The 1,067,918-nt window shown below is 39.1% G+C and overlaps 4 protein-coding genes, 1 non-coding gene and 1 pseudogene across 8 annotated transcripts; 3 read left to right on the top strand and 3 right to left on the bottom strand.

The window, feature by feature from the left end:
- The first annotated feature begins 9,517 nt into the window (after positions 1–9,517).
- Positions 9,518–51,263, top strand: Dnajc3 (DnaJ heat shock protein family (Hsp40) member C3). Its single transcript, XM_090341961.1, has 12 exons — positions 9,518–9,715; positions 20,146–20,256; positions 26,260–26,384; positions 30,374–30,448; positions 32,795–32,947; positions 33,465–33,646; positions 35,304–35,423; positions 39,327–39,432; positions 39,519–39,639; positions 43,082–43,214; positions 44,982–45,130; positions 47,338–51,263. Exons 1-12 carry the CDS (start codon positions 9,634–9,636, stop codon positions 47,493–47,495), a joined length of 1,515 nt encoding a protein of 504 aa, XP_090198087.1. The 5' UTR covers positions 9,518–9,633; the 3' UTR covers positions 47,496–51,263.
- On the top strand, positions 25,020–25,124 carry LOC150056751 (U6 spliceosomal RNA). The gene has a single exon (XR_016537192.1). It is a non-coding gene; the product is annotated as a U6 spliceosomal RNA (small nuclear RNA).
- A 2,468-nt stretch (positions 51,264–53,731) lies between the features above and the next one.
- Uggt2 (UDP-glucose glycoprotein glucosyltransferase 2) lies at positions 53,732–136,012 on the bottom strand. 2 transcript variants are annotated; one of them, XM_090341959.1, is made up of 39 exons: positions 135,799–136,012; positions 132,556–132,638; positions 131,068–131,198; positions 130,272–130,384; positions 125,590–125,764; positions 121,320–121,416; positions 118,531–118,603; positions 116,468–116,568; positions 113,885–113,984; positions 111,355–111,415; positions 109,294–109,385; positions 104,668–104,818; positions 101,194–101,313; positions 100,007–100,092; positions 99,481–99,616; positions 97,391–97,516; positions 96,167–96,331; positions 95,738–95,861; positions 95,566–95,664; positions 93,492–93,589; positions 88,841–89,047; positions 86,952–87,083; positions 85,264–85,388; positions 84,510–84,605; positions 82,338–82,440; positions 82,178–82,257; positions 79,647–79,836; positions 76,143–76,298; positions 75,719–75,804; positions 74,690–74,774; positions 72,941–73,023; positions 70,671–70,769; positions 69,048–69,132; positions 66,693–66,875; positions 63,878–64,038; positions 63,205–63,319; positions 58,848–58,964; positions 56,646–56,772; positions 53,732–54,299 (listed from the first exon to the last, which is right to left on the bottom strand). In XM_090341959.1, exons 1-39 carry the CDS (start codon positions 135,954–135,956, stop codon positions 54,277–54,279), a joined length of 4,542 nt encoding a protein of 1,513 aa, XP_090198085.1. In that variant the 5' UTR covers positions 135,957–136,012; the 3' UTR covers positions 53,732–54,276. The 2 variants fall into 2 exon arrangements, with proteins under 2 accessions (XP_090198085.1, XP_090198086.1); XM_090341960.1 differs by lacking the exons at positions 53,732–54,299; positions 56,646–56,772; positions 63,205–63,319 and having other exon boundaries at positions 58,854–58,964.
- A 37,004-nt stretch (positions 136,013–173,016) lies between these two features.
- On the top strand, positions 173,017–811,355 carry Hs6st3 (heparan sulfate 6-O-sulfotransferase 3). Its single transcript, XM_090341958.1, has 2 exons — positions 173,017–173,774; positions 810,575–811,355. Exons 1-2 carry the CDS (start codon positions 173,017–173,019, stop codon positions 811,266–811,268), a joined length of 1,452 nt encoding a protein of 483 aa, XP_090198084.1. The 3' UTR covers positions 811,269–811,355.
- Positions 796,165–796,579, bottom strand: LOC150056748 (large ribosomal subunit protein eL42-like; annotated as a pseudogene).
- Positions 811,356–925,852: 114,497 nt separating the features above from the next.
- Positions 925,853–963,790, bottom strand: Oxgr1 (oxoglutarate receptor 1). 3 transcript variants are annotated; one of them, XM_090341697.1, is made up of 3 exons: positions 963,519–963,790; positions 963,367–963,437; positions 925,853–927,766 (listed from the first exon to the last, which is right to left on the bottom strand). In XM_090341697.1, exon 3 carries the CDS (start codon positions 927,698–927,700, stop codon positions 926,687–926,689), a length of 1,014 nt encoding a protein of 337 aa, XP_090197823.1. In that variant the 5' UTR covers positions 927,701–927,766; positions 963,367–963,437; positions 963,519–963,790; the 3' UTR covers positions 925,853–926,686. The 3 variants fall into 3 exon arrangements, with proteins under 3 accessions (XP_090197823.1, XP_090197822.1, XP_090197821.1); XM_090341696.1 differs by having other exon boundaries at positions 963,367–963,790; XM_090341695.1 differs by lacking the exons at positions 963,367–963,437; positions 963,519–963,790 and adding an exon at positions 932,753–932,761.
- Positions 963,791–1,067,918: the final 104,128 nt, after the last annotated feature.

The following is a 1,067,918-nucleotide window of genomic DNA, read 5'->3' as shown; positions in this document are numbered from 1 at the left end:
TCTTTAGAATGAGTGGTACAGGTCTCCAGTTGCGGAAGAGGCAACTGCACCCAGGAATGCAGAAACCCCACACTGTAGGGGATGAGTCCTTCCAGAAGCCCAGAGACATTGAGCTTCTTCGGAAGATGCAGTGTTAGGGCCGGGAGTTTGGCCTACTGGTAGAGTGCTTGCCTAGCATGCCCCAAGACCTGGGTTCCATTCGTGGTACCACATACATACAGAAAGCCAGAAATGGGGCTGTGGCTCAAGTGGTAGAGCTCTAGCCTTGAGAAAGCCCAAGGGCAGTGCTCAGGCCCTGAAAGATTCACTGTTAATAGAAGGAAAAAACAAGGACAGCTTTCTCCATCTGACCTTGCCTACTGGCCCAAAAATAATTAGTGTGTTCTGAAAAGAGAATAGGACATCATAAAGAAAGACAGGTATCCTGGAAAAGCAAATGCTTAGAGGAAACAACTCCCTGGAGCACAAAGAACTTATCTCAAGGATTTAAAAAAAAAACAAACAAACATTCCTTTCTTTAAAGGAATGTTCTAACATCAACAAGTTTAATGAGACCTCCCCAGCCCAAATGATGAGTGTTTCAGGGGTCAGATGTGAGAACAAAGAAAAACATTTATCCTGACATAACTTTCAGTCAAACTCTGCCTTTTCTCATATACATCTCTGATGTCAGAAGCCTCCATCTGGGTATATCTCTTTGAGCACCCACATGCTGTTAGAATGTGCTTCTTTCTGCTTGCTTACTCAGTAAAGCTCTGTCAAGTTCTCTTATCCTTTTGACTTGTCCTGAAATTCTGTGATGGAAGCCAAGGGCCTGAGACCAAAACCCTAAGTGGAGGGCCCTCCCACTAGAGGGAAACTTTACAGACTCTCATTTGTAGCTGGTGACAGGAAGGCAAGGTTCTGGGTCCAAAGTCATGTGATTATTTCTCTAGCCTAAAATTGGTACACATGATCTGAAAATGGAGCAACATTCTGTATTTTGAGAGAATAGTCCAGAAAGCATGCATATACCACTTTTGTAACCATGAGGTTGACCCTGATGGAGAAGTTTAAATTTACCTTTTGCAAAGTCTTAGTGCCTACTGTAGCAGTCAGTTCTTTGTTTAGAAAGGAGTAACTGCAGAATTTTTACTGGACAATGTCTTTCCTTATGCGTCTTTCTCCCTGATGGAATCGATCCTGAACCAGGCAAAGCACATGTTTTCAAACCCAGTAAAGTTACCAGTGAGTGGTTGCAGAGGTGAAGATCCCAAATTCTTGGCATCAGCAGCAAAGAACCAAATGAAGCTGGGCACAGTGGCTCATGCCTGCCAGCCTAGCTAGTAAGGAGGCTGAGATCTGAAGATCATTGTTCACAGCCAGCGCTAGCCAGCCAGAATGTCTGTGAGATTCTTATCTCCAAATAACTACCCAAAAAAGCTGGAAATGGAGCTGTGGCTCAAGCGGTAGATTGTGAGTGCATAAGCTCAGGGACAGCCACAGGCCCCTAATTCAAGCCCTAGAACCACAAGCAAAGAAGAGAGAGAGAGAGAGAGAGAGAGAGAGAGAGAGAGAGAGAGAGAGAGAGAGAGAGAGAGAGAGAGAGAGAGAGAGAGAGAAACAGAGACAGAGAGACAGACAGAGAGACAGACAGAGAGAGACAGAGAGAGGAGCAGAAAATACACCACTAAGAGAAGTAAAAATCTAAGATAGGTGGCTCAAGAGCAAACATATACATGAGAAATTTTCAGCTTTCTAGGATCAAGAGTGTATGAGAGAATTTTCACATAATGATAGTGAGGAATGATATCTTGGCAGATTTCTGGAAGGGATCTGTACATGTACAAAGCTGCCATCCTATAGTTTTAAGTACATATGAGACACAACCCATATTCATGAAGCTTTATGTAGATGTTTGTTGGACAAAGGTCAGACTAAGGATGAATATCAATAAATATAAATATTTATATAAAATAACCATATGCATATATAAATATGTAAATATGTGCAGGTGCATCAGTTTGGTGAGCGCTAGCAGTGAGATTTTTGGCCCCTAGGGAGACATCCTAACAGCAGACTAACCAGTGTTATCAATACGCTTTCCAAGAACCACTGCAGACAATAACGAACTGTCTCCACTGGGCAAAATGAGCTTCTGCAGAAGGGTGTGCCATTAGACAAAAATCTGGAAGGCAAGCACACAGGCTGCTTCTCTTTTTATCCACACACAGCACCCCCCCCACCCTCTGCTCAGATTGGCTGCACGTAGGTCACAATCTGCTGACAGTTGGCTAGTTGGAATAAGGTCAAATGTATTTACACAAGGTGACCATTAAAATACTGAAATGAGATTAACAGTCTATACATAATCTTTTTTAAAATGTCTTGTTATTATAAAGATGATGTACAGAGGGGTTACAGTTAGTAAGTCAGGTAATGAGTCTATTTCCTTTTGGACAGTGTTACCTCTCCTCTCCCCCTACACCCCCTCCCTGTCTCTCTCTTTGTTTTTCCCTCCCACACCCATGCACAAATTGTATAGTTCATTTTCAACATAGTGTCTAGTGAATTCCAGTACTTCATTTGCTCACCCTTTGTCCTTCCATTTATGCCTCCGTATCCTGCCAAAGATAGATGAGCAAAAGAGGCAGAAAAGAAAACAACAGCAGAACAAAGTAAAACAACAACAACAACAACAAAAACCCTTGTTTCCATTATAGAAATTATTGAAAAACATAACCACATCCTTTGCTATGTCTTCCTTATTTGCCGGAGGGAGGCTTGAACTCAGAGCCTGGGCACCTGTCCCTAAGCTCTTGCTCAAGGCTAGCTGTCTAACACTTCAAACCACAGTCCCACTTCTGGTTTTCTGGTGGAGATGAGTCTTACCAACTTTCCTGCCATGACTGGCTTTGAACTACTCAGCTTCCTGAGTAGCAAAGATTATAGGCAGGAGTCACCAGTTCAGTGCTCTCTGCTATTTCTTGAACCATGTGAGATGTGCCTTAATTACATCTAGAAAAGAAACCAGTTTAGACCAAACCTTATATTTAAAAAATCCTTTCTTATCACAAAGCAGTTCCTATAGCAGGAGTTTTTTTTTGCCAGTCCTGGGGCTTGAACTCAGGGCCTGAGTGCTATCCTTGGACTTTCTCAAGGCTAGAGCTCTACCACTTGAGCCACAGCACCATTTCCAGCTTTTTCTATGTATGTGGTACTGAGGAATCGAACCTGGGTCTTCCTGCATGCTAGGCAAGCACTCTACCACTAGGGCAAAGCCAAACTCCCAGACCCAACAGGAACTTTTAATCAATACACTTGGATAGAAAAGATAGTTTTTCTTCCACCAGCAATTACTCCCAAGGGGAAAGAGTACAGGAGGTATTAGGGAGAGAGAATGTTAGTCCAGACTGGATCTGAGAGATACAGAGCAACAACAATTGAAGAGGTCAAATCTCAACTCTTTACCAGAAAGCTGAGACTGCCAGAAAACTAGCCTCCCAAAGAACCTGCAGCCCTAAATGCAGTTATCATAAAGCTTATAAAGGCAAAACCCATATCCAGGCAGATGTCACATGGTATGGGGGACTAGCAAAGTGCGTTCTACTGAAGCAAGCTATCCACGGGAAACAGTCAAGGACAGCCAAAGGCAAGTATTCTCTAGGGCAAAACTTTCTTAGAGCTAAACAATTGGTGACACACCTGCAATTCAAAGGCAATCATCTACAGTGCTTAACACCATCCCATAGCTGCAGATCCAAGAAAGTCCTGTAACACCTCTAGAGTTCTTGGAACTGGATGAAAATTCCTTATCATCTATTAAAATGCCAAGATGGTGATGAAGCCAGAGATGGTGTTACTTAGATCCAGTATCCATATTTCAGTTTCAGCATTCTTTCCAAATAGCTAATCTGCTTCAGTAATAGCTGTGTTCCTTGTTGATTTCCTTGCTTAAGTAGAAATCATAAGGCCAAGGAAGGCCACTGTGGATTTTGAATATCTAATTAAAAGTGCTTGTATTCAAAAGAACATATATGATTCACATGAAAATCCTAAGCACTGGGAGTAAAAACTTTCTAAGGCAAAATGAGGTAGGCAAGTCTGAGGAAACATGAGGTAGACAAAGTGTTTGCTTTGTAAAATGATGGTATGTGGTTAGCATACTCCATCGAATACCGTAGAACAAGGGTTTTCAGACTCACCTGGAATTACAACAGAACGCATTCTGATCCATCAAATCTAACTTTAATCATTTTTAAGGAACAGAAATTATACAAAGTATGCTCTTAGAACACAAGCTAGAATTAAACTAGAAACCAGCATTAGAAGGGTAGGTTGAAAAGCCACAAATACCTGAAGATTAAAGCACTTCTTTTTCCTCTGGTGGTTTTTCTTCTACGGTGGTTCTAGGGTTTCAACTCCGAACCAGCCTCATACCACAGCTTCCCATATAGCTTGGACTACAGGTATGTAGCAACACACGTGGCTTATTGAGATCCGGGGTTTGCTAACATTTTTCCCAGGCTGTACTCAAACTCCAATCCTCCCTGTCTCTGCCTCCCATGTAACTGGGTTAACAGTCATGAGTCAATATACTCAGCCTAATCTACACACTATGTGATACACGTAAAAAGAAAACAATCCTCAGAAAAAATTATATTTTGAGCTAAATGACAACAAAATTTATTAAAATTTGTGGTATACAGCAAAATCAGGACTTAGAGAGAAATCTATTGGTTTGAGGCAAATAACAAAGCTTGACCCACAGCCAAATAGAAGGAAATTAGCTTGGCCTTTTCAAGAGAAGAGAAGCATCAAAGATTATTAGGTTGTGTTTTTATTTCATTTATTATTTTATTTATTTATTTTAGCCAGTCCTGGGGCTTGAACTCAAGGCCTGGGTGCTGCCTCTGAGCTTATTTTGCTCAAGGCCAGCCCTCTACCACTTGAGCCACAGCACCACTTCTGCCTTTTTCTGAATAGTTTTTTTTTTTTTTTTTGCCAGTTCTGGGCTTGAGCACTGTCCTTGGACTTTCTCAAGGCTAGAGCTCTACCACTTGAGCCTCAGCACTACTTCCAGCTTTTTTCTATGTATGTGGTACCAAGGAATCGAACCCAGGTCTTCGTGCATGCTAGGCAAGCACTTTAACCATTAGGCCAAACTCCCAGCCCCTTTCTGAATAGTTTTATTGGTGGTAAGAATCTCATGGCCTTTCCTGCCTCGGCTGACTCCAAACTGACCCTTAAATGTCAGCCTTCTGAGTAGTTAGGATTTCAGATGTAAACCACCAGCACCTGACTGTAAGTTATGGTTTTTGTTTTTTGTTTCGCCAGTTCTGGGCTTAAGCACTGTCCTTTGGCTTTCTCAAGGCTATTGCCTTGAGAAATGGAGCCTCAGCATCATTTCTGGCTTTTTTCCTAAGGATGTGGTACCAAGGAAACGAACCTGGGTCTTCCTGCATGCTAGGCAAACACTCTACCACTAGGCTAAACTCCCAGCCCTAAGCTGTGTTTTAAGTCCATCAAACTAGCTGGACTAGTCAGCTTTTCACCACTATATCTGAGATGAAAATTTTGAAAGAGGAAAAAAAATGTTATGATTACTCATGGTTTCAGAAGTTCCACCCATAGTGGGATGGCTCCATTGCTCTTAGGTTTATGGCAAGACAAAAGAATCATGCTGAAGAAAGCTAGACACCTGTGTGGCAGTCAGGGCAGAGAGAGAGGGAGAGAGAGAGAGAGAGAGAGAAAGGGATCCAGTGGATCTGGGGTCATGTCCTCAGTGACCATCTCCCTTCAACTAGTGATAAACTCTCCCACTGAACTAATCTACAAAGCAGGCATCCTTATAATACAGTTCCTTTCAATGGAACCACCCATCGGAGGACCAAGCTTTCAACACATAAGCTTTTTGAGGGAAACCTCATACCCAAACCACAACTTTCCTTCCCATCCCCAAATGTTTATGTCTACTTTCTAATGTAAGATGCGGTCAATTCATGCCGGAGTTGTAACAGTCAAGCATAACCTGATTAAAAGTTCAAGTTGGAGCTGGGTGCTAGTGGCTCATGCCTGTAATCCTAGCTACTCAGGAGGCCGAGATCTGAGGATTGTGGTTTGATGCTAGCTTGGGCAGAAAAGTCCACGAGACTCTTATCTCCAAGAAACTCAGAAAAGGCAGAAGTGGAGTTGTGGCTTAACTAGTAGAATGCTAGCGTAAGCACAGAGAGGCTCAGAGACAGCATCCAGGCTGAGCTCAAGCCCTAGGATTTGGGCGGGGGAAAAAAAGGTTCAAGTCAGAAATCTCTTCTTAGACTCAAGACAAACTCTTAGCTGTAAACGCCTATAAAAATTAAACACCAGATGATAATGAAAGTGTATATAACTCCAAAATACCATGGCATAGAACAAACACCCCCATTTCAAGAGGGGGTCATGGGGTTGCAGAGGGGAGAAGTGAGACCAAAGCATAATAAAAACACAGCAGAACAAACACTGCACCTTGTAGCTCCAAATGGCTTCGACAAGCAATTCTTATGTCCTTTCCACTTGCAGCCCATCAAGACTCTCTGCAAGGCTCTTCTCACTGCTTGCAGCTTTCTTCAGCAAATGTTTCCTGTCCTTGACATTTGACTTCCTGTGGTCTCTACTGAAGCTTCAAGTTCACTCTCACAAGTTCATGTGTCACCAGTCCAGCTAGACTTGCCTGGCCTCTGAGGCCTTCTTTTGATATGTGGAAACAAGTCTCTGTAATCCTCCTATAAACATATTTAACTTATCTGCAAAACTAGCACCATGCAGATGATGCCAAAATCTGCCACCAGCCTGAGCATGCAGCCAGACTCCCATGGACCATGGCTGAACGTGGGAAAATGCTTCCCAAGACAACCTTGTGTGAGTAGAGTTCTGCTGCATAGTGTAGTCTTTCAAATAGGATTATATCTTAACACCCAGCCTGTTATGGGTGGGGTCTGGACAATTTATTATTTGCTCTAAAGGTGTTTTTCCTATTGTCTCATGGAAAGTACTTGACTTTTTAATATTACGCATCGTTTTTCATCCTTGGTCCAAACTTTTCTGGCCAAACCACAAAAATGCAAACCCTCTTAAACATGTTATTTGAAATATGATGTAAAAATCAATGTTAATAAATTATTTAATTAAAAAATGCAAACCCTATTGCTTTTTTTTTTGCCAGTCCTGGGCTTGAATTCAGGGCCTGAGCACTGTCCTTGGGCTTTCTCAAGGCTAGTTCTCTACTACTTGAGCCACAGCACCACTTCCCGCTTTCCTATGCATGTAGGAATTGGTCTTCGTGCATGCTAAGAAAGCATTCCACTACTAGGCCAAAACTTCTGGCCCCTTGCTTCATTTTTCTAAAGCTACTCAATAATCTGAACTCTATGCTGTCTCTAAAGTTTTCCAAGCTTGGCTCTTTCAAATTTAGCTTTTCTTTTCTTTCTTTTTTTCTTTTTGCTAGTCCTGGGCTTGAACTTGGGGCCTGGCCACTGTTTGGGGGGCTTTCTCAAGGCTAGTGCACTATCAGTTGAGCACAGCACCACTTCCCACTTTTTCTGTGTATGTGATGCTGAGGAATCAAACCCAAGGCTTTATGCATACTAGACAAGCACTTTGCCACTAGGCTATGCTCCTGGCCCATCAATTTTAGCTTTGTGAAAAGTTTCAAGAAACAGACAAAATGCAGACAATTTCTTTGCCATAATGTAATGCAAATTGCCTGTACTATAATTCCCAGTCCCATCCTCATTCCCACCTAAAAATCCCAATGAGCACTCTCCTATTTATATTTCTATCAGCACCGTGGGCTTCTTATTAAATTTGCCCAGTGAGCCCTGCTTATAGCATCTAAGGTTTTTCTAGTCCGATTTCCATCCTGCTATTAATATTTAAATCAGTCACTTCTGCCTTGCATTATAGTTCACACTTATTTAAAGTGCATAATTCAATGATTTTTTTTTTGCCAGTCCTGGGCTTGAGCTCAGGCCATGAGCACTGTCCTTGGACTTTCTCAAGGTTAGAACTCTACCTCTTGAGCCTCAACACCATTTCTGGCTTTTTTCTATGTATGTGGTACCGAGGAATCGAACCTGGGTCTTCGTGCATTAATTCAATGATTTTTAAAAATTTATTTTTTATTTTTTAATTGTTGGGGTAATGTATAGAGGGGTTAGAGTTACATTCAGTAAGCACATTACTTCTCACACATTGATACTCCTCATGTTTTTGTCCCCATTTCATCCAATGATTTTTTTTAAAGTATATTTATAGACATTTGGGCACTATCTGATTGTAGACATTTTCATCACCTTCTCCAAAATCTTTCTTTTTGTAGAAGTCACTGTGTTTTCTGACTCAGTAATTTTTCATTCAGCATCTGTCTTTCTCAAGGGTACATATTGTACCATTAATCAGGTTTTGAGTTCTTTGTCAGATTAAATAATCCTTCAGTGTGTGGATTTACTAGTTTTCTGAATTTCGTGTTGGTGGACACCTGTTCGTTTGTTTTGTTTTTTTTTCCCCCAGTCTTGGGACTTGAGCTCAGGGCCTGAGCACTGTCCTTGGGTTTTCTCAAGGTTAGTCCTCAACCACTTGAGCCACATCACCACTGCCGGTTTTTCTATGTCTATGTAGTAGCAGGGAATAGAACCCAGGGCCTCATGCATTGCTGGACAAGCACTCTTACCACTAGGCCACGCTCCCTTTCCTCTTTTCATCCTTCTGGGTGTGTTCTCAGGAAATCACAAATGACACATGGCACTTACTTAACACACGTTTTGTGAAGCCTGGCTGGAGTGATGGTGATGGAAAACTGTGTCTAGTCCAGTGGCTTGTCTCCTGAGTTTGCTGTGGTGACAGTTCAGATCCCTTCTAATGTCCCCCACCCCGCATCCGTTTCTTTCTTACAGTTCATTATGGCTGAACTCTCAAAAGACTTTGCACTCCGCAGATAGTCCGGCTCCATTCCAGCCTCCACCCCTGCCTCGTGTGTGTGTGTGTGGTGGGGGAGCTGGGGCTTGAACTCAGGACCTGGGCAGTGTCCCCGAGCTCTTTTGGCGGGACTCTGCACCAACCCCGCAAACCCAGGGCGGCTCAGGTCCCCGGGCTCGCCCACCTGGAGCGCTGCGCCCCGCCCACCCGGGACGGCCAAGGCCCGGCGCATGCGCGTGCGGACTCGGAGGCCCAGGTCCGGACAGTCCCGCCACCTCCCCCGCCCCGGCCTCGGGCGCTCCCGCCGCCACCGCCGCCGGGCGCCGTCGCCGGCCCTGGCAGTTTGGAGCCTGCTGACAGCTCTACCACCGACAGACGCAGCCTCGTCTCGTGCTTCCACGTTATCCTATCAGAGAAGGGGCGGGGCGATATGCAGCAAAGCCAATCAGCGCCAACCACGACCCAGGCGAGTCCGGGCGGCCCGCGGCTAGGAGGAAAGTGATTGGACGGCGTGGCACTCGGGGCGTTGCGTGGCCCCGCCCCGCCCACCGCTGCATTTTCCCCCCCACCCCGCTGGGCGCCAGCCGCGGCCGAGGCCTGACTGGAGAGAGCGGAGGGCGGGCGGTCGTAGCTGCAGCCCGAGCGCCGCGCGGGCTGGTGGGCCCCGCACCTTCCTCCTCCACGACCCCGGCGCCCTCGGACATGGTGGCCCCCGGCGCCGTGACCAGCCGGCTGGGCGCGGTGTTCCCTTTCCTGCTGGTCCTGGTGGACCTGCAGTACGAAGGTGAGAGCGCCTGCCCCTGCCCCGCCGCCGGGCGGAGCGGACTTCCGACCCGGGACCCCGCGCTCCCTCCCCGCCGCGCCGGGGCGCGAGGCGGCCCTGGGTCTCCGTCCTGGTGTCCATCCGTCCCGCTGGGGTGGCGGCCGACGCTCGGTTCCGGGTTTAGTCCGGGGAGGGGACGCGGGGACTGGCGGGCCGCGAGGCCGGGACCGCGGGTTCGGAGGGAGGAGTCGGGCCGCGGGGGCGGGGGGATCCCAAGGCGGAGGCCCGGGACGCGGAGACCGACCGGGACGCGGCCGGGAGGAGGCGGTGACGGTGGCCGGCACGGGCAGCCCTGCTCCTCTCTTTTCGGGGGAAGGCGGGCGGTGGTCCCGGCGTCCCCCCGGCCTCGCTCGCGCGCGCGCGGGGCTCACCTGGAGCTGGGCGGGCGCCCGGAGCCCCGCTGGTTGGCTCGGAAAGTTTCCACGGCTCCCAGCACGGGGCCTGGCCTCCAGCTAATGGCTGGCTCTACTTTTCCCAAGTTGTCTGGGTGGTGGTGGAGGCGGGGGGGGGGGGGGGGGGGAAGGAAAGATCCTCTTCGATTCCACTTTGTGTCCAACAGTCTGGAATGTTTGGCCACGGAACCGAGAAAAGGTGGGGTGTCACCGGGAGGAGACACCACGCACGCCCCAAGTGTCACTCGAACGCCGTGCTCCCGGGCTGGCTTGCCGGGCGAACTATCGATGGCAGTGACCGGGCTCTGTCCCCCCCTGCCACTGATGTTATTGTCACAACCACGGGATGGTTGGCAAAGGGAGATAGTTTGAGTATTCCCATTCAGAGGGAAACTTCTTGAGGGGTTTTGAAATTGGGGTGGCTGGCTTCCCGGTGACCCTATTTTCTCAGAGCACTCCGAATCAGAACGTGTCATGTGGCTCTAGTGACATTGAGACTGCCCCGGAGGAAAAAAGAATCGACAGAAATGGAATTTGAAGGGATTTCTCATCTCGAATTCACCCTTCTGCATTATGTCCAATTATCATTAATGCTTTATTTTGGACAGGGAAGAGAAAGTTGCCCATGCTCTGTTTAATGCCAACTCTTATTATTATTTTTTTTCTTGTCATGTAGGTGCACACGTTTTCCATTAGCTTGTGGACCACCACTTTAGAACTTCTGTTCTTTATATGATTCTGTAAAAACAGCACCTTATTTCTGTACTGTGGCATTTCTGAGAAAACCTCCATAGAGGACTTTCTGTCTGGATGTGTTGGTTATGAGTCTTAAAGTAATCTTCAGGAGTATTGCCTGTTTGGTACAGGTGGTTGGCAGAAGAAAGGAATAGGTCCTTTTGTAAGCCACCTCTTAACTCATGTAGCTGTGTGGTGTCATTGCTTCTGTACACATGAGGCACTGAGAGCTTAATTAAAGTTCATCTTGGGTGGAGACAGATGTTGAACTGTTGACAGCCTCATAAGGGTGCAAGCATTTCCCAGTGGTGGCAGCTGAGAAAAAGCACCGTTGTTAGCCACCAGAAGTAATCAACAGAGAGCTGATTGGCTGACAGGTTTAATACAAACTTCAGTGTACATCAGAATCAAACATAAAGGCTTTATGGCTGGGTTCAAGTGGCTTACGCCCATCATCTTGGTTACTCAGGAGGCTGAGATCTGATGATTCTGTTAGTTAGCTCCGGTATCTTGGGATTATGTTGCGTTGGATCAAGAAAAATCCATGAAGACACTTAACTCCAATGAATCACCAAAAAGCTGGAAGTGAAACGGTGGCTGAAGTGGTGGTAGTACTGACAGCCTTGAGGAAAAAAGCTAAGGGACTGGTGTCCAGGCCTTGATTTCAAGTCTACAGTACTGACACATGCACACACATAGCCAAAACAAGAAACAAACGTAAAGGCTTTAATGAGAGTTTTGTGTACCACTTCCAGAGTTTCTGATTTTAGTTAAGTGTGAATAGTAACTAACGTTTATGTATTTCTAAAACCATACTCTGAGGACGGTGGGGTAGTAAGTTGATAGAGCAATTAAATATCAGTCTGTTATGGATTAGACCCTTGAAAAACAACTTCAGACTTTAGTTAGCAAACCATTAGCTTCTCAGTTTTGGGAGACCTCTAAGTCAGATGTGTACCCAGTTCTAGGCCTTAGGTTTGGAATGAAAATAAAGGAGAATGAGAATAATGAAGGTGAAACAGGCTTACACTGGAGAATGTTATGATCAGCTAGCTTGGATGACTTAGTTTTTTTTTTTTTCCAATTTAAAAATAATCCTTTTTGTTTCTTAGACTTGCCTGTTGTACTGCAAAGAAGGGAACATGCATCATGAAAGATTGAGTCTTAGCATCCCCTTTCTCAAAGGCCTTTGAAGAGTCAAAACTATTAGATTAGAATGAGTAGAAAGAAAACAGTAGTATCTCATCTACTTTACTATTCTAATGTGTCTAATCTACTTTCCTATTCTCACGTTACTGAGAAGAAAGTAATTTCAATTCTTTGCTAATGATTTGTTCTATTTAGTGACTTGATAGGAATACTGAAAACCAAACCCTGTTTTCTTTTTATCTTTTTTTAAATATCTTTTTCATTCTTACTGTGTTATTTTTGGACCTATTTTTCCTTATTTCACTGACTTAAACTTATTAAACTATATTTTGGTCATTGAGAAGAGAGTGGCTGAAAATCTATATGGATTAAAGATTGTGATATATTTTATTTGAATTTAAACTACTAAACATATATTTTGTCTGATATGATTTCCTTGTCCTTAAATATGAAGAGTAAAGTAATGAAAAATGAATGATTTTGAAAAACATATAAATTAAGTATAACAGATGGCCAAATACCTTCTAGAAGTATTTAAACTTCTTTAATATGAAAGGCTACAATGCTGTAGTATCAGAATTCCAGTTTGCTTGATTAATGTTTGCTGAATGAGACTTTAGAATTGCAGTGGTTTTCATTCTGTGGGAGAGAGCTTTGCAATATTAGGTTTTACTTTCCCATGTAAAATTACTTGTGGTTAAGTTGTTTATTGTCATGGTGTTCTTTCAATTAATCAGTGATTGATCTTTGTTCACATAGAAATATGGGAACCCAGCCACCTGTCCTGTGGAACTCAAACATTACAATCATAACTTTAGTTTTCATTCCATGGCTTGTGTGCTTTCTTTTTCTTTTTCTCCTTTCCTTTCCCCTTCCTCTTTTCCTTTCCATCATTTGAAGTTCTGGCATATGAAAAGATTAGTCAACAAAGGCTTATGGTAAAGTAAATTGATGGTTTATCCTTAAGTGTTTACAGACTAAGGAAAATAAGGCAAGCATTTGTCCATTTTACCTCCCTTTTTCTGTAATTGTTTTTATCCATGCTCATTTTACTTCCTTCCTTTACTTTTCCATTTACTAGGTCATCAGTGTTAGTGTTGGTTGTTGCAGATGCCCTTTGATGTCTCTGCCTACTTTGGTTTGAATGGAACCCATTAAGTACCTCAGAAGAAAAAAAAGTAACTTTGTAGTTAGTCACTCTCTTTCCCCTCTTTTTTTCTTTTGCCAGTCCCAGGGCTTGAACTCAGGGCTTGAGCACTGTCCTTGGAGTTTCTTAAGGATAGAGCTCTACTACTTGAGCCACAGCTTTCTGGCCCTTTCTGTGTATGTGGTACCCAGGAATCGAACCGGGGTCTTCGTGCCTGCTAGGCAAGCACTCTACCACTAAACACAGTCTCAATCTCAAATCTGAATTGTATATTAAAAACAGCTGGCATTCTTGGGGCTTGAACTCTCAGGGCCTGAGCACCGTCCTTGGGCTTTCTCAAGTATGGCTGATATTCTTACAGTTCTCTAGGATGAAACGTTTCTCTGTAAATCTTAATTTAGGCCTCTCTTCTCTTACCTCACCTCATTCTTTTTAGACTTTGTCCTCAGATCTCAGCCTCCTGGATAGCCAGGATTTTTTTTTTTTTTTTTGGTAAGTTAGGGTTTACTTTGTAGCTAAGGTTGCCCTTGGACTTGTCTGTGTAGCCTAGATTGGCTTTGAGAACTTATGCTCTTCTTGCCTTAGCCTTTCTATCATATTTCCAAATAAACAGATTCGTTTCACAGAGTTTTCTTGACATGGTATGTAAAATGGGGTATCTCTGGTTAATACTGTCCTTTTATCTACGTCTTCTAATTCATTTTCTGCACTGAAGTCAAAGTAGTCCTTTAAAAATATACGTGTTTTTCAGTTTCCTTTTAAACTCCATGCTAGTGGCTTTTCTTCAAACTTGGAATAAAAATATGAAGTTCTCAGTGTGTGGCCTGTGTAGGGTTCAGTATAATCTTATCTTGTGTTAAGTCCTTTATCCTTCCTCCTTATTTATTGTGCTAGAACAATTCTTTAGTTTCTTCAAGTTGATCTTATTTCTACTTGGCCTTTTGCACTGGTTTTGTACCTCTTGCATGGTTGTGGTTTTGCATGCTGGGAATTTCCTGTCATGTGTAGCCTTGTTATCAGTATTTTAATTTCTGTATCTTCTCAATCAGTCTTTGACTATCTTTTCCTCTGCTATTCTGTCGCCTTAGTATTATAGTACTTAAGAAATTATCTTGTTTATATCTGTGTCTCTACTATACTGATGGATACATAGATACCTCTGCTTTTTGGGGGGGGGGTGCAGTGGTTATGAGACTTGAACTCCGGGCCTGGGCTTAAGTTCTCTCCTTGAGCTCTTTTGTTCAAGGCTAGTGCTCTAACACTTTGAGCCACAATGCCACTTCCAGTTTCTGGTGATTAATCCTAGGTAAGATTTCTGCTCCTGCTGGCTTTGAACTGCCATCCTCACCTCTCAGCCTCCTGAGTAGTTAGAATTATAGGTGTAAACCACCAGTGCCTGGCTCCAGTGCGAGTGTGTGTGCGTGTGCGTGCGTGCGTGTGCGTGCGTGCGCGTGCGTGCGAGTGCGTGCGAGCGTGTGCACCAGTCCTGGAGCTTGAGCTCAGGGCCTGAGCACTGTCCTTGGACTTTCTCAAAGCTAGAGCTCTACTGCTTGAGCCACAGCACCACACCTGGCTTTTTTCTATGTATGTGGTACCGAGGAATCGAACCTGGGTCTTTGTGCATCCTAGATAAGCACTCTACCACTAGGCCAAACTGCTTGCCCTTGCTTTCTTAAGAATATCATTTTTTTTTTTACTAATTTTTAGGTTTTTTTCTGTTTCATTATTAATTTTGTCCTCTTAATTCTGTTTGGTTTAGGCTCTTTACTAGCTGGTTTATACACTTCGCATATCAGAAGTATGTATTGCTCGTCGTCTGCTGACTGGACGGAATGTGATCGAGGTCTAGCCAGCTGTCTTCTTGTTCTAGTCTCTAAAGTCCACAGCAGTTAGCAGTTTAGTTTTTATGTGAGAGCTAATTTGTGTTATTGAAGGTATTAAATTAAAAAGAGGGCATATTTTTTAAAGATTAAAATACTTTTAAATTATAAAGATATGCCAAAAATAGGGTAGAGAATAAGATAGTCATGAAAACCACTATTTGTTATTGTAGAGCTTCAAAGATTATGAGGACCTAGGAGGTGTTTATGCCATTCCTTCAAGATAATTGGAAAGTCAAGTCTATTTTGTCATACTACTGCTCACTATTCAACAAATGTATCAATATAGGGCAGGCACTATAATGTAATATGGTGTTATAAGAGAGTAGACTGTCTCTTAGAAGAATCAGTGAGGAGAATCCTTAGGGGTCTGTGTTCTCCCCACTCTTTTTTTTTTTTTTTTAGTCAGTTGTGGGGCTTGTACTCTGATCCTTAGCACTGTTCCTGAGTTATACAGCTCAAGCCCTACCCCTTGAGCCACAGCACCTCTTCCAGTTCTCCTTCTCCAGTGGTTAATTGGAGATAAGAGTCTTAGGGGCTTTTGTTCATGGGTTTGCTTTGAACCGTGATCCTCAGATCTCAACCTCCTAAGTAGGTAGGATTACAGACATGAGCCACCAGCCAGGCTTACCACTCCCTTTTAAAAAGAGGTTGATTTTGTTACCATGTTTTTTTTTTTTTGGTGGGTTATGGGGCTTGAACTTGGCCTGGGTACTGTCCCTGAGCTCTTCAGCTCAAGACTACCACCCTCCCCTTGAGCCAAGCCCCACTTCCCATTTTCTAGAGGTTAATTGGAGATAAGAGTCTCAGGTCCTTTTGTGCCTGGGATGCCTTGAACCTTGATCCTCAGATCTCAGCCTCCTGAGTAGCTAAGATTACAGGCATGAGCCACCAGAGCCACCTGGTATATTATATGTACGTTTCTTTATTTATTTGAAATAAGGAAGGAAAGGGGTGAAACAAGATGAATGAGAGGGGGTGGTAGGAGCAAAACAGACAAAAACATGAGAAGGGGTATCAGCTGTGAGAAGTAATGCACCCACTATCTGACAAATGTAGCTGTAACCACTCTCTCTATACATTACCTTGACAATAAAATAAGAAAAAAAGAAAAAAAGTGGCTGCTTTCTTCAGTTAAAGTGTCAAAGGGTGTGTGTGTGTATGTATGTATGTATGTATGTATGTATCTATGTATGTATGTATGTATTTAGAAGTACTAGGGTTTCTGTTGAGGGCCTCACTCTTACTAGGTAGGGTAGTCTTCCACGGAACCACGTCTCCAGCCCTGGGTTTTTTGTTGTTGTTGTTTTAAATATATACTCAACATTTGTTAATTAAAACAGTTTCTGTAATCCTCATTATATAGAGCAGGCTGTGTTTTTTGGTTATAGTAAGGAAGTACAAGGAACTACCCTTGAGCCTCCCTACCCGAATATAGCCAATTTCTGAATCTGTTTGAATTGAGAATTTCCACACAATATCAGCATATATTCTCATAATTATGTACTATATTTTACTTTTATCTATAAAGGTAGTGAGGGTTTATTCAAAGGGAACAACAACGGTAAATGTAAGGACCACTGTAGTTTGATTGCTACAGCAGGAGAGACTCCTCTCGTTATTTTAAATGGGACAAGTAATGATGAATGACCAGCTTACTGACATAGAGAACCCTCAACTAATTCCTCCTAATGCTAGCAACCCTTGTTTGGTGTTACTGGGTTTTGAACTTCAGGCCTGCGATTGCTCGACAAGTACTCTTTCACTAGATGCATGCTTCCACCTTCTAACAAACTCTTAACTGATCCAGATGTCTTCAAATTATACTTCAAACAGAAGGGCCCTAAGAATATGCTAAGTTTTTGAGATTGCCAAAGTTAAAGTTTCTTCTTTCTAGTCTTGAGGAGTCTTTTTATGTTATTTTGGTTTGTCACCAATTAAACTAACGTAAGACAGAGCATCAAGACAAAAAAATTTCATGTCCATATGTACATGGGAGTTTTGTGTGTAAGACCTAGAAAAGAGCCACATGACTGAAAACTGAATTGGTAGATTCTCCCATAATCAATTGAAAAAGCAGTTCAATAGAAATGAATGAAAAACAAGTCAATAATCGGAGCAGGGGCCAGGAGTTTAGCCTAGTGGTCGAGTGCTTGCCTAGCATGCACAAAGACCCCTGTTCAATTCCTGGGTACCACATTCATAGAAAAAAAAAAGCTGAAAGTGGTGCTGAGGCTCAAGTGGTAGAGCTCTAGCACTGTCCAAGGACAGTGCTCAGGTCCTGAGCTCAAGCCCAGGACTGGCAAAAAAAAAAAAAAGTAATCAGAGTAGACTGTAAACCAGTTTCTGGTGTTAGCAAACAGCCAATCACAAAGAGTTCTTTCTAGGTTTTGGACTAGAAACACCTCCCCCCCTCTCATAATTATGTACTATATTTTTATCTATGAAGAGTGAGGATTTATTCAGATAAATTATTTATTCATAATTATGAGAATATATGCTGATGTTGTGTGGAAATTCTCCATGCAAACAGATTCAGACTATTGGTAGACTATTGGTTATCTTTGAGTAAGGAGGTTTGCCTGTCTAGTGTTGTTTAAACAGCTTGCAAACAGCAGGCACAAGGCTATCTATACATGAGCTGTGTGGCGATCCTTCTGACATTTACGTTGGATCATCTAGCTTCAGCTTGCAGAATATCATTTGGGAAGACAAGTTTTTGTTATCAGTGATTTTAAGACAGAAAGGTATAAGTAATTTGGTGACTAGTTTTGCTTGTCATTAACCAGATTTTACAGAAAAACTTGAAGAATTCAAAGTCTAGTCTATGTTATAGGTAGAATAGCAAAACCTCAACAACATTGGAATTTATGAATAAATGGATCTTTCATAGTTTGCTTCTGAAATTATTTATTGGAGTCCAACTAGTATTTACTGTAGTAAGACACTATAGATTATGAATACAGAAATCTAGTAAAACTACTTAGTTGAGTAGGATAAACAGCAAGGTAAATTTTATTCAGCTTTTTCCTGTATTAGATAAAATTATGAATTTAGTTGCTTTTGGTGCCTAAAATGGCAGCAGGTAGTCAGCTAATTGCTCTGGCAATCTTCCTGGACACTTCATCTTTCACCATCTAGTGACCATCTAGTCTTTTGATCCAAGTTATATGTAGTCTTGTCTTGTTTTTATTTCCACATCGCTTACCCTTTTGCTTTCTCTCCTCCTCTAAAGCTGTTTATTAGAATCACTTATATCATCTACTCCATAATGATTAAATCCTAATGGCAAAGAGAACAAGATAAAATACTGGACTTCTATTTCTCTGAAAGCCTTACCAACCTGATCAAGTACATATAAGCACTTAAATGCAGTGGAGAAAGCACTGAGTTAAACCAGCAAACATCATTGTTTTCAATGCTTCTTTGCCATCTTCCAAAACCAGGGTTCTCTGTTCTTTGTTTCAACAAATGATGCCCTTTTCATTTAATTTTTTTATTATTGTAAATTAATTATACAAAGGGCGCCATTGTGGTGATGACAGCATGTGTATAATGGAGTTTGATCAAATTTACTCCATCTAGGTTATTCTTTCTTAATCCATTTTAGCATATTTCTGGTGGGTTCTATGCAGACATGTGTATAATGTTCTGTAATCTTTATAACTTTCATCACTCTCTTCTTTTTTCCTTACCCAGCATGCTGGTTTATACCATTCCCAAAGTATTCCCTTTCCAATGTCATACCAAATGATGGTATTTTATGCCTAAAGTTTAAATGTTTTCTTTGCGACCTAGAGATTTGCCCCATTCTCTTGAGACATTTGAGCTATATATATGTTAACAATAATTTTTTCCCCTCTTGTTATTCTGTTTTATATTACGGAGAGGCCAAGTTAAGAGCTATGAAGGGTAAGAAAGAAAATTACTTCTTTTCCCCTAGCCACTATTGAACACTGGATCTGTGGTGACCATGACTAAGTTTTAAATTTTGTTCAGCTGTGTTATCGCCTTTACTTGTCTTGAATTGACAAATGGATATAATGTACTTAGTATCTTGTTTTATATTTTCCATCATAGCATTCCAGCATGTATTTCTCCAACATGCTACTGAATGTATCCCAAAGTTGAAGGGATTTTTTGAGCTCATTCTAATACCTATAGTCTGGATTCTACTATTAATGTTCTATAATTAAAAAAAAAACAAAACATATCCAGCTGGGTGCTGGTGGTTCTTGCCTATAATCCTAGCTACGCAGGTGGCTGAGATCTGAGGACTGTGGTTTAAAGCCAGTCCAGGCACTTAAGTCCATGAGACATGTATCTCCAATTAACTACCAGAAAACCAGAAGTAGTGCTGTGGTTCAAGTGATAGAGCACTAACTTTGAGCTGAAGAGTTTAGGGACAGCATCCAGGCCCAGAGTTCAAGCCCTACGACTGACAAAAAAAAAAAAAAAATCCGTTGGGACATTTCTCTGTTAATTCTTTCTTTCTTTTTTAAAATTAGCTTGTATTACTTACCTGGGAAATTTCATTACTACATCTTTACATAGTAGGCCTTCTTTTGGAAAAAAAAAAAAGTATTTCAAAACAACATCAGTATACATGTCCCCACATACTTCACCATCTCGCCAAGATTTTTCTGTGTTAAATTAACATGCAATGAAGCATTTATATTTTAAGTGTATACTTACTGAACTTTATAACTGTGCATATACCTGTCTAACCCTCTATCAAGGTTAGACACTGTGGCCTGCTTATTAAGTATGTGCCTATTATTACAGGCTTTCTTAATAAGGCAGTTTCAGTTCTATTGTGCAGAATGTTTCCACCACTACTGTTTTCCTTTTGTTTTGTAGATTGGTAGTATTTCTACTAGATAGTTTGAATGTGGGTCTATTTGGGGGTTGCTTATACTCAATAAAATGAAATATAGTTTGTGCTTTATTGTCACTTTCTCTAGTTTTTTTTTCTAGCTTCTGTGACTTTTCTCATCTTAGTAGATAAGCCAGATAGCTTTATTTTTTTTTTTACAAATAAATCTTGATTTATCAAAAGTTAACAGATTTTTAAAAATTTGTTTTTAGGTGCTGAATGTGGAGTAAATGCAGATGTTGAGAAACATCTTGAATTGGGCAAGAAGTTACTTGCAGCTGGACAGTTAGCTGATGCTTTATCTCAGTTTCATGCTGCAGTAGGTTTGTATCATAAACCAACACATTCTGTGGCTGTCTTAATGAATACTAATGAATAGTCTTTTTATGGAGAACATTTTAAGTAAGTACTTGTTCATGTTAAATGAAACATTAAAGTACTTTCAGGATTCTGGTGTAATAATTTAATCAAATAAATGTGAGACTTGAGTGTATATGTATCTAACATAAGAGGCAATCAAAGCTTACTATGGTTAAGTATCAAGGAACACTTGATTCTATAGAAAGCTTTTCTCAATGTTTTATATAGTATTCTGCTTTTGTAAGCAGATTTTCTTGAGCACAGTTTAATTTTCTTAATGCCTTGGATCAACAGTACAGTCATTACTCTATTTGGTAGATTCTACTATGCATGTTTGTCAAATTCCACCTTTGATATGGGTTGGCTTGAACCTGAGCACTGTCCTTGGACACTTTTTGCTTATGGCTAGTGCTCTACCAAACCAGCCTTTTCTATGTATGTGGTACTGAGGAATCGAACCCAAGTCTTCATGTGTGGGAGGTGAGCACTCTATCACTAGGCCAAATTCCCAGCCCTGGGAATTTGCTTCTTTTTACTTCTTGTGTCTTGTAGCATCAATTTTTATTACAGCTTCTAATCTGTCATGACACTGACAAGTAAGATGGCTGAATAGAGGACCTGAAGAGTTTTCTTTGAGTCACAACATAATCTTTTATTCCAAGACCTTTTGACATTGTCTTCCCTCAGAGCCCCTTTTTATTTATCTGTTTGTGATTTGAGATAGTTAAGTGATGAATCAGCTGGGTGCTGGTGACTTATGCTTGTAATCCTAGCTACTCAGGACCTGTAGATCTAGAGGATCATGGTTTGAAGCCAGCCCCACCAGGAGAGTCCATGAGACTTTCATCTCCAATAAATTACTCAGAAAAGGCCAGCGGTGGAGCTGTGACTCAAGTGGTAGAGTACTAGCTTTGAACAAAAGAGGCTTAGGGACAGCTCCCAGGCTTTTGAATTCAAGCCCCCAACAGCAACTTAAAAAAAACAAAAAAAGAAATCAAAAGAGTGACTATTTATAAACCTGATGGGCAAGAAAATATTGTATTTTTAATAAGATATAATGATGTGCCTAAAATAGTTATCCTATTATTATAATAATTTGTTTTTATAAAACAAAAAAGGAGATTTGAGTTTGTTCTCTCTAATGGTGGTATTGGGATTTGAATTTAGGGTTGTTTCTCATATTTGCAAGGCTAGCACTCTACCACTTGAACCACATCCCAGGCCTTTTTTGGTTAGTTATTTTTCATATTAGATTCTGTTTCATGTGACATGGCTAGACTAGACCACAGTTCTTCCACTTATCCCTTTGTTGGTTGAGAATGGGCTATTGCGGACTTTTGCTGGGGCTGTCCTTGAACCACTTACTCTACTGATTTCTGTCTTCTGAATTAGGTGGTGCTATTGGGCTTAGCCTTTTTTTTTCTTTTCTTTTTTTTTTAATATATTTTTTATTGTAATTAATAAAAGGGTTACATGATATTTGCCAGATAGAAGGCGCACTACTTTTTTTTCTTTTAAATTTAGAGTTGAATTTAAAAAAAATGTTAATAGCTCTCTGATATAGTAGTAACTTTTTAATCTTGGCTTTGTCGCATGACAAACCTGTGGTTTCGGCATAGTTATGTAAGAAAATGTAGGCTTAAGTAAGTCATGTGTGGATTTATTTATTTATTTATATTTTTTTGTGGGTCATGGGGCTTGAACTCTGGGCCAGGCACTGTCCTTGAGCTCTTCAGCTCAAGGCTACCTCCCTATCCCCTGAGCCACAGCCTGACTTCTTGTTTTCTAGTGATTAATTGGAGATAAGAGTCTCAAGTTCTCTAGTTCCTTGGGGCTGGCTTTGAACCATGATCCTCAGATCAGCAGCCTCCTGAGTAGCTAGGATTATAGGTGTGGGCCACCATGCCCAGCAATGTGTGGACTCTTAGTTTTTGTTTTATTTTTTTTTGTTTTTTGCCAGTCCTGGAGTGAGCTCAGGGTCTGAGCACTGCCTTTGTGCTTTCCTCAAGGCTGGAGCTACAGCACCACTTCTGGCTTTTCTATATATGTGGTACCAAGGAATTGAACCCAGGTCTTTGTGCATGCTAGGTAAGCATTCTACCCCTAGGCCAAACTCCTAGCCCTCTTAGTAGTTTTCACTCTTCATTTTGAGGGATTTTTTTAGTAAAGATTAAGAAGGAATATAATGTTCATAAAGATTAAAGAATTTTTTTTTTGGTGCTGGTGTTTAAATTCAGAACATCACCTAGGCAGGTGTCACTGTGGTAGCCAAAGTTTAAAAATGAAGACTTTTCTCAAAATCAGTGTATGTTTATAAAGTTTTCTTAACTTTGTTGAATATTAGGAAGCTGGCATGTCAGTGATTAACTCACTATGAAAAGTGATACTTAATGGTCTGTAAAGGCCAGTTAGCATATGACTCCTTCATTATTAAGTCTGAAGTTTGGTGATTCAGTTTGTCTTCAGTATTGCAAAATAGATGTTTCAACTTTTTGCATTATTTTTGGAAAAGCATGTTTTTTTATTAAAGAATTTATTAACATTGATTTTTACATCATATTTCACATGACGTATTTAACAAACAAGTATTCAAGAAGGGAATCTCTATATACAATCACTGGCACTTAGATTTTAGAACATAATTATAATTAGGCTGAGGGTTTGTATGTCATAGATACATTTTTTTTTTTTTTTTTTTTGCCAGTCCTGGGCTTGAGCTCAGGGCCTGAGCACTGTCCTTGGATTTTCTCAAGGCTAGAGCTCTACCACTTGAGCCTCAGCACCACTTCCGGCTTTTTTCTATGTATGTGGTACCGAGGAATCGAACCCGGCTCTTCATGCATGCTAGGCAAGCGCCTTAACCACTAGGCCAAACTCCTGGCCCCATAGATACATATTAATCTATGTAATAAACATTGTCTTTAGAGTCATAGATTTTTATGTCTATGTAGTTGAAAAGGGTGTTTTGAAAGTCTTGTTTCATTAAGAATATTTGTAGAAATTTATATCTCCTATCGATTATATAGCTTTATTATTTGCCTTTTTAGTCTCAACATATTTAGCAGGCACATTGTTAAAGAAGTTCAAAATGACAACTTTGGTCACTGCTACCAATGCAAGATGTCTTTCAGATGCTTTCCCCCCAAATCCTCAGTGAATTACTCACTGAAAGGTGTCAACAGTAAAGCTGCACCATAGCAATATATTGGTGCCATTCAAAAAGGAAAACCTGAGGTACTGTTAGTGCAGAATCGGAGTGCAGTGTCTTGGTTCCTCAGGGTCTAGGGGTAGGCAGTGATTCTCCTGGGGGTACATATTCCTTCCATTTCTGAGGAAGATGGATGGAATTTGAGAACAGTTATTTGAGTTCATGTAAACTTGTATGTCATGAGGGAATATTCAGTAGATGGTGCTGTGGTCTTGTGGCCTTTGGAGCTCTTTTGAGACGTGTGCTAATCAGGAAAGAACTGTGAGCTCTCTAATTCTGTTGGCTAATTGAACAAAGACTACATCTTCAACATGGCCATGTTAAGTGCTGCAGGCCATCTGATAAGTTATGTGTACCTCTAAGTAAGTACTTATAGGTGATTAGTACATATCTCCTGCCTTGTAGACTAATAAGATATACAGTTACTATTAAGTACTATGTATCAGAGGTTTTGTTTTTATTTACTTATTTTTGTTGACCATGGGGCTTGAACTCTGGGCCTGGGTGCTGTCCTTGAGCTCTTCAGCTCAAGGCTACCGCCCTACCCCTTTAGCCACAGTGCTACTTCTGGTTTTCTGGTGGTTAATTGGAAATAAGTCTCAAGGACTTTAGTGTCCGGGCTGGCTTTGAACCGCGATCCTCAGATCTGAGCTTCCTGAAGCTGGGATCTATTTTTATTTTCTGAGAGGTCTTGCTACGTATCCCACATTAGCCTCCAACTTAGGTGGTCCTCCTACCTCAGTCTCCCAGCCTTCCCTTCCTGACTTTGTAGGTGTTGAGCAGGGAAGAATCAGCTGGATATTGAGCCCATCCTACTTTCCTCCTTTCAAACATTATCTTTTGTTTGTAGCTCCTTCTGATTTCCTTCCATTCTCTTTCTTGGTCTTATATCTGTTTTTTCATTATCATCTAGTGTTTGTTGGGAAGCAGAGGTTGTGTACTTACTGTATCAATTCATTTGGAAGGCTATAATTTATAAAATCTTGCAAATAAGTGCAATTTCCTCCTCCTCCTCCTCTTCCTTCTTCCACTTCCTCCTCCTCCTCCTCTTCCTCCTCCTCCTCCTCTTCTCCTCTGTCTCCTCTCTCCTCTCTTCTGTCCCCTCTCCTCCTTTCCTTTCTCCTCCTTTCCTCTTCCTCCTCTCTCCTCCTCCTCTTCCCTTCTTCCTTCCTCCTTCTTCTTTCCATTCCTGGGGCTTAAACTTAGGGTCTGGGCACTGTCCCAAAGCCTCTTTGTGCTCAAGGATAGCTCTCTAACACTTGAGCCACAGTGCCACTTCTGGCTTTTTCTGAGTAGTTTATTGGAGAAAAGTTTCTCATGAACCTTGCTGCCTACACAAGCTTTGAACCTTGATCCTCAGATCTCAGCCTTCTGAGGAGCTAGGATTACAAATGTGAGCCACCTGTGTCTGGCTCAGGGTCCCTTGATTGTATACTTAAAAAGTTACAAATTGAATATAGTTAATATTCTAGACTGATTATTTGCGACTTTTTTTTTTTTTTGCCTTAAAGCAGTAGTGTTTACTTTGGCAGAACATATACTAAAATTGCAATAATACAGAGAAGATTAGCATGGCCCCTGATCAAGTATGACATGCAAACTCATGAAGCGTTCCATATTTTTATTAATTGCAATAAAAGATAAAAAAAAAAAGCAGTAAACCTTTTAGGCTTTGTCCTATTATTCTTTTCTAGTTCTTTAAACATGTAAAAGGCCTTTTTTTTTTTTTTCCAGATGTGAGGTTTGAACTCTGGGCCTGGGCACTGGACCTGAGCTCTTCAACGCAAAGCTATCACTCTACCATTTAGGCCACAGTGCCACTTCTGGTTTTCTGTGGTTAATTGGAGATAAAAGTCTCACAGACTTTAGTGTTTGGTCTTGCTTTGAACCATGATCCTCAGATCTCAGCCTCCTAGGTAGCTGGGATTATAAGTGCTCAAAACATGTAGAAGACATTCTTAACTGAAGTCTGTGGTCTGGATTTGGTTCAGGGACTATCAATTTTGGACCCATATTCAATGATACCATTTGATTCCATTTGTTTGCCATGATGTTTCTGAGTAACCTCAACTTGGAATGTGGATTAGTGCTGGAGTGCTTACCTAGCATATATGAAGTGCTGGGTTCTATTCCTAAGAACTGCATAAAAAGACAAGGCTGAAAGTGGCTTGGTGGCTCAAAAAGTAGAGTGCTAGAGTTGAGCAAAAGAAGCTCAGGGACAGTGCTCAGGCCCTGAGTTCAAGCCCCAGGATTGGCCAAAAAAAAAAAGTATGAAGAGATTCCCTTTTTGAATACTTGCTTGTTAAACATGACATTTGAAATATGATGTAAAAAATCCATGCTAATAAATTCTTTAATTAAAAAAAGAATAAAAAATAGGTTTACAAGCCACAAAAAAGTATGCATATGTATACACATATAGTATATGTGTGTATTTTAGTGGGTACAGGGAGTGAATATTGGGCTTTGTGTATGTGAAGCATTGTGCTGTATGTACCTCTGACTATACCCCAGATTCTTCATGACTTATTTTTGATAAAAGCATTCTTTTCTTAGTGCCTTTCTTTTCTCTTTTTCTTTCTTTTCTTAAATGCGGTAATGGGAATTGAACCTAGGACTTTGCACGTGATAGGTAAGCTAAATCACTGACCTATATCCTAAACCCTTGTTGCCTTGATAGGATTGACAACTAAAATTGTTCGGGTGATAGATTTTAAGTAAATTATTGAAAACTAATGTTTATTATTTTAATTTTCAGATGGTGACCCTGATAACTATATTGCATACTATCGGAGAGCTACTGTATTTTTAGCTATGGGTAAATCAAAAGCAGCACTTCCTGATTTAACTAAAGTGATTGAATTGAAGATGGATTTCACTGCAGTAAGTTTATCTAACCTTAGGGCAGTTTCAGGGAACTTGAAAGAGGCCATTGATTTCTTATAGAGTGCTTTGGCATATGAGGCATAACTGAAGGGTAGCTGAGCTACTCTGATGAGTTGAGGGGTAAAGAAGAGAAATTCAAGGTCCTTACAGTTTCTGGTCTCAGAATTCACCTGTACTCCCACCTGGAAGGCTGTTAGGAGAATCTCCGGAACCCAGGCATTCAAGGCTAGCATGGGCACTATCACAGCAAACATAAAGTTCTGCATGGAAATGAATAGGGGGTACAATAAGTAAATATTTCAGAAGTCTGTCAGTGATTGTTTTTTGCAGTTTAGATAGATGAATGTCTGTGTCAGTGAGGCCAGATGTAAGTTGTCATAAGACGCTCAGTTAAAAGGCTGTGAATGTAGCAGGAAGAATGAAGAGCAAACATCTTGATTAAGAAGTAGTTTTGGGGCCCGGGAGTTTGGCCTAGCGGTTAAAGTGCTTGACTAGCATGCACAAAGACCCGGGTTCGATTCCTCGGTATCCCACATACACAACCAAGCCGGAAGTGGCAGAGACGAGACACAACCAAAAAACCGGAAAAAGTGGCAGAGACAAGACTGCGACGGCGACAGAGAGCGAAAGAAGCGAGCTGAGCTGAAGTGAACAGAGCCCAACCGAGTGGTGGCCGGAGCGAGCGGGGCCGGAGCGAGCGGGGCCGGAGCGTGCGGGAGCGAGCCGAGCCAGAGCCTGCGAGGCCGGAGCGAACGGGGCCAGAGCGAGAAGGGGCCAGAGCGAGCAGAGCCAGGAGCAAGCGAGAGCTGGCCGGGCCGGAGCGAGCGGGGCCGGAGCGAGCGGGGCCAGAGCAAGCCAGGGCCAGAGCGACCCGGGCCGGAGCGAGCGGGGCCAAGAGCAAGCTGGAGCGAGCCGGGCGGAAGCAAGCGGGGCCAGAGCGAGCGGGGCCGGAGCGAGCAGGGCCGGAGCCAGCGGGGCCGGAGCGAGCAGGGCCGGAGCTAGAAAGAGGGCCTAGCCGGGCCGGAGCGAGCTGGGCTGGAGCGAGCGGGGCCTGAGCTAGAAAGGGGGCCTAGCCGGGCCGGAGCGAGCAGGGCCGGAGCGAGCGGGGCCAGAAAGAGAAAGGGGCCAAAAAAAAAAAAAAAAGAAGTAGTTTTGATGAGGATACCATACTGAATTAGCAAGGTTCTTCTGGAACCTTCAGAGAAGGTAATATACTCTAATGCTGCTATATCTTAAAGATTGGCAGTTCTCTTTGAGGATTGTGACAGGTGTGTACGAGAATTCATTTTGTGAGTGCGTTCATTATTTTTATGATCACTCTGACCAAATATTTGAGCAAGGGAAAAGAATTGTCTTATCATGGTTTCAGAGTTTCAGAGATTTCAGTCCATGGTGCCTGACTGTGATTCTGGGCCCAGACGAGGTGGTACATTGTGGGGGAGCACGAGGAAGAGGAGGCTGATCACTTCATGGCAGACAGGAACTAGAGGAAAAACCACACGAAGGGTCTCAGTGACATGCTTCCAGAGACCTGCTTCTTTCTCTAGGCTCTGCCTAGTTCCCACCACCTTCAGAAATAGTGCCACTGGCTGGGATTCAAGCCTTCAACATGTGGACCTGTTGCAGACATTTCAGATTCAAACCTTACTAGTGGTAGGACAGAGATGAGGTTTTCAGAGGCAGGCAATGAGTAGGATGGCTTCAGGAGTAATTTGGTTGACTTTTATTGTTTATGTCTTGCCATATTAAAAATTGAATTTGAGATATTGATTAGATGTAGACTGAATGTTTGATTTGAAATGTATTTATTTATTTATTACCAGCCCTGGGGCTTGAACTCAGGGCCTGAGCACTGTCTTTGGGCTTTCCTCAAGGGTAGCACTCTACCACTTGAGCCACAGCATCACTTCCAGCTTTTTCTATGTATGTGATACCAAGGAATCGAACCTGGGTCTTTGTGCATGCTAGGCAAGCACTCTACCACTAGGCCAAACTCCCGGCCCCATGTATTATTTTTATATGGAATTTCCAATGCCAAGATTTTATTCAGTCAGTTACATTATAAGACACACCTTTCACAAAAGTCAGGTAATTTTTGTAGAATATGATTAGCTGTTAGCAAGTTGAAATGGATACACGTTTGCTTTTTATGTATGCATTGAACAGCAGCTTAGGGAAATTCTGTATTGTGTAAAAGTAATATATAAACTTAAATTTTGAATATCAACATGGTTTCTATTTTCTGGAAGATGTTCACTACAGTGTTGGTATTCTTAGGACATTGGAAAAGGAGTATCTGAAGAGGTATTCTAACAACAGTAAATGTTTATGTTAAGGGTTAATAAAAAATTATAACCTATTCTGGAGCATTGAGAGGTAAAGTTTCAGGTAATAGGCTTATTTAGTGGAAATAATTATTATGATGGCATATAGTGTTGAGACATAGGCCGGGAGGTTGGTATAGTGGTAGAGTGCTTGCCTAACATGCATGAATAGCTAGGTTTGATTCCTCAGTACCACATACATAGAAAAAGCTGGAAGTGGTGCTGTGTGCTCAAGTGGTAGAGCTCTAGCTTGAGAAAACTCAAACATAGTGCTTAGGCCCTGAATTCAAGCCCCAGTACTGGCAAAAAAAAAACCACATTGAGATATAGTCAGGCGCTAGTGGCTCACACCTGTAATCCTAGCTACACAAGAGGCTGAGATCTGAGGATTAGGGTTCATAGCTAGCCCAGACATGAAAGTCTGTGAGACTCTTATCACCAATTAACCTCTAGAAAACTGGAAGTGATACTATGGCTCAAGTGGTAGAGTTCTAGCCTTGAGCTGAAGAGCTCAAGGATAGCACCTACGCCCAGAATTCAAGCCCCCTGACTGACCATCCCCCCAAGAAAAAAAATTGAGATATAACTCACATATCATCAGATCCAAAATTTCCAAGCATTCAGTGGTTTTTTTGTATATGTACTGTGTTGTATGATCATCACCACTGTCTTGTTCCAGGTACTTTTTTTTTTTTTTTTTTTGAGTGGGTCATGGGGCTTGAACTTGGCCTGAGTGCTGTTCCTGAGCTCTTCAACTCAAGGCTACCACTCTATTCCCTGGTCCTGGGCTCTGTCCCTGAGCTCTTCAGCTCAAGGCTACTACCCTATCCTTGAGTGGAGCCCCACTTCCCATTTCCTAGCAGTTAATTGGAGATAAGTGGAGATAAGAGTCTCAGGTGCTTTTGTGCCCGGGCTGGCTTTGAACCTTGATCCTCAGATCTCAGCCTCCCGAGTAGCTAGGATTACAGGCATGAGCCCCTGTGCCCAGTGTTTCGGGACATTTTTATCACTCTTCAAAGAAACCTTGGAGCTAAGCACAGTGGCTCAAGCCTGTAATCCTAGCTGCTTGGGAGATGAGGATCTGGGATTATTGTGTAAAGCTAGCCTAGGCATAATGTTTTTCAGCTGGGAGCAGCAGCATCCCAACAACGAAGGGAAGTGTAAGTAGGAACATAGTTCAGGCTGGCTTGGGGACAGAGGTAGCCCAAGTCTTGAATATAATCACTAGAAAAGGGGACAGGTAGACTGGCTCAAGAGGTGAGTACCTGGTTAGTACATATGAGGCCCTGAGCTCAAACCACACTACTCTCCCCTCCAAAGAAACAAAACCAAAAGACTGTGCTATCACTCCCTTCCGATTTTTATCCTAGTGTCTAGCAACCATTTATAATAGCAATCATTTATAAAATGCATGTGCCTACTGGATACGTAATATTCTTTTGTGGTTATACATTTTTCAATGTTCTTGGGCTAAGCAAAATATCTTGTCTATGGAATCATATTTCAACAGAAAATTATACAATCCTTGATTCTAGAAGTTATTCATACCATACCAAGTCAAATTGAGCATTGGAAAAATTATGAGTTAGATTTATTTTTTGTGTTTACAGAAAATGTAGAAATGCAGTCTCGGCTCAGCCTTCCCCTTCCTTTTTTTCCTAGGCAAGATTACAGAGAGGTCATTTATTACTCAAACAAGGAAAACTTGATGAAGCAGAAGATGACTTTAAAAAAGTGGTAAGTTTAATTTTTATGTGGTTCTATGAAAGCAGTATATTTTGGGAGAACATATTAGATCCACTGTTATCTTTGTATCAAAACCTGTAATTGTATTTGTAGCTAAAATGGAAAATATAAAGATATAAGAATCACAGTTCCTGAGTTAATGTTTGGTGACGGTGGCAAAGACTCTCATGAACAGTTGGCAGGTGGAGTATGCATGGTCATTGTGTGATCCTGACTCATGCTGACCCAGCTGAGCTATTCTGCTTTGTCTTGCCTGATAATAGACTTGTCAACTGAGCTATTTTTCATGTTCTCTAATGACGTGAGAGACTCTAAATTTGATTTGAGTTTTGCAGTCTCATCTATTAAGGCTACCTTACAGAGAGTGTAAAGTACTTTTGGATTTTGGGGGAGAATGTTATGATTATGTGTTCCTGAAAAGTCCTTTTTTGAGGAACCTCCATATTGGTTTTTATATTGGTTGTACTAATGTATATTCCCACTTAACAGTGGGAAAAAAAACCCTTCATTTTCATTGTAGTTAATTTAAGGTCAAGTGTGATATGTCTTTACTAACATATTCAGCCAGCTTCCATGATAGTTAGTCAGTGGTTGTGTGTCAGTTGGAAGCATCCAAAATAACTTCAACTATGTTCCCCTCACTTTGAGGGACATTCCCAACCCAGACTAGATCTGATACCCAGGTTGTCTCTATACCTTGCCTATACTGTAAATGATAGTGCTGTAATAAATATGAGAGTGCACATAATTTTAGGAAGAGACGATTTCATTTTCTTAGTATGTGTACCTAGGAGAGGGATTACTGTCCATATAGTAGTTCAGTTTTTAATTTTTAAAGAAAATGGTGGACCGGGAGTTTGACCTAGTGGTAGAGTGTTTGTCTAGAATGCACAAAGGCCTGGGTTCGACTCCTTGGTACCACATACATAGAAAAAGCCAGAAGTGGTGCTGTGGCTCAAGTGGCAGAGTGCTAGCTTTGAGGAAAAAGCCCAGGGTCAGAGCTCAGGCCCTGAGTTCAAGCCCCAGGACTGGCACAAAAAAAGAAAAAAAATGGCATGCTATTCCAGAAATACTATCTCAATTTACATTCCTACCACCAGTGTTCTTTTTTTCTCCACCCTGGGCAACATTGTTCTCATGTTTGTTCTCTGTCCTCTCTCTTCCCCCTTCCCCCTTCCCTCCTCTCTCACTGTCACCTTCAAGGACACATCTCCAGAGTTGTAAAACCTCCCATGAGGCCTTACCTCTTAAATGTTTCCAGTGCTTTTCTGTAATACCAAGCTGAGGATTTAAGTTAAAGGGCTTGAACAAATGGGCCTTTTGGAGACATTCTAGGTTCAAATGATAGTTTTCCTAACAAGTATAGGATAGCATTTCACTGTATTTATTTGCATTTTCCTCATTATTGGTGATTTTGAGCACTCTTCCTTGAGTGTGTTTTTCATTTTTATATAAATATGCCTTCAAATCCTTCACCTTAAACTCTGGGCCTGGGAGCTGTCCCTGAACTTCTTTTGCTCAAAGGTAGCACTCTACCACTTGAGCCACAGTGTCACTCCTGGTTTTTTCTGAGTAGTTTATTGGAGATTAGAATTTCACGGACTTTCCTACCTGGGCCGGTTTTCATCTGCAGTCCTCAGATCTCAGCCTCCTGAGTAACTAGGATTACATGCATGAGCCACTGGCACCTGGCTCGTTGGCCATTTTTAAGTTCAGTGTAAATTTTCTATTATATAATGCCAAGGGAGATAAATTGAGAATCTTCTGAAAGTACATATTATACTTTTTCTATTCTCCTTTCTTCAAATTTATGAATTATGGTTAGATCATACCAAGGGGTAGGGATAGAGCTCAGTAGTAAAGAGTGTGTGCCTTGCATATAAGAAACAAAAAAATCCATAATAGGGAGACAGAAAGTTTTGTGTTTTATGTAGAATACCCTTTAATCTCTCCATGACTACTTGGCAGGGTGTAAGCACTCTCACCTTTCTTTTGTCATCCATGGGAATGCATATAACTTGTACCTAAGTGATTAATTCAGGATTTTGATAAGTTTTTAAACACTAAAATCTTATATGTAAATATTTAAAACTTGGCCACTGAAAAAGGGCAAAACTTTCACCTTACATTATTGCCTTGCTTATCTGTTGCTGTATAACAGATTAACTGTAAAAAGCGCCCCCCCCCCTTCCTGTTATCTCACAGCTTCTGGGGTTAGGAAGCTAGCCACGGTATGACTGGGTCCTCTGTGCTTGGTCAGCCCTTCAGTTTTTGGGATGGGTAGAACTTTGTGCATAGTAAGAGATAAGCTCTGCTTCTCTTGTTTTATGTATATAGCTCAAATCCAATCCAAGTGAAAATGAAGAAAAGGAAGCTCAAACTCAGCTTAGAAAATCTGATGAAATGCAACGTTTGCGCTCACAAGTACTTGATGCTTTCGAAAATGCAGATTATACTGCTGCTATAACCTTCCTTGATAAGATTTTAGAGGTAAGTGTCTTACATACTACACCTAGCAAGGCTGGTGCCACCAGTTATGCTTCTCCATTTGTTTTTTGATGAGGATTTAACTTCCAAGGATGTAACATTTTACAGAAGAGAATTTTATTTATCAGTAGAATACAAAATATTTTGCTAATAGACTGTCCTTTTTCTGAGTAGAAATTAGAACGGTTGGTTGAATATACAAATCAGATCTTAGAAAATTCTCTTAAAATATGAATCAGTGGGAACAACCCTCTAATAATAAAAACTATTCGCTTACATTTGGTTGTTTAGAATTATATAACCATGGAGGAAAATAAAAGACTGTATTGGATCTTCTTTAATTTGAACTTTATATATTCTTGAAGAAATTATTGTGTTGTTTTTGTCACATTTAACATAGAAGTCATGGCATTAATTGAAGATGTTTTATGGTGATAAATATGCAGATAAAATATGTGGCTGCAAGAATGAATATCCATACTTCATTGTTTCTTAAAGGTTAGTTCTTTTGTTTCTCAAGGTTTGTGTTTGGGATGCAGAATTACGAGAACTTCGAGCTGAATGTTTTATACAAGAAGGGGAACCTAGGAAAGCTATAAGTGACTTAAAAGCTGCATCCAAACTGAAGAATGATAATACTGAGGCATTTTATAAGATCAGCACACTGTACTACCAACTAGGAGACCACGAACTATCCCTCAGGTCAGTTCTGCTCATCTGGTCATTCTTTGGTATCTGATCATAGTCTTTTTTTTTTTTTTTGGCCAGTCCTGGGGCTTGAAATCAGGGCCTTGGCAGTTCTTGGAGATTCTTTGTGTTCAAGGAAGGCTAGCACTCTACCACTTGAGCCACAGCATCACTTCAGGCTTTATTGGAGGTTTACTGGAGATAAGAATCTCACAGATTTTTCTGCCTGGTTTGGCTTTGAGCCATGAGCCTGGTCCTCAGATCTCAACTTCCTGCGGTAGCTGATATTGCAGGTGTGAATCACCGGTGCCTGACTGAGCATTGTTTTATAAGATTATCTCATCTTGGAGCCAGGAGTGTGGCCTAGTGGTAGAGTGCTTGCCTAGCATGCACAAAGACCTGGGTTCGATTCCTCGGTACCACATATATAGAAAAAAAGCCGAAAATGGTGCTGATGCTCAAGTGGTAGAGCTCTAGCCTTGAGAAAGTCCAAGGACAGTGCTCAGTCCCTGAGCTTAAGCCCAGGACTGGCAAAAAAAAAAAAAGTCCAAGGAGGCTGGGTGCAGTGGCTCATGCCTGTAATCCTAGCTACTCAGGAGGCTGAGATCTGAGGATCAAGGTTCAAAGCCAGTCTGGGCACCAAAGGACCTGAGACTTATCTCCAATTAACCTCTAGAAAATAGGAAGTGGGGTTTGGCTCAAGGGTGGGGTGGTAGCCTTGAGCTGAAGAGCTCAAGGATAACATCCAGGCTGAGTTCAAGCCCCATGACCCCCCTCCCAAACGAAAAAACGAAGCCCAAGGTCAGTGCTCAGGCCTTGAGTTCAAGCCCCAGAAATGGAAAAAAAAAAAAAAAAGGCAAAAAAAAGAAAGATAATCCCATTGCATTTAATAACTTTTTTTTTTTTTTGGTGGGTCATGGGGCTTGTATTCTGGGCCTGGATTCTGTTTCTGAGCTCTTCAGCTCAAGGCTACCACCCTACTCCTGGAGCCACAACCCCGCTTCTGGTTTTTTAGAAGTTGATTGGAGATAAGAGTCTTTAGTGCCTGGGCTGCCCTTCACCTGCGGTCCTTAGATCTCAGCGTCCTAAGTAGCTAGGATTACAGGCGTGAGCCACCATACCCAGCCTACATTTAATAATATTTTATGATTAAAGTCATTTTCATGTTTTCTCAACTTATATATTTTGTTTCCCTGAAGTTATTATACTTTCATGTAGTTTAATAAAATAGACTTATTTAAATAAATGAGAGTTTGACCTAGTGGTAGAGTGCTTGCCTGGCATGCACGAAGACCTGGGTTCGATTCCTCAGTACCACATACATAGAAAAAAGCCAGAAGTGGTGCTGAGACTCAAGTGGTAGAGCTCTAGCAAGTCCAAGGACAGTGCTCGGGCCCTGAGCTCAAGCCCAGGGCTTGCATAAATAAATAAATAAATAAATAAATAAATAAATAAATGGGAAGGCTGTTTTATTTATAGAAACAAAGGTAGGTATTATATAACAGTACATCATTTTAATTTGAATTAGTATCCTATGGTGCAATATCTAACACAAAAATATATAATGAATTATGAAGTATGTCTTCTATAAATAAAAATACTTTTATCATAATTTTGTTAGCATGGGAAATAATTCTTTATTTTGACTGATGTATTTTCTTTATATGAACAGTGAAGTTCGAGAATGTCTTAAACTTGATCAGGATCATAAAAGGTGTTTTGCACATTATAAGCAAGTAAAGAAACTTAATAAATTGATTGGGTCAGCTGAAGAGCTTATCAGAGATGGCAGGTAAGAATATTCTTTTTTTTTTAATTGTAATGTATAGAGGGGTTACATTTATATTCACCAGATAGTAGGTGCATTACTTCTCACACATTATACCCCTTCTCATGTTTTTGTCCCTATTTCCCCCCCCCCAATCATTTTGTTTTCCCCCCTTTCCTTTCCTATTTCAAATAAACAAATAAAGGTATATATAATATTGCCAGGTAACAAAGTCAGATACTGTAACAATATGAGAGTAACCAAAGGGCACCAAAAGAGTAGATAAATAACATAGTACATTAAGAACAACAATCACACAAGATAAAGCTCTTGTTTCCATATCCTGGCGATTCATTATAGCTAAGTAAGCTGTAGTAGCACAGAGATCTCAGTCCCGTAAGAATATTCTATATGAACAATAGGGCCTTTCCGTTTTATGTCTGGTAGTGGCACTACTGAACTGCTGCTCACTTATTACCTGGTCATTGGGAGTGGGACAGTCTAGATGGCACCTGGCTGTTGGGGTCCTTCTCGCATGTCTAGGAGGGGGGTAAAATGGTGGTGGAACCCACGAATAATCCCAGGAACACAGACTCCAGAGACCAGACTCTTGGTGCAGATCTAACTTTATTTTAGAAAACATGCTCACTAAAACACAGATCGAGTGGTGGCAGTTGTTGGGTCTTTCCCGAATGTGACTGTCAGTCAGTGGTGTCCTGAGACAGGCCCAGCTTGCCTGGAGCTTGGAGCTTCCGGGAGCTCCCGAGAATCAGGAGGGGCCAGGCAGGTGCCAAGCGCCCTCTGGCTCCGGACTGCTTGCTTCACTGAGTGTGCTCAGGAGTATATGTGCTCGGGAGGGCACGGAGTTACAGATAGCAAGCAGCCTGGGCTCCTATGCCACTAGCTAGGAAGCCCCACTGCCGGCCTTAGCAAAAATATAGGGATTATATTTCGCTGTAATAAGGCAGAATGTAACTAACAGTTACTGTGTATCCTTACCTGCAGATTGGTTTTATTTTCATTTTTTTGTTTCCTGTATCAAGCACTGAACTATGAGGGTACAGATATGAATTTTACCTCAGTTTTTGACCTTGAAAATTTTGTGACTTAATTTGGGAAATAGACATAAACTACTTAATAAAAGACAATGTATATGTGCATGTACATCTATCTATCTATGTGCATATGTATATATGTAGATGTGTATATATGTCTATATGTCGGTGTATATATTTACATATATAGATGTATACACACATACATATGTATAAATATGCATATCTACATAGATAGATAGATAGAGTTTACACATTCTAGTAAGAGTACCATAGCAGGGCATGTAACCCAGTCCAGTATGGCCAGGAGTAAGGAGACACACCCATGTAGGCTTAGCACGTGCTATACTTCCAGCAACAGTGCTGCTAGCCCTTTATGCTTTCCTTTCTGTGTAAAGAACTTCCTTTAGAGTTGTTGACTTTTTCAGTTTTTCTAGAAATTTTATCTAGGTATTGGATTCTGGTTTAACAGATCTTTCCGTCAGTGCCTTATACATTTTGGGCCACTTCTTTTTCTCCTCCATAGTTGCTGATAAAAACTCGCTTTTCAGGGCTGGGAGTTTGGCCTAGTGGTAGAGTGCTTGCCTAGCATGCATGAAGACCCAGGTTCTATTCCTTGGTACTACATACATAGAAAAAGCCAGAAGTGGTGCTGTGGCTTCAGTAGTAGAAAGCCCAAGGACAGTGCTCAGGCCCTGATTTCAAGCCCCAGGACTATTAAAAAAGAAAAGAAAAAGTCACTTGTCATTCTGCTGTTTATTTTTTTCCAATATAGATAAGGCAATTTTCTTATTTCCTACATCCTTTTTCTTTTCTCTGGTATTGCATTGTTTCTTGGCATGGATTTCTTTCTGTTTATCCTCTTTGCAGTCTCTTAACTTCTTGAATATGGTCATGCACAACATAATGTTTGGTCAAGAAAGTATTATAAGACTGTAATAAAGCTGATATATTCCTAGTTCTGACATTGGTCTATTATAAAAGGAGGGCAGTGCAAGTATCTACCACCTTCATAATGTTAGATGAAGCAGAACTTTTTTTCTTGTCCCTTGTTGATATTTAAGGGAGAAAATTTATTATTAGCAACCTGAAACATATCTGTGTGCGTATGTGTGTGTGTGTGTGTGTGTGTGTGTGTGTATGTGTGTATGTGTGTGTGTGTGTATGTATATGTGTATGTATATGTATATGAGCTGAGGTTTGAACTCAGGGCGTCTTGTTCTTGCTTGGCTTGCTTGCTTGCTTGACTGGCTTTCTACCACTTAACCCATGCCTCCAGCTTTGATTTTTTTCCTGGCTATTTTAGAGATAGAGTTTGAGACTTTTCTGCTCAGGCTGGCTTTGCATCATGATCTCATGATCCTTTGTATCTCAGTCTTGAGAAGCTAGAATTACAGGTATAAGCCAGTAAAGGCATCCAGCTCTGACATACACTGTGACAGGGCTGTAGGGGATCTTGCCCAGCCCTACCACAGACAAAGTGTGTTGGAGGTGAGGTGAGGGTGTGACTATAAGAGTGGACTGGACCACAACTTTTATTGCCTGATAGTTTTCTGTGGTTTTTTTTTTTTTTTTTTACACAACCATCTACAGGTCCTCTGGCCATGGAGAGCAGCTTACGTTGGGTTTTTGTTTTGTATTTTTTATCACTGGCAACTTCAGCTCCCAGTTTGGGACGTATGAAACAAAAATGAAACCTAAGCAACTTAAATCCTGTTTTCCTTCATGTTGAGGTCTCTGGCTAGTCTGCTTTTGCTCTCCTTTGTAGAGTCTTGTGTTCTTAAACCCAAACATGTTAATTGTGTAGGGATTTTAGTTGTACTTAGCTGGAAGGACTGGGAAAGGTTCATGTACCTCCCTTTCCCAGAAGCTAGCCTTTCTTTTCTTTCTTTCTTTCTTTCTTTCTTTCTTTCTTTCTTTCTTTCTTTCTTTCTTTCTTACTTTCTTTCTGACTTTCTTTTTTATTTTTTTAAATGCTGATCTTGGGGCTTGAACTCAGGGCCTAGGAACTGTCCCTGAGTTTCTTTTGCTTAAGGTGAGCACTCTACCACTTGAGCCACAGTGCTACTTCTGGCTTTTTCTGAGTAGTTTATTGGAGATAAGAGAGAGAGAATCACAGACTTTTTTGCCCAGGCTGGCTTCGAACCATAGTTCTCAGATCTCAGCCTCCTGAGAGGACTGTGTTAGGACTACACAGCTAGGCGTGAACCACTGGCACCTGGCCTAAATGTTCTTCAACCTGTTGTTTAAATACATCAGCATTTAAGTGTGAAGACTGCTACATTTTGGAATAACGTGCTACAGTGGCATGTGCATGTTTTTATTTTGCCATTGTTTAGCACTGTATGTAGCAAGACTAGTACCTATTGAAAGAAAATGCTGCAGCTGTGCTGCTTTCAGAAAGCCTGGAAAGTTGGCAATTTAAGCTGGTTCTTCCTCTAAGGCATTACCTTGTACTTAGTTGTTAATGCTGACCTTTATTATGTACAATAGTGGAGATTTGTTATTTTCATGAAAATGAGTAGTAACAGGAAACAAAATGATCTGTTTTGTTGCAAATGCCTCGTCCAGTGGTGGGACTGAAACTAGGTGCTTTACTGCGATGAGGTTCTGTCAGACACTTAACGCTGGGCTTGACTGTTCTCACAGGCATATTTCAATTGGTCTGTGTTCAGTTCTTGTAGTCAAGTGTTTTCTGTCCTACCCTACTGTCCTTGCTGCTCTGGATTAAGGCCAGGGCAATATTTGGAAGTAGGTGCTCATTCAGCTGACTTGATGAAGCGACACGTAGTGAGGGAAGAGGGTAATTTCTATAGTTGTGGAGATAATATGCTTCAGAATTGTTTCTCATCATGATTTACTCATTTACTAGATACATGGATGCCACTAGCAAGTATGAATCTGTCATGAACACAGAGCCCACTGTTGCTGAATATACAGTTCGTTCCAAAGAAAGAATTTGTCACTGCTTTTCTAAGGTAACAATTGAGACTTGTGCCCAGAGGTGATAATAGTTAGTATGTGGAGTAACTGCGGTCCATTCTTTACTTACACTCCCATGTAGGATGAAAAGCCTGTCGAGGCCATTCGAGTATGTTCTGAAGTATTACAGGTGGAACCCGACAATGTGAATGCCCTGAAAGACAGAGCGGAGGCCTACTTAATTGAAGAAATGTATGATGAAGGTAAAGAAGCACTGCAGTAAGACAGACCTAGCACTGCAGCCTAGCTAGGTCTGCACACAGCTCTTGTACCTAGCTTTCTCTCACTGCACTCCTGGGTTAGTTCTGTCTTCTTTGGAAAAAAAAACTTGATCATGTTTTTGTCTTTCTTGGATTCATGTGTAACCACCGAGGTGGTGTGAGTCCAGAAAAGTATTACCATGTAAGAAATTCTGAGTCGGGCCAGGAGTTTGGCCTAGTGGTTAAAGTGCTTGCCTTGCATGCATGAAGACCCGGGTTCGATTCCTTGGTACCACATATATAGAAAAAAAAGCCAGAAGTGGTGCTGAAGCTCAAGTGGTAGAGCTCTAGCCTTGAGAAAGTCCAAGGACAGTGCTCAGGCCCTGAGCTCAAGCCCAGGACTGGCAAAAAAAAAAAAAAAAAAGAAAAAAGAAATTCTGAGTTAAAACTAAGCATTTTATGTATGGTGAACTGTTAATTAGGGCAAGGATCAATTAGTTAGGTTTTCTTTCTTTAGCTTTTATATTGGGTTAGCATTGTTAACACTATTCACTGTGACATTTCCATCAGGCATGTACTATACCCTGATCACACTTTTCCTCTCTGCTTTCTCTTGTCTCCCCGCTCAGGTTTTCAGCAGGTCTCACTGCTCTATTTCCATGCACGCACATAAAGTCCTTCAGTTATGCTTGTCCACTTTTTTGGTGTGCTTGAGATGCTTCAAAGAGCCCTGGGAATATCTGTCATTTAAGTCTGAAGAATTTCATAAAAAACTTACTGCTTCTAGTCTTTCTTCCTTTTTTTAAATAAACTTTCTCTGTAAAAATGTTCTGTTTAGTCTTTCTCCTTTTACATCAGTTTGAGTTTCCATTGAGATAGAGTCTTGCTGACATTTTGCCTAGGCAGGCCTGGAAGCCCCCTCCTCCTAACTTGAGCATCTGAAAAGGATAGGATGACAGTGTTGTCACCAGGCCTGGTTATGAGTCTTGTGAACTTTTCCGCTTGGGCTCGCTTCAAGGTGCAAAGCCGTTCTAATAGTTAGGATTATAGGAGTGAGCCATCAGTGCCCAGCTAACTATTGTTTTACCTACACCATGAGTCTCCCCTTGGGACTTGCAAAGCACTTTTACTTTAGACTAGAATTTGGCATATTAGTCAAGTCTGCTTCATATTGTGGCTTTTCTTTTCCTTTTTCTTTTTGGTGGGTCATGGGGCTTGAACTCATCCTGGATCTTGTCTCTGAGCTCTTCAGCTGAAGGCTACTACCCTAGCCCTAGAGCCAAGCCCCACTTCCCTGTTTTGTTTAGTGATTAATTGGAGATAAGAGGCTCATGTTCTTTAGTGCCCAGCCTGGCTTTGAACTGTGATCCTTAGATCTCAGCCTCCTGAGTAGCTAGGATTACAGGTGTGAGCTATTATGCCTCGCTATGGCTTTTCTTTTCTAGTCTTTTATTTTCCTGTATTTGATATGACATGATGTCCTCTATGAGCTGAACTTCTTTTACATTTGCTTTTCAAGATTTGGCCATACTTTTGTTTTCCACTCTGAATTGCTTTGTTTCAGATGTGTGTGTATAGAGTTGAGTTTTGCTTTGTGATCCCATATGAAATTCTTTTTTTTCATATATTTTTAATTGTAATTAATAGAAGGATTATATTCACCAGGTAGAAGGTGCATTACTTCACATACATTGATACCCTTTCTCATGTCTTGGTCCCCATTTCCCTCTCCCCACTCCTGCCCCTCATCTTGTTTTCCCCCCTTTCCTATCCTATTTCAAATAACCAAATAAGCATATATACAATATATCAGATAACAAGGTAAAATATTGTAACAATATGAGATTACCAAGGGACAGCAAAGAGATGAGAGATAACATGGTACATTAAGGATAACAATCACTCATTATATGGCTGTTGTTTCTGTATCCTGGAGGTCCTTTCATTTAGTGTCATCCTATATGGCCTTATGTATCTAGGTTTTGCCCAAGGTTTCTACTGATTATGACAAATGAGGGAAACCATTGAGCCTATGTTCCTTTGAGTCTGGCTTACTTCACTCAATATTTTTTCTAAGTCTTTGAAATTCTTTTAAATAGGTGAGTTAGACACATTTACATTTATTAGTATGACACTTATTTGGTCTAAGTTCTGTTTTTCTGAGATCTTTTTGCTGCTTGGACTATATTGCTTGGTGTTGTATTCTGATATTTTCGGAGGTTTGTATTTCTGTTCTTGGTTATTTGTATAGTTTTATTCGTTTAGCTATCTTTCTTTGGTTTCCTAATGTAAGGAACAATTTAGCGTGTTTCCTCTTCCTCCTAACTGTTTTTCCACCATGTAATAACCTAGGAAAAATATGAAGGATTTGCTTTGCTTTTTGTATTATTACTGATTTTTTTTTTTTTTTTTTTTTGCCAGACCTGGGCTTGAGCTCAGGGCCTGAGCACTGTCCTTGGACTTTCTCAAGGCTACAGCTCTACCACTTGAGCCTCAGCACCACTTCCAGCTTTTTTCTATGTATGTGATACCGAGGAATCGAACCCGGGTCTTCATGCATGCTAGGCAAGCACTTTAACCACTAGGCCAAACTCCCGGCCCCTTATTACTAATTTTATCAGTGCTGGTACAAGGGTGAAATGGAGGAAACCACGTGGAAGATTCCCACAGGACAAACACATTCCATAGTGTGCAATCCAGGATCCATGGCTTTACTGGCAAATTCCCCTTAGCTCATACCTAAGGTATGACTTAGCTTAAGTCATTGTTCAGATGGGCCATTATCGAGGAATATTGGAAATGTTCTGCAGTCTAACTTCCCAGGTACTAGCCAGGCCATCTTCATCATTGATACAGGTCTTCTAATGATGAGTCTCAGGCACGCTGAGTTGTCTCTTCTGTATGGAGTTAGATAGCTACATGCCTTTTACTTTTTAAATATTTAAAATACTCGAAATCATGCCTATGGAATGTCATCAGACTTGTAATACTAGGCCTGTTTTTGATTGGAAGTGGTATGTGACATAGTCATTTTGACTACTGGTATGTCCTTTCTTCTGTTCCCTTTCTAACTTTTCCTTTCTCCACATTGGATATATTTTCTTTCCCAGTCTTTCATTTGCCTTTTTCCAGTCACTCAGGCCTAGTGGAGATAAAGTTTCTCTGCACTCATTGAAATGGATGATTCTAAGATACCTTGCGGGAGATATGAGAATGTGGGAGAGTGGGCAAGTAAACCACAAACAGTATTTTGTGGAGTTGCAGTAAGAAGAACTTTCCTTAACTTTCATATGTTCATGAAGAACATTTTTGAAGGTAGCACCACTTAAGCCCTTAGCAGTAAGAGGCAGAGGGAAGGGGCTGGGACAGTGATGACCTTAGTATCAGTTTTCCAAGAAGTAATGGCAACAAGTTGTAATTCCTCCTCTTAAACCTATTTTGACAGCTATTCAGGATTATGAAGCTGCCCAGGAGCACAATGAAAATGACCAGCAGATCCGAGAAGGGCTGGAGAAAGCACAGAGACTATTGAAGCAGTCACAGAAACGAGATTATTATAAAATCTTGGGAGTAAAAAGGTAAGTTACTAATTTAAATGTACGTTGCTAAATTTAGTTAATTGTTTTGAAGCTAATAATTGCTCTTTTTTCCTTTACCCAATTTGTTTACTTATGCAATTTTCCTCTTATATTGTTTGAGTATTCTTTAGCATTATAAGCTATTTCTTTGACGGAGAGGAATGGTACAGTAGAGAATTATAAGTTGGTGGGAAAGAAGCTGGGCATGATGGCTCATGACTATAATCCTAGTCACATAGGAGGTTGAGATCTGGAGGATAGAGGTCAACATTAGCCTTGTTAACCTGGCAAGACCATGGACCTCAACCAAAAAAAATTGAGTGTAGAAGTATGTGCATGTCATGCCAACTATGTGGCAAGCAAAAAGCAGAGGCCTGTGGTCCAGGCCAACAAAAAGAGCTGGGGTGTCATTCAAGTGGTAGAGTACCTGCTTTGCAATTATAAGGTTGTGACTCTAAATGCCAGTAACCCTCCATCCCCCCCCCCCCACCACCAAATAAAAGGCTGTGATGTGAATAGGCCTGGGTTTTCAGGAAGGATTAAGTAGTAGGAGTGGTGTTTACTTTGATAGCACAAATACTAAAATTGAAAAAGCCACTGTGCAAGGGACATGCAAATTTGTGCAATATGCCTTGTGTTTATGTGTGTGTGCGCGCGCTTGTGTGCATGTGCACACATGCATACATACGTGTGCACATGTGAGCACATTGGTTCTAGGAATTGAACTCAGCCTGAGTGCCCTCCCTGAGAGCTTATTTTGCGCAAAGATAGTATTCTGTCACTTGAGCCACAGCATCACTTCTTTTTTTCCTGAGTAGTTTATTGGTGGTAAGAGTCTTTATGGACATTTCTACCTGGGCTGGCTTCATACTGCAGTCTTTATATTTCAGTCTTCTAAGTAAAGTAACTAGGAGTACAGGCATGAACCACTGGCACTTTGCTATGTTTTTTTTTCAATCCTCGGGCTTGAACTCTTGGTCTGGGTATTGTCCATGGGCTTCTTTTTGGTCAAGAATAGTGCCTTACCACTTGAGCCACGTCTCTCTTTTTTGAGTAGTTTATTGGAGATAATCTCCCAGAGGCCTTCCAGACTGAACCTCAGTCCTCAGATCTCAGCCTCTTAAGTAGCTAGGATTATAGATGTGAACCACTGGTACTCAGATTGTTCCATATTTTTATATGGTTGGAGTACTCTGTCTACATGTATGAATGTAGAACAGTAAAACTTATTGAAATTATTTCAAGGAGGGAGAAGAGATGAAAAAGAGTTAGAGGGGATGAATTTGACTAGGGTACCTTGTATGTATGTAATATATATGTATATATAATTTAACACATGCTAATAAAACATATACATACACATAGAATTTCTTCTCTGGTGCTAAGGGTCTACTCTAAGGTTTTGCATGCCAAGACAAGCTTTCCACCATAGAGCCACCTCCTGAGTCCTACAAGGTCTCTTCGCTCTTCTTTTTCTTTTTGTGCCAGTCATGTGGCTTGAACTCAGGGTCTGGGCATTCTTTGCGCTGAAGGCTAGTGCTCTACCAGTTCAGCCTCAGCTGTGTTTCACGTTTTTTGGTTAATTGGAGGAAAGTCTCACACTTTCTTGCCCAGTCTGACCTTGAATAGTGATCATTGGTCTCAGCTTCTGGAGTAGCTAGGATGATAGATAGCTGTGAGTCACTGGAAACCCGCAGATCTTCCCATTTTTAAGGCAGCAGGTAGGACACAACATAACTTTAATAATTTCATTTTACCACCCTTCAGAAATGCCAAAAAGCAAGAAATTATTAAAGCATACCGAAAATTAGCATTGCAGTGGCATCCAGATAACTTCCAGAATGAGGAAGAAAAGAAAAAAGCTGAGAAAAAGTTCATCGACATAGCAGCTGCTAAAGAAGTCCTCTCTGACCCAGGTATGATGTTTTCCCTGTCTTCCCGTTCGTCTGACAGTGCAGTTCACTCTCTTACCTTTGCCATCTCGGGTGGGTGGAGAGTGAGAAGGGTGGTCACCGTGGCTGTGACAGCCCAAGTGCATGTCTGTCCTGCCCATCTCTGGGGTCCCCGGGGGACACGGCAAGTGGAGGAGCATCAAGTAGGAATGAGAAGGCAGTGCTTTAGAACTTCTACTCTTTAACCTTCAGTGTTTCCTGTGATGTGGGAGCACAGCACTGAGCATAGCAGAGGCATCTGGTAGGTGCCTTCCAACTTCCCAGGGCAATGGTGAATTCTCTCTACCAAACTCCCAGGAGCTGGGGAGGCAATCTCCCAGTAGTTTAAGTTAGAGCAATCTTGCCCTAAGTTCAATGATTAGATGTACTGATGTGTATTTTTTTGTTTGTTTTGGTCTGCTGTGGGGCTTGAACTCTGGGTCTGGGCATTGTCCATGAGCTCTTTAGTTTCAAGGCTACCACTCTACCATTTTGAGCCACAGCACCACTTCTGGTTTCCTGGAGATAAAGAGCCTCACGGACTTTCCTGTTTGGGCTGGCGATCCTTGGATCTCAGCCTTCTGAAGTAGCTAGGATTCTAGGCTTGAGCCACCAGCACCCAGCAAGTATTTTTTCTTTAATATACAGTAATAAGTGGAACTTAAGAATAGCAGTAACATTGAGCAATGCTTTGCCCCTACAAAGGAAGTTGAGTGTAAGTATATATACATCCCTGTGTGTGTGTGTGTGTGCGCGCGTGTGTGTATGTGTTTGTGATGGGGCTTGGCCTGGGCGCTGTTCCTGAGCTCTTCAGCCATTTCCTATTTTCTAGAGGTTAATTGGAGATAAGAGTCTCAAGTCCTTTTGTGCCTGGGCTGGCTTTGAACCTTGATCCTCAGATCTCAGCCTCCTGAGCAGCTAGGATGACAGGCGTGAGCCACTGCCAGTCCTGGCCTACATCATTTTTTTTGTGGCCTAATGTCAGTGTGGGGAAGCTGATTTGAGCAGCATAGATTCAACAAATTGACAGGAAATCCAGTTTGCCCCATTAAATCTTTCCTGTGCATCTATTTAAGTTGAGGAATTGAAATTAACTGATCCATTAAAAAGTTCTAAATGACAGAAGTATACTTCACAGATTATAACAGGAATAGAAACACTGTTCCATTCTTCTGCATTTATTAAATGGCTTCAGTGCCCTCGAATAGTTCAAGGATTGAGCTGCTCTATTGTACCCAGAATCCAAAGTCTGCTGAGCGGGAGAGATGGAGAGCCAACCATTGAGTCTCTTGAGCTTTTCTACTTGGGCTAGCTTTGAACTGTGATCAGCCTCCAGGATCAGTAGCTAGGATTACAGGCTGAGCCATTGGTACCTGGTGAATTAACTTTTTTAGTCACTTTCTTCCCACCCTGCAGCCTGCCTTGCTGTGTTCACCTCCCTTGTGTCTGCACTGGTCTCTGCTTAAGGCTGAGTGGCACAGAGCGGGGCAGCAGCTGTCTGGGTTGGAATGAGCCTCCTAGAGGGGAGCCTCCCTAGGAGAGCCTCAGCCCCCTAACCTGTGAGAAAATGTCCTGCTGTGTAGATTCCTGGGGCTGCGGAAAGCCCATTAGATGTTTGCAGCAGTAGCAGCAGTTAGTGAATGTGTGGTCTGGTAGGCTTCATTTTGGGGGGCTAGAGTTGGTGATGTGCTCTTTCAGAAGCCTTGCTTTTAGAGGTCTCTTTCTGGAATTTGACATGCAGGCACGACTTTTTCACTGCCATACTTCCCAGAGCCCTGTCCCCACATAGGAGTTAATACTCATGTCGTTGACTTTTTTTGTTGTTGCTATTGGTCGTAAGACTTGAACTCTGGGCGTGGGTGCTGTCCCTGAGCTCTTCAGCTCAAGGCTACCACCCTACTCCTTCAGCCACATAGCCATTTACGATGTTTTGGTGGTTAATTGGAGATAAAGAGTCTAATGGAATTTCCTGCCTGGGCTGGTGTAGACCTAGGTCCTCAGATCTCAGGCTCCTGATTAGCTAGGATTACAGAAGTGAGCCACCGTGCCTGGTTCTTTGACTTTACATGGGCTCAAGATCCCAGACTGATCTTGAACTCCCAGTTTTACTGCCTCTGCCTCAGTTTTGGGATTAGATACCTGTACCACCACACCCAGCCATACATGAGTCAACATGCTGACTTCTTTTGTAGAAATGAGGAAGAAGTTTGATGATGGAGAAGATCCGCTGGATGCAGAGAGTCAGCAAGGCGGCGGAGGCAACCCTTTCCACAGGAGCTGGAACTCATGGCAAGGCTTCAATCCCTTCAACTCAGGAGGACCATTTCGATTTAAATTCCACTTTAATTAAACCATTTTTCTGCCTCCCCCCCTTTTTTAAGATTAAAAACAAAATCTTGTTCTGGGATCCTAATGGAAAAAAGAAATATTTTAGTTTGTCCACGACCAAAGAGTTGTTTAGTTACTAGAGAAATGGCTATTCCTACATATTTGAAACTTAAGGTTGCTGATGTACAGGGGCAGGCAGGGAAGAAAGGTTCTGTTTCTGACAAAGCAGCCTGTATTCATTTTTGAGTGTTTGGGAGGCGGCTTACCTACAGAGGTGCTCACAGTCTGTATTTTCCCACATTGAAGCACATAGAGCCTTCTGTTCCAGCCTTGCGAAGTACTTGTGGGAGCTGGAATCCTAATTGGGGCGGGGGTTGTTTCAGTATTCTTACAGAGAACAGTTGTGCTGTATGTTCTTTAGGGACAAATATGCTTCACCTGTGGCTGGTGCAGTCACGTGCAAGGGTGACGTCATTGTGCCGCCTTCAATATGGAAGCATTTGTGTGTGAGCCAACACAACTGTCACTGAGGAAAGACCGAGTCCATGTCGGGGTATACTTGTTACCAACTAGTAATGAGAATGTCCAGGTATAAACTGGATTGGTTAAGCATACAGTTGTGATTATTGCTGAAGATTTACAGAATTCCAACTTGAATTTAATTGTAAAAACTGATGAGCCCTTTTGTTGAATATTAAATGGAAAAACTAACGTATGTAAAATAGGTTCAGAGAGTATGAGTAGTATTATTTAAAATATTGCTGAAGTTCAGTTTTAAACGAATGAAGTTCTGAATTGTAAACAATTTCTATGCCCAAATTGGCTTAGAAAGGTAAAGTTGGTCAGTCAGTATACACATGGCATGCAAAGGTCCCACTCTGAAGCAACAGGAGTGGGCAGCTTCTTCTCGCCCCTCTCTGACACTGGGTCCAACTTGGTGGGATGTGCTGCTTCCTGGTGCCTTGGCTGTCAGACCCTCCCAAGCAGGTCTGCACGCTGCCAGTGGTCCTTGCCTAGAAGCGTACAGGCTTGTGATGGAGTCGGCCCTCTTACAAAGTAAGACAAAGGTGAGAACTAACAATTTGGACTAGATATACTAGATACTTTTTACCCTAAAAAAGTGAGCATTACTAAATCAATGTTGAATACTTATAGAAATACTGATGCTGCATTTAAAATCTAAGAAAATTATTTTACATGAGAATTGTTGCCTTTATTCTAGAAAGGTTTTTGTTTTTGTCTTGAAGCATTTTGAAACAGTTTAAGTGTTGAAGGGTCTACTGTGTCTTTATGAAATTAAGCATTTTAATTTGTTATGGAAGGCAGTTTAACTCTGAATGTCTATAGTAGCCAAGCACAACTCGTCATCTTCTATCCAGTCATATCCTTAACCTTTGCGTGACAAGATTTTTTGACATGAAGAATATAGTTCATATGATTTTAACTGAGCAAAACATTTAAGTGCTTTTTGTATCTCCCTTGGAACTTATTTCTTACCAATCAGCTTAACAGTGCATTTTTAAAACTATTGATCACTTTCTAGTTTTCATTTCACTTTATAAGTCTAAAATTTTAGGCCAGTATGAAAATTATTCCCGAGCTAGTTCACTTTTGTCTGTTCATTTACTGTTAGTCACTTCAATACTTCACTATATGACTGTTTTTCAATCTGGCCCCTTCTGTGATGACTTTCCTGACCTCTGAAATACAGCAGTGGCCTCTACTCTCAAATGTGAGGATTTGCATAGCTGGAGCACAGGAAACATGAAGTCACTTTTTCCTCCGTTTGGAGAGGGAGAAAAGTTGCCAAGAACAAGGAGCCCAGAGCTAGGTGTGGCAGGCTGGTGGGCTGGGCCACATGGGAGATGCTTCCAGCCTGGTTGCCTCTGCTTGCTGCACAGAGGGGTTTGCATTTTATTTTTTCCTCTCATTTGTAACAATCAGAACAACGGTGGACTTAGTTATCAGCTGAATGTGCACAGGTGCTTGCCTATGAAGAGGAAGAGGAAGCTTTGGTGCCAGGTGCTAAGTGCCAATGCCATGGAGGAAATGAGGTCTCCGGAATCTGGTGCTTTGCTGATGAAGGAATGGCCTTTCAGTTCCAGTCTGGATGGCCATCTGCAGTCATGTGGTGCGTGCTCGCCTCACAAGTGACTGAAACTCCTGGAGATGTGAAGTCGGAATCGCCATCGTCTCTTCCTCCTGCCTATGTAGGGTATTATGTGATGCATAAACATTACAGATGTAGCTTCCGCCCTCCTCTCCCTCCCTCTCTCCTCCCCACTTTCTCTCTCTGTCTCTCTCTCTGTCTGTCTGTCTCTCTGTCTTTCTCTCTCCCTCTCTCTCTCCTCTATTTCGGTCTGTTATTAGAGACTGCAGGTACCAGATTACTTTTGTGGCAATTTTCCAGCTGACTTTGACTCCATTTGCACGCATGACACTGTGTTTGGTGGTCTCTTGTGGAGCAGTGTTTGGGCTGGTGCTGTGCACGCTCTTCAGAGCAGCAAGTATTCAATCCAGCAGACACTGCTTAAGAAGGGAGTCCTCACTGACCTCATTCCTTACTACTGCAAGCCTGTGCTTTCATACCATGAATAGATGAAAATCTGAAAGCAATGTCAATAGTTCACTATTGTGAATTGGATGTGATATATTAAATTTTAAGATATTTTTCCCTTTAGTAGGTATTTAAAGTTTAAATATCAGTATAAGAAAAGTTATTAAGCCAGCTCTGATAATGGAACCTAAAAAAGTAAACTACTTGATTTTTTTTAACAAAAATATTATAGGTAACCCAGTTTTTATTTTAATAAAAGTAGAATAATTTGAGATTTGCACCATTTTCTATTCTTGGTATACAAAAGAAAAACGCCATTATTTTTGGTGGCCCTGGTGTTAGAACTCAGAGACTTGATGCTTACTCAGCTCGCATGCTGAGCTTGAGTCACAATTTCAGTCCTTTCTCTGGTCTTGAAGACTTTTCTCCTGGGCCGCCTTTTAACTTCAGTCCTTCAGATTTCAACCTCCTGAGTAGCATGAGTAGCTTAGGTTACAGGCAAGCTACTGGAGCCCAGAAATATTTCACTTTTAAAGGTATGCAATTGGTCTGAGTTGTACTAACACTTAGTATGAAGAAAGAATAAGATGCAGAAGTTTAAAAGGATGTCTTAGTTAACTCGGTCAGAGCCACTTGCCTTAAAGATACAGGGTACTGGTGATGGGCATAGGTGGCTGGTGATGTTTTCAGTGAGTACACATCAGTGAGATAACCTCAAGAATCAGTTGACTTTCATAGTTACAAAGGAAGGCAAATGCTAATTTGTCAACAATGAACATCTCTATTCTAGATCAGATCATTCCTTTTATGTCACTGGCAGAGTTTAATTTATTCTGTAGTTTCAAGTGATGTTAAGGGGGGAATACTTTTTAACAGATGATCTCATTTGCTGAATGATTTAAGAGTAAAATTAGCCACTGCGTGGCTTCATGTACAGTAACAACAGATTCTGTTGTACTTGTTTGTGGATAAAACACCTACCTGAAGAGGAAAAGCAGGGCACAGAGGAGGTTGAAATTAGAGTTATTTGAGAAGTTAAATTATTACTCTTACCCTAAGGGTCTGGTTTGTTTTGAATGAGACAAGGCTAACTTAATCCATCTCAACTTAGTGTTTTAATTGAGAGGGAACTGAATGTTAATTGAAATGGCTCTCACACATGTCTGCAAATATGGGTACTATTTTTATGCCCGTGTATTTTCACATTTAATAAAAATATTTATGGTCATATCAGTACTTTTTGATTTATGTTGTCTTTGAGCAGAAAACTCTTAAATGAAATGGCAGATAAAAATATAAAGTGTAGGAATGGTTGAAATCTCTTAGCCCATCAAATCCTAGGAAAGCATGACTTAGGAAGTACACAGTTTTGTTTTTTTTTGGTTGGTCGTTGGGGCTTGAAATTTGGGCCTGGGCGCTGTCCCTGAGCTCTTCAACTCAAGACTAGTGCTCTACCACTTGAGACAGAGCTCTGTTTCTAGTTTTCTGGTGTTTCCTTGGAGATAAGACTCTCACAAACTTTTGTTCCCCGGGTTGGTTTTGAACCACAATCCTCAGATCGCAGCCTCCTGAGTAGCTAGGATTACAGAGATGAGCAACTAGCACGGGGCAGTTCTTATATCATGCCATGAAAATTTTATACTTCATTTATTTCTCTGGCCCCAAAGTGAGGGAGATGGAGCAACAGATCTCTCAGTGAAACGTCTAGTAGCGAAGCAAAGTTGCTTTCCTCTCACTTCTATATTCTTCTTGCCCTGATTTGAGGAGAGGGTAGAATACTTGTATTTACAGCTTTCCAGAAAGCTCATAATGCTTCTCAGTTCAACTTCCTGACATCTTGACACTATATGCACAGCAGACAGGAGGCCCCAGGGCTACCTGACCACAGACTGGGCAGGTACAGCAGGATTTTCTTCCTACCTTGCGTGTGCCAAGCCCTCCCCTTCCCTCCCCAGCTCAACACTGCTTCAGTCATGGTCATTTGGAGTTTATGCCTTAGGGGCCTTGAAAACTAAAACAATCTGCACATGTACCTGCTTCTGTTTTCCGAGGCCTCAGATTTTCCCTCCTGGATTCCTGGGATAAGGATCATAGGCCGAGACACTCAGGAAAGTAGCGCACACAATAGTTCCTAGGAGATCTGCACACAATACTTCCTAGGAGATCCAAACCAAACAAGATTGCAGCTGGTTTTTAGTCCTTGGCAGGAATTTGTGTATTTTCTTGAGCACTGTGCCATTTGTAATTAAAAGGCTTCCTCCTCCTTCCATTGGTTCCCCACATGGATGTTGTTTTTCTCTCCTCTGTGATAGAGTCTTGAGATAGGAATGGGTAACTACCATACCAGGTTTTCTTCAGATTTTATTAGGCCTTTGCTTCACACCTATATGCCAGCTGTGGGAACCTTCTTGTCCTGGTATTTTGTAATCCCAACTTTGTAGCTGTTCTTGCCAGGGGCACAATGGCATGCTCTGCAGGGGCCTGCCTCCAAAACAGGCCTTCAGATCTGGGGAAACTTACTCTGGGCATGATGTGAGGAAGAAAAGTAGTCCTAGCAAAGCTTTTACCAGACACAGCAACATCACTGCAGGAAAGCCATTCAGGAAATGGCAGATACATTTGCATTCATTGAGCAATTCTGGCATTAACGGATATCAACTCTTTACTGCACTACAGGTCACATCACCAAAGCTCTTCTCAGGCTTTTAGAATTCCGTGGCACAACCCTGTGGAGTCTCTAACTACACAGTACTTTTCGTAAGCTAGTAGGTGGCTGGGGCATTTGGCTTGAGTTGCGACCTTGTATTCACTCGTCTCACCAAGTCCCAGCTCAGATCCTGACTGCAAAGAGGAATGAATGGAAGGCCACATGCCACTGGCTGTCTAGGCCAACCCATGGCTGCGGCCTCAGCTCATTCATGGGACCTTTTGAGCTTGTTCCACCAGTCCAGTCATGCAGTCATACGTGGACCACTCTCCATTTTACTGCAGGGAGAGGCTGAGAGATGAGAGGGGAGCTGTTGGGGAAAGGGTATTGAAATTCAGCTTTTTTTGGTCAGTCATGGGGCTTGAACTCAGGGCTTGGACCCTGTCCTTTTGTTTCCTACTCCTGAAGAGTTTAAAGGAGTAAGAGAGAAAGTTTCTGTGCAGAGACCCTGGTCTAAGATGAACTAGCCTGTCTCTACAGGCAGAGAATTAGTTCCTTATGGCCCTGGAGGTCAGAGGTCACCTGAAGCTCTGTGACAGAGCCCTGAGAGCGGCTGGTACACTGGCCAACTACTAAACTCCCCAACAGTATCTTATCTACAGCTTTTTTTTTTTTTGCCAGTCCTGGGCTTGAGCTCAGGGCCTGAGCACTGTCCTTGGACTTTCTCAAGGCTACAGCTCTACCACTTGAGCCTCAGCACCACTTCCGGCTTTTTTCTATGTATGTGGTACCGAGGAATCGAACCCGGGTATTCATGCATGCTAGGCAAGCACTTTAACCACTAGGCCAAACTCCCAGTCCCTTATCTACAGCTTTTAAAGCTATCCTGCTTTCTCATTCTTTAGGGGATGGAGATGGTATCTATGTAACAATTGAGGTTTTTTTTATTTTGGTCCCCAAATCTTATGATGCTAAGATATTTGCATACTTCAAAAATATTTAGTATTCATCTATACAAGCAGAAAGTCAATTATATACATACATGGTTTTTTAATTAAATAGTCCTCTTAAAAATAAGAATACATACAGATATGGCTATTGAATATTGTTTTATGAAATAGAAGGAAACAATATAGAGCATCGGATTAAAACTTCATGTGGCTTAAGAAAAATAAGTGACAGTACAGCATTGCTTACATTAAAAAAGATAAAAGTATTCTTATCATTTTTATTCTGAGATAATCTGAGAATTTCTTTTCTTTCTGTGAAAGAATGAAAAAGGTGCAGATGTTTTGATCAGTACTCATGAGAGCTAGGTGGTCAAGTTACCTTCTATCTGGAAAGCACCAATTTGAACTGGTAAAAATCCAGTGTTGTAAACAGTAAAGGAAAGAGTAACCATCTAGTTTTAAAAACTCAGTGGTCACATCTTACATAAATAAGACCTATTTTACATGGTAAGTGCATGTATTTTAAGTACTTTTTAATTGAAAAATATGTCACCGTTCTTAATGAAGCCTCCTACTATTCTCAGCAGCAGTTCCCCAGTTCCCCAGAAGGTCGCAGATTTCTTATACTTCCATCTTATGTAAACCAGTGCTAGAGCTCATCATGTGCCAGAGCTGGAAGAAAGGAAGGTTTATAGTTAATTCCTGAAATCTTATATATAAATGTCACTCATGGAAGTTAATTTTGTATGTAAGATTTCAGCACAAGGGCTGACTGAGGATCTTGTTAGTTGAGTACTGTCCACACCTGTGTGACATTAGAAGGGCTCTTTGTACATTCAGTACTCATTATACTGTGCTGTGATATTTTTTTCTTTTCTAGAATGTGAGATTATCAAGGGTCCATGAGAAGAGATATCTTGGTTATCTCTATGATCTATATAGGTTCACAAATATAATTTTATAAAATTAGAAACATTAAAAGCCATAATACAAACCCACCTGAGTTTTAAAACTGACATGATTTAAAATTAATAAATTATAGCTGGTGGCTATACCTGTAATTCTAGCTATTTAGAAGGCTGAGATCTGAGGATGCCCAAGCAAGAAAGTCCATGAGATTCTTTCTCCAATTAACCAGCAAAAAGCTGGAACTGTAGCTGTGGTTCAGGTAGCAGAGCACTAGCCTTTAGCAAAGAATCTTAGTGCCAGAGCAATGAGTTCAAGCCCCAGGCTTGGTGTATGTGTACACAGAGTTTATACATGATTATAGATGGAGTACCTGGAGGTTGAAAGATTTAATATAGTAAAAATGTACAGGGTATCCTATAATTACTTAGTGGAACAACAGAGGAGACCACATACATAGTCCTCATCTAAGCCAGGAGGCCAGAACATTCTGACATGGACACAAGCCTCATGCAAACCTCATGTGGGTGCTGTCCCTGAGCTCTCTTAACCCAAGGCTAGCCCCTTACCACTTGAGCCACAGCATCACTTCTGGTTTATGAATGGTTAAGTGGAGATGAGTCTCACAAGGACTTTCCTGCTCAGACTGGCTTTGAACTGTGATCCTCAGATCTCAGCCTCCTGAGTGGCTAATATTATAGATGTGAGCCATTGGCTTCTGGCAATCAATTAGTTTTTGAATAGATGAATGAACGAATAGATGAATGTTGCTTCCAGAAGATCATCTTTCTAAAAATTTTTATTTTCGGTCTGTTGTGAAACTTACTTTCAGATTCTGGGCACTGTCTCTGAGCCTCTCTGTGCTCAAGGCTAGTGCTATATCACTTCAGCCACAGTGCCACTTCTGGTTTTTGAGTGGTCAATTAGCAGTAAGAGTCTTACAGGGACTTTTCTTCCCAGCCTGGCTTTGAACCAAGATCCTCAGATCTCTGCCTCCTGAGTAGCTAGGAGTATAAACATGAGTCACCGGTGTCCGGGGATCATCTTCTAACTTTAGAATTTCATCCATACTGGGGAATTTCTTCTTTACTGAACTACTCAAGGATTATTTGCTTACTAGCTTGCTTATTGATTGATTCATTGTCCTGAGGCTTTAAATCAGGGCTCCTTTGTGCTCAAGGTGAACACTCTGCCACTGGAGACAGAGCACTTCTAGCTTTTTCTAAGTAGTTTTTATTGCATTTGAGTCTCAGAGACTTTCCCGCCCAGTGGGCTTTGAACCATGATCCACAGATCTCAGCCTCTTGAGTAGCTAGGAGTACAGGTATGAGCCACGGATGCCTGGCATGAAATTATAGCACAGGAGGTAACATTTTCAGTGAGTCTCGTGAAGCTTGTTGTTGTTGTTACTTCTCAAGATTTGCTTATATTTTCATATTTGTGAAAATGAGAATAAGTTGATTGCATTTATTTTACTTTTTACCTCTTTTTGTGTCAGGAAGCAAGCTAATGTTAATGCTACCATTTTTGTAACGATAAGAGCTAAAGCTCTATCATGGGGAGTAGGTTTCCTTTCTGTTTCCATCTGTGAGTTTAAAGTCACAGAGAATAAATGAGGGGGAGGGTGGAGCTTAGTGGTAGAAAGCTTGCTTGTAGGGCTGGGAGCGTGGTCTAGTGGTAGAGTGCTTGTCTAGCACACATGAAGCCCTGGGTTCCATTCCTTGAGACCACATACACAGAAAAAGCTGGAAATGGTGCTGTGGAGCTCTAGCCTTGAAAAAAACCCAAGGACAGTGTCCAGGCCCTGAGATGAAGCCCTAAGACGGGCAAAATAAATAAATAAATAAACAAACAAATAAATAAATTAGCTTGCTTGTCATGTATGAGACCTGGGGTTCAACTCCTAATTAGTGATTTAATGAAATTGATTAATATTTATAATTAACATGCATTATAGTAAAAGTTTGTAAGCTTAGACTACATAAAATTGTTAATGAAGCTACCAATATTCTTAAATTACAACTATCATTTGATCACTAAAAAGTCTTTGATATATTCTGATCTAATTAGCGTGGCATAGGGTTCAGATGTAACTGCAGAGTGATGACTTACCTGTACTTTTCTTTTTATTTTCAAGATGATCTAATAATTGTCGTATCTCTGTATCATATTCCACCCACTCAGGGACAATCCTTAAAGCAGCTTTCAGTTTGGGTTCTTTTGTCTTGGGATTATTGCACTATAAGTTTAAACAAGTTTTGTTAGTGAAACGTCATGTTTCAAGATGACCACTAGAATATACATTTTTTTTATCAGAAACAGAGCAGAAATTTAGTATAGCTAGGGAAATGACAAGATGTACGTATGTAAGTACTGCTTAATGAAAATGCCTTAAATAGACAATATGAAACCATGATAGTTCGTAAGAATGTTAAACATTTCTGTTTTTTCTTCCTTTCACAAAATATTATTTTATATGATCATCTACATGTAGTTATTGGGCCGCGGTCAGCCACTCCTGTACATATCCTCCTTTGGCCCTGGTGTGTGAATGTCTATAGAGTCCTATATTGTTCATGTGCGCGCGCGCGCGCGTGTGTGTGTGTGTGTATGTGTGTGTGTATAAATCCTTCAATGTGTTTACTGGTAGATTTATAGGCATGTTCTAGAATGGATGTAGAGTCTCAGGGACTTCCTTGCCTGGGCTGGATTTGAACTGTTATCCTCCAATCTCAGCCTTCAGAACAGCTAGGATTACAGGCCTGAGCCCCTAATGCTTGGCCTGAACTATCTTTGGACAATGCTTACTGAAGAGATTACTCAGTGATCCTACCTGCAGACTCGAAACACACTTCTGTTTTGACAAAACATGTAACTCCATGGCCATGTCTGAGAGAGCATGGCAGACACAGAAAGGCACCGGAGCTGGAAGCTCCATTCTGGCTCCAAACTCTATCTTTCCCCTGAGGCCTACACATGCCAGGAACTCTGCTAGGGAGAGGGGTTTGTTCATCTTGCAAAGGAACTAAAACAACATAGTCTCTTAGTTCAGGGATATTGAATTGATTTTAATGACTTGATTCACTACTGATTTTCCTGGAAAATTAATTAAATGTAGGCCCAAAGGCCAATCCATGTTTAGGAGAAGGTTGACCAGGAAAGATGCTGCATATCTGAGGAGACTTGCTGGGACATGGACATGAGTTGTGAGAGAATGAACAGTGCAGCACAGTTGCCATTTGCTTAAAATGAAGTGACAATGGAACAAGCTCTTCTCCACCTGCTGCTGGAAAGGCAGCCCAGCGGCAGGCATAAAGAAAGGCCTTGAAGCTGCTTCTGTGCTCCATCTCCTCCTACTGTTAAGACAAAGCCATCACATAGGCTCCACAGCCTGTGATCTTAGTCCTTTTTGTGTTTTTTTGTTTTTGTTTTTGTTTTTTTTTGGTCCAACATGAGGCTTAAACTCTGGGCCTGGGCGCTGTCCCTGAGCTCTTCAGCTCAGAACTATTGCTCTACCACTTGAGCCACAGCACCACTTCTGGCTTTCTGGCAGTTAATTGGCAATAAGAGTCTCAAGGATTTTTGTGCCTAGGCTGGCTCTGAACCGCAATCCTCAGATCTTGGCCTCTGAGTAGCAAGGATGACAGGCATGAGCCACCAGTTCAGGGATATTTTCATAGGAATGGAAAATAGCATTTTCTTTACTGAAGCCAACTTTATACACAATGTTTTTTAAGGAAAGGTTGTGGGACTTGAACTCTGGGCCTGGGTAATGTCCCTGAGCTCTTCAGCTCAAGGCTAATGCCCTACCCCTTGAGCCACAGCACCACTTCCTAATATTTCCTCTTTTAAATAGTGCCCAAATCTACTTGCAACACTGTGCTCTCTTTAGTTTGCTAGTGCTACAATCTGTTTTCTCTAACTTGGTGCTGACGTCTACCAGGGAGTCTCGCCACAGAGAGCTCTGGTGAGGTCTGAAGATCTCAGCTGCCCTGAGGAGGACTAGTGGGGTATGCCAAGTATGCTGCTGAATATCCCACAATGGATAAACAGCCCCCACAGACCATCCAGTACCACATGCAGGACTGAGTGCAGGACCTTGAGTGCAAGTCCAAATCAGAGCTGACAACATTCACACAGACCTCCGCTCCTCTCTTCAGGGTCGTTTATCAAGGTCTCCCTGCTTATTTAGGCCGCTTTCGTAGGACGAGCCAAGGCAATTCATAATAGACTGGGCAGCAGGAAAAGTGAGGTACATGGGTAGGACAGAAACTATTCCTGCTGACTCTGTGCAGATGAAGCTCACACACTTACCAGGTCTATGGTTTTGGCTCTCTGTTTGGATTCATCGTCACACCAGGTTTCACACCACAGCCAATCTTGAGGCAGAGACTTAATGGCCACTTGGTAAATCATATTATTTGGAAGATCCTATCAGAGGACAAGAGATACAGAAATTAGGATCTAAAGGAAATTTAGACAATTTTTGTATTATAAAACATATGCAAATTTGAGATAGCTCCCATTTTTACGCTTTCAATGCCAAATTGTCTTATTCATGGAATGCATGAATGCATGCACTGAAACTACACCCATGTCTCCTTAAGCTTCCACACTAGAGTCCAGGAGGATGAGGGAGGGTCTCCCAAGGAGAACAGTCCTCCCTGACTCACACAGGCTGCTATTCCTGAAGAAGAGGGGCCTGCCACACTTTCCAGGTGAACTTTTGTCTCCTAGCTGGAAACCGTGTCTTACAAGTACTTTCCCAACAGTGCATTCTCTGGGCTTTCTAAGTCGGCTCATGGGTTCAAGAGCATTGGACAAATAAGCCATGGAGAGTTTCACAGCCATTTTCCCAAGAAAAGTTTGCTTGTATTCTAGGGGCTGTGGATTCCTTGGTCCCTACAAGTTCCTGTCTCATGAAAAAGTTTGAGTATTGGCATCAATTGTTTAAAATCTCAACAGAATGCCTGGTCCTAAGTTTTTCTTTGTTGGGAGATTTTATTACTGCTTCAATATGTTGCAGATCTATTTGGCTTATATCATTCTAGTTCTTTTTTTTTGGCCAGTCCTGGGGCCTGAACTCAAGGCCTGAGCATCACCCTTGGGCTTTTTCCAAGGGTAGTGTTCTACCACTTGAGCCACAGCACCACTTCTGGCTTTTTCTATGTATGTGGTACTGAGAACTCGAACTCGGGTCTTCATGTATGCTAGGCAAGCACTCTAGGCCAAACTCCTGGCCATCTAGTTCAAAATTTCTAGGCCAAGTTCATCTAGAATGTATCAATTTCTTCTACATTTCCCAGTTTATCTGAAGACAGAGTTTCAAAGTATTCTTTCATGTTTTATTTTCTAGTTGTGATGCATCATTATGCTATTTATTTGAAATCATTCCACTTTTAAAATTTTAATGTAGACCCTACAAGCTATTAACTTTCTTCTTATAACTGATTTATTAATAATGTTTGGAAGGATCTGGTAGGCTGTATTCTAATTTTCATTAGATACTAGAACTTTGGTTTCAGTTACCCACTCATTTGACCAACATGGTGGCCTATGTGTTTGCGTATTTTCTGTTGTCTCCTGTGTTGTAGTCTGATAGAAGACACAGAATTATTTCATTTGCTAAGATTTGCATTATATCCTAAAATATTGTGGAGAACATTTCGTGGGCTTCTTAGAACTAAGTGTGTATTGAGCAGCAGCTGCTGAAATACTCTGTAGATATCTGTTCAGTCTCTTTGTCTACAGTGTCATTTAATTTTCATGTTTCTTTGGTACTTTTCTGTCTAGATGACATACTGATGATGGTAGGTAGCCTGCCACTTGCTATTATGTTGGAGTTTATGTGTACTTTTTATGTGTTTGTGCTTGGGTGCACTGAAGCTGGGTGCATGGATGTTTGGTGCACAGACATAACCCTGGTTTCCTCTAGATGTAAAGTGCCCTCTGCGCCTCATCTGATTGACTGTAGCGTGTGGGCTATCTTCTGGGGTCCATTTATTTGGTAGATCTTCCTGAACCCCCTTTTATCTTAAGTCAGTGTTTGCTTCTATCAGTCTGATTCATTTCTTGTAGGCAACAAATGATCAAGTCATGCATTATAATCCAACATGCCATATTATGTATCTTTTTTTTTTTCCAGTCCTGGGCTTGAGCTCAGGGCCTGAGCACTGTCCTTGGACTTTCTCAAGGATGGAGCTCTACCTCTTGAGCCTCAGCACCATTTCTGGCTTTTTTCTATGTATGTGGTACCAAGGAATTGAACCTGGATCTTTATGCATGCTAGGCAAGCACTCTACCACGAGGCCAAACTCCCAGCCCCCTAATATATTAATCGAAATGTAGGTGGTAATTCCTACCGTTATGTTGTTTTTCTGGTGTTGTTTCCTAATCATTTGCTTATCTCCTCATGTTGTATGACTTATTTTCTCTGTAATTTAATGCTCATGTTTATCTTCATAATGCAGTGTAAGATTCTTTTAAGTCATATATTGCTTTAAATTTTATCATGAATTTTTATTTTGCACTTCCATTATGTATGAAGCTTTTCTGGGTTCATAAATCTAGACTGGCAGTTGTTTATTTTCAGAGCTTCAAATACATGGTTCCATGTCCTTGTTTTTAGTGTTTTTGTTGAGCAATCTGCCATTTACCTTATGGGCTTACCATTGTAGTCTCTGTTAGGTGAACTTAACATTTTAACTGTGATCCATCTTGTGGTTCTTTTCTGATTCTGGTCTCACATAACAGAATACATGCTTCTTTCTCACAATTTAGAATTCTTTTTATCAGTTATGGACCTTGAGCTCAGGGCCTGGGCATTGTCTTTAGTTCTTTTGCTCATGATTAGTGCTCTATCACTTTGAGTCACAGCTCTACTTCTGGTTTTAGAGTGATGGGAAATTTTTGATTATTTTATGGAATGTTTTCTATCTATTAGCATTTGACTTCTTTTAAACCCACAATACTTGAGTTTGGTCCTCTTAATAGTATCTCAGAAGTTTTGAATGTTCCAGTTATATTTCTTTACCTTTTCTCCTAACTCCTATTCTATTTACATCTGCGTAATGTTCAAGCCAGATCATTCTATTGGAGAGACTTTACAAAGTTTTAAATTTGAATTATTGGGCCTCTCAATAAATCTGATTGAATTTAAGTTTGATCTTTCTTCAGGATTTCTGTGTTTTTAAAATGATCATTATTAGATTCTCTTTTATTCTGTATGCTCTTCCTTACTTCATTAAGCTGTTTATTATGTGTATTCCATAAGATTTACAAATAAAATCTATTTATTTGTATCTTCTTTGAGTTCAGTTTTTTTTTTCTGGTCCTTGGGGATCAGAAGGTGTCCTGACACTGGTGCCTGGGCACTGTCCATGAGCCTCTTTGTGCTCTATCTCTTGAGCTATAGTACTACTTGCTGCTTTTTCTGAGTAGTTTATTAGAAATAAGTGTCTTATGGACTTTTCTGTCTGGGTTGGCTTCAAACTATGATCCTCAGATTTTAGCTTTCTGAGAAACTAGGATTGTAGGTATGAGTCATTGGCGCCTAGCCTTGAGTCTAGTTTTTTATAATGTCCTTTTTCATTTTGTTGATCATCATTATCATTAGGCTTTTTTTTTGGTAGTCCTGGGGCTTGAACTCAGGGCATGTCCCTAAGATTTTTCATGGCTAGCACTCTACCACTTGAGCCATTGCACCACTTCATGCTCTTTCTGTGTATGTGGTACTGAGGAATTGAACCCAGGGCTTTGCATGCTAGGCAAGCACTCTACCACTAGGCCAAGCTCCTGGCCCCCATCATTAGGCTTTTGAGTTCTTTGTCTGGGCCTTCCCTCTGCCCCTTTCTTCCCCTTCTCCTTCTTCTCCTCCTCTTCTTCTCTAACCTAGCATTTACTGTTGTGGGTTTGACCTTTGCCAGTGTCATGTGTCTTGCTTACTCATATTTTTGTATTTTTACAAATCTACAGTTAATTCATTGGATGGACATTTTAATCATTCCACAGTCTTGATGCAGCCATGCTTTCAGGTCTTTGTATACAGTGAGAGGGCTTCATGGGACTAGAGGCTAGCTCAGTAACCATACTTCTGGCGTATGCTCAGGGCACCAGTCAGACAGAGGTGAACTAACTAGGGCCTCTTGTATTTGCTTTTCGTTGGGCAAGAGTGGTTTTGGCCAGGTATCCATGTCTGCTCTGATTCCACCTAGGAAGTTTCCCTTCTTTTTTTGCATCAGAAGGTACTGGTGGTCACACAGAATCTTTTAGTCTATAGCCCAGTCAAGTCTCACCTACACCACAGGTCCCCAGTTTGTGTCCCAGTGGGGCAGCAGGCGGGCACCCACAGGTGCTACCTTCACGTGTGTGAGAGTGCATGCAATAACTCACTGAGCTCTGCACCAGAGGCTGACAAGAAAAAGAAGAGTGACTAAATAGGGCACAGTGAAAGAGACTGAGAATTGAAATATATGCACAAAATGCTATTAGTATGAAAAACATTGAACAAAATTACTGACATTAAGTTGAAAAATTACTCGTAAATACACATATTTGCATACACGCCCCAAGTACAAAACAGTTGAAAATAAAAGATTTTGATATTTGTATTCAGGAAGTTGAAGCAGTTTAGGCACATGCATTATATTTTTTTGATTTACATTTTACTAACCTGATCTAGGTTTGAAAGACTGTTTGGATCTTGGCTGAGAGCTTGGTACTGGCCCCTGAGCCTGTCACCTGCTGCAATTCTCCTGAACGTCTTGAGATCCACCACATACAAGGCACTAAAAAAGGGAACACTCCTTGGTAGCTCATGTTGTTTATACAGTTTCTCCCAGTGAGTGTTGATAGTTATTAGCTATTTATATCCTAGAGTCTGATAAGTTTTTTCATAAATATGCTATTAGTGTGTAGTATTAGACATTAATATGAATAATAGATATGGTATTAGACACAATTTGAGTGTTTTCCAATACTTGTAGGATCTCTGTTCTTTAAGGGTCACTTTATAGTTTTCCTAGTTGTCCTGAAATTGGTAGCTCTAAAAGAGTGATTATCTGCATTTTCTTGACAAATCAAACTTAATTCTTCTGTGAGAAGAGTATATTTGGAAGTCTATCGCTTATATACACCAAGTCTAAAGTATGAAAAGAATCCTGCACTAGTGGAGATAGTAGTGCCAAGGAGGCTGTCATAAAGATTTTATGAGCTCACATGTATAAAGACTTAAGTCTGTGGTGGACATGTAATAAACACCATGTAATTGGTATAATCTCTAGGGAGAGTCAACCTTGTGATTTAATGCGTTATCTATAGAAAGGTGAGGGTGTACATTTTCTTACCTGATATGGTATTTCCTCCTTGAGAGATGGGATGCCCAGTACCCTGTTTTCCAGAAGCGGTAGCCGTCCATGTCAGTGCGACTGTCACAGAACGGGGTGTACCCATAGGGGGCCCCGTCCAGATCCAGGTCACGGAGCTCCTTCAGGTCATGCCTCACAATCTACATAGGTAAACACTGTCACAGAATGGGGTGTACCCATAGGGGCTCCCCCGCCCCCGTCCAGATCCAGGTCATGGGGCTCCGGTCTCACAATCTACATAGGTAAACACTGTCACAGAATGGGGTGTACCCATAGGGGTCCCCCATCCCCGTCCAGATCCAGGTCATGGGGCTCCAGTCTCACAATCTACATAGGTAAACACTGTCACTGATGAGTGTGCTGTAAAATAACACGTCCTCTACATGGGAACTTGATTATGAACCTACTGTAGGAGTCAGCTGCATTCTTTCATAATGCTTCCTGGGTCTAAATGCTTGTGGTCTTTACAGGTTTCTATGTATGTGGTACCGAGGAATTGAACCTGGGTCTTCGTGCATGCTAGGCAAGCACTCTACCATTAGGCCACACTCCCGGCTGGTCTTTACAGGTTTCTACTGAAAATCTGATATTTATAATCATAGTCTATGTAATAGTAACATTGTTCATATTTAGTACTAGAATACTTTGTTATAACATTTCTAAGTAAGGCATTTGATACAAGACACAATTTGAGGAGTTAAATACTACATAAGTGCTTTGCTTACTATGCACTCAGTGTGTGTTTCTAAATGTGTGCGTGAACACTAAGATCACTGTATAATAAATATGCGTTACTCCATATTGGAGTCATACCAAAAAAATCCCTGAATAGGATGTGGCCAGGAGGGATCACTACTACACCGTTGATGGGAATGTAAACTCGTTCAGCCACTATGAAAAGCAGTATGGCCGTTCCTCAAAAGACTAAACATAGAGCTCCCCTATGACCCAGCAATTCCATTACTTGGCATTTACCCAATCATCCAGAAACAAGGACATACTAAATCCACTAGCACAACGATGTTCACTGCAGCACTATTTACCATAGCAAAGATATGGAACCAACCCAGATGCTCCTCAGTTGATGAGTAGATCAACAAGATGTGGTATTTATACACAATGGAATTCTATGCTGCTGTCAGAAAGAACGACATCACCCCATTTGTAAGGAAATGGAAAGACTTGGAAAAAATCATATTAAGTGAAGTAAGCCAGACCCAAAGGAACACAGGCTCCATGGTTTCCCTCATCTGTAATAATTAGTATACATCTAGAAATCTCCTAGCAGAGAATAATAGCTCAAACCCTAGATACATAAGGCCATATAGGATGAGGCCAAATTAATGGATCTCCGGGATATGGAAACAAGAGCTTAATTATAGGTGACTGTTATTCTTTATGTATTATGTTTTTCTCCCTTTGTTGCCCTTTAATCTCATATTGTTACAGCATCTCACTTTGTTACCTGGTATAGTATATAGATGTTTACTTGTTTATTTGAAATAGCAAAGGAAAAATGAAGGGAGGGGGTTGGGGGAAATGGGGACAAAAACATAAGAAGGGAAATCAATGTGTGAGAAGTAATGCACCTTCTATCTGGTGAATATAATTAACCCCTCTATGTATTAAAATAAAAACTAATAAAAAACCAAAAAATCCCCAAATATTCTAAGTTACTTTAATGACATTAGTGCACTTTTTAAAAAAAATTTACTCCAGTCTTCTGGAAAAATGTATTTGGGTAAAGGTAAGAAAATTAAATTTATTAGAAAATTTGTCAGAAAGTGCTTAACTCTATCACACATGCTTTGTACTTTTCAAGATTCTTTTATAATGGTTCATAATTATCAACTTGGAAAATAGTATTTCATATAGTTATATCCACATGTTTTAGATATAAAAATCTACTTTAAATACCTAACTTACAACATTTATACTGCTACTGAAGTGCTATATCTTCTTCCATTAATCATTACAAAGGAAATACAAGCAGGGAAAGGGAAAAGCTATAACTTGTAGACATAGGTTTTTAAGAAGACGATACTCTTTCCTACCACTATTTAGGACTTTCCCTAAAAGTGGCTGATTCTTATGACCTTGATTACGGAATGAATATTTGGTATACTCTGTACTAGATGAATGAAGGAATTTGCATTAATTTCTAACTATTCCAGCAAGGAGACATAATTAAGAAAAAAACCCCCCACAAACCACCTGTATAAGAAATTCATGGGGCTACTGTTGTAATGACTAATTATTTGTCTTATTTTTTAATACTTAATTTAAAAATCTACTGTTTTAAATGGAAGACTGTCTTATCCTAAATACTAAATGGAACCATGTGATGCCTTCAGCTTTAGTTTCTCTAGAAGGATGCTGGTTCCTTTTTTCCCCCCATATTTCTTTATTGTAATTAATAGAGGGGTTACAGTTATATTCACCAGATAGAAGGAGCATTACTTCACACACATTGATACCCCTTCTCATGTTTTTGTCCCCATTTCCCTCCCTCACCCCTCCCCTCATCTTGTTTTCCCTGCTTCCCTTTCCTATTTCAAATAAATAAACGTATACACAATATACCAGATAATAAAGTAAGATATTATAACAATATGAGAATAACCAAGGGACAACAAAAGAGATGAGAAATAACCTAGCACATTAAGAACAGCAATCACACATTATATGGCTCTTAGGATGCTGGTTTCTTTAGGCTAGAGGTGCACTGTCGCCACATAGGTATGCAGCACGAGAACAGAGACAGTAAACAAGTGAGAATAAATAATCTTGTTACCTGGTCTGCATCCACAAAAATGATCTTGTCCACTGCTAGTGGAAAAAGGACATCAAGGAAAAGAATTTTGTAACCCCAAATAATCCGTTGTTTTTCCGTTTGTTGATGAAGCCAACGGGGCCACTTATATTGGACTAGCTCATACTGGAACCCGTATTCCTTAGCCATGTAAGGAATTACTTCCTAAAAGCATACACATAAACATCAAACAATGACTCAAGGAAATAGCAGCCTTGTCTTACCAAAAAAAAAAAAAAGCAACAACAACAACAAAAACACTTTTTAAAGGAAAGTGTTTACTACGAATTTTAATAAACTAGTTGGGAAAATGCCAAAAGTTAGTGCTTGTGCTTGTTTATGCTTCTTGCTCTTCCACTTGGGCCCTGCTTTATGGCCACTTTGCATTTTTGCCTAGGCTGAAGTGAGCTATGATCCCTGTATTTATCTCTTCATGTAGTCAGGATAACAGGCACACACCACCACATCTAGCTTTAAGGTTTTTCCTGGGCTGATCTCAAAACAACTTCTCAACTGCCTCTTACTACTGTTCTGTGTATATGAGACAATGTATGTGGTGTGTGTGTGTGTGTGTGTGTGTGTGTGTGTGTGTATGTATGTTTCTAAAACAAATTTTGGGATAACACAAATCATAGGAAAGGAAAATACTATTTCTCATAAGGCGTGAGACTTTTCATCCAAATGTAGCACCATTTTTCTAATGAGTAAGATAATCTCTTGCTCAGATGAGGTTCAAACTTTGTTACCTGTACAGCAGTTACCTCTGTTCCTCATGCTGTCAGGAGGACAACACAAATATCACTTCTTGTGTGTTAATGCTTCCTTCTCAGATTCTGTTCATTTTTGCCAAAGGAACTGGGGAGGGGGTTGGGAGGACAGGGGTCTTTGTTGGTGCAGGAGATAAGACAGTGCCCATAGGTGAATCCTCTGCCTTCAGAACAGAATGCTTAGGTTCACATTACTCCTTTGCTTTATCTCAGCCAAGTATCAAGGCACAGGGTGTGGCTCCATGCTGTGGAACCAAGGGGAAACTCCCTGGAGTGCCCTGTCTAAGAAAAATGCCCTTGTCTCCCAGATAGTTTATGCTGGAAATGTGATTTAAGGTGAGGACCTTGAGACACAATGAATCAGCATAGGTTTGGAGGGTCTGAAGGTTTAGGACATCCCAGAGGGCATGTCCTAACACCGAGGATAAAAGCTGCACACCAAATCTGAGTAACAGCCCATGAAGTCTCCTGTCGCCAGAAGGAATACGCATGTTCCACTGAAGGACACATGAACACTCCATCTGGTTTGCCCTCATCCTAACTTCCCCCTGTGCCTCTTCCTTCACTGACTTCTTCAAATAAACGTTTATGCATAATCTGAGTTGTGGGGATCCTTTTAATGAATTATTAAATTACAGTGTGGTCTTAGGTGTGTCTTGGTGCAGGCCAGTCTTAGTTTCCTTACCATCTGGTATTCTTATAAAGAACAACTGAAAATCATCAGTAAGGGCTTAAAACATGCCTATAAATATTAAGGGACAGAAACACGATTAGCTGTTTTTATTTCTGCTTCTACCATTTCTTTCAGCCTACAAAAAGAGGATTCTATTGAACTGCTGTTAAAATAGACACTGAACTGTTGTTAAACTAGATGTTAATTTCATTGAATCTGATTATGTACAAGAATACAGAGAAGCATGCAGGAGTGTGAGGCTGGGCAAAGGCAATACAGGTTTGACCACATGTAAGCTTCTAATAAAACACCTGAGATGATAGTTCCCAATTACCATATCAATCTATGCACTGCACAAAATCAGTTTTATTGTTCTAAGGACTATTGTAGAACTATTTTCTAGGGTATATTTTTTATGTTTTCTTGATACTATTATCTTTGCAAAAATATGACAGAATTCTATCATTGAAATATCTTTACATACTTTTCACTGTCAAATTTTATCAAGCTAGATAAAATGTATTAAAAATAATAGCATAGATAATACATTTTTATTACAATTACAATTTATTACAATTTGTCTTATTACTCTTTTCTAAGTTTAATATTTATCTAAAGCATTTTTCAAGGTTAAATTTTGGGGCTTCTGGGTTTTGTTTTATAGCAGTTATAAAATATAGCAGACATTAAAAAGTGAATAAAATATCTTGATAAGTTAGAATTGGACAACCTTAAATATATGTAGTTATCAATTCTCTTTTGTCTCTTTCCAAGCACATGTCACTCAGATAATACATTTTAAAAGGCTCACTATGAAAAGAAAAATGTCTGGGCCTCCAACAATACTCACAAATTTACTATTCAAACATCACTCCTCCAGGAAGGGTAATGACTCACCTTAAATGTTGGTGAAAGATAATTTTTCAGAAACCAAAATTTTACTGGTGTTTTGGTGTAACGTAAAACTGAAAGCATCATGATTCTATATAAAGGAATATTAAACCCAATGTAAGTTAATATCCAAATTTTAAAGACTTTTAAATACTTAAAGGTGTAAATTAGGTATTTTCTACTATGAGTTATAGAAAATTGAACTAAACTATCTGAAATATCATGGGTGATCAAATATGCAATGAATAAGGTAGAAAAACATGTATTTGATATAGACTAATTGACTAGTTTTAGTTTGTTCTTATAGAGAAGCTACACTTAAAATAATCTTGCTTCTACTGGTATTACTATGTGATAAATATTAAGTCTACAAAACTTGAAAAGTTTGTCTAGTTTGATAATTTATTGGACAGGATGCTTGTTTTTCTATACAAGATCTTTCAAAGATACAAGTTTATCTAAAGCTCCTGTTCAAAGTATCAACACTATATATACCTTGTAGGCCATTCTTTGTGATCCTTTCCCATAAACTGTCAAAAAATCCCTTTCTACTTTGTTAATAAGCTTTCCTTATTTCATCTTTTTCCTTCTTTTTACAAAACAAGGGATTTTTTTTTTTTGCCAGTCCTGGGCTTGGGCTCAGGGCTTGAGCACTGTCCTTGGACTTTCTCAAGGCTAGAGCTCTACCACTTGAGCCTCAGCACCACTTCCAGCTTTTTGCTATGTATGTGGAGTACCGAGGAATTGAATGAACCCGGGTCTTTGTGCATGGTAGGCAAGCACTTTAACCACTAGGCCAAACTCCCGGCCCCCAAGGGATTTTTTTTTTTGTACTAAAGTTTTGAACTCAGCATCTCAACCTTGATAGGCAGCCATGCCTCAAGTTCTTATTTATCAGCTGGTTAATTTTAGGTGAGGGTCTCATTTCCTGCTCAGGAATGTTCTTATGCTACAATATACCTATTTTAGCTGGGAAGACTGGCACACACCACCACGCCCAGCTTCCTTCCACTTAAAGAGCCTCTCATGCATTATGCTGCCTGGAACATCTAGCTTAAGATGACAGATGCATGCCAGTGCCCAGATGTGGAGTGAGAAGGCGACTCTTGAATTTTTTTGCCTTGGTTTGCCTCAAACTACAATTTTCACTCTCAACTAGGATTACAGGTGTGAACCACAAGCAACCACAAAACAAGGTATTTCCCTCACTGGGAAAGGAAATTTTTCTATTCTTAATTTTGCTACCTATCATCTAATAAATTATGTATTTCACAGTCTTAACATTATTCTAAGTCAAATCATAAAATTTCACTGCATTTAAACAATATGTTTATTGCATAATTATAGATAGTAAAAAGCAAGGGGCTGAATATGTACTATTACTATTTGGATAAGACTATATATGTATGTGCAAGTAGATATACTATAGTGCATATGTATTTATGCACTGGACTATAGACATTTAGCAGGATATAAAAATCATACTACTGGTTTCCTATGAGGAAAAGAACTAAGAATCAAGTAAACGAAGACCACAGTTTCTCTTCACTGTTAAATTCCTTCATTCTTTTTGAAGTCAGAGTCATGTAAGTCTATTATTTTAACCAATCAGGTAAAATAAACACATACCTTAGAAAGCGTTCATATAAATGGCCGGAAGCAACTGAAAAAATATTTAGAACATCATTTTCATCTTTGTCATCTTCTTTATGCAACCTTCTTGTGAAACTTGGAATAAAAAATAAGTTTTAAAATATATTGTAACAAACTTTATATGCTTAAAAACTCAAATAGGAATGCCATTTAAGATGAAAACATTTATTTAACTTACTAACTTTAAATGAACTTTCTTTTTGTGAGACAGGATATCCTGATGTAGCTGAGACTGATCTCAAACTTACATCCACCTCCCAAACTCTTTGATTAGAGGTATGCAACACCATGCACAGATGAAACAAACTCTTATCCTAACGATCATGACGTGCTAACATTCAACATGGGACACTATTACGTTTCTGAGATTCGTTTATGTACTTTTAACATGGAATATAATTATACTCTCTCCAAGTGAAATGGCTACAGTCTGCTATGTTCATGTCTAGTGTGTAGAAACCTTAGCATCATAACAAGAAACAGGTTGTATAAATACACCACTATACAAGAAGGTCCATGAATGCTGAAAACAAGGGACTCTTGCGGGGTGCTCAGGAGGCTGAGATCTGAGGATCATGGTTCAACCAGGCTGGGCAGAAAAGTACCTGCAAGACTATGATCTCCAACCAACCACACAAAAAACAGAAGTGGAGCTGTGGCTCAAAGTGGTAGCAAAAGAGCTCAGGGACAATGCCAAGCCCTGTGTTAAAGCCCCACCACTGATTAGAGAAAGGGGGGGGGACCTGTCTTGCTAAACTATTCTTTTTTAAATGTCTGCACTTTAACTTCCGACCTGTTGGTCCACAGCAGTTTCCATGAGAACAGAGAGGTGAGGGAGCCCAGGTTACTGGTCATATCTTGTACATGCATCCGGGACATAGATTGGTGGCCCGTTCTCATTTTTCTGTATGTCTAATCTCATAAGTGGTCTTCATAATTTCTTGTGTATAATTTCTTGGTGTATAATTTCTTCCAATGAAAATTATTTAATTAAAAATATTATTTTTGAATAAGGAGATACTCAGCATGACTAAAATTTAAAAAGTGTAATAATTTAAAATTTCAAATATTTTTCCAAGTAAAAACTGTTATCACAGAAGTATTTTTCAAATTATTTTTAATTGAAGTCCTTTGAGTAACTAAAACATTTGATTTGTTGAGGGCAGTAACATGATTCTTTCCACCAACTAAGAAGAAAAAGAATCCTGAGTGAATGGAAAGACCTCATGATAGAAGTACTTTTGGTTGGCATAACCAAGTCTACTTATATTATTGAGTCTATTTGGCCTAAAGCTTCTATTTTGTTTTGTTGAATAGAGCATTCAATGGTTTGTCATCATAATGTAGGACTTTCAAAGTTCTCTACAGTGTGAACTATAGCAGATAGGTTTTGTGTTTGCCCACCTTACTCCCACTCCCCTTTGAGTAAAGAGGATGTGGCTTTTTCTGGTGACTTCGTTTTGTGAGGTGGGCCAGGCCTTTCCACAGGCTCTGGAAGAGTGTGTGTGATGAAGCATGGCCTTTGGAGCCACAGGGATTGGTTTTGTTTGGGACACCAATGACTCAACCATGGAACTTTGGCTGGTATTATTTGAAAATAGGCAACTACCTACTGGGGATGGTAACTTTTAAAAGCCTACCTGAAAATGAAGGAGGTACAGAAAGAGTAGAACTAAGAGGCAGAAATACAGCTCTTAGACCATATCACCTAAGTGCCCAAGCCAGGTCTGTTCCATTTTTCCCCTATGTGAGCTAGTGTTTTCCTGTTCACGAGCAGTGCTACGGAGGCAAGCACTTTAACATTGGCTACAATCCCAGTTCTTTTGTCCCCTAACCCCAGTTCTTTTGTTTTCTGACTCATAACATAACTAACAAATTTCATATTATACTCAATTTCTGTTCTCCAATGAACATGTCACTTTTGGCCTCATATAACTAAGTACTACTTTCACTCTGTCTTCAACTTTTGAATATCACCTTTCCTTTCCAGTAGAATTCATACACTTTTCCTAAGAAACCTTTCCTAGATTCTTCCTATTGAATATATCCTTTTTTACTCCTAAGATTTGTACAGCATTTTATTTTTGTCTTTTTCATAGCTCTAGTTTCCAATCCTGTACTTTTAATATTATGGATTTACCTTATACCTCCTAGAGGAGAGCATCTGGGCTTTACTTGGGTTTCTACTTTCTGGAGATTTCCACCGACTAGGATCAATCTAGTTACATGTTATCACTAGTAATTACCTTTTAATAGAATCCCACACTCCTTTTTTTTCATGTTTATCAATAAGGATATCTTCCTTCATTTTGTCTGGTTTTTTCTGAACCTAGGTAACACAGCAAACCCAAATTTTAGACTCTCACCTTTAAATATTATGCTGTATGAATTTCAAATGTAACATAGTAGAGCATGATAACCTTTGGAAAGGAATGTGAGACAGACAAGGTGAACAAATACAGGCAATACCTTAGCAGAGTGTTACCAATGAAATCTGGCTTTTGTCTAGCAATTTGGCTTCTTATTTTAAGTTTCTTTGGTGGTTACTCCCATACTTCTCATCTAATCATCTTTAGACATTATCTAGAATTACCTTTACTTCTGGATTCACAGAATTTAGGCATTGCTTGATCTTTGGGATGTTAGATAAGGAGCTCATTTAAATAATGCTCCTTTGTAATGTACTTAAAGATGACAAAAAGAAACTCAAAAAAAGATTTAAACATTTGGATGGTTGCTCATGGCTCACACCTGTAATCTTAGCTACTCAGGAGGCTGAGACCTGAGGACAGTGGTTCAAAGCCTGCCCAGGGAGGAAAGTCTGTGAGACCCTTATCTCTAGAAAACTGGATGTGGTGCTATGGCTCAATGTGGTAGAGCACTAGCCCAGAGCAAAAGAGCTGAGGGCTAGTGCCCAGTGCCCTGAGGTTAAATCACATGACGGACAGGAAAAAAAGATTTAAACATTTCATCCAATGTTTTTTATTAGTTTCAAGCAGGCATCATTAAAAGCTCCTTTCTAAGAAAAAAGAGCCTCAAAAGAATAAAAAAAGGAAAGAAATCCTATTCTCTCTTTTTCATAGCTTTTTAGAAATTGTATTTTATTGTCAGAGTAACATATAGAGGGGTTACAGTTATATTCTCTCAAAGAAGCATCATTTTTTCTCTTCAGGACTATTTTTTTCAACAGTATTCTCCACTAATCTCTAGATTTATAACATTATCTGTCTATAGTAGATATAGTAATGTGGAATAACCTTAAAAACCAAAAGCTGCCCATTCTTTTTGTGTGTGTGTGTGTGTGTGTGTGTGTGTGTGTGTGTGTGTGTGTGTGTGTGTGTGTGTGGTGGGTCATGGGGCTTGAACTCTGGGCCTGGGTGCTGTCACTGAGCTCTTCTGCTCAGGACTATCACCCTACCCCTGGGCCTGGGTGCTGTCCCTAAGTTCTTCAAATGAAGGCTTCTGCCCTAGCCCTGGAGCCTCAGCCCCACTTCCCATTTTCTAGTGGTTAATTGGAGACAAGAGTCTCACATTCTTTAGTGCCAGGGCTGGCTTTGATCTGTGATCCTCAGATCTCAGCCTCTTGAGTAGCTAGGATTACAGGTAAGAGCGACCATGCCCAGCTAAGTTGACCCTTCTTTTGTATTTTCCTAAATGCTTTTCCTTTACTCCAGGAATTTTTTTCCCAGTCCTGGGGCTTGCACTCAGGGCCTGAGCGCTGCCCTTAGGCTTTCTCAAGGCTAGAGCTTTACCACTTGAGCCATGGTGCCACTTTTGACTTTTTCTATATATGTGGTACCAAGGAATTGAACCTGGGTCTTCGTGCATGCTAGGCAAGCACTCTACTACTAGGCCAAACTCCCGGCCCCTACTCTAGGAGTTTTAATACAAAATTTTAGGTAGTAAAACTAAAATTTATTTTAAGGCAAAAATCAAGAAAAAAAAATACATGTTATATTAAGAATAAAGCATGTAAAATCTTCAACCTCCCATACCTGTATTTTCATTATCTTGTTCCTGAAGCTGTTTAGTACAACAATAACATCACCTAGGTCTGGTTGGGAGTCAGTTCCTTCATGCCTAAAGCAAAGAGACATAAGCATCTATCCTTAATTTAGAAATAGACATAATTTTCATGATAGAAATAATTTATTTTACAATAAAGTATAGTTATCAGTTGTATATATCATATTTGCAGCTTCTATGTCCATTAAGATACACATTATATTTTTAATTATCAAAGTTTAATATAAGTTGTACAAAAGTGACTTATTTCTTCCAGTGTTCATACAGTTATATAAATTTTTGTATCCACAAAGCATTTATGAGTGACAAAATCTGAAGAGCACTGTTCAGTTCCTGAGACTGAAAAAATGTGTCCATGATATACACAGAAATCCTAATGTTTCTACTATTCTTCTTCTTCTTCTTCTTATTATTATTATTTTGTGCCATACCCGGGGTTTGAACTCAGGGCCTGGATGTTGTCCCTTAGCTTTTTTGCTCAAGGCTAGCGCTCTACTACTAGAGCCACAGTTCCACTTCTGGCTTTATGGTGGTTAACTGGAAATAAAGAATCTCATAGATGTTCCTGCTCAGGCTGGCTGGCTGGCTTCAAATTATGATCCTCAGATCTCAGCCTCCAGTAGCTAGGATGACAACTCTGTGAGCCACTGGCACCCAGCTCTGTTTCTATTTTATATGAAAAACAGTTTACAATGAAACTGAATTTTGTCAAAGGAGAAGCAGTTAGTGGTCAAATCAGGGGCTGCTTTTTAGTTCCATTGTACTTGTACCTTTACCCTTTTCTAAAATGATCATTTGGGGTCATAGCTTTGTGATGTCACTAGATGTAGTTACCCCAGAGCTAAAGGCACAGTCCTGCCCAACAACTGTCACTACAAAAAGTTATAGCACAGATGTGAAAAATCTTACTCTTATATTTTGCTGACATCTGGGCCTGACTCAGTCTTAACATACAACACTCTTGTTCAGACATGAAAATTTAAAAGTGGTTTATATACCTCACTATCTGATAAATATCTTCTGATTTTCCTTGGCGTAGTTTTAGTATCCAAGCACCTGGGTTTGCTTTTAGCTGAAAATATCCCTTTTAAGACAAGGAAATAATGGTCATTAAGTTATGTGATTAAGAATAATAAATTGTTCACAAAAACCATACATGAATTATCAAAGCTAATATTTACTAATTACCCCATAAGAAACTTTTATAAGTAAATTTCAATTTTTTTACAGTAACCTGTAAAAGTCTATTCTCAAAGCATGATTCTTTCCATTTTTGTTTTAATTTGTTTATTCAAGGATTCAATTTTGTTTTCTGTGGGCTGTTCCAGCAATAGAAAAAAGATGGCTTATTTTATTAGGGAAACACAAAGAGAATTTCTTCAGAATGTTAAATATCACCAATTACATATTCAGAATGCTTACAAGATTGGCCATCACAATTGTGTCCACCAGAGCAGGTTTGTTTCTTGTGCCCAGTGTGAATTGCAGTCCCCGGGGAGCTTGTTCTACCGTATCAAAGCAATGTCCTTCAAGTAGCAGGTGTTCCAGTTCATATTCTGCTGTAGCAATGCTCTCAATCTGAAGAGAAAACAGGTTATTATTTTGGTTATTGGTGGTCCTCAATGCAATACACAAACAAATGTGATTATTTTAATATTAGTTGAAGCAGTTTGGGTAACTTGGATTGAACTTAGGGCTTCATGCATGTTAAACAGGTACTCTATGGCTTGAACCATGCCTCCAACCTCTTTTTGTCTTGCTTGTGCTTTATGCACAAGCTGGTATGGACTACAATGCTCTGATTTTGGCTTCCCTCTGTCACTGGGAAAACAGGTGTGTCTACCACAAGGCTGTTCTACTGGCTGAAATGGAGTCTGGAGGAACTGTTAAGTCCTGCCTAAAACCTCTCCACCTTCCAAACGGCAAAGATAACAAGCTTGAGCCATGGGACCTTGCTTCAAGCCTTCTTTTACCTATAAGTAAACTGATCATTTGAGTTACTTCTTCCAGACCAAACTCATGATGTGTGTTTTATTTCTCATAACAAAAGTTTTTCCCTAATTCATGTCAGCACATTGATTTTTCTTTTTCACTACTTTTTTAAAGCAAAAATTGCACATATTAAATGTGGTTTTCTCAGCATACATATGTGTCTGTGTCTTTATGAACAGCTTTTTTTCTGTCTCTCTCTTGAGAAAATGTTTCACTGTCCTTCTTTTGTTTTTTAGATTGGCCTTGAATTTGTGAATATCCTGCCTCCGTCTCCTCAGTAAATGGTACTACAGGTATGTAGCACTAGGCTTGCTATCTTCTAAATTGGTGGACATTCCAACTGCTTTCAGATTTTCTTACTATGAATGCTGTAATATATACTTCAGGGATAGATGAAAATAAAATCAAATGGCTGGAGATTTTTACACAGTTTGGAAATTTTGTCAGGTAAATCTATACATTTATTCCACAGTATGAAGGTTTCAATACCTTTTTTAGTGTGCTTTGGATAAAGTATTAGAAATAATCCATATTGAGTAGTTGCCCTCACATTACTGTTATGGTGCTTGAACTCTGGGCCTGAGTGTTGTTCCTCAGCTCTTCAGCTCAAGGCTACCCTACCCTGTGAGCCACAGCGCCACTTCCATATTCTAGTAAGTATTTCTGATATTTGCAGTGTGCCAACGATCCATATAAGCAATCTACTTGAATGGAATGATTCACAGACAAGAAACACAAAAATAAAGTGACACAATGTAGGAAGAGATTGTAGAGCCCATCTAGTTCAACCATCTAACTTTTAGACAAGGAAATAGTACCCTATCATGACTGTAAGTAAAGTTTATTACATTAAAAATTTATAAAATGGGCATGGGGCAGATGATCTCCATTTAATCAGTTTGCGAATATCTTCATTTATGAAAAGTTCATTATGTTATAACACTGTATAACAGACAAATTCCTTTGATTCATACTATGAAACCAAAAAGTTTATTCCTTTTTTGAGAGATCTTTTGACCACATTGAATCATCTTACTTTTAGTTTTCCTGTAATCACTTTTGTCTCCTTTAATTTTGGCATTAATGCTGCTGTACAATGAAATTTTTGTAGTCACAATTAGGAGAGTGAAATCTCAGTGAAGGAGTAATTTTCTGGGTTATGTATTTCACCCCAAACATTCAATGACATTTGGAAATTAAATACTGCAAGGAGTATTTGTAATAATAATATTTGTGAAGTACAATGACAAATCTTTCCTATTAAACTCATTTTTGCCAGGATGTACTATCAATCTCAACTTCTTTCTATTCTGGTAAGTAACTTTGTGCATTATTCATATTTTTCTATGGTAGTTACAGATAAGGGGTATTTATAACACACAGTGGAAAGGGAGCCCAAAAGTTTATGTTTAAAGATGTGACAATTTTTAAATATCTTTTTCATGGGCTGGGAGTTTGGCTTAGTGGTAGAGTGCTTGCCTAGCACGCATGGAGACCCAGGTTTGATTCCTTGGTACCACATAGAAAAAGCTGGAAATGGTGCTGTGGTTCAAGTGGTAGTGCTCTAATCTTGGGAAAGCTCAGGCCCTGAGTTCATGCCCCAGGACTGGCCAAAAAAAAAATCCTTTTCTTTATCTCTTCTATGAAGACACAGGGACTTTGTCTTCATTTTAGTCTCCTACCTTCACAGTTAAAATTACCATTGATTTGATCACATTCTAAAAAGATACCATGGAATCTGCTACTTAGTTTGATAGCTGCTAGAACATTCACTGAGAAGCTCCCATTTCATTTTTTAGGTTTGACTGGTAGTCTTTACAGTTTATTTTTTTTAACAGTTTGTATGCATTAAAAATTTTTAAATAGTTGTTACAAAGGTGATGTACAGAGGGCTACAGCTTTTTTTCAGTTATTTTACCAGCATATAATGGTGTCAAAGAGAACCCAACAGATTTCTCTGCTAAGAGACCTCACTGACCATGTAGAGAATAGGGATCTTTTTATTTTTTTACTTCTTGCAGAGTCATTAGTGAACTTTCCTTCATACATATTATTACCTTGTTTCCTTCTGTTCCTTAAATCTAAAGGACCCATTTCAGATGATGGCTGTGACTCTATTTTGGCTCTTTGGGGCATAGGGGAGTATCTCACAGGGAAGTAACTTAGGATCCCAAATACCTGTTCATCTGTGCATTGCAAGAAATTTGTCTTGAAGGAAAATCCTTAGGCAAAGGTAACCCATGAGAAGCATAAGAAACAAATAGGAAAATTCTAACCAAACAGACAAAGTTCAATATTCATACCTTGGTCAAGATAAGGAGCATCCTAGAGATATATTTACTCCTCAGTTTTGAATCCTAACCCTGGGGATCTCTGAAATATTTTTTGTGGGGAGGAGCAGAGGAGACAGGGTTTAAAATTCTTCTCTTAATTTAAATTCAATCTTTTGAAAGACTCAGAATATTTAAATTGTTCTCTTTCTGCCTTAGTTAAATGACAACAGTAAGAGAAGGGTCGTGCTGGCAGACAGGCAGCAGGCATGCCACACCTGATGTGTAATCTTGAACCTTGCTTCCTGCTTGCTACCCTGCTTAGTTCAAATAGTTTTCTGTGTCTGTGAGCCATGAGTTACAAGAGTAGTTTGAATAAAACTTCCTGTTGGAATTAAAAGGACAATGCCGGCACTGAGTAATATCTGTCTCCACCTTATAACAGCCATGGAGAGCTAGTGGTATGAGTTGTGAAAAGTGGTCAGGATACCTTGGAAGATGGAAAACCACAGAAGCTTAATTCCTAAGTAAGGGAAAGCACAAAAAGAAGGGATCAAAGCTGAGAATCATAAAATCCTGGAATGCATCTGCAACATTACCACTTATGTAGTGAAACTCTAACAGCTGATAATTTATCCCAGCCTCTCCTCACATCATCACTTACATCTTTCAAGTGAATGTTATCAAGGTCACAGTTGCTGTGTACTGTCTCAACCAACCAGTTTTCGGGAGTAATCATGTTAAGGGTTAGAAGGGGTGATTCAGGAATATCCAGAAATTTTGCCATTGGTCCAGGAGAAGGATTATTATTAGTTCCTGACATCGGTTCTGCTTCCAGGACAAAACGGTAAAAGCTGTGAATAATAATAATAACAACAACAATAACAATGACTAGGACGACCAAGATCAAGACAGTTATTTGTTTAAAATGTTAAAAATGGCTAAAGCAAAAGCACTACAAGTTCTTAAATAAAACCAACTATTGAGAAAGAGTTCGTGACAATGATTTTAACACCAGTATCTGTTATGATGGTCTATTACATACCCTTCCTCAACATGAGAACACGTTTAGTCCGAGCATAACTTACTCAGGTTCTAACAGCTCATGAACTATACACACCGATTCTTTACATTTGATCATGACTTAATTTATGGCTATTAACTCTAACCACTAAGCATATGAAGATAAGTAATATGCAGAAAACAAGTAAAATTCAAGTTGAAATTTTGTTTCTAGTTTTTCAAAGGTCAATTAAAAACAGAGAAGATTAAGTTACATACAACTGCTTAGCTAAAGAGCTTCTAGGCGTATCTACATCCTCACTGGCTTTGGCACTGCCTTCTGTATGGATGGTTAAGGGTCTAGAAAGCGATTTGCACTATTTGGAGGCTTTAGTCAAGTTGTGATGAAGCCCTCCTGAATCAGAGGTAGGAGGGGGAGAGATCTACCACTGGGCTCATTCTGTTCTTCAAGGACTGTCTGTCTAGGTTAGGGCCACCCTTCTTGCTATGGCTAACCACGAGGGCATTCCCAGCATGTTTCACCAGAGAAACATGCAAGAGCCTGGGAAAGAAACATCCAGCAAGATACAGGTCATTGTCCTCTATATAATTGTGTAACTTGAGGGTAGGCACTCGAGGGAGGTAATATGGGAAAATAAAGGAAAGGGTAACATTGAGCAAGAAGCATTGTCCTCATAACCTGGCTTATGGAATTGTAACCACTTTGTACCATTTAATAATAATAATAACAGTAATAATGAAAATGTTTATGATAAGTACAAAAAAAGAGGAGAGTCAGACAATGGTGGCTCAGGCTGTAATCTTAGCTGCTTATCAGGCTGAGATTTGGAGGACCACCTCTGGAGCCAGCTGCTCACAAAAGTCTACCAGACTCCATCTCTAAATAACTAGCAAAAAGCCAGGCTAGGAAGCAGAGCAGTTCCTGACTAGGTTCAAACTCCAGTATGAGCCAAAAATCATAAGAAGGGGTATCAATGTGTGAGAAGTAATCCACCTATTATCTGGCGAATGTAACTGTAACCACTTTGTACATTACCCTAATAATAAAAAATAAAATGAAAAAAAGAAGAAGGGAAAAAAAGGAGAGTTAATGCTTTCCTTATGGCACAGAAAGGCTGGGGAGGGACAGAAGCAGGCAGCAGAGAGACCTGTTTACTTTTCTCAGCAAAAAAAAACTAAGACAGCATTTACTACAAAGGAAGGACCAGAAAAAACAACGTGAACTAGTACTTGATATAGACTGCTGAGTAAGTAAGATTCTGTTGAGTCAGTGATTTAAAAATGATACCTACTATACACTAATCTCTAGTTGGTATGTTCTTTTCCTATCTGATTATGCATACTTCTATGCTCAATATTCCTCCTCTTTATTAAATATCTGAAATATTATAGAGCCATTCTACAAAAGACCATTTTATTTCTTAGTATTCTAAGTCAGATTTTAAAGATAGACTTTCCAATTAGTAATGGAAAATGTGTAAAGCTTTTATTCAGATTTAAAAAGGCATATGATAAAATTTGAAGGGCAAAAAATGCAAAGCCTGGAAACAATGAATAGGCAATAAGAGCAAGTCTTGCGCAGCCAGTAGATGAACTGAAACTCTAAATTTTCTTCATTTCCTATTATTGCTTTACAGGTATCAAAAATACATACTGTGTTTCAAATGTCTTCCCAAGGCAATATAGTATATCAATTACAACAAAGATAAGGCAAAAAGTAAGGGATTAACAGTATTATTTTTCTGCCATACGTGCATACACAGTTCTGTTTCAAGGACAGAGAGAAGCACATCATGGAGCCCTGAAAGCCAATGCATCCCAAGGACATCTCAAGGGCACGAATCCCTCTGAGAGGCTCACAGTCATCTGATTCCCACCCAGAAAGAAGAGCAGTAGTGTGTTTGTTCCTTTAGTGGAAGAGCATTATTATGGAATATTTACCTAGAATAACAGCTTTTTGTGTTACTAATATTTTTTAATTACTTGCATCATCTTTTTTGTGGTACTGGTGTTTGAACAGTTAGTTTAATAAGGTTAATAAAATGACTTTCTAATCTTTTATCAGTGAAGGTTTTGGTAAGCAATAAAGGAAAACCTAGGAATAGTAAACAACAGCCATTTTCCTTCTTAGCACTTGGCACTTTGTAAGGATATTGACATCCTCTGACTCACCTCTTTAAAGGGACTTCTGAAAGCTTACTCCTACAGTTCATGAACAGCGTTATCTTCACATTCAGAATCTTGCCAAGGACCTATTAAAAAATTCCCATATTGGACTTTTAAAGAATACTTGTACTAACAGCTATAAAATAGTATAATTAATATATCTTACAATCAATAAATGTGCCATCTTCTGTGCTTCTCTTGTCAAAGGGTCAACAATAGCAATGACATCAAAGAATATATCATTCTCTTGAGGATTTATCTTTATAATGCTAGTAAATGATAATAAAATCAGGGTTATTTACACAATAAAATATAAATTTCTAAGTCTTCAGTAACATAAAACAAGAAAGAATTTAAGAAAATGAAAGATTTTACCAACAAGTAATAAACCCCCCTAAGAATACTATTATAAAAAATTCTTGATAGTTTTAGGCCCTCAAAAAATTAAGGGTTATATAATATATTAAAAAAAACATGTGTCTTCATTTTTAATGCTCTCAGTGTGTTTATGAAAGGAGTCATGTCTTCTAGTTTATGATTACTGTTGAGGACATTTTCTCATATAGACTTCTCTTTATGAAAGGTCCAGGAGAAATTTCATGCTTTCCTTGAATGTTTCACTTGAACAGTATGCTTGTTTGCATCTTATGAACTTCAGGAATTGTGTAAACTGGTAAACTGTGAGCTAGTCTTGTGGTGTGCTCAGGGCAGGCAGGAATGTCACTACCGGGACCACTGCAAGCCCTTCTTTGTGACATTTCACATGTGATCTACCACATAATTGTCTTTGTCATTTTAAGTTTCTAGGACAAGGGGATTACTACCTGTGTTTCAAAGATGCTAGAATAACACAAAAAATACTATTTTATGCAAAGAAAGGCATGAAGTATACATTCAACAGAGATTCCCAGGGCAATGAAAAATAATATGTGTTCTTTTTTCTTTTGTAATTTTTTTCTTGATTTCAATTTACTGCTTCCTATTTACTTACTTCTACTTTTACAAACCTTTTAATTTAGGTTCCTTGTCAAATTTATATATTATTACAAGCCAATCAGAATAAATTAATAATAAACATGCTGAAACAGAAATAATAGAGTGATAACACATGCCTTAATATTTTTAGTATTATAAAATGACTGCAGACATGAAGTAGACCTAAGCCAATCTAGAAATACATCATTACTAAGTATATAAACCCATAGAAAATAAGACATGCTAAAATTTAGCATTCTTTTTTTTTTTTTTTTTTGCCAGTGCTGGGCTTGAGCTTAGGGCTTGAGCACTGTCCTTGGACTTTCTCAAGGCTAGGCAAGCACTCTACCACTAGGCCAAACTCCCGTCCCCAGATTTAGCATTCTTTAAACTAACAGATCAGAGAACAGCTGTCTTCTTAGATTATATTTGTTCTTATCCCAGAACAGTGATCCACACAATAAACTTTGGGACATGTAAACTATTATGCATTTGAATATTCATGGAGACAGCCCTCAGTACAGGCACTCATATATTTGATTCATTAGAATCCTATAGTATCTGACACTTTTTACATTAAAAGTATAAAGACAGTTTTACTTATAATAATTAATTCCAGATAACGCAAAAATGATACTGTTTTAGCTTGAAAGCAAATCATATTAGCTATAACTTAAACTTTTACAGGCTAAGATTTTGTGTGTGTGTGGGGGGGGGCTTCATGGGGCTTGAACTCTGTCCCTGAGCTCTTCAGTTCAAGGATACTGCCATACCGCTTGAGCTGAGGGCCGCAGCTCCGTTTCCCCTTTTCTACTGATTAACTGGAGATAAGAAGCTCACTGACTTTAGTGTCAGGCTGGCTTTGAACCGAGATATCTCAGCCTGCTGAATAGCTAGGATTACAGGTGTGAGTCACCCTACCCAGCTTTTTTGTGTGTGTGTGTGATTATTTTTGTGTGTAAGAAGCAACAAATATTCTACTACTGAGCTATAACTCCAGCCCTAGAACCCTTTTTCCCCAGCAATGATAAATGCCTTTTGTTCTTTTACTTTTTTTGTTTTTTCCAGTCCTGGACGCAGGGCTTGAGCACTGTCCTTGGGTTCTTTTTCTCAAGGTTAGAGCTCAACCACTTGAGCCTCAGCACCATTTCTGGCTTTTTTTTAATGTATGTGGTACCAAGGAATCGAACCTGGGTCTTTGTGCATGCTAGGTAAGCACTCTACCACTAGGCCAAACTCCCGGCCCAAAATGCCCTTTGTTCTTAATAAATTCTATTTCAAATTTTACTGTAAAGGAAATACTTAAGTGTAATAGGGCATTGATATAAAACAAATGAACTCACAGATATTATTACATTCTTACCTGTGATTCTCTTTAAGAAATGTGACATCATATCGAGGTGCGTGAAGAGGCAAAGAGGAAATAAGGGCATCAAATTTCATAACAAGGTCACTTACGCTAGATAAACAAGGCAAGCACAATGAGATTTATATGAAGGGAATTTTGTAATTTACATTGTATTCAACAGTTCTAGAAAGGCTCAGGATAAAGGTCCTGCAGAAGTAGGCTATCATGGGAACTTCTGGAATAATTGAATTTCTTTAAAAACTCAAGGCACTCAACAAATACATAAGCTGCGTATGTGAGACCCCAGTACTGGTGCAAAAAATATAAAACATGAATATGCATAGTTTGATGGTGGCGGGAAATAAGTATTTTATTCTCTTTATGCATTTTATATATTCTTTTCTTTATGCTGTTTGTATAGCCTTTACTTTTCTATGTGTTTGAAACATTTTTTTTGTCAGTCATGGAACTTGAACTCTGGGCCTGGGTGTTGTCCCTGAGATCTTTAGCTCAAGGACACCACCCTACTACTTGAACCATAGTGCCACTTCTGGTTTTCTGGTGATTAATTGGAGATAGCAGTATCATCATGGACTTTTTATTGCCTGGGCTGGCTTTGAATCTCGATCCTCAGATCTCAGCCTCCTGAGTGGGTAGGATTACAGGCGTGAGCCACCACACCTGGCATGAAACATTTCTAATTTTAAAAAGAAAATATTCTGCAAAATACCAAACCCCAAAATGAATTGCTATGATTTTAAGTACTTACTCTTCTGTGTCAACTTTCATACTTTCAACAATGCCTGTAATTTTCTCTACTAAGTTACTGAATGTTATCTTTTCCAACAATTGAAAATCTTCTATGTAGAAATCTTCCTCTAGAGGTCCAAAGAACTTGACACAAAAACAGTTACATTACTATATGTTTTTTAGAAAACAAAAGGATAGCAATTTTCCTAGCAAAGGAAAATAAACTGCCTTTCTCCTTTCACTCCATTTAAATGACTCCTCTCATCCTGCCATTCTCTTCACCTTGAGACTCAGCCAAGATATTTTAATACATCCACAAGAAGACTGATGGCTTGTAGTAGGGATGAGATCAATACTAATATTTTTGTCAATTGTTAAGGAGAATTGAGTATATAAATAGTGCATACTTATACAGCATATAGAGAAACAAGTTAAATATAACTATACTACTTATTATCATAATTCCATATTAATTTTACTAAGCAATCACAAATTAAATACAAGGTATCTAAAGAGAGCCATATGCTTTTAAAAGCTGTATTTCCTCCTAAAGCAACTGTTAAAGAGAAAAAAATAATGTAATTCTGGGCTTCTACATTGCTATCATGATTAATATTTTTTCCAATAATGTAACATTATAAATAAATTATAAAGTAGCGCTATAAAGATAAATTTAATTCTAGAACATAGATGAACACAGTTCATGAAAATGTGGAAAACAAAACATCAAAAATACTCCAGGGCTTTGAAGATAATTTAGAGATATGTAATTTGATACTTCAAGACAGAGAAGTCAAACATTTTTCACTAGTTGTTTCTTCATTAAAGCTAAATATTATATTCAATCATATTCAATTGTTTTACTTAATTCATGAAACTATAAAGTCGGATACTAAAATATTAGTAGATATTATCCACTTATTCTGTTATAAAGATTGTAACCAGTACAGTCATTTTTTTGTGCTGGTCTTGTCTTGGACTCAGGTTGGGTGCTATCCCTGAGCTACATGTTTCTCAAGGTTAGCGCTCTAGCCACAGCTCCACTTCCACCTTTCTTTTTTAGAGTTTATTGGAGATAAGAGGTTGGAGGACTAGCTGTGATCTTCAGATCTCAGTCACCTGAGTAGCTAGTATTACAAGTATGAGCCATCAGAAAAACCTTTTATATAAAAGAAAAATGTAAAATTATATATGACTAATATATTAAAAAAATATATATATAAAGAGTGAGTAAGAGTATAATCATGCTTTGAAAAGGAAGAGAAAAAAATTTCATTATAGAAGAAAGGGTTGGAAGGTAAAACAATCTATTAATAAATTTTATTAGGCTGTGGGAGTAAGAGTCCTTTTCTACAGTTTTTAAATGATTATGTTACTATGATAATTTCTAACATTTTGTACTTCAAAATTCACCAAGTCATTGAAACCTGACATTTAAAAACTGAAAAAACACCAGGCGCTTGTGGCTCATTCCTATAATCCTAGCTACTAAGGAAGCTGAGATCTGAGGATCATGGTTTGAAGCCAGCTCAGCCAGGAAAGTCTGTGGGACTCTTATCTCCAAGTAACCCCCACAAAACTAGAAGGGGTGTTGTGGCTTAAAGTGGTAGAGCACTAGCCTTGATTAGCAGGCTATGACAGAAACATGCCTGAGGGATATAACGTGAGTGTCCTGGTGAAAGGAAAGCCACTGCTGCTTTTACTTACTTTCCCATTGCTAACAATTCCTATTTCCCCAGGATCCAACTGAAGTACACTCTGACAGAACAACCGGTGAGTTCGGAAAATATCCATTCCAATGGTGTTATATTTTTTCTCAAAAGCATTCTTATCCATTTCCTGAAGTAGAAGTTAAAAGTAATTACTCAGTAACTAAATCATTTGCTCAATAAAACCTCGCCTTATTGATACTGATATAAAAATTTAGACTAAATATGGTTCTAAAACCATTATTTTCATCCAAAACAATATTTTAAATAATCTTTTATCATCAAGTCATTTACAATGCTTAGATCTTGTTATAAGCAGATATAGTTTGTTATTCATTCTTTAAGAATCTCAACGAAAAAAATATGTCTTTAAACTAGGTAAGTCTCATTTAGTGACAGTGTATCTAAATTATTGAAATACATTTATTAACAGTCAAAGTGTATATGGATATTCGCGGGAAATCAAGCATACCTTCCTTATGAAGTACACGTCTCCTTCCAAGTTTTGCCAAAATCCTAGATTACCCTCATGTGTTACATATCCTTGGTCAACTAATTTCATTGATTAGTTGTGAGAAGTACTATGTTCTAAGTTTATCTGCCACAAGTACCTAAGCCAAGACGCCATTATTTCTTGTCTAGATTACAACAGAAGCATTCATCAATCCTCATCTATCCACAATCAAAATCTTTACTGGCACCCAGAATCATCTTTGCAGGTTCCTTTCTTCCATGAGAATTCTCAATGGCTCAGAAAAAACTGTCAGTTCCTTCCCTGGCTGACAGGTGACTGAAATAATGGGCGTGGTTTCCATGTTCTCATCTCTGGCTTTCCCTTCACCCCTCCAATCTGGCCATGATGATACAATGACTTGCCTATACCTCAGGCATGGCAAGACAGCCTGGTACCAAACACTCTCCTCCAAGACTTCCTGGGGCTCGATTTCAATTTTATGCAAAACTACCTTTTCTGACCACTCTGCTTGAAATGGCATTCTCTAAATTTCACACCCTCTTTCATAGGTCTTCATTTCTCTAGTACTATTTATTGTCTTTCCTATCTTAAAGTAAGCTCCACAAAGACCTCTATCACAGAATATCTCAACTGTCTCCTATATAATCAGTAAAGTTTTTGGGTTTTGAATGGTTAATTGGAGATAAGAGTCTCAGGGACTTTTCTGCCTGGGCTGGCTTTGAACCACCATGTTCCTCAGATCTAAGCCTCCTGAGTGGCTAGGATTACAGGTGAGAACCATTGATACCTCGTAATAAAGTACTTTTTGAATTGATGAATGAATGCTGCTTCCAAATCATCTTTTTAAGTTTAGAATTTCCCTCATACTGGGGAAATTATTCTTTACGGAACCACTCAAGGATTATTTACTCAATGGTTTATTTAGTTATTTATTGTTGGTTCTGGGACTTGAACTCAGGGCCTGGGCATTGTCCCTCAGCCTCTGTGCTCAAGGTTAGTGCTCTACCACTTGAACCACAGCACTAGTTCCCTCTTTTGCTAAGTAATTCATTGGTGAGAAGTCTCATGGACTTTTTTCTGCCTGGACAGGCACTGAACCACGATCCTCAGATCTCAACCTCCTGAGTAGCTTATAGTACAGGTGGGAGTCACTGGAGCCCTACTGCTTAATGTTTTAATCCTCAGCTTTTCTTCATGTCTCCTAGAATGCAGCAACTTTGAAAAGCACGAAAAGTTAATGAAGTACATGAAATGTGGTAGTCATATCACTTATGCTTCATCATTTTCCTCTGCATGTAACTGCTTATTATCCCCAACTGATTATACCTATTGATATTTTTAGTACATTTTAACTTATACTTTTCAGAAATACTACAACATGTGTTTATTATTTCAAACTAGTAGTTACTGACCTCAGTAAGGAAAGTTTTCATTCCATCTCCAGAATAAATAGCTGTAACAGTTTCTTCCTCTGTCAGTTTCTTGAGAAAGTTCTTTAAAGGGCTGTTTTTCTGTGTCAGAAAGGCTGCTAAAATTCCTCTAGAAATAGCTGTGTTCTTTTCATTTAGTTTTGACACAGGATTATAAACAACTCCCAATCGACTATGAATACTTGTTTCCTGCAAAACACATTTATAGGTTAAAAAGCCTAGAATCTTATATATCTTATGGTTAAACAGTTTTTCCCTAATAGACTTGTTCACTCTACCTTATGTCATTTCATAATGTCAACCTTACAATGACTGTACTGAATGCCATGCTACCATTAAAATAGTTTGAAAACCATTCATGTCATTAATTCCTCCTGCTTTACCTCTTTGCACAAAGAGGATTAACCTCTTTTTGTGAGTGTGTCAAATGACACATTAAAAAAATACACAAGGGGGTGGGAATGTAGCTTAGTGGTAGAGTGCTTGCCTAGCATGTATGAGACCCTGGGTTTGATTCCTCAGCACCACATATGTAGAAAAAGAGCCTGAAGTGGAACTTTTTGGCTCAAGTGGTAGAGTGGTAGCCTTGAGTAAAAGAAGCTAAGGGACAGTGCCCAGGTCCTAAGTTTAAGCCCCAGGACTGGCAAAAACAAAAAACAAACAAAAGCCGCACACACAAAATCATGATGAATTAGACTAACATGAAACTACCACCAAGATCAAGAAGTAAAGCACTGACTGCATTGCAAGGACGTCTCATATCATCTGCCAACTGTCACATCCTCCAACTCTTCTAAAGATAACTACTAGTTTTCCGTTTATAATAACAGCATATTTACATTTTTATCGCTTACTCCCTAAGTCTCCACTGGTACACATTTAATTTAGTTTGGATTTCATAAACTAGAATCATACAGTATGTAGTATTTTGTGCTTTACTACTCCATTTTATGTAAGATTCATAGATTTTATTTTACATAGCTAAACTATAATGACTAAGCTTGTTAACCTGATAGGATTGAAAATTGCTTAGGAGATTAGTAAAGATGTCTGTGATGGTATTCCTGAGACAATTAGATTATGAGGGCTGAACTAATCAATGATTAAATCTTTGATGATTCATAGCATGGTGGTATTGAGTTCTATAACATGACGGTATGAAGAGGTGGTGAAGGGAGGAGGAAGGGCCTGGTTAGAGAAGGCAGCTCACTAGAGGTGTGTCTTTGGGATTACACATTCCACTACTCCTATTTTCTACCTCCTGTCTGCTACAAGTCACCTGCCTTCTTCTGTCACATTGGTGATAGGGCTCAATCACATGGGGCCAAGTGACCTCATGGATCGTACCCTCAGGAACAATGAGCCTAAATCTCTGCCTTTTTAGGATATAACTTTTTCAAGTGTTTGATCACAGTGACAAGAAAAGTAACAAATATAGGTGATATGAATATACCCTTTGATCCATTCTAACTTTTCTGTATATTTGAGTTTTTTGCATTTTACACACAAAAAAGCGGTCAAATGGTTTTCAAAATGGTTAGCTGTACTAGTTTTCACAGGTAATAGGTGTACTGAAAAGCACTTTTTTTTGTCTGTCGTGGGACGTGAACTTTGGGCCTGGGCGCTGTCCCTGAGCACTTCAGCTAGTCTACTGCCCTACCCCTTGAGCAACAGCACCACTTCCAGTTTCTGGTGGTTAATTGGGCTAAGGTTGGAGAACTGTAGACCACAATGACCTGAACAAAACTATGAGACCTTATTTCAAAAGTACCCAAGAGGAAAAGGGATGTAGGGGAAGTTCAATTGGTACAGTGTTTGTCTACCAAGTCTGAGGCTTCACTGGGTTTGGTCCCAGTGGAAGCAAACAAACACACAAATACACACAAGCAAATAAATATTCTTTTTTCAACATGGGAACTGGACTCAGAAATCTTATATAATAACCTGCCATCATGGCAACTGTTTAAACTAAAATTTTTTTTTCCATATATCTTTAATGGTAATTAATAGAAGGGTTACATTATATTCACCATATAGAAGGTGCATTACTTCACATATATTGATACCCTTTCTCATGTCTTGGTCCCCATTTCCCTTCCCCCACTCCCGCCCCTCATCTTGTTCTCCCCCCTTCCCTATCCGATTTCAAATAACCAAATACACATATATACAATATATCAGATAACAAGGTAAAATACTATAACAATATGAGATAACCAAGGGACAGCAAAAGAGATGAGAGATAACATAGGACATTAAGGACAACAGTCACTCCTTATATGACTGTTGTTTCTATATTCTGGAGGTCCTTTCATTCAGTGTCATACTACATGGCCTTATGTATCTAGATTTTGCTCTATTGTAAATCTCTGCTAGAAGAGCCCAAGGTTTCTACTGATTATGACAAATGAGGGAAACCATTGAGCCTATGTTCTTTTGAGTCTGGCTTACTTCACTTAATATGATTTTTTTCTAAGTCTTTCCATTTCCTAACAAGTGGGGTGATGTCGTTTTTTCTGACAGCAGCATAGAATTCCATTGTGCATAAATGCCACATCTTGTTGATCCACTCATCAACTGAGGGGCATCTGGGTTGGTTCCATATCTTTGCTATGGTAAATAGTGCTGCAATGAACATCATTGTGCTAGTGGATTTAGTATGTCCTTGTTTCTGGACAATTGGGGTAAATGCCAAGTAGTGGAATTGCTGGGTAATAGGGGAGCTCTATGTTTAGTCTTCTGAGGAACTGCCATACTGCTTTCCATAGTGGTTGAACAAGTTTGCACTCCCACCAACAGTGTAGTAGTGATCCCTCTTGGCCACAATCCCTCCAGCATCTGTTGTTATTTAAACTAAAAAACAATGTATATGTGGATATATACTTATTTTCCATGTAAATAATTTACCAAAATGATCTTGAATTCTTTTGAGATTCATATGGCTATTAATTTCTTCTCTGGGCTTTTTGCAACTATGGTCATGAGTAAGACTGGACTATCATCTTTTATTTTTATATAATGTCCTTTAAGCATTCAGCTCTGAAGTATCCTAATTTTGTAAAATGAATGTGTACACAGTGGGTTTCTTCCATTTGATGGACAGGTTTTTAGACTGATGCATGGTAGAATTCACAGTGTGATCGTACGGAACAGGAATGTTCTCTTTTGGAACATTTAAATCATTACCTTTCTTCAATGCTTCTATTTCCAGTGGGGAAATAGAAGAGATTCATTTTTTGAGATTCAAAATTATTTCTACTTCTCAATATTAGTGTTTTTTGTTGTTGTTGGTGGCAGTCGGGCTTGAAGTCAAGGCCTGGGCATTGTCCCTAAATCTCTTTGTGCTCAAGGCTAGCACTCTACCACTTGAGCACAGCACCACTTCTAGTTTTTGAGTGGTTAGAGATAAACGTCTCATGGAGACTTTTCTGCCCAGGCTAGTTTTGAAGAATGATCCTCAGATCTCAGTCTCCTTAGTAGCTAATGTTACAAATGTGAGCCACTGGTGCCTGGTTAATATTAATGCATTTCATGTAACATTCCATAAAGCTTTAGAATTAAGTCAAGTAAAGCTATAGCTATCATATTGTAGCTACTGGGGGAAGGCAGTTTACACGCTCTTCAGAAAACATGCTCCCAGAGCTTCTTCAGCTGGTTAAAGTTAGTTTTTCTGTAAAGATAACTGCTGTATCATAGATATAATACTACCTTTTTTGAAATTTGATGGCTTTTGAACTCAGAAACAGGTGAGAAAATAAATATTTACTGCGTTACCCAGAAATATTCTATGTAGCAATAAATTTATACTTATATAACACAAAAAGTAAATACATGAAATATTCTGCTTTTTATTTCTTAGGTTTAAGAAATCTATATACACGTAAATCTATGTTCCCCTGGAAATACAGATATTAATTAGAAAGAACATCCAAGTAACTATAAAAATAGCCTCTTTAGGCCGAGAGTTTGGCCTAGTGGTTAAAGTGCTTGCCTAGCATGCATGAAGACCCGGGTTCGATTCCTCGGTACCACATACATAGAAAAAAGCCGGAAGTGGTGCTGAGGCTCAAGTGGTAGAGCTCTAGCCTTGAGAAAGTCCAAGGACAGTGCTCAGGCCCTGAGCTCAAGCCCAGGACTGGCAAATAAATAAATAAATAAATAAAAAATAGCCTCTTTAAGTACATTGGTTTAAGAATATCTAGTAACAGGAAAAACTGGGTTATCTTAAAACCATATAATATCATTGGTAAGTAAATTTACTTAGCTCTTACATTATTGCAGAGAAAGTGCTGCCTAACTAAATGACTCTTGATTTAAAAGAGAAGTAGATTTGGCTTCGCTAAGGTAGAGGCCAACCCTTGAACAGTGCACTGAGTAGCACACACTCCATGTGTGGCTTCGAGGGCTGTGTCAGGTAGAGGTGAGTCACAGAGGACAGTAGGTTGCCATGAGGGGAAGCTGCCTGTTTCACATGGAAATGGACGGAATTGTCACCGTATTCTCCTCAGTACTACATTCTAGTCAAGTTACTTAAAATTTCAACATGGAGAAGGAAGAGAATTTAATCCATGTCCTCCATACTATCTTCCTGACACTGCAATAAATTGTTCTTATAAGAAGATTATGTACTTACCATGTGCTTTAATGCATTAGAAAGCAGTTTTCTTCCAGATGGTTTATCAAAGTCAGCAATAATCCACAGAGTGACTGCAGCAATCCCATCTTCATCATCTGAAATTGTCAAATAGGCAAATAAAATGAATTCTTTCTAAACTCAGATTAAAAAAAGAAAATATGCAGTTAGCAAAACACATAAAAATAGTATTGTAGAGTAATCTGAATACAGGTTCGCGGATACATGAAAATTCATATAAAATGCTCGAAAAGTAGTTCATTGTATAGCTTTCTATAAATAGGTACTGGGAAGAGAAATAAAAACAGACCTCAAGAAAGACAACAGTGGATTTTCTTATCAGTAGAGAATTTCTTTTATGGTTTTCATTGTTGTAGCACTGGTAAGGAAAACTGGCTTCCAGATACTTTTGTGGGAAAAATGTATTTATACCAATTTACACTCACATACATATAGATAAAAAGATACAGACAAGCTAACTAGTGGTTATACAATTTTTTTTTTTGTTTTTGTGGGTCATGGGGCTTGAACTTGGCCTGGGCACTGTTCCTGAGCTCTTTAGCTCAAGGCTACCATCCTATCCTTGGGCCTGAGTGCTGTCCCTGAGCTCTTCAGGCTCAAGGTTACTGCCCTACTCTTGAGCCAAGCCCTACTTCCTTTTCTGGAGGTTAGATGGAGATAAGAGTCTCAGGCTGGCTTTGAACCTTGAGATCTGAGTTAGCCTCAGATCTCAGGCTCCTGAGTAGCTAGGATTACAGGCGTGAGCCACCATGCCTGGCTTGCAAATATTTTTATTAGTATATAGTTCGCTTATTTCTTGTTATCACTAGCTTAGTCTAATTTGTATTACTTATTCTATCAACAATGATATAATTCTTTTCACAGAAAAATTTGAAAATTTAGAATACAGAAAAAAACACTGCCAATTCTGTGAGGAGTTTTTGATTTCAATTTTTCTCCTATGTATAAGTAACAGAATAATGATAATTTTAGACCACTCTGACTCTTAGAACTTCAAAGATTATGTGCTCAGACCAAAGCAGCCTCTCTTACCTTTTACTTATTGAATTTTGTCTTATCAGTTAAGCAAAGCAAAAGCATGCAAAAATAAAGCAAAGCCAAACCTAACAAAATTCCATTTTCTATTATTTCAACAGTCACTTATACTCTAATTTGTGATCTTTACTTCCAAATGCTAGTGATTTAAGTCTTTCTTCTGGTTATGGTACTCAACTTAAGGACACATCAGGATTTTGTTTATTCACAATGCAGAGAAATTATGATCTCTTATGATCTTAGAATTGCACACTTATTAATGCTGTTCACACAGCATTGGAATGGGATCATTGTTTTCTTAAAAAGGTGAAAAAATGGAATATCTTTAAAAAATGGAATATCTTATTAAAAAAACAAAGCAAAAAGGCAAGCTCAGCCTTTCTGTGTGATTAGTAAGAATAAGAGACATGATTCCCTCAAAGCTGGGAACATGGCTTAGTGGTAGAGTGCTTGACTAGCATACATGAAGCCCTGGGTTCTATTTCTCAGTACCACATAAGCAGAAAAAGCAGGAAGTGGTGGTGTGATTCAAGTGGTAGAGTGCTAGCCTTGAGTAAAAGAAGCTCAGGGATAGTGCCCAGGCCTTGAATTCAAGCACCAGTACTGACAACAAACAAACAAAAAAACAACAAAGAGGCAAAATTTCCTTATTACAGTCCTTAAATTGAAAGAAATTATGAACTGTCAAATTGAAACCAAGGACTCTAATCAAAAACAGAAACATAATAAACTTCATTATGCAAGCACCTTATTAAAATTCCAGGTTTTGGGGCTGGGAGTTTGGCTTAGTGGTAGAGTGCTTGCCTAGCATATACAAAGACCCGGGTTCTCTTCCTTGGTACCCCACAGGAAAAACTGGATGTGGTGCTGTGGCTCATGTGGTAGAGTTCTAGCCTTGAGAAAGCCCAAGGCCAGTGCTCAGGCCTCAGTTCAAGTCCCAGGACTGGGAAATAATTTTTTTAAATTCCAGGTTTTTATTACTTTAGGAAGAAGTCCCAGAAAATACAAGCTTAATTACCTTCTTGAGTTAAATAATACATGCTCTTTGCAATTACCGCACTCTTATCTTGTGAATCCAAGAAAAAGAAGGTAGAGAAATCTTCAACGTCAGCAGTTACTGGAAGAAACAACAATGAATTACCGAAACATTCACAACAAATATTTGTACAACAAATGGAGGATTATTTTACCTGATGAAGATATTAAATTTATGTACTGATGGGTAGAGTCCAAAATCAAAGAATTTATACGGGGTACAACATTATTCCTATCCATTAGGAAATCAATCGCATTCATTTGATCATTTAATGTACCCTGAAAATAACAAATATATTATTTCAACCATATAGGCAATTGAAATGCATATTTTAAAATAATGTAGAATATATACCTAGGAATTAATCTAAAATAAATCAATGCACAGTAGATGATTTAGGATTATCATAAAATTTCTTTTCAATTAGGGCAATTACAGGTGTAGTTATAAACAAGATAAATTTAATTAAGTATTAATTTAAAAATCATGGTTAAATGATCAGGATAAAAATTTTTTAGAAAACGTATGCTGTTAAAAATGTTATAAATGCCATCCATGAATTTTTTTCAACATGCTTACCTACCATAAAGACATCTCTTTGTAAATAAACAGATGTATCCATCATCTTGTGAAGAATAGCCACTTCTAGGTCTTTAATAGTCATCTCTTCAAGGTTGATAGGCTCACCATTATAAAGAGCTTGAGGCAAAGGACCTAATCCAGTCATTTTATAAAAGCTGTTTCCTGCCTATTCATTAAAAAATATCAGTGTCAAACAAAATATGGCTATTTGATGTAAAGGAAAAATAAAGATACATTATTACACGATAACATTTTTACTTGGCATAGAAAGATCAATTTTGATAATTTTGTATGTCTATCCCAATTTGAAAAGGAATGTAATGTATTTACAAAGAACAGGAGTCAGGAAACGTTTCTTGTACAGGGCTAGACTGTAAACATTTCTGGTTTTGTCCAGTATTTATCATCATGACTCACCTCTGATGATAGGAATGAAAAAAGCAGACATATTCAACACATTTTACCCATGAAAATGAGCAGAAAATTGGTCTTCCTGACCCTTAATAAAGCCTGACATTTACTTAAAACCAGAACTTCTATTTGCACCAGAGAATTAGTTATTCTTGTATTAATTTAATACATACTGAATCTTGCCACCAGCATTTGGTGAGATCCAGTGAATACAGAGCTGAAACTCTTCCCTTTGCAGTTCACATAACCACAAACCAAATATAAAGGCATATATATGCAAGGGGATTCCAAGAGGATCCATTAAAGAAGAATCCAGCCAAGCTTGAGTATGAATGGCATCAGAGAAGGCAGCTATTGGGGACAATGAAAACCTTAAAAGATGAGTAGTCAAGATGATCAAGTAGAGAAAGGTATTCCAAATGAAGATTCCAGTGAAGATATAGAAAGAAAGTGAGACCATGGCATAGTTAAGCAATGGGAACTAATCGTGGCTATGATATCTGACAGGGGTGACCTGTCACAGGGGTGACTTGTCAGATATAGGTCAGAAGGGTTTGATCAGAACTCAGAGCAAGAAGGTCCTAAACATACTTTCCCAAGGCCTACCAGCCTTGGTGCTTGATTTTGTATAGGATGAACAACATCAGTCTTCCCATCCTGCGCCTCTCATAACTGCCACTGGATCACTCACTGATGTTACAATTGTAGCATCCATGCTTATATCCACATTCTTAGATTCCACAGATGAGGGAGGTCAGGTGTATCTACTTTTCTGTGCCTGGCTTGTTTCATTTTACATAAGGCCTCAACTTACTGTCCTTTCTTTATCATATTTGGAGTTAGTTCCCAAAATATCTGCCAGGTTTGCATGAGGAAATTTATTCTGGAGAACGCTCTTCACATTATCTATAGTAAGTAGATCCTTCACTTTTCGGTACATCTGTAGAAATAAAAATAATCATTTTTATGGTAATTACTTTTCTTTCTCATTGCATATAACTAGATTTGTAAAAGGCCTATTTTATAAAAAGAATGATTTATTTTCTTCAAAAATCTGTATGTCTTCACTACATCTTCTTTGCATCCATATTCATCTCCCAGTCTTAAATATTCTAATATACTTGTGGAATATAGGCTGTTTTATTTCCTTTCTTATTCTATTTCTTTTCATCTTTTCTATTAACGAGTAGTTATTGATCTTCTACAATGACCCAAGTGCTATAGAGAAGGGGACTGGTTTTGCCTAGGGCAGAAGGCAAATCTTTGGTGGTAAGTCAGCTGAAATGTAAAATGAACCCTGGGTTAGCATTAACACATACTTGGGAAGAAATTTCACGGGCAGAAAGAAAAAGCAGTAAATACAAATGGTAGTTGATAGAAGTGTGTGTGTGTGTGTGTGTGTGTGTGTGTGTGTGTGTGTGTGTGTGTGTGCACCAGTCCTGGGGCTTGCACTCAGGGTCTGGGTGCTGTCCCTGAACTCTTGCACTCAAGGCTAGCTCTCCACCACTTGAGCCACAGTTCTACTTTTGGCTTTTTTGGTAGTCACCTTGATATAAGAGTCTCATGGACTTTCCTGCCCAGGCTGGCTTTGAACCACAATCCTCTTTTCTGTCTTGAATAGCTAAGATTACAGGCATGAGCCACTAGCACCCAGCATTTTGATGGATAAATTCAGAATATTTATTCTAATTCAATTTTACTTCATAATATTGTCTTGAACTATGGGATAATGCTCTCCTGGGTTCAAGCTCCAGTACTGGCATAAAAATATTCCAATTTAAAAAGGCAAAGTCAACTAAAGGATATAAAAATACTTCTGTACGAACATTGGCTCACAAATATGATTTCTTATGGAATTCTGAATTATCAAATTTTGATGTTCTAAACACAAATTTTTCAGTGTTGACCCAATAGATCCTCTAAGCATTCCTAGCACATCCATTTCTTTGTGTCCCCAACCTGTTGCTAATAGCTTAGTGGAACTTACATACTATCTGGGTATTTTAACTTGCTTTTATGATGCTTTGTGATGAAACTCATGAGGTGAGGATTAATTAGGCTTTCCAAGGGACAATATCATGATGAACATCACAATAGATAATTCACGGACAAATATGCAATTTCATGAAAATCAGTGCTTTATAGAACAGAAATTCAATATTGAAACTTAAGATTTCTTAGGTCTTTACATTTTTTTAGTCGAGTGCCATATAGGTCCTTTCATAATGAAATAGTTGGTACAAATAAAAGATACAAATTGACTAAGTCCTTTATAAACCTTTACAACAATCAGTAATGTAAAGGAAGATATATTATTGATATATATTCTTTAGCATAATCTTACAGAAAAAATAGTGTCCAACATAACTGAAGTATAGATAGTTTCTGCATCTTAGGACAGAGAATTAAGCAAGTATTTACTAATTTTCCTGGAAGCCAAAGGAGCAAGGTAAAAATTGACATGTATCAGATATTAATTTCTATGTAACAGAGAATGGGCTATCACTTTGTCTTTCAATTATCTAACATAATGTTCAACATGACATATACTGTCTTGAATAACAAAGTTACATTTGAAATTATAGATTTCAATACAAAGTAATATAAAAGTAGTATGTGAGATAGTCTACACATTGCAGTAAACAATTTAAATTTCAATTATAACCTTAGTCTTAATAGCTTTTTACCAAATTTTTGACATTTTATCCTTTTCCTGGCAGTCCCAGGGTTTGAATTCAGTATATTTTGGTCCTGCCTCACAATTGGGGCAGTATTATGTACTTTGATAGAGATTTGCAAAAATCAAATGATCATTTGTTGAATTTTCATGATCTGAGATAGTAATAAATATAATGCTATAATAATTATACATTCTACAGAATTTTATCTAGTATAGATACTCACTTGTATTAGAGAATGAAAAGCTTCTGTTACATCATATTCTTCTGCAATATAGTTGAAAGCTCGCCAAAGAGAGATACCAGCATCATCTGCTCTGTCCACTTCATTATCTGTATTAAGAATGAACACAAAACCAATTCTGGGAAAAGAAGATGAATAAGCAATGTCACAACTATCTGTGAACCATAATAAACTCCTATCTTAAAATATTACTATGACTTCTAGATGGGAGAAACATAGTAGATAATAGGAGAAAAGGTATTATTTGAAAAGTTTGATTGATTACATTACCTATTAACAAAATCTACATAGCTATATAATGCCAAACACACTGTTTGTGACTGTATTAAATAACCACTCTTTGGGTTTTTTTTGAGGGGGGGATAATAAAAAAGAAGGTCAAGCATAAGCGTAAACACTAGGTACTACTTTGAATTCAACATTAATACTCTGTATATAATGAAATACAAACCTCACTCATTTAATAATACAATGAAAATTTAATAATATAATTTAAATTTATAATTACCTAAGAGGAATTTTATGATAATAGAAAAGTTCAGCAAGTCTTACAAAATCCATGGTGTATTCTTGACCAGGATCAATAAATAGAACCTAGAAGCAAGTACATAATGGTATTTTTACAGTTTAGAATTTTTTTTTTGGCAGTCCTAGGTTTGAGCTCAGACCCTAAGCACTGTCCTTGGGCTTTCTCAAGGCTGGAGCTCTACCACTTGAGCCACAGCACCACTTCTGGTTTTATCTATGTGTGTGATTCTGAGGAATCGAACCTGGGTCTTCGTGCATGCTAGGTAAGTACTCTACCACTAGGCCAAACTCCCAACTAGAATTTTTATTCTAGTTTAGAATTCTTTTTTAAATAAAATTTAGTCTGAGTCCTGTAGCTTAAAAGATAAAATTCAAGATAAATGTTTTAAAATATTTCTATTAATATCTGTAAGGAATATATAAAATTTTCATAATTTATAAAGGATTTCTAGAAGCTATACATCCAAATATAATCACAATTTTAATTTCATATGAGATTATATATCTTCTTTTTGGAAGCACAGCATAGTATATGTTCTACAGAGTTAAATATATTAGTGTAAATGTTCACTAGCTTTGCAGTAAAGACACTTTAAAAAATTGACCAAAAGGACTGGGAGTTTGGCCTATTGGTAGTGTGCTTGTCTAGTATGTCCAAAGACCTGGGTTTGATTCCTCGGTAACACATACATAGAAAAATTGAAACTGGTGCTGTGGCTCAAGTGGTAGAGCTCTAGCCTGGAGAAAGCCCAAGGACAGTGCTCAGGCCCTGAGCTCAAACCTAGGACTGGCAAAACCCCCCAAATATAAAAAAATTGCCCAAAAGTGCCATTAATAGAACTTCTTGCTCAAGATTCTTACAGTAAATAAAATATCTGCTTCTGATGTGAAAACAGAAAATACATTCTGCATCTTTTCTCTATATATTTCAAAATTCCAATAAAGTTATTTGGGTATTTTGCATTTAAAATAATGAACCAGACTGCCTGGACATTTAGTATTGCAACAGTGAACTTGTAAGCATAGATAAAAATTTAATGCCCACTCAGCCATACTACCTCCAGTATTCATCAGGGAAATTTTCCTGACAGCTGAGGTCCCTACTTACCAATACAAAGATAGGTTGTCTTCATAAAGATATTGTATTAATCAAAATATAAAACTCACCAAATTATGAAAATTACGCCTTATGGAAGGTATAGTTTCAGGGAAGACTGACTTCAGAAGTTCCTGATAACTTGTAGGCCAGGTAACATATAAACCATCAGTTTCTAAGTCATTAATCCACTAGAAAAGAATCCAGATATCTGTGAGAGCTGTACTGAGAATATTTCCATCATTTTTAAGTCACTATGTTAAGTGATGGATAAAAACACACAGGCTTTCTAATTTCTGATCACACATAAAATACTACTTGCATATTCTCTAAACAACATAATATATAAAAATTTTATATTTTCAAAACCTTTTGACATTAAGCTTTTCCTTAAAAAAAAACACTGATTTTGTTCATACTTTTGTTTTTCATTTCACAAAATAAAACAACATAAAATTGGCTCCCACAAACCATTTAGGCAAGATGATGGTTTAATTTTAACTATCAGAAGTGTGTCTCTACTCCTTTTTGTTACAGGATTGATCACAAGGAAAACAAAGTGGTTTATAAAAGTTAAATCAGAAAATCCATATCTTGGATCACCAGTTCTGGGAGTGGTAGCATAAACCATACCGCCTGACACTGTAAAAACACTCCTGGTACATATAAACCATTAAGGTCAAAAGCTGTTATAATCCTTGAAAGAAGGAGGCTTATAAGAAGTTCTTACTTTTACCACAAAGAAAAGAATTATAAGCGATTATAATGGTGTGTGCGCGAGCGTGCATGCATGTGCATGTGTGCATGCTCGCAAATGAGCACACCCTAATACTGGAGTTTGAACTAAGGATCTGGGGCTGTCCCTTAGTTTTTTTGCTCTAGGCTGGTGGTCTCCTCTTGAACCACAGCTCAAATTTCAGTATTTTGCTGGTTAACTGGAGGAAAGTGTCTCAGACTTTCATGTTCAAGTGGGCTTTGAACTGTGATCCTCATATTTTGCCTCCTGAATAACTAGGATTATAAATGCCAGCAACAAGTGCTGGGGTGTGTTATTATAGTTCTCTCTATTCCTTACCTGTTTCCAGGAATGTAAAGAGTGAAATGGAGTGTTTCAAGGAATGTAGAGCGTGAAATGGACTCTGAAAGGACTGCTAATTATTTGCATTGAACTGTCTGTCGAGTCCTAATAACACCTGCTTAAAGGCTTATTTTACTTTGCCTACATCAATTTTTCTCTTGAAAGTTGTTGACCCTATACGAAGGTTATAGATGGCTGTTTTTAGTCACTGTTGACCAAGTTTAAACCATACAGTTGCAACAAATAAGACCAGAGCTACAAAGCCAATGGAAAACAGCTCGTGGCTGAGACACACTAGAAAACAGGACTTGAGAAGATCTGACACTTTCCTTGAGCTCTCAAAGGACAGTGCATGACTGGGGTCAGAATATTCTCAGGACAGATGAGCAAAAGCCCTCTCACCTCTGGCTCACCTTGAAGCTCTGCTGAAGTCCTTGTGACTATGAAGGGGAGGCTATGGCAAAATGTCAACTCCTGGTTATGTGCTCTCCCCCGGGTTACACAGGAGAGTTCCCAGGTCCAGGCACCCGTTCTTCTCTAACCACAGTACACCTCTCAACAAGTACATTATACCTACACATAGGTGCATCTATATACATACATACATATACATAATGTATATTAATTAAAAATGTAAAGTAAACTGGGTATAGGACCATACACTTGTAATCCCAGCACTGTGGAGACTGAAGCAGGAATACTGAATGTTGGAACCCAACTTGAGAGTTAGAGGCTTTGGTGAACAGTCATGGCAGGCTTCCATATCAGACCCCTTTCACTCCTTCCACACCCAGCTTCCATTGAGCATTCAGGCGGGAAGCACTGTGCATGCAGCACTGCATATGGAATTAAATGTGTTCCATACAGCTTCCAGGAGGGAATCTGGCACCAGCTTTTCACTAGACTTCAATAAACCATAACTGTGGTCTCTAAGAAACCACCGAGTCTTGTCAGTCCTTCTAGTGAATAACTGGACCTGAGGATGGTAAATAAAAAAAGTAATCTCAACTACTAAAAAATATTAGCATAAAGGTTTGAAAAGTATTCCCTGAATCTTGGTTGTTTCTGTCATGGCATTTCCATTCTTGTCTCTGATTTTGTTTATTTGGGTGTGTTCTCTTTTGTTCATAAGATTTGTTAAGGGTCTGTCAATTTGTTTATTCTTCCTATAGTTTTGTGGGAGGTTTTTTTTTTTTTTTGGACTCTAACTCATTTAATTCTAATGATTTTCTTCCATCTACTGGATTGGGGTTTGGCTTGCTGCTCTTTTTCAAGGAGCTTAAGGTGCATCATTAAATTGTTGGTTTGAGATTTCCCCAATTTGTTTATATATGCACTTAGAGGTATAAATTTCCCTCAGAGTACTATCATTGCTGTGTCCCAGAGGAACTGGTATTTTTTGTGCTCATTTTCGCTAAATACCATAAATGTTTGAATGAATTTCCCTCCTGACCTCTTCAATGACCCATTGATGATTAAACAATATGTTGTTCAGTTTCTATGTGTTAGAGAATTTTCTATGGTGGCTTCTGGTGTTGAGGTCTAATTTTATTCCATTGTGGTTTGAGAGAATCCAAGGAATAATTTCAATATTTCTGAATCTGTACAGATTTACTTCGTGCTCTGTTTTGGAGAATGATCCATGTGCTGCTGAGAAGAACATGTATTGTGGTGTTGCTGGGTGGAACAGTCTGTAGATGTTTCTTATGTCTAGTTGGTCTATGCAACTCTTCAGTTCTGAGGTTTCTCTGCTAAGTTTTTGTCATGCTTATCTATCCAGAGACAACACTGGTGTGTTAAAAGTCACCAATGATCAATGTGTTTGGATCTATGTGTGTTTTTAGTGTAAGTAGTGTTTATCTGATGAAGTTTGGTACTCTGGCATTTGGTGTATAGATATTCAGGATGGTAATATCCTCCTGGAGAGATCTCTTTATCAGTATGTAATAACCTTCTTTGTCTCTTCTCACTAAGTATAATTTGAAGCCTGTTTTATCTGATATGGGGACCTCTTGCTTGGTAGATTTTATTCTAGCCTTTCTTTTTCAGAATGTTTTTTGTGTGTGGGCAAGATCTGTTTTATAAAGACACAGCAGAAAGATGGATCTTCCTCCCCAACCCCTTCAGTCGTGGGACTTGAACTCTGGACCTGGGCGTTGTCCCTGAGCTCTGCAGCTCAAAGCTACCACCCCACTCCTTGAGCCACAATACCACTTCTGGTTTTCTGGTGGTTAGTTGGAGATAAGAGTCACATGGACTGTCTGGCCAGGGCTGGCTTTGAACTGTGATCCTGTAATTTCAGCTCCCTGATTAGCGAGAATTACAGATGTGAGCCACCAGTGCCTGTTTATATTTTTGCTTTTTTACTAACCACTCATCTAAAGCACTGAAATTTCTTCTAAAACCCAGGCTTTATGCTAAGCCTTAAGCATACAAAAGTTTTAAAATGAAGAACAGTATCACTTACCACTACAGAAGAATGCCGAATATCTAACACATAGGTAAATTCTGGAGCATGTAAATTTAATTTAAAAAATTTTCTCATATCTTCTCCATCGATCCCAAGATTTTGAAGGCCATTCATTATTTTTCCTTCTAATTTCAGCATATTCAAAATACTTTATGTCCAAAAAAAGAAATTAATTTTGATTTTCCAAATTAAAAAAAACAGCTAATGCTAGCAAGAAAATGTATTAAACTAAAATCTTTAGCAAATTAAGACAAATAGTCTTTACAGTTATTAATATGAAATTGGTATTTTTTTTTCTTGTTGGTCCTGGAGCTTGAATTCTGGGCCTGGGCATGGTTCCTGAGCTCTTCAGCTCAAGGCTAGTGCTCTACCATTTGAGCCACAGCACCACTTCTGGCTTTTTGGTGGTTAATTGGAGATAAGAATCTCATGGACTTTGGTGCCTGGGCTGGCTTTGAACTGCAATCCTCAGATCTCAGCCTCCTGAATAGCTAGGATTACAAGTGCAAGCCACCAGTGCCCGGCTAAATTTATCTGATTTTGAGGGATGGGGAGTAATAAGATGTTACTATTTAAAAGATAACACCAATATTATCCCCTGCCACCAGTGCTGAGGCTTAGCCTTAGAGGCTCCCGTTCTCAGTTAGCTTTCTTGTTCAAGCTGACACTCTATCACTTGAGCCTTGTCTCACCTTCAGTATGGCATTTTTGCAGGTTAATTAAGAGACAGGGTTTAGTAGACTTTCCTGCCTGAGGGGGCTTTGAATCTCAATGATCCAAACTTCAAGCTTCCTTAGCAGTTAGGGTCACAGGCATGAGCCATTGGTGCCCAGCCATTTTTTAAAGCACACTCATTATTTATTTAAACAATACTCAAAAATTTCAAATTAGTTAATTTATTGAGGCTGGCCTCAAAGCCATTTCCCAGTCTCAGCCTCCTGAAGAGTTGTAATTACAGGTACATATGGACACACATGCCCTCATCCCCACAAGCTTTGTTTTCTAAGAGCTTCAAGGTAGCCTGGGTATATGACTTCAGCATTTTTTTTTTTTGGCCAGTCCTGGGGCTTGAACTCAGGGCCCGAGCACTGTCCGTGGGCTTTCTCAAGGCCAGAGCTCCACCACTTCTGGCTTTTTCTTTTTTATTGTAATTAGTAAAAGGGTTACATGATATTTGCCAGATAGAAGGTGCATTAATTCACATACATTGATACCCTTTCACATGTCTTGGTACCCAACTTCTGGCTTTTTCTAAGTACTGAGGATCCAACCCAGATCTTTGTGCATGCTAGATAAGCACTCTACCACTAGGCCAAACTCCCAGCCCCATAATTACACCTTTGTATGTCTGTAACCTAGATAATTCTCACCACAATACAAACTTCTTACCAGGGAATAAGTAACCTACCACGAGAAGGGCAATGACTTATATACCACAGGCTGTACAAATCAAAAGGCCAGATATGTATCAGGCCTGGGCCATATCATTGATGGGTGGTTTCTTGGAATCTTTTTCTTAAAGTAAGAATTTTGGATTTCACTGCAAATGTATTTTTCGTTTTTTGTTCCATATACATTCATACAGTGAGCATTGATTGGACTTCATCACTTGTCTTCATTCTCCCTCTGTCCTTCCCAACCAATGTCTACAGGCTTCACTATTTCACTTTCACACACATATGTGAAGCATTTTGACCAAGCAGGGCTTGATGCATGTGTGTTCTTGTCTCTCTCTTTTTTTTTTTTTTGCCAGTCCTTGGGCTTGAACTCAGCTCCTGAGCACTGTACTTGGGCTTTCTCAAGAATAGAGCTCTACCACTTGAGCTACAGCACCACTTCTAGCTTTTTCTATGTATATAGTACAGAGGAATTGAACCCAGGCCTGCACACATACTAGGCTAGCACTCTATCACTAGGCCAAACTCCTGGCCCACTCTTTCTATTTTTTTTTTAGGCATTATATCAATTGTTTAAAGGGGTTTTACCTTGGTATTTCATACAAGCGTATAATAGTGCTTTAAATGAATGTTTTTCTTTTAGAAACTTAAGTGATATTTAACTGTCAGATACATTTTGGGGGTGCCTGTTTTGGGGCTCCAATTCAGGGTCTTATGTTCTCACTAAGCTTTTTCCACTCATGGCTGGTTTCTACCAACTGAGTCACATCTCCAATCTAATGTGTTTTGCTGCCTGAATAGAGGTGAGGTCTTAAAGACCTTTTTGCCTGGGCTGTCTTAGAACCACAGTCCTCAGATCTCAGCCTCTTGAGTAGCTATGATTATAGAAATGAGCCACCTGAGCTTGGCTTAGATATTATTTCATATAACAAAATCTTAATAGTCCTCATAGATTTGTCTTTCCAGTCTTATTTTTCAAGAAAAACTAAAGACAGAAAAGAATATTGGAAAGGGTATACAAATTTTGAATTTGCTATTTGCAAACTATAAGACTGGAGTCTCAGTACTACATGTTTATAAAAAAGCACAGTAATAATTCCTTTACAGGTTTTGAGGATTTAATGACTTTACTACTAGATACACAGACACCTCCAATAGGCATTAGGTACTTCTTTACTGTTTCTAAATCTTGAATTTTAGATGATGCATACAAAACTGTTTCTCCAAATAACCATAACAATGTTTACTTATTAAGAAACCAGGGCATTGTCTGGATTTCTAACAAAAATACAATGCTTCTCTTTAAGTAAATACTATCTTAAAATTTTCCTCTATGGCTTCTCCTACTCTTGGGATGGCAGGTCAAATCTAAAACCTGCTTTCCTAAACTGATTTCTGCCTATCTGTGATCTTGGCTTATGCTAGCCCTTCTTGCTCTTTCTCCTCTGTGCATCCTACCTTCTACTTTTTAAGCATGTCATATTGTTACGATCTCCACTCCTGTTGCCTTTAAAGTCCAGCTGAAGAGCTTGGGGACAACGCCCAGGCAAAGGAGTAGGGCAGTAGCCTTGAGCTGAAAAGTTCAGGAACAGCACCAAGGCTGAGTTCAAGTCCCATGACCCCCACAAAAAAATAATAAATAAATAAACTCACTAAAATACAAACTATACAGTTGACTATCAAGTTTCTTTTGCTCCAAATGAAACAAATATTTACAAATTTCAGTTTAACGAAAGCATTCAAGTAATTAAAACTGAATGTATGAATTAAAGAATTACTTTTACTAAATTCATCTTACATTCTAAATACTATTTTTATTTTTGCCAGTCCTGGAGCTTGAACTCAGGGACTCAGCACTGTCCCTGAGCTTTTTTTGCTCAAGGATAGCACTCTACCATTGAGCTGCAGCTCAATGTTTTTGTTTATGTGGTATTGAGGAATCAAATCCAGGGTTTCATGCATGCTAGGCAAGCATTCTACCACTAAGCTACATTCCAAGTCCCAATACTAACTTTAAAAGTAGTATTGTATGTGCTATTCTTATTTATCTTCTTGGCCCATGAATCTAATCTATGTGTAAGTGAGCAATATAAATAAAAGGACCTCTTAATTCTCCCTTTAGGCATTCTGGAAGAATTTTTTTTGACCCAAGGAACTTGACAGCCCCCAGTCCTCTGTAATTTCAGACATAGGCACCTACTAACTGCTTTCTTGTGAGCAAACACAATAAGTGTTTGAAAAGAAGTCTGGAATGAGACAAATATAGATCTAGTACCAATCTGAATAAATATCTCCAAGGTTTGGACACCTGAAGATATTTTTCACTGGTCCATTTAAAAATAGTCCAACTAAAAAAATAGTTTTGTACAATCCAAAACACATTTTTTGGGGTGAAGAAAACTAAGAGGAGGGGTAACGGGTACCAAAAGTCAGGGTGATGGGAAGAATAAGTGCTGCTGCTTGATACAACAGCAGACCACACCAGCTCACGACAATGCATGGAAATCATTCAACAAGTGGGGGTTTTAAATGTCCTTAACTCAAAGAAATTATATATATAAATATATAAATATATATTAGGTGATAAATTGATAACTAACCTGAGTAAATTGTAACACACTATATATATGAACTGAAACATCACATGTTTCAGTATCATCACATGTATCCTGTAAATATGCACAATGATTCTGCCTCAATAAAAAATAAAACCTGCACTTGCTTTATTTATTTTTTTTATTTTTTGGGTCTTGGGGCTTGAACTTGGCCTGGGCACTGTCCCTGAGCTCTTCAGCTCAAGGCTACCACCGTACCCTTGAGCCAAGCCCTACTTCTTGTTTTCTAGAGGTTAGCTGAAGATGACAGTCTCAGGTCCTTTTGTGCCTGGGCTGGCTTTGAATTTTGATCTTCAGATCTCAGCCTCCAGAGTAGCGAGGATTATAGGCGTGAGCCACCGTGCCCAGCGACTTGCTTTACTTTTTTATTGTACTGTTTTCATTTTATCTTACTCTTGGGCTTCCCAGGGGTATTTCCACACATGCTCACAGAGCTTACTGAGCAAGTTCACCCCTCACCTCTTTCCTGTTCATTCTCTCTCTCTCCTTTTCAAAGTGTTCATTTGTTTTGTCTTTAAAGCAATCTTTGCATTTTGACAAAAACTAAACTCAGGACCATGTTTATCTTTATATACATCACAATTATTCCTTAACAGTAACCTGCTACTTACCTAAAGGGATCATGAACATCCATATCAATACGAAGGCCGTTTATAAATAGACGAGCATCACCTGGCTGAATCCCAAATCTTTCTCGGAGATACTTGAAATAGATGAAGGTAACAGTTAACCAAGTGACCTCTCAGTCCAGATCGACCTGAGGTCACTGGACTTCCTAAAAGGTCAGACAGTGAAAACTTCAGGCTTTGCAGCGAAGGCCTGTATTGCCATCACTTAACTTGGCTTTTCTAAAAAAGGAGTCATGCAGTACGTAAACAGACATGATTATGTTACAATATACTTTAATATATTAAGTAGGCCAGATTTATCCTAGGCAGTAGTTTGTTCACAATCCAAGCAATGGAAATCTTATGACAGTTTAGACAGAATTCAATCCATGGCTGTTTTGATATTGCAATACATGACATGAAAGGTCTAAGTATAAAATGAATGCTTTTACTGCCTTTTAAATAATACTTGTTCACTACATGCAGTTTGACAAATGTCACATTCCTCTCCCTTGAGGCAACGACATCCCAAGTAAAACTTCTGGTGTACATATAAATATGTGAAATCACCTCAGGTCCCAGAGCAACAACAAAAGATATTGTCAGTATAGCACAGTTATCAAGGGCATGGTATGAGTTAACTGACTTGTTTAAATCCTGAGGAATACTACTATCCACAAAATTTGAGGAAATTCAGTTTCTTCACCCGTAAATAGGAATAGTAATTTCTACATGACACATACATCACCATTTTTAAATAATTGCATCTCTAAGTCTGTGTTGTTTCTTATCTTTGAAAGCTTTGGTAATTAGCCACATATCAAAATCCTGGCAAATGAAATAGAAGCCAAAATTGGCTGAAGTGTTTCAAGAGAGGCCTTTAATGAGGCTGAATGTGGCTCTTGCCATTTTCCTTGCTCTTTCAGCTTTGATTACAGATAAAAAGTCTGAACCTGTGGCTATCTCATATCTCCAAAGAAGACTGTTTGTGAGGTGTTTCACAATGCTCTGTGACACTGTGGAATTCATGGACGTTTCCTTCGGGACTTTTTGTAATGTGAGAAAAATAAACTCCTATGCCTCAAGGCCGTGAGAATTCAGTATGATATTGTTAAAGTTAAACCTATGAAATGGAGCCAGGCCATTGCTAGTGTATAGACACTTTATAAGAATGAACAAAGCTAGGGGCCGGGAGTTTGGCCTATTGGTAGAGTGCTTGCCTAGCATGTACGAAGACCCACGTTTGATTCCTCGGTGCCACATACAGAGAAAAAAGCCAGAAATAGTTCTGAGGCTCAAGTGGTAGAGCTCTAGTCTTGAGAAAGTCTAAGGACAGTGCTCAGGCCCTGAGCTCAAGCCCAAGATTGGCAAAAAACAACAACAACAAAAAGAATGAACAAAGCTAGGCTCATCTGTGAGCTAATGGCAATGTAAGAGATCATGTATTAGCACCTTATCAGAAGTATTCATCAAAGATGCCATACTTCCTATAGGATTCGTGTATTGCCAAGAGCTTTTACATTGATTTGTTCCTCATAAGCATTTAAGCAAAATCAGTTATGAAAAACAGAATGCATAATTTGATTGGGTTATCTCCACTAAACTACATTGAACAAAAGAAGCTCGGGAGTGTGCTCAGGCTGAGGTTAAGCCCTAGGACAGGCACCAAAAACACACCACCAAAACCCAAACTCTGAGCTGTTTTAAGAATCAAAAAGCATAAAGTAACATTCCTCTTTTTATAAAAATAAAAGATCTAAAGTGTAAAATGGTGAATTAGTGTGATAATTTTTTTTGTGTAGGGGGGTGGGTCATAGGGCTTGAACTCTGCTGGGCTCTGTCCCTGAGCTCTTCAGCTCAAGGCTACCTCCCTGCCCTGGAGCCAAGCCCCACTCCCCATTTTCTAGAGGTTACTTGGAGATAAGAGTCTCAGGTCCTTTTGTGCCCGGGCTGGCTTTGAACCTTGATCCTCAGATCTCAGCCTCCTGAGTAGCTAGGATTACAGGTGTGAGCCACCACACCTGGTTAGTGTGATAATTTATTTAAAGAAAAATTCAAACAAACCTTTTGATTTTCCAGTATTTCACCCCTCATATGTTGATTTACAGCAATTCTGGTCAGAGATCTGAGAATATAAACATAGTTATGACTCATTTTTCTTTGTGTTAAGAATGAATCTATAATTCTAGATATTATAATACTTTGGAAAGATTTACTTTCTAATGTTTTGGGCGTAGAAAGTGCACATTTCCATATAGCCTTTTTATTTGAGATGGTATCGGTTTTGGGTAAAATGAAGACTCAACTTTATATTCTTTAATCTGGAATATGAAATTTGTTAACTACTATTATTTTTCAAAAACATTTGAGTAATATTATCAGTTTCATTGTATATATGAATGAAAACTTCCAAAATATTTCAAGGCATTTTTAATGTATGTCAGGAATTTTAGTTAGCTTGAGATCTTACCTGAGTATATAATTCTAAAGTACATGCAATATAGTCATCCTCTGGTATGCATGAAGGTGAGATTTAGTGAATCTCACCATACCAAAATCCACAGATGAGTGCTCATTTCCCTTACTAAAAGTAGCATAATGTTTACATATAATCTTTATATATCTTCCTGTACACTTAAATCATCTTTAGATTACACAGAATACCTAATGTAGTGCTATGAGAGTAGTTAATACTATGTTATTTAAGGGTTAATAACAAGAAAAAGTCTGTGTATGTCCAGCACAGATACAAGTTTTTTTTTCTGAATATTTTCCATCTGCCCTTTCTGAATTTGCAGATGTGTTATTTGCAGATAGAGAGACATGACTGTTATGACTTTTGGTTATTTTCTCTGGAAGAATTTATAATTCCCTTTTGTAATTTAAAGACAGAATTTAAAAATGTTTTTTGGGGGGCTATTTAACTTGAAAACCCCTAAGAATGCTTACTTAATAACAGATCTGTCAATTTAATATACAGAAAAAAACCTAAAAAGTAAGGTTGTTAATGCAAGGTTTTTCTTTAAGGGATGCTCAGGGGGAAAGCGTATTTTCATCACCAACAACATGCGTGTATCATCTCCTAAGGTTTGGCACCATAAAATGAATAACTGTTAGTACATATTCTACTTTACAAACACTTGTTGACTGTCTACTGAGTGGCTTCAGAGAGAAGCTCAAGTGTACAATTTAGCCATTAAGAAATGTTAGCATATTTAGGAAAATTTGCATAATAACTAAAACTACAGATCAAGTGGTAGAACTTAGCACTGGAAATTCAAAGTAGTTTTCTGGCTTCATATAATGGTTAAATAACTGTCTCATTAAAAACAGAATTATTTTACTTTGCTAGACTTCATCTAATAATCACAAAAGCTATTGTTAATTAAAATCAGTGTGGCTAAACATGTAGTTTTATATACACTTACAGATTCCATGTATTAGTATACAGTGATTTCTAAAATTCTTGACTTTAATCTAAAATTAGCTAAAGGAAAAGGAGGTGAATATGATCAAAGTGGACTATAACATATATGAAAATATCACAATAAAATCAGTATTTTGTATAACTAATACACACTAACAACAATCGCTTAAAGTATCTTATAAATGTTTATTATTGATCTGTAATTAATGTTACAAATTCCTCTAATTTCAGGAGACCATTGTATACTTTCTTGTTCTTAGCATTTTATACTATCTCGTTTCTAACCAGAATACAAATCTATCAAAATCATGTTATTTCATAAGTACTCATAAAATCTGAAATGTACATATTGGTAATATTGAGATATGCAAATTTATTATCTATGAAGATGGAAAGTATGTTTAATGTAACACCAGAATTTTCTAGAAGCAATTTAATTGGACATTGTAACACAAAAAACATTTCATAAACAATTAAGACATTAATGTTTGAAATCTGCAAGACAAGGATATTATTTGGCAGTACTTTAGATACAGATCTCCTATTTGCAAGACTTTTCATTATCCTCCATAAAGGAAAGATATATATATATGTATATATATATAATATTTACATATAGCATATAAGTAAAATACTTTATATACTATTTATTGCTTTTTTTTTTTAACTCTGGGCCTGGGCATTGTCCTTGAGTTCTTCAGCTCAAGGCTACCCCTGTAACTCCTTGAGTCACAGTGCTACTTCCGGTTTTCTGATGATTAATGGGAGATAAGAGTCTCCTGGACTTTTTAGTACCCAGGTTAGCTTTGAACCACAATCCTCAGATTTCAGCCTCCGGAGTAGCTAGGATTATAGGTGTGAGCCACTGTGGCCAGCTCTATTTATTACTTAATATTTTTTTTGTGATGTTGATTAAATCTAGTTTTCCATTAGCCTTCAATTTCATGGTTCTTTTCTGTAGAGTGTATCATCAGAACACATGTACAAGCCAGTATTTTCCTTTAGTAATAACGAAGTCATCATACATAAATGCTGAAAGGTCCTAATTTTCAGAAAAGTAAAGGTTGTAGAATTAACATATCATGCTATAAAATCAGATATCCTCAAAAAATTCTTAATGGAAAATATTCTGGCTATAACCAAACCAACAAACTTTAACATACTCACCTGGCTTTTGTGGGAAAGTTTTGTGAAATGTCTTTCATTAATTTAATGGCATCATATACTGGAGTGGACATTATTTGAGAAGCTGCTTGAAAACTAAGATCTAGAAGGGGGAAAAAGTCCTAATGTTACACTTCTGTAAAATATTTCCATGAAATAGCAACTATTCTACTATTCTGCTTAATATTAACTATTCTTCTTATTCTACACTCCCAGTTGGCATTTAAAAAAGCTGCAAATGGAAAGCTATTGCTTATGTCTATTAAGGTAAATACTACATTTTTACAATGGAACCACTGTCATTTAATAGCAACTTACGTGGTATGATTTCAAAAGAGATAAATGCAAATGAACCCTGACACCAAGGTATTTTTCTATATTCAGGACCTACATCAGTAGGTGTGGGGAACAACCTTCCTCCTGGGTAGAAAAGGCCAGTGCAATCACTTGGTACACCAGGGGATAGACATTGTACGCTTCTTGGCTTCCTCTGGTCCGGTCTGCCTTTGATAATTGTGTGTGGCCCACAAATAATGTTGTAGTATTGAAATGGCCCCAGTGGCTTACTCCTGTAATCAAAGCTACTTAACAGGTTGAGATCTGGAGGATGGAAGTACAAAGCCAGACCCTGCAGAAAGCCAGGAAGACTCCATCACCAATAAACTATCAAAAATGTAGGCTAGAGCCATGCCTGAACTGGCAAGACACAAGCTGTGAGCAAGCCAACTGAGCAAGAGCAAGAGCACCAGGCCCTTTGTCCAAGTCCATGCACACCCTCCCCCACCCCCAACATCCTAGTAAAGAACTAGATTGACCTAACAAAGCTGGGTTTGTTTTCACATTCTCATTTGGTAACTTGGCCTAGAATTAGGAGACAGATGCTGTCAGGGTATCCTCTCGTGGGAGGATACAGTGTACTTGGGGTTCAAATTCCTACTACAGCATACTAGCTGCATTTACATTAATTAGAATTTCCTCAATCTATTCAAAGGTTTCCAGTCCTAAAACTGCTTTGATTCTATCAGTGCTCAATCGTGTATCTTAAGGCTAAACATAATGGGTATTATTCAAAGCACTTTTAGAAGGATCCTTTTGTGTGTGAGAGGATCACTTTGTGCAGAGAAAAAAAATACCTTGGTAAGAATACAGTGGTACAGAAAGAACAGATGTTGTCAGTTTAAAGGTGATGATTCTTCAGTTTGAATTTCTCATATATACTAGTGTTACAAAAGTAATGATACAGCGCTTTATTGATGGGACATTTGTTATAGTTATTTAAGTATAGCAGAACTTGTGAAAAAACTTATCAGGTACTGTACACTGCTACAATTTCACAATATGATTTTTTTTGCCAGTCCTGGGCTTGAGCTCGGGGCCTGAGCACTGTCCTTGAGCTTTCTCAAGGCTAGAGCTCTACCATTTGAGCCTCAGCATCACTTCCGGCTTTTTCCTTTGTATGTGGTAACGAGGAATCAGTCTTCATGCATGCTAGGCAAGCGCTCTACCACAAGGCGAAAGACATGGCCTACTTTAAAAGATTTTTAAACTGGGAGTTAATGCTCCAAATCTTCTGTAAGATTAAAGTAAGATCTATGAAAGCATTCTAAAACTATAATTGAGGTAAAATATTAAACAGTATTTGCATATTATATGTATGTTATTATGGTAAGTAAATTCCAATAAATACTCTTTCAATTGTGGTTTTAAAACAAGGATTGATTCGTGGTTGCCTGTAACTTGGGAACTGGGGAGAAGAGAATGGCTATTAACGAGTAGGCAAGTTTCTCTTACGGTGATTTACAACTGGCTGTGTGGTAACTAATACAGAACTCTTAAAACTGAAAAAAACTGAACAATGCAGTAAATGAGGGAATTGTATCTTATGTGAATTATATCTTAAAAACTGTTACATTAAAAAGGTGGCTGATAGGTTTAATAAAAGTTATAGATTATGCAAAAGATGACATGTACATGTCCCCATAAACTACTAAATCATTTCACTTCTTTCTTTTCCTTTCTTCTCTCCCTTTCTGCCTTCCTTCCTTCCTTTTTTCCTTCTTTCCTGTCTCTGTCTCTCTTTGAGACTGATACATCAGTGTATATTGTATATGTATGTGTGTGGGGGGGAATCCTGGGGCTTGAATTCAGGGCCTAAATGCTGTCCTTGAGCTTTTATTGCTCAAGCTTAGTGCTCTATCACTTGAGCCAAAGCTCCACTTTTGTTTTTTTTTAGTGGTTAACTGGAGATAAGATCTTGTCCTGTCCCCAAGACTTTTGCACCCTGGCTGGCTTTGAACCATAATCCTCAGATTTCAGCCTTTTGAGTAGCTAAGATTACAGGTACAAATCATTGGCTTGGGGCCAGTGTATAATTTTAAGATGAGATATTAAATAACTACACTCATAACTGTAACTCTTAGACACATACAACTGACTTGATTGCTAAACTTTTAATTAAATATGTATTTCCACAAAAAGTCATATAATTCATGTTGTTCAGATCATTAATAATTGTAAGACAATCAACATCATGTTTTTAAAGTTCATTTAATAAAATGAACTTTAAAGTAGCTCAGAATACCATACCTTGTAGTTCCCAGACTTTCAAAGGTATCATTTCCTTATTACTCTCAATCAGGTATTTTTGGAATGCTGTCAGATTATCTCTAAGATCCGAATACAGTTCTCTACATCAGAATATTAAACAATATTAATTATCATTGACTATAAATCATTACATATGCAATATACTTTTGAAATTAACTTCTACATATATAGACACAAAGTAATCATTTGAATTAGGATAAATTGTGATTCAGATATATTCACTAATAGAATTAAAAATATGAAGGAGATATGGATTAAAATATACTGTGATCTACTAGATAATACCTCAGGATAAATCGGTTTGTCAGCTTAAAATTAGCTTTTTAAGAGCATGAATAAACCATATGGTCAAAATAGTTTAGGAATATAACTCATCTATTTATAAATTAGCAATATCTACTAAAATGTTAACCTTTGGTTGACAGAATGATGTACTTACCAGGAAATGAACCTGAGTGTCCTTTCTAAGTATCTGTAACATCAAGAACTGAAAACATGAACAACCACATTCCTCTAACTTCCTGTATAAAGCCACCATCAGTGTCCTTTCTTGGAAATAGAGGAAAGGACTCACCATTGCATACCTTGTCTGTGGCCAGCATAAGAAAAGGATGAGCATAATTTTATTTGTTGAAAGATTACTTATGCAGGCACATACAAGTAAGATCAGATGTTAAAAAGCTTTCAATATGGAAATCTGTGACAAAAATATAGGGGTAGTTTCTTTTCGAAAGGGACAGGCATATTATTTATGATTTTTTTAACATCTCTGAAGTTTTAGATATTATAAGGTTTTGTTTTAGTTCTCTGTGAGAGATAATACTCCTTGTAAATCATCTTTCTCTAAGCATACTAAATGAAATTTGTCATAGAAATGGGTTAAGTTTTATCTCATATTGTATAATAGTCAAAAGTAGCCAAACTGTCTTTAAAAATAAAAAACAATTTTGAAACATTTTCTATTACTCACTAATTTATATATAAAACAATAAAATATCACTATTGTAAAACAGCAATTATTAGCTATCACTATTATAGCATTAACTTTTTTTTTGTTGGTCCTGGGGCTTGAACTCTGGGCCTGGGCGCTGTCCCTTAGCATTTCAGCTCAAGGCTTGCATTCTACCCTTTGAGCCACAGTGCCACTTCCCATAGTTTTAACTTTACAAGTGATTTTTTGTAAGCTGCTATCTTTTCTCATTTCAAAAATATATTTTATTATTATTGTAAAGGTGATTACAGAGGAGGTACAGATATATTTGAACTTGACTTGATTTTTTTTTTCTTTTTTGGTGGGTTATAGGGCTTGAACACGGCCTGGGTGCTGTCCCTGAGCTCTTTAGCTCAAGGCTACTGCCCTATCCTTGAGCCAAGCCCCACTTCCCGTTTTCTAGTGGTTAACTGGAGTTAAGAGTCTTATGGTCTTTAGTGCCCAGACTGACTTTGAACCCTGATCCTCAGATCTCAGCCTCCGGAGTAGCTGGGATTACAGGCGTGAGCCTCTGTGGCCCAGCTCTTTTCGGTATTATCTTAAGAAATCATTGTAAGCTGGACACTGGTGGTTCATACATCATATAATTCTAGCTAGTGAGGAGTCTGATATCTGAAACTAAGGTTCAAAGCCAGCCCAGGCAGACAAATCAGAGAAATTCTTATCTTCAATTAGCCAGTAAAGAGCTTAAAGTAAAGGGGTATCTCAGGTATTAGCTTTTCAGCTGTGAACAAAAGCCCAATGATAATAAAAGGTATTAACGTCAAGACCTAGTACCAGGAAAAACAAAACAAAAAAATAAGTGTAATAATTACCTCTCAGTTGTACAATTATTGGTATTTTTTTAATTGCCACTAATTAAACATTATTACTTTAAATTTTGTCCTTTCTTGCTTTTTCTATTATAAATTGTTTCTTTTATAATAAAAAATCTGTAAAATGGCATATCTATATGACAACATCCTAATATGCACAATACACATAATACCAAGTTAAATCACTCAAAAACAGGAAAGTGTAATATAGCAATTACAGTTCAATTCAGACATACTTTAATCTCCCAAAGAGAAATCCTTGAACTTCATTTGCTTCAGTCTTATCTTCTCCGGTAGTATTAGTCACAGCTACATTTTGGAAATGAAAACAAAATAAAAATATTTTGACTGGGAAAAGAATATATAATCAAAATTAGAGTTCATAATTATAATCCAATTTTACATTTTTTTCTTTATGGACATGCTTCAAAGCCTTGTATTCCAAAGTGTACTCCTCTCTCCCCCTTTTTAATTGTATTTTATTGTTGGGGTAACATATAGATGGGTTACAGCTACATTCATTAGGTAGTAGGTACATAACTTCTTGAACATTAATACCCTTTCTCATGTTTTCTCCCACTATCCCTGCCTCCACCCCTCCCAATATCCTATTTTTCCCTTCCCTTCCAAATAAATAAATAAATGTGTATACAACATACCACGTAACAAAGTCAGATAAAGTAACAACATGAGATAAACCACAAAGAGGAAAAAAAGAGAACAGAAATAACTTCACGTAGTACACTAAGAACCTAAAATCAGGAGTTTGGCCTAGTGGTAGAGTGCTTGCCTAACATTCGATTCCTCGGTACCACATACATAGGAAAAAAAAAAAGTGGTGCTGAGACTCAAGTGGTAGAGCTCTAGACTTGAGAAAGTCCAAGGACACTGCTCAGGCCTGAGCTCAAACCCAGGACTGGCAAAAAAAAAAAAAAAAAAAGAGAAGCCTACAGAGTGGGAGAAGATCTTCACCAACCATACAGCGGACAAAGGCCTCATATCTAAAATATATCAACAGCTCAAAAAATTGAATCACTCCAAAACTAATTTCCAAAGTAACAACTATCCCATTAAAAAATGGGCCAAAGACTTAAAGAGAGTCTTCTCTGAAGAAGAAACAAAAATGGCCTACAGACACATGAAGAAATGCTCAACATCTCTGGTCATAAAAGAAATGCAAATCAAAAACAATGCTAAGATTCCACCTCACTCCAGTTAGAATGGCCAGGATCAGGAAAACTAATAACAACAGATGCTGGAGGGGATGTGGCCAGGAGGGATCACTACTACACTGTTGGTGGGAGTACAAACTCGTTCAACCACTATGGAAAGCAGTGTGGCAGTGCCTCAAAAGGCTAAACATAGAATTGCCCTATGACCCAGCAATTCCACTACTTGGCATTTACCCAACCATCCAGAATCTAGGGCATACTAAATCCACTAGCACAACAATATTCATTGCAGCATTACTCACTATAGCAAAGATATGGAACCAACCTAGGTGTCCCTCAGTTGATGAGTGGATCAACAAGATGTGGTATTTGTACACAATGGAATTCTATGCTGCTGTCAGAAAAAATGACATAGCCCCATTTGTTAGGAAATGGAAAGACTTAGAAAAAATCATATTAAGTGAAGTAAGCCAGACTCAAAGGAACTTAGGCTCAATGGTTTCCCTCATTTGTCATAATCAGTAGAAGCCTTGGGCTCTACTAGCAGAGATTTGCAATAGAGCAAAACCTTGATACATAAGGCCATATAGTAGGAAGCTAATTGAAAGGACCTCCAGGATATTGAAACAAAAGCCATACAATGAATGATTGTTGTCCTTAATGTACTATGTTATCTCTCATCTCTTTTGCTGTCCCTTGGTTATATCATATTGTTATCTGATATATTGGATATATTTGTATTTGGTTATTTGAAATTGGATAGGGGAGGGGGGAAAACCAAGATGGGGGGTGGGGGGGAAGGTAATGGGGACCAAGACATGTGAAAGGGTATCAATGTATGGGAATTAATGCACCTTCTATCTGGCAAATACCATGTAACCCCTTTATTAATTACAATAAAAATATTAAAAAAAAGAACTTCAAGGTCTTTGATCCATTAGGAATTAATTCTCAATGTATTAATAACAACAAATGTTAGGAATGTGGCCAGGAGGGCCACACTGTTGGTGGGAGTGTAAACTTGTTCAACCACTCTGGAAAACAGTACGTAGGTTCTTTAAAAGACTAAACATAGAGCTCCCCAATGACACAGCTCTCCTATAACTCTGGGCATTTACCCAAATGTCCAGAAATAAGGACATACTAAAGCCACTAGCACACTGATGTTCACTGCAGCATTCTTCACCATAGCTAAGATATGGAATGAATCCAGATGCCCCTCAGTAGACGAGTAGACCAAAATGCGGTTTGTATACACAGTGGAATTCTATGCTGCCATCTATGTCATTCTATGAACAACATGGCCTCATCTACAAGGAAATGGAAAGACTTGGAAAAAATCCTATTAAGTAAAGTAACCAGACCCAAAGGAACATAGGCTTCATGGTTTCCCTCATTTGTATAATTAGCACACACCTAGGATTCTCTTAACAGAAGATCACAATAGCTCAAAAGCTATCTACATATGGCTATATAGGATGAGACTAAGCAAAATGAACTCTAGGATATAGAAACAGGAGTTTTATCTTGGTGATGGACATATTGGTCTTCTTAAGGAACTCAGGAAGTCTGGGCAGAATAGCCCAGTTCCTGGTCCACTCATCTACTGCTGTAACAGCCTCATTTATTGCCTCAGTATAAAATAGATAACTTGCTAGAGCACATACACACACATGTGAGTGTGTATGTGTGTGTGTGTGTGTGTGTGTGTGTGTATGTTTGGTTGCACCCATCTGATTTCCAGCTCAAATGAACACATGTATAACCACATTTATCAAACATACTTTAGAACAAAACTATGTCATGGCTCCAAGTTTTCATCTTACTGAAATACAGACAAAATCCCAACTTACTTTTGACTTGGACATCATCTAATGCTTTGTATTCTGTACTCTTAATTGCTAGCTCCACACCATAGCCAGATAAGTACATTTTCCGAGAGCTTGGTTTCTGTTAAACATATTTATTGTATAAAAATAAGAAATTCTTAGTCAAGCATATTATTTTAAATTCAATACAATGTTAGGTTTCTTTGTCTTTCTTTTTCCTTTTATCTGATGAATTTAGGGCCTTGCACATGCAAAGTAGCCATTATATACCATTGAACTATATTCCCCAGCCAATAATAAAGATTTTTGCCAAAATCTAGAATTTTAATTATTTGTAGAATGATAAAATATTTAATCTTTTCTGTTACACTTTGACAACTTTTCCATATTTATCATGAATAAGCAGAGGACTCATTTCAGTCATTAAAAAACTGTCCTCCTTTAGGGAATTTCCATAAGACTTTATCAGTTTATAAGTAATTGCTATTTATTTGCTAAGTTTATAGATGTAATGTTTAGAGCTACAAATAATGAAAAGCAAGGACAAAAAGAAAAAAATCTATTTAAATTTTTTTTCATGTTTCTCAATAGTTAAACTATACCAAATTAGTATCTGTTCTTACAATCCATACTTATTAAGTAAAAGTGGGTTAGCTGAAGTATGTATGATCAAGAAGTTTAGTACCTAACATCTATTTTTCTTTTAAGGGTAAATATAAGATGTGCCTCAAGACTATTCTATCAAAAAGAAAAGTTACTAAATTATTCAAAAGGAAACAATTTGGAGGGATATAAACAATATTTAAAAATTTGTCTAAAATTCTTACCAACTTTGAGACTGAAATTCTTATCAGCTGTGCTACAATTATTATCATTTGACACTATTTCACGGGTTAGCAAACAGTAACCTGGCAAACTTTTGGAAGTTGCTACACCTTTGCTTACTACAGGTTTCTATAAGGGTTGCTTGCAACTCTAAATATATAAGGTAAGGGCAATAGGTGTACAGATTAAAGATTAATGATCATGTTTCTCATTGTCTTCTTTCCTCACTAAACTCTCCTTGCTCTGGCTTTAAAAAATAAGTATATGACCAGAGCGACTATTCATATTCCATTTCCAGTAAGAAAATGCAGGGATTAACTTCAGATCTGCAGACAGTATTTAACACTATTAGTCACCCTAAAACTGATATCTGCTAATATCTCAGGCATATGTCACAATGAAATATAGCATATAGAAACCATGTTATTTATAATTATAGTTGAAAAAGTTGAGTTTCAATTTAAAATACATTGTGAATATTCACTCAAAAGACAGTAGCTTAGCAAGCCACATGACCTGTCACAGTTGATGCAAAAAACGCAATTCCACATGACCAGTTTCTAGTATCAGTTCTTAACGTTATTGGCTCTTTAATAGTAAAAGGAAGAATTTATTAAATTTATGTTTATTTTGCCCATTTGAAATGTACTCAGGTAAAGGTTGAATTATATTTTAATAAGTTTGAAACTGTAAACCAAAATATTCCAAAAATTGGCAAAAAACCCTCTTCACTTTCCTACTTCCTACTCCTTCAAAATGCATCGGTTCAAAGGTAGCATAAATAGGTCTATTAGAATTACATGTTGACTTGATTTACCTGATATCCATAAGGAATACACAAGATGTTTTTCATGAAATAAAAGACTATATATAATGCTATAGAGTACTTTGATAGTTTACCAATATGATTTCAAAGACATGTCATTAAGAGTCACACATTCTCTAAAGAATAACTTAAGATTCTCAAGATTCATACTCTTTAGGGGTCATTTAGAATCATCCAAGGGAACTGAAAATAAAATAAACATAGAACTTTTTATCTCCTATTCCCATTCCTATTTTAATTTCCTCCTCCTCCTCTTTTTGTTGATTGTAGGGCATGAACTCTGTGCTTGAGTGCTGTCCCTGAGCTCTTAAGATCAAGGCTAGCCAAGTGAACCACAGTGCCACTTCTGGTTTTCTGGTAGTTAATTGGAGATAAGAGTCTCATGGATTTCATGCCTGGGATGGCTTTGAACCGAGATCCTCAGATCTCAACCTCCTGAAAAGCCAGGATTGTAGGCCTGAGCCATCGGCACCTAGTGTTCCTATTTTGATTTCTAACAGTAGTTGTTGATGGGAATGTATTTATCCTTCTGGTAAACTGAGGCTAAAGAAGGGAATCAGACTATATAAAAAGTTTTCTGTGCATACTCTAAGCCCTGGTCCTCTTTTTCCCTAGTATTTTTATTTTATTGTAAAGGTGATGTACAGATGAAGGTTACAGTTACCTACATAAAGTAATCAGTATACTTTTTTTTTTTTATGCCAGTCCTGGGCTTGAACTCAAGGCCTGAGCACTGTCCTTGGACTTTCTCAAGGTTAGAGCTCTACCACTTGAGCCTCAGCACCACTTCTGGCTTTTTTCTATGTATGTGGTGCTGAGGAATTGAACCTGGGTCTTCGTGCATGCTAGGCAGGCACTCTACCACTAGGCCAAACTCCCGGCCTCAGTATACTTCTTTTTGAGCAATGTCACCCCCTTCTCTTTTTTCTCATCCTTTCCTTCTCCCCAAACCCCTCTCTTCAAGTTGTAAGGTTCATTTTGAACATAGTGTCCAATAAGTATCTCTGCTGTGTTGATTCATTTCTGTGATTTCCCTTCCCTTCCCCAAATCAGATATACTTATATAAAAGACAAAGGGTACTGAAATTAGAAACAGAGAATAAACCAGAGGAGGAAAAAAACCCCTTAGACAAGAAATAACTGCAAACAGTACACTTAAAAACAAAAAGAAAAATGAAAAAACAAAAAAAACACCTACTCCCCCTGACCCAATAAAAATTCTCTTGGAGATCATTTCAATTAGCATCATTTTATGTGGTCATATGTACAGAGCTACTGAGATATTGTGAATCTCTGCATGTACTAATTTTATTACAAATGAGGGAAATCATGGAGCCTATGTTTCTTTGTGTCTGGCTTACTTCACTTAATGATGATTTTTTTAAATTGAAATACTTTCATTATCACCGAGTATGATGAATTTATTATTTTTTTTTGGTGGGTCATGGGGCTTAAACTCGGCTGGGTGCTGTCCCTGAGCTCTTCAGCTCAAGGCTTGGCCCTACCCCTGGGCCTGGGCATTGTTCCTGAGCTCTACAGCTCTAGGCTACCGCCCTACCCCTTAAGCCAAGCCCTACTTCCCATTTCCAGCCTTTTCTATGTATGTGGTATAGGGAAATTGAACCCTGTTCTTTGTGCATGCAAGGCAAGCACTCCACCACAAGGCCAAACTCCTGGCCCCATGTGTTCATAGTCCTTTGCATTGTGATATTGCTGTTTGTTACAAAAAATCAAGTCTTTCTCTGTTGAGTGATGTTAGTTGACTTTTTGGCTAATAAAATGTGGCAGGAGTATCACTGGATGAGTTTTTGGTCTGAGGGCTTAAGACGTATTCTAACATCTACACTTTTGGAATCTTAAGCATAGCAATTTGATCTAATATATAATATTAAATAAGTAAGACTCCTTCATTGTGCTATATTTTTTATTAAAATTACCATATAAGTTGTAGCAAAAATGGTACATGTCATTCAAGTATATTTTTTAAACTGTGGCAGATATGTAAGGGAAAGGATTGTAACCATATTCCAAAATAATCCAATATATCCTTCCACATAAAACTTACATTTGAAACTCACAGCTACTCAGAAGGCTTAGATCTGATGATCAAGGTTCAAAGCCAGCCCGGGCACAAAAGGACCTGAGACTCTTATCTTCAATTATCTCTAGAAAATGGGAAGTGGAGCTTGGCTCAAGGGTAGGGAGGTATCCTTGATCTGAAGAGCTTAGGGACAACACCCAGGTCCAGGAGCAGGGCAGTAGTTTTGAGCTGAAGAGCTCAGGGACAGCAACCAGCTGAGTTCAAGCCCCATGATACACACACACACACACACACACACACACACACACACACACACACACACAAACAGCAAAAAGCAAAAAGCAATTCCAAAAAACCCCTCACATTTGATATATTAAATTTTAAAAAATCTCTACTTATGTAACTCTAGTAAAGAAGGTATCATAAAGTTATTTTTTCTTCTTCTTAGAACTTTTTTTTTTGTCAGTCATGGGACCTGAACTCACAGCCTGGGTGCTATCCCTGAGTTATTTTGCTCAAGGCTACCATTCTACCACTTTGAACCATAGTACCCCTTCTAATGTTATTTTCCTTAGTGAAAATGATATAAATAAAACATGTACCTGAATATAATGGCGAAGAACATACAGAATTTTACCATTTTGAGCTTCTTGTGACAATACTCTGTGAAATTCTGAAAATGCTCTGGTACCTATTTCTGCATAGAGAATAATCACTGGTAAGTTCTCTTTGTTCGTAGGAAATATATGGTCTCCTTTAAAAAGATACGGTCTGGGCCTAAAATAAAAACAAAGCACAAACTTTTTGAAAGAGTTGAAACTTCAAAGCATATAGATACATATCATGATTCCTTTGAATCTATGCTTTTAAATAGATGTAGTTTGGCATGGTGGTCAGGCAAGTAATTCTGTCTACTCCAATTGGAATTTTGAGGTCAGCCTGGAAAAAGTGAGACACTATCTCAAAGTACAAAATGAGAGAAACAAAGGGCATAGCTTGAGTGATAGATCACTTTCTCAACAGGTGTAAAGCTCCAGGTTTAATAGCTAATGCCACAAAATAAAAAAATTATGATATATGTATAATCACAGAAAAAGAGCTTAAATTTTCTGTAGTTACTATCTCTAATATGATAGAAATTTGGAGAATCCCAAAGTAAATATTAAAACTCTATTTGCCAATAAGTTTCATTATCTTTCAGGAATAATATAATGGCAGTACAATTTTGAAGGAAATAAAATGCTTTATTTAATTACAATGATCACTATCTTTAACAATTACTAAATAAAGAAAAAGAAGGTATGAGTAACACTAAAATAGCATTCTGGTAAAAAGACTGTGGGATTTAGAAACAGGAAAAATTTGATTCAAACTCCATCTTAACTAGCTTTGTGACCAGGAATAACCATTTTTATATTGGGTGTATTTATGTGCATTAAAGAATGAATTTCAGCTACCTCCTGGAATATCCTTGAACTTACTAAAATGACTTATAATTTATTATCTAGCAGTGTTAATACACATACCTTTCTCAAGAACTCATGTTTCTCTTGGTTTTGCAAACCCCCAGAGCTAAAGTATCAAAAGAATACTGTAAGATGGAAAATGTAAAAAAACTAAACATACCATGTGTCAACATTTTAAAAAAGTAGTGGTATATATCTAATTTAAATAATTACTTGTGGAACTCTATTTCAAAAATATGTAAGAATTTTATAGCAATGGTTGTCTCTCAAGAGTTCTACAAGTACAGATCACAATAGACTTATTTTATTTTTACTTATGGTTTATTTTATTGTATTCCACTTTTACATTTGTGCATAAGTTAAGAATTACAAACTACCTTTTGGAAAAATATATCAATTACTAACACATTCATGGTATTATTTTTTGGCTGTATACATTATCAAGTGAAGATTCTAAAGTTTGAGAATTCATACAGGTTAAAACAGTAGAGCCGCAAGTTTGGCCTAGTGGTAGAGTGCTTGACTAGTATGCACGAAGACCTGGGTTCGATTCCTAGGTACCACATACATAGAAAAAAGGCTCTAGTCTTGAGAAAGTTCAAGGACAGTGCTCAGAGACTGAGCGCAAGCACAGGACTGGCAAAAAGAACCCCGAAACAATATATTGGAAGCAGGACACCTGGCTCAGGAACAGCACCCAACTCCCAAGTTCAAGCCCCATTACGGGCATAAAAACTAAACAACCGGGGCCGGGAGTTTGGCCTAGTGGTTAAAGTGCTTGTCTAGCATGCATGAAGACCCAGGTTCGATTCCTCGGTACCACACACATAGAAAAAAGCCAGAAGTGGTGCTGAGGCTCAAGTGGTAGAGCTCTGGCCTTGAGAAAGTCCAAAGACTGTGCTCAGGCCCTGAGCTCAAGCCCAGGACTGGCAAAAAAACCCCCAAAAAACAAAAACAACAAAAAAACCCCTAAACAACCAAATAAACAAAATACAATATATTAGGAGTAAGTCCATTGATGAATAGTAACATAGTTAGATTTTCATTTTGTTTGCTAATTGTGGGCACTGTTTCTGAGCCTCTTTATGTTCAAGGCTACTGCTCTACCACTTGAGTCACAACCCCACTTCCAGCTTTTTCTGAGTAGTTTATTGGAGCTAAGAGTCTCATTTACTTTCCTGCCCAGTCTGGCTTTGAACTGTGATTCTCAGATCTCAGTCTCTTGAGTAGCTAGGATTACAGATGTGAGCCACTGGCAGTGATTTGTATTCTTTGCTAAAAATTTTCAGTATTTCTTCAATATTTCTTCATCTATTTCTTAGCTATTTGTACATCTTTTCTGAAAAATGTTCAACTTGTTTGCCCATTTGTTAAGGGGGTTATTTCTTCTTTCCATGAGCAGCAGACCGAACCAAGTAGCTGTCTCCATGGTCTAAACCCTTGTCTAACAAAACAATCTAGGCGAATGGATTCAAAATTGACATTTGAATTTCTCAAGTCCACTTCTGACTGGGTGACCAGTGAGTGCTATATTAATATACTGACCAGGCCAACCTGGGGCAGCTGTTGGGGAAAGGAAAGGTTAACAATCCTCAGCAATCTACATCAATTCCTGAATTTTCAAAAGAGATCAGCATAATCTCCTGTCTCATCCTGATTATTTAATAGAAGGTGGTCAAGAGATGAAATCTGAGGATGCTTTCATCTGGAGATCAAACTGCTCTATTAAGTCAAGTACATCAATGAGAGGGAAGTAAAAGAGATGTCAAATTGTTCATTTATCTTTAAAGAGGCACAGTCTTGGACTAGTCACTGAACCCTTGAACTACTGGTCAGTTCAGATCAGACTGTCAGGCTGTGATGATATGGACAGGGTTATCCTACCAGAGTTAAGACAGTGAAAAGTGTGCGCTGAACAAGTACTCACGGGATGAGGCACCCATAGCACCACTGACCTGCTAGGAGTGGGTAGGGCCCCTGCAACCCGGTCTCCTTCACCACAGAACAAATATTCCACGTCTTGTCCTAAGTCCCAAGGCAGATCTGCGTGGTAGCTTTTACATCAGAAACACACAGTCCTTTCTTGTGCTTCTCATCTAGCATGATGGATTCTGGCAGCAACACTCCTCTGGGAGCTGCAGCGTTGATAAGCAGCTTGCCTCCATTCACACTTCTGCCAGAGAGAGAGTCCAGACGGAGTGCACCTACAGGAGTAGTGGTCTGTTGGGCTGGGAGGTGCGAATGATCTTCAAGGTGTATGGCTAGCCCCAAGGAGTAGTATAGTACCTTTAATCTGCCAACCAAGTGGCAGACCAGACAAGTAGGTCATTGGCAATAGCCCAGGGGTCAGTGGAATATTCCTGGCTTCACAAAAGGGTTGAGGACTGGTCAGGGAGAGGAATACTGCCTTGAGTTATGCACAGTAAATGGAGTTCCTTTTGGTTTTTATGTAGTGGTACCTAGCTAAAAGGTAGAAACAGTAGCCTAGAGATGACACCACCAGCTTTTAACTTACCTGATTCTATTAGTAAACTTGGCCTTGGCATTTAGGAAAATCACTGTGAATCGAGGACTGCTGGGAGCCAGCAACTTTACTTAGGGGAAATGAAATGGGGTATTTTCCCTCAAAGGAGGTAGTTTTTTCTGTATACTTGAGATCATCTTAGGGTCAAAAAAGCCGTGGTCTGGAATATAGCTCTTTTTATAAATTAGGAATGCTTTATGGGTGCTATCGGTCTTGTAGTCAGTGAATCTTAGTTGACCTGTACCAAAATGTACAGGTCAGGCCCTCAGTTTCAGGAAGAGCTTAGAACTACTGTTTTTCAAAAGGCATGTACTTGGCAGCTGACTCAGGCAGATGGCGCTGTTGTACTTGGAAACAGCCTCTTTAGCAGCTACTAACTCTACAACTAAAGTTGGATAAATTGGATTATTTCCTTTCTTTCTTTCTTTCCTTTTTTTTTTTTTTCCCTGCTAAACTGCCCAGAGTGGAAAGTCCATGTAGTAGTCTCTAAATGAAAGTCTCCCTCCGGACTTCATTATTATTCACAGATAAACATGTAAAATACCAATACCAGTAATGTATTCTCATGTGGGAGCCAAACAGTAAAGACAGTAAGTCAATCCACTCTAGTTTGGCATCAAGAAGAAAAGCATGTCAGGGTTTACGACACAGCTAACAGAAGCACCCAGAGAATGGAGGCAGTGGTGATGAAATTTAACCGTTCACTTTTTTCTCTCCAATCCATGAGACTCTGTTAGTGGCCTTTCAGTTTATTTGCTCAACTTACAAACTAGCAAGTTCATCTTATGGTTTCTTGGCAGAAGCATGAAATACTTCGGTCAATTTGTTCTTTCCATAGCTCACATCATAAGCATTATGTCCCTTCACTTCCTAAAACCAACAAGCAGTGACAAGATAAGAACACAGATGGCTGCCACACAAACAGTGAGTGGAGGTTTGAAATCATGCATTATACACAACAGCAGCTCCATACAGGTATTTGTTTTTATTATTAATTTTGTTAGAACCTTGACACTGAGTTTATATTTAAACAAGATTCAGTCCAACAAATTCAGTTTTGCATATTCAAAATGTTGTTTACATAAACCTACATCTTACATATTTTATGATGGCTACATAATTTGTGTTCTGAAAATCTATCAAGACAAAATATTCTCAGATACTCTCAAATGTACATTTTTTAACATACAACATTTTTTGTATATACAATGTCAAAGTATTACAATTTCTGCTATTTAAGTTTTCTTCTCTCCTTACCAACCCTATCTCTCACTGTTGGCAATGATTACTTTACCTTGAAGTCGCCTTTTTCAGCAGCTTTTTGATCTGATTGATTTTACAGGTGTGTTTGTTATGAATGACCACAAATGCATTGCATCCATCTGGGGGAGGCTCCGCAGCAGCAGTCTAAGATTGCACAGATGATATTTAGCTATAGTAGTTGATAATTACAACATGATTAAAAAACTCATACGTACCTTGATTGGAATACCAAATCAACTACATGTAAATTAATGATCTAATTGAAGTCTATAGGTAGAATTTAAGAAAGTTTAATAAAAACAGCTTTCTTCTAGTGAATATATGCCTCAAAGTTAATGGAAAAAAATGCTAAATCTCTTTTTTTTGGTGCCAGTCCTGGGGCTTGAACTCAGGGCTTAGGCACTTTCCCCAGGCTTCTGCTCAAGGCCAGTGTTCTACCACTTGAGCCACAGTGCCACACTCAGCTTTTCTTTCTTTCTTTCTTTCTTTTTTTCTTTCTTGTATTTTATTAGAGATATGAGTCTTGCAGACTTTCTTGCTCAGACTGGCTTCAAATCACAATCCTCAGATCTCAGCTTCCTGAGTAGCTAGGATTACAGATATAAGCCACTGGCACCTTACTCCCTGAAACTTTTATTACAGATTATGTCAGTGCTAATATGTTCTCCACTTTGCTTATCCCAAATAAAATTATACATTCAGCTGTAATCACTATTATAATCAACAATAGGCATAGAATCAAGTACTACAAATTTGTAGAACATTATGAACCAAAAATATACATTAATAACATGCTTTTTCATTACAATTCGGGTATTTTTGTATACCTGTTGAAACATCTGGATAGCTGGAGAGTATGCTCTAATAGAGAAAGCAAATTTTAAGAGATTTATGTGTAAATTGTCCAAAAACTGTCCAGCTTTCTTCAGAATCAAGTTGTAATAAGAATAATCTGATTCTATAAAGAGAAATCATAGTTTAGTGTTTTATATCCAACCCACTGACCCACCACCTCACTATAAAACTATCTAGTGTCATAGTCTGGTTGTAAATTTGATTGTAGATGTTAGGGCAAAATGAAGAAACCAGGATGTCTAGCCTATTAACTTTGTATCTTTCAATGATTTCCAAGTAATTAATGCAAAATCAAGTGAAAATAATCTTGATATTAAAATCTATTTGGAAGATACCCGAACATTCCAGGGTTACAATAAATGATAAACTATAAATCCAGTCTATACTTTAAGAGGAAATTGAGAACAGCAAAAGAAAAGAAAGAATTCTATATGTGTTACAAATTTTCAAGTATACATCTGAATTTTATTATGAGTTGGTGCTCAAGAGAGATAAGTGTGTCCAGAGACAAAATGTGAACCTTAGCTTGCTGCTTTCCCTGCTCCAGTCCCTCTCCAAAGATCCTGAAGACAGAAAAAGAAGAATGGATCCTAGAATTCAGTCTTTAAACTCTCCTATCTTTAGGGCTACAGAGATCACCTGAATGGGGCAAGATAGAAAAGAATGGTAGCCCTATACAGAAAGGGACTAATGTGATGGGGATAGCAGGTAAAGAGTTTTCTTTCTGTGCCCTTTCTCTCCACCACTACCCCAGGGGCAGAGAGAGTAAGGGGAGAGGAGGAGGGGAGGGGGGGGAGGGAAGGAGAGGGAGAGAGCAACCGAGAGGGGGGAGACCTTGAGAGAGAGGCCCTGGGTTTAAACCCCAGTACAGCTTAGGAAGAGAGGAAAAAGAGATAAAGATGGAATCTTGAGTTAAACTATGGACTTTGAGTAATAGTGATTTGTCAATACAGGTTCATCAACAGTTTAAAAAAAAAAAAAAGAGAGACTGTGCCACCCCAGTGAGGGGTACTGACAAGGAGAGGGGTTACTGATGTGTAAGATCAGGGCATATGTGGGACATTTCTATATTTTCTGTCCTAAAAATAAAATCTATTAAATAAGAAATATTTCTGTTACCAAAATTAATAGCCTTTCAAAGAAATGTATGTTAAAAATATAAGCTTTGATGTTTGTTAAGCTTGTCATTTGAAATATGATGTAAAAATCAATGTTAATAAATTCTTTATATATAAGCTTTGATATACAGTGGCTATAACACTGTTAATTATATGAATGTACTTAAAAATACTGAAATTTTATATATTTCTGGAAATAAGTGCCTGAAATGGTTTCCATTAAAACATCTGTTCAAATGGGCTAACTCAATGAAGCATTTGCGCTTAATTATAATCCCAGAAAATAACCAATGTGTTTACACAAATAGATACATTGTAAAGTAAAATTTATAGATGACCTACCTCTTTGCTTGTAAATTGCTAATTCTCGGACGGTTTCCAAAAAGTGCCAAAATTTTTCATTACTTTCTTCTGCCATAAATTCACTATTTAAAAAGTAATCAGTCAATAGACAGAAATTATAAATGGTTTGGATACATGCTTTATGACAAAAACCACCTAAAAATGAATGTAGGGCCAGGAGTTTGGCCTCGTGGTAGAGTGCTTGCCAGTCCTTGGGCTTTCTCAAGGTTAGAGCTCTACCACTTGAGACTCAACACCACTTCCAGCCTTTTTCTATGTATGTGGTGCTGAGGAATTGAACCCTGGTCTTCATACATGCTAGGCAAGCACTTTACCACTAGGCCAAACTCCCGGCCCAGAGATAACCTTTTCTTAAAACAAGGTAAGAATTTAGTACAAAAAAAATAGGAAATTAGTATATATACAATACAGCTCTAGGGTCTTTGCCACTGAAAATAAGCTTCCATTATTGAAGAGTCTAAGAAAAAAATGGCCAAACATGTGAACCCCTGTAGAAATAATGAAATAAATGAGAAAATTATTTAATCCTGTATAGAACAAAATACAAGACTCCCTAGGCAAGTAAACTATGAACTGAAGGTTCTGATCTCTCTATCCTTGGAAAGTTTTAATTAATGCTTGCCACACACAGAAAGTATAGAGGACATCTATAGCACATGCACAACTAAGAATTCCTCTGTGGGGCACAGAGGCTCACGCCTGTCATCCTAGCTACTCAGGAAGTTGAGAGAGAAGTTTGGCAGTTCAAAGCCAGCCTGGGCATGAAAGTCTGTGAGACTCTTATCTCCCATTAACCATCAGAAAACTGGAAGTGGAGCTGTGACTCAAGATGTAGAGTGTTAGCCTTTAGCTTGAAGAGCTCAGGGACAGTGCCCAGGACCCACAACTGAGTAAAAGAATAATAATAATAATTAATAATAATAATAATAATTCTAAGAGAGCCACTAAAGTGGGTGAAAGGAGAACAAATAAACATGAACATGACAAGAATGGCAACTTATCGTTGAAGCAAGTGTTATTATAAACGGAGTCCATCTCAAGGTCTTAAAAAAGCAGAGGAAATAGGACTAAAATGGATAGGTTGGGACAAAAAACCCAGAATTTTGGGAGTGGACATAGAAGACTGGGACTAGCAAAGTTTAGTACTCACTTGATGTAACCAAACAGACAGATGTGCGTGTATATAGATTGAGTATCCTTGATGTGTAATGCTTGGGGATATAATTATTTTGTAAGTTTGATTGTGACCTGTCACATGAAGTAGGTGTGGAATTTTCTGGAGCCATGACACACTCAAAAGTTTTGGCTTTTGAGCATTTCCAATTTATGTTTTGAGACAGGGTTTGGCTACATAACCTACTCTTCAACTCTCAGTTTCTCCTGTGTCTACTCCCAGAATTCTGAGATTACAGGCATGTCATCATACCTGGTCATAGTTCCAAGCAGTGGGTGCAGGGGATTGAGCCCTGAGTCTTTGGAACACTAAATACGCACTTTATCAGTGAGCTACATCCCCAGTCCTCCATCTCTCTTTTGTACTGACAATGGATTCATGACCACCCAGATAACTCATAATGACACAATATATCCTTAATCATAACGTCAAAATTCTCTTATCCAGGTAAGGCTCTATTCACAGATTCAGGAGGACTACCAGCTCTCTTCCCTCATACCTGTACACCCAGGGAGGCTACAATTCAGTCAGTAATAGAGACCAAGCTAGGTTATAAAGGGCCTTAAGAAGCATCCTACAATGATTATACTCCATGACTTGACATAAGCAGAAATTGAGATGTCATAAGCAGCAGTCTTGTTAGACTGTTCTGGGACTAAGTGGGTGATAAGATCCAAGGAAGCTCTAGGTGAAACTGTGGATGGAGAAAAACGACATTTAAGTCTACATGTAGTTATCTATCATCATATAAATGTAATGTAATGTGGCACAGGGTCACACACTGATGCTTTGACGAGAACAGCAAAACAGTTGGTATAAAACTTTAGGCTCTCTAAAGAGAGAAAAGAGTCTCTTTACTGGGATACCTAAGTGGGCAAAATGCAGTAGCTACAAGTTTTGTTTCTGTGGAGGAGTAAATGATACTTCAAGAGCTAGAGGGAAAGGGGGGGGGGTAATGTATTAGAAACTGGCTTCCCGACAGCCAGCTGGATCTGACAGAAAGAGAAAATTACAAAAGTAGGTACTTCAGAGTCCTATGCTCTGTAGTGGCTCATGGCTGCAATCTTAGCTGCTCAGGAGGCTTAGATCTCAGGGTTGTGGTTTAAAGACAGGACAGTCCCCATGAGACTCTTATCTCCCAACATCCACCAGAAAACCGGAAGTGGCCTTGTGGCTCAAGTGGTAGAATGCTAGCCTTGAGCAACACAACTCAGGGACAGTGCCCAGGACCCAAATTAGAGCTCCATGACTTACCAAAAAAAACAAAACCAAACCAAAACAAAAAAGTATTTCAAGTACTGCCTAGCTCTGTGGAAATACATTAAATGATGCGCCCCACTGCCTATCCTTTCCTTTTATACACATACATGTTTATGCATATCTACGTGTACACAGATACACACATGTATTCCCTTCCATGTGTGTGTGTGTATGTGTATGTATGCATGTACCTCTATATATGCTAACAAAACTCAGGTTGAAGAGTTCTAAAAAACGGTTACATCAAGGTCGAGAAGTTATGCACCCATTACCTGACGAATGTCACTGCAACCCCAACACTACCCCAACAAGAAAGTACAATTAAAAAGAAACAAAAACCTGTTACAACTTAATTCATTATTAAAGCAACATCACTTCCATGTGCATAGGAACCCCTGGGGTTCGCAGGTGTGACGGGGCCTGCGTCTGGACCACACTTGTGTGTCCCAAGGCTGAAAGCCTGACTCCCAGGCCCAACATCGATGCAAATGCAACCCAACTTTGGGCGACCCCCATGGGACCTACTGAACCACAATCAGTGGGGCGGCGGGGGGGCGCTGCAGCGGGGGGCGCTGAAGAGGGAACCCCAGGCGGTGGTGGTGTGGGAGGTGAGGGGGCACTGAGTGTGGGAACTCCTGCCCGGGCCGGGTCTGGGGTCCCAACCCCCAATGCCCACCCAAGCCCCGCCCCTCTGCGCTCCCTCCACGCCCCACCCCTTCCCGGCATCGCCCCGCCCCTCCATCCTTCTCGCCCCGCCCCTTCCTGGATGGGCCTTGGCCCGCTCGCACCTGGCCTCCAGCAGCAGCGGGGTCTCCGGCCACTTCGCGGCCAGGTGGGCCGTCACTGCCTTGGACGCAGACACCCTCGTGGCACCAAGCAACGTGAACCATAGCGCCGTGGTGCCCAGGAGCAGCCGCACTGCGTCTGCGGCCTTCGTGGGCACCATGGCGCCGAGTGGGCAGCGGGAACCGGGCGGACCCCACGTCAACAGCCCGCTGCCGCCACGCGACCGCCGCTCCTGCCGCGCGCCGCCCACTTCCGGTGTGGGCGCCGGGTCCGTTACTCGAAGTCCGGCGGGAGTCTGCGCATGCGTATCCGGCGCCTGGCGCCTGGGTGCGGCGGGTGGGTTGGGGATTGGAGGGGGGTGGGGGGGCGTCGGGGAAGACCGCGAGGGACGACGCTGTGTTAGGTCCCGGGTGCCAGCACGCAGAGCCCGACTGGGAAGGGCCCGCCGCGGGGTTCTCCGACCGAGGGCGTGCAGGGCCGAAGGAGCCAGGAATTCAGAGGGCGTGCAGGGCCAGCCAGGAATTCAGAGATGGCCAGGACGTGATCCCTGTGGTTCTGACTCGAGGAGGAGAGTGGATAGAAAAGGGCTGGATCAGAGACAAGTGCTAAAGTATCTGGAAAAAAAATATATATACATATATTTGCTAATGTAAAAAATATATATATATATATATTTGCTAGAGTAAAATAGACTGTTGTATCGTAGGGGAAACATAGCTTAGGGATGCACGGATGCATTGTCTCTCACTCCTGTAAGTCTCATTGTCTTGATGTGGGCAAAACACAGTTACCCTCCCCGGTCTTCACCATTTCAGAGAAGACCCTGTTGTAGAAACTCACCTCACGTGGCTCTAGCTTCCACACTTGTTTCCTGATTACTCCTTATGCTCTCCTCCTTGCGTAAATCCCCATGGACCTCTTGGTGTCATGGAACTTAGGGTTTTTTCACTTTATTATTTACAGTACCTATTTATTTCTTCTACCAGAGATGGGCTGAATATGCCATCCCCTGGGTGGGACCCATGCTTTGTTCACTTGTCCTCTTCCTCTGCAAGTACATGGCACAAGCCCTCCTCCTGTGGTTTGGCAGATCCATTAAGCATTTGAAAAAGTCACTGGGCTGCAGACAGGTAATAGAGAAAGTCAAGGCAAATAGGCTTCATTTGTATCCCAAGCACAAGCTTGGAAAAAAGAAAACTTTTGAAAAAGTTTTTGCTATGATTAATTCCTTTTCAATCATCTTGGATAGAATTTTAAAATTTGAAAATCCTCAAGAGAATGTCTTGGAAACATGTTAGCATATCTCACAGATATTATTATTATTAATTATTTGCCAGTCCTGGGCCTTGGACTCAGGGCCTTAGCATTGTCCTTGATATTTCTCAAGGCTAGAACTCAGCCACTTGAGCCACAGCACCACTTCTGGCTTTTTCTATGTATGTGGTACTGAGGAACCAAACCCAGGTCTTCATGCATGCTAGGCAAGCACTCTACCACTTGGCCATGCTCTTGGCTCCAAATATGCTATTTTTTAATTAAAATGTTTATTGCTATTATAAAGGTGAGGTACAGAGGCAGTACCATTTCATAAGTCAGGTCATGAGTACATTTCTTTTTGGGCAATGTTATACTTTCCTTTGCTCTCTCTCAGTTTTTTCCTCCCATCCTCACACACAAGTTGTGTAGTTCATTTTCAAAATAGTGTTTAGCGAGTACCACTGATGTATAAGATAGACTACTAAATGAGTCCAAGTAAAAATTAATGTATATTTTTGTGTGTTTAAGTTCAGAGTAGCAAGAATGCTACATTTTTCATTTGATGAGGATGAAATTAGTGTAATCTAGTCCATTTATATACCTAAGTTTTATATTTTGCCTCACGTGGTATTTTGGGGGAGCTTAAGTTGGGCATTTCTCACTCTCGTCCACAGGATAAGACAAAGTTATATAAGAGTGACCTTCTATATGTAAAAATCAAAACAACAAATGCCTTACAACAAGGGCCTCTCAAGTCATTTAAGCCACAAAATATTTAAAAATCTATTATCAGTACCTTTTGTCACAAGTTGGCTATGAATTGCATGTACTTCAGAGGCAAAATCATCTTTTAGAATTTGATGACAAAATACAGTTCACAGTTATTCACTTCAGGGTAATAAGAATGAAAATGGATGATGATACCATTTTCACTGTGTGGAGAAAACTTGATTAATGAGCACTTCATAATCAGAACCTGGGGTTCAGCAGAATAAATCGTCTTGAAGTTTTTAGGTATTATTATGGCCTATATGTATTTAATGGTTATAATGACGGTATGTGAAGATAAAGTTGTGGCTGAAATATCTTATTAAGTAATAAAATTTTAATTTTCTGAGGTTTAGTAAGTTGTTATACCAGAAATGACTTTTAAAAATATCTTGGGGCGGGGAGTTGGAGGCACGCATGGCTCAGATAGTAGATCACCAGCCAATAAGTGGACTCACGCTTGAATCCAGGTGTTGGACAAAACAAACCAAACCCAAACTAAAACAATACAAAACATGTTGGTTTCCCACACTTCCTTCATTATAAGAAAGACTATTCTCAATTTTGATTAGAAGATACTAAAAACACAAAGTCCTACTGTCCAAGTAGAAAGAATTCCCAAACTTAGGTACTTTGTTATATTTCTACCACATGTATGAAATTACATAAAATCATAATAAAGTCATAAATCAATAATGCCTTAGACCTTTTAAAGAATAATGGCTAGCACATTTGGTTTTTATAGGTTTCCATGGTTTACTTTAAAAGTAATAAATGACAAATGCCTTACAAATGTCTAACTTCTTGGATGTTCAGTGAATTTTTAGTGCAGGCTACTATAGTATCTTTCTCATAGTATATGAGAATGTGAAATATATATATATTGCCAGTCCTGGGCTTGAACTCAGGGCCTGAGCACTGTCCTTGGGCTTTCCTCAAGGCTAGAGCTCTACCACTTGAGCCACAGCACCACTTCTGGCTTTTTTCTATGTATGTGGTACTGAAGAATTGAACCCGGGTCTTCATGCATACTAGGCAAGCACTCTACCACTAGGCCAAACTCCCAGCCCCAGTGAAATATATTTTAAAGATTATTTTGGATGATAGAAAAATAAAATTTGCTATTTTGTGATGAATATCTCTACTTACATAAATGGTTAGCATGTTATTTTTCAAACCATTTTAGCAATTTTAATTGTACACTAGTACAGAGTTCAGTAGTGTTAAGTATATTCACATTAATCAATTGACCATTCTCCAAAACATTTTCATCTGGCAAATCTGAAGCTCTAAATCCATTGAAGAACTTCCATTCTTCTTGAAGTCCCTCATTCTACTTTTGGCGTCTATGGATTTGACTCTTAACAATTGTAGGGCAGGGGGGTTAGTTGTGGGGTTTGAACTCAGCTTTCAGCCACAGCTCTATTTTTTTTTTTTTGGAGTGGTCAATTAGAGATGAGAGTCTGACAGTCTGACTGGGCTGGCGTTGAACTACAATCTTCAAATCTCAGCTTCCTGAGTAGTAGGATTATAGGTGTGAGCTTGTAAGCGAAGTGTGGAGCTTGGCTTAGTGTTTGTATCTTTGTGATTGGCTTCTTTCAATTGTCATTACATCCTTAAAGTTTCTCCATGTTGTAGCATGTATCAGAGTTCCTTTTGTTTTTGGCGATGGATAATCAATTACTGTGCAAGTATTTCTGGTGCTTTGCTCATCTATTTACTGGTAAGTGTCCAGTGATCCCTGGACTCTGATGTTTTTTTTTTCTACTTGTTAGCTATTGTTAATAATGTTTCAATGGCTTTGAACATACACATATCTTTTCAATACCCTGCTTCCCATTCTTTTAGTTTTCTTCTCTCTAAAGTGGAATTTCTGAATCATCTGATAATTTTGTTTTTATGTTTTTGAAACATTGTCATACTGTTTTCCATTGTCACCAATTACAAAAACATAACAATTCACAGTTCTCCATAACCTCACCAATATTTGTTATTTTAAAATAGTAGGCATTTAATAGTAGCTGGTGGATGGAAATGGTATCTTCTTGTGATTTTAATTTGCAACTCTCTTATAGGACAAACTAGTTTTGAAACACAACTGTGTGTGTGTGTGTGTGTGTGTGTGTATGTGTGTGTGTGCATGCACATGGGGCACTGGGCCTGGGCACTGTCCTTTACTTTTCTTTATGTTGTTTAATTCTAGCATTCTATCACATGAGCGACATCTTCATATCTGGCTCTTGTGGGGGTAGTTTATTGGAGATAAGAGTCTCATGGACTTTTCTTACCAGTCTGGCTTTGAACTTAGCCTCCTGACAAGCTAGGATTGCAGTCATGAACTCCTGGCCCTTGGCAACTTTTGGAATTATCTTCAGATCTGAGCTATAAGCTGAAGACAGTAATTTCAATAATTGTATTAGTGCAAAACATTCTTTTGTCCCTCTTCACTCAGCTCATCTATAAATATATCACTTAAAAGACAAACGGCAATATTGATACCTCCAGAAGGAAGAGCTTAATCTAGTAAGAGATTCTGTGTGTTTTTTTCTTCATGAAATTGAAAATCAGCAATTTAAAATTGCCATGTCTGCCCAGACATGTCCAGTGTTTTGGACTTTTGTCTGTCATCTTTAATGAATGGGTTTCTACCTCATCCATGCAAATGGCTCTTGTATCCCTTGTTATCACTGATAAGGTTTGGAGAAGGGGGAACAAGGAAGGCATAATCGAGGTGCCTGATTACTTGTTTATATTTAGCACGCTTTTTCAGAACCTTACAAAATAACTTCCCCTGACTGTTCTGTGCTCTGTGCCATTGGTACCATCCTTTTCATGATGGGCAAAGGTAAGTTTACCCTGGGCAACACATTTTCTCTCCACCTTCCATTGAAATTTCATTGTATGCCTAAGAATCAGGGAGTAGATTGTAATTTATTATACAGTTTTATGTACATATTTGCTACCTTTCTACTTTAAGTCTCATTTTGACGTAATAAGTTCATCTGGAAACTAGGCATTGGAATGTAAAAGTCAGAGGACAGTTTGTAGGGCAACATCTAGAAAATGGTTGCCTTCCCTTTGTAAATGCCATCTAATTTAAAATAAGTACTCTAATGTAGAGCTATTTGAAAAAAGTAACTATACTCATTTGAAAAACCAAATTCAGTAAGTTAAGAATTGCTTTTATTGCCTGGTGCAGTGGCTCACGCATGTAATCCTATCTACTCAGAAGGTTGAGATCTGAGGATCACAGTTCAAAGCCAGCCCAAGCACTAACAAACATGACACTTTTATCTCCAGTTAATCACTAGAAAGCCCCACTAGAAGTAGGGCTATGGCTCCAGGGGTAGCAAGGTAACCTTGAGCTGAAGAGCTCACGAACAACACCCAGGCCTATGGGTAGGGCAGGAGCCTTGAGCTGAAGAGCTCAGGGACAGTGCCCGGGCTCAGAGTTCAAGACACACGACCGAAAAAAAAAAAAGAATTGCTTTTATTTCAAAGGTATTATAATTCAAAAGCAGCAATATGTCAGAATTTATTGTTGAATTTTTATATTGAATCTGTTACATTTGCAGCTGGAGGTACTAAAAATCATTAGTCTAAAATCGGTTGAATCAAGACTCCTGAGCCAAGAAAATTTATCACCAAAACTATAATTTTGGCTTAAAAATTTCTCTCTGACCCAGTTACTATTCTTAATATGATCAAATAACAATTTGTTTTATTTCAAAGGCCAAAATCAGATTATTCTTGAAGAGCCAAATTAAGACCAGAGAAATATATTCTTTTTATTTGCCTTCTTACCTGCTACTGAACACATAGGGTAAATTTAAAGAAGGGGGTGGTTCGGGAAAAGAAAAAGACATAGCTGTGAATTAAGTCCCACATCAAATAGGAAAGTTTATATATATATGTATATAAATAGATAATTCTATATTTCTATATGTATTATCAGACAGAGACTCTGAAAGGAGCACAAATGGAGAGAAGGTGAGAGGTTGTATAATGTTAGTAGGCTTGGTAGATGCGTATTTTCACCTTTGTGTCCTAGTACATATTTTTGTTCTTACTTCCCTCTTCTCATTTTCTCTTCCCCTGTTATTCATTTCAGAAACCAAGCTAGTGATGAATAGAGTACTATTAGGCAGAGCTGTGAAGGCCATACTAAAACTACCAGCACAACCATGTTCATTGCAGCATTATTTACTGTAGCTAAGATATGGGAACCAACCCAGATGCCCCTCCGTACATGAATGGATCAAGAATATGTGATATTTATACACAATGAAACTCTATGCTGTCATCAGAAAGAATGATAGTGCCCCATACCTAAGGAAATGGAAAGATTTGGGAAAAAATATTAAATGAAGTAAGCCAGAACCAAGGAAACATAGACTACATGGTTTTCCTAATTTGTAATAACTATAATATGTCTAGGATTCTCCTAGAAGGGGATCTCAATAGTTCAATAGCTATGTACATATGACCATATAAGAGGATCCTAAGTGAAATGAACCCCAAGATATGAAACAAGAGGTTTTTCTTTGTGTTTTTTTGATGTACTGTGTGAAGTTATTTTTTCTTTCATTTTTTTCCCCTTTTGGTTTATATCATCGTCACTGTATCTTTGGTACCCTGTGTCTTTAATATAAATTTGTGTGAATTGGGGCAGGGAAGAGGAACAGCAACATGATGAGACAAAAGGACAAAGGGAAGGAAAACCAATACAACAGCGATACTTAACAATATGTTGGATTTGAACTTTACAACTTTGGGAATGTTGGAGGGAGGGAAATGGGAGAAAAATGAGGGAGGGGGTAATAATGTTTGACAAGAAATGTACTCATTACCTTACATATGTAACTGTAACCTGACTGTACATTGCTTTGAAAATAAGATTTTTTTTTAAAAGCTGTGTGGTCTAATCAAAGGTCATTTTTTTCTGCCCAGTTATAGCTTTACTAGAGAAAACTGGACCTTGAGCATGACCTTAACAGAGCACAGGTTATTCTGCCTCACAAGATAATTCTCCTTTGTCTTCTACATTCTTTTCCCTACAGCTCAGGATTCATTTCACATATCAATAATGTTATCTCTGCTGTCTTGCTTCCTCCTCGCAGGTTGTCTCATTACTCTCTAGACTAGCCTTTCATCTCATACCCTAGAGATCTTTCATTGTGAATCATTTGGCATCCAGAACATCTGGGAATGAGTATCCTAAGGAGAGGAAGCGGTGATCTGCACTACAAGTCCAGGCGTCTGTACTTCTCAGAAATATCTGCAACAGATAAATAAGGTTTTGCAGACATGTTACACCTGAGTGGAGAACAAATGTCCTGAAAGGTGGCTTCTGGGGAGCTAAGTTCAGAACTTGTGCACTTGAGGGTACTGTTTTAACATATACAACTATAATTAAAGTTGAACAGTCAATGTGGCCATATTATGGATACTAAAAAAGACCCCAAATAACTCAGAGAAACAAAAATTGCACTGAACTGATAAACTTTGGACTATTTGTAAATTCACTGCAAAGTACATGAGAATATAGACATTATATTAAATAAAAATTATAAAAATTATAAAAAGCATGGTAGATAGTAGGTACTAAAGTTATGAAGGCATACTTATTTATAATTTTGCTTTAATATAATGTTGCTATTATATCTTATAGAAACACAATGTAATATATTTCTATTACACTTGGTGTATTTTGTATTAATAATAGGTATTTTAGCATTATCTCCCAAGTTTCATATTGAAACTTAACTTCTGTGTCCATGTAGCAGTTTTCTGTTTATGACTTTCCTGGAGTAATGGGAATATTGGTGTTGATTTTGTACTAAATCCTACAGAGTTATAAGCCATACCTTCACCTAAAATTTATGTTCCAAGTCACTGTAATTCAAAATGTCAGAATAATTTCTGTCAATGATTCAGAAGGTATCTTTTTTTGCTCCCAGTTTTTCTGCTGTTTTGTCTGGATTTATATTTAAGCATTTGGCTTTCCATTTTATCTCTAATTCAGCCAAGCTGGAAGAGTTGAATGGTAATACCAGCTGGCATAGAGTTGAGCCTGTATCAGCATATTGATGTTCCTGCCTCAGCATATTGATGCTAGTGACACCAGAATGCTTCTCTGTCTTACTAAACTGCTTCCCATGAGCATTAAACAAGTGTGGTGACAAAAGAGAGCTGACAGTAATCAGTCCAGAGTGGATGAACGGTGGCCCAGTGGAAGTGAGAATGGTTCTCAGTGAATTGGTGCATTATCACAGTGACATGGAACAAATCAATAGATCTCAGCTATCTATAATAAATAAAAATGAAGATTGGGCTTTCTGCTGCTGGTGAATGATGAACACTTACGGTTCTACAGTAATTAAAAACAAAATTCATTGGGTTGCTGCTCAATCTTGATATTAATTAGACTAATCATTCTTTAATTTTTGTAGTGGAAAAAAACTTACATACAGAATAGGACTTACATAATATCCATTTAGCTCAATAATTTTGTACTGCTATAACATTTGTGTGACCTCTACTCAGATGAGAGATAGTATTGATTGCATGCCTTTTGTCTGTGTTCAGTCATTACCCATACATCTTTTTTTTATTGTTGTATTTATTGTTGGGATAGAGGGGTAACAGTTACATTCATCAGGTATGGGTACATGGCTTCTCAAACCTTGATACCCCTTCTCATGTTTTTGACCCTTTCCCTCCCCCATTCCTACCCAATCATCTTGTTTTCCCCCTTCTCTTCCCTATTTCAAATAAACAAGTGTAAAGACAATATACCAACTAACAAAGTCAGATACAGTAACCACATGAGATTCACCATAAGTGGAAAAAAAGAGAAAAGAAATAGATTCACACAGTACATTAACAATAATCACAAAGATAAACCTCTTGTTTCTATAACCTAGAGTTCATTTTGTTTAGTGTCATCCTGTATGACCATATGTACATAGCTTTTGAGGTATAGTGATCCTCTGCTAGGAAAAATCTTACATGTGTACTAATTATTACAAATGAGGGAAGCTATTGTGCCTGTGCTCCTTTGGGTCTGGCTTACTTCACTTAAAATGATATTTTCCAAGTTTTTCCATTTCCTTGCATATGGGGCAGCATAGAATTCAAAACGTCACCAGACAAGTGGTAAGTTTTGCAGGAAGATGTCTGGTGAAGTTTTGAGGGATAATTCTGTGGTATTTAGATAAAGGAATAAAGTGTGGAATGTCTTAGCAAATGCATGTGATTGGTCATTGTGAAGTAAGATGAATAAACTCGAAACCCAATGACCAGGTAAGAGCTGGTAGTACAGCCAAGAAAGGGCAAGGGGTCAACAGAGCAGTGGCAATACAGCTGGGGATGAAGAAATGAATGTATAGGCCTGGTTTCTGTGGAACATTAAAGATCTGTGCCAACTGATAAACTCTTTGATGACTAGATTGATAAAACTCCCCTCAAAATGAAGCTGGAGAAGAGAGATGAGTTCATTTTGGATATACTCAGTTTGAGCTGCACTAGGGCAAGGTGCTAAATTTCAAGCTCCTAGGATGTCAAGGAAAAATCTTTGTTGATTGGCTGTTTGTGGGAAGGACAGGGTAATGAAAGATGTGAGGGGTTGTCCTCAGGACTCTGGCTTGGGTGAACTGATAGATACAGTGTTGAGAGTCACTGAGCTGAAGCTGTTAGCTTCAGATATACTGAACATGAGGCACTTGTGAGGGAATCCAAGCAGAAACCATTTATGGGTAGTTAAATATATGAGTCTGGGCTGAAAACATAGATCTCCTTTTTGAATAAAGTAAGTTAAAAGACCTCCTGGAAAATATAAAGTGTTTCAGAGACTATTAGATAGCCTTTTTGCTGAGTGGGTTTTAAAAGGTCCTGATAGTGATATCCAACCAGTCCATGATTAATTGCTGGAAGAGAAACATGGTTTGTGGTTTTGTGGAAGTAAAAGAAGACATCAGCATTTTGTCACTAATGACAATGGCATCGTGCCAGTCTTAGAAGCCATGTCAGCCATGTTCATCAGGAATTAGTCACCTAAATTGTAACTTTGAGGCAATTTATTTTTGCAAGAAAGAAATGTTAATTCATTCTTAACAATTTGTTATTACCAACTTCCTCACTAGAATACCTTCAGTTGGGAAACTGAGCACTGTTTATGGTACCAAAGCAAGACAGGAAGAGAGGATCAAACTTGAAGGTCAAACATAAGCTGAAGAAGAGACATCATACATATATTTTTCAGTAAGTCATGCATGTAACTGTCAAATACTGTGCTGAGCATTGGAGCTAATAAGGATAGATCCATTTCCTACCCCAGGGTCCTTCTATTATGGAATGGTGGTGACATGCAACTAAAATGCTTACCATGTAAACTGTTAATTATAGTAATGGAGATATAAACAACATTCATTAGGAGAACAGAAGATGAGGGCACAATGCTCCCAGTAAGAAATGCTTCACAGATAAAATGGATGAAAGAAAAGCAGAGGGATGAGGCAGGAATGCTCGCCAAGGCTGCCATTAGTCAAATTTATGATAATTTGGCACTGTCCAGGAAAAGAGGGAAGGAGGAAAGGAGAGAGAGGGAGAGAAAGAGAAATGGGTTGTGCGATAATCTGTAATAAAACAATCCTGAATTTTTTAGTTAGGGGTAAATAATGGTGGAGTTGTCCTCGATTATAGAGATTCAAGAGCTATAACAATAAAACACAATATGTAAGCCTTGAGTGGATCTCTGAAAACATAGATATAAAGGCATTGCAAGGAGGCAGTACTTACAGGAAAATTTGAATACAATTACTTGTAGAATTGTTTACCTGGCTGTCATAAGGAAACTCAGCTTATATAAAAGATATTTTTAGAAGATGCATGAAGTTTTATGAAGTTGATAAACATACTTTCAAATGATCCAACATAAAACATTTAGCAACCTATTGAGGTTGTTGAAAACTAAATTGATGTTTTATAGGAATTCATTATACTATTCTTTCAAGGATTTTGTAAAAGATTTCAAAATACATAGTCCAAGTTGCTCAAGAAGTAAAACCAGGAGAATCACTATTCCAAGGCCAGCTTGGACGAAGTTAGCCAGATGCACGAAAAAAGTTCTGAGGATCACAGTTCAAGTGACAGAGCACCCTTGAGCCAAGCCCCACTTCCCATTTTCTAGAGGTTAATTGGAGATAAGAGTCTCAAGTCCTTTTGTGCACCGGCTCCTTTCACAAATCTTAAACAAGCTCCAGAGGATCCAGGGATATCGCAACCAATCAACTTACCTAACCGGAACCAAATGAAAAACAAATTCAAAATTCAGTGCCTTTAAGGATCACAGTTCAATTAGAATGAAAGGTCACTGGTGATGAAATTACCCTGATAACTGATCAAAACTAATGTGCTCACAGAACCACTTTCCCAAGATCTCGCCAAAACAATGAGTGAGCCACTGACATGAATTAATGGAAGTCACAGGATAGCTGCCAGAATTTTGAGGAAGACACATTGCTATCAAGACAAATAGCACCTTCTTCGAGTTTTGAACTTTGTGATTACATTAGGCAGTGTTTTTCCAGAGATTCCAGAACGAGTAGCACGTATAGAAAGGGATTCTTTTCACCTTAACATATATCAGATGGTTATTTATACATAAGAAAATGTAATAACGTTATTAAGTCTTTCAGCTGATATTTTTGATCAGCAGTTGAGTACAGGCATTTTGATTCAACATCTATTATCTAATTATCTTTACTTGATTTTATTATATATTTTTTGTTAAGATGAATCTTTGTTCTTTTTTCCATGACTTCTTTATTGAGATTAAGTAACTACATATATTTCACAATACTGTGTGTAGTTATACTTAACTAAAGTCATGAACACATTTTACTATTCTCAATGCTAAGCATCAGAATGCTAATCTGCACAGCTAGTGAAAATACAAAAACCTCAAGGTTTACATAAGAAAAATATTCAACTCTTTGAATATTAACAATAAAACGATTTCTTCAAGGTTGAGTTTATGTAGCCTTCTTTTGCTTAGTATTATCAGCTTTTCCCTTTTTCTCATTCTCTCACTCCCATCACTGCCTTCAAGTTCCTCATAATAATGGAGTCCAAGAACATCCACAGTCAGCTACTATGTGAATAAGAGAACCAAGAAAGCTGGTGTTACATCTGAAACTGAGAACCAAAGCTTGAGATGATTCCTGGTGTTAAGTTCTGTGACTCAAAGGTCTCAGCTCAGTCTAACTCCGGTGTCCAGGGGGAGAAAAAGGTGGATGTGTCAGCTCAAGGAGAGATGAAGCTTATCTTTCCATTGCCTTTTAGAACTACTCAGTTGGGGATGGTGTGTACCCACATTGCAGGAAGGTACATTTTCTTTATATTCAGTCTACAGATTCAAATGCCAGTCTCTTCACAGATATTCTCAAGGCTGCCTGGGGACCCATTAATCCAGTCCACTTAATTTAGCTGTCACAGTGGTATTGGAGGCTGTAGATTCAAAGATAGAGTCTCAAAGTCCACTTTATGCCATCTCAGCACTTGTTATTGTCCATCTGAGACTTGCTGTTTCCATACCAGTACCATTTGTGGTACCTCATGACTGTCTCTGTTCTGGTGTTAGATCTTTTCTTGATCCTACACCAGAGTTGATATTGATGTGTAATACTCTGATAAAGTATTTTAAGGCCTTCTAATCTTTGCCTTATTTGTGTAAGTTGATTTCAGCCTCCTGACAGATGCACATTATAGATGTTTAACATCATCCTCAAGTATCTTAACATTCACATCTTCCTGTTCTTATTGTGGAAGGCAGTTCTTTCCTTAACTTTCTGTAGAGGGCTCTCTCATGCCATGTATAAATGGAAGCTGCAGCAGACTCAACCCAAAAAAATGCAGTGATTTTTCTTTCTGTTTGCTGTTATTCAAATCCACCACTGCAGATTCTTTATGCTAAATTTCCAGACATATTGCTGAAGTTTTAGTGTTATATTCAGCTTTAAGCAAATTACGATTGAGGCTTATCCCCCTTTTAAAAATAGATCCTCATGTATTTCAAATGCAGGAAAACAAATCCCCCAAATTTACTAATAGCTGTAACTAAACATTATCAGGCAATTAGGGTATTTGATTTGTGCTTTGGGAAATATAATAAATTACTCTCTGATTATACCATTTCATATTGGTAGTCTAAAGAGTTTCTTATGAATTAATAATTTCTTCTCAAAAACAGCCAGTCTGTACAACAACATATTATTTTCATGATTTTAAATAGCACATTTAAGTTGTGGGCATTTAATCATTAAGTCCATTCAAGTCCTTTTACTGAGCATGATGATGAATATCTAAAATTATTTTTTATCATAAATGACCATACTATTTTTTTGTTAATTTGGATATGTAAAATTTTCAACTGAGATGATTTATATAGGGTTATAATTATAAAACATCAAAGAGAAAATCCTTTAAAAGTCAATGTAAAATATAAAAAGCACACATGATAGGATACTAACAAAAAAACTAGCTACAAGCTATTGCACATAATTAAAATAGATTTATTACTTTTAGCTTTTATGTTTTTCTTTTTTCTAACAAGCCATTATGGTAATCCCCTGAGTTCAATTATGATTACACACATAGTTGTTATAATATCTCACATACATCTGTGTTACATATATGGTCTTTAAAGCTGCTCTAATAGAATAATACATAAGCAAATTTAAATGTGTAAAATTAATATATAATTAAAAGTGATTATTCCCAGAAAATCATGAACATCCAGATAGCCATGAATCATTTCATTATGCATTGAATTTATATCATACTATGTTCTTCTAGCAAAGTGGGTTTAGAATTTATGTTTGAATTGTTTAAATTTCATAAAAAGTATGATCTCAAAATTATTAGGCCCAAGTTTCTGAGTTTCATAATTTTATTCTTTATTTAAGAGTTTTCTTTGTGTAATGGGTAGGCTGATCTTTCCCTGCACAGAGTCCCCTGCCAGGCAAAGCAGTCTCTATGACTGCGTAAGCTAAGTGGCTACAGTGATAACTCTAATCCTGTTACTTTGGCTGCAGGGGAGGAAAGAGTAGGTGGGTTCTCTCCCCAGGTTTCTCTGGTGTAGAGACTCATCTAGGGCTGGAGTGGTGATTAGCATTAGGGCTTTGCTTAAGAGAAGTGCTGGTAATTTATTAGAATAATCTTATTTGCTCGGTGATTTTGTCTGTGAGATTCAGAAAAGGCACAGTACTTGGAAGATGGAAAAATATTGTTGAAAAAGAAGAAAATAAAGGAACACAGGCACATGGACTGGGAATATTGTGATGGAGTTTCACAAAAGTCTTCTTGTCTAAAGTGATATCTGTGCTATCCAGTTGTAGGAATAGTCTGAACTATCTAGGTCATTCTAGTCAATCAGTTTGGGGGTAAAATTGTATCCCCCCCCAAAGATATGCTGAAACACTATCTTTTGGTATGTGATTGTGACGTTATTTGGAAGTCATGATGAAGTCACTGAATCCTGCTTGGATAGGCTGGCTCTCTATAATAAAGGAAAAAAAACTGCATGTGAAGATACATATCTGTCAGGAAAGAACACAAGATGACAGAGGCAGAGACCAAAATGTGCCCGCTCAAGCCCGGGGGACACAGAGGTGACGTCAAACGGTGGCCAGAAGCAAGGAAGGATTCTTTCCTGAAGGTTTCAGAGGGAACAGGTCCCTTTTGACATCTGGATGGTGGATATCAATTCTCCAGAACTCTTGAGATAGCCTCTGTTGCTTTGGGAAGACAATCGGTAGTACCTTGTTAAGGAAATCTTCAAAAATAGGAGTCCGTTCTGCCATGTTCTGTCTGAGGTCTGGTATCTGATTCTTCTTGGATTCGTACCTGGCTGTGCACATTCTTATTATTTACATGTCACATGAACTAACTCTTACGTTCTTTGCAACTTAAATATCAGCATGTGTTAGAACCGGGAGAAAGGCTAACACCATGGCAGTTTGCAATGCATCTAGGACACGTGGAGGTGGTCGCAGCAAGGAGGCAGCATGAGGGATGATCAAGTTCACTTCATGGCTGGGATAAAATGGTAGCAGCTCATACGTTGGGTAACTCCAAGTGTCTGCTGCTTCTAGATACTTGGAGAATAGACTCACCAAAAGCAAGTCTTTGAGGGCTTTTGTAGCTCTTAAAGACAATTTCTAAAAGACTTACAGAATTGAAGGGTGAGCAGAATTCTAGATCAGCTCATATTTTTATATAAAAATCTAGTGCATAGTCATCGGAGTTTGGATTTGTAATCATGGACCTCTAAAAATAGGGGAGGTCAAGCGATTTACTTAAGTTCATACCAATTTTGTGTTATGTACATTTTGCCTCAAAAGTAATTAAAAACCAATAAAAGCACTCAGCTTATCATTAGTAGGGCAAGAAATGTTAATTATTTGCAAGGCAAAGGATGTTAAGATTATGTGTGATTATTTAAATTTGAAGCCAGAACAAGATCTTTGATGAGGGAGTCATATCCTACAATGCATGATATTCATTGGATCAATGTTATCCAATTTTCCTACAGTGGATGCCATGTTTTAGTATGAATTCTTGGCTGAAATGGCCCACTGGTAAAGAGGACAAAAATTCAGGATAACCATATTTTTAGGATTTTTGCAAAATAGCTCAAATATGGAGAGCCATGTCTTACTGAATGTAATACTTTGGAAGCGTTCATCACATCCTTTGTCTTATTTTCTGAATAATCAAGTGCAATTTAATTGAATATTCAAACTATGTTTGCCTCCTAAACAAGAAGAAAGGATGATCTGGTTTCCTTTTGGTAGAATAAAAATGATTCCAGTCTTCACCTACCCTCTATTGCTCCTGCAGTAAACCAATAAGCAAGCAAATACAGGAAACCAGTTTGTGTCTTTGAGCATCTTCCAACATTGTGCATACATTAGTTCCAAGTTTTCCACTTTTTGCCCAGAAGATACAAATGTTTGAAACATGTATCCTAATCAAGGGTAAGGATATAGATTTTTTTTTCTCTAGTTCAAGTCTGCTAAACCTTTTAATCGTATTGTAACATAGAGAACTCTGAGCCTGGGTGCTGTCCCTGAGCTCTTCAGCTCAAGGCTACAGACCTACCCCTGGAGCCACAGCCCCCACATCCCATTTTCTAGTGATTAGTTGGAGATGAGAGTCTCAGGTTCTTTAATTCTCTGGCTGGCTTTGAGCCTTGGTCCTCAGACCTCAGCCTCCTGAGTAGCTAGGATTACAAGCAAGAGCCACCACCCCCAGCCAGAGTCTTTTCTTTCTTTTTTTATATTCTTTTTTCATATATTTTTATTGTAATTAATAAAAGGGTTACATTATATTCACCAGATAAAAGGTGCATTACTTCACATATATTGATACTCTTTCTCATGTCTTGGTCCCCATTTCCCTACCCCTACCCCACCCCTCATCTTGTTTTCCTCCCTTCCCTATCTGATTTCAAATAACCTAATACGCATATTATATACAATATATCAGATAACAAGGTGAAATACTGTAACAATATGAGATAACCAAGGGACAGCAAAAGAGATGAGAGATAACATATTAATAACAACAGTCACTCCTTATATGGCTTTTGTTTCCTTATCCTGGAGGTCCTTTCATTTAGCATCATATATGGCATTACGTATCTAGGTTTTGTTCTATTGAAATCTCTATTAGGAGAGCCCAAGGTTTCTACTGATTATGACAAATGAGGGAAACCATTGAGCCTATGTTCCTTTGAGTCTGGTTTACGTCACTTAATATGATTTTTTCCTAAGTCTTTCTGTTTCCTTACAATGGGGCGATGTCGTTCTTTCTGACAGCAGCATAGAATTCCATTCTGTACAAATACCACAACTTGTTGATCCACTCATCAACTGAGGGACATCTGGGTTGGTTCCATATCTTTGCTATGGTAAATAGTACTGTGATGAACATCGTTGTGCTGGTGGATTTAGTATGTCCTTGTTTCTGGACAATTGGGTAAATGCCAAGTAGTGGAATTGCTGGGTCATAGGGGAGCTCTATGTTTAGTCTTTTGAGGAGCTGCCATACTGCTTTCCATAGTGGTTGAGTGACTTTGCACTCCCACCAACAGTGTAGTAGTGATCCCTCCTGGCCACATCCCCTCCAACATCTGTTGTTATTAGATTTCTTGATCCTGGCCATTCTAACTGGAGTGAGGTAGAATCTTAGAGCTGTTTTGATTTGCATTTCTTTTATCTGGCCATAGTCTTTTCATTAAATAAAACAAAGATGTTTATTCACTCAATCAAAGCAATCAACTCAGTTACCCAGCTAATGGCAGTACCTGACTTAAGCATATGCTTTTGCTAAGACACGATCCAATCTAAGAGATATTTATTCATGGATTTTTGTTTAACAATTTCCACAAGACCCAATTTTCTTGACATCTTGCAACAGCTAAGATCTCTTTTCTTAGTGCACGACACAAATCATAAGAAGTAATAGTGGTCTGCTAATTGGTGATTCTCAAATTTCACAGGTACCTTTGATATTTTTAGGAGGTAAACTTCTGCCAGTGCCTGGCTTCTTGGACATAGCAGCTGGATGGGAAATATTTTTAAACAGTGTTGATAACCAATCATGACAAGGCTCCCGCTGAATGTAAAATTTGATCTTATATAAAGCAGTTTCTTTGAGTAAAAAAGCCTTTATTTCTAAAGGATATATAGAATCTTTAATAGACTGATTGTAGAGAAAAGGATAGAGCACTAGTGAATCCACAAATACAGTGCAAGCTTTGCTAGTTTCATTTTCCTGTTTCCGATTTCTCTTTTGCTTATTAATCAGAAACTATTCTGTTTCTTGGCTTGGAGGACATGATACTAACAAAGCATACTGTAATTGTTTAGAAGTGATTTTCTCCAGAGATACCGAAAGCTTAAGTAGTTGAGTTTCCTATTACTTTCTGCCTCCTGGGTTTTACATTAGTTCTGCACTGACTTTCTTGTCTTGTGTATTTATAAGAGTCAACGATTAGGAAGGAGAGGCTCCAGGGGACTGTTCTTGGCAGTAGCAGGTTGTGCTTAACTACTTCCTATTTGTTCGCACCTGATGCTCTTGGTTATTAACAGAGTTTGTAGGAATCAATGACTACAATATCTCTTTGCTTAAAAGGTGTGTGAGAAGTTAAAAAAAGATGCAATAACATTTGTCTGCAGGTGCATCCTGTAGTCTTAATCCAAGAAACAGAATTTTGTAGAGTTGTTGACAGCTGTTTTACTTGTTTTACATTTTCATTGTACAGGTTGAGTCATGAATATTCAAAATCTAGTCTGCCTAGCTATGCTACCCATGGGAAAAATCAACACAAAGCAATATATGAAGTAGAAAGCAATGGATAGCCAAGCCTATTGGAAAGGAGTGGTAGGAATAAAGCATAAAAAGCAAGAATGATGGTACAGATAATTAGTAGAGTATTTAAAAGAATGACAACTTAGCTGGGTGACAGTAGCTCATGCTTGTGATTCTAGCTACTTGGAAGGCTGACATTTGAGGGATCGGAGTTCAAAGCCAGCCCAGGCAGGAAAGCCCATAGGACTCTTATCTGCAATTAAGAACACAAGAGCCAGAAGTGAAGTTCTAGTGCAAGTGGTAGAGCATTAATCTTGAGCAAAAAATTCGGAGACAGCACCCAGGCCTTGAGTTTAAACCACAAAACTGGTGTGTGTGTGTGTACACACACACGTGCGCACGCGCGCGCACACACACACACACCACAACTTGATAACAATGATGAAATTGTAATATAAATGTGGCTTGATACCTCTATGACCCCAGTAACCCCTAATTTATCTACATTGTTTGAATTCTCCACATGATATGAATGGAGATTAGATCAAATTTTGGAATAGTTCAAAGAAAAATGTAAGACAGTAGTGTTTAATCTTTACCCTAATATCTTTGTAAGGACAACGTCTTCTGCTCTTCTCTTCCCTTCTCTTCATCTCTTTTTCCCTCCCACCCTCCCTTCCTCCTTCCTTTTTTTTGGTCAATTGTGGGGCTTGAACTCAGGGCCTTGGCACTGTCCTTGAGCTTTAGCACCACTTACGGCTTCTTCTGTGGATGTGGTACCAAGGAATCAAACCTAAGGCTTCATGCATGCTAGGCAAGCACCCTACTACCAGGCCCACACTCTGGCCCTCTTCCTTCCCTTTCTCCTTTTCCTCCCTCCATCCCTCCATCCCTCCCTCCTTCCCTCTTTCCTTCCCTCCCTTCTTCCTTCCCTTCCTCCCCCACCTCTATCTACTTCCCTTTCTCCTTATTCATTTCTCCATCTCTTTGTCTTTTTTCTTTGTATATCCTGGATTTTTTTTTTGGTCCTTTGATGTTATTGAGTTTTGTTGTTCAGTGAGGAGAAAAGCTGGAGAAAATCAAAGCAAAGTTGGAGAAAATCAAAGGCCAGTGCTCTACCACTTGAACCACAGCATCACTTCTGGTTTTCTGGTGGTTAATTGGAGATAAGAATCTCATGGATTTTAGTGCCTGGGCCAGCTTTGAACCATGATCCTCAGATCTCAGCCTTGAGTAGGCAGGATTACAGGTGTGAGCCACCTTTATCTGAAAGCCTTCTCTAACTCTATCTTTTTAAATATTCTTTTTCTTATTGTAATTAATAGAAGGGTTACATTATATTCGCCAGATAGGTGTATAACATCATAAATATTGATACTCCTTCTCATGTTTTTGTCCCCATTTCTGTCCCCCTCCTCCTCCCCTCATCTTGTTTTCCCCCTTCCCTATCCTATTTCAAATAAACATATATACAATATATCAGATAACAAGGTAAGATACCGTAACAATATGAGATAACCAAGGGACAGCAAAAGAGATGAGAGATAACATAGTACATTAAGGACCACAATCACTCATTTTTTTTTTTGCCAGTCCTGGGCTTGAGCTCAGGGCCTGAGCACTGTCCTTGGATTTTCTCAAGGCTAGAGCTCTACCACTTGAGCCTCAGCACCACTTCCGGCTTTTTTCTATGTATGTGGTACCGAGGAATCGAACCCGGGTCTTCATGCATGCTAGGCAAGCACTTTAACCACTAGGCCAAACTCCCGGCCCACAATCACTCATTTTATGGCTCTTGTTTCCATATCGTGGAGGTCCTTTCATTTACCCTCATCCTATATGGTCTTTTTAAAATATTTTTTATTGTAATTAATAAAAGGGTTACATGATATTTGCCAGATAGAAGGTGCATTAATTCACATACATTGATACCCTTTCACATGTCTTGGTCCCCATTACCCTCCCTCCCACCCCCCATCTTGGTTTTCCCTCTTTCCCTATCCAATTTCAAATAACCAAATACAAATATATCCAATATATCAGATAACAAAGTGAGATACTGTAACAATATGCTGTCAGAAAAAACGACATCGCCCCATTTGTTAGGAAATGGAAAGACTTAGAAAAAAATCATATTAAGTGAAGTAAGCTACACTCAAAGGAACTTAGGCTCAATGGTTTCCCTCATTTGTCATAATCAGTAGAAACCTTGGGCTCTCCTAGCAGAGATTTGCAATAGAGCAAAACCTTGATACATAAGGCCATATAGTATAAAGCTATATGGTCTTATATATCTATGTTTTGCCCTATTGTGAACCTCTGCTAGGAGAGTCCAAGGTTTATACTAATTATGACAAATGTCTAACACTATTTTTTAAAATTCTTTTTGCCACTCTTGGGCTTAGCTCAGTTCCTGAGCACTGTTCTTGGACTTTCTCAAGGCTAGAGCTCTACCACTTGAGTATCAGCACCACTTCCAGCTTTTTTTTTTATGTATATGGTACTGAGGAATCGAACCTGGGTCTTCATGCATGGTAGGCAAGCACTCTACCTCTAGGCCACACTCCCAGACCATTTTTGTCTTTTCTTTTAGGAGCCTGGGGATCAAACCCAGGATGTTACCATTGAACTATTCCAACCACATGAGTGGAAATCTCTCCAATGGGAAGGGGTGTAGCCCTGCAGGAGATACCTTGTTCAACTTGTCCTGTGTTTTGTCCAGATCTCAATAGCTGCTTTACAGTTAGCAGATGTTCAGTAAATACTCACAAAAGTGTGCATGCCTGTGTCATCAAATGTAGTTGCTTTTGATTTTTACTTTTATCTTTTATAATTCAAGTTTTTTTCATTTCTTTTATAGGTAAAATTTCCTTCTTATAGTTCAACATTGAAAGTTAAACTTGGTAATAACAGACTTCAACAGTCAACATCATTCTAAAACAGGCAAAAGGGAAAAGTAATTCAGAATTCCTTTAGGGAATACTATTTTTTAAAATTTCAATGGCTCAATTATAATTTCTCATCCATTTGAGAAATGTACTTACAAAATAGAACTGTGTGGAAGTGGCAAATAGAAAAAAAACTGACATTCTGAAGATTTTTATATGAGTGGAAGGGGTCCATGGCTTATTAGCTATCTTTCTCTTCAATTAGAAAATAAAAGTATCATTGAATGCAAACTGTTCAAGAATCAGGAAATGTATGTAACCTGAGGTGGTACTTAGAAGTAGTTTACATACATCCTATTCAAAAAGAATGGATGCTTCTGATGAAAATGTTTCTCAATTTTCTATTGTTTTTGTGTCCTCTGGCACGAAGAGGAGAAATTCATATTTAAGACACTGGTTTGAGTACATAGTAAAAAAATCCAAAAGCAAATGAATGAACATCATACTACACAGACTTAACTCAAAAAACCCCCACTGTTATTAGTGTAAAGATCAATCCCAGAATATATACAGAATGAGTGCTCTTATACTAAGTTACAATGTAGATGGGTCAGACACTAATGGCTTAAGATTTGTAATCCTAGTTACTCAGTAGGAGAGATCTGAGAATCACAGTTCAAAGCCAGTCTAAAGAAACCCCGGAGAGACTCTTATTACCAAATAACGACTCAAAATCCAGTTCATGTAGTAGGGTGATAGCCATGAGTGAAAAAGCTGAGTAAGAGCACAAGGCCCTGAGTTTAAGCTCCAGTGGCAGCAAAACAATACCAAAAAAAAGTAGATGGAAAACAAGAACAAAAACCCAGAAAGTTGATACAAACTTCAAGCAGTAGACATTATACCTATCCTATTTACAGATGTAGAGGAAGCGATGGAAAGGCAGTTCAGAAGAAACTAATGGGGCTTCTCAGGTACACATAATAAGCTGGGTGATGGATTTTTTTTTTTTTGCTGTTGATGGATTTTTGTTGTTGTTATTTCAGTCCTGAGGCTTGAACTTAGGGTCTGGAAACTGTCTCTGAGTGTTTTTTGCTCAAGGCTGGTGCTCTATCATTGAAGCCATAGCCCCACTTCTGACCAATGGGTGATAAGAGTCTGATAGACTTTCCTGCTAGCTTTGAACTAGGTGTGATCCTTAGATCTCAGCCTCCCGAATAGGATTATGGATGTGAGGCTACTGATGCCTGCTGTGCGTGCATGGATTTTAGAAACTACACCTTTGTGTTATATACATCTTTGCATATATGACATAATTAAAATTACATAATTAATATATGCTATATATATACTATATACAGGTATGTAATGTATTATATCCCTCTACAGCCACATTTTATAACACTGAATATATATTAAATGATTATTGATTCATATACAAATGCACATACACACACATATAAAACATGGCTGTATGGAGAACAAAGTGGTAGAGAGTAATGTCAGAAATTTAAATTGCCAACATAAACAAAATCACTTTGGAGTATAATTTTTAATTCAAATATTGAGGGCAAAAATACCTCAGAAGTGAAGCCTGCTGGAGTATTTATATGGAATAAAGCCAAGCATGCCATAGTTTGACCCTAGGCCATGTGGAATGTTCATCACCCATGGTCCTTTTTCTTTGTTCTTTTTTTTTTTGCCAGTCCTGGGAAGAATGGTATAGGAATAGGAAAGCCCCAAGTCCTTGAGGGAGGAAGTCAAACTGAGCCAGCATGAAGAGGAGACTCGTGCTTTGTCTTAGAACACAGCAAAGGGGTATTTATGAAATAACCATGTAGTAGGTGATGTTAGACAAACACAATTCCTTTTTTTTGCTAATTGAAAGAACATTGAGTAGATGTCTTTACAGATCTTTGCTGAAATAGTCATTTTTCTTGTTACCTTCTAGTGGTTATTATAAATACAATAATGAATTGATCTCTGGTTCTCAAGTAATATCTGTACAGTCACTTCTGAGTGAATGTGGGAATCTAGGATAATACACAAGACATTAGGAACACTTGAAGCTGGAAAAGGGAACTTTTAAGCACATTAAGTAGGTACTCTTAAAACACAAGAAAGAAAGTTTTTAAAAATTACCTTTGTCCAAATACAACTGGAGATATTCTCTCTCTCTCTCTCTCTCTCTCTCTCTCTCTCTCTCTCTCTCTCTCTCTCTCTCTCTCTCTGATTTTGTTACTCAAGACCATTGCTCTACCACTTGAGTCACTTGACGTATCTTTTGTCAAGGAAACAAAAAAGAATGATGATACATCCCATTACCTCGACTCTGCAGAGAATTGGGTATTCATGGGGACAGCCCCCGTGACAAAACATGACAATGTACCTGAAAAATAATGAAGGAAAAAAGGCTGAAGGTGTGGCTTAAGTGGTAGAACCGTTATCTAGCAAGCAGAAGGTTGAACACACAAATCCATACTGCTAAAAAAAGAAAAGAAATGAAAGAAATGTCATTTTTCTTAATATATGTACATCAAGACAGAATACAGGTTGTTTCAGAAGATCAGAAGCATATTCTGAAAGTCTGGATTTATTGATTCAGCAAGCATTTTTTGAATGTCCTCTCTATGTCTAGTATCTGTACGAGCACACAAGGATACAGTGATCAACAAAAACATCATCACCATACTTCAGAACAAATGTTGTAAGGAAGACGCACAAGATAACATGAAAGTGTATAATTACAGATAGCTAAAACATTATTGTATGTAGAAGAGGAGGTGCTCTACAAAAGGGCTTAAACTTGGTGGTAAAACTGATCAATTAAAACTCTGAGAAAGTAAGTCTTGAGGTGACATGTGGAGGATGAGAAGAAACTAATTATTAAGCTAGAAGGGAGCTGTCATGCTCTAGGAGAGAAATAGTGTATGTTCGAAGGCAAAAGGCAGGATGCAATATGCATTCTAGAGACCAGTGTGACTAAATACTACAGAGAACTAGGAAAGCATAGGCATAGGGCCTTGAAGGTCATGTGGAGGACACCAGTCATGATTTCAAAAGCAGTGAAAAAAATCACTGACATTGTAAATAGTATTGATGTGATCAGATATATGAACAAAATACTTGGACTTCAAGGTACAGAATAAATTGAAAGACAAGGAAGCAAGGAGATGAGGTGTGTGACATAGGAGTCAGAGTGGCAGATCTAGTATTTTTTCTTGTCATGCTAAATTCTGAGATGTATTTAGAAGGTAAAGCTATATCAGGCTTGCAAATAGATTAGAGACAATATGGTAAGAAAGAACTTCCCTTGAATGACTGTTAGACTTTTGGCATTATAAGGTTTTGCCATTCATATAGGGTGCGTATTAGGGAAAGATCATGAATCTGATCATGGATCAAATGGAGTTGGACTTATTAGTAAAACCACCCCATAGAGATGTTAAGAGGGGTTTTGGATGCCTGCAGGTTTAGCTGGCGACAGGTTTGGGCTGAAGAGAGGAAGCCGGGGAGGCACATACTTGGGCAATAGGTTCATGCTAGAGTTACAAGGAGGTTTTTGGTGATGGGGAATTTAGATTAAGAAGAGGAAAACAAAAAGCTAGGATTGTACTTTGAAGATTCTACCTTAAGTGTAAATGTTCCCGAAGTTTAAATCACCTCTGGCAACTCTACATAACCCAGCTTTCATTGTCCTAGTCAAAGGGTGTAAGAAAAATGAGAAAGACATATTTAAAATCACTCTGTGGAGTGTCTGCATTGAATTAAGCACTAATCCCAACCCAAGGAAGAGGAAGTCATGGGTTCTGCCTATGATCCAGGAGGAACAGCAAGTATTCAGGCTGTAGCTTTCTCCATTTGATTCAAATATGGGGGCCATGAAAACAATCCATATAGCATCTTCCAAGAGTCAAGAGCACCTCTTCCAGGTGAGCTCTTAGATTCCCCTTGTGGTTACTCAAACACATTCAGCCACAAAGAGAGGCATCACATTGATTCTTTGAATAGTCAATGTGGTGCCCAACACCTGCCTGGGGGGGGGAACCTGGACATTTTATAGTGAAGAAAGGCCAGCCACAAGTGGACCACGTGGGGGAGAGGCTGACTTCTTTGTGTGTAGAACAGTGGTCCTCAGTGTTGGCTTGATATTAAATTCATAGCATTTAGAAATTCAGATACCTAGATCAGGCTCAGTGGGCTCATATGTTAGGAACTTTCTAGAGTTCCCCAGGCCCTCCAGAAGTGAGAATCTCTGATTTAGAATATCTACACACAAAGGCTCGCTGGTGCCACCAGACCCCTACCAGCTTTTTTCCCTGAATGCTTACCTGTCACAGACCTTTAATTGTAAGTAAAAAATGAGCCCAGCCCACCTACCTCTCCTATTCATGTTTTTTTCCGGTCTGATTCTATAAACCTTTATTCTTTGCAAACCTAAGGTACAATGCGAGTTTCTTTTTAAAGAAACTCTTGGCTTTGATCCAAACCTGCATACTTTAGGTATTTTGATGTTTACTTGCAGTATTTTTCCCCTTTTTGACACAAAAGAAACTGGGACCAAGGCAGAGAGCCCAAGCGAGATCTTTGTCATTGGGTTTTTGGGGTTAGAACATATTTGGAAGTCAGGTACCAGGAATTAGCAAGGGATGGAATTTTATACAGATCAATTGCAATTCTGACTTGATCCCAAGCCACCGCTGTGATTAGGCTGAGAAAACTGGCTCTTGAGAACTTTTGTGTTTACATGCATCTCAGAGGTTCTCTTTGGAGAAGGTACTCATTCATTCTGTATAAACTCTTAGATTCCGCTATCATCCCAACAATCATTAAACATCCATGGCATGGTATCCAATTGGGAAACATACCGTTGGGAAACATGAATGTCTTTAATATGAGAAAGTTAGGAAGAGGTTTTAAGATTCGGACTGGCGTTACATTATTTTGGTGAGGATTCAAAGAAGCAGAGGTCTGGATTGGAGTCTTTAAGAATGCAGGGCTAATAGGTGAATAGATATGTAAGTGCTTTTTATTTAGGAACAAACCTAGAGATGCCAGTAGAAAATAAGTGGTTGTTCATTTAGATATTTTCTGAGGAGAAATCTGTGGTCATTTTATGGTGCATAGTGTCTTTGTTTTGCTCTTTGTGCAGATATGTTTCTGGAATGGTCTTGTTTTTGCTGCATTTGTAATCATCGGAAGTCTATACCTGATGTTGTGAGAATGTGAAATTGTTTACATTCAACAGAAAAACACCATGGCCTACCTGGCAGCATCTAGGGCAGCTACTAGCAGACAGTTGTTATGGTTGTGGTTTTCTTTATCTCTAGATAAGTTGGAGTTGGGGTAGGGACTATAGAAGGGGCAAGGAAAGATTAGGGATGAGGAATGGGATTAAAGTTAGGAAACCTGATCAGAAAACAAAGAAACTAATTTAAGCAGACCTAATGTGTCTAACACAGTCTTTCGTCTAGAAAGGGCCATCAGTCGTTCCAAGAGAACACTCGCTGTTCTCTGAAAATTCATTTGCACTTGAACAGGCCACAGTACAACCTCCTTTCCTAAATAGCACACCTCCTCTCCTCTCCAATTTTCTCTCCCCTTCCTTCGCCTCCTTTCCTTCCTTCCTTCCTTCCTTCCTTCCTTCCTTCCTTCCTTCCTTCCTTCCTTCCTTCCTTCTTTCTTTCCTTCCTTCCTGACATACACATTCACTAACTCAAACTATCCAACTCTCAGCTAACCAGCTAATATTTTCTGATGTGCCAAGGACTAGACTAGTGTACAGTTTTCAATTGTAATGTAACAAAATACTACAAAGTAATTCCTTAAGAATTTATTAATTTACAACTCTGTGGAGCATAGGTCTGAGTGTACCTGGGCTAGATTCTTTATTCAAAGCAAGGTGTCAGTTGGTGATTTTCTGACTGGAAGCACTGTGGGGAAAATTTGGGGAAACTATCTCGAGGAACAGCATTCTATTCAGGTTTGGGTGATGGTCAGGTACTCCCCACAGTCCCTGGCTATGTGGTACTCTCAGGCAGATTACAGCATGAGCACTGCTTTTCCTTCAGGGTCAGCAGAAGTGTGTTTTCCTAACTTCTTCCTCTGAGACCAGCTGGAGAAAACTTTCAAATCTAAATAGGATCATCTCTCGCACACTATTCCATATGATATGTTATGGCTTCTGCTATTCTCCACAAGATGGGATTATACTAGAATAAAGGTCCTTGGAAGTCATCTGGGAACTCTCCCTCTCTCCACTGGATCAATACAGATGTCAGTAATTGAGAGTGCCACAAAGAGCCCACAATTTCCCTTGTAAGGAGAATTTAAATGCAGACTAATGGCAATAGAGCTACAGAAATGTAGTCAGTTGCAACTGTAGAGGGGATAATGAAGTTTACCTGGAATTGAATAGAGGGTTGATGGAATGCCCAAGTCTCTCTATAAAAGTGGAGTTGTTTTAACTGAATGTGGAAGAAAAGACTGAATCATTAGCTAAAGAAAATGAAGTTTTCCTAATGGAAAGCTGCCCTGCATAGGAAGTGTGTGTGTGTTGGTAGGTATGGAGGGTGGAAGCTGGGGTATTTAGGCAGTAGTGCAGAAGAGAGGGCTGGGGGTAAAATGTAGATAGATAGTAGAGAGGGGTCACTTGCTCAGAGTGGGTAAATAATCATTGTGAAGTGTGTGATTATGTTCTCCTACTCTGCCTTTGTGTGCATTTAGCAAAGAGAACCTCTTCCAACAAAGACCCCAAAAGACAGATGTTTCAATTTCCTTTCTTTTTTTTCAGAGTAATAAGATGTTTTTACATTTGCTACATCAGGACAGTAGCTTAAAGTTAGACACTTTCATGATGTATCATTGACTTATAAAATTACAATAATAACATTTAGAGAACAATAGTTGAGAAGAATTAGCATGAAATGCTTAAAAGCAATTCACAGGAAAGAATGATCAGTGGACATCTACAGTCCGTGGAGGGAAGAAAATGAAATAGCAATTGTTCTGAAATGACTTTTTGTGAAGAAAAAACAGAAAAGTACATTCAATTTCAGTGTCTAGAGTACAGTTAGGAATTAATTGGCTAAAAAAACCCATGAGTCTCACAGCATGATTTTCAAAACAAATTCCTATTTTAATTAATTGAACGGCAATGGACCTGCATTTACTGAGACAGTGTGTAGGGGGTTGGCTTGGGTTTGGGTGGGCAGGTTTGGAGCTGGATTAAACTGCTGATCTTTCTCCACTTAAAATATATTTCCTTATTAATGTGGAAAACTTAAATAATAGTGAGCAGATCTCAAAACTTTAAGAAAATGCTATAGGGATATTGCAAATGCCTGCTTCCTTAGGGGAGAAAAACGAACTAATTATAAAAGTCTTGAAAATAGTCATATTCTACATAATAACCATTATAAGGGAGCAGTGAATAATTTTGTCAGATAGCTAATATGCTTCCATAGCAAGGTGACCAGTCTTTTTTGATAAATGAATACAGATATTCATATATGTGTAATAGAATTTTGCTTTTGTGGGTATAATTCATCAGATATTTCAGTATCAACATTGGATTAAATGTTAGGGAAAGGTCAAACTAAGAGGCCTGTTATCTGTGGCAGGAACATGGAGAATGGTTTATCAAGAGAGTCAGTGACATGTAAATGAGAACTGTTTGAAGCTAGATATCCAAATTAGCAAGGGAACTTACAATAGCCCGCTCTGGCAATTTAAAAGGAGAATCACCTGGGGCTGGTGGCTTATACCTCTAATCCTCGATTACTCAGGAGGCTGAGATCTGAGGATTGAGGTTTCAAGCCAACCTGAGCAGGAAAGTCCATGATTCTTATCTCCAGTGAACTACCAATAAAGCCAGAAGTAGAGCTGTGTGTCAAGCAGTAGACTTCTAGCCTTGTGTAAAAAACCCCAGGGATCGTGCTCAGGCCCTACATTCAGGCCCCAGGACTGGTACAAAAAAAAAGGAAAAAAAGAGAATATATTTTTTCTTAACATACTCTGAGAACATTTGTCCAGGTGCCCACTAAGTACAAAGAAATGGTGGTACGTGTGTCAACAGGATAAGAATTAAAGACTTGGGGGCTTTGAGACAGCTATCTTGTTTTACTGTTGAAAATGTCATCCTAATGGAGTCCAGAGCCATTACTGAAAGTATGTTTTAGATATTTAATTTCTTTTAATAGAAAAATATGCCAGGTGCTGGTGACTCACCCATATAACCCTAGCTACTCAGGAGGCTGAGATCTGAGGATCCAGGTTTGAAGACAGCCTGGGAAGAAAAGTCCATTAGATACTTATCTACAATTAACTCACAAAAAGCTAGAAGTGGAGCAGTTGCTCAAATATTAGAGTGCCAGCCTTGAGCATAAAATGCCAAGTATGAGCAGGAGGCCTTGGATATATATATATATATATATATATATATATATATATATATATATGTGTGTGTGTGTGTGTGTGAACATATATTTAGATTTGGATTTTACATATATAGAGAGACAGAATAAAAGTCATCGCTGATGTAGGAAAGAATAATACTGAGTCCTGACTTACCACATAAAACATTAGGAAAGAGAAAATAGACTTTACAAAATGTGATTCTACCTAGACTTTTCTTTCCAAAGCAAATAATTAAACTCTGGCTATCTATCTTGCTGCAGAAAAATTACAGTGTAATTTTAAAGCTTGCTTTATGAAATGTGAATGTTTTGAAGCCCAAACCCATTTGAAAAATGCAAATGTTTTAACTTGCCAACATGACTAGTAATTATCTACACTGATTTTTGTACCTAATCCAGTCTGTTTGCTTCCCATATTAATGACTTTAGCATCCTTGTAAGTATTGTAAGTATTCTAAGCTTGGACTCTGAGACCGCAATCTTTTTTCTCTTACTCTTTATTTTTGTTGTTGTTATTGTTGATCGTGGGGCTTGGACTCAGGGCCTGGGCACTGTTGCTGAGCTCTTTTGTTCAAGGCTAGATCTCTAGTGGTTAATTGGAGAGAAGAGTCTCATGAACTCTTCAATGCCAAGGCTGGCATTGAACTCTGATCCTTAGCTCTCAGCCTCCTGAGTAGCTAGGATTACCCCTGTGAGCCCCCGCCCCCGCTGATATTACTCCTTTTGTTTGAAGTTTCACTGCAGCCACAGACAAGGGTATTACTTACTTAGTCTTTCACAGATTCTGTCAACAAATATTTACAGGGCACTCATGGCTACATGTTACCTCTCATAGCAGATTTATTACAGTTTCGTCCTCGGCCCAGAATTCATCTCTGACCTCTAGATCCGAGCTCCAGCTATTTACTTAATATCTCCATTGGTTACGTCATTAGTTCTTTAACTCTAACGTACCTAGACCAGAACTTGGAATTTATTCTCCCTACCTACCCACCAAAGCCCCCACCCCAACACGTCCTTCTCTTTTTCTTCTCATTCTCTCCAGCAAATGGAACAACTGTTGATCTTTCAGGAGCTCAAAATCCAAACCTCAACGTCATCTTTCCCTCCTCCTCCTACTCCTCCTTCTCTTCCTCCTCCTCTTCCTCCTCTCCTTTCCCCCCCCACTCCTCCCCTTCTTTCTTCTGCATTTTTTTCCAGTCCTAGGGCTTGAACTCAGGGCCTGAGCACTGTCCTTGAACTTTTCCAAGGCTAGTACTTGAGCCACAGCACCATTTTTGGCTTTTTCTGAATATGTGGTAACCAGGAATCGAACCCAGGGCTTCATGCTTGCTAGGCAAGCACTCTACCATTAGGCCCCACTCTTGGGAACCCTCATCCCCTCTGTTCATCCTCCTTTGTCCACTCTTTCAACAAATCCACTAATTAGGCTTCCACCATCTATCCTGGATATCATCATTTCTGTCTATCACCTCTGGACTATTTTGGTTCAAATCCACTAATATTGTTATGGCCTATGATTTAAAATACAAAATTAGACTTAAAAATGGATAGTGTTTTAAAATTTGAAATATGGCTTTGCCTTTCAAGAGCTGGTGTCTATAGAAAGTCCAGTGAATGTGTTCTGACTCGTGATTTTTTAATCTTCTCTAGTGGATTATTTTGACAGGAAGAGAAGGGGATGAGTAGAGCCTCCCTGGGGGAAGGTGTCCACACATGAGAGGAGGATTTATCATGTGTGGGGGTGGGGTTGAGGTGGGTTTGGTCTATACTTCATGAAACACTACTGGCATTTATTTAGTAGTTCAATAATAGTATTGCCTCAACTCTACCCAACTTTCAGGCATTGCACTCCACTCAGTAATTTATAGTAAGAATTTAAGATTGAAGATATATTTGTGGAGATATTTGATGTCCTAGCATTTAAAAAGAAGCTTAGTCCATTTGTGAGAACATTATAATTCATTTTCTTCCCTTCAAAATCTGTAACTGGTCATAATATATAATCCCTCCTTAAATTAAGGTTCTTGATCTCCTTAGCTTACCATATATCTATTTTAAGTGAGATCTGTTCTTATGCTACCTACCACTCATTTAAATTCTGGTATCCAGTAATACCTCTATTCTTATGTTTCTTCTTAAAAGGAATGATTTATGACCTCTCCTATGTCCAAACTTGAGATATTTAAGAGGCATAGTATTTGAGGATTTCCTATGTTGTTTATTGTAGTCAAGTCTGAGCATTTGCATGTAGAAATGTGCACTATTTTGTTAATGTCCTTACAATCAGAGCATCACATTAAAGTTTAAGATTACATATGCAAGAAGGCTCTTTTTCTACTATCTTAATTTGAGATTATAAAAGGCATTATCCAAAGTAATAGACATGTTATTTATTTTTTTCCTCGGTTGGAATGTAAGACCTGTGAGGGCAGGATCTGTATTGGTTTTGTTTAATGATGCATCTAAAACACTCAAAGTAGTCATCAGTGCATGTTAAGTATTCAAGAAGTTCTTGTTGAAGAAATAAATGCATATAGCCTGTGAGATTACTGTATCTTCTTCCATTATACTGAGTTAATGACTATATTATGCACACAGATAGACAGATAGCATAATTTCCACTCCTTACAGATAGGGTGCAACTTATGGCAACTGAAAGGGGTTCTACAATGAAACTAAAAGAAAATGAGATGTTCATGTGAGTAGCACTTTATGAAAAGCGGTATGTAGGGTCAGAGTAGCCTCAAAGTCACAATCATGCAGTGAACTCAAATACGTTTAGTATAGTTTATCTCCACACTTTACTCTAACCACACACACTTTGCTTTTTAATGTCCTACAGAAAGAAAAAGCTACCACTTCATTGTCATTTGAAAACTGCTTACCTTAGAGCTCCCCCTTTTTTTGAGAGAGAGAGGGGGCAGGAACTTGTTTACAAAAATGAGAAAGAAATCATTTCACTGTAGAAGAACACTTTTCAATTCTTGACAGATTCACACAGCCAGTGACTGCCATAATCTATTTTGTTTTTCATCCGCACTGAAGGGCATTCAAATCCATCTATTCCTATATGTAAATGTGGGGGGGAGGGGTCCAAAACTATTTTTTGTGTCTTTGACTTGCTCATCTCTCTCTAGGGTTTCCTCAACATTCTCAAAGGCAGCTTCTGGCACCAAAGGGAAAATGGAGAAGTTGAGATGCAATTTTATCTCCCAGTTGAACTTGATTAAATGGGGACTGTTCTAATCAAAAGTTTGAATCCTGGGGGAGTGTAATGTTGTTAACAGGTTTGAGAATATTTGTGAAGAACAGGCTGGGAAAGCACTAAAAACAAGACAGAGAGGAACAGGCAGGAAAATAATAGTAGTAAAGCTTATTAAGGCATAAAATTAGGTGAACAAATTGCCTCGCAGATAGTGTTAAGCTCTTTGCTAGACTGGCAAAGGAAGTGGAAAGAAAACTCTCTGAAAACATTATTTTTATTATTTTAATAATTTGTGCAGGAATCGTAGTAGCTGCAATCTGTTAGCCAGAAACAATTGCCAGCTGGTGTCATCGTAGAGTCGGCTGAATACAAACATGTTTTTCCTTTTTACCTGGAGAGCATTCAATTTTAGAAAGTTTCTATTTAGTTTTGCCTGAATGTGAGGTCTGCCCTGGTAGATAAGGAAGTTTGTTTATGACATGATTTAAGAGCTTTGATTAGGTTGCTTACTGAGTTCCACAACTGGAATAGGAAGACCACACCTGGGACAGACTTGCGTTTATCCAATCAAAGCTACCCATCATTAAAAATGAATACCTGGGTACATGCTTGAATTAGCTGTGTAATTGCCTTGAAACTACAAATTGTTTTCCTTGTGATTACTTCAAGGAAACAGTGGTACATTGTTAACTATTGTACTAAAAGCAAAGCCTTATTTCTTGGTATAATATTTTTTGAAAGACATTGAAAGTGCACTTACCTTACTTATGGACGAGAACATAGCCTTTCTCTCCTTCCCTCTCTCTGTCTCTCTCTCTGTCTCTGTCTCTCTCTCTCTCTCTGGATGTGTGTGTGTTTGTGTGTGCACTCGCGTGCATGGCTGCACACGCGTGCTGGTACTGAAGCTTAAACTCAGAGCCTGAGTACCCTCTTTTAGCGTTGTCACTCAAAGCTGGGGCTCTACCATTTGAGCCACACCTCCACTTCCCAATCTTTGCTGGCTACTTGGAAATAAGCATCTCAGGACTTCTGCTTGGGCTGGATACAAACAGATTCTCAGATCTCGGTCTCCTGAAGAGCTAGGATTATGGTCCCCAGCTAACATGTACAACATAGTTGTAATATTTGTTATAATAATTTCTTTTGCTAGTCTTCTGAATGACTTCTTTTGATAATGATAGATCATTTTAAAATCATTATTGACTTCTGTTTATCAGAACATTTCTAGACGAGGTGCCCAAACACTTCAAGATGTGGAGTTCCACATTGCCTGTGAAGCCAGAGGGAGAGAAAAATAATCTAATGTGTCTTCCTGTCTCCTGACTCACAAGTTCCCAATAGGGAAGACAGGAAGTGATGAGTTCTGAGGCTGATGTTCATTGAGTTTCTCCAGTGGTGACTTGACTGTATTTCAAAGATGTCAGTAGTTTATAATCCTGATGTTACATTCCCCCAAACTTTCCTCAGGTCATTTTCTTCATCCCTAAGATAGGATTTTATGGAATGAAATAATGGAAAATGTTTCCAGCTATGCAAATTATGACCTGTATCTCTGCAGGTAGATAAGAAGGCTCCCTCCCTTTGTCCATGTGATCTATAACAAGCAATTTTCCACAAAGTAAGACACTTTTCACCGAAAACAATAGGGATAGGAATAATGATTTTTTACTTAGACAAAGGCACATATAAGTTGCACTGAGGTTCTTGTTCTAGTACTGTGTCTTACTTTGGTGTGTAGTGCAATGTCATTAACAGGATTTTAAACTTAAATGGAAATAAAGTGAAATAAGAAACAATTTCAGGAATTAGAGCAGTAGTAGAGCACTAGCCTTGAGTAGAAAAGCCAAGCGAAAAAGCAAGGCCGAGTTCAGTCCCTAATACTGGAGAGAGAACACACACACACACACACACACACACACACACACACACACACACACACACACACCCCGCCCCCCCAAAAAACCCCAAAATAGAAAAAAGAGAATCTGATTCATATTACTTAACATCTTCCTTATGAATGTAGGCTCCTAGAGCAGGAAGGGCATAGCCTGTGGTTATTTATAGAAGGAGAAGCAGAAAAGGATGCAGAAGAGGACAGCTTTGTTGAGAAGAATTGCACCTGTTTTATAGCAATAAAAAACAACCTCCAAGGGTAAGCATCAGCATCCCTGAAAACAACAACAACAACAAAAACCCTTCAATTTAACTGACGGCTACAAAATGGGTCATAGCAAATGGCGGAGACCAGCACAATGTCTTAGCGAAGAAGTGACTCTGATGAAGGCCAGGCGGGAGTGAGGGCGGCTAAGAAGCTGGGGTGTGCCATTAGCGACAGCTGTAGTGGATGCTGGCTGGTACAGCCAGGACAGACACCTTAGCCTGGATCCCGGAATCGCACCGCAATGTCCCCATCTCCCACATACAGCCACTTTCTGCTTAGAAATTAGGCCTAGGGACCATGGCAGGGATAGCTACCACCGTTCCATGGTGTATCTACTCCGCACTAAGAACCCAGACATGTTTTTTTTTTTGGGAGGGGATATCTTGGGGCTTGAACTCAGCCAGGGTGCTGCCCCTGAGCTCTTCAGCTCAAGGCTACCACCCTACCTTTGGGCCACAGCCCTACTTCCTATTTTCTAGAGGTTAATTGGAGATAAGAATCTCAGGCTCTTTTGTGCCCGGGCTGGCTTTGAACCTTGATCCTCAGATCTCAGCCTCCTGAGCAGCTAGGATCACAGGCGTGAGCTACGGAGCCCGGCTCCAGACATTGTTTTTAAGCAAAGATTTGATGCTGGGATATACACAAAATCGAAATAAAGGTGCTACATCTGCACACATAAAAAGGTCTTAACTTGTGAAGCATATGTTATTATGTATTTCTTATGTTTCACCTAGAGAGACAAATATTTATTCTCTTTCAGTCTTGGGCGGGAAAGAGCGCATCTTTAGGGGATGATCCCTAAACTCTTTCCAGTCCTGCATGGTCCTGGGCTGGGAATACAAGGAACGAAGTGGTCCCACAGTAGCCATTTACTTCCTGGAGGCTGCTTGAATGAAGTTGTAGATTTGGGACACAGTAAGTTTGTAGGGAAGGTACAGACGGGAGTGAAAACTGAGCAGCACTCAGAATGTCTTGGGTGGAAAGGAAAAGCCCCCTGGCTAGCTATCCCTGTCCCTCGTTGTCTTCCAGACATTGAAGGTGTGTGTGTGAGTCCTGCAAAGATGGCCAGCCAGGTCTGTGATCACACTCCTGCAGGAAAAAAGCTGCTGACTTCAAGAGATGGAGCCTGGCCAGCAACTCCCCCCACCCCCTTCAGCAGTTGGGGCATCTTCTTCCCCCTCTAGCTTGGCTGCTCTGGACAGATCGCGCCTCGCTCCAGGCACAAGGGATCTCCCTCTGCTGCCTCTTCGGAGCCCCAGAAGCGGATCCCGGACTCCTCCCCTGGAAACTCCTCCCGGGCCAGGGAGGCTCCGGCGCGCATGCTCCGTACCTAGGGCAGGTTTCTGCGGCGGGTAGCTTGGCTCCTGTCACACCGGCTGGCGGCTGGCGGCGGTGCCAGCCTGTGTGCGCCAGTGCGCGCGCTTGCGCCGGGGCGGACGGACCCCGAGCTGCCGGCTGGCCGTGCGCCTCGCCCGCCCGCGGGCCCCGGAGGGAGGCAGCGCCTCGCCCGCAGCTGCAGAGGCTCCCCCCCCCCCCCCCCGGCTCCGCAAACTTGGCGGCGAGCGCCGTCCACCCGCGCGGAGATCCACAGGCAAAGGCGCTGGACGAGCGTGCGAGGCGCCGTGCCCACGGCCGGCGGGGGCTGCCGGGCGCCCCCGATCCGAGTCTTCGCCCTTGGCTAGCGCCCTGGAGAACCTCATGCAGCCCCTGCGCTCACGGTTGCAGCTGCCCGGCTGCCGGGCTGCCCCGGGCAGGTCCAGACCCCGATTCCCGCTGCCCCGGCTCTGAGCGCCAGCCAGCCAGACTCGGGATGCTCTGCGTCGCCTGAGGGCGCGGCGCCTCTGCCGGGATCGGTGCCGTGAGCCCGGCGCCTCCGGGGAGCGCAGGGCGCCCCGCGCCGCAGCCGCAGTCGCGCGCTCCGGCGCCCGCCTTCCGGGCTCGGCTCGGTTCACAGGCCCCGGCGTTGCCAGCCTCGGAGCACCGCGGGGCCTCCAGCCAGCCGCACGCCTGGGCGTCAGGGGCATGGAGGAGCGGCGGGCTCCGAGCCGCGCCCCGGAGTCCCCGAAACTTCCCAGCCGTCGCCGCCACCTCCGCGGGTCCGCGCCGCCGCCGCCGCCGCTTCACCTGCTGGCCTGAGAGCGGGGACCATGGACGAAAGGTTCAACAAGTGGCTGCTGACGCCCGTGCTCACTCTCCTCTTCGTGGTCATCATGTACCAGTACGTGTCCCCCTCCTGCACCAGCTCCTGCACCAACTTCGGGGAGCAGCCCCGCGCCGGGGACGCCCGGCCGCCCGCCGCCCCGAGTCCCGCCCGCCGCGCACAGGCGCCCCCCGAGGACTGGGAGCGGCGGCCCCAGCTGCCCCCGCCGCCCCGAGGGCCCCCCGAGGACCCCCGCGGGGTCGCCGAGCCGGAGGACGAAGACAAGGAGCCCGGAGACCCCGAGGAGGAAGAGGAGGAGGAGGAGGAAGAAGAAGAGGAGGAAGAGGAGCCGGAGGAGGAGGAGGAGGAGGAAGAGGAGCCGGACCCCGAGGAGGAGAACCCCGAGAACGGCTCCCTGCCCCGCTTCCTGCCGCGCTTTAACTTCACCCTGAAGGACCTGACTCGCTTCGTGGATTTCAACATCAAGGGGCGCGACGTGATCGTGTTCCTGCACATCCAGAAGACGGGGGGCACCACGTTCGGGCGGCACCTGGTGAAGAACATTCGGCTGGAGCAGCCCTGCGCCTGCAAGGCCGGCCAGAAGAAGTGCACCTGCCACCGGCCCGGCAAGAAGGAGACCTGGCTCTTCTCCCGCTTCTCCACCGGCTGGAGCTGCGGACTGCATGCCGACTGGACCGAGCTCACCAACTGCGTGCCGGCCATCATGGAGAAGAAGGACTGTCCTCGCAACCACAGCCACACCAGGTACGGTTCCCCTGTCCCGGCCCCCTTCCGGGCCTCCAGGCTACTTCCCCCCCATTCCACCCTCCATCCACGCCCCCCCTCCTTTCCAGCCTTTACCAGCCCACTGCTCTGCCCCAGATCAGAAAGCCCTGGATATGACAGGGGGTCTTGAACTCGCCCCGGGCTGAGGCTCACGACCCGTGGCTTCCCTTCCACCTTGGGGATCCATCCTGACTGGTGCCTGGTACCTTGTGGTCTCTCTGGAGAGGGGACCATCCACAAAACCCGCGGAGATAACCAGGGGCCTGGGTGCATCTGGGTGAAACCAGAGGTCCAATCTAGTGCCTCAGTCCTATGATGGAAACCCCAAACCCCACACAGGGCAGGGAGGGCTGGGAGTGGAGAGATGGAGGAGAAGTTTTCCAAGCAAGGTGAAAGCTAGAAACGGATGTAATCCTTTCCTCAGTGGCTCTGTGATGGCTGCTTGCCTGTTTAAAAACAATCCTCTCGGTGTGCCGCTTTGAGCGCACACGTGTCGACTCCTGGTCTGCCTTGATACCCGGAATGTTGGAGGTGGCCTTTGTTGAACAGTGCTCAGGGTCTGGGATCATGTCCTCAGTAAGATTTCCACTCTCCTCTTAGGCCTTTCCATCAAAACTTCTTCCAAAAGTGCATGTTAAATGCCTGTCCTGTGCCTGACAGTGTGCTGAGTGCATACAAAAAGATCCTAGAACTAAGTTCTCTTGAGAACAGGATGAAACTGCTCACCCCCTTCAGGACGGGAAAAGGCAGGCAAAGGTGATGAAAGCTTACCATCTTAATAGCCAATGAGACTGCTTACAATATTAGCAGCCTTGGAGAGAGTCGTGGGTTTGAGATTGCGGTTGAATGGTCTTTTTGCTCATTGCAATCTGAAGATTAATCGGACAGGCAAGCACAAGGGACTCAAATATTAAAAAGCTTGGAACACTGGTTTATGGAAGTTTTTATCTCCAAGATTTCAAACAATTTGGTGTAAGGAAATAGGAACTTAAGCACTCAGCTTAATATGCAAATATCAGATAGGTTTTGCATTTGACAGTATTGAGATGCTTCATTTGCTGAGAACTACCCCAATTCTGGCATTTACCACCACTGAAGCATCTAATTCTACTTCATTTCTCCAAGAACGAGCAAAGTTTCATTATAGGATTTTTTTTTATACCTCTGGCAGTTTTTCAAATGTTTACTCCTCTCCCAGCTCCTTTTCTTGTTAGTGAAAATTGGTTACAATTAAAAACACGTTTGGGCATGGAATGAACACATTAGGGTCTCTCCTTAATATTTTAAAGGATCTTTTATATTTTAATATTTTAGTAGTATATTACTTTAGGTCTCACCACTATATTTTAACTTAACATAATGTTCAGTTAAGTATGACTTCCAAACTTCCAAGCACTGTTACTGCAAAGAGACTGTGAACTTCATTCTATGGCGTGTTCTTTTTTAATTTACATGTTACATATTTCTGGTTGACACCCTCCCCCCATAAAAATTCTTCTGGTTGGCCTTCTAGTTTTCATTGTACTAAAACTGGAGACTTTTATTATCCCATAGAAACATCTTGATAACTTTCTATTTTGCTAATGTTTTAGAGAATAGGTGAAGATTTTTAGGGGAATTGGAAGAGGATGTGGATCTGAAAATAATTGGAGTTTTGATGAGTGATAGAATGATGCTGCTGTTATAGGCCTTCCATATAGCCCTAAACAATAAAGTATCACTTTTATAGCAATTCCCTAACACCTCTCTACTCCATTACATATGAAAATTCCACCTTGGCTATTTCAGGAAATGTTCTCTACTGCACATATAATTTAGTGATGGACTATGAATATTTAGTGATGGACTATGAATATTTATTTCTCTTGGTACCACAAGTTACCAGTTAACCAACCAATCACCTTATATTGATTCTCTCTCTCTCCTCCCTCTCTCTCTCCTCTCTCTCTCCCTCCCTCCCTCCCTCTTTCTCTCTCCCCCCTCCCTCCCTTCATCCCTCCCTCCCCCCTTTCTCTAAACAACAATTTTTGTATCTATTTTCTTTTCTCTTCCCAGAATGCTTCCCCAGTAACTCCCAATTACTTTTCTTCCTAGATCCTATAGGAAGGACCAGTTGTGATTTATGTGAAATGCCATGCACCAAAAGTTATGGGGGGGGAGTTGCAGAGATGTTGACCCTAGCATCTTCCTCACGGAGAAGATTGAATTAGTTGTCTGTCACTGTAATGTCTGTGTACAGCATTCTGTGGTCAACCAGATTAGTCTGGATAATGGAGGGTACATTTCCACAATGTAAAGTGGCAGATAATCTATTGCCACATAATGGGAACAAGGTTCAACTTAAAATTGGGCTGACTAAGCAAAATTGGGAAGTAGAATCTGTTGATGCTATTTCCCTATTTTTTCTGCTTTTGGTCTCCACTTGGCAACACCTCCTCGTTTCTCTCAAAGATCAGTGACCTTGTAGATCACAAAATGGGTAACAGCAAGGACTTCAGAGTCAGAAAAATATGGATTTTTGTATTTATGCTTATCAGCTATGTAGCTATGAGTAGCTTCTTTCTGAGCCTCAGATTCTTTAGTTTTATATAGTAAATTTTAAATAGGATGTTTCTCACAAATTTTTTTTCTTATGAGAATGGATAATCTAATGTATACAAAGCATTATTGTACTATATAGGCCTAATATAACATACCAATAAATAGTCCTTTTCTGTGGGAGTACAGAGGACTGAACTCGGAGCACAAGCTAGGTAGGAAGGTACTCTACCATTTGAGCCACATTCCCAGTCCTTTCAATTTTAGTTTTTTTTTTATTTTTCAGATTAGGTCTTGAGTTTTTGCCTGGACCAATCTCAGACTAAGACCCTCCTGTCTCTACTTCTCAATTATGTGGGATTACAATTATGTACTACCAAGATTTGCCTGGAACACAGAACCTAATATTTAGTATACATGCATATGCTAGTTGTGATATTAGCAGTTAATTCTATTATTTTTCCCAGTCAGGATATTCCTTTTCAGGAATATGCATGGTCAGTTCCTTAGAGCAGGTCAGCATAAATGAGTGTCCATGACTTAAGAGAGATGCCCTTTGGTAATTACTTGTACAGAGAATCCCATTCCAAATTTAAGCAATAAGTTTAAAATTATGAACACTTCATTTGGGCATTTCGACCTTGTTCCAGGTGGCAGAATGGCAAGCAGAGGTGAGAAGGGTGCATAATGGGATTGGGTACACATTTTGGAATGGTAAAGATGGAAGGAAGAAGAATGAGGAGGAGGAGAAGCAGCAGCAGCAGCCAATCGAGAGAAGTGTGGTAGATTGAGCATGCTATGGACAACACTGGCCTAGAAAGGGAAAGAATCTGCTTGGCAGATTATATCCAGTACAAGGTGTGTTCTGATGGCAGAAACTGGGTAAAATAGGATAGATAGGAAGCCAACAGAAAGATGGCACTTCTGAATCACTTTATCACATTGCTGATAAATTCTTTCTGTTCTTTTGCCTAGTCTCTTCTCCCATTATTGCCTTGGCAGGTTAGTCTTTCTTATAATTTTATGCTGTGTTTTTTTTCACTGTTTCTACGTGAGGACAGTAGAGCCCTCTTCTGGATCGCTGAGTACAGGTAGAAGCATGGCATTTTATGACCAAGGAAGATGAAACAGTTTCATTCTAAAGTTTCCCAAACTAGCTAGGAGCTAGTGGCTTCCTTCTAGCTACTCAGGAGGGTGAGATCTAAGGATCCTAACTAGAAATCAACCTGGAAGAAATGTATGAAAGATTCTTATCTCCAACTGGCCAGCAAAAAGCCAGGAGTAGAAGTATGGCTTAAATAGTGGCCTAAGAGTGCCAGTCTTGAGCAAAAATACTAAGGGACAGCACCTGGGTCCTGAGTTCAAGCTCTGATTTGACGCAAAACAATCAAAAGAAGCTACTAAAAATGAGACTCCCCACATTGATTTGTATGTTAATCTCATTCTATCAAGTTAGCATATTCACTGAGATAGAAAAATGGCTTTCCTGTCTAATAACTCCACCAGGAGAGAGTTGAGAAGGCTTTCTAGAGATTACGTTTGAAGTCTTAGAGTATGACTGATTAATTTCACCTAGGACCTTATGGTTAGTTTTCTGAGCCAGTCATCGTGGCCAGGGAGATAAGGTTCTCTGACCTACTTTGTATCACAGAGCCATTCCATGAATAGTATGCATTTATACATGTATGCATAAATGATTATGGCTAGTTATCAGAAACAAATAACTACCACCATTAACACAGGTCCTGGGTAGACCAAAGGATTGTAGAAAATATCCAATCATGTCAAGAATAAGTGAAAACAAATGAGACATAAATGAATCTTCAAATCTGTTCTTTGAGCTGTGCAGAGGGAAACCGTTAAGCCAAAAGGGAACTCAGATTGTCTGCAGCATCTGGAAGCCATGTTCCTGTGAGAATTAATGGATGGAATTGTTCATATTTAATGCGTAAATGATAAAAAAGCATAAGAAGAAGGCAAAGGAAATTGTCCTTAAATCCCCAAGGAAAGAAGAGATACAAGGTGAGGGAGACTTGTTCTGTACCACTCTAAAGGTGGTTGAAATAGGAAAAGAAGCGATGAGATTTCAGAGTAAGAACTTTGTAAAATTTATAACTGTCGGAAACGTGTGTGAAGTCTTTCATGAAGTGCTATGCTGTCTAGCAAGTGAAAACTTTAGGAGTGGTTGATTACTAGTGGTATTAACAGAGGAATTCCTTTCTGGGGAAAGGTTTAGTCTGGATGGCCGTTCAGGATCTTTAGATCTAATCTAAGCGGAGTTGAGGGTGTTTCTCTGCAATCCTTTCTTAGCCTATACATAAAATAGAAAAAAAATAAAACAAGATGATAAATGAATTATCTCTCTAGCATTTGTAAATGTTTCTACCAGCAACACTTTAGCACAACATAGCCTGATGGTATTGACTATTTTATACATTCAGGTCCAAAGCAATACACAGGCCCTGTGTATTAGATCATCTGCTTCTAAATAATAGGAACAAAAAGATAGGACGAGGAAATATAACACAACTTGCCATAAAAACCAGAACCACTTTGAAACATCATCTCATTATTGCTTTTCCTTTACACAGCAGGGTAAAAAAAATAAAGCATCTGCAGAGCTCTCTTTCAAAGATTCTAGAATATTATGGCCTGCACTGCTTTCTAAAGTATAATCTGTTTGATGTCTCTACTAATTAGAAATGTTGAACTGCCAAGAAGGTTAATTTTTTTTTACCATAAGGTTTATATACAGTATAAAATGAGAGAGAAGATCATTTTTTCTGTATGCCTTAACCATTTATTTGTTCATTACAAGGTCTCTTACAGCATCATTTCTGCTTCAAACCACAAATATTTGTTGTAGGTCAGAATAAGGTAAATTCATTGGGTTTTTGGAGTGGTAAGAATATACACAGAATGTTACATGGTAATAGATGATTTCCTTTGCCTAGTCACCTGGGGACTTTTGGTTGAGTTGATTACAAGGAAATACAAACATTCCTGTAATAATTAGAAGCTAGGAAAATTTAGGCACAACAATGTGGTTTTGTTTAATCTTAGACTCTTATTGTTATTCCCTAAAGCTAATTATTATCATCTCATTTTGACTAAAGACAATCAGAAGCTTATGGCATTTGAAAGTTATTTATGCTTGATAATGAATTAAGCAGTTTAATTGAGACTGGAAAATCCTAATGTGATTTTAAGAGTCACAAAATAAATTATTATGGCAAGAAACAGGTTTAATGTGAAAACAATTAGAGAACGTTCATTAATATTTTGTAGTAAACAATTATGGGGTTTTTTTTTTGAGCTAGTTCTGGGTCTTGAATTCAGGGCCTGAGTGCTATCCTGAGCTTCTTTTGCTCAAGACTAGTGCTCTACCACTCACAGCTCTACTATTATCTTGGCTTTGAATTTGTTATGTTATAGAGATCATGTATAAGTTCTGTCCATTTTAATTGACCAGTAAATAACTTCCCAAATTATATGTTGGGAAATGGATTCCACATTTGTTGACTTAGTGTTTTTGGTTTTATCTTTCTCTAGCAAATAAAGTTGCTCAGAAAAATGTGAAGTACCCAGTACAGAAATTAGTCAATAAGTGATGCTAAGTAGACATTAGTTTTTAGAATATTGTAACTAGATTGTGCCTTTAAAAGATGGAATTATCAAATATTATCGTATCTTTATTTCAGGTACAAAATGTAATTGTTAGCAGCTGATTTCCATAATTAGCAACATGCCAAATGTCTTGATTCTTTACAGGAGAAGTAAAAGTAAATATTTAAGGCAGGACTTATTGGAATCATTTAGGAGGTTTCGTCAAATAGAGTGTATGCCACAAGTCAGAAAGCCATTTGGGTACAAACAGATGTGTTTGCCACTAGGAAAACTTAATGTCATCACTTAGTTTTGCGTTAGAAAAGCTTAGATTGGAAGGGATGAGAACTTTGAGGCATGATGGGAGGCTGAGAAATTCTGGATTGCAACCAATCAAATTCAGATGGTCGAGTTGGGTTGTTGGTGTTTGTCGATTATGATATTGAGGGACAAACATAAGAGAGGATGAATTAGGCAAGCATCTTCAAGGAAAACTGGAGGAAACCAAAGTCAAATTTCTAGCACCTTAAAATGATTCTGTCCAAGTGGCGAATGCAATTAGAGTTATGTTTAGGGAGCATAGAATGTTACTTAAATTAAACTACATGGATTAAAGTCCTGGTTCAAGCTTTGACTGTTAAGTGACTGTGGGTGAAGTCATTTAACTGCTCTGTTGTTCAATTTCTCTCTTTGCCTTATGGTGAGCATTGACAGTCTATGTGGTACTCTTCAAAATAGGGAGGAAATCAGATGACTTAGCTATTTTATTATTGTCTCAGTGCCTTAGACATACCTGCTGTTTAGTGTAAAGATAAAATGCCATACCAACTGCAGTATCCTTTTTGATTCTGGAATTTTGTATATGAGGCAGAAGAAAAGCCATAAAAGGAAAAAATAACTGAATTGTTGGGATGCTGAGGATTTTCCTGAGCACTTAATGAATGATGTTGAATAGGAACTTACATTTTCTCCCTTAGCATATCATTTCATTTTTTATGGGAAATTAATGAAATAGCAATAAAAGGTTTAAATGTATGCAATTAAATTCATACATGAAACACATGAAACTGTCCTGCAGTGAAATTGAATTAGTTGCCTGTGGGCATATAAATATTTGTAGTTGGTTGGTAAATACTGCCATTTGTTTTCTGAATCTTGCATTTAATACCGTGTACTGTCAATGGCCTCTGCCTTCTGATATCCTCAGTAATGTAAGAGGGTTTAAAATGCCACAGCCCTTTGTTTTTGGTAGTTATCTATTACATTTTTCAAATTATTATTATTTTTAATTTTATTAAATAAAAAAATTTAATTATTATTAATTTTTCCAAAGAATTCAGAATTTGTGTTGTGTAAATATTAGTGTATATTAACCTGTATGTTTTGGGTTTTGTGGACTCCAACTAGAAACCTGTAGAGTTGTATAGGTTTTAATTCTAAAGTGAGAACATAGCCCTAACAGAGGCATGGTTGTAAACTGTTATATCATTTTATCGTGTATGTATGTAGATTTAAAGGTAATGTCTCCATAATAAAGAACAAGGAGATATGGGAAAGAAGAGAGGATAGAATGATAACGTGTACTAAAAATTCAGAGGATATTACAGAGGAAGATGAGAGGAAGGACAAAAACAGTCAAGGTGAAGATAGAATTCTGAAAGAATCAGACAGAGGGTCACATTAAATGTACAAGATAATCATTTATCTTGGATGCAATGGTTAGTATCATTAGTGCACGTTTGGGAAGTAATTACATTGAGGCTATCCAGTATAGACAGCTAGGATGATTAAATACTACAGATATGTATTTGTTTACAGATACCCTTTCCTGCATCATGTTACTGTTTCATTGCATCAATGAATGCATGAGTTTCAGTCCTGGTACCCACTGAGGGTTTAAGGGGACAATTTACCCTGAGCATAGAGGTACTTAGAAACTAGTAGGGAAGGGAAACAACTCCACTGGGTCTGAAGCTAAAAGGGGAGAGAATGGCATTATAGCATTATATCAATAGGGCTTTATCAGGACCTACAGTTTTGGTATGGGGAACCTAGGAAGAAATTTCTCTCTGGTGAAAGTATCCTCTCCTGGAGCTGTGGAACTGAGACAGAGACAGAAGGGTGGGCGGCTCAGGGAAGTGAAAGGTGAGGAGGATGTATCTTTTTTGTTTTGGTCAGTCCTGGAGCTTGGTCTCTGAGCCTAGGTGCTGTCCCTGAGCTCTTCAGCTCAAAGCTACCACCCTATCCTTTGAGCCACAGCACTACTTCTGGTTTTCTAGTGGTTAATTGGAGATAAGGGTCTTATGGTCTTTAGTGCGTGGACAGACTTTGAACTGCGATCCTCAGATCTCAGCCTCCTGAGTAGCTGGGATTACAGGGGTGAACCATTGTACCCAGCTAGCAGGATATATCTTGATCAACCTCAGGTGTGATTTGTCCAGCTTTCTTCCTGTCTTCCAGGGAGCAAATCTACCTGGTAATTGGATGAGAATTAGTCTGTACATCTCATGGCACCCAGCAAAGTAGGGAGAGATGGAGATGAGTTTGGAGTTGCAGGGATGAGAATGATGAGGCTGGAGAATGTCTTGCACAGACAATGCCTTACTCTAGATTGACGTTTCTTCTAATTCATTTTATGGATGCCCTAGCTCTGTTCCAAAACTGAGACAAAGAACTCTTATTTGAGTACCTGTATTCCATGCCCTCTGTATGAGCACAGCCTTCACCCAGAGAACAGTGACTTTAACAAAAAGAACAACCTAACCAAAGGAACAATCCCAGCAGATAAATGACTTCACACTGAGCAATAAAAGTCATAATGAAATCTGAATATTTGTCACCATAGTACAGCAGAATCTGCTGATAATTGTGATGGATTTGAGCAGTTAGATATGTATTAGGATACATGGTAGTCAACACATTTATATAATATCCATGTGAGGTGTTTTATAAATTTAGAGTTATATAACAATATTAGTTAAAGCATGACAAGTAGTGTATAAAACTGGCTGCCATTTGCAAAAACATATTTATGAGATAAGATGCGTTCTGTTGCTTAGATTTTCTTCCAGGAGCATTAAGATTCTGCAGAGTAACATTTATGAGCTGTAAGTCTATGAAAGTAAAACATGAGGGAAAAATGGTGTCACATTTGAAATTGTTTTAATGTATTTTATTCTATGTTCAAGGGACCATTGAAATACTACTTCTGTGTTTACTTTGAGAGAAAAAATGTTCTTTAGAGTGTATATACATTGCATGTTTCTGGGAAAAATATTGTAAGTTTCCCTAATATTAGATTTTAAAACATTTAAATAAATTGATACCTGACAAAATTTACCCTTGGAGTCATAAACTCACTGCTTTTCTTCTGGAAGTTAAATGTCATAAGCAAAATGCCAGACAGCTCATGTATTTATAGACAACGAAACTATCTAATTAGCTATCTGTATATATGACTATTGGTACTGGTGCGTATGTGTTAAATTTCTTTTTAATGGAACAATGGCATTTACGAAGAATCTCACAAATCAGGTCCCCGGTTTTTAGCCCTTCTTTACATACAGATAACCTCTTGCTTTCCTCTGGTATGCCATTTTATTACATGGTAGCATCAGCAAGAGTCTGTCAGTATGAGAATAATCTTCAAGCTAGTTGAGTGTGGGCAAAGAGTTACTTGCTATGATAAAATCACCTCTGAAATTGACTTCTGCTGGTTCTCTAAACTATTATGTCTAAGTTCCTGCGTCATGTTGGATTTAAGTCCAGTTCACTTAAAAAATCTGGGATGGGTTTTAGAAGAGATTTTACTTTCCTATATGTGTTTATCTGATTCCTTTTTGTTCCATCCATATCTGATGAAAGTGGTGGAATAATGCACATCTTGATTTCTGATATTTTTGATAGACATTTCTATCTCCCATTGATAAATATTATAAGTACTTGTGCATGAAAAATTCTGTCAATATGCAAGAATTTAGGCACATTGGAAGTATCCAGTTTATTACCGATTATAATATATACTATATATGTATATAGTATAGATAGAAATAGTTGTGAGCTCTCACGATCAGTTCTTGTCTTTTGTCTTTTTCAGACTTGAGCCTAAAATACCAGTGCAAATAAATTTCTTTGCTTTGAAGGTTTTATTCTCCAAGTTCCTTATGTGTGCTATAAAGAATAATTAATGTAATGAGAAAATCAATACTGTGTATAAATTATTTAGGCTTTACTATCATTGTAATTTTCTCTTCAACACCTATTGATCGGTAACAATTCATTTGTTAATTTCTTTCTAATAAGATATTCATTGTATTAGGTCTGTAGTAGTGCTGTCCCTGCACTTTCACAGTGAGTCATGAATTACTAATGATACATGGAACAAGTACTAGTATGTACACTTAGCTTGAAAACAAGTGGAGGAAACTTCTTCATAATGCTCTCACAGATACCTGTGCAGGCAGACACTGGCTAATAATAATTAAATGTGCACATGCTCATAGGATATTAATTTGTATGTATGTTCCAGGTTGAATATCTCTTTTCTCATTCCCTCCATCCCTCCTTTCCCCCCTTCCTTGTCTCTCTTTTTTCTATCCTTCCCTTCCTTTCCACCTTACTTCTCCTCTCTTTTCCTCTCTCCCTATTTCTTGCACTATTAGGATTGAACCCAGGGCCTTGCATATATTAGTCAAGTTCTATAGCACTGAGCTACACCCCCAGCCTCTGTTTGCTTTGCTTAACATTTATTATACATATTAATGGAGTTTAGTGTATTTCAATAAGTGTTTATAGCACGCAGTGGTGAAATCCAGCTTCCCTTTATCCCTCCTCCTCCCCACCTCTTCCCTCTTGTAATCCCTGCTTTCCACTCATGTTGACTTTTTGTTCTCTTGTGTGTGTGTGTGTGTGTGTGTGTGTGTGTGTGTGCATGCGTGCAAACGTGCGCATGCACGCAGAGGGAGGCCTTCCCTAATTATCTACAATATTGCTCTAAACAGGCTGGTTATTAAATGGTGTTTTGACAGTTGACAACTGAATCACTTCAGAGAGTAGGAAAAAAAATCTGAGACCTTTTGGAAACTCAAAGAGAGATGATTTGAAGAAATCAAGTTAGCATAATTCATAGTTAACTTTCACATTGTGTAAACTTATGATAGGGAGACGGAGTGTTATTCTGAAAAAGAGGTGCTAACTTGTAACCAGACAACCAGTGGTTTTAATGCTGGTGTCCTCACTTGCTGTTGGATTTTCCTGTCCTATCCCTTCCTGCCAGAGATTTTCCAGAGTAGTTATCTTTGTTCCTTTTCCTAGGCATGCTCTGTGCCTAGAATAGTGCCTGCTATGTAACAGCTTCACGAACATGTTAACAGAATCAATGAATGAAAGAAAGCATAAACACATTGATTATTTTGCAATTCGACTAGTAGTATATATGCTTTCTTCCACATTTAAGAGTTGCTGAAGATTAAGGAAATGAGTATGAAGGCACTTGGTAGACTATAAACTCTTTTACAAACACATTTCCATGGACAATGAGAAGTCTTGACATAAAATGAAAATGGAAGGGAAGTTGGGTTTTGGAAATACAATGAATATATTATTCAACTTTTACAGAGTGTTTCAAAAATCAGCAGTGACAAAGATGAATTGCAAATGTGCAAAGTATACATTCAGCTTTATAAATTGTTGAAGAAATGACCAGCTTCTTTTAAAGCAGGAAGTTGTATCATAAAAGACTTATCTTAACATATCTTTCTCTTACATCATTATAAAACACTTTTTTCCAGATATTTGGCCCAGCTACCATTCTTAAGTTAAAATTGATATTTGAACTTTGTGAGAATGACAGACATAAATTATAGCTATAATTAGTATGTACTGAGAGTTAGCTGAGACATATGTCTTCTTCATTTGAGCTGATTCAGTGACAATCTATTGAATTGTCTGTGTATATTTGTTTTTGCAAATAATTAGAAAAAATTAACAAGAAGTGACTTTAGAAGAGAAAGTAACCTCATCTATACTCTAGGCTTCACATTGTAATAGAGTTCTACTAGAATAACTAATGCTTAGTTATGGGCTGGTACTCATGTGTAAGCCAGTCTTGGTTATTTTCTTGGGTGTTTGCTTGAGTCTTGAGATTTGTAAGTATAGGTAAGATCTGAGCTGAGGTGAGTCTTGGAAGATTGTTATTAAGCCGATGGGAAACACATTCATCATGGGATGTTTCATGCTTTGACATCAGGTCCTTGCTACTCCTTACAGGATTAATTAATTTCTTGAAAAAATAATGACCTTCAGCACTCATTTTATATACAAATTCATTAATCCAGAGGCCATAACTCTCACCACTTCCTTCCATGGGTTCTTCCAGGCTACTATTGTGTCCTCCTCTAGTCACTCTAGGGTGAGATATTAGATAGCTAGAGATTATGCAACGTCACCTGCCAACATGAGTTAAACCTGCTGGTCTAAACCTATTGATCATCTCTTAACCTGTTGCTTTCCATAGAATCCCAATGAAGGTCCTTAAGCATGGTCTATCTTTTCCCTCAGCCTAACCCACCCTGGTGCTTTCCTGTCTGACTCTGCACAATGTACCTTTCCTCTTCTTTCTTTTTTAATTTATTGTTATATTAATTTTTATATTTTTTATTGTTGGGGTAATGTATAGAGGGGTTACAGTTACATTCGCCAGGTAGTAGGTGCATTACTTCTCACACATTGATACCTCTTCTCATGTTTTTGTCCCCATTTTCCTCCTTCACCCCTCCCAACATCTTGTTTCCTCCCCTTCCCTTTCCTATTTCAAATAAACAAATAAATGTATATATAATATGCCAGGTAACAAGGTCAGGTACAGTAACAATATGAGAGTAACCAAAGGGCAACAAAAGAGAAGAGAAACAACATAGTACATTAAGAACAACAGTTACACAGGATAAAGCTCTTGTTTCCATATTCTAGAGATCCTTTCATTTAGTCTCATCCTATATGACCTTATGTACCTAGGTTTGAGCTCTGCTAAGAGAGACCTAGATGTGTACTAATTATTTCAAATGAGGGAAACCATTGAGCCTATCTTCCTTTGGGTCTGGCTTACTTCACTTAATATGGTTTTTCCTAAGTCATTCTTTCTGATGGCAGCATAGAATTCCATTGTATATAAGTGCCACATCTTCTTGATTCAGTCATCTACTGAGAGGCATCTGGGTTGGTTCCATATCTTTGCTATGGAATGTAATGTTGCCTCTTATTTCTAAAGATTTGGGAATTACTCAAAAACCACTCTGCAAGGATGGGAAAACACTGCTCATTGCTCAGTATGCCATTAGGGAGATAGGAATTCCAGCATCATGAAAATTCCATGCAAGACAATTTGTATGACTTTCCCTGTCTTAGCATCATCTATCCATCCATCATACAATCCCAGTTAACAATAAACATCTTAGTTTTAGTCAGCATTTCACATGAAAGCAATGATATGAATCAATAATTTATGTCCAGTTTTGCATCTAAAAGCATTTCAAAGCATTAGGACTCTGGTTCAAAAGAAACCATGTCCCTTTTCTCTGAGAACTTTCCTTGTAAAGGAGAATTCTGTTCTCAGTGTTGCCTAAGGAGTGGGATTTCCTATAAGCTTTGTGCTCATGAGGACTGGCGTCTGAATATGTATGTCCAAAGATGAGTGGAAGGTTTCTGAGGAGTAGATTGTTTCTTGAGGAGGCTAATAATGATAATCATAAAAGAAGGACATGTTTTCTATGAGGTGGGCTGAAAGAAGGAGGCTTCATGGGACAAGTTTTAGTTTCCAAAAGGTGATGTACTACATGTGAAAAGGACCTCATTCATAGATAGACTGGCCTGTGTGTGGTCTAAAGCTTTACTCTCTCCACAGTGGGAGAGTGTCTTCCATTTATTCAGGAGTTCTGGTGTGAAGAAGCATTGGAGGCAGCACAGTGACTCAGAATGGTCAGAAGAGACCAGGAAAGGCCTAGCAACAAATGATAAAATGTGGCCGCAAAGGCTAGAATAGAAGGCACCACCCAGTAGGCAAACCGCAACCAGCATTTGTTAAGTTCTTATTCCTAATATTCTGCAATATTACATGTCCCTGGCATATAGAGTGAGTAAGAGCCTATTCTACTCTTATGCAGAGTGGGAGAAAATGATTTGACCAATGAAGACAAAGAGTGTATAGGCTGGAACGCTGGTTTCTTTGCTGGAACCCTGGAGATATGAAGGTGAACTGGATTTTGTTTCTTCCCAGGGAAGAAGCTAGCTCAGCCAGGAAAGGCTGTGAGACCTTGATTTCCAGTTAACCACCACAAAACTGGAAGTGGAGTTGTGGCTTGAGAACAAAAGCTCAGGGCCCTGAGTTTGGGCCCCATGACCAAGAAATAAAAAAAATAAAATAAAGAAAAGACATGTGGTCCAGCAGACAGAATGACTGAAATAATAGGGAAAGGAGGAGGGCAGCATTTCTGTGGGTTTTTATTGGGGGGGATATTACATGTATTTCATTTTCATAGATAAGTAGATAAAACTTATATAGAGAATTTCCTTATTAAGAATCCCAGTTATCTCTATCTGGTGAATATAACTGCAAACCTTCTATTAATTACAATAAAAAAGAAAAAAAAAGAATCCCAGTTATCCAGTCAATAACTAGAGAAGCTACTTCAGTTAAAGGAGATCTTTAAAATAATCACACTGTCTTAATTCTTGAGCCACATTCAGCTTCCTCAGGGTTCCAACTTCCTCCATCAGGCCAGAGGCCAGAGGCCAGAGGCCAGAGCAGTATCTTCAAGACTTGCTTTTCAGGACCTTGGAAAGCTCACTCCAGTATGAAGAGATTGAGGAAAAACACAGGAAAGGGTTAATGACTTCCTTAAAGGCATTCAAACTCATAGAAATTCTCCAGAGAGATAATTGGACAAAACTTATGTACAGAGAATTTTCTCATGAAGAATCCCAGTTAGTAAACAAACAACTGTGGAAATATTAATCTCATCATTTAGCAATGGAAGTAAAATAGAAATGTTAGAAACCCTGTATCTACTAAGTAAGTAAACATTTAAAGAAATGATATTGCCAGGTATGGCAGCTCATGTGTGTAATCTCAGCTACTTGGGAAGCAGAACTGAGAACAGCAGCTCAAACAAGCTTAGTCAAAAAGTAAGATCCTCATCTCAAAGCTGGGCCTAGTGGGGTACATCTGTTATCTCAGCTTCTCGGGAGGCATAATTTAGAGGAACACAATCTAGGACAGCTTAAGGGTAAATAACCAAGTCTTTATCTGAAAGATAACTAAAGCTAAAAGGGCTAGGATGTGGCTGTTGTGGTAGAAGCAACCCGGAATATGTGAGGTTATCAATTCAAACCCTAATATCACTGAAACTATGTAGAAATAACAATTCATTTCTCATGAAATCATGGTGAAATGTCTTCATTTGCAACTTTGCGACACCCCATTGGTGTTTAGAAAGCAGTTGGACTATACATCAGAAATAAAAGGGACATTTGTACCAAAAATCTTATGCCTCATAATTTAGCCTAAGAAATAATTCAAAGGGGGAAGAAGAAGATATTTGAACTAAGACGTTCCTTTTACTGCTATTTATTTTGGTAGTACTAGGCTTCTTGCTTACTAAAGCTGGTACTCTAGTACTTGAGCCTTGCCTTCAGCCCAGCCTTTTGCCACTTATTTTGGAAACAGTGTTGAGGATTGATCTTTAATCTCAGTCTTCCAGATCCTAGCCTCTTGAGTATCTAGGACACTTCTTATTTTTGCATCTCAGCTTACTCTGTGAAAAACAGATTTCTACTTGGTTTGAGTTTCATAGTTGTGATTATGCATTTTTGGCGGAGGGATCTCACTGTCCTACTTCTGTCTTGCCCTTTACAGTTTTGGGATTGAAAGGACCTGTATCTGAGTGTCTGCCATCATGTTCCCAGGGCTTGGGGGTATTGGGAGGGAGCATGGTGGTAAAGAGGTACCTAAAGCTCTCTCCTGATTAGGAGAGATGATGGCTGAGGCAGGTTCTCTGGGAAGTGGAAAACATCCCCAAATATGTTTGCAGTTTGGCAATATCCCCATCCCCCTTGATCCCTAAACTGTCACTTTCTCAGTCACAGCTGAACATCTATGTATTCTGTGTATTCTAAGCAAATGGCATGGTGTCTAGAATCCAGTAAGTACTTAATATATGCATGCTGACCAGACTTTCACATTTCGGGTGATTTACTCCTTATCACAAGTGCTACATTATAGTGAGTTTCCCTTGAATGCCTGATCTCCACTTTTTTAAACTGTTGATGAAGGGCTGCTGTTGTGCTTCTGGCTTCTATTCTTATTATTCCAAGTTTTCATAGTGAAGCCTAATGTAGGTAAAAATGGATTTAAGCAGAGATGAAAGTTTATGCCGACTCACAGACAAAGCATGGATTTTGGAATATGCCAGTTCATTCTGACTATGAGCTTTATGATTTGGTACAAATGGGAACTTCAGGACATCACAGCTTTCTTTGAGCCTCCGTGTACTCATATGTAAAATGAGGTTGATCATTTCACTCGGTTTTTATGATTGAGAGCTTAATGAGTTTGTGAAATAAGGTTTCTTGCTGAAGTAGGTATTAGTAATTGAATTATCTTTCTTTTCTCTTCTCATGCTTTGATGATTATTTTGGATAGGATCTTGAGAGTCCTGATGTCTACAGCAGAAAAGAAACTCTTTTGGTTTGAATATTTCCTGAGACAGGGACATTCAGGAAAATGATAATAGGATTAACATTGCATGATGTCCTCAATGGCCTAAGCATATCTAAATAACAAATCATAAAAGAAAATCAATAAATGTCACAAAGGGAAAAGAACCTTTGAAAACATCAACAGAAAATGGAGCTAAGGAACACCAGATCTAATTATAAAATTATCTGAGTATCAAGATGGACACATTTGCAAGACCCGGCATTTACAACTGGAAGGGTGGGGAAAAAATACCAAGAATCACAAAGAGATAAGATTGAATGATGATATTCACTGGGGAAGATAGGAAAGAAAGCCTAATCTCTATAAAAATATTCAGCGATGATGAATGACTGTAGCACACAGGAATGCAGCAGAAATACAGCAAAATAACACAATACAAAACAGGCAGGCTAAGAAAAAGGCAGGCTTAGAGCACTGCAGTGAAGATTTACATTAGTCACAAGCTGTGATATAATGTGATTGAATTAAAATACGTAATAGGATGCGTGATATAGAAAATAGATGAGGATAAATCTGTGCATCATGGGCTGAATTGTGTCCCCTTATCCTGATCATATATCAAAGTCCTAACCCTGGGTTATTTTAGATGTTCTTGAAGACAGAGCCTTAGAGAGACAGTGAAGGTAAGGTGACCTTTCAAATGCTTGGGGTACTTCTAAAAAGGGATTGGGACAGAGACACACAAAAGGAAGTCTTGGGAACATAAAGATATAAAGTAACTATTTACAACCCAACCCAATATAAAGCCCACAGGAAAGGCCACTTTGCCAACACCTTGATCTTGAACTTCCAGCTCGCAGAACTGTGAGAAAATCATTCTCCTTTTTCGCAGCCCCCTAATCTGTGGTAATTTGTTGTGGTAGTTCCAGCCAATGGATAGATACCAAGGGAAGAAGAGGACAGTTTTGAAACTTCCCCAGAACAGAGAAAGGAGAAGCAGTGAAGGAGGGAGAGGAAAAAATGTTGAGCTGCTTTCTCACAGTCCCAATTAACAGTATTAGACAGATTTGCCTCCAGGATTTAGAATAGAAAAGTGTAAAATATCAGATGGGAACTTTATGTTAAAATATATCACAACCATGTTCTTAAAAAGCCCTAAGAAGACGGGCATGGTGCTTCACGCCTGTAATCCTAGCTACTCAGGAGGCTGAGATCTGAGGATCAAGGTTCATAGCCAGCCCCAAGACCCACATACAAAGCCCTAAGAAATAATGTTTAAAAGAAATCATTTTAAAAGTTATTGCAATAATAAGCATACAGTACATAGTGAGCAAAACATATCAATATAATTTAAATACCTAAAAATGTAATAAGATTGATTTATCTCTATAGATAATTTAATAACATCAAGTAGTTACAATCACTGTGGAGCAAAATATGCTATCTATTTAAGGAGATTTTAAATAATAAATGCACTAAAAATTGAAAGCAGGACCTGTGATTTACGCCTGTAATCTTGGGGAGGCTGAGATTGGGAGGGTCAAAGGTTGAGCACAGCTCAGCAAATGTTGGTGAGAACCTGTATCGTCAGTAAAATACTGGGCATGGTAGCATGTGCCTCTCATCCCAAGTGTGCAGGAAGTGTGAATAAGATTACTGTCCAGTTTTTCAGGCAAAAAGATGAGACACAATTCAAGCAAATAAAACAAGCAAACACATAGCTCTGAACTGAACTATTATACTGCCCCCAAACCCTCAAAACCCCCAAATGAACAAAAATCCCCAAACACCACCACTATTCTCGGGGAAAACAGTAATATTCTGTTCCAGAACGATCTTACATCTCTCCTTTCCTTTCCTTTACTCTCTTCCCCACCCTTTCCCTCCCTTCTTCCCCTTCCCTTCCCCCTCCCTTCCCTTCCTTCATTTTGTTTTGTTGAAGTTTAAACTCAGGGTCTGCCCTCTAGGCAGGGAGCTGCATCTCTTCAGTCATTTTTGTGTCAGGTATGTTCAGATTGCTGATTTTTTGTTTTGGTTTTTCTCTGAGCCTGTATCTAGTGCATGATCTGCCTGTTTTATACTTCCATTGTAGCTGGTATGACAGATGTGCATCTAGCTTCATTCCTTTTTTTTTTTTTTTTTTGCCAGTTCTGAGCTTTAGCTCAGGGCCTGAGCACTGTCCTTGGACTTTCTCAAGGCTAGAGCTCTACCACTTGAGCCTCAGCACCACTTCGGCTTTTTTTTCTATGCATGTGGTACGGAGGAATTGAACCCGGGTCTTCCTGCATGCTAGGCAAGCACTCTATCACTAGGCCAAATTCCTGTCCTCATAGAAATCATTCTTATGGACTTTCCTGCCCAGGTTGGTCTGGAACTGTTATCTTCCTTATTTTAGCTGCCATTTAGCTAGGGTGATTGGCATACACCACCATTGTGACTGATCAGGGGTCTCATGTATATGTCAGGTCTGTCCTCAAACTACGATCTTGATGTCAGTCAGGTAGCTAGGATTATAGATTTGAATCACATACACCCAAATTATAACATCTTTCTATTAAGAAGAATTAAAAGGTAGGTTTTGATATACCTTTGAAATGTAAAGTAATATTTGGATACTAGATATTTTTATTATTAGAGTAGAGGATAAAATTGAGGCCCTACAAGGATTAATGAAAGTAAAATTTAAGATGGTCTAAGACACTTAAGAATTAAAAAAACAACAACCAGAATATTCAATTGCTCAGTGATCTATTGCTTGGACTCCTTGATTAGGTGAAATTTGCACTGTCTGTATCTCATGCTCCACTGTAAGTGTGGAATTTTAAGGATTGTGGAGCCCCAACAAGGCCTGGTAGCTTTTCCTTGTATAGCTGAGCATCCTTGGGTTGTTAATTGGCTACTCCATTTCTTGGTAGAAATGAAGTTGTTATAAGGATTGAATCTGGAAATAATGCAGCGTTATCAATTATTTTCATAGGCTATTGGCAGGATGAAATACAATAGCAAAATCAAAGCAAAAGGTAACTGGGATCCCTCACAGAGAACTGTTCAAGTTTGAGTGGGTTTCCTCTTCAAGAAAACACATCAAGTTCTCAATTGTAGTATTTTAGAATTTGCTCTTATTTGGCAATGAAAGTGTTTGTAGATGTAACCTAGTTAAGTAAGAACAGGCTAGATTGACAGATACCCTGATCAGAAGAGAAGAGAGACACACAGGAAGAATACCAGGTAGAATGAATGCGAACATCTTTAAGCTACCTGCAGATGAATGTCCAAGATTCCTAGCAATGCCAGCAGCACAGAAAGGACAAGACAGGATGTTAAAGGATCTAGGGGTTTCTGACCCTTTGATTTCTGCTGCCTAATTTCTAGTACATGAGACAATGCATTTCTATTGTTACATGATGGTCTGTAGTACTTGACAACCCTAAGAAACTCATTTAAATCATATTCATTTCTTTTTTCTTTCAGTACTGGGTATTGAACCCAAGGTCTATGAAAATTGTCACTAAACTTAACCACCTCAGCCTTAATGCCTAATCTTGACTATTGCAAGGATATGAAAAAGAGCTCATAATATAATAATAATTGAAGAGATTATGAGGTATTGTATGTTTTGACTTCCATTATTTCTTTTTCTCTCTACCGTCTATTGACACATATGTATATATATATTCTTCCAATTTATTTTCTATACATCATAGTGTTGCAATTGCTTTTTTTGTTTTGAATAGTGGTCTTTTGAGTTTCTTTCTAAATCATTCAAATGTTACAAGACAAGAACTAAGAAAATAAAATTATTTGGAGGAAAAATACATTTTCTTTGGAACCATCTTAGGTGCCCTAAACATCATTGTTAGCATTTTGGTTTTCATTTTAAATTTCAGTGCATGGAGTTTGGTGGTACCATTACCAGTTCTTTCTTAGAACTGGTTGGGCCTTAGTAAGGGGCCAATATTAAAAACTTAGTCTGTGTAAAATGTAGGAGGCAGACCACTATGTTCTGTAGCATATGGACATTCATATAGGCTAAACAGAAAAAGTGACTAATAAAACATAAGCAATAAGAGTTTCATATTCCAAATACTACATCTGATAACAAAGATACGCAGAACTATGCAGAGAAGATTTACATTTTGTATACTTAACAGACTATACTTAGTATATTCCTCATTTCCTTAAGGTCTTTAAAATAGTTTCCTTTGCCTTTGGTGTTTTGAAGTTACTGATTTATGAAGACGTTGAATTTGGCTGTAGTTAATTTAGTTGAATTGACCTGTATCTGAGCAGGTGGATTTTATGGGCTTTTAGGGGCAGTTAGTTAGAAGCTTATTAGAGAGAGTGAGGCTGGTGAGTTGGGGCTATGTGAGGTAAGCTTTACCCCTAGAGGTGTGAAATACAGGAGTCTGCAGCAGACACATGTGCTTTATTGCTATTAGGCAGTTACAGTGTCTGTTGGGACCCTCTGGCCAGCTTCCTTCCTTCAGGGCAGCTAGGTTCTCTTTGATGTCAGGAAAGAATGGTCAAAGCAAACAAGGCCACAGATGGTTACAACTGCTAATGGCACAGGCCAGTTACTAACACCCAGAGTGAGCTAGTGTCTATTCTAGTCTAAAGTCAATTCTGGGTATCAATGTTTATGAGAGGGCACTGCAAACTCATGAACACATATGTGTGCCTGTGTGCGTTTTGACTTGTATTTTTGGGTGTGTGTGCCTGTGGTCACTCTATTTAGAAGAAGAACTTGTCCTTGATCTCTAAAACTTTCCATTTGCTAAAAATCTCTGAACTCCTTTGTATTTATTACCAATGAGCCTTCCCCAGATGATGTCATGCTTTGTCCTATACTCATGTCTCCCTAAAAGTTTGCCCCGTTTACTGAGAAGAACCCACAAAACTTCGCATTATATGCTGGGGTCTTTATTACTGCTTCCCATGACTGAATTTTCACTCATTACATTGGCAGTAGCATGTGAAGATAGTCATTACCTGTCAATGGAGAATAATATTGGTACTAACACTTGTCATCTGTTTCCTTAGGTCCTATTCTGATTTTCCCTTCTTTAATTTTCAAAAGCAAGCAAGCAAGGAAGAAAGAAAGAAAGGAAAGCATTTCCTATGACCCGGTTAGTGTCAGATATTTATGTCTTTGTAATTCCTTCAATTATCAAAAGCCCTAGGTAGGTACTGTATTATCCAGTTCTACAAAAGGGGATATTGAAGCACAGATATAGGTAATTTGCCTATAGCCATGAAATTAGGAGGTGATGGAACAGGGTTTGATCTTGGAAGTTCTAAGTTGAAAGCCTCTGATATTTGTGACATGCTTTCTTGTTTCCAACCATGTTTTTAGTTCTGCCTTTAGTTGTTACAAAACAATGCACAGGAACATCTTAATATCACATCATAATTATACTTTTGCAAATTCCTAATCAAACATAACCAAACCCATCCTCTGTTTAACCTAGTAGATTTTCCCACATACATGTGTGGGAAATTACAATGATACAGCCAATGAGAGCCTCCAAATAACTGCCATAGAGGACTGAATAGAAAGATACAGGTAGAATTAAGACTCTGTAGCCATACTGCTTCTTAAATCAATTTAAAGCATAGTGGGGAACCTAAGAGAAAAAGATGATGTAGGTTAATGCACTGAGAAAAGTGAGGTGACTAGAACCTTCCACCTTGAATGCTGCATGCATTATACAACGTTCAGAGGTCCTGTCCTTTGTATATATCTGCCTTCTAAACTGATTTTGTGGTTTAAGAAAGAAGTCCCAGGGGTCAGATAGAAAGTGCTCTGGAGACATCTTGTGCTCTTACAATGACAAACACACCCAACAATAACTTTAGCTTGACAGCTAGCTTGGTGTTTTATGTGCATAATTTTTCATACAGAACTATGGGGCCAGGTTTGAAGCATTTTAGATAATTATTTGAAGGGCCAAGAATGGCATGATTTTGCTATAAGATTTGGTCTTTCTGAATCTTCTAGTCAAGAGGAATACTTTCATTTGTTCCACCATACATTCCATTTATGCAGAATCTTTGATGCATCTTCTAGGTTATTAACTTGTTATCTGTATTTAACACATTAAAATGTGTATCTTTGTGTAATACATCCATGGATTTTCCCCTCTTAAGCTATTAGCTTACTATTATTATCTATGCTTTACAGTTCTTGAGTTCCATCCATTTTACAGTATTTGTTTTGCTTATCTATTTTAGAAGAATGGAGCATTCTTAAATAATGGAGCAAGCACATATTATTCAAGTACAATAGATTTCCTTTCTTAACTCTCAGCTAGTGAGCAAAATGTATTCAGACTGAATGGAGTTTTAAACTCAGTACTCATATGAGTATTAGACAAACAGTTTTTTGAATGGGTGAATTGTTTGGCTGAAAGTATCAAAAAGAGTTTTGGAAAAGGAGAATTGGAGTCAATGTTCAATATCTTTATATGGGTTAGATTGTGTTGAACAGCTTTGTGTCAACTCAAGATAACTTTCTGTCACCTTTATAGAGAGTTATACATTTGTCATAGAAATTTCTCAGCTTGTTTGTGAGAAAAACTATACCTGTAAATGTGATATGATTCAAATACACACACACACACACCCACCCACCCACACACACACACACACACACACACACACACACACACACACACACACTGTCTTCTCTGGTAGAAATCTGTAACAAACTGTGTTCTACCCAGAGAAGTTTTGGTATACCATTTCTATGAATGGAGCATCTTTTCAGCTAATGATGCTCTTTATAACTCAACTCTCCCTTAATTCTCATACTGAATGAAAGTTGAAGATAAACCATGTATATGGTAGAAAAATCTTTTGCTAGTGTCATGGCCTGTAATCCTAGCTGCTCAGAAGGCTGAGATCTGAGGATTGCTATTTGAAGCTAGCCCAGGTTGGAAAGCCTGTGAGACTCTTCTCTCTAATCACAGAAAAAGATCTTACCTTGTAATCTGGTATATTGTATATACCTCTATTTGTTTATTTGAAATAGGAAAGGAAAGGGGGGGAAACAAGATTGGGGGTTGGGAGGAGGGAAATGGGGACAAAAACTTGAGAAGGGGTGTCAATGTGTGTAAAGTAATACTCATTCTATCTAGAGAATATAACTGTAACCCCTCCATTAATTACAATAAAAATCATTTTGATTTAACAACAAAAAAATAAAAAGCTGGAAGTGCTGTGGCTTAGGTGGTAGGGTGCTAGCCTTGAGTATCAAGGAGCTCAGGGACAGTCCGTAGGCCCAGAGCTTGAGCCCCAGGACAGGCAATATATTTGAAGCCTTTACCAGAGAATCTGATTTGTTAAGCATTCAGAATGGTCTGTGATTCAGAATTATAGAATAGCAATTCTGTAATTCTAAATATTCTATAATAATTCCAAATAATGGAATTCCGAATTCAGTCTAGTTGAGATTCCTATATCATGCTTTACTCTTGGAAACAGTAGAGAAACACCTGGTTGTTTTAGAAAATTAAAAATGCCAAGTTTATGCAAACACTAGTTGTTGGTATGCATGGGTTGATCAGGAAAGTAGACTTGCTAGCATCACGTTAAACCATGGAGTTAAACGTCCATATTTTTCATGGGAGGATTGAATCATCTCCAATATTAAAAAGGAAAGAAAAATAAAACACTCTGGATCTTGCCTTAATAGTTTTTAGAACTGAGGCTTATTGCTCTCTTGATGGCAGTTTCTAGATCGTTGTTCTACTGAATTGTCAGGAACAGCAAATTTAGGTGTGCTGTTATTAACCACCTCAGGAGAGTTATCCTTTAGAATGAGGACATCATTGGAGGCGAGAATGGCAGAACTGATTTTGGACTTTAAAGGTCCCCGTGGACAGAATCATTTAGCCAAGCTTCTTTGGCAGATGTAGTCACCAGTTTGCCTTCTTGTTCAGTTCTTGTTTAATGGAATAGATGTAAACTCAGTTAAAGGGAAAAATAATGTAGATATTGTTTATTTTTTTCAGTAGTGGAATAGGTAAGCAATTTTAGCTTAAAAACCTAAAAGCAACAGAGGCTGGTGGTTCACATCGGTCATCCTAGCTACTCAGGAAGCTGAGATCTGAGGATCACAGTTCCAAGCCAGCCAGGACAGAAAAGTCCATGAGACTTTTATTTCCAATTAATCACTTGAAAACCGGAAGTGGTGCTGTGTCTCAAAGAACAAGAGCACTGGCCTTGAGCAAAAGAGCTCAGGGACAGCACCTAGGCTGCAAGTTCAAACCCTACAAACAATGAGAAAACAAAACCAAAACCCTGGGTCTACAGAATAAGGATGGAGATGTCTTTTGGTGTGGGAATTAAGGTAAGCTTTTGGGTCTCTACTTTTGAACCATATAGGTGTGGATTAAACATGGAGAATGTAGCTGAGTGTAAAGACATATTTTTCCTTTACCTGCTGACTTATCTACATTAAGACATGGTTCAAATGAGTGGGTTTTTTTTTAACCTAACCACACCTTCTACTGAAGATTCTTGATTTTGATGACAGAATAAAACAGATATTGACAAGCAGAGTAGAGTGCTGATAAGCAATGCAATTTATGACAGGTCTAATGTATACCATGTTACCAATGGTACACCACTTCAGAGTAAAGCCTGATAAATGCAACAATAAGCCAGCCTCACAAAGGAATTACAAATTCCTTCGAGTATGCTTTAATTTGTAATATTCTGCCAAATGTAGAAAATCAGGAAAGCAGATTTTAGATTGAGATGACTTCAAAAACTGATTTCAAGCCTTTCGTATTAACAATTAGTAATTTTAAGCGGGCTATAATTAGGATGAGATTTCAATATTTATTTTTAATGTAAGTTGCTCATTCTCCAACTAGGTTTGATTTGGCATATGACCATCCTAACTCCACCATAAACTACTGTAACTCCTTCAAATAATATATACAGACCAAAGTATAAATAATGAAGCAATTTAAATAAATAAAAAGCACAATGTAGCAATTGCTATTGGGGAAAATACTTACAGGAGAAAATATCTTCTGGAATTAAGATCTAATGCAAATGCAATGAGTTAAATAATTCTCCTTACATAAGAATCGGAATGACATTAGTATCTTAGGAGGAAACCATTCTTTCTGGAACCAAATTTTGAGAGGAAATTCATTGCATTGATCATGATTTAGGGAACATTAAGCTTCATAAACCAACTTATTTAATTGATTAACTTCATCTTTTTTATTTTAGATTTGTTATATCATGCTATATTTTGTTATTCTTATAAGCCACCTAAATTCCACATAGCAGAAGACAGTGTGAACAGAAGTAAATGATATGGTTGATGAGAAAGGTCTTTAATTGCAGAGTTGGTTTTTTTTTTTTTTTTTTTTGGTGGGTCATGGGGCTTGAACTGGCCTGGGTGCTGTACCTGAACTTTCCAGCTCAAGGCTACAGTCCTACCCCGGGGCCTGAGTTCTTCAGCTCAAGGATACTGCCCTACCCTTTAGCCAAGCCCCACTTCCCATTTTCTAGAAGTTAATTGGAGATAAGAGTGCAGGTCCTTTTGTGCCTGGGCTGGCTTTGAAACTTGATCCTCAGATCTCAGCCTCCTGAGTAGCTAGGGTTATAGGTGTGAACCACCGAGTGCTTAATTACAGTTTTAGTAAACCTGAAAGATCATTTAATTTTTTCTTCTTCTTCCTCCTCCTCCTCCTCCTCCTCCTCCTCCTCCTCCTCCTCCTCCTCCTCCTCCTCCTCTTCCTCTTTCTTCTCCTCTTCATTATTTTTGTTCTTATTATTTTGGGCCACCGAGAATTGAATTCAGGATCCTCTGGTGGCTAGATAAGCATTCGAGCTATGTCCCTAGTCTTTTTGCTTTTAGTTTGCTTTTTTAGATACAATCTTATGTTTCTCTCAAATTAAGTTCTAACCCTTTCTACTATAGTATGTAACATTATTTGAAGGTAGTGTTTTTAAAATTAATTTTTGCAGTAGTGGGGATTGAACCTAGGGCTTCATCCATGGTTGGAAAGAGCTCTACCACTAAGCTACATTTCAATTCCCAAATAGGAAATCTTAGTATGTTAAAATGAGGGTGTTTTGGGCTATGGTCTAATCTAATGTGGTCTAATCTTTTTGTAAGGAGACATTCAGATATAGATTCACATACAAGGTAGGCCATTTGAACATGAATTCCATTGTCCACAAGCCAAGGAGAGAGGCTTTGAGAGGCTCCTTCCTCAAAGCTTTTAGAAGGAGATAACCCTTGACCTTTGGACCTTGGAATTGTGAGCCTGTGGTTCCTGCTGTAAACTCCCGGCTATGTGTCCTCTGCTATGGGAGTGAATTAGACAATTAATAGAGCATATCCTACTCTCTTTTTTTTTTTTTTGCCAGTCCTGGGCCTTGAACTCAAGGCCTGAGCACTGTCCTTGGGCTTTCTCAATGCTAAAGCTCTACCACTTGAGTCTCAGCACCACTTCCCTCTTTTTTCTATGTATGTGGTTACTGAGGAATTGAATCCAGCTCTTTGTGCATGCTAGGCAAGTACTCTACCACTAGGCCAAACTCACCGCTCCTAGAGCATGTCTTATTCTGTTTGCTGAATACTAAGTGGAATAATATGGGTTTGTAGCTTGACAGGGAGAAATAATAGCAAGGATACTTCAAGTTCCAAAGAAGAATTGAAAATAATCTATGATTTTGGCGAGAGGGGTAGTAACTTTTTAGCAAACACTGTAATGTATCCTAAAGTTCTGAGGTTTCTTTTGGTAGGGATTATCTCCAGGTTCTGAAGACTGTTAAAGGAGATAGTGCAGGGGCTACTGTGTGGTGTTTGAATGTGTGTGTGTGTGTGTGTGTGTGTGTACATACATGTGGGTATGCGCATGTAGGCATGCATGGGTATGTGTGTGTATGTATACATGTGTGGGCGTGAGTGAATGTGTGCACATGTATGTACAGATATATGTCTGTGAGTGTGTATATACATGAATATGTGCACGTGTGCATAAGCATATGAAGTATGTGCATGGATGCATGCATGCACCCATGTGTATGTGTATGTTTATGGGTGTAGGTGAGTGAATGTGTGAATGCATATGTGTGATATGCATATGGTATGTTTGTGGGGTGGGTGGGTAGTGGGTGGAAGAAGGTTGATGTTCCATCTCCACTTCATTCTCCCCTTAGATGGCCTGGAGCCTTAACCCTTAAGAGACAGTGGGAATATTATTGGCAGCTACTCTGCATCTACTCAGAAGCAACTGTGCCAGAGGGGTTAATTAGAGTCTTTGTGTGGGTCAGGATTGATACCATTACAATGAATTATTTTGTCCTATAGGCAAAATAGCATTTCTTGGGCAAGTGATTATTTATCTATGCTGTAATTTAGGATGATGTAGCAGGTCCTTCTTGGAGAAGCCTTTGGGGTCTACAAAATATAAAGTGAGTACCACTGAGGGAAGAATATTATCTACCAATCATCTTGAACCTATCTTTCTTTAATTCCTTTTTCTTGAAGTAATGCCGAGAGCAACCATAGACCCAAATCTGCATTCATTTTGGGTCCTGTGGTTAAGCCTTGGGCTTTGCAGTGAGCTCGGTAGTATTGCATTAAAAACTGCTTATAAAAGGATTTACATATAATGAATTTTGGGGCAGCATTTTCTGAGCTCTTTATCCTGTCCCATCTAGTCTTGAACTTCTACAACTAATTATTACTACATTCTGATATTCAGCCTCTTTCTCTCAGATGGCTCATTTCTTATAGTTATAAGAAATGTTCAAGCCTTATCTATTTTACAAAATCCTAAAATACCCTCTTGTGGCCACTCGGCTCAGGTCGGTTATCTACATTTTTCCCATCATCCTTTTCCATCACTAAAGGAAGTTTGTGAGGGCCGTGCGGGGGGGGCGGCTGTGAGTGAGTATCTGCCCTAGAAGAGCCCCGTTCTCCTTCTTCCTGGACTTTTATCACTGCCCTTGACTTTCTATTACAACTGTTTCAAATTTTTTGTAGAAACTGCAAGTCTTAGATGGTCAAACCCTCACATCTACTTTATTTGCAGGACTTAAACGAGTCCTTAGTAGCCCGTATGAGAAGCATATTTTGTTACACTGGTAGTAAAATAATTTTTTTTCTAGTGACACAAACTTTCTACATTTTTTTCCTTAGGGTTATTTGTTGTTAGTACTCTGAATTATTAAGGTGTTTTTTTTTCTTTTCCTTAAAAAAATATCTTTAAGGGGGCTGGGAGTTTGGCCTAGGGGTAGAGTGCTTGCCTAGCATGCATGATGACCTGGGTTCGATTCCTCAGTACCACATACATAGAAAAAAGCCAGAAGTGATGCTGTGGTTCAAGTGGTAGAGCTCTAGCCTTGAGGAAAAAGCCCAAGGACAGTGCTCATGCCCTGAGTTCAAGGCCCAGGACTGGCAAAAAAATATCTTTAAGGCCCAGTGGTAGAATATTTGCCTAGTATTCACAAAGCCCTGGGTTCAATTCCTTGGTACCACATACACAGAAAAAGCTGAAACTGCTGGCGCTCAAGAGGTGGAATGCTTGCCTTGAGAAAATTCAAAGACAGTGCCCAGGCCTTGAGTTCAAGTTCTAGGGCTGGCAAAAATTGTTTAAGTAGTTCCACAAAGGAGTTTTCATTTAATGGAGTAGTTTATGAATACAATACATTTTGATAAATTTCATCCTTTTAAACATTCTCACTCATCTTTCTCAAACCTACGTCCTCCCTCCATTTTCTTAATTTTGTAGGATATGTATTGAATTTTATGGATGCATTTTCCTCCATTCATATCTTCATTTTTCTTAAAGAAATACTCTTTATATCTTCCTGATTTAGCTTTATAGCATCTTGACATTTACATTTTTAACTTAAACAATTTAAATTTACAGGGGAGACTTGTATGTTTGTAGTATACATTATGCATTGAAACATATGTATGCTGTGGAACAACAAAGAAATAAATAAAACTACTGGAATGAATCAAACTAATAAGAATAGGCATTATCTGTCACACTTTTCATTTATTTGCTTGAGAATATTTGAACTCTTCTCACCTAGCAGTTTTCAGGTACTAACAGATTTGTGTGGATGATAGTCACTGAGTTAAGTCTCTTGAATTTACTCTTCAAGTCTGACTGAAATAATATGATTTTTTAAAATCAGTATCTCATCAGTCCTCAAACATCTTCAGCCCCAGGTAACACTATTCTACTCTTTATTTCTAATTTAGATTTTTACATGTAAGTGAGATCATTTGGCAGCGGTTACTCTGTGTCTGGCTTATTTCACTTAATGCAATGTCATACAGTTTCATTCACATTTATACAGATTCTTTCTCTCTCTTCTAAAATCGAGGTTTGAATAGTAAGTATCTATTATATCTGTAATGAAATAAAAATGTCTTATCTGTGGGGGTAGGTGTGGTAGGGATGGGGGAGGATGATGAAAGTTGACATTGATAAAGATGCATTGTGGTCATAAGCTGATTTGTTGAATGGTAATTCATTTGTGCACTACTTAAAAGATAATAAAATATAATTAAAAATGTATTATCAATTTATCAGTCATACGCACGTGCATGTATATACACATTCTCTGTCCTTTATTGATGGATGCTTTGTTCAATACCCTATTTCTGTATGTGTCATGACTACTACTGTGATTGCTGCTTCACTGCACACAGGAGCACACACGTGTCTTTGACATGCTTATTTCATTCCCTTGGCATATATACCCAGAAGTGGGATTAGTGAATCATTTAGTGGATCACATTTTTCAGTATTTTGCTGCACCTCTATCCTGTAATGACTATATTAAACTTGTTCTTTTGTTGCTGTTGCCCGGGTCCACACCTGAGAAAACAACTTACAAGGAGGAGAAGTTTAATTTACTTTAACAATTTCAGTCCTGGTTCACTTGTCAAGGTTATTTCTGGGCCCAAGGTGAAGGTAGAACATCGTGGTGGGGAGCCTGTGGCAGAGTGAAGTTGCTTCTCTCATGGTGGCCAGGAAACGGAGAGCAGGGTGGAACTTGAGTCAAATCATGTCCTTCCGATTTGTGCCCACAGTGACTTACTTCTCTCAAGCTGAATCACTTCTGGCATTTCCACTCCAAGTTGTCTATTCAGAGTTTGAACCTATGATTAGATTAATCCACTAGGAAGGCAGAATATTCACAATCTGATCCCTTCCTAGATCTGCCTTCTAGAAAGCTGTTTATACTGAAGACAAGCCTTCAACACATGACAGATCTTTCATGGCCAAATTAATTTGCATTCAGATTTTCAGATCTGTTGCCTTTGCACTGAACTTAAACCCTCAACATCATTAAGAGAGGCCTAGCTTCCTTTACTGCTCCTATTACCTGTTTCTATTTCTTCTCTTTTATTCATCTGTTTATTGGATACCCACACTTGTTACTAGTCATCTTTTTGACAATATCCCTTTTACCAGATGTAAAGTGATACCTTATTATGGTTTTAGTTGGCATTACTTTGATGATTTGTGATGTTGACAGTTTTGTTTCATAATCCCTATTGGCTATTTACATATTTTCTTTGAGAAGTGGCTATTAATACATATTGACCAATTTTCACCGAGTAGTTTATTTTCTTCCTACTGAGTTGTTTCAGTTCCTTGCATATTTTGGATAGTAGCCTCTTTTCAGATGTATGGTTGTACATATTGCCTTTCGTTCTGTAGGTTGTCCCTTCCTTTATTTCTCCCTCCCTTTGTTGTGTAGAAGCCTTTCTGGTTGATTTAATCCTGTCTGTTCAGTTTTGTTTCCTGTGCTTTTGGACTTGCATCCAAAAATGCCATTGCCCAGGCCAGTGCTCTGGGGAATTTTATCTTGTTTTATAGTTTTACTGACACATATCTTATTTATTTTTTTATTTTTTATACACTTTTTTTCATGCATTTTTATATGTGATGTAAGAAAATGTCTAATTTGATTTTTTCTGTATATAGGTACCCTGTCTACCTAACACCATTTATTGAGGAGACTTCCCTTTTCTGCTCATGTACTCTTAGCTTCTTTGTTGAAATTAAATGACTGTAAATGTATGGGCTCTCTCTTCTGTAAGATTGCTTTACCTATCTGTTTCCATGCCAAATCTTTTTTATTTTGTTGTCATTTACTTTTGATGTTTGTTTATTTCTTTATGACATTTTTTAAAAGATTGAAATCTCTTACTTTTTTTTTGGTCTGTCTGTGGGTCTTAAATTCTGGACCTAGGTGCTGTCCCTGAGCTCTTTAGCTCAAGGCTACCACCCTACGCCCTGGGCCTGGGCGTGGTTCCTGAGCTCTCCACCTCACCACTACCGTCCTATCCCTGGAGCCACAGCACCACTTCTGGTTTTCTGGGGTTAATTGGAGATAAACGTCTCATGGACTTTAGTGTCCAGGGTGGCTTTGAACTGCAATCCTCAGATCTTGACTCCTGAGTAGCTAGGATTACAGCCATGAGCCACCGCACCCAGCTCTCTTTCACATTTTTTATGGATATTTTTATTTTCTCATAAATGTCTCAGCTTAGGGCTTTATGTATTTTATTATGGTTCTACAGCTTGAACTTGGGCCTCCTGTTTGATAGTCAAATGCTATACTATTTGAGTTGCATTCCCAAGCCTTTTTTACTTTGTTTCTTAGGTACTTTTTATCTGTAGCAGCCTCAAACTGAGATCCTCCTCATTATACTTCCCAGCTATCTGGAATTACAGCTCATATAATAACAATAATAATAGCTCATATTATAGAAGAGTGAACTACTACAGTACTTAAGCCTTGGCTTGTTTGGTAAATGCTCTTACAAGAGTTCTTTAATACTTTTGTGTGTGTGTGTGTGTGTGTGTGTGTGTGTGTGTGTGTGTGTGTGATGGGGCTTGAAGTTAGCCTGGGTGCTGTCCCCAGCTCTTCAGCTCAAGGCTACTGCCCTATCCTTGAGCCAAGACCCACGTCCCATTTTCTAGAGGTTAATTGGAGATAAGAATCTTAGGTCCTTTTGTGCCCAGACTGCCCAGAACCTTGATTATTAGATGTCAGCCTCCAGAGTAGCTATGATTATAGGTGTGAGCCACCACGCTGGCCTTTTATAATTTATATATATTTTTTCACTTGTCTTAATTTTCAATCTTTTTGATTTCATAGGGTTTAAATTTTCAAAATCGTTTACATTTCAATGTTTTGTTTTACTTTGCTTTGGTTTTCTAATTCTTCTTTGACCCATTTCTAGTTTAATAGTGTAATATTTCTCTTATTTCTGAATTACTAATTAGTTGCATTGTAATCACCAAAACCTGTTTATTAATTTTGTATATTTCTTATTTTCTTGTTATAATCTATTACTTAATGTATTTTATTTTTAAAGTTATAGATATAAAAGCATGTTGCTGGGCATGAAAATTGCAAGGGTCTTTTTAGTATTCATAGAGTACTTTGCCAGCTATTCTTTGTGGTTTGCAGAATTTCTCCATTTTCCACAGGTTGTTGATTCTCCAGGAAAAAAAGCAGTCACTCTCATACTTGCAGGGTGGTCTGTGACAAAATTCAACAGTTTTTTTTTCTATAGGAGGGCCACATTTTATCTTAGAATTAGAAAAATACGTTTTGAATTCCATATTGGCCAATGACTTATTAGGAGCCAAGTATTATTCTAACAACATTCTAAGCATCTTTTGATAACTCTTAATTTGCCGAGCATCAGGCCACTTTGTTGAAAAGGAAAGGCTTTGTCTGAGACCTGGCTTTGCTTGACACTTCTAAAAAGTCCACGTGGAAGAAGGCTTTGCCTTGAGTTCATAGTTCAGTTCCCAAAATCAGTTCCACCTTGGCTTACTTTTCAGGAGGGGTTTGACCTGTACCCCTTAAGCAGGTTGATGGGTGAAATCCTGGTTACAAGAATTTCTGGACTGTAAAGAATGATATAGGCTCTTTTTTCTTTTCAGAAACATTAAGTACGATATGGACAAATGAAGATAAAACATAGCTCTGCTCTGCTTTGTTGGGCCACACAAAATCCTATCGAATGTGGGGCATATTCTGTAAAAAGAGAATGACATCATGAAACAACTTGGAAGCCAGGCTCTAGGAGCAAGAGTTGAGGGAATACTTTAGGCTAATTATAAAAGGAGTTTAAAGGAAATTTGCTTTCTATTGGCAGATATCCCCAGGGCTGACATGGAAGGAAGGTTTGCTAACTAGGGCAGAACTTGATGCAAAGGGTGGAATTCATAGGAAGCCAAGCCTGCCTATGTTTAGGGAGAAAAATGATTCAGATATAAGAAGTATAGAAACACAACTTGCTGTTTCAATGTGGATGGTGATGCAGGAGAAAGAGCCATTGTAACAGGAAGAGTAGAAGGGTCTGCCATTCTTTGGTTCCTGTTCACTTCTTTAACTAGCTTTAAAATGAATATCTCCAAAAGTCATTTTTGTTGTACAATTTTAAGGTGGGCAACGTACTGTTTTGAGATCTATGCACACATATGTAGTGAGGTGGGAAATATGATGAAGCAAATTAATATAGCCAAATGATCCGAATTGCCACATTTGAAACAAAGTATTTGCATTAAATGAGTTTCTCCATCTTGTTTCCTGTCTTTGGGTAGTGTTACATGATCTTGGTTATATACATCTATATGTTGGTCGTTATTCTCAAATCCAGTTGAGTTAGGATTGCAAAGGGCAAATGTATGGACCTTGATGCGAATGATTATCTATTGCTAGCCTTCAGCTCTCCAGAGATTTAATGTATTCCAGTTTTCATTAGTGAGGTATAAATAATGCAGTAATAAAATGCACCATCTGGAACATTTAGTGTTGTGACTATGCTATATACCTCTGCAGGCATTTTCTGGATGTTTCTTAAATTGGCTCCTCTCCCTTTCCTCTCATTCCAGTGATTGAGTTCTTTACCCCTCATCTCTCACTCCATAGATAACCAATTTCTGGCTTCTGTAACCATTGATTAGATTTGTCTGTTCTTAGTCTTCCCATAAATAGAATCATACAACACTCATGGACTCATTGTGTCTGATTTCCTTAACATAGCACAAAGATTTAGAAGTTTATCTCTGTGTTTGCAGGTGTCAGTAGTTTCCTTTCATTACATTTTATATGAATGCATGATTTTCCATTCTACCCTCTGAAGAGTTTACTCTTGAAATCTAGAGGAACAATGGCAAATGTTTCTGAAGGACATTGAATTTTATAGCTAAGCTTCTGATCTTATTGCATAGTTTGATCATATTTGACCCTATTGTACCTATTTTTACTGAAAGAAATAAGGAGATAATTGATATGTGATACAAAATACTGATAGGTATCCAGCTCAGAGTCTTCAATGAATGTGAGAGGGTTATGATAGAAAGTAATGATTAATCTAATTTTGCTTCAAATACATTTGCTTCCTAAACTTAGTTGCACCTAAACTTAGTTGCAGTAGAATGCCCTAAAAATCGCAGAAAGCTTACTAAATATATTAGCTAAATGATTTTTATTACATTCCAAATAGTTTATAAAATCTGTTGTGAATTGCACAGGAATTAAAATGTTTCTTTACCTGATTTTGTTTTTACTAGTCCTGGGGCTTGAACTCAGGGCCTGGTCACTGTTCTTGAGTTTTCTCAAGGATAGCACTCTACCTCTTGAGCTACAGCTCCATTTCTAGCTTTTTGTTGGTTAATGGGAAACTAGAATCTCATGGTCTTTTCTGTCCAGGCTGAGTTCAAACCTTGTGGTCTTCAGATCTCCGATGTTTGAGTAGCTAGGATTACAGGCCTGGGTGATTGGTGTCTGTCAGTGTTGCAAAATTGTAAATGTAGAATGAGTTTAAATTCCTATACACAAAAGCTTTTGTTATATATGCAGGAAATATTAAAAGGAAAGTTATTTTTGATCTTCAGGGGACAATGAATTTCTCTCTATTTTCCCCCCATAGTTTTGCTTGATTAGGGATTGAATTCAGGATCTAACACTAGTTAGTCTGGTACTCTACCATTTAAGTCCATGCTCCCAGTCTGAAACAAACTTTTTTTGGTGTGGGGGGCAATCCTGGGCTTGAACTCAGGGCCTGAGCATTGTCCTTGCACTTTCTCAAGGCCAGAGCTCTACCACTTGAGCCTCAGCACCACGTCTGACTTTTTACTATGTATGTGGTACCGAGGAATCGAACCTGGGTCTTCGTGCATGTTAGGCGAGCACTCTACCACTAGGCCAAACTCCCGGCCCCTGAAACAAACTCTTTATACCACATTTATACTTGTCTGAGGGAATTCCCACTGTCAGTAGTTAAGAATTTTGTCCTTAATGCTAAAGGGAAAAAAAAGATTAAGAAACTTTTTTTTCTTTTCTTGGAGGTGTTTGAGTACCTGGGATATTAATATAATTTCTCTGAGTAATCATTCTAATAACTGTGGGATGTAAAATAATTCCTACAGTATCTGACTGCTTATCCTTTTGGAACTGAACTGAAAGCATTATGTGAGCTCTTTGGGTAATGAAGGTCACAAATCAAAAGAAAGAATACATGAGAAAAGGATTAGAACAAAAAGAGTGGGAACCATAACTCTACATCCCAGTTATAATGAATCCTATAATTTGACAAACGTAAGCGAGTAAAAAAATGGTACTTAATGAATTAAGGATGAGCTGATCATCCTTTTAGTCAGTTGGGAATAAAATCTTTTTCCCTGAAATACTGAAAGATTCAGCCAAGAAAAAAAGACCTATGTATAAATTAAAATAAGTTGTTACATGTAAGATATTTACTTTTTTATAATTTAATAGCAGAAGTAATTTCTCTTCTTGAATTTTGCATAGAGTTTCAAGCATGTGAAAAATAAACAACAATTATAAGATATATATATATCAAGGTATATATATATGCTTATTTTTATATAGCAAAATAATAATTGCCTACTATGTTACGAGGATTCTGAAAAATATAAAAAGAGCAAAGGGTAATCTCATGCTGACAATCCTAACTTTAGTGAGAAAGGTCTAGGCTTCACTACCAAGTATCTATTTTGAGTCTGAGGAATGTAATATTTTCAAGTCATTTTCTACTCCAATACTGGGGCTTGAACGCAGAGCCTCTCAGTCTCACCTGGATATTTTTTGGTCAAGACTGGCACTCTACCTCTTGAGTTATGGTTAATTGGAGATAAGAATCTCATGGACTTTCTTGTCCAAGGTGGCTTTGAACCACTATCCTCAGATCTGAGCCTCTTGAGTAGCTAGGATCATAGACATGAACCACTAGTGCCCAGCTGGTATGTTCAATTCTCATTTTCATCCACTGATGTACTAGATGGAAATGAACAGTGAAAATATCCTTAATTGTAGTTATCAGTTTTTGTTAATATTTAAAAGAACATATTCTACAAAAATGTACAAAAAAAGGGTCAGAAGTTTAGCCTAGTGGTCGAGTGCTTGCCTAGCATGCATGAGGACCCCGGTTTGATTCCTCGGTACCACATCCATAGAAAAATGCCAGAAATGGTGTTATGGCTCAAGTGGTAGAGCTCTAGCCTTGAGAAAGCCCAAGGACAGTGTCCAGGCCCTGAGTTCAAGACTCAGGACTGGCAAAAAAAAAGTATGAAAAAGTTTTACTCTCTCCTCCAAGTTTTAATAAAATTATCACTTCTTAATTTAGGGTAGGTTAGGATTATTCTTCTTTAAACACACCTTTTCCAAAGTAGTAGAACTATGCTTCTAGGATTTGTAAAGGTGAAATAAGACTAATTGGAAGGAATCTGGTATGTATTTGTCCTCAACAGAGTCTCAGTTGATGGTCTTGCAGCTAATGCAACATGAATTCAGTTTTTAGGAGCCCACGTTATGCTTGGAGGGTATACCTTAAATGCTATTTCTTTGTTTACACTAAGTCATGTGACATGTTGTTATGGGAAGTTCTGATACACATAACTGACTTCTCAAGGTATTGTTCTAGAAGCTGATGAAATGTGGTAAATATACATGTTATAATCTGTGGCATACCATGGAACCATAATTGGTGGCACTCTTTGTTTTGTTCATGCAGTTCATTTTTTTTCCTTCACAAATCCTCCCGCTTGTTAAAGTCAACTGCTTTTACAGAGATGCAATTGAAAAATCAAGAAACAGTAACATTGCTATTTTTGTACTAATTTTAAAAATATATTTGAAAGTTGAAGATGCTTTCTGAGTGCTTAATTATATTTAAAAATAAATGAAATTCAGATGGCTTACATTTTTATGTTGTTCCCCAAGCCTTTTTCTATCGTAAATGCTATTTCATATAAAACTCTTTTAGCTGAGCTTTATCTTTTAAAATCATTCACTATCATAATATCATACAGTCTGCAAATGTTTTTCATGTCATTTGAAATGTCTCTGTAGATGAACACAAATCTTATTGATGGTTAGAATGGAATGCCATACTATTATTACCCAATGAAGCCACTATCAGTACAAAACTAAGATAACGAGTTCTCAAAGTGTTAGTGAGCTCTCCCAAACATTTTCGTAGATCAGACAGAAAATTTGGAGTAAAAAGAATGCCACATAAATGCCCCTAAACCACTTCACATTTAAGCAAATATGCTACTCAATATTCTTGGAACTGGTTTATCTGCTTAAAATATATAAAGGTGTATTATTCTTGAAGCTATCTCTTGTCTGCTCTACATATACATATTTTCAGGTGGATTGAAGAATTATATCTGCAGCTGTGCACCAGTTACTTAAAACTGTTATACTATTTACTCAGAAGGCTGAGCTCTGAGGATAATGATTTGAAGCCAGCCAGGGCAGGAAAGTCCAGAAGACTCATCTCTAACCACCAAAAAGCTGAAAGTAGATTGTGCTTCAAGTGGTAGAGTACCAGTCTTGAGTGGAAAGAGAAAAGAAATTGTACCCAGGCCCTGAGTTCTAGCCTCAGTAAGGTCACACACACACAAAATGAATTATATATTTTATATATAAAATAGAGAATATTATTACATAAATTATTGTATTATGTAATGTATATCATTAGGCATTTAAAACAGAATATGTATATGCATGTATATATGTAAATATTATATTAAGACCAGTTAAGATTATTAAAGAAGGGAAGAATAACCTTAAATATGTAGAAGTGATTTGTTGCAAAGTATTAGAATTGATTTCTAAATTATTCAATTTGAAGAAATGTCTAAAATTATAATTAATATGATTTAAGTCCTTGAGATCATTTTTCATATTGGAAAGGTTTTCATTAACTGAAAAAATAATGAAAGGCTATTCACTGTAATAAAAAAGGAATTCTTGCTCCTTCTAGACATTCTGTAATTAGGCTGTTTAGTTCATTTGACTCTGGAAGATTTGAGTTTCCCCTCTTTCTCCGCAGACCACACCCCTATGTAGGGTGTGGACATTGGAGGAAAGGGAAGTTAGGTGAGCCTGTGCTTTCTTACTTATGCGAGAACAATGTTTTGTCCCAAAGTTACTAGTTAAAATCAGTTGTCTTTAGGTCAGGAATTGGTGGCTCATGCCTGTAATCCTGGCTTCACAGGAAGTTTAGATCCTGAGGATCACAGTTTGAATCCAGCCTGGGCAACAAAATCCAGAAGTGGAGCTGTGATTCAGGTATTACTGGTCTTGAGCAAAATAGCTCAGGGGCAGGGCTCAGCTCCTGATTTCAAGCTCTAGGACCATCTCTCTGTCTCTCTCTGTCTCTCTCTGTCTCTCTCCCTCTCTGTCTCTGTCTCTCTCTCTCTCTCTCTCTCTCACTCTCTCTCTTACACATACGCCCACACAGAATCAGATTTTAATGTACTGTTGATTTTAATTTATGATATATGTCTTTTTTGAAGTTAATTTAGTAAATCCTAAACTCAACTGAAAATAAACACAGCAAGATTGAGTGCAATGTGTAGAAGCCAGACACAGTGGGGTTCAAATCCCAGGTGAGCTGGGATAAGATGGTTTAATTTATGAATATGCTATTTCATTAGCTCCTTGGGGATAAAATATATTTGATGGTGTTTAATTAGAATAAAGAATTCTTTACATTAAAAAATCTAGTCTATAACAGTCCATAACATAGTTATGTTTCCTGAATATGTCATAATATATTAGACAATACTTAATATCAGAGGCTAATTTCTTGACTATATTATGTCTAACTAGACTATAAACAGGTTATCAGGAAGGCCAGATGCAGTGGTTTGTACATAGCTTCACATAAAGGTATACGGGAGGCAGGGACAGGCTGATGGTTGTTTAAGCCAGGTCAGGCAATAAACATTGAAGACCTTATCTAAAGAGAACTGAATGGAGGGTAGTAACACATAACTATAATCGCAGTCACTTGGGAGATGGAGGTAGTAGGATTATGGTCTGAGACCAAGTCTAGGCAAAAAGTCTAAAACCCTAACTGAAGACAAATGAAAGCAAATAGGGATCCAGTGACAGAGCCACTCTGTTGCAAGCACAAGGCCTGGAGTTTAAACCTCAGGACTGCTAAAAAAAAAAGTTTCCAGAATACAAATACCAAAGTTTTAATGTATAGATGTCAGCTTTGAAAAGATATAATTCTGTGAAGCTGACACTCCTAAAACATAGAAAAACCCCCACTTTTGTTTAATGTGTGACAGATGCCCTTCAGAGAGAGAGAGAAAGAGAGAGAGAGGGAGAGAGAGAAAGCGAGAGAGCAAGAGAGAGCGAGAGAGAGAGGCAGAGAGTGAGAGGCAGAGAGAGAGAGAGAGAGAGAGAGAGAGAGAGAGAGAGAGAGAGAGAGAGAGAGAGAGAGAGAGAGAGAGAGAGAGAGAGAGAGAGGGAACAGGAGTGCCAGTACATGAACCCACACACGTGGTGGGAGAGGGGAACCTAGATGTCTCAGCTTTCTTCTTATATTTGTCAAAGAATCATGTACAAAATTGTTTCAGTTTATGTACTTCATGGACTAGCTGTGATTCTGAAATTGATTTCTAAATAACATTTTGGAAAATAGAATGCTTAAATTAACTCTCAGGAAATATGAGAGTACCTAGACATTTGAAGAAACTGACAGAAATGGCTGGTTAAATATATTTGGATTTCAAGGTACAATTATAAATCATGTTACAGCCAGGCATGGCAGCTCTAACCTGTAATCCTAGCTACTCAGGAGGCTGAGATCTGAGGATCAAGGTTCAAAGCTATCCCAGGCACTAAAGACCAGGAAATCCACTAGAAATCCAGGAGTGGTGCTATGGCTCAAGGAGTAGGATGGTAGCCTTGAGCTGAAGAGTTCAGGGACAACACCCAGGCCCAGAGTTCAAGCCCCATGACCAATAAATGAATAAATAAATAAATTAAAATCATGTTACAGGGGTACCTTGTTTTTCTCTTTACTGCTCGAGTTTCTAATGCTCCTTTGTTTAGCAGAGACAACGGCAAATTTGTAAATTAATTTATATATAAGTATAGTCAGGTCGAGAATTAATATTTTGGAAACTTGTTTTTTTAAGTGTGTGTGTGTGTGTGTGTGTGTTAAAATATAGTTTTGTGGTATAATCTGAGCTGGCCTGGAACTTGATAGATTGTTCAGCTTGATCTTGAACTCAGCTTGCCGTGTTGGAATTACATGTTATTCCAGCATGTATGGGTATTTAAAATATCTTTAAAAGTTCAGGGAACGTAAAGTTAGTTTTTAATAAGGAAACAATGACACTGACTGATGTTGAACTGCTGAGTGGAATTGAGCTTGGGTCAGGAAGAAGGTGGTGTTCCCTGAGCTTCAAGCTGCAAAGCCACATTGTTGGTATGCAATGAAGGTCACACAGGCTGCTCACTGTTTTCCAGACGAGGTACTAAAATGCAGGAAGATGAAAGAAAGCTAATGAGTCACTAAACATGGCTGAGCAACCTTCCAAAAGTTAAAACTGCTTCCTAAAATGTCTGTACTTACATATTTTATATTTGACTTTACTTTTTTCTTAATGACTGTACTGTGGCTTGAACTCAAGGACTGGACACTCTCCCTTGGCTTGTTTTTGGTGGTTTTGGTTCCACTACTTCAGCCAGGCTTCTACTTCTGTTTATGAATCTTTCTGCTTGGGCTGACTTTGAACTACAATCCTCAGATCTCAACCACTTAGACTGCTAGGATTGCAGGCCTGATCATGTGATTTAATTTGAGATGAGAGTCTCACAGACTTTCTTGACCTGGCTGGCGTTGAACCATGATCCTCAGATCTCAGCCTCCTGAGTAGCTAGGATTACAGGTATGAGCCACAGGAACCCAGCCCCATATATTTTTAAAAGCCCAGCCTAATATATATTTTAATTTAAAGAAGGAAAACATGTTTTGTCATTTTTGAGAGTAATCATCAGAGCAAATAATGAAGGCTTAGCTTAATTCTTAATCGCAGCAGGGAGTATCACCACAAATCTACTTTCATTTAGAAAGTAAGACTTTTTTCCCTCACTTTACTCAGTACTTCACTCCCACTTACTCAAAGCACCGCTAACTAACTCTGACCAGCTTATAAACTCTCTTGCAAAGGTGGACAAATTTCTTCTAACATGACAGAAAGGCAAAATAAGGTTGATATCTCACTGGCCATCATCGTAAGTGCATATAGGGTAAAGCCGTATGTTTAATGAGAGAATTACAGCCTAGTTAATGAACTAAAGGTACGAGAGCATACCTGGATCACAGTCAGGAGGGAATGGCTGTGTGCAGGGTGCAGGGTTGTGGTGAGAGAATACTAGAGATAGCCCAAGGGGAGATGACACAAGGCTGATATTTAGCTATCTCTTGCTTTTGACCTGCATATTACAGCTATTTCTTTAATGAGCACTTAAATTAATTAAGAGGACACAGTTAAACATGGCAAAGACTACCAAGGAAGTTGAAAGCACCAATCTAAAGAAAATCAATTTTAAGAAAGCCAACTACGAGGATGTTAAATAAATGATAAGAAAATAACTTTTAAGAGGAAAGATCCATGAAAATTAGATTTCTCTTTAACATACAGCTCTGGTAGAAGCGGTAAGGGGATCAAGGAGAGAGGACGAAGCCCCAGCAGACACAGAGCTACAGATGGGAAATTTCCAAGAGAGGTGTCGGATCAGGCATAGCCATGATGGGGGAGGGCGGTAAGAGTGAGATTGGGAGCAAGAGCTGCTGGCTCTTACCTGTAATCCTGGCTGCTTACGAGGCAAGGCTGAGATTTAAGAATCAAGACTCAAAGCCAGTGCAATCCAATTAACCATAGTTCAAATTAAGGCATAGTTCAAGTGATAGAGCACCAGCCTTGAACAACAGTAACAGAAACAAATCAAGAGAGAAAGTGAGGCCCTAAGTTCAAGTCCCACTTCTGACACACACAAAAATAAATGAATAAAAAATAAAACCAGGGCTGGACATTGTGACTCACGCCTGTAATCCTACCTACTCAGGAGGCTGAGATCTGAGGATCTCGGTTCAAAGCCAGCCTGGGCACTAGATTTCATGAAACTCTTTTTTTCATATATTTTTATTGTAATTAATAGAAGGGTTACATTATATTCACCAGATAAAAGGTGCATTACTTCACATACATTGATACCCTTTCTCATGTCTTGGTCCCCATTGCCCTCCCCCCCACCCCTGCCCCTCATCTTGTTTTTCCCCCTTCCCTATCTGATTTCAAATAACCAAATAAGCATATATATAATATATCAGATAACAAAGTGAAATACTTGTAACAATATGAGATAACCAAGGGACAGCAAAAGAGATGAGAGATAACATAGTACATTAAGGAAAACAGTCACTCATTATATGGCTTTTGTTTCTATATCCTGGAGGTCCTTTCCATTTAGCATCTTTCTATATGGCCTTATGTATCTAGGTTTTGTTCTATTGTAAATCTCTGCTAGGAGAGCCCAAAGTTTCTACTGAAGTAATCCAGACTCAAAGGAACAGAGGCTCAATGATTTCCCTCATTTGTCATAATCAAGTTCATGAGACTCGTATCTCCAATTAACCACTAGAAAAACAGACATGGTGCTGTGGCTCAAGGGATGGGGTGGTAGCCTTGAGCTGGAGAGCTCAGGGACAGCACCCAGGCCCAGAATTCAAGCCCCACGACTGACAAAAATAAAAACTAAAAAAAAATTGGAGAGGTATATGAAATGAATGGAAGTTGTGAAAACAAATCTTTATAAGTGCAAGAAAATAAGAAATTTAGTTGTTATTTGAGGGAAGTTTTGACTTCATTGTAAAATGTGTCTAATTTGGAAAAGGGAACAGGAAACAATTCCCCTTTGAAGGTGGAAGGACAGGCAAACAAACTAGTCTAAGCAGAGAATTGATTAAAAATCATTTAAATAAACAGGTCCTGGTGAATTGCAAATTGGAATGCCAATTATTGATGATTCAGACTCTGAGATGATAATCATAACATTATTCTTAGCGATTTCTTCTCAAAAGGATGTGCCTGCTTCTTTAAGCTTTCTGCTAAGCCCCCCCAAAACCATTTTTTTTATATGTGCCTTTACTAGGGCTTGAACTCTGGGCACTTGAACTCTGGACTTGAGTCTGGGCACTGTCCCTTAGCTTTTTGTCTCAAGGCTGGTACTCTACCAATTGAGCACAGCTATACTTTTTTTTTTTCCTTTGCTGGCTAATTGGAGGTACAAATTTCACGGACTTTCCTGCCTATTCTGCCTCTGATATCCAAATCTTAGCTTGTAAGAAATTAAGATACAGACATGCGCTTATGGAGCCTGGTGAAGCTTTTGTTTTTATTTTGAGAGTAGTTTACAATCATTTCTTTCTCTACTTGTTTCTTTACCAGTATAATAGTGTGACTCTCTACTTAGGTATTGGGAAAGACCACCTCCCTCCTATTAAAGTGACTTGCATTCATGGTAAGAATTTCTATAGGTGCCTCTTTAACAAGTGGTGCTGGCAGAACTGGTTAATCACATGCAGAAAACTAAAGTTGGATCCTTCTTTGTCACCCTGTACTAGAATTAACTCCAAATGGATCAAAGACCTCGAGGTAAAAGCCGACACTCTGAAAACTTTACAAGAAGGAATAGGAGATACACTAGACCTCCTTGGCACAGGTCGAAACTTTCTTAATAAGGACCAAGAATCACAACAAATCAGAGAAAGGCTGGATAAGTGGGACTGCATTAAACTGCAGAGCTTTTGTATGGCACAGGACATAGCTAGTAAACTAAGTAGGAAGCCTACAGAGTGGGAGAAGATCTACACCAACCATACAACAGACAAAGGCGTCATATCTAAAATATATCAACAGCTCAAAAAATTGAATCACTCCAAAACTAATCTCCAAAGTAACAAGCATCCCCTTAAAAGATGGGCCAAAGACTTAAAGAGAGTCTTCTCTGAAGAAGAAACAAAAATGGCCTATAGATGCATGAAGGAATGCTCAACATCTCTGGTCATAAAAGAAATGCAAATCAAAACAACTCTAGGATTCCACCTCACTCCAGTTAGAATGGCCAGGATCAAGAAAACTAATAACAACAGATGCTGAAGGGGATGTGGCCAGGAGGGATCACTACTACACTGTTGGTGGGAGTGCAAACTCATTCAACCACTATGGAAAGCAGTATGGCATTTCCTCAAAAGACTAAACATAGAACTCCCCTCTGATAACCCAGCAATTCCACTACTTGGAATTTACCCAATCATCCAGAAACAAAGACATACTAAATCCACCAGCACAACAATGTTCATTGCAGCACTATTTACCATAGCAAAGATATGGAACCAACCTAGATGTCCCTCAGTTGATGAGTGGATCAACAAGTTGTGGTATTTGTACACAATGGAATTCTATGCTGCTATCAGAAAGAATGACATTGCCCCATTTGTTAGGAAATGGAAAGACTTAGAAAAGATCATATTAAGTGAAGTAAGCCAGACTCAAAGGAACTTAGGCTCAATGGTTTCCCTCATTTGTCATAATCAGTAGAAACCTTGGGCTCTCCTAGCAGAGATTTGCAATAGAGCAAAACCTTGATGCTAAATGAAAGGATCTCTAGGATATAGAAACATAAGCCATATAATAAATGATTGTTTTTCTTAAGGTACTATGTTATCTCCCATCTCTTTTGCTGTCCCTTGGTTATCTCATATTGTTACAGTATCTCACTGTGTTACCTGATATATCAGATATATTTGTATTTGGTTATTTGAAATTGGATAGGGAACGGGGGAAAACAAGATGGAGGGTTGAGGGGTAGGGAAATGGGGACCAAGACATGTGAAAGGGTATGAATGTATGGGAATTAATGCACCATTTATCTGGCAAATATCATGTAACCCTTCTATTAATTACAATAAAAATATATTTAAAAAAAAGAATTTCTGTAGGTTTGGAAGAGCTGGCAAGATTAAGGGCAGCAGGGAAAAGTAAACCAAAAGGTGAACTGCGATCATCTCTTTCATCTTATGTTTAGAAAAACAAACATTTTCTTTGGATAAACAAATAGAGTACATATTAAAATTAGTGAATTGTCCTCTATGAAAGAAACTTTTGAAAATGTCCATGGCAAAATAGTAGATATGACATTTTATGTGTTACTTGTTTATTTATTTATTGCCCGTCTCTGGGCTTGAATTCTGGTCCTGGAGCTTTTGTGCTCAAGGCTAGCACTACCCCTTGTGCCACAGCTCCATTTCTCACATTTTGCTGGATAATTAGACATGAGTCTTGTGAGCTTTATTGCTCCATCTGATTTTGACTCTTGATTCTCAGATCTCAGCCTTCTGAGTAGCTAGGATTACAGGCATAAGCCACTGCACCTAGCTTGACATTATATATTTTTTAAAAAATGTCTTCATTAGTACCTGAAAAAGGTCTGCATTTGTTAATTTGTCTATTTTATATTTGGACGCTCGAGAGGAAGATCTGCATCAATTTTTAAGAGTTCCCAAGTCATAATTGGCTTTTGCTTTTTTCACATTCTCCTTCGTCAGTCTATTCCCCTTGCTTCCATATGATTGCTATGCAAATCATTGAATTTCTAAGATGCATTTGTGATATGGCTTACTAACTTCAAAATCTCCAATGCTATCTCTGAATTAAGTCATTATAATTTACCTCCTTGGCTGTGAGGGCCATCTATGACTAGTCTTCTTCTCTCTATCCAGTCTTACAACTCTGTGTAAACAAGGTTCTCTAACCCAGCCTAAATGCTCATGATTCCAAATGCACTTTGCACTCCATGTCTTCCCTGTAACTCATCCCAGGGGTTGCTTTCATTGAAATGCCTTACTTGTTTCCCTTCTGCTATGCCTGGAATGGTGAATGTCCCTCTCAAGTCCACAAATAGGTGCTGTGGGTCTTTAATGGATGGGGCATGGTGAGAGGATTTTTTTTTTCCAGTTGTGGAGTTTGAACTCAGGGCCTGGGCTTTCTCAGGCTAGTGTTCTACAGCTTGAGCCACATAGCCACTCTGGCTTTTGCTGTTCATGTGGTAGTGAGGAATCAAACTCAGGGCTGCGTGCATACTAGGCAAGAACTCTACCTACAGTAAGCCACATTCCTCGCTGGAGATAATGTGAGAACTCAGTTTCTCCTCCTCTTCCTCTCTTCCTCTTTCTTGTTTTCATCTTCCTCCTTTTCTTCATCTTCTTACCTTCTTCCTCTACTCCCTTTCACCCCTTCCTCTTCCTCCTTCCCTCTTTGTCCCTCCTTTTCTTTCTGTCTTATTTCCTGTCTCTGAGATAGGCCCCCCTTCAAGGTATGCTATCCCCCAACACTCTTCTGGAAGGCAAAACCCCAAAGGCCATCTGATCCTGGACATTTAATCCCCTAAACTATGAGCTAAAACTCTCTCTTTGTCCATTAGCAACCTACATATGCCCTTGCTGAAAAGCAGTGCTGACCAGAACACCTCCCCTCCTGTGAAATTATCAATCACCCTTGAAAGTCAACAGAACCACTGCACACTTGCAGAGCTGCCCCCAAGTCCTTCATTTGAACCCCAGGTGTCTTAGGAGGGTGGACTAAGGGCACTGATTTTGCATTACCTTGTATTTTGTGATTTATACACAAGTCTAATTCTGACATTCCTGTCAAGTGTGAGCACACACACACACACACACACACACACACACACACTCCAGTCTCCACCCCCTAAATTGTAGAATCTGGCATGCAGAGTGCGAGTCTTGTGAGTCATCTCATCCTCCTTGGACTTGGGGTGGATGTGGCCGAGAACCTGCTTTCCCTCACGGCAGGCGTTGAGATGCTGTGGTCTCGTGGGTGTGAGAGGGGGATAGGGAGTTCAGAAGCACTAGTTCACTTATGAGAAATTAGGGAGTAGAAAACAATCGATTGAATCTGTTGGCTGCGGGGACATTTTCCTCGAGGGGGTGTTGCAGAGCTGTTATGCTGGATGAGGCCTCCGGTGAGGCGAGGATCTTCTACCCATCATTTCCCTTGCTCTATGGGGTTGTACTTCTTCTGAAAGTTATTAAAAGATGTGGCAGCGGGATATGTTTCCAGGACATATAGTTTATCTGGATTAACCTAATGTTCTGTATGCAAAATATGTCAAATCAAGCAACATATTTAATTTGAGAATTTCATACTTATATAAATGGTACTTGTGCTATTAAACTATCCGCACAAAAAATTATGTCGTAAATTTTAGTAAGTTATGTACGCTAAGCTTTAAGAATGTAAATTAGTAGCCAGATGTCAGTGGCTTATGCCTATAATCCTAGCTACTCAGGAGGTTGAGATCTGGGGATTACAGTTCAAAGCCAGCTTGGGCACAAAACTCCATGAGACTCTTATCTCCAATTAACCACCAGAAAACTGGAAGTGGTGCTGTGGCTCAAGTGGTAGAATGCTAGACTTAAGCGGAAGCGCTCAGAGACAGCACCCGGGTCCAGAGTTCAAGCCCCAGGATCACCACCACCAACAGCAACAATATATATATATATATATATATATATCTTTATATATATAGTGTATATACATAAATTAGTGGTGTCAATTAAATTAGGGGTATTAAAGAATTTCACACCATAATACCACATATATGCAAGCATATGTGTCTCTGTATGTGAACATATCTATATATGTGCAGGTGTGTGTGTGTATATATAATTGCTCAAATGTACATTTGTAAATTTCTTTCATTGAGCAATATTTCATATATGACAATAATAAGGACTACGTGGATATAAGGTTATTAAGAGTCCCGAGTGTGGACTTAGCCTCATCACTGGCTGATTGATGTTCATTGACCATTTTGAACTCATGTTTTCTCAGTTGCAAAATAGGAAGGCTAAGACATACCTTAAAGGTTTACTGTGAGAACAAAATAAGGTAATTTGTATAAAATACCACATACTCTAGTACTATACACTGTCTGGTACTTAGTGATTTTTTTGATGAATGGAAGTGATTAATAATAATTCCAGTATTAAGGAATGTCAGCTAATTTGAGGCTTAAGGTAGGCATTAGTTTTTGAGTAGCAGAATCATCAATTTTATTTGCATTCATTAAATCATTTCAACAATGCATTAAAAGGTCAGGGGAAAAGTAGGGAATAGGATAATTTGTCTTTAATTGACTGAGATGTTATATTTGAGGAAAAAAAAACCTATTTTAAACTGTAATTACAATAGTTATCAAAGTTTTGGGGAAAGTAAAAGTCTTTAGAAGCCTCCCAGTCATCCATAAGTAATGTTAGCACTCAGTGGTGAAGTGTTGCATCAGTATTTGAGTTTTTTCCTGTCAGTGACTTCAGTTTCATGCTTCTGTTTCTTCTAACATCAACAAAATGTCAGGACTCTGCTCATATACTTACTGTAATCTTGATTAATTTTATGAATGAAAGAGATACTCTATACCAATCAGTGAAGAAATCAAGGGCTCTAGTGGACAAATAAGGAGAATGAATACCGGCCTCATAAAGGGAAAGTGGAAAAGAAACCCGAGAATAAAGGTCCTCTGCAATAGGACAGCCTAGTACTGTGGCCAGCCTTTTCTCCTTTCTAAGTTACTTTGATAGGGCGACTTTAGGATACAGAAAGGATCTTGTAACATTGATTATTTTCCTAGTGGCAGTAAAATTCATGCAACCCTTTCTGGGGCACTTAACTTATGTAAGTACTTATACTCCAGTTATAGCCTTGGAAATTAAACGTATGAAAATGATAGAAAAATAGAGGAGAGACTGGGCATAGTGGTATGTGACTATAATCCTGCCTGTTTGCTAGGTGGAGGCAAGAGGATCGTGAGTTCTTAGATGAGCCCAGGCACAGTTGTTAACAAGACTCAAAAAGCATTAAGTATCTGAGAAAACTAAGAGCATGGAGCGGGTGGGGCAGGATCGGGAAGGAGGAGATTGGGGAAAGGGCTGCCGCTGATTAAGATGCATTGTATTCATAACCTGATTGGTTGAGTGATAACTTCTTTATATAAATACGTAAAGATAATAAACATAATAAAAAACAAACACAAAACAAAACAAAAAGGCTCGAGTGTGGCCTGAGAGAGGCAATGCTTGCTTAGCAATGAAAGTCTCTAGAATACATGGATACATACAATAGAATGTTAACCATAATATAACTAGAAGCAATATTAATTAATGTTCACCACCCCAGAAATGGTCCAAGCCATTCATTTATCATGCATGCAGTATACACATAATACCATATATGTAACACAACAACACAATGTGCTAACCTGAAAATGCTTGTAATCATGTTGAGAACAGAATACAAAATAATGTGTGTACCACAGTTAAAAGTTTTAACATTATATTTGAAGGAAAAACCTCAAAGAAATGATGATGACCTACAAGAGCTAGTATCCTAAAAAGTTTTTCTACTTTCTACACATTTTCTCTGCTAGGGCTTTATTTTTATATGAAAACATGATAAATAAAATAATAATACAAAAGAAATTCCTAATTGAGATGGCTGCTTTGTAAATAGATATATTCATGCCTTGTGGACAACTTTATCTTGGGCCCCAGGGCAAAGCTGCATGTGTAAGTAGGTTATTAATTAGCCCTAGAGTTATCACTTGGGGAGAATGAGGATGTCAGAGGTTAATACGAACTTTGATTGGGATAATCTGTACAATGAAAATTCATGTTTATGTTATTCTGGCAAGTTTTTCTTTAAAAAAGGTTAATGAATTCTTTTTAGAGGTTAAGAATGGCAGCATTTTTTTTTTAAATAATGAAAACCTGGTAACAGAAATGAAAAGATTTCAGTATATACCAGGCACTAGTTTTTGTGGCCAACAACATAAATGCAATGAGTTTATCTTGATCTGCAATTTATCATACTATTTTCCTGTCAAAATATATGGAATTTAGGATTGCATTTAATCTTCCAAAGATGTTTCTCTGAAGAAATGGAACAGAATCATAAATATGTTATATTGTTTGGTGAATAACTCATAGAGGAATGGAACAGTATTTTTTTTGAGCTCCTGAAGACTCCCATGGGGCCAGACCCAAAGGTCGCTTTTGAAGGATCCAGTACATGATTTGCCTTTTTAAAAACACATTCTCTTTTGCCAGGCACCTCACATCAGTAATCCCAGCTACTCAGGAGGCTGGGATCTGAGAATCACAGTTCAAAGTCAGCCAGGTCAGAAAAGTTCTTGAAACTCCTTTACTTCCATTAAATTTCAGAAAGGTAGAACTGGAAGTAGAGATATGGCTCAAGTGGTAGAGTGTCAGCCTTGAGTGAAAAAACCAAGTGAGGCACTGAGCTTGAATCCTAGTATTGGTACACAGTTACACACGCACACACACATATATACACGCATAATACAATAATGATAAAATAGACATGAATATAATAAAAATTAAAAATGGACATAGATATGAAAAACAAATAGGCTATTAAAATTTTGGGCAGCTATACTTTTTATTTTCCTGCTGGTCTTTGTCACAATAGAGAACCAGCTAACAGTCTATATTTGTTTAAATTTTTTGCTTCGCATACTATCTTCAGTCTTAACAGGTATTAACTCGGTAAATAATCACATATGCCCTATGAGGTAGGTAGAGCCACCATCCCTATTTTAGAAATGAGTGAACCAAGATAGGAGAGGCAATGTAACCTTTCCAGGTCAGTTAGCAAGGGGCAAGCCTGAGACAAACTGGGCATTGTGATTCCAAATGGGGTGATTTACAACTGCCATGATGTTTCTTCCAGTGCCCTCAGGGGAGACAAGGGCCACTGAAACCTTGAGAACTTTGAACACTCAGACATGGTTTGAGGAAAGGCACTGTTCCCAGAAAGCCAGAGACTGAGAGGTATACAACTCAATTATGTGTCATGGAAGGAAAGCCCATTGTTTGAATACCTTGAAGACTAATAGGATTGAATATGATTATTATTCAATGATTCCTCATTAGATTGCAGAATGGCAGAGCTGAGGCTTTGGTGATAGTTTTAGGTCAGTTCCTGCTGATGTGGAGAAACTGGCTATACTGGCTGACAGCAGAGGTGGTAGCAGTGTTAGCTTTCAGAAAAATGGGCTTTGTGTAGGGAAATATGGCTAGTTTTCTAACTTCATTAAACTATGAGACTTTGAGTTTGCATATGAACTTTAGTTTCTGGTCTTCGTTTTCTTATCTATAATTCATTTATATAATAATTTGATAAATCATATTTCCTATGCACAATTCAGTTGATAATGAGATGAAAAGTTCTATTAAAAGCTTTATGGCATGATGCACAGCATTAACACAGATATTTTCAGGCAGATCCGTTTTTCCTTAGAGTTTGTGTATTTATTTTATTTTTATTTTAAATTTATTTCTATTATTTATGATTTATTTATTTTTGTGCCTATTCTAGGGATAGAACTTGGGCTCTGGGTTTCATCTGAACTTTTTGCCCAGCCTTTTTGTCAAGGCTAGTATTTACTCTACCACTTGAGCCACAGCTCTACTTCTGGCATTTTAATGACTAATTGGAGATAAGTGCCACTTAGTAATATTAGCTTTGGAAAAGGTATATAATCTTTGGCTGTCTAGATTGTTTTTATTGTCATCTTCTGTAACTTCATCTTTTTTGCCTGCTCTTCAATGAGATAATGAAATTATAGAGATGTTAATTCCTCAGAGTCTGGAGATGACAAGTAGCTTGTCAAAGAAATTATATCCTGGAAAACAAGAGAAAAAAAGAAGATTTTTCTAAACCAAAATGTAAGTTGGCAGGAAGAGATATTTCTGTTGGTTTAAAATGAGGCAAAACGGAGTAGGCACAGCACCTGAACTGACATTTCAGAGAACGATGAAGTATTTTACCCAGGCACCTGTGAGATAATTTGTCACCCTGGACTTTTAAAGTAGGAGTTAAGAAAGCAGCAGTGAGCGGTTGCCTGACTTGGAAAACGGATTGGTGTTTTCAAGAGAATTTGTTTTATGTGTTGAGTGCAGGTAACCTTCCCTGAATAAGAACCTTAAATGGTAATATTTTGTGAAAACATTTATTTCAGGGAGGGAAAAAACTGTTATATTAATTACCTCTGGAATTTTTATACCTTACTGAATGAGTTATTAGTCTTAAAAGGGACTTAAAAAATCACAGCTCTGTTAGACCTCTGTAGACAGGTAGATGAACTCAAAGATACAGGCATCTTTGGAAATGTCACTAGTACACCATAGGACTGAGGTCAGGGGTCAGTACAATACCCTTCCTTCAAGGACCAGTGGACTCACCAGGAGAAGTGAAGGCAGATAAGACCGTAAAACTACCATGGAGCTGGGTGCTCGTGGCTCCTGCTTGTAATTTATGCTACTCAGGAAGCTGAAGTCTAAGGATTGTGGTTCTAAGCTAGCCTCGATAGGAAAGTTCATGAGACTCTTATCTCCATTTAATTACCAGAAAGTTGAAAGTAGAGCTGTGGTACAAGTAATAGAGGGGACAGTACCTAGGTTCTGAGTTCAAGCCCCCTGCACACACACACATACATCATTATCAAGATGATGAGTTCTTCATTATAGCACACACAAATTACTCTGGGAATGTTGAAGAAGTACCTTTAGGGAGCTTAGAGAAAGGCTCACAAGGAATGGGATTGTTGAGTGCACACTTGAAGGCCAAGCGCTCTATCTTGGGAGGGAAACAATTATGCAATGCTATCAAAGCTTGATGGTGGCATGTTCTGTGTATGTGTGGTCATAAGACAAAGAGAAAGAACATTCAATCGAGTAGGAGGAGAGCTGGAAGTGTTTGTATGCAAGTCAGGTATTAATGGCTCCCTGACAATATACTGGGAGGTGAGAGGAAAGTCAAGCTGCTTTGGGGTGGAGAGTGATGCATGGGGTTATTTCTTTTTATGAGGAGAAGAAAGAAGGGAAAGTTTTAGAAGAGGCTATGTGCCTTTGGACTTGGTCCAAAGCACCACTTGAGCTTATATGGGTGCTGACAGTCAAGCCAGGAAGGGAAGAGAAGTTAAAGATAGAGGCTAGAAAAGAGATGTGGAGAGAGGCCAAGCCAAAGAGCACAAGTGAGAGGACTGGTTCTTGAAAAAGCAGCACACATTTCCCGCTGGGCGGGAAGAAGCCCCAGGTTATGAAGGTGAATACGGTGCCTGGGCATCTGCTTTTCAACTTTTTTTTTCCATCATGGGGATCATTTATTTCATGTTCTTTTCTTGGAACTATTTACTTTGTCTTTCTTTATGTGACTGGGATTTGAACTTCATAGGCTTGCGCGTTGAGCCATGTCACCAGTCTTTTTTTTTTTTTTGGTTTAGTTTCTTTATTAAAGATAAGCTTTGATTATTTTCCCCCCACCTCACTCCAGGAGGGCATCTTGGAATGTGTTCTCCCTATTTATGCTTCTCACACACCATTACCATTGTGCCAACTATGGGTTGAGATGGGGTTTCACTAATCTTTTGCCTGAACTGGCTTCAAAAATCCCATCTCTTCCGTCCTCATCTCTCAAGTAGCTGGGATTACAGGTTTGAGTTGACATGCTGGAACTTTTGTGAGCCCAGAAGGATCAGCTCTTATATGCTGTGTGACCTTGAACCTATTAGTTCTCCCCATGAGTCATAGCACTCTTGTTTTCAAAATGAGAGGACCTACCCATCATATTTTTATGAGGACTAAAGGGATAATTTATGTAGTTCTTAACATTCCTGGCACGTGGTAAGCATTCAATAAACACACAGTAAAATGAATAATTACAGCAATAATAACGTAGAATCTACATCGCACCATGAGATTTTCAAAGCAATCTCTTGTTTGTAGTAAGGATGCTGTCTGTAATAAAAGATACTGACGATGGTAGAAATGAATATACATTAAATCTGTGGCTTTAAACAGTCCTTCTGAAGACTCAATAGGGTGACAGTTTGAGAAGGGGACATGAGGAGGATTATGGGTTGAGGCCAATCCCAGGCAAAAAGTGAGACTCAGTCAATAAACTGGGCATAGTAGTTGTCTCAGCTACAAGAGAGGATCATGTCTGGAGCAAAAGCATAAGGTCCTACACCCAAACGAACTAAAGGAAAAAACTCAAAACAGCTTGGAGCATGCCTGACATGGTATAGAGGGTTGGACATCTGCCAAAGCCCTGAGATCAAATCCTAGGACCTAAAGTGGGGTCCTGAAGATGCTAGGATCACATGGCATTCTTGGACACACAGAAATCAGTGTGCAGATCAGGGTTTGAATGGCCTCAGAGCCATGTAAGTTATGTTCTTCAAGTTCTGTTAGCTGAGTGGAGAGGAATTCTGGATTGTGTGGGAATGTTTTCCTGCATTGTTGTGGTTAGTGCCTTTGTGTAACAATGCTCAAGGCTGTCCCCTTCTTTTTTTTTTTTTTTTTTGCCAGTCCTGGGCTTGAGCTCAGGGCCTGAGCACTGTCCTTGGACTTTCTCAAGGCTAGAGCTCTACCACTTGAGCCTCAGCACCACTTCCGGCTTTTTTCTATGTATGTGGTACTGAGGAATTGTGCATGCTAGGCAGGCACTTTAACCACTAGGCCAAATTCCTGGCCCCAGGCTGTCCCCTTCTTACATTCCTGACCACAGCACTTCATTTTGTGGAAGAGTGTCTAGAGAGGTGGCAATTAATTTTAAGAAGGCTTCAGTTCTGCTCCATACTCTTTCCTCTTGGGCCATGAGTTCACTCAACTTCCTTTTACTGTGGTGTGTGTAGCAGAAAATGAGAGTGGGGGGGCCGGGAGTTTGGCCTAGTGGTTAAAGTGCTTGCCTAGCATGCATAAAGACCTGGATTCGATTCCTCGGTACCGCATACATAGAAAAAAGCCGGAAGCAGTTGCTGAGGCTCAAGTGGTAGAGCTCTAGCTCAGGCTCTGAGCTCAAGCCCAGGACTGGCAAAAAAAAAAAGAAAAAAAAGAAAATGACAGTGGAAAAGCTCTCCTTACAGTGCAGGGCTGTTCTAAGGACAAATGAAGGAGACCATGGTATTTATGTATACGTCTACCTTTTCTACATTCCCAAAAGGTGTGTAGTGCAGTAGGGCAGATGGATCCATGGTAACACTGCAGTGTGATGGAGGGGCTTGAGAGAGAACCACAGGCATTCCTTGTTGCTCTGGGGGGTCTCACTGGTTTTGAGATCAGAATGAATTCAGAATTTCAAGAAGATGGTTCTTTGTTAAAATCTGTGATGAAGAATTGTGATTTGACCCTCTCCATTTTCCTTAAGTTTAATTTTTTTGGGGGGAGGGTTGGTCGTGGTACTTGAACTTGGGGCCTGGGAGTTGTCCCTGAGTTCTTCAGTACAAGGCTACCGCCCTACCTCTTGAGCTACTGTGCCACTTCCAGTTTTCTGGTGATTAATTGGAGATAAGAGTCTTACGGACTTTTTAGTGCCTGGGCTGGCTCTGAACCACGATCCTCAGGTCTCAGCTTCCTGAGTATCAGCTAGAATTATAGGTGTGAACCACTGTGCCCAGCTTCAAGTTCAATTTTTTTGACTCCTTGAATTTCGTATTAGTTTTTATGAGCATACATTTGCCAAACCAATTTTAGCATGAGTGCAAGGGGCGTCTTATTTTTTTTAATTGAAAAATGTTGTGGAGGACCAGTTCTATGCTAAATACTGTGGTGGTCCTTGAAATATGGAAAGAGACTATAACTTCTGTGCTTGAGATCTTTCTTGTTGGAGGTGCTGAGATTGAATGTTGCCTGAGTACATCAGTTGGGATGTGATAAACGTTGATATGGGTGATAACAGATATATCACTTAGTTGAAATATTTGGGGTCTTATATTTGAAGTGTTTCATGCTTATTTTAAAATATTTATATATACACATAGAGATTTGGGGGATAGAATCAAAATGTAACCAAAAATTAATTTATCTTTGTGCACCCCTTATATACATATCTGGAAGATAACTTTTACAATATTTTTAGTATACCTGCAGTTTGGTCGTCACCTGTCACATGATATCAGGTGTGGAATTTTCCACACTAAGCATAAAGTTTGGGATTCTGAAGCCTATCAGATCTGGAGTCTTCCCATCAAAGATGTTCAACCTATAGCTTATGGTGCCTAGTTAAAGGAATGTTGGTATCGTATGAAGAGTTTCCTAGCAGAGATAGTAGGATTTAATCTGGATCTTGACAGGGATCAGGACATAAGAGTGAAATGATTTAGTTTCAGCCTAGATGGGAAATACGAAACTACCTAGATTTTCTTTTCTTTTCTTTTTTTTTAAAATTATTTTGTGGGTCACGGCACTTGAACTTTGGGCCTGGTCACTGTCCCTGAGCTCTTCAGCTCAAGGCTACCACCCTACCCCTGGAGCCTCAGTCCCACTTCCAGTTTTCTAGTGATTAATTGGAGATAAGAGTCTCACAGGGTCTTTTGTGCCCAGGCTGGCTTTGAACCTTGGTCCTCAGATCCCAGTCTTCTGAGTAGCTAGGATTACAGGCGTGAGCCACCACACCTGGCTGAAACTACCTAGATTTTCTGAGCAGCTTGAGTGGCTGGAGGCTAGGGAGGGGAGGAGGGAGAAAGGGGAGGACTAGGTTGGAAAAGGAGATGGGGGGGTCATAGTCTCTACTAAGGTCTTTACCACAGACTCCTTTGTTCTCTTGGGACCTGAGCCTCTAGGGAGATACTTTAATGCTCTCTAGGGAAGCACATAAGCTCAGACAGGGCCACCAGATCTTGAGAGCCGTTTAGTATAGCATTGGTTGCAATGCGACTTGAGAGGCTGGAAAGGAGATGGTAGGAGACTACTGGCCAATACCCACCCTAGACAGACAGTGAGAGACACTCCTTCCTTCCATATCAACAAAGAAGGCATATTCTGAAATCTTGCCTTCCATTAAAATTCAGAGAAATATGTAAAGGAGGAAGGCTATAAAAGTAACAATACATGTGCCTACAGAATGAAGAAAGCACATGGAATTAAGCAGCAACACCTAAAAGAACAAGGGACGTGTTCTCACACAAAATAGGAATTCATTAGGGAATTCAGAAGGCCTCCAGAAAGGTCACCAGCATAAGAAATCGTCTTCACTTAACCCATACAGGTTTTTACACTGGAGGAAATGGAAATAATTCAATAATATGAAAAAGGCTTTGAAATGAAAATATATGATATGTCCAGGACAATGTATGTCTTCACATTTATAAAACACAAGGAAGTGTTTACAAAATAAGAACACACCATTATAAACAATCCATTTGAGGTCTTTGAAATAAGAAACAGAATTTTAAAAAGAAAACAGAACTATAATGGACAGGTCATGCCACACCACCTGGGTAGACTGATATTGAAGACCAGCCTCAAGAGTTTTTTTCAGAATGTAATGTAGAGATAGATAAGGAAGCAACGACAGTCAGTAGGTTGAACTCAGGCCTGGACACCGTCCCTCAGCTTTTTCCACTCAAGCTTAACCCACTACCACTTTGAGCCACAGCTCCATCTCTGCTTTTGTGGTGGTTAATTGTAAATAGGAGGTAACATATGGACTTTCCTGCCCAGGCTGGCTTTGAACCTCAGATCTCAGCCTCCTGCATAGCTAGGATTACAGGTATAAGCCACCAGTGTGGACTTCACTGATTCTTAAGATAGGAGAAAGCTCTTGATTTTATGAAGTTATTTTAGGATATCAAGGTGACCATGGAACTGAGGACAATGTGTGTGTGTGTGTGTGTGTGTGTGTGTGTGTGTGTGTGTGTGTGATATCTCAACTCATTTTGGTTCACCAATCTGAGGGAGATTAAAAAAAAATCAAACAGCATGCAATAATTTCCTAGTTATATGTTTCACTTTCTTCAGAAAATTCCATCAAACTAATGGTGTATGATTAAACTTATATTTAGTATGCCCACAGCTTAATAAAGACAATTTCCCCCCTCTAATCTGGGAATGTATCATTACTAGAGGACTGCTGCATGAAATGAAATGCTTAGGTCACATGGTTGTGGTAAATTCTTCTAAGCAGAAGTTCTGAATCTGCCAGTGTTGACAGTTCTCTATTCAAAAGTGTAGCTGCTAGCAGGGGTCTTTTTAGTGGAAGAGTTTAGATATATTACCCATGAGTTCTTAAATATGTATAAAACTGGGGAAACATTTTATAGTCTTGTTGGCATTCTGAGATGCATGATTTAAGTTGAGGGAAATGTAGTTTTGCATCTTCAAAGATGCCCTGGGAACAGTCCCCAGTGCTTTACTTAGCTGTTACAGATATCTCTGCAGGGAAGCCTTGTGGAAGAGGTTTTGAGGAAGAGACATTCTGAATGGGAGTGAGCTTTCTGCTCTAGCTTATTTCGCAACTCCAGAAAGCATAGCACTCAGGAGAATTAGCCTGCCCATCTGCTTCTTTGTCATGTATGTATCAACTGTGTCTCCATGTATAGAAAACATTCTCCTGTTAGGAACATGCGCATTTTCCATCGGTAGTCAACTGTCATATTTGGAGGGTCTTCAGCGTTTGTTGTATCATGCTGCTTTCAAGATTCCTAACTTTCACATTTCTTGTTTTCTAAAAATTGCCTGCATTGTGTCTATTTTCACATTACTTCTCTCACTTTCCCAGACAATGCTCTCTACGTCAGTGTTAATACCCCAGAAGTGGAAATTTCGCATGCACCAAAAGGTGATTAGAAATACTAGTTTGTGAAGGAGCACCACCCCCCTTTTATATGCTGTTCCTGGGATTTGAACCCAGGGCCTAGTTGCTGTCTCTGAGCTTTCTTGCTTAAGGCTAGCTACAAATCCACTTCCAGCTTTTGTGGTGCGTAATTGGAAGGAAGAGTCTCATGGACTTTCTTACCTGGGTTGACTTTGAACCTTGATCCTCAGATATCAGCCTCCTGAGAGACTAGGCACTTTTAATTTTTTTGTTGCTAATTGGAAATGAAAGTCTCATGGAGTTTTCTGCCCAGAGTGGGCTTTGAACCATAATCTCAGGTCTCAATCTTTTGAGTAGCTCGAATTATATGTGTGACCTCTAGTGCCCTACATGAAGGGAGAGCCTTTTTAAGGATGATTCTATGAGCCTCACACTTTCCTATCTTCCATGAATTTCTGGTAAGGATAAACTGGGTTTGCATAGTGGGCTGGCTTTGAACCTCGATCCTCAGATCTCAGCCTCTTGAGTAGCTAGAATTACAGGCATGAGCCACCGGTGCCTGGTCTGGATCCAATGAAGTTCTTTGAAAAGATTGTTAAAACATATTTTATCAAAGCAGTTCATGAAATACTGATTTTTGTTAAAGCCAATACTCACCTTATTTTGTCTTATAAAATATTCAATATGTTCTAGATCTTATTAACAAAAATTTTAACTACTAAATTTATGATGAAAAGTTTGCATGACAATTTAGAAATACAAGCATGTATACATATTTTTCTTTCCCCAACATTTCTCTTAGGGAAGTGGTAAACAGGTACTGGGAAAAAGGCTTCTTTGACACCTCACCTGGAATTGTCTCTCTTTCCCACTCCTCTGGCTGGTGTGGAAGCACCACAGTTTCTCCTGTGTTTCTCAGATGGGTCTTGTTTTGGGAGACTGTTGGATTTATGATTGTCAGTGTCAGGTAAAGAAAACAGGTGAACACACTTTCAGGAAATGATGGACTCATCCCAGAACTTCTTTTTTGCAGTGTGCATTAATTAGCATCGCCTTCCTGTAACCTGACACCTGGGAGAATATGCTGGAAATGAAGATGGGGTAATTTTGACTCCCACTTCTGGATGTTTCAGTCCATGGCTGGCTGACCTCATGATGTGTGATGAAGTTGTTCATGGAGGGGAAAGGGGCTCAGGTCCCCAGTGACCTGACATCCTCCCACTAGATCACACACACACATCTGAAAAGTTTTCCTATCTTACTGAGTGGATGCTCCCTAGGGTGAGGGCCAGGCCTTCCCTAGGGAGACATTTAAAATCCAAACTATACCACACGGCCAGATAATGGGAAGGGTGTGGTACTGGGGAAGATTGTTTTTAGTGGCAATAAGTGACACTGAAATCTTAATGCCTTACATGTACAGAGATATGTTTCTTGCTCGTGTGACACACAATGAGTCATCTGTAGCCATATTCTTTTTGTGTGGATGACCCTCTAGCTGGAGAAGAGGCCATCAGGCTAGCACACAGAGCTTTTACCTGGAAGCAGCATGACTTTTCTGCTTTCTTTGCATTGAGAATAGTTTGTAAATCAAACTGTATGTCAGTTGTGGGAAGGAATACCGTCCTCTCTTGATAGCAGAGAAATGAATGTTGCATTAAAACAACACAACAAGCAATCAGGAAAAAGACTTTATTCAAGGTTATTGTAATAGGACAGGGAGAAAGAAGGAGAGAGAGGGAGAGGAGATAGAGAGAACAAAGCATGGCATGAACTCAGCTCTGCTGAAACAAGTACTGGAATTTCTAAGAGCTGAAGAGATTATAGGCCATCTGTATTTGCTAATTAGACTTACTCAGCGGAAAACTAAGCTTTCTCTTGACAAGGGATAGTTTAAAAAAAATTTAGATAGGTGCCTAACCAAGTCTAAGTTAGGCATCTACCCTCCCACAGAGACTGAGAAATAGGGGCTCTGTCTTGTTTGATGATAACATTTCTAAGGTCCTTGAGAAAGACATTCCTACATTTCAAGACTAGTGAGGGGCTTGGATAAGATTTATATCTCAAAGGGACTGAGGAAGCATGAACAATAACACATTTCTAACAGCTACAGTCAAGTGGAGGACTGTCGGAGAGAGACAGCTGAGAGAAAGCTTAAGGCTGTCTTGGTCAGTATATCAGAATAGTAGTGTGTGGTGGTGGTGGTGGTGCTGGTGTGTGTGTGTGTGTGTGTGTGTGTGTGTGTGTGTGTGTGTGTGTGTAAAAGAGATGGAGAGATACAGAGAGAGAAAGACAGAGAGAGACAGGATGGTATGTCACTTATTTGGAAGCTTACAGAAGTAACGGCTCTAGATTATCTTAAACATAGAAATGCCCATTTGCAGCCCATTTGGGAATCACAGAGTTAAGAAGAGAAGAACCTGTTCCACAGAGACCACAGGCCCCTGAGATGGTAGTCTCCGTTTGCCACTGCTATACGAAGATGTAGCCACCGCCAGACACATCTGTAGCTACCGTGAGTGACGAGCATTCTTCAGCTTTGCTCAAGTCCAGTCTGGGTAGGGATATTTGATTTACAGAACCCTGGCCTCTTGGTGATGGAGAAAGGACAAACCTTTTCACATCCATGTGTTCACAGCCCGGTACCCTGGAGAAGCTCTGCTTTTGGCTTTGGGAATGGTAGGTAAAGCAGTGATTTTCACTATGATTGAACATAACTGGAGACGATGAAGGAGAAGGCGGAAGAGACAAACAAAACACAACATGCAAAAATGTTGGGATATGGCTCAAATGGTAGAGTGCCTATCTAGCAAGCCCAACATCCAGAGTTCAAACCCCACTGTGGACAAAACACACACACACACACACACACACACACACACATGCGCGCACACATGCAAAATATGAAACCACTAATGTTCACTACAAGGTATGGAAATTGTTCTAGAAAGTTCTGCATAGCTTCTGCGTTTTTTTTTTTTTGTGGGACCCTTTGATGTTTAAGAATCCAGAAGGTAGATGGTAACTCTCATTTCCCGCCCTAGTCTATCTGTGTAAAGGTCTGAATGTTCAACCCCACCACTAGTGTTACTCTGTAAGCTCTTTGCAATTAGAGCGAGCGGAGAGTAGACTAGCATGAGTGCATTAGGAACAGAAAATCCTCTCTTTGGGCAAGGTAGATTTTCGAACTAAGTTCCTCAAAAGGAGAGACAAAACATGGTTTTTGAAGGTACAGAACCAAGGATCAGATCTCTGCCACTTCTCTGAGGTCCAGCTTTCCCAAGGGAGGGCTGGAGAGTCTCATGCCTATGTCGTGGAGAGTTTTGAGAATGGATCCCGAAGTGTCTCTCAGGTATGCAGTGCGGTCCTGCAGTTGGCATGAATAAATGCCAGTAATTATTAAGAAAGGAACATCTTTAACTTCTGTTTCTTTCCGATCTGCCAGAGTCATTGCTCCGCAGCAATTGCAATCCCAGCATTTGTTCAAGAGGAAGGAAGGATACACATGAGTCTATTTTTGAATTGGTTTCTGGGGGCTGCTAAGTGCCACATGCTCTAGCTCTATCTTTCCGCATAGCCTGAGGAACTCCCATGTGACTCGTCTGGCCTAAATCAAACAGGCCAGAAGAGGCCGGATCTTGTGCAGAACAGATTGGAGCAGTAGCTGCCAGGCTACTGGGTCATTTACTGAGCTGTGCTGCTCTGCAAAGATGAAGCATCTTGAAGAGAGGTTGATGAGATGATCTTTACGATGTCCCCACACTAATGCCACATTAATCACGCTGAAGCGTGCAAGTGCCCAAGTGTTTTGTGAATAGGTAATTAATTAAAATGTTATATGCAAGTGTCACACAGTATGTGAGGATTTTTATGGAGATCATCAACATTTCTGTGAAAATTTCTTTGAGTCTATTTATAAATGTGTGCCTGATGATGTGATATCTCTGGAATAGAAATAAACTCTGTGTGTGTGTGTGTGTGTGTGTGTGTGTGTGTGCAAGTTCTTGATGGTGATTAAGGTTTTATTGGTGTGGGCTTAGATTATAAAGCTGGAAGTTAATATTAAAAATTTCTTCCAAATGTACTTAAATCTTAACAGCATTTTTTTTTCAGTTTTAAAGATCACTGTCTTATAAAATCAAACAAATCAGAAAGTTTTATTGGCAGTAATATGGTTTCTTAAACTCTAGTTGCCTTGGTTACTCTTAGAATATTAAAATAATCTGGGACTGTACACAGAGAGGACTAGTTAGTCCCCATTTATTTTGGGCAGATAAAGGTGTTAATAAACACCCTGTAAGGCAGACAAGGAAGAAATGCACGTGCTGCCTAGAAGGAAAGATGTCTGCAATAGCCAGGAGTTTTGATCATTTTCTTTTTTTGTACTGGCAATGGGGCTTGGATGGCAGGCCAGAGAGCTTTCCCTGAGTTTCCACACTGTCATGTGAGCCACAGCTTCTGGCCAGCCGGGGCTGGCTTTGAACCATGATCTTCAGATCTCACCCTCCTGAGTAACTAGGATTACAGGTGTGAGCCTGGTTCAGTTGAGGTTATTTGTGAGCCCCCATAGAAACAGCATCCTCCATACAGAGAAGAACTGTCTGTAAGATGACAGAGGGGGCCTGTGATCTGAATACTCTGGCGCACAAAATATACAGGAACTACCTTTTGCTTCAGTATCGACTCTCCATCCACATCCCAGCACCTTTCTCAGACCATGTAGGTCACATGACCACAAAGCAAGAAGGCAGCTCTTCTCACAAGCATTGAGAAGGGCGATACCCCTACGCTCAAATCCGAATTTCAAGCTAGAAATGAAACAGAAGAGTCTGCAGGACACAGCTCTTGCTCTTCAGAGCACAGGACCCAGCGGTTGAGGAGACTGTCTCAGCTGGAAGTTCCAGATGCCCGGGCAGCATTTTTGTCCTCATTCGGGTTTAGACTGAGAAAAATCCTATGTTTTCCTCAGTAAACGGAAGTCCCTTATTTACAGAATATTGCTACAAGAAAATTGTTTGGTAGCACTGTAATTTTAGAAGTTATCTTGCTAGTGTTGTAAGAGTCACCGAGTAGTTTGGAATCCCCAAGTGCAAATTATATGGACCAACATGTTGCCTTAAGGTTAAATGGAGTGTTTGTGTTTTAATTATTGCATATTAATTGGGCAAAGTAAGAGATCCTAGTATTATGATTGCATCTACTTATATACCTATATGGATCCATATACCTACTCATCTTTTGTTACGCTTTCTTACTCCCTTTCTTCCCACTTCCCAGTAACCCCTCCCCACTTGAGTGTTTATCTCACTCTCATTTCCTTCTACATATGAAAGAAAATATGAAATTTGTCTTTGGGTGTGAATGTGCTTCCTTAATATGATGCTCTCAAGTTCCATCCATTTTCCTGCGATGCCTAGAATTCATTCTAGTTTATGGTTGCATAGGACTCTATTGTGCATGCACATCTGCCATCTCTTCTTTTTCTGTTGATCCACGGATGAGTGTCTAAGCCAGTCCTATACCTTGGCCTTTAGAAATATACAAGTGATAAATGCAATGGCAAATACTATTGTGTATCATTGTCCCTGCTCACTGCTTTCCTTATGATGCATCTTTACACCTCAGGGGTGCTTATGTGGAGAGAGGGCTCAAAAGCCAGGACCTCTGTGTAAAACAGCCTCTTTTTATTTGCTTTGCATATTCACTTATTTAGAATTATTACCTATGCTGTTGTTGAAGGATGAGTGGATAGGAATGAAGAATTAAAATCAGGATTTGCATTGTTAATCTGTTGCTATTTGTTTTCTCCCATGACCATCACATAATCCATATGGATAACTCAAACATCTAATTGATCAACAGTCTGAGCAGAGGAAAAGGGATAAATGGCTGTGTGGGATGTCCTGCCTGCAGGTCACTTACATTCAATTCACAATACCATGTAAAAGGAGGAGTAATTGTCACCACCCTGCAGATGAGGGCAGTGGGAAGCAGAGAAAGTTCATTGTTCACTTAAAGTGGACCAGGTGCATACCTGGTGATGCCTGGATTGAGTCCTGGGCTGCTGCCTTTGAAAGAGCCATGGGGGGCACGGAAGTGTGGAAACCTAAAATAGAAAGTAGTAACTTGATAAAGGCACAGCTCAGCCTACTTACATTCTCTTTCTTGACTAAAAATAACACCACTTCATGTGATCCAGCTTGTGAGCCCTGCATCCAGGGACAGTGAGGAAGCTAAGGAAGTTTCTTAGTTTTGCAGAACTCTTTAAAGTAATGGAGACTTTTTTTTTTTTAAGTTAACAACTGGAAGAAAGCTGATGAGGTAAGGAAAGCTTTAGGACTGAGATTGATAAAAACCTCACTGGAGCTGTCAGTGAGCCTAAGGGTTATAGGGAAAGAGAATGGGTGGGGAAATAAGAGACCCATTGAACTTTCTCACTGATGAGCTTAGGAAATGGCAGAGAGGCTAACGGAAATGATTAATCTAGTAAATGACAGCAAGAGAGACCTTGATGTAGCAGGAACTTGATTGGGAAACTGTACTGACTCTGAAAACAGCAATGATAGATCAAAGAGTTTATGTTATTTAAAGCACTCCTGGACGGATGAGATTGTATTGGAATTATCAGAGAAACTGGGAAAGATTTAATCTTAGATAAGGCTTGATAAAGAAGACTTGTGATATAGTCACATATTGATTAACTGAACATCTTGTTTTAGGAAATGTCAGCTTGGTTTTCTTTTATTGGTAAAAATCTGCCCCAAATCATCTTTTAGAGCCAGCTCCTATAGAAAGTGCTCAGGTATCAAATTAAAAAGTGAACATTATTCTATTAATAGGAAAAGTTGGAAAAAGTGATAGACCATAACAACTTACATGAAAATCTTGGAATTTCCACAGATGACAAACTTGTACCCCTGCTGCTTTCTTCAGTTAACTCTTTGCATTTCCATGCTTTCACCTGTCTCACAGAAGATGTAGTTTTTTCTTTCTTTTTTTAATTATCAAGGTGATATACAGAAGGGTTACAGTTACATAAGTCAGGTAATAAGTCTATTCCTTTTTGAACCGTGTTACTCCCTCTCTCATTTTCTCCCAGCTTTCCCCCCTCCTGTCCCAATCCCCCCAGGTTGTGTAGTTCTTTTCCAACATAGTGTCTAGTGAGTACCATTGCTGAATTAGGCCTTTGTCCCATCATTTCTGTGCTTCCTCTTCCCCTCCCCAAATCATATAAACTTACATAAAAAACAAAGCTACAGAAATCACAAACATCAACCAAAGGGGGAAAAAAGAAGAAAAAAAAACTGAAGTCAGTACAATAAAAACCCTCATGTTTCCATTTCCTGGAATTAATTTCAATAAGCATCATTTTATATCATCGCTATGCACATATCTATTATGTTTAAGTAGTTATGCTAAGGCATTCAATTCAACGTAGTGTCATACTTTCCATTATTCTCCCCCATATCTATTCCAAATCTACCCATCTTTCCAAGTTACCCTACTGCCTATTTCATGGCTTTTTCCCTTAAGGTATTTATTGTTCACCTTGTTTTTAAATTTAAGCAAACAATGAAAATTGATGATGTGGTGGGCAAGGGAAAAGAATAACACTTTTCTTAGGACAGATAGGACTTGGTAAGTGTGGTAGGCTACTTTGAAGAGGCAGATTCTCAGGTTATGTGAAAAAATGGGTTGCTATGGACAGCAATACTTACTTAGTTCAAGAATGATTATTATTATTTTCCTTGGAGGCTTGTAAATCAGAAAAATTATAAATTGGGGATTGTGTTGTAAATTAAGCAATTTAATTTCTCTTTACATAAAAGCCAAGTAAAATGCTCCACTTACTTGAATTTTAAGTGCTGACAAAGTATATAATTAAGACAACATATGAAGAATAATAATTTATTATTATTGTCAGTTAAAAGAGAAGATGTCAGTGATGGGCAGAGAAGATTGAATCATCTCCAGGGAAAAATGTGTTAGTTATACACAAATTATGTTTGTTACCCTATGGTTTGGACAACAGGTTTTTAGTTATCAAGTTTCTAGTACTCTGGGAAAAGATTGTAATGTGTAGCATAAAGTACCAGCTTACCTATGTTTATTCATTTTTACAGATTTTGTTAGTCAAAATCTAATCATGAAAAATTATAAACATACAAAATGGCATGAAAAGTACCTGGCTTCAGAACCCATGTCCAACTTCTCAGAGATAACCTCCAGAATTTTATGTTTAGACTTTTCTAATATTATATACATAGATAAAAATAGGTCATATGTTTCTCCCCTAATATATAAGCTTTAGATAGTATCAAATGAATCTCAATCATCAGTGGTGAGTTTATCTCCTATGTCTACTTTCACAATTTTTCTGCCAAAATTTTAGGTAGAGTATTATTTTTGGCTCTTCAGTTGGGATTTTTAACTGATATCTCTATAGGACTTTTCTCTCTTCTTATAGTTCAATTATGTATATATTAGTAACATTTGAATGTTCATATTTTAACTACAAGTTGTTAAAAATTTGCTTCAAGTTTAAATCATGATTTTCAGGTACAGCTTTAGGCTTGTTGATACAAATGATATAAGCCTTCTCCACAATTTCATGTCATCTTCCAGTTAGAAAATATATGTCTTTATGCAATGGAATCTATTCTCATCTTGAGCACATTATTTTTGGGTTTGCACACCTGCCACCCTAGAATGTTTTTCATGGCTGCTGGGTTAGTTTCATTTTCTTGGATCTCTGTAGTCTTTCTTTTTAAAATCTTTTATGCAGTATTCTCATAAGACACGTGCCTGTATCCTTACATTTCTGCAAATATCTCTTATTTATTATGATGAAGTTTTAGGTAGGTGCAAATATAAAGACTTAAAACTAATTTTACTGGATACTCTTTCCATCCACATCTGATGTTTACGAGCAGTCGTATACCTGTCTGATTCTGTCAAAACAGATTTTCTTCCCCCCTTTCTTTTGAAGATTTAAAATTTTTTTTTTATATTTCGTTCTTGTCATTTCACAAAGCTAGGTCTATCTGACAGACTGGGATTTTCTTTTAGTCTAATAGCATTAATATTAGGATGTCTTAAGTACTGAAAGACTACCCTTTCTCTCTTTGCTTTAGTTCCATAGAATTCTTAGTAAGTAGTTATTGGATCTGAATTAACCTTTCTCACTTATTTTTAATGGAATTTTCTGTGCTGTACATTTTGAGAAATTATTTCAAATTAATCTCCCAGTGTTTCAGTGCATTTTCCTAAGGAAGTTTAATTGCATTCTTAATCTTTCACTTCTCACATTTCCTGTCTGATTTTATAGATGCAGTAGCTTCTTAATTTTGTCTGAATATAATGTTTTTTAAAAAATCATTATTTTCCCTTCCTTGATTTAATTTTTATCCAGTCCAGTCTTTCATGTATTTAATTTTTATTTTTTTGTGATAGCTATTTCTCTGTATTTTAAGATAAAACACAACTTACTTGCATGTCAAAAGTGTGAAAAAGAACGTGCGAGATTGAGAATATTCCTTAATGGGTTTGTTGTTCTAGGCAATGACTACTAGATTTGGAAAAAGGAAGGAGAGCCAGCCACTGGATATTTCATGACAGAAATGCACACACCATCTTTGAAGCCATCTTTCCAAAACTGGCATTTAATGTGAAGCAGATCATGCGTCCAAAAAATCCATATATCGACAATGATTATGGACAGCAGAGGAATGTCAGCCATTGTGTTTACATCATGTGGAGGTTATACCCAAAGTGGAGACTTCGAGAAATTCTCTAGCATGAACTATGCTTTCACAAATTTAAATGGTTAGAAATTGAAGAAAACGATTGGAAGAAAATCTAGAGTGTAAGAAACCAAGAAAGCTATTAATGATTCAGGATGTGTACCCTTTGTTTTAGAAGTTCATTTTAATTAATCAAATTATATTTGATAGCAATTCATTCATAGAACCATCCAGAAATGTAAACAGAATAATAGAATGGAGAGTCGTTGCTTCCAGAAGGCTGTGACTTAAACATTGTGATTATTGTTGGAAAAGGAGACATGGCTTTTTGGAGATGTATGCCTACATATTTACTGATAGAGTGTTGATGTCTTGGGACTTCTGAGTAGTTATTAAAATGAAGGTGTTAGGGATATACTCTGCTTGTGCAAATGATTAAGGAAGGAGAGCTTCACTTTGGAGACATAAGCTTGGCTTGGAGCTTTAGTCTGTCTGGATGAATATTTGGCAGAGTAGATCTCAAGCTTCCTCATTTACACATACCCTTTTTTTTTTAATCTAGAGAAACAACTTTTCAGTGGGTAGACAATGCACCACCCATTCTCATTCTTAGATTGATTGATTGATTGATTTTTGCCAGTTGTGAGGCTTGAGCTCAGGACCTGAGCACTGTCCTTGGACTTTTCTCAAGGCTAGAGCTCTACTCTTGAGCCACAGCACCACTTCCAGCTTTTTTCTATGTATGTGGTGCCGAGGAATTGAACCCGGGGCTTTGTGCATGCTAGGCAAGCACTCTACCTCCAGGCCAAACTTCCGGCCCTCATTCTTAATTTTTTGTTTTGTTTTGTCTTGTTTTGTTTTGTGTGCCAGTCCTGGGTTTGAGCTCAGGGCCTGAGCACTCTCCTTGGACGTTCTCAAGAGTTCTACCACTTGAGCCTCTGCAACACTTCCGGCTTTTTTCTATGTATGTGGCACCGAGGAATCGAACCTGGGTTTTTGTGTATGCTAGGCAAGCACTCTACCACTAGGTCAATTTCTCAGCACCCTCATTCTTAGTTTTGAAGTTTGTTCAGTGATGTTTTCTGAAGAGAGTGCCCAGTCATTAGAGTTGTGAAATGGAAATCAACCTGTGTGAACTAGGATGAGCCTTCCAGAGCCTGCCTTGCCTCTGCTGCAGCTCTAACTCAGGGCTCACCCTCATGAAGTTCTGAAAAGTAGACTTTAATTAACAGCATAAGACTGTGCAGAAACAGAAGACAGCCAGAAAACCTGAAAGCGCTGGCTACACATCTCAAAGGAGGCAATACACACACACACACACACACACACACACACACACACACACACACACACACACACACCTTCTTTCCTAAGGACAATATTTGGAAGAAAAATTTTCCAGTCATTGCTAACTATGATAATTGCACTTGACATTTTGAGAGCATGATTCAATAGCTAAAACATGTCCATGCAAATGACTTGCAGTAGAAAATATTTAAATCAGTATACATTCAAAGACCAATCGCTCCCTTTTCTGTGGAAGCACACCTCCAAAGTTTCCAGTGGTGGAAAGTTTTCAAAAGTTCTAGAAGATGCCATGAATTTTGAGTAGGAATCGTTTTTCTAGTCTAATGTCAAATATTATAGAAAGTAAAACTGCTGCTGTCCATGGTGCTTATAGAATAAGGTAACAAAACAATTCTCTACTTCATGCAGAATAAATTTTAACTACTGAAATTCAAGCTGCCACTAAGGACTAGATAAGAGATGCTTTTAAAGATAGAATATCAGTATTATTGTTTTAAGCAAAATGTTTTTTACAAAATTACATCATAGTAAATTAACTCTCCATCTTAGACAACATAGTCATATATTGTAAGAAGAAAAGAAGGGGAGGAGTGAAGAAAAGAAGGAAGGGATTTGGATATTTGAAATTTGATAGGGAAGGGGGGAAAACCAAGACGGGTGGGGGGTGTGGGGGGGGAGGGAAATGGGGACCAAGACATGTAAAAGGGTATCAATGTATGTGAATTAATGCACCTTCTATTTGGCAAATATCATGTAACCCTTTTACTAATTACAATAAAAAAATAAAAAAAAAAGAAGGAAGGGAAAGAACATGGTTGGAAATAAGAAAGAAAAGACATTATCTGGGTGCCAGTGGTTCACACTTATAATCCTAGCTACTCAGGAGGCTGAGATTTAAGGTCACAGTTGGAAGCTAGGCCAGCAGGAAAATTCATAGAACTTTTATTTCTAATAAACTGCTCTGAAATATCCAGAAGTGGAGGTGTGACTCAAGTGGTAGAACACTAGCCTTGGGCACAAAGAGGCTTAGGGACTGAACCCAGGCCCTGAGTTCAAGCCCTGGGATTGGCAGAAGAAGATGAAGGAGGAGGAGGAGGAGGAGGAGGAGGAGGAGGAGGAGGAAGAGGAGAAAAAGAAGGAGAAGAAGGAGAAGGAGGAGGAGGAAGAAAGAGAAGAAGAAGAAGAAGAAGAAGAAGAAGAAGAAGAAGAAGAAGAAGAAGAAGAAGAGGAGGAAGAGAAGGAGGAGGAGGAGGAGGAGGAGGAGGAGTGGGGAGGAGGGGGAGGTGGAGGAAGAGAAGAAGGAGGAAAAAGGAAGGAAAGAAGGAAGGAAGGGAGGGCAAGAAGGAAAGTATGTGTGGTTCTTTATACAATTGCTGTCTTTGGCTAAACTCTGAGACTCACCATTCCATAGCTATGCACAAATTATTTAATGGCTTTAAGCCTTTGTCTTAATGTGCTGTAAAATAAAAATCATAAAGGTTTCTGCCTTCTAGAAATGCTGCAAGGGTTAGAATAAATTATTCCATACACAAAATCATGGTTTGGTGCCAGGTATATATAAGTACTCAGCCATTCTTATTAGTTCTATTCTAAACATTTGCTAAAAAACAATTGATCTTATTCTTTTTCAAGATTCTATCTATATCATTAAGCTGAAAAGTTTGGTAAATCTTTATCAGCCCTTTCTTCATTCTTTTGATGTCTTTCTAGTAGGAATCCCTAAAGTTTAATGAACTAGCTACCAGTGTAGGCTCATGCCTAGAATCCCAGGTATTCAGAAGGCTAAAATCTAGAGATCTACGGTTCCAAGCCAGCCTTAACAAAAATGTCTCTGAGACTCCATTTCTTGTTAAACAGCCATGAATGTAGGCTGGAGGAGTGGCTAAGGAGTAGAGCACTATACATGAGCAAGAAAGCAAAGGACTGCAAGGTGCTAAGTTCAAGATCTGGAATCAGCAATGAACCAACTGACCTTATTTTGCATCCATACCTCTGCCCTGGTTTGTTTCAGTTTATCTTTTTCTTAAAATGGTGGGATATCCTATGCTTTCTACTTGATTTTTTTTATCAGTACTTATTTTTACTTAATACTCATTTAAAGATTTGATAATTTGTGGTTTAAAGAAGCACTCCTGTAACACTGTTTTATCTACTCCATAAACCTAGAAGTTAGAAGAAATTTTGTTAAAAATAGAATCTGAAAAAGTTCAGAGACTCCTACAGTAACCCAGCTAGTTGACAAAGAAGCCTTAGGATTGGTAACTGTGGATGTCAAAGCTGGATCTTGTCACTCATCTAACACATTTTATGCATTCATCTCTTACATTAAAATTTGAGGTTCTGAGATTTTGCTGTATTGTCAAGCCTTGACTTTTGTTAAAATGTTTGTGAGCCCTACAATTCATTTCGACTTCTGGGGCATCGTGATTTCCCACAGTGACTGAAAGTCGGCTAGGTCATAAAGGCAATGTCTTAATGACTTAAGACAAGAACTCTTTCTTCCTAAAATAACTGTGCTCACTAATGTGATCAGGGAACTCAATTTATATTTGACAGAAGTTTCAAAATAGAACATCAGGATAGAAAACTGTAATTAGATATTCATGGGTAATATTCTTAAGTTTGTGAAGCAGAATGTTAATGAAAAGGAGTATTGATTTTATTTTAGTTTAATTACGTGACATTTGATGTTAGACCTGTCACTGATGGTTAGAAAAAAAAAGACAAACCAAAACATTCTCTCGTTAGTTTGCCTTTGCTTCTTCTTCAGTATCTGTCCTGAATTAAGATCCACACTTCTTTGTAATCAAAGGCCGATATTGCAGCAAGGACAATATAGTGGTTGTCAGGAAGCAAGTAAGAACCTTAACAAAATGCCTCCTACTAGCTGCTTTGTTACAAAACAATGTCATTTTACCTCCTCATCTCTGAGCTGAAGATTTCTTGAGATTACACATCAACTAAAATGGAATACATTGCCAATCCAATCATTCAAGTCTAATTCATTATCTGCCTTGTCAGCATCCTCTGCAATTTTTTATTTATTTATTTTTTATTCAACTATCTGGTGATGAAGCATTTCTATCTCGTGGAGGGCAGCTGTTTTCAGGGGACCCCTCCTGGGTGAATTAAAGAAGTGAAGGAAGCACTCTGAAAGCTAGTTCTCCACGGCAATAGAACTGAATGTGGGATGTGGCCCTGTTGTTTTTCTGTTAACAAATATTTTGGGTAATAACAATCATTTTGATGACATCCATTTTCTTAGAAGATGATTGAATTAAAAATGTATGTGAGGAAAGTATGCAGTGCTATACTAAAGCCTTAGGGGAAACCTTGTCTAAAAGTTGATGATTCTTCCTCTTTTGTTATTGTCTGGGTCCCACTTCATGTTTGGTGAAGCGGATTTCCCATAGGGTCCTATTTCTGTGCCCATGACCCTGAACTATTTAGATGCTTGAGCTGGGGAAAATTTTTCTGTGGATGATCTTTGTTTTGCTCTACATGCCTTGAAGGAAATTGCCATGGGCACTGAAAATACCTTTCAACTCTTCATCCAGGGTTTTTTTTTTTTTTTTTGGTCAGTCATGAGACTTGAGCTCTGGGTCTGGGCATTGTCCCTGAGCTCTTCAGCTCCGGGTTGGCTTTGAACCCTGATCGTCAGATCTCAGCCTCCTGAGTAGCAGGGATTACAGGCGTGAATCACAGCACCCGCTTCTTCCAGTTTTAAGAGTTACCCTCAGCCCTTTTGGATACAAGAACATGAGTACATCTAATTTATGTCTCTCTCAATGTGAAGTCCAGGTAGACTTTGCTTTGGATTCTTTTATGAGCCCATGGCCATATTATAAACATATTTCACATGGGGGGCAGTTTTATAGTTTGAGGCTTTGTACTTGCTGGGAAGGTGCTCTGCCACTTGAGGCACATCTCCAGCCCTTTTATGTTTCAGACATTGTTCACATAAGATGTCTTTTGTCCAGGTCAGCATTTTATCGATTTCCCCTATGTAGCTGGGACCACAGATGAGTGTCACTACTGTGATCCTCCTAATTTCTGCCTCCTGAGTACATGGGATTAGAGATATGTGCTACTGGACTATGTACCTGGACCCAAAGCATCCACTGCTCAAGTCACCACTGACCCATGCTATGACATGGCTCTAACATTGCTATAACATGTGTCCATAGTCTATGGAATATAAAATAAGCCAAACACAAGAAGGAAAATGTTGTGTGACTATCATGTGGAGTCTTAGAGTAGTCCACTGTTTGATACCAGGTATTAAGGAAAATCAAAGAGCTAAGAAAATGTTGTATTCTGAAGAAGAGAGCTTTTGAGAATGACCAAAGATGTATCATGACAGCAGAAGAGCTGTCCATGGGCAAGAGAAGAAAAAGTTAGATAAGCGTACAGGTAGAACAGCCAACTTGGAAAAGGTATTTACCAACAGTACATCAGACAAAGGCATCACATCCAATATCTACAGGGAACTTAAGAAATGAATCCTCCCCCAAACCCAACAAACCAATCGCTAAATGGGCAAGGGAACTAAAGAGAGACTAATCAGAGGAAGAGGTAAAAATGGCAAAGAATCATGAGAAAATACTAGTCATCCCTGATCATAAAGGATGTGGTACATATATACACAATGGAACTACATAGCACTAGACAAGATAAAATAATGACATTCACTGGAAAGTGGACGGAACTAGAACAAATCATGTTGAGTGAGATAAATCAAGATCAAAGGAACAAAAGGCGCATGGTCTCCTTGATATGTGGATATTGGATCCAAACAATACAAGAGTGATGAGATAATACTCAGGTACTCAAAGTTATTGACATGAACTTGATACAAATGGACATATAAGTCTATAATGGGATATATTCTATAGACATATTGATATATAGATCAACATGTATCTATGATATACAAAGACTCAGCTTAATTTTATTTATGTTCTTAAATTTATGTGCCAGTGATGGCATATGGAGATTCCCTTCTTGAATACTTGTTAGTTAAACACGACATTTGTAATATGATATAAAAATCAATGTTAGGGGCCGGGAGTTTGGCCTAGTGGTAGAGTGCTTGCCTAGTATGCACGAAGACCTGGATTCGATTCCTTGGTACCACATACATAGAAAAAAGCCAGAAGTGGTGCTGAGGCTGAAGTGGTAGAGCTCTAGCCTTGAGAAAGTCCAAGGACAGTGCTCAGACCCTGAGCTCAAGCTCAGGACTGGCAAAAAAAATCAATGTTAATAAAATCATTTACTATAAAAAAGAGTACAGGTATAAGCCTACAAGCGATGTTGGGGAGGGGGAGAACTAAAATCTCAAGCATAAGGTGTGGAAATCACAGTATCAGAGTACAGAAAGTTAAATGGGAACAAGTGAAGCATTCCTTCATCCCCCACCCAATATCACAGTAATTTAACAAATGAGTCTAAAGATAATTTGGCTCAGTGGTCAGATAGAGAATTCAGAAGCTTAGTGTTAAAACTGTCAGTGACTTTAAAAAGGATTCAAGTAAAAAGACAAATGGAGTTAAGAAACTAATTGAAGAACTACACTAGAAAGTTATCATCATAAATGAGCAATTCATTAAGGAAATGGAAATTATACGAGAACAAGTACAAATTTTAGAAATGTAAGCTTCAATAAATCATATGAATATTATTCTATGTGGTATCAACTTAAAAGATCAGGTAAAGAAATAGTAAGTTGTGGAAGACAAGATTGAAGACACTCAGAAAATAATAACAACAAAAGGAATCCCTGTGGTTGTTACAACATAGAACTCTGAAGCAGGACCAAGAGACTGAAGCTAAGCATTCACAGGGTAGAAGCAGGAACTGAAACATAAATCAAAGCCGTAGGGAAACTTCAATGAATTCAAAGCAAAAAATTTCCAAATTTGTACCCACAGTAGATATTATCAGAAAAAAAAACAACTCATGTCACATCATAATCAAGATAAGCTTAATACTAATAGCAGTGAGGGGAAACTTACAGTTTACCTAAAAAGTTAAACAAATAAGAAGTACTTTAGGTGAAATCCTGAAAAGCCAGCAAAGCATGGAACAGTATAATTCAAGCTCTGAAAGAGATCATAACAGCAAATATTATATCCAACAAGATTATCCTTCAATTTTGTTGAAGAAATAAATATTTCAAGATAAGGATAAGATAAAGCAATTTATGTCCACCAATTTTCACATTGCAGAAGGTTATATTTCACACAGGAGAGGAACGAAAATGCAAGAGGTCAAGAAGAACTCAAATTTAAAGGCAAACTTATAAATACATGAGAGTTAAAACTATCAAGCATGTTCAATGGTGTAAACCTCTAAGTTGGCAATGATAAAGTAAAAACAAGCAACACTCAACCCAGCTTAGAAAGGAGTCAGTAAAAATAACGCATTCATAACGCTGAATGGACAACTCTACAGCTGAAAGGCACAGATTATGTGGCTCTATCACAAAACAAGATTCTAGCAATGTGATCATCCAGAAGCACACTTCACAGCCAAAGACATGCATCAACAAAGGTGAAAGTATGGGGGGAGATATTATCAGACATGCAAACAAAATTGGAAGTAGCAGTTCCCATATCAGACAAAGGTGGTTCTAAGGAAAGATCAGTCAGAAGAAGTAACAGACAGTTACTGCACCTTTGTAAAAGAAACAATCCAGCAAGAAGATAAGATGATTTCAAACATATATGCACTGAATGTTTCTATATCTAAGCAAATAAAGCAAATAATTCTGAGCATTAAGGAAGATAGCAGTCCAGATACAGCAATTGTGGGATATTGCAATAGGCAGAAATTTCAGAGAAAAAAATATTAACTGAGATATCCTAGAATGAAATAATATCATTGACAAAAATAGACCCAACAGATATCTATGGAATATTTCATACCATGGCATAGAACATGAATTTTCATTAGCATCCCACAGAACGTTCTCCCAAATAGACCAAATCTTGGTTCATAGAGCTAATGTCAACAAGTACCAAAAAACTAAAAAAACAATCCTCCCTGAAATAATCTCTTTCATCCTAACAGTTCATAATGGAGTACAATTAGAAATCAATAACAAGAGAAGATACAAAAGACATCCAAACACATGGAGATTAAACAACATGGTTTTCAAAAATTACTATGTAATAGAAGAAACTAGAAAGAAATCAAGAAAGTTAAGAATGAAAACATAACCTCCCAGAATTTAGTTGGGGGTACCTAGAAAAAGCAGTCCTAAGAAGAAAATTTCTAACCCTAAATACCACTAGAAGATTAGATCAATTAGAAATTAATGAACCGAAGACTAAAGAACAATATAACAAATAAGTGAAACAAAGTGGTTCTTTGAAAAGATAAACAAGATTGACAAGCCTTTAACGAAACTAACCAAAAGAAGAAAAGAGAAGATCAAAATTGCAGATGAAAATGGGATGCTACAACAGACATCAAGGAAAGTCAGAAGTTGCAAAGAATATTTCAAAAAATTACTGAAGCAAAGTGGGAAATCAAGAAGAAATGGATACAGCTTGGCACACATGACCCACCCAAACTGAAACAAGAAATGTAAACAACTTAAACAAATCTATAACAAGCAAGGAGGTTGAAGCAATTATAAAGCATCTTTCTCAAAGAAATCTCAATTCTGAGCAGATTCACTACTGAATTCCACCAGGTCATTACAGAGGTAAAAACCCTAACGCACCTCAAACTAATTAAAAAAAATTGCAAAGGAAAGGAGCACTAACAAATGAATTCTCCAAAACCAGTATGTTAGAGCAAAACCAGGTAAAGATGCATCAGAAAAAGAAAAGAAAAACAAGTTATAGGCCAATTTCTCTGATGACCAGATTCAAACATTCTCCATAAAACAATTGCAAAAGTCAAATCCAATGTTACAATTAAAAAGATCTTGTACCACCAAAATAAAATACATTTCATTTCGTAGATGACAGGTTCAACATGTAGAAATCAACGAATGACATAATGCCCCACAGAAATAGAATCCAGGACAAAAATCACATGTTTATATTAGTAGATACAGAAAAAGCCTGGAAAAAACTCAAGCCCCATTCATGATAAAATCCTGGCAGTAACTGAGGCAAGAAGGAGCCTATCTCAGTGTGATGAAGATGGTGCATGACAAACTCATAGCCAACATCATACTAAAGAAGAAAAAAGCTGGAAGTGCTGCTGTGGCTTGAGTGGTAGAGCTCTAGTCTTGAGAAAAACCCAAGGACAGTGCTCAGGCCCTGAGCTCAAGCCCAGGACTGGCAAAAAAAATAAATACTGTTTTATTTAATAAAATTTAGAGAACTTGGCATATAATATTGATGCAGTTAGGTTATAGATACCAAATATGTTGCTAACAGAAGTTTTTAGACCAAGTTAATTATTAGTCCTAATTGTAGTTGTTAATATTTATTTACTGGTGATTTAACCTATAGCTTTGCACTTGCTGGGTAAATATTATACAATTTAGCTACATCTTTAGCCTTTTTAATTTTAATTTTGAGGCATAGTCAAGGTTTCTCAAAATGTTTTTGAACTCATATCCAAAATAATTTAAGATTTGATAGTACATAGGCAAATATGTTATGTAATGGAAATTTTATTTTCTTTTATTTATTAGTGTTTTATTCACATATATAATACTAATAATATAATACTAATAGTGTTTTTTGATTTTTTGTGTTTTATTTTGAGCCATTTTATGTGCTTAGCTGAACGAAGTATAATTATTTATATGCTATCTTACCTAGAAAGAATTTGTGTTCCTCCAGATAGCAGAGCTTTATATGCTCACAAAATTTTGGAAAGTGTCAATAAATTGAATTTTATTAAAGAGCAAAAAAATGCTATTGAACTCTTTATCATCTTGCCTCAGTCTCCTGAGTAGCTGGGAATGCAGGCATATAGTTACAGTTAGCATTGTTTTTGTGTCAAATTCAGAGTAAAATTTATAGAAAATTGCATAACATTTTGGTCAAATTAACTGAGTCATTTTAATCGTCAGTTAATAAAAATAAATGCGTGTTTTTGCCTTAAATATTAACAAAAGTATGTAGATATAAATCAAAGAGTGTTTAGTTCTGAAAATGGCATTTCTCTTCCCCTATAAATGGTGTCATAGCAAATAATATTTAACCCACATTCTTGTCATTATAATTATCAATATACAATTTTGTTATTGTTTCCAGATGACTACCTTTGAGAAATTTATTGTCCATAATTGCAAGGATAGCTAAGGATGTCCATATGAATTCCTAGTTACTTGAATGTTATCTTTAAGGCTTTATCTCAGTATGATATTTCATATGTAATTTAATTTTCAACATATATATATACTAAGCTGAAATTGTCACATAAAAATATATAATCACGCCCAGCAACAATAAGCTTTTTTTATTAAAGAATTTATTAACATTAAACAATAAGCTTTTTAATCAGATAGTCACTGTTTATGTGGGGGGAATCATTTTAATTAATCAAGAGTGCAAAATGCATTTCAGTTCATTTTTCATTTATCATTTTCTATAAATATAATTTCATGACTTGATTAAATTTGTAGGAATAATAGGACTATAAAAACATTGAAAATTGATTGTTTTTAATATCATTAGTTTCATTTTAATGCACCTTTATTTGTATAGTCTTATTGCATTTTCTTTCCTAAGACTTTTTGATTTGTAGATTTAAAAATGAAAACATCTAGAGTAGAGGTGATGAATGGGGGGTCAAATTCAAGATGGGGAATAGGTTACGGTGGCTTGATCGGAGTTGAAAATGGTTACTTCAAATAGAATTGTATTTAATACTGCATATAAATCCTTGGGTTATTCATTCAGTAATTTTAAATTGGACACAATCTACTAAGTAAACATTCCATCCCCTTGCCTTCCCATTGTAGAAGGAGCAGGGCTATTTCTCAACAGAGTGGGTTGGTCCAGGGTTTGTTTATGAGGTTTGTGTCTTGAAGTCTGCGTTCCCTTGTTTCCATCTCAGGGGCATTCAGTGTCTTTTGAGGTCTAAGAACCAATCAACTTGGGCTGAAGCAATAAACCTGGAATCCTAGTGGTTTTCACCAGCAAATATTTGCTTCCTGCTCCTACTACTGGATTGGCTATGGCTTTTGTCTTGGCTGCTTGAACACTCTGCATCTCTTGTGTGGGACCCTGACTGAGAAAGCAGCATCCATTCTTTACAGCGCGTGTACTGAATGTACACCCATGGTCCTGCACTACAACCCCAGCTTTAAGAGTCAAGCTACAATGTAACATGCACTATGATCACAGGCTACTGGCTGAAACCAATCACATGGCCAGTTCTGCAGGTCTGGGGAAGAAATTATTGTTTGTGAGTGGTGATGAAAGAAGTCCCACATCAACTCAAGTCTTCTGGCTCTAAGTACATGTTAAGGAAGAAATTACATGATTAAATCGGTACTACATGTTGAATTCCCTCACCTCACATTTATTGGACCGTATCATAGGTGGCAAATGTTAAAAAGATAAATGATTTAAAGTTGATGCTAAAAGGAAACTTACATAGTGCTTTATAGGACCACGTGTGTTACAAGTAAGTATAATCTATCTACCTATTCATTTGTTAATTTGTGCAATAAATTCCTACCTTCAGGCCCTGTGTTCCAGGCTGTTCTAGATGCTGCTGGTCTTCTTTCTCCCTTTCTTCAGACTGGCTTTAGTTGCTATCAAGTGTGGTACTGACTGAATCCTCCATTCTCAGGCTCAGACTCTGCCCTGGCTTCATCTTAAGTCTTTTCTGAATAAATATCTACACTTCTGTTGTATATATATATATATATACATATATACATATATATTATATATGTATATTGTATATCTATGTATATGGTTATATATGGTGTATATCTAAGTGGTTTTTGTGTGTATATGTATGTGTGTGTATATATATATATCCATAGTACTTTATGTCAAAATAGAATTACTGGTGCCTCCCAGCTCCCTTCTCTCCATGAGTTCCACACCTATTCATGCACTGTCATTTATTGATTAATGTTTGCATTCAATAAGTACTTAGCATTTATCCTATGTTAGGGGAGGACTGAAGGTATGGATGATCCCACCACAAGCAAATTTGCTTTCCTGAAACTTGTACTATAGACAGAAAGAGACAACAGAAAGCAAATGCTAAATAGCAAAGAAACTAAGTACAGTTGGTGGTGAGAAGACTCCCCAAATAAAAACGATATAACGAATACTCTGATCAGTGGAGACTTCTTGAGTAGGTGGTATGTTTTGGGAAGAGAGCAGTGATGGTCAGGTCTGTTGATAGGGAATCTGCTTCAAGTGTAGGAACCAGCTATTGAAGTACACGAATGTGAGGACAAACTTGGGGTGTTCATAAAGAAAGCCAGGCTGGCAAGTGACACAAAGCTTGTCAGGCTCAGAGAGCTAGTCAGGGCCCAGCAATGGTGAGTTTCGAAGGGTGCAGTGATTGTACTCCAAGGGATTGGAAAGCTGTTGGTTTTGCCTTACCAGGAAACCAGTGGCATTGTCCTTGATTTCTTTTTCTTTCAGTGACTATAAGCAGTCAGTCTCTGTGGCGTTATCCTGCTATTTTTCCTAAATTCTCAGTTCCACCTTGTTACTCTATCTTGATGCTCTGCTCTGCTGGCTGTAGCACTTGTGGTTCTCTGACTGGGATTGTGTTTCATCCTCATATCCAGACCTGGATAACTTCAGTTTATTTCTCCAACTCCCAGCCTAAATAGTGTTTTTCTTCTCTAGTTACCCAGTGCAGCTTCCAAACCTTTCTGAGGTTATCTTGATGCCCCGTGTGTTGTTCTTTTTCATGTTAATATCACTTTGTAGTTTACGCATCTGTTTCCCTCTCAGAGTGTGAGCGTGTATATTTTAAGAGCCTAACACAATGCTCATACTGGAATCTGATGGAAAATAGCTGTTGATTGGATGAATACAACTGTGTATTCAAATAGGCAAAACTGTGAAGAGAAATTATTTTCTCTCTGGACGAACACATGCTTTGTAAAAGCAAAGGTGATCTTTCAAAGTCAGCTGAGTTAAATAAAGCATGGGGACAGGTTATGAGGTTTGTCAATGCAGAAAAGAACAACAGCAAAGGGCATCCATTCTGTCAGACAATGAAGTCCTTTCAATTTAGAACATATGCTCCAAAGTTATGTACCTGGGTTCAGACACAGTTCTGACATTTACTGATTATGCTATCGAGCAAACTCTTTCTTCTCCGATGGTACGAGCAGTAGTTTCCACTTTATAGGATTCTTGTAAGGAGTAAGTGTGGCACATTTACCCATCAGATATTGCTGTTATCGTTAGCATTAAAATATAGTCATGAAAATTTTTTTGGCAAGGTCAACCAGTTATAAGAAATTTAAGAAGATGATATCGACAGTAAATTAGTATAGGATTATATCTTCATACTATCTTCAATTAGAATGGAGATATGGTATGAAAGAAATGAGGAATGGCAGAATATGAGTCCAAGTTGAAGGAGCAAGTTTCTCTGAGCTCTCCCAGCAGTACTTTGGCACTCAAAGACTTGAGAGCGTGTGGTCATCCTTCTTCAGTCCTGCCAGTGCTGCTGAAAAGGTAGACCACAGACCTGTCAGTCATCTTTTCCTCACCTCCAGCTCTGTCTTTAGCACTTCTTCTGGTCCTTCTGACGGCTTTGGATACAAGTTTTTGTTAAGAAGCAAGTAAATGAAATCAAAGTTTGCATAGCTTTGCCCTGGCTCTTCATAGGTTTCAGATGGGTTTTGATGAAGCTGATGGACTTCCTTTCTGTCTACCCTGTTCCTCACCAAAGTGCTCATAGTTTTATTGCGGAGGAAGAAAAACCTACTAAAAGCTCAAAGGAACCAGAAGGAACACTGCCTGACAGTTCAAATCCGTTCAACCAGCACTTTCCACTCCCCTAGGGTCCTTAATTCTGTATTGCTTGGAGATGTCATTAAGGCAATGCGAAGGACTAAAACACAGGGGATAAATGGCTGAGTAAAAGCAGAGGACAAGGAAAGTGAAGGGAGCTTTTTAAAATAATCTTTGTAGCAGAGCTGTGAAGCAGGTGATGAGGGAAACTAAGGATAAACAGAAGTGCTGAGCTCTCAAAATGGCAATTAGTTTGAAGAGGTCAGAGACTATGTGGTGGATATGTCTTAAACATTTAGGTTCATATTGATTATAGGCATGCTCTCCAAAACCAGAGAGCTTTCTAGATTCTTTTTTTTAAGGCAACCAGAACACCATGTCCTGGAGTTGGTAGTTCCTTTGGTAATATGTGACTATACATGGTCTGCGTGAACAGAGCAGGTATAAAGAGGGGATTTCATTAAGCCCTTTTCTAGTCATCTTATTAGTTGTGAAATTGAAAACCTTCTTTTAGGCCACCAGAGCTAATTAATACATTTGGTAATCTGCCTCTTCATGCAGCGGAATTCCTTGAGGAGTCTACAAAGCTTTTAGATACTCATTATAGGAATAATCCTGTTGCTTTCCAGGAATAGCTACAGTTCTAAGTTATTGGGTATTTGCCATGTGCTAAGTACTTTTCTGGGAACTTCATGCAATTCTCCTTTCATTCATACTATCAACCTTTGAGTAGGAGCCTCCCCAGCCTATTTCTGTAGCCTCAGTGGCCCCTTCTTTTCTGCAATTGCACAGTGGGAAGGTATTTCTCTGTTGGTACTCTTGTTATATGTAACATTTCAAAACCAAAAGGACACAAAAATCTGATTGCAAGAAATGTGCTTCATCTCTTGAAACATCATTCTTATGAAGCCAACCCAAAAGGGTTTTATAGAAAACAAAATGTAGCTGGTGGTTCACATCTGTGGTCATAGCTACTCAGGAGGCTGAGGTTCAAAGAAATCCTGGACACTAAAGTCCATGAGACTCATCTCCAATTAACCGCCAGAAAAGTGGCACTATGACTCAAGGAGTAGGGTGGTAGCCTTGTGCTGAAGAGCTCAGGGACAACGACTAGGCCCAGACTTCAAGTCCCACGACCGATTTGGCTTAAGTTTTAGCATAGTGATACTTTGGATGAATGGTCTCAGTTTTTAACCCAGGAAAGTCTAACGGCCTTTGGCATATTCGATTTCTTTGTTTGTATTTATATTTTCTGAACTTCAAAAGGTTGTACAGGAAGGTCGCTGTTTAGCATGTCCATCTAGGTGTCCACTGCTCGTCTCGGAGTTCAGTGCTTCTGGATCAGAATCCATCATTCTCCCCCATGGTCTCCTCCCTCCAAACTCCTTTCATGTTCCTCACTTCTTTAATACCATATGTACAATGAGTATTCTGGCTGTACTTGTCCTCTGATAACCATTTTGTTAAGCTGTTCATATTCTGAAAGGTAGCTTCACTCCAGTATATACCATGCTGCAGTCAACTAAAGCATGTATCTAAGAATATACATTGCTGTGTGTATTTACATGAAAGATACAGATTCCTATTTATACTCACACAAATCATCTTTTAACATATTATTTAAGAAAAATTTAAATTTAACCATGGGCAGTGATTTATGCCTATAGTCTTATGTGCACAACAGACTGAGATCTGGAGATTGAGGTACAAAGCTTGCCTGGACAGGAAAGTCCATGAGATTTTTATCTACAGTTAACCTGCAAAAAGGGTCAGCTCAGGCTCTAAATTGAAGCCCTAATACTGGAAATTTTTGTTGTTGTTGTTGGTCATGGGGCTTGAACTCTGGGTCTGGGTGCTGTTCTTGAGCTCTTCAGCTCAAGGCGCTCTACCACTTGAGCCACACAGCCACTTCACATTTCCTGTCGGTTAAGTGGGCATAAGAGTCTCATGGACTTTAGTACATGGGTTAGCTTTGAACCATATCTTAATCTCCTGAATAGCTAGGATTACACCAGTACCTGGATCTGGCAAAAAATTTTAAAAATTTATTTTGGGCTGGGAGTTTGGCCTAGTGGTAGAGTGCTTGCCTAGCATGAACGAAGACCCTGGTTCGATTCCTCAGTACCACATACATTAAAAAAAAAGCCAGAAGTGGTACTGTGGCTCAAGTGGTAGAGCTTTAGCATCAAGAAAGCCCAAGGACAGTGCTCAGGCCCTGAGTGTAAGCCCCAGGACTGGCAAAAATAAATAAATAAATAAATAAAATAAAAATTTATTTTTATGTTGAATGGGATGATCTTGATCAAGATGCATTGTATTCATAAATTGCTTTGTTAAATGCAAACTATTTTAAAACAGCTTGCTTAAAGATTAAAAAAAAATAGGGCCGGGAGTGTAGCCTAGTGATAGAGTGCTTGTCTAAGATGCATAAAGCCCTGAGTCTGATTCCTTGGTATCACATACACAGAAAAAGCCAGAAGTAGTGCAGTGGTTCAAGTGGAAGAGTGCTAGTCTTGAACAAAATGTGTTGGACAGTACACAGGCCCTGAGTCCAAGCCTCAGGACTGGCAAAATATAAAAATAAAAATAAATAAAGCTAAGTAAATAAGCAGGGAGGGTGCCAGTGGCTCATGACTATAATCCCAATTACACAGCAGGCTGAGATCTGAAGATTATGGTTCAAAGCCAGCTTTGCATGAAAGTTTGTGAGACTCTTATCTCAAAGTTACCACAAAAAAGCCAGAAAGTCAGCTGTGGCTTAAGCACAAAAGCTCAGGGACAATGTCCAGGCCTAGAATTCAAGCCTTAGAACCCCAGTTTTAGTGAAATATATTTGACAAAAAATGTGCATATAATTTGATGTTCAATGTACTGCCTTGTTCTCTCTATATATTTTATAGTTATTGCAACCAGCTGCTAATTCACATATCCATCATTTCCACATGAAGTGACCATTTGTGTATGTGCTAGAATATGGACATATACGATCTATTCAAATATATAATACATTAAAAACTATAATTATGGGGCAGGGAGTTTGGCCTAGTGGTTAAAGTGCTTGCCTAGCATGCACGAGGACCCGGGTTCGATTCCTTGGTACCATATATATAGAAAAAGCCGGAAGTGGTGCTGAGGCTCAAGTGGTAGAGTTCTAGCCTTGAGAAAGTACAAGGACAGTGCTCAGGCTCTGAGCTCAAGCCCAGGACTGGCAAAAAAAAAAAAAAGAAAACTATAATTACTATGCTGTACATTTGACCTCTAGAAATGATTATTTGTGTTGGTGGAACTGAGGATTGAACTCAGAATCTTGTGCTTGCTGTCCAAGCACTCTACCACAGCCATTGTTCATCTTATAACTGAAAATTTGAATTCATCAACCCCAATCTCTCCATTTCCCCAGCAGTCACCTTTCCTCTCTTCATTTGACTTCAGATTCATCATCTTATTTTTTTTTTAATTCCCCTTAGCCTTTCTTATACTAGTTATCTGTCATTTCTATTAGGTAGATTGATCCTACTCCCAAACTTTAATTAACATTTTCTTATTGATTAGACTTAGAGGTCATGAGTAGCTTGTGGAATTAATGTGAATATTATGTTTAATGGTTATTTTAAAATGCATTTTTATGGATTTCAGATATAAACTTTTCCCTTCTTTCAAGAGAGCAATATGGTGGAGGAAAAATGATGCTTTCACTGTTCGTTCAAGATTTGTCTGCTAGTTTCAAGGATTTTATTTTTTGAAATGTCAGAACTAAAAAGGGAAACAAAATAACATTAACAGACCCATGTAGGAAATTATATTATTTGAGGATGTCAAATTGGAAGATGGAACATAGAGGTTTTTTTTTTCTTCACAGACTTCCCTGCTTCCTGAAAATAGCAATAAATAGCAATGAACAACAGAGAAAATCTTTAACGCCATCTTTCAGCCTTTTGCTTGCTAAAAGGAATGACTGGATAGCTTTGAAGGTTACGAAAGAAAAAAAATACTATGTTGCAGAAATCTTTTATTATTTCCCGGGCATCTTCTCATCTCTGTGCATAAGTATACTTCCAATAGCTTGCTCACTCCATCTTCACAGGCCTACACGTCCTCCAGCCCAGACATAAATTCTGTCCAGAAGAACTACAACCTCACCATGAATAACTGGAGGCAGCCCTTGTGTCGGGTACTATTGCTTGATCTTCAGTGGGGCCCTGGCTGACTGCACCACATTTTGTCTTCCTGGGCTTTGAGGTTGGATTTGAGCCCTTTGCTGTGGCAGGTCAACATCATGTATTCAGGGACAAGCATTCATTACAGAGTCGATGCTTGAGAAATGTCCTATCAATGGTTCCATAAATTATCATCTCAACCCAGACACTCTAAATGTTCAGAGATGACTCAAAATACCTTGCCCCTTCCCCACCTTATTGCCTCAGTTTCCTCATTTGCCAAGTAGGAGTATCACTATTTTTTTTAATCTCTGTCCTTATGAGAGTAAGTACAATAAAATATCAAGCCTATCTCAAGCAGTGGCTTGGTACAGAGTAAAATATGTTCTGGTTGAATGTTAGTTTAGGACACATTTTCAGCTGCTTTGAAGAGTGGGCTTGAGTTTATAAATCCCAGGAACCAAATGATTCTTTCTATTTTAGATCTGTTCTTTTTTACTTGTGTGCTTTTTTTTTCCTTCTTCCCCCTGAAGGGTAAGGCATAATTTTGTTCTCTTCCAGTATGTTTCTGAGAGCGCAGATGAGAGCGTGAGGGAAGGGTGATTTAGTACCAGTGCCACGCTGTCAGAACATTGACAGCTTCCTCTGCAGTGCCTTTAAAAGGCTGAGGCGGCCATTGCTTGCGTCCTACAGGCTTGCAAAGAGCCTACCCTCTACCCTCCTATTCAAATCTTCCCTCCCACCCTGTCTCAGCCACCTGCATCACTTTGGTTTCTGAGCTGCCCTGCCCCTCTTGCTTATTTTGGCTGTGCCCCCTATGTGTAGACTGGTAGGGTTTTGATTGGCATTTCCCTGAAGGCTTTTCCCTGGCATGGTGCCTCCTCTGCTGTCTGGAAGGTAAATGAGAGGAAAAGGAGAGGTACAATGTTGATCAAAATACCTGCACTACTCCTAGACACTAGGCATTTAGTGTCATCTTGGTCAGCTGATGCAAACCAGCATGGAGAGAATGAGTCTGTTCAGAAGGCCATGGAAGGCTGGTGAATGGTTTGGCTGGGATTAGGAAGTAATTGCATTCACTATCTACTGTGCAGCAGGCCTGTGTCTGCTCAGCTGAACCAGTGGTCGCTGAGGGGCCTTCCTCCCAGGAGACCTGAATGGAGTTCCAAGCCAGTACTGTTATGGGGCCCCCATCTTTAGCTCCAAAATGCAACTTTCTGGCCATCTTCAGGCACACAATGCTGGCTCTATTGCTCTTTTCCTGTGCAATCTCCAGATGGGTCTGTGTGACTCAGAGGACCTTATCAGTGCCAACAGTAATCTACATGCTCTAAATATATTGGATAAGTGGATGAGAGAAATTTTCTTTAGCTTTTAGGGATACAGTATATCTGAACACATATAGTATATAAATGAATATGCTTTATGGAGCTAAAAGGGAGCTTTGACAATATGAAATTTTATCCTGTGTGTATTGCAGAACAGTTATTGTGGACATGAGGTTTTTGTGCAGATAATATATATTTCTTTACTTAAAAATGAACAACTATAAAGGGCCTCTCACTAGTTGCATACTTTCCCCCAGAATCTTAATTATACTATTTAAATTGATTACAAGCTCTCTTGGAAGGGAATTAGAAAGCTCTCGCATAGCCAATGCCAAGTCAGCACTGAATTCATTTTAATAACTAAGTATTAGCTATAAAGAAATGAGAGCCATTAAATATCTATTGATTGGGGAGTTCTGCTTTCTGCAGTGCCTTGGTATATATAATTTTATTTTTAATTTAGAAAGTAGACTATAACATGTTCTAAAACAAGACTGAGGTTCTGGAAAGTTATGATTACCTAGTTTTATCCAAATTGTTGCAGGTAAGTCCTCCAGAAAACAACCCTTTTACATTCTGACTCACGTTTTTTGTCTAGAAATCAACATAAGAATGTCTTTTAGTCAGTGTCATAAGCAAGGGACCCACAGATTCTGGTTTTATGTGATTGCTGGAATGGCTTTCCACCAGACAAATAAGAATAAAATTAAAATGGAACCTTCTCAGAGTAGCCAGAACCCTCAGCAGCGACGTGTGCTCTTTCTAGGAATGGAAAGATATTTCTGATACCAACCGTGAATGACATCCATGCATTTTAAGTCCCCCACTTAGACTGTCCTCAAGAACTATAGACTGTGATGACTCCCGTGTGTACATTTAAAATGCATTTCTCTTAAAACATTAGAACTGAAGCTGGCTACTGGGCACTGGTGATTCATGCCTGTAATCCTAACCACTCAGGAGGCTGAGATCTGAAAGCCATAGTTCAAGTCTATACTGGAGGAACAAATCTGAAGGGCTTGTTTTTTTCTTGCCAGTCTTGGCTTGAACTCAGGACCTGAGCATTGTCCATGGGTTTTCTCAAGCCACCACTTTTGGCTTTTTCTATGTATATGGTAATCAAGAAATTGAGCCCTTCATGCATGCTTGGCAAGCACTTTACCACTCGGCCAAACTCTTGGTCCCATACAGATTTTTTTTGGCTAGTACTGGGGCTTGAATTCAGGGCCTGAGCACTGTCCTTGAGCTTTCCCTCAAGGCTAGTGCTCTACCACTTGAGCCACAGCACCACTTCTGGCTTTTCTATGTATGTAGTACTGAGGAATCGAATCTGGATCCTTGTGCACGGCAGGCAAGTACTCTACAACTAGGACAAACTCCCGGTCCTGAGGGACTTTTAATCTCCATTTAACTAGCAAAAAGCCAGAAGTGGAGTTATGGTTTAAGTGATATACTGCCACCCTTGAGTGAAAAAGCTAAGCGGTATATATAGTAAGATGCATTGCGTTCACGCACTACTTTGTTGAATGTCAACTCCTTTGTGAAACTACTTAATGATAATTTTTTAAAAAATGAAAAGGTAAAGGACAATCAATGCCTAGGCCCTAGTTTCAAACCCCAGGACTGGCACTCACACACAAATTATAAAAATCAAATCAAAGCAAATCAAAACAGAACTGAAATTCACCAAGATAGTTTAGTTCCCAGCATCCTCAAAATGTCTTTCTAATTTGGGGATGGAAGTAAACAGAGGGCATAACAATTAGAACATTTGCTGTGAACCCTGTAATGACTGCCCTTTTGTTCATAGTAAAATTCCATACCTTTACAGTGGTGCTCAAGCTTCCTCTGGCCTTTTAGACTTTATCTCCTTCACATTCTCCCACCTTCCTCTTTTAACTTGAGCCAAATTAGTCTTTCCACTGTTTTGATGGACCTAGCATTCTCCCAAGGAGCCTTTTTTGCTGTCAGTTGCCCTGTACCCAGAGACTCCTCCAGTGGTTAAGTACCCGTTAATACCTTGAATCATGTGCTCAAATATTGCACACTCTCATGATGGCCTACCTTGACCACATCTTAAGGTTTAAATAGGAAATATCCTCTCCCTGAGGGCTCCTATGCTGACTGCTTAGTCACCAGCTCATGGTGCTAGTATGGGATGTGGTGTAAACTTTGGGAGGTGGAGTCTAACTGGAAGTTAATTAGTGGAAACATGCCTTTGGTAGGTGTATTTGGTATCTTTGATAGTTGCCTGTTCTTTAGTCTTTTCCTCCTCCTCGGTTTCCAGGCGCCTCTTCCATCACATAATCATACTGCCATGCTGCTCTGACTGGCGTGAATGGGGCCAGTGGCCGTGGTCTGAACATGCCGAAACCAGGAATCAGTATATTTTTTCCTTTAAGTCATTCCCTCAAATACTTCTTGTTACAGCTCTGCCAAGTAACTAACACTGGAAACGAGTACCTGGTATAAGGTTTTTGCTCTAAGTAAACCCAACTATGTGGCTCTTAAGCTTTGGGCACTGGTTTTTTTTTTTTTTTTGAAGAGGGAGGAAAAATCTGAGAGAAATTGCAGAAGCAAGCTAGAGAAAGTCTGGCATGTTCTAAGCAGGGTTTAATTGGTAGTTCTAATGAGGGTTCAGAAAGCAGAAAGCACTCTTGAGCACAGTAAAAACGTGCTCATGATATCTTAGATGAGGCCAGGGACTATGCTGGTAACAGGGCTGAGTGGACACTCATGTTAACATTCTGGCAAAGATCTTGCCTACATTTCACTTACATGCTGAGACTTTGTGGGAGGTGTCAGACTAATTAATCTAGTGGAAGAAATTTTGAGATAGTCCAGAATTCTGGCTATGACATCATTATTGCTGGCTACTTTTAACCACATTTACAGTGTGAAAATTAGGAACAGCATGACTTAAAAAGCTTGCAGTTTGGTCAGAAAATAGTGCAGGAAGTTGGAGTTGAAGGAGGCACAGTTCCTGAATACATTAGTTCTGTTAAAAAGAAGCCAAGATTTTTGCAGGAGGACAATAAGAAAGATGACTACAAGGCAGCTAAGGAAATGGCTGTTGCCGTAATCTCATCTAGGTTCAAGTCTATAAAAGGCTAAATGGAACTGAAAGACTTTCCCTTAAGAAGAATTCTCTATGGCACTCTTTCTGTCCCCATAGGACTACCTAGGAAGTTATTTTCCTAGGATTCATTTCACTGTGTTCAGCCAAGCAGGCCCTGGGAGTTCGCATAGCCCTGGTCCACAGGGACACAACTGCTGTTCAAGATGGCAGTAGATTTTTGGTCTTGTCCATACACGGCAAGCTTTGCAGTCGTACACAATGCCAGCAATGGAGGCTTTCCTTCAGAATTTGGAGCAAATTGTGGGAGGCTAGGCACTGTGCAACAGAGTCTGAATCCGTATACTTAGCTGGAGATGTGTGAAGCTATGACAGAAAATCCAAAGAGGCCATGGTGACCGAAGAGTGTTGGAAATATCGGGAACGTGGATCCTCTGCAGCTGAGGAAAGCTGCAGACCATGAGTAAAGACAGCCTAAGGGGAAGCCAGATGGGCTGCAAGGTCATGTGGGTGGAGCTTCCCCAGCCTTGGAGTTCATGTCATGACAACATATGCTCCAGTAGCTGTTCTTGCTTTGGGCTTATCCCTCCTTTCTGTGTCCCACCATACCCCCACTCCTTATGACAGCACCTTATCATGTAGTGCAGTCTGATACTGAACTCAAAATCCTTCTGTTTCAGTCCTCTAAGTGTTGAGACTACACCGTCCACTCTGCCTCTCTTCTTTTATTCCTCAATTTCGGAATAAAAATATTTGCTCTATGCCATTGTCTATTGGAAGTATGTAGCTTAATTTTTTAAGCATGTTACAGGAGCTCACAACTAAGCATTGTCTTGAATCTCATTAGAGAAGAACACTAAAAATATTGACTCTTAGAGATGAAATAGATACATTTTGCATTAGATGACCCGAGCCTTTTGAGCCAGTAACAGAACGTCACGATTGGCATATGAATCGTTCCCTGCAGGCTCATGTATGGAATCCGTGATCCTCAGCTGGTATCTTTGTTCATTTTGTGGGGGGAGATGGTGGAAACTCGAGGAAGCGGGGGTCTAACTGGAGGAAGTGAATCACTGCCTTGTGCCTTGAAAGTTTTATACCCAGCCACTTTGTCTTTCAATGCTTCTTGTCTACCATGAGGTAAAGAATGTCCTTCATGTTCCCTTTCTCCCTGCTGCGCATGGGGTCAAGAACCCTCTGCCATCCCGAGTATTTCCTTTTTTAAGTTGTCCCCTCAGTACATTTGTCAACACTATGCAGAAGTAATGAGTACACCATCTTATCTAAAGCTACAGATTTTCATCGTTTCCCTTTACCCCCAAACCTATCCAAATCCTCCTGGCTTCCCTTTGTCACTTCATTTTCTTCAGTGTGACTTATCATTATTTTATAAAAACAGTATTTTTTCATTTAGTGTCTCTCTTGCTTTTGGATGTATTCTCCCAGATTACATGAAGACAAGGAGCTTTGTTTTACTCACTGATGTTTCTCAAGTTCTTAGACTAGTGCCTGGTTATGATAATGGATGCCTATAGCACATATCACATACTGTACTTCAGGCCACCTCTCATTTTGAGTTCCCCTTACATTTTAGCTCTTATTCTGTATGTGCTGTGATTCTGCTGTGTGCTGTGACTCTTACTCATCCCTAGCCACATCCTGCTATCCCATTTTATTTATTTGTTTATTATTATTATTATTATTATTGCTATGTTCTAGTGTTACCCATAGGCCTCTTAGAACAAAAACCCAAGCTAAGGAAGTTATGCCTGTGAATTCATGGCAGGTGGCCATGGTATTCTGAGATTAGAGACCGTTGATAGATGACAGCCTGCCAAGCATCTATTACTACAACCCAGCTGTGCATGGGACTGGGTGTGCAGCCCTCATTCAGCTGTACACACATGCACCTGTTTCACTCAGCTCTGGCATGTCTCAGAATTTCTGATGATGGGGACTAAATAGATGGAGTGATTTGGGACCTCATCTAAGGGGTAAAATTCCATGCCTAAAAGGAAGCTTGGCCTGCAAAATGGCATCATCAGAATTTCAGATGAGAGCTGGTCTGCTTTCCAATTAGCTTCCATTTCAGATTTCTAAATTTCTTGCAGTGAAAGAAACTTTCCTAGACTAGGCTGGTTGGAAAAAAGATATCTTCCACCCCAGGTTTTTGTGACTAATATTGGTGTTTTTTAAGTTGAGAAATCCAGAAGAAATTTAACAAAAAAGGAAAATATAAAAATTCATATAAGTATGGGAAAATCTATCATGTTTCATGGAGAATTATATTTTGGTGCTACTGCACGAATGATACTATATCAAAACTTAATTCCTGCCTGAGCCAAATCACTTCCAGTACTCAAGATGCATGGTTCTATGAACCACACAGTGTGTGGAGCTAGTCATATTCTGAGAGGGTAAGTTTTAGATCTGAAGTGGAAGTGTCTAAATAATGAGATGAGGACTGTCTGTATCATTTGCTTTTCTAACACTTTGCAAGTACCATGTGATAATTATGCAAATATTTTTGCATAAAATTGATGAAGATGGATATTTAACATTTATTAGGTAATAAGAGTAGCCTGGTTTCGGTACAGTTTTCAAGATAAAATAGATTTCCATTTTTCTATTTGTTGAATGTGTTCAGCATTTTAAAGGTACAAAATATTTGTTTGTATAGTATATTTACTTATACATGTTTGTTTATGAAATAGATTTTTTTGTGTGTAAAATATTGGATACCTTTGTCAGAAGCATTTGTGATTTGAAAACTAAAAATTTGCATATTGTGAAATGAAACGTTAAATAGTTGTATTTTGATGAATTTGAGCAATCATGCCATCCCAGTTTAGATCTATTTTAATATAAGCACTCTAAAATCAATACCTGTATACTACTGATTAATACATTATAGTGACTATAAAAGAATATTTTACCCCCCAAACACTCTTTAAAATGTCTTTTAAAAATGATTGACCTGACAGCACTGAAACTTCCTACACTGAATCATATAGGAGAAGAACATTTTTAAGACTGTGATGATCCATAGAGTGATTAGAGGGGTGAGTGAAAAGCTTGCTGTTCCTATGCCTCATACACATGTGAAATTCCCGAGTGAAGGCTTTGGTGCTTTCACTCTCAACTACTGTCTATTCTGCAGTCACAGCTTTTAATGTAACTGCATTGATATTACCAAATATTTCTATCCCGATTGTTCACAGTTACCTAACTACTGTCCTGTTTCTCAATGAATTTGCAGGCTAGATCCTTTATGCCACTTTTCTGTGGCCTCCTGCTCACTGCCCAGTGGTAATTTTCACATAGACGAATTTATACAGAAGCCTGGTAAGCACATTGGAGCAGCCATTCCTAATCCGCATGCAGCTCCTGACGAGAGTTCTATGAAGGAATGTTATTTCAGGAGTTGTATTTCAGAAAAAAATGCCAGCTTCCTGTATGTACAGATATCTTAATGGACATACAGAACATCTGGAAAATTATCAGGAACACACTCTGGGAAACTGCTGGTTTGTTTTTAGGTTACTTCTTTTCTGTTCTGAGCCTTTTTTTTTTTTTGCTTTATGAGTTTATATATTCGTCAGGCATTTCTTATTTCTTAACACAGCTCTACCATAGATGTCTCAGCTTTAAGGGAGGAAATAATTTTGAATATGAAATGGACTACTAGCAATGAGTTAGAATATGGACCTCAGGACAACTTTTCATAGCTATTGCAAAATAACTATGAAAAGCAACATAAAGGAGGGGGAAATGTTCTGGGATCCCAGTTTCAGAAATCTGAGGGATCCCTTGTTGATGGGGCCTCGTTATTTTGGGCATCCACTCCAGTCACATCACCTCAGGTGCGTTCTCAGCTTCTTATCCTTTCACACTTACACAAATATCTCTACTGTGGGCTTCTTGAATCTCAGTTGGGTATTTTTCAGGATTGAATTAGCTGTTCTAATTTTTTCAAGAATAGAGTTATGGATCCTCTAAGTGTCTTTTAGATTGTGAATATATCCATATCTTTTAAATATATTGTTTTCCATTATTTTATTAGATACTTTCTTATACCAAGAATTTTTACTTTCCTTTTCCTCTAGGAAAAAAAAGAAGGTAATAAAGAGAGTGTTATTTTCTTGTGGATGTATGGCACCATTGATAGTTGTCTTTTATATTGTGTGTCTGGGAAACTTAAAATTTTACATTCAGGTTGCATGGAACTCACCTAAATGTCTGCACATTGCTATGATATACTGCCTCTCTTCTCTCACTTACCCTCTTTTTGTTACGAAAACATCAAGCCTTTTATAGATATTAACTCTCAGGAACCTCCGAGGATGAAATAAATGGGAATTGGAAAGAAAGTTATGGGCAGGATAGGAATTTACTTGATATTGTAGACTGTTCTGGTGGTCAGCATGTTCTATTAATTCCACCATTTCTCAGAGCATATTCTGATGAGGATTGGTTCATCCAATTTGGATGTAGAAGATTAACTTAAAACCCTACATCAAAGGAGCTTTATTTGATTGGTCAATTGCTGTCAGGCACATTAATGGAAGAATATCTCCAGGGTGAAACGTTTAAAAAGGTTCTTATAGAATTTTTTTTAACATATTACAAAAAGAGGAATTGAAATGATATATTGACATGAGTTTGATCTCTGGGTAGTATAGCAATATGTATAAATGACATTAAAAATTTAATACCAGGAATGTAATAGGCACTCAGAATGTATTTCATTGTTTAAAAATTTCTATGAAAATATTTCTTTTTTTTTGCCAGTCCTGGGCTTGAGCTCAGGGCCTGAGCACTGTCCTTGGACTTTCTCAAGGCTAGAGCTCTACTACTTGAGCCTCAGCACCACTCCAGCTTTTTTGTATGTATGTGGTACCGAGGAATCGAACCTGGGCCTTTGTGCATGCTAGGCAAGCACTCTACCACTAGGCCAAAATACAGGCCCCTCTGTGAAAATACATCTATGTAAATTCTGTGCTTGTCATTAAAGGTTGAAGCTTATTTTCTTCAAAAGGTATGTGCTATCAGGGCTTGATGGATCTCATCATCTCTTTCAGTGACAAAAATTTCCTACAAAATTAGAATTATTGTAGTCTTTTTTTTTTAGGTCTGACACTGGAACTTAAACTCTGCTCATTGACTAACAGTCTACCAACTAATCCACATCTCCAATCCCAGGAATATTCCTTAAAGTTTATCTGTTCGTAGAGCTAGTGCACAAAAGTTCAAGTTATATAAATGCAGTCAATTTTGTATTTTTAGTGAAAGCCAAGAAGTATTCAGGTTTGAAAATGGGTCTTACATGCTAAGTTACTTTCTGAAGTTTGGACCATTTTATCTTCTTGATTAGCTGGAGCTCTTCTGAGAAATGAAGAGGGCAGGGATTTCAGAAGCAGCAAGACCAGGCAGGAAGCACACTGACTTATAGATGTAGTACAGGTTTGCTATTTTAGAGGTGAAGAATTCTATTACCGTACATGGCGAACTCACATGTTCAAATAATAGTATTTCATTTTTCATTCCTCTATATAGTGAGTAGATTAACTATTGAAAATATATTTTCTCTCTTCAGAATTCAAAAAGAGAAGAAAATTTCACCAGCTAAATTTATTAACTTGCACCACTAAAGCAGATGGCATGATAGGAAAATATTGATTTTTTTATACTGACAGAGCAGCTGATAACTTATTTTGGATTTGACTTAATGTATAAACTGTGAGTTAGGTCAAGGGATTTTTTTATGCTATTTTGTATTGGCTTATCTTGGCCTGTACAAACCAAATATCGAATTATCTAAAAAAAATCTTCACAATGAATTTAACCCATTGGCTTGCCATGAGACAGCCCTAGATTTTCGTTATAATTTTGTTCTCCTTGCATATGTACTTTTCATGGGGTCTGCATAGTGTCACCATAGAAAGATAATCAGTTAGTGTTGGCAGTGGCATGCACTCTGTGTTTATGTTCTTTTATCTCTGACTTTGCTGGGGCTATATTCTTAAGGTTGAACATAGGACCCGGGAGTGGCCTCTGAGCTTGTTTCCTCAAGGCTAGCACTCTACCATTTGAGCCACATACCTTCCTCTGGATTTTTGGTAGTTCATTAGAAACAAGAATCTCATAGACTTGGGGCCGGGAGTTTGACCTAGTGGTAAGAGTGATTGACTAGCATGCATGAAGACCCAGGTTCAATTCTTCAGTACCACATACATAGAAAAAGCTTGAAGTGGTGCTGTGGCTCAAGTGGCAGAGTGCTAGCCTTGAGAAAAGCCCAAGGACAGTGCTTAGGCCCTGAGTTCAAGCCCCATGACTAGCAAAAAAAAAAAAAAAAAAAGAATCTCACAGACATTTATGCCCAGGAAGGTTTTGATCTGTGCTCCTCCCGTCTTCGCCTCCCGAGTAGCTAGTATTACAGGTACAAGCTATTGGTGCCTGGCTTTGGATATAGTCTTAACGTTTCTGTCTAGTCTTAAAGTTTTTACATTGTGATTTGGTAACTTCTTTGTTTTCACCTGTGTTATGATAGCTGAGATGAAGACCAAGGTAAATAAATTCATGTCTCTTTTCTGTGGTCTAAATATAAGGCTCATAACCCAGTACGGGCATTTTGATATCAGGGACAAGTGGAGCTCAATGTGTTTCTGTCCTGTGTAGGAACAATACCTTTCTACAAAAGGAGAGAAAATGAGGAAAAGCAGAATCACATTTGTGTGTGGCTCTTGCATGTAGGAATTTAGTTACGTACACTTAGTCATTTTCAGAGGTAAGCAAAACATATTGTTCATTTCTCTAAATGAATCCTAAATGCTAAGTTGGATATCTTAACATACAGTATATAGATTACAGACTTTAATGTCCTATTCCATCTCTGACATATACCTTGGATCATGAAATTCTTTTTTCACTGTTTAAAAATATTTGTACTTATACAAATATGTAGACTAACACTCCAGCCATGTACCCACTTCCAGTTTAGGAAATAAAATTGAACAAGAACAGTGTAAGGTCTTCTTCACATTTCCCGTGATCTTCTTTGTCCTGGAGAAAATCACTAGTTTGATTTTGGTCTGATCACATATGCATTCATGTCAAGCGAAAATAGAGACAATTTTTGTTAACTTGGTATAAAAGGCAGCATGACTGATACTATTTGTGCCTCATGTCACATCTGGGAAATGGAAACCTATGCTGTAGAAAAAGAGGCCCAAGTCATAGCCCAGTGCTCATTTCCTGGTTTTGGGACCAGGCCTGGCTTAGATGGTGCCTGTTGCCTGGTTGGAGGGCGTGGCTGTGGCTTGTGATGTGAAGTAAGGCTATCTCTGGGATAGGCCCCGAACCCTTCTGCCCTCTTGGACAGCACATGATTCCCCTTCTTTACCTATAGTGAGAGTACCTCCCCTGCCCTGCTGATAGGCTTCTGCATCCTATATTAGCTGAATGTACTTCTTCAATAAACGAGTTCCTGCCTTGACGGGTCTCCCTGACGCATCTGATTGTCCTCCTGCAAGGGAGGGCTGGGTAGGGCAGTCAGCCCTCTCCTTTCTTGCTTCATCTTGGTCAGGTGTGCTCTCTCTATCCCTCCTGCGGGTCAGAAGGGACCAAGGACTAAAAACCCTGACACTATTTATACATGTACATATTGGTGTTTTTGGATGTTGTTGCTTTTCTACAGAGCCACAGCTTTGCATTATATTCAATTACTTACTAGATTTGATTTGTATTTTCTCTTGTAGCTGCACATATAGCCTCTCCAAGTACAGGTGGGGATACAATGTGCACATGCCACCCTGCTGTTAATTACAATAAAAATATATTAAAAAATTAAAAAAAGAATTGCTGTGTATTTTCCTCTTTTAATTTGACTGGCTATTGCCAAAGTGTTCTCTGATTTATATGTTCATTAGTAGTGCCGCTTCATATTCTCACCAAAAGTGAGAATATGCTTTTAGTTTTACTGTCAAGCAGTCCATTATGAAATAGTGTCACACTGTATTTGTATTCATAGTTCTCGGTTAATGGGAAAGTTGAACAAGTTTTTGTATGATAATCAATCATTTAAGGTATTTCTCCAGTTAATTATTATTTTTTAATCATACCTTTGCACTTTTAGCTAGTTACCTTTCTCTCATTTATTTGTGAGTTTCCTTTCTATAGCCTGGATTTCACTTTTTGTCATGGGTATAGCAAAAGTCTCTTCGGTTGTGTCTCTATTTTCCTTGAAATGTAATTTTTTATTGCTCTATTTTACCAGCATTTTGCTTGTGGTTTTTATGTTAAGATTTCTTTCACTAAGTAAAAGTTAATAAGACAGTCTCTACTTTTCACCCGTTTAGTATTTTTTCATATATTTTTATTGTAATTAATAGAAGGGTTATATTATATTCACCAGATAGAAGGTGCATTACTTCACATACCTTGATCCCTTTTTCATGTCTTGGTCCCCATTTCCCTACCCCCACTCCCACACCTCATCTTGTTTTCCTGCCTTCCCTATCTGACTTCAAATAACCAAATACGCATATATACAATATATCAGATAACCAGGTGACATATTGTAACAATATGAGATAACCAAGGACAGCAAAAGAGATGAGAGATAACATAGTCCTTTAAGGACAACAGTCACTCATTATATGGCTTTTGTTTCTATATCCTGAAGGTCCTTTCATTTAGCATCATTCTATATGCCTTTATGTTTCTAGGTTTTGTTCTATTATAAATCTCTGCAAGAAGGGCCCAAGATATCTACTGATTATGACAAATGAGGGAAACCACTGAGCCTATGTTCCTTTGAGTCTGGCTTACTTCACTTAATATGATTTTTTCTAAGTCTTTCCATTTCCTTACAAATGGGGCAATGTCATTTCTTTCTGACAGCAGCATAGAATTCCATTGTGTATAAATACCACATCTTGTTGATCCACTCATCAACTGAGGGTTGGTTCCATATCTTCACTATGGTAAATAGTGCTGCAATGAACATCATTGTGCTAGTGGATTTAGTATGTCCTTGTTTCTGGACCAATGGGTAAATGCCCAGTAATGGAATTGCTGGGTCATAGGGGAGCTCTATGTTTAGACTTTTGCCATACTGCTTTCCATAGTGGTTAAATGAGTTTGCATTCCCACCAACAGTGTAGCAGTGATCCCTTGGCCACATTCTTTCCAGAATCTGTTGTTATTAGATTTCTTGATCCTGGCCATTCTAACTGGAGTGAGGTGGAATCTCAGAGTTGTTTTGATTTGCGTTTCTTTTATGGCCAGAGATGTCTAACATTTCTTCATGTGTCTATAGGCCAATCTTGTTTCTTCTTCAGAGAAAACTCTCTTTAAGTCTTTGGCCCATCTTTTAATGGGATGGTTGTTTCTTTGGAGATTAGTTTGGGAGTGAGTCAGTTTTTTGAGCTGTTGATATGTTTTAGATATGAGGCCTTTGTCTGTATATGGTTAGTGAAGATCTTCTCCCATTCTGTAGGCTTTCTAGTTAATTTACTAGCTATGTCCTTTGCCATACAGAAGCTCTGCAGTTTAATGCATTCCCACTTATCCAGCCTTTCTCTGATTTGTTGTGTTTTTTGGTTCTTATTAAGGAAGTTTTGACCTGTGCCAAGGAGACCTAGTGTATCTCCTATTCCTTCTTGTAAAGTTTTCAGTGTATCTGCTTTTACCTCAAGGTCTTTGATCTATTTGGAGTTAATTCTAGTGCAGGGTGACAAAGAAGGATCCAACTTTAGTTTTCTGCAGGTGCTTAACCAGTTCTGCCAGTACCACTTGTTGAAGAGGCTGTCTTTCTTCCATTCTATTGTTTTTGCTCCTGTATGTTGTATTTTATGAATATATTTACTTCTGTACTCTTATAAAGTGTATGTTAGAGTGCAGGAATCAGTCTAGGATTCAGGATTCTACCACTCAGAATATTTGAGAGCTTTTCACTTGGGACTCAGGGACAGAGGGGAACTATGGTAAGGAGAACTGACATGAACTCAGTTATTTACATACCCCAATGAAATCCCTAGTAAATGTGTCATTGTATCTTGGACTACATCTCCTTTTGGAAGTAGTTGATCTGTTATGCCCAAATTCCCGAAGTTTTGGCAGCTATCATTTTTCATCTCACAAAATTTCTTAAATATATTTTTTGTGGGCTATGGTCCCTGAACTCTGCAGATTAAGGCTACTGCCCTACCCTTGGAGCCACAGCTCCACTTCCCATTTTCTAGTGATTAACTGGAGTCTCATGGTCTTATGTGCCCGGCTGGCTTTGAACCATGATCCTCAGATCTCAGCCTCCTGAGTATCCAGGATTACAGGTGTGAGCCACCACCCCTGGCTGGGAGAGGTGGAGAAAGGGAAAGGGGGGGACAAAAACATGAGAAGGGGGTCTCAATGTGTGAGAAATAATGCACCTACTACCTACTGAATGTAATTGTAACCCCTATCTATACATTACCCTAACAATAAAAAATATAATTAAAAAATTCTAGCACAAATAAAAATTATTTTCTTAATTTTTTTTATCATTTCTAACATATGTATTATCTGGAGCAGCCTTTAAAGATGAGTTGTCTCTCTCTCACACCATTATTTGAAAGAGTTTTTTTAAATGTTATGTATATACTGTAATTTCCCAATAGCAGAACTATTTTTTTTTCTTGTCAGTCCTGTGGTTTGAACTCCAGACCTGGGAACTGTCATTGAGCTCTTCAGCTCAAAGCTAGTACTTTATCACTAGAGCCACAGCACTACTTCCATTTTTCTGGTGGTTAATTGGGGATAAGATTCTCATAGACTTTTGTGCCAGATCTGGCTTTGAACTTGATCCTCAGATCTTAGCCTCCTGAGAAGCTGGGATTACATGCATGAGCCATCATGCCCAGCTAATAGAGTTCTTGTTTTTCCTACTTGCAGTTACCCATGTTCAAGTGTACCTTCCAAGTGTGAAATTCTAAACTGCAAAAGGAAATATTAATAAGTTTTAAATTTCACATCATTCTGAGAGGCACAGTGACATCTCACATGATCTCTTTTTGCCCCACCCAGGATGTGAATCTTTCCTCCCCATGTCTATTTTCCAGGCCATATATTTCATCTGCCCATTAATCTCTTAGCAGCCATCTTGGTTACCTGATATCTGCCACAGCATGGAGTGTTTGTGCTCAAATGACCCCTAATAATCTTTAATAATGACCCCAAGAGCAAATATAGTGAAGTTGGCAGTTTCCATGTATCAGAGAAGCTGTAAAATCCTTCCTGTCAGTGAAAAGTTAAAAGTTAGCAACTTTATAAAAAAGGAGAGAATCATGTGCTTAGCTTGCTAAAATCCATGGTAAGAATGAATGTTCTAGCCATAAAATTTTGAAGAAGGCAAAAGAAATCTGTACTGACTGGGCAGTCTCACCTCAAACGTCAAATTTACAATTTGGTGTGTGGTAGTGCTTAGTTAAAATGGAGGAAGTATTAGTATTGTGAGGTGATGACACAAAAAGCCTATCTCAGTTAATGACAATGTGTTGTGACAGAAAAAAACAGCATGCCAATGAAGGCTTCAGAAGCACTGAAGATTCCTGAAATGTGGATGCCACGCCATTGACTGCAAACAAAGGTGTTATCTAGGTCTATGAGTAGATTTGTACTGCAAAGTATAAAAACTCCTGGAGAGACTATAAGACAAAGAAATGGAGAAGGATTTGTTGACATGTTTGATGAGAAGGTGGGAGAACAAATTGTAGACTACTGATAAATGTGAACAAGTGAGAAATTGTAACCATGCATTGAGTAGTGTACAAAGAAAGATGAAGAAACTCATTAAGCACAAGAATTGACAAATAGGATTGAATCAAATGTAAAACCTCTGCATGTGAAAAGAAACAATTGCTAGAATGTAGAGACATGCTGCCGAATGGGAGAAACCTTTGTGAGCCATTCATTGGATGAAGGATTAATATCTAGAATATATAAAGAGCTCAAAGACTTCAACATGAAAGGAACAAATACTCCGTTTCACATGTAGAAAAATGAACAGAGTTCTCAAAGAAGTAATATGAATGGCCAGGAAAAGCATTAAAATTGTTCAACATCATTCCTCATAAAATACAAATCATAACAGTGCTGAGGCATCTTCTCATCCAAATTAGAATAGGTGCCATCAAAAAAACAAAAAACAGCAAATGTTGATGAGGATGCCAGGGAAAATAGTGCTTTCTATGCACTGTTGATGGAAATGTAAATCAGTGTAATTACAAGAGAAAACAGTATGGAGATTCCTCAAAAAATAAACCCAAACAAACAAACATATAATTCCTATATAATCCTGCTATACCATCCCTAGGCATAGATCCAGAAGAATGGGAGGCATCGTACCATAGAGATACTTGCACACACACTAATTATTGCAGAACCAATACAAATTGTAATGCTATGGAATCAACCAATGAATGGATATTCAGCTATAAAGAATGAAATTATGTTTTCAAGAAAATGGATAGAATGTATTCATCATGTTAAGTGAAATAAGACAAATACTGCACATTTTCCCTCATATGTGGAATCTAGGTCTAAAATAATCGTATGAATGTGAAAGACAATCTGTTGGGTGTGTGCGTGGGGGCCTTCCAGGGGGGAAGGATGGGAAAGGAGAGGTCATTGAGGATGAATTTATTCACGTACCTTATGTGGATGTATGAAAATAAAATAACAAAATCATAAAAGATTGTTTAAAAGGAAGGGAGAAGAGACTATAAGAAAGGGTAACAGGAAGAATTTGATTGAGGAATGTAACATGCATTTATGGAAATACTATAGCAAAATACTTTTGTAAATTAATATACACTAATAAACAAACAATGAAGACATTTTAGCAGGATCTGCACTGTGGATATTACCAACATCCCTGACAATTGCACAAATTGCACAAATTGCACAAATGTGGAAGGATAAAGCACAGAATGAAGTCTTTCAATGGGATCTGACATTGATATCACCTGCTGCATCACGACCTCTGCAAATGTTCAACTGCCCATGTCCTTGAGTCCCTATGATCCAGAGCCACCCGAGTCTGATATTCCTCCTCTGAACATGTCATCTGAAGGGCAAAAGCTACCTGACATCCTGGGATAAAGGAGTTGTGTCATCTCAGATAATTATTTTACAAGAAGTGGGAGATCACAATGATATTAATAATAATAATAACAGAGTGGGGTACAATAAGGTCTATATATATGAGAGAACACATTCACAGAACTTTATATTTCAATATATTTTATAAATTATTTTTACTACTGTCTTCTTTGTTTTGTTTTTAATTTTTATTATCTCCGAGTAGCTGTACAAAAAGGTTTCGATTCAACATGTCAATTTTTGAGAATAGTGCCTCTTAATCCATGCCACCTTTCCCATCATTCTTAATTTCTTACTTTGCCTCATTTATAAATTAAAGTTCATCATAGTATGCACAAGGAAAAGTATGAGTATACAGTTGCCAGAACCATCTGCATCAGGCGTCATTGAGAAGGGGGTCTTGGAACAATACTCATGGGTAAGGTGAGGGCACAGGAGTACAGGAAGAATCCAGAATGGGTAGAAATTTAAGAGATAGGGTGGCAACCCGAGTATCTATTCAGTCCCACAGAGGGGACACTTAAAATGATAGAAGTATCTATTCCTAAACTTCATCAAAGGGTATATCAAGCAAAGAGATCTATTGTTTTAAAAAAATATTCATACTTATGGCCCACCATAAGTGTAAAGGCAAAATTAAGAATTTCAGATTTAGATGATTGGTACGCAAATGACTTTTGAGAAAAAGGGAGACATGTGCTTGGAATGAGCTGGGAATGGCAGACTTTCAGTGCCAGCCTTTGTAGTTTGTTAGAATGTGTTAAATTCTCTCCTTTTCCACCTTGAAACCCACTTGCTGGCGAGGGAGGGAATAAGTCCTTGGTTGGGGGTAAGGGATTAAAGATGAAATCGGATATTGGGATGGGGTGAGACAGAGCAAAGGCAGGGTTTTCTTTTTTTTAGGATCTTTTTTCTTTGTTTCTTAGTGCCTGCGTCACAACAGAAGCTCAAAATATTGTCTGTTTTGTCCAATTTGTGATGTTGCATATCAGCAGTATTCTCCAAGGAAGCAAGGAGTCTGCTTGTGTGATGTGTTGAGGGTCTGTGAATGGCTTTCAGATTATCCAGTGATCAGAAATTCTTGGTGATGTATAAAGTAGTGACACACAATTTGGATAGCTGAGAGAGAAAAGCAGTGATTGTTCCATTAATGGGGACCAAGACATGTGAAAGGGTATCAATGTATGTGAATTAATGCCCCTTCTATCTGGCAAATATCATGTAACCCTTTTATTAATTACAATAAAAAATATAAAAAAATTGAATCCTGAATGTGAGCTACCAACACTAATGGATTTAATCAACCAATCTGAAAAAAAAAATATTGCCTTTCCTTAGTGCAATCAAAATAATTTCTTGGTGACATAAAAATTATGTGTTCCCAACTGGGGCACCAGTGTCTCATGCCTGTAATCCTAACTACTCAGGAAGCTTTGATTTGAAGGTGATAGTTCAAAGCTTAGCCCAGGCAGAAAAGTTCCCATAAGACTCTTAGCTCCAAAAGCCATAAGTGGAGCTATGGGTCAAATGATAGAGCTCCAATCTTGAGCACAAATAGGCTCAGGGACAGTGTTTAGGTCCTGAGTTCAAGCCCCACAACTGACAAAAAAGTGTTTCCTTTTATAGTACTTTGGGGTTTAAATGGTCTTAAATTCAAACTGTTGTATTACTTTGTAGTTCAGATTTCTTTATTGGTAAGGAAATAATTTTCTTTTGGGTATTTCTCTCTTTTGTCTTTTTATTTTTTAAGGTAAGTAGAGTAAATTTATTTGAAAATGGAAGGAAAGTTCTTCAGTTGGAGAGGAGTCCCAAAGAAGAGTTCCTGTCCTGATGTTTTCAAATCATTGTAAAAGACTTAAAAATCAAGGCTGGAACATGGTAATGGAAATATAAACATAACTATATAGACATAAAAACCTATGACTCTATAGACATATTTTATTTCATAAATTAATCTGTATCTATGATATACAAACCCTTAGCCTAATTTTGATTGTTTTAAAATCTAAGTGCCAGTGATTGTATATAGAGATTCCCTTTTTACACCTCTTTGTTAAACATGTCATTTGAAATATGATGTAAAACTCAATGATAATAAATTCTTAAATAAAAAAAAATCAGGGCTGGAAATGTGGCTTAGAGTGGTGGAGTGCTTGCCTAGCATGCATGAAGCTGTGGATTCTATTCCTTAGGGCTACATAAAACAGAAAAAGCCAGAAGTGGTACTGTGGCTCAAGTGGTAGAGTGCTAGTCTTGAGCAAAAGAAGCTCAGGGATAGTGTCTAGGCCCTGAGTTCAAGCCAAACTGGCAAAACAAAAAGATTTAAAAATCACTGCAAAGGAGAATTAACTTACAGTGTTATGATTTGGATCTGTGGTATAGAGTTGTAGATTTTCTATTTTCCATCGTTGAGTCCTTGAGCAAATCACTAGGCCCTCTCTAATGCTGATCCCTTTATCATTTAATGTGGTTAATAATGTCTACAATCAAGGCTGTTGTAAGGATTGACTGAGATGAATATTGCTCTTCACTAATGGTAGGCATTGTTATTTTAGCTCAGATATGGACGGTGGTGTAGCATAGTAAAAGGCAGGCTTCTAGCACTGGCTGCCAAGGGCTCCAGGCACTATTTTCTGTTACTTGCTAATCCAAGTCAAGTTCTTTAGTGTCTCTATGTCTCAATCTTCTCATTCGTAAAATGAGAACAATAATGGGTCTACACTGTAGAGCTGTTCTGCAGTGCATACACATATCTGAGAATGATAACTATTACTTTTACAGTTTCTGGGCAATCACCACTGACATGCCAGCATCTTTTATTTATATTTCATATATAGTTTGAGTTCACCCTTTTCACACAACTCAGGCTCTTCCTCCACTGCGAACATCCCTTTTTCATGCCTGCTTAATATCACTCGAAGGATTCGCTGAAGCATGTCCCAGCATTGGTCACTACTGCTCTAGTTCTGATTTTCCTTTTGTGATAAAGCATACTTAGACATTGTTGGGTTTGCATCTCTGTTTAAAGTTCAGATTATTGTTCTAGGGGTATAATTTTGCAGTGATTTTTAAATATGTCACATGTGCAAAGAAGACATACTCATGACTCAGCAGCTGAATTCGCATACATCTATGTTGCCATGCTTTAGAGATTTCTCCTTTCCTAAGGAATATATTATTGAGGGATACGAGGGGATGAGGGAAGTGCTGGGATAAACACACTCTGAGGAAGAGAAATAGTCAGGTTTGGAGGCTATCTCAACTCATTTCAGAGCTCACTTGCCCCCCCCCCCAAGTGGTAGAGATTTCCTCACCAACTGATGGTGCTATTGAGAAGTGAAGGAATCATGAGAGCACTAACCAGCCATGAGTTAGGCTACTAGGAAGTGGGTCCTGGTTGGAGGAAGTAGGTGTTTGGGGCTGGACTTGGAAGGGCACACCCACTCTTATTTTTTATTTATTATTTTTTTTTGCCAGTCCTGGGCTTGAGCTCAGGGCCTGAGCACTTGGACTTTCTCAAGGCTAGAGCTCTACCACTTGAGCCTCAGCACCACTTCCAGCTTTTTGCTATGTATGTGGTACCGAGGAGTTGAACCAGGTCTTCGTGCATGCTAGGCAAGCACTCTACCACTAGGCCAAACTCCTGGCCCCTCTTTGTCACTTCCGCCTCGACTAGCAAGGAAGACGCGACACAGGATTCTTCTCCAAGTGGTTTATTCAGGAACCCTTAACAAGCTTCTTCCTTTCTCCTTTCTTCTTCTCCTTCCGGGACTATCCCCGGTCTTATAAGACCTCCGCCTGGCCAATCCTGAAAAGCCACGTGGGAGATGCCGATAGGGCCAACTACACAGAAGCAAGCCAGAAGCTAAAACTTAGCCATATAAGGAGTTGTTTTCACAGAGAGCACTCGCCGTCAGGATGGCGGAAGGCGGAAACCGGCGCCATCTTTAAGGCGCGGCCCTCACAGCTCCCCACAGCTCCCCCTTTTTTATTTATTAAGCAGCAGGCAAGAGTAGAGGTCAGGGCTCTGCTAAAAATTGTTGTTCAGGACCGTGCACTGGTCTTCACCTGGGCGGTACCTTTCCCAAGGACTACCAGACCTGTCCGATGGCTTTTTACAGAGGTGGGATTTTGGGCATCAACCCACATGCACCCTGACATGCTCTTCTTGGGGCTCGTGCCGGGAAGCGATTCCCAAGTGCAGTGCGCTTGCCTCGCATCCTGCGCTTACTCTTTAAGTGTGGCAAGCCACACATAGGGGGACTGTCCTGCTTCTAGGGCAGTAAAAGCTTGGACCAACATAGCCATGTTCCGACGCTGGAGGCTCCTCATGCAGCAATTACGTCACAGGCATAACAGGATAACTATGGCCAGAAATCCCATTAATGATCCCATTCCACCCACTCTTTCAGGTGCCCCACTGCCGACAGGATCCAGGAAGAAACGTCCTGCAGTAGAGCTTCATCAACCCGGGTAGAATTCACACTCGTAATGGCAGTCCGCAACTGCATCATTAATACATCAAATTCTCCAGTCCAATTTCCTAAAAGATAACTTGATAATTGTTTAGATAAATTTGCAGCATATGTAAAGTTATTATACACCACATTTGTTACACACAAACCCTCATACTTCTGCTCACATCCCAATTGTGCCAATTGCCACAAGGTGTCCACTTGCTCCTGTACCAAATCGATATGCTGATTCAACAACATTAACCCCCCTTTTAATTGGGCATTCGCCACCTGTTGTAAATCTAGGGCTTTAGCAGTGGTGGCAGACAAATCATTCATGTCTCATTAGTTACGGTGAAACAAACTCCCCTCCTTATATTGGGTACGGGAGCCTATCAGCACAACAGGTGGGCAGGATAAAGAGGTCCACTTGTTTACCCCTACTGTAGGTCTCAGCAGAAAGTTATTAGAATGGCATTACTCAGCCCCCCAACATCTCCCCCGTTTTTATCTTAAAAAAAGACAAAACTTAGAATATGTGGGGCTACCACCATATTAGATCGGCTGTGCCTGTCTTCTTTGACTACCAGCCGTCTAAGCAAATCAGACCTGAGGGGATGCATCTATTTCCATGGGAGCAGATGCCTGTCGCATTAGCATTCACTTTCTGCGTTGACTTTGTAGGCAAGCAATAGACATATTACAATTATAGTGCATAAAAACAAATCCAAACTGATCAATCCCAAAATAGTATAAAGATAACCAATTATTCAAAGTTAGAATATTGTCATTTGTACACATAATTCCAGTCCTCACATTCAAAGCATTCTCTGTAGGAACCACAGTGGCAAGGACAATACTCGCAGCAGTAAGGGCAGGAAAACACCAAAGTCTCTTTGATGAGCGGGGAAAGCATTCTCCTCTGCCTATACAGGCACTAGAATATACTGAGTGGCTCTGACTACAACAGAGAAAATAGGGAAACATTCCAACATTAATTAAGAAAACATTCACACAAGCCATAGGGAATAGCAGGGCAATGGAAGAATTAGAGGAGTCTTCCAGTCCCCCCCTTTTTGTTTTACTGTCCCTTCATTTTTAGGGGGTTATGGACGAAGATCCATTTTCTGTAACTTCTTCAAGCTGACTCAGGGGTGTCATTTCTATATTTTGTCAGGGACTTGAAAAAGCTTTAGCCTGTTTTCAACTATTCTGAACCCAAACACAGGCTTTCTAAATCACTACCACTTAATTTTTTCTCAAGTCTGTGCTTTTCACCTGTTCTTAAACTGTTTACTCCCATATAGACTTAGATTTACACCTGTTCTTAAACTGTTTACTCCCGTGTAGACTTAGATTTACCATTCACACACATATTCGCTGTCGTTCCAGTCTGAACCCATTTGGTTCTATTCTAAAATCTCTTTACACACATTCGTTCCCTTTCACACACTTCTTTCATACACACATTCACGGTCGTTCCGGTCTGAACCCATTCGGTTCTATTCTAAAATCTCTTTAAAAATAGAAAATAGGCCTCGCCCTACTGCTCTGGCCAGAGACTCCCGCGAGGTTCCTCCCTTCCTGGGACATTGCCTCGCCTTCAGCGAGGTTCCTCCCTTCCTGGGACATTGCCTCGCCCTCCGCGAGGTTCCTCCTGAAGTGACCCGCACTTCAGAGGTAATCTGGGAATGATTAAAATCTCTTTCACACACACACATTCACTGTTTAGTCTTTGAGGAGGTTTCTTTCTCTTTTCTCCCTGTGTCTTTCTCTTTGTCTTTTTTCTCTTTCCCTGTGAGCAATTTCAGCCTATATTTTTCCTTCAGGTTTCCCTAGACACCCCCTAATCATTTTCCAAATGGTTCTAACTCCAGCTTTTAACGTGCCTTGCTCATAAGCAAAGTCCAAATCCTTCCCTAATTTATCCCAAGAAGCGACTGTAAGGTTCCCTGATACAGTAAACCAAGGAGCCACCGTTTCACACTCATTAAGAAATCCTTGCAGTGTCCCCTTTCTTAGTTTCAGCCCCTTAGAACGCAGCAGCTCATCGAGGGCCAGAAAAATTGGATGTGACGTCGTGGTGCCCATGTTCAGTTAAGAAAAAATTTTTTCCCTTTGTTACGCTTTCACTCTTCTTTCATCTTTGTTTCTCCCCGGGTTGCCGCTCTCTCTCTTATCTACAGAGTAGAGCCCCGAACTATGCCCGCTTTGATCGCGGATTCCCACTTACCTGGGAACTTTCCGGTGCACCGCCCTGACCACAAGGAGTTCTGAATCCTCCGTAGAATGGTTCCCCCTATGGGCCACCACTTGTCGCTTCCACCTCGACCAGCAAGGAAGACAGGATTCTTCTCCAAGTAGTTTATTCAGGAACCCTTAACAAGCTTCTTCCTTTCTCCTTTCTTCTTCTCCTTCCGGGACTATCCCCGGTCTTATAAGACCTCCGCCTGGCCAATCCTGAAAAGCCACGTGGGAGATGCCGATAGGGCCAACTACGCGGAAGCAAGCCAGAAGCTAAAACTTAGCCATATAAGGAGTTGTTTTTCACAGAGAGCACTCGCCGTTGGGATGGCGGAAGGCGGAAACCGGTGCCATCTTTAAGGCGCGGCCCTCGCAGCTCCCCACACCTCTTACTTCTTCTTGTGTCCTTTTCTGCTTTCTGGCTGTGGTCAGCAGGTCAACTGGAGGTGAGTACTGTTGCTTCACCATGCTGTCTCCACCAGGATGTCTGTCTCACTGCAGCTCCCAGATTGTCTTCTTCTTTTCCATGACTCCTTTGTTAAATACATAAATTATATATTTATATAATTTACATATAATTATATAACAAATTATACATTTATATATAATTATATATAATTTTGTATATTCATATAATAAATAAATTAATGAATTAAATTCTAAACTGACAAAAGTATGTACATTCATAGCATACAGTATATTTTAAATATGCATACTTGGTGGAAGGCTAAATCTAAGCTAATTAACTATAGATTTCCTCCCTCTTTCTCATTTATTTCTGACAGGAACTCTTAAGACCTATTTTTTCCCACTTATTCCCTTCAGACCCTTTCAATTCTTGGCATTTTCTTTCTTTTTTTTTCTCTCTGTGTCATTTTTTTCCATTATAATATTTTCCTCCTTGCCAAGGAATCTTGAAAGTAGGAGAACATCTAAATAAAATGAGTGCATTGCTGAAGGTGAGAGCTAGTGCATTTTCTGAGGGCAGTATTGTGTTGTTTGTTTATTTTGGACCTTATTCTTTGATGTCAATAGAAGTACGAATGATGGGCGTGGGTAGATCCAAGCTCGTGTGATCACACGTGTGATTCTTGGACTTCATTAGTGTCTCCCATCCATGTGTTCATTTTTCTCTATTCACTTATTCCTTCATTTGATTCAGGAATACTTATGAACTGTTTTCTATGGATGAGGTAAAATCCTGCAGCCTGGGCCTCTAGAAGCACATTCCTTCCTAAAATGATGAAAACATCTCCTTTGGAAGATGGCTATTAGGATGTAAGGAGATGTTAGGTGTAAACCAATCAACAGAATTTGGTACATAGTAAGTGCTTCACAAGCTCAATGGATAAGTCATGTTTATTGTTTATAAGAAAGATGACAAATAAAGCTTGCTTTCTTGAAAGACAATCTTAAGGAATTTGTTTGAGCTAGCATGTATTTATAATAGGAAGACCTTTCGCTGTGCTATTTCCATACATCCACTCAATGGAAGACATTTATCATCCTTCTTCCTCTCTTATCCCTTTGTTCAATGGGCAATGGAATAGGCCATTTTCAAGCAGTGTTAAAGTTTTAGCAACAATGTTCTTTGGGCTTGTAAGTTATAAGGGAAGACATTATTTTGAAGGAATGATATGGGCAAGTATCTCACATACATCTGAAATTGCATTTGGCACAGGGGATATGGCTTTGTAGCAGGGTCCTTGCCTAGCATGTGTAAAACTCAGCCTTTGTAACCCTAGCACTGTAAAGTAAAAATAAATGCATAAAATCATTTTCCCCTTTAATTTGTCACATAAAAGGCTCCAATGAGAAACAATGGCAGTTCTCATTTTCTCTGTCAGATTCTTTAGCTGGCCAGTTTGTGGTGATCTCTTTTATATACTCCATCTTTAAAACAAATCTTCAAAGAAACTTTGTTTTAATGCCTTTTCACTGCTAATAGTTTTATGTCCCCTAATAAATCTATGACATTTTATCTGGCCCAGAGCTTCTATGAATTCACATATTAGAGAGCTCAGCCATATGATGTAAAAATTTAAGGCTGTCCTACTGGCTTTGTGAATAATTCTGTAATTGTTGAAATTAATGTAGTCTGACATTGTTATGAATTTCCTCCTCCCTTTTTATTCCTGCCTCGGGTTGAAGCATCCTATTTGGACTGAGTGTGTGGTTACTGAAACCATAATAATAATTGCATTAGGAATTTAAATATCACAGAGTAGTTCCTAAAATGAGAGTGGTACTGGAGCACAAATGATCATTTATTTTGTCAACTCCTCTGAAAGCCTTTACTTGACTGCTAATTATATTTGAGCCACCCCCCTCACCAATAGAGGTGGCCCTCTGTCCTTTGTAGGCTAAATTAGAGTCCATAACAACATATTTTGAGTTAACACATTGTCTGTCAGCACTTAATAATTAAAAAACAGGGCTGGGAGTTTGGCCTAGAACTTGCCTAGCATGCACAAAGACCTGGATTTCATTACTCAGTACCACATAGTTAGATACAAGCCAGAAGTGGTGCTGAGGCTCAAGTGGTAGAGCTCTAGCCTTGAGAAAGTCCAAGGACAGTGCTCAGGCCCTGAGCTCAAGCACAGGACTGGCAAAAAAAGGCAAATTAAATGGTCTAATTATTAAAAATAATTTAAAAACAATCAGCTCATGCTTTGAGCCATGCTGTTAATACTTTATAAAATCTGAATCTGAGTGTTGCATCTTTCAGGTACAATTTCTGCCTGTTTCTACCTGCTTTGTCTCTAGAGTCTCAGTCTACTTGGCTCCCATGATGAAACGAAATTGTTTCTATGACAAGAATGTCTTTTCTCATGATTTGAATTTCCATTGGCTGAGAATCCAAAGTTGAGGTCTTGCAAAGTTGGGTCCTCGATGAGGGCTCTCTTCCTGACTTGAAGCAGCCATCATTTCAGCTGTGTCCCCATGTGACCTTTCCTTTCTGTTTGCCTATGGCCTTTCTTAATCTGTAGAGTTCTGGCCCGGGGCTTTCATGTCTTAACACCCTAGTGTTTGAACCACTGAGAACAATGCTTATGATAGATTTTAGTATATATTTGTTGACTGAATATTGTCTAGATCCTGATTAGGTGCAGTTGGATTGGAAAAAAGCAGTACTCAGGGAACAGGAAATTCCCTCAGTGAAATCTGTCCAGCAGGCAGGATGCTGGGAATTCACAGTGGTGTACATCACAAGGAATGTCAGGGGCAACTGGTGGCCTCAGGGGTCTAGCAAGGTAAGTTCGTCCCAAGATTCCCTATCTCTGGACCAGAGGGAAAAATGCTGCTGTAGCATCTCCCCTAGGATTCTTGCCAGCCATGGAGTTTATCAGCAGGATGGAAGATGACAGCAGTGTGGACGGGCAGGTGTCCTGGGTTGCTAAGATATTACATTCTGTTGTTATTTGGCATAGATGACTGAAAACAATTGATGTCTTCCTCCTCCAAAGGAAGGGGAAAAATCCCACAGCATCTTTTGTACTGACAAATTTTCTTTTGAGTGAGAAAATGGTTATTTTAAATTTTATGTTGTATTTTAGCTGGCTGAGCTAGAAACGATAGCATGTTGACGTAAACATTGTTAATATTCTGAAATACAGATAATGAAATTGAGAATGTGAGGGGATATGATCAAGGTTATTTGTCCAGGGGCAACTAGGAAACATTGATCAAATATTTTATTTAAACTTCATAAGACAATCTAGAGATGCTGAAGTAAACATGATTTCCCTCATAGCCACTTTATGATGGAACAGGGAGTAAATTGATTTCCTTTCTTAACAAGACACAAACCACAGAAGACAAAGAGTAAATAAAGATCTTGAAATGGACTTTAATAATTTCCCGGCCTTAGAAGCTGCCACAGATGTCTGCATTGAAAGGTGATGAGCCACATTTCTGTAGTACAGCATAAACTTCATTTTCCCTAGGCTGAAGATTAATACCACAGGAAATTAAAGAATATAATAAAGCTCACAGAAAACTGGAGGCAAGGTAGCTCTAGAGCAGGTCAGTATCTAAGCATGGTGTTAACAAGATCAGTAAAAGCTAACCATAGTCCCTAACTTGCTTTAATGAAAATTGCCCACTGAAATAATACCAGGTAAATGCGATGTGTTGTTTTACTTCTTTCTTGGAGGATTTCTCTGCTAGAGCCCTGTTCTTTAAATAGGAGCACATTATTCAGGCTTAACCACTAGTAATTACCCCAATGTCTGAATCAGCATGGAATAATCAGAGTGAATTTATTTATAGAGAATTATTGTGTTAGTGAATTTTAGATGAATAATTAGCTCAAAACTCGAGAACTCTACACTATTGATTCCTTGTATTTTCATCCATTTTCTTTTAAAAAAAATTCTCATTTATCTGTAAATATGCTTTAGTTCACACAGTGGAATGATTAACATTTTTCCAGTGGAAGAGACAAACTCTTCTTGTAGATTGTGTACATGATTCAGTGGGAGTTGGGGATCTGAAGTATGTGAATATTGTCATTTAAGACATTCTATAATATTTGCAGCTTTAAATTGTGTATGTTCTATAACAGTGTGCATTCAAAAATCACAAAATTGAAGAGATTGTGTATTTGGTTTAGAAGGGGAATGTGATCATACAATATGCTTTAAAAATTGTAGGATATGTTTGTATGTTAAATAGTCACTCATTGTTTTCAGCCATGCTTGCTTTGGAATGTTTCATTTCGTCAAAAAAATAATACTTTATTTTTATGTTTCAATTTTTAGTACTTATATGATTTTTTTAAAAAGTCTAATCAGTACAAGACTAGAATAAACCATGAGTGAGGAAAGATGGATGGGAATTTTGCAATCAGAGATGAGATTCATAGACATTCTTCTCTCTAGTCCTGAGACTCTAGCCCAGAATAATCCATTCCAGTGTCTTTGCAACGTGGCCCTCACTGGCTAAAACCCATTACTCCATCATGCAACTATCTTTTGGATTGGTGTTAGTGTGGTTGAAGTTGGGGTGATATCTTTATCATATCCAAGGCTACGCTTGAGCCTGGGATGCATTTCTGGTATTGATATTCATGGATGGATCAGAGAAGTCACTTTCAGAACAAAATTCCTATTCCTTGTAGAAATACAAAATAAACCCTTGATGTTCTGTCTAGAATAGATGTGGGGAAAATCATTTAGTTTTTTTTTTAAGGTTGTTCTTTGTTAGCTTCTAACTTGAGGCAGAGGGAGATAAAAGAAAATTGTTTAGGTGGTATAATAATATTGCACTAAAATTTTTTGGCAGGAGTGACATAACTGGCCCTGATATTTGGTAGCATGAAAGGTCAGAGATGCTCTTCTTGTAAATCTCATTTGGGGAACTCCAGTCTTCTTCCCGCTCCCCACCTCCCCTTCCCCTTTCCACTCCTCTTCCCTGCAGTATAAATTAGCAGAATACACAGGAGCATGTCTCAGCATACCGGCAAGCAAGCTGTCCATCCTAGCTCTTCACATAACTCCTTTACATGTTACCTGTGGGTTTTCAAGATGTTCTAATTTCTGTGTCAGGATATTAGCCTCCATGGTGCTTTCAGTTATCCTGTGGTTCTTAAGGCTAATGATTGCAAACGAGCCTCCAGAGCCATATTGCTATTAGTGCTGCTGGTTTGGACAGGAGGAAGTAGAATCTCAAAGCCTGTGTTAAATTCTTCCTTGAGTTACTCAGATCAACTATTGGGGCACTTTTTTTTTGAAATTAATTGAACAACCTTGCCATAGGTGTGGTCACAGTCTTTTGTTCTGGGCAGGATAGAAATGATTTTTTTATGATTAAAAAAAGATCTATCATTAGAGCCATGTACTACTTTGCTTAAGATTGCAGAGCTGGCTAATTGCTTCATTTCGCATTAGAACAGTGATTATTTCACAGAATTCTTCAGATAGAAATCTTATATGCTCTAAAAATGAATGTCTGCTCCATCATCCATTACTTAGATTTCTTTCAGGCTGATCTTAAATAATTTGGGCAGACTTTTATGTTTGTTTAAGTGGAGCATGTTTGCATTGTTATCAGGAGTTCATTTAATTTTTCCGAAGGGTAATTGAATTATTCTAAAGTCGAATGCATGGTTTATGCACAGCAATATATTAGCTTGTAAGTTGGCAATTGAGAGAGCCACTAAGAATAAAACATTTTCTCCAAGCCTCACGAGCAGTTTTGGAGTTTAAAACATGAATTTTGATCACAGACATTCTTTGTAGACAGTTGACTTAATCGGTTGCACCTGACAGGTATACATACTCATACAGCCATTTAGAAGTAAATGTGCATCAAATAGACTTTGGCCTAATTAAATTCTAGGAGAGGAGTTTGTGGAAAGCCAGCTGCTGTTACTACAAATCAGATGTGCTAGGTACAGACAAGTTAGACTGGACACATCCTCTAAAACCCATGAATTAAAGGAGTAGTAGACATTAGAATTCTGGAAGTCATGTTTCTGCCCAAAGTATCACATTTTTAATAGTTGTAGTAATATTATGAATACTAGTATTGTTAATAATAGTTGTGCAAAATGGATTTAGGTCAACATGCCCATTTCTGAGGACAGTCCATCTGGATAAGGGCCACCCCTCCCATCGTTCTCCATCCATCTCCCAACCCCACCATCCCTATAAGTTGTCTTGTTTCATATATATATTCCTGGGTATCATAACTCTCTTTGTCCACCCTTTCTCTCTCCACCTATCTGCCTCCTTTCTCCCACCGTCCTCTGACAAAACATGGGCTGGAAACAGGCACCACAATTTTTAATATTCTTCTCACAGCCCAAATGGGATTACTTTAGATATTCTGTTGAGTGTGGACCTCTTTTGTATTAATGGAGGATGCAGGATTGGTAAAAGCAATGCAGTGTAAATTCTTGTATATTTACCCTTACTTGTCCTGGGGTATCACTGCTTTAGTGTTAAAAACAAATTTGTTTTTGTTTGCCAATACTTGGACTTGAAATTGGGACCTCATACTCCTAGTCAGTTTGTTTGCTCATGACTTGCTCATAATTTTATTCATTACTCTAGGCTGGCAGTTTGCTGGATAATTAAAGATGGAGTATCTCAGACGTTTCTTCCTTGTGCTTGAACCTTAATCCTCCAGGACTCCACCTCCTGAGTAGCCACAGATGACCAGCGAGTGTAGGTGCTGATACTTTCACATTTTAATAGATGACCAGTTCAGAAAACTATTATTTCTATCACAGCCATTTCTTTGATGATCTGAGAATTCTGTTTATCCAGATAGCTTGACTTTTCATATCTATGTATTGCTTTTTTGTCAATAGCTAATACTGATGGCAAGTATCAAAATAGTGAAGAAAAAAATCAAAAACAGAAACTTCAGCAAAACAATAAAAGCCATGAAAAACCTAAAAGAGCAAATAAACATAGCTTATCCACACTCTGTCTTTAATTGTGGGTACTCCTAGAGTAGTAGTAATAGGAAGTTTGGTTCTTACCAATGACCAGTGAGGTCTTGGGTTTCTGGTGCTGCTCAGTAACAGTGGAAATAAGCAGGCTTATCAGGGCAGCAGTGGCTCACGCCTGTAATTCTAGTTACTCAGGAGACTGAAATCTGAGGTTTGCAGTTTGAAGTTCTCCAAGTAATCACTCAAAAGCCAGAAGTAGAGCTGTGACTCAAAGTGGAAGAGCTCACGAACAGAGCCCAGGCCTGGAGTTCAAACCCTAAAACAGACTAATAATAATAATAATAATAATAATAATAACAATAATAATAATGAGGAGGAGGAGGAGGCTTAAGGGTAGGCACAATTAGAAGTATCAGATCAATATGAAATATGGACTTAGGAGATAATCTAACCCTCTTAGAATTGGAATTGATTTACTAATTTAAATAATTTAGAACATTGAAATACAGCAAATGAATGGAATTATTATAGTATTCCAAAGGAGTAAAACCTTGAAGAGTCACAGGATTCAGATCATGCCATTATAATACCATTGGTCTTGACGGTAGTTGTCTATATTTTTATTAATGAACTATGTGAGATCTTCTAACCCACCAGTTAGATGGGAAAAGACCCTGCATAGTTTTGATTTCTTTTATACAATCTCTAATATCTTTCTATCTAAAAATATAGTGTCACAGTTCTATCCTTGATGGGGAGGCTCTTTGGACTAGATATTTTGGAATGAATGCATAGGAAATGAAAGGTTATTTTGGGAGGGGTCAGGTATATTATAAACATATCATTTTAACAATATAAATTATAAGTAGGAGCCAACCAACTTGATCTCATTCACATTAAATAAGCATTCTCTACATAGCCAGTGCTCTCTACTGGCTTTTTTTGGATAGCATGCTGCATTAATGTTAGGCTATTTAAAACCGTAGTCTGTTAAATCTGTGGTTGTAGGATTATTCTCTTATCTTGACACAGAGTTCCCTTGGACCAATTCTTTTTGAATGATATGCTCTAGAACACTGGTGTACCAGTCTTAAATAAAAGTAAGAATCTGGTTTTACTTTGCACGAATATTATTTAAATGTCAGAAATATTTCTTTGCCTGTCCACACATTCTATGTGTCATCCACTTTTGGATAAATATTTTCACCCATCTTCTGCTCCAAATTTAGGGACATAGCATTTGTGGAGAGCCTGCAGAACAACAGTAATCAATTAGATGTGGCTTCTAAAACAGGTGTCATTTTGATAAATGGTCCTAATTAAGCTGAGGTTTCAGGTAGGAAGCCGATTGAGTTAATGTGTTGGCACCTCTATGGTCAAAGCCAGACAAGTACAGATGTTACAACCAGGTAGAGGCAGGGCTTTATTAACTTTCTAGTCTCCAAGTTCTGCATCTTCTATCATTTGATCAAAGAACCTCTGTGCCATGACATCCCAGTTCTGCCTCACATTTATTCATAGGATTCCAATAGATAAAGGCAGTTAAGGAAATCTCAGCTCCTTCAGGATAGTTTTGCTTTTATTGATACCTATCCTGCAGTGAGAGACAAGTGCATAAATGTGATTAATTAGATGAGAAACCACATTGTTTCTAACCTCCCATACAACATAGTTTTAAATGGGTAGAACGAAGCTCTTTTATGTTGTCTTACACTCATTTCAGTTTACATGGTCTAGGTAAAGAGCATCCAGGTACCATCACTGCCTTCTTCTTCATGGTTGCAAAGACTTTTAGCCCAAAATGACACAAGGAGCTGACCTTTATCTTTAGAATTCCTGTCCCTTGGTGAACTCATAAGTGTCAAATTATGCCAGGACAATTCCACTATTGGGCATTATGGAATGATTCTTCTCCCTCTCACCCCCCATGCTATTTACTCATGAAATTTTTATTTGGGTTACAGAAACTAGGATACTTCCTACTTTATGCTCATTGTATGGACTCAGTGATAGTAATTACTAAGATTCTGAGTCCATATAGAATGGGATTTGATGAAGAATTTGGATTGGGTACCTGGGGAGTTTAAGACCTTTTAATACCCACCTTGGCCCCTAGACTAGATCATGAGAGGCAAATAAAAGCTACATTATCTTATGTAGGAAAATAAAAATGCTAATGCCACTGTGAATGACTGTGTGCTTGTGTTGGTTGTGTGGGATGGAGATAGACAATTGAACTGAACATCAGGGTGGCAGGACAATTGAATCCACAATCGATGCCACGTTCATATGACCTGATTTGGAAAGAAACACAGCATGTAGAGGAGGGAATTGTAACACCTAGACACATGGAATATTAGGAGATTGTGTTCAGAGGGGGGGAATTTGAGAATTCAGAGTGTGACAGAAATATGTAGAGCATTGATCTAACAGACACAAAACTCTGGATTTGACTCTGACTGCTGACAAAGAAAGATCAACAGTTGAAGAAAGGAAGGGAAAGGGGGAGGGAGGAAGGTAAGAGAGAAAGGAGGAAAAGAGAGAGGGGCAGAGTGAAGGAGGAAGACAGTGAAGGCTGAATCACAGACTGGTGAAGCAGGGGTAGGGTTAGACTTAGATACGACACTATTCAGCTGTGGCTGTTTGCATGGTTCCTTAAGAGTCATTCAGCTGGATAGCAGTTGAGGATCACAGGAAAACAGAGGTCGAGGCCCTCACTGGTTGTGAGATGTGATAGGATTGTAATAAGTGAAGAGGAGATGGACATATATTACATAGATTTTATGAGCCTCTGAGAAGTGTCATGCCAGGAGAGTAAATAACATGGCACCACGGCGGAGAATGTGCTACACAAGAACCTTATGTTTCGAGTATGAGCGCATGAACAGTACCACTGAAAAGGCCTAAGGGAGAAGGATCCATCTGTAAGGAAGCAGGATCCGAGGAGTTGGAGAATGGATAGCATTCTGAGGTGATCATGAGGATAGGTGCAAGTGCTGGAATGACATAGGGACTGGGGTCGTCTCTTTCCAGAGTCTAGAGAAAAAGAGATGGAGGGAAAGTGGCCGACTCCCTTAGCCCTAGGGGATCTAAGGTCCAGTCAAGCGCAGAAAATGATTTTCTAGGGCAGTGCACAAAGATGTCAGTAAGGATGAGCAAAGGGGTGTTGTCTTCAGTTGTGTTTCTGAGTTGGAGAAGAAAGATGTTAGGAAGCAAATCAGCAAGTGTATGCTTAGGAGGAATGTGCTGAGGTGAGGAAGACCAGGTGCTTTCATACTGTATGTGAATGTGGTTAGCCAATGCAGGCATCCACTTATTTTGTGCACTCCAAACAAGACACCAATGAAGGTTGAATGCCTTTTGTGAGCACAATTAAAGTCTTCTACTTTTTTTTTTCTTGCCAGTCCTAGGACTTGAACTCAGGGCCTGGGCAATGGCCTTGGACACATTTTATTCAAGGCTAGTGCTCTGCCACTGAAGCCACAGCACCACTTCTCACTTTTTCTGTGTATGTGGTACCGAGGAATCAAACCCAAGACCTCATGCGTGCTAGGCCAGTACTCTACCAGTAGGCCACACTCCTGGCCCATGGAATTCTTTTTGAGTGACCAACACAGAAGAATCTACTGCTTGATTGTTCATTTGTTTTCCCTTAAGAACAATCTAGTTTTCATCTAATTGTGGTATGGAAATATTTTTCCTATGAAATGGAAAGAAGGATCTTACAATAGAATGAAATTTCCTCTTGTAAGAGGGACCACTGTCGGTGAAGCAAGAGGTGAATTTCAATCCAGGAAAAAGCCATGTTTTCTTGAAACGATATAACATTATATGCAAAAGTTTTGTTAAATCTACCATTGGGTAGGAGATTATAATGTTCTAACATTGGTTCTCTGTTCTTTTAGTTTTGTGTATTAGCTATTGCTATCTTATTGAAAGAGAAATCTAGTGGGAAATGTAATTTTGAACCTGACAAATATAGGACATTCATTTTATTATAAAGGGCTTGCAATACCTAAGAAATAACCATAGTTTGAAGAGCTCTACAATATAAATCTGAAATGGAAAGGAGATACAGCGGCAAGGACTGGAAAATACCTAACAAATCAAAAGAAAAACAGTTTTGAGATAGCAAAAATACAGAAGGAAATTGGGAAAATATTAAGAGAGACAATGAAACATAATAGAAGAAGATAAAATGATAGCAATTTGTGTTTACCCAGAAACTTTCATCCAGAAATTAAATTAGGAATGGGATATTTGAAGAGGTTGAACAGAAAGGTCATAATCACTTATTTCTAGGAGATTAGTGATGGGCTCTGAGCAAGCCTGTACATAAGAAGTAAAAACTTGGAAGGAATTTATATTTTCTTTTGAGAATAGGAAATTTGTAGAAAGGATTGACATGGTCAGAATAACAGCAGGGAAGAGAATTTGCATCTAGGATGCAGAAGGACATCGTCTGTATTTTCGGGTGAATGAGTGGAACCAGTGTTCTTATCTACTGTTCGAGGAGACAAGGATGAACTGGTACATAAGGTTCCTCAATGGATGTTGACTTGTGAACTCAATTCATCCATTGAGATCTTTATTTTCAATCTATTAAAATAAACATAATCAAGAATGAATCCCAGTTTCACAAAATGTGATGGAAGTTTTAGTTGCTGTCTGTAAAATATTTCTTTGAATACACTTAGAAGATATTTCTCACAAGATTTTAAATTTCATTTTCTATCGGCTAAAAATACTATGTAAAGGTGTGTGTGTGTGTCTGTGTCTGTGTCTGTGTGTATCTTAGTAGACTTGTCTCCAAATGTATATGCCTTGGGATTTGCATGGTACCATTATTACAGTATACCAAATTTGGAAACACTGTAGGTATACAAAAGTAAATTACTTAAATATATCATTGTGCTGATTGGTCCTGTGTGATGTGATAAAGTTACAGAAAAGTATTTAATGTTGTAGGGAAATCTTTAGTGATATGTTAAGTAGAAGTGAAGCAGTTTACCATAGTTTATACAGTTTAGAAAAAAATGTATGTGTTGAATATATAAATGGAAATTGACTTATTTCAGCATTACTTATGCAAATTGGATAGGAAGTCTTTTGTTTGCTCAGCCAGAACACTAGGATAGCAGTTGTCACTTGGTGTGCCCCACCGGGAAGAAACTTCTCTTTCTTTTCTGCCCAAGTACCTTCAGTGCCCCTGGACCAGTGTTTTGATCCCATCACATAATTAGCAGTGAGGAAGCCAGTTGATGGTTCCAGCCCTGACTCATCCCTGGCACATAATTTGCTTCTTCTATCCCAAGGTCAATAGGAAGTTTCTATGAAAGAGAAATGAAATATATGAAAAGGAAGTGAAATTGCGCTGTTTTTCCTCTATTACTTTTTACTATACTCTCCCTCTTCCTTACATCCAAAGCTTTGAGCATTATACCAAATAGATGATCATCTTTGCATCCAAATCTTTGTCAACTACTGAGCTGCTAGCTATCCTTCTCCTTTGATTCCCAGCTGCTGGTCCTATAACCCTCCAACTTAGTCACCCCTCCAGACAGACCCCTGCCTCCTGGGTCCTTTACCTGTTTATACAATTGCCTTTTCTTCTGCCCTGGAATCCATTCTTTGTCCAAAAGTCACCCTCACCATCTCTTTTTGGTTTGTCTCCATATGTAGCTTAGCTTTAATGGTTGTCTCCCATAGGAAAAAGGGTTTTCTTCCTTGAAAAAGCTCCCTACTTCATTTATCTTTCTTCCACTCTTATTTGTATCTAGAAAAACTCTGATACTATGACTCTGACATTCACTGACTTGCTGCCAGCATCCAAGAAACTGAATATTCCTAGAGAGAAAACACACAAAAGGGCTGCCAAGGTTTAATTTTAAATGCATCACCACAAACCTCAAATAGCCAGTCAGTGCTAAACTGCTACCTTACCATATTTACCCAGAAGGCTCACTTTTCCTCTTTTTATGAAATGCTTGCTGTCCTCTGCCATACTCAAATCTTTATCAGAGCTTTTCTTCTCATGCCTCCATGAGGTGATGGCTTATTCTTTTAAGGACATAGAGAAGAGACACACCATTAGCAGGATGTTTGGTTTTTCAAATCCAAATTTATAATTCTACTTATTATTGTTATTTCTTTTTGCAGGAGTGAGAATATGCTTCTATATTTTTTCCTCTCCGCTCTCCTTCTTTTTTTCCGTCCTCCTCTTATCAAAGCCAGTTTTTAAGCTATCACGTGATTATTTTCTTTTTTTTCTCTTCTTCCTTCTCTTCTTTCCCCACTTCCCTTCTAAGTTAATTATTTACATTTTCTGTTTTCTATTGGGCTTCCTTCCTCAATTCCTTCTCTTTGAAGCATGTTCTCCTAGACTGGGGTGTGTGTGTGTGTGACCAACCGTGTAGTAGTGTTCCCTTCTGGCCACATCCCCACCAGCCAGCACCTGTTTTTATTAGATTTCTTGATAATAGCCATTCTAACTGGTGTGAGGTGGAATCTCAATTATATGTGGATTTGCATTTCTTTTATGGATAGAAATGCCAAGCATGTCTTTATGTGTCTATTGGCCACTCTTCTTTCCTCCTCAGAGAAGTCTCTCTTTAAGTCTTTAGCCCATTTTAGATATGAGGCCCTTGTCTATTGTATGGCTAGTGAAAATCTTCTATTTATCCTGCTAGCTATGTTCTTTTCCATGCAGAAGCTCTGAAATTTAATGTAGTCCCATTTATCCAATCTTTCTTTGATTTGTTATGTTTCTGGTTCTTTATTAAGAAAGTTTCAACCTGTGCCAAGGAGCCCTAGTGTTTCTCATATTCCTTCCTGAAATATTTTCAGGATATCTACTTTTACCTCAAGGTCTTGGATCCATTTGGAATTGATACTGGTGCAGGGCAATCTGTAAGAATCTAACTTTAGTTTTCTACATGAGTTTAGCCAATTCTGTCAGCACCAGCTGTCTTTCTTCCATTCTCTTATTTGGTCCTTTATCAAAGATTAGGTGGCCATAGGTCTGTGGGTTTATTTGTGGGTCTTCAGTTATATTTCATTGGACTGTTTTTTTTTTGCCAGTCTTGGGCTTGGGCTCAGGGCCTGAGCACTGTCCTTGGACTTTCTCAAGGCTAGAGCTCTACCACTTGAGCCTCAGCATCACTTCCGGCTTTTTTCTATGTATGTGGTACTGAGGAATCGAACCCTGGTCTTTGTGCATGCTAGGCAAGCACTCTACCACTAGGCCAAACTCCTGACCCTCATTGGCCTATTTTTGAGCCAGTACCAAGCTGTTTTTTTATTACTATAGTTGGTAACATCGTTTGAAGTTTGGTGTTGCTATTCAGCACTGTTCTTTTTGTTAAGGACTGTTTTTGCTATTTTGGGTCTTTTATTATTCCATGAGAATTTCTGGATTTCTTCTTCTACTTCCTTATAGAATGATGTTGGGATATCGATGGGCATTTTATTGAGTTTGTAGATACTCTTTGGCAGTATTGCCACATCCCCAATGTTAATCCTGAGAATCAAAGAGCCTTAGATCTGCTCTAATTTCCTGTTTCAGGCTTTTTTTTTTTTGCCTGTCCTGGGCTTGAGCTCAGGGCCTAAGCACTGTCCTTGGGCTTTCTTTGAGCCACATCTATGTGTGTGTTATCAAGGAACTGAACCCTGGTCTTCATGCATGCTCGGAAAGCACTCTACCACTAGGCCAAACTCCTGGGCCCCTGTTGAAGGTTTTTTTTTTTTTTTTTAAAGGTTTTTTTTTTTAATTTTTTTTTTTATCATAGTGGTCCTTCACTTCTTTGGTTAACTTCTTCTTTACCTTACTGTGGACTGTTGAGCCTATTCAGATGTTTGGGTAACAATGCTGGAAAGAGTATTCAATTGGTTTTTGATGCATCTCAAATATAAGTTGTCACTGACATCTCTACTTTTCACTATCTGTGTGTTTCAAAGCCTTCCTTAGCTGTCCCTGTCTCTCATCAATATCCTTAGCTAGGAGGCACCACTCTTCCTTATACTACTATGGTAGCCTCCTGACCCTTCACGGAAACAATGTGGCTAGTTTTCACACACTGGGGAACCAAAGTGCTCTCTTTTCTTTTATTGTGATTAATAGAAGAGTTGCACTATATTCACCATAGAAGGTGCATAACTTCACAAACATTGATACCCTTTCTTATGACATGGTCCCCATTTCCCTCCCAAACTCCCCCGCTTATCTTGATTTCCCCCTTCCCTATCTAATTTCAAATAACCAATTAAGCACATATAAAATATATCAGATAACAATGTGAAATATTGTAATGATATGAGATAACCAAGAAATGGCAAAAGAGGTGAGAGATAACATAGTACATTAAGAACAATAGTCATTCATTATATGGCTTTTGCTTCCTTCTCCTGAAGGTCCTTACATTTAGTGTCATACTATTTGGCCTAATGTCTCTAGAATTTGTTCTATTGTAAATCTCTGCTAGGAGAGCCCAAGGTTTCTACTGATTATGACAAATGAGGGAGGAGACTATTGGGCCTATGTTCCTTTGAGTCTGGCTTACTTCACTTAATATGATTTTTTTCTAAGTGTTTCCATTTCCTAACAAATGGGGCGATGTCATTCTTTTTGGCAGAAGCATAGAATTCCATTGTGTATAAATATCACATCTCGTTGATCCACTCATCAACTGAGGGACATTTGGGATGGTTTCATATATTTGCTATGGTAAATAGTGCTTCAATGAACATCATTGTGTAGTGGGTTTAGTATGCCCTTGTTTCTGGACCATTGGGTAAATGCCAAGTAGTGGAATTGTTAGGTCATAGGGGAGTTCTATGTTTAGTCTTTTGAGGAACTGCCATACTGCCTTACATAGTGGTTGAATGAGTTTGTACTCCCACCAACAGTGTAGTAGTGATCCCTCCTGGCCACACTCTTGTTCGAATGCATGTCCAATAGTGCATTTTAGATGAACTGTAGGCTCCTTACCATGACCTGAAGCTCTTTATTGTCTGTTATTCCAGCTCATTCTGGGTCTCTATTACCTTTGCTATTGGGCTGTGATTGAATGTTAATAATTCAGAGGGGCATTCTTTATCCTGTTGATGGAAACCTATCCCTTTCCTATTGTTTTTCTCTAGTAAGAAACCATGTGGCTAAGGCCATATAGAATGACACTAAATGAAAGGACCTCCAGGATATAGAAACAAAAACCACATGATGTGTGATTGTTGTCCTTATGTACTATGTTATTTCTCATCTCTTTTGCTCTCCCTTGGTAATCTCATATTATTACAGTTTCTTACCTTGTTATCTGATATATTGTATTTATGTTTATTTGGTTACTTGAAATAGGATAATGCAGGGGGGAAAACAAGATGAGGGGAGTGGGTGGGGGAGAGAGAAATGGGGAGCAAAACATGAGAAAGGATATCAATGTTTATGAAGTAATGGACCGTCTATCTGGTGAATATAATGTAACCCTTCTATTAATTACAATAAAATATATGAAAAAAAGAAACCATGTGGCTTAAAAAACCCCAACATTATGTCTATGATTGGGAATTCAAGGTCTCATCAGGTCAAGGTGGTATCTTCTTTTTTTTTTTATCTCTGTGCTGATGCTTGGATTCAAACTATGGGCCTAGGCACTGTCCTTTAATTTTTTTTCTCCCTCTCAATGCTGGTATTCTCTCCACTTGAGACATAACTCCACTTTGGCTTTTAGGGAGTTGATTGGAATAAGAGTCTGATGAAATTTTCTGCCCAGGTTGGGTTCAAAGTGTGATCCTCAGATATCAGACTTCTGAGTAGCTGGAATTATGGGCATGAGCCAATGGCATCTGGTAAGGTTGTTGTCTTCTTCCAGTCTTTTTTTTTAAAATCATATATCCAGCACAGTGTTTGTGTGTGATATATAGTATGCTTTCAATAGATCTTTGTTGAATAAATGAACAGATGAATATTTGCCCAGCTTCATTTGTATTTGATGCCAGAGTAAAGGAAAGGATAAAAAATGATCCAGGCTGAAAGATGATTGTTATGTGCCTAGCTTACAGAGAGTAAGGGGTAATGGTTGACAGCACAATACGTAGAAACAAAAAACATAACAGTAAAATTTAGAACCTGAAAAATGACAAAATATTATATCTTTGTAAGGATGGGGAGATAGGGCAATGGAAGCAATAGAGGAATGATTATGGGAAGTTCTGCATTTTTCGCTTTATGTCGGATACTTTATCCTTATAGACTGTTTTTTTGTGTGTCAGGCCTGGGGCTTGAATTCAGGGCCTAAGCCCTGTTCTTGAGCTTTCTCAAGGCTAGTGCTCTGCCACTTGAGCCATAGCTTTTGGCTTTTCTATATATGTGATACAAAGGAATCGAACCCAGGGTTTTGTACATGCTAGATAAGCACTCTATCATTAGGCAATGCTCCTGGCCCTCCCTTTATTCTTAAAAAAAGTCTCTCCAGGCAATCTCATTGGAAATTTATGAAACTTCTCAAGATAGAACATAGAACGGAAATCACAAGGACATTCAAATTGAGAAAATGTGTAAATATCAGGCCCTTTGTACCTGAATGCGTGAATGCATGCACTGAGCCCATGATTACATACCAGGGAATTGGATAATATATGTTAATTATTGATGTGAATGATGATCATGGATTATCAAAGAATTCCCTTGGTAATTATCTTAAATCTTAGATACTTAATAAAAAGATATTGTATGATCTGGATGCATAAATGAAATTTATCACTTATCACCTATTGGCTTATTACATGCACTAGTTGTTATGAGAGATGCTATCCTTAAAAGCAATCTACAGGGTTGTTTAATAAGAAAAACACTGTTAAAGCGTACAATTTAAGGTTTGTTTAGCAAGTCCAGTGTTTCTGGTAATGCACTCATTTGTTTTATTAAAGTCAATTATACATGTGTTTTTGTTAATATTTACTACACAAAAGAAATTTGAAATACTTAATAGTCAGTTATGTGTGAGCATGCAAATAAAAACAATGAATCCTATCACACAAAGGGTTTACATGGAAGAGGCAAAGCAGACAAGAATATAGGATATGAAAATTTGTTGGAAATGAACAACTTCTATTGTTTGGAGTGTTTAGGAAAGGAAAAGTTTTAAATAAATGACTCCCTATTTGGGTCTGTGTGGATGGCTGACATGATTCTGCATGAATGGAATTGCTGGTAAAAGCTGATATCAGGGTCCACTCAAGTGATCCGGCCTTTTCCTTTTGTTTTTATTTTATTCTTTTAAAATTATTGTAATTAATAAATGGTTACATTAGATTCACCAGATAGAAGGTGCATTCCTTAACAATCATTGCTACCCCTTTTCATGTTTTTGTCCCCATCTTCCTCCTCCACCCCTCATCTTCTTCATGTTGTTTTCCCCCTTCCCTTCACAAACCCTTAATACAAAAGAGGAACAAACTTTTGATGTTCAGATCTTTGTACTCAGTAATTTTTCAAATATTTGGTATTTTTGAGTCATCATTTGCCTTCAAAGGATAATGAGGAATGATATATTTTTCATATATTTTTATTGTAATTAATAGAAGGGTTACATTATATTCACCAGATAGAAGGTGCATTACTTCACATACATTGATACTCTTTCTTATGTCTTGGTCCCCATTTCCCTCCCCCCATCCCAGCCCCTCATCTTGTTTTCTTCCCTTCCTTATCCGACTTCCAATAACCAAATATGCATATATACAATATACCAGATAACCAGGTGAAATACTGTAACAATATGAGATAACCAAGGGACAGCAAAAGAGATGACAGATAACATAGTACATCAAAGACAACAATCACTCATTATATGGCTTTTGTTTCCATATCCTGGAGGTCCTTTCATTTAGCATCATTCTATATGGCCTTATGTATCTAGGTTTTGCTCTATTGTAAATCTCTGCCCAAGGTTTCTACTGATTATGACAAATGAGGGAAACCATTTAGCCTATGTTCCTTTGAGTTTGGCTTATTTCACTTAATGATTTTTTTTCTACATCTTTCCATTTCCTTACAAATGGGGCAATGTGGTTCTTTTTGACAGCAGCAAAGAATTCCTTTGTGTATATATACCACATCTTGTTGATCTACTCATCAGCTGAGGGGCATCTGGGTTGGTTCCATATCTTTGCTATGGTAAATAGTACTGCAATGAATATCATTGTGCTAGTGGATTTAGTATGTCCTTGTTTTTGGATGATTGGGTAAATGCCAAGTAGTGGAATTGCTGGGTCATAGGGGAGTTCTATGTTCATTCTTTTAAGGAACTGCCATACTGCTTTCCATAGTGGTTGAATTAGTTTGCACTCCCACCAGCAGTGTAGTAGTGATCCCTCCTGGCCACATCCCCTCCAGCATCTGTTGTTGTTATTAGTTTTCCTGACCCTGGCCATTCAAACTGGAGTGAGGTGGAATCTTAGAGTTGTTTTGATTTGCATTTCTTTTAAGACCAGAGATGTCGAACATTTCTTCATGCGTCCATACACCATTCTTATTTCTTCTTCAGAGAAGACTCTTTTTTAGTCTTTGGCCTATCTTTTAATGGGATGGTTGTTTCTTTGGAGATTAGTTTTAGATTGATTCAATTTTTTGAGCTGTTGATATATTTTAGATATGAGTCCTTTGTATGGTTAGTAAAGATCTTCTCCCACTCTGTAGGCTTTCTAGTTAATTTGCTAGCTATGTCCTTTGCCATACAGAAGCTCTGCAGTTTAATGCAGTCCCCGCTATCCACACTTTCTCTGATTTGTTGTGTTTTTTTGGTCCTTATTAAGAAAGTTTCAACCTGTGCCAAGGAAACCTAGTGTATTTCCTATTTTTTCTTTTAAAGTTTTCAATGTATCTGCTTTTAGCTCGAGGTCTTTGATCCATTTGGAGTTAATCCTGGTGCAGGGTGACAAAGAAGGATCCAACTTTAGTTTTCAGCAAGTGCTTAACCGGTTCTGCCAGCACCACTTGTTGAAGAGGCTGTCTTTTCTTCCATTCTATTTTATTTGGCTCCCTTATCAAAGATTAGGTGGCCATAGGTCTGTGGGTTAATATCTTGGTACTCAGTTCTATTCCATTGGTCTTCAGGTCTGTTCTTGTGGCAGTACCAAGTTGTTTTGGTCACTGTAGCTCTGTAGTAGAGAGGAATGATACATTTTCAACATTAGAGGCAGAGATTGGAAATAATAAAGAATGCTTTATTGGAGTTTATTATTGTTAATATGAGATTTACACATAATAGAGTGGTTTATGCAAAGGGAAACCCAAATACATTATTGATGGAAATGTAAACTTATTCAACCACTCTGGAAAGTAATGTGGTTAGTTTCTTAAAAATCTAATTATAGAACTATTCCAATGCACAGCAATTCCAGTCCTGGGCATTTCTTCAAAAGATTATTAGCTAGGATACTGTAAAACCATTCACGAAGCCGCATTGATTACCGTCCTGTTCATAATAGCTAAGTTATGAAAATAGTCAGATCCCCTCCATGGACAAAGAGATCAGAAAATGTGGTAAATATACACAGTAGAATTTTACTCATCCATGAAAAGGAATGGTACTTTACCATTTGTAAATAAATAGAAAGACCTGGAAAATATATTAAGTGAAGTAAGTCAGGCCCAGAGAGACAGAGGATGCATTTTTTCCCTTATATGGGGAAGTTTGATTTAGCTTATAAACTAATAAGTAAATACAATGAGTGGAATGCCAGTGTAAAAAATGTATTAACATACAGTAGATTCACTGAATATCTCAAATGGTTTAGGTCCTTATGAACAAATTAGAAACTCTTATTGATTTAGTATTAGGTATATGAGAGTAAGATGGGTCAAATCTTTGTTGTATTAAGTTGATGTTGTAAAGTGACGTAAAGCATTGAGCAGGTTGGTTCCATGATGGGTGTGGACTGGGACAGATGGAATAACAGAATAGGTGGGTGGGAAAAGGACGGTATTCTAATGGTACAATGTTTTAATTTGTTTGGGAGGTACTAGTTAGTAAATTATGGTACAGAATAGTGAGCATAAAGAGGTAATAACACATTCTATATTAAAAAACATACCGCAGGGAAATTTGTGTTTTGTGTTCATACATAGATCAGGGAAGGCTTCCAGGGGGAAATGATAGCTAACTGAGCCTTTCCTTTTGAGTAGCAGATATGCAGAGATAAAGGAATAGACATGGTTATAGCTCGCAGACCCTTAGTCCAGAGCTGGAGTGTTTAGAACAGCAGAGATGAGTCCAGGAGACAGTAGAGAACTTTAGCATCTTGAGAAGCACAACACAGGAGCTTACATTTGTTGCAGAACACTGGAAAGCCACTGAAGCTTTGAATGAGGACCAGGCATGATTTAAGTTAATCTTACCCTTTTGCCCATCCTAGCTGCAGTGTAGAAGGGAAGTGGCTGGAAAGAAACAGGACTGGATGCAGAGACGCATATTATGTTGCTGTTGAGCCATTCTGGCACTAAAATGTGGTGACTTGCTCTCGGGCAAAGACAAAAGCAGAGATGGAGACCACAGGTCAGAGTGAAGACGTTTTTATGAGTTACTATGACCAGAATGGAGGCAGTCTGGTAGGTGCTTTTGAATCCTGGGAGAATAGATTAACTTATTTACGGCCTCGTGGATGACGAATGCAGGCAGATGTACCTGCAACTTTGTCTTGCCACCGTGCTTCCTTGGACCCTATACAGAAGCATCTGTATTTGTATCAAGAAAGTGAATAGCCAAATGATCACTAGTTGATTTTCAGCATATCACTCAGAGGGAGTTTTAAAAATTGAGTGACACTGATACTACAGAATTTACATTTTTCAACCTACCCATGTGAAAATGTCCCAGGCACATAAAAAAATGGAAAAGGGTATAAATGTGATGTAAAACATTGCCTCATTCTCAAATTGTTTTATTAGTCATGGATCCATGAAATGACTGAAACAAAATTGGAACTATTTTAGTTAATATTTACATCTAAGTTCTGATTTAGATAATTAATGTATATTTCTCAAAATGTAAAAAAGTAACATTGTGTTTATGAAATATATTTCATAGTAAGTTAATAAGAACACAATCTAGAAGAAAAACGTTATTGTATAAAGTCTTCTGGTCCCAAGAGATTAAAAAATAGTGGAATTTACCAACATTCTAATGATACAGGATAAGGTGATCAATAAAAAACTTTCAGACATAAAAAATGTTGAGTTTAAATTTTTCTAAACTTAAAGGAAAAATGGTTATAAAATTCCCTGACATTAAAGAGCTACTTATGTGGTTTAATTTTATTTCGTAGTGATGATCCTGAGACTTGAACTCAGGCCCTTTTTGCTCGAGGTTACCACTCTGCCACTTGAGCTACAGTGCCACTTCCAGCTTTTATTATCTAAGTAGTTTATTGGAGATAATAGTCTCACAGATTTTCCTGCCTAGTCTGACTTGGAACGTAATGCTCAGATCTCAGAGCCTCCTAACTAGTTAAGATCGTAGGCATGAGCCATAGGGCACACGGTTTGTTTAATTTTTTTTAACTGGATTAAGGTAGTGATGAAATCATTACAGATATTTCATATGCTTTAAACATTGGACATTAAAAAATGTGCCAGTCCTGGGGCTTGAACTCTGGGCCTTATGTTCTACCTCTTGAAGACTGGCTTTCCTTCAGGCTTTTATGTTGGTTAATTGGAGATGAGTCTCATAGACTTTTCTTCTGGGGATGACTTTGAATCTCAAGTCTCAGATCTTAATGTCTTAAGTAACTAAAATTATAGGTCTAAGCCACCAGCACCTAGCTTGGACATGGTTTAAAAGAATAAAGCAAGAAAAAAAACTGTGAAGTAACAGTTATATTTTTAAATGTTGTTTAAAAATTCCCAGTACAGGAAAAACATTATTTGCCAATTATATCATATGTGAGTTTACTGCCAAGTTATCTTTGTCAGCTTGAGAATAGGAAACAGACTTGTTCAAATTCTTTCAGTTGACTATATGAGAACAAAGGGCTGGTGACTGCTAGTCTAGGAAAGGAAGTTTGTGTGAAAGAAGAAAAAAAAATAGGTTAGATGTCAAGAATTTCATCAGTTGAAGACCTTTTCATTTCCCTCCCCCCATTACAAGAAAAAGAAGCAAGAAAAGCATTATTCATTTTGGATTATTGATACAGAATGCAAGTTTAGGCCATCTAAAAGGATTCCAAAGATCTCACAATCGAAGTTGTCTGTGGGGAAGCTATCAGCCTAGAAGATATCTAGAACTTACTCATTTTGCACAATTATGCTTTAGGTGTGATGAGCAGTACCACTCAATTTCATCCATCTACCAATCAATGGTAATCACCATTCTGGTCTGTTTCTGAGTCAGGCTATTTTGAGATGTCTCATGTAGATCCAGTTCTATAATATTTTACCCTCTCTGTGTGTGGTATATTTCAGTTAGCATTACATCTCCTATTTCTTTCTTCATTATAATTAATTTTATTATTTGATTTTAAATTATGATTATATTTTTCAAATGTGTGCACACTACGACTGTGTCTTAAACTCAGGGCCAATGGACTATCTTATGGCTTTTTTTTTTCTTGAGGCTAGCATTCTACCACTTGAGCAAGAGCTGCATTTCTGGCTTTTTGATGGGTACCTGGCAATGAGTTCTCATGGACTTTCTTTTCTTTCCCAGGCTGGTATGGAGCCATGATGCTCAGGTTTCAGCCTCTTGAGTAACCAACATGAGTAACAGGCATGATCTTTTTATTTTAAGGGCTTAAAAATAATGATAAGCAGAGGTAAAAATGTAGAGGTACTCTTTGGGTGCTAATGTAACTAATGTAGCATCTATGGCGTTTCACAGTTGCTCTATGAAGTGATGATAGGATATAGTCCACTTTCTTTCAGGGCACAAACATGGAGATCAGGATCTCCGAGAGACACTTTCACATCCATGCGGCATCATTCACAACACACAAACTATGGAATCCATCGAAGTATCTCTTGACTGGATCAAGAACATTTGACATATATACAAACGCTCTAATGTCATTTCTTGTTCTTGCTGACACACTTACAAACGTTAAATTGAACAGTAGCTAATGGGCAGTGAAAATCAATATGACACATTTGAATTTTTGTTTGCTAATAGTTTCTTGTCCCTTCCCAGCAAGGGAGGGGACAAAATAGTGTAATTCCTTAGAAAGGCAAAATCAAAGTTTAGCAAAATAAAACACCTGGAAGTGGGTACTCGAAAGAAGTGGGGGTGGGGTTAAGGGGAAAGGGGCAGACAATGAAGAGAAGGGGAAAATGGAATCAAGAATACAGAGTGAGCCAGGGGCTGGTGGTTCACGCTTGTAATCCCAGCTACTCAGGATGCTGAGATCTGAGGGACACAAAGCCGCCTGGGCATGAAAGTCCAAGAGACTTATCGCATTATCTATCAGAAAACTGGAAGTGGCTCTGTGGCTCAAGTGATAGAGTGCTACCCTTGAGTTGAATCGCTCAGGGACAGAGTCCAGACTCAGAGTTCAAGCTCCATGAGCATCATCACCACCACCACCAACAACACAACAGCAACAACAAGAAGAATACAGAATGTACCCTTCAAAATTAAGAAGAGTGAGGGAAGGGATGGGCAGGGGAAGGGTGAGTGAGAATTGAAATGGATGACATTCATCAAGATATATTCTATTCATAAACTGCTTTGTCGAGTGGCAACTCTTTAAAAAATTTAAAATTGTTGTTATAAAGGCAATGTGCAGAGAGAGTACAGTTACATAAGTCAGGTAATGAATACATTTCCTTCTGAATAAGTGTCACCTCTCCACTTGCTTTCTTCCAGGTTTTCACTCTCTGTCCCCACCCACATGCTGTATAGTTCATTTAATGGCAATTCCATTGTATAGCTACTTAAAGATAATAAGTAAAAATCGAAAACAATGAAAGCTATAAACTCCTTAAGGGCAGAAATTATGTTTTAAACTTCTTCAGTATTCCCAAGGTATTTGATGTAATGCCCAGTCACAGTTAAGATAGTTTAGATATATTCCAATTTGTTGAACTATTTTAACTAATAAAATTTTTTGTTGTTACCTTGATAATAACGTTCTGTAGACTGGCCCACTGGGAATAAGATTGCTCTTTTTTTGGAGCCACAAAGCTGTCAGAGTTTTAAATAATGGACAGGGCTGATAATAGCTGCTGGTTGTGTAATTAGACAATCATTTAACTTTTCGAGCATCCTGAGGGTGCAGTGGTAGTGTCTTCAGCTATATCCAGTAGCACTAGCTTTTATTTTAAGAATGAATATCTTTACATACAAATTAATAATTCTTTGGAAGGTATTAGATACTCTTTAAGAAACACATGAGTTTAAATTTTCTCTGTAGGGCTTATCAAGTTGGTTAAAATTATCCTACTTGTATTTGACTTATTAAGAATCTAGGTTGAAAATAAATGAGCTTAGCTAGTCCCAAACAAATCTTTATTTTTTTGGTGGGGGTGGGCAGGCAAGAAGGAAGGGCTTTGTCTAGATTCTGAAAAATATTGTTATCTTTTTCTGATAAGACTTTATGCAGACAGCTGTGGTCTTCAGGATAAACAAATGGAAATAAGGGCCCTTGAGAGTCTTTAATTTGTTGAAATTAAAATGAATGTAGGAAGATAATAAAGCTGTTTAAAAAAGCTTGTCCTGACTTTAGCACAAGTAGTTTAACTGTTCCTATGGGGAAATTACATCACCCTTACATGCAGGTTCAATGAAAATCAGTTATTAATCAGAGTTGTAGGTTTTTCTTTCCCCCTTCCTTTTTGTATCATTTCCACCATTGTAAATACAATGACAGGAATAACATAAGTGCAAATTCTCCAACTGCAGCCTTGTGAGATTAGAATAGGGAGAGTAACAAGAGAATGAAGTTATGTCCCTCTAACGACTTTATGCTGAAATAAACATATCACATCAAAACTAGTTTTGTGATACAAAGCCTTGTAAACAATTATGGATTGGATATCCTTACAATTATGACCACTATATCAAAGCAATCAAGATGTGTTAATGTACTTTTTTTTTGGTGCTTGTTCTGGGGCTTGAATTTATGGCCTGGATGTAGTATCTGAACATTTTTGCTCAAGGCTAATCCTCTAACACTTGAGCCACAGCTCTACTTCTAGCTGCTTGATGGTTAATTGGAGATAAAACTCTCGAGTATTTTCTTGCCGTGGCTGACTTCAAACTAGAATCCTCATATCTCAGCATCCTGAGCAGCTTGGATCACAGGTGTGAGTGACTGTTACCCAGCAATATACTCCTTTCTTAAGTGAAATATTAGTTTTGAAAATTATCTTCAAGTAGTTGTGCAGTGGGGAGTCAATTTAATATGTCATTTTAGAAGTACAATGCATCTCAATCACTATCCCTCCTCCCATCATTCTAATTCTAGCTCTCACAACCCCACCCAGCCCCTTAGCATTGTAATTTCTAATGTGCATATATGTATGAAAATGGAACCAGGTTAATTTATTCTTGACTGATTTAACCAATTTCCTAAAAGCTTTCTCAAATGCTTTAATTGTACCAAAGTACAAAGCAAATTGTGTACTTATGCATATGTCTGTTTGGATATAAATCAGTGAAGAGAATAAACAACAATTGGGTTCTTCTGGTTCTGGAAGTTCACAGATAGGAAAAGGATTATATGAACTACGTTTCTACTTCTCCCAGAGGAAATAGAATTGAAATAGGATGCCTCTGGTGCTAATTATTGAGATATAGTCTGCCAGGGATTGAAATCTCTGGGTGGCCTGTAACAGGAGTCTGCCAAATATGATATATTTCATACATAGATAATGAAATGTTGTCAGTTTTCCTCAAGGGAAATTTGAATATATTGTATTTTTCTCTCTAAGGTAGTTGTGACTGTGTTTGAAAATAAAATTATCGTTGCCATTAATACCTATTAACTTTAAATGTTATTCACATTCTGGTGCTTGGAAATCACCAGCATGTACTGAGCATTAATTTTCATCAGTTTCATAGCAGTGAAATCTCACTTCAAAACCCACTTGGGAGAATGAGATCAGCAGTTGTGGCACTAATTGTGTGTTTATTATGAAATCATCCCAAATGATGTAAATCAAACCTCTGGTGCTGATTTTTTTGGAGTTGATGTGTGACATCTGCATACAATGAGGTTATTCTTGGACTGTACTTATAGCTGGGCCCATGGTGATCCAGTGGCTATTGAATACTGACATCTGCATGAGACTCAGAGAATGGAATCACACAAGAGGCCAGGGGATGGCAGGAAAATCCCCTATTATTAGGGGCACTAATCAAAAAATGATTTCTACTTACTGTTGGTTATCTAATCTGCAGAAATCTCATACAGGTAAAGACTCTGGGGCCTTTGGTTCCTTATCAAATATTAGATTGGCTATATGTCTGTGGGTTCATTTACGGGTCTTCTATCCCATTTCATTGGTTTTCAGGCCTGTTCTTGTATTAGTGCCAAGCTGTTTTAATTGCTACAGCTTTGTAATAGAGTTTGAAGTATGATACTGATACTCCCTCCAACACTGTACCTCCTCTTAAGGATTGTTTTTGCTATTTGAGTATATAGTACTATACAGGACTCTAGACATTCACCAAGGCTCAATAGCTATGCGCGTATGATCATATAAAATGATGTTTATTGAAATGAACTCCAAGAAATGGAAACAAGAGGGTATTTAAATTATTTTGTCATTTTGTTTGTTTTCTCCTTTATTACTGTTTTTGATTTATATACCTCATGTCTTGCATGTAAGTTTTTTATGTTTTGGGGAAGACAAGGGGGGGCCACAGGAATGGTAAGACAAAGGGTAAAAAAATGCATCAGTGATGCTCACTGGATACTGTGTCAAAAATGAACTCTACAACTTCTGCGAGGAGAATAGAAAGGGAAAAACTGGGAGAAAATGAGGGAAGAGTGACCTTGTTCAAAAATAAATGTACTCATTACCTGACTTATGTAACTGTAACCCTTCTGTGATCACCTTTACAATAAAAGAAAAATTTAAATCATATGAAATATGACATAATTATATAGACTATTAATTATTAATTCTTCATTCAATTTGATAATACCCACACATTATACTCATGTATTTATATGAACTACTTTGCTTAAACGGACCACAGCTCAAAAATAAATCTAACCCAGTAAATTTTTATTTTAAAGTTAAAATACAAGCCAGGCACCAGTGGTTCATGCTTGTAATCCAAGCTACTCAAGAGGTTGAGATCTGAGGATCATGGTTCAAAGCCAACCCAGGCAGGAAAGTTCATAAGCCCTTTATCTCCAATTAACCCCCAGGAAACTGCAAGTGGAGCTGTGGCTCAAAGTGGTAGAGTGCTAGCCTTGAATGAAAATGTTCAGGGACAGTGCCCAGGCCTTGTGTTGAAGCTCCACAATGGACTAAATAAATAAGTATATAAAATACAGAGCCCGGGTGCCATATTGAAATCACACAGCCAATGAAAACGAATCCTCTAGTCAGAATTCTTATTTCTCCCTATCTTGCCTCAGAATGAGATTATTTTACAATACAAGGAAATTAGGTTAGCTATTAGAATGAACTTTTTTATGCGAGTTGCTGCACATTATCAAGGACATGTGTGGTGGTTATTAAAAAAATGGTTGTGGTCATCTTTTCACTCTTGCTTAGAGGCAGTCCTGTAGAATCAGGAATGATTAAATCAGTTTCTTTATGCTGAATTTTTAGGTTACATCATTTTAAGGTGTATACTTCAATAGAGGCTTACAAGTAACTTTATTGAAATATTTACCGGAGAAATTGACCCTGCAGCTTCTCTAAATTCTAAAAATACATGCTATTGTGTGTGTGTGTGTGTGTGTGTGTGTGTGTGTGTGTGTGTGACAAAGAGAAAGAGAGGGAGTGAGGGAGTGAGCAAGAGAGAAATAGAGAGAAACATCAGTCTTTCAAGTAATTATAGGGATTTTCAAGATGTTTAAAAACAGAAGTGGGAAATTGTCTTTAGATCCCCAGAGAAGATTGGACCACACAGCGCTTTTGCTTCTTGTTGACGATGGAAGAGATTTCCACTGGGAAAAGGATTTATAACTTTCTAGGCCAGATAGTGTAAAAGATGTCACAGACTTCAAAATAAGTTTTCTACAGGACTATTTCATGAGAATGGTAATAGATTTTGCTTAGTGTCTGCTAAAACAAAACCTGGAAGAGGGAACAAAGGACAAAGCATTCATATTTCAGTGAGGATGTACAGAGATTCAGAGGGCTCTAAGTTGGTTTGTGTTCCATGACTCCCTTGCAAAAAAGCATGGAATTTTGGCAAGTCAGGCACACATTTCTTCTCTCTCTATCATGTTTTTAAAATCTAGACTCCCAGGAGAAATCTTTTAGCAAGACTCAGACACGGAGGGCTTTCTGCATCCTGAAACACTGCTAGTTCCTGTTCTGTTTCATAGGATCTTTGTGGGGAGAAACACATTTGAGTGCGTTTTTTTTCCTTCTTCAATGGTTATTATAAAGGTGACATACAGAAGGGTTACAGTGTTCATAAAGCAGGCAATGGGTACTTTTCTTTTTGGACACTGTCACCCCATGCCCCTTGTTAGAGTGACCCCTGGATCACTCTGACCCAGTTTTTCCTTTCCATCTGTACCAACAAGTTGTATACTTCATGTTCAGCATAGTGTCTACTGAGTATCCTCACTGCATTCATTCACCCTCTATTTCCATGTCCTATCTTACCCTCCCAAAGAAAGGTTAAGAAACCAATAAGATGAAAAGAAAAGACAAACACAAAACAACAAATAAAAACCTCTTGTTTCCATTTCTTGCAGATCATTTTGACAAATATTATTTCTATGATCAGAAGCACATAGGCATTGCACCTTTGTGGTCCTCTCCTAAGAATGTCCTCCTTTGGTCTCACTGTGTGGATACCTAGAGACACGTCCCAGTGTATTTTAAATCTGGCTTCTGCATGTGAGAGCAACTTTTCTCTGAGCTTGGCATACCTCTCTTAACATGATTTGTTCTAGGCCCGTCTATTTTCCTGCAAATGACATTAAGAGTTCTTTCTAAAGGCTATGTAAAACTCTATTGTGTATATATACAACTTCTTTGGAGCTACTCATCTATTGTAGTAAAGTTGGTTGTTAAAAATACATTTTATTGTCTTTAAGTAGTTGCTGTTCAACAAAGCACTTTACAAATACAGTGCATCTTGATCCATGTCTTCCCTTCTCATTCATCCCTCCCAACCCATCCCTTCCTTCATTTTTCTTAATTTTGTAGACTATATATTGACCCTTTTTTTCCTGTAAGTCATGAGGCTTGAACTCTGGGTGTGGACGCTGTCTCTGAGCTCTTCATCTCAAGGCTACCACCCTACCCGTGAAGCCACAGCTCCACTTCCCCTTTTCTAGAGATTAATAGGAGATAAGAGTCTTAGGGTCTTTAGTGCCCCAGCTGTCTTTGAACAGGGATCCTCAGATCCTGAGTAGCTAGGATTACAGATGTGAGCCACCTCACCAGGATTACATTGACTTTTTTTTTTTAACCTGCATTCTCCCTATCCCCTACATTGCAGAGGAGAGTGGAGCCAGTTTTTTTTTTAATGTGGCTTCCGGTCTCTTTCTCTCTTCCTCAGAATCTAGAAACATAAGTACATCCTGTATACTTCAGTTTCATGTTTCCATGTCTCAGTTAAATATTTGAAGGGTCTTCTAATTTTGTTGCTGTAATGGAGTAAACTGCCTTTCCAATACACTTTTCATCTGGATTATTGACTTCAACAGTGATCCCATAGTGTTAGAAAATTCAAAGTAATTTTGTTCAAACAGAACATAATTCAAATATTTTTATTCAGTTTGGGATTAACATACTATGACAGTATTTTAGATTATCATTGAAAACCTTATATTCTGTTTTCTTTTTCATGTATACATGTGCCCCTCAGTAAATGAACTCTTATTAAAAATGAGGGTTTGAATGAAGTGGTAGAACAACTGCTTAGCAAGAAATAAGGCTATGAGTTCAAACACAGTATCACAAAAAAGTAGATGAATAAAAGGGGAAAATAATAAGGATGTGGGTAGTACCAGAGCATTATAGATAAGAGTAATAACAGGAAAAACATTCCATAGGAGATTTTGAAATGGAGATCTCTGAAGTCCAAGAGCTTGTATTTTATGGAGTAAAATATATCCAAAGGCAAATGTAAGTTTTCTTTTATTGTCTGAGTGCTGTTGAATTTTGTGAGGATCCTGCTACAATTATTTGCATTGTTGTTAATATCATCAGCACTATCATTAGTACTTTAATCACTGTCTTAAAATTTCCCTTTGAGCTTTGCAATTTAGTATATCAGTTAAATATACTGGTTCAGCCTGTAGACCCAGATGTTTTGAAATGAAAGTATTTTTGGTATATTGAAGTTTGGATAATACAATAGTAGACTTAGTATGTCTATTGCCATGTTCTCTGAAGAAAGCAGAAAATAGAATTCATAGACCAGATAGTGCAGCATCTGATAACAACTATGCTCAGTCCTGTTAGAATGATCTCAGAGTCACTGCCACAGAGGGAGCCAGTGAGGTTATCTTATTATCTCACTTCCAGTGCTCATGTCAGATGTCAAGGAAAAAATAGCCAGGAAGTTTAAACAATAAAACATCCAAAAAAACACAGAAGAAAAGGCTATAGGCTTTGAAATTTGATATTGCATTCAAATTCTGTTCTGAAATTATTTGTATGAATCTCAATAATTTGTTAAGACAGTCTGAGGAACCTGCACTAGAATTAACTCCAAATGGATCAAAGACCTGGAGGTAAAAGCCGACACACTGAAAACTTTACAAGAAGGAATAGGAGATACACTAGGCCTCCTTGGCACAGGTTGAAACTTTCTTAATAAGGACCAAGAATCACAACAAATCAGACAAAGGCTGGATAAGTGGGACTGCATTAAACTGCAGAGCTTTTGTATGGAAAAGGACATAGCTAGTAAACTAATCAGGAAGCCTACAGAGTGGGAGAAGATCTTCACCAACCATACAACGGACAAGGGCCTCATATCTAAAATATATCAACAGCTAAAAATATTGAATCAATCCAAAACTAATCTCCAAAGTAACAACCATCCCATTAAAAGATGGGCCAAAGACTTAAAGAGAGTCTTCTCTGAAGAAGAAACAAAAATGGCCTATAGACACATGAAGAAATGCTCAACATCTCTGGTCATAAAAGAAATGCAAATCAAAACAACTCTAAGATTCCACCTCACTCCAGTTAGAATGGCCAGGATCAAGAAAACTAATAACAACAAATGCTGAAGGGGATGTGGCCAGGAGGGATCACTACTGCACTGTTGGTGGGAGTGCAAACTCATTCAACCACTATGGAAAGCAGTGTGGCAGTGCCTCAAAAGACTAAACATAGAACTCCCCTATGACCCAGCAATTCCACTACTTGGCATTTACCCAACCATCCAGAAACAAGGATATACTAAATCCACCAGCACAACAATATTCGTTGCAGCACTATTTACCATAGCAAAGATATGGAACCAACCTAGATGTCCCTCAGTTGATGAGTGGATCAACAAGTTGTGGTATTTGTACACAATGGAATTCTATGCTGCTATCAGAAAGAATGACATTGCCCCATTTGTTAGGAAATGGAAAGACTCAGAAAAAAATCATATTAAGTGAAGTAAGCCAGACTCAAAGGAGCTTAGGCTCAATGGTTTCCCTCATTTGTCATAATCAGTAGAAACCTTGGGCTCTCCTAGCAGAGATTTTCAGTAGAGCAAAACCTTGATACAAAAGGCCATATAATAGGACGCTAAATGAAAGGATCTCTAGGATATAGAAACATAAGCCATATAATGAATGATTGTTGTTCTTAAGGTACTATGTTATCTCTCATCTCTTTTGCTGTCCCTTGGTTATCTCATATTGTTACAGTATCTCACTTTGTTATCTGATATATTAAATATATTTGTATTTCGTTGTTTGAAATTGGTTAGGGAAGGGGGGAAAACCAAGATGGGGGGGTGGGGGAGGAGGGTAATGGGGACCAAGATTGTGAAAGGGTATCAATGTATGTGAATTAATGCACCTTCTACCTGGCAAATATCATGTAACCCTTTTATTAATTACAATAAAAATATTAAAAAAGACAGTCTGAGACTATCCTCTGAGATGTAAAATTGACAGTCCCTTGCATGGGACATGCTGAGTTCTTTTGATTCTTAGACGCTTTACAGAAGAGAAGTTAGAGCTAAGTCTACCAAGCAAATATATAGTGAGTGACAAGGAAGGTGGTCCCCACAGAGGAAATTTCATGTGCAAGAATTCAGGGCAAAGACCCAAAGGAACATAGGCTCAATGGTTTCCCTCATTTGTAATAATTAGTACACACCTCGGACTCTTCTAGCAGAGGATTATAATAGCTCAAAACCTAGGTACATAAGGTTTTATAGAATGAGACTAAAAGAAAGGAACTCTAAGATATAGAAACAAGAGCTTAATCTTGTGTGATTGTTGTTCTTAATGTACTGTGTCATTTCTCTTTTGTTGCCCTTATGGTTAATCTCATGTTATTACTGTATCTGATTGTTACCTGGTATACTGTATATACATTTATTTGTTTATTCAAAATAGGAAAGAGAAGGGGAGAAAACAAGATGATTGGAAGGGGTTGAGAGAGGGAAATGTGGACAAAAACATGAGAGGAGGTATCAATGTGTAAGAAGTAATGCACCTACTTTCTGACCAATGTAGTAGCTGTTACCCCTCTATACATTATCCCAACAATGAAAAAAAAGAATTCAGGGCAAGAGAGAACACATATTCTATGACCTATGATTTGAGCTTTTACAGAAAGCAGAGTGTGTGCTAATGCATGTTAGCTACATGTGTATTATGTGTGTTAGTATGTTTGTATGTATGTGTATGGTGTGAGGGTATGTGTATCATGTGTATCAGTGCATGTGTACTATGGACTATGTGGTGTATGCTTGTACATATATGTATGGGTATCATGTATATTGTGTTTCTGTGTGATGTGTGGTGTATTACATGTGTGTATGCATTTGTACGGGTAGTATGTGCATTGTCTGTACCTGTTTAATATGTGTGTATTGCATGCATTTCTGTTTTTATGCATGTGTATGGACGGTGTGTTGATGTGGTGATATGTGTGTACTTCATGTATTTCTGTGTATATATGCATGGGTAATACGTGTGTTGTGTCTGTGTGATATGTGTATTTCATGTATATGGGTTGTGTACGTCTGAGTGGTGTGTATGCAGTAGGTGTATTTGTGTGGGGGGTATGGGTCATGTGTATGTTGAGTGTGGTATGTATGTATTGCATGTAGTTTTGTTTGTATGCATGTGGGTGGGTAGTGTGTGTATTGTGTGTGTCACTGTGCGTGTGGGAATGTGCTGTGTGCATGTGAAAACAAGGACTGAAGTCTGGCTTGAAAGATCAAACGGGCTCATTAGGATCGGCCCTGAGGAGACGGTTAGGCACCAAAAGGTGAAGCCCTGTCTTCTGTGTGGTGATGATGCTGTTGGGATCAGATGCAATACTGGCCACAGTTAGTATTGCCCCAAAGCCGTTACAGTCTAAGGTGGTCTGAAGATGTTCGTGAATTCTCTTAGTGACATCGGCTCAAGGATGATTAACCCTGTGATAATGCATTCCCTACATTCAAGTTGAAAGAAACATTAAATTTCCTCTACTGGTTGTAGAGAAAATGAAGATGTAACAATAAAAAAAGAAAATGAAGATGTAATTGTTTTTCCTAATCAAATTAAAGGATTTTTATACCTAGTATGTAGACTTCAGGATGAGAAACATTCACCTAGAAGTTTTCCTAGTTTGTACTTCACAGTTGACTTAACTTTGATAGAAGAAGGGAAAACAGCTATAAATACATTACTACTAAGAGATGGAATATGAATCAGTCCCATGATATTTGTGCAAATTAGAATCCTAGATCTCAATAGAAAGCATAGGTATGTCTGGGGGTGCCTTTACAGCCCCAACTTTTTACTTAACATATAAGAATGTTAGTAGAGTTTGAGTGGATGCTTGTCTTTCAAAATATGAGCCCACATTTAGAAAACAAGAGTATCTTTTAGTAGTGTTATATAGGGTTGACTCACAAAGTATTTAATGCAGATTACATTATATAGCCATGGCCAGTATTCATACACTTATTTATCAGAGTAGACTTCAAATAATCTGTCTAGATTTGGGCAAGAAGAGAGCATCTCTAGACTTGAGACCAAAGCTGAATATTTTACTCTGCCTTACACTATTATCTGATAAGCACATTTCTGCTAATATATGTACATATATTTTATATATTCATTCTATAATCATATATTACAAATGTATGATCTTGGTTTCTGGATGGATTCGTGTGTGTATGTGTGTGTGTGTAGTGTGTGTGTGTGTCTGTGCATGCTCATGCACGCGCGTGCGCGCGTGTGTGCACATGCTCTCTGTGCCACCTTAGGCTTGCTAGTAGCTAGCAGGTAAAGGATGTATCTCATGTTCTCCAACCGCAGGTCTAGGAGAATGGTGGTAGCAGGGTGCCTATCCTTTCTAGAACATAAATCCATGCCAATAATTGTTTTTTTTTCTGGTTAGATCTTGGATCATTCCATTTCTCATCAAAGAATGTTAAAATATCACCTTCCCCCTCCCCCCAACAAAAAATGTCACCTTCCCCATGAGTGTAGGTGTCACTGTGGCTTCCTGTGCTGCCTGTCCGAATAATGGAGGAGGTGCAAAGGTGAGGAGCGAGCCCCCTAGAAAGAAAGGTCATGGGAGGGAATGCACCTTCTGTTCACACCCAGCCATGTTTAACTTACTTTTACTGAAAAGAGCTGTGAAATAGAGTGCCAACTTCCCCTTCCTGCAGAAGCCCTTGTGTTCTGGGAGAGGAGTTTTGGCTGGCCCTGGCTTGCCCACCAAAGAAGGTGATCCACAGAGCCTCTGGCCACAGAAAATCAGATCACTTGTATTTCTGTTGCTGCCCAATAATGAACAACCTGGGCTCTCTTCAGAGATGCCACATCTATAAAGTCAAGGCTGACCCTCATAGATAGCTGCAAACAGGAAACAAAGTAAGCTGCAACCTTTGCAACTTCTATTCAAGCTCTTTTCCTGGCTTTATTTTATAGAACAGGGAAGTGAACTCTGGAAAGATGAGAGGATTTATAGTTCTTCAAAGCAACCTAGGGTCACCATGGGTTATTTCAAAAAAAGTCAACAGTACAAGGTTTGGTTTGTTCAGGTTTTAAAAATAATTGTCTGCAGTGTTATAAGTTGACATTTCAAAATGCTAAAATCTGAAAATAATGTTTTAAAGAGTCATAATTAAGCAATAATACATAGGAATCAATATTTTCTACTATTCACTAAGATGTTCTCCAGATCATACCCTTCCTATCAAATTCCCACTTTCAAGCTGTTATAAAAGTACAGAATGGTATTGTGGTACTGTGCAGAAAATTGAGGTCTTAGCATCCAACCTGCTTCCACCTTTTTCTCATTCCCCCTGCCAAGTGCTATTGATATTACCCTAAAAAGAAAAAGCATTTACTCTTCCTTGGAAATTGTGAATAGGGATTGACTTTCTTTAAGCAGTCTCAGTTTAATTAATATGCCACAATGTTATTGACTCTGATTCACTTAGCATTGCTTGAAACACTCAGCTATTTTTGTAGTGAGAAAAGTAAAAGTTCCTGTTAAGGAATTTTAAGAACAACAGGAACATAGACCCATCCCCCAAAAAACAAAAAACAATTTTAAGAACAACAGTCACATAGACCAGCTACTGGTAGAGCAATTTAGGGTTATGGTGAATTTGTGGACCTGTTGGGCTGTAGGGAGGGTGCCAAGACTTGATCATGTGATCTTCCACCCATTGCCCCCGACAGAGCCAGTCTGAATTATTATCATGGGTTGTCTTATCCTCAATATGTCTCCTTATATGGATGACACACTAGCTGGGCATCCAGCTGCATTGTCCAGTGAAGTCTATAATTCTAGGGATAGCAAAGGGATACTGGGAGGAAAACTAAAATATCTAGCTTTAAATTCCTTCAAACTGAGGTATCTCAAGTAATTTGTTTTTGTTTTTTTCATATATTTTTATTGTAATTACAATAAATAGAAGGGTTACATCATATTTGCCAGATAGATGGTGCATTAATTCCCATACATTGATACCCTTTCACAATCTTGGTCCCCATTACCCTCCCCCCCACCCCAACCTTCATCTTGTTTTCCCCCATTCCCTATCCAATTTCAAATACCCAAATACAAATATATCTGATATATCAGGTAACAAAGTGAGATACTGTAAAAATATGAGATAACCAAGGGACAGCAAAAGAGATGAGAGATAACATAGTACCTTAAGAACAACAATCATTCATTATATGCCGTATGTTTCTATATCCTAGAGATCATTTCATTTAGCGTCCTATTATATGGCCTTTTGTATCAAGGTTTTGCTCTACTGAAAATCTCTGCTAGGAGAGCCCAAGGTTTCTACTGATTATGACAAATGAGGGAAACCATTGAGCCTAAGCTCCTTTGAGTCTGGCTTACTTCACTTAATATGATTTTTTTCTGAGTCTTTCCATTTCCTAACAAATGGGGCGATGTCGTTTTTTCTGACAGCAGCATAGAATTCCATTGTGTACAAATACCACAACTTGTTGATCCATTCATCAACTGAGGGACATCTAGGTTGGTTCCATATCTTTGCTATGGTAAATAGTGCTGCAATGAACATTGTTGTGCTGGTGGATTTAGTATGTCCTTGTTTCTGGATGGTTGGGTAAATGCCAAGTAGTGGAATTGCTGGGTCATAGGGGAGCTCTATGTTTAGTCTTTTGAGGAAATGCCATACTGCTTTCCATAGTGGTTGAATGAGTTTGCACTCCCACCAACAGTGCAGTAGTGATCCCTCCTGGCCACATCCCCTTCAGCATTTATTGTTATTAGTTTTCTTGATCCTGGCCATTCTAACTGGAGTGAGGTGGAATCTTAGAGTTGTTTTGATTTGCATTTCTTTTATGACCAGAGATGTTGAGCATTTCTTCATGTGTCTATAGGCCATTTTTGTTTCTTCTTCAGAGAAGACTCTCTTTAAGTCTTTGGCCCATCTTTTAATGGGATGGTTGTTACTTTGGAGATTAGTTTTGGAGTGATTCAATATTTTTAGCTGTTGATATATTTTAGATATGAGGCCCTTGTCCGTTGTATGATTGGTGAAGATCTTCTCCCACTCTGTAGGCTTCCTGATTAGTTTACTAGCTATGTCCTTTGCCATACAAAAGCTCTGCAGTTTAATGCAGTCCCACTTATCCAGCCTTTGATTTGTTGTGATTCTTGGTCCTTATTAAGAAAGTTTCAACCTGTGCCAAGGAGGCCTAGTGTATCTCCTATTCCTTCTTGTAAAGTTTTCAGTGTGTCGGCTTTTATCTCCAGGTCTTTGATCCATTTGGAGTTAATGCTACTGCAGGGTGACAAAGAAGGATCCAACTTTAGTTTTCTGCAGGTGCTTAACCAGTTCTGCCAGCACCACTTGTTGAAGAGGCTATGTTTCTTCCATTCTATTTTTTTGGCTCCCTTGTCAAAGATTAGCTGGCCATAGGTCTGTGGTTTAATATCTGGGTCTTCAGTTCTATTCCATTGGTCTTCAGGCCTGTTCTTGTGCCAGTACCAAGCTGTTTTGAGAATTGTAGCTCTGTACTAGAGTCTAAAGTTTGGTATTGAAATTCCTCCTGCACTGTTCTTTCTGGTAAGAAGTGCTTTTGCTATACGGGGTTTTTTATTATTCCATATGAAATTTTGGATTGCCTCTTCTATTTCTTTAAAGAATGACATTGGGATATTGATGGGTATTGCATTGAATTTGTAGATAGCCCTTGGCAAGATTGTTATTTTCATGATATTGATTCTTCCAATCCAGGAGCATGGGAGGTTTTCCATTTCCTTAGTTCTGCTTTAATTTCCTTTTTCGGGGTTTTAAAGTTTTCATCAAAAAGGTCCTTTACACTCTTAGTTAAGGTAATTCCTAGGTATTTTATTTTCTTTGAGGCAATTGTGAAAGAAGTTGCTTTCCTGATTGTTGCCTCATTCCTCTCACTGTTGGCGTAGAGGAAGGCAGTTGATTTTTGAGGGTTAATTTTATACCCTGTTACCCTTCCAATTTTTTGAATCAGCTCAAGGAGCTTGGGAGTAGAGTCTATAGGATTCTTTAAATACAGGATCATGTCATTTGCAAAGAGGGAAAGTTTTACTTCCTCTTTCCCTATTTGGATCCCCTTTATGCTTGTTTCTTGCCTTCTTGCACTGGCTAGGAATTCTAATACTATGTTAAAGAGGAGTGGAGAGAGTGGGCATCCTTGTCTCATTCCTGATTTTAGAGGGAATGGCTTTAGCTAGTATAGTACTAGCTGTGGGTTTGTCATACACAGCCTTTATTATACTGAGGAATGTTCCATGGATTCCTAGTTTCTCCAGAGCTTTTAACCTAAAGGTTTGTTGGATCTTGTCAAATGCCTTTTCTGCACCTATTGAGACAATCATGTGATTTTTATCCCTGTTCCTGTTGATGTGTTGAATTATATTAATTGATTTCCAGATGTTGAACCAGCTTTGCCTCCCCGTGATGAATCCAGTTTGATCATAGTGTATAATTTTTTTTAATAGTTGTTTTAAACGGTTGGCCAGTATTTTGTTGAGAAGTTTTGCATCGATGTTCATCAAAGAAATAGGTCTATAGTTCTCTTTCTTTGCTGAATATCTATCTGGTTTGGGGATGAGGGTTATACTAGCTTCATAGAATGAGTTTGGTAAAGAACCTTCATTTTCGATTTCGTTGAAGAGCTTGAGGAGTATTGTTGTGAGCTCTGCTTTGAAGACCTTATAGAATTCAGCTGTAAATCCATGTGGCACTGGGCTTTTCTTAGGTGGAAGGTCTCTTATTGCCATTTTTATTTCAGAGCTTGAAATAGGTCTCTTTAGTTGGGTTAGTTCTTCTTGGTTCAGTGTGGGTATGTTACTATTGGCTAGGAATTCGTCCATTTCTTCTAGATTCTCAAATTTGTTGGCATAAAGGTTTGAGAAGTATTCCCCCATGATATTCTGGATCTTGGTAATTTCTGTCATGATACTACCGTTTTCGTCTGTGATTTTATTTCGATATGCTCTCTTCTTTTTTTGGTAAGATTTGCTAAGGGTTTGTCAATTTTGTTAATTCTTTCAAAGAACCAACTCCTTTTTTGTTGATTCTTTCTATAGTTTTTTTGGATTCCAATTCATTTAATTATGCTTTGATTTTAATAATTTGCTTCCTTCTAGTGGGGTTAGCATTGAATTGTTGCTCTTTTTCCAGGAGCTTAAGGTGACACATTAAATTGTTGGTTTGCAATTTTTCCAATTTGATATTGTAGGCATTCAGAGCTATAAATTTTGCTCTGAGTACTGCCTTTGCCGTGTTCCAAGGGATCTGGTATTTTGTGTGCTCCTTTTTGTTAAATTTCATAAACTGTTGGATTTCTGTTCTGATCTCTTCGATGACCCATTGGTGATTCAACAATGTGTTGTTCAATCTCCATGAGTAACAGAGTTTTCGTTGGTGGGGATGGGTGTTCAGTTCCAATTTGATGTCCTGTGATGTGAGAGAGTGCAGTGAATAATTTCAGTGTTTCTGAATCTGTCCAGGTTTGTTTTCTGGCCTAAAATGTGGCCTATTTTGGATAATGTTCCATGTGCTGCTGAGAAAAACGTATATTGTGTTGTTGCTGGGTGGAATATTCTGCAGATGTCTGTTAGATCTAGTTGGTCTATATAGTTGTTCAGTTCTAAGGTTTCTCTGTTGAGTTTTTGCCTTGTTGATCTGTCCAAAGGTGAGAGTGGTGTGTTAAAGTCACCAACAATCATTGTGTTTCGATCTATATATGGTTTCAGTGATAGTAAAGTTTGCTTGATGAAGTTCAGAGCTCCGGGATTCGATGTGTAGATATTTAGGATGGTTATGTCCTCCTGGAGGAAAGATCCCTTTAGTAGTATGTAGTAACCTTCTTTGTTTTTTCTCACTAATTTTAGTTTGAAGTCTATTTTATCTGATATGAGGATGGCCACTCCAGCCTGTTTATGGGGGCTTGATAGAGTTTATTCCAACCTCTCATTTTCAAAAGGTGTTTGTTTTTTGAGTAAGATGTGTCTCTTGCAGACAGCAGAATGATGGATCTTGTTTTTTGATCCAACTAGATAATCTATGCCGTCTAGTTGGAGAGTTAAGTCCATTGATATTGAGAGTCAGGATTGAGAAATATTTATTAGTTTCTGCCATTTTTACAAGCTTTCATTAGAGTCTGTGTCTTGATAGTTTTTGTGGTACTTAGATGTTATGAGTTTTAAGTGCCATGTATTTCTCTGTATTACATTTGTGTTGGTTTTCTATGTGTAGAACATCTTTGAGAATTTTCTGTAATATTGGTTTTGTTGCTACATAATGTTGAAGCTTTTCCTTGGAATGGAATGTTTTTATTGTTCCCTCAATTATGAATGAGAGCTTAGCTGGGTACAGTATTCTTGGTTGGTAGTTATTTGACTTCAGGGTATGGCATATATCGTTCCAATCTCTTCTTGCTTGTATGGTCTGTGCTGAGAAAACTGGGGTTATTCTGATTGGTTTGCCTCTATAGATGATTGTTCTCTTCTCCCTGGCTGCTTTTAGGATCCTATCTTTGGCCTCTATTGATCCAGTTCGGATTACGATGTGGCGGTGGGATGTTCTTTTCTGATCAGGTCTTTCTGGGGTTCTAAAAGCTTCTTGTATCTGGATGGGCCTGCCTTCTTGATATTTGGGAAGTTCTCTGAGATGATTCCCTGAAGTATATTTCCAATACCATTGACCTCTTTCTCCAGACCCTCCTCAATACCAAGCAGCCTTAAATTAGGCTTCCTAATTGTATCTTGGACCTCCTGTAGCGTTTTCTCATATTTCCTAGATTTGAATTGACTCATTTTCTGTTCTTTTTCTATAACAACTGAATTATCTTCAACCCCAGAAAATCTCTCTTCTGCATTGTCTAACCTGCTATCAAAGCTATCTACTTTATTCTTCATCTCCCTTGCTTCTAATTGCTCATTTTTGATGCGTTGCATCTCTTGTTTTAGATCCTGTATGGATTTCTTTAGCTCCTTGATTTCCATTTGAGTGGTTAGCTCAGCAGCTTTATTCTCTTTGGACATTTGTTGGAATTCAGTCACCTTTTTGTTTGTGGATTCTATGAATTTGTCCATTTTTCTTTGAAAAAACTTTATTATGGCCTTCTTTATGGCTTCCCCCTTTTCACATATCACATATCACCTTGTTTATGGTTTCCTCTTGTTTAGCTGTGGCTTCCTCCCATATCTCTTTCTTTATGTTTTCACATTTTTCATTAATGATGTTTATCAATTGCATTTGTATAGCACTTGGAAGGCTCTCCTCTAGATTTGCCTCTGACTGCTCCATTGCCTGTTTATGTTGGGTGGGAGATGCTGTTCCTTGATTTGACATTTTTCTTGAGTTTCTTGTTCTGCCCTTTTGAGGATGGGAGCAAGATTAATACTAAACAAGATTATAATTTTTCAGATATAACCAACCTAGAGCTTTTTAGTTGGCTGACAATAGATATTAGCTCTTTTAGATTGGTAATAACATTCTCTGTTTCTTTTTTACAGTTACACACAAATCTAATACAATCACAAATGACCAATTTATGACCAAAACAATAAGCCCCTCAATCCAATCTCTATTGTATTTAAGTCCCTCTGGACCTAGAGTATAATTGAACACCTAGATACACAGCATTGCTCAACAACCATCAAATGTAGATCCATGCATTATAGGAGTTGAAGGATGAACAGAGGACCAGAGATAGAAAAATAATATGAAAGATGACAAGGGAGGTAGGAAAAGAATAATACAGGAGTGTAAGAATATTATAGTAATGAAGAAAGGGTATTGTGTAAGGATAACTGACCTAAGGTGATAGACAAGTAGAGTGTTTGTGTAGAAAGTTTAGATGAACTTAGATAAAACTTATCAAAATAAGAAGAGTAATAAGAAGAATATATAGAGAAAAGGGAGAGGTTGATATAGGAGATTTCAATGATACCAATTTTAGAAAGAAAAAAAGAAAACAGCAACAAATAAAACAGAACACACACACACACACACAAGCAAAAACAAAACAAAAAAAGAAAAAGAAAAAAAGAAAAGGTATTCTGAGTTCTTACCCAAGAGATATTAGGGTTGAGATGCAGGAGTTTAAAAAGCAGGTGACTGTATCAATATGGATATCATTTTTATTCAGACTGTACCCAGAGCTCTCACTGTGTTTCTAGGAATGACCACAGTGACAGCAGGATTGTGGGAAAAGAGAAGAGAAAAAAAGAAAAAAAAGAAAAAAAAAGGAATGAATCATAATATTAGAAAAAAAGTGTAGGTTAAATGGCAAAGAGAAAAATAAGAACATTTAAAAATGCAAATGAAATGGGGTGAAAATTTTAAAAAAGGGTATTCTTCATTTTTTTTTTTTTTTGGTGGAGGGGCAGGATAGGAAACTTGTGTCTCCACTGAATTCGGAATCTAAACACTTCATAAAGTCTTTTTCTCTTGTGATTTGGCTTTGAGGTTTTTCGGATGAGAGTGCTTGATTGGTAGAACAAAGCTGAAAGATCTCGGGTGGCTTTGTTTACCAGGTCTGCAGGTGGCAGAGGGGGATGGACTTCAGCAGTGCTGGGACCAAATTTCTGGCTAAGGGATCTCTGGGAAATCCTTTGCCAGTCAGAAAGATGGTGCTGTCAGCAACACCTCTCAGGCTCCAATTGCTTTGGCCTGGGTCGTTGCCAGCAGTCAAGATGGCGCTGCTCTCAGCTGGAGGGGGAGGGGCTCCCTCCCAATGCCGCTCCTGGAGCAGAAGTGAAAACTTCTCCTCAGAGCTACTCACACATTGCTGTATTCTCCAGTTCCGTGAAGCTGGCAGGTCTGTGCATGGCGGGGTGTCGGCTCTGGGCTCGCCCAGGCTCTGTGTGGCTCTGTCTGCAGCCGGCGGGTCTGTGCTGCTGTGGAGCGCTTTCTCTGCTCTGATTCAGAAGAGCCTTTGTCTCCCAGGCCACTCCACGACAGAGCTCCATGCTCTCTTTTTGTGCTGGTATTCTTCCTTTTTTTCCTCTCTGCCTGAGTTCTCTGTGGTCCTAAAGCTTACTTAGGATCAATTTCTGTTAGAGGACTGTCTCCTGCACTGCCAGTACATGAATCTTGGCAGGAGCTCAGTACGTCTCACCCTGAACCGCCGCCGTCTTCTGCCGATCTCCTCTGAACCTCTGTTTCTTGAAGCCAAGTAATTTGTTTTAACTTGTTTAATTTCTCTCTTTTTTTGTGTGTAGAAGGGTAATTCATGCTTCCTAGAACAGGCCTGAGATTTGAATAAAACTCTGTAGTTGACACCTACCAGTGATGCTTTGCAAATATGGAAATTTTGTGTTTGGTTCTTTATAGCTAATGAGTGAGTCTCAGGGAATTCAGATCTGTTGAGTCATCTGATGCTCTGTACATGCTTTGGGCATCTTAGGTCTGAGGCCTATCCATTGCTCTCATATTCAAGGAAGTAATGTCATTTAGGGCATAATACCTGGAGGCATACCTCTGTGTGGAGGCTGGATTATCACTGGACGAAGCAAGGTGAGGTCGGACCTGAAGCTAGGGGGATCACCTGGGCAGAAGAATTGCACATGGTGACTTGTTCTTTGTTGTTCCAATCTGCTTTGTGAGGTAGTGTGTCAATAAAATTGCAAACTAGTTGCAAATTACATCTTAATTTTTGAGTGACTTGCCATTGCACTCCCGTGATGATCTGATGGACAGGACATAAGACCCAAAGATGGCAATCTGATGGACAGGATAAAAGACCAAAAGATGGAAAGGTTAGATGGTGGCTTATTTCTCACTTGACCATGGGCCATGCATCCTTTGACTTTGTTTTTTTTTACATTGAGATTCTTTTTCCTTTTACTCACTTTTTAAAAATAACCATTCTTGCAGAAGCATTACCATAAGTACCGCGCAAGCATTCATCTACCTCTATTCCATTCCTATTTCTGAATCTAGGAAAAATATCCCTGGAGGTCTCATCAACTCCCCAAGTTAGGTGGAAGTTGATTTTTTTATGATATTGAGGTTCCTTTTTTTTTTTTTTGAGATTTCTAAGATCTGTTTCACTTTCAATGACTATTGGGACGAATGCCTTACAGCATACTTGCCTTTAGATTTTTACTCGGTATCCATTCCTTAAATAAATATTCATGGACTATCTTTTCAGTAAATACATATAGACCACACATTTCCAAGTTATAGATACATCAAAAGTGAAAAAATATATGTGGTACCCATTTCAGAGGAGTTGTCAGTCTATTCTGAGCTACATATTCAAACTCTTCCACCAAGACTGGCATTTATAATCTTATAAAGGACTACTTCACATATTTTCACCTATACCTAGAGAGCCATTTGTAATTCTTTATTTTAATTTAGTCAGCCATTATTGCCTTTGTTGTATAGATGTACGGGGTAGAGTGAACTATTTCAATACACGGATGCAGTGTGTACTGATCAAATCAAGGTAATGAGTATTGTTCCTTTATGTTTGGTGATTTGAGCTCTTCTAGTTATTTGTAAAGTATATAATAGGTTATTGTAACTCCAGTCAAAACACTGATCTCCAGAGTTTATTACCTTTACTTGTGTTTCGGTATTCATCATCATTCATGCGCCTCCTCCCTTTCCCGTCTTCCATCACCCTTCTATTCAGCATGTCTTAAAAAAAAGCATCCCCGTAAAGAAGGAACATGCGGTATTTGTTTTGTGTGTAATAAACTTCTATTTCCAACTTAAGCTATTTTCTTGCTCTGCCTTTCCTCATCGGGAAATGAGAAAATCTGTTTTCCTCTTTGAGTATCTTTGAAGTCATTAAAAATCTGTTGTAGGCTTGGTCAGGTCACCGTGCCTTATGATACCATGTAATTACTTAAAGTTCTATGATGTATGATTAGCTTGCATCTTTTTGTTTGTTTGTTTGTTTTTTACACAGAAAATTATTTATTATTCAGACATGAAAAAACTCCAAAAATACATTCAGTAATGAAAAATTATTCTTCTACATACAAATTTTCTTTAAAAAGTTTTATGATGAGTTCTATCAATCTGTGTGAATTAAACTCATTTCTGTTCAGTCTCTCTATAGCAAAGGCTATATGTGAACATAGAACAATAGAAATGGAGAATATACACTGCCATACATTGTAAATGCTCAATTTTCTCTCCCTGGGAGGAAGAGAAAAAAAATTAATTTTTGGCCCATTTCTGTATAGCTTGCATCTCTTACTTTCCCTCATGCTAGTATAAACTGTTTTGTAAATTTAAAGTACAGGGACTCTGTTCATGATTATCTTGTTGCATTCACTAGGTTCTTGTGATGAGGGCAAGAAATTGTGTTAGAGTGAAAAATTAATAATTGTGTGTATGTATGAAAGATAGAAAGAGAGAGAGATGGGGGGAATTAATGCTTCTTCTGGCTGGAGGTTGGTTGTCTTTGGGCTTATCACATGAGGAAAAGACATTGCTCCTAGGAAAGAATGAAACAGTCTGCATATGGTAGGCCAAAAAAGGCCCAAGGAAATGGAAATGGTTGTATTAAGGGAATGGTATGGAGAGAAGCTTGGGGGAAATTTTAGGCCTTAGGAAAACTAACCAGATACAAGCCAGTTCCAACGACTGACCTAAGAGCACAGTTTGATTGACCTTGGCTGCATTCCTGCTGGAAGGGACTGTGTGTGGGGAGCTAGAGACCAGGACTGGAACCGGATCAGGTGGCTCTCTCTGTGGCTGAGGAAGTCTCAGATATTGCAGCAGAGCAGATGGACTGAGGCAATGGTAAGTTTAACACAAAAATGTCATGAACTGCCCAAATATCAGAATGAAGAGTTTATCAGATCAGTCGATTGCTCTCACTTCCTAGACATGTTATACATTTGTGATACTCGTGTGTGTGTGTGTGTGTGTGTGTGTGTGTGTGTGTGTGTGTGAGAGAGAGAGAGAGAGAGAGAGAGAGAGAGAGAGAGAGAGAGAGAGAGAGAGAGACAGACAGACAGACAGACAGACAGACAGACACAGACAGACAGACATGATCTTTGGGAAATCTGGCTGGAGATGGAAACCTCACTCATAGCTGGAACCAGAGTTCTTCTGGGTCTTTCCTTCCTGATATCATTGTGTCAATTCAATCTCTGTGCTTATTGAAAGAAATGAACCCAGTTGTTATTAGAGAAGGTTTAAAGACGTGCAGGCATGTACACTTCTGAAAGGCAAGACGTCATATCCCAGGTAAAGCAGCCTGGCCCCCCTCCCAATCTCAGTCCTTACTAACAAGGCTTTGAGATGTCACTATTACATGTTAGGTGACAAACAGGTTCATAAAACGTTGCATTTTTCAAAACTCACATATTTCAGCATTGATTTTTCAATTGTAATAAATTGTAGATGTAATGGGATACAATTCTAGACTTCATAAATCCAGCCCAAATTGAAGTAGTTTCACTTTAAATATGGTTGTTATGTGTATCAATAACCTGAAAATAGTTCGTGAATAATAAAACAAAATCCTGATCCTTTTCATAGCTTTGGAGTTTATTAATTTTACTCAAGCCTTCTTGGTCTTGGAGCATATTTCACAATATTACCGTTCAACATATTTTTGTTGATTCATAAGGAGTGCAGAAAGAATTGTAAATTAGAATAGCAGCAAATGCTACAAGAACAGTATATTGTCATTCAGAAAATTCTCAGACTAAAAAGCCAAGCATGGTTGACAGAATTCTTTGGGAATTCCTGTGTTTCTGCTTAGGAGCCAAAGTTTGCTGCTTCATGGAAATGGCATAGTTGATGCATTCATGGATGGTATTTAAAGTGGTGTGTGTGTGTGTGTGTGTGTGTGTGTGTGTGTGTGTGTGAGAAGTTATATACAATATGTAAGATAGACTATATAATATGAATGAAATAACTAAATCATGCCATTTCAAGTTAATGTCTTTTAGTTTTATCTAAGAATTCTGTATGTCTGTACCCCTAAATAGTTATCAGGGTTTCTGATGCAATATTTTTTTAAAAAGTGCCTTTTGTTTTAAGCTTTATCTTTTGCATGTTGGAGATCAAAACTCAAGGTGTGCACACACTAGAACAAGTGCTCTGCCACTGTGCTTCATCCCCAGTCAGGGCATTTTAGAAAGGAATTCTTTGTACTCTTTTTGTTATTGTTGGGGTAATGTATAGAGGAGTTACAGTTACCTTTACCAGATAGTAGACACATTACTTCTCAAACATTGATACCCCTTCTCATAGGTTTGTCCCCATTTCCCTCTCCCACCCCCTCCCAATCATCTTGTTTTCTTCCCTTCCCTTTCCTATTTCAAATAAACAAATAAACGTATATGCAATATATCTTTGTATTCTTGACCCATAGATCAGGTGCATGATTTCAACCTGAACTATATGCTATGGCCTGGATTGTCATTCCTCCCTCTCCATTCCTATGATGATGCTCTGACTGCTGATGTGAATCCATGGGCTATTGGATGTTTTCAGATGATTAAGGTTAAATAAGGTCAAGAGTATGGACTACTAATCTAGTAGGACTGGTGCTCTCACAAAGGAAGAAGAGACACTATAACTCTCTCTTCCTCTGTGTACTGTGTGTGTGTGTGTGCATGCATGCATATACTCATGTGTACAAAGAAATCCTATGAACATAGTGGAAAGTTAATCTCTTTATTATAAGCCCAGAAAAAAATGACCCTCAGAAGAAAGCCCACCTTACTGGCAACTTGGTCTTGGATTTACAGACTCAATACTGTGAGCAATTGACTTCTCTTGCTTAAGCCCCCCAAATCTAAGGGTTTTTGTAACTGTCAGTCAGAGAACATAAATACTTCCCGTGTTCAAGTTAGGATTTCCCTTTGGGTTTTCCCAACTTACATTTTGTGATTATATACATTGCTTTCAATTTATCTTAGGGTACTGAGAATGAATTACTTTTAATTGGCTTACATGTTTACTGACTCGTATGTACAGAGGGAGATTTTACCGTTATATTGCTATACATGTTCACATACTTTTTTTTACATGTTTACATTCTATTCCAATCCATCTTAACCCCTCTATTGCAGGCTCTGCAGCCTTCCCCTAAAAATTAGCACCCCAAACAGGTTTCCTTGTTGCATTTGTATCCTTGCAAATAATTGATTTTGACAGTATTTGATCCTCCCTGCTGACATAGGAATGACAGAGAAAGCTGAGTAGAAAGAAGGTGCTAATTCCTACCCGTCACTGAGTCCGTTTCTTTCCTGTCCCCTAACGACATGAACAATCTGTGTTGGCTTTCTCAGTGCTGGTGCCCTACACATCTGCAACGTGTTATACAGTTCCTCTTCCTCTTTCTTTTTTCCATTCTCCCCTGTCCTTTTTCCTTCCAAGCTAGAAATTCACATTTATAAGCTGCATGTTATGAAGCTCCCTTCAACAGTTCCTTTAGAAATATGCTTGGGGTAGAGGAGAAGATGGAAAGGGTATCTGACAGCTTTGTGTACCCTCAACAAAACTGTTGAGTGATAGGGAATAGAAATTCACAATAGGGACACTATAAGGCAGACTAACAACATGGGGCCAAGTGACCCATTCTTTTTCTTGGTACTGCGTACCCACCAACCATTTAGAGCTTTACTTGCACAAAGACCTCTTCCTCCTCGCATACACTTTTCTCGACTACTTTACCCAGTCAACTTGCAGAGCTCAATTCAAGTCCCACTTTCTTGGGGGAAGTTTCCTTGACACCTTTGCTTATGATAGAGTCGCTTTCATTTGTGTTATTGTGTACTTCTATTTCTTGTACTTGCCACATCACCAGTGGTGCTTTTAGTAAATGTGTCACTGGCTCTGGAAACATTTAACAGCTGGGACAAGAAGAAAAGTACCCTGATGTGTGGTCACTAAAGATTTCAGCTGTATAAAGACTTCTCGGTCTGATAATAGCAAACGACCAATGACATCGCTAAACCTGTAATGGAGAGGAGATGTTTGCTAAGGTAGTAAGCAGTAAGTCATTATCCGATATTACATCCGCTATATGCCGACTTATGTGGAAATGACCTTAGGAGCTCAGAAGACAGCCAAGTAGGATATGGTGAATCCAAAATACTTGTCACTTCATACCTTTCTCCCCTATATTATAGTGCATGTGCACTTGTGTGTGTGTATGTGTGTGTGTGTGTGTGTGTGTATTGTCTGTGTTTAATGCCAAAAGTTTTGAACATTTAGCAAGTGATCACCATCTCACAGAAACTGGCTCTGTCACCCTGATGGCAGAGTCATTTATTTTTGTCATTTTTGTTTCCCCTGTGAGGATGTACGCTTGTAAAGGTACACACTGGATTTACCTGGAGGCATCAGCTTCAGAGGTACAGCAACCCACCAAATATTTTATCTATGGAGAGTTCTATACAAAACCCACAGGACCAGGAGTTTGGTTTAGTGGTAGAGTGCATGCTTAGCATACACGATGACCAGGGTTTAATTCCTTGGTACCATATATATAGAAAAAAGCTGGAAGTGGTGCTGTGGCTCAACTGGTAGAGCGCTAGCCTTGAGAAAGCCCAAGGACAGTGCTCAGGCCCTGAGATCAAGGCCCAGGACTGGAAAAAAACAAAAACAAATAAAAAAACAACACACATACACACACGCAAGAAGCTTACACCATTTCTGAAGGCTGCAGAGCAGGTTTTGTGGGCAGTTTTCTGGATGCCGTTTCAGTGATTCACCAACCCCAGTGGGAGCTACCGTTGTTGATCTTTGGGATTCTTTTTTTTTTAAACTATATTTACTTTTTATTATCTTGCTGTGATTGTTCAGAGGAGTTGCCATTCAACAAAACAGTTTAGAAATACAGAGCACGGTCACCTCTTCCAACCCATCCCTTCTCCCACATTTCTTAATTTTACAGGGTATGCATTGGATTCTTGCCTTCTTTTCTTCATTTGTCTATCCCTAGCTCCTTGATCTAATTCTTTCCTTCCTTCTTCCTTCCATCCCTCACTGCTTTCCTCCCTCCCTTCCTCCTTCCTTTCTCCCCTGCTTTCTTTCTCTCTCTTTTTTTTTTTTGTGGGTCCTGGGGCTTGAACTCTCGGCCTGGGTGTTGTCTCTTTTGCTTAAGGGTAGTGCTCTACCCCTTGAGCCACAGCACCACTTTCGATTTTCTGGTGGTTAATGGGAAATAAGAGTCCCATCAACTTTCGTGCCCAGGCTGGCTTTGAGCTGTGGGTCCTCAGATTCAGTCTCCCGAGTAGCTAGGATCATAGGTATAAGACACAGGTGGCTGGCACCAAAGTTTTTAAGCATATATTTTCTGATGTTTCTGATTTAGTCTGAGGAATGACACTGTTTGACTTCTCCCTTGAATCAATTTTAGTTCATACATTTGTGTCCACGTGCACATCGATCATTGGCTATCTCAAGAACTGCTCACAAGCTTACCGTACACTGTTGCCAGAGCCATTCACATCCCCAGTGGATAGCATATCACAAAGTACCCAGTCCCTGCAGAGGGAAGGCTGTGGAGGAAGGGGTCTCTTTCCATTGCAGATAATCTCCAGAGGGACAGGGGAGATGCTAGGTCAAGGATACTGGCTCACTTACCTATCACACTCACCTACCTAGAAGGCCTTTTGCATATAGGAGATGCTGAGTCCATGTTGGCTGAATGACACAAACCAAAGTGTTGAAAGCCCAAAATAGCCACAATAAAGAGTGATGACCTTTAAAGTGAAGGATTTGTTTGGACAGCTCACTAAATCATTCTGAACCAGTACCTGTTACATCCAGATAAGCCTGACTTAAGCAATAGTATTCTGAATGTTAATGTATAACTTCCTTGCTTGGAATTTAAAACATTTCTGCCTAATAATAATGATGTAAGTGATAGTGAGCTCTTTAGACTAGTCCATAAAATGTATCTCTAAAACTCAAAATATTGCTGATCTATGGCGCTAATAGAGAATATTTTCTATAAGAAAATATTTTCCAAGGGAATATTCTACTAGAAAATGCACCTCAAGTTCAAAGTCTGGTGCTAGATTCCTTTTCTTTTCTGTTTCACATCTTTGGCAATAAGTAGTCATTTTTCCTTCCTGACTAGACTTTAAGCACCGTGGATAACCACATCTGAAGCTTTGTGCTTTCTAGGCAGGCCCTCCAACTCTTGAGCCATTCCTAACCCGTTTTTTGAGGTAAGGCCTTGTTTTTTGTCCAAGCTGCCCTGAACTGTGATCCTTCTATGTACACTGCCCGCTCAACTCAGATAAGAAGTATTTGCCAGCTCTTGGTTACATTGATGTCTCACTAATACATTGTTCGGGATGACCTTGAACTGCAGTTTTCCTGATCCCAGCCTGCTGAGTAGCTTGAATTACAGGTATGAATCACTGTGCCTGGCCAGGAATATCTTGCTATAATTCTAGTTTTAGTCATAACAAAGAAAGTTAAGTTCTGAGTGTCCCAGTAGAAGACAGAAGATTCTGATTAGGGAAGAAAGTTTAATGGCTATAATATAAAAGTAAATTGTATGTGAAATATGTAAGAGACATGGTGAGTGCTTCATAGAAGGGTTTTCTGCATTATGCTTATTTAATTAAGACCAGAGTTTTCATTGCAAAAGAATATAAGCTATATGGTTAAAATTAAATTAGAAGAATAAGCTACGTTAAATTTGCATAGAGATTTTCTTTAGTAGGTCTTACCAGGTGAGTGAACCATACCTTGGGGATATTAACTCTGGCAGTTCTTAAAGAAATCACGTAGTAAATTACTGCTACAATGAACCCAAAGATACCCAAAAGAATACTAAGAAGTGCTTTAAGTTTCTGGGGACAAGATCATGTCTTATTCACTGTGTTACTTTGCAGGAATTGGCACTCTGTTTAACAAATCGGCATCCAATAAATGTCAAGTGAAATGATTCCACTTGACAAAAAGCTAAATTTAGAAAAGGAAGCATAAACTAGAATACTAAAACCAAACCTAGCAATGCCTACATGATAGCCCATTAGGAACTGAGTAAGATTTGTGGATTAGAAAGCTGATATACTGCTAAGAGGAGCTGGAGTTTAGGAATCATTACTGCTTTTCACAGAATAGTTCAAAACCTTGGCTTCTGGGGAGCATGGTTTTTCCTAGAGGCCTTGAGATGTGATGATGCAGTGACGGGTTGTAGCAAACCAGTTGTTGATAGAAACACTGCTTCCTAGGTGATGTTTCTTGTGTGGAACATTTAATTGCTGGCTCAAAACTATAGAGCTTTATTTTACCATGATGATGTTGTCTGACAATATTCCAAATTGCACTATTCCATCAGCCTCAGACCTTCTGATGGATAGAAAGCCATACTATGGCTACATAATTTTTCATTCAAATTCAAGTGCTATTCAGATCAAAGAGAGGCCAAGACAATAGACATAAACCAGAACTGTTCTGAGTAACTAGGATTTTGTGAACTAGCGAAGTTTTTAGAGGAGCTTGTAGTTGCTAAAGCTTGGTCTATCCTTCAGATAGATTTGAGAAGAGCATACCAGATCAGAAGATGATATTCTCTTTCTGGATTGCTTCTCATTAAGTACATATTTATTATCTGAGTTTAAATGACAGATGCCAAATTGGTTGAGGTTAAACATAGAATTTAGCAGCACTTGAATTTGGATTAAGGGTTAAAAAGAAAAGCAATGAGAGGGCACAGAAGCCCCAGAAACCATCAGAGCTTGGGATCAGAATGTTGTCAGGCTCTTTGCTTCTACATTTGGCCTCGATTTTCCCCGTGGGTGGCAGTTTGTCTGTGTCATTCTTATGCCAGGGCTTTTATACTGGGAGGTAACTCTTGGCCCATGGTGTCTGAATTCTAAAGTTCTGACCATATTTATCATTAGAGAGGACAGGTACCAAGTTGAGTCTGGCTAAGTACTAGAATGATAGCTTAGCCAGCCAGGGACCCACAGCCAAGAGGTTGAGTCAGGCAGGACCAAGGTGATTTCTCTAAAAACTACAGTGGAGATAGGGAAAGGGAGAAGCTCAAGAGGAAGGACCATTTGATGGTGGGAAGACAAATCCAAGTTTTGATGCATGCCCATCTGCATGTGTGCATTGGCACATACGTATAGAGGCCATTAATAAGACTCTTGTGTGGACTTGTTCTGGAATCACTGCTGGGCCATGGGGGAAAATGATGTCATTGTTCTTATCCTTGCATTTTCTTTTGCAATTCCTTATGGATGAAAGGCCTGTGATTTGGAAATAGCTTGCTGGAAAATGAGTTGTGGGGCTAAGAGACCGAGGAAAGCTAACTGACCCACCTGGGCATTGAACCAGAAATTCTGGTCTTTGTAGAATTATATTCTAATCAACCGAACTGAGCTGTGAGAGCATAAATGATAACATGACATTCAAAATGGCGTGTTTTTTTTTATCAAGCTGGCCATAAACTTCCATTGTTTGCAATTAGCTTGTTCCTTAACTTACCCAACAAAAACTCAAAGGCTAGGTGACTTCCAAGGTTAGCCTGCCTTCCAAGGTTAAATAGCGGGGTCAGGGGGCTGTGATTCCTTCCTGCATTAGGACATAGGCTCCTTTGTCTTCTTCATCTACCTTACCTGAGTACAATATACTACATATTTTTAATATAAACTTGGGGGTGGAGAGTAGAAAACCTACTTCCAACAAGGTTATCGGCCAACTCTTTCTATGGCTCTCTGATTAAGGGTTGTGTCATGACGAAAATAATTGCTTTAATTAGCCATCAAACAGACTTCAGGGTCGGCATGACAATGGGTTTCTTTCGGTGTTTGATTTAGTAGAAGCAGTTAATGATTTTGTTTTTATTATCTTTACCCCCTGCTTCAGAATTATTTACTTAGCACATGGAAGGCAACAGATATTTGTTATTATAAAATCAATTTCATGCCTGACTAGACCATCTCTTCCACCTTTGTCATTACTCTTTGAGCTTTGGGTGTTATCGTAGACTCATTTATGTTTATACAACTAGATGGTAATGGGCCCTACCAATAATTATTTGGGGAATTTGAGTCATATAGCAACAGGCAATACATTTTCATTCTCATTTTTAGAGCATTTTAATGTATTTCTGTCCCCCATTTCTCTTTGAAATTTCTATCCAATAGAATTATGCCCGCAAAGTCAGGGAATCACATAGCACTTTGCTTTGTTCCCCTGCATGATGTGAAGAAGGGATTATAAACCTAGAATGGAGAATCAGCTTGAAAACAGTATGACGTACACCCATGGACTCTCATTTTGGTTAAATAGCATTCTTTCTTGAAATCTTCATTTATTCAAGTTATGCTCTCTTTTCCCCAGCTTTTATGTAAGGTTCAAGGTGACAACCATGACTTTTTCTAGAATGTCAGTAGTTGCGAAGTTAAGTAATCTAAATGCCATTAACATTCTTTTCCTCCCTCCCTCTCTCCCTTCCTTCTTTTCTTTCTCCTCCTTTCCTCCCTTTTGTTTGTAAATTTGTAACCTCTTTCTTTGACTTTTTTCCTTTCCTTCCTTCATTTATTCCCTCCCTTTCCTTCTTTTTCTTTTGTGCTGTTAGTGGTTCTGAACTCCCCAAACATAAAATGATGCCTGCAAGTCTATGACTGTGAAACACAGGAATAAATCATGATGGAGGACTGTGGATGTGGAGAAGTGATTAGCTTGGTTCTATTAGAGTGTGGCCATTTTATCCAGTATGCCTCAATTTTTCCATCATGCCTTGATAGGCTCTGACCACTCTCAGTGTGAGATTTCTGTCTGTGAAGTTGTACTAAAGATAAGTCCAAAATACATTTGCTACCCCAATTGTCTGAGCAGCCCATCATTTTTCAGCTGAATCAGGATTCTTAGCTTATTCACCCTCTAATCCTACCTCCTACTCAGTAGAGCTGGACATAGGACACTCTCTTGGCTGGTACTTTATTTCCAACAAACCTGTGAAATCTGTGTCCCTAATGTCAACATATGATCTCATCATCTAATCTTTCTTGCAGATTAACTGGGATCTAAATACCTGAACACTGTTGTCTTTTTTTTAACATGGGTAGGAACTCTTGGTTGGCTATGTTCTGAAAGTTGAAAATGATCTGAATCTCAATTTCTTTCTTTACAGAAAGTACTATTGTAAATATCCATCTTACCTATGACTCAGTTATGCGAATCCAAAAGAATGTAACATGTGTATCTCATATAAATGGTTAAATATTTATTATTTTATATCATTACAACTCAAACGTCTGCATTTATGTGGAAAAACAATCTCTATGATCTTTATTGTTTAACTTTGATATCTCCTGTTCTGGTAGTTTATTTAACCTTTGGCAGAGGTTATGTGAAGATTCATATGCTTACAAGTTTGTCAGATGTATCTAGAATGATCTGTGGAATGAAAATGCTTCCATGCTCACTGATTCTAGCTTTCTGTCTCCCATGGCATTCAAGAATCTGTATCCGTAACAAGCACTCTGCATTTTTTTTTTTTGCTATTGCTGACATAAGAAGATACCAGGAGTTGGTTGCCTATTCAGAATAATGAGAAATTTATTGTCTCATAATCATGGAGATTGCTAGAACTGTCTGTTTATTTGGGCGGGGTGGGGGAAGTGATGGTTTTAACTTAGGGCCTCACAGTTATAAGGCAAGCACTTTTACCACTGAGCCACATCTCCAGACTTTTTCTCTCTTCTTGATAGGTAAACATTGAAAAGAGAGTGAATTAATTTTTTTCAAGTCCCCATTATGTTCTTGAAAGAATTAAATATTCACTTACAAGATCTACTGCTACTTTTAGCCTAGGATATATACTATTCTTCATTTCATTTAGACATCCTCCAATTTTTATACATATTCAAAAATAATGTCACTCTTTTTCTGGAATGCTTTTCTTATGTCTCTACCCAGTCAAACCTTCCCCACTCAAGTCTAACCTAATTCTCATTGTATTTCTTTAATAGCATGGTATTACAGGAAAGGTAGCTTTCCCCCTCAAGTCTAGATTTAGTTCATCCTCTTATATTATCTAGTATATTATAAATTGGATACAGAGAGACTCAATTTGCTCTCAGAGGTATTTCTCACTGTATCTATTACAAGGTAGCACCCCTAGTATGTGATCAGTAAATATCCATCTTGTTGAATAGCTAATTGAATGCAAAGACAAAGATTAGAACTCTTAATGCTATTAGTAAGAATATTTAAGAATGCAAGTCTCCAGAAAGGTGATAGATTTTCCAGATGTCCTTGGAGAAGGTTGATGTGTAGGTTTATTGTACTAATTAAATGCAATATATGCATTCATTAAAATTATAACTATGATAATGAGGTATTGGCGTGAAAATGTCACAAAGGCTATTTTTAGTGAAAACTACAGAACATAAAATTATATTTATATTATAATTACAGCTATGGAAAAACATGAATAAAGGCTAGAAGAGTGCAAAAATGTAAAAATAGTTATATTTGGGCTGTCGATGAAGGGTTGAATTATTTTCATTTATATTATATTATACTACTTCCCTAATTAGAACACGGGTGGCAGTCTATTGTCAGCTATGGAAAGTAATAGTTCCTGAGGACGGAAAACAGAGTGGGTTACACTGAGACCTACAGTGCCTTCACTGTACTAAGTCTGCAATTTATGTTGAATAGCGATGTACATTTAAATTGTTGCTTCAGCAATTGTGAATACTCAGATGGGAGATATTTTGAAGACATGGCTACTGTGTGTCAGGGAATCTATCCAGGAATCCCACCACATATATAAATTGCAATGTCCACCTGTCAATTTCCTAACCCTGGGGTGTAGAACTCCCAGAGGGATATCTGAAACTGAAGCCCTGTGATAATCAACACCCCAGACTTCTTTGTTTGGGAAGTCCTTGGATTTGAGCTCATGGCTTTGGGCTCCTCCAGCTTTCTCTCCCACCCTTCTCCTCCTCCAGTGATTAATTTTTGAAATGCAGTCTTGCTTCCTGCCTGAGTGTGGACCTCCCTGTGTTCTGATCTGCTTTTTCTTGGCTTCTCATCCTAGCTGGGATGACTGGCATGTATGGCCACACCCAATTTCTGTCCACTGTTCTGGAGTCCTGAAGACTTTTCTGACTGAAGTTGCCTGAAATTGCAATCCTTCCGATCTCAGGCTCTCATGAAGCTCAGGAGAATAGGCACACAGCAGGGGGACCAGCCTTCTGTTGAGAAGAGGTCTGATGACCTTTGTCCTCAAGCTGGTCTTGAACCACTGTCCATCCTCTCAGCCTTTCAAGTATCTAGGATTACAAGTGTGAGCCACCAGTGCCTACCTCCAAACTTCCATATTCAGGCTTTTTGGGGACTCTCTGGAATTTTGTTTGTATGACCAAAAAAAAACCATTTCCTTGTCTTCGCACCATCATATAACAATACCCTATGGCGTTTTCATCAAGGAAGGGGAGGCAGCTCACTGGAGTGAGATTTCACCATGATTATCTCATCACCCCTTTTCATTTGCAGTGCCATGGGCAAAACTCCTTTTCAGGAAAGGTTCAGCAAAATGATTGGCACTTGATAAGTGTTTGATATTGAATAGGAAAAGGCAAGAGCTAATTTGAAGTCTTTATATAATGGTCTTTGTTTAAAAAAAACGAAGAGAAAAAAATCCAAAATTAGAACATATGAACTAGAGCAGTCTTACACCACACTGTTTTAATTGGCTGTTGCTCATGATGGGAATCGATAATTTCTTTTGAGTTTCACATTGACTGCTTAATTTTGATTATGTCTTGTAATTAATCATCTGTGAATAAAAAGAATCAGCTGTGATTTTAAACTATATTTTAAAAGAAATAACCACAATAATATAAGCAATAGGTTATTCCACCTTATTCAAAGTCTTATAAATGATTCGAACAGAAATTAAGAAAAACTACAACTTATCAGTTTACTCATGAGTATCAGCAATCACATTTTCAATACCTTTTCAGAACACATTTATTGAAATGTTAATGCAATTTTGTGTTCTTCAGGAATTATACCTGTTTATTTTAGCCATTCTGTAAAAAATATAATACCTACTATAATTCAGATACTGGACTGGATACCACAGGGATAGAACAATGAATCTAGAGTAGCATCAGCTGTGAATCTGTTCCCGAAAGAACTTTTGCTGTAAATAGAGAAAATAATTGTTGACAAAAACATCAGAGAACCATTTGCTTTCAATGTAGTGGAGTAACTGTAGGTAGAGAAATTTAGAAGATGAAATGAATGTAAGATATTACACTTAAGAGATGGCATGGGACTGGAGGAATGGATAGCATATGGCTATTGTTGCTTGTTTCTTCTACTGTCTATTTTTCTCTTCTTCCATTAGCGTAGAAGTTATCTGTTCCCCTGAAAGCCACAATTCCCCAAGCATCTTGCACTCTAGTGCGGCCATGGAATTCTGTTTCATCTAGTGAGATGTTTGTGAAGTTCTAGGTCATGCCATTAAGCCAAGAAGTAGACCTCTCCTCCTTTGCTTTTTGTTTATTTCACTGGCTGCGACAGAGATAAACTAGTGGAGAGAGAAGTAGTCACACTGAACCATGTTAGGTCTTGTTGAATTTGCATGATGATGGTTCCTACTGTATGAAGCTAGAAGGAGACGGAGGATCTGTTAATATCATCAAATTTGTCATGACAGCTGAGAGTTTTATAAAAATCGATTCATCTCTTATTTTAGCATGTGTCATCTCAGGTCTTGTTAGATTCACCAGCTCTATTTTCCAAATAACATAGATAGGCAAGGTTCAGATATCAGAAGGGGAGAAGGGCCAGGCTCTGTGAGGGAAGAACATGAACAGTGAGTGACTTTGGGTGGGGACTGAAATGGAGTAGAATTGTCACCTGCATGCTGGTGGTCCACTCCTGTAATCCTAGCTACTCAAGAGGCTGAGATCCCAAAAGATCACAGTTCAAAGTCAGCCTAGACATCATAGACTTCAGTATTTCTAAAATAACTAGCAAAAGGTAGGGCTGTTTGGAGACCCAACTCAAGTGGTAGGTTATCTGTCAAATAAGCAAACTGAGGATGCTCAAGGCCTGGAGATCAGTTCCCATCCCCTTAAAAAGAAACTGAGTATTGGGCCTGGCGTGTAGCCTAGTGGTAGAGTGCTCATCCTAGCAGGCACAAAGCCCTGGGTTCAATTCCTTGGTACTACACACACAGAAAAAGCCAGAAATGATGCTGTGGCTCAAGTGGTAGAGTAAGGCTTTCATAAAAAGAAGCTCAGGGACAGTACCTAGACCTTGAGTTCAAGCCCCATGACTAGCAAAAAAAAAGAAAGAAAAAAAGAAAGAAACTGAGTTCTCAATTCTCTCCCTCAGTGTGTCTTCACTTAAAGAGCAAATATATCCCCTCCAGCATCTGTTGTTATTAGCTTTTCTGATCCTGGCCATTCTAATTGGAGTGAGGTGGAATCTTAGCGTTGTTTTGATTTGCATTTCTTTTATGACCAGAGATGTAGAGCATTTCTTCATGTGTCTATAGGCCATTTTTGTTTCTTCTTCAGAGAAGACTCTCTTTAAGTCTTTGGCCCATTTTTTAATGGGATGGTTGTTACTTTGGAGATTAGTTTTGGAGTGATTCAATTTTTTGAGCTGTTGATATATTTTAGATATGAGGCCTTTGTCCGTTGTATGGTTGGTGAAGATCTTCTCCCACTCTGTAGGCTTCCTAACTAATTTGCTAGCTATGTCCTTTGCCATGCAAAAGCTCTGCAGTTTAATGCAGTCCCACTTATCCAGACTTTCTCTGATTTGTTGTGATTCTTGGTCTTTTTTAAGAAAGTTTCGGCCTGTGCCAAGGACACACTCCTTCTTATAAAGTTTTCAGTGTGTCAGCATTTACCTCGAGGTCTTTGATCCATTTGGAGTTAATTCTGGTGCAGGGTGACAAAGAAAGTTCCAACTTTAGTTTTCCAGGAGGGATCACTACTACACTGTTGGTGGGAGTGCAAACTCGTTCAACCATTATGGAAAGCAGTATGGCAGTGCCTCAAAAGGCTAAACATAGAGCTTCCCTATGACCCAGCAATTCCACTACTTGGCATTCACCCAAGAAAGTAGGGCATACTAAATCCACTAGCACATCAATGTTCATTGCAGCAATTCACCATAGCAAAGATATGGAACCAACCTAGATGTTCCTCAGTTGATGAATGGATCCACAAGTTGTGGTATTTGTACACAATGGAATTCTATGCTGCTGTCAGAAAAAACGACATCACCCCATTTGTTAGGAAATGGAAAGACTTAGAAAAAATCATATTAAGCGAAGTAAGCCAGACTCAAAGGAACTTAGGCTTAATGGTTTCCCTCATTCATCATAACTAGTAGAAACCTTGGGCTCTACTAGCAGAGATTTGCAATAGAGCAAAACCTTGATACATAAGGCCATATAGTCTGAAGCTAATCGAATGGACCTCTAGGATATTGAAACAAAAAGCCATATAATGAATGATTGCTGTCCTTAATGTGCTATGTTATCTCTCATCTCCTTTGCTGTTCCTTGGTTATCTCATATTGTCACAATATCTCACTTTGTTATCTGATATATTGGATACATTTGTATTTGGTTACTTGAAATTGGACAGGGAAGGGGGGAAAACCAAGAGGGGGGTGGGGGGGAGGGTAATGTGGACCAAGACATGTGAAAGGTTATCAATGTATGTGAATTAATGCACCTTCTATCTGGCAAATGTCATGTAAGCCTTTCATTAATTACAATAAAAATATTAAAAAAGAGCAAATACATGTGTAGGTATTATTTAATTTAATGATTACATTAAACTTGTTGGTTTCAGATTTGCTGAGTATCTGGAATATTCTAACTATTGCAGTGTGCAGGATACATATGCATTAGGAGGTTAATAGCTGAAGGAAGAATATAAATATTAATAACACACTATCTAGACATGAACCATCATTGCTCCTGTGAATGCATTCTGCGGTTCTGCAGCTGTCAGTCTACTTTATCAACTGCTTATTCTCCTTTCTTGCCTTCTTTATCTCATAACTGTTCTTTTGCCTTCTGCATGTCACATGAAAGGAGAGTCACTGGCATTCAATCAGCGCATGTCTTTAGTTCTCTGTCTGTCAGGAGTAATTTGACAATGTTTGGAAATCCTTTAGTTGTGTCTGCCTTGTTGTATTCAGAGGTTTCTTTTCAGCATTTATCTACCATATAGAATATGTTTTAAAATATATAAGAAATGGTATTTCTTATATTTTAAAATTATTCATATTTCACATCTCTGTGGCATATTCAGACATTTTAGAAAGTGGTCAAATTGTAGAAGAAATGATGAGAAATCCCAACTGGTAAGCATGTTAGAAATTCCTGCTGTTCTGTCTTCTACTGTGTGGGGATATAGCTTCTGGATCTGTCGGTTCCTGCCTTGGTGTTTTCAATGAGTGGGTTGTCATATTGTACACTGGAAAGTTCATATTGTGTGTCCACACAAAGCTTGTTTTCTGTACAACGTTAGTGATGGGAAAAAGTCACTGGCTGAAATTTTCTTTTCTGACAAGCTCTTAGTGGTAGTTAATGGCTGTGATGAAATATTTTTCCTTCTAGAAATGAGCCATATGGTCTAGTCTTCGATGATAACTTTTGCCAAAAAATTGCCAAGGAAACCTTCTGTTTCTTCTCTCCATTCAAAAAGTCTCCCATTCCTCCCTTCTTCATTTATTATTCCCATCAGCCGTGATGACATCAGTGTGCATCTGTTATCTATCAGTCATTCTATTGTAAAGTGATTGAATGATTGCCTCCAACAGGAGACATTCTGTGTGGAGGAAGAAGAGATGAAAATTTCAGGAAGAATCCTATTCAACAACAATCAAATGGAGAAGTAGATATTCACAAAATTGTTTGAACAATCGGAATTTGAGAGAGTATATTTTGTAATCAATAAAAAGTGAATTATGTTTTTGTCTGTCTTGTACCACATAACACAAAGCCTTCTTGATTTATTTTCAACTGGAGAGAAATATAATAGATAAGTCTAGCATAGTCTGTCATAAAGTGAGGCACATTTATGCTGGAATACTTCAATATGACTCATTTTTGGACAAATGCTAATGAAAGAAACCATGCATATTAAAGCTACCATATTTTTATAAAAACAATGGTAATTTCAGCATAAGATTCTATTCAAAGTAATAAGTACCACTGTTCTGAATTGTAGGTGTTGGTTTTGATATGCTACTTCTCTTCTGGGCTGTTCTCTTTAGCATACCCCAGTGTACCTTGCATATGAATACAAATTTATATCTTCAAGGATGGTTAATGATTGCCTTGAGCTCCATAAAGAAAACCCTCCAATTTCTCATAAACCTTAGCATTGTGGTTGTGAGGAATAAAAACATGTGCTTTTGTATCAATGAAGGAAAATAGGTAAAATTGCAGTAAGTATGATTTAGAGAATGGTGAAGAGAAAAACCAGCAGTAATATCACTTCAGTACAGAAATAAAATTCTGAGGGTCAGTCCTGATGGCTTCAAAAATAGTAACCTGAAGTGGCTAAATTGCCTGCATTCAGAAGTATTTACTGACCACCTTAAAATGACTGAAAATAGTTTTATCTAGAAGTTGGATTTTCATTGTGTTTTTCTTAGTCTGTGGTCTGTGCATAGGTATATTTCCAAACATGTAAGGTCACGGAATTGCATTGGATAATCTCCAAGCTTACTTATGGCTGTTAATAAAGCACTATGGTATGGTCATCATATATCCATGAATTTGCTGTTCTGATGATAAGTGAGAAAATGGGGGAGGAGAAAAGGGAATAACATTGACCAATAAGTATTGTAATCATAATCTGACTTAAGGAATTGTAACCACTTTGTACAATTACTTAATAATAATAATAATAAGAAGAAGAATATTAAAGTACTTACTTTTTTTGAAAAAAAATACTGCAGATGCCCTCCCATTTTCCACAGGGTCTTGCCCTTAGAAATGGTCTTACATTGAGAGTATTATAAGTTGAAAATGCACTGAATATACTTGATCCATTGAACACTGAAGTTAAGCAACACAGTGCGTTATAGAGCAGCTTCTGCTACCCTCATGGTTGAGAAGCTGACTGGAAAGTATGCCTTCCTGACAGTGCCAGGCAACACATCATTGAACACACACTGACTGATAGCCCAGGAAAAAGATCTAACTGGTGATCCAAAGAATGTTTTCTACTGAATGCATATTGCTTTGGTACCATAGTAAAAGTTGATGATTCATTGTGCAGAACCATTGTAAGTTGGGGACCATCTGTCCACATACTCAAGCAAAGCTTCAGAAGCTATATAGTGAGAATTTTGCAGCAGATGCACAGAATGGCATAGTTGCACTGAAGACCGCTCGTTGTGACGATACTTTTATAAAGTTCCATGCGTATGTGGTGTTCAGTGCTCATGGGGAAACACATTCATGTTAGTGAATGTAATGAGTCTTTTTGATATGCCAGATTCTACTATCTTTTCGTCTCCCAGTTTTCTGTAGTCATGATTCTGAACTTTTAAAGCATTTAGTCACAACCTGTATCTTCTTTGGTCTGTAGAATGTGTCTGGGAAGGCATGCCAGCAGCTGTACACAGATATGAGGGGTCAGGGGCAGGGTGGAAGGAAGAGCAACTTCCATGAGAACAATTATATCACTAGCCGTACCATTTTGAAAATCTCTTGTGTGTGCCATTAGGGAAAGGTTAATTCTAAAAATGTGGGGTTAGTGACCTTTAACCATCTCATTGCATAGTTCATATTCCCGGGAAAAGGCTTCGTTATTGTCCTGATGAGAGATAGTGCTTGAATCTGCTTGACCTGCTGCCTGGAAGCTGAGTGAAGAGGATAGCCTGGAGTTTCAACCCTGGGTGTGGGAACTATCCAGGGTAGTGCAGACTCCTAACTTGATGACGCTGTTTGAGAAGTGGTGTGTGTATAGAAGTGTGTGTGAATAGGTTTGTGTGTTTGCATATATGTGCAAATGAGTGTGTGAATGTGTGTGTATGGATGAATTTGTGTACACCAGTATGTGTGTATGAATGTGTGTGTTTGTATATATGCTTGTGTGAATGAGTGTGTGTGAGTGAATATACATGTGTATGAGTGCAAGGTGTCAATGTTTTTAGTGTGTGGTACATGTGTGTAGGGGTGCACGTGTGTGTGTACTTGTGTGTTTACATGAGTGCGTAGATGTATATGAGTATATGCACAAGAATGTGGATGGGATGTGGTGCATGTGTGTATGAGTGTGAGTGTGCTTGTGTGTTTGTATGAGTGTGTATAGGAGCATGTGGCACATGTGTGTATAAGTGCATTGTGAATGTGATGGTGTGCTTACATCAGCGTGTATGTATATATATACACACACACTCATATGTATGTGTGTATATGAGTATGTTTGTGTGAATGACATATGGGTATGAGTGTGTATAGGAGCATTTGGTGTATGTGTGAGTGTGCATGCATGTGTGAGTGAGTGCCTGTGCACCTGTGTGCATGTAGCAGTTGCCAGACTATGCAGTGAAAAACAGGAATGGAGATCTGTAAGGGCAATCACGTGATCTAGTGTCCATGCTGCCTGGAGCCCAGGGGAGAGGACAGCTCTGCAGCCCATGCACAACATCCAGTCAGCCACTGGTTCTGGATCTGCTGGATCAAGCACTCTATAGAACATTACTCACATTCAACCCAATATGTTATTACTTAATATCAAGTGATCGGAGGTAAGTATTGTATTCAACAATTTAAAATGGAATCCCATCTAACAGCATTTTTGGGGGGAGGGCTCTGGGATCTGAACTCAGGCCTCGTGCTTGCTAGGCAGACATTCAACCTCTTGAGTCATGCTTTCAGTTCTTTTTGTGTCTTGGTTATCTTCCTAACCTGGCCGCCGGGGACAATGATCTTCCTATTTTAGGCTTCCTTCAAAACTGAGATTATAGGCACTTGCTATGACACTCAACACTTTTTTGAGATCTTATGAACTTTTTTTTGTCTGTGATTATTTGGAATTGTAGTGTTTTCAATCGCACAGTGAGGGTAACAGCATTCTCCACCATGCCTGTAAATTGAGATGTTAGGAATGAAAACTTTTTTGCCTCGGTCGGCCACAAATTATGGCCCTCCCAAATCCTGTCTCCCAAATAGCTGGGATCCCACTTATGCATGAACCACTGTGCTCAGCCTGTATTTCTCTTGACTTCAGAAAAACAAGTAAAAGCTTTTTAATTACAAGTATTAGTCACTTGTACCTAATTCCAAATGTTGAATTAAAAATCACATTAACGTTGGTGATTTAAACATTTTTTTCAATTTTTGGAGTATTTTTTGGTCTTGTGTTTGGTTGTTGTTGTTGTTTGGTCGTTGATCATGGTTGCTGTCCCTGAGCTCTTTCGCTCAAGGCTCTACCACTCTGAATCAAAGTGCCACTTCCGGTTTTCTGGTGGTTAACTGGAGAAATGAGTCTCACAGGCTTTCATGCTTGGACTGGCTTTGAACTATGATTCTTAGATCTCAGCTGCCTGAATAGCTAGGATTACAAGTGTGAGCCATCAGTGGTGGTGGTTGTATTCATCTTCCTCCTTCATAACTATATTTTCTTCTTCTTCCTTTTCCTCATTGTCCATTACTTCCTTAGTGAAAATTATCAGCTGCTACCACAATGTTTCCTGCAGGTAGACTCTGCTCTGCAAGTTTTATATCTACCAGATTATGTAACTCGCACTGTGATCTATAGGGAGCAATATGTGTCTTCATATGTAAAGGTGGGGGGGGGTTGCAGATTGAACCTTGCAGTAATTAAGAGGGTTTCAGGCTAGTGTGCTGCGTTGTACTAGTTCTTAAAGTGTGCTCCATGAGCCAGAAGCATTGGTATCTTTTGGGAGATCCTAATAAAGGCCCTTCAGAGTCTTGCAGATTTACCAAGTCAGAAACTTTGGGCCTGACCCGGCCATCTGTTTTAACAAACTCCAAAGGTGGTCATTTTAATGCCCTACCTTGAGAACCACTGATGTAATTAAACATGCTCTACATGTACTGCAGACTCTTCTATTTTGAATGTGCACATATAAATTTGTTATTGCTATTGGTATCACATTCCTCTTCCCACAATTTTGGAAACTCTTGGTTTTAAATAGGTTTCTGGTCATTTCTTCTGGTGATTTATTTTTTCGAGCCTATATTGTGGACTTCCATTTCTTATAGTCCTTGGAATATAGTAGATGCTGTGTAGATATATGTTAAATGAATAAATGACCAATGGAACAATGTATTATATGATGAAGTTAATATAATTGTGTATATGTGCATATAACCTTGGTCAACGACAAAGTTAGGAGGTTGTTGGGGAGTTTGAGACAGATACCCTGGGGTTTCAACCAATATTCCTGGTGAAATAAGACTTCAAATTTGCCAGGCACCATTATTTTCTAGAATATGGATTAGAAACCAAGAACCTATCCCTTAAATGGAATGTGAAAATTTCTCAGTGGGAAACTGTAGTGTCTGACTCCAAATTTTAATTAAGTTAACATATTAATGAGCAGACCCAGGTACTTAAACTAGGTAGGCAAACATGCTGCCACATCCCAACCTGAAACTTTTTTGTTTCTTTATTTTCTTGTTTTTTTTTTGTATGCAGATACTGAGGCTTGAACTCAGGGCACTATAGTTTTTTCACTCAATCATTTCACTTGAATCATAGCTCTATTTCTGGCTTTTGGTGATAAATTGGAGATAAACCTTATGGACTTCCCTGACTAAACTGTCTTCTAACTCTGGTCCTCAGATCTTAGTCTCCTTGCATAGCTAGGATTAGAAGCATGAGCCACTCATGCCTGGGTTTAAACTTTTGATTTTAATAAAAACATGGTTGAGGTGCTTGGAGTTTGGCCTAGTGGTTGAGTGCTTGCCTAGCACGCACAAAGACCCGGTTCGATTCCTCAGTACCACATACACAGAAAAAAGTCAGAAGTGATGCTGTGGCTCAAGTGGTAGAACTTTGGCCTTGAGAAAGCTCAAGGACAATGTTCAGGCCCTGAATTCAGGCCCAGGACAGGCAAAAACAAACAAACAAAATCATGGATGATTCTGAGAAGCAAATAAGGTAAATGCACTTATTTAATACATATTCTCAGACAATAAAATTCTTTTTGTCATTTGTTTACGAACACAATCTATCTTAATCAGTGGTACCCCTTTCAACATTCTCACTCATCCCTTCCTTGCCCTTCCCTTCCCGTGCTCCTCTGAATTTTATAGGACATACATTGCATTCCTGACTGCATTTTCATCCTCTTTTCCTCGTCATACTCATTTCCACTTGACACCTCCCACCCTTTCAAATACTCCCTTTGTGGTGTTTTATTTTGCTGACCTTTGATTTTGCCTAAGGAATTACACTATTATATGTTTAGTATATTTTAATTAATTCATTTGTATATACTTGTATACCACTCAATGTATTTACTTACATGAGTTTGTAAGCTAAGTCTTGCTTCCAGGTATAAGGGAAAACATACATCTTTTGTCTTTCTGGATTCAACTTCACTTACATAATTTTTTCCAGGTCTTTCCATTTCTTTACAAATGTCACCATATCATTCTTTCTAATAGATCTGCAGAATTCTGTTGTCCATTGTGTGTGTGCATGTGTGTGTGTGTGTATGTGTGTGTGTGTGTGTGTGTATCACATTTTCTTGAACATTCATCTGAGGGGCATTTGGGCTGCTTCTCTACCTTGGCTATGATGATGAGAGCTACTCTAAGTGTGGCTATACTAGTGGCTTTCCTGTATCCTAGTTTTTAATCTTTTTTGATAAATGTCCAGGAGTGGAATTACTGGATCATAGGGTAGTTCAATGTTTATTTTTTTGAGGAACTTCCACACTGCTTTCCACAGTGGTTGGACAAGTTTACGTTCCACTAATAGTATCTTAGGGTTCCCTTTTAGTTGCATCCTCACCAGCACCTGTCATTGTTTTCTTGATAATGGCCTTTCTAAGTAGAATGAGGTAGAAGCTCAAATGTTGGGGATTTTTGCCAGTCCTGGCCTTGATCTCAGGGCCTAAGCTCTGTCCTTGGGCTTTCTCAAGGCTAGATCTCTACCACTTGAGCCATAGCACCATTTCTGGCTTTTTTCCATGTATGTGGTACTGAGTAATAAAACCTGGGTCTTTGTTCAAGCTAGTCAAGCACTCTACCACTAGAATAAACTCGTGGCCCCTCAAATGTTGTTTTGATATGCACTTCCTTTATGGCCAGAGATCTTAAGAATTTCTTCATTAAAAAGATAACATTTAAAAAATTTTTATTTTATTGTCAGGGTAACATATAGAAGGGTTGCAGTTACATTCATCAGATAGTGGATTTATTACTTCTCAAACCTTGATACCCCTTCTCATATTTTTGTTCATCTTTTCCTCCCCCACCCTCTCCCATTCATTTTGTTTTTTCCCCTTCCCTATTTCAAATAAACAAAAAAACCATATATACAATATACCAGGTAACAACGTCAGATAACCATAATGGGAAAAAGGAGAAAAATAGCTTTACATAGTACATTAAGAATGACAATCACAATGATAAACCTCTTGTTTCCATATTCTAGAGTTCTTTTTGTTTACTCTCATCCTGTATGACCATATGTACATAGCCTTTGAGCTATTGTGATCCTCTGCTAGAAGAATCTTAGATGTGCACTAATTAATACAAATGAGGGAAACCATTGAGCCTATATACCTTTGGGTCTGGCTTACTTCACTTAATAGGAATTTTTTCTGAGTCTTTCCATTTTCTTACAAATGGGGCAATATCATTCTTTCTGATAGCAGCATAGAATTCCATTGTGTGTAAGTACCACATCTTCTTCATCCATTCATCTAAACATTTTTTTAATGATATGAAGTCTTATTGAAATATTGCTATGTGATGTGGCTGAGTTTTGTGTTAATGACTGAAAGCTGGAGAAAGAAGAACTGTTAGCACAACATAAAGAAAAATTTGATTGATTTGAAAGCCAGATTCTGTTCCAATGAAATCATTGTAAATGATCCACCATACAGGAAGATGCTATTTTTTTGTCAAAACACACATTCTTATTCCTACCATCGAATTATTTATTGAATACATGATCTTTATTTGTCAAATTGGTGTTCCACGGAAATCTAGATTGCAAAATGTTAAGAGTTAAGCTTCAGAAAATCTCTGCAACAACATATGCTTAGAAATATCTAAGAATGCTCACGTGAAAGGGTATCAATGTATGTGAATTAATGCACCTTCTATTTGGCAAATATCATGTAATCCTTTTATTAATTACAATAAAAAATATCAAAAAAAAGGAACCAGAGCATCCGGGAAAAAAAGAAATATCTAAGAATGCTTTTTGTCCTGAAAATTAATTCCCATGTCAAGGGACACTTTATTACAAAATGCCTATTAACTTATTTGAGAATGGCATTTTCTGAAAGAGAGCGTAAGACACACTAGCACATAATACTCATATTCATTTTTCAAAAGGCAGTGAAATGCATATGTATTTGAAGATGTATATTACTTCAAAGCAACCATTTTGACTTTGTGGTATCACAACTACATGAGAAATGAACCAGGTAAATTATGGTAAAGTAACTTTAATTTCAGTACTCAAAGAATGGAATGATTCATACTTGGCTTTAGGACCTACACCTTTCTACATTTTTAATCTTATAAATGTCCATTTAAATAAAAAGTACTTTACTAAAACCAAACCATTTTTATTTCTGTTATTTAGGATTGTTTTTATTTTTTAGAAAGAAATGCATGGTGTGTGTGTGTGTGTGTGTGTGTGTGTGTGTGTGTGTGTGTGTGTTTGGGGGGGTCACTATGTATGTGTACTCATGGCCTTACTCAATTCACTAGCTCATGACTGGCTCTCAATCACGTGACCACATGCCCTGTTTTGCTGATTAATTGGAAAATGGAATGGAATCCCTAGGACTACCTGGGCTAGTTTCAACCTTTGATCTTCCAGATCTCAGCCTTCTGAATAGCTAGGATGATAGGCATAACCCACTGGCACCTGGTTTAAATGGTTAAATTTAGTTAAAGTTCTGTTTAAAATAGTGCATAAGTTAAGTATTACAGTTAAAAATAAAGTCAGTGGGTTGCCGATGAATTATTGAGCTTGGCTCTGTTCCAGGCACTGTGTGGGCACAAGAAGCCCAGGGAGATAAAATCTTCATTCCCACAGAGAATTTATTCCAATTTCAGACTTCAATGTGGTGGATAGATTATAAGGTTATTAGTACAACTTTAGTCCTCTTCATAATTATTAAATGGAAAGAAGATAAATTTTCTTTCATTTCAAGTGATTTAAAGTCTCACAGTGAAAACTTGAAACAAATGAAAACATTTATGAGAAAAAACCTAATTTATGTGAACCCTGATTCAATATTTTTATGAACTATATTATGTGGTCCTACTTCTCATGTCACAGATTGATTTTTATAACTAATAGATGATGAACTTCATTGATAGTGAAGTCTGCAGTTTCTCTTTCCAAAATGGGAGCCTGGAGATAGTAAGAAACTATGATGACACCTTTCATCCTCAAATTATGATTTCGTTGTGGATGAAAGATAATATAGATTTTTTATGAAACAATAGTGTCAGGAAATAGAAAAAAAGATCACAACTTGTTATAGTATTGAAAAATTAACTTCAATTAGGAGCAAATCCATCAAATATGTTTTTGGAATTTTATCTTTATTGGTAGCTCTTTGGAATAGCTCTAGCAACTCTAATAACAGTTTTGAAGTTCAGGACTGGCTATAGATGGCTTTCTGCTCCAGACTGATTGCTATTAGATTTTGTTCAGGCCTTTATTCCCTGTGTTAAAGCTAACTTAAGGGTCACAGGAAGAAGTCATCCCTTATTTGTTTGATAGATCCAATTTCCCATTCCAGGAGCTCCTTCAGGTAGACAGGGCTTCATATTTTCAATGTAGTGACCTCAGATGAACTGACCTCCAGTCTGTCCCCCTTAAGAATTTCCTGCATGTGGGCCCACATGCAGATACATGTAGGATACATGTAATATATACCAGCTCACACACAGGATAAACACATGGACATATTTACTCCTGTTCATACACAACACGGTTGCCCCAGAGACACTGTACTGTCATTAATATCATAATTAATTAGTGCTAAGGATTGATCCTTCAACAGTATATGATTCTCAGATATTCATTTCTCTAGCAGGTCTAATACTGTGTACAGTTACTCTGATATCACTTCTGCAGAGTACTCATATGAACATGAGTTGAAAATTGTCCATAAACCAGTGTATTTGATATCCTGGGAACAGGAGACCCTCATATTGTCTAAGAAAAAAAAAATTCCCTACTCCGATACACCCAGACTACTGAGGATAGTAATTATGTGTGCTCTCTTCCTACCTTGCATTTTCAAGAGTCTTGAAGTTGACAGGCAGTGGCAACATCTTTAAATTATAGTCAGGATGTAGAGATCCTTTATGGTGTAGTGAGCCAGTAATGAGACTATTAATGTCTGGGGGCATAGCATTGTGTTTCTTGGGGTTTCACACTAAGATGGATTGGAAAAGCTGTATTTGGCATTTGTTCATTTTTTGCCTCTAGGCAAGATTCCATACGGAGCAAATGCTATACAGAGAAATTACTTATATATGTTATTCAAATGTGAATGGTTATTTAAGGAACAGATATTATGATCGCTGTTTCTTACCAATACCACATTGTGGTTAACATCAGAAGGGTTCCTGTATAGGTTTTTATACTTGTCTACTGATATTTCAGGCAATATGTCTACAGACTTATAATCCAAATGTGTGGTACAAAGTAATAATTTAGAATGACTGAAATTATTATCATGCTGTTTCTTGGTTTACCAACAATACTTCAAGTAAAAATGGGAAAAACTCATTTTCCAGGAATTAACTTCAGTAGAAAAATATATACTGGTGAAGGAATGTCTGGAAATACTATTGAAATTACAGTTTTGTGAAAAAAGATCCCAATTATATGATTAAGCATAGTTACATAAAATAGATCCAGGCAGATTATTTTATTATCTCTGACCATTTTTGGCTAACTTCTCTTTTGATTCTTTAAAATTACTCTGATGTTAGGTTTGATATGTTTTCCATAATAGAAATATTGGTCTTGGTAATAAAAGTAGCTTTTTGTTTTTTTTCTGAATGAGAGGTAGGTATTTATACAAATACAGTATAAAAGGAAGGCACATGATTGAAAGCCTTCTAAATCCTTAATAATATTGCTGTAATTTTTAAAATTTAATTTAATTTTTTATTGTCAGGGTAATGTATAGAGGGGTTATAGTTACATTAGCCAGATAGTAGGTACAATACTTCTCACACATTCATGCCCCTTCTCATATTTTTGGCCCCATTTCCCTTCTCCTACCCCTTCCCAATCATCTTGTTTCTCCCCTTTCCCTTTCCTGTTTCAATAAAACAAATAAACCTATATACAATATGCCAGGTAACAAAGTCAGATACATAACAATATGCAAGTGACCAAAGGGCAACAAAAGAGAAGAGAATTATATTAAGAACACCAATCACGGGGCTGGGAGTTTGGCTTAGTGGTTTAAGTGCTTGCCTAGCATGCATGAAGACCCAGGTTCAATTCCTCGGTACCACATACATAGAAGAAAGACAGAAGTGGTGCTGAGGCTCAAGTGGTAGAGCTCTAGCCTTGAGAAAGTTCAAGGACAGTGCACAGGCCCTGAGCTCAAGCCCAGGACTGGCCAAAATAAATAAATAAATAAATAAAAAGAACACCAATCACACAAGATAAGCTCTTATTCCATATCCTAGAGATCCTTTCGTTTAGTCTCATACAATATGACTGTATATAACTTGGTTTTGAGTTATTGTAACCCTCTGTTAGGAGAGTCCTGGATGTGTACTAATAATTACAAATGAAGGGTCTGGCTTATTTTACTTAGTATGATTTTTATCCAAGTCTTTTCATTTTCTTACAAATGGGGCAATGTCATTCTTTCTAATGTCAACATAGAATTCCATTCTGTGTAAGTACCATATCTTCTTGATCCAATCATCTACTAAGGAGCATCTGGGTTGGTTCCATATCTTTGGTATGCTAAAATAGTGCTGCAGTGAACATTGTTGTGCTAGTGGCTTTAGTATGTCCTTGTTTCTGGATGTTTGGGTTAAATGCTGGGTCATAAATCTATGTTTAGTCTTCTGAGGAACTGCCATACTGCTTGCTTCTTGCCTATTTGCACTGGCTAGGAATTCTAATACTATGTTTTTTTTATTGTAATTAGTAAAAGGGTTACATGACATTTGCCAGATAGAAGGTGCATTAATTCACATACATTGATACACTTTCACATGTCTTGATACCCATTTCCCCCCCACATACACCCCCCACCCATCTTGGTTTTCCCCCTTCCCTATCAAATTTCAAATATCCAAATACAAATAAATTCAATATATCAGATAACAAAGTGAAATACTATAACAATATGAGATAACCAAGGGACAGCAAAGGAGATGAGAGACAACATAGTACATTAAGGACAACAATCATTCATTATATGGCTTTTGTTTCAATATCCTGGAGGTCCTTTCAATTAGCTTCACATTATATGGCCTTATGTATCAAGATTTTGTTCTATTGCAGATCTCTGCTAGTAGAGCCCAGGTTTCTACTGATTATGACAAATGAGGGAAACCATTGAGCCTAAGGTCCTTTGAGTCTGGCTTACTTCACTTAATATGATTTTTTCTAAGTCTTTCCATTTCCTAACAAATGGGGCAATGTCATTCTTTCTGACAGGAGCATAGAATTCCTTTGTGTACAAATACCACAACTTGTTGATCCACTCATCAACTGAGGGACATCTAGGTTGGTTCCATATCTTTGCTATGGTGAATAGTGCTGCAATGAACATTGTTGTGCTAGTGGATTTAGTATGTCCTTGTTTCTGGATGGTTGCGTAAATGCCAAGTAGTGGAATTGCTGGGTCATAGGGGAGTTCTATGTTTAGCCTTTTGAGGTACTGCCACACTGCTTTCCATAGTGGTTGAAGGAGTTTGCACTCCCACCAACAGTGTAGTAGTGATCCCTCCTGGCCACATCCCCTCCAGCATCTGTTATTTTTCGTTTTCCTGATCCTGGCCATTCTAACTGGAGTGAGGTGGAATCTTATAGTTGTTTTGATTTGCATTTCTTTCATGACCAGAGATTTTGAGCATTTCTTCATGTGTCTATAGGCCATTTTTGTTTCTTCTTCAGAGAAGATTCTCTTTAAGTCTTTGGCCCATCTTTTAATGGGATGGTTGTTTCTTTGGAGATTAGTTTTGGAGTGATTCAATTTTTTGCGTTGTTGATATATTTTAGATATGAGGCCTTTGTCCATTGTATGGTTAGTGAAGATCTTCTCCCATTCTGTAGGCTTCCTAATTAATTTACTAGCTATGTCCTTTGCCATACAAAAGCTCTGCAGTTTAATGCAGTCCCACTTATCCAGCCTTTCTCTGATTCATTGTGATTCTTGGTCCTTATTAAGAAAGTTTCAACCTGTGCCAAGGAGGCCTAGTGTATCTCCTATTCCTTCCTGTAAAGTTTTCAGTGTGTCAGCTTTTACCTCCAGGTCTTTGATCCATTTGGAGTTAATTCTAGTGCAAGGTGACAAAGAAGGATCCAGCTTTAGTTTTCTGCAGGTGCTTAACCAGTTCTGCCAGCACAACTTGTTGAAGAGGCTGTCTTTCTTCCATTCTATTTTTTTGGCTCCCTTGTCAAAGATTAGGTGGCCATAGGTCTGTGGTTTAATATCTGGGTCCTCAGTTCTAGTCCATTGGTCTTCAGGCCTGTTCTTGTGCAAGTACCAAGCTGTTTTGAGAATTATAGCTCTGTAATAGAGTCTAAAGTTTGGATTTGAAATTCCTCCGGCGCTGTTCTTTCTGCTAAGAAGTGTTTTTGCTATACGGGGTCTTTTATTATTCCATATGAAATTTTGGATTGCCTCTTCTATTTCTTTAAAGAATGACATTGGGATGTTGATGGGTATTGCATTGAATTTGTAGATAGCTCTTGGCAAGATTGTCATTTTCACAATGTTGATTCTTCCAATCCAGGAGCATGGGAGGTTTTTCCATTTCCTTAGTTCTGCTTTAATTTCCTTTTATAGGGTTTTAAACTTTTCGTCAAAAAGGTCCTTTACATTCTTAGTTAAGCTAATTCCTAGGTACTTTATTTTCTTTGAGGCTATTGTGAAAGGAGTTTCTTTCCTGATTATTGCCTCGTTCCTCTCACTGTTGGTGTAAAGGAAGGCAGTTGATTTTTGAGGGTTGATTTTATAGCCTGCTACTCTTCCAAAGTTTTGAATCAGCTCAAGGAGCTTGGGAGTAGAGTCTATAGGATTCTTTAAATACAGAATCATGTCATCTGGAAAGAGGGATAGTTTTACTTCCTCTTTCCCTACTTGGATCCCCTTTATGCTTGCTTCTTGCCTTATTGCACTGGCTAGGAATTCTAGTACTATGTTAAAGAGTAGTGGAGATAGTGGGCATCCTTGTCTCGTTCCTGATTTTAGAGGGAATGGCTTTAGATTGTCACCATTAAGTGTAATACTTGCAGTGGGTTTCTCATACACAGCCTTTATTACATTGAGGAATGTTCCATGGAATCCTAGTTTCTCCAGAGCTTTTAACATAAAGGGGTGTTGGATCTTGTCGAATGCCTTTTCCGCGTCTATTGAGACAATCATGTGGTTTTTGTCCTTGCTCCTGTTGATGTGTTGAATTATGTTAATTGATTTGTGTACGTTGAACCAGATTTGCCTCCCCGTGATGAATCCAGTTTGATCATAGTGTATAATTTTTTTGATGAGTTGTTGTAGATGGTTGGCCAGTATTTTGTTGAGAAGTTTTGCATCGATGTTCATCAAAGATATAGGTCTATAGTTCTCTTTCTTTGATGAATCTCTGTCTGGTTTGGGGATGAGGGTTATACTGGCTTCATAGAATGAGTTTGGTAAGGAACCTTCATTTTCAATTTCGTTGAAGAGCTTGAGGAGTATTGGTGTGAGCTCTGCTTTGAAGAGCTTATAGAATTCAGCTGTGAATCCATCTGGCCCTGGGCTTTTCTTAGGTGGAAGTTCTCTAATTGCCATTTCTATTTCAGAGCTTGAAATAGGCCTGTTGAGTTGGCTTAGTTCTTCTTGGTTCAGTGTGGGTATGTTAATATTGGCTAGGAATTCATCCATTTCATCTAGATTCTCAAATTTGTTGGCGTAAAGGTTTGAGAAGTATTCCCTCATGATATTCTGGATCTTGGTAATTTCTGTTGTGATATTACCATTTTCATCTGTGATTTTGTTTATTTCGATATGCTCTCTTCTTTTTTTGGTACGATTTGCTAAGGGCTTGTCAATTTTGTTAATTCTTTCAAAGAACCAGCTCCTTTTATTTCTATAGTTTTTTTTGGATTCCAAATCATTTAATTCTGCTTTGATTTTAATAATTTGCTTCCTTCTGGTGGGATTAGGGTTGGTTTGTTGCTCTTTTTCCAGGAGCTTAAGGTGAGACATTAACTTGTTGGTTTGCAATTTTTCCAACTTGTTGTTGTAGGCACTCAGCGCTATAAATTTTCCTCTGAGTACTGCCTTTGCTGTGTCCCAAAGGAGTTGGTATTTTGTGTGCTCCTTACTGTTAAATTTCATAAACTGTTGGATTTCTGTTCTGATCTCTTCGATGACCCATTGGTGATTCAACAATGTGTTGTTCACTCTCCATGAGTTACAGGGTATTCGTTGGTGGAGATGTGTGTTCAGTTCCAATTTGATGCCTTTGTGGTCTGAGAGTGTGCATGGAATAATTTCAGTGTTTCTGAATCTGCCCAGGTTTGTTTTATGGCCTAAGATGTGATCTATTTTGTAAAATGTTCCATGTGCTGCTGAGAAAAACGTATATTGTGTTGTTGCTGGGTGGAATATTCTGCAGATGTCTGTTAGATCTAGTTGGTCTATGTAGTTGTTCAGTTCTAAGGTTTCTCTGTTGAGTTTTTGCCTTGTTGATCTGTCCAAAGGTGAGAGTGGTGTGTTGAAGTCACTGACAATCACTGTATTTCGATCTGTGTATGGTTTCAGTGTAAGTAAAGTTTGCTTGATGAAGTTCAGAGCCCCGGGATTGGGTGTGTAAATATTTAGAATCATTATGTCTTCCTGGATGAAAGATCCCTTTAGTAGTATGTAGTAACCTTCTTTGTCTTTTCTTACTAATTTTAGTTTGAAGTCTATTTTATCTGATATGAGGATGGCAACTCCAGCCTGTTTATGGGGGCCGTTAGCTTGATAGAGTTTATTCCAACCTCTCACTGTCAAAAGATGATTTTTTTGGGGGGTAAGATGTGTCTCTTGAAGACAGCAGAACGATGGCTCTTGCTTTTTGATCCAACTAGACAGCCTATGCCATTTAATTGGAGAGTTAAGTCCATTGATATTGAGAGTTAGGATTGAGAGATATTTATTAGTTCCTACCATTTTTAAAAGCTTTTATTAGGGCCTGTGTCTTGACAGTTCTTGTGCTCCTTAGATGGTATGCTGTTTAGGTGCCATTTCTTTCCCTATATTGCATTTATTTTGGTTTTCTATGTATAGAAGATCTTTGAGAATTCTCTGTAGTGTTGGTTTTGTTGCGACATATTTTTGCAGCTTTTCCCTGGAATAGAAAGGATCTGTTCCTTGGTTTCTATTGAACCAGTTCAGATTACAATATGGCGATGGGATGTTCTTTTCTGGTCAGGTCTGTTTGGGGTTCTAAAAGCTTCTTGTATCTGGATGGGCCTGCCCTTCTGGATATTTGGGAAATTCTCTGAGATGATTCCCTGAAGTATATTTCCAATACCATTTACCTCTTTCTCCAGACCCTCCTCAATACCAATTAGCCTTAAATTAGGCTTCCTAATTGTATCTTAGAGCTTGTGAAGCGCTCTCTCATATTTCCTAGATTTGGATTGACTAATTTTCTGTTCTTTCTCTATAATAACTAAATTATCTTCAGCCCTGGAAATTCTCTCCTCTGCATTGTCTAACCTGCTATCAAAGCTATCTACTTTATTTTTCATCTCCCTTGCTACTAATTGCTCATTTTTGATGCCTTGCATCTCTTCTTTTAGATCATGTATGGATTTCTTTAGCTCCTTGATTTCCATTTGAGTGGTTAGCTTAGGAGCTTTATTTTCTTTGGACATTTGCTGGAGTTCGGTCACATTTTTATTTGTGGATTCTATGAATTCATCCATCTTTCTTTGAAAAACCTTTATTATGGCCTCCTTTATGGCTTCTTTTTCACTTATCACCTTGTTTATGGTTTCCTCTTGTTCAGCTATGGCTTCCTCCCTTATCTCTTTCTTTATATTTTCACATTTTTCATTAATGATGTTTATCAATTGCATTTGTACAGCACTTGGAAGACTCTCCTCTAGGATTGCCAGTGACTGTTCCATTGTCTGTTTACATTGGGTGGGGGATGTTGTTTCTTGATTTGACATTTTTCTTGAGTTTCTTGTTCTTGAAAATGGGAGCAAGATTAATACTAAACATGATTATAGTTTTTCAGATATAACCAACCTAGATCTCTGTAGCTGGCAGATTCTAGATGGTCACAAGTTTTGATTGGTGTTATCACTCTTTTTGTGCAGTTACCGACCAGTCTAATACATCCACTGATAAGCGATTTATACCCAAAACAATAAGCCTCTCAATCCAATCTCTATTGTCTTTAAGTCCCTCTGAGCCTAGAGAATAATTAAACACCTAGATATACAGTGTTGCTCAACAGCCATCAAGTGTAGATCTATGCAGTACAAGGGTTGAAAGACGAACAGAGGTCCAGAGATAGAAAAATAGAATGAGAGAGGTCAGGGGGTAAGTAGGTAGCGTATTTGAGTACAAAGTTTGGAAAGTATTAGACTAAAACTTATGTATTGCTGCACGACTAGCTCTTAGCCCAACCAGTGGCCTCACAGTGGACCATGGGATGGGTCTGCGAGCTTCTGTCTGAGCGCGGTTGGCAGACGTTTTCCTGTGCTGCCTCCAGCGGCGGCCCCAAGCCAAGGGTCTGGGGATTGAGAGTTTCAGGGGCTCTCAGCAGGACCAGCAGGAGACCCCTCTGTTCCCAGGGGCGGGGCCCAGCTGAGGAAGTGGGCTCCAAGGGCGGAGCCTTGCCTTTTTGATTCTCAGAAGGGGAGCTTGGCTTCTGGTTGGCCCTTCAGATCCCTGCTGTGTTTCCACTGCTTTGTCAGAGTCTGTGACTGTGGGGGGCCCCTTGGTGCTGTCTTGCTCAGGATTCCCAGCTGGAGGATGCCCCGCTCAAGAATTAAGGGGTGGTAGATGCTAGCTCCTATTTTCCCGCACCCCCTACCCACTGTTGTAAGCCAGGGTCCCAGCGCCCTCCACTCTCCAGATCCAGTGGCCTGGGAGAGGAGCCTGGTGGGCGGGTGGGAGCTGGGACAGCTCTGCCTCCCCTGGTGGGGTGCTGAGTCTTAGGGTCGGCCCGCTTGTCAGTCTCCAGTCAGAGGGCTGGGGGTTGAGCCCGTTGGGCGGGTGGGAGTTGGGACAGCCCCACCTCCCTTGGTGGGGTGCTGTGTCTTAGGTAGCCCGCCCGTCAATCTCCAGTCAATGGCTTGAGGGAGGGGGATGTTGAGGGAAGGGACAGGATTCTAAATTCCTTACTCCCCTGCTCCTGCCAGTCTTTCTCGGGCGGGGTGTTGGGGTCTGAGTTAAGTTCTATTGCTTGGCACCTGCTCTGCTTTCCCGATGTGTTTGTGGATGCGCTGTATTACTCACGCGTCTGCATCCGTCTGCGGGTGCTCCACGGTGGTGGGGAGTCTTTCACTCCCCTCAGGTCTCCGCCGCCGCCTGTGTTCTGCGTCTGGGTTCCACTGCTTGCTGTTCTGGTTCCATGTCTGGGTTCTGCTGCTTCCGCCGTTCGCTGGCCCGGTTCTGTGCTGGTTTCTGTAGCAGTTGGGCTCCCAGCCTGGTGCCCTCCATTGCCGCCACTTTTCATGGCTTGGAGCCGGCACCAGCTGCCGCTTTTCGCAGCTTTCCTCGGCTTTCGTGGCTTGGATCCGGCGGGGAGAGGTGGGGAGGGGTCCTCTCGTTCGGAATTCTTTGAGAAAGTTGGATGTGAGCTTTATCTGGATTTCTTTTCCAGTTTGAGTCCTTCTCCGTTGCTTTTTGAGTTTGTTGTTGTGGATTTCTTAAGGTAGTTGGCTCGTGGGACTCCCTGGTTGTCTCTTTTTGTCAGAAAGAGCTAGGCTGTGTCCCTATTGTCTCGGCGCCATCTTCCTTCTCCTCTAATACTATGTTAAAGAGGAGTGGAGACAGTGACCATCTTTGTCTTGTTCCTGATTTTGCAGAAAATGGCTTTAGTTTTTTTGTCATTAACTATCTTGCTAGCTGTGGGTTTTAATATACTGAGGAATGCTTCATGGATTCCTAGTTTCTCCAGAACTTTTAGCATAAAGCGGTGTTGGATCTTGTTAAATGCCTTTTCTGCATCTGTTGAGACAATCATGTGATTCTTGTCCTTGCTCCTGTTGATGTGTTGAATTATATTAATTGACTTGCATATGTTGAACTAGCTCTGTATCCCTGTGATGAATCCTGTTTGTTCATGGTGTATATATTTTTTTGATGAGTTGCTGAAGAAGCTTGGCTAGTAGTTTGCTGAGAAGTTTTGCATCAATATTAATCAAAGAAATGAGTCTATATATCTCTTTCTTTGATGTGTCCTTGTCTGGTTTTGGGATGAGGGTTATGCTGGGTTCATAGAATGGGTTTGTAATGTTGCTGTAATTCTAAAAGAATCTTTCTTGGTGCTATGAGTAGAATGAGAATTATCTGAAATATTTAGAAGAACTGTTGCAAGAAACAAAACCACTGGATTTTCATTTGCTGAATAATTAATAAAAAGTAAGGTTAAAAGTAAGGCTATGGAAGCTATCAGAGAGGATAGATAATCAGGTTACAGGCTTTACTTTCCAGCTGTTTGAGCAGATGCCCAGAGGCAGGTATTTAAACACTAGAAACAGAACTACCTTATGACCCAGTGATGATACAACCTTTGGACATTTATCCAAAAGACTGCAAGCTAGGATGCAGTAAAGACCTGTATTCATTGCTGTGCTTTTCACCAGAACTGAGTTATGGGAGCATCCCTGATGTCCCTCAATGGATGAATGGATCAAGAAAATGTGATATATGTGTATATGTATATATATATATATATATACATATATATGCGTGTATGGAATGTTATACATCTGTGAGGAAGAATATTATGCCATTTGAAGGGAGAAATGCATGGATCAGGAAATTGTATGTTAAGTAAGGTAAGTCAGGCTTAGATAAAGAATGCATATTTTCTCTCACATGTGGATGGTGTATCAAAATTATAATTCACTCTACATATATTTTTGGCATTTTGCATGTATACACAAACATATTAACTAAGTTATGGTATATGCAGAGAAGGGTTCCACTGGTATAGTTCCATCAAAATTAATACCAGGAAAGCTGGAATGTGTATTGTTGAGGGAGTGGGACGAGGGGTGGGGACAGACAAATGGAGAGAGGAAGGTTGGGTAAACACAGCCATGATTCTTGATTTACATATGTAAAAATGGAAGCAGGTAAATTGAGGGGATGCAGGCATGGTGTTGGGAGAGGTGGGGGAGAATGATGACAGAGGTGGCATTGAACAACACACTTTAAACTCATACACTGAAATGTGAAATTGAAACCCTTGAATTGAAACAACTATTTAAAGATAATGAGAAAACAAAAGAAAAGAAAAGAAAACAGGACCCGGTGCTAGGGACACACACCTGTAATTCTAGCTACTCAGGAGGCTGAGATTTGAGGAGTGTGGTTTGAAGCTAGGGCAGGAAAGACCATGGGACTCTTGACTCTTCAGTTAACAACCTCCCCTCCACCCCCAAAATAGGCTGGAAGTGAAGCTGTGGCTCAAAATGGTAGATTAATAATCTTGAACAACAACAAACTCATGGACTGTACCTGAGTTCTTCAAGCCCCAGATGGGAAAACATTAAACAAAAAAAATAGGATACAGATAATAAAATTTAAATATGTCCATTTGCGTTTTATTTTGATGACAATAATAGGTTAGACACTTTCTTTTTCTGATTCAACAGTTATTTATTTTTTTAATAATAGGCTATGCATATGTCTTAAGGTTTTTTTTAAGGAAAAATACAATATGGGAACAAAAGAGTGCTTTTCTTCCTTTTGATTTTGATTTTTCTCATTGACACTGTGATTTTGAAGTGCTGGGGATAGAAAGTTATGTCAACAGAATAATACAGTCAACAGTTAATACAGTTGCAAATCTTGCTTTGAGTTCTCCCCGTGGAGCAATCCAGCCCCTGTACAGATGTTGAGTTCTTCTTCCTTTTTTTAAAAAAAAAATAGTACTCAGCTGAGTGCAGATGTTCCCACTGGCCGGCACTTTGATTAACCTTTTATGAAGTATCTGTCTACAGAAATCTGGATTAGTGTGTTCCCATGTGCCTTATTAAAAGCCTGCCAGGCTTTATTGAACATTGTGTTTATGGGGGTTTTTTTGTTGTTGTTCTATGGGCAGTTTCGGTGTCTAGTAAGTATCAAATGGAAATCATTAGCGTACACTAACAAGCATATCTGATGTGAGCTGCTGACTGCGGCTGGGAATGGGGGCCATATTGGTGCCATTTGCTGATGGTGGATGGGTGGGTGGAAAATGAATGCTGTCCACAGAGAGGGGAGCCTCGGTTCCCCCAGGAATGAGGCAAGGTGTCCTGGCTTCCTCCACAGATGTTTGGTAAGACGCACATTGACCATTTCAATGACTGGAGAAAATTCTACTGGCTAGGCCCTCCCTGACTTGTGAGAGTCTACTTGAGCTTTATGCCCTGGTTTCCAGTTACAGGGTGAGTACTTAGAGGATTCATCAATATGCTTGCGATTCTTTAAAATTTATAGTGGAAATGCATGGATTTCTTTCTTTATATTTATTTTCAGTTATAAAATTATCAGCTTTTCCTAGAGGAGCAATCAGCTCCCTACATACTGAATCATTGGGTCAGAGACTTTACAATTTAGAAATGGATTCTTGGAAAAAACTTTATTTTTTTCATAGTGATATCTGGATGTCCTAAAGAAAATCTTCTTCCAAGAGAACTCTGGGGCAGAGACGGGTGGTTTGCATATTATAAGCTGTAACAGAGAAAGGATATAAAAACTACTACCAAATTACCAATGTAGCTGGATTCCAGTGGCTCACACCTGTAATCCTAGCTACTCAAGAGGCTGAAATCTGAGGATTGGGGTTCACGGGCAGCCTACGTAGGAAAATCTGTGAGACTCTTAATTCCAATTAATCATAGGAAAAGCAGAAGTGGAGCTGCCTGTCAAGTGGTAGAATGCTGGCCTTGTGGAGGAGTTCACTCAGGGATAGCACCCCACCAAGAGTTTAAGCCCCAGAACTGGGAAAATACCCCCAAACAAACAAGAAAATAAAAATAAAAAACAACTATCCAAACAAAAACCAACAAAGAAAAAATCTAATCTCCCGAATACACTAACATTTTCTTTTCTGGGATTATATGTTATAAAATTAATTGAATTGAACTTAATTTAATTGAACAGTCCATTTAAAAGAATTGTTTTTTATTACCTGCAGAAGGACCTTAAATAGATAAACTCCCATCATGAGAGCAGCACTCTGAGATTCATCTTTTGCCTCCTTTGAGCAAATTGATTCAAATAGTTTCCAGTGTTCTAACTTATGTCTCTTTTATAGTAGATCTTAAGTGTAAACTTTCCTGGTTTCCCTCATTTGTTCTTGCTTGCCCATGGCTAGTGTTCTATCCATTGGAGACACACTTCCAGCCTGGTTTTTTTGCTGGTTAGCTTCAAACTGTGATCTTCAAGGTCTTAGCCTTCTGAGTAGCTAGAATTACAGGCATGAGCCACTGATGCAGTTTTGGCTATATTTCTTTAGAGTTTTTTTTTCTTAATCTCTCCATCTAGTGAATTTCTAATAAATCTCTAAGTCTTTACAATGAAATTTCCCCTCTGCATCGGTTCCTTGCTATATCCCTAGCTACTTGTTCTTTGCAATGACCATTTTACCATAAAAATTGAAATGGATTTCTCTGCTTGCATCTTTTCAATTTCTGCAGTTGGCTTTCGGAACTTTTGGTTCCAATTTTTTGAAACCAAAGCTAAACTCTGGATCCTCACATGAGACTCTTCCTGGTGACCTCTCCCCACTTGTTCTCTCCCCCCCACCCCCTGCACTGGGGAAGGGTTAAAGGGATATGAGGTTTGGTATTCCAGGCACACCAAGCCTAAAACTTAGTTTTCATTCTTATGGCCCTTCTTCCTTGAGTGGTCTCTCCAAGTGGACAGATCTGTGAATTGTCCTGCTTCCTGTTTATCTTACCTTCTGCTTTTTCTTCTAAATGTAGCCATCTATGTCTTTCTTCGGAATCAGTTTCAAACACCCAGGATGGAGGTATTTCAGACTTTCTCTTCACAGTAGTGCTCAGACTTGGCAAATACTTTTCAAATATTATTTGAAAAATTAGAAATACTGATACTGTAATTACTCTTACAGTATCAATTTTTTTATCAAAGAAAGGCTCTTTGGGATTCTTCCTTATAAGCCAAAATAATTAGGAGAAAGAACTATTTAAATTTCCCTCCCTTGTCATCACTTCTCTTAGCACTGGTAATCTCCCCTCATGGCAGAAATGCTTCTTGGTCACCAGCTGTTGCTGATTGGGCCTCTTTCCCCTTAATGTCTGCCATCCTGTTTTGCAAAGTCTTGCACACTCCACACACACTCAAATTATATTTTGAATGAAGAAATGAATGAATGAAATTATTTCTAAGCCTAATCATTTCATCCCAACAAAGCTGTCTCCATTTAAATGAAAATCACATGGAGAAACTAGCTATTTTGACTTTTCCATAAATGATTTAGGGTAGAGAAGTGACTTGTTTCTCAGTTAGCTGATTGGCTGTGATATGTTTAGACAATCACAGAAATGCTCAGGTTTGTTAGATTTCAAAGGAGGGAGGCATCTTGTTTAATAGTAGCTCTTGCATAGATTCTTTGTTACTCTGTGTAAATACAAAAGTGTTAGAATTTTTTTGATGGCTTGGGAACAGAAATTTTCTAATGAGGTAAACAGAGGTGTATCTGCCTCCATAAGAAGTGTGTGACCACCCAGAACACAACATGTGGCTTCGAGTAAGGGAAGGAAGAAAATGAAGGCACGATAAAGAGGTAAATCTATAGAAGACAAAACATGTCATTAGAGGGCTTTCTGTAGCATGAATAAGATTAGTTTTCTTCTAGGCTCATTGACTAAGCCTTGTAGGCACAACACGGTGGTTTCCATTTATTCACTCCCTAGAGGGAACCTCAGGGCTGAGTGTGTTCCGTCCTCTTCCTGTGTGTCCCTCTGGCAGCCTCTAGTAATCCGCAGTCCACTACCTAAATCAAGATGAAGTTACACCCACAGTCCTACAGCAATTGCAACCTTTCCTTTCTTTTTTTTATTGCTAAACTCCATTTCAACTTTATAGATATAGTTGACCTGTCACAAGAAATGAGGTTCTCGTGTCTGACCTTTTATGTCCTCGGACTATTGTGAGGACAGGAAAGAACAGCTCAGCAGAACAGTTTTCATTTCTTCTAAAGACCTGGAAGTAAGTGCAAGGTATTCCTTACTTGCAGGAAACAATAAAAGTAAATAGTGGAGATTACTAATTCCATTTGAACATGAGGACAAAACAATTTTTCTTTTGCAAACTTTAAGTTTACTAACAAAGAAAAAAAAGGTTTTTCAAAGTAATTTTCAAGCATGGGTGAAATTTCAGCACACTTAATGTAAAACTCCTCTTCCTTCTTTGAGTAATCGTGTGTGTCTTTGGGTTATTTCTCTTGGTGGGTTGAACTTGTACTTCTACCTAAGCTTATTCCAGGCACTGGGTATTTAATTTAGGCAGAGATGCTCTCTGCTTGAATGGACTTTACAATCTCTTGGCTCAGGTAGCCAAAGAAAGCAACAATATGGTAACATAGTATAAGCTTAAAATATAAGCTCCATGGAAGTAGAATTGCATCTTTCTTACTACTCCATTCTTGCTGTCTGAGCCAAAGCCCTGCACATGGCAGTGGTTCGATGTGTACATGGGATTTGACAGAGAAGTACTAGGTGAACCAATCAGTGGATGGAGGACTTCCCACAGGGAGAGGTGCCTGAGCACTGATGGTGATATTTAAAAGTCTCCATTGGCTGTGAAAATGCCACAAGACAGAATATTTTCAGTACCTTGGAGAGTGACAGAGCACAGTGGTGGGAGGGACTGAAGAGTGGGTGTTGTCTGGAATGTCAAAGGTACAGCTGCCTGGAGTACAGAAACTTTTTCTCTCTCTGCTACTGGATATTGGATATTTATAACATCATTCTTGATCATAAAAATCACCAATGCAGAAGATGGCCAAGAAGATAGCTGGTAAGAAGCCTGTCTCATCACATACCATATGATTGTGAGGGTTTCATAAGGCCCCAGGAATGAGGGGGGGATTAGAGGATGGGCGGATGGGCCCAGACATCATACACCACTGCAAGGCAGCAAACAAGTCCAAAGCATAGAGGAACCTGGGGCCAAGTAACACATTTGCCCTTCAGTATGAAGGCTGCTAGAAGCATGTGATGCATTTATGGGTTGGCATAGTCACATATACTTGGAAGAAAAGCAATTTTGGACCTTGATGTTTTGAAGGAAGATGATAATGGATTCACCCAAGCAGAGAACTGAAATATTGCAGATTATAATACACAAAAAAGCACACAGCAGAGGCATTTCCAGAATATTTAAATCGGTAACAGAGATTATTCTGTTTTCATGGAAGAAAAGGTTTAGAGATATTTGTGAGCTCTTTGTCTAGATAGGTTGTTACAAAGTATATTAAAATTCCTACCATGGGAGTGATTAAATAAATTGTGACATATACAGCTGATAGTCGAAAAATTAGCTGTTTTAAAAAAATCTCTGGAATTTTTTTGTTTGAGGCTGCTGGTAAATTTCTATGAAAAGTTGTTGGCTAGATAAATAATCCACAAAATTACATGCATGTTATGATAATTACTTGGCAAAAGGAAATAATATGAACTTTATTATGATATATCAAGATGAAAGTTGAAGCTGATGTTTTTATTTCTAAGAATAACACCTATTATTATCAGAATAAACACCTAATGCCAGTAGCTATCAATGTTTGGTGAGTTTATAGGTGACTTTTTCAATCTCCCTCATTTTTCTATTTAAATTGTTTTCTACAATAAAATGTTATATTTTTTCAAATGATTGCAGCTATATAATAATCATAATTTGAAAACATTTTCTAAATTAGATGACTCAAAATGCTACCCTTCATTCTAACATCAGTTTATCTACAATTTTGTAGAAAATTGAACCCTGACTCTCAGACTTAATCCAGTGAGCTATTTGAATTTGTAAGAAAATTTTAGTTCAATACACTATACCTCTTCTTTTACATATGGATATTTTCATGATTCAGTGGTAGAGTTGAGTAGTTGTGAGAGACTATGGCTTGCCAAGGCCATTTTTTTTCTCTTTTTAATCTTATACTTTTATTTTTATTGTTGAGTGTTATATAGAGGGGTTGCAATTACATTCATCAGGTAGTAGGTGCATTTCTTCTTGTACATTGATAGCCCTTTTCATGTTTTTGTCCCCTCTTCCTTCCTTCTACCCTCTCCCAACCATCTTGTTTTTCCCTTACCTTCCCATTCAAGACCAATTATTATCTAGCCATTTATATAGAAAGTTTCTGACCCCTCTGTACACCTTAATAATAAAAAAATATTTTTAAATGTTTCTGACCCCTCTTCCAGATGTTGAATCAAAATTTCTAATTTTAAAATGACACACTAGAGCTAGGCACGGTAGTGTGTATGTGTAATCCCAGGCCTGGTGATGTGTGCATATAATTCTAGCACTTGGGAAGCTAAATCAGGAGAATCACTAGAGCAAGGCCAGCTTGAGCTGACCCCCCACACACAGACACACACACACACACACACACACACACACACACACACATTAGGCACATTTGATTAATTCACTGAAGTGAAACTATAGTTTAATAATCATATTTGACACACCTTTTCATATCTCCACTTCTTCTAATACATTTTTAAATTACTATTAAAAATACCTGCAAAGGTCAAGAACCAAGTTGAGCTTCATAGAAGAATCAGAGGAGCTGTGAAGGGCTCAAAGAGACCTGAGCCTGCTGTCATTTCCATGTTCTGACCTTGTGGGCTCCAAACCTATTTCCAACCTAGTTGTAGGTGGGGGGCGGGGGAGGGGTTGAGGGGTCAAACAATCCCTGGTGACACAAGCACAGCCTGCTTTCCCACGGGATCCATCACGTATGGCATACTGTGGGCTGCTACAGAAGGGTGAGAAGCCCCTCAGCACAAAGAGGGGGTGCATTTGGACAGGGGTAGAAGTGAAGGAATTCAGGCAGCAGCATAGTGGAAGGATGGTTTACAGGGATCCGAAAGGATCTGTGCAAGGAGCCAGTGAGGGCTTTGTTTTTTATGTTGGCTGTAATTATTTCACTATGTTCTGTAATTAATTTATATTTTTCATATACATCTTTTAATTACTAGACCTGGGGGAATTTCACTTAAAAATAGGATTCATAGTTTTCAGATCTATTCAGTTTAGGCTCATGCTTTTAACCTATGTGGATTCCATTCTCCTCAGATTGATCACAGGTCACTGTGACGGTCACCACTGGCTTTCTGTGCTGTGTTATTTGCAGGATTGGATTGTATCTCACCCAGAATAAGAAGTAAAAGTGGCCCCAGAATCTTCCCTGCTTCACCATTATAAACTTATATACTTATATGATTTAAAATACACAATTGACACCGAAGTGATGAGTATTCCGAAAGGGCATTACCCTGGGAATCATACCCTGAGATCTGAGCAAGAGACTGGCAAGGCAAGAGCTGCCCTGGCTAACAGGAAGGCAGGATGGCGGTTGTAGAGGCAGGTGATCATTTTGGAGCTCATAACGTCTTTGGAAGCCACTGAATTCATAAGTGTCGAGGAGACGAGGGCTGAACAGATATGCTTGGAAAGGTCTGCAAGCTGAACTACATGCCAATCATAACTACATAGTTTATGTGTGATTTTTCCATCCTGAATTTGGCGTGTTTACATCCTGTCACACATTTATTTATCAAAAGTTCATAGGTATCCAATAATTCCTCTGAAATGAGTACTTATCTCTGCATCCTAGGCACTGTATACCTGAATCTTATTATGGAGGGAAAAGCAAGTATTTTGTTTCTTTGGAGAAGCATTCATGGGATCATTACTGATAATGATAAACTTGCCAAACAGCTCTCATATTTGCTCAATAACATTTCTTGATATTTCTGATAAATCCATAATTATCTTCTGGGTACTCGTCTAGATTTGAGGCATTTCTTGAGCATTTTAATTTTCATATTCCCCATAGACAATCTACTCTTATAGCAAAGCACATATACAATGCATCATTTGTGAAGTTTTCTTTCTTTAAAGAAACACTTGCCTTATCCTTCCTGTCAAGTTTTAAGCAGCTGTTATTTGTGAAAATTATATAATTTATGCTGTAGGATATGTAAACTCTACTGTGTCAATACACATCACCTATACAATTTCTACTCATGAACCTCATGAAAGCTTTCTGTATCTCTTAGTAAATAACATGTGAGTAATTGTATTATCTTATAGTGAGTCCTATATAACTCATTAATAGCTCAGTATCTGCAGGAATCATTGTTACATAAATAACAATTATTATTTATGTGTAAAAGATGTCTTACAAGAATAACACACAGCATTATGAAAGAAGTGACATCTGTCAAGATGCAGTATATTCAAATACTGACAAAATTAGAAGAACATTTAAAGAATTTTCAGAAGGCACACGATACAACTTGAACACACATAGTCAATTCAGAATTGAGTCTTTCCCGTTGCTATGAATTGCTATATAGCTTATGCTTTGCAATTTCCCCTTGGTTTAAAATCTTAGCCCAAATTGTTTTTGCTTTGAGTGGTCACAGGAAGGTGAATGACAGAGATACTGTCCCTTGATAGTGAAAGGAAACCTTCCATGTTTGTTTATTCTTTCCAAGATAGCCAGAGATTGCTAGTGATGCATTTCTAGTACAATACACGTTGGTAGGCTCATTTGTGTTCCAGAGTTTCTGTCAAGAAGTGATTAACACAAATAAATTTGCCCTTTACTTTAATGTGAAAATATACTTACCTCTGTATAATACTGGATTCTGGATGATAAGAAATCTTGAGTTTAACAAATAATTTTCATCACCATCATTCATACAAAGCAGCTGTTGAAAGTGCCTTATCTGGAGCAGTCCCTGGACTGGGTGCAAAACAGACAGGCAAACCTTGATTTCAATCAACACTCAGGAGAAGCAGACAGCTCTATCAATGTGAAAATAAAACATCGTCCACCAAGTAGATGCTTTAACAGCATTTATAATCCCCGGAGCAGTAGTTTCTGTAGTAGTAAGCCATGATATGCCTGTTGTTCCTGCTATTCAATTAGTGTAGGAAGCTCTTAAGAAAGGATTGGGGGTGGGGATTTTAACATAAGCTTCAGTGAAAGCATTTTTAATAGCCTGTCTGGGTAATCAATCACTATTTGTACCACTTTCCTGTCTTCTTAACCTTGGACAATTATTTGGAGATACAGGCGTATGCCTTCAGAACTCTGAGGGCACTGTCCACTCATTTCTGCAAATGGTGGGCACAATTATTAGATATTTCCAGAAACAGGAAAAAAAAAGAAATACCCTTCCTTATCTTGGTAGAAGGTGGCATTATTAAAGGTGTGGACATTTTGGAGCATTATCAATAGTTCTTATTTTTATGCTGTTTTCTTTTTAACATGTGTGATGAATCTGCTCCAAACTTGCCAAGGTAGATGTATTAAAATGATACATTAGATATGGGTGAGGTTATCTCTGAGCATGTGGTAGCCATTAATTTTGTTCTTCTGATTTATTGTGACATAGAAAATGTTTTAATTTGTTGTATGTACTTTAAGTTACTCAGATTTTCAATTAAAAAGTTATCTCCTTGCCTGGGCACTAAATATAATGCGAATATTACTTCACGATACAGGCTAGGATTTAATAAAAGAAAATTTATCACCAAGAATGAGCTCCTACTTCATATACATATTTTCTTAATATACTTTATATGTGCTGTGGCAAGGATGCTGTAATTTGGTTTTTGAAATTACAGCTCTCCACGATGAGAGGGAAGCTTGATTTGATTAATTATGCTCACAAGCTGTTAGAGAGGGGAAAAGGAAAATGGTTTTGACTTTAGTTTTTGCATAATTGCCGCTTTTTGGATTTACATTACTTCCATCGGTTGTTGAGAAATGAAGAACTAATTTATGTGAAAGGGAGAGATAAGATGAAGAGTCAAGGGTATCAATACTGAAAAGTAATAACAGTTAACAACCACTTTGATGTGGTGATCAGTAAGATGAGAGAAAGCATTTATTAAAATGTTAGCGCTTGACTACATGGTTATTTTTCAAGCTTTAAGAAAAGTTATTCTCATATTTTAGCTGATTTTCATTCTGCTTTATTAGTCATCATATTATATCAAACAGTCAATTCTTCATTGAAAATATTTCTTCATTGAAAATGTGTATGATGCTCTTTGAATTTTGTGTTTATTATCATACCAGAAGAGAAGCAAATTTATCTCTGTTAGTAGTCCAATACTTATAATTAGACAGGAAATGTTTATTGCTGGTATTTCAAAAATGCTGGAGACAAGAGAAAATTTAGAAAGTAAAGACAACTTAGTATCCCAAACTACATACTTGGGCTGTGAACAGTTTAAAAATTAGATACAGTTGTCATTTAAATAAGCAACATGGCTTCATGAACTGAAAAGTAGATATTGGATCATAAAGTGGATAAATGTGAAAGACAATGGACAGCCTTATTTATTTATGACCATCTTAACAACTCTGGGACGTTAGAGAAGAAAGCCATTTCCACAATTTTATTTTCTTTTTCTTTTCCATTTCCTTCCAGGTCTCAGCCTTCCTTTTCTGTGAACTCTCATCTGGGATCTAGCATGATTGGTTAGAATAGGGGTTTTTTTCGAGGTTCATAATACATATTTTATTGAGGAAAGCTCATATTATGTCCATGACAATTTGCTCTGTAATCATGTATATGATATGACTTCGCTAAAATGGGAAGATTGCATGTCCATGTCGATTGAAGAGTTTTACTGACAAGAAATAAAAAAAAATTCCTAAAAAGATTAAGAAAACTAACCTTTGTCTAGAGGGAAAAAAAGAGAAATTATATTTGACATATTTCCTCTATATTTGCACAACCTATTTGCATACTCTTCCACTGCAGAAAAAACAATCTAAAATACTCTCTAAGCCTGTTTTCTGATCAAATACACACTTAGTATAGTTTGCAAATATTTGCTTTTCACAAATTTGATTTCAGTGTTGTTTCAGATTACCCTGTGGAATCCCACAGCTCTTCTTTTAGCTCCTAACTTCACATTATCAAAACCACCTCCTGTTTTTTTATTACGCCTCTCACTTAGCCATACAGTTTGGGGCCTTGATGGCATTTACCTTAGCGTCTTCCTGGTTGCAGTCTGAGGACAGCAGGTGGGTGGTTCTCAGCAGTAGTAGCTTAATTGAATGATGGCTCCAATAGCAAGGAAAGAAACAACTCATTTTTGACTGTATTAAAATTTTAAATGCAAGGTTTTAAGAGGTTGCTGCTAATTAGAAATATTTATTCGAAATATTTTAATTGGCGATGTTTTCTAGAATATGTTAGAAACCTTTTATGCAATTCTTGTTTGCAGTAAAATGAGTTTATTTAGCACTAGCAGATTTTTTTCCCTCATATACCAGAAGTATTTAAACCAAGTTATGTAGTCATGTAATGGCTACAGGGTTGTGTTTAGTATTAATATAAAATCTTTGAAATAGTTTTCAAAATATTTGTTCCCATTTTTTTTTCTGAAGAGTGGTTCAACGTTTCTAATAGATCCACAGAGGAGGCTTTAAATGGCTAAATTAAACAGTAGCTGTCTTGGTGAAAAATCATAATTATGTCAGTTGTGATGTGTTTTCTTTTTAAGTTATAATTTGAATTAAATTTTGAAAAGATAGTAAAACCTGAAAACAAATGACTATCAGGAGAGTGAAACAAGCTCTTTTGTGGGGAAAGGGAAGAGACTGGTTGAAAAGAGGGGAATAAATGTGCTTGGTGTACTTTATATTCATATATAAATTCTTCAAGCAACCTACCCAGGTATTTTCCCAGCCCCAAATCTCTGCTGAAGATGAATTCTGGGGCTTTTCTATTTCCTTTCTTTTTCTTTTTGTTTTAGGGCAATGCTTCCTTTCCTCATTAAAAACATCTTCTGAGGGTTCAAGGCTACCCGCCAGCCTCCCAGTTCCATATCTTCTAGCAAGGTTGGCATTTGAGAGAGTGAACTGCATGACAACATGCAGGTGCTGGTGTATGTTTTGTGTGTGCCATGAATGGAGGGTGCAGGACTGCACATTAATGCTTTCTTTCCAATATATTTTTTTCTTTGACTCTCCATGTTTTCTGACTCCTGGCATTTGATCTTTTATTGATCTATGATAAAAAAAAATCTGGTAGGGCCATCTCTACAAAGCTTAGCTTTATGGAGGAATGAGTCTAGGGTCCCGGTATAAACACAGATTGTAATTAATTTACTCCATACTTTTGAAATCTTTGTACGTGACTCACTATGGCCTGACTCAACAGATTGTATGTTTTCCTCCATGCTTTTTCTACTCCCAAAGGACAAATCCAAGTCTTTGGATCTTGGAGAATGGCTCTGCATTGGAAGGAGGTAGATATTTCATAGGAAACCTATACACTCTGTCATGAACAGTCACTATACTCATCAATGGGGACCAACTTTCAAGGCTTCCCAGTGTAGTAAAAGAAAAGAATCTCAGAGGAGAATATATTCAATATTATTTCATTTATACAAAATATAAAATCAGGAAATGAAGCTATGAATTAATGTGAAATAATTGTGGGCTGATATGAATGCTGTATTTATTAATTTAGGACTTATTCATAAAGATTGTATTTTATTATGGTTCTTTAAAGTTGGTATATTTTTCATATCTGTTGTCATGTGCATGGCATACATCAAAGCATAGTAAATATACAGATTTGACCATGGAAACAAATAATGTACCCATAAGAGTAAAGCAGAAATTTTGAAATGTTCTTAAATCTTGTGTTAGAATAGGTCATATTTAAATGTTTTGACCTTGGGAAGACTAAGGTATAATTGTTACTGAATATGAAGTCTTCCTTCTAGCTAAGTATATATCAACTGTAGAGGAGAAAATCAGTGACTCAGAACATACTATACTAAGAGTCTGCACAAAGAATTTAGATTAATTATTCTTTGAAGGCTTGGACATATTTCTCTAAGATCCTGACAACTGATTTTACTTGGTTATGATCCAGGGCATGATAAAGAAATTGAAGAAACATCTCATTATGCCTGTGGAAACAGAAAAGTTTAAATATAGCCAATCACTTCGAATAGCAATAGAATAAATAAGAATAAACAAAGTATATTATTTAATTGGATAGGTTAGAGTATAAGAATAGGTTTTAAATCCTTTATTTATATTCAGAAACAGTATCTGTACATTTCTGTTTGTAAATTACCATGGGATCATATTTTAGAGATTAAATCTCCCTATACATATTCCACGGCTTGTGGTGAAATTAAAGTTTTAATTAATAGAGAAAAATTCACGAATGCATATGCATTCATTCTTTCCACTTGATTCTTCTTGTCATCTCCTATAAGGAACAAGACATATAGACTGATGGGTTATGATTGCCACGTGACTGTACATGTTTTCACAGACTTAGGCCTTTCTGGTGGAGGGGATTTATTCGGCTGCATTTTCAGTAGCACCCATGCTAAAGGAAAGCACAGGAGAATATCATTTTCAAAGTTGTGAGTGAAGTCATTTTCTTTTTAAGGCAGGGTTCTCTCTTTATTTTAACCTTTGTGAGATAAAAAAAACAGCATAGTGGAGTAAGCCATACATGCCTCAGTACTTGGCTTATTTCCAGATACTTGGCATGCTCACTTCTGCTGTATTTTTAAACTTTTCCTTATTGTGTTAATATTTATAGCATCTTAAGGATATATTTAATATTTATTTGCATAAGCAAAATTTTATTTCCACTATCAGTACTCATGGACCACTGTAGATATAAAAGTATATACAAATACATTTTAAAATATTTGTATAAAACTAAGGTCACAGTGAACACTATAAAATATATAACGTGTATTATATACTCTATCATATAATATAGAATTATATTACTTGTCTCTGAAGTATATATTGCATAAATGTGTGATATTATAATATATACATTTATGTACTTATGTATATATAATGTATAATATGTAATCTATTATATTTAGTAAATATATGCATATTACATATACATATAGAATATATTATGTGTTTTATATATCATATTATATATTATGTATAGTACATTATATATTATATGGTATATAATATATTTACAATGTATAGTAATATAATACTATATAGTGTATTATAATATATAGCATGCTATATATTATGTAATATATATTATGTAATATATAGCATAATATATAGTACATAGTATATGTGCATATATATGTGAGAAAACATGTATACATACATCTGAGTGCCTGTGACATATGTCTTTACATGTGAAAGTCTTGCTTTAGGCAAATTCAGGAAAGAATAGTCAACAAAGCTTACTTCTGTGTTCTGCGGTATTCCAGTGTGCTGGGCTCCATTGCTTCCTGGGATTTTCTCCCAGGGCAGTTACTTTCTGTGGATTTGGGGGCTGTGAGGAGAGGAGCAGCGCCCCTCTTGCTCTCCACTGGTGACAGGCAGGGCAAGTCTTCCTCTGGTCAGATGGGAAGGAGGCCCTGCAGGACTGGAGCCCAGACTTCAGAAGTTGACATTTGGCCTCCTCCCTCCCCAAGGATAAGAAAATTACAAGTCACATCCAGTTTGTTAATTTTATTTCAATTATGATAATTTTAGCAGAAAGCTAAATTAGAGCATAATTTTAGTCACACCCAGCAAGAGCAGATGCTACTTTTCTGGCTCCTGGACATTTCTTTTCCTTGTTTGAACACCCCTTTTTCTTCTTTTCTCCTTCTTTCTATGTTATGTTTGGCATAATATAGAAAAATGCACAGGTCCTCATAAATCAGCAGTAATTGCTCTTTCAGTGCTGGTTACCTGTCAACTCCAAGTTCAAACTATGACACGTAGAGATAGAACAACTGTTGGCATATAGATAGATATTCACAAAGGAATATTATTCCTACCTTGAGGTCTGTCTTGGCTTTAATCGACTTACCCATTTAAAGTGTGTAATACTTATTTTCATCATCTTCACAGGACTGTGAAACTATCACCAGCATCATTTTTTGTGTGTATGTGCCAGCGTTGGGGCTTGAACTCAGAGCCTGGGAGCTGTCACTGAGCTTTTGGGGGCTCTGCCATCGGAGCTCCAGCTCCATTTCTGGCTGTTTTGGAGGTTAGTTGGAGATAAAAGTCTTATGCACTTTCTTGCCTAGGCTGACTTTGAACTGTGGTCCTCAGCTCTCAGCCTCTTGAGTAGCTAGGATTACAGGTGTGAGCTACTGGCACCTGGAAACCAATTCTGTACCCATCAGGAGCTGTTCCCCAATTCAAATTCCTCAGTTCCTGGTAATTACTAATCTGCTTTTGTCTGAGGATTTGCCTCTTCTGGACTCTCCTATAAATGGAAATAAAAACAATCTAGGCCCTTTAATTCATCATAAAGCCAGTAAAGTCCGTTCCTATGTATTGATTCTTTGTTTAAGTGTCAAACAATTTGCCTTTGCTTATATCAACTAAGTATGACTTGCAAAGTCATCAGTTGATGGATATTAGGGTTATTTCCTTCTTTAACTATTATGACTAATGCTGTTCATGTCCAAGTGTTTCTGTGGACATATGTTTCCATGTCATTTTTATCTATGAATTTTACTATCTCATTCTTACCTACAGAACTGCTGGGCTATGTGCTTAACCTGCCAGACTACCAGACTATATCCTACAATGGCTGTGCTGCTTTCTAAACCTACCAGTCATATATGATGGATCCAGTTTAATTTCCTGATTGTTTGGGGAATAGAACTCATAATCTTATGTATGCTACGCATGAGCTTTATCCCTTGAGCTACTCCTTCATCCTTCTTTTTATCGTGCTTTATGGATTGAGAGCATCATGCTTTTGCTTTTAATCTTCCTCCTCACACTTCCTATGTGGCTAGGATTGCAAGGATAAACTACCATGCCTAACATGTTTGTTGAGTTGAGTCTTGATACCATTTTGAATAGGTTAGCCCCAAGTTTGGATTCCTCCTGATCTCTTCCTCTCAAGTAGACAGGGTTACAGGCATTAGCCACCACACTTGGCCTGAATTTTATGGTTTAGTGCCAGTAGCCTGGCTGTCTACAGCTTGTCTTAACCCTGTAATTTCAATCTCAGAACCAATATTGAGCACAGTTGTTGTCAATTTTGCAGTTGCACTTAAAAAATGTGTGGTAAAATCTCAGAACAATCTTTCTGTAGGTCTTTGCAGGTACTAGAAATTTCCCATATACCTATATGAATCCTGGAAAAGATCACTCGAGGAGCTTTTCTTTGCTACCTGAGGATGTTAGATATGTGTGTGTAAATTGGGCTTCTGATGAGGTTAGCCATAAATACCTCCACGGTACTGAGATTTTTGGTTACTCTTCAAAGGAAAGATTTTTGTTGTTGTTGATTTGGGGACTTAACCTTAAGGCTTGGGCGAGGTCCCTCAGCTCTTTTGCTCAGTTCTAGCTCTTTACCACTTTGAGCCACAGTGCTACTTCTGAATTTTGATTAGTTGAATGTCATGGGGACTTTTCTGCTGGGGCTGGTTTCAATCTAAGATCCTCAACTTTCATCCCCCTAAGTAGCTAGGATTATAAACATGAGCCACCAGCATCCTGCCAAAGGAAAGATTTTTGTTTGCATATTGATAGAAAGGAGAATAGGAAGAAAAAAGTACCTATCACAGAACTCTCTGTTGTAGTGTTTCGGAAAATTAATATACAGTTTCCTGTGGAGTTACCTTTTTGTGTGTTTTTGTTGTTTGTGGTGAGAGGCCATTTGTAGGTCCACATGGACACTGATATTTTACACACTTACTTAGAAAGACGCTTATCTTAGGATTTCCCTTTGGATGTTGAAGTTATTGTCTGTTTGTTTTCATCTACAATTCCAAGTACATTTGATTGTCTTGCTCAATACCCACTGAATTACTGGAGGAAGAGATTACAAACTCTCTTGGTGCCTCGTGCCATAGTGTGTCTCCCCCTGAAGTGTTTACTGGGATAGGAGAATGTCCAATTCTCATTCTCCTTGTGTTTCATGGTGGCACTTAACAGTGCTATGGAAATGACTTCGCTGGGGGCGGGGGTTCAATGTGTGCTGAAAGCTGACAAAGTGAGCATTTTTAAGATGGGGTTCAGACTCACCACTGGGCTGTTTTACTCTTTAAGTTTTCTTTTCCTTCAAGTGTGTCTTACTTATTGTTGTTTGGGAAGGCCTTTCAACTGACTTCCGCATGGTCAACCGCTGCTCTGCTCATCATAGCCTGGCGCCCGTGTGGAGGGTTTTGAGATGGCTCCAGCATCCCCAGAGTCAGGAAAGAATGACGATGCAGGGACAGCTACACCCCACGGGGGACAGGATCCTGTGTCAATCTGTGCCCTCAGTCCTGGGTGGGGACAATGTTCTCAGAGAATCCTCTATTAGCATCAAGATCCACTGACTCATTGATCATGAATCAAGTTTTCCTTTCGCGTTTATCTTTCCCAACAACATTTAAAAATGCCATTTTTTAGCTGGCCACCTGTCATATTAGCTACTCAGGAGCCTGAGATCTGAGGTTAGTGGTTTGAAGCAAGCCTGGTGCAGGAAGGACCTTGAAGCATCACCAAAATCCAAGAAGTGGAGTTGGGGTGGTCAGGGACTGTGCCCAGGTCCTGATTTCAAGCTCTAGGACCAACACACACACACACACACACACACACACACACACACACACACACACACACACACAGATCTATTTTCTTCTCTACTGAAAAAAATAATTGTTAGTTGACTCAATGACTCTTAAACTTTTTCTTTCTTTCCTTTTTTCATTTTGCAGTAAATTTTCTGAAGAATTCACTGTCTCCTTTCTACTCCTTCCTTTCTTTGCCTTATCGTTACAACCAGGATTTCTTTCTGCTTCTTCATCACAACCATTTTGCCCAAGCCACTGATGATGAAGAAAAGGCCAAATCATCGATGGCAGTGCTATTCTTGTTTGCCCTATCAGTATCAATGAGCACAGTATCATTTCCTTTCTTTTCCTGACTTCCAGGACCTCACGCTGGCCCTCATTTCCACTTCATTTCCTGGTTGATTCTTTTCCCTCTTCCTGGCTTGTTGTCCACACACCTCCTACCTTCTCAGTCCTTTGATTATCCGCTGATTTCTCCCACTGACAGTTACAGCCATGTCCTTGACTTTCTCTATTATTTATGTTTCCCACTCCTGCATTGTTAACTCCCACCTGCTCCTTATGTAGCTCACTGTGCATAGTAACTTTTCTTAGACATCCAATAGATTATGAACCTGAACACATTTAAAACAACCATTCAAATGGCTTCAGAGATCAATTCCTACCTTGGTCTTAGTTAACAGAAACTACCTTCCAGGAGACTAGGCTACCTCTAGCCTTGGCATCTGTCTTTTCTGAGATGTCACAATTGAAATATGGTTCTCTCAATTCTGTTTGGAGATAACGCCTTCTGGTTACCTTTGCAAATACACCTAGCTGGAAGCCATTAGCTTTCTAACTGGTTACACAGTGCCTGTCTTCTCTGTCCTTAATTCTCTTCACACCAGCCATGTAATTCTACTCTGCTTAGGATCTTCTGGTGGTCCTTTCACTCTGTCCCAGCCATTGGTCTGTCTAGAACCTTTGCTATCCTGCTTCTTCTGCCTGATGTGCCACATCTGGTACCTCCTCCCTGTCTGCTCAGCATCGCCTTCACTAAGGACTTAGCAAAGGGTATGCTTTGCAAACTTCTGGTCCTTTCTAGTTTTCTTCTTTTCTTTATTTTGGGTCACATTTATAGCCACTGAACATGTTATGTATTTTACATCTTAATTTAAGTTTTCCTGTCTCTTCCACCAGCAGCGTACATGCTTTATAAAGGGTGGACATATTGGTTCAATTCCTCAAGAACATGAATGACTCCTGGAATTGAGAAACTCCGAATCATGGACCCGTGAATAGCACGTGGATTTAAATTGAGCGTTGTCCTTTTTAAAAATCCTGCTCTTACCACAAAGGGCATGAGGTAGCAAGTGTCCTTTACATGAAGCATACAGTGAAACTGAGTCCTACACTATGTTTCTGTGCCTCTGTGCATGGCATGATGGTTTGCAGTGGCAGATAGCAGGAAAGAAGTGACAGGGACAGCTCTGAGCACTAATGACCTGATTGAGATCGTGAGATGAACTTTTTCTTGTGGCTACTAGCTTCCCTAGTATGATTGCTGGCCTCATATATCTCTTTAGGATGAAGGTAGAAGATATCCTTTTTCTTGTTTTGGCAAATTATAGACTTCTACAGAAAATGACTCTAGGATTTTGTTGTATCTCATTAGACGGTGTTATGTATTGAATTGTGGTCGTCTTCTATACGATATATCAGGTACTAACTCCCAGGATCTTTGAATGTACCCTTATTTGGCAATAAGAATTTGCAGAGAAAGTGAAATCCTTAAGGTAGTCCCCAGTCCGATATGACTGATATCTTTGTGGAGAGAAGAAACTTGGCCTCATGCAGAGAGATATAGAGACCCAGAAAGCATGGCAGCTACTCTCTGGAAAATGCCTTGATGCAGATTCTTTCTCACAACCTCAGAAGGAGCAGTCCCACTGTCCCTTGCATTTCCTAGTTCTGGCCTACAGAGAGAGGAGATACAGCACATGAAGATGTTAAATCAGTTGACTTTGGCTGTGATGGTATGGCTTTGTTTGCACTTTATTACAGCATAGAGCTTGATGAGAATATTGTAGAACTGATAATTTATTTAAATCCCAGGGCTTTAGATTTGAATTATTTAGAGACTGTTTCCACCTATTACTCATTCACTAGTAAAAATTTTGGTATATCTCATAACATTCTCATACACTGAATGAAAAGAAGTAGAGTTTACCTTTTCTAGATACATAATTTAGAGAGCTTACTTTAAAAGTGGCAGGTTACTGCTATACTTTAAGAAGCATTAAAAAAATAAATACTGCTTTAGAAATGCAATTTGTATAAATGATACGCTTTCAGAGTTTTCTGAGGTAAGGAATAATCTTGATGATTTAACATTAACTATTGGGGCTATAAATGGATTTGGGAATAAAAGTTTGTTCCTGGAGGAACTAAATTTGATCATTTAAATCGGTTGAGAGTCTTTATGATATTGTGAACTTCAACTGATAGACTTTCATGCTAGTGAGAAATGACTTCGTATGTTAAAATATTCATCTCCTATATTCTTTATATCTGAAATTACAATATGGCATGCACAACAATAATTTAAAAGCACTTAATGTAAAATTATTATAAGAAAAACAACTAAGACAAGATCAGATCAGGAGCTTAAAATTCTGTAGTAACAGTGAATCTAGAGGGAACTTAGTATATTCAGCAGGTTATAGTTTAAAGACAATGGAAAGATTATATTTAAATAGTAAAAAAAGGTCCAACATGTATATATTTTATGAAAACTCAAAGATTTGTTTTATTTTCAACTTATGTGATCTTTATTAGATTCACTTCTTCTTGTATCATCTCTTTTTTTGAACTTAAGTTTTTATGTAAAGGCGATGTATGGGAGTTTTATTCCTCTGTCATCTTCATGTCATATCCCTATTTCATCAAGCATCCTAGACCCATTTTCACATTGACCTTAAGTATTATAACTATTTTTACTCACCATTCCTCTTTGCATTTGTCTTGGCTCCTCCTTCTAACTTCTACATCTCCCTAGTCAAGACATGTTTTAGCTTCCTGGAATCCATTTCATTAAAGTAATTCTTAATTGTTTAAAGAAACTACAACGTGGAATCTTAACTCTTCTACATACCATATATTAGTCAGTTTTACTCACTGTGGCTAGGCTATCCATTTCCCTGCAAATGAGATAATATTATTCTTCCATTGTTTGTATTGGTTGAGGTGACTGTGTACAGGTTGAGAGAATATCATATTTTATTGATTCACTTATTATATTTGTTAGTCGTAGGGCATTGAGGCTCTGTCTGTAACTTGATCATTAGGAATATTGCTGCAGTGATGTTGGAAGTGAAGATGCTGGATCATAATTTTAGTTTTATGAAGAACCTCCAAACTGATGTGCTTAATGGTTGTACTAATTTACATTCCACCAGTCGTGTGCGAAGTTTCTTTTCTCCCTTTATCCTCAATGGAATTTGTCATTGTTCCTATTTTTGATGATGACTACTTTGAGTGAGTAGACCCTTAATATGAAGATTTGTATTTCCTTTATGGAAAGGGATGTTGAGCATTACTTTATGTCTTTATTTCTATTTCTTCTGAAAATATGTCTCTTTAGCTTCTTGGTCATCGAAGCTCTCTTCTACAGTTCCTGCAGATACTTTATTTTCTAGTCTGTTTCCTACTCTTTCCTGTAATAGTTTCAAGGTTTTAGGCATGTTGCTGACACTCATTTGGGGTTCTAACTTAATAGCACCATGACTTTACCCAAGGACAGGTGAGACATCTGAATGAAAGCAAATGTGACTCTAAAGAGGCTAGTTTATTGTTCAGAAGAGGTTCAGGACACTTTCCACCAGGTACTTTCTTCTTGTCCTGGAAGATCATTCACCTAAAGTGGTGGCTGTCTTTTTTCTGGTTGTGCTGGCGATAGAACACAGAGCCTCATGTTAGGTGAGTGCTCTGCCACTGACGGTCGCCCACAGCTCCAAGTGTTGGCACCTAGACAGCACAGAAGCTTTTCTTAACTTTGATGGCTTCTCTTTGATATCACTGCCTCTCTGGTTCCACCATTAAGTAGGAGTCCACTTACTGCCCACACCAGGCTCTTTTAGCTCTAGCTGGGGTGAGTGTTTCCATGGAAATGCTAACTTCTGGAATAAGAAATAGATGAGGGGACAATTTTGGCTGTGATTTGGTGCCCAGTTGACTAAGTTGCCTGCCTACAGAGTGTAGTGTAGTTGAATAAATTATAGTGGGATTGCTATCCTTACAGCTGATTTCCTCAGCCAGCATGGTCCTCTTTGAGGGGAGTTATGAACTGTATAATCCATTTCTTTGGGGTTTTTTGGAAAGTATTTTTTATTAAAGAATTTATTAACCTTGGTTTTTACATCATATTTCAAATGATGTATTTAACAAACAAGTATTCAAGAAGGGAATCTCTATATATAATCACTGACACTTAGATTTTAGAACATAATTAAAATTAGGCTGAGGGTTTGTATGTCATAGATACATATTAATCTATGTACTAAAACATTATGCCTATAGAGTTATAAATTTTTATGTCTATTTAGTTGTGTTTATATTTCCAGTACCTCGTCCATAGCTTTGGGTACACAAACAGTACTCTTGTAGTGTTTGGATCTAATAGCCACATATTAAGGATACCATGTGCCTTTTGTTCCTTTGGTCTTGCCTTGTCTCACTCAACATGATTCCCTCTAGATTCATCCACTTCCCTGCCAATGCAATTATTTTATCTTGTCTGTTGGCTATGTAGAATTCCATTGTATGTACATACCACATTTTCTGTATCCATTTATCTGCAGTAGGGCATCTGGATTGTTTCCATCGCCTGGTTATTATGAATATGCAGAGATAAACATAGCTGAGCAGGTGTCTTTATCATATCTTGGGTTATGATGTTCAGGGTAGGTGCCCAGAAGTGGTATGGCAGGATCGTAGGGAAGGTCTGTTTTCAGTTCTTTAAGAAACCTCCACACTGCTTTCCAGAGTGGCTGAACTAGCTTACAATCCCGCTGGGAATGCAGTAGGGTTCCCTTTTCTCCACAACCCTGCCAGAATCTGTCATTGTCTGAGTTCAAAATCTTGGCCATTCTTGTTGGGGTACGGAGTTATCTTAGGGTTGTTTTTATTTGCATTTCCTTTATGACCATGTTTTTTTTGAAGAGACATGGAAGAAACAAAAAAATAGATGCTATTTATGCATCAGTAAGAGAATAATCTCTTCATCGATCAGGCTCATGATACCTAATACACACAAACCACTCTTTTGCTTATTGACAACTAGGATGCAATAAGCCTTAGTGCTTCATATTTTAAAATACTGTGAGTCCCAGTTAGTTAATACCATTTTCTTAATTATTTAGCCCCTAATGCCATAAAATACTGTAGTCTCAGACATCTGATAAAGATTTGAAAGTTTTAACCAATTTGGAAGGATGTATATTTGTGTATTACTGATTATCATAATGGTTTTTATATGGAAAAGTTCTATGTTGTACACCTTTAGTTGTATTTAAACATCACTTTGAAATAGGAAAAATAGTCATGTAAGAGAGATATAGAAAAGTAGTTCCCTATCTTCTACTTACCAGGTACCCAGTCTTCAGACAGAATTACTTTGAAGTCTTTGGGCTTCTTTTATTTGCTTCCCTACTTGTAAGAATAAAATAAAATTTTAAGTTTTAGATATGATCTCTTGTAACTTGCTGGCGGTTATGGGCTGAGTTATATCCCTGTGCCAAATTCATATGTTGAATCTCTACCTTCCAGGACTATAGAGTGTGGTTTTATTTGGAGATAAGGTCTTTCAAGATGTCATTAAGTTAAAATGACATCTGGTAGGGTCTGGGCTCATCCAACCTGACTGGTGTCCTTAGGCAAAGAGGAGGTCAGGACGCCAAGAGACATAGGGGGAATGTGTGAGGAAGATATCAGAAGACAGCCATCTGTAAACCAGAAAAGAATCAAATCCTGCCAGCATCTTGGTTTTGGACTTCTAGCATCTAGAAATGTGAGCACATTTCTGTTGTACAAGACTTTCAGTCCATAGGTTTTGTTATGGTACCCTAGCTAACAGGTAGGATATGGAAGGAAGGTGAGATTTTGTTTTCCTTATACATTTATATCTATATTCTGCATGTATATATACAACAGGTGAAATTACTATAATTCTATTTTGTCATTTTGGGAATTGTAATGTTATAAAAATCTATTACTGATCAACCAAGTGGTGTAGTATGATTACCTCATCTTTGTTGCCTCTTGACATCCTTGGAGGATGGAAGGGTCTTGCAGCAAATATAAGCTCTGCCATTTAACACTGACCTCTGGGCATGGGCGCCTCTCTACACTACATTTCCCTTTGGTATCTGTGGGGATGACATAAATCCCTCCCTCCTAGGACTGAGGTGGGGGCACTATGAGAAACGGCTGGGCACAGAGGAGTTTGCATCGGATAGGGTCCTGGCAGCCCTGCAGACCCTGTGCTTACAGGCTGCATATCAGGTATAGTGTCCTCATCCCCACCCCAGGCCAGGGTGGGGAAGAACCAGGTAGATGTGGCTGAATCCCCAGAAGCAGAATGCAGAATTTTCTCAGCATACTAGTAACTTCCCATGGTGTCCTTTCTTTCACATGCTCCTTTTCATTCCAAACTCTTCCCTTAATCTTGACATCATCAAGCAATTTATAGCTATCTCATCCCACAAATGGATTCTGTGTGACATAGGATGTACTCTTTGAATAGATGTCTGTCACAAATTCTTCCCTCTGTTTTTAGAAGTGCTGTGATTTGATTTTAGGACCTGGTGCGTGATAAGCAAGTACTTTACCTCTGAAGCCCTACCTCTTATCTTTATTATATATATGTATATATATATTTTGCTTTAATTTCTTTACAGATAAGTTCTTACAGGCTTTACCTGTAGTCCTCACACTGCAATCCTTACTTCTCTCTGCCTCCCATGTGACACATGACATACGTGGCATATGACATGATTTTTTGAAATAAAATTAATATATGACATGTCTGTTTTATTTAAATTTGTCATATGGAGGAAAGAAAACTCCAATGTATCACTTTCCAAAGCATTTACAAAGTCTTAAAACTATTCTAAATGTTAAATGAGCTAAACTGGCTAAAATTTACATTTAGCTTCTCAGATATAGAAGGTCAATGAAAATAATTTTAAGACCTAATCCAATTAAATTTATTTTGAATTTTACGCATGCATTTTGCTTGTTATTGGGAAGGGCTTTTATTTTGTTTTCTGGAAGGGCCTTTATTGTGGCCAACCTTGTATTGTGTGAGTCTTATAAAGCAAATTTATATGTGTGTATACAGGTAGTTTTCAACATAACTAATGCAGCCCATCTATAATTCTATTGCTTTTTGTAGATTGTTTTATGTACATTTTTTCCCATGAAGGATTCATCCTAACAGATTTTTGTCATGTTGTATTTTTCAAATGGAGACCTTTTTGCCCTCTGGTTTTACAGTAATGTGCCTGGAGGAATTGTGCAGCTTTAGGGTGAATATGATATTTGGCTTTCTGAGGTGTCAATTTTATTGAAAATGTTTTATAGAGATAAGGGGCTGAGATATGGAAGTTGAGGAGCTACTGTAAGTAATCCTTAAGTAAATATTTTATAATAAAAATGTAAATATATTTGTTAGGTGTTGGATAAACATTCACATGGGCTTTTTAAAGCTAAAAATTAAGAATTCAAGAATACAATTTCTGTGTTAAAAATGTAGTCCTCAAACTTGATAGGCTATATTTTCATTTTCCTGTATCATTAATGCTGATTTTTAAACAAATCTACTATAAAGAAGTATTTATTTGGGCATGGGTGGCTTACCCTGTAATCAATCCTAGCTGTTCCAGAGGATGAAATCTAGAAATAATAGCTTAAAGTCAGTCCAGGTAGAAATTCCAAAACGCTTCATCTGTAAATAATCAGCAAAAAGTTGGGCTGGAGGTACGACTTAAGTGATAGAGCATCAGTGCGGAATAAAATAAAATTCTGGGGAGCTTGAGGGCCTAAGTTTAAGTCATGGTAGAAATGTAGGCATGTTTACTCACATACTTAGAAGTGATATTTTACCAAATATGTGGTTTCTCTCCCATTTTGTTTCTCAAGTTCTCCTTATACTGATAGTGTCTCTACCAGAGATTGATTTTTCTCTTACTGTTTTCTTAAATTTTTTTCTATTATCTTTAACTAGTTGTCCAAAGGAGTTCAACAAAGACATTTATGAATACAATGCTTTTTGATCAATATCATCTCTTTCAACATTCTTACTTCTCCCTCCCAACCCATTCCTTCTCTCATTTTATTAAAAAAATTGTATAGGGTATACATTGAATACATTGAATTTTTGACTGCACTCCCCCTTCTTTTCTTTATTTGTCTAACCCCTCCATTACTATGCCCTAAGCCTTTCATGTACTTAGATTTTTAATGATTTGAAGCTCAATGTGATTTGTGTTTCTTTGCATGTTATTTGTCATCTCCTAGGTATTTGTCTACAATTACTTCCTGTCCCCGTCTCTAGAGTGACTTCTACAGGGGGTACAGAGTAGGTCTTTCTTTTTTAAATCACTTTTAAGGCCAAGCATCAAACACTATTCCTGGCTCAGTGGTATGCGCTGAGTTGAACTTCATACCAACCACATTCAGATAGCCCTCTAGAAGCATTTCTCTTGTAACCAAAAGAACATTCTGTTGCACATTTGTTTGAACCTAAATGATTCAATTATCATGTTTACTTGCTAATGTCAGCCTATCAATTGTGTTTTAGAGCAGGATGTTTTGAAGAATAGCTTCCTCTTAACAAGACAGAATCCAGACAAAGCAATAATCTGTCTTTACTCAGCCCAGACCTAATATGTTAATGCTGATTTAATTTAATTTTCTTCTGCTCATGGCACTGAAATTTTCAAATGGTTCATTGGGTGCTTAATTATCAGCTGAAAACTTCACCATAGCTGGAGAGAAGCCTCACTGTGTCAAGTTGCAAATCATTTATATGAGCTCATTTTTACTCTTCTTGCTATTGTTGGATATTGCGTTATTCAAGAAAATATGTTTCTATCTGTGACTCTAATTTGGAGATAACTGATGTATATTAGAAAGTATTTCTTAAGTACTCCAGGGCCAAATGCCATGTCATCTGACTTTGTGTCTGTTTTCATTATTCAACATTGTGCTGCTTCTCTCTTCTCTAAAAGGGCATTGGCATAAAAACAGCCCAGAAAAGGCCTGTGGACTCCTAATTTATCGAAGGAGTAGTATATCAACTTAAGAGGTTTCTGACTCTTTAGCACCTGTTGCAACCCATCTCCCTTGTCTCTTTTTCTGCCAGTGATTGGCATTCTTCTTTCTCCTTGCCCCTATCGTAGTAGCTTCCACTTGCTAATTTCTGAGTACCAAAATAGAAAGGTGTTTTATTTGTAGGTCTGAAGCCCAGCACTAGCTCATGGGGCTGAACTCCAGGTATTGGGCAGGCTCGTACCTCTATTCTGGAGGCTCTAGAGGAGAATTCATTTTCTTTTTGTTCTCCAGCTCCTTGAGACTGCTCATATGCCTTGGTTCATGGCCAGCTTCCATATTTACAGCCATCAGGAAGAAGCTATCAGTCCTCCCCACTCTGCATCACCTAGACTTCTTATGCCTCTTCCATTCCTCATAAGTTCAATGACTAAACTGGACGCTGGACAGTCCATGACAGCAGTTCCACTTTAAGGGCAGCCTCTTTGCCATATAACACAAAAATCCATAGGTTTTGTGTGGTAAGACATTGAGACTTTGCTTGGGCTGGGAGTGTATTCTTCTCCCTAGTATTTGCTGACTTTCCATTTTTAGGATTTTATTTCAATTTTCAATTCTCTTTTTTCTTTACTAACACTTCTTCATGACAATAAACATTACTCACTTATTTATTATGCTTTATTTGTTCTAGCATACATCTATATAGGTTATATTAATTAGGTACATGAAATGGCAGAAAAAACTCCTTCAAAGTATGAATGTCTTAATTTTTGTAAGAGGTCTATAAGATTGTTCAGAGGTAGGTACTATTTTCATTTGGTGCAGAGAAAATAATCATTTGTCTGATTGCAGTTATTTGTCAACAATCTGTGTCATCCTTTCTTAGGCATAAATTTTACTTGTGGTGGAAAGGTACTTGTAAATCTTATAGAAATAAGAGGAAACTGAGATAGTGCTTCTCAGCAGCGCAGACCTGCAGGATACAGACAGAGTCGGACACCTATCCATGGCGTGGACCTGCCACTTCACGGAATAAGAAAACCCAGCAATTTAAAAAGAGACTCAAGAAAAATGGCAAATCAAGGAATAGCATCTCCCACCCAATATAAACAGGCAATGGAGCAGTCAATGTCAAAACTAGAGGAGAGTCCTCTAAATGCTTCACAAATGCAACTGGTAAACATGATTAATGAAAAGTTTGAAAACATATGGAAAGAGCTACATGAATGAGAGAAAGCCATATCTAAATGAGATGAAACCATAAAGAAGGAGATAGGTGAACATGAGGAAGCCATAAAGAAGGCCATCATAAAGGATTTACTAGAATGTGAGGAAGGAAGACAAAGAAAAAGGGACGAATTCATAGAATCCACAAAGAAAAAGCTGACCAAACTCCAACAAATGTCCAATGAGAGTAAAACCACTGAGCTAAAGAACTTCAAAGAGAACACTCAAATGGAAACCAAGGAGTTAAAGAAGTCCATACATGATCTAAAACAAGACATGCAAGGCATCAAAAATGAGCAATTGGAAGGAAGGGAGATGAAGAACAAAGTAGCAAGTATTGCTAGCAGGCTAGACAATGCAGAAGAGAGAATCTCTGGGGTTGAAGATAATCTAGTTGTAGAGAAAGAACAGAAAATGAGTCAAAACAAATCTAGGAAATATGCGGGAATGCTTCAGGGGGTCCAAGATACAATTAGGAAGCCTAATTTAAGGCTAATTGGTTTTGAGGAGTGCCTGGAAAAAGAGGTCATTGGTATCTGAAATATACTCTAGGGAATCATCTCAGAGAACTTCCCAAATATCCAGAAGGGCAGGCCCATCCAGATACAAGAAGATTTTAGAACACGAAACAGACCTGACCCCAAAAGGACATCCCACCACCACATTATAATCCATACAAGATCAACAGAGACCAAAGAAAGGATTCTAAAAGCAGCCAGGGAGAAGAGAACAATCACTTACAAAGGAAAAAAAGTCAGTATAACCACAGATTTCTCAGCAGAGACCATGTAAGCAAGAAGAGATTGGAAGGGTATTTGTCATGCCTTTAAGACAAATAACTACCAACCAAGACTAGTGTACCCAGCTAAGCTCCCATTCATAAAGGGAACAATAAAAACCTTCCAGTCCAAGGAAAAGTTGCAACATTAAGTAGCAACCAAACCAGCATTACAGAAAATTCTCAAAGATGTTCTACACATTGAAAACCAACACAAATGTGGTACTGACAAAGAAATGGTACCTAAAAATCATACCAGCTAATTACCCCCAAGAACTGTCAAGCCACAGGCCCCAGTGAAATCTTTTAAAAATGGCAGGAACTAGTAAATATTTTTCAATCCTAACCCTCAATATCAATGGACTTAACTCTCCAATTAAATGGCATAGACTGTCTAGTTGGATCAAAAAGCAAGATCCATCATTCTGCTGTCTTCAAGAGACACATCTTGGCCCCCAAAACAAACGTTTTTGAAAGTGAGAGGCTAACAGCCACCCATAAACAGGCTGGAATTGCCATGCTCATATCAGATAAAATAGACTTCAAACTAAAATTAGTGAGAAAAGACAAAGAAGGTTATTACATACTAATAAAGGGATCTCTCCTCCAGGAAGACATAACCATCCTAAATATCTACACACCTAATCCTGGAGCACTGAACTTCATCTGGCAAACTTTACTTTCACTAAAACCACACATAGATCGAAATACAGTGATTGTTGGTGACTTTAACACACCACTCTCACCTATGGACAGATCAACCAGGCAAAAACTCAACAGAGAAACCTCAGAACTGAACAATTGTATAGACCAACTAGATCTAACAGACATCTGCAGATTATTCCACCCAGCAATATCACAATACACTTTTTTTCAGCAGCACATGGAACATTGTCCAAAATTTTAGGGCATAAAACAAATCTGTGAAGAATCAGAAACATTGAAATTATTCACTGCATTCTCTGACCAAGAAGGCACCAAATTGGAACTGAACATCAATCTCCACCAACAAAAACCCTGTAACTCATGGAGATTGAACAACATATTGTTGTATCACCAATGGCTCATCGAGGAGATCAGAACAGAAATTCAACAGTTTATGAAATTTAACAAAAAGGAGCACACAAAATACCAGCTCCTTTGGGACAAAGCAAAGGCACTACTCAGAGGAAAATTTATAGCTCTGAGTGCCTAAAGTAACAAATTGAAAAAATTGCAAACCAACAATTTAATGAGTCACCTTAAGCTCTTGGAAAAAGAGCAACAAACCAATCCTAATCTCAATAGAATGAAGCAAATTATTAAAATCAAAGCAGAATTAAATGAATTGGAGTCCAAAAAAACTATAGAAAGAATCAACAAAACAAGGAGTTGATTCTTTGAAAAAATTAGCAAAATTGACAGTCCCTTAGCAAATATTACCAAAAAAAAGAAGGGAGCACACCCAAATAAACAAAATCACAGACGAGAATGGTAATATCACAACAGAAATTACCAAGATCCAGAGCATCATGAGGGAATATATTTCAAACCTTTATGCCAACAAATTTGAGAATCTAGAAGAAATGGATGAATTTCTAGTCAATATTAACATGCCCACACTGAACCAAGAAGATCTAATCCAACTAAACAGACCTATTTCAAGCACTGAAATAGAAATGACAATAAGAGATACCTTCTATCCAAGAAAAGCCCAGGGCCAGATGGATTCACAGCTGAATTCTATAAGGTCTTCAAAGCAGAGCTCACACCATTACTCCTCAAGCTCTTCAATGAAATTGAAAATGAAGGCTCTCTACCAAACTCATTCTATGAAGCCAGTATAACCCTCATGCCCAAACCAGATAGAGATTCATCAAAGAGACAGCTATAGACTCATTCTTTGATGAATAGTGATGAAAAACTTCTCAACAAAATACCGGCCAACCGTCTTCAGCAACTCATCAAAAAAATTATACACTATGATCAAACAGGATTCATCACAGGGAGGCAAAGCTGGATCAACATATGCAAGTCAATATAATTCAACACATCAACAGGAGCAAGGACAAGAATCATATGATTGTCTCAACAGATGCAGAAAAGGAATCTGACAAGAGCTAACACCCCTTTATGCTAAACGTTCTGGAGAAACAAGGAATCCATGAAACGTTCCTCAGTATAATAAAGGCTGTGTAAGACAAATCCACAGCAAGCATCATACTTAATGGCAAAAAGCTAAAGCCATTTCCTCTAAAATCAGGAATGAGACAAGGATGCCTACTCTCTCCACTCCTCTTTAACATAGTATTAGAATTCCTAGCTGTTCCTCCTCTCCGGGGCAGCAACACGGGAACGGGGAGGGACACACAGGGCCAGCCTGTAGTCCCCAGGGAGCCGAGCGAGATGGTAATTGTCAAAGACCCAGCCCTCCCCCAATCACCGGGGAAGAAAAAAACCACGCTGAGTCAGAAGCAGTGTTAACCATGAAAGCGCATCAGATCTCTCTGCTGATCTCTGCTGATCTCTGATTCTCTCTGATGCTCTCCTCATCTTTATTGCGTCAGACAATTAGTTATATACTGTTAGCGTAGGAGAAGGTGGGCACTGGAAAGCTAGCCAATAGGAAGAGGGCCTCTGTGCTACCACTAAGGGTCTGGGTGGGGCTTTCAGGTACTGGGCAGGACAGGTGCAGGAAAGTGCATGAGACTTGAGCTGCTGCAAGACCCGCGAAACTGCGGGGGGTTCAATCGAGTCACGTATACAGAGATGCCTTAAGAGGTATGCAAAAGACTGAATGCCTGGACAAAGCCCTTTAATTGCAGCTGAGCCAGACTCAGGCCTCAGAGATGGAGGCTAGGCCCCAACACCTAGCCAGAGCAATAAGGCAAGAAGAAAGCATACAGGGGTCCAAATAGGGAAAGAGGAAGTGAAATTTCCCTCTTTGCAGATGATATGATTCTGTATTTAAAGAACCCTATAGATTCCACTCCCAAGCTACTTGAGCTGATTCAAAACTTTAGCAAGGTAGCAGGGTATAAAATTAAGCCTCAAAACTTAGCCCCCTTCCTCTATGCCAGCAATGAGAGGAACAAGGCAACAATCAGGAAAACAACTCCTTTTGCAATAGCCTCAAAGAAAATAAAGTACCTAGGAATTAACTTAACTAAGAATGTAAGGGACTTTTTTGATGAAAACTTTAAAACTCTGAAAGAGGAAATTAAAGCAGAACTGAGGAAATGGAAAAACCTCCCATACTCCTGGATTGGAAGCATTAACATCATGAAAATGACAATCTTGCCAAGGGCTATCTACAAATTCAATGCCAAAGACTTAGAGTCTTCTCTGAAGAAACAAAAATGGCCTACAGACACATGAAGAAATGCTCAACATCTCTGGTCATAAAAGAAATGCAAATCAAAACAGCTCTAAGATTTCACCTCACTCCAGTTAGAATGGCCATCATCAAGAAATCTAATAACAACAGATGCTGGTGGGGATGTGGCCAGGAAGGATCACTACTACACTGTTGGTGGGAGTACAAATTCATTCAACCACTATGGAAAGCAGTATGGCAGTTCCTCAAAAGACTAAACATAGAGCTCCCCTATGACCCAGAAATTCCACTACTTGGCATTTACCCAATGGTCCAGCAGCAAGGATATATTGAATCCACTAGCACAATGATGTTCATTACAGCCCTATTTCCCATAGCAAAGGTATGGAACTAACCTAGATGTCCCTCAGTTGATAGTGGATCAACAAGATGTGGTGTTTATATACAATGGAATTCTATGCTGCTGTCAGAAAGAATGACGTCGCTTGGAGCAAGACTTAGAAAAAATCATATTAAGTAAAGTAAGCCAGACTCAAAGGAACATAGGCTCAATGGTCTCCCTCATTTGTCATAATCAGTAGAAACCTTGGGCTCTACTAGCAGAGATTTACAATAGAACAAAACCTAGATACATAAGGCCATTTTGTATGATGCTAAATGAAAGGACCTCTTGGATATAAAAACAAAAGCCACATAATGAGTGATTGTTGTCTTTAATGTACTATGTTATCTCTCATCCCTTTTGCTGTCCCTTGTTATCTCATATTGTTACAGTATTTTACCTTGTTATCTAATATATTGTATATATACTTATTTGATTATTTGAAATCGGATAGGGAAGGAGTGAAAACAAGGTGAGGGGCAAGGGTGGAGGGAGGGAAATGGGGTCCAAGACATGAGAAAGGGTATCAATGTTTGTGAGCAATGCACTTTCTATCTGGTTAATATAATATAACCTTTCTAATAATTATATAAAAATATATGAAAAATATATAATAAAAATATATGAAAAAAAGAAGAGGAAACTATGTCTCTTAGATATCTTCTCTGAGGTAGGTATAAATTATCTTCAGTTCCCAGATTGAATCTCAAGACTTGCCAAAGGTCAGACAAAAAAGTTAGACAGTTGGCCAGGAGTTTGGCCTAGTGGTAGAGTGCTTGCCTACCATGCATGATGACCTGGATTCGATTCCTCGGTACCACAAACATAAAAAAATAAAAGCTGGAAGTGGTGTTGTGGCTCGTGGCTATAGCTCTAGCCTTGAGAAAAGTTCAAAGACAGTGCTCAGGCCCTGAGTTCAAGCCCCACAACTAGCAAAAAAAAAAGTAGCCAAACTTTCCATCTGTGGACCCTATGTCACTATCTTCCCTGATGAACGTTAATGTAACTGGTCATGTACTACTGCTGCTTTTGCTCCATATCATTGATAGGTTACACAGTGAGTAGTCGTGCTGTTTTGGTTTCTTTATTTTATTTAGTCCCTTGTTGTTGGTGGTGAGTGGCACATATTGACCTTGAGCTGTCCTCTATTACAGAGGAGCATTCGGTTTGTTTTTCTGTTCCCTCATTTGATGTTACTTTCACACAGGATGTTTCTGTTTCATGAAGGTCATTGCTCATGAGCAATGTTGGTCTAGCAGAACACTGTCCTTAGCGTCAGTGTGATGAGCCTGCTGATTGAGGCATTATCAGCATGCCTGGCTTGCTCATAGATAGATGAGAAATCTTAGAACATGATTTTATGGCGTTTCCTCTTATTATTTGCTTGTTCACATACAAGTAATCAGGATAGGACAGGAGTGTTGTTGTTGTTGTTGTTGTTTTCAATTATGTGAGGATCGGATTTGGACAAAAGTAATAGAACACACGGTCACATTTTGTACTAAAGTTATCTTCAGGTTTTATATTGAGAAACATTTAGGTTAGAGGTAATCTCAGCCCACAGCAGTGCTTCCGTCAGTCAGTATTCGAGAAGCACATTGGATTGATGAGTGCTGGGAACATTTTGCTCTGGGTTTTCTTTTGTAGATATAGTTGCATTGAATTAGGCAGCCCGTAGGAAGAACCTTCCTTAAAGTGAGCTCACAGTGCCTTGTTTCCATAAAGCTATCAGCAATCATTGAAAAATGCAATTACTTAGGAAACAAAATATAGCTTCAAGCAATTTACCTGAAATATTCCTGTTCGTATTATAGTTTCAGGGCACTGTTATCATACTAGACAGCTTTTTCTAATGTATTTTGGTCTTAGTACATTTTATAAAAGCATGTGCACCTATCTAGTGTCCAGTACTGTTTGTTCAAATCGTGTAAAGATGTATGCTGCTGAATGATTAGAGAAACAATTTGAGTGTGCAAGAATTTGCACACCTGGACAGTAATCCTAGTTTCAGGAGGCTGAAACCAGGAAGATCAAAATTGGAGGCCAGTTTAGGCAAAAAAATATTAGCCTATAAGACCTCATTTTAACCAATAAAAACTGATGGTGGTGGTGTCTCTGTGGGTGAGTTACTACATAGGAATTTGAAACATGAGGATTGGGATACAGGCTATAAACAAAACAAACAAACAAATAAATGTGAGATGCTGTTTGGAAAATAAAAACAAAAAGATCTATAGACAAGACTCAAATGATTCGTGTACTGGCAACTGCAAGCCCTAGATTTCAATTCCCAGTACTGCCACCCTCCCCACAAAAGCAGACAAAAAGCCCAAAGAAAAAAAAAAAGAACTCCTGCTGAACATTTGAAAATAAATATGCTGACACTTTAGAACATTGAACATTGTCTGAGTGACAATAAAAATAGTCTTTAAAGCAAAGTCTCTTTTTGGCCTCCAGTCATTCCAGACAAATGCTATTCATGTAGGTTTCTTCTAATTTGTGTGGTATGGTAGTGTAAGAGGGTGCGCCTTCCATGGTTAGGTTAGAAGAGATCATATGTTGGTAGCAGAAGCATTGCCTTCTTTGTGTGCTTTGATGTAGTAAGCCGCCCAGCTGGGAAGGGCCCTCTGGCGAGGAGCTGAGAAGCTACCTCCTGCCAAGAATCAGCCAGAAATGGAATCCTTTGGATAACTACATAACTTGATGTTGCTATTGGATATGTCATTATTTGGGTAACTACCTAGTTTGATATCATTACTGGATATGTCATTATTTAAGTAACTGTATAACTGTATGTCAAAAGGATTCCTTGGTTGAGGCTATTGATAAGATTCAGTTTTGGCTGACACCTGTGTCCCATAAGAGACCCCCGAAACAGAATGCAGAGAAGCTATACCTGGATTTCTGACCTGCAGAAGTGATGAGACAAAACAGCTACATTGTTTTAGGCTGCCATATGTTATGCATAATTACACAGACACAGTGGATATAGCCTTCTCTTCCCTAAGTTTCTCTGCCAGAGCTTCTGTGCTGTGGTAAAACACAGTGAAGTGGCCAACAAAACCACACTAGGGTTCACCTTTCATTCCAACGACATTTGTACTTCAGTTGGGTCTTTTATCTACCTCGCTTAATACTCAGGCCTCCTGAAATGATCAGTTGAAGTTCAGTTTCATCTATTAAGCTGGTAGCCTGGTGAAAGTACACCTATTTGAACATAACAAGTTGGGAAATACGGAAAAGTTTGGAACTATATGTAGGGACTAATAAAATCTCCTTCTTCCTGACTGGCTCCTAGCTAGTTAACATTAATGGAAATTTGTCATGTACTCAGAAAAATGATACCAATTTCCTTTTGTTCTTATACAACAGAATTATGCATACTCTATGTGTGGGAAATAGTCCCGTCTTCTGCTTCTTTTGGATGCATTACTTTCTCATTGATCTCCCGTAAGTCCTCAGTTAAATGACTCTTCAGTTACTTTACTTATACTTTCCTTTCTTCACTCTTTTCCTTCCCCCAGCAGAAGCTGGGCACCCTCCATCTGCTTTCCAGCTCAGAGCTTACACACTGTAGGGTTATTATTAATATTAGCTACTAGTATCTTCCTGTAGACTTCAGTTTATTTCAAGCAAAGATCATGAATTATATTTATTCTGTATATCTAGCAACCTCTTAAGCATTCAGTAAATATTTGTAGAAGAAGTAAATATGTATAAATATCAGCAATGGGAAGTCAGAGATTTCTTACCAACTGAATCAGCAACAATATGGGAAGAGGTGTTTTCCCCAGATACTCCCATGTCACGGGATACTACTAACCCTTACTTCTTTGCTGCCTTGCAAATTGCACTCAGTGGAAAATTGAGGGGTGTTGGATATGGATTCTGCCAAAGAGAAGACCATCTAGAGAGGTGTGACATTTGAAATCCATTAGAGTTAAGTGGAGAACCCATTACTGTAAGCCCAATTACTCTGCATCAGGAGGTGAGGGCTAGTCCCATAACATTGAGGGCTGCGATTGTATCACATTCAGAGGCGCTGAGAGAATGTCTCAGTACTTAAAAGAGTACTAATCAATAACGAAACTTGTACAATGAAACACAATTCTGGTTGTGACATTAAATAGAACATATACTTTCCATTGCATTTTTTCTCCCTGAAGATCTCGGTAAATTAAAACAAGCCAGTTAATTGTCCAGTTAATTTCTTTGGTCTGTATATGTGTTATTGTTGGGTGTGTTTGTTCATTTTGTTTTAGAATCATGTTTTTCCTGCTGGAAGTATATCTCAATGGGAGAATATGTGCTTTAGGAAAGCACCTGGCTCTGGATTCTTGATCTAGTTTCCTTGAACCTACATCCAGTACTCTGGGTTCTATATCATGTTCCCTCCTCCAAGTCTCTAGAATCTTATTTCTTTGTTTTTCTCCCTTCCTCAACCATGATATTCTATTTCAGTCCCACAAAGAATGAGATAATTCAACTTTTGAATTATATTTATGGTATAGTTTATTGAAAATCTTAGCCTTCTCCTCTGTTCTTCCCTCCCCTCTCTCTACTCTCCCCCTTTCTTCTCCCCTCTCTTTCCTTTGCCCTCACAGCTTGTCTCCCCCCTCCTCTCTCCTCTTCTCCCCCTCTCCTCCCTTCCTGTTATTGCTATAACAGTGCAGCAAATCTGACACAGTGCTTTTGCAGGATGTAACTGAGTATCCATACAGAATATTTTATTGAATACCGAGTATGGATTCCAAATCAGCAGGGTCTCAACCATCACACATGCCTGAGTTAGATCATCTTCGCTTGTTCTTACCCTATCCATGTGAAACCTATAGCTGCATTAGGTTGAGTCATTGAAATTAGTATTAAAACCACTCCAGTTTCCCAAAGCTATTGTTTTTCATCATGCTCAGAACAGATGTTGAGTTTTGAAATGCATCTTCGAGCTGAGTACATCCCTGGTTCCAAGTTAAGCCCCAGCCTACATGTTACTGTCTCAGTCTGTGCTCTCATAAATCCTGCAGTGTTTGGTGTGAGGTGACTCTGCTAGTGTTTTTCAAATCTTCATATAAATCTGGAGTTGCAATAAATCACTTTGGAAAATATTGGCATAACATTTGCATGTAAAGCCCAGACAAGGGTCTTCTAAAGCAGGGTTATCATTTATGTACAAGATCCAGTTTCTAGAATTAAAATCTGTACAAGGCAGCATCTCCAATGCAAAATTATGCCTTCTGTACAAGTACTACTTGATCTGTTAGAGAGGGGGGAGGAAAAAAAATGGACACTAAGCAACTCTAGGTGACAATGAATTTGTTGAATTACCTGGTTGTTTTCTGGCTTTTCATCCTTCACGAGGCTATAATAAAGAAATTGGAAACTCTTGGAGGGTATCTAACATCTGCTTGCTGTTCCCTCAGTGCCGCATAACAAAGAGAGAAGGTGTACAAATTCCTAACATTATTAAAAATCAATTTATCAGAGGCAGTATAGCTTTCTCATTTTCCCCCGGTCTCCAAGATGCTTCCTGTCTCTCCAGTTTCATCTTGAAAATTGTTTTTCAACTTACTTTAGAAATTGTATTACTTTTCAGAGTTGTTAAAAGAAAGGATTATTTTGTAAGATTTTCTTTTCCTAAGCAATGTCAAGATGTCACTCGTTTTCAATTTCACTGTTTTTCATTTAGAGGCATGTTTTTATTTATTTCTATACCTCTGAATTCTTTCTGTAGGGTTAGGGAGATAATTAAGTCCTTTTGTTGAAGGTCAGCCAGGATTCAGAACAATAAATGAAAGATAATGAACTATAAAAACATTACTACCAACTCTTGCATTTTTAGTCACATTACTAAGAACTTGAAATCAAGTCAATTTGGCACAATTTAAATTTTTAATTAATCAGATGTCTATTAATATAAAATGGCAGAAGATGAAAAATTGAGACTTTCAACCCAAATTTGGAAAGCAATAGTCTTTATAATAATATTTAGAATAGTGGAAATACTAAACTGATAAATACATTGGACTTCTACCATACTATATATTTTTAAAATTTGTTATTTCAGCCAGTGCAATTACAAAGGAGAATGAAGTGGCCATAAAAAGAAAAATATAAAGTAAAATTATCATTGTTTTATAGACAACTATGATTGTGCATTTTTGAAAAATCCCAAATGATCAATTATCTAGCTGCTAGGAAAAATGATAGAATTCACTAAGCTAGCTGGATACAAAATTAATTTTAAAAACAATTGCACTGAAATGGATACTATTGGTAAAATCTTTAGAATAAAATCAAGTAATTAGAGAAATATGTGAGGCCCAGAGACATAAAACTTAAGAGATCTTATATATATATATATATATATATATATATATTTAAAATTGGTGGGAAGAAAGTAGTTCTGCTTTTATGAAATGGGTAGATTTAATATTGTGAAGGAGGAAAGTCTCTATAAATGAATCTCCCAATTCAATGCTTTCCAAGGAGCAAGTGAATAGGAAAGAGTATAAACCATGTATTGCAGCTTACCAGGTTAACCAAACATGATGACTTTTTTTTAAATCTTAATTTTATCCTCAAGAAGGCTTACAGTTACCTACATAAGGTAGTGAGTACATTTTTTGTCAAACATAGTGACTTAAAGCAGCAGATTATGAACATGTTATTTCATGCCGTCTCTCAGTATTAGAAGCTGTGTGTAGTGGAGTTGGGTTGTTGCAGACTTGATTTCTTCCTGAGGTTGCAGAGATGGCTGCTATCATTCAAACGCTTGCCATGGCTGGTAAATTTGCTTCCTTTCAAGATGGCTGGCTCCCTCCTGTGGTTGTTGGACAGAGGTTGTTGTCAGGAGGCACCACATCAGTTCCTTCCTGTGGCGTCTCCACAGGCCGCTTAAATGTCTTTACAACATGGTGGCTGGCATTCTCCAGATGCAGTGATCCAAGGAGAGACTACAGGGATGGAAGAACAGCCTCTGTGACCCACCTCTGAATGTCACACAACTTCTATTCCTGTATCACATCAGGTCAGTGGCCTTCTGGTTTTCAGGTCGCTCCTGTCTAAAGTGAGAGGATGCTACCAAGGCATAAATGGAGGAGTCCCAGGTTACCAGTGTCCATCTTAGAAGATCCTACAACAGAAAGTTTGAAAGTTGGCAGTCCATCTTGATATTCAGAATTGTTTGAACAACTTCCCAGAAAGGAAATGCTAACCTCTTTTAAACATTTGCCAAACACCAGACATGATTCTGCCTGAACTCTATCAGTTGTGCTCACAGACATCCCTGTGGATGAGTTGTTATTCTCTGCATTACAAATAGGAAATGAACATACTGAGAGGTTATATTCACTGTCTAAAAGTGCCACTGGAAGTCCTAGGCCCAGGGTTTGAGTCCAGGATATGTGATTCTAGAACCCAAATCCTTAACTCTATAAAGGCAGAGGATAGGTAAATTACACTGATGAAAACTGTGCTTGTACATTAGCTAAGAGATGAATTAATGACATGAAAATTTGGTGTAGAATGCAGGTGGCCTTTCAAATTAGTCTGGACAATTGAATTTGTATTGTTGTGATCACCAGGCTAGAAATTTGAGGAAAAAATTAGCTAGAGCTATCCATTCTTTATATCAAACATCTGTTAACAAAGGATTATATGCTTAAATACAACTATAAGAGTATTAAAATATAATGTTACCAGTGTTTCTAAAATATTATTTTTAGTATAATGAGAAAGTGTTTCTAACCAGTAAGTAATATAGAGAGTAATCAATTTGAGTTCATGTGGAAAATGCATCATAAGCAATCAAAGGGCAAATAACAAACCAGGAAAAATATTATCTTATTCAACAGCTAAAGTTCTAATTTCCTTCTGTATAAAATCTCACAGAAAAGGCATAACATTCAATAATATTTACAAAGAGATGGCTACTGAAAAATGGATGATTTGTAATATTTTTCAGTATAATATTTAAAAGAATTAAACTTCATTTTTTCCTGTCATGCTGGAATATAGCAGGGCTCAAAGTCTTGCTGCTTCAATGTTATTAGGGTCTTAGGGGATGAAATGACTCATACATACTGTCAATATCTCTCAAAAATAAAAGAAACTCTGATCTTTTCACCCACCAATTGACTCTACTCGGAAGTTATTCTAAATTCACATTTTACCCATGTCCACAATTACATAAATAGTTAATGTTATGCTATTCCTTGCAATAAGAAAAAAATGAGATAATAAAACCGTCAAGCAATATGGGACTAGCTAATTAAATTATGGTGTAACTACACAGTACAGTTCTAGGAATATATTCATTGAAGAGGGTTGTCTGGTAGGATTGTGCTGATATAAAAGGTTACTAAAAATACAGTGTGAGATGCAGGCACATATACAACAACTGAATCTGTAAATTCATTTTTAAAATAAATAATCTCAACTCCAGATTTACCCACAATTGTTTTTATGAGCTTGATATTTTTGAGCGCAAATTCAGAAAATATGTAGATGCCCTTTGAGGTGGGAGGACCACAAATGGGAAAATTGTTCATTTCCTTATATTCTATCTTCTTTACCTTTGGGTTACAGTTCGTATTACTGTCTTCATACAGACTAAGCAATAGTTGAAAACAATCTGTGATAGGGTGTGGTTTTATCGTACATACTGTGAAATCCTATATATCTTCAAATATATGTCTGAAAATCTAAATAATGTTACTTCTTGGTAGTTGAAAACAACAAATAATATTTGTGTTACTATTTCAACAAGGTAAAACAAACAGTGGTAACTTATTTGAAAAAAGAAAGGTGTAATGTAACCCTTCTATTAATTATAATAAAAATATATGAAAAAAAGAAAGGTCATATAAGGGTTGTAAGATTCTGGTTATTTTTAATTTTTAAGAACACTTTGCTCTCAGCATTAGCAATTTTATATTAATAGCGTGCCCTGAAATAAACTCCATTAAAATGAAATTGAAATGCAAGTGATTATCAAAGGTAGAATCATACTGTGTTAATATTTCCAAGAACCCCATCCCAGATAGTGTGAGCTTGAGCTTCCCATCAAATGAGTAATCATTCTTTTGGGTACTTAAATTACGGAAATGTTTTGTCATAGGAAATTTCAAAATCATTTAAAATGAAAATCCATCATATAATTTAACAACTAAATACCACCCATAACCAAAGAATGTGTCTATCTTTAGGAACTGGCATTAAGTGAATATAATCCATGGAATTTGAGTAATCTTAGCACTAAAGTTATAATAACAGATTAAAACACATTGACTACAAAGTAAAGGTAGAAGAATATGGTGATTTTATTTTTGAAGATTCTTTTCTTTTGAAAGAAGAATGCTAAGTAATAAATAGTGAATGAAAGCATGATATCTGAATCCTGATCAATAATTGATCTTTAAGTATCTTCAGTGGGTACTAAATCTTTTGGAGAAAGATGGTAGGAAATAGAATATCACAAAGACTCAAAGCACCTACTCTAACATTGCTCACCTATCATAAAGGGAATGCATTTTATAGTAGAAATTTGCCTACTCATGTGATTCCTTGGTATGACTTCTGTGTCATATGTCTTTGCATCGGATGTAATAACACTTTAGCAATGTCACCAAATATAATCAACTGAGTTTACTCAGAGGAAGCAGCCAAATCCAGAAAGGCTGACGTGTTGATGGGCAGCTGGCCTCACTTCTGAAAGAAACATGATTGATATGAAATTTGAAAATGGCAGAGGGATTATTTCAATTAAAATATAGGACACAATAAAAATAGGGCATGGAATGTGGATAGTGGGCTAATAATTTAAGAAGAGAAATATGCACTGACTATATAGAAGTCAGACTATGAATAATTAGTGTGTGAATGGCTAGTGAGTTAGTCTTTAGTTGGGTCAGTTGGCGTACATTATTTGGTGTGGAATATTACAAGCACCAGTGGAGGGTACCTTTTTCTTTTATGTCCAGGTTATCAGCCATTGACTCAACTCACCAGTAGCAACCATAGTCCTGACTCTTTCCATCATCAGCATGCTCACTGATCCTACTATAAATAATGCTTTTTGGGCTCTTTGTAAACTATTTTCTTTACATCCTGTTATTTTGAATAATTCATGAAAGAAAATAAATGTTAAGGAAAGCTAAGGTGGTTTTATTATCCTATGTCGAAGTTAAGATCTTAAAATCTGTATTGTTTTACGTAACCTGTAACTAGACTCTTTCCATCTAAACTATTTCCCATTTGATTCAACTATTTGAAGGCAAGGAAAGAATGAGTTGCCATCCTAGAAATGGTAAACAGAGACTGGACTGCTTACTGATTTTGGTTATAGAGGAGTTTCTTACTCCAGAAAGAGTAGATGACCTGCCACGATTCCATGAGAAGCTGGAAGCAAATGAAGAACCCACTCCCTCAAGGCCCGGTGCATCCACAGCCAAAATAGAAATCCAGGGCTGTCCATGTAAATGCAACTTACTTGGTTCATTTATGAGGCCTGAGTGTCGTCTTTCAGGGTCTTGCTTCTCTTGTTCAAAAAAAAAAAAACATTACTAAGTTTATTTTTCTGATTTTCTGTGTCAGTGGTTCTCCAAGTGTGGTTCCCATACCACCAGCTTCAGACTCACCTGGGGAAGCTGTTAAAAATGCAAACGAATCAAAAAGTCTGGGAACTGGGCCCAGACATCTGACTACAGCAAGCCCTCTGGGTGATCCTAGTGCAGCACAGGTTAGATCTCCAATAGGTGTGCAGACGTTGCATATTAAATTCAGTGGAAAGATAGTATCAGCAGGAAGCAATCTAAAAGCAAGAAATTGAATAAACCATTCTGTCTCAGGGTCATTTATGGTGAGGATTACATGATGCAACTCATTCAGCAAAAATTCAGTGAGGATCATTTTATTTCTACATAATTGAATAAATAAATAAATGTTAACGACATCTAAAATTGTTTCAATGCTTAAATTATTTTTGATTTTTTTCTGATTAGCATAAATTAATATTTCAAAGAGCTTTTTGCTGTGGCTTTTTTTTGCAACATTCATCTAATGTGCTTCCATCAAATTCACTTTATCCATATTATCCTCTCTTAACCCTTTTCTCTTCTCTATCCTCCTTTTCAACATATTTGGTGATTTTTGCTACGATTTTCATTGACTATAAGTTAATTACAAGACATGTAGTTAGTTGCTAGATTCAAATGTACAGCTTTAATGGAATTCTGCTTAGTTTATTGGAGATAGGTTGAACTGCAAATGTAATAGATATACGAAAACACGAGAAAAACTTATTTCTGGCTTAACAGTGCTAGGTGGGTATTCCCAAACAATAAGAAGCTCTCGCCTACTCAGTGATTTAGGAACCAAGTATCTTGCATTTTGTGCATTTTCCTGTCATCCTTAATACCTTGTTATTTTCATCCTGCTGATGGGAAGTAAAATCATACTTGAGGAGACACATCCACTTAGTAAGATGCTTAGTACACACTGACTTTGCTAATCAAGAACTGGAGATTAAAGGATTGCAGTTCAAGGCCAACATGAGCTGAAAGATCTGGAAACCCCATGTCAACCAATAAATATTTGGGTATAGTAACCTATACCTGTCATCTGAGCTATACAGATAGCATAAATAGGAAGATCAAGGTGCATTGGCTAGGGCATAAATAAGACACCTTATTCAAAACTAAAATAAAAAGGGCTAGAAAATGTTGTTGTAATGGTAGAGCCTGTGTTCTAGGCCTAGTGCTTTGCTTCCACTACCATCACCACCACCAAAACAGAAGCTTAACTTATATATTTATTCAAGAGGAATGCAGGCATGTGTTTATGTATAAATCTGCATATGAATCTACTTAGTATTAATGAATAACTATATGCTATTATAGACCAAATTGGACCAGACATCTCCTTACAAATGGGGCCATGATGTTCTTTCTGATGGCAGCATAGAATTCCATTGTATATAAATAACAAATCTTGCTGATCCAATCTTCAACTGATGGGCATATCTTTGCTATGGTAAATAGTGCTGCAATGAACATCATTGTGCTAGTGGGTTTAGTATGTCCTTGTTTCTGGACCATTGGGTAATTGCCAAGTAGTGGAATTGCTGGGTGACAGGGGAGTTGTATGTTTAGTCTTTTGAGGAACCACCATACTGCTTTCCATAGTGGTTGAATGAGTTTGCACTCCCACAGTGTAGTAGTGATCCTTCCTGGCCACATCCCCTCCAGCATCTGTTGTTATTAGATTTCTTGATCATGGCATTCTAACTGGAGTGAGGTGGAATCTCAGAGTTATTTTGATTTGAATTTCTTTTATGTCAAGGATTTCTTCATGTGTCTATTATAGGCCATTCTGATTTCTTCTTCAGAGAAGATTCTACGTCTTTGGCCCATCTTTTAATGGGATGGTTGTTTCTTTGGAGATTAGTTTTGGAGAGATTCATTTTTTTTGAGCTGTTGATATATTTTAGAGATGAGGCCTTTGTCTGTTGTATGGTTAGTGAAGATCTTCTCCCACTCTGTAGGCTTTCTAGTTAATTTGCTAGCTATGTCCTTTGCCATACAGAAGCTCTGTAGTTTAATGCAGTCCCATTTATCCAAACTGTCTTTGATTTTTTGTGTTTCTGGGTCTTTATTGACCTAATGCATCTCCCATTCCATCTTGTAAAGTTTTCAGTGTATCTATTTTTACCTTGAGGTCTTTGATCCATTTGGAGTTAATCCTGGTGCAGGGTGACATAGATGGATCCAACTTTAGTTTTCAGCAGTTGCTTAACCGGTTCTGCCAGCACCACTTGTTGAAGAGGCTGTCTTTCTTCCATTCTATTTTTTTGGTCCCTTATCAAAGATCAGGTTGCCATAGGTCTGTGTGTTGATTTCTGGGTCTTCAGTTCTATTCTGTTGGTCTTCAGGCCTGTTCTTGTGCCAGGTTGTCATTTTTTTGTGTGTGCACATCAGAATCACATGAGGAGTGTCTAAAAATTCCCAGGCCCTTTAATTACTCCAGAATTACAGAGGTTAGAGCAGAGAACCGTTATGTGGGTCATCCCAAAACCTTTAATTAAGATCATGATGGTCCAGAATAAGCCATGAAATTGAGCCACGAATAATTAAAGTATATAGCTTCTGATGTAAAAGAAGCTTTTACATGAGTCAGATACAATATTAAAATACATTTTGTTTTGCCAAAAAAAATGTCAAAATCAAACTAACTACCATGTGACAAAACTTTCATACAATTCAGAAATTCAATTCTTCAAAAAGGAGACATAGCAAATATAGTCCTTAATGAAAAGTGAGGGGCAAAAGGAGGAGTTTATTCTTTATTTTAAATTTGATTATTATTTTTTAAGTATTTGTACAGAGAGAGTCTGACTTTTTAAAGCTTTAGAGCGCAGGATGACTTTATTTTTCTACCACATCTTGAAAATCTAATATCTGTACAGTGAGATCCTTGCATTTAATATGGTTAATTAAATATTGATCCACAACTTACACAAATCATAGCTGCTTCCCATGACTCTGGTAACCTGTACCCTGCCTACTTCTTCAGATAAATTCCTCATTTCCTCAGCTTTTATTGGCACTTCCTCATTCTGTTCTCTGGGACACTCCAACTCTTTAGATATATCCACACAATAACCTTGATGCAGATTGCAAATGCACAATACCTGTCATGGTTGCACATGCACACAGCTCTCCATGCTTTCAGAAATCTCAGTCACGCTGGAATCTCCATGGCAAGGGGAGCCCAGTTATACCCAGCATGATGGAATGGGCTTGTTTGAGACCTAGTGTTTCTTTCCCCATCCCTACCCACCTGCCTGCTGCCGTGCCCTCACCTTTCCCCTAAAAATTATTCTGCTTCTCAGCCACACATCAGCATTCAGTCTTCCAGGTTCCTGTTGTAAATGTGGAGAAAAAATATTTCATGATTTCTGTAGCTTTTCCTTTGTAAATATATGGCGCCAAAAATTGGATTTATATGGCAGACCAAGCCCCCCTTCCCCCAGCTCCATTCCCCCCCAGCCTAGCATTTGTTGTCGTCATTGTCCTCCTCCTCCTCCTCCTCTTTCTCCTCCTCCTTTTGTTCCTCTTCCTCTCCCCCTCCTCCTGTTCCTCCTCCCACTCCTCCTCCTGCTCCTGCTCCTCCTCCTCCTTCTATTCTTCCTCCTCCCTCTCCTTCTCCTGTTCCTCCTCCCCCCCTCCTCCTTTTGCTCTTCCTCCTCCTTCTCCTCCTCTTCTGCTTCCTCCTCCTTCTCCTTCTTTTTTGTCAGTTGTGGGGCTTGATCAAGCTCAGGGCCTGGACACTCTCCTAAAAATTTGTGCTCAAGGTCAGTGCATCACTTTGAGCCACAGCTCCACTGCTGATTTTTAGGTGGTTAATTGAGACTAGACTCTTACAGACTTAACTGCCCAGGCTGGCTTCAAGCTACACAACTCAAATCTCCCCCTTGAGTAGACAGTATCAGAAGCGTGAGTCACCAACCCCTAGCTTGCTTTGCTTTTCTTTTCCTTGGACACTAAAGGCCAAAGCACATTACCCACTTTAAACTAGAGGGCTCTTCTGCAACAGGTCCAGTCTCCTTGTTTGTAAATGAAGATGAGGTATCTATAGATGACCAAATTTTCATGCATTTGGTTATAAAAGGATGGTTGTGTTGTATCAGAAAATACTATATATAAATATCTATTACATTAAGCTTTATTATATTTCAAGAAGACATATTTTCAGTCTAGCCATTAGATTTGCTCAATGAAAAAAGGACTTTTCCTAAGTATTAATCTATACTTGAGCCAGCTAACCTGATGTTCACAGCTTTTAAAAAACCATAATTTTCTCCTTCATTTTGAATTACATAGCATAATTCAGTATCTACAGCATAATTCTTCATTTGAGCAGAAATGTAATAAAATGGGGCAAGAAGTCGATTTTTGTCAGTCATATTTACATAGTTTCTCACTCTTAGTCAGCTATCAATTATTTAGAATTTATGCTGGGGATTATGTACTTGTTTTCCTCTTTTTTTGTTGACAGAACATTCTGGATTCACATGGGACATGAAAGAGGATTAAACTCAAATAAGTTAGACGTGATATTGGAAAGGTTAGATGGATTCAGGCTCAGAACTCAAGACACGGCTGCAACATACGAGTGCTTATCACACACACACAAAACCCCAAGTGCTTACAAAGTTCCTTACCCCTGTTCTTGGTGTAAATGTGTAAAACACACCTTTTGTGGGCGGAAAACATTTAAATATCACAGGGATCTAGCAGAGAAACAAAACCCCTTTGTGGGGCATTCTCTGTTTGGAGAGAGGAGGATTCAGCCTATGAGAGGACGGTGGGATCCTGGCGATGCTGTGAGCTGTATTCTGGGTGGCAGGGGATAAACCTCACAGGAAGATCTGGACCAAGTGTCTCAATAGGATTGTATCTGCCTCTGTAGCAAAAATCGCAGTCTTTGTGAGGCAAACCCTCTTGCTGCATATGAGAGAGAAGGAGGGGTACTGCTTGGAGTCCAAATACCAAGCAGAAACCAGTTGATTCCCCTTGTCAACCAAGAATGGGAGAGTAGGCAGGAGGTATTTGCTTATTGAGTCATAGAATCACTGCCTCCTTCTTCAGTTTTCTGCCTCATGTAGCAGAAAGCAGATGTCTGAAAATGCCCTATTGCCTGAGCTGTTGTTCACAGCTGTCTGATGACACAGTGTGAGTGTAATTTGGGATCCCATGGTGTCACCAGTGTGGAAGCTTGCTCCTGGAGTCTGTGTGAGGGTGGCTCATGGAAAAAGATGTGGCCCATTGTATTTCTAATCTGTGCTCTTTGCAGCAAGCCTGGCCATATGACAGCGCCTCACTGGCCTCTGGCCTCTAGAGAGCAGATGCCCAACAGGACTGATGAGCCCAAGAATGAGGCTTTGAGGATGACAGCTTTTCTGGGTGATACCTTGAGTTTTGTAGAGCAGAAGCCACAAAGCAGGGGGAAAAACAGATGAAGACATATGGAACATTAATTTGGAGAAGGCTGTGATATCAGGACACTGATGATTATTCTATTGTTTTGAAAAGATTTTTAAAGATTATACCTTTCTCACCTATTTCTGTTTTAAACAGAAGTTTGGTAAATATTTTTCTGGAAGAATAATTGCATTAATTAATGACATTGACGAATCATATGGATAGTTTGAAGCCTGGAGAACCTGCTTGTGTTTGTCCTCAGTTTTCTTCTGCTGCATTTTCTCAGTGTAAAACAGTCTTGATCTACATCAATCACTTGATTGATCTAAATCAAAGATTTCTATCTTGGGAAAGTAAGTGAGCTGATGACTGGTTTTGAGTTCCACAAATTTGGGGTTATGTTGCATCCAGTTAGACCTAGTCACTGTAGTTCTTAAAACTCACCATTCCATTACTCCAAGTGATGTTTTGGCATTTCTCATCTGCAATTTTTCTTTCTCCCTTTAGAAACAATGAATTTTTGTCAGCACTTCTGTTGACTTCCAATTTTTCTATCAACTTTTCTACCTAGAAAACTGATGGTGGTTTGAGGTCATCCCAGACAGACATGTGAAAATGCTTTGCAGCCAATAGTTGGGTTTGGCATTGAACACTTGTCATCGCAGCTGTATGGGAGGCAGGCACAGGCCAGTCTGGGACTAAAAGTCTGTGAAGTTATCTCAGTGGACAAAGCCGAGTGCTGTGGTACCTACCTGTTTTTTCTGCCACATTGGGATGGCTTGACTGGCTCAGACCCAGTCAAAACACAAGACCCTATAAAAAATAACCAATTCCAGGAAGTGGCACTGTGGCTTCAGGGTAGGGAGTAGCCTTGAGCTGAAGAGCTCAGGGACGACGCCCAGGCCCAGAGTTCAAGTTGACTGACAAAAAAAAAACAAGAAACCTAGCAATAGCCTAGATGTGGCTAAGGTACCTATACAAGAAGCATAAGGTCCTGACTTTAAACCTCAATACCACACATAAAAGTTTCCAATATTTTCTTTCTTTCTTTCTTCTTTTCTTTCTTTCTTTCTTTCTTTCTTTCTTTCTTTCTTTCTTTCTTTCTTTCTTTCTTTTTTGTGGCCATGGCGCTTCAACTTTGGGCTTGGGCAGTGTCCCTGAGCTCTTCAACTCAAGGCTACTGTCCTACCCCTTGAGCCACAGCCCCACTTCCTGCTTTCTGGTGATTAATTGGAGATAAGGGGCTCATGTTCTTTAGTGCCCAGGCTGGCTTTGAACCATGATCCTCAGATCTCAGTTTCCTGATTAGCTAAGATTACAGGCCCCTCCCAAAAGTTTCCAGTAATTTCTGTGTGAAGAATTTATGTGGCATATATGTTAGTTGTGAAGCAAAACAACATGGTGAAATATTGTTTCAAAGTACTGGACAATATTCATTAATGTATTGTTCAGCTTAAAAAATAGAGGCTAATACAAGCTGGGTCAGGATTGGTACACTGATGTGGAACTTTTCTTTGTGCCCACCTGAGGGATTGTTAAGCTTTGCCACATACTTCCCAGTTGTGAAGGCTTTCTTGGGTGCAGAACTGGGAGGGCACGCTGTATGCCCCTCCAAACCAAAGAATGCTGTCTGCCCGAGTCTGATAACAATTGTTGGCACCCCAAGCCATGTGTTATCTCAGCTGGTGCTGTTAACCATGATTCAATCCAGTCCTTACAGGCCTTACACGTTGATTTGGGGACATGTTCATTGTCTGGTTTCCCAGTATCCTGCACTCAAGTGAACCTACATTGTGATTCCCAACACTCCAACCACTGTGAAGGGAGCAGGAAAGAGCTCCTGGGTTCATCACTCCTAGGTGAAGACAGCGTGTGAGGATCCTGGACTTTGAGACTCCCAGAGAAATGGACTTTGACATTCTTCGGTCCCAAACAGATGGTGACCTAAGATGTATACATAAGTTAATCGACAAGCTCACTGACTCATTGGGGTCCCTAGCTGAAGTTGTACTCCAGAACAGAAGAGGACTAGATATATTGTTCCTAGAGAATGTTGCTTTTGGGTGAACCACACTGGAGTAATAAAAGATAGCCTAGCAGCTATAAAAAGGAGACTAGATAAGCGAGAAAGGGAGAGACAGGATTCCCAAGGATGGAATGAGGTTGTACAACTGGTCTCCCTGGGCAACTTCCCTGATCCTCAGCCATGATTGGCCCACTGGTGCTTATTTTAATGTTACTGTTGATTGGCCCATGTGTAATTAATGCAATGATGTCCTTAGTATAAAAAAGAGGATCAGAGTTATAAAACTGATGATTCTATGAACCCAGTATAACCCCATTTGTACTGAGGTAAATGAGTCAGGATTTGACTAGGCTAAAAGAAAAGGGGAGAATGTTAAGGGGAGCAAAGACTGGCACCATCTTGAATGTGCTAAGAGCTCCCCGCCCCATTGTGTAAGGTCAACAATGGTAAAGCAGCCCAGCCATCTTTGCCCTTCTAGGGAGGGGCAACCTTATCCCCACCCCCCATGAGGAAGGATATCCGCTTGGGTGGAGGGGGGCCTGCTTTGTGTGGAGACCTGCCCAATTTGCACTAACTCCTACTAAGGTGATGGGTAAATTCAAACACTGGGCTGTAACCCTATTGGCTACCTGAGTGTGGCTGGGGCTGGCTGTGGTCCCTCTGTGTATGTAACTATCCCATTGGCCATGTGTGTGCCGCCAGGTTCAACCGCAAGGGTTTTGCCCTTAAAAATCCAGAGTGAGAGCCACTCGGGGTAACAGTGTCAGCTCCCTAGTCTGGACTGTGTCCCTGGCCGGTCAATTCAACATGTAGTTCCCCCAATAAATTCACCTTTTTATATGAAAAAAAAACTAGAGGCTAAAATTGCTATTAACCCCCTGAATGTGTTTCTCTAAGATCTACATTTTTTTTTTCTTTTTGTTGGTCATGGGGCTTGAACTCTGGGCCTGGGCACTGTCTCTGACCTCTTAAGCTCAAGGCTAGCTATCTACAACTTGAGCCACAGTGCCATTTCCAAGATCTCAACTTAATACTAGGGATTTTGTTTCCCTCTGTCATAGCCACTTTTATATAGAAATTACTATTACCTTCTATGGCATATTACTTGGATTTATGGTTTGGGGTCATTAGAAAACCAATATATTCTCTCTAAGCAATTCTATCTTAAACAATTTGCTTCTTTATCCTTGAAATTCTTTCCAAGTGTTTCATGCTGTGTATAGCTGTGTTTCATTCACTTTTCATTGCTGATAATATTCCATCTGGGTAAGCATAGCGCAACTTGATATAGTCACCATCCTGTTGATAGATATTGTGTTTCTTTGGTTCTGGCTTACTTCACTTAATATGATTTTTTTCCAAGTCTTTCCATTTGCTTACGAATGGAGTAATGTCATTCTTTTTGACATCTGAAGATTCCTCTCACTCTTTACACATGGGTGTACCAATTTATATTTCCACCACCAATATGTAAGGATCCTTGCTCTCCACATCCTCTACAACCCTTATTTTTTGACATTTTGATAAGTTATCTTCTGTTGTGTAATGGCAAATGATAAGCAGATTTTTTTGTATAACTATTGATCATAAATCTTCTTTGAAAAATATATATTATAGTACTTTGTCCATTTAATAATAGAATTATTATTATTAATATTACCATTAAGTCATAAATTCTTATGTATTTTTGGCATTTGTATATATTTCATATATATATTTCAGATATATAATTTGCAAATATTGTATTCTATTCTGTGGGACCCTGTTTTCTTTTGTTTTATTTGTTTTGCTCTACAGAAACATATTTTTTAAAATTTTGTTGCTAGTGTCATCTTCAAAATTTCATTGGCCAGACCATTGTTATGAAGCTTTTCCTCTACATCTTCTTCTAAGAGCTTTATGAATTCAAAATGTGTGTGTGTTTTAATAACATTTTTACATGAGAAACAAGGAGCACACTTCATGTTATGCATGTCGGTATCCAGCTTTCTGAACATCTGTTGAAGAGTTCACAGAACTTTTTGCTTAATCAGTTCTATGGTTGATTCCTACTATTGCATTTTTAAATTTCATTTATTGTGCTCATCAGATTCAGAATTTCTTTGTGGTGTGTGTGTGTGTGTGTGTGTGTGTGTGTATGTGTGTGTGTGTGTGTGTGTGTGTGTATTAGTACTGGGTCTTGGACACAAGGTGTGGGCATATCCCTGAGCTTTTTTTGTTCAAGGCTAGCACTCTACCATTTGAGCCACAGCTCCACTTCCAGCTTTCTGTGGGTTATTGGAGAGAAGAGTCTCACAGACCATCCTGCCTGGATTGGCTTCAAACCGAGACCCTCGGATCTCAGCCTTCTGAATAGCTATGATTATGGGCATGCACTACAAGCATCTGGCTTTCTTTCTGCATGCTTCTTTTTAAAGAAGTGATTTCTTTGCTGTCCCTTGGTTATTTCATATTGTTATAGTATCTCACTTTGTTATCTGATATATTGGATGTATTTGTATTTGGATATTTGAAATTTGATAGGGAAGGGGGGAAAACCAAGATGGGTGGGGGGGTGTGGGGGGGAGGGAAATGGGTACCAAGACATGTGAAAGGGTATCAATGTATGTGAATTAATGCACCTTCTATCTGGTAAATATCATGTAACCCTTTTACTAATTACAATTTAAAAAAAAAGAAAAAAAGAAGTGATTTCTATTTCTCTATCGAACTTTTCCTTTTATGATTGTGTTGAAAAGAAATTGATTTTCTTATACTGTAGGCCACCAGTTCAAAATCAAAGCATTAACAGGACCATGCTTCCTTTGAATTCTTTAGGGATGGATCCTTCAAATTAATTAATTATGCCTCTTTTAGCTTACATCCTCACAAACCTTTCTCTCCTTTTCACATTTCTCTTTTAATGTCTCCTGTGAGTACCCTTGCCATTGGATTTCTTACCCTGACAAGGATGATATCATCTTAAAATCCTTAATTATGTCAACAGTGACTCTTTATACAAAGAAGTTCATTGTGTGCAGGTAACTGGGAGTTAAGGTGTACACATGGCATTCTGAGGGCTACCATTAAACCCACCATTAATGATGGTCTCCTTCCTGAAAATGAAAGACATGATCTTCAAATATTCCAGTATTCAGAGAACATATGTAGTGTGTATATAAATTAAACAGGAATATATATATATATATGTATATATGATTTTTTGCCAGTCCTGGCCTTGACCTCAGGGCCTGAGCACTTTCTCAAGGCTAGAACTCTACCACTTGAGCCATAGCACCATTTCTGGCTGATTTTCTATGTATATGGTACTGAGGAATTGAACCCGCCCGGGTCTTGGTGCATGCTAGGCAAGCACTCTACCACTAGTCCAAACTCCCGGCCAATATGCTTTCTAAAATTTTTTTGGACTAGTCCTTGGGCTTGAAATCAGGGACTCAGCTTTCAAGGTTAAGGACAGCATTCTACCCTTGGGCCAGAGCTCCACTTCTAGAATTTTTTTTTTGGTGGTATAGCAGAGATAAGTCTCACAGACTTAACTGGGACTGCAGGACTGACTTGCCTCAACTGCAATCCTCAGATCTTAGCCTCCTGAGTAGCTAGGAGTATAGGCATGAGCCACTGCTGCTCAGTTATATGTGCATTAAGAAAATAAAATGTTAAAATAAATAAGTACAACATTGTTTTAAGGGATTTGGGTTAAGGAAGTGTGTAGTAGTGTGGTGTTTGCCAGATATGCAGAACAGTTTGAGAGTTCTATCACAGCACTATTAAAAATACGTTATTTTAATCAAAATCTAAAAGTAGGCAAGAAGAAAATTGTGATGGTTGCTTAAATAACTTAAGTGGAATATTGATCTAAAGCTTGTCGAAGCATAAACTTTCCATTTCCTGTGTCTCCTTACTTGCATTCTTCCCTAGCTTGAAAATGGCTGTGTTTAGACTTGTGTTTATGTGGTTAACAAATAAGTGATTTAAGGAAATGTAAGAAGTCTGTTTTATGTGAGGTGTGAGTGTTCAGCAAATTCTTCCTCAAGCATTTTCTGCTTATTTTAGTCAGGCCTGCTCTCATCAGTTTGATTGAAACAAGTGGCTGTGCTTTTTGTTGTGTGATGTTGGGGGGAATAAACGGTGTTTTGCCTGCCCATCCTTTAAGCCACTCACCTCCCATTCCTATCTGCTGTCCAAGATGGTGCCTATTTTCTCTACAGCATTTGTCCTGTTTTACTTTCTCTTTGTTATCTACCTTAACCTGACATCTCAGCATGGAAATAAGGATTGTTACATCATTTTGGCTTCGTCTGAATGCCTAAAAGAGTACAAAGCAAGATACCCCAAACCTTCATGTGAGAGTCAATTTATACTTCTGAGCAGATCAAACTGCTCTTCCATCAAGCATTTTAATGAATTAATATAGCTTAAGAATAGCTGTCTTCAAGCTCATGCCCTGGGTCAATGTGGAAACCAGGGTACTTGTTTTTGCTCTCAATTATTTGTCTTTATTGCTTATTAATATATCTCCATGTGAGATGAAAGCCATTAACACATGCCACCTAAACTCCAGGAAATTGTAACATGTTAACTGTGCTTGACCTTGAATGAACACTGAATGCTGTTCAATGTGGAAAAATTAATCCCATAAACTTAAACAAGTTAGACATTAGATATATAAAGAGTTTCTCTATAAATGCTACTGTTAGTGACACTAGCATGCAGTTTATGATGCTGGAAGTCCAGGAAGAGAATAGCTTTTCTGTATGTATATATTTAAGGCTCTATTTCAATAGTAATTTAAACCAGTATTTCTCTCTGGATATATTTACATATTGTATCTTCAGTGTTTTGAGTTCCTGGAATACAGTTTCCAGATCTTTGCAAGTCAGGCAATATGGTAACTATGGCCCCCAAAACAAATGGAGCTCTGAATGAACAACTTACTCCAGCCTCCCCAAGTAGGTGGGGTGACTCCAGACATATGAGTGGATGGAGTTAAAAAGGGTGGGTGATAGTATTCCAGGGATTAAGCCAAAAGAGGAAAACTCAGCTTGCTTCTATGGTATGACAAACATGCAAATGTTGTTTATATTTTAATAGGAGTAAATATGAGTGCCTTTATGCTTTTAAAAATGGGTTATAAAAATAAAAGATATGTTCCTATTAGTGTTATCTTCTACTAAATCCAAATAGTTGGTAGAGGGACTTCTTTGCTGCCAAGGAGGGTTTTGCTGTTGCTGTTAGGCCATAGCTGATGTCATATGGTGGGAATGTGTCCTTCTTGCCCTAGTGTTAGGCCTGATCAGAGATGCCTCTCTTCCTTAGAGACCATCTGCCTTCAGGACCTCTGGCAGATGGCTTTAGGTGTGGCTAGCCCACCGGATGCAGTCACATTGAACTCAGACTTGTGTTCTCCATGTCTTCCATCTCAGAAGACCCCTCCAATGCAAACTTGTACAGTCACTTCCTATCAGTGTCAGCGGTTACATACCAGTACCTATTGGTGAAAGTGCAAAGTGACCTTATCTATTAATAACCTAAGCTCAAATTTGAGTGCAGTTAAAGACCCTGTTTTATAATAACATTTTTTGCTAGTCCTGAATTCAGGGCCTGAGCACTGTCCTTGGACTTTTATTTTTAAATCAAGGCCAGTGATCTGCCACTTAAGCCACAGCAACACTTCTAGCTTTTTTCTATGTATCTGGTACCGAGGAATTGAACCCAGGTCCTTGTGCATGCTAGGCAAGCACTTTAACACTAAGCTAAACTCCTGTCCCAACATTTTTTTTAAAAAAAAGGCTTTGGCAATTTTATTTGTATTTCCATGAAAGCAGAACTTCTGAGATTAAAATAAGCTTTCATTATGAAGATGTTCTAGCAGCCAACATCTTTAAATGTTTTGAAAAATCAAATATATGTCAGTATTTGTCAAAAGGGCACTTTACTGCCTTTTTGAAACTAAAGTCTTGTGCACTGCTGGCTCATGTCTCTAACCAGGAAATAGAAATCAAAGGATCAAGATTTAAAGTTAGCTCTGATATATAATTATCTCCAATTAATCAGCAAAAAGCCAGATCTGGAGGCCTGTGGCTCAAGTGGTAGAGTGCCAGCTGTAAGGACAAACAAACAAAAGAATCCCTTGGTTCAAGTTCCATTACCTTCATGAGAAAAAGAAAGAAAAATATCTCTTCCATATTGACTGTCCAGAAAATAGACTTCCTTTCACATTTTCATCAGTGTGTCTCCCAGCGAACACTGGGGATAACTCCAGCTTCCACTCTTCTTTATAGCACTGAGAGAAAGCAGGTAAAACTTTCTCTATCCAGGAAGCCAGAAGAGCCTTGCATGGATGAAGGCTCAGCCCTGCACAGGCAGTGACGCTATACAACTTACTCCATCTCTACGGGTATTTGTAGAATAAGCAGGCTTACACAACAGTCCTCAAAATTCATTCTGTGAAATTCTTTGTCCACCTCTTAAGTAATCTTATCAGCAAGTGTGTAGTAATGCTCTCATTATTCACAGGATTATTATCTTCTATAGTGAAATAAAATTAATACTAGTGACAATTATAGTAATAAAAAGATTATCTTGATTACTTACTATTTATCAAGCAGTCTAATTTGCATGACTTATTTAATTAAGATGTGTCTGAATCTAATTACTGTGTCCATTTTATTGGAATGAAGGAACTTACCCAAGTCATTCATTTAATAATAGCAAATTTAAGTCCCCAAACCAGATCTAGCAGTCTTCTTATTACAGATATGTAGTGCACATAGGAAAAATATATTACAGAAGTACATAAAGCAGGAAGTGATGCTATGGCTCAAGTGGTAGAGTGCTAGCATTGAGCTGAAAAGCTCAGGGACAGCACCCAGGTCCAGTGTTCAAGCTCCATGACTGACAAAAAAACCCCAAATAAATAAAAGAAAGAAATATACACAGCACTAGTATGGTTTGACAGTAAAATTGCATTGACTAGTTTCTGCATGTAAGAAACTGAAATCTAAGTAAACAAAAAGGAATCAAGAAATGGTCAAAGACTATGTCCTATTCAAAAGAAAAAGGAAAGATCCGTGTGAGAAAATAATTTAGAACATTCCTTTTTAGTAATACAGATTGAACAATTGCCTTTAAGGACAAAGCAACATGATTGATTTGAGTGGATCAATATTGATTTGACAAGAAATCAAATAAAGTAATTATGTGAGTAAGTGTATCTACTGTATTTTAAACAAAACAGAATCGGCACCCATTGAGAGAGAAAAATGTTATGGTGGACAGTGTTTGCTACAATTCAAGGGTTCTCCATTCTGCTCTGACCTCTGGATAAGCATCATGGAGACTCCATCCCAGCCAGTGATGCATCTCCACTTTCCTCAACTTGCTGCAGTGGAAATCTCTTAGGCATTTCCCCAAGTTTCATTTAGGAATGAAAATTAACTACAGGTGCCATGCTGTACATTAAATCTCCAGAATGTATCTCTTCACTGGAAGGTTGTCTCTTTTGGTCAGTATCCCTCTGTGTCCCCCGCCTCCAGGCCCTGGTGACCTCTAATCTGTTTCCTGTTTTGTGAGTTTACTGTCTAGATTCCACATGCAAATGAGATCACGCCATGTTCGTGCTTCAGGGACCATTTCACTTACATAATATCATCCAGGTTCATCTATGCTGTCTTAACTGAGTAATAGGTGTGTGTGTGTGTGTGTGTGTGTGTGTGTGTGTGTGTGTGTATCATACACAGTATCACTGTATTGAAAGATTTCCAGTAGCCTACTTATAAGGAAAAAGAAGTGTGTGTAACTTATTCTTTGGCATTTTAAGGACCTGTTTCTGCTTTGGCTCAGCTTCAGTGAGGGTTGTGGCACATCACTGTGTGGGCAGTGGGGGCAGGATGTGGGAGAGCAGGTGTCCCGCCTGACCCAGGAGTCGGAGCCTGGCCAGGACCAAGCTCACTCCTGTTGAGAGAACTTCAGAGGAGATTTCAAGAGAAATGGCTCAAGACTACCATGATCTGAGGACATCCTAGTAGGTCCCATCACTAAAATCTCCATGCTTTCCCCCCAGCTCTGGACTGAAGACCAAACCCTTCATCAGAGCAGATCCTTAAGGAACATTTAATCTACACCCAAACTGTAGCAGTGTATGTATACATATATTACTATGGGCAGTCATTTACAAATGACAGTAAAATGTATCCATTCTTTAAGGGACATATTATTCCATAACTTGGGAAATTGAAAATATGCTACCCTGATGATAAGAAGGCAACACAAACATTTCTGACCTTCTCTCCTTTGATCCATGTAGAGAGGATTAGCATTAGAATTATGTGAATAAAATGCCATTCTGTTTTCTTGAAGCTTGAGTCCAGTGAGGAAGACCTGAGCCTAAATGATTCTTTCTACATCATAGTCTGGTAAGATCAGGAGGCAGGATGAAAGCTGCCTTGAAGTGTGGATTCAGGCTAGGTGATGAATGGTTCTGGGCAAATGTACCATCCATGTAATCAGTCCATCTATAATCAGTGTTTTCTACTGGTCCTTGATTCTATCCTCGCTTTTGTATTCCTTTTGATTCTCGAGAGCTTCAGTTTTAATTATGCTCCCTTCAGGAATTATATGAGAGTCTTCTAATTAGCCTTCAAAACATTCTTCTTTCTAGTGCTTTCTGCCTAGCACCACTATAATTGTTTTCCTGATGTATAAAGTTATTGTTTATCTCTTAAGCCAAAGATGATTTTACCATCAATGTAGTGATTGTTTTCCCAAGTCAAGACCAAGCTTTTCTCTTTATAATTCAAAGGGATCCATGAATTGTTCACTTCTTCCCTAGTCATCCCTCAACCCCAGCCACCATCTCATCGACACCCATCTGATTCATTATTTTTCTCCCCACAATGACTTATCTGATTGCCATTCACCAAAGCCACAGTGGCTTTATGTGTCTTAGTAGGAGTGTGTGTGTGTGTGTGTGTGTGTGTGTGTGTGTGTGCATGCGTGTGTGTATATGCATGCACATGTGTGTGTTTATATATAATATATATGATATAAATATATTTTTTTCTGAACCATTAGAGATTAAGTTTCAGAAATGAGACAACCTCCCTACATATGGTAACAGTACCTCCTGAAAATAAAGACCTTCCCCTGCACAAGTGTGCTACTACTATTATTGCCCCTAGGAATTCAGCACCGGGCCGCAGAATTAGCTATATACAATCTCATTTCATAATTGTTCAGTTAAAAAAAACCAAAGATACTGATAGATATATGCCTGGCTTGGGGTATAGTTGAGGAAATACTATATTTCTTTAGTGACCTTTAATTTAAATTATCCAAGCACAGTGCTTCATCGTCTATGACAATTGTATTTCAATGAGTACATCACAGAGTTTTTATAATATCTTTCTGTTTGGATTTGTCTGATGGTTTCCTTGTGATTATGCTAAAGATAATTTTGTATCAAAATACTATATAAATGATATTGATTTGTTCATTTTTTCCCTCACCTCTTGTATCTTTACTCCAGTTACCCTCTTGGTTTGACTACTTCACTGCCCATATTTTGTTTTCACAAACTCGGTATTCCTTTCAGTTACATTCTAAAATTTAATATATGATCTTTCCATCATAGTAGGTGACCTAGTACAGAAAGGAAGTAAAGAAGTTTCTTCTTTTGGGGGAATCCCACGATGCGGTCTTCCAGGGAAATTTCTTTACTTAAACCTGTATACAATGATCTTGCCTTTCCTGAATTTCTTTTTTTTTGTTGTTCTATAGTTTTTTTGTTTTATTGTTTTAACTAATTTTTATTGTCTTTAAATAGTTGTACAAAGGTTTTCATGTCAATGTCTGCAAGCAACACATCTTGATGTTTTACTCCTTTCATTATTCATTGTGTTTCTAAAGCATATGAGAAAAAAACATCTGAAGATTAGATATAGAGAGATAGAAGTGATTAAAATTGTTGGATAAAAAATGTTGAAAGCAAAGACATGGATAAAACTGCTGAATTAACTTCTAAAAAATTTCTTTTTTGGAAATAAACAGAAATATTTAATGGATTATAAAGTCATTGCTATGAAGATATTTGTCATGACAGAGTAAAACATTCTTTACATTTATTCCTTAAAACTTCCATCTGTTCTGCACAGGATTTATTTTTGCAACTTTATCTCTTTTTTTCTAAAAACAGTTTCTAACCCTTTCTAAACATTGGACTATAGTGCTCCCTATAAGCATACTATATACATTGATTAATTCATGAGACTTTCTTTAAGTGACAAGGATAGAAAGTTTACCAGACAAGAAATATGGCAGAGAAAGAAAGCATGTAGCCTAGGGATGTCCACAATCTTAAGACTTTTCAAGAACATGATTTTTTTTTAAATTTTCCAAGAAACCAAAAAATGAACAATGGGTATATAATGCATCTCCATTATAAGTAGGATTTTTTAAATTCATTTCTCGCAACAAAATTGAAGTCTACCACAGCCACCATCCTTGCTGCCTCTTGCTTCCATCAAAAGTTACGTGGCTTTTCGTTGCACCATTCACCAGCACCAATGAATGAACTGCCTGGTGATTTTCCTGGACTCTAGCAGCTCTCTCTTATCCAGCCTCACTGCAGTTTCCCAAGACCCTTTACTTCTATGTCCTTGCTATATACCTGGAACTTATTGCAGCTTATATCAGGTTCTTTATACAAATGTAATTGTAAATGAATTATCTTGATTAGCAATAAGACTAACTTTGTTTTCAGAAGAAAATATTGAGAAAAAATTACCACATGAATTATTATATATACACACATTTCAAAAACATCAATTTGTTATACTTGGCAGGTTTGGATACTGAAAGCAGACCACTAGCTGGAGACTGCTCAAAATTATAAACTCGTTCAACCACTATGGAAAGCAGTATGGCAGTTCCTCAAAAGACTAAACATAGAGCTCCCCTATGACCCAGCAATTCCACTACTTGGCATTTACTCAACCATCCAGAAACAAGGGCATTCTAAATCCACCAGCACAATGATGTTCATTGCAGCACTATTTACCATAGTAAAGATATGAAACCAACCCAGATGTCCCTCAGTTGATGAATGGATCACAAGATGTGATATTTATGCACAATGGAATTCTATGCTGCTGTCAGAAAGAATGACATTGTCCCATTTGTTAGGAAATGGAAAGACTTAGAAAAAAATCATATTAAGTGAAGTAAGCCAGACTCAAAGGAACATAGGCTCAATGGTTTCCCTCATTTGTCATAAGCAGTAGAAACCTTGGGCTCTCCTAGCAGAAATTAGCAATAGAGCAAAACCTAGATACATAAGGCCATACAGTATGATGCTAAATGAAAGGACCTCTTGGATATAAAAACAAAAGCCACCTAATGAGTGATTGTTGTTCTTAAGGTACTATGTTATCTCTCATCTCTTTTGCTGTCCCTTGGTTATCTCATATTGTTACAGTATTTCACTTTGTTGTCTGGTATATTGGATAAATGCGTATCTGGTTGTTTGAAATTGGATAGGGAAGGGTGGAAAACAAGATGAGGGGTGGAGTTGGGGGGGAGGGAAATGGGAACCAAGACATGAGAAAGAGTATCAATGTCTGTGAATTAATGCACCTTCTATCTGGTGAATATAATGTAACCCTTCTATTAATTACAATAAAATATATGAAAATAAATGTATAAAAATGCAAAAAAGATAATTGTAATTATTTTGCCTAGAATCACAAAGCTACTGAATGACAGAGTTACATTTGAGCAGGCAGGTCTGTCCCTAAAACCAGGTACTGGGAAATGAACTCAGGGTATGTTATTTGCTACATAGGCCTGCTGCCACCTGCATCACACCTGTCACCAGCCCTTCAAAGCCTTTCCTGAATTTCTATGGCACTCTTGTCTTGCAGCTATATGCCTACTTTGATAACTAATGTTCACTCTTATAAACTGTGAGATTATTTTGTTTAGTAATATTTTAACTTATATGCAGGCAGATGAATGCCTTTTCACCATTTTTTTCTTGTCCAATGTAGCAGTTAACATTGTGTTAGACCAAAGATAAGTACTTAAAAAAACTGAGTTGATTTTGGTTTACTAATGTGCTCGCGCTCTCTCTCTCTCTCTCTCTCTCTCTCTCTCTCTCTCTCTCTCTCTCTCTCTCTCTCTCTCTCTCTCTCTCTCTCTCTCTCTCTCTCTCTCTGGACAAGTGAATTTAATTCTTGACAGCCTTCTGTAAGAGAAGATGCCGCAACAGTGTGGAGAGATTAATGCATAGCTTTGAGAGGCACTTCATGACTTTCAAAAATCATCCTTCTGTAGCATCTTTATTATGTTTGTCTAAGAGTGTGATCAGTGTACGTTCCTTGAGTATGAGCTTGAACCCTGTGAAAAGATAATCAGCAGTGTATTTGTTGATGGTTTTGATTTTTAAATGAACCATAGATGATCTTCAAAGCAAATAACACATACCTGCATAATTAATAATTTAATACTTTTCTCTGTATGTTGGATTCTGTGGTTGAGCCAGTATGTTTTCTGTAGCAATCATTTTTCTCGCAGAGCAGTTTATCATCTGCATATATTGGCTCAACAGTCTTTCTTTCTTTTGGAAATTAAAACAAGATGGAGCCCAGAATTGTAGAGGATTACAATGCTGCCAATAGCCCATACAGGCTGAGCAGGATCTAGCAAGGAAGCTGGTGTCTTATAAAGGATGCTTATATTTCACCTTGTACACTACTATTCTACTACAGGAGGAGAGATTGTTTACAATCATAAGTCAATTGAATTAATCAGTCTCATTGCCAAAAGGACCCAGACATTGTCTACCCATGAATATAATCATTGCTCATTTCTTTCTTTATTCAATTAATTAATTTCTTTTTGGATCAACCAGTGCACGGAAGCTTTACCTTTTTCTAAAAGGGAGCTTTATATACTTAGTCATTCTTCCTATTTTGTTCCTCAGGGACATTTTGGGGTGATTGTGCCTGTTCTATCTCTTTCACTCCAATCTCTCTGCTCTCCTTCCCTCCCTCCTTCCATCTCCTGTTGGAGATAAAAATCCAAGACCACCTTGCACATGCTAGGCAAATGCTGTACCGCAGAGTTGCCCCAGTCCTCTGCCAGACTTTTTGATTGCTGTCCATCTGCTGTGTACTTGGCCTCCAAGTCTAGCAGCCATACAAGCCTTAGCAGACTATGTGCCACCAACACTCATGTAAAATAACCATTTGGCCAACTCTGATGGCTTTTAAACTGTGAACTACTCTCTCTGGTCTACCTTGGCTGCCAAAGATTTGTCTGCTGCTTGATTTTTGGAACCTGAACCTGTAGGTATTTAACCATATACTTTAGATCCCTTCCAAATTAATGTGTATTACATTTGCATTTGTAGAGCTTAATCATGGAACAAGTGTGAAATGATTCTATATGGATATAAAAAATGAATCAAATCAACCTTATTGAGTTATTTCAGTAAAAAGTTAGACATTGTTCCAAGAGTGGTGAGTCCATGGATTATAATTAAAAGAATTTAATGTTCACAAGGATAGTGTATCATGCAGTTTCTGAAGGACTGACATTACATCTATGGCAATTTCCATGAATATGCTAAGGTGATAGTATTTTACTGAAAAAGATGGTGGTTATAAGAAATAATTAATTGAAGTGATTTCACAGGCTTCTGTAAACAAAGCCGTTTATATAAACAATTTTCACAGGACTACAGGTAATGAAAAAAATCTACATAGACTTACAATAAGGAAGGATAAAAAGATCATCCATTTATAATTAAAGTTCCTAAAACTTCCTACCATTGACTATATTCTCAACCTAATGTGAAGAAAGATTTTGCAGAAATTGTGTGGATTAACTATTCAGTTAAGCCATCTTTAAAACGAAGGCAAAGCACACGAAAGTAGAGGATAACACCATGATCATTATATACATGAGGAGCTAGGATGGGTAAATGAGGGTCAAAGGGCAGGGGAGGAAGGCCAATGGAGAGGATGAATGAGAATCAGTGTGGCCAAAGTACTTCATTTGCATATATAATGATAAGACAATGAAATCTGTTGAAGTTGTATTAGAAAGAGGGAGGGAAATAAGGAAAAATGAGAGAGGGGTGAGTTTAGGATATGTGGTATGCATGGGATGGCAGTGAAACAAACTCCTTTGTACAGCTAATGCATGGTAATAAAATTTATAAGAACAATATATACATATATATATATGCCAAAGTAACAGAAGTAACTGCTAATTTGAAAATTGCCCAATATGTGTAAAGAGAAAGTATATGCTGTTAAACATGCCAATAAGAAGACCTTACACTTCAAAATAATCAGGCTTTATTTGTACAGAAATTTGGTAAATTTTTGTCCCCTCAAAACCTTCTGTCTTGTAGAAAAGAAACATGTAGGAGAATATAAATATGTAAGATCTAAACTCTTGATCAATTAGCACAATGAATGAAAATGAATGGACAGTGACTTTTAAGGACACCTCCCCAAATTCATGCATTTTACCCAGGAGGGAAGAAATAATTTGATGCCTCAAGGACTTGCCCACAATTAGAGAGGCAAGAGGATCTGGACTTGGGTCTGTTTTCCACAACCAGGGCAACTGCTCTTCCCACGTTCTACAAGATAAAAGGAACGTTTAAAAGAAATTTCTGCTTGCCAAGTACCTATTCAGCAAGGATGCAGATAAGAGGTTATACAAAGCCCAGAATCTCATCTCTGCTATTGGCTTTTAATTTCTTTTCTTGATTCCTGAGGTTTTCTGTAGTGTGTCTCTTTAGGACTGAATTTGTTTGTGTTTTTGGGTTTTTTTAAATGCCATTTCAATTGCACTGCCATTTAAGAAAGTCTTTATTTAGTTTTGTTACAAATTCAGCTGAGTTTTATTTGAAATGATCTATTGCAAATTTGTGGGTTCAGTCCACAGCACTGCTAACCAACCAACCAAACAACCAACAAATGAATAAGTAAATAAATAGAATAGTAAAATTAACTGAAATTTCAGTACTATTCTGAGTATTGCTATTTAATTAAGTCTAATAACCATGAACTGAATGATCATCTTCTATAAAAAAAATCCCTAGATATTAAAAACATTAGTAACTGATCATTAATCATACTGCTGTGGGTTGAATATTTGTGTCATCTTGCATAATAGGACTTTGAGAATCAGCTAGATTATAGTCCAGAGCAGTCATGAATGAGATTAGTACTTTATACATGGAGTCCCCTTCTGGGGCCAGCAATATGGTACTATACATCACAGTATTTTTATATATACTTGGCCAATGTATTTGATGTCACTGATGCATGTTATATCCATTCTACCACCCTTTCTTTCTTCATTCCTCCCCACCATCAGGTGACAGAGTAGATAGGATTTACACCCACTTTACAAATACTTTTTATCCATTCGTGGTGTGTGACCTCAGGGGCAGGACTCTGGGAGCAGAGCATTTTTGCTCAAAGTTGGCGCTCTACCACTTTGAGTTACAGCTCCACTTCTGGTTTTTGAGCAGTTAATTGTGAGAACAGCAACTTTTCTTCCTGAGCTGGCTTCAAACTGCAATTCTCAGACCTCAGCCCCCTGAGTAACTAGGATTACAGGTGTGAGCCACTGGCATCTGGCTTCCAATACTTCTTAAGGAAAGATTTTCACAAGAGCTCAGAGGAAGAGCCAGAGCTTGATCTACATCTTGAATGCTAGTTCCTTTCTGTCCTGTTTACCTTGTGAATTTTCATGGACATCTTGTTTTTTGACCTGATTAAAGGTAAAATTGAGTGCCATCATTTGAATAAGGAGAGCTTAAACACTCCTACCCAGAGACTTTTGAAATATTCTAATATTGTCCCTTCAGAAATCAGTAAACCTGGGCGTTGATTCACGAGCATATCTTAGATACTTATTTGTTCCCCCACCTTAGGTGGCAGCTCCCACTATTGGCAGTTACGTTCTGTGCAGTCACCACCAAGGCTGAATTAGAAAACATTGAGCCATTGCTTTTAGGGCTTCAGTTCTCACATTTCATCAATAGAGGACCTTGTTTTATGCATGCTTTGGTTTAAGGACATCTTTCTTATTTAATATCTACTTTTGATTCAGTCCCACTGAATTCCAGGCGGGTTCAAATAAAGGCAAGCCAGTAGGTGCATTCTCCAATATGGAATCTGCAGACAATAGTGATAACAAACCTCAAAGTAATAGAAATATCCAGCCTTTTTCATAGAAACAAAAAGGAAAAGGAAGTCTATGTCTCTAAACTTATATATCCTGAAAATAAAACATAATAAATAAGAATGTCAGGCCACCACAGGAACCTCAAGGAAGACGTGAAGGTGAAGATATTTTTGCAGAGCCTGTTCAAAGACCCTGTTCAAAGACCCTGTGACAAGTCTCCTGATGCTCACAGACAAGCATAGATAGATCTCTGGCAGTACTTGGAGAGTGAAAAATGTGACCTCCTTGTCGGTAAAAAAAAAATCTTGATGATTTCAATATTTTTAATGAAGAAAAAAAGCAACACTAAGGAACTCAGAACATGTGGCATTGCTTCTTGACTGCTTCTAATTGTGAAAGTAATTGTGTACATTTCCTTTTGGAAAAAGAGCTCAGTCTACAGAAAGAAAGAAGGGAGATGAACTTCCATAGAGACATGAAGATTAAATCTTCCTGCTATCTCTTATAAAATAGTTGTGAACTTCAAGTTAAAAATGTAGGATTAGGGTGGAGACACTGAACTGCCCAGAATTTTAATAGGCTAGGGCTATTTTTTCTTCATGGATGAGACCAGTACAGGCCTGATCCCTCTGACATGTGGTTGCTCCACCTTCTTATGCAGAAAACTCTCCCACAAGGAAAGCCACTTTTGGGAGGAGTGATTGTAATCCTATTTCCTGTGACTGCAATTTAAAAAGACTTAGCGGATACACATCAGACTTTGGAGACTGTTTTTTCACTTTAATTTTTTGATTCTGCTACTGTGGCATGAACTCAAATGGGCACTAGCCATAAATCCACTTTTGACTTTTTTTTTGGTGGTTAACTGGAAATAAGGGTTTAGTGCAGTTTTCTGGCCAGGCTGGCTTTGAAACGTGATCTTCAGATCTCAGCCACCTGAGGATAGCTAGGGTTGCAGGTGTTGAACCACCAGGGCTTGGCTGTAGTTGAGATCTTCATGTCCCCCAAAGACCCATATGCTAAAGGCATGGTCACCAGCCTGTGGTAGTATTGTGAGGTGGTTTGTCATTGGATGTGATTAGAGGTGCCACATTGGACCTTAATCCTTGCCCTTTGTGTCTTAGAGATTGTATGTGAACAGCTGTGCTGTGCCATGTGCTCCGCCATATTGTTCTGACCTACTGGATGCCCAAAGAAAGGCAAGAATATATCTTTCTTGGCCAATAGTACTTGCAATAAAGAGCTTAGTGTATGATCCTGTTACTTGAATTTGTGTCCTGAATTATAGTCCATTGTCTGCTGCTATGCTACAAAAGAGTGTGGGAATGCTGAATATTCAAGCCTCTTTGTTTTTTTACTGTAATGTATAGAGGGGTTAGTTACAGTTATCTTTGCCAGGTAGTAGGTGCATTACTTCTCACACATTGATGCCCCTTCTCATGTTTTTGTCCCCATTTTCCTCCCCCAACCCTTCCCAATCATCTTGTTTCCCCCTTCCCTTTCCTTTTTCAAATAAATAAATAAATGTATGTATAGTATATTTGGTAACAAAGTCAGATACTGTAACAATATGAGATTAACCAAAGGACAACAAAAGAGAGGAGAAATAACACAGTACATTGAGAACAACAGTAATCAAAGATAAAGCTCTTGTTTCCATGTCCTGGAGATCTTTTCATTTAGCCTCATCCTATATGACCTTATGTACCTAGGTTTTGAGCTATTGTAATCATCTGCTAGGAGAGTCCTAGGTGTAGTACTAATTATTACAAATGAGTGAAACCACTGAGCCTATGTTCCTTTGGGTCTGGCTTACTTCATTTAATATGATTTTTTTCCAAGTCTTTCCATTACCTTACAAATGGGGCGATGTCATTCTTTCTTATGGCAGCAGAGAAATTCATTGTTTCTAAATACCACGTCTTTCAAGATTACTTTTGTATAAAGTTAGACTTAGATCTTTTATAGAAAAAAAATGTCCTTAAAAGATAGAATAGGAGGCCTTGAGTTTGTCCTAGTTGTAAGAATGCTTGCCTAGCATGCACAAAGACCCAGGTTCAATTCTTTGGTACTACATATATAGAAAATGGCTGGAAATGGTGCTGTGGCTCCAGTGGTAGAGTGCTAACCTTGGGAAAGTCCAAAGACAGTGCTCAGGCCCTGAGTTCAAGGCCCACGACTGGAAAAATAAAAGATAGAACAGGTGGGTGTAGTGGCTTGCGCTTGTAATCTTAACTACTCAAGAGGCTAAGATCTGAAGATTGCAGTTCAAAGCCAGCCCAGGCACTAAAGAACATGAAACTGTGGCTGTGGCTCTAGGGGTAGGGCAGTAGCCTTGAGCTGAAAAGTTCAGAGACAATGCCCAGGTCCGGAGTTCAAGCCCATGACCCACACATACCCAAAAAAGAATAGCCAGGTAGTGATGTCTCATGCCTATAATCCTAGCTACTTAGGGTCACAGTTTGAAAACAGCCCAGTCAGAAATTCTGTGAGACTTTTTTTTTTTTTTGCCAATCCTGGGCTTGAGCTCAGGGCCTGAGCACTGTCCTTGGACTTTCTCAAGGCTAGAGCTCTACCACTTGAGCCTCAGCACCACTTCTGGCTTTATTCTATGTATGTGATACCGAGGAATCGAACCCGGGTCTTCATGCATGCTAGGCAAGCACTTTAACCACTAGGCCAAACTCCCGGCCTCTGTGAGACTTTTATCTGTAATTAGCCACCAAAAGAAACCACAAGTGAAGCTGTGGCTCAAGTGATAAAAAGTTAGCCTTGGGCAAAAACTCTCAGGAACTGCATCCACCCCTGAGTTCAAGCCTAAAGATTGGCACATACACACACAGAGCTAGTATAATGGAAATGACAAACATTCAGAATCATTTGGTCTTATGTACTTATTTTATTGCATTAACTTGTAAGGAAAATTCTAAATGATGTAGGTGGTTGAAACATTAAAATCACTTCTTTCTCTCCATGCTTACACTCAAATCTGTCTATTAAGTCTTCTCTATTTACTGCTTTCTGGTCTTTCTTTCACTAAAGAAAGACATTTGTCTCATGGGGTTTTTGTTTTTGGAAAATTATGAATTACTGGAGACAAAAGACTTCAGTTCTGTTTGCAGCATCTGAGTTGAGAGATGAATTATCTTTCTACAATAGTAATTATATTGTAAAAAAATAAGTTCTCATACCCTCAGAGAATGACTATGAGAGTTTATTAGTTTTATGGCATTCCAGTGAAGTTGCTAGTGAGTGTAACTTCCCATTTTGTATTAAAACATGCTGATGAAGTGAAATTGATCTTTAATAGCAGGATAGATTCCCTTCTTGATTCCAGATGTATGCTCCAGGGCTAAGTCTGCCTCTGTTACATGAATAGGGCCTTTATTTCTTCCCACACCCTTGTGTCCCTCGTGGGTTTTCTCCCCATATGTCACCATGCATTTCGGGAGAATCTTCAGAGAAGTGACTCTCGTGCTGACATACCCTCTCTGAGTGGCCCCTTACCTCCCCTGCCTCCACTTTCATGGATTACACTGCCTGTGATGCCTGGGGTCTGAAAACTGTAAAAGAACAATTCCGGAAATAGGCAGTCTATACGTATAACACTGTATGACATTCTAAAGAGTGTGATGAAATCTTGGTCCCTCCTTTCTGGTTCCTTTGTGGATTGCACCAACCCTTAGGTATCCCTGTGCCTTTGTTATTCAGTCGTCTGGGTCATAAGATTGGTTGTTGTGATATTGTCAATGTTTCAGGAATATTTGTGGTGCTCTTGGAATTGGAATTCAGGGCTTCATGTTTCCTGGGTATGTATGCTCCCTTTTTTGTCATGGCTGCAGCCCTTTTGGCTAAGTTATTGTGAAGATAGGGCCTTGGTTTTTCCCTGGGCCAGGCTGGACAGTGGTTCTTCCACTTAGATTTCTTACCAGAGCTTGGTTTTTCCTATTGAGGTTAGATCCTGCAGACTTTTCTGCCTGCGAGGAACTTGTGCCATGATTCTCTTGATTTCTGCCTTCTGGGTAATTAGGGTTGTAGGCAGAAACCACTGACACCCAGCCTAAGTGACCTTTCTGTGGTAGCCTGATAACTCCCACACAGTAATGACTTCTTTCACTTTACTTTTTCTCATCATGTAGGCATCTTATCATCTCATAGCCCAAGAACTTGAAAGAATTGCATGAGAGAGACAGAGAGTTTAATAAGTTTAGCTATACAGAATTTAATAAGTTTAAGGATAGCTTATTACTATGATTAGTCTATGAAACCTTGCCATAGGTATGTGTGTCTAGGACATAGGGTGTGTGTTCTCCATGGTTTCTGCCATTCACTGGAGGGGTCTTGGAACAGAGCCCTTACTGCAAGCAGGGACTTCTGAAGTAACTCCTTCTCATGGGTTACACCCAGTGTGCCACTCCCCCTGCTCTTAGTATACTTACCTCATCAGAGCGATTTTTCTCTCTCTCTTGATCCTGCCCTTCCCCTCTCCCAATCATATTGATTTCTTGGGGCCAAGGATTTAAAACAATATGTACTTGCAATGTTTATATTCTAGGCCATACATGCATAATACCCTGGGAATTAGAAGTAGATGAGTGTGTAGTAAAGGAAGGTCATAGAGGACATTGGGAGGGAAGTAAGAAGAAGGAAAACAAGGAAGAGCTGTGATCTACCTAGGATTCTCATGCTCAGGCTGTTTAGGACAGCTCCTGAGTTCTTTCTCTGGGAAAAATTGTATACGTCCTCTAGAACTTTTCCCAAATGATTGCTTCTCAGGTCAGTTTGGAAATTCCCAGGTTGAACTAGTCCCATAATGAACTGAGTCTTAGTGGTTCCCAGATGACTTTAGCTTGATCTTGTTCTGCCTTCCACTTTATGAGTACATCACATCTGATCAGTGTGGCCTTTCACCATTCTCACCCATCCCTCCCAGCCCTCATCTTCCCTCACTTTTCTTACCTTTAAGGATATTTATTATTATTATTATTATTATTATTATTTTGCCACTTAATGAAGCACTTTATGCATATAAAATATCTTATCTGTGACGGGTGAAAATGTTGAAGAGATATCTCCAGATTCTTTGATCAGAAGATTTTTCCTATCTTTGTGCCTTACAGCTTCCCATCCCTCCATCTTCGTGTCTGCTGAATATCATCCTATTTTTAATTATTCCTCTAAGAGTCATTTGAAATGGTGTCTGGCTCTTTAAGCCTTCCACATTGGGTGTCATCACAGACTAAGTAAGCATTCTTTGTTTTCCCATCACCCAAGTCACTATTCAAAAGGCCAGTCAGGGCCTTAGAAGGATGGCCCAGACAGCTCCTTTGATCTCTCTTCTAGAACCATGCCCACCTCTCCTGCCTCTGCCTTCTAGAAGCATCAACATATGATCAGTGAGTCTTGAGAAATCTTTTTCTCAGCTAATGTTGCTTTATTTATTGAGTGCTATCAAAATCACAAGATATACATTCATGAATCAGAAATGCCCAATAAGGGGTTTCTAATTTATCACTTAAGCTTATACAATATCAATTCAGTCATTTTCAAATCACCATGCTTGCTAATCTAAACTCTAAAATAGCTTATGATTCTTTAAAGCTAGTTTTACACATGTTCAAGCTTGTTATCTATATATGTAAGATATGGGTGGAGGGGTGAGACCTTTGTGTTTGTGTGTGTGCTGGTCCTAGGGCTTGACCCAAAGGCTTGGGTGCTGTCCCTTACCTTTTGTTTTTTAATGGGTCATGGGTCTTGAACTCTGGGCCTGGGTATTGTCCCTGAGCTCTTCAGTTCAAGGCTACTGCTCTACCCCTCGAGTCACAGACCTACTTCCTGTTTTCTAGTGGTTAATTGGAGATAAGAGTCTCACATTATTTAGTGCTAGGGTTGACTTTGAATCACAATTCTCAGATCTCAGCCTCTGGTGTAGCTAGGATTACAGGCATGAACCACTGTGTCTGGCCCATTAGATTTCTTTAAAATTCAAAACTGGCACTCTTGGCTTTTCTTGATAGCCAGATGGAAATAAGAGTCATTGACTTTCTAGCCTGAGCTACCTTTGAGCCTTGTTCCCCAAATCACAGACTTCTGAATAACCAGGATTACAGGCATGAGCTACTAGTGCCCAACTTCCAGTGGTTTTGTGTCTTTCCTGATACCAGAGAGCAATTTTCACCATTTTAACAGGCTTGAGATATGTATTTCTATTCCCCTCCTAACTGATATTGAGAAACTTCTTTACATGGACTTGTTGGCCATATTTATCCATCTTTGTTAGAGAAGTGCCTGTCTTAGTCTTTTGGAAATGTATAATCTATTGTTTGTTTATTTAATTGGCCATTTGATGTGACTTGAATGTATATAACAAATAAAATCATCTGTGTATATGCAGCACATTTATCATTCCATTTGTCAATGGAAGGGAATCACTGTGAAAATCGTTCACTTCACTCAAATAGACTCTGTGAAGTATCGATACCTTTGTTTCAGAATTTCACACCAAAACTAGAGCCAAAACAGGTGTTGCTACCATCTGAGAGTGATAAGCATTTGAAAATGCTACATATGGTATTTCTAGGAACTCCAACTGTACATTACATGATTCTCCACATTTTTACACTTCTGTGACTTAATCATTTCCTTCCTATTCTTCTTTTAATTTGTCTCTTCAAGAAGGAGAAACAAATATCCCATAAGAATAACTAGCTTTTATAAACTAGGTATTGGAAGCAACTGTTTCTTCTTCCTTCTATTTCACTCTGTCTCTCTCTGTTTATTTCTGTGTGTTTTTTTTGGGGGGGGGGAAGGAGACACTTTCTTGATTTGGGGAGTGGGGAAGGCTTTATCATTCTTGTACAACCATGTAGCTCTGATCTTTGAATGCTTTCATTAGCTTGCAGGGGGTCATCAGAGGGATGGCAACTACAAACTGTGAATACACACTTAGAAAATGTGTTAGTTAACCATTTCCAGGCAAAGTCTGTGACAGAACTGCCCCCAATTCCATAAACATAGGCCTATTAATCCCTCTAGTTGACAGGTGCATAAATGGGCGGATTGTATGAGTAATTGGGTTGTTCTCATAATCCTTAGATTTGAATATAAATGAGGAATGTGTCTCCATATTTTTATTTGTCTTCAGTAACATTTTCTAATTGATTTATTTCAAAATGAACAGTTTCTTTGGAATAGCGATGTTCCCGTTGCATCTGTTGTTTGTATGAGAAGAATTATAATTTTAAAACATCTCTAATAGTCCACACCTTCTCACATTCCACCCCTTCCCAAATTCCACATAACCTGGGGATCTGGAAAGTACAGAGAAATAATCTTTGAATGAATTAATGGTAAATCACATTTTATTTTTAATTTTCGGTCAAGGGATGAAGAGGGTGGGTAGAATATTGGAGAGCTCTTCCCTACAACTAAGATATTTTGGGGGGCTATTTTCTGCTCCTTGTGTGGTTTCTAGACACAATCTTGTGTTAAATTGTGTAACCTCAAAATATGAAGATGGTTTCCCTTCTTTTTTGTTTTTTTATTGTGAATAATAGAAGGGTTACATTATATTCACCAGATAGAAGCTGCATAACTTCACAAACATTGATACCCTTTCTCATGACATGGTCCCCATTTCCTTCCCATCCTCCTCCCTTCTTTGAAAGGTTGGCTGTCTTTGAAAGGTTGTGGACAGGAAGAGGTCACATGCCACTTGAAAGAGTAGGCTGCTGTAGTTTAGAATTTTTTGCTGCAGACTCTCATCTGTCAGTATGATGAAGGATTGAGGAAAAATTTTAAAGCAGATGACAGTGTGGCCTGAGAGGTATGGAAATGTTTTATCCAGCAACCTTAGAACACAAGTTTGAAGAAAACAGTTACACAGATCTAGAGTACCAAATCATGCCAACAAGCCCCAAAGCTAGCAAATGTTTGTCTCTTGAAACTCTAGCAACTTAAGCTGGGCACTAGTGGCTCATGTATGTGTCCTAGATTCTCAGGAGGCTGAGATCTGAGAATGGCAGTATGAAGGCAGCTTGGGCAGGAAAGTTCATGGGACTCTTATCTCTAAATAACCACTGGAAAACTGGACATGGCACTGTAGCTTGGAGTAATACAGTGCTAACCTTGCACAAAATAGCTCAGGGACAGCTCCCAAGCCTTGAGTTCAGATGCCATAACTGAAAAAGAAAAACTACAGCCATCTCACAGTATCCCACCAGATACCAAAGCATGGTAAAGTATTGGGGGAGTTTAGGCTAGATGATCAAATTCAGCTAGACCTGAGGGCAAAGGAATCAGCCGAGTAGTCAAACGTTGTACATATGGTTTTCTTTTTCTATATTGAGGGTTAGTTCTATATTGTATGTTCTCTGAACACCGTCACCGTCATTTATTTTATTTGAAAAGTTTGTACAGAAAGTTGTATAAGGTTTGAACTGGTTCATGTTTGTAACATTAACAGGACAGGATAGGAACAATGGGACTATATTGTAGACATAGGGTATTAGCATGGCAGTCTTGGCTTCTGCAAACAACTGAAAGAAAGGTCCAGGTCTCTCCATTTAGGAACCCTCTTGATCGGGTGCCATTCTATCCTTTCTATAGGAATGTGGGGGTACTCAGCAAACAGGGTAAGCACAGATTCAGTGACACTAGTACTTACATAGTATATCTTAATAATGATCTTTCTGCACAGTTTGCTGTTTTCCCTTCATATTAGATATATCCTTTCATACGTCACCTACTTCCTTTGATGGCATAAAACTCCTTTTTGCTAACAGATTACCTTGTGGGTGTAATAAAGGGACAGTCTTTGAATGGATTGTGTCCACTGGTGCTGAAGGCTGGGCATGTAAGTCAGTGTTTGGCCAGAATAACACATTTCAGAGCATTGCTTATATCCCATTATAGTGACTTTGGTGTGGCTTTGTTATTTTCTAATGAGTCACTCAAATTCACATATATGTAAAGGTGAGCTCTGAGCCCCCACCCATACAGCCAGATAGTTTGAAGATTTGGAATAATAGAATAATAGGAAAACATTTCCCAGGTTTGTTCAATAAGACTTGGGAATTTGTCTTTTCTAACTCATTTGTCAGCTATGTGACTAATGTAGTTTCCTTGCAATCTATAATCCATTTATACTAGTTAACACATCTGTTTAAGGAGCTAGAATACTAATGGCATTAAATGGTGATGTTTATTTTGGATTAGTTCAGTTTAATTACAGTCTCAGCCTTTCTAATCAGTTTTATATTTTTATGCAGACATTAATCTGGCATCATATACAGATAATTATGACAGCTCCTTAATATGAACATAAGGCCAAAGCTTTCCATTAATACTCTGAAGAGTGTGAGACTGGCACCATAATTCTGAGGCTCAGAGACACTGATTTCTTTATTCTCAAATACTGGTGAATGTAACCTTCATCTATTTATGCATCTTTTGTTGGTTTGCAAAATTGTACTACTTAGTTTGTTTTCATGTCTATGGACGTTTTTATGTCTATGGAAATAACAGTATTATCCATTAGCTATAAAAGAGAATATTAAAGGACTTTGTGTGTTCATCTTCCATTGGAGTTCTGGAATTAGCAGAATGTTTTAGCTGTCATCTGCATTTCACAGCCAGAAAAGCTGCTCAACAGGCTAATTTTACAGGAAGGTGGAACTTGCTCAATGTTTATTCTTAATTTTCCATAGAATGACTTGAATTTTAAAAATTCTGTTAGCATTGCTTTCGGGTAACATGAGTAATAAAATGTAAAAGATATAGAGGTAGATTCATAAACAAGACACGCCTATACCTTGGCAGATTTGAATTTGCGAAAGATAATAACAGAACATGCTAAAGGCAGAAATAAAACACTGCAGATGTGACCTTTGACAAAGGAAGCAAAATATATTATGGAGAAAAGATAACTTCTTCAACAATTGGAGCTGGGAGAACTGGCTGTATATGTGCGGAAGATTGAAATTATACCCATATTTCTCAATCAAACAAAAACAACACCATCCATTTATCCATCTGAATCAAAGACCTTAATGTAAGATCAGAAACCTTTTTAAAATAATGTTTTATTGTGATTAATAGAAGGGTTACATTATATTCACCAGATAGAAGGTGCATAACTTCACAAACATTGATAGCTTTACTTATGACATGGTCCCCATTTCCCTCCCCCACTCCCCTGCCTATCTTGATTTCTCCCCTTTCCCTATCCAATTTCAAATAACCAATTAAGCACATATAAAATATACCAGATAACAAAGTGAAATATTGTAACAATATGAGATAACCAAGGATGGCAAAAGAGATGAGAGATAAAGTAGTACATTAAGGACAACAATCACTCATTATATGGCTTTTGTTTCCTTATCCTGGAGGTCCTTACATTTAGTGTCATATTATTTGGTCTTATGTCTCTAGATTTTGTTCTATTGTAAATCTCTGCTAGTAGAGCCCAAGGTTCTACTGATTTTGACAAATGAGGGAGACTCTTGGGCCTATGTTCCTTTGAATCTGGCTTACTTCACTTAATATGATTTTTTCTAAGTCTTTCCATTTCCTTACAAATGGGTGATGTCATTCTTTCTGACAGCAGCATAGAATTCCATTGTGTATAAATATCACATCTTGTTGATCCACTCATCAACTGAGGGACATCTGGGTAGGTTCCATATCTTTGCTATGGTAAATAGTGCTGCAATGAACATCATTGTGCTAGTGGATTTAATATAACCCTGTTTCTGGATGGTTGAGTAAATGCCAAATAGTGGAATTGCTGGGTCATAGGGGAGCTCTATGTTTAGTCTTTTGAGGAACTGCCATACTGCTTTCCATAATGGTTCAATGAGTTTGCACTCCCACCAACAATGTAAGTAGTGATCCCTCCTGGCCACATCCCCTCCAGCATCTGTTGTTATTAGTTTTCTTGATCCTGGCCATTCTAACTGGAGTGAGGTGGAATCTTAGAGTTGTTTTGATTTGCATTTCTTTTATGACCAGAGATGTTGAGCATTTCTTTATGTGTCTGTGGGCCATTTTTGTTTCTTCAGAGAAGACTCTAAGTCTTTAGCCCATCTTTTAATGGGATGGTTGTTACTTTGGAGATTAGTTTTGGAGTGATTCAATTTTTTGAGCTGTTGATATATTTTAGATATGAGGCCTTTGTCCATTGTATGGTTAGTGAAGATCTTCTCCCATTCTGTAGGCTTCCTAATTAATTTACTAGCTATTTCCTTTGCCATACTAAAGCTCTGCAGTTTAATGCAGTCCCACTTATCCAGCCTTTCTCTGATTGGCGTGATTCTTGGTCCTTATTGAGAAAGTTTCAACCTGTGCCAAGGAGGTCTAGTGTGTCTCCTATTCCTTCTTGTAAAGTTTTCAGTATGTCAGCTTTTACCTCGAGGTCTTTGATCCATTTGGAGTTAATTCTAGTGCAGGGTGACAAAGAAGGATCCAACTTTAGTTTTCTGCATGTGCTTAACCAGTTCTGCCAGCACAACTTGTTGAAGAGGCTGTCTTTCTTCCATTCTATTTTTTTGGCTCCCTTATCAAAGATTAGGTGGCCATAGGTCTGTGGTTTAATATCTGGGTACTCAGTTCTATTCCATTGGTCTTCAGGCCTGTTCTTGTGCCAGTACCAAGCTGTTTTGATCATTATAGCTCTGTAATAGAGTCTAAAGTTTGGTATTGAAATTCCTCCAGCACTGTTCTTTCTGCTAAGAAGTGTTTGTGCTATATGGGGTCTTTTATTATTCCATATGAAATTTTGGATTGCCTCTTCTATTTCTTTAAAGAATGACATTGGGATATTGAAGATCAGAAACTTTTAAACAACTACAGTAAACCATAGGAAAATCTGGAGGAAAGAGACACAGATATTTCCTGAATAGGACTCTAATTCCCTAGCAAGAAAAAGCAAGAATTGACAAATGGAATTTAGAAATTAAAATGTTTTTTCCCTTCCTCCTTCCCTCCCTTTCCTCTTTTCATGTTCCCTCCCTTCCTTCCTTTCTTCCTTCTTTCCTCCCTCTTTCCCTTACTGTCCCCCTCCCTCCTTTTCTCCCCTCCTCTTCTTTTCCCTTTCTTCCCGCCCCCTCTCTCTTCTCTCTCTCCTGTGCTGGTACTGGTGGTTGAACCCAGGGCATGGGTGCTGTTCTCTAGCTTCTTCATTCAAAACTAGCACTCTGCCACTTGTGCCACAGCTTTCCATTTCTGCCTTTTTGATGGCATATGGGAGATAAGAGTCTTATAGACTTTACTCCTAGGCTGGCTTCAAACCGTGGTCCTTAGACATTGGCCTCCTTTATAGTTACTATTAAAAGCACAAGCCACTGGCTCTAGTTTTAAATAAAAAAAATCTCTGAACATTAAGAGAACTAATTGCAGAACCAAGAAACATCCCAAAGTACAGAAAATATTGTCACCAGCTACTCAATAGAGAGAGGATTTAAATTCAGACTATATTAAAAACCTTAAAGAAACTCAGTTAATACTTGGCAAAATGAATTGAACAGCAGAGCAGAAAAAGATATATAAATGGTTAAAAGATACATGATTAAATGCTTAATATACTTAACAGGAAAGAAAATACAAACCAAATTGCACTAAGGCTCCATGTTGCGCCAGTAACAATGACAGCCTTCAAGAAAAGAAATAACATCACATTCTTCCAAGAATGTGGAAGAAAAGATGTAAGCTAATACAATTGCTATGGAAATCCATATGGTAGTTCCTCAAAAGCCTAAATGAGTCTCTTGGGCATATTCCAAAAGAGAGTATATAGGAGTGGTACCTAGATAATATTTGTTGCTCACCACTGTAAAATCCCAGCAGAAAGAGAAGAATGGTGATTTATATCATGTTGAGCAATATGTCTTGCTGTAAAAGTCAAATATTGAAAGCTCTTGCTCATTTGTGAAATATAGAGCTAAGGTGATAATGATGATGATGATGATGATGATGATGATGATGATGATGATGATGATTGCATTGGTAATAAAATAACAATGTAAGAGTGGGATGATTGGGGGATTAGCAGAAAGGCAAGGAGACAACATGAGGAAATGCAGAACAGTGAAACCCATCAAACACTGTTTGAAAACAGAGGAAGGATAGAGAAGAGGAATAGTTATTTCCATGTTGTGTGCACAGGTGAAATCCTTTCATATTACAAATGCATCTGAATTAACAAACAGAAGGCATAGCAGCTTCTGTGAGCAGTCAATCTAAATAGTATTTGATCTGGCAATGTGCATAACTAGGTCATTGTAGAGGGGACACAAAATGCACAGGACATTCCCCAAATTGTCTTTGGTGCATTGATTTATGTTGTCAACATTGAATAAACATTGTCTGTAAACAATACATATTCAACAGTATATGCAACTTCTAATGTTCAGTACAAGGGCTGGAATTTATAGCCTCCATGGCTGCTAGGTGAGTATTTTGCTACTTGAACCACTCCACTTGTCCTTTTGCTTTTAGCATAGTTTTTTCTTCTGGAGTTAGTAGCCAATGGTTTTTATCTAGACCAGCCTTAGATGATGATCCTTCTTCTTTGGTGACCATACTCAACTGAACTTTTATGTTTTTAATATGAATTGCATCCTAATAACTATTTTAATTATTGGGTTTCTAGATAGTCACATTCATATCCTACAAAAAGGTAATTTACAGAGCGTTATATCTTAGGATATTTGGATAATTAAACTCAAGGGATTTCCTTGAAATAAATACATTTATTGATAATAAAACATATCATGATTATCCACTATGATGAAAGAAAATATTTGGCATAAAATTTTATGCTTAAAAGCAAGAGCTGCTGCAGACCAGTGGCTCTAGCCTTCATATAATCCTAGCTACTTAGGAGGCTGTGATTTGAGAATCGTGGTTCAAAGCCAGCCCTCACAGGAAAGTCCATGAGACTTCTATCTCCAGTTAACCACCAAAATGTGGCAAACTGAGTGGTGGCTCAAGTGGCAGAGTGTTAGCTGTGAGCATAAAAGATCAGAGACAAGAGTTCAGACCCTGAGTTCAAGTCTCAAGACACACACATACACACACACACAGAGCTTTTCATAATTTAAAAAAAAACATTCTAATCCAGTGAACTACAAATCCCAATTTCTCTCTTCAGTGGTTGACATCTTACATCCTGATCTGTTCCTTTGGTCAGTATACTGTAATGGGTAGACTTTAAACCTGGCTCTAAGATTGGGATCATCATATAGGAAGCATTATGTAAGACTTCTTTAATTGGTGAAACTGGAACAATTATTTTTGTCTACTTTACAGAGTTCTGATAGGTATATGGGCAAGAACATGGGCTGTGGCCTATACCGGGGACATAGCAGTCATCCTTTATACTGCACACTTGCCAGGCACAGTGTCTGACACAGACTGATATTCAGAGTTATTTACTATAACTATCACTTCATTCACTCATCATTGCTTTGTGGGTCTGGAGAGAAAACTGAATCCAAAATACCTTCACCAGATAGATTACTGTTTCTTTGTCTTCCTGTTGTAAGTTGTAAAATAACAAATACTAAGTAGGATGATAAATACTTAAATTAACAAGTATTTTTTACAGTCTTCCTGTATACCAAGTTGGACTTGAACTTCCTATTTCAGCCTCTTGAGTTCAGAAATTTCAAATGTTTTTCAACATGCCCAGTAAGAAATAAGCTTTGTGATGCCCTGGACTACATAAAACCAGATCAAGATACCATTCTTGCCTATAAGTATCTTACATTACAATTACAATGAGAGGAATTAGACCTGAACATTGGAAAAATTTTAGAATAAGTTTAATTTAAATAGCTAATGGAGTAGTAAAAAGGTATAAAAAGATTAAGTAAATAATGGTGATAATGAGGAGCTTAAAAGTTAAATAAATGTCAGACTTCAGCATTCAGGGACAATGTAATTACAATCCAAAGTTTTCATTATATTTAGGATTTTGAGCATTATTTTAAATAGTAATAATAAATGTGTTCCATTCTCTTCCCTTCAAATTTCTAGGGCAGAGTATTATTATCACGTTCAGGTATTTAGTTGCTATGTTTCAGTTTGTGACGATCATTGTTTTTTAATGGCACATATAAAAATGAGTTGGAATGCATTGCACAGACACATAGAACTAAAATATAAGCTGCATTATAGTAAGTTCATTCAACTGACTTAGTGAATTAAGTGAACAGACAAGTTGGGTATTGGCTGTATGAACTTATTGCTAAGTGGCTGGTGGTTACAAGGAGTACAAGGGGGATTGTTAGAAATTTTTCCCTGGCCAGGAGATGGCCAGAAGGTCTAGTGGATGTTTGTGACAAGCACACAGCCAGAGAGGCATTCATACAAAAGCAGTATGGAAGCAAAGAGACTTGAATGTAATTTTGTGCAAATGTTCTGGTAGCCAAGAGCTCTGCTAAAAGAAAATGAGGAGTAAGTATGTATGTATGTATGTGTACATGTATGCACATATATGTATTATTATCATCTATCATATCTCTCTCATCTATCTATCTTACTCACTCCCATCACCAAAAATATTATAAATAAATCTGATTAAAAGCAGTTTACTGGGCCGGGAGTTTGGCCTAGTGGTAGAGTGCTTGCCTAGCATGCATGAAGACCCAGGTTTGATTCCTCGGTACCACATACATAGAAAAGGCTGGAAGTGGTGCTGAGACTCAAGTGGTAGAGCTCTAGCCTTGAGAAAGTCCAAGGACAGTGCTCAGGCCCTGAGCCCAAGCCCAGGACTGGCAAAAAAAAAAACAAACAAAAAACCTTGTTTACTAATTCTGGAAGTAGAACTGTGATTTAAATAGCAGAGTGTCAATTTGGAGCAAAAGAACTCATGGACAGTGCCCAGGTTCTGAGAACAATTCCCTCCCACAACCCACAGTACTGACTTCAGGAAAAAGAAAGAAACTCAAGAAATAATATGACATATATAACACAACACCAAAAGCACAAAATATTACAGAAAGCAACATACAACAACATAGTCTTGAAACAAGGAGCAAAAGTTAAAGTTCATTCAATAAGTAGGAATGGGGCTAATTTCAGTGAGAAAACAGTTCTGTTCAGACTTCAGGGAGCATGACAATACAAATATAAATGCCACGTGGATTACAGAGTTAATTTTTAAGTCATAAAAGTATTATAGATTTAGTAATTTCCTCATATTTGTCCAGATAAATGTATTGTATATGTAAACAGTAAAATGAATAATAATGAAAATCATGATGGATTTGACTGCATAAATATTTATACCTTCGATAAATCAAAACAATGAAAAGATACCATGCACAAATCTGAAAGGCAAATAGAGGCTTATGAGAAGCATGGAAAGCACAGCAGGAGGACAAGCTCATGATGTAACAAAATATAATACAATGCAACACAGGAAAGTGTTTTGTGGGTCAGTAAGAAAATACAGATTTTGCAATTAAAAATAAGCAGAAGAAACAAACAAGTAATTTTCAGAAGAAATACAAATTGACTTCAAACGTGTAAAAACATATGTAACCTCACTGATAGTGAAAAAAATTAAATACATAACACAATGCCTTATATTATCTGTCAGATTGATAAAGATTAAAAAGTAACGTACCTTTATTCTAGGATGAAATTGAAAACAAACCACATATTTTTTGGATTTTTTTTTGTCGGTCGTGGGGCTTGAACTCTGAGCCAGCACTGTCCCCTGAGCTCTTCAGCTCAAGGCTACCTCCCTACCCCTTGAGCCACGGTGCCACTTCCAGTTTTCTGGAGGTTAATTGGAGATAAGAGTCTCATGCTCTTTAGTACCCAGGCTGGCTTTGAACCACAGTCCTCAGATCTCAGCTTCCTGAGTAGCTAGAATATAGGAATGAGCCACTGTGCCCAGCTACTTTTTGGTTATGTTTTGCAATGGTATTTCCAGGACCGAAAAGTTTGAAAACTATACTTATGGAAATACTAAATTGTGGTGTGTTGGCCATAGCTATTATTCATGAATGTATTTATTTTTTGCCAGTCCTGGGACTTGAACTCAGAGTCTGGGCTCTATCCCTAAGTTTCATTTGTTCAAGGCTAGTGCTCTACCACTTGAGCCATCTCATTACTTCTTGTTTGGTGGCTAACTGGAGATAAGAATCTCACAGGCATTCCTGTCTGGCCTGGCCTTGAACTTTGATCCTCATAGCTCAACCACCCTGAGTAGCTAGTTTTATAGACATGAGCCACTGGCACCCTGCTAACCATAATTATTGTTAGTTAACTTATTCCAAAGTTACCTTCATTACCCATATTTAGGCATAATATTTAATGTTATGGAAAATACCTTGTAAAACCGTATTAAATACATAACAAATACATAGAGGGTAATATTACTTTGTTAAAATAGCACTAGGGATAAGTAAAAAGATTACGAGAAAATATATCTAAATGCTAATCCTGCTTGTTTAACTCTAGTTATAGATATGAACTGTGCATTTTCCAAACACCCTACAATTATAAAATGATAAAAGAACATAGTTCTTAAAAAATAATGAGAAAATACTTTGCTGCACAGTTGGAAATTCTGTGAACTCTGTTGCTCATAGTTTAGAGTAAGGATATTGAATTTCCAGATTAAAGTATTTTTCACTTAATCATGACAGCACACACACAAGCCATCCTCATCAGGATGTTGGAAAAATTAGGAAGAACAAAATAAGTGAAGATCACTTAGGATTCTCATTATTCTAAACCAAACCAATTATATATCCTCCCCCGCCCACGCCTTACAGTAGTGGAAATTGAACCTTGGGCCAGACATGCCTGTGCTTCTATTGCTTGATCCATGGCCCTTTTGGTTTGCAATTTGCTTTTGAGTTAGAGTATTGTTAACTTTGCCTGGGCTGGCCTCCAACTTACGATCCTACTACTCTTGCTTCAGTCTCCCAATTAGCTAGTATTGTAGGTACAAATAATTCTACCCCAAAATGTTAAATCTAATTTTTGTGTAGATAGTTCAAGCCTGTGTTGGAGTTAATGAATAATAGAAACTTTCATATATAGAAAAGAGGGGAATCCAAGTGCCTGTACTCCAGATTTCAGGGACAGTGTTCACAGAATCCTCTGGAGCCATGAGCTCCAGTACCCAGCTCCAGACAGATGCAGGTTGCCGAGGAGAAGAAACCATCTAAAACCTGACAAAGAAGCCAGATGAGTTTTCCCTGGGAATATTCTAGGACTTCCACAGGTGATGATGGAGAGAAGACCTAAGGAAAGAAGCTATATTTGCAAAGGTTGAGATAGATAAGATGGCAAATCCCAAGAATTCAGAACTTCAGAAGAGGTTTCAGGCAAAGAAGGCTCGAGTGCAGGGACACAGCTGCTGAGGCAGAAAGGGACGAGGAGATGAAGTCACGCCTGTAAACCTAGCTACTCAGGAGAATGAGAGCTGAGGGTTGCAGTTCAAGGCCAGCCTGGGCAGGCATGTCCATCAGAACCTTATTCCCAAAAGAGCACCAACAAACAGAAGCCAGACATGGAGATGTAGCTCAAGCTACAGCACCAGCTTTGAGGAAACAGGCTAAGGAACAGTGTCTGGGCTCTGAGTTCAAGCACTAGTAACTGTGTGGTTATGCGCGCGCACACACACACACACACACACAGAGGCACGCACACACAGGCACGCATGCATGCACACACACATGTTAATAAAAGTGAGTAAGATTTGGTATCTTTTCTGTGCTAAGAGTTCATTTGGCAAGGTCTAGGAGGCATTTTACTTTTATAGAAGAGGGGAAGCAGAGAGATTTGTATCTTAGAAAATCCACTCTACTACCAATGTAGGGAACAACGTGGTACAAAAACTGTTAAGAAGCAGGATGGGTATTAGTGCAGAATTCCTGGCGAGATTTAATTAGTTTATGAGCAAAGGAGGGGGTAAGGCAGCTGGAGAGAAAATGGAGTTGAAATATAAATAATGGGTGAAAGAAGTATCAGAATTGGAAGATAAATGAGTAAAAGAAGCTTGAAGTGTCAGGATTAGATTGCCAGGGGATTTATGATATTCTTCCATAAAGAAGAGTTGCATTTTTAGGGAAAAGGATAAAACTGGAGATCATCCTGTGAAGCTAAGTACGGCAAGCTGAGAAAGACATGTTTTTTCTCATATATGAGTCCAAAATTTTCACAGCAAATAGAAGTGGAAAGGAGAGAATGATAGAAGTGAATGTTATAGAAAATATGTATCTATCTCTGTACCTATCTATGCAGATAGATATTCACCATATAGTTATAGAAGATACATATATGTTATAGCAGATTTTTATCAGCCTATCTATACTTATCTATATGTGTAGATAAATAGATACAGATCTTCTATAACATTTATATATAAATACATATTTGTATATAGAAGTATAGAAATTCATAGATTATATAAATATATATACTATAACATTTCATATACATATACATATATACAGACCTTCTATGGCATTTCTTATATAGATGAAAATAATATAAGGAAAGTTCTACATGTTTTAAATCATGTCTAGATTACAAATGATTCATAATGCAAGTATGTATAGTTGTTATACTGCCTTGGTTTGGAAGATGATAACAATTTAGGAACATGTCTGGGACTGCTGAAACTATTGTGGATCGAAGTACATTTTTGTGCCACCGTTGGTTGAATTCACAGACATAGAAGCCATGAGTAGAAAGGATTCATTATAATTCTGGGAAACATTGACATTTAGAGAATAAGATGTGGACTGTAATAGTCAGACACAATGGCCCGACAGATAAGGGAAGAATCAAGACACAGTGATAATAGAGCAGCTGGAAGAGAATTATAATATATGAGTGTCAAAGCCACAAAGTTAAGGGGAAAGGTTTGAATTATTGCTCTTGAATCTTTTTCAGTACTTTGTACACATTCAGTAGAAACAGACTGATTTAAAGTGGACAGGTTAAAAAAAATAAAGTGGACAGGTTTTTGCTTTGTTTTGTCAGTCATGGGGTTTAAACTTGGGCCTGGGCACTGTCCCTGAACTCTTTCATTCATGGCCAGCACTCTACCACTTTGAGCCACAGTGCCACGTTTGGTTTTCTGGTGATTAATTGGAGACAAGATTCTCACAGATTTTCCTGCCCTTGCTGGCTTCGAACTATGATCCTCAGTTTTCAGTTTTCTGAGTATCTTGGATTACAGGCAGGAGCCACAGGCGCCCAGCTTGGATAATTTTTATAGGAGATACATTGTAGGCAAAGCAGCGTGTTTCCCTATCAGCTCATGTGTTTGTGTATATAATGTGTTTCTTTGTATACATGTGTGTGTGCGTGCAATAAGAGTGTTGGGCGTACTGTGCAATCTGGATCTATAGGATGAACAGTTGAAGGTGGAAAGTTAAGAATGAAATGAAAAGGGACTGACCATACACCATTCTTTTTTCCCATCTCCTCCCCCCTCCCATGCACCAAGTCATTTTCTTCTGTTGCTTTTGTATACTCTCAAGAATAAAAATGGATGGCTGTTATTTCAGACGTGGGGAAGGTTCCCTTCAGTGCAGTGCAGACATGCCATGTGGGCATAGACTTTACTTGAAAGGCTTTTTGAAAGGATGTTTTCTGGGTTTCATTATCAGATGACATTGTTCTTTAATTGGATTTTGAGATGCTAGCCTCAGACTCGATACTGTTTTTTCTTCCCATGAATATTATTCATGGATTAGGCAATTTGTTTCTCAAATTTGTGAATAATGGCCTTTTGTATCTGGAAATAGAGTGAGTAGATAGGGACAATATACAAGTTGATAGGGTGGCAGCATACTATTTTATCTTGAGAATGAGCAGACAATAAGCAGATGCTATTATGGCATGAATGCTAAGTTCTGTATATACATGGTCAGAAAAGAAATTAGAGGATAAAAGTAGAAAACCAAATGCGTTATCTTATGCCAATTACTTAAGAGTCTCCAAACCACCCATTCCTCCTTGCAAAATATTATGTTTGAGAACTTATAGGGGATTTTCTTTCAGCAAACAATTTTAGAAGTATTCTTCGCTGTCTAATTCCAGCACGAAGCTCTTCATTCCATGTACGATTTTTTTGTTTTACTTGTCTAGGCCATGAATTTGCATATGAACACAACAGTTGTAAGAATGATATATGTGGTAACTATGTAAAGTTTGAATACATATTTGTGTTTTAGGTCTAAATCTCTCAAGATTTGCAAACATCAACAGTCTACATCCTTCGTAGCTAATGATATCTAACATAATTTTCCTATGAATACTTTTGATTACTGCCTCTATTTAGCATTTGACTTAACCAGAATCTGGGGTAGAATTCATTTCTTCCTCTAGCTAGTTTTTGATGGGATGGAAAAATAGGCTGTTAGAGTTTCAGTTTCAATTATGAATGCATATCATGTTTGCAATTATGTTAAACACAAGCAACCAAGTGTGACATAAATTAAACTGGACAGTAGCCAGATTGCTTTGAGAGGATGGCAGAGTCAATAGGAGAAAGAAATCCTACCTCAACTGTGGATGGAGCATGGGAGGATAACAGGTTGAGGCCATCTGGGCCCAAAATATAGAGCAATCCTCATCTTTACTACTAGGCAGGAGGCATGGTGGTACATCTCTGTATTCCCAGCTCTGCAAAAAGCGAATACAGGACTGGTCAGAGCACGTGCATGGCAAGTGCACATCCCTGAGTTTAAACCCAATATTAAAACCAATATGGCCAAGAAAGGAACAAAATAAAACGAACAAAAACCTGGCAGCAAAATTAAAACAGAGAAAAAGCCTTACTGTGTCTCTTGAACCCATGTGCTGAATTATACCTGCTCCATTACAGTTCCTAAATTTTCAACCAATATAATGATTGCCACCAGCTTCACAAATAAGGCATTCCAATAATGGATACGGTTAAGGGACATAAAAATTTTATCTAGGTCAGTGCTCTGGGGAGAACATTCATTGCCTGGTGGTTTATTAACTGTTAAATAAAACAACAAAAATCAATTCTTATTCATATGTCTCCTTAGCCAGTTATAATACTGGAATTTCTGATTGTGAAGAAATTTTTTTATCACTTAGTCTGACATTTTAATCAGTATGTGCAAAAATGTGATATATTTACCCAAAGACCAGCATTTTCTGGGTTGATATTTTTTTTTTACCTCTGACTCAAAATATCTTTATCCTGTGCCCTAGTACTCTTTCTAAACATCGTAGTACCTGTCACTGAATAAATAGGGGCTTCTTTACATTTTGCCCACAATTGATTCTCAGAAGTTCAAAGAATGGCATGTTTTATAAGAAACAAAGGAGCTCTTTTCAGAACCCTGTGCTATCTGAGTGAGAAATTCAGCACTTCCTTCCAAATGGAGACATGAGAAAACTGTTTGTGAAGGATTTGACCATTTTGTTTCCCTTAAAGTAGCCTCAAAAGTTATCCTCATCAGCGTGACCGAAGGCCATGGAGAAAATGCAGCCCCTTTGCTCTAAGATTTCTGTCTCCGGGGGTGAAGATCATGGAAGCAAAGAGATTAGTCTAGCATCTGAAGATCTTAGACTTTCTTGGGACCCGTTGTTCCTTCCCTCCCATTTCTCTCTTTTGTAGAGAATGTCTTATACCGGTTTGATCCACAGTGGTATTTTGGAAGCATGTGGAATGTTTGATTTCACAGGTTTAAACTGGCAAGAAATTGACTCTAGGACGAATTATACTTCAAGTCACACCTCCGTATCATTTACACATACTTGAAGTTAGACTCCAAACTTGGATCCTAGAAATGATGTTGGCACAAGTTAGGATTTGTTGGCCTATTAGAATGGAACAAAGGTTTTCGTCAGCAAACCAGCATTGTCCTGATGCTGGTCCTTGATGTTACTCAAGAAGATAGCTTTGGAAATAGTCATACTTCGTACGTGACTGAAGGAAACTGAGATGCCATGGTCTTAGGATATGGCTCTTTAGGGAATGCGGTTGCCCGCTCAACCATCTTGAATCTTACAGTATAACATTAGTCAGAAAATCACAGTTCCTGGGAGAAGCTGTGGAAGGCTGGAGTTGGGGACCAATTGGGAGGGAGCCTGAAAGGAGGCAGGGACAGTCCTCTTTCTCCTCAGGTGAAGTTGCCCGGAGGACCCTCAAGTCAAGTTGATGAAAGGGCCACAGGATAATATAACTCTTAAGCCTCTCACAGCCCACTGATGCACTTCCATTATCCTCTTGCTAAGCTAGAGCAATTTTTATTGCCATTTGAAGGGAAGCAAAAAAAGAAAGAACCCACTAAACTGCCCCGCTTTTCTTCAGAATGAAGGGCATGCCATTTCAGAAACATGGCTGTCTTTGCTGGTTCTGCTTAATGAAGTCATGTAAGGACCACATGGCTAAAATAACCAGAGGAGGGGGAAGTAAGGGCAGCTCGTAGAGCCCATGCCACATGCACGCTGGTGTGGGAAGACCTCTGACTGGTTTTCTCAGATAATGGTTGATGTTTACTGGATCTTGGAAGAGAATACTGAGAAAAATAATAATAAAGATATGTTTCATGTATGCCACTTCCTTCTGTTACGGGTAGCTTCACAAATGACCCTGAACAGGTGGCTAAACCGATACACAAGGCATGTGTTTGACAGCTTGTCATTCTTCACTTAACTATGTCGATGAAGCTATATTCAGGGAGATCTATCTGTGTTAGGAATCTGGAAAGCACTAACGGATAAAGGGGATGGTTTTTCTTCTGTAAGTTAGTCAACTATTTAAATTGAGAATAATTTCTTGCAATTTCACAGTACAGTTTCTCGTGCATGGCAGTCATCATCTGGGGTAGGAAAAGGAAAAGCAGTCTATCAACAACAGATAAAGAAAAAAAAAGCCACACCACAGTCTGCTGTTTCTGCCATTTGGGATAATCGAGCTTGTGTGCAAATGAAATCATGACAGATTCATTTATATGAAATGGCCATTGTTGATCTCCTTGCCAGGAACTAGATTGCTTTTTTATTTAGGAGATTTGCAGAGCAGTCCTTAGGATTTTTTTCCCTCTCTTTCTTTTCTTTTTTAGTTAGTGGCAACATGGCACCTGGCCAGTCTTCCTCTTCTCTTCCAGTTGGTATTGCCAATATCTTGAGATGCATGGGTTCGAATGTATTTGCAGTTGATTTGAAAGGAAAATTTCCTGTGGGTTTTATTCACTTGCAGTTGGGAAGAGCTGAGCAAAAGGAAATGTTCATACATCAGTGCAGGGTTAGGACAAACAACACCGGCCCTGCGTTTTATGCCATTTGACTGTTATTGAGCATCTCTGAAGTGCTTAGAGCATTGTTATTGCTGATTACACAAGCTAAATTTATTGAGTAGCTAAGCTCAATAAATGGATTGATTGGAGAACATAAAGGTATTAGATAGTCACAAAGAAGAATCCTTCCTTAAACCCATAAATCAGCCCAGTGCACTTTCTGATAGGTCTTTCATTCACTTCCACTCTCCCTCGTGGGGCCTGCCTGCTGGCTTCTCATATTCAGAAAGTGACAGCTAGAAGGAGACAGGGATTGGAAGAATTGTTGTCTAATAGGTGGCGAGCATGTGTTTTGGTTTTGTTTTGCGGTTTGCTTCTATTTCCCTCTTTTTTCCAGTCCACATTTGGTTGGTGCTCTTTGGAGACAGGTACTATTACTCATTTATCAAGTATTTACTTTTTCCAAGACCTGAGGGATCAGAGCACGATAAAGATGCTTGTCCTCATGAGCTCACATTCTAGTACATCATTTCTTCTTCTTGGTTGACTTTCATAGTCAGTTGAGATGGAGAGGAATCAGAGTGTAAATAAAAACTTTGGGGTATACTGCTGAGCACACTGGCTACAGAGTATGGTTTCAATGTAGTAGCCTGAAGAAGATGATAATCTTGCCTTCAGTCTTTTATTTGAAGACTAGAAGGAGTAGACTTTGAGGTCCATGGAGGAGTCTTTTTTTTTTTGTGGGTTGTAGGACTTGAACTCTGGGCCTGGGCACTGCCCCTGAGCTCAGCTCAGGGCTACTGCCCTGCCACTTGAGCCACAGCACCACTTCTAGTTTTTTGGTGGTTAATTGGAGATAAGAGTCTCATAGACTTTAGTGCCCAGGCTGGCTTTGAACTTCAGTCCTCATATCTCAGCCTCCTGAGTAGTTAGCATTATAGGCATGAGCCACCGTGCCCAACTAGTATTCTATTTTTTAACACCATCCATTCAAAGCTGCACATAACACAGTATAGAATATATATATAAAATATGCATATATACCTATATATTCATGTGTATGCATACATTATAATGTAACTATCTGTACATATCTAAATATATCTAAATGTACTCATATGTATGTCATTTTTTTTGGTTGTTGGTACTGGGGCTTGAATTGTGGGTCTTGTGCTCTGACTTGGCATTTTTGCTCAAGGTTGGTGCTTTACTACTTGAGCCACACTTCCACCTCTGGCTTTTTGCTGGTTAATTGCAGATAAGAGTCACATAGACTTTTGTGTGTTTGGGTTGGTTTCCAGCTGTGATCCTGAGATCTCAGCCTCCTGAGTGGCTAGCATTATAACCATGAGTCACCAGTGCCCAGCTACATAGTTAATTTTATACACCTAGGTCTAGTCTCATTCTTCTTGATAGTTGAGTTCCACAAAGTTCCTGTGAATTAATAAATGAATTAATAAAGTTACTGTGAGTTAATAAATTTCAATCACTCCAGGGTAAATACACATTTAGCTTCCTTGGGTCATAATAACATTTCCACCAACTCACCAACACACAACTTTGTTTACTTTATGTGTCTGTTAAAAACGTCATATTCAATGAGTGTGATTTAGCAGTGTTGTGACTGCATGTGAACCCAGCTCTGAATGAAGCTTTCCTAACAGAGATGTTTTTTCTCCAGAGGGAACATTCCAGCCTTCTTTGCTCAGGGACCATGATGAGTGAGATCTGCCCCTTCCCGCTCCCTTCACCCCATCTTTTCCCCACAGAGTGACATCACTAACAGGAAAGCACAAACACAAAAAGGCAACCCCTTGCCATGGGGAGGAAACTTGCTTTCAGGATAAAAAGCCACGAACCACACTGCACCTCAGATTGGAAGTACACAGCAAGCAACCCACATATTTTTTGCCACATGGAGCACAGGGCACAGGCGCCTATCAAAGCTCTCTGTATTGATTTTGGTGTTACAGGTAATTTAATCACGTAGGCTGCTTTACACACAGGGAATCTACAAATCATGAAGATTGACTGTAGAGGTACATACGTATTAATTGTGTCCTTTACCAGTGGAGTCTGAATTTCATCTCTGATAAATTATAATCCAGAGCCTGGAAACAGAGTTTCAGATCATGAACAGACTCTGCTTTGGCCTAGTCCCAGTAGGTGCCATAAGAGATACACATGGGCTTGGTAAGAATACAATGCCGACAATCACAGAAGCATGTGGATCAATGATTCAATCAATACATACCCATTGTAACCAGCTATGACCAAACCTGTGAATACTGAGCTGGGGAAGAATGGCTGGAGGAAAGATGAATGCCTGTAAACAAGGAAACAAGGTGACTGAGCTCCATGAGAGCAACAGAGCCACAATCTTCTCACTTCTTGGCTGCAGCTCTGGGCCATACTGAGTGGTTTAGCTGTAGAAATCTTGGAGCCCAGGTTTCCTGAGATCAAACCTGCCCAGCTGACTGGCTGTTCTTCCAGGCAGGAGAAAGCTGACCCATGCCTGCACCTCTGAGAGCCTGGGGCTCAGCGCTGGGGCACTGCAGGCCCTGATAACTGCCTTTGTGATTGATTAGCTGTCTTGAGATGTTTTTTTCATAGATTCCAAGTCAGACTCTTTTTTTTTTTTATTTTTCCTCCCAGTGTTAACTGAATAGGCAGATGCCCGAAATTCCTTTATGGGAGAGAAAAGCCTTTTATTCTGTAATTACAGAGGCAAAAAAAAAATCATAAAAATATTCAGTTGTAACAATTTAGTGTGAATGCTTTTCAGTTAAAGTATAATTAGTCAAAAATTGTAAATCACTAATTGTGAGTTTCTTTTCTATTTTGATGTGAAACCACATTTCAAGTATCTACAGCAAGCAAAGACCTTCATACTGGAGGCTTCACAGAAGGGTAAGGAGAAAATAGAACAGTCAATTAAGAAATGGGACAGAACAACATTGAAAAACAAAAGCAAATTTGATCAGACAGAGAAAAGCTTGAGTTGGAGATACAATATTTGTGAAAAACATCAGCTTGGTTTCGTGCATGTTGATGATAGAGAAACTGAGTGGTGGGTAGATGGATAGGTGAATTTGTACTGGAAAGGATGCTGCACTTTACCTCTGAAATGTCCTCAGTGGTCCAGGTATTAAAGGTATGATTGCACCTTTAATGTATTGTGAATTAATGTACCTTCTATCTGGCAAATATAATGTAACCCTTCTATTAATTATAATAAAATATATGAAAAAAAGAGTTGGACCTAGTAGGAAGTCATATGATGGGGTATGTACTCCAAGAGTATTATAGGCTACAGTCTACTCCTTCCTTTCTCTACTTTACCCTGAAGTGAATTACAGACTCTACCTACAGCATGCTCCCTCTCCAAGGCTCCAAACCCTGCGATCATGTACAGTAAACTCAAAACTAGGAGCCACGTAGAACCTTATGCTTTTATAAGCAGATTACCTCAGGCATGTTTTGCTACAGTAATGAAGCTTGGAAGACCTAGAATGCGTGTGTTTCCTAGGACTGCTATAGCAAAGAGCCTTCAGCTTGGGGATGTATAACGGCTGTTTGCTGTTTCAGAGTTCTGGAGGATAGTAATCCATAGTCCAAGTGCCATCAGAGCCGAGCATGCTCTCTTTGCACACTCTGGAAAGGGGACACCTTTGCCTGCCTCTTCTACCTTTTGTATTTTCGCCAACAGTCTCTGGTGATCTTGGTCTTGTGGATATAACATTCTCACCTGTCTTCCTGAACACCTTGTGGCTGTCTTCTCTCTCTTCATCTCTGTAGTCACATGGTCTTTCCTGTTTCCTACGAGGATAACAGATAGATACGATGAGAGGCCACTCTAATATCCTCATATTTAAATTGATCTCATCCTCCAAGACTGTATTTCCCAATGAGGTCACATGTCCCGGAATCAAGAGTCAGGACTTCAGTATATCTACTTGGGCACATGTTAGCTGACATCAGAGGAGTGAGTCTATTTTCTTGAAGAGCATGTGTTTAATTCTGGGGAACAGCTTCCTACTGACAGGTTGCCTGTAGACTTCTGTTGATAGTTTTCCTGAAGTTCTCTGACACATAGCTGCCAACAGACCACAGGTTCTGCATAAGCACACATCCAATTTCCTTACTTTTACCAACTTCATTCTGCATGCTCACAGAGACAGGGAGAGTGCTAGCAGTTTCCTGATAACTACTTAGATTTTGTGAGATTTACGGTATGACTTTAAAGGAAAAGGTACCAAGTTTTGTGTTTATGAGAAATTCTACATTTCTGGGTATCTTTGTACAATGTCCTTTCCCATGTTTTCCCACTTCATATCATTTCTGTCATCCTGTTCTTGTGTTTGTTGTTAAATGTGGGGTATATTTACTGAGTTCCCTATAACTACTTAGACATGTTCTCATAGACAAAGAAAATTTATTTGTAATTTTAATTGTATTTATCTTTGCCGGTTTGGGGATCACATAGGAACAGTCTATGTTTAGAATAACACGTTTGCACCTGAAAGATTAAAAAAATAACTGAAAATAGATAATTGGGTTTGCACTAGCATTGGATTGACAAACATTTCCTCCCCATAGAACCCATGTTGGTGATTTCTGTGAAGTGTTGGAGTTTCTAGGGTGGTATGATGATGAAGTCTTCATCTCCTGTAGTGGGAATGCTGTATTACTGGGTGGTAGGTAAACAGTGAGCTGGGTGGAGTGAGGTCCACAAGGCCTGATACACTACTGAGTTCTCCTGGTTAGTGACAGAATGTGTCTCAAGCCTTAGTTTTCTTTATTCTACTTCTTTTCTATAACTTTTAAACCTTATCTACACTTTTATGCAATAGAGCCACAAAAAATTTGCAATTTTTACTATAGTTTATGGAGAGTTCCTGACCACTACTTTCCCTCAATTATATTTACTGTTGTGAAGGTTATTCGTGGGTGGAAATCAGATTTGTATGCATAAAGTTAATAAAAACTGTTAACAGTAATTATAATAAAACCCTTGGAACATTTTCTGGGATGTTGCATAATAATATTTCTTCCATGGGTTGACTGTGAAAATAGTATTCCTTTTGTACCATAGTTTAAAAGGAGAAGAGAGTGTTGTGAAATAGTAAATCACTCCTTTTTTCCCATGACTTTCTGTCTTCCCTATGCAGACTTTTTGTTCTTGTCAGTGCCCCGATTCTCTGGAAAGGAAATATTTTACAGTGTGCTAAAGTAAGATTGCAAATCTGACCTAAATGCTCCCTCATTTAAAATACTTCAGCATCTTAAGGCCAGACTCCTCCATAGGTTTGTACCCACATTTTATATCGTCTGACTTCTGCCCTGCTCATTGACCTGGGCTCTTCCTTTCTCATGTTGGCACACAGTTTTTCTTCTTCATCTCAGGGTGCCCTGCCTGATTTTCCCAATGATTCTCTGACAATTCCTAGGTTCTCTCCCAGCAGGCATCAGCAGTGTTGTTCTTGACCCAGCAGGAACCAATTGAGTCCTTCTAACTTTTTGTTCCCATAGTATTTTGCCAACAGCTTGGATACCACAGTCAGTAGTTGATTTGTTTGCATGTCTGTTTTCCATCTTAGACCGTGAGCTCTTTGAGGGCAAGAATTGTGTCTTCATATTTGTACCTTCAGATTATCTAACACTTAAGTAAATAAACAACTGAATGAATGTATGTTTGCATGCCTTGGCTCATTTTCTCTACAATCCAGCCATTCATATATTTATATAATTTGCTTTATCATTCATGAAATAATTATCACCTCCTGTGGAATATATTGCACGTTTCATGCTTCCCTGAATAATTCTGATTCATTTTAACGCTATTTATCTTAGAAGTAGTTTTGTAATTAGAACAAAATTATAGCACATTGCTAATACGTACTTTTTGCCAAGCCTTCTCAGGCTGCAAGAAGCATGGCAGGCTGTGTGCTATGCTCCTAGCCAGACTGGGTTGAGTCAGACCCCTGCCCTCTCAGCCAGTGAGTACACCGTGCTGTTCTGAAAACCAGGCACTTGGGTGTGCAGTGGTCTCTGTCTTTGATCTGCATTTCATGCTTTGGGGAACATTTCCACCATGAAAAAGTTTCCTTTTGAATGTTACAATGCGGGGTTTACAGTGGCTTGTAAATTCTCCAAGGAATGGTCTAGAAAATCCAGGTATTACATGGGAAGATATTGGGGATTGGAAGAAATCCATTGTCACTTCCGGGAGCACAAAAACAGCAGCACAGACAGGCAGGATACTCAGCAGTTACAAATGACATCTGCAGGAAAGTATGGCAGAGGCTATGTAATAATCTTAGGACAGTTTGAGGAGGAGGAGGAGGGAGAGATTGTTGCTGTGTGGCATGTCTCTGTGGGGACAAGGATTAAATGACTTAAGGTCATGTGGATTGTGTTAGTCCTAATTCTATTAGGGCACCTTTTCCTAGGCATGTACTTCTATGCTCCAGCTGTGTTATTATTCGAATATCATGCAAAATGATAAAGCCTGTCATGGAAGAAGCTCAAGACAAGAAGCCAGTCAGATGCAACAATAACTAATTCTCCCTTTTATTCATTACTTTTCAACTTATCTCCTCCTTTCCATTGATTACTTAACTATGCAATGTTACCATGTAGCTTAGGTAATCCTATTGCAAATATTATACCTTTAAATACTATGCATTGTAAATACTACACATTTAAAGGTAGACATAACTATTTCACAGTAACAGTATGAAAATGAACCAACTATACAATTAATACAAAACTCATTAACCATGAAGAAAGAAACAATGCAAGAATGTCTGCTTTCTTCTCAATATTTCCCGTACGTGTTCTGGGTTTTGAAAAATAGTCACTTAATTGGATACATCTATACTTTACCTCTTTTTGAGAATGAAGATCCTGTCTTCATCACAATGCTAGTATTTAAATTGCAAGAAAAAAATGATCTATTTTTTTCATACATTCTCATCCCACTTTTTTCCCACATTCATTCATTCCAGAAAGTTTTAGAAAACTCTTGTTATGTGTCTAAAACTGTTCAGGTCCTGTCACTTCCTTCAGTGAGCTTAGACAGAGGCTGTCAGGTTAGAGAGACACGTCTAAGGGTCCACTGGCTGAGGGGTGTGTGAGACGTGAGGATGGGGTGACTGAGATGATCAAAGCCAAGTACTCCATACAGGAGCTGTTGGAGCACTACTGAAGCTGCTATTTGGGTTTCCAGGCTGAAGGATGAACCAGTGTGATGGCTCGTGATTAGAGCCTGAGTTCAAGTTTGAGGAACAGCCATGATGAGGGCCAGCATGCGGGAGCCAAATGCACACGGTTTCTCTCTGGCTTCCTTAAAACCTCTGTGTGCCCTAAGATGGCCCACCTCAAGAGAACAGTTAATGTCACTTAGGGTTTCTAATGATCCATATGGCATAGACAAGATGAGGTGAATAATCTGGGATGAGGAGATGATGTATTTTCTGGCACATGGGAAAGTAGGCATCTGTATATGCTGGGATTGAACTCAGGGGTCTTATGCTATTGCTGGGCTTTTTTTGTTCAAGGCCAGTACTTTAACACTTGAGCCACACCTCCACTTCTGCTTTTTGCTGGTTTATTGGAAGTGAGGGACTTGGACTTATTGAAATGTGATCTGAGTAGCTAGGCATACAGACCTGAGCCACCAGTCCCTAGCTAGGAGACCCTGCGTGAAACTTCTACAAGAGTTCCAAATACCTGTGTCTTCCATATTTATTTCCTTACCCAAAGAGACTTCTATGTCTTAGCTTCAGTAATGTGAATTTTCTGCTCGCATTCAACAATCCAACTCTGTTGAATTTTACATTCCACGAGACTCGTTCAAATTTCCTTCAAGGATTATTCATACTTATATTGCAAGTGTTTATTTCTAATGACATGTCATTCCAGCCAGTTCCAAAAAGTGAATGACAATGACAATGATTGTAGTCAGTAGAGAAGAGGTCTCCTACATGGGTGACAGACAAATGAATTCCAGAACAATGTAATATTCACAACTAAAATTAAACTTGTCCCAATTACTCTTATTTTGATAAAACCTGGGTCCAACCAGTCCTTGTTTAATGAGTATACTTGTAAATGATTTCATTTAATTAGTTTCAAAACACTAAACATGATCACATGAATTAAAAACATTATAAATGCTAATGTCATTTGCTAGTGACTCATTTGGAAAGATTACTCACATTAAGTGAACACACCTTCACATTTTTTATAAGGCCCCCCCTTTTTTTTTCAGTAGTCCTGGCTCTTGAACTCAGGGCCTGGGCACTATCCCAGGGCTTTATTGCCCGAGGCTAATGCTCAACCACATAAGCCATAGTTCCATTTACAGCTTTTTTTTGGTGCTTAATTGGATATAAGAATCTTGTGGATTTTCCTGCCCAGGCTGGTTTCAAACAATGATCCTCAGATCTCAACCTCCTGAGTAGCTAAGATTACAGGTGGGAGCCACTGGTGTGTAGCACTTAGTATTCTTTTGTACTATGTGAACTGTGAACTGCTATTTTAGTTTGGTTGAGCTACTGTAACAAAATACCCAGTGGGAGTGGCTTGTAATCAGCAGAACTGTGTCTTTCACTGCCCTGGAGCCTGAGAAGTCCAAGATACAAGTCTGATTCAACATCGAGCATATTCCCTCTCTACCTCCAGCCTCCTGGATTTATAGATGACTTCTCACTGTGTCCTTACATTGTGAAAAGACTGAGGGATTTTATCAGGCTTTTTTTTTTTTCTGTCCGTTGTGGGGCTTGAACTCTGGGCCTGGGTGCTGTCCCTGAGCTCTTCAGCTCAAGGCTACCACCTACTCCTTGAGTCACAGGACCACTTCTGGTTTTCTAGTGGTTGATTGAAGATAAGAGTCTCATAGTCTTTAGTGCCCAGGCTAGCTTTGCACTTCGATCCTCAGATCCCAGCCTCCTGCGTAGCTAGGATTACAGGTGTGAGCCTGGCTTTATCAGCCTTTTTTTTTTTAATTTGGGGGTGATACTGGGGTTTTGATCTCAGGTTCTAGGCTGTTGCCTACTTCTGTAGGCCATACTTAAAGTCCTTTTAATTATGCTTATTTTTTTCTACATGGACCACCCTGGACCACAATATTCCTGTTTATGCTTCCTGCCATAGCTGGGATGATAGCCATACAGCACCACACACAGCCTTTTGTGTTGAGCTGGGGTTTGAAAACTTCTTTGCTTGGCCTGACCTGAAACCATGATCCTCCAAAATGTAGCCTTCTCCCTAGCTGGGATAACAGGCACATGCCAGTCTATCCATCTACTGGCTGACACAGGGTTTGGCAGGCCTTCTCCCTGGGCTGGACTTGCTCTCTGTTTTCACAGATCTAGGGTTTATAGGTATGAGCCACTGGCATTGTAGCCTCGGGGCTATTGCAAAACCTGGGACCCCATTCATGAAAGATCTGCCCTCATTCCTAACCTGCCCTTTGTCCCTCGCTTGCTCTCTATGTCTGTTTCTCTGCTTCATTCTGTGTGTGTGTGTGTGTGTGTGTGTGTGTCTTATTGAGATGGGGTCTCTCCATTTGTTTGGCCATGTCCTGTGATCCTCTTCATATGAGCTTTCTGAGTGGCTAGGATCACTCATGGGTGCTAGCCACCTGTGCACAGAACATACTGGTGTTTTTCAAGACAGAGTGTGTGAAAAGCAGCTCATGCATAGGTTTTTATTATTAATAATATTCACAACCAAATATTATTGACATTCCTATAGATTACTCTTGTTCACCAAATTTCCTTTCTTGAATCCAATACATGAAAGATCATTCATTAATTTCCCTGAGTCATACATACTTGAGATCCTTAGTACAAGCCGTGTGTGTGTGTGTGTGTGTGTGTGTACACATTCATGAGATATTTCTCACCCACCCCTTTCAATTTCTCTGCACAGATGTATTAGGAAGGACAGCAAATTCTCTACTAACACCTGACTGCCACCTGAAATGAAGGAGTGATTTGGTACCAGGATAATGACTGGAATGCAATTTCAGGAATAAAGGAACTGCATCCCAGTGGGTAGTTTCCAGGGCTGGGCAGTGTTTAGCCCCTCCCTTAGGTAGGTGTGCTTTCTTTTTCTCTGCAGCCTTTCCCAGGGATGCTCTCATAGTCACAGTGGTTGGTTCTGAGGTGGCTTCCAAGGCTAGGGGAAATAAATCTGTGCTTTTGTGAACCCCATGGCAACTGAAAGGGATCTTCATGCTGCAACTCAAAATTTGAAATGACCATTTTTGAAGGTAAAAGGTTGGCAACTCCATGTGATATAACTGAAACTGTCTTAAAAAAAAACATAAAACAAACAAACAAAAACAACAACAGGGGCTGAAATGCAGAGGGCCACAGTTATAGGAAGGTGAAGGAGGGGATGAATCTGATCAAGGCCCATGTGTTCACATAAATGAGCATGTTAAAATAAAACCTTTTGTGCAATTAATCATTGCTAAAAATTAAAAAAAAATAGGAGAGTGTCCCCTTGTTTCATAATCCAATACTAAAGAGGAGTCTCTTAATACTGTCCCGATTGTGTATTTGTAAACAGCTAATGAGCTTCCTGACCTCAGTTTGGGGTGACTATTGTTTGCCTTGCCTCGATTTGTGTGTTTGGAATCCAGCTCGTAAACCCTGTAATTAGGAAGAAGTATCAAAGTGCCTACTTACACACTTTTTATTTGTTTTCCGAGGTTGTAATTGTCTGTAAGTGCTTGCATGGCTGACAATTCTGCAAATACAATGACTTCCAAATACCCTCATTGCTACTTTCTGGATGTTGCTTTCCATTTCCTTCCTCACCTTGAAGCGATTCCATTTTTCCCCGGCTTTAATTCCACTCAAAAGTAGGAAAATGTTTATTTTCAATTAGTATTACATAGCTTGATAGATTCCTTTTGCCATTTAAAAGGGACCGGAGGAAATTAAAAGCAGAGATTGTAAGTCATTTGACTTTTATTAGTCAAAAGATTGCTATGCTCTTCTCTGTTGTAGAAGGGTTTTGAGATTTATCCCTATAGTCAACTGCCTCTAAGTTGTTGGCGCTCTGTGTACTTAGCAGAGGACAGCCCTGCTAAAGCTGGTCTCTGTTCTGAATATGTCCTCAGAAGAGGTTTTGCTTCTCTTATTGGCTCTATAAATACTAAGCTGCACAAATTGTATTTAATTGGTTAGATTATATATGCCTGTTCCTAGATAAATAATAAATATGACCACATGGATTTTTGTTATTAATTTAAATTTGCAGAACTACTTTTTTCTTTGAACTACTTGAACTACTTGAGATACCTTTTTTTTTTTAACCCTGAGGTCAGATCAATGCCTTTACTCTCCAAACAAATTATAATAGAATCTGGAATTAGGAATTTCTAAAGCGCTCTAAGTAATTCCATTATTCAGCAGAGAAAAAACAGGATCCATGGAGTTAGAACTGACAGAATTAGGTGAAAATACAGTTAGTATGAATGTATAAGTGATTCTTGAGCTAAACCAGTAGATCAAGACTGCTGGGCTTACATGGACCTGGATCTGAAGTTCTGAGCTAGCCATATTAAGTGACCTTGGATGAGCTACTTAAGGATTTTCTAGCTTCCTTTGTTATCAGTTGTCACATTTTACAAATGACAGTGCTATTGCAAGGATTTAAGAAGGAAGCATCTGCCAAAGGCCTATCATCCTCAAGAATGCTAGTGCCTCCTTCCTTCTTTTAATATATAGTTTACTTCAGTAGATGCTCTTCAAGGAGGGCATATATAATCTTTCTCCAGTTGTGGTGATTTATTAATTCTCTTATTTTTCTTATTTCATGTTCAATATTTGACAGTATACATTATTTTAAAATAATCAGCTGTCAGAAAGAGTTAAAGTCAGATGATAAAGAAATTGCAAAACTGGAAAGCAATGACACCCTTTCCATTGATGAACTTTTTTGTTTTAGTGTGTTACTTTTCAGAAGAATTATGCTAACATGTATTCACTTATTACTTGATTAATAAATAATTTCATGTTTTTTTTCACTGAAAAAAAATATTTATGTGATGCATCATTCCCATGGATAGTATCTTATTACTTGGCCTTTTATTTGGGTATAATTTGTGATTTAGAGAATGTTTACCAGAAAAGAAGTAAGGGTTTCTGCATACTCTTTGCCTATCAGTCCCTTGTGTTAATATGTTGCTTATTGTAATCCTTTTACCAAGGGAATAAGAAAAGAACAGGAGTCCAAACTCTTACATCCAAATAATAGGGTATAATTAAAACCACCCAGGCCATTTTTCTATTTCAGAGTCTGATCCTGAACCTCATACTACCTTAGCCTTCTCTAGCCTGTAGTGGATCTGGTTCTTTTCTCAGCCAAACTTTGGAGAACATGGGTCAGTTATTTTCTGGAATGTCTCTCAATTTGAGATTTTCTAGTAGACTTAGTTTGGACAATTTTGGCTACCTTATCACCCTTGCAGTATGAGGATAGTACATGATATTGGTGAAGATGAATTAATTTTTGCACAATTAGTCCTACAGTAAGCAAAAGGGCTACATTTGCAGGGGTCTGTATTATGTGCTAGGGCTCCTGCTAGAAATATCACAGACTAAGTAGGTTTAAAGGAAAGCAACTGGTTTTCTCATAGAGTACAGGAGACAGAGAGTCTGATATCACAGCGCCAAGAGTGTTGGTTTGTTTGTAGGCCTCTTTCTTGCTGGGTACAGGGCCATCTTTGCATGGTGCCTTTGCACAATTTCACATCTCCTTCTACTGAATCTTGAGCTTTCTGTTTCCACAAGGACTTTAGACATTTCCAGTACAACCCAATCCCATAGCCTCATTTAACCTCAGTTAGCTCTTTCAGTGAAATCACAGTTTGAGGTATGTCATTCGGGACACAATTCAGCCCATACCAGGCGCCTGCCATATGTGACCATAGTGACACTAGAGAGGAGAGGGCTTGTGCCAGGACGAGAGAGGTGTTCTTTAGGACTCCTTGTGAGAAAATGGTGCTGCAGCCATGCTGCTGCTGGGTGAAGAGATTGAAGCTGCTTCTGCATGAAAGCAAACATCATGGAAGTAGAGATGATCCTCATGGTTATGAATGAGGAAGCCAAGTATGTGCCCCCACTTTCCAGCTATGTGAATCAGCATGCTATGGCAATGGTGAGAAATATTTAAAGATACAGAAAGCTTTTTAAGGAAACATCGAGGGACCAAATAAAAGAAAAAGAGAAAACAAAAGCCTTTTCTAGCCCAGACGAAAGAAGAAATTGCTGATGAGGAATTTCCTTTTCTTTGAGTACTGTATGTGACAGATTTCTTAAATCAAGGACAGTGACCAGCTGTTTCAAAACTTTACAGATTGCAAGTAAACAGCCTTCAGTGGAAGTGAATGAGGTTCAGATCACAACAGAACAAAAATGTCCTGACTAAACCAGTGGTGAATTACTAGAAAGGTTACCAAAGCCAAAGAGGACAGCATATTATTTTTTAAAAGAATATTAGAAATAGAAATCTGTTTTAATTATAGTTCTGCTATTTATTTGTAAGAGTTTGGGCAAAGGCCTTAATGCTTGTTTTTTATTTATTTTTGGAATAAGTAAGTATCTATGTGTGATGTTTAGCACATTTGGTAATACATATCTAGCATGTTTCAGATCTTGCCGTTAAGTAATTGTTACTTTGACCTATTGCTGCTTTCTCCCCTGCATAATTTAATTTCATTCCCTAGTTATGTGACATAACTAATTTAACCTGAATTAATGCATACATGGTGTTTTTTTTTAAAGACCAAAGAAACCACATCTCTAGTCCCTTTATCGGTAAGATTACATTTTCTATCACAAAGTAGTTTCTAGGCTTCAATTCTTAACCCTCCAAGAATTCAGGTTCAATAGAAAATTATAGGGAAAAGGTAATTTTTTTTCTGCTGTCAGAATAATGTAAGGGCTTGTGTTTGAGAAAAAGCATGAATTATTTGACAAATCATAGTTTATAAAATTCTGCTATGGTTAACCACTGTGTGTTACTAGGTTTCACAGAAATATTTTTTCTGCTGTAGATTTAAAGCCCCTAACAAATAATAAAGCCTGGCAGAAAGACCGGGTAAAATATACAGGCTCATTCATAGAATCTAAATTGCTCTTGATGAATACACTCGCTCTCGTAGTTTGATTTAGGGAGAGACTGTGTGTGCTCCTGAGACAACACCATGGCTGATGTCCTAGCCTAGCTGTGAATATTATACACTTGGAGTTCTCATTTGTGGCATTATTCTTTTTGAGCTTGAGGAAATCTCACAGTCTTTTGATTTCCTCTCTATGAAATGGGATTAAACTTAGTTTCTAGCTTCCTAAGAGTTCTTTTCATGGGCAACGAATCACATTGCACATAAATGATACCAAATGACATCATAGTTTGTAGTCAGGCTCAAAGTCTGCTCCCTGACAAAGTGATGTCGGGGTGAGCCCTCTTCTTTCTGGTGCCTTTGGATCTCCATTTTCTGTTATCTGTACAAGGTGCTGTCTCTGTCCTGTGTCCTGGTACACAGAGCTCACTTCAGCCTCTCCTTGGGTGATGATGCTCACTTGTTACCATTACAGGGTCATTCCAAGTTCTGGTTGCATTGCTCCTGATCTGAACCAATGCCCTCTTTTGGTCTCAGAATCCTGCCTCTTTGCTTTATCACCACCGAGATCAGCCACAACTATGGTTTTCCTCAAAGGCGAAATAGATGAGTTCAGCCATTCCGCTCTGAAGCTGTTTCTCCAGCCACATAATGTTGAACACAGGACCTCTGCATCTCCATGTTTCAGAGACACATCATTTTCTACCATTTGTGCCTAGCACACTGTAGATCCCTTGAGGCGCAGACTGAAGGAAACAGCATCAACAGAGGTTAAGGCCTGTGCCTCCTTTGCTTGGTCCCACTTTCCACGTCTCATTGACTGTTGGAATGGTTTCAGGTTCCACTCTCTCAGAATACTTTTTGTCTTGCCTTCTACAAAGTCCTGTGTCTCTCAACCTTTTTCTCACATCTTTTCTCTCTAAAACAAAGGACCGGGCTGGGAGCATGGCCTAGTGGTAGAGTGTTTGCCTAGCATGCACGAAGTCCTGGGTTCAATTCCCTGGTACCACATACATATAGAAAAAGCCGGAAGTGGTGTTGTGGCTCAAGTGGTAGAGCTCTTAAGAAAGTCTAAGGGCAGTGCTCAGGCCCTGAGTTCAAGCCCCAGGACTGGGAAATGAAACGAACAAACAAACAACAAAGGACAGGGCACTTAATTTAGTCGTTTCTCAGCATCAGTGCTTTATTTTGTACATAATGCATATGTCCAACATTTCCTGGACTGCTTAGGTCGAGTTTTCTTTTTCTTTTTTAAGGTTTAATTTTCTTAAGTCTGGTTGAGTTCCATTCCAAACATCTTCACCATTGGCAGGTCCTAAGGTCTCTGTTTTTGTGAGCAAAGGCTCAAATAGGCTCATTATATTCATAAACTGCTTTGCTGAGTGACCACTCCTTTGCACAATTAGTTACAGATAATAAAAGAAATGTAAAATGTAAATAAATACTTATGAGAAATGAAAGAGCCTTGCCAAGGACAAGAACCAGCAGTAATGACAATCACTTGTTCTGAGCAAAGAGATTGACTATGATGTCTAATCTTCCATAGCGAAACAGAAGTCCTAGCTTCTTAGATTTCCAAAATGATCTTTGTTTTACACTTGCATAACTAACTGGTCTACACTGGAAAATGAAAACGAGCTCTAAAGGTCATCCTATTTATTCCAATTCACGCTCCCACAGCATAAACTTTGAAATGTGTGGGCCTTTTCTCTTTTTTCTTTGAATTCTTCCAATCAGATGAAAGAATTGTTGTTCAGACTTCTCTGAGGATAGTCTGGAAATAGGAGCTGGCACTTCCTTTTGCCTTTTCCTCTTTACATTTGAAATCAAAGTATTGGTCAAAATGGTAACATTTTTTACACAGTGCCACTTTAGGATGTTGTCATATGTAAGAGTTAAGAAATGCACAAAACCCTTCAAGAATGACTAATGAAGCTTGTAAAAGCTATGCCAATTATCATAGTGCAATAGATTACATTTAGAGCATGTTTTAAATTATTCACCTTATATGGTGGAACTTCATAGCATTGAATGAAAGATGCATGTCAACAGATCTGTAACAATTAGTGAGGCATTTCCTTTGCTCTCTTTATATCTCTGTTGTTATAAGTAATTTTTGGCATACTGTTTATTGATTTATTTTCAAAATGTGTAATATGAAGGAATTTCATTCCTACATGTACTCAGCATGCTGAAAACAATAACTCCCTGTTACCTGTTCCCATTCTTCCCTCCTCCCTACTTTTCCCAAACAGAATTTGGTAAAAAGTTTCTGTATGATGTCTTCATATAGAATGTAATGCCATTAGACCATCTTTACCTCTTAGCATCCCTTCTTTTCATCTCTAGTATATTGTTAATGAAGGAGAAAAAAGCATCATATTGAGTCATGGTTTATTGGCTAAAAGGACATCATATTATCTGAATTATTTACTGTGCCATAGCATTTGTATTCTCTAAATTAAGAAGTTTGCTTGGAATGTAGCAGTACTATAATGAGACTTACCTTGACAGAGCTAATGGAACTAGAAAACAAAAGTTCCACAGACCTCAGCTAAGATGAAATCATCAGTTTCTTCATACTAAATGTTCTTTAGAAAAGGTCAACAAACTCATCTTCATTCTTAAAAAATGTGGGCAGAAATGAGAAGAAAGTATGAGAACAGAAATGAGAGAACCAAAATTACTTATAATTATGTCTCTATGAAGTAATAATAACTTTATTACCAAGTTGCATATGTGGCTTGACATTCTAAATGGGCTGTATGAAATTAATACCAATAAAACTATAAAGACAATTACTGGTAAATGTATAAAATAAAAGGTCTTTAAGCTCTCTTTAAAATATTGAAAATCATAAGTGAGAAGTACATGGTAATTTTCCCCTTCGTTTTTGGCTTTAAATCCCGGGCAGTTAATAAATAGTAAGAAAAATGAAACTGGGATTCAGCCAAAGCCACAGACTAAATTTGCTCTCCTTTTTTAAGGTGTTTTTCCCTGATTCTGTGCTCTATGTATTTATTTGAGGCAGAGTAATGTGTTTTAATTAGCTTTCTATCACTATAACAAATACCTTATGATAATTAACTTATAAAGAGGAAAGGTTTGTTTTGGCTCACTGTGTTGGCAAGTCTAAATCATAATTGGTTGGCAACTTAGCTTTGGGCTTGTGATGAGACACCACAACATGGCGCAAGTGTGTGGTAGAGAAAAACCACTATTCTATTGGCCGGGGAGCAGTAAAAGACTGTAGAGGATCTATGGTGCAGTTACCTTCCTCAAGAGTATACCCCAAGGACCTGAAAACCTCCCAGTAGGCTCCACCCATTTATCTCTACCACCTTTCAATGATGACGCCTTCAGGGCCAAGCTTTTAACACATGGACCTTTGCTAGCCAGCATCCAAATCCTAGCAAATGAGATGCTCACGTTTTTAGTTCTCAGCAGTGATGGTCAAAAACAAACACTTGTTGATAAGCCAGTGTTTCAATGGAGCAAGTTAATGTCTTTATACGTGGGGACAACATCTACATATTGTTATATGTTCCACATCTGAGCAAATCTATCTCGGATGAAATTAGAATTAGCTGGTGCATTTTAAAATGAGTCCTGCAACACCCGTTTTTTAATACTCTGAGTTGTATCTCTCCAACCTAGCTGGCATGTTGAAGTCTGTCAAGACTTCATAATGTGACTGTCTTCGGAGAAGAAGTAAGGGAAATCATAAAGGGAGCACCTAACAAGACCAATTGTGGATAAGAAGGCAATTGTTCCTGTAAGAAGAGGAAATTAGACATAGTTATTTAGGGAAGACCACATTTACAGCCAAGGAGAGAGGCCTCGGAAGGAGCCATCTCGCTGACCATACACTTCGATCACAGATTTCCAACCTTTAGAGTTGAGAGACAATTTTTGTTGTTGCTATTTTAGCCATCCAGACCATAGCACTCAGTAGGGAGCAATATGCCACATCCTTCCCCCCCGACTTGTTTTGTGATGTACCAGCCCGAGTTATCATAGTGATGACCGACTAGAACTCCCTTCCCCCCATCGCCAATCACTAATACAGCTCAGGGAGTCCCTTCATACTCCTGCACTCCAGTGATGTAGTCCCCTGACCTCCAAAGGGAGACCAGATTCCTCCGGATGTGGTGACAGCTCTGACAGGCACCAAAAGTGTCACAGGGAGTTCTGTATACCAGTGCTTCCAGTTGCTCTCACTCCAGGCAATGCTTTTTTCCAGGACTCTGTCTTAACCACTTTTCCAAGGTGCATGCTTCTCTGTCCAAGCTTTCCACTTTATTTTCAATCTTGTATTGGTGGTCTAAGCTCAAGATTTTATTGTTTTGATGAGAACTGAACACTATCTTTTCTATACGTGCTATAGTTTACTTTGTACAGGAATAGTTCTCATTCACAGTTTATCTCCCTGTAAGTTTATTAGTCCCGTTGACTAATGTCTTTTACAAATTTTAAGGTGGGTGTATTGATGAAACTCTAAATTTAATGCCTTCTTTTGTGATCAAATGATGTCTATTTGCATTTGTAAGGGAATTCTTTGGCATGATGTATTAAACCATCATTCAATTGTACCACCTACCTATTTTGTTTTCTCTTCTTCTGAAAGTGTCAGTATTTGATGCTAAATGATTCACTGGGGCATTCTGGATGTTTGGAAAGTAAAACTTCAAAACGGGATGATTAAAACGTACCCATAGTTAATTTGATTCCATAAAATGATAGTCAGAGTAAGGCTCTTACACATCAATTGCGTTCATTTCCTCTCTGATCATTCTAAAATGTTAACCATGTCTTTCTCTAGACTTCTTTTTTCTTTCTGAACCCATAACAACATCTCCGTTTCTTTACCACGGAACCTCTTCATGGAGCCCACTTGTATTGTGACACATTTCTCTATGTGAACTGTCTCTTGCATCATTAGCTTAGTCAAGTGCCTCTCTCCTTACCAAGGCTTTTCCAAACTCCCAAAGCTTACTTAAAGTTCTCTCACGTGCTTGTTCCTGTGTGTGCTATCTTTGCTGGGACATATAAACTTAACCAGAAGACAAAATCTAAGATAGTGGTCTGTGCCTTAGCTAATCTCTTAGCCCATTTAAGGACAGAAAGAACAAAAGAAGGATAAGCTCAGAGCTGGAGAGCTCTCAAATACTGGCTGCTAACATAGATGGAGAACTGGATGACGTTTCATCAAATAAGGTCCTTTACATGTTAAAAAAAGTCTAGTCTATAATCTATATTTTTCAGGTTGTAGGGCTTGAACTCAGAGCCTGGGTGCTGTCTCTGAGTCCTTCTCAAGGCTAGGGCTATCCTACTTTGAGTTACAGCTTCATTCCCAGCTTTCTGGTGATTAATTGGAGATAAGAGTCTCATGGACTTTCCTGCCCAGGCTGGCTTCGAGCTGTGTGGCACAGATCCCAGCCTCTTGAGTAGCTGGGATTACAGATGCAAGCCCCCAGAGCCCAGCATGGTCTATACTTTACACAAACAGAAGGAAACTTCAAACATCTTTTCTGGCCTTCCAGGAGCCACCATGATAGTTAATCTGTTAGATGTTTAAAAAAATCACTAATTCAATGTGTTTGATTTCCCATTCGCTTCTTAGTCCACTAAGGCTGCATTTAGTGATCTCAGCTTGACTAGCACTGCTTTTCTTCAGGACCTGAATGAACTCTGAAGTACAATGTCAAGTAAAGTCTTCTAAGGCTTTCTTTATCTGAATGTTCACTGCTGTTGCCTCTTCCTGTTCACAATTTCTCAAATTCCCATGCTCTACCACTTAGCTCTTTGGTGCACCTCACCCTTTCCTCTTTCTCATTTTCTCCCCCGCTCTTTTTTGGGGGGGGATGCTGCTTCATTTATCTGATCCTACACACCACAGTACCTAAAAGCTAACTCAGGGTTCTTTTCATTACATTATTCTACATTCATTTTTTTGTGTTACTAAGGTTTAGCTTCAAGGCCTCACATGTGCTAGCCTGTGGCTCTGTCATTTGAGCCATGACTCCATCACTGCTTTTTGCTGGTGAATCTGAAGATATAGTGTAGTAAACTGTTTTATGCAGATTGGCTTTGAATACTCCAGATAGATGTAAATCTTCTAAGCAGTTAGGATTGCAAGCATGAGCCGCTGGTGCCTGGCCAAGACAGGTTATTTCCTAGATGGTTTTCTAGGGAGAAAAAAAAATGAATGTAGAATAAATAACAAAAGCCCTATTTTTAGGCGGCAAGGTAGCAGATCTGAGGATCGCATTTCAAAGCCAACTCAGGCACTAAAGTCTGTGAGACTCAGCTCCAATTAACCACTAGAAAACTGGAAGTGGTGCTGTGGCTCAAGGAGCTGAAGAGCTCAAGGATAATGCCCAGGCCCAGAGTTCAAGCCCCATGACTGAAAAAACAAACCAAACATAAAGAAATCTCTGTTTTTAATAAAAACTCATACCACCTAAAGCCAGTCACTGAGATATCTCATTGGTCCCACAGAGAAGCAATTGATAGTCATTTGTTATTTTTCCTGTTTTAAACTGTAACTCCCTTGCCTTGCAAGCTTTTCATGTTGGGATGTGTTTATATGTACTTTGTGCAAACTTGTATTTTAAAATGTGTATAAAAACGTGTATTAGACTGTAACTTCTCCCCAGTCTGATCTTTCTTATGATTCTAAAGCATCTACATCTATGAGTGTAATTGCTTCCGTAAGTCCCCAGTACTTGAGCATACGGGTGTGTTCACCAGTGAGAACTTAGGAGAAGTGAATTACTTAAAACACATTCATGGCTGGGAATGTGGCTTAGTGGTAGAGAGCTTGCTTAGCATGCATGATGCCCTGGGTTCTGTTCCTCAATACCAGATAAACAGAAAAAGCTGGAAGTGGTGCTGTGAATCAAGTGGTAGAGTGCTAGTCTTGAGCAAAAGTAGCTCAGGGACAGTGCCTAGGTACTGAGTTCAAATCCCAGGAGTGTGTCTTCATTACTCCTGACTCGTTGGTTTCCTTATTGAAAGAACAAATTGTACACAATGAGACACAAAATGCGTATCTTCCTAGAAAAACAACCATGTGATGTCAGGTGGTAAGATGGCAGTCAGGTACACACCAGGAAGAGAATTCCTAGCAAGAACTATTTTGTCTGGCACCTTACTTAGTTTTAGACTTTGAACCTCTAGAACATGAGAAAATGGATGTCTGTTACTTAAGTTTTCTAGGCTGTGGTATTTTGTTCAGAAAACCCTGGACCTCCAGAAAACACTCAAATACATTTACTTATAAAGTTCTAACTGGAAGAGAAAAAAAGTAGGGAAGGGCCTTTGCTTCCCGAGTGTTGTTCTCTTGTCCCTTCTTGCTCTTAACAAATGCATTGTGGTATTGACTTCAAAGCATATGTGTCGCCAGCCTTCCTTCAGCTGCTGAAGTCTCTGTCTCTCTCTATGACTGTGGGGCCTGAACACAGAGTCTGAGTGCTGTCTTTGAGGGATTTTTTTGGTTAATATTAAAAGACACGTACCATAATTAATGGAAGCTTTAATCTATTAAAAAATAACCTAAAGTATTTCATCTTTGAGGTTTTTGTCTCAAGGTTGACACTCTACACTTTGAGACCTGGCGCCACTTCTGGTTGTGCGTGTGTGTGTGTGTGTGTGTGTGTGTGTGTGATTAATTATAGGTAAGAGTCTCTCTGGCACTTTTTAGCCTGGGCTGGCTTTGAATCCTTATCTTCAGATCTCAGCCTCCTGAGTAGCTAGGATTACAGGCATGAGTGCCTGATGCCTGGCCTCTTTGTCTTTTTAATAATCTCCTAGTTAATAGTAAGAATATCAACTCAAGGAGTTGATATAAATATTCTTTCCTGAATATTCATCTGAGGTCCATTCTTTTGTATTACCTGGTTAATTTTCTCACTTTCTTGAAGATTTCTCAGCTACCCATACTATACTAACTTCTTCCATCTTACATTTTTTTCTTTTGTATTATTCACCAGCACTGCTGATTCATATCTGAATATCATTATCACTTGCCTCTCTTTATTATTCTTCCTCTTTACTTTTTCTGTCTGGTGTCTTTGCCTTGAAGATCTCTGAAGACCAGAAAAAAATACCATTGCTTCTTTCTTCTATTCTCTACCAACTCTGTCACGACTTTATGCCAGGGTACTATTGTATCAGAATATACAGAGATGGTGAAATTCAGAGGATTTGACAACTGATTATCCATGAATGAGAAGCCTACATGGAGAAAACTTGTGTTGCAAAACAGGGTTGAAAGGAACCATCTGTATCTGTGGCTAGAAATATAAGGGACAATTGAATGCAAAAATAGACTTATTATTGTAGATTAAACCTTGGCCTTTCTTTGTTTGGTGTCATTCATGATATGCTAGGCAAAGGGGGGCAGCTATTGATGACTCAATCAATCTGATGGAAAGTCACTTAAATTATTTTATGAAAACTCCTGTTTTCTCAGAAATCCTACCGGGATACTCTTCATGGTAAAAAAAGTATGAAGATTCATCTCTTTTATAATTTTTCTTTTGTGCTTGTGCAAATACACAATAAATTCCTTTAGCAGTCAAAGGCACAGACAAATGTTATTGGAAATCTCCAGGGTTGGAGGTTGGTGTGTGGGAGGAGTGCCACTCCTCCACAGTGAACTCCCGGGGGGCTGCTCTGTTATGATGTCATGACTTCTTACTCTTTACAAATGTCAGCTGCATTCATCTTTTAAGAGTTTCGCTGCTTTAAACATCTATTTCTTGCCACTTCTTCATTCATCCAGTATATTCTGCACTGCACCCAGGGACTGATGCCTGCTCTCAGAGCCAGCTGGTTCTTGTGTATTAATATACTCTACTCATTGTGTAATAATTTGGTTTCCTTTCTGCTCCACCTTTGAGCAGAGGGCATTTTGAAGATTGATGATGTGCTTGAATTTGAAGTATATTCTGAAAGAAATCATGTACTCTGACTTAGTGTTTTATCATGTTACATAGGCTCGTGTGAGATATTTATTTTACAGAAAAGGCCTGAGAAGGATATAGACTTATCCAAAGCATTATGGCTGGTTAGTAACCAGCCATCAGATTCCCTTAACATTCATACTTGGTCTTGTTTTCTTCTGTCTATCTGTCTATCTCTCAGCTACAGCACTAGTTCTGGCTCAATTGGCAATACAGTGGAAACACAGAAGCATCTAGTAGTACACATAGAAAGCTATGATCCAGATCCATCCATATAATAATTACAAGGGTTTCTGGAAGTATATAAATGTGAGATATTCATCTTAGACTAGATGTGGAAATCCTGTGAATTTCAGCAAGATAATTAAAAAAATGCTAACTATAATTACAGAGGGACATATGCTTGCTGGTTTATAAAACAATGCAAGAAAGTGTATTGTAAGTCAAAGCAGCGAGTCAGTGTGTGTAGCGAGTGGGTGTGCAAATTCAGGAATCAGACTGTGTTTATTTACTTCACAGTTCAGTCACTTAGTAGCTCTCAACAGGGCAAGTCACTCATTCTCCTTTTGCCTAACTTTCCAGTGAACTGGGCATGATAAGAACCCTCATCTGTGTGAGGGTTACTGAGTTAAACTATATTAAATTTGTGAACAGATGCCTGACTCAAAAGAGGCCCTAAATTAGATTCTTCTGTAGACATTACAGAGCTAGGTGGTGACTCTGAGCTAAAGTTGCCCTTGTTGTACCCTAACTGGGTGATTCTTCAGATAATTGCATTCCAGCTACATGCTAATTCAGCTCAGTCCACCTTTGCTTTAAGTGAATAGACAAGAACCAGACAGATGTAGAGACAAAGCTCTCCTCTGGGTGTGGCGAATTGGAACAAGTAGAAAGGGTCTCAAGCTGATTTACTGATATGCTGATATATCACAGTCTCCCCTTTTTCACATTTCATTTTAGACATTTCTATCGCTCATGATCAACTGGTCTAAAAAATAATGAGTGGAAAATTCCAAGAACTATGTAACTCGTAAGTTGCATGATATCTATAAAGTGTGTTGAAATTTTATAACATACTAGTCCATTCCCACAGGACAGGAATTCTCCCTTTTTCTAACATAGTCATACTCTACGTCATATTCAATCTACCTGCCGATTAAGTCACTTAATAGCCCATTTTTGAAGATCAGGTAAACTATCTGACTAGCGGTTTGTGTTCACGTAAACCCTGTTTAACAAAAGTTCCCAATCACAGGAATGATTATGCACAGAATATCTCAGGGCATAAAGTCTGGAAGGACAGGTTAATTCTGATATTATGCAGCAATGCTACAGTGTATATAAAAAATCCCAGCATATATAAGATTATAGTTTCAGCATTTACCAGGATTCATGACTGTAACCCATGATGATAGGAAGAGTAGATAGTATTGACATGATCCATTTATACAGGCAAGCTATCTTCAGGCTAGTGTTGACTGTATGTTCTTTGTGTCTTTATCGCTCATTTTGTGGTTATTTTTTTCCCTTATATAGAAACAGAGAGTGTATTCCTAGCCCAGACTACCAGAGCGTACACGTGCTTTTATCTTTTCTTGTTGCAGAGAATTTATTAATATAAAAACTGAAGGGATTGAAATGATGCTATGATGCCCAAATGAAGGCATGGGGAGTCATGAAATTCTTGGGGACATAAACTGGAGCAGCGTTGGGGACATGGGAGCAGTAGCAGCTGCAATGAGGGCAGAATGTCATCTGAAGGAGGGACTAAATGATGAGATGGCTGCAAGTTGGAAATATCAACAAAGCTGGGACACAATTGATATTCTCACGGTCCCTTTCCACCCTTTCTCCAGCATTTCTTTCTTATTGTTTTTTTTACTATTTTTAAGTAGTTGTAGAAAGGAACTAATATTTTTCAAGGCAATATATGAATATATGTGTTATTTCTTATCAGATTCAGAAAATGGACCACTGGCTGGATGTTGGAAATTCCACAAATAATCTTATTTACTAAGGAAGCTGAGATCTGAGATTCAAAATTCCAAGTCAGCCTGGGCAAACGACTCTCAGAGACTCTTATCTCCTCCAGGGGAGGAGAGGCATGGCTAAAATTCTGGAGGACCAGACTTGAGGAAAAAAGCTAAGTGAGGGTACAAGCTCTGAGTTTAAGTCAAGTAATGTCACCAAAATACAAGTAAAGGAAAGAAAAAAGCAAGGAAAGGAAGAAAAGAGAGAAAGGAAAGAAGGAAGGAAGGAAGGAAGGAAGGAAGGAAGGAAGGAAGGAAGGAAGGATAGGAGGGAGGGAGAAAAGGAGGAAGGAAATGAGGGAGGAAGGAAGGAAAGCCAGGAAGGAAGAGAAGCAAGGAAGGAAAAAAGAGAAAGAAAGAAAAAGAAATATAGAAAGAGAACTGCAATGGGCAAAATAAATCAGATGCATTTGTTGAAACTCCAGTTCTGGTATGATGTTGTTTGGTGGAAGGGACATTAGCAGACGAGCTGTCGAATATGCTGGCTTGTTCCACTATTTGAAGACAAAAGTTGGCCCGTTACCCAGGAAAAAGGCCTTCCTGAGAAACTTGATATCAGACTTCTGACCTCCAGTATCATAAGAAAGAATTGTTTCCTGTTTATAAGTCTCTCAGGAGATCATATTCTGTTATAGAAACCCCAATGAGGATGAAGACTTAAAAATTAAGCTTTTTTTCATATGTGTATGCAGAGACAGGATGAAAGATAATTAATGGGCATGTCTGTGTACACAGTAAAGCTTTCCTTAAATAGCAGTCAAGTATACGTGTGTGGGGTGAGGGGTGGGGGATTGTAAAATGTCATTTCTCTCTTGCTCACTCTAAGTGGAATTTTCCAGTTGATATTCCTTGTCCAGATCCACAGAGACCCCATTATGATTGTAAAGGAACACTAAAGAAATACAGAATTATGGAGAACACCTTCAGGTTTGTGGAGACTGGCCTATAGAAACATGAAAAAAACTAAAGAAAGCAAATGATTCTCAGTTAAGAAAAAAAGAGAAAAAATTTAAAAAGTTATAATTGGTGTCTTCAGAGAGATAGGAGACACTCTAGCCGCAAAGTAGGAGTATGATGTTGTAACAGTGAATAATCAGAAAATAAAAAAAAGCTCCTATCAATATTGTTTAGTCTGGTGGCACATACACAATCCAAGCTACTTCAGGAGATAGAGGAGGGCCAGTTTGGAAAGTTACTAAGATTGTCTCAAAAACTAGAATACAAACATATTTTTGCTACATGAAATGAGAGACTTAGAAGTTAAAGTTAAGATATCCACAAAGCAAAAAAAAAGGAAAAATAGGACAAGAAATGCAAGAGAAAAATGAGAGGTAGACATTAATCTGTACTATTCTGTGTTCAAGTAAAATGGACTTCAGGAATTAATAAAGTGAATAAAATGATGATAAAATATCTTAAAAAGAACCAGTTGGACATTGTGGTTTACATCTATAATCCTAACTATTCAAAATTCTAAGATCTGAGTATTCTGGTTCAAATCCAACCCAGGCAGGAAAGTCCATGAGATTTATCTTCCAAATGTCTTGAACACTACTATCACACATTTATTGACCATTTGTGCTTTAAAAGTTAATGAGCTAAGAATTCTGTCATTGCAAATTATCAATCAAGAAGCCAGAATAAAGTAACTTTCACACTCACATATATACAAACACACACACATTCTCTCTCTCTCTCTCTCTCTCTCTCTCTCTCTCTCTCTCTCTCTCTCTCTCTTTCTGATATGTCACTATATATATGTTGATGTATATACAAATACATATATATGCAGCTGCATATATAACTTAGGAATTTACTTAAGGATTCACTGTATCAAAAGAGAGTAAACATTAAAAAATGAAAATTTCCAAGAACAACAAATTCAAAGGCATTGTAAAGGGAAGTCACATGATACATTTCTATGGCATTCCTAGGAAGACCATTGGGGAAAAGAGAGGACTTAGGATGAAGAATTCTGGGGACATAAACGACTTGGCACAATAAGGAAGACAATTAAAAGTGAAACTTTTTCAGAAAATAAATGATGAATAGAGCATGCAAAAATAAACAAAAAATGAACTGCAGGAAAGAGATCTTGCAAGGTAATTAAGGTCTAAATATGAATAACTATCACTAATTAGGTTAGGTGATTTGTTGGCTTCAAGAATAATGGTAATAATTTCAGTAACTAGATTAAGAAATCAAGCATTATAAGGAATAAGGTAAAAATGTATAATTTTTCCTGTAAGAACAAAGAAAAGAAATTTCTATGTGAAAAATACATAATTACGAAGCAAATTAAAATGAAGACTGATTTTGAGCAATCAAGGGATATACAAAATGGTAATTCTTTGACTATCTTCAAAAGTCACAGGGCTAAACAGAAATCATAATGCCAATTTCTTCTTCATATCATTTTTTTTACTTACTTGCTCATTTTGCCTTTCTACAGTGTAAGTGCTAACTCAGTCTTGTTCATTTCTTTATTTTCCCCCTGTGGAAGAATGTCCTGCCTCGAAGCATGTTGCTTCCCCACAGATACGATTAAAAGTTAGTGCTCCTATCAGTTTCCTCTGGTCAAGCTGTAGGCACAGAATCAACTGTAGTTGTTGGGTAGAGTATCCTAGGACTTAATCGGGTCGGCCCCGGGGTGGTAAAATCAATCGCCACAGATGACCTTCTCCTAGCACTTACTTTTTAACCTTATTATGTGTATCAATGGATGCAGCCCTCACCATGGTCTAACGTCCTGTGATTCCCATCTCACTCATTTTCATAAGAGCTATTAGAAGCAGAGAGGTGATAGGGATGAGATGAGATGGGTTTTGATAAAAATGAAACTATTAATGAGATGCATAAGCTAACAGATGCCTGGTCAAGATTTCTGGAGAGGTGCTATACAACCTGACCCAGACTTGCCACAGCCTGAAACACATGGCATGCACACTTTCTAGGACAGAGCCTGATGGGGAAAGCAATCAAAATGGGTGTTGATTAAAATTTATTTAATGAATGAGGGCTTCTTTGTTTTTAGAAGTTGAGCACAATTTGAGAATACAAAAATGGCCTGTATTTGAACAGTTGATCTCAATCTCTCTTCTTTGAGTTTCTTCTCTTCTCCTTTTCTTTTGGCACTGAGGGTTGAATTCCGGGCCTTGCACCTGCTAGGCTATCACTCTATCTTTGAGCAATGCCTTTTGCTCTTTCTCACACTGGTCACTTTTGATTTGCTGTCTTGCTTCTTGCCTTTGCACGCACCTCGAGTGGGATCAGTCAGCTCTGTTTCCTGTTATAGCTATGATGGCAGGCTTGTGTCACTACTCCCAGCTCCTCTCCACTGAGATGGATTCATAGGAACATTAATGCCCAGTGTGGCCTGAAATGGTAATCCTCCCAACCTCAGATTTCCATGCAGCTGGGATAGCAGGAGCTGGTCACTGCACCAAGTTATTGGTTGAGATGGGGTCGTGTGTGTATGACCAGGCTGGCCTCAACTCACATACCTCCTTATGAATAGCTGCATTCATAGGCATCAGGCATTGGCCTAGGCTGATCTCAATTTCTTAATGCTGAAATCTTAACCTGTGCAGTTTTGTAAGGGATGACAAATAGGTTTGTACATAAATGGCATTTCACTCTACTTTCTGAGTTCAATGTGATACCTGAACAAGAGGGTTTATTATCTAGGAACACATTTTGTAGAATTCGCCTTTTTATGAGCAATAAAAAGGGTTGACTGTGATAAAGTATACAATTATATGATATATAAAACAAATATTGTTACTGTGCTATTTATACATGTGACATCTCTCAGGATAGTGATGTGAGGCCAAAAGTTTTGTCTGGTAGTTTCTTATAAATAGATGGAACGGATGGTGTCTTGCTGAAACAGCGCTTTTGATTTTTTTTTCTTTCATTTTAACTTGCACTTGAGCCTCATAAACATATTTTCTGAAGATCTGAAGATTTAATGCGTACTGTACTGTCCAAATAAATACATAATCTAAATGTAAAGAGTTTTTTTTAAAAAGTGGGGATATCAAATGTAATGAATGACCTCTGTGTATTTAGAGGTCAATTGTAGAGTTCCAGAAATGAATTACCCCACATTAGAGAGGCTCAATCGCACAATGGGCTGTGGAAATTGGAAAAGAAATAGGTAAAAATAATAGGTCAAACCTATTACATTGGCTTTTCTTCTGTGTAATTTTGTGCTGAAAAGCATTGAACCAGATATCACCTAGTGTTTACCGAAGAAGAAAACATTGAAGCTATTATGTTGTTTTATGAAATAAAACAATCAGTTGGGCAAAAAAGTATGTCGCAGGATGTGTGACAGTGGTGTTGACAACAGGAGTGTATGATAGCCAGGTGGGTTTTGTTCATTTATACTTAACATAGGTGACTAAAGAAAATAGATGGAGTCTTGCAGATTATAAATAAAATTATAAAATTTTAGTAAAACCCAAATGCCTCCTTTAAAATGCAACTTAAGTCAGTTCTATCAAAGCAATAGTTCAGAAAGACTAAGCCCCACGAGAGTACACTATTATATATTTTTCTTCAGGTCTCTTTAGTAAAGATAGTAATTTAGAAATTAAATAAGGGTTCTTTTAAGTAAATAGGTGTATGCATTGAAGTCATGCAAATTGGTTATTAAACTTAACATCTGTACCTTGTTATACATAGGGTGACATGCAAGTGCAAATAAATGCTGTAATTAAATATGGGAATTTAGGGGAGAACTCAAACATTGTAATTCCTTAGAAAGGCAAAGTCAAAGTTCAACAAAGCAAACACCAGGATGTGTGTGCTTGAAAGGAGTGAGGTAGAGTCAAAAGAAAAGGAGTAGACAGAAGAATGACCAGAAGCGGGGGAGAAGGCAGTTACGAATTCAATGTATGTCTTCCAAAATAAAAAAGAAGGGGTGAGTAAAAGAGAGACAGGGTGTGAATGTTTAACAGGGTGACATTGATCAAGATCCTTTTTATTAATAAACTGCTACGTTAAATAGAAGCTTCTTTGTACAACTACTAAGATAAGTTAAAGAGTGAATTCCAAAGTAAATGTATGTATAGGGGGCTGGGAATTTGGCCTAGTGGTAAAAGTGCTTGCCCAGCATGCACGAAGACCTGGGTTGGATTCCTCAGTCGAAAAAGCCGGAAGTGGTGCTGTGGCTCAAGTGGTAGAGTTCTAGCCTTGAGAAAGTCCAAGGACAGAGCTCAGGCCCTGAGTTCAATCCCCATAACTGGCAAAAATAAAGTATATGTAGGTCTATTAGTTTTTAGACCACTTATGAGTATCCTGGTAAGCACATTGACCTATCCAACTTCTCCAAATAGGTGTTTTTTCCCCCACAATCTCTGCTATTTAACAAAGGGGGAATTCTGTATTTGAAGGGACATGGGTGGCTGCTGCTTCGCACCATGATAGTGTCAGGTAAGGGACAAACTCTGACCTCCCACTTAAAGACAAGCTTTACAATCTGGGCGGCCTCAAACCGAGCTTCGTTATTCTTATTATTCCATTAGTCTAGTGGCTTTGTTTCTTATTGAGAATATAGTCAGTTTTGACAGAGGGAAAGATGAAACATTGGCAGTGGGCCTGGGACTGTGGAAGGGCGAGCCTTTGGATGAAACAAGGGTGCTCTTGATGTATCTCATTCATCAAGACAGCTGAGTCTGGACAGCATGTGAGGGCCCTCTAGGATAATTCCATCTTCTGTAGAGGTGTGAGGGAGGGAGGTCCATGGAGGAAAGTGACTGTCTTCTGTCTTCTAGATATGGTCCCCTCTCCCCCATACTGTTTGCATGCCTCTGTTCAGTTATTGAAACTATTTCCCACTTCAGTATCTGGCCAGAAACTCACAATTCCTCTTATTTCTACATCTTTTTGATTCTAGGGGTCCCCTTAAATTCTGTTTTCTTAGACTTCCTTCATCTCCAATTGTTCATTTCCTAGTGATAGCCCTCAATATCTTGATTATTCTGATGGTTACTCGCAAGTAATCTGGATATCACCGTCAGCTTGTATTGCATCCTTCAGTCTGTGGACTGTACTTTTCTTGGTTTCTAGTCATGGGTACATGGGCTACATGACAAAATTGTCATTCCTACATGTGTCTCATACAACTCCTTTCCTAACAGAGCAATTTCTAGCAAAGTTCACTGAGCAACTGAATTCCTCTCTTGTCATGCATTCTCCCCACTATCACCATCCAATCTAGTTCTTCCTTCAACTGCAGCCTTTCCTAAGGAACCTTGTGGTCCTCTGTCTTCAGAGGTCCAGATTTTCTTCCCTGCCATCATTTTATAGCCTGAGCGGGGTGCCGTGCCTCTTCTTGAAAGTGCCATTAGCTTCTATCATGGTGAAGACTCTTCCTCTGATTGACCATGGCACAGAAAATGCAGCTGTTGAAAGCAGGGCTATTACCCTTCCTGCAGCCTCTCTCATCTCTACTTCTCAACCAAAAACCTTGAGGATTATATAACTTATTTTGCTTCTGAGCACGAAGCTTCTGAATTACCTTTTGAAAAAATTGGCCCACAAAGCACACATTTTACTGGCTTCATTCTATGCTTCTTAGGGAGAATCATTGAACAACATCTGGCCTTCAAGTAACCGAGTGTTGTTACCATCCTCTTATCTAACACCAAAGATGTAAGGAGCATGTGTTCATTTTTTTCCCTTGCTTTAGATTCTCCGATGTTAATCACCTATCACTGAACATTCGAATTCTTGGAATGATACCCAGTACTCATCCGTGTTCCACAGACTTTCCATCCAGGCTGTGTGCAAACAGTAGTAAGAAATGCGGATAGAAAGTCTCTGGCTATTTTCTACTGCCTATGATGGTAGACCTAATCAGTACTCAAAGTTCTTAGCTTTTGAGTTTAGCATTTGAACTTCTAACAGATCATCTCTCTGCCTCTGTGTCCTTTACCTTCTTCCAGTACCCCTGAAACGTTACCTCCTGGTCATCCTCTTGGCTTTCTGGACTTTCTAATGGGAGCCTCCTTGAAGACCCTTGCAACTAACAGCTCTCCAACCCAGTGTCCTTCTTCCTTCCCACTGTGGCTTTGTTCCAGATGTCAAGTTGTATTGAAATAGAATCAGTCTCCAGATCACCATAGGAATGTTTATTTAGTTGATGATTATAAGATTTACATTTTCACAGCCACTGCATGCACAGAGATTTCTAGATCAGGTATACTTTTGAATAGTTTTATTATCATTATTGTTTTCATGCTGGTCCTGAGCTTTGAATTCAAGGCCTACGTGCTGTCTTTGAGTCCCTTTTGCTCAAAACTAGTGCTTTACCACTTGAGCCAGAGCTCCACTTTTGGCTTTTTTGGTAGTTTAGTGCAAATAAAGACTTTCCTACCAGGGCTGTCTTTGAACCACAATTTTCAAATCTCAGTCTCCTGAGTAGCTAGGATTACAGGTATGAGCCACCAGTGCCTGACTGTTTGCATTATTATTATTATTATTATTATTATTATTATTATTATTTTACCAACAGGCTGAGTAAAAGCCACTTGATCATTTCTGAATATGAACTATTTTTAATGAAAAAGCTCTCTTTGGTTGTTTTTTAGGAATATATAGCAGTATTTTTATACTTACCATACCAGTGGGAGAAATATAACTCATGCTTCTATTGGAAGTATGCATGATTCTAACTCAGATTCTGTAGGAAAGAATTGCTTTTATAAGTCAGATTTTCAAATTCCTTACCTTTCCTTCCCCTCTGGATAGTGACTCCACTGTTGCCATAAATGTTACCCAAGAGATCGCTTTATGTACCAGAATCATTCTAGTTCTCAAATAACTAAACTAAAAGACCCTATGCATCTCTCTCTGTATATCTCATAGCTATCTCTCTGTGACTGTCTATCTCTGTCTCTGTCTTTATCTTTCTCTGTCTCCTTCTATCTTTCTATCTATCTATGCCTTTAGAAAACTGTTACTATCTATTTTTTATTAAAAAGTTCTCTTATAAAAGAGTATGCAAATATTAGATCATCTAGCTATTTATTACAATGGAATACTTCTTAGAAGAGACAGTTCCCAAGGACACTAGAGAAATATTGAATAGCTTCCATTGCCTTTCTCCTATAGAAAAATAGGCCATAGAATTAGAAACTTAAATTTGCTAGTGCTGCACATTATGTTATATTGTTGGCCCAAACTCTAACTTACAAAAAGAATAGACAAGGTATACATTCTGAGTTAAAACAAATAATGCACCCAAGACAGACCTATGTGAGAGAGTGATTTTATTTTTACCTTCTCCCTATAGTTACGCCTTTGATCCCCAAACTGCAGCTAGTTGCTATGTGGGGAACTTGTCTTGCTGGCCTCAAATAAATGTTCTACTCAGTGGTAGGTCAGGACATCTAGAAACTTGTTCTCTTAGAGGTAGGCAGAAATTTGTTTGAGGTAGCTTGAATAAAATCATTTTTGGAGGATATGAAGTTGGCTTCTTTATCAGTTTTCTGAACTTTTTTGATGATCTGTCATTTTGTGGGTTTTCCCACTGGTTTTTGCCATAGGAACTTTTATAATTTGTTTTGAGACTTATTTAAAAACTTGTCTATTCATCTCAATAGAACACTGAAATTTGTGAAAAATCTCACCATAGTTGACTTTTATAGAATTATTGTGAAATTTGCTTATTTTTAGATAAAGATGTCTTTATTAAACATTTTGTGTTGAAAAGAAAGACTCTGCTTGTTTATCTTTATGTTCTTTTTACTAACTGGGATTTGAGTAGCTATAGAGAATTTTTTTGCTACCCACTAGAGCCTGGCTAACTCCTCCTACCCCTCTCTCTTTTCTCTCGTTCTTCCTATTTTTCCCTCTCCCCCTTCTCTCTCATTGTAGGACATCTATTTACCAGTTCCACAATGAAATGATTTTCCGGTTGCTTTCTAAAAGAAAGAGGGTTTATGAAGAATAAAGAATTTACACTGTAGCAATATTTTCATGGTTGAAGGAAAGGCAGAGAGGGCTCATGTTCGTGTTGAACCACATACTGCCAGAAAGTGCGATTGTGGCCAGTCACAGAGCATTTGGCAGCTCTGTGGAAGGGATGAAATTATGATCCTGGCAGAAGCATCTGGGTGGGTACCAAATATACTGATGCTAGACAAACATCCAGCTTTCCCCTCCCTCCCCAAGTCAGGACGGAAATTCTCCAAGCCTCTGTGAGAAGGCTGCAGCTTCCACCAGGAGTCAGTTCTTCTCATGTCTGATGACTGAACAGGAGCAGACTTAATTTTCTGTGGCTAAAGAAATACTGAAAGTTATTTTACTTCTATATGTTTTGCATGGTTCAGTATTTCTCCTAACATATTAAGAAAATGTGAAGCCAGGTTCAGCGACTCACACTCTCATCCTAGCTACTTAGGAGGCTGATATCTGAGGATGCAATTCAAAGCCAGCCCAGGCCCTAAAGTCCCTGAGACTCTTATCTCCAATTAATCACTAGAAAACCGGAAGTGGGGCTGTGACTCGGGTAAGGTGGTAGCCTTGAGCTGAAAAGCTCAGGGACAGTGCCCAGGCCCAGAGTTCAAGCCCCATGACCCATAATCTTGATGTAGATAAGATAACTTTATCCACCAAAAAGCTAAGATATATTTTATTTTTATTATTATATTTAAGTATTTGTACAAAGGGATTTCAATGTGTCCATTTGTTTATTTTGAATTTTAAATATCCACGAAGGTGGGTTTTGAATCTCTTTGTGTTGTAGTTTTGTTCTAATCTAAAGATTCACATGCTATATTATCTAACCTTGATTTTTTGAACCAAAACTGTAAATGGTGAATTGCATCATACCTTAGCTTTATAAGCAATGGTATTAATTTAATTCAGATGTAGCTCTTCAAAATTTCAGCGAAATATTAAAGTTTGAATTATCTGCTCCAGCCTCATTAGCAGTGATTTGCTAACACAAATGGGTCTCTGATTTATGCATGTCTAAAAACGATTCTGAAAAGCTGTCTTGTGCTGAGTTGATTGTTTTTGTGTACGGTGTGTCCTTCTAGGCCATCCTTTCTAAACATTGTAATCAAGTAGGTGATTCAGGAGGTGGTGATTCTGGCAGGAACCTGTGCTCTCCAAATTAACGTTATAGGTCTAGAAAGAGAGAAGGCAGATATTTTTTTGATAAATGAAAAGTTGGGACTAAATGTTAGAGAAAGCTAAATTTATAAAAGGATCATTCATTCTCTCTTTTAAAAAGATACCATACATTTCTAAATGAATTTCTGACGTTTTGAAATGTTTTGACATTCTGTCATTTGTACAAAGTGTCATTTGTTGATTTGTTTTTGTTTAGTCTGGTTTTATGTGATCATTTTTACCTCTTTTGAATTGGTGAAAAATAATTTAATTTTTTTCTTCCAAGCTGTAGCTGGCACAAGCAAACTCTGAATCCAGCCAGGATTTTTTTTTTCTCCCTATGGCCTGATTTTCACATTGCAGTGAGCATAGCATTTACATATAGTTTTATTTTTTCACTCTGTTTATCAATATCTATGTAATGTGCTATTAAATGTTGCAGAGCATTAATTAACCAAAGAGACTGTAATTATCAACACAATCTATATAGTAAACTGATTACATTCTTAGAGGTTCAGAATGTGAGTTAAAGATTCATGTGCTAGAAGGGTATCACTGAACTTGTGTTCCAAACAAATTGACACAGCTGAACAACAGTAATTTAAGATTATTCTACATGCTTGCAAAGCTCTTCCTTCTCCTCTCAAAAGACTGACAAAAATCCATCAGCAGGAAAATAATGGAGCTTCATGTTAATATTTTGTAGGTAGACTGAAAATTAATATGCCAATGATGTAACTCCTTTGAAAAACTAGTTTACAATTTAACAAAATGAATACTAGGAAGCAAAAACATGTGTTGTTAAGGGAAGAGGGCCAGACAAATGGAAAGAAGAAAGATGGGTGGCTACAGTAATGTACATATGTGGAAATGAAACCAAGTAGTTTGAGGGAGTAGGTGAGACTGGAAGAGATGAAGGTGAATTATAGAAGTGACATTTATGAATATGCCTGGTGCTCATAAATCATCACATAGAATTGAAACCTTTTTGTATAAGTAGTTCAGTAGAATACTTAAATATACAAATAAATAAAATCAATATGGACAGTAACAAATCTGATTTTTTAAATGCCCATTAGGGTTTTCATTTGTGAATGAGAGCATCAAAAAGTTAACTTAGTTTCCTAAATGTGTTAGATTTACTTGAATGATCAACTATTCTGTGTACCGGGGACCAAAAGAGTATCTTGTGTCTTAATCATACACAAAAAGGGAATTCCAAGCTTGTATATGGGAGTACGACTCCTTCCAAAAATCTTGGAGAAATTTTTTCTCCAGCTGTCTCTTTTATTTTCTGCATCAGAACTATGATGACATTCTTCTGCAATTATCCTCCTAAGGAGTTTGGAGAATAAAGATCATAGATTGCATACCACTTGCTGTCGTCACACAGCTGGTGACAAAAGATATCCGAATAACTTTGTTAGAATGGCTTTGCTATTCACGTGGTTGCTCTTTCCTCTGAGTTCCATGGGGGAGACAAGGAATGACTCACCTTGATGAATGCTGCATACAAAAATCAGTGGCATATTTGGAGATATTTGTATGTATAAATCCTCATTATTTTACAACTGAATGTTCCATCTTTGCACTAGGGGTATATACTGTCTTTGTCATATTGTGTGGTGTATGTCTCAAGTCTGTTTTGTATTGCTGTAACAAACAAGTGAGGGTTACTGCCCTTATTTGCTTCATTATTCCTGTGGCTGGGATGTTTTCCATCTTGGGGAGAAGCCTCCAGTGGCCTCAGAGCACAGAAATGGTCAGGCAGGGCAGTGCCTGAATGCACAAGGGCACGCCATGCATGCTTGAGGCCTTCCCTTCATAATAACCCACTCTGGGACCATTCCGCTCCCCTCCTGTCACTAATTCCCTCGAGGGATTTGTTCACTTACTAGTGGTTCCACCACCTCTACACTAGCACACTTGAGACCAGAATTCTGGCATGTGAACTTTGGGGACAAATCACAGCTAAACCACAGCATCCTACAAACAACCTTGAGTGGTGAAGGAAGTGTGTGAAAGCTGCTAAATAATGTGCAGGAGCACTTTGGGAAGTATCTCTCGGCACTGCCTTTTGCTCTGAGAGCTTTTGCTCTGCCCTCCACAAATACTGTACCCCTGGTGTTCCCTCAACGACACTTGGTTCTAGGCTAGTAATTTTACTACAGTTCCCATGCCATCTAATTAATGACTGGCTACCTCCCTTATTCAGAAATCCTCAAAGTTAATATGCCCTGGAAATCCATTGGAATGGAAGACCCTAGTTATAATTCAGCACAGAATGGTAGAGGAATGTTAGGGATTTCTTGGCCAACTTCTGCTAGTAATGGTTAAAAAAGTCATGTTTAGTTAGAACATGGATACAGAAAATGATGTCTTCCATACAACTCTACTCTTTCTGGATATCCTTCCCTTCATCTTCCCCTCCTGCCTCTTGGGATTGTTGGAAGATAGTTTTCAAAAATCCTTAAGAGAGGCTGAGAGAGTAGGGGAAGATCTCAACTTCCCCCTCCACTCCTCTCGGATCTCATATAAGTCCAAGGCTTCTACTGTGTCAGTGGTGTCAGTTATTTGACGAGACAGTACTAAGACTGAACTGTATGTGTTCACCAGGTCCTATCTGGGAAACCTGTCAACTGAAAGTCTGTAGATTAAGACATGTAAGGACCAAATGTGCCTCAATCTAGGCAACCCCTGAAGTGGTAGTTGGGTCTATGACAATGCAATATTGGAGCATACACCAGCGTAAATTAGAAGATCTTTTGTTTTCCACTGTGGATATGAGATTTGTAGTACGTGAGAGCTGACATTGATTTTCAGGATAATTTAATTTAAAAAAATGTAATGCAATGAAAATTTGATTTTGCTGTGTAAACCTAACATTAATTGTAGTCATTTATGTGAACAACTTCACATTTATCTCTAATTACCATGCAGCCAAATGATTATTCATAATACTAAATATGTGTCAGAGCAATGCTTTTTAAGTCCCAGTGATTATAGCACTAAAAGCTGCTCGTAGCGTGTGCTCTGACTTCACTTGGCTGGACATCTGTACAGAGGCAGAACTTTCTGCTTGCAGCTTGAGACATTTGTTCACTTGTATGTTCTCCATTTTTAATGGAAAAAGAGACTAATTTATATTAGGAAAATCACATTGCAGTGAGTTTGATCCTGAGTCAGTATGGAGAGGAGATTCCTTATGCCTTGAGAACTGAATGGAGAATAAATGAAAGCAGGCATTTTGATGTTTTGGTTTATGCAGCTAATTATTATATAGTTAAAATTTTTGATTTGTGGGCTGGGAGTGTGGTCTAGTGGTAGAGTGCTTGCCTAGCATGCATGAAGGCCCAGGTTCGATTCCTCAGTACCACATACATAGAAAAAAGCTGAAAGTGGTGCTGTGGCTCAAGTGGTAGAGCTCTCTAGCCTTGAGAAAAAGTCTAAGGACAGTGCTCAGGCTCTGAGTTCAAGCCCCACAACTAGCAAAAAATTGATTTGTCTGAGAAGTAATGCACTTACTACCTGACAAATGTAACTATAACCCCCCTGTACATTACCCCAAAAATAAAATTAAAAAATGATTACTTCTGTTATCTTCAGGGAATCACATTTCCCTCCCCCCAAATATGATGTCTACCTTTATATTAGCCAAGTAGAACAGTATACAGTATTCTTCATTTACTACAATAAACTTAACTTAGAAGAAATTCATCAATGGTGAGTCCTCTCACCATAAATCATGTAAATCATTTCTGCTTTCTGAATAATCAACATTCTCTTCTACATTTGTCTTTCAGGCTGGCAACTTTGTTCTTTCTTTCTTCTTTTTCTTTGTCAACCATAGGCTTGAATTCAGACCTGGGTGCTGTCTCTGAGCTTTTTTTGCTCTACCACTTTGAGCCACAGTGCCAATTTTTGTGTTCTGATGGTTAATTGGAGATAAGAGTCTCATAGACTGTCCTGATCAGGATGGCTTTGAGCTGTGATAATCAGATCTCAGATTCCCAAATAACTGCACTTACAGGCATGAGACACCAGTGTCTTGCTCAATGTGATCATTTTACCAGTGTATATTAATCAAGACCATGTAGCATTAACTATAACATTTGATAGGAAGTCAGAATGTAGCCAAACAAAGTAAGGAATCTTGGGATAACCAGAACCCTTATAACTTTAGTTTCAGCACATAACGTTTTTCCTACTATAAGTTATTAAACATCAGTGTGTGAACTCTGAGTGTTCTGTGCAGGATATGTATTGGGATTTGTGTTTAATTGAAGGTGAAACCAGTTCAAAAGTAATTGGGTGCTCATAAGGATTGAACTTGAATCATTGGATACTTACAGTCCCTTCCATTTCATTTGGAAAGCAAACTTCACTGGTTAGGTAATTGAGAACTTTGCTCTATTATAAACCAGTGTGAACTATGAATCCATCTTCGGGTTATCTGCTGGATTTTTAGGTCAGTCTCAAACTCTTTGATGCTGACTTTATAATGGAAGTAGGAAGCCTCTGCTTTGTGAGACAGAAGCAACGAGGCCAGTGGAATTACTGTAGAAAAATGACTATCTTCAAAAAGCTGACAGTTGAGCTTCGGTCTCTCTAGATGAACACTTACAGACGCTGAGTTGTTTCTGGTATTCTGGTAGAGGATTCTATTCTTGATTGAAGAGATGGTATTTCCAGAGGTGCTTATTATGTTTAGTTGCACTCAGGCTTCAGTGGGATTTTAAAAATTTAGCTCATCTAGGTAAATATTTTGAAAGGAGAAATTTCTTTTCTTTTCTTTGGGGATGGCAGAATACATATGGTTAATACAGTAGGGATAGAATCTTTCCTACTTTTTCACCATTTTTATGATTATTAGTATAATATTCAAAAAGCCTGATCCATAATGTTATCAATGCTGTGAACCTTTGCTACAAATCATATCTGCTGTGTAAAATTGAAGATAGTCTGAACCTGAGCCCCCACTTACAGTTGCATTTCTAATGAGACCTGTTTGTTGTTCTATTTAGATTTGAATGTCCAGCATGCCCCTCTTGCCAGCATTCAAATGTAAAATACATTTCCTAAGCACATTCTCCTCAGTGTTTGTAAAACACTTAATCTTATTTGCATATCTATTCCTATGCATTATGTGGGTCATTTATACATTCTTGTAATAGTGTGCACCTTGGCAGCTGCAGTTAGAATTGCTGAGAATAGTTTCACTTTTAATTTATTATAAATTATCAAGAAAGTGACTTATAGTAATTATTTGGAGCTTTTGCAAAGCTCTACCCCCTGACCTCAGGGATAGTGGTATTTTAAATGGAGTTTTCTTGCTGTACTTTCCTGGTAATTTTACATATATAATGTATACACGCATATCATTTATTGGCATGAGTCATGATACATTGTACTAAGCAATCAGATTTTTTTTGCCAGTCCTGGTCTTGAGCTCAGGGTCTGAGCACTGTCCTTAGACTTTCTCAAGATTAGAGCTTTACCACTTGAGCCATAGCACTACTTCCGGCTTTTTTCTATGTATGTGGTACCAAGGAATCGAACCCTGGTCTTCGTGCATGCTAGGCAAGCACTCTACCAGTAGAACAAACTCCCATCCCTGCACAATCAAATTTTTACCACATGATTCTTCACTAGATTAAATATTTGGTTTCTGTCTAGAATATCTCTTTGGAGAATTCAGCTATCATATATTTGTCTAGGTCTATGTTTTTGCAGAAATGAATTAGTCCTTCTAAGTTGTTACCATAACTGTCCTTTATATGGACAAATGCTTTGCTGGCAATGTTTAACAAGATGATAGGAAAACTATGTTGATTGATGTGACTCTGACTGGTCTTCGTTATACAGAAGGTGACTGTAGTTATCCTGCTCTTCTTTTTTTGTCATAGTTCTTATGCGTATTTCAAAGATTGACCTCCTATTCTTTCTGTGGAGAATCTCCATTATATGAATGGGATCAGATTCACATTTTTGTGTTAAATACAGCTTAGGGGAAATAGTTTAAATTGGAAAAATATACCTTAATATCTCAAGCTTCATAATCTCAGGGTGGTCTTCTTTTAGCTGACCTCAGACCTTACACACAATAAAGTCCTTTCTTTTCACTTGCAATTCCGGCTGCTCAGGTAGTCAAAAGAGAGAAAATTGTTATTTGCTTGGTAACAAGAAGGCAGTTATAAAAATGTGATGTACAAAGTGAACATATAAATAGTATTTCAGAGGCAGGGAATCATCTGAGTCCCTGTTGATTACAGTATAGGTACCAGGCATTTTAATGGAATTGCTTCTTAATTACCAAACTCTCTTTGATAGCCATGAAAAACAATTGGATTGGGCAGTATCGATTGCCAGCACTTCTGTTCCTCTTTAGGGATATTCTGAGCTGGCAAAACACATACAGATGGGCAGACAAGACTGCTTAGTTTGCCCTCTGCTGAATTTGATCAATAGGAGCCTATTTCTGTTCAAGGAGAAGTGGCTCTGTTAATTTAAGTCTGGAAATCTCATCATTAGATACTCTTGAGTAAGAAGATTTAAAATATTTTACCTGAGATATAAATTCCATGTAGGCAAGTTACAGTAAAACTTGTTTTCTTTTTCTTTATCTTCTTTTATTTTTAAACATGTGAAGTGTCCCTTAGAATTGTGGGGGATTTTTCCCCTCAATAAAAATGCAAAGAAGGTGTTAGCTACTGGCTTTAGTAGCTGGTGGCAGAAACTCTTACTTTACCCAATTGTTGTAGAGCTCTTATTTTTCGGTAGCTTTGCATATAGCTTTAGGAGTTGGCAGAAATGAGACTTAAAAAATGAACAGTTGTGCCTACTAGCATGGCAGTGGTTTTTTCCTCTTATCACTGCCCAGGTGCACAGCATTGCTGTTTTGTATTCTGCATGCTTAATGGTGATCTTACTTTGATTCATTCAAAAAACATTTACTGAGTTCTCACTTTGCTCAAAGGCAATTGGCTGGTAGCCTAGAATCAAGAATTTGTTGGTTATTAGTAAACCATATTGTTCTTTTATTTTAAGCATACAAATTTATATAATCCTATTTATGTTAAAAATGATATAAAGTACATGGTTTGACTGGGCAACATCTGATTTATGATGTTTCTATCTCATAACAAAACACTAGGGGAGTTTCTTTAAAAAATTACTTTTTTCTGCTCAAGTTTTCTAATGGGACTATTTTTCTGAATGCTCAAATGAAGTTCAAGTTCATAGAGCCAGGGAGAAATCATGAAGGAACAAACTCTCGGCAAACAATAACATTTTTATAGTCAAGGTGCTCTGGCGTTGATTTGACTTCCTTTTGGAATAGTTGGAATAGGTTTTAAGAGACTGTTCTGCCTAATCTGTTACATTTGTCAGGTTCTGAAGACAAAGGAAGAGGAAAAAAGTGAATGACTGTTGAATTGCAGTTTGAGATTTGAAATTCCCAGATCATATTTCCATTTCCTGCTATCCCAATTCTAAGAGAGCTGAGGCTTTATTAAAACCATTAGGGAAATGGAAGCTGCTGTAGTTGCCACTTATAAAAATGAGGAGGTTTATAATAAAGGGGTGATAGGAGAAAGACAGTGAGCATTTATAATTTGTGATCGGTACTTGGCAGTGTAGAGGAACTAGTGGTAAGCTAATCTTCTGAGAAGATATAGCACACAGTCATATATATATATATATATATATACACATACCTATATATACACATATATATTACTGATTTTTACCATAAATAAGAAAGAGGCACAAGGTCATTTCTTTATTTTATTTTATTTTATTTTATTGTAATTAGTAAAAGGGTTCCATGACATTTGCCAGATAGATGGTGCATTCATTCACATACATTGATACCCTTTCACATGTCTTGGTACCCATTACCCTCCCCCCCACACCCCCCACCAAGGTCATTTCTTAAAAGAAAACGAAAATAGTTCTTTCTGAACCCAAAAGTTATAAGTGACCTCAAATATGGCTACTGATGTCAGTGTGGAGTTGTTTCTAATAACGATTGTCTTGATCACTGTGTTGGAAAAACCTAAACCGACTTCGAAAGGAATTCTGATCTTAGGGTACACTTCAAAGCCACGTGAAGAAATCCTGAGCAGATCTGAAAATTAGGTACAATCTTGAATAGGTCAGCTCACATCCTTGATGTGGAGTCTCAGCATGGAGTTTTGCAGTGAAGGTGCACTGATATTTCCACTGCATTGATATATTGTGTTGTTCTGTATATACATTCATGGAGATCAAAGATACTGTTTATTTTCCTCTTGTCTTCCCATAGTTCTTGGCAGAGCTGAACCTTGTGTCCCTTTCCTAACAGCAGATATACAAAGGGCTGCAGATCCTTGCACACTGATGCCTATAAGGCTCTGATCGTTCTTAACATATGCTTCTGTGACTTTGATAAATTGAATCATGGTGGGACAAATACATGCTTTAATTACCAGGCTACTGTGTGTGTATATTTTTGTAAAACATCTTTAAAAAATTTGGTGTTTGAAAGTTGTAGGAGTGCTGTGAAGTCTGACCTGAAACACAGTTTGAAAGGTTATTTGCTTGATTCCTCCTTGCAAGTAAGTGTAATGATGATTAATGAGCACTTTCGTTTAAATACTTTTGAGTAGCTACATTCGCTGGATGGCAGTTATTAAAGGCAGGAGTTTCATTACAATCTTAGACTTGAAGCTCAAGATAGGGCCAGTGTATTACATATGACATACATAGCAGCTAACAAACGAATTCTGGGAAGATAGTTGTTTCCACCCACTGAACTTTTCTTCTGCGTGCTTTTAAACCAGCCACTGTGCCTTGTGAGTCAGTGGGAGCAGAAAGCAAAACTCAGCCATGGACAGAGAAGTCTGACATTAGACAGACATGCAGGAACCATGACTTCAACAGATCAAACGAGCTTTAGTTGAATTAGTCTGTTTGCCATTTAGCTACTTGTTAACTGGTATATAGCTATATGCATAAGCCAAGAATTCCTTAATTGGGCAACTAAGCTTTGTGTAAAATTTATTTCTTTGTAGGACTCTTGTGTTTTCTATAAGGGTTGTCAGGCTTTGTAAATATATATTTATTTGGTTTATATCTTGACTTTGCCAGGGCTCTCACATTTGGGAAGTATCTTCGTATTTGCACATTTGAAAAGCAGCTAGGGTGACTGGGGGTGGCTTGGAGGGAGAGCACAGGCTTAGCATGCACCATGTGGAGGACTGATCTCTGGCACCATTTGCACATGTGCACACATGAATGGGCGTGTGCATGCACACACCACACACACACACACACACACACACACTCCACATGGCTGGGTCAGCTTGGCCACTGTCCTGGTGTATACACCTTTCAAGTCTGGTTGCAGATGCATTAATTTTTCTTTGGAGAAATATGTGTACATTGATACTGACTTTTGATGTTTTTGATTCCTAGTCATAAACAGTGGGAAGCCATTATTTCCAATACTAGTGGTTTCAAGTTCACAGGACTTGAATATCTATATGCAGACAGCTTTTAGTAAGGAGATACATACAGTATGGTGATCACCCGGAACAGAACGGTTCTGAGTCTTGAAGCTCAGGGCATGCTGTCAAGAAATTAAGCCTGATGAAAAGTAGACTTGTGTTACCCAAAACTAGCTGCCTGGGCATAGAGCTGGGGAAAAAGGAAGCATCATAAGTACAATGGAACAAGCCACTGTGGGCTTTTAATTATCTAAGATTTGCATAAGCAACACCACGGAATGGAAGATACACCCAATTAAATGATAGCAAATTTACTTTGCTGCAGAATTCAATAATTTACATCTTGGTTTCTCCACATTGCATTAATTACTGATTTGGTAGCAGATGAGAAAGCATCTGGGCAAAATTTAACCTACATATATTCAAATTAGCTACAGTGATAGATTTATCTGTATGCTTATTTACTCACTTATTCTGTATATTTATGCGTAGGACAGTGGGGATGAAGAGACATATAAACAGATATCCAAAGCTCTATATCTTACCAAAGCTAAAGGTACTTCAGTGTGATTAACATGTAAGTAGACATTATAATGCACTGAGAAGGGACAGCAGCACATATGCTAATGCAGTTGGGGTATTCATTTGTTCAGTTGATAAACATAACCTGATAAACGCCATGCCAAAAACAATGATGGGTTTGAATAGATATCATCTCACAAATAAAGATGGGCTGAATCTTAATAAGAGCCCCAGAGCCACTGGGAATATCCATTTCTGGCAGCATCAAAGACCACCTGATTAAAATAACCACAGATTCCAAAAATATATTTAAAAAAAACTTCTTAAATACATGGCTGAATTAACACAAAAGGAATGAATGGGAAGGAGCCAAAAATGGAAGGGTAAGCTGGAATTCTGTAAAGTGGATGAGCTCCAGGCTGGCTGGTGCCCAGGAGGGTTCAGCCAAATCCAAGAGACCTGGACCTTTCACATCCGGGCCAAAGAGCTCTACCAGATAGTTTTCAAAGCAACCGTGCCAATGTTACACAAAACCTTTCCAAGAAGAAGAAAATAGCATGTGACCTCAAATTCATGACACAAAGTCAAGCCTAACTCCAACAGAAATCTACCAAGAAGTTAAGAAGAAATTAAAACAAAGACCACTCGCTTTGTGAATGCAACTGCAAATAACAAATCAAATTTCCAGGCTATATGCTTACATTGCATTATTTCAGGCATACAAAGTTGATTTAATATCAGGAAATAGATGAGTTTCATATAGTACTAAAATAGCCAAAAAAAGGATATGATAAATCTAGGGAGCTATTTATGACTTCATAATAGTAGCATTTAGTGAACTCAATAGAGAAACGGAACTTCTTTTTTTCTGAAAACGAATTGGTACAAGTGTATGGAAAACTCCCTACTCTTGTTTCATTTTGTATTGGAGCTTTAATCTAATTCAATAAGACAGAGGAAATGTTAAGAAACAAAGGAAGAAACAAGATTGTTGTTGGTTAAAGGTTATCTATGTATAAAAAAAATCCTGAATGCCTATTACTATAATACTGGAATTCAAAATACATGTCTGCAGATATAAAACCAAGTTGCATTTCTAGATGGTAGCCCTAAGATGTTACAACAACAACATTGCATAAAGAAATGCAAAACACATTTGACAAAGGTTTCCTAATACTACATGTTCATAATACTCCATTTGTGTGAGGTCACACAAATAGAACGAAGGAAGAGCTAATGGAGATTGTGTGAAAATCTAAATAAATGGTGATCCATATCATACTCATAGCTCGGAAGAAAGATACCTTTTTTCCCAAGTTGATACACAGTTTCACTGCTAATCTAACCATAATCTCAGTAGATTTTGTGAATTTGTTTCACTAGACCCACTGTTTAGTGACTTATGTGAAAATCAGCTTATAAGGAATATCTAAGACATACATGGATAAGAGAAAAGTAAGGCAAATCTTTTCAAACAATGGGGCTTATTGGAAATCTAGATTTCAGTGGAGGGGGTTAGGCATGACAAACCACTGAACACTTTTCAATACTCAGGCATAGAAGAAATCTTTATTTATAAAGACAGCTTTACAGAAAGTACAGGCACAAGGTTACTAGGAAAGATAGCTAATCAAATGATAAAACGAGAGTGCCTGCCATCAGAGAAGTAGATTAAAAGGCATTGAAATTTCAAAGTGAAAGCGAGAACTCTGAGATATTTAGAGGAATTGCAAGTTGGTACTTTTAGGATCACAGGATAGAAAGAAGATTCTGCGATCGAGACAGAAATAATACAAGACACGCAAATGCACACTATTCAATCAAGGCTTAACCTGGCCTTACTGAAATTGAGATACTGTTTATCAGAAGGAAGGAGGACAGGAGGAAGGCGAAAGGGAGGGGAAGAATAGCTTACGTTTTCTCTCTTCTACTCCTTAACTTCGTGCCAGATTTCTGTCTCCTGGATATGCTTGCCTCATGCAATGAGAGAGAGAGAGAACAGCGGGAGGTCAGGAGGGAAGAAAGGGCAAGGAAGAAGGAAGTAGCTATGCCGCCAATCAGTTTGATTGTGGCGAACTTTTGCTGGTGTACAACATCAAGATTTATGACTTAAATATACACAAGTCCTGTTTGTCTGTTTTCCTTTATTCACTTTAATAAAGTGAAAAAATAGCACACTACCACTCTTAACGTGGAACCATGTAAGAGAGGGAAAAGTGCAGATGAAAGCCTCTTCTAAGTCAAAGAAAATGGATGTCTCCTGATGGGAATTGGATTTTTTTTCAAAACTTCTCACAACAATGACAACAACAACAACAACAAAATGTGTTAGGGAAAAGACAGCTAGAAAAGGATCCAGCATTGCTAGAGTTGGTGCTCAAACCCCCACTTCTTTTCACATATGCAAGGACACTGGCTGCCAGGAAGGCTGGGCACTTGACCCTTTCCTGTTCTCTAACACAGCCTACATCCGGGCCCGTCCTTGGTTCCCAGAAGTTTCACGTTTTGATGACACTGCGTGGTTCCTGGTGCATTCTCCTTGCCTTGAAACTAGAAGGCAGTGACCAGGCGTCACTGTTCAACACGAGAAGGAACAGGATGGCAGGCCGGCTGCCACACTGGCACTTGGCACCGCTGTCATCTGCTTAAATCTGTCCTGCGTCCTGTTTTTCTTTAATTAGTCTCATAGGAAAAGAGAAGTGGGTTCATGCTGCAAAACGGGGTATTTTTGGAATTCTCATTATTCTTTTATAATGGTGCCCCTGGTCATTTTTTATCTTTACCTCAGTAGGATTCCTAATCAAAACTAGAGGCTGGACATGTTTAATGGATTGAACTCACACTATGTCTGCAGCAGTCTCCCCGCTTCATGAGTGTACAGGATGTAGGCTTTTTCCTTGAGGAAAGCTATCATGGCCACCTGTGAGCAATGTAAGTCTGTGTTAGCAGTTCCACAGCCATTGCATTCAGTTAGCAATTTCTTTGCACCTGAGGCTACCAAATACTGATAACAACTCTATTCCATGAATCACATGTGATATCTGACATTATTTTTCAAATCAAGAAATTGAAGCAAAGAAATCAAACTCATATGTGCCAAGGTATATAGCCACAACAAGGTATAGTCATGATGAAAGAAACCAGGCAGCCGAATTCTTGGCCCAGTGCCTCTACCCAACACTAACTGAGATTCAGCTTCAGAAGAAAATAAGGTGGGGAAAAGGAAAAGTACAAGCCAGGAAGGGTCTACATTGAGAATATTCTCATCATCATCACCATGCTGTATGAAAACTGGAAGTGAGTCCAGTGTCTTGCAGGCGTGTTTCCTCATGTCATGATTGGAAGGGTATCTTTTCCTAATGACTGGAATTCCTGTTTTCTTGTTGCTGACTTTTTGAAGCAACCATTAGCATTTTAAAATGTCAGTATTTGCTGTCCATGATCCTAAATGAAAACTTCAAGCTTTAAATTCAACCCAACAACAAACTAGGCTTAAAAACAATAGTATAAGCAACTCAGTGGAACTGAGTGTGGGTGTGTATGTGTGCACGTATACACACGCACAGGTCCTAAGCTTGAATTCTGGACAATGTCCCTGAGGTTTTGTGCTCAGGGTTAGCACTCTGTCACTTGACCAACAGCTCTACTCTTTTTGTAGCTAGTTGGAGATAAGAGTTTTGTGTTTTGAATCATGATCTTCAGATCTCAATTTCCTGAGTAGCTACTCAAGTTCCCATAATGTTTTTGTTTTTGTTGTTGGTCATGGGGATTGAACTCGGGTCCTAGGCTCTGTCTCTGAGCTCTTTTAGGCAAGGCTATTACTCTACTGCTTTGAGCCTCAACTCACCGGGGCTGACTTTGAACTATGATCTTCAAATCTTACCTTCACAAGTAGCTAGGATTATAGGCATGAGCTACCAGTGCCCGGCTCTTGTAGCTCTTAATGGGCATTTATGACTCTGAAATTGTAAAAAGTCCTAGAAAGGAAGAAACTGGACATCTTAAAATGGAAATAAGTTTGAATAAGAAATAAGAAATAAAACTGACAACACATTTTTGGTTGTGCAATTATTTGTATGGCCACTTAAATATTTTTGAATGTTTAGAACCAAGGTGCACACACAGAGACACTCACTCACACATGTGTGCATGCACACATATACATCCCATGACATTATCCATCTTCTCTCCATTTTTTTGCAGAGAAAACAAGGAAAATGAAACGCAGTGCAAAGCTGTGTTTGAATTATAGTTCACATTGCAAGTTTAAGTCCACCCAAGATGCACCTGCAGGGCTGGGGCATCATCATCATAAACAAGAACTATCTCCCATGTATATGTTATTGAGCCCTGTTTACAGACTGGGAGAGCCCTAAGTTAGAATTTTGGACAACTTAAAGAAGTAGAATCTTTATTTTGGATCTTTTGGCATTAAACATAAAATACATCAGCTCAGAAAACTATGACTTCACTGAGCTAAAAAAAAAACATTTTAGATGACTTCTCCATATTGATCTTCAAGGAAGCTAGTAAATAATTTCGACACCACCATTTTCTTCTTGTTTATTCATGTCTCTTACTAAAAGAAAAGAAATATTTGCTAATGGAAGAAACAGAACAAAATATTTACACCATACTGTGCCTTTCTTTTGACAAGGGCTGAAATGGTAAGGAGGTTTTTTTCTCCCTCATAAAATTGTTTACAGGAATCAGTAGGAGAGAACTAAAGAATAACAGCTTTTCTTTAGCAGCTGGAAGTTGTCTGAATGGAGACTTCAATTCCCATACATGTTTTGTAATGCAGATTTCTTTGAAAATGGTCTTGCCTGTGCACCTTAAATACATTTTAGAATTATTTTACCATGAAATTAGTTTTCTCCGTCATTGGCTAAGTTGAATTCCCTCCCTTTTTTGATCAATGCTAGGGCATTAAAGATAAAAACCATGGATGCACATGCTATTTGGGGACGTTTGTATCAAAAATCCATCTTGCAACAGGCCGGCATGCCTTGGGACAGGTCATTATGGCAGCCTGCCTACCTAGGACCCTCCACTTTCCACTGAAATTCCGCTGAAATTCTCTACTCTCTTTCCCTCCACTGGCCTGTGGGCATTTATTAACTACAAATAGTGCATGAAAGGTGTTTCTGGAGCCAAAGTATACCAGCATCTGACAGCAAGGGAAGGAGGAGCCATCTCTACAATTCCTAACTCAAACTGCAGGACGGGGTTCAGAAATCCTATTAAGGAATTAGCTGGCAGTGATGGTCTTTGCTGAGAACTATGATGGCATGGAAGGACATATGGTAGGCGTGACAGTGACAGTGATACCGGGGTAGCGCTACTGGCACTAAAGATGTTGACTAGTGGTGGTGTTGGCAGGAAGATGGGCTGGCCATGGTGATGGTGATGGTGACGGAATCGAGGCTGGTGATGGTGGGATGATGATGGGTTGAGAGTTGATAGTGATGATGGTGATGTGATGATAATGGGAGTGGTTGTGGTGAAGGTGATGGTCCCTTGAGACGGGAATGACAGTGATGCTGGTGTAGAAGGTCATCCTCGGGGCTTAACATATCCCAGTTAAGGTCCCAGGAAATGTGGTTGAGACAACCTTTTTGAACATTTTCTATGCTCTGGTCATGTCACAAGGGATCGCTTTCTTTCCACACTAACACTTGTCTGTCTCGAAAACTGCGACCGATTTAACTGAGGCAATCTTTATCAAATGATGCTACCGATAGTTATGATGCTTCAAAGGCAGCAAAACTAAGTTTTCAATTGTTTGCTACACACTCAGTCCTCTTAGGACAGCAGAGTTGTAAGAGGAAACCAACCCTGTCATCTAATCATGTTAAAAAAATCTTTCCACAGCCACTCTCCCCTCCTTCGTATACCTGGGAGAATGCTCTCTGCGTCATTGTTAGTTGGCACATTTTTTATTCCACACTTTGAAATATGAATCTATTACAAAGGATCATGTTGGTGAGACATTGGGGATGAATACCTGAGGAATAGCAATTCGTTTTCAGACATTCCTTTTGAGGATGGCAATGCATTTCCCCCCCAAATAATTTCCTGCCGAGCACTTGTTTATAATAGGAACACTTTAGTTTGGCTAAATTTGCACTTTCTGAATGGACTGTCTTTATCTTCTTGACACATTATTTCCCAATTTCATTGTAGTATTCCTTCTCCTCATTCTTTCCCACAGTCATCTTCTTCAAGATATGCCAGGTTGTGACATCCATTCTACAGTTCTAGAATGGGAAACCCTTCCTACCAGAACCAACCATAAACAAGCAACACTCCACCATGCCACTCCTCTATTTATAGCTGGCCTCTTCCCTTACTGTGTTACTGGAAAATGCTGCCTGGGTTGTCTTGTTTCTGTTTTCTCCCTCAAGTTTTAATGGTTTTTACTGGCATTTACTACACCTAACTGGTATTTGACCTATGGATTGCAAACTCCTGGGTAAAATATTCATCTTATTATCTCTTACGTACCATTTGGGCTTTCAGTTTAGTAATCTCTATTCCAGGACTATCTGGACTCTACCAAGTATAAGCAAAGAACAGTAGCTGTATTTTTACATAATTTAGAAACTGTTAAAAATGATAGTTCATCTATCTCTCTGTTCTACATGTCTTGTGCTCTGTTTCCTGGCATGTATAGGGTACGTACATTTGACATGATTTTACATTATTCCTTTTGATTTCAAATAAAGGAAACTTTCTCAGGATAAGTAAAAGGAGAACCAATTGTTAGGACTCAGAATTACAACTTGGGCCAAAAGGCAGGCAGTGCTGCCAAGGCTTACAGGGCTGGAAATAGGAAGGGAGAACTGTAGGAACCGAGATAATGTATCTCAGAGGTACTCTGCCTTCAAGGGTCAAATGACTACGAGTGTCTGCTTTTTTTCTATATTTCAGTCCCAGTGTTCCCCATGTACAAAGCAGCCCGTTTTCTCATGTGGCGTTTGGCTTGGTGTGAAGGATCGAGTTCAGCCCTGCTAGCCCAGTATTTCTGCAGAACTGTGTGGCCCCAGCTTTCCTTCTTGGTGCCTCCTCTTTCTTCCTTCCAAGTACAGATTGTGCTCAGTTTCAGCCTGATACACCAGGAGAGCAGAGATTGGCAGAAGCATGGCTTCAGAGCTGCATCCCAAGGGTATTAGACTAACATTCATCTCTCACAGAGGACAAAGATTATGAGCTGAGCAGACACTCCAATATACGTTTCCATTTCACTTAAAAAGTCCAGTGCATGATTAAAAAGCTTTCTCCCAGTATTTTCTCATTTCCCTAAGAACCTTAACTTTTAAAAGACTAATATGACTCTATACTTTTCTTATTAACACAATGGGATATATTGTCCCTATCAAATAGCTAATTTGATCTAAAATGAGTCTCTAATGGAGACTGAGTTGATCACCCCTCCATTAGTTTGGCTAAAGAAGCAGTAGGAGGGGAGAAGGCAGTATAATGAAGTATACCCCAGATCTCAGGAACTTCTAACACCATGCATTTATTTTTTCTGGGTCATGAGTCCATAGAAGGTGAAGTTTGGATCATTTAGCCTGAGGTTGCTTGGGTTTGGTGCATGCAGGCCTGGGCTGGGGCTTTTCTGGGACCTGGGCTGAATGAGCAGAGGCTGTCGGGAGTTGGTCTTCTCCAGAAAGAGCCTGTGTGGGTATGTACACTGCTTCTGAAGGCTTGTACAAGTGCACAAGTGACTACCATCATTTATACTAATATTTAAATTGAGATACAAATACTTAAGAACGATTGCTAGAAAGAATGATGGCTACAAAATGGAGCCAACAATAATACAGTGGTTAAGGTTTGGCATCTCTTAACTTAGAATCCTAATATTTAAAGCGAGAGACAAAGCAAAGGTATATGTGAGGAAAGATGGATACTGCTTCATCTTCTCTTTTATGTTGTAAGTAGAAGTGTCTGTGGGAGGAAGCAAGAATCAGGGAGCAAGAATCGTGATTTCCACGAGCTAGGTCCAATTCAAATTCTTTAGCTAGGAATGTGAGATTGCTAGGTTGACAAACCTCTGACGGATCTCTCCAGCCTTGTGTCTTCTTAATTTTCCTTAATCTATGCGCATGTGAGCTGGAGCTAAATTGGATCTCTTTAGAATGTAGAACTTACGTCCTGTTTTCCAGCTGGCTGCTCCGACTTTCTCCTCCTGCTTCATCTACCTAACTCTTATTTTTACCTTTAAAATAGAGGTCCAGCTGGGTCCCAGTGGCTCACACTTGTAATCCTAGCTACTCAGGAGGCTGAGGTTTGAGGATTACTGTTCAAAGTCAGACTGGGTAGCAAAGTCCATGAGACTCTTATCTCCAATTAACAACCTTACCCCCCACCAAAGTCAGAAGTGGAGCTGCAGTTCCAGCAGTAGATGCTAACCTTGACCAAAAAAAAAAAAAAAAAAAGAATCAGGAACAGCATCCAGCTCTGAGTTCAAGCTTTAGAACTGGTAAAAACAAAACAAAACAGAACTGAGGTCCAGCAAAGTCTTCTTCCTGGTAGGATGCCATGATTTTTTTTCTGAACTCCCATTGATGCACCTCTTCTGTGCTTTTTAACATCTTGTGCTTACCTAAAGCGTTATATGGATCAGTCTGTTTTAGCTCTCCAAAAATATTTGGAAGTCTGTCAGGATTGTAGTAATACTTTAGTTAACTTTGTGTTCCTATTATCTAGCACAGTACCTGGACTTTACTGAGTACAGCCAGTAGTCATGACAAAAAGAAAAGAATGGAATGTTACGGTAGTAGGAAGGAAGGGAATGAGAAAAAAAAAGGATTGAATGAAGGAAAGGTAGTACTTAATATCTTGCAGGACAACTCATTCATTGAATTTAGCCAGTAAATTTACTATTTTAGTTCTATAGCTAAGAGATGCTGAACCTTAAAAAACATATTATTGTTTGTTCAATTTTGTAGCCATCATTCTTTCTTGATTATCAAGATATTTAACACTATAAGCACGTGCCTAGATCCTAAGTCCCTTTCCAAAGTCAAGCTCGCCCTTCCCTACCTCCTTGTAAATATTTCATGGCTACTACCTTGCCAGGCAGTGCCTGCCTGCACATGGGCGGGTTTAATTACACAGAGAGCACTCTTTGTCCTGTCATTGATGGATATGCAGTTTAAAGCACAGCCTTGAGTGCTCCAGGTAGAATGCTAATAAGGAAACAGGGACTTAAGCTATTACTGGGTCATTTTCTTATTGGAAAAACAAAAGGTGATGAATGTCAGCAGGGCCAACTCGCTCCAGATTCCAGGCAAGTATCAAGCAGAGTTTATCTTTATCTGAATGTTTGTGCCAATGTTCTTGCAGCCTAGGTGACTGCATGACACATCACAGTAAATAGCTTCTTTTAAAAAAAGAATATGCTAGCTTGTTTTAGAATGCATGTGCTGCTTCAAAATAGGTAGGAAGTTTGACACACACACCTGATGGCTCCTGAGCTGGAAGGTACAGTGTGTAGCGTCAGAACTCCTTCTTGGGAGGTTCCTCGTCTGTTCACCTCTTGTCTCCAGTGGCTCAGGTTGGATCCTGAAGTGGGGGCAAGTTACTCAGAATGTCTGACCTGTTCCTGCCAGGAATTTCCACTTTCTGGTTACTGTGGATGATGGATGACACTTTCTATGAAATGTGATTTCTCTAGCATACTGAGGTTGAGTCCAGAAAAGGTAGGTTTAGCCTCCCATGGGATAGCGTACGGAAGAGAGTGGCTGCCAGTGTCAATGGGGCACTGAATGAGACCTGTAAGGAGATTCCATCAAACCCCAGGGAGGAAAGAGTGACTCAGGCATATGTTGGTGACACTTCACACTCGGCTGAGAAATCATGGGTTGATTTTTTTTTTTAAATCAGCATGGAGTTCTTTCCAGTATGCAGAATGCAGATTTAACAAGGTGGAATGGAAGGGCTTGCCCAAAAGGTGTGTGAGCCCAGGTGCTCACATGGCTTCCCTGGGAACCACAAAAGGAGGGGAATGTGGCAGAGGTGGCTGTCAACACACAATGAGCAGTGAAAATCAATGAGAGGAAAATGGTCCATTTTTGCTTCATTGATCCTTGCTGGTCAGTGAATCGTTCTCACTTCATGTGCCCCTTCCTTCATTTCTTCCCCCTCCCCCGCACTGGACATGTCACTCCTCTGCATTGAGTACTGTCTGGAGAGTAACAGCTCTCACAGGTGTGGTTGGCAGTGGTGATGTGCCACCTATGGAAGGGAACAGACTGAGAAGTTTGAGCAAAGTGAATCTTGACCCTAGGCACTACCTAGGCACCAGAGGGTCCTTTGTCAAGGTGGGTTGTAGAGAGTTGCGGTTGGGACTGAGTAGATAAGCACAATGACTGAGTGGATTGCACTCACATGGATAGGAACTATTGAGAGAAAATTAACAAAAACAATATAAGATGCTGGCATGGTTTGTATAGGTGAAGAACAGATGGAGGGTACGGTGGAGAGAGTAGTGTCAAATTTGTGTGTGTGGCGGGGAATCAAATGATGGGATGTAGGGCTTAGTGAATTATACCAAGCTCATACTTTTATGTTCTTATGAGAAAGCAAAGAAAAAAATAGCATTTAATGTATAACACTGTAAATGTTATGTAGTAAGTAAGTTATTGGATCTATTTGTCTGTTTTTAAATCATCAGATTAGGTACAAGAATAATTTGGCTAGTGAAAAATAATCAGAAGACCTAATCCATCCAGAATATTTTCCCCAGAGATTTATTCAACTTAATGGGAAAAGAAAGCAGAGACACTAATGGTCCTTAGTTGGATTTCTTTTAGGTATTTGTTTTAAAAACTCTTTGGCTTGAACTTCCAATTTTTAATTTTCAGATGAGAAACTAATGTACTTTTTAGAAAAAAAATTACCTAATATCTAGTGGCATTTGAATACAACATTCAAAGGAGAATTCAAAACATGGATTCGTTCATCGATCGGCTATTAAACCTGCTATCTTATGGCAAAAGACAGTTGCAAATTATAGGAGTTTCTCTACATAGATAAAGAACAAAATTCAAGGCTAAGCTACTGTATTGTTCTCATAATTGACAGGAGTTGTTTTTTATTTTTACTATATAGACCTTTCATTTGACAATTTGTATTTGGTTATTCCTGCTCTGATTTCCATACAGAGTCTTAGGCCTTTTTAGGATCTGAATAGATTCAATTCTTTGAAGCCGCTTTTACGCTTCTGTTTTGTGTATTTTTTGATTTAGGACCAGAAAGATGGACAGTGACTTAGAAGCATACTTTCTGGTCCAAGTAACACCTTATAACATATGCTTAGGTAGCTGTGGGATGCTGTCCAGGATGACAGGAGGTTCATAACAGTGGATTCTACAAAAGCCTGTTTTCTGTAAGGCCGTGGGCACTGGTGTAAGAAGAATAGTTTAGTTGCTTCTTGAAATAAACATGCAATGTATCTTTAAGTCAGATTTCACAAATTTTCTCTCATTTCCCTGGAAACTTCTGCCCCTCTCTTGACCATCAGCAGTTTGTGGAGACGTACCATCAACAGAAGCTATCTGAGAGTCGAGCTCTGAGAGCAGAACCGCCTTCCCCAGCAGCCAGCAAGACAAAGGAAAACATTCTTCCGAAATTATTATTTTTTCTTAGTTAATGTCATTTGCCACTTGATTTAGGGACTGAATTTATCTAATGGTGGACATAGGGGGAAAAGCAGCTCAAATCACTGTAACCATATCCCCTTGTCAACCAGGTGAGCTGGCATGCTATGCCGTGGTCATACGCCAAAGTGAAGAGCTCACAGGTGATATGAAGCATCTGAGGATTAGCTTCACCTCATCTAAACGTTTTAAAAGGAGGAGATGCAAGGAGGGTCATGAAGACAAAGAAAGAAAATGAGCCAGCCTAATTACTGCTGCATATTTCACCATAGCCAACTTAGGGAAATAGCCCAGTTGTCCTACTAAGGATGAGAGGATCAAGAAAATATATCACACATTGATATATATATATGTATATGTATATACATATATATAACATATGGCATAAAGGTGACATATGTAAATATCTAGATATACAATGGATATAGATATACTCATCCATTGGGAAGTATAATATTATATCACTGGTAGTGAAATCGATGGAAAATACTGTGTTATGTGAAATGTCAGGATCACGGAGAGAAAGAGCATGTGTTTCTCATATATGGAAGTTACACCTGAGTAATAAACATAAGTAAAGGGTCATAGATAAATATACCCAAATTCATTATAGAAGGATATATTCCAAAGGATTCCAGTGGTGTCACTCCTTTGAACAGCTGACTTACAGTTGAACAAAATGAATTCCACAAGAAGGGAAGGGAGCCAAGTTAGTAGAGGAAGGGTAGGTGAATGTAGTCACAATATGTGAATCTCGAAGGAGGTAACTCAAAGGAATGGGTTGAGTTGGGAGAGACTGGAAGGATGGAAGGCAGCATACAGATCAGAATGCACTCTATTCACAAACGTATCTTAAAATCCCTTTGTGCAACTACTTAATGTTAATTTTATTTTTTTTTGGTCAGTGGTGGGGATTGAACCCAGGGTTTGAGCACTGTCCTTGAGCTTTTTCCCTCAAGGTTAGAGCTTTACCACTTTGAACCACCACAGCGCCACTTCCAGTTTTCTGGTGATTCGTTGGAGATAAGAGTCCCAGGGACTTTCCTTCCAGGCTAGCTTTGAACTGCAATCCTCAGATCTCAGTCTCGTGAGTAGCTAGGATTACAGGCATGAGCTACCAACACCCATCTAATGTTAATTTTTCTTTTTTTAAGAAAAGAAGTAAAATCAATCTGGTGTCTTAGCCATTACATTCAAATTCTTTCAGAAGGTGGAATACAATACCAGCATCTGGTTGATGTAGATATTCCAAGGAGACAACAACCTGAAAGTAAGAAGTGACTCCTCTGGCTATCGAGGATGAATGTACATCCACATAGCTAATGATAGCTGCTAATCTAAGGAATACATCTGAACTTGACCTGATCAAAGGAGATAATCTCCATTTGTGAGGAAGCCTTAAGACTCCAGGAACATAGATAATTAGATTAATTTCTCTTGACAGCTTCCTGGGGTCTCTAGACATCTCCCATGGATGAGGTGCTAAAGGAGACAGAGAACTGAGACTACAATCATTTTTTGAGACGTTTTCCTACCTCTTGTGACATGAATACTGCCAAGGGTAGCTCACTTCATGGGAAATATGTGTGGTGTGGTGTCTTGAATCATAGACAGAGACATAGATTTGTGCTGTTAATGATGGGAAACCAATCCCTGAGGAAAAGTTGATATCAAAAGCAGGTGCAGCAGAACTGAGGTTGCCATCCCCTTGATTTGAGAGTGTCCTTGAGTTCCTCTAAATAATTCAGAGCCTTTCACCCAGAGGAGGGATTGGAGCCAGTTCTTAGGAGGAATTGCATGCAAGTCAGAGTTATTTAATATTGAGCATGAGCTGCTGAGAACGGCTAGTTACTCTCTAACTTCCTCTGGGATTATGTTTTAAGCCAACTTCTTTTATTAACATATTGGCATGTAGCATTTCTATTTTGGACTTTGCATTTTGGTTGTCAGTTCCCTTTAGGAATGACAACTAGACTGAAAATAAAACACACACACACACACACACACACACACACACGAGTGTATTCTTTCATGGGGACAAGGGTTTGTGTACTGTTGACTCCTGTGAACCTTTTAGGTTGAAGACCTGAAATCACTTATATATTTATAAGTTTAGGTTCTTAGTGTGTACACACAAGTGACCATGTATGTCATTAGGTCATTGGCTCAATAAAAGAGTGACTGATAAAAATGAACTATACAGCTTATGGGTGGGGATGGGAGGGGAGTACTGGGAGGGAAGGAGGAAGAGAGGGAGGGAGGGAGGGAGGGGTGACACTGTCCCAAAAGAAATATACTTATTTACCAGACTTACATACCTGTAACCCCTGTGTACATTACCTTTATAATAACAATAACAAGTTTTAAAAGAATGACTCATTTCCATGACTAAACATCAAATCTTGCATGTAGTAAGAATGAAGTACTATATTGGTTGTTAGCTACATGAAAACAGAATAATAGAAAGCATAAATAAAAAAAATAAATTTAAAATAAATAAAGAATGACAGAAATTCTCTCTTTCTGCTTGATTATTAAGAAAGCTAAAGTATCAAGAAGATAGACAAACTTTTCCTCTAAATAGTGTAATCCTCCTAATTAGGTATGGCTGGTAGTTTGTAACTAATAATTGCTTGGGCTGGGTGGGTAACTGTACCTAGCTTAGGGTTCCTGGCATAGAACAGACAGTTGGTGCTCAATCAGTATGTGTTAAGTGTAACTGATGTGATCATTTGATAGCCTGGAATTAAGACTTCTTATTTTAAATAAGGATAGACTGGCTCCATTTTCTTTGTGTTCATTAACTACCTGTGTTTGGGCCAGAGCTAGAAAAATGGAAACGTGCAAAGAAGGGCAGACATTGGTGGGGTGGGGAGGAGAATTATAGTAAGATGGCAAGAGGTAAAACCAGGAAGAAATATTGGAGTATCTTTATTTTTTTATTGTTTTATTTTTTTGATATTTTTTGTTGTAATTAATAAAAGGGTTACATGATATTTGCCAGATAAAAGGTGCATGAATTCACATACATTGATACCCTTTCGCATGGAGTATCTTAAAAAAATCCATATATTTAGAGCAATGTAAAGGATGAGGATGGAAGAGGAACCGGGAATGAAGCCGAATAGGATAGCAGTGATCCCATACAGTTTCTACACTAACCTCCAATCACCCCGTGTGCTCTGCCCCTGCCTGAAATGATATGTGATCTCACTTCCAAATGCTTTCCTGCCACTGCCATTGGACTATATTATAAGAGTTTTACACTCTCATTTGTACTTCATATTTGTTTGTGTCTCTCACTTAGCTCCTGTTATGTTTACAACCTCATGTTTTCAACCGCCATAAAGGAGAAATAATCACTCCTGTTTTACACATGGAATTTAGTGGTGAAGGAATAGAGAATGAAAGATAAATTGGTTAGTCACTTAAGTTATTTCTCTTTGCTTCTGTTTCATGGAATAACAGAGAGGGAAAGTGAAGGGAGCTATACATTGTGTTTAAGTATTTATCCACCTATCTATCTATCCGTTTAACAAATGCTTGGTACAGTCTCCTACATGTGAAGTGATAAGTAAAAAATATTTCCTCTTTCTTGAGCTTTCCCTCTTGAGTAGGAGAGGATCCACGGCTTAGGCAATTGCAACGCCCAAAGTAGTGGCCAGAGGTTGAACTGGAACACATAATTCAGCCTCAAGTCAGGAAAGGAAATACTTTGTTTGGTTTGGTTTGGTTTTCAACCAGGTTATTGAGGAATTTAGCCTACAGAAATTTGAGCAGTGTGGGCAGCAGTATTCTAGGAAGAGGGCACAATGAAGCCTTATCTTGGTAATTTCAGGAAAATCAGCTATTTGTAGGACTGAAGTGCAGAGAATGAGGAAATGGAAAAGCAAGTGGAGGCCCCGTTATAAAGGCCTTGAAGGTTGCGGGAGTTTTTTGCACATGCAACCACTGGGTGGTTTTTAGACGAGGGAATGAAAACTCAGCTTTGAACTTTAAAATGATGACTCTGGCTTTACAGGAAAATGGATGACAATAGTCTAAGATGAAAGGCAGTGAAACCTTCCCCACCTGTGCAGGCAAGAAAGAATTACATGATCAGACAATGATTAGCACCAGGTAGTTGTGAGGAATATTGGTGAGATAGAGTTAAGGAACTTAGTGGTTCATAATATGAACATTGGACTGAATTTTTCAGGTTGAAATAGATTACACTGCTATAAAAAGCAACACCCACATCTCCATAGCTTGACAAAAGCTTATTCTCTCTCTCTCTCTCTCTCTCTCTCTCTCTCTCTCTCTCTCTCTCTCTCTCTCTCTCTCTCTCTCTCGTGTGTGTGTGTGTGTGTGTGTGTGTGTGTGTGTATTTACTGTAGGTAAACATTAGAGTGCAGACCACTCGTTTGGGCAATCATCTTACATAAGCAAACATTCTAACCTCATGTTAGCTCCTTTAAGAAAACAAAGCTCCTCTATATCACTATCACTATACAGAGGGTAACTGGGAAGCTGTGTGCCAGCTTCTCACCACCTCTGCCCTCTCATGTGCCCACCCTGTTGAAACAAGTACTAATGTGAGCCTACCTATAGCAGGAATACTGACTTTCCTCAATGCCAAGGAATGGGAACATTTCCAGATTTGAGGAAACTAATTATCTAGTCCATTATAAGAAATAGCAAGCTTGTCATTTTAAATATTGAAGAGCACAAATACCAATGTGCCTGTCAGGGCATATTCATGCAAGTATGGGCAGGCCATGTGCATGTGAGGCAGCTGTGGACTTGACTTCCAAGGATTAGACTCATGACTCATGAGCTTGAGGAGAGGGTGCATGCCCTACCATTCTCAAAATTTTGGTAGCTTTGTCCAGAAGACATTGCCAGTGTTCACAGGAGGCCTCCCTGCAGATTGGTGGGTCCTCCCCACTTCTCTCCACAGCTGCTTTTTCTCAGCCCCCATGTCTGCTCAACTTCTGCCACTTAGTGTAAGATTCCATTTGAGTAGTAGTTTATGTGGATATTCAGGGCAATCCATGTGCCCTGTCTGAGGCTGTAGGTTCATCTGAGCCTGGCCTCCATGCACTGTAGAAAGATTTAGATAGACTTGAAAATGGCAGTGTGCTAAAAAGAAATGCTAACTTTTTTCTAACTCTCCCCATTTCCTTATGAATGGTAAAAAAAAATTATTCTTTCTGATAAAGGAGTAGAATTCCACTGTGTGTATATATACTACATTTTCTTGAGCCATTCATCCATTGAGGGACATAGGGGTGATTCCCTATGTAAAATATTGCTGAAGTGAATGTGTTTGTGCTGGTGTCTTTACTGTAAACTTGTTTGCATTCTTTCAGATGGATGAGCAGGAGTATATCTGCTGGTTCAAAAGGTAGCTTTAGTTTTTTGAGGAACCTCTATGTTACTTACATTCCCACTAGCAGTCAATAGATTTTCCTTTTTGCTGCATCCTAACCAGCATTTGTTATTATTAGTTGTCTTGATAAGGATCATTCTAACTGGGGTGAGGTGAAATCAAGTGTTATTTTAACTTGTATGGCCTTGATGAACAGAGATGTTGAAAATTTCTTCATGCGCCTGTTGGCTGTTTTTACTTCTAATTATATGAAGTGAAGTAAGCCAGACCCATAGAAACACAAGTTACATGTTTCTTCTCATTTGTGGGAGCTAGAATGTGCCTATAAATCTTTAAGTAAACAAAATAAGTGGTAAACAAGTGGTTACTAGTGAATCAACTGCAGTATAGTAGACTCTATGAAGCATTCACATAGTATAATTCTTTAGAAAGACACCCAAAAATAATTAGCAGGAAATGAGTACTTGGAAGAGAGGGCTGGGACCAAGAGGAGATGGGTAGATGAATGAAGAGGGAAAGAGGCAGGAATTCAGTAGAGAATTGATTTTCTATGCCACAGAATCAAGAAAAATAAGGGAAAGAGTGGGTCAATGAGGGGTGGAAATGTTCAAGGGATGACACAGATCAACACACACTGTATACGTAAACTGCTTTGTTAAATGACAGAATACTAAAATACTTTAAAATAATAAGAAAAGTAAGGGAAGGGGAGGGGTGAGTGAGAATGTTGAAAGGGATGACATTAATCAAGATACACTGTATTCACAAACCACTTCACTGAATGAAAACTCCCTTGTACAACTAAAGATAATAAAAAATATTCTGTTTAGATGCATTCCTAATCATAAATAAAATTGACTATTTGGAGAATGCTCTCTCCATCAAAAATCCCTTATTTTCTGTTTCCCAACATGGGATTTAGGACTTTGATAGGAAATGATACTTTCTTGATTTCCTCAGTGTAATATTTCAGATTCTGAAGTGATCACCCATAAGGTCTTGTCTGTTCTTGGTCTTAGACACCAATTAAGGAAAAAGAAGATGAACTATCTGAAATCATCATGGTTTAGAATTGCTATCAAGGCTATTGGGAAAAGTTAAGATAGCAACTGAGAACTTTAGAAAATGTGCTTGGTAGGAGAAGGGATAGACTGGGTAGCATGTTAAGAGGGTGACAATAATGAGGATGCATTATATACATACATAGACATGTTAAATCATAGTCTTCTCCCACTTGTACAACTACTTAACTAACGATAACTATGAAAAAGTTGTCGTGCTGATTTTGAAAAGGCAGCTATGAGCAAGATCTCTGTTCCTTGCTTTTCTCCTTATGTAAGTAGGGAAGGAAAGAAAGCGGTGGGCTTTTGTTATTATTTTCTTTCCATGGAAAAGTCAAGATCCATGTGTTCTTTCTGGTGTTAGCCCTTAGTAGGGTTGCTGTAAGCAGTTGCAGAATGGCTTGAGAGCAGAAGAGCCTTAATTAAGAGCTGTTTGTACAGCTGAGAATTTTTTTTTTGGGTATAGTGGCTTTGTTTAACTCTCTGAGTGAAGAGAGCACAGGCTCAGATGCCCCCGGCTTCCACACATGACATTTCTTTCCTGCCTATATTCTACTGCCAGAAATCTTATGTAGCAGACCGATCCTGCTTTTTACTACCAGCCAACTCAGGAAAATTAAGAGTCCCCCAAGCTTGGGGAGGGGTGGTGACTAGAAAAGGGGAGTTGTGTGAAATCCTGTCTGCCGCCATTCCAACCCGATTCAAGGTGGCATGAGATCAGGTGTGCCAAACGCCTTGTGAGTAAGCCAGCTCTGAAGAGAAACTAATTATTTCCCAGAGTTCATTCTCTGGCCCTGCTCTCATCTGCCTCACCTTTGTTTCTTTCTTCCCTTCTTTGCACTCCCTGAGGCTGCTCACGTCACCTCTGTCCTCCTCTCCACATGCTCACTTCCTGGCTCTTAGATCTCTTTCTTCTGTGCTTCATCAACTCCAGAACTAAAAAGGATCTAAGTGGGTGGAAAACCCTTACTACCATGGGAAGTTTCAGCAAAATGCACTTTTCTTTTTGTTTTTCACTCTTGTCTCCAAGTATATTACATACAGTTCCTCTCCTGCACTGTGGGCACTTTATAAATATTCTTATTAATAATAACCAAGAGGGTTATCATGATGATATTTACTAGTTACCTGTGACACAGATCTTCAAGGTTCCTTCCCCATGGGCAGTTACAGGCCCATTATCTTGGTCCTGTCAATCTACTGTCTTTGCCATGCCTCCCTGAGGGGGTTGACTGAGACTGAGCTCATTAGCTTTCAAATCTGACTTCTTGAAGTCAACCAGAATGTACATTCTACTCATATGATAATTATTTACAATCTTTTAAGATGCATACTCTGACACACACACACACACACACACACACACACACACACACACACACACTTTCTGTAAGGCTCAGCTTGGATAGAGCATTGTTTTCTCTGTGGGAATAATTGTTAATTTGGTCTCCATGGAATACGGATGGAAGCCCATAATAATCAAATGACTTGATTAAGGTCATTTCTGGCGGATGCAACTCAATCTGTCTAGATCATGACCAGCCTTCAAATTCTCACAGCCTTCAATTCTTCACAGCAATTTCTTTCTCTGCTTCATGTTTAGTCAAATGCTATGTATAATTATGGAGGTGAAAGAGAAATCAGGAGGAAAGTAGAAAATTAAGCAGATGGTTCTGCATGGAGGTGTTCTACTTTCTATTGTGGATATTATATATAAGGAGACCCTAGGAAAAAAAAGTCATGTGGGGGGAAATGTAGTTATGCTTATACCCTTATCTACTGATAACTTGGTGTGACTTTGATGCTTCTTGACGAATCTTCCTTTTCTCCCTTTGTACTATTTTTTGCACATCACACACACTTGAAGAGGTTCTTAAATCTATCAACCTCTTTGGTCATAAGCAGGGTTTATTGATCTCTTACAGTGTCTAGGATTTGAGGTGCTGAGGACAATGCCAATGTGCAAAATCAGACATGGAGTCATTATGAAGATCGAAAGCATGAAATTGAGAGGTTTAACTTCTTTTCTTAAATTATTATCTTTAAACAGTTGTTGAGGGGGATTTCAATTCAGCATGTCGGTTTAGGAGTGTAGTGCATCTTGATCAATGCCAACCCCTTTATTATCCTCCTCCATCCCTTCCAACTCCAGCCATCCCCTCACTGTATCAGTTCTATTTTCATGACTGCATTTGCCCACACTTTGTCTATCCATTCAGCTGGCTCCCAAACTTGTTCTAGCTTTCGCTATTTGTGTCATTATACCGTAAGTTAGTTATTCAAAAGAGTTTCACCATGGAAATCTTCCACTGCATATACCATACTTCAGTTAATATCCATGGGATTATATGAATATGACCCTGTAAGTATATATTCACCTATATTCTTACTCTTATTTGTCATTTAACAAGGCAGTTTGTGAATGTACTGCATCTTGAGGAATATCATCCCTTTGACCATTCCTAGCCCACCCCTCCCTTGCTAATTGAAAGGCAGTGAAAGGAACAGGTCTTGCAGATACATTTAGACATGGGATGAACCCCATTCTTAGAGCACAACAATCAGAAATGGCATCCCACAGAGGAGATATGAAAGAGGAGTAGTTGTTCCTCAGATGAAACCTAGGACTTGTGAGGGGACTCTTCCACTAAAAGAAGACAATAGAAAAAAGGTCATAGGAGGAAAATAATGCTAAAATCTTTAATGAACTAAGGAATGTTGTTTGTGGAGCTCTGAGAACAAGGGGATGTGGCTTGACTGAAGCAAGACAGGTAGAAAAACAGAGCCCCACTCCCAATTCTCTGATCTGTATGTAAAGCTTTTATAGTCTTGTTAAATAAATGCTACGTGATTGCATTTTTTGAAAAGAACTGTTTATCTTCATTGTAAAGGCAGGAAAATGTATATTCAGAATTAAGAAATTGAGAAATGTGAGAGAACATTTCAGAGACGAGCTTCCTTGGCAGAAGTTGTTTTTGTGTGTGTGTGTGTGTCATATATACATACGATATACAAAACATGTCAAATATACATATATGCATATACTCTTTATTTTTTAGTGCAATTTTTGGAGACCTCCCATGTATCCTTTGTCCCCTCCTTCCATCTCTCCATTCTTTCTCAGCACTCCCCTCAAAACGCTGGAAACTGCTGACTTTTGACTCTCAATAGTTTAGCTGTTTCCTGGATGTCCAGTGTAATTCACAGACTTAGAAATTGGCTTCTTTCACCCAGAAATATGCATTTAAGTTTCTTTCATGTCATTTCAGTGCTTATGATTACTTGTATCTTTTTGCATTGAGTAATACTTCACTGTTTGGATGCACTACAGTTTATCTGTTCATCTCCTGACAGACATCTTGGTTGCCTTCGAGTTTTGGCAGTTGTGAATAAAGCCACTCTAATAAGGTTTTGTGTGAATTTAATTCCGTTAGCTCCTTTGGCTAAATATCAAGGAGTGAAAAGGACTAGATCTATAGTAAAAGGATGTTTATGTTATAAGAAATCACCAACTGTCTTCCAAAGTAATCGTGCCTCATGCCATGTCATATTCCTACTGAAAGGTCCTGCTGCTTCACCCCCCCACCCCCCAGCATTTTGTGCTGTCTGTGTTCTGGACTTTGGCCAGTCTAATACAGGTTTATCCTCACTACTGATTTAGATTTACTTTATCCTTACATACACCAGGTCTCTCACCCATAATTTGATTTGTTTGTTGTTTTATTGTTGGATTTTGAAGGTTCTGTATATATTTTGGTTAGCAACTCTTTACCAGACATGTCATGTATAAATACTGTATGCCTCTGTATGAGTTTTATTTGTACTGTCTTGATAATACCTCTTACATGATAATAAATTTTAATCAAATGAAGTCTATTTTATCTATCCTTTCTTACATAAGACATGCCTTTAGTATCATGTCTAGTTACTTGTTAATTCTCTATACAATACTTGTTAATTCTCTGTGTAGATGGGGTTCTTCAATTATAGATAAAGATAGATAGATAGATAAGTAGATAGATTGATAGATAGGATGTACAGTATAGTTAATGTTAGTGATTGGAATATCTGAATTTAGAGAAGATTTAATCTATTTAATCTCAAATATAATGCAAAGAGGAGCAGCATATATATAAACATAAAGCTAGGAGGAGTAGCATTACAAAAGTGCCGTTGGGTAGGAATTAACAAATGGCAGAAATTCTAGTTCAAGTAGTTCTAATTCTGACAGAGGTCAGAGAAAAGGCCAGGCTGACTGAGAATTCTGAGAAAACATTACTTAGAAAGAGTCCATGTAAGGTGAGTAAAGGTAAAATTGGGCCTTGCCTAATTCAGATTACTCTACTATGAAGAATCTCACACATACTACAATTGTGTGTTGTTTTTCACAGAAATGCAAAAAAGAAACCTGCTTTCTTTTCTGTGGGATTTTTTTTTCTGTTCTCAACTCTCCTAAATAAAAGTTGTTTAGTAAGGGTAAACAAAGATCAAAGAGCTTGTTTTTTTTAAAAAAATTATTTTTAATACAGATACAGTTCTTAATTTTATTTTATTGTCAGGATAATGTATAGAGGGGTTACAATTACATTCACCAGACAGTAGATGTATTACTTCTCGCACATTGATGCCCTATCTCATGTTTTTGTCCCCCTTTCCCTCCCCACACCCCTGCTAGTCATCTTGTTTCCCCCTTCCTTTCATTATTTTAAATAAATAAATAAATGAATATACAATACACCAGATAACAAAGTCAGATACAGTAACCACAAGAGATTAACCATAGGGGAAAAAAAGAGAAAAGAAATAACTGCACATAGTACACTGAGAACAACAATCACAGAGATAAACCTCTTGTTTCCATATCCTAGAATGGGATGATGTCATTCTTTCTGCTGGCAGGGTAGAATTCCATTGTGTATAAGTAGCATGACTTCTTGATCTATTCATCTACTGAGAAGTATTTGCATTGATTGTACATCTTAGCTATGGTAAACAATGCTGCAATTAACATTGTTGTGCTAGTGGCTTTAGTAGGTCCTTGTTTCTGGATATTTAGGTAAAAGCCAAGGAATGGGATTGCTGGATAATAGGGGAGCTCTTTAGTCCTTTGAGGAACTGCCATACTGCTTTCCAAAGTGGTTGAAGGAGTTTGCACTCCCACCAACAGTGTAGAAACATTCCCTTCCCACCAGCATCTGTTGTTATTATGTGATTATGGCCATTCTAACTGGAGTGAGGTGGAATCTCAAAGTTGTTTTGATTTGCATTTCTTTTATGGCCAGAGATGTGGAGCATTTCTTCATGTGTCTATAGGCCATTCTTATTTCATCTTCAGAGAAGTCTCTCTTTAAGTGTTCAACCCATCTTTTAATTGGATGGCTTTATCTTTTAGGATTTGTTTTGGAGAGATTCAATTTTTTTGCCAGTCCTGGGCTTCAGCTCAGGGCATGAGCACTGTCCTTGGGCTTTCTCAAGGCCAGAGCTCTACCACTTGAGCCACAGCACCACTTCTGGTTTTTTTCTATGTATGTGGGACTGAGGAATTGAACCTGGGTCTTCGTACATGCTGGGCAAGTACTCTACCACTAGGCCAAACTCTCGGCCCTGACATTAAATTTTTTGAACTGTAGGTATAGTTTAGATATGAGGCCTTTGTCTGTTGTATAACTAGTGAAGATCTTCTCCCACTCTTTTGACTTTCTATTTAACTTGCTAGCTATGTCCTTTGCCATTCAGAAGCTCTGCATTTTAATGCAGTCCCATTTGTCCAAACTTTCTTTAATTTGTTGTGTTTCTTTATTAAGGAAGTGGCAACCTGTGTCAAAAAATCCTAGTGTATCTCCTATTCCTTCTTGTAAAATTTTCAGTGTATCTGCTTTAACTTCAAGGTCATTGATCCATTTGGAGTTAATCCTGATGCAGGGTGACATAGAAGGATTCAACTTTTGTTTTCTTCAGGTGCTCAACTAATTCTGCCAGCACCATTTGTTGAAGAGGCTGTCTTTCTTCCATCCTATTTTTTGGCTCCTTTATGGAAGATTAGGTGGCCATAGGTCCTTGGGTTGATTTCTGGGTCTTCAGTTCTATTCTATTGGTCCTCTATTGGCTCTTGTGCCAATACCAAAGCTGTTTTGATTCCAATAGCTTGTAATAGAGTCTGAAATTTGGTATTGATATTCCTCCAGTGCTGTTCTTTTTGCTAAGGATTGATTTTGCTATGCGGGATCAAAGAGCTAAAGGTAAAATTGCAGAGTTTCATTTGAATGTGCCTTATTAGAAGAGGTGGTAATGATGGCGTGAGGAAGTAAGTGTATCGCCTTGCAGCCTTGCCTTAGGAACTACAGGTGACTGGTAGAAAAATGCCTTGTGATTAAATTTCCCTTTTCCTGTGATGTCTTTGCAGTAATAAGGACTCCTACCCATTGGTCGGTTGGTGTCAAGGAAGTCTTTGGGAGATCTAAAATTTATAACACATCCTCTCCCATTCCATCCATGTAGAACATTAGTTGGTAAACGATGAAGCCATGCTTGGCCCTCCCAGCATTTTGCGGCGGTGCACGCACCACTGTAACCATGTAGAATAGAAGAATGAGAATCTGGCTGCTCCTCACAGGATGCACATTTGGCTGGCAATCCTTTTTTACTGGGGTCTGAGCACAATTGCAAGGTTTCTGCCTCTGAACCTGTGCATATGGATGATACAACCAAGTCTCATGTTTTCTATTTTGCCAAATTGCCTTCAGAATATGAGGCTACTTGTGTCCATCCATCACTGTGGGCAGAAACAGCTGTTTACCACCTGAGTGTGTGAGCGAGTGGTCAACAGTGTTGCAAACAAATTAACTCAAGCTTACTTGGCAGAAAAAAAGGATTTACCTGAATGAACCTATGTAGTTATAAGCTTTGTGTAGAGGAGAATGGTCTTCTTTCTGAATATTTCATTTTTATTCTTGCCTGCCTTTGATTTCTACTCAAGATGATTTTTGTTTCTTTTTGTCTCCTGCTTTGCTTCTTCTCTCTGGATGTGTATGGATTCTGTGACCTTGACCTCCCTCCCATATAACAGGTAAGGAAGGTCAATTTTGCTATTTACATTTTCATCTGTGAATCAATATCTGGCCAGAAATATGAATTATGGGTTTTACTACTGTATTAATATGTGCTGAAAATTTTCTTCTGAACTTGAAAACTGATACCTCTTAGGATGCCTCTCAGATGAGCGCTTTGAATTATCGATGATAGGCACTCCGCAGTGTTATTTAAATTGTGGTTTAGTATTTGTGTATGGAAGCATTTTCGTAGGAGAAATGAATTCCTGAAAGTTAGACTGCGCATTGATGCATTATTCCCCATTGACTTCTGCCATAATTTCGGATTGAATATTCCTTGGATTGCTGACTTGTGTGTTCAGAAGCAGTTCCTTCTATTCTCTCTCTTCTCCGTCAAGAGGTTAGTTATTGATAAAGATTAGGAAAATGTCCTTAGTGGGTAAACTAGGCCATGCAGACTTCTGTCAATCAAATAATTCTGAACCTAGTGAATAATTATTACCATCAGTACCATTGTTTCTTTCTTCAAGGAGAATGCTCAGAGAGTTAAAATCATGTTCTTGGTATTGTTGGATGTTTACATAGTACTCTCTCATGTATTCCCATCTTACCATTAACATGTGTAAACAGATTTCATTTGACCTACCACAGGATTCTGAGATCTTTAGCAGACACTTTTTTTCTTTACTTCTTTGGAAAGTATACATGTAAAATTTTTTCCAGGGTACACATGCAATGGTACTACAACCAAGTATTGGTTAGTGACGTGATCACATTATGAGCAATATACCCTTAGGTAACCTCACCACTGTACAAGCAGAGAATGTACTCATATGAACTCAGATGACTGCAATATGATGACTAGGCAATGTGCTTTTAAGAGATCTTGCTGTAAACATGGTGTTTTACAGACCTGGGGTCGTGAGAGTGCTCAGGAGTGGTCCTTGGTCCTTGAGGATGTGTACCTTATTTACAAGAAGGCAGATTGTCAATATATGTGATGCTCAGCAATACCAGTGAGGGAAAATAAATAAGGTGACAATGGACATGGTAACCAAACCATTCCTAGAGATCCTCTCAGATTTATCTTTATATTATTGACATAAAAAGCAATAGCAATTCTAGTCTCCATTAGCTTTTGTCCCCAAAGGTCAGCCTCTAGAGTTATGATTTAATGCTATATCTTTAGCCTCTACCCAGGATTGTTTTTATTAATAGAAAAATGAGTACTTTAAGAAAGATTTTCTTTAAAATTGCAGTTAGTAGCTCTTAATTCATTGATACAATAAGCTCACAAGATGTTATGACAGGAATATTTTTCTATATGTGTAAACATTTTTTTCTTTAATTTGTAAACATCAAAGTAAAAGCACTGTTTATAACTTTGATTTACCCACCACTACCTTAAAATTAAACCATGTGCTTAAACATAGTAATTCTCACCCCAATTCCTAATGCAGTTCTGTTTTCCCAACAATTTTCTGTTTTATTTAGAAATCCTCGGTCTCAATAATACTATGTTGGTGTGTTATGATGTTGTGTCTCTCTCATGTGAGGTTGTAAATAGTAAATTATCTTAATTAATTTAATTTGTAGTAACAACTAGAATTCTCTAACACTTGGCCAAGTGCCAGGCATTAGTGTAAGCATTCTTCCTATATTAATCTCTTATACACACATTCACTCATACTTTTTACACATGTACAGCAGAGTCTGCTGATCTCTGGGAAATAATGCACTTACACTGTAGCATAACAAGTAACAATATATTTACTTTTTATGGTGTAAGTGTTTGAACTCAAGACCTCACTCTTGCTAGATCTTGACCTTAGCCCTTTTTTGCTTTAGGATTTTTTTTTCCATAGGGTCTCATGCTTTTGCTGGTCCAAGTCATGATCCTACTACATCTGTCTGTTGTGTGACTGAGATTAATGGCATGAATTACAATACATGGTTTGTTTGCTGAGATGGTTCTCACTACCCAGCCAGTGTTGAACTGAGATCACTTTATCTCCACTCTGAGTATCTGCAATGATAAGTGCATGCTGCTACATCTGGGTGGATAACTATTCTTAAAGCTGTTACAGCAGAGTTTTCTTCTCTCTCCTTATCAGGTCTTTCCTTTTCTTCATAGGTGCAAAAACAAAGACCACTATTTTCTTATGTAGCATAGATGAGTTCCATCTGGCCCTTCCTCACTTAATTAGTCCCTGGCTTCCTATCCATATTAAGGAAATACAGAGATGAATCAAATAGTTGTACATAGTGACAAATACATAAACATTTTGAGAATTCATTCTTTTAATTGAATAGGCCACAATTACAAGCAATGATGCCAGCTCTTGGAGTATGGTTCCTTTAAAATATGTTTGGACTCAGGACAGCTGCACGTCAACTCACAGGAAAGCCTCCATAATTGGGTCACACACTGAGCCTCATTTCCAGAACTGTCCCCTGTGCAGGGCACAGCAGAATAAAGGCCTCTGGCATGTGTTCCTAATGGTCAGGAGGAACGGAGAGCATGCGTACACTGATCTTGGGAATGAACCAAAGTCAAAAGGGTCATATGTAGCAAGATGTTTAATCATAAGCAAGTATTTTCGGTATCTCTTTAAGAATCACAAATAAAAATAAATGTACGGGGTCAAATTGTACAGGCATTAGGATGATTGAAATGAAAACAGTATTATAATGCTGAATGATTTATGAGATGACTGTTTTGCCTTGGCCAGACTAAGGATGCATTTAAAATATTAATATGTATATTACAGTGCTGGAAATGCTCAGGGTATTTAAATGAGATGGTTACAGACTCTGCCTTTTCAAGTGGTAAAACAATTGCATTTCATGGATGATGTCACCAGAGAGGCCCCTTTTATTAGAACACTTGTATCATCTGGTCTATAGATAGAACTCGCAGAATATCTACAGGGTGGTAACGCATTAAATATAGCTCTTTTTCACGGCATTTTCAGGGTAGTAGGCAAACTTGTTGATAACCCCACGCTTGGTTTCTATAATGGTATGAACACAGGCTCCTTCAGATCATGGAGCTTGTTGTGCTCTTTTCTGTACCACAGGTACACAGACAGAGGGAGGTGCCGTTGATGAACCAAAGGGTCCTGATTTCTATGGTGCATGTATTGGGTGTGGGGTGTGTGGATGCTTGCGAGACATTCTGAATGCTACCATGAACACTTCCTAGGTAATCAAGCTGGGCAGCCACACGGTCTAAAGAGTTCTTAATGTAACCGAACCCTCTAGGATTGGTTCCCATGTTCTTTTCACTATCATGCTTCAACTAATTAAATACAAAGGGGACTGCATTTATTGGAGAAAATTATCCCATTACTTTTTGCAAACGAATCACATTTTGAAAAGCTTGACAAAAGAAAAAAGTGACCGTTGCTGAAAGTTTTTCCCAAAACCATATGCATACCATCTGGTATTTCTTCCCATGGTCATTGTTTTAGTATTCTGTGGCAGGTTGGAGGGACTCAGGGACACATTTTATAATGCCATGAATAAAAGAGCAGGGAAAGCGGAGACACGCATTGTTTCCAAAGGGAGAAAGGGAACATCCAAATATACACAGCCTGGGTAACTTTCTAATTGTAATAATCGTGGGCATAAAGTACTCAGGATATTATAGATGTATGAGCTTTTAGGGGAGCGTGGGGAAAGCAGAGGTTCCAAGTTGTCTACTCCTGCTGTCTAAATGTGACAGCTTGGGTAAAAGGATGATCTGCCACCAGCCACCTGCACCCAGCATTTGCATATTAATTTGCATAAGGAGCTCACCAGTCAGGATGATAAGATGTGCCCTAGCTATTAGCAGAATTTCCTGCTAGCCAGCTTGCCTCTCTGTGACTTCATGCGGGTCCTATCATGTTGAACCCTTCAGGGAAGCCATGTTCAGGATACCTTCCTTGAAGGCACCCCTGCTGCTAGTGCTAGAGTGGGGGATACTTGAAACTCAGGAGGTGGAGCCCCCCGTTGGTGGTCATAAGTATGGGAGAGCATCTTTCTATGCTATATGTTGCACTCTCTCTGCTTCCTGTCTGCCATGAGATGAGGAGTCTGTGCCACATGGTCCTGCAAAGATGTTCCACCTCACTCCAGGTTCAGAATCACTTGTGGCGAGGATTGTGGATCGAAACCTCTGACACCATGGGCTTTAAGAAATCATTCCTTTTTAGGTATTTGTTCACAGCAATTCACAAGAAACTAATATAACCCCTTGTGTTCCCTGTGCCCTGGGGCTAGGTCTTTCCATTCCAGGGGCTTTTGTAACACATACACCTTGAGGACCTTTCATCATCTTGGTTATTGGAGTGCACACAGACAATTCATGGCATAACATGGTTTACACATAATGACTGTTAATAACCATATATAACTAGCTTCCTCCCTCAGGAGGATAGTTATCAACTTCCACAAATATTCGATGTATATTTTGTGAGGACTGTATCTCATTTTAACTTCTGCCCAATAACTCAGCACCCACCCAAGTCATATTCTCCCCTTACCATTTGTTGATGTCTATGCCTCTTTGGGAAAGTACTTGGAACAACACTAGTCCTTCTTGTCACATGAAAGTTAATCAGGTTCCACCATACTGAAACTTTTGTATTTACTTTCTTTCCCACACTGAAAAATCTCAGCATGATCTGATGATCCCAACTGGAAACTCCTGCCACATTCCAGCTTGCCGGGTTGTTAATATGCGATGTGCCGAAGCTTGATGGCATATCGTTAGTTCATGTGGATAGTTGATTAGCATTTATTATGCAGATGCCTACACATTGTGAAAGCATGGCTGCTGTCTTGTTGGGTCGTGGGTGCTCCTCTTCAGGGTAGGTCAAGAGCCATCATTGTCAACAGCGCTTTCTTCCTTCTAAGTAAAAGAAAGACATCAAACTTGCATTTGCTAATGGTGTATCACACAGGGGGAAAATGGAACAGCTTGTTTTAGAAGGACATAAGTAGATGTCGTTCCAATCCTAAATTTGTTCCTGGGACTAACATCCAGTTCTTACCTCACTTCAGTGCCTGCTGCCTGGCATCCCCAGTGAACAAGGATACCCAAGTGATTCTTTAAGCCCAGGATTTACTCATCTCGGGAGTGTAAACATCTCAGAAGATGAAATCTGATTTCTCATGTGTACGACCCATCAAAAGCTATTTACAAAGACGGAGGAAAGACTGAGTGCCTAAGGAAAAGTAATATAGATGGAGTGGATTTGATCCAAGTGTGTTATTACATAGCTGTAAATTTCACAGTGAAGCCCCTTTGTGCAATTACACTAATATAAGTCCTAAAATTTGGCTTCTTTTTAGAAACATTTCTATGACTGTCAATTGGTTTTACAAGGAAATTTCATTATGACCATTTCTTATATATGCACAGAAGGCACCCCATCAAATTCATCCCTCTAACTCCCTCTTTCCTCTTGCCCCTTCTTACAACGGGCTCTTCACTATTCTATCCTTATACATGGGTATACAGTACCATATTTATATATGTAAAGTATCATATGTATATGTAAAAAGTACCATATCTACTCCTTCGCCTTCTGCATTCCCCCATCATCATGGCTGATATCAAATCTTCCAAAAGAGCTTGAAAAACTTCCTTTTTTTGTCTAGGCTATGAACTGGAGGTAGACAAGCTTGTTTTGGTTGTTGTTCTGGAGATGGCTATAACCCCTCAGCTTTTATTTGACAAGTGCTGGTATTTTTTTTAAAACTTCTGGGGTAACTCTTTCTCTTGTTGTTGCAAAATTCACTCATTTTCTAGAAAACTAGAAAGATGCCATTTGTATGCCCACTTTGGGTGAGTTTGTCATTTTGTTCTAGAATATATTCTGTTTACTTGCACCAGTCGTCTATGAGCTTATTCTGGAGCCACTCTGTGACACTAATCCATGTCATAGGTCCTCCTATCTCCATGCCTAGACAGGTCTTACATCAGCATTCATATTCTTTCATTTCTCCTTGAAAAGTAGAGTGCCATGCCTTTCTGGAAATTCGAGAATATCTCTTCTTTCTTGTAGAAACAGTAGCAGTATCTACAGATAGAATATAGTTAGCATTTCTTTTTTTTATAAATAATTTTTTATTGTGATTAATAGAAGGGTTACCTTATATTCACCAGATAGAAGGGGCATAACTTCACAAACATTAATACCCTTTCTTATGGCATGGTCCCCATTTCCCTCCCACTCCCCCCCACTGCTTATCTTGATTCCCCCTCTTCCTTATCCAATTTCAAAGAACCAATTAAGCTCATATAAAATATATAAGATAACAAGGTGAAAGTTGTAACAATATGAGATAACCAAGGGATGACAAAAGAGACGAGTGATAACATAGTACATTAAGGACAACAGTCACTCATTATATGGCTTTTGTTTCCTTCTCCTGGAGGTCCTTACATTTAGTGTCATACTATTTGGCCTAATGTCTCTAGATTTTCTTCTATTGTAAATGTCTGCTAGGAGAGCCCAAAGTTTCTACTGATTATGACAAATGAGGGAGACTATTGGGCCTATGTTCCTTTGAGTCTGGATTACTTCACTTAATATGATTTTTTCTGTCTTTCCATTTCCTTACAAATGGGGTGATGTCGTTCTACAGTCAGCATTTCTAACAGGGATATTTTTTTTTGAGCTTGATGTTTGCTGAGACCCTAATACACAGAAGGCATCTAAGTGAGTTTGCATTTCTTCATGACTTTTCAACACAAATTAAAATTGATTTTGAGTCTTCTCAAAATACTGATAGAAATATACTAGCTTCCTGTTGGAAATGCTTCTCTCCTAAAATTTCATGAAACCGGAGGGCTTAGACACTCCAAATGGGATCTAAGAGGTCAGTTCAATTTCTGTTGTAAGAGAGGACAGACTGAATTCTCTTCAGTTGGGAGTGCTGTTGCTTGCTGCAGCTGCCAGGTTGGGTGGCTGTTGACAAAATCATGCTCGCCTCTCTGACAGATGCTACTAATTCACATCTCCACACTGGCCAAGGGCACTCTACCAGCAGTGACTTTTGAGTGAGGACAACTTTAATTTCTCAGAGCCATCTCATTGTCCTTCATTGGTCTTTCCCAAGGTCACGGTTCTCATTTGATTCCTTTGGTCCTTTGTTTCAAATTAAACTCACTCTTTCCTGTCTGTTTCTAGAGATGTATCCTTAAAGGGTAGGCAACATTACTTTCCCTCAATTCTGTTTCTTTTGGTGGGGGGCTGGAGGTTGTCTGATTGTACCCATTTCCCAGACTGTTCAACACTTGGAGGAGATTACTTAAGTGACTCCAAGGCCCTCTGACATCATTATTCTTGAGCTTTCCCTCAAAAATTTCAAGGAAATTCCCAAACATTGGGGTAGCAATTAGGGAAAATTTACCAGTTCAATATTGAATTGGCTACACACACACATACACACATACATGTATATATGTACATATATATTGGTGTGTTTTTATAGTTCTCTGTGGTGTTCATTTAGGTTGTCTAATTTTTTACAGAGTGAAATGGTGTGTTGTAGCATTTTATAGCACTTCTATAAATCAGAGCTATCTTCCTTGGTGACCTTTTTGATCAGATGTGCTCTGCCTTTTTTTCAGAGTGGTATTGATAACTCATTTATTCAAATAAATTTATGTTATCCTCCTGACCTTTACATATGATGAGGAAGAAATAGGCATCTTGATGAATGAGCTGAATTACATGTTTCCTCAGTAGCAAAACATTAAATGTGTGGTGGTGCTGCTTTGCTAAAAGGTGCTAAAAGTGGATGCCATATCTTTCTTATTTTTTATAATTAAGATCTTTTTAACCTCTAATGACACATTTTGGAGAACAGAGTAGCAGAATGACAGGAAAGACGGTAGAAAGTTACGAGTGAAATATTATCATTTATTAAGGACAAACAAATGATCTCACACTTTAGAGAAGGCAGAAGGACCGAGTGCTATATTTTGGGTAAGGTGATTAAGAGAGTTATCTAAGATCTTCTGGCCATACCAACAAAATGTTAAGTTGAGAGTCACAACTGTAACACAGCAGCCTTAATTTCTGGTGAAGTCACTTCAGTGTGTTAGTGGTTCTAGTCTTGATTATGCTCTAGAATAAGTTCTGAAGTGTATTACGAAGGGTGATCCTTGGATTTATTCTACACCCGTCTACTCTGAAGGTAGGCTCTCTGCTTTACCTGGGATCTGAAAGTCCCCCCAAAATATACTTGTTGAAAACTTGATCCTCACCCCATGGCCTTGTTGGAAGGTGGTGAGCCTGTGAGGTGGCTCTTCCTGAGGAAGAGGTTTTAGGTCATTGGGAGTGGGTCCTCAAAGTGGGTTTGGAGATTTCCATGTCTTTTCTGTTTATTCTACTCCCAGCCTCTAAGGAGGAGTTTCCTCTTCCTCTTCTTCCTCCCATGAGGAGCTGCCTCATGTGCCCAGAGTAGTGGGAATAATTGGTCATGAATGAAACATTCCAAACTGTGATTTTAGATACATAGGTTAGGTAGATAAGTGGGTAGGTTGATAGGTAGATAGATAGGTAACTAGCTAGCTAATGTATATATTACATATATATTATTTTGCAAAGTTGGTTTATATCAGGTAGTTGTTACAGGAACGAAAAATATGCTACCACAGTCCAGGAATATGCACGCTGATGAAGCTTTAGTGGAAATTTTGGAGCATCAAATAGTGTGTGTGTGTGTGTGTGTGTGTGTGTGTGAGAGAGAGAGAGAGAGAGAGAGACAGAGAGAGAGAGAGAGAGAGAGAGAGAGAGAGAGACAGAGAGAGAGAGAGAGACAGAGAGAGACAGAGAGAGACAGAGAGACAGAGACAGAGACAGAGACAGAGAGAGAGAGAGAGGCTAATAATGCTCAACCACTTGAGTCACAGTCCTACTTCTTCTGAGTAGTTTATTGGAGGTAAAAGTCTCACAAACTTTCCCTCCAGGGCTGGCTTCGAACTGTGACCCTCAGATCTCAGCCTCCTGATTAGCTAGGATCACAGGCGTGAGCCATCAGCACCTGGCTGAAGCATCAAACTTTGAAACCGTCAAAACTACACTAACCATGGGAGAAGAGATGGGGACATATACTAGGGCAGAGTAAGAGATAAGGTGGACTATTGCATCATTACTGTTCCCACTTAAAATGTGTGCTTGGGCAACACTAGCTAGCACTATGGGAGACCATTCTGTGTGACCTCTCTAGCCCAGGGTGGACCCGTCCTTGATCTGTGCTTAAGGAACATAGTAATCTGGAAAAGCATTAGGTTTTGGGTTGGGTTTTTTTTTTTTGCCTCTAGTACAGGTTGTAGTTGACAGCACATCGAGTTGTGCCTCAATGACTAATTCTTCTCACTCTCATATTTTCACCTATTTTGTCCTGTCCTTTGCTAGCTGTCCTGTTGTTTCTCTTCTGATTCAGTCTTGACATCTCTTTCGTTCCTCTTGATGAACATTATACTTTCTTTCCACAATCCAATCATGGTAAGGAAGTTTTTATTTTCCATTTTACACAGCCCATTTACAATATCTGAGTTTTACTAAATGGATTCAAGAACTTATTGGTGTAGAATTAGCTAATGGAAAAAGAAAAGGCTCTGTCTTTCAAAACTAGCATATGAAGACTTTTGTTTCTGTGTGCTTGCCACTTATAAAAAAAATATTCCAACTCTATTATTCTTGGGGTTTTGTTTGGCTAGCTAGTGGTTTCTTTGTCCCCAATATTTTATGAGTTTTCATCAAAAGAAACAACCTTAGCTTACCATTACCTCCTTAGAATTTTCACAATGTCATAGATAGTGATAAATTCTGTTTTTCTAAGTGAGGTGGAAAGCTTGGTGAGGAAAATTTGCAAAGAATGAGTTCAGAGACTCTTGTTTTGTTGATGGCTTCTTTTAGTGCTATCTTCAGTCTTTTTCAAGCTAATATTATTAAGGGCTTAATGAAAAGAGCATATTGCTGCTTTATTTAAACAGCTATTGAATGGACTCTAATATCAATCCAGCCTGGGGCAGGATGAGTGTAACTGATGTGATTTCATAGGACCACAAATTGTTAGTTGTGTAATTGTGTGGCCAAGACTAGAATCTCAGTATTTTTGAATACAGTTGTTTGCATATTCTACCTTTCTAACAAATACACACAAGAAGTAATACACGAGCTTATTATTTTAACTCATTAGGATGCCTAATTCCTGTCTTTTTATTCTCATTTGCATGCCGCTTCTTACTTTGTACCCAATCAGTGCTATGACCACTTAGTTGCATTATCTGATCTCCATCCTCTGTGTGGCATTTCTCACTGTCAGTGTTTTCATTTATGGGTCTATTGTTAATATTGTCTTTTGAGGATCTAGGAAATATAGTCTTTATGCTGTATCTTTCCTTAGGGGGTATCTTCCTTAGAGGATTCATCCTTTGTAATGTTATCATCCTCTGAAATGTGAAAGTCACAGGGACAGTGATCAGACCCTTCTTGTTCAGGGTCCCTAGTTTTTGTTTATTTTGTTAGAGTGGAATGAAATCTTCTTTATACGTCTTAAAAAGTGGGTATTTTTTTGCTTCTTTTGTATGTGTGTTTGAGATACCATCTCACTATGTAGTTCAGAATGGCCTGCAACTTGGAGCCTTTTGATTCCCAAGTGCTAGGATTATAGGCATGTACCACCACACTGAGCTACTCCTTGCTTAAGGTTGAAAATACTGAGTGGCTTGGTGAAAAGACAATAACCCGGCTGTAATGGGATGTGAGAAGCAATATTCTCTGTCTTTTAGATTCTTAGCAATCTTCTATTATTCAGGACAGTGAAAACCACATGCAAGAGAAGGAAATAAAGTGAAAGGGCTCGTACAAAATGAAGGCAGCAGTGGTGCTCACCAGACATTGTTAAAAATGAACTAGACAACTATGGGAGGGGGACAGGAGGAAAATACTGGGAGAAAATGAAAGAAGAGATGACATTGTTCAAAAAGAAGCATTGGTCTGGGTTCCAGTGGATCATTCCTATAATCCTACCTATTCAGGAGATTGGGATCTTAGGATCATGTTTTCATATCAGCTCAGGGAGAAAAGTCCATGAGATTCTTGCTTCTAATTAACCACCAAGAAGTTTTAGGCATAGCCATGGCTCAAATATTAGAGCACTAGTCTTATTTAAAAAAAGATAACAACTCAGTTCTGGGTACTCCCAGAACTCGAAGTTCAAGCCTAAGGATGGACAAACAGACACACACATATAGCCCAGACAGGCACAGACAGAGAACACGCACACACACACACACACACACACACACACACACACACACACACACATAAATGGAAGGACTGTCCATTTATTTCAGCTGTTGCTTACTGAGCACATGCGATATTTTAGGTTATATTTTGGAATATGGGATACAGACATGAGTAAAAGAGCCCCAACCGCATCCCAGTGGGACTACATCCTACAGTAGGGAGACAGACAGTAAATATGGAAAGTAAGAAATTATTTAGTAAGCTTAAAGGCAATCAAAACATTATAGGAAAGTCAGCAAATTCAGGAAGGGTAAGGAGGTATGGGCTGTGATTTTGATCTTTGTCCCCAGTCAGGCCTCACAGGGAAGGTAACATCTCAACAAGGTAGAAGAGAGGACAGAATGTTGTTGGGAGGTTTTTGGTTGGGGAGAAGAGAACCATTTTCTGAGTCCCCTGAACAGTCTGAGTCAACCCTGAGTATGAGTTCTTATCCTGTGCAGCTAGCTTCCCAGGATGACTTGTGTTAGCAGAGTAAAGCAGAAAGCACTAGAAGATGAGATCAGTGTAGGCCTTTGGAGCCTTTGTTTTAGTTTTGTTATTAAAGCTTTGTTCAGATGAAATTCACATGCTATCAATCCATATACAATTCACAAATAGTGATGTGATTTCGAAGTCTGCAATTCAGTGGTTTCTAGTGCAGTCATAGTTGAGTGACATCACTATCTTTTACCTTCCCTAATCCTATTAAAGTTTGACCATTTTTATTTCTTTGTATGGGTGAATATTTTCTTACTCTTCAGATATATTTTAGCTTGTCTGTTCATTCATCAAAGGGTAGATATTTGTGTTGCTTCTGCCTGAGGAGTAATCTAGCCTTAAGCAGGTATGCATGGAGGCTCCTTGATTTACAGTGGGGTTATGGTCCATAAAATTGTTGTAATTTGACCAAATCTTAGGCGGAAGTACAATGGGTACATGTAACCTACTGATGACTAGCTTTGCAATATGGCACCCTGAAGTGTCACCTCTTTCTCTTGGATTATAGTGGATGACTGGAATCTTTGGTTTACTACTGTTTCCCAATACCCTGAGAAGGTTTCATACTGTATATCATTAACTGGAGAGGGCAAAAATCAAAATTTAAACCTTGAATTATGTGTTCTGGCCATGTGTATGTACTTGTGCACCATTGTAATGTTGGGAAATTGTAGAACAAATTACAGTAGGTTGTGAACCATCTATACAAGTTTTGTATGGGGGAGTGATTTTAGTTTTCTGGGATATATATTTTTGGTACTAAAGGGAGACATTCTGTGGCATTGATGCTAGGCTACAGAGGAACAAAGGTGGAAATAGAGAGGTTGGTTAGTTGGTTATTGTAATAATCCAGATGAGAGTGGGTGGAGACGACAGGATACACCAGAAATCTAGGGATATAAATGGCCCATGGGCCCCCAAGGACAACCACTTTCTTCTGATGAATGTCATCAGAGAACCTGCCAGGTTACCCTGTCATTCTAGGAATGATGTGGAAAAGCCAGGGTGGATCTGAATAGTTTTAGGTGGCATATGTTTCTAGAGAGTTTCTGTGATGGTACTGAACTACATCAGCACCAAATCTACACAAAATACAAATTGAAATCGCTCCTCTTATAGAACCACAAAACCTGGTTTAGTTGGCTTGCAAAAGAACACATTTGTGACTACATTATTAAAATTATTTCACCAGTTCTAAAAACCAATTACAATTTGTGATGGATTCTGTGGGTCCCCTTTTTAATACAGTGAAAATCTTTTAAAGATTGCCTTCTGATAGCAGAAGGGAAGGAAGGAAAGGGGAGAGAAAGAAAGAGAGCGAGTGAGTGAGGATCACCATTCACATCTGTCAAATTTCTGGTGCCTTTGGCTGATGAGATCATTAGTAAATTGTGCCTATGCTGCTGTTTGGAACCTAATGATCTGTTTGCTTAGCAGAAGGGTATCAATTCTTTGAGCACTCATAGTCCAGTGAATTCGCTTCTGAAGGAAGGAAAGAGTACTGTTTCCTACTATAATTCTCTGTATGGATGCGGTGCTTAAGGGAGCCAAGTCTAGAGCTGTAATCTTTGGGCTCAAAGTCTGGTTACTACTACCTTTTTTGTTGCTGTCTTTGGCATGTTATATAACTGTGTTCTTATCTATAAACGGAGTCACTAGTAGTATCTAATTTCCTAGTCTGCTTGTAAGCCAGACAGATCCTGACCCTTTCCAAGTATTCCATGGGCAAGTATTTGAATCAAGTTATGATAAAGCTCTTGGATTCTTTCTACATCCTTCCATGCTGCCTCTCTCCAAAACAAAACCAACATGTGACACCTAAATCAAGTAGTTTTTAACTATTACAATTTTCATATGCTAAGTGGTCCTGATGAATGTGGTTACAAAAAACCCTTGAAATCATCCATTGAGTCCAACTGCAAGTTTTAGTTTAGGACCTTAGGCAACTTGTGAACTCTTCTCATGAACTTCTGTTATATGGCATAAAATTGTAATGGTGGAAAATCAACATTTGAGGGAAAATGAATCTTAATTCATGCTGTTTCTTGTCCTCTTAATGTTCTACCATTTTCTTCTTTCTTTAGTCCTATATTTGAATATATAGATCATGAATTATGACATTGCTTATGGCCCAATATGGCAGGTAGATCTAATTTTCTCCTTTAAGGAAAGATAAAATAATAAACACCAATGTCCTACTAATTCTCAGGTTTCCTAAACTCACTGTGTAGATGACAGAATTCAGTTGGCTTACCGTTCCTTACCAGATTTCAGTGATATTTGAAGCAACAATTTCTGATATCATTGTAGTCTCATTATTTTAGGCATCAGCAAATACTCAGTAAATATTAGTTTATTTACTGGTTTGATGTCTTCAGCTCTCTGATGTACCAAGTGCCTGAAGATCTTGCACATGTGTGTACAAGTCTGTATCACATTTTTCTTTTCTTTCTTTTTTGTGTGGGTGTTTTGAACACTCTAAGCAGGCATAGATCAGACACTTTTATGTGGAAAAGGAATTAATTCAAATTACTGATTCTTCCCTGATCTTTTCTCCCAAATGAGCTCTCTCCCTATTGTTACTTAAAGAATCTATTTGTTATCAAGTATGGGGAAGGGAAAGCAGACTCACAACCTTCATGTAGCCTGATGAATCCTCCACCCGCTCCATTCTTTCAGGTACCTCACAACTTCTTGAAAAAGAATCACTGAAACTAGCCATCCAGCATCAGACATACTGAGCCCCCGATACATACGTAAGCATGGTTATAGGGTTCTTACGATTCAATTATTCAAGGGAGACAAGGTGACATAACTGTCTAAAATATTGTAACCAAACCAGTATCATGAATTCAAAGGATAATTCCATTCTAATATCCTTGAAACCCAATTCTAAGATCCTTAATATGGGTGGATAAACCATCAATTTCAGTCATGAATTTTATTTCATTCGAACCATGAGTTTTATTTCATTCAAACCATGAATTTCATTTCATTCCTGACATGAATAGGATACACTAGCAAAGTTTCTGTTGTTGATTGAAGCATACATTCCAAAATCTCCTCTAGACCAATCTATGGCGATCTACTTAGAAAGCAGTAATTTCTGATTAGGTCAATTTCCTACAATTGAAGTGTGACTTCACTAAATCATATGAGTTGCGTAATATCTTCCATCTATGCCAGTCTCTAAATGTTTTATGTCTTAAACATGTTTTTGATGAATATCAGTGTATGTTGAAGGGCGAATAGTTGGACATCTCCTTCTGTAACTAGGAATTTTCATAACACTTCAGCTAGATGAAATTAAAAAAGGGAAATTTTGTTTCTGTTAAATGCATAGCAAATCTGTGCAGGTAGTCACAAAAGAATGGATTAACATCTATCTAGAATTACCCACTGCTGTGCACAAAAGCTAAAAGCTAAATCAGGACAGCATCTATGTAGGGTTTAGCTGTGAGGACAACTTGAATGAACAGAAAACACCAAGACCGCACTAGAGTTCTTAATCCTCAGTGACAGGATTCAAGGGTATAAATGGTATCAAAGCAAATGATATGTACCAAAGGCTACATATTCCTGGAAGAGGCTGTTGGGATAAAGGATCATGGAAAAAAGACAAAGATGAGCATGATATGTTCTGGAACATAAAAATAAATACTAAGAATTGGATCTTTCTATATCACCAGACACCAGGATTAACTCCAAATGGATCAAAGACCTTGAGGTAAAAGAAAATACACTGAAAACTTTATGAGAAGGAATAGGGGATATACCAGGTCATCTTGGCACAAGTGGAAAATTTCTCAATAAAGACCCAGAAACACAACAAATCAAAGACGGTTTGGATAAGTGGGACTGAATTAAACTGCAGAGCTTCTGTATGGCAAAGGACATAGCTAGCAAGCTAAATAGAAAGCCCACAGAGTGGGAAAAGATCTTCACTAACCATACAATGGACAAAGGCCTCATATCTAAAATATATCAACAGCTAAAAAAAATTGAATCTCTCCAAAACAAATCTTCAAAGAAACAACCATCCCATTAAAAGATGGTCGAAAGACTTAGAGTCTTCTCTGAAGAAGAAATAAGAATGGCCTATAGACAAATGAAAAAATGTTCTACGTTCCTGGCCACAAAAGAAATGCAAATCAAAACAACTCTGAGATTCCACCTCACTCCAGTTAGAATGGCCATTATCAAGATATCCAACAACAAAAGATGCTGGAGAGCATGTGGCCAGGAGGGATCACTACAACACTGTTGGTGGGAGTGAAAACTCATTCAACCACTATGGAAAGCAGTATGGCGGTTCCTCGAAAAACTAAACATAGAGCTCCCCTATGACCCAGCAATTCCACTACTTGGCATTTACCCAATCATCCAGAAACAAAGACATACTAAACCCACTAGTACAATGATGTTCATTTCAGCACTATTTACCATAGCAAATATATGGAACCAACCCAGATGCCCCTCAGTTGATGACTGGATTAACAAGATGTGGAATTTATACACAATGGAATTCTATGGTGCCATCAGAAAAAATGACATCGCCCCATTTGTAAGGAAATAGAAAGACTTGGAAAATAATCATATTAAGTGAAGTAAGCCAGACTCAAAGGAACATAGGCTCAGTGGTTTCCCTCATTTGTTATAATTAGTATAAACCTTGGGCTCTTCTAGCAGAGGTCTACAATATGGTAAAACCTAGATACGTAAGGCCATATAGGATGAGGCTAAATGAAAGGACCTCCAGGATATGGAAACAAGAGCTATGTAATGTGTGTTGTTGTTCTTAATGTACTTTGTGATTTCTCATCTCTTTTGTTGTCCCTTGGTTATCTCATATTGTTAGAGTATTTTACCTTGTTATCTGGTATATTGTATATATGTTTATTTGAAATAGGATAGGTAAGGGGTGAAAACAAGATTAGGGGAGGAGGTGGGGGGAGGGAAATGGGGACAAAAACATGAGGAGGTAGCAATGTTTGTGAAGTAATGCACCTTCTATCTGGTGAACATAATATAACCCTTGTATTAATTATAATAAAAAGATAAATAAAAATACTATGTAAAACAAACTCAGTAAGGGAGAAGTTGTTTGGATTGATATGGATAGGTCATTAATTACTCATATTTATTAATCTCTGGTTATGTGTCATGCTACGTACTAAATCATGTAAGTCTATGATCATATTTAATTCTTCCTTGATCACACAATCTTGGTCTGGTGTCGCAGAGTGTTCTGGAATGGTTGGTTTCACCAGAACAGCGATTTCTCAATATTTTGGAGTCCCAGAAGTCCAGAATCCAGGAGCTGCTCTCTTATACCCTCACAGTCACGCCGTGGTACAAAGAGGAAGCAAGCTGTCTCCATCTTGTCTTGCAATGTCACGAAGCTCATCCCTGGGGATTCACCCAGATGACCTGACTACCTGCCAAAGGCCCCCTCCCCACATAACATCATATCGAAAATTAGAATGTGGGCATACACTGGATGTATGAAATAGTTACCACTAGTGTTCTTGCAGTATAGCCAGTGAAACATGGCAGAGGTAGGGAGCTTGGCAACACTCACTGTTATAACTGTGGTTCTGTGATTTTGCCTTTCTAATGGCTAGGGAAGTGTGTTAAATCTTGGAAACCACCTGTATTTTAACTAGATTCCAAACAGCGGTGAGCAAGTGTTTAGTGACGAATGATGGCAGTGAGCCTCAGAGAGGTTTGGGATGCAAACAGGAAAAAGGAGAAATTGAAGACAGATGAGGGTGGCTTATGCCTGTAACCCTAGCTATTCAGGAGGCTGAGATCTGAACATCACAGTTCAAAGCCAGCCCAGGTAGAATAGTCTGTGAGACACCCAACTCCAGTTTACCACTAACAAATAAAGAAAATAGATAAGATGAAAGTAGAGTTGTGCCTCAAGTTACAGAGCAAAGCTTTGAGTAACAAAGCTCAAGGACATCACCCAGGCCCTGAATTCATGCCCCAGGACTGGCACACATGCACAATAAGAAAATTATATGACAGAGAGAAACAGTCAGAAGCAGCGAGGCACAAAAGGAAAATGAATTAGCAGTGAGAGAAAGGTGAGGGGCGGTTGTAGAACATACAGATGAGATAGCCCCCAAGAGAGCTGTATCTTGATCTCCATAGCTTCCACTTAGTACCAAAGGTCACAGACAAGATTAAAGTCAATCCCCCACCCCTTCAGAAATGAGCCGTCAGATTCATAAGGGCATGTCGTGATGTTAGACCATAAGTTAAAAGTTCAACAGTGACAGGAAAGCTTACAGAAATATAAGAAATATGTAAACTCCTGTTGTATCATTCTTATTCAACAGTCATAATGCTAAGACTTCAAGGTGAAACAGCTAAATGTGAGATCAAAAATCAAAATAATAAATGAATAGAGTCCAGCCTCTCAGCTTACCACTGTCAGGAAATACTTCTGCCAGTGGGAGAACTCTCCTCGGTACCCTATGAAGTTTTGTAGATGTACTAATTTTTGGTTGAACTCTCCCTGCAAGGAAGTAAATAATAGCTTTCTCAGCATGATGGAAGCATTTCCAAAAATTTTTGAAATTATCTCCCAAAGCCGCTGAAAATATCTTTAATGTGGACCAAATTTATTCATTTGTAATTGCTGTTTTACATTCCATGGAATCACACGGGAGAATTCCCTGAAGATTGGCAGGCTGAAGTTTAACTCCATCAAAAACATACAAGAAAATATTGAATGGGTAAACCTTTCCTAAAATTTGAAAGCACTAATGAAAACAAAGAGGGTTTAGGAAAGTGAGGTGATGTTTCATTACATTACGCTCTCTCCCAATTCTGGCAGTGGGCCTTTTAGGTGGACGCTGGGGTGTGTGTGTGTGTGTGTGCTGGTGAATGCACTCATGCTAATACAGAGGCTTGAATGCAAGGCCTTGAGCTCCTGCTCACCATTTTAAGCTAGCACTTCACTTCTGTCTTTTGGGGTGGCTAATTGGGGCAAAGAAGAGTCTCAGGGGCTGGGAGTTTGGCCTAGTGGTAGAGTGCTTGCCTAGCATGCATGAAGACCCGGGTTCGACTCCTCGGTACCACATACATAGAAAAAAATGCCAAAAATGGTGCTGAGGCTCAAGTGGTAGAGTGCTAGCCCTGAGAAAGTCCAAGGACAGTGCTCAGGCCCTGACCCCAAGCCCAGGACTGGCTAAAAAAAAAAGGAGTCTCAGGTATTTTTCTGCTTCATCTGGTTTCCACTTAGGATCTCCATATCTCAGCCTGCGATAGAATGAACAAAATAGGCCACCAGCACCCAGCTAAAAGATTTTTCTACGGCTTTTCATAGCGTAACTGAGACTTAAGATAGACTATTCAGTGGAATGGGGCCTGGGTTGTCTGGGACATACATGCCTTTTAGACTCAACTTTCCCTAGAGCTCTTTCCATTGCCTACAGAAATATTCACATATGAATGACATTCAGAATTAGGTCTAAGTGAATTGAGTTGGGGGACATATACTTGTAGAAAGACATTCCCTTGCCTCCATTTACTCTAAAAAGTACCTTGCTGATCAGGACAACAACTCAGGGAATCGTTGAGGCTTTTGTAAAATTGTTTCATAAGCACACTGAGAAAAGATATACATCTCTGGTTTACTTTCAATAAAATTATATGTGTGTCACATGGAGAAATATGGCTAAGAAAATAGAACAAAGTTTTGTGCATATTCTTTCTGCAAAAGGCCTTTCTTTAAGACATTTTTTTTGCTGTACTGGCACTTTTAATTGGATTTTTAAAGTGTAAAAGCTGCTGGTTTGGGCTCTTTCTGATATTAATGGTTCTGAATTTCACTTTCCCTCTGTGTCTGTGTGATGTTGCGCATGGAATCAATATTTCTGCTGCTTCGCTGCAATGTCATTGAGTGACCTTGGCGAAGTTTCTTATTCTCTGGAATGGAGTGTCTCAGTTTCCCCACCGTTAGTAAGAAGTAAAGGGATGTAAGCAATTTTTTAAATACGGTTTGAATAATAAATGTCTGAAAAAGCTCTTAGATTCAGGATTGGAAAGCACTGTGTAGTTGGCAGTGATAATAATAGCAATCTCTTGGATTAACGCAGAACTTTCCTTCCAAAAGCTCTAACCACTTTTGCATTATTCTTCTACTTGTCCTCAAAATACCCTTAGGAGGCAAGAATGAAAAAGTACCAGCTTCCTCATTTTAAAATTAAAACAAAAATGAAGCAGAGGAAATCCCCCCCCCAAAACCCCTGGCCCCATAGCATTTCTGATTCTACTTATGTATCTTGGCTTTAAAATGGCAAGAAGTAAACTGAGCACCAGTAACTTATGTCTGTAACCTTACCTACTCAGGGGGCTGAGATATGAGGATCATGGTTTGAAGCCAGCCATAGCAAGAGAGTCCTTTAGATTCATATTATCTGTTAACCACCAGAAAACTGGAAATAGCATTATGGCTCAAAGTGGTAGAGTGCTAGCCTTGAGCAAAAGAGCTCAGTGACAGTACCCAGTCCCTGAGTTCAAATTCCACAACCAACCCACACCAGCCCCCACCCTCCAGAAATGACAAGAGGTAAATGTTAGATACAAATGGGCAAACTTCCCATTAAGGCTGCCTCTGCAAGATGCCAGCCATTCATACAGTTTCATTTTGTTTCTTTCTGTCTTGATGCCAAATCAAAGGCTTGAACTCAGAGCCAAAGTGCTCTTCCTGAGCTGTGTCACTCCAGGTGAGAGCTCTACCACTTGAGCCACAGCTCCACTTTCATCTTTTAGGGGTTCCTTGGAGATAACAGCTTCATGGATTTTTCTGCTCAGTCTGGCTTCAAACTGTGATTTTTCGGGTCTCAGCTCCCTGAGTAGCCATGGTTACAGGTGCCAATGCCTGGCACCCAGCACCCAATTCTTTTAACATGGGAAACGATCACTTACCTCCCCACAGGACCAGTGCTACCTTTGTGGGTGATTCTGACCCCAATCTCAGTGCTGAATGCTTAATGAATGAAGGTCAAAGTCATTTCTTTCTTTTGTGAAATGGTCATATTGTCATAATCCTGGAGAAACATTTGTCCCATGGGGGCAGCACAGGTTACTGGTGTTATGGCTTTCAGTTCTCTTCTGACTGTAGCAGTATATAAAATGAAAACCAGTGCATCCTCTCCCGAGAATGTCACCATTTCTGCTGCTGAAATGGAAATTGACAGGAGGAGTTAGCTCCAGCTGTACCTGATCGCCGAGGGATAAATTATTTTGTGTAATTGTTAGAGCCATACTAAGGCCTAATGGAATGAACATGTTGTTTCCCACACCCATGGGCATAGATGGTCCTTGTGAATTCGTGTGCTTGGATTTAAAGACGTGTGAGACTGGCAGTCTGTTGACAATGAGAAAAATTAATTTGAACTGCTGATAAGGAAGGAAAACAGGCACAATAAATTAAATTCAATAGACTGAAAAAAATTAAGTTACTTCTTCCTGTTCCATGTGGGAATATGTCAGACTTCATTTAACTCAAATAACTGCAGATATCAAAGGCACTGCCGTGCTAAAGTGCATTTGAGAATTCTGGGTAGCAATTGGGTGCACTGTGGGTACTGTTTTGATGAGCCTTTCCTTTTAATGTCACATATAATGATGTATGTCCTGGATGGCAGAAGGCTGGCTAGTTGTCAGTGACAGATCTGACATTGTTTCCCATCACTATCCCTCGTGGTTCCATCTTCCACGGATGCACTATGGATAAAGGCCAGAATTTGGTTGAGCTCTGCCTTTCTGAGATCCTGTGAACTCTTTGATCCCTACAAGAGGAGAAGGGCTTTTTATAACTAGTCTTTCCTTCTGAATTCTGTAAGTCTGTAGGAAATCTTAGCACAATGTAGTTCTCTTTGTATCTATCTCTACTTACTTTTATAGCTTAATAGCTAGTAAGAACTGTTTCAGTCATCACTTGTCCTTGGTATTTTCCCTCTCGTTTATTAATAGGAATAATTTTATTGTGCTTGTCAAAAGGTTATAAGCATCTTAAAAATTGATCCATTTTATAAAGATGAAGAAAGTAATCGAGCATATGCATTTGGGTATAATCATCATTAGCAGATGCTGAGCTTCTTTCCAGATGTTGCTCTAAGCAGACAGGTAGAGTGAGAGAAATAAAAGTGAAATTACTTTAAGATGAATTATGTTTTATATATATATGTGATTTTAGGATTTATGATTTGAGTGGCATTTAAAATGAACCAATGAGGTTGACCTGAATCTATAGAAACTAGCACGCAGACAAATCTTTCCTAAAGAATACTAGGATCTGAGACAGTCCGAAGTTAAGCATTGGTAAACCTTGTATGTTACATAAATACCTCATTGCCTCCTTATAAAACATACAGAGTTCTTTTACCCTCTGTGGTATTGTATTAAAAACCTCACTGAATTTTTTGCCTTTTGATTTTGTAGCTTTTTGGCATTTTTCTGCATGCACAATCTAGGTTGCTATTTTCACTGTTGTATACATAGTATTCTTTGTAATTTATTGGCCAAAATGGCATAGTTTTCAGTCTGCATAGAGTCTTATTAACAACAGCAATAGGTAAAATGTTTGAAATGACAAGGCTAATTACAGCATCATGTTTGAAATTTAGACCTTATGTATTGATTTCCAGCTATGGAACTTGAGAAAATTGGCATGTTTTTATCACTTAATACTTACCACTCACTATTTTTATGAATTAGATGATTGTCTGTGTTAAGATTTATCATGTGTACCCTTTTCTGAGTAATATTAATTTCCACGGTTTCATTATTGTTATTGGATATTTAAACTCAAGCTTTTTCTGCTATACATTTTTCAACCTATGATGTGGTATTTTGGTTTAATCTATATTTAGCTGTAGCTCATGAACAATAGCTGATCTTCCTCAGCTCATACATTATTTTGAACGTGGGTCCTAGCAAATGGATTTTTCCTGCTTCTTAGTTTATATAATACAATCTAAGAAATAAACATTATGAATATTCTTTCCATTGTAGTTGTTTTACTTATTAATTCTCTTGTATTCCTACATTTTTTTGCCAATCTTGGGCTTGAGCTCAGGGCCTGAGCACTGTCCTTGGGTTTTCTCAAAACTATGGCTCTACCACTTGAGCCACTGCACCATTTCTGGCTTTTTGCTATATATGTGGTACCGAGGAATCAAACCCAGGTCTTCGTGCATGCTAGACAAGCACTCTACCACTAGGCCAAACTCCTGGCCTTATTCCTGTTTTATTCTTCCCATCCTACCTGATGGGTTTAATGGATACCTTGTATGCTACATAAATACCTCACTGCTTCCTTATAAAATGTACAGAGTTCTTTTACCCTCTGTGGCATTGTATTAAAAACCTCACTAAATTTTTTGCCTTTAGATTTTGTAGCTTTTGGGCATTTTTCTGCATGCACAATCTAGGCTGCTATTTTCACTGTTGTATACATAGTATTCTTTGTAATTTATTGGCCAAAATGGCATAGTGTTCAGTCTGCATAGAGCCTTATTAACAACAGCAATAGGGAAATAGCTGTCTATTGGGTCTAGTTCTATACACCAGTATACACCATTACCTCATCATTAGTATACCTTCCGTACATTTTATATGTTCAGATAGATGTGTATTGGACCCTACTTTGGGTCCATGTTTCTTGAACACTGAGTGTACTCAGGTGGATGTACTTACATGTGCTCCTTATGTAACTCCATGAGAGTTTCCTACAGGACACTGGGTCAGGGATTACATATGATCCATGATTTAACTAATGGCAAAACTGTGATCCAGAATCACTGCTGTGATCTATATCCACGCAGTGTCTCACAGCCCAGAGCAGGGAGCACTCCAGCTTCAGCCAAACACTTGAAAGTAATAAATGACTCAAAATGATTTCCATGTGAATGTCTCTCAATATCAATGAGTTTGATAAAGTTAAGTTTTTGTGTTTCTTCCTCCATTGAACTGTCTGTCTATATTCTTGGTCCATTTGCCTTTTATTGAGTTTCTTACACTTTCTGATATTGATTTGTGGGTGTCCTAGACACAGTTCCAAAACTATCCTTTTTACTTTACTTTGCACACGGTGTCCCTTGGTGAACAGTTAGTTGTTTGTTGCCATGAGGGTTATGAAGAATTACCTTTTTCATACCAAGTTTGAGATGATCTTTTTCATCTTGTCATTCACTTTGTTGTTTTACTTGAAGTCCACAACATTGTTCACTGTTAGAAAAGAATACATTCCTTTTCTTATTCATGGAGTGAGTCAATTTTATCAGCACTAATAGATAATGTACAATATCTCAGTTGATCTAAGGTGCCATCTGTATTATATAAAGAAAGATCTGATTACATCTTCATCCCCCTTTCTTGCCTCAACATCTTATTTTATGTATTACTACAATATCAGTGTGTTTTAAAAATACTTCTTATGGCAACTATCCTTCCTCTTATGTTTTTGAATGCTGAGCTGACTCTCCTGAGGATTTTCTTTTTTTTTGCCAGTTGAGGGCCTTGAACTCAGGGCCTGAGCACCGTCCTTGGACTTTTCTCAAGGCCAAGCTCTACCACTTGAGCCACAGCCCCACTTCCAGCTTTTTTCGATGTATGTGGTACCGAGGAATTGAACCCAGGCCCCTTTGTGCATGCCATCAAGCACTCTACCATGAGGCCAAACTCTCTGCCCCTATCCTGAGAATTTTTATTAAAAATTTTAAATAAGTTTCAGAATAGTTTTTCATTAAAACCTACTGTAATCTAGCTGAGAATTTGATTGTGGTATCATTAAATTTTAAATAGATCAGGAAAGTGTCAGCTACTTCTTAATACCCAATATTCCCAGCAAAAGAATAACTACCCATCTGTGATACATGTCAGATCCTTCAGTAGGGTTAAAATATTTCTATATAGGTCCTTCCTTTTGAGTCATTTTCACATGTCTATATACTTTAAAGGTTTATTGCAATTGACAGTTGGGTTCTTTGTTCTTTGGTCTTTTGAGTTAACCTTGTACCTGTCAGTACCATAGAAACTTCTAAGGAATTCCACTGGATTGTGTGTTGATACAATTGGTTTTCTATATGAGCAGTTAAGTCACTCGTAAACAATAAAAAGCTTGAAATCTCCCTCTCTTTCTCCCTTCTTTCATTTGAGAATGTTGAGCATCCTCCCATTACTGTAATTGTATGAGTCTAAAATGATTATAAAAACCCCGTGCTTTCCCTTGAGATTCAGAGAATTGGTGCACGATTACAGCATTGTTACGTAGCTGTGTGTGTGCTTTGGATAGATCTGAGATCAAACTCTTTTATTCCCTTTTTTAAAGGGCTTCCTTTGCTCCTCCTTTATTGGATATCTATAGTATCTCTCCTTATTCTTGAAGTTCAATGACTTTCTACAATGTATTTTAGCCTTGATCTTTCTGTGTTTTTCCCCCTCTGGGGCAAGATCTAAAGTTTCAAGTCTTTATTTTAGGAAAGTTTTATCTATCATAACTCTAGTCACTTTTTTCTCTATTTCACCCTGTTCTTTCTGAATACTGATAATGCTCACTTAAAGTTTTCTATTTTTCTGCTCCGTCACTATCATAATTACTTAAATGCCTTTGCAAATTCCTTTTTTATTTCATCTAATTTTCATCATGATCCTGACACTTTTGTGTGTATTAATTTTAATTTTTGTAGTTGTCTATGTAATTTTCCCTTCTACTTCTTGATGAGATTGTCTAGCTTACTTTTTAGTTCTCATCTTTTCTGAACTCTTATATCTCTTTCTTGACTCTTTCTTTTGGAGGCAGTAGATTATCTGTAATTTCTCTGAGGCCACAAAGAACTATTGGCACTCTATTTCTGTTTCTGCTATAATGTATGTTCTCAGCTACCTTTGTGTATTTTCTCAACTCCCCTTTTCTCCAGGGTTTTATGCATAATTGCACGACTGGATCCTTGGAGATGATTATGCCTGGAGTTTGAAGTCAACTATTTACTGAAGAAAAACCCATGTGGTGATTTCAGCAGGATGTCAAGGAGCTGGAACACTTGGAAAACTCCCTTTTACCCTCATGTAGGTTACTCCTCTCATGTTGGAAGAAATTCCTACAACTTGCAGCAGCTATTTATGTCATGAAAACATTATGATTCTACAGGTCTTGTCTGTCTGTCTTCTTTCTGCTCTACCTGTCATGGTTTCTCTGTGGATGAAGTAGATGGAACCCACAGATGTGTGGCATGCTTTGTTCTTCAGCAGGCTTTCTCTGACCTTCTGAGCTCTTTCAAAATTAACTCACACTGTTCATGCATGGAGCTCAAGGGCTCATTCCTCAAATTCAAGGATTCCATCCCATTACTTCAAGACTGTATAAAGAGCGTGGAGAACGCATGCATCCCGTTCGTGGTCCACATCCCTCATCTTGATCTGGGTTTTAGATTACATGGCAACTATTAATTATGTCTATTTTCCATTTTATTTAGATGATATCTGTATAGGTAAAATAATATAATTCACTACCATTTTTGAGAGTTTATTGTAAGCTAACAATGATTTTCATACATTCGTCTGCAGTCCATAAATAAAGAGGAAAAAAAATCCTCTTACAATAACAATTCAGCCATAAAATGGAGGCAGATTTGGAGTGTTAGATTAGCATTTTCAGTTTAGGAATGAGGAAGTTAGATGTTTCAACTTTAATCTTTAGATTTTTTTTTATAATCTGGGTGTTGTATGTTCCCATGTGTTGAAAATTGGACCCCATGATGCTGCTCTTGGATGTAGTTCATGCTTTAAGAGTTGAGGCCTAGAGGCAGCTGCTTTGGACAATGAGGGGGTGGGCTTGAAGGGACAGTGGAAATCTGGCCATTTCTCTACTCTGTTATTCAGCCTGGCCATGAGATGAGTGATTCACTCTTCCACATACTCCCAGTCTGACATGCAGCCTTGCCATAGAACCAAGGAGTGTGGCCAACTAATCAAAGTCTGAAACCTCCAAACTTATGAGAGTCACATTATACTTTCTTTCTGCAGATTGATTGAACTGTGTGTGTGCTTGTTACAACAGTAAGAAATGATGGGAACAATCTTCAAATAAGTCTGATCTGCATTGGAAGCAATGCCCACAGAGAGCTTAAAATGTATTTACTAGTGGAGCTGAGTGCTAGTGCCTCATATCTGCAATCCTAGCTACTCAGGAGCCTGAGATCTAAGGGTCATGGTTTGAAACCTGCATGGTCAGGTAAACTGTGTGAAACTCTTCTCTCCAATATTCACCAGAAAAGTCAGAAATGGAGCTATGGCTTTAGTGGTAGAGTGCTATCCTCAAATTAAAATGATCAAGGATAGTGCTCAGGCCCTGTGGTCAAGCACTAAGAATTGTAGTTTTGGAAAATTATATGTTGGTATAATGGTGTTGATATGTGTTGGCATAATGATGTATTCATACGATGTATCACCACATATTGCTAGATTAATCAAGAAACTCTGATTGTTTAAATCCAGTCACTTACCCAGTATATGTTAGTTGAATATATAGTATAATCTAGGTACTATTCTAGGTAGAGAGAATCTGCTTGCAGGGAGGAAAGAGGAAGGAAAAGAGGAGGAGGAGGAGTAGGAAGAGGAGGAGGGAAACAAAGAGGAGGAGGAGGAGCAGAATGTGGAAAAAAGAAAAATAAAGAGAAGGAAAAGAGTAAAAAGACTGAAGGGAAGCTCCTTGCATTGCAAAGCTTTCAATCTAGTGGAGGTAGATCGTAATGAATAAATGAACAAATAAGTATACAAAAGTGTTCAAAATGCTATGGGAGAAGACTGGGAGTGTGGTCTAGTGGTAGAGTGCTTGCCTAGCATACACAAAGCCCTGGGTTGGATTCCTTGGTAGCACATACACCAAAAAGCCAAAAGTGGTATAGTGGTTCAAGTGATAGAGCATTAGTGTTGGAAAAGCCTAAGGACAGTACCCAGACTGACTTCAAGCCCTAGAACTGACCCAAAGAACAATAGCAGCAGCAACAACAACAACAAAAAGAAACCCTACGGAAGAAACTACAGCAGGAAGGTGTAGGGCAATGAGGAAAGTGCTTCTTTGGCTGGATGAGAGGCCTGCATTGCTGAGATAAAAGGAGAAAGACAGATTATTTTAAATCTTTCCCTTCAGGAAAGTTATAAAGCAGAGAGGGTATTAAATGCAGCAATCCTGGGCTGGGAATGTTCTGGAAATGCCTGGGGAGAGTAAGGAGGACAGCATTGTGTTATAGAGGCAGGTAAGGTGAGGGTGGAAGGAGATTCAAGTGGAAAGATGCTCATGAGTCTGGCCATGAACTCTGTGGACTGATGAACAGGCTTGGTCATCACTCTCAGCCGAATGGAAGTCAACGAGCAAGGTATCAAACAGGACAGAAGTACTGGTCAGGAGATCAACGTGGCTGCCAGGAAGAATAGATTTTAGGAGGACGGGGAAAATAGAAAGCAACTGTCACAATTCTGATAACAGTCTGAACTCAGGCGATGGAAACAGAGCAGAGAAGAACTTACTGGATTTGGATTTTATATTAAGGTAGAGCCAGTGGGATTTAGTGACAAATTCTGTGAGGGATATAAAAGCTTGAAACAAGTCTGAGCTCAGAGATTGTGTGGGTTTGATAACTGGGGTGAGCAGTGATATCATTTAGTATAGGTACCTGCTGGGGTGTGCAGTGCGCCTCTTCAAAATTCATCTGCTGAAACCCTGCTCCTCTTTCAGGACTGTTCTTGAGATGAAGTCATAAGAGCTGGTAGGACTACTGGCCTTTGAGGAAGAGGCAGGTTGTTTGTCTGACTGTCTGTCTGTCTCTTCTCTCTTTCCCTGCTGTCTCTCTCCATCTGAATATACTCATGATAGTTTAAGTGAGCACGAGGAGAAAGTGGGTGCTGACTGGCCTCCACAGAAAAGACAAAAAGATCTTGGAATGGAACTGCAACAGATTTCTGTGGGTTCAGCTACCTAGTCTGTGGTATTTGGTGACAGCCTGAATAGAGTAATACAATAATCACGAGTAAGGTATCATATTTATTTACTTAGTTACTTTGAGGAGGAGCAGTTAAGAAAACAGTTTAATTTTGGAAAAGTGAAATCTGAAATTCTCTTAAGAATGCAAGGGATGTTGTGCAGGAACAAGCAGTTCAGAGAAGAATACCAGAACCTCTGCAGGTAAACCAATATTCATTTATAATGGAAAACCTCGACTGTGCATTGAGTATTATAACTACATTCATCTGCCTTTTTGTCTTTCCCTCATTCTTGACCTTCTTCACATATCTCCATATTCAGTGAATATCCTATGAAACTCTGAAAATTGAGTGGACCTAAAGGTTGAGAGTGAGGGAGAATGAGAGGGCTGACACTGGCAAAGATATATGGTCATCAAAAACTGATATGCTGAATGATAACCCTTTGTACAACTACTTTGTACAAAAATAATAAAATATAGTTTAAAGCATAGAGATGTATGAGATATAAAATTATAATTTTTAAAAATTAACATTGTCATCACTATTTCACTGTAAAGATCTCTTGTCCAATATGGAACAATCAGCCGTGTATAGTTAGTGGGCCCTTGAAATACAATTAGTGTAAATTGACATATATTATATAGATCAAATAAGCATGGGGTTTACAGAAATTGGCTTTTAAGAGTTTATAAATACACTACTTTTTCATCAACTATTAAAATAATAGTAACATATGTATTTAAACAACACATTATGAAGATTAAACCCTAAACTAGAGATTGACAGTCAGATCTACCTCAAGGCAACAATGATTGCACATCACACTATAAATAAGCGGTTTTATTTCTGAAACTGAAAAGAATTTCACCTATTTTGACATGTACCTTGGCCTGGAAGTGACAGCCTCACCACCTCCTTCACTAGTTCACATTAGCTTTGCCAAGAATGTCTCTTGTCTATGAGCTAAAAAAGTCTGATAACTTAAGAATCTCCAATTCAAATAAAAAATCTATGGGGTTTCTTGTGGGGTTTCTTGTTATTTCTTTTTCTTTTTTTTCGGTTGATCATGGGACTTGAATTCTGGGCCTGGCCACTGTTCCTGAGCTCTTCAGCTCAAGGCTAGCACTCTACCACTTGAGCCACAGCACCATTTTGATTTTCTGGTAGTTGATTGGAAGTAAGTCTCATGGACTTTAGTGCCTGGGCTGGAATTGAACCGTGATCCTCAGATCTCAGCCTCCTGAGTAAGTAGGGTTACAGGCATGAGCCACTGGTGCCTAGCTCTTTCTTGTCATTTCATTATAAGAAATGAGAGGAATAAATGCATTTGTGGAATCAGACAGCCAATGAGGAGGGTTCTCTTATGAGGATTTGGACAATGATTGGACTATTCTTTAGTAGCCTTCATAACAGTGGGATGGAGGGGTTGTTCTGCTCAGCTTTCTTTAGAAGATTCTACTTCATTCTTTCCCAATGCATTTGTGATGTGTACCTTTACATGTGCTGAAAATGTCTTTCTCTGCTCCCATGTTTGAAAACTCTTCCTCCTACTTCTCCTTTCACCTGAATAACTACCTCTAGTACTGGTCAGACTTCCTAGAGAAGATTAAGTCACTCCTATTACAATTGTTCAGAACTGTCTTTTACCCATTCTTGTACTGTATTATGGTTTATCTGTACTCCTCATCTCTATATTCCCAGAATCTATTGAGCACTTAGTAGGTACTCAATAATACTAAGAAAATACTTAAACAGTTGCATACTTGATCACGTATTTACTAGTATTCTGGGTAGTCCCAAATAACATAGCATTTCTATATCCCTAATATATTTTATTTACATTTAACTGTGCTTTACCCATATGTTATTTTCTGAATAAAGATTAACTTTTATTTTTAATGTTCTCTTATAGATAATGAAATAAAAGGACTCTAATTGTTTAAAATGTTTAGTTATATCAGAACCTCCATCAACACATCAGAATGAATTATATTTACTCCATCTTGACAACCTAAATAATTTTCAGAATTAGTTGCAAGCCTTAGCCATGGCCACAGCAATGTAGTGTACCAATCCCACCCCTTCAAGTCTAGTAAATAAACCATTTTTCTTTCCACACACAAGCTATGGGTTTTCTGGGCCTCAATTGCTTTGCATTGGGTCTTGGCTCAAAGTCATGATGGGAATCCTATCGGCTGCATGTATTTCTTTCTCACCTGAAGCCAGCAGAATTCCTGGAACATGTTCTTATCGTGGCAGTTGAAGGCTTGCAGAGGGTCAAGAAGCTTTTCTTAGAATAGATATTCCATTTCCCAAAGGAAATCACATGACCAACTTGTCCTTAGTGGATAGAGAAATGAAGGCCTCTGGTGGAGTCAGGGTCTGGAGGGAGGGTGGGAAGTGTGTACACTCATCCAGTCTCTTACCTTGAGCTTTCCAACTTTTCCTTGACAGAGGAGCACAAATACTTTCCGTGACTCACACTCATGTGAAGCTGCTCATTTCTCATCAGATTACTTCCAGTTTTCTTAAAAGGCTTAGTACTAGTTAATGGAGCTGCTTAGGGTATGATATTCATAAAAGATATTTATCTTTGCAAATATGTTTGCTATATTATATACGAATTTTTAAATGTTATAAGAATATCATAAAATACTATGCTGTGTATAAATCTCCTATACCCACCTACTGCCCAAGTGTTAAAACAGAATTCTGACAAGATTCCTTTTTAGTACTTCCATAATATGACCTAGCTATTGGTTTTGAGAGACTAGATAACTAGATATGTGAGTGGCCAACATTGGAATGCCCATATCAAGACAGCAATCATTTATTTATTGGGGAGGTTCTTAAGAAAAGCAACTACCAAGATAATAGCTGAAAGTACTTTTGAGCTGTTTATTCTTTGGCTCTATTTTATACCGTGTAGTTTTCAATCAGTCATTTTTTTTGCCTTCACATTTTGTGAAACAGCATTCATGTTAAAATCATTTCACGTCTATACAAGAACAGGCTTCAATGCTGTGGAACATTATCCTTATCCTTCAAACGTACGAACCTTTAGAAAACATTTATTTTCATATTTTGCCCGAAATGACTTTAGAATAGAGAGTTTGTGATCCAAATATGTGCCTTCTATTTTATTGGTAAGTTGTCTAAAATGATAGAGCACTTGCTTAAAAGCTATTTACTTAGCTCAAGTTAGCAGAGTCCATTCTCTCTAAGTTCAGATGTACTCTTAGCAGAAAGGTAAAGAAAGGCCAGGGAATCTTTGGGGATAAAACAAGGTTAATTCTGCATGTGAATCACTCTCTTAGAGACTGGTGGCATAGACTGGTTTGGTGGGGGGGGGGTAAGGTAGGCCTTGTCTCTGAGATTTGAATGAAGGCAGGCAGTGAACTTCCCTCTGCCCTAATCTACCACTGGGGAAATGGGGATTAAATGAATGGATATTTGGGACACAGCCCAGTCAGTGCACATTCACTGGGCTCCAGTGATATGGCTCATAAAGAGCTGGCTTTGCATAAAGATGGGTCAACAACAATATGCCCTGGAGTTGTTTAAAGTTATTTCATGAGGAAATATTTATTCACTTACAGCTTAGGAGATTTAAAGGTATAATGGGTACAATATAAACACTGGAATCAGGCCAAATGCATTTATACACTACCTGTGTGAGTCATCACTGCTGCCACTTTAAATAAATTACTTAAGTTTACTATGTCTCCATTGTACAGTATGAAAAATAGTAATACTCTATAAAAAGTGCTCTGGAGATGAAGTTACAAATCTACTACCTGCACAATGCTGAATTGCATGCATACATACTTTGATGTTGATTTGGAAAATGTAGGTGTCAAAGTTTTGACCCTTCCTAACAAAAACTGCAAGATGATTTGACTTTCTTTAGTTTTCCCTCTATGTCTTCAAGCTGATGAGGTTCATTTGAATGTCCACTTTCTGTTCCTTCTACTTCAGTCTGTATTTCATTAATGCTCACTCTGAAAGCTGACATTTCTTGTTCAGTTCCTCTGTCTCCTACATTCTGTTACCTTGCATAGTATTTTCATATTTTCAAGACTTACAAAATGTATTCCTTTTCTGAAACCATAGCAGAAGTATTTTTTTTGCTCATAAAAATTCAAAAATTAATGAAAAAGTTATCAGCATCCATGTTACTATTATAAAATGTAGTTCATTGAAAGATCAAGTGGGGATAAATCTTATAGAAATAAAGAAGTTGATATCTCTGGTTTTATGCTACTTAGTAGAGAATATTTCAGGCATCAAGATCAAATGCACTCTGATCTTAACATAAGACATTGCCTCAAGGTGACACCAAGTGTTCAAAAGCATATCACATTTTATTTCATTTTCTCTGACTTCCTTGACTAACTTTAAATTTTATCTTGGGGCATTCATAATTGCTTTTTAAGATGTATACATTATGATATTACCAGGCTTAAGAATAATGCCACAATGATGTGTGTCTGGTGTCTGTTTTTGTGATGTCTATATGTGTAGGTATGTGTGATTTGTAACTGTGTGTGTGTAAGTGTGTGTGTGTGTGTGTGTGTGTGTGTGAATTCCTGAATTTCCTTTGCATTTTAGTACAGTCTCCTCACAGCCAGCTCTTTTTCCAGTATGAACTGGATTCTTTCCAGGTCTGTGGCCCTGTGTCACCTGGAGAACAATTTTCACTGATATTCTGAGGATATTTTCAGTGTCTAGGAATATCTAATAGTTGATTTTTTGTTTTTACATTTTCTTGGTTTTCCCTTTGTTCTTATATTTATTCAAGGAGTATTTTTTGAGCATCTACTGCTGTAGGCCTTTACGTTACACTTGTGTATAAAACACAAAAATCTTAACCTTGTAAACCTTTCATTGCAGTCAGGAAGAAAAAATGATTGTTTTTTCCACTGGATAAGTTAATTAGTCCTGTTAGATTGTGGTCTCTACTTAGAGGGCAGAAAGATGAAGTAGAGGTGAATAAATGAGAAAGACAGGCATTGTGGGAGTAGAGTGATGACTGAAAACAAACAAACTACATTGTAGAGAATGTTTTATAGAAAAATGAAGAAGTACAGAATCTCTCTATATTACCACATTTCTGACGATATCTTGTGTTTGTGTGGATTCTCCCTTACTGTTAGCATCTTGTACATTACCATGTATGAATGGATGTGGATTCATTAATCACTCGCTTCATATTGGACTATGTACAGATTTTAGCAACTATATCCACCCTGCAGTATTATGCAGAACTGTCGCCTGCCTTTGCACTTCCCTTGCCCGATATTTTTACTGTCTCTGTGGGTTTTGACTTTTCCAGAATATCACATGCTTAGAATTACAACACATTCAGATGTGTTTCTTTCATTTAGATAAATACATTTAAGGATCCTCCATTGCTTTTTTTGTTACTTGACAGCCCGTATCTTTTTTTTTTTTGCCAGTCTTGGACCTTGAACTCAGGGCCTAGGCACTGACCTTGGGCTTTCTCAAGGCTAGAGCTTTACCACTTGAGCCACAGCACCATTTCTGGCTTTTTTTCTACCTATGTAGTACCAGGGAATCAAACCTGGGTCTTTGTGCCTGCTAGGCAAGCACTCTACCACTAGGCCAAACTCCCAGCCCCATAGCACATATCTTTTTAAGGAGGATTGCAATTTTCACTAAAGTGAGTAATGTAGTCCTTATGGAAGCATCTCTCTCATAACTTCTGAAAGGGGGTCTAGAAAGAAGATTTTCTAAGTCCCAGAGAGTCCCTGAGCATGTGAATGTTTTATCCTCTCAGTTAACTGATAATTTGATTTGGCTCAACATTCTAGGCAAATGGGAGATCCCCATGGTACTCAGAATGCACTGCTCCAATGATGTTCGCATTTAGTGTCCATGGTGAAAGTCTAATACTTCCATTCCTTTGTGGACAATCTTGTTTTATTTTCCTCTGGACATTTGTAAGATTTTCTGCTAGTCTTCAAGGCTCTGAGATACGCTTCAAGTGTGCCAAATTACTAGATCTTATTACTGGTCTGATTCTTTTTTTCTTTTATTATTTATTTGACTTTTTTTCTCCCTATCATATTGCCATCTTTTTTGCTCTTTGGAATTCCTGTTGGTCCAATATTGAGTGCCCTAGATTGATTTTTGTCCTCTCTAATTTTTAAAAATGTATTTTTAGTTTGCATATAATAGGTTTTTTCCAATCCTGGCGCTTGAACTCAGGGCCTGGGCACTGTCCTTGGACACTTTTTGCTCAAGGCTAGTGCTCTGACACCTGAGCCACAGTGCCACCTCTGTTTTTTTCTGTGTATGTGGTATTGAGGAATTGAACCCAAAGCTTTGTTCATGCTAGGCAAACACACTACCACTAGGCTATTTTACTTTCTTTCATGTATATAATGTATTTTGATAAGCTCAAATTTTACATCTCCTTCCTTCTGTCTCTACTGTTGAATTTTAAAAAAAAGTCATGTCCCTTCATTTTTTCCATTTTGAAAGTATATACTTTTAATTATAAAAGACAAGTTTATTATGTATCTTAGTTTTATATTGATTTCTTTTTTAATATGCTATTTTATTTGCTGATAACAATATCTTCTTAAACCTCTATAGGAATAACAATTCATTTTTTAAAATTCTCCTTTGTTGCTTAAATTACATTCCCTCCATTATTAATTAATGTTAGGGTGCTTAAATGTGTAGTAAGCTGGCAAGTTGACCCTCGATTCCTCTCTTTCTTTCTCTCTAACAATACTTCTTTCCACAGACAAATTGTTTAACTTCTTTTAGAAAGGAAGGGCAAAGGTTTTACTTGGTATGTTTTTCCTAGAGGTGAATTCTCAGCTTCTTACTGCTGTTGTCTGCTAGCAGGGAAATGGGAGGTTAGAAACTGGTAAATTTTTAGAGTTATCTATTCCGCTTTCTACCTCATTTCTCTCCCCTCCTGATTATCAGAGGTCTCTGAATTCTGTAGCTATACTGAGGCTTCCCCAAGAAGACTGTTTCTTACTGCTGCAGCAAACAAGGTAGCTAGCTAGTGACAGTACAGGAAGCAAAACTCTGAGCCATTTCCTGATGTTTCACTGTGAAATACAAAATATACCCATATATGAACGTGTATGCGTAATTCACTCAATTTCTGTTTGGCTATCAGTTATTTCAGCTGCAACGTGTTATTTGGAAAGAACTTCAATGAGAATTATTAGCTATTTAATAAGACTGCTTTTGTGTCATGGGGAATGGTCCTACTAGTTACGGTGGTAACAAGTAAGAAGTTTAGACATACTAATTCATTCTTCAGCCAATGACTGTATGAACGATGAAACAGGCATTGCGTTAGGCTTTGTTACCAAAAAGTTACAGACAGCATTCTTGTACGCTAGTCAGCAAGCTATCCAAGTAAATCTGCAAGGAGGACACTGTGGCTGCATTAGCTATGGGCACTGCTACAATAATGGTAAACACGGGGATACATCATTAGACAACTGGGATGGTGAGGAAAAGTTTTCAGTAGATTCTGAATTGAATTTGGAGGAGTTTGGAGTTATCCAGGGAAAGGGAACACACGGCATATTCAGATCAGATGGAGTGGCTCAGCCAAAGGTACAGATATTTCTAATTCTGGACTCACTACTTGTTTGGCCCATGAATGTGTGCAGTGTGTATGGGAAGATGGACATGTGGGGTAGAGTTGAAGAACCAAGAAAAACACAGGAGCCCAACCAGAGGGAGCCTTGGGGTATGCTGCCAGTAACCTCGGGGCTTCTGCTGAGATGAGGAGCACCAGGGAAGGATTTTGAATAGGTGACTGGCATGATGTGAATTACATTTTAGAAAGGTCACTCTAGATGTCATGTGGAGACTTAGAATTATGCCCTCCCTCCATTCAATGTGCTGTGGAGGAGTTATTTTATTTCTGCCAATGTCTGGTAGTGAGAGTCAAGGGCACTAGACCTGCTCATCTCTTTGTTCTAATCTTCTCCAAATTAGAAGCTGTCAGTGAGAACCCTCAGGAAGTTGGTAGCTCACCTTCTCTTTTCTAGTGGCATTTCCAGAGGTTAGAGAGGATGTGGGTACAGTATGGAGCTATGATTGGATTTTCTGTTTCCTTCCTGGCAGCCATGTATCCAAAACTCACCACATTATGGTGGAGTTTTCCCTTATTTGGTTGACCTTGGCAATCATTATAACAACCATTTCTTTCATGGCAGTGGTCCACAATTGTTTCTATCAGTTCAGAGGGATTGGTGAAAATGCTGGGATTTCCCTTTCACTTTCTCTGGGACAGGAGCTGGTACTCATGAGTAATTCTGTCCACTTGAAACAGGCCTGTTTGTGTGGGGATGCTCTACAAATGTGAAATCTATATCTGTTTTTATAGATTCATTATGAAAAAAGGAAATACAATGCAAAGTCCCAATAATCTTTTGATATCGATCAATCTATCAAGTTTGAGATATAGTAGGTTACATAAAATTAGATCACGAAACAATTTTCACTTCTTTTTTATATGTTACTGTGGATTCTAGAATAAATGAAGTACTGAAAGCAGTTCACGTTATATTTTCATTGGCTAACACTAACTCAGGAGAGTTTCCTTAGAAACATATGAGGGAGAACAATGGAAAGGTTGACATTACTCAAGAGGCACTATACTCATAAAGTGACATGTTGGATGGAAACCCCTTTGTACATTCCTTATAAGATAATTAAAATAATGAAATCAAATATACAGAAATAGTTTCTAAGGAAAATGCTTTCAATAATTAAAGTTAAGTTAGTCAGGTAACAAGCATTCATACCATACTGTGTTACAAGTGCAGTGAAAAATGAAGGTCTTAGCTCTCACATGTTTATAGAGATGAAAAAGTAAGAAGCTTAGAAACAACACCTAGTGTCATTCTAGAGACGGTGGGCCTAAGGGAGAAACGGGACCAGAATGAGTGGGTAGAGAATATGCTGAGACATTTCTGGGAAAGATGGTTAACTATTATAATACTTTTGTAATTTTTGATAGAACCTTGGAGGGATGAAGAAGAACAAAGCCAGATACACTTCCCAGAAGGACCATCACCAACCAGCAGAATGAAATGTAAAGGAAGCAGGCAGGGGCTCAATGTATTCAAGAATCAGCAAGAAAGCACTTGTTGGAAGTTAGGGATTTGAGCGGGTAGTAGGTGACACCCTATTGAGATTGACAGGGTTCTTCTCGAAGTGTCATTCCCAGGCGGGTGGGGATGCTGAGGACTGCATCCACAAGATTAAAACGATTTCATGGGGCTAATGTTGGCCTTATTGAATGGAGACCACAGTGGAGGCCAGTGACCATGAAGGCTGGAGCACTCAACCCTACTGGTGACTCTGTTCTTCACCAAGTTCACTTCAGAATGACCTTGACACAGCAGTGAAGTTACTTGTTGCATTAAACCTTGAGCTGAGTGCACATACCCTTCATAATGACATGCAAAGCCTCCGTTAACTAATTCTGCATATTCAGGTAGAATGGGATTCCTAAGGAAAACACTGGGGCAGTTGATTTAGGAGCTTTGTGAACAGGGTCTTTTTATAGAACATCATTTTTTTACCTTAAAATAACATCTTATGAATTATGACTATTCAAGTGGGGTATTTGACAGACATGTTTTCAAAAATAAGCATATCACTTTCCAAGGGAATTTAATGACTTTAAGGGGAAAATGATCTTATTTATTGCTATTGATAAAATTTGACTCAGAAAAGGTTTGAATTTTCAGGAAAAAAGTGTGTGAACCTCCACAAACTTGATTTAAGAATTTATTGATGAGACTGGCGCTATTAACAAATGATTTTTAATATCATGTGATGAAATATGTAGCATGTGGAAGTTCTACATATCTCAAGGAAGCAGTAGCTTCCAATTGTCCAAGGGATCATATAAAAAGTCATCCCTGGATAAAAGATTCATCAATTAGTATATTTCACCATAACGTTGGATGAAAGTCCATTGGCAAAGACTCAGATTTCACATTGTAACTAACCTTGAAGACAGAAATTCTTCCAATTTACATAGTGTATGAAAGAAAAAAAAATTCTAAAAATGAGATTTAAATACTCTTCTCTTCCCAATATATTTGTGAACTAAATTTCTTCATATTCCACAACCAAAAGAACATATCAATGGTTTCCCTCATTTGTCATAATCAGTAGAAACCTTGGGCTCTACTAGCAGAGATCTGCAATAGAGCAAAACCTTGATACATAAGGCCATATAGTATGAAGCTAATTGAAAGGACCTCCAGGATATTGAAACAAAAGCCATACAATGAATGATTTTTGTCCTTAATGTACTATGTTATCTCTCATCTCTTTTGCTGTCCCTTGGTTATCTCATATTGTTACAGTATCTCACTTTGTTATCTGATATATTAGATTTATTTGTATTTGGTTATTTGAAATTGGACAGGGAAGGGGGGAAAACCAAGACGGGGGGGGTGGAGGGGAGAGTAATGGGGACCAAGACATGTGAAAGGGTATCAATATATGTGAATTAATGCACCTTCTATCTGGCAAATATCATGTAACCCTTTTATTAATTACAATAAAAAAGAACATACCAAAAGAAATTGACCATTGGCACAAGGATTATTAACCCAGCTATCTTTTATTAAGCTAAACATTAAAGGGATTTTCAAAATACAATGCAATGATATTATTTTGGCTGATTTTATTTGAGAGTTACAGTGTTTTGTTTTTTCTTTCACCAGTCTGGGGCTTGAACTCAGAGAACTGTCCTGAGAACTGTCCTTAGACACTTTTTCTCAAGGCACTCTACCATCTGAGCCACAGCGCCACTTCCAGCTTTTTTTTGAGTATGTGATGCCAAGGAATTGAACCCAGAGCTTCATGAATGCTAGGCAAGTACTCTGTCACTAGGCTATGATCCAGGGCCCTGTTTTTTTTTCTTTAAAAATGCATTATTTACTTTAACATAAAGTAGGTTTGTTATTGCTGTTTCAAAATGACTTAGTAAATGTGAGCCGTCAGTATTTCTTAGATTTAATTTTACATAGAGTAGTTATAAGTAGATATAATTGACATAAACAAGAGCTCTTTAGGGATCTGAATAATTTGGGGATTGCTGAAGCAGAGCTAAACTTTTAAATTCTGAGTACAGGGGGAATTTGTAAGTAGAATTTAGGCATAGGATATGGTAATATCTATTTCAGATAGAGAGATCTTACCATGGTCATAAAAGGTGTAATATAGTCCAAGAAGTATATGGATGCCAATTAATACATGCAGGTTGAGATACTGAATCTCAACAAACCCAATGCATTATGTCTAATGCTATGGATTCAGAATGTATTTAGGTGGGAAAAAGGGATGAAATTTACCAATATTCAGCTGTCTGTCATACCCATTTCATTCTTTCCTATCCATATCTCTTTATATCTTTTGATCATAGGCATTATGAAGACATCAAATTGCAACATAGAGATTGTTTAATTTTTGATTTCTTGCTTATTTTATATTATAAACTTTTTTCATAAGGAGGATTAACCTTTGAACTTGTCATTTCAAGTTTGCATGTCATTTTATAAATTTTCCCCTGAGTTCCAGTGGCTCATGCATATAATCTTAGCTCATCAGAATTCTGATGCCTGGAGGATCACGGTTCAAGGCCTGTCTTAGAAGACAGGGCTATGAAACTGCATCTGAAGTCAAACACTAAAACAAGCTGGATGGCACTGTGACTCAAATAGTAGAGTGCTAGCCTTGAGCAAGCAAGATAAGTCAGAGAATGAGCCCCTGAGTTCAATCCCTAGAATGGCAAAAATATAAAATAAAATAAAAAGCAATGAAAAAAGAACTTTACAATGACTTTCTTCCCACTATAAGGCCAAATGGGATTATTCTTATTTACTTCACAAACATTGATATTCTTTCTCATATTTTGGTCCCCATTTCCCTCCCCACCCCTATATTCTTATTTATTCTTATTTTAGTTTTTACATCACCTTTTTAATTGCCTATGAGTCAATTACCTGTGTTAAAACAGTACTCTCAACATTATATATTGTTCCATTATTCCATAAGCTGCTGATAAAGTTTTTATTTTCTCTCAATATCTCAAGAAATAACACAGTTCCAAAAATATGGTAGGGAGGTGGTAACAGGCCAGAAATTAGAATGGAGACCAAACAGATCAAGTAATACAAAGTATGTGGGATAAATAACAAAACACAGTGGACTTGCTGTCATTTAGTAAGTAAAGTTTGAGGAAAGGATTTGGATGACTTCCCAGCTCTCTTCTTCTTTCCTGCCATAATGGCTTCTAAAGCACCTATTTAGATGTCTGCAGGCTCATGGATGGTAATTTGAAATCCCATAACAAAGATGGTACCTGTAGTCATTCAATTCATATTTAGCAACATACCTTCACATTGCCAGGAATGAAAGAGATTCTAGAAATACAAGGTAAACAGCCACTTATTTCATAGATGACCTAAAATCCTTGGAGCTTAATTCTGCCATTACACAGATGCTCTTTAGCTGATCATCCTCCAAACCCTTCCTTTGGCTCTTTGTGATGTCTTCCAAATCTGTTCCCTCTACTTCCATCAACTGTTTTGACTTTATTATCCGTCACTGGTGTTAGCATGGGAAAAAAATCCCAACTGATCACCCTAGCTACAGTCTCTCCTTGTTGATAATGTATCCTCAAATGGTTTTCAGTCTCTCAGTCTTTTTCAGAAACCCAGATCTGATACTACCAGTCTCCACTTATAAACACAATCAGAGTTTGCTTATTAAATTTTACTGTGCATTAAAATCACATGGGGCCTTGTCAATTTCCACAATTTGTAGAGAAGACTTACGGATAGGATTTGGGGGAATCATACACCATCGGATTACTGGCTTCATTAAGAGTATTCCCTATTGTGTATAAATAGTTTTTCATCAACTGATCATCCAATACTCACTAGAGACGTTTGGGTCTACATGTCTGCCATTTCACTGTGCTTTTTCCTTTCACTAGCCCTGATCTTTGCCCTGATATTTATACTATTCCTTCTCTTAAAAAACAAAGGCTTTATTTGGAACAGATCATTTCTCCTTACTGTGTCCCTGCAATTACACTTTGAGAGATGCAAATTTTCTTGGCTTGATAAAAACCTGACATTTAGAGAAATGGGATTTTCCTTAGAGCCAACCCCCGAAATACCCACTTATTACTATTTCAAGCACCTTATGGGAGATTTGATTTTTTTCTAAGTGCTCAAATTTCAGAAGAGTGTTCCAAGAATGTCTCCACTTTGTTACTGGATGCAGTTAACCTAAGTTTCAACTCATGATCATTCACTAAATGTGAAACCGTTTCTTCACAATGTATTGCTCTTCTGGCTTCAGGTAGCAGGGTGGAGGGTGGGTGGTGATCCTTAGCTCTGTTGCAGCCAGAACCATCCTTCTGGATAAGACCTAAGTCAGGAGCCCATCATGAGATATCTGTGGGCATCCTCACAGCAAGCAATCTGTGTATGGCACACTTCCTCTAGGGCACATGTGCTGTGGCGTCAGGCTGCTGTTGAGTGAGGAAAGAAGCACAGGCCAGAGGTCACTGTAATGGAAAAGAAGTGAATTCTAAGTAATCTAGGAAAGGTTGGCACTGAGGAGACTGCTATATGGGTTCTGTCCCCCATCTCCCACACTCACCTCTAGTACCCATGAGTTAAGAAAGTGGGGTCATTCAAAAATGGAATTGACTGAGTCTCATCCTTGACCCTACTAGTTTTGCGAACTGACTGAAATCACCCAGAATCTAGAAATATTAGTTTGATCACTCATGAAACAGAAGTGTTAGTTGTCCCTACCTAGCTATCTGAGGCATTGTGAGGGACACACACACACACACACACACACACACACACACACACACTCACACACACACAAATGACAATGCTACAGCAATCATCACCACTATTCTGAGAAAATATCTCAGAAGTCCTTGAAAAAAATTCTGAAATCAGTCAAGTTTGTGTGGCTGATACAGGTCAGTAGTTGTTGAGGAGATGCCTTTAAGATATTGTTTCTGCTTTGCATCTCTCCTTTTAATTTTGAGGCCAGCAAGTATCACTGTCTGATACTGGTTTTATTGCAGGTAAAACCACAACAAAGAACACACTTAAATTTGAGGCCAGTATGTGATTCCTTCACAGCACAGGTTATTCCAGGTGTCCTGGCATCATCCTTGCCTAGGAGATGTCTCCATTGCAGGCTAGATCCAAAGACCAGTCTGGTCTTACTTTGAAGTCATTGCTTCTCCTGTGGGAGAATAACGACGACTACAACAAGCATATGCATAGCATGCTCTCAATGCTTCTGAGAGGGGGCACCTATTGAAGGGATACTGGGGTATCTAAAAAGAGGGAACATCATTGCTCATGAACAGGTATTATTTCATTGAATTCTTTATGTACACTCTGATGTTTTGACACATAATCTTTTCCTAATGAGAAAGATAATAAGACTGAGCTTGAGGAACTCACTCAACTTTCTCCTACTATGGTTATGCAAATGTGTTGCAAATCCCCAGCTGTTTGGCAATCATAAAACATTTGAGATCTGGGGAAGGTAGTGAGCAGCCATATTTGGTGTCTTTGGGAGGGTGGGCAACAAGCTGATCCAGAAGGTAACACTGAGAGTAATCCAAGGTCTTCTGAGGTAAGAATTGCTTGAACTGAACTTCAGGAAGTACAAAGGTGTTGAAAGCAATGGACAGAGTTTGGGAACTGGATTTCTGGGGGGAATTCGTGCCAAGACAAGGAAGGCCTTTCTTAGTAGCACAAGGATCCTGTGTTTTATACTTATGGGACAATGATCGAACAAAAGAGGAAAGGCAACAAGCATGACCAGTCACACACTGTGTCACTCTTGATACTCTGTGTCTTCCGTGTTGCTCTTAATGAAACCATTCTCTGACATTTTCCCCAAAGTAGAGCCTTTCTGGAGATGGTCCACCTGCAGCATGTCTACCCAGGAGGTTACAAGCTCCAGCAAGATGCATACTTAATGTGACTTTTCTGCTTCACTCTCCTTTAAAGATAAACTGGGGAGCTAAATTGCCAATGTCTGTAGCTCCATTCTCTCTTGTAATTGGATGATGTTGTTTGTATTTGAAATGAGAGTCAAGTGAAGTGAAAGTAAACTTCTTAAAAGGTGCTTGGATTCTTCAGGGGGAGTGGATACATCGAGAATGATGAGTTATTTGGACATTCTTGGGAGGGGAAAGAAAAGCAGATGTTGTCAAACTCTCTCTGTTTATTTACTTAAAAACAAGCTTCCCATTCCTCAGAGTTTCCAAAATGATCCTGCATGTTATTGACAAATAATAATTTAATGGACAGCCTGATTAGATGGGCACAATGAATTAGCTACTGGCCTGACAGCCATGTGAGCATTATGCTCTGTATCTGTTTACTCAGCACTAGGTGAAATGCAGAAGTCTATTGAAAATCAGATTTCCATGCTGCTTTGTCAAAGCAAATTTAATCACAGCCGGAACATGTGGCATCTATCATTTCCACTTCAGAAGACATCAACGGGGGCAGCTCAGCAACAAGGAGCTGGGCTGCATGGCTTTCCTCCACTCACATGAAAATTAAATTTAACTATAGATCCTTGATAAATGAGGCCACGGAAGCCATCAAACATGATGACTAAGTACTCCATATTAAAGTAATCCCCAGAGGCCCCCAGACTGGGGAAGAAGTAAAGTCTCATTTGATCTGGCCTTGAGGTCTTTCTTCCCAGGCATTCACACCTCTGCTGGCTTCAGATAAATATGGGCTTTAGCAAACTGCCCCAGGAGGGTTCAAAGTTTATTTTTCTCTAAAAATCTTTACTCAGTGTTTATTCAGTCTTTGTTTTTCTGGTTTTCTTTTCTCATCATTTGTTTATCCCATAAGATGATTGTTTTTTAAGATAGGTTTCTGCCTAGACCTCATGCATTATTCCGTTAGAATATAGATGTAACATTGTGAAATGTCCAGACTGTGAATGGTATCCATACCTTATGAACTATTGTTTTCCTATTCCCAGACCTTGGAAATTGGCAAGTGACCCACAGACAGAGCTCAGTTTTCTGCATGTTGACTGAATAAGTAAATGAATGTTCATTTGCCTCAATTATATGGACTATCCTATATCTATTTCTATTCCTCCTGTGGAATTTAGTTTTCATTTACTAGTTTAACTGACATTAGTTTTCATATGTGTTAAAGCATTATTTTGGTTGTTACAGGGCATAAGGGCAGTAATTTATTAACATTGGTTACCAAAGGGTCTCCACATTGTCAACAAATGTGTATTAGCCATCATCATCATCACCATCTTCAAGGTTGTCACTGCTTTTGCGCTTTTGTTCAGTGCTTGTCAAGGCGCAGAATGAAAAGACTGTTATTCACACAGAGGAACTGTATATAAGAGAAATGCAGAGCAGACAAGAAAGGCATGGATATTAGCCAGGGACCTCTTCAGTTGTGCACGGAGAAACCCAACTTCTTGGGACTAGATCTGGGCCTTGGAGGGTGAGGGATATAGCAAGCATAAGGTCCTGAGCAATGGTAGGGAGTGGGGGAGTTGTGTCTACTAGAAGAATGGATGGATGCATGGTCCCAGGTTCTACAATAGGAATTGCAGATAAGAGTGAGCAATGTGGATGAAGAGCTGAACAACTGCAAAGAGAGAAACCAGGCACAAGGAATGGAAGGACTTGATGCCTCTCTCTGAGGAACAGCTAGTACACTCAGGCCATTTCTCTAGTTCTGTTGCCAGACAGTGAGATGCCCCTTGCTGCTCAGGAACCCATCTATCATAATGCTGTCAGGAGGGGGTACAGGAGAGATTCACCTCCTACCACACTGATTGACTTGCTGGAATCATTTTAAGTGTTACTAATTGAGAATAACTTCCAAGCCTGAGAGCACTCTGCACGTGGAGGTATATTTATAACTCCTTTTCAACCTCATCAACTGCCAATTTAAAAACTTATAGACAATAATCAAGCATATTTTGAACTCCCATGAAAAAATTATGATGTACCCTTAAGCCTAGCCCCTGCATGTAAATTTTCAACGTGAAGCTTTTCAAAGGAGTTTGGACTAAGTAAATATCTACCCTTTACGTAGATTTACAGGGAAAAAATTGAGGTAGTTATGAAAATTGTCAAGTTATTTCTCTAATATCTTTAAGAAACACTTAGAAGATTTGGCACAAATCGTTGTCTTTGGTCTAATCACATATTTCCAAAGGCAGTTTACAAACATGTTATTTTGCTATTTACTAATTATACTTACTTGATGCACCAATCACTTAATAGCCTCTGGCTGCATTTACAAATAGTATTGAAGAGACTCCCACTGTTACACTTATAATTTATTATAGATGACATTAAAATAAGATGCTCTCTCTTGGCATGCGTAACACACACACACACACACACACACACACACACACACACACACACACAATAAAACCCTGTATCGCTCCTGAATGATGGAATAGAAAGGGCATTCTTAGCAGGGAGCTTTGATTTCTTCAAAGACAACTGGAGGTTGTGGTTCTTCTCCATTTGTGTTTGGGGAAGGGAGATGCAAAGGTGCTGTAGAGCTGTGGATAGTAATATTCTGATGAGTCCTGAAAAGGGGAAAACTATGACTTTCAAGGGACAGGTGGAATCTTGTTACCCTCCATCTAGTATCAGAACCATCTGAAACAGCCAAGGAGAGGATGATCCTAAAGGATTTCAGAGTCTGTGATGAGCAATACAACACTTTCTGCAAAAATGACTCAAAAATATTGTCTCATGTTTAGCCCACCACAGTTGCAAGGACTCAGAAGAATGCCAATGGCCTTCTTTAAAGGAGTCTTCACCATCTATTCTTAGTCTCCTCTTTTAGCTGCTTTCTGTTTGTACAACCATTCTTTAAACACTTGCTAGGCACTTTGCCCCCATGTAAGATAGAAGAAGCCTTTGTGGCTCACTGAACAATCAGTCTACAGTAAACAAATGAATTAGAGAAATGTAAAATAGATACTGTCTGTGGGATGGGTGCTACTGGGAGAGAGTAAATATAGCACCAATATTTTATATGCATGTGTGAAAATGGAACAATGAGGCTTGTTATGATTGTTCAGGGAAGGCTAAGGAAATGCGTGAGAGGGATGGAATGGGTGATTCTGATCGCTATATATTTTCAGTATATATGGAAGCATCAAAATGAATCCTCGCTTATGCAACTAGTTGGGGTTATCAAATACGCATATATATATATACGTATATATATATATATATATATATATAGCTAAAGCTAAACTTCAAAGGCTGTGTTTCATGGACAGTAAATGTCCACTGAGATGATAAAATGCAACCCTTATGCTTGTACTCTATACTTCAAAATAGGACAAACCCAGTGCTAAACACAGCTGGAGGTGCCTCATCTTACCTGTTATGAAACCACAGTGTAAAGGAACTTTAGGCCTCCTTCCAAATAAACAATGTGATTCCTGTGGAAAGACTTTCTATTTTATTATTCTAACAGGATGTATGCATAATTTATTAAGTAATTCTAATCATACTTGGAGGAAGAACAAGATGATGGCTGAGAATTTCTCTTGCCTTATATATTAATTATAAAAATCTGTTGCATTATGAATGTATTAATAATTGGAGAGAGGAAAATAATTTTATTTTAAAATATTGGGAAATAGCCTAGTGAAATATTTCAGTGCATGAAAATTGACTTTAACAGTATTTAGATCACAGAGATAAATCAAGACTTAAATTAGGAAGGAAGCATCTTGAGGATCAGCAGAAGATGGCAGCATCCTCCTGCCACGAAATATTTGTGTTTCACCTTTTCAGTGGTGTCTGCCCCAGTTCTACTCTCTGTGTGCCCCTGGGGAATGGAATACCAGACTCCATCAATTTCTATTTGAAAATATCCCTTCTGCATTTTCTAAAATTTAATGATTCCATACTATTAGCATCACTTAGCTGTGTAAGGGGATTTTGTTTTGGAATGTCTACATGCACACAAGGTACCTTGCTCAAACTCTCCTATCCCTTCCTTTCCCTCTCCCCTTCCCTCTTTCCAAACAAAGTGCAACAAACTTTGTTGTTCCATTTTCACTCGTGCATATGAAGTAGTGTAACCATAGTCTCTCATCGTCACCCTCTCGGCCCATTCATTAGCAGCACACCGTGTGGTCATGGTATGGTGGGTTTCGCAGTAAAGCTAGTGGATGTACACAGCATCCTTTATTGCTCTATGGCTTTCACCTGCTCCCCACATTTCCCAGCTCTGTGTCTCTCTTCTAAGGTTTCTCAGAAAAGGGATTTCACCAGAATTATGTCTAGTTCACCTGGAATGAAAGCGCAAATACTTCACACTTCAGGCATACTAGTTGGGAATGTACAGAACATAAATGCATAGAGAAAAAGAATATAAGCAAAAATAGGACAATTATGGAATTTTAGTACTGCTATCACTCACCCCTTTGCTAGGTTTTACTACATACTTTCATCTGAACTCAAATTAGTAACATGAAATGACCAAGGCTACAGAATTTAACACAACTGAGGCATTTGAACAACTCAGTTTGGGTGTTCATTTTCAAGTCAGTTTATTTTCAAATAGGTTTCTGTTTTCTCTCACTGTGTTAATGTAGTCCTGAAATTGAAAAGGAAGACCAGAGAATGACTGGCTGCTACTAACAGGACTCCAGCTCACTCATGTAACCACTCCAGGTTCAGAGAGGCACAGTGGCTTGTACTATTTCTACCTGACGGTGTAACATCCTGTTCTCTGGTAGGAACCATGACTTCTGCTCTGTTGCATTCCCATTTTCTCCTCCAGCCAAGCCTTGTGCTGGATAAAAAAGTGCTTGGTGATCTCTGATAGCTCAGAAACTGCACAATTGCCATAGAGGAGCTACTTGGTTTCTCCACTATGTTATCTCTGCAGAATAGCAATACTAGACAATTGGGTAGGGGCCACTGACAAACCTTCCAAATGGGCAGTGGCTGCCAGGTAAACCCTCTTCCCTACTGACGATGTTTTTATGGAGATGGGACATTGAAAATTCACTCTGGGATTGCCAGACGTTCTTAATTTGTTTTCCACCAGGTTCCATCTTTCTGCATGATGATTATTGATCCATGCAGCAGTCTTTGGCAATTTAAGCCTCATTGTCTTCCTTTCAAAGTGCTTTCTAGTGTATGTTTCATATTTATTTCTTGTAATACACTTTGCGAAACGAATTCTACTTTTGCCTCAATATTCATTCTAAGATCATACAGCACTGGGGCATAAGCCTTTTCAAAGTGTCTGAATGTTTATTACCTTCTTTTAGTTTATTCTTACATTTTTTTCTTGAATGTGTCCTTTCACTTAAATTCACTTTAGCAATTATGTTATAAGCACATGAAGATTTGATATCACTTGGGGATGTTCTTCAACCTTTCTTCCTAGTCTTACCTATTTTCTTTCTTGGTCAAAGAACTTTTGGTCAGTGTTGTTTAACCAGTCGATGGATTCCTCACTGAAGATAATCTCCTTAATTGACATTTTAAGCCATGCCATTAATTATTATCCAACGTGCTCTTGTAACTTAATGCCAGTTTTTCCATTTTCCTCTGTGAACCAGTTTTGTTCTAAAATAAATCTCATGAAGAAATCACTTATCTTTGCTTAGCAAGGGATCACTAAATTAGCCTGAGGCATTCCTATTTATTTCTGCTTCTGAGGACCCTATGGAATTAGAGTTGACATGGAAGCCTCTATGGGGAGCTGCCCAGCTGGCAGCAGCAGGATGGATGATGTGTTGGAGGACTTTAACGTGAGAGTGACCCCAAGAACAGATTAATCTCTATCAAGGCACGTACATATGTCATATATATATCCCCCAGAGCTCTGATATGGAGAGCCAGAAAAAAATCTTAGAGCTGAGCAGGATATTGGAGGCTATTTATTTCAAAGACTGACATTTTATCCATGAGAAGACTGTGATACCACAATAAGACATGACATGTCAGAGTCACGGAGCTGGTTAGGAGAGAGACTGTCTGGCATCAGAACCCAGGTCCTCTGCTCCTGAGAATGGTCAGTGTTTGGAGTGGTTAGCTGGCTCAACTCTTTCTACAGATTTTAGAGATGAACATATAAAAAAGATCCGAGAGTTAACTAGGGAAATTGTAATGACAGTAAATAAATTAACAAGTTTCAATGCCTGGGAGCTACGATTACAGGTGTTGTGCTGTGCAAATGCAAAATGTTAAGGACCATGATAACGTCCCTGAGAAGCGTCTGCAGTAGAGATGACATAATATCCACGTGCAGTGGGATATACTGGCTTCAAACCAGTGTGCTGCCTGGCTGCATGGAACATCAGGAATGCTTGGCCATTGTGCTCTGACTTGTGCCTTTGGGCCCCAGTACGGTTGCCACAGTGCTCATTACATAATATGAATCTTCCTCTGTGCTAAATTATTCACAAAACTCATTATCTTGGTAGCTACAACTCTTGGTTTATTTGGTTTAGAAGCAGGGATACCACTTACCAGTTGTGTGATTTATGTTAACTGATTATTATGTTAACATATTGGGAGTCGAGTTTGCCAGTTTGCCATGGTGTACTCTTTCTGAGATTCTTTTGTTTTTCTGTCTTAGTAGTAATGCATCAAACCAGTTCCACCTCCTCTACATTAGTTATGCATAATCTATAGATCTGGAAATTCTCTATGTGAAGGATCCCCAGGGGTGGGAATTTTCTAGAATGCTTAACAGCAAATTATGTTTGAATAATTACATAACAAGTTGGGGGGGGGTCCCTTGACTTATCAAGAACAATGCATGACAAAGTTACTTCATTGTGGGTATGATTAGTAGACTGACAAACAAAGAGGAAAAAAGAAACACGCCCATAAATCATAGACATGGTGTATTTTTATTGTATGAAGAGATTCTGCAGCTTTTCTGCTGGTTTGCCTATGTTTGAGTACCTAGGATTATAGGGATGAACCACCAGAGGCCTGGCTTAGAAGCTGGTTTAAAAAAATACAGACATATTATCTGTACTGGATGCTATGTGGAGAATGATGGTAAAAAACTTGTTGTATCAAGGAACTGATGGCACCCAGCAATTCCTACCTGGAATAGTCTTATAGTACCATTAGTTTCATAATGGAGAGTACACAGTTTCTCACAGAAAAATGATCGGACAGGGGCTTGCACAGATCTGTAAAATGTAATCAGTATCAGATGACATTGTTTTACTTAGATTCTTATCATAGTTTTGTTCTGGTACTTTTTCAGGGGGATTTATGTGCTGGTATTGGGGTACAAACTCCAGGCCTCATGACGTTGCTTGAGTTTTTGTGACCACAACCAGTGCTCTATCTTAACACAAGCTTTCAGTCCAGGTTTTTGCTGGATAATTGGAGATAATCAGTATCTTACAGACGTTTCTGTCTGAGCTGATTTTGAATCTATAGCCTCTTGAAAGGTGGGCTCACTGTGTTGAAAGCTTCTAAATAAAATAAAATTAGACATGCGCAAACACATTACTTATTAGAAATTCACAACTGTGGTATTTTGAAAGAAAGCTGGTCCTAGAAGGAGAATTTGAAAATTCTAAGAATAAAGTTCCTTGAAAATTGATACTCCAGAAAGAATCAAATGGTTCTTTGCTACCTTAAAACAGCAAAGAAAAACTCACTCCTCCTCTGGTATGTAATAAGAGTGTGTGGGACCATTTTGTTGTGGTATTACTTATGTAGCCTGTGTCAGTCATGAAAGAGTTGTGGTAGACTCTATGTACAATTAAAATTTGTCTGTCACTGGAGTTGGTTTGTGCTCAGATTTTAGCTACTTATTTGGATTGTGAGTTTGATAACTTGCTTCATTGTGCTCATATTCTCCCATGTAAGAATGAAGCAATTATTTCAATTTACCTCATCAAACCATTGTTCATAGACTTTTCAGCTGAATGTGGTCCAGGGAAATTAAATGGCATCCATATCTGAATGATGCTGGTATATTGACTATTCTCTGTTCCTTTCATAGCTAAATCTGCTCTTTTGAAGGGCTTTGGAAACATTTTTAGAGCTTATTTCAAATTACACTCACACCCACATCAGTGATCACAGTGAGCAGGGCCACAGGGCTCGCTGCTTCTGATGGTGATCAGACGTAGTGTGCTAAGGACAGTAGTGCCGGACTTTTATTTCTTGCATAAAATTCAGAAGAGGAGATCAGAGCTCCACAAGAAAATAATGTTTCCTATTTGAAATGTTAATTAGTTTCACAGTTTATTACCGATATTCTTATGGCTGTTATGAAGATGCATAGTCCACTAGTTTTATCTGTATTTCTAATACATTTTTTTAAAGAGGGCTGTAAGTAGGAAAATTAAATACCTACTTCGAGAGGCACCCGATGCAATCTGTGAATATTAAGAATGAGTAGAGCATCCCCTGGGATGCTGGAAAAAGGAAAAGCAGCCCTCCAAAAGCAGACCACACACTCTTACCAGCAGGTAGGCCTGTCTTATTTATCTTTGAAATTCCAGGAACAAACACAGTGCCTGGCACATTGTAGGTAGTCAAAAATACCTACTGAATTTGTAATTGACTCTGAACCTGAGAAGAACCACAAAGGGAACCATCTTAACAACATGGCCCCTGAGTTTATTGTCTGAGTTATTTAGTAGCAGGGACAATCAATGTAAATCTCATAGTGTAGCTTCGTCTAATCACATTAAAATGCGTTGAGTGTAGTGTATTTTAATGGAGACTGTACATTAGCTTTCCTTGGGCTTGTAATAATATTAGCATCTAGGAATATCTCTCAGATGGATTGATGCAGACCTGTAGGTGTGGGGTGCTTAGATCAGTATTTTTAGGGACCTCCAGGAAACCCTAGTGTGCTGCCTTGTTTGGGAACCATCACAAGCATGTGACATCAGGAGTACATACTTGCTTGTGTGTTGTGTGTATGAGAGAGAGGACTCAGAGCTCCACTTGCTACCATTTCTTTCCCACGTAGGGATCAAGAATCTGGAAGGCAAGACTTTGCATCAGACTACAGGAAATCCATAAATATGTATGGAGAAGGAGGTTGCACCATAAATCACTTCACTATTAATTATGCCATGGCCTGTTTTTATATTCACTCTTCTTTATAAATGAGATGAAATAGCTTTACAATGTGCCTAACATCGTTTTAAAATGCCACATAAATTCACTCCTGTTTTTATGAGGTTGAAAATTTTTTAACACAAAAATAATGTGCCTAGCTTGAAGAATTTGCATAAAGCCATCATAGGGGTGTGTTACAAATTATTTTTCTCCCCTTCAACGTAAGAGTACAAGTCAGGATGGAGGATAGATTTCATTCTTACGGTGCCCCAGGTGACGCTCAGATTTGCATATTAAAGATTCAATTTAAAATAAACTCTCAAGTCACCATGGACATTTATCTTGGAATGCATATTTCAGCCATGTCCAGAGACCATGTAAGAGCAATTCCTAGAAGACCAGCAATGTCTACACGTGTTCTACTTGGGTGGCCTTCATGTGTTTTGTTCTAAAAGATAGGAGGGAGAGAATCTGATTTGAGTAATCCAGCTTTGATTATGAAGAGGAAATGGTAAATCACAGGAGAAACTAGAGTTGTCTGAGTTGGAAGGCTCAAGCTCTTATAGCATCACATTCCTGCCAACATTTGAGCTCTCTCATGGAAGTAAGCAGACTTGATTTTGCCAAGTGCTACAGGAGACAGAGGTAAGGAGAGGGGATGCTGGGGATGAGCTGGTCTCAGTAGAATGCCACTTTCCTGAAGAAGTTAACCCCAAGAAAAACAGCTGGATGGTGTAGGGGTGCGTGCGTGCGTGCGTGCGTGCGTGCGTGCGTGCGTGCGTGTGTGTGTGAATGCATGCACATATGCTCACATACCTGAATTTCCACTTGGTAATTAACTCATAGTGTATCCACCAGTAATTCTAGCACTCGTCTCCTCCTCATTAGGACTCCCTGTACCCTCTGTATTGTATTTCTTTATTCCTCCGAAGATGCCAGAAACAACTTTACCTTCAGTAGAAATAGATTCCTCATTAGTGGCACATTAGAGGTACTCTATTAACCCAATATTTATTACTTTCTTAATATGGCCTTTAAAACAAGCATAACAAATTACATTTTTGTAAGATTAACCTTGGTGGTATTTGTGTTGTCAATAAAGTAAATGGCCCTAAGGGGGAGGTGGAAGACACAGAGAGACACACAGGAGAGAGACAAAGAGAATTCAGGTTAGATATTCCTGCAGAACATTTTAATTAATTCTGCTCTTTATACAGTCTCACTGCCTTATCTGCCACTTTGATTGTTTTTGCCTCATCTTTCTTTGTAGTGGGAGTTGTCTGGAGTTTGCAGTGTGTGAGTAATGTGTTTACCTGCTACAGTGGACAAATTTCAGTTTTAGGTCTTAGTATTGTCTAGTCTGTAGTTTGTTCTTGGCTTAAAAGACTTACAGTACCACAGAATGTTTTAAGGCTGGAGAATCCTTCTTTTTATCCCAGAGATTTGCTTGAAAGATGAAGCTGTCACAGAGGCACCCAAGGAAGTCATGACAATTCTCTTGCACTCTACAGCTGTATTTCTGAGTAATGCAAAAAGGGCAAATATTCCAAAAGTAGACTGGCCACAGCTAGACAAAGCCAGACTCTTTACATTGCATCTAATTGTTTTGTTTTACTGTAAACCTTGACTCCTTGTACTCAGTCCTCTTACCTTCAATGACCTCTATTTAGCTAGAATACTTTGAAGGGCATTTTCCTTCTCAATTAGCATCCTAAAGAAGATCTCAGGCCTTGCTTGGTGTGAAGTCCCAAGGCCTCTGCAACTGCTTATACATAGGATGCACGTTCCTAAATACCCTGTGCAGCACACCCCACGCCTGCTCGTTGCCACTCAGGTGCTGCTCAGGTGCCCAGTGGCCTCAGTGCCTGAGAGAATGAGGCTTACAGCCCCAGTTTCTCTTTGCCATCTTCAAGCCCAGTGTTCAGGTGAAACTCTGCTCACATTGTCAATCAAATATGTGTTAGGCTCTCTCAGCTTCACATATTTTTCTCATTCAATTTCCTCATCATTGTCCATTATTACTTTCTATATTAGGACTCTCCAGAAGCACAGAACTTGGGAAAAAAATCATATGTGTGTCTGTGCTATGTATATGTGTATATGTGTCTTTTCCTGTCTTTCTCCTCTCTCCCCACCTCTCCCCCAAATAAGGAACTGACTCACATCTATCCTCAGAGCCAATGCTCCATTTAGAGACTGAAGGCAGGCAAGCTGTCATAGAATCAGGAAGAGCTGGAAGGTCAGCCTTTGTTCTCTTCAGACCTTCATCTGTTTAGATGAGTCTCTCGTCCCCACCCACCCACATTATGGAAGACAATCCACATTATTTAGTCTACTGGTTCACATTTTAACCTGATATTAAATAAAACTTCAGCGACTCCTTGGAAAAACCAACACCAGCTACCTGAAGACTCCATGACCCGGTTAAGTTGCCCTAGAAGTGTATAAAGTCAATTGTGAGCATTCCTCTAGAGACATCGTTCATTTTGCTTTTGTAGGTACTGCAGATTGAACTCAGGGCCTTCTTACATACTGAGCATAGGCCCTCAACACAAATCTTCAAATATCCCACACCTTCAGCCATTCCTTTAGAAGTCCTTTTCCAGAGTCTCATTCTAGACCTGGAGTCCTATTTTCTGTCCTCTACTTATCCAAAGGTGACCAGAGCCTTCCCTGGAATTTTTCATTCATTGTCCTCAGGCACTCAATAGCAATCATTCCCGAGTGTACAAACAACATAAAGAACTTCCATTATCTTCCCAGAACTATCACTCACACAGTGATTGGATACATGTGGATTTCTTTTCGTGTGTGTGTGTGTGTGTGTGTGTGTGTGTGTGTGTGTGTGTGTTTCTTCAGTGCACACAGTTGAGATAGTTGATCAGCCGATGGGGACAATAGCATGAGACTGGAATGGTGAAGATGGCTTTTTCAGAGTACTGAAAATTAGGATATTCAATCCTTATTCTGTCAAGGAACAGCTGTTACTTTGATTGGATTCCAAGCATGTGTAGAAATGGTAAAACTCTTTGCCTGGAGGTAATAAAAATACCAATATTGAAAAATAAAGGCCTTCATTAAACTTTGACAATATGGCATTGAAGGTCTTCTGCCATTTGATTAACTAACTATGAAAGATAACTTTAGACCAGTAACATTTTGCATCCATAATATAATATTTCATCTACCTCACAGTTTCTGAGAAAAATCTTGATTTGTATCCATATCACTTCCCAAATTTTTATTTTGCCAGTTACCCCAAGACATTTGTGGGTTTGCACATGCCAAGTTATCTTGCACTTGCACAAATCCTCACATGGTATAACACCCTGTCATCCTTCCAACCTGAAACACTTCCTTATTTTCCCCTTAGCCTGGTGCTGTCTGCTCTGAAAGGGCTCTGCTTCCCGCAGGCTGACTTTTACATGTTTTCTAGGCACCATGTGCATTCTTATAGCAACTCTCCTGTCAAATTGTATGTTGTTCTCTGCTTCCATGTTTGCCTTTTTACAACTTTGAGCCTTGGAGAACCTGGCACATCAGTGAATACCTATGGCTACTATGTTTCTGAGGTCAGAAATGGAAATGGTAAATAATAAAGATAGACTCAAAGGCTCGTAAAGCTTCCAGCTCAGTGAAGAGCCAACTCCTGTCATCGTTGTAAATAACAGTACTTATAAGCTTATGAAATCAACAAATAAGAACTGAGTCCCCTACTAGATTCTTTAATGATAGGGACAGTATTTTAGTTTATTTTCCGCATCCCCAAACCCTTAGCATAATTATATGTTGAGTGGATGAAGGAATGATTAATGTAAGTAATTTCATTGTTGACTTTCAATTTTATATGAGCAAGTAACTTTCCAGAAAAACCTCATTTAAATGTTTATGTTAATTTCTTTCATAAATGCTGTTTGAAGCTGATAATTTTAGGGGGTAATGAAAATTCAAAAGTCAGGTCATCTCCCAGGGAGAAAGGAAGAATCATATGACACTTTCTCCTAGTGTGAAATATTTAGACAATTCTAATCAGAGTTTTAGTAATTATGAAATTATTAATATCAGCTGTCAGATATATTTAGACTTCAAAGGCAGAATTTAACCTTTAACTCTGTCCAAATCTGTCATGTAAACAACCTAAATTAACTATCCTTTGAGATCAAAAACTAATATCTTACAAGGACTTACTCTGAGTATGCTAATTCATTGAAGCTTCCTGGAAACTGAATTCAAATTCAAGACAATTAAATCTTAATAAATTTCCAGTGATGAGAGAGACAAATATCAGAAAGATTAATATTCTTTTTCATGATTTAGTGACAGGCTTTCAAAGTGATGAAATAAAATGTTTCCTTTGAAAGTGACACCTTAAGTTACATAAATTACATTGTTGAGATGTCCTTATACATTTATGGAACAGGTAAAAGACACACTGCCCCCCCTCCAACACTGAGATAGTACGAGGGCTGGTGAACTCCCTTTGGTGGGCATAGGAAGAACAATATTGGTTTATTCAACACATTTTTAGTGGGAGACGGTCATGTGGCAAACACTGTGCTTAGCATCAGGATGCTAGACAAGGAAAGTAAGATCTTACACCATCTAGTCTACTGCTGAGTGCAGATAAGAAACACAGATCCACAGAAAAGTTAGCACATAAGGGTTTTAAAAGAGAAACACCATAATTTGTACATATTTAAGAGGATCATATTTCATCATTTGTATTTTGACATTATTAAAGTTTTATTTGTGGTTGGTACAGAATAACTGCTCATTTTCATGGGGTTCAAGTATGTAGATAGAGCCTTGAAAAAAGATTAAGAGGCATGTCCTCTTAAGATCTCCTATGCCCAGAGCATTGGCCACACTTCCTGTCTGCTTGTTGCTTAGCTCATGTTGCTACTCCATCCCCCCAAGCATAATGTGTCACTTGAGGAACTCAAGCTAATGTAAGAAATATTTAACTTCAGCTCTCTAGAAGCTCTCGATTGACCTTGTATGTTCAGCTCTGTGATTTTAAGACTTCATAAATATAAAAAATACTTACTTTTTTATCTTCAGTTTGGCCTTAATTTCTCCTCTCTGTGAGAAATGTAAACCTGCCAACTTTAAAGTTAGTTGATCTATTTATTCCGAGCTATAGGAATACAGAATAACTTGGATGTTATTTTTTTTAAGTTACAGCAGTCTTAATGGATATCCTAGGGGAGAAGTTTATTGCATGTATTAAAAATGAAATTTGGTTTATTTCCCTGGGTTTGGAGCAATTCAAGGTGCAGATATTTATTGCATAGTTGTGAGCTATATCCTTATTATTATAGTACAGGGGGTCGTGATGGTTATTACCATCATCTTTACTCTCAAAGGCCTTTTGCTTTTCTGGACTTCTTTTGTGTTTTGGTTTTTCATTTGTTTGGATGTCCGTGTTTTGGCCATGCCTTAAATAGTCCCTGGATGGAACATACCCACAGAAACACCTCCAGGCAGCAGGGCTCTGAAGGGATCCCTCAGCTGGCCATTGCCAGTGGCCTTATCTGTGGTTAGAGCCAGGCCAACGAGAACAGGAGGCAGAAGGTCTAAGGATTGAATGTAGACCCTGGTCCTGGGAGTTCTGGGAACTGTGAGGAAACATCCTGCAGCTGGCTCCTGGAGCAAGCCCGGTGGGCCTGCTGGAGCCAGACCTCTAAACCAGCAGGAGAACAATGGAGAGCATCTCTATGATGAACAATGCAGGCAACTGGACAAAGGGCTGGAGCTTAACAGTGGCTTTCTGGGAGGCAAGCATGGGGTAGTGAGGGCACCTTCAGCGGGCAGGTGGCATCTGACTAAGGTTCAAGTACAGACCTCTATGCTGCAAGAAATGACAAGGTTTGAGAAACTAAGACAATTTGGGGGTGGGGGAAAGGGGATTAGTTGAGATAGTGGCTTAGCAAAAAGCAAAGAAATTGGACTATCAGAACTTCAGTTTAATGGAGGAAAAAGTTAATTCCAGTAATAATGACTGAAATAAGGTTTCAGAGCAGAACTCCAGTGGTATAGTAAATAGCTTTTAGGTATAGCCACTGTTGGATTTTATCCAACTTCAGAGAGAGGGGTAAGGTAGGAGTGGAAGAAAGGGAAAGTCTGACACTGTGGACCAGTGGGGTCCCTGGACTCCATGCACCTCCCTGAAGGAGTTCCTGCCATTCTCCATATGTACAATTATTCCCTCAGCTCCTCTCTGTTCCACCTGGTAATTCTTCTGGACCTGGCTTATGGCATCTCTCCTCTCCTCTTCCTCCTGGTAATGCAAGTGATTGGTGTTCAGTACCTGCTTACTCAGTACCTACAATGTATAAGGCCTCAAACTGGATGTTTGCAGGACTCCAGTGTTCAACTAAGTACAGCTTCCATCTCTAGGATGGTGAAGCCATGTTGATGAGATGTGACAAAGTCAAAGGAATTACAGCTTAAGGACTGTGTCTTGAATGTAACTAATGTAGCTTACAAAGTTTGAGAATGGAAATGGAGGGGCACAGAGAGGTTTTTGCATAGATGGAACTATAGTCCCCTCTTTCTCCTGAGGATCTCAGAATATACACAAGAATCTCCTCACCTGACCTAGACATTAGATAAATGAACTACTGGACAAGCTTGGAAAGGATAGAGAGAACGTTCTTTCTGCTTGCTGGCTTTTAAGAAAACAAAGGTCTGGAATGGGCGGGTAACCTGACAGAGATAGATAGGCACTCATTTGGTAAAGACTTAAATGTCAGATGAACTGCAGTTTGTTACATTCACGTCTCCTGTGGGCTTTTCAGAACCTTCTTGAATAGTTTATGTTCGTAATATTTTACGTGAAAACAGTGAAAGAGATTCTTAGCTTTTAGCTGGAATGAATGTAACTGGGAGTCAAAGAAGAGATGAGTGTCAGGAAGCGTGAGTTGTTGTGATACAATCCTGAACTGCCTTAATGGTGACCACTTGATGTGGGACAGAAAGGAGGGTTGGGGTTTCTGAATGATCCAGACACGGTGGCCCAATAAAGAACACCAGGAACAAAAGAATGAGGAGTCTGCTGTGTGTCTGTATGTGCACATGTGTGCATGTGAGCCTGCACACACCTGCTCTTGATGAGGTGACGTCATGAACACAGGAGACTGAAATACAAATGCAAGGTTGATTAGGCAGCTGGCTGGAAATAGATCTGAACATGCGCAGGTAATTAGAATGTGGTGCAGAGCTCAGGGGATGTGGGAGGGATTGAGACAGAAAAGAGGTCAGAACCCAGGATTTCATATTCATCAAAGGGACAGAAGGAAAATGATGAGCAGGAACATTCAGGATAAATGCAAGCCAGGGAACAGTTCCAAAGCTAGGGATGAGCTTTTTAGGGAGAATGTACCATGGCTTACTCTCTATTAATTGGAACAAAAAAGATACTATATATGTATCTACATATATATATATATATATACTTATATTTATTTATCTCTCCCTTGGAATACATAAATAGTAAAAAGTCAACAATGAGGCTAAATAAGGGTATCATATTTCAACAAATATATGCCTTCATTAAGAACCATTTTCAGAATGTAAATAACTAAGTAAAACTAGCTGACAAGTCCCCTGTATCCGTCTTCAGTATCTAAATGCCTTTAGATTTGTGGTGAAGAATCAGGGCCAGGTCTCCCTGCCCATGGAGCTGCGGATGGAAGGAGCTGGCATGCTTGAACACAGCTCCTACCCATCAGCCTCTGGAGGCAAGAGTTCCTTCCTCCTCCTTCCTCAGCAGCCCACCTCCTTCTCAAGGACCGAGCCCAGGATCACAGCCCCAGCCTCCCCCTGGTACTTTCAATCAGGAACTAAGAAAAGGCAAAGTGAGATGTAAGGCAGCATAATGACAGAAATCTTGGACAAAGTGGGATGCTGAACACATATGTTCAAATACCCTAATAGACATGAAGGATACATAATCTCCAACAGCTGTAATAAGTTTAAGGGATCTATTTTACGGCACGTTAATTACAGTTAATCATAATGCATTTTATTCTTGAACATCATTAAGAGTACATTTTTAGCTGTTCTTTACACACCCAAAAAATCTTTAAGTAGCTGAGGTGTATTTGTTAATTAGCTCAATGTGTCCATTTTACAATGCATATATGTTCATATATATATATATTCATACTGCAATAATGCATTTTTCAACGGAAATAAAAGAGGACTAGATGGCTTTCTCCAGGAAAAGTAGTCAAATTACTTACAGTAGCAGAATGCAGAAATTCATATGGGTAGTCCTCATAAATCTCAAAATGAAAATACCATATTATCCAGCCACACAACGCTTGGGAATATACCTGGGAAATGTCAATTGGGTTACAGACGAGGCATTTGGACACTCAAGTTCACTCTAGCTCTGTTCATAATAGCCAAACAGTGACATTGCCCTGCACTGATGAGTGAGTCAAGAAAATGTGGTATCTAAACAATTAAGTGTTACTCAGTCATTAAAGGCAATGGAATATCATTTACAAGGAAATGGATGGAACTGAAGGTCATTGTATAAACCAAGTTCAGAAGGACAGGGGTCATACATTTTCTCTCATATGTGAATTCTGGATATAAAAGATAAAAATATACATAAACACATATAGAATTACATATATACACACATATGTAACTATGTATATATTCATATACATATGGAGAGAGAGAGAGAGAGAGAGAGAGAGAGAGAGAGAGAGAGAGAGAGAGAGAGAGAGAGAGAGATCGATCATGTTGTCATTGTGGGTCTGTTGAAGAGATTGGGGATAGAATAAGAGAAGGGGTGGACAATACCAGAATGTATTACATAGTGAATTAAGATGGCAAAGTAAAACTCACTGAATTCTGTTGAATAATTGTTGATCATTGAGACAGGGAGTGTGAGAGTAAATGAGGAGTCAGTCTTATTCACATGGGTACACTTGGGTGAAATATCACAGCAAAACTCCTTTGAGAAGAAATGAATGACAAGAAAATAAAACAGGTCTTTGTCCTTGGTATAGGTACAAGTGGAAGCAGGAAGGGTCAAGGTAGAGGCTAAACGTAAGAGAATATGACCAAAATGGTTTATGAATGGTGTGAAAGTTGAACAGTGAAGCTTGTTGAGTGGATTTAGGAAAGAGAGAGGAGCCAAGAGAGTGACACAAGAGGTAAGCTTGATCAAGGTACATTGTATCTATGGACATGTCAAAATGAAGCCCTCTTATGACGCTGATAAGAAAAGGGGAAATTTGTTTTAAATACCTCCTCTAATTTTAGATGAAATATGATATTTTGAAAGGAAACTTCAAAATAGGATAGAAATGCAGGAGTGAACATTCAGCCTTGCTGCAGGTTCCCTATGCCTTGGAAGAGTGAAGTTCCACAGTGTGGTACTATAGACTGACTGACAGGGCCTGTCTGGAGCTTGAGCTTGGGGTTGACAAATACCACTTCCATAGTGTTGGATTTACTTGGGTAGAGATGTAAATGCCGCTTCTATATTTAAACTCTCACGTTAGGTTCTGCCTAGAGCTCGATGAACAATTGGTTATTAGAAAATTTATGATCTGTAATTTGTAGACATGTCAAAAAGCACACCAAAATGAATTAATAAAGTCACTTTAAACAGATGATTCTTTAAAACAAACAAGTCCTGAATGAAATTCAGTACACTGAAGGGAAGCAAGATGTGGAAGACAATCCATTCATGTCTCAAAATCTCCACAGATGCCTGTGAAAATGAATACTAGAAGGAGACAATAAATTCTGGATTTTTTTAAGTGGGAAAATTATTTCTCAAAATCTGTCGTGCAAGTAAAGATCATAGATTATAATATGTTGGTCTCGTGTGTATTTGAATTAAAGAGAGATGGAGATTTTTCAGGATGGATCTGAAGATTGAGGTAGCCGTAGGCTTAAAACTATTGAACTTGGACCATTCCTATTATAATAGAAATGAATTTTTGATCAACTCAGTATTGACCATGTATCCTTCCTAGGGCTATTCTTAAATTTGGAAAGAAATCCACGGCTGGGCTTTTCTGGGTGTTAGGCAAGGAGAAGCTGGTATGTGTAAAAATAATGGAACAGCTTTAGGTTTTAATTTCTTTATAATTATACTACTAAAACCCCAAGACTTAGATGAGAGAGATTCACAGATCTTTATATTTGTTGATTGTCACAACAATAGTATGTATATGTGGGGTTCAGATATATATTGGGTAATGAAAACATCAACATAATTAATATATTCATTACCTTAAATACTAATTGTTTCTTACTGGTGAGAAAATTCAAAAATTTTCTTCACATGTTTTGAAAGACACATTGCATTGCTACCAAGCGTCTCTGGCTACTATGCAATAAAAGAAAAGCAACCCCAGCAGGGTGTCTGGAAAAGTGGATTTTATTTTTTTAATTTTTTTCATAGAATTTTTTATTTTTTTATTAAAGAATTTATTAACATTGATTTTTACATCATATTTCAAATGACATGTTTTACAAACAAGTATTCAAGAAAGGAATCTCTGTATACAATCACTGGCACTTAGATTTTAGAACATAATTAAAATTAGGCTGAGGGTTTGTATGTCATAGATACATATTAATCTACACAATAAAACATTATATCTATAGAGTCATAAATTTTATGTCTATGTAGTTGTGTTTATATTTCCAATACCATGTCCATAGCATTGGGTACACAAATATTGAGTCCTTGCTCTTGTTCTGTTTGGATCTAATAGCCACATATTAAGGATACCATGCCTCTTTTGTTCCTTTGGCCTTGACTTGTCTCAATCAACAACAACAAAATAAAAAGAAGCTGAGATCTGAGGATCTCAGTTCAAAGCCAGCCAGGGCACTAAAGACCGTGAGATTCTTATCTCCAATTAATCACTAGAAAATTGGAAGTGGGGCTGTAGCTCAAGGCTTAAGGTAGTAGCCTTGAGCTGAAGAGCTTAGGGATAGCACCCAAGCCCAGAGTTCAAGCCCCACAACTGACAAAACATTAATTAAAAAATAACAGTTCCATCTCTTCCATTATAGTTCTCAGAATTTTATTCTAGTTTCTTCTCTGGGGAAACTGTCAGTACAATCTGTTGAGCTGGGTAGGAAAGCACAAGAATTATATTCTTTGCTCTATGATCTGTCTAATCCTAATATATGTTTTATCAGATAATCAAGTTTCCCTCTGAAGTCATGGAATCCTTGTAGCATTATCTAGTCACCAGGAATTAGCCATAAGATTAGAATTATCTGAATTCCACATGAATCTCTAACGGATCTTTATTCAATGTATTGGGAATCTGAGAAAATTTTAGATCTTCTAAAGCTTAAATAAAATATGTAATAGCTTTCTTTAAAAAGTGGATTTTAAGAACAACAATCATTCATTATATGGCTTATTTTTCTACATCCTAGAGATCCTTTCATTTAGCGTCATACTATATGGCCTTTTGTATCAAGGTTTTGCTCTATTGCAAATCTCTGCTAGGAGAGCCCAAGGTTTCTACTGATTATGATAAATGAGGGAAACCATTGATTGTTGTTCTTAATGTACTATGTTATCTCTCATCTCTTTTGCTGTCCCTTGGTTATCTCATATTGTTACAGTATCTCACTTTGTTACCTGATATATCGGATATATTTGTATTTGGTTATTTGAAATTGGATAGGGAAGGGGGGAAAACAAGATGAGGGGTGGGGGTGGGGGGGAGGGAAATGGGGACCAAGACATGTGAAAGGGTATCAATGTATGGGAATTAATGCACCATCTATCTGGCAAATATCATGTAACCCTTCTATTAATTACAATAATAAATATATGAAAAAAGTGGATTTTAATTCTAGGTTTTGTTAAAAAAACAAACAAATATATGTAATCAAGTTATTATATTTATGACCCACTTGCCGTAACATTAAAGTTAAGCATAAACAACTTCAGTTTTTCAGTTTTACTTTTAGTTTTTGTTTGTTTATTATTTTTTCCTGGTCCTGGGGCTTGAACTTTGGGCCTGGGCTCTGTTCCTCAGCTTCTTTTTGCTCAAGACTAGCATTCTACCACTTGAGCCGCACATAGCTATATTTACAGCTTTTTCTGTGATTAATTGGAGATCATAGTCTCACAGACTTTCCTGTCTGGCTGGCTTTGAACCATGAACCATGATCCTCTGATTTTAGCCTCCTGAGTAGCTAATATTATAGGCATGAACCACTGGCACCTATTATTATTATTATTATTATTATTATTATTATTATTATTATTATTTTAATAGTGTCTCACTATATAGCCAGTCTAGTTGCAAGTTTAGTTTGTAACATAGGCTATACTTGAACTCACAGTTCTTCTAACTCAGCTTCCCAAATGCTGGGATTATAGATATGTGCCACCATACCAGGAATATAAATAATGTTCCATTTTATTTTTGTACCTCTTCTTTAGCACTCATTCCCTAAATGTAGAACCTAAATGGAAATTTTCAAGAACACCTTTAGATTTGGCTAAAATTCAATATATCTAAGTTTGTCAGTTTGAATTACTTCATAATCATTTTCACAAACATCTCTGCAGTTCTTTTTGGGCTAACTGATAAAGGCCATTTGTTTTGAAATGCTGAATATACTGTAGTTCTGCACAAGGGATTTTGATTGGACTATGTAATACAGTTGGGCTGGTTTTTATTCTGATTCTAGTTGCACCTCTTGTCTGAGTGTGTTCCAAACTACCCATTTCCATTTCTACAAAAAAAGGACAAACAATGGTGGCCCACACAGGAATGAATCATTCCTCATAAAAATGACAGAAAAATCATTTACCAATGTTAAGATGACATTAATGATATATAATCATGGCTCAACATATTTCTGCTCTACTCATTTTTGTCAGTGGCAGTGGCGACAGAAAAGTGCCATTTTGGGTAGGCTGAGAAAAGATGGCCGTATATCTGATGTCACATCCAATTTTTTTAAGAATTACCTAATTCAGATGATTTATGGGTTATCTTTATGGTTGAGGTAGATTTGCCAGCTGTGAGGTTCCTGAAAGTAGCCTAGCTGTTTGTAAGTAGTATTTGCTACTGAAGTCCATTTCACAAATGTTGACAGAATACTAGAGATTTGCTCTGGTATCTATCCATTTTACCCTTGAAAGGATGCTATGATGGGTCCCGCTGGACCAATTTTCATAGATGAAGATAGAATCAAGGAGTTTAAATGTCTCATCCAAGGTCACCTAAGAAGGGTACAGTCTCAGCTGATTCCAGAGAGAGACAGAGCTGCAAGGTTTTCTTGTTAGGATCTACAGTCGTAAGAATAAACCCAAAGATGCCTCTGGAGCCACTGGTTGTTAATCAGAAGTAGTGGCCTGTGGATAAGGAGAGCAAAGAGTGGCCCAAGAAAAATCCTGAGCGCTGGGTCATTGCGGAGGAGGAGGAGCTTGCCTGAGCCCAGTGCAAGGACAGCCCATGCATTCTCAAGGTTTCGCTTGAAATGTGGTCTTTCAGCCACATTTCAGTGTAAGGCCTACCTCAGCAGTCTTGACGAGGGCAGGAAGAATAAAGAAGTCTACCTTGTGATCTCCTCAATCTCCTCAAACTCTGTGACCCACTACACTGGGGCAATGGTGTCCAAACCATACTTAGGCCTGCAGATTGCTTCACTCAAGAATTGAGTGTTTTAATAGTTATACTACTGATCTGCTGTATTTGGCTCTCAGCTCAAACCAAGGGCAGAGTGGAGTCCTGACTGTGTGGTAAGACTGCTAAGAGTATGATTCTCAGTTACTTACTATAGCTGTATGACAATGGAGAAAATATCTAATTTCTCTGTCTCACTTTTGAATATTTTATTAGCTATAAGTAGTTGTATGAAGAAGTTACTATTCAACAAAGCAATTTGTGAATACACTATGTCTTTTTTTTTTTTTTTTGCATTCGTGGGGCTTGAACTTTGGTCCTGGGTGCTGCTTCAGCTCAAGGCTAGAGCTCCACCACTTGAGCCACAGAGCCACTTCCTGTATACTGTGTCTTGATAAAAGGATAATTGCAAAAATAATTAACTCAGAGTTGATGAAAGCAATAAATAAGAATTTAGATGTTCTGTTTAGGCTAGATTCATTCAGAATCTAAGTGCCTATGAGCAGGTGTCATTTTTTTTTAATTTAGATTTTCATTTTACTTTTCTATAGCTTTTATTATTTTATTCCTCTTTTCTTATCTGGGCCTACCACCCAATGCTTTGGTTTGTTTCCTCTTTTTTAAACTCACCACTTATTTTCCCAAACAATCCCTTGTTTGGAAACAGTACAGTTGTCACCTAGCATTTGATAATGTTCACATTGAAATGCATACTAAATAGGACTCAGTAAGTGCTAAGTTTGGCGAGAGTTCACATGAATGCCATCATATGTTCTCTCTCTCTCTCTCTCTCTCTCTCTCTCTCTCTCTCTCTCTCTCTCTCTCTCTCTTTCTCTCTCTCAGATAAATACTATTATTTTGACATTAGAGAAGAAAAAGTTAAGTTCCAGAGAGATTTACTAACTTGCCCTAAGTCTCACAGCAGGTAGGGAACAGTTATCTCTATCTGCCGCCTGCTGAGCTATAAGAGGTTCATTTTTCACAAACCACTTACAGATTCATTTACAAAGCATGCAATAATGTTCAGGAGGATTTGGGGCAGTATGGGAAGTGCCAGGTAAAGGATTGCACGGTGACAAGAGCCTGGGGTCAGTTTTAAGATATGACTTAGAATCCTGGAAGAATTTAATATCATGTCATCTCTGACTACTCACGTGATCATTTCTGTTTTCCATTTTCTTCATCTGAGAAGTGGGAATCATCACAATGCTGATGCAAAATTTTTAAAATGATATTGACCTTGAAGCATGCGTCTTCATCTTTAGTCATCACAGGAAATTCTGTTTCATTAACCTTGTTATTTATAATCAGACTAGTAGGGGTCCATCTGTAATCTCAGACATAGGCAGTAGAATGTTGATGGGCATTGGGGTAAGACTCATTTTAATTACTCCATAGAGTTTTGATGATAAAATACAAAAGATAATGCTTGGCTGGTGCTTTGTTAAACTTATGCTTCAACCAGACAAGACAGTTCTTCAAGTATGAAACTGAATTTGGGGGGACCATTTTAAGCCATTTCTCTGTGAGAATATGTATTGTCAGTTAATTTTTATTGGAAGATAAAGCTATGTATCATTTACCTTCCTCAATTCCCCAGCCTATATTACTTCACTAAAATCTACCTGAGGATGGAAGACTCCATGATAAAGAAAACAGTCCTTACAAAGAGATGCGCAGATAATATCGCAGGTTCATCTAATGGGCCAGACAAAGAGTGTATAGCCGTGTCTTTAATCAAGCAGACCTCAGGCTGTTTCAAAGAGAATAACCCAGGTGCTGATCACCTTAACGACAACACCATTTTAAAAAGCATTTTAAACACATTATACTGTAGATTATTCTGGAGTTTTTTTTTCTCCTAATGGAGCTGTCCTTGAAGAACCATTATGCCATTCCTTTCAGATGTTTAATAAAGCAGGAGATTATAATGATCATGCTTGAGAATAGGTTTTGTGCAGCTGGGAATTGCAATATAGCAATCTTCGATGAAATCATGAAGAATGCTAAAATGTACTTTTAGTGGAGTGGGGGTGGTGGGCTCTATTCAATTGGTCTAATCAGTATTCCCTAAGATCATTCCCAGAATTTCATTTTTAATTATTGTCATCTTAATCAAAACATGTATATTTATTATTCCTTTATGCATATTCCTAAATTAAGATCTGTGTATTTCATCCCAGGCCCTCCATGTGCTTGTAGTTGAAAACTATCGACTCAGAAGTTCATATAATCCACTCATGACTCCTAAGGGAAGGTATGAGTGCAGGGATTTGAGTCTGGGCCCCTGAGTGTATAGTTGCCCAGATTCACACTTGCCAATTGCCATGTTTTGCACACAGTACTTTATCACCTGTGGGAAAAATATTATCTTGTGGGAATTAAACAAGATGGTTTGTATCGTTTAAGCCCTTAACACCAAGCAAAAGCTCAGTGAGAGGGGAAAAATAATGTGTCAGAGATCATTCTTCACCAGAAAATGTAGGCTTTGGCCCTATATAATTTTTAGATTGTTTTACTGACATTTTCAACAGTTCACATTAAAGAACAACAGTTTAAAATTGAGCACCGTGGCTCATACCTGTAATCCTAGCTACTCAGGAGGCTACTCAGGATTGAGGTTCAAAGCCAGCCCCGGCACCAAAGACCTTGAGACTCTTGTTTTACATGAACTGCCAGCATCTTTTTGATGAGATCAAGCAACTATCACCCTACACTGGCCACTGGTTTCAGAATGTAACAGACTGATATTATTTGTTTTTACTTCTTTTTCTTGCTTTCCCACACTCACCAGCAATGGGAAATGGTGCTTTCTTTTTACCTTTTAAATGAATAGTTACATTCAAATTATGCTATCCAGTTGACTTCCCAATAAACCCAGACTTAGAACAACAGCAGCAAAAATACTCTAATCTCCAATTAACCACTAGAAAACTAGAAGTTGCACTGTGACTCAAGTAGTAGGGTGGTAGGCTTGAGCTGAAGAGCTCAGGGACAGCACCTAGGCCTAGACTTCAAGCCCCATGATTGAAAAAAAAAATTCAAGCCTGTGATCTAACCAAGGAGGTTGCATCTCCCTTTTCCACCTAAATCATAACATAAAGAAATCACTTGAATTTCTGTCAAACAGCAAATTTGGGGAATAAAGCAGCAAAGGCTATCTTAAGGATCCAGGCAGGACCTGTCATATTTTGAGGCTTGACTGAAACACTAGGCCAGAATGGCCTTGTAAGATGAGATCAATCCTTTTATGTTTCTTAGACACTCGAAAAAGAGCCCCAGGATGGAAAGTTAGTTGACACTTCAGTCAATAGAGTATTTTGCTTTGATTTAAATTGAATTTTTTTGCCAGATAATGAAAAGAGGAAGGGTAGGTGGTAACAGTCATAATATTCAAAGTACTACAAAAATGGAACCAATTAGCGTGAGGGGACTGGGTTGAGTTGGGAGAAATGGTGGCAAATGGTGGAAGGAGGAACATTAATCAAGATATATTATGCTCATAAACTCACATGTTGACGTGAAGCCTCTTTGTAAAACTACTTAAAGATAATCAAAACATTTACAAGTACAATAAGTGAGTTTCATTCTTAGTAAGTAACCTAATCATCTCTCATAAAATGAGACAGATCTCATGACAAAAGTAAGGCTGTAGGTTAGAAATGGCTGGATTTCTCACATTGATTCAGTCTCATGCCTGATCCCATGGTAAGCTTGTCACCCATGACTATTAGAATGCAGAAGGACAAAACTTAGAAAAGAAGTGAAACCCCTGGGAGTTCTAGATACAGCTGGAGTAATAGACTTTGTTTTGCTTTGAAAGTTATTTTGTTGTAGTCTGTGCTCCTTGACAAGGAACACCCATCAGACTTTGGCTAAGTTTAGGAAAGCTACCTCATGCCAAGATTTACTTTATATTTGAAGTGGGAGTGTGGCAACAATCACAAATACACTGAGCTACACTGGTGAGGCAAACTCTTGGGTATGTAAGAAAGGAAAGAAGAGCTCCTGTCAGTGTCAGGGCTGGCGAGACAGTAATGGCTGTGGAGAGTGGCTTGCACAGGAGAGCCTGTGATATTCTGAGAACCATGTTCCTCTTTAGTTCCAACGTAGTTTCAAGTAGGAGCCTAATCTTCAGTGTAGTGGTTTGACATGATAACGACAGTCAGCTATGTAAGTGGGGCAAAGGAAGGGCTTTTCTCAGATTTAATTTTATTGTTATTATAATTAATGTGTTGTATTATTAATATTACAAATTCCTTATAACACCTTTTTCTGTGTTAAGGTTAAGTGACCCACTAGTGGCCCCATTTTATAGCAAACCAGATCAAAGTTTATCTGTTACCCTCCCAATATTACAGTCTCATTGTCATGGAGAAGACAAACATTTACCCACCTACCTACTCAGTCCCATTCAGATGTTTTGGTCCCCAACCAGAAATCTGAGCCATGTGGTCATAACCTGCCTTTGTATGAACACCTGCTCAACTTTTCTTCTGCTTTTGTTCATTGTCTTACAATAACTGGAAGTAGAATAATTGGTTGCAGCTCCTTCTGATATAAATGGTAATAATATATATCTCGTTTATGACCTCACTCATTTTTCATCACTCTGGAATTGGAAAAAATAAGCTACTGGGTTGTTCCTTGCAACTGAAAATGAACTATCAAGTTCAGCAAATAGTGTGAAGTGCATTTTGAAAGTTTTCATAGAGCATGAGTAATTGGGCAATTTTGGAGGACACTTCTGGCTGATGCATTTTGTAGAACTTTTCGTCTACCTATTCAAGAACTCTGCTTGGAAGAAAAAGAAAAACAACTCAGGCTGCATGGAGTTTATGTGTTTTTAAGTGACAATAGTACATATTTGCTATCCTTTTGTCTTATAAAAATTACTTGAGGTCATTTTTTCTCCTTTGTCGTAGTGAACTGTTGTAATCTGTCTTGGAAAGTACTTTTAAAATAGCAAAAATGGAGTTCTATTTCCTTCATAGATCATTGGATGCTGTGCCTTAGCACCTTGCATAATGAATGTCTCATTGGCATACTGTTCCAGCATCATTTAGCCATAAAACTAGAGGAATTTCCTTGTTCATGTAGGAGTGGCACTTTGAAATCACAGCAGCATTCACTGGGCCACACAAAAAGGAAGAGAAAGCATAAGATTGTGAGAATTAACGCAGGTATATTTTCTCCATCAAATGATCTGGGAAACTTAAAGGTATCCTTAATTAAATTTGCAGGAAGGGTAGGCGGTTTCATTGCACTGAATTTTCTCTCAACCCTAGTTTTAAAATAGGCTAGATACCTCATGACCCTAAATAAGTATGCAATTGACCTCTGAGATGGTAATCAAACATATGACTGCTAGGATATACACAGAACCCAAATGGCTTAAATAAGGCCTATTAACTAAATCTTCTGCTGAATCCATGGGGAAATATTTATTTTGTGTGTGTTTTCAGAATAAAAGCACCTGTGTACAAGGAGAGAAAGAAGTAGAAGTACTATGGTGATAGCACATTAGAAAGGCAAGGTCAGAGGCCATGAATTAGGAGTTATGTGTGCAGCAAGTCCATAAAGAGGGACAAGTGACAGACTGGCTTAAATACAGTCAGCTCAGGACCTGGGGTTGACACAGCGAATTGGCTGTACATTTGTCTTATTTTTCTGTCTAAAATCCTTCTAAAATTAGAGCAAAAGAATGAAAAGGTCACTAACCAACAAGAAGCAAGATAACAGGAAAAAAGGCAGCACTTGGTAGAATTAAATTGAGGCCTGGTGCTTAGTTGTGCAGCACAGTGGGTATTTATTTTCTCCATGGGAACTGAAGGTATTCTAACCAGTGTTGAAGCAGTTTATTCCACAATCTACTTTGAAACTTCAGTCACTATAGGCTTCAATGACTATATGGTTAAGAAAAGACCACAACCCCATCTTTTATAACAGAAATGTAAGCATCCTTGACCTATTGAACAAGAAAGATGATATGTAGATAGCCATAAAGGAAACAGAGGCTCCAGTATAGGATAGAAAGCATTACTGGAAAATGAGGCCTAAAATAGATGATATAAATGAAGCTCTAAAATATGAATGAAAACATCTCAGTTCCCAGAATACGAGGAGCCAAGTATATTTCTTCATCAGAAGTTCAGGTAAAGGCCTGGGAGTTTAGTCTAGTGGTAGAGTGCTTGCCTAGCATGCACGAAGACCTGAGTTTGATTCCTCAGTACCACATATGTAGGAAAAAGCTGGAATTGGTGCTGAGGCTCAACTAGTAGAGCTATAGCCTTGAAAAAGTCCAAGGACAGTGCAAATACATTCAATGGCTTTTTAGGAAAGACTTCAAAATTTTGACATCCTTGGTGAGAATTTTGATCTATGGTAGAAGCCAACTCATGGCCTTCTTGTAAACTTACTAGTCAGGAAAGCCTGCCAATCTACAGAAGAAGCTTTTATCTTTCTTCACCAGTAAACTTTCTGAAGCCTTAGACTTACAGGGGAATTTATAGGCAAAAAAAGTCAGAAAATATAAATCTTAAGGAAAGAGAAATAAGAGACACTGTAGAAAAAAATCCTATGCATTCATACATTTAATAAATAGTCATCGTAGAGTTAGAGCAGTATATCCACAGAACAAGGAAGGAATGTTATAAAAAAGAGAATAGTTAAAGAATAAGGAAGACTTCTTAGAAAATTAATAGCTATTAATAATATATAATACAATAGGTATTATAATGTAAGAGTAAGAGATGGGAGGTAAAATTTAGGAAACTTCTTTGACAAAAAGGCAAAGGATCACAAGAGAATAAATATGATTGCAAGAGAAAACAAAATGTGGGCACTAAGTTATAAGTTTAATAAGCTTGATAATTTATCAAATAAATTATCCAGCAAAGTCAGTCATGGTACGGTAGCTCACACCCGTAATCCTAGCTAGTCAGGAGGCTGAGATCTGAGGATCAAGGTTCAAAGCCAGCCTGGGCACAAAAGGATCTGAGATTCCTATTTCCAATTAACCTCTAGAAAACTGGAAGTGGGACTTGGCTCAAGGGTAGGGTGGTAGTCTTGAGCTGAAGAACTCAGGAACAATGTCCAGGATGAGGGGTTGGGCAGTGGTAGCCTTAAGATGAAGAGTTCAGGGACAACGCCCAAGCTTAATTCAAGCTCCATGCCCACCCCCATAAAAAAATAATCCAGGGATAAGTTATCCAGGTCAGAAGGACTGACTTAATTTTTATAAAGGAAACAATGGAAAACTTAAATATTAAGGTAAATTATTTTCTATTTAGAAGTATTTACCCATAAAGGCTCTCTTTCAAGTGAGAGAATAAAAATAGTCACAGAAATCAAACATTTTTGTAGAATGGAAGAAAGACAGCTTCTTCAACAAGTGGTGCTGGCAGAACTGCTTAAGCACCTGCAAACAACTAAAGTTGGATCCTTCTTTGTCACCCTGCACCAGGATTAACTCCAAATGGATCAAAGACCTGGAGGTAAAAGCTGACACACTGAAAACTTTACAAGAAGGAATAGGAGATACACGAGGTCTCCTTAGCACAGGTCAAAACTTTCTTAATAAGGACCAATAGACACAACAAATCAGAGAAAGCCTGGGAGAGTGGAACTGCATTAAACTGCAGAGCTTCTGTATGGCAAAGGATATAGCTAGCAAATTAACTAGAAAGACTACAGAGTGGGAGAAGATCCTCACTAACCATACAATGGACAAAGGCCTCGTATCTAAAATATATCAACAGCTCAAAAAATTGAATCACTCCAAAACTAATCTCCAAAGAAACAACCATCCCATTAAAAGATGGGCCAAAGACTTAAAGAGAGTCTTCTCTGAAGAAGAAGTAAGAATGGCCTATGGACACATGAAGAAATGAAAGAAATGAAAATCAAAACAATTCTAAGATTCCACTTCACTCTAGTTAGAATGGCCAGGATCAAGAAATCTAATAACAACAGATGCTGGAGGGGATGTGGCCAGGAGGGATCACTACTACACTACTGGTGGGAGTGCAAACTTGCTCAACCACTATGGAAAGCCGTATGCTGGTCCCTAAAAAGACTAAACATAGAATTCCCCTATGACCCACCAATTCCACTACTTGGCATTTACCCAATCATCCAGAAACAAGGACATACTAAATGCACTAGCACAATGATGTTCATTGCAGCACTATGTAGCAAAGATATGGAACCAACCCAGATGCCCCTCAGTTGATGATTGGATCAACAAGATGTGGTATTTATACACAATGGAATTCTATGCTGCTGTCAGAAAGAACGACATTGCCACATTTGTAGGAAAATGGAAAGACTTAGAAAAAAATCATATGTGAAGTAAGCTAGACTCAAAGGAACATAGGCTCAATGGTTTCCTTCATTTGTCATAATCAGTAGAAACCTTGGGCTCTCCTAACAGAGATTTACAATAGAACAAATTCTAGATTCATAAGGCCATATAGTATGATGCTAAAGGAAAGGACCTCCAGGATATAGAAAGAAAAGCCATATAAAGAGTGATTATTGGCTGGGAGTTTGGCCTAGTGGTAGAGTGCTTGCCTAGCATGCACGAAGACCTGGGTTCGATTCCTCTGTACCACATACATAGAAAAAAGCCAGAAGTGGTGCTGAGGCTCAAGTGGTAGAGCGCTAGACTTGAGAAAGCCCAAGGACAGTGCTCAGGCCCTGAGCTCAAGCCCAGGACTGGCAAAAAAAAAAAAGAGTGATTATTGTCCTTAATGTACTATGTTATCTCTCGTCTCTTTTGCTGTCCCTTGGCTATCTCATATCGTTACTGTATTTCATCTTGTTATCTGATATATTGTATATAAGCTTATTTGATTATTTGAAATCAGAAAGAGAAGGGGGGAAAACAAGGGTGGGGTGGGGGAAGGAAAATGGGGACCAAGACATGAGAAAAGGTATCAATGTTTGTGAAGTAATGCACCTTCTATCTGGTGAATATAATGTACCCCTTTTATTAATTACAATAAAAATATATGAAAAAAAGATCAAACAATTTTTTCAGAAAACTATTGAAGGATGCTCTTCAGAAAAGTGAAGGAGTTTTTGCTGGAGGAGGAAGTAGTAAAATCTGAAGAAAGTTGCCTAGCAAGGGAAAGTTCAGGCTAAACTTCTGGTTTATTACCAAACATTTACCAAAGAACATGTACAAAATTTTTAAAAAGTCCAAATGTGACTATTGAGTAATACTTGGTCAGAAGTTGAACTTAGAGTCATAATATGAAGGCTGATTACTATTCTTCATCAAAATGGTTATGTATCATATTGACAAGATAAAGGAAGGAAGGGAGACTAGATCAATTTTTCTGAAGTCTGAAAAACAGATTGACATTTGACTTCTCAATAGCAACACTGGGCACAAAAATAACAAAAAATTTCTCAGAGGAATAAGCTGGAATTAAATATTCTAAGTATGTCTTCTATTGCTTAGGGAGTAAGGGAAAAATATAGACACTTTCAGGTATTGCAGGATCACATTCTCTGTAAAAGAACTGTAATCTTGGGCCGGGAGTTTGGCCTAGTGGTTAAAGTGCTTGCCTACCATGCATGAAGACCTGGGTTCAATTCCTTGGTACCACATACATAGAAAAAAGCCGGAAGTGGTGCTGAGGCTCAAGTGGTAGAGCTCTAGCCTTGAGAAAGTCCAAGGACAGTGCTCAGGCCCTGAGCTCAAGCCCAGGACTGGCAAAAAAAAAAAAAAAAAAGAACTGTAATCTTGAATCCACAAAGGCATGCATTTTAAGGGAGAAAGATTGTCAATGCAATTGACCCCAAAACTTAATATCATAAAGGATAAAAGCTGGTCAGAATAATATATCTGGAAAAATATAGTATCTACATTTATCAACATATTCTTAGAATTTAACATACACAAAAGACTTATAAAGTCAATATGAAATAAAAATATTCCAATAGAAAAATGAACATAAACAACAAAGGAATTTTTTTTCAGCGGTAGAGAAACTCATTATGACTCTTAAACATATAAGAGTTTGACTTTGGTCTCATTGAGAGTCAGAGAAGTGCACACGAGGACAAGAGATATTTCCAACCCACTAGACTGGTAAACGTTAGAACAAAATATATCATGTGTTTATAGAAATGTGGTACAAGCCACACAAACTCTCATATTCATCAGGCAGGAATTAGTGCAGTCATTCTGGAAAGTCATTTGACGGCACTTATTAAAATGAAAAATGTGCCTGTTTTATGATCTAAACTATCTGGTCTCCAAGACAGAATATTACAACTCATGCTTGGAAAGTGTGCACAGAATATCCAGTAAATCTAGTAGCCATGATACACTCCATGATACAGTCATGCAACTGTGCTCTCAAAAGAAAAAAAACCACACTATCATTTGACTTTCTGGATCTTTCCACATTATGATTAACATTATATCATACCCTATTTTTAGATCATAAGATAACATCTTTTATTTCAAAAATAGATCGTATCTGAGAGCTGTGAATTTAGTGGTGGATTATGTATACCATATGCTATATATTTTAATCTATAGCACTGATGATTATATTGTATTGGTACATTGTGGTTTTGTTCATGAAATTTCTAATTTGGATATTTTAAGTGATTTTTTTTGGGTGCAGTCCACTGGAGTTTGAGATAAATTATGCATTTCTTAGCTTTAATCATTTCACACCAAAGTGATTAAATAATATGTACTATATAATAAAATACAATGAAAAACATTATAAATTCTAAAATTACTTTCAGAAATCAGCCTTTAGGAATGGCATTTTTTTTTCTTGAAGAAACCACAATGTAATATTGTCTAGCCACAACTGGAAATTCAACTCAGATTCTGTTGACCCCAGAGAAAAATTTCTTCCATTTCTGTTTATGGGTCTCAAATACAAAAAGTTCACTTTCAGGGAGCTGAGAGTTTGGCCTAGTGGTAGAGTGCTTGCCTAGCATGCACAAAGGCCTGGGTTCTATTCCTTTGTACCACATTCATAGAAAAAAAAGCTGGAAGTGGTGCAGTGGCTCAAGCAGTAGAGCTCTAGCCTTGAGAAAAGTCCAAGGACAGTGCTCAGGCCCTAAGTTCAAGCCCCTCAACAAGTCAAAAAAAAAAAAAAGATTTCACTTTCACAACCAAGCTTGATTTCAGAATGAAAAGCTGAAAGTTCAATTATTTATTTTAAATTTCATCACTAACAGCTGATTCTCTATGGAGCATCTTGTAGCTGTGCTATAATTACTGTCCAACGTATTTTAATGCTAGAGAAGCTGCTCTGGTGAGCTACTGGCTGTTAACTTAGCACAGAATGGTGATGGTGTCCTGATGACATCAGACACTGTGCTCTAGGAGTCATATTATTCCTTACACCTTGGAATTCCTTATACCCGCCTGACAGAGGACACAGGAGAGCTGATAGGCAGAAAGAGCCTGAGCTCATTATGAAATACTGCATGCATCCTTCAGCTGTACACAGTGCATGAGACAACACCTTGGCATAAGCTTAAACTTTTTATTACAATGTACATTGCAGCTAGCAAATATACCACAAATCTCAAAATTTTTTTTTCCTAACACTCACATTTTCCTCTGAGTGAGGAAAACCTTAGAAATGGAAATGACTGAATTCTTAAATCAAAAAGAAATGAATATCAACCATTCCATTTTTTTAAAAATTAGGGAACTTAAGGCCTACAGCAAGGTGAGCCCTGCTCAAGATCACTTAGCAAATGAGGTACTTGTCAACAGCACATCTCTGGCCTATGCAACTGCCCCCTATGACTATAAGGTCAGAAGTCCCAAGAAGAGACAACCTTAATAAAAAAAATAGGGCACGTGTGTTTAAAAAAAGACCACTTCTATGTGGGCATTCATTCGTCTCTGCAGAACACTTTGAGTCCTGTCCAAACTACATCATTAACCTAAAGGGATTGTGGAAGGCTAGAACATTATAATTTTATGCTTCATTTTATAGGGATATACAATGTCAACACTTCCAGAGTTGTTTATAAATAATTAATCATTTATAGGTGCTTTAGGGAGCCAGGATTTCTTAAAAGCAATAAGCAAGCTTATGACTTCCACATCCTTTCTGATGAATGCACAACTCATGACCCTTGTTCACTTCAGCCTGATTTAATTGTGGAATGTTTTAGCCTTAATTTTGGCTGTAAGTTTTTAAAACAGTGCAGTTTTTTGTACTCCTACTTCTTTTGCCGACTTAATGCTTAATATCATTTATAGTCCTACACCTCTGAATATTAAGCTACAGAAAGGTTTCTCAGTGATATAAATTATAGCTTCCATCAGCTATGCTGGTGGAATTAATATCCCAGATTAATGCAAGGTTGAAATGTAAGTGTCTAGCACATTAAAAGGATGAACAAAACTGAATGCGCTCTGGTTCGCAGCCTTAATTACAGGTCTGGGGGTTGAGACTTTGGGTCGACACATTACACCTGGTAGGGGTTTTCTCACCCACAAACCTAACCATCCATTAGATCCTGTCTTTGTGACGGAACTCCCTCTCAGGCTTAGTCAATAAGAACAACAACTGTACACCCAGCACTGCTGGGTACACTCTTGTACATCTAAGACCCTGGGAAGCGTGGTGGCATGGGATAAGAGAGTTAGTTAGCACTGGTGACCAAGGATTAGCACAGATGCACTAGGAATGCAAGGACTCTGTGCCATAAGGTGCATAGCCTACCAGATGACGTAGCTAATCAAGACACCGTAGTTATTACAAATTATTTAAGCAAAGTACCATTAGCCGTAGATGAGGGCATACTTACTCGGGACTTGTCTGAAGAAAGGACACGTCAGGCTCATTTTTTGAAAGAGTAGAATTTCTATATATGGAAGAGGAAAGAGAGAAAAGGAGTTATTTTAGGCCAGAGTGCATTGTTTAGAGTGGTAAAGAGAATTGTCGGTGAAGCCCTTCTGTATGGGTAGAGAGGAGGATGTGCCGGGCAACAAATCAGATGGGAAAACCTTGAGGACCAAAGGCTGACAGAGTGGTCAGAACTGCTCACTCAACCCACTCACAGCCTGAATGGAAGCTCGAGATGTCTTTCCTCATTTCCATGCATTTTGGTCTAAGCTACATGCAGATGGGTGTGACCATCTCAGATGGGATGGGATGGGCGATTGTGCTTGTACACACACCTCAACCAAACAGACACCACGTACACATATGCCAATGGAACCAGACCATGTACACCCATGTCAACCGAACAATCACCACACACACAGCATCGACCAAACACGCACCATGTACACAGATGCCAACCAAATGGGTACCATGTAACATGCATGTCAACTAAATGAGCACCACATACACACACATCAATGGAACCAGTACCACACACATATAGCAATGGAACTATTACTACACACACACACACTGACCAAAGAAGTACCATGTACACCCATGCATGTCAACCAAACCAACACCATGTACATGTATGTCAATCAAATGACCGCCATGTATATACATGTCAATTGCAAAAGCACCATTCATGAAAGCCAAGTTATGGAATCAGTCTAGGTGCATATCAGATGAATAAGTAAAGAGCAAAAAACAAACATGAACCCTTTACATGCATACACACACACACACACACACACACACACACACACACTTGGAATGATCCTTTATCAGCCATAAAGAAGTACACATTTATGTTATTTGAAGGAATGGATGGAACTGGAGTTCATCAGGTTAAATAAAATAAGGTATCGAGAAATACAAATATGTTTTCTCATATATATGGAATCTAGTTGTTAGAAAGTAAGTGTGAAAGAAGTGGGACTATTCAATAATTGGGAGGTGGGCACAGTGGCTCATTCCTGTAATCCTAACTTTGCAGGAGGCTGAGATTTGAGGATCTCAGTTCAAAGCCAGGAGGGGAACAAAAGATCCTGAAACTCTTATCTCCAGTTAATCACTACAAAACAGGAAGTAGAGCTGTGTCTCAGGAGTAAAGAGGTAGCCTTAACCTGAAGAGTTTAGGGACAATGCCCAGCCCAAGGGAAGGGCGGTAGCCTTGAGCTGAATAGCTCAGGGACAGCACCCAGGCCCAGAATTCAAACCCCATGACCCACAAAAAAAAAAAAAAAGGAGAAGAAGTATCTGGGAAGGAAACTAGGTAATTGGAATAAATAGAATTGAAGTACATTATATGCATATGTAAAAATATAATAAAACCCGTTATTTTGTATAACTTAAGGACTAAAAGGGGAAAATATTGACTTTGCATCATACACACAGGAAAAGAGACTGAAGTTTGCTGGATACTGGTGGCTCACACCTGTAATCCTAGCTACTCAGGAGGCTGGGATCTAAGGATCACAGTTACACAGCCTGGGTAAGAAAGTGTGAGATTCTTATTTCCAATTAATCACCAGAAAAAAAAAGTGGAGGTGTGGTTCAAAGTAGTACAGTGCTAGCTTTGAGCAAAAGAGCCAACAACAGTGCTCAGACCCTAAGTTCAAGCCCTATGAATGACTCCCCTCTCCCCCCCCAAAAAGAGAGATACTGATGTCATTATTAAGAAATGTAAACTGGAACCAATATCTGTAACAATATAAATAAGGTGATTGCTGCTCGTAATGTACTATGTCATTTCTCATCTCTTTTGTTGTCCCTTGGTTATCTCATATTGTTACAGTATCATACCTTGTTATCTGGTATATTGTATATATGTTTATTTGAAATAGGATAGGGAAGGGGGGAAGACAAGATGAGGGGAGGGAGTGGGGGAGGGAAATAGGGACAAAAACATGAGAAGGGGTATCAATGTTTGTGAAGTAATGCACCTTCTGTCTGGCGAATATAATGTAACCATTCTATTAATTACAATAAAAATGTTAAAAATATTTTTAAAACAATGTAAATAAGGTCAAGGATAATATTTGTGAATCAACTGTAAAGAAAAGCAATTCAAAGTTGAGAAATATGTATTTTTATTAGATTACTGTTTTCTAAGTAGTTACATATCTGCTTTGTAGCTCAACAGATTTAAGTCCGAGGATTCTTTCTTTGGGAGTATCTGTTATTCTTACCAAAATTAGGCTCATAGTAATTTTCGGCACAGATGAAAAGATTGTGGGTCTAGATCTGTCTAATATCAATGGAGAATATTGAGCTATCGCTTTTCTTTACCTGGTTGAGGATAATTTAATGAGTCCCCTTATAAAATTAAATCTAGATCTTATGAAAAAGGGTCAGAGGAAACAAATATCATTTGAAACAAGGTAGAGGAAGCAATATATTCATGTCTAACTCGTAAAGAGGAGAAGTATTGAGTCACAGGTCCAGAGGCCTTGAACTGTTTTTTTTTTCTCTTTGAAGTCAGAGTACATATAAAGCTATTTTTACCTGGGAGTGATAAAAGACTGTAAAGTCTATCTGGCCTAAGCTAAAGCTCCGTGGTCCATGACAAAACATACTGTAGAAGAATGGGAAAAGACTCAGCCAAGTCTCAAAGCCTGTGCTGTAGCCAAAGACGAAGCAAGAAAGTATTGTTAGATCTTGGAAAAAGTTCTTAACCTTTGTTTTAAATGTACAGAGGTCCGCTGGGACACAGACAAAAAATATTTATGCAGTTTTTACAGAATAAAGTCAATTAGCACCACTGCTTATTGTAGTAAGAGCATCAAAAGCCATGACTTTTTCTTGATAATTTAACTACAACTGGATTACATCATTTTACCTCTTTGTTCTCTATAGAAAAGACTTCCATGTGAAGATTGGAAGAAATAAAATTCAGTAACACTTTTTAATGTGTTAAAATATTTTCAAATGTTTTCTAATTCCATTTGCCTATAAACAATTTGCTAATTATAGTTGTGTTATTCAGTTATTAAAATAAGTTCTAAAGGACATATGCTTGCCAGTTTTTAGTGGTTACATTTTATTTGAGTTTATGAAATAATTAACATATTTTTTTTGCCAGTCCTGGGCTTGAGCTCAGGGCTTGAGCACTGTCCTTGGACTTTCTCAAGGCTAACACTCTACCACTTGAGCCTCAGCACCACTCCGGCTTTTTGTTATGTATGTGGGGTACCAAGGAATCGAACCTGGGTCTTTGTGCATGCTAGGCAAGCACTCTACCACTAGGCCAAACTCCCGGCCCCCCAATTGACATATATTTTATGGAATGATTTTATTTTAGACTTCAATTTCCAATCGACTTGCCCCCATTTCATATATTTTTCTTCTCAAATATTATGACAGAATAAATCTTTAGTATATTAGTTCATTCAGTGTTTGAAATAACCCTTCATTTTTAAGTCTGTGAGTTGTGGGTCTTTATGAAAAGTTACATTTGAGACATGACCTCAATATTCTAAGGCAATTACTCCACCACCCTCCTACCACCATGAATACTGGAAAAATATACCCTCAAGTTTACTGATTCTAATTATAAGGAGAAATGATGCATACAGTACAAAACACCAAATACTCCAACCCCTCTATTCCATTTCAGATTGACACCATTTGAATTTAAGCTAACTTTTCTGCTTGAGCTGGCCTCCAATGATAGTTCTCTAGATTTCAGCTTCCCGAAGAGCCCCTGCTCGGGATTCATTTTCAAGATTATATTGAGACCTCAACCAGAAGATAGAACAAGAGTACCCAGTACAGAGGGAAAGTACCTTTGCTAGATGCACTGTGTTCTGATCCCACTTCTGCTTCTTATCAGCTGTGTGCACATCTTGCAAACTGTATCACCTCTCTGGACCTCACATGCTTACTTATGCCAAAGTTGCAAAAAAGAAACTTTCTGTGTCAGTGTCAGATCTTGTTGTCTGCTCATTTGTCCCAGTTTACTCTTGATGAAAGCATATTTTCATATTCCCTAACAAGGCACTTTGTTAAGCATCCCTCAAAAGCTTCTTAGAGAAGGTAGGGTAACTTGGCTGGGTTCTTTGCTATGATCTGCAGATGCTTTGAGTGTATTCCTCAACCAAAGAGCTGTGTGCTGGAAGAGCCTTGTCCCAGTGAGACACTGAAGAAGGGGTGACATATATAAAAAACAAGGCCTACAGGAAAGTGGTACTACACACTTTTTTCCTATATATATTTTTATTGTAATTAATAGAAGGGTTATATTCTATTCACCAGATAGAAGGTGCATTACTTCACATACTCTGATACCCTTCTCATGTCTTGGTCCCCATTTCCCTCCCCCCCCACCGCCCCTCATCTTGTTTTCCCCCAGCCAACAGCAACAAAAATGAAAGATGTGTGTATGTAACAGAACAAAATATTAATTCAGTTAATTCAATACATATCAGTATTCTTTCTAAACTCGAAAGCCTAAATTCTAATCATTCCTTAATCATGTCTTTGCTATTGGCAAGTTGAGTGACATTGAATGAATCACTGTTTTGGGAATGTCTCTGGTGATATTTGTAATGGGCAAGGGTTCTTAGATCATTAAGATCCCTGCTGAGAGAAAATATGATCAGATATGATTGTATGCACATGGAACAACATTAATATGTTATAATAGGACAATGAAAAATATAATCTCCTTTGGACAATTTGGCACTGTTACATTAACGTTGATAATTATGTTTCTATTTCATTTTTTACATTTTCTTTAATTGTATTCATTGTATAATAACTAATGATTGTATTACTGTAATCAGAAACTCTTGATCTGTTGTAAGGACGCACACACATGCACATATGTTGGCATGGAAGATAGGTGGATGGATAGAATATAATGCATACTTGGCATCATTTCACAAAGCATATTAACATGAGCCTTTTCTACAATATTGTCATTCATATATTCACTACAATGTTGTCATTCTTATATTCACTAACCTAGTAGTAGAAATGACTAATTCATGTGTGTTTGTTATTTCATTCCATACTTTGGTTTTCCTTTCCAAAATGATTGTATCTTATGGATGAATTCTCTGGCAAGTACATTTTTTGTGCCTCATGATCCTGAGACTATATCAAGAGGACATGATTCAGGGAGACTCAGATTGCTTGCTAATTTCAACTGCGAATGGCCTTCTTGTTAATTTTTGACTTTGAGATTTAAATATTTTAAAATAATTGTTATATGAGAAGATCTTTTGACAGAGGATATATCACTTTTTGAACCTCAGTCTTTAAATCTTATTTTGAGGACTATGTCTAAAGTAAATTGTTCGCAACTGTTTTCTGCATACTAATTCAAATAGATTCCAGTAACAGCTCCTGTAGTTAGAAAACTTTTGTCAGAATTTTGGCTTCTCATCAGTTCCCTTAGGGTTTAATAGACACATACAAATGCTTTATTTCTTCATTTCAAGCCCATTTAACACTTAAATAATGTCTTCCTAAAGTGATAGAAATTGGATCCCTGAGTTTTAATAATCTCATAAGAAGTGAGAGCAAAATGAATGAAATTTTTAGTTTTTATTGGTCATAGAATCAAATTTATCTGGGGAATAAAATGAGATGGTATGGTTTAATAGGGGGTTCTATCAAATTATTTTAAACAGAAACTTTAAGAGAGTTCCCTTAGTTTCTATATCTTGCATGCTATTTTTTTCCTTTGGGTTAGGCCATATTTTTACTTTATGTACTGGTTAGTTTGTAACATAGATATTTCGTGCAATAATTGCCCTTAGTGCTATTGGGACTCCAGAAATGTTGGAAGCAGCAGGAACACTTTTCAATTTTTTTTTTAAGTTTGCCTTCAAAAACTTATGTGGGGGATGTTCAAATTTACTATGACCATTTATGTGCCCAATGGATCACCCTTCCATTATCACCCTCCCTCTCACTTAACCAATTCCATGGTGCAAATTCTTTAACATGTTTCAAAATGAATAGGAGAAAGCAAGGAAGCTCCTTGTCTTCAGGGAGCTAACCATAGTGTCAGTGAGATAGATACAGGAACGAGGCCCAGAGAATGGCCTATGTTCACTTTCAAAGCAAAGTTGTTAACAATGCTTAAGAAAAAAACAAGGAATTGACAAAGGATGAACACAAAGACAATGAAAATTGAGTCCCTCATGCTTACTGGAGCTGTGGGAGGAAGGTCTAAGCTTAGAGAAGGGGAAATCAAAAAGAATATATCTTAAAAAATTAGGATAACTGAGGGAAATAGATTTTACAAAGATAGGAGAGAAGGTTGGAAGGGGTGACACTAATCAAGATGCATTGTGTTCATTAACTGCTGAGGTGAATGGCAATAAGAATAATATTGTAACACTACTACCAATGTGATGATGATGGTGGTGGTGATGGTGATGATGGCTATGCCAGCCACTGGTGGCTCATACCTCTATTCCTAGCTACCCAAGGAGCTCACATCTGAGAATTGTGGTTCACAGCAAGTCCAGGCAGACAAATCTCTAAGATTCTTATCTTCACCACTAAAAAGCCAGAAGTGGAGCTGTGGCAGAGTACTAGCCTTGTGCAAAAGAGCTAAGGGATATCACCTAGATCCAGTACTAAACAAACAACCAAAACCAAAATTGTGCCTACAGATGTGAATGTTGGACTGAATGTAGAGAAGGAGCTTCCCCAGTGTTGGCTGCAGAGACAGGAGTGCGATTTAAATACAGTTTTTGTATCAGATATACTTGATCTAAAGATAGATTTTTTTATTTGCCTTCAGCTATTGAAGCCAGAAATAAATGAAGATCGAGTAGGGCCGTCCCCAGTTCTGGGTTTTAGCATGTTCACTGGAGAAAAGAGACTCTCAGATTTGTTTGCCAAGGCTGTTTTAAAAATGAGATACTGCTCTAGGCCTTGTGCCCTGCTCAGTGTATTTTCCCAGTAGGAATTTATCCAAGTGAGAACCAGCTGGAAGCTAAATAAGAAAACGTACAGAATTCCTCTAACCCCATTTTGTGCTATTGGCTCCCACTTTTCCTTCAAGTCAGCATTACATAGCTTTCCGTCATCAGAGTGGTTTTGCCAGGCGTTGAACTTCCTATAAATGCAATGTGATGATATATGCCCTTGTATTTGCCTTTGAATAATGTCTGTAAAATTCATCCAGGTTGGTATTTAGCAATAGCACATTACCTGTATTATACTATTATACAAAAATTTATTGTTTCTGCCTGGATTGCCTCCTGATTTGAGTTCTAATAAGCAGTGCTTCTATTTACATGCATAGCCACATCTATGTTCTGTGCTTTCATAGACAGACAGACAGACAGACAGGAAATTTCTAGCATGTGAATGTTCTGCTGTAATGGAGATTACCCGAAAAGTAGATTCAATTTTAGTGCCTGAAAATTCCATTTGCTTTATACCTGAAGACTGTTCTTTAAAATGTGATACCTTTTAGAATTTGGTGTGATGCAAAAAGGAAAGTATTACCTTAAGAGAAACACTACTTTATCTCATAGTAATTTTATGTATGCTTGACATACTTCAGCATTTATAACACAGCAGATCATTTCTTTCTGTGAAATTTTACCCATGTGCCTATTTGAACTTACTTCTGACCAGATAACAATGGCACGGATCTACTGAGTCTAGGAAATATGAACTATTGCCAGAATATTGGAGATATGGGAACTGCTTGCTCAGGGAGTGTATAGTGTTCCTTTAACTAAATCATAAAAATCATTGCTGCTTTATAGGAGAAGTTGATGAGGTCACATGAATGCTTGCTTACTGTGCATATGGTAAGAGCTGTGCATTTCAAGTTAAATATAGGAGGAGTGCTGGCTGTAAAGAAGTAGTTTAAGAAATCAAGAGAACTATAAATGGCCATCTGCTCTATTCTCCATTTTTATTTGCTGAATTAACCCAGTGCAATATTTTAATGAATAATGGGTTTGTATTCCATCTGCTCATTAATTTTTTGCACTATATAATAATCCATCATTTTTACTGAGTGGAAACAATTTGCTACTTTGTAAAAATATTTTTAAAAATAGAGGCAGTGGGTGAATTGCAAGTGAATTTAATTTCATGTGATTTTTGGAGGTTGAGATGCTCAGAACATTTTTTTGCATCAAGGTGCCACAAAAGGATTTCACTTCTTTGGGATGATGATTCATGTTGGGTGATGGATATCTTTACTCTTACAGGCTATATGGACTTATTTTGAAAGGTGAGACCCTATCTCTATGATCAAAGGTTGAAGAAATGTAAATGGCATCAATGATGACATAACACGGGCAAAAAATGAGTGCAAAGTGGATTTCTTCAAAAAGAACATACAGCATATGTTATTATCAGAACATAGCTTATAATAGCCCACTTTTGTGCACAGTGCTGTGAATCTAAAAGAAGAGGAGTATATTAGCACCCCTTATGTGTTCTCATGTACACATGCCTGCACACATTTAAATTAACATTTTGTTAGAGCATATTTGTCTCTTTTTATTGCCCATTGCTTTATTTCTCTTAAGTCGGCATGGCACATTATATGCTTTCGGGCCATTTAAGGTTCATGTGTCCAAGAGCAGATGCTGGCTTAATGACATCTTTAATGCCTGCTGTGCCACTTCCACAAGTCAGTTCCCTGAAACAAGATTTGACCAGCAGGCTCAAGCTGACATTTGGAAAACCAAATGGGTACAGGAAGAGGGGGACACAAGGGAAAGGACCTTAAAATATTCTGGCATTGAAAAGGCTTTGAAGATTTCCATATCCTTTCCCAAATGTTTTCTTTCCTATTGTTTTCCTAGCTTGGTTAGTTTTGTAATATTTTATCAACAGATTTTTTTAAGCCTCTACTCTAGATTTTGTCAGTTCTATACCTAAGGCTATCCCTTACCTATCAGTTGAAATGCATTATTCTTTGTAAAGGTAAAGGTTATTTTGTATAGAAAGACTGGTGGATAATTAGTAACAATATTTCTATGGATTGCCAGAAACTTTGCTGCATCAATATTATTATAAAGGAATAATTCAATTGGAGAGATTACGATTGAAGGCACTGATCATCACAAATAAAGTAGAGGTACATATTTTTAATCCTGTCACATTTCCTTTATAGTGTGTCTATACAGTAGATGAATTCAAACTACATCTACTTATTTGCTCCTTAGGGCTTTCCAGGAAAGTATTAAATACTTATTTTGTGCTATATCTCTTTCCCCACACATTTTTATGGGATGTCATAGCTCTTATCTGCCCCCAAATAATAACCAGAATATCTTGTATAATCAAGATAATTCTATACCCATATGAAAAGCAAATGATTTATTAAATATTTTTAAAGTAGATTCCATTCAAATTTAAAGGCAAAGGCAAAATAAAAAGGAATTCAAACACTTAAGGTAGTTCACATAATGATCCAAAATAATAAGACAGAATTCTTGTTTGGTTGAAGAAAATCACAGAGATAGCTGCACAGAAACCAAATGATAATAAAAATCATGCAGGGCGGTTGCACCTTGAAGAATCTTTAGTTTTCATGGTTTACAGTCTTGTAAAATTTGGTTTGAAAGCAGACTATGGCTGTTCTGGAGATGCCAGTCATTCAGAGAGATGGCATAACACAATTTTTCCAGACATGGATAACTGCAAATAATCCATTGTAAGCTGAGTCATACAGAAGGTGCATAATTTACAGAAGAGGCATGTGCCAATCAAGGAACCTCCAAGACTAAACTTCCACTGGTATACCAGCCCAACATGGGCCAACTCATCTATCAGTGGATCCCAGAAGACAGATTTGCATAGCTTCAAAATCATAGAAAGATTTCCCTCAATTATGAAGCATACAACAGGAAAAAAACTGTTAGGTTCTATGAAAATTTACCAATGAGTTAAATGGAAATAATGCCATTTAAACCTACATAAATGTAAAGCATACTAAGCTTTAATGTGTCTAATAGAAATGGATGATGGAAAATGAGATTTAATCAACTTCGATTAAATCTTCAAGGACACATCCCTTCATGATAAGAATTGCTTCCCATCTTGCTTGTGGGGTTATTAAGTAATGTGAGAGTGGTTACATGTATATACACTTGTCTTTTTCCCTCTAGATCTCTGGTCACAACACAGTTCTGAGAATGCAGGTGTAATATGAGAATTTCAGAAAATAGTAGATACTGATGCAAAAGCATGATTCTCTGCATGGATTCCCCACGAGACACCCTGGGTTCAAATTCTGTAACTAATTACTGTGTAGAATGAGGGAAGTAAATAAAGCTATCCAATAATATTCTCTACCATTTACTTGGGGGTAAAATTATCTACCTTTTAAAGTAACAGTGAAAATTGAGATTATTTTTATTTTTTATGCCTTTTATTTTTAAAAAATAATTTTTATTGTGATTAATAGAAGGGTTACATGATATTCACCAGATAGAAGGTGCATAACTTCACAAACATTGATACCCTTTCTCATGACATGTTCCCCATTTCCCTCACACCCTCCCCCCCCCGCTTATCTTGATTTCCCCCCTTCCCTATCCAATTTCGAATAACCAAGGTGAAAAATTGTAACAATATGAGATAACCAAGGGATGGCAAAAGAGATGAGCGATGACATAGTACATTAAGGACAACAGTCACTCATTATATGACTTTTGTTTCCTTATCCTGGAGGTCCTTACAATTAGTGTTGTACTATTTGGCCTTATGTCTCTAGATTTTGTTCTATTGTAAATCTCTACATCCATACCACCCTGAACTCACCCAATCTCGTCTGATCTCAGAAGCTAAGCAAGGTCAGGCCTGGTTAGTACTTGGATGGGAGACTTTTTTATTTTTATTTAAATCTAAAATGCTTAGTTTTGTGACTGGCAGAGTTTGTGCTTGATAAATGGTAACTATTTCATCCAATCAATGTGGTCTCTGAATTATTGATTTCTTCTTAAGTCATAGGTGGAATGAAGAGGGAGGCTTGTATGTGTGAATATGCAGTGTTCTGGGGACTTCTCAGATGCTGGCTAATTTCCAGTGTCCCTACATGGGTCATTCCAGTCAGCTCCCAGAATATGAAGAACCAGGCCTGTTGATGGCTCTGTGTTTTTGTGTCAATTTGTATAGTATGGTGTCTATAAAGCATAGCTAGCTCCTGCACCTTGAGAACCATCTGAGAGTAAATAATGTTTGTCAAAATCATAAAAAGAAGGTTTAATTATGCAATGCATTCCAATGAAAGGTCTAGGCTGATCCTCATGTTAATTACAATATCTTCTTGGCTACTGAGTATTCTAAACAATTGATGTTTTGCTATTTCATATCTCATAGCATATAATTTGTCATTGTCTGAAATGGAAGAGAGAGACAGTACCAAATCTTGGCTTTATAGTTTACTCCCAGGAGAAGCTTATAGCTGTGCTAAAAAACAAAATAGAAAAGAAGGGGAAAGAATCCTAAGGCATAAGCATAGTATCTGAACTTTATACAGGGATATCAGAAATTTTTTAACCTTATCGTGAAAAGCTCAAGGGTATTGCCTAGATTGTCAGCCAAAGAAATATAGCAGACTTAAAAGCAAACACAAACCAAAAAACACATAAATTCCCCTGTTCATTATCAATTTCTCTTCTTTTTTTTCCTTTTTGCTTTCTTTTTATTTCTAAGAATTTACCTATCAACATTTTGTAGGTGATGAAAATAAAATTAGGCATTTACTTGATGGACTAAAACAAATGATAAAACCAACATTTTAAAATCAGTGTTTAGAAGGTGGTTTTCATATCAAACCTTTGTTAAAAGAATCAAATATTTATTTCATTTAAACAAAAATATAAATCTCTACTTAATTCAATGTTCTGGGAGCCATAGACCTCTTGATGTAAACAGGATATCAACTCTACTTCAAAAGAGCTTCCTGTCTGTTCAATAAAACAGCAATGAATAATTACACCTCTGTGAAGTAACTTAAAGTGAAATGAAATACGGCATTAAGAGTACAGAGTCCAGGATAGTGAAACAAAAGCCATATAATGAATGATTGTTGTCCTTAATGTACTATGTTGTCTCTCATCTCCTTTGCTGTCCCTTGGTTATCTCATATTGGTATAGTATCTCACTTTGTTATCTGATATATTGAATTTATTTGTATTTGGATATTTGAAATTTGATAGGGAAGGGGGGAAAACCAAGACGGGTGGGGGGTATGGGGTGGGAGGGAAACAGGTACCAAGACATGTGAAAGGGTATCAATGTATGTGAATTAATGCACCTTCTATCTGGCAAATATCATGTAACCCTTTTACTAATTACAATAAAAAAAAAGAAAAAAAAAGAGTACAGAGTCCAAAGTAACTGCCAAGATGTATCAGAGAAATCTTTATGGAAAAAGTAGGATTTTGGACTAGCCATTTCTGGTTCAGTGGTTTTGAATGACTGAAGGATGAACAGTTATCTTTTCCTAGACACAGAAGGGGAAGAAATGTACACTAGAAAAAGTCTTCAGAGTGTAAAGGCTCTGGGCCAGCAATGGGTGGGCCTTGGTTGAGTCAACACTGAGAACAAATGGGGGAATGCCTCGGGCATCAACAAACAGGGCCTTAAATAGGAATGCAGGAGACTGAACACATCTGGGCAGGAGGTCTCTGAGGAGTTCTGAGGAGCAAATCATATGTCCTGTGTCAAGAAACTGACCAATGCCAGTGTCATCAATGGGTTCCAGAAAAGACAAGCTAAAAGCTGGCAGATGGACTGTCTACTCATCCAGTAAGAGATGACTTGAAGGGCCTAGTGGTAGAGTCCATGCTAGGCAAGTGGTAGAGCTCTCGCCTTGAGAAAGTCCAAGCACAGTGCTCAGGCCCTGAGCTCAAGCCCAGAACTGGCAAAAAAAAAAAAAAAAAGAGATTAGTCGATTTAGGGAAGATTTGATTTTAGCCTGAGGAAAGGAAGGGAATTCAATACTTGGAAATATATGATATAGTGGGGAAAGAATGGGAAAACCATTGTTGAAGTCATCTCTCTTCTGAGCAATGAGGAGAATGTACTCAGAGATAGGAAATGAAATAGGAAAGGCGGTCCCTACGGGCAGCATTTAACTAGCTTGATCACACACCCTCTTTCTATTCTTCTTTATAAAAATATTTTATGGTTATTATAGAGGTGATGAACAGAGGGGTCATAGTTACGTAAGTCAGGTAAAAAGTACATTTTGTAGACAGTGTCACCCCTTCCCTCATTCTACTTTTCCTCTCACATCCCCTAAGTTGTGTAGTTCCTCTTCAACATAGTGTGTAGTGAGTGCCTCTGCTGCATCTGTTCAACCATTGTCCCTCCCTTTCTGTGCTTCTCCTGAGCCTCCCAAAGACAGATAAATAACAAACAAGAAAAAAAGAAAAGGAAAATAAACAACAAAAACTTTCTGTTTCCATTTTCTGGGGTTCATTTCAGTAATTATTGTTTTAAGTGATCATTGTGCCTTTGTTTCCTCCTTTGACCTCACTGTGTGGTGCACGCCTAGAGGCCTGTATAATTTGTCATGCCATGGTGTATTTTAGATCTAGCTTCTGTATATGTCTTTCTGAGCCTGGCTTCCCTCACTTAACATGATTGGTTCTAGGTCCATTCATTTCCCTGAAAAATGACATAATTGTTCCATTGTATATAGATACCACACTTGTTTGGATCCACTCATCTGGAGCTGGGTATCTGGGCTGCTTCTATAACTTTGACTTCACCTTCTGATTGGGTAGGGTCTTTAATTACAAAGTCTTCTCCACATATGAAAATTTTACCTTGAGCTCCAAGGTCTCCATCCTGATTCTAGATTCATTTATCTACATCTACCTGCTTATCTAATGTAGGAGATATATATATATATATATATATATATGTATATATATAATCTTAAAATACAAGCCAAAGTCACAATACCTCTAATATAGTTCTCCCTTAGTTTTCAGCTCTTATGGGTACCAAATCCATAGTTAAAAAAGGATTCAACCCAAATGGCTGGATTCATCCTAGTGTCTTCTCCATGGCAAAGTAGTCACTGACTTTTCAAACAGACTTATAATAATGTCCTACTTCCCTGCCGACTTGTTTCTTATGTCACCTGGAACACTGTAAGGTCCTGATTGGCCTACAGGCCCTGAGTGATAAGCCCCTCCCACCAGCTCCTTCCTGGCTCCCTCAACAGAGGAACTGTGGTCTGTATTCTGGGCTTTTTCCCTTTCTGGTCGATCTGTAAAGTTCTTCCATTACTTCCCGAGCATCTTTTTCATTCACTCAGATCTGATCCAAAGGCATAGTTCCATAGAGGCTATCTTGGATACAAAGGTAACTACTTTTTTTCTCCATTCCCTTGGCTTTCTGCCATCATAATATCTGTCACCATATGGGGCATTATATATGTATTCGCTTAGTGATGGTTTCTTTTTATGGTGTAACTTACAATTCTTGAACTTTGGTTATCAGTGTATCAGAGGAACCACATACCCTTTGAAGAACTTGAAAAGATTGTCTTATTTAATGTTCCTTTATTAGAAAAGCAGAAAATTAGAGCATAGAGTGGTCAAGCAAGTTGGGGGCTTAGCTCAAATACAGAAGAACTGACATGTCCACCACTAACTTTTGCTGTGTTTGAAAATTAAGGACTTCCTTCACTTCGTTATTCTGCTGTCTCTTCGCAAACATTGGCTATGTTACGTTAAGAGCATGGGACAGCATCTCTTTGCTGTGCCTAAAACCCAGTCAATCTCTAAGTGATAAAATCAGAAGTTCCTTTGTATTCAATCACTATACAGTATTTCTTTGAAGGAATATCGTTTAGGGTGTGTTTTTAAAAGCCCTACAGATTAAAAAAATCTGTCTGCATGATTTCATTTTCTATTAAAACACTGCTATTGTAAACTCAGCAGTAAATACTAAATATTAAATACTTGACTGCTTTCTTATGGCCATATGCTGAGTCCAAAGAATTAATCAAAAGAAAAACTGTCTCTAAAAGTTCTTCTTTTTAATTGCATGGGGTGGGGGAAACAGTCAACAAAATGATATTAGCCAAATCATACTGAGCAGCCCAAATTGGTCATGCCAGGTGCCAAGCCCCACACTAGGTGCTGAGTACCCCATGAGGTATCTTCCATTCAAGGCAGTGTTGGTCCCAGGGATAGGCCACCAAGTAAACACAAATGTTACTACAAGGGCACAAGAACACAGGACTGTTTGAAAAATAGAATAACTAAGAGGTGTGAGGAAAGGATTAATGGAGAGAGAATTCTGGCTATCTTTTTTTTTTTGCCAGTTCTGGACTTGAGCTCAGGGCCTGAGCACTCTCCTTGGACTTTCTCAAGGCTAGAGTTCTACCACTTGAGCCACAGCACCACTTTCAGCTTTTTCTATGTATGTGGTACTTAGGAATAGAACCTGGGTCTTTGTGCATGCTAGGCAAGCACTCTATCACTAGGCAATCACTCTACCACTAGGCCAAACTCCCAGCCCTCTGGCTATCTTAAGAAGTTAGAGCATATATGCGAGATCATCTTTGGGTACCACATGGAGGTGGTGATGCTGAGAAAAGGCTTCCCAGACGAAGACCACACAGGAGTAATGGAAAAATCCCATGTTGTGAATTCTTATACAAGTTGGTATTTCATGGGGGGAAAAAAATCTATTAATTTGTGAAAATCCACTTTCTTATTAGCTCCATAAATTGCTAGAGAGACTATTAAAAGCTTAGAACTGCGTATGTATAACATCACTGACAGAGAATAAAATAATGCATTATCATTTTATAGGCACTTTAAAATGCATTTTCCTTTAATTATAAAAAGTGAAATTATGAACTTAGGTTTGTTTTTTTAAAGCTCTTAGTATTGGTATTTCAATACAATTTTAGAAAGTAAACAAGTTTCTACAAGTTGCGGTAAACTTCTTTTCGCTGAATTTCAAGTTTTATTTTAACCTCAGATAATTACCATAATAAAGTTAATGTTCATTTTTGACATGCCTTTAAGGATATTCAGTTCTCTGTGTATAAAATTTGGCATAGATAGTTTGTGGTATTCCCTACATTTATGACATTCAGCTTATTTTTTTTTTTGGCCAGTCCTGGGCTTGAGCTCAGGGCCTGAGCACTGTCCTTGGACTTTCTCAAGGCTAGAGCTCTACCACTTGAGCCTCAGCACCACTTCTGACTTTTTTTCTATGTATGTGATACTGAGGAATTGAACATGGGTCTTCATGCATGCTAGGCAAGCACTCTATCACTAGGCCAAACTCCTGGCCCCATGTTATTCTTGAGAGAAACTTCATACAATTTTATTTTAGATTTAATGATGGCAAAAATCCCTTCGATTTGCTATGAAGTTTACAAAGCCGCTGTTTCTATTTTTCTCACCTAGTCTATTTCACTTGATTCTGACAATAGTTCTGTTAACTAGACAGAGAACAGTTGGTTCAGAGCATCCTCATAAGCCTCTGCCTTGCTTCTTATCAAGTCTTCAAGGAAGCAGACGTGATACGCTAAGGTCGCTTCTGAGCGCACAGTGCTCTACAAAGGTGTCAGAGCACTTTGGCAGATTCCCCCTCAAGTGGCACAGTAGCAGGGGACAGGAGTTTCAATCACTCTTGGACTACTCATCACCAGATGTGTACACATCTCTAGGTTTTTCTGCATCTGAATAAATCACAACTAAAAAGGAATTGGTAGAGGAGAGATTAAATCATCTCTAAGGTCCACTCTAGTTGGAAGTTCTGAGTCCAAAGTAAATGAAGCAGAATAAACACAACCATTAGGAGAATCTATTAGATCTTGGTGAAGCATGAAGGTTTTAAGACCTTGTGACACAATGTGCATTTGGGCATGGCACGCTGGGCATGCTGAAAATAGGGAAACCTCTTCATGTGGAATGTACTAGGCACTGCTTCATACTCACATTAGAGAGATTTGGATATCTGGACCTGAGTTGGCTTTGCTCCAGCAGTTGTTCCATTTAAATGATTTTCTTCTATAAGTATATTTTCCCCTGGGTATTATAAGTAAGTTTTCTGCTGATAATCAAAGGGCTCAAAAGAATGGATTTAAGTGCTCCAGATTGTTAAAAAGTTGATTTGAGCTAGAAGTCTTATTGTGCATTGGTTTGTTTTTAGTTAAACCATATTTTCTGAATTATCTTCCTGTGAAGTATAGACTGAACAATATAATTGCCATAGCTATATTTTTAGAAAGCAAACATGGCTCATATTCTGGAGTAGGAATCTCTTTTCTTATGGGTTCCACACAGATGAAGGAACTCGTGTCCTAGACAACTAACCCATTGATTAGATGCTGACTGGATATAAGATCTTATTTCTAGTGCTGGTCTATTTTATAAGGAAGTACAAATGTACTTTTACATCATCTATAATGGACCTACACTCTACCTGTCTGCTCCAAATCCTGAAGCATAACATGTATCAATCAAGCCCGCATTACCATATTTGCAGTATTTCTTAGAGATCTCATTCTCCAGAACAAAGAAAATTCTAGGTCTCTGATCATATGTATCTAGAGTCTACTTGGACCTACTAGATCTCCACAAACTCATTGCTTAAATTATACTCTTATACTTCTGAGACGATTCATTGGAGAACTGGGTTGGTGCCATTTCCTTCTAATTAGACAAGAGTAGGAGATTAATTTATTGAAGACTAGGTCAGTATCTTATTAATTCATATTTCAGAAAATGTTTATGAAATAGACAACCAAAGGACCAATACAAAGAGTACCTTTTACAGAATAATTCATGAGATAATAGTGGCTAAAAGGCCATCTCTCTTTTCTTTAAATGTGTTCTATCTCACTTTGTTATCTGATATATTGAATTTATTTGTATTTGGTTATTTGAAATTTGATAGGGAAGGGGGGAAAACCAAGACGGGTGGGGGATGTGGGGGGGGGGAGGGAAATGGGTACCAAGACATGTGAAAGGGTATCAATGTATGTGAATTAATGCACCTTCTATCTGGCAAATATCATGTAACCCTTTTACTAATTACAATAAAAAATGCAAAAAAAAATGTGTTCAAGGGACAAGAAAGTTCAGTGTGAACCCAAAGACTTCCAAACCTTACTATACTTAGCGTAAGCATCTTAAACTAAATTATGGACATGACTTGTAGTATGTCACAGAGATAATTTGTCTACAATCGTTTCATAGGCATCACTGAATAGCTCTCATGTAATGGAAGTCCATCATTATTATATTGAATCAGACTTAAATACTGAATGTAAGTTGTACTCGATTGTAGAATGCATTTAAATACCTTGATTAAATCCTACTAACTCAATTTCAAATGACATTTTATGCCCTTAGTTTTTAGAGTTTCTTCTCCTACACTATGAATCCCTTTCCTTGGCTTCTCCTCACATCTATTGATTCCATTTTTCTATTATTTTATTTTTTTAAAAAAAGAGATGGTATTTGTCTGCGATTAATGACAATTATTTAACCATTTCAAATTGTGCAGTAGGGAAGCTAATGTGAATATATTGAGTGGATCCTGCTTCAGTTGCATTTTAAGAATCAGTCTGAACTTCCAGCACACCTGTTCACTAATGGTTGCTCTTTCTCATCACCTTTTGGATTCTAGCTGCCATTAATCTAGCCTAAGGCTTTCGTGAAGGGATGAGGTTTGACTCACACTTAGCTGAGCTGGTAAAATAATCCTCAGCTCTACTAATAATAACTTCACTGGAGGAGGACTAGGAATGAACAGAGTAGTAGAGTTAACTCAGTTTCTCCAGATCAGTAGTTGCAAATAGACGGTTCCAAAAGATCTGTTTTACCTGGTAAGGACTGTGTACACACCATTTGTATTTGAAATTTCTGTCACTTTTTTTTAAAGCAGCCTCTCAGATTCTATTAACACTAGTCCTTAGGTACTCTATGTGCCTTTCTGCCAGAGCTCAATGCCTGCCTGACATACAGAGTCCCAAGTGTTAGTTGTTTGGGTTTTGCATTATTTCTCATCATTCCTGTCACTATTTTGCCATTTGTGTTTAGATCCAATACTGTATTCCAATACTTAGCAGGTGTGTAACAGACACAGTACGTATTTATATATGTCTAGGAGGTTGATCTGTCTTTAGCAAACAAAACTTAAGTGCCAAAGATTGCAATCTCTCACAAAAAAGTCTGCTTGCTTGTCAAGTGAGGCAGGCTTCCAGCCTTTCCATTTACATGTATCTACTACCTGGGGAGGAAAATGTATGAAGATTGGAGCTGATTGTAAGGCAAAACCTTTCTTAAGCCAATGTGAAGTTTTGCTTAAGATTCAAATGACAGTTCTTCCCTGAAAGTCAAATTGCGTTCTTTGCCCTGTCTTTGCCAATGATTACAGTAATTGAACAGAATCTAGTCTTCTCCATTGAAGTGTATGAATGTAGACACTTAAGGTTATATTTCCAAAGTAGCATGTGCAGGCTTGGTCATGTGTCTCCTTTTAATACCAATGGTGTCGTACTTTTGCTCACTGGCTTGAAAATATACTTCCTGACATTACCACACACCTCTTGTAGTATATCAATTACCTCAGTTTTCTATGACGTTTTTATCCATGAATATATAGTTACCTGGGTAGGTTTAATAATAGAAGTATTTGAATTTTCAGCATTTATCCAGTGCTAACAGACTGGTTCTTTTTGGTTGAAGAGTGGTTAGGAAAATCACTGTACAACTCACTCACCACCATCATGACCGAATTTCAATACCTTCTGGGGCTACAGACATTTATATAATCTAACTCTATGGCACTGAGGTGCAGTGTATGTAGTGTATTTATGATTGAACAGGAAGTTTCAAACAGCAGCCTGTGAAATTGGATTTTAGATGTAATGTACCATAAATAAGTGCTATAAAGATTGCCTTTAATGCAATAAATCAGATTTTATTGGTTCCAGCTATCTCATTCTGGTTATTGTATTACCCACAAAATCAGAGGAAATCAAAGAGCTGGAATATTTTTTATTTTAATATCCCATATTCTATAGTAATGGCACATGCATCCTCACATATCCCTTTTCGAGTAGGTTGGACTAGATTGGCAGGTTGACCACCCCAAAGCAGGAGCAGTGTAAACAACCAAACTTTGGGACTTGACGCATTTTCAAATTTCCTATCTGTGAAATATACAAGGTAGTGTGATTTGGCAGGTTTCTTTCTCTTCTTTGGAAGCCCGTTGTTTTATTCTTCATGTCAGCCTGACGTCTGTGGGAACATGCAGGTGAGGCGTGCCTGTGTCTTCTGTATATCTATGCACTTGGGTGATGGTGAGGGAGTGACATGAGTGACATCAGAGCCATTGAAAGCCACCCCCTCTGGAACTGTTGCTTTCAAGAAAAACGTTCTCCCTAACCAACCTCTTAGAATTGCATATAGAACCATTCCTCTCCTCACCCCTTTGACATTGCAGGTTTTCCTCACATTCCGGATGGTTTAGTCAAGATCAGCATGTTCTTGTTTTTGTTTTGGTGGAAACATAGAGACTTTCAGAGTCTAGAGGGATAGACAAATGTAAGAATGATGTAATTAGGACGTGAGCAGTTTCCAAGCTCTAAAGGGCAGTGTACACGTGCTTTCTGGTAGCTTTCTTCTATGCTTACTCATAGAAGCATACTAAGTTGGAGATCCTGGGAAAGGCCCACTGAGGTCTTGAATGCTGCTATTCAACTCAGTGTTCAATACTGATGTCATGTAACTTGAAGGCTAGTCCTAAAGAGAGGATATCAGAGTTATAGCTTCACTATGTATACATTGATTAAATGATTTATTGTTTCCCTACAACCATACCAGGTATGTTGTCATTTTCCCTGAAAAATGAATTTACTTAGCAATCAGACGAGACACTGTGCTTTTGTGCTGTTTCTCCATTAGGAAGAAAACAAATTTCTATAAACACTTCAGTGATTTTAAACCTTCTGGGGATAGAAATCAATGCTAAGACTTTTGATAAGATGTTGGTCCAAGTCTAGAAATTACTTTTTTTTCCAGCGCAGGAAATCTTCCTGATACCACCTTTCCTGGCTCTGAACTATGCTTGAAAAACTAGAGGATTATACAGATCAGGGCTTGACATTTGTGACTGCCAGCTCGCTGCTGAAAATACAGCCTTGAAGCTCAGTGTTAGTCCTGGGAGGCAGCCGGATAGCAAGATGTGCATTGGCACCTGTTTTAGGCTGTACTCAATTGTCTGGGAGCCAGTGGGCTGCCTGGATTCCACCAAAACCTGACCTTGCTAAAAAGAGAGGTGGGGCTCCAGGCAGGAGCAAGGACTGCTGTTTTAATGACTTTTGCTGCTTAGTCCATACTTGTTCCTGTCTCAAGACTTTTTCCAACTTGCCATTACCTATGCAATTAATCATTACCCCAATCCCTTCCTCTCTTCTTCCCTTCCTTCCATCCTGGCCTCTTCCCTCTTCTTGCTTTCCTGTCTCTCTCTTCCCCACCCCCTCTCTATCTCTCAACAATATTAGGCTTGAACATACGTTCTTGTACTATGTAAGCATGGAGTCTTACCAATTGAGTCACGTACCCAGTCTTTCTGTGTCAGTTATTTTTCAGTTAGAATCCCATAATCTTGTCCATGACCTTTTTCAGACCACAGTGTTTCTACCTTTGCCTCTCACAGAGAGGGGAGGACAGGGATGAATGACCGCACCTGGTTTATTTGTGAATGAGGATCTCTACCTTTTTGTAAGGACTGACTTTGAACTGTGATCCTCCACATTTCTGTTTCCTCAGTAGTTAGAATTATAGTCACAGGTTCATTTGGCAAATTTTCTTTCATGTTTCCTATATTGGACTGTAGGAAAATTCTGGAAAAAAAAATACTGTTACATTGTGGTTGGTTTGATGTGCCGTACTGATCTCCTTGCTCTATCACAATTTGCCTAAGATCACTGGAAGGAATCTTTATTCAGCAAACTCAGGCCTATGGTGTACACAAAGCACCAAAGGAGAGATGGCTGCACACCAGGGGCCTCTGAGGTCTCTTTCCAAACAAAGGATCGCAGTGTGGTTGTTATAGGATTTGAAGGGATGATAGACCTTAGGTGAGATTTAAATAAGGCATTGTTTGGATAGGCTCAGAGCAAAACAGGACTGTGTACAGAGGGGTTTAGCATCAAGTCTGGACTCAAGTGCATCGAAGGTCTGGTTCCCTTGGAAACAACAGAGTAAGGTAGATAGATGCTGTTATGTCTGCAAAGCCCTTCCTTGGAGCTCTTCCTCCACTTTAAATGGAGGCTACAGTCTGTGGCAGTGAGTGACTTCCACCCTTTGGGGATTCTTTACTCAGTTAATTTTCCCCAAAACTAAGTTTATGAGAATTTTTGGTTTTAGGGAACAAAACTCAATGAGTAAAGCAGCAGCAACTACTTTGAGGTAGGGATTTGATTGCACCCCCTACGATCTTGTGAGAAATACTCCTACCTTTCCACTTTTGGTTTTTTGTTTGTTTAGTCTCCTGTTGGTTTGTTTAATCTGTGATTCCATCTTGTTTCTTATCCAGGTGCACTTTTCTTTCTGCTTTGCTTTTTTTGGAGGGGTAGGTCTAATGTTGACTTTCTTATTCACCTGTTAGTTTGGAAAACTTAGTTTGAAAAGAACAAAACTTTTCAACACCAGCTGGATTAAACAGCTAAGCAAATACACAGGCTACGAATGGAGAAATTCAAACAAATAGAAAGGACTTCAGACAAGGTCTGATCAAACATTTTAAAAAGAAAGGAGGATGTATATTGGTTTTCTTCCCATAGTTTTCTTTAATGTTGATTTGTCCCCACTGATTAAACTTCTTTTGAAGTCATAAGGGGCAAATGGCCTTCGTATCATACCATTCAGTCTTATACAGTTTTCTCAGTCATGATTTCTTAACTTTTATCATCATTGTCTTCCAGTTCAATAATTCCATCTTTATTGGGATCTTATTTAGCTTTGAATCTGTTTTTCCAATCTTATAGATCAATTAACTACTTTTATTTCTAGAAAATTCAGGTAGCTTTCTTTTCAGACTGCCTGGCTTTGTGATCATGGTCACATATTTTACATATGGATGTTCGTGTGTGTTTGTGCTGTACTAGTGTTCAACTCAGAAACTGGGTACTCACTCTCCTTTAGCATTTTCACTGAAGCAGGTATCCTACCCCTTTAGCTACAGATCTGGCTTTTTACTGGTTAATAAGAGGTAAGAATCTTTATGACTTGTTTTGAACTGTGATCCTCAGATTTCAACCTCCTGAATAGCAGGGATTATAGGCATTTGTTACTGGCGGCTGGCCATTTTATATATATTGAGTTGTTTCATGTCCTTGTCATTAAAATATTTTAGCTTTTTATACTTAATTTTTCTTTTCTAATGACTCTCAAATGGGGATATTTTGTTTCTAATTTGATTGCTTTCATCCATGAACTTTATTTTCCCTGTGTTTTGCATTGAAGGAGAAGAAGGGGTATGAATCAGATGTCACCAGACCAAGAGTATTGTTTGTCTAAGTTTCAGATCATGCTGTACAAATGATTCAGATCTGGATCTATGCAAGCATGTAAGTTTCCATTTGATGTCTTCTCAGGGACTTCTAGGTATGTCCTAGTACTGGAGGACAGGAGCAGGGACACATTTAACCCACCACTTTTCAGTAGCTACATCCAAGATCGAGCAACCTATAGTTGTCTGACTCTTATCAGACCAGAGACAGCATCTCCTGTCTCCACCCATTTTATAAAAGGCAAACTTCTTGGACAAACAGAAGCTCTTGGCAACTCGTCTCTGCCCCTGCCAGGTTTGCTCTTCCTACTCTGGGCTTGAGTTCCTACTTGATTTTCTGTGTGGATTTCCATCTGTTGCCTGTCAGCTGTATTCTTCTGGGGACATGCCTCTTTCTCCCTGTTTGACTTTGATAAAAGATTTTCCTTACGTTCAAGAGTTGAGCTATCCACTTAGAAGGATATTTCTTGTATTGTGCTTGGTAATTCTCAGTGTTTTGCAACAAATAAATTTCTAGGCTACTTAGTGACATTATCTCCAGAGAAAAAGATCGTGTGTGTGTGTGTGTGTGTGTGTGTGTGTGTGTGTGTGTGTGTGCATGGATCCTCACCTGTTACTCTAATATTTTCTATTTCTAAGAAGGTTGAGGTCTGAGAAACTCCATTAGAATTTAGCCTCCTGGGCAGACAAATCTGACAGACTCTTACTGCTAATTAACAAAAAGCCAGAAATGAAGGTATAACTTAAGTGATAGAGCACCAGCCTTGAGCAGAAATGCTAAGCAAGCACACAAAGCCTTGAGTTCAAGCCCCAGTGTTGGCATAAAGAAATATAGATCCATAGAGGTTCATATATATATATATATATGTGTGTGTGTGTGTGTGTGTGTGTGTGTGTGTGTGTGTGTGTATACATATATATGTAGATACAGATCTAGAATGAAAGAGACAAAGAGACAAAGAAAAAAACAAAGAAACAAAGCAATGTCTATATACACGTAGATACAGATCTATCCATTTCTTCATTTCTACAACTACCTATATCTTTCTTTCCCTTTCTGTCTCTCCTGCCTTCCCTGTCTGATCACAAAACTTATACTTCCTTCAGAGTTAACACTTCTAATTTTGGAATTAGAAATATGCCATTGTATTTCTTCATATCCACACGTAAACGCAGTATCTTGAGCAATATATTTTAGTTGCCTCTAGAATTAGAGTAATGTGTTGCTTTTCACGTTCTTTCATTGGCTCAATATTATTGAAAGATTCGCCTATGTGGAAGTATACGGCAAGTATACTCACACAAGTGCCAAACACCGCTTGATGAATATAATACTCTTCTGGTTAATTTGCATTGTCCTATTTCTCCCAGCTTGAGCGATTAGAAGGTGCATGGGTAGATGTTTTTGAGTCACTATCTTGATGCATGCGTATGCCTAGAGCTTTTTTTTGAGTATGTGTCAGGAAATAGCATTGCTTGTCTGTACACCATTTTCAGGTTCAGTGTTACAAGGTGTATTGTATTGTACCAATACAATTGTGCCAATATAAACTTTTAATGATATTATATGAAAGTCTTCATAGCTTCACATTCTTTCCAACACAAAATTTAAATTTTCTTTCTACCGATTTAACATTTAAATTTGACTAATTTTATATTTGCTGTTCAGATATTAAATTATTTCATTGTTATATTTAATTACTAAGATTGGGAATAATGTCTTATACGCCTCTAGAAACATTATTTTGTAAAATTCTGCTCTGTGACTTTGACAGTTTTGTGGTGCTCTTCTTGTTTTTCATGTTTATTTTGAATCCTAGTTTTTTCTGTATATATAATTTGCATAGAACTTATCTTGATTTCTGGCAGTATTTTGCTTTCCATTATTCCTTTTCTTTGTGAGTGTGCTAGTCTTGGGGCTTGAACTCAGGGTCTATGTCTGAGCTTTTGTGCACAAAGCTATACTTTGCCTCTTGAGCCATAGCTCCACTTCCAGCTGTGTGTGTGTGTGTGTGTGTGTGTGTGTGTGTGTGTGTGTGTGTGCAGTTAACTGGTGATAAACTTTTCTGCTTGGGCTCACATTGAGCTGTGATCCTCAGATCAAACGGATTTGGGATATTCCCCATGGTTGAATATGCCATGTAAATCAATCTACTTGTCCTTGGAAAAGTTTGGGAAGAATTGTCAACCTCATTTCATTGCATCTTTTGATTCTTGAATTTTGCTCACCTATCCAAATTATTTTTGTAGACTTCAGTTTCCTGTTTGAAGTGAGTAATAACTTCAAAAATGTGGTTTATATTATTGATTAAATTTATTCCTTTTCTCATCTCTTTTAGAAGCAAGTGAGTTTTTAATTTTTTCCCAAATATATAGTTCTTGTCTTAGGAATCGTTTTAGTTTTTTTCCTTTTCCTTTTTCTCTTTTTCATATATAGACTACAATCCCCCATCATACAAAGCTTTTGAAATAGATTTAGCTTTTATGACTTGACATGTTGCCAGTTTTCATCAATAATTTAGATGGTCTTAAAGGGAAGTTGTTCTAAAGGTGTTCAGTCCATTTAAGTTTATGCTATGTAGATCTTTATCTCATAATTGAGTTTTTCCTTGTTCTATCAGTTGATGAGAGGATATTGAAAACCAGTAATTTCTAGGTGAACATCTTAATTTCCCACTGTAACTAGCGTCCTGTAAATAGTCAATTTGTATAATTCAAAGGAGGAGACTTTGTTTATGCTATCTCTCCCTCTCTCTTTCTAGTGCTCTGCCATTTGAGTCCCATTTCTATTTCTGTCTTTTTGCTTGTTAATTGAAGATAGAGTCTTTTGGATGCCTCTGTCTAGGCTGACTTTCTATTGCAATTCTCAGGTCTCAGCCTCCTGAGTTGCTAGGATTACAGACAGGAACCAACAATGTCTGACTTTATTATTCTCTCTTTTAGGGGTCTAATATTTGTTGACAGAACTGCTTTCATCTTCTCCATTCATCCAGGCAAAAGATGTCCAGAATGTATATGAGTTTGCATAGATGTTTGTGTATAGAGCTACATAAATACACAAAAATGAAATGTGTGTGTGAGTGTATGGGTGTGTATATGCATATAAGTTCTACTTTTAAAATTTTGTAGTGCTCTGTTGAAATCTTCTCCTTGAGAACACGCCTTCCAAGTTAAGCCAGGGCCATAGGATTCTGCCTTCATCACTGCACATCTGAGGAGCTGATGCTGGCTTAGATCCTGGGCTTTGCCGTTCATATCATTTGCTCCACCAGTGTGGTGTGTGAATGAATACTACTTGCTGACAGACAAACAAGGAATTATCGAACATTTGCAAATTAAAACCAGAGTGTTAAGTAGACCCCCAGCATGCTAAGGGCTCTACTTAAAACAGAATGAAGTAGTTTATTTCATTGGGATTTAATTTTCCTTTTTTCCTTTCATTGTTCAACTCATGCTTCCTCATTTCTTGCTTGTTTACTGTCTGTGCCTATTTTTCCATGTTTACTATGGATATTACTACACGCATAATTAACACAGCTAAAAGTTAGCTGTTACTTTACTCATACCACAAATGATGCAAAAATCCTTAACTGCTTTAATTTTAATCATTATCTTCTCAACTTGCATGCTACTATTTCCCACTTAGTTCTGACTCTTTTTATTTTTGACTCCCGCAAATGAGGCTGTTTAACCCCATCAATGTTTGCTTGTATGTATCATACATTTGCTTGTATCTCTACTGAGAATCCAATCTTGTATTTCAAACTTTCTATCTGGTCTAATTTTCTTTCTTCCTGAAGCATGTCCTTTAGAATTTCACTTAGGGAGAGACTATATATAGTGAACACTTGCCTTCAGGTTTGCTTTTCTGAAAGCATTGTCTTTGTCCTTGTGGTTGAAAGGTAGTTTGTTGGGTGAGGGGCCCTAGTATTGCAATTCAGTCAATGAATGCCTAGGTACCTCTGACATTCATGTTATGTGAAGTCAATCATCAGTATAAATATTTTTTATGATAATCCGTTTTTCTCCTCTACCTTCTTTACGTGTTGTTCTGTATTTACAATGTTACTCTTTCACTCTCAATTTGTCCAGATACTGATTTCCTTTTATTTAGTCAGCTGAAACATGATAGGACTCTTTGAACCTGAAGTCTGGTATCTTTATTCAAATATTGTTGAAAGTATCAGTTATTAGATATTTCAAAGTTTTCATCTCCTAATTCCTACCTGTTTTCTTCTACTTAAATGCTACTTAGTTGGACTTCACATATTCGTTGTCTAACCCTTTTATCCCTTTTCTAATCATTCCTATTTTTCAGTATTTTTTCTTCAGATTTATATTTAAGGTCGTTAATTTTCACATTAGCCATGTTGGTTTACAGTTAATGTATCCACTCATTTTTAAATTTTGATATTATATATACAAATGTATATACATACACATACACACAGCATTCTTTTAAAATAAAGCATGACTGTGTCTCATATTTCTAAGGCTTGAATACTATCTATTTATTATATATGAAATAGTTATAGGCAGTTTGGCAATCTCTTATGTTTTCGTGTGTTTTGCAGTTAGAACAATTAAAATGGAATTGTGACATCTTCGTTTGTCTTACAATTATTTTGCTAACAAAAAGGGACAAAAATTTCCTTTCCCCTGATGTTGAGTTTCCCTAGAAAGGATGCCTAGGACCATGTAATACTTGTATTATGCATTTCATTGTCTTCTAGGTTTGATGTTTTCTTAACCCATAAAAAACGTTTAAATGTATTCTCCATTTCCTATAGTAACTAAATTACTATTGTTTCTCTGGGAGGCTTCATTTCCATCCTGTCTGGTGTCAAGTGTCTTCATTTTCTTTCCTGAAGGAGAAAATTGTTTCTCATTTGTTCTCCTACTTTGAGGTCTCAGCATTTTATAGGGCTCTATTGAAATCTTCTCCTTGAGAACACCTCACATCTTTGATCTCAAGCCTTCCAAGTTAAACCAGTGCCATAGGATTCTGCCTTCATCACTGCACATCTGAGGAGCTTAGATCCTGGGCTTTGCCATTCATATCATTTGCTCCACCAGTGTGGTGTGTGATTGAATACTACTTGCTGACAGACAAACAAGGAATTATCGAACATTTGCAAATTAAAACCAGAGTGTTAAGTAGACCCCCAGCATGCTAAGGGCTCTACTTAAACCAGAATGAATATTTTACCATGATGTATCAGCCAGAAATACCATAAAGTTTGTTCTCAAAAGGTTGGTATCAGAAAAGAGACTATTTAATAGTCTTAAATTTTAATGAAGAGAGCAAGATTTAAAAAAAATCACAGCAAAAATGCCTCTTTATTCCTTTCTTTAAAAAGTATATTGTTATTATAAAGGTGATGTAGAGGAGGGCTGCAGTTACCTGAGTCAAGTAATGAGTACATCTGTTTTGCTGGTATATATCGTCTTGCAATTCCTTAGTGTCATTACAGGCATATGCACAATTCCCCAAATGCAATTAACCTCAGTACATTTCAGCTAGGTGTTGTACTAAAACATTCCACTCACTATTTTTTTCGGGTGATATAGAAAACTCCTCAAAAAATCCAGTGAATTCCAGTTCACATTGGTAGATAAGCCTTACATTTCATTTTAAGATGCATAAACTGGACCTGTCATGTTAAGGAAATTCTCAGAGAAATAAAAATCAAGGAAGCTGAATGCCAACACAGAAGTAAGAGATTACCATTGGGTGAGCTTGATGCAGTCATCCCTGGAAATCTCTGCAGGGTAGAGTTCAGGTCAGTTGAATTAGGAATAAGTGAACGGTCATGTTGATTGGAACCACTCTGATATCTATGCTGGTGACCCCTTTAAAACTCATGTTGAAATAAAATACCCAGTGTGGCAGAGAGGAGGTGGGATGGGTGGTTTATAAAATGAAGTGAGTTCAGCCCTTCCTCCTCCTCTATAATGAAGGAGCCCAGCATCTGTCTCTTTTACCCTTTCATTCATTCCATTCTCTATACAAATACACAGCAAGATGGAACTCAGCACACATCAAATGAAGATATTTATCTGGGACATCTCATCTATTGTAAAAAATAGATACAGCTTTTTAAAAAATATTTTCATTGTAATTAATAAAAGGGTTACATGATATTTGCCAGATATCACATACATTGATACCCTTTCATATGTCTTGGTCCCCATTACCCTCCCCGCAACCCCCCCATCTTGGTTTTCCCCCTTTCCCTATCCAATTTCAAATAACCAAATACAAATATATCCAATATATCAGATAACAAAGTGAGATACTGTAACAATATGAGATAACTAAAGGACAGCAAAAGAGATGAGAGATAACATAAGGACACCTTAAGGACAGCAATCATTCATTATATGGCTTTTGTTTCAATATCCTAGAGGTCCTTTCAATTAGCTTCATACTATATGGCCTTATGTATCAAGTTTTTGCTCTATTGCAGATCTCTGCTAGTAGAGCCCAAGGTTTCTACTGATTATGACAAATGAGGGAAACCATTGAGCCTAAGTTCCTTTGAGTCTGGCTTACTTCACTTAAGATGATTTTTTCTAAGTCTTTCCATTTCCTAACAAATGGGTCGATGTCATTTTTTCTGACAGCAGCATAGAATTCCATTGTGTACAAATACCACATCTTGTTGATCCACAGATTTTTTTTAAATGTTTTCTCTTGCTAGGATTATACAAATGAGCAACCAACACCGAGAACTCTGGTTTTATTTATTTTAAAATTTTTATTAAATTACAGATATCAATGTTATTATAAAGGTGATGTATAGGGCAGAAACAGTTACATAAATCAGGTAATCAGTCCATTTCTTTTTGAACAGTGACACCCCTTCCCTCTTTCTCTCTCTACCAGTTTTTTCCACCCACCCCATTCACACGTTGTATCATTCATTTTAGCATAATATTTAGTGTCATTGCTGCATTTATTTACCCTTTGTCCCACTCTTTCTGTGCTCCCCTTACCCTCCCCCAAACAGATAAATGAACAAATAAGACAAAAAGTATAGAAAACAAAAGCATCAACAAAGTGGGAGAAAACCTCTTGTTTTCATTTCTTGGAGTCCATTTTAATAAATATCATTTTATGTGATCACATGCACATAGCTTTTGAGCCTTTGTGATCCTCCACTAAGAATATCCTTCTGTGGTTTCTCTCTGTATGTATGTATGATCAGAGACCTAAATAATTTATCATGCATTGTATGTTTGCATTTACTCATAGATTTATAGGCACACTCTAGTTACCACAAATGAGGGAAACCATGCAACGAATGTTTCTTGGGCTCTGGCTTACTTTGCTTAATATAAGTTTTCCAGCTCTTTCCATTTCCTACTGAGTGGTAAAATATCAGTCTTTCTAATAGAATCATAGAATTCCAATATGGTATAAGACATACATATTTTCTTGATCAATTCATCTACTAAAGGGTATCTAGGTTGATTCCATGTCTTGGCTATGGTAAACAATGCTGCAATGAACATGGTTGTGCTGATAGCTCCAGTGGGGCATTGTTTGTGTTCTAGTTTATAAATGCCAGGAGTGGAATTGCTGGGTCATAGAGAAGTTCTCTGCTTAACCTTTTAAAAAACCTACTTTCTAGAGTAGTTGAACAAATTTACATTCCCACCAACAGTGTAGTCAAGTTCCCCTTTGGCTACATCCCTACTGGCATTTGTTATTGCTACTTTTCTTGATAATGGCCATCCTATTTGGGACGAGGTAGTATCTCAATGTTGCTTTGAATTGTGTCTCTCTTGCGGCCAGAGATGTTGAACATTTGTTCATGTTACTATTGGAACACTCTGGTTTTCATTTGCAAATGTTGTATAATTCCATGTTTGTCTGTCAGCAAGTAGCATGCAATCACACACCACACTGATGGAGTAGTGACATGATTTTCATACTGTTCTTTATAGAATACATGATCTAAGCATTTTATTATATTTGTTGGAGCCACCTAAACTATGATCTACTGGAGAATTCAAGAATATAAACTCAAGGAAAGCTATTTTCGGGGTAGAAGAGAAGCTGCAGGACACCAGCTGAAATAGCTTAATTTCCAAATATAGAAACATTGCTGTGTGCAATGCTGACATTTTATATGCCTTTATAAGGAGCTTCAAGCCACCAACCTTAGAAACAAAAGGAAGGAATTTAGGCTAGGGCTAAGGGCTTACTTGGATGATATCAGTGAAGGAAGATGAGTCAGAAGATTTGTCGTGAGGTCATTTCCTGACAAGCTGTGGGTTCCAGCCACAGGCAGCTTCCATAGTGAAAGTGAGTCACTGTTTGATGTAGTGGTACCATTTCTTTTTATCCGTTAGTGTTGGTGCTGGAACTTTGATGGCTCAGGCTGTACACTGCACTACAGCTTAAGGAAAACACTGTGTCTGTCCATATGGCGCATCATCTGAACACACAAGGCAAGGCCTTAGTAGATGCAAAGATCTGGGAACATGTGAATAGGATGTGCGTGCTTACCATGAAATCAGCCAGGTCATTTGTTTGTGTTTTTCCTCTCACTGTGCTGTGAGCCACACGTGTAATCAGAACCTCTCCTCATTCTTTTCCTATTGTTTCATCTTGCTTTTCTGTCATTCTTCAAACCCTGGAAGCAGCGAAGTTGGCAGCGTGCCTCTTCCCTGCCGTGAGTCAAAATATGGAGGAGCGGATTCCAGCGCCTTCCCATGAATCAGCCAGCATGGGCGTTAGCCTCAGCAGGGACTAGTGCTCCTCACACTTCCACACAGAAAGACGGAATAGAAAGAGTAGGCATATGTACCCACACAACAGGGAAAGCAGAAATGAGGAGCAACTACAGAAAGCAAAAGAAATCTCAGCTTTGTCTAGGAACAAACACCCCACCGTTCTGTTTGCTTAGTTTTTAGTCACATAAGATTGGGCACAGTGACTGAAATCTTTGTTCAGCACTCATTGTGTGAATTTCAGTATTCTCTAAAGAGTATGGAGATATTAAAGTGGAAGGAAATATCAAAGTCCGTTGAATTTATTACTTTAAATCTCGGGTGAAGAGAGAGGCCCAAAGATACAATGGATTTAGCTATAGTTATAGATATAGTAAGGAGCTGGGACTAAACAAAAACCCTTATTTTACAGCATCTGGTTCCTGATGTTTATTGATGTCCTCACTATCCACCTGTGGCCCTAGCTATACATGGAAACATGGTGGTAGGTACCTGGGCTGAATGTTTCCCTCTCCACATTATGACCATAAGTCCAGGTCTCCTCCACATTGTAACGGCGCCTGCTGATGTAAGTAGGTAAGGAGGAAGGAAAGCTCATGAACAGATTGCAGATGTTAAAAAAAGAGGCTTCTGAGAGACTGTCCCAACCATATGGCTTCTCGATCTTAGACTTCCAGCCTACAGTATTGTGAGAAGCTTCAACTGTTCCTAAGCCATTCACCCCGCTACTTTCTTACAGCAGAGTCTCAACCAGTGGGTCTCCTTGTGACCTGTGCGGAATCTGACGTCCTTGGTTTCAGCATTTGCATCTCAGCACTTCCTTCCTCTGTCACTGTTGCTATTCAAGGCAAGGAAGTGTGGAGAGGAGTTATCAAGAAACAAATGTGAAAGACAGAATAGCTTGTTTCATGTCACCCATGCTAAAATGAGGATTTAGAAGGCTGGTGAAATTGGGCTTCTTAAACTCAGTCATTACCCAACAAACAAGCCTCCATTTTTTTTCTATGTAAAAGTGATAGAATCCCAGAAAGTGTGGCCTCATTCATTCATTTGAATATTTATTAAGCAATCCAAGTGTGTGTCCTTGCTCCAGAAGGTCCTTGAAATGATGAGCTGTTACTCTGTATTTGGTTTTACAAAATGTCTTCCACCAATGTAGTCATTTATTCCCCAGTGACCCTCCCTGAAAGGTGTTTTCATCTCCCCACCCCCAGACTGGAAGCTTCTACTTCTCTCAGCAAGTCCTTCATGAAAAAAGCTCATCTATTCTCAAGGGATTTTTTTCTACTACTATAAATTAGGAATGTCAAAATCAGTATCACTGGCTCATGCCTGAAATCCTAGCTACTCAGGAGGCTGAGATTGAAGGATTGTGGCTCTAAGCTAGTCAGTCTCTCACCTCCAATTAACCATCCTTTTTATCATGGTCTCAGTTCCAGTTAGGTAAAGCACAAATATGACCCCGTTTGTTTCAGTATTAATTTCTTTTAAGCATATATATTATTCATGATTAAACATTTTGTTTTAAACCCTTAGGAAGCCAAACACTGCCCCCCTCTTCACTCTTAATAGACTGCTATTCTCAGCCTGGTCTGAGTGACCTGCATAGAAATTTCTGAAAAGCCTGGCTATTCCATACCATTCTCCATGACTTGAGTCCTCTTCTTCACCAATTCCTGGTTTAATGTCTATTTGTGAGGACTCCATTTCTGAAACTTTCTTCTCCTCGTAGATTTCTGAAACTTTCTTCTCCTCGTAGCCTTCCTGGCTAGGCCAACAGCACGACGCACCCATCTGCTGTGCTCATTTTAGCTCCCTGGGCAGAGTTCTGGAGCATTTCTCATAACCTTGTAAGCCAATGTGTTTCTTTATGGACATAAATAGGCAGCCCTCTCCTCTCCATTGAGCCTAACAGACTAAGTGGACAATCTTCCTTTCTCTGTCCAGAGCAGGGCTCTTCCAGACTGTTACTTTGCATCAGAAAACAGAGATAAACATTGTATTAGCCTTAGTCCAAGGAGGCCATGATGGGTAAGAAAGACCTATGGACATGGTGGATACTGGCTTTTCAGGACTGTGATATACGGACAGAACATGAAAACCACCAACTCAGCCTGAGAGAGGAAAACAAATGCTCTTCAAATGTAGGGGCCCTCTCCACTCTGTTCTTTGCTTACCCTCTTCTTATAGTTTTAGTTCTTCAATTAAGGCAACACAACTCCTTACAAACTTGACTACATCCACAATTTGATGGAACCTGAAGCCTGGATTCTTGTTTCCTTCATCTGGCTTTTGCAAGTGTTGATGCCAAGAAGCAAGTACATTTGCGCTTCCAGGGATTTGCAAAATGTGCTGCTCCTGGCTCCAGAGGGGGAAGTGGGCACACAGCACATACAGTCATAGGCTAATAGCAAAGAAGCTCTCTTCCGGCAGACATGGCAGGAAAGGTGCTCACGGCCTCGTAAGTATGTGCTGATAGCAGAACTTGAAGGTACTTTTGCCAAACCTCACTTTCAGACTTGCATTGCATGAAGTTGCCTACACAGAGAGAGGGGAGAATTTGGCTCCAAGGGTACAATTTGGCCATAGTACAACTCTGATTATGGAGAAAACTGCAGCATGCCCTTAGAGGTGGGGTCCAGGCACATGTACTGAATTTCTCATCCTATCACATTCATTTCCTCTGTCCCAGAGCACAACATTATTTACTTTTGGTGTTTCCTGGTGCCAGAGTCATGGCTGCAGAGCTTTGAAGGGAAGCTCAAGAGATTTTTTTTTCAAGAGGCCCTATTGCTAGAAACTCAGAGTGCAGTTGACATAAATCGAATGAAAGAAAATCACCTTTTTTGCTTCGCTGGAATCCCAGAAAGTGGTAGCAATTGGAAAATGGTATTCCAAATGAGTTGATAAGTGCAAAGATTCAGTAGAAGATGGCTATGAATTGTGTGTATGTGTGTGTGTGTGGTATATGAAGATTGTGTTCTTGTGTTCTCATCTTTCATTTCTGCTGTTCAAAGATAAATTGATTTCTGCTTTGGGGGCTTAGTTTAAATATCATGCATGTACACTTGAGGATTCAATTTATTTTAAAGGAGAGATTTCAGAATGCCATTGGTTATGGACTAATAAAATAAAAATGAAGGGAAAGGAACAAAAATGATTTCTTTGGTTGCCTCTTACAAGTTAGAAGAAGAAAAACCTTTAGACAGTTATATTATTTGTGGACTCAAACATTTCTGGTGCTTGATTAATTCAAAGGTTATTATGATAACTGCCGTAGCCTCAATATATCCCTGCACTAATCTGAACTTTATTAGTTGGATGGAGGTTCCGCTGAGACTGTCTGTATGCAGTTAGGAAAATATTTAGCCTATCAGATTGCTACAAGCACTATTGATAGCCAATATGGACAAAGGTCTGAACTAGAAGCATTTGCAAAGTACCTGATATTATCGTAGGAATAGAGAAATGCCTCTTTTCACCACCAAAATACAATTAAAAAAGTACAGGATACATATGTTGAAGCACAATTAACCCCAAGAAGTTGAGCAAATAATTTAATCTGTTTTCTCTTTAATTTCCCTCGTCTGAAAAATGGGAACATACTTGTTCCACAACGTTGCTCTCTAAATTAATTGGAATGAGATCATGCCAGATCATAGTAAATGGTGCTGATTCTCAACTCACTTTAGTATACAAAGATCAGCAAGTCAGGTGACAGATGGTGAGAAAGGTCAAAGCCTTTGAAGTCACCAGGTCAGGAGTTCAAGAAATATTTACTGAAAACTCTCTCCACATGACGCATTTGCTAGATGTGGCACATTTGATTGTGAATAAAAACTTGAGGGCTTTGCCTTTGTGGACTTCTGAGAGAAAGTAAACTAGGCCCATGAATAAACCTGGTTAATTTCTTTCTTCCTCTCCAAGGTGGTTGCCTTGTGATGGGCTCTTCTATTCACTGCCTGGGTTGAAATCTGTTGTTGTTGTTTTTGCCTGCTGTTTCCATGGTACCTGTGGAGAGCTCCTTGTAGAATGCTAACACCTACACCTTCCCCTGGTTTAGAAAACATGAGTTTGTTGAGAAAAGAGCTTCAGTGGTGGTTGGTGGTACCGTTGTGTTTTGGGTGACAGCTTTTTACCATGGACAAACAGTTGTGTGGTTTCAGTTGAGAAAATCAGGCATCTCACTTCTTCCACAGTGTGCCCAAGTACCCTGTATTTCCCTGGACTTGAGAAAGCGCTAGAACCTGGGCTAGTCACTGTCAGCCTTGGGAATCTCCTGGGAAAACTGGAATGATTTGCTTATCTTAGCCATCTCTCCATCTTCAACCCCAGAACTAGACAATTCCAGGTTGTGAACATTTTCATGAAGAGAGTTAGATGCTGTGGGATTAAATTCTAGTAGTTTCCTTGTATCTATTGGATGATAAACAGCTGCCTTAAGGAAGCATTTAAGCTGACCCTTCAATCAGAAAGGCATGCATTTAAACTTGTACATTTGTTCATTCTGCTCATTATGTTACACTGAGATTTCTGAAGTAACTAGTTACTCATATAAAAATATACCTCCTATACCAAACTGTATCATCATACCTAGGTATTTTTGAAAAGTAAATAAAATAAATACAAATACCTTAAAATATTTCTGTCCAGAGGTTTTTAAGTTTTTATACACATACATTTCATATATACATATATATATATATATACTTAAAATCATAATGCTGGTTTTACAGTCTGCTCTTCTGGATAATATTCCATATGGTCTTGATAAGAACAAGTATTCCTCTGTTGATGAAGTGAGTTCAATAGTTACTGTTAAGTTTATTTCATTCAAGTTCAAATTTTGACTTTGTGCTTGCTATTTTATCCATTATAGAAAACAGATGTTTAAAATTCCCAAATAGTCTTAAAAAATTGTACCATCAATTCTGTCCTTTAAGATTGTTGTTAAGTATATACATGTTTTAAATTGTTTTATTAATGAATTTGACAATGTTTTCATTAAACAATGTCCTTTATGTTTCTACTAACAATCTTGTCTGCTTTCAAGTTTATTTTCTCTGATATTGGTATAAACATCCATTCATTATATTTTGGCTACTTGTTTGTGTAATGAATCTTTTCATCATTTTATTTACAACTTATTAGTTTCTTTAAAAGTTTATCTATTTTTGACAGCATATCATTGACTTGTAGGTTTTGTTTTCACCCATTTTCCCAATCTTTGCATTTTAGTTGATGAATTTGAAGCACTGATGCACTTATATTTGATGCATTTATATTTAATATAATTGCTGACAAGATAGGATTAACCCTGTCACTTTGCCATGTGTTTGACACATACAGAAGCATATACTTTTTGTTTTTATGTTTTTTTCTCATTATACTAGTTCATCGTAGATAGAAATTTTCTAATGTACAATGTTAATTGTGTTGTAAATTCAAATATTTAGCCGTAGCCCTAAGGATTGCAATTACCATCATCATTTACTAGAGTCTAGTTAAGACTTGTACCAACATTATTTTAATATTCCAGAAAGCTTTGTTGCTCTATTTTTTCTGTTACTTTGTTTTATTACTGTTCTTTTATTATTATTTTGTCAATCATGGGGCTTGAACTGAGCATTGTCTCCGAGCTCTTCAGCTCAAGGCTAATGCTCTACCAATTGAGCCACAGTGTCACTTCCTGTTTTCTGATGGTTAATTGAAGGTAAGAATCTCACAGCTTTTGGTGCCCAGGCTGGCTTTGAACTGTGGTCCTCAGATCTCAGCCTCATGAGTAGCTAGGATTACAAGTGTGAGCCACTGATACTGGCTTAGTAATGTATTTGAAATGACATTTTCAGTAATTTGGTACCCCTTAATGCAGATTTCTGCTTATTACTTCATGAAGCTTATTTTATTTTTATTAATTTGTATTAGTTGTACTAAATGAGTTCATTGCGATAATTTTAGTCATTCTTATACTGTGCTGCGATCATATTTACCCCGCCTTAACTCTTTCTTACTTCTGGACCAATCTCACTGAATTTCATTATTCTATTTTCGTAATGCATATCTGTTCTCCTTCCTCTATGTTATGTGTGATCTTATGCATCTCCCGTTCCTCCCTTCTTAGTTGTCTTTTAAACCATATAGAGAGTTCGTGTAGCTGTCAACATGCTTCTCCTTTGCTACTTTTAAAGATTCTTCATCTTTCTTCTTCAGAGAAGACTCTAAGTCTTTGGCCCGTCTTTTAATGGGAATGTTGTTACTTTGAAGATTAGTTTTGGATTGATTCAATTTTTTGAGCTGTTGATATATTTTAGATATGAGGCCCTTGTCTGTTGTATGGTTGGTGAAGATCTTCTCCCACTCTGTAGGCTTCCTAATTAGTTGACTAGCTATGTCCTTTGCCATACAAAAGCTCTGCAGTTTAATGCCGTCCCACTTATCCAGCCTTTCTCTGATTTGTTGTGATTCTTGGTCCTTATTAAGAAAGTTTCGACCTGTGCCAAGGAGGCCTAGTGTATCTCCTATTCCTTCTTGTAAAGTTTTCAGTGTGTCAGCTTTTACCTTCAGGTCTTTGATCCATTTGGAGTTAATTCTAGAACAGGGTGACAAAGAAGGATCCAACTTTAGTTTTCTGCATGTGCTTAGCCAGTTCTGCCAGCACCACTTGTTGAAGAGGCTGTCTTTCTTCCATTCTATTTTTTTGGCTCCCTTCTCAAAGATTAGGTGGCCATAGGTCTGTGGTTTAATATCTAGGTCTTCAGTTCTATTCCATTGGTCTTCAGGCCAGTTCTTGTGCCAGTACCAAGCTATTTTGAGAATTATAGCTCTGTAATAGAGTCTAAAGTTTGGTATTGAAATTCCTCCTGCGCTGTTCTTTCTGCTAAGAAGTGTTTTTGCTATACAGGGTCTTTTATTATTCCATATGAAATTTTGGATTGCCTCTTCTATTTCTTTAAAGAATGCCATTGGGATATTGATGGGTATTGCACTGAATTTGTAGATAGCCCTTGGCAAGATTGTCATTTTCACGATATTGATTCCTCCAATCTAGGAGCATGTGAGATTTTTCCATTTCCTCAGTTCTGCTTTAATTTCCTTTTTCAAGGTTTTAAAGTTTTCATCAAAAAGGTCCTTTACATTCTTAGTTAAGGTAATTCCTAGGTACTTTATTTTCTTTGAGGCTATTGCGAAAGGAGTTGCTTTCCTAATTGTTGCCACATTCCTCTCACTGTTGGCATAGAGGAAGGCAGTTGATTTTTGAGGGTTAATTTTATAGCCTGCTACCCTTCCAAAGTTTTGAATCAGCTCAAGGAGCTTGGGAGTAGAGTCTATAGGATTCTTTAAATACAGGATCGTGTCATCTGCAAAGAGGGAAAGTTTTACTTCCTCTTTCCCTAGTTGGATCCCCTTTATGCTTGCTTCTTACCTTATTGCACTGGCTAGGAATTCTAATACTATGTTAAAGAGGAATGGAGAGAGAGGGCATCCTTGTCTAGTTCCTGATTTTAGAGGGAATGGTTTTAGGTTTTGCCGTTAAGTACAATACTAGCTGTGGGTTTGTCATACACAGCCTTTATTATATTGAGGAATGTTCCATGGATTCCTAGTTTCTCCAGAGCTTTTAACATAAAGGGGTGTTAGATCTTGTCAAATGCCTTTTCTGCATCTATTGAGACGATCATGTGATTTTTGTCCCTGCTCCTGTTGATGTGAATTATATTCATTGATTTGCATATGTTGAACCAGATTTGCCTCCCTGTGATGAATCCTGTTTTATCATAGTGTATAATTTTTTGATGAGTTGTTGTAGACGGTTGGCCAGTATTTTGTTGAGAAGTTTTGCATCGATGTTCATCAAAGAAATAGGTCTATAGTTCTCTTTCTTTGAAGAAATGTTCAACATCTCTGGTCATAAAAGAAATGCAAATCAAAACAACTCTAAGATTCCACCTCTCTCCAGTTAGAATGGCCAGGATCAAGAAAACTAATAACAACAGATGCTGGAGGGGATGTGGCCAGGACGGATCACTACTACAGTGTTGGTGGGAGTGCAAACTCGTTCAACCACTATGGAAAGCAGTATGGCAGTTCCTCAAAAGACTAAACATAGAGCTCCCCTATGACCCAGCAATTCCACTACTTGGCATTTACCCAATCATCCAGAAACAAGGACATACTAAATCCACCAGCACAACAATGTTCATTGCAGCACTATTTACCGTAGCAAAGATATGGAACCAACCCAGATGTCCCTCAGTTGATGAGTGGATCAACAAGATGTGGTACTTGTACACAATGGAATTCTATGCTGCTGTCAGAAAGAATGACATTGCCCCATTTGTTAGGAAATGGAAAGACTTAGAAAAAATCATATTAAGTGAAGTAAGCCAGACTCAAAGGAACTTAGGCTCAATGGTTTCCCTCATTTGTCATAATCAGTAGAAACCTTGGGCTCTCCTAGCAGAGATTTGCAATAGAGCAAAACCTTGATACAAAAGGCCATATAGTAGGACGCTAAATGAAGGATCTCTAGGATATAGAAACATAAGCCATATAATGAATGATTGTTGTTCTTAAGGTACTATGTTATCTCTCATCTCTTTTGCTGTCCCTTGGTTATCTCATATTGGTATAGTATCTCACTTTGTTTGATATATCGGATATATTTGTATTTGGTTATTTGAAATTGGATAGGGAAAGGTGGAAAACAAAATGAGGGTTGGGGGTGGGGGGGAGAGAAATGGGGACCAAGACATGTGAAAGGGAATCAATGTATGGGAATTAATGCACCATCTGTCTGGCAAATATCATGTAACCCTTCTATTAATTACAATAAAAATATATGGAAAAAAGATTCTTCATCTTGAACACTCAGACATTTACTATTGCAGTGTGGATCATTCTGAGTTTTCATATGTGAAGTTTATTGAGTTTATTGGCTATTAATATATGGTATTAAATTGGAGTCATTTTTGAGTATTATCCTTCTAATACCTTTCCCAGGATCTTTCTTCTTATGCATGTGTTCCTTCACTTGATGATGATCACCAATTTCTAAGGCTCTGTTTAGTTTCTTTTCTCCTTCTAGTCTCTAATGAGGTAATTTTAATTTACTTATCTTCTGACTGCTCGAATTATCCATTGAGCCATATAGTGAATTTTCTGTTTATTCTACTTTTTATCCCCAGAATTTCTGTTTAGTCCATTTTAAAAGGTCTTTTCTATTCTTTAAGAAATATTCCCTGTTGATGTGATATCAGTCCTACATTCTCACTTCATTCTAAAGCAAAATTTTCTGCAGTTCTTTGAACATTTTGAAATACTTGGTTTAATATCTTCATAGGAAGCCTAACAGGTTACCTTCAGGGATATTTTTGTTGATTGCTTTTCTCTGTGTGCATGTGTGTGTATGAGCTCTACTTTTTTTGCCAGTCCTGGGCTTGAGCTCAGGGCCTGAGCACTTTCTCAAGGCTAGAGCTCTACCACTTGAGCCTCAGCACCATTTCCAGCTTTTTTCTATGTATGTGGTACCAAGGAATCGAACCCGGGTCTTTGTGCATGCTAAGCAAGCACTCTACCACTAGGCCAAACTCCTGGCCCAAGCTTTTCTTTCTTGTTTATTTATGTTTCACATTTTTGGTTGAAAACTGAATATTTTACCTAATATAACATGGCAATACTGAAAATGGGATTATGTTCTGTCCTCAGAGTTTGCTATCCTGTATTGTTTGGGACTTTTGTGAGAAAATGACATGATGCATTGTGGTGTGTGTGTACATGTGTATGTGGGGGGGGGTAGGTGTGTGTGTGTGTGTGTGTGTGTGTGTGTGTGTGTGTGTGTGTAAGGTATCATAGAGCTCCCTGTGTGTAAACAATGATAAGTCAGTGATGATACAACAGAAATGCTGGGGCTCATTCGTCACCATCTTGCTGGAGGCTCTAAGCGAATGGCTACTACCTCTTCACTCCCTGGGCTGTTCTCTCATTGTTCTCTTGTCCACTACTCCAGTGTCTCAGAAGTTATACTGTCTTAAGTCTGCCTGGGCACACACAGCCCCAGGAACATGCAAATCTCAGCCAGTTCTAGAGTCCATGTGTATTTGGAAATGGTTCCATCTCCTAGGGACATCTCATTACCCACCCTTTGCTTTTGAGTTTTGGCTTATTCGACCAAACTAATCGTTACCAATTGCCTCAGGCATCTATAATTTAGCAAATAGATTCAGATTTCCTTTTGTGTCCAAAATAAAATAAAATACAATAAAAATAATTTAAGATAGGCCTTATATATACTCTACAGACATAATGTTATATAGATTGACATGTATGTATGACATACACTCTCAGCTTAATTTTAATTACGTTCTAAAATTTATGTCCCAGTGATTACATAGAGAGATTCCCTTCTTGGATACATGTTGTTAAAAATGACATTTAAAATATGATGTAAAAATCAGTGTTAGTAAAATGTTTTAATTTATAAAGAAAGCCCAAGGACAGTACCCAGGGCCTAAGTTCAAGCCCCAGGACTGGCAATAAATAAATAGAGGAAAACAGTGGGGGAAAGAAAAGAAAGAAAGAAAGAAAGAAAGAAAGAAAGAAAGAAAGAAAGAAAGAAAGAAAGGCCTTTCACCTTGGGAATGCCTCCACTCAGGTCAGGTCAAATAGGAAGAACCTTGTATGTGAACTTTAGGAAACAAAGAGACAGATCAAGTAATGGTCATTTGCCTGGGAATGGAGCTTTGAAGGAAACTTGTCCCACCTATCCGCCTCCAGTGGTTGCCAGGCTTTGACTGTGATTGTGGGCTCTTGGTTTTTAAGTGAGTGGGAATATGGGAAGTGAAAATTCAACAAAGCATGTTCTTTCTGAGTAAGATTTATACCGCAGAGCACATTCTTTCTAAATGAGATTTAACTCTTATATTTTAATACTCTGAATTTCTGCCAGGCTTTAGTTAATTTCTAGTTATATAAAATTTTAATTCTGGTAATTGTTTTTGCAAAGTTGTCACCAGTTTATGGAGGAGAGTCTTTTGGATGCTTATTTATTTATTTATTGCCAGCCCTGGAGCTTTGACTCAAGGCTTCGGCACAGTCCTTGGACACTTTTTGCTCAAGACCAGCGCTCTGCCACTTGAGTCACAGCACCACTTCTGCCTTTTTCTGAATATGTGGTACTGAGGAATTGAATCCAGGGCTTTGTGCATCTAGGTGAGCACTCTACCACTAAGCCACACTCCTGGTCCCTTTTGGATGTCTTTATTAACACTTTTATTTGTGTTACTCATACATATTAAAAGACTCAGTAAATGCTTTTTATTTAATTCTATAAATTATCAATACAACCAATTCAGATGACCATTTTTATATTACAAGTGATAATGAAGCAAAAAAGAATGCCCTCCTCTTCTTCCCTTAGTTTTCCCATGCTATAGACTGTGGGGTTTCCAGAACCCATTCATGTCCATTCTCAGGAAGGGATTTGATATTAACTATATCATATAGATTATTAGTCATGTACTTTTCCTCTTCAAGAAATGCACACTGCGCCAAATCATGCTATATTTTTCTCTTAAAGGTATTTGAAACATCACAAAGAAAAGTAGATTATGGTTTGGTTTATTTTTTTGTCAGTTGTAGGGCTTGAACTCTGGGCCTGGGCACTGTCTTCAAGCTCATTAGCTCAAAGCTACTGTTCTACCACTTGAGCCACAGTGGCACTTCCATGGAATGATGCTTTTAAATTCAGGAAGCCCTAAAACAGTAGTGTACTAGGAGGAGCACTTTCTCAAGTCACTGTGTCTGGTTCCTCTGTTTGCATACTAGCAAGTGTCATGGCTCCTGAGAGCTGAGACAGAGCACTGTCTCAGGAGCATGGGACATAGGAGTAGAAGCAGCTCAGAAGGCAGGCTGGTATTCTTGATGGGATGTGGTAAGAGATGACTTGGTAATACACATCCAGCAAACCCAAGATCAGATGTGAACATCAATTACTAAAGCACATATCTACATTTTAGGATCTGAAGGCCATAAGTGCATCTACCTAAAAAGCAAAAGTAATAATACTACCAAATTTTGTTACCTGATTGTTGGTATGGCAAGTAGACAAATCATGTTTTGAGAAAAGAAACCTCCGGAAATGGTTTTCTTCTATAGATATTTCTGCAGAGATAACATGCTTCCATAATTGCCAATTATTTGATGGAGGGCCTCATAGGAAATTGCATTCTAGATAGAGGAAATATTCTGCCTTGTAGCTGTGCATCAGCTTTGTACCCCAAACACTAACCATTCAAATTCTGATATGTATGATTCAGTCACTAGAAAATGAATAGATTGAGTAACCTAATTAAAAAAATAAATGTACTATTTAATAGAATTCCTGGCATTGAAACATGGGTTACTGCTGTAGTTTCTCTCATTGCACAGGGGGTTGGGGAATAGGATTGCAATGACAGAAAATTCAGCACCATCTAACTAAAGATGCCAGTTACAACCTCAGTTCCATGTTTCATTTTTGTCTTAGGAGAAGGAAGAACAAAATCTGGCACTGGCTTTCAGCCACATAGCTTATAACAGTACGGTATTATAAATGAGGAAATTGAGACTCAAAGAGTCTGAGTGTCTAATCTACAAGAGTCAGAAAGCTCGACTTTAATACAATATCTATGATTATTTTATCATAGTTCCTGCTCCATGGCACTTCTCTACTTCATATATTTTTTTCAGGTGAAAGGTAATATTGAAATGGGAAAGCCTGGTGATGAGTGGACACATTCGTAAGTGTATTAGTACTTTATTATATGCTTCTGTTATAGAGTTTGTACTCTCTGGAAATAAACACATCCAATAGAAAGGACCAGGTGGTGGAGATATTGCATTAACAATGGTACCATCAGGTTTAAATGATGGTCTTTTGGTTCATAAATAAATGTAGGAAGAATGGGTCAGCTAACTCTAAAACTGTCCAAAGAATTTTCCGTGCAGATGGTTTAAAAAAAAAGTTTGGTTATTTACTTAACTGAAAATAGCTTAGAAATAGTTTTGTGGTTGCTTCCTGTTTACTTAGAAAGATGGTCCACCTGGCACTAACTTTTCAGATTTCTTCATCTAGGTGGGTTGTCATTGCACAAAGGATTTTGCTACTATGCCCAAGGTGAAATTCAATATTCCGAAGGATGATGCTTACTCGAACAAACTAGGGACTTTGTGGAATACATGGGAAGACACAGGACCAATAATAAAAGCTCCAGTTTAGAGGCTTAAAAATTGGTAATGGGGGCATGTTATGCATTGTGGTTATGAACTGCTGAATTGGCATTGCCTGTGACAAGAGTCTCCAATTTATTGGATGTGTGTCATTGGAATTCGCCCTTTCTTTTTATGTGTCTTTCCATGATGAATGCTGGAGCTGGGAAATAAAGAGCTCTTACCACTTTCATCCTTTACTCAATGCTGGTGAACTTGCCAATTGATGCTTCTGTAATTTTTGCTTCAAGGTCACCTGAGAGGGACCGAGTCATCCAAACAAAGTCACTGACTACATTAAAGTTAATAGTTGTTTCTTGAAAATAAAAGTCACCAAAACAAGGGGGCACCGAGGAGATAATTACTGTAGGATGGAAAATGGATGAAGGGAATATTTTCTTTTTTTAATGTAATCTGTTTAAAATAAAATGTGATAAATAGTGCTTGGACAACTAAAGGTCATTTGGTCTGCTCTGGGTAATTCAATTAGGGGGAATCTGAAAGCGATAAGTGTGCGGGAGGAGGGAGTTGTAAAAGCAGTGGACTGTTAATAATTTGAGACTTTCTCATCCCTTTATGTGGATGGAAGTGGATCAATTATGGGATCGTACCAGTCTCCGTATTGTCCTCATTTCAGATATAGGCCCTCAGGGAAGTCGCACAAAGACCCCAAACCGTGAAATGAGACTCTTCTTTTGGAAGAGGTTCACTGTCTTCCACTGCTTTTTAACTTGGAGGAAAAATTTAATAATTTAGCTTCCTCATCCCCTTCTTTTCAAGTCATGATCTCAACATCCGGAATAAGAGTTCCTTAAATTCACAGCCTGACCTAAGATCTGGGGTGAATACAGCTACTGCAATTAGAGAATACTTGTAGCAGCCCAGCACCAGCTCAGCCCTCCCCAGACCACCAGAACCAATGAGATTGGGGATCAGGGATTTTTTGTGCTTTCTCTGTAAGATTCTTAAAGTTTATGTGGGCCTCTCTGCACCATCCAGAAGGCACGCGGTGTGGAATCTAAATTTAATTTTTCCCAGAGAAAATCTGCAAAGAGTGTTCATATTATTCAGATGAAATGAAAGAAGAAAACCAGAATGTTTAAATTGGATAAATTCAGACCCATTTATGAGGGCAGTAAAGACTACCATGGTAAAATCTAGAACTAGGATTATCATAGATGTGCCGTAATTCAAAGCTAAGTGGAATTTTATTGATTATTTTATCATGTGTCTGTTGATCCTCAAGGCAAATTGTAGTGAAACAATAATTAACCATACTCTCCATTCTATTCTCAATGCAGTTTTTTTTTCTTTACGAAAGAAAAACAAATTGTCTAGATGTGCCATCTTTTCCTAACAGCATTTGCTGAAGTATTCATCATTGATGCTATCTCTCTTGCTGGCACAAAATGTCAGCTCACTTAAACATAAAGAAAGGTGTTTTAAAGAAAGGTAAGGATCCACACTGTTTGGAACATCAAATGGAATCTGTGTTGAAGTACGTAAAGTTCATACTGGTATTCTAAGAAAAACTAAAAGTAGGTAAAATTTCCTCCCTCCTTCCCTCCTTCCCTTCCTTCTCAGTACCATGCCTGCAACTCCTGCCACGTTATTTTTTCATATTTGACCTCATTATTTTCCTGGGATCTTAATCTTTTTACCTATGCTACATACATAGCTAGCATTAAAGGGATGAAATGCCACCTGCCATTTATTTGCTGTGATTGGGTCTTGTTAACACTTTCCTGGGATGTGCTGAAATCATGATTCTCTTGATTTCTAGTTTCATGAGTTGTTGTGACCACCGTGCTTGTCTCCAGTAAACTTACTCTTTGCCAAATTCAAACTGAAATCCATATCTATGTATGTATGATGAATAATCTCAGTTGCTCATCTCTGGAAAACTAAAAGGAAAAGTTCTTATCTGGACATAATTTATTTTCCTATCACAAGAAAAAAAAGGAAAAGGAGAGGAACAAAAAAAGATTTTGCAACACTAGGCAAAATTGTCGTCACTTGAAAAATTATGATGGAGCCTAAATCCTTACTTTTTGTTTTTTACTGGGAAATCTTCTCAGCCTTTTAATGTGCATGTTCTCCTCCACCATGCCTTTGGACATTTCGCCTTTAGTGGGATACATCTTCTGAAGGGTTCATCCTTGACCATGGTTATATTCTATAAGTTTTGTGTTCACCTTAATATTTCTGGATGCCTCTAAATGGCTGTGCCTTCAGATTGGTAGCTCCAGATCAGCCATGACATAATACTCACACCAGGAACATAGGGAGATGTTCCTAATTGCACTCATCTTCCCCAGCTTTGATTGTTAAATATTTGTAGACACACTGCTGGCTCTCACCTGAGCGTGGCTTATCGTGGCTTGAATATGAAGTATCTTATAGGTAGGTAATCTGTCTTTCTGATGTTTCAATCCTTCACTGAGTCTGTGCCTCTAACCCCTAGGAATGGCCTGATCTTTTTGTAACCCTCTATCATCTACATTGTCTCAGTACTAGCTTTGTCTTCCAGATGGCGAACTGATCATACAATGGCCTCTTTTTCCAGTCTTTCAGAGCCTCCGTATGAAGTACTAAAAGAAGTTTTAACTGGGGCCCGGGGTTTTGCCTAGTGGTAGAGTGCTTGCCTAGCATATATGAAGACCCAGGTTCAATTCCTCAGTACCACATACATAGAAAAAAGTTGGAAATGGTGCTGAGGCTCAAGTGGTGGAGCTCTAGCCTTGAGAAAATGCAAGGACGGTGCTCAGCCCCTAAGCCCAAGCCCAGGACTGGCAAATATAAAAAATAAAAAAAAAGAAGTTTTAACTATGAATCTAAAATTCAAAGTTCAACTCCAACTCATATTTTCAGAGTTATTTCACCACTCCACCCCCTGTTTTATAGGTTCCTTCCATAGAAAACAAATATTCCTTACCTTCATGTATCCCCTAATCAACATTACGTATCGGATATCTACCATTTTGTTAATGTTAGCCTCTTTTCTTCTGTAATGTTCTTTGTATCCCATTTCTGCCTATCGAAATTAAATTGATCTTTCAATTTAAATTGATCAACTCCACATCTGGCCCACTGGTTCTCAGAGGTAGCTCAGCCTGGCTTCCCCACCAGGACCGTCACATCTCTTCGCCCATCACCTGCTTCCTGTTCCCTGGCTGCAGCCTTCAGCCTGCCATTCTGGACCATGCTGTTCCCTCTATCTCTCCCTCCTCAGCTCACATTTCTCTTGAACAGAGCTTGCCCCCTCCCTAGCTTTTCCTTCAAGAAACACTGCCCTGTCCTCTCCCCTCCCGCAGCCCCTGTCATGGAACTCTGTACTTCCTCCAGTCCTCTTCGGTTCTGACAGCGTCTACCTCAGAGCCCTGCTTTACACAGATTTGTATGTAACTAGCTGTTTCTGTCTCCATTCCCGCCGAGACCCGGTGTCCATGGGGATCTCAGAAGCCCAGACTCCCTTGATCACAGCACCTGTCCCCAGATAATCACTAATGGCAAAGTCCTCAGAATGAATGAGTGAATGAATTTCTATTTGGAGTCATATATTGCAGCAGTGACACCTATAATATTACAGAAGCTTGGTATCGGATTCATGTGTACACACCTGAGACTACATACATGTCAGATATTAACCTTCCACCTAGCTACCCAGATATACACATTAAACCATTAAATTTCCACTGTTGTATGTAACACACTCACATGATACAGTCTATATACACACATACACATTGGCACTCCTTACCGTAGAGTTATAGTCTTACAAACCCACCACAGGTAAAAATATCATAAGTGGAAAATGTATTTAATAAAGGTATGGAAACATGTACCTGGCCTGTCACCTGGACTGGCTTAACAATGGTGTTGTCTGTATCCCTTCATGATTGTGAGGCTGCCTGGAATCCCAGCACCAGGAGACAGTCTCCAGCCACATGGTTCCCCCAGAAAAGATCAAATATTAAACCTTGAACTGCAACATCCACTGTGCAGCATTGTAAAGTCAAAACGTGGAAAACAGAGGTGCTTGGAAGACCACGGTAGGGTTTCCCTCACCTACGTGAAGGCCTAGGTTCAATCCTTGGAACCACACACACAAAGGAATTATATTTAGAATGAGAGACAGTCAAGGACTATAGCACATATGCACAACCGTGTGTGTGTGTGTGTGTGTGTGTGTGTGTGTGTGTGTGTGTGTAATATGCTATAATGGATGCTGTGTACCTGTACATATACTCATCACAGGCATTTACATGCAACTCTATGTTATTTGAAGCCTTGACAATTACATAACACGTTATCTGTGTATAGTTAGTGTATAAATTTGTAACTGCAAATGTATATGTGTGGTTAGTGTGTGGCTTCTTTTTTCTCTTTCTCCTTTCCTCTCCCTTCTTCTCTCCTTGCCCCTCCTCTGCTTTCCCCTCCTCTACTTCCCTCTATTGCTTTCTCCTTCCTTTCATTCCTTCTGTCTCGTCTTTCTATTCTCATGCCCTTCCCTTTGACCTGTCTACCCCTTGTTTTGTCATGTTTTGTTTGTAAGAGATGACTGGGTATTTATGTACTTGAAACACACAACAAAAAAAGATGATGGTTCAAAAACCATCATCCCTTTTATACTGAACTGTTGGTGTACAGGTTTCCAGTTTGAAAATATTTTACTTGTTTGTTCCTTGTTGGTGTACAGGTTTCTAGTTTGAAAATATTTTACTTGTTTGTTCCTGATTGTGTTGTGTATCAGAACAAATCATTTAGCATGTTTCTTTGAAAAGAAGATTGAATTCAGTCACACAGGTATTTGAGAATCTGAGATATAAATTATGCCTAGGGACTTTGGGGGCCTTTGTGAGGAACATAGTTCTAGGAATATTGTTAGCTATAGGACTCATAATTTCTCTAAGTGAGGGAAACACTTATGGGAACATTGTTAACTGTTAGTAATTGCTTTAAAACTGCACAGAAACTACTGCTTGGTCAGTAGAAGAATTCAGTGTCTATGCAAGATTTCCTTCTTTGTATCAAAATTTAAGTCATATAATTCTCAATAAGGAATTATTTGCCCTGCCCTAAAACATATATCTCTATCTCTTCAACTTGATATTTCCTGTTTGTTCAAACCTTTCTGGAGAAAGACACAGAGATAGGGAACTGCACCTTATTGCCCAACCTGGTCTAGAACTATCTCAGTTGTACATTCATGTTTATATTTCAAGTCTTTTTTCTCATTTTTATTGTAATTAATAAAAGGATTACATGATATTTGCCATATAGAAGGTGCATTAATTCACATACATTGATACCCTTTCACATGTCTTGGTAACATTTACCCTCCCCTCACCCCCCCCTGTCTTGGTTTTCCCCCCTTTCCTATCAAATTACAAATAATCAAATACAAATAAATTCAATATATCAGATAACAGAGTGAGGTACTGTAACAATATGAGATACCCAAGGGACAGCAAAGGAGATGAGAGATAGTACATTAAGGACAACAATCATTCATTATATGGCTTTTGTTTCAATATCCTGGAGGTCCTTTCAATTAGCTTCACACTATATGGCCTTATGTATCAAGGTTTTGCTCTATTGCAGATCTCTGCTAGGAGAGCCCAAGGTTTCTACTGATTATGACAAATGAGGGAAACCATTGAGCCTAAGTTCCTTTGAGTCTGGCTTACTTCACTTAATATGATTTTTTCGAAGTCTTTCCATTTCCTAACAAATGGGTCGATGTCATTCTTTCTGACAGCAGCATAGAATTCCATTGTGTACAAATACCACATCTTGTTGATCCACTCATCAACTGAGGTTGGTTCCATATCTTTGCTATGGTGAATAATGCTGCAATGAACATTGTTGTGCTAGTGGATTTAGTATGCCCTAGATTCTGGATGGTTGGGTAAATGCCAAGTAGTGGAATTGCTGGGTCATAGGGGAATTCTATGATTAGTCTTTTTAGGGATGAGCATACTGCTTTCCATAGTGGTTGAGCAAGTTTGCACTCCCACCAATAGTGTAGTAGTGATCCCTCCTGGCCACATCCCCTCCAGCATTTGTTGTTATTAGATTTCTTGATCCTGGCCCCTAACTGGAGTGAGGTGGAATCTTAGAGTTGTTTTGATTTGCATTTCTTTTATGACCAGAGATGTGGAGCATTTCTTCATGTGTCCATAGGCCATTTTTGTTTCTTCTTCAAAGAAGACTCTCTTTAAATCTTTGGCCCATTTTTAATGGGATGGTTGTTACTTTGGAGATTAGTTTTGGAGTGATTCCATTTTTTGAGTTGTTGATATATTTTAGATATGAGGCCTTTTGTCCGTTGTTTGGTTGGTGAAGATCTTCTCCCACTTTGTAGGCTTCCTAATTAATTTACTAGCTATGTCCTTTGCCATACAAAAGCTCTGCAGTTTAATGCATTCCCACTTATCCAGCCTTTCTCTGATTTGTTGTGATTCTTGGTCCTTATTAAGAAAGTTTCGACCTGTGCCAAGGAAGCCTAGTGTATCTCCTATTCCTTCTTGTAAAGTTTTCAGTGTGTCAGCTTTTACCTCCAGGTCTTTGATCCATTTGGAGTTAATTCTAGTGCATGGTGACAAAGAAGGATCTAACATTCCTCTTTCCCTACTTGAATCTCCTTTATGCTTGCTTCTTGCCTTTTTGCACTGGCTAGGAATTCTAATACTATGTTAAAGAGGAGTGGAGAGAGTGGGCATCCTTGTCTCATTCCTGATTTTAGAGGGAATGGCTTTAGATTTTCACCATTAAGTGTAATACTAGCAGTGGGTTTGTCATACACAGCCTTTATTATATTGAGGAATATTCCATGGATTCCTAGTTTCTCCAGAGCTTTTAACATAAAGGGGTGTTGGATCTTGTCAAATGCCTTTTCCGCATCTATTGAGACAATCATGTGATTTTTGTCTTTGCTCCTGTTGATGTGTTGAATTATATTAATTGATTTGCGTATGTTGAACCAGCTTTGCCTCCCTGTGATGAATCCAGTTTGATCATAGTGTATAATTTTTTTGATGAGTTGTTGTAAACGGTTGGCCAGTATTTTGTTGAGATGTTTTCCATTGATGTTCATCAAAAAAATAGGTCTATAGTTCTCTTTCTTTGATGAATCTCTGTCTGGTTTGGGGATGAGGGTTATACTGGCTTCATAGAATGAGTTTGGTAAGGAACCTTCATTTTCAATTTCGTTGAAGAGCTTGAGGAGTATTGGTGTGTGCTCTGCTTTGAAGACCTCACAGAATTCAGCTGTGAATCCATCTGGCCCTGGGGTTTTCATGGGTGGAAGTTCTCTAATTGCCATTTCTATTTCAGAGCTTGATATAGGCCTGTTGAGTTGGGTTAGTTCTTCTTGGTCCAGTGTGGGTATGTTAATATTGGCTAGGAATTCATCCATTTCTTCTAGATTCTCAAATTTGTTGGCATAAAGGTTTGAGAAGTATTCCCTGATGATATTCTGGATCTTGGTAATTTCAGTTGTGATATTACCATTTTCGTCTGCAATTTTGTTTATTTCGATATGCTCTCTTCTTTTTTTGGTAAGATTTGCTAAGGGCTTGTCAATTTTGTTAATTCTTTCCAAGAACCAACTCCTTTTTTGTTGATTCTTTCTATAGTTTTTTTGTATTCCAAATCATTTAATTCTGCTTTGATTTTAATAATTTGCTTTCTTTTACTGGGATTAGGGTTGGTTTTTTGTTCTTTTTCCAGGAGCTTAAGGTGAGACATTAACTTGTTGGTTTGTGATTTTTCCAACTTGTTGTTTTAGGCCCTTAGCGCTATAAATTTTCCTCTGAGTACTGCCTTTGCTATGTCCCAAAGGAGTTAGTATTTTGTGTGCTCCTTATTGTTAACTTTCATAAACTGTTAGATTTCTGTTCTGATCTCTTCGATGTCCCATTGGTGATTCAACAATGTGTTGTTCAGTCTCCATGACTGAACTGGTGGAGCTGTGTGTTCAGTTCCAATTTTGATACCTTTGTAGTCTGAGAGTGTGCATGGAATAATTTCAGTGTTTCTGAATCTGTCCAGGTTTGTTTTATGGCCTAAGATGTGGTCTGTTTTGGAAAATGTCCCATGTGCTGCTGAGAAAAATGTATATTGTGTTGTTGCTGGGTGGAATATTCTGCAGATGTCTGTTAGATCTAGTTGATCTATATAGTCGTTCAGTTCTAAGGTTTCTCTGTTGAGTTTTTGCCTTGTTGATCTGTCCATAGGTGAGAGTGGTGTGTTAAAGTCACCGACAATCACTGTATTTCGATCTATGTATGGTTTCAGTGAAAGTAAAGTTTGCTTGATGAAGTTTGGAGCTCCGGGATTGGGTGTGTAGATATTTAGGATCGTTATGTCTTCCTGGAGGAAAGATCCTTTTAGTGGTATGTAGTAACCTTCTTTGTCTTTTCTTACTAATTTTAGTTTGAAGTCTATTTTATCTGATATGAGGATGGCAACTCCAGCCTGTTTATGGGGGCCGTTACCTTGATAGAGTTTATTCCAACCTCTCACTTTCAAAAGATGATTGTTTTTTTGGGTAAGATGTGTCTCTTGAAGACAGCAGAACGATGGCTCTTGCTTTTTGATCCAACTAGACAGCCTATGCCGTTTAATTGAAGAGTTAAGTCCATTGATATTGAGAGTTAGGATTGAGAGATATTTATTAGTTCCTACCATTTTTAAAAGCTTTTATTAGGGCCTGTGTCTTGACAGTTCTTGTGGTCCTTAGATGGTATGCTGTTTAGGTGCCATTTCTTTCCCTATATTGCATTTATTTTGGTTTTCTATGTATAGAACATCTTTGAGAATTCTCTGTAGTGTTGGTTTTGTTGCGACATATTGTTGCAGCTTTTCCCTGGAATGGAATGTTTTTATTGTTCCTTCAGTTATGAATGAGAGCTTAGCTGGGTACAGTATTCTTGGTTGGTAGTTTTTTGACTTAAGGGCATGACATATACGCTTCCAGTCACTTCTTGCTTGCATGGTCTCTGCTGAGAAATCTGGGGTTATTCTGATTGGTTTTCCTTTATAGGTTACTGAACCCTTTTCCCTGGCTGCCTTTAGGATCCTTTCCTTGGTTTCTATTGATCCAGTTTGGATTACAATATGGCAATGGGATGTTCTTTTCTGGTCAGGTCTGTTTGGGGTTCTAAAAGCTTCTTGTATCTGGATGGGCCTGCCCTTCTGGATATTTGAGAAATTCTCTGAGATGATTCCCTGAAGTATATTTCCAATACCATTGACCTCTTTCTCCAGATCCTCCTCAATACCAATTAGCCTTAAGTTAGGCTTCCTAATTGTATCTTGGACCTTCTGAAGTGTTCTCCCATATTTCCTATATTTGGATTGACTCATTTTCTGTTCTTTCTCTATAATAACTAAATTATCTTCAGCTCTGGAAATTCTCTCCTCTGCATTGTCTAACCTGCTATCAAAGCCATCTACTTTATTTTTCATCTCCCTTGCTTCTAATTGCTCATTTTTGATGCCTTGCATCTCTTCTTTTAGATCATGTATGGATTTCTTTAGCTCCTTGATTTCCATTTGAGTGGTTAGCTCAGTAGCTTTATTTTCTTTGGACATTTGCTGGAGTTCGGTCACCTTTTTATTTGTGGATTCTATGAATTCATCCATCTTTCTTTGAAAAACCTTTATTATGGCCTCCTTTATGGCTTCTTCTTTTTCACTTATCACCTTGTTTATTGTTTCCTCTTGTTTAGCTATGGCTTCCTCCATTATCTCTTTCTTTATATTTTCACATTTTTCATTAATGATGTTTATCAATTGCATTTGTATAGCACTTGGAAGACTCTCCTCTAGGTTTGCCAGTGACTGTTCCAGTGTCTGTTTACATTGGGTGGGGGATGTTGTTTCTTGATTTGACATTTTTCTTGAGTTTCTTGTTCTGCCCATTTGAAAATGGGAGCAAGATTAATACTAAACACAATTATAGTTTTTCAGATATAACCAACCTAGACCTCTGTAGCTGGCAGACACTAGATGTTCACAATTTTGATTGGTGTTATCACTCTTTCTTTTTGTGCACTTACAGACCAGTCTAATACAACCACTGATAAGCGACTTATACCCAAAACAATAAGCCTCTCAATCCAATCTCTATTGTCTTTGAGTCCCTCTGAGCCTAGAGAATAATTAAACACCTACATATACAGTATTGCTCAACAGCCATCAAGTGTAGATCCGTGCATTATAAGGGTTGAAAGATGAACAGAGGACCAGAGATAGAAAAATAGAATGAGAGAGGTCAGGGGAGGTACAAGAGGATTAACGTAGGAGTGTAAGAATATTATAGTAATGTAGAAAAGGTATAGTGTAAGGATAACTGATCTAAGTTGGTAAGTAGGTAGCGTATTTGAGTACAAAGTTTGGAAAGTATTAGAATAAAACTTATGTGTTGCTGCACGACTAGCTCTTAGCCCAACCAGTGGCCTCACAGTGGACCATGGGATGGATCTGCGAGCTTCAGTCTGAGCGCATTGGGCAAACGTTTTCCTGTGCTGCTTCCAGGGGCAACCCCCTGCCAAGGGTCCTGTGTTTGAGAGTTTCCAGGGGTTCTCAGTAGGACCAGCAGGAGCCCGCTCTGTTCCCAGGGCGGGGCCCAGCTGAGCAGGTGGGCTCCAAGGGCAGAGCCTTGCCTTTCTGATTCTAAGAAGGCAAGCTTGGCTGCTGGTGGGCCCTTCAGATCCCTGCTGTGTTTCCACTGCTTTGTCAGAGAGTCTGTGACTGTGGGGGGCCCCTCGGTGCTGTCTTGCTCAGGATTCCCAGCTGGAGGATACCCCACTCAAGAATTGAGGGGGGACAGATGCTGGCTCCTATTTTCCCCCACACACCCTACCCGCTGTTGTAAGGCACGGGGTCCCAGCGCCCTCTACTCTCCAGATCCAGTAGCCTGGAGAGGAGCCTGGTGGGCGGGTGGGAGCTGGGGCAGCTCCGCCTCCCCTGGTGGGGTGCTGAGTCTTAGGGTTGCCTGCCTGTCAGTCTCCAGTCAGAGGGCTGGGAGTTGAGCCCGTTGGGTGGGTGGGAGTTGGGACAGCTCCGCCTCCCTTGGTGGGGTGCTGGGTTTTAGCACTGCCCGCCTGTCAATCTCCAGTCAATGGCCTGGGGGAGGGGGCTGTTGAGGGAGGGGGCAGGATTCTAAATTCCTTGCCCCCCTGCTACTACCAGTCTTTCTTGGGCGGGGTGTTGGGGTCTGAGTTAAGTTCTATTGCTTGGCATGAGCTCTGCTTTCTAGATGTGTTTGGTGACGTGCTGTGTTACTCACACCTCTGCCTTCCGTCTGCGGGTGTTCCATGGTGTTGGGGAGTCTTTCACTCCCCTCGGGCCTCCTCCGCTGCCTGTGGTCCATGTCTGGGTTCCGCTGCTTGCTGTTCTGATTCCCTGTCCGGGTTCAGCGGCTTCCGTGGCTTGCTGGCCTGGTCCTATGCTGGTTTCTGCTGGTCGGGGCTGCCCGGCCGGTACTCTCCGCCGCTGCTTTTCGCGGACCCGGAGGTGAGGGGTGGGGGTGGGTTCCTTGCGTTCCGAATTCTTTGAGAAAGTTGGATGTAAGCTTTATCTGGATTTCTTTTCCGGGTTGAGTCCTTCTCCATTGCTTCTTGAGTTTGTTGTTGTGGATTTCTTAAGATACTTGGCTCGTGGGACTCTCTGGTTCTCTCTTTTTGTGAGAGAGAGCTAGGCAGCGTCCCTATTGTCTCCGGGCCATCTTCCTTCCCTCTATTTCAAATCTTATACTTTACTTTCTGCAAAGAAACAATTAGACCAAAAATACTATTGAATTCTTTTATATTTAAAACAACTACATAGATAGGATTATGGTTCATTTTTCATCATCAGGTTAAGAACACATATCCCATTTGTACACATAGATATGTTTTTTTCCAAAGCCATGGTTAGTAGGAAAGAGCCTGCAGGTAGTGTGTGTGTGTGTGTGTGTGTGTGTGTGTGTGTGTGTGTGTGTGTGTGTGTGTGTAGTGATTAGTTAATATGAGCAATGTGAAACTTTCTCCTGAGGAGGTTCAATAGATGTTGAACAAGAAACTTCTCAGCTCAGCAAATTTTCTCATCCTTCAGGTTTTATAAGTGGAAGATAAAGACTTTTTAAGCTCCTTGGATATAATTAAGTGTATATTTTCTCTCGGCCAATATCTATCCATCAGGATATAGAAAATGGACATTGCAGCTTCTTCCTCTCTGCTCCTCAGCTCAACTGTACTTTGTCGTGTCTAGAAAAACTGAACATCTGGCTGTCAATTCTTCACTTTCCTTTAGAATCCTTAATCTGGGGACATTTCACAAAGATTAGAAAATGCGCTTAAAAATCCAGTTGTCTGTGAATACTGAGGGATCTGGAAGGCAGAGAAGGCAGGGTTTTTTAGGTTTATAAAGAACATTACTCTCATTTCAAATACACACTCCAAAGTTGTGATTGGAGCTACCCAAGAGAAGCCTGCTGATTTTTCTTAGGTCTTTTGTTTGTCATTATCCTAAAATAATTACAATCTTTTGAGGAGCCAATACAAAAGGAAATCCATCAGTTCATTTAGAAGATTACTTCAAGGCTCTGATATATCTTAATGAACCATCTGTTGGAAAGAAATTCTGCCTTTTGAATAATATTACTCCTGCCAGTGGTGAGGAAGACCAGAAGATGCATAAAGGGTGACATGAAACTCTACAATGTACTACAATGTACTACCAATCTGTTATCTACCATGTGATTGTGATATACATGCTGCTAGTGGAAATTGTGTAAAAAGGTCTGGTAAAGGAAAGCCACAGCACAACTTCAGTAGTAGTGAGGGTTTTGCTTCCCTTTTTACTTGTCCATCTTTCTTGGGGAGGGTCACAGAAGGATTCACATCTTCTTTGTAAAGATCTTGTGTCTCAAGAACAAAGAGTTGGGGCCAAGTGCATTTCACAGAAGTAAAAGATGTTGCTCGTTTCATTGTAATTATGATTATCACAATTATAATTCAAAATCTGTGACTGCCAAGAGGAAATTAGATAATGCATGAAACATAGCAATAGATAGAATTCTCTTGGGAGCTTATAATTTAGAGCAATATTTCTGTGTCTTTGATTATTACTGAGGAGATTCATGAAGATTATCTTTGATCTACCTTTGGAGAAGCATTATTTAAAAGTAATATTTGTTTTAAATGCAAAAGAAATAAATTACAATTGAGGGTCTAGATATCAAGGCAAAAGTAATATGCTGTTTAACAGAGCAGACCACTAAAAAATTTTAGTGATTTACTCTCCCGTGATACCTTTACACCTTTGATTTCTCAGGATACTTTACAAAATCCCAGTTATATCACATACTCTTTTTGGTTACTAAGGCAAAGCTTATTATATTTCATCACTAATCATAAGGAGTGCAAACTCGTTCAATCACTGTGGAAGGCAATATGGCAGTTCCTCAAAAGACTGAACATAGAGCTCCTCTATGACCCAGCAATTCCACTACTTGGCATTTACCCAATCATCCAGAAACAAGGACATACTAAATCCATCAGCACAACAATGTTCATTGCAGCACTATTTACTATAGCAAAGATATGGAACCAACCCAGATGTCCCTCAGTTGATGAGTGGATCAACAGATGTGGTATTTGTACACAATGGAATTCTATGCTGCTGTCAGAAAGAATGACATTGCCCCATTTGTTAGGAAATGGAAAGACTTAGAAAAAATCATATTAAGTGAAGTAAGCCAGACTCAAAGGAACTTAGGCTCAATGGTTTCCCTCATTTGTCATAATCCGTAGAAACCTTGGGCTCTCCTAGCAGAGATTTGCAATAGAGCAAAACCTTGATACAAAAGGCCATATAGTAGGACACTAAATGAAAGGATCTCTAGGATATGGAAACATAAGCCATATAATGAATAATTGTTGTTCTTAAGGTACTATGTTATCGCTCATCTCTTTTGCTGTCCCTTGGTTATCTCATATTGTTACAGTATCTCAGTTTGTTACCTGATATATCGGATATATTTGTATTTGGTTATTTGAAATTGGATAGGTAAGGGGGGAAACAAGATAGGGTTGGGGGTGGGGAGGAGAGAAATGGGGACCAAGACATGTGAAAGGGTATCAATGTATGGGAATTAATGTACCATCTATCTGGCAAATTTCATGTAACCCTTCTATTAATTACAATAATAAATATCTGAAAAAAAAGGAAATGAACTGTGGACTTTTCAGTTTAATTCAAAGACTTGGGTTTGAGGCTGGGACCAGGGAACTTGAACAAATATGGTGGTGTGATTCAGATAAATTTGAGGTCATGACTTTGGGCCCAAGCATTGGATAACAACCACATTTTTCACCAATGCTCCATGCTGTGATGATGTATAGATAGATAGATAGAAGATAGGTAGATAGATAGATAGATAGATAGATAGATAGATAGATAGATGAAAGATATACACATATATCTATATTTAAATGTACATAATATTTTGGAGGGCTGTATTTATTTTTCTAATTTTCCAGTTCTGGGGTTTGAACTCAGGGCCTGGACAAGGCTAAAAGCTAACGCTCTACCACGTGAGCCCCAGCACCACTTCTGCCCTTCTTTTGTTTTTGCAGTACTAAAGAGTGCAACCAAGGGCTTCATGCATGCTCGGCAAACACTCTACCACTAAGCCACATTTCTATCTCCTGGAGGGTAGTATTTTTGTACTCGTCAAAAAATAACTTTCTGTAGCATGATGTGAAGATATTCTAACTTCTACTAAAATGTTTACATTATTTTTCATATTTGTATTCATCATCAATCCTATATTACACTTTTAAATATGGTATGAAATAATAGGACAAGATTTTTCTTATATAATTTTCTGCTCCAGATACATTTATTGAACTAAATCAAATACCTGCTGGACTTTAGTACTATCTGTGTCATAAGTCAATTGTACAGAAGTGTTGCAGTTAACTTGTCAGGTTTTGAGTGCATTTCTTTTTGAACAGTGTCACCTCTCCCATCCTTTTCTCCCATGTTTCCCCTCCTGATCTCCCTCACCTACAAATGGTACAGTTCATTTTCAGCAGTGTCCAGTGAGCATCCAGTATCACTACTGCAGAGAACATCTATTTCTACACTATTTCTCTGTATGTCTAGTCTTCTGTAACTATTCATTTAAGAAATTATAGCTATGATTTCACAACAAACATTCAACATAATGCCAGTTTTATGGCTAGGATGAATTTAATTTGTGGATACACTAATATTTACTTAATCCCTATGGCTCATGAAAATTATTAAATTCACATCCTCTGTTAAGTATACTGAATCATTATACCCCCTTATTCCACACAAAAGCGGTAGAAATAAAAGGAAAATTGAATTTTTAATGAAGAGAACCTTTTTCATACAGTGTAAAATGCATTAATATATCAGAACTCAATTCTAATCAAGTTTCTACCACTTATTAGCAGTGCAGAATAACTATTAACAGCACCTACATCTCGGAATTTTTATAAGATTAAAATGTACTAATGAAAGAGGAGTGCTTTGAAATTTGCAGAATCTTATTCAAAACATTTTTATCAACAAATAGTAAGAGACTGATAAGAATAAAAACCATTTAGCTAATATTTGTACTTATAATCACTTCAGCATATGACATTAGGAAAACTAAATATCAACATGGAAAATATTGAAATTAGAAAATACCCACATCAACTCAAAATGATTAAAAACTTAAACACGAACAAGAAATCATAAAAGTTAACAAAAATACAGCGCTTTTGCTCTTTCACTTTTTCAGGGCAATAATTGTTAATAGGTCTACAATTATAATAAAAACTAAAAGAGCTTAATATCAACAATATTTATATTAGGAGGCAGATATTCAAAACAAAGAGAGGCCCATCATGATGATAAAATATAAATCCATTAGAAAGAAAAACAACCATAAATGGAAATACTTCCAGTCACAGAGCCCCCTTAATCCTTGAAGCAAAATGAAACACAAGGCAAAATATTCATTCAAAAGTAGTCAGTAGACAGCAAACAAGGGTATACGGGATTGGAGAATGTTACTACCCAAAGCTACTTAAGTGACTTTACCATACATTTCACTCAAAAGCAACAGTGTTCTCATGTTGAAATGGATTATTCTTGGGACAGATAATATACTATAGCAGATAACACAACAGAAACTTATTTCTCCAATTAGCTCATGTAAACAAATGGACACATTTTAAAAATTAAAATAGTAAAAATAAAAACTTTAACTTTGCTAAGATTTGCAACAAGAAGAAACCTTGGAAAATGCCAAACATTTTGATTACTAATGCACTTCTATGTGAATCTTGGGACAAATAACAAAATAAAAAGAAGTTGAAAGCTATTATAATTAAATAAATATAAAGGCAAAAGTAATACTGATTTTTTAAAGTCTTTCCACAAAGAAAAGCCCATGCTTTGACTTTTAATTATTACAAATATGTCAGGCTAAAGTAATGGATTGATTGGTTTTTTTGAACAAAGAAATGGATATGTATCCATGGAGGGAGACAAAGGAACTTAAAAAAAAAAACTAACTCAAATGTATATTAAGCCCAAATGTGAGTGCTAAACTCATAAAAGTTATAGCAGAAGAACATAGAAAATAATCTTTTTGAACTTAGTTCAGGCAGAGTTCTCAGAAATGACACTAAAAGCATTATAATTAAAGAAACACATCAGTAAATTGGATTATGGAAATGAAACCTTGTACTTCAACTCAGCATCAATAAGAAAATGAAAAAAGCAGGTCACTGACTAGAAGAAAATATTGTGTTTGTGGTAATGTATTTGTACAAAGAGTATAAAAAGAAATATTTCAACTCAAGTAGACAAAAATGGATAAATGATGTGGATAGTAGATCCTTTCCAAAGAAGTCATGCGACTGGCTAATGAATACTTATGAGACACTGAAAATCAGTAGACACTAGGGAAATATAAGGTAAATCTATGGTAAGATACTATTACAAAGCCATGGAATTAGCTGTAATCAGATAGGCAGAAGATAGAAATTATATATATTAAGAACGGTCATGCATTTCTCTTGGAAATAAATAATAGCATGCCTGTTTTGGAAATCATTTGGTATTTCAAAAAATGGCACAAAACCTTACCATATATCTCTGTAATTCTACCTTTTCAGATCTGCACTTTGAGCATAAATATATATATATATTCAAAGAGCTGTTTTTGAGTGTCCACAGTAGCATTTTTAACAGAATAGTTCTCAATTAAAACAGTCCAAATACTCATCCATTTCAAAATGTGATAGATCTGTACAATTAAGTGCTATTCCTCAATGAAAAAGCACAAAATCCTGATGTCTGCCACGGAATGAAATCAAGCCATACATGAAAGAAGCCATGATGTAGAATGGCTAGCTGTATTGTATGCATCTACTTGTGGGAGATGAACATTGAAGAGACATTTATAGAGATTGTCTGATTTGGAGAGTGGAGAGAGGACTGAATATACATAGGCTCAACAGAATATTGTAGGAGTTATATAATCAGTCTAAAACTGACATATGGTGATGGTTGACCACTCTATAAATTTATTAAAATGATTCTATCTCTATACACATAATAAGTACACTTATGGTATGTAATTATGCCTTAAAATGATGCTTTAATGAAGAGTATAGATAAATAAGAGCTTTCTGGTTTATCTGCATACAAGGAATAGGTATGGGTATATATGTATATATGCACATATATATACATGCACATATATGTACACACACATATCTATATGTATATACCATGGTAGTTTGTGTCTGTAAAAAATGAGATAATTCATAGAGACAACTTTGCAAGGTACTTGATAGAGTAACTGTGAGTCAACCTTTGTCATTTCCATTGTTATGATCATCCTTTCCTTCATCATCTATATCTTTGTATTGAGTCTTCCTTTTTCTCTCCCAGAGTGAGGTGCTGACCTCTGTTACTGAATAAAACTACCTCCGCTGGCATAGTAACCTTGAAAAGTCAGTTTGCTCCAATGCTGGATCCTTCCAGAGCATCTGTGCTTCTCACTCAGTATTTCCTTTAGTCCTTTTTCCTTCTCACATCCTATCTCCTTCCCCCCACTGACTCTGACAAGTGAAGGCTACCTGCTCCTTCACAGGGTACTGAGTGTCTGTGAACACTTCTCCCTGGACAATATCAGCATCTACCGTGATCCTCTCACCCTCTTCCTACCCCACCTTGCTACTGTATCTTTGGTTCAGTCTTTTGACTTCCTTTGCAAGCTTAGTCATCCTACCTTTTCCATGGTAAATTATGAGTGCTTCTTTTTCTTATGTCAACATTCTCTCATTAATAAATTCAAGCAAAATCAACATAAAGTTCCCTTCCCTCTTCAGGTTTCTAGTAATGCATACATCAACACATTCTATTAATGCATCCATGTACCCAACACAATTTTGTTAAATAGCTGCGTTGTGCCAAATGTCTTGCTGCAGGTTAGAGAAGAGATGGGAAATAGTGAGAGGGAGGAGGCCTTTGTTCATATTGATTTCAGTGTCTAGTGCTCAAGTTGTTCTTGATCATATTGAGAACATTTGATTCAAATTATTCATAAAGTAGGCAAAAATATCAAAATGCTAACAGGATATACAATGGAAACAATGGGGACTATTTGCTGAAAAAGCTATATGACTTGAATAATGAATGAGGTTTAGTAGACAGTTGGAAATTTGGAGAAAGTATTGCTATTAATATTATAAGGGTGATGTGCAGAGGGGTCACAGAGTCCATTTCTTTGGAATAGTGTTACCCCACCCCTCATTCTTTCCTAGTTTTTTCCCTTCCTGTCCCCACTCCCAAATTGAATAGTTCATTTTCAACATAATGTCTAGTGACTATCACCGCTATACTTAATCACCTCTTATCCTACTCTCTCTGTACCCCACTTACTCTCCCCCAAATAGATAAACTTACAAATAAAACAAAAGATACAGAAGACAAAAACAGCAACAAGGGAATGAGTAAAAAAGAACTCTTGTTTCCATTTCTTGGAGGTCATTTTGATAAATATCCTTTTATATGATCGTATGCACAGAGCTATTGAGCCTCTGAGATCCTCTCCTAAGTGTATCCTTTTTGATCTCACTATGTAAATGTCTACAGATCTGTGTAATTTATCATGTCCTGGTGCCTTGTTTTTTTGTTTTTGTTTTTGTTTTTGTTTTTGCCAGTCCTGGGCTTGAGCTCAGGGCCTGAGCACTGTCCTTGGACTTTCTCAAGGCTAGAGCTCTATCACTTGAGCCTCAGCACCACTTCTGGCTTTTTTTCTATGTATGTGGTACCAAGGAATGGAACCCGGGTCTTCATGCATGCTAGGCAAGTACTTTAACCACTAGGCCAAACTCCCGGCCTGGTGCCTTGTTATTATTTGTTAGAATCTCACAACAATATGCTAAACTTTGGCTTTCTTTTTTTTTGTCTGTTAATTATAAAGGTGATGTACAGAGTGGTTGTAGTTACATAAGTAAGATAATGTTTTCTCTACCATCTTCTCCCAATTTGTCCCCTCCTGACTCCCCTCAGATTTGCTATACAAGTATAGGCGTTTCTGTCTCTAGTAGGATATGAATATATGTTTTTGGAATTTCTGAATATCTTACTTTTCAGAGTTTTATTTCATGCCTTCCTGAATGTAAGTAGATAAAAATAATTCATGTAGGCATTCCATTTTAAGATATTCAAGATATTCAATATAACAATTGTATGTGTTATATTATTACATCATATGGATTATGTTTATATGGTCAAGCACTCAAAATGCACACTAAAATGACATTTAACTTGTCAAAAATTCTATATTAATACATTTTAATTATACAGTTTCATCCATGATGAACAGCAGCTGTAAATTTTGCCATTTTTTTATTGTGAAGGGTGACATGTAATCTTGGACTCAAAACACCATTCTCAAAGCTAAGATAGTATTTCAAGACAAGATAAACACCAGTGCCTCACCTGTTTTTCTTTTATTTTATGATCCTCATGAAATAATATGACTACAGTTTGAGAATAGCCAGTGATTTATATTTTACAAATGCCAAATATGTAAGTGGTATAGAATATGAAGTAAAACTGCATTTGAATGACAATATTTAAATAGAGCACTATATAACAGAAAGTAACAGACAACTTCAGGTAGATTTTTCTATTCTCTTAATATCTCAGTTATAATAAAAATCTTCTGAAAGGGTCAGTATCCAATTAAACTCCATAATAAATGTTCAATAGGAAAGCAGTTGCTTCTTTACAGAAAATATGCCTTCTGGAAACTTCTATAACACATGTCAAGTTTTAGGATAAAGAAGCACATTTGTTATCCTAGTTCAGAGATAATTGCTTGCCATTAGGTTGGTAGGAGCGTAAATTTTACTCATTTCTGTCAGCTACGTCGTCAACTTCCTTAGCTCTGTCTCCATCTGCCCCTCCAGTGACAAGCTGAGTATCATTTTCTCTTCCACCAAAATGATAATGACTCATAAATGTAAATTTCATTGAAATCATACGTGTGGAAACATTTATTAGCTTTTTTTTCCTTCTTGGGGAAAAAGGAGATCAAATGGGTTGATTTTGTTCATTGACAACATTAAAAATATTCTCATCCAAATACATTTGCTTTTTGTCTACAACGGTATGGTCACGGTGGTGGCTTTTCTCTCTTTCAGTAAGAATTGTGCGTGCACTTGGCTGCCAGGCTTCAGACACAGCAGTGCCACAGAAGGGGACTATCCCGAGCCTTCCTCTAAAATAGGGAAAGGTGGGGAAGAAAGCTACCATAGCCTGGCCTGGGCCAGCAATCACATCTCTAGACCCAGAAACCACATTCGAGCACCATGGAGAAACTGTAATAAAATTATGTTATGTCAAAAGGTGCCTACTGTTTCTGTTCTCTCCCTTCGTGCTTACCAACTTGTCCAACTCAGCATTGATCAGTTTACAAATATTAACAGTAACCGTGGATACTAGATACTACAGGATGCCAGTTTTACAGATGAAAAGAGTGGGGAATGACCAGGTATTCTATGTGCCTCGCTGGTGAAGCTTGACTCCAGATTAGCGCCCTAGCCATCTGGTTTGGCAGAGGCTACTCTTTTAAACATCACATGGCTTTACCTTTCTGCTTCTTCCTCCTTCTAGTCCTCTTTGTTTTTCCCCCCTTTGGCAAGTTATGTAATTGGCCCTGAGAAACAGCGAACTAGGAGGGTTGAGAAAACTGATTTCAACCTCAAAATGGATAATGTCAGAAGTAAGCATAAAGCAGTGCCCATCTGTTTCTGAAGTAGTTGTTCTAAGTATGCTGCCAATGACACTGAGACATTTCCCTTTCTCTTCCAAGTGGTGCTCCTGTGTAAGGGAGAAGGCGGGAAACTTGCAAGGCTGCATCTCATCCTATTCCTAGCAAAATGTTACCAGAGGTCTGATGAACCGGCCAGGGCATCTGTCCTGTTGTACAGGTACCGGTGCTCTGTAAAAGAGGAAGACATTAGAGAAACGGAATAAGTAAATTCATACATATATTACATAATATATATTACATTACCAAGTCTTTTGCATTTATTTATCATTATGCGTGTTCCACCAGTTTATCACACTTTGTGTTATTCTTTTTGAAAGAACAATGTTGTTTCTCTGTAAAAATATGAGGTCCTGGTATATTAGTCTTACATTTACCCTTGAGCATAAGAATTCTTGCTGATAAGAAGTGAGCTATAAAATATGGATACCATGTCTCAAGTATTTAAGGATAAAGCGATAAACATGCAGATGGGGCCATTAATGAACATTAATTGCTTTAAATTAGGTTTTATTGTGCAGTGGGTAAATTGGAAAGTACACATTTGCATTGGTAATAGAAAATTAATTTAAATGCTTCAGGAAGCAAAATATCACCTGATGTGCTCAAACCTGTTATTGGTGGTAGATTTCAAAGAGAACTTGAAGGACACTGTGTATTAAAATAAAATAAAGCCTGCTGGGGGCACACATATGTGCACATCTTCTTTAGGATGAGCCATGGAAGCCAAGTCAGGTCCCAGATGGCGCCTAATTTAATCTGCATGCTTTCTGTATCACTTTGCCAAGTGTGTTAGTGGTGGAATGACATACTATACCTCTCCGTGGTACAGGGCCTCTTAGGAAGTAACTGGATCCTGCCTCCCCTCTCCCACAATGGCATGCCTTAAAATCTTCCACCACAGATTGTTCCCTACCCAAAGCTTTTAAGTGCTTGGCAGGAAGATGGAAGATGTCCCTTTATCCCTCTCTTGGCCCATTTAGCCATGACCCATCTGAGACCAAATAGGGCAAACCTTCCCGCCTGCCTGCCTGTCAGCCTTTCCCAGCCATGGTTTAAGCCCCGCTCTTCATATTGAATTTCTCAAGGGTAGACAATCAGAAGTCAGGCACAGATTTGATGCCTGTTCATTTTTATAAATTGTGAGCAGAAATAACCTTGTTTCTTTTCCTTAGCACTCCCTTCTTTCAATTTTGCATTCCTTTTACCTTTGTGCTCTGGATCCTTCTGAGAACGAGAAAGTGTTTAAAAATAGTAAAAAGCTAATAAAAGAGATATATAATATATATTCTTAAAAACCCTCTTCTATCCGAAGGCAAAAGTAGTATGAAATTTTCATCATAGTTATTCTATTGACTTAGACATCTTTGCTGCCGTGACTTAAGACAGGAAAATCACAGTAGAGGTGGGTTTGAGGAAGAGCAGGAGCAGGAAATGGAGCACTTAGTAGCCTGGAACAAACCAATGTAGTGTTCAAAAAACATGGAGAGCCTAGAGATTTAAATTGGAGAGCCATCAGTTTCTGAATTATTTTGAAATCTATGAAATAGGATGAGATCACCTAAGGAATAAATGTAGAGAGGGAGGTTAATATAGAAAGAACTAAGCCTCAGGGTGTGTTGGCATTTAGCAGTCTGACAGGAGTGTTCATGGCCACTGAATAAGAGAGATGGAGATGAAAGAGGAAAAGGAGGGGACAGTGGTGTCCTGGAAATGAAATAAAGGAAATGCTTAAAGAAGATGGGAGGGGTTGACCATGTTTAATGCTGCTGGGAGGAGGTCGAGGTCAAGTTGGAGAAGGTTCTTGTTGACCTTGGGTATGGCAAAGGCATTTTTTTTAAGTAGGGACAAAAGGTAGATTCATGATAGAATGGCAGATAAAAGGCAAAACTGGTGAATGCAGACATCCTTTTCAGGATGTTTGATATAAAGCAGAACAGAGGAGAAGGTAAAAACAGAAAAGAATAGGAGATCAAGAGTAAAGTGTGTGTGTGTGTGTGTGTGTGTGTGTGTGTGTGTGTGTGTGTTTTAAGTAGGCGTTTTTGTAGCCAGAATGGGTACTAGTGAATAATTCTGGTCAAAAGAGAAATAAAGGTGGAAAAGAGAAAGGAAGTAGCAGCATTGATCCAGATTCATCCCAGGAGGGGTCCTCTGTGGTCATTTTTGATGGAAGCAGGCATGTATGGGTATGGATGGAAGTAAGGTTAGAGATGCAATCAAAAATGCATTCTTAACAATTGATGTATATCCTACATAGTTAAGAACATGAAGGAAAGGGGGAAGAGCTTAGGAAGGGAAGGTTGAAAGGGGAGACATTGATCAAGATGCATTATATTCATAAGCTGCTTTGTGCAACTCCTTTGTACAACTACTTAAAGAGTATAAAAATGCATTAAATGTATTTTAGGATACTTATTAAATACATAGTATTGAACTGTTCCTTTTGTGCTTTTTTGTTCTATGCTATAAAATATGTTCTTGGACCATGAAACAACTCATTGGCTCCCAGAATAGGATCTGTTCTTCTGAATGGATACTGACAGGCTAGCAGATATGGAAAATGATTTGCAGTTTGTGAAGACAAAAGAGCTGGGAAATGTTTTCTGTCAAGTAGACGTGGCTGTCTTTCTTCGAATCTACGGGTCTTTGGCTCTGCTGCTTTATCATTCCTTCTGACACCTGGAACCAGCCACTAATGCAATCAAGAACAGCTATGATTAGAACTTTGCAGGACATGCTAGGGCTACTCTAACAAAGTACTGCAGACTGGGTAACTTCCATAGATGAAATCCGGTTTCTGACAGTCCTGGAGATCAGTAGTTCAAATCAGGGTAATTCAGGACTGATTCCTTCACAGTGCTGTGACAGAAGTCTCTCCCTGACCTGTAGTTGATCACACAGTTTCTTTCTATGTCCAAATTTCCCTTCCTGTAAGGACCCATCATATTGGATTAAAGGCCACATAAGACTTTAATTTAATTATATTCTCTTTGAAACTCTTTCTCAAATAAGTTCTCATTCAGGTATTTTGGGTTAGGACTGCCACAAATGGGTTTCAGAGGGACATAATTCAACCCGTCATAGAACGTTATAATCTATTCAATCTTATTTTATTTAGTGTCGGTAGTAGGGCTTGAACTCAGAGCCAGCTTACTCTTGTCTTTTATTTATTTTTTCACTCAAGGCTGCACTTCACCGCTTAAGTCAGACCTTCAATTTCAGCTTTTTTAATAAATATAACCATATCATGCATTTTCCTAGGTTTGCCTTGAACCACAACCCTCAGATCTCAGACATCTGATTTTAGGCATGAGCCACCAGCACCTAGATAGTCTTAATTTTCTTAAATACAAATGCCACCTAAGGAGGGAAAGTGGGAGAAAAACATAGGAAGGGGTAACAATATTCAAGAAAATAATGTACCCACTACCCAATGAATGTAACTGTAACCCCTCTGTATATCACCCCAACAATAAAAAATGCTATCTAAAAACAAAATCATAGGTTTAAAAGTTAGAAAGTATTGCATGACTTTCCATGAAAGGAGTTTTCTCGTGTTGCGATATTTACTCCATGTCAGCTGCCAATTTTATGTATTTTTTTCTTTTGCCATTTGTATTCATATTTCTAAACACCATGTCCATGCTGCTCTTTGTTTTCCATGATAAATATTACGTATTGAGTGCACAGTATAGAATATGAGGACTTGGTTCTCTTGTGCCTATAGATATGTTTTCTGCCCACCCCAGACTATCAAATGATTAGTCACTATTTGCTTTCTTCTTACCATGTCTATTTCACAGCGTATGAAGAAATACATTTTTTTAACATTTACATTGTCTTTTTGGCTGTATGAAGAGCTTCACATTGCTTTCTGTCTTTGTACCTGTGAAGAATACTTCCTCAAATGTACTTCAGGTCTTTTCTACTACTGTCAGTATGGACAGACACACCATATCATCTTTACATGCACTTGTTACTTTGGCAATGCCTCTCCCCATGCCCTCCACTTCCATCCTCAATCAGGCTGACTGTCTCACCACAGTGTCCAGAGGCTTTCTTTCCCTTTCATCCTGTGAGATTCAGACATTGTTCTTTCATGTTGTTCATGTTGAGGACTCCTCCCCCGACCCCGCCTCATTTTCTGGATCTCATACCTCTCCTTGAAGTATTCTGTCACGTGTAATGCAGTCACATATTCTCGTAGCTTCTTAGTAAGAACGCACAGAAGGCCATTATTTTAGAACTTTAAATACCTTTAGTATATAACTTTAGCTTATCTTCATGTCTAACTGGGCATTTACTTCGATTTTTAGAATTCTAGACTGCAAAATGGTTTTAATGTCGTCTTCTACCTTCAAGTAATACTAAGAAGAATCATGATCGAAGACGACTGGACTTTTTGGATCTGGATGATTTTCCTCGGTCGCTAAAGGACTCTAACCAATAGTGTGACTGAAAATGCATTGCCTCACCATGCTGGAAACAGAAATCTAAAGTTAGGAGAAATAGTGTGAAAGCAGGATCTCACAACAGGTTTTGAGGCCTCTGAGGAGAGCCCCTTGCTTACCACTGGCCCATGGGGGATGCCAGCATTGTGTTGTGGCTATTTCATGTCAATCCTGAGGGCAAGTGTCCTCAAGTCTCTCTGTCCCACCATGGCATCACTTTCTCCCATGACTGTTCAAAATCCTTTCCTCTGTCTCTGTCTGTCTGTCTGTCTGTCTGTCTATCTCATTGCACACTTATGTTTAGGGTCTATCTATCTGATCATCTAGAATAAGTTACTCACTTTAAAATATTTAATTCAGGCACATTTGCAAAGATCCCTTTATCAAATATGGCAACAGGTACAAGATAGCATACCTTTAGAACCAACCGCACACCCATATATTTTGGACCAATTATCTCTGAGTAGCATATTTCACCAACACACCTGAGGTAAGCATTTCATCATTGCTCCTTCTTTGAAATTTAGCATGTATGAATGTCAGCTTTTGTCAATTATTTTGTTTTGGAGGCATTATGTGGACAATTGAATCTAGAAAGTCATGAGCTTTGTTTCAGGGATTTTAAACTTTGATATTTGAACTCTTATCCCCTTGCATTTTTCTTGTTCTCTTTAGAAAGACTCCTACCAGTCAGTCGTTGACTTTTCTAGGTCTTTCCAGGTGGATCCCCTAATTAATTTATAGTTTTCTTCCTGTATTTTTAATTTCTTGAAATTTTGTTCCAGTTCTTGGAACATGTCCTCAATTTATAATTTGTAAACCTCCTACTGATATCTCAATTTCTGATATTAAGATTTTAAATAACTAATATATTGTCCTCCTCTGTCATGTAATTCTTTTTTTTTGCCAGTCCTGGGCTTAAGCTCAGGGCCTGAGCACTGTCCTTGAATTTTTCTCAAGGCTAGAACTCTACTACTTGAGCCTTAGCACCACTTTCGGCTTTTTCTATGTATGTGGTACCAAGGAATTGAACCCGGGTCTTCATGCATGCTAGGTAAGCACTCTACCACTAGGCCAACCCCCCGGCCCAAGTGTCATGTAATTCTTATTTCATGACTATTGTAATTTTTTATTCCCTGAGAACACTTTGCATTAGATTTTAAAAAAACTTTCTGAAACTTGTCTTTTTTTCCTTTTAAAGCTGTTTTATAAATTTAACCACATTTTTTCACGTTGAAAGATTTCTTCAAATGTCTGGGTATTTGTACATTGTTAATATTGAGGTGACAAAAAATACTTAGAAGTATTTATATGTGTTACTTTCAGATATCATTTTCTCCAATTCTTTCTTTCGCTCTGTCTCTTTGTCTTGCTCTGGCTATCTGTCTCTGTCTGTCTCTCTGCCTCTCTCTGTCTGTCTCTGTCTCTGTCTGTCTGTCTATCTGTCCCTGACTGTCTCTCTCTGTCTGTCTCTGTCTCTGTCTGTCTGTCTGTCTGTCTGTCTATCTCTGTCTGTCTCTCTGTCTCTGTCTGCCTCTGTTTCTGCCTGTCTCAGTCTCTGTCTCTGTCTCTGTCTCTCTCTCTCTTCCCCCGCCCTTTTCTCTTCTGAGCCATTGGTTTGGTCTTTCCTGAGAGATAACTTGAACTTCCTCCTGGAGTACTCACCAGACTATAGCATTGTGGGAGCGGATGCAGAGTGGGATTTCTCACTTCACCAATGACACCAGCTTAGCCTCTGCTCTGGGTGACTAGCCAATTCCTTGTGGGTCCCAAATAGCCTCGCACTTATGAATTCATTTCCTCTGATTAGATCTCAGCAGAAAGAAAACAACCTCTGCTTTAGGCTGCAGAATCTTAGTGAGCCATTCCTCCAATCTCTAGATCACTGAGGCTTAGCAATACTCTGCTGCTCACTTCTTAGTCTTGCCTGGTCCAAGTCCCTCTCCTATCACAGACTTACATTTCAGCTCCGCTTTCTGACCTCTCCTACTAGCTATTGTCTCCTCCCCTCTCCTTCCTCTCAAGAGAAAGAACTTCATGGATTTATAACTTTTAAAAATCCACCAATGAAGTTTTTCAGTGTTTCAGGATAAATGTGAGGATTGGGTTCAGCATGTACCATCCAAACACTCCATTCCAGCTCCCTCTAGACCATGCCTATTCTGATTCTTTATTCCAGTTCAGGTGCTGTTCAGAGTCCAGACTGCCTGCTTTTGCAGTGTGTGTGTTGTGGGGGGGCAGGTGTCTAATTTCAGCTGCTGGTCTCTGAAGACTGAGTGATTGAGCAAGAGTGAGCACAAGAATTGAAACAACACACCCACGCATACACATATACACATAAGCATATATCTATTTCCCTAGCATTGAATTGTATTTTTTTTGCAAGTTGTGGGAAGGGAAGTTAGGGCCTGAGCACTGTCTTTGGACTTTTCTCAAGGATAGTGCTCTACCACTTGAGCCACAGCAAATCTTCCTGCTTTTTTATGTATGTGGTACTGAGGAACAGAACCTGGGTCTTTGCACATGCTAGGTAAGCAGTCTACCACTAGGCCAAACTCATAGCCCTTGATCTGTATTTTTAAGTACAAAGATAAATTTCAATCTCCCCAATCTAAGAATCTAAACAAATAGAAACTTTTTAATTTTTAATTTTAGAAAGTAAACTGTGGGGCCCCATAATTCTTTAACAAGACAGGGAGTGAGGAAGGAGAGAGCGTCCTAAGGTTAAGTAAAGCTTGGAAACAGATTTAGTCCTTTCCCAATCTAGCAGAGAGCAGAGAGGCAACCTAATGGGCCACTGGCACTCCAGTTGCTTACTCAATTCTATCCCAATAGGAGCCACTTTGCACAGACACTACAAAGCTGCTTCTATACGGTGATCCATATAAGCTTGTTGAGGCTGCCATAAATGGGAAACACAGACTGGTCAGTCTAAACAAGAAAATGCATTTCTTCACAGTTCTACAGCCTGTAAGTCCAGGTCAAGGTATGGGCAGGTAATTTTTTCTGAGACTTCTCTCTTTGGCCTGTACATGGTTGTCTTCTCCCTAGATCCTTCTATAGTATTTCCTCTATGTGGTTTTTATTAAATTATTTTTAATGCTGCAATGAACATGACTGTGCTAGTAGCTCTAGTATGTCCTTGTTTCTGGACATTTGGGTAAATGCCAAGGAGTGGGATTGCTGGATCATAAGGGAACTCTATGTTTTGAGGAACCTCCATACTGTTTTCCATAGTGGTTGAACGACTTTGCACTCCCACCAACAGTGTAGTAGTGATCCCTCCTGGTCACATCCCCGCCAGCACCTGTTGTTATTAGATTTCTTAATCATGGCCATTCCAACTGGAGTGAGGTGGAATCTTAGAGTTGTTTTGATTTGCATTTCTTTTATGACCAGAGATGTTGAGTATTTTCTTCATGTGTCTATAGGCCATTCTTATTTCCTCTTCAAGAAGTATCTCTTTAAGGCTTTAGCCCACCTCCTAATGGGATGGTTGCTTATTTGAGGAATTGTTCTTAAATGGTTCAACTTCTTGAGCTGGTGGTATATTTTAGACATGGTACCCTTGTCTGTTGTATGGCTAGTGAAGATCTTCTCCTATTCTGTGGGCTTCTATTTAACTTGCTAGCTATGTCCTTTGCCATATAGAAGCTCTTCAGTTAAATTATTATTTAAAATTATCTTCCAGTAGTTGTACAGAGGGAATTCAACCCATCATATCAGTCTATGAATATGAGGTGTCTTGGTCAGTGTCACCCCTCTGTGTGTTTCTGTGTCTAAATTTCCTCTTAAGATGAAAGCAGACATACTGGGGTAGGGCTTATCCTAACAACCTCATCTGAACAGCCTTTGAAGAACTGGCTCCACGTGAAGTCACCTTGTGAGGTGCTAGAAGTGAGGACTTAGTATGGGGAGGCATAGGATTCTCAGAAGACAGCGCCACTCATCAACATCCCTCAACTGTACCACCAGAGAAATGTGGGCTTACTGACCTAAATGAGAGTAGTCCCGTCATAGGCAGGCCTAGACTTAATTCATTCCTCAGGGAGAAGGCATTTCTGCTCCCCATTCCATCTCAAGAGATACAAAAGAACTAGGTTTTATTTCTGGAATGCCTGTGCTTAGGTTGTGGTAATCTACCTCCAAAGTATTGAGGTCTATGTCATAATTTTCCCAATTATTTATGAATGTGTTCTTCAGGAAAAAGACCAAGGAAAGTTGACAAGTCTTATGAAGTCAAGATAAATGACACCTTCTGCTCCGTTTCATCTGCAAGATCTATTACTCTGTCAGAGGGGTAATTTAGATGGCTGTGATTTGCTCCCAGAGAAGTTATTTCAGTTTTTTCCAGTACCCTCTCCTCGGGTGTGGTAATCAGCAAGTTTAGTGCTTAGTTCAAAAATATCTCCAAGTGAACTGAACAGAAGGAGAGTCAAGGACACCATCAGTAAAGTTGGACTCCTGTTTGTACTTCTTCAGTTAGCATATGAGGATACATACAGCAGATCTCTGGGGATAGAGTAAGGACTGACCCAGTGGGTGATGAGAGCAATTTTCATGTTAAAGGAGAAAAAAACTCCAGAAGACAATCTGTGTGAAGAAATTAAATGTTAGAGAAGGACTACATGTAAAATCTGGACATGTTGATGCATGCCTATAATTGTAAGTGCTCAGGAGACAGAGACCAAGAGGATTCCAGTTTGAGATCAGGTCAGGAAAAGGTTTGTAAAATCCTCTGGGTGAACAAATAAGACATACTTGATGGTTCGCACCCGTGTCCCCATGAATAAGGAAGCACAGCTTGAAGGACTGAAGTCCAGGCTGTCCCAAACATAGGCATGAGACACTGTTAAGAAGTAACTGCAAGCTGGGTGCAGTGGCTCATGCCTATAATCCTAGCTACTCAGGAGGCTGAGATCTGAGGATCACAGTTCAAAGCCAGCACATGCACTAAAGACCATGAGACTTATCACCAGTTAATCACTAGGAAATGGGAAGTGGGGCTGTGGCTCAAGGGGTAGGGAGGTAGCCTTGGGTTAAAGCATTCAGGGACAGTGTCCAGGCACAGAGTTCAAGACCCATGACTCAGAAAAAAAAAAGTAACTGCAACTGGGATGGGAGCATAACCTAGTGGGAGACTGTTCACCTAGCATATGCAAAGTCCCTGAGTTCGACTCCCTGGGAACAAAATAACAGAAGAAACAGGAAGCGATTCTGTGGTTCAAATGCTAGAGTTGCTAGCCTGGAGCAAAAAAGTTCAAGCCCAGGACTGGCAAAAAAAAAAAAAAAGTAACTGCAGCAAAAAAAGGACTAAGAGTGTAGCTTAATAATAGTGCACCTACCTAGCAAGCACAAGACCCTGGGTTCAAATCCCAGTACTACGAAACAAAAGCAAAAGAACAAGAGAGGCAGGAGGTAAATGATTCAAGATTTCTGTCAGTCGTATTGTCTGAGGGCAGATAGCACATGTGGCTGCATGCTGGATGAAAAGTACCAAGATGTGAGTTGTTTGGTCTTCCAACAGTGGCCATACATTCTTCTGAGCATTATAAATTTCATTTGGGCACACATGTGATGCTGTATACACATGTGTATATGCGTTGACTTTATTGTATATGTGTGTATGTCTCTCTCTATATTATTTATCACATTTTTGTTCAAGAAAAATTAAAGGGAAACAAAGACTTTGTATCATTTTAATTCCGTGATCTATATTTCTAGTTCAAAAAGATTTATTCTCTGGAATTATTATCAACTCTGTGCTGATAACACTATTGTAAATATTTAATTATATTTCCTTCTCTGCTATAATTCACATCATTTCAAAGCCAAATCTTCTTTCAAGTTTAAGGGAATATTGTGCTTGGCCAAAACATTTGTCTATTTTTTTTTTGCCAGTCCTGGGCTTAGGCTCAGGGCCTGAGCACTGTCCCTGGATTTTTCTCAAGGCTAGAGCTCTACCACTTGAGCCACTTCTGGCTTTTTGCTACGTGTGTGGTACCGAGGAATCGAACCCGGATCTTGGTGCATGCTAGGCAAGCACTCTACCACTAAGCCAAACTCCCAGCTCCAACATTTGTCTATTTATTATGCCATATTAAATTATTTATTTAAATGTGCGTGCGTGTTTGTGTGTGTATTAAGATTGACATTTGGGAACCTTTTTTAGAACCATTTTCTGTTTTAATATATAACACTGATGCAGACATTATTTATTTTTATTTAACATCATAGGAACTATAAAGAACATGCTTATTTTGATAATGAGAATAAGCAATAATATGGTGTAGCATTTTGGCGGATAGTTAAAAATCGAGACTAAAGCAAGCTTGTCCTTGTCAACTCAAAAGCCACGTGAAGAATGGACCATAGTAATAGAGGTGCTTGGATTTCAATTCTGCCTCACCTCATTATTTACACCACTCCTCATTTTCACCACACTGAAGTCCACTTCCTGATTTGGTTTTCTTATCAGTTCAGTTATTTGTGCAGCCCTTATAGAAAGATGAGAGATCTCCATAGGGAACAAAGACAGCAGAATTTCGGATGGATGTTTTCCTTATTTATAAAACAATGCATTAAAATGTCAACCCTGAGCTCACCCTGAGAGCAGAGCTGATAGGAAAATTACAAGTCTTTTCTAGCTGGTCTTCGAAGGGAGGATTCACTCCTGTAGCAAGCCAAGGACTTGGTATCATCACTCCCTTAGCTCAGCTGCTATCCTATCACCCGCTGGATTGTCTCCTCAGCAAAATTCCCCCATGTTTATTATTTCGCTATTACAGGCTGATATAATAATGTTCAGATGCCAACCTTGACCCCCTGTTAAGCATTCGCCTTTACAGTCCTAGCAATGTTTTTAGTATGCTAGCCTCTTAGCATCCTATTAGAACAATCAGTGTTAGCTGATGACTGAATTAATTAGCCATGAGAACCATGAATATCTTGTTTAAAACCTCTGATCTTTGAGCCCACCATTGTATTTTTGTTCACCTCACCCCAATGGATGGAGCTCTTCTGATTACTCCATCACCCCGCAATTTCATAGATGCCTCAGAAGAAATGCACACACACACACACACACACACACACACACACACACACACACACACACACACACACTGTTTCAGGATTTGCCACAAGGCAAAGACCCTGGATCCCTAGTACATTGCTTGCTTGTAAGACTCTTAGTTTACTGCCTTCCTATATTAGCAGGAGGAATTCACTTGAAATGCTTCCCTTCCTAGATGTCTGCCCCTGCTGCCACCTGTTACCAGAGAGGCTATTTGTTGGTTACTGTGGCAACAGAGTGAATTGGGTTTTTTTTTTGTTGTGGTTGTTTGTTTTGTTTTATTTCTGGTGAATTCTTTGAGGTAGACCTCATCTATTCATTTAGAATCTAGCTTAGACTAGGATCCAAAGTTTGGAATGGGATCCAAAGTTTCAAGAGATTGGACTATGGCGCTCAGGACATCTGTGAAGGGCTCTGGCACATAGTTAGAAATGAGGAGATTCTAGACCCCAATTCTAGGCCAGATGAACTGAAATGGTAGAAACGAGGCAGACAAAGGAAAAGCATTTAAATATTGGGATGCCAGCCAAAGGGACCCCAAACTCCACCTGTTTGTATTTCCCACAATGGCTTCCTGCCTACCTTGTACCAGCATGTGTTGGGGGCGAGGGTCATCGTGGAAACCTTGCCCTAATTGAGCCACCTGCCCTGACCCAAGCCGCACTCTCTTTGACCTCTCAACTATTGCTTTACTCCTTCACAGCACCTAGGAAGCTCTTCCTCCCTCACTCCCAAGCAACCCTCCCCCTCCCCTCTGTAGTGTGGATAAGAGTCAAATGGCCATGAGTCACACATCTGGAAGTTCAGTCAGTTGTGCCACACTTTTCTGAGAGGGTAGAGATATGAATCTGGACTCAGTGCTGGCTGAGGTACCATTTTGAATCAAGAAGCTAGAATGAACTGGCACTTAGCATATTCTAACTGCAGATAATAAGAACACATCCATGGCATGCCTGCAGTAGCAGATGTTTGAGCAGAGGTGGAGACAATACCCTAGCACAGCTGAGAAGACCTTGGCATATCCATACTCCTGGCAAGTGTGTCCCTAGCTTTTGATTTGAGCTACCTTGGAAAATATGAAGTCATTATGGGACCTGACCCATTCTCTTGCTATGAAGAGCCCCTCTTCCAACCCTTGCATTTTCTTTGTAAGAGTCATGCTTGAGTTCTAAATATGAATTTTATTTTAAAAAATGTATTAGGGAAGCACTGAGTGCTGGTGGCTCATGCCTGTAATTCTAGCTACTTAGGCTGAGATCTGAGGATCATGGTTTGAAGTCAGACCAGGCAGGAAAGTCCATGACATTCTTAGCTCTTTACTTTTTTGCCAGTCCCGGGGCTTAAACTCAGGGCCTGAGTGCCGTGCTTGGGCTTTCTCAAGGCAAGAACTCTGCCACCTGAACCACAGTGCCACCTTCTAGCTCTTTCTATGTATGTGGTACCAAGGAATGAAATCTTGGTCTTTCTGCATGCTAGGCAAGCACTCTTACCACTAAGCCAAACTCCTGGTCTGAGACTCTTAGCTCTTAACTACCTGAAAATTAGGGGACGAAGTATTGCTTAAGTAGTAGAACATCAGCATGGAGAGAAAAATCTCAGGGGCAAGGCTTAAGCCCTGAGTTTGAGACTGAGATTGATAGTTAGAAATGAGTAGGAGCTTAAAAAATATTAAGAAAAAAAAAAGAGTTGGGAGCCTGATGGTGGTGTGGGGGTGCAAGGAGAAAGTTTGATGGCTTTGGAGAGCTATAAATACAGTGCAAAAGGCCGGACTTATGCTGAGGATCTCCATGACATCGAATTAGCTAAATTTTTTAGACTCCAGTTGTGCCATCTGTAGTAGAAAAACACTGTAACACCATTAAGTTTATTCCTTCCTGAAAAATTCTTCACAAGGTGCTATGCAGATAATTGGTCCCTTTGCCAAGTTGAAATAACAGACTCTGCTTATAGGAGTTCTCTATAATGTGGGTTCTAATAAGAATAATAACTGTTGGTTATGTAGATTTTGTTTGGATTGGTGAGATGCATAAGTATGATGAATAAAAGTAACCACTGAATGAAATGAGCTCTCTCCAGATCTAGGTAAGGAGTCTGTGTTACATAGGAATTGTGATGTCTACCTTTGTGTGATCTGAAGACTGGCTATGGGCTGCTCTTTCCCATTTTCTCAGTCAGATATTTGTCAATAAAGTCCCTCCATCCTAATTTCCTTGGCTTCACACTCTAAAGAGCTCTCAGCAAGCCCTTTTCTATCCTGTGCTACTAGACTTAGCTTCCAAAGAAGAAAACTGGTCCTACAAACTTCCTGATTACCTGAATCTGAAGGCCATGCAGAACTCTTACCATGCACTCTCCAGCGTCATTTCTAAAACCTTCTATCGTGGATTGCAGGTTTCTGATGAAAAATGGATCAAATATATTTCCTTAGAAGCAGATGATTTCTTCAGAGGAAATCAAACTTAGGGTTGGTTATGGAGATGAACAAATGAACAAACCTCGGCTGCTCTGGTTTATATCTGGGGTAGGGGTACAGGTGTGAAACCCCAGCATCATTTCTTGTGTTGTTTCCCCTTCCCCTGTTTTCCTGCAGAAAGAGATCCCACATTGTTTCTAAGCCGTGGTGCTGGCCTTTGGTGGGCTGTGTTCTTTCAGGCCTCCTTGAGTAACTCCCTTTCTCCTTTATGTTCTACTTCATTTTCTTTATCTTTTAGTATTCAGTTCAAGCCTTACCCCCAGTGAAATCTCTCCCCTGACTGATTTACCCAGCCAAGTCAGGGGTCTCTTTAAATGCAATCGTTCGGTTACATTCTTATCTATTCAATAGACTAAGCTGCTGGAGGCCAGAGAAAATGGATTCTTTTCTTTGTTTCTTTGCCGCCACAGTGGGTATATAATATCTATGTGGGGACCTAATAATACACAATTCATAAATGTATTAATTGTCTTCTCTGAAAAAAAAATCTGTATACAGGTCCCATTCTAGATGTTAAGGATGCCTGTCCATATTTAGACTCACATACATTTAGAAATGGGTTCTACTTACCCCAGGTACATATTGAATCCAGTGAAGTTGTCAATGCATCAATATTTAGGCTGCATAATAATGGTTGAAACTATCTCATCTTCCCATCATTTATGTTTTCTTTATATGCACCATGCTCAGGAAAATCTTGCTTTTTAATGCTAAATGGGTTTTTTAATTCATTTTCTCTGTTTTGTCTGTCCTTTTTTTATGTGCAGTTATGCTTCAAGATTTGTAGGAACACATGCTGAATCACCAGAACTCAGGCTGTAAAGTGGGTAGATACAGACAAATGGTGCTGATACTAGCAGCTCCCCAGGACACTTAGGGAACAAAATGGAGTGGATTATCCCATAGACTCTGGAGCTGCAAAGCCTGAATTGTAGACCTGATACAAAAGAAACTTCATAATAGCAGAACTGTTCATTAAGCTAAAGTACTTAAGGTGAATTCATAGTGCAAACCTCATTAAAGTAAAATAAAGAAAAAAGCTCTCACATTGATACTTTTAAAATAAATGATGGGTTTATTTCTTTTGTCTTGATCATGAGGCAACCTTGCATTAGTTGATGGGTTTCTCTCACATTTTTTGTTAGTACCAAAGGAAATAATTCAGCAAAAGCACCTTATTAGCAAGGTGTGAAAAAGAAAATCATTGACACTCTTTCAAAAGTAACTTTGTATTCCCCCATTCATTTTTATAAACAATAAGTTAAATTACTTGTAGAGATTTGATGTATGATTTTGTTTTTAAAGCTAAGATCTTACATGTGTTGGATGATAATGATTTGGTAGAGCAGTGTTCTCAGGAGAAAGATTCCTGTTACATGTAATACTCTGCTGTTCACTGTACTTCGTAGATTTACAGTATCTGTGTATCTTAATATTGACAGTGGGGTAGAGAGAGGAGTGAATAATATATTACTTGTGATATTTAAATGTCAAACATTCATGCATCCAGCTAGGGTCTGGCTACATATGTAATTGCTCCCTTTAAATCTAGCTTATTGGGGCCTCAGTTGGAAATGTCAATTAAAAGAAGGAATCAAATCTCATTAGTATCACTGACAAAGTCATGGTACTCACACTTATCTGTCACATGGTATTTCTTTCCTCATTTTAATGTTTTAATTAAACCTTGATATACACTGGCAGCAATTTTTACTGACTGACACAATCTTCCAATATAGTATCTACTTTTATTTTGTATATTCCTTAAAACATTGGAAGAGCAGAAATGCTAGAAGATATTATTTCATCTTTGTCTAGATAAATGAATCATTCATTCATGGTTATCATTTTGTTCCAAGCAAGGGCTAGCCAAAGCACTATGGCAATAGGAATGGTAACCAGTCATATTAAAAGATTTGGAATTCATTAGTTAATTCAGTGAATTGTTGTAAAACAATCATGAGTTTTGGAGAAATAGTCTCATGTCCTTATAATAAACTGCCATTTCCTTGCACAAGAAAGAGATTTCTACTTTTCTGTAAGGTGGGGGAAGGGAATCTCTGTATCAATACATACTAAGTAAATTAAACTGAACAAGTTCTAAGTAATTTAGCATACCAGAACACAATTATTTATATGTTCGGTTTGTAAAACTTTGTAGTAAGAAAATTATAAATCATAGAACGAAAAAAATACAATAAAGAGGATCCGAAAACTTTTGAAATGTAGGAGAATGAGCTTTAATAAAAGTAAATATCTTGGTGCCAATTCTCTCTCTCTAATGCTCAAATTGAAATGATTTTTAGTTCTTGATAAGTCCCATAGGTGAAACTTAGAGTTAAGTTGTTTTCTGTAAATCCTTTCAGGTTTACTTATATAATAGTTAAGCAATTGTGAGTTCAGGAAAAGCAGATTTGAGTGGCACAGGTTGAAATATTCATGTATTCATGCATTGCTCCAAGAAGTAAACTATATTTTCTTTCTAGGAATTTAAGTAAAATAATTCTCTTTCCCTTTGTCTTCTGTATTTAAATGTTTCTTAGTGTTTCTGTATTTTGTAAATGAAGACTCCAAAAAGTGTTGTATTTTACACTATATAACTGTGCATCCAGATAAACTAGATTCAATTTTTGCAGAGTTTTAGGCACCTAACTTAAACAATGACATTAATATTCAACATTATCCAATATGTTTGCAGTGTTTATTTGTAATCAGAAATAAAAGTAGAACCAGAGATGCGAGACTTGAGCAGGTAACTTAACAGATTTTTTCCCCAAAAATTCATATCCTAGAACAAACCTCTTAGTTTTTACATGATGGCACAGGATCAGAGGAAGGCAGGCAGATCTTAGAGCAATATTTCCTTCCATAGTAACCTGTTGCTTGATGGAGGACCAGATTTTGAATGACTCCTGGATCTAATATATCTCACTGTATTTTCTACCTTACACTTAACATCCTTTCACAGTTGGAATGACAGGTTGAACACATTACCACTGGGCAGTGCTGCTTCATGATATACAATGCACAGCCAAATACAATGCATCCCACAGTGCATTGCTGCGACAGCAAGGATGCGAGCAGAAGACTGGGCCAAACTACTCAGTGCATGTAAGAGTTGCATCCTACACGAGTGACAATCGAAGGACGTGCATGCGATATATGTATAATGCACATGGCACAGTTGTATATAAATGCAACCCCAATATAACGTAAGCATAGTTGTGCAACATTTATGAACTTTCTAATTTATAGCAAATACATATGGTTACCAACATAAATGCAAAACGAGGACTCAGCATCCAAAAGTGTCTTATTTTGCAGGGTCTGGTGTTCTTGATCTGACAATCTTCTATAACAAGGATTCTCTCCTCCATGATTCCCAAATGAACAGATGAAAGGGTAAATTGGTCATCTTGGCATAAAGTAGAATAGATGCTGATTATTTCATGTAAGTCAAAAGGACTTAGGTTCTCAAAGTTTATTTCTCTGTCAACTGCTGGTCATGGAAGGAGCACTAACCCTTCAATATCTGACATAGATAAGGTAGGAGACATAGATCCACATTTTCATGAGATCCATTTATTTAAATTTTTATGATTAGCACCTATTTATGCCTTGGAGTTATAATTTGTGTGATACGCCACAAGCTTCATTGTAGTTGAGTTAAGCACTTCGTAGAGACTATCACACAGATTTTCTAAGTCAACCAAATCAGGGCATTACGCATGAGCTCTGTAGTGGTGTAATGTGTTCACATTGTGTCAGCTATCCAAGAGTGAGTCTATCTTACGATCAGATGAATCCCATTTCAGTTATATCTCAGGGAGATAAACCATCATTCCTTAAATACAGGAACACAATGAAAATAACAATAATTATCTTACATCATTCTTGTTATCCCAGAACGTTTTCCCAGAAGTTAGAGAAAGAGAATCTAAATTCATGTCATGTGGCATAAACTCCCTGCCAAATATTAAGGGCCAGAGAGTAACCGAGAGAAGATATGCAAATGTGTTTTAGGTGCACAGTTAATGACACTGACAAAAAATTCACAGGTGTATAGCTATGGGTTATATTTTAGAACTGAGAATAATTTCATTTTTGGAGTGAACGACTTACCTAACATTACTTTCCCACTGGAAAAGTAACTCATTAAATTTTCATACAAGGAAGAAAACTTGCCTGCAGTTACACCCAACCCATCATCACACTGCACATTACTATACATGTCTCCCTCAATTCGGGGCTTCATTTTCCTTACAAACACAGCTTGAAAAGCTTCCTCTTTGCCTAGTTATTCAAGCGAATGATGACCTTTCAAGCCAAGAAAATAACTGTCATACACGAAGAGACTTTTTTTTATTGATGGAAAGACTTAGCCAGTGGATTATTTTATAGCAATACGTTGCTTATCCTTTCGTAATTGTAGTTCATTGGCTCTCTAGATAGAGCTGAAGTGTTGCTTAGGAAGAAAAAAAAACCAGAAGTATGTCTTGATTAGTTGTGCATTATGTGGACTACAAGTTAACAGAACCAGCTCAATATGGTGCATTTTAAAAATGTCTTCTCTTTGTATCAGGCCTTTAATTACTACCCTTATGTAGTAGTATAGCAAGCCAAGAAGCTTAGTTTTCCCACTGTGGAGGAAGACTCCTCAACTAACACTATATCCCCGTGGTGTTAAGAGATACCAGGCCCAGCTACGCATTTCAGAAATCTGAAACTCAGGGTCTTGCACTCTCTAGGCCTGTGCTCTACCACTTGAACGATACCTACACTCTTGCTTTTCTGATGATTATTTTGGAGACAGGGTTTAGCAAAGCTTTTAAGACTATTTTGTATCATATACAAGAGGGATTTTTGCTGAGTCATTTCTATACAGGTGCAAATGTATTCCAAAGTCTTAACCCACCCCACCCCCACATCACAGTCTTAAAACCCTTCTCACTTCACCCCATCTCCTCCTCTTCCTCCTCTGCCTCCTCCTTGTCCTCCTCCTCCTCCTTTTCATTCTCCCTCTCTCTCCCTCCCCCTTCTTTCTCCCTTTCTGTTTTTCTTTATTCCTCTCTGTGCCAGTGCTGGAGCTTGAATTCAGGTCTTTGGTCTCTTATTCTCTCTCTTGCTTCATTTCTAATGCTATACCACTTCCAGTCTAGCTTGTTGCTGGTTAATTCGACATGCAGTTACTCCATTTGTGGCACTCAGAGTCTCAGCCCTCTGAGTAGCTCAGGATTTTAAGAGTGAGCCACCAGTGGCCATTGTCATCTCCCTTCTTGAAGCAATTTCCACTCATTTTATTGTTCTGTTTCATATATGCAAATAAACTGCTTCAACCATATTTACCCTCCTTCGCTTTTCTTGTTAATCCAACCCTCTCCTGCACGTACTCAACCCCCTCCCCCAGAGTCTATTTATCTTTCTCTGCCCCCCCCCCCGAACCTATTTTTCTCTCGTATTTTTAAATGTTCATTAAATGTGCATGGAATTTCAGATGTGTATTTATTGCTTTTTGAATCCAGAAAACTTTTTGACCCAGGCTGGTTTCAAGAAGCTATCCTCCAGATCTCAGCCTGCTGAATAGCTAGAATAACAACTGTGAGCCACCAGCACATAACACAGGAATGTTTTATTGGGCATCCGATATCTACAGTTAACTTCCCTTTCTGTGTTCCATTATGTAGTCCAATGCATGTGATAATCTGATGTATCATAATATGGGTTTGAGTACTTAATATTCACTGGAGGTGTTGCTACCTTTTCTTCATAGCTTCTTTTCTCCTTTATTATTAAAGAAAAAAAAACAAATACAAGACCCATACCAAAAAGGTGAGAAGAAATGGTTTTCTCTGCAGATATGATGGCAAAAATGTTCCTTTTGTGAATATTTTCAGTATAATAGCTATGCACAATAATTCTGTGAAAAAAAATCTTCTGTGCAGGTGAAACATGTTTATACTTTCCATCCTCCCCAGTGAATAAATTATTCCATCTACAGCTGAATATTTGTGTGGTTTCAAGGCAGGCTATTAAAAGTTTTCTTGGGGTAGAAACTTTTGTATTTAGAATAAGTGTGTGGTGTGTGTGTGTGAGAGAGAGAGAGAGAGAGAGAAAGTGTCTTGGTCACAGTTGGCTGAAAGTCAATTACTTTGAATTTGGGCAACTTATGTTTGTAACACATCTGGACAGGGAGAATTGAAAAAGTGACTACAATATGCAGATATGTCTCTAAACTCTCACAGTTGGACTCACTCTGTTATTTTAGATTTGTGGGAAGTGAAGGGCAGAGTTAATTATATATTTCTAACTCACAAATCAGCCAGTCTCGGAAAAAACTTGAAGTACTCCATATCTATCTCTAAAATGAACTCCTAGTGTGCATATTCACTGAAAAGGAGCACGCACCGTAGGAGTGGATGTGGGGAAGAAGGAGTGTTAGGGATACTGGGAATAACACAGGGAAAGGTTTATGAAGTGGTCAAGAATTGAGGCTTCTGACTAAGTAGATAGACAACAAATAAAGAACAAGCCACTGAGGCACAATGACTGCCCAGTGCAATTTCTCAGTGAAGAGTTGGCTTGCCCGATGTACATCTGTGACAATGGAGCTACATAACTTATGAGGTGGCTGGGGTAGGGGAGGAAGGAGGAAGAATGACTGAAGGCATGAAACTGATCAAGATGCACTTTTCCTAGCAACTGATGTGTTAAATTAAAACTCCTTTGTGACACTAAAAATGATAACACATTAAATCTAGTGGCCAAAAAGAATTGACTTAACCGAGCCTCCTGAGTAGCTAGGATTATAGCTGTGAGCCACTGCACCTGTCCAGAGCAAATATTTTTACTCACTTCTCTCAGTCCCAATCTCATTTCTAGAAAAATGAACATAATCAAAACACAGCCACCACAAAAAAGATTCTAAGAATTACACAAAAGCATCTATATGCATAGTCAGAACCCAGAAAATTAAGACCACTTTCAGCCCTTATGAGGGTCCCAATTCCTTCCTTAAAGATAGTAAGTAGAAGAATTGGGTGTAAATTTAAATTCTAGGGACACTAAATTTCCCATATTCTGCTCTCATCTAAAATACCAAAAAAATTGATCTGTGGAACATCTAACCTTTACCATTTGTGGTTTATGTAATGTCCTACGTCCTTAATTACATTATATCCCAACTTATAGTATCAGTAAAATAAGAACAGGTGCAAATGGACAGCTTACAAGTCAGAAGAGGGTCTTTCATTGACTGCTTAGTCATCAGGATCATCAATTGTGACTGTAGAGTTGTTGTTGTTATTGTTTGGTAACTGTGTGTCAGACAACCATGTGGACGTAAGAAAAACGTACAAGAATAAAGGATATATGGCATGACTTTTGATTCATGTTAGAGATGGATTCAATGTGGGGAAAAGACAGAGGAGCCTACTCCCTTGGCTACTTTTCTTTATTTGGGACTCTAAAATTTGTCACCAATAGATTCTGGTTGAGAAATACAATATTAACTTCAGATGATGCTGGCCTCGACACCTCCCCTTTAGCAGAGTGCAGTGCCCACTTTTGCCTTTGAGAACTTAGCTAGGTCACAGCCTGACTACATGGCTGAAGTCTCATGAGAAAGGGGATGCAAGGAGGGGAGATGGGGCAACTGTGAGGAAAGCCCTATGTTTTCTTTAAGTGTTGTGAAATGGAGTGAGGAAAAGTGGGGACAGAAATTACTTCATGAAGACAGGAAGTGTTCAAGTCTTCCATCTGAGGTATTTGATTCCATCATCAAGTTCTTGTAAAGAGACTTTGTACCATTCCACCCTTACCATATTTGGTTTCACAACCTGAATTAGTCTTTGAATTAATTAAAATTAAAACATAAATAAGAAAAACATTAAAATCCTGAACGCAAATAGCTAAGAGATGCTAAACATTACACGAAAGTGCAAGGATATGGGAATATTTGGTTTCATAACTCAGGTTATAATTTATATGCAGACATAGTGTACTGTGTATGATTTACTATTCAAGCTGCAATCAAATCATCTTTGTTTGATAGATTGGTATTTTGAGTTTTCATAACAAAAGCTTTCCACACACTATTGCATGACTCCCTTTCGACTTGGTATTTGAAACTAGATAATAGGATATCTTATAAATATAACACAGATTTCTCTAGGGTGGGCCCTGGGACCTATACGGATCAGCTAAAATGAAAGTCATTTCCCAAGCAAAGAGAGAATGCTGAGATGTAATGCTGGCTCTGGCATCTTATAAAATTTACCTGCATTTGCTTGGGCAGAGATTATCCTTCAACCATTGCGAAGGTCTTTTGAAATTATGGAAATGCATTTCTGATCACTTTGGAAAGTACCTCTGTGCAGCTATCATTATTTTTCATGAAAACTATCCATGGATAGGGAAGTAAAAAAAATTTTAATCCTTTCCAGACATAAAGGAAGGCCATACTACATCTGAAATGAGGATACACAAGAGATACAAAAAATAATTTGTGTATGGCTTTTATTCTTCACATTGTCACTGTTCAGCCATGACAGTTGTTACACTTTTTCATTCCCAAAGGTGGGAATAATGTCAAGCTCAATATTATTGTGAATACATATAAAAACTCAAGTGCCTTGCATAGGCCTTGGCACCCAGCAGAATCCCAGCTCTTCCCAATTCCCTGGTTGTTCCATGAGAATCCATCACACTGGTCAGCTACGACTTTGTGCTCACAACAGCAAGTACTCTATCAGAGTAATAAATCAAAACACATGACTAGTAGCCTTTAATGGATCTGCTTCATTTCACATCTCAGCAAAATGTTTATTTCAAATTAATGTGTCCTGACATAAGGAGGGGGTGTTTTCAACCAAAATATTTAAATCTCAGCTGCCTCATGATTGATAAGTTGTCAGAGGGCCATGTGTAAATGATTGCTCTGGTGACAAGCTACTGAAGGCAGGGATTTCCACTGGAGTGTTAAATAGAACATGATAGCTAGCTTCCATGTGGCCCTGCCCTCACTCAGAGTAACTGTACACTGTCCAACAGTTGAATGAATCCTTTTGTATCTTTTCTCACCACTGATAATATTATAGAGAAAGCAACAAAAAGATAAGACAGATAGTTGGAATGAGTTACATTTAGACTTTGTAAGATGACAAAAGTGGACTAACGTATTTGAAAAGATACTAACCAGCTCATGCAAATCTGCTTGAGTCATTAATTTCCTTCTTTCCTTACTTCCTTTCTTCCTTCCTTCCTTCCTTCCTTCCTTCCTCCCTTCCTTCCTTCCTTCCTTCTTCCATACTTCCTTCCTTCCTCTCTCCCTCCCTCCTCTCCTTCCTTTCTTCCTTCCCATTGATAGAAGTAAAGCAAGGAATTCTCAAGGTCACAGAGTGTGCTTCATCCATCCTTCCTTCCTCTCTCCCTCCCTCCCTTCCTTCCTTTCTTCCTTCACATAGGCAGAAACAAAGCGAGGAATTCTCAAGGTCACGGAGTATGCAAGTGAGAGAAACACTATCTGATTCACATCTAAGCTAAATATTATATATATGCACATATATACATATATTCCTGCACCTGCCATTACCATGCCAAACCGTGTTTATGATGAAGAAAAAGATTAACACTTAGAATATTGAAGATTGATCATTCCATAATTAGCTAAAATTGATGCTGCAGATTCATTCAAACAAATATTTTTAAGGAAGATCTAATTTCCTCATTTCAGTAGAATTATGTGACTATGTGGTCTTGCTGACCTCGTGAGTCAGGTACCAACTATTAGAAATGCTACATACTCTGAATCTGTGGGGAGTTTTAATCACAGATTGCATGGGCTTGCACAAATTGGGGAGATGAAAATAATTAAACTACATTAAGATTCTATACTGAATGATTCAGCAGCATATATTTCTACGTGAATATTAATAATGTTTCATGGAATAACAGATGTTCATTTTTCATTTAGTTTGTTTTCCTGGTAGAGCTATGCTTGGTTAAATTTGTAAACAAAAATGTATATATTTTTTTCAATTCACTTGTTTACTAATTTTGGCTTCCTACTAATTCTTTTGTGCTGTATTTATATTTCGTGTTCAGAATTATGCAAATACAGGAGCTGGAGGACTGTATTGTGTAGAAGAGAATGTGTTGATATTGTTAGGTTGTTGCATTTCCCAAGGTCCTGTGTGAGGGCTATGGTACAATTTATCCTGTAACAAGCTTGTGCTGAAATTCTCACTTGAAAAGGCTATTTATGGTGCCAGGAGATTGGCCTAGTGATAGGGTGCTTGCCTAGCATGCACGAAGACCTGGGTTCGATTCCTCAGTACCACATACATAGACAAAAGCCAGAAGTGGTGCTGAGGCTCAAGTGGTAGAGTTCTAGCCTCAGGAAAGTCCAAGGACAGTGTTCAGGCTCTGAGCTCAAGCCCAGGACTGGCAAAAAAGAAAAAGGAAAAAAGAAAAGGCTATTTGTGGTCAAATCATTCCCATTTGAAAACTCTAGTTTCATACTTAGGCAGAATGCTCCTCAATCCAATTCATAATTTCATTTAATTTACACTTCTATTATCTCAGTTTTATGTGGTAAAAGTTACAGAATTTTTTGTACTATATGAATGAAAGTTGATTATCCTGTTCTAGGTCTAGTAAAAATATGAAAGTGGATTCTAAAGTCATTGTTGAATGTGGAAGGGTTTTCTCTAATGTTGACTGTACCATGGTTTTTAACATGAGTGGGATCTTTAAAGTTGCGTAGGAGTTACTGTGTGATCCAAATTGTTTCGGCTATTCATCCTCCTGGCAGATTGATGAGTAGCCCAGAGGCAGAATTTAGGAGAAATTAGGCAGACTGATGTGAGGCCATTTTTTGGGGGGTCGAAGCCAGATAGAGTGCTTTTGCATTGATATTCTCAATCTCCAGCATTTTACAGTTGATTGGTTCTAGTCCTGTCATAGAACTCTGTGGATATAAAGGTAACTGAGTTTAAACTTAAGCTATACAAGCCCAAATTAGACCACAAATTCACATGCATCCCTGCTCTCAACATTCATTTATAACTCATGATAGCAAAACTTGAAAAATAACTGAGTTTGAGCAGTCATCTTTCTCCTATCTGCAGGCAGCCAAGTTTCTGTTTCTTTGTACATAATTTTAAATTTTATTGAGAAAATAAAATCCTTTACAAACCCAGTGTATCAGCAAAGGGGTGGGAGGGAGGCACACATACACAACACTAATTTTAATAGAAACATAGATGTCTGCAAGCTAATGTTTAAAAATGGCTTTGAAACTCCTTTGTCCCAAAGTTCCAGCTCTTGGATGCTACAGAGCATATCAGCTAAGTGGTTAATCATGCTCAGTATTTAGAAAATGCATTTTAGCCCAGGTTTAATGCTTAAAACATTATTGTTTCACTTAATTTCTTCCTTCTTTTGGGAAAAAAATAAGAAACAATAACAATAACAATAAGATTATGCTCCTCGAGGTAAAATATAGAAAATGAGTTTTCTGTAGGCAACCTAGACTTGATTGTTTTCTGCTTGGATGCCTCCTGATTTTGCTCTTTCTGACAGACAGTACCTGCATGAGGTTCTAGTACCCACCATGTCTCAGAAAGTTTGCTAGAAATTCTCATTGCAGATGGGAAAGAGAAGAAGAGGCATATCATTTCTGGATGGGGGATTTTACAATGTGCAACAAAAGATTTAATTTGAATAAATTTGTCTTTTCATCCAGTAATTCATTTTACAGGATCATAGCATGAAGGTCTATGGAGATGCATCAGGTTTGCATTGGGTGATATGCAACATTGCATTAATAATCATCATCATCCTAATGAAAATATAGAGGGGAAGCTAATTTATCAAAATATAATAGGGCTGCTGAATTATTAGGACCTCCTGGCTCTAAGCAGTGGACTAAGAATATGTGTTCCTATCTTCTTCCTGTATAATTCATTAGAATGTAGTAATATAATTCTATAGCAGTAAAAAGCACTGCAGGGGAAGGAGTCTCTGCAGGCGACAGAGTTCAATATATTTCCAGCTGTACTGAGTGAAGGTCCAATCAGAGAAATAGTAGGAGATATGTATGAAGAGATTCCCTTTTTAAGGAACTAAGTTTGGCATGGATTAGGGGCAGGTGGAGATTCCAAATGCCAGGCTGACAGGAAAAGCAAGAAGGAACTCTCAGCTTTGACCAAAGCTGCTGTCCCCTGGTAAAAGAACACCCCCTGGCTTGGCAAAGTCTCAACCCTCCCTAAGGCTTTCAGTCAAACCAAGCCCACCCGGAGACAAGGCTCACTGTACTCTCTCTTATCAAAGTCAGAAATATGGACTGGTAAGCAACTTAATAGCAACTTTTTTTCTGCACCGCTTATGGCCCTATTTAATGAAATAACTAAGTTATTGCTAGAGTTACTAAGTTGACCCACAAAATTATCCCACTGAAGGATAGAAGGACGTGCTTTGGTGAGTTAAAGAAATGTATGTAATTTACCACTGAGGAGATGGGGTAGGAAGTAGCTGGCCAGCCTGGCTGAGCCCCTGAGACATTTTCCAGGAATGACGGGGAAAGGTGACAGAGAAATACAAATTTCCTAAGGGTCTTCTGATCTCACAGCTTCTTCTTCCTAGCTCTTAGAACTGAGGGTGGGTCAAATGGAGTGTTTATCTCTAAGGAAGTGGAGCTAGTCTAGGAAGAATGGAGACAGCTGGCATGAGGACCTAAAGAGCCAAGCTTGCCTAGCCTGACAAAGAAATGCAATCCTTGTTCGAGCTAAGCAGAAACATAATGATCACATCTCAGCTATCAATGCAACTTCTCAGGCCATGTTTGTCTTCATGGTGAAACGTAAGTGGGGAAATCAGAATCTCCTGATATATAAGGAAGAATGAAGAATTATATAAAGAACAGAATGATTATTCTCAGGTTAGCACCAGGAAAGTCAAGAAACAAAAAATCATTGGCAGTAATTCCTACCCCAGTCAGAGACTTGAGGAGAAACTACATTTATAAAATAAGATTCCTTGAACAAGAGAAAGAGAGAAAAAGTATACTCTTGAGATTTCATACATATGTATATATGTGGCTTTTCAAAATGTGTGATTATTTGCACATATATGCATACAAATTTCAAAAAAATGCAAGTGAGAAAATCAGAAAAATGTTAATTCCAAACCAGTAAAAAATTAATAATAGCAAAATGTGATTTAAAACATTAAAAGCATTAGAACCAATCTTCGCATGCAAGAAGATAGAAATGAAATTTTCCACTAAACCAGAAGAGAAAGCATACAGAGAAAAACCAGAAAACAGACAATGCAGAAAAATGTTTAGAGCTGACGTACACAAGCTCTTTGCATTTAAAAAACTTCCACTGACTCTTGAATAAAAGAAGAAAATAGGGCTGGGAGTTTGGCCTAGTGGTAGCGTGCTTGCCTAGCATGCACAAAGACCCAGTTTCCATTCCTCGATACCACATACATAGAAAAAAGCTGGAAGTGGTGCTGAGGTTCAAGTGGTAGAGATCTAACCTTGAGAAAGTCCAAGGACAGTGCTCAGGCCCTGGGCTCAAGCCCAGGACTGGCAAAAAAAAAGGAAAATATTCAAAGCCATCTGTATCAATATATTTAAACATAACAAAAGTAAAATAAATGTCTTACAATTTCCAGATAGAAAGAAATCTTTAAAATCTATATGTCTCACTGCTAGAAGGGATCTTATTCAGCACAAACATATGCTTGAAGATGGCAATACAATGCCTTCAAATAAAATGTGTAAAGGAAAAAGTTTTGAGCAAAATCTACTGACTAATACTTATTTTTAGGATAGAAGAGTGACCAATTATTTTGCTTGTCTTTCCAGTGTTTTTATACTATACGGTAATGTTTTTCAGAAATTTTGCAATATGCTCTTAACTTTTGAAAGTGTCATAAACACAAGCAAACACAAAATACCACATACAACCTAATCAGTGCTAAAGGTTTGTTATACAACTCTTTGAAACACTTTGTTGCTCTCCGAACTACAATTACATTAACCTCGTTGAACTGACAACTATTTTGTTGACTCCTGTGGAACTCACCAATGGTCCACACCCTGAAGTACTTTCAATTTGCATCTCCCCGAGACGTCTGTTTCCCTTGTGCTCAGGACCAAAATATGTATTTTTTACTTGTTTATTTGTTGTTGTTGTCACTTCATACTATCCCTTTCAAATTTTTTATTGGTTTGCTTGCTTGTTTTGTTTGCCCCACAAGTGGTCCCTTTTGATGCTGTTTGTGAGATAGGATCTTTCTTTTACCTAGGCTAGTCTAAATCATCCTCCCCTATTTTTTTTACACTTCTTTCAGCAGCTGGAATGGCTATGCATTTCTGCATTTTCTGTTGAGATGGGAAGATAGCCTCAAACCTCAGTCCTCTCACTCTCCACCCCTAGAGTAGCTAGGATTTTATATATGAGCTACCACACTAACCATAGGTCTTTTTATTTTAATAAAACATTTCATATTTTGTTGATATTTTCATGGATGCTGAGTTTTATCTTCCATATGAAATCTAAATTAATCCATTGATCATCTAGGTAACAATAACAACAACAACAACAAAAGTAAGATAAATCATTGGTTTGTTTATTAGCTTGCAGTTGCTGGGTCTGTATAGGAGAGAAGGAAAATTGTCCACCACAAAGGGAAATGGGCTTTATTTCCCCTCTGGTTTCAGGAGGACTGCTTGTCACATTGGAAAAGGTCATTTGCAAAATTGTTTCCTTCTGGCTTAAAATAGATGATGTATCTCCCCTAGAGTGAATGATTCACTCGTGTTTCATTGAATCTAATGTTGAGGCTCAATAATGACTTAATGAGTGTAAACTTCTTACTCGCATAAGGCAAGGACATTGGAACATCCAGTTCTTATCTTGTGTAGCAGAAAAGAAAAAAACACAAAAACCCATTCCAGCCAGAGGAGGTGCACCTTAAGGTCACAATTGAAGGTTAAACTATTTCCTCATAGACTGTGGTTTTAAGCATCACAATTAACAGAATTATATTTTTGCCTGATTTGAGGAGAAGAAATGTGTTGGATAATAATCAGCTATTTTAAGTACTTGGGTTGATCTATCAATCAAAATTACTCTCGAACAAAGGAAGTACTATACTTACCAAAGTCACAACATTTCTATCATGACAACTGGCATGGTATATTATTAAAACCAGGCTTTTACTTTGTTTTCGTTTTATGTAAGGCACAGTATGTGATTTGAGACAGGTGAAATGTTAATTACTGGTCTGAAGATGTAGAGAATGACTAATTGAATAACATAGTAGCTCTTTGAGATTCTACATTATGTATAGACATATCTTAATTATGGTATTTAAGAATAAAATTAGAAAGAGCTAGATTTAAAATAACTATTAGAAGTGGTTAAATATACACATTTAACTTGCCTTGGGTTTTTTTTCTGGGTATAAAAATAAAATTTAACACTCCAGAGTTCACAATGCTGGGAATGCAAGTCCGTCAAAATTTAATACTCAGAGCACTCCACTGTGTGCTAGGAGTTTAAGAGGAATCCCTGATGGCCAAAATGTTTATAATATAATGAAGAGTAGAGAATGATATGAGAAATAACCTATAAAAAGGAGCGCTGAAGAAACATTATGTGGCATATAAAACATCTATAAGTAGAAAAATAATCATGGATGTGGAATAAGCTATTCAGAAGAAGCCATAGTCCACTCTTCTGAGAAAACCAGGCTTCAGCCTTCTCAGTAAGACAAGGCTGTTGGATGTGTAAGAATTTTCCTTATAGATCCTTGCAGACAAAGCGTTCTGTCTGTGGCTTGTGCAGCTCTCTAGGGATGATACAGCCATGGAGTTTACTTGGTACTTTTAAAAGGACATATTGTCAATGAGCAGGAAAATGAGCCAAATCAATAATATTAACCAATGCTACAAGTTCCCCTTACACTTTTAAAGTTCAGTGTTAAAGTGCAGAAAGGATCATCACCCCTTCCTCAACTTCAGCTCTGCTGACTAACACCTTCTGTCTACTTTTCTATTGAAAACCTACCAAATAAGTCAATAAAGCTTCAGTTCAAATCTGTTCATTTCAGAAGGCATTCATTCAAGTTATTGCATTTAAACTCCTTTAAGGGCTTTTAAATACCTCACATGAAATAGCATGAGTATGCAAGCTCATTGAAGCATGTTGGCTGGGCATGATGGAAGGAGATGGAAGACAGCATGTAAGTCTGTGACCTGTGTAAATCCATTAAATTTTGTAAGCTTCAAGTTCCATAGCCAGAATGATACATACAAAAGTGATTATAAGCTAAAAAATTAATGAAGTACCCATGTATTATTATTATGACTTTCTTCTCTGGAAATTTCAACTACTCCAAGGCTTCTTTCTGTCTTATAAAATGATAGAAGTACAGGTCCTCAAAGGACCAGTCTTTTTCAGATTTAAAGTATTTCTGTATGGAGCCCTTCACTGACGGCTCACTCCTGAAGTCTTAGCTATACAAGAGGCTGAGATCTGGAAATCATGGCTAGAAGCCAGCCTGAGCAGAAAAGCCTGTGAGACTCCCATCTCTCTAATTAACCAGCAGAAAGCCAGATGTAGAGCAGTGAATCAAGTAGCTTTGACCAAAAAGCTGATAGGCAGCATCCATGCCCTGAGTTCAAGCCCAAAAATAGACACAAAAAGATTAATTATGTAGAACATAATTGCTTCTTGAATTGTTTGTATTAACCTAAAATACCAGCAGCTCTAGAACAGGACAGCATGGGTATCTATGGGGATAGCATTCACTGCTGATGAAGTCAGCTGATCTGCTGATACTGGCAATAACCCTCATTGCCACCTGTACTTTGCATTTAGGTAATGGCACAGAGAAGAGTTTGTGGCAGCCTGAGAAGGCAATGCTTCTCTGAATTCGTGCAGGTTGGAAGAAGAGGAATCACTCTATAATTTTCTTGTACATCCTGGTTAAAAAATGAAGAATAAAAATAACAGTGTGTTCTCATTAGTGTCACATAGCCTGGAGAGAACACTTGCTTTTTGTTCAGCTTGGTTTAAATATTTTCATGCATCTAAACTGGGGATAACAGAACAACACAATATATTATCAGACATCAACATTATCTCTACTTAGCTAATCACAGGTGTGGCCATATTTAGTTCTGTTTGTTAGGATTGCTTATGTCACTGGTGAGCCACTTTATGAAGAATGCTAATGTTTTTTGTTCTAAAAAGATCTTGGGTTCAGGAGTATGGTCTAGTGGTAGAGTGCTTACCTAGTATGCACAACCCCTGGGGTTTGATCCCTTGGTACCCCGTAAACAGAAAAGGCTGGGTGTGGTGGTAAAGCTCAAGAGTACAGTGTTAGCTTTGAGCAAACTCAAGGACAGTGCCTAGGCCCTGAGTTCATCCTCAAGACAAAAAAAAATCTTGGTTTCAACATGTAGTCATTAGCTTTTGTCCCCAAAGTGGCCGCAGATAAGCATTTCCTAGTTAACCCCCCAATATTTAGGTATTTCCAAAAATAGATACAAAGGAAATAGAATTCAACAGGTCATAAGATCTTCAGATTGTGATCCCTTTCCCTGGTCTACTTTAAACAGATCAGATGGAACTAGAAATCTGCATTCTGTCTCTGCACTATTTCCAGGGTGAATCCTTTCTTGGAAGTCAGGCGGATCTCTATTTATGATGCTTGTACCATGTGGTTAGTACTCAGGACTCGTCCTTCTCAAGCTTGTCAGCTCCAAACATCTTGTCAAGAGCAAATATCAGTAGTCTGATCATTCCATGTACCCTTTTCCCTCTCCTCATTGGACTGCCTACACATGCCAGGGTGATACATTGCCATGTCAGCATCTATGGTTGCTATCAAGGATCCCTCTGGATGTGGCACATTTTTTAGGTTTGCCCAAATTTATAATGACAAGCACCTGCTATTAGAATAACATGGAGAAACCACGTCATTACCTTCAAAATTCTCTGCATCCTGCTTATATTTTTTCCTCCCTCTGCCTCAGCCTTTTAGGACATTTTAAATTCCATAGGAACAAAAGTAAGAATGTATTTTAGGAGTGTGTCAAGATAACTGCCCTGCCAATGAGGTTTTTGACTCACAGTCTTACATTTGAGTCTCAGACACAGTGTCATGTAAGGACACTGCATTGTAGTGTATATCTCTCCGTGGGGTTACTGGAAATCAGCAAGGAAGTATGGATGCTGATCAAAGATATTGCAACTGTGGGGCTATCCCATCCTCTCAGTGTTTCTCTTTCCTCCTTGCATTGAGAGGCAGATAAATCTTTCCCAGGGACCTTCAAGTATGAATGTGACAGCAAAGGGCATCTGACTACAAACTTAGGGAACTAACTCATCATGCTTCAATTCTAAAGAAATGCTGGTGTGTCTTCCTTTGCAAAGGAGCCTGCCCCCAGCACAGGAGGATTCTACTGGACGGGCTGAAAAGCCCAGTACATAACTGGCCCCAACAGATCAAGACTTACCCTTTCCAGAATGGGCTACCCAGATGCCAGGCTGAGGCTCTGCTGGCCACAGAGGGCCGAGATCTTATTGAATCTCTGCAAACTCCATCACTAAATTCTTGCTTATTTCACCTAGGAGATGACAGAGACAAACACTCCTCTGCATCCTGACCTTTTCCTGTTACCTATCTGTATATTCTCCATTTTTATTATCAGAGTTAGTCAAGCCCAGGCTAATTTGGGTAGGAATGGAGAGTAGGGAAGGGGGTATGCAGAATCTCTTGATTCCTTTCTCACCATCACACCCCAAAACATAGTCTTGAGTTGTCACTCACACTTTGTTAAGTTAGGAAAGCATCATTTTTTCCTTTTTACTTTCTTTAACAGGACTCTCACCAGAGGGCAGGAGGAAGGGAATGGTTTCTCCTTACCCAGAGTCATATCCCAGAAAATAACCAGGCAGTTTCTTGTGCATCAGGCTTAGGGTCTGTGTGGTTTGAGGTGTGGAAAGAATCATTTGTAGCCTGAATCTACAGAGAGAAACAAATCAACAACAACGAATATGGAAGAACTATCTGGAAAAAAGGTAACAATAAGAAAAAAAAAACATGTAATCACCAGGACATCCCCCCCATGGTGTGAGAAGAGCAGATGATGAGTTAGATGGAGGAGTGTTGACATCCCAGGAGGCAGCCCATGGCTCTGCAAGGCTCTACTCAGTGTGGAGCGGCCATTCACTGCAAGACTTCTGTTTTACTGAGAAGGTACCAATGAGTTTGGGAGTATGGCTGCTTTCTTGGGACAGGAATGTTAAAACTGACCTGTATCCACCAAATCCATTTTGTACAGACATCCCCTATGCAACAGCCTGCTTTACCAACAAATGATTTTCCCCCAAAGATTATTTAAAGAGAAACGTAGTTTAAACTGGTCACCGGTGGCTTGCACCTAAATTCCTAGCTATATGGGAGACTGAGATCAGAGGATTATGGGTTGAAAGCAGGCAGGGCAGAAAAGCCCATGAGGTTCTTGTCTCCAATTAACCACTCCAAAACCCAAAACATGTTGGAAGTGGAGCTGTGGCTTAGGTGATAGAGTGCGAGCCTTGAGCAAAAAAGCTCAGGAACAGTGCTCAGGCCTTGAAGTCAAGCCCTAGGACCATAAAAAAAAACAATACAGGCAGATGTATCTATCTCTATTTACCTATCTGTCTCTCTGTCTCCACCTAACCACCTACAACTTTCCTCCCTGCCTTTCTAAGCTTTACCCCAGACCTACTATATCAGCATCTGTGCAATTAAGGCCCACGGACCCACATTTTGAACCCTCTGCATGCTTTATGATACTTACAGCTGGAGCTGAGTCCAAGGACAGACACTGAAGAGCAATGGATGCAAAGACACACGGGGACACATGGTGGATATTTTCTCCTCAACTCACAGACTATGCCATGAATATACCAGGGCTCATGTACGTGTTACATGGGATGAGACAGAAAGGAAAGCTTGTTTATTTCACTCACCTCTCCCTTTTCCCATAGAAAGCCAAGCTAAGCGCTCAATGAGAGAAAGGAAATGTATTCAATGTCAGCCCTTTGAATGAACAGTTAATAGTGAACCATCTCAGGCCCTCTATCGACCACTAATGATCGGAATGAGGAACTGGAGTTGGCGAGGTTTGCTGATGGCATAATCAGAGCCAGTCAATATGAGTTGCAAAGGAATAAGAGCATTCCAGATAGGACTGAAAGTTAGGGAGTCTAATGAAATAACTCCTGGAGATATTGGATTTGTGAACCTTTCAGCTATCCTGTAGAAAAGCACTAAACGTTGGTGTCATGAGTTCACGAAAACAATGAGCAGATCAGTCTGGGATTCCTGCTTCTCTGCTCACAACCGCACAGTTGGGAAAAAAAACATGTCTGCTTTGAAGCCAGTTTACTCTCTCTCTCTCTCTCTCTCTCTCTCTCTCTCTCTCTCTCTCTCTCTCTCTCTCTCTCTCTCTCTCTCTTTCTCTCTCTTTCTCTCTCTCACACACACACACACACAATTTTCTTAGCTCCACTATTGCTTTTGTATTCATTTTCTGAAAAAAATAGTACCATGGAAATTGGGATCTTGTATGTATAACATATAATGGAAAATTCAGTATTTGTATTCTCACTCAGATAGTCAGAATGCCTCGTCTCTTTCTATGACCTCTATCAGACCGATTGTCTCAGATGAAGGTCAGAAAACTATTAATGCATAAAATCAATATTATTCAATTTGCCTAGCATACTCTTGACTTATTTTCTCATTGCCAATATTACTATCCTCTTTCTTCCACCTCCTCAGAGGCCCACTGACCTCTCTAGGTAGGTAGGTAGATAGATAGATAGATAGATAGATAGATAGATAGATAGATAGATAGATAGATAGATAATAGATAAATAGATCAGCTGGGCTTTGACACACTAGAACAGCTCTCACACATATCCTGGAAGCTGATTCACTACAGGAAATTCACGGGGTGGGGCTGTCCATGGAGGAAGAAGAGCCAAGTGACTAAGGCCCTAATTCTCATCCGACCACACCAAGTGAGCTGGTTGGAATGATCTTTTCCATACATCTGCAATGGCAAGCCATGGAGAAGATGTGAATCTGCAAGCCCACTGATGAGGATTGGGGTAGAAATGATATTGCAAAGTATATGCTGTTCAGTTGATAATAGGATGGAAGAATGACAGGGAAAAATCTGTCCCTCATTCCTGAACACCATCTAATATCTTTTCCTTTTCTCTTTTCGCGTGTGTGCCACAGGCAAATATGATCTGTCTTTCTTTGTCTCTGTGTCTTTCTCTCTCTTTCCCCCATATCTCTGTTTCTGTTTCTGTCTCTGTCTCTGTCTCTGTCTCCCCCCCCTCTGTCTCTCTCTGTCTCTGTCTCTCTCTCTCCTCTCTGTCTCTCTCTGTCTCTCTCTCTGTCTCTCTCTCTCCTCTCTGTCTCTCTCTGTCTCTGTCTCTCTCTGTCTGTCTGTCTGTCTGTCTGTCTGTCTGTCTCTCTCTCTCTCTGTCTCTCTCTGTCTCTCTCTCTCTCTCTGTCTCTCTCTGTCTCTCTCTCTCTCTCTCTCTCTCTCTCTCTCTCTCTCTCTCTCTCTCTCTCTCTCTCTCACACACACACACACACACACACACACACACACCCATAACTAACTCACTACATGAATTGTGCTTGCACTCTCCCTGGTAAGTGGCATTGATGGTGTGTATGTGGTTCTGAAAGTCATGCGTTTGACACTTTACTCTCAAATATATCGGTATTAGGAGTGGGGCTTGGTAGGTGATTAGGCCTTTCACATGCTTGTATTGTTGTGAGGCATGTCGCCAGAGAGGACCACGTGGACACAGCATATAGTTGAAAGAAAATCTTTATTAGTTGGTTGGTGACTACACCGGGCCTTTGGGACATTTCAGTGTAGTGTTCAGTTGGTCATGCCAACAACAACAACAACAACAAAATTCACTCTATCCCAAATCTGACTCACATCTAAATTTGTTTTATGTGTAATCTGCCTGGCCCAAAGTTGAAGTGGGTAACTTGTATTCTTTGCTCAGTGCTCACATCTTTCTCAGTACTTTGTGTGTACTAGCCAGTAACCTCAGCCTGATCTATCTCCTCTTTGATTAACCACATCTCCACCTATGACCCCTCACCTGTTCAGCATCTGCTTTCTCAGATCCTGGCCAGTCACAGGGTGGAGAAGTCATAATTATGCAGTGAAAATAAACTCCACACTCTAATGATGCATAATGCATAACCTCCTAAATTCATGCATAATTTATTAAGAAAGCAATACTGTGGCAATAAAAAAGTAAGAAGAAATAAATAAAATTGTAACATCTGCATGAATCATTTTATGTGGCAAATACATACATTTATTTCACAATTCTGTGTAAGGAAGTAGAATGTGAGCAGTTAGGATAATCGGTCCTTACCTCTTTTGTCTTCATTCCCTGTGGCCTTTCACACTTCTTATTCTTCTATAACCTCTTAGCTTCCGTTGTGCATATGTGGGCTTTTTCACCTCACTTGTAAGGATATCACTTTATAAAGCCACCATCTGAAGCATCAATTAAGCACCTGCCTATCCATCAGACTTTTTCAGGGACTGTCCTCCCACATTCTTCCTACTGATGCCACCGCTGTCTTATTCCAGGAAGTCCATGTGTTTCCCTTTAATCTGAATGGACTCTTCTCCTGTGTATTAGCCTCGATTAGCTGTACAAGCATGTATACATTGCACTTTGGTGGAAGCCACTCCCTCCATATGTTTCCTTCTTTCCCTTTTCAAACCAGACTCAGAGAGACACTTAGCATCTCCACCCTGACATGACATACTTCAGCTACCTAATATTTATTTTGTAAAGGGATTTTTTTCCATGGTGTTTCATAATGCATACACTAAATTTTGGTCAAATTGCATGTGTGGGGGGGCATGTGTGGGCATGTATGGGCATGTGTGTGCTGGTGAGTGCATATGTGCATATGTATGTGTATGTAGAGAGATACAGTGGTCCTATATGTGTTTCATGTGTTTTATGTTCATCTTTTTTGACTAACATTCACACATTAATAAAAAGTAGTTTTTGTTCTTCTGAACTGGACCTACTTTGATAAATATATTTTACAGTATACATGGGAGGCTATTTTACTTCGTGGTGTCCTGAATTTATCAAGCTTTTATATTTTTTATTGAAGAGTTTCTTTACTACTTAGATTTATCCTCAAGTACTTTAACTTGTAAGGCTACTGTGAATGAAACTGGAAATAGTTTAACTTTTTTTCCAATACATTTGTCATATATAGCCTTTTTAATGTTGAGGCACATTTCTTTTATTCCTAGTTTCTTCAGAGCTTTTATCCTAAGCAAATGTTAGATTTTACTAAAGGCCCTTTACGCATCGGTTAAGATGATCATGATTCCTGACCTTTTTTGTGTTTATGTGCTTTATTACATTGATTTACATATGCTTAACTAGCCTTGCACATTTGGAATGAAATCGCCTCGATCATGGTTGATTATGTTTTTAATTCATTTTGAAATTAGTTAGCAAGTAAGTACTTTATTGCTAAATTTTTCATCTGTGTTCACCAAAGACTTTGGTTAAGAGTTTGGTCTACAGTTCTCTCTTTGCTGAGTTCTCTCTCCATTTTTGTAATGAGTATAATACTGACTTCTTGATTGTGGGCTTTCTCTTGCTGTTTCATGGAAGAATTTGAGGAGTAGTGGTATTTAACTTTCTTTGAAGGTCTGAGTAAATGAGGCAGAGAATCCACTGGGTCTTGTGCTTTTCTTTGTTGATACACTTTTTTTTTGCCAGTCCTGGTACTTGAATGCAGGGCCTGGCCACTGTCTTTGGACTTTCTCAAGGCTAGCGCTCTACTCTTGAGCTACTGTACCACTTCCAGCTTTTTTTTGTATGTCATGTACCAAGGAATTGTATCCAGGGCTTTGTGCATGCTAAGCAAGCACTCTACCACTAGGCCACTCTCCGGCCCTGATACATTTTTTTAATTTCTACTTCAAACTTAGTATATTTGGCATCACTTGCTTTCTGGATTATTCTTTATATTTGTTCTTTCTTTATTTATGTACATACATTGTGAATATGTAATCCACCTGAATGATTTCCTGATATATGGTATAGTCTATATAAGGAATAGCATTGAATATAATGATAAAAGTATTCAGCAGATCAGACAGTACTCTTTCTGCAAAGTTAAGAATTCTTATTGTTTTCATTCCCACTAGCACATAAAATATGTGTTCTATAAAACTCCAGTAAACTGTAATAACATGACTTATTCTAATACATCACATTTGTACAATAGTCAAGCTAAAATTGATCTGATCTCATTTTTTTCAATTTTTTTCCCTGTCTTGATTTTATTAATTCAGTTACCTGGTGGGTCAGGTAATTGTGCGAAGCATTGCCTAGGTTCACAGAAGATTGCCAAATTGAACTGAGGTGAATGCTGGAAAGAAAGAGTTTTAGAAAATGACCACTGATGCAAGTGGTACAGTCACCTCTCTTGACACGCCTATCTCTGAGGATACTACTTTATGTAAAACACTTGTACAAAGTCACAACACTAGTAGAGGAGACAAAAGATGTATAAGACCATACGCAATGACTTAGAGCTATGAAATTTGGAGTTTCACAATAATACCACTTGGTTTCATTGCAATTCCATCTACTGAACTCAAGGAGATACACGCTTCACCTTGACAGCATGAAGTCTGTCAAGAGTAAGAGTTTGGGGGTGACATTTCCAAACAGCAGTACAAATAACTTTACTCTAGGACTGCATCTTAATACTTTAGAGTATCAAATAATAATTTTTCAGAGCAAGAAGAGTTGGCTTCACATCCCAATCAATCAAGGTGACTTCATTTCATTTGGATAGATAACTGTTGGATGGCTTCCCAAAGTCTACAGGTTCCTGGCATTGCAGCCAATAAAGGCTTTCCAAGAATCCAATGCACATTTTGGCTCCATGGCTCCCTTCCCCACATGTTTGAGGCAGTGAAAGGCCACACTAGGTGTGATGAGTTCTTTCATTCAAGCAATACAATCGAAATGTAAGTGATTTTAAGGAGAATAAAAATACAAGAATAGAAACCAAGTTCTGTCCATACTGAATCACATAGGATTTTAAAAAACTATAAATCTTTAAAGCTTATTTTCTGAAGAAATTGTCTTCAAAATGACTTCTACTGAGTAACATAAAATAAAAATCCATTTGAGGATATAAAAGGATGCACCAACTTAACTTGTTTGGTACCAAAACTTAACTATTGTGAAATGTCATCTTTTTCTGTGCTGTATTTTCTTGGTCTTTTTGTGTGTGTTTTGTTTTGATGTGATTTTAATGGAAGTTTTCAAAATTCTAAATCTGTCCCAAGCTACCAAGCGGCATTTATTACCATAAGTACATAGGACTGCTTGTTATATGGACCCTAAATATTCTACATCTTTCAAAGACATTGATTGCCATTGATCAAATAGAACTAAACTGCTTTTGAGACTCTTTGGATCCCATGCATAAATACATATTGAAGGGCTGTTTTAAATGTCCATTCGATCTTAACATTTCTCTTTGGAGCCATTACCGTTTATCATATGACTGTAAATATAGATTCAGAGATGTTTAAGACACACATTATTTACCTAGCAAGGCTTAATGTCTCCAAAAGATGCATTAAAGCTCATTTTAAACTTTTCTTCCAGAATAGATCCAGAACACCTCCCTTAGATGAATTTTATTTTATACCAAGGGAGATCATGCTATGGAGTAATTTACACAATGTTTTAAATAAAATATATTTTCTGAGGCACATGAATTCAACAATTTTGTGACTATTTGTGAAAGTAATTTGCTTTGAGTGGTGCTTTGGTAGAGGCAGCCAGCCATAGCTTTCCTGAAAGTGATTTAAAAAAAAATAGAACCTCAGAAAGAAAATGAAGCTTCTCTACCTTTAGGATGGAAAATAAAATGATTCTGTTTTCCATTTTTACCTATATTTATCTTTTGAGGTTAGTGTACATGTAATGTTAAAATAAATATTTTAAGATGTCTGAGGGCGGTGCAGAGTATAATTATTGGAATACAACAAGAAGCTTGCTGGCTTCTTTCACGTTCATGGGAACTTTGTCTGAGAAAATCATGCATAAACCGGTAGGGAAATATTAGCCTGTCAATAAATTATGCTCTGTAATTGCTTATTCACAATGATTAAAAATTAGACCTTAACTTACATTTTACCTGCATGTGGGCTACAGAATTAAATGCTGTCCTTAAGTACAGCATTTGAAATGTAAAACATTCATATAAAATGTCATTACAAACCAAGTGAAAAGATAATCTAGAAAGCAATCATTGTAGTTCACAACAAATGATTGGTATTGGACATACAACTTCTACAGATTTCAATTAATGAAAAGTTAACACAATCAAAAGATGGGCAAAGGATAGGGATAGGGTGATCACAAGAGAAAAAAGCAAATAGCAAATACCTGAAAAGCACACAAAAAGATTGCCTTACTAATGATCAACTAAAAGCAATATCAGTTCGATATCATCTTATCACTGTGCAAACTTAAAATTAGGGAATACCTAGAGTTAGATTGCGAAGCCACTAAGCCAGCCATGAGGAGCTAGTTGGAAATTGAATGCATATCCAAGTCTAGGGATTTGTCTGACAGTCTGTGGTACAGTTGAGGGTGTGTCTTCTCTGTTCCATGGTCACTCCGGGCATATTTGTATGTGTACAGATATATAAAGATACTCATTACTGTTTCATGGAGATTCGGAAACAAATTGTCCATTAATGGAAAGACTCATTACAAAACAAACAGGAGACACAAGCTGCTTCACCAACTAACAAAAATAAAAGTACAAAATGAAATGCATACTTATGGATAAATCTTTTACTTTAAATTTTATTGCAAAGGTGCTGTACAGAGGGGGTTACGTAAGTCAGGTAATGAATACATTTAACTTTTAACAGTCTTACTCCCTCCTCCATTTTCTCCCGCTCCTCTCCCCACCAGCCCTTTCACCCTAAGTTGTAAAGCTTATTTCCAACAGAGTATCTGTTGAATTGGTTCACTCTTCATCCCACCATTTCTGTGCTTCCACTACCCTTCCCCAAATAAGATAAACTGATATATAAGACAAAGGGTACCAAATTAAAAAAAAAACAACAGTGACATCAGGGAATAAACCAAGGGGGGAAAAAGAAATAACTGAAAAGAATACAATAAAAGAAAACTCTTGTTTCCATTCTTGGAGTTCATTTTGATAAGCTTAATACTATATCCTAGATATTCTAGTTATTACAAATGAGGGAAACCATGCAGCCTATGTTTCTTTAGGGAGGGCTTGCTTCAATTAGTATAATTTTTCTACATTTTTCCCTTTCCTTACAAATGGGGCGATGTCATTCCTTCTGAGGGAGGAATAGATAGCTTAATGGGATCCTTACACTCTGCTTCTTCATAGAGAGCTCTGTTGGTTCCCTGTTGCCTTTCCTCAATTTTCTCCAAAACTATGGATAAATCTTAAAGAAAAAGTGCTAAAAAAATTGATCACATCAGTCAATTAACATTTTTAAAAATCCTGTATTGTCTGGATTTATGTCTACAAGGTGAAACTCACACATTTGAGAGAATGAGACCTCTGCCTCACTGCTAGTAGCTACCCAGGGAAGTAGTAATTTGGAAATAAGTCTCTAAAAACACATTAGCTTCTTCACCTTCATTTTACCATTTTTAAGATTTTTTAAAAAAAATTAAAGAAAGCCACTTTTACATTTAAAAAGCTGGTGTAGATGAGGGAAAATACTAAATGTGTTAGATCAGGGTGTCATCCGTTATTTTCATGGTGTTCTTAGTGAGAACTGTTGTGTTTTAAAAAATATTTCTGATTTTAAAATCATCATGGTTCCTTTCCAGACTCCTTTCCCTTCCTTATTCCAATTCCAATGTTAATTTATGCTAGCTGTCTCTCCAGATAATCTGAATGCCCAGATAATTGAAACATTGTCTGATTTTATGATGAAAGTTGAGCCACTGGAGTCATTTATACCACCCTCTACCTTTCTTCAGCAAGATTTGAATATAGTAACATCCAGATGTTTTGTTCAGTCATTGGTTCATACTGAGTGATAGAAAATAGATAATGCCAAAGTCTTCATTGCCTCACCCATCAATTATAGATAATGTTTCATGACTCCTTTCCTTTCTAAGAAGGAACAATTTTACTGCTTTCCTTTTTTTCCCCACAGAACTGTTCTTTTACATTATTCAGATGTATAGTAGGTACATCCTGTTCCATAACTATAATGAATTATTTTTTATTTATGTTGTGTCTGAGTAACTTTAAGAGATCATAATTAATAAGAAATCGTTATAGAACTGTGATTGTTTGTGTGGTTTAAAACAGCTGTCATGGTTTTATTCCATTTCTCATATCTTTGTTTTCCTTGGAATTTTTTTTATTTCATAAATTACCTACCAGTACTAATTTCCCTTGATATTTTCAAGTATCTCATAGTATCTTACAGTCCACTGAAGAGTTGAAAAGAATAAAAAATGTTTAACTGATTGAATAACTAGAGTAGAGGAGTGTTAGGATAGAGGAATTTTTTAAATTCTTTTTACAATAATCACCTCTCTTATGTATCTATCTACATATCTGTTTTGCTATCTATATGTAGCTAGCTATCTATTATCTCTAAATATATACCTACCACTAGCTATTTAATTTCTGTTATTATTCTAGAAAGGATGAAATTATTTTTTCAAACTTTAAAGGATACATAAAAAGTAAGAAGGAAAAGAAAATCTTGAGTATTAACAGTGAAATATCTTGACTCCTCCATTAGTGAAGGAATGTGGCCCAAATTTAAGTGTGGACCAAGAAGGACTTCCGCCAAGAATGTGAAGAAAGAATGCCTGGCATCCCCTTCTTCCCATAGGTGGAAGTACATCCTGGGCTGATAGTCAGTGAAAACTATCAGGTGTGAAGCCTGGATGGGAAATTATCCAGAACCAAGCAGCAAAAGATCACTAGATCTCTATCTATTAGGATGAAGTAAATCTCTTCCACCATCTTTCAGTGGACTTGTGTTTAGGTAGGCAAATAGGTAGTACATTGATTCTTCTAGAATTGATAGATTATGTCCTCAGAAGGAGCTAGGTGTTTTTAAGTTTGTCTTCTTCCTAATATATTTTGAAAATATTCATCATTATATATCATAGATATATGTGCATATATATATATGTGTGTGTGTGTGTGTGTGTGTGTGTGTGTGTGTGTGTCTACACACACACTGATGTAGAGAATAGTACCTAGTTCTTGTGTGAACTCTGCCAGAGTGGATCCAAATTTTTCTCCTTCATAAGGATAAAGAGCAACAAGGAAATGGAAATATGGCGTATTACATGGCTATTAGTAAGTACTGTGGAAGATGTCTTCCCTGCTTAATTTTTTTGGTCTTCAATCCCATATCAATTATTTCTGTCACATCAACAGAAATGGAATCAGAACTCGGGAACAGGGTAGAACTTTGCTTTTGTCAAACTAGGAGTGGTAAACTTGAACTTTGCCATAGATTGCACCTCTCACTGCTGCTCTGATGGGGAGGCTGTATGAGGATTCTGTACAGATGCTTTTGCAGTTCTAAACATCTGCACAAATTTCATCTCCACATGTTATTTGGCTACGTGCTAAAAATATGTCATAAAATATATTCAGGTATAATAATTGAAGTTTTAACAGGTTGCAGATCAACCCTATTGGACTCATTCTTCTTAGGAATAAAATATTAGTAATCAACCAGATCTGTGCCAGGGCTCTAGAGCTCAGCTCTTGCAAAGGTCTTTGCTGCTTCCCCCTTTCTCGAGCTGACCATTCAGCAAGGAAGATTTCTTGAAGGCTCTAATCTTGGCTAGCATCTCAGCTCCGGCCTTGCAGAATGTTCTGGCACTTGTAGCAATGAGTACTTCATAATGATTTGTTCAATTGATTTTTGTTTAATGTGTATCTATCTCACCAGATTTAAATTCCATGAGGGCAGCAACTATTTCCTCATCAATATATCTCTTGTGGTGACCTATTACATCTATAAATAAATGCCAAGTTAAATCATTTGAGTGCAGAGCTTAGATCAAAACACTTGCTCTATTGCTTTTTAGTTGTATAGTTTCCTGAGGTTACAAGGCAGGCTGAGAAGGATCTCATACCAACTGCAACTGCTTTTCAGCAGGAATCCAGATATTTTTCCTGTAGGAAGGAACCATCACAAAAATAACAAATGCCAAAAATAAATAAAGCTGAAGATGACTTCTGTAGTTTCCAGTTTCAGTTGGGGGGGAGGGGTTTATGACAAAAACTACAAATTTCAATATTTAAATAAGAGATCTCCCTTCATAGTCTGTCTTATGTAGTGAAGTGCATGTAAGTTTTAATTTGAACAATAATGAATGACAGATATAACTTCCAAGTAAATTATGGACACAGAATTTGTGCAAATTAAAATGTGTTAAATGATAGAATGAAAATGAATAAGTGAAGTAATGCATATAATTGGAAAAGGCCTCCTTCCATTAGCCAGTATGGTGAATGCATCTGTGGTTTCTCTCCTTTTCTTTTACTGTCCTCTCTACCTATAATATCTTCCCTTATATAATGAAGCTTGTCAGTAAATGTTTCAGGAAAGCTGCACCTTTCTAAAGAATCATGTTCCTTTAGAAATAACCCAGGTAGCGCTGAATACTGACTGTAATCCTGGATACACAGGAGGCTGAGATCTGGAAGATCTCAGTTCAAAGGCAGCCCAGAAGAAAAGTCTCTGAGACTCGGTCTCTAATAAACAGCAAAACACTAAATTGGAGGCCTGACTCAAGTGGTAGTGGGGGCAAGGAAGCTGAGTGAGAAAGTTCAGTACCCTGTGCTAGAATAGAACAAAATATATTCAGTTCAAAATTTTAAGTAAAATATTGTTTGAACAATCACTTAGAAATTTCTACCTAAAAAAAAAGCTAGAAATGCGATACTGATGTTGTTCTTAGTTTAAGGAGACAGAAAAAGCAAACAGGCTTGTTTCTGTTATTTTTGTGTTTTGACTTTTAAAATTATTAGGATTTTCATAAATATCTGAACTCTGTAGAAATAATCTCATGAACATTCTATTTCCAGGTCTATAAAGCAATTACAAGCTTGAAAGTGCTATTTTATTGTAATAAAAGGGAGAGTAGTGGTGATATGTGGTTTGTGGTTTATTAACGCCAGCTTGCTTAGACTTTAAAATGAGTAATTGCCAGTATAATTACTGTTTTATATTATGTGATATGCACTGAGCTTTTTTTCCCCCCAGTGAATCAGTCTTTCTACAGGTTTATGATGTTCTTGCTTGCAGGACTAAAGAAAACATAGTTAAATAATTTAGCGCTGAGCGGTCGCCTTCCAGTGAGGTGTCCTGGAGATTCTTTGAGTTAGGTTAGGTGCGAGAACACCTGCAAATCCGTCACTGTCTTGAGATCAGAATGACATAGGCACCCATCATCCTCTGGGGAGAATCTTTCCCTCCTACCTGCTGTTGTACTCCTTTCAGGTAGCCATACTCCCCTGGGACAAAGGGGTCCCCTCACCTGCACTGACAAGGTGCTGACAAACCAGAGGCATGTGACTTGGCGTTTATAGTTGTTTTCCCACTGCTTTCTCTCCTTCTTTTGTTCCTTCCTTCTCTCTTCCCTTCTTTCTTTCCTGCCTTCCTTCCTTCCTTCCTTCCTTCCTTCCTGCCTGCCTGCCTGCCTGCCTGCCTTCCTCTTCAGGTCACCCATAAAATGAAGGTAATAATAAAAAATAGTCACAGCTTCTGTGAATCTCTACACACACTGTAGATGGAGTTCTAAGGCACTGCTTCTCCATCATCATGCTCTGTCTTCTACAGAATTGGTTTGGATTGTTACTTTCAGCCCATGGAAACAGACTATAAGCCCCACAAAGCCAAAGCAACCTTCCTATTTTGTCTATGATTCATAGCAATTTGGAGATAGTCAGTGATGTTTAGTACAGAGAGCCAAAATGCTAACCCCACCAGATGTCCCTTCTCTGGATCTAAACCTTGAGTGCAACTAGGGACAAAAGCAAGGTGAAAAGGTGGATGTCCCTTCTTCTGCCAGGCTTGGGTTTGTTATACCTTTGCTTTCCTTTGGAGACTACAGAGGTCAGGAAGAATAAGCAAAAAGGAAGAGTGATCTTTTCAGTCTTCTATTGCCCATATTACTGGCCTATTCCTTTAGCTATAGTTACCATCACCAGTTAGGCTTCTGAAAACCTGTTTTGTTGCTGGTTCACTGTCCTTTCACTTTTAAAAGGAACACAGAACATACAGTGCAGAGAAATTTTGTTCAATTGATTAAAACACACATACAAAACTCAAGATTTTCTTCTTCCACTGGGTTAGGTAGTGGAGGCTCACATCTATAATTATAGCTACTTAGGAAGCTGAGATATGAGGAGCACTGTTCGAAGCCAGCTCAGGCAGGAAAGATAAGAGTCATCTCCAATTAACTAGCAAATATACTGAAGAAGTGGTGTGGCTCAAGTGGTAGGCCGCCAACCTTGAGTTCAAATCCAAGTAACATGCGCCAAGTTCCCCAACCAGAGCCTGCACAGACAGAAAATTAATTTTAAAAACAGTAAAAAGATTTTCTTCTCTGACTTATAACCATTCTTTGGTAGACTTGTAGCTACGAAGAGGAAGGTATGGTTGTGCCCTGCAGTTTTGACATTTGCTGTTCCCTCAGAAAGTCATATTTCTAGTTCGTCCTGGCAATGTCTATGTCTGTCACGGAAGGCACAATTCACATTATCACCCCCTCCTACTCTCTTTTCCTTGTATATCTTGGACAGACCTTAAGAAGATACTGTTCAATGCAGAAGAAAATTTCTACTTTTGTAAAAAGACTCAGGGTACATAGATGATGGAGACCTCACAATTGTTAATTAACCAGCACGTTTAAAGCCTCTATGCTCTTCTCTGGCTGGTGGTTTGTAGGAGGCTAAAAATCACTGCTTGGTGATGGCAGACAAAGTTGTTTACCCAACACCTGAGTGTGGAGTGCTTCATTTTTATATCTCTACCCACTGAATGACCTCATCTCTGCTCTACTCTGGTAAGCGGGTGAGTTGTGCTCCAATCAGGAGTCTTCAGGGATTTGCTATATACAAAATGTGGTCTCTGAGGGGAATTTTTCTTACAACCAAGTGGAAATGAGCTAATTAGAATGTTTGCATCAATCTAATATTATCTAATAATAATGTCTAAAAAATGTACATTCAGAGTACATTTAGAGACATTCTTTCTATGGAGGAAAATCAGCCCAAGTATTGATTTACAGAGCAAAAGACAAATAAGGGAACCTAGCCAGGAGCTTGTGATTCCCCTGTTCACAGATGTGAACTTAGTTGATTTTTAAGAGCAGAAGGATTTCTATAGTTTATATAGTCCTATATGAACCGCTGTAGACAAGTACGTTTCTTAAGACAAAGTTTCAGGGCGACACTCAGGATCTGTGACATCTCTATGGATGATCTCATTAATATTGCTGCCATAGAATTTATGAATAGTGACAGAAAATAGTTTAAATAATAAATAGAGTCCTCCATCAGAATCAAGTTTTACCAATAAATGATTTAGGAACAAATTTTTACTTTTAGGGACTGGGGAATTGCACTTTAGTAAGGAATTGAAACCTATTTAAAAATAGATGTTAAATGTCCTGATCTTCAAGAACAGAAGTCAAAAAAACTGTTTCATAAACATGCTACTGAATTTCTTATTTAAAAGAAACGCTCATAAAATTCTTAATGCACTATCCTCTTGTTTATAAAGTCATTAATCATCCTGATCATGTCTCCTGATTTCATCTTTTTTGTGTTCACATTTGTAATTTTCTTAGCCAGGTGTGGTGGCTCTCGTGCTTGAAATTCCAGCTAATCAAGGGTGAGAGATCAGGAGAATCATGGACTGAGACCATCCCAAGCAAAAAGCAAACACTATTATCTGTGAACAGTAATGAATTTTAAATATTTTTATCGTGTCATGTTGATAAACTCAGTTATACCTGTAACTATTGAATTTTCTGCATAGAAACTGTCATTTTTTTCTTCCTATCTACTAGGCTACATTGATTTCTAGAATAATTTGCCCCCATCTTCATTTAACATTTCTTAGAGTGTGGTTCTACTGTTTATGAATTTTTCTTCTCTTATTTTTACTGGCCATCACTTTTATATTTGAAAGATGTTTTCCTTTGGGGAGCTAGGTTTTTGTTTTCACTCTAAGATCATACTCTTATCACATTGTAATCTTCATTGCAGTGAGAAGTCTGCAGATGTTCTTTCCTTTTCCACCTCTGTTACATGGCAGACATAGGCCTATGCTGCTCCACGCTGTGTTTCTGGATTCACAATCAAAGGATTAAAAGGTTTTCAAAGGTTTTTATTTGCTACTCTATGTGATACTGGAAACATTGTCTAATTTTTCTTACATAACTTTTTACTGCCGTCTTATAGTATTTGAATTTCCCTGCACAGTATTGTTAAAACTCTTTATTTTTTACCTTTTTAATTGTCACCTCTACATCTGATTTTTGGTTGTTAATTAGAGATAAGAGCCTCACAAACGCTACTGGCTAGATGATTTTGCACTGTGATCCTCAGACCTCAGGTTCCTGAGTAGCTAGGATTACAAGTGTGATCCACTAATACCTGAGCTGTTGCCATTAGGTTTTCTTAAATTGGCACGATTACCTCTAATCCTTTCCTTCCTACAGTTTGTTCTAAGCATCATCGGTAAAGTGTTTCTCATACAAGAATCATAATCATGTCATCTTCAGCTTATACATTTTTAACACCCACTTTTCCCTTCAAAAGAAATTCTCAGAAAAGGGCCACATAATCAATATAACATAAAAGACCCTTGGTAGTCTACATGTTTTTCTTTACCACATACCTTATGGCTAGATGGCTTTTCTCATTTCATTCTTGTTTTATTTTCTCACTTCATTCCCATGGGGTCAAACCCAGAGTCTCTCTTTCTTAGTCAATCACCTCCTCACTTTCTCTCAAAGCATTTACATTCTTTCACCTCTCAGCCTCTTTCCCTACATGCATTATTAATCCAACTAATTCCTACACACCTTTCAAATTTCAGTTCGGCTGTTATTCCCCCAGGAATCTCTCTGCCTACTCATGTTCATCCCTTGGAATATTTCATGCAGCCCTGCATGAAAGTAAGCTCCTAACTCTAGCTGGGGAAGTTGTCATTTTCTACTTTCTAGGCTATCCTTCCAGTGGTTGTAAACTTTTTGAAGGCAAAGACAAATGTTCCTACTCAATAAATGCTATTGGATAGGAACAAGTATGTAAATACTAAAAATATAAGATAAATAAGTAAGGAGAGTTAGTTGAAACTCAATACGTATTTGAGGAATGAATAATGGATACATAAGCCTATTTCTTTTATTCTTGTTATTATTACTGTACTAAGGTTGAATTTAGGGCTCCATGCCCACTTGCCTTGCTTGCTTGCTTGCTAGACTAGAACTCTACCATTTGAGCCACATATCCAGCTGTCCTTTTCAGTGGTTATTTTGGAGATGGGTTTTCAGACTTTTGTGTCCAGGCTGGCCTTGAACTGTGGCCCTCCAGATTTCAGCTCCCTGGGTAGATAGAATAATCGGTGTTAACCATGAACACCTGGTTTTAATATGTCTAGAATTCAAGCAGTCTATAGCAGAGCACTTCTTGTGGTTTTATTTTGACATCTCCAAATCTCAATTAGACAGCAAGGTACCTTAGAACTGACAATAAACATAATTCAGGGAATGCCTGAAATAGTTGTTAAAATATTCTATTTTTAGCATTTAACATTATCCTCTGAGAATTCCACCCACCTATTGCTTGGGTAATTCTCTAGCTGTTTGACTATGTAAAATATTATTAAAATAGAAACCCTTCTTAAGTTCACTGACCTCATATTCCCTGTCAATAGTCTCATAGTTTGACTGGCTTGAATGCCACAAAGCATTAATTGGCAGTCCTAAAACTGTGACATTTTCCTCATAATCAGGATTTTAATTAGACATCTCTATTTCAGCCCATTAAAAATATCATGTTCAAGGAAAGTTGAATTTTTTCTCCTAGGTCTTCTTCAAGGAAGTACTTTTACCATCTGACTTCACACTAGGAAACAGAATGATGATGGTGATAGATGTTGTTACACTTCTGAATTTGATGTAGGAGAAAAGAGAGCCTGAAAGATCCATAAGCTTGCTCAGCATCAAATGCTTTCATGTTTAGGGGAGTAATATGTGCTTGGCCATATTACCAAAATTACGAAAACTATCAGAGCACTCTTGAAGAACAAGTCTCAAGTTCTCTTATCCACAGAAGAACTCAGATAATAAAATCAGCATTTCTGAGTGAGAGATGGAAAAAAGAAGAAGTTTCTTCTTCAGCTAGGTGTATAGTGAAGGAATCTCTCCTCTGGGGTATTGAATCCAACTTCCAGAGGTTCTGGAATCACCAAACCATTGCTAGCTTAAACAATAATGCTGTGTACTTCTGTCTAGATGTATATGAGAAAATGGGCTTTGTCTTCAAAGGATTGGGAAAAAGCAAGGGACATCCCACACCCTAATTAAAGAAAACTGGGAGATGAGCAGAACCAGGACGCCTTCTGATTACTTGTTCACTAAACACTTTGAATTTGGACTTCTTTTCACTCTTGTTTGAGGTTTATAAAAAATAGTCTGTATTTTCCATTCATGAAACACTGAAGTATTGTTGGAAAACAAGTGGTTTTCCAACTATGTCTTTACTATCAGAGTATGCAACACTTTAGGTTTTTTATCTTTATTGTTTTGATGGTTTACTTCAGATATGTGCTCCATCCATCCACCATTTATTTATTTTTAACATAGAATTACATGCAGTCAAATCTTTTCTATAGCCTAAACTCTGTTTGTTGCTATTATTAGCCTTTGTTTTTAATACTATTGTCATTCTCACTGGTGAGCTTAACAATCCCCTGTTCAAAGCATCTGGAAAATTCACTAGTGTAGAACGTCTTCCAGATTATTAACAAAGCTGTCACTCAAACTAATACTGACATCCATTCCCTTGACTCTCTTCAAGTCATTCTTGTTGTTCTGCACATTCATGTTATTGAGTGTTTTCCTACAATTAATCAACCACATTCCAAGTCCTACTAGGCTATGCTCATGATCTGATCATTTTATTTTTTTAATGAAACCAGTATCAGGGCCGGGAGTTTGGCCTAGTGGTAGCGTGCTTGCCTAGCATGCACAAAGATTTGGGTTCAATTTTTCGGTACCACATACAGAGAAAAAAGCCAGAAGTGGTGCTGGGGCTCAAGTGGTAGAGCTCTAGCCTTGAGAAATTCCAAGGAAGTGCTCAGGCCTCGAGCTCAAGCCCACGACTGGCAAAAAAAAAGAGAGAAAGAAACCAATATCTAGCCACTTTCTCAATGCCTTTCAAATACAGATGCTCCTCAACTTATAATGGATTAACAAACATCCTAATACAGCCTCCCCAGAAAGCCTCTTACCATAGCCACACAGATCTTTGAACAGTTTCAGTTGTGGACCTTCCTTGGCTGACCGAGAGCTTTGATTTAGTCCTGCCTTCCAGTACTGTGAGAACACATACTGTATATCCATACTGTGTATCAGAAGATCATGCAAAAGATTAAAATGAAAAATTCAAGTAGTCTACTGAATGCACATTCCTTGCACAACATGAAGCTGAAAATCTTGAGTCAAATAATCATACTTTGTGGACCATCCTACAGTTTAGAGCCTATATTTAGTTTAATGAATGTAAACAAGAAGTACACACATATTCTGTAATAACTTTATAATCAGTCACTTTTAATTATTCATTCCCTCATCGATAAAACAAAGATGATAGCACCTAAGATCATGAGAGTCAGGAATGACCCTACATTTTCAAGAAATTCTTCTCTCTTGGGTCAGCCATGGACTTCCTTCCTACGCCACTATTTTAAAATAGATTATTCTAAGATGTCTAGCAACGAGAAATGTTAAATTTATTATAGCTCCTACATGGGTCCCACCTTCATTATCTAGATGCTAACATTTAATAGTCATTGAGTATTCAAGAATGCAGTTCTCACAGATTAAAGTAACTATTTGTCAAAGTGGAAGGAACCGAAATTAAAATGGAGACTCCTTTGATAAATATTACATTCGAATCATTGGAATTTTATATAGATGTAATTGCTCCCTCAGAAATAGATTAAATATACACAGCATTTCAAATGACATTTTTATGTTGTTAAAGCACAGTTGATTATAAATTATGGGTATTTTAAACCATGCATGCTTCCTCTCCATCAATCAGTATTATCATGGCTATCTTCTTAATAGGATTATTTGCCAATGCAAAGCTAAAATGAGCAATGCCTGGAATAGCATTAACACAGAATGATCAAGTGACAGCACACCCACCATTTGCCTCTCTTGCCAGGATATGGTGTCTAAAGAGAGATGTTTCCCTTCATTCACACACCCCAGTGCAGCTTCTGCCGATGGCTGTTTCCTTTTCAGATGAGGACTCATGAGGAGCCACGGTGGTAATCATTAGCAGTAAAAAGTATCTTGTAGAATCAAGGCTGGCATTTGCTCCAAAAGTTGAAGATTGTGATGCTGCAGGCTATTTTGGATGCAGGATTTTAACATTTCTATTCATTCGAATTAGGAATATAGTATATTAAGCTGACAAGATAAGTAAAGTCATCTGACTTCCAATTATGCACAACAGCAGACCATTTCATTGGTGCTTTAGCCATGAGATTTTTATGTGCTATTTAACTGTACAGGGTTTTGTTTTTAAGGGCCTAAGATTTTTTTTTTGGTAAGAAGTTACCTGTCAGAAAGTAACGGAATACGTAAAATCTAGAAAGGTAAAATTAATTATTTTATTTCAAAAAATGAGAATAACTGATGCCTTTTCTGGGTTGGTGTGAGAGAGGATGGAGATGGAAGCTGTGTGTATTTTGAGATACCACTGGTCCCCTGGGGAGTCTCCATCTTGCAAGATGGACATTTGTCTGTAACTTTATCATGGTCCTATCCATTACCTACCAACAGTGATTACAAGTGTTTATTATAAAGGGGGCATCAGCATATGTGATTGAGCATATGAATCATAAAATATGCAAGCTTGTTCTTACACAGAAAGGAAATTTCTATATTGGCCACAAAAACAGTGTACTATTCTGAGGAACACACAGTGGAGAGAGTAAAGATCTTCATTCCTTCCCCAGTAAGCCTGCCAGTGTTTAAAATTTCTCTCCACTGAACTGTGCTCTGGTTTACCACATACTACATAAGCGAAAACAGGAAAAATCAGTAAAAGTGGAGCCAACACTAAATATACTCATTATATAATGGGTAGAGCCATTTATACAAATATATCATTGTATGTTTAATCTGCTGAGAATCACCTTAGAAGGACTCAGAGACAACAAAAAATGTACCTATATACAATATGAAAGGAAACTAATCAAGGTATGCAATCACCGAAGGGAAGCCACAACATAGGCAAAGATAGAAGAAGCAGATGCAGGCACAAAGCGTAGAAGACAATATGTTATGAAATGAACATGAATCCAGGACAATCCTGGATAAAAAATGGGATTCATGTGGGCCCAGAGTTTGGCTTAGTGCTTTCCTAGCATATGCGAAGACCTGGGTTCGATTCCTCTATACCACATACATAGAAAAAGCTGGAAGTGGTGCTGAGGCTCAAGTGGTAGAGTCCGAGCCTTGAGAAAACCCAAGGACACATCTGAGGCGCTGAGTTCAAGCCCCAGGACTGGCAAAAAAAGAGAATGGTATAGATAAATGTTATAATCCATATAATTAACAAAGTACAGTTTTCAATGAAGCTCTAACTATGGCAGCACCTACTCGCTAAATGATTCACAATCATGTTCCATTATAAAAACTGTTTGAAATGTAAGACAAAAATTAGAGACTTTGAGCTATTTACTATGAATGTCAATTGGCCAGATGGGCCAAAAATAGTTCATTTTAAATAACCATTTTAAACCTTTAAAAAAATAATTCATTTTAAATAGCCTTTTAAACATTTTAAATAGCATATATGTGAGACTCACTATGCCTCAGAGAAAACTTCAAGTCCTTAAAAATCATCTAAAAAAATGTAGCATATTGCCCTAAGCATCACTTGGGCATATTTACCAATGCCAAAATATCACCAGAACATTTTAAGTTCAATAGCAGAAAGTTAAAACAAAATACAGTCCTAGAGAAATTTATAAAATTTCTCTTATACAACCCTTTAGACAATAAGGAAGTCAAAATCCAAAGTCTAAAACACTCTAGAGAGACAGATGGAAAGCTAGGAAGACAGAAGCTGGGTATTGTATTGGAACTCAGTTTTTGAGGACATGATAGCATGAAACAATTCACCAATAAACAAGAAAAATGATGTCATTGTCTAAGTTCAAAAAGTAAATTGATTAATAAGAAAATCAAATTCTTATTAATTGGAAAATAAAAATACAGAATTAATGAGGAAGAATGATAAAAGGAAAGGCATTGATCAAGATGCCTTGTACTCATAAGCTGACACATTGAAAAGAAACCTCTCTCTACAACTGAAGATAATAAAAAATCAATTATAAAAGGAAAATAAATTTGTTTAAATAATTAATGAGAAGTAAATCAAAAGCTGGATAGTGGTGGGGGAGGGATAAATTATTAGCGAACAAACAGAGGAAGGGGAAGGAAGTAAATTAATTTTTTTAATAGTCAATAAATACAAATGCAGTGGAAATTGAAATAATCATAAGAGACCCTTTTCTCAGCTCTGTATAAACACAATAAAGAGGATGGATGAAGTGAATGGACTTGAAAGGAAACACAGAATATAGAAAATCTATTCAGACTGATTTCTACAAAAGAGATGATTTCAAAGCCCAGTTGTGCTGAAAAGTTAGATAACTCCATTGCTAGTCAAGCAGTTTCTCCAACTGAGTAGAAAGAAAAAAAATGTCTGTTGTTTAATACAGCCATTATTCCTAAGGGAGAATCAGTTGTCCTGTACCTATCCAGGTAGTATTGACCTTCATTTTTAGCTAATGACTCTACAAACTTCCAGTACAACCCCCTTATTACTCTGCCTTGTTTTCCTTATGTCCTTTCCCATAGCCTTCTTTCCTGATTTCCTCCTTCACTGCTAAGGAGATAGTGACAGCACTGGGCCCATCCATCTTTGGGCCACAATATAATCCCCAATATAATAAGCCAAGCACACAAAGACAAATATCACATTTGTACTCATACGTGGCAGCTAATCCCAAGAAAGGGATGATGAAAATAATAGAGAGCATGTTTATAAAAGGAGGACTATTTGGAGAGTTGGAACAATAGGAGAAGGGAGAAGGGTAGGTGATGGGGTGGATGAGAGAATTATTATATAAAAATATATATTATATATAATATATAAGTATATGGATATAGTGTATCATGAAACCCACTAAATGCTATTATAAAAGAGGAGAGAAAGGAAAGAAGGAAGAGTCATATATACAGGATGAATTGGACCAAAGTGATATAGATGCAGGTATGTAGACATCACACTGGAACCCCTTGGTATAGTTAGTTTATGCTAATAATCTTTAAATGGAAATCTTAATCACAAAGTCCTTTCACCAGGTATGATAATAAAGTCACCTGTTGTGAAGGTAAGAGTGGGTGTCTATGGTGGGCTATTATTCCATAATATCAAAGATGCAGTGGTCCAGATATGCAAGGATGGTGTGGGTTATCTGCCATCCTCACACTGGGCTGGGGGCTGACAGAAGCTTTCTGCACACTGGGACTCTTGTGATCATGGCTGGGCTTTCAGGAACTTCTCTCAGAGTCACCACATAGGCGAACATGATTGGATACGCGAGATACTGACTGTAGCATTTTTTATAGCATCGATGGATGGAAAGAAGTATGTGGATGAGATGCAGCCTTTCATGAATGAGGCTTTCCTCTTTATTAGAACAGAAACTATCTCCATGATACAGATCATTTTTAATTCTTTATGGGAGATGCTGTAAAAAAAATTAAGAATTATGACAAGTCTGAAATCAGATGCGCCTCTCAAATAATGGCCTTTCATGCTTTAAATGTCAGAGATGTTTTCCTTTCCTACTAGCAAGATAATAATGGTGTGTCTAATAGGCTTTGAGAACTAAGATTTGATGAACTACTGTACTTAAGTGGGAAAAGGTTGGATTTAATGTGTAGTTATATATAATGCATGCAATGAAATAAATATATATAAACACACATTTTCTCCTTTTATTAGATCATTACCACCTGCATACAAACAAGCTTCTGATTTTCTCAATAAAAACAAATCCCTTAGATTGTTCTTGTGGCTAACGTCTGCATCCTGAACTACTCAGAAGGCTAAGAACTGGAGGATCATTGTTTGAAAGCAGCCCAACCAAAAAAATCATGAGACTCAATCTCCAGCAAAAAGCAGAACTAGGCCACAGCTTAAGTGGTAGAGTATTGGCTCAGTGAGATGCAGGCCTGAATCTAATCTTCAATACTGCCCCAATAATGTCGTAAGGTCTCTCAATTGTACCTTCTTCCCCTTCTAGTTATCATTCTTTGCTGTCTTTTACAGTGAAACTCCTCCAAAAGTTATCTATATTTTTCTAGTTTTCCTATTGTGTTTCATATTGTTCAATGTATCTTTTTTCATATATTTTATTGTAATTAATAGAAGGGTTACATTATATTCACCAGATAGAAGGTGCATTACTTCACAAACATTGATACCTTTTCTCATGTCTTGATTCCCATTTCCCTCCCCCCACCCCATCCCTCATCTTGTTTTCCCCTATTCCCTATCCTATTTTAAATAACCAAATAAACATATATATATATAATATATCAGATAACAAGGTAAAATACTATAACAATATGAGCTAACCAAGGGACAGCAAAAGAGATGAAAGGAGATAACAGTACATTAAGGACAACAATCACTCATGATATGGCTTTTGTTTCTAGTGTTTGGATCCTCAATGTATCTTAATTTATTTTTATCCCAATAAAATTATATCAACATTCCTAAAATCATCAGTTTTGCTATTGAATTTGACTTGGTGCTCATCTCCAGGGCACAGGCTAGATTCCTCCTATCTGTTGCTTCTCCTTCTCTGTCTCTATTTTTTCCTCCCTTATTCTTTTCCTAACCAAATGTTGTAGGATTTCAAGGCTCTCTCCTAATCCCCTTCTCTTCTCTATCAGCTCTGGCTTCTGTATACAAATATCTCTATTTGCTTTTGACTCTAAATTTTATCTCCAGTGTTGATCCATGCCCCATCTGAGCTTTTTAAGCTTAGAAAGCTGGCATTAAAAGTCTTATTTCTCCTTTCAAAAGGCTGTTCTTCCCATTTCCATCCTCAGGTACTGAAACCTCCATTTGTTCAGCAGTTTGTGCTCTAATCCTTGGACTCACTTCTTAGACCGTACTCTGATTTCTGGGCCATGTAAGGCCTGGTCTGTTCTTGCTGACTCTGTCTTCAAAGTACAGCTGTAATGGGACCATGTCTCAACAGTGCTGCCATCAACCTTTCACTGTAAGTCTACCATATTCTACTCATCAGGCTCCAAGAAAGCATCCCAGTATCTTTCCAAATGTAAGCCATCCATTCCTCAGCGCCCTCCTATGGCTCACCATTTTCTTCAATATAAAAGTCATATTCTGGCTGTGGTGAACATTGACCTCATTTTGCACTTTTTCTTCTCAAGCTTAGTTTTCTCATACCCGCACAACTCTCTCCTTCAAACCTGATCAACTGTCAATTTGTTCGTATGATAACTATCTGTTAGTTTTGCCACATAATTTTATGTCCTCCGAAGAATGCCAGATCCCCACTCCCCATTAAAACTTTCTCTATAGTAAAATATTTTCCTAAACAGATGATAAGATGAGCCTATCCATCTTCATCATTGTCTGTCTTCATGAAAAAATGTGTCCGTCCATGAAGGCACAGAACATCAACTCTTATTCCTTAATCCATGCACACCATGTTCAGTGTCCAACATGTCAGGAGAAATCCTCCAGATGGGACTACTCAGTATATACTAGGGTCATCGGTTCATATGGAGTGCTCAATGCATATTTGATGGAAGGGCAAATCAGTACCTTATATGTTCAAGGCATCATTCTGGAAGGAAATACAAGAGAACATTAACCAAGTTTTCTTTTTTGGAGGAACAGAGTATCTTAGAGCCTATTTGTATGGGGATCTAAGTAATCACCTTCGATTACTTACGACCAGTTTAAAAATATTAAGCAAAAGTTCTAATACCCACTACAGTATTTGGGATGAATGAATTTGTGATCAGGTGGCACTCAGATAGGAAGGCTGCCTGGATCAAAGTCAAATCCATGCTGAGACACATGAAGAAATTCATCTTTTTCTTTAAGGAGGTCACAGAGGCCAACCTGAGGCCAGCCAATGGTAGATGCTCAGGAAATGGACCAACCAGAGTCTATGGCATCAAGAGTCAGACAAAGACGATATGTGATTTTAAAAGTGCCAGTTACCAGCTTGTGTAAGGTTAGACTAAGCCATTACAATGATGCTAAGACAAGGTATTTCATTACTATGGAGCATTTTCCTCTCTGATTGAAATAGAAATCCACAAGGAATAGCAATGCACTCTATGATTTTTTTCAAAATAATTTGCTGTCTGGAAAACAGTATTCTGCCACCAGACATATGGCTTTTCAAAAAGTATATAATTGGCTGCCATGTGACACTATGTCACATTATTAAAGGCTTTAAATTCTCTTAATGTGCATTCCTTTTTCATGGAATGGAATAACATTTGCACAGTACCTATGATCTTGCTACTTTCCCAGTGTCGTCTATTTTGAGAACTCTGCTACCAGGGAGGGTATGAAAGAATCAGGATTTGGGTACAAATTTCAAGGCTTGAATGGGTTAGATTTACAAAATCCTGATATTTTTACTACTTTGTATTCTGATCCTGGGGCTTGAGGTGTTAACCCTGTGTTTTTGTACTCAGGGCTAATGCTCTACCACTTGATCCACAGCTCCACCTCTCACTTTTTATCAGTTGATTCACTGATTTTGAACCAAGATACTCAGATCTCAGTCTCCTTAGTAGCTAGAAATAAGCATGAAGAACTGATGCCTGATTTTGCTTTTGATTATGTTTTATTTTGCACATCACACCATTAAGATTCTGTGACCTAATACCTAAGCTATGGATTCATGGCTTTTTGTTGTTGTTGTTGAGTTCTCCACATTGTCATTCAATTATAACTTCCTTCCTTGCACTGACAAATTTTGATGAAGCCTTACTGAGTGCATGGCTAACAGGTCAGGCTGTTTGGGTGTGATCAGACTGTCTTCATCAGGAAAAGCGTATCGGAAAACACTGCAAATCTCCAGCTATCTGGGCTGAACTGCCTGAGACTATGTATACTCAGTAAGCTCACAGTGAACTTAGTAAGGGAATGGAAAATAAATGGAAGATAAGCTATTTGTTCTTTTGAAATAATCTACTTCATAGAGACAGATTTCTTACAAATGAACCAGTTTGTTTGAATTACAGGCAATGTGGGAACACTGTGAGAGGCAACTATCAAAGGTCTGCTCATTGAATTCATGGCTAGATACAGGATATATGGGCACCATGGGTGTGCTTGCCTCTCTCTTGTATGCTGCTCTGTTTCCTGTGTAATTCTTTAATTTGACCTGGTGAACAAAGTATTCCATGTCTCTAAGCAAGATTGGACTTTGCCATCTTTGAAGTTAAACTAGCATTCTATTAACAAAGAAGAAGAAAAAAGGTGTGTGAATGAAGTAGTTAGACTGAGGATGCATACCATGCTTCATTTATTTTGAGCAAATCCTTGTTAATATAAATGGATGCTACTGGCACAGGAACAGGCCTGAAGACCAATGGAATAGAACTGAGGACCCAGATATTAAACCACAGACCTATGGCCACCTAATCTTTGACAAGGGAGCCAAAAAAATAGAATGGAAGAAAGACAGCCTCTTCAACAAGTGGTGCTGGCAGAACTGGTGAAGCACCTGCAGAAAACTAAAGCTGGATCCTTCTTTGTCACCTTGCACTAGAATTAACTCCAAATGGATCAAAGATCTGGAGGTAAAAGCTGACACACTGAAAACTTTACAAGAAGGAATAGGAGATACACTAGGCCTCCTTGGCACAGGTCGAAACTTTCTAAATAAGGACCAAGAATCACAACAAATCAGAGAAAGGCTGGATAAGTGGGACTGCATTAAACTGCAGAGCTTTTGTATGGCAAAGGACATAGCTAGTAAACTAATCAGGAAGCCTACAGAGTGGGAGAAGATCTTCACCAACCAAACAACGGACAAAGGCCTCATATCTAAAATATATCAACAACTCAAAAAATTGAATCACTCCAAAACTAACCTCCAAAGTAACAACCATCCCATTAAAAAATGGGCCAAAGACTTAACGAGAGTCTTCTCTGAAGAAGAAACAAAAATGGCCTATAGACACATGAAGAAATGCTCAACATCTCTGGTCATAAAAGAAATGCAAATCAAAACAACTCTAAGATTCCACCTCACTCCAGTTAGAATGGCCAGGATCAGGAAAACGAATGACAACAGATGCTGGAGGGGATGTGGCCAGGAGGGATCACTACTACACTGTTGGTGGGAGTGCAAACTCATTCAACCACTATGGAAAGCAGTGTGGCAGTGCCTCAAAAGGCTAAACATAGAACTCCCCTATGACCCAGCAATTCCACTACTTGGCATTTACCCAACCACCCAGAAACAAGGACATACTAAATCCACTAGCACAACAATGTTCATTGCAGCACTATTCACCATAGCAAAGATATGGAACCAACCTAGATGTCCCTCAGTTGATGAGTGGATCAACAAGTTGTGATATTTGTACACAATGGAATTCTATGCTGCTGTCAGAAAGAATGACATCGCCCCATTTGTTAGGAAATGGAAAGACTTAGAAAAAATCATATTAAGTGAAGTAAGCCAGACTCAAAGGAACTTAGGCTCAATGGTTTCCCTCATTCGTCATAATCAGTAGAAACCTTGGGCTCTACTAGCAGAGATTTGCAATAGAGCAAAATCTTGATACATAAGGCCATATAATGTGAAGCTAATTGAAAGGACCTCCAGGATATTGAAACAAAAGCCATATAATGAATGATTGTTGTCCTTAATGTACTATGTTGTCTCTCATCTCCTTTGCTGTCCCTTGGTTATCTCATATTAGTATAGTATCTCACTTTGTTATCTGATATATTGAATTTATTTGTATTTGGTTATTTGAAATTTGATAGGGAATGGGGGGAAAACCAAGACGGGTGGGGGGTGTAGGGGGGGAGGGAAATGGGTACCAAGACATGTGAAAGGGTATCAATGTATGTGAATTAATGCACCTTCTATCTGGCAAATATCATGTAACCCTTTTACTAATTACAATAAAAAATAATAAATAAAAAAATAAATAAATAAATGGATGCTAACGACACTGAATAATCAGCATAGAATGTATCCAGTGTCAGAGAGCAGGGGAGCAGAATATAAAAACACTGAAATTGGAGAATGAAAACAGATATGCCAGGTAAATGTTAACAGCAAATACACTTGTGGTGGAGGCCAATGAACTCATCCAGTTACCCATGTAAAATTTCTAACTCATGAACCTTTTAAAGGAAAGGAGCATATAATTAAATACCAAAGTTTCAAATGCATGGCATTTTATCTGAACCTTTAAGCTTGTTTTAAATTCCAAGGTCACATTTTCCCTAGAAAAATACCAATTTCTAATTACTTTAATAAAACAGTTGCATTTTTATGATTAGATATATTAATTTATTTTCTTATTAAAATGTTATAGATGAAGCCACATTTTCAACAGGAAATTATATCTTAACAGCTTTTGCCACAGCTCATGAAGCTGAGTATCCAGAGCGGTCAATCTAAGTCCAGGAAAATCTTAACTGAAGGAAAATTCTGAGAGCTGCCATCTCTTTAATGAAGAACAACATATACTATGGGATATGGAGAGAGAATTTTCTTCAGAAATGGATAATATTCTCTCTGTCTCTTTTCAGTTACAGGAATATGGGTGATTTTTAAGTAATAACAGCAGCAATGCGATAAGCTCTACAAAGAGCTCTCTAGTCTTTTATGCTGCTCTGCCTCCTATGTAATTCTCCATCTTTCAACATCAAGCATTGCTAATCATTTGGCTATTTCAGTGCTTAAGGAACTAGTTGGTGTAGTATGGCCAGTACAGCAATGACTTCCTTCTGTCTCACATTATCTTGAGTTATTCAGCCATAGTTTCGCTAAGAAAGCCTATTAAGATAGCAAAAGAGTTTGAAAGCAATTAAGAAGTTCCAAAATATGGGTGGACGTATATGTATGAAGGATATTAACTGTCACCCAAGCAATCCTGTTATTGACTTGCTCTGGCCTCATTGACAGTGCCTGGACTGAGTATCTGTCCCTGGAAGAAAAGTGTCTCAGATGAGCCAGCTTTCCCTTGAGACCAGGACCACTAAATGACCTCCAATCTTCTCTCCTATGAGCACTGCATACTGTGAGAGAAATCCCCTAATAACAGTGGAAATCCTGCTTAGTGAACAACTGATCATTCTATGATTTTTTTTTGAAGTGGGGAAATGGGGGCATGTTTCTTTGTAGGCTTTTCTGGAGCTCCTACTCCTTGTGCTGTATATAATAAAACCAAAGCACAGCTTGTGGTACTGTCTTTGTTAACTTGACAATGAGGGGCTGAGGGTCAGGAGATTTCATGCTAGCTCTTGGTTATAATATACATTTAGGGGAGGGCCTAATTTTTGAAGATTTATCAGTCTGGTGCTTGAAGAGGCATATCACAGGAAATGTTTTGTACCTTACAACTCTTTTTCCTGGCTATGATTTATTGGAACATGGTACTATAAATCATGCTCTTTGATTCTCCCTTCTCTTTCTGAAATAAGTGACTCATTCAGTAGAGGTACGCTTTTTTCCTTCTCTTTAAAAATTTTTTATTGAAAACCTTGTTTTCTAAGCCAATCTTATACACACTATGTTTCCATGTTATTTTTTTACTAGAGAAATATTTCTATTAAGTAATATATCATCTAGCAAATGAAAAAAACTAAAATTTAAAACATGAGCCTTTCATAGAGTACGTAAATTTCAATACGAATGCCACAACATTGCTTAGAAACATGATACCAATGAAAATTTTATCTTATTTTAGTTACTTCCTTTTTCTTTCTACAAAGACTATAATTTTCACTGGGTTATGACAGTACAAATTCAAATTACAACTAAGGATGTAATCAATGTTTTTTAAGACAAACTTCTAGAAAATCATGCACAAAATAACTATATATATATATGTATATATCGCCACAGGTAAATAGCAAGCATGTTTTGAAACTAGATTTTAAGACTTTTAAAGTGAACATCAGGGAAAATCAATACCTCCCGCTTGGAGGGAAAAGATGATTTTCTATTGAGGATATCAAACAAAACTAACGTGATATTAATGGCTGAGCAAACAGGCTTCTCATTTGCACTTGCATGAGGGGGAGGTTAAGGATTGGCAGTTGTTCGTATAAATCATGTCTGGTAAGAACCATATGAATAAGTGTTTGACATTTTCAGTTGGAAAGGCACAGCTTGTCTTCAGTTCTGAGAATCCTTCCCCTTGTGACAATCATTCTATTTTCCTCTTTTGATGAACCAGATTTTTAATATCAACTTCGCATAAGCAAATGTACTGGTGTCCAGGGCAGGGAGAGTATTACGAGGTAGCCAAAATGAAAGGAGAAAAGGACCACATTTGCCCATCAATGCCTAATCTGTTGCCTGTGTATTTTGCCAGCACATTTCACTTAGCTTCTTTCCACTCACTTCTGCATGTTTCACAATTCTCCAGTCAAAAGAATCTGGAAGGACATAGTGACGTATAAATCACATTGTTGTCTATCATATGTCAACCTCTCATAGGAATTTAGTGCCGTACTGATTGAATATCTGACATGGGAATTACTTGTTGAGCAACAACTAACCCAACACTTTTTTCTTCTTTCCTGGTGGAACTTAAACCCAGTTAGGGTCTAGGCACTGTCCCTGAGATTCTTTTACTCAAGGCTAGCTCTCTTGCACTTGAACCATAGCTCTACTTCTGGCTGTGTTGGCAGTTAATTGGATAGGAGTCTCACAGATTTTCCTGTCTAGGCTGGCTTCAAACCACAATCCTCAGATGCCAGCTGCTGAGTAGCTAGGAGTAGAGGCATGAGATACCAGCTTCCAACACTGTATTTGAAGGCCTACTGAGTCTTAAATTTATGAGTTTTTTGTATCCGTAAGGAAAATAGGTTGCCTCCTAAATGTGGATAATCACTCAAAACATTCAAGGTCTACTCCTTCTACCAGGAAGCCCGTGATTACAGCAACTGATCTCAGCCTTTCCAGATATTAGGAAATTTAAATATATAACTTCTAATATACTTCCTAGGTCATCTACTGTAGCCTAAGTTATCCTAAATTCATCTACAATGTAAATCTCCTTTCTTTTTTTAGTTTATAAAGAAGAGGACAGGAAGAAATATGAAAGCAGAAAGAAAAACAAAAAACAAACCCTCTAATCCCCCCCCACACACACACAAAGAAAAATAGTGGTAGCACCAGGACTTCAGGTAGTGTTCAACCAGGTCTTTATAAAAGTTCACACAATGCCACCTCATTTAAAATAGATGAAATATTTGCATAGCTAGGACTTTCAGTGCACCAAACAGGATGAAACTATGCTGGGAAAAGTCTGTACCTTCTCAGCAACTGGCTTGGGTGTGGACAAAGAGGAAAAAACCAGATTCCTGTGTGAGGAAATATGGATGAGTTATAAGTAACTCTACATTCAGTGCATACCCAGTACTTTGAAACTCATTAGGTTGTGTTCAGTATTAAGTTAGTTGTCTCAGCCTAACTCATTCAAGAGAGTGTGATATGTGCCTAGGAGAATTTCTCCTTTGTCTCCTCAACTACTCTGGAAGCCCTCTGGTTTACCTGGTCCATGATGTAGAAACAGATCTGTCCTGTGCCAACTTTAGTTGTTGACTTTGCTTTCATCTTCAGGCCCTTTCACGCTGAAAAAAGATGAAGCAGAGAAATGTGTTGTAGTATGTTGCAGCAGTAGTTTCTGATTAAACTGATCTTCATTATAGGCATATAAGGAAGGCATTCGAGGCATAAAGGAAAAAATAAAAAGTATTCTCAGGGAGGTAGATCCCATGCATATCATGGCTCAAAACAAGAAAAGCTCACTGAAGGTACAAAATTTCCACTTGACTATTATTCAGCTCCATTCCTAGTTTAAAGAGAGTATATACTCTTTCTAAAGATGAAGGAGAAGGGAGGAGAGAAAACATACTTTTGTTTAACTATATATTGGACCTCATTTTCCATTATCAAATATTAAGTTATTAATTTGTACACATTATAGCATACTATGTGAGCCTTTGATTTGTATGCATATTGTCCTATGTTCTATCTGTCTACTCAGATGTTTCTCTTCCTTTTGATAAACAGGTTCAAAATTGCTTATTCTAGGGTTTTCTTTGAAATATAGCAGTCTGTTATTATCCGTGGTTATCTTAGTATGCCATGTAGTACCAGCACTATTTATCCTCTCTAACTGCAACTTAATTCTCATTGGCTAACCTTCCCCCAACCCCACCACTCTCTCCTCAGCCTTTGCTTTCTCCAATTCAGCTCTCAGCTTCTATGAGATTGGCTTTATATCCATTTTACAGATAGAACGTTTAACCTTTTAGTATGATTCTTGTTAGTAAGGAAGCTTGTCCTAGATCTGAGATACAATATGGGGCAAAATTTCATTGAAATTCTTCACTTCCAAATTCAACTTTCATAGTCTCTTTCAAGAACAAAAGCAGTGATTTCTTTAATTTCACTACCAATTTGATGTCAGGATCAAAAAACAAGGAGAGTGAATGAGAGATGTTCAAGAACGTAGTAATTGCAGAAAGGTTACTGTAGTTTAAACTAATTGCTTCCAGTTCTGTGGGTAGGATAAAGTGAAAAGGCATTTGTATACAATGTCAGATTTCCATTTCTCTGTCTCGCAAGAATAGTATGTGGGCTTCTCTGCTGATTATGAGCATCTCTGTGAATGCTTGATCATTGAATGTAATCGTTTTAAGTTGGCAATTGGTTATTTCAACATGTGTTTTAGAATCGTTTTTCTATGTCAAGAAATCCTTTCAAACACTAATCTACTGCCGACATTCTGTGATTTGATTTAAGAAGTGGATTTAGGAAGGCACCTATATGGGAGGCATACCAAAAGTCCTGCTGGCTCTGACTTCACAGATAACAAGTAAATAGAGGGAAGCTTACCACATCTGGAAGGTTTGTGTGCCATCCATTCTTGCCATACTACTGACAGACATTTTTGGTTTGGTGTCAGTTGTTTGTCAGGAATCACAATAATATTTTTCAAAACGCTTTGCTTTGACTTCCATTATACCGCGAGACTATTTTTTCCCAACCACCCTACCATCTGTCTTAATTCTACGCTGGAAAAAAAAATCTTTCTGACATTCCACCCAGAATGGCTAAGTGACATCAATATGGAAACAGCAGATTGCTAGTGCATTCCATTTAGCTTTTAAGTGGGTTGTTATGATTAACAGGGGCCCAGCTCTTCACTTCTCTGTTATCCCCATGTTATCTCCAAATATTTCAGTTGCTCATCAGATTCAATTAATCCTATATGCTCCATCAGAGGCAGAATAAATCTGGAAGAAATGAGAAGAAAGTCTACTATTTTATTTAGGTTTTGGTGTCCTGGGAATGATCTGGTTTTCTTTCTTTGTCTTTTCTTGCTAAAGACTAAGAAATGTATAAGAATATTCTGTACTTTAACCTAAGTGCCATGAAACTCTTTATAACATCTCTTCTTTTATAAGCTATATACATAGCTAGAACTTATTCAGAAAACTTGAACTTTTTGAAAATATAAAAGTATCCTAAATAAGAAAGTATCTTTTTAAATTATTGCCATTAAGTGAATATAATCCTTATGATGCTCTGAGTAATTTCATAACAAACTTTGGAGCTAATTATTTTATGCAGTTGGTTGTGGTTGGTTTTTCACAAGCTAGCCACTAATAAGTGTGTATATTGCCATAGCTAAATGAAATTGGGACTCAGTTCTGAGTAACAACAAGGGTCTGATTATGGCCTTGGGAATGGGTGGTTGAAGCTTTAGAGGATCAGAAAGAATGTAATCAAGGTGCTACATGAATCATTCCAGTATGGACGTCCCTTGATGGTAAGGAAGGATTGTGGAGGATCAGAGAGTTTAATGAAAATAGAAAATCAAATTCATTGGCTAATTTAAGTAAGAAGACTATAGGTGAATCCAGCCACATATAAATCGAGGCCATTTTGTGTTTATTGTTCTCTCAGTTTATCTCATTCATTCTTGGGTTTGCTTCTTTTTTTTTGTCTGCTGTTGCAAATATGTGCTCTCTGTATGGCACCCTTTGAATCCCATCATTTGGCAAATCTGGGTCTCATGAAACCCATGCCCTACAAGATTCTCAATATCTACGGCTGGGTTCCAGATCCTTTCCCATACCAGACAGTGTGATGGAAGAATGAGGAGCACGCTGCCTGACAAGGTGTGCGCAGGCTACCCACAAGAGTGGGTAGATAATCAAGAAGACCTCCTAAGAGAGTTGGAGAAGAAAACTATAGGCCAAGAGCAAGACCTCATCTTATAAAGGAGCTTTGGGGCCTTGCTTATGAATTAACTACAGCTAATCTTACATAAAACCAATCAATATCACTTGCCTTGTTATGTGTAGCTGCTCAGAGCTCAGAGCTGAGCTACTAAGCAAATGTTTCAAGTGCAATCTTCTTATACCCCACCTTGTGCCTCCTCATAACTGCTTGGCCTGGTAGGATTTCTCAAGATACATTGTTACTATGTGTGCTATTCTGCCTTGTTAGCATGAAATGCACAAAAAACTTCATGAAACGAATAGTAATAGGCATACTTATTTTCTCTCTTTGGTAAATTCTCATTGCCACTAGATGCTCTATAATGGTCTAGCATTTGAACTATCTTTCATTTGAATGTATAATTTGATAAATTCTTAGAACTTGCTGGTGTCTCTTGACCCTTCTCCTCCAATTACTTTTTAATACAGAAAACAAATAGTGCAGGCATCTTAACACTTTTAAGTTCATCAGATCTTCAATTACCTGCTCGTTTTATTCCGTTGTGAGAGTCTCTCATTACAACAGAAATTTGACAATTGATTCTACAGTTGTTTATGAAGTTACATATGGAAACTGGCCAATAATTTTAAAATACCACAATTTTTGTTCTCCTTATACATTGCAAGTATGTTCTGGGTTTAGCAAAAGTAGAGTTTTTATTTCCATGGAGGGCTATGCAAAGGATGACTACTGTGAAAGAAGAGAAATAACATTTTCACATTTTAAGTTGAAAAAGCTTTAAGGTAGTGTCTCAAGTCTACTGCCATGTGAGTATTTCCCCCCTCTTTTGATCAGATTGGTCAACATTTTTGTATATAACTTTAATTCTCAGCTTCGTTTTCTATTAGTTATCTGCCTCATTAATGTCTACTTTTGTTTTTAATTGGAGGTAGAGATGTTGAGACAGAATCTCCTGTATATCTGGGTGGGTGGTTCACACCTTTAATCCTAGCTACTCAGGAGGCTGAGATCTGAGGATCAAGGTTCAAAGCCTACCCGGCACAAAAGGATCTGGGACTCTTTTTTTTTTTTAACTGCCTGCATACATAAGCTCCCTTCCCATCATCATCTATGTATGGTGCCAGAACCCTGTGTCCTGTAGAAATACAAGCCACAGCACATCAAATGGCTCTCCATTTTCCAATGCCTGCAACCCAATACTTTCGGTTCTTATGCATGTTCCATAACTTAGGACTCGTACTTAGGACTCTTACTCTCTGTGGCCAGACTGCTCATCCTCAAATACACCAACACTTTCCTATTCCAGTCCTATACTTTCTTTTTTTTAATTTTTTATTGTAATTAATAAAAGGGTTACATGATATTTGCCAGATAGAAGGTGCATTAATTCACATACATTGATACCCTTTCACATGTCTTGGTACCCATTACCTCCCCCCACCCCCCCACCCATCTTGGTTTTCCCCCCTTCCCTATCAAATTTCAAATAACCAAATACAAATAAATTCAATATATCAGATAACAAAGTGAGATACTGTAACACTAAGAGATACCCAAGGGACAGCAAAGGAGATGAGAGTCAACATAGTACATTAAGGACAACAATCATTCGTTATATGGCTTTTGTTTCAATATCCTGGAGGTCCTTTCAATTAGCTTCATACTATATGGCCTTATGTATCAAGATTTTGCTCTATTGCAGATCTCTGCTAGTAGAGCCCAAGGTTTCTACTAATTATGACGAATGAGGGAAACCATTGAGCCTAAGTTCCTTTGAGTCTGGCTTACTTCACTTAATATGATTTTTTCTAAGTCTTTCCATTTCCTATCAAATGGGGCGATGTCATTCTTTCTGACAGCAGCATAGAATTCCATTGTGTACAAATACCACAACTTGTTGATCCACTCATCAACTGAGGGACATCTAGGTTGGTTCCATATCTTTGCTATGGTGAATAGTGCTGCAATAAACATTGTTGTGCTAGTGGATTTAGTATGTCCTTGTTTCTGGATGATTGGGTAAATGCCAAGTAGTGGAATTGCTGGGTCATAGGGGAGTTCTATGTTTAGTCTTTTTAGGGACCAGCATACTGCTTTCCATAGTGGTTGAGCAAGTTTGCACTCCCACCAATAGTGTAGTAGTGATCCCTCCTGGCCACATCCCCTCCAGCATCTGTTGTCATTCGTTTTCCTGATCCTGGCCATTCTAACTGGAGTGAGGTGGAATCTTAGAGTTGTTTTGATTTGCATTTCTTTTATGACCAGAGATGTGGAGCATTTCTTCATGTGTCTATAGGCCATTTTTGTTTCTTCTTCAGAGAAGACTCTCTTTAAGTCTTTGGCCCATTTTTTAATGGGATGGTTGTTACTTTGGAGATTAGTTTTGGAGTGATTCAATTTTTTGAGTTGTTGATATATTTTAGATATGAGACCTTTGTCTGTTGTTTGGTTGGTGAAGATCTTCTCCCACTCTGTAGGCTTCCTAATTAATTTACTAGCTATGTCCTTTCTGCGGAGCTTTTGTATGGCAAAGGACATAACTAGGATCTGAGACTCTTATCTCCAGTTAACCTCTAGAAAATGGAAAGTGGGGCTTGACTTAAGGGTAGGGTAGTAGTCTTGAGCTGAAGAGCTCAGGGACAGTGCCCAGGCAGAGTTCAAGCCCCACGACCCATAAGAAAAGACAAAAAGAATCACCTGTATAGCCAGGTTCCACACATTCCTGTCTATACCTACTGAGTGCTGGGATTACAGATGTGAACAAACATACCCAGTGTATCTCTACTTTTTCCTTTCCTGAATTTACTTTTCTGCTCTCTTTAGTTGTATTTTGGTACACTGACCACTTAACTTATCATGCCTCTAAATATCATTATCCATAGGTAATAAATAAGTCAATTTATCAATTACACTACACCATGCACATATGGGTAAAACACATAGTTTGAGGCTCTGAGTATCCCATTCTATAATAGTATGAGAAAATATTATTCTGTGTAGAGAGTAACTATAAAGATGTTTCACCAAAAACAAATGCCATCAGTTTAACAGGAAAACAAGTAAAGCAAGGGAAATGTTCCAAGCTCACACATTTATATGCATAAATTGTCCTAATATGGTGGAAAGGACCTGAAGCAGTAAACATATTATCAGGCTGGCACTTAAAAGTTAGTCCATAGGGTAATATCTGTATGTCCCTGGGAAATTTGAATCTTTGGGGGAGTGCTATGTAGGGGTTCACTAGCCCAAAGGAAATCCAGGAATCAGAACAGGTGCAGCAATTCCAATGCCACGGTCCCTAGTGATTCATGACTGGTGACTTGACCTCTGTCCAATCGCCTTCCTCACAAAGTGGCCTGAGCAAGCCCCCATTCCATGTCTACCTGGCTGTCTTAAGTGAACATGAAAGCCCACATCATGTGACTTCCACTAACTTTCATTAGACAAACAGGAGTATTCCTGCTAATGGAGTCATTGTTTATAGAGTATATGAAGCCTTTGGCCAAGAAAAGAAAAGGAAGAGAACAAATGCTTTACAGTCCTCAGGCATGAGTCTGACCCCTGGGCCTTCTGTTGAGAGGCGTGATTGTCACGCAGACGTACAAGGAAAATCAGAATTCTGCCAGGCAGTCAAGAAGCCAGCCAGGACATGGAAAACTGAAATGTCGTTAGCTTCCCTTTAAAATTCTGTCAACCTAAGTTGAAATGTGAGTGAAGATTTCAGAATGTGAAAAAAATAAACTAGTTGCTGGTATTTTAGTTTCAGTGTGACAAGAGTTCACATTTTTTTCTGCTTGAAAAACATAGGCTCATTGAAATGCCTTCATACAATATAGAAAAAAATGTGAAATTCAAATTACTTTTTTCCCATACAAGAGAATCATAGTAAAGTGAAAACCCTTTTCTGACACATATCAGTGATTTATCTATATATTTTCATTATGAGAATCCCATGAACTCTATTTTCCCTCATCATATGTTTTGCTATTTTCTCAGATTAAAAATAATGCTTAAAGCCCCACACGTGTGGCTCATGCCTATAAACCTAGCTACCCAGGAGACTGAGATCCAAGGATCACATTTCAAAGCCAGCCCAGGCAGGAAAGTCCATGAGACTCTTATCTCCAATTAATCATCAAAAAGCTGGAAGTAGAGTTGTGGCTCAAATGGTAGAGTGCTAACTTTGACACAAAAGCTCAGGCCACGAGTTTAAGCCTTAGGACCAGCACCAATAAATGAATGAATGAATGAGTGAATGAATGAATGAATTCACACAGAAAGAAATGAGCAAATAAGTAAATAAATAATAATAATGTTTAAAATAAAATACGTGTAGCTGTGTCTACTGTTTCAGCCAAATGGCCACACTCTTCCCCACCTGTGGCTACTTGGAATCTATGACAGTGTCATAGTTTGGAATTCAGGTCTTTGCAGATTAGGGTAAAATATTGAGATAAAAGTTGAAATATTGAGATAAAATCATGCTGGATTATACGGATGTGCTATGGATTCCTTTTGTCAGAAAAGCAGAAGAAAGTAGATAGAGGTGGAGATTGAGGTGGGTTTGGAGTCAGCAACTCCAAGTCCAGAAGGACAACACATGCCCTGGATGGAGAGGTCCTGATGCAGGGCAATCATTCGACTCATCCAGAGCCCCTGGAGGGGGGGGCACACCCCAAGCCACCTTCATTTCAGACTTCTGCATCCAGAACTGTGGGAGAATGCATTTTCCTTTTCTTAAGCTTTAAGCCACTGGATTTGTGATGATTTGTTAAAGCAGCTCTAGGAAACTAAAGAATACTTACATGTTCACAGAAATTAATGGAAGTGTATATATTTGTCAGTAGGGTCTAGCTTTCCTAATATATTGTTTTTTAAAGTGTAGACAGGAAGGCATGTGCTGATGGGTCACACTTGTTAACCTGGCAACTCACAAGGCTGAAATCTGAAGGACTGGATTTCGAGGACTGGAAGGGTGGCACAAGTGGCAGAGTGCCAGCCTAGCAAGTGGTAAGAGCCTGAGTTCAAACCCCAGTACTAACACCAAAAGGACAGGTAGGAGAGGGGAGGGAGAATGTGGGAAAATGACAACATTTTTGGTTTGGTTTGGTTGCTGTTTTTCTGTTCCAGTCTTTGTATTTTAAGATTTATTTTCCATATATTCCTATACTAGCAAAGGCCTCTAACACAGATCAAAGCCAAGAATGCACATATTTCCCTTGTTCCCATCTTCAAAGCAGTTGCTTTCAACATTTCACTGTTAAGAATGTTTTTGGTCATTTTTCTTTAGAGCAGCCTTTTATTGAGCTCAGTACATTTCCTATCATTTCCGACTTATTAACAACATTTATCAGGAGTAAATCCCCAAGTTTTCATCATCCAGTTAGAAAACCAATGACTTATTCTTTTCTTTTGCCTACTATGCATTGAACTTATTTGAAGACTTCTCTTGTCAAATCACCTGGTAGTTTGGTGGGGAGGGGGAGCTTTTATTTCACGAATTTTGATGGATGTATTGTATTTGGCTAAAATTATCTTCTCCTTTTTCTTCTAGTAAGCATTGTTAACGGGCTAGAGATCAGCTTAGGTTGAGTTCAGATGCTTGGAGCTTTTTGTCATTATCCTTACCGTGGCTAACTTCCCTTTCCTCTGTGCTGACTTCATGGCTTATGATATTTCAGTCCTTCCTAATGCTCTTCAGATCATCCATCCTGAGGAACGTTATCCTTATATTGGAAAACAACACACATGGCTTCTTCCTCTTTTTTAGGGGGTGCAGTATTCTAAGGCCATTTGGTTTATTTTCTTTTCATGACTCTGTTTACATCTAGTGTTATCGATTACTGAGAAAGATGTGTGAAAATTTTTTCAACAATAATCATTGATTTGCCTAATTTTCAGATCTTGATTCTTGGATTTTATATCTATGCAGTTGCATTCACACATTTTTGTCTTGTCTTCCTAGACATGAATCGACATGAATCAGATTCTTCATTGTAAAATGCCCATCTTTATTTCTCATCTTGAAATTTTCTTTGCTAAATATTAATATAACTACCATGGCTTTCATATGCATGGTAAGTCATTTTGTATATTTCTACTTTCAATCCAGTTGTATCTCAGATAACTATTTAGTTGGGCCTTCCATCCTTACCCAGTAAGAAATTAAAAACTTTCTCTGGACTGGTTGCATGGCTTAAGTGATAATGCTAGTATGAGATACTGACCTCAAACCCCAATACCAAGTATAGGAGACAGTAGGAAAGGAAGAAGTGAAAAGAAGAAGGAGGAGAGGAAGAAAAGGAACCGAGCAAGGGAGGAGGGGGAGAGGAAAAAAGTAGTTTTCCACAATTTTCCTGCCATTAAAGTAATGCATTGCTAAGGGAAAATGTATTTTTAATTTGTGGTGATACAATATTAGAAATGAAAGTATCTTTTAATCTTTGAATGTAAGAATTCACGGAATGTTTTCTCTTCTTATTGTTCTAATTACTATTTTGATTTTATTCTCTAATTTGGAGTGACTGATTTATGCCTTTTCGTAGAATTGCTGACTCCCTACAATAAAAGTTGAGGGCTTTTCAACTTTCCTACTCTTCTTTCTATTTAACTCCTCCAAACAAGTTTAGTTATTTGGCTGTGTTTGTATTGTCAAGATTTATAATTTTGAAAAATAGTTAAGTAGTTTATTCCTTGTCAAAAGGCTGGTTTTAAAACTATAAATTTTACATTTAATACATATTTTAATGGTAGGCTTATATAAGGAAACTTTCCTTACATAAGGAAATTTTCTTTAAGAGCCTGAGCTTAATAATCATAAAAAATAATCACATACCTTTGCATTATTAAATCATGTTTCACAGACTAACCATCTCAGTCTAACTGAACCTGTATTTTTAAACTTAATTTCCATATCTTTTAATTTGTTTATTTTGTAATAGTTTACCATTTGCCTTCCTCTTTGAGAAGGCTTATATTATTTAATTTTCATGTTAGGAATTAGAACTGTCAGTAGTAGAATTCTGGGGTGCTTTTTCCATCTGTCATCCTCATCTTTGCAGGCAGGATGTGGATAATCTTGTGGCACAATGTACTTCATCTCTCTCCTTCGAAGGCCTGGCTACCTTTCCTGTCTGTACTCGGCACTGCTGCAGGACTGGTGGTCCTCTCTTTGTTGGTGAGCAATGGAGGTTGTCTTTCCCTGGAAACAGCTCGTTTTTGAAATCATGAGCCCTGTCCAGCTGTTTTATAAGCAGGCATATAATTAATTGTCCTGCTGATTTCCTCCCCTAACCATTCATACTAGTTTGTGATTTGTAATTTTCCATTTTCACTCAGCTTGGGGGTAGGGGAGTGGTGGCCTCCCTTTTCTCCTCTGAGATAGGGAAGCTTTTGTGAGTCAGACGCGTCTTATCTTTATGGTTGGGGAGAGAAGAGGGAAGGAAGAATTCAGGCTTCTCCATTTCCTTTTCATCCTTACTTTTGTGGAGAGGAAAACTGTTTGCCATGTAAATCAGGTAAGGTCCTTCTAATTTATATGTTCACATTTCAGTTAATGTGTTTCTATGAATAATAGGCAGTATTGTTTTTGAGAACTTCCATTTACATAAATACTGTGTTTGTGAAGGAAACACATTTTTTGAAATTGCTTCTTTTAACTTTCTCCATGTTTTTGAGATATAGGGATGCTGATGCATACAAACATACACACATACAGATTGCTTTTACTTTTTTTGTTTTTACCAGTCCTGGGGTTTGAACTCCGGGGCTGGGCATTGTCCCTGAACACATTTTCTGTTCATGGCTAGCACTTGAGCCACAGTGCCACTCTGGCTTTTTCTGTGTATGTGGTACTGAGGAATCGAACCCAGTACTTAGTGCATGTGAGGAGAGCACTCTAATACTAGGCTATGCTCCTGGCCCCTGTTTTTACTTTTTTTCATGTCTTTGTAACTTTGGAAGGAAAGATAAATTGTTTACTCAGTTTTCTCCTTGAACTGTGTGCCTAATAATAAACTAAAAACTGAAAGGACTTTAGCTTGAAACCAATGACTATAGTGTTACAACATACGTATAAATGAATGGGATTACAAGTTAAGTTGCTGGAAATTAAGATATATAGGTATTTAAAGGTGCACCTCCAATCAAAGTGGGGGATCCAGTTAAAGGAGTTCTAAATACTGATAGTTAGGTTGGAAAGGCAAATTATTTCCACAACATTTGCTCAGAAATCAACTATGGTATTTTCAGTAGTGCCAGTGTCTTTGTTGAGTAGCTTTTGTAGACTACAGCTAGAAGTTTATTCTCTGTTCTTAGGTTGTCCTTGCCACCCTGGCAGGGGTGGGGGGGAATTAACAAAGAATTATTCATTGGCACGGGGGCCTTATTCAAGACTACTTCTTTTTTTTGGCAGGATAAACTATATTTATTTGAAGTCCAACTTGTTCTTTAACCAGTCAAGTAACTGCTCTAAATAATTAGCAGTTGCTAAATTTACTCTGTGAGAAGCCAATTTCTCAGGAGGTCTTGCAAAGGCTGACAGGCCTTTCCTATATTTTCTTGTTCCCACCATTCTCCTTTCTCCTCTCCCTTTGTCTTCACAACACTTTCTTTTATTTTGTTCTGTCTCTTTTCCATTTTTTAATCCCTTTCTGGAACAACAAATTGAAATATAAAATATGAGACTGGAGCTAGCTTTGTCTCCCCAAGTGATCATTGTAGAAAAGCTCACTTACCTCTTGGTTTGAAAATGACTGATACATGAGATCTTTGGACATGTTGGATATTTAGTTCTTGGCTGAGGAGATCCTAAATACCAGAAGAAAGTTTAGAGAAGCAGCTCTGAGGGACAAAAATGTGAGCTACTTAAGCGCTACTCAGCAAGTTCACTTTACAAAAGAGATATTTCTGCCAGGCACTGGAGATCATGCCTTAAATTCTAGCTACTCAGGAGGCTGAGATCTGAGGATCAAGTTCAAGGCAGCCCAGAGCAGACAAATCCCTGAGATTATTGTCTCCAATTAGCCACCAAATATTTGGAAGTGGAAATGTAGCTAACATGGTACAGCTCCAGCTTTGAGTAAACGCTTAGGGAGAGTGAGTTCAAGTCTAGGCCCTGAGTTCAAGTCCCTAGTATAGGTACACACAAACACACACACACACACACACACACACACACACACACACACACACACACACACACACACAATCCTGAAGTTAAAAAAGGAAGTTTCCAAGGAATACATGACATCCATAAAAATAGTAGAAATGGAAAATATCACAGTAATTTGCAATGATAGCAACAGATTCAGTCTTCCGAGGTTAATTACAAACCACACAGTATCCTTCATTCAAGGAATATCAAGGAATACCACATTTATGACTCACTTCCTCAGTGTCCAAGGACTTTCCTCCATCATGTATCCCAACACCTTTCTGATGGAGTACATGAACACCACTAATTTTAGTTCCAATTGTTATATTTCCAAAGGAGCTTCAAAAGTGTTAAGTCAGACCGTTTTCAAAGAACAGTTTGTTACATGAAGCTAGACTGTGGATTGAACAGGATTGGTTTTATTAACTACAGAGTGCTGCATGGAATGATGTAAAAGGAATAAAGGAACAAGGGGTGATTCAATCTTCTGCTTTCATCTGAGGCTGCCCCTAGCACCTGAAATGCAGTCTCATCACCATTGAAATAGATGAAGCCAGGAAGATGGTGACTTCAGAGGGCACCCCAAAGGTCACGCTGTAACTTGCTACCAGAATGATAAAAATCCAATACACTTGATTCCTGTCAACTGCCCATTCATCCTCTGAGCAACAGCTGGCACTGGGGTATAGCCAGTAGAAGGGTGGAAATATTCCTGAAGTATTTGCAGCCCACCATCTTTCTCCTTGGCCCCTTTTTATAAATTTTGATTGCATGTAGACTCCTTTCATACCTGGAAGAATCCTTGGGAGAGGTTAAAACAGTTTGTATTTCCTGGACTGTTCTTTTTTTTTTAGTATTTTGGCATTGTCTCATGCTTTTAACTCCCATGGGAGAATTTAATTCCTTATTTTAAAAAAGATGAGGGGAAGTAGGGGGAAAGAAATGGGGAAAAACATGAGAAGGAGTATCAATGTGTGAGAAGTAATGCTTCTATCTGGCAAATATAACTGTAACCCCTCTATACATTAAAATTTAAAAAAGAAAAAAATCAAGATGTTTTGTTTGTTTGTTTGTTTGTTTGTTTCAATGAGTACTTACATTGTGTTTGAGGTTGATTTACGTAGTACAAATGTCTTTGTGTTTCTGAATTCTCTTGAATTTAACCTATAGGTCATATCCTAAAGCCCAGGTAAAGAGAATGATAAAGGCCTGGTTAGTTGTAGGAGCCCACTGAAGTTGAACATAACCCAAACTAATACTTCAGTCCCTTGTTACCCTGTCCAATGTTCAGACACTCAGAAGCTCCCATTGTCCCTCTCAGCCTTCACCTCCCCATCTCTAGAGAGGAAGAATTGAATTCCTGGAATGTATCATCCACCTGGCACCAGAATTGTATGATTTTTCTATGGACTACTGCCTTGGGTTCAGCCCCTGAGGGTTTCTGAGAGCAGAGTGCTATTTTTTCTCTGTCCTTTTCCATCCAGCAGAGCTCCTCCCTTACACTCACCTTGTAGGTTGGAACCAAGAGCTTGACAAAGAATATGGCAATGTATTCAACAAGAGCTTTGTGTACTAAATATAGACTCCTAGTTTTAAAGAGCCTTTTTTTCTTTTAGAGTGTTGGCAGGTGTTTTACTATGAAACAGGTCTCTGAAAGTGATGAGGACACACTCTATTTTGAGATAAAAGCTTTATCTCATATGTAGACATGACACTGTAATAAATGCTATTATAGTAATGAATATCTAGGTAGCCCTTGATTTTTATTTCATTGTAGGAGGCAAATTCTTCCATGTACAGATTCTTAGCAAAAACTGGAAAGAGGGCCTATTGTCAATCAATCAGAATCACTAGTTTGTCTCTGCTCTGTTCCCTTTTGAAGCCCTGAGGTTGTAAGAAAGAAAGAGTAAGAAAAATAGGGGTTAAGTTTCAAAGATCAGAATTTCCTTCTCCTTTCTCACCACTTCCTCAGTAGGGCAGCAATTTAATCATCCAGAGGGGAACATTTATAAACCTTGATTTACAAGCAAAAGCAAATGATGAAAAAGAAAACATATGCTACAGAATTTCTGTGTAAACCCCTTGAAAACTAAACATGATTCTATGATGCTAAGCGTCTGTAAAGGAGAAAATTTTAAAGCACTGATTATATGTGCTAATTGTCCTTTTATAAAATAAATGTATTGCCTTTGCACATTTTAAAATCATTTATTTATTTTTATTTAGTAGTTGTACCAAGGCACTTATTCCAGAAGATAATTGTCTTTTGATTGTTATTTCAGTCATTTCAGGAACAGTTCTTAGCATATGTATGTTTTTCCCTTGACTTTCTCCAGACGGAAATTCCCCTAGGGAGAGTTGCCTGACAAAATCATTAAGTAGAAGCTTTATGAGCCTAGGTGGGATAACACTAGGAGATGACTGATTACATGATTGAAGCTAATTGTTAGTGAGACTTGAAAAGTCTCTAGCATCTTTAAGGGGAATCCCTTCACTTGTTATCCATCAAAAGAATTGCAGTTTTCTCTGAGGATAATCATCCTGTTGGGTGTCACTGAGAAATATTTCTGAGACAACCTTGTACCTGCTTCAGTGTTTTATTTATTTTTTTGATGAAAAACATCCCCCTTTGTCACCAAAATATAATATATAGCTACTAGACCATTGCTAGCTAGGATGTTTGCCCTTCAACAAGATTATTTGAGATACTTCCGGTTGCACAATAGAAAATCATATACCAACTTTGTCTCATTAGGACCTACTGAATGGAAAGAACTGATACGCTTAATAAATAGGCAAAACTCACTTCAAAGATAGCTTGCTTCTGAACAGAGCTCAGTTATGAGTAAATTACCTTAAGCATGTTCAATGTTAGGGTATTTTTATGCAGAGTATAATTATTACTCTCTGTATTTTGGGCACCTGTTCTTCCAAAGCTTTGTGATACTTCATTAAGTGATAGCTATATACTATAAGACTACACTGAGCCATCCATTGTGTCCAGAATTCTCTAGCTCGTGTCGTTTCCATTGCTTCTCATTTCATATATACAATTGGACAATGACAATTATGTAGCAAATGGTCAAAAATTGTTTCAATAGATTGTTTGTATGCGTGACATTTTCTCCCAAACAGGCATATAATGCAAATTTCTCCTGAGCAATTACCTTGCTGCCTGTAGGTGCATCCAGGTACACACACACAGCCCATTTGCAACTAAGAAAAGGAAGATCATCCATATCTGAGTCTATTTGACAAATACTGGGCCTACTTTGTTCTCATTGCCTCTGGCTTGGGAGAATGTGTGATACTGAACCATTATGAAACTTGGCTTTGATGTAGGGAGGTGAGAATTGCCAAACTAGAAAGTCTCACCTGCCTGTAACCTGTTAGACCTCTTGTACACAGCTTTCATAGAAGTCAGGTAAACTCTGAAATTGTAAGCCTGAAATAAAGATGGAGTTGTGGATGCCATGACAAGTCTAAGATTCGTGAAAGAATTTGGATGCATTGGTGTTCTGGACGTTCTCTAGGTTTAAGTCATATGGGATGAATCAGGATGATGAATTTAATCTGGCACCCGGAGAATGAAGGTGGCTAGGTAACACAAAATCTCAGTCACCCCAGAAGTTAATTAAGCAAGCAGTATATTACATCCTGAGGTAAACATAGAAAAGAAAAATGTCCACATTTAGTATATACCTGTCAACCAGTCTTGGGTTCAGAACCTTGAGTCCTAGAAAGAAGCTGATATGAAAACCAGATCACTCCTTGCTCTTTTGCCCCCTTAAAAGCTCTTCTCTTTAGTTAAGAAGAAACACTAAGGAAGATGGGTCAGGGACTAGAAAACATTCCTGAAGTTTTACCACCTTGTTTGTCCTTCTGTCATTGCATTCAGTCAGATCCACTGGAGTCTTAGAGACACAGGCTCTGTTCCAAGGGCCTGAAAAGCAGAAGGTTTTCCTTATTTTTCCAATCACTAGTTCTAACCTCTTCCCTCACTAATGTTTGCAATGTACACTTGCTTGGCATGCAAATACCATTCTTAACTGCTTTTGAAGCAACAGATTAAGGAAAGAAGAAATGAATGCTGGATGTGCAAAGGGGAAAATGTTTAGCATTACTCCCTCAGCTAGTTGACCATGCAGAAAAGTAATTGCCAGCAGTGATTTGGGCCTGCGTTTTGCAGGCGGTACATTGAAGTGCATACATAAGCCTTTCTTAGCAAATGATCGCAAACTCGATTTCACTTTTGTATTCTTATCTAACTGCTTCTTCATTTTGCCTCAGACATGATTGTGAGGGTACAGAATTCTAACACAAATACTCCAACTCCGTTTCTTGTGCTCACACTGACGCGTGATTAAACTTAGCAAAAAATGAGTTCTTTCCTGCTATATGAGTCACAATACAGAAGAGGGAAAAAATATCATTTGACTTTTTCAGATCCCACGAGGATTCCCTTTATAAAAAGCAATATCCAAGTTCTTCAGTTAGCATGCAAACAATGTCAGGGACCCTATGCGCCATTTCTATGAAATCTAAGATGTCAGTAACCATGTCATTCACTATCTGACACCTACTTTCTGTTACCACTTGCTTCAATTCCTAGCACAATTCTGAGATGCAAAAATCTCTAGACCTTCACCTCAGAAAACTACAGTATTGGGGATTGAACCCAGGGCCTGGCCCTTGCTAGTTAACTGCTCTACCTTCAGTCATGTCACATCCCCTTTATTTCCTTTGTCTTTCTTTCATTCCTTTTTTTATGAGAAAATAGCTATATACTTGCATTGAATGCTTCACAATCACTATAAAACCAAAGCAGAATAATAACATTTAAGTGGTTAACATACACAAGAAAGCCAGATACGGAGTATAATCTTCCTTTTTCTTTCTTTCTTTCTTTCTTTCTTTCTTTCTTTCTTTCTTCCTTCCTTCCTTCCTTCCTTCCATTCACATATTGATGGGCATCAGAAATGACTCTTTGCTGTTGTGGATAGTGTCAGGGCAAGCTTGCAAGCACCTTTTTGACATGTTGATTTCATTTCTTTTGGATATACATTGAGAACTGGGATAGCTAAATATTATCACAGATCTACATTCAGCTTTGACAGTACGGACAGGAACCACACAGACTTTTTTTTAAGTCAGTTGTGGGGCTTGAACTCAGGGCCTTGGCACTGTCCCTGAGATCTTTTTGCTCAAGGTTACTGCTTTACCACTTTAAGCCAGGGTATCATTTCCAATTATCTGATGCTTAACTAGAGATAAGAGTTTTATGGATTCCCCTTCTGGGCAAGCTTTGAACCACATTCCTCAGATCTCAGCCTCTCAAGTAGCTAGGATTAAAGTTGTGAGTCACCAGCAACCAGCAGACCTTTTGATTTTAAGATAGGGTCTTCCTACGTTTATCCAGGCTGGTTTCAAACTTAAGAAACTCTTGCTTCTTCCTTGTAAGTAGCTGAGGTTACATGCCACCAGATTTCTTACCTCAGAAAATTTAACAGACAGAATCTAGCACTGCTAAGACCAGCATAGTTTGAAAAATGCAGATTCTTTGACTCCATTCCAGAAAAGTAGCTCTCAGATGCTGCTGATTTTGCAGGTCCATGAGCCGTGAACCATGAACCATGCTGAGAAGCACTGCTCCCAACTGAAAGGGCCACAGTGGAACACTCATTCTCAAGTACCCAAAACCACAACAACACATATACAACATAACACACACACACACACACACACACACACACACACACACGCAAAACTTTCATTTAAGCAACAGGATTTGGGAGGTTCATTTCCACACAGGATAGTAACACTTATCTTCTTTATAAGACATCTGGGCTGCCTTCAAGGAAATAGCTGGGAGAGTTAGAGGGCCATTAAGATAGACCATTGCAAACATTCCTGACTTTAAAACCCCAAACAAAAGAGAAGCCCTTAATGCAGACAACCATTCTGTGCTTACTACCAAACAGAGAATTGCTGACACATTGTTTTAGCAGGGCCATTTAAAACCTCTAATCAATGGGCAATTATTACTATTTATGACTGCTCTGATGAAACCCCCCAGCATGTATCTTCTTTCTAATGGTTGGATAGTGAGTCATTGGGGGGACTTTCCCCTGTTTTAATTGGTTCTGTGTTCCTGGATGCACATGTGCGTATGGGTGTACTCTAGCTTTTCTATGGAAAAAAAGTATATTGGAGGTGCACAATGACATCATTAAGTTAATGATGGCAGCCATTGAAAAGGATGTAGTTATTTGGGAACTGCTATTCAGAATGAATTGTTCCTTAATGCTTCTCCACATGGACTGGTTTGATGGGAGAGCAGGAAGTCTGTAGGTCAGTGCAGTATTTCTTGTTTCATTTTGCTGTCTGTGGCTTTCACTCATGTCCTTGAAAGGTTCAGCGGTACAGCAGAAGCCACATTATACCAGTCCTTATCTTTCTTATGGGTATTAGGGACAGATATTCTCATTAACTCTCAGCTTGTGAGTTATGGGCCAGCCATTTCTTGTGCAGAATAATAAATGGTGTACTGTAGGAGCATAGCTATTGGCTCTGAATGTTGGTTTACCTGTCCAATACAGTCTGGTTGTTTGTGGAAGCCAGTCTGGAGCTCTGAGGATAAACCTATTAGTTGAAAAATGGATCCTGATGATATCTTTTAATTAATTTATTTTTGCCATTTCCTACTTCTCAAACCATCTCTCTTGATTCTAACTTTAATATCATCATGTTTTTTATTTTTAATGGCCAGCAACTTAGAAAAACATAAATCAGACCTGACACTTTTACGTTTTACTTACATGGCTGATTTTTGGAACGAAGTGACTTTTAATTGGGTATTACGTTTACTTGACTTGAATAGTCGTTTTCTGAGACAAAATCTTGCTTGCAGCAATATACAGAAAACTATAAAACAAAGAATGTTGATTTTCCTTAATAGGAATACAGTAGAAGGAGCTATTGGGAAAAGGGTAGCATATTCTATGGTATAATGAGCATTCAATCACTAGATATTGAATTGCGGGTTGATTCATTATTGGGACAATTCAATAGAAGAGTTTGACACAGACTCATTTTATCAAGCTGGAGGTGGAATGGCAGAGCATTCATGGAGCTCCTCTGCAGCTTGTCCTTTGAGGGCAGACTTGAGCAGTTTGCATATTTTCAATCAGTAATTATCTCTGGTAGGAGGACAGCTCTGTAGAAGGCTGTATCTATTGGCACAATGGCTCTCTATACATCAGCAAATAAGACAATCTATTTTTAAAAAGAAGAAGGTAGCTTTTGAAAGAGTCCTGGAAACTTAGATAAGTATTCTCTTGACACATCCTTACCCACTATTCATAGCAGTGTAAAATAAGCACATCAAAACTGGCTGAGGATTCAGGGGTTCGAGAAACCTAATGATCCCAGTCCCAAATTGAGAAAAAGTGTATGTGCATGTTAGCAGTGTTGTCATAAACAAAGTGCCTTGTTTCCTCTGGAAAGTGCCAAGCCTTCAAGATTTTTGGCAGCTCCATCCTCTTCCACAGCAGGGACCCGCCCCCTCCCAGACAGGCACATCATGTCCCAGTAGGGATGCTTCTAATACCCCTAATCACATCTTGACTGAAAAAAATCTAGACTAGATTAAGCAATGACCTCAGGCAACATTGACAGGAAATTGACTATGTATAGACTTTGAACTCTATGAAATATCACCATCCAGTTGGCTTAAACATGACCCAGTTCATGCTTTCTCATAGTTTTCTTTGTTGTATTTTTGCTCTTCTTTTAGGTTTGGTGAGATCCTTTTTGGAACCAAGTCTATGTGTTTCAGCTTTGCTAAGGCAAAGAAAGGAAGCTGAGTCTGGGCATTGGCCATATTCTTTACTGGGATCAGGTGCACACAGCAGCTGACAGGGCAGTGCAGGCCCTGAGCCCCAAAGGAGAGCTATTAGAAGGGAGGAAGCTGAACTCAGTAGGGCATTATGGGCATTTCTTAGACCAGTGGCCTTTGTCTCCTGCCCACCCAACCTGAAGAATCACAAGATTTGCCTGGTTTTCACTGGGCTTGTGAGATGTTCCCTTCTCATGAGCCCCAGGACTAAGCATAACAATCCTTAGAACTGCTCTTAGATAGAGCAAAGCCAATGCAAATAAAGAGAGTGAGGCTGTACAGGCAGAGGAAAAATATAAGCCCAAGATTTGAACAAGAAAATATGAACATTGTATTTGGTTATTTGAAATTGGATAGGGAAGGGGGGAAAACAAGATGAGGGGTGGGGGTGGGGGAGAGGGAAATGGGGACCAAGACAGGTGGAAGGGTATCAGTGTATGTGAATTAATGCACCTTCTGTCTGGCAAATATCATGTAACCCTTCTATTCATTACAATAAAAAATACATGAAAAAAGAAAATATGAACACTGACGATTGCAATATAAGCATATTTGAAATCACTGTGAATCAGGAGAAATCAAGGATTCTAGTTTGGAGATCAAAGATCCAGGTTGAGGCTGACAGCGCAGCTAGTAAGCAAGAGGAACAGAGCATGTATGAAACATTTGCTTCCATTCAAGTCAGGAACTCATTTTCTGCACTGGCAAGAACTAGCTGTGGGAGCTGGGCAGGCTTGGTCTTCTAAAAAGAGATAAATGGTAGGCAAAGAGTTGGAAGGAAGTTCTTGACACATTCATTCCAGATAAGAACTCCATTTCCTGGGGCAAGGGAGAAATCACCTTGTTGGTTCCTTTTCTCCCTCTTTCTTTAGTCCAAAGCTGTAGCTCTAAAGCATCAAGTGGGGTACTTGAGAACTGGACAAGTACTAGACTGTTTCTTCAGACAATTGAAAAGCTTACGTGACCTCAAATGTTTCCTGTAACCACGGGAGTTCAGAGTCTCCTCCAAACCGCGTCTCAGAATGAGAAGTCTTGATTCAGCTATAATACAAGCCAGCTGCACTTGTGGTGGGGGTGCAGGGAGAGTTCAAAGCTCAGCGTCCCTCTTCTGTATGCACAGCAGGTAGAAGACAGTGCATGAAAGCTGCCATGGCCTCACCTCCTAGTAGTTCTAGCTGTATGTGCCCATGCGGACAAACTGCTCTGGCAGAGCAGAATTCTTTTAGGGGAAGGAAGGGGCTAGGAAGAGACCACAGCACAGCAATGTTTGCAGTAGTGGAGACAGCAGCTGTAAAACTGTAGCTTAGGCAAAGACAGCTTCGGGGTTGCATGCTTTACCTTGCTATGTAAACATTATTACCCCCAAATTATGGAATCTGGAGCAAGGCCAGTTTAATTGGTCCAGGGGTAGATAGACAGCTCCACCTTTCTATTTACGAAGCAGTCAATCCTTCCATCACTCCACTGCCTTCATTTTACTACAGAGACACAATGCCCTCCCTGTCTTTCCAGAGCCAACATTAATCTTAACATTTCAGTTTTCCCATTCTGCGTCAGCTGCCAAGCTAAACAGGCCTGCCACTAGTCCATAAAATGCCACTGTGTGAATGAGAAAAAGGCACTCCTTTTTCCAGGTGGATGCCACCGCCCAGCCTCTGCAGGCTGGATTTGAGCCCCCTTAGCCAGAGGCACTGTGACCAATCTGCCCAATTGTAGATGGTATCCGGTGAGCCAGAGTCTTCAGAATGCCCTCCATATTGTAAAGGCAGCCACAGAGCTTTGACTTTGAGAAAAACTGCATGCATTCATGACAGTGTCTCCCCAATCTTGATATTCACAAGCTGTATCTTCTTAAACAAATTGCTCTGGAAGTTTACTCTTTTGAAAAGGCATGTACTATAAAAATGGAAAGATAAAACTCTCAACAGGAAATCGGGGCAGATCATAACTCTGTGGCAGTTCAGCAGATGAAAATATATCAATAATGAGATGAAGCCTGGTTCAAAACAACTTATGTTGTCTTTCGGGCCTCAGAAATAATCTCTTTCCCATTATTAGGGAAGACGTGGAATCTTTTTTTTTTCATTTCTTTAAATCCAAATCTTGTTTTCAAGAGACGATCTGTGTTTAGCTAAAATTGCTTCCACTTAGCCAGTCCGGTGGAATGACAGATACGTTATTGTTGGTGTTTATTGACATCATTAGTAGTCATTGTCAAACCTTGAAGGAAAAATCACAAACTAAAACCCTGAAAAAGTAATCTTATTTTCATAAATATCTTCCCAAATAATTATCTCATGTCCAATATCTACTTAGCCTTAATATAAACTTCTCATGTGAAACAGGCATTTGTGGTAGATGGCTTAGAAATCTGTTAGGAAAACAAATAGAAAAGATATGGCATATTTTGTGATGTATTAGCATCTGTATTGATTGTGAACTTTCAAGCTTGTCCCAGCTCTGCTGATTTCTTTTCCAGACTCTGATGGTTTTCTTCACAGAACATAATCAATTTAACCAATCGAGCCTGGAGGCTGCCCCACATTTCCTCTGGTTATATATGTTAATGTTCAAATAAAGGCAGCCACTGAATTAGTTAAGAAATTGAAGGCAATGAAATGATTCCACAGTTAAAGATGGCTAATTTTCCTCCATATTCTCCAAAATGGTTGCCCTTCAAATATCCATCCAATTGAGGCAAAACAAAATAAAGTCTTGTAGCTCCTGCTGAGATTTTTTTTCCCCTGTGCATGGACCTTCTAGGTGGTCTTTAGCCAGCTCTTAAGATTGAGAACTCCCTAAAAAGCGATTTGGGAGGCTTTATGAAATGATTTAGATTGAAAGTGGGTAACCTAGCGTATATAAAGAAATGATGCTGGCAGAAAAGAGGTGACCTTGATGTTGTTTTACAGCTTGGTGCATGTATTCTTCCTTTTGCTGTAAGTTCCTCATGACATGCTTTCTCACCACTTTTCCTTGTCATTGGATAAAACTGTATGATACATACGTGTTACATTGTGGGTTGCCCATACAAGCAAGTGTGTGATTGCAGTGCACAGAGGAAGGACATGTTGAGGAGAAGCTTTGTGCAACCCTCAGGACACATGTAGTCAGGCTCATTAGATATTTACATAAATCACTCATGCCAAGCGAGAGGGGAAAAGCCTTCTAAATTATGGGTCTGAATAATGGGAAATTCTGGGTCTGAATTGAGAAGAGGGAAGCAATAAATGAGCACACGTTAACTATGGCAGGATCATCTAAGAAACCAGAAATTCTCATCTGGAAGGGCAGGTAAGGGCACAAGATCTAAAAAAAGTCCATATAACTTAGACATAAATTGAGTAAATTACTTCTAATAATGTGACTAAGAAAGAAGAAAATAAAGCACATCATTTATTGCAAAGGAAAAGGAGTTTCAGACACTAAGCACATTAGGCAGATTTGTAGCTATAACACAAAAGTACAAAAACAGAATTAAGGGGTAGACTGAGGCCTTGCTCTGACAACATAAAGAAGGTATGTGGGATATTTCTTTCCTAGGAACCCAACAGCCATAGCCAGTCCTTGGGCTCCTGAACGTTGATCCTATATTAGGTTATGATGCTTTCCTTATTTCTTATTCTACAGGGAATACTTGTTCTATCCTCTAGAAGGCAGAAAAAGGTCTTCTAGGGGCATTGTCATCGATGCCTTAATTCACAAACAAGAAGTAGTCTAGGCAGCTTTGTTGCTCCATTTGAGAAAATACAAAGATTTCATTTTATTAGGGGATGAGCAAAGCAATTTTCAGCCAGGAGAACTCTTAAATAGGAAGTTAAGAAGTGCCTCAGCAATACCAGGTATTATATAAGACATTTGCAACCAGAGATCCCATGGAAGTTGTTATTGATGAGTTTGAGAAGAGGGTGTCTTAAAACTATCCTAGTCAGTGTTTCATTGATCTTCAGAAACTCTTACCAGGCTGCAGCTCAGTGCTTATCAAGGAGCTTAGCAACAATACCCTGAAGAAAGAAATACTCAGTAGGCAGAGCAGAGGACAGAGAGGCCCTGGAGGCCTCTCATGATTTTTGTATTTTTGAGCTCTTCCAGCTGAAGTGCTTTTTGATTCCTCACTCCTGGGAGATTGGAGACTGAGGGCAAAATCTACTTCCTGCTGAGAAAAAAAAAAAAGAACAGGAGTTCTGATACGAATAAACAAGTTGCATGTTTATTGGTGTCGATATCTACTGTATCTTTCTATGAGGATGTAGGGAGGAGATTAATGGTTGGGAATGAAAATCCTTTAGAAAGTCATCTGATGTACCTAACTGAAAGCTAATGGTTTAAGAAATGGGGTTAAACCAAGAGTTGGTGGCTCATGCCTGAAATTCTAGCTTCTCAGAAGACTGTTCGGGGGATCCTGCCTAGAAGCTCATATGGGCAGGAAATTTCATAGGACTCTTATCTCCAAAACCCAGAAGTGGTGTTTTAATAAGTGGTAAAGCACTAACTTTGAGCACAAAGAAACAACGCCCAGACCCTGAGCTCAAGCCCCATTTCCAGCACAAAACAACAAAAGAGAGAGGGAGTGGGGGAGAAGAAAAGGAGGAGGGGGAAGAAGAGGAGGAGGATCTTCCACTTCTTACAAATCAATTTGTTTTTGTTTATGGAGAAGCAGAAAGCTGCATAAGATAGTATGTGCTTATATATACGATATGCATACTCATGCTCTTAGCACAATGTTATGGACTATCTTAGAGTATGGTATAATGCCATCATTCTTGCTTGCAGACAGATAAAATGACTTGGCTTTGCTTAGAAAGCAGTTGAAAATTGATTTCTCTTTCAAACAACTAATTACTCAGTTAAAAATATTGTGCAAAATGCATTTGATAGACGTAACATGCTATACTGAAACTGTAGCAACCGAGGGGCTGAAGGCAGCCTTGAATCTCTAATTCTGCACACCTTCTATTGAGCTAATCCTCAATGAAGAGTTCCACACAATGAAACCGTACATTTGTCCTAATAAAAAGATAACAGAGACTGGACGCTTTTGATTCAGAACAGCATTCAGAAGTGCTCTCTTTTATATTGGTGCTGTGATTCCAAAAAGGCCCTTTCTGCCATTTATTGGTGTCGGAGACAGCATGGGAGATGGGTAATTTCCTGTAGTTGTGAGAAAGGACATGCCTCTGATGAGCACAGACTTAGGTGAAATCACAGAGCAGAACTACAGTGGGTCTCCCAAATGATCAAATCTTTATCAAAGCAAGAGGCCATGAAGTCGGGTTTCAGTGTGCTACGTAAGCTAAACCACACAAAATTGGTTCAACCTAATTCTTGTTGCGATCTCCAAAAACAACCATTTTACCTGGTTCATCCAAACTGAAGAGAAACTGCCTCCCTCCTTGTCCACTTGCAGAAGTGCAATCCAAGGGTCTGATTGTGTTTTGTGCCAGAGAGCCAGCTGGCTGAGTCTCTCTCCAAGGTCAGATAGAAGTGGTAGGAAAACAGACACACGTAGAACTAAGAGACACACTCAAACAGAAATGCAGCAAAAAAAAATAATAATCATATGCACAGAGACCAAAGGGCGGGGGGGAACTGTAAAGAAGAATGGAAGCTCATACATTATCAAGAATCTACTATACACCCTACAGAATTCTAGGCATCAATGTATCAATGTGTGTGTGTCACATAAATAGTATTTTTCAATTTTTTTATTTTTTATTGTGAAGGTAACGTATAGAAGGGTTACAGTTGCATTCACGGATAGAAGGTGCATTACTTCTCACACATTGATACCCCTTCTCATCTTTCTGTCCCCATTTCTCTCCTCCCACCCTCTCCCATTCATCTTGTTTTCCCCCTTCCCTTTCCTAGCTCAAATAAACAAACATACAATATACCAGGTCAAATACAGTAACAATATGAGATGTTTTCATATAGTTATAAGGGTACTTGCTGATTTTAGCGATTCTGTGTGTAACAGAAAATCATGAGTTTAACTTGCACTAGTTCAATTAGTAATACCGTTGAGAATACTTTTAAATGGTGATTGTCATCTTGGTATCTCTTATTCAGGTCTTCATTCAAATAGCCTGCCTGTTTTTAAATGAGTTGTTTATCAAAATATTGCTTGTTAAGAGTTCTTTATCATTTTGAGAATCAAGTTCTTTGAATGACACATAATTTGTAATTTTTTTCCCTCTCAGCCTGTAGCTTATTTGTTCATTCTCTTGACTGTCTCACTCACAGAGCAAACTGCTCGATTGTGAGGAGGACTCATTGTGCAGTGTTCTTCCAAGGGTCACGGAATGGCTGTAAGAACTAATAACTGCCTAATCCAAGCTCAGTGAGCCTTTACGAAGTTTTCTTCTATAGTTTCATATTTTAGACCGTGGTCAAGCCATTCTTCAATCGCTGTGTTAGCGTTCCATCGCAATGACAAAAATCTCCTCAAAGAAGGAAAGATTGATGTTGGTTTATGATGTCTAAGGGTGTGGTTCCTATTGACTCAGGCAGGCACTTTGGTGAATCAGTCAGCCATAGTGACAATTACCTGGGAGTCTGCTCACCTCATGCCACCACCAACAGCCTACAAGAGAGGAGGGAGCAAGATCTCAGAGTTCCTGCTGCCCTTTCAACAATGAACTGTTGGTGGATTTCACCCAATCAAAAGTCAGTTGTACATGCTACGAACATCTGTTTCTAAAGTCTATGCTCTGTTGTCCATCTTAGGTTGTTTGTTTGTTTGTTTGTTTGTTTTTTTGCCAGTCGTGGGGCTTGAACTCAGGGCCAAACTCCCAGCTCCTGTTGTTCATCTTTTTACCAAAACTACCCAGCCTCGATTATCACACAGTGTGAGACCAACATCAATTGTGTTCCCACTTGTGCTGGTATGTTACTTTGCTTTACTGTTCCCATTCTGGGCCTAGCTATACGATAGGACATCCTCCTAGGATTGTATTAGAATTGCATTAATTACAATTAATGGGGAGAGAATTTATCTATTTGCTTTGACTCATCTAAATCAATCAAGGTGGGATATCAGGTCAATTAATTATTTCTTTTTTTCCATCATTCTGTAATTTTTAGCAGGCAGGTTGGAAACCCTCGAACATTCTTTAAACGTTTATTAGACCCATAAGTTGGTGGAATTGCCAGTCTTATATTCTTCCTTAATTTTAAGTGATAAGCAGTGATTGATTTTTCCTTTTCAGTTATGTTACAATTGAGTTCATTTTTATTGTTTTCTTTAAGTAATTATACAAAGGGGTTTTAATTCAATGTGTCATTTTATGACTACAATTTATACTCCATACTTTCTATTCTTATGTAAGTATACATACACGATTAATGGAAATTCTTTGTGTGTTGACCCCACTCATCTTTATGTAATATCCTTTATCTAGTAATTTTTTTAGTCTCAACATCAACCTTGTCTGAAATTAATATAACAAATCAACTTTCTTTGAATTAGTTTTAAATAAATATCATTTTGTATCATTTTACTTTTAAATTACTCATGCCAACATCTTTAAACTATGCTTTTTACAGACACTTTACAATAAAATTTTCCATTCTAATTATTTTCATTTTTAGGTAGACTAATTTCATGTAGTTTAATTATTGGCATGCCTGGGCTTAGGTATACTACTTTTATTCTATATTATTTTATTTTTCACTTATTTCCTTTGTTTTACATTCTTCTTTTCCCTACACTTTCTAACTTTTAGGTTACACAAAGTCTAGGGATTCCAATGTACAGTTTAATTTTTCTGGTCTATTTAGAATTAACATTGTATCACTTTAAGTAATTGTATTAATTTTACCCAGATAGAGGTGCTTTTACTCTTCTAAATATTGCATTCATCATACATATTACATCTATATATAATGAGCCTCCAGTCTATGTTATAATATATTGCTTCCAACCATGTTTAAATGATAAGAGAAGAAAAATAACCTATTATGTTATCCAGAAAGCTATCATTTCTCTTCATCTTCCTTCATTCTTCAGGTTCCAAGTTTCCTGCTGATATTTCTTTTTCCTTTGTTGAAAAAAATTTTTAGAGCAGAACTACTGATGATATATATTCTCAGTGTGCCTTTGAGAATATCTATATTTCACCTTTATTCCTAAGGCATGTTTGGGTGTGTGTGTGTGTGTGTGTGTGTGTGTGTGTGTGTACTAGATTTAGACTTCTATGCTGACAGTTCTTTTCTTTCAGCATTTAAACAATGCTGGTACACCGTCTCCTGGACTTGCTGGCTTCTGGTGAGAAATTCACAGCTATTTGAATCATTCTTTCTCTGTATATAATTCCACACTTTTCTCTGGTTGTTTCTATGAGTACTTTTTTGTGCTCTTAGTTTTTCATAGCTTGATTTTGATATGTCTGGGTATGGATTTCTTTTGAGTTTATGTAGCTGAGGAATTATAGGCTTTTTAAATTGTAAGCTTGCTTTCTGTCAAATTTGGGTTGTTTTAAGTCATTATTTCTTCAAAAAATTTTCTGCACCAAATCTTTTGGGAATTTTTGGCATGAAAACTTTTCAACACTATCTCATAGATCCTCAAGGTACTGTTCACAAATTTCAGCCTTTTTCTTCTCATTATTTAGGTCTCTACTGTCTACTGACTTGTAAGTTCACTGAATTTACCATCTCCATTAATTTTTAGTATCTTAGATTTTTGTCTCAAGCTTTTCACTTTGTGTTTTAATATATACTTCAGATCTTTACTGAAGTTCTGAAATTCTACTTATTTCACTACTATTCATGTTTAATCCTTGGTAATTCCAGCATCTTTTTTTTACCTAAGAAACAACATTACTGGTGGGGTTTTTCTTTTGAAAGATGTGGAGATTCTTGAGATTCTTTATATGTTGAATAATTTGGAATGGATCCCAGATATTTCAAATATTGCCTTAGGAGATTCTGTAGAAACAGTTGATACTATCTTTATCATTCTTATTACTGATATTATTGTTAAGTAGGCAATTGGCAGTTGACCTTATTATGTTTAAGCCAAAAGTTACTAACCAATTCCATGAGTTGGGTTTGTAGTATAAAATTATTTTTTATAAAATTCTGCCATCTGCTTTCAGCCTGCCACATCTATGGACCTCTTCATAGTATATCTTGGACCCACACAGGTTCTCAAAGCTTGCACAGTGCATTTTAAATTTGGATCATCATGAATCTCTCAGTAGTGAGTACAGCAGTTCATATGTAAGTTTATGAGAATACTTTTCTTCAGCTCTTTCTTTTTCTTTCTAGAGTATCTCCCCCCTACCAGCACTATCACCCCCTCTACCTTGCTAGATACTCCCTGCTGGCTGGCTGGGGAGAAACTTGGCACTTAACTTTGTTGTTCTGTTGAAAAGTTCTTGTGGTTACTTCTACTTCTTGATCCAAGTGGCAAAATAGCACAGTAAGTATATCTTTCCCTTCTTCTTAGACCCACAGTTCCTCAGCAAAAAGGATTTCCTCTGAGATGTCAAGCTCTGGCCTGAATCATGAAATTGCCTCAGTGCTAAAGAAAAGGAACCCCCCCCAAAAAAATTAAGACTTCCTCCACTCTCTGCCCTCAATGGCCACCTTTCCCGTGCCTCAAACAAGAAAACAGAAGGCAGTGTGTTAGTGCTGGGGCTCGCATGTAAGTTCTAGATTATGTCCCTTCGCTCTTCTGCTTAAGGCTAGCACTCTCTCCTACTGCTTGAACACTGGGCTAAGCTTGAACTGCTTCGCTACACTTCTGGTGGGATTACAGGTTTGAATCACTTTCATCTAGATCTGTAGAACATTTTCTAATTGCCATGTGTTGTGCTATGAATTTCAGGGTGCTGTTGATGTGGGCTAGAAGAACTGGAAGCAAAAGATGCACTAGACAATTACTGACCCATTTGGTGGCTTGCTGAGTTCTGCTTTCCTTCCCTAAGCTGTGAGCTATCATCTATTTTTCAGAGCCTTTATATAGTTTCTCCACGTTTTCTGTCAAAGAGCTTTAGTTGTGTTGAGTAGGAAAGAAATGGAAGGGACTGATAATCCAACTGAATAAGATACTTCATACAAGCCTTTTAAACTTGCATACAATGTTTGTAACTGTAGGTAAAAATCAACACATTGAATTGAATTAAATGAGCTCTGAAAGCAAGATAAATGTTCATTCATGAGTCCTAAAATAAATGCTTATTGGTCCTAATCCTGAGCAAAAGAATGCAAGCAAACAATGCATTTTACTAGGAATCTGGGTTTCATTCCTCCTGTTTCCTCTCTCTTAGAAGAGTAATTCTGTACAGTGGAAACATTACATTATTCTTTTTCAGTGATAAGTATTTTTGCAGACAAGTGCTTCTGTCTTTTAAGATTTGCTTTTTAGTGTAGTTTTACTACCTGAAAGCTAAGTTTATGGTAGAATTCTAATATATACATTTCTTTTATAATATATGCTGTACTTAAAATGCTTATTGGAAATGATGAAAAACTTAAAGATTAAAAAGTGCCAGGAACTAACTCAAGGAGAATAATGTTACATTAGAAAATCTTGAAAACTCACAATTTAAGTTCATCCAGTATTTATTGAGTCCTTATTGCATGCTAAATAGCCTACTACACAGAATGCTTTATGATATTTTTGGGGGGAAAGGTAAAAATCAGAAAATTAAAAGGCCAGGAACATTTTAATTTAAGATTCAAACTCAACAGTTCTTAAAACATTCCTACTACATGCTTGGTACTAAGCACAGTATTTATAAATGCATAATCTTCCCCATTTATTATTATTATTTTCAAAATCCTACCATCATACTGGACTTCAGAAGAAACTCTGATGGTTTGCAATATCTGATATGTGTAAAATTTTCTTGAGGCCGTAATAAAGTCTACATTCTTAAGACTGCCCAGAAACCTCATCGGTGTCTCCTAGGTAATCTTGATGTCTAGTCTTGCCTTACAGTGACATTGGCTGGCTGATGTTTTAAGACCTCCACAAAATTCTGATAGTCTAGCTCACAGTCTCTTGAGTGTGTTATCCGATGTGTAAATTTAGAGTTGCAAGAGAGAACATACACTTTGAATTTCTAACATATCATTGTTAATCACAAATTAATATTTCAGAAGTTTTCTTCTCTCTTCCCATTCCTCCCTGCCCAACACAGCTATTAGATACAGTTCCCAGATACAACTTCTTTGCTTTAAACCTTGATTGCTATTTCTAGTGCCGTGTGCTAATGTGTATGATGTGAAAGAACAAAAGGGATTGGCTTAGATTGAGAAATAACTCTCCATGCAGTAGCCATAACCTGTCCAAGTTATCGAACCTTGCTTAACTTCTGTTTCATTAGAAAGAATTTGTATTGTGCTGTGCAGACTTCTGCCATCCTCTGCCTTTTGACCTTTGATTTTCTGATGCATGATGATTCTTCCTTCTTCAAACTCACGTTAAATAAGCCCTTAGCAGACACAGAGTGGGACTTGACAAATACTTGTGTAATTACCACCTACCTAGCTTGTGATCATGGCGGATTTATTGACCCTGATTTCTCTAAGCCCAGATGCAACCTTAGAAACTTTCTAAGCAGAGGTCTAGGGAGTTATGCCAAGCTATCCAAAGACACATGGATAAGATAGGACAATCTCTAAACAGTAATAGTGGGGGCCAGGAGTTTGGCCTAGTGGTAGTTCTTGCGTAGCATGCACAAAGACCCAGGTTCCATTCCTCAATACCACATACATAGAAAAAGCCAGAAGTGGTACTGTGGCTCAAGTGGTAGAGCTCTAGCCTTAAGAAAGCCCAAGAACAGTGCTCAGGCCCTGAGTTTAAGCCCCAGGACTGGCCAAAAAAAGTAATAGTGTATCAAAGTGCCAGTGACTCATGCTGATAATCCCAGTTATCCACGAGTCTGTGACCTGGGGCATCAAGATTCATTGTCAACCAAGGAGAAAATCCATCTCTAATCAAAGAGAATAGTGCGGAAACAGAAGCATGACTCAAATGGTAGAGTATTGGCCATGAGCAAGACAGTCAGGTGATGTCTTGAGTTCAACCCAGTACCATCACCAAAAACAAACAAATAAACATAGTAATTGGGTATGGAAAATGGGGAACAAATACCCCTTCTCACTCTCATGTGAGAAACAGTTCAGAGTACAGCCAGAAAAAAATACATCTTTATCTTGGAAGTACTGCACTCTCTGCAGCTTCCTTTGCCTTCCTGACCTGCTTAAGTTTTTCAAATGGATGCAAATTAAAGCTGGCGTCTTGTCGGTCTTTAATAAGGACTTGCCTGTCTGCCTTTTCTTTCACTTGATGGTTTTATGAGACTATTGTGATTATGATGGTTATTATTTGTTGGTGTCTTTATGTATTTCAGTATGTGAATAGGAAGCATAGACATACACTACGCCACTGATGTGGTTACACAGATTGCAAATATATGAATACAACGGGCCACATACATATATATATATATATATATCTTTATATACGTATAATGTATATGTATGCTCATTTAAACATCCACCTATGTATATAATACAGAAGGCCTAAAGAGAGAAATGGATTGTCATTTCACTACAAGTTCAAGCAAATGGAAAAATTTTAAAAATTACCTTCTCTGGATGAGATTACTCTGTTTGCAAAATGCTCATTGTAGAAAGAGACTAAAGCATAGTTTCCTAGAAAGTCCTCAACTAGTATTCAGTGGCAGAGTTGCACACGTGAGATGCAGAATGGCAACATACTCTGATGCCGAATCTTAGGCTCAGGCAATGGAGCAGATGGCTCGCAGTCCAAATCCGACATTCTGGGAGAAGCTAACATTTCAATTGATCATGCGTTGTCTCCTCTGATGTTCCTTGGATGGCTTTCCTGTGTGTGGCACAGTTATCTTCAACTTCTCTGTGGTTATTCTTGGAAATGACTGACCTCTCCCGCCTCCCAGCCACCAATTTCTGATAAAAAGAGCCTGCTACTTGGCTATAGATCTAAAGTTAAGAGGCCAGGGTGTGGATTTGGGTCCATGTGCATACAGATTGCTGGTGGAGAGAAAATTTTACAACCCACAGTTTGGCCTGAAAAGAGAGGTCTCCAGTCCATGTTACTCTTCCAGAAAGGAGGAGGATTATTTACCTTGAGTATAAACTATTTCAGGTGCAGCCAGGGCAGCTTTTCCTATCCAAGCTGGCACAGCACTCTGTTTATCTGGAGGAAGTTTGCTTGGTGGCAGCCTAGCAGCTGGTCTCCAAAATTCTGATTCTCCACCATCATCCCTCTTGTGATACAAACTTTGTGGTGACATATGTTTATTAATCTCAGTTAAAAGACAGCTGCCCAGATGGTTTATACCTGTGAAATGTTCTCAGTCATCCATCCTTCTCTAATAGGCAAGTGTCCCTCCCTCTGGGTGACACAATGATTTGTTGAAGACCAAAAGCTACTTCATTCTTGTCTGTGTGGTCCATGCCTTGCAACTTAGAAAGAGATGAGGGAAATAAAGCTTATTTCTTAGCCATGTGCAGCAAATATGCTTGAGTCTCACCAGAATGCCCCCCCTCTTAGTTGCCACCTTTTAGTTCCAGAGAATGTTTCTCCTTCTTCCAGCCTCCCTATCCTGGGACTGAGGGGTCCTGGATCAGTCCTCTCTTACCTACAGTTAAAGGGGAGAACAGCTGCACACAGCAGGGTTCTAATCACTGCTTGTGGGCTGGGGCTGTCAAGGCAAGGGAAGTTGGTGCCGGGTTTTGATTGGAGAGCCTCTCTTACCAGCTTCCATTAGCATTGCTACCTGGAATCCCCTGGGTATTCCTTGCTTGCTGCAGGGGCTAGACTTCTATAAACAGAAACATTATTCTGGGGTGAAATTAGCCAAGGTATTACATTGATCAATGTGATGCTGAGCAGACATGGTAGTTGGGAGACAGAGAATAAGCAGCAATCAAGTGTGAAATACAAAACAGCCCAGACTGTTAAAGAGGGAGAGGTGGTGAGTTGTGAGCCTGCCAGTCGAAATATGATATTTCCTTGCATCCCATTATATCAAAAGGGGATTTACTGTATTTTCACCTCATGCTTCCTCTGGCTTGTGGGTTGGAGAATTGCGATGTGTGCCTTGATAATTTAAACAACCATCATTAGGCAATGCACATTTGATGTCTAATTAAATCTCTCATACCGCAGAATCACAACCACACTCTGTCATCCCGGGATCTTTAGAGTCTGCTACATACCAAAAGGCAAAGATATATAAATCTGCAGTCAATTCGCAGAAGGCAAGAGACCTGTGAATTTATTTCTACTACAGTGGTGTGGGACTTCTACGCTAGCTTTCTATAATCCCTTAGGGGGAAAGAGGGGTATTGATATGATCTCAAGAATGATCTCCCTCATAAAATATTAAAGATAATAATGCATTTCATTTTTATTTGGTTCTTGTCACCAAAACATTTTCTTACTGATTGAATTCTGTGACACACAAAGGAGGACTGGGACCATCAAGGAAGAGTTAAGCATATTATGTACTTCCATGTTTTGTATTTCCATGCTCTCAAATAACAGTGGGTCACTGATTTTCTTTCTCTGAAGAATCAAGACACTTTAGTGTCATCTTTTACATGTCAATTCCTCTATTTCATTCTCTGAATACAGATAAAACAATAAGACATTAGATATTCACTTCTGTGAAAATTGAAAACTCTGAATTTCTAATTGAGTACATGTATCTGATATATGGGGACAAAAACACATTTGATCAATATTCTGTGCAGATTAGAGTGCTTATGTAAAAGGTTGGGTCTGACTTGGGAAATTTGCATTTCAGATTTCATATATTTCATATTTTCATCAATGGAGATCCTTTCAGTATTTAGATTTCCTGAATATTTTGGCTCAGTTTTTTTAAATGGATTTTTTAAAAAATCACTAAATTACTTCAGTGCTGTGAAAACAAAACACAAGTCTCCTATTTGACAAATTATTTTGCCTGCAAATAAGACATTTCACCAAGTGTGTATTATCTTCTCTTTCTTATTTTAGGGGCTGATAATTAAATTCTGTTCTATAAATACAGTGTTGACTTCTGATAAGAAGGAGAAAATGGAAGAGAGGAAGCAGGCTATGTAGTGGAAGATTTTGGTCACTATACCATCCTCTGGAAAAAAAAAAAAGAAAAGAAATCAGGAGAAAAAGCATTGCTTCAGCCGACAGTCCTGTTTTTACATAGAAGGTCATCAGATGAAACATGAAGTAGAAATGGGTTCTCTAACCAGCTGTGTATTTTGGTTCCAGCTGACTGACAGTACAAAGAAAATGTGTCAGTCATGAATATTAAGTGATTTTCCAGCATTTTTCTTCCAGATGGAAGCAACATGCATATTGTAGCATTGCCTCTTCCAGCTGATGAATTTTCTTATTTATATTTTTGGCAAACCCTATTGATTTTCCTCTGTAGTTTCTACCTTACTACTTTACTGTGTATATGTTATTTTAAACTTGTTCAGCTTCTTGTCTTTAAATTTTTCCACCATTTATCTCAAAGTTAATCTATCACAAGCCTTTTCATTATCTCTCAAACCTTCACTCTTTTTCATCTTCCTCACTGTCTATCCAATCACATATTACTAACACTATGTTTGTAATTTACTCATGACATTATTGCCCAGTCATCTCAGTATAATAGTACTGATAATCAATTTTGTATTAAAGTTTATTTTTTGTTCAGTCTTTGAGGTACACTTAATATTCATGATGGGTCTTAATTCTTCCCTTAGATCTGTGAGCTAATTATGATTATTTTTGTATCAGAAATATGTGCCAACAAAGGATACAAGAGGTTAAGAAACCTCCTGAATGCTACAATAAGTAGCAGAAGTAAAATTTCAAAGAAATACTTTTTTTGGATTCTAACTTGGTTCTTTTAACTGCTAAGCTATCTAAAGTGTATTAACTTGGTGATTCTATAATTTGTTCACTAATATCAGCCTTGCGTTTTTCGAACAAAATTCAAATGGAATGTAACTATAAAGAATATGTGTAAAGGTTATTCATTCAAGTTGCATTTATTCAAGTTTCTGATTTTTTTCTACAAATTATTTCTAGCCTGGCTCCCAGAGATTCCCTCCCCCCAAAAAGAATCCCATCTAAAGGAAAGGTTTTATGTTGGGAGACCAGCTTTTACTGAAGAACTCTTTTTCCCCTACTCATCCCCATGGCAACAAGCTTCCTTCTGAAATTTCCTTTGCAATCTCTACCAAATGGTAAGGAGTTGCATTTCTACAGGGGCTGCTTTTTGGTTAAGAAGCATAGTGGCCCAATATATTGAAGATCACAGTTTATGTCCAGCTATGGTCCATTTCCTGACTCATTTTTTTGACTGCTTGGAAACCTTTGAAAAGAAAAACACGATATAAATATCAACTTACATAAATACCATTCTTACAATCCTTGATGTTACCATTTGTATTGAGAGAAGATCCGTTTCTGATCTATCTGTTACCTTTCAGAGCATTAAGATTCATGAATTCTAAGCAGTAGTCACCACATCTTATTTACTTGGCATTTATTCAGTGTTCCGTTTGTCTAAATCAATCACTAAAAATGAAATCATGCTTTTGATTTGTTGCTGGCCCTTATTTGAATGGAGGAAGGGAGACTTTGCATTTGAACATTTGAAGCCTGTCATCTTTCCCTTTTCCACATGACAATGATAAACAGATCTTGGAAAACCTCAGACGCAAAAGAAAGTTTAAAAATGTCATTTCTCCATACTGTCATTTCTTTTGAATGATATGGCAATAAACCAATAATGCAAAGGATCACGAAACATCTAGACTTCTAAGGCAAGACAGTAGCTCTGACTGGCGATATGAGGGAGCTCCATTTAGCTTCATGAAGTTTCAGAGGTCAACTTTTTAAAAGAAAACATAGTTTTGCAATGTTGGTTATGACAGGCTGAGAGAAGAGTGAGGAGAAGACATGGGCTTTAGTGATGGTGAGAGTCTCAGATGCTTCACAGTTCTGAGGCTTTGGATTTATTACTTCTTTAGTAATGAAAATATAGTCATAATTAGAAGCTTGATGGATCATGAAGAAAAGGACTAAGGTCAGAGAAGCCATTATTATTACTCATGAACCAGGGTACTTGTGCTTTTCTGTCATGGTTTATTTTCTGGTAAGTCCTTTGCATTGTTACTTTTCTCTAAGGGGAGCTGAGTGGATGTGCATTTCTTTGGTAGATGTTACTGGCCAGGCAGTTGTGCAATGAACATTATTTGCTAACTTTCTGCAAATACAGGTGCATCCTTAATTGTCTGGTCTCTGTCTACAATTGGCCAGACATCAAACTATGCAAATCGATAGGCTGAGGACAACTGCAACCTTTCAAAGCTCACATGTTTTAAGAAATCCGTTTATGAGATGGAGCCAGTTGGCCCTTGAAGAGAAGATGCTCAGAGGAAGATCCAGTTGGATGAGCCTTTTAATTATATCTATTGACCCTTCGACTGGAAGTCACCCAGTTCCCAAGCAAGGATGCACAAGGGAGATTTTTTGGCTCACTTTACAGGGGAGTGAAATGCTGCAGGGGAAAGCAGGAAGCCCAGATGTTTGCGAGGCCATGAGGTCCAGACACAGTGGTCTAGATACCATCTGACGATAGTATTGTCCTAGTAACTGTGGTACTCTGACCAGTTCTGACTTCAGCACTTGGTTGCAAAGCTGGCAAGCAATAATCCCACAGCTACCCTGACTGAGATGAAAAGAACGAAAGGAAGAATAAACAATTTGGTTAATTGAGTTTGAAAGATAGAATTGCAATAAGGGACCAATAAAAGGTGCAATAAGAAGGACATTTAAAAATTCTAATAAACCTTGAAGAGAAAGTGATTTGGGAGCTCTGAAAAACAACAACTGAGGTTTGCGATGTTGTAGCAGATGAGCTAGGAATCTGCTTATGGGAACAAGTTAAAGAGGTTTTTTTTTAACAGAGAGATTTATTTCTATGGCATCATTATTTCACACAATTATGTTTAAAGGGGACCTTGGGCCTTTATAAACACTTGTATGTCATATTGATGCTAAGAAAATCACTTAATCTCTCTGAGCCTTGGTGCCTGTCTTATTGGGGTGTGTGTGTGTGTGTGTGTGTGTGTGTGTGTGTGTGTATCCACGCGTGCTTACAGGGGTGGGGAGAGAGTCTGATTTGGAATTGCTGCTGCAGTAAATAAATAAATAATCAAACTTTCACTATTAGGGACATTATTATTATCATCATATAATTTCATTTTCCTATCAAATCTATAAGATGAAGACGATCATTTTAATAATTTAAGCGGAGATGGAGAAAAGAAAATAAAGAGAAGATAAAATGCTTGCCCAGTTTATGTGGCGTGTGTCAATTCAAAATCTGGGAAAGGGCCTCATTTCTCCTGCCCCTCACCCCCTACCATGTTGTTTTCTTTCTATCACAATGTGCTGCCACCAAGTATCTGAACAATCACCCAAGAATTGATTTTCTTATTAAATTTGTGATTATCCTTTCTCAGAGCATCTATTCGAAAGAAGCTATTCATTGCAAGACCCTCACCAATTAGCATGTTCTTCAGTAGCAAATTCTATTCTTCATTCGTACAATTCAGTGCTTTTATCTCAAGGTCAAAACATTGAAATCTATAACAAGGTAAATGTGCAGGTCTTTTTTACTTCTGAAATAGCCTTTGTGTGTTTTTGTTTTGGGGGGATTTTATTTTTCCACTCCTGGGGCTTGAACTCAGGGACTGGGCCCAGTCCTTGAGCTTCTTTTGCCCAAGGCTACCACTCAACTCTACCACTTGAGCCACAGCACCACTTCAGGCTTTTTCTGTGCCTATGGTATGGAGGGCTTCATGTTTGCTGGGCAAGCAATCTACCTCTAGGCCGTACTCCTGGCCCCCAGGCTTTATGTTTTGCTGCTTGTATTGTATTGTCCAGGATGGAAGTCCACATGTAGCAATTCACTTCCTTCCACCAAATCCACAAATGGGTCTGTGTCTGTCTATACCCTCCCTTCTAAATTGTAATAAAGAAATTTCTAAGTCTAGCTGGGTGTGGTGACCCACAGCTATAATCCCAAATAACTGACTGATACAGGAAACAAGTTTATAGTCTAAGGTCGGCCTGAGCGAAAACCATGAGACCTCATCTGAAATATCACAGACAATAAGAAGGGTTGGCCATGTGGCTTGAGTAGTAGAACTTCTGCTACACATGAAAAGGTCCTGAGTTCAAACCCAGTATCACCAAAAAATTTTGTAAGTCTTATCAAAGATTAAATATTTCATCAGCATCTTCCTTCCCCAGAACTTTTTCCTGCACTGTCTCCCTTTTCCTAACATTGTTCTTATTGACATACAGCTATGCTTTATCATATCTTATCTTAAAAGAAAAGCACTTTTGTTGACCCTAAGATTCTTTTTCTCAAGGCTCTTCCATGATCCTCAGACCTCAGCTGCCTGAGTCTCTACGATTACAGGCCTGAGCCACTAACACCCTGTTCCTATTTCTTTTTATCCTGCCCTAGTAAAATAGAAAAATAATATATGGACTTGTCTCCAATTTCTCACCCCTCAGTTATTCCTCAGTTCAACCTAATCAAGTTTCCATCTCTTTCCTCCCCAGAGAAATCATTATGCTCACTGCTTTATTCTTACATCATTTGGTCAGGTAGCAGAACTCAACATGGCTGTCCACGCTAGCTCTCATCAGTACGGCTCTTGACTTCTGGGTCACTACTTTGAATTTGTTCTTTGCTTACCCACATTATAAGGGAGGACTGACAATCTCAAGGACACCAAACAGGCTTCCTCATTTTCCAGGTTCCTTGGAGAGCCAAGAGAAGCACTGATATTCTCGTACTTCATTGTGGGTTAGGTAGAAAGAAGTAGCTTGGAAGGCCTGTGCACAGATGCTGTCCAACATACCATATGTCTTTCAAGGTTTATTTACCCTACTTGCTTGAATGGTGTTTATTTTCTCACTTGATTTGTTTTCCTGTTTGAAAACAGCTGTGAGTTGCCTTTACGCGATATGTGTTTGTATTTTAGATATTGCTGTTGGGTCCACACTTCTCAAACATTCTGTTACATAATCTTATAAACCTCCCTATGAAATATCCTATTGACAAGTGAGACAAGACCAGAATATGGCATCTATAACAGTTCTGTGAACCCAGGAAAGTCATTGAAAGATGATCAATCTGTTGGTTAAGTGAATATTGACTTTATAGAGGCTTAAAGAGTTTGAATTACTTTCTCTGTTTGTATATAATCAATAGGAGGCTAATATCATGTTAGTCCCTATTGTAGGTGATCATAATGAACATAGACCTTATCTTTAACATTTCCCAAATAAAGATTGGTACTAGGATGTAGCTATTTCTTTTGGATTTGTGGAATGTCTTAGCTACCCACAATGGCAAATTCATATCAGCTGACATAAACAGTAATGGGATGTATCATATATGAGCACAGCTCTATAGATGGCACAATTAGTAGCTCAGGAATGCCATTAAGGACAAGCTCTCTTTTACTATCCTCTGCATTCTCTTTGTCTAAAGGTTTTATAATTATTGTCTTTATGATTGAAGTTCAAGCAGTTTCAGAAGCATTCTGAAATACAGCATTATCTAGTAAAGAGGAAGGGGTTCTGACTGAAAGAGTTCAGTCACAGTGGAAAAGTCTGAGATGCTCCCAGAATGTTGAAATGCAAATCCTCTTCTCACATCTCACCGACAAAACTGGCTACATATAGATCAACCAACAATGAGTCCAGCAATAATGACTTGGACTTCTCAGGCTCTAGTCAATGTACAGGGAGAGTAGAAGTACAGAACTTGGAGACATTAGAGAGGAAGAATTAGAGACAACTGACCTTGTGCTTCATCCCTCAAGGAGTGGTTCAGTCACAGTGACCGGAAGGACATCACTGTGTTGGTGGCTTCCATTTGAAAGCTTCTCTCTCCTTCCGAAAGATCTATTGTGAGAGAAGCTTCTAAGTTGTTCTTGGTACACTCTTTTTCTTCCCAAAGTCAAGTTACCTACTTGGTTAGCAAGAGTCTTGAATGAAGCATGCTTCCTGAAGTACGGAAGTGCTTAATTTTCCATCGCTGAACCTATGACTATCTGCACAAGATAACCAATTTCGAAAAATGTACTGGCACAATCAGGAATTGAATACATCCAATCATCCAAAGGCTTGTACAATTTTAAGTGTTCTTCTTAAATAAATCGAGCTATGTCCTAGTTCATACATCAATACATACTCCCACACCTGTCCAGTAACACATATGCCATCATTCCTCTGTCCTGACCACACTTCCTTGCATTTTCACATCAAAAGAACTTTCCCAATAGCTATGGTTGCTGGAGTTCCCCAGGCGACCTCATAGAATCATCACCTCCTTCTCCTAGTACAGGCTGGACAATAGGATGTTGAGGCCCCAAGCAAGCTCATGTACATCTGTAATTCCCACTACTCAGGAGATAGAGACTGGGAAGATTGAAGTTTGAAGCTAGACTCAGACAAGGTGCTGGTAAGAACCCATCTCAAAAAACAAAGGCAGGGATGGTACTTCTCATCTGGAATCCCAGCAATGCTGAAGCAAAAATAGCAAGAGTGGAGTTCAGGGACAGCCCTTGAGTGAAAAACGAAAAAACCTCAAATAAAACTAGTGACCCTATCAAAGGATGATGATGTTGATGATAATGATGATGATGATGATGATGATGATGATGATGATGATGATGACGATGATGATAACAACTAGAGCAAAAAGGGCTAGGGATGTGACTCAAATAGTAGAGTGCCTGCCTGGCAAGTATAAATCTCTACGTTCAAATATTAATACCACCAAGAAGAACATGCCTCTTTCAGATTCACTAAGCACCTGCTCTCCCCATCGCTGTTATGTCTTAGAACTTAATAAAGTACAATACAATAACACTTATCATCTTTGTAGAGTTGACAATTAACTAATTACACCTTTAACTCGGTGAGCCAGATTTGTTCCAGTAAGTTCAGGGCTCTGGGAGGCATATTAATCCTGAAAGGCCATGGGAGCCGCATTTGCAGTTAATGGGCCTATATCCCTAACTTACTACCAGAGAGGGACAAGGGTATTGTGAGGAAATAGAAGCCATTAATTCTCACTGTACCCAGAGGGGCAGGTGGAAATGATTTTGCACAAATTGATGAGAAAATGTGCTTTGGTTTGTTTTGTTTTTCCTCTTTAAAAGACCAAAAAGAAAAAAAAAGACTCAGTTAAATCCAACACTGGAATTCAGTGTTTCCTGGGTAACAGCCCTTGTTCAGATTTGAAATCTTACCAGAATTTGGTTGTGTACAGTTTCATAGCCAGTAAGGAGAGTGTGTAGACAAGACGTATTGTGTGTTGGGGGTATGGACACTGCTAACATCTGCTATCTTGTTATCTGGAAAGACAAAACCCCTGATTCTGCTTCAAGCCAATGACATGCCTATATGTGCCAATGCAGTCACCAAGCATGTGGCATACACTCCTGGAAGCATCTGTGTTGTCCTAGGAAGGTTTTTCTGACCTTACACACATGCTGTAACCAGGTAGACTGTGAAGATGAGTGGAGCCTGGTGTTAACTTGAAGGAAAGGCTTTGAAAACCCAAGCTTCCTTCTGCCTGTGGTTAAATAGAGCAGCATCCGAGGTAGTATCTGATTTCCAAAATGTTATACCAAAGTAAACAGTTGGGGTAGAATTATAAATACTGGAAGACCAGAACAGGGTGGTAAAGTACTTTCCCATATGATGAGAAAGCACTAGAATTATTAGAACATAGAAAAACCAATTTCTATAGCTAAAAAGAGGAGAAGGCTGGTAGAACTCCCCACCCCACAGGGGACTTCTGAGCCCCTGTGATGCAGAGAAGGGGAGGGGAAGGTACCGTGAGTGTTTGAGGGTACAGCCAAGGGCTTACAAACACAATTTTAAATTTATGCTTTGCACCTACATAGAGCCATAAATCCTCCAGAGCTCAGTGTCTGGCTGTTGCTTTTTCTTCACCCCACAGATTAATCACGCACACTCTTGGGAATCAAGAGAAATTGACTTTTTCTTTTCTTAAAAATAATATTAAACTCTCTGCTCCTGTCAATTCACTATGCAAGGTTGAGGCTGCCCAGCAGTGCACAGCACTCAGGCAATCCTTGTTTTCTCCAATTTCTGTGCCTTTGTGTGTTTCCCTGTGGTTGTAATCTGATCTCTTGGGCCCCTTTCTTCCTCCCATATAAGTTTCTGTGCCAAATAAGGAGTACTTTGATTTTGACAGTAAGTGGCATGGCAGACTCTTTGAAGGGACTGAATAGAGATTCTGGAAAGAGAAACCACTATGGTCTTCTATACTCAAAAAGGCCACACGTGAAAGATGTTTGGACCTAGGAATTAGCCCAGTGATGTTACCATTTGTAAAATTATCTCATCTCTCTGGGGTCCAGCCTCCATTTGAAAACTCATACACAAACCAATGTGTGTATTAACAATCAAGTAGGAAGCTCATCTCTGAAATGTATGAACTTAAAAACATGGAAATGGGGGATAAACGCTATGAAAAAAGATAAAGAGAAGGTTACCTGGAACAGAAAGTAAATTTATTTGGTAGAGGTGGCTATGGGAGTGTCACAAAGCTTTCCACTCCATAATGTGATGATGATGATGAGGAGGAGGAGGAGGAGGAGGAGGAGGAGGAGGAGGAGGAGGAGGAGGAGAATGAAGATGACCAACAGGACAACAATGATGAGAATATTAATGTAAGGACAAATAGCCAAGTTTATCCATTTCTTACCAAGGGCCAAACACTATACCAAAGAAAGAAAACCAAATATACCTACCCCCTCTCATCACCAAACATAAGATCCAGGAATAAATACAGAAAATTAAAGAAGTGATTGAAACAAGCCCAACACCTCGAAAGGCTAGACTGATGGGGGCAGAGAGAGTAAGGAGAGGGTTCTGTGGTGTCCGGTAGGTAAAGACCTACCTCAGGAAACAGCATTTAAGAAAAGGATAGTTGGAATCTATCAAGTTATGATGGCTTGGTGTGACAAAGCACTTACCTACTTCCCTTAGAAATGTCACTAGCATGTCAATAAATTTGGGGTGTGTCTGTAGTCAGTGTGTATAGTCTGAGGTAACCAAATGAATTGCAAAACATACATGATAAATTAATGCTGAATTAGTTTGATATTGACTATTCCATTACAAAAGGGAATCATATGGACTTAGAATTGGACAGATTCCAAAACGTTCAGCTTGCTTTAAGCTGCTATTTGCCAAATCTACTCTAGAACCATACAGACAAAGGGATTCTCAGGCTCGTTCCACTTCCAGTGTGACAATAAATGACAAGGTGGAATAAAACAAAAATCAGCAGGCTTAAAATGGCTTCAAATACTAGAAATGTGTTCTCTCACAGATCTGGAAAGCAGAAGTCTGAAAGCAATATGTCTGAGCCAAATTTAAGGTGTTGGTACAGCCATAATCCCCTGAGACTTCAGGAGAGAATCTAGTCCTCATTTCCAGTGTTGACTTCTGCCACTATCCCGGGGCTTGTGGCTACAAAGCACTGCAGTGTAGTCACTTGTGTTCTTGCCTGTCCTAATAAATTGAGGATTCTTCATGAACGTTTAGAGTGTATTTCTTTATGCTAATCATCTCTCTGCCCCATGACAATTTGGAGTTGATCCCTGGTCGTGAGCTGTGGTGAAATCCATCCACACAAAGGTTGACTAGAACATGCTTTTTTTATCATCTTTGTTTCCAAGTGATTTGTCAAAGCACAGAGCTTCCAAAATAGTATGAATACCACCATGTCCTTAGCCCTTTGCAGAGCCTGCAGGGCCTGGATTAGCTGGAGCTTGTAGCTCAGTGAATGACTCCCTAAGAATCCTCCTTGATGCATGCCTGTAGAGGACAGGAAGAAGCTGAGAAGCATTTTGAATTCAGAAAATTTTACTTTATGATTTATAAGCTTTATGGATTCAGTATGTTGAGGTGGAAGTGAATAGTTCCTCTCTGATGGGAAGAGAAAGGATGAAGAATGAAACTTTGCCTGTACTAACATATCTTGTGTCATGGTTCCAGGCAGGTAACATTACCTACCTAGTCATTGCTTTACTTGTTGTGAAAGGAGATGAGCAGTTCAACTTGCCACTGAGGGATAGTTTACACTCAAGCACTTGCTACATTTGAAAGTCACATACAAGTGTTGATCTAGTATTGATTGATCTAGGATAAAGTGTTGCTTATATTTATTGATGTGGGGTCAGAAGAGTGACTCCAGCTCCCAGTATCTAATCAAATGCATATGAATTTATTGGAAATTTTCTATTTGACTTATTTACTGAAAAGACATAGTCCCATCTTACACAACTGGGCATCTATGACATAAACACAAAAAGCTTGACTATACTTGGACAAACCAACCAATCCTTGAGGATGGCTTGAGGAAGTCAAAATTGAGGCAGGGAATGGGGCCTGCCATGAAGTCTAGATACTAGACTTCCTTTTCTCTTTCACTTTTCCTTTTATATTTTCTTAAATTTGTGCCAGTCCTGAGGCTTGAACTCAGGGCCTGGGTGCTGTCTCTTAGCTCTTTTGCCAAAGGCTAGTACTCTACCACTTGAGCCACAGCTCTACTTTCATCTTTTTTTTTTAATTTTTGAAAGTCATTTGGAGATCAGAGTCTCATGGACTTTCCTGCCTGGGTTGGCTTTGAACTGTGATCCTCAGATTTCAGCCTGCTAATTCTGCTTTCTCAATAAACTTCTTGCTGTGTCTGAAATTTGCTTTTCTCATGCCTGCTTTATTTTCTGAATCTAGTTTTTCAGTTAACTTTTCAGTTCTACAAGCTGTTCTTTCCATCATATACATGCACCCCCCCTCCTGCCATATTTTATTCAATCTAGACTTAGCTTCAATTGATTATTATGAAGAACATAGCTAACATAGTTTTATAAGTTTTTAAAATACAAAGTTTAACTCAAATCAAAAACAATGCTCTTTTAATTGTCTTGATTAAAGAATTATTTTGAATAAGAATACTGTCACATTTTTTTGCTAGAATTCCCTAAGACTCAATCAATTTCTCCTGTAAAATGAGGTTACTTTGTTTCGTGGTCATTTTGAATATAGTATGAATTATTCAACAGATGTATATTTAGTGCTTACTATTTGTTAGGCACTGTCCTGGGAATATAGGATGCACTTAAAATACTTTTTTTAAAAAAATCTAGAAGTGCTTCATAAAATGCAAGTGCTTTATAAAACGAAGCAGGGAAATAGTGTTTGAAAGGACTGTCATAAGAGTTTAACTGAATGCATAAGGAACTTCAAAGCTTTAATATCAGTATTACAGAGTGAAAACGTCATGTTATAGGTGTCATCTTTTCACTGTAATTTGGAAAGGTAATCAATGCCTAGATGTGCTATTAAATATCTATAATGGGCTATTAACTATGGTAGATCAGGTGGCTGACTTCCAAGAAGACATCAATTCTGATCTCCAGGGACATAAGTCATATATACATGAAATACTAGCTTCAAATTATTAGAGTATGTGTCAGTCTGCTAGTTCCAGATACATGGAACCCAAAGCAACAATGTTAAGAACAAAAACAGACCACTTCTATCCAGCTGGGCTCAGTTGGAAAAGCAACAGAGAAGTTATTTGAGCTTGGTGTTTAATATCAAAAGGATTTGAAATCGCACTTCTGCTGGTCATGGGTGTTTACTGACATGTTTTTTCCCCCATTTGAGCCACTGGTGGGATTACAAGTCCTGCCTGCTGTGTGGCGGGGTGGGGTCACATGAGTAGTTCTGGTGAGTGAGTGTGGAATTAATATAGCCTGAATCACTCCAGAATCCCATTGGAGAGATTGGAGCCTTACAGCTCCCCTTAGCCTCTGACCTGGCTTCTTCTCAGGGGGGGGGGACCCCCTGAGGTGTGATGATGAAGCTGGTCCCCTACTACCTCCCAATGGACACATCCCACACCCAGGAGCAAGCCTATGTGGCTTCCAGTCTTGAGCAGAGGGGAGTACTTAGAGTACTAGAGCTGGAAAGGCTGAAGTCATCCATAGGCTGCCTCATTGAAAAGCCTGATTGTAAAGATTGCCAAGAAGTTCTTATGCCAGACTAAGAAGGAAGGACCCCTTTCAGGAGCCTACTGGTTCATGAGAATTAAAAATGAGAAAGAGAGCTGATGAGGCTTCTGGAGTAGGGTGCAGATGAGGGGGTGAAGAGAGAAAAAGTGCTCCTAAATTTTTATGGCATGACCCTCCTTTGAGCCCCAAGATAGAATACAACAAAATGTATTGCTAGTCTGGGAGGATTTATAGATTCACCTCTAACCACCTGAACTATTGGCTTACTATTTTAAACTCAGGGGAAAAGCTCGAGGATCTGGCACTGCACGTTCATCATACATGAGTTATGGGTCTTGTTAGCCCTGTAATAATGTATTCTTTTTATAAAAGTGAAGTCTAGTAATAAAATCTTTATTGTAATCCAATGCTAACATGACTCTTCCTAACTAAGAGTTATGTTTGGTGGATTTAAGCAAGCCCAGAAAAGAATTCTGAAAGTAGTTTGGCGAAAAAAGAAGGCCCTTATGGATGAATGTTTTAGAGGGATTTCTTAAAAAAAATATGCCATTGCGAATTCTGTCTAGTTGGATCTTTTTTTAACTTTTAAATTTAAAACTAGTAGGTTCAGCTTTCAGGGTATTTTTTTAAGAGTGACCTGGCTGTACACACACACACACACACACACACACACACACACACACACACACACACGCACACGCACACGCACGCACGCACGCACAGAATGCAGAAACCTCGGTCCAGAGGGATTCTGAGCCATGAAATCTGGTAGCACTGGGAACCAGAAACTTAAATATAAGAACGTTACTCAGGTGGTGTTGGTCAGGTGGCCTGGAGACCATTTTGGGGGAGATGCCATTTTGGCTCTGACCCCAGACTTGACTATGAGCTCCACAAGACCAAAGCTACATTTATCACCAAGTATTTACTGCAGTGTCCCTATCTATGAGTTCAAGGTGTAGAAGACTCACAAATCCTGGCTTTGAAAGGAGACCTAGCTGTGCTGGTGCTAGCAGATGCTTTCTCTCCTGTAACAACCATACCCCATGTGGTCTCTTGAAAAATGAAGATAATAACACCTTCCTCCCTGAGGCTTATGAGGCTTATGTGAAGTTATGATTCTACACAGTTTAGTCCAGTGCCTGGAGGTGAGGATTTGGGATGAGATTTCTGCTTTTGTTACCATAAGGCAGTCAGAACACTGTGATGTTGGAATTGGGGTTCCACATCAAGAAGAAAAGCGTTAAGTAGGAACCAAAGTTCTACTTGGGTAAGAACTGAAACAGCCTTCGAGGCAGCAGTTAGGTAATGACTGATTCAGAAAACGTCTTTTAGACCTGGAGGTCACTGTGGGGTAGTCTGGGATCCTAACATGAGAGTCCATGGTACACAGGTATCTCAAAATGGTGGCTTGTTTTCTGGGACCATTGGCACTTCCAATCAAACAATCAGGGCTTCATTTTGTCCTGGCATTTACCTAACATTAGAAATTCCTTCTCTCTCCTTCAGTAAGGGAGGTAGACAAGAGGGGAAAAGAGGGCAGGAGGAAGCAAGCCTATGCTCTCTTCTTATCAAGTGATTAATTATTGTTTCATAAAGGTATTTGGGCTTTCAACATGTGCTGTTAGGACCATCACAGTTGATGACAAATGAGAACAGTTGACCTTTCTCTAGAGTTAGTAAATCCTCCGTATTGTGTCTCACAGAGTCCTCCCTGGAATCCCTTGCATGTTGATTCTCTTTTTAGCACTATTTAGACACAAGGAAAGGAAAGCCCCAGGAAGGTTAAATAATATGCTCAAGTAAGTGGTGTCAAAGCTGGACTTCTGGCTAATGAACAAATCCTGAAACCATGTATAGAATGAATCTCGAGTGAGCTGATTGTACAGATAAGGTGTGAATTCCCTGCAATGTGGGGGGCTGTGGCTACTGGTTTAGAGCTTGGGTGAGTCAGAAAGGATGGGAACAATACCCTAGGTTTACCTCGGGTGAAACTATGACATATAGAAAAATCAACCATAACTATAGCCCAAGACTGAGACAATGTTTTCTTTTACTTGAGTGATTCACAACTAAGAAATTACAGTAAGGCATTCCACTGCGTGTTTTCCTATAATCTTAATTATATACCTCTATGCTTCTAACAATAGTCTAAACATCAATTATTGGGGCCATGGAACAATAAATTCTCTAGGGACCTCCCCACACCATCAGGTCTGTTTAGGACAATGTTCCATAGGAGGGAACAGAGCGGCCCTAGACAGTGTGAATCTTTTCCTTGTTAATGAAGTAAAATGAGCATTTTTTAAAACCAATAGCAGAAATGAAAAGGCATTCATGTTCCTTACCTCAGGGCTGTAAAGGAAAGACCTATTCAAAACGCAAGCTAAGAAGCGATAAGGAGCCATCAGGAAACAGGGCCCGGTGCTGCTATGGCACAGAGGACCAAGAAGAAAATAGCCCTATTTTTAAAGAGCTTTTTTACTTCTGATATGGTTTGGACCCTGTTCCGGAATCATCTTTGAATCAGAATAGCAATTCTTTTTTACCCACTTGGCTGCAGTCTAAAAAAAAAAAAATCTTTGGAAAATGTTCAATATGTGCCTTGAGCTCTATGTAAATGGGGGAAAAATGTCGTTATTTGTGAAAAGAGTATCAAAGAAGAGCTAAATGTTATTCAACTCCTGTGATATTGGAAAGCAAATGCATTTATTACAAAGTACAAAAAGGGCAAATTATTTCACAGGATACAACATACAGTGACTGCAGCATAGTAGGTATTTAAGAATCTGTTGGAAGAGTTAATGAATAAAATGTATGAATAAGAAACCTCATTAAAAACAAATTGGAAAGTGGAGCACATATATTAAATAACTGCTTGTACATACTGTTGTAATTTAGTCATTTACCACTAAAAGAAATCCTTAATGTGTGTTTGTTTTATGTTAAATTTTGTCTTGTTGTTTATGCTGCTAAAGGATTAAAAACAGGATTTACCACAAGTTCAGTAAGGGATCTACCGCTTAACCCATACCCCCCAGCCCATTTTAGGTTATTTTGTGTAGTTTTGGAAACTGAGTCCTGCCACTGCATTCGACCAAGTTGGCCTTCACCTTTCTAGACTCCTACTTGTACCTCCAGAAGAGCTGAATGTGCCATCATGCCCAATAAGAAATCTTTATTCAATAAACAGTGATTCACAAAATCAGAGATGGAGGCATGGAAAAATAGTGACCATTTTTCTTAAGGCCATGTCATTTCTAACCAAGAAAATTCGATTTCTGCTGGATTGGAAAGAATACTTCTCAGAAGAGACTCGGTTGACAGGAGAGTAATGGATGAATAATGTATGTGCCTGAGGCAATGTGAGCAGAGTCTTCTTAATGGCCAGGGAGGTGTGAAGATGGCAAAGAAGCGACCCTTTCCTTCTCCAAAGTAACCACCTATTGAGAGAACTTCGTTTTGGTATCATGAATATAAATACTTGGGTCTTATCCCCGGCACACCCAAAGATGGCTTTCTTAGACCAACAGACTTTTATTGATGGTTTGGCATGACCATGGACGCTTCCATGACAGAAGTTAGCAGAGACATTAGTTCACCAATTCCCTAAGTTTCTCTGTGATCCCAAACTTCTTGTTGGCCTATGTTTTCTCACAGGCTTGCATTGTGTTACTTACTCATCACTCCCTTTGTCTTTCCTGAAGCCTTTCTTCTAGAAAGTATGCTTCTAGAAAATACTTATGTCCTGGCTTTCAGCTGAGGTCCATCAACTCTGTAAGAAGCTCAGAAACTCGGAGCTCTTCTCTATGAAAACGCATGGATATAGACAAGTTACCAAGCAAAAACTGTTCCAGAAAGAATTCTAAAGTTGATTCTTCAAATAGTGTTCAGCATTGTTTACCTGCTGTCACATGAAGACAATGACAATGTACACAAAAGGGCATTTTTGCCTGCTAATAACTACCTTGCAAACAATTACTTTCACTCTTCAAACTTTGATATATTTGTCATCCCAGCTACTAGGCAAACCTCTGTTCATTACAATGTTGTCAAAAATTAAGGAATCTTTTCCTCTTCTGGATATAAAGAATTATCATCATATTATAAGTTAAAATATATTCAACACACACACACACTTTTGTCTTGTAGGCATGCCTCTTGGGCAGTGGAGACATACCTTTGATGCTAGAGTTATGGTTTGCTTGGGGAAAAAAAAAGTTCCCTATTCTCAGTGATTCTTGTACATTTAAGCCTCGGGAAACCTGGTTTATAGTTGTCAGGTTCCTATCATTAGAGCAGTAGGAACCCAGATGGTTGCAGGGCCTACTTGTTTCTGATGCTGTTCTCTGAACCCCCCACCTGAGGACTAGCTCTGCCTTCTCCCTAATTTTATTTTTGGTATGGCAGAAGAACTATATTTAAAAGGCCTTGCCTCTGAGACAGTTGGATATCAAGATTCATTTTGCAATTTCCTGACATAAAGATGATACCCTAAGTGCAGGTTTACCAACCCCACAGCTAGCTCAGGATCTGACGAAAAGGAATAAAGCCCAAAATAGGAAAGATGTTAAAAGCAGAGAAAACGAGTTTAGTATGTCCACTAAATCCAACTGGAGCAGACTTATTTCCACCCAGAATGTGATGTGGACTGAGTGGAGGTATGCAAAAAGCATCAATCTGATAGTCTCCTTCTGAAGAGAGGCTGTGCTCTCTCCAGGAATTTGTCTTTCGTGTGACCACTATACTGGACACAGGGGAATGTGGTACCATGCTCGCTTACTGAGTACGGTTGTTTCCACCTCTACTATGTAGAGGAAACAAGTATTTGTTATTTTTCCCCCAAAATCTTTTGACACTGCACTGCAGAAAACAACTTAGGATACCTTCACCGAATTCTCTCAACTCTACTTCCTCTCACATGTATACATGCATTTATTGCCCTTGCCTTTACTCAGTAAGGTTTTCAGGCATTTGCATCTGGCATTCAGAGCTTCCTGAAGATTTTCTAGGATGATTCTAAAAATGAAAAAGTTAAAAGCCCCCAAAAAATAGTACGCATAATGTGACCATGTACATGTTCACAGGCAATACAATTAGACACACTAAGAAAGGAATAGTACACTGAATTCTTTAACTCAGCAAAGGTCAAATCAGTTTTACTTTCCTATACTCAATTCTTAAAATAAGGCTATGATTTGATTAGCTTTGCATCTAGCTGGAACTTTGTCTTATAGCCTTCTTGTTTTTCTTGGAGTTGTTCATTGTCTTTTGTTTTTATTTTATGGAGAGGGAGAATCACTGCCTCTTCCTTTACTGTTATTTAAAATACTTTAACATCACTATCTTCATATTTTTGGAAGGGAATTAATTTCACATGCATTTTTCTTTCAAATATTCAAGTTCTCCTCTTTCTGTATCTATCCGTTGAGAACTCTGTAAATTCCAAAGTCTCAGCATCTTCCTTTTCATGGATCTCATTTTATTTATGTTGTGATATTTTCTTCGCCTATACTCTGAATTCCGAGTGCTTGGGTGACCTAGCTGAATTTCTTTTCCACACCAATTTTATTTAAATTGAGAGCCGGATACCTGTTGGCCAGAAGTTCCTCTGCAGGTTGACTAGCCAAATTTCACTGAATTTGAAGTAGCTGACAGAGTGACATAGGACAACCTCTAACTTCATCATAATCACATCCGCAGGCTCTGTGACACATCTCAGTGCCATGTCAGTTGGCAATGGGGCATCGTACTGACTGGAAAGAACACTTAAAGAAATAGAAAGAGGCCATGTCCAGATTCCACCCGTTCTCACAAAAGTCAGAATTATCTTCTCCCCTTCAGCAGCTTATCCTTTACTCATTTCTCTCAGGCTGTGGCATGTCATTCCCAAGGATGGAGAAGTTATTTCTAATAGCTGTCTTGAATTGTCAGACATTCTAGACATCTGCCATACTGTATGACAATAAGGCCAGTATTTCAGTATCTCCACTTCTATTCTTGGCCAAGAAGAGAAGTCTCCATCACCACTTAGCCCCTGCTGTTGGTTTCCCAGGTTCAAGATGGGAAATGGACCTGGTTTGGGTAAAGGAGATAAATTGAGGAGCACATCAGTGTTTTTATTTCACCTTATACACTTACTTCATCAATAATTTTGCCAGGTATATAATTGAATGTTGATTTTTTTTCTTTCTTGTAAGTCGGAAGCTATTTATTTAACATTTCTAGGCTTCAGAGTTGTGATGAGAACACTATTGGCAATCTGGTTTTTATTTCATATCTTTTTTGGTCCTTTTTCTCTAGAAAAAAAATTTGAATTTCCTATTTTCCTTTGGGTTCTGAAATTGTATCCACCTCTTGAATTCTATAGACCTTTTTAGATTGAACACATGCTTTTTGTTTTAATTGGACCTCAAGATTTTATTATCTTCATAACAAAAGATGGAACTTAGACATCATGATAGTACTGTCTTCATAATAAAAGTTGGAACTTAGAACTGGAACCCGTCCCCTTTCTCTTTTTATCTCTACCCAGTTCAAAATATTTGCATGTCTTCATAGCTAAGCATTCTCTTAGATCTGCAGTAGGCTCAAAACATTCAAGTCTCAGCACAATCTTCGTTGTAGTCTTAGCTTTTTTCTGGAAAATTGGGTTAGTCTGACCACCAGAGCCACTCTGTTTTCTGTCATAACGACACTTCCCCCCGAGCATAAAGAGAATACTTGTCCTTCTTGTACTGTGTTACTTTGTGAGGCTGGTACTTGCCACATTTCTTACAGAAAGCCAGGCGGGTTTTTTGAACGTTAACCACGATGGCAGGAAGCCCGCAGAAGTGCCCAAAGAAAGAGGCCCAGCTGAAAACTGAAGTCACACACATGCATTTCATGTTAGGAAATGCTCTGTTCTTACATTGATTATTTACTTAGTTTGGGTTTCTAGTTTCCTAGAACCTTGTCATTTCAATCATATATGGATTTTTTTCAGGGTTATCATTATCTATATATCTGTCTGTCTATCATATATTTATCTCCCCATTCCAAATCTATCCATCTAACATCTATTTAACCTATGAATCTATGACTCACCAATCTATCTTTTGTCATTTATCTGGGTAAAAATGAACTCAAACATATATGTGTAAATTAATTTATACAACCATATTTTCTTTGTTATCATGATCTTGTTTAACAGATGTAGTGATGGTTTAGAATGGTAATCATAATATTTTTGCAACCCTTTGATTTTCAAAAAAAAATTACTTCTTTCCATTACTTGTTTCATTCATCCTTTCCTCAGCTTCATAGTGATTCTTAATAGATCTTCTCATGTTTTTCGAAGAGAGTCATTAATATGCGTGGTAAGTGTAGGTTCCTTCTTCCAGGATGTCAGCCATTTGTCCAACAAATATCTCCTTTGTGTGAGTTTTACAAGGTTACTGTAACAAAGTACCACAAATGAAATGGTTCAAACAATAGAAATGTATGCTCTCTGACCTCTAGAAGACCAACATTAATTAATGTTTTAGTAGGGTTGTTTCCCCTAAGCCCCATGAGGCAGAATCTGCTCCATGCCTCTCTGCCACCAACTGATAAGTTAAGGCATTTATTCACGAGCTTGTAGGTATCTATACATAACCTTCCCTCTAGACCTATTCCTTGCAATACCCACACTCCCCTGTTTTATAATGAAACCCAGCACACTTCATTAAGGCCCATTCGAATAACGTCATGTTAACTTGGATATCTGGAAAGGTATTATTTCCAACTAAGGTTATCACCAGAGGTACTAATAATTAAGACCTCAACATCATCTGCAGGGGTCCAATCCACGCCATAGCACCTCTCAATAGGAAGTCAATGATAAAGCTACATTATTTGAGTGGCTTTAAAGTCACAGGTATTTTAAAGAAATACTTGAGTGGGTATGCTTTTCTCTAGAATCAAAACATCACATAGTATAGATTTCTACTTACTTTATAGTCCCCTTTCCCACCCCCCAAATTCAAGAAGCTGCCTCAGTCCCAACTGCCCTTATGCGGGTGTGGGGAGCTGAGTCAGGACAAAGCTGAGACCTAGGTTTGCTCATAGACTGGACTCCCCTCCCTTGATCAGGTGGTGGCTGGAGCAATCTAAGAGGGGAGCAACCCCATGAGAAGATTAAACTAGGACTCAAAAGAGAGCGATTTGGCGAAAGATATGGAAAAATATAGAAGTAACTTGCAAAGTGGTTAGGAGGAAGATATTAAATGACAGTCCAGCAGTTCCGAATCTACGAGTCACAGGGCTATTACTGGAACGCCACTAAGTATTTGGAAGTATAAATAGAAATGATTGAGGCACATGATTACTGTTATTTAAAGTGGAGACTAAAGTTGGGGCACTACTAACTCTTGAATGAAAGTGTTAGCTTAAAATCTATGGGGCTTATGATTTATAGTCCAATGTGTATTGGGGGCACCTGCCAAACAAGATAGGTGTTCATAAGAGAGGGGCCTGATATTCAGAACACATCTCTGTGGGCCTGAGTAAGAGAACAAACAAGTGCTGGCCTCCCTGTACCAGGCGGGCTTTAGACAAAGTCCTAAGGAACAAGTGAAGGTGAGAGCAGGATGTGTGGAAATCGTGGTTACTGATCACAGGCAAAATTTGCACTGCCCAGCAGGTGGAGGAGAGGAGATGGAGGAGAAGTAACTGCCAAGACAAGGAGGAACCATGCCCCCACATGCTACACAATTCCTCTTGCCCCCTAGCAGCAAAATGGCACAGCTAGCCAAATCGCGGCTGACAATACCCCTTGAGCCATACCTCCAGCCCTGCTTTTTGCTCATTAATTGTCAATGAAGTCTTATGAGTTTTCCTGCTCAGGTTGCCTTCAAAGCATGATCTTTCAGAGCTGTGCCTCATGAGTAGCTAGGATTCCAGGCATGCACACTGATGCTAGACCATTGCTTTGACAGTCAAGGCAATGCTTTGGGGGGCTTTCTGAGCTTGTGCTAAGGTAGTTGCAGTATCTCCACTACTGTGAAAGAATGGTTGGGGGACCCTTCTCTTCCTAGCTTTTCCCAGGGTAGGGGTGAAGGGTGATAATTCTGTCTTGTCCTGAGGCTGTATTTCCAATCTGTCCTTATTTATTCCAGTTTTATCTAAATGCAGCAGTAGATCCTGTGCCTGTCTGAAGAGGAAGTTAAAACCCTCTCTGCATAGGAAGTCTGTGGTGCAGACAGTAAACACCACTGGCACCATCAGGCTCTCAGCAGGGGTGGAATGCCTCCAGAACTAATGGATCTCACAAATCCCCACTGCCCCAGGGAAGGGTCATTGCATTTTAACTGCTGTGTCACCCTCCATGGCTTGTTGGGGGGTGCCTGATGTGGCAGGGGATGAGGATAGCCTTCAAAATCCACTGGAGGTCAATGTATTCCATTATATGCAGAGTGCATTGAATTCAGTTTTAACCTTTGATGGAATTTGCAGTGCTGGGATATTTTATGCTACAGCAGACACGGGAAATCACAGGTGCAACTAATTCCAGTTTTGACTCGCAATCACTATGGGCCCCTTGAAATTTTACATGCAATTCTCTCCCTATCTTGTATGGGAAGTGTCGCGAGTCTGTAGCTTGCCTCTGTGATGTACATTAATAAGTAATATTGACTTGGGGAAATTAATTAGTCAGAAAAATAGCTCTCAGTGCTTTGCTTGAGTTTGGAAGATTCGAGAGCCCCCTTGTGGATGTAAGCTACCTAAGATGAAAACAGATGGAGTGCTTTTAGTTGGATTATTTTTGCTGTTGATCTTATTTGTTTCGAATTGGTGGTATCCTTTTTGGTCGTGTGTGTTCGTTTGCTTTATGACTTTCGATTGCTTTTCTTTACTTAGATTATACATTATTTCAATGGGAAATGCCGAGATGGTAACAAATCTTGATTCGGAAGGACTGGTGATATTTGTTCTGATTATCACCAAGAGAGTTCATCAATACCATGGGGGGGGGCGGATTTTTTTAGGGAAAACCTCTTCCTTACTTTTGATCCATGTATGCGCTGCACAAATAAATGTAAATGTCCCCTCTGACAAGCCCCAAGCTACATTTATCTTGAAAAATCGTCAAGATTGTTTTCTCAGATTTAAATAGAGCCAAGGAGAGTGGGGGAAATGAGTATTCCTCATTGGAGTGTTTTAAAATCTTGAAAAAAAAAGAATGTTGGAAGCTATTACCTCTCAGATACTTCAATCATGCCTGAAGAAAAATATATTGCAAGGTCAATGTACGCCACAGTTGATAAAGGGTTGATAAAGGGACCACCCAAGGCAATGCTTAGACAGAGCAAATCAAGTTTTTGTGGGAGATTTAAGTGACCGTGCATGGGTATCTTTCTTACACTTCCACCATTGCTTTATGAATTAGGCAGGATGAGAGCAGGGCTTTAGGCCCACCGCAGCCAAAGAGTCCAGATGGGCTTCGTGTAGTTTGCTGGACGTCTGGAGGAAGTCTCCCTAATCATTGTAAATAAGTGGATTTGGGAAAGAACCTGATGAGGGCTCTGCATTTTTTAATTTGGTTTCCTCTAAGTGAGTTTGGATGTGGAGTGACGTTGACATCTATGCACAGAACGACTGGCTCTTCCTGTTGTTTCTGGCACAGAGGCAAATGTGGGAACTGAAGAAGGAAAAGAGAAGGAAAAATGAGAAAGACAGACAGACAGACAGACAGACAGAGGAGAGACCTGGTGAGGGTCCTTGAGATAATATATGAAATCTAAACATGGCATCCATCACATTTGATCTTCACTGTGCAAGAGAAAATAGTACAAGCGGGAATTATCCTCCTTGGTGGAAACTGATAGAGATTTAAGGCACAGGTAATATGAGCAAAATGAGATACTGAGCAATACCTCCTTCCTTAGGAATTGAAGTGATTTGCAAGATCTGACATCACCCTTCTACAGTTACATTCATCAGATAGCGGGTACATTACCTCATCAATATTGATACCCCTTCCTAAGTTTTTCTCCCATGTTCCCTCCCCCACCCCCTTCCAATCATCTTGTTTTTCTCCTTCCTTTCCCTTTTTCAAATAGACTCATAAATATATATATACAGTATACCAGGTAACAAAGCCAAATACAGTAACAACATCAGATCAACCATAAGGGGGGAAAAAAGAGAAAAGAAATAACTTCGCATAGTACCTTAAGAATAACAAGCACAAATAGAAACCTCTTGTTTCCATATCCTGGAGTTCATTCACTTAGCCTCATTCTATATAGCTATGTACGTTCTACATGTACATAGCTTTTGAGCTATTGTGATCCTCTGCTAGGAGAATCCTATATGTGTACTAATTATTACAAATGAGGGAAACCATTGAGTCCATGCTCCTTTGGGTCTGGCTTACTTCACTTAATATGATTTTTTCCAAATCTTTCCATTTCCTTACAAATGGGGCGATGTTCTTTCTGACAGCAACATAGAATCCCATTGTGTATAAGTACATCTTGTTGATCCACTCATCTACTGAGAGACATCTGGGCTGGTTCCTTATCTTACCTATGGTAAATAGTGCTCCAATGAACATTGCTGTTTTAGTGGCTTTAGTTTGTCCTTGTTTCTGGACATTCGGGTAAATGCCCAGGAGTGGGATTGCTGGGTCATATCGGGAGTTCTATGTTTAGTCTTTTGAGGAACCACCATACTGTACTGTTTTACAGAGTGGTTGAAGAAGTTTCTACCTCCACCAACAGTGTAGAAACATTCCCTTCTGGCTAGAACCCCAGCAGCATCTGTTGTTATTAGATTTTTTTTTTGATCATGGCCATTCTAACTGGAGTGAGGTGGAATCTCAAAATTGTTTTGATTTGCATTTCTTTTATGGCCAGAGATGTCGAGCATTTCTTCATGTGTCTATTGGCCATTCTTCTTTCCTCTTCAGAGAAGTCTCTCTTCAAGTCTTTAGCACAATTTTAATGGGATAGTTGTTTCTTTGAGGATTTGTTTTTGAGAGATTCAACTTTTTGTGCTGTTGGTATATTTTAGATATGAGGCCTTGTCTGTTGAATGGCTAGTGAAGATCTTCTCTCACTCTGTGGGCTTTCTATTTAACTTGCAAGCTATGTCCTTTGCCATACAGAAGCTCTGCAGTTTAATGCAGTTTCATTTGTCCAAACTTTAATTTGTTGTGTGTCTGGGCCTTTATTAAGAAAATTCTGACCTATGTAAAGGAGCCCTAGTGTATCTCTTATTCCTTCCTATAGAGTTTTCAGGGTATCTGCTTTTACCTCAAGGTTTTTGCTCCATTTAGAGTTAATTCTGGTGCAGGGTGAGATATAAAGATCTAACTTTAGTTTTCTACAGGTGCTTAACCAGTTCTGCCAGCACCATTTGTTGAAGAGGTTGTTCTTCCATCCTGTTTTTTTGGGGGGGTTCTCTTATTGAAGATTAGGTAGCCATACATCTGTGAGTTAATTTCTGGGTCTTCAGTTTATTCCTTTGGCCTTCAGGCCTGTTCTTGTGCCAGTACCAAGCTATTTTGATTACTATAACTCTGTAATAGGGTCTGAACTTTGGTATTGGTATTCTTCCAATGCTGTTCTTTTTGCTAAGGATTGTTTTTTTGCTATATTGCTAAGGATTGTTTTTTTTGCTATACAGAGTCATGTAATATTCCATATGAATTTTTGGACTGCTTCCTCTATTTCAATAAAGAATGACATTGGTATATTGATAGATATGACATCACCCTCTTAATGTGTGTATGTATGTACCAAGAATACATGTATATATTCCAAGAATATATATATATATATATATATATATGTTGCCATTGTTACACAAAGTGCAAGATCTGTTCAGAAATGCTGCAAGCATCCTATCATTAGGACTCAAGATCCTCCTTAAATTAGCCAAAAGTTCGGTATTTCTATTTTTTTTGGCCAGTCCGGGACTTGAGCTCTGGGCCTAAGCACTGTGCTTGGGCTTTCTCAAGGCTAGAGCTCTTCCACTTAAGCCACAGCACCATCCCTGGCATTTTTCTATGTATATGGTACTGAGGAATCGAACCCGGGTCTTCGTGCTACCACAAGGCCAAACTCCCCGCCCAAAAGTTCAGTATTTTTAACCTCAGTAATGACAAGGGTTACAAAGTATAAAAATATTAAATCTCTGTATACTAAGTCCCTAAGGATATAAAAGTGAACAAATGAACAGTAACCGCCTGGTGGTTCACGCCTATAATCCTAGCTAATCTGGAGGCTAAGATTTGAGGATCATGGTTTGAAGCCAGCCCTGGCAAGAAAAGTCTGTGAGAAGCTTATCTTCAATAAACTACTCAGAAAAATCTGGAGGTAGTGCTGTGGCTCAAGTAGCAGAGTGCTAGTTTTGAGCAAAAGAAGTTCAAGGACAAGTGCCCAGGACCTGAGTTCAAGCCAAAAAAACAAAAACAAAAAACAATGTAAACAATAACAACAAAAGCCCCTTTGGAAAGTTCTAAGAAAGCAGTCTGTTATTTTGAAAACCAGGAAATTAAATCAATCAAGTATTATCCTTTGTGATCTGTGTCTCAATGTATAAACGAGTCTATGAGGAGTGGGTTCTCTTTATTAAAATATTACCAGTATAGATTGGAAAAGAAAATAGTAGAACAATAATGACATTTTTTTCAGTCTCCTCATGAGTGAGCATGCGCTCCTGTTGACACCCAAAGGGTGAGGCCACCAGCTCTTTTGTTCTTCGTGTCAAAGATCAAAATCCATAACACCTCTATTTAGAAACATACATGTCCTTGTGCTCAGAGGGAAAGCTCCAAAATGAAGAAAACAGAATTATTTTTCTGCTTTGCTTCAAACTCTTAACTAGGCTGGAGCCAAATAAGGTAGAGCTGAGTTGCCAATTTGTGGATTACACAATCCACAAAAATTTTAAACGGAGGAAATAAATGCGTACAGGAACCAACGAAGTAAAATAGAAGTCTGGGCTTCAATACTCCTTATTCTTGGAAGAAATCCTTTTGTGTCTCTGAGGATCAGTTTCATCCTGGGTCAAGTTTGAAATAAGAATTGTTTGCTGCCTCTGACTGAACCCCAGTATCACCACTAAAAGGAGGAAGTGGGGGGAGGGGGAAAGAAGAAGAGGAGGAGGGAGGAGGAGGGGAGGAAAGAAGAGGGGGAATAGGAGGAGGAAGACAAATCTACTTGGTGAAATCACCAAGATATTGTCTAAAAGCCTATATAATTCACGGGGTTGAGCCAACTGGTCAATATAAGAATAATACTTGGGCAGAGTGTACACTCATTAAATGTTAGCAGTTATTATTTATTATTATAAAATCAATGTTGATTTCACAAGGAACTTTTCCACATTTCAAGTTCACTTTCTCTTTATTCATCCTCTTCTCTCCAGGATACCCTTTATTTGAGGGGTGACAGCAGGTGGGACAGGTTAGAGTCTCTCAAGAATTTTGTTTAGCAGAATGTAGGAAAATCCTAAAACAGAAGACTCCTTTATGTAAGAACATGGCATATTCTAGACAGAGATTCTTTAAAAAAAAAATCTTGTGATGTTTTAGGAAAATCTGCATCCAAGCTGTCAACTGTAGATCTAAATATTGGAACATGTGCTTGGCTTTTAAATATACTGATTCACTTCTTTTCCTTTCCAAATTGGCCAGCGCTAAACAATTGCAACCAAGACACCTCATCGTTTCTACTGTGTGTAATTCTCACATTCCCTAAAAGCAGCGCCTGAGAAATTAGCTAAGAAGAGAGCTTGGCTGAGCATGGAAGCCTGATAACACAATCGGAGTGTACTATCTGCTGTTCTGCTTTGCCTGACTGGGATTAGAGCTGGGAGGGAGCCTGAATGGGGGTCTTATCTCACTCTGGGGTGGCTCCAGGCTTTAAAGTGGTTACCCACATGCATAAACCACAGTTTTACTGGGTGCCTAGAGATGTCCTCGTGCCCAAATTCCAGCAAGGCAGTGCGAAGCTAGGAGCCTCTGAACCAAATCATCATAGAAGTCCCTGAATAATGCATGAGAGGAAGACCCTCCATGGAACCTCCACCCTGTACTGGGAGAAACTGCACTGAGGGAGAAAGTAAAAACACCCCCCCACCCTGCCACACACCACCACCATGAACATGCATTTCCTGAAATGTATTCTTTTGTCAGCCACTTGGGGAACAGTGAGAGCAAATGTGACAAAAATTATGGCATTTGGGGGAATTAGGTTCTCCCGGCTTCCTGTCAATGAAGGTTGTGATATGACAACCTTCTTTTTCTTATTGATAAACACAGCTTCTTCCTCTAGGGAAATAGGGGCTGACTGATCATCTCTGAGAAATGACCTCTAGCATGCCACAGCCTTTTATTTGCTGCTTGTCTTTGGCGGGTTTAGCATCATATTTGGCCTAGTGGAATTAAAGTTACTGACACTTAGACACTGCACACAAAGTGTGTCTTGAAAGGCTGTTTCTTTGAAGACTGGCACAGAGTATAACCAGGTTAGAAGCTCTGTCTTTCAGATCCAGATGTCAACCCTGATACAGCCACAGCATTGAGTGATGGGACCCGGTCCCACAAAAGCTTTGTCTCTAATTTGATACTCCAGCTGCTCGTTATGTGAAATATAAAGAAATCTCTAAAATATTTTCCTCACCATCATATCCCAACCTGACTGTCCTAAATGTCCCTTTGAAGGTCTATGCTGCCAGCATGACATCTTCCTTCTTTCTCAGCTGTCTTCTAGCTCTCCCTTGGCTCTTGCAGGCCATGTCTCAGATGACCAAGAATGTCAGGCACCATGGAATAGCCCACCTTTCGTGGGTGGGAAGCAATAGTCACATATAAGTGTTTAAATGATGAAATGGGAGGTTTTCTTGACTCAGAGGACATCTTCCAAGAATTTATTCTCTGCTCCATTATTAAAAGCTTAGGATGTTCACCATATTCTTATTTATAATTGCTCCACATACAATCTTCCTAATTACACCAAATGGAGAGATTAGTTATGTTAATTTTGATACATCCATAATTGAGATGTTCTACTCTTCTGGAAGAACACTTTGCTCTTCTGAAAGAATAGAACAATTTGAAATAGGAAAGAGAAGAGGGGAAATCAAGATGATTGGGAGGGGGTCAGGGGAGGGAAATGGAGACAAAAATATGAGAAAGGGTATCAGTGTGTGAGAAATAATGCTCCTACTACCTAGCGAATGTAACTATAGCCCCTCTATACATTACCCCGACAATTAAAAAAAAAGAATAGAACATATCTTGGAAAAACATTCACCTTGCATTCTTCAGTTTAAAAAAACACAAATTAACCAATGTATATTATGAATTCAAACCAATAAAAGAAAGAAATTGTGTTGGTGGGAGGGTGTTGAATTTTCCACCGTGGTTTATCCAAAATAAGTGCTATAGTCAATTTTCATTTTTCTTCATGTTTACTATTCTACATAGCCTGTAATGACAATACATGAAATTCTTTCTTGGAAAACTCATCAGTGCTTTTGAAAACTACACAAACGTAACCAGCTAAATCGCAACCGTTTGATATCCCAAGTTGGAAGAGCAGTACTGAGCCAGTTCTGTTGGCATCCTTCTCACTTCTGGCTTATCAAATGGAGAGTCAGGATTTCTCTCTGGTGATTGAAATCAACTTCCTTAGCCCAAAGGAATCTTGCTACTTTGTAAATCACCATGGGGGGGAGGGAGATGGTAGCTGGCTGAGTACTGCTATGGGATGCAAAGCCTGGCTTCTGTGTGAGCTAAGATAAGAACACGTCAGTGTCTCCATTTTCTTCTCACAATGCAGGACATCATTGGAACCAATCGCTCTGACACACAGTATTGTCAACCTCCTAAAGTTCTTTATTATGATACTTAACAATCATAGTTTCCAATTTCCCATTTGCTTAGAACATCATTCTTCAATCCCATAATTTGTTTTTTCAAGGCTTCCATAAAAGGCCTTTCATCACTGTGTCAAAGGACAGTGTGATTGCACAGCGCTCACGGCCACCAGTCCATCTATCAGATACTGGACAGTGCAGATAAAACTCCACAGAGATAATGAAGAATGGCAAGCCATAATGAGCAGGCAGCACTAGAAACAGTGAAGAAATTAATTCTATACTGAGCATTTGGGAAATGACTCCAGCTCTCATTACAGTCGGGCAGAGGGGGCCAGATTTCACATGTTAAGATCATACCACAGTAACTCATGTTGAAGGTAGATCTGCTACCTGCATGCAACCTATGGTGAGGTCCACACCAACGATCACATGCAATAGCAATGTTCTCTGGGAAACTCTGAGCTTGGATAAAACTTGATGACACAGAGAAATGGCTCATCTCAAACTCTGTAGAGCAAGAGGAGTTGGGAGAGATTTATTTACTTTCCCATATATTACACAAGCTCCAGGAATTCCTGAAAGAGGGGTTGGTAAAAGCGATGTATGTACTGACCCCAGAGATGCTGATCAATGGAACATACATAATGACTTAGGTCAGTAGTATATTTCTGGAGGAAGAAAGAAAGGAGGCTTCGCTTCTCAGATTGTGTGATACCTGTTCTGAGAAGGACTTCACTGATTGCTAGAATAAAGACAATACTTGGCAGCTTCAGGTTTTGGAGTCGGCTGAACAAACACACACACACACACACACACACACACACACACACACAAAAAAAAAATCTCTTCTATTAAGGATAACAGATTGCTGGATGGAGGAGATTCTATCTAACGTAGTTTCTATGAACGTATAAACAGAAAGAATGTAGAGCTATTTGTTTTGTTGTTTGATTTCCCAAGGGCTAAGCTACTGAAGAAAGATCATTAAACATCTAAGACCATAGTATATTCTCATTTAGTCATGTTCTTTTTTTAAAAAAAAATATTGTCTTTAAGTAGTTGTACGAAGGCCATTTAACAGGGCAGTTTATGAATGCAATGTATCTTTAGTCGTATTCTTAATGGATTTCAAGTTATAACCTCATAAATAGCAAAAGAACCAATAATTGAATTAATAAATGGGCAAATAAACTGAGGAGATAATACTCGAACAAAGATATACAAATGGGTAGTGAATACATGAAGTGTTCAATATCTCTAGCCATAAAGGACATGCGAATCAAAAGGATTCAGAGATTCCATCTCACCCCAGCCTAAGGGTCACCATCAAGAAAATCCTTACAAAATAATAGAAAAAAAATCCTGAGGAAAATATTATTGAGAATGCAGACTATAGGAGACGCTATTGAAGTCAGTAAGATTCTTCAAGAAACTAAAAATAGAAATAATATATGATCCTGCTTGTCCACTCTTAGGCATTTATCCCAAAGAATGTAAATCAACATGCACGGGATACCTGAACATCCATGTTACTGAAGCACTGTTTAGAATAGCCAAGCCCCAATGCCCAACAACTGATGGCTGGGAAAAGAAAATGTGATATATATTTACAAGTGGGGTATTAGGCTACTGTCAAGAATAATAAATGTCATTGGCAAGGAACTGGAAAACACCATAAAAATTCTAACTAAGACAAGCTCAGAGGAACAAATATTGCAGGTTTTCATGTATACATGTAATATCTAGATCTCAAATAATAATCATATGCTAATGAAAAATAATGCTTGATTCTTGAAGGAGGACTAGTTGGGGGAGAAACAGTGGGTAGGGAAAGGAGTAAAGCAAGTTGATGAGGTGACTATTATTAGAAGTGATTACATTATTAGAAGTAATGAAAATAGCATAAAGGTCATTGTAAAGACAGTAGAGGGAGTTAAAGTGAGTAATTCAGAGTGGGTAAAATTTATGATGGGACATTACATACGGGTACAGAAATATCACAATGCAACCCCATTTGTCCAATTAACTCTAATAAAAGACAGGAAAAGAAAGAGACAGAGAGGGAGGGGGCGCTCCTGTACCAGCTTATGCCTCCTACTATCCGTTCTGTCATAAATCAAACATACAATGAAATAGAACATGAACCCTTGGCCTAGCCCGTCTGCTCTGCTCATTCTTCAGGGTACAGACAGCACTTCTTAAACATTCTTCACTTACTCTTTACCTCTAGCACTTGCTAATTAATACCTTTATTCTACCTTTTCACACCGCTGCCGACAATACTTGAGGGCATTTTGTACTTCCTTTTATGTTCTCCCCCATTATCTAAAGCAGACCCTAACACATTACAAGTCCTCAATAAGCATGTGTTAATGAAATCACTGGTTAATTAAAGAAGGAAACAAAGTATACACTAAATGACAAAGTGAAACATTAGGATCCTTGAAGTGTTAGGGAAGAAAATCAGTAAGTTTAATATAAATAACTAAATTATATAAATAACTAAATTGCTACTATTTTCCTCTAGTATGATAAGTATTCAACTTTTGTCCTAAGTGTGGGTTGGCTGTTTTTCAACCCACCATCAACCATCACAAACATTGACAGTGAACATTAAAAGATGAATCTGTCTCCTCTTTGTACACAATTTAAACATTTTAAGTGTCAGATCTTTTTAGAAAAGAGAGGCATGTTTTTCAAAGGTAACCTTAGTTTTTAAAATACATTTTTAATGAAAGTCTTTATCTCCTCCATCTTGCAATCCTTTATGGAACATCTTCTGTGAGCAGGATTTCGTGTCAGATGGGGACATGAGATATGAGATACATCCGGAAAGGAACATGCCCTTCGATGTGACTGTGGCTTTTGCATGAATATTACAAGTGTTTTAAGTGGTGAGGAAAAGGTGTAGGATGGAAAGCAGGAGGAAATAGACATGAGATCTGAGTTGGTCCAGCAAATATATCTAAAGATGGACTTTACAGAAAAGTAAAGGAAAAGATAAGGACTTGAGAAGGGAGAGATGACCGTAATTCCTTTGTGTCCTTTGGAGAATTCTCTGGTGTGATTCTGTTCCACTGAGCAGCAGCTCTGAGACAGACAGGGTGAGTGCATACTCCATGTCTTTCAACTCCAGTCAGCCATGATGTGCCATATGACCATAATCACTTAAACTAAGTATACACTAACAAAAAGATCGTTCCCTTGTATTTCTGAGTGCAAAAGAATTTGCAGCTGTTACTCTGGGGACACCCAGATGACAATTCTGGAGCGTTCTAATTACACTTCCTTAAGTGGACTCACCGCAAGAGTTTGAGTCAAGTATGTGGCAAGCAAGAGATCTGTAAACAAGATTCTGTCCGTGGGGCCCACGGAGTTATCCGTCATCTAGATTGTTCTGCTCTAAGGAGATTGGCAGAACGTTCCCAAACCCCATGATTAGCATTATTCGTCCCATGTTATCAGACATCTTTGGGCAGCCAAGATCTATTTGGGAATCACATCTTATTAATAACAAGTCGGTATTTTATCCGTGAATGATTGCTGACAATCCCATCGCTCTCCAAACTTAGTGTTGAAAAAGTAGCTCCTTTGCGCGATTATGGAAGAAAGCGTACAACAGGGCACTGGGGGGTCACCCCTGTAATCCTAGCTACTCAGGAGGCTGAGATCTGAGGATCCCGGTTCAAGGCCAGCCCAGGCTGGAAAGTTCATGGGACTTATCTCCAAGGAAGCACCCAAACAGAAGTGTGGCTCAGGTGTGCTAGAGCGCGCTGTCCTGGAGCACAAAAGCTCAAGGCCAGTGGCCAGGCCCTGAGTTCAAGCCCCAGGGCTGGCACCGAGGAAGAAGAAGAAGACGTAGTAGGTGGGCAGGTGTACAACAGACACCTGATGGGTGCAGATTCCAGTCCACGGCCTCCCCTTGCACAGATGGCGACTCCATGTTATCACCCCTCCCCACACCCCAAATCACAGCGCCTGTTTCAAGGACCCCGGTGGCCCTAACCTGTGGCTGTGATCTCTTCCAGGAATTTCTACTACATCACCATGTTGCGGGACCCGGTGTCGCGTTACCTGAGCGAATGGAAGCACGTGCAGCGAGGGGCCACGTGGAAGACATCCCTGCACATGTGCGACGGGAGGAGCCCCACCCCGGACGAGCTGCCCACCTGCTACCCGGGGGACGACTGGTCCGGGGTGAGCCTGCGGGAGTTCATGGACTGCAGCCACAACCTGGCCAACAACCGCCAGGTGCGCATGCTGGCCGACCTGAGCCTGGTGGGCTGCTACAACCTGACTTTCATGAACGAGAGCGAGAGGAGCGCCATCCTGCTGCAGAGCGCCAAGAACAACCTGAAGAACATGGCCTTCTTCGGCCTCACCGAGTTCCAGCGCAAGACGCAGTTCCTCTTCGAGCGGACATTCAACCTCAAGTTCATCTCCCCGTTCACGCAGTTCAACATCACCAGGGCCTCCAACGTGGACATCACCGACGGCGCCCGCCAGCGCATCGAGGGCCTCAACTTCCTGGACGTGCAACTCTACCAGTTCGCCAAGGACCTCTTCCAGCAGCGCTACCGCCACACCAGGCAGCTGGCGCACCAGCGGCGCCGCCTGCAGCGCCGGCGCCGGGAGCGCAGGCTGCAGCGCCAGCACCGCGCCCACCGCGCGCCCCAGGGCGCCGTCACCGAGGACTACAACAGCCAGGTGGTGCGATGGTGACACCCCCTGGCCCCGGCAATGGAGGAGGATTCCCGCCCCCCCCCCCCCCAGCTCACGCCTCCTCCTCCCCACCCCACCCCCTGGAGATTAGCCATCTTGTGCTCCCTCTGGTCGTCCTTGTGACATTCCCACCCCCCGCCACTCACCTCCAATCAGTGATATGCAGCAGGGTGGGAATGAATCTGGCACGGATCTCTGTCAAAGGGCGTCGAGAAAAGGGTGTCTGGAGGAATGGATGGGGGTAAATGGAACCCAAGGAGGCACACGGTTGGAGCCCAGCAATGGCTTGTATACTCGGCAGGGCCTGGCCTTGCTTCATAACCTTCCTGCCATGAAATAATGATCAGAGAAGGAGAGGGAGAGAGGAGGAGAGGGGGGAGAAGAAGCTAGGTCCTTCCACCCTTAGCTGAAGCTTCACACCAACTCTTACCTGGCTGTTAAAAAAGATGGTTTTTGAACTCTACTTGAATGTGATTTAAACCATACATAATGTGTTTTGTTGCTGTAGTTTTTTAAAAATTACTTTACTCTTGACCATCACTAAGGACCCCCCAGTTATACTTTCTCTGTCTCTGAAGGAGTGGGAAGTGTGTGGAGCAGGGCTGTGGCCCTGAGCAATGAAGCAGGTGGGGCATGTTGGAGAACTCCTTATTTATGAAAGCCACAGGGAGATCACACTCATAAACCAACCCACTTTAATTTTCATTATGAGGAATAAATGATCAATGAAACACGGAAAACAATGAGAAGGAAAACTACATGCCTAAGCTTCCTGAACCAGTTCCAAAATTCATAAATTTTTGCAGGAATATTTCATTGATTTTAGCCTCTTGGCAGCAGTCACTTTCTCTGGTAGAGTACTAATCAGGCGGAAGTTCTGCTATCACTAAAGAAAAAGTACTTAGAAAGAACTTGGCCTAAAGAACAGGAATGCAGTTAGCATGGATACTGAGAACATTCAAGATAACTAAACGAATGATTGCTAACTCCGACTTGGCCAGGAGCTGTGGTGTTACGTTCGTGTAAACTTATCTCAGGGGCTGGGCCAGATGTTGCCCCAATGTCTTGAATATGTCTAGCCCTATGTCTCTTTCTTCCCACAGGATCATTACCTGCTCAGAGACTGTGACTACAGCCAATAAATCAGGCTTCCAGTGTTCAAAACAAGATCAAAAGGGTGCTGTATTGCTAAGAACTCAGTTTTTTTTGCCTTTTTCCCAATCACAAGTATAATAACACAAATTTTATTAACCACCAAAGGGGTGGAGGAAGGAGTGGATGCCTTTGCCTCGTGTCCCATTGGAAGATCAGAGCTGGTAGAAAGTTTCAAAACACATTGATATGATCAATCATTTCAAGGCGCTCGAGGCAAAATGAGTGAGACCCTAAATCAGACAGAAAAGCCTATTCCATTGATGTGCAGCATGTTTGATGTTTAAGCTAGCTTTACTTAAGCTACTTCTCAGCCTCCAGAATGCTCTCTCTGGGGTTGAGAGTCAATCAACCCCCTAGCATGCTTGGCCCTCCTATTGTGGGATGGAGGGCCAAGCATCTCTATCGAATGCAACCTGGAGGCTTTGCTCCTGGTCCTGGGCTTCATCTTCAAGAACTTCTTACTGGCTAGCTCCCCCAAGCCACCAACTGAGGGGACTCCCATGCCAGACCTTCAGTACAGTCTGCTTCCTGGGATAAATCTTACTGCTCATTACATCGATGAGAAAGGGCATAGGTTGTAAGCAGATTTCTCATGAATGGTGAGCTTGGCTTCAATGACTGCAAGCATGAGTTCTTTTACTCCATCTTGCTGGCTCTGCTGCCCAGAGCTTGTTGCGAATCATGCAACGAAGCTAGCTGTTATTGCCCGAAAATGATTGACCCTAATCCATGACTCCACTGTGAGAACATGAAGGTAGCTGTGTGCCCCGAGGAGGAGGCATGGGGGACAGTGTGGGGCAGGGCGAGTCCTCTCTGCAGTGCAGAGTCTTCAAGGAGCTGAATTCTGTACTTTTTGAGCCCCAGATAAGAGTGAGTGTACAAAAACAGTCATAGAAATATAGTATAGTGGTTGGAAGAGATGGTGAAAGGTAGTCACAAAATAAGTGAGTGCCTGGTAACTAAGGAAGGAAAGAAAATGGATCAGACACTACTGGCTTCTCTCTCTCTCTCTCTCTCTCTCTCTCTCTCTCTCTCTCTCTCTCTCTCTCACGCACGCGCGCGCACACACACACACACATTAATGAGCAGCTAAGTCTCTTTAGTACTCTCTCTCACACACACATTTTGTTAAGATATCACGTTCATCCCAAAATAGAAAGCTGCAAATTATGTTTCTGCTTGCCACTAGGATATGTCTGTACATACATGCACAGAAACACCACACACCACACACACACACACACACACACACACACACACACACACACACCAGTGTTTTGTCATGTGGGAAATCAAAACAAGCTAGAAAGAACCTGGATTGTTTCTCTTAAACACATGTTCCATTTTGGGTGAGGAATGCATGCAGGACAGGGAGGAGCAGCCACCAACTTCACACTGTCAGGCGCAGCCAGGTCTGTGGGGAAGCCTCACCACTGCCGTGCTACTGCAGGCAGGATGCATAGGGCCCCACTTGAGACCCCGAGCAGTATATGCAGAAGAGAGCCATGTCTTTGCATTGGCCCCAGACCAGTGCTGAGCAAATTAAAAAGACGCATACAAGCGTCCTCTCTCCTATCATTCCATTCTAAAGCAGCACTCGTGTCCTGTCCCTGGGGTCCTCTGTAGCTGGAATGGAGTGGGAGATGCAGCATATTCTCTGAGAGCACAAGCATGTTCTCTGCTGCACAAGTACAGGCAGGGGCACACTCAGAGCCCCAGGAAGACATCTGTGTGGAAGGAACCATGACGCTTGGCAGCTTTCACAAATCTCTCAAGTCCAAGAACATTAGGTACATTCATATCCAACACTCAAGGAGCAATGGAGAGGTGAGAGACAGAGACATAGGAGAAACACAGAAAAGAGGGAAGGGGAGAGAAAGAAGAAAAGAGGGACAGGGAAGGGGAGAAGAGGAAGGAAAAGAAGAGATGAAGGCGGGAAGGCAGGCAGGAAGGATCCTCGTGAAGTTCTATGTTCTATAGATTTGTGGAGACATTCTTCTCCTGGCAATGGTCATTTTATGAAGCGGATTGACTGGGATATGAATTTAAGTGTATGTGTTTATGTTGGGAGGTGGTTTATCAAACAATAAGGTTCACACTGTTTTGTCTAATTCTGACTTTTCCTACTGTTGGTAACATGAGTAAATCATTGATAACCTGGGATCATAAGGATATGTTGCTTTTCATCTAAAGGAGGTAATTCTGTCAATAGTTGGAACAAAGATTTGAAAAGTAAAAGCTTATTTGCTTAAAAAAGATCTTTCCAAAAGTCTGAATAGACAGTATACAAACATAGGAAGAAAGTCTTCCAGATAGTCCTAGCAAGGATATGGGAGTAGATCATCAAAAAGAAAAATAAAAGACTGAAGTGTTTCCCCTCCCACTTAAGACAAATAGGTTGGGAAACACTGTGTATGACATTACTGAAAGTCAGGCTCTCTCCTAATACTCTTTCATTCGAAAGTACGGTATATACCTTACAGCACAAAATGGCTGCTGCAGCCCCTCCAATCTTTTAACTAAGATAGAGAAGAGCTAGAGGGAAATAGCATTTATTGTTTGTAATCGTGTCTCAGGCTAGGACCCACACAGTGGGCACATCTAGCTGCAGAAAACTCCAGACAGTGTTTTTCATTGAAAAAGCAATGTGAAAAGTAATACTTCCAGAAACTTATTCCCTGACACAGAAATAAGTTAAGTACTTCATGTGGGTCTCAATGTCATTTATTTCCTCATATCCATTTTACAATGGATAAGATTAAAATTGATCATTTTGTAAAACATTCAATGCTTTTCAAAGCATTTTTTACCCCTAGAATTTCATTTGACCTTCCTTCCATTCTTGCATGTTAAATCAGATTTCTGTCCTTTACCCTGTTTGATCACTTGGAGTAGAGACTTAGAGATGCTGAAAAAGCTGCTCAACCATTTAACTTCATAGTCTGCGCTGCAACTGAACATGGAAAGAGTATGAAATCTAAGTCTCTATTGTCTGTACAGTCCTTTGCCTGGCTGTAGAGCTGCAATGACCTAGGAAATGTCAAGTAGAATAGGGGAACTTACCCTCAGCTCTACCTCCCCAGTGTATTGGTAGGGAGCCTCTTATTAAGAGTAAAATGTCCAGCAGATGGATATGAAAGAGATGTAGAAACAGATTCAAGAAAGACATCCAAACCCCTCTAGCTGAATTTACCCTGTTCAACCTCGAAACTCACAAGATGGAGTCTGAGAGAATTGTTGCACAGCCCCTACGGGGAAGCTCAGTGCGAGACATTTTCAGAACCAGTCACTGCCTATTAGGGAAGTTTAAAGGCGAATCAATAAAATCCCCTGCTCATAAAATATCTCTCTTTTTCTACTCCTTCTTTCCCAGGTCCTTAGTACTCGATCAGCAACATATTGCTTTAGTTCTTAGAGATTTTATTTGGTGTTAAATGAGTTTCTTTGACCATTTTCTGGTGAGAGGAAACACTTTAAGTCGTCTTAAATGAACATCTGCACACAGAGAATTTAGCCTGTCCTTTTAAGCTATGACTTCTGGCAAAGAAGATTCTGTACAGCAGGCTAGGCAGAGAACAGGCAACCAAAAAGCCAACAGTCAGATTCTTGAAAGGGAGACATATTCAAAGATAAGAAGATGAATAAAATATGCATCGGGCAATACTGAAAAATAGAAAGGACTTAAGATGTTGATTTTCTCCTCACAATCAAGGACAGGCCGGGAATAGGTAGACTGTGATTCTCTTAGTTATTTAAAATCATGGTTCACGACTCTGGACCGCAACCTTGAGATGACTTTTGTTAGTTAAAGCTGATTGAACTGGAGGAGTTGGTAAAACCCAAAAGTTGGGTTGGACTTTGGTAAAAACCACCCTAATCTGATCACAACTGCAACTCTAAAGTGTTTGTTTCCCATTGTCACCATGCCTCCACTGACCACCAGAACTTCAACTGGAAGCCTCCAGGCTGGACAGTGGAACTGGCTGAGTTTGATGGTCTTACCCATTTGCCATCACCTAGAGAACATGCAATGCTTCTTTCTCCAGTCACCTGTGGCTTCCCTGCTTACCTTCTTCTCCATCTCTACTGGACACACACCAAGGCTTACCATCCTCTCACCACATTTGCCAGGACACCCCTGAACTAACTCCCTGAAACTCTGATTTCACCCTTCTGGGCAAGTGGGGTGATTCTGAGATCTGTGATTTGTAACCTAATGGATGGAATGTGCTTGGACACATGAGCCAAACAGACCCTGCCTTGCAGAGGTGCTGAGATTCCCAGAAGACTGGCCTGGTAGTGAACACCAGCAACATCTGCAAGACCAAAGCCCTTGAACTTCCAGGCAAGGTCTAGAGATGGCCCAACAGAATGCTTCCTCTGAGGACAGGGATGTCCAGATGTTTCTGGGGACTGTGTTCAAAACCGTCCAGGGGAGAAGCTACAGCTATTGACGCTCATTGGTGCAATGAATGGAAGCCCTGTGAGGCACAAATTCTGCTGCACGGTGGGACTCAGAATCCAGATGCTACTACTGGAGTCCTCGGCTTGTGCTGGGGAAAAAGAATCTTTGAACAGGCAGTGTTTTATGTAATTTAGTCATTGTCGTATTTGTCTTCCATCTCCTAGTCATTTTTCTTTTCCTTTCTTTGGTTTGTTTTACTCATGCAGACATGTTTTGTTGTTGTTGTTTTCCTTTTGTTTTTTTTTTTTCCAGCAGCAATTTCTGAATTTGGGCTTGCTTTATTTTTTAAAATATATCATCTCATGGTTAGAAATAAAAATCTGGATCCTTATCTGGTGCCGCATTTTAGATGTAAAAATAGTTATTCAGTAGATAGTAAATTCTTTCTCCTAAGAGATATTTCCTTTCGTTTCTGTGCAATAATATGTATGAACTTGGTTATTAGAAGATTGTATTGTGACATTATCAACCTTTATTGCTATTGAAAAAAAAGATAGTTTGTAGAACTGAGGATTTCCATTGCTGTGAAGCACAATTTAATGACTAGGTTAACATATTAAACTGTTGTGATGTCAAGAACAATTGTTTCCTCTTGTGTTTCTGTAAGAGACATTTTTACAAAATGAGAAAAGTTATTCAAGTGCTTTAAGGGATTTATGGAAATAGAATCCACAGGATCAGCTTAGTCAAACTCTGAAAAATCCATGCTTCGGATACAAATGTGGCTATTGGGTGTGAAACTTGAAAAGCCATGAAAAACAAAGAAAATATGGGTTGAAACAACCCATAGCACGTGAGGCCAAGCAGGATTTCACAGACTCTCAAACACATAATCTTCTAAAACCATGATTGATTCCCAATGCCTCTCTCTCTACCTCTGTGCCCACCTCAACACCTTGAAATCTGCTAAAGAATGTGGAAAAGACACCTGGAGATTACAAGATTAGAGGATGAGGTTTTTGAAAAGGCAAGTAAGAGATAAAGTGATTGGAGCAAAGGACAGACTTAAAGAAAGATACAGGGAGAAAAAGAGAAAGAAGGACCCCACAGCAGAAAAACAGCACCACCAATAATACATACTTACATAGGTCTCATCAGGATTTCAGTGTCAAGTTCTAGTTTAAAAATATTTTCTTTTTACCTTCTGGAAATGGAAATGGTAGGTATCCTGCTTGGCTTATAGGTAAAAATGGCAGCTATGGAAAATAAGTCATGTGCCCATGTTCCTTTACGTAGTGAGAGTCATATAAAAAGGGAATTGATTTTATATTAACTGAAGTGGCCATAAGAAAAGAAACACCTTAAAAGACTGGAAAAGAAATCCATAGGAGTACTTTGAGTGTGGGCACATGACCACACACACACACACACACACACACACACACACACACACACACACAGAGTACACCACACCAAAAAGAAAATAAAGCACTTTAGGAGTACTTCCCTTTAAAGAAAATTTCAGATGAGAAAAAGAACAAGGAATTTCTCTAATTCATCTTGAAAAACATTAGGACATTCTTGTCCTGGGAGCTACATTCTAAAACATTCAGTGGTGACCTGAAACCAGGAATGATACAAACCTGCAATGCTGCCTTCTTGTTACCGTAGATCTTAGTGACCTTAGACTATGATTTTTTTCCCCATTCCTTGTAAGTACAGAACTTTAACCTCACTTAGAAGAAGCACTGTATACCTTCTCTTTTTTCATATCCAAATTGTCAGTGTCAATGCTATCAGGCCTTGCCGCCACTATTAAATAAAACAAAGGTTACTTGAAAACATCACTGCAGCGTCACCCAAGGCGGTCTGACAGCTGAGGTGGCTTCTGAGTGACTGATGGGCCGGTGGCATGGACAGTGTGGGTACACTTTCCAGCAAGATGGTTCATGTCCCAGCTAGACAGAGCAGGATGGAGATTTCATCTATTCAAACCACTAAGCAACTCAAATCTTCTGAGATATTTGCTTCTAGAATTTTTCATTTACTATATCTGTGTACAAATGACCCTGTGTATATGCAATACGGAAGAAGGTACTGAAACTAGCAAGGTGATTTCTGTTAGTTATTAGTGTCAAAAATGAGAGTGAAAAAATATGGAATGTATTCAAACTCACTGGCCAGGATAAAACTATTTCATTCTCACAGAACAGTTTCATGTCAAATATAAAACTATCAAGCTATCAAATTATTCACAAATTAATGGAATATAAAAGAACCCAAGCAATAATTTCTTTGATAAACTATTAATTTTTATCATTACAAAGAAATGTGTGATTTTACATTATTTGGAAAATACAAGGTACTTACAATCTATATATTATATAAATTATTAGGCAGATTTTTTTTCATCTGCTTGCTTCCATTTTTTTTTGGCCAGTCCTGGCACTTGAACTCAGGGCCTGGGCACTGACCTTGGGCTTTCTCAAGGTTAGCACTCTACCATTTGAACCACAGCACCACTTCCAGCTTTTTTTGTGTATGTGGTTCCAAGGAATCGACCCTAGGATGTTGTTAATGCTAGGTAAGCATTCTACCACTAGACCATGTTCCTGGCCCATACTTCCCTTTTTTTTTTTTTGCTAGTCACAGGTCTTGAACTCAGGGTCAGAGCACTGTTCTTAGACTTTTCTCAAGGCCAGCAGTCTGACACTGGAGCCACAGCACCACTTCCAGCTTTTTCCATGTATGTGGTACCGAGGAATCGACCCTGGGTCTTCGTGCATGCTACACAAGCACTCTACCACTCGGCCAAACTCCTGGCCCAACACACTTACATTTTTCATGCATTACCAATTAGAGTGAAAATATAAATGGGGAATGTTTTATGAAACTGGAGTCAATCCGTGCTGCAGAAATATTCCATATTAATGGGTATCCTATGGAAAGAGAATTTTAATAGTTGCATGTAATTTTTCCCCTCTTTATACTTAGTCTTACATTTCATTTTTAGCTTCTCCATTAATATAAATAACATGAAAAGGAATATATTCGTACATACATGGTATAGATGTGGTTTTTTACATACCTGTTAATAGGACAGCAGTGTGTACATTTTCCCAAAACTCTAAGGGAAAAATACTCAACCTTACCAAAACTACATAGATGCGGCTGAATGATTTGTGCAATGAACTAAAAAATAATGAATTTATTCTTACAATCAGTGAAAATTATATTCATGTCTTCAGATGATCCAGTGCTCGTGTGCCTGTTTCCCAAGATGCTGGGAGCAGGGGCTGTAGGCAGATGTCTTTCACAGTGGTACACTACCAGAAATCCACTTTCCCTGAGATCAGGCCTCTGTTGTGGACCAGGCCACGTATAATGATGATTCTGTGTTGGAAAAAGAAAAAAGTTTTTGACCAAGGACAGATCTGAAGGGCAGGCTCATTGAGGACAGTGGAAAGCATTTTAGTCAGCACTCTGCCCTCCCGCTTTGCCTTCTCCTGACACCAGAGTCCACGCAGGTGGGCATCGCACACAGCATCATCCTGTGTCTGCCTCATCAGACACTAATCTTGGCATGGAACCCCATGTTCTAGCTTCAACATCCTCTCCCTGGATTCCCTCCCTGTTGGTTCTACAGCCTGAGGACTTGCCTTCTTGTCTTCTGAACTCAATTATGTTATAAAAATATTTTGACATATTTTATCCAACATTTCTCCTTGTGTGCAGCAGAAAGAAGAATCCAGTTACCAGATTACAGTTCCTCTATTCTTAAATTATACCATTTTCTTGAGTTTCTATCTCTATGACACTTGTATTATTAGGAGATTCATTAGATTCTTTCTGTTTCCAGGCTCTTTATTTTCCTGATTAACATTTTTTTCTCCTGTTGGAAAATCTCCCCTCTGTTCTTTCTCACAATTGTGTTCCTAAAAATTTCTAATATTTTTCTTTCCCTATTTGTTTCCTTTCTTTATTTTAAAATTTACATTTCCTTGTAATTCTCATTTTTTTTAAATTTTAACACTCAATTTTTAATCTGATAGTAATGACTGGATTTTTCCTTTTCATATTTGATTTTTCATCCTGGCTTTACCTTTTGCTTTGCATACTCTCTATTTTATCTGTGTGCTAGTGTCTAATTTTGAATTTTGTATTGACAGTTATCTTTATAGTCACTATTTTATCAAAGTGGGTTTCAATTTTTATTGCTGGTTGTAGCTATCCTTTTTCTATATTCTCAAACAAATTTGTTTTACTTCTATTATCTTAAGTCAATCTATTGTTCAGATTGTTCTACCAGCACAAGTTTTACTTTCTGAATTAGACTGAGGATCCTTTAGACTAAATATATGATAAATTCTTATAAAAATTTCACGGATGCCTGAAATGACTCTTTATTGCCATATTGCTTTATTAAATCATATATGAAGAGCTATCTAATATAAGTATATATAATGTATTCATAAAACAGTGTACTATATATATATTTATATACTCCTGTGTATTACCATCTAAACGTTCATACATATATGTCGCTAGACACATATATACATGCAGTCATGTGTATATGTGTAAACATTTATAAGAACTAGAGTTTGTACCTTACCTAGGATTGTGCCCCTAACCATTTCTAATGATTCTTATCTTCTATATTTTGCTCATTTTTTATTGTTCATAACTCGCATATCCTTTGTTGCTACGACTACAATTCTCAATACAAAGGGATTCTTTGTGTATCATTGAAAACTTCTTGCTTTGCATTTTCTTAGAAGGAATATTTTGTAATACTGCTAATCACACTCTGGGCCTTGCGCACATCAGGCACACACTTTATCACTGAGCCATTCCTTGCATGCATTTTAGTGTTATTTTAGACATTTCATAATTAACAATGAACTTGTTTAATTTTTGTTTATATAATCTGAATCTTTGTCTCTTGGTTTGAAAATCACAAGTATTATCACAATTACTGGTAATTATTATAATTACCAGATTACTGCTATCTGTGGTTTTTTTTTTCTGTTTGTGCTTCTTTTCTGTCTAGCTTTCTGTCATGACAGGCTGTGATTTCTTTGGAATCAACATTAGGAACACAACCATATCTATTTGGTTTTCTTTTATGCAATTTGAAGGTGTTCACATTTCTATGCTCCTCATTTCTTCCAATTGTTGACTTTCATTATTTGGAATAGAAACTCTGGATTCAGAATTAGCTGGAACTTTAGATTTACATCACGGATGTTGATATACTATTATTACAGTTAACATCACCACTGTATCAAAAGGAAGCAGGATAGTAAATATTCAGGAAACTAAAATCTGTCATCGTAATCAGGAAATACTGAGTTGCTTTCAAAGTTCTGGGGAATGCTCTCATGTATCAGATCATTTAAATTATTCACACAGTTGTTGCATGTGAAACAGAGAGACATGAAGATAAAGAGGAAATTGGAACCTCACAAATTAGTGTTTGAAAGACAGGGTGGCAGCTTCCTTCGAGGATGTCATCAGTTCCCATGAATAATAAGTTTGTTCAGTGGGGAAAAAATGATAAAAGAGGTTAAAAAAAAGTTTTATCAGAACTACACAAATGCAACTGTTTTCAGGTTTAATTTAGGACTAGCCGAAGTCATCCTAACATGGACAAAGGAGAAGTAAGAAACCTTCTGCAGCAGATAGCACGATTTTCCCCCTTAATTAACGAATATAATCGGAACACATTTCTGCCTAAGAACACTGGCAATTTTAATATCAAGGCAACATGATTGAATAAATATAAAAAAGTCTTTTCTGGAAAGGAGAGATAGTGCCTTCACAAATCCATGGTGCCTCCCTATCTGGGGCACAGCCAGGTGTTAACGCCCTTCCCCGCTTGCCTTTATCCCTACAGGTGTTAGATGACAAGAAGTCATTAAATCCTTACAAATCAGGGCACCACTCTCTGGAGCCCTGCCAGGAAGCCTGCCAGTTAAGTTCAGAAGTATTCACATTAACGTTCTTCCAAGAAACCACCACTGGTGTTTAGCATTCACATGTGCAGCTGTCAGTTGCAGCCCAGAATCCCTTGCTGCCCCATCCAGCCTCTCCCTGTCCCCCACCACACCCCCTTAGCCCACCCCTCAATGTGACGCTAGAGGCAAAAGCACATGTGTTAACTCGGTTGCTACTGAAGAGCCAGCTCTTCCACTGATATATTTTCTTTGCTGTATAGGGGAGGTAGCCATCTCTAGGAGGGATTCTGTACACAGAGGAAAACAGTACACAAAGATTCACCATCCCAGTATGATATTGCATACCTTCTATTATTAAATTCCTTTGGGTTTCTATTTTGAAGATGTTTATTGCACATTATTCTATAAGCCAGACATGATACTAGATGGTGATATTAAAATAGTAAGGTCATTCTGAACCAAATCACTTGAATATTTTGCCAATCCCTTCCATACCCATAGGCCAAGAGCCCTGCAAAAGGCTTTTCTCCAAAATAACTTCCACCAAACTTGCGGCCTTCAGCCAGGTCAGCCTGTACACCCACCTTTCTTTTCAACCTAGAAAGTCTTTCTTTCTTGTGCTGTCATTCATAACCCCGGATCTGCTTCTTTATCACTCCATACTGACATAGCACCCTCAACACCCAGGCATCTAGCCTGGCTCTCTGTTTGTTCAGGTTTGAAGATCAGCCCCTCAATAGTCTTCTTTGATACTATATCCAAGAATGAAGCCCCTTAAGGTCAAGGACAAATTCTCCCCTGGTCTCTCCCGTTCAACGTCTCTGACAAACAGTACATATTCAATATGCATTTGATGAGTTCATAGGCAAAAACGTCAATAAAAGAATGAACCCAACACATTAGGAAAATGAAGCAAACCCTACAGAATCCACCACAGCCGACATTCTTAAGGTCCAAAGTAGATCGTTTTCTCTGGATTCCTATTTTGTATGAACTGATGAACTTACACACCTGAATGCCTTCTCATTCCTCAGTTCAATCATCAAACCTCATTATCCATTCTTCCACCAACCTGAAAACCTGTTCTCCATTCTTTACTCCCTTAACTCCATTCCTACAAACACCATCCCATAGACTGCCAGCCTGTCTTGCCTTGTCCTGACATGGCAACATTTTGGGCCATTTTAACCTTTACAAATATATCTGTACAGGAAGCACTGCAATGGCTTTTTCTAATGAGAAATTACATCCATTTATCATTTATTTCTTGACTAAACCATTTTGTAGATCTAAATTGTACAAGTAGCAAGATAAATTTAAATATTTTGTATCAAAATCAAGACAAAGTATAATAAAAGGCATGAAACACAATATTCTGCGTTGGGTACTAAACAGGGATTCATAAATCTTACTACTTAAACTATTCTAAGTAAATAAATAAAAAATAAAAATGTAAATGTAAAAGGAGTATCTTTGACCCCACTAAGAGCATCAAGAATGTCATATATTTAGCCAAGTGCCAGTGGCTCTTACTTGCAATCCTAGCTACTTAATCAGGAGGCTGAAATCTGAGGATCACAGTTCAAAGCCTTCCCAGGCAATAAAGTCAGTGAGACTCTCATCTCCAGTTAACCACCAGAAAACCAAAATTGGTGCTGTGGCTCAAAGTGGTAGAGTTTTGAGCTGAAGAGCTCAGAGACAGTGTGCTCAGGCCCAGAGTTCCAGCCTCACAATCAAAAAAAAAAAAAAAGAAAAAGAAATGTTGTATAATTAGCCATATTATAAGACTTAAGACTTGTCTTTAGACCAACATCACCCTTTCATAGACCCAATCCTATCATTTTCCTCCATACCCTTCCTTAAGACCAAGTCCTCGCTCTGCAGCTAGTCATTTCAGATCTATCAACTCATCATCATTCTTGCTCTTTGCTAAAGTGCTTCTATATTCTAGTTGTATAGAATTGTTCTCTATCTGTCTGTCTGTCTGTCTATCTATCTATCTATCTATCTATCTATTTTCCATGTTGAGAAGGAGAAGAAATGCCCAAGTTACTCATTGGACGAGTAAGAGCAGAGTTGATTTAGACAATGAGGGGAAAAATTCAAAGACAGTAGAGACCTGGACAAAATCAAAGCATCTGTACAAGCCATTTGAGCTGTGTTCAACACCATTCTTCTGCCTCCGGGTCTTTCGTGAGCCACACTCTGGGCTGAGAATCTTTGAGAAGAGTTCAATCTGACATTCACCTACCAGTACTACCATAAAGTCTCTCGCTACACTAGTAAAAAGATTTTCCCTTTTTTTGTTATCAGAGGACCTACTGGGGAGATTGAGTCTTACTTCAACTTCTTAACCAGTCTCTGGAGAGAGAATCTAACTAAATACTGCCAACTCAAAATAAAAATAAAAAAGCAATTTGCTCAGATTACTGAGGTTGCCAATAAAGAAGGGATATGATTAAGTTTAGCATAAATTCAACATTTCCTTACTTAATTCTGTGAAGTTAGGTAATCCTTACCTAATATTTGGCTAAGCAGACTATTTCAATTTCCAATGATACTCCTGTCTTTAAAATATATTTTTTCCTGAATTAAGTTGTGGCTTATCAGGAAACAAAACATTTTAGGGTGAGCTTAGCTTTTACGTTTGTTTTCCTATTTTAGGACTCACTATCTTGTTAGCATGTGGTTCCTGCACTGTCCATGGATTTCTTTGATGAAAGCCTCAAGGTAAATTGGTTTGCTTTACCTCCTGAGATGGTAATTTAGATAGACAAGAAAAATCAGACTCCTGAGCACTCTCATTGGCCTTTCATGATCAAATCTTCCTGGAAACAATCAGAAATAGGTAATGGTGGTGGGTTAACACCTTGCTAGAGAAAGAAAATCAGTGGTAGGTTTAGGCCCTTCCCAACTCCCCAAAGCTCTGTCATCACCTCCCAGAGGCTCCATGAATGGGGCCTCTCTGTATTTTTCAGGACCAAGAATAAGCATTGCAATAGAGGGTCTAGTAGCACCCATCGTTCTCCTCTTTCCACTTGCCACTGAATCCCATACTATATCTGAGATGCTCTCAGATCTGTAGACATTTCAGGCAAAGATCCCAACCGTGCATATAACCATTTCTAGCTTGTATCCACTTGACACTCGACTGACATTTCCAAGTCATCATGATCTTTGTTAGAGGGACATGCAGGTCCTGAAAGCTGTGGTGGTTTGGGAAGCAGAGGATTCCAGTCTCCTGAGTACCTGGAACACAAAAGAGAGGAGACACTAGTCGTAGGCTAGAGTAGACACATCCTTTTTGGTCCCACAGAATTCTTCCTTACAGGAGCTGGGTACACAGAGTGTATCCAGGGGAGGCTAGTTCACATAGATCCAAGGAACTAGTTCTTAACTCGGTTCTGTATCAGAATGAGGACAAATATCACTGACCTGTACTAATAAAGGAGGGAGAAGGAACCGTGGGATGGATGGCAGACTGTGGTTTCTTGTTCATCCTTTCCTCTGGAAGGACTATAAGTTATATACTCCCTCATCCTTGAATTCAGCCTGGGTCAATAAAATGGAAGCAAAGTCAGTATGTTATTTCTCTCTGATGCCTTAAAAGCAAATGAGTTCATATGAGTTTCATTTTCTTCCACCCCAAAAGCTAGTGAAGTTCCAGAGATCATCTAATCCACCAAACTGGCTCTCAAAACACACATGATTACAGAGCAGCAACTTATTGAAGGAGATTCAGATGACCTGTACCAGACATGCAACATGAAGAAGGGACAAAGTTGTTGTTGAAGCCATTAATATATCCCTAAACTATCTTGAGTGAGGAAGCCAAATGTTAGTGGTTGCCAGAAAATCAGCTTTGCCTTGGAATACCTGGATTCTTCTTCTCTCTTCCTAGAAGTGAGCTACTAGCCCACTTCTGGGTCTCTGTCCAGCTTCTCAATCACAGCATCCTTACAAAGAATAAAACTAGGTTAACAAGCACTTCTCCCTCACAAACACAAGTATTAGCATGCTGAGGAGCAAGAACTAGGATTCTTCAGTCCCTGTGCCCTCCACCAACCCTCTCTTGACATAGACGGCAGCGTCAAGAGTGATGTCCAACTCAGATGTGACAACTAGGGTTTGTGTGGAAGTTGTGGATAATGACAAGAGAGCACAAAGCTAAGAAATGGCTTCTCTCACTAGAGGACTAACTCTAGGAGAAATGACACAAAATGCCTAAGATGGGTCTTCCAGACACTTACAATGGAATATTGGGGATGACAAAAGTGGGTGATTATCAAGTGTGAGGACAGGTTGCATAAGAGACAGCCCTGAGCAACAAAGTGCATAAGAGCAAGTATGTTAACCTGTGTGGTGGCTCATTCCTATATTCCTAGCTACTCAGGAGGCTGAGATCTGAGGATCTTGGTTCAAAGCCATCCCAGGCACTAAAGACCCTGAGACTTTTATCTCCAATTAACCACTAGAAAACCAGAAGTGATGCTATAGTTCAAGTGGTAGGGTGGTAGCCTTGAGCTGAAGAGCTCAGGGACAGCACCCAGGCCCAGCATTCAAGCCCCAAACCAGAAAAAAAAGCAGGTATGTTGAGGGATAGCTAGGTAGATGATAGCTAGCTAGCTAGCTAGCTAGATAGCTAGATAGATAGATAGATGACAGATAAATGATGAATTCATGATAGACACATGGATAGATAGGCAGACTGGTTTACCAACCTCAATGAGGTTATTTTCCTTATGTTTCTCCATAAGATAATAAAGGTTCAAAATCCTCACTAGATAACACTAGAACCGAAATCCAAGCACAGCTGCTTGTGACTTCCCAGCTCATGTCTCCCTGGCCAGCCACACTCCTGTCCCTTTGAAGAATGTTCTAAGTGGTACTTCCCATCACTCACAAACCTGGAAGTGCTGGTGGCATATTCCATTAAATCCTGTGCCCTCTCTCCTTCCCTCCCAAATTAGGTGGCTACATTTTCTCTTCACCCAACCCTTTGGCAGTTTCTACTGCCTATAGGGCCTAATTGGGCCAGAGTCTCCAGGGGGCTTTGTTCTGCTATTTCCTGATGAGCCGGAGAGAAGGGAGCAGAGACTGCAACTGTTCTCATTAATGAAGGACCTCCATTTGTCATTCTTCTTAGAGGTATCATCACTATTTTAATTAACCATCTTTGCCATTGGGTCTGCAAATAATTGTCCCCTCTGTTGTTCAAACCACAAGAACAGCTACTTTTTAAGATGTAGGTGTTCCCCTCCACAAGTCCTTGCTAATTAAAGCCTGAGAAGTTTTAACTCCTTCTGCAGAAGGCCCACAAGTCAGGTAGGATGAGACCCTCATTAGCACCAGGGAAGATTACAAGGCCTGTTGCTATTATCCTGGCCCCAGGACTGCTTCTGAAAGTAACAGCTCACTAAGAGGAAGTGCTGATCTGATGTAGGTTTTATTGCCTTGCAGAGCAAAGTGAAAAGAATTTTTTTTAATTCTGGAAAGGGGATGAGATAGCATTTGCCTTCCTATGTGGAAGGTAATTTTCTAGTTAAGCAGCAGGTAAAAAAAATAAAAGTCAAAGAAGAAAAAAAAGGAGGAGAAAAAAAAAAGATGCTTCACCGTCTGACTGTGAAACAAGATTTTACAAAAGGAGTCTAGTAAAGAGACTGGTCCTAGAAGGAAATAGTGGTCCAAGTTCCCTGAAATCCTAGCACACACACACACACACACACACACACACACACACACACACACACACACAGTTATATCTGTATAAAACAAAGGTCTAAACAAAGTAGATGGAAATCGTTATGAAATATGGTAGAGAAATGTTTTTTTTTCCAAAGCCATTTTCAGACCTATACAATGGAAGGACACACAGAGTTACAACACAATCAGTAGCAATTCAGATCACACTCAGGGATCATCAAGGCTCCCATTTTCCAAAACATAGTGTGTTCTCCATACGAACCAAACTACCTGAGAGACGATGGGAAAAGAAGCAGGTCCCGCGTTCCTTTTTTCCTTGGTTTGGATAGGATGTGTCCCTCAAAAGGCATATGCATTGAAGGCTTGTTTCCCCAGATAGCGATGGACAGCTGTGAAGTTTTTGGAAAATGACGGGAACATGAAAGCTTTGATTTTACCAATAAATTTAAAAAATACCTTTTAACTTTTCTCTCTGTGGGGGAAAAATGTCTATATCACGTCAATACTCTATCTTAGCAATAGTCTATCTTCAAAGGGATCCGGGAGCTAGGATAAGAGCAGTAGGGCTTCTCATATTCCCTGTGCTAATGTGGCTCACACTCTACCTGACGAACATATAGTTTGATGGCCTTGTTAGCAAGTAGACAGGGCTCATTCGAGGGAGTACGTCACTAGGTATAGGCTCTGGAAAGGTGCACCTTATCTTGTTGTGTCTCTGCTTCCTGACCACCATGAGGTGAACAACATCACTCCTCCATGCCCTTCCTCCATGATACTTCAGGCCACCTTGACCAGAGACAACAGAATTGAAAGATCACAGACTGAATCCTCTGTACTGTGAGCCAAAATAACACATTCCTCTTTAGCACTGATGTTTTATCAGGCATCACTCAACAAAAATAGATAACTAACATTCTTACTATGGCCAGGATGTAGATTCTACTTGTAGGACCTACCTGATGTAACTCAGACAGTCCCCGTTCTTCAGAACTACTTTTCTTTCTCAAAGACCAACTGGCAAGGGAACATTGTCTAGTCTAGACTGTGTGTAAAAAAAGCGTTATGATTCACTTGCCAGAACACCACTCCATTCTCTGTACCCACCAGGCCAGGAAGCCAACCTACTATCTCTAAGTCAGTCCTGACAAAGTCTAAGTGCTATCTCTACCAAGAATCCAGGAAGTCAAACAAAAATGCTTCTAACAACAGGCCTCAAATGGACAGTACTTAATTAATAATGGACAGCTTCACTAATGTTTGTTCTACCCCAACTTAAGAACACTCAGAGAATGCCAGTCACAAATCTAATCACATACCTGATTACATGGACTACCATGGAGGTTGGCTGCCTCAGTTTCCCCAGGCAATAGCCTCCAATGTAGATGACCTTGATGTTTCCCTTTCTCCCCACTCTCCCTACCCTCCCCTCTCTCTGACTGCCTTCAAGTCTCTGCCAAATGCAAGCAGTGGCAGCTGAGCCTGGTCGGTGGCCAGCTCTGACTCAGTAGTCTTGGATTTTTCATTGTGCATTCTCATACTTCTTTCTCTGTCCTCTATTGCACTACTTTCTTGGAGACATTTGCCTTTTCTTCCATGTCAGGGTCACATGTTTAGTAATTTCTCATGTGCGTTATGGAAAACATTTCATCTCTTTACCTGCCAAACCATCTCAGGTCATTTTAGTTTAATTGGTGCATTAATATTCTATTATGATAGAAATTACCCCCAAATCAGCTTACTACAACATGCCTTTATTGTGTTACTGTTTCAGTGGGTCAGGGGAAATGGGTGTGGCTAAGCCGGGTGTTTTACTAGTCTCAACTGGGTGTCTCCAGTACCTTTCAAGCTATAGTCATCCCCACAGCTCACACTAGTTGTCAGTGACCTTCAGGATCTCATGGGCTGGTAGACCCCAGAGCCTCATTTCTTCACTCCATGAGCATCCTCATTGGACAGCTCACAGCTTGGCAGATGGCTTCACCAAAGAGACCCCTAGAGTGAGAAAGTGTCAGTCAGATAGAAGTCATAGTCTTCTGTAGTCGCCAGAAGCAATATTCAACACTTTGTCCATATCGGGCTCATTAGAAGCAGGTCATTAAGTCCAGCTAACAACCAAGAGAACAAGATTGGGCAATATCCCAAGACTGGGAGGCAGGTTAACTGGGAGGCTCTCCTACCACTGTGAGATGAGGGATATCTGTTCTCCCAATGTGTCTGTGATTCTCCTTACACAAACTGCTCCTCTCTTTCTTGACCTGATTCCTCTGTCTCTTTCTTCCCAACATTATCGGTGATTATTGTTCTCTTTTTCCCTTTAGGGAAACATCCAAAGTCTCTGCCTTTTTAAATTATCTAAGACCTTTTTCACTTTTCCTTCACTGTCATGCTGTGAGTTAGACTGAGTGGCTAATGCTATTTGTGGATTCCAAGGAGATTATTTTGTGCAAGGCTGCTAGTGACAGCTGAGACAGACGCCCATGCCACCTCCTGCTTCACTGTCCTCAGATCACCAAACACACTGCAACATGGCCTAGAATCCTGCTTTAGGCGATTGGACCGATCATTTGGGTCAGTCCATGTGATATGAAGGCTTCCCTAGAGACTGAGTCTAATTGTTTTATGGCTATCTCCCTTTCCTGGGTTAGGTGGCTTTGATGTTTCTAAATACACTGAGATGTAAATGTCGTCATTCCTATGACATTCAATTTCCAGCTCTGTAAGGAGGGCAGTGTTCTTCCATATTCTGAACTACCTTGGATTTCAGACCTAGTGGGGCTGCATGGCAAGAGTGGACACAAAGGAATTTTGCCTCTAATCAACAATCACATCACTGTAACAACAGGGAATTAGGAAATTCTTTCTATCAGCTTTTTAAATGACATTTCCCAAGGCAAAAAAAAATGCTGCTTAAAATAAAATCAATGAGTAACCTCCTAATGGTTTAATCTTATAAGGCGTATGGCATACTTCCATTATAGGTGTCTTCCAGTTTATTTGGGAAACAAGGGATAAATCTCTGTATGCAAATTAAGGAGACAGTCTTCATAAACAAAGGAAGTTCAAAGAAAATCTTGGTATATATTATTCATTGACCTCCAGGGTAAAGTCAGAGAGCACTGTCTTCATCCATTCTCAATCAAGAAAATATTTATAGTATTAATAACCTTAGATGCATGATAGAGGGGGAAAAAGGCATTGTTTCCATACATACATAGCTTTTGAGCTATTGTGATTATCTGGTAGGATAATTACCTTTGTGATTGTTGTTCTTAAGGTTCTATGTAAAGTTATTTCTTCTCTCTTTTTTTCCCCTTATGGTTTATCTCACGTTGTTATTGTATCTGATTTTGTTAAGTAGTATATTGTATATACTTTTACTTGTTTATTTGAAATAGGGAATGAAAGGGGAAAATCAAGATGACTGGGAGGGAGAGAGGGAAAAGAGAGTGGAAGAAAAACATGAGAAGGGGTTATCAGTGTTCAAGAAGTAATGTACCCACTACATAACGAATGTAACTGTAATCTCCATGAATGTTAACCTGACAATAAAATACAATTTTTTTTAAAAAAGTGCATTGTGGTTCTGGAAAAGTGCTAGAGGTCCATTTGAGAATTTTTTCTGAGGATGCCTATAACATATATTAAAAATGCAAAGGCAATATATGAATGTATTTATCATAATATTGAGGTAAAGACAAAACTCACAGTTAATGCATTCTTCCTGTAGTGTATAGCATATCAAGAAGATTGCAAATGTTTTCACATTCCACATGATGTTTCTGCTTGTCTCTCACTGACAAGCATACCTTTAATTCTATGAGGCTCAACTTTGAAGACCCTATGGGCTATATATTAAAGAATTTGCTATTCTTGCAAAGGTCCAACAGTCTGATTTTAAAATTAGCTCATAACAGGACCAGGAGCATGGCCTAGTGGTAGAGTGTTCACCTAGTATGCACAAAGCTCTGAGTTTGATTCCTTGACCACATACACAGGAAAAGCCAGAAATGGTGCTATAGCTCAAAGGTACTAGCTTTGAGAAAGCACAAGGACGGTGTCCAGCCCTTGATTTCAAGCCCCAGGTCCTGCCAAAAACAAATTAGCACATAACATCCAACATCACACTTTCTGGTCTCACCCTACCTCCCAAGTGATAGAATTAAATGTTTAATTTTCTAATAATAATTTTCATGAAAAGGCCACAGACATCTCAAGCTCAACAAGCAGAAGTCAAACTCACCTTTTCCCTTACCGAGGATCCAACTCTCTTCCTTTGTTTACCAAGCATGCTTAGTCATCAGCGTCTGCAGCTTGTTTTCCCCAAACTCCTCTCATGATTCTTTGAAAGAGCCAAAGCGGGGTCAGCTTTGGTCAGCTATTTCCTGATGCTATAATAGCCCTCTAGCCACCCACTTGCTGTACTGCCTTCTAGCTGTACTCTAAAACCCATTTCTACCCCTAGACCCTAGATCAGGTAATACCATCGCAATCCTTTTTAGAATAGGCCTAAGATACTCCACTTTTCTGCTTAAAATCCCCCAACGGTTTCACCTCTGACTCAGAACAGAAAAATGACCCGAAAGCACAACACAGCCAGTCCCCTCTCCTTTCATCCTTCTGTTACCTCTTCACCTCCTACCCTCTCACTCCCCCAACCCCACCATTCTATCTTACTCCAGCCACTCACTGCCTTCTCCCTTCCTCAGACACCTGATCCTTTCCAGGCTGGAAACTTCACATTTGCTTTTCCTATGTTCTAGAACCTTCTTCCCCCAGATGGTGCTCTCCCTCATCTCCTTCAAGACAAAGATCAAGTGTGACCTCAGTGAGGGCTTTCTCAGCTCTACCACTGCCCCAGGATCTCTCTGTTTTTCTCCTCTGTCTCATTTTTTTTCTTTGACATTTACTCCCAGAAGCATTCTCTATATTTTACTTGCCTTTTTGATTATTTTCCCTTTTCTGAAATTTTAAGGAAAATTTAAACTGATAAAGAAAGACATTGAAAAAAGTTGTCTGTAAGTAATGAATCGTAGGGCCTGAAATCATAGGACCTACTGTCACTTAGCAAAAAGTATCTATCATGCATGTGTTGTATAAATGAATTAAAGATACAAGAACATGGAATTTCTTCTCAGCAGGTTAGCTTACATCCCCTCATCCCTGAAATTTCTCATTGTGTACGACCTATCAGTAGCCTTACTTCTAAAGAGTCATGGTTGAAATATATATATATGTATACACACACACACATATAATACACAGACATATGTACACACACATATATATTTCTTTTTCCATGTTGTTCTATTTTCCCTGCAACATACCACAGTGGAGAAACTCCAATTCAACATTCAAAACTCAGCTCATCTTTACCTTCTTCCTGCAGAGCACTTCCTCTCTTCTTTGAATTAGATTCCCTTCTCAGGATGCTTCACACAAATATTACTGGGTGTGATTCCAATTATTGTTTACCTGGCTATATCCTTCTGGTGATTCTTGTAGGACCCAGTTGCCACCAGAGTAGATGCATAATAAATAACGTGCATTCTGTATTGCCTGGAATAAGGGAATATAAGGTACTCTGGCAGAAGCTAGCATGACACCAGCCAAATAGATAATTTCTAGAAGTATCAGCAAAGTAATCTGGCTTTCCAAAATTTGACTGGTTATAAAACATTATTTGAAATTTTTATTTAAAAACAATACACTCTATCTAGATAATGTCACAAGAGAAACTTATACAATGCAAGTTTGGCAAGTTTCAGAATCATCTCATCCCAAATGACAGAGAGGCTTGAGGCACACGCAGACTGACTTTTATCCTGCTGCCTCACATATCCACTTGGGGTAAACATCCTTACACATTCTAGGCTGAATCTCTGAGCTGGTAGATGCTGAGGCCCAGTAGAGCAAAGAACCATCAACTTTCCTCATCGTTTTCTCACAGATTCCCTGGTACATATGCAAAGTACATTTGCCTTGTTGCCCTTAGTTCACTCATCTGCAAAATGAATAGGATGTCACCACCTCACAGGGGTGTTGGAAAGTTTAATAATACTTCGAAGTTCTTTGCATCTGTCAAGGAGTGTGCATGTGCAGGGAGTAATTAAGAGCCGTGACTTAGCATTCCTGGGTTGTTCTGTTCTTAATGTCAAATGTGCATTTAAATTGCCAGATTAAAGCCCCCCTTTGATTGTCATGTAAAGCAGTTCCCAGAGTCTCTACTTTCCCATTGTACTCTAAGGCTCTGCCACGAATCTCACCCAGGCTAACATGGCATCCTTTGGTCTGTCATTCTGGAATCTTCCCCAGGTCCACATCGCTTCACCCTTTAGTCAAACTGGGGCTAGGCTGTCCTCTGCCACGCGAGTACTCTTGGCCTTGGTTATCTCATCTGCACGAAGCTTGCTCCAAAAGGCTGGAATGCAAAGAGGAAGCACATAAATGGGAGAAGTGTTGAGATTCCTGAGAATATGAGATTTGGGGGAATAGATACAAGGTAAGTCTTTTAAGGGGAAACAACCCATAAATAGCATACAGTATCCCTAATGCTATAAAGGTGAGATGCTTATAAGTCAAGAGAACAGAAGAATGCGGTGGTAAGGCAGGGCTGGCTGTGGAATGGAGACCATGACAGAGGAGGAGGGAGAGAGAGAGAGTCGGGGAATGGAGAAGAGAAGAGAGCAGAAGAGGGGAAGGAAGGGGACACTTAAAGGAAAGTCAGAAGTCCATAGGATAGGCCAGCAGGCCTGAGACTCGAGTAAGTGTTGGCTTTACAAACTTGAGCCTGAAATCTGCAGAGCAGCGGGCTGGAAATGCACGCAGGACATTCAGGCTGGAATGTTGGAGGAAATGGAAACTTCTCTCTTTGCTCTGAAAGCTTGCTTCCAAGGGCTTAGATGAAACATGGCCACAATACAGAGGATAGTCTGCTTTCCTCAAAGCCTACTGTTTTAAATGTGCAGCACATCTAAAAGCTACCTTCGTGGCAACCTCTAGATTGCTGGCTGGATTTGACAAAAGCCAAGCACCATAGCCTAGACAAGTTGACACATAAAATTACCTATTACAATGTTCGGTTCCATTCTTAGGCCACTGCCATCCTGCGGGGAAAAAGACAAGTTGCTCCCCCTTCTCAGTTTTCCACCCTCTTATTTTCTACTGAACAAGTGTGGCATGAGACGGAGCATGCAGACAAGGCAGAGGTGAGAGGGAATACAACCCACACGCCGCGCTTGCAGGCTTCTCCTAAGAAATTCTAAATCACTGCTTCAAATGTAAGCATCTTTATGAATCCTCCAATTCCAGGCTTTCAATGCCAGTTTCCACCCTCCCATTTAATCCTTTACACTCCCAACAAATTGTCTGAGAGGAGCTTAAAAAAAAAGTGTGGCTTCTTCTTCAAGAAGGAGAAAACATAATTTTGAAAGTGTGGCAATGGATAAAAAAGTAGAAGCCAGAGGAAAAGCTTGCCAGCATTGGTGAAAGTAAAAGTACTGCTTCTAAGTATCTTACCCAACTCCTTAGTAGGTATGGAACATTAGCCTAGAGAAGATCACTTCTCTTGTCTTCTCAGGCCAGCTGGCTCATAACGTCTACCAGGCAATGAATTCGAGAGCAGTGTTTCCAGTTCTTCTTTTCCAATCAGCAACTCAAGGGTCTCCCCCTGCCTCCTCTTCCATGGCTCTCATCCTTGTGCCTCCCTCCCACAGAGGTTCCAGGGCAGATGGTGTGGAAGAACTTCTCGTGGCCAGACAGGGTGTATTCAATCCCAGTTTTCAGATGGAAACATACAGCCGAATGATGAGCTGCTTTTCAGTGGCAGAACCAGAGGTAGCATCCACCTTTGCCAGTTTTCCCAGATGAATGATGAATGGGTGGAGGCAGAGTGCAAAAATAGCTAAGTTAGAATTTGCCAAATTCAAGTTCACTAATAGCTACACAATTGAAAAAAAAAGAGTGATGACTACTGGTGCATAACACTTGGTTATATCCTGGCTGTCTAGAACTAGATGCTGCTGTTGCTGCTGACGACGATGATGATGATGGTGGTGATGATGATGATGATGATTGTGATAATGGTGATGATGATGACGACAACAGTGGTGGTGATGATGATGATGATGGTGGTGGTGGTGGTGGTGATGATGATGATGACTGTGATAATGGTGATGATGATGACGATAACAGTGGTGGTGATGGTGATGATGATGATGATGGTGATGATGATGATGATGGTGGTGATGATGATGATGATGATGATTGTGATAATGGTGATGATGATGACGACAACAGTGGTGGTGATGGTGATGATGATGATGATGGTGATGATGATGGTGATGATGATGATGGTGGTGATGATGATGATGATGATGATGATGATGGTGATGATGATGATGATGATGATGGTGATGATTATGGTGATGATGATGATGGTGGTGGTGATGATGATGATGATGATGATGATGATGGTGACTAGTCTATTTATTTTCTGCTCTATACACATATGAATTCATTGAATCTTCCAAGTTTGGAGTTTTAGTTGTTTTATAAAAAGAGGAAACTGAGGCCCATTATGACACACTAAGCCAGAAGAGTAGAGCACAGATTCCGAGTTTGGTCTAACTGATCCTTTCTCCTGTGTTCTCATGAGATGTGTGACATAGCACATGCATGATATATTGCAAATGGTACACATTCCGCTATTAGGAATATTAAGGTTAATTCACTTTATTTCAAATTTATCAAAATTATATCATGCAGTCCTACATTTCTACTTGGAAGAACTGTTAAATCATGCAAGTTAAAGTTGACACCATACCTTCAGGGACGCTAGCATTGAATTCTACTTATATTAGAATAACATTAGAAAATTACGATATTTATATTCCTTGATTGTATATAGACAATGCCTTAGTGCAAAGAAAGAGGCCACGTGCCCAAAAAGAAAGATAGTCATAACCTGACTTATGAAACTGTGGCATTTCTGTACCTGTATAATAACAATAACAAAAGAAAATGCCAAAGTTGGTTGACTTCATAAATAATACAAGAAGTAGGAATAACCGTGACAAGAGAGTTTACTCTAATTGTTCATGGAACTATTTTATCTAGTAAAGCAAAAAGCTGTTCACCATCTTTTGCTTTCCTTACAGAAATACTTCTCGTTATTACTTTCATTAATACTTTTCATTTAATGTAAAATACTTCCCAAGAAAAAGTCCCATTTGACTTTTTTGGAGAGGTCCATGAGGGAAATAAATTCCCTTTTTTTTGACCCACTGAGAATTGTGTTTGCTGGGATGTGTGCATTCTGTTATGTGATGGATATGGAGATATCTTGGTGGGCCAGGAATTCATTTCCTCTATGTTTCACGATCTTCCATGCCAGACCCCACCAGTGTTTTTACTCATACATCATTCTTTCCAATTATAAACCCTGCTTGAGGAAAACTGGCTGTAAGCAGCTTAAAAGTAGATCAATCATAATATTTATACCCACTCCCTGGGAAAGAACCCATTCCTTTTTCTTAGCCTACAAATATTGCATTAAATTAAGTTCCCTTTAGTTTATCAAATTCAAGGCATTTACTTGTTTGCATGTATTCAATAACCACTTATTGGGTGCCTACTCTATATAAGACACTGTTGGAGTAGATACAAAGCATACTCAGAAATTCCCATCTTCTTAGAACTTTCCTTTGAGTGATACACACACACACACACACACACACACACACACACACACACACACACACACATTTTGAAGTAAATAAATTATAACCCATGCTAAGATTTCAAGGGCTAAGTGTAGGTAGCATTGTTTTCCTTACCTTCCACAGTCTTAATTATTTTATTTTGTTTTAGTGCCAGTACTGAGGCTTGAACTGAGGATCTTAGTTTTTTCACTCAAGGCTGGCATTTAACAACTTGAACCACAACACCACTTCCAGCTTTTTGCTAGTTAACTGAGATAAAAGTCTCACTAACACTTGTACCCAAGCTGGCTTCTCAGTCTCCTGAGAAACTAGAATTAAAGACATGAGCCACCAGCACCTCACTTAATAATTTTAAGTACAATTTTATTAGGGAATCATAGCTCATTTCAAATGGCTGAATTGTAATCATTCTTTTTAGGTTCTCTGTAGGAATCCATTATGGTAATACAGCTCTCTCTATCAGCTCTGCAGTCTGCCTTCCCCAAGCTAACTTTTGATCACCAGAAATTCTTAAATTTCAAGTACTTCATTTTTCAGTATTTTTTAAATAATTATTGTTTGGTATGTCTTGCGTAAATTTTTTATTTTTTTGCTTTATCAATGTTCTAAGGATATCTTTTCATTCTCTTTGAGATGGTTTACTGTGGGGACCTTAGAGCTTTGCAAATTGTAGAAATTAAGTTTTGTCAACCTTAGTATGGCTGAAAATTCACTTTTCTCCACATGGATATTTTGTGGAGATAATTTGGGGGAAGACGTAGATGCTAAGAGATGCAACTAAATTATGATAACTATTTAGAGATGCATTGTACTCAAAAATTGCCATGTTGAATTGAAACCCTTTTGCATGACTACTTAAAGCTAATTAAAAAAACAACAAGGAAAGTAAAATAGCTAACATTTCAAATACCTCCTATGTGCAAATAAATCTAAATACCTTACATATAAAACTCATTTTATACACTAAGATGCATATACTGCTGTTAGGATTTCCATCTAAAGAATTAAGAAGCACAGGCGGGCCAAGGCCCAGAGTCTCCCAGCCAGCAATTAGAAAACCAACATCTGATCTTAATCATTCCAAGTTTAGAAAAATCTTTTCTAAACAATATTTCCTTGCAGTAATACATTTCTATGACCCATTATATAAGTGGGGTCACAGTGTCTAAATTCGGATGGCCTATTTACACAGTTTAATTACGTGACTATAGCAACATCAAATTTAAAAATGCATAGCTGCAGGATATGAGCTGTGGTTTTTCTTTGCACTCTCTCATTTTCAACTGATTTTAGTATCTTTGCCTACATTTTGGACAGGCAGAGCTACTCTGAGACCAGTTTTTCTTCAGTTTCAAGGAATATGCCCTTATCTTCATTTTCAGCACACTGGCCTTCCTAAAAAAAAAAAAAAAGCCACAGACGCTCACCTCCCCATTCTCTCCTGCTCCCTCAGTAGTTGCTGTCGCTTTGCCAAGAGCTTCAAGTATAGTTTCCCATCTCAACTTTCCCTGACTCTGTGGCTTGAAGCCAGCCCTTTAAAATCAATTTTGCTTGCCCTTGACTCTCGTGGTTGCATTTCTACTTGATTTCTATTTCTCAGTCTTTTCTTTATTTAAATTCTGGCTTCCTTCCAAAATGACAGGACAAATGAGTCTGAGCCTTTGTTCTGATGTCACCGAGGTCACACCCTCCACAATGACCTAGCCCTTCACAAATTAGCCCAGAGTCACCAGTGACCACTGGCTTGCAAGTGGAAGTTACCATCACCTTCCTTCAACATTGAGCAAAGGGAGCTAGCCAGGGACATAGGGTAGGGGTTTAGCCATATTGCACTGTGAGATTAAATACACAGGTAAACATGAGAAAGGGAATATAATCTTTTGGTCCTTCTTATGTAGCTACTTAGTGTAGGTGTATGCGAAAAAAGCAGAGTTTGGGACAAGCACACCACCTGGCTTCGATTAGTCTCTGAATCCCCTGGCCCACGTATTTAAATGGTTTCTCAATAGAGTTTTAGATATAGAGACAGAATGTCAAAGCCTAAGTCATGATTGAATGAGTTCAATTTAACTTCAAGTTATTTGAGACTGTGTTGGGGGGGACTGTCTGTTTAGGCACCTGGAGAGACAATCACTGATCCTAAACTTTGAAGCACAAACTTCAGAACGCAAATTCACTGCTGAAAAATCTCCATCCTAAGCGCTGATGTGTAGGAGACACCATTGCAAAATCCCCAGCTCATTCTGAATATAGAATTAATTTAAATTACTTGGCTCTATGATACATTAATTCTTCTTTATTTGAACAGTGTATATTTTATTTATTATGAATATATGTTATATTCACTATTTATTTTTAGGATTCATTAATAGTAGAAGAGCCTGGATGAGAAAAATTTATAGATGCATAGTCTAATTTGAACAAGTTTATCCTCTCCATTTTATTTCCCTAGCATTCCCATCCTTCTTCTTCCATTCAAACAACACTGGGGGCTTTCATTAGGTCATTTTCATACAAACACATACACATACAAACCAGCACAGGGGAAAAGGAATTCTGCCACAGACAGAAGAAAGGCTTCTCAGAGGGGTTACTGAGGGAACTGAGCTTTTAGAAATATATCTGATCGATTCACTTGAAGAATTGTCTCACTCCGGCAAGAATGGATTTACGCTTTTGTTTAATGAGCTGGTCATTCTCTGTTGTCACTTGGCAGAGTTTCAAGTTAAAAATATGCAAGGCATGGTGCCGGGAGTTTGGCCTAATGGTAGAGTGCTCGCCTAGCATGCACAAAGACCTGGGTTCAATTCCTTGATACCACATACACAGAAAAAAGCCGGAAGTGGTGCTGAGGCTCAAGTGGTAGAGCTCTAGCATTGAGAAAGTCCAAGGACAGTGCTCAGGCCCTGAGCTTAAGTCCAGGACTGGCAAAAACAAATATGCAAGGCTGATGATATTTTGGTGGGAAATGAGCCTGAGAGTTTGAGATTGGTGGCCTGGAATCCTTCTGAGGGCATAGGTGGACAGAGAGATTAAATAAGCCAGAGCTAGTGGCTCATACCTATAATGCTACCCAGAAGGCTGAGATCTGATGATCCTGGTTCAAAGCCAGCTCAGGCAGGAAAGTCCAGGAGACTCTTACCTCCAGTTAACCACCAGAAAACCAGAAATGACACTGTGCCTCAAGGTGATAGAAAACTAGACTTGAGCAAAAAGGCTAGCACCAAGGCCCTGAGATAACCTTTTCAATAAAGATTTTAAAAAAAAGAGAAAGAAGAAATACACTATAGAAAAATATACCCATGAAACAGCTACTCTTCAATCTCCTCTCTTAAAGTTCTTCCAAATCTGTCTCTGTGAATTTATCTATTTTATTTGATTTAAGTGGAGTAACACACTATGTGACGTTTGCGCTTGTCTTTTTTACTTAGCTTAATGTTCAAAGTAATATAGTTCAGTACTTCCTTTTATGACAGGACAATATTGTATTGTGTGCATGTACCACAGTCTGGTATATTAAATGGTTGTCCAGTTATCCATTGCTAAATGAACTGTTTCTGCTGTTGTGAATAATGATCATGTGAACATACCTGCACAGGTATTTTTTGAGAATTTACTTTCAAATCATTGAGGGTATGTAATTACTAGTAAAATTTCTTGCTCATTCGAAGCCTAATGTTGTGTTTAGTATAAATTAATGGTACAAAGGGGTTTTATTGTGATATTTCCATGTATGTTTATAATGAACTTTGATTGAATTTGCCCCTCTATTAAGCTTCAACTCATCATATTCCTTCCTCCTTTTTTTGCCAGTTCTGGACTTGAGCGCAGGGCCTGAGCACTGTCCTTGGATTTTCTCAAGGCTAGAGCTCTACCACTTGAGCCTCAGCACCACTTCTGGCTTTTTTCTATGTATGTGGTATTGAGGAATCGCACCCAGGTCTTCATGCATGCTAGTCAAGCACTCTACCACTAGGCCTAACTCCCAGCCCTCCTTCTATTCTTTAAATAGTTTTAGTGAGTTTCATTCTATTTTCACACACATATATGCATAAGTATATATATGCATATATTTCAGCCCAACCATTTTCATATCCCAGTATCTTCTTTTCCAGGCCTCTTCTCAAAGCATTCCTCTCCCAAGGGTTTCCTTTTTGTGATCATGTTATATTACATTTAGAAAGTTTTTGGTCTAGCACCTGATTCTGGTAACTCACATCTGTAAACCTAGCTACTCAGGAGGCTGAGATCTAAGGATTCCAGTTCAAAGCCAGAAAAGATCCTGTGAGATTCTCTAATTGACTACTTAAAACCAGAAGCAGAGCCTGTGGTTCAAAATGGTGGAATGCTAGACTTGAACAAAAGATCTCAGGGACAATGCCTTGGCCCTGAGTTCATACCCAACCCCCCCCCCCCACCAAGTTTGTTGTTTGATGTATAATCTACCCCATTAGAGTGACAACATGATATTTGTCCTTCTGAGTTTGGATCCTCTCCTATGTTTACCCTATGGATGAGCCACACAACTGTTTTCCACAGTGAGTACACCACTCTACAGTCCTTTCAATGATGGATGATGGTCCTAACATCTCCACCCATTCTACAATGTGTGTTCTTTTCTGGTTTCTTGATTAAAACCATCCATGTGCATGTGAAGCTGTTAGTTTCCGTGGTGCAACTCCTTTAAACAATTAAGAGATAGTTTAACAAAAGGATACCAGAGACCTGAGTGACTAGAAAGAGGGGAAGTGGATCATAATACTCATATTCATATATGAAAAAACAACTAAGAAATAAGAACAATGGGAATGGGAGACGGGGGAGGTGAATGGCAGAATTGACAGCAATTAAGATTCATTAAACACATAAATGGATATGCTAAATTGAAACTCCTCAGTACAACTATTCGAAGATAATTAAAGAATAATAATAGATAAAAAGAAACCAAATGGCCACAGGTGTTGTTTCTACACTCTTAATCCTTACATCTTGAGTTTTTTTTAAGGTGCAAATCGCAGTTTATTTCCTTTTATGTCAAACCTGTGCCTTTCTATGTCTCTCTCTATTGCCTGCCTCCTCAGTGACTCTTTCCTGTGCACTTCTTTTTTATTTAATTTATTTTTATTTCAATGTATAGAGGGGTTACAATTACATTCATCAGATAGAGGGTTCATTACTTCTCACACACTGATATCCCTTCTTATGTTTTTGTCTCCATTTCCTTCCTCCCACCCCTTCCCCTCATTTTTCCCCTCCTATTTCAAATAAACAAGTAAATATACTATACCAGGTAACAAAGTGAGAAACTGTAACAATATGAGATTAACCAAAGGGCAACACAAGAGAAGAGAAAAATTTAATACATAAAGAATAACAGTCACTTATAATTAAGCTCTTGTTTCCATGTCCCGGAGGTCCATTAATTTGGCCTCATCCTATATGGCCTTATGTAGCTAGGGTTTGAGCTATTGTAATCCTCTGCTAGGAGAGTTTTAGGTTTGTACTAATTATTACAGATGAGGGAAACCATTAAGCCTATGTTCCTTTGGGTCTGGCTTACTTCACTTAATATGATTTTTTTCCAAGTCTTTCCCTTTCCTTACAAATGGAGTACATCTCGAGTTTTATCAAACTTTCATGTCCAAGATTTCATTTCTCCTGATCATTGGACTTTCACCTGTATTTTCCTCTATCATTCACTAGAGCATTTCTTGACCTCTTTTCAAGTGGCATGACCCAGTAGCCTGGAAACTTTTGGCAAACAAAAAACAGGTTTGAATACCAAAGAATAGATTTGTCCATGATGATGACAGCTCATATAGAGCAGAGCCCATGAATGGTGGCCCTCACACATCCTTCTGTGTGTTCCCTCAAGTTCCCTTCAAAAGTGACCATTTATTGCCGTGTAGGTCATTTCACCTCAAAGCTCTTCTTCTGACAAGGTTCTGTTCTGATGAAATACCACTTCTGCATCTTTCCTTTATCCTGTGACTTGCGCCATATTTGTAGCGTGGTGGCCCACATTCTGTGGCTGAGTATTTACCTGTTGAAATATTTATACTGACTCCTTGAAACCATAGCTGCTCCTGGCAAGAATGACTATTGAGCCCCTAAAGGCTTGTCCCTGAACTTTTCCAATTGAAAAGGTCAGGCACTATGGGAACTTTTATGGTCATTTTTAATTTTGTAACCTCTGTGGAAAGCTGGATGGGGGAAGACTTGAACAAATAAATGAGTGTGAGCTTGGCAGGAAACACCACCGAAAATTACCAAGGGAGGCAAGAAGAAGCAATTTAACTTCAAGAAATGAAGAGGGGCCCTGGGTGCTTCTGTGACAGTGCCCAACAGTGTCATCATGTGAGCAGAGGGATGTTTGAAGTCTCCTGCAGGCCTTCTCCAGGTAAGAACTCTCTTTGTGTTTCATTCACTCTATTCTGACCCAAAGAAAATTACACACTGATTATGACATCTCGGATGCACCGATCAACAAATGCAGTTCTAAGCAAGATAGTCAAAAACTCTGCAAACTCTCAGATGTCTGGACCATGAAGACACAGTTGGGGGAATTTTAATCTTTATGAAACTACTTCCTTCAGCTACTACAAGAGTGAGAAGGAAGTCTCTGACATGTCCTAAGACCCGAGGGTAGAATTTAGTCATCTCAGTTCTTCAGTCATTGCTGTGGACACAGGGAAGGAAATCCTGATACCCCCCAACCTAGGAGCATGAGATATTTGCTGTTGGCTTTGGGAAGATGTTTTATTGTCTTGGATTGTTCTGTATTTCAAACTCGAGATTTACACACAGGATAAAAGAAATGTCACATGGAAGTCAGAGAATACACAAACTACTGTTTCTGTTTTTTATCTTTTTATTTAACTGTATGTATGTCTTTTCTTTTTTGGAACTAGGGATCAAATCCAGAATGTTCCACTTGCTAGGCAAGAGTTTTGCCACTGAGCTACATCCCGGCCCTGTTTTTTGTTTTGTTTTGTTTTGTTTTTAAATCTTTTAAGTAGTTGTTTAAAATGGGGTGTCAATTAGACAAGTCTGTGTAGCTATAGAGATGGAGAATGATATTTGATGAATAAATAAATTCTATTTTCTCCCCTTTCATTCATTCTTCATCACCATCAGAATGAAGCAAAATGAACACAGGATCTGATTATCATTTTCCTTCTATGTGCTTCACTTTAAAGATTAGTGTGTCTGATTGTGGTAGCCAGTACCTTTCCCCAGGATACTTCATTTCCAGTGACTTATTCTTAGTACCGTTTGTCAGCATCCATTCAACGGACAATGCAGACCACTTCTACACCATCTCATCTCTGTGTTGTGAATCTTCCAGTCTCTTTGACTTGCTCTTTCTGACCTCCCTTTAGGAAACATTCTTCTCGCCTTTGTCTCTGATGGTCATTCATCTATGGCTATGTTGTTAAAAATTTTAAAAATTAGGAACGAATTAAGTTAATATAATGTACAATGTGCGAGTGCTAAAATGTGCAATTTTAAACTACTAAGTTGAATTGAAACTCCTTTGTATAACTAAATATAATAATTTAAAAAATAAAAATTTTAAAACTAATATAATAATTTGGGGGTATAACTTCCTATTAGGGAGAGGTAAAAAGACTCCTATGCCAAATCTGTCTTTTTCTAATAAAAAACAAATTTCTGTGTTAATTCCATCCTTCTTAAGGGTATGGTCCTCATAAACTGGCATGTTGAAGTTGAAACTTGTTTGCACAACTACTTAAAAAATTTTAAATAAAATAAAATGTACCCTTCTTGCCTCCTCTACTACGGAAATGCAAAGTTCTCTCATACCCACTCTACCAACCCCTCTGAAGGTACAAAAGGAAAAGAGATAGAGTATTTACTTCATACTCTAAGATTTTTGAAATAAATAAAACCCTGAGGAAAGATGAGTAAGGGAATCATACAGACTAGAGTCGGGGGAGTTAAAGGAGATGGGATTTAGGAATGGAGTGCAAAAGACACAGTATTACAGAGACTCTGTTGAGTGAGGGCACCGACATTTGCTAGTGAAGGTGCCAGGTGATGGAGGCAGGGAGACCTGGATTGGAGACACATGGGATTGACTCTCAGTAAACTCTCTGCCACTCTCCTGCCTATGTCTTTGCTCAGTACAGTGGCTACCTGAGAGCCACGGAGACCTGAGAGCAAACTACTTCAGCTCTTCAGTACATGTGTACGGGGTATGTTCATGTATTTCCTGTGTGAGGAGAGAACAGAGCCCCTCCCCCATCCTCCATAATCCAACTACAGATGTGTGAGAGGACTCAAAGCAGACAAGAAGAACTACAGAGAGCAAAGAACCAGTTCTCCCCAGCAATAACCTGAAAGCCAATTTTATCAGCCATTTTTACAAGCCTTTACCTCAATGCCCATGATGCAAAGCCTGGTAACTCCATTACATGTTTATCCATTTCCTTCTTCCACTTCATGCATTCCCTCCCCAGACACAGTCTTGGTTCTGCCCTCTCCTGGGTCTCTCTGCTGCTCAACTGGATTCTGAGGAGCAAAACTTTTGACTCTGACCTAACAATCTCAGAGCCTCACTAGGGGTCCTATGCCTTGCAGCCACTCAATAAATATTATTGACCTGGCTTTTACAGATGCTGTTAACTGTGGCCCAAAGCAATGAAATGGCTTTTCCAGCACTCTACAACTTGTTTGTTTGCAATCCAGGATTGGATAGTAGCTTTTTTCTTTTCAGAAATCATCCAAACTTCTAATGATTTGCATATAGTTACCTGGAGAAAATAAAATATAGAATGTGCTTAGTGCTTCTTTTTTGAAACTATGCTGCAACCTAAGAAGCAGTTTACAAATGAATTTGCACAATCCTCAAAATCAGATGGGCTCTGTGTTGATGTTCCCAAGCAAGAGCAGCCCTCCTGAGCTCACTCACCACTTTCCCTCCACCCCTCAGACCAATGGAGCTATAGAACAGAATGAGACAGAGGAAGGCCTATGGCTATGCTTCAAAATCCACCTTAAAAACTACGACAATATTGTATTTATATAAACTAACACCATGACATAATTCAATAATGTTTTCTTATATACCTGGTATACATGCTTTATTATTTTTTATTGTGGGAAAAATATATGTAATGAGATTTGGCATTTTATCTATTTTTTTAAAGATATAATGCAGTAGTATAAATAATTCACATTGTGATCATTACATCATTACAACCATCTTTTTTGGGAGGAGGAAGGGAGTGGGTCTGGGGCTTGAACTCTGGGCCTGGGTGTTGTTCCTAAGCTCTTCAGCTCAAGGCTACCGCCCTCCCCTTGAGCCACAGCGTTACTTCCCGTTTTCTAGTGATTAATTGGAGATAAGAGTTTCACAGCTGTATAGTGCCAGAGCTGGCTTTGAATCTTGATTCTCGGGTCTCAGCCTCCTGAGTAGCTAAGATTATAGGCATGAACCACCAGCAGCACCTGACAAGAACTATTTTCTTCAGTGCAGTGTGTGTGATGTCCCTTAAGGTCAGCAATATCAGACCCAGAACACACTATTTCCTCTCTTAGTAAAAAGCTTTAGCACAAATAATCCCTTTGCCTGTTTCAAAGCTTTTATTCTCTCAGGTTGCTACACAAGAGACACTTCTGTCAAGGTAGACATCTACAGCCTTTTATGGAAAACCTCCTAACAGCATTCGGTGTAGGTTCCCTTCCTTGGGGATCTTCCTCCATATTTACTCATTGACAATGATTCCCATACGGGTTGGCTTTCATTGCCCATTTGCCCTTTCTAGATTGCCAGCTCCTCTAAGACAACAACTGTACTTTATTCACTTCTGAAGCCCCTATACTGGACACTAAGTGCTGTGGGTTTTGCCCAAATATCTGATGGATGAGAAAGTGGACAAGCCAATCACCTGCCAGTGCTTATTTAAGAGCTACTTGGAAGTTTCCTTTACTCAGCTCATTTTCTTCCAATCTCTGCACTCCTTTATTTATCCTTTCAACAAATATTTACCAAGTATTTTCTCTGTGTGTCACTGAATATTGACCCTGACTATTGCAAAGAGTAAGAGACCTTGTAAGAGTTATATTATAATTGAAAAACAGAGGAGAGAGTATGAGTACAAGACACATGGATAGCTAATTAAAATATATAGCATGAATTAATATATATCTATGACATACAACCCTCAAACTAAAATCTAAGTGCCAGTGATTGTATATAGAGATTCACTTCTTGAATATTTATTTGGTAAACATATCATTTGAAAAATGATGTAAAAATCAATGTTAATAAATTCTTTAAATAAAAAATAGCAATATCAAAAAATATATATAGGGACCAGGAGTTTGGCCTAGTGGTAGAGTGCTTGCCTCACATGCACAAAGACCCAGGTTCAATTCTTTGCTACCAGATTCATAGAAAAATGCCAGAAATGGTGCCAAGGCTCAAGTGGTAGAGCTGTAGCTTTGAGAAAGTCCAAGGACAGTACTCAGGCCCTGAGTATGTATGTCCAAGACATACATACATACATATATATATATATACATATATATATACGTATATATACATATATATTGTGCCCAACAATTGACCAGGACAAATGTTCTTTAAAAATTGAAATATAATTACACATCCAGATACAAAAAATTAGGGAGAAAATAGAATATGTGGCTCCCTGTGGATCCATGGAGATATTGGAAAGTTTGTCAGAATGGGAGGCTTCGAACATCAGAAGACTGGAGACCTCCATGAAGATGAAGAAGAAGAGTAAAAGCAGAGAAATGAGAAAGGTAAAAGAAACCAAGAAGTAGGGTATTAAAGCTCAGAGTAATCACAGATTTGGGGCCTGGCTCTAGAGCCGGACATCAGGAAGACTGTAGATAATGACCAACGGGAATAACTAAGGACATTTATATGCAAACACAGCTTTCCACGAACAAGACTTAATGTCTGTGGTCTAGTCCTTCAACCTGAAGTGCAGAATTAAAATACTATGTGTGGCCGTCATGGTTTTCAGACATACTTCTAAAACACACCATATGCTACTGGAACACCAGGTAACATTTCCCATCTCTCCCTTCCCCGCCTCTAGCCAGGCCAGAGATGGAGAACAGCAATATGGACAACAATGGGCTCTGTCACAAAAGTTTGTAAAAGGAGAAAAACTTGTTAGTAGGACTTTACTTAGAAATACCTGGCTTCTGAACTTTCTTTTTCACTTGAGGGCTTTTGTTTTTTAATTTATTATGATATTTTTCTCATTATAACATAGGCTCAATGGTTTCCCTCATTTGTCATAATCAATGGAAACCGTGGGCTCTCCTAGCAGAGATTTACAATAGAACAAAAACCTAGATACATAAGGCCATATAGGATGATGCTAAATGAAAGGACTTCCGGGATATAGACACAAAAGCCATATAACAAGTGATTATTGTCCTTGATGTACTATGTTATCTCTCATCTCTTTTGCTGTCCCTTGGTTATCTCATATTGTTACAGTATTTCACCTTGTTATCTGATATATTGTATACATGCGTATTTAGTTATTTGAAGTAGGATAGGGAAAGGGGAAAACATGAGGGGGGGAAGGAAATGGGGACCAAGACATGAGAAAGGGTATTAATATTTGTGAAGTAATGCACTTTCTATCTGGTGAATATAATGTAACCTTTCTATTGATTACAAAAAAATATATGAAAAAAATATTTTTCTCATTATAAACTAACACTTTCTTTACATGCAAAATACTTGGATGAATCTAGAGCAAATCATGTTGAGTGAGACAAGTCAAGACCTAAGGATCAAAAGGTGCATGGTATGCTTAATATGTGGCTATTAGATCCAAAGAGTACAAGAGCGAGGACTCAATAACTGCATACCCAAAGCTATGGACATGGTAATGGAAATATAAACATAACTATATACTATAAACATAATTATAAACATAACTATATATGACTCTATAGACATAATGTCTTATTTCATAAATTAATATGTTTCTATGACATACAAACCCTTAGCCTAATTTTGATTAAGTTCTAAATACCAAGTCCCAGTGATTGTAAATAGAGATTCCCTCCTTGAACACTTGTATGTTAAACTTGTCATTTAAAATATGATGTAAAAATCAATGATAATAAATTCTTTAAAAATACTTGGAAATTAAAAAAAAATATATATATATATTTATCGAGAGAGAGAGAGAGTTTATTTCGTCAAATCATGGGCCCTGAAAGCCTACCAACAACAGATTGCACTGGTTTTTTTCTTCCTTCCTAATGCAAATTCTCACATCTGAAAAGTTTTTGTTCTCCATCCCATCCTGTTTATTTCTAGGCCATTTTAGAAATCTGTATTAGTTAGGTTTATGCAGAAAAACAGTGCCAAGAGGAATTGGAACACACAATAATGGAGGTCTATTAAGTCCACAATCTGCCATCAGCAAGATGGTGACCCAGGAAAGCGGGTGGTATAATATGGTCCCAGTCACTCTGAGAGCCAAAGAAGTCAATGAGGTAAATCCCAAACCAATACCAGGACGCGAATGACACTGCAGCACAAGCAGACAGGAAAAATGGAGAAAGGATAAATTCCTCCTTCCTCTGCCTTTCTTGGCTCCTTAGTAGAGTGGAAAACACTTCATATTTTGGAGGGCCATCTACTTGGCTGAGTACACTGATTCAATATGAGTTTCGTCTAAAAATTCCTTCACACATGCTTGTAAACACATGCACACACACACACACACACACACACACACACACATATGGCTAACATGCATCTCCTTATTCTGACTGACATAAAATCAGCCATTCAACGCCCAGGATCTAGAGACTGATTTGGGTCCACTGTGTTGACATTTGCTCCAATCTCTTTTCACAGTTCTATATTTCCCCATTTTTAGGATTGCCATGGAGTTTTGACATATTTTTATACAATTGTAATTCAGTTCTGTATGAGCCCTCCCCTAGGGAATGTATAGTTATAGGTTTAACCATTTCCTGAATTTTTTCCCTGGCATTATATCTTGAATATTTTCTCATACTCTTCAGGAACATTATGTGTAATGGGTTTCTAATGTTTCTAATATGCCATGGGTGGTTGAATCAGTGTTCTTTTACTTAAACAGGTAAATATTTCTATCCATACATTCTTAACTACTTATATGATTCTTTTCCTTTGACATTGTATGATTCTTTCCCTCCTGAGAGAAATGATTCATGTCATGATTGATTGGAAGGATATAAAACACTCTAAATCACTTAGTACATACATCTTTTCCAATTGCTTGCCTAAAACATTACATCATTTACAGTTCCATAAGCAGGCAATAAGAGCATTTACCTTCCCCTCTACTCACATGTACTTTCCAAATTGTCACTAACCAGAAACACACAATGTTCTAGTCCAATTTTTGCTGAAACTGATCACCACTGACACCCATAGTCATTTACCATAGATTCTCATACTTTTTTCTTTTTTGCATTGTCTGTTTATGCTCTAGGCTCTTATGTAATATTGTTGATCTGTGACAGCTCTTTATATGAATAGCACTTAGGTTATAAGGTTTTCTACATAGGTAGCATGCAGTGATGGTTCTTGTGCTTGAAGACAGAGCTGGACATACCTAAGAAGAATAGATTATAAGAGTATGTATAAATGATCTCAGAAAAGAAAACAAAAACAGCTGTAAGCAGAGAGGGGCTTCAGGTAATGCTTTCCAATCTCCAGCAGCACAACTTTAGGCTCGCTGAGAACCACATAATCATCTAAGACTTAGGTTCCACCACCCCATCTCAGCAGGGAGATCCCAGCAGTCCCTCCACTGTGTTCTGCTTCTACTTCCATCTCTTCCCTTCTCCCTGCCTCACCATTCCATTTTATGTTGTTCCTAAGTCAGACCCTCTGTACCAGAAACCCGTTTGTTATTCTCACGTAGTTAATAACGTAATGCCTGCTTGTGTGCTGAAAGCTAGTGCATTAACCTTCCCAGAATTCTGGAGCACACGTGGCCAGCACCTCCTGTTGGCACTTCAAGCTGGGCGTGTATAAGGCTGCCTTGTAACCATGCCACTGTCATCCTGCAAGGCACGCGTGTTTGCCGTGTTTGCTTAGTGGCTATAGAACACTGATTTCCTAAGCAGTGTTTCACACTGCACAGTTTAGCAAATGTCTGCCCAGTTGCAAACCTTTTTTTAATTGGATATCAGGTAAAGATACTATACAGAGGCTGCTCAATTCATGATGGGGTTATATTTCTATAAACCTGTCTGAAGAGGAAAATGCTGTAAATAGCGAATTCGTTTGATATACCTAAGTTAGCAAATATTATGGCCTAGCTTGGCTTACCTCAAACTGCTCAGGACACTAGCAATAGGGCAAAATGGGGCAAGATCACATCATACAAGCTACTTCAAACTGAATATCTCGTGCCATGTTTTGAACTCTTGCATCTATATCAGCACCAGAAAAAAAGTAAATAAATAACAGCAACACAGCTCCCTACTGATGCTTTGTTTCCTCTCTAGATTGCAAGGCTTGCTGGGAGCTATAGCTTGCTGCCCTGCTCAGTGTCATAGGAGAACTTTTTTTCATGTGTGTGACAGTGCTAAGGCTTCAATTCAGGGCCTGGCCACTGGCCCTCAGCTCTATTGCTTATGGCTAACATTCTATCATTTGAGCTATTGCTCTACTTCCAGTGTTTTGTGATTAATGAGAAATGAGAGCCTCATGAACTTTCCTGCACAAGTTGGCTTTGAACTTTGATCCTCACATCTCAGCCTTATGAATAGCTAGGATTATAGTTATGATTCACTGGCACCCAGCTTCATAGGAAAATTCTGTATGCCATATTGCTAGTCCAGGAAGAGGTAAAAATTCAAAACATGAAATAAAGTTTCCTTTCTTCCATCTTCCCTTCTTCCCTCCCTCCTCTTCCCTTCCTTCCTTCTTCCCTTGCCCCCTTCCTGCCTTTTCTCCTCCCTTCCTACCTCCCTTCCTACTTTCCTTCCTTCCTTCCTTCCTTCTTCCTTCCTTTATTGAGTCAGGGGCTTGTTGTATGTTAGGCAAGCATTCCAACACCAAAATACACTCTAACCCAAGGAGTATTTTGAAATTCCTGCTGTTAAAAAGGCATGAAAAGAGAAGGAAAAAACAAGCTACAGAATGGAAAAAAAGAATAGCTTGATGCAACAAAGTACTCCTATCCCAAATAACAAACCATTCCTTCATTTTTCTGTTTTAAGTATTGAGGTCAGGAGTGAAATTCTTAAATCTTATGTTGAGAGATGTTCGCCTTTATTTTAAAAAATAATGAAAGAAGAAGCCAGTGAGTTGTTCTAAATGGTCATACCGCAATGCGTGAAAGTCCAAGATGTCTGACCAACTTCTATATTATTTTTAATTTTAATCATTTCAGTGAGTATATTATTGTTTTTGTTTTTAATTTACATTTCTCTGCATCCTGAAGTGTTGAATACCAGTTAGTCTATTTTTTTGTTTATTTTTATATTTTTCTTTTGAATTGTTTGGCTTTTTGTACATTTATTTTTCAAAACAAAGGTATTATGTCTTATTCTGTTATGAGAGTTAACACCATATTCTGAAAAAATGCTTTGTCAAATATTTATATCATAAGTATTTTGCTCATCATATGCTCTAGTTGTCTGTTTTAACTGAGTTTCTATGAATAGAATTTTTATTCATAAAGTTTATTTCTTGTTTATGTTCTACATTATTGTTTTTTTCTGAATCTGTCTTCCTTTATTTTTTAAATATTTCATTGTAAATGTGATGTACAAAGGGGTTACAGTTACATATATCAGTTATTGAGTATATTTCTTCCCTGATTTTCTCCCAGTTTTTTTTCCCTCTTTACTCCCCCACCACCAAGTTGGAGCAAGGGTAAACTAATTCAGTAGTGACACTCACTAGACACTGTGTTGAAAATCCACTACATTTATTTTTCTTTTGTAGTTAAGTATTGTTTGGGTACTATTAAAAATTGCTTAATTGTAGATTTAAAGAGAGTCATTTGTCTTATTTCTCCTTCATTCTCTCTGAGACTTTTTGTAAATATTAAAATCATTCTCACATATTCTCTAAGATAGTAATTGAGGGTCTTTTACTTTTTCTATATCTAGTGTAACTTTTCCAAGTCAATCTATTGGGGAAAACTTTCTTTCTCCCATTGAATTACCTTGGTCACTTTGTTTGGAAACAATTGATCACATGTAGATCTATTTCTTTATTCTCTATACCTTTCCACTAAATCTATTTCGATCTTGCTGCCACTTTGATTAATGTAGTTTTACAGTAACTCTTGAAATAAGGTGATTTAGTCTTCTACCTATGGTCTTCATCAAAATTGTTTGGGCTTATTGTACAACTTTTGAATTTTCATATATAGTTTAGAATCTTCCTGTCGACTTCTATAGGAATGTTTATGGAAGTTTGTGATCATATTGAACCACATGGGAAAGTATTGATGCCTTAGTAGGCTGAATTTCAACAAATGAAGATGTGTGGCTTATCTTTGATTTCTCTTTGTTAAAAGTTTGGTGCAACATTTGCTAAATTATTACTCAAGTATCTTTTGATTCTTCAAAACATTTTAATTTGAGTATCTCCAATTATTTACTTGTGTTAGGCACAAATATGTCAATAGAATATTACCCACAGATCAGATAAAACTATGACTGACTTCTGTATCTTGCACACTTGCTGCCTTCATTTGTTACTTTTTAGTCATTTTCTCTGTTCTTGAGATCTTATACATACATGCTCATAGTATCTGTAAACAAGACAGTTTGGATCATTCCTTTCCAATATTCATGCGTCTGTTTCTCTGTCTTGTGTTTACACCAGTGACTCATCCTGGTATAATATCGAATACAAATATTGGGAGTAGATGTCCTTGCTACGAAATTATCATCGACTATGGCTTAGGTTCTATGGTTGGTAAGGACCTTTGTTTTCTTATTAAGGAAGTTTCACTCTAATTTTAGTTTTTCGGCAGTTTTTAAGATACCGTAGGTGCTAAGTTTGTGAAATGTCATTCTATATCTACTGAGATCTGTCTTAATGTCAATTATACAAGGTCTTGGGGCTAAGAGCTCCATCTCATACAGTTTCTTCTCATACATATGCTGATCCAGTGTTTAATTGAGAGTGCCAAGGAAGTTTTCTATAGATTTCCCTATGGAAGGATCTGCCGGTCCTCTCCATGCCCTCTTGCTAAATTCTAGCCACTTTTTCTCCCCAAAGCTCCTCTATCAATTCCCTCATAGCAGCGAACTAGGAAAATCTTGAGACTGAATTGATGGTTTGCCTTTCTCTTAGGAATAATTGGCCTGTGCTTCACATTGTTCAATATCTGAAGAACAGTATTTCATATATCTTGTCTACTTGTATTTTTAAACTTGTTTAATTTTTGCAGTAGTGCTATTGAAAAGTTTTGAACTTGCTAGATAGCAGCTCTACTGCTCAAGACAACCCTACAATACTTTTGGTTCTGCTAATGTTTTGAAATATTACCTTTCTATGCACTCTGACCTGGACCATGATTCTCTTACTTGTGTTTTCTTGCATGCTGAGATGACGAATGTACTTCTCAAATGAAAAAAAGTTAATCCATTCATGATGGTAAAAGTGGAAGTCTTCAAATTTGAGCTTATATTTTCATTTCCCATGTGTTTATTGAGTGTCTACTGTGTACCACCACATGTTGAGTGGATATACAAGATATAGCATTGAAAAAGATTAGACTGAGGGCTGGGAGTTTGGCCTAGTGGTAGAGTGCTTGCCAAGCATGCACAAAGACCTGGGTTCGACTTCTCAGTACCACATACATAGAAAAAGCCAGAAGTGGTGCTGTGGCTCAAGTGGCAGAGTGCTAGCTTTGAGGAAAACGCCCAAGGACAGTGCTCAGGCCCCAGGACTGGCACACATAAAAAAGAAAAAGAAAAAGGTTAGCCTGTAATCCAAAACAGCCCAGAATATGGGAAATCAAGCAATAGAGGATCAAAATTTGATTTTAAAAAATGAAAGAAAAAAGCAGGCTTCTGATGGAATTCTGTGCTAAGTAGTCCATTGAGGCAGGGAAGGCAAACTGACAGTGCTCATGTTGAGAAGGGGCTGGAGTTTAAATAGAACAGGCAGGAAAGATGCTATCAACATGGACTATTTTGCAGGAAAATGTTTGGAGGAAGGAAATGAATAGGGCATGGAGATATTTGATGACAATGCTCCAGACAGGAGGAAGCAGGAAGTTCAGAACTCCTGAGTGAGATCTTAGCTGAGATTTATAGGACAATAAAGAGGTGGCAGTGTGGGAGAGTGGCGGTCAGGAGGCTGGTCTTGTAAGGTCTTGAAGGCCCTCTTAAGCATTTTTATTTTATTTTAATGTTCCTACTTCTGTAGTTGCAAGATACCCCTGGCAACTGTATTGAGAACAAGAAACAAAGATACGAGGATAGGTGTTGGGAGGATCCTTAAAACAATTCAGCCAAGAAATGATGCTGAAGACCCAAAGGAGAACAGAAGAATTAGTGAAAAGTAGTTGGGTCTGATCTAGTCTAATGGCAGAACCAACAAGTTTTGTTATTAGGTTTCAGACTTAAGCAATCCTAACTCCTATTTCAATTAATTCTCTATAGTACCTTGTAGTTCAAGAAATAGAAGAATTAGAAGGTCAGACTCTATGTTATTCTGTGCTGGGCTGAAACCCTTTGGGAGAGTCTAGAGGCTAGCCATAGAGGCTACCTTTAAAAATGTTCCTTGTAGACGCATGATTTTGTTTTTGGCTTTGTTTTTCTTTGCACAGGGGTCCTTGGGAAGTTGTCGTCTATCTAGTCTTTTGACTATCTGGAACAGTAGGAGATGGTGTTTATAATCGTGATGCAAATGAAGCTGAGTGTATATTTTCTTTCAAATCTGACCTTGAATATTGGTACAAACAATAGGTGGTATTTCAAAACTGTCAACAAAAGTCATTTTTTAAAGTCCTCCATATACTCGAGCATTTGAGGGTCATTCTGTGTCTTTGATTACAAAAAACCTTATCTGCCTCTAAGAACAGGTGATTAGAGCTTCAAAGTGATTCATGGACTGTCTCTGGTTTCTCTACCTATGTTCAGCATGGCTTGTGTCGGCAACTCCAAAGGCTTGATCCATTTTTTTCATTTATTCATTCAGTAAGTAGACATTTGTTGGACAACTGGCCTATTATTAGTTAGTATGGTTAGTAGAGATGCTATTTCTGACTCAAAGATTGAAAAACCCTCCATCCTCAAGGACTATTTAGCACACATGAAATACATAATGTATGATGTGCGAATCAGTAGCAATCTCCTTGGTATGGAGAATTTAAGAGGCTTTTTGTGTGTGCTTTCGATAAATTAATTTCTCAGCACAAGGATGGATGGTGTAGGGAGAAAGAAAGGGTGGATCTTTGCTGTGGCGGCAAGGCACATAAAGGCCAGAGCATGCAAGAAGCCACAATGTACTGGGGACCTGTGAGTGTTTCAGAAGAGCTGGAGTTCTTTGCTGCAATACTGAGCAATGAGCTATGCATGGCAGCACAATGGTATAATCCTAGCATGAGGGAGGCTGGGATGGGAGAATTGTGAGTTCCAGGCCAGTCTGGATTACATAGTAAGACTCCCACCTATGGAGTTTTTATTTTAATCATAGAAAAATGCAATAATCTCCTAGCAAGACAGTAGAGCTACAAAGAGAAAGGCCACTACCTGCAGTATAGAGAATGGATTGGATTATAGCAAGATCAAAGACAAAGAGGCCTGATTGTGTTGTGCCTGAACTCTGGAATCATCATGCTAATAGCCTGAAGTAAGAAATTCAGACAAATAGCAAGAAAAAAAATCTACATAAGCGTGAATGGACATGGCTTGTAGGAAAGGAAAAGGTAAAGAAGAATCCCAGTCTTTTGGCTTAGAGTCCTTGATTGGATCAGGTACCAGATATACCTAAAAAAAAATAGAATGGGATGCATTGAGATAGACTGGGCTGGTGTAAACTGGGTTTAAGCTGTCTGTGGTCACCCATGGTCAATGTCCAGTGATAACTATGGATGCAGGTTTTGCACTTGAGCAAGCCATTTTACCTTGAAATCTGCTTGAGGGTCAGCATGTACAGACCGTTGTGGGTGCATTAAGGGTTGAAGAGAAGACAGGAGAGAAACCTGAAGGGTTGAAGATAGGCTGGTGAGGGTCGCTGACTTTTACAAGAATGGCAAAGCCAGGTACAAACTGTGGGACTGAGATGGAGCAGCTGTCAAGGGAGAAGGAGGAGCCATACAGCATGGTGTGGGGAGAACTTGGAGAGGCAGAGCCTGAAACACTCCCGGAAGTCGACATACGTCAAACAGTGCTCATCTAAAAGGAGATGTGGGAAAGTCGTCCATTGGAGTGTGGCAGCAAGAAAAGCAAGCCATCTGCCATTCTTACCAAGGTCAATGAAGGGATGAGAAAGGAGGCCATAGTGTACAGCATTCAGCCAGGCAATCAGGAAGCAGAGAGAGCAAAACAAGGCTATAAAGGAACAGGGGACTCAGCCACAGCTAAAGTAGGGTAGACTGTCCATGGAAAGTTATTTCTGTGGTGGCCGTTTACTGAGATAGAAGCCACACAGGCTTCTTTGAATGTTCGTTAAAAAGAGCCAATGTAGAAGGAGCCATTGCACTTACTGAAAAGGGTGGTGAGGTCTGGCTAATCAGCAGCAGGGATGGAGTCTTCCAGTACGGTCAAGTGCAGGATGAAAGTAGGTTGGGTTGTGTGCGATAGACTGAGTTGTGTCTTATAAAATTTGCATGTCAGGAGCCTAATTTCCAGTAGCCCCAGCAATAGGGGTCAGTGCTTAGTACCAGGGTATTACTAAACCACACTGGAGGAGGAGGAACCCCTAACTAATGCCATGGGTCTGGTACCCTTCTGGCAAAGGGAAAATTAGAGACAAAGGCAGAACATGAAGTGATATAGACAGAGATCAGGATGATGGAGGAGAAGCTACTGAACATCCCAGAAGCCGACAGATGCTGCAAGAGGGACATGGAACAGACGCTTTGTGAGGCCCTCCAGAAAGAACCAGCCTCTGACCCCATGCTTTCAGCCTCCAGCACTGTGATACACGCTGGCCATCTTTCAAGATGTCATCTTTCAGATGGCGGCAGGCACAACCTCGGCTGAACTTGGGCTCAAGCATTGTATGCTGAGATCGCCCATCTGATAACCAAGAAAACAACTAAAAGACTAACGGGCCAGCACTATATAAGCAGTGGAAAAGTTGGACAGAGGATTCATATACCAGGCTAGAAGGAGTAAGTCACTGAAATTTAGTCATGTTACTCCAAATTGCTTTCAATTTAATGTTGGTCACTTTTTCTTTTTTCTTTGTTTTCATAGGTTTTTCAAACTACAATTGAATGTTAGTAACAAAAGCCACAAAAAAATGAAACCATGGGTAAAGGAAGACTTTGTACTTGATAAGAATATGAGTTATAACAGCCCTGGCAAATTAAAAGCAAAAGTAAATGAGCGCGTTCAAAGACAAGATATTAATGGAATTCTAACCTTACAGTGCTGCTTCTACCATGAACTTGGACTCAGTGTCATTGTTGCAGAGTCAGGGAAGAGTCTGGTATGGTGTTCTACTTGGAAATGAGTGAGAACTAGAAATAGAAATAGTTAGAAATCCTCTTCAATCCAATGACAGAACATGGCATAAAAAAGCAATGTAATGTACAGGTTATGGGCAGTTCTGGGGATCCAGTTAAGTCTGGTTCATCGTATTTTATAAAGTGTACAAACACTGGAGGGTATTTTTGTTTGTTTGTTTTTAAGAGTCCGTCAGCAACACTCCATAGCCCAGTGAGATTATTTTGTAAATATATTTTCTACCATTGCTGTCAAAGTCAACTGTGTTTTTCTCCCCTGTCTGCCTTTTTCCCAAGACCCTACTCCTTAGCAAAGGTACAAAGCAATAAAACTATTTTATTCATGGGAAAGGTCATTAAAATTATTCAGCAGGCTGTTTGCCAATGTGTCTCTCGCCTTCCTCCATCACTGAGCAATAATCCCCAGGGTTGAGCTCATAAAATCCATGTCTAAAAAATGCTTTTGTCTTTCATCATCTGCTTTCTCATAGATTTGGTGGCTCTGAGCTGTACCCTGGCACTGAAATGCCTCCTCAAGGCGTTTTTCTTTGCCCTTGAGTTCAAGGTTGTCTTCAGAGGCTTGTTTTCTCTTAGCCTGAATATGAATCAAGTCTCTTCAATCTATAACTAACCAGTCCTCAAAAATGTACAGTAGCATGGCTGGTGGAGGAAAAGTTGCCATTGAAAAAACCTAGTAAAAGTACATTTGTTTTTCCACACGAAGTATGGATTTCTTAGGATAAAATATAACAGTTCACACTAAAGGCCATGTGAAATGTTTACTTTTTCTACTGCTCTGGAAGGCAGTTTGATTTTACATTCCAGCATCTGAGCAGCAGCACCATGCAAAGCCTGCCCAGAAAAGGGATACATTTCTCAGAAATGTTGTAGGAGAATTACATCTGCAGAGCACATAGGGAAGCATCAAGCCCAGGAATTCACCAGGAAGCAAGCAGAGAGAAGTGGCTATCAAGAAAGAACAGCCTGGTGCAGACATGAGATGGTTATGGAGAAGGCTCATGTCAGCATGTTCAACTGCCCCTCTCTGCAGAAGTCAGCATGCCTTGCTGAAACTTCAAAGGTACATCTGACCTGCCATGACAGAAAACTAAAGCTACCAAGTAATTGTGAGATAATCTAGTTCCTCTCTTCTCATAGAGACAAACCATTTATTTTATAAGAAAGAAAGTAAAAATGACAGCTTAGGGTTTTATACAATGCTACCACAGGGCTTCTTACTGAAAAAAATGAATATTAAAACTAAATATATTTGATTCTGTACTCTATGATCTTTTACTCCCACAGTAAAGGGTCCAGCAAGAAAGGACTGCTAAAATAAACTCAGAGCACACTGATACTCGAACAATAGTTCTGCTCTGTATGACTCAGAAATGTTGGTCTTTTGCAGTCTAGTTGGTTTCCATTAGTATATGTTTAAGTGGATGGAATTCCATATATATAATTGTATATAATATATAATAATAATTATTATTGGTATATAATCATTATTATTGATATACAAAGGGGTTACCATTTCATAAGTCAGCTAATGAGTGCCTTTGTTATTGAATCCCTTCCTTCGTTCTCTCCCAGTTTTCCTTTCCATCCCCACCCACAGTTGTATAGTTCATTTTCAACACAGTGTTAAAATGCCTTCCCTAAACTGAATTTCACATTAATCCTTACCAGAAACAACCCATAGGGAGTAAGAAAACAGAAATAAGTTTAATGTTATTTGAAATGATCTCCATTTTAGAGGTAATGAAAATAAGAGAAAAATGGTAAGCCCAGGTACACAAGACTTACAATTAGAAAAAATGAGATTGAATCCAGCATTCACTGATTTCTAGTCCAATATTTTCCTACTATTTGATCATAAAACTCACACTATATATCAGGGCCTACATGAGAGGCTGGGGCAATAGAAGAGTAACTAGAAGATGTCAGATTTCAAGGATTTAGAAGTTCAGTAGAAAACTGGCTAAGTAAATTTATGATCAGTAAAAAGACATTAATTTATATCTGCCAAAGAAGCCATCTGGCTCATTTTCTCATATGCAATAATAACTTCTTTTCAGGGTTATAGAGAATGTATGCAAGGATAAGCAAAAAAAACCCTTCATTTTAATAAATACAATATTATAAAGAAGCTCTTTGAGGAGAAGTGAGATGCTTACACTTGGGGGTGATATGTGAGAGCTGCAGGAAAAGTCACTCTGACAAAACAAAAATTTGTTTCACTGAACTTAGAAGAACTAAGTTCCCACTGCTTCATACAATTGCCCTCTGAGCCCCTATAATTTCGAGGGGAAGGGACTGAAGTCTCCAGGGTGCTTCCACACAGTATAATAGACCTTGAAGAGATCTATTCTGACTTGAAATTTGTTCACATGCAGAATGAATAAGAATACATTGCTAACTTTCTCAGATTTGGCATCCCTGATGGGTAGAAAGGCATAATTATCCCAATAAATAACATGGCATTATAAGTCAATAATGGGATGGCACCTTCCTGGCAGCTAGACTGTAATCATGTGAGTTCAGACCTTGAGCCTGCCAAGGTGCTTGTTACTGCAGCGTTACCACAGCTTATTACATTCTTTTTGTCTTGAACATGCCTGTCTCTACAGCTGAGTTCATTAGGTAAACAGCTGGCGTAATTGGTAGTGTGAATACCACTTCATTTCCTGCTGCTCTAAGAGAATTTGCTTTGAGGTGGAAGAAAATGACCAGCTTGCCATTGTGAGTTCTTGAGTTTTCCTCAAGGAACACACTATATTATGCGTTCCAAGAAGCCCAGGGAGGGGTTCTGTCAGTCCCTGTCTTTCTCATGGCCTGGTAGAAGTTCCAAGATTCAAGTCTCACTTGGCTTAGGAGAATTTTTCAGTTTCCCAGATTTCATCTGCAGGAAATCCTAGCAATGTTAGAAAAGATTGGTGGATCCACAGGAAGAAAAGCTAAACCAGTTGACAACAAAAGAACTACTTTATAATTAATACATTGATCTAAAGTAATACCCATAAAAAGTTCGGATGTGTTTATTTAGCTTGACAAAATTGTTCTAAAATTTTAAAAACTATGATAAAATATCAATCAAATTTGTAATAACCAAAATCATAAGCCTTGACTTGAACTTGTCAATAATAAATGATAGTACCACACAAGACTATGAAATAAAATTATATTATAATATTATGTTGCATGTGTCTAGGGCCAGATTAGGCATGTATATTAATAGAAACAAACCTATTACACAAGAATCACAAATCCATGTGGGAAGTACAGTGAGAATAACATTAGGGTTTGTTGTTACTGTTCTTTTGCCTATCATGTGACTTGAACTAAGGGCCTGAAGGTTGTCCCTGAGTTGTTTCACCCAAGACTAGCTAGCAGTCTACCACTTTGAACCACAGCTTAGCTTCTAGATTTCTGGTGGTTAATTGAACATACCAATCTCATGGACTTGCCTGTTTGGGCTGGCTTCAAATCATGATCCTCAGATCTCAGACTCCTGAGTAGCTATGATTACAGGTATGAGCCACCAGCACCTGGCTATAAACCAGGAATTATCATTAACTTTCATCTCCTTGGGTATGAGTACCAGTAACAGGAGGGCCAATCCCCAAGTGTTGTAAGTCAATGCTAAGTAATAGCCATTGTCAACTGTTAAATGGCACGAATGTCTAGAAGAGAATGTGGAATCTACTTTTTCTTCTACTTTATCTCTTTAGTGACACAACAAAGATATTGTGGAGAATAAGGTAAAGTTCTATGAATAGATTTAAAAGAAATTAAAAATATAGCTAAGCACCAGTGGGTAACTCCTATCATCCTACCTACTCAGGAAGCTGAGATCTGAGGATTATAGTTTGAAGCCAGCCCAAGCAGGTAAAGCGAAGTCTCCATGAGACTCACATCTCCAATTAACCATACACACACACAGAAGAAAGAGTATTAGAGGGCCGAGAGTTTGACCTAGTGGTAGAGTACTTGCCTAGCATTCACGAAGACCTGAGTTCAATTCCTCAGGACCATATGCATAGAAAAAAGCCAGAAGTGGTGCTGAGGCTCAAATGGTAGAGCTCTAGCCTTGAGAATGTCCCAGGACAGTGCTCAGGCTGTGAGCTCAAGCCTTAAAAAAAAGAAAGAAGAGTAATCAAACTATGGCTGCAAGTGGTAGAGTGCTAGCCTTGAGCAAAAGAGCCAGGGACAGTACCACAAGCCCCACAACCGCCCCCCCATTTTTTTTCAATTTAAAAATAAAATCACTTATCAAACTGAGAAAAAATACTTGTCACATACATTATCAAAGATTACGTGCCTTTGTTTGCAAGAGGACTAAGACGACAATGTCAAGGTTGAAAGGGCAAATGGTATAAAGAAGTATCGCATAATAAAGATTTTAAAAAATCATACATATTCACATGAATAACTTTTAACTTCACAAAATATCACCATGTAGAGGGAAACAATAATGGTGTTATTTTTCTTATGAAAACAATCAGTGTAAAATACACTTTAAATAAGCATGGTTAGAGAGCAGCAAAGGGCACACGTAATAGAAATGTAAATTACTGTGTCATGAACAACAATGTGTTGGAATGTTGAATGCGGTTAGGCCTTATTAGCAAGTTCACTGCTTGGCATTTAGCTGGTCCAAACTAGTCTAGATAAGCACAGATATCTACATGAAATATATTTGGCATAATATTCATAAGTTAAACACATCACAAATGTCTATCAGTCTCAGTATTGGTTATACATTACTGTGTGAGACAATAGAAAACTATGAAACTACTAAAAACCAACATATAGAAGTAAATTTAATGGTATAGAAAATACTCTTTAGAAAATTACTTGGGTAAAACTTGATACACCTACCTGATTACAGTGATTTGCTCTTGCTAGTAAAATTTCTGAGATTCTTTTCCCCCCTTTTTATGCTTTCCTTCACTTTCTATCTTTCCAACAATGAACATTTAATGCAGTTAAAATTTACCAACCATGACATCTTCTTATATTTGCTTTGTAGAAATCTAGTGCAGAAAAATTCCAAGTCTATGGGAGTCGAGTCTGAATGGGGCTTTGCATGTTTAATTATGGCTGTGGAGGTGAGTAGGTAGCCAGAGCTTGGGACTGCAGAGCAGAGATAGAGACTCTTCCAATTGTAACTGCCTGGCTAGAGCTAGGGGTATGACAGCACCCTGGAATTTCTATTGGCATCAAGAGACTGGGTCATGGCTGGGTCAAGGACACGTGCTAGCCCCCTGGGACCATCCCAGAATTTCTCGTTAAGACTAAAAATAAGTGTTGTTTACAATATTGGAGCTGTGACCTCTTCCTAAGAGCCACTGAAATAAATCCTTCCCAAAAGAAGACCAACAGGGTAAGACAGAGGAGCAGGAACAGATTCAGTCTCTGTAACATTTCCTAAGACCTTGCCTGAAGTTTAGTCATAGAGTCCTATAACAACAACTACAATAATAAAAGAAAAAGAACTTTCTGGTAAAGTGGGAAAACAAACCCAAACACTCAACTTTTCATCTTCTTATCCTGATTTCCAGTTTAGAATCTGTACTTAAAAATGGAAGAGACCTTTGGAGATTAGTTTTGGAGTGATTCAATTTTTGGACCTGCTGATATATTTTAGATATGAGGCCTTTGTTCGTTGTATGGTTGGTGAAGATCTTCTCCCACTCTGTAGGCTTCCTAGTTAATTTACTAGCTATGTCCTTTGCCATACAGAAGCTCTGCAGTTTAATGCAGTCCCACGTAACCAGCTTTTCTCTGATTTGTTGTGATTCTTGGTCCCTATTAAGAAAGTTTCAACCTGTGCCAAGGAGGCCTAGTGTATCTCCTATTCCTTCTTGTAAAGTTTTCAGTGTGTCGGCTTTTATCTTGAGGTCTTTGATCCATTTGGAGTTAATTCTAGTGCAGGGTGACAAAAAAGGATCCAACTTTAGTTTTCTGCAGGTGCTTAACCAGTTCTGCCAGCACAACTTGTTGAAGAGGCTGTCTTTCTTTCCATTCTATTTTTTTGGCTCCCTTGTCAAAGATTAGGTGGCCATAGGTCTGTGGTTTAATATCTGGGTCCTCAGTTCTGTTCCATTGATCTTCAGGCCTGTTCTTGTGCCAGTACCAAGCTGTTTTGATAATTATTGCTCTGTAATAGAGTCTAAAGTTTGGTATTGAAATTTCTCCTGCGCTGTTCTTATCTCATATTGTTACAGTATCTCACTTTGTTATCTGATATATTGGATATATTTGTATTTGGTTATTTGAAATTGGATAGGGAAGGGGGGAAAATAAGATGAGGGGTGGGGGTCGGGGGGAGCGAAATGGGGACCAAGACATGAGAAAGGGTATCAATGTATGTGAAGTAATGCACCTTCTACCTGGCAAATATCATGTAACCCTTCTATTAATTACAATAAAAAATATATGGAAAAAAAGAAATGGAAGAGACCTCACCAATACAGAACTTACAATTGGTTGGTCAAAACAGACTTGGAAATCTCTGGGTAAGAAAGTGAGAATAACACATCTTTACTTTCTACTTTTGAGATAAAACACTGCTTCCCAAGATGCATTCCTTCCACTTAATTATTTCTTAAGGTATAAATCAGGGACATACATCCAAAAGCCCTAACCCTACTTGAAAAGTGCTGACTACTCAGATAAGCCTTCTAGAAGGATGGAATAAGGAGCCTTGCTGCATTTCTGTAATTTGAAACCTTGCTTTTTTATTCTAAGCGTAGCCTAGATGAGTCTTTCTCACACCCAATGTACTTTAAGAGTTCTGCCAGCCAAACATGGCCACCTTGAGCAGTATGGAGTCTGGGGGAACAGGGCAGGGGGTATTATTGGGGTTGGACCTAGTGCAATCATGGCAGGAGCTGGGCAGTAGAGATGGAAGATCAGAGAACAGGCACGAGCAGGCCTCCCTGACACGCTGGTATTTTCCTTCAATGTGGAACATTTTTTTCCCTTTACTTGCTCTCAAGTGAAGGAAAAGGAATGCCAATGGGAAAATTTGCTGGGAATTCCTTTGTTAAAGTAATTGACAGAAACAAAAGCTGTGTGGTTAATAGGAAAAGACTCCGGGACGCATGGTTCTGTGTCCCTCTGAAGCTAGGAGAATCCTCAGAAAACAATGGGTGCTACTTCCTTTCTCCCTGGAATGTCTCATGCCAGTTTCTCTTTGGGGGCAGATCTAATTTGGGATGCAATGGAGATGTGACTCTGGGAACTTCAGCATGTGAACTTGATGCTTACAATCAAGCTGCCGTGGCTACAGTTCTCCCTGAGATCTACTCAAAAGTAGAACTGACCCTGAAGCCTCACGTGGAACCTGAAAAGAGAGCCAAAGCCAGAGCTCAGCCAGATGCCCATCCTCTCACCACCGCTGCCCGCCCCCTCACTACACTCGCACCAGCCACACTGGACTCTGCTGGACATGAATAAGAAAAATGCATACTCATGAAATCAGAACAAGGGAACGGGCTCTCTCTTTCACTTCAATTTATTTCTTTTCTAAAATAATAAACATCACCTAAGACAGCCTTGGTGGGGGGTATGTAGAAAATGGGCTCATTTGTGACTAAAGGCCAAAATTTCAAAATTTTTAAATCTTCCCCTTAGTACTACATTAAAGGAAAGTATGGTAACTACCTGTCTCTACTTAAGACTGCAAGTTTGGATTTAGCTTGCATCCAAATGACCCTTTACCACCTGGTGTTACATCAGTTCTTTGTGGGGTGCTTATTTCCATCTTTCTTTCCTTGATCAGGAGTAACAAGGCCAAATGCAAAAGCCTACTGTGAGCAGTGAAAGGAGATGGGTTTTTTTTTCATCAACTTGCTTCTTTGTGAGAAGCCAGATTTTGATTTGTGGAACCTTGGACCAAATGACAAATTAGGGCACAGAGATCGTATTATATAAGAGATGAGTTATTGGCGTAATAAGCACATGTAAATAGCATTTACATATTTAATGATCATTTTATTCTATGGCAATCTTGCATTAAATATTCAAGGAATAATGTTCTCTTTACTCATATAAAAGCCTTTCCTCAAGTGCATTATTATTACGCTGGGAAAAGAAACTCTATTATGCCATTATGTGGCTCGTGATGATATTTAAACCCTCATTTCTATGTCAGTCACTGCCAACTGCCTATCGCTACCAGCCTTAGAGGGTCACCTTTTACTATAATAGTGAAGTATAATGGCTGGAGTCTGCTCTCTTATGACAAGGAAACTATTCTCAATTCCTGTATCGCTCCATGGTCATAGGGCCAAGTTGTTTCAAGGGCTTGAGTTTCTCCCTGTTTTCTCTCCTGTTTTATTTGTTGCAGTCTGGATTTCCTCTGAAGCTCACATTTTGTGACTATTTGTTTTACTTCACCCAACTGTCAGCCCAAATACAGAATACTGACCCCTTTGGGGCTCTGTTTTGCTTCTCCTTCAAATCACTACCCACAAAAGCCATTTGTGTTTAGAGAGATTTTTACTGACTAATGTGATGGTCAAGTGGATAAGGGAAAGAATAATGTGAAGCTCAGGCATCCTATCCTAGAGCGTTTCTGCCTGGCAGATTCCACTCCCCAAGGCCCAGAGATTTCCAGCCTCCCCTGGTAGTGCTTCCTTTCATCTCCATTCTCCAGGAAAGCACTTCATCCATCATGGTGGCTTCCAGAAACCTACCAGTGTCTGCCACTTTACAAGGCACAATGATAGGAACCCCTGGTCCGCCCCGCCCACTCACTAGCATTGAAATGATCCACTGAGGTTTCTGCTATAGACAACTTTCCTGTCTTCTCCGCAGTGAGGAGGAATCTTGCCACATGTTGATACATCATCCACAGTTGTTTATTATCATTTTCCTGTGTTGTCTTTTCAATAATTATATCTACCACGGGGTTATTTACTCCTTCACTTTAACACCCCCCCCACACAGCCGTGTCATGCAGGGATGGCAGAAAGAAACAGAATTTACTTAGAGAACCTTTGGCATTATTCAATCTGATCCAGACACAAAGAAAGGCATGGAAACCATTTGTGTTGGTATTTTGTGTATCATGAACATTTAAGCATAACTCTGAAGTGGATTTCTCACATACCCCCTCAAAAACCCCTACTATCACAGCTTTTATAGGCTCTTGCTTCTTGAAGGAAGGTGATTTTTACCAGGTTTCCTGTAAGGGAGGATGGGTTAGCATGCCTAGGGTTGCAGGGACTGGATGGAAGCTGTCCCACCAGCAACCCCATCCAAAGAGCAAAATTCCCACTGTGGGCACTCCAGCCTGCCACATTCCTCATTCAGAGTTCTCTGTCCGTTTGCCTGGCCCCTCACCAGGCACCCCTAAATCCCCTGGCTCTGCAAAGCCAGGTGCCCTCTACTTGCCTACATCTTCTCTTATGCCAACCAGACTCTGTGTTTCTAAGTATAACAGAATGGTTGCCCAGTTAGTGTACTGTTCTCTGAGGGGCCACTTGCCTTATAGCTGTAGCAGTCAGTGGGCAGTGAGCCCACTACAGGTTAGCTTGACCCCTTGGGTTCAGGATCTTAAATTCCTGTCACTGAATTTCCACCACAGGAACTCCTACATCCTGTACCTGCTCTGGGCTTTCAATGCTGATTCTGTTGTTCTGGCTCTTTTCTCCAGACACACAGTTCTGCCTCCCAAACATTCTCATCTCGATTTACTTCCTTGGTCAGCATACTTTATGGATTCCTATGAATTTCTTGTGATACCCAAGTTCATTTTATTCCAAAAAGTTAAAAAAAACACTCCAAAATTTTGATGCTCTGCTTCTACATTTGGCCACTCCCCATTCTTTTACAATAATCTCTCCAATGAATGTATTATATAATCTGTGTTTGCTCTTATTTTCGCGTTATATGGTTGAAAAATGTCCTCCTTACATGACTTTATAAGACATATTGTTACAAATATTAAGACGTCGAGACAAAAGCCTCATAGCATGGAGCTATTTGAAGTTGTATGTTCCTCATTTTACAGAGATGAGACATTTGAGGATGTGACAGTGTTGTAGTAACCTGCAAATATTTGTGGGGGGGTGTGGGGTGGGTTGGTGGGAGTGTGGGTGTATGTGTATGAGTGTGGGTGTATAGATACTTTTCCAAGTGTCCATCTCAGCATCAGGACAAGGGCAAGACGAAAAAGGCACTTGTGGGATGAGACAAATTGAAAGGAGTGCCAAACACTATAGTAACCAAGATAAAGTTCTGATAAACCTTCAAGATGAAGTGCCCATGCTGAAGACACTGCCAACATTTTAAATACAGAGCCGGCATTACCGATTTTTCCTTTTGCCTCAGGCTCTGGGATAGCTAAACCCTTTGTTGTGACTGGTCCTATCTTGAATGAGAATGTTGGTACACAGTCAACAGTAGTCTAAAATTCAACTCTGCAGCCCAGACTCTCCTTGGAGTAGGATTCTCCTATCTCAGCTTCCCACATTCGGGGATTCCAGGGGGTACACAGCTACTTCTGACTGGATATGTGTTACTGATGTGGTTTTGCTAACATGAATATTATTTCTCTTGATTACTGATTTTTTGGTGCTCATCTAAGCCTCCTCTGGGCTCGGAACTATCTTCCTCTCTGGACAATTGATTGAGGCCCAAGGCTTCTTAGAGCCTAGCTAGCTAAACAATAGAGAATTATAGTGATGTTTGAAGTCCTTATGGCATGAGACAAACAGCAAACATTGTACTGAAGCAAAACAGAAGCTGGCCAATGGACACTTACTACTGATGATTTCTTGCTCTTTCTTCATGGTCTGACTTTGGGTGTTTATTCTCTCTTCATCTCAGGAATATTTTGTGTGCTCTCTCTCCATCATCAAAACAAAAGATTAGAAAATTTATCGAGCAAAAAATGTTTCATTCCACTAGAACAGATGAGACAACCTATTCTTAAGTAAACATCTTTTTAAAAAATTATCATGTATTTCATTATCTTTTTCTCAAAAAAAAAAATGACACTTTAATTTAACAATAGTTCGCCCCTGCCCACTAGTGGCAGGCACTGGTATACCAAGAGAAACAAAACCTACTCTGACAGTGAAAAATGATATTCCAGCTCCATGGTCCTCAAGCTGACTGAGCCCAGCTGAATAGAGTGGATGGGCAGGTCTGGTGCCAGCATCTCCACCCCCCCCCCAATGGAGGCCCAAGCACAGTGAATATCAGAAACACTGTTCTAGCTGATGGACAGGCACACAGGCAGTCAAAAAATACACGATGTTACACAAAAGAGCAAGTGGAAGAAGAACAAAGGGAAGAAATGATTGGACAGGCCTGGGTTAGGAAGTGTTTCACAGAGAAAGACCTTGAAAGATGATAGAATCTGCTTTACCGCCACAGTGCTCTCTGAGCATTGAGAACTGTTTGCTTAGTCCTCGGTGGCACAAGGCAACTACATAAATCAGGACGAGAAATTATCCAGACATATGGCAGGTCTGTGCAGGGAGGATGTGGAGATAGGGCTCTCTAGCCTGGTGTCCCCGTGCAGCCTATGTATTTTATTTCTCTCTTTCAGAATGCTCACATTCTGTACCAGTATAATATTGAAAGACCCTATAGAACCGTCAATGTTGACTTCAAATGGATTTAACCTTCATTTGGGTAAAAAGCAAAATCTCTGCTTTTTTTGGTTTACACTGAATGCCTTAGCATTCTAGAACAAGCTGAAATACCATAAAACACACTTCGGAATTCTCCTCAGAGACCAGGGATCCTCCAGTGTTCCTATATAGACCAGCTGTGCCACCTGCACAAGAGGAAAAGTCACAACAAATGCACAGCAACCAAACTTCCACCACAACTGCTGACAGAGGGAGAGTGACTTCATTCATTCCTCCTGCTTCATTATAAATGCACTCTAACATTTGTAGCCAAAATACGGGCGATCATTTATGTTTTCTCACTAAAATTTAACTTTAAATACTTTTTCTTACTGTTTAGGTATGGAGTCCTTAATGATAGCTGTAATGATCCATGAAAGAAATGGCATAGCTCGTCTGCCATTCTCATTTGTGTAACACTGAGGTTGAGCTCAGTGGTCCTGCAATTATGAACAATGTTGCAGCGCCACACAGGTAAAATAATATTTTCTTTTGGAGAATTATTTCTTTAGACTCAGTTCCCAGGAGTATGCTAAGCTAGCTGAAGGGTCTAAACATTTCCATCCTGGTGGAAATATTGGGATTTGATGGAATTAATAACTTTGTCTCTCTAGAGTGAAGTTAAGGAATGCAAGAGATTCTTAAGACTTGTCAAGCCACTTCCTTCTTGGTTTACCTGCTGAAATCAGATTTCCCAGTAGACAAACTCAAAAAAGAAAAAGGGAAAAAAAATAAAAGAAAGAAATATTTCTTCTGCTCAGAGAGAGCAGCTCTTTCCCAACACTTCCCCTTTAACTAAAGGGTCTAGAGATCAAAAATTCTCAGGCGGCCTGCCAGCCTCTGACCTTGCTTTCTCCTTGACCATGGAAGCCACTGGTTTCTGGCACTTGTTTGCTGCTTGTCAGTCTCCAACATAGGGCATTGGAGAACAGTGCCAATTTGGTGTTCATCTTGTAACAGGGAGTTGCCTGTAGTTGGAAGAGCTTCAGTACACTCTGCTCCACAGCTGTAGCATTTCAAATGCTAATATGCAAAAGAAGAAACAAAGCTAGGAATAAATGTATATATATGCATATATATATGTATATATTTCCTTGTGAAAATAAATCCTAACGGGACTAAGGAGCCTTCTCCATCCTGAGAAGGGAGTTTTGCTCTTACATCTAAGAAACAAAAGGTCTAGGTGGCACTGGGAGCTGTCACCAAGTCACTGAGTCTATGGAAAAGGAGTAATCCATTAAGAAATTCTATTTTTTTCATATATTTTTACTGTAATTAATAGAAGGGTTACGTTATATTCACCAGATAGAAGGTGCATTACTTCACACACATTGATACCCTTTCTCATGTCTTGGTCCCCATTTCCCTCCCCCCACCCCTGCCCCTTATCTTGTTTTCCTCCCTTCCCTATCTGACTTCAAAATAACCAAATACATACATATATATATATATACAATATATCATATAACCAGGTGAAATACTGTAACAATATGAGATAGCCAAGGGATAGCAAAAGAGATGAGAGATAACATAGTACCTTAAGGAAAACAACCACTCATTATATGGCTTTTGTTTCTATATCCTGGAGGTCTTTTCATTTAGCGTCATTCTATATGGCCTTATATATCTAGGTTTTGTTCTATTGTAAATCTCTGCTAGGAGAGCTCAAGGTTTCTACTGATTATGACAAATGAAGGAAACCATTGAGCCTATGTTCCTTTGCATCTGGCTTACTTTACTTAATATGAGTTTTTCTAAGTCTTTCCATTTCCTTACAAATGGGGCAATGTCGTTCTTTCTGACAGCAGCATAGAATTCCATTGTGTACAAATACCACATCTTGTTGATCTACTCATCAACTGAGGGGCCTCTGGGTTGGTTCCATATCTTTGCTATGGTAAATAGTGCTGCAATGAACATCGTTGTGCTAGTGGATTTAGTATGTCCTTGTTTCTGGACGAGTGGGTAAATGCCAAGTATCCACTAAGAAATTCTTCCAAGCAACCACATGGGCCTAAGTCAGCCTTCCTGGTGTCTCCTTCCTACTAGCAGACATGGAAACGGTCTGGATATTCAGCCCCCATTGATCCACTCTTACCCTAAATCCAGACCTGCTGGATTAGCCCTAATCTTAGTTCTGTCCAATGTGTCAAAAAGGATTTATCATTTCTTCCCCTTTCCACCTCCCCTAACCCCAGAGAAAGACAACATTCTGCTCCATGAAAGGTAATATTCATTACCAGTAAGGAAGATTAAATCTATCAGTGCCAATCTTAAATATTAAAATTTCCCACCTGCCATATTTTGGCTATGGCTAGAGGGTGCCACCCAAGGCTCCATGAGCTTGGGCAGCAGTGTGGCAAGGTGAGAGCGGACAGAACTTTCTACAGGTATGACCTGGTGGGAAGTCCCCAGGTAGTTCCGAAGATGCCTGAGAGGAGATGCAGGGACCTCCGGTGGGTTCCTGAGCTTTCATAAGCAATCCTGAATACCAGAATAGTGATTCTGGCTTTCCATTTGGTGATGTGATCTTTTCTTCCATTTGATCCTATCATCTTAAAGTTCTCACAACATTCAAGCCAGTACTAGTGTCTGGCCGGTGAATTTTCAGAGCTGTAAACAAAATAAACCTCTTAAAGTATTTAAAATATTACAGCATCTTCTTATAGTATCAAGAAACAAGTGAATATATCAGCTTCAAATGAAAAGTCAGGCCCAGAAAGGCTATGTGCTCTCTCTCTCTCAAATCTGGATCTAAACAAGTCAAAAGTATAGAGGCTGGAAGTGGCTTCCTGGGGAGGGGAGAGATGGGAAATGGATGCTGGTCAAAGGGCACAAAGTATCAGACATGACCGTTAATCTGTTTTTAAAATTATTTTGGTGGTATTGAGTACCACAATACTGGGGTACAGACCTCACACTTGCAAAGAAGGTGTACTACCATTTGAGCTACACTGCCAACAAGATAAACACGTTTTAGAGAAGTATGGCCCAGTATGATAAACATAGGTAGCAAACATATGCATAACTTGAAAAGTCTCTAAAATACTTTTAAACGTTCTTATAACAAAAAAATAACAACCATTAGAAGGGATAAAAATGTTAATTCATTTGATTTAATCATTCCCGAAGTATATTTAAAATCACAACACGCCCTATACAATGCAATATTATTTGTTCATCTAATAGCTTCATCTATGTACTTACTAAGACGGGGAAGAAAAAATATATTTCCACTGGCCTCTAATAATACTGTATCAAAGAGGTAGAATGTTAATCTGAGACCAGCTCCAGTTCGTGGAATGTCAGGCCCAGAGTGACTCTGTTGGGACAGATGGCCTTCAGAGTGACTTGCTAAAGATGTGGAAAGGACTATTTGCTTTTGTCCTCAGGGACCCCTGGAAATGACAGCCATTGAACTTGAGAGTCAGACGGAACCTTTGAGGTTTTACCATTCATCTACCTTATTTTATAGCAGAGAATAATGAAGCCCAGGAGGAAAACTCAATCACAGATAACTGGTAGCAAAACCAAGGCGAAATTCTGCTTCTCTCTCTCCTCTAATTCTCCTTTTACATTCAATGCCATCTCTACCCTGTGGTCCAGAGATCCTATATACCTCATTGTTATCTTTTTCCTGCCTATGACATCCATAGCAAAATGTCCCCAACTGATGCTTTCATTTGGAAAGGCTGAATATACTGCATAATGTAGTTATTCTTCCAGAAAAATTCTTCAACTTTTATTCTGAATGGGTGAAAAATGGTTTTATTCAGTGCTTTCTGTTTGCTTGTTTGGCTAACAGCTACCAAGAGTTTTTGAGGAAGGTAAGAGATAGGACTAATCTACAGGTCCACTATCAGATTCTAAAGTGTATGCCGTAAATGCTGATATCTATGCAAGATGTTTATTAAATAAACATTAAGCCAGCAGGCTAAAATAATATGCACCAAGTATTTTATGAGGTCGGTGGGGTTCTAGCTCTAAGTCCCCTCAAGTGTTCTAGCCTTACTTGTACAAAGGGTTCTCTGGAGCTCAACACATAATTTCAGAGGCAATATTCAGAACCAAAGCAGTCTCCTAGCTGACAGCAGACAGAGGAGCAGTCTCGAATTCTTGGGTGCCAAGCCAAGCATGTAGGCTAAATACATAACTGGCTTTTCATATTCTGCTCGTGCAACCTATGAGGATGGGGGCGATATCTCTGAAACATATCAGCCTGTTTATACACCTAGACAATCTTGATGATTACCAAGGAGACTCCATCCCCACCACTACCGCCCCCATCAGGCAACTCCACTGATTTCACCACTCCAAGCCTTTTGACATTCAGTATGCTAATTAATACAGTTTTGGAGATCTGGCGACCAGAAATGGATGCAATGATTACACATGCCCTCCCTTCAAACATACTTGTCGAAGATCTAGTTCCAAGCTCCCAGAGCTTCTACCTAGTCCTTGATTTACCCCTAGAACTTGCATGCTAGCATGACTTCCAATTGTTGACCTTATTTAGAGCTGCTAATTGCATTCTTTTCATTGTGATCTATTTGGGTACCTTTTAGCTTATGAGGTAGAATTGTAAGCAGTTGACTGAGGTCAGTCAGTCTTGGCCATTGTTATGTGCATGGTCTCTTATTGTTATATCGATGGCTATCTCGTTAGCATCTAAGTTGGCCCTTAGCTTATTTTCATATGCTCAGCTAATTAGAGGACAATATCCCTGACCTCTCATGCTGAAGCAAACACATGGACTCTCCTATCTGCAGATTCTGTATCCTTAGATCCACCTGACTGCAAACTGGTAATGTTCTGAACACATTGTGTCCTGAACATGTACAGTCATTATTCTTGCTATTCTCCCCACACCGTACAATGTCACAACTATTTATGAAATTTGTATAGGTCTTAGGTATTCAAAATAATCCGGAAATCATTTTCATTACAAGGTATCATGTATACATTATAAGCAAATACTCTACCATTCTATATAAGAAATTGTAGCATCCATGAATGTTTACCATCTGGAGGGGTCTCAGAACCAACTACCCTAAGTTACCAAGGGAGCACTCTATCTCTACCCCAAAAGGATGTCAACTTAAACTACTAGAAATTAATTTCCTTAACTTAAACTCTGTCTATGTCTTGAGATAGCATTTGTTTATCATGCACCAGACCAATGCAAGAGACAGATAGAGTGTAGGATAAGAGTTGAGACCCTTTTCTGCTCCCCTGAAATCAAACTTTGTGTTGACCTATTTCTTCCACTTGCTTGTAAGATTTTTCTTGATAAGGAAACAGAAGTAAATCCTCTTAGTCTAACACATCCAAATAACCTTGTGATAAGGGATCAGAAGAAGGGCAGGTGGATTTGTGCTGCTCGAGTATAATATTTACCTTGTCTGATTTGTCATTTTGTGCAAACACTGGCTATTATTTTTATGGCCAGGAGAAGGGCAGAAGCCAAAGCTCTGGCAGAGAGTAAATAACATATTCCACAGTGTCGGAGGAAGACATTAAACACTCATAAGCAAGGGACGTGCTGTCCACAGAACCTGTCCTCATAATTCACGGTATTGTTACTCACAGCACACAACCCCTCCCTGTAATTGCAAACTGACGCTTCTTAAAATGGGAAAATTGTAGTAGTCTTCGTAGCTTCATTTGGGGGGTGTATTATGTGTGAAAGTGCTGATTTGAAAGAAAGAGACCTGGAAAAATGCCATTTCTGGCCCTCGTGCTCAGTGCGCGTGGCTTTAGGCAGCCACAGGCCAAGTAGTGGAGAGGAAGAATCAGTTGGGGGGTTCAACCCAGATCTAGACTCTGCTCTGGAATAACGTTTCCCATCCCCACCCCACCCCACTTCAGGAGCCCTGACTTTATCATACCTTAGGGGTCCCAGGAATTCTAAGAATATAGTGTTTGGGGGTGGGCAGGGAGTGGAAGATGATCTAAGGGAGAAGATAACAACTGCTAAGCAAATTAACACAGATAACAACGCTCCAGAAACTCTTTGGGGCTTCTTTACTCCTTCCCAGAATCTGACACGATATACAGTATGACAAGATGAGAAAACATCATGGATAGAAGCTGTGTAGGGCAGATACCAGATTCCAGTCCTGATCCTCTGGGTTGCAGATCCTCTGCTGATCCTCTGGGGTAGACCAAAGCCCCATGGCACTGGAATCCTGATTTTACCACCGCAGCCCAACAGCTTCTTGCCTCCTAAGTGCCTGATGAATGCTGAGTGAGGGAGAGACCTGGGTGAGGATAGAGCAGAAGCCTGACTGCGTCCTTGGAGCCCTTAGGCAATGGTTCCGAATGTGGGTTGTACTTTTCCCTGAGGTTCAACTTTATGCTCTCTCCCCGCCCAGTGTGTGGCCATTCTCCCTACAGAGGGAATCCACAAAACCAATAAGTACATCCCAAGTGAAGAGCCTTGAATGACATCTGAAAGGTCATTTACACTCATGCCAAATCAGTTGGCAGGAAACCTGCATGTATCTTTGAAGAAAAAGTTTCCACTTTTCTGAGACTGATCATCAAACTTCAGCAACATAACAGCGGGGGGCACTCCTTCCTAGAGGGGGAAGAAAGCCATCCACTACCCTGATTAGTTGTAGGTGCTACAATAATGGCAAAACCCAAGACCAAGTTAATTTAAAAAAATAAATGGAATATTAATATCTCCACGAATGCAGAGCTAGCACACTAAGGTTTGAACCTGTCACCCAAGCACTTCCTGAGCAGTGTGGTAATAGTATGTACACCCAGTGCCCCTCCTCTTCCTCCTTCTCCTTCCTCAGCCAAGTTCGTTTAATTAGGATCTCTCCTAGTCAATTTTCTATCACTGTAACAGAACAAATGGGACTGGATAATTTATAGAGAAGATTGCTTGGCTCATAGTCCGGACGCTGGCAAGTCTTAGTTATAGCATTGACATCTGCCAGTTATCTGGTGAGAGCCTTCTCCCCCACCCCACAGATCCCAGGCATGCCTCTCCGATCATTTACTCTGGCCATCATGGTAGCTCTCTCCTCAGCATCTCATCTTCCCCTAATTCCTCCCCAAAAGACAAGGGGGCCAATGTGACCCCACCTTCAAATACTAGTGATGTCAACCTGGACCTGCTGTTTCTAGGACATGAATTTTGTGGGACCCTTTCAAACCACAGCCAGCTCCAATCTCATCTCTCCTCCATTATTATAGTCATTTCTCTCTGTGTACTAGCCACAGCTCCAGCCTTAATCATTTCCAAGACACCTTCAGTCCAAAAGGTCTTCCTTTCTCTCTTTCTTTTACCAGGGCTAGTTAGAACCTAGAACCTGCTCAGTATATGCCTAGGAAGCACTTTACCCCTAAGTTTACCTCCTAGCTCTGGGGTATTGTTAGGATTACGAATTCAATTTCACATCTAAAATGAGTTGCCAGTGGGACCAAAATCTTTCATAAGATGACGGCCTTTTCTATCGTCAGGCTTTACAATCTGAAAGCCAAGTTGGAAGTGTGTCATCTACCCTTCAGGGCGTAACTCCTAAATTTCACCCTAGCAAGATTCCAGTCCCTTCTTTTGTATGTCATACACCTTTACACAGTTGCTGAAACTGTCCGTCAAGCGGCATGTAGCCCACAGCACAGGAACCTGGGCCTGAGTCCAAATTGAAGCCTACATACCATTTAGAACTTTTAATACTTAGGAGTTTATAAATTATGCCTGCAATCTGTTAAATAAAACATTTTTGTCATTCTAACTGAATACATACTTCTTTATATAAACAAAATACTTACGAAGCTATGGTAGCTATAAGACTATATAAATCAGCAAAATACCAAAGTAATTGAATTTGACTATTAGCATGCAGGCCCATATGCTCTGCTGATGAACTGCAAAGGTTTAAATTTGTAATGAGCTAAAGACAAAAAAGAACGTACAATTGATTATCTGTGCATTTCACAAAGTCTGTTTTACTTGCCTTTAGTTCCTTGAAAAGTTTACTAATTGTGTTATTATCATTAAAATGTTTACAACTGTCATCCTATATTGACCATAACTTTTTAACTAAATAAAATTTGAATGTAATTGTATTAAAATATGTACATTTTTAGTATTTTTCCCATAGAAAACACAAAATAAATATAAAAAATTTCAAATCAATTGTGTTTTTATCAATCTAGGTTATTTCTTCTTTGAAATATGTTTAATGTGACTCTTTAAACAGAAAGGCAAAATAAAATTATGATGCATGTCAAAATTTTATACCAAAATATTTTTTAATTTATTATTGTGGTAATGTAAGGAGGGGTTACAGTTACATTCGTCAGGTAGTGGATGCATTACTTCTCACACATTGATAACCCTTCTCATCTTTTTGTCCCCGAGTACCACTTCCACCCCCTCCCAATCATTTTGTTTTCCCCGCTTCCCTTCCCTATTTCAAATAAACATATAAATGTATACAATATACCAGGTAACAAAGTCAGAAACATATGATTAACTATAAGTGGAAAAAAGAGAATAGAAATAACAGAACATTAAGAACAACAATCACAAAGATAAACCTCATGTGTCCATATCCTAGAGGTCATTTCATTTAGTTTCATCCATATGTACACAGCTTTTGAGCTATTGTCATCCTCTGCTAGGAGAGTCCTGCAGGTGTACTAATTATTACAAATGAGGGAAACCAGGGAACCTAAGTTCCTCTAGGTCTGGCTTATTTCACTTAATGATTTTTCCCAAATCTTTCCATTTCCTTACAAATGGGGCGATGTCATTCTTTCTGATGGCAGCATAGAATTCCATTTATACCAAAAATCTTAAGGTTAAAATTTCAAAATATTTTTGAAGGTTGATTACATGATTTTAAACATATTTTAATAAAAAATTAAATATTCAAGCTAGCAAAATTTGAGTCATTAGCATCACCCTTCATGCATATTATATCTACTCTACATTTATATAAACTCAACAGTACTATAATTTATTAGTACTGCTAAATGTCTCACAGCCACCCTTTCTGGGACTGTAGAAATATCTTATGAATGCAAAAGCATAGAAACACTCAGAGACTCAAGAAGATCAAGACTTGGCACCAGAGAGAGATGAACCACTTTGTTATTCAAAAATGGTTGGTGCTTGCACTCTCTGAGAAAGGAACTGGCATGCTCGTTCATTTGTCCTTTTGTGTTAGTGCTCCTCACCCTGAAATCTTCCCTGCCCTCAAAGTACATTTGTCTCTGACAGCTACAGCAAAGCCCACGTGGCTTCCAAGGACACATGGGGCCCATGTGAAGAAACACTGTTCTGGCCAGGCGGCCACTCCAGAGACTAAAATCTGAGGATCACTGCCAAAGCCAGTCAAGGCAGGAAAGTCAGTGACACAGTTATCTCCAATTAACTTTCCAGAAAACTAGAAGTTTCTGGCTCAAAGTAGAAGAATGCTAGCCTTGAGCAAAAAAAAAAAAAAAAAAAAAAAAAAAAAAGACCAAGGGCAGTGCCCAGGCCCTGAGTTCAAGCCTCATGATTGAAACAAAACAAAACAAAACAGAAACAACCAATCAAAAACCGTCTGGCCAGTTTTAGTTGTAAGAAAGGGTGCTTGTGCTTGTACTGCAGGAGATGCACAGTGCTCCCATCTCGGACCTCCAGTGAGAGTAAGAAATACGTGCTTGAATTCACTTAGTATGTTTATACTATGGAAAAGGCTGACCTGGTCTAAAAGAGGTACTCGCGGTTAGGTGTTGCAAATTTAATCTGTAGATCATGCCAGTTGAAGGCACATTTTTAATTTCTATGGGAAGCCTCACCCATCCATGTCTGTAGTTGAAGGCAGACTTTTGTTTATTTTGTTGATACTGAGATTGAACTCAATAGTGTTGGACAAGCCCTTAATCTTTGAGCCAGGCTCACAGCCCTTCTGGATTTAGTTATTATTCAACGTCTCATACATGATTCTGCTATTTATCCCAAATAGCATAATCTTGTGCCATCATATCTCACTTACTATTGAGATGGGGTTTCACTAACTTCTGCCCAAGTTGGCCTCAAACCATAGTCTGTCCCATTCTACGCCTCCTAAGTAAACTGAGATTACAAGCATTACCCACTGCATCCAGCCACTATGTTTTTTTTATCAAAATCAAAATGAACTCCAAGAAACGGAAGAGATTTTTTTCTTTTATTTACTTTTTAAACATGTGGTGAAGTTAAATGGAATGTCATTCATTGGTGAAAGTTGCCTGAGAACTATTACAAGTATGAATCTGGAATCAAGGAAGAACCAATACACCTAAAAACTCCAGGCTTTCTACATATGAACAGAAAAATGACAGTCCCTGTTCATTAAAATTTGAAGAGAAGGGAAGAAGGGAGGAAGGGAGAAAAGAAGGGAGGGAGGGAGGGAGGAAGAAAGGAAGGAAGGGGGGGAGGGGAGGGGAGGGAAGGGAAGGGAAGGGGAGGGGAGGGGAGGGGACGGAAGGGAGGGGAAGGGAAGGGGAGGGGAGGGAAGGGAAGACAAGAAAGGAAGAAAAAAGGAGGGAAGGAGAGGAGAGAGAGAGAGACAGAGAGAGAGGGAGAGAGAGAGAGAGATCAGGCCTGTGGCCATCACAAACCCTGCCCTTGCCCTCTGTCTCCATCAAGCTGTGGTTTACTGGACCTTCTAGGACTCTATCTTCCTAACATTTGGAAGTAGCATTATCCACTTTGGACTGAATAATTCTCCAAGATTCTTAACAATAACACTGGGACTTCAGGAGAGGTGGAAGAAGCATTAGAAGAACATAAAATGCTCTGCTAAGAAGAGCCAATGAGTCTTCAGTGATTCATTGGAAAATGCCAAGGGGAAGTGACTGTATTTGTTTTCCATGCTGGTAGTGAACTTATGAGTTTCAATTCCATCCACCCATGTGTGCACTAAAGGCTTCTAACTTCTGTTTTCAGCAAGTTTTAGGCTAGTGAGAAAAAACACAATTAGAAGTATGAAGTTTCACAGAAAGGAGTTAAAGAAGTAGTTAAAATTTCTCCTACAGCCTTTTGCAAATATCTGAAACTACACTCAAATATCATACCAAATATTTTTAAAGCAGTTGGTTATAAACATAAGCTCAAAACTGCAACCCAGTGTAAGACATGTCACGATAAAAGCAATCTCAAACCCAAAGGGAGCCCTCAAGGATGCTTGCTAGGGAAGATGATGCTTTGGCAGAGGGACTTGTCACTAGGCATGTGACATGAGAGCCATCCAGGTAAAAAGGTCATATGAGTAATCAGGAAGAGATAAAACTTCTTGAGAGAAGTTTCCATAGGTCAAGTTATCTCCTCTGAGAAAATCTCCCAGAGCTCTCAGGCTCTGTTTAGTTTGAGAAACATGTACTATCTGTGTTTTATACTATGATGATTTTCTATGCATTTATCTCTGCAGTAAAAGGAATGTGCTAGATCATTCCTGTATACTTTCAGAATGATGATATATGAGACAAAGAACAGGGCTTTGGTGTCAGACAGACCTGGCACTACTATTGGCCATTCAGACTTTGCGGGCATCTGGAGAAACAATCTCAAAACCACATTTGAATGAAATCATTTAGCTCCTTTGAGTTTTCACTTAAATTTCTTTTGGAAATTTTCATTAAGAGACTATTTTAGTAGTTTTTGCAATCTAAACCCATGTAAGACCTTACATGATTCATATAGGGTTTAAGCCACATACAAATGGGAAAATATCAAATTTAGCATTTCTAGACTAGTACAGCCATTAATGTCTGTGTAATGGTCAACTCAACCTGGGAAGCTGGGATACTTTTGATCCTTTTTCCATAATTGATAGCCCAGTTTGTTTCTAAATATTTCATATGTTATAGCGGTTTGAATGAAATCTTAGAGATGGTCAATACAGTCTATTAAAAAAAAAAACTAAGGTAAACCTGAGAAAACTGCAATGTTCTACCACTACTGTGATAGCTGGAATTTCTTAACATATAAAATAAGGAGGTGTGGGGGCAAAGCGAGTGTTGAAGTACTGAGAGAATTACCACTGCCTACGGATCTGCCGAGAGTTCCTGGTAGGGTTGGTGTCTCATTCTTTAACATGGCTTCTACAAGCACTGCGTTTTCTTGTTCAAAGGACTATAACATAGGTAATTTTTGGAAACTTTAAGTGGGCTATCAGTTTTGAAAAAAATACCCCATTTTCCAGGTTGAGTAGACATTATGGAGAAATTAATAGCCGTACCGGTCTAGAAACGTTCACGTATGAACATGCATTACCGTGAAGCAATCACAGTTTGGGGTTCTGCTAAGACAATGTTGGGCAGCTGCAGGAATAGGATAAGTGAATGTGTAGTTTGCCTGGTAGAGGTGTTGACCATCCTGGTACAGAGAGATGAAGGAATTCTATGTGTTTACAACCATAGTGAGACTGTGTGGGAGGTGATGTCTGGGGCTGAATAAATACATGGTCAAGGAATGAAGGAGTTAGGGCACTCATGGAACTATGTGTCCTGGCAGAGTCATTCCCCTGCTTGCTCAAGTTTGCCTTTTTCCCTGCCATCACTATCATGTGGGTATTTTACATTCTGTGGCTTGGAATTTTGACTTCTCCACTGCCCCCTTGTAGCGTGTACTCGTGAACGCTGCCAGGTTTCATCTGGACTGAGGTAACCAAGGAGACAAAATGATTTCCACAAAAAGAACTTGAATTACAATCTCAGGGATGCAACCCTAGCTTCCTCCTAAGATGCTTTGTAAATTATAACCTGGGAGGATCAGAATCCTGATCACAGAGGGGTCTTGACAAAAGAGTGATGTTGCGGGGGAAGGGACCCTGGGAGAACAAAATGTACAGTAGAAATTAGAGTGAACCCCAGGACACTCTGGTTTCTACTCACTGTCAGAATTCCCAAGGAAGTCTGTTTGCAGATTGTACCATTTCTTCTAGGTCTCTTTCTTGTTCTAATGATGTAGGGATAGTATCTTGACTATAGCTCACTTTCTAATCATGTGTTTTAGTAATGTTTGGTAATATGTTGTGATAATATGTTTAGCGTGAGATTTCAGATTCTTGTGGATCCTAAATGGGCCTTTGTTATTTCTCACATTCAGTCATTTGCTCATATTCATTTATATTTATAATATTCTGAAGCTGACTAGACTTGTGGATTGAACCCAGCAAACAAACACACAGGCATCTATGTGTCTGTTTAGAGGTATCTCAAATAATGGTAGAAGCCCAGGAACTGGACCCATCTTCATTCCATTTATTCCATTTAGCCTGACTACTGAACTGGCAAGGGCAGGAAGCTGCATTCTCCCAAGAGTCTCTGACCACTGTGTGTGTGTGTGTGTGTGTGTGTGTGTGTGTGTGTGTGTGTGTGTGTGTGTGTGTAAAATGACAGCTGAGATTGCAAGGCCCAAACCTGCCATACAAATGTATTTGCTGTTCCTGAAGAAAGGTATGTGAATTGGATTTTTGAGCCCAGGAAATAAAGAAAGGGGCTAAAAGGCTCTTTAATTTATAGTTGTCAACTATGTGAAAGTCTATTTTCCCCCCTTCTAAGGAGAATGGTGGCTTTTAACTCATGCCATGAACTTTGAAGTTGTGAACTATAGCAGGAGGTCTAAGAAAGTATCTTTTAATCATTATCATTCATGGACACACTGAGGGGAGCTACTGAGATATCCTACGGCCACATATCTAGATAAGGTGAGCAAGTATTCAGGAAACTCAGTCCTCTGCCTTCCTAAGAGCAGGGAGCCCAACACACTCTCTGTTGTAGAACACCTGCCTAGCCTATGAATGGTCCATACACAGTAATTTTCTTTTTGGTGGCTCTGGGGATTTTACCCAGGGCCATTCACAGGCTAGGCAAGTGAAAATTACCACATGCTTGCCTGTGCCTCTTGAATTCACCTCACAGCCCTGGATTCAACGTGATAGGGTAGTCTTTGGCTGGGGGAAAGAGAAATAAGGGGTGGAATTTGTGTTTGGAAGCTCTGCCATACGCCATGAGGAAACTGAGGCCCAGAGATGTCAAGCCATTTACTCAAGGCAAATTACTAGCTTGCCTGACTCTCCTTCACATTTCTGTAGCTTTTATAATTTTTTTGGTTTCTCAGAGACTCTGCCTGTCCTGTTCCTTCCTGCCTGGAGACAGCTTTCTTTAGATGATAATAGTAGCATTCTGCTATTTTGTGGGATGATAAGATAATCCACGCCCTATGTGGATAACTATTCTTTTAGGTTGAGTGGTTTATCCCTTTGAAACAGAGGTAGATTATTGTTCAGAAACCCCAACGTCCTCTTTTCTTTCTCGCATTAGACAAAGGCACTTGAATATTTATTTTGAGTGGAAGCCTCAAAGGGAGCCCCCAAGCAGAGAGGAGCAGGCCTGTGTGCCAGGCCAGGCCCAGGGAGCCTCTTTGTTCTCTACTGGCTGAAATGTAAGAAAGCCACCTGCAATTCTTAAGGTTTCCTCTCCAATGATACTTTTACAGAGGTTATAGAGTTATCAGCATTCCCATTATTTTTCCATGGTACTGGCCCAGAATTAGCATTAAAAGTCACCACAGAAAACTCCCTCAGTCCTGGACACAATGAGGTGGTCAACAACCATATTAAAAACCTCAGCCAGGGCCGGGAGTATGGCCTAGTGGTAGAGTGCTTGCTTAGCATGCACAAAGACCCGGGTTCGATTCTTCAGTTCCACATACATAGAAAAAAGCTGGAAGTGGTGCTGAGGCTCAAGTGGTAGAGTTGTAGCCTTTAGAAAGTCCAAGGACAGTGCTCAGGCCCTGAGCTCAAGCCCAGGACTGGCAAAAAACAAAACAGACAAAAAAAAAAACCTCAGCCAAAGCCAGGTGCTAGTTGCTCATGTCTGTAATCCTAGCTATTCAGGAGACTAAGATCTGAATATCATGGTCGGAAGTCAACCCAAGCAGAAAGTCCCTGAGACGCTTATCTCCAATTAACCACCAGAAAATCAGAACTGGTACTGTGGCTCAAAGTGGTAGAGCGCTAGCCTTGAGCAAAAAAGCTCAGGGGCAGAGTTCATGATCTGATTTCAAGCCCCAAGATCAGGGAAAAAAAAACCTTCAGCCAAAGAGCACTATACAGCTCAGTGGTAGAGCACTGGTTTATAAAATGCAAGCTTCTGAGCTATAGCCAAAGAAGACGGGTATGCCAGAACCAAAGCAGAAGTTTATTTCAAAATAATTCACTATTTCTAGGTGTTGGAGCCACTTCCACATCTTTCAGGTAACAAAATGGAAACTTTAGAAAAACAAAGGAAATAAACTTAAAGGACAATAAATGGGAACAAGTGAAATAATAAAATGGGGATCGTCAGGCTACAAGTTTGGCCTAGTGGTGGAGTGCTTGCTTAGCATGCAAGAAGACCCAGGTCCAATTCCTCAGAACCACATACATAAAAAAAAGCCAGAAGTGGTGCTGAGGCTCAAGCATTAGAGCGCTAGCCTTGAGAAAGTCCAAGGACAGTGCTCAGGCCCTGAGCTCAAGCCCAGGACTAGCAAAAAAAAAAAAAAAATGGGGATCTTCAAGCACTGGACTATAAAAGGCCCACATATAAATGGCCATGTTGAATTACTACCAAGACTGGCAGTAGGAAGAAGAGAAAGAAATAGGAAAGGAGGCATGTGAGTCCTTTGCATACAGATGATGTGCGTGGAAGGGTACTAGGTCAATTTTCTATGGCTGCAAAACAACTGTTGTCTCAAACTTCCTTAAGACTACCCAAGTATTACCAGTTTGATGGGCAGGGGTCCAGGCGTGGCCTTTGTCTGGCCTACTAAAGGTTATGCTGATTATGCATAATATAGATCTCACTGGAAGATGGATTGCTTTCAAGCTCTTGGGTTTTTTCAGAGAATTCAGCTCCGTGCAGCTCTAGGAATGGTGCTTCCCTCCTTCCCTGGCTGTTCATGGGTGGAAAACTGCTGCCACTGCCAAGAGGTCACCTGCACATGCAGCTCCTTGTCACCCAGGATCCTGACTGTGGCTGTGTGCTTCCTCAATACCTGAGAGGGAGTAAGGAACCAGACACATTAATCACACAGCTGCATTCAGGTACTTCCCCCTAATTCTGTTGGCTAGAAGCCAGGTTTGTCAACCTAAAGGGAGGAGACCAGCCAAGGCAGAAGGACACGTAGGTGAGAACCACGAAGGCCACCCTGCAGGTCTGTCTGACATATTACCTAGAAACCACACACCTGTCTTGGGAGACACAGCATTTTGTCCTCTTGCTATTCAAATCCTCTCCCTCAGCCACAACGGATGGTAAGCAACAGCTCAGAATCTATGCCTACATGTAATTCCTCCTTACTTATGAAATCTCATAAATGCTATTTCCAGCAACTTTAAACCTTTGTAGAGAAACTCTTACATTTTCTAAAAGTTTTGCCATGACAACTTTCATTAACTGGAAGGGAAATATGGTAGTAAATGGTTCATTGAATATTAAAGAGTAAAACAAGGTAAGCCCATTCGTGTCTGTGAAGGACTCACACATGAAGAGCAGGATGGCGTATCAACACAGGATGTGCTGAAAGGATGTGTGAGAATTCAGCAGCCATAAGATCTCACAACCCCACCAGCTAGGCCATGGACCGGGGGGGGGGGGGGGCTGTTGCATTACCTTGGAGACTTGCCAGACATACAGAATTTTTATTTCAACTCTTATTTTAGGAAGATTTGAATAGATAGAGAGATTGAGATGGTTCATTTGCTACTTCATAACAGAGTATAATACTTAACCAGAAAGACTCATCTAATTTTCACCTAGGAAATATCTACGCAAAAATATCTTTTGAAGTATTGTTTATATGAAGGGGAAAAACACTCCCAGAAAAGAAAAAGTAATCGATCATTGGTAGGAAACTGAAAAATATGTTTATGTATTTACCAAAGGAGCACTAAAAGAAGCTAAAATTAACAAGGTACAGCCACATGTCATGAATACATAGATAAATTGATAGATGAATAATTCCCAAAGCAAACAAAGCAGAAACAAAAATAAAAAGAATAGTAAGAAGGAATATATAATATAATAATCATTTACTTTAGGTAAAGGGCAAAGCCCTAGTGTGCAGATGCATAGCTAATTAGTGAAACAGCATTAGAATGAAGTGCACTGAATTCAAGACAATGGCTTCCACTGGTTATAGAAAAAGAGAAAGAGATGAAGAGAAATATGGGTTTTTCCTGAGGTTCATTTTTCATGCTTTACACGAACAAGTATATTTCTAAAAATAAATATTTTCTCTAACTTTGTATACACATAAAATATATCATAATAACAGAGGAAAAATACAGCTTTTCTAGAACATACCAAATGGTCCTTCAAAATATACATACTAATAATGAATTTGTGATTCTCCCAAACAGTAAGCAGAGCCCCTAGTACTTCAATTCTTACCCAGTTTCTGATGATCAGGCCTGACGCTCTGGACAGTACACTAGGCAGGAGTGAATCATCTTCCTCATCCTGTGTTTATCTTGTCTTTACAAGTGAGGTTGAGCCTGTCTTCCTCTGCTCTTGACCATCAGCTTTCCACTTCTGTGAACTCTACACTCACAGACTTGGTACTGTTTTCTTTTCCTTTTCTGTTTATTTGCTTTTCCTTATTGATTTGTTGGAAACACTAATTATGAGCACTGATAATCCAAGCTGACATCCTTTTCCTGTTTCAGTTGCAGAAAGCCATCTTTGCTAAAGCAGAGAGCAAAGGTGAAGGAAAATGGCTGGTGGGTATAGACTGAATCACTACTGATGTTCAAAACTCAAAACATTTATATAATACATATGACGCTTTTTGATCACTACTATTAAATTCATTGTTGTTGAATGTATATCTATAAAAAGCAAGAGCAACACTAAAAATCAAAGAAAATAAAGCTGCTCTTTCTTGAACTTTTATCTTCTGGTAGCATCTTGAGGCTATATTTCTTACACTTAAAAAAATAATTCAAAAAAATCATAAGCCAGGGAATGGTGACACACACCTATAATCCCAGCTCCTCAGGTGATTGAGATCTGAGGACTGACATTCGAAGGCAGCCCGGACTGGAAAACCATGAGGCTCTTATCTCCAATTAAGCACCATAAATAAATAAAAATGGCGCTGTGGTAGAGCACTAGCCAGGGCCACAAACGTTTAGGGATAGCACTGAGGCCCGCAGTTCAAACCCCAGAACCAGCAACAACTGGTTCTATCTATCTATCTATCTATCTATGCAATCACATGAATCTCATTAATAATATCAGTAATGATGTGAGCTTATTTTACTTTAGAGACAATCAGTGTTTTTACTTATTTTGTCTGCCAGTTTTAGAGAAAAAAATAAATGAATAACAATGACAAATTAATCAAATCTGGGATTTTCACAATCATCTAAACTTTGTATTAGTCCTGGTTATGTTTTTTTTTTGTTTGGTTGGTTATCTGTTGTGACCACAACTATTTAAAAAAATGACCATTTCTGGAAATTACTTATTGAAGAAATCCCCTTTGCGCTTGATACAGTCCTTCAGTAGCTGTCATTGTTTATGTGTTAAAAGAAAGACACATCTTCTTATTTAAACTGAGAGGAATCAATTTCTTTAGAATGCTGGGAAAATCCTTGTGCTTAAACGATTAGGAAATCTCATTTGTGTGATGGATGTGCCTTAGAAAATTTTTTGGTAGCGGCCCAAAGAGAGCTGTAGCTCCATTTATAATGGGCATGGTAACATTGCATTGGCAAACCGGACCAATTTCTTTAAGAAAGAACTGGCTTTTCCCCAGCCCAGAAGCATTAACAGAATTTTTTTAAGCATTGCAAAATAGAACCCCAGTAGACATTTGTTATTGCTATTGAGTCTGAGCCTGAGGTCTATTCATTTTTGGGGGGGTTGATTGCATTGCTCTAACATTGTAGCTGTGTCTCACATATCTAAGGACTCTTGGTCATCTGGTCAGCCTTTCTGTGTGCCCCAGGTTTTTAGTATCTCCCTTAGGGTAGTAATGTAGTCTACGCTGGGCCTTTAGAGATAGAAACATGGTCTATCTCCAGGCAACACTCAGGTGAGCAAGGCAAAAGGACACAGCACAGCAAGGGCATTCTCTTAGGTCGGGCAGAAGAGTAAAAGAGTTGGAAATAAAATATACACCTGCCCAAGGAAACCTAACAAATGCTGCCATGCTGAGAACAGGAAGTGAATAAAACAGGATCCATCGGGGACAAGGGCAAGGGGAAATTTTAGTAAACAGCACGGGTTTGTTGTTTTTTTTTTTCCTTTTGCCTTTGTAGACTTCATTTTCCAACTTGAGTGGAAACTAGCAACTGAAGGTAAAACTTTGAGCACCCACAATTGTGTGACAGCCATGAAGGGAGGGGGCCAACAGTGACACAGAGAAAATACAAGCAAGCTGGAAATTTGCAGAGAAGGAAATTGAGAAGGCCCTTGGACATTCAATAACCTGCCCACAGTTCTCAAAAATAGATAGACAGGACAATGCTAGAATGAATGCCACAGGTATGAAGTTAAGAGCTCACCTATATCTCACACTGCAGGATATTAACAATGGACTCTCCTCTCCTCTCAGTGTGACAGGGCCTTACTTCACCAAACCATTTTCCTTAGCTTAATCTCAGATCAAGAATAACTGAGACAAAGGACAAAGGGTGAAGCAATGAAACAGCCATACTCACGAGGCAGTATGTTAGAAATGAACTTGACAGCTTGAGAGGGGATGGTGGGGAGGGAAAGTGGGAGAAAAACATGGGAAGGGGTAACAATGTTCAAGAAGAAATGTCCTTATTACCTATGTAATTTTAATCCCTGACAATAAAATTTTTAAAAAGAGTAACAACTCCTCTTCTCCCTCTACACACTCCCCGAACCTGTATCTCTAGTTTCTCTTCTATGCCCTCTGGCCTTCGTGTCAGTAGTTCACAAGTAGTTCCTAGCTGGACTATTGGTTCCCAACCATGAACACAGTCTTATTTCTCCTCAGTTTTCCAAACAGTGATTCCAGATACATGGGCCATGAGGTTAGCACCATCTCTCTGCAGATGGGATAACATCCACTCTTACACTTGGCATAAACTAAAAGTTTGAGAAAAGTATGTCCACGACACACAGATGTTGGATAACTTATAATTGGGTCTCTAGTCTCACAATTGGATGGGTCATTAACTTCTTCCTACTGCAGGCAGTATCAGACAGCTTCAGCCCCCACACAGACCCCAGCTGCCTGCCCCATCACTCATCTCTCCAGGACCTTATCTTCACTTTGCCAGACTTCCTCAAATTTCATCCCTTCGTGAGCAGAGGAACAGAAAATTCATATTAGGTAATAGTAGAACACTTTGGTTCTTTTCCTCTCCATCTTCCAGTTTCAGACTAGCCTATGCGCTTTACCAGCTGTCATCAAAAGGATCATTAATATTTCTTTAAGTAAGAAAATAAATTTTTTCATAAGGACTCGACTCTCTGAAATACAAGAACAGAGGAACCTTCAAAATTACTATTTTTTTCAAGACTTTCCATATACCAAAACAAACATCTCAGAATAATTATATTAATATTGCCTCTAAAATTTGAGTTCTGAAAACAATTTGAGTTCATGTTGGTAAAGATGATCCTCCTAGGATAAATCTGACTAAAGACTTACCTGAGGCTTTCTTCTTTCTAAGGCACTTGGAATAACCCTTCTCCATGTGGCGTTCTCACTAAATGGATGTGCTTTATACATAAGCTCATTCATTCCATTCTACTCAACAACCACATTTGAATTCATGCAAATGTATTTTAATAAACTGTGCCCATGCTTTCAAAGCAGAATCTTCCCTGCGTGGCATTCACAACTGTCTTCCTTGCTTCCTCACTCTACTCTTGTGAACCTCCAATCCAGAGCAGGCATCATGGTGGTCTCTTCAAAATGCATACGTATCATTCCCACACCTCCTGCTGCTCCAAGCAATTTCCCATGGTCAACTGGACTCTGCAAGAGCAAACTCTTTTGCCTGACTCTTGTTTCTTTTCATTCTTCCTCTGGGTGCTTCTAGCACAGTTGAATTCAGAATTGTCCCAATAGCACATTTAGAAGGACTCTCTCCTTCCCTTTGTCTGTGAAGTCTGTCCTATCTGTTATACACTTTGGGGAAGACTCTACCTGGATCAGAACTCTCTTAAGTATATCCATGGGTACATATACTTACAGTATCATTGTGAAAGCCCTGATAGAAAAATTACTGTCTAGTTGGTTAACCATGTTAACCCCCAGACCAAAAACTTTCTCTCCATTAGCCTAGTAGGTAATCAAAGTATTTTCTCACTGACTTAATTGATCTTAATTGACACTAATTTTCTAATCGCCTTAGCATGGATCCACTTTTCCTTTTTAAAATTTGTATTTAGTGCTTTAAAACATTCTTTAAGCACTAATTTCTCTGAATGTCTCCAATTTGCCAATCACAGCAATTGAAATTTGATTTATAACCTCATGTCAGAAGGCACACATTGAACCCCACAGCCTTCTCACCAACATGTCCACCTCATCTACCAAAAAGGGTATGTGCTTCTTTCCTTTTGGTCTGAAATTTGACTCGTTCTATTCTGGGTTCTTTAAAGAAGTGAGTGGGTGTCAGGACGCAGGAGGATGCAGGTGGAACCATTACTATTTGTTCTGCAGACCGCAGGCTCCATATTCCATCTCTGTCCAAAGCCTGGGAGAGTTTGGAAATAGAAAGTTTGCAAACGCTGCTGTGTGCTTCGACCCCTATTGTTCTTTTGTGAACACATCCTCGTGACTGATCTGAGAACCACCTCCATCTCATCAATGCACAGCAGAGAGAGAACCCTTGTCACATGCAGAGAACATTTAGCCAAGTAAGTCATTTGAGCCCCAGCCTTCTTTTCTCTGCTTTGTTAAAAGAATAATAAAAAGCTGCTTTTTGTCATAATTAAGGTTCTTCAAAATACCAACATTTGTTTTGAGTATTCCCTCCCACGGCCCTCCACAGCATAGCCCTACAGTACAGTGAGACCCAGAAATGCCTTCTCAATGACGTTCTAAAGATGGCAATTCTCAGTCAGCCCCTGCTTGGGCCCGTGTGAGGCCTTCTAAAGAGGCATTTCAGAGCCGAAAAGATGGAATGGATGAAGTATTTTTAGGACTATGGTAGGCTTTTTTCTTTTCTCTCTCTCTGTTTAAAGAACAGGAAGAACAAATATAAGTGTTGTAGGAGGGAAATCTGGATATAAATCTATCTCCTCTTCAAGCATTCTTCCCAAGGTTGTATTATTTCCTGAAATATTTATACGAGCAAATACCTTGACTTATCATAAAGAAAGTCTGGAATAACATAGTCAAACAAACTCATCTCTAAAAGAAGATAAAAACTCCCAGTAGACACTGAGGTTGCCAACCGCTGCTCAGCATTTTAGATCTGTTAACAACAGTCAGTAAATATTAGTGAAAGTAGTTTGTACTCTGACTTCAAGACCTGAGAAAACACACAGCCATGAAAATAATTCTCTAAAGAGCAACTTGTTATACTTGCATTTGGAGAAGACTGAAAGTAACTCTTTCACGCTGTTCCCAAAGTAGGGGTGGAGCTTTAAGACTCTCAGAAAACTAATCCCCCTTGTCTACACTTTTCTAGGACTTCACTTCCTTTTTAAAAAGTATTATTACGTAAAACAAGGAATTAAATTTGAAATACCAGTTTGTGAGAACAATGCATCCAGATCAACATCACTCTCTTCCTCATTGTCCACCTCGTCCAATCCCACCAGTCCCCTCAGTTTCCTTTCTCACACGTGTATATCAAATATTAAGACTGTAATTGTTCACGCTTTCCTTTCCACTCACCTAGGCTCCCATCCCCCTAAACCTCATACCTCCATACAACACACATTCCAGCTTGCTGGTGTTCATTTTGTTAAACTGTAAGTTCATTGTTCAGAGGAGTTAGGCCAATGGAATCTGTTCCTGCATACACCAGATGTCCATAAACATGTTCACCAACATATGCGGATGACCTCGCATATGTAGAACCTTAGTTCTCAAATCATTTGACATAACTTATCTGAAATTATTATAATTTCTTGCCAATCCTGGGATTTCAACTCAGGGCATTGGCACTGTCCTTGAGCTTTCTCAAGGCTAGCGCTCTACCACCTGAGCCACAGTACCACTTCTGGCTTTTCTGTGTATGTGGTACTGAGGAATTGAACCCAGGACTTCATGCAGGTTAGGCAAGCCCTCTACCACTAGATGATACTCCCATCTCCATTATTATTTTTAAGCTCATATTTTTTCTTTCCTTTTGACATTTCAGCTTTTATGTAAACAAGATGTATTATTTTTTAATTGACAAATAATAACAGCTTCTACCTTGTCTCACAGTAAGAACTGTAGGGAAGTATCTTTCACCTTTATTTATGGCACTCAACACACAGCAAAACAAAATCAATAAATATTTACCAAACAAATAACTTTTTAGAACCCCTTATAGTGAAGAATAGTGTCATTAATGTAGAAGTGTTGACAGGACCCTCGTACTGTGATTGATAAATTCTGAGGGCTTATGTGGATTCTTTTACTCAATGCTCACAGAATTCCACAAGATGGAGACAGCTAGTGTTACGAATTTACCAAATGAAAAGATGAAGGAACAGAGAAAAACAAGTGTGCCATAGACTAGACTTCAAACTTCATAATCAGTTCAACTATCACCCCCATATTACTTATCAGAGACACAACCAAGAATATTAAACAATATTACCAAAACATACTGACTCTATCAGAACACCCCAATTACTCTTTCTTAATTGATTAGTCATGTGTCTATAGCCAACCACAGGCTCTCCACAGTTCTAACATACAAGAGTTTCTGTCTCCATTATTAGTTAAATAATGTTACTTTCCTTAATTACTTTAATTAATTTTTAATTTGCATGATACTCAAGACAGAGATTAAAAGCATAGTAATTTGAGGACAATGTGTGAAAAAAAAGTTTTCAAGGCCCCCATTTCAACCAACAACTCATGCATCATGGTAAAAACCTATAATCCTAACTACATGGGAGGTATACACAGAAAGATCTCAGTTCCAGACACACCTTGACAGAAAGCATAAGAACCTATATGAAAAATAACAAAAGTTTAAAAAAATGCTTAGAGGCACAGCTCAAGCGGTAGAATATCTACCTAGCAAACATAATGCACTGAGTCAAACTCTCCCACCACTAAAATAGATACTTGAAAGATAGATAGATAGATAGATAGATAGATAGATAGATAGATAGATAGATAGATCCATAAGCCACCATGTAAATGTGCTTCCATGATCAGTCACCAATTTAATCACATTCTTCACAGTGCATTGCTAGCCAATCATTGTTCTCTGTTTTCACCTCTGCAAAGACAACAGAAATTATAATTGGGTTGACTCATTGCGCCCAGTGACAGTATCACATGACATTTTACAGAACTGAGTCAACAAAGAGAGTATTAACCCACCAAACTGTCCAACAAAAAAATGAAAACAGTAGTGTTGGATGTGAAATTGAAGGAAACATAACTCAAGTTGAAGAGGCAATGGCTACGCAGAAGGTGTTGCTGCTGTCATTTGAGAGACACAAACTGCATCCAGAGAAGTTGAGTGAAGATAAACTTAGCAACAAAAACAGGAAAATGGTCACGAAGTAAAGGATGAATTGTCCTAGAAAAAGCAAAGCTGGCAAGACAACTTCACACTGAAGAACTTCTCAGGCAACATCTCCTGCTGCAAAAGAAGAAAAGCACAAAGAATACAAAGCTAAAGGTTTTCCAGGCAAAGAAATCAGTATGCCAATTGGACAAGGTATAAAATGGAGCTGTATGGATATTATAATTTAATGATGAGAGGACAAAAATCACTGTCAAGTCGATTTTTTAATCATTTTTACAGTGTAAAGAATCTCTTTTTTTTCAATGTTTTTTTTGGGGGGAGGGGAATCATGTGGCTTGAACTTGGCCTGGACGCTGCCCCTGAGCTCTTCAGGTCAAGGCTACCACTCTACCCTTGGGCCAAGCCACACTTCCCATTTTCTAGAGGTCAATTGGAGATAAGATTCTCAGGTCCTTTTGTACCCAGGCTGGCTTTGAACCTCAGTCCTCAGATCTCAGCCTCCTGAGTAGCTAGGATTACAGACGTAAGCTACTGTTTCCAGCTTTTTTCAGTGTTTCTAATGTCTTAAACTATGATGCCCTAAACACAGTGGCTTTACAGCTTTTATCATTTTTCATATATATTTACAATGGATGCAAGAATATTTAATGTTTTCGAGAAAAAGTTTTGGAGGGCAGAAAACAATCACAACTTGCCACCTGTTGATTATTAAAATCACCTTTCCTCCTCCAGGTATCAGGTAAAGAGAACTCACATTTAAAGGTATTACAAAGCTGGGAATGTGGCTTAGTGGTAGAGTGCTTGCCTAGCATGCATGAAGTTACATGAAGTCCTGGGTTTGATTTCTCAGTACCACATAAACCACATATGTTCGATTCCTCCATAACACATAAACCAGAAGTGGCACTGTGGCTCAAGTTGTAGAGTGGTAGCCTTGAGTAAAAGAAGCTCAGGGACAGTACCCAGACCCTGAGTTCAAGCCCCAGGACTGGCATATAGGTATTCCAGAAGCTAACGAATGGTTAATACTCTTCAATGATGAAACTCAAATTAATGATGGAAAATATTGCTACCTTTTAACCCAGAAGGTAGACAGAAAGATTTTGAGGCTCTTCAGTGAGTTCCAAGTTCCTCTAGGGAAAAGATGAACTCACGAGAGCAGGAAGATCCAGGGAAAGAAATGCTACTGTGGAAGACTAAGACCCCGAAGCAAGTAGAGACCTGAGCTTGAGGCAGTCTTGAGCACTCATCTGACAGAGAGGCTTTGTCCTCAACTGTGAAGTAGAGATAGTAACTGCTGCCTTCATGGGCAGTTACGTGCACGAGCAAACATTTGCCAGTGTTCGTACGCATATAACAAGTATTGTGCATGGTGCCAGGAAGATAGTAGGGATTCAACACATTGTTGCTATAGTATTGTTTTGTTTGGGGGGGGGGATTTTTTTTTTTTACAGCTAGGATGCAAGAAGGAGAGAATCAAACCAGCACTTGCAAAGCTAAAAACCCAACAGTGATGAGAGAACCTTTTCCTCACTCAGTAACTAAGGGCAGTATCTTCCCATTTAACAGCACCTAGTAGTTTTCAGGAACTTTGACAGACATAATCCCATCCAATCAGGGGGAGGACCTAGGAAGATGAGGACAGAGTGCACTTCCCAAGGGAGCGTGCTGATTGCAGTGACTGTGGCCTACAAGACATTGACAGCAGTGGGAGATGGAATAAAGCCAAAATTTGTGTTCTCTCTCTGGGGCATCCGGATTTGCTAACAACAACAGTAACAACAAAACATTAGATATGCCAGAAAGCATTGTCAAACTTAACTGTTGCTTCTTACATTTAATTGCTTCCCTGATCCTACACGCATAGGAAATACAACCTCAGCTTCTCTGCTTCTTTTTCTGGTTTGAGTACAGTACAAAGAGAATCAAATTTTAATAACTACTATTACTACGTGTTTACACATAATGAGGCTGTTTCCATGTTCGCACAGATGGTCTGGAATCACTAAGCATTACTACAACCAGTTCTCATAAAGGAGGCGCTCCTCTACTGGTTTCTCTGGTCTCTATCAATAAAATATTGTGATTTTGATATTCCTTTCGGCAATAAGCTTTTTACCACAGTGAAAACTTGCTTTAATTGCAAATTGCTCATGTTTCTTTCAGAGGGGAATGAAAAAGGAAGGTTTTTTATGGTGAGCTAGAGAGATCATCAACTGAAGTCTGAAAGTGGGCTGAATGAATACCAAGGCAACTTACAATGTCTTAGCCCCGCTTGTGTCTACAAATCATCTATTGCCACCTCAGCCCATCCTCATCCCAGTTAACAGTCCTGATGTCTCTTGTTCCCTCTTGCCTTTGCACCTATAAACAATGGTAAGGGTCCAAGAGATAGACATGGTAGCTCCCAAACGGTAGGACCATGTGGATGGAAAGCATGTCTACTTGGGAGAGAGGTGAGAGAACAAAAGTAATACATTCTCTTACCTTCTGCTTCCCACCTAAATCTGGAACCACGATGCATAAAAGCTCTTGATCTTTCTGCTCCTGTTCCCTTCTGCCAAGCAGAGGAACTGTGAAAGTCAGATACCTCCTGTGTGCCATAGTTCTCTGTTTTTATCATCATGTGACCCTGCTGTATTTTCTTCCCCCACATTTGCCTCCTTTCTTCTTACCCCCACAAAGCAATGCTGCTCTTTTTCTCTGTGTTTGAATAAGTCTGATTCTGTTTGGATGCTGGGTCTTTGAGATGTGGTTTGGTCATCAACAGGGTCAGTGTCTTTGTGAGGAAAGACTGATGATCAATGAATCCTTCAGCTGTGGGGAGACTGTGAGAAAAAGGTCCATTCACAACTAGGCAATAGCTCTCACCAGACACAGAATCTTCCAGTGCCTTCAGAACTACTAGGAATCAATGCAGTTCCCTCAGCCACCAAGCTGGAGTAGTTTTGTAACACCAGCTCTAACTGATGAAGACTTTGACTTTTCCTTATAGAACTGAGCACTTCCACTAATTGTGTAAAAAGAAACACACTGCCTAAATATGATTTTTGTTGTAACATTAAATGGTTAAAACTATATTATTTTGCCATTGATATTAGAATACTTGTTAGGAAAAGAATTGTTTGGAATTGCAAAAGTATCTTGAAAAGCTGAAGCTAACAAAGATTATGTCCTCAAGAGCACAAGGAACACAACATTGAAACAGAGTAAAAAATAGCAGGTGTCTGGGGAATAACATGGGGGTTAGAGTGAGAGAAAGAGAGAGATTTTGAGATGACCTGAACATATACATGACCCAGAGACTCTTATGAGAAGAGAAATTCTAACATTTAATGCAGTTTCATCTTCCCTGTGATCATGAACATGTAAGCTGAGCTTTTCAATGCCAAGAAAGACATTGGTGTCCTGTACATAGCTGACAACAGGACTGGGAAAAGGAGAATATAAAGAAAAAATCATAGTGAAGAAAGCAGGTCACCAGAGATTAAGAAATTTAGAATAAGGAATTGATCAAGAATTACTCTACCAATCTTCACCATCTCAAATCCCTGTGTCTATCTCCTCAGTATTTGGATCGTAAGCCATTTCCCAGTAACTCCCACCTGCAACAGAAAAGGGATAACTCTGGTCCTTCAGGGCTCTTCTGCATTAATATTCTAGGCTGTTCACTGAGCTGAGGGAAAATAATACAAGCTACATCTAACTGTAGACATATTTAGCAATGTGAATTACTTGATTATGCAAAAGGGATAACACAAATAATGACAGTCACTTAGCACCTAGGTTAGAAGAAGAAAAAAAGGAAATAAAGGAAAGAATTCTCATGATACAAAACAGTAGCTTGTTCAAATTCCTCTGGTCATTTTATAACATCTGTTCTAAAAAATTATGATGTGTCTTGAGATTATAATCGAGGGTATTTGCAATGTGTGAGATAGTTATGAAATTATGCTATTAAAAAATAAAGCCAGTTCCAATATCTATGGATGTGAATGTGTTGATCTAAGCAAAATTGTCAGCTGCCTGTTCTCCCACACCTGGCCATTTAAAGCTAGTTAGCAGAGGCTGTCACATAACAATTGATGTTGAGGGATTGGTCCAATCAATTGATTAAGATGCAATTATTTGGAAGGAAAATATTGAGTTGTTTCTGTTTATCTGCCAGAGACCATTATCTGATTTTTGTTTAAGTAACTCCAGTCACAAAGAGCAAAGCAGAGGGTCAGGGTCTGGCTGGATCTACCATGTAATAGAGAGTGGCAGTGATGATTTGCAAACAGAGACTGATGCATGGCATACAGAGAAATGCTCTAAGTGGTCAAGTGAGCATATGTATTAATATGTATATGTATTAAATATATATATTAAATAAGTGCACACAGGATTCCAGCCTGAATCCAACTCCTCTATCCAATGCTTGCTAATTATGTGACCTTAGCTACTGTTGGTGCTACCATGTAGTCATATGAAAAAAAATATGTGCACTTAACATATATTGATTTCTCAACCTTAAAGGGTTCTTTGTGATTAAGTGAACTACTATTGACAAAGTACATAAAGCCATATCTGGAACATAGCAAGCTCTCTGTGAATGTCAGCTATAGGTTTGACAAATTTGGGCTAGAAGACATGACAAAACATGGTGGCTAGGCTACTGAGAGCAATTTTCTAAAGCAGAAGTTCTAAAATCTTTTGCTTCCCCAGGATTGTTTTACACTCCTACAACCATACTAAGGGCTTTAAAGAGTTTGATACATGTGGACCAAACCTAGGAGAGATTAAAATGGAACGTTTGAAAGATTTATTTATTTTTAAGTGACAGCTATAACGCCATCACACATTGACACAAAAAAAAACATATTTGTGAAGGATAATTATATGTACCAGAACAGAAAATAATCAAGCAAATGCTTGATGTTTTTTGTCTTTTTTTTCCAAGTTTGATTTTTCAAATCTTGACGTCTGGCTACTAGATGACAGATGAATGCAATTCCTCCGGTCCAATCTGGTTTCGTGTGTTGTTAAAATGCATAAAGAACATCCGACCATATATAGGTATGAAAGTGGGGAACAGCTGTATTTTGAGAACCTTCTCAGATAACTTTGCATGTCATTCTTTGATAACACACCAAAATCCAAAAGATTCTTTCCAAAGAAACTCAAGGATTTCTTACAAAATGAACTCTGTATCTGTAACCCTTTCTTACACTGTTATTTTCACTTAAATGGATCTCCACCTACCCTTCCTGTTTTATTTTGTCAGTTCAGGCACTAGTCGTGTGTGCGTGTGCACCCATTCTCGGGCTTATACGTAGAGTCTGGGCACTGTCTCTGAACTTTTGTGCTCTAGGCTAGTGCTTTACCACTTGAGCCACAGCTCCATTTCCAGTTCTTTGTTGGTTAACTGGAGATAAATCACATGGACTTTCCTACCTGGGCAAGTGTTGAACTGCAACCCTCAAATCTGAGCCGGCTAACTAATGAGAATTACAGGCATGAGCCACCAGCATCCAGCTTAGGCAGTGGTCTTTTGGAACTATGAATTTGCCAACATACACAGAGTTTTCTAATACTGACACATTTCATTATTCAACAACCAATAAAGTAATACTGATGAGCATTTACTACAGCTATCCTCTAGAATCCTTTCTGAATGGGGAAGCTATTAACCCTAGAGGCAGAGGTAAGTTGGTAAGTTTCCACAGTCTAATTTTTTTTTTGCCAGTCCTGGGCTTGAGCTCAGGGCCTGAGCACTGTCCTTGGACTTTCTCATGGCTAGAGCTCTACCACTTGAGCCTCAGCACCACTTCCAGCTTTTTTCTATGTATGTGGTACCGGGGAATCGAACCTGGGTCTTCATGCATGCTAGGCAAGCACTTTAACCACTAGGCCAAACTCCCGGCCCCCCACAGTCTAATTTTTACCTGCAAGCTTGAACTTTGTCACTGGAAAAAAAGCTTAGCAGTTGTGTTTCTTGAAATGACAAGTGGGCTTTGATAATATTCAGAAAATGTCTGAAGTCTGAATAACCATTTGTTTGTCAGTCATTCTTTCTAGGAAAAAGATGTTCCAGAACCCTGTGTTGTATATACATATATATGTATATGTATGTACATAGACATACAGACATATATGTGTGTGTGCATATATACATATATATCTTCACAAGTTCTACCTGTGACAATAGCACAAGTGCTTTTGCAGAAAGCAGCCCTAGATTTCAGAACACAGAAACATTGACAAATAGTGAAAAGGACAAATAACATCAGTGTAGGGTCATGCAAACAGTTTTGATATCCCAGACCTCCTGAAAGCTTTGTGAGGACCCCAGAGACCTTCAGGTCCACTTTGAGAATCATGATTTAAAAGATAATCTGATAGGAAATGATTAAAACCTTTCAGGATGATCCAAAGATAAACATAGTAGGCAAAAGGCCTGAATGCATATGCCTGGATTAACTAAGAAATGTGTTTCCTGACACTTTCTTGGGGGAAGAACATAGCAGTGAGAAAATAATGGGGTACAAAAAGTGCTACATGACTCCTCCAGTCTTTTCTGGGTAAGGAGTTCCTATAGTCATAGCCTTTAAGTTCTACTTCAAAAATGATTAATGAGAGGAGAAATTATCTTCAGAGAAAGACATGCCACTATGTCTTGTTAGAGTTTGTGGACTTCTAAGTGAGAAAAAGGATTGTATACTCATTTTGTGTGAGGTCTAAAAAAAGGCTTCAGGAAGACATGGGAAGACAGAGGATAGAATTAAGGCTGGAAGTGTTGCATGGGTGACTCCACAAGAAATTCTTCCTAGGTGACTAGAGTCTTCAAAATGATGGTGTGGATTCATAGTAAAATACACAGCACATCATTTTAAGGAGATCTGTTTCCCTACAGTGAAGTGATGCTGTCCATTCTAATTCTCCACCTGGGAGGTAATGAATATAATATAGATAACACAGCCAGTGTTATCTACTTAGTGTTCTGTCCATTTAGAACAAGAAAAAAGATTACTGATGGAGGATACCTGAAAGGTAGGTTTCCATGTTGCTGTACTTCAATTGCACAACAAGTATAAAAGATTAGCACCATATAAATACTAATGGATTTTATTTACAGGTTTAGAGAAACATCACAACCAGTACTTGTTGAAATCAAATATTTCCGTTTAACTACATTCAGCTATGTCTGTATATGTGATCGTGAGCAAGTTTACTATTAATTCCTATTAGTATTGGTATTCTCTTTAAGTAGTTGTACAAAGGGGTTTCAATTCAATGTATCAGTTAATGGGTGCAACACATCTTGATCCATGTCACCCCCTTTTATCATTTCCCCCCTCTGTCTCAACCGCACTCATCATCTGAAGTTGCCCATGTCCTCTTGTCACAAATATACAACAAATATTATGAGTGCGTGCACCCACCTTTCCTCTCTCCACTTACCTGATAGGCAAGTCTCTGTGTTTAACCCCACCTGTAAAATGGAATCGTGACAATAGTTTCTAATTCATGGAAGCCACTGCTGTGAGAATGAAATGAGGTCACCTCTGCAACGTGCTTATAGCTAAACATTCCGAAGAGCCTGCTGTTGGCATTACCCTGTGGTTGCTACATCCTGATGAACGAAAGCTCTTCTGATTTGGAATGCCGTCACTATAGTTCAGCGCAAGGCGAGCACTTAGTGAAGACCTAAGCACATGGATTGCTTTCATTTTAGGAGGAAACGTAATCCTTCTGTTCACTGCTCCTGTAGATTCCTCTGACACCTGAGGGAATTTTAGAGACCAGTCTGTAGAACTGACAAATCCTGCAACCTGTACCTGTTGCTAGAGGTGGAACTCTCATCCCCAAGCTTCCATTCACATGGCAGCTACACTCCTCTTCACCAAGACAAAAGGTAACAGCCATCTCTGTGCTGCCATTTTTCACCATATGCCCTATTAAAATGAGTTATCTCCTTTGCTTCATTTTTTAGTCTTGTTTTTCTTTCTAATTTGCCACAAGCTCCATTTAACCAAATAACTCACAAGGTAATTTTCTACTTTTTCTTGATAAATTTTCTCTTGACTTCTATTTTTCCTGCAGATGTGAAGCTAATGACTGAGTTAAAATAAACAAAACACTCTTTCAGCCTCCCCACCCCACCCCCCAGCCCAAACGCTGCATTCTGCTTTATCCTTTACCTGTCAGGTGCAGCCTTGAGGTAGGTTATTTTTTTTTCTTGATGCATCAATGCTTATAGGAGTTCACTTGTAGCATACAGTGATTTGGGTCTTATGGAGATATTTTATTTTTTTATTTTTTGGAGATATTTTATACTCTAGAAAACACACAGGAATTATTGTTGGCCAAAAAAAAATCACAATAGGACCTGTTCATTCATTTTTAGCAAGAAGTGGGAACCCCAAGGTCATTTCTTTCCTTCTGGAGAGAGAAACACACCCTCCACACTGAATATCAGCACCAAAAAACCTTGTCTCCTTGCAAAGGAGAGGCAGAAACCAGGCAGAGTAGCAAGCCTTGTAGTCCTTACCTTGTCTCCCACAGCCCCACCACGCCCTGCCCTCTCCCTACTTCCAAACTTTCTTGGATTCTTTCCTGAGTGAATCAGGTTAGGGAAAAGAGTCAGTGTGGTAAAGCACACTCTGCAAGGGTCACTGCACTGCTCTTTACAAAGGTCCATCTTTTATGGGTGAAAACAGTTGGAAATAAACAGGCTGACCATTGACTTATCCAGTGGGCTGGAGTCTGACTTGTTGCATATAGACCTAAAGTTCCTAAATGGGCCAGTTGAACCCCCACAGGCCAGCTGGAGACTCACATGCCAGAGAAAGGACAGAAGCTGCATCCTTGGGTTGCTGGTCCTGTTGGGGTTTGGCTAGGATAGCACTCCAGGGTTTTCACTCTCAGATAACTGGTGGACTTCTCTGAAACCATTTATAACTAGGAATGTTCTCTCTGCCCTCTAGTGGCTGCTTGGTCTCCTGCATTGCACTGGATGCAATGTGTAAGAATTAGGGAACAAATTTTGCCTAAGGGAGAGGAAGGAGTTCTTGCCTGGGAGAATTTGAAGCAATTTCTGGGGAGCTATTAAGGATGAAAGGAAGATTTCCAGGATATAACTTTCACTATCTGTCCCATAAAGAGAAGCCCAAACCCCAGCTGGGTTTTTCCAACCTTCTCTGCTCTGTTATCTAGCACTGTGCTGTTTGAAGCTCTTCTCCCTTCCCTTCCATGTTATGATTTAGTTTACCCATGGATGTGCTTCATTTAGAAGCTACTGCAGAAGAATCTCTTTTGCCCTCACACCCCAGTACCTGGAGGAAAGCTTGTGAGCAGTGCTCTAGGAAGAAGACTAGCCTGATGGCTGAGGATGGCTATGTACCAGGCAGTACGTGGCAAGTCCCTTCTTCCTGCTTTCCAGTGTAAGAGGAGACTCCTTTGAAATCCACCAGGGCCCAACCTTTCCAAAATTAGCCAAAGGGCTTTAGAACTTCATTCGAGAGGGACCAGCTGAGCAGCGTGGATTTATATAGACGAAGCTGTCAGGCCTACTGGTGCCTTCTGTAGGCTTTGATGCCTAGCAATCATTGGAAGTGACATTGGCTCTGATTCACGATCCCTTGTGACACAAGCAGAAGGAGTACTTCCTCTGTACAGCTGTGGGATGGGTGGGGGGGGCGGACATGGAGAGGGATTCCCAGCTCAGCCTTTTGGAAGTGATGAGGTGGCTTTGTATCCATTTTTATTCATTTTCTCTGATGCCCCTTGTTTCCTGGGTGGTACAAAAAGGGACAAGGTATGACGGCTTTCAGGACAAAGCCAGAGTGGTGCCTTCTCTGTCTCCAGTGCAGGGGTGGTGTGACTAAGACCAGCTTTCCCACAGTCTTTACATCTTACTTTCAACATAGTATTGTATATATTCTGTAGACTAGACCCTACAGGTCTGATTTAAGGCAGAATAAGAAAACAGGGCATGCATTAAAAGCTTGCGCCTATCATCCCAGCTACAAACATGAGGACTGCAATGCCAGGGCAGCTATGACAAAGTTCTCAGAACTCCATCTCAGTGAAAGAAGCGGAGTGGTGGCATCCTTTCTCCCGCCTACAATAGGAAGTATAAAGTAGATGTAAGTACAGTTCCATTCCCAAGAAGTAAGTGAAACACTGTAACAGTTGGTGCTGGTGGCTCATGACTGAAACTCTAGCTATTGGAGAGCTGATGTCTAAGGAGCTCAGTTTGAAGCCAGCCCAGGCAGACAAATTTGAGAAACCAGCAAAACCTCACAAGTGGAGATGTGAATCCAAGTAGTAGAGTGTCAGAATTGAGCAGAAAAGCTAAGCAAAAATGTAAGTCCCTGGGTACAATCTCCAGTACTAGCACCAAAAAAAAAAAAGAACTGGGGATGTGGCTTAGCAGTAATGCTCCTTTCTAGCAAGCATAAGGCTCTGAGTTCAAACCCTAGTCTTACAAAGAAGGAAACAAATCAACAGGACAATGAAAAATATAAATTACTTTTGATCTCACTACCTTGTGAGTAACATTGAGATAGCTGTTTCCCCAATTAATTCAAGCCATAACACCCCACCAATAATTCATGGTGTTTCTCTTCCAAGAATCTGTTGATTTGGTAGCTGTGGAAGAGCAGATCACTGGGTAGTTAGGTTTTGCATTTCCTTGACTTCCAATAACATCAGACAGCTTTGTGTGTAATTATCCTTACCTAGAGTTCTTTCTAAACTGTTAGTGATTGTTACTTGTTTCTCGCAAATGTTATTGTGGATGTAGGTATAGGGTCAGATGTTTTTGTTGTGAGGCTGGTCTCTTTGCTCTATTTGTGATGTACACTGATAAACAGATGCACTTAGTATTTTTATATAGATGAAGTTGTCCATTCTTTTTTTTTTCTTGTTGGTCATGGGGCTTGAACTCTGGGCCTGGGTGTTGTCCCTGAGCTCTTCAGCACAAGGTTCGTGCCCTACCTTTGGAGCCACAGCGCCACTTCTGGTTTTCTAGTGGTTAATTGGAGGTAAGAGTATCACGGTCTTTACTGCTGCCAGGGCTGGCTTTGAACCTCCATTCTCAGATCACAGCTTCCTAAGTAGCTAAGATTACAGGCGTGAGCCACCACACCCTGCTGAAGTTGTAAATTGTTGTATTTGTTGTGTCTTGTTTTAAAAATCCTTTCATTTCCAGTACCTTAAAAAACAATCTCCAATATTCTCTAACATGTTACTGGAATGTCTCTTCTGTCGGTGATCACAAAAGCTGTCTGCCCAGTATTCATGATTTCATTTCAAAAGACAGGACAACAGTGGCTCCATCTACCCTCGGTTGCATCTTCTTTGTGTCTAGAGGGGTCATGGGGACAGTTCTTGCTTGACAGAGTAGGAGTAGACTTAATACAACACTTCAATTAGAAATACATTTCCTTCCATCTTCCCTATCCACAAAGACTCTGAGTTCCAAGAACCTGGTGGAGTTACAGTTAGAAGGGGACAGAGTTAGTTATTTGAGTGACAACACAAAAGGAAATAACCTACCAGTATGGATGGCATACTTGTGCATCCTCCTACCCACATTTGGGGACTAAATTCTAACTCCCAGTATGATGGTATTTGGAGGGAGGATTTATGTGTGGTACGAATGCGCTACTAAGAGATACTCGAGAGGCCCCAGGAAGAAGGTGGCCTCCTGGTAAGCCAGGAAGAAGACTTTTATGGAACTTGACAAGGTGGAAAAGCTCATCTCAGACTTCCAGTCCCCAGTTCTTACTGCTTCTCACTCCTACTCCCACATGTGGTCGTTCGTTATAATAATCTGAATAAGACACTTGCCAATCAGAACCACCTACACTGCCAGTCAATAAGGAAAGAACTTCTGTTGCGTTCCACATTATATCTTGAAGTTCATTTTGTCTCCTCAGCTATAAACACTCAGCTACTCACAATTTTAACAAGAAATGTATCATGGACACAGAATGAGTGATGGAAAGCAAGAAAAAGAAATCAGGAAATCTGAAGTGCTCTATAACAGGGAAGTATGAAATATTGCCTGCTATGACTTTGTAAGTAGACCAAGAGTCTAGTAGAAGTGTAGTTTTGCTGTAAGTAATTGAAAGTGCTAGAAATGCTAGTGTGTATTGGTTTCAACTCAGTACTTATATCTACATATAAAAAGGAGGATGTGTGCCAAGTGAGAAGTAGTTGTCTTGGGAACAGAAATGGAAAGGAAAAGAAAGGAAAGGAGTCCAGAAATGTAGAGATTCAAGGATTAGCAACTCTATTTCTATATTCTTCACAGGATTTCACAAGTTAGAATAAAAAACTACTTAGAGCAGCAAAGGCCCATTAAGAATTCTCAGTTGCAAAGAAGGATTAGCCCCTGTGGCAGAGATCAAATGAAGGGATTGATCTCCAACTCGGGATATTTTATGAAATGACCCCAAGGTACCTGCCTTACACTGACTGAGAGGCAACAGAGATGTACAGAGCAGAAACCAAAGGTATGAATCAGATGAGCCGTACATATGGGCAAAAATGAACACCATTATTCACAGAATTTACTGGAAGCAAATACATGAGAAAGCTACTAATTTTCTAGGAGAATGTCATTACTAAATGAACTGTACTTTTAAAACCCTAAGACTCTGTGTATGTGTGTGTGTGTGTATCTATATATTTATGTATATATGTATATACTATATAGTTACCATGGATATATGTATATATACATACATATGATATATGTAGACATAAATATACATATATGCATAATATAAATAGTAGCATCAACTACCTATATGATATATAGTATATTCTATATCATGCATATGAATGTGCATATATCATAGATGTAGTATGCATATAATATAGGTATGTGTATATGATAATATATAGAAAGAGACATATAATATATCACAGATCTTATGCCTTCACACTCAGCCTAGCGAGATGATGGTGAAATTGTAATAGCCTCATGCAGCAAAAGCTTCTCCAAGCTCATTTCAGATGGAACCTAGGATATAGCTCTCTCATTGCGATCCCCAACCCCATACTTGCTAGAAATGTAAACCACTGGGCTCACTGAATTAGAAATCCTATATATAGGTGAGGCCAGCAATCTGTTGAAACAAATGCTGTAGGTGATTCCTTAGAAGAAAAAGAATGAAGAAGTACCTCCTGGAAAATTGAAAATAGCAGAAAGGAAGTTTCTCTTGGAGGAAAACAAAAATTGAATCCCCTCAAAGAACTTCCAGCACAGCCAGGGAAGAGGGTCATCATAAGAACTACATGGTAGGACTTGGAAATTTCTCTGACTCTGTGATTTGCTTTTAGGTGGAGATTTTATACTATCCTCCAAATAGCCAAATAAGACAAATCTGCTCTTGAATCTGATGCCAAAAGTGCTGATCAGTGAGAGACGGGCCAATGGAATGTAACAAAGTTTACGAAGAAGAGAGGTAGACCCTCATGTTTCAGATAGTAGAGGAACCCTGAGTTGAATGGAACTGAATGTCTGAATTCCATGTACCTTTTTTGCCAGTCCTGGGGCTTGAACTCAGGGCCTGGGCACTGTCCTTGGGCCTTCTCAAGGTTAGTGTTCTATCACTTGAGTCCCAGCACCACTTCTGGCTTTTTCTGTGTATGTGGTACTGAGGAATTGAACCCAGAGCTTCATGTATGCAAGGCACGCCCTCTACCACTAAGCCATGTTCCCAACCAAAAGCTACCTTTCATCATAAACATCTTAAGAATACTTACAAAGAAATAATCCATTTTTACTATATTGAGATGCCAAATTTTAAAGTTGTACATTCGTGTGTGTGTGTGTGTGTCTGTGTGTGTGTGTGTGTGTGTGTGTGTGTGTGTGTGTGTGTTGGGACTAAGACTTGCACTCTGGACTTACTTCGGTTTTTCACCCATGGCTAGTAATATGCTCCTTGACCTCTGCCTCTACTCCAGTATTTTGCTGATTGATTGGAAATGGCGTCTCATAGACTTTTCTGCCCAGGTTTGCATCAGATGTCAGTCTTCTAGGTCTCCGCCCCCTGAGTAGTGAGAATTAAAAGCATGAGCCATTGAACCCAGCTTACAGTTTATACTCTTAATAGTAGTGTAACACTAAGATATTTTCTAAAATGTTTTTAGGGTAGTGGTCTTTATAGAACTAATTTCATGAACTGTATGAGATGGAAATCTATATCTTCATAAGCAGAGTCAACTTTCCCAGTACTATTTCTTATTAAATCAGCCTTACTCCTATACTCCTGTAGCAACTTCTCCAAATATATGAGCATAGGATTCTGGGCTTTCAATTCATTCCATACTATTCTTCAATTCTATTCAATACCATTCTATCATTTTATTTTTCTTTACCTGTACCATACAATTGCAATACAGTCAGCTTTTATGGTAAGACATTGTCATTTACACCTATGCCCCTTTCACACATCCTTTGGCTGCTTTCCTTGTTTTGGAAGATTGTATTTTCCTTTTGACCTTCCACCTTATGCATCACTATTTCAATTTCTATCCAGGAATGAGTAATTGATATGTATCTTGAAAAGTATCAAATACTTCCTTCTTCAGAAGGAAGTTAAAGAAGACAAAAATAAATGGAAAATCCATTATTTGTGCATCAGAAGGGTGCTGAACTCTTCAACTGACCTATTAATCAAGTTCCATCTCAAAACAGTCACCAAAACTGGGGAGAAACCCACAAGGTCATTCAAGTGTTCAGGTGCAGCGCTCAAAGAACCTAGATTTAAATAACACAATGAGAAGATGTTAAGTAATTTCAAGATTTCTATCAAACTATAGTAATGTGTTGGTATGATATTGGAACGAAGATAGATATATTAAACAACAGAACAGAATAGACAGTTGATGAATGGGCCCAAATGGGTGATTAATTTTTGAGAAAGATGAGTAAGTACGTAAGTAAGGAATGTGCAGTGTCTCCATTAACTTTCGCTGTAATAATTTGACATCCATATGCCAAGTAAGGACTCTTGACACTTATCTCACATTGTATATATTTAAAAATACGCTAAAATGGACCATTCCATGTAAAAGCTAATTAAGTATAATTAAATATGTGAGAGCTAGAACTAAACATTCCAAAACCATACTAGAAAATCATTTTAACCATTGACTAGGCAAAAGTTTCTGATAGGTCATAGAAAGCACAAACCACAGCTATTAACTGAACTGTATCAAAGTGAAAACATTTGGTTCTTCAAGACATCTTTTACAAAATGAAGATTCAAGTCACAAACTAGGAGAATGTATTTGCACATCATTTATCTAAGAAGGGAATTTTATTTAGAATATATAAGAGATTCTATCTCCAATAAATCAGCAAAATACTAGAGTTCTTGAGTTGCAAGTACAAGTGCAACTCAGTAATTAAAGTCAGCTAAGCCATTTAGAACTGAGCAGACTTTTTTATTTTTTGGTTGTAGGGCTGGAACTCCAGGCCTGGGTGTTGTCTCTGAGCTCTTCAGCTAAAGGCTAGCGCGCTACCACTTGATCCACACGGCTACTTTTAGTTTTCTGGTAGCTAATTGGAGATAAGAGTCTCATGGTCTTTACTGCTGCCCGGGCTGGCTTTGAACCACAATCCTCAAATCTCAGCCTCCTGAGTAGCCAGGATTAGTGTTGTGAGCCACCAATGCCCAGCCTGAGCAGACATTTAAAAATGTGCATATAATCAATGTGTGTGTGTGTGTGTGTGTGTGTGTACACACACATGCACAATATCATCATTCACTGGAAGAATGCATATTAAAGCAGCCTGATACCTGTACATACCCACTAGTAAAGCCCAAATTTTTAAAATATAGGGATAAGTATGGTCACTTAAACCTGTAATCCCCATTACTTGAGAGGCACAGATTTGGGAGAGCAGTCACTCACAGAGTGAGAACACATGTCAGCAAATTCCAGGCATGGTATTTCATTTCTTCAATTTTACCTATGGGTAAGAGACCAAGCATAGGGAAAAAATTCAAGAGCCTAAATAAAAAAAGTCTGAGGAATATAGTTCTGCTACACAAGGCCCTGTGTTCAAATCTCAATGCCACCAAAAATGAAAAACAATTTGATATTCAGTATAGTTGCAAGTATAAAGAACAATTAAAATAAATACCACTTTAGCAAATTTTATCCACTTCCAACAAAATTAAAATACACGTTTATCATAAAAGTCAGCATATAGACATTATCCCAGGTGAAAATAAAACATTTATCCATACAAAGATCCAAAATTATTTACAAATATTTTACATGCAATAGCCTTAAAACTGATGACTAATCAATAATCACCTATAAGGTAAAATGTACAAAGAAACTATTATGTTCTCACACAAGTAAATATCACCCATTAATAAAAAAGAAAATGACTGCTAATACAGTAAAAAAAGACTTGAGAAATCACACAAACCTAAATGAAAGAAGAAAAACATGAGCTAGTATGTCGTTCTATTGATGTTTTCTATGTTAGAAAATGAAGAAGTTGTAACACGTAGGACCACTGAAGGAAAGAAATGCTTTAGATTATGACGCCGAGGGCAGCTACACAAATGTGCACACTTTTAAAAACACAAGATGACTTTCAGATATAGAACTGATGTATGGTATTGCTTATGAATTATTCCTTAATGAAGTTGGACAAAACTCATTTTTTTCATTCGTTAAATGATATTTTTGTCTTTCTGCCAGATGAAACAGTGGCCAATGAACTTTTCCCATCAGGTAGTAAGGGGCTCTGTGTTTCATATTACATTCATATTCATATGACTGCTGTACGCAGTCTGGAGTAGAGTTCAAATAAGCCCTCATTGATGGACAAGGATGTATGGATTACACAAGATATTTCTCACATGTCAAAAACATTCTAGTATTTGTAGCCACTTCAGAATGAAGGAGATGTTTGGTGGATGGGCATCCAAAAGCCAGACAGACTGAATGTAGTGAGTAGGCCACCAAAGCTGGTGAGTTTACATACTGCAGGGCTGAATAAAATTGGTAATCGTGAGTACTATCCTTTTTGCCTCTGACTCTAAGGGCAAGCTTTGCACTTTTGACCATTATTATATTTGCTATAGGTTCCCCTGAAGATGGGTTGAGTAAGGAAATTTCCTTCTGTTTGTAGTTTGCTAAGAGTTTATATCATTAACTCAAGTAAAAATTTCTTTTAAAAAAATTTGTAGTTTGTTTATTGAGATTTTTCCCCTGGTTTTGTTCACTATTCTTCTTCCTCCTCCCTCTCCTTCTCCCCCTCCCCCTTCCCTCCTCCTCCTCCTCCTCCTCCTCCTCCTCCTTCTTCTTCTTCTTCTTCTGTCAGTCATGGGCTTGAATTCAGGGCCTATGTGTTGTCCCTGTGCTTTTTCACTCAAGACTAGCATGATACCCCTTTGAATCACAGCTCCACTTCCATTTGTCTGGTGGTTAACTAGAGATGCGAATGTCTCAGACTTTCCTACCATGGTTGGCTTTGAATCCCCATCTTCTGATCTCAGCCCCCTAAGTAACTAGGACTACAGGCATGAACCAACAGCACCTGGCATTGGTTTGGTTTTCTTATTATTAGTAATTTGATAATTAAAAGTCTACCTTCTGAGGATCTCCAGATAGTCCTGTTTCACAACCCTGGGCTGCCATGGTCAGCAGGTGACCCAAACACTTGAGGGGTTTTTGGTGGTTTTGTTTTTTTTTTTTTTTACATTCCCAGCCACAAGCCAGAATCAGGAGAGTGGGGAAAAAGAAACTAAAACAAACTGCCTTCTTTCTACCTGGATATCAGAGGGGAGACACAACCTAAAAGAATCTATGTCATGGCTTGCTTTGACTCTGAGGGCATGTGATGGGCTCAGGTTGTGAAAGACTGTGGGCCAGAGCCATGGGAGAACTAGGTGTGAAAAGTGGGCATGGCTGATGATGTCACTTGGGCTGGCAGAGCTGGCCTAGAATCCCAGCTCTACCCTGTAGTAGCTATGAGAACATGGCCTCTATGGAACTTACCAAAAAAAAAGAAAAAAAGTCTACCTTTAGTCTTTGTAGCTCTTCCCCCAGTAAGCGAGGTATCATTTCTCTCTGGCTGATTTTCAGCTCTGCCTACCATGGTCTGCAGTCTCATCTGATGTGTGTTCAGGTGTTGATCTGGCCTGATTTGCCACCCTTCTCTTTGTTCACCTCCTAAAAATCTGTCCACGTATGTTGGTCTCTTCACTTTCTCATCCAGATCTAGCTTTCTCCTAGCCTTCATGATCTGGGCCTCTAATTTGCATTTCAGGTCTAATTTCCTGATCTCACTTGTAGTTCATTAATTCTGTTTGCTATGTCTAATCTATTTTGTGATCCAGTAAAATTTTTATGTCAGTGTATTACCTTCCTTTTGTTAAAAATCAGTTTTCTTTCAGATTTACTTGACCTTTCCTTAAGTGTCATTTTCACCACTCATTTATTTGGCCTTTGCTTTTATCTTTCAAATACATTACAAATTTTCCAGTCCATGTCTCTTCTTTCTCACACACGAGGTCTGTATGAGTCAAGTTCTATCCTCCCATCCCCATGCACTCTTCTCTCTAAGCCTTTGTGCTGGCATTCCTTGTGATTTCTTTTTAAATGTGTTTCCTAGTATCCTTGGAAACTCTACCAGCAGGGCTGTGTTCCTTTAAAGAGGTTTTATATATGCTTCATCAGTTGCCTGGTGTGGCTGCCTACCTGGAAATCACTGAAATCAATTCTCCACTTGAACTTCAGTTTTTTAACATGCAGGTAGCAACACATTTACATGTGAACTGATGCTGACTATGACTTTTCAGGGGCAAATTCATTTTCCCTCTATCCAGAGTCAAAGCCAATCCAGGTTATTTCACATGCAATCCCTTCCTGCCATATGGCTTTGTTTATTGTCCAGCCTACCCTGGGAGTGTAGTCTATATTGACATGCAGATTTACAAGTCTCCTATTAGAATCCCCACCTTTATGGAATGGCATACTTTATGTCCCCGTTTTTGTGCTTAGGGTCATCATATATGATTCAAGATACCTTTGAAAAGCCAAATAGGGGCAACTAATAATTATCACTGATAATTACCCTTGAAATAATTACAAGTCTATAACTATAATGATACTTGAAATCACACTACTATTGAGTAGTACTGTTTTAGCTAATTCAGGATATCGAGGTCACCCTAAACGTCCCAATGCAGATATCAACATTGAAGCTGGAATGCTACCTAGCAGAGTGGTATGTGCCAGCTTCTTGGGAAAGGGAGATAGGAGGATCGCTGTCCAAGGCCGGCAGAATAAAAGCACTAGGTCCTGAGTTTAATGTTCAATAACCAGAACCACTGCCACCAAGACACACACACACACACACACACACACACACACACACAGAAGATCTGGGGATTTTGCCGATAGTGATGGGAATGTTGCTGCTTCTACTGCCTGTGAATTCTTTAGTTGTTTGTTGTTGTTGTTTTTTGTTTTTACCAATTGAGCAAGCATTTTCATCAATGTTTATGACAAGATTGTTTTAAGCCACTGTCATTGTTTCTACTGGGCAGGGTATATAATAAATGTAATCTAGTGTGTCACCTGATATACAGGGGTCTTTCCCCTCATCTTCAAAGGCAATACAAAGACTTGATTTAAGCATGAATTTTGGTCAAGTAAAAACCGGGATTACAAGCAGATCTCTCCCAATCTAAAAGTGGCTCCTTTTTGTTATGGTTCTATTTGTGATGCCTCTCAAGATATTGCTGTGTTCCCAGGACACAAATAAATGTGACCATGCATTGGACAAGTTAATAATATCATAGAGGAAAGAAAAATAGCACAGGAACTTGGAGAAGTGAAAATCTAAGTACTGTGCCCAAAATGTTTCAAAAGTAAAATGAATGGAGCTGCCTTCTCTGAGCTAGTTAGTTGGAAAAAAGACTCGTAATAGCTGAACTATAGCACTGTTTTCACAACTGGTAGAAATGTGAATATGTGCTTTAGCTCTGACTGACCTAGTTTTAATTCTTTCACATGCATACTCTTCAGAGGTCTCAAGTTGAACTCTGAATTTCAAGGGAGAAAAGACAATAGCACTATAGTTTCTATAGTTTACATTTTAAATGGACTAGGTAAACCAGAGAGTGTCTTAAGAAAGGGAATGCTTGTGACATCAACATTAACTATGACACATGTGTAGTCTTTTGGGGGGCTTTCCTAATGTAAGATTTAGAAATTTTCCATGTTCTTTTAATCATGGAAAAACACAAAGTACCTAGCAACAAATGCTATCTTCCTGCTGATACCCTACATCAGCTAAAGGAGAAGAGGCATCTAACCAGGCACAATCAGAATGGAGCACAGGCTCGTGTCTACTTTGGTTACTGATGAGAGGGTTAGATGGGTATAAATGTCCTGCAAGGATCCATTTAGGTGAGATTTCCAGACTATAACTAGAATAATGGTAAAGCACAATGGCCAAAAGAATTGGGCACACATTTCGTTGACTTAGTGCATGTATATGTGCCAGTCCTGGAGCTTGAGCTTGGGGCCTATGCATTGTCCCTGAGCTTTTGTGATTGAGGCTGGCGTCCTATCACTTGAGCCACAGCTCCATTTCTAGCTTTTTGAAAAGTTTCATAGACTTTCCTGCACAAGCTAGCTTTGAAATGTGATCCTCAAACCACAGCCTCCAGAATAGCTAGAATTACAGGAGTGAGCCACCGGCTACCACCTCAGCTCATGGACTTCGATAAGCAAATGCGACACAACAAACATTCAGTCTAGATGGCACCCATGAATCATGCCACTGGTTTGTAAGAACATAGTCTCTTTAAAAGTAGAACTTGGCCAGGAGTTTGGCCTAGTGGTAGAGTGATTGCCTAGCATGCACAAAGCATACATAGAAAAGCATATGTAGAAAAGCATATGTAGAAAAGGCTAGAAGTGAAAATACAGGAAAACTTTTGATAGAACTGATATGTATTGATTAATACTCCAGGTGAAAATTCCAATTTTGTAAATGCCAAATGCTATTATCATAATGTTTTGTGAGTTCCCTCTTTGGGTGTGTATATGTGTAAATATATTTTTAAACAAAATTGAGATTGTACTATGAATGTCCCTGACTTGATATTGTAAGTTGCAAGATAAAATTTTATAAACCTGAAAAAAAAAGAAAAGGCTAGAAGTGGTGCTATGGCTCAAGTGGTAGAGCACTAGCCTTGAGAAAGCTCAAGGACAGTGCCCAGGCCCTGAGTTCAGTCCCAGGACTAGAAATAAATAAGAAGTAGAACTGGATTTTTGTTTTGTTTTGTTTTTGTGGGTCATGGGGTTTGAACTCAGCCTGGGTGCTGTCCCTGAGCTCTTCAGCTCAAGGCTACTGTAGCCCTTGAGCCAAGCCCCACTTCCCGTTTCCTAGAGGTTAATTGGAAATAAGAGTCTCAGGTCCTTTTGTGCCCAGGCTGGCTTTGAACCTTGATCCTCAGATCTCAGCCTCCTGAGTAGCTAGGATGACAGGCATGAGCCACTGTGCTTGGCCAAGTTTTATGTTGTTGTTGTTGCTGTTTTTCTGCTTACCTATCAGGATCTTACTACTGTAGTTGGCACATAATAGGGACACAAAGACACTCCTGTTAATGTACCTGAGTAGAGATGAAAGCTGGCATTCTGCCTCCGAGCACATAAGCCATGCGGTACTCTGCACTGGAAACCTCCATGTTGGACAAGTCAGTTGAACAGAGACGACATGCTAGCTTTCGATTTTCAAGTGTTTATGGAAGCTCTTGTGATTAATCAAAAAAATCATCGCTAATTCTGAATACCGTGGTAATGAGTATTTTTAGAAGAAGAAATAGTATATTTCAGCTCTGGGCATATATCTAAATCATGGAAGACAAATTATAGGATATTATGGACAATATATAAGAAAAACACTAAGAAAGACTGTAGCTTGCCTGTAATCCTAGCTACTCAGGAAGCTGAGATCTGAGTATCATGGTTTGAAGCCACCACAGGTAGAAATATCTGTGCAAATCTTATTCTAAATTAACCAACCTCTAGGATATAGAAACAAAAGCCATATAATGAATGATTGTTGTCCTTAATGTACTATGTTATCTCTCATCTCTTTTGCTATCCCTTGGTTATCTCATATTGTTACAGTATTTCACTTTGTTATCTGGTATATTGATATATGTTTATTTGGTTATTTGAAATTGATGAAGGGTGGGGGTGGGGGAGGGAAATGGGGACCAAGACATGAGAAAGGGTATTAATGTATGTAAAGTAATGCACCTTCTATCTGGGGAATATAATGTAACCCTTCTATTAATTACAATAAAAATATATAAACAAAAAAATTAACCAACAAAAAAACCTGAGATGTGGGTCAAGTAGGAAAGTGCTAGCCATGAATGCAAAAGCTAATGGAGAATGCCCTAGCCCTGAATTCAAGCCCCAATACTGGCACGATAGAAGAAAGGATGGAAGGAAGGAAGGAAGGAAGGAAGGAAGGAAGGAAGGAAGGAAGGAAGGAAGGAAGGAAGGAAAGAAGGGAGAGAAAGAAAGGAAAAGAAGAAGGGAGAAAAGGAGGAAGGAAAAGAAATGTCATGTCTTACACACCTTTTTAAATTCCTAACCCTCCAAAACTTCAGAAATCCATACAAAGTAATGAAAATCAGAGAACTTCACCTGACCTGAAATCTGGAAACAACTTTGTCATCACACTGCCATGGTTTAAGACCTTCTTCTAAGAATTTCTCAGGATAAACAGAGGTACCCAACATTCTCCTTACTTCCTCAATGGAAAGCTCACAAGACTATTACGTATACCTCCTAATCAGTATAGTTAGTTATAACCTCCTAATCTCCCCAATTTAGGAATCAAGAGTTCTTTTTTGTTCAACCATTTATTCCTTTACAAGCTCCCAGCTTCATTCAAGGATGTCTCTGAGAGTATTTAATTCTCAGTCTTGGAAGTTGTCTTATGCTCCCTGCAGCATGTTTGTTTTCTTGAGTATATTTTTCCTTCTTTATCTTTGTTTTTGCTTTGCAGTCTCTGACTTCTGCTCTTGGCTTCCTGTGGCTGTGCTGTTATTCATGGCTATCCGAGAAGCTGAGCTGTGGGATGAATCCACTTAGTCCCTCTATAACTGCAGCATCCAGAATGTTCTTTGCCTTTGTACAAGCAGCCAAGTGCAGAATTCTAAGTTAGGCTGTGCAGTGAAGCTGCCTGGATTCAGGAAGCAAGGGTTAAAATAGAATTCAGCTTGCTTCTAGCACTACGTAAGTTTTATTTCTTATTGCTAGATTGTCTATTTTCCTAGAGAAGAATTCACCAGATGCTGCTAGGAATGACAAGCATGATCCCCTAGAAATAACAGAGCCACATATGAAGGATCCCACGTCCATCCTGCCTCTCATGTACAATTTTACTTCCTGCACTTTTTCTAAAAAATTAATTATTATTTATTATTATTATTTTCCTTAAGTACTTGTACAAAGGAGTTGTCATTTAACAAAGTAGTTTGCTAATGCAATATACCTTATGGCCAAATACTAAAACTATTACTGGAAAAATTATACAAATAATTCTGAATGATGTTTTGAGCCTACCTTCTTGATCTCTCCCAGAACACAATCAAAATCAAGGAAATACATCGCTGAACAAGAACCAGTAGAAGACTAGATTAGCAAACACACAAAGAAGAAAGAAGCATACTACAAGAAAACAACAAATCGAAAAGAAATGTTAAATATCAATGGGTTCAATTCCTAATCAACTATGATAGAGCAGCAGATCAAAAGCAGGGATGTGGGGAAAATGGAATCCTATTGAATTGTTGGTGGGAATGTAAACTAGTGCAGTCATTCTGGAAAGCAGTCTGGAGATTCTTCAGAATACATAAATCTTCCCTACAACCCAGCCATACCACTCGTGGGTATTTACCCTAAACAGCATTAGCCAGGATATGGTAAGAGCTCCTGCATATCCATGCTCATCACTGCACTATTCACAATAGCCACATTGTGGAAACACCAGAAGCCTCATAAATCCAAACATGTGGTATCTATTCACCATGGAATTTTACACAGCCATTAGAAGGAATTGTATTATGTCACTAACGGGGAAATGGATGGACCTAGAACAAAGCATGTTAAGTGAGGCAAGCCTAGTTCAGATAGACAAATACCGCATGTTTCCTCTTATAGGTGCAAGCTAGATCTAAAATACAGTGAGAGATGATAAATCATACACGTCTCTAGGCATCTAGGCACAGTGAGACCGAAGGAGGACATTCTTAGGAGAGGAACGTGCAATGCCTAAGTGTATTTGATCATACAAAATAGCATTTATTGAAATGAAGCCCAGGAAATGGAAACAAGAGATATTTTTTCTTTGTTGCTATTTTGTTTTTTTTTTCTCTTGGTCTTGCTCTTTCATTTACATTTTGGGGAGGATAAAGAAGTCACAGAAATGGAGGAACTAAGAGTATTAGATGCAATGGGGTACTCATAGGAGACTTGAATATGAAAGATACAACTTGTCTGTGGGAATGAGAGGGAAAAACTGAGAGAAAGGGAGAAGGGATGATGCTGTCCACAAGGAAATGTACTCTATCTGACTCATGTAACTATAACCCCTCTGTAAATCACCTCCATAATGACAATAAAACATGGAAAAGAAAGAGTATTCAAGAAGGACAAGGGTAGTTATCATGTTATTATTACAAATATACTATTAATTATTGTTATCTACAACTAGTGTATAAATTAAGCTTTATGGTAGACATGCACATATAGAATGAAAACAAAAAATCAGATTAAGTGAAAAAAATCATATTAAGTGAAGTAAACCAGACTCAAAGGAACATAGGCCCAATAGTCTCCCTCATTTGTCATAATCAGTAGAAACCTTGTGCTCTCCTAGCAGACATTTACAATAGAAGAAAATCTAGAGACATTAGGCCAAATAGTATGACACTAAATGTAAGGACCTCCAGGAGAAGGAAACAAAAGCCATATAATAAGTGACTGTTGTCCTTAATGTACTATGTTATCTCTCATCTCTTTTGCCATACTTGGTTATCTCACATTGTTACAATATTTCACCTTGTTATCTGATCTATTTTATATGTGGTTAATTGGTTATTTGAAATTGGATAGGGAAGGGGAGAAATCCAGATAAGCGGGGAGAGGGCGGGAGGGAAATAGAGACCATGTCCTGAGAAAGGGTATCAATGTTTGTGAAGTAATGCACCTTCTATCTGGTGAATATAATGTAACCCTTCTATTAATCACAATAAAAAATAAAAAAAAATTCAGAAAGAGCTAAAAAAAGAATGAAAACAAAATGTATATTGGAGTTGGTGTTTTTTGCAAGTTTGCTGACCCACTGAGAGTTTTGCAACATGGTCCCCACAAATACACGGGGACCCATTTTCCTGAAATGTACAAACTTTCTGAGAGTCTCTAACCCCATATCCTGCTTGAAGAGCAGAACTCTTTTCTACATTTCTTTCAATTTCAATCTGTTATATGAAAATACATCCTTGCTAAACATGAAACTGAAAAAACTTTCTGGAATCTAGAATTTGTTTTAATCCTAGAATATACCTGGTATAGAAAAGTATCATTGCATAGTGAAGCACAGAGTGCAATTGTTTCTTATTCAAACTTGTAAAACCTGCTGTACTAGTACTACTGGTATTGTTCTTTCAGAGATAACCAACAGTTGTAATTAACCAATATTCTGGATTTGGCCAGGATGTGTCCCCACCCTGATTCTCTCTGCCATCAGGTTAGGTTCTGTGTGGTTTTAACCAATCAGTTATAATCTTTCAGTTTCTGACTTTTCTGATATTATAATAATCCTACTAGCGTTCTAGAACAAACTGCCATGTTCCAGCCAAAGTTCATCTACTGCAGAACAATGGTAAAGGCTTTTCTTGGAAAACACAGGAAGCACCCCACATGGGTTCTGCTCCCTCTCCTGACCCAGATCACAATAGAGTCTCCCTGTCCACAGCAATGAAACTGGCTGTACAATAAAGGTTATGCCTAAAGTCAGCCTCACTCTAGATTTGTTTTGAAAACAAATGAACAAAACTCTTGACTGACACTGGTGATTCTTGCCTATAATCCAGACAGAGATGAGAGTATCTCAGTTTTAGGCCATGCTAGGCAGAAGACTTCTTAATATTCCATCTCCAAAATAACCAGCAAAAGCAACTAAATCCATGTCTGGACAAGACCACAGGAGAAACACTTCTGCAAATGGGCATTACTAGAAAACATATTAGACCTTTTGCAGATCTGTTCTTAAACATCATGGAAACCAGAATGGGAGCCTGGCCTAGTGGCAGAGTACTTGGCTAGCATGCACAAAGACCTGGGTTTGATTCCTCAGTACCACATACATAGAAAAAAGCCAGAAATGGTGCTGTGGCTCAAGTGGTAGAGCTCTAGCCTTGAGAAAAACCCAAGTGAGCTCAAGCCCAGGACTGGCAAAAAAAAAAAAAAAATCATGAAAACCAAGTCAAGGTAATTTCAAGGTCAGACTAACTACAAGAAAACAAAAGAACACAAAACAAATCTGGGGAAACCATGTTTCTATGGTAACTTCTCTTACACATTAACAAATTTATATATAATTTTTTTTCCTTTTAAAAAGTCTTTGGGCCAGGCACAGTGGTTCATGCCTGTAATCCTAGCTACTCAGGAAGCTAAGATCTGAGGATCGTACTTCAAAGCCAGCCTGGGCACTAAAGTGCCCAGGAGACTCTTATCTCCAGTTAACCACTAGAAAACCAGAAGTGGCACTATGGCTCAAGTGGAAGGGTGGTAGCTTTGAGCGGCAAGAGTTCAGAGACAGTGCCCAGGACCAGACTTCAAGCCCTACAACCAACAACAACAAAAAAGTCTTTAGAAAATAATAAAATCGCAACAATGATTTACTTGCAATACTCACTATTACATTTAAATTTTCATTAGACACACAAGACAAAAAAAAAGAAATGTAGAGAAGGCAAAAAAGCAAGACAAATCCAAGTTCAGTGTGAAAGGATAAGAAAAGTTCTTCCCAGAAATGAGCCCTTAGGGTAGGCTCAAGTAGCCATCTGATAAAATACATTTCAAACTAAAGTCAGTCAGGAGAGAACAAACTGGTCACTTTATATTAACAAAGGACATGATCCATGGCAAGGAAAGTATAATTATTAACATATTTACGCCAGATCATTGCACATCCAGATTAATTGCACCCTTTTTTTGACGTTAAAGAGTATTTTCTTTGGTCTTGGTTTGGTGTATTTTTAGGGTTTTGGCTTTGTGGGTGCACATGCATGTGCGTGTGCATGTATTTTTGTTGTTGTTGTAAGTCATGGGGCCTGATAGTCCCTAAGTTCTTTCGCTCAAGGCTGGCTATCCACCACTTTGAACCACAGCACCACTTCCAGTTTTCTGGTGGTTGACTGGAGATAAGAATTTCATGACATTTCTTTCCCAGGCTGCCTTTGAACCACAGTCCTCAGATCTCAGACTCCTGAGTAGGTAGGATTATAGATGTGAGTCCACCAGCACCTGGCAGTTTTGCATATTTTATTTGGTTTCATGTGTTTTGCAGGAGCTGAGCAAAGGGTCCTTTGCGATGAACAATTTTGAGTGGCAGGTGGTGATTTTGTAAGATGTGCAGGCCCATTCCCACAATGCAGTTTGTTATAATTATATTAATGATATGCAGTGTATAAACATGAGACCTTAATTAGCAATCTCTCCTCAAAGTTGATTTAAAGACAGCCACGCATAATACTGTGTACATGCGATTGAAGGGAATTTCATTTTGTTGAGCAAACAGCCTTGCTGACAAAATTTGACGCCCCTTTGTCTGGCCTGAGAGACACTTATCAGCACTTTCTGATAATCCTGGGGAAAGGAGTTGGGAGGGTAGGGGTGGACTAGAAGGCTACATCTAAGGTGGCTATGATCACTACAGACCAGTTTTATCTGCTTGTTCAAAAGTACTTATACATGAAATTCTATATGAGCTAGGATTTGCCTTTAATTATTCTAGCAAAAAATAGGAGAAGAGTTAGATCAAATGTGAATGGCAGGATGACTGCTTACTCTAGTTTGTGACTGAATACTCTACACACACACACACACACACACACACACACACACACACACACACACACACCAGGGTTTCAACTCATAGCCTAACATTTGGTCAGCTTTCTTACTAGGCGGGTGCTCTACCACCTGAGCCATGCCTCCAGCCTTGTTTTTTTGCTATTTTAGAGATGGAATCTTGCAGGCCTTTCGGCCCCAGCTTGAGTGGCATACTGCTATGACTCTGGAGTTTGAAACAGGCTCATAATGGGTTTTCTTTATCCGTTCTTTACCTGTAAACATCACCAGGTAGCTTCCCATCTGGCACACTCATGTATTCCTACATTTTCTCTGCTGTGACTGTTGTTGGTATGAGGCAATGTCAACCCGGCCTGGGATGCATCATCCAGCTCGCGTTTGGGCTTCAGTTCAAAATGCAGCCTCTAGCACAATGAACTCAGAATGCTCTACTTTGGAAAATAAAATTGACACATTGAATTCAATTTTGCTGGGATCCCCTGGAGGGCAGATAGTCACCTGAAGGAAGCAGGTCAGGTAATACAATGGCAGGAGAGCTGAAGCAAAGGAAGATATTGTGAAGATAATGGAAAATTATGCATACTCCTGAGCTAAGGTCAGTTAGCCAGCATAATAAAAATATTAAAAATTTGAGAAAGTGGGATTAAATGTTGGAGCCCAGTCCCTAAGAGAACATAAGGAGGACCACAGATACAGTGAAAGAGCCCATTTCAGAAAGAAAGATGAATTTTTTTCCCAAGCCAGACGTGAAGAGTGACAGAGGGGGGCTTTCAGAGATCTTCACATAGGAATTGATAGAGAGAAAGGAGAAGGCATTTGGCTTTGTGGCTCCTATCACAAACACATCAATGCTGTAAGGCTCATCTGTTACTTTAGGGATGTGCCAGAGGCTGGGCTGGGCCAAAAGAGAAAAAGGAAGAGCCAGAGACATGCCCAAATTCCAAGTGGACCTCTAAGTCCTACTGGATCCTGAGCAGCCTTCACAAAGGGGCAAGATGGGCCCCCCTAGGGAAATTCACCCCAGCGATTATAGCCAAGTCCTGGAGAGCTGAGCTGAGGAAGTTACTAAAGGGATGTTCGAAAGTGGTGGTAGGTTGATGGAAAGCCATCAACCAGGGAAGTTCAAATTCAGAGCCAAAAACTTGCTCAATTCTCCCCCCTCCCTTTTTCCCTTCCCTCCCATGGCCTTATGGCTAGATGAGGCTCCCGACAACCATCCACTCTTGGGTCTAAATCAGAGACATTGTCCTATAAAACCCTGAAAGTCATGAGAATTCCAGCCTTAGTCTGCCACCAATTTGTAAACCTCTTTCTTCTCTAACCATGGATCCAATAGCTTTTGTGTCTGTATAATAATGGTTATACTGAATTTCTACAGGAGAAAATATGACCAGCCCATTCAGTTATCCTTTAAAGTTTATTAATTATGTTAATATTTAGTAGGATTTCAATTCTAGAGTAGAATTTTCTCCAGTATTTATACTTACAGGCAATTAAGAACACACAATGCAAGAATGCCATTTGCTGTTTCAGTAGATACATTTTCATTATTCTGCTAAAAAAGTTATCCAAAGAGAACTAATGTTTCCTTGAGTATTTTCTAACCGAAATTAAAACAATATTAGATCTGATTAAAACCCAGTAAATACATGCCATTTCTGTTCCCAAGGGATGTGGTTATTTATTAATATGCCTTGGTAATTTTTATAAATTCAGGAGCAAATTTATGATGATCTATGACAAGAAAGACTTGGTACCCCCAAGTATCTTATAGGGGAAAATTCAAGCCACTTGTTTTGACACCCTTGAATTATTCTAAGAATACTTTGCTGGTTTGTTTGGATCTCAAAGCAAATTTGAAGGAATAAACTGTTGGACAATATGACACGTGAAAACCCTGAGTAAATGAACATGAATTGGGAGTGAATGATGGGTCTTAGTTTTTCCATATCTCACCAATCATTTATAGGGACCCAAGGCAAGAGTGTGTGGATTTCAGTTTCCAGGTGCAGCTAATAGCTGGGTAAGAACAGATATTCTCAGAGATGGCCCTGACTACAATTGTTGGTGATTTTGTGTTTGGATCCTTGAGAGGCCCACCCACCTCTTGCGGCTGTGTCCCCTCAAGGGAAGAGCTCAATAAACACAATGCACAGAGCTCTTGGTAGTTTTGTCCTTGATTGTGACACATGATTACTTCAAGACACAGCAGCCACTGAGAGGAACACGTAGGGCCATATTGGATACTTCATTCGCATTATAGGTAAAGTACCGGCCGGGTTGATGTTGTTGTCGAATGACTGAAAGATTTCAGGGGTTGTTTGAGCAAATGGCTTTCTTGGCTTGCTCCTGGTCCCCCCTTGGTTTGTTCCTCCCGGTGGAGCAGATGGCCTGCTGGAAGTTGTTGTTGACTACCACATACAGTAAGAGGTTGCCAAAGGTGTTCAAGGCAGCTAAGGGTCTAGAGATGATGTAAGCCTCGTGGATGTTGTTCTCCATGGAGCAGCTGAGAGAGAGCAGACGCGATTCGATCCGAATGACCCTCAAAATGTGGAAGGGTAAGAAACAGACGTAGAACACCAGGAGTAGCAGAATGGTGAGCTTCCGCGCTTTCTGCTTTAGGCAGTTGTGAGTCTGCAGTCCGTGGGCCAGGGTGTTGAGGATGGTCGTGTAGCAAAGAGTCACGATCACCAGGGGCAGGCAGAACGTGGTGGCCGTCAGAATTAGATTGTACCACTTGATGGTGGTGAGGTCATCGGAGCTGGTGAGGTCGAGGCAGGCCGATCGATTAGTCCTGGTGGTGGACGTAATCAGGAAAGTGATGGGCATGACAGCCACCAGCGAAATGATCCACACAACAGCACAGGCCACCACGGTCCACCAGGTTTTGTGAACGGAAAAGCAGCTCAGGGGATGAATGATCACCAGGTACCGGAAGATACTGAAGCAGGTGAGGAAGAGGATGCTACTGTACAGGTTGAAGTGGAAGCCGAAGCGGATGAACTTGCACATGAAGTCCCCGAAGATCCAGTTCTGTCCGCTGGCGTAGTAGTGGATCAGGAAGGGGAGGCTGGTGAGATATAGCAGGTCTGTCCACGCCAGGTTCAGCATGATGATCGTGCTACTCTTCCACGGCCGCATTTTGAAGATGTACGTGGAAATGGCCACGACGTTTCCCGGGAAGCCCACAAGGAAGATAATGCTGTAAATCACAGGGAGGTAGTGCATGCTGACCCACATTTCCTCGTCAGAGCAGTTACTCAATGCAGCTGCATAATGGGGAAGGTCGGAAGCGTTTATTAAGTCCACCAGTGGCTCGTTCATGGCTGCTTCATCTTGCAAGGCAATATGGTTCCATTTGGCTATCGGAGTCCAGTGAGAGCTAACCAGCTGATGGATGACAGAAACAGTGAGACAAAGGGCAAACCGATGCAACAGCAATGCTCACGACACAATAGGTTGGAAATGAACTTTACAGCTTGGGAGGGAGAGTGTTGAGGGGAAGAAAAGTGGGACGGGGGAGCAATGTTCATCATGAACTGTACTCACGACCGTCTGTATGTGACTGCAACTCCTCTGCACACCACCTTGAGAGGAAAGTGCAATTAAAAAGAAAATGTTCATGATCAAGGAATGAAAACAAGGGTAGGTTTTTAAAGGAAAATTGCTCTCGCATCCTCCACTTCTCCCTTCTTTCTCTTTAATCTTCAAAGAGACCTGCAGAGAAGAGGTTGAATTTCTACAAAAAAAAAAAAATGTCTCCACGGCAAGTTACTAAAGCATCTAATGATAGAGACAAAAGTTCAGTCACCATGAGAATTCAAAGGAAGGGCAAGCCTGGTGATGCAATCCTGCTTATCCAGGAGGCTGAGATCTGAAAATTATGATGTAGAGCCAACCTGTCCAGAATAGTTCACGAGACTCCAATTAACCGTCAAAAAGCTGGGAGTGGAATTGTGGCTCAAGTTGTAGAGCACAAACCTTGAATAAAAAAGGCAATAACAAGCCAGACACCGCTGGCCCACACCTGTAATCCTAGCTACTTAGGAGGTTGAGATCAGAGAGTCACAGTTCAAAGCCAGCGTGGGAAGAAAAGTTCCATCAGACTCTTATCTCCAACCAACCACTCAAAAACTGGAAGTAGCGCTGTAGCTCAATTGGCAAAGCAATTTAGCCTTGAAGACAAAGAGGCTCAGGGACAGTGCCCAGGCCCTGAATTCAAGCCCTACAACCAACAGCAACAAAACAAGTTAATGACAGCACCAGGCCCTGAGGTCAAGCCTCTGTTGTTCAGTAGGTCACCATGTATCACTGTATCACTGTCACTGTCATCTCATACTCACTAACAAAGATTTTCCAATAATCAAATGGCATGCCAGCCCCATCCGGCTACACCTGACTTTCACAAAGCACCACACATTTCTTATTCTCTTCATTTTACAGAAGAAGCCAAGGCAGAGAAAGATTTTACAACCAGTCCCTGATAACAACGCGATGACGTAGATGGGATCCAAACACTTTCCTTTGATTCAGAGGCCATTCTCTCCCTGTGTGACCTCTCTGTGACATCTCTCAATCTGTATTCCCTTGACTTTCATCAATATCACCCCAGTCACTGAGTGCTCCAAAAATATGAGGCCATGAATGCCATGAACTTTATCTAAGGAACATCTTTTGCATTACAACATTGTACATATAATAGATTTAATTTTACATGTCAGCTCTTCTGACTGCGTTTGGGGAGGGTCTTCCCTTGAAAAGTGTGGGCTCTAACAGCAGGTGAAGGGGCCTGAGGATAGATTTGGTTGCTTATTAGTTAATTGTATGCAACCCTAAGCAGGTGGAGTCAGCTTTCCAGGCCTGGAAAAAAAAACGCAATTTCAGCTTCCTTCTTTGAGGTCTCTACTAAAACTCTGATAATGCATTTCAATGAGTAAAGATTATTTAAAAGGAGAGTAACTTATAATTAGCCACTTATTTGGATGTTAATAGCTGTTGGTAAAATATATTCACTTACACATTTATAGGGCAGCCAATATGTATTCATTAGGCATTCTACCAAGTCCTAGAGATATAAAATGAATAACATACACAGATGTACAAGCCACAGTCAAGGTCTACACAAAATATCATGTTGACAAAATAGATGACCCTACCTCATGGAACTGTTGATACATTTTTTAAGTAGCAAGATAAAACATTCAGTGCACATAAGACATCCTCTGGAAAGATTAGGTAGCTGTTTAACAAGTAAGTCTTTTGATAGCTGAATATTAGAAAGCTGCTGAGCGCTAAACAAAGCAGAAGTACTAAATGAAGGTCACTGAGAACAGAACACTTAAGCTGAAGTTAGCAAGAGGAGCACACTTCTAATTGAGGAAGGGGGAGAGGTGTTTTATGCAAGATGGAATGGCATGTGAGCATATGCAAAGGCACTGCGACATGAGGGATAATGCTAGGATTTGTGTATCCTAACATGTCTCCTATTATGTAAAGGAGATGAAGCTGGAAAGAAAAACAAAACACTAATGAAGACAATCACTCTTCCTGTGTACAGAAGTATTTATACATATAAGGCAGCATTCCATGTGTCACACAATGGCTAGGCAAGAAGGAAATCCTCAGGGTTCAAGGATAGCAATGCAGAGTTAGAGGTCACAACAGCAGAGCTCAGTAAGCCAGATACTGTGACTGTGCTGCCCATGCTAAATGCCAACAACATTCGTCATACTGACTTTGTTGAGTGGAGAGGGGATTTGATGATTTAAATAACAATGGGAGACGTGACATTGATCAAGATGCATTAGTCTCATAAATCAATCTGAAAAATGAAAACTCCTTTCTACAACTAGGTAAAGACAACTTTTAAAATTAATCATTAATTAATTAAATAACGGTCCACTTGAAGTTTTAGAAGGGCTTCAGGCTCCTGGTTCCCCGTTCCTGATAAGTGCTAGGCCATTGTTTGCTGTTATCAGCAAAACCTCCACCAATGGACGTTTCCCGAGAGTCATGTGGAGACGGATTTGAGGTTGACCCCAAACTAATAAATCACACATCAGTAGAATCCTAACGGGTTGGCTGAACTTAAAAAAAAATTCTTCCATATTTCCTGCAGTTAGGGTAAGATTGGAACATATTTCGACATGTGTGACTTTTATTCTGTATGTAGGGGGGAAGAGGAGTCAGGGGACAGGGCTCCCCTTGAGTCTGCTGAAATCCTTGGAGAAGAGGCCAGGGTTCCTTTAGCCCTGCCTTACCTGTGGAACGTGAGTGCTTCTCCTCTTCCAGTTAACCCAGAGTAAGCAGAAAGGCTCCTCACTGAACCATCGCTGCTCACGAGGAGAGGAACAGAGGAAAGGAGCCAGGCCTGACCTGAGGCCAGGACATCTCCTGACCAGATGCCTGATCTGGGTACATGAACCAAGAGCAGTGGTAACTTAAACCTCGGAGAGACTGGTGACAACCGTTTGGTCCCTGAAGCTCCAACTTCCCAAACTGAGTTCTCAGGACTCAGTGTCTGACAATCACCACTGCTCCAGACTGCTTCTACAGCAAAGAAGTAAAGATTGCTGCTAAGAACTACTTTTAATAATTAAACAACAATTCAATTGCTTTAGTGGCAAACTTCACATCATTGCCGAAGAAGATGAGAAAAAATAAAGATTCAAGAGAAAGATTACTTTAAAAGCAATCTTTACATCTTCTAGAATCCTCTAGACTATATTCTAATTGAGACGTGGTTCAACAGAAAAGTGAGGACAGAAGAGAGATTTGCAAGAGAGATCTGCTTGTTTGTTGATTCCTTAAAAGCAGAAACACAATCATCTATTGTAGGGATGATACACAAAAGGCTATAATAAATACTTGCATTATTAATAAATTCATTAAAGAACAACCAGTAATATGAGCAACGCTCAGCCTGGACTGAAGGGCTAGAGAGAAAACAAATTCACAAATGCAAAAGCAGTGCTTGGTTTTTTAATGACTTAAAATAAGAAACAAATCTAACAATCCTGCCTTTGCCAACTACAGTCATGTCATGGGGACATTTTAAGTAAGAAGTCCTATCAGGAAAAGGCAAGCTGTAGGCAGAAATAGCCACCTTTTGTTTTGAAAACCAACAGTTCATTTTGGAATTGAATGGCGACTAACCAGTTGAAAGGGAGTAAAGATTGACCAAGAAGTTTAAACTCTCTTTCCTACCTTCATCAAAATATGGTGCATGTTTTAAAAAAAAATACATCCATGTTATATATAAATAAAGCAAAAGAAAAGCCAAACAGCATATACAAGCCAGCGTGGATAATGAACTAACGAGAGAAAACGAGAGAAAAGCAGTTTCTTTTCTCCCTCGTCCATCGGAAGAATATTATGTCATTTTCAGAGAATGCATGGTCCTGGAAAAAAATTACATTATGTGAAATAAGTCAGGCTCAGAGGGACAAAGGAGATTGTTTTCTCTCATATGTGGAAGCTAGATCTGCATCATGAACATAGATGTAAACCGCATATATCCACGAACATGCTAATTGAAGTATAGTAAACACCCCAGAGGATTCCAGGGGTGCTCACTTAAAGTTTAACAGAGCAAACACCAGGAATCCAGAACGTATGTTGTCAGAGGAGGTGGGGAGGTCCAGCAGACATAGATGTCCAGTGGACATCTATGAGGACAGGATCGGGTAACCTGAGGGCAAAGCAGAGATGGGGGAGAATGAGGGATGGTATGGCCTGGATTGAGATGTGGTGTGACCTTGATTGAGACACAGTATACTCACAAACTGACAAGTTGAGCTGAACCCTCTTTGTACAACTACTTATGGACTTGTAAAAAGTCAATCAATAGCCGGGCACAGTGGCTCACGCCTGTAATCCTAGCTACTCAGGTGGCTGAGATCTGAGGATTGAGGTTCAAAGCCAGCCTGGGCACTAAAGTCCATGTGACTGTTATCTCCAATTAACCACTGGAAAACTGGAAGTGGCACTGTGGCTTAAGGGGGAGGGCGGTAGCCTTGAGCTGAGGAGCTCAGGGACAGTGCCCAGGCCCAGAATTCAAGCCCCAAGACAGACCAAAAAAACAACAACAACAAAAAAAAAAAAACAGGCATTCATAAAAGAAAGAAAATACAGTTTCAAGACCACTTTCTTTTTTTAATGCCTGTTCACCCACAAGCCTTACAGAGGGAGATGCTAGCATTCCATGACTTAAAAACAAAACAAAAATGGGATCAGAAATGGCACCTATCCCAATGACAGGATACCCAGCACAGTGACCCTTTGGTGGAATTTCTGAAGACAGATTTTTCTAGAGTATCCATAATCTTTGCATAATCTTATCTCCACTCTTGCAGACACCCCCAAGTCGCCTCTCACCTTGGGCATTTCCAGTGCTCTTCCAGCAACAGATCCATAGCTCTAGGGAGGCAAACACTTGGAATGCTGGCTCAGTCACCTTCTCCAACAGTCCCTGGGCTCTCTACAGCTTGAGTTACTGTTGGTTGCCAAGAAGAATCTATCCAGAGAACCTACCACAAAGATTCATCCTGCTTATCTAGTCTACACGGTCGCAAACTAACTTGCTTTTCTACCAGAGCAATATTTAACTTCGAAAATTCATACTGTGGGTAAGTATTGTTCTCCTTAAACCCAAAAAGAAATGTCTCTCCCTGACCTGCAAGATACCTCTTAGCTCTTCTTTCCATTCCATTTTCTAAAAGGAAACACCACCACCTCAGAAGACTATTAAAACCTGCAATGTTGACAGAGGCCTAAGTTGTGACCTTATTTAGTTTTCAAGAAAATCAAAGAAAATCTATAGAGCCTCCTCAGAAAGATTCATGTATGAGATCCAAAATTATACATACAATTTGGAGTCTCAGAGAAATTTCTGAGTGACTTTGCTAAACTCACAGCAATGAACTAATAATACAGGACAGGAAGGACCAGGCAGGGGAGATGCTATGCCTTCTTGCCTCTTGGTAGCAGGGCGGGGGGAGAGGGTGTTCGTGGACAGCCTAACTCCAGGCTGCCAGAGTGCCAGAGCCATGCTCTGTCCAACCTCAAGTGTACTTGGGGAGGGAGGGAATCCGTGGAAGTCAAAGATGAATCTTCTGCTGGTCTCATCTCCACATCACCACCTCCCCTCTTCTCAACCAAATGAAGGAAGGGAGAGAGGAGGAGGGAAGGAGAGAAAGAAGGAAGGGGAGAGGAAAATAGTGGAAGGGAGAAAGGCAAGAGGGAGAGAGGGAGGGGAGGGAGTAAGGGAAGGACAAGGCAGGAGAGAGGAGAGAAGAGAGGAGGAGGGCAGGAAGGGAGGGGAGGGGAATTTTGTAGTAAGAAAAGTTCAAGATACAGAGGGGATGAGTCATGTGGAACTTCTCCAGGCCTCTCCGAGACAACTCTCTGACTCCCTGCCCCCACCCCCCACGCAGGACGGGGTGCTCCAACTGCCTCCAAGAGAAGAAACTAGAGAAGGGGGTGCAACTCCCATCCCACCCCTGCCCACCCCCCGTTGCACACAGGAGGGCCTAGAGTCCCCACAGCCTGGTCTGGGGACTCGGCACCCCACCACACACACCCCTCACCTGGAGCCCAGGAGACTGTGGGTGCTCTCCCCAGGGCGCAGCCTGAGCCTGAGGCTTTGAAGGGGAAGCTGAGCCCCACCCCTCCGGGTCCTGAGAGCAGGTGGGGCCCCAGTCCTTTGGCCCAGCTCCTGGCCCAGGCAGGCCACACCCTTCCTCTCCAGTGGACACTCAGGCAGCAGCTTCCATTCCACTCGGGGATCTTGGCCCATTTTCTGTCTCATCTGTGGGGAAACTCTCCCCCAAAAGGTATGTTTGCAGAGATGCATATAGCCTGGCAGGAAGGCTTGTGGTACAGAAACACCACCGACTAGCTCCCTTGTCCAGCAGAGGCTGTGGCCATGGACTTCCTACCCATGAGTGACAGCCTGGAAAGGAGGAGCTGGAGTGGTTTCAAGTGAGAAAAGAGCTTTTGTCCCGTGTACCTTCCTCACTTCCTTGGCCACAAGGCCACACCCCAGAGGTCAGGTGAGAGGATGGGATAGCAACCAATCTGCCCTTGTGGGAAGGGATGAGACACTACATACATGATGTGCATTTCACCACCATATCAAAAATGTCTGAGGGTGTCACTTTACAAAGGATATTTGAGGATTACAGAGGTCCAAGGAAAAGCAGAAGGTGAGGTCACAGGATTTTCAGGCTCCCTTTCCGAGAGCCTGGCTCTTGGGTTTAAATTATTACTTTACCCAACAAAGCCATGCATAAGTCAGTATCACCGCTTGACTCCATCAACAAGGTGAGTGCTATGAACTGATGATCTTTTTACCTTTTACTGTTGAACTGCACATACATACAACTTCTTACTGTAACTTGAAACTCCTAAATCCTGAAAGTGCTGTTCATCTTGGGGAAAATACCACACTTGTTTTTATTCTAGAAGTACTGGGATTTGAACTGAGGGCCTCCCACTTGTTAAGTAATGGCTATACCATTTGAACCAAGCACTTTCTCTTCAGTTATTGTTCCGATTGGGCCCTCAGCTTTTGCCTGGGGTGGGTGATCTTCCAAGTGCCTCCTGAAGAGTTGGGATTCCAGGTGTATGCCAGCACACCTGGTACCACCAATGCAGATCTTCAGCTGTCTCCTTGGAAGCAGTCATACACATCTTTATGAAAGGAAACGATTGGCACATGATGTCTCGATTTTTATGCACAATGCTTCTGATGGAGGGCCTTGGGGTCGAACTTGGGTAAGAGTAATTCGGGAAGTACATAAGAATAAATTCCCATCTCTATCTGAAGTGGGGTCTCTTGCCTGGATTCAGAAAGACACTTTTAAAACAAGCACTCAGTGGACTAAGATTCCAACCCTCGCATTCCCAGCTGCTGAAAGCCCGGGTGTCAGCTGTCATGTGCTGAAGTGGCTCCTTTGAAGCAGGGCATGGGTATATCTCTATGATGATCAATAGACTCGACATCTCATTAGGAAGCCCTGGCATCTTAGTGTCCCTTGCTCCAGAGAGCCCTGTGGACCTTTGCACAGAGGCAACATCAATGAGCTTTCTCCCAAGAGCCATTAATGAGTCAATGGTTGACAGGGAGAAGGAGAGTGGAATAGCATCAGAGAAACAATCTTAGCTCTGACTCAGAATTGTATCGGGACAGGAACTAACAGCTGATGTAAACGTGGGTCATTCTTCTCTGGATGCCCATGATACACGCCCAGCATCCAGCATTCCCATTGCATTTGACCTGGTCATTCCTGGCCATTGACGGCCTCGTCCTACTTCTTAGTAGCACTGCTATAGTAGTAGTAGTCTCGTGAAATGACTTGGGTTTTAAAACGTAGATGAAGCTGAGAGTGGCTACCTCAACCTAGAGGAAAACACAATGGCTGGGCTCCATGGCATGCACCTGTCACCCTTGGTGACACAGAGAAGCACAGGAGAGAAACTGCAGCTCAGGCCAGCCTAGATATAAAGGCTACCTTGAAAAACCCACTGCAAAAAGGGGGCTGGATCTATAGCTCAAGTGACAGAATGTCTGCCTAGCAAACAGAAGGCCCTGAATTCAACCTCTAGTTCCATCAAAAATTCAAAGTGGCTAACATTTTCTAATACCTTTTAAAAGGTATGTGAATATGTACTTATAAGTCAAAGTTTTTTTTTATCTACACCATACTAGGTAATGTTTGCAGCTTATTGCAATAGCTTCCAGATTCTTGAAATTCTTTGGAAAGAAGAAAGACACTATGGTATACAGAAGAAACAGAACACCAGAGTTTAAGGCCTGTATTTTAGCTTTGAAGAAAGTTCCATTAGTTAAGAAAAGAAATTGCCCAAGCAGAGATAGGATGGAAAAACTAGGGAGAGAGTGAAAGAAGGGGTGACATTGCCCCTCAAAAATGTACTCTATCTCACTTATAAAACAGTAACCTCTATGTACATTGCCTTAATAATATTTTTGAAGAGTAAATGTGTTGGGAAATAATTTTTTAAAGTAATTTCCCTTTTAGGCACTCAGAGGCAATCTAGGAAAAAAATATTTAGACAAATAACTCCCCAAGGTTATTTCCACATTAAAAGTATCTTCATTGTAAAATTAGAAGTCTCAGATTGTTTCTTAGGAAAATAAATTCATTAGTGCTGTGTCAGTGTGAGATCAGATGCTATATTTCTATCTATATCATTTGGGGGTATTTAAATATTTTCAAAATGATGTGTCATTGTGGAAACCTCATTGTAGAGAAAGGACAGCTAAGAAAATGGCTAGAAAGGAGATTGACTACATTCACCCTTTGGTCCAATCCCAGGATAATTGGAAGATGGTGTTAGAACCAGGCAGTCAGCAGAGCTAAACAGAAAGACCAGAGGCTATGCACAGAACTAACTGACTGCTCAACAAGCATTGCCGTATAATGTGTGCTGCCCAGTGAAGCAGGGAGAGACTAACGGAAATGTGGTCTAGAAACATGGTATACAAAAGAGTACAGAGGGGAAGGATGAGCAGACACAGTCGTAATAGTCAATGTCCATATATGAAGATGGAATCTCAGGGGATGGGTGGGGTTAATGGTGGTAGTGACATGGACGGAGATGCATTGTACTCAGAGTCAGTATGTTGGACAGAATGGGCCATACAAGTGACCATAGTGTTTACTTCTGGATTGGCCAGAAAGGACAGGAAGAAATGTTCTAGGTTGTTGCAAAAGTCCTCTAACTCCTTCATGGTATGGGGTATACAGATAAATATTATTGTCAGTACTCACTGAACTGGATTATTTAATATCTATGTAACTACTGCATCTAATTAAACCTTGATTAAAAGTTCATTAACTCCAAGGAGAGATATGATTTAATTGGCATGGGAAATAAGTGATGTGCTCGGCTTTATGTACATATTCTGCAAAAGTTTGAGCTCTACTCGACTCAGTCATCTGCTGGGATTGAGTGAGGTGTGAAAAAAGATGACAGATGACAATGGAAACCTAAGAGAACTGAGAAAGGTGTGAAGCTAGAAAGGGATGTTGGCTAGGTAAATCTTGCTTCTCTGGGTACACCAAGTGGATCACTGCATCAGACATCCCTGGGATGCTGTGATGAATTCTTAGAGCCCTTGACAGACTTGCTGGTGAACATTCTAGAATGAGCCTATGGATTTACATACGCACAACTTCCTCCAGGGGATTCTCAGGCTCTCTGGAAATCAGGGCACTTTCAGAATGAAGGGTCCAATAAGGGTAAGGACACAGAATGTCTGCAGAGGGAATGTGACCTGCAGAGGACAATTTACCACAAGTGAGGGCAAGACTAAATGGATCAGACAGCATTTTGAACATCCATCACCCTGCGCCAGTGCCTCTGGTTTTAAGGCTTGGCTCTGGGTTCATGTACTCACATGCATTAAGAGAAAACAATATCAAGGAAAAAATGTCATAATATATACATAGGATAGAGAGATTAAAAAAAGAAAACTGAATTTACTTAGCATGTTTGCCATAGTGAAGAGAGAGCAATTTTAACAGCAGGTCATAACTTAAGGGAACGATAAAAACAAAAGCCAGACACTAAATCCACTAGCACAACGATGTTCATTGCAGCATTATTTATCATAGCAAAGATATAGAACCAACCCAGATGCCCCTCAGTTGATGAGTGGATCAACAAGATGTGGTATTTGTACACAATGGAATTCTATGCTGCTGTCAGAAAGAACGACATCACCCCATTTGTAAGGAAATGGAAAGACTTAGGAAAAAATCATATTAAGTGAAGTAAGCCAGACTCAAAGGAACATAGGCTCAATGGTTTCCCTCATTTGTCATAATCAGTAGAAACCTTGGGCTTTCCAACAGAGATTTACAGTAGAACAAAATTTAGCAACATTAGGCCAAATAGTATGACGTTAAATGTAAGGACCTCCAGGATAAGGAAACAAAAGCCATATAATAAGTGACTGTTGTACTTAATGTACTATGTTATCTCTCTTTTGCCATCTTTTGGTTATCTCATATTGTACAATTTTTCACCTTGTTATCTGATATATTTTATATGTGCTTAATTGGTTATTTGAAATTGGATAGGGAAGGGGGAAATCAAGATAAGCGGGGGGGGGGGGGGAGGAGAGAAATGGGGACCATGTCATGAGAAAGGGTATCAGTGTTTGTGAAGTTATGCACCTTCTATCTGGTGAATATAATGTAACCCTTCTATTAATCACAATATAAAAATTATTTTTAAAAAACCAGTTGTCTATGGAGAGGTTTCTCTACTGGCCCCAGGATTTTGTGGGTGGCACATCTTCACTTCCACCAATTAACTCTTATCCCTAGGGCCCCAAACAGGGTGAGCAGACTTATATCCATGCCAAGCTAAGAAGAGTGTGTATAGCCTTACTGTAAACCACAGAGTAAGCTGGAGAAGTCAGAGAAAAAGGTGAAACGAAGCGAGGAACTAGCCTGGAGTCTCGAGTCAGGTCATGGACCAGTAATCTTTCAATGTTCCTTTGGGGCAGAAGCCAGTGTTTCTTAAAGATGATTACACTTAAATGGACCAAAAAGAAATGAGACTGCTTAACTCTTCTTCACCCCAGGAGGAATTAACACAACTTTTTATTTGCAAAAATGTAGCATCACTCTCCTAGAAGAGGTTTACAGTAAGATAAAACTTAGATACATAAGGCCATGTAGGATGAGGCTAAATGAAAGGACCTCCAGGATATGGAAACAAGAGCCATATGATGTGTGATTTTTGTTCTCAAGGTACTATGTTATTTCTCATCTCTTTTGCTGTCCCTTGGTTATCTCATATTGCTACAGTATCTTACCTTGTAATCTGATATATTGGATATATGTTTGTTTATTTATTTAAAATAGGATAGGGAAGGGGGATAAACAAGATGAGGAGAAGTGGTGGGGAGGGAAATGGGGACAAAAACATGAGAAGGGGTATCAATGGGTGTGAAGTAATGCACCTTCTATTTAGCGAATATAACTGTAACCCTTCTATTAAATACAATAAAAATATATTAAAGAGAAAAAAATGTACTCATTGCCTTATGTATCTGTAACCCCTTTGTAATACCTTTACAATGAAAAAGTTAAAAAAAAGAATGTAGCATCAGTTTGTGGCCACTTTAAGGAAGACACAAATGGATATGTCTTTAGGAAAGAATTTAGTGAGTTCCTCACATCTACAATCCTAGCTACTCCAAAGACTGGCACCGAGAGGGCCACAATCAAAAGCCAGTTCAAAGCCAGCCAGAATAGTCCAAGAAACTCCATCTACAATGAACGAATATATTCAAGGGCCAGTGCCATATCTACAATCGCCATAAGCAAGCCTTACAGATACAGGCGAATCACCCAGGTATATATCTCTAAAACCACTAAGGCCTATTACCTCCCACTCCCCACCACCACCCTGCCGAGGCACTTGCAGCACTGCTGTGACACCACGAGCCTCAGATGGGCTGAGTGGAAGTGAGTAGAAGAGAATATGTGGTGATCTTGCCTGGGCTACTGCAATAGTTCCTGTTCTTTCACTGTGGAAAGGAACCTTCATCACGCTGTGGGCAGTTCAGAGATTCAGATTCCTCAGTACCTGAGTAATGTTTGTGTTTCTTACAGTTGCCAGTGACAGGAAACTTCACCTAACATTAAAAACAAATGGTGGCAGACCTTCCTCTCCCACCTTAGCCAGAATCTCTGCCGTTCCATCTGGCTTTTTAAGTTTGTTTTTTTTTTTTTTTGCTAGTCATGGGGCTTGAATTCAGGGCTTGAGCACTGTCCTTGGGCTTTTCTCAAGGCTAGAGCTCTACCACTTGAGCCACAGCATCACTTCTGGCATTTTTTCTATGTATGTGGTTCCAAAGAATCAAACCCAGGTCTTCATGCATGCTAGACAAGCACTCTACCACTAGGCCAAACTCCCAGCCCCCATCTGTCCTTTTAGAGAGAATCTTAGTTCATCATAAGCTGCTGAAATGTTTCCGTGCCCAATTAATACGTTTGGCTGCTTTCCCATTCAGTGGCCCCCACATGTGCAAGACCCTCTGGTATCCTTTCCATACTCACTGCATTTGAATGAAAGCACCTTAGAAAAAACACACCATAGTGCTGGGATTTCTTTGTTATACTGTTTTCAATTTCTTCCTTTTGACCTTTTGTGTGTGTTTCGTGATTAATTTTTTTCCAGGGCTCTGTTGACACAACAGGCCACTGTACTGACCTGTTAGCTTTTTGAAAAATCAAAGTTGAAATCTGACTTGAGTTAGAAACCCAAAATAGTTTTCAACTAGCCTGGGGTTTATGAGCAATAAACCAGACAAGTCCATCTCTGCCATGCACACGGTCTGGACATGGAAAAACTGATGAGGAAAAAAGACAAGATTGAAATAGGATGTGTTACCACCCAGATGGAAAGATAGCTTTGAATTGAAAATGCAGCAGGCCCAAGCTTTTGGTTGTTGGGAACATAAAAATGCAAGTAGTTTTTAGTTATAGCAGCTATTTATTCTTTTCTCTGTTTATTCTTTTCAGAGTTGATCCACAAGAGTCTGCCTTTCTCTGTGTGTGTCCTAGGATAAGATTACCAGTGAGAATCATCAAATGCTGTTCCTGCCTTCTTAATTATGTTAGACTGATACTTGACATTTTATATTACATTGACATTTCTAAGTTCTTTATCATTATAAATCCTTCTTTCATCCAAATGGTAAGTTTCACTGTGTCCAGGCATTTCGTAAATCCTCACAAATGTTTAGTGATCACTGAAGACATAATGTACTTTCCATCTGACTCATCTCCATACTTTGAGAACAGAAGCTCGCTCACGCGGGCTCCCTTTTCAAAGGTGATTTATTCCTGGCCTTTACAAACCTCCACAACCCTCTCATTCATGTCAAAGTAGACTAACCTGTGACCTTAGTAGTCCTCTGAGCCTTTACATCTAAGCATGCTGTTTAATTTTGGTTTTAACTAGGGGCAAATGGGTCGCCAAATCTGGAAGTGGGATTCTTTGAAAGAATTCACCCATATTTTGTTATTTTATTATAGATTGATTGAAGATAATGCACCAGCACTTCATTCTTTTAGAATGCGCTTTCAAGCTGGATTTGCTGTAGTCTCTTACCTTACATGGAAGTGGTTTCCATGCCGTGAACAGCACTGGGTATGAGAGAGTACATAGAGACGGAAGATAGTGCTCTCTTAAAAACTGACCTTTTCCGCCAGGGATGTTGAAAGACCAGCACCTGGGGCGGGGTGTTTTCCGTCACTTTCCCTGTGAAAGGTCTGACCTCCAGAAGGTCTGCTTTCCTGACATCCCTTCCCAGAGCGAACGCCACCTCTTTCATCACTGTGAAGCCTAGGTGCTTACCTAGGCCCAAGCAGAACCAGCTAGATGCTTTGCAGATCCCTTGAAAAATGAAAACGAAATGTGCCTAGTTAAAAAAAAATTGAATACACATGTGTATTTGGTTATTTGAAATTGGACAGGGAAGGGGGGGAAAACAAGATGAGGGGCAAGGGTGGGGGGAGGGAAATGGGGAATCAAGACATGAGAAAGGGTATCAATGTATGTGAAGTAATGCACTTCTATCTGGTGAATATAATGTAACCCTTCTATTGATTACAATCAAAACTATATGGGAAAATATCAAACTAAAAACATTCCAATACATTGCATGTATTTTATAAATTAACATCTGCAGCTTTTTTTCCTTCCATAATCTCTCTGATATGTTGTGTCGGCACATATGTGGTTAAGTAGAACTCTTCCTCATAGAGAGTTCTCTGTCCCTGCAGGACAATCGACACGTCCCCATATCATGTAGAATATGATGCCTTAAAATGGTAACTGTGGAGTCTTTGAAATTTTGCACTGAGGGAGCTATCTAGTCCTTCTGCTACCTTGTAGAGAGAGAGAGATGGAGATGGAGATGGTGCGGATGGAGGCGAAAGAACAGAGAGGAGTGAATAAGGTAGGGGAGAAGAGGGAACAGAGAAGGGAAGGGAGGGAAGAAGAGAAGAGGAAAGGCAGGCTCATGAAGAAGCGGGGAGGGGAGGTGAGACGCATTCTGGCCCTACTCTGTATACAGTTGAGGGTTTTTCCATTTTTAGTCACTGGAGACAATAAGGACACTCCCTCTCTTCAAAGAATCTATCCCCAGCTGTAGCAAGAGAGTTGTCAAGGAATCCCTATTTCTCTAACTTATTTCACAGAATGGTCTTGCAGAAACACCCACAGACAACATGCAAGTTTCTCTACTAAGCTACATTGAAGCCTCATCTCTGTCTGTCTGTTTACCTTGGAGAGCTTGGGAATTACATTCGTAAGCCTAGGCCAATTTCCTTGAGGCAAGTAAGGAGAACAAGACAGGACTGGTGTGTCTGTTTCTGTGGAAGGAGTTACACTGACAATCCATTTCCTCCTTACACATGTGCACTGACCCCAGCTACTTACGTGTACAGGGAGAAATCAAGACCAGTGTGCACCTGGATCTGCCATTGTCATCAGTTACCTCTCTGGGGTCTGTACCAGAGATACCATGTGTAAAGTTGAGTGAGTTCCTGGGGGCAGGGCTCAGTCTACAGAAAACATCTCTCCATGTCTTTCCCTGTCAATCAGTCAAAATGGGCCACAGATGTTTACAGAGACATTACCAGAGACTAATCCAGTGATAAAAGTAGCTTGAACTAACAACACCCTGTTACAGAATTTGGCTCTGGGTATTTCCTTTGGTCAATCACAGGGCTTGAACTCTGGGTGTAGATACAGTTCCTAAGCTTTTATGCTCAGGGACCTTGAACCACAGCGCCACTCCTGGTTTTCTGGTGGTTCTTAGAGATAAGAAAAAGCCTGCCCTGGCTGGCTTTGAACCACATTCTCAGCTCTTAGCTTCCTGAGTAACTAGGATTATAGGCCTGAGCCACTAGCACCCAGCACCTCTGGGTATCTCTAATGGTATGGGCGTGAGCCAGTTATTTAATCCTGAAGGCCGCTTTCATCTCAATCAAATACTTCCCTTCTACACTGTAACTTAAAAAGAGATTGAACAATGTTAAAATGGTACATGCAATACTATTCTAAGAAGGTTAGTGTGATGGGCTATTTAAATGCCAGGTATTACCATCGAGTGTGTGGTCCCTCACCAAAGGCTGTAGAAGAAAAATAATCAATATCACATATATGTCAACAATATTCACCCTCTAGTAGAGCAGAAAGACTCCATACGTGAAAAACAAAAGTTGTTTAAGACTGCATATTATCTGATAGTCATAGCAAATAACATGTTACCCTGTGAAGTTGAGTTTATTAACATATCCATTTTACAGGTGATGTAATGAGGCAGAGGGAATTGGAAGAACTCACAAAGGAAGGTCACAAGGGTATAGGAAAGGAAAAAATCCACAACACAAAAGCTAGGAAGTTTCTGGGTGCTGGTGGCTCACACCTATAATCTTAGCTACACAGAAGGCTGAAATCTGAGGATCGCAGTTCAAAGATGTTCCAGGCAGAAAAGTCCAAGAGACTCTTATCTCTAACGAACCAGCAAAAAGCCAGAAGTGGGGAGATGTGGTCCAAGTAGGAGAGTGCCACCCTTGAATGAAAAACCAAGTGATGATAAGAAGCCCTGAATTCAAGCCCCAGTACCAACACACACACACACACACACACACACACACACACACACACACACACACACACACCTATAAACTGTAAAGTATAACTCTAGAACACATACTGTACTTGGACACCTGGTTTCTTCTTTGGATAGTAAATTGCCTAGTAGGCAATAATTCAGTGGACTTAGGTGTAAAAAGATCAACATGCTAGTCTATAGACTCTGTGTGTATTTTCTCTTTAGAACCTGGCTCTGGCTACATGATAAGGCATGGTAACAGTCCAAACACAAAAGCTAAGCCTTCCTAACGTGCTCTGCTATAAGGCTGTGTCTTTGCCCTCTACCTATTCCAGGAGCTGTCACACTCTAACCATTCAACAAGGAAGACTAGTTGTTTCAGAGAGAAGATGAATGTCTTCAGGGGTCAGGCCTAGCCAGACCTCATAAGAACCTGGAAATTACTCTACGATGTAAACAGCACCTTAGGAGACTTCAGATTCTCATTGCTGCTCTTTATCTAGAGTCAAGTCTGCAAGTTCTGAGCATTTCTGTGCAGGCAGAACATACTGATGATTCTGTATTTCTGGAGTCTCTTTAAAGTTGTTTCCTAGTACAAATCTACTCCAATCATCTTCTAAAATGACATCTACATAAGCTTTCAGATGTATATTTTTAAATTTTCAAACCTATCTTGTTAACGTAAGTGAAACAAACTCACCAATGACACTTAGCTTTGTGGGAAATATATTTTGTGTTCAGAGAGCAATAAAAATTTCCAAACCAGACCAGTTAGAGGCAGCAGAAAGCCCTTGCTTGCAGAAGAAAGAACTTAATGTTTGGGGTGTTAGTGTTGTTGATATTTGTTAGAGAACATTGTCATATAACATTGGTTTTAATTGCATATTCTGTTTTTCTACTCAAATTCAATTTGTTACTAGGGATATGAAGAGATTAGAGATTTATGTCAATTTGTATTTTGGTGAAGGGGGTGGCTATTCTAAATGAAGATTTGTTCAGCTAGATGGATTTGTAGATACTACTCATATTTCCTTTCCCATGTCTAGATACAGGGGCTTTCAACTGTCACAAGAGCTGCAATTTTATGATCGTATTATTCCCCACCCACCCAAGAAAAAAGCAATATGCAGGCTACAAATTCTCTACAAATCCAAAAGCTTCCCCTCTGCCTTCAACCCTGGTTGCAAAGATTAAACATACCCACAAATATCTTACTAGGTTTTTTCTTTCCACAGGCATAAAACCAATCATATGCATTTTTTTATTTTATCAATACTTCTATAAGGCGCCATGATAGTCTTCTCTCTGCATTATATTTGGAAATCCAAGAGTTTGTGTGGTGCTGAGTCTTACAAGGATGGCGCCAGTTCTTGCCTCTCTGCTACAGGCTCACCCTTGCTTATCTTGCTCTGTCCACTGGAAGTCACAATCATCTTTTCTCCTTTGCCTGCCAATAAGCAGCCTGGTCAACCCTTGAAGTGTTCTTTCTGCCCTTGTCAGATATTTAATCTCCTGTTACTCAATGTTGAGTACCTAGAAGATCTCAAGACATTATCAGAAAGGTCAACAATTTGAGAGCTTTCCTTCCTGGGGTTCAGAAAAGTGTTTATTGCAATATATTTAATAGATAAGCATACTACAGAAATATAAGAAAGCATGTAGAATATAAATAAGCATACAGCTTCTTTTCCGATCAATTTTTGTTCTCTTTTTAATTTTCTCACTAACAAGTTATAAAAGGGGGTATTAATTCTTGGGGTCAGATTATATGAGTACAATGCAGCTTGATCAGTGCAGCTTGCATTGTTCTCCCCTCTCTCCTCCTACAAATACCTATTGTTTATTTATAGTCTTTTTGAATTTTGTGATATTTGTGTGTGACATGTTTCTTTAAATGAGTTTAATTGAGTCTTAGGAATGAAGATCTCATAAGCAGATGCCAGGCACGATGGCAGCCAGGACCCCATACCAAATCCTGCCTCGTGCCATGCTGAAGCACCGAATGTGTCAGAGTCAAATAGCACTTGAAGGCAGTCACTGTACCATAAGGTGAAGGGAAGCCGTTCCTCCTCTGAGACCCAGGGAAAAGGCAAATAAATCGTTGACGTTCCTTGAAAACCTTCTCAAGTTTCTCAGTGTGTCCTGGTCCTAAGAAGGACCTCCATTCCCCCCGAATCACAAGCACCATCTGAGGGGGGCAGAGGGAGGCAGGACAGGTTCCCATGGTTCTCTCCTTCATGGATGATGATATCCTTGCATCTCTTCTGACATTAGCTGAGGGCATGACTACCTTTGGCCAGGGAGGTAAGACTGGAAATAAAGTGAACTGCATTTTTTCCAAGCAGAGATGCACATACACGCTTTCTCTGTCCCATTGGAGACAAATGTTGAGACTTAACATCCATCAGCCCACCCGCTAGAGGCTATAAGAAACGGACACCAGCTGACCTGCCCAGTACCTGCAGAGTGAACGATCCAGTCTATCCAGTACACTGGAGTCTTTTCTGATGAACACATCCTGGAGCAGTTGTTGCCTTTTCATTCCTTTCTCCTTTTCAAAACTCTGTGGACCATTCTGCCCTGTTGTTCTTCTGTCTGTGCTGAAAAGCCTCAGAGGACAGCCCTGAGTCCTTTTCTTCTTTACAAAAGTCTAGTCCCCAAGAAAAATCAAAATCCAGCCTAAAATGAATGGATATTGGTCCAGAGATGTCCTTTAATTATTCAACTCATAGAATTAACCACCTATTGGTTGTCTTCATCATGATGTGCCACTAATGACACTAAATTTCCAATGCCTAACAGAATTCTTCACACATGTGCAAAAGCTGCTGAATCTCACATAATTATACGAGCACTACCCAGTTGTTCCAACCTCACACTTAGAAACCATTTTTGTTCAACTCTGTAAACCAACTATCCTTCGTTCCCATCCAATGAATGGTAAATCTCTCCAATTCCAGTTCCAAAGTATTTCCAAAATTGGGTCATTTTCACATTTGTCCCCTAGTAAAATTGTCATAGCCTCTTACTAGGTCTCTCTGTCTTCATTAGGTCTTTCTGTCTTTACTCTTATACAGTCAGTCACCACTTTCCAGACACCAGCTACAGTTCTCTCTTAAAATATGAATGATATCATGCTGGGCTCTTATGTAAAAGCCTCCAGTGGCTTTCTTCGGCCCTCAGAATAAAATCATACCTCTGAAGAAAGGGTAATTTATAGCACTCAAGCTTCTTAATTCTGAAAATGGACCTGAAGTTGAAGCTATAAGTCTCTTTTCAGAGCATCCTAAGGAATTCAGGGTAATGCAGGGAACGCTGCTAATGTGAAAGCTGTAGAAGACCAACAGGTCCACATCACTGTGGATTTAGAGGAAATCTCCATGGTGTATGTGTGTGTGCCACCCACAAATTTAAGTGAAATCTCAGACTTGTCCTCATTGGGTCAGTCACATTGGTTGACCCTCCCCCCCAAAAAAAGAAACTTTTTGACCTAACTGATGTTAAAATGGAATTTTGATGCTTTTTCTTCATTTATTGCTGTTTTTAAAAGTTTTAGAACTACTGACATGCATCATTGAGACTAGAAATATCCACTGGAGAAAATCACATGGGTAAGATTATTTTGTTATCAAAACCCATGATTGTTCACCAAAAGCTTTTAGCTAAGTTTATTGATTGAGACTGATTTTTTCAACATTAGTCTTCTGATTAATAGTTCACTCTGGCATCTCTCATTTGCTTCTAATGAAATTTCATTCATATATATAGTAAAAATTTTTAACTAATAAGAAATTGCGTTTAAAAATTGAATTAGTGAATTGGAGGGAAGTAGATGAATCTAGAACAAATTATGTTGAGTGAGACACGTCAAGCCCAGAGGAACAAAAGGCACATGGTATCCTTAATATGTGGCTATTAGATCCACACAATACAAGAGCGAGGACTCAATATTTGCATACCCAATGCTATGGACATGGTATTGAAAATAGAGACATAAAAACCTATGACTCTATAGACCTAATGTTTTATTTCATAATTAATATATATCTATGATATACAAACCCTTAGCCTAATTTTGATTATGTTCTAAAATCTAAGTGCCAGTGATTATATATAGAGATTCCCTTCTTGAACACTTGTTTGTTAAACATGTCATTTGAAATATGATGTAAAAATCAATGTTAATAAGTTCTTTAATTAAAAAGTGCATTAGTATTGTCAGCAGGTAGACCCTCAAGCTGTCACTGAACTGTCGCTGGCTCCTATGGCCCCCGACCACCTCTCTGAAACATTTTCCTTTCTTTCTTACTCCTTGTCTCCCTATATTGCCACATCTCACATTCATCCCCTCAAACTTCAATTTAAACAATTCTCCTACTGTCCTGTTTCTTTACTTAATTTTATGCATTATGGGAAGTTATATTATTAGTTGTGTGTTTAATTTTTCCCATTAGAATATAAATGTCATAGAGAAAAGACTTGGTCTGTGTTGGCCATGTATTTCTCCCTGGCCTCTTGAACCCTATCTACTCTACTGCCAGCTGTGGAAAAGTCTGTGGCATGGATGAGTAAATGTGTAAACCTTCAGAAGCATCTTAATGGGCAATAATCACACGATATTATGTCATCTTTCTGGATGAATTAGGCCCAAGGACAATTCTATAATAAGAAAATTGCCTGGTACATCTCATTTAGAACATCTTTTGCGGACCACAGATGTAAGTAGGTTTAGCTAATATGTGTGTATGTGTGTGTGTGTGTGTGTGTGTGTGTGTGTTTCATATCAAAGTCACTTGAAAATCATCTGTATTGATCCACTTGTGAATTAGCAAGAACCCAGCTCACAGAACTGGCAAAAACAATTCTGCCTGCCATGGATGTGTAAAGCCAGGCCGCTGTGGCTCTGCACATAAGCAAAGCATATTGCAATAATGAGAACTGCACAAAACCTTCCTGCCTAGAAACTTCTCGGTACCTCTACCTGCAGCTCAACAGAGGTCTATGGATAAAACCTCAGAAAGGCAGAAGACCATGCATTTGATGGGTTGAGGACTGACCCGGGGTCTGGCCAAATATTCTGCCTTTGGATAGAAGTAGGAGCCTAGGCATGTCAGGCTCTTCTTTGTGAGACTTTAGGAGTCCAGTTGTGAGTACAATGCGGGGAAAGCCTTGCATATGGCTTATAATTTATATTGTTTGCTATTTCTAGTGGAGATTCGAAGTTAATTGCCTGGCACAGGGAATAGAAAGCATGATTTCCGCTGCTAAAGGGTAGCCATTATTTTATATCCTTACAAAGTTGGTACATTTGCCAGCTGCCTGTGTGTCACGCCTGTAATCCAGGTTATTTGGGAGGCTGAAATCAGAAGATAGTAGTTTGAAGCCAGCCCATCCATGAGACTCTTAATTCCAATTAACAAGCAAAAAGCCAGAGGAGGAGCTGTGGCTCAAGTGGTAGAGTACTACTTTTGAGTAAAAGAAGCTCAAAGACAGCATGTAGGCCCTAGGAGCAAGCCCCAAGAATGGCACACACACAAAAAAGTCACATACTTAAAATTTTTGTGCACAAAATGCATGACAGTACACATTTGGCTTGAGGTTTCTAGACAGTACAATGTCAATCTTTCAAGTTGCTTTTGACCAATCTGCACCTTCTATTTCAAATTGCTTCTATTAATTTTGTTTGAACATGTTATTTGCCTACTTTTTTCCATTAAATGGTGATTTAATTGAGGACCACACAAGCACACACAAATAAATTTAGAATATTCATTGCTCTAATAGCTATTATGTCTTTTAGTGCTGCATTGATATTCTGGCCCATTCTCTCTCTCTCATCTTCTAGGCATCTTCAAGGTTGGCCTGCTATACAAAGTTGCTCTGGACACCTATGCTTAGTCGAGTATCTCTCTTGTAGATGATTTTTTACTTGCTTTATAAAGTTTTTATGACCTGTTCTGATGTTGTAGCCATTGGATATATTTGAAAAATTAGGCGATATTTTCGGATTGGTGAAGTTGGGCTATTTATTCATTGCAAGACATTATCATTTTACATGGGCTCCATTACAATGTCCCTTTCCTTCTTGTCCCATATGAAAATACATTTAATTAGGAACAAACCACACATGAATATACTTTGGTATTTTACCATAATATTCTTTATAAATGTATTCAGATATATTTAAAATATATCTGTATGAGAGAAAGATAGAAAGAAAAAAATTAAAAAACAGAGAAAGAAAAAGAAAGAAGGAAGGAAAGAAAAGGAGAAAGGAAGGGAGAAAAAAGAGGAAAAGGAAGGGAGGGAGGGAGGGAGGGAGGGAGGGAGGGAGGGAGGGAGGGAAGGAGGGAGGAAGGGAAGGAAAGCACTGAATTCTTTGTTTCCACATTTTTGTTAAAATATTTTAATGAAAATTAATTTAAATTTAGTTTATCAGTTAGCTGTTCAAGTATGTCCTTGAAGTGAATTCAAATATGATGAGGTTTTTTGGGGAGCATGGGGTGTACTGGTTTTGTCTGAAGGGGCAAGCATTTTTGAAAGGTTGCCTTTTTTGTCATGAAACAGATTTGAAGGCACTTAAATACAAAGTTGGGAGGGTTTTTTTTTTGCTGTATAAACTCTTTTTTCCATTTCATTTTTTTATTATGGAGGTAATATATAGAAGGGTTACAGTTACATTTACCAGATAGTAGGTGCGTTATTGCTCACACATTGATTCCCCTTCTTATTTAAACACAATTTTATCAGTTTCTGTCCTCTTCAATATGAAGTGAATCAGTGTGACTCCGCCCCTGTCCTGAATTATTCCACTGAACACATACCCTGCCTATTTCAGTGGAAGAAAACAAAAGCACATTGATCTTCCTACTGTTTGGGCAAACCTTTCTTTCTTTCTTTCTTTCTTTCTTTTTTTTTTTTTTTTTTTTGGCCATCCTGGGGCTTAAACTCAGGGCCTGGGCACTGTCCTCGGGCTTTCTCAAGACTAGCACTCTACCACTTGAGCCACAGCACCACTCCTGGCTTTTGCTGTGTTTGTGGTACCAAGGAATTGAACCCAGGGATTCACACATGCTAGACAAGCACTCTACCACTATGTCACACTCCCGGCTCAAACCTCCTTTTTTTTTTTTTTTTTAAATGCAAAGGTAGCGACTGGATCTGTGCTGACACAGATTAACACAGGGCTGTTAATCATGCTATTATTTCTGAGGCACTGTTTTCATGGCAGCTCTTTATGTCCCAGTGTGGAGCACAGGACATACCGCATCAAGAGATAGACCACAGTGGCTACGAACATCAGACAAAGCTCTGATGAATGCGGTGTCATCTCACGTATGATGCTCTTCCAGATCTGACTGCATTCACCTTAAAATTCTGCACTTATCCACACTGACATGGAGCTATCTTTCTACTTACAAAATAAACCTATACATCAGGAATTCTTAAAGGACTCAAATTGTCATGCAAGAAAATGGTTATTACCTCTTGAATTTTTCAATGTATTTCCTAGCAAGTAAGTAGAAGGAGTTTTAAATCTTTTTACATGGGCTAACTTTTCCATTTCTAAGTTTGGAAAGAAGGCTTCTAAAACTCTGGCGTTTCCTGGCAGGTTCATTTTGTTGTATGGTTAGAAGTGATGGAAGGCCTGGCATTTCCTTATTGTCCTCCCTTCTTCTGGTGATCAGTCAGATTGATATGAATCTTTCATAGTGCTACCCTGTAGTCACAGTTTCCACTTGTATCACTTCTAAAGCCACCATGCCTCTGTGTGTGTGTGTGTGTGTCATTCCCAGAGCTTGACCTCAGGGCCTAGACACTGTATGTGTGCTTTATTGCTCAAGGCTAACACCTTACCAATTGTTCTGCCGCTTTACACTTTTCAGAGTAATGAACTAGACATAAGATTCACACAGACTTTCCTGCCTGGGCTGGTTTCGAACCATGATCCTCACACCTCAGCCTCCTGAGTAACTCGAGTTACTGGCATGAGCCCCCAGTGCCCGTCTCAAAGGCATTGTTGGTTTTGTCTTTTTTTTAATTACTGCCTGTCTATTAATGGCATTGCTTCCTTGCTTGTCCTTTCTCGGGATCCTTTCTTGCTGGCTTGGGGTACACTGCCAATGTCTGTAAATACTCATTTCTGACTGGTCATGTGATTCTCCAGTGACAGTCTCCTCCACTACTGGAGCTTGGCACTGCTGCACTCTAAGTAATGTCCAGTGCACACGAGTCAGTGGATGCTTCACTGGTGTGAGGTGTACATAGTTTCTCAATCAACAGTTCACATGCATGCTCTGTAGCAAAAGCAAAACCACTGATGAGGTTAAAAGAAATGTCTGTTAGATACTTCGAAAGTATCAGACCTAACGTGCTTACTCAAGTGGAAATAAAATTAGCCATTCAGCAGGTATTTACACAGATTACATACCAAAGAGAGTATACATATGTTTGTAGCGCTTTATATCCTCCTATCCAATTTAAAATTCAACGTTAAAGTTTGAATTTGTCATTACAGTGTTAGAAATGGGGGGGTGACCAAGACATGGGGAAGGGTATCAATGTATGTGAATTAATGCACCTTCTATCTGGCAAATATCATGTTACCCTTTTATTAAATACAATTAAAAAAAAGAAATGAGGGGGTATCTTGGTAAAAGAACACACCTTTTGTAGAGTACAGCATTGAAATTAAGTTGTCTGTTTTCGAGGTGGCTTCTGTACATGAGTCGTGTCATTCAGAGACCCACAATGGAAGTAAAAAACACAGGCTCCTGGTGTGAGAAAACCCACCCAATTTGTGGTTCACTGGGGATTCTTCCTTAGTAACAACAGGATTAGCAGTGAATCTGCAGAGAAGCCAGAGAGGAAAACACCTAAGTGCAAAATAACTTCTTATCTAGGCAAAGCAAGAAAGCGGTACTGTCATAATGTCCTACACTTAGGGGCTAACACATTAAAAATCTATCACATGCCAAACAGGCCCTCTCAAATACACGTGATTTGTCTTATTTAAGCTTTTTACCCTTGTTCTCAGAGACGCATGGCTTTCGCCATCCTTGTGGGTTTTCAATCTAAGACATTAAAGCTAGAGTCAAGAAGACAGAGCTAATATCTGAATAACAGCACATTTGAATGTGTTCAAGATGAGCCACGCGTCCAGGGAACTGTCAAACACTTAGTAGTTTGGGGAAAAGATGGATTACAATAAAATGTTTGAAAATTACAGCTTCCTTTCTCTACTCTGAACTTTTCCAGGAGCCCCAAGAGAAGAAAATAGCCTAGGAGAATCACGATAATAATAGAGAAACCTCATCTAAAGAGAAAAGGGCATCTCTACACAGTGACTGTAAAAAAAAATTAATATGTCTAGAAAACCATATTAAATTTATCTATTCAGAGAAAGAAACTCCAAGTGAATTTCCTTAAAGAATAGTAATTTCTAAAGAGCTGCATATAAAAGAAATACTTGTAACCCTCTGACACAAGAAAGATTAAAGCAGATTTAAAATATGTATAGGAAAATTAATCAAAAGAAGCCAGCGCAGCAATATTATAGTAGGCAAAATATAATTCTTGAGGAAAAGCATTTATAGCTCCACAAAGATATTTCTGTCTCAATCTTAAACACCTGTGACTGTGTGACCTTTCACAGCCAGACAAACTTAGCAGAAAAATCCAGAGATGTGGAGGTGGTTCATTTTGGGGGTGAGTCCAGTGAGACTCTAAATATCTTCCTGAGATGAAGACACTAAGCCCAGAGTCTGAGAGGAAGCTGTGATGACAGAGCACACAAGGCATAACACAGCCATTCCGCGTCACCCAGCGTGTGGGAGCTCCCCGTTGAAGCCCTGTGCAGTTAGCTGGAGACATCAGCCCTTGGCATTTCCTACTGTTTCTCCCGCATTTTCCTCTGAATGTGGCCTCAGAACTCCCTATCTACCCTCCTGGACCTGTAAATAATAAAATACTTCTAAAAAAATATATGTCCTGGGGCAGAAGCCAAGAAATGCCAAAAACGTGTACAAGTTAAAAAAGGATAAGGATGAATATGGCCTTATTTTACCCTTGATTTTAGCCCAGGAAATGGCCCAGGAAGCAACAGCTCTCCCACTTGTAAAGGACACTGGGGAAGAGAGGGGCCCCTGCACGGTGTCCAGGCGGTTTCCTGCTCAGTAAAATGAGAAAGGGAAGACATACATAGTGGAAATGATGGGAGGCAAAAGGCAATCAAACAACTGAGGATTGGGAAAATCCAGCCTTCTATGCAATTTGATTCAATTGGCTACAATTTTGTTCAGAGATTTTGTTTTTCTTTTATGTTCTTTAGTGGTATAACTGAAATTTTATTCCTCCCTCTCCTTTCCTTCCCCTCTCAGAACCTTGTACTCTGCCATCTAAGCCATTCCCCAGTTCTTTCGCTTTTGTAGGCAGAAGCTCACACTCTTCCTAATACCTGCCTGAAACCAAGATCTTCCTACCTCTGCCTTCTATGAAGCTGGGATGAAAGGCCTGGGTCCCTATACCCAACCCATTCATTTTTTTCCTGATTTGTACTACTTAACCATTTTATTACCTGTTCTAAAGAATCATTTGTCCATCTTGATTTTTTTCACCACTGCTATCTTTTTATCTCTTTTTCAATGATTTCTGATCTTACTTTTATTATTTGACTTTTATAACTCTCTTTAGGTTTTATATTCTCTTCTACTTCCAGCTTTGGAAAATAGGTTTAAATCGTTCATTTTAAACTTTCTCCCCAATTGAAGTGTGCAGTGAGGATATGGGAATTTAAATTTTGCTATTGTTGCTCTTGAAATATCTTTTGATTAAAAAATTTGGCCATGTTTATGCATGACCACATACAATCCATCTGTGGATAAGATGGGATTCCTGTATATGTGCATACATTTATATAAATACAAATATCTATGTATATATGATATGATATTTATTAACACTCTCTTTTCTAGAAGGCTTTAACCCTCATAAGGAAAGAGATGTTGGATAGTAGATACTTCACAGGATTCTTTTGGCATCAAGGATAGATGATCAGCATATAGTGAATATTAAGGGAAAATATTTATACATATAATCCCCATCATGCCTTGACTTTAATTTTGCTTTATGATAGTACTGCTTAGTAGAATATAGACTTTGGATTTTGAATTTGGATCCTTTCCAAAGTTTGGGCTATGCAACAGGTTCCTGTTCTGATAGCAGCAAGCTGCAGAACTGGCCAGCCCTGGACTGCAGAGGGTACCACTGGTACCTCACAGGATTCTGTGCCACTCGGCTAAGTTGTGTGGAAGATCACACATGCGCAGTGCATAACAGCTTATGACATCTCCAGTTTGCAATTGTTAAAGAACATTTGCACATTTCATTACAGTATGCATTATGCCTACAGATTGTGCCCACTTACGTAAACATCCTAACCTTTTAGAAACTTGCTATATTTACACATGGGAAAGGGGCGAAGAGCCTTTCTATCCTCACTATCCAGATTCAATTCCAAATATTTGTGCTCAAAAAGACCACCCTAAAAGTGTTTGTCCCTCTCTTCTGTTCTACTGGGATTTCAAGGCCTTGGAAATATTGTACTAGTGTTCCATTTACCACCGTACAGATAAAAATGTCTAATGTTTTAAATTAAATTGAGGAAATAATTTACAACATTCTTTTCCTTTCCTTCCTCTTATTTTAAGAACTTGCCTGGTGCAGAACGGTTGTTTCAGTTTAAAGCTGTCACAAAATTAAGTTTGTCTGCCCCCTAGTGTCTGGACTGGTGATTAGTCAGCATTAGGTTTGTCTGCCCCCTGGTGCCAAGGCTTATGATTACAGCAGAACCGAGTCTTGACAGACTTAAATGGCTTTGACAAAGGATCTTGTCAGATGAACCTCATTCTTCTGCCTATGCAGGAGCTTTCCTTTGTCTCTTTACCAACGTTTTAATTTTCCTACGAAATAGCAACTCATCTTTCATGGTGAATAAAATGGAAAAGATTTCAAGTGTCATTGATAATGGCCAAGAACTGCAAAAAGATATCCATCAGTTCTATGAAACTAGAGTAATAAGGGAGATTTTTACGATGGAAAATAATAAGCATACAGGCCATAATGTAAACATTAAATTATTTCTGGAAAGTTTGGAACTAAGGGACATAGATTGTTTCATAGTTCAGATATTCTCTCTCCATTGGCACCAATCAACTTCCTAAGAGAAAGCAAATTGAGACCAGGCTTTAAACTAGATAGTATAGGAGAAGCACAATCGAACTCATTTTAAAATGTTTCATAGTAGTTTAATCCTCACTTCCTTCTGATATAAAGGAAACATTTCAATATTTTTCTCTCCTGGAGATTTATAATCACATCTAGAAGTTTCTTCAGAGCTTTTTCTACTATAACTTATAGAATAAAGCAGTGGTTTGGGTCCATTTTGTTTTTTAAACAATGAATTGTGTTGAGTACTACGTTTTCCTACTCCACCCCTAGTATAATCCAAGCCTTAGGTGTTTTCGAAACTCTGATTATCCCACTGAGAGCTTCACCCTGTTGAATCGGAACGGAACTCTGATCATTCTCAGTATCGCGAGTGATTGACCTCTTGAAATCTTTGCCATCTCTCTGCAAGCTTAAGGTTGATGGGTTGCATGCTTATTTTATTTAGAGAATGAATTTAGACATTGAGAGTTGTCTGCGAGGCTCCTGCCTCTCCTGGGGTGCATGCATCCTTGTGCTCGTAGATGTGTGTGCACACGAGTGCGTGTGTGGGAGTGTATGTGCACGTAAGTGTGCTTATTTAGTGAATGCCAGGTGAGAGTTCTGATGGAAGCAAGACAGCCAATGCAAAGTTAAGACAGTAAAATACACAGGCTTTCATGAGAATAATAACTCTACTATATATTGTATCTAAATGTTGTATATATCCCTGCCACAAGATGGAGATGCAACATAATCTTCCTTTGTCTCCTGCTAGTGCAAGCAGAAGAAGAAAAAAAAACCTAAAAGTTATTGTATTTAAGGGAGAAAAAGTCAGGTTTAAACTAAAGCAATTCTGTTTCTACATACCAAAGGCAATCCCATTATTTTCTCTCTGACCTTTTAGCTAGTGTATTTATGAAAATTATTGTCCTTTAAAAATACTTTGTACAATATGGCAGCTTGGATTTGCTTCTCCATCCTCTCCCTGGTGTGTACTGGAAGATTCTGGAGCCGCCATGTTCTAGGAGAACCCTGGGTTGGGCTGTAGAGATTTGGGGTTGAGTTGTTGAACCCCAGTATGGGGTTGAACCCCCAGTGTGGGAGGGTAGAATTTTATGTAACATTTAATGTAAGGATTTCATAATATGATGTGGCCATTTTCCTCCGTGGCTTTCCAGGGTCAGCCCTCTCAAATCCATCAACACCTGCTGTAGTCCGTACAATATCAATATGCCTGTGTTGCATCGTTAAGAACCCCAGTACATTTGTGTTCTATCAATGACATACGTACATACATAGAAAGCTAGTGGACATTTAAGACCACCAGACCCATTCAGATGGAAACCTAAAGATGAACACAGAAAGAAGAAACACCATCTGTCATGTACAATGCGTCAAGATTCGTAGTGACACTCATTTTCCAAACAACCCAGCTACTGGTTGGCTGTGAAACCAGGCCCTCTGCCTTTGATTTCCACAAGAATCCATTGCCATGCCTGACTTCCACAGCCATCCAACTTGAAACAAACCAAACAGTAAGGAAAGAACAGCACAGAACGAAGCCCAGCAGATAAGAGCAACTCTTCCCTACTGGAACAGAAAAACAGACAATTACCAGAGCAGAGGGGAAAGGGAATGATGGATACAAGAAACAGTCTCCTGTTGTCCAGAAGAGTTTAAAGGACAATATAGCACAGTGAGACATAACTAATTCCAAAAAAGAAGAACAAGGAAAACAAAAAGCTGTGTAAGCAAAGAATGATGATAATTACACAAAGTGTCTCCCTTGGGAGTGAAAGTAATCCAAACCATGAAAACTGACTTAATGAAGAATGATGCTGTAGCGTGTTAGGGGAAAATGCAGGGAGGTGATAGGAAAGTAAATTCTCATCCATCACAGGGAGAATCTATAAATAGTTATCTAAAACTTTCCGATGAAGGAAGAACATTGCAAATTCCTAGCATAAAACAAATCCTTGGAGGCACAACTTAAAAAATTTCAAAGCAAGAGGTAAAATAAATCTCATGGAACTTTGGACTTCAAAGGGAATAAGCACATAGGCTTACATGAATACAACTAAAGCAAAGTGCTTATTTACCCATAAGTAATTGAGGAAAGCATTAAAACACATCTTTTCTGGTTACAGTAAAGGAACTCTGAAAGAAAACTGATTACTCAGTGAGCATTTGTTTCCATAATCTTGTTTTCTGCTTATTTCCATGACCTTTTATTTTTTAGTATAGCAAATATTTCTGTGTATGTTACTAAGACCCATTATAAGAGTAACATGCTTTGAAACACCAGAAAAGGTTCAGCCAGGAGCTAAACTCCAGCATCTTGCAAGAAAGAATTTATAGGCACCAGGAAAAAAAGGCATAGTAATTTACATAGTAATATGTGTCCTCCTTTAGGATACAAAATTATGGCCTCTTGATGAAGCAAAGTATTTTGGAATAATCTAGTAAATACTATTATAGCAATAATTTTATAGGCCCCATGAACTCTCTTGTAAAGCATTTCTGGGAGAGGGCTCTTAACAGAAAGGGTGATATGTTACTAGAATATAATGATCATTTGTATATTTTTACAATATAACTATATTCTAATTATGACTAAGAATTTGCATGTGCTCATATTTTAAAACAAAATATATTTACTCTAAGGGGATTGAGTCTTTGTGTGATAAATGTGGACATGAATAAGCAAAATAACTTCTAAAGCCATTTTGTTTTTCAAGGTAAAGTTACCAAGGACCTGCTACTATGCACATCTGGATTATTCTTACCAAAATATGTTGCCTGGAATCCACTGGTACCTTCTCTTTTTCTTTTTTATCCCTACCCTAAATTAGCTACACTAGTTTACAATCCCACAATAAGTTTGCATTTGTGATAACTACAACTCTTGACTAGAGTAAGATGGAATCATAGCGGAGTTTTCTAATTCACAGACCTTTCTAATATGTGGGCTTTAATGTGGCAGTTCCACAAGGAATTATATTCCCATGCTTTCCTTCTCTGCTTTCACAAGCACTGCTTAATGAGTTTCATTATGTAGGTGTGTGTGTGTGTGTGTGTGTGTGTGTGTGTGTGTGTGTGTGTATGCACATTCCTGGGTTTGATTTTTCTAGAATTTCATTAAGGCTGCTATGACTCTTTCCATAAAGCACGTTGGTCTGTGACTTCCTTTTCTTAGTGATTCCAGTTCTAACCATATGCTAGCCTCAGGAAGTCATACTTTTGCTGAAGAGTTTGCGAAAGGATGGGTATGATTTCTGCCTGGCAGCTTCGCTCACATTCCGCTGTGAACTCATCTGGTTCTTGTGTTTTTCTCTATGTGCAGGATTGCAAGGACAAAGTTCTTTCCTATTAGATGCTAGATGGAGTGGATTTTAGTGAATTGAGATCTGGGTTTTGTTATCTTCCTGTAAGGAACGTTGCATGTCAGAAGGCTAATGTGTTGGGGCCCCATGAGGGTTTTTAAGCTTTGCTCATTGGAGTTAAAATAGGCCTGGCTCGTTCCCCACTACTGAAGATACCTCTGCTGGCTTCCCTGAATGCCCCGAGCGCCTAGCAAAGACTGTTCATTGTAAAGGTCCTTTGAGAAGAACCAGTGTGTAGAGTCTGCGTACTTCAGCCTTGCTGAGGCGCTCTCCTTGCTGTGTCTCTGGCTGTGCCTATCACGTAACAGCAGCTCCTCTTTCCCACACCCCAGCATCTGCTCTGCCCCAAGAAAAAGATTTTGCTTATCTGCAGGTCCCTTGTTGCACTGTACCCCACTGAGTCTCCCCAGGAAGGAAGCTGCAGCTTCCTTAACCATAGGAACACAAACCCACCACCCCATTTAGGCCATCTGGCTTTCTACCTGTCTATGATTCATTTAGAGTCACTCTGCTATGCCAGAATCATAAGTCTCCACCAACACTCCAGATAAAGGGTGGGTGAATGTCATCATAATCTTCCATGTACATCGGTGGGAAATGGAACCAGGTAATGGGAGGGTGTGGGTGGGGTTGGGAAAGACGGGGGAGAATGAGAGCAAGGGTGTCATTGATCAAGATGCCTGTCCTCGTGAGCGGATACGCTGAATTGAAACCCCTCCATTCAGCTATGTAAAGATAATATAAATCTTCCAAAAATGTATTATCTTTGGGCAGTTGTACAAAGGAGGTGCCATTCAGCAAAGCAGTTTATGTCTACAGTGCATCTCGATCTGTGTCATCCCTTCGACATCTTTGCCCTCTTCCACCCATCCTCTCCCTTGTTTGCCTCAACTCTATGGTATATGCAATGAATTCTTGCCTGCGCTCCCCCCCCCCTTCTCCCTTCATTCTTCTACCCCTCTCCCCTAAGCCTAACTCCCCCCCGCTTCCAAGAACCCATTTCCTGGTACTTATTTTGTTGGGTTTTGACTTAGTCTTCCTAAAGAATTATACTATTTGACTCTCCCATGCAGTCTATTATACTTGCAGATGAATGAACTGAAATAAAACATTTTAACCCAGAGAAGTGTGAACACTGTCCAGCTTTCACCCAACTGAGCAGGGGGGTTTGTTCTCTCCCCTCCTGTTGTGGTAGTTTGGGCTTTTTCCTCAGTCTAGAGGCATCAATACTGGGTATCTTAGACTGAGATGAGAACCAGAAATGTACCCAGTCCTGGGAGACTTCCTGCCCCTTCTCTCATGACACCTGCAGCGTCGATAACAGCTGTGTCATTGCCATTAGAGGCTGAGCATGAGCCAAGAACCTCACACCTGGGGTAAATTCTTTTTATGTGTTTACCAGCCCTCTCTCTTTGCTGGGAAATCCTCGTTCGAAATAACCATGAAATAAAAATGAATATATTTCACATAGGAATTAAAATGTTCACTGAGCAAACAAGAACAGGACATCTTCCAATGAGGCCTCTGTCTCGCGAAGAGTGTTGATTCCAAAGGAAACATCCAAAAGGGTCTGACAGGGCCTGTGCACGCCACTGCCAGCTCTTTGCGTTTGTGCTCCCAGTATTGCACTGTCAGGAATCAGTTCTAACTTACTGCCTACTCACGGAGAGGCACACACAGACAGCACAGCCACACAAACTGCTCCTGATGCAAACTCTTCACTTGTCTCAACCATTACACTGTGGGGAAAGCCCTCACATACTGAAAACCAACTCTGTGATCAGGACACCGGAACCACAGGAAAAGTGCAGGGGTAATGAAAGATGTGAAAGGAAATGCTGGTTCCCAGGTGCTAGGGAGAGTAGAAAAGAGGAAGATGCTGGTCAGTTGATAAACAGAGGCCTGCCATGTAGCGGGGTGACTGCAATCACAGTCACACATGGTAGACTTGGAAACTGCTAAGAAAGTCGATTTTAAACCTTTTTTTATTACAAAGACGATAAGTACTTGAGATAACACTAGCTTGAGTGTATCATTCCACCAGAAATACACACTAGCTAGACTTCAGCATTCTACAATATCTATATGCTTCAAAACACACATTGTAGATGATGAAGACACGTGATCTTGTGTAGCAATGTTCATGAATTTTTGAAAGTGAATAATACGCTTGGAAGGAATACATAAATTTGGGGGGGGAATCCATGTGCATACACAATCAAACCTAGGAAGAAATGATTTTTCCCCCACAAAGCAGTAAATTACTTCTGACACTGCCTGGAAGTGGAAACATGTGGGGAAGGGAGAAGGCAGATGAAGAGAAAGCCAGCCTTAGCACTGTTTCTAGACCTTTCCACAGCCAGTGCCCTCCTTGTTGCTGACACTCTTGTGGACTGAGCCCAGGATCCACCTCTGCGACAGGGATGTGGGAAGATCAGGGTGGGCTCCACAACCCCACTAGGAAGAGAACTGGACCCCACAGTTTGACAGTACAAGGTCCCGCCTCACTCCTTCCCGGGATGGCGGCTGGGCCTTCCCCTGCCCTCAGCCCAGCAAAGGGTATTCAGTGTGTTGATCAAGTCCTTGTAAGGGAGCGCAGGCCTCTTGCAAGGTGAGTCCCACAGTTCCCTTTGCATTCCTGCATCTCCACAAGGGGCTGCAATACCAGTCCCTCCCTCCCCAGTGGAAAGAGTTCACGGGCTGCTTTGGTACCTATGTTCAAGATGATGGGTCTATTATATTTTGTAATAAATTATCTCCTTGGAGTACCAGGGATATGTGCAAATTGGAAATGTTCAAAGTTCTCTATTTCTTTATTCAGTCTCAAAACAGAATCTTGACTGGCCAAACAGACAGCTGATCAACAAACAACCTGAAGTTTAATAAGATCTCGCCAATAAACTCTCTGGAACAGATCGTTCAGGGGTTGAGGAATTGCTAGAACATGGGTTTGCCCTCAAGGCCTCATGCCATGCTCTCAGTCCCTTTTGCTTTTCAGTTTATTTTTTTCAGATAGGCTTTCACACATTTGCCTGGAGCTTGCCTCAAGCACCACCTTCCAGCCTCTGCCGCCTGTACCCCATATGCCCGGCTTGTTTTTCTGAGATGAAGTCTTGATCACTTGTTTCCCCCCCGCCCCAGCCAGCCTCAGATTTTAACTCTCTTACTGCCAACTCCTGATATCTGTCATTACAAGCATTCACCAATGCCTGGCCCTTGAATCAATTTTAAAACAAAATTAAATTTAGTTTCACAAAACCTATAGCTGCCTCCGATAAAGAATTCAATAATAGCAGAAAGGAAAGGTAAAGTAAAATACTCAAATACCCTGGGTTGAATCATTAACATTTAGATTTTCATGAACACAGAATCATATACTTTTCACTAAAAACGTGCCAAAGTAATTTGTCTGATTTTAATGGAAGAAGAATAGAAAAGATACAGTGAGATCACTTAACCATCACATAAATGTTTCCACACTCTAAGATATTTTCCAATTAGAAAAAAAAAGTCCTTCAAAAATTAGGAAAGACGCTAAATACAACACTGAAAGTGTGGATCCATTATGTCTCATCAAATGCATAATATAAATTTAGACAGTGCCAGCAAGTTACCTGCAGGGATAGATAAATGCATTAGCAATTTCATTCTATTTTCTCTTCTATCCTGTCACTTTAATTCCCAGTACTGTTTCCATATTAACGTTATATAGAGATAAATTGAATGCTCACCCTCAGTGCAGTCTTTGTTCCTAAGTTCTTTATCTTCTTTCATCTCTGGATTTTTGTCGCCCAGCAACTTCCTAGAGAAGATTCATGTTGTGTTGTATGGGCCATCTTTATACTTACACAGACTCACAGGCATGAAATCCAGGCAGACATACCCGGTCTCAAATGAGAAGGAGCTTGAACTTGGGTTGATGCTCTGATGTTGCCATCTTGCATTTCTTTCTGTCTTCCTTTTTAACTAGAGGCCAACTCGATTTCATTTTGCATTGGGCCTCACAAATGAAGAGCCACTTTTGATCAGAAGGTATCTATGTATTTGAACATTAAGAACACCCGGTCACTTTCCTCCACATGGTGTCGTTGTCTTCTGGTATTCCACGTCTCCAGAGACAATCTGGACACCAGCCTGGTGCCCTGTCCTAATTCGGTCATCTGATACGACTGTCTGAGTGCCTGAAGCAAGCCATCTTCCCATCTTCCCCTTACAGGATTACCCATGGGCTCAGTACCCCACATCATAGTGTTGGGAAACCTTGAGTGTTCCCATCACAGTCTGCAGCCTTCCTTCAGAGAGCTATTCTCCTGTAGTGTGGTTAGTTGCCTACTTTGAGGAGGGAAAGAGGCTGACCCGGCTCTGCAAATGTTCTTCATTAAGCAGCAATCTCCTGTGGGACCTCAAGCCTCCGTCCACAGCAGAGGAGCGGATCCTCCAAACTTACTTATCAAAGCACATCAAAATCTTGACACCCTCCCCACCCCAGCCCCTCATATATATATATATATGGTAAAAATTCCTTGGAAAAAACGCTGCCTTTTTTTACCAGTCCTGGTTTGGCATGGCAGTGGCTTCCTGCTGCTGCTAATACCTTGGCTGAACCACACCATCTGTCATTGTAAGATTCACATCGCACGTGGAACCAATTTCTTGTTCTAAATCCCTAACCCCTGTCTTAACTAACTGAAGTGGTTTCTTTTTCCTTGGCTGACTCTTGCCTGACATGGCTGACTATTTTAGTAATTGCCATTGGATTGAATTTATTATTTGCTTTTGGTTTGAAGTCTCAAATATATCTTTTGGATTTTTTGCTTTTTTTTTTTGTCTGCCTGAACTATCTGTTTTTTGAGAGATAGAAAAATCTTCCATTGTATGTACAGATGGACCAACACCTCTTTACAGTTCTGCAACTTAAAAATTCTTCGATGTTTAGTAATACATTATTCAAATGGAGGTTGAAAGAGTCACATTTTTAAAACTTGGAACTCAAAATGCCACATTCCACTCAATGAAAGCTGAGTAAATCCAGGCAGCAATGGGGTCAAGGCAGGTGTGGGGGACGAGTTTCCTTCGTGGGTGTGATGTTTCTTCCTCTGGTTTCTCCACCTTCCTAATCCAAGTTTGTTGTTTTCTTCTCAACTTAGCTCCAAATTTCTGCTTCTTTAGTTTCACATTTCTCCCAGCAAGGTGGAGGTGGATTCTTTTCTTATAGGCAGTCTTTGGGTTGGTGTGCATGTGAATTTGACACACACACACATCTATTCCCATTTCTGTGGAATGCACCAAGCAATTTCATAGGATTTCCCTTCCCTTACCATGTTGTATGGTGGTTGTTTTTTAGTCTGTGTCAGTACTTAGGCTTCAACCCAGGATATGGTGTTCTTGCTTAGCTTTTTAGCCCAAGGAGGTCCACTCTTCCCTGGAGTCACACCTGCACATCTTGCTGTGTTGCTGGTAATTGAAGATAAAGCATCTCATGGATTCATCTGCCTGGGGTGACTTTGAACCACAATCTTTAGATCTCAGTCTCCTAAACAGAATTATAGAATAATGAGCTTGCTTGTTTTTTTTTTCATGTATTTTTTCTTATATTTTATTGTAATTAATAGAAGGGTTGCATTATATTCACCAGATAGAAGGTACATTACTTTACATACTCTGATACCCTTTCTCATATCTTTGTCCCCATTTCCCTCCCCTGTCCCCCGAACTGCGCATCTTGATTTTCCTCCTTCCCTATCCTATTTCAAATACCCAATTAAGCATATATAAAATATATCAAATAACAAGGTGAAATATTGTAACAATATGAGATAACCAAAGGACAGCAAAAGAGATGAGAGATAACATAGTACATTAAGGACAACAATTATATGGCTTTTGTTTCTATATCCTGGAGGTCCTTACATTTAGTGTCATACTATATGGCCTTATGTATCTAGATTTTGTTCTAATGTAAATCTCTAGCTTGCCTGGTTTTTGTTATTGTTTTGTTTTGTTTTATTTGCCAGTCCTGGGGCTTGAACTCAGAGTCCGAGCACTGCCCTTGGACTTTTTTTCTCAAGTCTAGAGTTCTACCACTTGAGCCACAGCACCACTTCCAGCTTTTTTCTATGATGTGGTACTGAGGAATAGAACCCAGGTCTTTGTGCATACTAGACAAGCACTCTACCACTAGGCCAAACTCCCTTCCCAACCTTACCTGTTTTAATGGTACTGAAATCATCTGCATGAAAACATTTACTGCTAAAATCATCAAGGCCTCGACTTTGGAAAAATAATATAAACAATATTAATAAATAAAAATAATAAATATTATATTATATATATAGTGGGTTGTGGGTCTTGAACTCTGGGCCTGGGCACTGTCTCTGAGCTCTTCAGCTCAAAGCAACTGCCCTACCCCTTGAGCCACAGCACTACTTGCAGTTTTCTGGTAGTTAATTGGAGATAAGATTCTCACTGACTTTAGTGTCTGGGCTGGCTTTGAAGTACAATCCTCAGATCTCAGCCTCTTGAGTAGCAAGGATTACAGGTGTGAGCCACCGAGCCTGGCTCATATTTTTATTTTTTATAGTTACTTTTTGTAAGTTTTCTTTTTCTCAACTTTTATGAAGACTTTTCCTTGGCATTACTTTTGCTCTAATTCTGATTTAGTTATAAAGATATAAAATCTCCTAATGTCCTTGCATATTCTGAATAACTAGTAAGGGTTAATGGCTTATTTGTTTCAAAGCTACATTCATCCCTTTATAAATAATTTCTTGTAAGCTTTATAAAATATGCATTTTTTACTCTGAATACCTTAGTACATATGCTTACATTGCATGTACTGATACAGGTTGTGTGAGAGATTGCTAACAGCCTGATGTTTTTGTGTTTCAGCTCTCTTCATGTGTCTGTGTAAATGCATACATAGCAGTTTATGTAGTTTGCTTTCTGTTCTTTTTTTTTATTTAAAAATAGATGCACTTGCACATTAATGTTTTCAACACTAAGATAATTGAACATTTCATCCAATCAGTATGCACAGATTTACTTTATCATTTTGGCAGCTGGATAATTGCTTGGAAAAGCCTGAAGCTCTTAGTCTTACTAGTATTGAAGAACTTTAGAATCTCCCTTGTGGAACAGTGCACACAGTTCTGCATAAAAGTTTATTCTATATCTTTCAATCTTATATTGTAGATTCCCTCTCAGTGTCCTAGTACAATGGGACTTTTTCATGTGGCTATCACTAGTCACTTTACTGGTCATTTTAGTATTCTCTCACAATGTCAAATAATGACCCTTCTTCTCATCTCTGTCAGCAGTGAATGGCATAGTTTACTTTAAATTCACAGCAATCTTAGGACTAGAAATGTTATCTCAGTATTTTAATATGCACTGATGTAACTACTAAAGATTTGGGATGTTTCATAGTTATCTTGCATCTGCACATTTTTTCCATTATCAGTGCGCTGGCCATATCCATCTTGTTCTTTTTTTCCGCCATCTAGTTCTTTTTCTTAGTGATCTGTTTGGCATAAAGCAGGCACATTTCTAATTGAAACTGTGAGGAAAATTGTCTTCGAATTTGGATTCTGTTAAAGGTCCAGCATTTTTATGTTTACTTTTTTAAATATAAAATAGCCATTTGAAATGGATCTATTTCCTGAATCATCCATCACACTAATGCTGAAAGTAGTGTGAAAGGATATTCTGAGGGATCTAATTTCTATTAAGCCACAATAGACAGATGATAGTTGGATAGAGAAAGATATGAGAGAGAGAGAGACAGACAGAGAGAGAGAGAGACAGAGAGAGAGAGAGAGAGAGAGAGAGAGAGAGAGAGAGAGAGAGAGAGAGAGAGAGAGAGAGAGGATAGATCTCCAAAAGTAAAGGAAGATTTTCAAAAGGAAGTTGAGCCTGAGCTGATGGATTGGCATCCATGAAGAATTTGGCCATACTGTGTAAGACAGCAATGATGTAATGATGTACTTTCTTTTATAATCATCTCTCCCAGTTTTCTTGCATATACACTACACTGAAACCACACAGCATACCTCTCACACTACAGTTTTCTGCCTCCTATGCCTTTTTGTGTCTTTTACCTTGACCTTGACAAGGGTTCAAATCCCCACTGCCTCAAGAACTCCTTCGCCTTGACATGTAACTAAAACGCTCAAACTCTCAGTTTCCTTATCTGAAATATGAAGATGATGGTGATACAGTATAGAAATTTCTGGAAAGATCAAGTGACATTATACATGCAAACCACCCCCACCATTATCTACATAGTGCTTGAAGGATTGGTCTTCTACTTAGCAAGCAGTAAGCAGCAACTTACAGTGCTGATTGTGAAATAAACTTCCTGAGTTTTTCCAGGCAGGAATTTTGGTACAGTGCAGTAGAGGAGAGTAAGATGACAGGGTCATGGCACCCATCAAGTAAGGCAATACTGTTTTGTAGAATTTTTATTTCATAGGAATAGGAATATCCATTCAGCACTGTGACATTAAGTTATATTTCTCATGAAGGCATGTGCTACCACATCTGATAAAGCCCCAAGAGCATATTCCATGCCCTAAGACATCACAAATGTGACCATAAGATGCACCCCTTTCAGTGATTTCCCAAACGTCAGCATTGTCCCTGTCCCCAGCCTCTTTCCTCTGCTCTTTAACACTATCCAGCTAGGGTTAATGATACAGGTTGTCTTTCCACCCTCAAGGTCAGCCTCTGCTATTAACTTGGGTACAGAGGGAGGCCTCGAGACTCTCTCAGGCCATTAGGAAATCATTTAGCCACTGCTCTCTGTGGTCTGCTCCCTTTTGTAATCTCTTACTGGCTTTCTATAGCAATAAATCACCTGTCTGCTCAGCAACTTAACAATTCCCGGAATATGTGATCATCACATTCATTCACCTTTCCTGGCTTAGAAGCAGGTGGGTGGGGCCCAGCCTCCCCGAGGCTGAATCTGGTGTCCAGATTCCAGTGAGATAAGGCTCAGGGTCAGGGCAGCCATTTGAAGTTCATGAATGGTTCTTTAAGATCTGCTCACATGCTGGGCTCCCCAGGGCAGCACAAGAGTGAGATGGGCACAGGGTTTTTAATGTGCACATCTGGTTTGTAGCAGGGCCTTAGTTTCTCCCTTCCCCTGCTCAGTGAGACTTCTTTCCACACCCCCTTCAGGGTAACCACAGAGTTGGCAAGGCAGCCATGAGGACCACGTGAACACTGTGTTTGTTTATTTATTTATTTACACAGCCAATGCCCTTTACTTTCAAGCGCATCCTCCCTCCTTCACCATTAAGACAGACCTTTGCCCATCACAGATGAGTTACCAGAGCAGCTAGAGACTCTCACCTTACGGTTTAAAACCAAGTCAAGATTTCCAGCTAGTCAAGGACTATCCAGAGAAAGTATCCTCTGATTTTTCAGGGGCAAAGTTTGCCGCCTCTGTAAAATAAAAAATGAAATAAAATAAAATAACGATAAATGCTCAGATTCCATTTCAGTACTTCTGCAAAGCTGCCCTTTCTGGCCTCTAAGTCAATGATCTCTAAGAAAAGTGTTAGATTCTAAGAAAAGGGTTAGATTCTAACTCTCCCAGCAATAATTAGAGGGAGGAAAGCTAGTACGGTGCTGGCAGAGGAAAGATACAGATTCTTGATGATTTCGTTTTCTTCTCCCTAGCATGGGGATCTAAAAGCCTAAAACACTATTCTCTTCAAAGGCCACTCCTCTTCTGCCTTAATTGAGCACTTATCTTATGGGCAAAGAGTTTAGTGGTGAAATCAGATCACTTAAAAGGAGACTTTTTGGAGAAGAGCATCGTAGGTCTGCAGTGGTCTCTCATCCATTATCCACTCAAAGTGCAGTCTTCTATTCTTGGCTTCACATTCACTTTCCCCTCCTCCCATGATGCTTTGTGCTTCCAGGGGCTGCAGTTTCCAGGGAATGTCTGCATTTGGCCGCCTTCCTTCTTTCTTCCTTCATGGCTGTAACTGTTCCCTGGCTCATGGAGAAGCCGGATATTGCTTCTCCACATGGCTCCTGGTGAATCTGACACACAACAGGGAGGATCTGTTTGCCAGTGGATCGTCCTTCACCAGCAGTCAGTTTCCACTGCAGTATTGGCCAATAAATCTGATTTTTTTTTCCATGCACACAGGAAAGGACATTTTGAAATCTCATCCCTTCACAGAAAGAGCTGTTGGCTTGCCTGCCACTTACCCCATAGATTTGTGCCTTCCAAAGAGCTGTTAGAGATCCCATGAGGAAATAAGGAGGAACCATGCCCTCAGGAGATTCTTGCTCCCATTTCCCAGTTCTGTCTCAGTCCTCACTTCCAAAGATACTTCTTTCTTCTTGGAAGAGATGGATCCGTGGTCAGTGTATAGAAGCGTGCACTTTTCCATTCTCCGTTTCTTGTCTCCATACCTGTGTTCCTCTGAGGGAAGAAAAGCTCAGGCTTTGCCTGCCCTCTGCCTCTCTCCTCAGCATCTATGCATCACGCTGGCTGCATCTGATCACAAAAAGCACCGTGGGCTTCCAGAAACTACCAAGTCCTTCTTCAGCACATGGACTCCATGCCCCATGAGCAAGCCTAACCTGAGCCCAGCACAGACTGCCTCCCTTTCCTTGTGCCCTGCAAATGGGCCAAACCACAGCCCTTGCCTCTTGTTCTAGAGTTGTGGTTACTTTAGCCATGTGGTGCTCCTGACTGAAATTCTAGCTACTCAGGAGTCTGAGATCTAATCACCGTTAGGCAAGAAAGTCTGTGCAGTCCTTATCTCCACTAAACTACCCCCAAAAAAGCCAGAAGTAGAGCTCGGCTCAAGTGGTAGAGCCCTAGTTTTGAATAAAAAGAAGCTCGGGGACAGTGCCCAGGCTTTGAGTTCCAGACACACACACACACACACACACACACACACACACACACACACACACACACACATTGTGGTCTCTTCGCAGTCTTGGGCTCCCAGGTCTGCTGCATTTAGATCCCTTCAGCTTTACAGCACATGCAGCAGGGGTCACCAGCAGTTGTCTACCTGGGAGAAGGCTACTTCTGCAATGCGCACAGCACCCTCTGAGTCCATCGAAAAGGATCATGTCCAGCCACCAGTCCAGCCCAGGTGACTGCACACAGGCTTTCCCAGCTTCCTGCTATGAGAGCTCTTTAGTTCTCCCACTGACGAGGCCCTGGCCATCTCTGCTCTCACTTGTATAGCCACGGCCAACAAAAGGACTCAGCTCCTTCCCTGCCTCGACGTGAGGCACCACACTGTGAGATCACTGCTTCTTCTCTTTTGCCTGCTTCCTGATGCACCTCAACTCCAAAAGCTAACTCCACCCTGCCCAGGGTTGTCTGTGTGTTTTTGCTTATTTTTTTTCTTTTGTGCCAGAAACAAGGGCTTGAACTCAGGTCCTTGAACTTTTGCTTGACTTTTTCACTAGAGGCTGGTCCTCTACTACTTGAGCCATGCTTCCACCTCAACTCTTTTGCTTGATAATTGGAAGATAAAAGTCTCAGGCTGGCTTTGAATCTTGATTCTCAAATTTCAACATCCTTAGTAGCTGGGATTACTAAGATGTTAGCCACCAGTGCTCAGCTGTACATTCTACATTAAACTGTATACATGCATACGTAATATATAGATTACATGTTTTGTATATGATTCTCTTACCACCATTGATAATATTGTAAATTATTGCATCGTCATTTTTATTGGTTGTCTACTTGCTCTCTAAATAATGTCTTTACAAGAATATTTTCTAATTTAGTGATCTTTTCCTTTCTGATTCATGGGTCTTTATATTTTTTTAACTATTTCAGTGTCATTAAAGTATTTTCCCGTGTTGGGATCTTTATTGGCTAATCTGATACAGTAAAGGCCATGTTTATCTGAAAGTGATACATTGACTGTAACCCTGAATACGTGAGTCAAACCTCTCTTGGAAAATAGGTGGCAATGAAAGTGCCAAACATCACATAGAGATACACTATGCCAGTGGATATCAAAGCATCTGTTCAACTTAATGCAAAAAATATCTGTGCATTTAATTATTTAATACCACATTCACCAATGAACACAATTTTTGGTCATTTATTTTTTTACTGAAATGACTGTCAATTTCCAGTTTGGCTTTGGCATCATGTCCACATAGCTGAAGACTGACTGTGGAGCTACTTACTTAGACAAGCATGATCTTGAGATTGGCCTCTGGCTCAGATATAATTACTCCCCAGAGACACCTGTTAACAAACTCAGGCTTGATTTCCTTCATTGGCTCTTATTATGATTATAAGTTAATCATTTTCCTAGCAGGGGGCTGAATTGAACCTAAGTTTCCTTTGGCTCTTATATCCAGTGCCTCCTCTCTTCTGCCCTGTTCTAGGCAAATCAGCTTATTAATATGAAAATTAAAGCATAAGTAGGCTGGAAATGACCACAGGCCACACAGATAATTTAGATTTTGTGAAGTGGGCAAAGTCTAACAGTTGTATGACTTTATATTTGTATATATACACATGTATAAGCACACATAGTTGTACCCTTATATATATATATATATGATGTGCCTCTATGCACATTTATATATATATATATATGCTTATACAAAAACACAATCTTGAAACTTATAGATGGAAAATTATTATAAAGAATTCCATGAAATAGTCAGGTATATCATTTTTTTATTCTTATTTATTTTAATGGTGTATTATTTATTCAATCATATCTAAGCTTAGACAATCTAACATTTCATAAAACCTAGGAAGTAATTAATTATCACACAACAAGTACCAATTGTACCAATATAAAGGCATTTCCTTTTAGTCTTCTCAAAATGATTAATAAGAACAAGAAGTTAATGGGGGAAATCTCTACAAATAATACATATCCTATAAAATTCAAAAAATTGAGATGAGGGGTAGAGCTGGGAAGGAAGGGGAGAACAATTGAAGGGGTGACAGTGATGGAGATGCATTGTGCTCATAAACTGCCATGTTGTGACCCCCTTCATGCCACACCACCTGAAAGACAATGAAATGAGCATTTTACAAAACAAGATGTCCTGAAAGTTTGAGAATTAACATGTAGCTACACTTTCTCACCATCTTGGCCTGGACCTTGAGGACTGAAAGACACAAATTCTGGGATGAAAATTAGATGGAATGTTTTCAAATTCTCCCAGATACATCTGAGTGCAGTTCTGTCCATCAGATCTGATATTTATGTGGAACTCCATGCCAGCATCTCAGACTCTTTCTGCTCATAAATATCATTACTTCTAACACATTGAGACGTTTGCTCCAAATATATTATGTGAGCTGTAAAGAGCTTGTAACTTTTGCTTATATTGGTTAGGAAAATTCTAAAACACGGCCATGCCCCCTCTGTTAGCTTTTTAAACCACAAAACTGAGAGGTGAGATTATTCAAACTGAGTTTTTGAAACTACTATAGTTTAGGTATGATGTGTCCCACTCCTTCTAAAACTCATTGAAGGCCTGGTTGCAACCGATTGATTCGTGTGTCAATGGACTCTTAAAATGTCCTGGCGCTATTGATGGAATGAAAACTTTGGAAGTTTTAGCCTACCTCCTTGGAATCCATATCTCATCTCAAGTTCCTCTCTGTCTCTCTGCTTCTTGACTGCCATGAGATGAGCTCTGTTCCAGGTCTCCCTTCCTCCATCATGCTCTGCTTCACCACAGGACAGAAATAATAGTGTCAGCCAACCATAGCATCTCCTCCCTGCCTGCCTGCCTGCCTGCCTGCCTGCCTGCCTGCCTGCCTGTGTGCCTGCCTCTAGGCAGGATATCACTCTTTAGTTCACTCTGGCCTCATATTTGTGATTACCTACCTCTTCCCCTTGAGTGCGAGGATTATTGGTACACACCACTACACCTCGCTGCTAAAACACTCATTTCAAGAATTTATATTTCTCTAATCAATGCTGTCACAAAATCCTTTTCAAGCTTTCTTGCACTTTTTACATTTATCTTTTTTCATACATTTTTATTGTAATTAAGAGAAGGGTTACATTACATTTACCAGATGGAAGGTGCATTACTTCACATACATTGATACCCTTTCTCATGTCTTGGTCCCCATTTCCCTTCCCCCACCCTCTCCCCTCATTTATCTTGATGGATATGGCCTTTGTAAAAGCAAGCAAACATATGATTGATATTTATTTTGCTTCAGTCCTGACCAATAATAATTCAATAATCCATTCAATGGTTAAGTCATCATCTACTGTTCAATAAGCATACAACCGCTAACATACTGGTGCAAAGTGCACCAACTTATTCCATGCCTTGTATTGTTTTCTTTTTCCTCTTCTGCCTTTTTCTTCTTTCTTAAATTCTCTTGGGCTGATTATATTTAGCATTTCATCTGTTTCTTCTATGTACTGGGAAATTATGTATTCTCTTGTTTATTCTTTAATTTTACTTTTGAAACTGAAATGTAGTTGTGAAAGTCTAACATTAATACTTTTACTTGCACTATATATTATAAAAAATCTCTTTAGAATTTAAGCATTCACCCACTTCAGCTTTTACTATTTTTGTCAAGATCTGAATTATACATTTTTAAGTGCCCAATATTATTGCTTTTCTATTTCAACGGTCAAATTCATTTAGAGTTGCCCACATATTCACACTTCCTCTGCTTTGTATCTCACCTCACAATTCAGTCCTTCATCTTGAAGCATTTTCTTCTACCGAAAATGCATGTTTTAGAATTTTTCCTTTATGGTGTTTGGTAAAGTCCGTTTTAATTTGAATGAAAATTTCTTTATTGCGCTTCACCCTAACAAAATACTTTCAGGGGATATAGAATTTAGCTCGTAATTTATTCTCTTTATGCACATTGAAGGCCTCATTCTATGAATCACTGCTCCTCTCTCTCTCTCTCTCTCTCTCTCTCTCTCCTTCTCTCCCCTATTCCTTCTCTCTGTCTTTTACTTCTGATTTGGAGAATTAAACCCACAGCTTAGTGTATGATAGTCAAAAGCTCTACCTGAGTTCCCCAGTCTTAGCATTGTATTCCTTATACTAATAAGACAAATGCCAAGTAGCCATAGCTTCTTTCAAAGTAATCTGTATTTTCATTTTTGCTTTTAACACCTTCCTGTTTTGGGGTTTTTTTCAGTGTCACTGTAACTTATCTAGATATGAATGTCTATTTTCGCTCACCTTTCTTTCTGATTCATTGGGTTTGTAGGATCTACGTGCTGATGCCTTTGAGGACATCTCTTAGCTACCATGTATTGGAATGTTGATTTTTTTCCTTGTTCACTTGTTCTCTCCTCCTGGGCTCTCACTACAATGCTACATAGTCATATAGCCCAAAGCCATGTCCTAAACGCTCTGTGTGACTTCTTCATCTCCGTCATCTCTAGTTTCAGTGTGGATAGTTCTGTTGATTTACCCATCAGTTGATTCTGTCTTTACCATGTCTAATCTGCTATTGGGGTGGGAGGCTCATATTGCCTTTGCCATTTCATACTTTTTTAGTTCTTGAATTCTAATTTATCGATATTATTTTTTACTTTATCTCCTACAATTTTTATATGAGACCCCAACTTTTGTTTCCTTGTGTTACACTGGGATAATTTATTCTAATTTATCTCCTAGTTGAATCATTCTATTTGAGAGTATGCTGTTAAGCCAGAACACTCTGTGAAATATGTCCCTTATTTCCCCATGTTGTTTAAATAAACAAGTTTGGCTATGTTTGTAGATTAAAATGTATATGTACAATAAGCCTGAGAAAATTAAAATGCATATATTTTCTGCTTGTTGGTAATCCTTTGGTAGTCTGTCTGAGGTCATTTCTCACCAACACATTTCCCACCAACACATTTCTCCCACCTAACACATATCTATTTTGCTATTGTTTTTCTGTGGGAAAATTAGGGGGAAAAGCTACTCTATAATATCAATTGGAAATATTTTCTTTGTCTTTTGTATTTTTTACAGCTGTTTTACTTGTATATTTTTTGCTCTAACTTGCAGGAGATGTCTCAAGCAGTTCATGTAGTTTCTTGATTTACTCTTCCCTCTGTTTTGTGAAGCTTCCATGTTATTTGTCATTTTTAGTATCACAGTTCTTCCCTGAAATTCATCTTCACTGTGCTCAAATTCTTCCTTTTTCATTTATATACTATCTCACCAAATCCATTGAGAATACAGATTTGATTTTAAGAACAGTTTTCTCTTGAAGTCTGCTGGGTTCATAATCTGTTTCATCACAGATTGTTTCCTCTCATCATTCAGATACACACACTTTCTTTGAAATATGGAATTTTTTCCCTGAATAATGTTTTCCTGTGTTTGCTTATCTTTTCTGACGCTCTCATGCAGGAGTCATTTGTAGTTCAAGTAAGTTGTTGTACATAGATAGGTACATAGATGCATAGAGAAAGTTAATGCACTCAAATCTTTTTTATTCTTCCAAGGCAAGACTATTTTCCTTGTGAAAGGGTATCAATGTATGTGCATTAATGCACCTTCTATCTGGCAAATATCATGTAACCTTTTTATTAATTACAATAAAAAATATTTAAAAAAAAGAAAAGCCAAAGAAAGGACGAAAGAAAAGAAAAGAAAAAAGAAATCCCAATCAATAGTTTGTTCTTATAGTAATACAACATTTCATGGATTAGATGTTCAAAAGATTTAATAAAGGATGCTGTGGTAGCTGAATAATAATAGGCAAGGCTCTGGATTTAATTCCCACCACCCCCAAACAAAACAGCAGTTATAATAAATTGATGTGAAATACTACCTTCTTTCTGGGAAATATCCTTTATCCATGCTATTTAGGATCTGTTAAGAAATCAGAGTTTTTAGTAGTTATTATTGTTGGCAATAGTAGTATTTTGGGACTTTGTTTTTTTTGAGATAGGCTCTTACTAAGTAGTCTATCCTGTTGGAATTAGCTGTTTTCCAGACTGGCATCAAACTTGTATTTTTCCTGAGACTAAGTCGGGATGAGAGGTGTATACCATCACACTTATCATCATTAGTATTTTCTAACAAAAAGCAATGTCAATACTGGGGTCCTGTCTTAGTGAACAGTATATCTCAAACTTTTATAATTTAACAGATTTCACTGAGGTCTCAATTTGTGATCTTCATGCAAAAGGAGTCTTTGTGAATATAATATCTAGGTTTTCCCATGGAAGTTTGTAGAGGACTGTATCTTTGCATTGTAAGCGGTAAAGCCTAAGCTACTTGTTACCTTCCCTTGACCTATGTCTGCATTCCTGACCTTTTCAGACAATAGTAAATATATTTGCTGGGTATTTTGTGACTCAAATCCAGGCTTCACAAAGAAAACTTTGGTAGGGAATTATTACTTTCTGTCAAACTAGTTTCTGGACTTCCAACAAATAATGTTGTAATTATCTTCCACGCATAGAACATGGAAGTGTGAATATTGAGGGCCTATATGTCTTTTCAAGTTGGAATATAGCATTTCCATAAGGCTTGACCCCAGTTTTGATCCAGATCCTGGAGTAGTTTGCATTCTGCCACCATCTAATTGATTGCTTGATTTCTTGCCTCAAATTAATCTCTTAATATCTAACCGAAAAAAAAGAAAGAAAATAACTATTTATTTATTATCTATTATCTATCCATCCCTCCACATGTGAATCTCCCTCCTTTCCTCTCTACCTACCAATCTTTTTGATTTTTAACACTTATGCCCAGGTAGGATTTTGTTCCCGTGCAAAGAAAGGAAGAGTGTTGTACAAAAAAGAAATTCTTTTTTCTTTTTTTTCTTTTTTTTCTTTTTTGTGGGTCATGGGTCTTGAACTCTGGGCCTTGGATGCTGTCCATAAGCAATTCAGCTCAAGGCTACTTCCCTGCCCCTGAGCCACAGCCCCACTTCCCATTTTCTAGTGATTAATTAGAGATAAGAGTCTCACAGTCTTTAGTGCCCTGGCTGGCTTTGAACTGTAATCCTCAGATCTCTGTCTCCTGAGTAGTTAGGATACAGTCATGAGCCATCTCACCCAGCAAGAAAAGAAAAGAACTTTTCTTGTATTTCTTCTCTGTGCGTGCCTTACCCTGCCTTAGAGTCTTTAGAGCTCAGTAAGTATTTGTTCCATTTCTGTCATCTCTGAGGCTTGGGAATCCAGCTTCATCCCAGACCAGGTTGGCCCTTACTTAACACGCCAATCAATGCTGTGGCAAGGCCAGTTCTACCACAGAATTCTGTTTCCCCATATGCTCGACTCTCTCACCCGGCTACATGCTGTCCTGTCCTCTCCTATTCTCCTCTGTGAAGCCCAGCAAGGCATCTCCTCTGCTGTTAGTGTTTATTTTTTTTATTTTTTTTATTTTAATTAATAAAAGGGTTACATGATATTTGCCAGATAGAAGGTGCATTAATTCACATACATTGATACCCTTTTACATGTCTTGGTACCCATTACCCTCCCCCCACCCCCCACTCATCTTGGTTTTCCCCCTTCCCTATCAAATTTCAAATAACCAAATACAAATAAATTCAATATATCAGATAACAAAGTGAGATACTATAACAATATGAGATACCCAAGGGAAAGCAAAGGAGATGAGAGATAACATAGTACATTAAGGACAACAATCATTTGTTATATGGCTTTTGTTTCAATATCCTAGAGGTCCTTTCAATTAGCTTCATACTATATGGCCTTATGTATCAAGATTTTGCTCTATTACAGATCTCTGCTAGTAGAGCCCAAGGTTTCTACTGATTATGACAAATGAGGGAAACCATTGAGCCTAAGGTCCTTTGAGTCTGGCTTACTTCACTTAATATGATTTTTTCTAAGTCTTTCCATTTCCTAACAAATAGGGCAATGTCGTTCTTTCTGACAGCAGCATAGAATTCCATTGTGTACAAATACCACAACTTGTTGATCCACTCATCAACTGAGGGACATCTAGGTTGGTTCCATATCTTTGCTATGGTGAATAGTGCTGCACTGAACATTGTTGTGCTAGTGGATTTAGTATGCCCTTGTTTCTGGATGGTTGGGTAAATGCCAAGTAGTGGAATTGCTGGGTCATAGGGGAGTTCTATGTTTAGCCTTTTGAGGCACTGCCACACTGCTTTCCATAGTGGTTGAACGAGTTTGCACTCCCACCAACAGTGTAGTAGTGATCCCTCCTGGCCACATCCCCTCCAGCATCTGTTATTATTTGTTTTCCTAATCCTGGCCATTCTAACTGGAGTGAGGTGGAATCTTAGAGTTGTTTTGATTTGCATCTTTTATGACCAGAGATGTTGAGCATTTCTTCATGTGTCTAGAGACCATTTTTGTTTCTTCTTCAGAGAAGACACTCTTTAAGTCTTTGGCACATTTTTTAATGGGATGGTTGTTACTTTGGAGATTAGTTTTGGAGTAATTCAATTTTTTGAGTTGTTGATATATTTTAGATATGAGGCCTTTGTCCGTTGTTTGTTTGGTGAAGATCTTCTCCCACTCTGTAGGCTTCTTAATTAATTTGCTAGCTATGTCCTTTGCCATACAAAAGCTCCACAGTTTAATACAGTCCCACTTATCCAGCCTTTCTCTGATTTGTTGTGATTCTTGGTCCTTATTAAGAAAGTTTCGACCCTTGCCAAGGAGGCCTAGTGTATCTCCTGTTCCTTCCTGTAAAGTTTTCAGTGTGTCAGCTTTTACCTCCAGATCTTTGATCCATTTGGAGTTAATTCTAGTGCAGGGTGACAAAGAAAGATCGAACTTTAGTTTTCTGAAGGTGCTTAACAAGTTCTGCCAGCAAAACTTGTTAAAGAGGCTATCTTTCTTCCATTCTATTTTTTTGGCTCCCTTGTCAAAGATTAGGTGGCCATAGGTCTGTGGTTTAATATCTGGGTCTTCAGTTCTATTCCATTGGTCTTCAGGCCTGTTCTTGTGCCAGTACCAAGCTGTTTTGAGAATTATAGCTCTGTAATAGAGTCTAAAGTTTGGGATTGAAATTCCTCCAGCGCTGTTCTTTCTGCTAAGAAGTGTTTTTGCTATATGGGGTCTTTTATTATTCCATATGAAATTTTGAATTGCCTCTTCTATTTCTTAAAGAATGCCAATGGGATATTGATGGGTATTGCGTTGAATTTGTAGATAGCCCTTGGAAAGATTGTCATTTTCACAATGTTGATTCTTCCAATCCAGGAGCATGGGAGGTTTTTCCCTTTCCTTAGTTCTGCTTTAATTTCTTTTTTCAGGGTTTTAAATTTTTCATCAAAAAAGTCCTTTACATTCTTAGTTAAGCTAATTCCTAGGTACTTTATTTTCTTTGAGGCTATTGTGAAAGGAGTTTCTTTCCTGATTATTGCCTCGTTCCTCTCACTGTTGGCATAAACGAAGGCAGTTGATTTTTGAGGGTTGATTTTATAGCCTGCTACTCTTCCAAAGTTTTGAATCAGCTCAAGGAGCTTGGGAGTAGAGTCTATAGGATTCTTTAAATACAGAATCATGTCATCTGCAAAGAGGGATAGTGTTATTTCCTCTTTCCCTACTTGGATCCCCTTTATGCTTGCTTCTTGCCTTATTGCACTGGCTAGGAATTCTAGTACTATGTTAAACAGTAGTGGAGAGAGTGGGCATCCTTGTCTCATTCCTGATTTTAGAGGGAATGGCTTTAGATTTTCACCATTAAGTGTAATACTAGCAGTGGGTTTCTCATACACAGCCTTTATTATATTGAGGAATGTTCCATGGATTCCAGTTTCTCCAGAGCTTTTAACATAAAGGGGTGTTGGATCTTGTCAAATGCCTTTTCCGCATCTATTGAGACAATCATGTGATTTTTGTCCTTGCTCCTGTTGATGTTTTGAATTATATTAATTGATTTGCGTATGTTTAACCAGCTTTGCCTCCCTGTGATGAATCCAGTTTGATCATAGTGTATAATTTTTTGATGAGTTGTTGTAGACGGTTGGCCAGTATTTTGTTGAGAAGTTTTGCATCGATGTTCATCAAAGAAATAGGTCTATAGTTCTCTTTCTTTGATGAATCTCTGTCTGTTTTGGGGATGAGGGTTATACTGGCTTCATAGAATGAGTTTGGTAAAGAACCTTCATTTTCCATTTCGTTGAAGAGCTTGAGGAGTATTGGTGTGAGTTCTGCTTTGAAGACCTTATAGAATTCAGCTGTGAATCCATCTGGTCCTGGGCTTTTCTTAGGTAGAAGTTCTCTAATTGCCATTTCTATTTCAGAGCTTGAATAAGCCTGTTTAGTTGGGTCAGTTCTTCTTGGTTCAGTGTGGGTATGTTAATATTGGCTAGGAATTCATCCATTTCTTCTAGATTCTCAAATTTGTTGGCGTAAAGGTTTGAGAAGTATTCCCTGATGATATACTGGATCTTGGTAATTTCAGTTGAGATATTACCATTTTCGTCTGCGATTTTGTTTATTTTGATATGCTCTCTTCTTTTTTTGGTAAGATTTGCTAAGGGCTTGTCAATTTTGTTAATTCTTTCAAAGAACCAACTCCTTGTTTTGTTGATTCTTTCTATAGTTTTTTTTGGATTCCAAATCATTTAATTTTGCTTTGATTTTAATAATTTGCTTTCTTCTACTGGGATTAGAGTCGGTTTGTTGCTGTTTTTCCAGGAGCTTAAGGTGAGACATTAACTTGTTGGTTTGCGATTTTTCCAACTTGTTGTTGTAGGCACTCAGCTCTAAAAATTTTCCTCTGAGTACTGCCTTTCCCGTGTCCCAAAGGAGTTGGTATTTTGTGTGCTCCTTATTGTTAAATTTCATAAACTGTTGGATTTCTGTTCTGATCTCTTCGATGACCCATTGGTGATTCAACAATGTGTTGTTTAGTCTCCATGAGTTACAGGGTTTTCGTTGGTGGAAATGTGTGTTCAGTTCCAATTTGATGCCTTTGTGGTCTGAGAGTGTGCATGGAATAATTTCAGTGTTTCTGAATCTGTCCAGGTTTGTTTTATGGCCTAAGATGTGGTCTATTTTGAAAAATATTCCATGTGCTGCTGAGAAAAACCTATATTGTGTTGTTGCTGGGTGGAATATTCTGCAGATGTCTGTTAGATCTAGTTGGTCTATATAGTTGTTCAGTTCTAAGGTTTCTCTGTTGAGTTTTTGCCTTGTTGATCTGTCCATAGGTGAGAGTGGTGTGTTAAAGTCACCTACAATCACTGTGTTTCGATCTATGTATGGTTTCAGTGTAAGTAAAGTTTGCTTGATGAAGTTCGGAGCCCCGGGACTGGGTGTGTTAATATTTAGGATCATTATGTCTTCCTGGAGGAAAGATCCCTTTAGTACTATGTAGTAACCTTCTTTGTCTTTTCTTACTAATTTTAGTTTGAAGTCTATTTTATCTGATATGAGGATGGCAACTCCAGCCTGTTTATGGGGGCCATTAGCTTGATAGAGTTTATTCCAACTTCTCACTTTCAAAAGATGCTTGTTTTTTTGGGTAAGATGTGTCTCTTAAAGACAGCAGAACGATGGCTCTTGCTTTTTGATCCAACTAGACAGCCTATGCCGTTTAATTAGAGAGTTAAGTCCATTGATATTGAGAGTTAGGATTGAGAGATATTCATTAGTTCCTACCATTTTTAAAAGCTTTTATTAGGGCCTGTGTCTTGACAGTTCTTGTGGTCCTTAGATGGTATGCTGTTTAGGTGCCATTTCTTTCCCTATATTGCATTTATTTTGGTTTTCTATGTATAGAACATCTTTGAGAATTCTCTGTAGTGTTGGTTTTGTTGCGACGTATTGTTGCAGCTTTTCCCTGGAATGGAATGTTTTTATTGTTCCCTCAGTTATGAATGAGAGCTTAGCTGGGTACAGTATTCTTGGTTGGTAGTTATTTGACTTCAGGGCATGACATATATGCTTCCAGTCACTTCTTGCTTGCATGGTCTCTGCTGAGAAATCTGGGGTTATTTTTATTGGTTTGCCTTTATAGGTTATTGATCCCTTTACCCTGGCTGCCTTTAGGATCCTTTCTTTGGTTTCTATTGATCCAGTTCAGATTACGATGTGGCGGTAGGATGTTCTTTTGTGATCAGGTCTGTTTGGGGTTCTAAAAGCTTCTTGTATCTGGATGGGCCAGCCCTTCTGGATATTTGGGAAATTCTCTGAGATGATTCCCTGAAGTATATTTCCAATACCATTGACCTCTTTCTCCAGGCCCTCCTCAATACCAATTAGCCTTAAATTAGGCTTCCTAATTGTATCTTGGACCTCCTGAAGCGCTCTCTCATTTTTCCTAGATTTGGATTGACTCATTTTCTGTTCTTTCTCTATAATAACTAAATTATCTTCAGCCCCGGAAATTCTCTCCTCTGCATTGTCTAACCTGCTATCAAAGCTATCTACTTTATTTTTCATCTCCCTTGCTTCTAATTGCTCATTTTTGATGCCTTGCATCTCTTCTTTTAGATGATGTATGGATTTCTTTAGCTCCTTGATTTCCATTTGAGGGGTTAGCTCATTAGCTTTATTTTCTTTGGTCATTTGCTGGAGTTTGGTCACTTTTTTATTTGTGGATTCTATGAATTCATCCATCTTTCTTTGAAAAACTTTTATTATGGCCTCCTTTATGGCTTCTTCTTTTTCACTTATCACCTTGTTTATGGTTTCCTCTTGTTTAGCTATGGCTTCCTCCCTTATCTCTTTCTTTATATTTTCACATTTTTCATTAATGATGTTTATCAATTGCATTTGTATAGCACTTGGAAGACTCTCCTCTAGGTTTGCCAGTGACCGTTCCATTGTCTGTTTACATTGGGTGGGGGATGTTGATTCTTGATTTGACATTTTTCTTGAGTTTCTTGTTCTGCCCATTTAAAAATGGGAGCAAAATTGAAAGGACCTCCAGGATATTGAAACAAAAGCCATATACCGAATGATCATTGTCCTTAATGTACTATGTTGTCTCTCATCTCCTTTGCTGTCCCTTGGGTATCTCATATTGTTACAGTATCTCACTTTGTTATCTGATATATTGAATTTATTTGTATTCGGTTTTTTGAAATTTGATAGGGGGAAAACCAAGACGGGTGGGGGGTGGGGGGTAGGGTAATGGGTACCAAGATATGTGAAAGGGTATCAATGTATGTGAATTAATGCACCTTCTATCTGGCAAATATCATGTAACCCTTTTATTAATTACAATAAAAATTAAAAAGAAAAAAATGGGAGCAAGATTAATACTAAACACAATTATAGTTTTTCAGATATAACCAACCTAGACCTCTGTAGCTGGCAGACACTAGATGTTCACAAGTTTTGATTGGTGTTATCACTCTTTTTTTTGTGCACTTACAGACCAGTCTAATACAACCACTGATAAGCGATTTATACCCAAAACAATAAGCCTCTCAATCCAATCTCTATTGTCGTTAGGTCCCTCTGAGCCTAGAGAATAATTAAACACCAAGATATACAGTATTGTTCAACAGCCATCAAGTGTAGATCCGTGCAGTATAAGGGTTGAAAGACGAACAGAGGTCCAGAGATAGAAAAATAGAATGAGAGAGGTCAGGGGAGGTACAAGAGGATTAATTTAGGAGTGTAAGAATATTGTAGTAATGAAGAAAAGGTATAGCGAAAGGATACCTGACCTAAGTTGGTAAGTAGGTAGCGTATTTGAGTACAAAGTTTGGAAAGTATTAGAATAAAACTTATGTGTTGCTGCACGACTAGCTCTTAGCCCAACCAGTGGCCTCACAGTGGACCATGGGATGGATATGCGAGCTTCAGTCTGAGCGCGGTTGGCAGACGTTTTCCTGGGCTGCTTCCAGGGTCGGCCCCAAGCCAAGGGTCTGGGGTTTGAGAGTTTCCAGGGGCTCTCAGCAGGACCAGCAGGAGACCGCACTGTTCCCAGGGGCGGAGCCCAGCTGAGGAGGTGGGCTCCAAGGGCGGAGCCTCGCCTTTTTGATTCTCAGAAGGGGAGCTTGGCTGCTGGTCAGCCCTTCAAATCCCTGCTGTGTTTCCACTGCTTTGTCAGAGAGTCTGTGTCTGTGGGGGGCCCCTCAGTGCTGTCTTGCTCAGGATTCCCAGCTGGAGGATTGAGGGGGGGCAGATGCTGGCTCCTATTTTCCTGCACCCCCTACCCGCTGTTGTAACGCAGGGTCCCAGCACCCTCCACTCTCCAGATCCAGTGGCCTGGGAGAGGAGCCTGGTGGGCGGGTGGGAGCTGGGACAGCCCCGCCTCCCCTGGTGGGGTGCTGAGTCTTAGGGTCCGCCCGCTTGTCAGTCTCCAGTCAGAGGGCTGGGGGTTGAGCCCATTGGGCGGGTGGGAGTTGGGACAGCCCCGCCTCTCTTGGTGGGGTGCTGGGTCTTAGTAGCCCGCCTGTCAATCTCCAGTCAGTGGCCTGAGGGAGGGGGATGTTGAGGGAAGGGACAGGATTCTAAATTCCTTACTCCCCTGCTCCCGCCAGTCTTTCTCGGGCGGGGTGTTGGGGTCTGAGTTAAGTTCTATTGCTTGGCACCTGCTCCGCTTTCCCGATGTGTTTGGGGATGCGCTGTATTACTCACGCCTCTGCGTCTGTCTGCGGGAGCTCCTCGGTGGTGGGGAGTCTTTCACTCCCCTCGGGTCTCCGCCGCCGCCTGTGTTCTGCGTCTGGGTTCCACTGCTTCCGGGCTCCTGGTGGAGAGAGGTGGGGGAGGGGTCCTCGCGTTCCGAATTCTTTGAGAAAGTTGGATGTGAGCTTTATCTGGATTTCTTTTCCGGTTGAGTCCTTCTCCGTTGCTTTTTGAGTTTGTTGTTGTGGATTTCTTAAGATAATTGGCTCGTGGGACTCCCTGGTTCTCTCTTTTTCTGAGAGAGAGCTAGGCAGCGTCCCTATTGTCTCGGCGCCATCTTCCTTCCCTCCGCTGTTAGTGTTTATAAAAGGCGGGGAGAGCAATCCACTTTTGCTTTTGCCTTTCTAGAAACTCCCTAGGTGAGAAAATATTAGGAGTTTTGCTATGTGCTTGGTTAGCAAAACAAAATTCAAAACAGCATACTTATATCTGTTTGAAATGCAGATAAAACTTAGCTTAACTACCAGGAAATTTTCTAAGTACTAATTCACCTTATAGATCTGAGAAATTTTGTCAATCCAGAACAATTGATGGCAGCGACCCATACATGACAAAGAGAGCGCACCACACACTAGCTTCCCAATCAGGAATTTCAACCTGTTAACAGTAGCAGTTGTTACTTAATGAGTGTTTGCATGTGAATATTTCAGACATTCTTTTCTCATGTAACCCCTATAATGGCCTATGAAGAAAAGATTTGCAAAGGCCAGCTAACCCAGCACCCTCAAAGCAGGAACTGGTATCCACGTATTTCTGATTCTAAAGATACCATCATCTTTCACTAAACCCACACACAAACATTCTTTGTAACAGTTTGCAACAGTTCATTTCATTCCAGTCTTTAATGATCTAAACTTAGGTGGACATTTATTAAGGGTAACCAAAGACAGTGCACAGGAGTTCTTTGAAATATACCACAATCTATCATATCTACTCCCAAGTGAAGATGAATTAAGGTCACATTATGTCTCAGGAAAATATTGAGCATGTGTTTTGCCTGCAGTGAGTAATAAATTTTCAACAAGTTGGAAGATGTAAGGAAGAATTGATGGATGCTTCAGTTTTTAAGTATCGACAAAGTTATCTTTTGAGTAAAAAAAGTGACTCAATAACATTTATTCTTCAACAGCTTTAAAAAAAAAAAGACAGGGATGCAAGCTCTGCCCTTACTCTGCTTCGGTAATCGTGGGAACACCGTTCTGGGCTGAGTGAAGCTGGGATAACTCACACTGCCTATGAGATACATGGAATACTTGATCAGGAATACTGTGCATAATCGTGTATAGTGTTACATTAAATTATATTAGAAATTACAGTGCTATCTTCTCCCCATCATTTCCTAATTGCTTTACTACATTTTAGCACTCTCTCTTTCTCTCTGCTTTTGGAGTTCTCTCTGTTGCATCTCCTGGTGGGAATATTACATAAGGCTGGGCTACCCTGCTTCTCTTCCTGAGGCTGCATTTGGTGACATCACTTTTGTAATCTGAAACTGGCTGTGTTTGCCAAGGTGGCAAAATGCAACCAATGAGCTGAATTCATTCTATGGTCTGTTTAGCTTGGGGTGTGTGTGTGTGTGTGTGTGTGTGTGTGTGTGTGTGTGTGTGTGTGTGGTGTGTGTTGGTATGCGCACGTGCACCAGTCTTGAGGCTTGACCTTGGGGCCTTGAGTTTTGTTTTGCTCAGGCTCGTGTTCTACCACTTGAGTCACAAGTCCACTTCTAGCTTTTTGGCTGTGAATTACAGATGTGTCCAACCAACTTTCCTGCCTGGGTTCACTTCAAACCATGATCTTTGGATCTCAACCTGCATTAGTGAGCCACCAGTGCTTGGCTATAGTTTTTGTAAGGTTTTATTCGAAACCAACTCTGCCTACTTGTTTATTGTCTGTTGATCCTTTTGTGCAATTACAGAGTTGAGTAGACGCAAGACAGATCATATGCTGTGTGCTCTAAAATAGGATTTAGTCCTTTTCAGAAAGGACTTAGGTCTTGATGACCCATTGTTACACAATCAAGCAGTCAATTGTAATGTTATTCGCGTAGGTGATGATATGATGATGATATGAGACAAAACTTGATATCCTATGATTGGTTTCATAGACCAACCCAAGCAAATGCAATCTAAACAGAAGATAATAATATACATGACAATAGTAAAACAGAACATGTCAGGAGACAAAAATAGACCTTAAAATAGTCATAAGCATCAGATCATTCAGAGTTACTGTTACCTTGACATCAGAGGTAGAAAAAGTTAGGAAACAGCTTGAGACCTCCCTGGATAAGGAAGTGAAAAATGGTGCCTAAAACCTTATGCTGCACAACAGTGATACATTAGACAGAAGGGAGATACTGTTCTACAGCTGAGCTGGGGTACACTCATTTAGCCACCATCTCCAAGGTCTAAGCATCTTCACAGGATGTCTGGTGTATTGTTTACCCACTGGACAGTATATATTTACTTAAGTGAGATATTTTGAAGGCTGGGACTGGAAGCACTGTACAAAACATAAAATGGAAATTTGAGAAAGATAATATTGCCTCTACCATTACTCTACTCTTTTCCTTTTCTTTTTTACCAGTTCCAATCAATGGGACCTTTGCTCCCTTTTAAAGTTATGCCAGTGAAGAGGGTTGATTTTGTTCAACTGTGTGGTAAACTTGAAATGATTACAGATATGGAGGTTTTTAGATGGTTCCCAGATTTTCCAACATAAACATGCTGTTAGAAGATTTGTTAGAAGATTGTGGGAGGAATGAGAGATGAGGTGGAGAGAATTTTCTTATTCTGATATAACTGCTTTCCTACGATAGTGTTATAAAATAGTTATTCAAAGTACTTGACTGATTAATGTCTATATCTTTGAGGTCACCATCTGCCTTTATGTCTATTGCAGCCTTTTGATATTCTTTTTGTTCAAAACTTTATTTTTATATATAAGAAGGTAGGGAGCAAAAAGAAGCTATCAGAAGAATACTATAAAATGTCAAGAATACCAGGAAGAGATCTGAGAAGAGACAACTTGCAGAACATAATTGCATTTTTGCCATTGCAAACAGCAGAGACAAGTATTCCAGAGTGTGAGCTGGGAGTAAGTTCTTCCACGTGCATATTCTGTGCCTATGTGTCCGTGGGTGTCAGAGTCACTTGCCAAACTCCATTTCTAGAATAGTAATGATGGTGAGGGCAGCACAGGAGGAATGCTCCTGGAAAGACATCAAGCAAACAGGCCACCTTCCTCTTCCCAACCTGGGCGCCAACGGTGACAGACATGTGAGGAGATGCTTCCACATGCTTCGTCCCATCTGCGCTCTGGGCTTTGGGAACAGAATGGTGTCAGAGCAAAGCCAGAGCCACTGCTGTCACTTGGCTCAGAGACATTTGCTGTCATGGTATTTGGCACAACCCAGAGGCCATGTATGTTGGCTAGGAGAAGCCATCCAGGCACATCTACAACATGAACGGAAAGGCTACTGTTCCAACATCTCCTCCTTTCCTTTTAGCAAAAAGACCAAGAAAAGAGAGGAAAACATGATGGTCCTCAAACTAATCCACAAGGAATATCTAGCACGCAATAGGGGCCTTCTTTACTGCTCATGGGTGTGGAAAGGCCCCACCCGTGGCTTCCTTGTTTGTGCCCTTCTTCTGGGTCTCCCCTGGTGTATGTAATACTACCATCTGTCCTATGGAGGGATTCTGGGAGGGGCCTTCCTATTCTTGTAACCTAGGGGAATGGCAGATGATGAGGAGGGATGGTGTGACTTCAACTCAGGCAGAAGTACAAATTCCAAATGAGCTTTTGGAAAGAATCTGTTCCCAAAGGTCAAGGGTATCAACTTCCTTCACTGTCTTTCTGTCCCCCATCAATCGTCTTGCTTATAGTTATTTCTGGTAAAAACAAAACAAGATGATTGAAAGGGGGTTAGGGGAGGGAAAGTGGGAGAGAAACATGGGAAGGGGTATTGATGTTCAAGAAGATGAATGTACTTGTAAACCCTTTATACATCACCTTGACACTAAAACACAATTTAAAAAGCCAAATATTAGTTACAATAATAAATATATGAAAAAAAGAGATCGCATGCTTATCACAGCAAATTTGATGCAATACCCATTACAATTCCAATGACATTTTTCACAGAAACAGAAAAATCAATCACAAAATTCATATCGAATCTCAAAACACCCCAAAGAATCTTGAACAAAAGAGTAATGATGGAGGAACCACAATACCTGAATTTGAATTATACTACAGAGCGAGACTGACTACATAGAACAAATCCCAAAATAGACATATGGGCCCAGGGAATAGAAGACTAGAAATAAACCCATACATTTACAGATATCTGATTCTCAATAAAAGTACAAAAAAATTTAAAAAGCCAAATATTTGATATATTATTCATTTAAGAATTTTTTTAAAAAAAATCCTCATCCCTCAGAAACAAAAAAATGGAACTAGATATGGTGAGAAGCTGATTACCAAATACCAACATGAGGGAAAGCTGGGGATGAGAATTTTTTGCATCCTGATCATGGTGATCATTGGATGAAGTTATACATTTATCAAAACTCAAGAACTCAATCAACATCCCAAAGTAAATTTTGTTTGTTATAAAGTAAAAGGTAAATTCATCAGAAGATTCAGACATGTATGTAGTCCAGATAGCTCCTTTTATGAAAAGAATAATAATATAAAGGGACAGAAAACACTCATTTAACGTAAGTGAATTATTCTGCTCCAACCAATCTGGTAAGCCAATGGTCAGGTGTGTCTTTTGAGCATGTGAAATGAGTGGATCAGATGGGACAATTCCTAAGTGTAAAATACATACAATATCAAGGGCTTCACACAGAAAGGGAATGTAAATATAATAACTTTACACTAATTGCATATTTAAAAGGTAATACTTTAGGTGCATATATGGTAATAAAAGAATTTTGTTATTTTTAATCCATCTATTAGACAATTTAAAGACCTGATTATGGTACAAATTCTGTTGGACACTATTCATTCTTACCATGTACAAGGAGTAGGAAGATTATAGAATTAGTAACTAATTTGAAAACTCCTTTGTTATTCTCTTTTCAATTTCACTCATTATCCAAAGCTCTTGCTTATCAGCCACCAGTGGTTTCTTTCCATTTTTAGTAATGAGACAAAAATCTAATCTGTGATCAAATGATTCCTAAATTAACAACTCCAGACTAGCATCTTTCTTCCCTTCCATGCACTTGAGAGTCTAGTGGCTCCATCTAGCCTTTCTAATCTTTATCCAGGTCTGATTTGTGCCTACCCCTCCCCAGGAGACATTTGGCAATATCTGGATACATTTTAATGGTCACAACTTAGAAAGTTATATCATTACTGCTATCTAATGGGCTGGGATTCAAAATGGGGTTAAATATGCTGTGTTATGTAGACCAGCCCTCTCAAAAGTACACTGGCCAGTACAAAATGTCAATGATCCCAAAGTTGAGAGAATCTGATAATGTTCAAAAATCTCCTTGTTGGTTTAACACAACTGAATAACTCACTATGCTAAATATTTTAAAGAAGTTAGAGGTAAAACAAGTTTAAATCCTTATATTTATCTTATCTATGGGGAGAAAATATTTGTATGAAGCACAATAGACAATGGGCATAGAAAGATGATTTCCTGAAGAACCAGAATATGGTATAAATGATAGATTATCTTATTGAATTTTCAACTGTACTTTTTGTTTCCAAATTCTGATATGAAATTTCCAGTCAGAAATTTCTAAAGCTAAGAAAGCTTTCCTGTTACCTATAATGAATAATTTTCTTTTTTGTGCTTTATATATATATATATATATATATATATATATATATATATATTACTTTGGAACACAAGTCCTCATTCAGCTTTACTTGCTCCTGCCTGGCACTCTATCATTTAAGCCAGGCCTTCATGGTGAAAATCATACTGCAAACATATCAATCTATATATACAGATTCAACATAGTGTCAAAGGAAATCTCGCTCCCACTAACAAGAAGGGGAAGTACAGCGTCCATAGGTCTGTGCTGGTGGTGAGGAAATTTGATTGAAAGAGAAACTCAGTCATGGACTGGCCAACAGAGGTAAAAGACAGATGCCACCTTTGTGCATGCCAGCCTGCACTGATTCTGACTGTGGCTTCTCTCTTGCCATGCAGGATCCTCCTTTGGGGTCTTCAATTCCTGTCTCATAAGTGACCGCAAGTATTCTAATACTCTCTCTCTCTCTCTCTCTCTCTCTCTCTCTCTCTCTCTCTCTCTCTCTCTCTCTCTCTCTCTCTCTCTCTCTCTCTCTCTCTCTCTCTCTCTCTCTCTCTCTCTCTCTCTCTCTCTCTCTCTCTCTCTCTCTCTCTCTCTCACACACACACACACACACACACACACACACACACACACACACAAATATACGACACACAGAGATTAAAGTGACTGACTACATGGTGCATTTTATAAGTAAAAATGGGAGTGCGTCAGTCCTGTCCATGTGCTTTGCTTCCCCTGAGAGCTATTTTCCAGTTAAACCAGGGGTCTCCTTCACCCTGTTCTAGCCTCCGTGAGGATGGGGAGGCCAAGTCTCAGCTGGATGTCTCAGTTGGGGGGAAAATATGTCTGATATTAATCCAGCTGCCAGCTGCCAGCCACCCAGTGTTTATTCACACAGTGTCACACCTCCAGCAGCTGAGAATGACATCTGTAATGACAGCTTGTAAGTTACAGAAGCAGTGGGTTGGCTGCCTAAAGCACCCTAATCCATGGTGGCCGGGCTCTGCTTAGCTGGTGTAACACTGAAGACACAGATTATAAAAGTGTGGATTTCTCCTCACACCTATCAGTATCCCAGTCCTCCAAACCCCATCTGAGTGTCCTACAACTCAGTTCCATTCTTACACCAACAACCTGAAGTTGACATCGACACTGCACAGTCATGGCAGAGACATACCACCTCGGTCCAGCGTGCCTGTCCTAATGACATCAGAGATACCCACAGGCCCTCCTCCTGGTCCCTAACTCACCATTGAATCTCATAGAAAACTCTGGCGCACATTTCCCTACTTGAACACCTACTTAAACAACACCTGCTGTTTCAGGTTGTTTCTGTACTGAGGTGTGACTGAATTGTTACCCAGTTGTGATAACTGAATACTCAGTTTTCCCCTCCCTCCCCTCAAACAGGAGGTCATATTGAAAGTCCCCTCCTGCAAAGCCAGACTCTAACCCGAAGCCATCTAGAGGCTTTGGCTAGACAGCTCATTAGCATCCATGCAGGAATAGCTGGAAGGGGCTCATTGCAAATGACAATCAACTTTTCTCTTGTTCCCAGCTCTCGGAAGCTGTGGGATGGTCTTTGCCTTTCTCATCCTCATGTGCTACCACCCAGCTGTAGTCAGTGGTTTCCAGTTTCTGCTGCCTTTGCTTGCAGCCTTCCTTCCATCAGTCTGTCTATCAGCTCTCGGCCCAGACATGATGTTGTGTCAGTTAGCTTTCTGTTGCTGTGATAAAACACCAGAGAAAACAATTGAAGAATGGGAAGGCTTACTTTGGCTCACGTTTTCAGGGGGTTCAGTCCATGGTCAGCTGGCTCCACTGTTTTGAGTCCTGTTATCAGGCACTTCTGCATGTCAGAAGGTCATGGAAGAGGAAAGCTGCTCACCTGTGGCAGTCAGGAAGCAGAGAGGAGTAACAGGAAGAACCAGGATGGAGAAAGACAGGCACATCTACCATCTCCAATAACCCACGTCCCCCAATCCAGTCCCATCTCCTAATAGTCTAGCTAGCCATAAACTAACTCACTTATGCATGAATCTACTGATGAGATTTGTGTGTCCATGATCCAATCCTCTGTCAATAGCTGGAGAAGATGCCTTCAACACTGGAGCCTTTCACAACTTTGTATTCGGTCTATAACACATGCCTTTCCAGAATCCTGATAATCTGGCTTGGAACTAACTGTCCTTCCTTGAACACTGTTTCTCAGCTGTGCTTCCAGGTGCTTGCTGTGTACCTCCTTTCTTCTCCAGACGCTAAGTTCCACAGAAGGAGGAATACAGTGATGCTTGTTCGTTATGCTCGCCTTGGCATCTAGTAGCAGGTGTAGGAATCTGAAGAATAAATGAAGGGAATGAATGAATGTTTTCCAGTTAGGCCACAGTAAGCACGAATACTTTTAGAACTAGAACCCAGAGAGAGACCAAGGCAGGGCTCTGAATCAATTGTCACCTTTAGACACAGTTGTGATTAATCAGTACAAAGAGTTTTTTGTTTTTCACAAATGAGAAATCTAAAGTTTCATACTGCCATGAGAAGGCTAGGTAACCTCTCACCTCTGGTGTGCCAGAGGTTGGTCAATGGTGTGGTATTCTTCTGTTTGATTCCTCCATTCTAAGTAAGGTGGGAGAAATGCCAGGATTCACCAAACTTCTTCCTTATCTTGCCAGAGACCAAAGGCCATGCACAGTCGATTCTCCTCAGCATATCACACCAGGGACATCTCAAGTGGGTTTGTACAAGTCTGAAAAGACTGATGGCCACTTACTCTAATTACTGAAGCTACTTTTAGTTCTTGAAAGACACATCCATTTTTAGTGGTTTTCTCCACCTTTTAGAAAGAAAAGGAGAGCACATAAAAGTTGTAGTGCTGGTAGTGGGAACAGTAGCTACTATTGATGTAATGGATTTTGTGTAAAGCAAGCTCTCACCCAAGGCAAAGAGTTACATGAGATGAAATAGCAAGTCATATACTTCACAGGGCAGGTTTCCAAAGGTAAGAAACCACACAAATAAGACTATCTTGTCAAAAATTTGGGCAAAATATTTTAATGTCCATAAAAATGTTTATACTTCAACATCATTTAAAATCAAGGAAGACTCTAAAATTCCACACAAAAACTTATTTACTACTCCCTCAGTCTTTTGTGTCATCTTTTGACTCCCCACCCCACCTCTAAAGTGTTACAAATGGGCTCTTGGTTATTAAAAATAAGGGAAAACATGTAGCCTATGTTTCTTGGGGTCTGGCTTACTTCCCTTAGTATGATCGTTTCCATTTCCTTACACAGGGCAATGCCATTCTTTGTGATAGAAGTATAGAATTCCATTGTGTGTATATACACCACACTTTCTTGATCCATTCATGCATGGAGGGGCACCTGGGTTGATTATCTGGGCTATGGTAAACAATGCTACAATGAACATGGTGGTGCTGGTGGCTTTAGTATAACCTAGTTTGCAGTCAATTGGATAGATTCCCAGAAGTGGGATTGCTAGGTCATAAGAGAGCTCTGTGTTTAGTCTTTTAAGGAACCTCCATACTGCTTTCTAGAGAGACTGAACAAGTTTATATCCCCACACAGTTCGTAGCATCTGTTATTATTTGTTTTTTTGAATATAGCCATTCTAACTAGAGTTTTGATTTACATTTCCTTTATGGCCAGAAATGTTGAACATTTCTCCCTATGTCTATTGGCCATTCTTATTTCTTCTTTGGGGTAGTCTCTTTAAGTCTTTAATCCAAATTAAAGAGCATGGGCCTACCTGTGCTCTTCTTTGACCTGCACGGGATGAAATAACAGAAAAGCAATAAAAAGTTCCATGTTATTAGGAAAAATGGTTTCTTGGTCACACATAGATAGATAAAGATTTAAGCAGTTAAAGACATATCATGGTTAATTAATAAACAATCTAAACATTCACACAGTGAGAAGGAAGGAGGGCTCAACAGTAATGTGCATAGGTGCTCATCAAAACGAACTCAAAGAATAGCAGTTTGTGATTATACTGTTTGCAAGGTTTTTTTCCATCTCTTATCTTTTCTTCTTTCCTTTTTTCTTTGGTTAATTCCCTTCTGTCGCTGTTTTATTTTTGCCCTTTTGTCCTGTATAGAAGGCAAGTTTATCTGATTTGGGGAAGAGAAGGGGAAGCACAGAAACAGTGGACAATTCCACAGTGAAACCCTCTGGACACTTTGTTGGACATGAACCATACAACTGTGGGGAGAGGGAAATTGGGAGGGGGAAAAAACGGGGAGAGAATGAGAAGGGATGACACTTCAGAAAGAACTGTACTCATTACCTGATCATGCAACCGTAACCCCTCTGTATATCACCTTTACAATAAAATTAAAGTAGGAAAAAATTAAGTATTTTTAAAACCAAAATAGAGGGCAGGGGGGGCACTTAGAAGGCGAACCAGGTCCTTCCTGGAACTTTCTGACCACTTCCAGCCTTCTGGTTTCCACCTACCTTGGGGCTCTACATTCCTAAAAAGGCCTACCTGTGCTCTTCCTTGCCCTGCATGGGTTGAAATAACAGAAAAGCAATAAAAAGTTCCGGGTCATTAGGAAAAGTAGTTTCTTGGATACACATAGATAGATAAAAATTTCAAACTCAGGGTTTTTGTTGGAGTCTGGGGAAGGAATGGGGAATGGAGGTTATCTGGAAGTTGAAATGACAGCATTTGCACTAACAGGGGGGCCTCCAGATGCCTCATACAATTCCCACACACCTGGGAAGGCTTGTCCTACCATCTCACAGACTGCCTGTGGTCCGTCGCTGTGGGTCACACTCACATTCAATTATGCCCAGAATGGGCCATGAGTCTGGAAACCCTGCCAGCTCTGGCCCCAGACTGCAACTCGGATGCCTCTGATTTGGGAGGCCTGATGACATTCTATTACTCAATTCAGGGGGGACAAAACCTGCACTTTTGTTAGATAATGTAGACTGTTTTCATGAGACCAGAGAGGCCTCCAGGCGCCATGCACATCCAGAGGGAAAGCTCTGGAAAAGGTGCTAACATATTCTTGGCCCCAGTCCTGTCTTTTTTAGCTGGTGACTATGATAATGAAGCTGAATCCTAACTTTGTGGTGCCTGCTTTGACTCTGTGCTGATTTGGCATTCCTTGCACCTTCTCTCTGGGATAGGAAAAGCTCATCCAAAATCTGAGAAAAGATGCACCGTCGTCTTTTTATTGTTTCCAGAGTTCTATTCTTGTTTGGACAAACAGGCTAGACCATCACCTATTAAGAGAGAGAGCAAGACTCTGACATACTTTTCAGTTCAGATTATTTGTCTAATTTTGACATTTCTCTCATTAAACTCTTCAAGAGACAGAGCGGCTTCATAGCCACATAGGAAGAAAAATAAATAAATACCTTAAAATATTTTATGAGCAAGAGATTCCAGTGAGCTAACATGATTTCATAAGCCAATATCCAGAGTAGATGAGAGTTTATCACCATCTCCTTCCTACTGTGAGACTGAAGCAGGCTTGCCAAAGGCCAACAGGAAATAGCCCCCAGCTCACTGGGTGGGGCTTCCACACACTCTTCCTGGATGTACAAATGTCTGTGTCTCTCCTGGATCCTGACACTCACAGCCTGCAGCACGCTGGTTAGTATTGTTCTTGGCTAGTAATATTCCTTTCTGTAAGGCGTGTCTCTGTGTCTCGAAAGTCAAGGCCAGCCCCTTTGTACATTTTACCAATGGCCAGATTTCAAACTCTTGAAGGTCAGTCAGAGAACACAGATCTCTGAAGATGAAGATCGTCCCTTCTAGTAGCTGATTTTGAGGAGATGTGCATGGTCTCCATGCTATTTTCTGCCCTCATGCTCTGGGCTGCAGGTTTCATGGAAGCAAGCCCTCTGGAGCCTGCTCTGGTTGCAGCCTGGGGTGTTGTTGCATAAGCTGCTGGCGGAGCTTGAAGTCAGTCCCCAGAGAGCCAGGAGAGCAGACAGGGTGGCGCAGGCTGGGCGGGCCGCCCAGCAGGGGGCAGCAGAGGGCAGCACAGCTCGCCCTGGGCGCCCCAAAGGCCTTGGCTGCCAGCGGGAGCCATTACAATCCCTTGGAGAAGTCTAACAGGCTCTCTAGCTTGGTGTTCTTTGCAGTGAAAATCCTTTTTTTTTCCCTTGAAGATGCGGTGTTTTAACAACTTCCCACGTGTTTCCTTAGTTTATGCTTTGTTTCCACTCTTCTTGGATAGGGCAGTAATTAGATTAATTGAGACATCTTGCTAGGCACATTATATTCATTATCACATTAATCCTTCAGCACCTTCAAAATGATGATGATGATGATGATGATGATGATGATGATGATGATGATTCCCTGTTTCCCAAAAACAGCTGTGTAGTTTAGACAAGCACTCTTCAAGGCCACAGTTCCTTCTAAACCCAGGCTGGGCTGTGATGCCTAGGAGGTATTTTGCTGATTGTTTCTGCTCCCTTCTGTCCACAGGTATTTGACATGCTTTATTATTAAGTGGTCCATGAGGGCCTGGCACGTTTTATAAACGCTGGAGCATAGGAAACATGAAAGGATGAGGGAAGCCTTCTCCCGCTAGAAAGACAGTCTGTGGTTATTTGTTTCTCCTCTGAGCAACAAGTTCTGGGTGTTTGAGACTCACCCCCACACAGCTGAATCTCCCATGTTGCTCACCTCAAAGTGTAGAAGCTGCTCTTCAGGCTACCCAGAAGCCCCTTCAAATACTTAGAAAGAGTGATTACATTTGTTTGGCTTTGCTTTGCAAAGTAGATTTAGGTTTCATTGAGTTCTTGGACTACTGGTGGCTTACAGCACCAGTGGCTGTAACCCTAGCTAGTAATCTAGAGGCTGAGATCTGAGGACCATAATTCAAAGCCATCCCAGGCAGGAAAGTCTGAGAGAATGTTTTCTCCAAATAACCACCAAAAACTAGAAGTGGCTCTGTGGCTCAAAGTCGTTGAGTGTTATCCTTGAGCCAAAGAGCTCAGGGATAGTGCCCGGGCCTTGAGTTCAAGCCCCACACCTGACAATCAAACAATCAATCAATAAAAAATAAATTAAAAAAATGCCTTCTCACAAGGTGAGGATGGAAGAAAATCAATCTAAAAAGTCCAACGGATTTGGAACATCGATTAGGGGCAGGAATGGTGATGAAGGGGAAGCCAAAACCAAATGACAAAATTCCGATGGGGATTCAAGTGTTCACACATTTCATCCACATTGTGTTCGGGTTAAGAACAGAGCCCCTCCCCTACCCAAACCCGGAAAACACTGGAGACTATTCAGAACCAACATCGGGTAGAGTCCAGTGAGTTAGGAGTCCTAAGAACAAGCAGGGGAAGGGTACTCTGTTGACTCTTTCTCATTGATCCTGGCAATTATCAGCAAGGAGAAACAATGAGGAGAATGCCAGACTAACTCAATTGTGACCACCGGACCCCAAAACAGTGTTTGTCCTGTCAGCATCGTGTTAGGAAGCATGCTAGAAAGGATCATGGCTCAAAGCCAAGAATTTGCCTCCAAAGTAACCAACAACAAAGCAAGACTAGAGGGATGACTTATGGGATGAGAGACCTTCTCAGGGCTGGCATGTTTCATGCCTCCATGTGTCATGAGGTGGGGACTCGGGACTCCCCACAAGTTCAGTCCACTGGCCTTCTCTGGGCCACCTGTTCTGCAGAGCAGATGACCCTAAAGGAGTTTGGGACAGGCCGGCTCTACTAGAGACCTTGGTCTCACTTGAATGGTCCACTTCCAAGTACTAATACTAGGGTATTGGTAGTAACTATTCTGCCAAGTTCTGTGCCTGACATCGTATCTTTTCTTCTTCTTGTGCTTCCAGTCAAGCTCAACACCACCATTCTTTCAAGCTTGAGCTCTGGGTTTATTTTTTGTTGCTTTATTTTTGTGGGGTTTTCTGGGTTTGGGGTATATGGGGTTTTGTCAACCATACTGTGGCTTGAACTGAGAGCCTCTGATCTGCTTGGCTTGCCTACTCATGGAGAGTGTCCCATCCCGTACACCAAGCCTGCAGTTTCATTATTTGCTGGTTATTTTGTAGATGATATATTGAAGACTTTTCTTCTTGAAGACTTTCCTTCCCAGGCTCGTCCGGATGTTAACAGCTAGGATTACAGGCATGAGTCAATTGCACATGGTTTGAGCAATGTTTTCATAAATGAAAGGCCCAGGGAGGGAGGACAGGGCAGAAGAATGAAGAGATGCAATGATGGCCGATGAGGGTGGAGTTGGAATTTGAACCCTATTTGTTTTATGTGGTCTGAGTGGAAAGGGCAGAGTCATTGATCATGCCATGTGTTTTTCCCAATCAGATAGTCAAGGCTACACTGTTGCCTTCTCCTCTTCTTCTCCCCTTCTCCCTCCCTTCTCTTTCTTGCCTCTGCTCTCCCCAGGTGGGATTTCCCCATTGTCCAGGAATCCTCTGAACATGGAATGTCCCAGAAATAGGCCTCTTCCAGCTGGGCAAGACAGGCTGGACTTCCATTTTGTTCTGTTTCCCTTCTCTCGGCCACACAGAATAAATGAATGACTCATACAGAGAATTCTTCTTCATTGGATGCGTGTCTTTTATTTTTTGCATTGATAATTTCATGAGGTTTTATTATTATCCTCTTTCTCAGCTTCCCTGGTGACAAAAGTGTGGTGCCATGAACTAGGGGGGAAAGCTGGGAATTGGACTATGTGCAAATGAACCTGCCGTGCTCCCCTCTAGCCAGTTAACCATGGGGACCTTTCTCGGCCCCTTGAGCCTCAGTTTCTCCACTCGAGAACCAACCACACTGCCAAGATCATTTCTGCAACAATGTCTGGAAAGTCTGGGGAAAAAATTCTCTCTCTCTCTCCTCTCTATTTGATTCCTCTACTGTGCCATTCCCAGTTGCTTTCTCTAATATTCTTCTCCTTTCTCTTTTCGAAACTGGCATTTTAAAAAAAATTGTTGCTGTTAAAATGAGTACTTGCCTTAAAAAAAAAAAAAAGCTTCAAGTTGCTAAGCAGCATCTGTGCCCCCCCCCCCATTCCTCTTTTATGCAGTCCGGTTGCCATAGTATCATTGGAGCGTGGTTACAAGAAGCGAAGAGCAATCACTTTTCACTAAATAGGGTTGGGCAGACAGATAAACATGCTGAAATGTTTCCTGACGACCCACCCGAGGCCACACACAGCCCTAGAGTCGTGTCTCCTCTGACTCCTTCTGCTTCCGCTGCCTTTCAATGTCTCCTCCCCTCACCTGTGGCTTCTTGCACATCGCCATCCCTGGCAAGACACTTCCTAAAAAGGCTTTTTACAGGGATGCTGCTGCTACTCTGATATTTGTAGCTATTTAGGGCTAAGCGTAGACTCCGATCCTTCTCGGAGAGTTACTAAACATAGAGCCTGGAGCGTGAATCAGTCTTGTATCTGAAAGTACTCGTGTGGCAGCAGGTTTGGAGAAGATGACAAATAGGCGTCATTGGAGTGACATCAAGGGATGCTTTTTAAAAATAGAAAGAATAAAGAGAGGGATGAAAATTGAGAACCTACTCAAAATCGTACATGGATTAGAGAAATAGAAATCCTAGACTTTGGTTCTCCAACTCCAAGCTCAGCCGATCACACATTTGGCCAATATAAACAGGCGCTGACTGGACAAGGGACACAAACTTCCCTTTTGCATCCTTGAGGTCCTGCATGGTCCAGTGACCACAGACGGGAGCACAGGAATGGTTTGCTTGGTGGCTGGGACATAAGACCTCTTCCAGAGTCCTGCGATTTGGGGCCCTCTGAGGGTGGCCCCTGAGAACCTCCCTAACAAACACTCCAAAGGGTCCCCAGGGAATTCCCAGCTTGAGGCAAGCATCTCATCCAATGTTAAGTCCTTTTTGGTGTTTCAGTCTTTTGTTATAAAGGTGATACACTGAGGAACTATGATTACATAAGCCAGGAAATAAGTACATTTCTTTTTAAACAATGTCACCCCTTGCTCTCTCCCAGGTTTTTTTTCCCTTCCATCTCCTCCCACAAGTTGTGTAGTTCATTTTCAACATGGTGTCCAGTGAGCACAATTGCTGCATATCTTCAGCCTTTGGTCCCTTCATTTCTGTGCCTGCCCTTACACTCCCAAAGACAGATACGCAAACAAACAGAACAAAAAGGAAAGCAAACAAAAACAGAAAAGAAGAAAAGACCACTTGTTTCCATTTCCTGGAGTCCATTTCAATTTAATTAATTTAATTATTATTATTAATTTAATTATTGTTTTGTATGGTCCGATATCCATGGGCATTGAGCCTTTCCGTTCCTTGATTGGTATTTTGAAAAGCATCCTTTTTCAAACTCATGTACTCCACATCCCTAAACATGCAAGTGAATCCATTTTCTGGGGCAGCATTCATTAGAAAGAAGCATGGTGAAAAGATTGAGATGAACAATCACTGTCACCTGCACTCTCCTGCATGCCTGCCCCGGGGATAATGGCAGACCCTCCCGTGGGGCAGCATGACAGCAGGAGTGCCTCCTCCTTGCTGTGAGCTGGTTTTCCCCATCTAAACATGCATGGCCTACAGGGGCTCAGAAGGCTTGTCAGGCAAAACTAGGGCTATCCCCAGAACTCCTGAAGCAAGTCAACCTCTCCCCCAAAGCAGAATAAAACTTGTTTTCATGGGCTTGTTCTGTTGCCTTTTGGGGAATGTGTCATTTTATATCTGACGGTTTCCTCTCACCCTCCTTTCTACTGGGAGCCTCTTCAGGGCTAACATATTTGTTTGTTATTTTTTAGAGGCATCCTAGCAGAAGAAATTTCCTATCCATTCTACTAGCTTGGAAGCAGACTCAGATACCCAGGCTCTGTCAGTGCCAGGCACAGAGTCTTTGTCACATCCTTCTGCCACCCACTAGGTCTTACCTTGTGCCCCTAAGGGATGTACTTTCAAAGCCCACTTTTTAGGAGGGGGTCTCTAGACTCCGCAGGAAGCAGAGGCTGGCCATTGGAATACCCTCTATGTGAGTCCTTCTGAGGCAATTTGCCTCCTTCCTTTATCTGCAGTCAATGGTCAAGAAAGCAGCCCTTGGTCCCCACACCACATCTGAGTAATACCTACCAGTGTCCTCCACAGCAGTATCATGAGGTGTGTTTCTCAAGAGCTCTCTCTTTTCCCAGATTCTATAGATTTCCCCATACACCCTAACTGCGCTGCCTTAGAAGAACAGGTGATCTTCAGATCAAGTTCCAGTGGAAAGATGCTAAATACTTGACAGTAGGCTCTTGATGTGGGGAAAGAGCAGAGAGGATCAGAAAAGAGAAGCTCTCATGGGTGGCCTATGCCAGTTTCAATAGTGTAAATATCCCCAGCATGTCTGGTTTCACACTCCCAAGGTGACATCACCGACCGTGGAGAAGGAGTGAGATAGGTAACACGGGTTCTTGTGAGCTGACGTTTGCTGCCTCTAGCACTGCACTGAATGAATCTGTCCTTTGGGGAACATGATGGCTGGTGGTTTCATGGTCTTTTCTCTACCTTGTTTCCCTCTAACCTTTCATTCTACTAGGAATCCTTTATCCCAGTGGTTTCCCACCACTGGGGTGAGCAGCATTCTTGATGTTTATATAAAGAAATGAAGAACAATAAAGCCATAGCAGCCTGTTTGGGAAGCCAGGGACGGTATTAGGCCAACCCCTGACACAGACAGATGCTCCACGTGAGGGTTTTATCCACATTCTTTGATGACTTGAAACAATTCTAGGAACCAAAGGACATGGTTCTTGACATGATTGCTTTCTTGAACAATGTGAAAGAGATTGAAATGGGTGATGATTTCATCCCATTTGTAGCACCCAACTTTCAGAAGATGGGGGTCTCAGGAGTTCTGTCAAAAATGACGACCTCATATGTACTGCAGGACTGACAGCCTCAGAGGGAGCCATGCTCTACCAGAATTCCTCATTTAAGTGCCTGTCTACAGCTCTGAATGTTCTCTGGCTTTTTTTCTCTACTGAATGCTGATAAGTGGAATCACCTCCACTTATCTGCCTGCAGGTTCTCAGTCCTGCTTCTCAGTCAGTGCCTTTCTCTGTCCCTTGCTTTCTGTGCATCAGACAGGATTTTTTGGCATTAATTTGGATGAGCCTTATATATTCTTATATATATTTCCTCTCCAGCAGCATGCTTCCATTTTTACGTTAATCTGCTCTAGGAACCAAATTATAGTCTAATGAGGATAGACTATTCCATCTTAATGGTCCTGTGCTTTCTTTCAATGAGTGTCTTTCATTTTGATGGAAGGAATAAGCTTATAACTTCTTGAGGTTCCACCAATCAAGTTGTTAATAACTAAAAGAAAAAATCTAAGGCAGGAAGAAGCCTATCAAAATGGAAAAGTCAAACTTCAAGCATTTCTCCCAATCCCTGAATCCTTCAGATCTCTCCATCACTGCTTTGTGTGGGACCTGAAAGTTTCTCTACTTCTAATTCTTCCAAAATCACGCATGTAGAGTATTAATACTTCTATCTCCTAGTCTAACAGGAGTAAAGAAGGCCAACCTGACACACAGATACATTAGTGGTCTCTCCAAATGGGCCTCACACTGGATAATAAAAACAGAACTACTTGATTACAACCTTCTTCATATCCTAAAAAAAAAACTAAACGTAGAACTACCATACAATCCAGCAATTCTACTCTTGTGCATTTATTCAAAAGAAGACAAACTACAATACAGTAAAGCCACCAGAGCAACCATGTTCATTGATGCAAAAGCTTTGTTGAAAAGCAACTCCTTTGTACAACTACTTAAAGATAATAACATTCTATTCAAAAAATGTCCAGCATAGAATTCCATTGTGTACAAGTACCACATCTTCTTGTTCCATTTATCTACTGAGGGGCATTTGAGTTGGTTCCATATCTTTCCTGTGGTAAACAATGCTGCAATGAACATTGTTGTGCTAGTAGATTTAGTATGTCCTTGTTTCTGGACATTTGGGTAAATGCCAAGTAGTGGAATTGCTGGGTCCTAAGGGAGCTCTATGTTTAGTCTTTTGAGAAATCATCATACTGCTTTCCAGAGTGGTTGAATGAATTTACACTCCCACCAACAGTGTAGTAGTGATCTCTCCTAGCCACATCCCTGCCAGCATCTGTTACTATTAGATTACTTGATCATGGCCATTCTAACTGCAGTGAGGTAATATCTCAAAGTTATTTGGATTTGCATTTCTTTTATGGCCAGAGATGTCAAGCATTTCTTCGTGTGTCTATTGGCCATCTTTATTTCTTCTTCAGAGAAGACTCTCTTTAAGTCTTTGGCCCATCTTTTAATGAGATGATTGTTTCATTTTTTGTTGTAATTAATAGAAGGGTTACATTATATTCATCAAATAGAAAGTGCATTACTTCACAAACATTGATACCCCTTCTTATGATTTGTCCCCATTACCTCCCCTCACCCCCTTCCCTATCCTATTTCAAATAAGCAAATAAACATATATACAATATACCAGATAACAAGGTAAGATAATATAACAATATAAGATAACCAAGGAACAACAAAAGAGATGAGAAATAACAACAATCCCACATTATATGGCTCTTGTTTGCATATCCTGGAGGTCCTTTCATTTAGCCTCACTGGAGTGGTTGTTTCTTTGAGGATTTGTTTTTGAGAGATTCGATTTTTTGAGCTGTAGGTATATTTTAGATATGAGGCCCTTGTCTGTTGTATGTTGTATAGTGAAGATTTTCTTCCACTCTGTGGGCTTTCTATTTAGCGTGCTAACTATGTCCTTTGTCATACAGAAGTTCTGCAGTTGAACACAGTCCCATTTATTCAAACTTTCTTTAATTTGTTGTGTTTCTGGCCCTTTATTGAGAAAGTTTCCACCTGTGCCAAGGAGTCCTAGTATCCCCTACTCCTTCTTGTAAATTTTCAGGGTATCTGCTTTTACTTCAAGGTCTTTGATCCATTTGGAATTAATTTTGGTGTAGGATGACATATAAGGACCCGACTTTAGTTTTCTACAGGTGCTTAACCAATTCTGCCAGCCTCATTTGTTGAAGAGGCTGTCTTTCTTCCATACTATTATTTTGGCTCCTTTATCAAAGATTAGGTGGCCATAAGTCTGTGGGTTGATTTCTGGGTCTTCAGTTCTATTCCATTGATCCTCAGACCTGTTCTTGTGCCAGTACCAAGCTGTTTTGATTACTATAACTCTGTAATAGAGTCTGAAGTTTAGTATTAATATTCCTCCAATGCTGTTCTTTCTGTGAAGTATTGTTTTTTCTATATGGGGTCTTTTATTATTCCATATGAATTTTTGGATTGCTTCCTCTATTTCCTTAAAGAATGACATTGGGAGGGTGAGGGAAGGGAAAAGGGGATAAAAACATGAGACGGGGTATCAATGTGTGAGAAGTAATGCACCTTCTATCTGGCTAATATAATTGCAACACCTCTATACATTAAAATCTAAAAAAAGAATGACAATGGGATATTAATGGGTATTGCATTGAATTTGTAGATAGCCCTAGGGAGAACTGCCGTTTTCATGATGTTAATTTTTCCAATCCAGGAGCATGGAAGGTTTCTCACTTCCTTAGTTCTGCTTTAATTTCACCTTTCTATATCTTTATTTCCAGGTCCAACTTCTGACCTCATTCAGGCTATTTTAATTTTTTGCCTAATCTGAAAGAATGTTTTATTAATAGGATATCTCTTCAATAACTATCCGTTGAAAGACTGGGTTACTATAGACTTTTTCTTCTAACTTACATTCCCCCCACCTCAATCAACTGTGTCTTCTGTGTTCCATTAAACTTCACATGCCAATGAAAGTTCTTGAACATAATGTGGATCATGTCCCCAGAAGTCAAATGTAAGCTTTGCACTCTCTGCACTTCAGATTTTCTACTGATGCAGGTAGCTCACACCTGTAATCCTAGCTCTTCAGGAGGCTGAGATCTGAGGACTGCAGTTCAAAGCCAGCCTGGACAGGAAAGTTTAGGAGACACTTACCTTCGGTTAACCAGTAAAAATCTAGAAGTAGAATTATGGCTCAAGTATTAAAGCACTAGCCATGAACAAAAGAGGTCAGGGACAGTGCCCAAGCCCCAAGTCCAATCTCCATGACCAACACGCAAACCATTTTCTGCGGAAAATATCTGTGTTCATTTCCATTTTACCAAGGCAGATAACCAATGATTAGAAAATGAGTTGAAGCTGACCCTCAGTTCTTAGCACACTAGTATGTCTAGGGTTGTGTAAAACCATATGATTCTATTTGACTCACTTCCAGGGTTAGATTCTGAATATTTTACAAAAATCAAATCACTATGAATTCTAACATATTTGATTAAGACCCTGATTCTTTCCTGAATTCTGCCTGTTAGATAGTGGGATTTGACCTACCCTTCTGGATAATTCTGCCTTTTGAAGTTGTGCTATAAATTACACAACCTGTCTAAAATCACAGGGCTGCCATTTCCCGATTTTGATTATCACTAATGACTGGAAACTTCTTATTCTTAATTCACATTTTTGGCTCCAATCACTGTTGGTTAATCATTGAATTCTTGGCCCCTCTTTTCAGATGACAGGTCATAGACCAAAGTTTGCTGCCATGCATACAGACACAAGTCACCCCCTTTTTTGTTAAGTTCTCTCCTTTTCCTGCTTGTCTAGACTTGAAATTTCAGCCCCCCACCACATCTAGAAGAGTTTGACTGTATGAGCATGATTATTGTTTAATGGTAAATAGCCAGATTTCTTAAATTCTTTGGTTTTCATTTTTTAATTGTAAATTAAAAACAATAGTCATAAAATTTCCTGGCTTTGAAAAGCAGTACTCACTGGTCCTGATTTCCTAATCTCCAAAGGTAGGTCCTGTAAGACTTGAACCCTCTTTTTCTGGAAATATCTGTAGCTTATTTTCTTTCCTTGTCTTTTTCTGTGCTGGCATTGGGTCTATGAACTCAGGACCTCAGCTCTCCTATAGTTTTCTCACTGGAGGCTAGTACTCTGTCACTTGAGCTATAGCTACAGTTCTGGCTTTTTGCTAGCTAATTGGAGATAAGAATCTTTCAGATTCATCTATCTGAACTGGCTTCAAACTGTGATTCTAAGATCTCAGCTTCCTGAGTTATTTCTATTTTACTAAGTCATAGAACCAATAGTAGAAAATGAGGGAATGAAGTATCAAAACCTTGGCAATTTTTGATCCTATCAATTGATTTGAAATCTTTGTAGCCAGCTTGATGGTGAAAAACAAGAAAGAAAGATACTTAGGGCCAAACAAAATGAATGTTACATTATTTAACATAGAAGCATGACTCTGCTCTGAAATCATGACAGATTTTCAGACTCCTAAGATTTATATTCCCTTTCCTTGTGATTCACAGCATCATAGCAATTTGTTATACTTTTTAACTCACATGTGCTATTTCCAAGAGCATAAATTCCTACACTAAAGAGCTCTTTATTCTGAGTATCAAGAGGTCCGGTATGCATACACACTCTGCTCTTGTATTAGCCCTCTAGAGTTTCAGTGATGTTGAAAGAGTTCTTTCTTTTCTCTGGCACATTTTCTGCTTTTCCTCGCTGGAAAATTTTCCTAACCACATGTGTACATTTAGTACTACAGACTCTTCTTTAAGAGGTAATTTATGGAAAACCAACCTATGCGTCCAATGAGTGCCAATGTCATAAGTCCATGTAATCATATAGTCCCAGGATCTGTTCCAGCCAGTAAAGCAGGGAACCTGGATGTGTCTGCAAAAGGAGCCACATACACACACACACACACACACACACACACACACACACACACACACACACACACACAAAAAAAAAAAAATCACAACTATTGTATTTGCCTCGCCTCTCAACATGTGAGTGGAGAAAGAAGGTCTGCTAAAAATGAGAAATATGGGCACATTACCTATTCTTCTTGGAAATATTTTAGAAGCGATTCCACCCACTTATCACATTGTTCTGCAGGGTGAGTCACACGTGGTATGATGCCACAGAAGGCAGATTCTTAGCATATTTACTCGCAGACCTCCTGCTGGACAGATCAGATGTGTCAGTTTCAGTTTTGTCACAATGATGGGTGCTCTCGTTGGAATACACAATGACAGTATGATGACTCTATTTCTCTTCAGCATCTGACTTCAACCTAGAGCTTCATCTCCTCCACCCCCTAGCATCTCTCTTGTCATCAAGACTTGCTCCCAAATTCAATTGCTTGCTTTCCAACGAGGGTTTCCATGACAACTTCCATTTGTGGCACTGTGGACTCCATCGCTCCTCCTTGTCTCTCCCTGTGGCAGGGAGTTCTCTCTATGTTAGACTTACATGTTCTTAGTTCCCTTCCTGGCCCCTATTTTGTTGTTCTTGACTTTGATCCCAGCCTTTCTTAAGCTCAGTTTCCATATTGAGTGTTGTTGTCAGATCAACCAGAGGGAGTCTGAACCAAAACTCACAGTTTTAAACCCTAACTTAACATGCAGTTCTGGATCCAAAAATGAGCCCCCTGTCGTTCATAAGTGATAACCATTCATTTTCTTGGCTGGAAAAGAGGTGCTGGGTAAGAAGTAAAGGGAATCCATCCTCCTTTCATTTTACACACACACACACACACACACACACACACACACACACACACACGATCTTTAGAAGTAATTCTGTGTTTAAACAATTGAAAAATCAAGGCTAGCTATCATATAATACCAAGCCTTGGCCGGCTGAGTTAAGAGGATCATGAGTCCAAAGCCAGCTTAAGCTATGTGGTAGGAGCTTGCCTCAGGGAAAAAAAAAAGAAAGAAACAAACAAAAGGAAGAGGATAACTAAAGCCTCATTTATTAATCATTTATTTCTACATAGTCAAACATCTATGTTTCTTTTACAGGTACATGTCTCTGCATTGGAGAAATCGCTAATCCGTGTGACCTGACAACCACCCAATGGTAAATCAGCAGTCCTGTGTAGAAGTGGGAGACTGAGAAGTTTAAAAAACAATACATAAAAGGAAGGGAGTTCTGCAAGAAGATGTACTGGACCATAGAGGTCCAAGGGCTGAAGGAACAGAAGAAGCATGTTTTGGGAGCCGGGGATGCTGCTGAAGACAAGACATAACCTTCATCCGTGTCTGTGGCTCATTTAGCCTTGCATCTGGCCATGGTCCTTGACCTGTGCTGACTGGGGATCTGGTATCTCTGTCTGAGCTGATGTCACCATCACAGTTCAGACCCCCTCTGCGCTCATCTTATAGAAACGGAAGATGGGAACATAAAGGCTGCTGTAGCACACACACTCTTCTCAGCACCTCGATTTCAGCCCTTCATGCACTTAAGATCCACTTCCACCCGCCAAGGACTCGTTTTCACAGGTTTCCATCAGTGACCATTATCCTGAGACTCCTCTTGTGCACTGTTACACCATTCAGGGGTGTGTAATAAGTGGTTCACACATAGAAAGGACAGGCAGACACACAACATAATAGTGACATGAGACAAATAAATGATTTAAACCATGAACACTAGCTCATATCTTTGTATCCTAGAGAGAATAATGATTCTAGTCAGAGCACTGGTCTGAGTGTGGGGTCTTAGATTCCTTGTTATCCTGCTAGATGCCTTTGAGTAAGTCATTTAATCTCTGGGAGAGTGAGTTTTACCAGGGAGGAAAAAGGTAATAAAAATGCTTCTCTCTCATAGCTATGGAGATTATGGAATAACATGTTTGTAATATGTATGAGACATTAGGGAGCCACATGAAATTTCATTGAAGATTATCATTAATATATACACTGATCAAAATGCTCTTGTTGGCCTGTTTGATATTCCAATGTTATTTCAGTCATGATTTATGTCAGAGCCTGAATTGTCTTGAGAGTACTCAATCCCATTCATCTCAATGGAATCAACACATATGGGACACTTGTTGGGCACAGAGGGCAATACTAGATTCTGGGGAGCAGAGAGTGGCTAAGGAAGAAGAGAATACTTGCTTAGCTTGAAGGCACAATACCCGAAGCACTAGACAAATGGCTGATAGAAAATAAGCGAGAGACATAAGTAATATGGAAAGGGAGGCTCGTTCTGGCTAGTAGAGGAAATTGCAGTTCTACCTAGCCTGGAGGAATGAGCAGAATCTGGCCTGGGAAGATAGGAAGGAAGAGACAAGCAGGAAAACCTGTAGGTATAAACAAAGTTGAATATCCTGTGACCAAATCCTGAGGAACAATGAATCTGACTCAAGTTTCAGCTTTGGAAAGACAGACCACTCAGTTCTCTAGCCGGAAAGGACTCTAGCTGTGTTAACATTCATTTTTAACAGCACAGGTTAAAGCAAATTGCAGACTATTGGTTTAGAGAGGCTTGCTGAATTCCTCCACAGAGAGCCCCGGAAGCCATTTGTAAAGTCTATGTTCCATAGCTGAGGCAATAAATACGTTCTGGAGGTGTTTAAGGTCTGTAATAGAACTGAATGCATTTGTACCTCGTATTCCTGATTTAAAGCCTCCTTTCAAAATGGTTCTTAAACATGAACTGATACCTGGATAGCTTGGGAAATACTGATTACTCTGTCTCCCAACTCCAGGTCTTGATTCAGTAGACCAGATAGGTTTCAGAATCTGAATTCAAAACAAGTACTGTAGCCCTGAGTCACACTTCCAGCCCTTTAAAAATCTGCCTTTGTAACAGGCTCCAGGGAGAGGCTGATGTGTTAGCCTTGAGACCATATTTTGAGAAGCACCCCTGGGCCCTGGATGTCCATTTAAGTCACATGGGGGGCCTGTGTGGTTACATGAGGGGCCTGTGTCCTCACCCAGAGACAGAAGGGCTGGGAAGAGCTGGGGTAAATGTGGAAGGTTTCTTGCACCACTCATCCCTTCTTATACATCAGATTCACTAGGAATCTTGCTGACCTGCACATCCTTTTTCAGTAGATCTGGCTCAAGGTCTGGGATGATGAATTTCTGGTATGTTCCCAGCAGATGCCAGCGCTGACAGTCAGGAGACTTCACTTTCAGGAGTAGGGCTCTGTGAAGTTCACGGGTCTTTCTCTTCTCTTTTCTTCTGTCCCTTCTTCCTTTCTCCTTCCATCTCTCCTGCCTTCTCTTCTTTCTTTCTGCTTCTGCTTCTTCTTCTCTTTTTATTCCTTTCATGTTTTCCTCCAGCTTTCCACTTAGTACTTTCCTCCTGATAAAATATTACCAATAACACCACCTCAGAACCCTGTGCTAAATTGTGCCTAAGAAAAATCCACAGAGCCATTGCCTGATAATCCATTGAGTTGATCATCAGCTGACTCAGCTCGGAGAAGATTCCAGTCAATGCTGGCGTGTGTGCTGGAGGCAGTACAGGTGATGGTGTCCTCAGAAGCCTTCCGTACCAACCACCTTCTGTATATGGCAGGCCATCCACTCCCTTACAGCTTCTCCTGCCCTCTCTCAAGCCTCCCTTGCTACCGCAACTTGCCTTTACATATTCCACAAATACTCTTCATGATAAGCCTAATCCCCAAAGAGAGAATAAGAAGCTTTCTGATATATCTATTAATCATGAAGGCAATTGAAAGCTGGGAAGAAGGAAGGCGAGACAGAGAGAGCAAGACAGAGGTGGGGGGAGGGGGGAGAGAGATCATTAAACTAAATGGGAAATGCCCATTTGAAATCAACTCTTTAACAGGCCCCTGGTAGCCTCTGTGCCCTTTGCCCTTTGTCCATGACTTTTAATGCCTTCTTCCTGTTCTTTAGGAGGGTGAGTAGGGAAGAGCAGTGAGAGATTTCTCTCTCTCTCTCTCTCTCTCTCTCTCTCTCTCTCTCTCTGACAATGATTTGAAGGGCTCTTGGCTAAAAACTCGCCTTGGAAAAGTTAGAAAAGAATATGAGAACATTCCAAGGTTATAAGATGAATCTCTTTCCCTCACAATCTTGGAAAGATCAATCCTAGGACACCCAAATTATTTCAATTGAAGGAAGATATCAGAGCATAGACTGCACCGTGCAGTCTCAAAAGAGAAAACAATCATTGTTTTTGCTAAGCTGGATTTACACAAGCAAATACCCCCTGGAAGCAGGTAGAGCCTGAAATTCTTCTTCACAGGACCTTGGTTGGAGGGGGATTGATCATCTAGATACTGATTCCATGTGGGTAAAGACACTTCCGCAAGAGTTCCAGAAACCACATCCAAGTGGACGTGGCTAGAAAGACATGGAAAGGCTGCAGGAATTCCGGCCAAGTGTGATACTCTCAAATTTGGGTCACTCTCTCAATTAGTTTAGCTTCTCCTCTGTGTGAGTACAGAAACAAAAGCTACTCGGAGCCCTTGCGGGTTGGCAGAGCGTCTTAAAATACCCTTCTAAAAAGGCAGTGCTGTAAATTCAAAACAGATTTCCAAAATAAACGCTGCAGGGTAGCTCCAAGAGCTTACAGAGCCAGGGCCCCACTGGCTATTCTAGGTGGGAGCCTGTGGCTGCTCGTGGATGGGACCAAATCATTGTGGATGGAGCAGCATCTCTCCCCCCTACCATCTGTATGCTTTCGCAAGCTGCACTGGATTCCCACTTTCATACCAGTGGTTGCAAATGTTGCCCTGTTCTGCTCAGAAAGAACCCTGTGGATGGACTGTGCTCCCTAGTGAGTGCTCAGAGAAGGCCAAGCTTTGGACCCTTGGGTCTGGATCAGGGCTTTCTTGGTGGACATTCCTCTGGGGTGATGGGACAGTCATCAGTGCAAGGCTCTCCTCCCCACCCCCCATCCTGTCTGTGTCAGCCGGTTCTGCCACCAGAGCGAACTTCTGTGCTTTGAGCAGAAGTACAGATCATCTGTTATGCTTTAAAGTGGGTGGTCCCCCTCCCCCTCTCCAAAGGCACTCATTGGGTTGTGTAACACCATCAAGAGAAGCCACTTGTAAATTCTATTTAGGTGTGTGTGTGTGTGTGTGTGTGTGTGTGTGTGTGTGTGTGTGTCCCTCGACGCATGACGGTGCTGAATCATTTCCATTTCTGTGCCGTTATATAACTTTACACTCACAAGAAGAACTGCAAGCCCTTTCTGTCCAGGAGAGACCCCTAGCTATTTGGCATCCATCCAGAAGCATCTCTGGGCTTCCCTCAGCGGCTCCTCGTCTTTCAGTGAGAAACAGGACAGGGACACAACTTCTCCTTGATTATCTGGGACTCTTCAGGTTCTCAAGGAGAGTCTCATGTTCAAATGGGGATGGAGCAATCTCTGTCTCTAGTCTCTGTCTAGGTGTCGGGGTGCAGTGTTGGCTCCAGGTCCGCTGGCTCTGTTCTAAGCAGGCCATCTGCTCCAGTGAGAAACCAACAAGACCCTAGGCTCTGGAAGCAGGAGCAGATTTGGGGCACAGCAAGGTCTTCTCTGAGCCGGAGGGAGGCCAGATTCCTGCAGATGAAACATTTTTTATTCTGCTACCTGACACTCAGCATGAAGCAGAGGGTCACTGTCAGAGGAGGGGGAGAGTAGAGGACAAGCTCTGGCGACAAAGCAGGTACAAACAGTATTCGCCATTTCACATAGTACGCAGTTTCTGCCACCAATAACATGGTTTATGTCACCATCAGTATGCTTGTTACTCTAATAGGGATCTTGACTCCAACCCTCAAACTTCTGGATCACACTTCCTGAATTAAAGGGCCATTGGCTCTGCTACCACACAACAAATAAGGAAATAATGTGTTTAACCTGATTACAATATTATACAATGTCTGCATGCATTAAAACATCACCTGGAATCACATTACTAAGTAGTTTTTACACTTCAGTGTATCAGTTGTGAATATATATACACAGATATGCATATCTATATATGTAGGTATAGTTATACATATATACATATAGATAGAAATACACATATGCAATAGACAAACACATACATATATGCATTTGCATATATACATATACATATATACATATAGAGATAGAGATAAATCCATACATATATACACATATGTATCTATATATGCATAGGTATAGACATACATATATGTTATGTGTATATATGTTTGTCTACATCTATATCTCACTCTCTCTCCATATATACCCAACAAATACCAGTTGCCTTCTCTAAGGTATTGATATAAAGCAAAGGCTCTGACTTTCTAATCAGATTGTACTGTCTCCCAGGAATTCTGCCATATCCAGCATGCACCTCTCAGGGAGGGTGGAGAAGCTGCAACGACTTGTTTTGTGTGGGAACATGAACTCTGGAGTTCATACTCAGCTGGGGAAAGCTACTCATGTGGACCCAGCCAGACAGAAGCGGGTTGGAAAATACAGTCTTCCTCTGGGCAAAGACAATGGCTACAATTCTGACTAAAAGATGTCATTCCAGGTACTAATGTTTTCAGACTTTTAAAACTGCATAGCACTGTGCTGGACAATTAGAATAAAAACAAAATGAAGTGTCTTACCCTCAAGACCTAAACTTAACTTGGGAAAAGTATTATCCTTTCTGTATGACTGTTCTAAGGCTTAGAGAAAGAAGGTTCAGTCCTAATTAACATACATAATAACATCTACAGAGGACAAGGAAAAATGGAATATACTAGTGACCAAATTAAAACTGAGAGGGGCTACAAGTTCATAGAAAATAATATAGGAGAGGCAGAGAATTTAAATGAAGTATCCAAATTTTCCTAGCTAATTGAGGCCTATACCTAATAAAAATCTTGGCCTTTCCATCTTACTGTCCTAAACATTTCCCAGTATATCAAGAACATGACTGACTAGATAAGTTACAAGACTGAAAGAGCCCAGCTCTTATTTTCAGTTGGGCCTGGGGTGAACTTGCGGCCTGGATGCTATCCCTGAGCTCTTCAGCTCAAGGCTAGTGCTCCACCATTTTGAGCCACCATGCCACTTCTGGTTTTCTGGTGTTAATTGGAGATAAGGTCTGAATGATTTTCCTGCCCAGGCTGGCTTTGAACTGCAAGTTTCAGATCTGAGCCTCCTAAGGAGCTAGGATCGAAGGCATGAGCTAACAGCACCTGGCTCAGCTCTCTTTGATATGTGTTTAGGCGAGTAGAACTTTCTAGTGTGGGTGTTTGTAGACAACGATCGGCATTCATCATTCTAGCTATGGGATATATGGGCATCATTGATTGCTTCATTGGGAAATTATCTAATCTGTTTGGAATATTGTTCTTAGGTGAACCCCAGATTCATCCTGTGTTCAGTGCAACCTCAGCCCAAATGCCCCCAAAATCTTTGCCTCAGGCAATAATATCTACCAAGCTTATTTTTTTGTCCTATCTGAAGTACCATGAAGTATCAGAACTTGGAGCAATGTTTTGTCTCAATATACAGTACTCCTGACCATCTACTCTAACAGCTCCATCTGCAAATTGACTTAGCTTGTATTTGAAATAAAATTACCTTTAATTATTCTCAAATCACCCAAGTGTGCTGGGCCAAATGGCTAAGTCAATATGATGTTTCAGCCCTGGTTAAATGAGCATTATCAGATCTCACACAAAGGTGTATGTGGATATTCAGGACTTCTGGACTCAAGTGGCAATCTGGACCTGCCTGGTAGACAAAGTGATGTCTTCTTCATGGAGCTTTCTTTTCATGGAGTTGCTCTCGACCTGAAAACTTCCACCTTCAGAAACGAACAGACTAATGAGTCCATCTCAGATACACATTGATCTGTTGAGATTGGAACTCAAGTTATTTCTGAACATCCCAAATCTCCATCCTAGAAAAGTAGAAATCATGGAGATATGTGAGAATAAATTAGGGGAAGACAGCTTATCAGTGTTATAGGGTAAATTCCTCAGGGGTCGAATCCTGTTTTAATATCTCTATATTCTATTGCAACAGCCTGGAGCTGTTCAGCGAATTCCATTTCTAGTCCTAATTACTTTGCTAATGAGACCTTGGAGAAACTTTGTCTATAGTTGTGAAATGAAGGATCAGTATAAACCATGTTAATTCTGAAGTTAATCTTTCCAGAAAGTAGTTCTATTTTAGACCAAAGTATATGCCACAAGAACTTTTAGAGCAGAGAAGTATGAGGGTCTTGAACATACCCCCCCCACCATGACACACACCCCAAAGTTCCCAAAAAATATCCAGAAAGGGATAAAAACGAATCCATTTCCCCATATGTAGATTCCATGCTTTTGTTATGTGGGTGAACAGGAATTTCCCAGAGATTCCCAGATACATCTGCACCTGCAACTCTTCACACAGCCGTCAAGGCTAGATTGGAGGAGTAATTTCTCACTATGTACATGAAATATTTTCTACAATCCTGGACTTGGATATTTTTACTATACTACATTCTCACCTACATTTCCCCCAGAAAGCTACTAAGACACTGATTTATTTTCCATAGACATGTTTTAGATCACGCTGAAATAACCAAGTTTTTACTAAATTGCCAAAAGTAAAAATCCATTCCATGTAACTGAATGCAGATTTTCAACAAAAGCAAAAATAACTTGTGTAAATATTGAAAACAGCTGGAGAAAATGACTGTCTTTTCGGCACCAACATCATCAGATTAATGGCACTCCAGTCAATTAGTGGTCTCTGATGTGAACAGCCAGAAGATCCCAGCTTAATCCTGTCCTGTCTAGTTTCTAAATCCCAATGTATAGTCTCTGTTCTTGTTCCCTTCCATGCAGACTCCCAAAGGCTTTATCTAAGTCCTCATTCACTTAGATATTCATCAAAGATTACTTTGGCGGTACTGGGTAGGACATTAAGAATTAAAGATGAGGGCCGGGAGTTTGGCCTAGTGGTAGAGTGCTTGCCTGGCATGCACGAAGACCCGGGTTCAATTCCTTGGTACCACATGCATAGAAAAAGCTGGAATTGGTGCTGAGGCTCAAGTGGTAGAGCTCTACCCTTGAGAAAGTCCAAGGACAGTGCTCAGGCCCTGAGCTCAAGCCCAGGACTGGCAAAAAAAAAAAAAAAAAAAAAAAAAAAAAGGTAGACCACGCCTGTAATCCTAACTACTTAGGATGTCCAAGGATCACCAACTGGCAGACAAACTTATGAGATTCTTCTGTCCAGCTAAGCAGCAAAAGGCCAGAAGGAGAAGTGTTGCTCAAGTGGTAGAGTGCCAGTGTTAAGCAGAAAAGCTGACTAAAAATACATGACCCTGAGTTCAAGCCCCCAGTAAGAACACCAAAATAAATAAGTCCATGCATGCATGCATACATACATACATCCATAATTCAAAGGTGAAAAAGGCATGTACTTTGCAACCAAAGACTTTATAACTTAATATCTAGAAAGGGAAACCAATATGCTACCAGATTGCATTCCAAGTGGGAGACAGATCAGGTTAGCCTAGGTGGTTCTCACTACAAACCTGTTGCACAACCCTAAGGGAAAGTAAGGGGCATGCTTTTCTGTGATTGTCAAGCAGCCCTTAGGGAAGATTGTAAATATTCTCTCGGAGATGTGCATTATAGCTGTTTTAGATGGGGATCATAAAAAGGCTTCTTAGCGAATAAGACAATATGTCTTACCTTAAAATGATATGGACAGACAAAACACAGAAAGATATTGCAAGAACAACCCAGGCAAAGGAGTACAAACAGAAGCATATAAAGAACAGAATTCTATGAACAAAAGGAAGTTTAGTGGGAGATGAGGCTGAAGAAAGAAGCAAAAGAAAGAAACAGACAGGAAGGACCCTTCTGGACAGATAAAGGAATATGAAATGCATCTAATGAATTTTGAGAAGTCTTTAAAGGGCTTTGAATGTGGCGGTGAGATGCAGTTTTGGAAGTTTGCTTTGGCCTCAGCATGGAGTGAACTTGCACTTAGAGTGAAGGTGTAGAGATTGCCTAAGAACAGAAAAAATCAGTTAAGAAGTGATTGAAGTAGCCCAATGGAGAAAGCCCAGAACTGGAAGTTAGCTGATAAGAGAACATTGATTCAAGAACATTTCAGGAGATAGAATTTATAGGTCTAGGTATCAAATGTGATGCAAGAGATTAAACAAAGGAGGTTGCATGGATTTAAAGTCCTGTGCACAAAGGTATATCATTTACCCTAGACAGAGCACACAGAATTAAGTGCCTTTGGGTACAAGAATAATGAGTTTGGTTTGAGGATGTGTTGAGATAGAAAACTGGGACTGCCAGCAGTATTGATGAAAGAAGTCTGTATTTAGGACATTGGAATCATTTTTCCTAAATTCCTTGTATCTTCCTTCTTTAGTCTAAAGGGACCTTTGGTGAACTTTGCTGATGATATAACATTTTCAAAACCATCCCTGGGAATCTACTCAGTCTTGGCTGTCAGGTTGAATTACCACTTACATGGTCTGGCGCTTGATTATTTCATCTCCAAGCCACTTCCTAAGGTTTCCATGTCAGTGGCTCCCAGATTGCTTATTCATAGCTATAGTTCTACACAGTTCAGTAAAAAAAAAAAAAAGGTCTTCAATCTGATGCTATAATTTCCCACTTGTGATCCATGTGTCCCGTGAAAAGTAATGTTCACATCTAAGTAAAAATCTGAGCATAATTTTTGTGGGTTTAAATGAGATGAGGTGGGATACTTTTCAGCATCAATAAATCTCAGCAAATATTAAATTTACTCATTCATTAAATCAGAAATCCAGTATTAAAGTGGGAAGGAAACTTACATACTATCTTACCTAACTATATCAAGTGAAAACACAAGAACTAGGCTCCAGGGAAAGAAAACAGCCTGGCCACGGTGATACTGCCTGTTGAGGACAGGACGCTCCATGGAGTCCTCGCCCTCAGGTTAACAGGCTACCCTACCCTCTCCATCCTAGCTGAATTGGAAGGGTTTCTTGATCCCCTAATATTATCACACCTTTATTGGGCCTCCCGTGAGAGATGATTGGTAGATAAAGATCCTATTAATGATTGGGTACTATAGAGAGAACAGTCACCAACTTAAAGGCTTCAAACAATCCATATCTATTGTCTCCGAATACCTGTGAGTTAGGAGTCCCAGCACAGCTCAGCTGGCTCTTTGATTTGTGGTCTTACAAGGCTGAAATCAAGGCATCAGCTGCTCTGAGGCTCCAATAGGAAAGAACTCACTTTCTAGCTCGTTGAGGCTGCTAGCAGAATCTATGGCTTCATGGGCAAAGGACTGAGGTATCTGCTTTCTTGTTATCCGCTGGAGACCACTTTAAGGAACTAGAAGCCCACTCCAAATAGATGCTATCCACCTTATCGAGTCCTCACATGACCGCGATGTGACAACTGAATTCTTCAAACGCAGCAGAGAAGTGTCCCTGCCAGTGAACCAATGGTGTGTCTATAGCCATACACAATAAGGACTGAAATGGCTTCCTGTCATTTTTACCATGTTCCATGGGTCAGAGGCAAGTGCCAATGTGACTTGAGAAGAGAGCTCGCACAGGGTGTGACACCGAGGGAAAAGGATCAGGGCCATCTTACAATTCTGCCTTCTGGAGATACCACTAGAGATCTCAGTGTGACTCTGTCTTAGGCCACTTCTAATCACAACTACACTTTCTGCAAACACCATTTTCAGGAAAGATAGGTCTGCAAGGACTCTCGTGTGTGTACGTGTTCTAGGACTCTGTACATGTCCTATGTAACAGATGCATAACACAAAAGTGGGTATGTGTGTTTTGTACTTGAGTATATATGCTATATATATTCTTATAGTCTCTCTTCTCTCTCTCTCAGTATATAATATATGCACACACACACACATACACAGCACACAGGCATGTGTGCATCCACATGTGCAGGTACGTTGAATTGTTTTAAAAGTCCTTTCCAAGAGCTCATCCAGAGACATTGCCTACCATTCTGGTAATTTCCAGAGTGCACTTTCCTGAATTGTTGGTACACTCTGTGACATGAGTCATGCTGCCTCTTTATTAAAAATCCATCTTCTCCAGCTGAGGCAAAGCAAATATTTACCCATATCTAACTCAGGTCTCAGCCTTGGCAAATGTCTGTGCCTTCTTCATGGAGCTTGCTGACCCACTGGGGATGGTACAAGGGGAGGGTTGTCTGCCTTTCCTCAGTTCCCCAGTACTGAATGGTGGGAAGGCCCTCCCTGTCCTGGGAGCTCCACTTCTGCCAGTATGCCTGCTAATGCTCCTGCTCCAACTCTTTAAGATCTAGGATCTAAAGATCTTTAAGATCTATGACACCCGTTGCCCCTCTTTCATACTGGAATTCCTGCTGCTCCCCAGCCAAGCTGGGTGATGCCAGATCTGTTACCACATATCTGCCCCTGTAGTACCCTCATCCTCCACCTTGCACCATCCTCTAGCATGTTTCTAGGCATCAAAAGCAAATCAGAAAGCCCCAATTCTCACTCCCTTTCTGACCATAGCAAGCATTAATCTACTCCAGCTTTTATCTTTTATTTGCTAACTGAATCTTAATGGCCATTTTTAGGCAAGTTATCGTGTTCTCTGTTATGTGATTATTTATTTCATAAGGGTGAGTTTTATTTCCCCAGTGAGATTATAAATCTCTTCAAGGAAACATCTATAATTTTCCTTTTATTTCTTTCTCTCTTCCTCTTTCTTTTCCCTTTTCCTAAGGTTTAACATAGGACTATGGAGCTAGATGAACCTGCTTTCCACCTGTGAAAAAACTGTGTTGTACATATTTTTAAATGAGGATAATAATCACCTTGTATTGCAGCTACAAGAGTCAGCAAAAGTAATATGTGTAAAGATATGAGTGTACATTGGCATATACCAAATATTCAAGTAATGAAAGTTACAGAATCTTTTGCTGTACATTATAAACCATTTCTATTCAATCCAGAAGAGGGAAAAAAAACAGACAGGTACCTTTTATAAGCCCAGTACTGTGTTCTGGTGATTAAGACCCAGAAATCAAATAATCCTGTTCACCTGCAAGAAATCTGCAGACTGGGTGACTAGAACCCTAAAAAGTACCCAAATAGATAGTAACTGTCTCAAAATCTGACAAGAACCTACTCATAAGGATCACATTGCAACATGAAATAAAACATGCTCTCAGTTCATAGTGCTTGCATGTTATGCTCAACACCACTCGTGGTAAGAGTGACAAAGAGCTCAGGCTATTTCCTCCTCCTCCCTCCACTCTCACCTTCTCTGTGTCATCCTATTAGCCAACACAGCAAATGGGGCTGCCTTGGAGGCACAGGACACCAGGTGATGCTGGTCACAAGATGAGTTATGAAGGAAATGAAAATGGTTGCATTCTCATTCACCTGTAGATAGGGCAGGACCAGTCGTCTTCAGCACCCTTCTCTTGATGCTGTCCGCCCCACCCCACCCCCAACACTCACTCGCCATGCTGTCTGGGGATGAGGAAGCATCGTGTGATTCAAGTCCTTCTAAAGCACCTGGGGATGTTGCCATACCACTGCGAGCTTCGACATTCATCTCTATCTGAGTACAGTTGCAAGTGAGAGAATTTCTTTTCCCATGGTCCCTTTTGTAAAATGCAGAACATTTGGATTATTAAAGAGAAATGGTGCATTAGGAAGGTCCCAGAGGACAGTGGCTGCCTTGCATGTGAGCCACTCCCAGAACTGAGAAGTCCAGTGCTGCTTGTTGCAAAAGAGAAAGCAAACACGTCAGAGGACGAACACGGCCATTAGGGACTGAAGCCATAGCCAGGTGACATGCTTGAGGGATTGATCATGTCATGGGTCCCTGACTTCTGGACTGAGTCTCAGTTACACCAATGTTAGTCAATATTGCAAAATACCCATTACCACTCAGCTCAGTTATCTGTAACCTGGTTCAGTGATGTCCACTTAGATGCCAAGAATACATAGCCAGAAAGTAAGAATCTCAGTCTCAATGTGAGAATCTTCACTCTTTCCATATCCCAGAATCTTCCATTCCTCTGTTAATGTCCTCTGTCTTAACCCATAAAGGGTCTTATATTAAAACCACCACAGGTGGGTGATTAATAAACAGAATCTATCCCTTTAATAGACAAATTCATTTCTTGTAATTCAAGTAAGGAGGAGGCTGAAAATTCAAGTATCAGAACACTAGAAGGCTTAGAGTTAAGTGAGGGCTCATTTGCATGATTCATCTTCTCTCCGTATCTCCTATAGTGGGGGGGCAAGGAAGTTTTCTGGCGTCTTTTATAAAGAAATTAATTTTGGTTCTCATAACCTAATCTCTTCCCCAGGGCCACACCTTTAAACACTATTATAATGAGAATTCAGTTCCAACATTGCAGGAAGACAAAATATTCAGTTTTCAACATCCTTTATCCTCCCATTAAACCAAACCTTTGCTAGCTTATTCTGGTGTCTGCCTGTGTTTTGCAGGTAAGGTGCTGGCAGTCATTTATTATTCCTGCCATCTCCTAGCAAGGAAACAGAGCAAAAGTCCCTAGGTCTAGACCAGTTGGAAAGGTCCAAGAAAATAGAGATGACAGGAGAAATAGAAAGAGACAAATGAGACCTCAGCCTGGGCTGCAGATGTACTGATAACAGTTCCATTTAGTAAAGTTGAGTGTAGGGATGGGACTTTGTCATCGCTATATAGCCCAGATAATTGGTAGCTTGATCTGGAGATCAGACCCTATGGATCCTGATGGAATTTACTAGAGTATGTACAGCAGCAGCAGTGAAGTAGCTCTCCCAAAAATGTGGACTGAATCTGACTTCCTAGTTTGAAGTAAATATAGGGATTGAAAAACCATGGTCAATGTCTTAATGAGTAAGTAAACAGAAGATTCCAGAAGTCAGGGCTGTTAGTCTCGTTAACATAAAAATAAAAAAGTGTGGGGTAAGATTAAGAGAGAATCGAGGGATATGACTCAGGAGGGCCTTAGGTTCCATTTCTAGCGTGTGCGTGCATGTGCACACGTGTGCGTGCACGTGCGCACATGAACACACACACAAACCCACACACATAATCAGAGTGACAGGTAGGGATGTGTGGCAGAGTACCTGCCTAGCAAGTGTGAGCTCTTGAGTTCAAATCCTAGCACCACACACACACACACACACACACACACACAAAGTCATATACTTAGCTACAGGTAGGGCTCAAGTAGAAACCTGGGATCCATCCCCGAGACCACCAAAACTCAAATTAAAACAATTTTAAAAAAAAACTAAAAGAGAATGGAGAAATTTGACAACCAAATGCAATTCGTAAGCCCTGATTAGATCCTGGTTGAAATAAAGGAGTCGTAAGACAGTTGAGGTCAGCTGGGGAGATCTGACTGTACAATAGGGAGCACATTACACGCAGGTATTATTGTTAATTTTGTCAGGTACAGTCAGAGGCTGTTAGGAATATACAGGATAATGCTAGTTTTTTTCATATATTTTTATTGTAATTAATAGAAGGGTTACATTACATTCGCCAGATAGAAGGTGCATTACTTCACGTACATTGATACCCTTTCTCATGTCTTGGTCCCCATTTCCCTCCCCCTCACCCCCACCCCTCATCTTGTTTTCCCCCCTTCCCTATCCAATTTCAAATAACCAAATGCTAGTTTTTAGAGACACTACTCAAGCCTGCAGGAGAAAAATGTCAGGATGTCTAAAATCGCCTTTAAATACTACGTTTATTTAAAGTCTCTATGGAAAAATGTTGAAATTCCAGGGATGGGCAACAACACTCATTATACTTCACTAATGTGACTATGATAAATCTAAGGAAATGGAAAATGACAACACTGATTTGGCTAAAGTGATGTATAAGACCTAGTTAGAGATCGGTGCCACATGCACAATGGCTATTAGGCATATGGTGAATGTGTCAGGTTCACTTTGGTCCTTCCTCTTCATCCCCAAGCTGGAGCTTTCAGGGAGAAGTTGTGTGCAGAATGAAAAGGAACTTCTTGTGGGCATGATACAGTGTAGAAGCATGTTGGATGCGGGGGGGTCGTTTTCTGAAACACGGAGGACTTCCACAGCTGGAAATTTTACAGGGCAGAACTGGGAGAGGAGACATGCAGCCCACTTCAAGACAGTGAAGAGTAAGAGTGGCCTGGCCAGTCTGGAGTGTTAGGAAAGAGCAAGTGGGTAGAAGGGAAGAAAGGTGACAGAGACCTCAGTGGAAGTCACTGGTTGTGAAATGAAAGATGCAACAGCAGCAAAAGGTTCCCCCCAGGACAATGCATACTTGTGGAGGGGGTAAGGGTGGTGTTGAGAATTGCTCCAAGGCCAAGACTGCTGAGAATGACCCTGGGGGGCTGGTCATGTGGCCTTGAGGCCAGCACTGGGTTATGAGAGCAGTGCCAGGTCCCATCAGGGATGTGCAATGTCCTCTACTGTCTTCCATTCCTACTGCAGGATCTTCCTCTAGCTCTCCCGCGTGCCTCTGCTGGTCTATCCACTTTCTTACATAGACAGCGAACCTGTTTCTTGCTTTTCCTACAGTTACACAGAAGTCTACTACTCAGTATTTTTCTTTCTGAGCTTCCCATTTTTGTTGAATTCTTCCATGACCTTCTTTCCAGCCCTCTCTCACGTTCACATGCACCATTAACTTATTTTGTTTTTTAATTCTACTTAAGGATTTCCTCATGATTTATTACTGCAATTCTGTTTGACAACTTTTTCTGCCCAAGTGCCATCTGCCTAGTTGATGGATGGATGATTAATGTACAGATTAACACACACACACACACATACACACACACACACACACACACACACACACACACACACAGCTTTGGTGAATGTCACGCTGAAGTTGAGTTTCTGCATGTATTAACCATACTCAGGAAAATGCCTGGTGAGAAAGAGGAATGCGCTTCAACACTAGTCAATTTTGATTTTCTCTGCAACCCCAGTGTCTTCCTCTTGATGGGCAAGCAGCTAGCTCCAGTTCACCATCCCCCATTCTTGAATTTTCCTTTTACTTTCCTTATGTCTCATCCTAGTTTGTTTGGGGTAATTTAGGTTCTGAGCCATTCTTCTCTTGTTAAAGTCTCTAATGTCTCTCCTAAATTGAAATTCTTCCTTCAGGGTGCCAAGAACTCTGATGCTTCTAAATTTACATCTGGGTAACAGATTTGCCACGAAGTTGGACTACTGGGGAACAAATTCAATTTTCAGAAATTTTACAAAGAGTTACATGCCTCCAGGTCTCATCCAATGAGTTCCTTCACTGGGGACAGATGGTCTGCTTTAAGTTATAATCAGGAAGTTTCAGAAACATGACATAATGTTTATCTCTCCTAAGACTTTCCTCATTGGTTTGGCTTTTAAAAAACACTCCATGTGCCTGCTCCTCTCTCCGCCACCCCTCTCTCTCTCTCCCTTCCCCTCTCCACTCCCTTCTTCTCTCACAGATTCTGGAAAAAATGATATCTAGAAGGTTTTTGCATTGTCTTTTATTGAAAGCACAAACTTGCTTCTAACTATCCAGATTAACTATGTTTTAACATCTTTAGAAAATAAAAACCCAGAACATGAGACGTGGTATCAATGTTTGAGAAGTAATGCATCCACTGCCTGTCAAATGTAACTGTAACCCTTTTATGCATTACCCCGACCATAAAATACAATTTAAAAAAAAAAAAAAAGAAAAACTCAGGTTTTTAAATCTTACAAAAACCAATTGTGCTTTGTATTGAGCGAATGGAAAAGCTACAAAGAAAAACCCAGAGAGGATCATTTTCATCCAGAACGGAAGTGAAAATTGTCCTTTCTACCTGTCCAGCCTCTGACATTTCCATGCAAGCTCTAGCTGCAGAGGGTCCTGTGCAGACTTTGAGGATGGCATTTAATAAAATGGGTCTGAAAACATGATGGCTGTTCAGGAAATTAACAACAAAAAGTAGTTGAAATGCAAATCAATTTGAAGCCATTCTCCTAAAAGTAGAAAAATGCCCTCCCCTCCAACCAAATGTGCCACTTCCTTTTGAGAAAGTAGTAGTTATTTAAAGGAGATAATTCATGTTAGAACTCATTCTGTTGCTGGAAATTCTTCCTGTAAAAGGAGCACTGTATTTTCTCCTTCCTATCTTGAAATATATTGTGGCTATGATTTGTTCAGATTTCCATGAAGCCATTACAATTTGCATATACCTTGTCACTCCTTGCTTCCATTCTTTAGGACTATTTAACAGTGTCCCAAATCTTCAAAGCTCTGAGAGTAGAGGAGGACCAGGGAGAAAAATAATGGTGCTGAGCCATGAGTATAAATCTTCCCTAGGGCTTAGCATGACTCACATGCTCTGTGACTTGAGTCACTCTTGTGCAAAACTCTACTCAGCTCTCACGTCTCCCAGAGCTATGTGTTCAGAAGGCAGATGGAAGGCAGAAACTTCTGCAGAAGCCAGAAGGCTGAGAGGCTGAGACAGGTCCTAGCATGCTCACCTTTATTCTCCTCAAATTCAAATTCTACATCTACTATTTTTTGTTCCCTAAGATAAAGCACTGCTAATATTTTCTACCTAAGGAATTGAATCGGAGAAGAAAGTTAATTTGCAAAACAAAAAGAGAAAAAGAAATGAAGAGCAATTCTAAGAACGTTAATAAGAGGGTGTGGGGAAGAAGAATGAAAACAAAAGAAGAAGAACCTAAGGAATGGGAGATTTCTCATTTAATGAAAATTAATGCATATTATAACCGTCTATACCCATTATTAGTTGTACATAAACAGTAGAGGGTGGCTGACTTAATAGGGACATCTGGTAAGACAGGGCTGTTGGAGAGATAGGCCCATGAAATAGAACAGCCCATCCCCTTCGTGTTACTTCAGCCTTGGATACACACAGAGGCCTATTTTGGGGGGATTTTTTTCTTCTCCATCTGTGGAGCAATAAAGTTTCTCAGTTTCAAATGTATGAAGATAATGTAGGTTTTGCCTACAGAATCTGTGCTCATGTTGGCAGTTGTCCCTCACTCTTTCTGTAACCATTCCTCCTCATCTAGCACGGTCACTGTGGGAAAGTACTAGCTCACCAACGGTGAGGAATGGACCCCCGCCCCGTTTGACAATCTGGAATGATTCTTCACTACTAACAGAATAAAGAAATCGTTACATGCTTGATCCTTGGGTATGCAAATGAAATACGGCAATTTTTATCAATTTCTTATGTGAATTAGACTCTAGAAGATGACTGACAATGCAAAAAAAATTATATAATAAATAGGTATGACTCTAATTAAATACACAGTATAGATGGCTAGATGGAAATATCACAATGAAATCTCTCTCCTACAACTATAAAGCTTTCTATATATGGGCAGATATAAATTGTGTGTGACAGGGGTGGGAGGGAGACAGAGAAAGTTGTATCTTTCTTAACATTCAAAGAGTAAATATATACATTACAGCCACCATCCATTTGGGTACCAAGAAAGGATGTCCAACACAAGAAAAATCACACTATGGTTCATCTGATACCCATACTTTATTTCCATGAGGGGAAGAGAATAAATTGCTACTGGGAAGATGAGAGAGATGCTAGATGGTAAATAAGGAGAGGAGCATGTGGGTTCTGACTATATGAGACAGTGACAAAAGACAAGAATATATTGTGGAGAAAGAAGGGGCAAAATAAACAGGGCTGGGGACAACGCCACCCCTCCAATTCAGGACAGAAAATGGTGAAATAGATGATACTGGGTCTAGACAACGCCATCTTGGCAAGGTGGCAGATGATCAGGAAATTGAGTTTAACTGGTGCCATCTTGTCTTCTTGGTAGATGAGGGCAAAGTCCCCACACAAATTGATGAATGTGCTGAATACCTGGAGGCAGGGGCGGGGACAATAGGTTGCTGGACCTGACAGTCCTGTGACATGAACTCAGGAAACCTGTGAGCTCCCTGTGACCCTGCCCCGTGACCAGGATCCTACTTAGGCCCCAACTACCTCAAGAGCCATTTGGTACCATGCCTCCTGTTTCTTGTCTCTCCTCTGGTCACCATGACATCTCACTTGGGCTCTCCATTGGAGTTGATCTGATTGGTTGAGATTGTTTTTCTGTTCTTTCTTTGCCTTACTACCTTCATGGCTCAGTTTTCTAACAGTGTTAGCTGTGTTCTAGGCTTCAAGTTTTCTGGTGACATGTGTCTGCTTGTAGTTTCTGGTTTCCTAATGGATTCCCAGTTTGACCTGTTAAAATGTGGCTTCCTCTACCTTCTGATTGAATTCCCATATAACAATGGGAGAGAGCTAGAAATAACAACAGGGTCAGGCACAGATCAGGGTTGGGTTTGGCCTAAATCACCAGTGTACAGATTGACCTTGAGAACCATAGACATCTGCATGATGGAGAACACACAGTTGAGGTAGAAGATCAGAAGCAACTCGCTCCGTAAGAGTAAAGGATGACAAGGCAGGCTCAGTTCCTGAAGTGTGTGCTCATTCCTTTGACAGTGTTCCTTTAAGAACCTGTGAGGAAATATTCAGAAGGTGGAGTCTTGTTACATGGCTGGAAAATGTTCTGAGCAGAAAGAGAGCTTTGCGACTCTTAGCTGAGGAAACGGAGACCATGGGACCTAAAGATGAAAATCTCTTGATTCATGTTCTGTTATTTGAATTTGGCTAGACCCAAAGAAGTATAAATAAGTCTACAGTTCTGTATCGTTTGACATTTCTCCAGGAGGAAACCCTAATGGATTCTGCAGACAGTGGTGACACTGATGGGTGTGGCTTCATCAACTGTGACAAATATACCACTGGGATGAGGATGAGGTGGGATGTTGGTTGTAGGGAAAAGTATGTGTGTGTGAGTGTGTGTCTGTGAGTGTGTGTGTGTGTCTGTGGGTGTGTATGTGTGTCTGTGAGTGTGTTTGTCTGTGAGTGTGTGTGTGTCTGTGAGTGTGTGTGTGTGTGTGTGTGTGTGTGTGTGTAGAGGCATCTGGGAAATCTTTGTTCCTTCTGCTATGAACCTAAAACTGCGCTGAAAAAAAAAAAGTGTATTTAAAAAACAGATTCATGGTCATGGTCACACAAATGAAGAGGCAGCATCATAGGAAATATGGATCCAACATTCCTTGCTTCTTTCTATAGAAATTTTCAAGGCATGTATGTGAAGATCTATCTGATTATTTTCTGAGTTAGTGAATGCTTTTCCTAGTGTATGATGAAATCTCAAATGATGTTTGTGATAATAATGATTAATAAAAGTATCATGATGTATTATACTCACAAACTGACACGTTGAAATTGAAGCACTTTAGCCCAACTACTTAAGACAATAAAACAATGAAAGGTAACTACAAAAATAATACTAAAGTTAATTCACTTATACATGTGGATTCATGTATACATTAACATATTAACATACTAATACTACACAACACACACACACACACACACACACACACACACACACACACGAGATCATTTCCCGTTCAAAAGCAAGTGTAAAATGCCTAGACAACAGTGTGAACTTAGGGACTCTCCACATGCTACGCTGGCTGTGTGTATATCTGTGCTGCAGCATGCCTGCTTTGGAGCCAAGATCCACTGTCACAGAGACTATTTATCTTAGAGGGGCGAAGCTTTGCCAGTGAACTGTGTGGGTGTGAAATCGAGGGTAGAGAAAGTGGTAGGACAAGATTCTGCCCTGGCAGGCATGGAGGGAATGCAATACTGTGTTTCCTAAGGTACTTTCTCATTAGTGATTAAATAAGGATGTGTTTGGGCCTCAGACCCATGTTGAGTGCCTTGTCTTAAATGAAGTCTTCCTGGAGATAAATCCATCTGCCTTCTGGTATCTGTACATGCTTAGTAAATATTTAATGTCAACTCTGCGTCGTTCTCAGGTTTACTAAGTCATTCTCTGCGTTCTCAGAGAGCAGTCCTGGTACCTCCCCAGAAGGGAGGCCCTGCTTTCCAACCTACAGCTCCACAGGGAGCTTTGTTGGCATGAATCCAAGCTGATGGTGGGCACACATGTGCCCTGGGGCCACTTAATGGCTTATAACTAAACCTGCAGCTCCAGCGCCTGGCTTCCTCTGTTCACCTACTCCTTACAGCAACTTAACAGGTAGTTCTTGTGATCACCTACATTCTAGAGGAGGATGGAGTTTAGAAACCAGTTGCCCAACGACAAGCAAGTAGGGAGTAGAATCTCCATGTTCTTTACTTCCATTGTGCAGCTCAGTCTCAACTCCTATGTAAGATTCTGCTTTTATCTAGTGATACCATGCATAGCATGGGTCCCCACCATTCTTTTTTTTTATTTTTTTATTGTAATTAGTAAAAGGGTTACATGATATTTGCCAGATAGAAGGTGCATTAATTCACATACATTGATACCCTTTCACATGTCTTGGTACCCATTTCCCTCCCCCCCCCCACACCCCTCACCCGTCTTGATTTTCCCCCCTTCCCTATCAAATTTCAAATATCCAAATACAAATAAATTCAATATATCAGATAACAAAGTGAGATACTATACCAATATGAGATAACCAAGGGACAGCAAAGGAGATGAGAGACAACATAGTACATTAAGGACAACAATCATTCATTATATGGCTTTTGTTTCAATATCCTGGAGGTCCTTTCAATTAGCTTCACATTATATGGCCTTATGTATCCAGATTTTGCTCTATTGCAGATCTCTGCTAGTAGAGCCCAAGGTTTCTACTGATTATGACGAATGAGGGAAACCATTGAGCCTAAGTTCCTTTGAGTCTGGCTTACTTCACTTAATATGATTTGGGTCCCCACCATTCTAAGTCCTTTCTTTAGAAAAAGGATGCCTTTTCCCTCCTGTCTCTGCAGGGGAGTTGTTCTCCCAGAAATGACATTAGAAAATCTATTGTAAACAGGAACAGTAACAAAGGAGGAAAAAAGTTAACAACAACAAAAAAAAGCCTTTCTCTCATATGTAAGTGATCTGTTTGGAGGAGGGGAAGGGGGGTGGGTGCAGAGGCCGTGGGACAAAGAGTGAACAAATGCAGCAATGCAGCAGTGATACTCACTGGATGCTGTACTGAAAATGAACTACACGATTTGTGGTGGTGGGGTAGGGAGGGGACAAACTGGGAGACAAAGAAGGAAGGGGTGACACTTCAAAAAGAAATGTACTCTTTACCTGACTTACATAACTGTAACCCCTCTGAACACCACCTATACAATAACAGTGTTAATACAGGGGAAAGAAATAAGAAAATCCATTGAAATGATTGGCCTGAAATACATCTCTACCAGCCCACCACGGTGGCAGACTGGGCTAATAAGAGCATATCCTCCCGCCCCCTTCAGAGCTGGGCAGTTGCCTACGGTAACACGTAACTTTTCCAATCCACCACAATCAGCCCTCCCAACCTTGCCTCTGGCAGGGCACAGGGCACAAAATGGAAGGAATCAGCAAGGCTTTTTACTTGCCCAGCATACATTTGTGTTAAATGGATCTTCCTTCAAAATACCATTTGTTCTTTGGAGTTATGCATGCTGCGATGCCTTCTTACCTGTTGGAGTTGTAAAACTGAATTTAACAAGATGAGTGATGTGAACCAAGAGGCTGCGTGAAGCAGGAGTAAGATTAGCTATTTCTCTATTGCCAAATACATTCTAAGCAATTTCTAGATCTCCAGGTTCTGGCTTCCAATCCACATGATCTCCTCAGGATGCCCTGAAACTTGAAGACATTCCAAAAAAACGTATTTTACAAAGCCCAATATGAGCGAATTTTCAGGTAGTTACCAAGATTGTGGTCATTAGACCAGCCTTAAATACAGCCAAGCAAAGGTATCACCCAAGGTGACTCACGGGAATGCCCACCAATAGTCTTAATTTGCATTACAAAACTACAATTACTAACTATAGTCCAAGAAGAGTGTAGGGCTAAGCAGAGTCTTTCAAGTCACTTCACAGGAGGACTTGGGAAGATTTGTTTTTTTCCCCTGGACCACTGACACTCTTGGCTTATCCTTACTGGAACATTAACTCGTCAGTTAGATTTTTGGCTACAAAAGGTAGATTGAGCTAGTGTTTACATTGTTCCTCCCTTAAGCCATTACAAGAACTATAAAGTATTTTTAAATCAATATTTGTTTGTTTGTTTAAAAGAGGCATCATTTGGGGCCTAGAGTTTGGCCTAGTGGTGGAGTGCTTGCCTTGCATACACGAAAACCGGGGCTCAAGTGGTAGAGCTCTAGCCTTGAGAAAGTCCCAGGACAGTGCTCAGGCCCTGAGCTCAAGCCCAGGACTGGCCAAATAAAAAAGAGGCATCAGTCCTTAATAAATAGGAACAAGCGTGGATTTATGGGAGTGGTTACAATGAGCAAAGATAAATTATGCTCACCATTTGATATGTTTAATTGAAATCTCTTTGTACAGCTCCTGAAGATATTTTTATAAAAAGTAGGGAAAAGATAATGACTAGGAACAGGAACAAGTTGATTTTGTGAGTTGCAAAGCAGATAGAGGAAGGCTAGCTGCAGGAGAAGTCAAGAAGAAAGCTGAAAAGCCAGAAGGCTCATCAGGTGCTTCTTAAAGTAGAGGTGAATAGGGTTGAAAGCAAATGGTTTGCAGATCTGTTGAGAGGTACAAACTCTAGACTCCCTCATCTGCTCTGTAGCACTCGTGATGGTGTTCTCTGCTTTCTGCCAGGTCAACAGAGTAAAAGTTTACACCAGACACAGAGTGCTAAGTGATACGCTGATTGTGTGTCGTAGTCCGTTAGGAGAGAGAATGGGAGTCTATTCTGAAACCATCACCAATGCCAGCGCTATAAATATTCCCACCAAGGCTAATCACAAAACATCCATAGAAAGTTGGGTAGTCACCCAGTTGGGAAGAAATGTACAGGATTCTCTTTTTGTGAAAGAGGCAGGTTGGTTCCAGGCCCATCACATAAGCAGAAATTAAAGAGAAATCACAACACTGAACAGGAGAAGGCCTTCATCCTCTGTCTCTGTCTGATTTCCAACTTCCTACAGCCATGCAAACTGTTACCTGAAAAGTAGACTGGGAGTTTTCTCTGAAAAGTCTAACAGGGTGGGTGAAAATAAGCCTGAAATCTTATAGTCACGGATATTCATGTTTTACAGTGAGTTTTATTCTACCCCATGAACATCTTTCAATGGTGCTTTATAAGCTCATTCATATACAAGCAGAGTAGGAACAATCATTTTAGAAAATTTGACAACTTGAAAGTTGGAGGTCTGGGAGTTGGGCCTAGTGGTACAGTGCTTGCCTAGCATGCAGGAAGACCTGGGTTTGATTCCTCAATACCACATACACAGAAAAGCCAGAAATAGTGCTGTGGCTCAAGTGGTAGAGTGCTAGCACTAGCCTAGAGAAAGACCAAGGACAGTGCTTAGGCCCTGAGTTCAAGCCCCAAGACTAGCCAAAAATAGAAAACGAAAATGAAAAACAGAACATTGGAAATGAACATAGAAAAAAAAGTTTTTAATTCATGAAAGACAATGAAGGAAGAAAACACTTCAGAAGTATTACAAAAGATTTCATGATACAAGAAGAGGAAGGCTTTCAAAGGAGCATTCAGAAGGTAGAAATGTTGATTTACTTTTAGATTAATTAAAAGATGTTTTTCTTTTCTCTATTTTTTTCCACTTATGGTTAATCTCATGTTGTTACTTTTGACTTTGTTACCTGGTATATTGTATATATGTTTATTTGAAGTAGGGAAGGGAAGGCAGAAAACAAGATGATTGGGAGCAGGTGGGGGGAGGGGAAGAGGGACAAAATCATGAGAAGGGGTAACAAGGTTTGAAAAGTAATGTACCCATTACCTGACAAATGTAACTGTGACTGCTCTATACATTATCCCAGTGATAACATACAATAAAAATATGTTCAGGAAATAATAAAAATAATTTTTATATGTCCAGGGAACCTCTAGAATGGAGGAGAAAAAAATAAGTGAAAACATTAGTTAACTAGTATTAGCCCAAATGTTTCCAATTCAAGTGATAGAAATTTCAAAAAGGAAAAAATAGCAAATTAAAATATCCCAGTGTGCTACTAACACAACGTTTAGAATTGCATTATGTGTCTCCCCATATTAAAAGACAATCAAGCATAAACAACAATGGATAAAAAAGGCCCCAGTCCAAACACACTATTCTTAAGTTTCAGAATTAGAGACAAAGAAAAAAAATACACAAGTTTTCAGAAAGTAAAAATCAAACAATCAAGATGCAGAGTAACACTGGACTTCTTGATATCACCCTGGAAAATAAAGACACATAATCTCTAAAACAAGGGAGTATGTCAATAGAAATCATTGGATCCAGGAAACAAGTAATCAAACACATAAATCAGCCATGAGAATCCTCAAAAAGGATAAGGAAGGGAGGTCCCAGGACAACATCTCAGCACTAAATCAAGTTAGCATTAGCTCTAGGTTGGAGCAGAAGGGCAGAAGGATCTAGAGGAAAAGCTCAAAGGAAAAGAAAAATCAATAGCAGCCCTAGTTGTGTGTGTGTGTGTGCGTGTGTGTGTGTGTGTGTGTGTGTGTGTATGTGTGTGTGTGTGTGTCTGTTACAAACATATTTACATTTATGGTAAAATAAAGCCTGTAGATTAATTAGTAGCTGGAACATAGAAAACCAAAAGCCATCCACTGAGTTTTTACTGAAAGGAAATAATTTGAGAGAAAATGAGAGAAGAGGTGGCACTGTTCAAAAGGATATGTAACTGACTTATGAAACTGCATCCCCTAAATACAGCACCTTTACAATAAAAAAATTAAGGAAATAATTACTAACCCTAGAGACATAATAATGTAATGTACTGGAAGAAAAAAATGTGATAATAATTCACAACCTGGCCAGCTGTGAACAGTAATTTACAACTTCAGAGTAGCATGAGTCTGTGCACACCAGTCCAAAGAAACATTCCAATATAGTCGTGGCTTAGATAGAAAGGATAAACATTCATGGTGTGTGTGTGTGTGTGTGTGTGTGTTTCTGGGAAAGGGAAAAGAAAAAAAAGACCAAAACCCCAAGTTTTCTCTTTCCTTAGAGAACTAAAATTTAAGAAGAAACGGAAGGGAAAAAAAGAAACAAAATCAGCTGATTATTAGAATACAATACAAAGCAAAGTTAGAATTTAAGGCAGTTGACAGTAGGTGAGAAGAAACTGAGATCTTAATTGAATCTTATAGAATGCTTTTCATTTTTAAGCCATAAATATATGTAACTTTATTGAAAATGTAAATATGCAATAAGAAAGAAAATAATTATATTTAGGGAAAAAGCAGCCAATAATTTGTTATGGCTGCCATGTATATCCAAAATTTTATGTTTGGAAACTTTATCTCTAATATGATAACACTGAGATGTCGGTAAGACCTTTTAATACATAATTAGATCATTTGGATTCTGGTCTTATGTCTAGATTAATGTCCTTATTCTGATCAGATAGGTTATCTCAAGAGTGAGAATATGAGAAAATGAGTTTAGTTCCCTTCCTCACTCACTCCTTCTGTGTGTGTGTGTGTGTGTGTGTGTGTATCTTCTGCTTCCACCATGGGATAATAGAGAAAAAAAAAAGCTGTCACGTGAGGAAGTCTCTCACTTTTGAACTTTCCAGCTTCCATCACTGTAGGAAAGCCATCTCTGCTGGATGCCAGAGACTTGTACCTATAACCCTTGCTCCTCGGGAAGCTGAGATCTGGAGCGCAGTCAGTGAAAGCTATCTGGGGCAGACAAATCCATGAGACTCTATCTTTAATTAGCCAACAAAAAGGTGGAACTGGAGATGTGCAGAAAGGCACCTGCTGAGAGTAAACAGCTCAACACCCTGAGTTCCAGCGCTAGTTACTGGCATGGAAGAAACGAAGGAAGGAAGGAAGAAAACATTTTCAGGATTTACTCAGGCTCAGAAACTATACCAGCGCAAAATAGACTAAAATGAAAAGCTTCATCTATCTGAATATTCCCTGAAATAACTAGAACAAAGATGAGGTATAATCCCAGCAGAAGCAAATCATAAATCTCAACCCCTGAAACCTGGGCCCCATTCCCAGGCTAGAGGGAATAAAGTAGGTTGTTACCTTATCGTGTCTGTCTCCCTATGAGCTATCCTAAAATGAGGACACAAGTTGTTAATGTGCTAGCTCCAACTTAGATGAGCCTATGATTGGCTTCTACGTGCTTCTAGCAACTTTGACACATTTCCTGCCGAAAGACTTCTGAAAGTCCTTTTAAGAACCAATTTCTGTCTTAACCTTTCAGATGTTAACACTGAATTTAGTTGCATGTAGTAAGGATTTCTGTAGTATAGCCTGCCAGACTCAGCAGTGTGCTTAAAAGCACAGGTACTCATTCAGTCATTCCTGCATTCATTCAGTATGTCTAATATGTCTAGAAGTTATGGAGACTAGATAATTGAAATCGAATTTCTCCTAGAGCCCCATGCCATAAGAGGAAATTTGTCCAGTCCACTAAAGATAGACAGATCTTCAAAAGAATCTTGAATATGACTTTTAGCCTTCGCAAGAGGATTTTAAGCCCGATTTATCCCCTATTGATTTTTAGGCACCTATTGGCATCCACCAAACCAAACAGGAGAGTTGAATCTCCCTGGATGTAAACCAGTCCTGCTTTATGCCTTATGCTAGCAGAGTCCTTGGCACAGTGTTGTTGCTATGGAAATGCTGAATAAGTTAATGGTGTAGGGATGGATGAGTAGACGTATTCATGGATGGATGGATCGATCGATCGATGGAGCTCATTCATCTGAAATTCACCTTAGCTACAGAAAACAATTTTGAATTTAGAAGTTGTATGTAAGACTAATAGATTCTAATAATATTGATAGAGTAGACTAATAGATAATGAAAAGATAGAAAGCTTTGGAGCAAATCTGGTTCTATGACTCCTACAGACTCAGGACATAAATAATCCGATCCTTCCATTGCCATGAGAAGAATTTCTAGGTGAGCCGTAGACTCCCAGGGGCCATGCTTAAAAAAAAAAAAAACAGGACTCATTTCAGAGATTTTGTTACCTTGGATTAGATTTCAGGAAACCACGGGACTAATTACACATGGAGTTGAGGGAGTAGCTATTTTTATTTGAGTTAGAAACACATTTTCCATTCTCTCCCTACACCTTGTTCTCTTTAACCAAGGGGTAATATGTATTTTTAGATCTAGGTTTTAAATAATTTTTTTCCTTCTAAAATGAAGTCCTGTTCCGGTCCTTCACGCCCTTATCCAATTCCAAAGTCAATATACTTTGCTGGGAAGGAAGTTATTTTCTTGTGTCTGAAAAAGACAGTTTTGCTATTAAGGGAAAGAGCTCTGCTACTGACATTTACCTCTAGGGTGACACGCCATTGGAATTAAGTGGCTGTCTCTCAAGCCTGTTGTGTGATTGAAGCGGAGTTGGAAGGGAAGTTGAGGCTGTCCTCAGCTGTATCTAGCCCCGTCTAATAAATCCCAGGATGCTTTCACTGACAGGCAACACAGCTCAAGAGAGGAGGAAATGTAGGTCCACTGGAACAAGCCATCTCTTGCTTGCTAGGAATGAAGAGCTGACATGGCGGCATCTCTGTTTCTGCCCAGTTGCAGTTAGTTTGTACCTGACTCTTTGGAAACTCAGTATGGAAACTAAGGTAGCACAAACCTGATACTGTCTTGGGGCCCTCATCTTTTCTGCCAATTAAAGGTAAATAGGTACACTGGGTGAGCTTATTTAAAAGGGAAAGGAAAGCTGAGGAAAAGTCAAAGTCAAGGCTATGGGCAAGGGGTGCAGGACAGTTCTGCAGTGCAGGTTCCTCCAGAATTCCCCCCACCCCCGCCTTGGGCTTTGTGCAGATTGCATGCGCCCCCTTGGCATGCAAGGCATTACAGGAGGAATTGTTTAAGCTGGAAAAAGCATTTCACCAAGAAGCCCGGACGACCATGCGTTTAGCACAAGTTTACAAGTGTGTGTGTGTGTGTGTGTGTATGTGTGTGGGAGCGTGCGCACACACGCACACACACACACACACACACACATTCGCGAGCACAGATTTGCTTAAAGGAGCCAACTCTAAAGGGCTCCACATCTCCACTCTAAATCTCTGTCTTAACCAAACCTTTGGCCTTGGGTCCTCTTTGGACTCATGCAATGCTATGGATGAGCTCCTTGCTGACATTTCAGCCTGCAATCCACCTTCTTCCCTCTGGGAAAGGATATTCTCTTCGGCTGGCTTTCAGGGCATGCCTCTGATGGGGACTGGCAGCATGCAGACCCTTGGCTGGCCACCTGCCTGCAGCCCTGGCTCTGCAGCCCGGCTGGCTGCCCCTCCTTGCTGGGTGAGGGCTGAGAAAACCGCACTGAGGGTCCTGACTTCATTCCTAAGGATAAACTCCCTGGCCTGAGAATCCGGAGCCTAAGCTTTGTAAATACTCTTGTTAGCATGGGTGCCATCCAAGATTTGTTTGTTGGTTGATAGCCTGCTGAAGAGGGACACCTTTTACTTCACTTGACAAGCACTGTTGTCCTTCAAGCCATTTTTCCTGACACCATAATTTAAGAGAGAAAAAGGATAAAAAGAAAAAAAATGATTGTAAAATCTTCACATTTTCAATAAGTGAGGACAGGCATAATTCTAAGATGCTATTTGCCATGGTCTGTTGAAGGTGCCCATTGTTCTTTACTGTCCAATAGGGGTCTGTGGGCAGGGTCTGAGGATACCTAAGAACTTTCCAAAGGGGAAATTGCTAGATGCCAATCATTCACACCCACTAATCCCAGCTACTCCAGAGGCTGACGTCTGACCATTGTAGTTCAAACACAGCCCTGATAGGAAAGTCCATGAGATCTCGATTTCCAACTAGCCACTAAAAACACCAGAAGTGGAACCATGGTTCAAGTGTTAGAGTGCCAGCCTTGACTGAAAAAAGCTAAGGGATAGCCCCCCGGGCCCTGAGTTCAAGCCCTGGTACCAGCACACACAAGCCTGCAAACTGGAATCACGAATTCTGCGGCAGGTCAACTGAAGTCGTTCATCTTTTTTTCTTAAATGAAGTTTGAGAAGCACTACCTAGAGATGTTGCCTTGAAGTGGTGCTAATGCAAACTGGTTTCTAGTGGCATTTGTTATTAATAGGAAATTAATCCAGATGAACTCCACTACACGGGCCTCTGACTTTGAATATCTGAATTTGAGCACTTTCTTTGAATATAACTGGGTATGTTCTAGTGTTGGACTTTATCTAAACTTCCAGAAGCACACTGGAAATGTCAGCTAATTTTATGACCTTATACACTTAGCCCAAGTAAGTGTAAAAACATCTTGAGCTCCAATAATTTCAGGAGGAATTGTACAAACAATTCTGAGTTTCTAGTATAATGACTATTAGAAGTGTAATGTTCTATGAATAAAGGTTACACATCATTTTTGAGATGTCTAAAATACACATGTATCATAGAATAGCATATGCAAGGTGACCTTGAATTCTATTACTGTGCTAAATGAAAGAAAGCATTCCAATATCAATGGGGATGTGAGAAAAGCTGAGAAGCAAGGGTTCCCATGTCTGCTTGACCCTGAGCTACGCAAATTTCAACAGTGAGAGAAATGAATTTTGGCAGCCACTTTGGAATATGGAATAAGAGGTGTTTTCAGACATAAAGACAGCTTCACACTGGGAAATCGGGACTGAGAAGAACATCAAACTGAGATTAACATCCAACTGACTCTAAGAACAAAGAGGACAGGTGGAGAGCGAGAACCAGACCACTTCCCTAGATTCCAAGTTTCCGTAAGTGGAAAGGTAAGTATGAACGCTGGCACTCACACACCGACTTCTGCAAAAACAGCACTTTCCTGTGGAAAGGAGAATGTGTTTTCCATGCAGCACCTGTTACTTTTCACATATGCATGCATATAGGTATGTTTCTTTTCTCCTAAGTAGCAGCTCCTACTGCTTCTAGTTGAGGGAAATGATAAGAATAAAGACGAGTGGGTTCTGCCACTCTGGAGTGGATTGGTAACTCAGGTGGCTCCTTGTTCCTTCCCATCCTCTGAAGAAAGTTATGAAAAAAAATGAAAAGGACATGGCCTGGCTCTGCCTTTCTTTAGCAACACCGACAGCTCGTAGTTAACATATCCACTTGTTCATACTGCTCACAAGAGAAAGTTATCTGTGGAAAGTCATCTGTTCATTCACTATAAGCGCGACAAAACATTTTCGATTTTAACACCTCATTGAGTGTTCTCTGGGTGACCAGAGAACAAATCCTGTTGTGTGGTGAGAATCAGGAATTTGGAGAAATTATAAGTAAAAAGGGTCTGAGAATCTGCCTTCCTAGGTCTAATAACCTATGAAAGGAAGTAGAAGGGCCTGGTACTGGGATGCTGGGGGACAGGGGGGAAACAACAAACATTTATTTTGTCAACCTGAACATGTGCCTGCCATCAGCCAGGAAGTGAACATAGTTTTTAGACGCTTACCACAAACAATGAAGAGTGTGTGTACTCTAAGGTTGGAGGTTGTACGAAACCAAAAGGAACATCACACAGGCAAGGAAAAACTTCCTTCTCTTTCTGTGGCTTCAGAGATGATATTTCAATATTTCCCTTGATCTGGCCCTACCCTTCCTGGGTTTCTTCCCCATTGTGGGCAGTATTTGTGGGCTGAGACTAGAGCACAAATGGATGTCCTAGAAAGCAAGCAGCTAAGGAGTCATTCCTTTCCCTCCTCCCAGAAACTCCAGCCATGTGAGAGCCTGAGAAGGGAGTGGCCCCATGGCTGGAGGAAGGATAGGGGAGAAGCCAGCCCAGGTCCAGGGCTCTTCAGTAATGGTAGGACTTCTCACGTCTAGGAAGGGCACTGCCCTACAGAATGCTGTATGGTGCCATCCAGGAAAGGGGCTCTCACTCCCCACTTCATAGTTCCAAATCAGGATTTCTCAAAACTTCCCGGCCTCAGGGAAGAGAGTTCCCAGTCAACCCAAGTCGAGCAGGCTCCTCTATGACTTGGGATAGCTGACTCTAGACTGACGCATCCAGCTTTCTCTGGCAGCTGTGGGTAGAAGGTGGGATTGCAACCTCTGTGCACACTCTTGCACACTATTGGCAATAATCTCCCACAATCCTCTGGTCTCCGGGTACAGCTTGGTTTCAATACTGTTCTCTAGTCATTTTCACCTGCTCAACCAGTCACCACCCATACAAAAATTTCTTCTGAGAGTGAAGAAGAGGGTGATAGGTTGAATATCTCAGATACACAGGGATGCTGAAGCATGAGACACAGTGCCACGCTGGTCTTGCTCAATTTCAAGGTGACCTTAGGGCCTCACTTTGTGTCACATCCAAAACAAATGACTTCACTGATGGTGATAGACGTCCCTACTACTACTACTACTCTTGGTGGGTAGAACCTGACTATGTCACTGCCCTTCTGGCTTTATGGCTGGCAGAGACCATTAGGGTTGTAGCCTGTAACAGGCAATGCTGACTTCCATAGTATCTCAGGAGCAGACAACGCTTGCTAGTGTTGCAGCTTACAGCCAGATAACATACCTAGGGTTGCCATGCTACTTTTGCCTTCTGGGGTTCTTGTCTCAGGAAGTGAATGATAATGGATGAGTGCAAAGAACTTTGTTTAGGAGAGAAGTATCTCTATGGAAATTCTTTGCTATTCCGTTCTGATTGGTGGCCCTATTATTATTAGGTAATGTTGTTATTGCAACATCTTGACTGGTTTTTCTTCAAATTCTCTATCGGATCTCTTTTTCCAAATCTTCCCCTAGGTCATGGAAATTCTACTGAAACATGAAGAAGTAAAAGGGAATAGAGAAGGGAAGAGTTGTGGTATTTGTTTCCTGCTGAGACCACTTTTGCAACAATGCTGTTTCTTTTGTATCCGGTTTCCACCTGCCAGAGAAGATGCTGTTCAAGGGTTGTGGGCCCAACAAACAGACTGTTAGCCTTTTCCTATAATGTCTGGCACGTTGACTACTACTAGTTTATGGGCAGAGGCATGTGCACGCACACGCACACACACACACACACACACACACACACACTTACACTTACACTTACATCTATTACCTACTTGGAAATTCTGATTCATCTAACAGGACCCAGACCTGTGATCTGTGTCCATCTTCACCCTCTCCAAAAAGGAGGTAAGTGAAGCTCTAACCCCATTACCTTATTCTATTAAATAGAGCTATGGTAGATGGAACCAGTGAAATTCAGATGAGATTAAGGCCAAAGGCTACTAGAAGCTAGACTACAAGGAAGAAGTCTCCTTAGAAACCTCAGAGGTACCACAGTCCAGTATCTGACTTCCTGAAACAGGATAAACTTCTGTTGTGCAAACCACTAGCTGAGTGCGACTTGGCTTTGACACTCAAGACCTCCTGAAACAGTGCTCTGGGTGTGTTCTGGTAACACACTAATAATGTTAGGATTTTTGTGTTTTGGGGGCCACCGATTCATGAATGTTCTGAGTACCATTATTCCATATATTATCTTATAAGTCCTGGCACAGTGCTGGGTGCACAGAGATGCTGAAATACAGAAGGAACAGATGTGTGAATGGTTGAACAACAGCGAAAGAAAAAAAAAGTGCTTTAAATGCTGAGTTATAGGTTCAGTATAAGAAGTAATTGTGGCATGAATGAGACATGGAAATGACACAGAGAAAATATCCCTACCATCTGTAGCCTAACAGGAACATTAACAAATATTGTATCGCATTGATTTTAATATTCTCTCTTAAAGAGAGAGCCAGATTTAAACACATTTTTGTCATTTAAAAGCAGAGGATTCATTTTCTCTCCCAACTCTTTCCCCGTTTGGTGGTATGGGGGTTTGAACTTGGGGCCTTGCTTTACAAGGCAAGCCCTTTAGCACTTGAGCCACACTCTCAGCTCAAGATTAATTTTCTCTCTTTCTAAATAATGCCAAAGAAAAAAGCACTTCTTAATTCTAGAGAAATCCAGAGTTTATTTTACCCCTAATCTTTTACCTGCCGTGACCTACTCTCCTGTACTACAGAACAATAATAGTAATAATGTAATAAGAAGAAATCATAATTTTAAAATGAAGACCTGGTGACAGCCTCCATGGGGAAAGAGTGTCCCACCTTCAACAAAACAAAACAAGTTTTGTTTATAAAACCATCATTAAGGGGATAGGCAAAAAATAGCCTGAGGGAAATGAGGATAAATGAGATTTTTTTCCCTAATAATCCCTTAAAAGGAAAAATGTCACCTTAATTTAATTGGGGCTTTGCTATTACATTTCTTCTCTATTCATGACACAGTTATGCTCTATTACTTAAAGCACTGATCCAAGACAAGCTACTTTTCTCTCTCTCTCTCTCTCTCTCTCTCACACACACACACACACACACACACACACACACACACACACGCACCCTTCTTTCTGACATCATTTTACCAATGTCTTTTATGAGTCCTCCAGTTCTGAATTAATTATTCAGAGTTTCAGTTGGAACATTCAATGCATGCACACTTTAAAAAGCATATTCAACACTGTAATAAAGATTTATTACTAGAAACCATACTTAGATGTTTAACAATACAAATTAGACAGAATAGAAAGTCCTCACCACCTGGAATGCACAAGTGACAGATATGGAGCCATAGTAACTCCTTAGCTTTGAGGATGTCCCCAGAAGGATTGCTGATTATCCAGGTCTTGAACACTATGATATATAACATAGTATGGGAAGCAGGTACATGCTTCAAATGTCTGTATGTGTGTGTACATACCATGCTGTATATTCTTCATAGGTTCTTAGCTTCTCATTTAGAACAGTCGTTACATGGCAGCTCCATCTCTAGACCATTTTAGTCCAGAAGCTGTATCTAGCATTTCCACAAGGTATTTTCCACCATTGACACTGTGTTTGCCTCCTCTCTGGCAACTGTTTGTCAATACTTTCAGACAACTAAGGACTGATGCTTTCTGATCTTAAGAGTAGTTGGTAAACAAATATCAATTAGCTGTCAGGATGCTTGTAGAGAGCTAGCAGGAGTGGTGAAACCACTGCATGAATGGCCTCTGGAATAATAATATGGTATTCTAGGTAGATTAAAGAAAAGTCTTGGCAATGAAGCCCATTTAGAGTTGTCTTAGAAAAAAGGCATAGAGGATACAAAATAATTTATAATATATGTATAAACTCATATATGCATGTACATGTGTACATTACATACAAATGTCACACTGAAATCCTTTGGGACAATTACAGACACTACTAAAAATGACAATGTTAAAGGGATTTTTTTTTCAACTTGAGCAATGCTTTGGGTTGAATGTTTCTTTCTGAATTAAGAATTGATAGCACAAGAGGCATACATTTTAAAATGTTTTTCAGGGTCCATTAATATATCCATGGCATTACACAGATGATTCTCTCCATCTTCATCTTGGTGTTGGGTGCGAATGACAGGCAGGTGGGGTAAATCATGTCCACTTCTGGCTAATTCTGAGTCTGTAATACACAGAGGGAGAAAAATCCAACAGCTGGAAGCTTCTGCTACCTTAAAGGTCTTGTAATCAACCCAGATTCACCTCACTGCTCTGCTCTAATACCAACATAGAGATGAGAAAAATACCTGGAGTGCTACCTCAATCCAAAATCAGTGCTCAATTATATCAAAAGGCATCGGTGGCTCACACCTGTAATCCTAACTACACAGGAGGCTGACATCTGAGGATAGCAGCTGGAAGCCAGCCCACGCAGGAAAGTTGAGAGTGGTGCTGTGGCTCAAGTGGTAGAATGCTAACCTTGAGCAAAAGGAGCTCAGGGACAGTACCCAGGCCCAGAGTCTAAGCCCCTGGACAGGCCAAAAATAAATAAATAGTAAAAAGTAAAAGTAAAATAGGCAGGTTGCTACCTGCCTATACTAAGAATACTGATTAACTGAACAAAATAGCAAAGACTCAATTCTGAAATCACAGGAGGTGACCCAATAATAATAATAGGATAATGTAAAAATAGTATGTAGGATAAAGAGATGGGTAACTTAAGTCACTGAATGATATGCCTATGGGCACATATGCATATGTAAATTATATGCAAATATAGAGCTGAACTATAGAACTCAGCTCTATAATGTTTCTGTGGTCATCTTCCACATATGGGAAGATCAATTACTGTGTTATTTTTTTTTAAAGGCATGGTGGCACATACCTGCCATCCAAAGCTACAGAGGCACAAAGGCATGTGCTCCTTATTCAAGCAACCAAGAGACGCACAAGTACAAGGATCACAATCCAGGCCACCCTAAGCATAAAGTGGGACCCTGTTTCAAAAGTTAAACAATGCAAAAAAGGATTGGATGTGTGGCTCTGGTGGTAGAATGTCTGCCTAGCAATACACACACAGCACTGAGTTCAAAATCCATTGCATACACACACACACACACACACACACACACACACACACACACACACACACACACGTAAATGAGAATAATTGGTCCCAGAAAGTAGGAAGAGTAAAGCATTATTATTATTTTTTTTTTTTTACAGAGGATGATTCTACTGTATTTTTACAAGGATACATTCACTTGTTTTCCTAAAAGTGAAATCAATCTCACATTAGACTTGGATATTTCAGCTTATTTTCAAAAATATAAAACAGCTTGTCTAACATATTTAAGCAAAATCCTGGCACTGGATTTTTAGTTAATCGTGAAGCAGGGTGTTCGGAAAAGGCCCTCTGCTACGTTCCTTATCGGCATGACCTCAGAAGTACAGCCACGCTCTTCGTGTTATTACAGGTGTCCTGCACCCCCACGAGCACAAAACATTTAAAAGCAAAGGACGCTTTCCATTCTGACTTAGAAAGGTCTTGGTATTTTTCTCATTATGTGTATATTTGTCTGGTGGAAAAATTGACTACACTTTTGCCACTCTAACAATATTAAGATAGAATAAAACAGAAGATATAAAAGTTTTGTTGGTATATGTTTTAGTTTAAAAAAAAAAAGTGATCCAGGAATTTAAGAGAATGAACTGCAAAACTTGTCAAATCCAGTTAATCCACAAATTTACTTCCATGTCTCCTGTGTCTGCCTAGACTTGTCAAGAAATGAAAAAACAATGAAGGACAGATATATTACAAATAGAGGAGACTAGAAATATTATGCAGATATTGTGCTCCATCCCTCCCCTCTTTTTCCATTTTATTGTTCTAGAAGTCTAGATCATTTTTACTTTTGTTTTCTTGTTTCCCTTATAGAAAACAAATTTAATGGAAATATGGACTTTGGCATATATTTGCTGATATACAAGTGGTTAAACAGTACCATGCACACTTTCAGCACCTTGTATTTATTCATTTGAATATAACAGGAAAACTGCCTATCTACAGATGACCCATAAGGAAATGAGGGCCCAGAGTCCACATTTTCTATCTGCATTTATTTGGAATAGAATACCAATTCCTTCAAGGACTCCCAAGTCATGTTTTACAAGAATGATCGATGAAATCCAATTTCTGTGGCACTTCAGCAATTTACAGAGTGGTTTTCCATGAACCATCTCGTGTGGTGGCCCAGAATCCAGGTAAGCTTTATTTCTAGTCATCCCTTGTCAAATAGGAGGTTACCAGTACTCAGAGACCTTCAGGATTTGTCCCAAATCAGCAAATACCTAAAGTGTCTGAGCCTAGACATGACGTAGACTAAGTCCTTGGAAAGCAAAGCTTGCCACTGCCCTCGCCAGCTGCATGGCTTCTCAGGTCTGCCCTTCTTTTTAGCTTGTTAAGCCTGTATCCACACTATTCTCCATGTACCATTGCTATAAATGGCCAAGAAGATATCAGGTCAGATGGCTGAATGTTCCATTATATGTGGCAACTTTCTTTTGACTACCTTCTTCCTATTGCTTGTTTTGGACAAAACCTGGGGGGGGGAGGGAGAGAGGGAGGGAGGGCAATGATCTCGTGGTTTTTGTATCCTTCACATTCATATTACCTAAAAGTTGATTGACAATAAAAAATATAAACTGAATATTTGACATTAGTCACAAACAAGAAAGACTTGGGGGGAGGGATGTTTTCATTTTTTTCTTCTCAATGTTTGGGCTCACCTCCAAATGTCTTCAGTCAGAGGCAAATTAGGTTGGAAAATTTCTCTGTACTCAGTTTTCTGAGAAAAATTCAGGCTGGTCAAAGCCAAATGTTTCACTGTATTTGAAAGCTTTTTTTAAAAATGTGTTCCTAAATAGTATCAGGGATTTGAAATGATCATGTAATTGCCTTTTGCATTTTAAAAAATCTCTGTCTTCGGGCTGGGAGTTTGGCCTAATGGTAGAGTGCTTGCCTAGCATACACAAAGGACAGTGCACAGGCCCTGAGCTCAAGCCCAGGATTGGCAAAAAAAATAAAAAATAAAACAAAACTCTGTCTTTCCCAGGGGCTTATGCTTACGTTTGCAAGATGATCATATGAAGAACTGCTTACTTCTAGAATGTGGCCACTATTCGTGGCCACTGAGCCCAAATTTGCTCTAATGTGTGTTCCTACAGGAGTGCTGCATCTCATTGGCTGCTGGCAGGAATTTTCATGAGTTCCTTCAGAGTTTGTCTTAGACCATGTGTGCTACTGTAAGGAAGTGTTGAAGACTTGGGACCACCATGCGATGGGAAGTCTAAAAGTCCCGTTGGTTAGGAGTTTATAGATGGCATCTTCCCAGTGGTACATTCCCATCTGGTAGAAGGCAGAAGAGCCAAAGGAGTCAAGCTATCTCCCTCCAGCCATGTTGTAAGGCACAAGAGGAGAGGGGAGTGCAAAACTTGCAACTGGATCATATCCCTAAGTCCTCTACAGCCACAACAGAGATTAAGCTTCAACCACAAATTGGAGAGGACAATCAGACAATAGCGGCATAGAATTCACAATAGCACACCCAATTTCACAACGTTAATCCCAGGGAGATGACTTCAGTGTAGTGCATTTTACAAAAGAAATCCAGTTGCTGGGGAGGGGTGGGAGTGAGGAGGAAACATCCAGCCTCTCTTTACTTATGTTTCAACCACCTCATAACAACAGTCCCTCTAATGCAGCTGGGACTCCAAGCCTGATGTTCCCATAATATAAGTAGCTTTTCTCCTTCCGAATGCCCACATCACGTTTCATCCCCTGACCCATTTCACTTGGGGTACTTTTCTGTGACTGGGGACTACATTTTCTTACTTCTCTGAGTTCATATTCCAGCCCATGTGCTAGAAGGCAATATAGGCCTGTGGTGATGCTTAAAGCATGTGCATTTTTCCTCCTGTGTACTGAGGACAGACTGGGATCTAGCCATAATGCTAAAAGTTTGTTGTGGGCCACAATTATCCCAGACTAGTACAAGCACTAGAAACCACATGTCAGCTTTGTTCAATCGCAGGTGGCACACATGATCCCTCAGCTCCAACCCTAGAGCTTTCTCCAGAGAGGAAACCACATCCACGTAACTTTTACCATAGTCAAGGGAGAGCCATCAACGTAAGCAAGTGGGGCAGTGTTTGGGTCTGAGTATTACTGCCATAAATACTGATAATGTAGATGCTATTATTTACTACAGATGAGAAAACTGAAGCAGAGAATGGCTAAGGATCTTCTTCCAAGTTTCCCAACATGGAAGTCATTACATTAGATTGTAATTTGAACTCTCACAGCTTAGTGCTAGAGGCACTGTTGACAAATCACTGTATTACACTGCCCTCTCAGCTTATCAAATGAATTCAAAGAGAGGCTTCCTTGGTCATTTTATTTCACCTTGAAACAACCTTTCTCTATTTATGGGTTCATACAATACATATTACACACACACACACACACACACACACACACACACACACCCAGAGGCACTTGCACACTTCATTTTTCTTGGTAGCTTCACAATAAGAATTATTTAGATTTTTAAACACTGAGGTAAACATATCTTTACTGACCACGGGGGAGGGGGAGGGAACCTCTGATATTGCCCTTGTCTGCCTGCCCCAATTAGCACAAATTCCCATAGACACCAAATAAAAAAACCGCAAAGAAGAATGAACCTGGGTACCATTTATTTCCAAGCTCCCATTTTATTTTCCTTGGTCCATTGCAGAATAAGGGTAGACAAGGTCTTTTTTGTGAAGCACCCATTAGAATCATAGCTAGTAATAGGCCAGACGAAATGGAGGTAACCCAAGGCACAGAATGTGCACTGCTCTGCCTGACACTGAGTCAACTTTGTGAACTTTTAATAGTCAGATTCCTGTTCCAGAACCCTCTCTCGCCTCGCCCTGGGTACATCTTTCTTCTCTTCTGTGTTGCTCTCCAGGTAAAGTGCTAGCAATCTATGTAGGGCAGAGCTCTTGATTTGGATGTCAAATAAAACTGATCGATTTTATGATTCTATAAAGGTCACCTCCAAAGGTGGAATGCTGTCTGCTGTAGAAGTGCACCCATAAATCCAAGCTATTTGTGACAACTCCTGTCCCATTGTGGGAAGATGGATTCTTGGATCTGCCTCTAATCCTAAAATAAGATAACAAATTTTCCATTGGACTTGGCTTGGGAGTGCATACTGTTGAGACATCAAGGAAGTTTATGTGGATTATAAAATACAATGGTTTTATGCAAATTTGTTATTAATTGGTCCTAGTGTAGAAATGTAAGAGTGAAGAACTGAAATGATGGCATTATTCCTTTGGCACAATAAAAGGGGGCCTGTCACATTGATCACACTCAGTTTCCTCATCACCAACTGGCAGCAAAGGCCCCAGGACATGGAGGGTCTTCATGGAGGATCTGCAAAGGCCAGTATGGGCCACCTGTCCCTGCCATCACCTCCAAAGCTCTGGGGAGGCAGAGGGGTGACTCTTCTTTGATTATCTTCATTTTCCTCAGCAGTGCTTATGAGAGAGTCTACCCTCAAAGCAAGCTGGATGAATATATGAGTTTCATGAAATGTTCATTTTAAGTTTCAGGATAGCAGTATGAAAATGCCTTGGGATTCCTCAGTCAAAAAGTCAGGGGGCACGAATTAGGGAGCAGATGAATAGGATGACAAACTGGGGTGATGACTCGTGTTATTTGGAATAGGTGTGGGGGGATGTGGAGATGGTGGGGGAATGTACATTCAGAACACTATAAAAATCGGGTGATAATGGATGTAGGAGCGGTGGTTTGTACTAGTCCAAGGCAAAAGGTTCCACTATCATTCCAACTTTCCTCCAGCACCAACAAACCAAAGATAAGACACTCAGAGGAACTGGAAGTTAGTTCAAAGCATCACACGCATGGTCTAGGTGACTGTGACCATTCTCTCTAATGCATGGGATAAGTGAAACAACAGAGATTGGAATTCCAGCAGTTCCAGACGGCGGCTGCCTGGCTGCACGCACAGAAGATTGGCAGAAGGGTAGGTCTGGTCTAGGATTGGATGCTTAGTGGCTGCCTCGGTGGCTGGTGCTACTTGCCAGGTCTCCCTGCTCCCTCCTCAGTGGTTATAACCAGAGAGGAGCTCCTGGCATCCATAGCAGACAGGCTACCTCCACCTTTCAGGTCTGGAAGGAATCCAGGGATCTCCAGGACCCCAGGGCTCCAACTTTGTACTTTCTCCATCTCCTCTAAGCTCTGCCTCCAGGTCCCTCACATGAAGCAGGACATTTCTAGCCTCCACAGGCTTGTAATTTTCCTTCTTCTTTCTGGAACAGTGGGCCCTGTCTGCCTGGCTAGTGTGGAATCATCCCACAGCACATAGCTGAGGTCTTAGTTTGTCCAGGAATCTTGCCCAATCCCTGAGTTGATTTAGAGGCCTTCATTGTGTTTCTGTAGAACTCTCTAAGTTCCTGGGCCATAAAAATTTACCACATTATGTTAAAATAGTCTGTTTACATCATCAATTTCACTACTTTATGGGTTGTTTAAAAGCAAGAGCCAAATACTGTCCAGCCAAATGGTGCCCAGAGCCTTGTACACAGTCTGTAATAAACTACACTGTGTGTGTGTGTGTGTGTGTGTGTGTGTGTGTGTGAGAGAGAGAGAGAGAGAGAGAGAGAAAGAGAGAGAGAGACAGAGACAGAGAGAGACAGAGACAGAGACAGAGAGAGACAGACAGACAGACAGACAGACAGACAGGCAAAAAGACAGAGAAAACAGAGTCAGAGACAGGGGGCCTATGTCACCCAAGACTGGCTTAGAATTCGCTATGTGGCACAGGGGTGTCCTGGCATTCTGAGCCTCCTGCCTTTCAGCCTTACAAGTGCTGGGATTACAAGTACATACCACTACCATGAATGTAACATACTTTAATAATGATACTGGTGGGTGGCAAGAGGTATCAAGAAGACATACTAGCTGGAGGAAAACTATAGAAAGGTATTTGGAGGGAGGGTCGTCAACTGCCCACAGCATAAGACGCACATCTGTCAGTGTCTAAAGTGAGTTCTCTCCACTTTTCTTCTGGTCACACAGAAGAGCTGGCCTTCTCTTAACTAAGATTCCATATACATATATATGTGTGTGTACATACAGATATAATATTTGTGGGTCATAGGGCTTGAACTCTGGGCCTGGGCACTGTCTCTGAGCTCTTCAGCTCAAGGCTATAGCCCTACCCCTTGAGCCACAGCCCCACTTCCTGTTTTCTAATGATCAATTGGAGATAAGAGTTTCGTGGTCTTTAGTGCCCAGGCTGGCTTTGAACTGTGATCCTCACATCTCAGCCTCCTGAGTAGCTGGGATTACAGGCGTGAGCCACCGCATCCACCTGAGTCCATAAATTTTTATGCACATCCCTTACCCCTCAAATCTCATAGAAATAGATGGACTAAAATGGTGCAGTATAAGAAGGACAAAACAAAATAGAAAAAAAAGTCTATGGAGGAGGAAAAATGTCAACTACAATGGAAGGTGGAATGAGGATGGTTGCTGAAACCTCTGTGTCTACACAGGAAACACTAACAAGAAGTAGAGCTTCATACTAAAGCACAACCATATGCACTGCAGCATTGTTTACCATTATTTACCATAGCTAAGATAGGGAACCAACCCAGATGCCCCTCAGTAGATGAATGGATCAAGAAGATGTGGTATGTATACACACACACACACACACACACACACACACACACACACACACACACACACACACACATATATGTACAAGTTCTGTGTTGCATCCAAAAGAATGACATTGCCCCATTTGTAAGGAAATGGAAAGACCTGGACAAAATTATATTAGGTGAGGCCAGCCAGGCCTAAAGAAATGTAAGTTGCATGGTTTCCCCTCATTTGTAATAACTATAATATGTCCATGATATTCTTAGGAGGAGTTCACAATGGCCCAATTGCTAAGTGCCTAGAACCATATATAATTAAGTGCATCCAAATGAACTCTGAGAATTGGAAACGAGGTTCTTACATGTTGTGTTTGCCATTATTTTTATTTTTTTCTGTTTTAGTTTTCTGTTTAGCTGTCTGTCCCAGACAGCAGGACAAAGGATGAACTGATGCAACACTGATACTCACTTGACATTATGTTGGAAATTAACTTTACAACTTGTGGGGAAGGGGAGTAGGGAGGGATAAATGGGAGAAAATGAGAAAGGGATACAGTGTTTAAAAAGAAATGTGCTGGGCCAGGGGTTTGGCCTAGTGGTAGAGTGCTTGCGTAGCATGCATGAAGACCTGAGTTTGATTCCTCAGTACCACATACATAGAAAAAGCCAGAAGCAGTACTATGGCTCAAATGGTAGAGCTCTAGCCTTGAGCCCTTGCCATGGACATAAGAGTGTCAGGGCAAGTTCAAACACTAGTGTGGCTTCCTCAGTCCCTTGCCCTTCAGCTCAAAGATTCTTACATCCAGAACCGGTCCCTAAGAAAGAGACCACTGATTCTTTTCTTCTTCTTTTTTTAACTTTTTATGTATATGTGTGCCAGTCATTGGGCTTGAACTCAGGGTCTGGGCACAATCCCTGAGCTTTGCTCATTCAGAGCTAATGCTTGAGCCACAGCTCCACTTAGGGCTTTTTATGGGCTTTTTAAAAGATAATAGTCTCCTGGACCTGTCTGTTCAGGCTGGCTTTGAACCACGATCCTCAGATCTCAGCTGCCTGAGTAGCTAAGATTATAAGGCATGCACTACTGTGCTTAGCTCATTGTAGGGCCGGGGATGGAAACATTCAGAGCTTCCTCCTCTCCAAGCAAAATGGTGAGGAAGCGTCATCTTGGACAGCTGCTCAGGTGTTTCTCGGGTTACCATCAGGGGAGTCTGTTATGAGCACGTGGTCACACTAAGCATGTACACCTTTGGATTACATCCAACTAGTGGAGAATATCTCACGGGCCGAGCACCACAAGTGACTCTGCCAACAAGGAACTTGGGCTCAGGGTCTTCCCAACAGCCAATGACCAAGGCATTCCTCAATCTTCTCTGCCGCCCTGGGCTTCTCCTGTGATACCCTTCTCCTGTCACAGGCTCAGGCCTGCACTGCAGGCTGAAGTCTCTTCCCAGCCACACTCATCCCCACCCTGTGTGGCAGTCCCCCCACATGACTCTTCTGACATCCGGCTCTGACTTTGAGATCTTCATCTCACGGGACCTGAAGCGACCGCGGTGATACGATGGCTGGTCTGAGAGTGTGGGTAAGCCTTGAGGACCATCTCCCTCACAACAGGAAGACATACAGTGAGCGCTTCTAGGATGAAGCCAGGACTGACTGGCAAAAAGTGACTGGCATGAGCAGGCAGCCTCGCTGCTGTGGATTTTTACTGGTGGTCACCCAATGTTCGAAGAAAAAGTGAACATCCTTTGCTGGGACAATGATTCCTGCTAACCAGACATTGCCAAGCTACAACTCTAGCAGAGTTGGCTGACAATCACTCCTTCATTTTGACACCTTGCAAAGGGGTACTGAGAAATGGAGCACACACACACACACACACACACACACACACACACACACACACACACTAAAAGCCCTGAGGCCCCTGCTGCACCTGGAGGCTGGACCCAGCCAAAGGAGCAGACACAGAAGAAGATGGAGCTGAAAAGCTCCAGCAAGGTCTACATGCACAGGTAGGAAGGAAAGTAGGGTTCAGGCTAGGAAAGTGCAAAACCCTAAAACTGGGGATGAAGACACCTGGATGGATTCTCCCAAGAATGTTGTCTCTGTGCACACACCTGACTGCCTAGAACATTCTAAAAAGCCCTCCTACACACCTAGTGAAAGATATTATTTCTGCCATTGTGGGTCTTTCTCTCTGCAAGTGAAATGCTTCCCTTCCCTCCTGTCTGAAGACACATCACTCATGTTAAATCCCAGCATAATCTAGCCAGGAATGTGCTGAAGACCAGATCAAGAAAAGCAGACATTTCTCACCAAAAGAAGCTGAAAGAGTGAACAGGTACCGCTGGGTGGAATGGAATATCTCCCTCCTACCCCCGTTCCCCTAAGAGATAAGATTTTGAACATATTTGATCAGAGACCAGAATATAAAGACACATACGGGAGCACACATCAACAAAAGAACACTTTCTTGGGGCCCTAGACTTGTTGCTAGAGACCCTTGAGCACGCTGGCTCTCTGCTGTCCCTGGAAGATGGAGGGGAGACGTAAAGGCTGAACAGCACAGACATGCTAATACAAATATCCCACACGAGGCCTGAAATACAGTAGCATAATGGTTCAAAACAATACAATATTTACATAGGCCATAAGAAATGTTATAGCCACAACTAAATACAACTAAGAGTTGGGAACTAGTGGCTCATGCCCATAATCCTAACTATTCTGGACATCTGAGAAGCCTAGCTCAAAGGATCACAGTTCAAAGCCAGCCCAGGCACCAAAGACAGTGAATCTCTTATCTCCAATTAAACACCAGAAAACCAGAAGTGGTACTGTGGCTCCAGGGGTAGGGTGGTAGCCTTGAGCTGAAGAGCTCAGGGACAGCACTCAGGCCCAGGGTTCAAGGCCCACAACTGACAAAAAAAATAGCATGTTGATGAAATGGAACTGATTTATTTCTGTGTCAGTACGGAGAGGGCATTCAGTTCTGTCGCAGTTTGAGGAATAATTAATGATCAGCACAGAGAACTTTAATGAAAAATAAATAAGCTACATAAGAGAGAAACAGAAGTAATAGTAGTTTATGGCTCAACATGCATAATTATTACAAAACACTGAATATTTATTTAGGTTAAAAAAAAAGTTTGGCAATCATTTGGAGAGAACAAAGAAAAAACACATAGTGGGAAACCATAAGATTCCTCCAAAGATACTTCAAGCTTATCTCTCATAGGAGGGAGAAGATAGAAATATCTCATATTAACATTACTTCAAAATACAATGACTGGTATCAAAAATCAGTTATGGAAATAGGTTTTGGAGATAGGCAGATGAGGTGTAGAATGATATTTATTCTTACTCTTGTTTTTCTTGGGATTTATATTTATTCTTCGTGAATTGTTGGAAATTAAAAAGCAAGCAGTGGCTGTATTTCTTTGATTAAAGTAAGTCATTGAAATCTAATTACTTCCACAATAGGTAAGAATGGAAAGTAAGTCAGAAAAAAAAAAAACTCTCATCTCAAAGCAAGCAATGGCGGTTTGGGGTTTTGGCCTCTTCTACCTACTCACTGTCTCCAATTTCAACTCCCTAACCCACCTTCTCAGAGAAATGACCTCGTAGCTGTTCTATCCAGTGAATTCTCTTCCTTCCTATGACACTGTTGAGTAATTTCTCCTACTTTTGCTTCCTTCTCACCACTCTCCATCTCCTCACACACACTTCCCCAAGAGTTCTAGGTTCTATAAATGTGCTCACAAGACTAGAACGAACTTTCTTTCCATGCATCTAACCCAGCTCTCTTCATGTTCTGGTGTAAGTCCTCATAAAGGATGCATCCCCACATCCCTCACCACTGACCTCCTCCTTATCAAGTTCTTTGTAGTTCTCCTGAACACATCTGAATAACCTGGGTGTTCTCTCCCAGCTCAGCACCCTGTATTTAAGCACATCTGCAAAATGCCTTGTGTCACATAAAGGAAAATACTCAGAGATTCCCTGATTAAAATGTGGACATTTACGTGTGTGTGTGTGTGTGTGTGTGTGTGTGTGTGTGTGTGTGTGTGTGTGTGTAATATGCCAGTGATCACACCAGAGACTTGCCCTTGCTAGGCAAGTGGTGTAACACTGAGCTACATCACCAGCCCTTGATTTTTTGAGGCAAGATCTCTTTGTAGCCCAGCCTGTCCTTAACCTCTCAGTCATCCTGCCTTAGCTTCCTGAATGTTGGGATTATAGCTGTGTGCAACCATGCTGAACTCAGGAATGTGGCATTTCGAGTGAGATACTGTTTTCCCCTCATCCAACCAACCTAAATTCAGAGAGCTAGGGAAGCTTCATGGGTGAGCCAAGGAAAAGAAATTTATACTCTTGCCATTTCTTTTTTTTGCCAGTCCTGGGGCTTGACCTCAGAGATTGAGCACTGTCCTTGGGCTTTCTCAAGGCTAGAGCTCTACCAGTTGAGCCACAGCATCACTTCTGACTTTTTCTATGTATGTGGTGCTAAGGACTCGAACCTGGGTCTTCGTGCATGCTAGGCAAGCACTCTACCACTAGGCCAAACTGCTGGCCCTACTCTTGTCATTTCTCACAGGTACATCTATTGTGTTGTTTCCTGCTCTGTAACTCTGAGATTTGCTTGTTAAGGGGTTTTAGTGTCCATACCGCTATTCTTCATTGGGAAATATGAGTGGTTTCAAAGGAACTCTGTAAGGTGATTAGTTCAGACACCTCAGTGCAATGAGCAAGCAACAATAGGCAAACAAGCAAAGAAAAGTTAATGTTTAAAAAATACGTACCAGGAAACGGGTTCTTGAACGATATAGGAGGGAGGGGATTGGACAAAGGAAGAGAAGAGGGGGAGAATACAATCAAAAACTCAAGGCATATCCTATAAGATTAAAAAAAGTGAAGGAAGGGGTGGGTCAGGAGGAGGGATGAGAAGATTGAAAAGGGGGACTTTAATCGACTTTGTATTCATAAACTGCTCTGCTGAATGACACCTCCTTTGTACAACTGCTTAAAGATAATAAAAATATTGTTTTAACGTTAATGTTTAATCTAGTGCATTTAATACTGACCATCTGGGATTAAAAAAAAGGCTGTCACCCAAGTGTGGAAGAAGGATGGATCCCACAGTGTTACCTCGTAATGTCATGTCTACTTGGATGGATGAGTTGTGTAACCAGCACAGATAGATGGAATAACAAATATGTGCCTGGTGAAGAGCCCATCAAAGGAAAATCAAAGTAGGAGGTGGAAGAAGGAAGTCATGTGACGTTACAGAAATGAAAATTGCTGCCATTACTCATTTTCCCTCTTTGCAATGCCATATTAAAAGGTTTTGCTGGATTTTTTTGTCTCTTTCCTCTCCTTTCCTCCACTATCTTATACAGTGAATATTGGTGGCATTTATTCCATTTAGCACAGAGTGGAAGATTTGATGAGAGATTACCATAGACTAATGAAGAGGGCATCGTGGAGAATCTGAGCTTGGGCACGAGTGAAGTAGCTCGGTAGTTTTGTAGTTCTCTTTTCTTTGACAGAGCTTAGCTCTTTTTTTGATGAAGGAAGAGATTTTAACATGTTAATCTGTTTGGAACATTTTTGAAACTGTTGAGATAGAAATAAGATATGGTAGACATTAGGCAACAACCAAGAAAATAGGTGCAGCATTTTGTGTGGTATCAGCCTGGTGCCCACCACCTTTCCAAGAGAACCTTGAATTCTATCTTGGGAATCGTTTCCTTCATGATGCATTTATATGGTCTTGGCAAGGAAACTGAGTTGATCTGGAAAGAAGAATGCAGGCTGGCAGCCAACTAACGAAATAGGATTAATGTAATTTATAAGTTATGCCAACTATAGATGTGCCTATTACTATATTTAGAGAATAATTAAGTTCAAATTTTTATAATGTCAATAGAAATGTCTGGCTTCAGGATCCAGAAAGGAAGTCTATCCAGTTCACTGCGAAGTTGCCATGTCGTTACTTTAAACATGAATGCAGGTACATGAAAATCAAATATTATGGAGGAAGGAAGTGCTATCTCTCAAGAAGGAACTGAGAAATCTTAATAGAAATATGGCTATGGGATGTTTCTCTAGTTTTCTGTTCTACTCCCCTTGTTTATTTCTTTGTGTTCCAACTTCTCATCCCCTTCTAATATAAAATTCAGTTGAATCTGTAGCTAATTTCATCTTCAGGATAATTACTCAGAGCTCAGCGACTGTGTTTCTCCAATTCTAGTTACCTCTGCAGTTAATCACACAGAACTTAAGAAGATTTCTCCTATTTCTACTGGACTCATAAAATCCTTTCCTTTTACTGACTGAGACTCAGGTTTCTGTTTGGTAGGTGTACGTTGCCTGTCTTTCCCTCACCTTTCTAAGTCGTCTCAATCTGCCAACATACACTGCCAAATAGCCAACAAGAGCCTCCCTCTGCCTGATCAACATTCAGGCCCCCCTCCTAAGCACATAACCACAAACACCTGGTGTTTTCCTGTTGGACAATTTCAGGAACAGGAACACAGTTGGGTTTATCTCAGATAGGACTGTGGCCAGCTCTGACTAGCAGGTAACAGGTGCCGTCTCCAGAGAAGTGCCTTCACTTCCCCTCATTAATTCTGGCATTTTTCTCATCATGGAAACCTTTCATCTTTTGCTTTAGGTGGATGGTGTGGGGTTATCTGTCTTCTAAAATCAATAGAAGGGAGTGTATAGTCCTGCTACCCTTTAGACATTCCCCATCTTTTTTTCTCCCCCATGACTGTGCAGGAATGAGACAGTTGAATATGAGATCAAATCCCCAGTCTCTCTTGTCCCCTCATTATGCATTGATCTAATCATTCTGATGAGAGTACAATGAGACCTTTTGGAAAGGAGCTTAAGGTTCTGGAGCTGTCCATAAAACATTACAGCTTAAGTGGTCATAAGAAAGCATCTGCTCCAAAACTTTATTTGATAAAACATAAAAATGAGGAAAATAAGACTGGTCAGATGAAAGTATCTTTCCCACAGCCAATGAGGGAAAGAAAGGACTAGTCTTACATTTATTCTTCTACCTGCTTTTTCCTTACAAGGTAAAGAGAATCCTCTTAGGAGGACTTAAAATGTAGATTCTGTATATCTAGCACACACAGATCTATCTGCCTGATGGGTTGATATTTGAGAATAGCCTCTCCTTAAGGAATAATAATGAAATCAAAATAAGAACAAATGAAAGGAATCTAAATGTCACTTAACCTCCTCTCAGTCAGCTTCCATGTTTAGCTCTCGTCTTCCTTGCATGGCCATCTTGTTCTCTCCTCTGTGACCCACATTCTTTCACCTGCAATCCAGCTCATGCCTGACCTGTTCCTTAGCCACACATGACCTTCGGCCAGCTGCCTTTGAAATCCTCTGACTCCTCCACTCCCACCGAGTGACCTTCTTTCTGGTCTTTCATCACTTATTCCCCTTTGCCTCCCTGACTCACACACCGATTCTTTGACATCTCAATGTTTGAAAACAAATTTTAATTTATTTTTTAATTACAGAATGCTAGAGAATCAAAGAATAGGCCTAAATTGTGGAGCAGAGGCCCATATTTTGAATGAAACTGCAACTATTCCCTTGATATATTTCCTTATGGTATATGATCATGTTTCACATACATTATCTATGTTATTTTATGACTTCCTGGACATTTTTCATGTGTTTAATAATTACATCATCACATTCAATTCAGCCAGTAACTGGTGGCTCATCCCAATAACCTTCGCTACTCAGAAGATTGAGGTCCAAGGATCCAGACTCAAAGCCAGCCTGGGAAAAATAGCCCATGAGATCTCCTCACCAGTTAACCAGCAAAATGCTAAAGTGATAGAGCGCCAACCACAAGAGAAAAAGCCAAGTTAGAGTACAAGATCCTGAGTTCAAACCTCCAAACCATCATCAAAAAAATCATGTTTAATCCCTCAGTTACAATATTTGATAGGTAAGGGAATCAAATTCATATTTTTCATGGCCTGAATTGCTCTAGTCACTTTGGCTAATTTTATTAATTGACAAAGTACTTTTAGTATTATACTTCTCAGTATACAATATTATGTACAATTTTTATTCAAATCTAATGATATATTATGCTGAAATTATAGGAAGTGCACTTTAATCAGACACTATGGTCTAAAGTAAACAACTGGGCAATTCTCTATCCTGGAGCTGGGTTTAGAACATGCTAAGATTAGGGAGATGGACATTAACTCAGGTTCCTGATGGAGATGATTTGGTGTTTTCCAATAACTAGGACTGAGATGGCAAAGAAAGAATCAGGATTTGGGGAAATCAAGCGTTCAATTTTAGACATGCTAAGTTTAAGCACCTCAGAGACTTTCTAAGCAGACAATTGGACATTTGGTTGTGGATCACAGGAACGTTCGGGGATAATGAGAAATTGTCCATACCTTGTGGTCTGGAAATCCTGGCCTAATCTCTTTGACACGTGTACCAGTCTCAGAGCATGGTGCCTGGTCTGCAATTTCCAAGTACCAAGGCTAGACATTGAAGAGACAAGAACTGAGCTTTCAGGAAACAGACCTGGGTTAAGTCAACCTGGTTTGAAGATCCTGAACCAACAGGGCTGTTACAAACAACAACCAAAACTAATACATGGGGCAAAGTGGCAAAGTGAGGAAAGCAGTGGACTGACAGGTGGCAGACAGAGTTCTAGAGGAGACCTAAGTCATTTCATTCTCAGCCCTAGTTATTAGAAATAGCTTTCTTTTTGTCAGAGGCTGGACTCAAACTCGGTACCTGAGGCTTGCTTTTGTTCATTGGCTAGCGCTCTATGACCTGATCCACACCTCCCCAGAGAAACACAAACTGCAAATGAAACAGAGAAGCTAAAAAGTTCAAAAGTAGGGAAAGCAACTAAGAGCTGGTGGTTCACGCCTATAATCCTAGTTCCTGAAAAGGCTGAGCTGAGGATCATAGTTCAAAGCCAGCCAGAGCAGACTCTTATCTCCAATTAACCACTCCCAAACCGGAAGTGGTGCTGTGGCTCAAGGGGCAGCATTTAGTCCCTGAGTTCATGCCCCACAATAAACAAAAAACAAAAGAAGGAGGAGGAGGAGGAGGAGGAGGAGGAGGAAGAGAAGGGAAATGAGGGGAGCAGAGGGGTGGAAGGAAGGGGGGAAGCAATCTCCAACTATAAGCAGTCACACCGCAGCACTACGCACCATACTCCCTAATGTACTTAGAAAGCCAAATCTATTTCCCTCTAATGCTAGGAACCTTCAAACTAGGCAGCTGAAGAAAAAAATGAAATGAGTACAATAGCTTCCTGACATGCACCAAGGCCTAAGAGACCAACACCCCCCCTCAACCCTCAGGATATTGATGGGACCCCCATTCACTAGAGCAATCTACTGAGAGACATTTCGTTTTCCATTGCCACCTCCGACAGACTCATGCTCAGAGCAAGGCTGTTTTAAGTTTCAGAGGAAATATTTCCCCTAACTTCAGCAAAAGAGTGGTTATCCTGAAAATGAAGCCACAAAAGGTTAGCAAACCCTCTGCAGGCATTTGGGCCAACAAATAAATGCCCCAGCTCCAGTCATTGTCAGGGAAACAGACCTCAGACCTTGGCTCTCTCCTCAGCACTGTGCACCCCCCACACCTCTCAGGATGTTTCCCAAATAATACCCCATGAGTGTAGATAAAGACACTCCCAGATGAGTGCAGCCATGTGCAAATATTAGGAGTGAGCGCCATTCCTGGAGCCCTAATTATACCCAACCCCTCAGAATGCCAGCCATTCCTGGGGACGGCCTGCTCCCCTCCCCTTGCCTTTCTGCTCAGACCACAGAACCCACTCCACTGGAATGTGTATAACTTGACCTCTAGATTCTTACTCCCTGCATGATCCAAAGATCTGCATGCTACTGACTCAGGATTAATTTCCCCAGAACACCAACACACTTGAAACTCGAGCGGAAGACAGACCAAGAGGTAAAGGGAATGTATGTCTTCTAAGCTTATTTTGGGCAAGGCACCTATGTTTCTCCAAGAATTAAGTCTAATCAGCTGGGTAGGCGGCTCAAGCCTGTAATCCTACCTACTCAGGAGGCTGAGATCTGAGGATCGTGGTTCAAAGCCAGCCCAGGCACTCAAGACCATGAGACTCTTAGCTCCAATTAACAACTAGAAAACTAGAAATAGTGCTGTGGCTCAAGGGGTGGGGTGGTAGCCTTGAGCTGAAGAGCTCAGGGACAAGCCTCATGAAATACACACACACACACACACACACACACACACACACACACACACACACACACACACACACACACACTAAGTCTGATCAGCTTATCCTGACATCTTGTGTTTTCCCTACTGGATTCCTATCAATCTACCCCCACCTCATCCCTCACCACCCCACACCCTCCTTCCTTCTCCCAGTTCTGGCCTCATTACCTTCTTTGCTCTTAGCCCAAACCACCTACAGTTCCTGAGAAGCCTCCATGCCATTTTCCTACATACTTATCTCTCCTCTGCAACACCAGATTATCCTTTAAGCAACTCCAGCTTCCTTTAATCTCTAGAATCTTCTTCTGTCTCAAGGGAGTTGACACACCACACACTTCTTGCCCTTGCCCGTCAAAGCACCTTCTGCTCTGTGCCAGCAGCCAGTTTAGTCACCAAGGTCTCTGACTGGTGAAGATGGTGCCTTCCAATTTGTCCTACAGAAACAAAGATGGTGGGACTCAGTAGATGCCAATTTTAAGGAACAACGAAGAGGAAGAGACTGAGAAAGGAGAACAGAAAGGAGGAAGGAAAGGAAGAAAAGGAAAAGAGTGGGAAGGAGGGAGAGAGGAGAAATTTAAGGTGGTTCATTTTACTTTTGCTAAGATAAAACTGAATATTTTGGTAGAAGAATCAAAAAGTTTGTGCTCTCTGTAGGGAAGAAAAAATGTGTGCGTATATACACACATGTATTTGTGTGTGCAAAATGTTATGTGTGTATATTTGTATGTATAGATATATGCATGTACATGTGTCCATATTCCTTGTATATGTGCATGTACATAATGTCTACTTATTCATATATGCACATACATGTACACATGTATATGTGAATATGTATATTTTATGTCTTTATACAAATGCATATAAGTAAATATACATGTATGTATTTACACTTATGCACATGCATTGTAAAGACATACAAACCTATAAACAATGTCAAGCCTTCCTGGCTCATCGATAAGCTAACCGAACTCACATTTCACCTACATAAAATTAATATGATCCAACTTAAAGGGACAGATAAGGACTTCTAACCAAATGGTTATTAGTGTTTATTTCCACAACCGCATGCTCAGCATGTGCAGCTGGCGACGCCAGGCAGGCCACCTGCCACCTCGGGCTCTTTCAATCATGCTTGATTAACAAGGCGAAGGAGGAAAGCCTCAGCTAGCTCAACCTGATATGTATTTTACCATTCCATCTGCGTTTGGGCAAAGGAGGTCAGAGCGGGAGGGAGTGCAGCAGGGAAAATGCATGGGGCTCTGGCTACCTGCCACCACCGGCCCTGTATGTGTCCATGTGCTGTGTTAGCCCGACAGAAAACAAAGTCCAACCAGCCACCGTAGGCATCAGAAGCCAACCCTCGGCCTTCCTGAAATGCCCAGGATCCTCATGGATGCTGACAATGGACAGTTCCCGCTCTGTGTAAATACATTTGGGGATCAAATCAACAATACAAAAGCTCTTGATGAAGGCTCACGGATTAGACCTCCTTTCTCCTAGGCTGGCACTTTGGTTTGTTCTGTGTTGTGTATGTCACTATGGAGGAAAAAGGATGGCATGGTTTTGTTTTGGTTTCCTTAACAAAGAAACAAATGAGATCAGAGAGATGGATGGAGTGAATTTCCTAGGATTATTTAGGATAAAACGAGTCAGATTTATTACAGATCAGAAATATATTCCCAAGTGAAAGTGCAGTCTCATACAGAAAAGACAGACTTGGAGATGAAACATCCTAAATTTATCCACAAAGAGCTATAATATCACAGGGCTAATCATGTGCTTCCTTTTACTTTTTTTCTCTTTTTTTCCCCCCGTGGCTTGAACTCAGGAGCTGGACACGCTGAGCTTTTTTTTATTTCCTCCAGGCTAGCTAGGTACTCTACCATTTGAGCCACAGCTCCACTTCTGGCTTTTTGGTGGTTAATGGGAGATCAGAGTCTCCTGGACTTAGGCTGACTTGGAAGTAAGATCCTCAGATCTCAGCCTCCTTCATAGTTAGGATTACAGGCGTGAGCCACCAGCACCTGGCCAATCATTTACTTCTTTCACAGCTGATGCTTCATGGGTAAAATGGACACTTCTATTTTGTGCAGCTCTAAGGAGAAACACCAGGAATTTAACCACCACCATGAAGCCCTGCAATAAGTAGCCACCAACACACAGATCCATTCCATCTGCTAGAATCCTGAGTCTGGGCTTACATTTTCACACACACACACACACACACCCCAGCTCTTCACATCCTATGCAACGCAAAACAGGCTGCACATTTATCTCATTTTATCTTTTATTGTAACCTATCAACTGTTGGCTGTCTCTGCTCCTGTTGAATTCAGATGGTAACACCAACTCTTAATAACAGTCCGGCCCTTTCATTAAAGGAAGTCCAATGAAACTGCAGAAAGTAATTCATTTATTGGGGAATCCACATTGGTAATAATGCCATCCATCATGCATGCAATGGAGAGGATTAGCGCTGATAAAAAAACAAAAAACAAAAGTTGTTACCAGCATCCTCTGTCAGAATATTTCTCCATTTCTATGAGGGTTGCCTTCCAAAATTCACTTACCAATTTGGCAGTTGGAAGTTTGTAACTTGAGTTACACAGAAAACCTGTTAGGCCGGTTAGGCCTACATAATCAAAGCAGGAGCGAACTACATAGAAGAGGACTAGTTCTGTTGTGCTTTGGCTTGGCTGTGCCCTCACGGTGCCTATGGGCCAGATGTATTTGTGAATGATAACTCGCGGTACCTGGAGAGGACGTCTCCGCTTTAGGCCAGCTGGAGCTGATGGCACTTGCCAGTGAGAAGAAGCTGGAGAAGGAAAGGAGGTTGCTGGTAGCTGCAGTGAGGATGAGACATGTGACTGAGAAAACCCCGCCCCCAACATCTACCATGGCCGCTCCAAGGAGAAATCTAGTATGTGCTATTTCAACACACAGCTACCAGCGCTAAATATCACACACTCATAACTTAGGTGTTCATAGGTTAAAGAACAGCTGTGAGACCTTGCTATAGGCACAGGCTGTCTGTAACTCTAAGATCTAAATGACTGAAATACAAGGACCTCACAATGATCCCTCTGTTTCTATGGAAGCCTTGATGGCCTTTGGAGATTAACATTCAAATCTGCAGCTGGAAGAAAGAGTGGGAGGAAAAATACCACCTTCAGAAACCGAAGCAGAACCAACCTTAAAGGCTATATGTTTCAGAAAATGGGTAGGATAAAAAAAAAAAAGAAACAGGCCGGAGTGTGGCCTAGTGGTAGAGTGCTTGCCCAGCATTCACAAAGCCCTGGGTTCAATTCCTCAGACCACATTCACAGAAAAAGCCAGCAGTGGTGCTATGATTCAAGTGGTAGAGCGCTAACCTTGAAAAAGTCCAAGGACAGCCCAGGCCCTGAGTTCATGACCCAGGACTGGCAGAGAGAAAGAGAGAGGGAGGGTGAGGGAGAAAGAGGGAGAGAGAGAAGGAGAGGGAGAGAAGCGGGAGAGAGAGAGAGAGAGAGAGAGAGAGAGAGAGGAGAGAGAGAGAGAGAGAGAGAGAGAGAGGCCATTGTGCTCATGTTTGCATACAGGTATGCAGACACACACACACAGAGCCCAATATTTTATTTATTTTTGACCCCATCTCCTACCTTTGCTTTGCTATCTTTGCTTCTCCAATGATTGGAACCCTGCACTAGAGCTGATCCATTGCTAAAAGAGGTGAGATTAGACCAGGTCCACCTGGCAAGATGGCAGACACAACCCATCAGAGGCATTGAGTCACTGGCAAATGAAGGTTAGGCTGAGAACAAAGCTTGGACAATCACTATTACTCTGTGGATGAGGCCAGCCAGAATCAAGGAATTGAGTAACTCTGGACGGACAGACGGCTGAATCTGAATGGCCTGGTGGATGCCCAGGTGAGGTAGCCTGTTTACGATTCGTGGTTTGGCAATGAGGAAACTCAGTCCTGAGGTGCGACTGGGAAGAACCCTTAGGTTAGAATTATGGAAGCACTTACCTCTAGAGATTAGGACTCGACTTTAGGAACCTTTGGGCCACACGTTGTGCTATGCAATAATGTTAGATTTCATCTCTAAGCACCTTGAGTCAGCCGCAGGCCCAGTAAAGGAGGAAGTTAAAATCAAGGGAGGTCAGGTCCAGGTGTACGCAGGGCTTCCGGTCAACCAGCACTCTCACCTGAAGGCGGGAGTATCAGGAAGCTGCAGGTAAAGGGAAGAAAATTGTTTATGATTCTGGGAGTGCATCTCAAGACAAGAGAGATTTAGAGGACATGTTCAAGGGCTAACTTTGCTCCAGGTTACCGTCATTCTACTCAAGTGATAAGACTTAGCTGTATCTTAACTGAGAACAGGCCGTGTGTGAAGGAAGGGAATAGGTGTGTGGCATGTGGGGTCAGGCTGGATGGAAGACTGACAGGAGGAGGTGAAGAAAAAAGGAAGTTACCGTAGCCACACAGTCCCAGAGGACTGAACCATTCACCGTTCTCTCTGTTCTAGACCAGCCTTCAGACACACTGCACTAGCTGCCTCGGATTCTGGACAGTGGCTGCAGTGGTAAAACCAGACGCCAGCAGGCATTATGTGCAAGCCACTGAGCCATCAACCAAGATTAAAACAGACAAAGAGGAACTTCTTCCATGCAGTGGTTAAGAAAGCACGTCTTAAAGCTGAAGTGAGTTTAGCTTGTCTTGACTTGATTAACCTGAGGCAGAATAAATACTTGAATCTCAATTATTTCATTAGTAGCGTGGAGATAATTGTCATGGCTACCTCTGGATTCTTGCGAGGATTAGAGGTGATAAACAAGGTAAGGTGACTGCCTGCCACTCATCAGGCAGAGCCTGCTGAAGGCGCTCAGTAGACTTTGTTCTTTGTCTTCTCTAGTATTTTCCTATGAATTGCCCTTGTTTTCCTTCAATGCCTTACGCCATGCATGTATGCCTCCCAGCATATGCGCATGTCAGGATGGCTCTGTGTTGTCACACTCCAACCCAACCTCCCTTCAAACCAAAGCGGCTCGAAAGCCTCATCTGTAGGCTGTTCTTCCTCACCTAGCAAGTGCTCCATCACTCCTCCCTGTTTCTCCACCTTGCCCAGGTTTCTGTCCTTTATGGCTGGATCCATAGGTACCTCCAACCAGGAATTGGGTGGGGCTCTCTGCGGCTCCTGGGACTCACCCCTTCCTTCTGCCCACTTGAAAGCACCACCTGGTCTTCCCTTCCACAAGCAAATGGGATCTCCTCAACATGGCCTCCACCTCGTCAGTACCACGATACCACCGCCTCCTCGCTGCCATGGCTTTCATTCAGGACGTCCCACGTGGCACCTGTGGTTCTTCCTAATTATGTGTCTGATGTGTCCTGGTGGCCTTCTTGACCCTTGAATGCAAATTCTTCCAGCGTCCAGAAGGTCCCCTCTTTCCACATGTCCTACCCCTCCTCAAACCTTAGTGAACCCATCGAATCATAGGCTAGATTCTATTTCCAAACGTCCCCCTGCGCTGCCCCTAGACATCCATATTGGAACAAGTGGCTTCACCATTTGCAAGCCAGGAGCCTGTGACCAAACACGTTCCCCACAACCACTTCTAGGTTCTACGAGACAAAGCAAGACTACCCAATATGCACCCATATCTTGACACCTCTTTTGCACCAGCAGGTCTCAGCCACAGTGACTTTCTGGTCTCTCAGGCTTCTGGCCTGCTGGCAACCTATTTCTCTCTGAGT

This window comes from Megascapheus bottae, chromosome 11, assembly GCF_031878675.1.
Source record: "Megascapheus bottae isolate mThoBot1 chromosome 11, mThoBot2.hap1, whole genome shotgun sequence".
NCBI lineage: Eukaryota > Metazoa > Chordata > Mammalia > Rodentia > Geomyidae > Megascapheus > Megascapheus bottae.
Note: the sequence above shows the minus strand (reverse complement) of the source record. Positions and strands in the feature narration are given on the sequence as shown.

Excerpts from the sequence above, each read along its gene's own strand:
- Dnajc3 (XM_090341961.1), top strand. The coding sequence starts at position 9,634 with ATGGTGGCCCCCGGCGCCGTGACCAGCCGGCTGGGCGCGGTGTTCCCT. Across the intron at positions 26,385-30,373 it reads TGAAGATGGATTTCACTGCA|GCAAGATTACAGAGAGGTCA; the intron begins GTAAGTTTATCT and ends TTTTTTTCCTAG. Across the intron at positions 45,131-47,337 it reads AGAAGTCCTCTCTGACCCAG|AAATGAGGAAGAAGTTTGAT; the intron begins GTATGATGTTTT and ends CTTCTTTTGTAG.
- Uggt2 (XM_090341959.1), bottom strand. The coding sequence starts at position 135,956 with ATGGTGCCCACGAAGGCCGCAGACGCAGTGCGGCTGCTCCTGGGCACC. Across the intron at positions 111,416-113,884 it reads AACTTTCCCACAAAAGCCAG|ATCTCTGACCAGAATTGCTG; the intron begins GTGAGTATGTTA and ends TTATATTCTCAG. Across the intron at positions 100,093-101,193 it reads GGCGTAATTTTCATAATTTG|GTTCTATTTATTGATCCTGG; the intron begins GTGAGTTTTATA and ends ACTTGCTTCTAG.
- Hs6st3 (XM_090341958.1), top strand. The coding sequence starts at position 173,017 with ATGGACGAAAGGTTCAACAAGTGGCTGCTGACGCCCGTGCTCACTCTC. Across the intron at positions 173,775-810,574 it reads CGCAACCACAGCCACACCAG|GAATTTCTACTACATCACCA; the intron begins GTACGGTTCCCC and ends GATCTCTTCCAG.